Raw genomic sequence first — 1,121,582 nt, forward strand, 5'->3', positions numbered from 1 at the left:
GGGAGCCAGGACACCCGGACCACTTTCTGCACATTAACTCCTGGCTAGGAATTGCCCAGACCCTCCCCCCGGGTGCGATTTGCTTGCAATAGGCAGGGACAGGCTAGGGTCTTAACCGCCTCATCGAAGCAGCCCAAAAAGACCAACAGAAGCCCCAGCCCCCACAGATCTTAGCTGGAGATCCCAAGGATAAACCGATCCTGGCCCCTCCGTATGCACCCCCAGGGCCATCTACACCTGGCCCCCTCCAGTTCCAGACACTCCGTCTCCCCAGCACCCCAGGCCCAGAGGATCTGCTTTCTCTGGGACCAGCAGCCAGGATGCGCCCCAGGCCAGGCCAAATGCCCTGCAGATGCTGGTACAAGAGAAGCAAGAACCCGAGAGGCACAATAAAGACAGAACAGTCCAGCCTGGCCGTTCCATGATGTATTGTCAAATTTTCTCCACCACCGACCCCCTCAACTGAACACATGAGCCCACCTGTTCATTCTGGGAAAGAGTTTTCAGAGTTGCCCTATTGGCAGGTCTATAAGGTGGAGAGGCTCCAACCATCTAAAGGAGGGAACCCAGAACCCCCTTGGCCGGGGATCAATGTCCCTACTGTAAAGAAGAGGGGCATTAAAAAATAATAAGTATGTTGCAACTGGGAAAAGTCTCAAAAGCTCTGCAGCTACAAGGAAAAGCCCCCAAAAGGGGACCTATAGGCCTTGCAGAAATAGACTCAGACTGAGGGGGACTAGGCTGTCTTCTTCTTGGCCCCCATGAGCCCACGATCAGAATAAAAATAGGAGGCCAACCACTGACTTTCATGGTTCCTACTGGAGCCAAGCACTCTGTTGTCACCTCCCCAGTGGCTCTTTTTCAGCAAAGAGGACTGCAACCATCCTTGGGGCTACTGGGACACAGACAATACAACAGCACTTCCGCCAGGCTCACCAGTGTAAACTCAGGCGCCACAAGGTCCAATATGAATTCCTCTATCTACCTGATTGCCCCATCCCCCTCCTGGGCCGAGATATAATCTCTTCAGGTTGGGGCTCAGATACACTTTGAGCCCACCGGGCACACCAGCCTCCAATTAAACCCAGGGCAAAAGGAGACGGGGGTCTCTGGTACTAGCAATTACCACACCAAGAAATAATGGAGAGAATTCTGCACCCAGGCCCAGCCAAATGGCCTGCCAGAGTTCAGGTTCACCTACAGTATGGGCTAAAGACAACCCAACCACCTGGAGTAGCCCAGAATCAGGCCCCTATCACTGTTAAACTGACCCCGGGAGCCCAACCCCAGAGGCAAAGGCAATACCCCCTCAGACAAAAAGCTAAGATTGGCATTCAGGAACATCTGGCCAAACTTACAGAAGCAGGTATCCTAATCGAGTGCCATTCGGCCTGAAATACCCGACTCCTGCCAGTTAAGAAGCCAGGATGGGGGATATCAACCAGTCTAAGACCTGCGGACCATCAACAAGCGTAGTTGTCTCCCTATACTCGGTGGCCCCAAATCCATGCACCCACCTCCAGTATGTGGACAATCTCCTCGCCAGTGACACACAAGAAGACTGCATGAAAGGCACAAGGCCCTCCCACAGCTCCTGTCAGACCCGGGGTACCATGTCTCATGGAAGAAGGCACAAATCCGCCAACAAAGGTCTGTTATCTTGGTTTCCTCCCTACCCAAGGGAAAACAGAACGAGGGCCAGAGGGGAAAAAAGTCATCTCCTTGCCACAGCCCCAGACAAAAAGGGGCCTATGAGAATTCCTGGGGGCTACAGGATTCTCCTGCATCTGGATTCCTGGGTTCTTTGCGCCATAGCAAGACCCCTCTGTAATCTCTTGGGGGACTAAATCGAGAACCCCTGCCTGGACTGAAACAGCAGAAGCCGCCTGCATAGAGAGAGAGGCTGCCCTGAGGCAGGCTCCAGCCCCGGGCCTACCAAAGATTAAAAAACCCGGCAATCTCTTGTACATGAAAATAATAGTGCCCGGGTACTCACCCAGACTGTTGGGCCCTGACAATGGCCAGTTACATATCTGTCAAAGAGACTGGACTCCATGGCAGCGGGATGGCCACCGCCTCAGGGCGCCAGAAGCCGCAGTCCTACTCAGTAAGGAGGCAGACAAGCTCAACCTGGAGCAAGAACTTAACATCAAGGTCCCTCATGCAGTTACGACCGTCAAGAACACACAGGGGCACTGCTTCCTTTCCAGCTCTCAACTAGCACAATACCAAGGGCTCCTCTGCAAAAAATCCTTGGGTCACCCTTAAAACAGTAAGGACATTAAACCCAGCAACCTTTCTCCCCAAGGAAGAGGGGGAACCAGACCATAACTGCTCCAAAGTAACCGGTAAAGGCTACACGAGCCGTCCAAACTTATGGGATCTAGCCATAAAAAATTCCAGAGCTCACACCGTTCAGAGACGGCAGCAGTTACCTACAAGAAGGTGCCCAAAAAGCGGGTCCTAGGACTGAAGTCCTAGAAGGTAAGGCATTACCAGATGGATGGTCAGCACAAGGGTCTGATCTATACACCTTCTTCCGAGCCCTCACCCTCAGTGAAGGCAAGCCCGTCAACATCCGGTGACTCTCGGTACACCTTTGCTACTGGGCCTCTACAGGGGGCCAGCTGCAAGGAGAGGGGCTCCTGACTGCCACAGAAAAGGCTGTCAAAAACAAAGAAGAGTTACTGAAACTCCTCGAAGCTGTCTGACTTCCAAAGGAAACAGCCATCCCGCACGGTAAGGGACACCAAAAAGGAGACAACTGCATAGCGCAGGCAAATCGTTTGGCAGATGAGGCTGCCAAGACCACAGCCAGTAAGGACACTGCAGAGCCCCTTCCCTCACCATGGCCCCGAGCCCCGGAAGAAGTCCCTCCGCCCAGTTGCACTAAAGAGAAAAAAATGGGCCACGGCTAAGGGGGCCACCCTGACTAAAAAGAGATGGTGGGTAATACCAGACAGGTGCATTTTCATCCCAACAACAGGAGGGCATCTAGTCAAGCTCACCCACCTGGAAAAAAACACATTAGAGGCCCTCCTCCAGAAGCACTGCACATCTGCCAGCTGCCAGCCCTGGACCCAGCAACCAGGGAGCAAGGCACAACCTGTGCTAAATGTCATGCTCGGCCTGCACTGCGGCCCCCGCCAGGTGTCCAGAGGATGGGAGTAACCCCTTTCAAAAATCTAGAAAGAAATTCACAGACGTCCAGCCAAGCAGGGGGTTCAGATGGCTCCTAGTAATGAAGTGCCTATTCTCTGGATGGGTCAAGGCCTTCCCAAACAGGACACAGCAAAGCCGGAAAGTAGCCAAAGTTGTCTTGGGGGAGCTCGTGCCCCGGTTTGGCCTGCCATTAACAATCCATAGTAACGATGGGCCCGCATTTGTAGCGGACATTGTACAGGACTTAACCAAGTTTCTCAACATTACCTGGAGGCTCCACACCACCTACTGGCCCCAAAGCTCAGGGAAAGTAAAGCAGATGAATCGCACCCTCAAGGGAACCTTAGCAAAGCTTTGTCAGGAGACTAACCTCCCATGACTGGATCTGCTACCCCTGGCCCTCCGTGCCCGTTGCACAGCTGGGATGCTAGGTTACTCCCCTTCCAAATCAGTGTATGGATGGCCTCCCCTGTGCCTGGGGATACTTCCAGGAAACCTACATCAAACTGGGGATAAAAAAAATAAAAAAACAACTTCAGGACCTGGGGGCCACCCTAAATAAATCACAAAGGTACCATTGAGAGGGCCTCAATCTCCTTAGGGTCCCAGATGTACTATTTTCAGGCAGGAGACTCAGTCTGGGTCAAAAATTGGAAAAGGAACTCCCTCAAACCACAGTGGACAGGGCCTCACTCTGTTGTTCTAACACCCTACTGCCCTTAAGGTCTCGGCTGTCACCCCATGGGTCCACCACTCCAGAGTAAAAAAGCCCATCACCCGGATGAGAAGCCACAACAGTGGAAAGTCCAGCCAAACCTGGCAGACCTGCTCTGGCTTCGCCTCCAATGAGAACCCACTGACTGATGACACCTGCCCGCCATCATCCCTACTTCTCACTGGCACGATATTCCTCATCCTAGGGGTCGGACTCTACACTGTTGCCCCCTTCTGACTGGACTTTCCCCCAGAGACTTGCTATTGTTATTGTTTACCGGATGACCCTAGGCTGTTTTACTGCCCTTACTTGTCCACAGGTTTTATCTGCTGTTGGGCTAGCCATAATGGCTCCCTCTAACTAAGGCATGGGCCCCACTTTTATTGGCCCTCTGCTCTCTACTCCTATGGGCATTTCACTATGGTTTTCCCAACCCCAGTCAGTCCTGGTCTTCTGCTCTCTGGTGTGTTGTTCCTCCTCACTGCCTTTAGCTTACCCAACATGGCAATGGGGGGCAAACACCCCCCCACAATCAATCATGCATGCCTGTCAGTCTCTTACCCGATCTTTCAGTCCTCCCCGGGAGCAATGCTCCACTTATACAAAAACCTCCTAGCTGTCCTAACATACCCCCATAGCCCTTCCCCTTCTTATAAGCCTGTTGGCCATGTCAGGAGCTGCCCTAACGCCATTGGCATGAAAATGTCACAGGTTCAGTACCAGGGACTAACTCAACAACTCACGGCCCTGACCCTGCAGCACTAACCTGATTCGCCAGCTTCAGTGTCCTCCAAAACAGACGTGGACTTGACTGACTCATAGCTGCACAAGGAGGACTCTGCCTCTTCTTACAGGAAAAATTTGTTTCTGTGCTCATGAGTCGAGGGTAGTCCAAGAAACTCTAACCCAATTGCAGGAATGAGTAATTTGCTGGTGGGAGGCACTCCAGCAGGCGACTTCATGAGATTCCCTCTCACAACAGTTCCCTTGGTTTGCCCCCCTCATTGGCCCCCTCCTATGATCCTCCTCACAGTAGCATTTGGTCCTTGTACTTTTAATGCTCTTACCAGGTTTATCACTGCTCATATTGCCAAGGTCAGACTCCAGTAGCTCCTCACTCACTATTGTGCTGTAAATAATAAAAATGATGCCCTCTAAACCAGGTATTTAAAGGGGCATCAAAGGGGGAATGACAAGAAAAATCTGTGTTCCGAGGTGGCTGACCAATCCAGCAGGGGAATCCCAGTCCTGGCCCCAGGGCCATTCCAGGCTTTCCCGCTAGCCCCACCAGCCACAGCTACAAGAGTGGCACAGATACGAGAGTACAAGTGTATAAGATACCGCCTTTGTTTGTGCTTGGAGCTCAGATCTTGAGAGATTACTCTCTTCTGGGCCCACTGGCATGAAATAAATCTCCAATCCTCCAAGGTCTCCGAGTGCCACTTGGGTTTTTTGGCCAGGATCCAGTTCACGTTCTGTAACACCGGAGGAGTGGTGCAGGAGCACGGTGCAGGAATCTGCTGGATTTGGAGAGTCCAATCGGGGCCATGGGCCAGAGACAGAAACGGTTGGTCACAGGCCAGGTGAGCACGGAGTGCGACCAGAGACCAGGAAGACAGGAGGAATTGACTGCTTTTCTCTGAGAGTGCACTGAAGAGTAGGGGCCCGAGCTCTCAGCTCCTACAGGGCTGGAGATTGGGAGGCCACCATCTTCATTTCCATCCTCCAAAGCTGTATGGAAAGCTTTCAGGGAACAACACTGCCAAAAGCAAACCCAAGCAGATTACTTAGCTTGGCTCCTGACAAGGGTGGTGCAGTTCCACCTTGGGCAGACATGTGAGAATCAATACAACAGGTCCGTCCCCCAAAAGATCACCAAGATCATCTGGCCAAGACCAAGTCCACCAATCAATGAGAAATGTGGAACTCTAGAGCTAGGGGAAAGCAACAAATAGAATTCATGGCTCTTTCTCCATGATTCTCTAGTCTTTAAGAGCTAAATATTTTAAATTTTTTAAATTCTATTTTAAAAAAAATTTTCTTCTTTCCTATTTTAACCTTTTTAAACTATTTTATCTTATCAATACCTTCTTAAGAATCTTTTTAAATTTTCCTTGTTATATTCTATCCCTTCACTGTATTCAACCTTATTTTTTGTATACATGTAAGTTTTTCTTTCTTTAAAATTTTGGGATACAGTTTCTTCTAACAGGTCAAAATATACCACAAATCTAGCATATTGCTTTGTTCTAGTCTCTGGCCTGATCACATTCTCTTTTTTTTTCCCCTTTTCAACCAACTTTTTATCAATTCCTTTTACCTTTTAAATTTTCAACTTTACAATCATATTCCATCCCTTCATCAGGTTTACCCTTTTTTTCTATGTATTTTAGGTTTTTCTTTAAAATTTAGGGAGGCAGTTTCTTCTAACAGAGCAAAATATACCCAAAATCAAGCGTTTGGCCATGTATGTATATATGTATGTAAGTATGTATGTATGTATACACACACACACACACACACACACACACACCAGATATGTAATTTTTTTTTCATTTCCTTTCTTCTCTTCCTAGTTCTGGGTCTCTTCTGATTTGGTTAGAATATATTTTTCTAGGGTCATTGCTACCCTTTTAGTATTTTGTTCTCTCATTCATCTATTCTTATCTAGATAAAATGACAAGGTGGAAAAAAACCTCAAAAAAAAAAAAAAAGAATAAGAGGCAGTACTGATGGCTAGGGACCTAATTAATATGGACATTAGTAAGATGTCAGAACTGGAGTTCAGAATGACGATTATCAAGATGCTAGCTGGGCTTGAAAAAAGCATAGAAGATACTAGAGAATCCCTTTCTGGAGAAATAAAAGAACTAAAATCTAGCCAAGTTAAAATAAAAAACTATTAATGAGGTACAATTAAAAAAAATGGAGGCTCTTTCTGCTAGGATAAATGAGGCAGCAGAGAGAATTAGTGATATAGAAGACCAAATGATGGAGAATATCTTAAAGAATAGCCACACTATTTTCCAAAGTGGTTGCACCAACTTGCATTCCCACCAACAGTGTAAGAGAGTTCCCCTTTCTCCACATCCTCTCCAATACTTGTTGTTTACTTTCTTGTTGATTTGGCCATTCTAACTCGTGCAAGGTGGACTGGGTATTTACCCCAAAGATACAGATGTAGTGAAAAGAAGGGCCATCTGTACCCCAATGTTCATAGCAGCAATGGCTACAGTTGCCAAACTTTTGGGAAGAACCAAGATGCCCTTCAACAGACGAATGGATAAAGAAGATAAGGTCCATATATACAATGGAGTATTATGCCTCCATCAGAAAGGATGAATACCCAACTTTTGTATTAACATGGACAGAACTGGAAGAGATTATGCTGAGTGAAGTAAATCAAGCAGAGAGAGTCAATTATCATATGGTTTCACTTACTGGTGGAGCATAAGGAAAAACACGGAGGACACTGGGAGAAGGAGAGGAGAAGTGAGTTGGGGGAAATCGGAGGGGGAGACAAACCAAGAGAGACTATGGACTCTGAGAAACAAACTGAGGGTTTTGGAGAGGAGGGGGATGGAGGGTTGGATGAGCCTGGTGGTAGGGATTAAGGAGGGCATGTTTGCATGGACCACTGGGTGTGGTGCATAAACAATGAATTTTGGAACACTGAAAAAAAAATAAATTTTAAAAAATGAAGAAGAGAGAAAGAGAGGTAAACAACTACTGGACCACAAGGGGAGAATTCGAGAGATAAGTGATACCATAAGACAAAACAATATTAGAACAATTGGGATCCCAGAAGAAGAGGGAGAGGGCCAGAAGGTATATTGGAGCAAATTATAGCAGAGAACTTCCCTAATTTTGTGACAGGAACAAGCATCAAAATACAGAAGACACAGAGAACCCCCCTCAAAATCAATAAAAATAGGTCCATACCCTGTCATCTAATAGTAAATCTTACAAGTCTAAGTGACAAAGAGAAACAAAGTCTGTAACATACATGGGTGGAAATATTAGACTGGCAGCAGAACTATCCACAGAGACCTGGCAGGCCAGAAAGGAGTGGCATGATATATTCAGAGCACTAAACGAGAAAAATATGCAGCCAAGAATACCATATCCAGCTAAGCTGTCACTGAAAATAGAAGGAGACATAAAAAGCTTCCAGGACAAACAAAAACTAAAAGAATTTGCAAATACCAAAGCCCTACAGGAAACATTGAAAGGGGTCCTCCAAGCAAAGACAGAACCTAAAAGTAACAGACCAGAAAGGAGCAGAGACAATATACAATAACAGTCACCTTATAGACAACACAATGGCTCTAAATTCATACCTTTTGATAGTTACCCTGATGTAAATGGGATAAATACCCCTGATCAAAAGACACAGGGTATTGGAATGGATAAAAAACAAAATCAACAACAACAACAAAACAAGACCCATTGATATGCTGTCTGCAAGAAAGTCATTTTAGACTCAAAGACACCTCCAGATTTAAAGTGAGGGTGTGGAAAACCATTTACCATGCTAATGAACATCAAAAGAAAGCTGGAGTGGCAATTCTTAGATAAATTAGCTTTTAAGCCAAAGACTATAATAAGAGACGAGGAAGGACACTAAAAGGTCTGTCCAACAAGAAGACCTAAGAACTTTAAATATCTATGCCCCTAACATTGGAGCAGCCAATTATATGAACCAATTAATAACCATATCAAAGAAATACATTGACAATAATACAATAATAGTAGTGGACTTTAACACACCCCCCCCTGAAATGGATAGATCATCTAAGCAAGAGATAAACAAGGAAATAAGGGCTTTAAATGACACACTGGACCAGATAGACATCACAGATTTTTCAGAACATTCCATCCCAAAGCAACAGAATACACATTCTTCTCTAGTGCACATGGAACATTCTACAGAAGAGACCACATCCTGGATCACAAATCAGGTCTCAACTGGTACCAAAGATTGGGATCATTCCCTGGATGTTTTCAGACAACAATGCTCTGAAGCTAGGACTCAATCACAAGAGGAAATGCAGAAAGAACTCATATACATGAAGGCTAATGAGGTTCCTACTAAAGAATGAGTGGGTCAATCAGGAAATTAAAGAAGAATTGAAAAAATTTCTGGAAACAAATGAAAATGAAAACACAACTGTTCAAAATCTTTGGGACACAGCAAAGATGGATCTGAGAGGAAAGTATACATGATTACAAGTCTTTTAAAGGAACAAGAAAGGTCTCAAGTATACAACCCAACCCTACACCTAAAGGAGCTAGAGAAAGAACAGCAGGAGAAAGCCTAATCCAGCAGGAGAAGAGAAATAATGAAGATCAGAGCAGAAACCAATAAAATAGAAGGTAAAAGAACCATAGAACAGATCAACAAAACTAGGAGCTCATTCTTTGAAAGAATTAATAAGCCTCATAAACCAAAAGAAAAGAGAAAGGACCCAAATTAATAAAATCATGAATAAAAGAGAATAGATCACAACCAACACCAAAGAAATACAAAAAATTGTAAGAACATATTATGAGTTACTATACACCAATAAATTTGACAATCTGGAAGAAATGGATGCATTCCTAGAAACATATACACTACCAAAACTGAACCAGGATGAAATAAACCTGAACAGACCCATAACCAGTAAGGAGATTGAAGCAGTCATCAGAAATCTCCCAAAAAACAAGAGCCCAGGGCCAGATGGCTTCCCAGGGGAAGTCTACCACACATTTAAAGAAGAATTAATACCTATTCTCCTGAAACTATTCCAAAAAATAGAAATGGAAGGAAAACTTCCAAAAACTTTTTAGGAGGGCAGCATCCCCTTCATCCCAAAACCAAACAAAGAACCCATCAAAAAGAATTATAGACCAATATCCCTGATGAACACAGATGCAAAAATTCTCAACAAAAAGGATCCAACAGTACCTTAAAAGGATTATTCACCACGACCAAATGGGGTTTATTCCTGGGCTGCAAGGTTGGTTCAACATCCACAAATCAATCAATGTGATACAATACATTAATAAAAGAAAGAACAAGAACACTATGATACTCTCAGATGTCAAAAAAACATTTGATAAAGTACAGCTTCCTTTCTTGATCAAAACTCTTCAAAGTGTAGGGATAGAGGGTACCAACCTCAATATCATCAAAGCCACCTGTGAAAAACCCACAGCAAATATCACTGTGAATGGGGAAAAACTGAGAGCTTTTCCCCTAAGGTCAGGAACATGGCAGGGCTGTCCACTCTCACTGCTGCTATTCAACATAGTACTAGCAGTCCTAGCCTCAGCAATCCGACAAGAAAAAGAAAGAAAAGGCATCCAAATTGGCAAAGAAGGAGTCAAACTCTCACTCTTTGCAGATGATATGATACTATATGTGGAAAACCCAAGAGACTCTGCTCCAAAACTGCTAGAACTTACACAGGAATTCAGGAAAGTGTCAGGATATAAAATCAATGCACAGAAATCAGCTGCATTTCTATACACCAACACCAAGTCTGAAGAAAGAGAAATTAAGGAGTCGATCCAATTTACAACTGCACCCAAAACCATAAGATACCTACAAACAAACCTCACCAAAGAGGTAAAGAATCTGTATCAGAAAACTATAGAATACTCATGAAAGAAATTGAGGAAGACACAAAGAAATGGAAAAACATTCCAAGCTCATGGATTGGAAGAACAAAATTGTGAAAATGTCTATGCTACCTCGAGCAATATACATGTCTAACGCAATCCCTATCAAAATACCATCAACTTTTTTCAAAGAAATGGAACAAATAATCCTAAAATTTATATGGAACCAGAAAAGAACCCGAATAGTTGGAGGAATGTTGAAAAAGAAATCCAAAGTTGGCGGCATTCCAATTCCAGACTTTAAGCTCTATTACAAAGCTGTAATCATTAAGACAGTATGGTACTGGCATGAAAACAGACACCTAGATCAATGCACAGATTAGGGAGCCCAGAAATGGACCCTCAACTCTATGGTCAACTAATCTTCAATAAAGCCGGAAACAATGTCCAGTGGGGAAAAGACAGTCTCTTCAGCAAATGGTGTTGGGCAAAATGGACAGCCACATGCAGAAGAATGAAACTGGACCATTTCCTTATACCACACACAAAAATAGACTCAAAATGGAACAAAGACCTCAGTGTGAGACAGGAGTCCATCAAAATCCTTGAGAACAAAGGCAACAACTTCTTTTTAGGAACATTGTCAAAGGCATGGGAAGCAAGGGCAAATATGAACTATTGGGAATTCATCAAGATCAAAAGCTTTTGCACAGCAAAGGAAATGTCAACAAAACCAAACGGCAACTGACAGAATGGGAGAAGATATTCACAAATGACATATCAGATAAAGGGCTAGTATCCAAAAATCTATAAAGAACTTATCAAACTCAACACCCAAACAGCAAATAATCCAATCAAGAAAGAGGCAGAAGACATGAACAGACATGTCTGCAACGAAGACAGATAACCAACAGACACATGAAAAAGTGCTCCACATCACTCAGCATCAGAAATAGAAATGAAAACCACAATGAGATACCACCTCACACCAGTCAGAATGGCTAAAATTAACAAGTCAGGAAATGACAGATGTTGGCAAGGATGTGGAGAAAGGGGAAACCTCCCACGATGTTGGTGGGAATCCAAGCTGGTGCAGCCACTCTGGAAAACAGCATGGAGGTTCCTCAAAAAGTTGAAAATAGAGCTCTGCTATGACCCAGTATTTGCACTACTGGGTATTTACCCTAAAGATACAAATGTAGTGATCTGAAGGGGCACGTGCACCTGAATGTTTATAGCAGCAATGTCCACAACAGCCAAACTATGGAAAGAACCTAGATGTCCACCCACAGATGAGTAGATAAAGAAGATGTGGTACATATATACAATGGAATACTATGCAGCCATCAAAAGAAATGAAATCTTGCCATTTGCAACAACGTGGATGGAACAAGAGAGTATTCTGCTGAGTGAAATAAGCCAATCAGAGAAAGACAATTATCATATGATCTCCCTGATATGAGGAATTTGAGTGCCAGTGCCGGGAGTTGTGGAGGGCAGGGAGGGAAAAATGAAACAAGATGGGACCAGGGAAGGAGACAAACCTTAAAAGACTCTTAATCTCAGGAAACAAACTGTGGGTTGCTGGGGTATGGGGTGGGGAGGGATAGGGTGATTGGGTGATGGACATTGGGGACAGTATGTGCTATGGTGAGTATTGTGACTTGTGTAAGACTGATGATTTACAGACCTGTACCCCTGAAACAATACATTATATGTTAATTAAAAAAACTTATTTTGGGGTACCTCAGTGGCTCAGTTGGTTAAGCGTCTGCCTTGGGATCAGGTCATGACCACAGGGTCCTGGGACTGAGTCCTGCATCAGACTCCTCACTGAGCTTCTCCCTCTGCCTCTCTGCACCTGCTTGTGCTCTCTCACTCTCAAATAAATAAAATCTTAGAAATAAATAAATAAAAGATTTTATTTTTAAGTAGTCTCTACACCCAAGAAGGGGCTCACACTTACAACTCTGAGATCAAGAATCACACACTCCACCCACTGAGCCAGCGAGGTGACCCCTGCCAAGTTCTACCCTATGCCTGCCTACAGACAAGCTGAAGGAGGGGATCAGACCATGCTTCCTTGGGAGAGCAAGCAGCTCCAGGGGAAGGTCCAATGAGACAAATGGGGACCACCTTCCCTGTCCCATCTTGTTTCAGTTTTCCCTCCCTACCCTCCATGACTCCCCACCTTGGCACTCAAATTCCTCATATCAGGTCCCTCCTCCTGGGTCAGGTTGTTTTGTGAACCTAAACGATAACCATTCCCCACCCTCTCTGTGTGGCAATCAGGGAGCCACATTTCCTCTTGCCCTTTGCAGACGAAGTGGACTTAAGTCTTTTTTTTTTTTTAAAGAGATGAGGGTCAAGGGGTCAAAGCCACAGAGCGAGACGTGCAGCTGGAATTTGAACTCAGGGCTCTGGCTGCACAAGGGCCATGGTCATTTGCTTCCCTCAGTGTCATTGCCTGGCAGCAGGATCTAGCCAGAAATTAGAATGGCGGTACAGGAAGGAAGCGTGGATCCCCCAGAGGCAACAGCCAGGCAGGTTGGGAACCCTTGATCTGAAACAGGCCTAAGGCAGGAGGGGCAGGGACTGTGGGCTGCAGAAGCCAGAGCCCCAGATTCCAGGCCTGGACAACTCCAGATCCCCATCTAGTGGTAAGAGGTTGCCACTGCCTCATGGCCCAGGAGGCTCACAGACCCCTCAGATATAGTCAGGTCACCAGCAAACCATCCTCCAGCAAGAAACACCCCTTCCCTGGGCCTGGTTCTGCAGGAGACAGAGGAGGCCCCATTGAGGGGCATGTGTACTGGCGTTCATGGCCCTCAGGATTTCTCTGCAGCAGCAGTCACCTGTGAAGGCTCAGTCCTCAACCACAGACACCCCAACATACAGGCCCTGAAGTCTAGGCCACATTCCTTCCCCAGGCTCAGCGACTTGACAACCTGTCGCCCCAGGAGGCCAGGTCTCATTGGCCTGTGCTGACCTCCAGTGCAGGAGGGGTCACCTAATTCTGGTGGGCTGACCCCTGGGTGCTGCCCAGGACAGAGGGGAATTGGCACTGTCTCTAGATGGCCCCTAGGACCCCATCCCCAGGAGCCCCTAGGCGCCTCCTCAGGAGGGGAGCAGAGCAGCAGCATTCACTTTCCAAATAGCATCTCAGTCAAAACCCCCACGAGCTAGGTCCTGTTATCTTCCTGCAGAGGAAGCAAAGGGGGGGGGGGGTGGTAAAATGATGAGCCCAGGTCACCCATTCATTGAATACCAGCTATAAAACATTGTGTATTGTGTACAGGCACCTTACCCAGAAAGGAGAAGGTCGAGGGGAAGCTTCCTGGAGAAGGGTGCAGTGGGCCAAGTTTTGAAGGAAGACAGGAAAAGATTCCAGGCAGAGGGAAGAATGTGTGAGTGTGAGAAAGACACAAGGCAAGATGGGCAAGGTTAACCTAGACCTGGGTAGGAGGGCAGTGAGGGTAGAGCCCTGCGGTGGGGGTGGGGAATAGGGGGGCACGGTGGGGTTCATAGGCAGAACTCACTGCCAGGTTGAGCATTCTGGATTCCAAGATCATGGGAAACCCACCTTCCTTCCTTTCTTTCTGTCCCTTTCTTTTTCTCTCTTTCTTTCCCTTCCTTCCTTCCTCTCTTCCTTCTCTCTCTCTCTCTCTCCTTCCCTCTCTCTCCTCCTTTCCTTCCTTACTTTCTTTTCTTTCTGATTTATTTGTGAGAAGGACTGAGCAAGAGAGACAGCACAGAAGAGGACAGAGGCAGAGGGAGAAGCAGACTCCCTGCAAAGCAGGGAGCCCGATGTGGGGCTCGATCCCAGGACCCTGAGATCATGACCTGAGCTGAAAGCAGATGCTTAACTAACTGAGCCACCCAGGTGCCTCCCTGGGCAGCCTTTAAATAGGGCAGTGACCCCGTCTCGTCCATGTTTCAGGAAGGTCCTGGCTGGCAGAAACTGTGGGCAGGCAGGCCTGCTGTGACTCTTAGGGCTCTGGGTGGAGAGGCTCACCTGGAGTTGGAGGTGGCAGGTAAGGTTGTTACTCAAGGCAGAGGCTCAGCAGCAGCAAAGACCCAAAGGCCAGAGGGCCCCAGAGCCTCTCAGAAACAGAACATCACCCAGGATGGCTGGAGAGAAGGGGTGAGGGCTGGGAGGGCTTGGGTATAGGGGGTCTTCAGTCCCCTTGGGCCACTATAACATAATACCACAGACAGGGTACCTGAGAAACCACACACATTTATTTCTCACAGTTTTGGAGGTTGGAAGTCTGGGATCAGAGGGCCAATGGGGCAGGTGAGGGACCTCTTCTGGGTGGCAGATGTGTCACTGCATCCTCACGTGGTGGGAAGAGTTGCTTTTATAACAGCACTAATCCCATCATGAGGACTCTGTCCTTGTGACTGAATTACCTCCCCAAAGCTGTACCTCCTCATTCCAGCACCTTGGTAATGAATTTTGGGATGATACAGAAGTTCAGACTACACCAGTCTGGAGTACTTTCCTGCAGAGGCAAATCCTCACACAAGATGTACACCCTCCCTGGGACTCGGTTCCTCAGGACAGAAAGGAGCCCCTGTTGGCCCTCAGGGGCCCTCTGGCCAATGCCAAGTAGACTTGGAGTGGGGGCTTCTGGGTCAGGGCTTGGGCAAGCATATCCTGGAGGGACCAGGTGTGGGCCCTGCTTCCAAAGGGTGTATTTCTTTCTTTCTTTCTTTCATTCATTCATTCATTCATTCATTCATTCATTCATTCAGCAAATGCTTTATGCATACCAGTCATGTGTTTTTTAAGCAGTTTTACGTCTGGGGACATAGCAATAAGCCCAAGACACCAGCCCCGCCTTGAGAGGCTGTCATAGGAGACAGACCTTAAACAAATATAGCCCTTCCCAGAGCAGATGTGGCCAGGCTGAAGGGTGGGGTGGGGTGGGAATGTGCATGGCTCCAGCAAACAGGGGTTGGGAGGGGGGCACAGGAGCCTCAGAGTCTGGAGAGGCGGTTTCTCCAGGGAAAACCACCAGGTGTCTTGTGTAGGCATATCTCTGCATGTTTATGTGCATGTGTGTCCCTGCGAGTGTGCATGTCTGTGTATGTGTGTATGTATATCTGTGTGTTTGTTTGTGTTGTTAAATGAGTGTGCCTGGGGGGGGTCCATACATGGATACATCTGTATGTCTGTGTGGGGGTGGGTGTTAGCTCGCTATGTGTGAGTCTCCATGGGTGTGCAAGCGTGGATGTCTCTAGAAGGAATCCATTGGGGGGGGGGTCTGTGTGTGAAAGGTAGAAGGTAGGGTGCCTACTGGGTGACTTCTAAGGGGTTTCTCAGAACTCATGGTATCAGTAATAAAACTAGAACTGCCATGAACACAGGAGGACAGTCGTGGGAGGCCAAAGCTGGAAGGGTAGACAGCCCCTCAAAGAAGGGAATAAGACCCCAATTTGGGGCAGGGTGAAGAAACGGGCCAGCCACACCAGGGCTGAGGAAGCACCAGTCCCATAGGAGCCTGCCGCGTTGGGCTGGGCCAAAAGCCTGATGGGACTCAGAAGCCTCAGGTTCTGTAGAGCGGGAAATTGGGTCTCCAGGAAAGAACATGGGCTTGGGGACAGCCAGACCTGGGTGTGGCTCTGGACCCGCTTCTTAGCAGCTGCGTGACCTCAGGTATGTCCAAGCCTTGGTTTTCTCCTCTGTAGAATGGGAATCATCATACCCACTGCCCAGTGCCTAGAACCAATAAGAAAATGTATGCCCAGTGTGAAGCACACAGTGGGGGCTCCACAGCTCTGCAGCTCCTCCCATCCCCTCAGGGCCTGAGGATATCTTTTTCTCTTTGGGATGGAAATCAATAATAAGGAAAGCAAACCTGAGCCATGCCTGAGCTAAGCCCTTGCCAGGTGACATCTCAGGTAACCCATGGACACCCCTGCTATTGTTTCACACAGAAGTCTCTGTGCTCCCCTTTCCCCCCACCCCTGTTAGCCTCCCTGGCAGGCCCTGCTGGGCATGCGAGGCAGGGAGCCTCCAAATCCCGCTTTCATGGACATACCACCTGCTGGGCCAGAGGGCATTTGCCCAGCCTCTCTGCCCTTGCCCAGCTGAGGCTGATCCTGACTGACCAGGCAAGCTGATCCCTTATCAGCTCACATTTCCAAGGATCAGGCCCATGGGACTGTGAAAGACCTCTTCCTTTATTTGCTGGACAGCCTGAGGCATCTCCCTTTATTTCTCTGAACCTCGGTGTCTTCATCCCTGAAATGGGGATTCACAGCCAACACCTTTGCCAGCGAGGGCTCAGCGGGGCCCATGGGTGCAAGTGCTTTGAATATAACCTTCCACACAGGTAAGGAATTAGTTCCCTAGGTATCCCAGGTGTGTGTGTGTGGGGGGGCATCCTTCAACATGGGCATTAGAATGTCCTCCCCTGGTGTCCCTTGGTCTCTTTAGGAAGAAGTCACACTACTCCACACACTGGTGCCAGGTGGCCAAGTCATACCCCCCCACCCACCAGTCTGTGCCTCACCTACAGTTGGCTCCAAGATGGAAAGTAAGGGAGGAAATAACCACGTCCCACAAGGGGTGGAGGCAGCTGGAGCCAGCGGCTTCCCTGAGGCTTTCAGGACCTGGAATGCACTTCCCCCACTGGGAATTCATCCTGGCCATCAGCCCTGCTGCCACACCAAGCTCCACAGCAACAGCAGCACCCCTCAGGCTCAAGTTCCTTAAACACTAAATAGAAGTCTAGTCCCTGCCTGTGGTATGAAGCTGAGACTGGGGAATCCCTGGGAACTGGACCCAGGTCGACGGGTCACTCACAGATCAACGTGATTTTGGCCCAAACCACTTATTCTCAGGAAGAGGATTCTGAAGCCAGAGAAAAAGTCACATTGTTCAAGGTCGCCCAGCTAGAGCCAGAGCTTAGCCTTGTACCTATCTCCCCTGCCAGCGGTAGATGAATGTATAGATAACTATTGAAGCACCAGAGGTTTGATTCTATCCTGTGTTAGACATTGAAGAGGAAAGAGCTGGAAGTCTAGTGCAGGGAAGACACCTGGCTTGGGTCACAACAAGCTGGTGACTGTGTCCCGCTGGAAACCCCCCTAGCTGCTGTGGACTGGGCTGCTTTCTAGCTATGCGCCTTTAGTTAATAATAAAGGAGATAATCTCCCAGAGTGCCAAAGCTCATCCAGGGGCATAAGGGTCAACTGGAATCAGGCTTCCAAAGCCTCCCCCCACCCCCCAATCAACCTAGCAGTCTGGCCTCACACCTTTCCCCTCTCCCATTCAAACCTGACCCAGAGCCTTGGTGGCTTCTAACCCAAGGGACAAATTCTCACGCTGACCACTGGGCTGTCCCCATTCCCCACCACCACCTCTCACTGGAATAATGAGCCCCAAAGCTACCCCAGGGCTTCTGACACCCAGGGGTTACCGCAGGTCACCAGAGCAACTCTGCAGGGCTCACCCCAGGGGCCCCATCCTTTATCTTCCCCCGCCCCTCTGCGCTCCACCTTGCACTGGACCCTGAAGACCACAGTGGGAAAGGTGGAGGAAGGAGTTTAGGCTGACTTCTGGGTGGGAGGAGCACTGGATCCCGCCCTTGGGCCCCTGAGCCACTGCAGCCTCCTATCCCGCAGGCTGCACCGTCAGTGGGCCCCGCAGGCCAAAGCAGTTTGTCAGGCATGCAGCGGAGGATCCAAGCCCGGAACCCTGCTTCTGAGAGGCGTGGAAGGCCAGAGTCGGGACCTTGAGAAGGCCCCAGCCCAGCGGAGCACTCAGAAGGTGGCCGGGCGGTTCTGCAGCCAGGGTCTTGCAGGTCAGAGAGCTGGCACCGCAGGACAGTCCCAAGGGAAAGGAAAGAAGCCTGGCTCGCATCCGTGTGTCTGCAGCCCCCACCACAGTCCCAGTGGGGCTCTGCGGAGCCTCTTGGTCCATCTGATGCTTGTGCCCGTCTCTAGGCCTGGATCTACGTCAGTCTGTGGCTCTGTCTTCGTGCCCATCTCGGCGGATCTCAATGTCCACCTCCGGCTCTAGTCTGGGGCCGGCTGTCCGGCCGTGGTCTGGCCCCTGGCCTGGAGCGCCATCTCGTGGGCACTCGGGGAGTTGTCGCGGCTCGTGGACAAGGCAAGCAGCAGGTTTGCTTTGGGCTGGAGGTTGCGGAAGATACCCAGGTGAGGAGCCGGGAAAAGAGCGGCGGTGGGCTCTGGGAGCCAGGTGCTTTGGAGGAGGTATGGGGTGCGGCGAGCAAATCTGACCCTCCCAGAGCCCAAAAGGAGCTCCAAGAGCAAATCAGAATCCCACTGGCATCAACGCATTCACCAAGGAGTGACCAGGCTGCACTCCCGAGGGCGCTCTCTGGGGAGTGCCCCAGGGGACCCGGGGCTCAGGTTCCGCTCCCTTTGCCCTCTTCCCCGGGCGCGCAACGGTCTTCCCTCTGCTGTCCAGTTCCTAGAACACGAGTGCTCGGCCCCTCACCGGACCCTGCCTGCTGGGCTGGTGCTCCAAACTTTGAGAACCAGGTCGCCAAAGGAGAGAAAGAGTGGGATTGGATTTAGGGTACTTCCCAAAGCTGGGAAGAAAGGCAAGCTCAGCGTTTAGACTTCGGTCTCATCCAGACTCAGTCCCTCGAACCATCCAGTAGCTGGGGGAAAGGGGTGGAGGGACTCGAGCCAAGGCGTTCACGTGTGTGTGTCCTGGCAGCAAGAAGCTGAACGTTGCCTTCCAGCTCCAAGGGATGCCCTGAGTGGGCGTTCACGATACGCGGGGGAGGCGGACCCCAGCTCAGCGCCTTTGGGTGGCGGGCAGGGCCAGGCTACTAATGCTGTACGTTTCCTCCGCCGCAGCGTGAGTAGGGGTGGGGGCAAAAGAATGGCTAGAGGGACTCGGGAGACTCGGATTAACCCAAAACGAAGTGAGTAGCTCCAGGTCTCGAGATCCGTGCTGCTTAGCCGCTAGGGGTCTCACAGAGCCCCCATACCCACATCCCCGGTCTCCAAGATCCCGTGAGTCACGCTCACCATCCCGCACCCACAAGAACAGTTCCCTCTCTGACACCACAGTCTCAACGCACACGGCCCCGCAGCGACCCCTCAAATCCCATCACCCCAAACACGCCCTCCGCACATATCCGCGCACTAGCCGTTCTGCTGTCTAGGGCCCCTGGTGCCAGGCCCAGAAGGGTTAAGGCCTTGGGACACCAGAGCGGCGAGATGTGAGGCGCCTGGGCTAATTGGCGACCCCAGGAACAATGAGGGATGTGAGGCAAGGGGAGGTGGGCGGCTTAATTGGGCCAGGGAGCGTCCTGGTCTTTGTCTGGGACAAGGCCCTGCGGCCGGCCACGCAGTTCCCGCAGCCGAACTCAGGTTCGCAGCTCCGACCCAGTGGAGCCCCGTGAGGGCGACTCCGGGAGGAGACTTGCCGGTGGGGGAACGGGGGGGACCACTCCCCAAACACTCAGGGCCTGGGGCCCTCGAGGCCCTGCAGGATCACCCCACCCCATATGGGGTGCTAAGGCAACCACACGGTAAGAATGCGGCCGCAACCCGGCCGCCCTGCCTAGCGTTTGCAGGGACCCTCCTGGAGTTCCCCCCTCCGCACGCGGCCCCTAACGCGGCTTGAGGTCGGTGCTGCCCCCTGGCGTCAGCAGCCCGCTGAGCACTCGCGGGCTCTCGCCGATTTCCCTTCCTAGACGTGCAGGGAGAACCCGGAAGAAGTGAACCCGCCCCTGCTCTTCGAATTTGAGAGGCGTATCGAACCCAAAGAGACCTCGAATAAGCACACTGCCACGAGGGATTCTACTTGAGCTGAAGTAGAGAGAGGGGTCTCTCTGCCCCGCCCCGTTCCGGGACAAGCCCTTCTGTGTCCTGCCTGCGGAAGGTCAGAGACCGGGAAGAAGCAGCCCACTCACCCTCTGGGGGCTTGGGACTGGCTTCTGCGCCCTTTCACGCTCTCACTGGCCAAATCTCTCACCGAATTCAGCGTAGCCTGGGTCCAGCTTCCTATGTGGGAGAGGCGGGCATGGTTCTCTTTCCTTGCGAGTGCGTTGGCCCACGGAGGTGTCCACAGCACTTGGAGGCCTGGATACGGTCGATCCCAATTCCACCTTCACCCGTCCTTCATCTCACCATTCCTGGTGTTCCTGGTGAGTTGGGGACCCGTGCTTCCCGCCCCCAAAGTGCCCTAGGTGGGCAGGCAGTGTGTTCGTCCTGGGCTGCACGGACTCCCAAGGCTTAAAGGGGAGGCTGGGAAGGAGATGGCCGCCTCGTGACGCATAAATAGATAGACCCAAAGGTGGGTTAAAGGAGAGACCGCCCATCTCCCACCCCTGCCCACTACTAGGATTTGGGACTGGAGACACCTGTTGGCTGAATGAAGCACAAGTGAGCTCAGAGGATGGGCAGCAGCTGTCCGTGCAGAAGCAGGCCGCGGGGAAGAAGGTGCCTGATGGAGACAAACACGGTGGGACTCCCAGGGACACACCAGCCCAGCCCTTTATTATACCAGGGAAAACTGAGGCAGGAGAGGTAGTAGCCTATGGACCCACACTCCTCACACCCCCAAGAGAGATCTAGATGAGTTAGACGGGAGAACTCTCAGGTTAGATTCTGCCACTCTAGTCAACAACCCTGACAAGGAGAAATGTTTCTTTCCTCTTCTTTTTTGCTAAATAATCTCTACACCCACAGGGGTCGGAACTCAGGACCCCGAGATCAAGAGTCGCATGCTCTACCGACTGAGCCAGCCAGGCGCCCCGAGAATTATTTCTTTTTGAGGTTCAGGAGGCAGATAGATGGAAAAGGATTCTAGCGCCCGCGGTTTTGGGTGCACCTCGGCCAAGCTCCTTAAAGGGAGAGAGGGTTTAGGGTGCAGCCATCTTCCCAGCTCCAGCTCCCCAGAGCACTAAAAGGGCATGCGTTTCCACTCCGGAGCCCCAGAGAGGGAGCCCGGAATCCCCGTGCGGAGTGGCTGGGGCGGCGGCCAGAGGCGATTGGCCAGCAGAGGGAGCCCGGCCCCCGGCCCGGGAGGCGGCCCGCGCGCGAAGCGCGGGGGGCTCGAAGCTGCTCGGCGCCTCCCCGCCCAGCCCGCGGCCCTCGCCGGCGCCGCCCGGCCTCGCAGCTCCGCCCGCGGCCCCAGCCCGCTGCCGCCCCCGGGGTGCAGCTGCTGCCGAGCAGGGGGCGCCCAACGTCTTGTCCCCGCCTCCAGCCCCTCCCTACGCGCTCGCTGCGCCCCCTGCCCCGCGCGGCCCACAGAGCGCACAGCGCCGTTCACTTCGCATTGCAGCGTTTTATTGTTTTCTCGCGTTTTTGTCTTTTCGTCTCGCTCCGTAGCGAAAAGTGAAAACCTGAGGTGGAGCCCGCGGGCCGGGCGAGCAAAGCCCGGGCGTGGGGGGGGGGGGGGAGCCGAGGGGCTGGCGGGTGGGAGTTCCTCCGGGGGTCGGGGCTTCTCCCGCAGCCAAGGACCCCCCGCCCCCAACCAGCCCTGTACAATATAGATGCTCATGTAAAATGAAAAGAAAATTTAAATGCTATGAATTAATCTCTAGATATTATGTACACAGCAATGTACACCTTTGAATAAATTAATACCAATTTGCATATTCTGGGAACCTTAAAGCTTATTTACACAAATTACCATTTATTTCATAAATATCTTCCCCCCCCCCCTGGAGACTCAAGGCCGAAGTGCCACTCCCTCCGCTGATCCAGGGGTGGGAGGGGCGCCTGTCTTTTGAGGGGGAAGAAGTGGGAGGACTAAAAGAACAGGTCCCTTCCAGCTCAAGTCTACACTGACTTCAGTCTTCACTGAGCCCAGCATCCCTCACTGCAGATTCTCAAGTGGTCCAGGCCCAAGACTAGGGGCTCTGGGCTTCTCTCCCAGGCTCCCATCCCTAACTCCTGCACCTTCTGGCTCTGGAAGAGACAGATGGGCGGGAGGACGAGGCCTCCCCACAGCGCTGGAGGACCCAGAGGGGCCCCTGGCCAATACCACCTTGACACTGGAGCAGATCTGGACCGTGACCAGTGGTTCCTAAGCGACTGTGTTCCCGGCAGCTGGATTCCTTGTGAGGCCCAGGGAAATGTCCCAGCCCCCGGATGGCTGGTCGGGCCTCTATTCCGGCTGCTGCAGCCTGCTTTTGCTCCTTTATTTAAATAAATACCCATTCTGTGCTGTACATGTCCCAAGCAGCAGGGGCAGGCAGCCCGGGAGGTCTGCGTGGCAGCAGAGCAGCTGAGCAGCCCCCTCACTTGGGCGACTCCCTGCCGGGGGAGAGGGCTCGCTGGCTCTCCAGCCCACTCACCAGTCTCTGGATGCTCTGCAGTTCACTGGCCACCTCTTTGGCTGAGCCGCTGGGTGACAGGGCACCCCGGGAAGGGGCCCCAACCTTGCGGAGAGCTAGCTCCGGCAGAGGGCTGGGCTCCCGGCTGTTGCCGCCTGCAGCCTTGGAGCCCTCCGCTGCCAGCCCAGTGGTGAGGAGGCTGGCGCTAGGTGGGATAGTTACCGGGATCTGGTAGGGGCTGAAACGCAGGCGGGGCCGGGCACTGCCCAGAAAGTGGCTCCGGGACAGGGAGCCTGCGGCAGCGGCAGCTGCAGCCGCAGCACTGGTGGCAGGCAAAGCGGAGGCCGCAGCCGCAGCAGCTGCCATGTACGTGTAGGGGTAGGGGAAGAGGCCTCCGAAAGTGGGCATTGGGATTCCCTGAAAAAAAACAAAACAAAACAACAGAACAAGACAAGGGTTAGGCATCCTGCCAGAGGTGTTCCGAGGGTAAGCTGGGTGCTGGGGGTGGTGCTACCACCAGCCATCCCTGCCCTACGTTTCTAGGAATATAAGCCCAGAGCTCCCAGAACCCAAACCCCAAGCAGCACAGGTAGGCATGAGCCGGTGTACTGCGGCCAACCCCAGTTAGAAGGGCGCTCACTTCTGAGTATGATGCAAAGGTCTGGCGCCATCAAACTCTGGGCCAGGTATTACAGTAAGAGTGAGGGAAAGACACGCCAGGTGGCTGCACTAGCATGGGCAAAGGCCTGGAGGCAGGAAACTGGGCAGGCAGAGAGCCAGGTGGCAAGCAGGCAGATTTGGCTGTCTTGGGAAGTTCTGCTCACTTAGAACACTGTCTTCCCCAGCCCTTCTTTCTGGAGGTGCCCCCAAAGGACTGAGGAAGCACAGGCAGGAGAGGGGAGGAGCCCTATAAATTCTCCTTTTACCTGCCTGCCTGCCCAGGGATCTCCTGCCTGGGCCAGGAGAAGAGGATAGATGCCAATCCGTTTATAAACTGGCCTGGATATTCTACAGAGAACTCCTGGCGGCTCCTCAGTGGCAGCTGAGGAAGGAATGCAAAGTCTGCCTGTGGAGAGCACAGTAGCCAGGAAACCCCAGACAAACACCCATCTGAGCCCATAAGGCCTGACTTTTGGATTAGCTGACCTTTGAGATAATGGCTCCCTCCCCGGAGTATGGAGGTATGGGGAGGAGTGCAGGGAGCTGACTGCCCTGGGCTTCCAGGGAGCCTCAGGCCTGGCTCAGGCAGGGAGAAGGAAAGAAGTAGCGTAGTCAGGAATGAGCAAATATCCTTCCTGAGAAGGTCAATTCTACTGGGCATTCAGTCCTGGCATCTCAGGTGGGGAGGAAGGAGGGAGGCTTCAGATCTCCCCAAAATTGGCTCTACGTGAGGGCTAGGGGCAGGCTACCCCGGCTCAGGAACTTAACCACTAGCATGAAGCCTCCTGAGTGCTGGGTATTCTCCACCTGGCCCTGCACCTGTGGCCCAAGCTGTATCTGGAAGGCCTGACTTCTGCACGACCTCTCGGACGCCCATGCTGGGGAGGAGACATTCACATACACACAGAATCAAGAATGCAGGTTAAACCTCCAGGCCCTATGTTCCATTTTCCCGAGGCTTCCTTGCCATCTCAGAGCCACACACACATGATGTGAGTGCTTCACTCACTCCACACATCTCTGACACTGAGCTCTGTTAAAAAACCCATTTCAGAAACCCCTTCCCCCTCCCTTAAAAATATTTGCTTCAGAACCAAAGGAGTCTTCTCAGACTTGAACTCCTATTTTCCTTCCCTTAAGATAAGATCTCAAGGGTTCAATTTGCCAGAAACCTCAGAGGGAAGAAAATGAATGTAGAGATTCCAAATCTTTCCACAGGGAATATTCCACCCAAACAACCAAAGAGGCCGCTCTCCCCATGGGATCTCCGCATTTTGCTGCTGGCCAGTTTCAGAGTCTCCCCTGGGAGCTCAGAATTTCAGCCTGGACCTGGGGAACTGAACCCCTCTTTCCTGAGATATGTGGCTGAAGGAGTTGGGAGACCCAAGGTAGGGGGAAGGAAGAGCCCTGTCCTTTGTCAGGTCAGAGGACTTCCTAGAGGGCTTGAAAGGAGCCAGGGGCATTTGAGAGGTGGGTCTTTGTGGCCGTCAGTTGTTCAGAAAATATTGCAAAATTTTCTACTCCCTTTGTCCAGGCATCATAGCCTTTCAGGGACTGACAGTGAGCCAAGAGCTTTTGCCTCCAAGAGAAGTGTCCTGAGGCCAGGAAAGCGGCCTTCCCAAAGCCAGAAGCAAATCTAGTCTGTCAGAGGAAGAGTCTAATGGGTTCCACTCTGTGCTTGAGGCATAGGGAAGGAACCCCAAAGAGGGTCAGGGATTCGTCGAGAGTCAGAAACAAGTAAGAAACAGTGCCCTGGCCAGACCCTAGACCTACAGTCTTAGTCTCCCCTGAATCTGGGCATCCTGGAGAGTGTCTGTTGGGTCTCCCCAGGACAGAGTCATTGCCAGCTGGGAACTCAGAGCGCCCATGGCACCCTCACGCCCTCACTCTTTCTCCCTCCCGATCACAGGCCTTACCTGAGATGCCAGCATGTGCTGGGAGAGGTGGAAAGGGAAGGGCGCAGCGCTGTTTGCCGCGCTGGCCGCGGGACCCAGCCCGCCGGCGTCCAACCCCGTGGCGGTCCCTGGCCCGCCTCCTCCACCACTGCCGCCGCCGCCCGCCACCGAGGCCAGCAGGTGACCCATGCCCATGGCGGAGAAGGCTCCGGGGCCCATGGCGAACTGTCCCGGGTGCAAGAAGAGCGGCTGGCCGGCCCCCAGCGGCCCGAAGAACTGCTGCCCGTGCAGATGGCCAGAGAAAGCCAGGCCCGGCAGGTGTCCGGCGCCCAGGGGGGACGCACTGTCCGTCTGCACCACCAGCGGCGCCAGGCCCGGCTCCTTGCCCTCGCCCGCCTCCTTGCGCCCGTCGTCCTTCCGCCTTGCTTCGGCGCGCTCCTTCTCCAGGCTCCGCAGGCCAAACGGGCCGTCCCCGCCGCTCTCGGCCGGCTCCTTGCCCCTCTCCGGGCTGCGCCGCTCCCGGGTGCGCTCAGGTTCGGTCAAGCGAGAGGGGCTGCCGCTGTCCAGGGCCGGGCTGCGGCCTAGCGCTGGCCCCGCGCGCTCCTCGCTCAGCCTCTCCGGCTCTGGGTCGCTGTCCGCGGCACACGACTTCTCCTCGGCTGCGGGAGAGAGGACGCGCGAGGTCACACACCCGCGAGGCCTTCCCCGGCGTCTGGGCCGGGTCGCAGAGACTGGGAAAGGCCCGCTCTCAGGGAAGCCGCGTCCGAGGAGCTTCTAGCTCCTCCTCGGGCAGGGGACAGTGGCAGGTCACCTAATTTAAGGCCCCGTATTTACTGCTGGAGAAACTGAGCCATGTAAAGGAAACTCACTCCCAGAGTCACACAGCGCCTGGGGCCTGGCTCGGAGTCCAGCCAGATCTTCTAGCTATCGGGGACCACCCTCCCAGGGAAGGCCTGGGTCGGGTGCCCCAACCCAGGCACGGTGCTGACGCTTCCCCCAGGCCGTACGGTTACCCGGTTACCCGAGGCTCAGCAAAGAGCCAGCCGGGCCCCCGGAGGAGGCCCTCCCCTCCGCCCTTCCTCCACCCCCGGTCCGACCACTCGACCCTCACCTCGGGTCCGATGCAGGCGCAGGGGGCTAGGCGCTGACCCCGGGGAGGGTGGCTGTTCCCGCGCGGGGGCGGGGTCGCAAGACGAGGCGTCCGACTCCGCGCCGTCGCGCTCGGGCTTGCAGTGTTCCTCGTACAGGCGCAGGGACGGCAGCGTCAGCTGCTTCCTGGGGATGAGCGGAGGGAGCGGGTCAGAGGCGCGCGCACCACCCCGCGGCCTGCTCGCTCAGGCACCCTCCCCATTGCCGCCTGGCTCGTCCCCTCACCTTTTCTCCCGCCGCCCATTCCCGGTGTCGCGGAAGCCCTTGGCGAACGGGTTGTTGTCGATCTTCAGCTGCGTGATCTGCGGGGGACCGAGGAGGCGGCGTCAAGTCAGGAAGCGGCTCCTCCAGCCTTCCCTAGGGCACCCCGAGGTCAGAGGCTGCCGGCGCGGAGGAGAGCCCGGCGAAGGTCCACCTGGTCCCCGCCCGCCTGGGACAGGACGCTCCCAGGAGGAAGGCGAGGTGAGGCGGGCTGGCGGGCCTCGCGGGAAGCCACAGAGTCTCTCCTCCTCCAAAAACTTCATTCGAAGCATATTCTCTTATCTTGCACACACAAGCCCAGAGCTGTGCGCAGAGTCGGGATCTGCCTAAGCATGCACCCGGGCCCGCTCGGTCACTCAGGTTAAACAAACCCGGCGTAGGAGCAGGCGCGGACAGGGACAGCAGAGCACATGCTGGTCCACGCCACAGGCGCAAATCACACTCACGGGCCCGCGCACACGCAAGTACACACAGACAAAACAAACACGTGCCACGGAACCAAAGGAATCCACACACCTCCACACCTACCCAAGGCGCCCAAAAGGTTGCCCGCCTACCCGCGTACACATCGTTTCACAAAGACAAAAAGAATGACCGGTTGAGCACTTGGACACTCTCCGGAGAGGGGTACACATGGGCACAGGCCCAGAGGGAGTGCTTCTCTGCCCCTCTAGAGAGAGAGAGAGTGTAGAAAGGCAGCAAGAAGAAAAACCCCTTTAACTTAAAGGAAAAGTCTCTAAACACTTCCCAAGGGGTTCAGGGCCTGGACGGATGGGGGAGGAGGACTTTAGGAACCTGTGTCACCTGTCCCGCCCTCTGGGCCCTAGGTTCCTATCGCTGGTTCCCCAGCCTCCAAAAAGCCAGGGCAGATTGCCTCTGGCTTCCTCTCTTCATTTAAATCCCCATCTCCGAGCCAAGAAATAAACGAATAAAATGTAAAAATGTCAGCGCAGTCCAGGGTCTCTGCTAATTGCTAAGTAAACATCCCCACCCCAACGAGAGCCCAGCTGTTCCCGTGCAGGAGGAGCCTGTGAGTACCTGTCGCGGAATTGGGAGGGAGCCTGGGGGATTTCAGTGGGTGCTGCGCTTACAGTGCAAGACTTGGTGCAGGGGAGGGAGCTGTGAGGGTGCAGGGTGGGTCCTGGGAGCTCAGCGGGGGAATGGGTGAAGATTTGGAGCCTGCAGGTGTAAGGGAGTGTTGGTGCAGGGACTGGGCCCGCTGCCCACGCAGCGCACCTTGTCGTTCTGGTAGGCAGTGACCGCGATGAAGTCGGTCTCGGGGAACACGTAGGTGCGGAAGGTGCTGTAGGGCAGCTTCAGGATGTCGTTCGCTCTCACGATGTGGAAGCGCGGTTGGTACTTGTGCATGGAGTTCAGGATCGTCTGTGGGGAGGGTGAGGGTCAGTCGACAGCCCCCAGCCTTTGGCCCCAGCATTTCTACTCCCTGGAAACCCCACCTCTTTCCAAGTCTCTCTGTCTCTTTCTTCGTCTACCTCCTCCACCCCCTCCTTGGCGATATTCTCCTGTGTTCTCTGCTCTTTTTCTTGCCTATATTTCTTTTTCTTCTATTTTTTCCCTCAGTTTTCTTTATTGCAGTTTCTTTCTCTCTCCACTTAAAAAAATTATCCCAGTTGAAAACAAATAAAACAAAATAAAAACCCAATAAAACTCCACTCTTAACCTCTCTTCCTGGGCTCATTGCTAAGCCCCTAGTAACTCCACGGACAGAAGATTTGGACCTTCCAGGGGCTCAACAATGGGCAGTCCCTTGTGCCCCAACTCCCCCCTCCCATTCACTGCGGGGCCTGGCTCAGGAAGAAACGGAGAGAACCCCCAAACTCCCTCCTCCTGGTGGGGCATCTGCCTGTAGGAGGAGGGAAAGGAATCTTAAGATGTGAAGGTGGCTGGTTTAACTTTTGAATCTCCTAGTTTGGGGGGGAAATGGGGACATGGGTCAAGGGGAAGGGTGAAGAAAAGCTGAGGTCGGGGACAGGACTTCCAAACTCAGCAGTTAAAGACCAGAGGCTGCACAAATGAGTCCCAGTCACACCTCCCTCCAACTGGGCTCTAGGAAGAGCTTTGGAAGGCCAGACCCCAGCCGAGATCGTGAGCAGCCTGAAGCTTGCCGCCCCACAACCCCTTCATTCCCCAGGCCTGCAGAGCGAAGCCCTCTGGGCCCAGGCTCAGCCAGCATGGGCCACAGGGCAGTGACCCGAGCAGGGGCACTCTGAGGGTTCGGCCAGCGCTCCCCTCTGGGGAATCCCCACTGCCTGCTCTCTGGCCCCCACCCCCTGCGGAGCCAGATGCAGTGTCCGACCCCCTTCCCTGCGCCTGCCCAGCACTCACGAAGCCATGCTTGTCGGAGATGTTGTTGGTCAGTTTCAGCTTGTGAAAGGCCACAGGCTTGGCCATCCACTGCTCTCCCGTGGCCGGGCTGTCCGGGTGGATGTACATGCGTTTGGGCATCTCTGGGTCGGCCTTGCCCGCCACCATCCAGCGTGAATTATGGAACTTATACCGGCAATCATCAGCGGCCACAATGTCCATCAGCAGGATGTACTTGGCCTTCTTGTCCAGGCCGCTGACTCGCACCTTGAAGGGAGGAAACATCCGCCTGCGAGAAAGGGAAAGGGGAAGACTCCGTGGAACCCGGTTTTATGTCTGAGGACCCCACTCTCCAGGCATACACTACTGCCAGCAGCTTCCCCATCTGGGTTTCCCTGTTGTCGCTCCTCTGCCCTCATATGACTGCCTGGGAGACCCCACCTGTGGTTGTTATTCCTGGGGGAGCCCATTTCCGCTGGTCAAACCCTTTCTTATTATATGGTTTCCCATGGGCCCTATCCTCACATCCTCAGGTTTGGTGACTGTCTTTCTCCCTCATCTGAGATGAAAGTCAATGTCCAGAAAACCCAGGCCCCCTAGAAATACACCTGCTTCTTTTGAATCTCCCCCAAATTCACTCGGGGGATATGCCCACTGGGACTGAAACTCCCAAAAATCAAACCAGAAGATGTTTGCTTGGGGAACTGGGTTACAGCCCAACAAGAACCTTGCGTTTCGGGGGAAGAGGGTGAACCTGAGGCCTGGATTCTTGATGGCTGAGTCGAACGGTGGAGGGGCTGGGGACTGTGATTTTCTTCAGTGTTTAAGGCTGGAGCAATGTGTGAGTAGGGGGCTTCTCACTCCTCGGGCCTGGACAAGGCTCCCAGCCCAGGTCAGGCTGCAGCTGGGCCCACTTGGGGCTTACTGCCAGAACGGAATGGCGGACTGGAATCCGCTGGCCAGCCTGGGCCTAGCGTGGTGTGAGTTTCATTCTGGGTTCCCGGGTCAGAGGACGGTCCGGGAGATGCTGCATCTCCTCAGAGTTCCGAGAACCAGACCCGGAGGCAAGAGAGCCAAGCGCCAGGGCTGAGGAGCCGCAGCCGAGATCTCAGAGACCCGCCGGGGCCGAGCCGCGGGGCCTCCTCGGCTTTGAGACTCAGAAAGGTTGGGACTATTATTTAGGAGCGTGTTTTCGTTTTGTTTCATTCGGGTAACTTTGGTGTTTTAGTTTTTAAAAATTCGCTTAGTGCTAAATGAGAAAAGTCAGCTTGGTTGTCTGTGGGAGCTAAGCGTGGTGCCCGGCCGGAGCCGGGAACCGCGAGCGGCCGGGTCGGCGCGGGTGGGTGCTGTCGGGTCCCCAGCCTGCCCTCCCGCTTGCATGCCCGCCGGCCAGCCAGCCGCCCTACCTCCCGGACTTGGTGATGACCATCTCGGTGCCCAGCTTGTGGAACTGGTCCCACAGCTCCTTGGCCTCCAGCGTCACCTTGGGGTCGTCCTCCACCTCGTCCTCGGGCTCCAGGCTCTTAAGCGAGCGCAGATGCGCGGCGGGCGGGTGCGGGCCGAGCGCCGAGACGTGCAGCCCCGCCTCGGCCGCCGCCGCCGCCGCGGCCGCCGCCGCCGCCGCCCCCGCCAGGCCCGGGTCGGGCAGCGGCTTGGCCAGCGCGCCGGGCGGCAGTGCGAGCGCCGGGAAGAAGGAGGGCTGCGCCGCCGCCAGGAAGGCGGACATGGGGAAGTCGGCCGGCCGTGGCGCGTGGAACGGGTGGTAAGCCATGGCGCTGGCCGCCAGCGCCGGCTCTCTCATCGGGACATCCGGCCCAGGCGCCCAGGGGCCGGGGCCGGGGGCGCGCGGCTCGGACCCCCGGCCCGGGCGGCGGCGCGCGCGGAGGAAGGGCGACCCGGGTGGCAGGCGCGGCGGCGGCTCCTCCCGGCTCCCCGTCCGGCGCACGGCGAGGGGCGCGGGGCTCTAGGCGCGGGGGTGGCGGGGGCTCTGCGCGGGGCTGGGCTGGGCTGGCCCGCTCCGGCGCCGGGGACCACGCGCGACTGGTTAGATCTTGTCGTGATCTCTGGAAAACTGTGACTATCTCACATGTCCTGCCCTGCTCGGATCCCCTGCGCTAACGAGCCAGGCCCCCCTTGATTGCTGATTTTACGCTTTTTGGACCAATTGTGGGTCTCCGGGGGCGGGGTTTTGACAGCTCAAGCCAAGCTCCGGCCGGGAGGGGGGGCCGGGGAGAAGGTGTCGGAAGCCTCAGCAGTAAGAAAACATGTCAACAGAATAAAATATTAACCAATGACGGGCCAGCGGGCCCCGAGACCCCTCCCCCTGCCCCGGCCCCCACCCGGACGCCCGCGCCCGCGGCCGCCTGCGCCGGGACGGGAAAGCGCGGCGGGCCGACCCGACCCGCCGAAAGGGCCTGAGGCGGGGGGCGCCCGGGTCCCAGAGCCCTGGGGAAGGACCCCCAGCCGCACGCCGGCTCCAAGTACAAAGCATTGACACGGCCCCGAGAGGAGAGGGGGCGCCCTCCTTCTCCCTCGCCTGGCGGCCCAACCGCTCTGGCCCGCGCCCCAGCTTGGCCTCCGACCCCGCTCTCGGCCGCAGCGCAGCCCGGGGCCCCTGCACTCCTGCTGGGACTGGAAAGAGAGGCCGGTGGGCGGGCGAGTCGGGAGGCGCGGGCGGCCGAGGTCCTGGAGCCGAACCCAGGTGGCGGGAGCCGGTGAGTGGAGCGGTGGTAGAACCCCGGTGGGGCCGGCGTGGGCGGGAGTGGGACGCGGCCTGGCGCTCGGGAAACGCGCGGACCCCCTAGCCCGCGCCCCCCACCCCTCAGGAAGACTCAGGAGGAACATGGAGTTCCCGGCAAGCCCTGAATTAAGCCCAGTATCTGTATGCGTTCCGGATCCAGCCTTGAGCCCTCCGACAGCCGGGAGAGGCTCGGGGCTAGGAAGGTGTGCGCATCTTCCGCCGAGCACCGGGCGGCACGGCCTGGGCCAATCCCGGTTCCCAAATCCGTGACCCGCGACCCGACGAATTTTCGCCGCATCCGGTACCGGAGACCCAAGTCTCCCTCATCCTAAACAGCGGCATCCTCTCTCCGCTCTATGCCGCGTTCTTAAGAGTTTGTTTCCGTTTCTCCCGAGGGTACGTCTCTCAAGTTCAGTAGTTCGGAGCAACGAGTGTGGGGGGTCGGAGTGTCTGGGCGCACCTGTGGTTGAATCCACCACCCCACCCCAGTCTTCGTTCTTCGGCAGCCCTACTATTTCCCCCGCCCCGTGGTGTGTGTGTGTTTGTGTGTGTGTGTGTGTGTGTGTGTGCGCGCGCGCGCGCGTGTGTTGCGCCCAGTACGGTAGTGCACACTGTGCACGGCGCGAGCCGCAACTTCAGGAGTGCGCCCAGTGAGTGAAGCGGCCACACACCTGCCTTGAATTGGGCTCGGGAGCTGATACTCAGACTTATTCCTGGTGGTCACGTTCTGAAGGACAGGAAGGACCACAAACTACACATGGATGGCACTCTTGCCCGCACATCCTATATAAATGTGGGTGAGTTCGGCCGGCGCGGGCGCTGTGCCCGCGGTGGTAGGCGCGTGCAGCCCACATCCCACAGTGACCCAGGCAACACTGCCCAGCCACTGCACACACCCCAGTCACAGGGCACCTTGTCGCTACACACTTGGACCTGGCATGGAAAGCCTGATGGCTTGGAGCAATGCGGATTAGGGACCAGCCGGAGGGGTTTGGCCTCCCGACCTTTTTTCTACTTTTCCAAGCCAGTCCTTTCACAGCTCCCTTACCCGGCTTGCAAACGAGCGCCGCCCCCACAGGGTTTCTCTTCACGACCCTGCTCCTGGCTGGGTCGCTACTCTCTGAGTGCCTCCTCTCTGTCCAGAACGAATCTTCGACTCTGCGCTGTGCAGTCTACGCAGATGGGGCAGAATCCGTTGCAGCTTTGCACAGGGAAAGTCGTGACGGCTCCATTTAGGCGGGATATGGCCCCTCGGGGAGGGACGTGTGTGGGCATGTTTGCGCCGTCGGCGAGGTGACCAGATAATAGGGCAGCGTTCCATAGTCAGGAATCCGGGGACGGGCCGGGAATCCGTGAATATATTTACAAAGTCATGGGTGTACATTACTTTCGTACCTGTAAGAATGTGTGTACATCTAACTGTGCAATTTGGACATTTTCCTGGGAAAGGTCCGCATCTGGTCCAGGGGTCCAAGGCCCGGAGAGTTCGAAACACGCGGACCTGGGTTGTTTGCCGAAGAACCCTGGAGACAGTGCATGCATGGCTGCATTGGGGAACCACTATCCCACCTGGCCACAGCCAGTGGGTCACCATCTTGCCCTCCCGCCGCCACAGGCTGTTTCCGGCCAGGCCCCTGTCGTCTGTCCTGGCTTTCCATCCCACAGCCAACCCGAGGTCCTGCTATAGGCACTCTCAAGATTCGGAATTTACCCCCTCCCCGCCCCTCTGCCAAACTCTCCACCGAGAAATATTCTTGGCTCCTCGGAAACCCACGCAGGGGAGGCCCAGGAGGCCTCAGAGCGGCGCCTCGAGTCTCCCAAGCTCCAGCTCGGCCCCTCCCCCACCTGGGTCTACCCCACGTAGACAGGAAGAGGCGCCTGTGGGGGGGGGGGGGGTCCCCGGGGCTGAGAGTTCGTGTCTCTTTAAGAGGCCCTGGGGGGCGCCTCGCAAGCCGCCCGGGGCTGGAGGGGGAGGGCACGGGCGGGGGCGGCTGGCGCCAGGCGGCCGAGGCTCCACAACAAAGCTCCGGCCCCTGTCACTTCGCATCGGTCGGGCCCCGCAGACGGGCGGGGGACGCGCGCTCAGCCGCCCCTCCCTCTCCCAGGCAGTCCTGGGCCCGGGCGTCGGGCGGGCGCGGGCCTCCCGGCCTCCCGCGGGTGGTTGCGCGCCCTCTGTACGCTCCGCGCTTCCCACAACTAGGAAATCAGGAGGGGGGCGGCCTCGGCTGGGTGGTGCCTTGGTCCCGAGCCATGTTGGACCGCCCGTCTGTCCTTGGCCCCGTAACATTTCGCGGCGTCAGGGGCCACTATTGGGACCTTCCCGGGTTGGGCCTCGCCGGTGTCTTTGCTCTCTGTGTGACTGGATGTGGATCTGCGTGCGCCCGCGTGCATGGCTTAGGGGTATATGGTCGGGTGGCGCAGGCGACGAGCGTCGGGTAACGGGCCCCTGTCCTGAGAGGAGAACTAAAGATATGATTGTGCCCGGGCTAAGCTCAGGTGACGTGTGTGGCCTATCCGTGTAACCAGCAGCGGAGGTGCCACTGGACGGCTGTCCCTATCTTGGCGCGGCGTGCGTGCGTGTGTGTGCGCGCGCGTGTGTGTGCGTGTGTGTGGTGGGGCGGGGGTAGACACGGAGTTGCTTCCCATCCCCGCTTCCCGGCCGGACCCGCGCCTCCCGGAGTCTTGGCGCCAGCCAGCCCCGTTTAGCGGCCGGGCCCGGCTCCCCCGCGGTCCCGGGTCTGGCTGGGGTGGGGGCCGCGGCCTCGATGACCCCGGCCCGCAGCGGCCCGGCCTGTCCCGTCCACTTAGACAAATTGCGGCTGACAGGCGCGCAGTCTCTCTGGAGTCGCCGCCCGCCCGACGCCTCCCTCCCGACCCAATTACCCCGCGCAGGGTCGGGCCAAGTGGCTGGGATGGGGTGGGGGGCGTGGGGAGAGCGGGAGGCCCAACCTGTTCCCGGCCCGCCCGGTGGCCCCCGCCTTGCTCCAGGAAAGGCAGCGGGGCCACTTTTTCCGGTTAGGTCCCGGGAAGTGCCTGGGCAGACTGCCTGTGTGGCCCAGTCCCCAGTCTTACAGGCGAACGCGAAGACGAGGCCCCTCCTGGCCGCTCAGGTTCCGGACTTACCCGGCCTTTGAAGGGGGTCGCTTTACACCCGAGGGCGAGGTGCGCCAGCCCGCAACCGAGGGTGCGTCCCCTCCGGCCTTCGGACGACGTCCCCCGGAGTTTTGGGGACCCTATAACGCTGGGCGCTCCAGACTATTAGCGGCTCTGGGGTCTTAGTCCGCTGGTGACCGCGGTCCGCTTGGGAGCAGGGATGGGCCAAAGTGAGGTGTACGTCTGTGAAACTGCGAGTGCGTGGACGCGCACTTGTGAAATGGTGGGTGCGGGTGCTTGGGATTACGGCGGCGCGAGCGGGCCATGCTGCCGCAGGGCTTGAGAGAGGGGGCAAATCGCTTAAAGGACCCCTAAGACCAGCCCACCTGCGAGAGAGGGGCGGGGCTGGCCTGCGCGCGCTTGCCGGGGTCGGATTCGCTTTCTCAAACGCTTTCGCAGGGAGCGGCCCGGGATTTCCTGGCGCAGCGTCGTGGGGGACAGCGCCCCACAATCAGGGTTCCAGCTGGGTCGTACGCGCCCTCTCTTTCCCGAGGTAGAGCTATTTGGCTGTCCGTCCGGTCAGCCTCCGGGCCTCCAACCAAACTTTTGCCTTTTTAACCGATAACTTCCTCTTTGCTTGATTCAGCCTGGTTGCTCTTCTTGGTAGGACGCGCACCTCTCCCCCTATATTACAGATGAGGACCCTGAAGCCCAGAGGGCAGTAATTTACCCAAGGTCACGCAGCTACCAGTGGCAGAGCTGGGATGGGAACTTGGGACCTTAGAAGAGAGCAAGGGCGCATCCACTCCTTAGAAGCTGGTGCTGTCACTGCTGTCCTGAGAGCTTCCCCCACTTACACAGCAAGGCAACACTGAGACTTCAGCCCCACTTTCAGGCTGAGCTCTTGTTTTAACTACAGGACAGAGGAGAGGCTCTCTCCCTTTGTCCCTAGAGTTTCTGGCTCTAGGTGTACAGGAGGAGGCTGCATTTCCAAGTTACACAGGGACGGGGAGTAGCTTCAAAAGCCAGGGTCTGGAAGCTCTTAGGGGTAGGGGATGGAGATGAGTGGGATCAGAGTCTTGGATTGTATGTGGGGGCACAGGACAGGGAGGTCAGCACAGAACAGAATCCAGCCCTCCTAAGAGCACAGGAGGCAGGAAGGAGCAGACAGAGGTCAGATCAGCTGTGCGACTTTGCAACCCTGTGGAAGGCCCGAGCCTTCTCTGGGGCTCTGGCTTCTCATCTACAAAATCAGGACTGAGCAGTACTCTTTTAAGTACCTTCTAGTTTAGAAATTCTCTGGTCTGTGCAAATCAGAAAAATCAGCCCCTGAGAAACCCTTTCCAACCCCAAACTGGCATCTGCCTACTCTGGCCTCTGCTTGCTTCCAGAGCTGATGCTGCTGTTTGACGGAGTACTTGCGCTCCTGGATTTGCCTTGGGACCACTGGGCCTTTTCTCAAATCAATCCCAGACAGTGCCCTCCCTCTTTGAGCTACCACCCCAGCTCCCATCAGCCTCCTCAGACCATGAAGATATTTTTTCCTCCATCAGACTGAGAGAAAGTCCGCGGTAATTTGCCCTTGGAGCAGGTAGCACTGTGAGAATCAGGGAGGTCACATGGCTCCCTCAAGGTCACTGGGTCAGGCCACAATTAGATGCATGTTCTGATGGCCTCCTAGGTGATGGCATCATGGAGGTCTGCTGGGCTGCTGGGCTGCTGGGGAGGGTGAGGTGAAGATTGCCCTTGGTGTTATCTCTAGAGGATAGGAGGCTGGCTGCTTGGGGGCCAGTGGGCAGTACAGTCCCCCACCTAGGGGCCCAGATCTCACTTCCAGCTGATTACAGGCTGTGGCAGGGTCCATAACCTCCCCAATTAGCCAGGGGCCAGGCCCAAGGCCTCTCTGATAACCCGAGTTCTGTGGCAGCCGCCATGGGGCCAGCTTATCTGGCCTTTCTTATCCTCCCCCTTCCCCCACATATTCAAAGACTTGCCCTGGCTGTGAGCAGATGAATAACCAGATTGTCCTGCAAGCTCAGCCGGCAAGTCCAGCCCTACACCCACAACTTTCCCTGACTGGAGGAGGCCACAGATGTTTTGCACCCCCCTGGAGGGAAAGGGCTGAGCCAGGGAGGACTCCTGACTCTAAGCTGCCCGCCAGTTCCCCGCATGGTTGGAGAGAGCTGCCCGCTCTCCGTCTTTGCCCCACCCACGAACCCACGTGGATTCAGAGGAGCTCACCTTTCCTAGAGTTTGGGACCCATCACCAGGGAGCCAGGCCATGGGTAGGATGCACAGGAAGCCTGGTTGCAGCCCTGTCCCCTGCCTCTTTGGGACTGAAACCCTGCTCTGGTGGGGGGTTGGGGCTGTGCCAGCCACGTCAAGATCTCGGCTTCAGCTGAAATGGGGGGAAAGCTGCTGCTGTCTGGCAGCCCCCACTGGCCCTGCCCAGACCTCCTTATGGCCCCAACATGTCTCTCCCAGCACGGCCTGTGATTCCTTACCGCAACTGCCGGCCCCAGACAGGAGGGTCTGGCTTCAGCCACCCCAGCTCCAGAAGGCCATCTACTCAGCCTGCAGAGCCCACCGTGATTCAGGTCCGGCTTCTCCCAATAGGCCCAACTGACCAGGTGGCGGGAACTGAGGATGAAATCTCTTCTCAGATGTCATGGGGGGGCACGTGAAGGGGGCAGAGGCCTCTGGAGCTACGCCGGCTCCAGCTGGACGGTCGCACGGGAACCCCTGCTTGTGAACTCAACTCTTCCAAGGCTGTTACATTAAACTTTACCCCAAACCACACCTGGCTCAGTGGGTTTCCTTCAATCCTCCCAGGCCTCGCCGGCTTCTCAGGGAAGAGGGGGAACTGGGGCTGGCATTAGTCTCCTTCCTGCTCGACACCCCTTTTTGCTCCTCCTATTCTGGTCTCCTTCCTGCCTTTCACTTCAGGTCCAGAATTGGGAAGGGGTGGGAATCAGGAACCTATCATCCAAGGTTCCAGCCAGGATTCATGAGACCTGCCTATACCTGACCACCCTTCCACCCTCTGAGTTTGAAAAGAGAAGCAATTACAAGGTGCCTGCCCCAACGAGAAGGCTAGCATCTTCAGGCTTTCTGTCCCCCAGCAGCACCACCCCTGCCCCCAGCCTAGCACATGTCAAGGACCTTACTGGCCCTGACTGCCACAGCCGGGGCACGGGGGGCTCCTGGCCTGTGTGGTGCCTCCAGAACTCACTGGCTCTGGTAACCAGCAAGAAGTCTGGAGAATGAACTTAAATCCGGCCCTACACAACTTGCACAGCAAACATTCTCCTTCTCCTTCCTACCCCCTCACTGACCCTTCAATCAGTCGCTCATGTTGAGGCAGGTGGTGCTGGTAGCGGGACACATGGTCAGATCCACAGGACTCTGCTCAGGGCTTGGAAGGACCCTGACCCCAGCGATGCAGAGACGGACACCAACTGTAGCGTGATTTATTGGACAAGACGTGCACTTTTTGACAGGGCCTTATTAACCACGATTTCCTTCACTGGACAGCACAGGACCAGGGTAAGAGGGCTTACAGACAAGAACGACAAATCCTTCCCATGAGCCAAAGGGGAAAGAAAAGAGGAAGGGGGAGGCTTCTCCTTCCTTCCTCCTTCCCTAATACTTTGGGCCTCAGTTTACCTCACGCCAGAGGGAGGTTGGCCAAGGGAAACTGGGCAGTGCATCTTGTAGCCAGGAGTGGGCTGGGGCTGTCCGCTCAGGGTCAAAATGCCCAGGCGGGCCATCCACTCTTTCTCCCCTTCCCCGTGGGTATGGTTAGAAGATACAAAAGCGGATCCAGTACAGGACACCATGTGCAAACGGAGGAGGGGACAGAACTTTCGCAGAGTCTCCTTCAGCCACAGCCCCGCTGGTGGGGGACAGAGGTCAGAGTGTGCCAAGGTGCTTGGGAGAAGGGGCTCTTCTCCATCCGGGGAGGGTGGGTGGCTGTTGTCACTAAGCTTGGGGAAGGTGGTTGGTGAAAGAGGAGCAGAGACTGAAGGGCAGGACCAGGAGGGGGGCTTCTCCCCCTCCCTCCAGCAGGTGAGTGGGCCGGCCAGTCAGAAGCAGGTTGCTGGTGCTACGGGAAGCCGGTGGGGAAGAGGCTGAGGGGCTGACTCTCATTGGTGGGCAGTGGAGATCGGTAGCCATCGAAGTTTCGTGGGATGCTGCCGCTGGTGGAGCCTGAGCTGTTACTCAGTGTCTCGATGCTTCCCTCTCGCTGTAGTTCTGCAAGACAGAGGAGAGGACCAGGCCTGGTCAGAATGGAGTCTGAGGGGCTGGGGCACACCCTGGGCCGCACTGTCTGCCTGGAGGCACCTTCCACAGGGGGGATCCCCACCTGCTCCCCAGATGGGCCAGGCAGCAGCTCCAGACACAGGGAGTTCACAGCCAAAAGAGGGAGAAGCTCCCTTGGCTGGCAGAGTCCAGTTTTAGGCCACAGTCTGTCCCTCGGTGTGGGAACCCCTTTACATAAGTCTGGCCACCTGCTGATTTGTCTGGACCACACTGCCATACACGGGACACGTGCCCACACCTGCACATACACTCATGCTCAGCCAGCATGCTCCCCGATTCCAGAAGTGGCTCCGGGCCTGGATCTACAGGTCAGGCAGGCAGGAGAAAAGCCAGAACATGGCAAGGACCGCAGCCTCCCTGCCTGATCTGACCCTCCCTCTCCTCTCTGGCCCTGCCTGCTCCCTGGAGCTTCCGCCCTGGCTTAACAACTCACTTGCTCACTCATTCTGACCCATACAGTCTGCCTGCTGGCCAGGCCGCCGCTCATCTTTGGCACCTCCTGGCAAGTGTCCAGTTTCCCTGCAGGAGGGAATGCCTGGTTGGAGAGGGGCCTATTCCAATGGAGAGAAGGTCCCTGCTTGCTTGCAGTGCCTCCTTTCTCCCTTTCTCTTAGCCCCCGCCAGTGTCCTGGGGGCCCCTCAGAATGCAGAGCTGCCCTGGGAAGCAGGCGGGGAGGCTCCCACCCCATCTACTGCCCCTTCCCTGGCCCTCCCACAGCTGAGCTGTCATCTTGGATAGAGCAACTGGCCCTATCTCATTCAGCTGTGGGCACCTTACTGCCTCCCACCCCCAATCACCAATCTCTTGACCTAAGATAGGTTTTGGGCCAGGTGGTTTGGGAACAGACTTCCCTGCATGTAGAATACAAGGAAGAAGGAATTATTCTTGGCTTTTTGCAATTGGCTAGTTCCTATCCCCTTTCAGTCCCTCAGAGTGGGCTCTGAGATGTGGGCACACATCCCCAGGAAGACTCTGGGAGCCTACCCCAAGCCAAGATGTGGTGATCTGCAATTTCTTCTCCTGAAAGGTATGCCTGCCTGGAACTAAGGGGGTCTTGCTTGTCCCCCTCAGGAGCTCAGGACCTCAAAGCAAACTTGAAGCAGCCAAGTGTACTTGAATGTTATACTTGTCTGGTCTGGCTTGAGACCTTCATCTACAGCCTACACCCACTCCCAGGCCCCCTGCCACCACACACATGCAGCACAGCTAGCTTGGATTAGGGTAACAGTCATGGCCTTCACTCTTGGTCTGGCCATCGGCAGCCAGCCAGGAACTAACCACTGACTCCCACTCCCTATAGGCCTCCCCCAAAGCACAGAAGCAGCCCAGCTGTAGCAGCCACAGAATGGGGTGGGAGAGTCTGTGCTGCCCTCCTTCAGAGCAGGCATGACCCAGGGGTGAGGGGCCCTCAGGTTGCACTGGCCATGTCTGGAACCTTGACACTGGAACCTCTCAGCAGATAGGGAGTAGTGGAAGTGGGGGCAGGGGAGGGCTGTGGACACAGGCTGTGGGCCTGAGGATGGTCCCAGTCTCCAAAAGGCATGGCTTCCCTGTTGGGCCAGAGACCCTGGGATACATCAAGAGTTATCTAGATACAGACAGAAAACAAGACAGGTGGCTACCACATGAGCTCTGTCTTCCCTGCTTGTTCTCTGGTCTCACCCTAATTTGGGAGTACAGACTGTGTGCCAACAAAGGGAGAAGATGGAAAAGCAAAGAAGAGACCCTGGGATTTCTACATGGAAGTGTCAGACTCCAAGAAAACGTTCTTTGTTCCCTTCTTTGCCCACAAGCAAGCCAAGGAGTGTGTGGGGGATCCCTGAGGCCCGCTGGATTTCCAAGACCCTTGACCTCATGCACAGCCATCCTGGCACTAGGGGGCGCTGACAGCAGGGCCAGAAGGGCAGAAGAGCAGAGCATTGGCAGGAGCAAGGAAAGCAGGGGCTTCCTCAGGATCTGGACACCATGCCCAGCAAGAAAGCCCCAGATGAAGGAGCAGGAAAGGCCACTAAAATGGGGAAGGCTGGCCCCTTTCCAGAGCTGGGGGATAGGCCCAGAGTTCTTGATGCAAAGGGCTGACACATCCACACTGCCAAGGAAGTGGAGGACACTGGAGCCCAGGACCAAGCACAGCAGTCCCGCTGCCTCTTGGCACAGGCCCAGGCAACACCCTCAGCAGCCTAATGGGCTCCACTCTGTGAGTCTGAGTGGATGCCCTCATCCCATCATGTGACAGCACAGGGACATTTGCCAAAATAACTTAGGAGTTTGCTGCTCTTGGGGGCCAGGTATGTCCTGACCGGCCTGGCTATTTTCTTTTCACCAATCAGGCCTGGGATTAGACAGGAGTGGGCAGGCTTCTCCCTTGCCCACCAGCCCCCCAGAACCCAGGTGGCCACACAATGCAGACTTGACATCCCCCAGCTTCCTCTCTCTCATTCCCCTCCTCTCCACTACCACTGCCTGCGTAGGACTGCACTTCCCATCTAGATGATTTCAAGAACTCCCTCCCTATCTCCCCATTTCCAGCAACCCCCTCTTCAACCCATCATACCAGAGTGGTTTGTCTCTGGCACAAACCTCATCTTGCTTTTCCTCTGCTTCAAAACCTTCATCGTTCCTTGAGTCCTCAGCATCAGGTCTAAAATCAGCCCTCCTAAATGGCCTTTCATGACCTGCCCCTGAGACCTCACCCACTGATGGCACCTGTTATTGGATCTGAAGAACCAAAGTAATGCACTTGTGCAGTTCTGGGATCTCTCCAGGCTGCCTCAGGCCCCTGGGCCTGTGCTTATGCCATTCCCTTTGACTGAAAAGCCCTTCCCAGGCCCCCGTGGCCCCCAGAACCCTACTCATCTTTCAAAGGTGAGCATAGGTATCCACGCCCCACAGGTGAGCCTGTCCTGCAGCCCTGGTAGCCGGCCAGGCCCCGCCGGGCTCCGTCCTTATTCCTGCCCCAGGCCTGTTCACGTCTGTGTCCCCACCCGGGTGCAGAGCCCTTCGGGGACTACTTCTGGGCCTTAGCTCTGTATCCCTCGTGCCAACCACAGGGCCTAGAAAATAGCTGGTGCTCAAAAAACATTTCCTGACTGAATGGTGTGGTGAGGAGAGGCGGGGAGCTTCTCTTCAGCATGTGGTCTATTAGAGAACTAGGGGCCTGGCTGGACCCGGGCACTTTTCTACATGCCTTCTGTCAACCCCCTTCTCTCTTCTCCCTGAGACAGAACAATGAGTGTGTGCAGAAGAGGAAGTGGAGGAGGGGTGCACACAGGTACCCCCCCCTTCGAGTCACCCCAGCCGCCCAGCCCTAGGAGCAAGCGGCAAATGGAAATGTGTGGCCTTACCTTCCTCCATCCCGAACACCTGCTTTGTTACTGTTGGGTTGCTCACGGACGCTGGGCTGTTGGCATTGTTTTTTTTTTCCTTTTTTTTTCCCTTTTGAAAAGAAAAGCATTGAGGAATCTTTTTGGAAAAGATATGGACAACGATTGAGAAGTACACTGATCCCTGCAAGCAGGTGGAGAGGTTGTAAGGAGGTGTGGGGTGTCACGCTGGGAGGAGGGCAGGCTGGCGGCGAAATTCCGCAGTCAAGGACAGTGACATGCATGTGTAGGGGGGTGGGGGCCAACCCATCCAGAGGGCCCCAGAGATGGAACTGTCGTGATGGAGCTGAGAGCCCCTCCGGCATGGGGGCTGGGAGAGAGGAGGAGCCACACACGGAGCAGGAGGGCAGCAGGGGAAAGGGGAGAGAAGGGTGCTGGCAGGCACCCCCATGCGGGCAGGTTGCTAGGAGAGGGAGACGAGACAGTGGCAGGCTGCAGAGTTTTGGGGGGACATCTTCAGACATTTGGACTCAGGGGCCCAGCTTCTGGGCTGCTGCCCTCCTCCCCCATTCACAAGCCCCCAGATCTGGGCAGCTCTTCTAGGGCCGAGGTGGGCTTATGGAGAGAGTCCAGCAGCTACCTGCTAGGGTCTCAGAAGAGAGCTGGGGGCCCTATGCCGGGGGTGGCTGGGAAAGCACACCCCGTAGCCTCCCTACTTGGAAAAATGCAAATTCTGCTCAGTCGGAAAAAGCCAGCTCTTAAAGAGGTTACTCCCCAGGCCTCAAAGCATGATAGGGGATGAGGACTAGTTCCCAGTCAAGGGGCAGGACTCAGAGAGAAGATAACTTATGGTGCCCTCACCTCCTGCATGACTGCACCTGCGAGCTGGGTGCTCATCTCCCCCTCTTGTGGACAGCAAAACCAAGGGAAAGTAGGAAGCCATGGGCTTTGGGTATGCAGTCCCCTGAGAAGGAACTGGGGTGGGTGCAGGCCCCGGGATGGAGATGTGGGCAACCCCAGGCATCACTGACTGGCTCCCAGTGCTCCCTGCTGGCTGTGTCCACCCATTCCCGACTGCTTCTCACTGGGAAAGGAACCTGCTAGCCACAGACGCCCCTCGATGCCATGGCCAGGGTGGGCAAGCCACAGGGGGTAGCGGGACAATGGAAGGAGCAGCAACTACGAGGGAGGTGCCAGGCTCTCACAAGTGAAAGAAAGAGAACGCTCAATCCTCGGGTTGCCCGCACTCCACATGGAGTCTGGCAAAGTAAAGAGGGGACAGGGAGGTGGCTGTCCTTGGTAGGGAAAAGCAGCTCTGGCTACCTGGGCACATATGCAAAGGGAGAAGTCATGGTTAAGTCTCTGTGAGGAGGTGGGGGGAGCACGGCTGGCTGCAAATGCGGCCCCACTGGGGCTGGGCCATGCGGAATGAGGGTGTCTCTCTGTGATAGTTCACTCCCTCATCCCACAGCTGGATACCGCAGCCCCTCTGCAAAAGTGGGAGCAGTGGAGACTGGATCCTGGGAGCCACAGGTGGGTACTGTTGAGCTGGGTGGGGGTGCACCAGAGGGAGAAGCAGAGGTTGGAGGCAGACGGGACTCTTACAGGGAGCCAGAGATGGCCTCTGGGGGCCGGCCGCCAGGACACCCCTTCTGTGGCCTTTCCCACAGGCTGGTCCCCAAGGCTGCTTCACCCTTGAGATGTTCCCTGGGGCCATTCTCTCCTCTGGATACAGACCCTTCTCTCCCTTGAGGCTGTCCCATACTGGCAAGCCAGAGACTTCCAGGGACAGACTGGATGGAAGCCTCTTCTCACTCATGAGTCACTTCACTAAGTGCCATGGTCTTGGTTCCCCCGTTCCCTAGGAAACGCTGGGGACACAGGAACTAAGTGAGCCCTGGAGAGAGTGGGGAAGCCCAGGTGGGCTGGGGACCCCAATGAAAGGTCCCCTACTTTGGGCTTGACCGTCTCCAGGCCTCTTCTGGGCAGATAGCAGTGGGGGCAGCTGGCCAATCGGAGACCCTGAGGGATGTCCCACTGGCTTCTGGTGGTGGTGGTGGTGGGGGGGACACTGTGGAGAGCCCAAGGCTCAGGACTCAGAGAGAGGCCTGTTTCTGGGCTCCAGCAGAGTCCATGAAGGCAGTGCTGTGGCTGTGTTCGGGAGGAGGGTGCCTGGGCCCTGTGGTTCAGCCTCCGAGCAGCCCTGGCACTTCCTCCATCACCAAAGCAGCAGCATCTACGGGCGGCCCCTCCGGTGTGCTCGGCACTCAGCCCTGTTCTGCACACTCAGAGCCTCACGATGCTGCTCATTAAAGGGATTAGCAGAGCACTTTTATTGGGCTCTGGCTGCAGCCACACAGCCTGGCCCTAAATGAGCCACCCAAGCGGCTGGGGTGGGGGCGGTAGGGTTAGAGCTCAGGACAGTCTCAGCCTGCACCCACAGCAGCTTCTGGCAGTGGGAAGGGAGGACGCCTCCCCACCCCCAGCCCCACCTCCTATCCCAGGCTCTCAAGGGCCTGAGGAGAGGGGAGGGGCAGTGTCTGTCCAGAGCGGGGAGGCGGTTTAGGGAAAAGGTCGAGAGCACAGGCCCCAGCCTGCGGCCACTTGGGAGACTTAGGGCAGGTTACTCAACATCTCCTCTGCCTCAGTTTCCTGTGCATGAGGATAACAATGTTTGGTTCCTAGTGTGGCTGTGGCATTAAATTAAATAACGCAATGCACGTAGAGTACGTCACAAAGCTTAAAGCTTCCAGGCCGGCAAATGCGGAGTTACTACTATTGTCGCAATTTTAATAGTGATGGTGATTATCCACAGGGGCTTCTGGGTCCCTCTCTGTCTTCCCCCTCCAGGAGGTGCCTCTGCCAAACAGGCCCCTATCGGCTCGCCTGCCACTAGGGCTTGGGAAGGATTCTTTCTTTTTAATCAAGAAATGGCCCGCTGAGGAAGATGGCAGATATGTGTTTACAGCTTTTCATTTCTCTCCTTGCTTCTTTGTAAATACCCTTTTCCAAGCTGGAAAATAAATTTCCAACCCTGTTGACATGCATTGATTTTTCCCTCCTGCATCTACCTTCCCCATCTGCAGGGCCTATGGTTAAGCCCCTTGCCTGGGTTGGGCTCAGCGGTACCCCAGGGGAGCGGGTGGCCCCAGAACACTGAACAGCCAGCCAAACTGCCCCATCCTGCCCATGCCTGGCTCAGAGGAGGTCTGCAAATAGAAATAGTTCCGGTCCCCTTCTTGGCTGGGGAGGGAGGTTGGGGTTGGCGGGGGGTATCGGTGGATCTGACTAGGGGGTTAGAGATTTTCAGAACTTCTTTGGATGGGATATATGGAGAGGAGACCAGGGATCACAGGGCTGCTGCCACGTTCAGCAGATGGATCCAAATGGGGTCTGCCCCAAGCAATCCACTTGGGCAGCCAGGAGCCTGCTGGGACCTGCTGGCTGGGACCAACCAAGCACCCTGGGACATGGAGAGAAAAAGGTGAAGCAGGCAGGGGCGCTGAATGCTTCCTGTGGGGCTGAGCAGGACTGGCAAGCCCCTGATGCTGGGATCCAGAGAGACAGCCCGGATGCCAATCAGGAGACTGCCTGCCTTACACCAGTCCTGGGCTGGGAAACTCCTGCTCACTCCTCTAGAGTGAGGCAGAGACAGAAATGGAATTGGCTAAAAATGTTTCCAGAAACCCCAACAGCTCTGTCAAAGACCACACTCTGGGCCAGAGCCACTCTCAGCACTGTCAATTTTTAGGAGGATACGAGGGCAGCAGGTAAAGGAGGCAGCCCATGGGGAGGCCTTGCTTTTCCTCACACTCAGAAATGCCCAATTTGGAGGGTGCCTGCCTCCCCGACACCTTTCCCCTTCCCGCCCCGCTCCAGCCCCACCAGTCGGGCTCTCTCGCACGCAGGCAACCCCACAGGCCGCGGAGCTGGCACAGATGCCAACAGACAGGCCTGGAGGTCTTGGGAGAGAACAGGGCCAGGGGAGACAGAAGGATCGCCCTCCCCTTCCAGCAGGGCTTTTGCTCCCTTCCCAGGCATGCTTGTGGAGGGAAAGAGGGCAGCTTCTTGAAGCTGAGGGCCAAGGATGAAATGGCTTCTCCACATCCAGATAACAGGGATCCCAGTTTGGGCTGCTGGAATCTGGGCGTAGAGGAGAAACGGTGCTAATTCTGGCCGGTGTATCTCCAGACCTCGCACCCATGTCTGAATGCAGAGCCCTTGCCCACTGATGTCATATACCTCTGGTGACCTGACTGCACAGCCTGTGGGTAGGCACGCACCTTCCCTCCTGTCTGGGGTCCCTTTCCACCCACAGGATTCCCACAACTGTGCTTTCTCTCCCCTTTGCCCAGCTCTCGTTCCTGACCCCTGCAGCTACTGAGGCCTAGAATGTCACAGAATGAGGCCAAGGCCACATGGTCTACCTGGACCCCACCCCTCAGCTCTGAACAATGAAGGGAAATATCCAGTGCTCTTGGCTCAGGAGACCAGGAACTGCTTCCCTTGGCCACTGGGGCCATACACACACCTAATAACCTTAGGGCTTAGGGGGAGACCTGAGGTCTAGAGAAGTCCTCAGGTCCTCCAGGCATCCACTGGCTCCTGGAAGATGAAAGCTGTGGCCAGTTGTGGGAGTTGTAGAAAGGATGATGGTTGAAGAGACTAGGCAAGCAGACAGCCTCCATCCAGGAAAACTGGGGAACAGACACATTACCTCTCTTCCCCATCGCTCCTTCCTTCCTCCCTCCACTAGCCAAAGAGAAACCTTATTCATGACAGCAGGCCAGTGTGGCATTAATATCCTGAGGGAGAGGCATAGAGGTAGCTAGATCTCCAAATTCCTTGTGGGGACAGGGGTGTGGCAGATGCTGGAATGTTGGGGAAGGGAGAATGAGGGCAGAAAGAGAGGGAGAGGGAGGCCTAATGAATGAGGACGACTCCGGAGGCCTCTGTTCAAAAGAACAGATTCTCACCACATCCTGCACCCTCTCTCCTTTGGAGCTGGCTGGGGGTGTGTGTGTGTTGGAGTGGGGAGCACAGTGTCTGAGTTCCAATAGAGCAAGCAGCTCGTGGCTCAGCCAGATTCCTTCACGGCCTTTGAACAACTGATGAGCAATGGCGGTAGGTGGGGTATTAGCTGGAGGTTATGCTGGCCCAGGTCGCCCCATATAACAACCATAATAAGGTAGGGAGAGACAGAAATGCTGCCACACTCCACTCCCAGGAAATCCATGTTACCCTAAGCCAAGTCTTGGCTTCAAAGCAGGAGAGAGCAGGATCCCCTACCCGGACCACCTCGACCAGTACCCCGTGTGCAGTGACCTTCTCGGTACCACTGTATTACTCTAACTTCACATCCTGACCTGTCACAACCTATTGGACATGGGGACAGCAAAGGCTGAGCAGAATGGGCTCCTGCTTCCCTGGTTTTGAGGTATTTGACAAATCTGGCTGAAGCCATGCTTTGGGAACAGCCCTGCGCTGACACCACCGTGGATGGCAGGAAGAGTCCTGGGGTAGGAGGCTGAGAGTTCTGCCACAGACAGATGTGCTGAATGACCTGTGCGAGTCACTTCACTTCTCCTCCACCTCAGCATCTGTCAGGCGGGAGGAGAGAAGCGTCTCTGGCAACCTCACCGGGTGTGTGAGGCTCTAAAGAGAAAAGGATGGGATGGAACTTTCAGAAGCAGAAGATGCATCAAACACGCAGAGTGTCCTGATTAGGAGATCAGTGCGGCCACCTCTGGTGTTCCAGCAGGCGGAGGCTCCCAGAGGCGGGCTCCTCAGGCAGGAGGGCCTGAAACGGCCTTTCTAGCTCCAGGTCACGGCACAACATTGGGGGCCGAGTCTTGGCAGATGCCATCTGAGGTGGACACAGGGGCCGGGCGATTCAGAGATGTGCCTTTGACAGAGAATGTCCAGCCAGGTGCTGTGGCATGAGCCCTTTGTGTATGTGTGTGTCTGTGTATGGGGAGGATGTGGGTGCCAGTGAAGGCCCCATAAACATGCCCACTCAGCATGGCTACGAGGAGGACATGGCACTTGGAAAGTCTCCTGTGGTAATGGTGCTTGGCAGCTAGCCTGGACCCGCCTATCTCCTCCAGTCCAGCCTTGAGGCTCGGGAGACCCCACCGAGCTCGCAGGCCGGGTCTTCCCGAGCTGCCCTCCAGGGCTGAGAGGCAGCACAGGGGTCCGCAGATTACAGGAGAGATGCAGCTCCTTGAACTTTGCTGGCCTGACGGGCCAGAGCCACATCTGGTTCTCATTCAAATGTCCAAACATAATTAAATTCTCTATGATGCAGCGGAAGAGTTTGGTAAGATGTGGCTTTCCCCCCTTTCCATCAAGGTTAAGAAATCAGTCTCTCATTCCACCGGCCGGCCGACTCATTCTCCTCCCTGCCACTGATCTGTCCCATTCTAGAAAGCAGAGGCCTGTGCTCTGATCTGATTTCTCGAGCTGACTGGGCTGGGGCCAGTGTGGGCTACACGGAGCCCTTCTCCCCCACTGTCCCACTTACCCACCTGAGAGGATTAACAGCTGAGACCAAAGCAGCAGGCTGGCGACTGAGCAAGTCAGTACCCTATGAGCTGGGCGGGGGTGGGGAGGTGAGCCACAGCAGAGGCAGCTGTCAGCTGTCCTACCCAGGCTGCGCCAGACATACCAGTGTCTTCTCACTGACTAGATACAAGGATCCCCTCTCTCTAGGTCCTCACAACGGGAAGCCCTTGAGAGTCTTCAGTCTCCAGCCTGGCCCTTGAGTCCCTCTGTGGAAAATGGAGCTTCCCACAGTCATGGAGGGCTGAGACAGTCCCCCCACCCCCAACCCGTGCACCTCCCACCTCTCACCTTGCAGCCTGGAGACTGCTGCAAGGCCGCACAGAGCCCTGGCCTTCCTCCACACACAAAGGAGGGAGGCAGAGGGAGTGCTGGAGGCATGAAGAAGGCTGGGAGCTCCCTGCCTCACAGAATTGCTGGTTGTTTCTGGCCTGTCAAGGCTCTGAACAGGCTAAAGGGCAGCAGGGTCCAAGGTGCAGAGATGGCAGGCAGCCTCCTCAACAGAAAGGAGGCCTGCTAACCGGAGGCTTCACTGCCTCTCCTCAGTGGCCGGTCCAGAACTGCCCCGAATTCTAGCAGAATATCCTCTAGATGGGCAAGTGTCCCTTCCCAACTGAGTAGCTTCTGTTTCGGGCTTTTTTTTTTTTAAACTTAGGGATTTATGACTTTCATGGTTATGGGTTCCATTCTACTTCCTCTGTGCCTATTCTAATCTTTGTGGTACACGCTTTATAAGAGTTTCTTAATAAGTCAGGATATTTTTCCTTTTGAAACAAGCTGTCCTGCAAATTAATGACTTAGAGTGGGTGTGGATGCTACCCAGAGACAAACAGGGGCTGGGAAGGGGATAACCGGGGTGCAGTAGAGAAGAATCTTCTAGATTAAACAGAGCTATGTGGAGGTCCCTTTACGATCCTGGACCAACTCCTGTGCTAGCGCCCTCCTGATGTTTACCAATGTCCCTATCAGAGAACTAGGACCACTTTCAGGTGCACATGGTGTTTCCATGCCAGAGGATGCTCAACGTTCACCATGGGGACAGGTGCACGCATACACGTACACGCATGCTCATGCAAACACACACACACACACTCACAAGCTGGTGTGAACCAAACAATTCCAACATTGCTGACCTGGGTCTGAATTGGAATAATTCTGTTTATCTTTTTGAAATGGTAAACTTCTGTTTAGTAGTGAATTTAATTAACTTCTTGGTGGCACCAGTGCCAAGGCCATGTGTCTGGTGCCTTCACATCCGTGAAGAAGGCTTTAAGGAAACTTAAGCCAGTCTTTAGCACAGATGCCCGAGGCCAAGCCTAGCAAAGAGAACGGAGGTGGGGCCAAGGTCCCCGTTGTCCCTGCCAGGGTCACAGCCCGTGTTCTGGAACCCATGCCCCCCCCCACCCCTCTGGGAGAAGAGCACAGGTCTCAATTAGCTGCTGTGGAGCCGCCTGTCCCGGGGAAAAAGCTGAGCAGGATGCCGCCTCTGCTTTGTGCTCTGTTCACAGACTGGTTGCTGGAGCCGGGGCTCTATTCATTATTCAATTCAGCTAGCTCAGACGAGTCTTTCCATTTGCTCCTCCAGGAGGAATAACAAATCTAGAAATGCAATTCCACTTTGGTGTATTAAGATATTGATTTGCCTGGCGAGGGGAAGTGCATTTGTTCTGTCAGCCCTCCCGTGGGCAGGAAGGGGTTAACCAAATGTTTATCACAAGGCTGGCTTCAGAGTTGAAAGTAATGTGATCAGTAATGAATTTTGTGTTACATTAGGTTGTATAAATGGACAGACAAGCGCAGACAACAAGTGGCCAGGAGTCGGGGCTAATCTAATGATGTAAAAATAGAGACAGCACCAATTATACTAGGGGCCAGCTCCAGGCTCCTGCAGGGACTGCAAATGAATAGGTACAAATCAAATTACTCACTAATAGACGCACTACAAGAGGGGCAGTCAATGGTAAATGCATTAGAGCCCAGTGACCTCTCTGCTCTGCACAGCAGAATCCGAAAATTTGACTTCCATCTTAAAAGTGGGGGGCAGGGAACGAGGGTCTCAAAGAAACTCTTGTTGAGTGAAGAACAACAACTACGGCCCATCCCAAACCAGTCCGCTGCCAGGAGGTACCTCCTGTCTGTGCTGACCTCTTGCCCTCATTTCAAGGCCTCCTGAGATCCTGAGCACCAGCGGGGGGTAAGGGAGCAACTTCTTGAGGGACAAACAGAGCAGCGGGACGAAGCCTTGCACGTAGGCAAAGACAGGAGGTTACATACCAACATACTTCACAGCCACGTGTCTCTCAGGGGTGGTGTTTTTTACGGCTACGTCAAGGGCTGTGTCTGTATTGAAAATAGAATATTTCTTTAAAGAGGATCATAACATGGACCTTTAAGAGAGTAGCAAGTGCTCAAACCAAAGCAAGTAGGTATCAAAATCCAGTTGGGCCACGGAGAGCTCTGCAGGGGCCTTGCTCGTGGTCTGTTCCACCGTGCAGCACATCCTGGCTCTGCCCTAATGCTTGTTAGCCTTGACCGCCGTCATCCTTCCCTCCCTTCCTCCTGCCCCGCGCTGCCTACTGAGTGCCTGTATCCATGGATCACGGAGACGTGCTCAGAGGCAGGAACCTGATGCTCATTCTCAGCTCTCCGTGGCATGAGGGGAAACCCAGTGTGAAACCAAACCATCTCCAAGCCTTCCGAGGACCCAGCCAGGCCCAGATGGACACGGGACCCTGCTGGGCCTCTCCCTCCACCGCCTCTAAGGCCAGCACTATCACACCCTCCAAGTCGAGACGGCATGCTGGTCCTGGCCAGCTGGGGCCCAGAGATGATGGAAACATGCTGGCAGAACGAGCACAGGGAGGACACAGGGTGAAAAAAGTCACCGACACAAATGAAGCAACTGGATGTTGATCTTCCCCAAACTTAATTAAGCACACAGAGCGGTGGGATAAGAAGCTCTCAGGCTTCACTGAATACTATGTGGGGGGAGTTGGGGGCGGTCTGTGAGCCTGGTGCTGGGGGATTCTGCCAGCAAATTAAAAAATTTATGCTTATGCAGTGGGCCTGCAGGTGCCTGGGGGCAGGGGTGGGGTTCAAAGAGAAGTGGGCAGGAAGAAATCACCAAATGTCAGTGGTCAGGGGGCTGATTCTGATAGAGGTACTTGGAAATGCCTTCTTCTGCTACGTTCAGTCACACTGGCATGGCTTGGCCTTCTTGGTATAGTGAGGCTCTGGATTCCTGAAGGGTCAGAGGGTCATTTCCAACTTTCATTTCCTGTGTGTCATGTGTCTCTCCTCTATTACCAGCCATCAAACCTAGGAGCCAGTACGTACACCACAGACCATCTTTGGAGGACATGAGGAGGCTCAGAGGGAAAGATGGGTATTTAACCATCCATGACTGTGTTCAACTTTGTTCAGATCTCACACCTCACAGAAAGGTCAATGGTTAAAGGTGAATTCTTTGGCAGAGGAGGAAGAACAGAGAGAAATACTCCCTCTTGTTAACCATTTACCTATGTTAATGTCTCCAGAGGAGGGCCCTCGTCTGGGGGTCCATCTGCCCTTCCCCACCCTCTTGTCCAAGCCTGTTCAATTTTCCACAGGAACTCCTGCCTCCATGTTGGGGCAACACCTGGAAAGGGGATTCTGAAGGTTCACCAATGAAGTCACACTGGCACTTCCTCCTTGTTGACAGGAATCAGGGTGCTTTGGTTACAGAATTCAGAGCAGACTGGGCAACTGAAAAGTGCACAGAGGAGCTTCTCAGCCCTAAGCTCCCATTATACCTCTGCCCCGGCCTGGGACTTCTAGCAGCCTTGGGAAACAGAGAGGGAGAGGGAGGACAAGGGGAGAGGGAGAGGTAAACAGGAAGAGAGATGGGGGAGGGAAAGGGGGAAGAGTGGGGACTACGAGAGAGACAGAGATGGAGAGAGAGGGAGATGGGGGGAGGAAAGGGAGAGGGAGAGGGAGGGAAAGAGAGAGAGAGAGAGAAATGGTCTACCTAGAATCAGATTTGACAATGGGCCAGAAATTAACAAGTGTGTCCTAAACATGGTCATTTTTCCCATTGCTCTGGCTGGCTTTCATTTACTTCTCAGGAGCCACAAAAACCCATGCAGTCATTCAACAAACATTACTGGGGCTTAGCTTGGCTCTCGTCCCAGTGCTGCATGGTGGGCAATGAGAAGGCTGGTGGTTAGAGGTAACAAAGAGGAATGAGACTCTGTCCAAGGCACCAGAATCAGGTTAAGACATGCAGTATGGGCAGTGTGGCTGAGGGAGGGGCTGAAGGGACCACCCCGCTGTGGCATGTAGAAGGGAATCAGACACGGCTAGGTAAAGGACAAGGCAACAGACACTACTTGTCTGGGGCCAAGTGTCCAGGGAGCAGGTGGTTCAGAAGCTCAGAGAAGAGAGAAAGGGCATTTGGCGGCAAGGTCAGGGAGGGTTTCACAGAAGGGATATGACTGGAGCTTGGTCTACAGAAGTGACCGGGCAGAGAGGGAGGGCGGAGGGGACTCTAACAGAGCCAGGTGAGCAGGGCTCGTGCTGCAGATGACGGGATGGTTCTGATGGGAGCGTGTTTGCATGAAGGTGGTGGTGAGGATGAATACGAATAAGGGGTTACTGGGGACAAGTGAATGGGAGAGCAGGTTGCCAAGGAGGGTGAGGGGGGCCTGGAGGAGCCTTGAAATCTCACGGCAGCAGCCGAGGTGGAGACATGGGGGCCCTGCGCATGTTGTGAGTAGCGAAATAGGAAGACAGAACAGGCCCTGAACGTGAGAGCCCCATTCCTCTTCTGGGGATCCCTTCTCATTCTGAATAGCGGGTGGGAGTCACTGAACTACTCTCTGACCCGGTGAGACTGACCAGATCTTGAGAAACTCCTAGCTCTCTCTCTCTCATCCTGCTGTCAGCATTCCTGGGCTGTGTGAGCAGAGTGGCGTTATTTAAAGCTCCCGGGCCTCATTTCATTTCTTGTGAGGTTACAGCTCAGGCTTCTTAACCTCAGCACCTACTCTTTGAATGATGTGACTAGATGGCATACAATATAAACTTCTTTAGAGATACTGTGTCTCTTCGACCTGTTTTCTCTACATTTCCTGCATCAAGTTTATAAAAAAAATTACTTTCCTTCTGTTTTGTGTGGATCCCAATTTCACAAATCTTTCTCACGAACCAATTTTATCCTTTATATACACACGTACAAGCTTATTTTCATTTTTCAAACAATGACGAAAACAACTAGTAGTGCAGGCCCTTGTACAATGTTGCTTACCCATGGAGAATATAAGCTTTGTGAGCACTCAGTTGGCTGATGGGTCACAAAAGGGCCCCCATTATCTTGACCTGGGGGAGAAATAAACATCTGCAGCTGGGGGCAGGGTTGGTTGGGAACCACTAGGTGTGAATTAAGTCCCAGATGAAGGGTCACAGATAGGACCCACAGGTGTGGGAGATCCAACCCAAGAAGCCTGAAGATCCACAGGCATGGGTGTGGGCACACCTGGCCAGGACTGGAAACCACCACCTGGGTTCAGTGTGCCTGTCCCTTCACCCCTCTGTCCAGTAAGCACCTGCATGGAGGTTTGGTCTGAACACCAAGGATAACCTAAGTAGGATTGTCCCTGAAGATGCTTTTGCTATTATCCATGGGACAGACCCTTAAAGAAAGAACTATTCTGATACCAGAGCAATGAAAACTCATCTAATTCCACTGTTTTACAGAGCCTGGGGTTCCAGCACCTCCTCAATATCTCATTTTGATCCTGTGTTTTTTGTTATGATGTGACTTCAAATCTTTCCTCTTTCCTCCATTGTGAGTCAGAAGAGGGGAACATCTCTCTGGCACTGTTGTGATGATGAAAGGACATTTCTGTCGCTAGCCTAGAGGCTGAAATATAGAAGCCACTTGGCAGGGGTGGCCGTTATCGTTGAAAGGAGCCAACGAGAAGACAGATAACGGAGCATCCCATCCAGCAGCACAGTGCCTGGCACCTAATACACACGGGGAGCAGATGTTTCCATGTTGCCTGGTTTCTCTCGCCCATGGTACTGGGGAAGAAACTGAACCCAGAATGGGAAAGGAACCTGCCCAAGGTCACACAGAGTTCCCCCATTCCTTCATGAGGACTTCCAAATGCCACTGAGAAGAAAAAAACCAACATTCTTCCCAGCATCAGTAGCTGGGTACTAGGAATGGAAAGGGCTGTCAGATTCAACTTTTCCCACCAGTGGAAACTAGCGAGGAACAGGCCATCTGACACCGAACTGGGACACAGATGGCAATGCCAACAAGGCCACGCCCCAGTTCGCAGGCAGCAGCTGCCTCCCCGCCACCCTCAGCAGCAGTGCTGTGGCCGCCATGGCGCTGGGCTCTGTGTCTGGGGGCTCCTATGTCTCTGGGGACTTACTCTTCTCTCCCCACCCTCAGCAACCATGGCAGCTGTGACTGGGCAATTGGCAGTTTTGTAGTCACATCCTAAAAAGACCCATCCAGACTCTAGGTCCAGCCCTGCTAGGCGGGCCCCTGTGGACAGCCAGAGAAAGGAGCCAGAGAGGAAAACACACCACTCAGCACTGCTGCCTCCTCTGGAGCTTTCATCTCTGTGAGGGTAACAACCATGCCTACTTCCCCACAGTGCCCAGCCCAGAGGGGAGAAACCAGCAGGTGTCTACAGCGAGCCTGCCGGCGCACTGCGACCATGGAAGAAGGTGCAGGCCCACTGACGAGGTCGTTGAGAGAAGACATGAAAAGCATTTTGCAGACATACTGTAGAAGGAGCAAAATTCTAGGGCTCAATTCGGTAACGCAAACGGAAGGACCTAAGTGATAGGCTAAATTACTAGGATGAAAGTGCTTGCCAGAAAGTAGAGGTGTCTAAGGAATAAGAGAATTAATTCACTACCACAACTGTCACCTGAGCATGTGGCAACTTGAGATGGGAGAGGACCAGTATGGCCCCTACCAGAAATGCAGCCTCAGCCTGATAATGACCACAGCCCTCGGCAGTGGGCTGAGTGAGAGTTCCAAGGCCCAGTGGAAGAGCTAATCCTAGATGGAGGCTAGAGGGACCAACGCACTGGGTTACTTGCCTTGAGGAACACATCTGGTCAACTCCAATAAGAATAGCTGACATTTATTACTAACATCGATTTCTACAGTCCTGAAATGGAAGACAGTATTAGCATGAGGCCGCGCACACGTGAGTGCACATACATACGCAGTGCTCTTTGTTCTTCTTCTGCAGATTATCAGGTATTTGTTAATTTACTGAAAACTTCCTATGGCCATTTAAAAATTGTGCACATTGTTCAGAATGTGCTTTTTGTGTTAAAAAGGAAAAAAGACAAGAAGGAAAAGTTTTCCGACAAATCCTTGAAAGAGATTTCATCGAAAATAATCCTAATAAATAATTAATATACATACATGAAAACTGAGGGGATTTGGGCGAATAAATTAGAGCATTGGTTTAAACTATAGGCTGAAATTCACTGATGTATTGTGAAATAAATTTAGTGAGTCATGACCACATTCTTTAAAAAATGTAAGAAAATAGAAAGTACTAGAATGCATTGCTTATAACACTGTTTTGTGAAAGTTTTGTATGTTTGGTTGGGTAAGGAAGTAAGTGTATGCCTGACAGAAGGCAAGAGGCAAAGATTGAGCCTGTAGGGTGATCTCCTAAAGTAAATGTTTCTGGACTAGAACAGTCTACTTGAAGAGATGGCAGACAGAAAAAGATGAAGCCTCTTTTCTCCCTTTAGTGCCATGGTTATAAATGAGAAACAGTGTTCCTGGGATTGCAGGAAGTCACAGTCAGGGGGAAGAGACAGTTCCTCTTGACCTTGAGAGCTGACTTAGTGAGCTCTTAAGAGTCAACAGCAGCAAAAGGAGGCTGCCTGCAACAGAGACATGTCAGGCTTATCAGGGCTTGGGAATGAGTCCTGGGGCTTTTGCCATTGGACATGGGAGAGAGCAAAGAAGAAAGAACAAGGTTTAGCTGAAGACGGAAAGAGTTAAAGTCTAAAGAGAAAACACACTTTATATGTATCCAGGTGTTTATGAAGATTTGTTGGTATTAGGTTCTATCTATCTAGACACAAAACAACTGGAGTAAGTACATGTTTTGCTTATTTAAAAAATTCTATTTTTTCTAGAAAAGGCAATATTGAAAGGAATGTCTGCTAAGCAGGAATTAGTCAGGTTGTTTTGAGGGGGGCGAGAGAGAGAGGAGGGGCTGTGGGAGACAGCATTCCGGGCAGGAGAAATATGTGTGGGGGGCCTGGCGGGCAGAGAGAGCACGTGGGCTCAGGGACCCTCCGGGAAGTTCAGCTTGGCTGGAGCTGGCAACAGCAGTGGGAGAGAAGTCTGGAGACAGAGCAGCAGCTGGTCACGAAGGGCTTTGTACACAGTGAGATGGGATGGACCCGGACAAGGCCAGGGTTGGGGGAGAGGAAATATCAGCAGGTGCCCGGATGAGTGGTTCTGGAATTCTGGAGAGAGCCATCTTGGAGATTATTTGGAATTAGTCAGTTTAGAGGTAGTAACGGAGGCCCCAGAAGCAGAGGAGATTGCCCTGTACTGACTGAGGGTGAGGGAAGAAAGCCAAGGTGGGGCTTTGAGAAATATACTTCAGGCCGAAAGGGAAGGAAAACCCAGAAAAGCAAGGGAGGAAAAGGAGCCAGATGCAGAAGAAAAACCAGGAGAGTGAGGCAGAACAGGAGCCACAGGAGAGCACCTTGAGATCATGGGGCATGGCTCATGGTGCTAAAGCCAAGGATCTGGTGGTGACTTTAGGGAAACAGCTGTTGTGGTTGGACAGGCCCTGGAGGCCGGGACTGTGCCTCCTCTGTGACAGGAGCAGATGGAGGGCTGTTGTGAGGACGGTTAGGATCTGGGTGCGTGGAGTCAAGAGATCTCTTGAACAATGACCACCATTTTCTCTCTGAGAGTGAGAGACAAGGTGGTGGGGTAAGAGACCTGAGAATGGGGGAGTCTGAAATACTAGCCATGCAGAAGGAAAAAGAGATTTCAAAATGATGGACTGAGCACATGCACCATATTAAAAAAAAAATGGAGGGAAAATATTAAAAAAGGAAACATAAACTCTTACGGGACTAGAGATCTGCGGAATCTTAAGAAAAGGAAATCAGGCCAGAAGCAATAGCAGGAGACAGGGACTGTGGCAGAAGTGCTCAATTCTAGACTGGATGCAGAATTCATTCACTCAGCAAACAGTGACCACGGGCCTACTATGCACCAGACACTGTTCTAGGTGCTGGTTGCTGGATTCTGTGGGAAAAAATGAGCACAAACTGAGAACAGGAGGAGGGGCTACTAGAACAATAGAGAAGGCCTCCCCTGGCTCACTGGAGAGTCAATGCCAGAAATCTGTAGAGGCGCCATCTGAACCACTTGGGATTCTCCTTCAGCAACCTAAGTGTCAGAGCAGAACCGGACTGACCTTGATTTGGAGTTTTGCTGAACGGGGACAATGAAAGGCTGACGGGGCAAGGGGTGTGTTAATACTGCAAGACAGCGACTCAGCCAGTTATTTTAGAGCAGATTTGCAAATCACACATGTGATCTAGTTAGAATACCTGGTCAGCAGCCCCCATGGAGGACAGAACTAACACCTGCCTCCTAGATGAACGTGTTTAAAGACAGACCTTGTCACATGTGTATAGAGACCTTATTAGGATGCAGGCGTGGACTCAGCGGGACTGGGTGGGGCCCGAGACTGCATTTCTAACCCGCTCCCAGGGACAGAGGGTGCTGCCAATTCCCAAACCACTCCTGGAATAGCAAGGCTTAAAGAAAGAAGGGAAAAAAAGGTTTTGCTTTACTTTTGGGGCACAGCTAAATTGCCTATGGTACAGCTTACTGTTGAGGTGCTGAAGCCGGCTGGCAGCGACATTTTCAGGAATTCAGCAAGCCAAATGACACCATGTTGATGGCTTGACATTGGCCATAAGTCGAGTTTTTATACTACAGAAATGTCCAAATGCTACCAAGCAGGGCCTACCTGCTTCCCTCTGGAAAGCCGGCTGGTAAACAATTCCCAGCATGTCACTAGCGTAGCCTGTTATCACAGTGACGAACGCTCTAGAATGGGCTTCAGTGTTGGGGGGTCATGAGTGCATGCTCCGTTCACACCTTGTTAAAGAGGCCATTGGTCGTGATTACGAGACTACATAAGGTGCCTGTTGGAAGGTACTAGAGGATTGATCATCTTGGGTGCCTTGGAGTACCTGACACCAGCAAACACTTACTGTCACCTTATGTGTAGGTCCTGTGGGCCACTGAGAGGAGGAGGGTGGTGGGAAGACAGAGCTGACGGGCTGCTATGGCAAAGGGAGGCTTGATGAAATTCGCATCCAAGTCATACCGCCTGTCCCAGGCCCTTCCTGGGTGCGTAGGGCTGCCCCTCTGAGGCCCTCGGCTGCACCACTGAGCCCGGCACTTCAACTGGAGTTGCACGACGGGACAACTGATTCTCAGCGATGGCAGAGGGAAACGAGTTAATTTCCATAATACCTGTTTTACTTACTGACCTTTCAGATGGAGGCAGATTTTAAAAAAACTGATACATTTAATATGGTCAAAAAACCCCAAATGAATCCCTTTTGGTGACAGTTTGGGGAGGGAAATGAAATTCCTCTGCTCAAGAAGGGCATCTCTTATTTTCTGACCTGTGGGTCATGCAGTTTTCATTTCCTCTCTCATCTCTTCTTCTTCTTCTTCTTTTTTAACTTCACAAACCTGCTTCAGGCCACAAAGACACTCCTGAATCCCTCAGCTGCCTGGCAGGTGACCTGCTGCCCGGTTTGTTCAGGTTACTGTTTGCGCCAGGCTGAAGTTCTCCAGCTCCGGACCCGGCCCCCCTTTAAATCGGCTTGCTGGCAGAGGGGCTCCAAGTACGGTCTGAGGAGAGCAGCCCATGAGCCGTGCGAACTCTGGCAAGGGTGGCTCCTGGGGAGTGAGTCTGGTGACACCGGGCCCTGGTGGATGTAGCAGGGGCTGGCAGGGGACCGAGGGGTGCAGGGGGAAGGCGGTGCCAGAGAGAACTTTTGGAATGAGAAAAGCTTCCCCCCTTCTTCGAACTTCCAAGGAAAACGGGGTCAGAGCCTCTGTAAATGGCAAACCCCGCCTCATCTGCAGATGCAGGGAAAAGAACAGGGGCACGGTGGGCTACCATCCACGGTTGGGAGGGCTGGGTGATGGGGAGAACGATGGTGTGCACATATCTGTGCATGTGTGTGCACGAGGGAAGGGGACATGGCTGGTTGCTGCTTCCAAGGTCTGCATCTCCTCTCTCTCCAGGGAGGAAGGGGGTGTGGAAGGAGGCTGGCCCTCAGAGATGGCTGTCTCTTGCGGCCTAGTAGGGCTCTTCTCTAACCCCAGGCACACTCCTTCTCTTCCCTCCTTGAATCCATTCTGTCCATTTGCCCAGAATGGCGCAAGCACTGTGGGCGGGCCCAGAGCTGATGCTGTGGAGGTGGAGAGGAGAAAGATGGGTCTCTCTCCGCTTGGCGCGGGAACAGGAGGACTGAATGGGAGGCGAAGAAGGGAGGGGAAGAAGAGAGGGAAAGGCTTAACTGCTGACTATCTAGGGGATGGGGAGGATCCACATGGAAGTGGGACAGACGTATGATGATGTCGGGCATTTCAAGCCCTGCTAAAAATGCTTGCCTCTCTAAATCTTGCTGATCCTGATTCCTGTCCCAGGTTGTAAGTTTCTCCTCGCTGGGATCCTCTTCCCAGGCAGGCCGGTGCAGTGGGGGCGGTAATGTTCACAGGAAAGGATAGTCTCCAGAGGCCTCGGGCAAGCAAGAGTGAGAAGGCCCACGGCCAGGATCTGCTCGACCCAGTAGGAAGCTCCTGTTGACCTCAGGAAGTGGGGAAGAGGCCTGCCGGGCAGTCGTTCTCAGGCCTAAAAGCTGGGCTAGAGCATGCATTAGCCGCAGAGGAATGGAGAATGAGGAGGTGCTTCGGAAGAAAAGGAGCGGTAGGCTGCGCTGTAATTGTGAGGAGATGGGAGCATCGTGGTCTTTCCTGACTGCGTGCTGTGTACGTGTGTGTGCATGTGCGCGTGGACACATGCGTGCGTGCGCGTGCACATGTATGCTGCTTGCTGGCACAGGACTCACCCATCTTCTAAGGACGTCTTCTGACTGCTCTACTGATTCGAGAAGCTGCCCTGGGCTCTGGCTGCCGAGCCCTCTCACAGGCAAGAGTGCAAGGGCAAAGGCAGCAGAAGAAAGAGTAGCCTGGGGGCTCAAACCAGCCTTGCTTCATGCTTGCTCCCTCCAGGTTGGCAGGCCCCACTGCTACTTGCTAATCCACAAAGCCTCGAGCATGAGAGCATGATGGAAGGTGCGCTGCCTTCCCATTCCGTGTCTTAGGACTGCTGAGAACTGAGGGACTCCACAGTTGTCCCTTCCCTTGGAGTAGGTGTCCTTCCAGGAGCCACATGTACAACACAGTTGCATTTGTCACCGCATTTGTGTACGTGTTATTCCACGTACGAGGGGTCACCGGGTCCCCATGCACTCCTTCACACAGGGCTCTCCCAAGACCAGAGACTTCCAAACTGATGCTAGTCAGAGTGCTGACCAAAGGAACACACGGTTAGAACAAACGGACACCCTCTCCCGCCAGAGAAGGTCTATGCCAACATGTGCTGGTCCTGACCCTGTCAGGCTGGAAGTGCGAGGCCACCTTTACCTGTTCCAGATCCCACCACGTCCCGGCTGGGCGACTCGGCCATGGCATCGGCGAGCCGCTCCCGTAGGCCTTCCTCTGTGTGCTCCATGGAGGACATGTGCCGCAGTCCAAAGCCCTCGGGCCAGCTCCCACACACCTCTAGCAGGGTCACGCTCCGGTCAAAGGTACCTGCGGCACACATGGGATATCCGGCCTTGAGTGTGTGCTTTCAGAGAGCGGGCCCTTCCTCTGTCTACCTGCCACTAGCTGCCCCCTCCTCACCCCCACCCTCACCACGGTCCGTTTCGGCTCTTCTCCAGGCTGGATGGAGGAGACACCACCATGAAACCTGTGCTGAGGACAGCAGCTCATGACGTGAGATCAGACAGAGCAGACTTTCAGGAAAAAGACCTCAGAAACAGGTCAAGGGCAGAGCACCTCTTGGCCAGGTTAAACCCAAACACACCACTACTTTTCTTTCTTTGAGGCAATAGTTCCCCTAACAATAGTTCCCCTTCCCCTAACAGTTCATTTAAAAAAGGGGTACATAGCTTAAAACTTCAAAAAAGCTTTCCATCCCATTCCATCCTCTAACCTGTACCCAACCTCCTCATGTTACATCTGAGGCTCAGATCCAACAGCAGGTTTGTGACAGGCCTGGTTCAAGAACTCCCATCACCTGACGCCTCAATCTGGAGCTCGCTCTACTCTGCCGCACGCAGTCCCCCAGCTGCCCAAGGACAGACGGACAAGAGGGGCACCATTTGGGGGACGCCAGCAACGGAGCTGGGTGATAGAATCTCCAGCAAAAATTGTTCCTTAACTTGAAGGTGCGCTCCAATTCCAAGACATACATGGCGCTCTGCTCGGTGCCAAGATGAGATTTTAGGTGCAAGATCACTTCAAAGTCTAAATTTAAATTCTTCTCCTCTATTATACAGCAAGTCTTCTGTGAAAGCTTAGTTCGTCTACTCTCTCTTGGAAGGAGATTATCGTCATGCTCTGTTGCTTTAAGCACATACCATTTTCCCAGTGATTAGGTAACTGAATCTACTGCATTTATTGGGCTTGGTTCCTGCCAGCACCAGGAAGATGGGGAAAAAATGCAAATGCCAATGTTTCCTAAAGTTAAAAGTACGCACAACACACACTTTTTATCAGGCCTTGCTTCTCCTCTTTGATCAGCCGTCAGAAACTATCTTCCCCAGGCGGGCAGGACTGGGCAGCGTCAGCGCACACTCTCTGCCAATGACAGGTGGTAATAGAGAGGGTGCGAGCCCCAGCCCCGGCAGGCGGCCCTGCCTCTGATAATGGCCAAAGCATCGAGGTGATAACCGTTAGTAAACACTCCGACAGCCGGTGACTCCATACATCAGCAAAGAGGGCCAGATAATCCTGAGCTCTTCTGACCAGACAAAGGCCCTTGGCTAGCCCGCTGGGATTTATATGTGTGGCAAGGGTCACCACTGGCTCCTGAATGTCATCAGCCAAGTTTGGCTTTGATTTATCTCTTGCCTAATTGCAGGGAAGATTCCTGGTGCTGGGAGGATGGGTAACATCTACAAATGTATCTCCCCAAGAAGAGGCCACCTTGGGACTGGGTTGCTGGGCATCATCAGCTTGTTGGGTGGGACCCAGGAATGGGGAGCTACCTGATATTACCTTCTCTCTTCATTAGCAGGGTCAGGACGGATCTGGGGAGCCAGGAGCCAGTGGTGGGGGTGAGGTGCTCTGAGCATCAGCCCTCCAAGGGTCTGAACTGTGCATTCATGCCTTGGCAATACCGAGCCCAGAGCCAACCCCCGAGAGCATTAGCAACAATTCAAAGGTGCCCAGGCCCTAAGGACTGATGACATACTGATATATGTCACTGATGACATATGACCCACTCACTAAGTGATGTTAGGTAAGTCCCTCAATCTCTTTTTTCCATCTCAAATAGAACTAATAACTCTGCCTCGAAGGAATGGAAGGTTAAGCCAGGTTCCTGCCAGGAGCCGGAGTTCTCCCCTGGTGCTGTCCTACTCTTAGCCGACAAGATCAAGAGCTACAGCGTCATTGCGCCTCTGATGACCGGCAGATGAGGGAATTAGTAATAAAACCTGCGCACTCTCCCCCTTGTAACCTCAGGCCTGTGGTGACAGCTTTCTTATGGAGAGACATGTCTCAGAGTCTGTCTCAAGAATGGGGATGCCCTTACCTTCTGTCACTTCACAAGAGCAGCGTGCCTGTCCCTAAAAGGTGCTCAGTCAGTGTTAGTACATGCTGTTCTTAGAGGTCAGGGCAGCTGAGCAGATAGCAGGAGCCAAGAGGAAGAAGAAAACAAAATAAGCCAGCAACATGCTATGACAAGAAGGTTGCAGGCAAGAAGGCAGGCCTGGTCTATGACAGACGGTAAAGGCCAGGGGAGCATGTGGTATTTTAGGGACAAGACAACAGTAGACATGAGAAAAAGAAATCATGAGCTGGTGGAGAATGGAAATAGAGCTGGACTCAAATGTAGGTTCTCGACACATATTAACTGCGTGGGTCCGGGCAAGTTCTTTAACTTTGGGAGCCTCTGATTCCATACCCATAAAAGTGGAAAAAAACAGTACAACCCTACAGGGTTGTTGTGAGAGTTGGATTAGATGAATGTACAATCAATGCCCAGCACATAATGGGGGTGCTCATGTGCATGTTAGTAACAGCAAATACGTACAACTTTATACCACTGGAAGCATCATCATAAATATTGCCGATCACAATCCTGAGATTGGTTTTGTTTTTTTTTAGATTTTATTTCTTTCTTTGACAGAGACAGAGATAGCGAGAGAATACAAGCAGGGGAGTATGAGAGGGAAAAGCAGGCTTTCAGCTGAGCAAGGAGCCTGATGTGGGGCTTGATCCCAGGACCCCAGGATCAGATCCCAGGACCCTGGGATCATGACCTGAGCTGAAGGCAGATGCCTAACAACTGAGTTACCTAGAAGCCCCAATCCCGACATTGTTAACAATTATTATGGAAGAGGAGCTGGAAGCTCTGAGGGATTAAACGGCATGCTCGAGGTCTCGAAGTGACAGATCCTGAACACAGGCTCCTAATTCTTAGCTTGGACTCCATTCTGTCAGTTTACACTTTACTTCTCTTAGCTGCATCTGCAGTGGAGAGCTGTTTTTTTTTTTAAATTAAAATTCAATTCATTAACAACATATAGGGTATTAGTAGTTTCAGAGGTAGAGTTTAGTGATTCATCAGTTGCATAGAAAGAACACCCAGTGCTCATTATGTCACATGCCCTCCTTGATGCCCATCATCCAGTTATCCCATTCCCCCCACCCCCGCCCCTCCAGCAGCCCTCAGTTTGTTTCCTAGAGATAAGAGTCTTTTATGGTTTGTCTCTTTCTCAGACTTCCTCTTACTTTACTTTTCCCTCCCTTCCAGTGGAGAACTGTCATAGGGAGAAATCACCTCTATCTTCCCTAACTTGTTGAGGGCTCTTATCACCTTCAACCAATACCTCTAAAAAGTCTTTTCCACTCCCAACCAGCCCAGCTTCTTTGGAGTATCATGATAATGCTGACACGTCATCCTGTCTGTTGGATGGCACACAGGAGGGAAAAAACATTGACAGAAGATCTATTCTGTTCTCTCCTCACAGGGGCGTTGCTGAGATGGTGTGGGCAAGAGGCTGGGGATACAGTGTTTGTCAGAGGAGCACGGGATTGTCTCTACTGTCCTGAGAAGTCCCAGAGAGGACATATCGTGTTGGATGGAATCTGCACAGAGACTCTGTCGTGCCCTCTTCCTTGGCCTTGCCTTCCACCCTGGCCAGCGCGGATGAGGACAGCAAAGGAGCTCCTGGACTCTTCTGGGCCCGGAGTGAGAGAGAGCTGCAGGTGTGTGTGTGTCAGCAAGGGCTGGGGTTAAGAGGCCAAGCCCTCGGAGAGTGAGGTCATCTCTGCACTCTTAGGCAACTGCACATCATGTCAGCGTTGTCGGCACGGCTATCATTCATCGGGTCGGCCCTGAGACGCTCCATCAGATGGGCTGGCCCTCTGAGTCCCATTATGGGAGAAAGGGTCAGTTTCAAGGGAGAGAAGACACTTAGTGCAGGCTGTTCAAGAAGCACAAAATGTATGTACTTAGCAACAAAGATTTTTTGCTGAAGCAATGCTCTGCAGTTTGCAAAGTCCCCTCACATTTATTATTTCAGTTAACTCACACATTCCTCAAATACTGATTAGCATCCACTATGATATGACTTAAGCACAGCACTGAGGTATAAGGATACAGAGTGAGCCAAGAAAAAAAAAAGGTTCATGGTCTTTCACAAAACTCTGAGAAGCAGCAATTGTCACCATTTTACAGATTTATATTTTACTGAGACTGAGGGAGAGAGGTGAGGTAACTTAAGGCCATGGTTTAGATGTGACAGTCTTGCTCTGATGCCTTCTGGGAGTTCCTTCTTTTAGGGCTGCCTCCCACCCTGCTATTCTCTGCACAACATTTTCTAAGATTTGGTTCAAGTCTCACCTGCTTGGTGAAACCCCGAGTGACCACCCGAGTTATAATGACAGCTGTTCCAGAAAGTCTGTTTGTGTGGCAGGTTGAAGCTTTTTTTTTCCTTTTGGATGAAGCTGATGAAAGCTCTGAACTTGTCCAAAAAAATGTATGTTTGCATACATAAAATTATGTAAGCAGTTTCATAAAATGCTGTAAAGTGATTATGGTTCTGCATGGTTCTCTGAAGCCCATCTTCGGATCCCAGGTTAAAGAGATCATTTCCATGGTGTCATTCCCATCCTGCCTTATGTTGTCCTCATGATTTGCTCTTCAACCTACTTTAGAAGCTCCTCGAGGGCATGGATTCCTCCATAACCCTTAAGTCTGTAATAAGTATAGGACTTTGTGCATCACACTTACTCAAGATATGTTTGATTATCAACTGATTGAGACCATCTAAGAAATCTGACAGTCACTTTGGAGTCAATACCTTTTGGGTAGGGTCCCAGTGCCTAAACATCTAGGGCTGGGATTGGGAGGAATAAGCTGGAGGTAGGCAGAAAAGGGAGCTACAGTTAAATAACAGGAAGGAAGGAGCTTATAAGGGAGCAGAAAAAAAATGTCACGGTATTATTCTACAGCCCTCTGTGCATTTATTTTAGACTGGAGACCCCAGGAATTGGAGGAACCGAACAATCTGCCTTGGATGGCATGGAGAGTCGGGCTCGTACAGGTGAGCTTCCCGAATCCTGCTTCCCAGCTTGGCATCCTGTGTTACACTCTTTCCCCAGAGGAGAAATGGGTCAGGTTCTTGGGTTTCACAAACCCATTAAAGACACGCTGTGACAGCTGGTAAGCCTGCAGCTCCTGGGGAGCCTAGGGGAACATGTGCTCTGTCTTTTGTATACCATTGCTGGGGGGCAACGGAGCCTGAGGGAAAGAGGGGGCATGGGGTATGTTCCTCGGAGCTGATAGCGTCTAATCACACCCTAGCTATTTAGGAGATGTGGCACAGCCTTCCCTGTGCCTCAGTCAGGTTTAGCCCAGAATTTGGACTTTGATGAGAGGCTGCCGATCAGATTTCCAGCCTCCAGCGAGGCCAGGTAACAGACACAAAACTTGTCATTAAACACAAGCCCTTCTGGGTGAGCACTCATGACAATGATGATGTCTGTGAGAACTAAGAAATGATTCTAGGTGGGATGGCAGCAACTACCAGAAAGCTTCCTTGTCTGTTCTCCAAATTAGCTCACTCAACAGAGCTGGAGACTGGTCCTGTGGTCGAGAGCTCCTCTCTGTGTTTCAGGCTGGTTCACATAAGCACAGGCTAAGGACATTAGCTTTATTTGGTACCTGGATGTGGCCACAGGCATATCTTACTATGTCGATATGCACTGTGTTGTGACTAACACAGACTGGTTCACTGTGGGAAGGGGAGAGAATATGGGTACCCTGTCTGTCCCTCTCAATTCCTTAGGGTAGCTCCCAAGGTAACTGTGATCTCATAGCCACAGACATGGTATATAGCAAAGGGGCCTAGACCCCGGCAATCTTTTATGACTCAGATTATCTAATGGTCACCCAACTTGTGACAGTGTGCCATCTTTATCCCATATTCATCCATTTGGCTGTGGGGGTTTGGGTTTAGGTCATTTTTATTTTTCAAATTCAATTAAATTAAATAATTACGTTTTTAAAGTAGGCTCCATGTCCAGTGTGGAGTCCAATGCAAGGCCTGAACTCATGACCCTGAGATCAAGACGAACTAAGATTAAGAGCTGGATGCTCAACCGACTGAACCACCAGGTGCCCTGGGGTTAGGTCGCTTTTAAAGGATTCGCTACCCGTTGGAGCACCTGGCTGGCTTAGTCAAAAGAGCATGCAACACTTGATTTCAGGGTCGAGAGTCTGAGGCCTGTGTTGGGTTTAGAGATGACTTAAATATATAAAACATTTAAAAAAGGAAAGGATTTGTTACTCCAGGTCAGAAGTAAATTGAGCAAGAGAAAGGATAGGTACCAGCAGCAGAGATATGCCTTTGCTGATGTTGGCAAGCCAAGAGATGCTGACGTGCCAGATGCGATGATGTTATGCACATCTGTTCTCCCAGGCCCTTGGGGCCACGGCTGGGAAGGGATTATTCATCATTCATCACAGTCCACGAACAGACTGCCCTGTGTGGCCAACATATCAAGGGGTCCTAAGCCAGAGGAGAAGAGTTCAACGGTAACTCAGGCACCAAGATTTCTTCAGTTTAACCAAATAGTTGTTTTGGCAACTGCTTTCAGAAGTGCCATGTATGAACACAACTCATACTTTCAAGAGGAAGAGACAGACCACAACTCAAGATACCAAGGTTATAATTGGACTTCTTCCATTAACTTTTCTGGACATTCTAGGTCTTAATTTCCCCATTTCTCACATGGACAGTAAATGAGTAACTCCTACAATAGGGGTTCATCACACTGGCATGAATAGCCTCAAATGTAATTAATAATCATACACTAACAGAGCAATGGTGAGATGATGTTTGATGTATCTGGGGATAAAAGGTACCATATTTTCATTTTCCATGAACTAGAAAACATAATTAAGCATTCATACCGTAAGTGGGTTCTTTTTTCTTTCTTACTTTATTAAAGGTATATGGTAAGCATCGGACCTGGGTTCACATGCCATATCCTGCAATTTTCTCACTCTATGACCTTGGGAAAGTCATTTGGCCTCTTTGGACCTTGGTTTCTCTACCTGCCGTAGTGGTCTGAATTGCATTTCCCCCCAAAATATGCCCACCTCAGAATGGGACCTTATTTGGAAATAGGGTCTTTGCAGACATAATTAAGGATCCAAGATGAGACTACCCTAGAATTAGGGTGAGTCCTAAATCCAGTGTCTGGAATCCTTATGACAAAAAGGAGAGGAAAATCACCAGACAGAGCAGGAAAAAGGCCATGTGAAGACAGAGGTGGAGAGACTGGACTTATGCTGTGACAAGACGAGGAACGCCGGGAGCCACCAGAAGCTGGAAGAGGTAAGGAAGGATTCTTTCCTAGAACCTTTGGAGGGAGTGTGACCTTGCTGACCCTTAACTTTGAACTTCCGGCCTCCAGAAATCTGAGAGAATAAAATTCTGTTGTTTTTAGTCACCAGGGCTGTGGTAATTTGGCATGGCAGCCCTAGGAAAGGAATCACTTAGAGAACAGGGACATGAAATCTGCCTTCCAGGCTGTTGTGAGCATCTGATCAGATTGTGCATGAAAGAGTGTCAGGTAAAGTCACACAGGGCCACCCGAACAGGGACAGCTACTGTGGGACTACGGGAGCAGTTCTTCAGAGGTGCGCTGGGATTCTGAGAAAGGCTTAGAAAGTGAAGACAGTGATCTGGGGACATCTCTAGGCCAGAAGACAGGCACTAAGCCAGAGACACTGGTGTGCACACTCCATCATTAAAGCTGAGTGGTTCTGTGTGGTGACACAGCAAAGGCCCTTGATGGGAACTCACAGCACAGAAGTGGGTGTGTGGCCCCCACTTCTCTGAGGATGCCTGCAGGGGGCACAGGAGGGCAGGCCAGGTTGCTCTTAGCTCCCAGGTTAGCTCCCTTCCATCCTCGCGATCTCCCTACCTCTCCCTACATCTGAGGGGGATGTTTCAGCTCCTAAACTGTTTAATAAATAAACAGGATCATACTCAACACGGGTAAGGATAGAATGAGGGTAAGGAAGAAGGTAAGGGTAAGGAAGGAATGAGACAGACTGGTGCTGGTGGGGAATATTATTGTTATAAACCCCATGAAGGGCAATTTGGCAATATGTACTAAGAGCCTTTGAAAAACATTTCCAACCACTGACCTAGGGATTCCACCTCCAGAATTCTAGCCCAAGTAAGTTAGATGCTAACCAACCCTCAGGCATAAAGATGCCCCTTGCCACTTTAACACTGCCTTAAAATAAGGTATTTGTGAGGTAAATCATACTTCCTTCTTGCAGCAGAATATTAGGTAGTCACAAAAAAACCATGTTTATAATAGGGGAAATTCTTTAAGATATCATATCAAATAAAAGCAGAACAAAATCATATAGTTATTATTACCGAGCAATGTAAAGGAAGTGTAGACAAACATTTTTAAAAAAAATTCATGATGAAGCATTAATCATGGTTGCCTGTGGGTAGCTGGGTTACTGGGGACTCTTCTGTCACTTTATACCCATCCATGTGTTTTCTGTAACTTTGGCAATCAGTATAAAGCAAGCCAACAAACATGAAGAAAAAGCAGAGAGAGAGAAGAGAGAGGAAAAAAAAAAAAGCCCTGTGCCAGAAACACGTGCGCTGGGACACAGACAGTAGCACCCTGAGGAGCATCTGAGCGGAGGGCTTCCCCTGAGCCTGGTCTTGACACGCCTGGGGGGTGGGGGGAGCCTGCAGCTCTACGGCCCGCATCTGACTCCTCTCCCAGTGTCCACGGCCGGCTGCACGCGATGTTGACTCATCCCTGTGTACATGGACATATTTCCTTTTAATTTGTGTCAGGAATGTGCACCAACCTGTGTGTGTGAAAATGGTAGAAACAACTTGACCTCTGTACAAATTTCATACAACAGTTCAGAAAGGACCAGAAGAGCAATGCTGGAAGGACTCCATTTTAAAATCAAGTCCCTTTACCTGTCATCTTTGTCCTGCCTGGCCACCCCAGCCCTCAGCCTTTCGATAAACAGGACAGAGCTTGCTAGGAGACACCCTTTCCTGATTGCCAAGGAATGTCTGAGCCCCTCACACATCATTAGGAGGTCACTAAGCCGGGCCCCTGCCTTTTGCCTGGGAGCCCAGGAGATCAGTCATCACTGCAGGGCCCAAAAAGGAGAATTTCGATGGGCTCCCCACTCACAGCAGACCTGGAGGTGCCTCAGACAGAAGAGCTTTCCAAGTCAGGCTGACACTGGCATTTCCCAGACAGAATCCCAGAGACCTTCCCTCCTCTGCTTTGAAACAGAAACTATCAAGATTTCTGCCCCTCAAAGTGGGAAGAGAAGAATTGTCTTGCAGCTAGACTGCAATGAAAATATTCCCTGCAGGATGGTCTGCCCTGCTTCTGAGGGTGGAGAGAAAATTTACACATGGCGTTCTGTTACAGGACTCCTAGGGTAAGGCTCAGAATACACCACAAGACAAACTATATCCTCGGAAACCTAACATCTCCTTTTTATTCCAACATCTCCTTCAATGGAAAAACTTCATGGAACTGTATCTCTAAACACAAATGAGCAAACAAAATGGGTTTTCCAGAACAGTCCCGCTCCCAAACAAGTCCTGCGATCACATCAGATATGGGGGAAGGCAAGAGAACTAACATTTATTGTTTATTTTGTATCAGGCATGACCACTTTATAATACCTTACCTCACTAAAATTGCCCCAGCAAGTCTATGAGGTTGGTGCTGACATTCCCATTTTATAGATCAAACAACTGAGGCTAAGAAAAGTAAAATTTTGCTCAAGATGATGATGTCAAGGCTACAGTCAAGATTCTGATTCTAGGTCCAAGGCCGGTACTTTCCCCCACTAAAATTCATGCTGAATTTTCATTTTGAAAATATGGCTGCAGGACCAGTAAAGGGGTTTCCAGTTGAGCCTTCCTATTGCAGAACTTTTAAGTGGTTCTTGCAGTTGGGCAATTGGGAGGCCAGACAAAGAACCCAACCCAACAAATCCTGTGTTTGTCTTAAAGAGACTTCAGTACACCACAAATAAGCCAAATTTGAGGCTTTCTACGGAGGAGAACTTTGAAGTCTGAAACCTGGGACTAAGAAGTCTTCTGTTTTTTTTTGTTTTGTTTTGTTTTGTTTTAAGATTTTATTTATTTATTTGACAGAGAGAAATCACAAGTAAGCAGAGAGGCAGGCAGAGAGAGAGGAGGAAGCAGGCTCCCTGCTGAGCAGAAAGCCCGATGTGGGGCTCGAACCCAGGACCTGGGATCATGACCTGAGCCGAAGGCAGCGGCTTAACCCACTGAGCCACCCAGGCGCCCCAGAAGTCTTCTGTTTTTATTAATTAAATAAGATGTTTCAAAATCATCCGATTTAGCACGATGGCTGGACTTCAGATGTGAAACTCGATATACACACAGACATGCATAGCTTGTCCTTTTGGGTTATTTTTTATCTTCCCTGAGGATCTGCATCTCCTCAGATGAGACCTCTCTGCTTCCTGGGCTGGTTGACATGTCTGCAGGCCCAATTTTGCAGGCCTGGGCCCCTGCTGGCCTCAGGAATTTCAAAGGCCAGGGAGAGAAGTGTGGGCAAAGTGGCTCCTACCACCATTTGCTCCTCTAGGCCCCCAAGGCAGTAGCTGTGGGAAAGAAGGGAGGAACCTACTCTGGGCTGAAGGAAGGTCCTGGATGTGCCTGCAGGTCCCAGAGTTGACTGGTTTGATGCCCTGTCAAGTTTTGGTTTTGTTATTTTGGTAGTCACTTAACCACGTGGGCTTTCAAATGGTGTTTCCAGCTTGGGCAAGAGGCATTTCCATTTGTAGTGTGTGGTCAGCCTTCCACTTTTCTCTGCCACCAAACCCCATCAGCTCTCACTCCAAGGGGCAAAGCTGAAGCAGATTTTTAGCTGCAGGGGTCTTGGATGAAGATTTGTGCCTGGCCTACCATTCTGACACAGGGTATATTATATAACAGGATCCCTACTTTCCAGGCCCTTACAACAAAGCTGTTCACCAAAGACTTGGCCTCAGGGCCTGAGAGGAGCAAGATGAGAAACAGCACTGTTTGGACAATGGGGGACACCCACTAAAGCTGGGGTAGTCGGGTATGGTTTCCATCAGTCATGGTGGCTTGATGGGGGTGGAAGATATGCCACAGTAGGGGGGGGGAATGTCTGGGTAAAAACACGAAGGCAGGGATGTTCCTCAAGTAGAGGCAGTCAGTAGAGTCTACTGGAGTGGAGGGTCCCTCATGAAGAATAATACCTTATGTGGTTCCTCAGAATCGGTGCCCATTTTCACACAGTTATTTCCTTGTGACTGTGGGACCATAGCGATCTGTACCATGGGCAGGACAGATACTGCAGACTCCATTTTATAGATGAGGCTCCCAAGACTCCCAATGGGGAAATGACTTGCTTCAGTCATCTTAGTTTCTTTACTTTTTTTTCTTTTATTGAAGTATAGTCGACAGTCACTTCAGTTTCTTGCCTCCCAGGGTAGTTGTGGCACCCTCTGTTAAGATCCTCAGTGAACAAACCAGCACTACAGAAATATCATCATGGTGGCCTGAGGCAGGTGCCGAAATGGGATCACAGGGCAGACTGGTGACTGACTTTGCTGAAATCCTAACTAGTGCTGGCTTGGGCCCCTTGTCCTACAAGGGCTTCCTTGACTTTTGGCCTCATTTCCTGGTCCTGCGGCCCATGGGGGTGAGCGTGGTGGTAGGGTTCAACACAGTATCACTTGACTTTATTGCACAAGGTGTGTCCATGGCTTGTTCCACACCTGAAACAGTGAGGGTGCCTGAGAATTGTCATTCCCTGCCTTGACATGTCCACGTGTTTATTCAGCCTTGGCTCCTCCCACTGACTCATCATCAGCCTGGGCATGGAAACCAGGGAGGATGTAGGGAAAAGAGGAGAAGCTGCAGGAACACACAGCAGGAGCAATGAGGTGTAGAAATCTTAACAATGTCAATAATCCCTTACAATGCACCCGCTTAGCCCTTTACAAGGTGCTTTCAACTGCCTTAATCCTCACAACACTCCTAGAGAGGAAGGCAAGGCAACTCTTACTAGCCCCCATTTCATGGCTGAGGAAGTGAATGCAGGGAGTTATGTAAGGGGCAGAGATGAGTTTGGAGAACCCGATCCTGTGTGCTGCGCCTTTGCTAGTCCAAGTGTGGGCCACTGGCCAGCACAGCAGCATCTCCTGGAAGACTGGGAGAAATGTAGCCCTCTGCTTAATAAAGCAGAATGTGCACTTAAATCACATCCCCAGGGGATTGTGTGCACACTAGAGTTGGAGAGAGCAGCTTACACCACATTCCCTCACCCTGTTCCGGTCCCTTGGAGTATATCTGGTTCTACATACTCATTTAAAGACCAGGAAATTGAGACCCAGGAGTGGATGGGATACAGCCTGTGACAGAATCAGGAGCAGACAGAACTTTGGTCTTGCAAAGCAGTCCTGCTCCTGCTTAATCCAGCTGACATTCAACTACTGTGCGCCTTGCCTTTCCTCCTCTGTCCCTGCCCCACAAGTTCAAGCCTCAAACCGCTCTCACCTGCCAGGCCCTCAGCCTCACCCCTCAGTTCCAGCCTTGTGTTAAGTGTTAACAGAAGTTCTAGGACCTAGGGTTAACACTCTATTAAAGCAAACAGCCAAGCTGAGACCTCCTGCTACAGTGGAAGAGCCGAGTGGGGGAGCAGAGCACCCAGGGGATCCCAGGCACAGCTGCGGAGGGGTGGGCTGGTGCTCAGCTGTCTCTGCCCTGCCCCACTCGGAGGCCCTACTGCTTTTAGGAGAGGACCAGGCACTCCCTGCTTACCTGTGGAGGGGACGCTACATATGCCTTGTAAAATGCCCACTTCATTAGTAAGTGTGGAAAATGCCCAAATAACTATGTTAAGCTGGTTATAATTTTCCCTCCATTCACCGGTCTCCCTGGGTGCCAAGTTGGGCGCCTGTGGGTAAAAGCAATTCCTAGGCCTTGGCTGGAGCTTGGGGCCAGGATTCCCTCTCCTTCCCCCCCACCCCCCACTTCTACTCTATTGAGGCCAATCAGGATGTTATTCATTTCCCTAGCAGAGATGCAAGTTCAAAAGGGCCAGGAGAGCTCCTCGGCCCAGTCCCACTGTGAGAAATGCCAGTCTTTCCCATGAGAAGGAAGCAACAGATTTTGTTTCTGCTACACTCATGCAAGGAGCAGCCCAGAATGAATATGTGTGTGTGTGTGTGTGTGTGTGTGTGTGTGTGTGTGCGCGCGCGCGCGCGCGCGCGCATTTGCGCACATACACACATGCACGTGCACACACCCACGCAGAAACCTAGCTTTTTATCTCTGGACCTATGGTACATAACGAATTTACAGGAAGATCGGAGTCATCCATAAGGAGAGAGGTGAAAAAAGCCAAGGCGCCAAGAGGTCCCTAGGAGGGGCCTGGAAACCTCATGTTACTATCTCAGACAGACAGGGACCTGTCATCCAACCTTGAGTTAGGGCTAACAGCTGAATGAAAGAATTTCTCATTGTGCTTCATTTGAGTTTCAGAAATGCCTTTAGGGCTGAAAAGCTACTTAGAAGAGCTTTCTCACATCCCTCAGACTGTTAAAAATAAATAAATAAATAAAAACTAAGTGTATTTGTTGTAGAAACACCTACCAAATAGCTCCAAATGAACTTGCAAATTCACCCAAACTCCCCTGGGCAAGTCATTAACCCTTTCCGGACTGGACCTCCCTTTAAAATAAAGAGGCCTGGATAAGAGCTCCATAATCTTCAAATGTAGGAAGTGACTCTCATGCTGTCAAGATCCAAATGGGTGGTGGCACCCCATTTACTGGGTGAACCATCCCCCTCCTTCTTGCCCTGCCTCTGGGGTCCACCTTCAAGAACCAGCAGCAGTAGCCTGTGCTTCAAATCTAGCTGCAATCCCTTCCCTCCATTAGTACCTTCTTATGCCTTATTTTAAAGGCCATTGTGAGAGAGGGTTGGGGAGCAGGTCTATTGGACAGATGAGGTGGCTATAAGTCACTGAGCTTTCTGTCGGTCGAAAGAGCACTTGATTAAGAATGGGAAACTGAGGGCTAGTTCTGGTGCTGGTATATTTTAGCAAGTCACCTCCTGGCCCCTCAGTTTTCTGCACTGTAAAAGAAGAACAGTAACGCTAGTTATTAGTGATGCCTGGGTGGTATAGTCCGTTAAGCATCTGACTCTAGGTTTTGGCTCAGGTCATGCTCTCAGTGTCGTGGAATCAAGCCCCGTGTCGGGCTCTGAGCTCACCATGGAGTCTGCTTGAGATTCTCTCTCCCTCTCCCTCCGCCCCTCCCACTTATGGTCTCTCTCTCTCTAAAAATAAGTAAAGCTTTAAAACAATAATAATACTAGTTATTATTACTGTTAGTTATTTATAATCCTCAAAATTATGCTAAGATTCAAATGATGACGTTCATGATAGACCCTTCAAGACTACAATGTGTAACGGGTACATAAAATATTGACTTTCCTTAGAAGCCAGATGGCTTTATATTGGTGCTCTCACCACTTCTCCCAGATCCTTGGAGACTTAAGGATAATATCTAAGCTGTTTGGCTTCTGGAGGTATGGGAATGTCCACACACCTCAGCACACTGCTCAATCCTAAAATGGGAATGTGAAGTTACCAATCATGTCTTTTTTTTTTTTTAAGATTTTATTTATTTCTTTGACAGAGAGAGATCACAAGTAGGCAGAGAGGCAGGCAGAGAGAGGGAGAGGGAAGCAGGCTCCCTGCTGAGCAGAGAGCCCGATGCGGGACTTGATGCCAGGACCCTGAGATCATGACCTGAGCAGAAGGCAGCGGCTTAACCCACTGAGCCACCCAGGCGCCCCCCAATCATCGTCTTCACTGGAGCTTTAAAGCTGCACAAAACTTTAACTGCTGCCCTCCAGGGTCAAATAGAGCTGACCCTGAAGTTATTCTGATGTCCCAGAGATATCTAAGAACCAAGAGCCTGCAGTACAGATCTTGCCACATAAGAGAGGCCTAATGGGGGCGCCTGAGTGGCTCAGTTGGTTGAACATCTGACTGTTGATTTCGGCCAGGGTCATGGTCACGGGGTTGTGGGATTGAGCCCTGCGTTAGGTCCCACGCTCGGCGCAGAGTCTGCTTGTCCCACTCCCTCATCCTCTGCCCCTCCCCCTGCTCACTCTCTCTAAAGTAAATAAATAAAATCTTTTAAAAATGGGTGCCTAGTAAATGTTTATTAAATGAATGAAGAGCACATCTTTGCTATATTTTGATCTGAAGTCTGAAAAGGAGCACATAAAGGCATTTCCCAGCCACCTAACCTCCAGGCAGCACTACCCTTAAATCTCTCATTCTAAAATAACTCCAAAAAGAAGTGGTCCCTATGCTCCTTGGAGCCACACTCCTTAGTATTCTCCTCAGCAGGTAATTTCTCCCTATAATATTAAAATAAGTATAATTAATATCTCTATTCATCCTGGACAGATAATGTCCCAAGATCAAGTGATTAGGAAATAATATTTATCCTGACTATTCATTCACAACAATGTCTGAATTTCACAGATTTGTAATTTTTTTTTAAAGATTTTATTTATTTATTTGACAGAGAGAGATCACAAGCAGGCAGAGAGGCAGGCAGAGAGAGAGGAGGAAGCAGGATCCCTGCTGAGCAGAGAGCCCGATGTGGGGCTCAATCCCAGGACTCTGAGATCATGACCTGAGCCGAAGGCAGCAGCTTAACCCACTGAGCCACCCAGGCGCCCCCACAGATTTGCAATTTCACACAAGGGGCACAGACCCTCTGCACCATTTCTATGCCTAATAAAATAACTTTAGTAGAAACAAAGCCTTTATTTACAAAAGGTAAATACAACTGATCCTGAGAAGAGTTGTGTGAAACACGCCTCATGATGAGGGGCAGTGAACAGAGTTAGGTCTTAAACATATAAACAAGTAGAGCCAGCTCTGGCCTTGGCAATCAATCACCTAAAAATTTCTTCTTTGTCTACAGGTGTTGCTTCTTCCAAACTTCTTTAATAGGATTTTAACATATGTTTTGTTTTGTTTTGTTTTAAATGCTGGATCCCATTCAGGCCCATTATTCCACAAAACAGAGCAGCCAATCAGACTGTCTACAGCACAGGGCAGTGAGGATGCTCCAGTCCAACAGCTTTCAGAGAAGCAGCACTCGGGCAGTTATCTGTCTAGATGCAGGATTTCCACCAGATTCCAGAGAATTCACTTGCTCAGAAACCCTACTTCAGATGGATGGGTGAGCACTTCTGTCTCCATGCACCTGAGGAGTGCCACGGAAGTGCTGGCTCAAAGGATGGGGGTTCTCCAGAACCTTAGGGGGAATCTGTCTGTGTCTAGGGTGGGAGGTTGGGATGTAGTTTGTGTGGTTGGAAAGTACTCCCAGGTTATAAATCAACAAACTCTGGTCTAGAGCCTCATTCTCAGATTTTCCTAAAGGGAAGAATCGCCAGGGGCGCCTATGGAATAAACAGATGCTCAGACCCTTCTTCAAGATGATCCAATGCAGTGGTTCTGGGATAGGGTCTGAATCTTACCTGGGAATTTGGGGAACCACTGCTCTGGAGCAGCAGGCCCTCGAATCCAGCCTCAGGGGAAAAAGCCTCTGACTCTCCTTCCTCGATCATGGTAGCTCAGCCATAACCACTTGGTCCCCTGTGGCAATCCAGATACCGCGAAGGAAAGCTGCTTGCACTGGCAAATTGCTGACTACTCCTCATCCTTCCTTAGTTTCCTTTGGTTTTCCTCCTCCCTCCCTGACCACCCCCAAGCCTCTCCCTAGCCCTGACTTTGTTCCCTCTGCCCCTCAAATTGTTGTGCTTCTATAGGTTCCACCCTTCACCCTCTTCTCTTCCTTCTTTGCACACTAGCCTGGGTGAGCTCATCTACTCTCATCGTTACAACTATCACTGACATGCTGCTGACTTCCCTAACTCCACTTCTGACCCAGTTCTCTCCTGGCCTCTGGATCCATCTCTGTCTGACCCAACATACGCCACAGGCACCTCCAACTCAGTATGTCCGAAACAAAGTCATCACCTGACTTCTCTGAAACTTCTTCCTTCCCGATTCCCTAAGTGAACTGGCAGCACTGTCTTCTCAGACTCCCCCCTTTCCTCACCCCCACTGATCCGGAAGTCCTATGGATTTTACTTCCTAAGCCCTGCCCAATCTGTCCCCTACTCCACAGCCACTGAGCTTAGACCCTCCTCAGTTCCCATTGGGATTATTCCAACAATCTTTATACCAGTCTTTCCATCCCTTAATATAGCTTCCCTTAACTCTTCTTAGTGCCACCAGAGTGATCTTTTCTAAAAAGTGAATCTGAACATTTAACTCATCTGTCCTCAGGATAAAACCCAATCTTTTTAGCACCACCATCTATCATCTGGCCCTGACCAGCTCTCCACACTCTCTGCACACCCTGGCCCACCTTGCGCTTTGCCACCATGCATCTGAATCGGCTGCTTCTTCTACCTGGAATGTTCTTCCCTAGTCCTATTATTCATCCTTGAAGACTTAGATCAGCTGGGGGAGTCTATCACCTTCCTTCTTCATCTGACTTAGGTCTTGCAACGGCCAACACCCTGGCTTGCCTTCCACGTAGCACACAGTCAACTCCACAACGAACACTTGACGGCTCTCTATTACAGTCCAGCCACTGTGCTGGGTGCTGGGAGTCTGGGTAAAGGGGATGGGTGGCTGAAAGAACAGTAACGTTTTCTGGGCTACTTTCTGACCAGACTGTAAGTTCCTGGAGGACAGTATCTGTGGCTGCTGTTTTGTTGTTGTTGTTGTTGTTTAATCTCTGTATTCTGAGTGCATAGCATGTTGCCTCAGTTCTTGGCACTTAGCAGGGAGGAAAGAAGGGAAGGAAGAAACTGGGGTTGTCTAGCCCAGAGAACAGACTGAGGGAGCTGAGATTCTAGTACTCAAATATGTGAAGCACAATTTTATGGAAAAGAAAATCAACGGATCGATCAATTGATCGATCAATTAATCTATTTAGTGGCCCCAGAGGCCAAACAGGACACAGAGAGAAAAGACAATGGGATGATGTATTTCAGACCAACATGAGAAGAAGCACCAACTGCCAGGACAAGCTACCTTATACTGCCCACTCAAGACTCAACCCATGTGTGAGTTCCTCCATGAAGCCTTCCGGGAGTCCTCCGGGCAGGGAATGGTCCCTCTACTATATCTCCACAGCACCTGCACAGCCTCTAACGTGGTGCGTCCGTGACTGCAGTGACCCATTCTCCTGTCTTCCCCTCAGCTTTGTGCTGTGAGTGTTTTGCCTTATTTTTGTATTCACAGGGCCTTAAGATGCAGTACAGGAGATGGTTAAAGGCTCAGGCTTTAGGGCTCTTGTTCTGTCACCTAATAGTTGCATAATGTTGGGCAAATTAGTTACCTCTCTTGGGTCAACGAATACCTCTTTCAAATGGGACTCAAAAAATATTAAGGCTTCAGTGAATGTGTTCAGTGCAGTGTCCGACAAGAGTGAATGCTTACATTTACTACTATCCTGCTGGTCCTCGTCACGACTCAGTGAAGGTCCTGTTTCACAAAGAAACTGAGGTATAAAGAGACTTTGCGTTGGGCCACAGAGCTGGACCCTAGGGCCAGGATTTTGGACATCTCAGATAGTATACTTCTCCTAGACTTAAACTTTTAAAAAGGTTTTCCCCTTGATTTTTCATGCTTAAGTGAGCTGAAAATAAAAGGAAGTACTTTGTTCTAGAAGGGAATACAAATGTTCTTTGTGAATTCCATCACCTCTTCTAAAAGAATTCTCTTATCAATCAGGAGAGAAGCACAGAGCTCACAGGAGCTGTCGAGAACGGTGTTCCTCGTCCTTTTGACAGGACTCTACAGACTCTCGAAGTCAACAGCTGGACTTCAAAGAAGATTATGGCACGACACCACTGTCACCTTCTAAGTAACAGTAAAAGCTGAGAAAGTACGATGCTTAGGTGCATGACCAAAGCACTGCTCCTAGCCTCACAGTTCACTGACTGTGACTTCACCTTCATTCCTGTGACTCCCTCACCTGGATCTTGCAATAGCCTCTTCTAGTATTGGAAGCAAGAAATCCCACCTCTTGATCATGAAACTTCCTATTTGTCTATCTCCTTCACTTCCTTATTCTTCCTAATGATGCCTTTCCACCTCATTGAGCCTGCTAGGCCCTGGAGCCCTTCCCTGTCATCCCAATCCACTGGTTCCCTCCCAGTGACACTTCTCCACTGTCCATCTTGGTATTCAGGCTTGTAAGTCCAATAACACCCTCAACACCTGCCCCTCAACCACCCTCAACCACCGCCATCACTGCTCCCCCTGCTTTGCCAGATGCCTCCAGGATGATCCGCCCACCATCCAGCCACCTGATTCCTCTGCTCCCGCTCCTGGGCTGCTGGGCTGTGCTCGAGAAAACCTCACACTTACATCCACTGGCACCAAGACAAATTTACCAGCGAGGCCTTCCCTGCTCCTCAGCCTTTTTTTTACCCCACCCCCATTCATTCCTGGTCAGTTCCCTCCTGTATTTCCTCTTCTTCCCAAACCCCCTAAACCTGTCACAACTCTCTCCCTCGTTCTCAGCAGATGACCTGCCAACTAACTGCCTTTGGGATTTCTGTTTTCGTTCTTTCTTTTAAAGATTCAGAAGACCATGCATCTTAAAAGTGACCAGTGTAGGAGTGACAAGCACAGATCACAGCCCCTGAAGAATCACCCCGTCAGCCAGTCAGGCATACTGGAAGCAGAGTCTCCTCTGATAAGAGAAAGCAGGCGAGGGGGTGTCGGCTGGGAACCAGAGAACCGCTCTTCCCGCCTTTAGTTTCCCACTGAATACATTCTGGAGGGTTTTTGATTTTGCCCTTGTCACTTCTACTCTTCATCAGAGAGCTGCTGCTGTGTGAGGCTGAGTGGCGTCCTAAGGTGGGAGAAAAAGATGATTACAGCAGGCGAGTGAGCCCGTGCCCAGGCAGATGGCTTATAATCCAGAAATGACCCTGTATGGTCTCCACATGAGAAGGGACAAGGCAGTCAGCATTCCTGTGAGATTTGCAGGCTCGCACGCACGTGGATGTGTATCTATTTCAGAGTCATCCCAGGAGTCAGAAAATACCTGTCCAAAGTGGCAGAAAGGTGCGAGAGTGATGCCTCCACGCCTTGGCATGGTTGCCAGGCCTCGTGATGACCCAGCCCGCGCTCACGCATCCAGGCTCCTCTCTCCCCCTCCCTCCCTACACCTTGCATGAAACATAAGGAACCCCGTTCTGTTCCTCCAGTGGAGTGTGCTCCCTTTCGCCTCTGGGCCTTTACATCTTCATCTCGCTCATCCTTTGATGGCAGCTTAGACAGAGCTTCTGGGCACCCTCCCTGACTCTCCTCTAGATGAGGCCAGGTGCCCCTGCTATGGGCTCCCGAAGCAGAGCCCCCTGAAGCTACCTCACCACAGTACGCTCCATGAATATTGCTGGTGTGTCTGTTTCCTCTTCTAGAACAGAAGCCCCCAAACGCAGAGATATCATCTGTCTTGTTCTCCGTAGTATCCTCAAAACTTAAGACCCATCTTCTCTAATAGCTCTATACTGATCCCAGAAAAACCAAGGGGTTTAGATGTGGACAGAGCACCCCTGTCAGTACACAGAGGGAACAAAGTCCCGGTGAAGATGAAGCTGGGCCTGAGAGGGAACCAGTCAGGGCCCAGCGTCAATGGCTACAGGCTTCACGAAGCAGTGGGCCCAACTCTCAATATAGGCTCCTGGATGAAGAGACCCACGTCTCTGATAAAGCAGAGGCAACTGGTAAGAGTTGGCCCTTGAAGGCCAGGGGGACTTGCTGTCAAAGGACAATGCAGGCAGGTAAACTTAGGTTCCCCTAAGTAACAAGGGCTTATGTGTTCCAGCTACTTCTGGGTTCCAATGAGACTCTCTAAATCAGTTGCAGTGCTCTCTCAGATTGGAGTTTTGTGCTGCTCTGGCCTTCACCCCTGGCCTGCTGTCAGGACTGCTGGCCCTAGTCTCCAGCTCTCTGATCTTATTATGGACATTCACCTGTCTTAGCTCGCCCAGGACCTTCTTGCCAACCAAGATTTCATCTGGCCAACTATACCCAAGCCTGCATCCAGCCAGACCCTCAGTCCTGCTGGAATGAGTGGACTTCCCCAAGGACTTTGTAGCAGGAAGAGAAAGTTGGATCAGGAGTGAGGGCAGGGCAAACAGAGAGAGTGCCCCATGGAGGCTGCAGAACTGAACCGAGCAAAGAACACTGCCACAGATTTGTTTTGCTCGTTCTAGGCAAAATGCCCAACTGGCACTGTTTTGGGAAGAATTAAGCTGCTTTTGTCTCAGACTGGGGATAATCACAAATTCCTGGAGGATACTATTGAGAAGGGACCTGTCAAGAGAGACATTTGATCACACAGATCTGGGAGGGGAGCGGCAGTGGCATGTTGGTTATCTCGCTGTCCAGCTGTTTGTCGCAACTTTCCGTGTACACTTCCTCAACCGGTACTTCTCAGCAGGGCTAGGAAGGTTTCCGAATATAGGGAGGTACAGGTCTCATCCCAGGCCATCGGGTGTAAGATTGGAGCCTGTGCATGTGTATCCCCAAGTAACTCTGAGGCACTCTTTGTGGCTATAAGCCGTGACCAGATCAGTGCTCCTGTCCAGGTCAGCATGTCTGCCTTGGCCAATGTGCTCAGAGAGGAACATGGCAGGGAGGCTGATGGGCTGATGGAGGCATTGGGTGCCCACCCTCCATGAATCGACCCACCTCAGTAGCAACTAGGATGAGGTGGTGAAGGACAGCTTACCTTCTGGGAGCATGTAGGAGTATTTTCAACTTCCTTTAAAAGGAAACCTCTTTATACAGTGCCTGGATAGAAACCCCCAACCGTTCACTGAGCTTACTTCTCTAGGGTAGTGCTCATCTCTGCGTGCTCAGTACTGTAATGGGTGATCAACATGTGCTTGGCTAAGTGAATGAGCCACTGAGACCACCTTCTTTGGGTGTGGGCTCCCTGCCTAAGCAGGGGTGGGGGGGGTGGTTGGCCCATGAAGACAGAGGGATGGGAAAACTCAGCAGTTGGGAGAGTCCTAGACTGCCATCCTGCCCACTCACTGTGCCTGAGAGTCAAGAAGGAAACATTCTTAAGAACCAAGCCCTGCTCAAATAATAAATAAAATCTTAAAAAAAAAAAAAAAAAAACCAAGCCCTGAACCACCATGGCTCGGGCATGTTCTTAGACACCTAAATTCCTTAAAACTAAAATATCATATTATTTCCATTTAGGAACTGGTATCCAAATTAGCCCTAAAAGGAAATGTCCATTTGTGTCCCATTCCTGACTGCTAAGTTTAGGATATTTTGGATATCAGAGAACAGTCAAGAATACCTGGGTGGGTCTGAGTGGGCAGAGAGGAAGCCAAGCCGTCTTTGGGTGCTGAAACTCACGCTGTGGAGCGTGATAGCAACAACTGTGGCTTTGGATCAAGTATGGCTTCATGGGGTCTGTGGAAGGCCTGCTGGCCTCCTGTGGGAAGGCAGTATGGTACAGTGCCCCGAGCACTGAACTTAGAGTCTGAAGGCCGGAATCCACTGCCAACCAGCTGAGTGTCTCTACAAAATACCTTGCTTCTATAAGCTTCAGTGTTCTCATGTGTCAAATGTGGGTAAGATATCTGCCCTCCCTACTTGAAGGGCTGTTGAAAGAACCAAGTAAAATAGGAAGTATATATATACTTCCTGTTTCTGTAAATCCTGAAGTGATGTATTTTGATAAAATACCAGGATTTCCTTTGGGGACAATGCCTGCCCAGCGGTCCTCCCCTGCAGCTGATTTCTCTCCCACAACCCTTCTCACTCTTTCCCAATGCAGACTTCTCTTCTTTGCTTCATAAAACCCATAGCTTTGACTCTGCTGGCCTAAGACTATACTGCCCCTGCCCCTTCTTGTCCAGCCCCACTCCCTCCCCGCCTCACCACATCCCTTATTCTTCTAAGAGTTGAGCTCCCGATTTCTGTCGTAAGTCACACAGATGATCCTTCCAACAACCCAGTCTCTCAGTTCCTGAACTTTCTGATTTCTAGCGCTCACCTCCTTTGCCTCTGCCACTCACCACGATAGCCATTCCCTTGATATAATTAACAACTGCAAACACCATCACAATCTCAGTTACCAAAGTATCCCACTACTGCCTTTCTTTCTAGTACTGCAACTCCATCGCTTCTCGGCCTTTTGGCTAAGATCAAGTGTAGTACCGCAACTCCAACAATCCTTCCACCCCACCTAGGTCTCTAATCCACTGATCCTGCCTGCCTTGGGTCCTTCTCCTCCCACCATACGCTATTGTTTTACTTTCTTTCATTTAAAAATTTTTATTTATTTATTTGAAGGTGGGGAGGGAGGGGGAAAGCAGAAGGAGAGAGAATCACAAGCAGCCTCTGTACTGAGAATGGAGCCCGACATGAGCTTGGATCTCATGACCCTGAGGTCACAACCTGAGCCAAACCAAGAGTCGGACGTTTACCAACTGAGCCACCGAGGTGCCCCTGCAATTGTTACACTCAATCCCTCACACTCACTGTACCCCTCTTTCCCTTTGCTACACTCCCCTGGTGAAATCAAAACCTTGTTAATCTGCCCACTCACTGTCCCCATGTGGTTACTTGTAGTTGGGAAAAAAGCACATCCTGCTAACCAGTCTTACTTCAAATTCATGATCACTAAGAGCAAATGGGCTTTTTTTTTTTTTTAGGATTTTACTTATTTATTCAACAGAGAGACAGCAAGAGAGGGAACACAAGCAGGGGGAGTGGGAGCAGGCTTCCCGCTGAGCAGGGAGCCCGATGTGGGTCTCGATCCCAGGACTCTGGGATCATGACCTGAGCCAAAGGCAGACACTTAATGACTGAGCCCCACAGGCACCCCTACAAATGGGCTTTTAATGCTGCCCTCTGATCACATCTCCTCAGTCCATCTGCTCTCCCACTCTTCTGGCCAGTGACTTCCCATGCCTTCTTCACCACTTCCATGCTTAGCTGAGGATATCGATCGCACTTCATCATGAAAACTGAAGCAATCAGAAGGGGATTTAAAGTCCTAGTTCTGCACCTACCCAGCCACCTGCATCTGAGTGCATATGCTCCCTCCCCGCACCAAGGCCAATCCGGCCACCCATGCCCTAGACCCCATTTCCTCTTGTCAGCATCATGCCTGTATTCCCTCTAATAAATGAATGTCTTGACCCCACTTCCTCCTCTCATTACCATCCCATTTCTTTCTTTCCCTTAGAATTCCTTGAAAGAGATGTCTAGACTTGTTGTCCACAATTTCCTTCCTCTCTTTGAACCCAGTCATGGTGTTGCCCCACCTCTCCACTGAAACCACTCTTCCAAAGTTAATGACCACCATATTACTAAATCCCACGGCTGTTTCTCAGTCATCTGACCAGACCTATCAGCAAATCGAGTCACTTGGCTCTAAATGTTGAGACTCCCAAGTTTATAAGCAAAGGCTTGGTCAGGCCAAGAACGGATCAGAGAAGTCCCAGTTTGTGCACCTTCAGGTCCCCCCTTCCCCGGCTTCCTGCTGTAGCCTTATCTCCTGAGTCTCAAGTGAGCTGGTGCCTGGGGGATCTACTCGCTGAACCAAAATCTGTTCTTCACCGGCTTTCAAGGTGTAACACAGGGATGCAGGAGAAGGGGATACTGGTGGTGAGGGCAAGGGGCAACTGCCAGCTGCGGAACATGGCCACCGACCATCAGCTTCTGCGGGCTCCACACGACGACCTTCCTAGGAGGTCACATGTTGCCTCTTGAATAGACTGTAGTGAATCCAGAAGAATAAGAGAAAATGGGAGAACCTGATGGTTTTTCGCAAACTTTTTTTTCCCTTAAACCAAGATGTTAAAATCTGGCTCACTGAGAATGTGTATGAAGAGGGACGTGACTGCCACGAAGGACAGAAGTGAGGGTTCACTTAATTTGTTGTTTTTCCTTTCTTTTTTGGTTATGGCACCAGACAGCCTTCCCATTTGGGGACTGATAAGGATTTGCCTTGGGACACTGAAAAAAAATAAATAACTTTTCTCAGTGTCACAAGGGAAAAATGTATTCTTCCTGGGAAATGGGAAAGGCATTAGTCAGGGTGAGGGCAGAAGGATCCACTCCCACGTTGGCTGATTTGCCAGATTCGGCGGTGAAAGGGCTGCCTCCCAGCCCGGAATGGGCCTTCTCCTTCCAGGCCGGGTTTAGCCTGACTCACAGGTCCCAAAGCCCCTACCTCCACTCAGCAAACAATGCCAGAAAAACATCTGCTACCCCTAACCCTCCGCTTCCCAAAAGAAATGATTAAAAAGTTAAAGAAACACTTCCATATGGAAGAACCCTATCCCAACAGGTCACCACAAAGATACTTCAAACACAATAAAACAGGAAGAACTAAAAAAAGCAGAGAAGTTCACAGAACCCACACAATCTTTTATATAGGGGGGAAAAAGCCACCCTGGGTAACTTTACACAGTTCAGAACACCATTTGGCAGTTAAGTATGTCCTTAATCTGCTCAATTTGCTTATTATAGTAAAGGTTTAGGAGAATTTGAGAGTAGTGGCCAAAAATACTGCAATAATCTCTATTCCTAAAGTAAACTCACAGAGCAAATTAACTTCTTCAACTGAACTATTGCGAAGTTGAAGTCCCCCCCACACACACACCCAGCGCCGACGTAGAAACAGGCCACGGGGAAGCCACGGTTGCTTAAAGGCAGAACCACTTCAGTGGACTTAGCTTATTCATCCCACAAGTATTTACTGGGTGCCCAAGATAAGCCAGGTCTGGTACTAGTCACCAGGAAACAAAATTACGTGTAACATTAAGCCCACCTTCGTGGTGTTTACAGCATAGAAGGGATACTGTAGTTCCTAGGTTAGAACTAGGACCTTCCACCAAGGGAGGGGTAGAACAGAAGCACTGGGGAGAGGCCACCCAGCAGAGAGCACAACTTTGGAGTCACACAGATCTGGCTGCTTCCTTCTTAACTGTGCCACAGAAGTGTGATGTGGAGCAAGGCCCTCACTGAGCCTATGCTTTCCTCAGCTATAAAATGGGGATGGAATGAACTCCCTTGCAGGGTTGCATAAGAATGAACAGAAACAGGGGCACCTGGGTGGCTCAATGGGTTAAAGCCTCTGCCTTCAGCTCAGGTCGTGATCCCAGGGTCCTGGGATCGAGCCCCCGCATTGGGCTCTCTGCTCAGCAGGGAGCCTGCTTTCCTCTCTCTCTCTGCCTGCCTCTCTGCCTACTTGTGATCTCTGTCTGTCAAATAAATAAATAAAATCTTTTTTAAAAAAAAGTTAAAAAAAAAAAAAAAGAATAAACCGAAACAGGATGCCTGGGTGGGTCAGTGGGTTAAGCATCTGCCTTCAGCTCAGGTCATGATCCCAGGGTACTGGGATGGAGCCCCGCATCGGGCTCCTTGCTCAGCGGGGAACCTGCTTTTCCCTCTCCCTCTGCCTGCTGCTCCCCCCTGCTTGTGCTCTCTCACTCGCGCTCTCTCTGTCAAATAAATAAATAACATCTTAAAAAAAAAAAAAGAATGAACAGAAATACACATAGGTATTCCCCTGATTGTTGATACTAGGGAGACTTTTTCCATCTCTAAAGCCCTGTGAAATGCTAAAAGGCTTCAGCTAAGAACCCTGTAGATAATTAAGGCCAGAGGAGAGGGAATGGACAGAAAATGACCTCTAATGAGGGAGAGCAAATAAGAAAAAGGAAAAAAAATAACACCGACAAAAAAAGTTCCCCTGGTATTCAGTTTAGGTGGATTAGAAATAGTGATTTTCTTTGGAGAGTAAAAACAGAGGCAGTTCACACAGAGTTTGGCAAATCAAGGGCCAAGGGCAGCCTGTCAGGAGCTTGGCAGGATGATGATGGGAGCTTTCTCTTCTCCAAGGGGAAGGCCTGGGGCTGAGGGCACCGGGCAAGGCTGAGCCTCCCATCTAGGAGGCTGCAAGCTGACTTCTTTGGCTACATCCCTTGGGCCTTAAATTGCTTCCTGAGGCGAGGACCTGGCTAATGGTTTATTTACAACAGGAAGAAGCAATTACCTTGGAGAACACGGAGTCATATGCCCCATCATTAGCCAGGAACACCGCACTCTACCAATAACCTCCAAAGATATATGAACCAGTGACTGCCCCCACTTCAGGAGTCTGCCACCCCTCTCCTCCCTACTCTACCTCGGTGATGATTTTAAACAAAGTGTGACAGAGAGAGCCTGAGTTGAGCTCTGAGTTAGGAAAGGATAGAGTTATTTGGGGTTCTGCTGCTGCCTCTTCTGTGTCATGTTGGGCCTTTTTTGTGAGACCCCAGTCCACTGTGGGCAAAATGACATGATGTGTTCACGCCCCCAAACTACCTTCTCCCAAAGAATGCTGTGGGTAACATTAAAACAAACAAAAAGTGGATAGAGGAAAACTCCTTGTGGGTGAAGGAAACAGAGCACTAATACAAAGTACTCAGGCCCAGGAGTGTGGGGAAGCCAGACTTGGAACACTAACAGTGTATCTCCAAAACTCGAAAGCCAGATTATCCATCAAGGAAGAATTGGCAAGGCCGCTGCCAGGGAAGCTGGGTGTGGTGGTAGTTGTGGGGGGGGTGGGCGCAGAGATGGGTACGGTTTCTAGAAAGACCTACTGAGAATGGGAGGCAAGCGGGAAGCTCTCTATGGGAGGAGGCTGACAAAGACAATGGGAAAGAAGCCGAAGGAAATGCAGGCTGTCTGTTCTGATATTTCATATCCAAGAACTGAAGGCAGAAGAGGTGCAAAAAGCTTAATAGTATTTGTAGTTCAAATTAAAGTGTTCAAAGCCCCGTTACAGAGCAGGGTAATGTATGCAATGACATCTGGGACTGTAATCAGCAAAGCGCTTTCAAGAGCTGCCAAAGCAAACAGCCAAATAACAAATCCACTTTACAGATCATCAATCTGGTCCAGGACTTGCCAAGGTAAATAGTACAAGGCTGAAGTTTTCTTTGCAAACCAAGGAGCTGGGAGTTTAGCGAGGCCGTGATCCAGAGCAGCACCGTTGGGGCAGGGCCTCTGGAGCCTCGCTCGCATCAGGAAAGCTGACAAGGCCTGCATCTGAGCAGGACAGAGAGAGGAGGTGGGAGTCTGGGCAGCCTCCTGCTCCGGAGCGGGGTCTGAAGACAGTTGTCACTCTGTGCAGCCACCGTAGCTGCCAGGCTAGGTGGTGACCTCGCAGGGGCCCACTCTCCAGCCAGAGTCCCCCAGAGCCTCCGGGCTCTGACCAGACTGGAGTTCGTGGGCTTCTAAGACAAAAAAAAAAAAAAAAAAAAAACAGCCCAAAGTTGCTTTTTCTCCCTTTTTTCCAGTCACTATGAAGGACCATGAATTCTCAACACAATGATTTGTTTAATGTGTTTTCCCACCCAGACTGGGCAAATAGCTTCCTGACTGCTTGGGCTTCTCACTGGGGTACCCTAGGCCCCACTCCTGAGTCTTGTCCACAGGAAGTCCCAGTCAGTATCTGGTAGCTGAGGGGGCAAATGAATGAGAACTACCAAGTACAGAGCACCTCACATGTGCAGGACTGCTAGTCTAGGGACGTGGCTTCATCCTTAAAAGGAGCTTTATGAGGTACCATTACTGCCCTCCCCCCCATTTTCCAGGTGAGGCCATGGAGGCCTGGAAAGGCAAAGGTCATTTAATTCAACTTCCTCCACCATCAATATTAATTAATTAGCACAAATCACTGGTGGTGGGGAGATGGCTGCTCTGGTGGTCCCTCCACCGTGTGCTTTGCATGTCTCATTGCACGGGATTCAGAGAAGCAACCAAAAAAATACCTGTCAAAAGCCTGGCAAAGGAGACCAGAGTTTATTCTGCTTCTTTTTTCTTATGTTAAGGATGTAGGGCAAGAACAGCTGTTTTGGGTGATAGCAGAAGAAGAGGTATTTCCAAAAAATCAGGTGCCTTGACTGCGGGCCTACTGTGCACCAGCCCCAGATGGCAGGACTCGGCATGCGGGGCTGGGAGGGAGTGGGCCCCTCTCTACCTCTGGGAGGAACCTGCTGCTCTGACTTTACTGAGCACACAGAGGCCTGAGGACTTTAATGGCTGAAAGGGGGCTTCGCAGAGGGAGGTTTGCCTGTGCTAACTACGAGAAAAAGATACGGGCTGAAACTGATGTACATCTACAAGAGGGCAGTGATGTGTCTGAGGAGGAACTCTGTGGTCTGGCCATCAGAGCTTTATTCTTTCACTTTTTTAAAAAAAGTTTATTTATTTTAGTAATTGCTACATCCAACACGGGGCTCAAACTCACGACTCCAAGATCAAGAGTGGCGTGCTCTACCAACTGAGCCTGCCAGGCGCCCCTCGAGCTTTACTCTTGAGTGAGCTCTTGCAAAGAGCCATGGATGCAGGCTCTGGTTCTTTCTACCAGACACTGACGTCTGCTTGGGAAACTCAGAGCACAGCAGAAGTTTCAGCCTCAGGAACTGGGGCCAAGTCCCATAAAGGGGTCAGGCGTTTACTGGTTACTAATAAATGGCATTTACTGGTTACTAATAAATACTACTTGCTATTCTGAGTTGAACCTGTGACACTTACTTTTCAAAAATTACAATTCAGTATTTTTTGTGGCACCTTTGCCCTCTATGACCTATTATGTACAAGGCATTGGCTTGATGCTTAAGTACATTCTACATTCTTCTTACAATAAAATCTGTGACATAGGCTTTATCCATCCCATTTTATAGATAAGGAAACTGAGGCTCAGAGAAGTTAGATCACTTGCCCCAAATCATCTAGTTCACCCTTATCTTCCACATGATATCTGTGACTTCTAGAAAGGAATGATCCCCACGTTCTCTTTCCCTCAACAATCTTCAATGCAGAGCGCTTTGACAGGAGCTGGGAAGCACTTCGTTAATGCTTCTACTGCACAATGATCATCTGTGTATACATCTGCCTGCCCTGCTAGATCCTGAACATCTCGGGGTGGGGTGGGGTGCAGAGAGATTGTATCTGATTACTGTTCTGAATCTCTAGGGCCTGGGGTCCTATAATCTGCATCATGGGGGCCCATCAAATCATATGCTGAGTTAATCCAAATGAGTGAATTGATGAATGCATCTATGCATTCTGACCTCATTTCTCAATCAGGGAGATGAAGGACCAGAAAGGTTCAGGAACTTAATAAAGCTGTAGAGCTAGTCTAGTGGGCCAAAGAGGGGCTCTTGGGCTCAAGAGGAAGGAAGGACTGGCACAACGGCATGGTATGCGTGGGACTGGCCAGGGCTGGGGCAGCAGGGAGTGGGCCAAGAGGAAGGTATGCTACTGGGGGTGATGAGGCAGACGCCCAACTGTCTCACAAAATGCCTCCATTTTGTTCTGGGGCTGGCTTGAGGTCAGGGACAATGGTTGCCTGATGGGAACTGGTGCCTTCCGAAGATTACAGGTAGAGATTTGCAGCCGGGCACAAACCTCTCTGAAGACAGAGCTTTTCCCTGAGCACTAGCTACGGTGGCGGGGCTGGCAGAGTCTGAGGGGCGGGTGGCTCCCTGGCAGTCACTGCTCTTGTTCTCCTCACCGAGACTGCATTCTGAGGCTCATGCAAGCTGCTGCCCGACCATGCCCACCCAGGTCCAGACACAGGTGTGTGGTGGCACCAGGGAGACAGGAAGAGCCAGAAAAAGCACCCTACCAGGACACTCTCTCAGACAGATGCAAGGCTGCAAGGACAGAATTTTGGGGAGTGCTGTGCTTTACCAACAGCATTGAACTTGGAGTCAGGAAGCCAGGATAGAGCCCTGGCTCTCTCACTGCCTCTTACTTGCAACACACCTTCTCTGAGCCTTGGGGAGAAGAACTCCTACTTCACAGGTTGGTTGTGGAGATTCATGAAAGTCAGGAATTTGAAAAAACTCTGTAAAATTATAATATACTCATCATATGAAGTTTCCTTTTCTGCTGTCAGGTTGTTCCTCCTCCTTCCAATCTGTAGCCATAAGCCCTATCAATCGGTATTTGCTCTCACAAACACGGTGAGCAAGGGCTCCATCCTGCTGGGGTAGGAAGCTCATCTCTAGAGTGGAGAAGGGATGGAGGAGAGAGCACTGGTTGTCAGAGCACAAAGTTCAAGGCCTAGAATGCTCTTTACCTGAGAGCCACACACTGCTTGGCTAAAGCTGGGCATACCTGAGACCCACTGTCCTAGTGAGACTCTGTTTCAGGTGGGTCACCAGGCAGTAGTTGTTCAAAGAATGCCTTCTTCTCATGCCCCACTAAACTCCAAAGAGAAGCCTATCTGGGTGCCTCTCCACAGAGCCTAACTGGGCCTATGCTCTTCAGAGAGTCGACCAGTGGCCTAGCTCCAGAGCCCAGCCGGCTGGGCAGCAACTCTCCGAACTTGTCTGAGGCAGCCTCGCCCTACTCATGGGAGGTCGGGATGCACATGCCAAACCAGAGACACATATGGAGACGATTAGTCCAACACTCAAAAGAAATGGGCCGGCATAGGATGATACATAGAAAAGGCCGGTTTGGTACAAACCAAAAAAGTACACCACCCAAACCCATTACGGGCTCAATTATGGGAAGACAAAGCTCTTGTCAGCACCAGTGATGAGCTGAGGGTTCAGAATGGGACTCACTTTGGGCCAATAAGTACACCTGCTGTGTGTTGAGCACACACCGATAAGCCACAGCACATGGAAAGGACAGAAACGTGTCCTCTCTTCATGGGTTTCTTGACAAGAATTCCCTTTTCCCCTTCCCTAACTCCTAAGTGTGGGTTGTAAGAAGGGTTATAATCATTTGGAACCTTCCTTTCTGCCAAAGTGGGCAGTAAGGGTACTCTAGAAGAAAGGGAGGGGGGTATCTGGCTGCTTTCCAACCCTCCCTCACTCCCAAGGAAACTGCAGAAGCTCTAGTGTTCACACCCGGTCAGAAACTCATTCAGGGAACAGGATGGAGAGAAACAAGCCAATGGGGGTTTGCCACATTCTCACCAACAGCATCTGAACAAGTGCTTCAAACTTTGAAGAAAGGCAGCGGCCACAGTTAACCTGCTGTGAGCTGACCATCACTTCTGCAAGAGTTTCTTGGGCTGTTCTGTCATGTCCCCCCCAAACCCCCTGTTGTCATCTAACTCCTAACAGAGCTCATCTCACGTCTCCAACATTGACTACTCATTTGCAAATATCTCCTTGCCTCTGTAGTCCCAGTGCCTCTCCAAATACTTTTGGTATGCCTACAGGGAGAGAAGGTATCTATTCCAACAGTTTTTATCATCATTCACCATCATTCCTTCTCCAGGGACATGCCTAGCCCAAACATCTCTTCCGTGAAGACTCACAGATCCAACTCCACTGATGTAGAGTCAACCTCTTGACATCTGCTCGGAAACTCAGTGGGCCCGAACCTCCTTCTCCACATGACCGGCAACCCTCGGTGAATGAAGTAAAGATAGTAAAATAAGGCAGAACACTGATGCCACAAAAAGTCCTGATGACCATCCCTCCTACATATCACTGCCCTGTCCACTGCTGTTATCGATCCCAGCTTAATCTGTGCCCTTGCCTCCTCTGGGACTTCCACAGCAGTCTGCTTCCTGAACGATCTTTCCAGAACTCAAACACGATCCTATGACTCTATGTTGTGAACATATTTCCCAGTGCTTTTAGGATAACACTGAGATCCTTCATAGGAACAGTAAAGGGCCCACAGCCTGAGCCCACGCTGTTCTCCCCTCTGGACACCGAGCTCGAGCCACATAGGTCGTCTTTCACGTGGACCACTCTCCTCCCCTCCCTCACCCCTGCCTCCTTTGCTGACTGAACTCACCCTGTAGGGCTAGCTGAAATGTGACTTCCAGAGGGAAACTCTCCTCGAATACCACTTTTACACCACGTGGAATTTCTCCTCTATTACACTTCACACAATTTACAATTATGTTTATTTGTGAGGTTATCTGATTGGTGTCTTTTTTCCTCCATGGACCACAGACTTCACAAGCTCTGCTGTGTCCACACCTAGCACATGGAATAGTACCCAGCGCAGCATTTCAGAGATATTTGATGGATACTGAACTCATGGGTTCTTGGTAATATACGACAACATGAATTTTCCATTTTTTTTTTTCTGTTAAGGTTTCTTTGCTCTATATTTTAACCAAACTTAGTCAGATACTGTGAGTTTTTTGGTGGGAGAAGCATTCAGCATGACTGGTTCCCACATGACAGTCCCTCGGGACCACCCTACACTGTTTATCCTGCCAAAGACACCAGGGGAAATGGAGACACTCTTCTCAAAAACACCTCCTAAAAGAGCCCCTGCTTGGTAGAGTTGGCCAATCTCTTTCTTGCTGGTCAGACCTATTACTCCTGGAATCCAGCCAGTCATTTTTTGAAAAAGAAGTCCTGTCACTTTAAGATTTTTGTCCTTTGCCTGGGCCATATATTAGCGTTTCTTGCTGTAGTGGCTATGCTGCCTGCTGTTCAAATTTGTCCAATTAGACACAGCCCCACAGGGTGGAATTTAGTGTGAAATGTGCCTGCCACTGACCAAGAATGAACTGGTGTGTAGCTCTGCTGCTCTGCAAAGCCCAGGGGGAGGCGGGGGCTAAAGGAAGTCTTCCCAGGAATGGCGCACCACCCTCTGGGTACTGCCCAGTGCCCCGGGGCAGAGGGTCACCCTTCCCGCCCCTGTAAGGCCTGAGAACCAGGCAGGGCAGAGCGGGGTGAGGCTGCCCGAGTGAGTGGGGGGTGGGGTGGAGCCTGGGAGTCAGCCCCCACAGACATGAAAAGGTCAGGGCGCTGTTTGTATGGCTGAGAGTTCTTACCATGCTCTCTACATGGCCCAGAGATCAGGATTCTGCCACTCCCTGAACGTGACTATGTGACAGCCTGTGGCTTGTGCTGTGGTCCACGGAGACAGACTCAAACATTCAAGAGCCTCCAACCAGTAACTCAGCTGTGATGGGTACTTCAAAGGCATAGGCAAAGTGCTCACAATGGGACCCTAGTGGAAAGGGGCTTTAGGATGAGAATTAAAAATATATATTTATTTATTTGAGAGAAAGAGAGAGAGAGAATGGAGGGGAGGGATAGAGGGAAAGGGAGAGAGTGACCTAAGCAGACTCTGCTGAGCACAGAGGAGTCCCATGCCAGGCTCAATCCCACGACCCCGAGATCACAACCCGAGCTGAAACCAAGAGTAGGATGCTCAACTGACTGAGCCGTCCAGGCACCCCTAAGATAAGAATTTTTATCAAAAGACCTCCTTTGCATTTTTAAATGTGTTTTGTTATTTTTCTTCGACAAGTTCAAACTTCTAAAAACTCATGCCATTCTTAGAACATTAGACTTTTGAACTATGGAGAGACTTCAGAGATCATCTAATCTACACCCTTATTTTATAAACCAGGCAAATGAGATGAGAGAGAGGAAATGACTTAGCCAAGGTCATGTAACCAGCCACTGGCAGGGCTGGCAGCCAGGCTACTGACTCCAAGCTTGGCTCTTACTTGACTACCCAATACTGCTTTCCTTTCCAGGCTAGTTACACTTCTACTGTATCTGCAGATATACTAGAGTCACATATTCTAGAACAGAGACTATTTAAATATACATACTTTTATAGTAAATAAATATACATATATATTTAAAGATTTTATTTATTTATTTGAGAGGAAAGGGGAAGAGAGAAAGAATCATAAGCAGGCTCCACACCCAGCATGAACCCAACAAGGGGCTCAATCCCACAGTCCTGAAATCATGACCTGAGCTGAAACCAAGAGCTGGACACCAAACCCGCTGAGCCACATTAAACTTAAACATTAAATTTAAACATTTAAACATTAAATTTAATGTTTAAATACATTAAATAAAAGTGTATTTAAATAAAATACATTTAATCCCAGTTCTAGTTTCCTCTACCTGATCAAAACACACAGCAGCTGTGGATTTTGGATTATGTCATGTGTACAATGAAGGAGGTTGGGCTGGAAGTACTCTAGGTCCTTTTCATTTTTCATTCATTAATTCATTCACTGAAACATTTATTGAGTGCTTAGCATGTGTAGAGTCCTGGGGAGATGTAGATACGGAAAGGAGGGGTTGTCAGCCCAATAGGGAGAGGGAAGCACAGGATGCCCTGTGTGCTACGCGCTCTAGCAGAGGTGGACGCAGAGTGCCCTGGGAACACAGAGGAGGCAGGCCCTTGCCGAGGAAGTACAAGGATTCCAGTTGAAAACTAAGGTGTATGTGACGAAAAGGCCCCAAATACCTTGCAGACACTAAAGTCCTAGTCTTGTCTCCCAACCAAACTCACTTTTGACAGTGAGTTATCATTTTTCTCTGGGAGGAATGTGCAAACGAGAAGGGAAAAGGTAGTCCGGGGAAAGAGGAGAAGCAAAGGGCCAACAAATCCACACAGGGACCAAGGGGCCAAAGGATAAGCAAGGGCTGCCTGCTTCTGCTAGATAGCTTACAAGCAGCAGAGCACAGCAGACAGGCTGCCTGCTTCCTGGCAAACGTGCACCATGGTGATGAATGGTCTCGGAATCCTTGGAGGGAAGTGGGGTTTCCTAAGGAAACACAGACCCACCTTTTTAACTGAGAGGACATATGGAGGAAGGAATGGGGACCTTGGTCACTGAGACTCTCCCCAAATTCACCTCCCCTGCACACCTTTCAAGCTTGTAATTTTGAAAACATTTCAGGTATTTCTTAAAGCCCTATTATATATTATCAACTATTTATTTCTCTTCCAAGCCAATCCTCCAAGGTAGGAAGGATTCCTTGTATTCCTTCATTTTCATAGAGTAGAAAACCTGGGGCAGCTCAGGGCCACTCCAGTGACTGACTCCCCAGCTTCCCTGGGAGCGTCCGGGCAGACACTGGAACCCAGAGCTAGAACTCTCGCTAGCCGATCTCCTACTGCACTACTTACTTCCATGGTGTAGCTGAGTGTTCCAAACATATTCATATTAGCCAGTGAGGTTAAGGAGGAAAAAAATAATCAGAATGGGTTATAAATGAGTCCTTTCCCCTGGGGAAGTTTGGGCTCTAGACAAAAGTCTTCTCATCTTTAAAAGACTCCCTTTTGTGAAATGAACAATCTGGCCCGTGGTCATCAGCTGTCTAAAAGACCGCTGGCTTACAGCGAATTTCCCCATGTGATGCTAAGTCCATGTGACTATTATCCTTTTTCTTCTCCTTTTTCTTTTTTAAAAATCAACTGCTTAGCAGCTCAATCAAATTAATTGTGGTGCTTTCAAAAGGCATCAAAATAGCCACAACTCTCCCTGAAAAGAAGGAAGGCGCCTTGTTTTCAGGAAAAGATGTAAAGTCCTCACTTTAGGGGACTCAAACAGATATTCATTCCATGACAAATCCCCCCTTTCTCCCAGAGCCTTTTTTTTTTTTAAGAGACTTAAAAATATCAACACCAATAATGAGACTATACTCTCAGCTTACTTCTGGCCAAATTTTATTTTCAGCTTTGAGTAACTGGGAGTTCTTTATGGTCAAGGACAAAAAAAAAAAGCTGGAAAAAACTCCTTAGAAAACTAACTAACACAACTCACTTGTTTGAAATGAAGTGGAGGCTGGAGAGAGGGAGAAGAAAGGAAAGCAGAGTGGGAGGCACAGCAAGGCCATGTTCTTGGCCAAGCCTCAGGCCTGGAGAAATATCCCAGCCAAATCATGGCTGAGTTACAAGCTCATTCCTAAGAGGATGGTGGAAGGTTTGGAGGATTGGGTGTAACCCCGGTAGGCAGTCCTGATCCTCACCAAGAGTGATGAGAGGAAAGAATTCTTTCTGTTCTCAAAAACTGCTCAGTTTGGCAGCTCTCCTAAAACACCATCTTTCAGAGACTAGCACCTTCCCTCAGAGTGAGTGCCTTGCATGTGAGGGGGCTTTGGAGTGATCACAGGGCCTTTCTACATGAGCTCACTCTTGCCTCATAGTAATAACCCAGGAAAAATAAGTGGGAATCAGTGTGATTTAGCCACATTTTACTGATGAGGAAACTCAGCAGAAGACTGCGAGACCAGACACCCAGCCCTCCAGGGGCTCTTGCTACTATTCTCTTCCAGCCAAAGCCTGGGCCAGAATGAAGAACACTAGGCCAGGCTGACTCTTGTAGCCTAGGGTAGCCACAGTCACAATCTTTTGGTTGTTCTTCCAAGAGCTCGCCCCAGTGTGAAGAATTCCTGATAACTAGCCCAAACACCAACCTAGTGACACTCAGCAGAGCAAGGCTTCCTGAAAGCACAGGGAGCCTACTGGTTTACCAGGCCATGCAGATGACCCCAGGAAGAAAGGGCTGCCTGGCCCAAGCCTCCCACATCCTCGGCCGAATGGCCTTTTTTGGGGGGTCATCAGCCACTTATAACACTGTTTTGGCTCTTTGCTTCCTCCTGGCTCAGGACCACAACCAAGTTCTTTGAAAATGGGGGTCATTAGCTCCCGCAAAAGACAGGGGATGGATGAATACAGGGAGAGGAGGGTGGGGGAGGAGGCCTGAGAGTATCTCTCAGTCACATATAACCAGCATCTTTCCTCTTTTGTTACTTACTCCTCTGCCCTCCTCTGGGTGAGTGAAACGTGGCCATTTAATTTCATATGTCTATCCAGAGTATTGGATATGAGAAGGAAACTGACAGCCTACTTTAAACAAGTGAGCATGAAAAAGGAAACTGGAGATGCCACAATTTTAGTTATATTTTGGGAAAAAAGACAGGAGGCCAAAAGACCCTAGATTAAGGATACAGAAGACATGAGTTCCAGTCTCCATTGATATGGGAAAGTGTTCAATTCTCTGGGTCTCTTTTTAAAAAAAAAATCTGTAAAATGAACTAATAGTAATAATTCCTGCCTGTATCACACCATGCCTTAAGGCTCGTCAGGGATAATGTATGTGACAGCCTTCCGTAAATGTTCAAACCTTACACACATGTGATCTATTATCATTATGACTGAAGAGTTTATTACACATGTTTCAGGCAGATTAGAGAAATCCTCTCTGACTATTAAGAAAACATATGAAACACCCAAAGCAAATATTAGAAGAAGTCTAACTATACTCTGGGTTTTGTCACTAAAGCAGGTAAAGGTTTTGTGACTTAAGAAAAGCAGAGGAGAACAGGGATGAGAAAAGAACCTAGAGTCCAATATTTTCCTTCACTCGGACCTGGCTCTGAGTCCCAAGGACAAATGAGGAACCCAAGACTTTTTTGGGTTGAAGTGTAGCTGTCCAGGAAGATGGGCTAGTATGGAAGAAGAAAACTGGGGTTTAGAGCCAAAGATTTCCAGCTCTGCCAAGTGCTAGCTATGTACCTGGAGCAATCTGCCTTACCACCTTGGGCTTCAGTTTCTGTGTCTGAACAATGAAGATGAACATACCTATCTGTGCAGAGTTGCCGTAAGAATTTGGAATTACACCTAGAAAGTTGACTGGCACACGGCGGATGTTCATCATTAAGTGATCTCACATCTTATGTATACTTCCTAAAACATCATAAAATTCTAGTGGCTTGCTGAAGAAGACATCGGAGAGACAATCTCAAGACAATAGATAGTAAAGCAGTGTGGTAGACTCAGGTTTTGAGGCCTGGGGTTACTAGCTGTGAGACCATGGGCACCTAACAGTTCAAATTTCCTCCCCTGGAACATGGGAAAAATACTATACTGTCAATGTAAAGACTATAGGAGGCAAACCATGAAAAACCCCAAGATGCCACGCACAGAATCAGAGATCAATAAACATCAGTTTTGTTTTCTTGTTTTCTCATTTTACCCCCTTTTTTCCCAGTTCACTATGTCTGAAATTTCCCTGTGCAGGTATCATAAATATATTACATAGACTTTTAAATTTTGTTTGCTATTTGTTTCTCGAGGCCCATGAAGCAAAGTATAGATACACAAAAGTGGCCAGTTATTTTCCTTGGCTCACCAAAATAGAAAATGTCACTCCCCTCCCCCCTTCTTTTGGCAAACATCTAGGGCCTTAGATTTAAAAATAATGGACAACTTTAGTGTAACGAGTGTAATAAGCATTTCAGAATGATTCTACATGTAAACATCAGAGATCTAGGTGTGTCTTATGTACCCTAGAGGTTTTCCCATCTGTCTTTAACTTCCTAGTCTTACTGCTGTCATCCTTGGCCTCTGGTACCCTGGGATAGCTCTGTACACACATTTACTGCCACACCTGTTCTCATAACCTAATCCAGAAACACCTCTCTTCTCTCAATTCCTATCTCACCTACTTATCATCTTATTAGAGCTCATCTAAGAAGTTGGACTGAGTTTCATTTCTACTACTCTTAGCAATACAGTAATTGGCTAATAAATGCATACTTCTTTGCCACTTCTGTCCTGAACTGAAGAACGCAACTGAAAACTAGAAAAAAACATACAGATGCATTTTTTCCTTTGGAAAATATCTCAATAAATGCATAAAAAATTGACTGTTCTCTGAAAACCATGAGTTCATGCAGAAAAAGATGTTTAAAACCCCACCTTCAAAGATATATACTACTTTTCATTTTAATGGAATTATAACTATTTAGTCTGGCAAAAGGCTGAAAGACAGACAGCACTGTACCAGAGAGGAAGAAGAAATTACTTTAGTCAATGACAAAATGACAAGCCATCAAAAATTAGTGGTTTACTAAAAAAAAGAAAAGATCTCTTAAACAGACCTAGATAGCTTGGCAAACTTTTGAATTTAATCCTGTGATATACTATAACAACAAAAGGCCTCTACAGCACATGAAGCAAATTTATAAGAAAATGATCAATATATTTGACAGATTATTTAATTATAATCTTTAGTGACAGAGGCAATATGAAAACCTAGTATCACTGTTCTGACAATGGAATAAATAAATAGGTATAATTATTCCTCATACTAATCCCGGCAGAATTATGAGGTAAATTATGAGGCCAGACCGTAGGTCTGAGTTCTAAGGTTTCCTTAATAAGATTCAATTTGATGTAGGCGGTGTCATAGCACCAATATTATGCCTTTTTATTAGAACAAAAAGCCCTCTGCAGAGTTCAGGTTCAAATGCTCAGAATAACCCAAGGTTCCCTCTATATCACGTGTCCACAGGTCATGGGTACCTCCCAAGACGTGCACACGGAGAAGAAGCGTGCAGCGAGGGAAGTAGGGCCAAAGCAGAAGCAGGAGGTAGAATAACCGTGTTCTCCGATTCTTGGAATCTCAGCCTTAGAGGTGGGAGGGCTTGAGAGACCTGTTAGCCCTTCTCCATCACCACTCAGAGCAGGAAAATGAAGATCTGAGAAAAGAATGGGCTGCCTCAAGGCCACACGGACCTGGCAAAACCAAGTCCAAACCCAAGTTCCATGATGCGCGGTACAAAGCTCTTTTGGCGTCACCATAGGAGAGAAAGCAAATGCTGAGGGGGTCAGCTAGAACACAGTCCATAGAACTGTGCCTATTATCATACCGGCAGAAGGAATGCACTCTCCTGCAAGGGCCAAGAGAAATTATAGTTAACATTTAACGTTATGGGACCAACTTCAAAGGCATCCCAGCTGGACTCTAATAATGGGAGATGAAACTGCTAAGGGCAGCAGAAAGTTGCAGGTGGACAACTGGCTGGAAATAGCACAGGTCCTCAGAGCGGGAGGCCGCCTCTAAAACCCCACACAGGGCTGCTGCCTCACCGCAGTGGGGGAGAAGTTTGGGGAGTAACCTTCTGTCTGTTTGTGCTTCACCGTGGTATTAAGCTGTCTGTCCCTTGTCAGTGCTACAGGACACTTAGAAATGGCCACATCTGCCATTTGGGGGAGGGGAGGAGGGCGTGGCTGTGATGACGACGGGCAGGGGGTCGCTGTTGCCCCAGTGGGCTTCAAGAAAAACCACATTTCACTAGGATAACAGGAGAGGAAGAGAGGAGGTGGCTGGTGCTCAGATGTCACCAAGGAGCAGAGACTGTTACCGCTGGGTGGGCTCTGGTGAGGAGACCCCCCCCCTCCCATGGTCCACTGGCTTTGTCCTGAGCTACTGAGGGTGGCAGGAAGATGTGGAGAAGAAGCTTTAAAAGTTTGGCAATAAATGCACACATTGACTAAATACCTGGGGGAAAAGGCTAAATATAATATAATGGATTTCATATACAAATATATTAAATTTAGAGAGAAGATGCTACTCTTTGGAAACCTGGAATTTTTAAGAAAATAAAGCAGGGAAAGCAGTTTTCATCCATGCTACACCCATCTCAGAACTGTACACGTGTCTCCTGAACTCTAACGGTCTCATGAGGCTCTGCATGAAAAAGGCATTTTGGGGGCACCTGGGTGGCTCAGTGGTTAAGCCTCTGCCTTCAGCTCAGGTCATGATCTCAGGGTCCTGGGATCGAGTCCCGCATCGGGCTCTCTGCTCTGCAGGGAGCCTGCTTCCTCCTCTCTCTCTCTCTGCTTGCCTCTCTGCCCACTTGTGATCTCTCTCTGTCAAATAAATAAAATCTTTAAAAAAAAAAAAAAAGGCGTTTTGGATCATATCCTAGTAGTTTCACAAAAGGACCAGCAATGGCTGGACAGTTGGCTCCTTGTACAGATCGATCACATACAGGAGGAATTCCTTAGGGGAAAACAGCTAAACATAATTTAAGTTGAAACTGTCAATTTAATAAGCCTAAATGGCAGGAATTGCTGTACCTTATCCCGAGGAAGCTAGCACAGCAGACACGGGCCAGCGTGTAAGCCCGAGCAGGTGTTTGACGAGGCAGAGGAGAGGACCACACCATTTAGAGGGCCTTGAATTCTTTCCTGAAGAAGTCACCTCCTTTTTTCTGTTTATTTTCTCCTTTTCCTTCCCTCCCTCCTTCTCTCCCTCTCTTCCTTTTTTCTTTTATCAGACATTAAGTATCTACAGCTCTATGATTTTTTTCTTTGCTGCTCTATGAATGACATCTTCGGGCTTCCCCCCCCTGAAATACATCTCTCATTCAGCACACATCGGCTAAACACTGGCTATACACCAGACCCTATTCCGAGCAGCAGAGAATCACAGATGAAAAAATGGAAAGTCCTACTCCTGAAGAAGTTCAGTGACACAAAGGAACAGGTGGATAAGGGACATGGAGTCATGATATTAGCCATGGGACCCGTAAGCCTCCCAAAGTGTGAAGGAGGAGGTTGGGCAAAGGTGTCGCCATGGGGATGCCTGGGCGGCTCAGTTGGTTAAGCATCGGCCTTCGACCCAGGTCTTGATCCCAGAGTCTTGGGATCTAGTCCCACATTGGGCTCCTTGCTCAGTGGAATGCCTGCTTCTCCCTCTGCCTGCTGTTCCCCCTCCTTATACTCTTGCTCTCCCTCTTTCTCTGACAAATAAATCAAATCTTTTCTTAAAAAAAGTTGTTGCCATGGAGGTGCCTCTTGAAGGACAAGTAAGTGGCATCTGGCAGATGGAAGGGAAGAGACAGTGAGGGGAAAGGATGAGTGGGGTGACATTGCAGGGCCTGGTCAGGATCTAGGACCCATGAGGGGAAGCGTGGAGTGGGGAGGCTCGAATGCACTTGGGATTAGGTAGAATTGTTGGTTTACTGGCGCGTCATCTTGATTCTGTCATTAACCAGCCTAACTGTGTGCCTTTTCCACAGGCTTATCTGCCCTCTGAGGTGACAGTCCAGCCTCTGGGGCCGAGAGTGAGATCTGAGGCTGTTGTGTAGGCCCTCTGTGCCTCAGAACAGGGAGTGCAGGCTGAGATGTGCACGAGTGCAGAAGGGCATGCCACTGGAATGTTTGGGAGAGGATTAAAGGCATTTTCTAAGCAAACTGTTCCTCAGATGGGTGAAGAGGAGTTCCAACATCAGACAAATGCAGCTCTTGCTAATAGCATTCAAATTTGGAGTTCTCTCTGGTGGCTGAAATCAACGTTTCCCACAAAGGGAACCTGGACAAGTATGATCTGTAAAGAGCATTATCCACTCCCTGTGTACAATTTCTTGGCCCAGAATATCAGGTTAGCAAGCTGAAATAATTAAACATCAGGCCAGCTGTTTTAGGCAATTAGGTAACATTTTTCATCTAGGAGACCACACAACAGAGAGGAGAGAATACGGAGATAAGACCTGTGTTTTGATTTACTGAGTCTCGGCTGCAGATAAAGCCCAGCTTTTTGGAATCCTTCAGGCAATTACTATTTCAGGCTTGGCAAGAACTCGAGTCTGAAAGTAACTATTGGGCTTGTCTTGGCAAGACTCAAAGTCACTGTAGTTGTAAGGTTGTCCCAGGCAGTGGTAGAGGGGAAAGTCAGTGGCAAGAGGAAGCCAGGAACCATAGGGCCGTTAGGAGGGCTGTTGCAGGCTTGGGAGCTCAGAGGAGGCCAAATTTGGCCCTCCCACAACATGTTCTTAGAGAGGGAATGTGGTCAGATGGTGAAGGCCCAAGCCTCCTGGTTGGGATTCTGTGGTTCCCTTTCTGGCATCTGTTCTTGTCAGTTTTGTGGGCATTGCTTACACCCCCTGTCTTAGCATCCTTTCCTGTAAAAGAGGAGGAGGGCCAAGCACTCCTATGTTCAGCGGATAAAGGAAAAAGATGCACGACTGGCACGTTGTCAAATGGCGGCTTAGTGCACATGGGGGATGGGTGTGCTGCTAAGGCCATTGGAGGACCTTGACTTTAATCTCCTCCCTGCCAATAAATAACCTAGCTGACAGAGTGACTTCAGTCAAGTCACTTCCCTTGTCGTGGGCCTCAGTTTCCACAGCATTAAACCAGGGAGCATTAAACCAGGTCTCTTCTAAAGACCCTTCTAGTTCTGACACTCTCCTCTTCCCGAGATGCTAAAGAAGATAAATCGCTGGGCTGAAGGCAAGCAAGTTTTTCTTTGAATGGAAAAGAGAAAAAGCCTACGTGCTGCCAGCTGACATCCCCCACAAGCTTTTGGAGCCAACCCTAAGTATGGGGTGGGGAGAGTGGGGCCGTCTGAGGAGACAGCAGGCCCGCGTGTGGTCACTGGCGACACTGTATTGAAACATCTCTTGCTCGAGCTCTTCCACTTAATTGGGAGCTTGCCTTTCCAGTTGTATATTTTTATCCTGCGCCCTGGAACCCAAACCATTAGGTTTGTAGCCAAAGGCTGCTTCTTGTTTAATCGTTAACTGCCTCGGCACTGTAGAGCTGTAGGCCAGCCGGAAAAGTCCTCGTCCAGATGCTGCACCTCTCCAGCAAGCAGGACTCGAGGGAGGATGCAGAGCTGGACCAGGATTCGAGTCCTGTCCTCCAACTCGGGAAATAAATCCCCTACGCTGTCTGGCCCACACAAATCCCAGTTCAGCCCGCTCTCTCCTGTGGGGTTATTCTGGTAACAAAATGCTTGAGATCAGCAATTCTTTTCTACGCTTACCCACGCTCAGTGAGAAGCCAACTGGGCTATTCCTTAGGCTCCACTTTCTACGTCTGAAATGCGGTTGAAAACTAATATTCCAGATGTTTCCTCATATTTTAAGTGGAACCACAGATTAAGCTTCCTGTAGGAAGGCAGTATGGCATCGTGGAAGGAGGACAGTCTTTGGATTCAGACAGGCGTCTGCAGGGGTGGCTTCACCCTCTCCAGCTGTATGGCCTTGAGAAAGTACTGCTTTTTTGAACCTCAGTTTCCTCTTTCATGGATATAACAGCACGTACTTCTACTCGGCAGTAACCTCTGTGAGTCCAAAGACTCTGATTTGTTCCTCGTTATGTTGTCTAAGCCAAACACAGACATTTCTCAATCGTACAGTGAGTCAGTGATTAAAAACCTCACAGGATTTTGAGGAGATGAAAGAGATTAAAGACGTGAAGTGCCTGACCTGTACTTGGCACCTGGAAAGTACTTATTTCCTTGTCGACCTTGCTTGGAGACATTTCTACCTGAATGAAGCAGATGCTCTGAGAAGAATAAGGGGCCCTTTTATTTTTATGCACATTTAAGTAATGAAGAGGCCACCTCCTGGGAGAAAAGACAGGCTCTTTGATTTACAGATATTTTCCACCCTGACCAGTAGGGACCCTGAAGCCACTGCAGCCAATCAAATACAAAGCCACTGATGTCACGAAAGGTGGTAGGCAGTCCTTCAGGAATACCAATGGCTTCCTGGCCTTAGGGTCCTCTGAGGAGATTCACAAAACTAGACCCGGGCATGGAAACTGGATTTTCGAGGGCCCCTGGTACACTAGACTATTGTTTTGGGACAGAAACAACTCAGAATGAAATGATGAGTGGGATTTTCCTTGCATTGGCCACAATACATATGTTTGTTCAAGAAAGAAAAGTTGGAGCAAGAAGACATGGATGTCTGCTGCTAAAGAAAAGCCCATTTGTGCAGCTACAGTGGTAAGATTGTTCAGGGAGTTCATCTTGAAAGTCCAATTACCCTAAAAGCAAGGCCAAGATCAGTGTCACTTTGGGGTGTGCCAACACTCCAGCCTCTCAGTACCAGGTGTGATTTACATGGGGTATCTGCTTTGTGGGAGAACAGGCAACCACCAGACTTGCTAGCCCACCTGAGCTGACATCACCTTTCTCCCCGCTCCCGTCCATCTCCTTGGACAGACCTGTCCAATGGGTACCGCCATAGACACCAAATAACTATAAGATACAGAATGCCGGGGCATGGATCCAGATCTGTTGCTCCTAGGGGGTAAACCAGGAAGAACACTTGCAAGGAAGGGCCAGCACCTCTTCATGATGACCTGGGGTCCACATCCGAGGAGTGAGAGATAAAAGATCCTCTTGCTTTGTTTCTAACAGACACTACACCAATCTGGAGAAGCGTTAAGTCTTATGAGGCTGAGATGGGAAGTAACCTATTTATCCCAACACTTGACTTAAACACAGGGTGCCAAGTTCCCTTCCACTCTACATGTCAGGGGGACTGAAGAGCAATAATTTACCTATAAGTTCTTCAACCAGCCAAGAAATTAGTGTACACTGATTTTTCCAAACAGTGAATAATGTTTCCTGATATGGATTTAAAAGACAAATATCTTAAAATTCTTATAAACTAAATAGCCCGAATAAAGATCCTAAATTTAGTCTCTGAAGGACATAAGTTTGTCAACCACAGCAAGGTACAGCCTTGAGGAGGTGCCACCACACAGAATCTCCAATCTCTGATGGGGTTAGTCATAAAATCTCTCAAAAAAAGCTGATTTTAAGTTAACACCTTAAGAGAAATCTGTATGTGCTGATGTGGAAAGGAAGTTAGGCTCTCTATATAATGTGAGCTCAAATAAGAAAAAAAAGCTACACAGAGATGGTATTTATACACATTCACACAAAATCTGTGAAAATAATACTAATAGCCAATATTTATATAGCATTTACAATCAGGTAGTTATTTTTTTGTGTTGTATTGGTGGGCCAGCAGTATTTTAAGCATTCTGCACATATTAACACACTGAATCCTCACAACCACCCTAGGATATAGTTTATACTATTTTATGGATGAAGAAATGAGGCACAGAGTGGTTAAGTAACTTGTCCATGGTGACACAGCTAGTAAGAAGCAGTGCTGGGAAATGAAGTCAGTGTAGACTGTTCCAGAGTTCAGGTTCTAATCTGCTGGGCTGAACTGCTCCTGGTGTCCTGGAAGATCCTCAGAGCCATTTTGAACATAACCCTTCTTCTTTGGCCTTCCACCCTGCTCCCAGCCGCTCAAAAGAATGGGGTGGGCTGGGGGTGGGTATTTGCCACTTGAACCATTTGTTTATACAGAATGAGCCTGGGAGCTCTCAGAGGACAGGGTGTGGAGGCCTCCCTCTCATCATGCACCTCACACCTCTAATATGTGCTTCATAGCTTGGCTTAATTAATGGGGTTCAGGAGAAACACTGGTTTCTGAGAGTTGGCTCGCATCTGAGATCTAAGAGTTCTTTAGATGGCTTCATTCCTGATTACTCAAATGACCCTTCGAAAGTGGGTCACAGACAGGGAAGCTCATATGCATGTATGCACAACAGGGAGGAAGGCCTGGAAATCTGGAAGCTGGGAGAAGGAAGAAATGTGATTTCTTTTGATCATGCACCTGGCAAACCTATGGCAACACCCCCGATCATTAAGAACCAGAACCAGGTTCATTAACCTCTGAATTCTTATATTTATTATTATTAACCACATGGACAACAATGACTAATTCCCAACACATGGCTGGAATATGGCTTCCTTATTAAGGAACACAAGGAGGTGGCCTAAATGCTGTCATTTTGACAAAAAAAACTGCTTTGAGCATATATACCTCCATCTTTAACCACCGACGTTCTCATTTGCCAGTGCTCATGGCTTCCTTTTACAAATTGTTTGACTTCACATTTGACGTACGAGGGTTGTATAGATTCATGGGAGGCTCCTTCCTCCTTAACCCATAAATAGGTCCCCACTTTCCCACAGTGGCTGCCTCACAATCCCAAAGCAGCTAGGGTCACCTTGGGAGCTCCAGACTTTCCTCAGAGGGCCTTACATATATGGTGGTAGGACACACTTTGGGAAGAGGAAGCGGCATCCATCTGAGATGAGAACTGTGCTTTTTCAGGGAAAACAATCAAATCAAACCACAATCCCATGCTATGATGAAGCTGGGAAACAGAGGGTAAGTGAGGCAGAAAAGGATCAGGTCCACACTGGCCATACTGCATTCCATCTGACACCCACTTTAGGTCCAAGTCTGGCCCTCTCAATGGCTCCCTGCTGCCTTTCCTACAAAAGGGCAACCTGGAGAGTGATGTTCTAGAGTTTAGTACTCAAACAGCCTCATCTCTACACACCGGTTCCCTCCTCAAGCTTACATTACCTTGCCATTATCCTTCATTATGGAGAGGGAGGAAAGGAGACTCTGGAGATCTTTCCATTTTGAAAATTTTGAGATTTGCAAAGCAGTAGAGAACTATCTAATTCCCCTATAAACATTCTCACACAGGCCAAGGTTCTTTTCTTGCCTGTCACTAAACCCAGGAGCCTTACTCTTCGTTGGCGGGGGGAGGGCAATGAACCCTTGTTTGGGTCAAGAACCAAGGACTCCAAAAGGAAAAAGAATTCCATGCTGAAAGCACTCAGAGGATGGAACAGACAGGTCCTCAGCCTCTCTGCTGGAGGAGTCCACACAGCCGGAGAGAGGGGGACACAACACGTCTAATACTCCCCTGGCCTACTTACACTTGGGTGCATAAACTTTATTGTAAGTACAATGTTGCCAGATTCCAGTGCATAAAAAACTCGCTGAAAAAACCCAAACCATAAATAATGCCAAGTAATAAAGGAGGTGAATGTTTCTGTTATTAGATTCTTTCATTGTATAAATCTGTTTAATAAGCTGGCTAGGAATCACTGATAGAAAACAGACTTAGTATGGTGTTACAGACCAACCCGTTCTAAAAGGCCAGTATGGGAACTCATGCCAAGTTAGAGTTTTCTGTTCTTAACCAATGCAACTTAAAATGCAATTGTTGTTGACTTGTTCAAAAGTGGAAAATGTCTTTCGAGGCTGTGTTTAGCAGGAGTAGAAGGCATGCTTGGTGTTGCAGATGACTCCCTCCCTTCTTCTGCCTCCCCCCTTCTCCCCACAGTGCTCTTCATTTGAAGGCACTTGACCATATTTATAGATCACGCTGCCCTTTGTCTTACTCACTGAGAGGGGCTGGGGTCTGTGTATGACTCCTACTTTTTAGAGTCCTATTTCTCAACATTTATATGTGCGTGTTTAGAAAAATCCCTCCAAATATCCTCCTTTTGACCCAAGAACCATAGCAACCACTTTGGCTAAAGAAATTCACTGAACATTAGAGGGTGGTGGGGGTTGGTGGTGGTGGTGTGATGAGATGGTGGAGTGGCTGGAATGGAGGTCTCTGGGGTCACATTCATCTTCCAACACTATGGTTTCTAACGGCTTGTTGATATTTTTCTGGGGTTGGTTACTATCATCATGATGGGCTGTAAAATGAAATGCTATAAACTAGCTGAGGGCTTAAGGAGAAATATTTGCCAAATGGCATAAACAACAACACCAGGAGTCCCCACATCCTCAGCCTCACTCACAGGGCTTGGCCATTGTACCCAGACTGCTGTTTACAGCACTGCGATGCGTAAACTCCACCGCCTGGCCAATCTGCTTTCTGACCCCAGATCCCAGGCCCCTTTTTAGGAGGCCCACACACAGCTAAATAGATAAAACAGAGGTAATTGGATGAAATAGGTATTTATCTGTCCAATTTAATTAGTGTTTGGAAAATCTAGTCTCAGCAGTATCAAGGTACGTTGGAGTTGTTTGTGTAACTGTTGGTTACATTTATAGCTATATATCAGATGCTTTGCTATGCATTTTATACAGGACATATGGAAGTGCCTACAGAAGGTGCTCCAAAAAATTAGTTAAAAGTTGGAATTTTTTTTTATTTGGTTATTTCCCTACAAGTTAGCCATTAATTCCTTAGTCAGGAACATGACTCCTTCTAGAACACTGTTTACATAGGATAAGGTAATTCAATGTAGAGCACTTGGGACAGGAAATTAGAGGCTCTTCTGTAGTTTTTGGGTTCATATTGTTCCTTCTGTTTCTGAATATCAATTCTGGGGGACAATATCTCACTGAGGAAGATTGGGATTATTCCTATTTTACACAGTTTGATGCCAAACACAGAAGATGGAAGTTTAAAAGGGTTGCTTCGTAATGTATAGCATGATAACTATAGTTAACAATATTGTATATTTGTAAGTGGCTAAGAGAGTAGAACTCAAAAGTTCTCAACATACAGAAATAAAAAGCAACTATGTGAGCTGATGGATGTTAACTAATCTTATTGTGGTGATCATTTCACAACACAGACACAGATCAAAACATGATGTTGTATACCTTGAACTTATACAGTCCTATACGTCAATTATATCTCAATAAAACTAAAGAAAAGGACACCTGGGTGGCTCAGCTGATTAGGCTGTCATTTAACCTTCAGCTCAGGTCATGATCCCAAGGTCCTGATATCAAGTCCTACACCAGGCTCTCTGCTCAGCGGGAAGCTTGCTTCTTCCTCTGCCTGCTGTTCCCCTTGCTTGTGTGTGCTCTATCTCCCTAACAAATAAATAAATAAAATCTTTTTTTTAATTATTTAAAAAAAAAAAAAAAAAACAAAAGGGGCCATTCACATGTTGGCCAGAGGCTAAAGAAAGTTATTTCCACATGGGTCATACTTGCAGCTGTGGGAAATGCAATGGGAGAGAGAAAGGATGCATTAGAGGTATCTGAGGTCACTCTCAAGGAACTGTAGTGAAAGCAGCGGGAGTGGGGTGGGGAAATGGGAAAAGTTATAGGTAGTATTCTTTGTTCCCCAAAGAGCAAATGAAAAATGGAGAGCACATTTTCTTTCTGGGAACAGTCCCAGAGGAAGGACGTGGCTGAGGGAGACAGCAGTGTATTCTTCGTGACTGTGGGGATGGCAACCAATTTTCAGCAAGTGCCAACTCAAGCCCAACACTATGCTAGGTCCTCAGCTTCATCCTTCTTCTTCTAATCCTGTGGCTTATGGGGATAGAAGTAAAAGAAAACCACAAGGACTCAGTGGGAATGATTTTCTGCAAACTCAGACTTGGGAGAGAATCACAGAGTTGGGGGGAAATGGGCCCAGAGGTTCTGACGCCAAACTGGCCCAGAGATCCAGAGCTGTTCCTAGACAGATCTGATGCCAGGAATAACAGAGTTAGAAATAACCATCCTACTTAAGCCTGGGGAAAAATCCAAAGTTCCATTAAGGGATGACTAATAGTGAAGAACTACAGGCTTATAGTCAAAGAAGTGTTTGAAAGAAGAACTGGGGCGCCTGGGTGGCTCAGTGGGTTAAAGCCTCTGTCTTCGGCTTGGGTCACGATCCCAGGGTCCTGGGATCGAGCCCCATGTCAGGCTCTCTGCTCAGTGGGGAGCTTGCTTGCCTCTCTCTCTCTCTCTGCCTGCCTCTCTGCCTACTTGTGATTTCTGTCTGTCAAATAAATAAATAAAATCTTAAAAAAAAAAAGAAAGAAAAGAACTTCATGAGTTATCTTGGAAAATTGGTATCTGGTGATACTGATTATGTAGTGGATTTTGCTTTTATTTAAAAATGAAACAAAACCTGCTCATCTCTGCTAGCTATATTTAAGGCTGAAGTCTGACAACTAAATATTTATAACCAAGCCAGTATTATAGTGTCAGAATACTCTCATTGTAAGCAACATGTCTACAAGGAAACAAAAAGCATCCAACAATAGAAAGTTTCATCTATACGTTAATCTCATTGGATTTTTACAACTCAGGTGCAGAGTCTAAGGGATGCACCTGAAGCCATTCAGCGGCCAAAAAGAGACACCAACACCAGGACTCACAGACAGCACATTTTTGATACTATGCTGCTTTTCCACAGACCAAACTGGAGGCTTTAGCCTGTCCTCCTTAACTGCTTGAAAACTGGAAATGCATACTAGGATGCTGGAGAGGCCTCCTCAGTCAGAAGCTGCCTAGTGCTCTGGATTGGGCACTGAGATGGATTTGGGGGATAAGCCTCAGGGCCAAATTCAGTGAAATGAGAGGGACACACAGAGACCTTGTTTTCATTGCTCAGCAATGTCTTTCTGGTGGAACCAAGACAGGGACAATAACAACAAATTGCCTACTATATGCCAGTGACTCTTCTAAACACAGAACATATATTACCTCATTGAATCTGGTGTGGAAGGGTTATATGCATGTTTACTGGAGGAGGAAGGAGTTTAAGGAAGTTGCTCAAGTTTATACAATAAAGAGGGAAATGATGGGTCTGAATAGCAGTCTTTCAATCTGTCAAAGCCCCTGTCCTTGCTAGTGAGGCAGGCTTTGTCCTGGCTGTGCTCAGCACCGCTTTCAGCTCACTGCCCTGCTGGGCAGCGGGGGCTGGAGCCTGGCGCTCTCCATTCCTTGCCCTACACCCGGGAGGGACTGCCTGTCCAGTTGAGCAGCTGAGTCAGAGTTCACTTGATTCTTCATTTACCACTGGGTCATCTGGCAACCCCGAGATGCTTCCTCATCCACTGAATAAGGCCAGTATGCCATTGTTAGAGGAGTGAGGCCCTATAAAAATGGCAATCCTCCTAAGAAAGTTCATGCATACCTGTTACTTCCACCCTAATAGGAATGAAAGCTTTAGGAAAGGATTGCGAGGGGGAAATGGAGAGAACATGAGGGTATTAGGCAACTGAAAGAGACATGCTGGAGGTTCAGCACCCTATGGAGGAAGTGTCTAGCAGGGTCAGGTACACAGAGGCACACATGGGGCTCTAGGAAAGCCCAAGAGAGATATTACATAGCCACCCTCCTCCCTCCCACCTCCCCTCCCTCCTTTCCTTCCTTCCTTCCTTTTTTCTTCTTCCCTCCCTCCCTTCCTACTTTCTTTCCTCCCTTCCTCCCTTCCTCCCTCCCTCCCTTCCTTCCAAGGATGCTCTCTAGAAAAGGTGACATATGTGCTGCATCTCACAGTAGGACTGAGAATGGAAAAGGCAAAAGGGAGGGGGCATTCTGGGCATCGAATAGCGTAACTAATACAGAGAACTACAAAAAGTCTGGTGATGCTGAAACATAAAATTCGAGGCAGGAAGTGGTCAGAGCTGTGGATCTAGAGGCAGGCAGAAGCCAGACCAAGGAAAGACTTTGTAGTGTAGGCTAAAAAGCTTGGGCTTTTTGTTGTGGGCCAGAGGCTGTGGACAGAGCTGTGACACAGTCAGAACAGCCATGCCACAGGACAGATAAGTGGAAGCCAAAGTGAAGACAGGAAGTTTAGATAATTCCAATAATCAGGCAGTGAATTAGGTAGTGGTAATATGAATGAAAAGGAAAAAGAACAAATCTGAGAATTATCTAGAGAAGAAATCAGCAGGAGCTGGAGGTTTCTTTGTGTGAAGTGAAGGAGAAGGAGGCAACAGTGGGGATGCTTGCACCCCCATATTTCCAGTTTTACTGATGGGGTGGACAGGGGTGCTACAAAGTCAGACCAGGAACACGGACAAATGGCACCGTCAGAAGTGGGGCATGGTTAGGGTGGATCAGGCAAGGAAAATGAGATCTACTCTTCAGCCAGCTATTCAACAAATATTAAGAAGACCTACTAAATGCCAGACACAGAACTTGGTGCTGGGGTCACAGAGACGACTTTTCAGCCTCTGCTGTCCAAGGGGCTTACAATCTAGAAGGGAATCAGAAAAAGTTAACCAGGGGCACTGGGCTGGTTCAGTTGAAGAGTGTGCAACTCTTGACCTCTGGGGTCGTGAGTTCGAGCCCCATGTTAAGGGTAAAGATTACTTAAGTTAAAAAAAAAAAAAAAGAGGGGCGCCTGGGTGGCTCAGTCTGTTGAGTGTCTGACTCTTGGTTTCAGCTTGGGCCATAACCTCAGGGTCGTGGGATCGAGCCCCACATCAGGCTCTGCCCTCAGCGGGGGCTGTCTCTCTCTCTCTCTGCCTCTCTGCCCCATGTGTGCTTCCTCTTTCTCAAATAAATAAATACATCTATGAAGGAAGAAAGGAAGGAAGGAAGGAAGGAAAGAAAGAAAAAGAGAGAGAAAGGAAGAAAGGAAGAAAGGAAGAAAGAAAGAAACTTTAATCAGAAAACTAAAGCATGATGTGCCAAGGGCTTGATACAGAGGGAACCAAAGAGGATGGGGAAACACTGACGGTGCCTCAAGCGGAAGACAGGTTGGAAGAGAGGGTAAGTACCGACCCATACCCCGGGCCCCTTCCCAAGGGCTGGTCACTCCCCACTGTACTTACTCCCCTAGAAAGAGGTCAAGGACAGCAATGAGAAATGACAGCAGGAGGAGAGAGCACCAAAGTCCAATTCACAACAGGTGGTAAGGCTATCAGTTCAAATCGCCATCCCGGAAGTCAATGATTTGAGGCTGAAACTAGAGCAGGATTCAAACTCCGTTATACCTACAGCACTAATTGCTCCATGAAGCCCATGTGTTCCTTCTCACCCGGTGGATATTTCTCTGGCAGTTCAGAAGTTCCAGGCTGTTGCTGTGTCCCCACACATAGGCGCTTGTTTACATTCTTTCCCAGTCTCATAGATGAGAGACTATTTTTTTTTTCTTTTTTTTTAGGCAGCTCAGAAGATGCCCGCAGACGGCATCTCTTGCAGCCGTGCACAGCTCTGGTACCCCATAATTCCTCTCTATTTTGTTTCCATCCTATGACATTCAAATATTAATAATCTCCCTGGCTTTGCTGTGTCAGTATTGCTGATCAGCACACAGGCCAATGGCTGCAGTGCCTGCTGCCCCATCTCAGAGGTCCCACTGCTGGGCAGGTCTTTGCCTTTAATGGCCCGCCTGGAAGGCAGGTTGGGAGCTTTTCAAGCCATCCTTTGCTTTGAATATGCTAGAACTTCTGATGGTTACCTGGCACTGGAAGGCGCATTATAGAAGGTCTTCTTGCCCAAAGCCCTTATGGCATAGATGAGAAACTTGGGAAATGATCCAAATACTAGATCCCCTGAGTTTATAGTCAGAACTACTCCATTTCAGTTTTCCCTTCTCTTAGATTTAAAAAAAAAAAAATGCCCAGAGGCCATAGCTAATCCTGTATACAAAGGGACATATAAAGTAAGTTTGTCTTTTCTTTCAAAGCTGGAAAAAACATACATGAATTCTGGAATCCTCTCACTTATCAATGTGACCTAAACTCTGTATATATTAGTTTTCTTAGCAGTAAAATGGGAATAGTGACATGGACCTTCTGAGTCTGTTGTGAGGATTAAGTATGATATCTTAGGGCTCCTGGTAAAGACACTACTTAAAATTAGTGTAAGAAAACACCACATTTTAATTTCCAGTTCTTAATTCATAATAAAGAGGATATTTCATTCCTTAAGAGTCAAAAAAATGACAATACCACAAAAAAAGGGCAGAAAAATTTGCATTTCATTATTGGAATGGTGTGGTTAGCATGTCGAAGATTCTATTAGATGGTACCAATTTTCACATTAAGTGGACATGAGTTATTGCGGAATACTTGAGGCTGTCTCTGGAGAATAAGACATCATAGCCACATAAATGATAAAGTCAAATCCCGTGGTATGTCTTGATGGGACATTAAGAGACAAGATAAGAAAAGCCGAGTTATATACCACAGAGGACAGGAGAAGCCTCAGAGGAGGAGGGGAAATTCTGGCTCCTTCTTTTGGTGGGGCAAGAGTGGGATGGGGCAGTGGGAATGAGTGATTATATGTGTAGAAAATCTCCGATTTTTCTTAGCAATAGCTGACAGAACTAGCCTTTCCCCAGAAAGACATCCCTCATTTTAGGGATGATCTGACTTCTTTTTCATTTACTACCTAAAAATCCCTATGTGAAAATGTGAAATTGCAATATATAAATTTGTAAGAGGAGTGGAGAGGGAGCAGATTTTCCACACTGCAAAGAATTCCTTCTTTCTGCTGAAAGTTCCTTTAAACTGTAATCCCATTCAGAGGTTTCTGGCCTGGGGTTCACTGGTCCCCAAGGGAATCTGTGGACAGAATTCAGGTGGTCCATGGATTTGAACAGGAAAAAAAAAATCCACCTACATTTTTGCTAACCTCTAACTGAACTTTAGCACTTCTACCAATTATGAAAATCAGCAACATTAAACAGAGGTTCGAAGTACCTGTGACTAGTCACCCACAGAAATCCACTTTTTTTTATTGCATATTACTATTGTTGCAATTTACACCAGAGACTGGGAAACTTTTTCTGTAAAGAGCCAGATGGCAAATATTTTAGACTTTGAAAGCCATATGATCGCAGTCCAACTATTCAACTCTACTGCTGTAGCATGAAAGCCAGCAGAGACGATATGTAAATGAATCAGCGTGGCTGTGTTCCAATAAAACTTTATTTATAAAAACGGTCTGTGGGCTATAGTTTACTGACCCTGGTGTACACACATTATGACTTTAAAATTAGAGTAGTTTAATTAGTTCTGATTCTTTGTTAAAAAAACAGATATGCATTACTACATCAAAAATGTGTGGGCATATAAAATATTTCAGTACCAATGTTCTTATGCATTTTATTTTATGCACTGAAAAATATTCTGATAAGGGTTCCACAGGCTTTACTGGATCACCAACAGTCCGTGGCATAAAGATTAAGACACCCTGTCATAGATACAGTGCTCATTTACAAGTTACTCCCGAGTAGAGACTTGAAATGACAGGGAAGACGAAAGCTGGAGAAAGAAAATCAGAGTGGTGGATGGCACTGACAACTCAAGCTAAGCAAGCAGGAAATAAAAACCTCCCTGGACTTCTTAGGGCAACTGATGGAAACATGGGATTCTTTCCCCTATTTTCCGCTACTGCATAGAGCTTTACTTTTTGTACATTTCTTCTGTTCATTTACAAGGTACTCACGATTCCCATCCTGCCTTCCCTGCCATTACTTCTTGCTGCCACAGAGTTCTCTGAAGCATTGACAGTGCCAATCTGTTACTTAAGCACAAGGTGGTTATATATCCCAAAATGCAACTTGCCTTCCTGATGATGTCCTTCCCCAAATGTCACCTGAATGATGCCTTCTGGGATATAAGGGAGCAAGTTTTCCTCTTTGGAATTTTCTACTTAGAAACCTGAAGTTGAAGGATGGGGGAGTTGAAGGAGAGGAGGGGACATGGAGACCAGGCTTCCCTGTGTCTCATCAAGGTCAAAGCTCTCCAAAAATATCCTTAGGGTCTCAGAACAGTGAAACCAACTGGGAAAATATGTGACAAGTCACATCTTTCTCATGGAGGGCAGACTGTTTTGTCTTTGAAGGAGAAGCCATATTTACTTCTAATAACACAACCGCAAAATATAATGCGAAGAGAAAGCACCTTCTGCTTCGTCCTGTACTAAACAGCTCTGGGTTACATTTACAATTTTAATAAACTGATTTGTCAAAACTGTCAGAATCAAGGGAGATCATCTGGATACCAGATGAACAAAAATATCTGTAATTATAAGTTGTCCATTTTTCTCTTTCATCTTCTATATATGTATCTGTGAGCGGCTACATATTTTCATGCACATACGTACACATAAATTTTAGATCATTTTTAAAAATCTGTCATAATAGAATTCAGGAGAGTAGAAAATACAGTTCTCTTGGGATAGCAATGGGGCCCGAAGGCTAAGCCGCACTCCCCATCCCAGGAACAATATCCTCTTGCTGAACTCTTCTGTCAGAGCCAAAACATTTCAGTATCATTACCACCTGCACTGTTACCAATGCTTGCTGATCACTCACTTGCTGTGTGACCACAGGCAAGTAACTAAACTTCTCTGGTTCTCTGAGATCTGTGTGTGTGGACACATGTTAACCCCCCTCCTACACACACACACATACACATACAAGTGGCACAAATATTAACGAGATTCTTTTGGGGAAGAACCCAAAGCCCTCTGAAGAATGCTATTAAGTATGGCCGTGAAGTTGTCATGAATTAATGAATTAGTTCAAATATGTATCAAATATGTTAGTTCAAATAGTTCAAAAACCCCCAAGTTTAATCAGAATCCCATCTCTTATAATGCAACTGTTAGAGTATGACACATGATGACTTTCAACTGGAAGGTAGCCTGCATTTGAGGGCACTGGACTCTTCCCGGAGAAGCGGAAGGAGGAATGGCCAGATAGATGATGGGACGCAGCCTGAAACACAGAGACTGAAGAGGTGTGGATGCCACCTCAGAGGCTGGGGGGACATCCCTGCTGGGGACCCAGATCTCACTCCCTCCCTTTGGGAAGCAGTTTGGAAAAGCAGTGGCATAGCCATCACTGCTCTTTTCCATCATTATTCTTGGGGTATAGAATTTGAGCTAGAATCTCAACTTGCATGGAGAATGAAGGTGCTGGGGGAGCCGGTGTCAGCACGGGCAGAACGATCAGGACCTGTGATAGAGTTTCAGCGTATTAGAGCTCACCATTCTTCTCATTTTATTTTGTTTTTATTTGGACTCAATAAGGAATGAAGCCTCTAAACGAGGCTAGCTAGGGAGCTGACTTTGGTGGTGGTGATGGCAGGGGGGGACAAGATAGATAGTTGATTTTTAAACCTGACATTTTAAATGACCCCTGATGGGTTAAGGGCTGCAGTGAGTGTCTCTATGGCAATTTTCCAGCCCTGCTACACACCAGGCATAAAGTGTACTGGGAAGCAAAATTTACTGAAGTATTTTGCTGATATCCAGGGCTGTGCCTTTGGTGAGTGAGAACTGGCCGGCCACTCTAACCTAGCCCCAGGCTTGTTTAGATAGAAATGGATACAGATACAGAACGACAGTGTTAGAAGTGACCCTAGAAACCCGCTAGGGTGTGTTACTTTACTTCCTCAAGACTCCACAGTGAGCTACTAATAAAGCTAGAGGGGGTCCCCATGTCAGTCTCCAGACCGCTGGTCCAACATGCATGCCATGGCAGAATGCTAATCAGTGGTCTTTCTTTGATACTATTCTGTCTGGACTACCAAGAAAGTCTTAAGGGATGACACACTTGACTACAGAGCAAAGGGGAATGTGCTACTAATAATGGATAGAATAAAACATTCCTGGAAGCCTAGCCACTGGGCAGAAATTACTCTCCAAATGAACACAAACATCTGCACTTGTTCTAGACTCCCTTATTTTACCCTCTCCATCACACCCGGCTTGCCTTGTTTTATCTCTGTCCACCAACCACTGGGGACCCACATCACAGTGATCTTTCTAGTAAGAACACCTGGGCTTGGCTTTCTCTGTAGGCTTGCTCCTTTGCCTATCCCTACAGCGGGTTAGGTGTCTGCCGACTGCTGCTTTAATCATTTGTTAATTTGCTTAAACATCTGGTCAGATTTTGGAAATAATCTCAACAGAAGGGTCTATGCTAACCTCTCTTGGATGCTGAGAGTTTCCACATGCCTCTTCTCTCCCCTCCCCCACCACATTCACATGCACAAACAAGTCATCAAGGACAGTGAGCAGTCTAAGACAAGAAAGAGAAAGTCAAGGAATACGACTTCAGCCACGATGTCTCTTGGTTGTTCCTTGGGCTCTTTAAATTCAGTAGGTTATGAAGTAAACATATCTTCTCTCCTCCATCCCTACCCTCTTTCTGTATGAATGGTACTGCCTTCTACTCAGTTTGCCAGACCTTGAGTATCATCCTGGACTCCTCCCTCTTTATTACATTCTGAGCACAATACATTGTTAGCCCTCATAGAGCCCCCGAACTTTCCCTCACATTTTGCATACTACCTCACCAGTGGTACCTGACCGTTTTCCTGGATCCAGCCTCACCCCTACTTCAGTCCATGTTCAACACTGTAGCCAAAATGGTTTTTCTGAAGCACTTATCTGATCATATTGTCTTGCTCAAAATTCCACAAGAGCTCCCCAAAGTCTTCAGGTTCTTACCATGACGTCTACCCCATTATCTCCTATTTCTGACCCATATCTTGGCCTTCCCAAACTAAATGAAGCTCTACTGGTGCTCCAGCCTCTCTTATCTGTGGACTTTGCCCATGTTGTTCCCTCTTCACTGCTGCCTGTCTAACTTCAACTTACTCTTCAAGACTTGGTTCAAGACATCATTTCTCCAGGAAGCTTCCTCTGGCACATGGTTGGGGCTCAATACACCTTTTTTTTTTTTTTTTTTTTTTTTTTTTAAATAAAGGAGTAAACCAAGCAAAGTGGTAGAAACACGTTTTGTAAACACATCCCTTTCCTACAAAAGCACAGTAATAACGGTAAAGAGAAAGGAAAGAATATAGGCTGGGAATGAGACTTTGGGTGGAAGTTGGCATCAACATTGTGGCACGGACAGAAGAACCCTGTTTTACCTCTGTCAGAGCTGCCTCTTCAAAAGAGATGGAATCCTAGTGGCCAGTCTTTCTACTGAAGCCCTGAAGCCTGGAGCCCCAGGGCGGGGGTGGGGGGGAAATGAAGGAGTAGTAGAGGCAAATACATTCTGCTTTATGTGGTGACGGTATGCATTTAGATTCTGTGTCCCTGAGAAAAAACTGGGGGAATATTTTACTAACTATTATCAGCAAAACAAAACTCATTTTGGGAAGAAAGAGATACTTTTCATGACCCTCTTGGGCCGTGCAGGAGCTGTTTCAGCAAATGTTTAAAATGGTGACAGGATCTTTGGAAATTTCAAATGACCACCACAGGCATCTTGTAAGATGAGTCTTGAACTGAGTGGTATCAGCGGCAGATTTTACCATAAGCACGTAGAGAACTAGACAAAAGAAACTTCACCTTGAAGCCACTGCGTTGGCTCTTGGTGACAGCCATGTCACAGATAAGGGACCACCTCAGAGACCCAGAGACAGCTACTATTCTGAAAAGACTCTCCCAGTCTGTCCTTTGCCTTGGGAATAATGCTGGGTATTGTCAGTCTCGGAGATAGAGGTTTTCTACTCCATCCTCCCCCCGCCCCACCCCTGGGAGCCAGACTGCTCTCGCAGAGGTCCCCATCACTGACACCTCCTTGCCGCCATCACCTGCTCCTTATAAACCTCTTCACTTGAGAATTGAATTTTAGGAAGGAAGAAAGGGGCTGCTAGCAGGGCTGCCTAGTAATGCAGCATGATCATTCCAGATGTTGTGACTCACTTAAATGGAGTTCCTTGTCTGGATTGCCCATCTCAGGCAGCTTATTAGGGAGTGTGCCCTCCAAAGGCTAAGTGATAAGTCTCAGGGGGGAGCACATTCCCCAATCAAGACTTCATCACCCAGCAGGGGCTTTTTAGAAACTGGGCTTCTCAGCTTGTCTCCTCTGGAGAGTGACACAAGACCTTCCTGTCAGCCACGATCTTGAGCAGTGATGTCATCAAAGGTTTTGGTCATGTGGGTGGAGGCAAGTCTATGTTTTCTGAATTACTAAGGTGGCCAAGTGCTTAACTGACCTGCCATATTGAAAGCACCACAGGAACAGAGAGAACTATCTTCGGGGCAAAGAACTGCAGGGTAAGAGATGGACCAGAAGTCTCAAGAGAAACTGTCTTATGCTGTTTGAAAAAACTGATTTGATCCCCAGGCCCAGCTGCATTAAATGCGGGGGACTGGCTGGAGCCTGGCCCAACGGGATGGCTCTGGTTGACTGGGTGGGAGTAACACCACCATCCTGAGAATTCGGACCCACACAGGGATAGAAGAGGCGGAGCAGAAGAGAAGGCAATGGGACCAGGCCTTGCTGCCAGCCAACCTCGGTCTGAAATTCAACTGTGTTAACGACTCACGCAAGGCCTTGTGCAGCCAGTTTGCCCAACACCTGACACAGAGCGTTAAAACAGCACTAGACAAAAGCCCTCTATTTCTTATCCCTCCTCAGGCTTCCTGAACTCATACTACCAGTGTGGAATTTTTTAATAACAAAAGGAATGCCAAATACCATGCTGTGGGTAGCATAACTCTGTTTGCCCCTTGGATGGCTTAATCAAACGTTTAAAGATACTTAGGATGGGTGATTCTTCTCAGGCTGGCGAGAAGTTCCACGTGTCTCGCATGAAGAGGTAAAGGAATTGTGAGTGTGGGGACATGACAGAACTTCTAGCTTACCTGTGGGCCCAGAAAAAAAAAAATTAATATTCCATTTCAAGTCTCTTTTTAAACAGGATGAGTGACTCCACAGTAGCTGGGCATCTCTTGTATACTTTTCTTTTTTTAATAACAACTTCTTGTAGTGACTGGCAGATACAAGAATGAAATGCTCTAGTCTCTGACTTAACTACTCTGACCGCAGACACAACATCCTACTCTGTAGCAATAGGAGTTGCTACCTCAGCAGATCTCCTGAATCCTGCTGCATATCAAGGAACTGAAGCTCATGACCATGGCTCTTCATACCATCTCACCAGCGACATGGTCATTTCTCTTTCCTGCTTGACCACTGTTGACCCTGGGATGGCTTAGAAGTGCCTGATTTAGGCTGTGACTTCTCATCTTAAAAATGAGGTGTTTTTGTTTTTGTTTTTGTTTTCCCTTCTGTCTCAATGTATCTGAGAGATCAGCATCTCCCCCAGTAAGAGTTCAAAATTGGGGCAGGAAAGGTGAGAAATAATAGAGAAGGTGAACAGAATCCCTTGGATAAGAGGGACAGGGGGATTTTCTCAAACTCTAAGTGAGATTTCCAGCCAAAGGGTTTCTCATGTCCCTTCCAAATACGATACTTGGACCACCTCTACAACCCATCACCCCTTAATTTTCTCTCCCTTTGTTCCCCAGTAAAGTTGGGGCCACTTCTCTCTTAAGATTACATCAGTTACTATTTTTTGTTAGTGGTCTCTGAGATTGCTCACAGAACATGAGTTCAGAGAAAGCCCTACTGGTTGCCAAATTTTAGCAGTAACTGGCATTTATACTTTGAGAAATCTTTATCAAAAATCTTATACATATATCAAATAATACATTTGTCAAAAATAACCCCCATAAATGATTTTTTTTCTGGCACATATGATCACAGGTTATTGCTTAAGTTTATATGATTTAATTGGAGATGTTTAATCACCGAGGGTTCAACTTTGCAAATATTCCGTATGTACTGATGAAAAACAGACATCTCTGGGCAGATTTAAAAAAAAAAATGAAATCCACATACTTTGTTACTTACATGACATCATGTAAGTGATAGTTTGCGAGGCTAGAGTAACTCGTTTGTCAAGTACAAATACTAGGGGCACAATCAGGGGATCCTCTGTACTCTCCCAGTCTCGCCTCAACTACCCAATTCCCAAGTATGCAGGACTGCCCCCTCACCCCACTTTGCTTTCAATCAAACTAGGATACTGTCCTTTTCTCTTAATTCTCTGAAAACCTACCTGAAAAAGCGAGAAATCTAAGAACTGCTATGAGAAGTTTCAGTGACAAGGAAAGTGGGGGGCGGTGGTGAGGGGGGTTGGAACTCATCTAAAGAAAACATTGGGGTGATCCTAGAATCCTATCCCTTAGAGGTGAGTGGGTGCCAAGTTCTGCATTTCTCCTAAATGACCCCGGCAGCTGCAGCACGTTATATGTGGCAACTTTTTTAGGATCTGAAAGGGTTTTCAAAGTCATGCTGGCAGCTGCCTCCTGTCGCCCCACTCTGTAATGATTGAACCTCTTGTTCCTTTTATAGAGTTGTTCTCTCCTAATAAAACACTAAATGCTGGCCTGAGCAACTGTTCCAGGATCACTAGATGCAATCCTCCCTCCCTCTTCCACCTCACCCTACATACCTTTTCTTTTCTGGTCACAATGGACCCCTGTGTAAATGGTTCCAGCACAGATTTACAGGAGCACAAGCACGCACACACATACACACACGCATGCATGCGTGTGCGCACACACATGCACGCACACACACACATAAGACCCACCAATCCCATTTCAACCAAACCTGAGCTCCACAGCCATTTTTGGCTATTTTAAGAGCTGCTACTTTAAAACTGGGCGCCCGTCCTAAACCCATGAGAGCATACATGAAGCACCAACTGCTGTAAGTGAAGGACCGCAATTCATTGTGTCAGGAGCCCACAGACATGACACCTTCAAGCTGTCTGTCAGAACTGAGAGCTGTGACTTGCCAGCTTTTAGATACTACGCCCTGCAAAACAAGTTATTTTTTCCCCCTGGCAAGTAGGAACCATATTTTAAAGGTGTGAACCTCTTCCAAATGGCAACATGCAGATGGAGAGAGCACCACGATCCTCCAGGAATCGCCTGGAAGAGGCTTCCCTGCTCATCCCCAATCTCAGTCCGTCTGCTGGCCACGACCTGGGAGCTACTGCAAACAAGCACGATTCCCTTTCCCACATCAAACACGACAGCTTTAAAAGTGGCCTCTGCCTCTTAGGTTTCATGCCTAGTTTATATTTAATCTGTATTTTTATATTCCCACTGAAGACTGTAAAGCTTCCCAGGAGTGGGAGCCCAGGTTACCTGGCTTTTTATCACTGGCAGCTAGCAACGTGCCTGAGAGGTAGTAGCTGTTCAGGAAATGTTTGCTGAATATATAAGTGAAATCCAGAAAACAGAATGAACTTGGCTCATAGGTGCTTGCAAAACAGGCAAACTGTAAAAGTCCCTTGACCCCGTTTGTTCCTGAGATTTGGAACATTTTTTTGCTGGGCTTTTAATAAGGGAATCCTACTTTTTTGAAATAATTCTATTTAAGCAATGGCCATCTGACTATAAATGAAACAAAACAAAACAGAAAGAAGCTTCAGTCTCTAATGGGTAGTACACAAATTAGGGTGCCCAAATTTTCTGTGCAGCTTTTATCTTAAAAATCTCTCTGAAAGTATAAATAAAAATGCTGTAACTGCTGATTTAACATTTTGGCTTATAGTTGTGTGTGTGTGTGTGTGTGTGTTTCTACCAAGTGCTAAGCATTTTACTGAAACAGATTTATTTATTTTCTGTTATGAAAACATTTTTAAATACATAAGCAGAGAATATGGTATAATGAACCCCATCCGCATGTCACCGGCTTTAATGATTATCGATTCACGGCCCCTCTTACCTCATCTGTATAAATTAGTTTTTAACTTGGGTTTTGTGACAATCCAACTTTTGCCTCGAGCTCCCCAATTAGTTTATAATTACTACCAACTTTTTGGTTTTGAGAAACCTCCCACTCAGAAGGTAGAAGTTTTGAGCCAAAATATGACATCTGACATGGGTGCAGCTGCTTAAAATATGTCTTCATTAAAGTCAGATGAAGGAGATAAGCCTAGTCTCGGCCTCCAATGGAACACAGTCAACGTTTGCATTTTTCTTTTAAGTATAAAAGTAGAACTCTCTCCACCACCACGCTCCCTCCCTGACTCCCTCCCTCACACACACACACTTGCACACAGTAAATACCCTAGTTCTGAACAATCTCCTAAAGAGTGCGTTCCTATACTTTTTGGTCATCAGCACTCACGCCTCCTGTTCCCGGTTTCTGTACCATACTCTGAAGGACCTGAAGGCAAGGACATGGGGCAAAATAAATGCTCAAACAGATTGATTTTAAGAAACAGACCTTTATACATCTTTTCATTTTTATGGTTTAAGATGGTGCAAAAATGTTACTTACTCCCTAAACAGTTATTAGTCTCTGTAATGTAACACAGCAGATACTTTCTAAATCCTTTTAGCCTTCTCCCCCTTACTGGAAAGATCATCATTTTTTTTTTTTATTTCAAAGTGAATTTAATAAAGAAAAGGAGTGCTGTTAAAGTAATACGTGAGGCTTTGACATTAAGCAGCGCAACCCTGCGGAGTCGGCAAGAACAGGGTCTCTAATCTCCAGTGATTTATAGAGGCTCTTCCTTCATCTCTGTACTTGGGGAGGGCCAAAAAGTTTAGAGACAGCCTGGCGTCCCTCTTACTCCACACCACTAACTCCTGCTGGCCAGTCTGCCTGCTAAAACTTTTAACTCTTTAGCTGCTAGCAGAGAGCACATCCATTAAAGCCAGTTTATTTGCTTTCAGAGGACAGAGTGGTTTCATATTGCAGTAATGCACAGGGAGGTAAACATCTACATCTGATACTAGGAAATTATAAGCAAAGAGGGGGGAAAAAAGCTAAAGCCAAATTGGGCTCATTCGAAGATGTTTGGAAATGGTCACAAGAGAAGCCCTTTTTCAAGAGTGAATGAGAATTTACTGGGTCAGCACCCTTACCCCACCCCCATGACTTGGAGTGAGCCCGCTGAGTCATGGTGGCGGTATTCTCTCCTAAGTAATGCTCAGTACTTGGAAATATAACTTAAGGTCAAAGCAAAAGTTCCAGAATCTGATTAGAATGAGACAACACTAAGGGTCTGAAACGAGCCGTTCTAACCAGTAGACCACAGGGTGAGAGGAAGGTATACTTGTACTGGGCCCTGCCCAAAAGGAATTGTGCATAGACAGGGCACCTGGGCCTATGTTGTCCTTCTGGAGTGGGAAGGACTAAAGGAATGATGCCATGAAGCTGACTCTAGTAATTTTAAACATTTTATTGGCTGATAAATACTATGAGCATATTTCTTCGCCTCTATCCCTATCCTCTAAAACCAAAATCTTCTGGTCCAGAGCTCTCTTTAACACCAAGGTACCTGAAAAACACCAGTCACGAACTGGGCCTACGGAGGATTCGACAGTTCTCAGCATAGTACTTTTACCCAGTTTTGGGTGCAATGCCTCGTGAAAGGATTGGCAGGTGAAGGAGTAGCTCCTTTCTAGGCATCTCTGCATTAAAACCATCAGAGAAACTTCCTGGCCCTCTGGAAGACCATTATTTTGTGGTTTCCTCACACTTGGTTCCTTGTCCCTACCACTGAGACAAGGAAGCACTTCTCCTAACTCATCAGGAGTGAAGGAGAACCCAGAACCTGCGTCAAGGTCTTGGGCTGCACTGCATCTATTAAAAGATCAGAGCACTGGGGCGCCTGGGTGGCTCAGTGGGTTAAGCCGCTGCCTTTGGCTCAGGTTATGATCTCAGGGTCCTGGGATCAAGTCCCGCATCGGGCTCTCTGCTCAGCGAGAAGCCTGCTTCCCTCTCTCTCTCTCTCTCTCTCTGCCTGCCTCTCCGTCTACTTGTGATCTCTCTCTGTCAAATAAATAAATAAAATCTTAAAAAAAAAAAAAAAGATCAGAGCACTGCATTTGTCAACAAGGCCTGACAGGGGGTCTGAAGTAGAAAGTATACGCTGATCTAAAGCTAGGACAATGCATATCAGAGATGACCCCCTGGGACACAAAGCCCTTGTACTTGATACCCTTGGGCCTCTGCTGCCTGTGCAACTTATGACCAAGAAAGGTAGAGAGCCCTGTTTTAAGAGGCCTTCTGAAATCAAGTACACAGGTCAAGAAGACTGATGAAGATCAGTATCACTTACTTTATAGCTGGCAGATGACAAGCCAAGGTCACAAAATTCACAACTGATAGGAGCAACACAAACAGAAAAGACCTTACTCTTTCCCTGGCCACACCCCAAGTGTTTCCTGTGACTTGGGAAGGTGGCTGAGCAGCCCCATTTGATGGTGGGGCTAGAGGAGGAACTGAGGCTTGCTCAAGACCTCACCACCTGGTGGTGCGCTCATCAGCCCCAGACCCGAGCTTCAGAAACTTGAGTTCTGCTTCCTATCTCTGGTAAGCTGCTTAGTTTCCAAGCTTCAGTTTACTCCTCTCAAAACAGGAATCATAAAACTGTACACATATGATGATGTAAAGATTTGATCAACAAAATGAACAAAAAGCCCTTGGAATGGTAACTGGTACACACAGCATAGTGAACAAATGTTCTTAATTATTGTATTGTTGTTGTTCTTACTGTTTTTTATTTTCAGAGATTCCCACTCAAGTGCAAGGGGTAACAAGTGCACTTTTCTGGAACAGCACACGGCCCTCAGGCCAACTCCAAGTTGCTCTGAACCAATGCAGTATGGCAGACAACCTCCCCCGCGACAGCCCACCACCATATGCTTCCTTACTTCTGACATAGCACATACCACATTTGGTTGTAATTCAGCTCTATACAGATCCGTTCTCCAACCAGATAGAGCTCTTCTGGGGTACAGTCGATGGCTTATTCCTAGTCACATCGCCAATAGCTGGCCCAGGAGGTGGTCCACAAACACTTACTGGGTGAGTAAGCGAATGGATGCCCTTTACAGGGCCTAGAAAGCCTTCTCTGTCTTCACTCACTCTGCCAGGATTTCTAGAGTGTAATTTGTCTAAATATGCTGCCTTCTCACTCTAGTAGGCCCAGGGCAGAGTTTAGACACCAAACATATTTACAGTCTAACCTTCTCTGAAGGTGACACGCTCAAGGAGTCCCTCTGTGATGCTCTGGGCAACTCTTTCACCAGCCTGTGAAGTGAGTATTTAACACATCACACCTCCGAACAACATTCCCACAGATCCCGGCGTCCTGTTAGCGCTCTCTGTTAGTGTGAAAATCCCTATTTTGACATGTTATTTTTTGATCCTGCACCAAGCCACAGCATGCTAATGTGAGAGAATCTGGAGACACTCCTTCTAGGTCGCATTGCCAATGGTCTAGAGGGTCATAAACACTATGTCACAGTCTTCCTCTGGTGGCCCATTTACCAGAGGCTTTGCCCCATGCCAGATTTCACCAGCTCAGGAGCAGGAGTGGACATCGATCTCTTCATCTCATCATGGTGACCTTCAAAGGCAGAGGGAAAGAGTTTGTGAGCGAGCAATGTGTCACATTTCCCATCCGGCCTCACCAAGGGCCACCTGCAAAGACCTTCCCTTTAAACCCTCTCAAGCAATCCTGGAGGAAGACATGTACCCAGTGAAGCTGCTTTGTGGTAGGCCCTTGCCTCACACTCACACGCTGGAAACTCTTTGGAGAAAACTTGCCACAGGTTGTTTCCTTTTATGAAACATCTTTGGTCAACAAGTAACAAAGGTGTCACAACATTCTGACAGCCAAAGCCTGGTGCTGATTTTAGGTCTGAGCTTCCATTAGGTAAACACCACTATTCACTTGACCTTTTTTTTTTTTTTTTTCCTTTAAGACAAGTTCCTGAAGTCTCCAAAATCAGAAAGCGATAGAGCTCGAGAATTTAATGGATTAAGCTGATTTGCCAGAAGTAGGACCAGAAAGGGGAAGGAAGATGTCAGAATCAGGAATCTTAGCCTCAGGCTCTTTACCTCTGGAAAACTGCAGACCCCTAGCTCCTCGCTCTGCTCTCTGGGCACCCTGGATAAACAAGCCTTATCGGCCACCCACACTACTTCAGTTAGTAAAACGGCTTAGGAATGTAAATCACACTGGAGTGAAGTGTGATCCTAATTTGCACTTAATCAAAGCCAATTAGAGGTACATTATTTACACAAAGCCCATGCATCTCAATTATGCCTCTCACAGCCCAAGACAGTTTTGAGTCCAGACCTTAATTCTGCTTAATTAGAGAAGTAAACATTTTCACTGAGTCAATCCTCCAGTCTAGTCTAGAGCCTATGGCTAAACAGAACCAAACACGCAGAGCTCCCCAATGGAGGACCAAGAAAGTGTAACTGACACCTGCTGGAAATGAGCAGAAAACAAAGATCAGTATTCAGACCTGGGGGCTACTCTGCACCAAGCAAGTAGCACTGGGTTCTTTGTTTGACACACTTCTTAGCACCTCCTCTGCCAGGCACTAAATAGCATATTTGTTTTTCCTCCTTCCCTGTATTTCAGCAAGATAAACCACAATCTAGGAGGACAGGAAAGCAAAGAACCCAGCTCAACTCTTAGGTGATATTCTTCATTTCTCTGGTTCATGTGGTCCCTGATCTCCTGAGGGGGAGGCGATCTCAAGGTAACTGGTTTGAGTCAGGAGGGGGCAGAAGAGGCCCTGAGGTCCAGGCAGGAAGCCAAGAGGGAGCAGCTTAGTCTGAGTAGAGACTGAGAACAGGAATTTAGGGCAAAAGGGCTTCCTGAGCCTACAGACCAGAGAGCCAAGAGAGGGCCTTGGTGACAACTGCTTGAGAACATCATTCATCCACCCCTTCAATGAATAGGTGCTCTGCACTGAGCTAGGTGCTGAGGAGGCCTCAGGTCACCGTGCTGTGCCCAGCAGTGCCTGGGCAAATCCTCTGACTTTCCCCTGTGTGCAAAGGGATGAGGGGCTTTCCTGGCACTGACCCAGATGGCACAGCTGACGGGACCTTCTCTTTATGTTGACGGCAGTTGGCATGGCCTCACAGGGACAAATGGATGCCTGGGCAGGTGGAGGACCCAGCAGAGTAAAGTCTAAATAGCAACTTCCCAAGCTCAGCCAGAAAGGGAGAAAGGGAGCAGAGAAAGGACATGCAGCTGTGGCACGCGCTGCTAATTCCAAGGAGCCCCAAAGCAGCAGAGCTTGGCAGGATTCAGATGAAAGTACCCAAGGGACAATTCAAGATGCCCAGGTGAGTGAGGTCAAGTTCTAACTTGAACTATGGTTCTCAAGTTCTAACAGGTCAAAAATCAATTGATATTTACATTTCATTTTGGTACAATTCCCCTCTCAATGCACATGCCCATCCCTCCACCAGTTGTGTCCAGCCGGGTCGGGATGGAGAAGGGAGAAGGCAACGAGTATGATACACAGTGCCTGGCGTGGCTCGGTTATATGAAACCCAGGCAAGTCAGATTCGTTGGTACTTTTCCAGCACCAACAGTCGCATGTGTATTAAAAAATAAACTAGATGGTAAAATTGCTGAAAGATGAGGCAGTACAATGGAACATTCCGGTGGCCCAACTGTTTTCAACACAAATAGGAGCAAAATGGAGTGAAGTAACCATCACAACTTCAAGTATCATAACATCATAGTATTATTTAGGTATAAAATGCCATGAGTTGCTTCATTTTCAGTATTAAAGGGGGAAAACCACAAATACATACGTTTAGATATATTTCCAATTGTTAGAATTCATTTCATTACACACTTAAGACCTGCACATTTCACTGTATGAAAAATTAACCTCAATAAAAAAATGCTTAGGTTCAGGTGTCTGGGTGGCTCAGTCAATTGGGCATCCAACTCTTGATTTCAGCTCAGGTTGTGATTTCAGGGTCCTGGGATCATGCCCCACATCAGGCTCCGGGCTCAGCAGGGAGTCTGCTTCTCTCCCTCTCCTTCTGCCCTTCCCTCTACCTCTCTCTCTCAAATAAATCTTTAAAGAAAAAAAATGCTTAGGTAGATAAAGAGATGACATAATTTGACTAACGCATTAAACCAGGATGGAGGGCGCCTGGGTGGCTCAGTGGGTTAAGCCGCTGCCTTCGGCTCAGGTCATGATCTCAGGGTCCTCGGATCGAGTCCCGCATCAGGTTCTCTGCTCGGCAGAGATCCTGCTTCCCTCTCTCTCTGCCTGCCTCTCCATCTACTTGTGATCTCTCTCTGTCAAATAAATAAATAAAATCTTTAAAAAAAAATAAAAATAAACCAGGATGGAAACAAAAATAATAGTGTTCAAAGAAAAATAATAGTGTTCAATTCTTCCCAGACTTGAGGTACAGAAACTTCCATAATGATTTGGTCTACAGGACTCTGTATTGACAGGCTTCCTTCTTTTTCATTCAACCCAGCTCTTCCATTTTATTAACAAGGACCAATCCAAACATAACTTTCTATAACTTGGGCCCTTAATGTGTCCTGCAGCCTCTGTAGGTCAAGCTAGGGAATATCCATCCCCCTGGCTGACATAGGAAGTCACATCTGTCCAAGAGTAAACCAACTTTAGTTCCTGAAATATTTTGCCTTTGAACTCGTTCAATACAACCTGAATGAACTGGGTTCTCTGTCCTTCATATTAACCAAATGCCCTGCCCACTTTTCTCAACCATTCAATTCCTAGAAGTTACTAGTCTGGACACTTGGAGAGAACCTTTCACTAACGGCCCATTATCCCCCTCTTTCAGTTGCCAACTCAGAGGCTCAGTAAAGACTTCACATTGGTAAGATATTCCCAAAGAGGAATAAAGGAAATTTCACATTTATGAGGTTTGCTTTTTCCTAGAGACAAATTTTATTTCAAACCTGAGACCAATTAGGGAGGAAAAATAACAAAAGCATGTAGGCAGTCAAATAATCTACTCCTGAGCTATGCCCCCAACAAAAGTATTTATGAATGTGTTCACTGAAACACCATCCCGAACAATTCTTTTACAGATGAAAAAGCTCTTTCTCCTATTTATTTCATTCGAACTTATTAGATATTCACAAAAATCCAAAAGGCGGGTACACAGTAAAGAACTGGTATCTATGTGGCACAGTTAGTCAATGAGGTCTTCCAAATCCAGTGTCTCCCCCTCTACCTGAAATAGATTGAAACAGTTGACAGGAAAAAAGTTCTTGAGCTTCTTTTATGTGTCCAACCTCTGAAGGAGGTAATAAGGAAAAGAAAGTAAAGATATCCTACACATGAGCTAATATTACACTGTGTGTTAACTAACTGGAATTTAAATAAAAACTTGGAAGAAAAAAAGATTTACCATGAAAACACAGGAGAACTTTTTAATCAGTAGAGAAGGGGAAAGTTATTCTAAGTATGATGCAAACCCTAGAAACCATTAAAAATGGCTCATAAGGGAGGAGTCAAGATGGCGGAGAAGTAGCAGGCTGAGACTATTTCGGGTAGCGGGAGATCAACTAAATAGCTTATCTAAAGATTGCAAACACCTACAAATCCAACGGGAGATTGAAGAGAAGAAGAACAACAATTCCAGAAACAGAAAATCAACTACTATCTGAAAGGTAGGACTGGCGGAGAAGTGAATCCAAAGCGACGGGAAGATAGACCCTGGGGGGAGGGGCCGGCTCCCGGCGAGCGGCGGAGCAATGGAGCACAAAAGCAGGACTTTTAAAAGCCTGTTCCGCTGAGGGACATCGCTCCAGAGGCTTAACTGGGGTGAAGCCCGGGCAGGATCAGCGTGACCTCAGGTCCCACAGGGTCGCAGAAGGATCGGGGGTGTCTGAGTGTCGCAGAGCTTACCGGTATTAGAACGGGGAAGCCGGCTACAGAGACAGAGCCAAGGAGTGACTCTCAGCTCGGGGTTGCCTTGAACCGGTCGCAGGCTCGGTCAGCTCGGAGCGCGGCCAGAGGCAGGGTGACGGGAGTCATTGGGCGCTGTTCTCTGAGGGCGCACTGAGGAGTGCGGCCCCGGGCTCTCGGCTCCTCCGGGCCGGAGACTGGGAGGCCGCCATCTTCATTCCCGTCTTCCGGAACTCTACGGAAAGCGCTCAGGGAACAAAAGCTCCCGAAAGCAAACCCAGCAAACCTGAGCGGATTACTCAGCCCGGCCCCGGGTAAAGGCGGTGCAACTCCGCCTGGGGCAAAGACGCTTGAGAATCACTACAACAGGCCCCTCCCCCAGAAGATCATGGGAAACCCAGCCAGGACCAAGTTCACCTACCAAGGAGTGCAGTTTCAATACCAAGGAGAGCGGCAGAATTCCAGAGGAGAAGAAAGCAAAGCACGGAACTCATGGCTTTCTCCCCATGATTTTTTAGCCTTGCAGTTAATTTAATTTTTTTTTCTTTTTCAATTTTTTTTTCTTTTTCTCTTCTTCTGCTAAATTTTTTTAACTTTTACCATTTTCTTTTTTAACGTTTTTTAAATAGTTTATCTAATCTATATATATTTTTTTCCTCTTTTTATATTTTTTCTTTATCAGCTTTCTTTTTTTAATAGTTTCTTTTTTTTTTTTCTTTTTTCTTTCTGAACCCCTTTTTATCCCCTTTCTCCCCCCTCACGATTTGGGATCTCTTCTGATTTGGCTAAAGCATATTTTCCTGGGGTTGTTGCCACCCTTTTAGTATTTTACTTGCTCCTTCATATACTCTTATCTGGACAAAATGACAAGGCGGAAAAATTCACAACAAAAAAAAGAACAAGAAGCAGTACCAAAGGCTAGGGACCTAATCAATACAGACATTGGTAATATGTCAGATATAGAGTTCAGAATGATGATTCTCAAGGTTCTAGCCGGGCTTGAAAAAGGCATGGAAGATATTAAAGCAACCCTCTCGGGAGATATAAAAGCCCTTTCTGGAGAAATAAAAGAACTAAAATCTAACCAAGTTGAAATCAAAAAAGCTATTAATGAGGTGCAATCAAAAATGGAGGCTCTCACTGCTAGGATAAATGAGGCAGAAGAAAGAATTAGCGATATAGAAGACCAAATGACAGAGAATAAAGAAGCTGAGCAAAAGAGGGACAAACAGCTACTGGACCACGAGGGGAGAATTCGAGAGATAAGTGACACCATAAGACGAAACAACATTAGAATAATTGGGATTCCAGAAGAAGAGGAAACAGAGAGGGGAGAGAATTATTGGAGAGAATTTCCCCAATATGGCAAAGGGAACAAGCATCAAAATCCAGGAGGTTCAGAGAACCCCCCTCAAAATCAATAAGAATAGGTCCACACCCCGTCACCTAATAGTAAAATTTACAAGTCTTAGTGACAAAGAAAAGATCCTGAAAGCAGCCCGGGAAAAGAAGTCTGTAACGTACAATGGTAAAAATATTAGATTGGCAGCAGACTTATCCACAGAGACCTGGCAGGCCAGAAAGAGCTGGCATGATATATTCAGAGTACTAAATGAGAAAAACATGCAGCCAAGAATACTATATCCAGCTAGGCTATCATTGAAAATAGAAGGAGAGATTAAAAGCTTCCAGGACAAACAAAAACTGAAAGAATTTGCAAATACCAAACCAGCTCTACAGGAAATATTGAAAGGGGTCCTCTAAGCAAAGAGAGACCCTAAAAGTAGTAGATCAGAAAGAAACAGAGACAATATACAATAACAGTCACCTTACAGGCAATACAATGGCACTAAATTCATATCTCTCAATACTTATCCTGAATGTGAATGGGCTAAATGCCCCAATCAAAAGACACCGGGTATCAGAATGGATAAAAAAACAAAACCCATCTATATGTTGCCTACAAGAAACTCATCTTAAACCCGAAGACACCTCCAGGTTTAAAGTGAGGGGGTGGAAAAGAATTTACCATGCTAATGGACATCAGAAGAAAGCAGGAGTGGCAATCCTTATATCAGATCAATTAGATTTTAAGCCAAAGACTATAATAAGAGATGAGGAAAGACACTATATCATACTCAAAGGAACTGTCCAACAAGAAGATCTAACAATTTTAAATATCTATGCCCCTAACGTGGGAGCAGCCAATTATATAAACCAATTAATAACAAAATCAAAGAAACACATCGACAATAATACAATAATAGTAGGGGATTTTAACGCTCCCCTCACTGAAATGGACAGATCATCCAAGCAAAAGATCAACAAGGAAATCAAGGCCTTAAATGACACACTGGACCAGATGGACATCACAGATAGATTCAGAACATTTCATCCCAAAGCAACAGAATACACATTCTTCTCTAGTGCACATGGAACATTCTCCAGAATAGATCACATTCTTGGTCCTAAATCAAGTCTCAACCGGTATCAAAAGATTGGGATCATTCCCTGCATATTTTCAGACCACAATGCTCTAAAGCTAGAACTCAATAACAAGAGGAAATTTGGAAAGAACCCAAATACATGGAGACTAAACAGCATCCTTCTAAAGAATGAATGGGTCAACCAGGAAATTAAAGAAGAATTGAAAAAATTCATGGAAACAAATGATAATGAAAACACAACGGTTAAGAATCTGTGGGACACAACAAAGGCAGTCCTGAGAGGAAAATATATAGCGGTACAAGCCTTTCTCAAAAAACAAGAAAGGTCTCAGGTACACAACCTAACTCTACACCTAAAGGAGCTGGAGAAAGAACAAGAAAGAAACCCTAAACCCAGCAGGAGAAGAGAAATCATAAAGATCAGAGCAGAAATCAATGAAGTAGAAACCAAAAAAAAAAAAAAAAAAACAATAGAACAAATCAACGAAACTAGGAGCTGGTTCTTTGAAAGAATTAATAAGATTGATAAACCCTGGCCAGACTTATCAAAAAGAAAAGAGAAAGGACCCAAATAAATAAAATCATGAATGAAAGAGGAGAGATCACAAAGAACACCAAAGAAATACAGACAATTATAAGAACATACTATGAGCAACTCTACGCCAACAAATTTGACAATCTGGAAGAAATGGATGCATTCCTAGAGACATATAAACTACCACAACTGAACCAGGAAGAAATAGAAAGCCTGAACAGACCCATAACCAGTAAGGAGATTGAAACAGTCATCAAAAATCTCCAAACAAACAAAAGCCCAGGGCCAGATGGCTTCCTGGGGGAATTCTACCAAACATTTAAAGAAGAACTAATTCCTATTCTCCTGAAACTGTTCCAAAAAATAGAAATAGAAGGAAAACTTCCAAACTCATTTATGAGGCCAGCATCACCTTGATCCCAAAACCAGACAAGGATCCCATCAAAAAAGAGAACTACAGACCAATATCCTTGATGAACACAGATGCAAAAATTCTCGCCAAAATACTAGCCAATAGGATTCAACAGTACATTAAAAGGATTATTCACCACCACAAAGTGGGATTTATTCCAGGGCTGCAAGGTTGGTTCAACATCCGCAAATCAATCAATGTGATACAACACATTAATAAAAGAAAGAACAAGAACCATATGATACTCTCCATAGATGCTGAAAAAGCATTTGACAAAGTACAGCATCCCTTCCTGATCAAAACTCTTCAAAGTGTAGGGATAGAGGGCACATACCTCAATATTATCAAAGCCATCTATGAAAAACCCACGGCAAATATCATTCTCAATGGAGAAAAACTGAAAGCTTTTCCGCTAAGTTCAGGAACACGACAGGGATGTCCGTTATCACCACTGCTATTCAACATAGTACTAGAAGTCCTAGCCTCAGCAATCAGACAACAAAAGGAAATTAAAGGCATCCAGATCGGCAAAGAAGAAGTCAAACTATCACTCTTTGCAGATGATATGATACTATATGTGGAAAACCCAAAAGACTCCACTCCAAAACTGCTAGAACTTGTACAGGAATTCAGTCAAGTGTCAGGATATAAAATCAATGCACAGAAATCAGTTGCATTTCTCTACATCAACAACAAGACAGAAGAAAGAGAAATTAAGGAGTCCATCCCATTTACAATTGCACCCAAAACTATAAGATACCTAGGAATAAACCTAACCAAAGAGACTAAGAATCTATACTCAGAAAACTATAAAGTACTCATGAAAGAAATTGAGGAAGACACAAAGAAATGGAAAAATGTTCCATGCTCCTGGATTGGAAGAATAAATATTGTGAAAATGTCTATGCTACCTAAAGCAATCTACACATTTAATGCAATTCCTATCAAAGTACCATCCATTTTTTTCAAAGAAATGGAACAAATAATCCTAAAATGTATATGGAACCAGAAAAGACCTCGAATAGCCAAAGGAATATTGAAAAAGAAAGCCAAAGTTGGTGGCATCACAATTCCGGACTTCAAGCTCTATTACAAAGCTGTCATCATCAAGACAGCATGGTACTGGCACAAAAACAGACACATAGATCAATGCAACAGAATAGAGAGCCCAGAAATAGACCCTCAACTCTATGGTCAACTCATCTTCGACAAAGCAGGAAAGAATGTCCAATGGAAAAAAGACAGCCTCTTCAATAAATGGTGTTGGGAAAATTGGACAGCCACATGCAGAAAAATGAAATTGGATCATTTCCTTACACCACACACGAAAATAGACTCAAAATGGATGAAGGATCTCAATGTGAGAAAGGAATCCATCAAAATCCTCGAGAGAACACAGGCAGGAACCTCTTCGACGTCAGCCGCAGCAACATCTTCCTAGGAACATCACCAAAGGCAAGGGAAGCAAGGGCAAAAATGAACTTTTGGGATTTTGTCAAGATCAAAAGCTTTTGCACAGCAAAGGAAACAGTGAACAAAACCAAAAGACAACTGACAGAATGGGAGAAGATATTTGCAAATGACATATCAGATAAAGGGCTAGTGTCCAAAATCTATAAAGAACTTAGCAAACTCAACACCCAAAGAACAAATAATCCAATCAAGAAATGGGCAGAGGACATGAACAGACATTTCTGCAAAGACATCCAGATGGCCAACAGACACATGAAAAAGCGCTCCATATCACTCGGCATCAGGGAAATACAAATCAAAACCACCATGAGATATCACCTCACACCAGTCAGAATGGCTAAAATTAACAAGTCAGGAAATGACAGATGCTGGCGAGGATGCGGAGAAAGGGGAACCCTCCTACACTGTTGGTGGGAATGCAAGCTGGTGCAACCACTCTGGAAAACAGCATGGAGGTTCCTCAAAATGTTGAAAATAGAACTACCCCATGACCCAGCAATTGCACTGCTGGGTATTTACCCTAAAGATACAAACGTAGTGATCCGAAGGGGCACGTGCACCCGAATGTTTATAGCAGCAATGTCTACAATAGCCAAACTATGGAAAGAACCTAGATGTCCATCTACAGACGAATGGATAAAGAAGATGTGGTATATATACACAATGGAATACTATGCAGTCATCAAAAGAAGTGAAATCTTGCCATTTGCGACGACGTGGATGGAACTAGAGGGTATCATGCTTAGCGAAATAAGTCAATCGGAGAAAGACAACTATCATATGATCTCCCTGATATGAGGGAGAGGAGATGCAACATGGGGGGTTGAGGGGGTAGGAGAAGAATAAATGAAACAAGATGGGATTGGGAGGGAGAGAAACCATAAGTGACTCTTAATCTCACAAAACAAACTGAGGGTTGATGGGGGGAGGGGGGTTGGGGGGGTGGGGTTATGGATATTGGGGAGGGTGTGTGCTATGGTGAGTGCTGTGTAAACCTGGCGATTCGCAGACCTGTACCCCTGGGGATAAAAATATATGTTTATAAAATTTTAAAAAAATGGCTCATAAATTTAAACACATAAAAATTTAAAATATTTTAAGGTGAAAAAAATACTGCAAACATGTTAAAAATATTGACAAACCGGGGAAAATATTTATAATACGTATGAAAAATAAAACTCTAGTTTACATAGTATGAAGAAAGCTCCTCCAAATCAATATGAATAAGACTAATAACCCAGTAACTATAGAAATATGAGCAGAGACCATGAACAGAAAATAAAAAATAAGGAATTTACATACGAGTGAAGAGGTTCATGGCCAGTGTAAGGGAAATGCAAATTCCCCACAATGAAGTATCACATTGAATCTGTTTGACAAAACTAAAAAAAATCTGTTAACATGCCGTACTGGAAAGGCAAAGAGAAATAAGCACTCATATATTGTTGGTGGGAGTATAAGTTAGTAGAGCAACTATGATGGGAAATTCAGCATTTGTTAATATACAAATTGTTAATTTTTGTTAACAATTTGTCATTTGTTAATTATAAGCATTTGTTAATTACAAATGGAAGCACTCTAACTTGGGAGTTTTACTTCTAGGAACTAATTGTATAGTTTCGAATTGAACATTACACAAATGTTCAAAGATACAAAAGGTATTTACTTTAGCATTTTTATAACAACAAAAGATTAAAAATCATTTATACATCCAAAAATAGGGGTTCTAAGTAAATTATGGTAAATCACTGCAATGAGAAATGATGCTGTCTCTAAAAAGAACAAGGAAATTTGTAAATACTAAAAAAGAAAAAATATCCAAGATCTATGATTAAACTAAAATACAAGAGAGTGTGCATAGCAGAGTGTCCTTTTGATGGAAAGAAAAAAGGATGCTTGCATGTGCACAGAATACCCTTGGAATGACACACAGGAAACTGGTAATAGTGATTACCTCTAGGGACAGACCAGGAGATAGGGGTGGGAGACTTTTCACTCTACACCATTTTGTGCCTAATTTCCTAATTATTTCCTAATTAGAATTGCCATGCAATTTTCTAACTCAATTGCATAGCATGTAATACCTATTCGAGAAGTTGAGGTATCAGAGGAATAAAGTAGACCAATGAATTGAGACTTGCAGGAAAAATGCCTTTGATCTGTTAAAGGTCCAGATATTCCCATATGGCTCCACCTTTGCTGCCCAAATGAGCAGGCATGTGTGAGGAGAGCTGGCAGAAGCCTTGGCTCTGGTCCTGCCCACGCAAACACTAATCTGTCCTAAGAATGTACTTGGAGGCTACTTCTTGCTGAGAACCCACACAAACACACACATCTTCAAACAGTACCGATCTTTTCATGGGAATGCACCTTTTGTTCTGAGTTACAAGAAGCTTTTCCATCCATTATTTCATCAAATCTTTACATGTTCCAAGGCAGGTACTTTTATTCCTTCCTGTTACATAAATTTATACACCAAAGTTCAGAAACTGAAGTTCTCACCCCAGATGTAAAATCAGTAAGTGGCCGGGCTGTGATTCAAACCAACATCCCTTAATTCCAAACTGGGTATTCTTTCTGCCATATCAACTACCTCCAATTCCCTTCCAAAGACAAATTGTGATTCCTCAGTCCCCAAGCTGTGCTGATTACAAGCTATGAAGTATTTAGTCTGTCTATACAACTCCCTGGTTTTAGGGGCATCCAGTGGCCTCCTGGATTTCACAAACCACAGCTGCCTTTCTCTGGGCATCCGGGGTGCTCACATGTAAAGGAGGGAGCTTCAACTATAGGAACACTGAGATCCCTTACAACTCCATTCTTCAATGAAATAGAACATTTCTTGAGTTCTGCTGACAGTGGGAAGAAGATCACCCCAGGGATGAGCATTTAACTAAAAAACAAACAAACAAACAAACAAAAAACCAGACAAAATAAAACAAAACCAGTACTCCTAGCTCTGGAGTCAAGCTAGAGTTAATGTAGAGAAAGACTGGGAGAGGGAGAAAGAGTGAGCCAGAGGAGGCTTAGCGAAACTCACACTATCACAGTCATCCAACCAGCCTGGAACAGCCAAGCCCAATGTGGCTTGTTTTTTTCACTCAAGCAGAGGGATCAGTGCCACCTCACCATAGAGGCCTAATGGCTTGGTCCACTATTTTAGACATGGTTTGTGCTCTATACTAGGATGGACTGAACAACTCTGTGTCCTCCAAGGGATTAAGAGCAAATGTTACATAGGCTTATCCCAGTAACAGTGTCGGGAAAAAGTGAACAGACACTGGGTCACAACAACACTGGACCCAAAAATATCCTCTGCAAGGCCCCAGGGCAAAGTTTGCAAAATACAAACAGTGCCTAGTGAATCTCTTCGCCACAAGAAGCTAGGTAGAAGTTGCCATTTAAGAAGAACCCAAATGATAAGGAATGGAATATAAGTCCCTAACTGCTCACACACCTGCCCGCAAAGGGAATTACTGACTGAGGAAAAACAGAGAAATAAGCAAGAGCCCCTCATCTATTAGGTCTCTCAGTCCTAGGTCGCCTCCAACCCCTTGAAATAATAACAGCTTTACTGAGATAGAACTCATCTCCTGTACATTTCACCTATTTACATACGATACGTACATACATGTACTATTTACATAGTACAGTTCAATGGCTTTTAGTACATTCACAGAATGTGCAACCATCACTACAATCTATTCTGGAACATTTCAATTACTCCAACAAGAAAAACCCTGTACCTCTTAGCCATCACCTCATCTCTCAACCTTCCCATCCCCCCAACACTACACATCTTACTAATAAACTTTCTGTCTCTCTAGATTTGCCAATTCTGGACATTTCATATAAATTGAACCACACAATCTATGATCCTTTGTGACTGGCTTCTTTCGGTCATATATATTTTCCAGGTTCATCTACGTTACAGCATGTATCAGAACCTCATTCCTTTTTATGGCAGAATAATATCCTATTGTATGGACATACTACATTTTGTCCATTAATCTGTTGGACATTTGGGTTGTTTCCATCTTTAGGCCATTGTGAATACTGCTGCAATGAACACTGGTGTACAGGTTTCTGTGTGGACATGTTTTTATTTCTCTTGGGTATATATCCAGGGGTGGAATTGCTAGATCATATGGTAACTCCATGTTTAACCATTTGAGAAACTTTCAGACATTTTGCCAAAGGAGCCACACAGTTAACATTCCCAAAGGCAGTATATTAAAGGTTCTGATTTCTCTACATCCTTATCAACACTTATTATTATCTTTCTTTATTATAGTCATCCTTGTAGGTACAAAGCAGCATCTCACTGTATGTTTGAGTTACATCTTCCTGATTCCTTTTAATCTATTGGTCATTTGCCTATCTTCTTTGGAGAACTATTCAGATTCTTTGTCAAATAAATAAGTAAAATCTTAAAAAAAAGAAATGGACAGACAGAGATCACAAGTAGGCAGAGAGACAGGCAGAGAGAGAGAAGCAGGCTCCCCGCTGAGTAGAGAGCCCATGCGGGGCTCGATCCTAGGACCCTGAGATCATGACCTGAGCTGAAGGCAGAGGCTTAACCCACTGAGCCACCCAGGTGCCCCTCTTTGTCCATTTTTAAGTTGGGTTATCTGTCATTTTATTATTGGGTTGTGGTAGTTATTTATATAGTCTATATACAAATCCTTTATCAGATATGGGACTTGCAAAAAATTTTCTCCCATTCTATGGGTTGTCTTTTCACTCTGGTGATACTGTCCTTTGAAGCATAACAGTTTTTCATTTTTAAAAAAAATTTTAAGATTTTATTTATTTATTTGAGGGAGAGAGAGAGAGCGTGAGAGGGGAGAAGGTCAGAGGGAGAAGCAGACTCCCCATGGAGCAGGGAGCCTGATGCAAGACTCAGTCCCGGGTTATGGGGACCACAACCCAAGACGAAAGCAGTTGCTTAACCAACTGAGCCACCGAGGTACCGCAGCTTTTCATTTTGATGATGCCCAGTTTATCTATTTTTTATTCTGTTTGTGCTTTCGGTATCATATCTAAGAAATCCTTACCTAATCCATGGTCATGAAGACTTATACCTCTGTTCTCTTTTAAGAGTTTTTTTTTTAGTCTTTGATCCATTTTAAGTTAACTCTTATATATGATGGGAGGTACGGGCCCAACTTGAATTCTTTTACATGTGGCTATATAGCTGCCCATTACCATTTCTTCTTTTTTTTTTTTTTTAAAGATTTTATTTATTCATTTTACAGACAGAGATCACAAGTAGGCAGAGAGGCAGGCAGAGAGAGAGAGGAAGAAGCAGGCTCCCTGCTGAGCAGAGAGCCCGACGTGGGGCTCGATCCCAGGACCCTGGGACCATGACCCGAGCCGAAGGCAGAGGCCTTAACCCACTGAGCCACCCAGGCGCCCCCCCCCATTACCATTTCTTAAAGAGACTGTTCTTTCCCCAGGAATTGCTCTGGCATCCTTGTTAAAAATCAGTTGACCAGGGGAGCCTGGGTGGCTCAGTGGGTTAAAGCCTCTGCCTTCAGCTCAGGTCATGGTCTCAGGGTCCTGGGATCGAGCCCCGCATCAGGCTCTCTGCTTAGCAGGAAGCCTGCTTCCTCCTCTCTCTCTCTCTGCCTATTTGTGATCTCCGTCTGTCAAATAAATAAATAAAATCTTTAAAAAAAAAAAATCAGGTGACCATGAATGTGAGGGTTTATTTCTGGAGTGTCAACTCTATTCCATTGATCTATACATCTGGCCTTATTTTAGTAAGACACTGTCTTGATTACTGTAACTTAGTAAATTTTGAAATTGAAAAGCTAAAGCCTATGTTTGTTCTTCTTTTTCAAGAATGTTTTAGTTATTCTGCATCCACTGCATTTATATGTGAATTTTAGGATCTGTTTGTCAATTTCTGCAAAGAAGTCAGCTGGGATTTTTATAGGGATTTCCTTGAATATGTAAATCAATTTGGGGGGTACTGCATCTTAACAATATTGTCTTTCAATCCATAACATGCTTACATTTAAGTCTTCTGCAATTTCTTTTAACATTTTGCATTTTCCCGAGTATGAAGTTTATACTTCTTTTAAAAATTTATTCCTAAATGCTTTAATTTTTTGATTCTATAGTAAATAGAACTGTTTTCTTAGTTTTCTTTTTGGTTTGTTCATTACTACTATAGATACGCAAGTGCTTTTTGTGTAAGGTTCTTTTTTAAGATTTTATTTACTTATTTACTTATTTATTTTAGAGAGAGAGAGCACGCTCATGTGCTTGAGTGTGGGAGGGAGGGGCAGAGAGCTAGAAGGAGAGAATCTCGAGCAGACTCTAAGGTGAGTGTGGAGCCCAGTGTGGGGCTCACCCTCATGACTCTGAGATCATGACCTCAGCTGAAATCAAGATTCAGAAGCTTAACCAGCTAAACCGTCCAGGTGCCCTGTGTATTGTTCTTTTATCCTGTACCCTTACTGAATAAGAATTTGTTCCTAAGGCATTTAAAAAATAATTAAGTATTGTGGTAGCTTTGTACTGAATCAACTTACATAAGCTGGAATGACATTTCCCAAAATTTCCTCTCCTATAGGAGTTAGGCTTGACTGTAAGAAAGATTTATGTGAGATTCAAAAGATGGGCATGCAGCAGTCATCACTACACCTGAAGGTTAAATGTTGGGCACATGGCACTGTGGCATCGCGTGTATACTCTTGCTCATGTGCCGGCAAACCCACCAGGTCTGCATGTTCCCCCAGCCCTCACCAGACATCCTCCTTCAGATTCTTTGTGTCCTGGCCCAAGTGGATGTGCAGCTCTGTAATGAAGAATGTCAGTGCCCACTGCAGAGCACATGTTTCATCATGGCCACAGCCCTGAGAAACAGACCTGGCTTGCAGGTGTTCCTTTCCTTCTGTCACTTCAGATTGAGCTTTCTTCCCAACATCAGCCCTGATCTACACTCAGGCCCACCATGAGAGGCAATAGACGTCTTGAACAGTTACCACAATCATACAAGGTCAGATATAGGTCTAGTCCCTATAAGGGATCCCTTATTCTGTACCAGTGGTTCCATTTCTATGATGAAAAATTTCTGGAGATCTATTGTGCAATAGTATGCATAAGATCAATATGACTACTGTATACTTAAAAATGATTAAGATGACAAATTTTGTTATGTGTTTTTTTTACTACAAAAAAAATAATGTGTGGGGGAACTGGGTAGCTCGGTCAGTTAAGCAGCTGCCTTTGGTTCAGGTCATGATCCCAGGATCCTGGGATTGAGCCTCGCACTGGTCAGCGGAGAGCCTGTTTCTCCCTCTCCTGCTCCCCTGGCTTGTGCTCTGTCAAATAAATAAATAAAATCCTAAAACAAACAAACAACAACAAAAACAAAAACAAAAAACATCAAAACCCAAAAAACAATAATGTGATCCTGGTAAAGGGAAAGTAAAACAAGACTAAAAAATGTCATGGTGAGGGGGGTGGTTGGTGGTGGTGATACAAAAGGAGAAGGAGGGACACACAGGCTATATAATTATGCCTTCCCAAATGAAATAAGGATATTCTTTGAAAAGAGAGTCTATGACTTACTCATTTTCATGTCTGAGGAGTTAGGAGACTCATTCATTAATAAAAGGAATGAATGAATGAATGAATGAGTGAATGAATGAAAAACAGGCAGGTGTGGAACAAACGAAGGTACAAACTGTACCCCAGGATCAAATATGACTAGGGATGCTGAATCTTCAGTGAATGACAGAAGATCTGTGGCTTGAGTGACATCTATAAGTGAGTAACAGTTTCTCTCTAGGCACAAAATGTAGGACATGATATTAAATATTCAAGAGATACATGACCTAGTTTTGGGGGTAGGGTGGGGGTATTGGGTTTTCAGTGAGCTCTGAGCATACACAGACCTATATAGGACAGGTTTGTGGACACAGGAGAACAAAAAAAGAGAGCAGAATCTTTTACCCTATGGTCATGTTTCAGGTCAAACAGTCCTTTCTTACATAGCCCTTCCTGGCTATGCTCTGGAAAATTCCATGTTTCACCTCCTTGTCATCTCTCTCCTTGAGTTCAGAATCAGTGGGTATCTCATGCTTCTTCTTCTTCTTCTTCTTTTGTATACCATACTTCTTGCCAAGGATAACACTTCTGGGCAACACAGCATTCATTCATTTATTCACTCCGTCGCCCACCAACCACAGTTAAGTGTTGGGAATTTACAGTTCAGACATGGTTCTTAACACTGTAGCTTTTGGTAAGGGCCCTGAAAACTACTGGGAGACCAGTCAATCTCCCGGTGAAGTTTCCAAAGAAATTAAAGCCTTGGTATCACTACAAATTACCTTCTAAGTTACCAACCACTGGGGCAATTTAAAAATTAACCTTCCTATCTTAGTAGAGAGGGGGCAAGAAGAAAAGAACCTTGCTTTTGGAATTCTGGCTTTATAAAGAAAATACTGACTGTCCCCATTTAAATGTATCTCTGGCCGGGAGATAGTTAATCTCTGGCAACAAATGGTGTGCGTGTGTGAGGACACTGTTTATTCTAGCCTTTCTGTAATTTACAAATTGAAACAAATAATGGTGGAGACATTTGCAACTATGGAAAAAGGGTGTTTACAAAGTGGGAGAAAACAGACTAAATAGGCTTATACTACAGAAAATTTCTAACACGCATGGGATAGACTCCACAACAACGGAAGGTGCAAAAGGCTATGAGTCACACTTATTATAGCAATTAGATCTTATCAGAGATTTCTCAAATATGTCAGCTTTAGAAAACAGTATCTACATGCAAGGTCGTCCTGGTAAACCCTGGGGACACTAAACAGGAAAATTTTCCTAGGCCTCCAGTTTCATCTCTCCACCCTTAGATACAGCTTCTCAGATACCAGGTCTTAGTTTAGTGTTAAATCATTCAAGCTCAAGGTGCTTCTCACACTTTCCTTTGGAAACTAATTCTTTCCCAAACCTTTCCTTAAATGGCATTGTTCACAGTGAGTTCCCCTGTGAGAAGCACTCGAGAAAGAAGATCTCCTTTAAAAAATCCATACCGGGGGGCGCCTGGGTGGCTCAGATGGTTAAGCGTCTGCCTTCGGCTCAGGACATGATCTTGGGGTCCTGGGATCAATTCCCACATCTGGCTCCCCGCTCTGTGGGGAGTCTGCTTTTCCCTCTGCCCTCCCCACCACTGCTAGTGCTCTCTCTCTCTCTCTCTCTCAAATGAATGAAATCTTAAAAAAATAAAAATAAAAATCCACACCATGTCATTTTCTTTGTCCATGATCTTTCTCTCTGTTTTTAAATCCATCCTTCTCCTTTCCCACCACAAAGTTTTTCTTCTTAACACTGAATGTCATAGCAAACTCCCCAAATACTAGAGTAAAAAAGAGGACAAATCCTAAACTGCAATCCTTAATTTGCTATCTTCATTGTCACATAAGTGTTCATATGAAAAACATCAAATGACTTGTTAATGATCAAAGGGAGTCTGCCTAGAATAGATAAAATTTTAATGACAGTGAGGACAAGCTTCAGCCATGTAGAAACTGACCCTGACTACACGGGCTTTTATATGGATTTCATATCTTTGCAAAAACAATAATCAAACAGCAACTCATTAGAGAGGAAGAAGGGAAATAGTTTAGTATCCATGAAAAGTAACACCAGGTTTTCACAAGATAAAGACATTTATCTTTTATGGGGCAGAGGGGAATAACTATTCCCCAGCTCAGCTAGCAAGAGGAGGTGTAAGTTCACAAGTGCTTATTACAAAAACAGTATAGTTGAAGATTTTTTAGGATAAATGTAAGGACTGTGGTCATTAGCTCTTTCTCACACAAAGTCCAAGACAGCACTACACACCCAGACACTGGGAAATACTGTACTTGATGAACAACAAGAACAAAAAGAATGAAGGTTTTAATGCAGTGAGATCCTGAAGTTCATTTCTTTATCAAATGAGCTTGTTTCACTATGTTTGGGCATGAATTGGCAATGCTTACTTAGAGTCAACATGAAGTAAAGCCAAGACAAGATTGTGGAAACCAGGCCCACAGAAGCAGAAATTTGGTCCAGAATATTTTCCAAGGAAAATGTTGATTAGACTTTTTCTTCCTTGTACAAGAGGGAAAAGAATGGAACAATTATTGAATGTCTCTTAAGTATCAGGCACCATGCTATGTTATGTACAATACGCTATGCTATATTCAATAAAAATAGTACAATATACTACGCTATGATACAATATATATGAAATATGCAGATCTCATTTAATCCTCAAAATATCCTAGTGAGGGAGCTGATGTTAAACAACTTATATAAAGTTACAAATCTAATTCTTAAAAATTTAAGTGGAACAGAACCCAGGGCTGTCTGCCTACAAAGACTATATATTCTTCCCTCTACAGGGTTCTTTCTATCATACTTCTAGCATCTCTTTCATATTGTTAAAACCTGACCATGACTTACTGCTTAGCTATCTTTTTGGTTCAGATTTCTTTCTTTTTCTTTTTTTTTTTTTTTTTTTTGGTTCAGATTTCTTAAAAGGTTGTTAAAGATATCAACTATTACAGATATAGCTGAAGCCTCTGTGTACTTTACTCCCCCACCTAGTTCTCCCTCCCAGTGTCCCAGTAGTCTCATTCCTCTGTCATCTTTTCCTCAACATTTTAAAGATTTATCTATGTTGCTACAGATAGTTTTTTTTAGTTTTCTCACTTCTACTTTATATAATAAATGTACCATGATTTAAAAAAAAATCCATGCTTTTGTTCATTTGCAATGAACATTATTATATGAGTCTTCTTTTTTTTTTTAAGATATTATTTATTTGAGAGGGAGAGAGAGAGAGAGAGATGGGCAGGGGGAGGGAGGAGACGGAGGGAGGGAGAAGGGAGACTCCCCACTAAGCAGGGAGTGGTGTGGGACTCAATGTGGGGCTCCATCCCAGGATCCTGGGATCATGACCTGAGCTGAAGGCAGACGTTTAACCTACTGAGCCAGACAAGTGCCCCTATATGAGTCTTCTTTTATACAAACTAGAACTTTCTCTGGATTATCAAACCAAGGGGTGAAACTGCAAAATCCTAGACATAATAATACTGATAATAACTGATACTTACAGTGTTATTATGTGTCATTGCTCTAAGTGCTTTTTATATTAACTCATTTAATTTTCACAGTAACTTTGTGAGGATTTTGTTACAGATGGGAAGTAGTCTGGCTCTAGAATCTTTGCAACTGCACTAGACCTTGCAAATTACCTTCCGGAATGATTACATCAATTTCTATTCCACCATCAGCATATGAGATCCCACATCTTTGCCAACACAAAGTTTTTAATTTTTGTTATGCTACTATGATTTTTTTCCTAATTTCTTCCTGTATGCATAACCATTTCTCCCAGCAAAATTTATTGACTAGTCTACTCTATAGCACTGATTGGTGCTGCAATCTGTATCATATTTCAAGTTTTCACAAACATGGTGATTTCATCCTACTGTTCCTCTACCTCTAACAATACCATTCTATCTTAATTATCACAGTTTAGAATACATCTTGATATCCAACAGGCAGAAATGAAATGAAATTCTAATGAAAATCATAATTGGTCTGTTCTCCAAAACTTTGGTCTTCCATATGAAGTTCAAAATCACCTTGAAAATGTTTATGAAAAAACCTGTACTGGATATTCTCTCATCGTTGCTTCAGATTCACTTGCCTCTTCTCCATCGTGCTCTACCCCCATGAGGCTGTCCTCCAGATGAACAGCAACCATTGGGTCCCTTCATCCTAGATGCAGCCAATGAGAGTCAATGGCGCAGAATGAAGAGTAAGAAAAACAGACACTTTCCCCCTGGGCTTTCTTGCTGCAAGGCCCAGGTTAGCTGTGGCTGTTTCTCTACGGAAGCTTCTCCAGAGGCTCCAGCTCCAGCATGCTCTGGGTTCTGAGAGCTGCTCTACCCCTTGCTGTTTCAGATCTAAGGGTGCTCAAGGCATCTATCTTTTGATAGCTTAAGGTAGTTTGCCTTCCCCCCTGTTGGGTTTCTTGGTTTCCCTAAGCTTTGTCTAAATATTCGCAAATAGGTCCTTTATTAACTCTCTTCAGTAACCGCTTCTGTGTGCACCACTGGTTTCCTGCCATACGTTTGACTGATACAAAACCTGTAATGATTTTGATTAAAATTTCACTTCTCAATTAATTTGAGGATAATTGACAACTTTAATATATTGAGTCTTCTCCTCCATGAGTATGTTATATCCATTTATTTATGTTTTCTTCCATTCCTTCAATTTACTTTTGTAAATTTTCTGTAAATGTTCTGCATATTTTTTCTAAGGATTATCCCTGGCTTCTTCGTGCTTTTGACTGTTATTGCAAGTAGGCCTTTTCTTTAAATGGTTATTGCTGGCATGTAGGAACACCATCAATTTCTGTATTCAGCAACCTTGTTGGACTCTTTTACTTATTCTGTTCATTGACTCTCCTGGATTTTCTTTTCTCTTCTTTTTAAGATCTTATTAATGAGAGAGAGACAGAGAGCATGCAGGGGGAGGAGGGAGAGAGGGACCATCAGACTCCATGTAGAGCCAACGTGGGGCTTGATCTCAGGAGCCTGAGATCATGACCTGAGTCGAAACCAAGGGTTGGATGCTTAACCGACTAAGCCACCCAGGCATCCCCCTCCTGGATTTTCTGTGTAGCAAATCATATCTGCAAATAAGATCAACTACATCTCTTTCTTTCCAATTCTTGTATCTCCTATCTCTTGCTCTTACTCCATTCCATTGGCTCATGCTTCCACACTATGTTGAATAGAAGTGGTGTTGATGGGCATCCTTATCTCATTTCTCTTAGCTTACTATTCTCTAAGTAAAACCACTGTCAATCCTAAAGCTATGACTCCCAAGCTTCCATTTGCCCTTAAATAATTCTATTCAAATTAAAGTGCTCAGGAATCGCATTAGCCAAAAAAGTCACGATACAATCATGCACCCAGAGAGTACACTGTAACATTCTAATGTAGAAATGGCAAGTCCTGACAATCATAGTCTACACGGAAAGAGCACTATGTGAGTTGTGAGCTCTGGCTTCAGTGGAGCTAATTTAAACAATAAGGTTCAACCAATTCCTATATAAGCAACATCCATTCATCCACTAGAATTTGTGGAGATGGTCGTATCAAACATCACATGATTTACCATTTTAGCTTTTGAAGCCAGGAGGAAAACACACTGAAAAGAAACAAACAGCACGCTCTCTCTCTTTTTTTTTAATGAATGTAATAACAGAAGAGTAATGAGGTTGGAAAGCAGATGTGGACAAAAGGAAAACGCATGCTACAGTGTGGCCCACACAATCTGGAAAGGAATGATAAAAAAAAAAAAAAAAACTTTACAAGCTGTTCTGAGTCTTGAATTAAAAGAAGTAATCAAGCAAGGCTGACTTATAAAGGGTCAGGGGGGTAGCATCCTGCAGCAGAGAATAAGCAGAACTCCTTTTCCTTAACTGTCCCCTGCCCAGCTAAGTACGGGAAGGAGGATTTTCCTGGGTAGCAGCCTCTCTGAACATATTCTTAATTCAGTGTTTAATAACTGCCATGTAACCTCCTTTCCCTGCCCACCCGCTCCCCAGGGAGGTACTTCCCTAATGGGCTGGCTCTTTTTAGTCTGGTTTTAGTCTCTGGCTCTTTATATTCTGATGGGGGCACCACAGTCTCCCTCTATGACTTCCAGGCAAAATGTGTCAAATTAGATAAATGTGTTCGATGCTTGTTTGGGAGAGCTCTCATCCTCTAAATGATTTCTTCCCATACTCTTTGCACCACGTTTGCTTCCTAGAGTCAGTCAGAATGTGTATCACAGAAGAATCCTAACTTGAGAGTGTCTAAATCCTCAGAGAGAGGTTTGTTGTTGTCTCGTTTTATTTTTTTAACTTCCATAGTACGCACACAGTAGAGCAACATCCGAGAAGCAAATGCAGCATCTTGGTAAAGGAAGATAAAGCCTTATCCTGTTTCCAAGGAGATGAAAGGCACACAGATAATTGTCTCGCGTTCCTATGGGCACTGGTCTTACTGGTGTTTTATGGCAGAAATTGTGAGAGACTCGTCAGTGAACCAAACTATGTTAGTCTGTACAAAGTGTCTCTCGAAGTGGCACTGTGAGAAAGCAGTCTGCGGCACTTGTCTGACCCGCCCTCTGAAAGCTTTCAAACTCAACTACTGAAGTCCAGCCAGCATCTAATTTTACCCGTGAGTTCCAGGAGAGAGCAAAGCTGGTGGGAAGATTACAGAGTTCCTTGAAGCTCTGACCTACAACAGGAAGAGAGTTGTCAGCCTTCATGTCTCTCACCCTAAATCCCAAGGCAGACAACAGTGGCAGGGCGTTTTATAACACGTTCCCATTGTAAAATTGCATATTTCAGAAACATGATGCTGGCTCCCTCATTTTCCATAGACTTCGTGTCAGTATAAACAGATGACCTTAAAATGAAATTTTTCTTTTTCTTTTTTTTTTTTTTACTTAAAATTTTCAATTCCAATTTGTCTAACGAACTTGGGCTTCTCTGGGTTTTCTTGTAAAACTGTGGAAATCTACTGTTTTCAAATTGCCGAATGCCTCTACACATTCAACTCTGATCACTTCATTAATGTCCTGGGAATTTCTGGTAATGTTAGTGTGAAATGCCACAGGGATTTCAGAGTTTCAGGGGCATTCTGAGCTTACTGTAAACAGAGGGGGAAAACAGGGCTTTGAAGTTAAGTCTTGGCTTTGACGTACAGTAACTTAGACAAGTTGCTTAATTTTTCCCATACTTATCTGTAAAATGGGTGTCATGATACCTACTTTAAAGGGTTGTTGGAAGGATTAGTGACAACCTACATTAAGTGCCTTACACAGGGCCAACTCACACAGCAGTTTAATCAACAGTAGTTTTTGCCAGTCCAAAGTGAAAGAAAACAAACCCACAGTTTGATTCCATAAAGATGCCACAGAGGACACCTCCTAGGGAAAAAGATGACCTCAGGAGCCCTTAAAAGCACAAGGAAGATCAGCCAACAGGAGACCAGAAGTGATAGCAAGTGTCTGGTGTCTAGGGAGATGGCCAATATGATTGTCCTAGGCCAGTAATGGTGGACAACTGCCCATTCTAAGGCTGGTTCCCTCAGAATGAATATAAGCCTCTTCTTGGAGGGAGGCTGATGAAAGGGGGAAAAAACCAAAAACCAAAAAATACAAAAGAAGAGAGCTAGCTTCCACGGGTGGAAAACTTAAATGGCTTCATTAAAATTCTTAAACTGACCAGCCTGTTTTCTGGAGTAGCAGTTCACACAAAAGCCAGTCACCTAAGAATGGACCAGACTTAGGCACCCTCAGCTTCTCCAGTGTTAAACAGGTGATCTGTTGTTCTTGACCCCTATGGACAGGAGCTAACAACTGCTGTGCTATTAAGTCAGAGCTGGACTCTAGTAAGAACAAAGCACAAACCATACCGGAACATTGACCATAACTCTAGGTCATTAACTGGCTGAATTTCAGCATTCTCAAATTCTACGTGCCCTTGGGAAAAGAGAGCAACACAGATTAGTTATACTCACTACTCCCAGCTCTTCCAAAATAAGAGAGTAAATAAAAAGCAAAGATCATACTACCATTTACTAAGCAACTACAAAGTAGCAGGTACTACTACTAATACCACTCTTCTTGTCTGCTAGAAGGAAACATTTTAGAAAGGGCTCAGATACCAGAAAGCTCCTTTAATATCCAATAGAAAATAACAAGTTTACTTCTGACATTTAAATAAACTGTTCAGAAAGGCAGTGTATATTTAGACCCTTGGGTTTAAGAAGGAAACTCCTCTTTTAATCAGAAATGAAATAAGAATCCCCAAGAGCTCAAGGCTCACCACAACATCTGTCAGTTTAGAATGGATTAATAAAATTAAGAGGTAAGGTAAAATCTTATCTAGGGGGAATTACAAATGCCAATCCATATGCTGGAATGGGATGGAACAGGCAGTTGTCAATATTTAGCTGGTGTTCTATAATTCTTTCACAGAACAACACCTGGCTTCCCAAATAAACCACAGAGAGTGTATACCGGTCTCCATTATGTTCGATGAATCTACTAAAATTATTATTGATAATTCCTTGTTTAGAAAATCATGGCATGAGTGAGCATCACCCTATTTACTGCATCCATTTTTTAAAATTGTGATTAAGGGAAAGAATCTAACATGTATTAAGTGTCTATTTGGTGATATGCACTCTAAATATTACTTCATTTAATCCGTACAATGGTATCATGAACAAAGTATGATTTCCTGAATTTTAGAGGTTCAGCTGGTGAAGTAACCTGTCTAAGGTTAAGAACTAGTCAAGAAATGGCAGACCCAGTATTCAAACCCAGAGAAGCCTTCCTCTAAAAATTTTTTTTTTAAGATTTATTTATTTATTTGAGAGAGAGGCAGGGGGAGGGGCATAGGAGAGGGAGAGAGAATCCAAGCAGACTCCATGCTGATTGTGGAGACCAACATGGGGTTGATCTCATGAGCCTGAGGTCATGACCTCAGCCAAAACCAAGAGCTGGACAACTAACCAACTATGCCACTCAGGTGCCCCTAAACTTTGTATTGTTTTGACCATACCATACCTTTCAGGAATCATGCTATGTCTTATGCTTGCTATCTGGAGATAAGAAGTTATAATCCCTTTCCACAATGAGTTTAATGTCTGAGCAAAAGATAATCATGGTGTATAAATAAAGACAACCTAAGACAAAACATGATAAGTACCACATGAGGGCAATGATTATTGGACATTTGGAGAACAAGACAATTTCTGACTGGAACAATTAGGAAAGGCTACCAGGAGGGGTGGTATTTGATCTGAATCATGAAGGCCAAGCTGACATTCTAGGTGGCTAAGGAGGAATATATGAAGGGACACTGATGACAGAAGGGTTACTCAGAGGAAGAGGATGATGTATCCAAAGATATGAAGGTGGGAAGACAGATGGCATGCTCAAGAGATGATAAGTAATGAAATCTGGCATGAGCAGAGGTTTCATCTAAGGAAGGAATGGGAGTAAGATAGAAAAGGTCAGTTTGAACCAAAGTGAAAATGGGAAAAGAGTCTTCAGTTTATTATTCTGTATGCCAGGCACTGTGCTGTGTCAGTTCATTTAGACTGATTAGAAGAAAGAGAGTAAGTGAAGACCCCATGTTTACTATAGAGCAGAATCACGTTTTGAATTATTTGATGGCTCCTAAATTCCATGTTTCTCCCACAGCACCATGTCACCTTAAACAAGAATTTAATGAATTTAATAATTTCTATTATTTGAAGGTGGCAAAAAAAAAAAAACCCACAAAAAACAAAAAAACAACTTTGTTAAAGTTTTTGAGGAGGAAAATATTTTGACATGATCAAAATATTTGTTACTTTGGGATAAAGACTCTCCTGGGGCCACTGAAGTATTTCGTTCAAGGGAGGGTAACTTGGTAAAAAGTATCCTTGAAGGAATGACCGAGGACATGGGTTGAATGCCAGAGTTCTGCCCTTTGTCAGCAATGTGATCTTAGAGTAGTTTCTTTCACTGTCCCTCCTCGGCAAGATGGTGATGACAACACCTATCTCCCAGGTTTGGATTTTAAAGGATACAATGTGGGTGGAAATGCTCTACAAGTAGAAAGCATAATTTGCATTTTTAAAAAATCCAAAATTCTTCATTTGGTAGAGAAAATATCTTAAATAGAATTTGAGGTCACCTGCAGGAATTGCTCAGAGACATACTTCTGTGCAATAATAAGGCCCATCACCCCTTACTTGTAAGTTTCCCAAAGTCTATCTGCAGGGTTTGGGGTTGACTGAGGGTGAGTAAATTACTTTGGGTTCTTGTGCCATGGGATACAAAGCAACTTAAAACCCTTAGTTTTTAAAAGGGTTATTTTTGGGTTGCTCTTTCTCTTATTCACCTGTATATCCTAGTCATCCCCCTTTAGCTCCAAGACTTAATGGTTTTAAAGGCAAGAAGTAGGCATCAATGTTGGATACACAGCACTTCATAGGCCAAGACATAACATTTTTAAAAATCAAAAAAAAGAAACTACCTTTTGACTTGAAGATAGAAGGTTGATGACGCCATGGGGTCTGGTCCGGTTCATGGTCACTTTGAAGACACTTTGAAGTATAGTACTTTCATGTTAAAAAGGAAGCCTCAACTATACAATGATCCATTGGTCCCCTTATCCTATGACTACCAGTAGAGGTTGGCAAGGGGTAGGAAACATTTACTAACTGCAAAAAGTAAAGATCAAAGTCAGAAAATAAATATGATATACTTGTGACTTAAGACTTTCAGAAAATAATCTCTCAGTTTGATGACTCATTTTTTAGGGGAAAAAGGATGGTGTGGCATCTCCTATCCCCAGAGTCTAGGAGCAAAGTTTCATAGAGTTGGCAAGGAAACCATCAATGCCTCAAACTTCCTTGAGTCAAACCCCATCCACTTAATAATTTATTAGGTGTTACTTACTGAACATCTAAACAATTGCCAGGACTTTCCTACCAAAAAAAAAAAAAAAAAGAAGAAGAAGAAAAGTTCAGGGAAAACAAAGCTGTGTTAAGGTTCTCCACATGAGCAGCTCTATCAGGAAACCATTAGTCCCCAAACCCTACACACAGCAGAGTTGACCAAAAAATGTTTATAGAAGTATTCCAAAGAATGAGTACTCTAACAAAAAAACTTCACTCAATACATACACTACACATAAGCCAACTACTGAGATAGACACACAAAGCCAAGTCTACTCTGATTTCAGGACTCACACCAACACCAAAGGGTGCAAGGATTTGTCCATCGTGGTTCCTGAGAAGGGTGGGAAGACTTATGGGTACTGATGGCATTCACCATTCTCTGCACATTGGCTGTCACCACCAGTTTCCCATGATGCTTTCTAGACATTGTCAAACTAACAAGAAATTTAGCAAAGCGACATGTAGAAACTAAACAAAGTATATTCTGGAGGTGTTTTAGAGGCTGTAAAGATAAGAAACTTGTGTGCATTCATCCAAGCTCTCTTCTTACCTGGTCAGGGCTTTGTTTTTATTCTCCAGAAAATTAGAAATGTGATTAGCTGGGAAGGGTATTTCTGACAAGCACCAGAGAAAGGAAAACTTTGATATTTTCATCCAACTCTGGGGTAGAGATGAGGATGGAGAATTTGTTCCAATCTCCGGTGGCTTCAAACAGAGCAAAATCTGAAACTTCAATAAGTCATTGTGCTCTTCCTGTGACAATTACAGCTCTTTGAAAATCTGCTTTAGTGCCTTCAGAACAAATTTAGATTAATGAGGCCAAACAGAGTCCCAAAGAGGAAGGTACTAGGAAGGAGAAAGTGGGATGACACACACACCGGCCTGTTTCAACATAAGCAGGCAATACCAGAACTTAAAATCTTAAAAAGGAAAAGCTAAAGTATTCTAATTGAAGACTGGGATGAATTTATGGTCGATTTTTCTAGGTAAATAATCACTGATGTTGTTATAGCACTGTTGTGGGTAAGTACACAAGACCTTTCCAGCAATCTAATACCAGACTTATTTTCTAATCTTACCAAGTACTTGATGAAACATTTTAGAAAAACAGGAAAACCAACTTGACACGAGAGCAAAGTAGAGATAGAAGCTCAAGGAAAAGACAACTGAGGCATAAAGTAAGAAAGTAATTTTACTGTCTAAACCAGGGAGCCTTACATTAAGCAAAGAAATGTGCTTGTCATAGTTTTTAAAGCAATCTGAAAATAAGTCTTTTGAGTTGTACTGTGTGAGGCCTCTGTGGCTCACAGAGGACAGGGCTGTGAGTGAGGCAGTGACGGCCCAACAGGGCTACATCTCTTCAAGGTTTTAAAATGGAAAACAAACATACACTTAACTTGTATAGAGGATTGTTCTCTAAAAATACCTAAGGAAGGGGCTGGATCTCTTGGATTTTCCCTTGGGGTTGTCTCCATCTGACTAAGGAATATAAGGTCACAACTGGGGTTTTAAATAACGCGGCAGTGGGCCTAATGCAGAAGAAAGGCTGAAGAATTTAGATCTTGTGGCTATTACCCTAAGGCTCTTCTCCTCCAGTTTTCCTTTTATATATAAATAAGATGAGAACTCTAGTCAATTGTGAAGTTAGGGTAACAAGACATAAGGCAAATCACTTTATCTTTTTGAGTCTGTTTTCCCACATGTAAACTCAGGAGACAGAACTATATAATATATAATTACTCAGTCAGCTCCAATGTCCCTTTCAACTAAAATTACATAACAAAGTCAGAAAAGCAACCCCCACAGTCCCTCCCCCAAACAAAAACAAACAACAACAAAAACACTTCTAAACCTCTGCTCTTCCGCTGGAATGTGACAATAGGACTTTATGAAGCATGGGCCCAGAGGTATTCATGACTCATTCTCCCCTCTACTTTGCCCTTGCATCCTGGGTGTGACAGTCTATGAGTGACAGAGCTGATGTCCCTTCCCCCAAATCCCAGTTCCAGAGGGTGACCCCTGATGTAGCAACTGTTGATACAACAGCAGTCATAATGATGAAGATACAAACGACAGTCACAGGGCCAATATATGCTATTATTAATTATAACACTAGCCAACATTACTGAGCCCTTCTCTAGGGCCAGGCACTGTGTTACATGTATTTACTCCTGCAGTCCTTCTAACAACTTCTAACAAACTTCACCCTGATATTATCCCCATTTTGCAGATAGAGAAATTGAGGCTGAGACACAGACCAGTTAGGTGAGTAGTAAGAGCAAATGGTAGAGCAACAAATAATCGTTGGATAGCCAAAGTCCACAGAGGAGGGTGCCCAGAGGGCCCCCAAAGAGTATGGAAGGCCACTAAGGACAGGCGAGAGTTGCGAAGACAGAAGGCCCTGCCCACGGAAGTGGGAGCCAGTGGGTTCAGCAGACGGAGAGCTGAGAGCTACAGACTCCACCACCGGCTCTTTCACGACTGTCGAGGCAGGCCCATTTCCTTGTCTATCAGACGAGGGCAGAGGAGGAGATAACCTTTATAGCCCTTTTCAGCTCTGACATTCTCCATGAGGGAGCATGTTCCATCAGGACTCAGCAACTGCTTGATTCCCAGGCTTTTTTTTTTTTTTTTTAAGTTCTTCATTTCTATTTTAAAAAATAGCATGTTCCCGTGGCCCTGGAATGCCTGCCTCCGGCCCCTCTGGAGCCCTGGGTTATGTGAAAGCAGCCGTGCCAAGCTGGCCCATGGGCGGGGCTGAGTCTTCCTGGCTGGCTTGTGACATGTTCCTGACGTACTGTGTGGTCAAGGAGCTGGAACTGGGGGGGCTGAACAAGGGCCAAGCCTTGCACTTCAGCTTCCTGACCTGGCAGCCATTCAGAGAGACCCCGCTAAGTGCTATTTCCTAAATACACTCTCTTTTCATAACAATCTTACCACATTGCTTTCCTTTACAAGCGCTCTTAAAAAAGGGAACTGGACTCCTTCTGGTTAATCTACACAGACTACATTTGGAAACCATCAGAAACTGAACTCTAAACAAAACGTTATTAATGCGTTGTAATCTGCCCTCTATGTTGCAGATGAAAAGAAAATGTTTTATAGTTTCGGAGCATACGTTTTAATTGCCTTTTAAGAGTGCATATACTTTTAGTACTTAGTGTTATAAAACTGTAGTATCTGTTTCTTGATAACTGTTGAGTGATCTCAGCTATTTTTATTAGTTTTTTTCCTTATCCTTTCCTCCCTTTTTCTCCTACACTGCCACCCATGCAAAGTTCCTTTAGATGAAGCTTGATACAGGGCTCACATATTTGAGATCTTCATTATAAATAGCTTCTTAACAACCTCCACCTCACTATAAAACACTTGTTCCTGAAAATGAGTTCTATAAACAAAGATGGAGTGGGTGGCTTTGTCTCATAATCCAGTATTGCTGGGAACCTAGCAGTCTAGCCTTTTCCCACTTGCTATGGCTTTTTTATAGGGGCCAGATGACCTACAGAGATCTGATGCTCTTGCTACTTTTCTCAACTGTACAGCTTTGTCCCAAGAGACTAACATATCAGTCATCAACCCAGAGGTTTCAAGGGCAGACTCTTGGACACACCAGGATCCAGTCTTCTTTTCACCAAGGAATCCCAAATCCATTAGAATCAGGCCAAAGTTAACTGAGGGACTCGACTTTTCTGTGGCTTGTTACCAGGCTGACAACCCCCCTAGAAGGGCCAGGTCACTGACAGACTTTGCAGCGGCTGAGGCCTCCACTGTTCACCTTCCAGTTGGGCAAACAATACCCAGCGTCAATGATATAAGACTGAATCACAGGCTGACAGAAAATGAAGTGACCTTTCAAGCTTAGAGTCTGTTGGGCCAGGGGCAGAGGATGAGGGTGTCTGGCGATCTGAACTCCTGGCTATGCAGAAACAGGAGCATGCAGCACTGGTATCCCTGAGGAGTCTGAGCAGTGAGCGGTCCCAGTGATAGGAATCGGCCGCAAATGATAAAACCTTTTCAGGTAAATCATCCAAGGTAGGACAATGTTCAAAACACCAGAATATCATAGACTCCTTGGGCCAGAAGGGCCCAGAGAGATGATGTGATCCATCACTCATTTTCAGGTGAGGAAACGGAAGTGGAGACAGGCAGTAACTCACCCAGGGTCTCATGGCTTAGGTGAGCTTAGGAGCCTGGTCTCTGACTCTCTGTCCTGGTGCTCCATCGTCGACAGGATGGCCATCAGTAAGTAAAGGAAGCGTCACTAAAAGCAATTCCCTTTAGTTGTCCAAAAATGAGAGCTCGTGCCCTTTAATTCCAGTTTCTTTTCAGAGATAGTTATCTTCCTTATCTCAAACATTAACTCCAATGTTTCGTATGGTGTCTCCAGTGCTTCCCTAATGCCTTCATGACTCACTGGCTATTATGGCCTGATACAGCACAGAGCGTTGCTCAGTTATAACCTTGGTTTCTGAAACAATTTTTATGAAAAAACAAGCCTTGCTCTCAGCCCCCTTCCCATCAAAACTCACACGCTATATTGAGAATTCTCCTAATGGCTTAGCAGACTGTATTTCCACAGTGTGTCAGAATTTATACTGTGTGTGGGACCCCTGGGTGGCTCAGTTGGTTAAGCCTCTGCCTTGACTCAGGTCATGATCTCAGGGTCCAGGGATCAAGTCCTGCATAGGGCTCCTTGTTCAGCAGGCTCCCCCTGCTTGTCCTCTCTCTCTCTCCCTCATTCTCTCTCTCAAATAAATAAAGTCTTTTAAAAACATTTTTTTTAAAGAATTTACACTGTGTGAAGGAGCAATTGTTTATAAATCTCCTCCTGAACTTTTAAAATTATCAAAATTTGCATTTTAAGTTGGGTTTTCCTCCTTACCCTCCCTTTGGTGACCTTTTACTTCAGATATGTGCTGAGAAGAAGAAATGAACTAGGGACACTGATGTCTTACTTCATTCAGACAACCATGAGGCAAAGCTCTCTACAGGGGCCAGGGTACAAACTCTTCTAAAACTCCTCAAACCCATGGAAAAGACCTTTACTTTAGAAAAGCAAGGACTTCCACACTCTTATTAGTTCTACAATGGCTGCTGTGAGTCAGTACCTTGTTTTGGATCCTCTTCAAATCACTGATTCAATTCGATTTCTGATTCTTAATATTTGGGGCAGGTGACACTTAAACACCCTCAGAAATCAGTTGAAAAGAAAGCTTTAAAAAATTGGTAATGACACTTTTGTCTTCCATGGGTCTCTTAGCTAGATATAGCAAGTCTGTCTTCCTTTCGGCAGATCACAGATTAAGGAGTGGCAATTATAAAAATATCAGGCAGAGAACAGCTAAATATCCCTGAAAACAATTCCCGCTACCACAATTTTGCAGCTCCCTCTTAAAGAATTCTCTTCAGAGACACATGAAACAGCATGAAAATAAGAGTTTTCCCTTAGCTTAATGGAATGCTGGAATGCCGTTTCATTTGATCGCTTTTGTATTCATTGGTGCTCCTAAAACTAACCGTGTCTTTGGCCAGGGACACAATTCTGTGTTGGGATATGAGAGGCCATCTCTGCTGCTCAGATGTCCTTAAGATTTCAGCAATACAGTTTCTGGGTGTGTTTCATGACCTTTTGTGCTAGCAAATAAGCCTTTGGAGGATTAAAATTAGCTTTTCTCATCCTACTTTAAGGCGTGCTCTACCCTGGGAACATTAAAGAAGAAAAAAAAAAAAAAAGGAAAAAATAAAAAAGTAAAGCCCCAGTCCTGAGCCAAATACCCAGTCTAGTGGTACTGATAATGCTTTCAAGGTTATTATTTTAAAAATAAATTTTTGAGAAGAGGGACACAAACCATAGAAGACTCTTAAGGACAGAGAACAAACTAGCAGAGATGGGTGGGGGATGGGCTAGATGGGGGGATGGGGATTAAGGAGGGCACTGGTGGTGATGAGCACTGCATGTTGTACGGAAGTCATGAATCACTAAATTCTACTCCTGAAATCAATATTGCACTGTATGTTCACTAACTAGAATTTGAATAAAATCTGAAAATAGAAATAAAAACAAGTTTTTACAGGAGTACTCTAGGAAACAGGGAAAGAATATACATTAATTTAAACAAGTTCTTCTCTTTAAGATCACAGAAGAATGAAGTTTTATGCTGCAGGTATTTGAGAGTATACTACTAATTCAAACTATCCCAAGTGGTTTGAAATATTAAAAGTGAATATATTGCTTCAAATTTCTTGACCTATAGATCTAAAGTAGTCACTCACCTTATCGCATGTATCCTTTTTTTTTTTTTTTTAAGATTTTATTTATTTACTTGAGAGACAGTGAGAGAGAGACTGCATAAGCACGAGAAACTGCAGGGGGAGAGGGAGAAGCAGCCTCGCCACTGAGCAGGGAGCCCGGTGCAGAACTCAATCCCAGGACCTTGGGACCATGACCTGAGTTGAAGGCAGACGCTTAACCAACTGAGCCACCCAGGGACCCCATATTCTGTGTATCCTACTATGAACTAAATACAATATGCAATGAAGTCCACATATCATATGCATTAGAGGCCTTAAAATCGGGCTATCAGAATTTTTCATCCGCCACAAAACTGGCTAGATACATTTCCATAGTGACACACCCCTGGTATGACAATCACTGCTACTTCTTCCCTGCTGAGGAAGCACAAAGTGGGCAAACGTTGCCCTCTGATCTTGTATCTTACCTGTCCTCCCTAGGCCCAAGGCTCTGTGGGAATTCATGCCAGACTAGGGCTTAGACCCTCAAAGTGCCATCATCTTTATGTGTTGATTTCTTTGGAAATCCCAGGCAATAGGCTGCAACCACTGAATGGAGTGGTTCTTTAAAGTTCCATTAAAAAAAAAAAAAAGTATCAGCCACAACTGGAAAATCTATCCCTTTACCTCTGTACAAGGAACACAGTAAGAAACTGTATTAAATCACCCAATCCAACCCCAAAGCAAAACCAGGCCTTTAAAGTGCTTCGATTTTCAGGCTCAAATAGGTACCATCCATGATAGGTAGAAAAAGATGGGATCAGAAGAAGTTCCCGTAGCTGTATTCATGGGGAAGGTTTCAAGAAGTGCTCAGGGCAGCAGAAAGCTCTCCAAAAGCAGCTAATTCAAAAGAGATTTCCAAGCCAACATCCAAACCAAAAAGATGTGGAAAATTCCAGAAAAGCATCCGAACAAAATATCCTAACAAAGTACCCTAGCTCCTTTTTGCAAATCCACAACTGGTAGGAGCAAAGTTCAACGTGACAGCCTTTCTTAAAGCAGCAAGTTGCAACCACAAGTGTGGTTGCTCTTCCAACATTATTATTATTATTATTATTATTATTATTGTTTTTAAAAATTACATGGGTGGGTAGGGAAGCAAACCCAAGAGGACTACAGTTTACCAGTCCTCAGGCCTGGGAGGTAAGATGCATGGAACCCAGAAGTGGGGCCTCATGATAGAAGAAACCTAACCTTATTGCCCAAGGTGGCTAAGATCTCTGGCTGCTCATCAGGCAGAGTATACTGCTCTGTACTTGCAAAACTGTTCAATAAAATTTTACTGGCAGGGCAAAAGGAGAAACATCTGCTCTAGTCAAGAGCAGCTGTGGTCAGCAATAAGGCAGCTGGCACAGGGTCAATGCTGCTCTTGCTAGTAGGTGGTATTGTGGTCACCAGTAATTACTTTGGAGAATTTCATGGAGTCAAGGATAACTAAATGGACAAAGAACATTTTATTTTACTTTCTATCTTTAGCCCAGGAGCAAAAATCGTGACATGTTGTACAGGATTCAGAAGCCCAATGCACTCCATATTTTTCATGGAAGAACTTTTTACCTCAAAGACTGGAAACCCTTAAATGTAAGTATTTCAAACAATATGCTCTTGACAAGTGACCTCTCCACTCATTATTTCTGATTGAACAGTTCCTGTAGATTGCATTAGTCTTTAAGTGTTTCCTTCTGAAAGATATATTATAGACTACTATAAAGAAAATGTGAAAATTATATTTAGCAAATCAATAAATGGTGCAAGTTTTTTAAAACCTCATCTTTATCAAATCTATGTGATATTTTCAAAGTTAAATAACTCTACACTGAATGAGAATTTGGAGTGTAAATAAAAATTTGTTCAATGCATGCAGTTGTGATAATTTTTCATGGAATGATGATGTCAGAAAGTAGCAGTTAAATTAATATACACTATACTTAAAAAATTAAACACTTGGGAAATAACCTTTTGAGCCACTGGAAAATGACAAAGTCTAAAATATTTCAATCAAGTTAATTTCAGTGCCAAAGTAATGCATTTTTCCCACCAGAAACTATATGAAAAAAAAACAAATTAACCAAAATGGGTCTCCGAATGATGGGATAACATCGGGCTCAAAGAGAACTTCATGATTGCTTGTCAATTAGGTTATTCTACACAAACACGCTCAAAAGCAAAACTAGCCACATTCATTTTAAATCATGTCAAGGCTGAATGGTTGACATTATATTAAAATAAAAGCATGACCTGCATTTCAAAGAGGAAAAGGAAATTCTCTTACTAGCCCAGAGAGCTGACTTGCAACAATTGCTATAATTCAGGTACACAAGCTCCAACAAAGCCATACCAGGTAAGCCAGGCCCAAACGTTATTGGATATAAGGTCCCTAAGTCTATCCCTTGGCCACTTGGCCTCCTAGAACATCTTTTGCATAGTTTGGGAAGTGGAGGGAGAGACCCAGGGACTAATTTCAGCCTCTTTTTAACCTATTCTGACTCAACCATCTCCAGATTGCCACCTAAGACTCAAGCCTGGGGTCATGTTAGGTATTGAGCTTTCCCGGAACAGCTAAGAATCCTGGGTCACTAGGCAAGGCAGGCCAAATATGGTTGTGGGAAGGCCAGCATTCTAAGTATCAGCTCTCTCAATCACTGTGGAACCTTGGGTAGCTCACCTGAACCCTAAGAAGTTCAGGTTTCTTCCACATGTCAGAGGAGGAGGCCTTCGAGCTTTAACATTACAGTGAGTCTCTGGACGCTAAGAGCTGCCTGTCAGCTCCATTACACTCATGACTTTGTACTAGTTAGTAAGAGGTACCTAACAATCTCCTGTTGTTTCTTCCTTCAATGGGATCTTCACTAACATTAAAAAGAAGTACTAAATTTAGGAGTTCCCTTAGGAACTGCTTTTTATGATAGTCCGACATCTCACGTTCTTATGTTAAAGCCTACAGTCTGAAACCACTGAATAGCAGGCCGTGAAGTACCTTCTCTAACTCTGATTTGTACATACAAAATTTCAGACCAGAGAGAAAAACTCATTGACATTAGATTGTCTGGAAACAACTTTTCCACCTTTAAAAATAAACACTTTTCTACAGGTCAATAATTTGCTTAAATACTGCTAAATTATAGCCCATTACAATCTATTTGGGAAGGTGAATAGTAAAATCACAAACTATTATGCAATTATAGTTAAGTCTTAAAAAATATGGCTTCTCCCCTGTATATCCTGTTTCATAAAACATAGACTAAAGTCTGTGAACATTAGGCACTTATAACACTGAAGTAAGATAATCCTCTGAATTTTACTTCTCGTTAGTCTTTTAGGACACATATTTTTGCCAATCCTGCTTCCAAACTCATGTCTTTGCCTGTGTTATTTCCATAGACTGAATGGACTTTCCTTATTCTAAAGAACTCGCAAAATAAATCCTGGCATATCAAATGATGGAATAGTACGCATCCATTATGTAATGGAGATTCTCATGGAAGAAAGTGGAACTTCACTTGTAAAGGCAGCAAGGGATGCAATAATCTTTAGAGAACTGCAATCAACACTATTCCTTGTACTCAACACTGGCTCAGAAAAAGTGGGATAAAACTCTGCAAAAAGGGGTGCCTGGGTGGCTCAGTTGGCTTACACTGCCTTCACTCAGGTCATGATCCTGGAGTCCTGGGATCAAGTCCTGCATCAGGCTCCCAGCTCTGCAGGGAGTCTGCTTCTCCCTCTGACCTTCTCCCCTCTCATGCTCTCTCTCTCACTCTCAAATAAAATCTTTTAAAAAAACAAACAAACAAATAAAAAACTTTTGGCAAAAAAGCCGGGGGAATGGTAGAAGAGAGGTTCCGAAAATGAATTTTCCCTTTAGCTCTTCATGAATTCCACGCTCTGCATCTCATGATATTGTAAGTATAGGTTCTGCCACAGCTCTTTGCAACAATTTGCATTCAGTGAGGTCATTCTATTTGGAAGAAGAGTCTAGGCAACACAGACTAGTCAGTGAGGAAGTTTTTGTCATGCCTAAAGCATCAAATACAAAGAGAGAAGGGCTGGAGACTAGGCCTAGCCACATTAACCAAATGTGGATTGAGATTAAAATAGACTTGAAAGTTGCTCAAACACCACTACGAACATCTTTATGTGTTTTCAGGTATAGTGATCTGTCAAAGGGCTAACCGGGACATATTAAAGGGTCACTTTTGATTCAGATTCTTTATACTATCTTCCTCATGTTTTTGGCTTCTTCCTCTTGAATAACAGGAGTCACTCTGGTGCTAGATATACTTATCACTGGGAAACCATTCCCTGTTAATTAAAACACACACACACACACACACTCTCTCTCTCTCTCTCTCACTCTCTCTCTCTGAACTTATTCCAATATTACGAAGGCTCTTAATTTTCTCAGAAAATTTACACATTTATTCAGAAACTTTTAAAAAATAACTATATGCTAAATGCTATTAGTAGGGGGAAAGTATGATTTTAAAACTGATTTTGCCTGAGAACTAATGTTTCCTTAGGCTTATTTACGTTCTCTTCTCTTCCATTATTAACATAAAGAGACGGTTAAGTTGTTGTGTGTGTTTTAAATTCTGGTGGTGTGAGATGACAAGTAGGGAACTGTGGAGCCAAAAGGAAATGCAGGTGCTAGGTTGTGGGACAGGCTGACTTGTTGGCTTTGCCACTTGCTCCTACAAATCAGTAGCGATAGCGAATTCCTCACTGACTTTTGGAATCACTTTTTCAAATAGTCAAACCTCTAACATCAAATCTACTGCTTCGGTTTGTCTACTGTATTGGCCCCCCCAGCCTCAAGAAAGCCTAATTGTATTGTAATTTTGGGCTGGATTCTTTTAAAGGGTGAGAGATGGAGAGTGAGAGTGGAGGGGAGGGAGCAGATGGTTTCTCACAGCAAGAATTCTCTCATGCCCGAAAGGAAAATTCCCAAGTAAGAATGGCATATTGAAATCTAATCAAATGTCTAACATATTTTTGCCCTTGAATTCATCAAAATCAAAATCAAAAACAACCACAACCACCCTTGGTACCTCTTAAGAATGCTTCTTTTAGGGGGAAGGTTTTAGTTAAGATATACTTCAGTGTGTTTAAGTCTAGTTTAAAAGAAATGAGCCCTTTAGTCTTAGGGTTCCCTGCCACAGGTAAATGAATTTGGTCTGCTGAATAAGATAAGGTTGGTTTTGAACTTCTTAAGGTACGTGTGCTACATTTTAATGAGCATCCACTACAACTCACTCCTTTTAATATTATGGTAGAGTGAGAAGATATGGATTATGGAGTCAGAGAAACCTGAGTTCAAAGCCTGTCCCTATCAGTTATCATCTCTTTGGTCGGTTCTCTTACTTGTGAAATAAAAATATTATTCTACCTGGCAGGAATAGTTGTGAGGATAAGAAATTATGTATATAAAGTGGCAATGATGAAGTAGGTATTCAATAAATGGTAGCTCCTTCTGTTACTATTATTTTTAAATAACAATAATAATTATTACTATAATTATTATTATTTCGAGACAGCATGGTTATGGTTCCCAAGCATCCAAAGGTGTTGGCAGGCTACCTACGCTAAAAAAACAGTCAGCAGGACAACGTAACCACTCTCACAGAAAACCCCAACAACATATTTTCATCTTATACATATTTAAAACTCAACTACAAGACTTTGAGTCCTGTAAACTTCCAACACAACAGTTATGGCTTCACATACCTGAGTGTTCTTTTAAAAAAAATATATTCACATTTAAAAGGTCAAGTTGTAAAGCCATTTGATTAAAATAGTAATGAAAGAGTAAACATTAACTCACAATTTCTCCTTTGGTCTTTACTATGCCAAGTGGTACCACCTCCAGAGTAAGTTGCACCTTAAGACATTTTGAGATTATCTTGATTAAAATCTTTAAGTCCTTAATTTTAAGTAGGGAAAACCTAATTTCCAAAAGCCAAGTTTAATACTTTTAGCATGATCTAGATCTTAACAGTAGCAAGTTATCCCTCTGCTACTCCTGAAACATTAACACATTGAAACATGATCACCCAAAGTAAATGAAGTTCCCTTCTTATATTAATTTTAGAGCCACTGATAGAATGCAAAGTATTAACATTAAAAAGGAAGAACTCATCATCAGGCCACCCTCGTGTCCCAAAGCATCCTAAGTCATAGAAAACTTGTCTCTAGAATTTCAACAGTTTTTGCAAAGGTTTCAGAGCTATCTGCTAGAGGCCTGGTGCACTGAATTAAAAAACAAAATAAAGCAAAAGAATCAACCCTTTCCCCCTTCCCTGCCCCTATGTGTATGGCTTTCTTCTTGAGTATGTAAATATCCTTCACGGAGATGCTGTTAAAGCTAGTATGTCCCACACAGAATTTGTTTTAAGTCAAGCTAAATAAGGATGTTGCTGTCAATTAACTTCCACTATTTATAATATGCTAACTTGCTATTTTCTTCACTCTTGCTTTTGCTTTTCAAAACCAAGCTCACTTAAGCAGTACCTGATCTTCCCATAAGAACTTTAAACCCAACCTATCTGCCATGCATAGGAAAAAATGACACAGAAATATGTTATATTGCTTTTATTGTTAAAAATATCCACCAATAAATTTTAAAATCTGAAGTATCCAAGTATTTGGATTTCTTATTTGTTTGCCTGGATGATCTGCAATATCCATTTCGATTTTTGCTATTTCTAGCCATGAAGCCATCACAGGAGTTGGCCTCCGGGCCCTGAGAGGAAATCTGGCTTCCACCTCTGGGACACACGTTTCAGTACTTATGTCTGACTGACCCTGCCAATCACCCCTCCCAGAAGCCACAAGCCTGGCTTACAATAACAGAGTATATCAAAGAGGACAGGAAAGAAAACAAGACAGTGGCAGGGTCAGCAGAGGATAAGAATATGGTGAAGATGCCCTGTGGAAACCGGGAAGTGGGGAACCATATTCTAATGGTATCAAATGCGTTTCTCAGAAAAGGAATGTCATAAATGCATAAGACCTTAACTGCCAAAGTCAGCTCTGTCAAACTGTAAAACTGCTGTCAGAAGTCACTAGGAGAGAAGACCGTCTTGTTTGATGGAACCGGTCAAGAAGAAATACTCTTGTTCACACAAACTCATTACAACTCATATGCTTAAACCAACTCAAAGTGTTCATTGTCACTGTATAACTGATGTCTGATATAAAAAATCATCCCATGTGGAGTAATTCTCTTGACTCTGGCCATCTAAGTCAAGAATAGTGATAATCCATTAGATTCAAGCATCTTGCTTCCATATAAAAATATGTCTAATCCATTTGGCATTATAATAAAAAAAGCTGGCAAATTAAAAAGGTGTAGAAAGTAGAAGAGAAAAGCAGTTCAGAGCTGGGCAATGGGGATGGGGGATGGCTGTCTATACTCAGCCTAGGTTTGACTTGACTCTGCAATTTATGGGCTGTGTAATCCTGGGAAAGTTCTGTAGCTTCTCTGAATCTCAGGCTTGAGGAGAGTTATTATGAGGACTCATGGTTCACAGATGGTAGACTTTTAATATATGTTAACTTACCCTTTTTTAAAAAGATTTTATTTATTTATTTGACAGACAGAGATCACAAGTAGGCAGAGAGGCAGGCAGAGAGAGAGAGAAGGAAGCAGGCTCCCTGCTGAGCAGAGAGCTCTATTCAGGGCTCGAACCCAGGATCCTGGGATCATGACCTGAGCTGAAGGCAGAAGCTTTAACCCACTGAGCCACCCAGGTGCCCCTGTGATAACTTATCATTAAAGACAGCTATATAAAAATAAAAGGGAGCTTTTACTGGCTTCTTGATGTACCAAATAAAAGCCACTCTCCTAACCCTGGCATTCTTGGTCTACTTTTAGTCCCAATCTATCTCTTCAGCCTTCTCTGCCTACTTCCCATCACATCCACTCTCCAACTCTCCTGCCTCCTTCTTTTTTTTTTTTTAAGACTTTATTTATTCATTTGACAGAGATCACAAGTAGGCAGAGAGGCAGGCAGAGAGAGAAGGAAGCAGGCTCCCTGCTGAGCAGAGAGCCTGATGCAGGGCTCAATCCCAGGACCCTGGGATCGCATTCTGAGCCGAAGGCAGAGGCTTTAACCCATTGAGCCACCCAGGTGCCCCATCCTGAATCCTTCGTTTGTACTATTCCTCTGCATAAAATCACCTTAGGATCACCTTTAAAGATCAAGCCTACCTTCCCTCAAAGTTAGTTCAAATGATACCTTCTTCAAAAAGCTGTTATCTTCCACATCACCCTCTAGCTAAATTACTCATAATATTTTGTAACCTTTCCACAACTAATTGTTTTCTGCCATCTATGACAGTCTTCTAGACATAGGCATACCTCGGAGATATTGTGGGTTCGGTTCCAGACCACCGCGATAAAAAAAATCAAATGAATTTTTTCATTTCTCAGGGCATGTAAAAGATATGTTTACACTGGGATGCCTGGGTGGCTCAGTTGGTTAAGCTGCTGCCTTCAGCTCAGGTCATGATCCCAGGATGCTGGGATGAAGTCCCGCATCAGGCTCCTTGCTCAGAGGGAAGTCTGTTTCTCTCTCTGCCTCTGCCTGCCACTCTGCCTGCTTGTGCTCTCTCTCTCTCTCTCTCTGACAAATAAATAAATACAATCTTAAAAAAAAAAGATATGTTTACACTCTACATAGTCTATTAAGTGTGCAATAGCATTTTGTCTAAGAAAAAAAACCTACTGTACATACCTTAATTTTAAAACACTATTTATTTATTTATTTATTTAAAAGATTTTATTTATTTATTTGACAGAGGTCACAAGTGGGCAGAGAGGCAGGCAGAGAGAGAGGAGGAAGCAGACTCCCTGCCGAGCAGAGAGCCTGAAGTGGGGCTTGATCCCAGGACCCTGGGATCATGACCTGAGCCAAAGGCAGAGGCTTTAACCCACTGAGCCACCCAGGCGCCCCTTAAAAACACTTTATTGCTTAAGAATGCTACCCATTGTCGGAGCTTTCAGCAAGTCAAAATCACTGATCTCAGATCATCATAACTAATATAATAGTAATGAAAGTTTAAAATATTGCAAGAATGACCAAAACGTGACACAGAGACACAAAGTGAGCAAATGATGTTGGAAAATGGCACCAACAGACTTTTCCATGCAGGGTAGCCACAAACCTGCAATTTTTTAAAAAACGCAGTATCTGCAAAGTGCGATAAAGCAAACCTTAACAGAAGAAAATTTGCCTGTATAAACAGAGTATCTAGCAGAGGCCTCTGTCCATAGGAGCACTTAATAGATGCTGGTTAAAGGAATAAACAGGTCCCAATTACTATCTCTCCAATATAAAGTCTAAGAAAATGAGCAACTTGTCTCCCCCACTCCTCTACAGAATCCCACGAAAATACCACTGCCCATTAACCCTGGCGGGAGGGGAGACAGAGGTGGCCAGAAGTCCAACCCATGAGAGCTGGCACTTTTCTCTTTGCAACCAAGGAGTTAAACTGAGTCCGAGGGAGATAAAGATCTCTGGTTTTATTGTTTAGTGAGGCTGCCTGACAAACGAAGATCCAGCTGCAATTGTAACATTCCAAGCTCATAAGGCGCCAAGTTTTACTAACTATAATTTAACTGGTCCGGCTGCTGCAGTCCAAATTCTTGTTTGGATAATCAGCCTTTGTTTGAATATGTTCAAAAACAGCACAGGCTAGCATTAGCCTCTGGGTATGTCATGTGAGCTGATTACCCCGTGGCTCCCAGTAGCAGAAACTCATACACAAGAGGAGGGTTATTTTCCTAGTATTACTGTTACGCTAACATATAATCAGTCCCTCCCTCTCCCCGTCTCCACAGCGCTTCCACAGCCTCCCCCGACCTTTTTGCTCCTGTCCTTCCTTCTTCTCCTTTTTTTTCTTTTTCTTTTTTCTTTATTATTTTTTTTTATCATTCAAAAGTCTTCTTTCCAAGTTCAAACAAAGTTTAAAGGTGAAAAGGTCAAGAAAGTTTCATGGCCGCGGCTGTTTAGAAAGGGTAGGACTAACTGGGGTCTCTAGCTCAGCCTCTACCAAAGGCTCAAGAATCTCATATTTCACTGTATTTCTGCAGCGCCCAGTCGCCTTGACACAATCTGTTTGGAATGAAAGTAAGCCCTTGTTAATAATTTTTAACATAATAGAATAATAATAACTCCACCTGCCAAGCAATCATTTCATACATAAGCAACCCAAGTGGTTCATTTGTTTCAAAAAAAAAAAAAAAAAAAAAATCCGGATTCTCAAAATTGTACATTTTCACTGGAGGGCACTCATTTGAGATCTGCCCAGCCCACCAGTCTTTAAGTCATTTGGCTCTAACCAGCCAAGGATTCTGGAAATCTGCACCTATCCTGTCGCTTGGGCCTCGGTCTGGCCATTCTCAAAGAGCCCTTATGAGTTAACACATTTTAAGTACTTAGGACAGTGCTTGGCTGACAGAAAATGCTAAACAGTATTTGCTATTATTATTTTGGGGGAGAAATCCTGACTCAGAGCTACAGATCTAACAATTGGTAGAAAAACTGCAGGCTGGGGAAGGCCAAGGCTCAGGAGATGCCGGCATGATTACCCACTAGTACACAAGTAGGCGAAATGTTGCAGACAGGGAAGGTAAGGTGGGAGCTCTAAACTGGTCTGGAATTGTTGGAATAAATCTGGCCCCAGCAGCTCCCACATTGCTAGAGGGAAGCCCACCAAAGGAAAAGGAAACTCCACTCCCGGGGAAGGAGATCTGTTTATTTTGCAATTAACAACAGCGAAGGAACCCTTTCTGAAGTTTTTCCTGGAAGGCTCCAGGTTTAGTCCTCTACAACAGTTTGGTATTGAATCTGCAAGGTCTTGGCGGAGATGACAGGTAGAAATCAGACTGCTTTGGATGTGGCTCTGGTTAGAGAGACATAGGGAACCAGGAAGAGCCCTTCGGGGGCCCAAATTCTGAACCATGTAGTCATCTGGGACTTGCGAGAGGAGAGGAAAGAAAAAGAGGGGGCTGTACCCTAGTACTCCGCAGGAAATATATACAAGCAAGGTCTACTGGCTAAAGGTTTATCATTCATCTGTTCCTCTGCATTCTTGTTCCAAGCATTCTGGGGCAAAGGAAGAAGGTTTCTATTGTGAATTTCCACAACTTGTAACAGTCACATGTTTAGACTTGTATTCATCTTTAATATCAATGAATTGTATCTTCTACTAACTTAAATCATGCTGAGATTTAATACCATTTTTTTTTCCTCCCTGCTTTGGGTACTAAGGGGGGAAAAATAACCTAGATCCACTGATATTAATAATGCTCAGTTCACATTAATTAGAATTATAGAACGCCACAGCTGGAAGAGCTCTTAAAGAAAGATCAAATAGAGCAGAAATGCCTCAGGGGCCAGAACTGAGGCCAGAGAAGGATTTTCCCTGAACCTTCCATTAACGAAATATCTTAACTTGTATCTGTTTTATATACTGGAGTCCTGCATACAATTTCACTAGAAAGAAAGGCTCTGTCGTTAGGGAGGAAAGTTGAAGAGGGAAAATCAAAGAGCTGGCCCAATCCTTTTATTTTAAAGTTAAAGAAATAAGGGGCAAGGAAGTTATGACTTGTCCAAGGTCCGTGAGTTGAGGACAGGGTAAGACAAGAATCCCTCTCCAGTCTCCAGTTTCTGTTACCCACAATCAAACATGGCTGGAAAGCAGCTGACCCACCTTCCAACGCGGAAGGTTGGAATGCTTACGCCATTCATTTCACTTACCTCATCACAGAGGCATTTTATCATCCCACATCATCATCACGAGAAAAAGAAGAGTGGATACAATCCAACATGATATTTTGTGTGTGAGAGACCATATTCACCTAACTTTGATTACAGTATACTGTTACAGTTATTCTATTTTATTAGTTCTTATAAATCTCTTACACTGTGCCTCATTTATAAATTACACTTTATCAGAGGTATGTATGTATACAACAAAACGTGGTATATATATATAAGTTCAGTACTATCCGTGGTTTCAGGCATTCCCTAGAGATCTTGGAACATATCCCTCAGATAAGCGGGGACTACCATATGCTTCATCTTCAAATCCTGTCTGTCTACTTCACTTTGTAGGGAAGCCCTCCATTTACTATGTTTTGATTACAAGACTGGAACCCAAAAAGAAACACTTCTTAGAAATATTTTACTGGTGCCATAAGTCACATTAACAATCATTTTTAGATCTGGACAATGAACTAAGACAAGCCTGGTTGATGGCCATCTCTAGTTGTAAAATCACTTCTGCTAAAGCCATTAGCCACAGAGTGTTCTGGGCGGCTCACTTTTTACAACAAAACCTATAAACCTGGGGTCAAAACTCTTCTCTGGGGCTCAAAGGTGTGAAGCTTCCGAAATGAAGCTTGGGCATTCAGAACTTTCCCAACCAGTTCTAATCTTTACCACCTCCTTTACGTTATCCCTCAAAGAGTGTCATTAGATAATATGGAGGGGGAAAAAAAACACACCAAGAAGAAGTATTTTTAGCCTCTTCTTAAGTGGTGACAAAGTTTATCACACTCCTACTCAAATTAGTCACACAGGTTAGTCCCAGGGGAGAGCAGTCTGGCTACAGATCATTGCAAAGGAATGACTTCTTGGAGGCCTAAAACAAACACTTAGGCACTTGGTTCCATCTGGAAATACAGTCAAATAGAAGCAAATTCCATGAAATTCCCAACTGATGCAAGCAACATAATTTGGTATCTTACAATACCAGTTCAGGCTAGCTGCTGTGGTCTGCTAAATGGATATACAACCATGAAATACTAATAAGGGAAATAGTTATTTTAATAATAATTATCATTGTTATTATTATTCCAATACACACAGTCACAAGAGCTGGAGGTGCCAATAAAGCAGCAATGGAGAAGAGAGAGAACAATTGAGAATAAAATAGGACTTGCAAAAAATTCCCCACCATTTTAGTTCCTTTTCCTTTTAAGAAAGAGAGCATGGTCCTGGATCATTAGGATGAAACTCAGACTTAAGGTTTTTAAACACCATCTTTGCAAGCAATAAGGTTTTCATGCCAGAACTAACACATGGGCCATGGACTGGTTATATTCAAAGGGCCTGCCAAATGCAACGAAGATTTCAACTTCGGCTTCCCTGTCCATGAAAGAGAAACCCTCCCTCCCTACCCTTGCTAGACACAGATTTTGAGAGAAATTAGCCCTCCACTCTTGTTTGCCAAAATGCATCTGCTTATGAAACATTACCACCACTATCTACAGTTACAGAAAACATACATGCTTATCCAAAATTAATTGTTTCGAAGCTATCTGGGAAACTAAGTGCACTGCATGTGAATAACTCATAATCACTAACTTTGTGGAATGTTTTTAAACCTGCATTCTTATTTCTTTCGAAGATCGGATTCCTTAATACCCAGCATGGGTTTGTATGATAGATTTGGACCTCAAGAAAGACATGGGTTAAAAAGAGCTTTGCTGCTTTGTAGTTTATAAACTTGAGCAAGTGCCCAAACTTTACAAGACCTCTTCCTTTTCTGTAAAATGGGAACAACGACAACAAAAAAAACTACCAATGCTTGTGTTGTTGCACTATTTCTGAGAGTATGCAGTGGTGGCTCAGGGAGAGCTGATTTGCTTGGAAATTTTAGGGGGAAAAGTGAAATAATTTGGCAAATAATTTAAATATTAAAACATATACATTGTGGTAAAGAATATACCATCAACACTAATTTAAAGATAAAGCCCTAGCTTTCAAGAAAAGTTTTCAGCTAGTAACAGGACTGTGGCTCTAGAACTGGAGACTGGGTACGGGGGACACATAAGCATCTCTCCTCTGCTATGCGATGTACTTTAACGGAGAAGCTTTCGAAGCACAGGAGTGTGGTTCACCAACTTAAACGGGGGCCGCCTAGAAAAGTTATTGTATTTAGACACAGAAAATAGATCTGTGACTTCAACGGTGACACCTTTCATTCTTTAGGGTGACATCCAATGATTCTGGAGAATATTGTACTTACTGAACCTTTTACTTTAGTGTTTTCAAGTCCTTTTAAAATATGCTATAAATTATGGTTTCCTGTTAAGGCAGCTCCGCTGGTTAAAGACTTTAATGTGTCTATAGTCTCCTTGATAATTTCTCAACACTACTCGGGCTTAAAATCTCAAAGCAAAATAAGAAAGGCCTCCTGAAACTGTTCAAGGTTTCAGTTAAGAGCCAGATGACTGGACCTCCACATGGGAGTCACAATTGCCAAAACGAGGAAGGTCCTACTGCCAAGTGTCTACTGGGCCTGGGGGGTTGAAGCAAGAACATGCAAGAATGAGTGTAAAGAAAGAGGTATTCTTATGAAAACAAGATGCAAAACCTATCAGCTGAAAATCCGAAAGGAGAGTCTCCAGGGGAGAAGGGAATCTATGGCTACACCAGTGGCTAAGCCTTTGCACTTTATTTCCGGGGGTAAGGAGGTTATTCACTCACAAAGGAAGAGGAACAGTGCTGCTAACACCACTGTAGGAGCTGTCCTTCCCTTTTATAAAGGCTCAAGGGCTGATTCACCAAACCCCCTTTCTAGGGTGACCTTAGTTGCACATTTTACATAAAACTGAGGAAAAAGCAAAAGTAAACCATTATAGAAAATATGAACAGCAAAGCAAGTTCACGTGTCCCAAGTACAGGTTTCCAATTCTTAAAATCTCTCCTTGGAGCAAAAACGGTCCTGAGTTCAGGCCAGTGTGCTCAAATCTGATGGATGGGCGTTAACTCTACAGGACCTCTGCCTCATCTCTTCTTTCTTGGCTTTGGCCCTTCTCTTAGGCATATGACCTCCAGGCACATGAAGTGTCCCCAGCATCTGGGACTGCCTCTACTGTCTCCTTGCTCACTGCACCTTATTCAAGAGCAAATACAAATCCTAAACCCACCCGCCCCACTCCCCCCCCCATTCCCATCCCCATCTCAAAGCTAAAGCCCTTGTCTGTTTCAAATCTCCCAACTCCTCTGGGAGGAGCTCCTCTGTCCTCAATGATCATTTCTGGTCTGAAGGACAGGTTTCAGTTATATCAGCATTGGTGACCGACACCTACCCACAGAGGCCAAAGGGATTATCTTAATCTGGGGTCCAGGAATGGATTTTGGTTGGGGCGGGGGCGGCGTCCTGGAATCCCAGACACCATATGTGACATTTGTATGAGTGTCTGTACATTTTTTTCCTGGAGACAACTTGTAAATGTCACTCGCCTCTCAGAGCAGGGCTGAGGACACCAAAGTACTAGTAACTGATTGTTTAGCCTTTCCACATTTAGGCTATGGAACATGCACCCTCCTAGAACAGTCTGTGAGGGCTCATTCAGGTAATTCTTCTATTCCTAGGCAAAAAACTGTCTCCCATCCTGGCTCACAGTATAACGTTAGCTTAACTGTAGATTAACTAACCATAACTTATATAAAAGGGCAGGAGCCTACCCAGGTAAAATACCTCATGAATGCCCGACCTAGAACCCCTCTCCTGGTCTTCACCATTCTTTACCCAGAGGCTCACATCAGAAGGACTCACCAGAGGATACTTTGTCATATGCATGATCCGGTTACCCCGACTTCTGGCTGCAAGAACTGGAAGTAACAAATTCAAAGCAAAGGAATGATGGAGGCAGGTGCATGGACAGCAGTAAGAAAACAACTTCATCTCTCTGAGCCTCGATTCCCTCCCATGTAAAGTGAAAATGGGGACAGCTACCTCCTGGGGTTGCTGTGGGGACTGAAACGTCCAACATTAAGCTATGCATCTGGCACATATTACATAGTCAATAAAAGATTTTGTCTGGCTCTCTCTTTCTCTAAGAGATAAGGCTATCAGTCTTGATGGCAGAAAGACAAAGAAAAGTTACAGGAAATACACATGAGCACTGAAGCTATTTTGCATTTGAGCAAAAAAAAAAAGCCCTCAACCTTTAAGATCTAAGTGCCAGTACAATATTGTAAGCTCATAACAATGAGTCACTCAACATGATTCCACAACTGAGACCCGCATGCATGTCTGTTATGGAGAGGCCCTGTCCCAGATCAAAGTGTATTCAAGAAGTAAGCAAGCATAAAATCCACTTGAGAAAGACCTCCATACAAAGGGCTACAGCATTAAAAAAAAAAAATCATCTGAACACGTTCTTCTCCAACTACGCACAAAAAGACGAAGTGTTAATATAATTTCAATGCTTTAAATATTGTCAGTCTTCTTTCCGACAAGCTGGAGTTATCTGGAAAGTAGGTATCACAGGGCAGATATTTCCTGAATTCTGTACAGAGAGGATTTGAACATAACAGCAAGCATGTTAAAATGTGGGGCGCCTGGGTGGTTCAGTGGGTTGGGCCTCTGCCTTTGGCTCAGGTCATGATCCTGGGGTCGTGGGATCGAGCCCTGCATCGGGCTCTCTGCTCAGTGGGGAGCCTGCTTCCCCCTCTTTCTTTCTGCCTGCCTCTCTGTCTACTTGTGATCTCTGTCAAATAAATAAACAAAATCCTTTAAAAAAAATGTTAAAATGTATACAATAGACACTATTTGTGATCACCAAACATTTTAGAAACCATGCTGTATTTCTGAACATATAACAAGTATCAAATCAGAATTAGCATGTGATAGAGAAAAAAGCGAACCTTGATTGACAAAGGCAGAATCACATATTCTGTAGCTGAATACAGATGGCTCCATGATACCACATGTAAAGGAAATAGATTCTTTGAATGATCACTAATAATTAAGCTCCCACCCTCATACCCATTTAAAAGGGGAATAAATACCACCTTCATCACCAGACTATGTCCTGCTAAGATCTTAGGTAGAAAAGGAAGCCAGGAGAGTAAACTGATTATACATGCATCAAGTACAAGCACATAGATAGACGTGTTTCTGGATTGTAGGGATAAGATGCTGTGGGCTTATTACTGCTCCTTGATCCAAAGAGATTTAAAGATCTGGCTTCAATTAGATGTTTTAAGCTGATAAAACTACATCAATAAAGACACGTATTGAAGAACGTAAAATGAAGATAATCAAGATGTGGAGTAAACTGATGAATTTCATTCTTTCTCCTTCTCCTTCTTTATCACCTATTTGCCATCCAAATGAAGGAAGAAAAAAAGTGCCTTATGATTTTATGAATTAACCAATCGTGGCAAAATTAAATAAACTAATCTAAAGGGATCCTAGCAAATGGAGTACTGATACAGTGAATATACGGGGAGGAAGTGTACAAGTTCATGACCTTTGACACTGTGGTCACTGGCTAAAACCAACACAAGCATAAAAGGTAAACTTCAGAAGCAACTGGAATTAGATCAGTACAGAGGATTCAGATGGCCAGGCATTAAATGGAAAAGGATAACTGCTATATTGAGCACATAATCTGTGTTCTTCTGAGGTTGTTAGACCTATACAATGGCAGGCTTGGTCAGGAAAGAATAAAAGGAGAGATGAGTCTTATTCTTCATGCCAGAGCAAATCGTACATGTCCCCCAGGATGGACTTGTACCAGTAATTGCTTTCATTCTAGATAACTGCTGACAAATCTCTTGTGACTGGCCAACTGAGAACAAAATTTATCTGGATTAACTCCTTCTGTCATGTCAAAATGTAAGCAGTAGCTATGGATATCAGCAATGGAATGACTTTTGAGTTCCACTTGAATGTCTCTCTCTTTGTGTTCATAAAACCAAAGGCAGTAGAGAGCCGAAGAAGCGGTTCTAAAGACTGTGGGTCTGTGCTGGTAATGTGTGGCCAATGTGTTGAGCATTGGAAATAGGGCAAGTCCGAACTGAGATGTGCTGGTAAGCACAAACTGTACAGGAGATTTCAAAGACTCATCATGGGGAAAAAAAGAACATAAAATATGCCATTAATAATTTTTATAATGATTAAATTTTGAAATGGTGTTTTATGGAGACTAGGTTAAATAAACTGTAGTATTAAAATTCATTTTACTGAGATGCAGAGATGCTAAGGAGTATGCCTGAGGTCATAGTGGTAAAGAGGTGGTAGAAGCAAGATTAAAATCCTGACAGACCAATGGACTCTAGAGATGTCTGAAACACTGCAAAGTATTTAAAGACCTACACCCTCTAGTCTTATTTTTTTTTAATGTTCTCTCTTTTTCCTCTCTTGGTCACACCTTCTCCTCCAGGCATGCCAAATCACCCGCTTTCCCTGTATGGACACCCTGTTTTCTGAGCATTGTTCTTTCTGCTGGACTGACTTCCCTTTCCTATTCCCATATCACAAAACTCAGCTCAAATGATACCTTCTAGAAACCTGTCCTGAATTTCATGTGGAGACAGATTTCCCTTCCCTCTGAAGAACCCCCCCCCCCACCCCCGCAGCTTCACCTGTACTTCCGGTGTGACTTTAAAGTCACAGGTACCCTCAGCCCTCCTGCTAACGAGAACTTTGGTTTATGTCTTTAGATCACCTATGGTTCTTAATGGAGAGAGGCACAAAATAAGTGCTCGAAAATCCCTTCCGATATAGGATTAAAAAGAACAATTGCTTTCTACCCTCTACAGGAACCAAGGACAGGAGGAAAGATGGACCCACAGCTGATAGAAAGCAAATGCTTCTCTGCCCTCAACTAGGTGGCTGAAGGGAACTGAAGGAGGGCAACTTCACTCTCACCACCTCCCTCCACTCAAATCCCAGCATGTGATGATACTTGGCAGACACCCTCCAGGCATGATCAGGCTACAAGTGAATTCTAGCTATATTGCCTGGTTGACATCTGTAGCAACAACTTTACACATGGCAAGGAACCCAGGTTTAGGAAATGAGCTGTTTGGAAAATACCTGACCCGTGTCTTTCATTACACAGCCACCTCACCAACAGTGCTCAGAGATGCAAATATCAATTGTTCCATGCGGTGTCCTGAGAAACCAAGATATTCCTCCTATAAAGTATACCCTAATTGCTTCTTTTAAATTTTTAAAAACTTTCCATCATGAAAAGGTACTTATGCAGCCCTTTATAATAACTCATGGTCACAGACATCTCGTAGTTAGACATTGGCCCATGGTATATAAAATAAGGAAACCCACATGCATGAAGAAAGACAGGACCCACGGCAGATGGGAGAATGACTGGGTCAGGTGGCTTGCTAGCCCCCCAGAACCTGGTTACCCATGTCTCTACTAACTTTTAAATTGTTTTGAATATTTAGAAAAACCAGCTTTGAATCCTGAGTCACATCCTGAAAGCAAAATTAGTATTTATAAGGGTTCTATTCTACAATCACCTCCTTCAGTTATGATTAAAGAAAGGGAGATACTGCACAGGTACATAATGCAACATCTTCTTTAATTCATGACAATCTTATAAGTAGTTTGTAACTCTCAAACTAATTTTCATCTTAGAAATAAGGAGGCTGAGGCAGAGGGATGTTAAGTCTACTTGCTAGGTAGTGATGTGGCTGGCTTTCTCTTTAACACTATTTCACCATTCTACTCTCCCATGGGCCATATTCTTATGGTTTTTCCTTTATAGGATGTAGCCTCCCGCAGTTTTCTTCACACAGTGCCCTACAGAAGATTCCAAACACAGGCGCATCTAAGGAGCCTTTTGATGATGCTGGTTCGGGTAATAGTCCCCACAGCAGGAGAGCGGCAGCAGTTTTGGGAAAGGTGCCCAGCAGTGAGAAAGCAAAGGGTAAATAGGCTTGGGTCTTGCCAAGAATCCATTTCTGAATGTGTCCCAGAGGTGTACTGGCCTTTTCTCCCTCCCGACCTTGATAATCAGATTTATGCCTTAATAGCTAAAGTCATGCCTCCACTGGTGACGAGAAGTTAACTATCTTAAATCTCTGAAGGACAGTTGATAACCCACTACTATCAGTTTGGTTTGGGAAGAGAAGGCTGTGAAATGGCTTTAAGTGTCTGATAGGAGATTCTTCTTAGGCAGCCTGAAAACACTGTGGAGGGTGACAATGACAAAAGCCAATTCTAAGCAGGTAGAGGTTGAGATGAAAGAAGCCTCTTTCTCCTATTAGAAGGAAGTATTCTTAGATCTCCTTCAGACTACTCCAAACAAACTACTGCTTCTCTGCCCCTGAGAAGGGAAGGTGATGGAAAGAAACAGTTACAGTAGCTGATGTCTGCACTGATGCTTCCAGACATAGGGATTCTACTAAGAACTAAACTTTTGGGGTGCCTGGGTGCCTCAGCCAGTTGAACGTCTGACTCTTGGTTTCACCTCAGATTGTGATCTTAGGGCGGTGGGACTGAGTCCCAAGTGGGGCTCCACACTTAGTGGGGAGTCTGCTTGTCCCTCTCTCTTCCTCCTTCCCCTCCCCTGCCACTGTGCATGCACACGCTCTCTCTCAAATAAATAAATTAAAAAAAAAAAATCTTTTTAAAAAAAGAACTAAACTTTCCAAATGGAATGGAGACATATTCTCTTCAGGCAGTCCCTCCTGGTTAGAATGAGTTCTTATATCACACTAAAAACTTTATTATTTTATAGCCTCCATTTTTTTTTCTTCCATTCTCATCACCAGTCTCCTTTTGGGTACCCCCCCTTGACCCTAGGCACAGAGATCAAGAACTATCTTTGGCACCACAGCTGGAAGGTCAATGTAATGTCTTCTTTTTTTTTTTTTTTTTTTTTTTTGGCTTCATTTTACTATCTCATCTTAAACAAAGAGAAGTCTACCAAGAAGGGCTATCCATCTCCTTTCGTCCTACAATTTGAGGTTTTAAGTTACTAGCCAGGAATTCAGTCACTTTGTTGCATCTGAATATCAAATGATGGAACCAAAGCAAGTGAAGCAGCATTAATTCACTATGCTTTAACCCTTGAGATATATTTCATAACAGTAGAGAAAATCCTAGGGTATCATGAAATAGTTTGAAACTGTCTTCATGTGTGGAAAGGGGCCCTCCTCATTTGTGTGTCTGTCAGCCATTAAATAAAACTCTAAAATGTGGGAAAGCTAGAAAACAGGGGCTCCAGGCATGGCATTCTCCAAATAGATTCTTGTGACTCCGTCAGATGAGAACACTTTAACGACACACCAGGACTTTTCTCTAAAAGGTTCTGGGAATGGCAGACTTATTCCTGCTTAGACCCTCTCTCTTGCCCTACCCCCCCCCCAGACAACTTGCCTTATTTTTCCTGCCCCCAACAGGATGGGAAGAAAATGTCCTTAGGAGACCTTTCCTTTTTTATATTACACAATCTCATCTCTGGAATTCAAGTCCTAGTTCTGCTCAGCCCAAATAAGAAGTGCTTGTCACCAGGAAGGCGGCCATCTAAACAAGCAGCAGCTGGATGAGAAAAGAGGGCACGTCAGCCCAGAGCAGCAGAGAGGGTTTCTCACGGCAGCTATCTGCAACCCTCCAAGGAGCTACAGAGGCTGCCCATTAAAACCCTGTTAAAACACTTCTGATGTTGTCAGCAGCAGAGAGTTGAAATAGCACAGTGATCACTGAGATGCTATCTGCCTCAAGCAATTCCATGGTACTGTCAATACTATGAGCGAGAAGGTACAAGATAAGTAACAACCTAATTTCTACATCAAAATTTCATAAACTCCCTAAGCTGGCAGCACCAGTGAGACCAAACTGATGGACCACCTTAGGGAGAGAAGGACCTTTAGGTTGAGATCTGGCCCAAAAGTCCTGAACCTACACACTGCTTAAGTCTCAAGATTCCCAAGGAAATCTGCCCACAAAGGAATTACTGGAATGTTCCTCTCCAGGGCACCACTGGGCATCACATGAGGCATGGGAACTCTGGATAAGGTTCCCTTTTGAGAGGTGTTCAGAAGAAAACTGCCGCACCATCATCTACCCACCTTTGTCCCCCAAGAGTCAAATTTTCTTGAAAAGGTTGCAGAACCTGCCTGATTTTCTCCTTCACTGCTTTTTGATTTCCTAAGAAACTACTGGTTAGAGACCAGAATCCTGAACCTAGAGCTCCTTTCTTTGTCACTAAACATAAAGAAGACAACTTACAACTTTTTGGGTTCGAACAGAAAACAATAGGCTAATTCTAACGCTTGAGAAGCACACATCCTGGTATCATTCCAGTTAGTGGTTCTTTCTTTTGGCTCCTAAGACTAACACTGGGTCATAACCAGGGTGACGGTCTTCCAAACCTGTACACTCATAATGGGGAAATGGGTTTCAGTGATCATTCAACTAGTCCAAGGGAGAACAGGATCTGGGCAAATTGGGGCCTACAGTCACCCTAGCTGAGTCCCTATCCTCACAGCAAACTGAGGCCCAAAAAGTTCTGTGATGAAACAGGAAATGAGTAAGTGGCTATTTCCTCAGAGAACTAACAGGCAGCGTGGAATGGAGATGCTCAACCCACCAGCTGGATGTCTTGCTTGCTTAACAACAAACATCGGCTGTTTGATCCATAGTGTCCCTGCACACAACTGTGCCAACAGGCCCTGACTCCTTAGTGAGAGGGAGGAAGCACAATCGAGGTGATTACAATGCAGTTGTAATGACCCATCACAACTTTACGTGCAGGCTCCCAAGACCGCGAGCAGCATGTTTCTATGAAATTTACCTGAAGCCAAGAGCATGCGGGTCTTAGGGTCCTTTTTTCCGGCTCAAAGGACAGACTCTAGAAGACAGACAGAATGCGGTTTGGGCATTTGCCACTTCGACAGCGGAGAACAGATGAATTTAAGATAATCCCAACAATCCATCCCCCAAATTCAGGCTCTCGTCTTCAGTTAGGGGAAGGAGTATTATCTCACCCTCTGTGTGCTTCTTGTTACTGTGATAACAGGCTCATAGCAGCCTAGGGATGGGGTAGCAGGGAGGAGACTTAAGACTGAGAAAGTCAGTACAGCCAGCTCCATGAGAAACAAGAAATAAAGTGCTCAATCTAATTTCTCATGACCCAACATTTCACATTTCTTCCTTTGAAACATCTTAGTTCTTGCTCTGGCCAGATCAAGATCACGATAGCATAACTAGATTGCATTATTAAATGAAGAGCCACCTGGAGAAGACGGGATGATCTCAAGGACTCTGGCTACAGAGGCTGCCCATTAAAACCCTGCTAAAACTTTTTTTCGTATTATTTTTTTTGTTTATGATTTATACCACCCCCTGGTCCCAAAAAGGATGTAGGATAGCAGGATAGCTTGGAATAGCATGGCACAGGGAGAGCTAAGGAGTTCACGTCCCCGTTGGCCTAGGAGGCTCTATCAGCAAAGAGGGGTGCTAAGAAGAGCAGTGGCAACTTGTCCTACCTCATCTTCCATCTCTGTCCATGCCTGTCAGCCCCACCTCAGGAGGGCTGCAGCAGGCAAGGTTCGCGGCAAAGCAGGAGGGCTGATTCCCAGAGAGGTACCCCATCCCACCATCCTTGTCTCCCCCCAGGTGCCTGCTGCAGGTAAGGGGTTTGGGCTTCTCTGAAGGTCTCCGGCCAGGCCTCAGGTCTCCTGTGGAGAAGAGCCAGCTTGGTCAGTCTGAAGCTGGAGGCCCACTGCTAGCTGCAAGCTCCAGGCTCTGGCCCTCATCAGCCCCCACCTCCTCCTCATCAGATGGCTCTGATGAGGGAGTATCTACTCTGCCATCACTGGGATTTGGGCTGTGTGGGTTGGTGGAGTCATCAGAAGACCAGGAGGAGGTGTAGAATGCAGTCCTTTCCGGCATGGGCATTGGCAGGGTCGGCTTGTCTAGATGGGCATCTGCCCCAGACGTATGGGAGGCCGGTGGAGGGTCTTCGTGAGGTAAGAACGTATCTGCTCCATCCTTGTCTCCAAGGTCAGTAAGCTCTACCTGCTCCCGTGCATGTAGGCCACCTAAACTATCGGGGCCCAGTGACAGCAGTGTTCATGCAAAAGCACGAAGGCCTCTCAGAGGAGCAAGGAACTCTATCACCAAGACTATTCTAGAGGAAGTGTGACACTTTTCTCATACAGTTTATTCTGTGACTGTCATCAGGAATTTTTTTAAAAGTCATTTTGAAAAGGGTAAGGAAAAAAAAGGCTTAGAGGAGTAGAAGCAGAGCAGTATGGGATGTTACCTGAGCAAAAACATTTCTCAAGCAAATGAACAAGTTATTAATAATTTGCCTAATGATAGCAGGTTTATAAAACCTAACTCCGGTCACATAACCTAACTTTGGAGTGAGCCTAAGTCCTGGGAATATACCCTTCCTTTATTTGTCCATTCACTAGCTTCAAACAATCATGACAGGGTAAAAAGCATTCTGCCCTTAGTTCCTGTTTATCTTTTTCAAGAAAGATTTCCTATAATTTATAGCACTAAAGCAAACCAAACTGAACCACAATGATTTCTGGGCCACAACATGCTTACTAAATGCTTCCAAACCATTGTAAGGACTGGAAATCATCCAGGTGAGAAAAGAATAAATTCTTTTCAGGAATTCAGACTTTTCATTATCACAAAAAGCAGAGGACACTTTAAAATTTGTGTCAACTTTAAACTTTGCAGATTAAGGACCTGAAATTTAGATAAAGAAAACCTGCACAAGAGTGCTCAGATTCATCATTAAGAAATGCTACATTTAAATTCTGTATCTTGGTGGAGCAGTGTATTTGAAAATTATCCTACTCCCTATAAAATCAACAAATATTTAGTGAATTGCCAACTCCATAGATATAATGATATATGCATAAACCTACATGAGTTTTAATCTGGTATCTCCTTTCTGAACTGTTTTTCTCACTTTACTTTTTAAAAAAAAAATTTTGGAAGATTTACTTTTTATTTTATTTTTTTTCATTGTACTTCATTTATTCTTAAGTAATCTCTATATCCAACATGGGGCTTGAACTCATGACCCCAAGATCAAGAGTTGCATGCTCCACCGAGTCAGCCAGGTGCCTCTGTTTTTTCACTTTAAATTTCATTTTGGGGAAAGCCAATTCTGGAATAAAAACCTTGTATACTTGAGGTTAGGGCAAATCTGACAAAACAGTAACATAAGTCCCAATAGTAGCATCTTCTGTTGTAAACAAACACATATCAACACCACCTTAATCCACTCACGTCTCTCAGGCCACACAATTTCCAGACATCCCGTCGAGTACTAAGGAGTCTTCCTCCTAGCTTAGTCATAGGAAAAGGGAATAGAATGTACATGTCCTGTTGCTTCACCTGAAGCCACGCTGTACCTCCAAAGGAAGGAAAATGGCGATCAAGAGAGATTAGTAAGGAATAAAATATATATTCAGTTAAAATATTAAGGAAAATGTTCTGAAATATAAGAGATCCACTGCTGGGAAAACCAACCTAAATATATATTTTAATATATTAGAAGAATGGACTTAGATATTTATAATCTGAAAAGCAAAGAGATCCAACTAAGCAGAGGTTTTCAAATTTGGTTGCATGTTAGAATCATCCGGGGAATCTGAAGAATACTGATGCCTATACTCCAACCTCAACTGCTCTGTGTATGGCCTGGGTGTAGGTATTTTTTTTAAAGGTCTCCAAAAAATTTCTAATGTGCAGCCAAGGTTGAAAGCCATTGCACCAGGAGTTGATGTTCGTAATCTAATGAAGCCTGGATACCATGAACCGAGGAGCTGGCAAATTAAGGAGATGGATGTGAAAGAGACGGAAACTGGGAGAAGTTAAAGTTAATCCAACACATTTCTTTTAATTCTAACAATTTTATTTGAGCTCAAGTAACTTTTAAAATAGGTAAAAATATATCCCTTTGTATTTGAGAGCACCATAAGAGACATTACTTCCCACTCTATGCAGAGGGAGCATTGTATTCAAGTGTTTGGAGATGGACATTCAAATATTGTCTGCATTTCTTAAGTGATGTATTGGTAAAATTACTAAAGATCTATAGGAGAGGTGAGGAACCATCTAGTTCAGATGCTTCACAAAATATACTTGGCAAACAGAAGACTCTTGTCCCCTTGTCTCCTATTCTCAAGAAGGTCTGAACTGAAAAAAATTATATCAGGTCAAGGAGTACAGAAGATTAAGAAAAACTATAATAATAGACAATATGTGAAATGAATCCTGGTTATTTACATGTCCTGCTTATCTTCTCCAGCTATCAAAAGAGATTAAAAATAGTTCCTTAAATTTTACCTACTAAGTGAAAGAAACATGCCATTTGTGTTTTTTTTTTCCTTAGAGGGCAAGCTTGTATATTAAATACACACAAGTGGCAGGGCACCTGGATGGCTCAATGGCTCAGTGGGTTAAGTCGCTGCCTTCTGCTCAGGTCATGATCTCAGGGTCCTGGGATCGAGCCCCACATCGGGCTCTCTGCTCAGCAGGGAGCCTGCTTCTGCCTGCCTCTCTGCCTATTTATGATCTCTATCAAATAAATAAATAAATAAATAAATAAATCTTTAAAAAAAAACACACAAGTGGTAAATTTCCTAATATGAAACCAACAAAAAGTTGTTAATGCTAGATACTGCTTAGCATCTGTAGAGTGTGTTCACAGCCAGAGCATATCCCTTTTAACAGTCAGCTTTCAGTATTTCCCAGAAAAGGAGTACTTCCATCAAAATAGTCCTGATGTTTAGAAGGAGCTTTGAAAGCAGCCATCCCGTGTGAGTAGGGTGTCTTACATGCAGTTACATCAAGCAATCACCCATAGCCATAGCTCTTTTGCCTTTCCCTCCAGGAGGCATTTGGCTGCCAGAATTCCTTACTCATCCTTTTGTACTCCATTACTATAACCTTTCTATGCTGTTCTGACAATTATAAAAAGGTACAAGAGAGAGTTTAATATCTCATTCAATTCTCCCCTGCTTGCTTCCTTTACAATCACATGCTGGGAACTGACAGAGTTTGGTATTTTAAAAAAAAAATCACATCCAAAAAATTCAAAATTTGTGAGTTCTAATCCAGTTGCTGCTCCAAATGTCTGTCCGTCCATTCATCTTCCATTTTTCTCCTACAACTTTCAAAAGCAATCGTGATTTAAAAAAAAAAAAAATTCCGATGTAAGACAGCTAAAGTTCTGGAAGAGAGATGAGTCATAATGTAGACAAGTGGCAAAGAGATCATTCTTCTTGACATAAGGTGGTTACTGTATTACGATTGCTTCAAATTTCCTGTCAACTTTTTGCACAGCAAAGGAAACAGTCAACAAAACCAAAAGACCACCAACAGAAGGGGAGAGGATATTTGCAAATGACATATCAGATAAAGGGCTAGTATCCAAAACCTATAAAGAACTTATCAAACTCAACACCCAAAGAACAAATAGTCCAATCAAGAAATGGGCAGAAGACATGAATAGACATTTCTGCAAAGACATCCAAGTGGCCAACAGACATATAAAAATGTGCTCAACATCACTCGGCATCATGGAAATACAAATCGAAACGACAATGAGATACCACCTCACACCAATCAGAATGGCTAAAATTAGCAAGTCAAGAAACAACTGATGTCGGTGAGGATGTGGAGAAAGGGGAACCCTCCCACACTGTTGGTGGGAATGCAAGTTGGTGCAACTACTCTGGAAAACAACATGGAAGTTCCTCCAAAAGTTGCAAATAGAGCTCTGCTATGACCCAGCAATCACACTACTGGGCATTTACCCTAAAGATACAGATGTATGATCTGAAGGGGCACATGCACCTGAATGTTTACAGCAGCAATGTCCACAATAGCCAAACTATGGAAAGAACCCAGATGTCCATCCACAGATGAATGGATAAAGAAGATGTGGCATATATACACAATGGAATACAATGCAGCCATCAAAAGAAATGAAATCTTGCCATTTGCAATGACATGGATGGAACAAGAGAGTATTATGCTGAGCAAAATAAGTCAATCAGAGAAAGCCAATTATCATATGATCTCTCTGATACGAGGAATTTGAGAGGCAGGGAGGGGGGTTGTGGGGAGCAGGGAAGGAAAAAATGAAACAAGATGGAATCGGGAGGGAGACAAACCATAAGAGACTCTTAATCTCACAAAACAAACTGAGGGTTACTGGGGGATGGGGGGGTAGGGATATGGTGGTTGGGTTATGGACATCGGGGAGGGTATGTGCTATGGTAAGTGCTGTGAAATGTGTAAGCCTGATGATTCACAGACCTGTACCCCTGGGGCAAATAATACATTATATGTTAATAAAAATAATTATTAAAAAAATTTCCTGTCAACTGAACAAATAATAAAGTTCTCTTCCTGCCTTACTTTTTTCATATGGGAAATTTATGGGTAACAATTAAATATGTAAAGGAAATTAACACCTATTTATGCACTGAACGGTATGTTTTAAGGAACCCAGTAAAAGCAAGACATGGGTCCTGCCTCAAAGAAGTTAACTATCTGGTTGGGAGTCAATTCTAAAACATAAACATATCTGGGGTGCCTGGGTGGCTCAGTCGTTAAGCATCTGCCTTCGGCTCAGGTCATGATCCCAGAGTCCTGGGTTCAAGTCCCGCATCAGGCTCCCTGCTTAGTGGGAAGCCTGCTTCTCTCCCTCCCCACTCTCCCTGCTTATGTTCCCCCTCTCGCTGTCTCTCTCTCTCTGTCAAATAAATAAATAAATCTTAAAAAAAAAACCCACATTTGCACACAATATAATAAAACAAGTATTAACTAAATAAGGGATCAACTCTAAGGAAAGTGTTTCGGAAACACCTGAAGTTTCTAGAGATCCTGGCAAAATTTCCCAAGGGACCTCATGAAAACAATGCTAACCAAATGCTATTGGCTAAAAATGGGACAGCCAAAAAGACTACTTTGATACCTAGTATAATTTCAAAGAATTGCTGAGAAACAGAAGTTGGAAACTAGTACCGATGAGCCTCATAATTGTCTTGGTGACAGTTAAGGCTGGTGTAATCTTACTGCCTAAAACAAGGCAAAAGTGAAGGCATCTTTGTCCTCTCCACTGAGTTGTATACACACACACACACACACACACACACACACACTCTTATATTTTATATTTTTGTACTGATGTTTATATATTTATACATACATTATTTTGCTATATTATTATATATAATTTTTATATTGTTCAAATTCATATATAAAAATAAAGTTTATGGGCTGAAAAATTAATATTGTTGAAAGCCCCATACTACTCAAAGCAATCTACAGACTCACTGAAATCCTTACCAAAATACCAATGGCATTTTATCACTAGAACAAATAATCCTAAAATTTGTATGGAACCATGGAAGGCCCTAAAGAGCCAAAAACAATCTTGGGAAAGAAGAACAAATCTGGAGGCATCACATGCCCTGATTTCAAGCTATACTACAAAGTTAGAGTGATCAAAACAGTATGGTACAGGCACAACAACAGACACATGGATCAATGGAACAGAAGACAGAAGAAATAAAGCCACACATACATGATCAATTCATCTACAACAAAGGAAGCAAGAATATACAATGGAGAAAAGATAGTCTCTTCAGTGACGGTGCTGGGAAACCAAGACAACTATATGCAAAAAATGACACTAGACCACTATTGCCTATTCCATAGGTAAGAGCAAGAAAAGCAAAAATAAACAAGTAAGACTGTATCAAACTAAAGAGTTTTTGCACAGCGAAAGAAACTATAAGCAAAATGAAAAGGTAACCTACTGAATGGGAGAACATATTTTCAAACCATATACCTGAAAAGGGTTTATTTATTCATTTATTTTTAAAGATTTTATTTATTTATTTGACAGAGAGATCACAAGTAGGCAGAGAGGCAGGCAGAGAGAGAGGGAAGCAGACTCCCCGCAGAGCAGAAAGCCCGATGCGGGGCTCAATCCCAGGACCCCGAGATCATGACCTGAGCCGAAAGCAGAGGCCTTAACCCACTGAGCCACCCAGGCGCCCCCTGAAAAGGGTTTAATATCCGAAATATATAAGGAACTCATACCGCAGAAAACAGACTACCCAAATAAAAAAAATGGGCAGAAGATCTGAATAGACATTTTCCCCAAAGAAGACATGAAAAGATGCTAAACATCACTGGTTATCAGTGAAGTGCAAGTCAAAATCAGATATCACCTCATACCTGTCAGAATGGCTAATATCTAAAAACCAAGAAATAACAAGTGTTGTCAAGGACTGTTGTCGTGCACTATTGGTGAGAATGTTAAATTGGTGCAGCCACTGTGGAAACAGCATGGAAGTTCCTCAAGAAATTAAAAATAGAAGCACCATACAATCCAGCAATTCTACTTCTGGGTATTTACCCGAAGAAAATAAAAACACTAACTTGAAAGTTATATGAATTACATGCACTGAATTATATGCACTGCTATGTTCACTGAAGCATTATTTATAATAGCCAAGATATGGATACAACCTACCTAAGTTTCTATCAATAGCTCAATGGATAAAGAAGATGTGGTATATATACACAAGAGAATACTACTCAGCCATAAAAAAGTATCAAATCTTGCCATTTGCAACAACATGAAGAAACCTTGGCAGTATTACGGGAAGTGAAATAAGTTTGGCAAGAGAAAGACAATACCATATGATTTTACTTATATGTGGACTCTAAAAAACAAATGAAACAATCAAACAAAACAAAATAAAACCAGACTCACAGATATAGAGAATAGACTGATGGCTGCCAGAGGAGAAAAGGGTTGGGGTGGGAGGTGAGGCAAAAATGGGTGAAGGGGATCAAGAGGTAAAATCTTCCAGTGATTAAATAAATAAATCATGGGGATGTAATGTATAGCATGGGAAATGCATATAATAATGTTGTATTAAAACTCTAGGGGCACCTGGTTGGCTCGGTGGGTTAAGACCTCTGCCTTCGACTCAGGTCATGATCCCAGGGTCCTGGGATCGAGCCCCGCATCGGGCTCTCTGCTCGGCCGGGAGCCTGCTTCCTCCTCTCTCTCTCTGCCTGCCTCTCTGCCTACTTGTGATCTCTGTCTGTCAAATAAAAACAAAAAAAAAAAAAAAAAAAAAAAACAAAACAAAAACTCTATATGGTGACACATGGTAACTAGACTTATGGTGATCGCTTTGTAATATATATAAATGTTGAAAATCACTATGTTGTACACCTAAAACTAATATAATACTGTATGTCAATGATACTTCAATAAAAAGTAAAAATAAAAACAAATTAAAAAATAAAATGTGCGTGCATGTATGTGTGTATTAATAATTTATTCTATGCCTTGTCTTTGCTAATATAGCAGGTTTTAGATAGCTCTTCAAAGGTATAAACAAATTCTTCACTGAAGACAGAGAATTTAGGGGCTTATTACATATATCATCTTATTTAATTTTTTAAAAAAGATTTTATTTATTTATTTGACACAGAGTGAGAGAGGGAACACAAGCAGGGGGAGTGGGAGAGGGAGAAGCAGGTTTCCCACTGAGCAGGGAGCCCGACATGGGGCTTGATCCCAGAACTCTGAGATCCTGACCTGAGCCGAAGGCAGACTCTCAACAACCGAGGTGTCCCTATCCTCTTATTTTAAAACCGTGCTTCGAAAGAGGACATCCTCACAATGGAACAGATCTTTTCACAGGTATGCTTTTTGTAAGCGGGCTATGGATAGTCTTTAAGGAACAACAAGTTGAGGATATAAAACTGTCAAGTCTAGAATATTCCTATTGAGTCTCACAAATGACAGAAAACAATAGTGTACCAGTTCTTTCTAACATTAGCTGCTTTGTTCCTCCTCATAGCCTTATAGAAAAGATTATTTGCAACTCTTCACATCCTTACAAAATATTCAGATTCTTCAATGAAATGAGGTTCCCACATTGTGGATACACCCACACAGTGAACTGCAACAGTGAATGAAACGGATTATAGTCAGATCTTTGACAATATTAACTTTATGCTAAGGCCCTGCTCTGGTGGGCAGCTTTCCCTCCAAATCTATGCCTGAAAAATTTTACCCAGTAAACACGTCCTAGCCCTTCAGAGGAGCTGCTGAGTGGTGATTTGAGTCATAACATTTCATGTGTGGGAACAGCCTGATGTAAGTACAAGTATGGTTCCCTGGCTTAAATGTCAGAGGCATTCTTGATGGAGAAATGACCTGGACATGAGGAAAAGATCCCGAGTCTAATGATGCATAATTCCTACTACACCAGTGCACATCTGCAAACCCAACCTCGGGAGAGCCTGCCTACCTTCTGCAGCCACCTCTGCTGCTCTGGATAGTGCTCTTTTCAGCCAATAGCTCTTACGGGGAGCAACACTCACTTTAAATCAGCTTTCAAACAGCTATTCATCCAAGGGAGGCCAACTCAAAAGGGCTCAAATTGGGCAGCTAAGACATCTGCGGCCAGAGACGTGATGAAAGAGGTCAGAAGGGACCCCATGGGAGGGTGGCTCTCAAAGAGTCCGGGAAGTGTCTGGATGTTTAAATCCTTGTCTGCAAAGTCTTCCAGGGCACAAATACAGTCAGTACAGAGGTGCAACCCCTTGGTGTCCAGCTGGGCTCTCATGTGAACTAACCAGGCAGCGATTCCTGATTCCAAAGAGGGAAAGGTGAAGGGAAGCTGGTTCCAGCATTTCTTTTAAAGAATTTTAATGTCATTCTGTTTCTCCGGAAGAAGTGAGAAAGCTTCAGTCACCTCAGCCCCTACCCAAAGGCCTTCTCGCTTTTCCTCCACTTGGGGCCAGACCCTGGCTCCCAGAAAGCCACAGGGCAGTGAAGACTCTCTCACTTCCATCACCTCCGTGGTTGTGGGTCAGGTTGTGCTGAGATGAACTACAGAGAAAAACCCTTTTAGTTCTGCTGAATGAGTTTTATGCATTCCTTCATTTTCCTGTGATAACCTACACTTAAGTGCAAAGAAGAAAATGGCCAGGAAAAGTGGATTCCCTCTTTCTTTTGTGGTACTCCCGGCTACAGAAGAGGATCGTGTGTTAGTGGCTGAAAAAGCCCCTTCTCTTTCACTTCTCATTCGTCTGTGTTACGGCTCAGAGTGAGGGAAACACTTTAGGATCTGATTTAATAGTGCCTCTGAAACTGCTTCTGCCACGCAGCTCACGATTACCAGCACCATGAGGAGATTCCCTGCTTAACACCTGGTCACAGAGCAATTTCAGTGACAGCTCCTACATTAGAATTTAGTGGATCCAAGGCTTTCGCTGATATTATATTATTCCTGGCCACCAGGTATGAACTAGAAGAAATTCAGAACTCTTACTTCTTAATGCTGGCCCTGTCTTTCAAGACTTTATTCCAAACATTCACTCTGTTAGGAGTTCTGGATATCGTTTAATAAACCGTAAAGGTCAATTTCTAAATGGTTCTAAAAGGAGTTAAAAAGCCACTCTTTTTATGAAAACTACAAATTTCCTTATTATACAATGAGATCAAATCCATTGGGTTACTGCACCTTTCAGGGTATAAACTGCTCCCTGCCTGATGGAATGACATTAACATCTACAGCAACAACTTTGTAATCAGTAGGTGCCAATATTCCTGATGATCCACTTGATCAATCTGAACCTTCCTCATATTCTATACTTTTGCAAAATGTGACACTTCCTCTCCGATCTGAGGGAATCAATTCCCAAACGTGGTGAATTTCGTGTCCCCAGATGAAAGTGGTCCCCAGATCTTCCTGCATAGGCTGAAGACTGGACCACATTCAACTGGGTTTCTGTTCAGCCTCTTTAAGAATTAAGCAGTGGCAGCAGCTCTCCTACAAAATGGGTCTAGGGAAGCCACCTAAAAGGGTGGGTGATCTTCATAAATGGACAGGAAACAGAAAAGACGAATATTGGGCGGATGACAGATCCCTTAACTGGCCTTCAAGATACGAGCTGTTCTATTAAACATAGGGCCATTATGCTGGCCGGCCATCCACTTTAAACCCCAGAGTGATTAAAATGCTGGCAGGAAATGAAAGCTCTCTATTGAAGGTCCTTCCCTGAGGTCCTAATTTCAAACCAAATTTTACAGCACCGCACAGGAACAAAGGAAGCCCAGTCTTCCAAGTCTTCTTTTTGTCACTTTGGACAAAGACACCCCCTCATACTCTTCAAAGAACAATGGCCTCTGTAGAGCCACAGCCACGCCAAGAATGGGCACAAACCATACAGAAACACATTTTAAAAATACATTTTACACTGCCCTTGACATTTCAGATAAATAGAAACCACTGCACTGAAATTCCAAATATTTCATCCTTTCCCTCCTCCCTTCGCCTTTATAATGAGAATTTTCCTATTCTCCTAATCTACTTGATCTTTGACATTTTGGCCTCTGTGAATGAAGGACACAGGAGAGTAGCCAAATAAATTAATTATTCAGATAATTGCATTTTATTAAAGTAATCACTGTAACTGAGACAATCCTACGATTTTCACCAACAGGAGACAACAAGGTTGCCTACAAATCTTTTTTAATTGAAACATCTCCAGAGCCATTCCCACTCCCCAGTCCGCTATGAGGAAGCCAGGGAAAATACGTTATCAGAACAGGGATTTCTTTTTTTACTTGACTAGCTGTTGTTTCGGGGTGGCCTTCCCCCCACCCTTTTTCTTCAGCAAAAACAGCTTTTATGTTTTTACTGAACCACTTCAGATTCACTCTTCCACACAGTGGATGTTTACTTGGATTTGGCAGGCTGAGAACAGCTGGTTGTTTCCTAACGAATGGAACATGAGACCATATGTTTCAACATTTAAGCAATTTTGAACCAGAGGTATAATTCTGAGTGTCCTTTGTTGAAACTGTACATTACACACCCAAAGGATCTGAGCTATACAAGAGATACATCTTCCCCTAACCTCCCCACCCCCCCCCCAAGCACACTTCCCTTAGCAAAAAAAAAAAAAAGGAAAGAAAAGAAAAAAAAAAAAACCCTCCATCCACACTACTTCTATCACAGACTCATCCCAAGTTTGCAGGGAGCACTGGTGAGCTGACAAACGGTTCTGCTTCAGGGGCAGCTGTATTTTAAACAGGAAAAGACAGCTAAGCAGACTTTTTCCTTCTAATTCTGTTTGGGAACAAAATGTGTCTGAGGCCCTCTCTGGGGGAGATCAACAACATGGATACCTGCTTTCCTCATAGAAGCACGAACATAACGGATTAATAAAAAGAAGGGCCACTGATATTAGCAGTTTAGGCTGACCAGCACTTTGCTTCTCTCTCTGCCTTTTTTAGAACATCCTCAGTTTAAACTAGGCTAATGAGACTCAGGCTGAACTCAAGCTGGAGATAAGAAATGCCCCAAACAAAAACTTCTCATGAAACTTACTATCTCGGCTCTCTAGTGAAACTCTTGAATTTCCTCTCTTTGGTGCTTCAATATTAATCATTAATCGTGTTAAAAAACAAAACTATGGATTTAAAGTCAGGCTGAGTCACAGCATTAGCAAAGCATTAGGAGAGAGCATCAAGAAGAAAATTCTCCTGTTCCTGGAAGCAGAAGAGAGTTCAGCTTTGGAAAAAAAAAAAAGAAAGAAAGAACGAACGAACGAATGAACGAACACAAGCAAACACAATGAAAAGTCAGATATATTTAAGTAGGCAATCTGGTCACTGATATACCAAGCACAGGGAAGTGGGAAAGGAAGCCACCAGTCTCTGGAAAGTCTGGGGAGTCCATGAAACCTCCCCGTGTTAAAGTTAGACTTGAGGTAGTAAGTTGAAGTCAATAAATTTTTTTACAGTTTCTAAAATATTAAATGAAAGTTATTTATTCAGATCTAATATGTAAGAGGTAAAACTATAGGTGAAAACAGGTTATTTCTACCCTAGGTTCACAGAGACATTTCTCTGACCTTGTTTTTGATTCCCTACGAGTGTCGGTCTCTGAGTTCATGCACCTGTGTGGCTGGGTATACTTTTTATGGGGAGGATTTTAACAATAGCCTCACTAATTATCATGACTGTGCATTTTAATGATAACTTCAGCAGGTGATCAAAATTACCTCCTGTTTGTTTTTGTTTTCTATCCAGGTTTCTATGTAAAGAAGATTAATAATACCAGTAACACCTTCCTTTTCCTGATTCTACTTAACATGCAAGGACCTTACAGCATATTTTATAAAGCCCATGTTTTCAGCCACATTACTAATAACATTTCAGCAAAACCAGAAACATCAACCCTCCCCACCTCTTCCCACCAACCAAGACACAAATACATGTGTTGGTCTTAATTTAAATCTTATAGCTCCACGAAAATTTTTGAAAAATGGATCCTAGCTGAATTTCTTTGAGCCATGGGAGAGCACAGGTTTTCCCCGTTTCTGGTTCTGCAGCAATGCAGGGACTGCTTGGGGCAGGAGTGGGAGGAGAGGACAACTATACCCATACTTTTAAGATTGCTTATAAAACCAAACGTTTTGGGACAACTGTGATAGAGAAGCAGTCAAATAAATTTTAATACCTCCACACAACAGAACACTATTGAAAAGAGCTCAGGGAACAGGAGCACAAGCCAAGGAACCAGAGTCTCCTGGTTTGAATCCAGACTTGGGTTTTACTGTCTTTGTCACCTTGGGCATGGCTGTAACCTTTCTTTAACTCAATTTCCTCATCTATTGACACCTATAACCTAAAGTTATGGTGCAGACTAAATGAACTAATACACACCTGAGATATTTTCCATTCTTATTACTATCCAGCCGGTAGAATGAATGAGGTAGATTTGGATGTATAATCTGTACTGACAAGGAGACCAAAGTCCATCATCCAAATGGGTGAGAGGACAACACAGGCGGGAGAGCAGAAGAAACAGCAGTGCGAGAGGAGGGAAGGAAAATCTGAATTCTTGTTTTTTTATGCATGAGGCAGATAAAAGGTTAAAGAACATCTCTGCCATTTTTGGCACACTGCAAGAGTTTATGTGCAGAAAACTTGGCAAAAGTGGTAAAAACAATATTAATACTGTATCTCCAAATGAAGAGATCCTCAAAAAACATACTCCTCTGGAAGCCTAAATGTCAATTGTTCCCCTAATATGCTTGTCCTTTCAAAACAAAATTATTTTGGATCTATATAGAGTTCTTCAAGTTAAAAAAAGAACTAGATTTAAATTAAAAAAAAAAAAAACTAGAGAGAATCAAAGTAAAAACTGGTATATCCACTGTGGCGGGGGGCTCCCCACAATTCTCTAATAATGTAGTTTCAAGTAACACGACAGTCATTCACAGTGCCATAGAAAAATTTACAGATACATGTGTGTGTACAAACCAAGATAAAATATGGCCTTACTTGTTATAAAACACAAAGAGATTCCCAGCACTGAAGAACCATCTGCACAGCTCTGACTCAGAACATGGGGTAACACTGTGGACACGATGCACAGAAAATGCCACGGAGTGCCCTGAGCAAGTCAGCTATCCTAACACATAGTCACATGCCAGGGTATGTCAAGGTGTACAATAGCACAAAAGCTAATGTATCAATTTTAGGCTAAAAATCAAAGGCATGATATCGATTGAAGGTCTTATTTTATTTATTTATTTATTTTCTTTAAAGATTTTATTTATTTATTTGACAGACAAGATCACAGGTAGGCAGAGAGAGAGAGGAAGGGAAGCAGGCTCCCTGCTGAGCAGAGAGCCTGAAGCAGGGCTCAATCCCAGGACCCTGGGATCAAAACCCGAGCCAAAGGCAGAGGCTTTAACCCACTGGGCCACCCAGGTGCCCCAAAGGTCTTATTTTAAAAGTGATGATTTGGTGGCGTTAAGTAAGGCTTTTTCCAAGATTATCACGTACTGTATACATCTTGAATTGTGCAGCATTCACTCACTCATTCATTCACTCAGCATTTATTAAATACCTATAACTACAGTGCTAGAAACAGTCAAGAGTCTATACAAACTTTTACTGGCTAAAACCTATGTTCCCCAGATACATGGAAAACCTACAAAAGTAAAAGAGAAGTAGAATTCAGAAATATGCTCACTTCAGTTGACTCTTAGATAGGAAAGAGATACTGTTTTTCCTTTAAAAGCACAGTTTCAGGGCACCTGGGTGGCTCGGTGGGTTAAGCCTCTGCCTTCAGCTCAGGTCATGATCTCAGGGTCCTGGGATCTAGCCCCACGTCGGCCTTTCTACTCAGCAGGGAGCCTGCTTCTCCCTCTCTCTCTGCCTGCCTCTTTGCCTACTTGTGATCTCTCTCTCTGTCAAATAAACAAGTAAAATCTTCTAAAAAAAAAATAAAAAAATAAATAAATAAATAAATAAAAATAAAAGCACAGTTTCTCCTGGTCTGATGGGTACAGAAAGTGTTAAGCACTTTGGGGCAAAAATTATCTTTCTAAAAGGAGCATCAAAACTGTCTTTCTGATTGTGTCAGCCTTAAACTCCCCTCCTAAAACAGTTCATACCCTAAGAACACAAAGACTATTCATCTATGAAGTACTTGGGTAAGACTAGGTATGCTCCACAGGTCCTACAAAGCTTCTAGGCAACTTTAAAATAGCCATTTTCAGACTAACCAGACTGGGGAAAGCATGCTGGGCAAGGGTCTACAGAACATACAAGAAGCATATTCTCTGATGAGTAGCCCTTTCTCCTGCCCCCTCCACTCTAGACCAATGGCAGGGTTAGAAGGCACGACAGCATGTGGTAGCAATCACAAAGACCAATTTGTTCTGAGCATGTCAAGGTCAATGACATTATGGCTGAGGAGCCGGTCTTGAGCACTGGAAGTCTGCAATAGTTCCTGAATGTCACACAAGATCACCTATGGTGTTTGTTTGCCATTTCCTTTATGCTAGTTCTCTTAACAGCTATCTTTCCTGTAGACTTAGAAATATGCAGAAATGCAAAGACCTCCTTCTGGTGGTCTTTTGTTGGTCAACAAATAAATGTTATTGATGCTGACAATGTGGGAGGCCCACCAGGAAGTCCAGATGGATTTGTTGAAATAAAACAATTTTTCCTTCTTAAAATACATGTTATCAGGAAACTAGTCTCTGGCTGTATCCAGCTGAGGATATATTCTGTCTGTTTCAGCTCTAAAAGACAGAAAAGGAGGAAAGAAAATAATACGTATTTGGTTTTTTTTTTTTTTTTTTTGACAGGAAGAAAAGAGAAACATAGTATTTCTTACATTTCCCAGACAGGTAAATTCCAAAGAAAGTCACTTTTGAATAAGAGAGTCTTATAACTTTGTCTCTACACTAACAGTGGGCTAGGAAAATGAATGGATGGGGAAATCCATTGTGTATTTGTCCAAACTTGCTACTTAATCTCTTCTTAGTCTAAACCAGAAGTCTGCCTTTGATTTCTGATGGAACTGGACTTCCTAATCTTTATCCTATCACTCTTTAATTTTTCTTCACATTATTCTTGATGCTCATTAAGTTCCAATGCATTTTCCCCCCTTTTAGACAATGTAAAGACTGAAGAATACAATGGGACTTAGATTTAAAGAAAAAAATCCTGACACTGTGTTTTCAAAGGTAATTATATTCTAGATATATTTAATGTAAGGGCTATAAACTTTGTTTTAAAGAAAGTTACAATGATAAAGCAACAAGAAATTTTGTTATTTTTAACGTGGGTATTTTAGTTTAGAAAGATTCCACTCACTGTTTCCCAAATTCAATGTTTCACATAATGGTCAGTCTTAATATGAATGTGGGAAAAAAAGACAAAACCAAACATGGAATATTATTTTCAAAAAATAGTGAACTAAATGTAAAGGTCCAGTAAAATGTGATATCTAGATTTTTCTGAACTCATTCACATGACCTTCATTCTATTTATAGAAATGCAGCAATTCCCATTTGAATATAGAGCAATACCTTGTAGGAGAATTTGGTTTAGCACAAATAAACTTGGGGAAAGTGTTGACTTAAAAATAAAACACTGGAAGAGGAGGGAAGGGATTTTTTCCCCCCTCTGTGAAAATTTCCGGAAAAGTTGTAAACAAAGGCAGGTTTGGCTCAGACGCTGAGTGACTCTGGTGAGCTGAGGAGGATGAAGAGTATATCAAACCTCCCAGAGTGAGGAAATGTTTGTAAAACAGTTAGTAAATCACAGGCAGCCAGGGTCACCATGCTGAACAACCCAAAGGACATGCAGCCAAAACCCCAGCTGTGAAAGAAGGGGGCCAGGCACTGTTCACAGCTTGAACCCCATTTTGAATGATCTCTTGGTTCCATTCTCTGCCCTTTCTTCTCTGTCAGTCAGAGCTCTGATGGCATTTAATTAGCTCTGAGCCACAGGGCAGTGCTAACTATCCCTCTCCTGATTGACAAGGTGAGGATACCAGCACACTGAAAATGTTCTCTGCAGGGTGATACTGATTGAGCCTTTGGTCCTACGGACAAGGCTGAAAGTTCCAGCTGGGAAGAAAGACTCACACTCAACCTGAAAAAAAAAAAAAAAAAAGTTGACAAAGATAAACAGAAGGCAAAATATGTAGCTGGAAGTTTCCACGAATTTTGAGCTATCTTTTCAAGCCCCTTTTGATCACTGTTCTAACTATTCTATGATACATCTGTTAATTATTCTTTTCCTGATTTTACACAGATGACAATATGGAAATTGTTAAGTTCTTCATAAACCGTCTCTTTTGTGCCCCCATTGTCCCCCAGAAGTCAGGAAGACAAAAATAAAATAAAAATAGGAACGAAGAACTGCTAAGGGAGAGGAAAGGGAGGACGCACTTTGGAAGTCTCTTCTCAACTACTATGCACAGAAAGTTCTTCCTGACTGGATTTACATTTAGTTCTCCTCATTAATCTTTACTCTCCAAAAGTAATTTTTTTAAAAACTCAGATTCTTTGTCTACACCAAACTCAAATCTGCTCACACAGAGAATGTTACTATGCACTTAAACTAGGGTATGAATGAAGGATAATTATTAATGGCTTAAAATTTTTCTTAAAAATGAGAAGTGTGTCGGGGCGCCTGGCTCAGTGGGTTAAAGCCTCTGCCTTCGGCTCAGGTCATGATCCCGGGGTCCTGGGATAGAGCCCCGCATTGGGCTCCCTGCTCACCAGGGAGCCTGCTTCCTCCTCTCCCTCTCTGCCTGCCTCTCTGCCTACTTGTGATCTCTGTCTGTCAAATAAATAAATAAAATCATTAAAAAAAAAAGAGAGAGAGAAGTGTGGGGGCACCTGGGTGGCTCAGTTGTTAATTTGAAAACAAGGTGGAACAGACAAAAGTATATACCTCTGATTACAACCAACAGAGACCAAAGAGAGGCACAGTAAGGTGCTTACACTGAAAAAGACAGACAGGAAGGAAGGAAAGAAGGAATGTAGGAAGGAAGGGAGGGAGGGAGGAAGTTGGTCTCAAAATTATATAAAAACTTTTCCCTTTAAGACCTAGGAGGTAAAAAAAAAATTTTTTTTTGAAGAGAGAGGTGATCAACACAGATATTACAGCAAACCTCTCCAGCAACCATACACAATTTAATATGAGCCCTGATTCACAACAGAGATGAAGACCTCCTTAGTCTCAATGCTGATGGTATAAATAGAAATCTGCTCAGAGAAAATTCAGTACCTTGATTACTTAAACTGAAACAGGATGGATACATAAGGGTCAGCTTCACTACTGAAAAGCTACTGGCTTAATGTAAGTTATTCAGGCTGTTTATTTCTACCACGGGCACATTACTTTTATGCCTTTTGGATCCTCAGACCATGTAAGAGCAAGAGGGCATGTGCTGCTGAGTTCTTTCTCTGGGCTGGCTGGCAGTGAGTCAGACACACTCTTAGCCCATCTCTCACACTTTTGTCATAATGGCAGGCCAATGATGATGCCATATAATTCTCAGTTTTCCTTTGTAAAAAATTCACTTGGTCCATCCAGAGATCAAACAGAATTTGGGGCCCAATGCATTCCCTATTCTAACTAATGGAGTAATTAGCCCAGACAGCCTGGAGCAGAAAAGCAAGAAAAATGGAGGACAGTAAACTCTGTCGAGAGCTCTAGTTAATGCTTTGAGTAATACTTCAAGGCATTTGAGAAAAGCATGGGCTTTGGAGCCTGATCTAGGATCAAATCCTGACTTCCATCTTATAAGCTGTGTTACACTGGGCAAACTATCCATCATCAGTTTCCTCATCTGCAAAATGGAATGAAAAAAAATCACTACCTACTAAGCATGGTGGTAGAATGAAGTGTGATTACTTCTGAAAGTACCTGGAATGGTGTCTGACACATTAAAAATATCAAAAACTTTAGCTTTCTTTTCCCAACTTTCCCTTTGTTTCATTGGAAAATACAGAAGAGCTTTCTTTAAAAGTACATGGCTTTTTCAGAGAGACCATGGAATGTGCTTCATGAAGGGAGCCACACCATTCTCTCTCACCATTAACCACAACCTGGGCAAACTCTGTGGGATCTCGAGTCTCTCACCTCCTCTAGCACCACATCTGTTACAATCGAAGTCAAAAGGACTCCGTTAAGCCTCACAGAAGAGAGTGTCCCCCCAATAATAAATGGGCTTGACTCAAACTTTGGATATTTAGCTATTTAAACATGTTGCTCACAGCTCATGTTCTCAGCTTAAGGAATTCCTCTTGGACCCTTTCTCCAGTGGCAATGGAAGGTTTCCACATTACATTCTTTGCCCCCTTACTCAGCTGGCAAGTCAGATAAAATAAAAATAAATTCAGAACAAATACACACACATATACATACTTCAGTGCTATTGTGAGTCAGACAATTATGTGATTAATACAAGATGGAAGCACGATTATCGTTCATAAGGCTCCTCCCTCTGTTTTTGATACTAGTAGATACTGGCAAATGTCAGTCTGCATCCAAGGAGAAATACTGCTGTCATGTTTGATTTTAGGTTTAGGTTAAACTTTACCTTAATTTTTTAAAAGCAAGTTCTTACAACTTTAATGGGACTAAAAGACAACTGAATAATGACTTAGAATTTTTTACCATCTGTCCTTTTTTGTTCTGTCTGGTGGATGAAGAAACAGCACTTCCTGAGTAAGTATCAAGGACAACTACCCATCCTGCTAAAAATGACTCAGCGCTTCCCCCTTGGCTTTAAAATCCTCTGTGGAGGGGTTTTTGTGATTTTGTTTTGTTTCCTAACGGGGATATTCATGGACTGTGGCTGGGGTAGACAGAGGATTATCCCAACAAAACAGAGTATGTTCCAATTCTATCTGGCATTTCAGCACTTGACAATTAGCCCAGAGAAGTTGTTTCATATGGAGAACCATAAATTCAGTCTACCTGTACCTGGCCTTATGGTGGCAGAGACAAAACCCAAATATCGGCTGAAACAGCAGCAACATAATACTAAAGGGATACTAACATAATGAGAGCTAGTCAGTTGCACCACCCTAGCTGAGAATCAAAAGAAATCTGCTCTACTTCTAAAGCCCCTCCAACCGGAATGGTTGGTTGCAAAGCATCCGGAGGCAGGAGGCTAACAGTCCACACCAGCTCTGCCATTTATCTCTGTCTGGCTCTGTACAATCTGAGGACCTATTCTGCACCTCAGGTTCCTTTACTGTGGAATAAAGATAACCTTCCCTGCGTTGATATGTCTATAAAATGATCAAGATGACAATGCTTCCAACAGTTAGGTGCCTTAGGGGGGTTGGCTCTTACTATTATTGTCCAATAGTACACTGACCAGAAGGGCAAGAATAAATGAACCAATTAAGTTTATTAGTCCAGTTCTCACTCACTGAAACAACTTTTACTTCCTCTGATACCTCAAGTGAGCTGTTGTGACCTAAATGAAAACTTTATCGCGGAGTCAACAGTGAATTCTAAGGTTTTCTGTTTTTCGTTTTTGAAAGGGAGTATATGAAATGAAGGGGCCTTGACTTCAAACTGGCTTTGACAGGATGCTGTAGTTAGTTCTGTTAAATTTTTTCCAAGCATGTTTCTATTTAAAATCATCCTTTTGCATTATTCTGGAAGAGAGGGCAACTCTTATCTCATCCCAAATTGGTGTTTCCAATTTCCTTATATAACAAGGCTTGAATGTTGTGGAGGAAGTAGGCAAAAACTACGGAACCAAAAAAGATCAAAAAGCAAGAGACCTATAACCTGTAAGGTTAAGAGGTTATGACCCTAGGGCTCCGAAGTAAGGTGGAAGTCTAGAAAGATGTTTTCAGGTAGTTTCAAGCAACTAACTTTACAGGGCTTTTTGCAAATGGATAGAGATAGGATCTAATACTTACGACAACATTACTGGCATGAATACACTTAGAAAGATCATAGAGATCTCATCAAAATTAACCTGCCACTGCTGTCTGAGGAAGGGCGTACAGTATTAGTAATTCATTAACCTTTGCGTCCACTGTTTAAAATCCACATCTGTCCATCCTGAATGTATTTCTTTTGACTTACTCACCATAGCTTTTATTCTAGTCCCAAACCTTTGGCAAAGCAGAGTCAGGCCACAAATTAAAATAATAAATATGATGAGGTAACCACATAGCATCACACACACACACCCATACAAGAGTGTCAGCCACATCCTAAATTTGGTTTTGACACATACTATTTGCCTTTACACTGACAGAGGAAAGTTGCCATCCATATAATGTCAGGATATCATTAATATAACACCACATACTGGTCTCCTCCCTCTGTTTTCCTACTAGTTGATAGGAAAGGAGCTGTAGCTGCAGCAGAATGGAGAAGAAAGAGTAAAGCTGGGGTCATATACATTCTGTCCACCAGAGCATATCTTATGTGATTGTACATGGTACACAAGTAGCTAAAAGAAGAGGAGGAAACTGAAGGGAAAAAATACCTTCCTGGGATATCCCAGCAAGACCATAATGTATTATGGACTGGGAAAGTTTTAAGAAACATAAAAATAAGATACAGATCTGCTTTAACTAAATTCAGGAAGCCTCTGCCAAATAACTTTTTTTTCACTGAGAACCACAAAACAGAGAAAATGTTTCAGTTATAGAGTTCTAGTAATCAAAGTATGGTAAAATACATTCGAAGTCTTTGGAGCTTGTTAACATATATTAAAGACATCAGCCATCAGGGAGGAATCAGTAATTTCTAAGTATCATTATCTTAAAAGCTTTAGAAACATGCACCTTTCAAACTTCCAATTATGTTAAACTAATCTGCATCAATCTAAGGAAACGTTTAGGTTCTCAGAGTAAGGAAATTAAACCACTAGTTCTTAAATTCTGAACACACCTCTAAGCTTCTGTCTTGCTTTTATACTTTGTGTTTGTAGATAAATGCTAAGAAAATGTTTGAGATGAAGTGAACAATGTATTCAAATTAAACATATTAACCAGAAGTAAGTGCACAGAAACTTTTAAAAAAGGGTCAGGTACCAGCCCAGCAGACAGCAGGAATAGCAATGACAGTTTGGGAGAAACACCTTCACCATACACTCACTCTCCTACAAAATATAACCCAACTGGTATGTAAATTAAGGTAATAAAAAGCACCTCTCCAAGAAAATTTAGCATAAAGCGGCTGTAGGTATTATAAAAGAAAACATTTAAATGAGAGAATGATTTCAAAATTAACATTTCCTGTACATTATTTAAATATCACATCAGCAAACATCGACTAGACACTCCTATCTGCAAGACTCAGGGGATATAAACAGGAGTAAAACCTAGTTTTCTTGCCCTCCAAATGCTTAAAATCTAGTACTACACACATAGCAAGGATAGACTCCTAAGACAGTCCTAACACACTTGCCTTATTAGCCATAGAAGTACCTGACTAAAACATAATCTAGAAGCCATCAGAATACTTAATAAAATGTTGATGCTTTAGCAACATTTGCTTTGACATGCTTGGGCCATAGAACAAAGTGGGAAACAAGTGTGGTTGCAGAGTAAACCTGGGTACATCTGGGATCAGCAGATGGCACTGATGATTTCAGGCTTCTGCAGGTCTTTTTTTTTTTTTTTTTTTTTTAATTTTATTTTTATTTTTTTTTGCTTCTGCAGGTCTTTATCTGGCTTGGCCTAGCGCTGTCCTTCAGTACAGGGTCTGTATGCATGCATACCTGACCCTGGGTCCTCAGCCTCCCCTAGCTGCACATTCTACCTTGGTGATCTCTACTAGTCCGGCAGTAAGATGAGAGGAAGTATCTTAGATGATTACTAAAAGTTCCTCCTAGCTGTGACATTCTATGAATAAAGCTAAAATGTTGGTTTTAGGCGGAAAGAAAGAAAGAAAGAAAATGCATTATTTAACTTCTGTGTCAGACGATCATTCTCTAAGACAACGTCTCCATTTTGGCAAAAGACCCTAATTTATGTCTCTTTATGGATTCCAATAGCATGAGCTCATCCTACACCTAAAAAATGTATTCATTATGTAAGCTTTCCCTTAAGCAAATAGAAGGCTGGCGAGGAGGAAAGTGCTGCTTGCCATTCAATTTGGCTTCAGCAGAACTTTCCATTATTAAGGAGGAGGCTGCCCATTTCTAGATAATGAGAACAAATTTTTCATCATCATGGTGGTGTCTTTTATTTTACTATGTCACTCTGGAAGAGTCTGAAAGTCATATACTCTCCACCTTTGCCTCTTGTAGCAACAACAGGTTAGAAAAATAATACTTTGTCTCCTGGTATGCAACCTTAAGATGAACTCGGGAAAATGGTATTCGTTATCCTGTTGGATATATTAGATGTGCAATAACGTTGTATTATAAAGTAAATCAAATTACAAAAATGAGTCCTATCCCTTGGATAAAGTTCTGGGAGGGAGCCAACACCACAATTATTATCTTCTCTAGCATTGAATGTTCTACATAAGTGTTTGGAAGATGTAAACAGGATATAAATCTGAGATCGGTTCTTCAATCTGTCTACAAATAACCATGACATTATATATAAACTCGACTTTAGAGCATATATGCTTTCTGTTTAAGCAGTTAAGAAGTGTATGAGACACTCTGATAAACAGAACAAAACGAATACCGATAAATGCAAGCCTTCCGTCTCGGAAAGTCTTCCCTTATTTGATTAAGTTAGGTGAAAAACAGAGCAGTCATGCTTGTAGCCTTTCTTCCTTTTCCCTTTCCTCTCCTCTTTTCATTTCTAATGCGAATCGGAAGTCTATGTGGAGCAGTCTGGCTAGCCCCAGTCTAACCTCCCCATCTGGAAGGGGACTAACCAGCCTTGGGGCTACTTCCAACCCTTCCCAGCTGTTGGGTTGGGGTTTTTTGTTTTTGTGGGCTTGAGAAAGCATATTTATATAAATGATTGCCATATCCTTTGCCAGCTGTTGACCCTGCTCTTGTCCCGGTTGGGGCATGGTTTTCATTTTTAGCGGCCACAGACTGGAACTGACCCTGATAGAGTTAGCACGCTATGCAAACAGCTTTACGCGCTATTGCTGTGACAGTTCAGACAATGGATGCACAGTGTAATCCGAGGGACCGGTGTTTCCCTTTGGGCAAATGTCACAGAATCCAGGGCTGGAAGTATCAGTTGAAAAAACAAATTCTGAGATGCACTGTGTTATGGAATATCTTCTCTTCAGTAATTCAGACTGCAGTGATCTCAGCTAGGGTCAGAGCAAGAATTTATCAGCAGCAACAAATGAGTTTTCCCTTGTACATATATGAACCCCAAAAGTTCTCTAGATGGATCTTCAGAAGCAACTGCCTGTATAGCTATGGGAGAGGTAAAAGAAGTTATATTTTGAAGACTATGCCTATATCTTTCTGAAGTTAAGGTCCACAAATTTAAAAAAATTAAATTCTTGTACTTTAATAAGACAAAAAGAAAAATCATTCTGGGCTTTTGATCATTTCTATAACCTACCAATAACCATTCCTAAAGATCCACTCAGATCACTTCTTACGCTCATTATCAACCAAAAGAAATATATGTTTAATCTCTGGGTAACTACAGGCACAGTGAACTAGAAAGCTGAGAAATATTCTCAGGGAGAGAAAACGATTGGAAGAGGGGGACCCACGGGGATGGGAGGGAAGAGTATTCCATTAAGGATAAATTATCCTGAAAAACAAATATTTCGTCCGCAGTTAAATGGGAGTAAGAGAATGAGCAGCATATTTTTACAACTTTCATAAATTGTATGAAGTCCTTCTGGCCTTAAGGACTGACGGCATGCGTGGAGAACGAAGACATTTAATTAAAAAGAATTTGATGGTGGATGCTTCAAGTGATATACTTACAGGAACTAAAGATTTCTAATATTTGATAATTTACCAGGTCATTTAGTCATCACAACAGACTATTATTTAGGGAGTCTAACTGCAAAGGGAAAGTAGCAAGAAGGCTTGTCAGAAAGAAGTCCTGTGTTGGGCTTTCTCCTCCTCTGCTGGGCTTTCTCCTCCTCTGCCGTCAAGCCTGCAGGGTGGCTGTCTATGGCAGATGGAGATGGCATACGTAACTATAATTAAAATGTGAACCCCATCTTAGAGGTCAGAATAGAATAGCTGACAAATAGGGAAGCTGGGAGACGGAAAGAGAAAATATTCCCTGACACAGGCGGTTTTTAGTCTTTGAAAAACAATCCAAAAGGAAATTTAGCCTATGAATTTAAGCGTCACATACTTAGTATATCTTTTTAAAATCCTCAGAAGCTTGAGGTCTGGAATTGCTTTAAAGGCAGCTCAGAATTTCAATCAGCTTTAGCACAATGAAAATTTCAAGTGCTGGAGGAATTAACTGATGGGATCTTTGAAGCTTCTATGAGCTCTGATTAACTAATGACAAAATCTGTGAAATTACAAGGCAATGTTTTCTTTCTCTGATGTAAATCTATTTGGAATAATGAAGAAAAGAAAACGAAGCCATTTGTTGCTTACAGCTCTTGACTGAAAACTTCACACCACGGGAACAAGCTAATGGCACAATCTCCAGATAATACTTTTTCTGTAAGGAAAATACAATTAGATTTTTAAAAAATTCAATATTGTATCTCCTGTCTTTTGTGTTAATTATTGATATATTTGGGCTTATTTCTACCATCTTATTTTGTATGCTCTGCTATTCTGTGCCTAAAATTGTACATTTATTTATTTATTTATTTATTTTCTATTGCAGTTTTCTATAATCATTTGTTCTCTATATGTTTGAAAGCTATAGACTATATTCTTGTTAATGGTTTACCCTTCATTTTCATCATACTGCACACAACTGTTAATTTCCCCCAAGTTACTCAATAAGACAGTATTTGTCCTAAATATGCTTTAATTGCCACTGAACTGCCCACACCTTCTTTGACATTATTGTCTGGGGTTTTACTTTCCTACCAATATATGATCATATGAAAGGTACTATTATTACTACTAGAACATTCAAAGTTAATTACCAACATAATTCTCTATAGTCTATGTAACTCCTTCCCTCTGCATTCACATTGTTGTGGTGAATACTTCTTTAAAGGGTGTTAATTTCAGCAAGACAGTGTGAAAGTACTGAATGATAATTTTAGCTGGGTATAGAATTGACTATCTTTGCTCAGCACTTTGGTGTATTATTCTACTTTTTCTAGCATCTAATGCTATCCAGTGGAAGTCTACAATCTATGTAATTTTCATACCTATGTAGGTAACATCTATTCTCTCTACTAGCTTTTTAAAAATCAATGGTCTTTAATTTTACTATAAAGTATATATATATGAATTTATTTACATATATTCTGCTCAACACTCAAGTTATACTTTCTTCTTTTTTTTTCTTAAACATTTTATTTATTTATATGAGAGAGAGAACGAGAAAGAGAAAGCACAAGGAGCAGGGAGGGGCAGAGGGAGAAACAGGCCCCCCCACTCAGCAGGAAGCCCAACACAGGGCTTGACCCCAGGACCCTGGGATTATGACCTGAGCTGAAGGCAGATGCTTAACAACTGAGCCACCCAGGCATCCTCAAGTTATACTTTCAATCTGAGGATGAAATCTCTCCAATTCAGTAAATTCTTAGTTATCAGGTGAACATCACTTCTTGGTCATTCCATCTTATTATTCTGGAGCTCTTATTAGATACATATTAAAGTCTCTAAACTCCTTGCTTCTTAAGTACTCTTTCACATTTTTTAATACTTTATTTATTTGTCAGAGATAGAGCACAAGCAAGAGGAGCAACAGGCAGAGGGAGAAGCAGGCTCCCTACTGAGCAAGGAGCTCGATGTGGGACTTGATCCCAGGAGTCTAGGATCATGATCTGAGTCGAAAGCAGACGCTTAACTGACTGAGCCACCCAGGCATCCCAACTCTTTCACATTTTCATACCACTGTGCTGCTTTCTGAGAACTACTATGCAAAGATACAGTCTGAAATAGTTACTGAGTTTTAAAATGTCAATGTCTTTTTATTTTATTGCTAATACTTTGAAGTGATTTTTTAAAAATCTTCACTTATTCTTATTTCTGCTGGTTTTGTTTTATAATTTCTTGTTTTATAAGGCTATTCCTTTATCTTTTTGAGAATCTGAAACATAAAGGGTTTTTTCAGATTATTATATTATTTCCTTTCACCTAAGCAAATTCATCTCCTATCTTCTAACTTTATTGTCTGTCTTTTTTGGTATTAATGCATTACTTTATTTTATGCATTTTGACATTTGATCTGTAGGCTCATCTTGGGTCTGAGTTACAGTGAATTCTTTTCACTTTCCCAATGAGTATACCACTCCCTATCTTCCAGTTTAATAGTTGCCTCTATGGAATCCGTAAAACTCCAGTCCAGAATTTGGTCTTATATTGAGCAACTAGGGATCAGATTCCTTGCTAATATTGGGGAAAACTGAAATCAGAAAATGAGTCAGTTCCTAAGGCTGTCATTGTCTTCTCACCTCCCTGGGCATTTGATTTCAAATAAGCCACAGCTCTTGGCAGTAGTCCCCAGCAGCTTTCATTAGACATCACTTGGTCCCAAATGGAGCACCCTACAGAAGCCTAACTCCCAGCCACTTGAACCATCATCTTTCAGACATTAACACCCATACTCTTCACCTCTTGGTCCTTAACATTTCTGTTCCAATTTTGGTGCATGGAGATGTCTTTTTTTTTTAAGATTTTATTTATTCTTTTGAAAGACAGAGATCACAAGTAGGCAGAGAAGCAAGCAGAGAGAGGGGAAGCAGGCTCCCTGCTTAGCAGAGAGCCCGACGCGGGGCTCGACATGATCTGAGCCAAAGGCAGAGGCTTTAACCTACTAAGCCACCCAGGCGCCCCGAGATGTCTTATTTTTGAGCTTTGTCATGTCTTACACATTTTTTTTCTGTTCCCCACCCCTCTTTTATTTTTCTAATAGTTTATCATCAAGGTACAGACTATAACATCATTTTACTGAAAGAGTGCCCCCAACCAACTTTGTAGTAGTCTCCAAGTCATTAACCTTTTGATTTTCCTCTAAGCCAAAAGGGCCTTATTATTGCTATATCATAGATACTTAGATATGCAAGCCATGCTGAAAACTTCTTATAATTTATAAGGATAATTAATTTCTCATAATCTTAATTATTCAAGTAATGAAAAACACTCAAATTTGGGGTGCTTGGGTGGCTCAGTCAATTAAGGGAATGACTTTTGATTTCAGCTCAGGTCATGATCTCAGAGCTGTGAGATCAAGCCCCAGGAGCTTAAGATTCTCTCTCCTTCATCCTCTGCCCCTCCCACCCGCTCCCAGAAAGAAAGAAAGGAAGAAAGAAAGGCAGAAAGAAAGAAAGGCACTCAAAATATATTCTCTTAAATGATCAAAACAAAAATTCAACATAAAAAAAAAACCACTTAAAGCAAAAGACACCACTTTTGCATAGTGGGTTGGAAAAAAGCTTGAGTTAAGAAGAGACAGTAAAGGGAAACAATTTTCTTACATTTATAGGGTAGTGCAAACCTGACAATTATTTGAAAAGTGATTTGGCTAACACATATCACAAGCCCTAACAGAATACATACTCAATGCATCAGCCATTCTACTGCTGGCAAATTTATCCTGAGAAAATAATAACATAAATGTACCGAAATGTACAAGGAATTCATTTGTTTATAAAAGCAAAAAACAAAGCTAACAATAGCAAAACAAACAAAAGCAAAGGAACAAATAAAGTATTTATTATCAAGAGACTGGTTAAATAAATTACAGAAGACTACATGGTTACTTTAAAAATACACTCATATACACAGAGGAGAGATGAAAGGTTATACCAAAATGTTAACTCTGGAAGTATGTTAACGGGTAATCCGTACTTTTTTCCTATGGCTATGATATTAAAATTTTTATTGCTACTGGATCATGTATGTGTATCTCTATAAAGAATAAAAATTAAGCAAAGGTGAGAGGAGCAATTACTCTTAAATGCACAGAAGGTAAGTGATGGGAGGTAATATGAGCTTGAGGCCAACCAACTGAATCCCTCGAATGTCTTTACATATAAATATATCCCCATCCACCTAGAATTATTTCTTCCTATTACATAAATCTGAGCTTCCTTCTTCTCAAGATCTCCAACCCAACCTCCTCCTGGTTGCTCAGGATCTTGCTCCATCAGGCATCTGAACTCTCTTTCGTTTCTAATTCACCCATCAATTCTGCATCCTTCCCTAGACTATAAATAAACTCTTTTTTAAGAGAAAAAATAAAACCATCTCTTGAAAATGACATCCCATGTCCTATTTTCTCACTCACTACTTATTCCAATTCACTCCACAATTAGTAGTAGTAGGCTCTCATTTTTGACTGCTATACTCGAACTATTCTTGCTAAATCTCTCTTGTGACTTGCTAATTGCTAAATTCAGTGTGTATTTCAATTGTTATTATCCAGGACCATTGCACTATCCTATATTTAATGACACTGCTGGTTTAAAGTCTCCCTTCATTCCCCCATGACTCCTGATGGTAACATACTTTTGGGTTTTAGTCTTGATTCTCTGACAGCCCCTTCTGAACAAATCATCCTTTGCAGGCCTCTAATATCTTACTGATTCTCCGGGGCTGCTCCTGACCCACTAGTCTTCTCATTCCACAGAGTTTTCTCTTTCATCTACACTGATAACTCCCCAATTTTTACTCAGGGTCAGGCTCAGTTCTTATAGGTACATCACTTTCAATATTCCTAAAATTAAAAATATTAAGTTCCCCATTAATCTGCTTCTCCCTTTATATCTTCTCTTTCATTCTCTTTCATTCAATTAGTGTAGACAGAAACCTGAGATTCATATTAAACTCCTCCGTCTTCCACATGCCTGATATCCAATCACCATGTCTGATAATTTTTACTCCTAAACACTTCTCAACTTTCTGCTCTTCTCCACTCTCCCTCACTTCTGTTTACCACTGCCCTAGGTCAGGTCAATACTATAGGTGGTCTCCCCGACCCCAGTCTTAACCTTTCTTCAAATCTGCCTTCTCTACAGCTACCAACTGGAGTGTTTTGTAACATATGTAAGTGCTAAATTACTACGTTGTACACTTGAAACAAATATATTCAATGTCAACCATACTTCAATTAAAGATTTTAAAATGATAATAAAATAAAATTTAAAAAGTTAGGTAAAGAGAAAAAATAAAATAAACGCAAGAATGATTATATCATTCTTCTGCTTGAAACACTTCTCCATTCCTTACAAGATAGAATCCAAATTTATTCACACACACACACACACACACACACACACACACACACTGTTCTCTATTTATCTCCTATAACTCTCTGCCTAGGAATTTATATTATGGCGACATCAACCTCCTTATGAGCCCTTTGAATACACTGTGGCTTTTCTTGTCTCTATACCTTTACTTATGCTACATTCTCTACCTGCATTTCTCCTCATCCTGGGTATCTTACCTCTAGAAAGCTTTCCTTAAATATTCTCTACCTTCCTCAACACCAAGATGTAACAGAACTTAAAAACGAAGGGCATCCCCTGTAAAGTCTGTTCTTTGCTGTATCCTATTATTAGAAATCCAGTGGATTTTAATCTCTTACCATAGGTTGGATATATTTGAAATTTTTTGTGTATCTGTTACTTCCTCTCCTGCTCTTTACCCATTAAGCTCAACACTGCACTCTGAGAAGTCTGCATTAGGGAAATTTCCCTGCTTGTTGTACCTTCCACTCAAAGAGTATTCATTATATGCTAGTCACAGGCTAAGACCTATGACTAAAATTATAGATAGAAGAAAGCAAATCACCAGTAGTAGTATAGGGTTTTTTTTTTTATAAAGTGTGTGTGTTTTTTTTAAGATTTTATTTATTTATTTATTTGACAGAGAGAGAGAAAGAGAGAGCACAAGCAGGCAGAGAGGCAGGCAGAGAGAGAGGGGGAAGCAGGCTCCCCGCTGAGCAGAGAGCCTGATGTGGGGCTTGATCCCAGGACCCCAAGATCATGACCTGAGCCGAAGGCAGAAGCTTTACCCACTGAGCCACCCAGGTGCCCCAGTAATATAGTTTTTTAAAGGCAAATAAAATCTTCTAGTAATCAAATAAGCCAAGATATAAGAGAAACAACTTTGGTATAAGAGACCTAACAGTGACTGCAACCAGAGCAGGCTTGCGATTTATACCAGAATATAAACCAGGAATGGTGCGGAAATTCTCAGGAGGAAACTCCACAGGGAACACTTACTACATGACAATTGACAAAACTACATTATAACAGGTGATTCTTTTTGCTGAAGAGTAGAGAGAACAGGAAGGTTTCAGATATCAGGGCACCAAATAAATCCCTAAAATTTGGAAACAATAACAACAACAAAACTTGCCAGTTTAAAAGTTGGACATTGTTTAATAGCAAGAAGAGCAAGGAGAAAGGCTGTCTCAGAAGAGAATGCATCCCTGAAATCCTAAAATTCTGCTGTGTGTTGGTTAGTTTGGTATGTAAATACATGGAGGAAAAACCTTAAAAGTTGAAAACTATAAAAAATAGTGGCATTTGGGGGCACCTGGGTGGCTCAGTGGGTTAAGCCTCTGCCTTCAGCTCAGGTCATGATCTCAGGGTCCTGGGATCAAGTCCCACATCGGGCTCTCTGCTCAGCGGAGAACCTGCTTCCTCCTCTATCTCTCTCTCTGCCTGCCTCTCTGCCTACTTGTGATCTCTGAAATAAATAAATAAAATCTTTAAAAAAAAAATAGTGGCATTTGTATGTTGGGAAATGGATGTTAAAGGATACAAAATTTTTTAAATCTTAGAAAAAAGTTCACATTGCTTCATGGACTAGGAAAAGGGGCTAGAAAAAGATCTGGATAGAAAAAAAACACCTCTATGAAAACTTAAATAAAATTTGATCAGAAAGGAGAGATTCTTTAATAATTGGGAGAAATTAATTTGGCACGTTACACAAATAGGAGGAAATCTACTAAAAAAAAAAGAGAAAAAAAAAACTTAGTTGCTAATCTTAGGTTAATAGCAAATGACCCCATCCACTCTTAACCTCAAAGACTGACCTCTTGACCCACAGCCAGTGGCCCTGTTCAGAAACATGTTGCCACCAGAGTAAATAAAAAGAGAACATAACGTGCTGAAATTGTTACTGCTAATGATAAGTGACACACACTTTATCCTGCCAATGAGCAAAACCATCAATAAATAACTCTGAACATGTTTGCCAATATTCTTCTGGATTTTAGTTTCCTCTCATGTGTTTGTAAGTTTTTATTTATTTATTTATTATGGAAGGAGGGAAAATTAGTATTCTTAGCCCTGGGCATTTCAGAAGGAAGTTTTTTTAAGTACAGATGATAAACGTAAGGGAAAATCCCCATGGCTAGATGTGTGGCTGATCAGTCCACTCAATAATTCATATTCACGCTCTCTTTCACTGGCATGGTCCATACTAGAAGATAAACAGTAAGAGAGGAGTTTCACAGACATACCAGAATTCTAGCCTAGAACACACGCCACAGACATAAAAGTCCAGAGATAGGAAACTCTAAAAGCCTGACATTCGAGTATTTCTTAAAATCTCCTACTAGAGAGACTATCTTGATGTCACCAATAATGCTTAAGCTTAGATTTGGTTGATGTTGCCAAGGTGATTCTATAAAAATCAACATGTAGAAACCGATAGCATGATATTTTTGGAAATTTTGACCACCACCCCAATTTATAAATAAAGTTTGCTTCAGTTTTTTTCCTCTCCCTTAAATATATATTGCATAAAACATTTCTGGAAGGATAAAGAAACTGATAGTATTGTTGTCCTCCAAAGAGGAATTGGGTAGCTGGAGGACAGAGGTAGAAGAAAGGTTTTTCATTATGTACTTTTTTGTATGTTTTGAATTTTGACCCATTAAAATTAAAAACATGAAAAATAAAAAAATTCAAATGAATAAATAGCACAAATTATAAGCCTATCTATAACCAAACTCAGAGAGCCGGAAAAAACATATTTAAGTATGAAAAGATATGAATTCCAAACAGGAAGTAGGCTCCAAGTTAGGCAGTATAGATTTACATGGGTAGAGTAGTAGAAAGGAGAGGTAAAATATAGGGACAGGTAACTAATTTTAATAAAATTAACCTTAATACACAGGTTTAAAATTATAGAATGTATATGAATCAGCACATAAGAAGTAGTAAAAATAAATAATAATTTAAGGGAAGAGAAAGGGTAGGGACACTACATTTTTCAAAGTAAAGGCCTCTTAGATGGAAAATAAAAATTACATTTCACCATCCATCCTACCCCAACACCTCTCCGCCAGGAATACTATGTAGTAAATGTACAGATGGAATCAAACTGTGTATATAACATTGCGAATTGACTGTTTTCCTCTATTTTCTATTTTCTTCTTACACAGTATTTTCAACTTGAAAATAAAATGAAAAAATGAAGGCTTTTGAGCACAGTTATAATTGTAACCAAACACAAGCATATAAAGTAATATAATCCACAGTTCTCAGTGATAAAATTATGTTTAACTATAAAAAGCAACCAGTTTCTCTCCATTTCTCAAATTTTTATTTTTGTAAAATGTTCTCCGCTTTAAAATTGTTCAAGAGTAAAAGATGCTTTGACATGCTTTTAATTGATTCGTTTTACACTCAAAGGGAGGATAACAGTGATTTGTGAAAGGATTTTTTTTTTCTGCTTGCACACATCTCTCATTTGTCCATCTTAATTCAATTAAAGGAAATAAGGACAGTTTGACCGATGAATGAACCATATTTTAACCGAGGACACTTCTATTTAAACTGGAGTGTATCAACCACTGTAATTGTCAGTTAGTTACTTCCGATCTCTAACTTTTGTTTTCAGAGGTCATAGCATGGTCATGGAAGAGAAGAACATACTAGAATATGGGTAAGTATTTAAACCATTACCCTATTAGTTATTCCAAGAAAGAAAATTTTTAATTATTACTGGCTTATATGAAGATAACTCCGCCCAATGAGTAGCTTTTGTTGTGCCAAAGGACTATAAATTCAAATACAATAAAAATTTTATTTGTTTTCATTGAAAAAAGTAGGCAGGGTTTTATTATGCTGGGCCTTATAGTTGCTGGTAAGTTTTGTTGTTGTTGCTGTTGTTTTAATAGCTTGAGAGGGGCATTAATTTACCTTCGATTAAACTATCCATTTTAAGTGTTGAGTTTGATGAGGGTTTTTTTTTTAAGGGTATATAATATGTAATCCATCACCACAGTCAAGATATGGAATATTTCCAACACTCCAAAAAGTCTGCACATGCGCCTCTGGAGTCAAACCCTGTATGGTGATAGGTGGTAACTACACTTATTGTGGGGATCATTTCATCATATATTAAAATACTGACCCACTATGACATACATCTGAAACTAATAGATATTGTATGTCAATAACACTTTAATTTTTAAAAAAGCATTGAAAAACTGCCCATATACTTAACCATTTCCCTAATACTTAGTGGATATTTTTAAAATTATTCTGTAACCTTCCAATTTGCAAAACCTGCTTGATTACAAATTTAGCGTTTTTGTGCTGTACTGTCTTTTGAAATATGCAAGCCAATCAATGCTAGTCAAAATGGCTATAAGGCTTTCCTGCCCCTGGGTAACATGACTATAAAGTTCTTTTCAGTTTTGGGGTTTTTTTTAAGTTCTTTTCAATTTTAGCTCTTACTTTAGATTTAGATGATACCATTTAGAATTAAATTTGATATAACTTTACCTGTGATTCCCCAGGGGTAAATGAATTTTTAACAATACTGTCCACCGCAATTTTTTATCAGTTGTCATCTCCTAAATCCACAAGTTTAGCTGCTTTTTCATCTTTTCCATAGCTTTATCAAGCACTAAGATGTTACTCTAGCATTTCCTAGAGCAGTCTCATGTACTCATCAATGAATTCCTCGTCTTTTCTCAATATGTATTGTATTGTTAATTCATTAACATTGTACTCATGGCTAATAGAACTATAACTCATACCTGAACTAAGTTTAGGTAACATACCTCTTTTTTCCAGAAGGCACCTTGCAGCTTTCTTGCACTCAGGAACACTAGATAATACTTCAGCACTATGCTTGGGTGTTGTTTTAAACAGAAACATCACCAGCAAAAGCACAAAAATGCCAAAAATGTGCCACTAAATAGATCCAAAAAGGACACTTACCCCATAGCATTAGAGTTCAACAAGAAGGCAGAGCAAGTGTTGCATTGTTTGAAGTCAGCTGGGAAAGTACATGTCAGGCAACTTAAACGTTTGGCAGCTTTACCCCATCAGCCCATGAAAGCACAGCAAATGAATATTGATTTGGAGTTATAAATAAATTCTAGTAAGTAGGTGAACTCACAAATACAGAATCTGTGAATAAGAGGAACCAAATACTTATGTTCTGCAAAGATTTTCTTCCACTCTGTAGCTTGCCTTTTTATTTTTAAAAAAGATTTATTTATTTACTATTTTAGTGAGAGAAAGCACATCGGGGAGGGGGTAGAGGGAGAGAGAGAATCCCCAAGCCTGGAGCCTGACAAGGCACTTGATCCCATGACCTTGAGATCATGACCTGAGCCAAAATGAAGCTTAACCAAGTGAACTACCCAGGTGTCCGGCCTTATCATTTTCTTAACAACAGTTTTCCAAAGTCAAGTATTTATAATTTTGACTTAGTATCAATTAGTTTTTCTAGTTCAAGGTTTTGAATCCTATCTAAAAATCTCTGCTTAATTATGAATAAAAAGATATGCTATTTTTTTCTTCTTCTTTTTTTTTTTTTTAAAGATTTTATTTATTTATTTGACAGAGATCACAAGTAGACAGAGAGGCAGGCAGAGAGAGAGAGGAAAGCAGGCTCCCTGCTGAGCAGAGAGCCCGATGTGGGACTCGATCCCAGGACCCTGAGATCATGACCTGAGCCGAAGGCAGCGGCTTAACCCACTGAGCCACCCAGGCGCCCCTATTTTTTTCTTCTTAAAGGTTTATAGTTTTAGCTCTTTAGATTTATGATCCCACTTAGAATTAATTTTTATATATACCCTTACCTGTGACTTCCCAGGGTAAATTACTTTTTAATTATTATTAATCTCAGCAAACCTCATGTTGAAAAATAACAAATATATGTTTATGGTACTTTTATAAGTCTTCTATACAATATTTAGCTTGAAGCATCATATAAATTAAAATAATACATTTTAAAGATTTAAATTAAAATATTCATTTTGAACTACAAAGATAAGGAGAAAGCTTTTTTTTTTTTTTAAGGTTTTATTTATTTGAGAGACAAAGCACACAAGTGAGAGAGAGAGAGCACACTCGAGGGAGGACGAGTGGTGGGGGGAAGGCAGAGGAAGAGGGCGGAGAAGCAGACTCCCGGCTGACCAGGGAACTGGGCACAGGGCTTGATAGCAGGATCCCGAGAGCTGAGGCAGAGGCTTAACTACTAAGCCACCCAGGTACCCCGAGGAGAAAGCTCTTACTAATATGAAACAACACACTGAAAACACATTTGTCTAGGGGCATCTGACTGGTTCAGTGGGTAAAGCATGTGACTCTTGATTTCAGAGTCATGGGTTCAAGCCCCATGTTGGGTGTAGAGATTACTAAAAAAATAAAATCAAATAAACTTGGGGGGAAAAAAAGAAAACACATTTGTCCAAAAACCACAGTTAAGACCAGGTTTAAGCCTTTGTTCCAATGATGCTCTTGCCAATGAATTTTTCTATCAAGAACACCTTGGCCACTGATACATGAAATCTGTTAACTATGCAAATAAGTGAAGTTTTCTAAAAGCAAGAAACTATCAATTTCTAAATGAAGGAAATTTCTTAATGGAAAACTATAATAGCAAAAAATTTTAAATGATATTTAATACTTCAAGAGTAGGAGGACCTCAAAAGAAGGTTCTTCTATTAAGGAAACATATTCCTCAACAAGTTACAATTAGAATGAACACATGAGAAAGGTAAGTTCATTAAAACAAAAACAAAACCCAATCTCCTTTCCCTCTAAAACGACACTGAAAGTACCAGTATATGTTGGTGTTCAGCACACAGCCCACAGAGTCAAGCCAAGATGAAGGCCAAGAAAGCTGAAATGAATGGGGTCTACAGCCACAAAAAAAGTATTTCAAAAAGTTAAGGGACCATGATGAACACAGAGTACAGAATTATTGAATCACTATATTATATACCTGAAACTAATATAATAGTATATGTTAGCCATACCAGAATTAAACTTAAAAACATAATAACATTTAAAAATTTTTTTAAAAAGTTAAGGGAAAAAGGTACTTCTATATTAACCAACATGCATAGTCTACTCCCGACAATGGGTCCCCTCTCTCTGAGCAAACAACATGACTTGAAGAAGCAGTCTCTCAGACCAGCAGTAAGAAGGTGATCTTTGCTGACTTCCTACTGTAACTCCCAGTGTTGTCATCATAAGGCTACTCAAAAAGAAATACCAATTTGCAGATTTTTTTCCAAAGAGAAAAAAAAATTACTTTAGATCATAAGGAAATGATTGGAATACTTAACTTTTTGTGTTGTGTCAGTATAGAAAAGATTGTTTCTGGGTATTTTGATCCATAAATGGTTGAGCAAAGGTTCAGAGAGAAAGTACCCAGCAACACTGAATAGCTTCTCAGTTCTGAGTTGCGGTCAGCATCGTCTCCTGGCAACTCCGTACTTTGTTCTGAGCTGCTTAGCATCCTTCCTTTGACCACTACCAGTGAGCCTACAGTATTCTAGGCCTTACCATAGAAGCATGGATTCAGGCCCAGATCTAATCATCTCTTGTCCCTCACCAGTCATGTCAATTAATTAATTAAAATTTTATAACAAATTGCCATTTTCTGCCAGGGATTGTTCCAACTGCTGGGAATTTGATGACAGAAGAGAAGGCACCATTAGCTTATATTCTATCCTTGGGCTCTATGTGGTTATCTTACTTCCTCCTCAGTTCAAGCACTGCCTGGCTAGGATAATTTTATTCTGTACCTCAAGTACAAAATAAACTATAGGCAAAGCCATCTGTGAGGTTGGACTGCTGCTTTTTGGTGCACTACACAGCATGGGACCAACGCTCCTGATAAAGATAGCAAGCATCAGCCAAGACTTGCCATAAAGGCCCATCACTTGCTCTGAGTCCTGAGTTGTCACCTCATACTTGTAGGACACACCTGTTCTTTGCTGATACCTGGGAGCATGTGACAATTTCAAAAGTTTCTCTTGTATCCTCTGACAAAACAGGGTACAAATTTAAACCACATTATTTCTACCCAGTGGGCCCCAGGCTAACAGTATATTGGTTCAGTATTTATTTATTACAGCTTGTTGGCTGAATAGCTTGATCTCTTATCTGTGGCCATAATCATTTTCGGTCTTCATTTGTCTTTCAAGGTTTTTTAAATGAAATAATGTGTCTTCTCAGACTACTCATTAGGAAAAAAAGAGAGAATATTGTAAAGCTCTTGGGATTAATATAAAAATGTACAAAGGCTTCTCTGAGCTTTTAATCGTTCCTTCACTACAAGTCTCCTACATTAATGACTTAATGATGTTTGTCAAACCAGGGAGCACTAGATCTGGTCTCAGACACTAGAATATCTGCAATACTGAGAATTAATTCCATAGCAACTCCATGCAAGTTAAGCGTCTCTTTATTTAAAAAAAAAAAATCCCAGATTTTTTTTCATAAATACAACTTGTTTTTATGAAATATCACAGCAAATACAAAGGGATCGCCATGATATATTACTGCATATCCTGCTGAAAGTATCTGAAGTGAGCTCTTCCAGATAATGAATGCCCCCAGGCCTGGACCAAGTTGGCCTTCAACAAAAGGATAGTGGCATTTCACCTGCAAATTTCTAGTAAGCACAGACGACCATCCCGCCTACCCTCCGGAGCTCATAAGGTTATTCTTGTGTTAATGACCTCACACAACATACAGATTCAGTCTTTCTGCTTCTCTTTCTCTGTAGAATGATTTCCCTAAAGCCAAAGTTGGGCAAAATGCCACTAATACCACCATAAAGCCCCCACAGTGCTTGAAGGGGGAAGCAAGAGACAGAGGGTTAGGAGGTAATCAAGCTTACAGATTAAAGCTTACTAAAGCTACAAGATGAGCACAGCTCCTGGTGTTTATTGACTCTTCTAGTATTGAGCACCCCTCCCCCACCCTCATGGCACAAAACACAAAGGTCTTTTCATCAATGGACCTCAAAGGCTGGTATGTTTTAGCGTTAAACTTCCAAGAACAGCACCCCTACTGGGGTTTTCTTTGGTATCCACCACAATCAGGCAACCATTCCTGCCTTTCCATACAACATTAAAATTATTCATGGCTGCGGATAATGAAATTATGCTATCCACGCACTGACATCTAGGAGGAGGGGGCACTGAGTATGCATAATAATCTGGACACACACACACACACACACACACGTCTTTTTCTGTGACAACAGGAGACAGGAATAGGAAAAAGTTAAAATAACAAAAATTTTAAAAATTAAATACTATTTTAAGAGGGGAAAAAAGACTATATTTGCTTATAATTCAATAGTTTATAGCAGAAACTTTTCTACTAATCTACTCTGGTAGAGGTGCTCTGAGGATTGATTCCGCCCTCCCAAACGTGCTGTTAGGCTGATTGGCTCAATTTACCTGTAACCCATCTCAGTCACTTTGCACATTAATCCCCAAGTCTTTTCCTACCTCTTGAATTCCTCAACCCAAGTCCAGGAGAAGCAGTCACTTAACTTTTAGAATTTAACAACCACAAGACTTCTGTAATGAGCTAATGCTCATTACTTTGCAAACCTCCAACATCTTCATGTAGGATATGTAAACTTCATTCATTATTTCCGCTTTTTAATGTCTTGGGGCTATACCTAGGTTGCTAAATTAGGGAATACTAATTCCTGAGGGATATTTGATTTTAGGCCATGAAAAATTTCCCACTGCTATTTGATAAATTATATTGTTTCACCATCACAACTAACTTAAAAGTTATGTAAATTATCCAGATGAACAAAAACAATTTGCTATTATAACATTGTTAAACGAATTAGATAGCAATGACTACAGCTTCCCAATCGCAGTTTGAGACAGATAAATTTATACTTTATTGATAGCAGGAGCAGAAAGCCCTAATCACTAAACGCCGGCACAGTCTGGTTTCTGTAGGGTAATGACCCATCTCTCTATTCATAACAACAATCTCATTCATCATAATTCACATAAAAAAAAAAAAGAACCCTAGTCAAGCTAATGGAGGAAACGTGTGAAAAGTGATTGGCTGGGTAAAACTCTGTATGCAGCTGGAGGGTCCTAATTGATTGTATTGTGCTGCAACTAAGCCTTCTGCCTAGTACAACAGATCTTTATCTAACTGCATTTCAATTGATTTTCACTGATAGTCTTCTTTCTTATGTCTAAGGCTTAAAGTACTAAACTAATAAAAGGATAAAAGACTTTGTAATACAGATTTCAAAATACAATGTCCAAGCAGGACTTCCAAGGAATAAGATGGCAGACTGGGTGTGTACAGCTCACCAAACAAACCAATGCCAGAACCTGGGAATTGGGGAGGTAATTTTTTTTTTTAATGTTTAGGATTTGAGTCTCTATTTTAGAGTCCAAAAGCAAAACACTAACCCAAACATTCAAAGATACAGTACCTAATGTTCATCTTGTCATAGGATGCAGAAATGTAAGATAAAAGATTACCCATTTATTAGCTATTACATGTGTTCTCAATATACTCATTTTATTGGTTTAGTACAGAATCAAAATGCCTTGGATTTAGTTTACTCATTAAAAATAGTGATGGGGGGCACCTGGGTGGCTCAGTGGGTTAAAGCCTCTGCCTTCAGCTCAGGTCATGATCTCGGGGTCCTGGGATCGAGCCCCGCATCGGGCTCTCTGTTCAGCAGGGAGCCTGCTTCCCCCTCTCTCTCTGCCTGCCTCTCTGCCTACTAGTGATCTCTCTCTCTGTCAAAAAAAAAAAAAAAAAAAAAAAAATCTTAAAAATAGTGATGGGTTAGGGCACCTGGATGGGTTAGGGCACCTGGGTGGCTCAGCTGGTAAGCATCTGCCTTCAGCTCAGGTCATGATCCCAGGGTCCTGGGATCGAGCCCTGCATCAAGCCCTGAGTTCTACATTAGGCTCCCTGCTCGAGCAGGAGTCTGCTTCTCCCTCTGTCCCTCCCCACTGCTCATGCTCTCTCTTACTCTCACACTCCTCTCTCTCTCTCTCTCTCTCACAAAAAAATAAATAAAATCTTTTAAAAAATAAAATTAAAATAATGATGGGTTTGGAAAGAAGGAAAGTACGATGGCTAGATAATGTTTAACTTCCAGGTGAAAAACCTGGATTAACTAAAGCACTAGATTAATTGAAACACTAAATCAAAAATCTAAAAATGGCCAAACAAACAACCCACCCCCTAAACAGCATTGTTGAACAGAATTTAGAATGAGGATACACTGCCATCCTTGAAATTGTAACAGTTTGACCTACAATAAACTGTGCATATTTAAAGTACACAATTTGATGTTTTGACGTATGTATAACCTATGAAACCATCACCACAATCAAGATACTGAACATACTCATCTTTGCCAAAGATTTCCTTATGCCCCTTTGTGATCATCTCTCCCCTCACCCCATCTACATAACCAGGAAACCATTCATTGGTTTTATAGTACCATAAATTTGTTAGCATTTTCATTTTATATAAATGAAACCATACAGTATGCATTTGTGTGGTCTGGTTCCTTTTATTTATTTGAGATCCAACCATGCTGCTACATTTATCAAAAAAAAAAAAAAAAAAAAAAAATCCCTTCCTTTTCATTGCTGCATAGTATTCCATAGTATTCCATTTTATGGATGAACAACAATTTATTTACCCACTGACTTGATGGACATTTGCATATCCTCTGCAGTTCTTAGCTACCACAAATATAGCCACTGTTAAATTTTGATGTATGAGTCTTTTTTTTTTTTAAAGATTTTATTTATTTATTTGAGAGAGAGATGGTGAGAAAGAACATGAGCGAGGAGAAGGTCAGAGGGAGAAGCAGACTCCCCATGGAGCTGGGAGCCCGATGTGGGACTCGATCCTGGGACCCCGGGATCATGACCTGAGCCGAAGGCAGTCGTCCAACCAACTGAGCCACCCAGGCGTCCCAATGTATGAGTCTTTGGGTGGACACATACTTTCATTTCTCTTGGTTAAATACTTACGAGTGGAATGTCTAGGACATATGGTAGGTATATGTTTAATCTTTCAAGGACCTGTCAAATTGTTTTCCAAAGTGTTTCTATGATTCTACCTTTCCAATAATAGTGTATGTGAGCTCTAGTTGCTCTATGTTCTTTCCTAAACTTGGTATGATCAGTAGTTTTCAATATGAGACAATCTACTAAGTATGTAGTGGTACCTCATGGTTTTAATTCACAGTTCTCTAATGACTACTGATATTGATCATCTTTGCATGTGCTTATTTGCCATCCTCATTTCTTCTTCAGTAAAATCTGTTCGGATCACGTGCCCAATTTTTCTTTGGTGGTTTTCTTGTTATTGAGTTTTGAGTTTTTATATATTTACATTTTCTTTTATCATATATGTGATCTGAAAATATTTTCTCCTAATGTATGGCTTTCATTAATATCTTCTCCTCATATGTGGCATTCCATTTAACAGTATCATTATAAGAACTGAGGTTCTTAATTTTGATGTTTAATTTATCAATTTTTTCTGTTATGCACCATTAGTTTCAGTGTAAAAACTAAGAAATTAGATTTATATTGATTTTCTCTATTGTTTTTCTGTTTTCATTTATTTGACTTACACTTTGATCCTTATTCTAGTTTATCAAGATGGGAACTGAGATGATTGAGTTGAGATCTTTCTTATTTCCTAACATAGCCATTTAGTGCTATACATTTCCCTCTAAGTACTGCTTTAGCACATCCCACAAATTTTGATATGCTGTGTCTTAATTTTCACCCAGTTCAAAATAATTTCTAATTTTTAAATTTCTTCTTAGACTCATTAGTTTAGAAGTGTTAGTTTCCAAATATTTGAATGTTCTTCCAAATATTGTATGGTTATTGATTTCTAACTTACTGCATTGTGGTCAGAGAACATATTTTGTATGATTTAAATTCTTTAAATTTATTGAGGCTTGCTTTTTGGTTCAGAATATGGGTTATCATAGTAAATATTCTGTATGCCTTGAAAAGAAGGTGGTTCAGCTGGTGGTGGTGAAAGAGACATATACCTGCGTAGAGAGAGATATCAATTAGACTACGTTGGCCATTAGTGTTACTCAAGTCTTCCATGTCCTTCCATGTCTGTCTATCCCTCTCTCAATTACTGAGAGAGGGATACTGAAATCCCCAACTATAATTCTGTGTTTGCCTAATTTTGCTTACAGTTCATTTTTGTTTCATAGGTTTTAAAGCTCTTGTAATGAGGCACATAAATATTTAGAATTGATAGATCCTCTTCATGAATTAACACCATTGTACTATGAATATTCCCTTATTCTGTACTAATATTCTTTCTTTTGGAGTCTACTTTGTCTATTAATAGAAACTTTGCTGTTTTCTTTTGATTAGTGTTAACATAGTATATTGTTACTTCCACACCTTTACTTTTATCCTATTTATGTCTTTATATTTAAGTGGGTTTCTTATAGGTAGCATATAGTGGAATCTTCCTTTTTTATCCAAGTTCATAATTTATGTCTTTTAATTGGGTATTAGGCCACTTATACTTAATGAGATTTTGTTTTAAATCAACTATATTGCTATATGTTTTCTATTTGCACATATGGCTTTTGTTTTTTTTTTTTTTTCTTCCTCTCTCTTCTTTTGGATTGAATATTTTTATGATTCCTTTTATCTCATTTGTTGCCTTATCAGCTATATAAATCCTTGGTACTTCAGTGGTTACTTTAGGGTTTATATCATATATTTGTACTTATCAAAGTTTGCCCTTAAGGAATATTATAACACGTCATATATAGTATAAAAAGCTTACAATGTTTTTCTCCTTATCACTGGCTCTAAGTAATTTGATTATGATGTGCTTTTAAGCTTTGTTAGGCAGGCCTGGAACAGTCTAGGAAAATACTATAGGAAAAATTCTGCCCCACTGTGGAGACAAAAACCCTTCTGAGTATTCTCCCCATTTGCCTATAAATGATAAGACTTCCCACTGTGGCTGGTGGGAACAGAAACTTCTTTGCAGTCCTGTGTGAGTTCCAGTGAATTATTCCCTTTTTAGGAGGTTCCTTCCTGGGCCTTGGGTAGCTTCTTCATGTGTCAAGCAGGACTCAGCTAAAGGCTAGAGATCTCTGCAGATTTTTTTGAGTTTTCTCTCTGTGTAGCTCTCTCTCGTAGCTCTCTTGTTCTCTGCCCTGTGCATAACATACACCTTGGCCTCTCCAAACTCCCAGCTCATTTCTTCTACTCAGAGAGACTGCTGTGCTCCACCTAGATCTACCCCTCCCTAGAATATGTATTGGCAATGAGCCAGTATAATTGTGAGACTCACTTCATTTGTTTTCCATCTCTTGGGGATCACTGTCTTTAATTACCTGATATCCAGTATCTTGAAAGCCACTGTATCATGTAATTGTCCAGTCTGTTTCAGATGCAAAGGTAAGTCTGGTACCTCCACTCATTGAAGGCCTTATAAAATTCGATGCAGGGAGTATCCAATTAATACTCAGAAAATGAATGTTAATTATTTCACCTTTATTAAAATTAACTTACAGAAATTGAAAGGAACATAATCTATTTTAAACGACATTAGTAAAAAATTTTCCAATATCCACAAATATCCTTAACTTCAAAAAATGCCAATTCATAATCTTATCACCAATACCACTCTCTGCTTCTCAAATGGTCTTTAACATCTGTATAACAAATGAAAAAATATACTGGTTTTCCTAATTTTGTGTATACTTATGGAGGTTGATGTTGAGAATTTCTATAAAGTACACTAAGAAATCCTTATACAAAAGAATCCTGTCTCATAGTACAGTTAGCTTAGCCACAGGCAGAACCCCATACCAAGTTATTATACAAAGGACTGGACACACAAAATGTTATCTTCATTCTGGATTTCATAAAAACTGTTCCGTTTAAAGGGATTTATCATTTTGCTTCATGTGAAATATTTAAAAAGTCAGTAAAAAGTTTTTGGTTTTGTTTTTGTTTTTTTTTTTTTTGCACTTTATAGTCAAAACAACCTATGGTATTGTCTAAACACAGGAATGAAATTGTTATTAGAATTATTGAGAAAATACGTGTCTTGATTGTAAGGTCTTAAAAATTACCATGAAATACATTCCAACTTTTAATAATGTATTAGCTGAGAGCACAATGAGAATCCTTGCATTCTGGTCCTTAGAACAGATCACCTTTTTAGATAATTAGGTTTAGAACAGGACCCTGTGTGATGTGTCCGTGGATGAGGACACATTTACTAACACACGCATCTTGAGGGGTGAGATTTTCTATTTGCAGGCACTAGAAAACTAGGCAAAATGACTAGAAGTTAGCTTACACTACTGTAGATCTTTCAACATCCTATATCACTCTATGGCATTACTGAAGTGAACATAAGTCATTTCAAAACTGTACTATATTGTAATTAGAATATAAGGTATGAGAAGTCATATTTACAATGACTATAAGCCCTCAGAGGAAGTTAATGAACTGAGGCTGACCTTGATCATTGACTCAGATCCTGCAGCACAGGGCAGTACCTGCTCCCTCTCCCACATTTGCCAACCTTTGCTACAACAGTAATCAATTTGCTGTCTTGATCTCTCAAGCATATCATACATTTTTTGATCCATCATTAAGCCTCAAACTTGTGGCCTAATTAAATTACTGAAGAAAGACACTTTGGAATTCTAGACTTTGGTAGGAGAAAAATTAGAGATAAATATTTGAACAAGGTGAGAAAATTATGACCTAATCTTCATGCAGTCATTGATTCAAAATTGCTGTTCAAAACAAATTAATTTTTACTTGAATACTTTAAAACAAAACAAAATGATGTCAAACCATTTTATAGCATGGTAATTACATCCTAAATATAATATGTAGAAGAGAGAAACAGAAAAGGCTCCAGGGACAAGACAGCTCCACGTAACAGGTGTAAATAGATATGGAGTTGGTGTCTAAGAATCATCAAAAAGATCTTCTGGACTGTAGAAGTTACATGGGAAAACTGTGGAGGGATAGAAAAAAAAAAAAAAAAAAGCCTAGAGTTAGAGAAATGAAAGACAGAAAAAGGAAGATAGATCAGAGAAAAGAAAAGTCAAGCTTGACACAGCCAATGAAATAATGAGCTAATGCTAAATTTTGTCAATGGGTATAAATTTCACTTGTTTCCTATGAATGATAAAAGCCAATGGAGAAATCAAATTATTTCTAGGATCAGGAGACAAGCAGTGCCATCTTATACCAAAGAGGAGAGAGAGTAAACCTTTAGTTACAGCAAATATAAAAAAGTAGGTTTTACAAAGAGACTCTTAAATACAGGGGATACTGGTAGTTGCCAGAAGGTAAGTGGCGGGGGGGGGGGGGGTGAAACAGGTGAAGGGGATTAAGAGGTACAAACATCCAGTTATCAACTCACAGAAAGTATAGCATAGGGAATACAGTCAACAATATTGGAATAACGTTGTATGGTAACAGATGATAACTACACTTATCATGGGGAGCACTGAGTAATGTACAGAATTGTCAAACCACTATGTTGCACACCTGAAACTAATACAACATTGCATGTCAACTATACATCAATTTTTTAATAAAGTAGATTTTAGCAAGGCAAAAACCCCATTAGGAGTGGCTAAGACGGTGAAAAACAGGTAGGGGGAACAGATGATATTAGAAAGAATAAAGAAAAACAGGAATTAATTGTGTAAGCACTAAAAAACAAGAAGTAAATCACAGCATTTCTCTTCGCACAGAATGTCCTTCCAAAAATTACCACCAATTCAGACATAACCCCTACAAGAAGCCATAGTCCCATTAACAGGATTTCCCCCCTTACCTCTGGGAGCCCACAGCACTCCATATATGTAAGGCTCTTGTGTGGTATATGTGTAAGTTTATCTTGTAACCCAGTTAGCTGTAAATATTTCTACCCCATTTGATTGCAAACTACTTATGTCAGGCCTTTTCTTTAGTATAGTACCTAGGACTTCATGCCCTTGGCCCACGGCCCACCAGGATGCTCAATGGATAGCTGCTTTAAAGCTACCTGTCAGAAGCTTAAAAATACCTGTGCTAAGATTTCATTTCTCTCTCAAAAATCGAAATGATTACAGATCAGGGAGAGTGGAATTCTAGATATGGCAATATCTTGTTATATAAATTTAAGCCTGTATACCCATCTTGCTGAATTTTACCTTCTCTTAACGTGGTAGGACTTGATAAGCATCCTCTCAGTGCTACAGTTCTAAGATGATGATTCTCCCTTCCCTGAATGCAAAGCATTTATTATCTGTGTCATTAATTTCGCAATGGATCATATAATGCCTTGTTGTATTTCTTCATCTTTTAAGTAATTCAAATTCATTTATGCCTCATCCTTCCCAACTGAAGTGCCTTGAATGGAGAAAAGGAACAAAATTTTCTCATCTCCCACACGCTAAGAACACAATAAAGATTCAATAAATATCTACCTACTTCACAAAACAAGAAAATGCTCCTTGGGCTGCAAATCCCCATCCTGAGGCCCCACTGCAAATTGCCTTTTAACTAGAAGTACATAGTTGGAAGGGAAGACTGATGAAGCCATCAGTTATATAACCGAGTTTACTGGACAAAAATATGACACAGAAGAATTCAAGGCTTCTGCTTGTTGATAACCTGCCAAAAGGAGCTCCCAGGAAGGGTGTTTTGTTTTGCAAGAATGAAAACCAACTGAGCAGGGGCATCTCCTAAATCAGCAATCAAAGGGGAAAACTTACCAGAGACTTCGTGTCCTTTGTTCACTGAGAGGCCCAAGGAGCAATTACCTGCTTTCGCCATGGTCATTACCATCACAAAGAATCAGGCAGTGTCCCAGGGTGGAAAGACAGTATTTGCCTTTACAAAATTTCCATTCGATTCCCAGCTCTAACACTTGGTTATCAGGCTGAAATTCCTTCACCTCACTAAACCTCTGTTTAAAATCATCCATACGATATGAAGTACTAATTCCTGCCTGGGATTAATTCAGGCAGCGTAAATGAAGAGTTCTCTATAAATTAGAATAATGTTTCCAAAAAATCACGTGTTGCACTCAGAGTGCATGACACCACTGAAGTAGGTGGGGCTCACCTGGGTAATGGTGGCCAGTACAGGTAACTGACTTTCTCCAGGGCATCTGTGTTCTTACATGTGACTGTACTGATTTCTTTGGATCCCAGGATCCCCTTTGAGGAAAAGTCTCTAATTTAAGTACTCTGGGTCCTAACAGGGCTTCTTTTGAAACCTATCAAGTAACTGAAGAAACTATAGGGAGAGAAAAGACTATCTAAGGAGTAAGAATCTAGTGGGTAGAAACTGTCATGGCATGTGTTCTCCCAGGTGGGCCTGCTGAGCACCCTGATTCCTGGACAGATATTGTATGGAGAACCAGCTAAGGACTGTCACCTTTCAATCTGAGTGCCTATAGTAGGGTCTCTTTGGTTCAGAATTCTCAAAACAGATCATAGAAGTAAGTAGTCCAGGGCGCCTGGGTGGCTCAGTGGGTTAAGCCGCTGCCTTCGGCTCAGGTCATGATCCCAGGGTCCTGGGATCGAGTCCCGCATCGGGCTCTCTGCTCAGCAGGGAGCCTGCTTCCCTTCCTCTCTCTCTGCCTGCCTCTCTGCCTACTTGTGATCTCTGTCTGTCAAATAAATAAATAAAATCTTAAAAAAAAAAAAATTAAAAAAAAAAAAAAAAAAAAAAAAAGAAGTAAGTAGTCCAAACAAGAGAAAACATGCTGGGGTTAACAGAACATTCTTACTAATGAAGACGTAAATTACTTTTTTATCTATGTGGATAAAAGTTACAAGGAACTGGAAAATTATGACAAAAACTATACTGAACATAATATATTTTTTTGATGATTTAGAAGACAGTTCACTGTCATGTCACTGTTTCAGAATCACTATACAGGTGATTTCATGGTACTTTCATTGCCTTCTGTTAAGGGTTTTATAAATTTCCCATTATCGAGGTCTCCAAAAATAAAACAAGCTGAGTCCTTATCATTGATTACAGTGCTTAACAATATGGTCAGTTTAATTAAAACTTCAGCTTTGTTGTTTTGTTTCTTTGACTCCTGGACAGATGGTATATTACCATTTCTTAAACTATATTCCAGAAGAGACTCTGGAATAAAACCTTTAAACTAAATAATGAATCTAGGTAGCTCTGCATTGGAATAAGGTACTGTGGCTACTCTTTCAAAACTAAAATATCTTGGTGAAATAGTGAGAAAAAAGAAATTACTCTTTCTCCTGGTACTTAAGAAGAGTGACCCCCTAACTTTTAGTGTAGAAGAAATGTGTTATTCAGTAATATCTACCATGTGTGCTGTAGTGCTTTGCTCATATGATGGGAGCAACATCTACTCATTCTACAGCAAATTCATTCTAGGTATTCACTATCACATCACACAAATAGGGGTTCATTTACTAAATGAATGTGAATAGAACATTGTCCTGTTCTTTCACAACGAAAGACTAAACTTACAGAACTATATACGAAACTTGAACAAGATACATATGTAATTTTCTTAAGGAAAAAATTCTAACACTATGATGGTCCTCTTGAATGTCTCCTGTAGGAAGAAAAGGCAGGAACATTAAGGATGTAAACAATACCCTGTTCTTTCTTATATTCCACCAGGAGTGGTTCCTCTGGTTCCAGCCTTGGCCAGAGATACAGCTCCTCCCCAAGGAGGGAACTATGGAATCAGTTTCAGAAAGAAAATATATCCTTGAGCTGGTTTACTTATTATTTTTGTTTTCAACAACAAAAAGCTGAAAACTGCAAAAAGCTATCAGAGAAGTCTGCTAAAATAAATGCAGAGTCCAAAAAAATCAGTGAACCATACCAATAAGGTTTATTCCTGGGATCATCTTGGTCTTAGCTGCTGTACAACAGACTGTAGCACAGAAAAAGATAGGCATTCTGTCAGGACCTCTCCAAACAAAATATGGGACAGAGAGAGAGAGAGGAGGAAGCAGGCTCCCTGCTGAGCAGAAAGCCCCATGAGGGGCTCAATCCCAGGACCCTGAGATCATGACCTGAGCCGAAGGCAGAGGCCTAACCCACTGAGCCACCCAGGCGCCCCAACAGATGTGTAGTTTTTACTTTTAAAAAATGTACAGGGCACCTGGGTGGCTCAGTGGGTTAAGCCTCTGCCTTCAGCTCAGGTCATGATCTCAGGGTTCTGGGACCGAGCCCCACATCGGGCTATCTGCTCAGCAGGGAGCCTGCTTTCCTCTCTCTTCCTCTGCCTGCCTCTCTGCCTACTTGTGATCCCTCTCTGTCAAATAAATAAAATCTTTTTCAAAAAAATAAAATAAAAATAAAAAATGTACAGCACCAGCATATATATATATATGTATATATATATACATATATATACATACATACAAACATAAATACATACATACATACATATCATTTGGGGTAGTAAAACCACCCGCATATAGACTAAACTATATATTCTAGCAACCACATCTACATTCAGCAGGTAACTATAAATCAGCTCTACATTTATCTATTATACACAGATTTAGGGTTTCTTAGAAGAAATCCAATTTAGTCATGGCATCAAATATGTGTTTTTCCCCCCTCCGAGAGAGTAATATAATTGAATTCTGTCCCTCATAGCAGATCAGTGCTGTTCATCTTTGTCTAGTAATGGTGTTTATAAAGCCCAGGGAAGGCAATACTGATACTTTTCCAGTACAAGCTACTAGTTAAATATCAGCTGAAAAGAATGAGTTCAACCAAGCAGACAGCAACTCAGGCACCATGAAACTGGATTTTCAGAGGCTGGTGTGTGTGTTGGGGGGAAAGGGTAGAGGACTACCCTCAACCAGCAACCACCCTTGCCCTCAGCTGACATCACCTTTCCAGATGGCTTGCTCAACCCTTGCTTAGGTGGTTCAAAATAAAGGCACTGTCTTTTCACCCAGAAATGTGTACACTGAGGTATAAAATGTTAAAAAAAAAAAAAAGGACACTGATAAAAATCACATGATCAATCAAATATTGCCTAGACCTACCAGCATATTCTGTCTTCTGTCTCTGCCTTTTAACGAATAAATTGAAAAACAGTGTGCTCTGTGATAATGAAATCAGGACAACTGCTTTAAATTAAATATAACAAGTAGACCTTGTAACATGACTGAAATCCATCCCAGCCTTTTTCTAAATTCCAAAGGCACCAAATTCCTCCTTAACAATATTTGATAAGAGATGTTTAACACTTTTCATATATTTCCTGTAATTACACATTTATAACCAAATGTGGATTTACTTGGCAGCCACACCAAAATGTTTCATATTGCCCTCCGATTGCAACCCTTGTTGCTGAAATACAGTATACTAAAAATGAAATAACTTTTCCATTTTAATGTGGTTATAAGCTTCCTGCTAGGCAGCAACCTAATTGAGACTTTTGATGTTAGCTTTTTTAAGACATGCTATCCTTCATCATCTGTAGAGTATTTTAACTATAGATCTCTTGCAGTCTTCCTCAAGTTGACAGAGGGAAGGGGGATGGGGTGGAAGGAGGATGGCCACTTTATCAAAGTCAGTGGAAATACAAGGTATTAATTATGTTAAATGAAGAAATATGGGCATTTGGTTACTTTTGTGGGTCAGAAATATTTTAATCTGTCGCTGCCAGCCGGCTGCCTCACCCTGAACACCCCTGCACTTATATCAGTTGCAGGAACACATCAAAGTTCCAAAATGTGAGGAAAGCAGCCACCAAGTAGGGCCTTCCCCCCCACCCCTGCTAACCCCTCCCTCTTCACCCCCTTCCCCCCCCTCCGCCCCCACCAAGGTCACAGTTTTAACTAGCAAGACCACAGCGTTATCCACTACAATTGGTAATAAGGCCACGACCTTTTTTTACATTTTGGAAATATAGATGTTAGAAAAATTGGTAAACCCTTGGCCCAAGGCAATTAAAAAAAAAGAGCCCTCATGAATAAGAAATAAAACTTTTGTGATATTTAGAAAAGAAAACAAATGGTGTACTCAATTGCTCTCCGTCAAAGCAGAGTTGGCTTACACAGATGCAGCTGACTTCTAAGCTTTGCTAAGACGGCCAAGCACACGGTCCAGCAGCAGAGTTACAGGGAGGGAAACATAAATGTCGGCTTCCAGGCCCAAACGCATTAAGGCAACACTTGGAAACTCTGCATATGAACAGTCAAGAAAGCCAATAGCTATTCTGTAAATGCAACATATTCTCTATAAGACCTGGATAGGGACTTCAAGGTCACCCAGCAACAGTTTAAAAATTCACTCAGACTATTTTGTAAAATTTTTCTGATCAAGGAATCAGATAGGTTAAGAAGTCAGGTTACTATAATATGGTGCAATAATTGTAAAAATAAACAACACAGAAAAACCAGCCCAACCACCCTGCTTTTGACCAAAAAAGCAACTTTTTAGTGAACTATACTTTCCTGCACTAACTTTATATTTTTTAATCTAGTTGCCTATAATGATTTCAGACAGATGCATTTATAGATGATTCTAATTTCAAATAAATCTTTGATTTAAATAAAAATCAAAGATAACTACCAATTTTCTCTTCTACTTCACTTTCAGAAAATTTGCAAAGCAATTAATTTAACCATGGTTCAAATTTAAAGAAATGGATCCTCTCCATATAATAGGCAAACAGAATTTACCTGTTCTAGGGCTGGGTTTTGAGAGTTCTCATGTTCGAATTTTTTTAAAAACAGGAACTCATCAGAGTAAGGCTCAAAAATCCTGTGATTGTCTTTAAGCTTACATTACTTGATGGTAAGTAAAGAGGGAGACATCTTTAGGTAAACCGCCCCCCACCAAAAAAACCCCAAAATACAATAACTAAGCCCACAGCACTCAAGTGAAAAGACAAAGGCCCTCCCTCTCCCTGCCTCTGAAAAGAAACTATGAAGCCAAGGGCCTTTTCACTATTGTTGAGTCACAGCGGACTTACTGAAATGTGTGCACTTCACTACAGCTCTCCCGCATCCTCAAGGATGTTAAAAATACACAAGATATCTATCTAAAGATACTCATTACAGAGCTGCATGAATTTTTTCTAATTCTAATTCAATAAAAATCCACATACCATGAGTCAGGCTTACCGACTGGTGTTCAATCAGGAATAAAAGGATTTAGAAAGACATTCACCTGCAATCACCTCACAATCTCCTTTCTCATTTCACATACTACTTCTTGGAATAAAAACGCTGTGATAGGACATTTTACTTGTGTTGATAATTAATTGTTGCTAGAGGTAACAGCTCCCGCCACAAGGAATTTAAAAGTAAACAAAACGAAACCTCTTTAAGCTGACCCTGGGTATACCTCTCTGATATTAAACCATAGCAACATTCAATTTTGAAAATAAGCAGAAGTAAACATATTGATTTTCTGTTCCTATGTGTAATTCTTACTGAGTAGTCAAAGGCAAAAAAAATTTGTAGCTGAGACAGTGAAGACTATAACTCTATTCTCAGGCTCTAAAAGAGAAGATTTATGAATACACATGGATTCATAAGTTTGTGCTTTAAATGAGAAAAATTATGGTTACATATATTCTGATTTGTTGATGTTAAATTGTGTCAAGAAAATACACAAGCCGATATATAAATAATTTCTCCCTATATACATACGTAAGAAAATAAATACATTTCTGACAATACAACATGTGAACTTCCTATCAAATTTCTGAGCTTTTAGCAATTTGGTTTAGCAATTTGGTTATTTGCTAACTTTTGTATTTGTTTGTATCTTTCAACTACAGAAGCCCCTTATATTAAACAAATGTAGTCAGACTAGCCTGGCTTTTCCACTGATGTCTAAATAGAATTCCTTTACTAGAGCTTCCCTACTGCCTCACGTACTACCCCTTTCTCCCTTCAAGCAAGTAACAGTTATCAGTCAACTGGCTATTTGTGTAACTTGAATTTCATTGTTAGGAGAGGAGTGTGGAAATTATTCAAAAGTCTAGATAAAGAGAGCCTGATATCTAAGGCAATATTAACACAATCTGTCTAATGTCAGTTAAAGATTCACTACTAAACATTACCAATTGTAACAGCTACATGAATTCAGTAAAATACTTTTGAAAAAGGTACCAGCCTTGTATGTCTAACTTGATTTTTAAAATGACTCAGATTTAGCTTAACTACACGAAAGCGGCCGACGTTGGACTAAAACAAATACCAACCACAAAAAGCCATGCACATATTCTAGCACTCTTTCTTTAAAAATGCCTGAAACACTTGAAAAACTTGGCATAAGGTACAGTCCTAACATTACTAGAGATTTGATGGGTCATGTAAAGAGTAAGAAATCATCTCCCAGATTTGAAGGACGGGAAAATAAACCTTTCCATGGATATAGAAAAAATATCCAAGTATAAACAAAATATCCATGATTAAATAAAACTTTACGTGATTAAAATTGGCTAGCATTGTACAATATTAATGCTAATGGTTCCTCATAGTTTTGATTGCATGTTTAACAGCTCCCATGGAAAAAAAAAAAAAAAAAAAAAAGACTTGCAGGAAGGAGAAGCAAAGGGAAAACTAAAGTCATACATGGTTAAGGATGGAGAGAGAAGAAATATCCCATCAGCCAGAATTAGACAATAGCAGTTTCCAATGTTGGGTCAGGAAATAAGGTAGTTAGAGAAAAGTTGCAATCTAAGGAGAAAACACTTTTAGGAAATGGCAAAATTAAAACAGAAGTAGATATGTAAAATAGATGAATGAAGACAAGGTCTTCCTGCACCAAGGGAGTTGTTTAGGAGAAACAGTGTCCGTTTGTGGCCAGCGATAATACTTTCCATTCAATAGAGTTTGCAGCTTGCTGATTCATATGATTGCAGGCTGGCGCCCTGCTGGCGAGCCTCTCCACTGAAATTAAATCCACTCTCTTCAGTTATAAATTATAATGCTCTATAAACAACACTCCCATTGGGAATGGGGAGATGGAGAGAAAGAGAGGAAGAGAAGGAGAGGGAAAAGTGGAAAAACCAGGGAGGGAAAGAGGGAGGGAAGAAGAAAAAAAGAGCTGGAGAGGGAGAGCATTTCTGCATCGTCCACTCACTGTTTAATGTTCTGCTCTTCTGCAAAAACGAGGAGAGCAAGTCTTCCACAGATAGCACTCCTGCTGCAATTCCTACACTGTTTGATGTAGAGCCCAGAAAGGAAAGGGGGATAGTAATGGGAGGCTACGAGGAAAAGCACTTAGAAATCAATGAGTATGCAAGAAGGAGAAAAATAGATTTTAGACATGGATTTTGCAAATATATTATTGGATGTATCTCTGGGATCCCAAGGGAGACCCAAAATAAAATTCCCGATTCTACTTAGATAAATTAGATCTACATGTTGTGCATCTTTTGATATCCAAATCAATCAGTGATAGTCCCTCAAAATGCATGGGGGGAGAGGGGAGCAAAGGAAACAGATGAAAGCAAAGATGAAAATACTCATGCCTTCACGGCCACAGACAAGGATTCTGTAGCAAAAAGAAAGTTCAATGATTTGATCACCCGCAGCACCCAGATATTAACCATGCTTCTTGGGTTTTTTGTTTGTTTATGAATACCTATTTCAGAATTCAATGCTAAATTCACAGGAAAGTGAACCTCAGTTGTCTCATGTTGAAGAGGTTTTTTTTTTTTTTTTTAAGGTGGTTTCAAAAGCAGAAAAAAAGGCAAATATTCGGTGTTGTCAATTAGCTAAATAACTTGGGGAAGAGCGCATCACAGGGCTGTTCCAGATGCAGCCCCTTCGGGACATCAACTCCTAACCCACAGCCCAGGTTTCTCTGGTGTGTGTGTGAATCTTTTTAGGAGGGATTTATGCTGCGAAGCAGGGAAGAAACGATTATTGTCATATGCCAATCAGCATTCTGAGGAATCACGTTCACGGGTTACTCATCAACTATAAAAGGACATGGTTCCGTAAGAAGAAAACATTTTAAAAATTTCTTACTGAATGATGAGCCTGGACATAAAAATGGAAGGGGAGGCAGGAGCTGGAGGGGTGAGAGGAGGAGCCTGTTCAAACCTAGGTCTGAACGTGATTTAGGGAAAACAGCAAACCTTCAAAACCCCAAGGTGCGCTTCAGGTGAGGAAACTCCCGGGGAACCAAATCCCCCCACAAACACAGACTTCTGTTTCTCTATCTCACTGACGCAGACTAAACACTGCTCTCATTTTCCTTCCAAAGCAACACGATAAAAGCAAGCTGCAGCTTTCTACTGAAATCACGGAGTGAAGAAGGAAAGGAAAGGTGACAGACCCCGGTTTTAGACATAAAGTAATTTTACCAGGCTAAATTCCAAATCCTGAAAAAAAGGCTTCAAAATGGAAACACTGACCCAAACCTTAACTAGAGAATTAGGTTTAGGAACAACTCAGAGTTTACACTCTCTTTCTTTTTTTAATGTGTCCGGCTGACTGTCTCTCTCCGTCTCCCTGCTTTTGGTTGTGGTGCATACCAAGTAAATTATTTGCTGATAGGTGAATCTCAGCAAATGCGTTTCTTCCTTTGAATGCCTGGTGAGCTTGTTGGGAAAAGTCATTTAAGTCACTTAAAACAATCCCATGAAAAGTAAAACTCAATTCTGAAATAAGAGCATAACTTAGAGCTAAAAAATAAATTAAATAAAGGAAACATTAAAAGATAAATGGAGCAGGATGCTCTGTGGCTGAGGTAATCTGAGTGGAAAGGGAAGAAGGAGGGTTACGTTAATAAATGATTAAAAGGCCTTAACAAGGGCCTATCAGGTTGACCAGGAAAGCATTCTTCTCCTTGGCTCCTCCTGGAGACCACCTTTTTTACATTTGTTCTCAATGCTGATCAATATGGTTTTCATTTGCTGATTTCCATAATGCCATATGCGATCTGCCAGCCTGACATAATGAAGCTGGAAAGAGCTGAAGTCATTTGAACATTCTCGCTTATATGACTGTCGCCGGTTCACCAAATGCCTGATATTTGAAAGCCAATATTTTCCTTTTGCTTATTGACAAGTACCAGAGGAGTTTGGCCCTAGACACGTGTAAAAACTCCGCATTGGATGGCAAATTTAAATAAGATTCAAGTTAGGTACTACACTTTCTCTGTATTATATATATTTTTTGCCACCACACTTAACCTATAATTTAAGTTTGAGTAAACAGAAAAAGACAAGATTGGAGTGTGAATTATCCATTTTTGAGCACAAATGTTCCCTTCTGCTGATAAAGCAAGAAATCACAAAGAATAAAGCACAAATATTTTCTGATGCCACCAAATGCTCAGGGTACATTTATTTTTTCCTGTAAAGAATCAATCTGGTTGGCCCACTACTATGTGTCTCCAATAACTTTCACCAGAATTCATATCAAACTATGTTGACTAATTTTTTACTCTGTCAAAGTTACTTGAATCCATGCTCTAGGATGCTGAAACAATTTTATCATGTGTTCGTTTCTTACACTTTTTTTTTTTCACTGCGTAGTAAAAGGAGCTTGTTGAGGTCATCTCACACTAGTGAACCACACACAAACCTTCCATGAAGCCTGAAATGTCTCATTAAAAATTCCATTTTATTGGTCACATTTCCATACTCAAAAGACCATTTCAAGTAAAAATGCAGACAGGAACACATTTCTGAAGTGACTTTTGTCTTTTGCAAGCAAAAAAAAAAAAAAAAGTCGCATTCAAAGGAATATTTCAAATTTACCTTTAAAAAAATGAGATTATAAGGAGTGCCTGGGTGGCTCAGTGGATTAAAGCCTCTGCCTTCAGCTCAGGTCATGATCCCAGGGTCCTGGGATTGAGCCCTGAATCCGGCTCTCTGCTCAGTGGGGAGCCTGCTTCCCCCTCTCTCTCTGCCTGCCTCTCTGCCTAGTGATTTCTGACAAATAAGTAAATAAAATTTTTTTTAAAAATGAGATTATATTTAGTGCCAGTACCTTTATTCACAATAAATTGTATTCCTTTTTACTACACTGAACACATTAAGTAATAAATATTCCAGTGATTAACCAAAGTCATGTTTTAGTTCTCAAGAATGTGAAAAGTCTGTAGTGGGCAGTTCTGTCCCGGAACTACGAAAAGAGAATCTCAGAATTTCGCCAAAAAATTTCCCTGAGTTTTCCCAAAAAGGTGAATGTGTCATGACTGAGTCAGACCCAAAGTTTTAAAAATAGTTATATTTCCAAATATTGTATTTGTCCTGACTCTTAGTTCACAATCTCTGCTTGCTGTATTACATTAGTCCGTCCCTCCTTCTTTCCTTCCTTCCTTCCCTCTTTCCTTCCCTTTTTACACATGCTCATCCAACGAAGGGCATGGCTGGCTCAAAACAAAAGTGAAGGAAGGCAATGTGACAAATATCTAAAAGAAAGGTTCTTTTTTTTTTTTTTAAAGATTTTATTTATTTATCTGACAGAGAGAGATCACAAGTAGGCAGAGAGAGAGAGGAGGAAGCAGGCTCCCTGCTGAGCAGAGAGCCCAATGCGGGGCTCGATCCCAGGACCCTGAGATCATGACCTGAGCCGAAGGCAGCGGCTTAACCCACTGAGCCACCCAGGTGCCCTAAAAGAAAGGTTCTTAAAGAGAACCAAGTGGTCCTAAGGAATGAACAAACACCAAGCTTCCTTACTCAGTCCTTGCTTCCCATCTCTAAAAGAATGAATTATTGTCCATCCATTTTCCTTTCTCATAATTCCATTATCAATGAGAAAAGGACATTAAAACAATAACCCCTTAAACTGGCTCGTTTCAGAACATGGATTGTTCAAATTTGTTGATGGTGGTGGTTGTTTTTTAAGTCCTTTGGAAAAGAGCAGCAGACTCTACTCCCAAATGGGAAGACAGAAGTTCGAACATGTTTACTAAAGAATCTTATAAATGCTGTTAAGTTTTGATATAAAAGTTGATAAGATGCAAACAGTGAAGCTTAGCAAAAAACAAGAAAACAAAAAAATCAATACAAGGATTCTATAGGCATACAGTGGTGGAGAGAATGCATTTCAGGGACCTGCTCTGTGGCTCTGAAATTTTTGGACTAAGGTAAAAGGATAAAAAACATGCAGTCTGTCTAAAAGTACCAAGTTATTTTCTCTTATGAATTCCAAATTAAGTAGATGGTAGGAGTCACATTACTTTGGGCGTTTGGAGAAGTCAGATCTTTTACGCACACAGGCATTGCTTTCCCTCTGATATTCATAGTAAAACAGTAACATAGCAAGTGGACAGAGAGAAAAGATAATGTTGCCAGGAGTGATATTCTCAAAGTCTAGTGACCAGTGGCAGACTGCCCTACGAGAGCTTTAGCTACTAACATTTTGCTTTACTTGAACCATGATTTCCACACAGAGACAGGTCAGAGTAACACTCTCCTATATCATAACATTATGGTAACAATAGGTTAGTCAGAACACTTGAATAGACTCTCATAAAAGATGTAATCACAATCAGAATAGACTTCTAAAGTGAGGTAATGAGTGGGAGCGAGGCAAAGGCCACTCATATTTGCAGAAGTAACAGGAAGAGAAAGAGGGCTCCATGTACAATTGACAGGTGAGAAACCCATCCAGGTTCTTCTGAGCTCTAACGGACTCGGGAGGATGAGAAAAACTGAGTTAGAACAGGATGACAGAAGAACATTTCTTAAATAAAAAGGAAAGGAAATCTCTCCTGCAATGTCCATACAGCACAAATAACAACAGTTTACTAACAAGTCGTTCCCTTGTAGAGAAAAAAAAAGTCTCTGGGAGGCTGTCTGTAGAGCCCTTGCCTCAGGTGGGACAGGGCAATCTTACGTTTCACTGCTTTGTAGAAGGAAGTGTACTCACCGAATGAGAGGGCACCTTTCTTTCCAAAAGGAAAATGACCAGGAATTTGCAGTATAGTTGTGCACAATAGTTGTGGTCTTTTATGATTTAAACATATCCTAAAGATCTCATCCTCTTCATAACAAAATGAAACATGCAGCTTAGAACTGGATGTCTTGGGGCGCCTGGGTTGGTTCAGTCAGTTAAGCATGTGACTCTTGGTTTTGGCTCAGGTCATGATCTCGGGGTTCTGGGATCGAGCCCTGTGCCCACCTCCACACTCAGCAGGGAGTCTGCTTGGGATTCTTTCCCTCTGCCCCTCCCCCCTGCTCACACGCACTCTCTCTCTCTAAAATAAATAAAAATAAATCTTTAAAAAACAAACAAACCTGGATGTCTGGCCCTTCCTTTTATCTCCTCCTAGTTCAAAGGGCTTGCATCTCTTACTAGCCAACATCCTCTGAGATCTGTTGTTAGGCTCAACACATTCAAACCTCAGCACCATCTTCTTGGTTGAGTTAGCCTTTTCTCGGAAAAATCGACCTGGTCTACCCACCATCGCCACTCTGCTTCCTGTCGTGACACCGCTTTCTGTGGGCAGACAGAGGATCCTTGCCCTTCCTGTGCTGTGTTGTGTCCCTCTGTGGGGGTGGGTGCCTGCCACACTTCTTAGGGAAAATCAGGCAGGCTCAGGACTGTGTACTATGTCCGCAGGGGCGCACAGTGCCCCAGCTGCCAGCTGTTGTCCCCATCACCACATCTGCGGCACTGGTAGGGGTGTCTGGAAAGTAGCAGTCATTCAAAGCTTGGGGGCTGGACGATGGGGAGCTTTCGAAGCAATGAGAGGAGCTGCAAAAGTCCTTAATTTTTTTTTTTTTAAGTAGCAGCAGTGAAATTAAAGAAGCAGAAGAAATGAGAGGAAGTAAGTTGTAAGCAGTGGTCATTGTGGTCACCACATCCTTCAGTGACAAGCTGGAAGTGGAGGTGAAATCCAGTGGTCTGGATGTGGCTACACAGAATTCTGTGGCTCGAGGGCCTTATCATCAGTAGAGATTTACTCCCCTTCACCTGGGCTCCCAGGGAACTCTGAACTACAAAAGAGGGCTTGAGCAAGGGTGGGAAACCAAGATCTTGAGTCACAGAAGGATTTATAGTCAAGTGTAGCCAGTGAGAAATGAAATGATGAAGTAAGTACCTTATTAGTAATGCTCAGGTCAGGACCAGGTCAGGGTGGGTTAAGACAGAAGAGCCCTGTCGCAAGCTCCAGAAGGCGCCTCGATGGCTTAAGACATTTTAAGGAAGGCCTCAGTTTCCTTAACTCTAAAATACCAGAGACCCAATCTAACTATTAGGAGTCTTACGAAAGCAAATCCAAGGGTAATCAAATAGTGTAAATTACAAGGAGATGAGAAACAAATCTGTTGAAGGCAGATAAAAGAAAAGACTGCCGATTTCTGGAACGACTATAAACACTCTGCCGGTAGCCGCAAGTCTATTTCTAGAGCAGGTAGGGCTCTATCACACATCGGGTCTGACTGTTGCCACTTTCCAGTCCATGTGGGTGGTGGTTATTATTTTTAATGTATTCCTACTTCAATAAGTCATAAATAAGCTTACCTATTCAAATGACCACAATAAATGATGAGAAATAGCACACTGACCCATAAGCAGCAAAGACCCAGAAGGCAACACTTAAAACATAAACTGCCAACAGCAACCTGATCAGGTTTCATAAATCAGAGAAGCAATGGCCCTAAAGAGTGGGAATGAGAGCTCCAGTAATTGCAGCCTTCTGTCTGGGAGCATACTGTAAAAACAGCCACAGTAAGCACTCCTACTGACCAATCAATAGACTCCTATTAACCTCCTGGCCAATTACAGGATGATTGGCTAAGCAAACAAAGAATTATTGGCTGTTTAGTTGGGACTTTATTCAGGTCTCTCTCTTCCCCTGTTTCTCATTCTTTTCCTCCTCTGTTCCCCACCCCCTTTCCTGTTAGGAAAAAACATCTGCAAACACCTGATATTCATCTACGTCCCTGCAGTTGTACAGTCTTGTTAAATTGTTACCACCTTTTCCACAAGCAGTTTTGGCAATTAACCTCATGGCCAGGGACTTCAAAGAAAACAACTGTTGAGTTTAACCTCTCTGAGCTACCATAGATTCTTTTATGATTTTTCCTGAAACACTTTCATCCAGAGAGGAAAAAATGCAGACTGATAAAATTAATGTTTATTTTAATATTTGGTTAATTTATTAAGAAGATAAACGCCTCAGACGTTGGCCATAACATGGCACACTTGCTTCTCAAAGTCTCCACCGAGTGAGGTTTTATTTTAATTTACATTCCCAACACATGTGTGCTTCTCTGCTCTTCCACAAATCCTACATTTGCTGGAATCTAAGGATTTGATACATTTGACCCTCGCTTGCCCCTGTTCACAAATCTCTCATATGTTTCTCAAAACTGTTTAAAAGTTCAGAATGAAAAATGCATGTAAAATTAATGCTAAGAACCAAAGTTGCCATTAAAAATCTATTTTCATTTTATATTTTTACCCTCATAGATACACTTTTTACATTAAAAGCAAGGCTAATCCCCAACTCTCATGAGAATAAACTACTAGCAATAAAGATCAAAATATATGACTGAACAAGCAATACAATTCTTCTTGAGTAATCTTGTGGCCTAAGTGTTTCAATGCAATTTATGCTATGTAACCAGCTTTTTACAGCTGTATATAATAATAACAATGGGCCTGATCCTACCAGCTGAAAGCAGGTTTGTGGAGGTATGTTAACTCCTTCAGGCCACAAAGTTCATTTAGAATTTTAACAAAAGTGTTCAAATATTTAGTAGATCCTGAGAACTAATGATTTCTTCCCTCTCTCTGGCAAGGTCAGGCCTTGTAAAATTGCCACTAATACTTTTGCCACTCTTTGTGAAACATGACGAACTCTACATACGATTTAGCGTTATTTGTGTAGCTTTTCTAGAAGTACCATGAGGTTGAAATAATAAATCCACAGCAAAGGAAACCGCCTTTTTTTTTTTTTTAATTTTATTTATTTATTTATTTGACAGATAAAGATCACAAGCAGGCAGAAAGGCAGGCAGAGAGAGGAGGAAGCAGGCTCCCAGCTGAACAGAGAGCGCGACCCGGGGCTCGTCCTGGGATCATGACCCGAGCAGAAGGCAGAGACCTCAACCCACTGAGCCACCCAGGTGCCCCAGGAAACAGCTTTTGTTTGATAATTACAGTCGCCAACACCTTCATGTTATTGTTAATCCCATCCCCTGCCAAAGGCAATGAGTAACTGTTCTCTGGAAGATGAGACTCTGGTAGAGTACGACCTGATGTGATAATTGATAATGGCTTGGCTTTAACTATCACCAAAACTGCCAAAAAACTGCCAAAAAACTATCATCAGCACCACCCCCGGTGAATCTACAGAAAACAGCAAAGAGCAGAGTAGCGCTGTAGCTTTTGGAGACAGACCCAGGGTAGAATTCCACTTTTGCTACGTATTAGCTGTGCTGAAGGGGAGCGAGTATAAATAATTATGCCTATTTTGCTGGGATGTTGTGAAAATAAAATGAGGTTGAGTATATAATGTAAAAGTCAGAAACTTTTACTTGGCCTATACTGTTTTTTAAAATCAGGAAATATCCATAAAACATGTGAATTTCCTGTCTCTCTTGACTAAGTGGAAGGTTTGGCAATGCCAAGCCCACATTTCTGCAGCAGTGACATGGACTGCAGTAGCGGGAACAACCTGAAACACAAGTCACTTGCCATAGCCCCACCGCTTAAACTCAGCCATCGGAGATTCTGATGTTTTACAGTCTCTGTTTGAAACAGAGTTTGGAACAGTGTCAGAGTTTGGAACAGTGTCAGATGCAAAATGTCTGGTAATAATAAATACCCAATAAAAGGGAGGTATTAGAAGAAGAACTACCACACCAAATTGATGGAGATTTCTCAGATACCAAGTAAACATTTTATGCAGTAAACAATATACTCAGCTCTGGAAATAAAAAACAAAAGACTCCCATGTGTTTACATATATGCATAAGTGTTGTTTTCCAAACCTTCCAAATAATCTCTCTACTGGTCTAAAATTCCTATAGCATTTACTTTTTCTAATGCTTCTGGAATTTCGCAGAGTACTACCTTGTATTGGTATTTGCATCCCCAACCAACTTGGAAGCTCCTTAAGTGTGTATTCCCAAAGCGTTGTTGAGAACATAAAAATACCTCTAACTCAGACAATTAGAGAAATGGCAGTCTCAAACAAGGGAATAGGTGAATTATACTTAAGAAGAATACTTGTTGAGTGGCAGAAGTCTGTTAGGGCTACTTTGAAGGAAGAAACACCTGCAATTAGGAACACTGTATACAACTAGCTGCATATATCGAAGTGTTTGAAATGCTTTCATTTTCCTCAGTAAGTGAATGGTCTCCTCTGAAATACGATTTAAAATACCACTTGCATAACAAACTTTACTCACAGTTAGTTCAAAGATCAGCAACAATTGAGCATAGTCACACATCCTGAATCAGTGGGATCCAAATTAGGGACTTGATTTTGTTCTCATCCATAATCCCATCCTTTTGCTGTGACTGTGAGGGTCACAAGGAAAGAAACAAAGTCTGTTTGGAAGAGCAAAGCCTAGAATTCAAATCCGCCTTTCTAGCTCAGGATTCTGTCGTGTTTTGTTTTTTGTTTTTGTTTTTGTTTTTTTAATGGGGGAGGGGCCGAGGGAGAGGGGTAGAGAGAATCCTAAGCAGGCTCCATGCCAGGCACAGAGTCCTATGTGGGGCTCAATCTCACAACCCTGAGATCATGACCTCAGCTGAAACCAAGAGTTGGACACCCAACCCACTGAGACATCCAGACGCCCCCAGGATTCTGTCATTTTTTTACCTTAATTATAGTCTTACTTTCAAAGCCATGAAAACAACCTACCAATTTGATTAGGTCATTTTACACATCTGGGGGAGGGAGTGGGTAGAAATACTCCTAAGAGATCGGTCATTTTAAAGAATCTGTGTTTGAAACCAATTTTGAGACTGACCCATATTGGTACACAAGCACGTAAGTGTCCTTGCGCTATGGAACAGTAACGTGCCAGCTGCCTGCCTGGGGTAGACTGGACGCAGAGGGATGAGTCCTCTGCAAAGGACTTGAAGGCACTGCAAGGAAAGGGACAAAAATATGTCTCCAACAAGAAGAAGATAAAAGGCAAGCTCAAATTCCTGGGGTATCTTCGAAGCAGCCAGGGATGGTTTGGTGTTTTTTTTGCAAACAAGTGGCCTGGGCTGAAATTTGTGAGAGAAGGGAAAAATGAAATATGTCATGTACATGAAGTTCAAATCAAACCTCAAACTTCCTCTGTCCACTCTTGTTAAGAAGACTTTCATATTAAACAGAACTCTCCACACAAGAGGAAAGCGATTTCTGGTCATTCTCATCGCAATATTTGGCTTTTTTCTTTTTTTCTTTTTTTTTTTATCCTTTGTCAACTTAAGTAAAAGGGGGAGGGATATTTGTGCTGAACATTTAAGCACAATTTTAAAAAGAAACATTAAATGACACAAGGGTCTGGTGCTAGGCTGTACAGTTCAATGAACTCCCGCACAGATCAGCAAGATGGTTGGAAATGCCTCTCTCCGTCTGTTTTTCATCTCCAAAGTCTGTGTACTCAGTAGAGTGTGAAGAGAGCCTCTCTTCTCTTCAGAACATTCTCCCAATGGTCCAGCCCCATCCCCCACTCCCTCTCCATAGCCCCTGCAGCAGAGAACAGGAACTAGAGCAAATGCTTTTGTGAATTAAGAGATCTTGTGAGCGTAAATTTGGTCAGGCTGCTCCTTTCTGCAGGCCAGCCCCTGCTGCTGCCCCAGGATGTGAACTGTCAGTTTGCATAGCTGGTGATGAGTTGCAGAACCATCAGCAAAGGTGAAGACGGCAGAAACAAGAAAGATTCAAGACTGGTGGAAATCATTTCACAAGGAAAATTTCAGCCATCAGTGGGAGGAAGCTTTGAAAAATGCTGCCATTTCCGAGTCAGAATGAAGGAAAAATTAAATTACTGCCGGTGAGGCGAGCCAAAGTTGCATCTCCCTCCAGGGAGAGTTTTGATAATGGTAAACATTTGACAGCTGGCCTGGAGTTGTTATCTTGTTCTAACAGTTGTTATGGTCTAAATGAATATTTCTGATAAGGAAATAGAAAGAAAAATTTAAACACTTTTATACTTTTATGTTTTAAACCTTGTGGTGGCGAGCCAAACAGGTTTCGAGCAATTTGTCACTCAGGGCCTACTCAAAATCCTGTAATGGTCCTGGTCTGGAAATCTTACCTAATTTCAGTTAATCTACATGAAGTAATTCTTTGATGTAAATCAACTTACTAAGAAATTATCTTTAACCTCTAGTTTCCTCAGCGACTCCAAAACAATTCCAACCGTTGATGTGGAGAAGAAAATAAAGGGTTAATTATGGCAGACGTAAATGCTCAAGAACTTAAAGCTCCCGAGAATTGAGCAGAGAAATGCTGTGCTGTTCAAGAGCTTGGGGTTTTTTTTTTTTTTTTAGCTATGGAGGGTCAATGTTAGAAAAATCTAATCTTTCCCAAATCCTGTTATTTTCGTGATAAATATTGGGCCAAACATTTTAGATAGGTAACAGATAAAGCAGCCGACATTTTAAACTTAAAAAAACGATTGTTTATTGGATGCCTCCTGAGGGTTTCGCATTGCTAAGATGTAGAGTGCATGGAGAGATATTTCATTATAAAACACTCGCTCAGTTCCTAAATATAGCACAAGAAAACAAGTCTGAGTTATTGTCTGAAATGTTCCAAGTCTTCAATAGGCATTGGATCTATTATGGTATCTAGAATAAGGAGGCTCAGAAGAGGTGGGAAGGAGTCCAGTTGCCTTATATGGAGTTACTGATGGATGTGTCTTGAGAGAAAGAACTGAAGTCCTGAGAATACTAGAACCCCCTCAATCTGCTTTAAAAAAAAAAAAGAATAACTACCCTTCTACTTTACTGCCTCTGACATTCTACTAGATGGGAGTTTACCGATGGCCAAAACAAGGGCAAATGAGTAAAGAGAAGAAAGGAATCAGGAAACAGCCCCGCTCTGGAATGATTAAAAACTCAGAACTTATTTTTAGAAAAATTTTAGAAAATTTGAGCTTTGCTTATCTAAAATATAATTGACACGATATTATGGGCATTTAGTATTTACCAGTCAGAAACAAACTCAACCGGCCTTTATCCTCAAGCGGTAGGAAGGCACGCAGGCCGTGGGAATCAGTGCCCCTAATTGGCCAGCATTCTATCTTTCTGTGACTTGCATACTTTAGAATACATTTACAATAATCATACCTGACCAAAGGAAAACTTAACCCAAACTCTTTCCCGTCTTTTCTTTAAAAAGCAAAATCAGAAAATCTACCTTTATTCCTATAGTTGTGGGAAGTAAGAGTTCATTACTTTTTCCCCAGGGACGCTGCCCTTCTTTAATACGAAAGTATATAAATCGATATTAAAGTATGGTATTTTGAGAATGTTTCAAAGTAAGGTCAAACTGGTGTTAAAAACCCTACTAGTGAAGGCTAAAATAACAGTCTGGCGGAACAGTCTTAAGTGCAGCTGACTCCAATTACTAAGTACATCCTAGCGATTTTTTTACTAACAAGAACAATGCAAGCAAGCCTTTGAGTTCAAAAATAATGTCAAAGAGAAGGTACTCATAAGAGAAATTAGATAAATTATCCCAAGACTGCAGCCATGTAGGCAGCTGACAGTTCACTTCACCTTCAGCACTGGCAATGCTGAGTTCTTTCTTTAACGAATAATCAGAAAAAGAATTGAAGGACGTTCTAAGAGGGAACAAATGCTAGGGGAAAGAAAGTGCTTCTTTTGACTAAAACATTCAAGAGAGTTTTGGATAAGAAAACATATACATAATCTAACCACTACAAACTCATGAAAACAGTGCTTTCAAATAAAAATTTAAAAACATTTTATTATGGAGAATTTTGAACATACACCAAAATAGAAAAAAAAAAATAATAAAACCCAAGCATCCATGGCACAAGCCAACAACTATCTAACCGTGGCCAATCCTGCCCCATCCACATCTACTTCCCTCCTCCTGTATTATTTTGAAGTAAATCACAGACGTCATCAAATCAAACACAGTATATGAAAAAGCAGAGATCCTCCAAGTACGAGATTCCACAGACCGCCTCTTTCTGCCTTCATCTCCTCCCATAAATCAATTTTTTTCCGAAGATGACTACCTCCCCCCACAACAAACGCACACAGGATATTGTTACTGGTACTAACTCTTACTACTCAGGGCACTGTATGAATCGAATAGAGAGAACTCAGACACACAGGACTTTTGTTTTACATGAGGTCTGATGACTTCCATATACCCTTCCATTCTTAAAATTCTATGACTCCTCTGTGGTAACATCACTTTGGACCAGTGTTCCTCTATTACCAAAACTGGGGTCATATCATCTGGCACCAAGGAAGACACAGTGATTAAGGAAGTATAATGGTTAAGACAATGGCTTTGGTCATTCAGATCTGGTTCTAAATCTGGCTCTGCCAATGACTAACTTTGTGTCCTTGGGCAAGTTACTTAACTTCTCTGAGTCTCTGTTTTCTAACGGCTAAAACTGGAATAATTACTGCCTGACAGAATTGTCAAGAAGAGTAAATGAAATAATACATACAGAGTGCTTATTAGCCAAGAACCTTAATAATAAATGTTAGCTCATTTTTAAAAATCTAGCAATAGACTCTTACATGTGAGACAACAAATAATGAAAAGAGGTATGTATATCGTGAAACAGGAGCAAGGAAAGGAGAAATGAGAGTAAAAATACCCCATTTTTATTAACTGTACTCTCAGCTACCTTCTTTTAAGAACTTGAGTATATCAGTATAATTGTTTAATGGGATTAAAGATTGTAATTATTTAATGGGATTAGATTAAGCTCATAATTGAAAAAATAGGTGATTCAACCTGTCCATAAATATTGATCCTTAAAAAATCAAATGTCCCACACACCAATGTAAAGGGCTTTGGTTAAGAATGTAATACTGGGGGGGGGGGGCACCTGGGTGGCTCAGTGGGTTAAAGCCTCTGCCTTCAGCTCAGGTCATGATCCCAGGGTCCTGGGATCAAGCCCCACATTGGGCTCTCTGCTCAGCGGGGAGCCTGCTTCCCTTCCTCTCTCTCTGCCTGCCTCTCTGCCTACTTGTGATCTCTGTCTGTCAAATAAATAAATAAAACATTAAAAAAAAAAAAAGAATGTAATACTGGGGGCACCTGGGTGGCTCAGTCAGTTGGGCGACTGCCTTTGGCATAGGTCAAGATACTGGAGTCCCAGGATCGAGTCCCAAATTGGGCTCCCTGCTTGGCGGGGAGTCTGCTTCTTCCTCTGACCTCCCCTCTCTCGTGCTCTCTCTCTCTCAAATAAATAAATAAAATCTTTTTAAAAAAAATGTAATGCTGATAAACTGATGCAGACTCAGGATAGATGGCGATGATCAGGATAGACGGCGATGAACACTCACTACCTTACCTATATGAACCAGCCACGTCCATTTGTGCAGGTGATGGGTAGTAAAGTAAAGAGAAGTGATCGTGCTGATAATGAAAAGTAGCAGCGACAGCCATGGGGCTCTCACTTGGCTTCACGCCTACACCACACTTCAGTATTATACTTTTGAAAAAAATCACTCAAATGAACGAAGGGCACAGGGAGGCATGCTTTTTGCTTACTTAACATTTGTCAGGACACTTGCAGATTAGGACAAAATGTAACTTAAATCGCTCACTATTAAACCACTGCATTACCATCTGTAATGTGCCCAATGTCATACAGTCATTTCATACGGAAAAGAACTGATACAAAAGTTGTATGTAAGATCTAGTAATTAAAAATCACAAACTAGAGTTTCACTGACTTTGTAATGAAAGTGTTCCTCTCTCTCTCTCTTTTGCATTCCAACATTTTCTAAAGGTACGCTAAGATGGCCACATGCCAGAGCACTATTTCTCCAGGACATGGTGGGGGTAAGGGGAGAGACTGGCAACTTTTATGTGGTTTTACAAATTAAGCCTCAGTTGGTGTGATTACCCGATAAATGTTTGATTGTGATAACCACTTAATGGTTTTCTTTAGTCCTTCCCACATCTATTCAATCCTGCCCCTTGGATAAGCTTGCTAACCTCATCACTCAACCCACCTTAACATTTTGTTCCTGATCCCCTCTTCCAATTCTTTCACCAGCATACTCCTTCCATGGTCTGGTCCTCACCTCCCTAGATGGCTGGTTCTCCCACAACGTCCCTTCACGTAGCCTTTCCTATAAATCAAAGCAGCTTCTGGTTTGTCCTCACATTAGTCCAGTACATGCATGCCTTGGTGCCTTTGTGTCCTGCCAACAGGAGCCCTTTTCTCAATCTTTACCTATCAAAATTCTACTGATTCCTCAAATTCTAGCTCAAATGGGATCTTTCCTACTCTCTCTGACTTCAGTTAGAACTATTCTTTCCCTCCTATGCACTCAAAGAGGACTTGATCTGCCTTCTACTATAGTCACTAGAATTTTATCCTTGTCACCCAAATGCCAAATTCCTGGAAGTCAGGAAGCATGCTTCTTTCATTTTTTGTACTCCCTATAGCATGGGGGGTGGCAACTTTTAATCACACTGAACTGTGCTGCATATTTGAGATCTAGGAAACCATCAATAATAGCATTTACATCTTCTCTGATAAGTGGTCCACACAAGGAATTCTTTTAGGAAATTCCTTAATTGGCTCACCAACTCCTGGACATTATGGTTTTTGCTATAGACAAAGCCCCCACTGAGCCCATCTGTTATATGCACAGAATCCAAACAGAGCAGCCAATTCTCTCTTGACAGAGTAAAAAACTGGAGAAGGAAGACACATGTGTAAGAGGAAACACCAAAACCACAAATATGGAAACAGTATTTGTGAAAGTCTTTTGGCCAGATCACAGACATCTTTAACCTTATCACACTTCCTTAAAAGGAGCAAGTCAGGAAAAGGGAAAGGGAAAAAATATCTTTAAGCTTATTTTTAAGTCTTCCAAATTTTTAGATTAGATCATCTGTAATTCTAAGGAGAATAATTAATAATCTTTAAGAATGTACCTATTGCTTCTCTGCCTTCTGGCTAAAATCAAGTGAAAAAAATGTATCTATACTTCAAAACTTCAATCCCTAGCAATTCATACAAGCTAAGTGCTAGATAAAATAAATATAAATAAAAAATTAACAATAACTCTTGAAAATGCAAAAATAATAAAACTCATCTCTGTCTCCATTATAATTAAGTTGCTTTTCTCCTAGATCCAATAGACAGGCAGGCAAAGGCATAAAACGGGTTTAAGTACAATTTGCCAAAAATTACCGATTAATTAAAGATTGAAGGCCTTTGAAATAATTAAAGATTATTAGAGAAATAATTGAAGATTGAAGGCCTTTGAAATAACCGTTTTTCTCCCTTTTAAGAATATATTGCTCATGAAAATATATCAGTATAACATCATATTTATTCTCATCACCATAAATAAAATATTATGGACATGAAAAGAATATTTTAAAACACTGCATCTTCTGAAATACTCATCAATATACTCAAAGAAGAAAAATTTTGTTAAGTTCCCTACATGTAGCTGTCACTTGGACCAAGAGTCAAAAAACAAATATTCTAGTAAAAAATTCTAGAATTTCAACAAAGCAAAAGTCTTTTACTGCAACAATAATTCTAAAGCACCTAAAACAATCAAACACATCATGTTATTCATTTTATTCCTCAGTGTCTCATCATCCCTCTTTAATGGAGAATTTATCACTATAGTAATCAAGTCAACAGAAAAATACTAAATTGCTTACTAGAAGATGTTAAATGTTGAATTAGCACTGCAATGTGACTTTACTCCCTATAGAGTAATTTTGTCCTCTACAAGTCACATATCTGATATACAATAACAACCTTTGAAATTACAATGTGAAAATACATATCCTACACTCTTCCATATGTATTCAGCACTGATAATTTATTCAGTCTGAAACTGGTATCTCTGACCCTGAAGATATTTGCTGGGGTTAAGCTTAGGTTTGTGGTTTTATCAAAGCTAAGACTTCCAAAGCTATCCTGTCCAACATGATAGCCACTAGACACATACGGCTATTCAAATTTCAATTAATTAACATTAAATTAAAAATTCAGTTCTTTAGTTCTCTCAGTCACATTTCCAGTGCTCAACATCATATTGGAGAGCACAGAGATCTAAGTGGCACATATCTATCACTGTAGAAAGTTCTATTGCACAGTACCCTTCTAAAGATTGCCAGTCTGACAGGTTATAATTTGTTTTAGTGCCATTGCTCCAAGGTAAAGTGAAAGATGGAACCCATAACGCCACCTATTAATTTTCTTTTCTTTCTTTTTTTTTTTTTCTGGATGAAAACTGGATCTTTATGATGTTTTAGAATCAGTTCCCCACCACCTCAGGATCTAAAGACATGGAAGGAAAAATCAGTGTCCTCTTGGTGTCCTCAAAGAAAAAAAACTAAAAAAAAAAAAAATAAATAAATAAAAAATCATAGAGCATGTGTGCTGTTCTACAGATAAGAAATTCACTATTTTGAACAAAAATAATGTTACCATTATTTAGAAACTGTTCATATCTACTATCCACATGCACTGTCTTTGGTAGATACATACATTTTCACCTGACCCAAGAAGTTAGGCTTCTCGTGGCTAACCTCTGGCTTATGGAAGCAACATGGTCAAGTGATATGAACACAGGTCTTTACTTTCTTTTTAAAGATTTTATTTATTTATTTGTCAGAGAGACAGAAAGAGCACAAGCAGGGGAAACAACAGGTAGAGGGAAAACAGGCTCCCCACTGAGCAAGGAGCCCGATGCAGGAATCAATCCCAGGATCCTGGCTGGAATCATGATCTGAGCTGAAGGCGGACACTTAACTGACTGAACCAAGGTGTCCCTGAACACAGGTTTAAAACCAGACAGGAGCTGAGTCCTCTATTCCTTTATACATACTCCCTAGTTTTGTGACTTTTGAGTAAGTTACAAAATCTTTTTGTGTCTGCATCTCTCCAAAAAGTAACAAGCAAAACTCAGGTCAACTTCCCAGGCTTGAAGTCAGTACTAAATAAGATAATGTAGATTTGGCATCAACTAGCACTATATATGACATTAACAGTTGCCCTGGCAACTATTCTAGAAGACAAATAAAAACCACCATAATAACACCATTAGTGATAAGTAATGGTAAACCAAATCTTTTTTTTATTAAAAAACAGCTTTATTGAGAGATAATTAACACACCATACAAATTATCCATTTGAAGTGTATGATACTTAATTCAACATTTATTCAGTACCCACTATGGGCTGATGACTGCAAAGTTCTAGGGCAGTGGTTCTTAAATGGGGACAATGATGACCACGGGAAGACATCTGGCAATGTTTGGAGACATTTTTGATTATCACAACAGGGCAGGGGTGGGGGAGGCCACTAGTATTTAGTGGATAGAGGCCAGCGATACTGCTATACATCCTACAATTTCACGGAATGACCCCACAACAAAGAACTATTGAGTCCAAAAGGCCAATAGTGATTAGTCTGAGAAACTCTAATTAGGGCTACAAAGGTGGACGGGAGACAATATCTCTCTTATAAGAGCTTGCTGTCTGGTGAAGAAACACAGGTAGAAAAGAGCACAGAATGCTAGGTAGGGTTGCAGACAAGGGGCGCTTAAACCAAAAGAATGGCAGACCAATAGGAATGTGCTAGGGGAACTCGGGATGGAAAGGAATGATGTCATGCAGAGGGAACAGCATGGAGAAATAATTAGATATATAGAAAGCAGTTCAGAGTTTAAGAGGTTCAGGTAATTCAGATTGGTTAGTACAACACAGTTAGACCTTATCCTGCTTGTCAGAGAGAAAAAGTATAGAAGATGAAGCAGGAGAGGTATGCAGAAGCCAGATCATAAAGGTTTTGCACACCATGCTTGGAAAGAGTTTGGATTTGATCTTATAATCAGTGGTTGGCAAACATTTCTGTAATGAGCCAGACAGGAAGTATCTTTTGGCCATATGGTCTCTGTTACAACTCCTCAACTCTACTATCACTGTGAAAAAGCAGCCCTAGACAATACACAAATGAGTGAATATGGCTGTGTTCCATTAGAACATTATTTATAGCCACTAAAATTTGGCTTTCATAAAATTTTCAGGTTTAATAAAACATTCTTCTTCTTTTTATTTTTTCTACCATTTAGAAATGTGAAAACAATTCTTAACCCATGGGCTGTACAGAAACAGGTGTTAGTGGTTGTTTGCCAAGCCCTGCCATAGCGAATACACAGGACTCCACGGTGACAAGTTAGCTGATTAGATAAAAAACGAGGCAGGGCATTTCTCTTTAGATCTCTGGAAGTACTGACCGTCCTCTAGCCATTTTCTGCTCAGGAACAAATGGACATGGGCCCCAGTTTTGTCAATAGCTTGTTTATAATACTTACAATGAGATGGTATGCTAACTAAAGGAATAAATAGCTAATTTCAGGCTACTGTGGTGAAATGACATTTACCTAATGCAGATAAAAATTTCTTCATAATTAGTGGGCACTTGACACTGATGTAAACTGATTACTGCATAAAAGTCATCCTTAAACTAGCTCCCCACCACTAACAGAGTATGTCCTTGATAAGACAATTAGGGTTAAGTGACAAAAAGCACCAACTATTAAGAAAAAGCTCTGTATTTATAATCATTCGTTACAACGAAGATCATACCAGATACCTGACAGTGCAACTATGAGAAATATGAAATAGGGTGCATGATATGTAGCTTAGGTGTTCTCACTATCTCAGATGGTCCTGATGTTATCCCTAGTCAGATTCTGGAGACTTCGACCTACCACAAACTTCATACCTTTAAATTTGGACCTATTTCCAAGAGAGAAGTCTAATAACATGAATTCAAATTGTGAAGAAAATGTATCACTTTTAATAAATTTTTAAAATATTTTTTAAAAGAATTACCATATAATCCAGTAATTGCACGACTGGTTATTTACCCCCCAAAACCAAAAGTACTAATTTGAAAAGATATATGTACTCATATATTCCCTGCAACATTGTTTACAATAGCCAAGATACAGAAAACACCCAAGTATCCATCAATAGATGAATGGATAAAGAAAATGTAGTGAATACATATACTGCAGAATATTACTCGGCCATAAAAAAAGAATGAAATCTTGCCATTTGTAAAACATGGATGGATCTACAGGGTATAAGGCTAAGTGAAATAAGTCAGAGAAAGATAAAAACCATATGATTTCACTCATGTGTGGAATTTAAGAAACAAGACAAACAAAAGAAAAAAAGGACAAACTAAGAAACAGACTCTGTATAGAGAACTGGTGGCTGCCAGAGGGAAGGTGGGGGAGGGAATGGGTGAAATAGATGAAGGGGATTCAGAGTACTCTTATTGTGATGAGCATTGAGTAATGTATAGAATTGCTGAATCACTATACTGTAGACCTGAAACTAACAGAACACTATGTTAACCATATTGGAATTTATAGATGAATTAATTAATCAAACATATTTTATTAAAAAAAACTGTGGAAGAGAAAAGTACAGACTACTAATCTGGAGAAACATTTCCTTTAAAAAAACCTGTTTCTCCATGAGTCCAACTTTTTGTTACTTTTAGGAGCCACAGTGGTGTACTATGATAATTAAAGCCATTTGAAATCTGAGCAATTGTCTTTTATACCTTTGATATGGCTGACTCTTTATGAATATTTATGATCTTTCTTAGGGACACTAAACCTATGTCAAGAGGATTGTTTTGAGGATTAATTGAGTTGTTTGTAAATTTAATTACATGGGGCCTGGTATATAGTATACGCTGAATCAATGCTAGGTGTCATTAACTTGAAATGGTATTATAATCTCTACTTGCATTCCTCTAAATGCTTTACTGGGACAGAGTTCTCCTAACTTTATAATACTTTCCTAGAATTGTAGAACTGAAAGAATCTAGAAATTGTATACTTCAACTCTCATGTTATCTAAATGCGTTGACTGACCAAAGTCACACAGGGAGGTAGGGGATCCTGGTATAAAAGGTGAGGGCTCTGGAGTCAGGCTGGTTTTGAGTCCTGGCTCAACCAGCCCATCAGCTGAGTTAATGCTGGCAAAACCTCAATTTCCTTATTTATAAAATGGGAACTGAATAAGATAATGCTCACAAAGTACTGAGCACAGTGCCTCTCACCTATTTTTAAAAATCAATAAATAGGGCACCTGGGTGGCTCAATGGGTTAAGCCTCTGCCTTCTGCTCAGGTCATGGTCTCGGGGTCCTGGGATCAAGCCCCACTTCGGGCTCTCTGCTCAGCAGGAAGCCTGCTTCCACCTTTCTCTCTACTTGCCTCTCTGCTTACTTGTGATCTCTCTCTCTCTCTCTCTGTCAAATAAATAAATAAAATCTTTACCAAAAAATCAATAAATAAATGTTCGCTCTTATTATTGCTCTTCCTACTGTATAATTGTATTTCCTTGACTCATCTTTGGAAGAAAGGTGTATCAGCTGCTGTGATACTGAACTTGACTCCCATCTAACCCTACTGGCTGACCATACTGAACTAAAGCAGACTATTTAAAATACTATTTTCCAAATCAGGCAAACTCTACCTCCTCTCCCTTTTTTGTGTGTGATTCCTTCCGTAGTGCATCTCTCAATTTCAAGTTACTTTCTAGTCTTCTAATGCTTCAAGTCTCTCCCAACTCTGCTCCATGGATCCTGGGAATACATATGTGAAAATCATATGCTAAATATGTCTGTGAAATACTTCGTTAAAGATCATACAACAAGGAACAAAAGATGGTGTTCTGGAGATTCCGGGCAGTTGTGGGCCAATGAATGTCACAGAAAGCATCCTTCCAATTCGCTTGCTTCAAAAGGCTAAGGAAATAACCTATTTCCTTTTCCCTCTTTTCTATCTGATTTCTCTGATGTGTTCCCAGATACTCAAAGAAAGATTCAGATATCCATGAAATTTTAATATGCCTGTTTGAAGCCAGGAAAAATAAAGAACAGTATGCCAGTATTTAAGACCAGGAAGAGTCCATCAGTACTTGGGGGGAATTTGGTGCAGGTTTGGAAATTACTACAAGAACCTTTCTTGCCCAGTTAAAAGGGAAGTAATGTCAAATGGCTCTAATTTGCATGGAATTCTACTACCCTGGAGCATGCTCCTGAAGTAATCCCACGATCTTGGCCATTAGTCCAGCAGCCTGAATCTTCATCTGTTGCCAGATGAGCTGCAGCAGTCTTTGGCCCTTCCTACAGCCCTTGTACTTGACATCATTTAGCCTAGACTAAGACCTTGACCTCGCATTTATAGCTGGGGGAAGAGTTCACAGGAACCGAACCTCAACAGGAACAACCTAAGTGTGAAAGGCTTTACCCACGTCTTCTCTCAGCAAGTGCTCTTTAATCTTCAATGTTGATCTTTAATCTCTTATGTTCATCAGAATGGAATAACTTCTAATACTCCCTTGTATCTGAGAAACGTTAAGCTCATAATTATTTGCCGTTGTTGTTCATTTCCTTGTTTTTGTTTTGCCTTAGGACACAAGTAAAAATGCCAGAAAGGCCACAAGGGTAACTTTAAAGGCTCTTCTTACACCAATGACTGTGTTAATCAGCTTTGTTCATCTGATAGAATTAGATTTAAATTTTCCTTTAGCCTTGGATATTTGACAAGGTTCTCTAAGTACACTGAGATTCTCTCCTCCAAAAGGAATCCATTTGATCCAATAAGAAACCACTACTTGCCTCTGGAAGCCAAACCTTTCGGTAGGTCAAGTCAATCAGGGGTGGGGTGGCATCTTCTGAACTCTGCTCGGGTTCTTTAATATTTCCCTTTTCATGCATGGAGATCTGCTAAGGGGCTTCTTAATGACAGGGGCAGGAGGCAGACTCTGTCTTCTATTTCTTGCCCTTCCCTCTCTCCGCCTTGAACACTGCATCCTCCTCAGCACTGAAGAACGCATGGAGCCCACTAACCGGGTACATGCATAGTGGTTTGCTCCCACTTGCCAGAGTACCTCACAGCTCCCAAGGTACTTCACCTTTCTCTCTGTGTGCTCCGAATAGGACATTCTGACCATTCAATGTGGTTCAGAGGCTCACTGTGTAAGCCTGTGCAAACAATCTAGATCCTTAGTGTTAATTCCAATGTTAGGGATTCCTCTGAAAGAAAACAGGATTTCGGTTAGGTCTGACCAGGGCAGTGGATTACAGCTTATAGGGCCACACACAGATGGTAGGACCACTGATTTGGTCATGCCCAAAGACCCAGGTCAAGTCATGACACTTATTTGCAAAGTTCCCACTTAGACTCAAGCAATTCTGGAACAGTATCTTAGGTTATGGACATAACACTGGATTTTAAACTTCTGACTCTAGTTTTGATTAAAATTACTAAGTGAATGAGAATTTGTGTTTTCCACTGGCCTTCTGTCTTCTAAAAACAAGAGGAAGGGAAAATGATTATAGACACCTACCTGACATCAAATTTAGTAAAAATCATTGGGAAAAAAACAGAAGCGTGATTTAATGATCTGAGAAATTAGGCAAAAGTGTCAAGTCTGAAGAATTTAAAAATGGTTATAGGTCAAAGCATTAAAAACTTCTTCAGGGATGGAGTGGCTATAAGGGGAACCTGGTGAGGAATCTGCCAGGGGTTAATTGCAACCCTGCATGAAAAGCAGTTAACAAGTGAGAATTAGAACACCCAAGAGGAAAAGAAAAATGTTTCCAGTGCCATGAGAAATAAACAACAAAGGAGAAATATTTCCTTTGGCTACCACCACCTCCTTTACAAAAGCTCAGAGGAGCTATGGGGAATGCCAAGGACTGGTTTTCTCTCAACTCCCTCTGAAACATTTGTCTTCATTACCACTCTTTTTAATCAGGGCTCCTTCATGAGTGTTTCTGCTCAGCCCCTAAGGGGCAGCTCTGGTCTGCGATAAATCAGAATCCACACCGCAAGTCACTAATCAGCACTCCCAGGGAAAGAAAAACAGAGACGTGCAGACCACGATGCTTTGAAAACCTAGGGGCTCACAGGCCTCAAGGAAGAAAGGCCTTTGTGGAGAAATACTAAGTTAGTGAAGGTAGAACAGCACTCTTATGTTTAGGCTTTATTTTAAAATCTCAAAAATAAATTGTTCAGACTTAATGGGAAGAGTTTGGAACGTAATTTTGTTTTCATGATGGAAAAGAGATTATGAGTTTGCTTAATAAATTGTGATTGGTACCCTCGGCTTGACAATTTTAATATCTAATTCAAAGCTGAATAAAGCCAAGGCAGAGGGACATGAGATAAATTTCAAAAATTAAAACTAAGTCAGAAACTCCTTCCCACTTCTGGTTTTAGGGATGTCATTAAGAAATGAAACAAAAAAATCCCAGGTGGGAACTCTCTAATATCTATGCTATGACTATTCCTTTGCTTCAATGGAATTAGGTTCATAAAATTATAAACACATTGTAGTTTTTCACTGAAAAGGATCTTAGAAATATACTCTAAGAGAAAAATTAAACGGACTTGTAAAAAGTCAGCATAGCTGGCTGGTAGCAGAGTTTCCTCTAGAACCTAGGATTCTAATTATACAGCTACAGATCTCATGCATGAGGCAAATACTGAAATACCACCACTCACAGAGGGAGCACGAAGTGAGGAGAAGAGTAGAATGTAAATCAGGAAATGTGGGCTCTAATCCTGGGTCCACCTCTTACTGGTTTACCTTGGCAAAAATAACCTAATAGTCTGAGTCTCAATTTCTTCATCTATAAGATGGGGTTTACATCTTTCCTAAATTTATTATAGGGTTGCTGCAATTCCCCCTAAACTCAAGGTATTATTAAATTATTATAAACAATTTTTCTGAGAGCATTAATGCGCTGAAGAGTTAAAAGAATTCATGTAAAACAGAGAAAACATACTTTTCATAGGAAGATAGATCCAGATGATGGCAAATACTTCTAGGACGCTTGGATACAAGTAGAAATATGCAACCACCCCTTAAATACATTGAATCCATGTTTTCCAAAATCAATGCTAACTGCTCTACTGACAAAGCTAAAATCTACTTTTTCTCTAGCTGCCTATGACAGAGTGTGCATGGCATGGACGCCAAAAAGAAATCATGGGTGACACTTTGCCAAATACATGATGCCATCTAGGAGTCAAGAGCTACTACTGTTCTCACCCTGCTTGCATTTTGTTGCTTCTTGTCTATGAAAGCTGATGGCATAATAATATCATCCCACTATGGCCTGACAGATACGGACCCTGCCCTTACACAGAGGAGCCCCTCTGAGGCAGAGTCACATCTATCCCAAAATGCTAGTTTCCCAACACTCCAATAGTACTAAAATATAACTAAGAAACCAGCATCCATCAAAGCGATGAACACTTTCTGAACCTAAGCGCATAAAACATACTCCTGCTTTTCCTATTTCAACCAGAGCCCTTGTCTGTCACCGACTTTATGAGGAAAAACTCTCATGAGACCTCACGAGACATGTTTTTTGATACTGACTTCAAAAGCTAGGATCTGAACTGCTCAAAGACTGACTGAACCAAAAAGGTCAATTTGGCTAGAGGGCAGGTGCTTCCAGAAGGGATATACAAAAAACACGGCCAGAATTTTGAATCTTTACTCACAATATTTAGACTTCACGTTGTAAAATGGGATGAAATCAAAGGTTCTTGAAAACAGAGTGACATAAAAGCAGTATTTGAGAAGATTCTATTAGCATTACGCAGGATTAACTGTAGGAAATGGCAGGGTCAGAGACCCATGTTTGTGGGACCAAGATGGTCCATCTGTGTGTTCCAGACAAGAAGTAATCAAGGATCAGTTTTGTGCTATTCTGATGAATGGGCTTCCTCAGGTTGTACTGCTTATTCTTCTGGATATTAGAGCACTAATGACAGTAAATAAACTGTACAGATTAGCTTTCTCACAATTAATTGGAAACAACTTTTATTTGTTGGTTTTTAAGGAGCCCTGGAAATGAGCATTAGAGAAATACTTTCACAATTATTATTAAGTATTAGTAAGCGTTTGAAAGAGTTTTAGATTTTTTAAAAAGTGCTTGCAGTAAATTTAGAATTAGTGATATAAACTTAGTAAAGCTGAATGTGGGTTTTCAGTTGTCTACCAAGTATGTGATTAGAACAACTGGACAGATGCTATCAGGGCACCATCCATGTGCTCTCTCTGGGACCTGCCAGCTGTCTGAGCCACAGAAGCAGAGTGTGGGTAGATGCTGTGGAACACAACATTGCTTTGTGAACAAACCAAGATTCACTCTCAGTCTAGAGAAAAGGGTTGGCAGCATTTGTTAAGTACAAATATGGATTTTATTTTTCTTTTAAATGTCGCAATGAAGTAAGATATAATTTAATGATCTGTTGGGAGAAAGAGACAGCTCTGTCTTATGCACAAAAATGGCTTCTGTGGACCCTGCAGAGTGGCTCAACAAAAGAAAGAAACCAAAGTGCAGGCTCTAACATATGGCCAGAGAAGAACGTGGAGACGTTCATGGGAGAATGAGAGGTGTCACACAAAGGCTCGAACACTGAGGCTCCACACGTCCCTGAACTGGACATTCAAGGTGCAGCCAACGTCACACACACGAGAGCAGCAAAGCTCCTCCTCTCTGTTTCCAGAGTACTTTAAGGAGGCTCAAAGCCCTGAAAGTTGAAAATCAAGTCTGGCTGCTATAAAGCAGCCCTTCTCAGACATATTCTCATTCCTGACAAATACCCACCCACCGGCAGGCCTGGGAGACACATGGCGACCAGAGCGAGTTGTCAAAACTTATCATTATAAAACGTCTATCTTCCAAAAGTACAACCTTTGCTCAATACAATGTTTTCCTTGGAAGACAGCTCTTCTGAGAGCTATAAAAAGGGGGTCAGAATTGATGAGGTTAGCTCCTGAAGTCTGTGCTAACAATCCTGCTAAAAACGTGAAGGTGAATAATGATGGTGGAATGTTTTGCCAAAAACAAAAGCAACGGCAACAACAAAATCATCAATTATGTTCCCCTACTTCAAAGAATTTCGTTTTTAGCTTTCCTCTTAAGAAAACCGCCTGAGTTGCTAGTCCTCCTCCTTTCATTTCCTTTCTTATCCCCTACCCTCAGGTGGCTAGCCTGGTGCTACACAGCCAAGGCTACACAGAAAGTTCACAGCCCTTCGCCTGATCTCATGATCCTCTATCAAAACAGCCCTTTCAAAACAGTTTCCTGTCTGGCGCTGCCCATTGCGTGAGTGTTTCCTTGGCTGGATCAGCTGCCAAATTAAGTCCCTTTGGTAGAGGACCACAGAGAACTCACTAGAGTCCTGTCCTCCTTCCACCTTAAGGCTTGACATCCGGAAGTGACTTAGGAAGTCCTCTAATGGTTACCAAACTTGGGGGAACTGATTTAACTTTTCTGAGCTAAACATATGTCTAGGGGAGGCTGCATCACTAATCATCACTTGACCTTGTGACAGACCAAAAGTTGCTGAATTTCTTTTCCTTAAAAAAAAGAAAAACACAACTTTTCCCAGCTAGCTGATGTAAATGCAAAGTCATGTTGTGGGGTGACTACAAACACGCTGATTTCCAGATGTTTGACAAGACCATGCAGGAGCACCAAGAAGGCTGGTTCACAGTTTGTCACAAACTCGGCTGGGTTACTTGCATTCTGGGGATTTTGCACAGCTGTCAAACTACTTACGATAGAGAAGCGCTGAAGGTCGGTCAATTATGTATCAAATTTTAACCCATCGATTATGGGCTAAAAAGAACTTTGCCTTTGAAAACAGAGAAAATGTTCCAAATCTATTATCATTACTGTGTTCAGAAATAGCTGTAGTGGGCTTTTGGCTTGAATGTATATTTATCGTTGCCCCAACATTCACTTAAATATGCTTTACACCAATCAAGTGAGATATGAATCTTGAACAAAGCCCCGCACATTCCACTAAATAACCCCTCTGTATATCAGCCACAGATAAAATCTGACTTAAGTCAAAACATAATATTGCTCAGGCTGTCCTTGATGTACAGGCTTCTTTTTAATGTACTCATCCTTGATTCTCACTATTCCTGGTGGAAGTCTTCCAAAAAAATCCAGATTTAGTTGTCAGATTTACAGTATCAAGGAATCTCTAAAATGAATGGGTTCTTTAAAAGAAAAGCCAAACTTTGGGTAATTACATTCAAATTCCTTAATCACATTTTCTGAGCTCAATGGGAATTGTGGTGTTTCTTTCCAGAGCCACACGAATGTAATAGAGATTCTTCCTTCAAAAGGGTATCTAACCGGAGGACTCCCCCTTGGCAAAATGTTAGTTTCAAGTGCATGTTTCTTATGTTTTCTTTTTCATGCAGTTAGAAGCAGTGTGTGGGGGGGTGAGGTGGGGGGATGTATATCTATCAATCTCACCCTCTTCACTTTTTACACACACACACACACACACACACACACACAGGGAAAAAGAGGATTTAGAGTATCTCAGGGTGCATTTGCAAGCATTTAGTTTACCAACAGTGGTAGACATTATTACAGTTCGGTAGTATCTGCTTCTTCCCCACCTCTGGGTGCATAAGAGGACTGTACTTCCCCATCCCTTTAACATTCTAGTCCAGTAGTCTCCAACAGAACTTCCTGTGATAATGGAAATGTTCTATATTTCTATTGTCCAATATGATAGATTTATAATATGGCTAGTGCAACTGAGTAGCTCAATTATACATTTTATTTAATTTTCCCTCATTTAAATTTAGATAACCCAATGGAGCTGGTGGCTATCACACTGGACAGCACAGTTCTAACCCAGGAATTATGAGACGTTACCATCATGAGACCTCCCGTGTCCCCTCCCCACCAACCCTTCCCACCCCACCATCATTGCCTGCAACAATTCATTGCTGAAGCCTCAGTTAACCTAGGTTCCTGAGGGGAAAGCATGAAGTTGAGTACCATGCAACCTGTGACAGACAATCACTAAGCCAGAAAAGCCACAAAAACAAACAAGAAAGAAAATACAGCACAATCTGATCTTTGTAAAGAATGCATGGGCCAAAGATGACTCATGAAAATAATGTCAAGAAGCTCCTACTTAGGGCGCCTGGGTGGCTCAGTGGGTTAAGCCACTGCCTTCGGCTCAGGTCATGATCTCAGGGTCCTGGGATCGAGTCCCGCATCGGGCTCTCTGCTCAGCAGGGAGCCTGCTTCCCTCTCTCTCTCTGCCTGCCTCTCTGTCTACCTGTGATCTCTGTGTGTCAAATAAATAAATAAAATCTTTAAAAAAAAAAAAAAAAAAGAAGCTCCTACTTCACACGCACAGGTGATGGTGGAATAAGATGGGGGAGATGTAGCTGTTCTAGTAGACTATAGCTACTGCCTCATAATATAAAGGTGCATCCTAGTGTAAAACTTAAGCCATTCTGATAAGGGGTAGATAATGTTGGGCACTATACTACCAGCTGGAAAAATAACTCAAGAAGAAATCTTAACACCTTTTAGGTTGCTGTTGCCATATAAGCCATTCTTGTACCCGAAGGAGTAAAGATATGTTTGTTAGCAATATTTTTTTCCCACAAAGGGAAAAGTTCCCCAGTTGCGAAAGAGTTAAAAGAGACCAAAATTAGACACAGTTCATGTTAAAGGTTAGAAGAATAATCAGTCATTTGAAAAACACTACATAAACATTTTTCCGGATGCAATTTTCAGTCCAAGGATACATTTCCCAGTAGAAATCAGCAGCTAAAAAGGAAATCATTTCGTCTCCATAAGTGCCAAATTGTATCCTGATTTTTCCTGGTCTGGCTCAACTTTCAAAACTAGTGGTTCAACTTCTGCAATCTTTCACCCAATGACTATGTAAACACATCTTTATAAGACAGACATAATCCTTGGGTGGGCCAATTTATGTTGGATTATGAAAATACTTAAAATACAAAATCGTATAATGACTGTTGTCCTTTGGTTTTTCACTAAAAGGAAAGAAAAAGCCAGTTAACATAGGCAGTGGTTCAGCTGAAGATAATAAGGGCATATATACATTGCTTTCTTTTTCCAGTATCTTTGAAAATATTCCTGACAATCCAGTAAAGGATGGCCTCATATTTTGGCAGGGGGATATGTACATTAAGAATTTATAAATATGCCTCTGATATCCTCATATCACATGATATCCTACACCACACAATCAGAATGAATTCAACTACTCACACGAGGCCAGGAAAAATTCTCACCCTTGGAAGTACTTCGGATCTTCTATACTCGGTCAGAGGTTATAGAAACATTGGTTTTAAGGATAAAGTAATCTAAAGTAAAAACTCAAAGATTCATTCAGAATTTATTACTGCCTCTGATTCATATATATCTTACATTATTCAGAACTCTCCATAACACAATTGAAGCAAAATCTCAACCACATAGCTGGGAGAAATCTCAAATTTTAAATCTTCATAGAGAAGTAAACTCTGCTTTTTCACCTCTCCTTTGCAATCCTAGAGCTTTTACAGTCAACTACAAAATGCATCATGAAAAGCTTATCTCCATCATTTAGCATGTGGAAGAGAAGAATTTTAACTTTTCCTCCAATGGATAAAGTTATGTAAAAGAAGACATTTGGGGAGTCTTTGGAGAGTGCCAAATAAATTATAGTGGTAAGATCTGGAAAAGTTTGGTTGAATGTTAAGAGATTTTCACATCTGTGTCTATACACTCCTGTCTTGGGAATAACGTATCTCCAAAATCATTTACAGAAAAATGTTGTAAAGCACTCCTTCCTTCAGTAAGCAAAACTTGAGTTGCAATCAGAAACATTTCATCATATGCTGTTGACAATTACATCAAATATCCATAATTTTATTCATATAAACAATTTTTGCCAATATGTTACTGCAAAGCAAAGAATCTAGGATAGCTTAACCTTAAAAGCTCCTTACAATTTATAGTATAACTCTGAATAATTTTCTAATGGTTAGATTAATCCTTCATCTTTGTTCCCCAGGAAACATAAAGATGTCGCTGAAGCAGTATGAAAAGACTATAGAAACAAACACAGCACAGCACACATTTTCTTTCCTATGTGAGGAAAGGCTGAGGAATGATATACTTTTTTAATTCATAAAATTTTAACTGAGTGCAAGGACATATTAGGATTGCATTTTCCTCTTCAAACGACTGCTGCTGCCCAAACCAGTATGAAGTGTTTAATTAAATATTTTCCTGTGGGTCTAATTTGAAGGACATAAAATTTTTAACTTGTTTGCCAAAATTAGAAAATCTTGAGTTTTTTTGAATATACATCTAAAGACACTCAAAACTAAAAATCACAGGTTGATTATTTAAATCTTGCCTTAAAATTAAAATATTTTGCATTCCTTTCTGACTTAAAACACTCTCCAATGAAAGCCACCATTATTTCTAAGTGAAGAAAGAAAAGGGAATTTGTCTTACTTCTCCCCACTCCTCACTTTGCCATTGTCACCTGTATCTATTTCCAGGAAGCCAATATTCATTAGTGTTAATCTGCCTACTAAATGAATAAACAAAGGATTTCTCTGTCACTAAGAGGCCAGGTGAGCCGATAGCATCTTCCAACACAGAAAATCATCTGTACCATACAGCTCAGGAAATTACCTGCTGCAACCCCACACCTGGGATCATTTGGCAGGCAGATCGCTAATGTTGAGTAATATATGGAAAATGGTCTATAACCATTTTTTCAAAGGACTGAAAATCTCATGTATTTTATTTTATTTTATTTTTTTAAGTGAAAATCTCACATATTTTAAAACAGAAGAAAATGTTTATGTAATTAACTGTCTGACTCACCAAAGAAAACAAGTTGGGGGGAAAGCCCAACTAGAGACTTTCTGCATGTTTTTCCCCCTATAAAACAACAATGGATATAAGAACTAATGTCAAAGTCCCAACGGGCAACGAAATCAGAACAGGTACAACAGTATCAGTATTTCTGTGGATCACAAGATCTTAAAAATAATTGAACAGTTCCACAATAAAATGCAGTAAACAAACTAAATAAGGTATACTGTTCTGATCCCTGCCTTTATAGACTGAGAAATTCAGACCAAACAAAGCTCAGTGATTCAAGACTCTGGGTAAAGAACACAAGACCAATTTTTGGTTAATAAATTAAATTGGTAATATTCCCTTTGCATGTTTTCCTTTATGGAGCAAAATCCCAGCTCTTGTTTCTCTGTGGTAATCATCTTTTTCCAGCGAAATCATCCAACAGTTAACCACTGGTGGTAAATAAACAAGCACAAAATAAAGGAGGTCAAAGACATCTGACCTCTATATATGCAGAGGGAGAGAGGGGGAGAGAGAGATCCAAGATACATTTGATAGCCTGAAAACTATGTGGTATAAGCAGATAAAAGAACCAACTGGAGGAGGATTGATGTGATTAGGCGTGTGACACTGTGGTGAGAAAACTCATTTGCAAAACATGAAAATAAATAGTGATTAGCGATTATGGCCTTCTCAGAGTTCAGTCCTACAGGAGGGCTGATTTGTGACATGGAATGAAGAAAGACTAAATCTATCAGCTAGCATGCCAATGAGAACCAGCCAATGTGCTCTCCTCAGCACACAGACCATGAAGTAGCTGAGGCTAGTGCTATCTTTATTCAACTTTTAATAATCTACTTGTACAGAAAAGGAGCCAAACTGTGGGGCAGATATTAGGTCATTCAATAGAGGGACTAGAGAGTGGAGAATGAAAAGACTGAGAGAAAGAGTTAGTCAACATTAAATGAGTGCCTACTGTTTGTCAAACCCCATATGGCACAGGACTGGGTTTGCTCAAGGATGATTAAAAAAAAAACAGACCCAGTCTCTGTACAGTGTGTTGTTGTTTTTTGAATTTCTTAGCTTCACAAGGGCTCCCTGGCTGTTTTTAACTGAATGTGTCACACACATATCAGATACTACAAAACTGTGGGAGGAGGTGACCATGAGGGGAGCAGTGTTCTCAATGGAGAAGTAGTGAAAAAGAGGAACCCTAGTCCCACGCGCACTGCACCTAAGGAAATGCAAGACAGAAACAAATAAAAAGGCTTACTGAAAATGTGGGCTCTTTCACAGTTTTTAATCTGTGGGCCAGGTTTTCTGAGATAAGCCAGTGAAACATAAATCAAAGCAAATGCAGACTGTATGTGACTCCAATAGCCATCAGGTTATATTGTTGTATTGACAACAGATGCTAAAGATATGAATGTCATATCTACATATCGCTGACTTTATTTTTGCTGAGAGGATTTTTTGGTGTATGTGGGAAAATTCAGCACGTCAGTCTAAGGAAATGTATATGATTTCCCTTTCAAGATCCTACAAAAACATATGGAAGCAAGATAATGTTTGTCCTGACCTGCCAAAATCCTGGGGAGATCATCTCAAATCCACATCACATTCCTGAGTACTAATGCTCACACTGGGGCTTTTGCATTAGCAGATGTGTGAAAAAGCATGTACTCAGAGAACTCCCTCACGGCTTCACATCTAAAGAGGCTCCTCGACAACAGCTATTCCAGCCAAAAGCCGAAATGGTATTTCCAAGTGAAGTAGACCTTCATTTAAGCCAGTGTCTGGACAGAAAAATTCAACTGAAGAGTTTGTGATTTGGCTCTGAACCAAGAAGAGCCCGAGTGAATGCTGGACAGACTTTCAGGAGGCCTCCCATGTTCTACTCCCAGACCTCAAAGCATATCAAAGACTCTAATAAATTTTTCCTCACTCATGTAACAATTTCTAGCAATCGCACTTTCCCATTTCAAACCTATCACTGGAAGAGTCGTGTGTATGATTCTAGTTGTGATTGAAATGGGGGTCGGGGGGCTGATGTGCAACACTGTCCCTAGTTCATTATTTAGGCTGAGGCAAGAAAATATGCTGAAAACATTAAGGAAACCAAACTACTCTGCATACTTTCTTTACAATTTTCTTCTATAAAAATAATAGGTTTTGAGCCTCATAAAAGTAACACAAGTTACTATAAAAAACTTTGGAAAGACTTAAAAGAAGAAAATTTAAATTGCCCATAATCCCATCACTCAGAGGTTAAAAACTATTTACATTTTGGTCTGTTTCCTTCCAGTTTCTCAAATACCTATATCTATAACATTGTCTACATACATACTGGGGTTTTTGTTTTTTTTTTTAGCGTAACACTTCACACAGTTTAGTATTCTTTTATGTTCATAATGACAAAATGAAAAGCAGGGGTCGCAATCTTAATTAAACAAAAAGCACTAGCAAGAAAAAAAAAAGGGGCACTTAGAAATGTTAAAAAGGATATGCAGGTATGTTATATTTATTCTATAATGAATCCCTAACAGTTATGCATATCTACATATTATATAACATTAAGATTGTACAGAAGGGCTACAGAATGTAAGGAGAAATAAAGAGAAGATTAGTAGCATGAGGTTATAATTCACTTTTCTAAGTCCACGATAAGAGAGATGTTTGTGTACATGTGTGTGTAAACTTAATAATATATACACATGGCATCAGAGGATACACAATTAAGGAGGTAAATCTAACTAACATAAATGTAACTTTATGTCCAGAAGATAGAGATTATAGCTTTTTCAGATGCCCATGACATAAATTCATAAAAATATAAGTATTTTTTGCCAAAAAATAAAATCCAATCTAACCAATCTTCTAGGTGTAATTAACAATTTACAGGAAATTTCAGAAACCAAAGAACACCATGGGGATGCAATCAGCAAAATTCCATCCATGGGAAAGGAAACACTATAGGATAAATGGTCCTGTTTCTTCAAAAAATATATGGAGGTGACAAAAGGAGATGGAAGAGAAACCTATAAATAGGGGTCTTATGAGATATATCAACCAACTGCAATGTACATAGGTCTTACTTGGAACGTTATTTTTAAAAATGAGATAATCATTTGATAAGGAATTTGACATGGGTTGGAAATTTGATATTAAAGCATCAGTTAATTTTTTCACACCTGATAATACTATGCTTTAAAAAAGGACTCCTTATATTGTGGAACTACGTACTGAAGTATGTATAGGTGAAATAACATGATGTCTGAGATTGGCTTCAAAATAATCTGGGGAGGTTGTGGGATAAGATATGAAAGTAGTCTGGCCAAGAATTGAAGCTACCTGACGGTCAGCGGTTCGTTATGCTAATCTTTCTATGTCTGCATATGTTTGAAATTTTTTATATTAAGCGGTTAAAGAAAAGAGAGAGCATGTGTGTGTGTCCCTATACACAAACACACAGAAACTGATAATAGAAAGGACACATAATTCTTTTGAGGAGTTATGCTTTAAAGAAAAGGAAAGAAATGGGTCTATAGCTGAGATCACTCTTAAAACAGACCTCACAGTTCATTCATTTTTATTTAAACTTTATTCTGGCTAGAGAGATATTATAAAATGTTGGCAACTGTTTAATGAGAATGTTTATATATTTGTTGGATTATATTTTTAAATTTTTTCTGGAGGTTAGAAATCTTTCACAATAAAATATTGTGTAGGAAAGTTACCTACTCAGTGCCAAGTTGAAAAATTACCTCAGCAATTCTTGCCTGTTTATACTTTCAAATGCACTAACAAATAATTTTACTGAGACACCAATAAAATCCACTGGTATTCTGGCTGAGATTGCATGAAAGTTTTTTGTTGGTTTTTTTTTTTTTTTAAGATTTTATTTATTTATTTGACAGAGAGAAATCACAAGTAAGCAGAGAGGCAGGCAGAGAGAGAGGAGGAAGCAGGCTCCGATGTGGGGCTCGAACCCAGGACCTGGGATCATGACCTGAGCCGAAGGCAGCGGCTCAACCCACTGAGCCACCCAGGCGCCCCTGTTGGTTTTTTTTTTTTAAGATTTTATTTATTTATTTTTCAGAGAGAGAATGAGCAAGCACAAGCAGGGGGGATGTCAGGCAGAGGGAGAAACAGGCTCCCCGCTGAGCAAGGAGCCAAGTGTGGAACTCGATCCCAGGACCCTGGGATCATGACTTGAGCAGAAGGCAGATGCTTAACTGACTGAGCCACCCAGGGATTCCTGAAAGTACTGAATTAATTTTGGAATACCTGCAGTTTTTACATTAGTCAGTTTCCTTATATAGAAGCATATTTCTCTGAAGAATTACAGTTTTCCTCATTATAGGCTTTCCATATTTCTTTTTAGGGTTTTCCCACATATTTTATATTTTCTGGTACTATCATGAGAGAAATTTTTTAAAGAATTAGCTCACAGCTCATTTAATTAGTATTTATTGGTTCGTAGAAATTGTATGGATATTTTGCATATTAACCAAGTATCTGATCAATATAATCAGTTCTTTAAAAGTTGGTTCTCTTGAATTTTCCAAATCAAAAGTTGTATTATCTATAAATCGTGACTTTGTAATTAAATCTTCTTTATGGTTTAATATTATGGAATTTTCAGAGTAACTGTATAAAAATGGGCATGACATGACTGCCTTATTCCCAATCTTAGAAGAAATGCTAAAAATATCCCACATTAAAAACGATGCTGGTGGGCACCTGGGTGGCTCAGTGGGTTAGGCCGCTGCCTTCGGCTCAGGTCATGATCTCAGGGTCCTGGGATCGAGTCCCGCATTGGGCTCTCTGCTCAGCAGGGAGCCTGCTTCCCTATCTCTCTCTGCCTGCTTCTCTGTCTACTTGTGATCTCTCTCTGTCAAATAAATAAATAAAATCTTAAAAAAAAAAACAAACCCAAAAAACGATGCTGGTGTTTGGTTTAAGACAGCCATTCTTTATTATCTAAAAGATGAATCTGTCTATTCCTAGTTATCACAGGATAAACCTCATGGACAAACCCTGAATTTTATAAAATACCTTTTTCCACATCTAGTGAGATTATGATATTTTCTTACTAGACCAATTAATATTACATAACAATAGATTTTTTTAACATGGAATAAATCATATCTGATCATGGTAAGTGATGCTCTTGTTGTAATGTTTAATTTGGTTTGTTGGTATTTTATTTGAGATAATTTATGACTCAAGATTCCAAGGTAAGACTGATGCATAGTTCTCTTTTTTTGTATGTTACGTTTGTTAGGTTTTAGTCATTCATTTTTAAAATCCTCCCTTAGAGGGGATTATAAAAATCCTGCCCTCAATAGGTGCTAAAAAGTTCCTGAATGCTAATGCTATTTGTTATTAAATAGGAAAAGGCAAGAGGCCCCAGCCTGCAAGCACAAAGGTGAGATAATGGCTTCCACATCACTTAACTGTCAGCCTTACTTAGTGTGAAGTGTTGTGTCTAGAGACTCCCGACCAAGCAACCATTTAAAAGTATACAGAATATTACAGTAATTGACAAACGTAAGAACTGTCAACTTTTTGGAAGGTAATCTAAAAACCATAACACACTTTTTTTCAGTGTCAATATGGAATAAGAAATAATAAAGCCGGGTGAGAAAACAAGCAAATAATATGTATTTCAAATAGTAGCACCAGAATCCTAAGAAGTTAGTCTCTACTTCAGGAGATGTTATTGAACGTGTCTAGAGCTCACTGGAATCCTAGTTTGCATCGGATTCTAGCAGTTTGTGACAGAATCTACAGTGACCTGGGGAAAGAAAATACTTTGATCTTTGGGATGGGTTCTTCATTTTATAAGGTGTACTATGTCCCTGAGTTATGACATTGCAATTGCTAGATACCCAGAACACAAAGGAACAAAACAGAGGCAGTAACTCAAATCACCTACCATATGAGAGAATACCATCTCATTTCCAGAGAAGTGGAAGCTTGAGATCTCTGCAGGTTTACTAGTAAGGTGTCTAGCAGAAAAGAGATTGGTCCTCAAACTCTATTTGTAAAAGAATAAAGCCAGATAAAAGAAATAGAAAGCAAAGCTTCACCCAGACTTAGCAAGTCTCAAGATTTCAAATACAAACCCAATCTCATACTTGGTCAAGGCACATTCTGTGGCCATCATAGTTTCAATGTTTTTCTTTCCCAGTTTCTTCCAATATATTTCAAAAAAAAAAAAAAAAAAGGTACCGTCAAACTTTAGCTTACTTTATTGTAGATGAAACTTCCAGCTTGGATTTTAGCTTGTGTAATACTGAACATGACACTCTTAAATACTGGTAAATCAGAAGGAATCAAGGAAGAAATGAAAAATTCAAATGTATCTACCATTATAGTATGGCCTTCGAAGTCTAAAATATTTACTATATGGCTCTTTAGAAATAAAATTTGTTGACTCCTGATACTGACCAAATCAGGAACAGAAGGTTCACTTATAAGATATATTATCTTTTTCATATACATATAGACAGACATATACAGTGTATTTTTGCTGAAAGATTTGAGTAAATTGCAAATGCTGATTCTACTTAAGGGAAGACAGTAGGTGCTCATTTCTTCTGCTAGGTACAAACAAAAATTCTGGACATTACATATAAAACAAACATCAGATGATTCTGAAAGGTGGAGGAAAAAAGGTAGTCAAGCTGGGCTTTTCAGGACACAAGTACTGATACAACGAACATGAAATCTTTGGGTTTTCTTTGTGCCTCAAATATCCTACCTAGCCTTAGAGGTGCAAAAGCCAGAACCTGAAAATGCCAATGGATAAGGACCAAAAAAGTCTGAGCCAGGACACCCAGGTGGCTCAGATGATTAAGCGTCTGAGTTTGGCTCAGGTCATGATTCCAGGATCCTGGGATCTAGTCTCACGTTGGTACGGCTCCCCGCTCAGCAAGGAGTCTGCTTTTCCCTCTCCCTCTGCCTCTCTCTCTGCTTGTGCTCTCTTTCTCTCTCTCCTAAATAAATAAATAAAATCTTTAAAAACAAATGTTTGAACCAAAACCTGATCTCCCTAGCCAAAGGAATATGAAAGGAACAGCCCCACTGGACAGAAACTTACAGAAAATAATGTATTACTCTACAAACAACACAAAGAAAAACTGGTTCTACCACCACCCACACCAGCAAAGGCCAAGTGGGGAACCTAGACATTAAGCTTAGTGAGGGTATAACAAGATGCCCAACACCTCCACTGGGATGGTGTCAGAATAAGCTAGGTAGGAGTAAGGACTTTCATTCCTGCCAGCTGTTAATAAGCACCACCACCTAACACACATGGAGTGTCAGAACAGGGAGTTTGGACTTCCATCCTCATCTGGCAGTAAGGAAGTACTCCTGTTCCTCCTCACTTGGACACTGTCAGAGGAGGCCTGGGAGGAAGTTAGGATTTAACTGATCAGCCAGCAGTAATGACCTCACAGTGCTGTCAGTGGAGACCAGATGGGAAACTGTAACTCCCATCTCTGTCCATAGTATCCTGACCTTGAATGGCAAGGCTGGCCAAGCAGGACTTCTACCTCTTTCTACCAGAGTGATGTCTGAGAAAGCCAGTCAAAATGAAAGGTTTAAATATGATCCAAATCTTAGGAAATTTCAACTGAAAATCACTCAACATACCAAGAACCAAGAAGATCTCAAACTGAATGGGAAAAAGACAATTAACAGATGCCAACACTGAGATGACAAGGATGTTAAAATTAGCTGACAAAGTTTTTTTAAATGCCATGATAAAAATGTTTCAAAGATTGGATTATTTGTTCTTTGGGTGTATATATACACAATGGAATACTATGCAGCCATCAAAAGAAATGAAATCTTGCCATTTGCAATGATGTGGATGGAACTAGAGGGTATCATGCTTAGCGAAATAAGTCAATCGGAGAAAGACAACTATCATATGATCTCCCTGATATGAGGGAGAGGATATGCAACATGGGGGGTTAAGGGGGTAGGAGAAGAATAAATGAAACAAGATGGGATTGGGAGGGAGACAAACCATAAGTGACTCTTAATCTCACAAAACAAACTGAGGGTTGATGGGGGGAGGGGGGTTAGGAGGGTGGGGTTATGGACATTGGGGAGGGTATGTGCTATGGTGAGTGCTGTGAAGTGTGTAAACCTGGTGATTCACAGACCTGTACCCCTGGGGATAAAAATATACTATATGTTTATAAAAAAATAAAATTAAAAAAAAATTTTTTTAAATGTTTCAAAGAACAAGAAAAAAAAATGAAAAAGTAGAAAGCTTCAGCAAAGTAAATAAAATTCTTAGCAAAGATATAGAAGATGTAAAGAAAAATCAAATGTAAATTTTAGAACTTAAAAACACAATTAAGCATGGCGCACAGTTGGTTAAGCAACTGCCTTCACTTCAGGTCATGATCCCGGAGTCCCGGGACAGAGTCCCACATCGGGCTCCCAGCCCCACGGGGAGTCTGCTTCTTCCTCTGACCTCCCCCACCTCATGCTTTCTCTCGATCTCTCTCTCAGATGGATAAATAAAATCTTAAAAAAAAAAACCAAACACAATAAGCAAAGTTAAAGTTCAGTGGATAGGTTCAATAACAGAATGGAGAAACAGTGGAAAGAATCAATAAATATAAAGAACAAGAGGAATTACCCAATTTGAACAATACAAAGAAAACAGACTGAAAAATTAACAACTTATGTATAGCTAACTTATGTATAGTTAAAGTAGTACACTTAAAGCAATCAATAAATACCTATATGCATATGTATATGTATAAAGCTACACAGAAGTAAAATAAAAAATAGATAAATCAAAATGGAATTTTATAAAATGTTCAAGCAACCACAGGAAACCAGGGAAAAGAAAACTAAGAAACAAAACATAGAAAACAATAAATAAAATTGTATACTTCAGCCCTAACATTCAACCTAAATGGTCTACAAAACCAAGTAAAAGAAGATTGGTAGATAATTTAAAACATGACTCAACAACATGCTGTCTGTAAGAAACTAATTTCAAACATAATGATAGAGACAGATTAGAAGTCAAAAGTTGGAGGGGCGCCTGGGTGGCTCAGTGGGTTAAAGCCTGCCTTCAGCTCAGGTCATGATCCCAGGGTCCTGGAATCGAGCCCCGCATCCGGCTCTCTGCTCAGCGCGGAGCCTGCTTCCCTTCCTCTCTCTCTGCCTGTCTCTCTGCCTACTTGTGATCTCTGTCTGTCAAATAAATAAATAAATAAAAATATAAAAAAAAAAAAAGAAGTCAAAAGTTGGAGATATATAAATATACAAACATGTATAGATATATATCTGTATCTATGTATATTTAGGAGATCTTAGAATCAATGAGAATAGGAAAACTCAAAAGGTAAGAGTCAGTGGTTAATTAACAATTTTTCAATGTTTAACTTCAATAATAAATAAATATAAATTAAAATTACCCTTTTTCCAAAAATAAAACTTATTTTCTTATTTTTTGATAATATACATATAAGAAAATTTGATGTTTTAACCATTTTTTACATTTAAAAAATTAAAATACAACTGACATGTAACATTATATTAATTTCAGGTATACATGATTGTATACATCTATACTGCAAAATGATCCTCACTGTAAGTCTGTTTAATATCCATCAACACACACAGTTACAACTTTTTTCCTTATGATGAGAAACTTTAATATCTACTCCCTTAGCAACTTACAAATACACTCTACAATATTATGAACCACTGTCACCATGCTGTATATTACATCCCCAGGACTTACTTTATAACTGGAGGTTTGCACCTTTGACCACTGTCACCACTGGGACCACATCCCTCCCTCCCCCATCTACCTCTGGCAACCACCAATCTGTTCTCTGTATCTTTGAGATCAGTTTGTCTTGTTTAGATTCCACATATATGTAAGTAAGATCATACAGTATTTGCCTTTCTCCACCTGGCTTACTTCATTTAGCATAACGCCCTCAAATTCTATCCACGTTGTCACACTAGTAGGATTTCTTTTTATTTTTTAATGGCTGAAAAATATTCCACTGTATATATACTACACTTTTCTTTATGCATTCATCTATCTATGGATACTTAGGTTATTTACATGTCTTATGTAATAATGCTGTAACAAACACAGGGATGCAGATATCTTTTTGGTTAGTGTTTTTGTTTCCTTCAAATAAAAACTGCTGAATCATATGGTAATTCTATTCCTAATTTTTTGAGGAACCTCCATGCTGTTTTTCACAGCGGCTACACCAATTTACTGTCCAAAATTCCAATTTATGGTGCACTAGTGTTCCCTTTTATCCACATCCTTACCGACACTTGTTATTTCTTATCTTTTTGACAACAGCCATTCTAATAGGTATGAGGGGCTCTCTCATTGTGGCTTTGATTTGCATTTCCCCACTGATTAGTGATGCTGAGCACCTTTTCATGTACTTGTTGGCCCTTTGTATGACTTCTGTGGGAAAATGTCTAGTCCAATCCTCTGTCCATTTTTTAATTGATTTTTTTTTCTATGGAGTTGTATGAATTCTTTATGTTCTTTATATATATTTTGGATATTAACCCCTTATCAGATACATGATTTGCAAATATTTTATCCAATTCCATAGGTTAATTTTTCATTCTGTTGATGGTATCTTCTGCTGTACAAAGGCTTTCTAGTTTGTGTAGTTCCAATTGTTTATTTTTGCTTTCATTACCTTTGCTTTGGTGTCAAATCCAAAATATTTCTCCAAGACCCATGTCAAGGAGTTTACTGCCTATGTTTTCTTCTGGAAGTTTTATGGTTTTAAACAGTTTTATATTCAAGTCTTAAATCTATTTTCAGTTGAAATTTGTGTATGCTGTAAGATACCAGACCAGTTTTCCCAACACCGTTTATTAAAGAGACTATCCTTTCCCCATTGTGTATTCTGGCTCCTTTGTCATTAATTAATTGATCATATATCTACACATTTATTTCTGGGCTCTCCATTCTGTTCTCTTTATCTATGTGTATTTTTTAATAGTAATACTATATTGTTTTGATTACTAACTAGTTTTAGAATATAGCTTGAAGTCAGGAAACATGATACCTCCACCTTGTTTTTCTTTCTCAAGTTTGCTTTGGCTACTCACAGTCTTTTGTGGTTCCATACAAATTTTAAGATTGTTTGTTCTATTTCTGTGAAAAATACTATTGGAATTTTGATAGGTATTGTACTGAATCTGAAGATTGTGTGGGTAGTATGAACATTTTAACAGTATTAAATCTTCCGATCCATAAGCATGTAATATCACTCCATTTCTTTGTGTCTCCAATTTCTGTCATCAATGTCCTATAGTTTTTGTTTACAGGTCTTTTACCTTGCTAGTTAAATTCATTCTTAGGTATTTCATTCATTCTGAAGCAACTGTAAATGAGATTGTTTTATTTCTCTGTTAGTTATTAATGTATAGAAACCCAAATGATTTTTATATACTGATTTTGTATTCTGCAAAACTTTCTGAACTCATTTATTAGTTCTAACAGCATTTTGGTGGAGTCTTTGGAGTTTCTACATACAATATCTGTCATATGCAGATTATGACAGTTTTATTTCTTCCTTTTCAATTTGGATACCTTATTTCTTTTTCTTACCTAATTGCTTTGTCTAAGTCTTCCATACTATGTTATCAAAGTGGAGAGGGTGGGCATTCTTGTCTTTTTCCTGATCTTGGAGGAAAATCTTTCAGCTTTTCACCACTAGGCATAATGTTAGCTGTGGGTTTGTCACATATGGCCTTTAATATGCTGAGGTATACTTCCTCTATGCCCAGTTTGTTGAGAGCTCTTATCAAAAATGGAAGGTAAGGGGCGCCTGGGTGGCTCAGTGGGTTAAAGCCTCTGCCTTTGGCTCAGGTCATGATCCCAGGGTCCTGGGATTGAGCCCCGCATCAGGCTTTCTGCTCAGCGGGGATCCTGCTTCCCTTCCTTTCTCTCTGCCTGCTTCTCTGCCTACTTGTGATCTTTCTATCAAATAAATAAATAAAATCTTTAAAAAAAAATAGAAGGTGAATGTTGTCAAGTACTTTTTCTGAATCTACTCAGGTGATTTGATTTTTAAACCACATTGACTGATTTTTGGATGTTAAACCATCCAAGCATCCCTAGAATATATCCCATTTGACCATGGTATATGATCCTTTTAATGTATTGCTGAATTTAGTTTGCTAATAGCTTAGTAAAGATTTCTGTATCTATGTTCATCAGGAATAATGGCCTGTAATTTTCCTTTCTCATAGTGTCCATATCTGGTTTGCTGATCTTGTACAATGAGTTTGGCAGTGTCCCTTCCTCTTCTATTTTTGGAAGCATTTGGGAAGGATTGATATTAATTCTTCTTTAAATGCTTGGAAACATATAAGCCAAAGATTTATATATAAGAATTTTACTTATTCTTAATTAGTATGGTTAAAAAAATCAGAAATCAAGAAGTGTAATGATGAAAGACTAGACAAATGACTCAAAGAATATAACTATTAAATTATCTGTTTTGAAAAATATTTAATTATTTGAAGGAAATCTGATAATAAATGAGGCAAGTTACAAAATACTGTTTAATATATTGCCAATTTTAAAACCTTTTAAATAAAAAAGGCACTAAGAAGTTCTTTGCCAAAATGTTAAGAATAATTGCACCTGGGGCGCCTGGGTGGCTCAGTGGGTTAAGCCGCTGCCTTCGGCTCAGGTCATGATCTCAGGGTCCTGGGATCGAGTCCCACATCGGGCTCTCTGCTCAGCAAGAAGCCTGCTTCCCTCTCTCTCTCTCTCTCTGCCTGCCTCTCCGTCTACTTGTGATCTCTCTCTGTCAATAAATAAATAAAAAATCTTTAAAAAAAAAAAAAAAAGAATAATTGCACCTGAATTTTAAAATTTTATTCTTTATAATTTTCTGTACTTTTCAAATTTTTTAGAAAGAACATATACATACAAGTAGGAGAAACCTTTTAAAAAATATTTTCTTTATCCATTTAAGAGAGAAAGAGAGTAAGCACGAGCTGGGGTGGGGGGAATGGGCAGAGGGAGAAACAGGCTCCCTGCTCAGTGGGGAGTCTGATGTGGGGCTCCATCCCAGGACCCCAGGACCCCAGGACCCACAGATCATGACCAGAGCTGAAGGCAGATGCTTACCATCTGAGCTACCCAGGCTCATCAGGAGAGACTTAAATAAAGCACCATTAAGGGACAAAAGAACTCAACCACACTTCCTTGCTCCCTTGCTTTCCCAAAGTGTACCAGCCCTAAAGTTCTTCCACCCTCCTCATTTTTTTTCTTTTCTCTTGAACACTGGAAGCAAGTAGTGTCAGAATTCTGTAGTTTTTCCTCTAGTGTCAGCAGAGTCATGGCTTTTCACAGGTCTGGTTTTCTAGCCACACTCTACTACACTTTTACTGAAAAACCTCACAAATGAAACTGGGTTCCTCCTAAGTTTTCCTGTGATCATTTGGTTTAAAGAAATTACAAGACTGAGTAAGGCAAACTCCAGGTTTGGGGGTAAACCAGCTGGCTGGAAAACTGGGCTGGTGCAAAGCAGTTTTTCAAAGTGCTATGCCCTACGGCAGGGTAGTTTTCAATAAACGTCAAGTTGAGAATATTTAAGTAGCACCCAATTTACTTTTTACTCCCATAAAAAAGGGAGGGATGAAAGAGTGGAAGTACAGAAATGGCTCCATTAAAATCCAGTTGAGCCAACAGCAGACAGGCAACCCATGGAGGTCACTGGAAGTATTATATAGTTTGTGATGATTAAAAAAACTCACAACTCTTCTTCTTCTTGGATATGTCTAGGTTTGTGTTCTAACCTGAAGCCTTACTGAAAGACACTACTTGCTTTGGCCAGGAAATCCTTAAATTTCTTCAGTGGTTTCTTGTGGACCCTTCAGAAGCTTAGACCTACTGGGCTCACATTCAGAATGCTCTGCTCCAAGGCTGGATAAAGTAACTCTGATTAGCAAAATGTAAGATACAAGCTTTTTAAGTATTATTTTCAGGGAGAGGGGAAATAGTTTTCATTTCATTAAAGCCTTCAAATACCTTGGAAAAATGAAGATGCTTACATGAAGTCCTTTCATGAAGCAGAAACAGATAGGGGCAATGCAGAGAAACTCTCAGAAGGTGACATGTCATGCCTGATCTGGAGCTTAAGGCGCTGACCTGGATGCTGAACAAATGAGACTGCTATTTGATCCAGTAAATGATGAGGTATGAGATTAAGTATACATTTGAAAAGCACAAGATCTCAATTCCCAAAGGTGGCTTGAAATAGTAATTAGTTGATATTCCAAAGCATTTGTCCTACATTCTGTAAATGCAACAAATAGTCAAAAACGGCCTGTGGTATTCTGTCCTGACTTCCATTTCGGCCAAAAACATTTCTTTAAAATAATAGCAGAAAAGTGTGTCTTGGTTACTCCTTGGTCAATGATTTGCCTCCCAGAAGTCTGGAATTATGCTTAAGCTCTCAGCATTTCTGCCAATGTGAGAGTGTGGGTAGGGAAAGAGAGTGGGAGAGAGGACATCAAGCCCACCCAACTCCGGAAATTTTAAAGAAAAGACAAAACTTTCCAAGAGAAATAATCATTTTGGTAAGTGAAACCATTTGTAACTTTAGAGGAGCTTTTTTCTTTCCCTCCAACATATCATAAGAAAAATCCACACTGTGCACTAATAAGCTATAAGCTTCGGTTTAAAAAGAAGGGTCAACAAGAGCTAAAACCACTAATGTCATACTTCAAGAAGGAAAAGTGGAGGGCGAGTGACGCGCCAACACTTTCATGATCCCAATAAAAAGTCTCACCCAGGCTAAAACTATCTGCCAAATTTATGCCAAGAGCAAGCTTTAGAGCCAAGCTAAATCTTCTCTGCATTTAAGGAGTGCTATAAAAATAATGACATATTCAGCATCCTGGGAGAGTCTTTCACTTACAGAAATAAAGCAGAATTATCTAAATAGGAAGACAGAAGCTAGGAGAAAGGAACAGAAACAGAAGACAAACTGACACAGAGACAGAGGGGAGAAAAGAGTGAAAGGGGGCAGTGAGAGTCAAAAGCAAATGTAAATAGCCAATCTAACACCCACAAGAGAGTGATCTGCTCCCCTGGCAAACAGAACAGCTCCATTTTTAAAGACTGAACAAAATATATTTACACATAAAACAAGCATCACTAAAGTCAATCCATTGGGCAGAACTATTTTGAGGTTCCGGCACCACCCCCAAGATTTATTTATTTATTTTAGAAAAAGAGTGCACTGGTGAGACGTGGGCAGAGGGAGAGAATCCTCAGACTCCCTCCAAAGTATGGAGCTGGACTCGGGGCTCGATCCCATGACCAATGAAATCATGATCTGAGCCAAAACCAAGAGTTGGATGTTTAACTGTCTGAGCCACCCAGGCATCCCTGAGGTTTTTCTTTTCAAGGAGCAAAGAGACATACGGAGTTAATTCCTGTTCTATAGTCCCCACCAAAAGCCCCATGAAATGGCTAATTTCAGTTCAGTAGAGAAGTCAATGTATTCCTTTTTAAGCCAGGGTGATGAATCCTTTTCCCTTAAAGGACTATAAGAGCTGTCTCAGAATACTTCAGATATAACCAAATAATACAGGATCCCAGATTTTAGAATCAGAAAAGCCTCTGAATGTCTAATCTAACAAACTTACTGTAGGAATCAAATGAGGATCAGGAAAGAAATTGTCATATTGTCACAATCTACAACTGGAAGAACTAGAGGGGGTGGGGGTAGAATAATAATTTCTGAGACTTAAACTGTTGCCTGAAATATCAGAATCTAACCTATTGTTATTGGAACATATTCTCAAAGAAAATCACATATTAGTTTAAAATACAAGCTCTGGAATGAAAACGCCTGGCTTCCACCATGGGATCTACCACTTCTCCAAGTCTGTGTCCTCAATCATAAAATGAGGACAATAGCATAACCAGTCCTGATAGGTATATAAACATAACATATAAAACAGCAAAACAAAAACTTTGGGATATAGTAAGAGCTATTGCCATAATCATCATCATCATCATCATCATCATCATTATTATTAAAATAAAGTAACAAGGAGAGAACATTTAATGAGTCCTTGTTGCATACCTGAACTATGGCCAGAAGCTTTACAAATGTCATCTATTAATTTTCACAATATAGGAGACAGGTGTTCTTAAATCCTTCTGAGGACAAAGAGACTCAAGGTCAAATACCTAGTTGGATATAAAGACAGAGCCTACATTTGACCACAGAGTTCATGAGCTTCCACTATACACCTGCCTATTCTACAAATGTATCTATCAAAAATATATTTGGGATGCCTGGGTGCCTCAGTCAGTTAAGTGTCCATCTTGGCTCAGGTCATGATCTCAGGGTCCTGGGATGGAGTCCTGCATCAGGCTTCCTGCTTAGTGGAAGACTGCTTCTCCCTCTACCTCTGCTGCTCCCCCTGCTTGAGCACACGCTCTCTCTCTCTGACAAATAAATACATAAAATCTTTAATATATATACATATACATATATATGTATATATATATATTCCTTAATAAAGAGCTGTATAAAACATGCTCATGACAAAGAAATTCAGATGGCACTGCCAAAGTGGAGGTAGTACAGTGTATGTAATTTTTCTGAATCATAGCTCCTTACTTTGAAAAAAAAAAAAGAATACAGTTGACTGTTGAACAACATGGGTCAGTTAAATGTGGATTTCTTTTTATAAATAGAATATAGTACTATAAATGTATATTCTCTTCCTTATGATTTTCTTAGTAACATTTTCTTTTCTTTAGCTTACTATTATCAGAATACAGTATATTAAAAAATAACATGCAAAATATGGGTTAACCGACTATTTATGTTCTCAGGAAGGCTTCTGGCCAATAGGATGCTATTAGTAATTAACTTTTAGGAGACTCAAAATTATATGTCAATTTTCAACTGCACAGGGGGATTCAGAGCCCCTAACCCCCATATTGTTCAAGGGTCAACTGTATAACAATACCTTAAACTCATGAGAATTTTTTTTTAAGATTTTATTTGTTTATTTGACAGAGAGAGAGAGAGAGATCACAAGCAGGCAGAGAGGCAAGCAGAGAGAGAGGGGGAAGCAGGCTCCCCGCTGAGCAGAGAGCCCAATGCGGGCCTCGATCCCAGGACCCTGAGATCATGACCTGAGCCGAAGGCAGAGGCTTTAACCCACTGAGCCACTCAGGCGCCCAAATTCATGAGAATTTTATGAAGAATAACGAAGCTAATGTATGTGAAGTACTTAGCACAGTATATTGAGCAATCAAATATTATAAAAACCAGCATTATTCATTTTACATAAAATTTAATATGCAGCACAGAACTGTATTGGCTGCATGTAACTCAAGATTTAAATAAAGATGTTAAATATCCTATTTATTGTCTTTTAACATTACAACTTTCCCAAAATACACAATCCAGTTAGGTTTTCTTCAGAAGTAAGGATACACATAATTCAAAATTATGACAATTTTCATGGTCACAACCTCAAAATATTTTTGTCTCAGTCAAGGGCATCTAATAATTTGTGTATAGCTATTTTTGTGAATGTTAATCATTCTGTATTCATTAATGTTCCTTAATAATTTTTTTATTCTTAAGACTATATTGCTAAAAAAAAATAATAATAAACCAAAAACAAACTGTAATGTTTATTCTTGAAACCACAGTGAACAAACTACAGTGAAAATTCTACCATCAATAACAGGAAGTGACAGGTTCTCAATCTAGAGCCTCTCAGTTTACTAGTATTTTGTTCATATCAACCAAACAGAAGGCAGTGTTTAGTTACCATTTTGCAGATGAAAAAACAGAGGCATAAAGTGGGCTGGTTAAGACCCTATAGTTCCCATGCATTAATGGACAAGAAAAGCAAGCAAATACACTTATATCTCAAGTATACTTTCACATTTGAGCTGAGTTCTTCTTTCCACATTTACTGGAAGACCAAATACTATTTTTCAGAATTTGAAGTGGGAGTTATTTCTGAATAAATTATACAAAACAAACCAAAATAATTTAAACATGTGAAAACACAAGTCCAATGAATGGGATCTGAACATCCTTATAAGCTTCAAAGGGATGAAGAACTCTTAGCTCTTAGATCTTTATAGTAATAAATATTATAGTGTACAAAAGTCCTTGGGAATCCCCACTCATATGTTATGCCATGATAGAAGATCAAGGTGTCAGGTCCACTTAGGATTAGGGCATTTTTGGCTTCTTTATGCTTTAATTCATATTTTGAAAAAGCAGTTAAAAATGATTCTAAGAGAAATATAATCACTTTGCCTCCCTCTCTTCTACCCCCAAATATAGAATAAATTACGAATTTTAAACACTAATATTCTGTTAGTTTGCATTTGCCCATGTAGATGGAAAAGAAATGTGACCTTGGGCAATCACTATTCTTTAGTGAAAGCCTTTTTCAGCTTGAGAAAACATTACCTGATTGATAGTGGCTTTCCTAGCTGAAAAGAAATGTCTACTGCTTAAAGCCGAAGAGTTTCTCTGCAAGCAGCCGGGATACCTAGGTGAGTCATGGGTGAAACAGTCTTCAGTCACAAAACTTTATCAAAGAGGTCTGACCAATGGCCCCTTAATATAGACATGCCATTCAGGAGTGGAGTGCTGTATTTGCTGACTTCTATGATGTACACAGTATATGATATAAAGAATAAATAAGGACAGTTCCTAGGTCAGATATAATGCTGCTACTTGCTGATCATAAGAATGAAATCAAGGTAGGCAATTGTGGCCAAGATACTGTTTAATATTCCAGAAAAAATTAAGGTTTCAGAGATTTATATCCTTGCTGCACCGCCTATGAGCTATATGACAATAGACAAGTTCTTTAACATCCTTTAAGCTCAGTTTCTTCATTTGTATAAACAAACAAAGAACTTGCAATGGTAACCTTTCAAATGCTGAAAACTATGTTAGGTGTTAAAGAGTTTCATTTATGTTTTATGGATAATGCATGCACATGTTCTAAAAGACTACAGTGGGAAAGAAAAAAGTCTCCTTCTTATTTCTGTTTCCTAGGCGCTCAGTTCCTCTCCTAGAAGGCAACTACTGTGTCTAGTCAAATGCAAAAATTTGGTTTCAATATTCCATGCTGAAATGTTGAATTCATTAACATTTATTGAGTGCCTATTATGTGTCAGACCCATTCAGGGTGCTGTGGGGAGTACAAAAGATGAGCTCACGGTCTAGAATGGGAAATGGTACCCAACTAACTTTAATATGAGGCGATAAACACAACAGTAAAAGTTTAAGAACAGCAGAGAAAGTAATTAATTTAATCAACAGGGTGAATAGGAATAAAGAGTAAAATTAAGAACAGGTTTCAAGGAAAATGAAAAGTTTCAGGCACCATACCAAAATTTTATTAAGGTCTCTCTAGCTTAGGCCCCCTGCTTCAGGAACTGGGATCCTACCACAGCTCTAAAAATTCTCTGTAAAGGTATTCACTTATGGCTAAAAAGGAAAAGTCAGCCCAATAGGAGAATGTCAAAGGGACTAGTATGTATGCTGTAAGGGATCTCTTTAGGAAGAGAGAAAAAGAGGGATGAAACAAAAGTCTATTCCCAATCATGCAAACACTCATTTGAAAGGTATATAAACTCATCTAAAAAAGGGATTAGTAACTGGGGAATTCAAGTTGCAAGTGTAACTTTGGTATTCCCTCTGATCTCAACACAGAGCATTTATAGAATAACTGATCTTTCCAATATGCTTAGTACACCAAAGCAAAACCAGTTTAAGACTCAAGACACCGTGTCTCGCAGGGCTGCCTGGAGCATCAGTACAAGTCATTGAACTGTAATGACATTACCAAAACGGTGGCAATTCTTCAACAAAATATTCTAGTTTAATGGAATTTAGGTCAGATCCTTATACGCTAATATTCTGGGTTCATGTATGAAATGGCTGAGCTTAAAAGGCAGTCCCAAATAACCATACAATGATATGTCAGAAAGTTAGCCTAGTATTGCCAGAACAAAAACAAGTCCATTCCCTTAAGTGGATGTTTGCCAGGCTTGACCATAGATTCTAGAAAGTGGGAATTTGCTACAGTGAATGCTTTATAAAGATAACCTTAAAACACAAATTCACATGCCAGCCTAGAAACATAAAACGTAAGTGATTTGAGGGCCATAATTCCTTTATTTTTATTAAGATAATGTAAAAGCTCTCAAAGATGAGAAACATACTACTTAAACATAATGCTGCTTTTAAAAAAATGACATAAAAGATGACTTGAAATACTTTGCCAAATATTCCAACTGATACCCATAGTTTACCAAAGGCTCAAACAAAGAAACAGTGACCATAAACATAAGGGCTAAGTCTAATAAAGGACTCTAAGCCAAGATCACATTTGCTAAGTTTAAGTGACGTAATGGAGATATAAAGATGTGGCATTATTAAATTTTAATCTGTTTATGGTATATTTAAAGCCTTACGCTTTTTAAAAAAATTCGTTTAGTTGACATGCAGTTCAATATTGGTTTCAAGAGTAGAGTTCAGTGGTTCATCATTTACATATAACACCCAGGGCTCATTGTAACAAGTGCCCTCCTTAATCCCTATCACCCATCTATCCTATCACCCACCCACCACCCTGCATCAACCCTGTTTTGTTCTTTATAGTTAAGAGTCTCTCATTGTTTCCCCCCTCTGTCTCTTTTTCCTGTTCATCTGTTCTGTCAACAATGCAACAAATATTGATTATCCTCTCTGTGGCAAGCACCGCTACCAAGCATGAGAAACATAAAGCCAGCCCTTATTCTTTTTTTTTTAAAGATTTTATTTATTTATTTGACACAGAGAGATCACAAGCAGGCGGAGAGGCAGGCAGAGAGAGAGAGAGGAGGAAGCAGGCTCCCTGCTGAGCAGAGAGCCCGACGCGGGGCTCAATCTCAGGACCCTGAGACCGTGACCCGAGCCGAAGGCAGCGGCCCAACCCACCGAGCCACCCAGGCGCCCCAAGCCAGCCCTTATTCTTAAAGAGCCCTCTATTATAAGACATTACCTTCCCCCTCTTTTTCAAGGCATCCTATCCACAGGGTAATCCAATAATAATGCCAACCAGAGTTATCTTAAGCCAAGCAGTGACAGAGCTATCAGGATCCACATCTCCTGTTAAGTAATTCGTGCCTCTTTTTCACTGTTTTTGCAGGCAAATTAATCTCGATCTCAATATACCTAAAAGCATCAGCATAGACAGTGACTTAAGAACTGCTACTAGTCTATCTCCAACTCACTCCTGTCCAGGGATAATTACGGATGTTGTAATATCTGCTTACCCAGCTTCTGTTTTCACCATATGTTTAGCTTCCAGAAAATATCAAACTCAAATATGTTATTATTTAAAGCTGCACTTCAAATCCAGGTCCTTAGATCAATGAAAAAAAAATTCTCTTTTGGTATTCAAAAATTCAGTCACTAAACATTAAAGTCACAACTTTTTGCAGGATATTAGGATCACATCAGAGGTAAGATTTAAACTTCAGCACCCCAAATCCTGGCGATACAATGTTCTAATCCTATAAGAATACCCTATTCTGTGATTACTATGATAGCCTCTTAAATACTGTGAAGTATAGGAAGAAGGACAAAGCTCCTATTTTTCTTCTCTCCATTCACAACTTAGCCCCAAAGTTCTGAATATAAGCATTTTCTGTAACAACAAGCTACCTTTATAACATCCAGATAATTATAGGTTCAGGTCAAGAACTCTAGACCATATTGATTACATCTCTGTGCAATCAGGACCCTCCAGCACTGTTTGTATTCACGATAACAGGGACAGCTTTTAAGTATCTGTGACACTAAGAATTTTCAGTCCTATCAATGCCAGAAATGGAAAGCCAATGACCAGTCAGGCCTGTCAGTTGTTGCCTGAAGCAATAAGGACAAGCTGGGAATTCATCATACTGGAACTTCATCTGCCAGCTGCATTCACACATTTTCACCACCTGAATAGTTGATTCTCTTCAACTCCCACATGGCTCATTTCAGCATACAGTGTTTTGAAATGAATATTTGATCAGGCAGGGTAAAAAGAGGTTTGGACTTATCTGAGGTGTCATCCTAATGCACTTTAAGTAATTCTAAGTATCAGGAGCTAGGTGTCTGTAGGTCCCATGCTTTGCATATTTCTGAAATGGACCTGTGATCCTAATTAAATATGATTAAATGAGACAAGCCATGTAAAAACACCTAGCAGTGTTGGGCACAAAGCTGTTTATCAATAAACATTGGTTCTCTGTTTTTTGTTTTGTTTTGTTTTTTACTTCTATCTAAATGGTGAATATCCTGAAGATTCCTCCTAGATCACTGGGAGATGGGGACCTCAGGATGCCAAAGAAATTTAAGAATTACCCTAATTCTGTCAAAATTCTAAACCCTCACCCAAATATAAACCTAAGAAATACAGAAACATTTAAAATTGCCTCAGGGACATCAAAAGAAAGCTGGGGTAGCAATCCTCGTATCAGATCAATTAGATTTTAAGCCAAGGACTATATTAAGAGATGAGGAAGGACACTATATCATACTTAAAGGGTCCAACAAGAAGATCTAACAATTTTAAATATCTTGCCCCTAACATGGGAGCAGCCAACTATATAAACCACTTAATAACAAAATCAAAGGGGCACCTGGGTGGCTCAGTGGATTAAGCCGCTGCCTTCGGCTCAGGTCATGATCTCAGGGTCCTGGGATCGAGCCCCACGTTGGGCTCTCTGCTCAGCAGGGAGTCTGCTTCCTCCTCTCTCTCTGCCTGCCTCTCTGCCTGCTTGTGATCTCTCTCTCTGTCATAAATAAGTAAAATCTTAAAAAAAAAATAACAAAATCAAAGAAACACATCAACAGTAATACAATAATAGTAGGAGACTTTAACACTCCCCTCACTGAAATGGACAGATCATCCAAGCAAAAGATCAACAAGTAAATAAAGGACTTAAATGACACATTGGACCAGATGGACATCACAGATATATTCAGAACATTTCATCCCAAAGCAACAGAATACACATTCTTCTCTAGTGCACATGGAACATTCTCCAGAATAGATCACATCCTGGGTCACAAATCAGGTCTCAACCGGTATCAAAAGATTGGAATCATTCCCTGCATATTTTCAGACCACAACGCTCTGAAGCTAGAACTCAATCACAAGAAGAAATTTGGAAAGAACCCAAATACATGGAGACTAAAGAGCATCCTACTAAAGAATGAATGGGTCAACCAGGAAATTAAAGAAGAATTGAAAAAATTCATGGAAACAAATGATAATGAAAACACAACAGTTCAAAATCTTTGGGACACAGCAAAGGCAGTCCTGAGAGGAAAATATATAGCAATACAAGCCTTTCTCAAGAAACAAGAAAGGTCTCAAATATACAACTTAACCCTACACCTAAAAGAGCTGGAGAAAAAACAACAAAGAAAGCCTAAAGCCAGCAAGAGAAGAGAAATAATAAAGATCAAAGCAGAAATCAATGAAATAGAAACCAAAAAAAAAAAAAGAACAAATCAACACAACTAGGAGCTGGTTCTTTGAAAGAATTAATAAGAATGATAAACCCCTGGCCAGACTTATCAAAAAGAAAAGAGAAAGGACCCAAATAAATAAAATCATGAATGAAAGAGGAGAGATCACAACCAACACCAAAGAAATACAAACAATTATAAGAACATATTATGAGCAACTATACGCCAGCAAATTTGATAATCTCGAAGAAATGGATGCATTCTTAGAGACATATAAACTACCAAAACTGAACCAGGAAGAAATAGAAAACCTGAACAGACCCATAACCAGTAAGGAAAAAATCTCCAAACAAACAAGAGCCTAGGGCCAGATGGCTTCCCAGGGGAATTTTACCAAACATTTAAAGAATTAATTCCTATTTTCCTGAAACTGTTCCAAAAAATAGAAATGGAGGGAAAACTTCCAAACTCATTTTATGAGGCCAGCATTACCTTGATCCCAAAACCAGACAAGGATCCCATCAAAAGAAAGAAGTATAGACCAATATCCTTGATGAACACAGATGTGAAAATTCTCACAAAAATACTAGCCAATAGGATCCAACAGTACATTAAAATTGCCTCAAGATTTCAGGATTTCAATAGTTTGACTCTGATATATCTAGGTATGATTTTCTTTGTTTTTATTCTATGGGGTACACTGAGCTTTTTGAAACTTTGAGAGTTGATATCTTTAATTTTGGAAAATTTTCAGCCTTTCATTTATTTCTTTGCCATTTCCCTCCTTGTCATCCATGTGTAACAATCACACATACATTAGACAATTTAACACTACCCCATATTCCTCATACTGAGTTCTTTTTATTTCATTATTTTCTTTTTTCTCTACTTCAGTTTCATAATTTTTGACTTGTTTCTGAGTCTCTGATCCTTTCTTCTCCTGCATCCAGTCAGCTATTGAGCCCATTCGACAAATGATTTTGACTGTATCATAGACAATTTTTTCTTTTTCTTTTTTTATATATTTTATTTATTTATTTGACAGACAGAGACCACAAGTAGGCAGAGAGGCAGGCAGAGAGAGAGGAGGAAGCAGGCTCCCTGCTGAGCAGAGAGCCCAATGCAGGGCTCCATCCCAGGACCCTGGGATCATGACCTGAGCCAAAGGCAGAGGCTTTAACCCACTGAGTCACCCAGGTGCCCCTCTTTTTTTTTTTTTTTTTTTTTTTAAGTAGGTTCCACACCCAACATGGGGCTTGAACTCATGGCCCTGAGATCAAGAGTTGCAGGCTCTAAGGACTGTGCTGGCCAGGAGCCCGGGGTATGTATGTATGTATATATATATATTATTATATATATATATTATATATATATATATTATATATATTATATATATATATATTTTTTTTAATCTTTACTTGAGAGAGTGCAGGAGGGAGAGGCAGAGCGAGAGGGAGAGGCAATCTCAAATAAACTCTGAGCTGAAAGCAGAGCCTTACACGGCACTTGATTTCATGACCCGAAGATCATGACCTGAGCCGAAACCAAGAGCTGGATGCTTAAACTGCACCACCCAAGTGTCCTCCACATTGTAAGTAAATTGTAATTTGTTTGTTTCATTTTGTTGCTTTTTTTTTTTTTAAGATTTTATTTATTTATTTGACAGACAGAGATCACAAGTAGTCAGAGAGGCAGGCAGAGAGACAGGGGGAGGCAGGCTCCCTGGTGAGCAGAGAGCCCGATGTGGGGCTTGATCTCAGGACCCTGGGATCATGACCTGAGCCGAAGGCAGAGGCTTTAACCCACTAAGCCACACAGGTGCCCCTGTTTGAGGTTTTTTTTTTTTTTTAACTATGAGTGAATACCTTCAGCTACAAGCGTAGTTTGGTGCCCTTGCTTTTATTATGCTAAGACACCATCAGTTTTATCTACCATTGCTTATGCACCATCTGGACTTAATGTCAATGCAGTATAAAAAAGGAGAGGCAAATAATGACTTCACATTACTATAAAAGTAGTTTTCATGCACAGACCCCTTCAAAGTGTCCTGGGGACTTCCAGAGATCAGTGGACCACACCACGAATTACTGGTATGTATACATATATACACATGTGTTTGGAAATGCAAAGAACCTAGAATAGCCAAGATATACATGAAAAACAAAAGTGAAGGCATTAGACTGCTAGATCTCAAAACTGACTAAAAAGCTACAGTAACTAAAACAGTATGGTAGTGGTGTAAAGAGAGAAAAACACACACACATATATCAATGGAACAGAATAGAGAATCCAGGAAAAATACATTTTTTAAAAAGGCATCAATGAAATTCTTTGGAAAAAAAGTTTATCTTTTTGATAAACAGTGCCAGAGGAAACTGCATGGAAGAAACTAAACCCTGATCCTTTCCTCGTAGCATAATAAAAAATAATTTGAAAGGGACCATATACCTAAATGCAGAGGCCAGAACTACACAATGACTAGAGAAAAGCATCACTTCAAGACTGGTGAAATGGCAAAAAATTTTGCACAAAACACAAAACACAAAAGGAAAAGCAATAATACTGGACTTCTGGCTGTCAAAAAATACCAATAAGAAAGTGAAAAGGCAATAAACTGAAAGGAAATATTTGTCAAATATCTGACGAAAGGCCTACATCCAAAATATTTAAAGAATTTGAATTCAATAAGATAACAGGCCAAATAAAAGTTGGTGAGAGGCTTCACAAATACATTACAAATAAAGATAATCAACTGGCCAGTAAGTACATTCAAGGGGCCCAATATCAGTATTCATCAGAGAAAAGCAAATTAAAACTACAGTTTACATTTACAAGAATGGCTAACACATTGCTAAGAATGAAAAATGGTATAGTTGTCTCAGGATACCTTCTTGGAGGTTCCTAATAAAGCTAAACAAGAGCCTGCTTTGTGATCCAGCAATTCCAGTCCCAGGTATATGCTCAAAATGTATGATTTCACATGCAAAAAAAAAAAAAAAATGCATACATGATAAAAAAAGACTTGTACAGGAAAGTTTATAGCAGCTTTATTCATAAAAAGCTAAAAGCTGAAAACAACAGGGCAATGGATATATAAACTGTTGTTATGTTTATATTATATTGCAATGTAAAAAAATGAATTAGTGTCACATGTAAGATGTGGATGAATCTCAAAAACATTAAGTTAAATAAAAGAAGCCGGATGCAAAAGAGTATCTATAAGATAATTTCATTTACATGAAGTTCAATATAGACAAAACTAATTTATGATGATAAAAGTCATAGTGATTATCTCTAGGTCAAAGGTAGTATATTGACTGGAAGGGGCATGAAGGAACTTTCTGGGATGATGGAAATATTCTAATTTGTTCTGAGTAGTGATACATACAGGTATAAAAATACATCAAGTTGTATGATTAAGATATACACATTTCTGCTATATGTAAATTATACCCTCCCTAACTTAAAAAAATTCTTCAAAGGTGATCCAAAGTACACACTGATAGATTTTTCAACCTGGAAGGAGCTTTGGAAATAATCTACTTCAATTCCTTCGTTTCTTATGGGAAGAAAGCCTTGGGTTTCAAAGCAATTTACCAAAAAGGCAATTACAGGCAGAGTTAAGACTAGAACCAAAGATTTGTTAAGTTACTACTCTATTCTTTCCACTACACCAACTTTTCAAAACAAGACTTTCGCCGGGAACAATTATTTTCACTTTGATTATTTGCTTTAGCTTTTCTCTGACAGTTTTCAACAATATCCAGGGGACTATCATGAGCTCTGGTTCCGACTAGTTGCCCGGGTGAGGTCCCAAGCTGCTTTTTAATTGCTCACTGGGCCTACATATTCAATGGGGAGAGACTCTTTTGTTTCTTTCTAAGTTTATAGATGGCACCTATAAGCATAAGCCTCGGACACAATTTAAAATAGTGTGGCACTAACAGTTTGACACTAATGTCACTAAGACAAATGGAATTCCCGGTTCAGACTTAAACAAATTCTAATACTGCCCCCAATATTGTCCCTCTGCCACTACGGTCTCAAGCAACAGACTGCATAAACAGTCTGGCCTTGTATTAAAGATGTAGTAATAAAGGTACAAAAAAGAGAAGTTGGGTCTTTTGGCCAAAAACCGCCTTGTAAATATATGGTACCCCAGTCTATCAACAGTGGGGAGAATTCCATCAATTCCTTCTCAAAATGCTTAGGAAAGACTTAAAGCCATGTCAAGGACTTGGTGCTTGCAATAGAGAAAGCAAAGGCGAGGTTTTAGTTGACACAAAGATTTATTCAAAGAAGCAATGTGTCATCAGAAAAAAAAGCTTTCCCAACAGCTTCTTCTACTTCTCTTTATAGTTTCTTCATCTTCAAGTGGGGCAATCTTTTTTTTTCTTAATTGTGCTGAGCTAAAATTTTCCACATTGTTAACTTGAATTTCATCTTCTAACATCCTACACATATTAGAAAGAAGAATGAGAGGAATATTTAAATCAGAAGGAGAGGGATGTGGCCGATCACCTTCCTCATGGACAAAAAATTTTTGATTCTATACAGACAAGTAGGTGTTCATTAGATTAGAGTTGAAATAATGCATAAACTTTCTCTTTTCTAATAAAAAAAAAAGCCAATCTTAACATCTGAGTTTGAATATTTGTTAACTGTTTCAAGAATAAATAGTGTCAAAGTAAAATTACTGACCTCCTTTTTCCCCTCTGAGGGACTGTTCACAGGTCACAACTAAGCCTTCTTTTAATTTCGCCCTCATCCATAATCCTCTTACTGATCCCACATAGGCTTTGAATACTCAAGGTACAAGTATGCCTGGGCTTTTCGTCACCTTATAATCACAAAGAGTATCTGGAAGTCTACTAAATGAAAACCACATCATGTATGCAAAGAAATATGTCAAAATTTCTAAAGAACTTTATTATCTTTCATATCTGAGAATTATTTTAAGAAATAACGAACACATCTCTGCCCAAAAAAGTAAAATGATTTTTTTGCACTGGGAACCCTAAATTCTTTCTACAGATGCAAAGAAGACCAGATAGGTAGGAAATAACACCTGTTGAAAGTTTCAGCGAAATGTTTAAGGCCATGATTTCAATGTCATGGTTTTGTCATTCAACTCTAGTTTTTGAAATCATGGCGCTAAGTAGCCTCACCACTGGATGACTAAACAGTGTTTCTTACAAATCTCTTTGCTTCTTACCACCAGCATCTCTTGTGTCTTCGATGGCTTTAAGACACAGTAACTAAGTCTTTCTGCCTCAGATTGGAATGACAACTGTAGATACAGTGAAATATAATCCTTTGGAATATTCTTCCCTCAGCACTTCACAAAAATCTCTGTAAAATAAAAGCATGCCTCTATATGAACATCCCTCCAGCAGAGATTTGACTTAAATAAGCTCCTTGTTGCCTACCCAATCATACTTCTCAAATAAGTATTATTTTGTTTTTTTTAAATGTCCGATGCACCAAATGCTAAGTACATAAAGCAGGCATAAATGATCATTATAAAACCAGTCAAAGCAGGCATAAATGAATCATTATAAAATCAACTGAATCAAACCAATTTGCATTTTTAAGTGTCTCATTTTCTTCAGTAAACAAATATTTTGATAGTGGGAAAAACTGGGTGCTGAAAAAGTATCTTCTGGATTAATGAATTTCTTAGAAATTATTTAGATTTCTTTAATTGTACGACAAAAATAATATTTCTCTTGAGTCCAGAACTCTGTCCCTACTTATAGAAAAGTTTATTGTAACACTAATTCCTGATTTATCAAAGCCTGCTCTAAAGTATAAGAACTCATTTTACTTAACTGTCTCAATTTTCCTTCTCCTACTATCATCTTCCATAGGAATGTACATAAATGATGCCCCCACCACTTCCAATAACGTTTTTTCTAAACAATGTTTATTTCTGTAGAGTTGGACAAAGGTGTCTGCTCTTCACATGAGCCAGGCATAAGTCTGTCTTTCAATCTCAGATGCTTTGAGTTCTTTATTGGTAAACATCAATTGCTATAGTAAAGCCACAAACGAAGAGAAACAAACTTAGGATGAACTAAATCTTTCTAGGCTTTCTGTCTGGATGACTCCAAAGCCACTTGAGATTGTTATTAAGTTACCCAATAGGTACAGCCCACAAGTCTGGAACAAGAGGATCAGTCACCAAGGTGGGAAACAAGGTCTGAATGAGGCATGGACAGCTATCTTTCTACTTTCTTTTCAGAGGTCCTAACCTTTATCATGTTGTAAAGAACAAACAATGAGAAGAAATTCTCAGATGCCTAACCAAAAGAAATGTACAGAGAAAAAAAGTCCTTTGTCTAGAAATGTTATCTATGATTCAGAGACACCGATGTTAATGAAAAATGGAATGGTTCCTTCAAACCTCCTTTATTCTGGGTAACCTGGATATAGGGTAAAATTCTATAAAGTATCCTTCCAGAATGGTCTTCTCCCTAAGTCCAGAAGGGAACATCTCATAATTACCTAAACTCAAAATTTTAGGTAGGATAGTACCCTTTTGAATCACCAAAGGTCAAACGTTACAGGAATGACATCTCCTTAGGAAGCACTTACAAATATTTATACACATATTTATACAGAGACAGTAAGAAGCTGGTTCACTGGCATCTAAAGGCATAGAATTTATGCCATGCCTAAATCACTGAAGTTAAGAAAAGCATAACATAATTTAGGAAATGTTCTTCTTTGTGAAGGAGTGAAGAAAAGACATACTAGATGATCAAGAAATTATGAAAACAAAATTTCTTAGCTTTCAGTTTCAATAGAATAACACTGCCAGATAAATATATAGATATCTAAAACATAACAGGCTGGCCCAAGGTATAAAAATAAAATATTTTCATTCTGAAGTCTGTTACAACTGTCAAAAGATTTAATCATATCACATTAAATTTCTAAATTCTATGCCTCTGAAAAGCAATTAAATGAAAACTAATTAAGCCACCACTAGTTTAGACAGAGAATGAGCTGTCACTGGAAATAGAAGGACAGTTATAAAATGTGCCATAGGAACAATTAAAAAGGCAATACATTTAGTTGTATAAATTGCATGAAGGTAAAACAAAGCAGTGAAGCCCAGTAAGAGGAGGTGCTACAGCAGTCATATCTCCAAGCAAAAGCAATCAAAACTCCAGAAAAGCATCTTCAGCATATGTAGCTAACTCCAATGCACAGGTCATAATCAGAGAAGCACTTCCTGGTTCATGAGCACTTGTACAAATTTATTAGATTCTTTTAATAGAAGAAACTGAAGCAGAATTTTCCCATTAACTTCTTTTTATAAGGAACCCAAACCATTTAGTCTCTCATCTTCCTAAATTACCAAAAGAAAAGTAAGTCTATTAGAACAGTGGTCCTATTAGATAAAGTAGATTAAGCTTCCCCAACAAAACATTATTCACTCACTTAAAAAAATGTGTTGAACAAAAGGGATCCAAACCATTTGAGAAGTAGAGAATTATTATTTCATAACAGTCCAATTCCTCATCTATGGGGTTTCTTTAGCTCAAAGTTAGAGAAAGCAGCACACACATTTCACTGCTCTGTCTTAGAAAGGAACTCTGGCTTTCTGGAATGAAAATAGGCTTAGAAAAATAACAACAGAGCTTAGTCACCAAGAAGTCCTTTCTCTACTCAAAAGATTAGTACTTTCGGGCAGAGGCTCATAGCTGTAGAACAATATCCTAGAATCTCCTACAATGTGTCTCTGCTGCAAATATAAGTAAATCAAGGGCAAAGATCTAGTTCCTTTTTCAAACATCAGTTGACAAATTCTTCTCAAGGCAGATTTAAATCAAATGATGGTTGCCAAGAGCTCACTGAAATTCCTATCTGTGGCAGGAGATGGAACCTTATTACAAAGAGCTAAAACTGAGATAGTGCTACATGATAAATATATAGTATTACCTCAGAGCAGAGTGCTGAATACGGCAACTTCTCATAACACCAGTAACTGCTCTAGTGACATGTATTTCACTTGCCTGGGAGTCACTTCACTCAAACATTCACACTATGGTAGTCTGAGAATGTTGAAACCCCCCCCCAACAAAGGCTACTACTGTAATCCTGAATCAAAAACTTCAGGTTACAATACAGCGCTGCCAGGATTCACGATGGTTAAATGATAATTCCAGATGAGCAGGATCTGTTAGCATTCTCAGACTGAAACTATCAAAAAGATGTATTGTTTAAGGTGCCCATCTCAATATTTCATTCAATGCAGGGGAGCAAGGATAGAGACTTCACACATTTCTGTGCTTGTTTCCAGGGGACGAACCATGGTTGCCGAGAGAAATGCAGAGGGGCAAGTATGAGCTCTCTGAAGTAAGAGTCTACATTAAAAATGAAGGCACAACCCTGGATATGGACAGCTAAATCAGACACAAGGTACAATCCACTGACCAAAAGAATCAGAAAGCTAAGAAAACATACAAAACCATTCAGCTTTCAAAACTTCCAAATACATCCAGACACAGAATCAGAAACAGAAGCTTTAGTCTTTTAAAAGTGACCTTCACAAATCAGTTCTGTGTTTGTTTCCATTTTCCTTCACAGTTTAAGCCTCAATCAAATCAGCAGTCTCTGGGGATTTTGAAATTGCTATAGATTAAAATCCTCTCTGACTCAACTGTTTGGCTAATGCCGAGTATTTAATAATTCTACTCATAAGAGACGTTTTCTTGATGAAACCCTGCTGTATGCTTTCTTCAGATGCTCTGCAGCTGCACCAAAACAGAAAGCACCACTGTCCTTATTTTATCAATACATTTAGAGATGAAAAAATGTATTGTCATAAACAGGTCTGTTATTTGGCAGATGCAGCAGAAAACAGTTTGACAATACTAATGCAGCAACCATCACCTACAGAGGCAAAGATCTACTCCCAGGTATTAATGATACATATCCACGGCTTGGCTCCAAGGAGAGGAGGTTAATAACTGTGATAGATCGACTAAAAGTTAAGTTAATGAATTTCTAGACTTTATGCTTTCAATAATAAAACCATTTAAGCTACAGCATTTGGACTCTCTACTTCCACAGATCAGGCCCTTTGATACTCAACAGGTTGAGTAAATTGAATCCATATATTGTATTTACGTTCTCTGTCAAGGTTGCTTCTCCACATTTGAGAGATCAAAGGCAAAACAGTCATCAACCCTGTAGCCTTCAATACTGTGTTCATTACATTTAATCAAGTGCCAACCCCACCGCATCATTCACCAACCTTAACAATACTTAAATGCATGGCATTGTTTAGCAACAAATGTAGGCACAGTATTGTTTTAACAAACACACACGTGTATACATGCACAACATGCACGCACGTCCCAAAACAAACAAACAAAAAGAGGAAGGCAAAAAATCTCATTCTCTCCATTGTGCAGGAAAAGAAATTTAAAATGCACACAACTATCAGGCACACATTTTGGAGGTGGTTCTCTACCTGAGGCAGCATCAATCACGGTGGAAATTCCCCTTCGATCAGAGACTGGACGGGATGACCCTGGCATGCTGACTGGGTCAGAGCGGACCGGCTGGATCCTGTAAGGCAATTTAATTTAATTCACATATGTTACCGGCATCAAAACTGTCGCGTGCTGCAACAGACCTTAAATCAGGAATGCTGGAATAGGCCAATCCCTTAAAGAAGCATTCATTCTAAAATGAGACAAAAAGGGGAACCGCAGTCCCCAACTCTTGCACAAATCTAACACACTGCAAATATTTCCTATACTCTGGACCTCTTCTCCTCTTTGTAAGTTACTCAATAGATTTTAAGGGGTTGAAAAATTGACATTAACTGAAAGGGATAAATTTAGTAGGATGGGAATGGAAACAAAATACTTTATACCAAAACCCATGATATTTCCAAGGGACAAATCTGAAGAGTTTTGATACTTTTCAAATTCATGAATAGCACCATACCTAGTAACACCCACCATAAAAGGCAGCATATATTAGATTCGAAATTTTGAGGAACTCCCTTACAATCCTGAATGAAAGTTACTTTATATATGACAAGAAGCATAGGAAAACAAAGCTGTGTTGGAATGTGATAGCCACAGGTTTAGCTAAAATCACTATTATCTGAGTTACCACCATAAAATTATCAATTAGCATGTAAGAATCAATTTGAGTATCAGCAAAACTGCAATATACTACATATAATTTCAAGTTGCTTAGGAATGATAAATCTATAAATGCCAAGAGTCGCTTTCCAGCTGTATTAGATAAATACTATTAAGATTAAAAAATTGGTATGATTAGAAGATCTGAGACCCACATGCAACTTAGAAGAATAAAAACCTGTTATAGCAATATAAGCATTCATTTTCAGTAATTCATTCATCCAATGAGTATTTGCTGAATATTAAACATGTGTCAGTATTATTCTAGGGATAGGCAGAAACAAAACATGAACTAGAAGGTCTATGTGTGGATATGTGGTCTAGCACATGACTGATGCAAAAGAAAAGTGTGAAAATGAGTGAAATAGGCAATAAGAGCTCAGAATGAGAAAAGGGAGTAATGAATACATGGTCCACAGCAGACTTAAAGATCTCGTGGAGGTGGAACATGAATTGAATGTGGACACAGTCATAGGCTATGTATATATGCAGAGGAGCAAGAAGCACTCCTTCAGCATAGAATGAGAACAAACAGACCCTTGGATTGGTAACTAAGCATGACAAACGCAGGGCAGCTTGAGGAGCATGATTTGGCTGAAGTACAGAGTTTCCAGGGATCCCGGTGGAAGATAAGAGGTTGATAAATGCCATGGGACAGATTATAGAAGTCTGAAATGCCAAGAACAGACTGCAGAAAAAGAATACTTACTAAAAGCACAGTTTAAATGTTTGTCTATCTGTTTTGTGAGAAAAGTACTGAGAACAAAGACTGGTTGCTGCCATTGCAGACAGCAGGTACCACCTAACCTTTGTTCTACCCCAGCTGATTGCTACACCAGTCATGGTAACCCTATCAGCTCCTGGCAGAAATTAATCAGCTCCATGATGGGCAGGCCTAAGCAAATTTGGGCCAGTGAGAAAAGAGGAGCCATTTATTTGAAATGTCTGGAAAAAATGTTTTCTGGTTCTTAACAGAAATAAGAAAATACATAGTTAGATATGGTCAGTTCATCCAAAGTAAAGCCCCTTCCTGGTCTAAACAACTTAAGTGGGCTAATAAATTTCCTATCATTAATTCAATTTATATCAGGGCTTCTGAATAATCGAGTTGTGGGTGGGGTAAAACAAGGCTGGCATGAACTGATGTGTTGAAGCAGATACATGGGGGCTTATTCTATTATTTTCTTTAGTTTTAACTATGTTTATTTATGTTCAAAATTTTTCCATAATACAAATGACAAAAATAAAAACAAACTGGTAGAGGTGATAGAAATGTTCTGGAATTGGATAGTGGGGATACCGTCCAACATAGTGAATATACTAAAAACTGCTAAATTATACCGTGAATTTTATGTTATGTGAATTATGTATCACTTAAAATAAAATAACATAAATGAGGTCTGAGGATCAAATGTATAACACGATGACTGTAGTTGATAACACTATATTATATAACCGAAATTTGATGAAAGTAAAACTTTAGATGTCCTCACTAAAATAATCACAATACATATATACTAAATATGTGAGCTGATGGATGTGTTAAGTAACTAGATGAAAAAAATAAAACAATAAAGTAAAAGGAGCTAATCTTGAGTAGAAAACTAGACTTTGTATCTTAGCTTCTTTTACATGATCTATTTCTCAGATCTAAAAATAAATATTTCATTGACCTTTTTTTAGTTTAACTTCCGGCTCCAAGTAAGGAGCTGCCATGAGTTTAAGCTAACCCTGGTTCCCTTCTGGACATGACAGTCAATTCTATACCTGCCTCCTCCCCACTTAGGGTGGGATATAGGGAGGTAGACTGTCACAGCATCACATCATTTTTAGTGCTGTCTTGTGGAGTACAGGAAAGGTACCAGGTGTAAAGAGTTGGCTGAATAAAAAACATCTAATAAATCTTTTACAATTTGAAGGAGAATATAAGAATAACAGCCATAGTGCCATTGTACATAGCCTAAAGAAATGCAGAAGAAATAGAGATGAAGCACTCAGAGCAACAGGAAACAGGAATGGAGAGAATATAAATACTTGGATTTCTAATTGGATGCTAGGCCGGAAATGGTACTAAAGAGGCCACTTATAATTCAAATTATGTAAGTTGAATCTGAATTTCCCATCAAAACTGTGTTCTAATGGAAGTTAAGGTTTTAACGAAGGGCCCATATGCTCAGATTTTTAGATATAAATTATAAGAGCAATCAAAAGAAATGTATAAGCCTGTGACTCAGTATAAAGGTATCTAAAGTTTAGATTTATCCAATCAACAGGACCATAATTGGGGCGCCTGGGTGGCTCAGTCAGTTAAGCATCTGACTCTTGGTCTCAGCTCAGGTCTTGATCTTGGGGTCCTGAGTTCAGGCCCTATGATGGCTGTGGAGTCTATTTAAAAAACAAAAACAAAAAAAACCGGGGACAATATCCTAATCAAATACATACAGCTTAAAATCATTTAAATGACAAATACTGGGAGTGCTTTAGTGTAAGAAAAAGGAAAGCCCCTGAGAAAAATTGTAGAAAGAATTTAGGACAGAGGCTGTCTAAAGATGCACGTTAGAGAGCTCTTAGGTGAAGGGCTATGTTTGAAGTAAAGAGTCATGAAGCAAGCTGGAGGTTACAAAGCAAAGGAACAGAGCTGCATATATAAGAAGCTAGAGATATCCTCCAAAGAAAAGGGACAAGGGCTTATTATAGTACCAGGTGACAGTCATCAGAGAAAAAAAAGGATCTTGTGAATAGTTCAATAAAAAGAATAAACACAGTTTTATGGGTTGTCTATTTAAAATGCCTTATTTATTAACATTTGAGTACTCAAATGACTTATAAACATGAATGACTACACACTGAATCATTAAATTGAGGACTGACAACTTCCTGAAAATGGACAATCTACAGCAGATCACATTTGACAGTTAGTACCAGTGAAAATGGGTTTAGCACTCAGTATTGACACTATTGCCTGACATCTTGAGGGAAAAGTTCCACTTCTGAAAAGCTGAAAGACATGCTAGGTTTAAAAAAAAAAAAAAAAAAAAAAAAAAAGCAAAAATGTATGGAAGAAAGAAATAAAGTACAAACAAAAAATTAAGACACTGAAAAAGATATTATAGGAGACATGTTTCCATTATACCAATTACTTTTATTTTTAAAGCAAACTCTACACCCAATGTGGGGCTTCAACTCAGGACCCTGAGATCAGGAGTCTCATGCTCTACTGACTGAGCCAGTCAGGCACTCAATGAATTACTCTTAAGGAAGAAACATTAGGCCTCATCTACAACAGCTTTTGCATTGTTAGACGAACAGATACTGACAGAAAGATATATAAAAATGTATTTCCAATATATAACTGGGACACATTTTTCATAATTTTTAAAGGAAAAGGTCTATTTTATATTCAAGTAAGATACATTACAGAACTTTTTGTAAGAGAAGACAAGGTAAGGGAGATTACATTGCATTAGACTGAGCCCTTTATTGTTGAATCAGAATGTGTCAGGTCTGGATAGAACAAATTAAACTGGTAGGCAAACCTGAGACTACAAAAGTCAAAAAGTTCTCAGTTGCTTTAGAAAAAAATCTTTAATAATAAAAAGCATACTTCATAAACTTTATACTGTGATTCTTACAAGTGAGGGCCAGAGCACGTATATGATGAATAAGTGTGTGTGTGTGTGTGTGTGTGTGTGTGTGTGTGTGTGTATTAAACTATAAGTCAATTTATATCAATTCTTTCTCATCCAAAAACTTTTTAAAGCCTAAAAGAAGGAATAAGTAGGATTTAGATGAAGTTAGTTGAAAGATGAAGATCAGGAAGGGAGGGTACCCTCAGACTTTAAGCAGTTAGAAATATGAGGAAGGCAGCATAAAATGAGATTTTTTTTTAAATGCACTGAATATTAGATTTAGGGAAATACAATCTGAAACACAAATATTTATTGAATGTAAGGAAATCCCACATAAGATCCCCAGCAATAATAATGAATCATAAGCTACAGTGGATGTATTTTGCACCACAAAACTGTGCCGAAAAGGAAAATGTCAATATTACCTAGGATGCTCATTAAAAATGAATATATTAATCCAGTCAAATTACTCCTTAGTTCTTCTTACCTGAGACTGTTGAGATCAAGATCATCTGTGTCAAAATCCAAAAGGGGCTGTGGAGTATCACTTGGACCGTGAGACTGCAACACAGATGAACTGGATGATATGACTGTGGTTTGGCCTGAGGGATGGATGGTTTTGAACTGGAACTGTGGACCCATCCACAGACGTCTGTGGGGTCCAGTGTGCGTTACAATTTCTACCTGGAACAGATTACAAATCATGACTTAAATGTCTTATGACCTCCTTTTAAGAGCCTATCTCGATCTTCCCATCCTGCCTCCAAACACCCTCCACACCCATCTTAACCCAGTGGGAGAGGTACAAGGCATTCACATTCCAAAGGCAATGGTAATCACAGCCTATATACTCATTCTCTACATCCCTCTACTGGTTTTTACCAAAATAAATAAAAAATTCATTCTGTGTGTGTGTGTGTGTGTGTGTGTGTGTGTATTTATATAGGTGTGAGCATGCACATGTACACACACACGCACACACACACACACATGTTCCACACGTAATACAACACAAAAGTCAAAGAGTAAAAGGACCAGTTGCCTGCCTCTCATATAACTAGCACCAATTCCCTAGGGACTACCTTCTTCATTCATTCATTCTAGACAGTACTTACCACTTACTACACCTATCAATCCACAGATTAAAAGTAATTCCTTCACTGAGGATCAAGCTCATGACAAACTAGAAGCTGTTCTTGAACTATCCAAGGAAAGGAAAAGGTCTGAAATAATTTTTAACACCCAAAGCCAGTTTCTTTCCATAATTAAATATTGGAATATTTACTATGCTACCCTCAAATCCCCCCAAATCAACTTTTAAATGAAGAGAGTAGTATATACTTTCTCTCAGACTAGATTTGTCTTCAAAATGCCATTATTTAATTAGAATGTTTCCTCCACTACCACGAACACTGACACAGGTATTTTAAGTGCTATGAAACAGTAATACTGTTTGTGAATTTCATGCTCTATGGAGGGGACAGGGAATGGTGCCAATATTAAAGACTTTAGAGACAAAGCAGAGTGTAGAGGATACAGAGTAAAACCTGAAGATAAACATATCATATGATTTTATAAGTGAGCAACTATAAGAAGAGACTAAATATGCAAATGTTTGATGAAAGACTACCTCTTCAAGTCTTTAATTGCTATATCTGTGTCTGTATATACACTTTATGGAACTGACTTCCCATGCGCCATAGTTTTACCCTGAGTTCTTTCATATTTAATCACATTTCTCTGATAGCGGTGATTAATTCCTAACAAAACATAACTGAAAAGGTTCACAGAATGCAGCTCTGTGTTTGGTAAATCCTAAAGGGCAGAAGCATCACGGTCTTGGAACAATATTCTCATTCCCACTAATCACAGGGCGAAAAATACTCAGATTTAGGACAGCAATTTCTGATTCAAGTAGTTGTATTCTGCAATGTAAATTAGGCCACAGATAAAGCATTCTGTGTATTTTAAGCTCAAAACCATCCGTGTCACAGAGCCGAGAGGTAAACAGATGCCTATGCAATTTCACCGAGGCGATGGCCAGATGTTCCTATTCACTCTCCTGTTGTGTGCAGTACAAACATATTGTATATACTTTCACACTGACAGCACACATTACCCCTTTTTCTAATTGAAAAGTTGAAGTGAAGGACAGTGCTTTCTTTGCCAGCATTTTTGTTGTTGTTGTTTTTTACTTTACTGTGGTATCCTCAAGACAGGAGGCACCTCCATATACCAGGAACAGAAGCACTGGCCCTCCTTCAAGAGGCTTCCTACGAGTACTTCAGGTGTAATGAAGTTTATGTCACCTAGAAACAATGTGGATGCTCTGGCTTCCAGATTCCTTTTAGTTTTTCAGGCTACCCTCCCTGAGAAAGCAGTGAAACTGCAAGGCCTCCATGAGGCACCTGTCTGATGACAAGCTGCTTGGATTGGTAATCTGAGACAGGTCATTAACTTCACCAAATGATGTCAGACTTGAGGCAGACATAACAGCATTTGTAATGAAGTCATTCGTAATCTCATCATTTTGAAATCTGCCCAAGTATCTTTTGTTTCAAAGCCCTTGAGATGAAGACGGCTTCACCTGGTAAGGGGAGGAAGGGTCAGCTGGAGTGGTCACAGGACGGACTTAGAGACCAGTGCAGGCAGCAGTCCAGGAGCCGAGGGAAGAAACCCAGCCGGGCACAATCAGGACGTGTGCAGATTAGAAGGCTGACCTTTTCTAATCAGAGTATGGGTCTAATCTTCAGGAAATGTTGGCTCCACAAAACATAGCCAACACATTGTTGAATGGCTTCACGGTTTCAACAAGACCAATTCTCATTTTAATCTAAATAGTCCATCTAAAACCCAAGGTTCTAAGGGATATCAATGGATTGTCTGAAAGCTATGCATATATTATACCCTCTGTATGAAAGCTAATGTACACACACACACACACACACACACGTATATAATACATATAAAATATATGTGTATGTATCCTTGTAGCAGTAGTTATAAGAAATTCTTAATATGGAAAGACATCTGATTAATTCTTGATGATCCCACAAAGAGTTCCCAAGTCTGCCCATTCTCCTCTAAGGAAAATAATTTTTAAGTTTGCAGAATTCAAGCATAAACACAGACAATGGATCTCTGTCTTCTTTCACTTTAACAGGCCAAACATTTTAGAGTTTTACCTGAGAAAGCCATTCTTCATCTTCCTGTCCACTATGGTCAGAAGCTAAACTGTCATAGGACCCATGCCGAGTAATGGGCCCCGGACTTCCAGGGGGGACCACTGTAGGAGAAAGAAAACATATTTAAGCAACTTTAACTCACGCAGTGGAAAAATTCATGTGGCCGCAACCATCCTGGTTACTGTGTTAATTTTTAAGATAAAATAGGACATTTAATGCACAAAGCCAATTCAAATAATTGATGAATAAGAAAGACTGAATTTCTTAGGAATAAGAAAGATTTCCAATGAAGAGTACACTTTAAAAAGTATCTACAGGAATTTCATCATGACAGGTATCAGTGTAAACGAAGTAACAACCAACTGCACCTTAGCAGCATGAGTACATTAAGGAGCAGTGACAATTCCATCACATGTGCTCAGGATTCAGCACATTTCAGTTATCTCTAATTAACAAAGAAATGAATTTGATGCAGTTCCTATAATTTGGGAAGGAATTTTTTTTTTAATTTTATTTTTTATAAACATATATTTTTATCCCCAGGGGTACAGGTCTGCGAATCGCCAGGTTTACACACTTCACAGCACTCACCATAGCACATACCCTCCCCAATATCTATAACCCCACCCCCCCTCTCCCAACCCCCCTCCCCCCATCAACCCTCAGTTTGTTTTGTGAGATTAAGAGTCACTTATGGTTTGTCTCCCTCCCAATCCCATCTTGTTATATTTATTCTTCTCCTACCCCCTTAACCCCCCATATTGCATCTCCTCTCCCTCATATCAGGGAGATCATATGATAGTTGTCTTTCTCCGATTGACTTATTTCACTAAGCATGATACCCTCTAGTTCCATCCATGTCGTCGCAAATGGCAAGATTTCATTTCTTTTGATGGCTGCATAGTATTCCATTGTGTATATATACCACATCTTCTTTATCCATTCGTCTGTTGATGGACATCTAGGTTCTTTCCATAGTTTGGCTATTGTAGACATTGCTGCTATAAACATTCGGGTGCATGTGCCCCTTCGGATCACTACGTTTGGATCTTTAGGGTAAATACCCAGCAGTGCAATTGCTGGGTCATAGGGTAGTTCTATTTTCAACATTTTGAGGAACCTCCATGCTGTTTTCCAGAGTGGTTGCACCAGCTTGCATTCCCACCAACAGTGTAGGAGGGTTCCCCTTTCTCCGCATCCTCGCCAGCATCTGTCATTTCCTGACTTGTTAATTTTAGCCATTCTGACTGGTGTGAGGTGATATCTCATTGTGGTTTTAATTTGGGAAGGAATTTTTAAAACAAACATCAATATTCTTTAAGAGCCTATTTAGTAGTTTCATATAAATTAAAAGGCATAAATATGCATTTTTAACTTAAAAAAACTTCCTGAAACATTTCATTCATCCAAAGAAATATTTCATTTTCTTGGATACTTCAGTAGTTTCCCCAATTCTTAGGTGGTAGAATACAGTTACAAAATACAAAAAAAAAAAAAACAAAAAAAAAAACAAAAAAAAAAAAAACAAACACACAAAAAAACACCAAAAAAAAACCAAAGAGACTATTTTTTCATACAAAGAAGAACCTTTGCTTAGTCAAAGTAATAAAATTATTCAACATTTATTGAATTCCTACTATAAAACAAATATTACCCCAATAAAAACTTAGCCTTTCTTTTTAAAGTCCCATGGTTTTATTCGCTTATTTTTATTATAAATAGACTTTATTTTTTGGATTTTTTAAAAGATTTCATTTATTTGAGAGGGAACGAAAGAGAGAATGCTGAGGGAGAGAGTACAAAGAAGCAGACTCCCCACTAAGCAGAGAGCCTGACATGGAGCTTGATCCCAGGATTCTGAGATTATGATCTGAGCCAAAGGTAGATGCTTAACAGACAGCCACCCAGGTGCCCCAATTTTTTGGAATACTTTTCAGTTAACAGCAAAACTGAGCAGAGGACACACTGATTTCTCATATACTCTCTGCCTCCATCTATGATTTTAATACTAAAAGAAATAAAGCAGTGAAGTACTGGGGGAAGTAGGAAAAAAAGGGGGAAAAAGAGGAAGAAAAGTATGTGAGTACTAAAAAAAAGAAGAAACAGAAAAGAATGAGAAACCAACAATTATCTCATAATTTCCATCACCCAGAGGCTTGTGTGTATGCATCTACATGTGCTAATTCGTTAGGCTACATTCCTAAAAATGAAAGAAAAGGATATGAACATATTTAACTCTTTTTTTTTTAAAGACTTTACTTATTTATTGGACAGACAGAAATCACAAGTAGGCAGAAAGGCAGGCAGAGAGAGGGGGGGAGAAGCAGGCTCCCCACTGAGCAGAGAGCCTGATAAGGGGCTCGACCCAGGACCCTGAGGTCATGACCTGAGCTGAAGGCAGAGGCTTAACCCACTGAGCCACCCAGGTGCCCCCTATTTAACTCTCTTAATGCTGATTAGGAGTTATACCTTCACAAGCAGTGACTGACAATACTAATCTCACTGCACTCTTGTCAAAGTATTCTAAAGAACTAAATCTTAGTGAGATAGAGAAGAACCTAGGGCAAGATTTTAAAGGATGTGTGCTCAAAAAAACCTAACTTACTTGCTGGTGGAGGAGAAGTGGTACCTAAGCTATCAATTACCATCCAGAAAGGGATAAATAGTATTAAAGTGTAAGATTTGCAGTGGTGAAAACAATTAGCTACTATTTTTTTCAAAATCATAGTTCAACTTCTAAGTGGCATGCTGCCATTTGGCATAAAACACCAGTGATCACCACAGAATAACATCTAATTTCTTACAATTCTCAATGATTATCATAAAGAAAAGAGCATCATAATAATTATCTAATTAATATCTGAGCATCCTCTTGGGAATAATTTGGTGTATATTATAAAACTGTTAAATTTATGCTTGCAAAAGGCTGAGTTGTTCCTAAACCATTTATCTTTTCAATAAATAAATTTAATACTAAATTCTTTTTTAAAAAGATTTACTTAGGGGTGCCTGGGTGGCTCAGTGAGTTAAGCCTCTGCCTTCGGCTCAGGCCATTATCTCAGGGTCCTTGGATCGAGCCCTGCATCGGGCTCTCTGCTCAGCGGGGAACCTGCTTCCTCCCATCTCTCTCTGCCTGCCTCTCTGCCTACTTGTGATCTCTCTGCCAAATAAATAAATAAAATCTTAAAAAAAAAAAAAAGATTTACTTATTTGGGAGGGGTGGGGGGGAGAGAAGGAATTTCAAGCAGATTCCCACTGAGTGTGGAGCCCAGGGAGGGCTTACTGTCACAACTCTGAGATCATGACCTGAGCTGAAATCAAGAATCAGAAGCTTAAACCGACTGAGTCACCCAGGCACCCCTGTATTAAGTTTTTAATACAGAAAAAGTGGATCCTTCAAACCCTCTATAAATAAGAGTCAAGAAGGTGACTAAGGACAAATATCTAAAGGTCAGGACATACTTTGGAAAGGAGTTGAGGGCAGAGAAGATTTTAAAGAGGTGAGGGTATGGGCCATGAAGATATGTGAGGGGAAAGTGTCACAAAGAGAATATAAAGTACAAAGATTTTGAAGTGGGAGCATAAGGAAAATGTTTTGATAATTATAAGGAGGTGACACGGTTGGGTGTGGTAAGGCAGGCTGAAAATAGAAGATGAGTCAGTAAAACAAAGGGGGTGGGGAGGGAGGACCAGCAGATGGCTTAGGGCTCCCCCTACCCCAATAAAGCTAGGGTATTGTGAAAGAAAGGTATTAGAATGTTGTAAAGAGAAGTGAGAAACTGCATCCTTGTATAACTAACTAGTATTTAATGAGAATGTTTTCAGGAGTTCACATTGCATTCTATATATGCTGAGCCCAGGCTAGTACCTGTCACAGAATAAGCATTCTCTCAGTATTCAGTGAATGGAATTTTGGATTTTGGACTATGCAAGGACACCAGAATGGTTGGACATTTATTTATCCCTTATCAAAATGGGATAAACTTAATAAGAGTACAGTGTCGGGGAAGGAGTAAAGAGTAGGATTGTAGTTGAAACAAGATTAGTCATGAGTTGATCATTGTTGAAGCTGGATGATAGGTACATGGAGAGTCATTTATACTATTGTTTTCTAATTTTGTGTATGTCTGGCATTTCCCATAGTAAAAGGTTCAAAAGAGAAGAAGAAAAAGAATCCCTCCTCCCAACTATCTCCCTACTTTCCAAAGAAAGTGAAAAAATATGAAATACATATCTATGAAACATTAAATCTGAATCCTGAATTCCTAAATAGAGATTTTAAGAGTTCCATACCTTATGCTCACTAAAAAATAATTTTCCAATAGCTTTGAAGCATCCAGAAGATTCATAATAAAAAATAAAAGTCTGATGGGGTAACATTTTTAACATCAAATAAATATCCTTCCCTCTCTCTCATTTTTGTGTTTAAAAATTTTCCCCAATCCAGGTGGGAAGAACATTCCACATTCACTACTTTAAGGAAGCAATGACATGCCAAGTCAGGATGAAAAAATAATTAAAAACTCTGACCGTGGCATAAGAAAAAAACTTGAAAGTATGATAATTAAGAGCAAGGCTTCTATACTTTCTAACCAGCCAATTATTAGGAAAGATTGAGATTAGAGCAAGAGTACCATCAGCAGAAAGGGGTAAAACAAGGGTCCTTAAGGAAGGGTAAAAAAATAACAGAATCCCATGAGTTTTAGAGATAAAACATCTGTAAAAAATACTATCTTCATTCTCGGGTAGAGTTCAAAGAAATAGCAAGAAATCCCACCTGGTTCAAGAGAAGAAGAAGTGTGTACACAGAGTGTCTACACAGTCAAGTCTGTGATAATCTCTCCAAGTTCCCTGTGGATCAGCTGAGAATAGTCCTTCATATGTGTACAAGAGGAACAGGGATGAGATTCAGAGAACTGACAGGCTTTGGAAAGGCTTTGAAGTAGAAACAAGGATGGATACTACAGAGACCTATCAGAACCTGTAACCAGTGATCAGGTAGGGAACTGGGACATCCCGCAGTGGTAACAATAAGGATAAAACATCTCCAACTCTCCCATCTCTTATCTCTGCACTCTGTAAGTTCTATAGAATTTAGAAGCAATTTTGGAGGGGCGTGTAACTGATTGAGATTAATTTTTCCACATTTGTTAGAAAGAAGGCATGGGGGCGCCTGGGTGGCTCAGTGGGTTAAAGCCTGTGCCTTTGGCTCAGGTCATGATCCCAGAGTCCTGGGATTGAGCCCCGCATAGGGCTCTCTGCTCAGCAGGGAGCCTGCTTCCTCCTCTTTCTCTCTGCTTGTCTCCCTGCCTACTTGTGGTCTCTGTCAAATAAATAAATAAAATCTTTAAAAAAAAAAAAAGAAGGCATGAAGGAGAATTATGTAAGAGAGTTTGTTTATAGAAAAAAAATCAAGTTCCACGTCTCACAAGTCTGAGTTTAATGGACCAACATAGACAACTTCTATATAAAGAAAAATGTTTAGTATCTTTTATATTTACCAACTATTCTTAGATCATTAATAAACTTGGGACAGGAAAAGAATGTGGAATTTTGTAGTAAAAATCTCTGCCATGTTCCTTCCCTACCTTAGGAACAGTAATTTAAAACAAACCTAACTAGAAAGGTTACACTGCCAATTTCCTATAGAGAATACAACTTCAAAAGTACTGCCTCTACACACAGGCATGTGGTAAGTATAGATCAACAAGCAAGGGCAGGATGAGCAGATCATTATGAGGTAACTGTGAGCCAGACTTTGTTTATATTATGTTCTCAGGAAAGCAGATCATGCTTCTAGTGAGTAAATAAATGCTAAAAAAAAAATCACGAAGTGTATTTTGCTGTCTTACAGTGATAGATGAGTGTGTCTATGTGTACATATGTGTTTCTATGTATATATTTATATATTTTAATATGTGTTTATGTGCAAAGCAAACAAAAACAAATCTGTTTCACTGCCGACCTTTGCAAATTAGTCCTGTTAATCTAAACTCTAAAACGTTCAAATCAGTAGAACAACATAAGTAAAATTATGAACAGGCAGATGAAATGCACCTTTGATAACGATCCTATGTCTGAATCCCACAACAAAATTCTTAATATTATAAAGTGGAAAATGTCAACCCATAATATAACTTCTCAAATATGTAAATAGTTTGTACAAGTTCTCTGGTTTTGACTTTTTAGATGTCTTCTGCACTGTAATGTAAGGATCAATCAGTATAGAATTTTTACAAATTACCCATATAAAATATAGTATTTCTGAGTTAGAGAAAGTTAAAAGTATTAATTTAGATGCTGTTAAACTACAGCTACAAAGTATTAAGCTACTCAAATAATAACTCCTAAATTAAAGAGTTATAAACATTGTATTTTCTTAAAGATTTTATTTATGTGGGGCATTTGGGTGGCTCAGTCAGTTAAGCATCTGCCTTTAGCTTGGATCATGATCCCAAGGTCCTGGGATCAACCCCTGCACTGTGTTCCCCACTCAGTGGGGTGCCTGCTTCTCCCTCTGCCTGCCACTCCCCCTGCTTATGCTCTCTCTCTCTCTCAAATAAATAAAATAAAATAAAATAAATCCTTCTTTCAATTATTTTTTAAAATTTATTTGAGAGAGAGAGAGAGAAAGAGAGAGCACAAGCAGGGGGGAGGTACAGAGGGAGAAGCCAACTCCCCGCCAAGCAGAACTCTAATGTGGGGCTTGATCCCAGGACTCTGAGGGTCAGACATTTAATGCACTGAGCCGCCCAGGTGCACAAAGAGTTATAAACATTATATTAACAGACCTCTAAAGACACTCAGGTGTTCTTCTTAAGTAAATAATGGTCTGTATTCATTATAGTAACCAGAATGAATACAGACCATTATTTTATTGTAGGTTAGGATATGTAAGATTAAATCAAGTTTCCAAAAATGAGTTATTACCAGTCCTAGAGAAATTTAAACCTCTTGACATTTCAGGATGTTTCCCCCAAAACAATAACAGTATATCCTAAATTATAAGGAACCAAATTCTTTCTAAAATACCCAGAAAGTAATAACTAGATCTCAGTAACCTAGGTTCATCTGCAAAGTATCTAGTCTTCCAGTTAGAGGATAAGTTTTTACAATTAATATATTGAGGATATTAGGGCAGGTAATTATTTTTCTTAGTGTATTAGTCATGGTTTAGATATTCAGAAAAAAGCCAGATCTCCTAACTGGGGCATTTACAACACAGTGCACAGAGTCTAGGTATTCTGTTAAGATGAAAGAATAAATGGAATAATTATTTGCTCCCAGCACCATTTGCTTTTAAAGCAATGAAAGGAAAAAGATTTGACAATGCATATCCAAATAAACAGATAAACCACCAACAGGTTATAAGCATCCTTTACACATGAACTAACACACAAAGCATAATACTAACAATGAGCAGTGCTTATTTGTGAAGCCAATGAAGGAAAAATCCATTTGGTTCTGCTCTCTTCTTGTTCTACTCTTCCCTACATTTCTTGAACTCCCAGTAATAAATTCTCTTATACGGAGCTCTGGAAGCTTCAGGAGACATAGCTAATCAACTACAGGTTCTGTTGCCAGTGAACTCCACACTCCCAACTTCCGGGGATATAAAATAGCTATTCTCCTTGAAATGAACCTCACTATTGGAATCAGGGAAATCCACTTTTCAAATAATGGGCAAAACCCTAGTCCAACTGCTATCTAGTTTTTTATGTGAGATATACCTCTCTGCTTTATCTCCTGTTGAAAAACCTACAATATGTTCATAAGCTGAACATATAAATCTAGAAAGAGACTTAGGGAGTCTTTTAATATGAAGAAATGAAGGTGGATCCAAAGGTTTTTATTTGGAGAACTGAGTACGAGCTGGTCAAACTGGCAGCTCTGTGGGCAATGGAACAAAGAATTCTTCGAGAGATTCAAGACCAAAAGCAGCTTGTTTCCTACTTCCTACTGTAACCCCACCAATCCTCCACAAACAATAAAACCTTCGCCATACTGAAGTCTTTAGTGGAGACCGGAGAGGTGAATAATGTTGTGCCGGCATTATTCAGTCCTTTCAGTTACTTAGGGGACCAACATTCCTTTTTCCAGCAAAAGAAAAATTTGTGAGTTAAATGACATCATGTTGCCTTGAATGAAACAGTTCAGGCTCAAAGTTCACCCAAAGGCCAACAATGATAAACTCTCATCCAAGGACAAATTTCAGTACATTTTTGGTACTTATTAAAAACAGCATTTATATCACAGCCATACAATAAGTGAGGGCTCTTTACCAAACTGTTTCTGATCAGAAAGCACTCAGGACCTGAGGAAGAAATGCTGCTTGGGAATGCAGTTTCCCAGCACAGAAACCAAAATGTGCCTTTTAAAAAGTAAGGCTCAAAAGACAAATAATCCCAAAGCAAAGTGGTCTATGGCATTTCCCAATGAACAAGCAATTCACAAAAGAGACAATGCAACAGCCAACAAGAACGTGTAAATGGCAGTAATCAGAAACTTGCAAATTAAAACAAGTCAGGCTTTCCTACTATCAAACTGGCAAAAATTAAACCTTGGCCTTTTAAACAATAATTTTTTTAACAAGGGAGAAGGCTCTCAGGTCAAAAATAACACACCTAAATACATTGAGAAATGGTAAACATTCTTATTAAGGAAGCAACTCTCTTTCTACTGAAGTCTAGATGGAAGTTTTTCTCTGATTTATAAATGTTTCCATATGTCATACACAGAGCAGTTAAGCAGCAGCACTAGATATTACTGGCCATTCTGTTTATTAGGAGCCAACTTTTGTACCAGAGCAACAACAGCTGAAATGTTACAATACATAAGAGGGAACAAGCGTTACCTACGTTATATACTAAACAGATCAATGATTTTCCTTGCACCCTGACCCTGTGGAACCATAGATGTTCTCTAATTAATTATTAAAGTTTTCTAACAGTCAGTCATTGTACATCTCTGGTTTCACTTTCCTTTTATTCCACATTCCCAGAAGAACAGTCACAGGCAATATATAATTAGAAAACTGACATATCCTCATTGCCTATGAGATAATAGATTTCGCTGAGTAACTGACAACCCTGGGTGCATCTCTTCCCCGCCCTGCTCTGTCTCCTTTTCCCTCCCCCTTTGGTATCATATCATATTCCCACAGAAGACATAAACTAAGGAGCTTTCATTTGTTATTCCAGTTGCTATAATGGTCATTTGACATATAGCATCTGGACAAGTTATACCTGGAGATAATCTGGAAGGGTTCACAATTTAGTTTTGCTCAACATCACCGTAAATTCTGTAGAATGAAGAGAAAGAATAAAACATGCTGGCTTCATGCTACCAGCGAGATCAGCTATTCCACTAAAAAACTTCACGCTATCCCAATATACTTCCAAGAACTAAAAAGACTACAACAATCCCTTCAAAACATTCGCAGTTAAGGTCACGGTAGAGTTTATTTACCTGGAATGATGCAAGCAGTGCCTATTTAATGTGTATGATGGCAACTCGATTCTTAGTACAACCACATTATATATACATTAAAACAACAGCATGACAGCTTAAAAAGTCCACCCTTACTATTTTAAAAGATCATATTATAACTATGTAATACCTTGCTTGTGTTTATAGCTAACAACTTTGTCTTACTACGGGTTATAGAATGGTTTTGTTGTTATTTAGACTTAACATGATTGGGTAGGTTCTACTTCACACTGTTCCAATATACTTCTGAGAACTAAAAAGACTGCAACAATCCCTTCAAAACATTTGCAATTAAGGTCAAGGTAGAGCCAATTTACCTGGAATGATGCACACAGTGCCTATTTAATACCTTGATACCTTTAAAATTACATTTACCATGTATCTATTTAAATTTTGTATTCATAAAAAGTTGTGGAATAAGCACAATCTAATTGATATGGTTAGTGTAGTCAATCCAAGAAGTCAAGAAAGGAAAACAAAGAAATCAGATGGATGTCAATGAATCATAGAAAACAATGTAAGAAATAAAAGTTGAGCTTACTGCATAATGAGTCATGCATTTTCCCCCTTATTTTCTTAGATTCAGTGATGTTTTCTTTAAAGGGGGAGTGCATGGAATTGCTTATATACACTCATTCTCCTACTATTCCACACATAGTCATTTATCATTATCTTTATTTACACACACACATAGCAAATATAGGACCAGCGTTTAGCAACTGCTCAAGTATGTGAACATACATACATGGTAGTATGTGTTTCTGTTGATGAAAATGACTACTTCGCAGGAAGCCAGGTCTCCTAGTGCTAATCCTATGTAGAATTATGAGCTGTAATCCTTCAATAGTGGCAAATGTATTCTTACAGACAACCCTCTATGTTAGATGCATCTCTTTCAAGAATAATCAATTCTCCATTCTAAATTCAAGGAACACTATAAAATATAACACCCTTTACAAAGAGACTAAGATGAGTAGAAGATATGCAGGAACTTTTTTGAATTGATGTCTTGAAGGTAAAAAAAAAAAAATCACTGTTTTCGGTCATTAAACTGTGCTCAGTTACCAATGTACCAATTTGTACAAGGGGCACTAGGCCAGTTATTATAAACTTACTGTTCTTGGTCCCATCTATAATGGCAGCCTCCACAATGAAGTACATACAACAAACAAAAATAAAGGGGAGGCAGTTGTTTATAAATGTAAAACTGACAAATACCATTTTTTTGTAAAGAATTAATGCAGCTTCTTCCCCACTTCACTTATTTAGTATCTAGTTACATATTAGATAAGTCCAGATCATTATACAGCAGAAAGAATTAAGTAACAGATTTTCTCTTGCCTAAGCAAAAGAGGTAAAGTTCTCTTGGCATGGAGAGTTAAAAGCTTTTAGACATGGAAGACATCAACATATGCAACCTATACTTAAGAATATAATAAAAATCTTCCAAACAATCATTAAGGAACCAACAATGTGCTCCACACAACAGAGAAACTACAAGTTCAAATTTTTACCTCTAAATAAATCAGAAAATTCACAGAACCAAGAAGATAGGGGAAGAATGAGACAGAGAATACTAGCCCACAACTACCATAGGGTTTTCTCTCTTTCCAAATGCAAGAAAACAGTTTCAAAGGCTTGCTCTCCCCTCTACTTCTCCATAGTGTAAAACTACCAGAAAGAGTTACCTCTAGAAATCATTGCCATGGAGTAAACTACAGAGTATGTAATGGCATAGTAGTTACTTTTTTTTTTTTTTTTTTTTAGTTCTTATCATTAGATACATACTAAACTATTTGTAGGTGAAAAGATACAACAGTGGGTCTCATACTTTATCTGCCATTCATTTAAAGAAAAAAAAAAAAAAGATTTTGGAGGCACCAAGCTGGCTCAGTCAGTAGAGCATGTGACTCTTGATCTTGGGGTTGTAAGTTTAGCCCCCAGTTAGTGTAAAGATTACTTCAAAATACAATCTTTAGGGGCACCTGGTGGCTCAGTTGGTTAAGTGTCTGCCTTCAGCTCAGGTCATGATCCCAGGGTCCTGTGATCGAGCTCTGTGTCAGGCTCCCTGCTCTATGGGAAGTCTGAAGTCTGTTTTTCCTTCTTCTTTTTCCCCTCCCCACCCCCCACCTGTACTCTCTCTCTCTATCTCTCATTCTCTCTCTCTCTCTCAAATAAATAAATATTTTTAAAAATAAAATCTTAAAAGATTTTAAAGGAACAGAAAAGACAAGAGAGGGACAATGTTGTTAACTGCTGAAATTGGGTAATAGGCAGATTTGTTATACTGGCCAATGTCTTTCTGTGTATGCTTGAACATTTCCATAATTAAATTTTTTAAAGACTGCTGTGTGAAGGTTTGAAAAAAAAACTGGGCAGACTCTTGATCTGCAGACTGACTAAGAGTCATCTTGATTCTTTCCTTGGCTAGGGTATGAGATGTGTGAAGTATTCAGAACTATGTTGTTTTCACACAACACTGTATGTGTGAGAATCATTCATGTTAACTCCTTTAGCTCTGGTTTACTAGATAACATTTAATTTCTATTCTCTATGACAAACCAAAGTAATCTGTCCCTCCTTCCTCTGTTCTTTCCCTTCCTTCTTTCTTTTCCTGTCTTCCTCTTCTCTCCTTCCTTCCTCCTTCTTCATCTTTCTCTCTCATTGCTTTCCAATTTGAAAATCACCTAATTAATATTATATGAATACATGCTTATTATAAACCTCAAAGAACATGAAGTAAAAAAATGAAAGGTTTACTGGAATCATGAAGAGTGATTCCAATGATAATCTTTCAGAAAATCAAATGTTCTTCTGGTATTTTAGAAGTCTTAAGGTTGAGAGTCTTACATTTTTAAGTAAAAGTTTCAGAGTCTTAAGGCAACTATCACAAAGGACTTCCAGGGTAAAGCATTTTTGAATGCAGTGAAAACCAAGAAAAATTTCACTCCCTATAAAATTACTAAGGGAACGAAAATACTCAAAACAAGTAATTCTAAAAGAAATTTCAATTTACATCAGTAAGTTAGAACTGCTAAGAAAAATGTCTTTCTATAGCTTTGAAAATGCACACATATTAGGATAGTGCCATATTTACCCAGATGACCACTAAGAACAGAAGAGGTATAATCTAGCACAATGTTTTATCTTCACTGTTGTTTGTTAACAACAAAGCATCTTTAGCCATGCCATCTGGTAGTATCTCAGTCATAAAGCACTTGGAATTAAGGGAGGCAAAGAAAGACATCCAGAGAGAACAAAGATACCATTTCTATTAACACCAACTACAACCAACAGCTATCTCGTGAGTTTTTATTCTATCCAAGATAATGTGTGAAGACTTTTAGATGAATAATCTTACTTAATCTAACAACGATCCTGTAAAACATGTATTGTCAATTTCCCATTTCAAGGACAGGTAAACTAAAAAGGCCAGGCAGGTTAAGTTATGTGAACAAAATCACTCAGCTAGCAGTTAGTAGAAACAGAATCTAGAACTGCAAACTCCAAAGACCATGTTCTTAATCTGAAGCATAAACTGCCTCAATTCATCATGACTTTACCTAATGAGTTCATTATTTTAAATTAAAATTTTCATATAAACATGTGAAAGATGCTTATCGCCAATATCATTGATTCAGAGTCTCCACGATTTGTGTTTCAGGTCTCCTTTATTTAATATGATCATTTTTATCATCTTAATAAACATCTATGTATCTTGATCTGAGATACCATACGAAGCCATCAAACAATGGAGAAAAATAACCTCGACCAGATGTTCACAACACAAGAAGTTACAGACATTCACAGAAACTTCACAGATAGTGACAGAAACAAAGAAAGTACTTTGGGCCACAGCTCTACATTCTCTGTAATATCCCTGAAGAACCAGAAGACTTCATTTTAAAAATACTGAATTTGCTTTATATTAAAAAGAATATTGACATAACCATGGAAGGACCACTGGCACCTGGAATATAGCCTTGGAAGGCAGCAAAGTGCCCAAAAGAGGAAAAATAAATAAATAAATAAACCACTAGCTTCAAAATACTCCTTATAAATCTCAGCTCTGACCCAGACTTGACATCATATAAGAGTGATTCTGATGTTCTTCATGTGGTCATAAAATACAAAGAAAGCATAGTAGAAAAGGCAAGAAACTGATGGTATAAAAGCAATGAAGGCAATTCAGTGTTTCTCGTCTCCCTACCAAGTTCCACAAAATCACATGGCAAAAAGCCTCCTGTCATATGACAACAATAAGGAGAACAGATTCTAACTGTAGAGAGACAATCTATGGCATTCACCCACAACCTTTATGCCTCGGTCACTGAGTGGTTACCTTTATTAAGACAGATCATGAGAAAAATTTTTTCTAAAAAGGAGAAATTCAGTGATGATAAAAAGCCTACACAGCATCAAAGCAAAAGTAAATAATTTGACTTAAATAAAATGAGAATGCAGATATAAGATGGACAAATAGAGATAAAATGAAGAATTGAGCAGAAAGGCTCAACTATAGAGTTTGCCTATTTTTTTCCACTTTTCTGGAATAATAACTAAAAACTATTTTATAGTTAGTAGAGCCTGAAACCTATAATGCAGCAGAAATCATTATTTTGTATCGGTTAAAGGACAGTAGGTAAGAGCAGTCCTTCTGTTAATGGCAAAGAAGTGTAGATACCCACATAAGTAACACTACCATAAAATAGAGATTTTTGTTTTAACAAAATCCATATTTATGTGATTATATTTCCTATGGTTGAGAGCAGCTATAATTAATGGGTTTCCCTCCTTCTCTTAATGCAGCCATTTGTCAATTCAAATACAGAATGTCCAATCAATTTTGACGTATTTAGTAAGCAATTTGTCAAATGGTGCTATAATCCAGTTAATATATTAATTCTTGTCATGGAGAGAGTTCTGACAACTACAGTTGACCCTTGAGCAAAACAGGGTTTGGGGTGCCAAAGCCCCCCAGTCAAAAATCCATGCATAACTTCTGATTACCCTAAAACTTACTACTAATTGCCTACTGTGACCAGAAAGCTTACCAATAAATAGTCAACACATATTTTGTATGTTATATGTATTATATACTGTATTCTCACAATAAAATTAGCTAGAAAAAATATTTAGAAAATCATAAGGAAGAAAAAATATGTCTATAGTATTATACTATAAAAAATTTATATATAAGTAGACCCACGCAGTTTAAACCCATGCTGTTCAAGGGTCAACCATATGTGGTTTTCCATAACTGGTTTGGAGAGAAAAATCTGTACTGGGACTCAAAGGTCATTCCCTGGAGCTAACACCTCTATGTCCCAATATCTGAGAGCATGCTATATAGCACATCAATTAACAGGAAAACTATTTTGCTGAAATAAAGACAGCTGGGTTCCCCTGGACAGTGTGGTTGCTGATTCCTTGTAATGAGCTGGGTTTCTCTGAATCCCTGTGTATCTCATATTTTTTTTTAAGATTTTATTTATTTATTTGACAGACATAGATCACAAATAGGCAGAGAGGCAGGCGGTGGGGGGAGCAGGGTTCCTGCTGAGGAGAGAGCCCGATGTGGGGCTCGATCCCAGGACCCTGAGATCATGACCTGAGCCGAAGTCAGAGACTTAACCCACTGAGCCACCTAGGCATCCCTCTCATATGTTTTAACAAAGTCAGCAAACCAATACATGTGACACTAAATGTAAACTAAGTATGGTTCTACAGAGGAACAAGGCTTTATTAATGAAATGTATGAATTTTAAACTTAAAAATATTTCTATAAACATTTTCCACTATTCTAAAAACTTCTTCATATGGATTGCTAAGGAAGTAGTCTCAATCCTTTATTTTTTCCTATCCCAACATTCTTCAGGCAAATACACCTATCTACCAGTACTTAACACAGACACTGTACTAAGGCCACACAGTTAGTTACTGGTAGTCAAGCTTCTCGGAAGGCTGACCTTCACTTTCCACAGTGGGAAGCTCTGGACATGACTTTATAAATATATTTCATCCACTCACCACTATGCTATCTCCATCTTTTTCCAGGTCTTTCTATACTCCAGGAAGTAGAGACAGAACAACCAGATGTGCCAGGCTTTTTGTCAGGGGGTCCAAGTTCACATCACAGAAGAAATCTGGACTATAATGACCAAGAAAGGGTCAAATCCTTCCTAAACCCTTCCTTCCTCCTTACCTATCCATCCTTCCTTCCCTCTTTTTCTTCCTAAAGAGAGAGCAAGTGAGTGTGGGGTGGTGAGAGGCAGATACAGGAGAGAGAGAATCTCAAGCAGCCTCCACACCCAGCGCAGAGCCCAACGTGGAGCTCAGTCTTACAACCTTGAAATCATGACCAGAGCTAAAATCAAGAGTTGGACGCTTAACCGACAGAGCCACGCAGGCACCCCAGCCAAACTTTTCATGGGGAGATTTCACACTACCAGTTTGGCAGAGCAGAGGACTAGAAGACAGGTTTTTAACATGTCACGGATAGCCCCACAGCACCTGGGCATAACTGGCAAACACTTTACAAAGATGATGGCCCTCTCCATGCACTACATCCAAACCTCTATTTCTCTAACAGAAAATATAAAAACAGAGATAAAAGCAAACATTTCTAGAAAACAAAACTAAAAAACATGGCAAAAAAATTTTTTAATTACAAGAAAGAAAAGGAACACCACATTCATCTTTCAGACATCAGACTCCCCGTAGCCATTTATGAACCATGCAAAAGCAGAGAAAAAAAAAAAAAAAGCCCAAGTGATTTGGCACAAGGCTGTGTATTTTAAAACCTTCAATGTGTACGAGGCCTCCAGACTACCAGACGTCCCATTGTTTCATGTGTCTGCTAAGAAAGGTGCCCTATGTGTCAGAAAAGCACACTGAATATTTTTCAATGACCCAGGGGGCAAAGGTCACTTATTATAAATGGATAATGAGACCTAATGCAGTGCTCTGAGTATGGACAAAGAAAGGGTCTATCCATAGCCCCTGGTGGATTGGTCATTCAGGCTTTTATTTCCTCTCCACACTTAATGGAGTCAAACAATTGACAGAAATTCTATAGAGAAGGCTGAAACTGAGAGAAACAACTGTATTCTAACTCTGATAGACAGGCACAAATAGCGACCCTGAAATGGCGCCAGAACTCCTGTTACCACTAACATAGCAGACAGCTGTAGCATTCCCCCTAAATTCCCATTTAGTCATTTGTTAGCAATTAACCTTACTGATGGAAGTGATGGCACATCAAACCACAAGCTCCTGCCAATATCAACCCATTACATTATCGCAGGTAAGCAGACACAGATCATTCTGTTCTAGCTCCTTGTTTTTGAAGAAAAGGGCAAACAGATATCCCCATTCCCTCCATCCTATATTCCTGCTAGCCAAGTGACAAAACGCACATTCAGAGATATCAGTATCTGAATATATGAACCTTAAACTCAGGTGGGACAGAATAAATGACATCAGAAGCAGAGATGTGCATAGACTAGTGGCTTTATAACCCATAGATGATTTTTCTTTAATCTATCAGAATCCATGTCCTATCCTAGTCAACCTGCCAAGTAAGAAATAATGATGGTATCCATAGAAAAGAATGTATACTCTCACCTGTACCTGAAAAAAAGCAAGTCATAAAACAACTTAAAGAACATGAAGATACTAGCATCACTTACAATTTTGTAAAATAAAGACATTTAAAAATACAAAACAGTCCTTTATAAAAACTTTCCTTTTGTTTCTTTTTCAATTTTAAGGACAATTAAGAAAGGAAGGTGGATTGACATGTAAACTGTTTTTTGCTACAAATAGTAAATGCTAAAGCAAATTACAGAAATGTCAAGATTTACTTCAGAACGGAGCAAACAGGTCATTAGAATGTAACAGAAAGGATTTCTGATGTTGAAACATCTCAACGATAAATCAGCAAGGACAGAAAAACCAATGAACTATTCCACAGATGTGAAGACCCATGTATAGATTTGGGTATCAATAAGAAGTATGGCTCCCATAGACAAAAAAAAAGGAAGAAGGGAAAAGGGTAATCTAATCCAAACTTTTCAATCCATCATTTGTAAAGTCTGCCGATTGCTGGTGGTACTTTCATTTAACCATTCAACATCTTTTCATTGAAGAAAGGTATTTAAATTTATAATGTTCCCCAAGTTATACAACACATATACACCTAAATTCACAGTTAACACGTCTTAAACTTTTAGCCTCCTAAAGAAAAATACCATTCATTTCACTAAAACAATCTTGCTATGGATGGATGTGTCAGTTGATAAAATTAAGTATAACTAAGAGAAATCATCAAATATAATTCAGTCTGAAGTGGTTTCTGAACTACCTCAGATATTCAGACCTGGAGAGAGGAGTATGACACACCCAATGACCAACAATGGACTATAAATACTCTTTAAATAAGTCCTACATTACAAGTTTCCTCTACAAGAGAAAAACATTTCTTTCTTCCCCTTCCACCCTACCCACACTTGGGCAAATATTTATTATGGACAATGCAAGGAAATATTGTTGAGTACCTCCATCATACTCAGTACATACCACAATAGCGATGCAATCCAGGATGTTAAGTTAAATCTAATGTGACATTCGAAAGAGAGCAGCTCAGAGAAGTGCTGCATATTTAATTGCTTTTCCGGGGCACTGACAATGACCATGGTAGATAAGACCAACAATTTTTTTCCTCTTTGTACCAATACGTTCAAAATATTATCACCGTTGTACTGTAAAACCAATAAAACAACAGAATAGTAAAATATCCTCAAATATTTCATTCTAAACTCAAAAGTGTGACTTTATATTATAAGGAAAATATTTGCCATTTATATTCTCGTGGTTATTGCTGGTAAGAGAGCAGTACAAAACTTTGTTAGCAATCAAGATCTCTAGAATCCAACCTTAAGTGCACTGTTGATATGTTATTTTCATACTTGATAGGTAAGATAAATCTCAATACCAGCTTTAGTTACTGTCTACTTCATTATATGTAAAGACTAAAATAGGGGCTGGCTGGGTGGCTCAGTGGGTTAAAGCCCCTGCCTTCAGCTCAGGTCATGATCCGGGGGTCCTGGGATAGAGCCCTGCATTGTGCTCTCTGCTCAGCAGGAAGCCTGTCCCCGAGCGGCCCAACCCCCTCCGCCTGCCTCTCTGCCTACTTGTGATCTCTGTCTGTCAAATAAATAAATAAAATCTTAAAAAAAAAAAAAAAAGGGGGGGGGGGCGCCTGGGTGGCTCAGTGGGTTAAGCCGCTGCCAGGTCATGATCCCAGGTCCTGGGTTCAAGCCCCACATCGGGCTTTCTGCTCAGCAGGGAGCCTGCTTCCTCCTCTCTCTCTGCCTGCCTCTCTGCCTACTTGTGATTTCTCTGTCAAATAAATAAATAAAATCTTTAAAAAAAAAAAAAGACTAAAATAAAAGTGCTAGTGAAGTCTAAGAGATTAGTAAAGCAATAACATCTTTTAAAAGCAGATATACCAGTAGAGAGCCCAGCTATTCAAAAGACACTCAGAATGACTTAGTTCTCTTCAGGATAATAAAAACCAAGATTTTTGTCAAACCAATACTAATACTTTAAAGTAAGGCTCTGGTTGGAGCTTTTAGAGTGATTAATACTGCGTCCTGACATGTCATGCTATCTAGGGTATCATAATGGAACTTCATCACTTCTATGTTTTTTTCTGGGATAAGATTATTTCATAGAAAGTGTACTTGAATTACCAATTACATACCAAAAAAGCCCCAGAAGGGAACTGAAATCTGTAAACACACATGGAAGTTTGGAGATTATTTCTAAAAGCTTACTGAACACAACTGCCAGGATATATAACATGCACTGAAACAGAAGCCACACTGTGATCACCAATTCTCTGTCCTACTCTAGGCAACATAGTTCCCTTAGTGTTGCAATGAATGGCATAACCTATTGCCCAAGCCAGTCACCCCTTTCCTCCTACTTTTCTTCAGTCACCTCACAGAGTCCCAAATCCTACAGATGCAACCTCCTTAGCCATTTCTCTCCACCCTCACTAATAAGTAACTTCTTCCTTCTTTGAATTTCTATACCAGTTAATTCAAGCCATTAACATAGCGCATATCACAATGTGCTACAGAAACTCGCATGTATGTTTCTTACTTGTCTTTATGTTAGAGACAAAAGTAGTAAGCGCCAAAAGTAAAAGTGCGTAGCTGATATAATGCAAGGTAAAGGTAATACATAGGATTTAAGCATCTGAGGTTTAAAAAATAATTATGATCCTACATTTCCACTACCAGCTATATAAGAGAGACTAGATTTACATTATCTTCTAAAATAACTAAATTAGGCCTAAGGAAAAGGCTACTTTGAACCCTCCACTGCAAGGCTTAAGAATAAGCATGGAAAGAATCAAATTTATTCCAAGTAATATGAATGCTTCTTAGGAATAAAGAACAATCCACCACTTAACAACATGAAACTGAAAATGCCCAGCATCCTATCAAAAATCATTAGGGATATAAAGAAGCAGAAAAACACAACCCAGACCTAGGAAAAAAATCGATCAATAGAAAAACCTCCAAGAAACATCATAGTGGTAAAAGTAATTAGAACATATGGATTCTAAAACAGCTATTATAAGATAAATGTTCCATGTGTTCAAACACGTACATGATAAGGAAAGAAATGAAAGACATAAAAAAAGATGCAACTGGGACTTCTAGAGATGAAAAATATGATATCCGAAATGAAAAAAATGCTGAATAAATTTAACAGCAGATTAGGCAAAGTAGAAAACTTGATGCATTTAAACATACAGAAATACAAATTATACAAACTCAGAAAGAATTTTAAAAATCGAACAAAAAATTTTAAAAATTGAACAGTAAGCTGGGAAAATATCAGGTGGTCAATATACATATAACTGGAGTCACAAAAGGAGAAAAGGGGAGTGACAGAAAAAACAATTTGAACATACAACGGCATAAAAATGTTCAAATTTCAGGAAAAAATAAATCCACAAGTCCAAGATTCCCACAAATCACAGCAGGAAAAAAACCACCAAGACACTATAGTTTTACTGATTTTTTTGTTTTTCTATATTACTTCTATTTTATCTATTGTTTATATGTTTTTATTTCTACTCTGATCTCTATCATGTCCTTCCTTTTGCTTTAATTTGCTCTACCTTTTTGAGTTTCTGAATGTTGAAGCTGAGGTCATTGTTTTCATAACATTAGGTATTATTTAGTCCTATAAAATTACTCTTGAATACTGAGGTAGTGCCATGCCACATATTTTTCTATTTTTTAAAGTTTTTATTCTGAAATGATTACAGATTCATGAGAAGTTACAAAATAGTACAGCACAGTCTTGTATAGCCTTCACCTAGTTTCAAAACGAGGAAATTACCATTGGTACAATCCAAGACTTTATTCACTCACCAGTTTTATATACATAGTTTTACATACACTCATTTGTGTGAGGGTGTGTATGTGTGTTGTTTGTGTGTTTGTATAGAGTTCTATCCAATTTTGTAGCATGTTTATTTGTGGAACCTCAACTTAATCAAGATATGGAGCTATGTCCTCACCACAAAGATCTACCTAACCCTTTATAATCACATCCAACACCTTCCCTTCCATTCTGTCTCTAAGCCCTGGTCAACGCTAATTTGTCGTTCATCTCTCTAACTTTGTCGTTTTGAGAATGTTATATAAATGGAATCCTTTCTGCTCTTGGTGTTTTTAAAATGTGTAGTAAGCAAACCTTTGAGATTGGCCTTTTCATTTGGCATAATGTCCTTGAGATTCATCCAATTTGTTGCATGTATTTATACTGCAATCCACCTTTTTTTCCCTGAATAGTATTCTCATATGGCTCTGTTCTGTTGTCATTTTCATTCAGTTCAAAATAATTTCTAATTTCCCTTTTGATTTCCTCTGTGAACCATGTATTATTTAGAAGTATGTTGTTTAGTTTCCAAATATTTGTGGATTTTCCAGAGATCTGTTATTCATTTCTTATTTCATTCCATTGTGGTCAGAGAATATATACGTTGTATGACTTGATAGCTCTTCAATTTATTGAGACATGTTTGATAGCCCAGAAGATGGCCTATCCTTGTCACTGTTTGCTATGCCCTTGAAAAGAAGGTGTATTCTACCGTTGTTGGGTAGAGTATCCTAAATAGTCTGATATTAATGTAGTAACTCAGGGTTTAAAGTATGTTTCTCCTAAGCATCAATATAGTTGGGTTTTGTTTTTTTTTTTATCCAATTTGACAATCTTTGATTTTTTTCTTGGATGTTCAGACCATTTATAACTAATATGAGTGCTGATATGCTCAGGGTTACATCATCTTGCTTATTTGTTTTCCTTTTATTTCCTTTCTTTGTGTCAGTTGCTTTTGGTTTCATTACATACATCATATACATTTTGTTATACACATCACAGTTTACCTTCAAGTCATGTTTCCACTCATACATTCTAAAAACCTTACAAAAGGGCACCTGGGTGGCTCAGAAACATCTCAGGTCATGATCTCGGAGTCCTGGGACTGAGTTCCACATCAGACTCCCTGCTCAGCAGGGATTTGCTTCTCCCTCAGTGGGGAGTCTCCTGCTCCCTGCTGAGCAGGGGGTCTGTTTCTCTCTCTCTGTCTCAAATAAATTAAAAAACAAAAACAAAACCTTACAATAGTTCCATTTCCCATACTCTTGGCCTTAATGCTACTATTGACATACATTATGCACACATACACACACACAATATATATACATATATACACACATTCGTGTATATATATGTGTATTTTAAAGACCTCAATAAATGGATACTGTTTTTGTATTAACAACTAATTAATTAATTTTGAGAGAGAGAGCACACTGGGAAGGGGCGGAGGGAGAGGGAGAGTATCTTAAACAGGCTTCATGGGAGGACAGCAGCTGATGTGGGGCTTGATCCCATGACCCTGAGATCATGACTGAGCTGAAACCAAAAGTCAGATGCTCAACCGACTGAGCCAGCCAGGAGCCCAAAGAGTAAATTTTATTTTTTTATTTTAAAAATTTTATTTATTTGACACAGAGAAAGAGATCACAAGTAGGCAGAGTGCAAGGCAGAAGGAGAGGGAGAAGCGGAACCACTGACCAGAGAGCCCAATGGGGCTCAATCCCAAGACACTGAGATCATGACCTGAGCCAAACACAGACACTTAACCGACTGAGCCACACAGGCACCCCAGTAAATTTTATTTTAAAGAGACATAAACCATTACCAAACCCCCTCACATATTGTATATTTTAACCATTTTCAGTGTTCTTCATTCCTTTCCATCTAGTATCATTTTTCTTCTGCTTGAAGGACTTCCTTTAACATGCCATATAGAGCATGACTATTGCTGATCATTTTTTAATCTTTCATATATCTGAAAAAAATGTTCTTTCATTTTGAAGAATGGGGGAGGGGCACAGAAATCTAGATTAACAGGTGCTTCCTTTCAGTACTTAAATCTGTCATTCCTATCATTTTTGCCCTGGGATATAACGTCTTTTTTTTCCCTCTTGCTACTTTTAAGATTTTTCCCTTTTTAAATGATTTTGAGCAATTTGATTATAATATACCTTGGTAGAGTTTTCTTTAAGTTTCCTGTGTTTGAGATTTATTGACCTTTGTGGATCTGTGAGTTTATAGTTTGTATCAGATTTGGACATTTTTGGGCCATTTCTCTTGTCATACCACCCCTCCTTCAGGGACTCTGATTTCAAGCATCAGATTATCCCACAGCTCTGTGAAGCTATTTAAAATACTGTTTTTTTCGGTGTTTCACTTTGGATAATTTCTCTTGGGTCTATCTTCGAGTTCACTAATATTTTCTTCTGCAATTCCTAATTTATCCTCATCTTATCCAAAGTGCAGCTTTCAGATTTAGGCTTCCTTATCCAGAACTTTGATTTGAATCTTTAAAATTTCCCATGTCTCCGTTTAACTTCTCAAACACACAGAATACAATTACAAGAATTGCAGTGTCACGTAGTGACACGAATCGTAGTGTCACGATTCCTGACCATGTATGAGCTCCAGGCTCTGTGCCCTCTAGGACTCTCTGATGGTTGTTTCCTTGGCTTCTGGCATTTTCCTACAACCACCAATACTGTGTTGTGGACTCTCTGCAGATCTTCAGAGCTCACATTCTGTACAGATCCCTTCTCTCTGATGGTGTATCCCGCAAATTCTAGGTTAGGAGTTAACAGACAGTAAACAGGGCTTTGTGGGTCATGATGACTCAAATCTGTGGTTATAATTTTAAAGTGGCCATAAACAACAGAGAAATGAAATGGCGAGGCTGTTGGAGTAAAACTTTATTTACAATAATAGTTCATAATAGTTTGCTGATAAGTGCTCTTCCTTGGTCTTACTGGACTCTCTGCTCCATCTTCCCTGTATTCCACTTGCACACACACACCCCCAACCCCTGCTACTGCAGCATGGTCCACAGACTCCTGCAAGGCAATAACTACAGGCAGTTGTAAGCCTTTTGCCTCGTTTGCTTCCCATCTCCCAGAAATCACTGTCCTTCCTTCCCTGGTGTCCAGTGACTTGAAAATGGTTGTTTTACATATTCTATTATTTGTTGTTGTTTCAGAGGAATAGTCAGTCTCAAAGGGAGCCTCAAGAAATACCCAATAAAAAAATATTACTTTCACATATAAAAAAATTTTAAATCCAACCAAAATGTACATGTCTGAAACATATATGTTTTAACCATCTTCTGTGTTTTTCATTCCTTTCCATATGGTGTCAAAGGTTCTCCTCAACTTTCCTATAATGCTTTCAAGGGTAGAGGAAAACAATTATATCCCCAGTAAAACAGAGAGGTTCTATGGATCCTGATCACCTTTTTATTGTATATCAAAGCTATGTTTCTGTTGAATGATCTCTTGTTACCACTTAACAAAGAAAACTCAATGAGTTTAGGGAGGAACTTCTCACATACCCAGGGATTACCTCAGAAATTCAAAGTCTGACCTCCCCCCCAACAAAGCCAGTTAATGTCAGCAACTTAAAAATACTACTGCTGCCAAATTACCTGGAAGAAAAGGAGGAAACATTCTTTTTCCCCAAAATAAAACTTTCCCAAGTCAATTCACTAAGGCCTATCTTTAATTTACAATTTGGGAAGCTCTGAAGCAGACAAAAGAAAAAGTTACTGTCTATTTTGGGATCATATTCAAGGCTAGATGACATTTGTTAGTCTCCTAATGTTTATCTTTGTTTTTGGCAAAGTAATACACTGAAAAAAGTGCCTATTTTAGAAAAGGTAATTACAGTATGTAATTTTTTTCAAAGGAGAAAAAATAGCATTAACACAAAAATTATGAATCTCTTCTGCTATAATCTTTTTATATACTATTTATGAGATTTCTTATGACCAAAGCAAAATAATTTTTTAATATTAGATTCTTGAATTTACCTTTACTGAACTACACAGCAAGATCAGATTACTGTCTGTATATTCACTTTACACATTTTATCAATCTACTCAATAAAATCATTGGAATTTGCTGATATTTTATTCCTGTCTTACTTACTCAAAATGGAAATATCTATGATTCAACCTAATAATGAAGAAGACATCTCCACCTCCATAATGTAAAGAACATTTTAGTATAAGTCAATTTCTGATAGACCAAAATGCCTTAATTTTGTATCATTCCGATTCAATTAATATAGGTGGGAAATATCATGACAGTTAAGAACACAAAATTTGGGGTGCTTGGGTGGCTGAGTTCTTTAAGCATCTTACTCTTGATTTCGGCTCAGGTTGTGATCTTGGGGTCATGAGATGGTAGCCCTGCATGGGTCTGCTGCTAGGAGTGGAGCCTGCTTAAGAATTTCTCTCTCCCTCTGCCCCTTCCCCGCCCACCAGACACCCCACCATGCTCTCTCTCTAAAAAATTAAAGTTTTTCTAAAAACACAAAATTTTGGTTTTTACTTCCTTCACTTTAAATTAGGTGATAAGTCTTTAGTGTTTCAGGCAGATTTCTCTTCCCTTCCCCCACCATTTACCCTTTTGCCACATATGCAGAACTCTGTTTATCAACTACCAGTGTATTTATTATGATTACAGGGCTGGAAGGGGAGTGGGGATTCCTTGCTAAACATCCTGCTCTCCTACTCTCTTCTCCCTGAGACAAAGTCTCTTTCCCATTTCCATTTACATCATGCTTTGTCTACTATTATTATCACTTCCGGAGTTTGTACAAGTCTGCTTCATTTGATCCACAGATCCAAAATACAACACCAAAGAAAATGCATGCAACATCTGAGAAAATGCTTGCAACATCAAATTGGCATTAGAGTTTTACTCCGAATGGTTATATCTGAAAATACTTCCAGTAATATATTTATCAATTCTTCAAGTTGAGAAATAAGAGGTGATTTTCAATATGGTTAAGTAAAACAAAAAACCCCTTGGCATCCGGTATGATATACTTGTGTTTTAAGAGGTCAAAACATCTTTTCAAATGGTTTCAGTAAGAGGAACTAGAGACAAAGCAAAAGGGTACTAAGAATGTCTTCTTAATGAGGCTCTAACTTATATAAAGGACTCAACAGATGGGCAGGTAAAGACATTTTCTCTAAACTGGCTCCAGCATTGCTTTTACCAATTATATTTCAGGCTTTTACTCCTCTGACGCAGATGTCCATCTTTTGCATATTTAATTGCTTCAGTCCTGTAATATATGGCATGTCCAGGACTCCCAATCAAATTATCTTTCTTTATCTAAGGAAACGGGGACTTTAAAATCAGACTAATCTGGGGCAATTGGGTGGCTCAGTCATTGGGTGTCTGCCTTTGGCTGGGGTCATGATCCCAGGGTCCTGGGATCAAGCCCCAAGTCAGGCTCCCTGCTCAGTGGGAAGACTCTGCCACTCTCCCTGCTTGTGTTCTCTCTCTCTCTCCTCCTCTCTCTCTCTCTCTCTGTCAAATAAATAAATAAAATCTTTAAAATAAAAATAAAATAAAATCAGGCTAATTCTGTCTCTGCCATTAATATAAAGAATATAAAATTATTACAGAATTACCTATCTCTTAGGTGTTTTTTTTAAAGACCTACTAAATTATATCAGTGGTATTTCACAAAGTAAGATAAAACAAATTAATTACATCGATCACTTACACAGCAGATATTACAACATGATCAGAATCACATTGTTGGAATAGGTATTATTAAGTCCCTGAAGTCTATTATTTGAAAATCAGTACTTTTGAGATAAGAAACAAAGATACAGATGATGCTTAAACTGTTTTACAGGTTTTTTTCCCTTTTTTAAAAATTTAAATTCAAGTTAGTTACTGTATAGGGTGGATGTTTACAGTTTTTACAGAACTTTAGCATCCCTTCGTTGACCGTAACAACACCTTTATAAGAGTAAATATTATTATTAATATTTTATATATATCAAATAATTGAGAGGTGATTTGGAACTGGAACTCTGGCCTTTTTATCCTTGTCCCAGGCTAGTCCATCTGGAATGGTCTAACATAAAATGCATTTATATGACATATTTTCATTAGAAACCATAGAATTATCAGTGACTCCTTTCTTTCAAATTATCTCTAATTCTTTTCTATTCCAACTCTGCAACATCTCATAGGTTTGTCCTGACTTTTGCGTAATACAGACTGAATTGAAGCCTCTCATCCAGGATCACTGAGCCTCCTCCACAACCCTCCCCTCCTCTGAACCTCACATTACAGCATTGCCAGAGTGCCTTTCTAAAATGCAGTTCTAACAGTGTCACTCCAGTGCCTGAAAACATTTGGTGGCTTGCTACTGCCTACAGTGGTGGTTCTAAACTGTGCACCTAGAGATCGCTGTAATTCTGAGAACTGGACAAAGGTGTTTAGAGCTGCTAAAATAAGCAACGTCAGTCAGCATAATTTGCCAGAACACAAAAATTAAGGGACAGAGCTGCATTTGGTTTTTGCCCTAGTTTTTGTTCTGTGTATCTTTTTGCCTATATACTGTTCGCCTAATGGACACGATAAATAACAAAATATCAAAATAACAAAACAAAGCAAACGAAGATTAATTCTGAGTCAACTCTACCTCATTCAAAATGAAAAAATAGCAGGGGTTATTTTCACCCCTGTTGAGAGGTAGGGGGGAATATGTTCTTATGATTTAAATTTGATATTGTATAAATGTCATTTTTTCCTAATTCAATGATTCAAATGATAAGAACTAAATATATGCTTCCATGACCTAGTAACAACTATAGATGTCTGTAAACTCTGCTTCTTGAACCCAAAACCACTTACATATACCTCTCTCTGAGGACTTCGGCAACTGAAATTCTGCACTCATAGTTCACTGATATACCCATCTCATTTTATTTTACTTTTTTATTAAACATCTGCTCCCGAATTAGTGAATTCACTGAGAACAGAAGCAACATGCTATTCATGTTTAACTCACAAGTGCCTGACACAGAGAAGTCACTCAGAAAATCCATGCTGGAAGAATCAGTGAATTCAATTTTAAAAGAGAGCAAGACTGCCAACTACGAGTTACAATTATGGACTTCTGGAAATTTCAAGTAAAGTCGGTAAATTTTCTGTTTCCAGTTTAATATATAATGTTAACATTATAAACATAAAATAAAACAGTTTTAGAACTATTTCACTTCGTGCTGCTAAAATAGCCAGGCAAGATAGTAAGTTCAATACAATAAAACTCCATTAAAAGCATGTCAATGTTGATTTTTAGGAAGTTTTTTAAAAACATACAGGACTCACAGCCATCAGGTTAAATTAAGGATCCAGTCAATCCTACAAAATTAAATTAAAATTGTAAAGAATTTTTAATTCTATGACCATAAACTGGATAATAAATATTAAATTGTCTTTCCATGCCTCCCCTACAAAATAAGCTGTTTCTACCTCGATGTACATGTTCTCAAGTGAAGAAAGAATGTGGATCAATTTCTATAAATGTCAGGGCTTAGATATAAAAGTAAACAAACAAATAAATACCCAATGGAGTTGCAATCATTACTTGACTGTTCCCAGTAAAATCTATAGAAAGAAAACCTGGCTGATACTTTTCACAGTGAAACATGCTTATTTTTTTTTTTATGTCATAAACAGATACCAAGTTTTATGAAGTTTATTATATCCTAGTATCCTCCTTTAAAAAAAAAAAACTTTTGAGACTACCAGATATATTCCCATGAACTTATATAACTGCAGATGTACATCTCATGGCCATGGAACATGAACAGCCAGAGGCATACTTAATGTGTACTAAGGCTTACGGTTTACATTTATATTAAATATCTTACTTGCCTCAATCTGATTTTTACGGCCTATGGTCTGTGGACCTGTGGTAATATGCATGAATGCATTAAAAGTCAGCATTTTAAGATGAAATCTCAAAACACTGTACGGTAGGTAAAAAACAATGGGAACTACTTACGGCCAGCAAGCAGGAACTGATAATACTGGACTGCATCTGCAGCGAGGAGCAGAGGGTGGTTTGCATTAAATGGTGGTTGCAATTCATTCCATTGAGGGGTTCTAAGGAAACAGCAGAAGAATATTAATATTTAAGGTTAATAGATGGGATGTAAATCACATCACTGTCACCACTTATAGACATTGATATAAACTCACACTATCTTTGTAATCATTAAAGTGAACTTGTTGGGAGTGCTGAAACCTAAAATACAAGGCCATCTTCTTAAAAAGAATAAAAAAGGTGGTGGTGACTCATACAATTACATAGAGCTGATATTGGTTTAATAGCAGAAGACCTTCCAATAGGATAGACAAGACATTCAAAGCACTGGACAGAGAGGAAGCATGTTATTCAATGTTCAAGATAAAGTAGCTCTAATTTTACCTAATTTCAGATAACTGCTGGAGCTCACTATTCTCAAAATATGTGTATATTTTTAAAATAAAATAAAACAGGTAAAAGTGCTTTTAAAAAACCCACACAGTTAAATTAATGGCTGACTTATTACAGACCTAATTAGAATCTGAGTTCCAAAATAAGCCATTTATTTCAACAATGAGGGTGCAGTAATTTTAATTAGATCTGCCTGTTCCTAAATAGCTTGATAAATAAGATATTGATCAGATCAATCTAGTCCAGTAAAGTAGTAGTAAAGAATGCTGGAGCCTTCAAAAATCAATATAAGAATATTTTAAAACGTCAAAAGGAGAAGGATCATTTTCATATCCATTTTTGTCTGTTTCCTTCCATACTTGTCAGGACAAATTTTTCTGTCTCTTCCATATCCTTATACACTGTGTTGAACAGGTTTTATTCTAGATTTTATTTCTCCCTCTTGACACTTGCTTATAAAGATTCTAATGATCATGTACTTCTGAGAAGGGCTCCGATTCTTAATAAATATTTCTACAGTGTTTAGCCACTATATCTTGGTGAAACCTTCCAATCTGTTTATATTCATTTCCAGTCCCCTTAACGGTTATTCCAATAAACTTTCTATTTTCAGTGAACATGAGACTGGAAATAGAGGAAGCACTAAAGCTCTATACGTGGAATAGAAAAAAAAAACAAACAAACCCAAGTTCTGGAAAATGTAATACAAAGATGCAAGGACAAGGTAACTCAAAGGGGCAAACAAAGACAACTGAAAACATGATCACACAAAAATCTGTACATGAATGTTCTCAGCAACATAATTCATGACAGCTAAAAAGTGGAGTGTCATTTACTGATGGGTAAATGAGAAGAATAAACAAATGGACACAAAACGTGGCATATCCATGCAGTGGGCTATTATTTGGTCATAAAAAGGAATCAAGTTCTGATGCATGTTATAACGTGGATGGACCTTGAAAACATTATGCTAACTGAAGAAAATCAGATGAAAAAGGTCACATGTTGTATGATTCCATTTATATGTAATGTCCATAGTAGGCAGATCCAAAGAGACAGAAAGCAAATTGGCTGAAGGGTTTGGTGAAAATGGAGAGACTGCTAATGGGTATAGGGTTTCTTTCGAGGGTGATGAAAATTGACTGTGGTGATGGGTGTACAACCTACTGAAAATTCACTTTAGAAGGGTGAACTGTATTATATGTAAATTATAAATCAAAAAAGGAATCACTGATACATGCAACAATAGGGATGGATCAAAATAATTTTGCCAGGTGGAAAGAAGCAAGACAAAAAAAAAAAGAGCACACACACTATGATTCCATTTATATAAAATTCTAGAAACTATAAACTAATCTCTGATGATAGAAAGCAGTGGTTGCCTGGGGCTCAGTGGGTGAGGTAGGGATGAAGAGGGGCAAGAGGGAGAGACTGCAAAGAGGCACAAGAAAACATCTGGGGGTGATGGACATACTTATAATGTTGATCACAGTGATGGTTTCACAGATGTATACATATATCAAATTTGATCAGATTGTACATTTTCAATATTTTATACCTCAATAAAGCTGCTAAAGGCAATGGAAAGAGGACCTACCTAACCAGGGTCCAGCTGGCTCGAGGTGAGGTCATCACTTCCAGTGGGGTGTCATCACTAATCTTGGGGGCAGTGCTGAGCGGCCGTGGCTCCATCATGTGCTCCACTAAGGTCCCATAGCAGCTAATGATGTAGAGAGACTCAACTATAACTTGTTTGGACTGATCTACAAACAGAAAAATAAATCCTCATTGTGCAATAATGGCATAAAAGGAGCACAGTGCAATTTTTACAAGTTATTGACCTTTCCATCCATTTTTGACGCTGTTGAGAGAAAATATGGCAGGAAATGTTTTATGTGGTGCCTGCTCCCTGCCTAAAGGTTGCTTCTTAGAAGTGAATGCTAATGAGTATGAGAATCAAAATATTTTTAAATCTTAAGCAATTTATTTCAAAAATGATGAAAAGATTCCCAAAATTCTAATACAATGAAACATTTCACAGCCTTTTGCATTTTTCTGCCATGTAATTTGTCCCCCATTATAAAAAATGAATGATAGCAGGTGGGATAGGGACGGACTGACTGGAAAGGAACAACATATGGACAAAAAAGTAGTTATGCAGGATGTACCAATTCAACTGCATGAGAGGCTCTCTGCATGCCTAAATCAGCCTAACTTCTCCTCTGCTTTCTCTCAGAACACTTTATTTTTTTTAAAGACTGATTTGTTTATTGGACAGGGGAGGACCAGAAGGAGAGGTAAGGAGAGAGTCTCCAGCAGACTCCCCTCCTCCCCGCACTGAGCAAGGATTCTTAACACAGGGCTCAATCTCATGACCCTGAGATTACGACCTGAGCCAAAATCAGGAGTCAGACACTTAACCAACTGAGCCACCCAGGCATCACAAACTTTATTTCTAAAATCTGGATTAAAACAAATAAATGAAAAACACGCACATCCTCCCTCCGCCAAATCTTCTTTCTTCTTTCCTCTCCATGGGATCACTGGCCTCTATGGTAAAGGAAGACCACTCATACTTTAAGGTCAGGTGCTGAATATGGTTCTAATCAAATGACTTTATAAGGAGTACACATGTCCTCACTACAAAAACAGGTTTAGTCCTCTATCTTGGGTTTTACAGTAAACCTAGGAGCATATAAAATGACTCATGAATGCTGGGTGGGTCACCTTATCTCCATGGCAGAGGAATCAATTACAGCTGATTTGAGAAAATGGCTAACGACCAGTCAGTGGGACATAAAGGAGTAGTAAGTTAAAAGGGTAATTAGAACAGAAGAGAGAAGCATTTGAAATTGAGCTTCACAGAGGGTTTCAACTAGTAACAAAAAGTCATTTTGATAGCATCATTAAAACTAAGGAGGTAACAAAAAAATAGAGATGGGATAAGAAAATGGAAGGCTTGCATACTTTACTGTATCCTCTCCCACTTAGCCAAGGAACCTGCTGTGCCTGAGATCGTATTTCCAAGGAAAGGGTCACAGAAAGGCGATAACAAGGGAGAGGGCTGATGTCTGACTGCCAGTACTGAGCGTAAAGCAGGCCCATTTTGCCAAGAACAATACAGCCTGTGGAGCTGGGCAAAGAAGAGCCTTGCTAACAACTCAGTTTGTGACCTACTTTAATAGTGCTGAAATAATAAGGGCACAATCTTAACATTCAAAATTAAATACCTGGTCCACGAATGCAGGCACTCCTCTACACACAAACAATAAGGAGTAACATACTAAAGCAGTAATTATACAAAAATTTTAGGTATTGGTCTTGGCAAATGAAGCAGGGATTAAAAAAACACAACTCTAAGGGCGCCTGGGTGGCTCAGTGGGTTAAGCCGCTGCCTTCGGCTCAGGTCATGGTCTCAGAGTCCTGGGATCGAGCCCTGCATCGGGCTCTCTGCTCGGCAGGGAGCCTGCTTCCTCCTCTCTCTCTGCCTGCCTCTCTGCCTGCTTGTGATCTCTCTCTGTCAAATAAATTTAAAAAAAAATTAAAAAAAAACAACAACAAAAAACACAACTCTATAAACTCAAAGGAGCAATGGTTACCATAAAAGATGATTCTTAGAGGTGCGTGGGTGGCTCAGTAGGTTGACTGTCTGACCCTTGATTTCAGCTTAGGTTGTGACCTCAGGGTCATGGGATTGATCCCCATGTCAGGCTCCATGCTCAGTGTGGAGTCTGCTTGAGATTCTCTCTTTTCCTCTCCCTCTGCCTCTCCCCTCGCTTTCACACGTGCGCTCTCTCAAATAAATAAATAAATCTTTTTTAAAAAATGACTCATTTATGAGCAGGAGCCTGTTTTTATCTTCTAACTTATAACATGGCTGTTGGTGGTGTTTTTTTGTTTGTTTCTTAACGTCAGGACAGAGCTTTAGAAAACCCGGATTCAAACTCTGATGCCATCACTTCCTAACTAGTGCTTTCAGCTAAGATATTCAAACTTGTTGGACTCGAGCTCCTTGTCTCTAAAACAGGGATAGTTAACCTTAGAGGCAATGGCATGGAATTTGCTTGTCACAAATGTAAGTATAAAATAATGGAAAAATGCAGATTGGAATGGAATTAACAATGTTGAGGACACTGGTAGACTGTCATCAACAAAGCAAAATACATTCGGATGGGCAATTAATTTCACATTTATAGTGAGAGAATAGCCTTTGTCCTTAATGAGGCTTGACTAGTTGAGGAGAAACATGCTAACTGAATGGAAAAATGGATTCAGAGAATACTGGGTTCAAGATTATTCAAGAAGAACTACTATGAATTTCCTTCAAGAAACAAAAATTATAAGTGGCAAGTTTAAGCTTCATTAAGCTCCATACCTTTCTCTCTTTTCAGACCTGCATTATTTGCAAACCACGATCTGGATGTCCCGAACATTGCGGCCACACAAAATTCTCCGCCCATCGATTTGCTGGGTGAAATTTGTGGAGGCGGTTTAACTTTGCTTAAAAAATAAAATGATAGTAAAAAACAATTAACCATGATGGAATCACAGACCTCAAGACAGTAACATTATTTTCTTTAAAATTCCACCCCTGAGAATTCAAACCCTCCAATGTGGACATGCATTTTGCCTTAAGTAATATACTGGTGCTGTGAAACTATATTCTGCAGTAGAAGTACAATTAGTGCAGAATTCTGGAATATTATCACAATAGTAACATATAAAAACAATAAAAATTAACCCCTTTTTGAAGTATGTGTTGGTGAAATCCAAGTCTCTTCTTTTCAGATGGATAACATTTCCTTGAAGATTTTAAAATGGAACAATAGAACCAGTATAAGTATTTCACAATAATAAAATCATTTATCATTTCATTTTGATATATAAGATGTGAGACTGACAGGACAATTGAATGGAGATGGCATGTATGAAAACAATGAGATGATACAGAATGAAACCCCGCATATGGTTCAGCCACAATGCTACATACAGTTAGACAATGTAGGGGGAGAAGCTTGAATGTTCTAATGCAATCATATCCACTAATTAAACTATTTGTTTAGTTTTTCTTCAAGGCTTTGTGAAAACAATGTGTGTTTCTGCTCTGTTCTTCACACATTTGAGGACGCCTTAAGTCACTGATGTAACTGCCATAAAAAAGTACTTGCTTTCCTCTTTGTTTTCTCCAAATTAGCTTTTATACCATCACTTCTAATATCAACCTTTCATCTTCTGTGAAATTCTAGTATTTCTCTTCTGATTTGGCAAAGGCCTCCTCAAAGTTCACTGGCAATTCTGCTGACCACTTCAGATAAATGGTGGTCAGACTTTCTCTAATTCACACACCAGAAAATAGCCTCACTGCATACTGGTCAAGATCACAGCCCAGTTTGGACACCAGAGCTCTGATGTTCCTACACTGCTACTCAGTCTCCAGTGTCAAATAACATCATTTCTACCTTCTTGTGTTCACTGTCCTTTATCTCTTTATCTTTTAGTAAAGTATGATTAGGTGGAGAAAGATTGGGTTTGGGAGCCAGGAAGAAACCTGAATGCTGCCACTTCTTAGCTGTGTGACTTTGGTTGAGTTATTTAACTTCTCAGGGCTCAGATGGCTAATATGTAAAATAAAAATAGTAACGCCTATTTTATGGGGTTATTTTAAGCATTATTTGTTATTTATTTCTGTTATATTTCTTATTATTTGTTCTTTGTTCTCTAAGTGGGCTCCCTGGATAGAAGTACCATCCGAGTACTTCTTAGATATACAAATATTCATCAAGCCAAACTCCAAACTCTGGGGGTAGGGCCTAATCATCTGTGCTTTTAGTTTCAGTAATTTTTTTTTTTTTAACAAGACCTCCAAGAAATTCTGATGCATGCTCAGGTTTAAGAACCACTGTATTAGGGCAAGTGCGTAAGGGAATCACGGCAGTGCCTTCCTGTATGATGGTACTCAACAGGGTTAACTGTCTTCTACACAGCACACCACCTTCACCTAATTGTCCAAAACATCAAACTGTGCTTTGGTAATCTCAGTTTCCAGGTCCCTATGACACCTGAAATAGTTTTCCACGTATTTTATTTCCCCAGCCTTCTGCTCTGACATCTTCCTCCTACAGAAAGCAAAAAGTTTGGGTCAGAGTCCACTCTGATTGGTCTTTTTGGCTCTCCCTTTGTGCCAAATCCATGGTAATGCCCTTGCCATATATGAAAAGGCCTCTTCTTTCCATCATTAACATTTCTTAATCACTTCATATCATTACCCATAAAAACCACACCCCAGCCTAACCTACCAAGACCAGTCACAGTCAGACTTCCAGTGACAGGGAATTAAGAGACATGGTTTTTTAAAAAAAGTTTTTTGATGAAATGAATCTGGTTCTAGAAAGTTTCACATCTTCCTGGTTTCATCTACCACAACTACAATAACCTACCAGTAGAAAAGAAGACTCCCACACCTTGACCCCACCTACCCCAGAACAAACACGCACCTTTCCTAGGTATTAGGGTAACCGCCATCAAATTACACTTTCCAGTTATGATGCTCATTGCTGTAATACCTTAGAGTGTAAATTCTCCTTCAAAGCCTTTATTTCCATCACTGAACTGCTATCACTAAGCCAATAAGTTCCTATAACTAGCATCTTTTAGTTCCTTTGGCCATTTTTAACCCTTAGGAGTTTGGGGAGGTTGGAGAGAGAAGGAAAAAAAAGGCCATTCCAGAATTTACTGAAAGGTGTTTCCAATTACATAACTATGTGTTTTTACTAGAATCACCATCAGGGAACAATAATACTACAATGTACAAATAAGCTTCACAGGGACAAATTCAAAGCTCTTTGGAAATTACTGAATGCTATTTTTGTTTTTGTTTTTTTAAGACATGTGGTAAGCAATGAGAGAGAAAACAAGTGGGTATGACACTTCTTAAGAGAGACTATGGCACATATAAAGTATGCCTCCTAAACAGAACTGAAAAATGGTTGCTATTAGGCAAGATAGTTACCTTGATAACACAGTAATAAAGAGTAGAAATATGATAAGATAACAATTTATTCTTTGGCCATGCAAAAATCTATTCTGTATGTGTTTATTAGCTTCCAGTCTAATCAATTGATGTCAAAAGCTAAAACCTCTTATACTTCCATAACACAACACACAACTCAGCTTCTGAACACACAACTAAAAAGCATCAACATGGTATTATTTTACACAAACTCATTATCTCCTTCAGGGAATAAGTATCTTATGATAAAGGTATACTTAAAATTATGTAAAGAATGATCATTTTCATTTTTATACACTATTTCTTCTTTTTCCTCTGATGGGGCCTTAATAAATCACATTAGCAAAAGTCTGTGTTTAGTAAGTGATTAAAACAGTTTTCATCCCTGGAGTACCAGGGTGGCTCAGTCGGTTAAGCATCCTACTCTTGATTTTGGCTCACATCATGATCTCAGGGTTATGAGATCAAGCCCCACATCAGCTCTGCACTGGGTGTGGAGCCTGCCTGGGATTCAATCTCTCTCTCTCTCTGCCCCTTCCAAAAGAGTTTTCATCCCTGAGAATAACTTGGTATTCTCCTCCGTGGTGCAGTGCTGTCTAGTGGGGAGGAAGCATATCTGGTGAACATATTCATAGCAAGTCATTTCTACCATCAAACTACATTTGGGATGACTGTGGTATTTAACAAAACAGAATATATAAAGATATGTGTCTAGAAGACTTTCAGAAAAACTAAAAGGAGAAATAATATAAAGAAAAGATTATCACTAATTAAGTATTTCTACCCAAGGGAAGAAAAATTTCACTTTGACTCATTTGCCCTTTATCCTAAGTTTTAAAAGGACTAACAAGGAATTTGGAATGGAGGCAGAACTGAACTTTTCCAAAATAACCCAGAATATTTCTAATGCAAAAAAACCTTTTGTTGGCAGAAAAATAAAACACTGAAAAATGATACATATGTGAAAGGAACAAAAGATAAAAGTACTAGCCTTGTAAATCATGTTCACTTTTATTCTGGTGACCCAATCATTTTAGAAAAGCATTCCAATACCACCTTTTTTTCTATCTTCCTCTCAACATCTCCCTTTATCCTCCAAAAGGGGCTTAATAAATCCCATTACAAAACATTTGCAAGTTTTAAAAGAAGACCTGTGAGTGTTTGGAGGCCTTCCCACATTTATTTATTAATTTATTAAATAGACTGATATAAAAAAATAAAATTTCAATGAATATGGCACCCAGAAATTTAATTGTGTTGATCATGGTTTTAAAGAAAAACAAAACAAACTAATGGAGCTCATGGACTCCTCTGAGAACTCCTGCTCCTTACTCCCCTGAGTCCATCATAAATAGCCTCATGTTCAAAAATGAAAAGTAAAATTTGTCTTAATTTGTGAGCAGTGTATAAAAGAAAAATGGAATGAATTCAACTTTCATTATTATTTTTAACTTCCATTTATTATTTTTGCCCTACCGGGCAAAATAATGATCACAAAAATATCATATTTACTAAACTCAATACAAGAGAACAACATAATAAAAAGTAAAACAAAGAAAAACAAAACAGGGGCGCCTGGGTGGCTCAGTGGGTTAAAGCCGCTGCCTTCGGCTCAGGTCATGATCCCAGGGTCCTGGGATCGAGCCCCACATCGGGCTCTCTGCTCAGCAGGGAGCCTGCTTCCCTTCCTTTCTCTCTGCCTGCCTCTCTGCCTACTTGTGATCTGTCTGTCAAATAAATAAATAAAATCTTAAAAAAAAAAAAAGAAAAACAAAACAAATAAGGTACTAAATTAAAACTCAGGAGTTTCGCTCTTTTTCACTTCTATTGGGAGACTTAACCACCTAACTATAGCATGAGAATCATTTTCACTGCTATCGTAAGTTCTGGGGCTATTAACATTATGACGTCTTTTAAAATACTTACAAAGACTATTGAAGTTACCCCATTGGCTTTTACTGTATTATGTAATCCAGTCAGATTAACATATCAAATTTCTCTAGCCTCTTTTTCTCTCTACATCCTACTACAAAGAGAAAAAAGCAAAACTCTAATAATATCTACTTTAAAATTACAGAAAAATTATGTCCGTCTGGGTAAATCTACTACATCCCATAGAATAGGACGTAAGAGGGGTATCTGCACATGGCATGAAAAGCAGCAATGAGGTCCACTGCCTTGTTAAAGGACACAAACATGGAAAGAGTTAAATTGTGATAGAAGCACTGTTTCTTTCCTTTTCCACTTTAAATGTTAATACAATATTGCTGTAAGAATTACAAGTGGTATGTTATAATATCTTTGCATGTAAGAAAAAAAATCTTATCTTTATATTCCTCACTGTGATTGAGCTTTTAAAAGGAATTTAGAAGTTTTTTTCACTCTCAACTTTATTTTTCTAAGAGAAGAACTAAGAGGGAAACTGAAAGTATTTTATTTTAAATAAAGATATTAATAATATACCTAAAATTATTCTATCACAAATTATTCTTAAAGATCTAACAGATTTATGTAAACTTAAGAAGATTCTCCTCTTTATATAAAACTTTTCTTTCAAAAATGAATTTATAATATTTTAAATATCCTCAAAAGAACAAGATTAGTTTAAATGAACTATTTACATATATATAAACTGAATGGTCTCAGCACTAATTAAAACTTTAAATATAATTTGATATGTAAGTTTTAATTCTTCTTTAAATTAACCTGATATAACACAAGCCCAGGTTATGAGTATGGGATATATTCAAATGGGCTACTTTCATCTACACTATTATGTATATATTTTTTCTTTTGATAAGCAACTAAAAAATAACAGCAGTTTAAACATAATACTACATGTACACTGGGAGCTCAATAAATACTTATTACTTAATTGTAATATTGAGAGCAAAATTCATTTTAAAAAATTCACAATGGCTATTTCTCTTAAAATTTCTATATTAAAAATATGTTATATGTGTGATTCTTTTATAATATTTTACAACATTATATTATAATACAAATTATATTATATATAATTATTATATAAATTATATTATTATTATATAAAATATTATACAATATTTTACAGTCATTCGGACTCAAATATCCTGGAGGATGCATAATCCCCAGAGTTCACAAAATGGCTAAAATGTCGAAAACGGTCTGTACAACTTTCCAACAAGCTTATTTTGTTATCAAAAGGGCAGACATTATTTTAAACTGACTCACTGCAACTGCATGAATTTAAACAAACCAGTTTACCAAAGAATAGAGAATTAGTAGAAATTGTGATCTACCAAAAGCAAAATCTTAGCTAAATACAAAGGTTGCTACTTGAAAGTATTTAAAAAAATTGCACGAAATGTCCATTCCATTTTAAGAGGAACTATACAAATTTCATATTCTTCTAAAATACAAATATCACACTGCAACTGAAAATACCATAAACATATTTATTTGGCATAATGTTTTATTTCATAATGGTAAATAAAAACATTCTCAGGTTGAATGCTAAATATCAAGGAAAAATAGCAAAGACTATTAAAACAAAGAAACTCTTATAAACAAGCTAGGAGAAGTTGTCAAATTTATATTCATTTTGCTGCCTTAATTTGAGGTTTCATTAAGATCTTAATGGGAAAAACATGCACCACTAGTAAAGGAACGTATTTTAAAGGAGGATCTTTTAGGCTAGTATAAGTGACTAAAAACGAGTTTCTTGTGAGCTAACGATGGCATCAAACAGACCACAGAGCAGTCTTCTAAGGGACAGGCAATGATTTAAAAGTCTACTATATTTCATATATCCCTTTCTTTAATCTGGCTCTTTTAATCTTGTTTCAACCTCAAATCATTTCTGGTTGACAAGTGCTTTTGCTTAAATTTGAGGAGCACATAAGCTGTTGAAGGAATGGAGTTTTCTGATTTCACATACAACATTAGTTACTCCGTCTTTACTTCTATGCTAAAACTTCAATCTCTATTAACATACTAAACCTTTTTCTTTGTACTTAGAGAATGAGAAATTTATCCTAAGATGGAATCTAAGTTTGGTCTACAAAGAAATTTTGTCCTATGTTGAATCTGGCATTTAAAAACTGCTCATCCAAGCTTCTAAATAAGATCCATGTATCTTGTTTGTTTGGGGAAGAAATCTGGTTAACAAAAAGAATAAAGATTGACTTGTATGGATTTTTTACTCATTTATACGCTGAATTTCTTTAGAATAGTTTCAAGATCTGTGTCCTAATTTTGAGGCTGCATTTCAAGGACGTTTTTATGATTTGTCGCCTGTTCTTTTATGATAATGAAATTTTCAGATGTTCCTGTGGCAGATGACCACTGAAATTAGTTTGCATCAAATTATAGTGTACCTTCAAGAACTATTTCAGATTCTTTTTGTCCAGGAGAAAAACAGCTGAGGGGCTTTTTCCTGGGATAATAGGACAGTATGAACAATTCCCAGTAGCAGTTATGAGAACTACACACACACATGTGCAGAACTCTTTTAAGTATCCTGTCTACATTTATAAAACTGATATACTTTACATTGCCCCAAATTTCCTTTTGGCTCATTTAACTCTTAAAAGTGAAAAAACAAAAACAAAAACATATGATCAAATTTTAAAAAGCTTCTTCTCAAAAATGGTATTTTTCCCAAAAACAAGAAATAGCAGCAGAAGCATCTAACATTTACTGAGCTCTTACTATGTGCCAGGCACTGTTCTAAGCACTTTATATTGTCAGTTCATTTCATCCTCATGATGAACACATGCCATAGATGCTACTGGTAACTCCTTAATAGATAAGGAAACCAAGAAACAGAAAGGGTTTAGAAAATTACACAAGATCATATAGGGAGGGAGTGTGTGAAATGGGGTTTAAGACCTTGATGGTCTGATTCTGGAGCCCTGACTCTTAGCCATATGTTAAACATACGAGCTCCTAAATATTCTACTTTGCATCTTTACGTAATGACCATAATATCTAAGACTGATAAAATTGTAGTTTATGCAATGTAATATAAGAACTTATTAAATAAATAAGTTACAGTGAGTAGGTGCCAATAACTCAAAATAATAAATCATTTAGGAGCTTTTATGTGAATCACAAATTTCCTTATTATGTGGATCCTTAAATACCTAAACTTCTAAATAAAGAACAGAAAAGAACGTCAAAACAGAACTAACTCTATTCCTCTGGTACCAAATAAAATGCAATAATATTTATAGGGTATTTTTAGTAGACCTTAAATATATTTATATTTCAAAATAAATCATATCTTTGAATGTTCAGCACAATGTGTAGGGAGCTTCTCTATCATACTTGAAGCTTTAAACTTGGGTGTTAGCCTTGTCTTCTCACATATGCTAGCATTATGAGAGGATCCTTCTAATTTCTTATTTTTAATATTAATCTGTGATTTTTTTAATAGACACTTCAAGAAATGAAGTGAAACCAAAAAGCCTGCTCTTGTAAAGCTTAAATATCAACATTCATGTGCCATTCTACAAATTATTCAGTAATTTGGTGCATCTATCTGTGATCAGGCCATGCAACTGAAAACAAAAGTACAAAACAGAGTTACTTTCTGAGAGTACAGCAAATTAGGCATGCGGGACTGAACTGGGACTCACCATGGAGCTTTTATGGAAAAACACCCCGCTCCAAACAGATAAGGCCTTCATGGAAAAGGGGGGAAAATGCACAAAAAATTAGAGGAAAACTCATTTCACATTAACAAATACATGTATATCATACGGTTATAGAGTATGGATAAAATAACTGAAAAAATTAGTAATCATTTGCTATTCTGCTGCAGATACTAATGAGTCTGATATAACCAATAAACAGATTGACGTGAAATAACAAGTCCCTTAATTTTCATAGGATTAGCGATTTCAAAATGGTCTCTTTCTCCCCCTTTTCTGGAGTACCCCTGTAGGGTTTCTAAAGTAAAATAAAATAAACTTCATTTTAGAGGCACTTAAAACAAAGTACAGGTTAAATGGAATAATCAGATGGAGAAAGGGGTGGGATCAGTAGCAACAGATGTGTGGTTGTAGAACACAAAATGTTTAAAATCAGCTAGACAGAATGCAATAAAAAATTTGATAAGTATTATTCGCTCTTCATTGGTTGCAGCCTCAGGGCCACAGACAGAAAGCATGTCTTTTCCAAGCTACTCATTTAAAGTACATTGAACTGGGTATTGCTGGCCAAAGGAACAAACACCAAATAAAAGTAGTATGATTTATTTCCATGTAGGGTTGCATTCCAGAAAATCAGCATTTCTCTTAATAGTGATAGAGGCTGGCTTCTTCCACCTGGCCTGCTTTGGGCTAGGTTGGAATACCAGAAATGACAGCCACAATTGCTTGTTTTAAATATAACTGGGGATGCAAAGTCAGACTTCATGGTTACATGTATTTCTTACTAATATTCTGTTCACAGCCATTTCAGGCATGCTATGCATATTTGCACACAAAGAAGATGGGCCGATTTAATTATATACAAAATCAAATGTTGCTATAGCATCTGACATGGGGAAGGGAGACACGGATTGAGAAGGAAAGCACATTGGCAAAACCTGGATATTTTCTTCTTCAACTTTGGGGCAAAAAAACACCTCAAAAATAAAAATTCCTGCTAATTGATTAGCATTCATCTGCCAGTGGATTGAGTTTCACAAACGGAAACTTAGGGTAAAAGGTTTTCACAACACTGAGCACAATTCTGAGGACTGATGCACAAAAGAAACAAAGGAGGGAACAGAGAGGGAAGAGATACTAATTAGAGAAGAGCGAGCTGGAAGAATTGAGAGATTGAAGAAAAAAGCAAAGAAACCTCAAAAATGGTGTCAATGCAAAGCAAGGAAATCTCTCTTATAGTTAATATGACCACAACCAAAGATAGGATGTTGTTATTCACGCTAAACAGAGGATGTTCAAATTTTCTTAATCATGACCTGTAGAAATACATTTTAAGGTGCAAGCTGGTGTATACATGAATACACATAAATTGAAACAATAATTTAATGAAGGTGGGTTTTTTTCTGTCATCAACCTTACTCTTTTCTATTTCAATGTATTATAAACATTAATGCTGGGATTTTGTTACAATGAAGATCATACGTATTCTGGCGGGGTAGGTCTGAGTGGGGCCTGAGATTCCATATTTCTAACAAGCTCCTAGCTCATGTCAAAGCTGCTTGTTTGCAGAAACAACAGCAAAACTGCATTTTATTTTATTCTATTTCATTAATGACAAAAAAGTCACAATCACCTTATCTGACTTCATGATTCACAAATTATATCGGAAACAAAGTGTTACTGGAGCTCACAATGCACTCTGATGAACCCTAATTTAAATAACTGAGACCACGCGAAGACTCCAATCTCAATAACATGGTAATGCCGTGCAGAAAGGATCAGAAAATGGAAGCTCCCATACGTTTCAATATGCCCACAAATGCTTCCAAAATGAAGAGGTTACTGTCACCATATAGTACCCAACTTCCTTTAAGTTTCTTCATTAGGCAGGGCACACGATACAGTCCAATAGTTCAAATGATTCTGACACAGAAGCTGACCATCTGGAACATCTAGACATGAGTGGCTCTTCAGTGTATGTTATGTCAACACTGAGCAGTCTGCCATCTCATTCTGAATACCAGACTACAGCTAATTTGTTGTAAAACATTTGAAAGTTTTATCTTCATCCTTTATGCCTTAAAAGGCTTCTCTACCGACCCCCAAAAACCAACTAAATAAAAATGAAACAAAACCTTCAAGTTTCTACATTTCAAAAGGCCAGCTGATGTTCCCTACCTATAGCACCAGTAAATACCCTTTTTCCTAGGTTAAGGTTTCCTTATGTATCAAAAGGAAACATGTATTTGCCAAACAAATTAAACACAAGCTTTAAAAAAAATCTCCTAGATTTTCCTTTCTAGGCAATGGCAGTGTATGTTATCAATGAAAGATTTCAACAGCCGTCTCCTTCCCCACAATCCTAAAACGCACAGTTAACTCTCCAGACACTGTAGTAAACAGGCCTGTACTAAGTAGCAGCCTCGTCAGATTTAAAGACAATAATATAGGTCTCACTGTTCACAACATAACCCAATTGTGGGAGTTAAAAGTAACCCTTCTTCAATCAAATAAGGATCAACTGGCTAACACAGTTCAGGGAGAAAACAGAGAGCTGGAAGAAACTGAATGAGGACCCTCTCGAGTATACGCTTGGCATGTTCCCAATTTTCACTTACCCACTTCTTAGCCACCCCTGCAAACTGGACTTCTGCCACATACATGTAAAAGAAGAGCCACAAACTCCAAAGAATCAGAGTGGCTGACATAATTATGGACTTCGTATGGGTAGTGTCAGCTGTTCCTTTGAAATGTGCCTGTTTCATCTTTCCTCAGTAGCGAAAGAATGAAAATATAAAGTCACAAAGGACAGGCCCATGATCCAGCTGTCTTCACCTATGACTTCCCCTCCCCCTTTAAAATCCCACAGTTGTAGTTTTACATGAGGATAGTTAGGAGGAGGATGACAGTATATGAGTGGGAGTGTAGGCTGAATTAAAATGGTCTGTATTAACATATGCAACTCCAATTATGATGTTCAGATATCAAGAATTTCTGTGTTTTTCTAAATACTATTAAGTTTCAGCCAGTTTAACAAGCCTGCCATACAAAACCTATTCGCTCTGCCACAATTATATCCTTTTTGAGCTGAATTCTGATTGAAAAACAACAGGACTGGCCAAGAGATTAAAAATCCAGAAATATTTTTTATAGACTTATTTATAGTACAACGTGAAACCACTTGACCATTAGTTCTCAACAGGTTTCTTCTGGAGATTCTCAGAAGACAAGAAGGAATTATGCTTCATATCATAACAGTAATGCCATGTAAGTTTTTAAATGCTGATTCATTTTGTTGAATGCCACATAATACCACAAAAGCTTTGTTTTTAAGAGCTGAAAGGAAGGCAAACATGAAGATTTTTTTTTTAATGCAAGGGAAAAGTAAAACCAGATTTGATTTTGAATGTGCTAAAGTCTTCTGTAACTCGAACCTAGTGGTAAAAGGTATAAATGATAAGGTTCAATCATCTTTAGAGTTAAAAAAAACCTAGCTGGAGTCAAAGAGAAAAATTCTATGAACTTACTCTGAAAGTCCTATTGTTTTTTTTTTAAAGATTTTATTTATTTTATTTTACAGAGATCACAAGTAGGCAGAGAGGCAGGCAGAGAGAGAGAGGAGGAAGCAGGCTCCCTGCTGAACAGAGAGTCCGACGCGGGGCTCGATCCCAGGACCCTGGGATCATGACCTGAGCCGAAGGCAGAGGCTTTAACCCACTGAGCCACCCAGGTGGCCCTGAAAGTCCTATATTTTAACTGATCATTTCTAATGAGAATTCAGACATTATCATTTAACAGACATCAGAATGAGCCTATACTTACTATGAACAACTATATATCAACAAACTGGACAATCTAGCTGAAAAGGAAAAAATTCTTAGAAACACAACTTACCAAGACTGAATAACAAACAAATAGAAAATCTAAATAGACCAATTATTAGTAAGAAGATTGAATCAGTAATCAAAAATCTCCCACTGAAGAAAAACAAAGGACCAGATAGCTTCACTGTCTTCACTGTAAAAATTTAACCAAACTTTTGAAGAATTGACACCAATCCTTAAACTCTTCCAAAAATTCTTGGGGGACCTGGGTGGCTCAGTCATTAAACATCTGCCTTCGGCTCAGTTTATGATCCCAGGATCCTGGAATCCAGCCCTGCATTGGGTTCCCTACTCGGCAAGAAACCTGCTTCTTCCTCTCCCTCTCCCCCTGCTTGTGTTCCCTCTCTCCTTGTGTCTCTCTCTGTCAAATAAATGAAAAAAAATCTTAAAAAACAAACAAACAAACTCTTCCCAAAAAATCTGAGGATAGAACACTCCCAAACTCATTTTGTGAGGCTAGCATAGTCCTGATAGCAAAACCAGAAAATGACACCACTAGAAAAGAAAACTACAGGCCAATATCCCTAATGAGTATAAGATGGAAAAATTCTCAGGAAAGCACTAGCAAACCAAAGTCAGTAGCACATTAGAAAGGATCACTCACAATGATTAAGTGAGATTCATCCTGGGGATGCAAGGATGGCTCAACATAACACAAAGCAATCAGTTTGATACATTACATTAGTAAAATGAAAAAAAATCATCTGATAATCTGGCACAGGAGAAGGATTTGATAAAATTCAACATCTATTCATGATTAAAAACTCCTAAGAAATTAGGCATATAAGGAATGTATCTCAACACACTAAAGACAAGCACATCATACTCAATGGTGAAAGGCTGAAAGTTTTTCCTCTAAGATCAGGAATAGGACAATGGCACCCACTCTTACCACTCTTTTTCAATATAGTACAGGAAGTCCTAGCTAGAGCAATCAGGGAAGAAAAAGAAATAAAAAGTATCAGAGTTGGAAAGAAAAGAAGTAAACCATCTCTGTTTGTAAACGACATAACTTTATTTATAGAAAATCCTAAAGACTCAACCAAATAACTGTTAGATCTAAACAATGAATTCAGTAAAGTTGCAGGTTATAAAATTAGCATACAAAAATCAGTAGTGTTTCTACACATTAAGAACAAATTTTCTGAAAAAGAAACAAGTGAATCAATCCCATTTACAATAGCATCAAAAACAACAAAGCACTTAGGAATAAATATAACTAACAAGATGGAAGATCTCTACTCTGAAAACTACAAGACACTGATCAATGAACTCAAAGAAGTATACAAATAAATGGAAAGGGATCCTGTGGTCATGGATTACAAGAATTAATGTTAAAATGTCAATACTGGGGCACCTGGGTGGCTCAGTGGGTTAAAGTCTCTGCCTTCGGCTCAGGTCATAATCTCGGGTCCTGGGATCGAGCCCTGCATTGGGCTCTCTGCTGAGCGGGGAGCTTGTTTCCCCCTCTCTCTGCCTGCCTCTCTGCCTACTTGTGATCTCTCTTTGTCAAATAAATAAATAAAAATTTTAAAAAAAGACTTGCTTTAAAAGAATAAAATAAAATGTCAATACTACCCAAAAGCTATCTATAGATTTGATGCATTCCCTATCAAGATTCCAATGGCATTTTTTACAGAAGTAGAAAAAAAAATTCCCTAAAATGTATATGGAATCACAAAAGACCCCAAATAGCCAAAGAAATCCTAAGAAAGAAGAACACAAGCAAAAGGCATTATATTTCCTGATTTCAAGTTATACTATAAAGCTATAGTCTTCAAAACAGTATGGAATTGGCATATAAACAAATAGACCAATGGAAAAAAATCATAAGTGTACATGGTCCTCTAATATTTGACAAGGGAACCAAGAATACTCAATGGAAAAAAGTCTCTTCAATAAATGTTACTAGGATAACTGGATATTCATATGTAACAAATGAAACTGGCCTATATCTTACACCACTCACCAAATTAACTCAACATGGATCAAAGACTTAAATGTAAGGCCTGAAGCCATGAAACTCCTAGAAGGAAACACAGGAACAAAAGCTCCTTGACATGGGTCTTAGTAATAATTTTTAAAATATGACACCTAAAATACAAGCAACAAAACTAAAAAGCTTCTGCACAGCAAAAGAAACCATCAACAAAGTGAAAAAACAACCTACAGAATGGGAAAAAATATTCACAAACCATCTATCTGTTAAGGGGTTAATATCCAAGATATATAAAGAACCACATGCACTCAAAGGCAAAAAAACAAATAACCCAATTTAAAAACGGGCAAATGACTTGAATAAACATTTTCCCAAATAAGATATACAAAAGGCCAACAGGTTCATGAAAAGGTGCTCAACATCAGTAGTGATTAGGGAGATGCAAATTAAAAGCACAATGAGATACTGCCTCATACCTGTTGTTAGCATGGCCATCAGCAAAAAGACAAGAGATAACAATGCAGCCATGGATATGGAGAAAAGGGAACCCTTGTGCATTGCTGGTGGGACTATAAACTGGTGCTGCTGCTATGGAAAATAGTAAGGAGGATTCTCAAAAAATTAAAAATAGAGCTATCCTATGATCCAGCAATTCCACTTCTGGGAATCTACCCAAAGGAAATAAAAACGTGAACACAAAAAGATATGCACACTGATGTTCATAGCCTTATTTTCCATAGCCAGGACATGTAAACAACCTGAGTGTCCACTGATGGACGATGGATAAAAATGTGATACACACACACACACACACACACACACACACACACACACACGGTGGAATATTATCCAGCCATGAAAAATGAAGAAATCCAATCACTTGAAACAATATGGAAAGACCTTGAAGGCAATATGCTAAGTGAAAAACATTAAAGAAAGACAAATACTATGATCTTGTTTATATGTGTAACAAACAAACTCATAGAAAAAGAGATCACACTTGTTACCAGATGCGCAGGGTGGAAGAAGGGGGAACTGGAGGAAGGTACCAAAGGTATGCATTTCCAGTTATCGGATAAATAAGGACTAGAAATGTGATGTACAACATGATGACTACAGCTAACCCTGCTATATGAAATATAGGAAGCTATAAAGATAGTAAACCCTAAGAGTTCTCATAGCAAGGAAAAAGTGTTTTCCTTTTTTTCTTTTCATCTTTCTTTTCTTTTTATTGTATCAATAGAAGATGGATATTAGCTGAACTATTGTGGTAATCACTCCACAACATATGCAAACCAAACCATCACGCTATACACTTTAAACTTACATAAAATATATGTCAATTATTTCTCAATAAAACTGAAAAATGAATAAGCCCATATAAATATTAAATATACTAACCACCAAAAAAATAGAGGAAATGCTATACAACACAATGTGTAAAATTATAAAGTGAAACCATATTCTCTTCCAATATATTCTAGGAATTTTAATGACTCTGCTACATTTTGTGGAACCCCATAAGCAGCTACTGAAATGGACACACAATTCCCACATGCATATAAGCAAATTAGTTCTTGTGTCACTTTTTTCAAGTGTTACTTTTAAATTTTCATTCGTTTAATTTTAATCACTCCCTACTAAAGAGTAGCACTGCTGGCTTTCAAATTAGTGATTTGTAGGGAAAACTGGAGCTGAAACAGACAGCTACACTACCTAATTTGAGAAATACTCAACATGCAAATTTAAATTACAAACTCAAGATTTTCATTAGAAAACATTAGATAATGTTCAAATTCTGCCAGATGTTGCAGAATAGAGACTAGAGTAGCACAGACTTTCAAATTTCTGTAGAAAGTTACACCTGCTGATTTTTAATAGTAGGCTTCGTTCAAAAACTACAAAATCCAAGGATTTATGGCAAAGTGGAACAAACATATGCAAAGTAAACATATGCAAAGCATAGGTGGACTTTAAGTACTCTAATGATGGAGTACAAAATTGTAAACCCAAACTATGGTAAGTATATATTGTACATGCAGATCTATCCATATCCATCCTAATGAAAATACAGTGTCCATTATTTTATACCTGGGACCAAAGATTTATAGCTTACTTATCTAAAACTAACACCTACATGAGACAGGGCTGGAAAGTAGAGAATTATGATCCACTACTCTACCTGGTGAGTCTTTCTCCAAATCCTTCCTGTTTAATTCTCGGAGATTCCCCTATAAGGTTTGGGGCTCAGGCCAAACTGTGTAGATAAGTCAAGGAAGACCTAACTGAATTTAAAAAAGACGCAATAGACCTTTCTTCAAGGTCTACTATATCCCGATGTCATTTACTTACTTAGCAAGCTCCATTCCAAATTTGGTCTACAAATTTCAAGTAGAGATAATCAAATAAATGCTATGAAATGTTTCCATTTCTAAATAAGAACAATTACCTATGTTTTCCTATTGAAAGTCTTATTCAGCACTAGCCAAGGACAGTGAATAAGGCTTAGAAATTAGGTAATTAGGCCTGGTGGGAACTTATATAGTGTATAGCTAAAAGATCATAATCCATACATATAAACTTGCATTCTTCACATGAAGAAGCTTACGTAGGACACACTGGTAATAGGTACCAGAACCAAATGAGAAGTCAGGGCATCAGATTCCTATGTTAATAACCTTCCCCTATATGACCTAACTTATTTCTACAGAGTTGTGCCCAAAGTTCCTAACACCCACTTCAAATTGCTCCCAAAGAAATGGATAAGTATAAAGATGGGGAGAGGGAAAAGGAACAGAAGCTGCTCCATTTAAGAAAAAGGAAACTTAGGAAAGACAAAAGATCATCTCATTACTTCACTAAGAATGGTCAGTGAAGAGCAAGGAAGTGACTTCATTACCAATGTCTGCATTTTTCATTCCCATGAAATCACTCTGATCTTTTCAAAATTTACTGCTCTCTGTGTCTTAACAATGAGGTATATATATTAGCAACTTTAGATTTAATGTACATAAAATTAAGCATACTGATGAAAAATTATCTACTTAGTAAAATTTTACATAGGAAGCATTCAAAAAAATTTTTATCACTTACTTGATTCATTAACTCAGCCAAACATCTATCAAATGCTGCTTAATAAATCCCTACTATAAATACTTAACACTCCAAAATAATGCAATTCCTTAACACCCAGTTTCACTTTACTAGATGAGACCTACTCTTATTTACATATCATAAAAACATGATGGAGATCTTTCCAATCCTCCAGTCTTAGACTGGAAGAAACTGAATTCTGTTTAAATGATTGTTGAACCAAATGATTTCTAGCACTTCATTTGGCTTCATCAGTGTATACTGTAGTCAGGTTAAGCAACAGCTGTTACCAAAATAGGCCTTATTTCCTCCAAGTGTTGCTTCAAGGTACAGAACATGAAGGTGAAAATACATCTGTCTTTTGCCATTTGTAGTCCTACTGGCCTTGTGCATGTCTTGGAGTAAGACAGATGGTCCCTGACACTGCACAGGCTTCCAGGGATATATATTTCCAAAAATAAGAAGGCAGATGTGAAATATGGTAAGCACACGTTTTATCCCCTCAAGGTTTGAACTGAGGCTTCCATCTCAATTTGAATATTTAAATATAGGATCCTAGGCAATCCTTAGAAATCTCTGTGCTAGAAATACAACTTTTTATGCTTATTTTGCCTTTATGCCAAATATCTAGGACATGGAATAAATAAATGCTGATCTAACCGAGGTAGGTATATAATTTTATTAGATAGATTATCAGGTATGTTGGAAGTAGTCACAGAGTTTACACGTCTATAAATGAGTCAGCTCTGTGTTGTATTTCTACATAATCCATGTAAAATACTCCTTGTTAATTTTTTTTTTTAAATGCTAGGAAAAGAATGGCATAGAAGCAAAGTTAGAGTTAAACTGGAATTTCCAGAATGAAAAGAGACCTGGAATATGAAAAGCCTATTCGCTCATCAGTCTAGTGACCTTAATATGGCAATCAAAATCCTCAGTAAATACAATGAAATTTAATGGAAATAATGCAAATTTTCTGACTGCAGATTGAGAATTGGTCATAGTAAAAAAATTTTAATAAAAATGAAATAAATATAGCCTTTAAAATCTAATGAGATGAAATCTAATGACATGAAATGTATGGGATTTGGTTCAAATCAGCATATATCAAAAACAAAAATTAAGGGAATGTATTATATTCTCATGAAACAAATATTACTTTTTGTAAGGCAAAATACATGTATTTCCATGAAAATGATCCAATTTAAGAAAATAAAACCACAAACTGTATTCTCAAAATTCTATAACCAAACATTGGGGTGACTTAGAGTAAAAGAATTACAAGGAAAGTCCCCTATAGCAATTTCTGGATACAATCAACGAACCCTTCAGAAAGTGGCTGACAGGTATGAAGTCTTATACTCTAGCAATAGCCAACTATAAATTACAAATACTATTATTGAAGTATTTATAGTCACTATGATCTGTGTTAATAGGAAGCGAGAGAATAGAACAGAATAGAATAGGAAGAATAGGGAGGAATGGGGAAAAAAGAATTATAGGTGAAGGGGGTAAAAGAGTAGGTGGGGTAATTTGTGGTGCACTAAAGGCTCTGGCACAAATAGAGAACTCATTAAAGACAACAACTACAATTAAAAAACCTTAACAGTGAGTTTTAAAATCTCTTCTTTTGATACCTATACTATGGTTTTAGAAGAGGATATCCTTGTCTTTAGAATTTATATAATGAAATTTATAGGAATAAGGGTTACTAAGTCTACAAATTACTTTGAAACAATTTAAGAAAAATATGGGGGGGGTTGTGTGTCTGTACACAAGTGGGCAGAATGAACAAATATGAATGATAAGGCAAAAAGGAGAGAGTGTTAACATTTGGGAAATCTGAGTATACAGGAATTCCTTTTACTTGTCTTGTAACTTTTTCTGTAAACCTCAATCTATGTGAAGATTTTAAAAATTACAAACCAAGTATTCATTATGGGACAAATATTATTCTCTTTAAACACTTCAGCATAGGACATGCTAAAAAGAATTTAAAAACTCAGCAAAAACAGAAAGATCTGAAAATTGAGATAAATGGCCAAGAGAACAATGCGGTATTTTGAACTAATATTAATTTCAAAGTATGTAACTCAAATTCATATAATTGATTTCATTAATAAGAAACTACTAAATTGTCTATCAGGGGGCATAATACACATACTCTAGAAATCAAGGAATTGTGACTTTTTAAAAAGACAAGGAAACACAGAATTTATCTAAGTTCATAAAGTATGCAGCAGAAGGAGACACCAGATGATTACTAGTTTCTGCCCATCTAAGGCCAGAGAGAGCAACAAGAGACAGTGTGAAAGAAAGACTAAATGAGAGACTATGTTTTCATGGTAGAAAATTTCAAATATATACAAAAGTAGACTTAGTTTCCACTCCTCCCCACAAATATATTGAATTAAATTCTAACATCATAGAATTTCATGTATCATATTTCAATCACTATCTTAGATAGACAGATATCTACATATATATGGAAAAGCTTATCTGAAATATATGTATATATATATATATATATATATACAGAAAAGCTTATTTGAATAATCATATATATATGGAAAAGTTAATTTGAAAAAGAAAGCTAATTCTTTGCATTATAAAAACAGCATAGCTCTTACATTTTAAAAACAACAAACACCAGAAACAAAGCTAGAATTAAATTCAAGAAGAACAATTTTGAGTATTCTTTGACTTAGATTCAGGAAACACACATAAAATCTCATAAGTACTTTGCAGAAATTGTACAATGCTCAGTTGAATCAAGAAGGTACAATTACATACTGATTTCTATGAGTAAAAAAAAAAATATTATGATTCAAGATTTATCCAATTTTTACTTGATTCTGCATCCCAAAGAGTAACATCATAAAAGGAAAAAATGAGCTAATTGTAAATATAAGTTCATAAGGTCTTTCTTACTCATGGCTACACTTACTTATTTTAAAATAAAGAAACGAAGAGGAAAGGGAAGTCAAAATTCCACTTAAATTACTTAACACAAAGAGTTAAAAAGCTGAAACCAATTTAAAAAGAAAGGAATATAGGCCAAATGATCTATATCATAACATGTCCGATTTGGGGCCTTAGGTTTGTTCTATTTTTCCTTCCACCCAACCCTTATAATGCAACAAACTCAATTTTATTTCTGCATTCAGCAGTAAGATCATATTTGTATACAAATACCACTCCACTACATAAAGGGTCCATTTCTGTGCCATGGTGAAATCTGGAGCTCCAAAGCCTTATCCCTGAGAATGAGTATTTCTCCTCACAAAAGTGACTTCTACAAACACTTTACCACCCAGCACAAAAATATTAAGACCTTTTCATATAACAGCCAAGTAATTTACTCTATTCCTTTTGTTGGAAAGACCCTGAAGACTGTTTGAAGCCAGGATTGGGTTTTCTCTGGACTACATGAATACAAAATTTAAAACAGTTGTTTCATTTCAAAGTAGGTTAAACCTCAGGATTGCTTATTGATGATATAGGTAATTTGCCTAGAGACATATATATTTTCTTGTACAAAATGGAATTTCAGAGTCATCACACAATTGATCATCTAATGATATCTTAGATATCACACTTTACTTTCAGGAACCCAAAGAAGTGATAATTTTATATTCATAGCCAATAGTAATTAAAATTTTTAAACACCTAAAATAAGCACAGACACATCAAGTGAGTCATTAGATATCTTTGAGGATGTTAATGACCAATCATGAGTAAAGCCCAAATTTTAGGACTCTGGCTTTTGAAAACTACCCATAACATCATATCAAACTGACACTAATGACAGATTATTATATGTAAATTATACCATAATACAGGTGATTTCTTACGTATTAGAAACACAGTTGTCATCTGAGGTTCTTTCCTTAGTGTTTGGACCAGTTAAAATTTGGGAGTCATTATAAATCCAGATCATAATGGATTTTGTCCACAAAAGCAAGAAACTGACACTATTTCCAGACAAAACCAAGAGGCAGGAAGTAAGTGTAAGCCTGAGGAGATGGGTCTGGTTTTTATTAGCCAATACTAGTTTTCACACTTTGTCACTGCTTTGTTTTTGCTACAGATGTATATGTACATGGTTGTATTCAGGTATGTTTGTGCATGCTCTGTACTTAATCTGCTGCCATTAGTTTCATGTGGGCTGGAAATAAAGAGCGTAATTAAACCACCCACAGGAAATGTACATTTTATTTTTATGTATCCAATCCTCTGAAACAGCTATTTTTAAAAGTATCAAGCCTAAGGTCTTACCCTGTTCGTTTGGTGATGGTCCCTAATGTCATTGGCTGCTTGATTTGTGCAAGAGGCATCAGTACCATCAAGCTGGGGAGAGGAGAGAGCCGGGGATTGCCAGGATTGTTGTTGGCAAAATTATTGTAGGAGTCTTGGCTGTTTAGTTTCCCTATAAAAAGAAAAAAAGAAAAGCATCACCAAGGGACATCTCCTTCTCTGATGGGTTTGCACTCACCCCACTAATCATTTAAGAAAGTTATCAAAGGCAGAACTGATTCCAAAAGAATCATGGTTATTATGGATAGGAAAAAATAAATAAATAAATAAAGGATACTGGTAACACCAAGTATGGCTTATTATAAACAGAGACTTTAGTCTTTGTGGGGAGAGGAAAGGAAGATACAGAATTGGATAGATGTTAAATGGTTATATAAATAATCAGTATAAAATTTAATTATAATTTTTTGGTGTTATGAAGAAATATAGGATCGTAAAAGAAAACACAACAGGAAGATGTAAAAGTAATCTAAAGAAGGTATGGAGCATTTCTCTGAACAGGTTTGAGAGTAAATGGGTATAATACTCCAGCCACAGCAGCCTGTGAAGCCTGGGAGGGTGAAAGAAACGTGAGTCATAGATGAGTATCCAAAGACAGTACGGATGAGACTAACAAAAGTCATAGGCAAAAACATCACCTTCTTCTCAATATCTACCACACCATACCATAAAATTTAAAAACATCAAATCAAAACCTCCCTTTTTTTTATGCTGGGCATTAATATAAAAAATAAAAAGAGTCATTATGGCTCACTAATAACCAGGAAAAACAAACTCATCTGTGAAATAAAATCTGATCCACAAAGTGAATAATTGCTCTCAGCTCACCAGGAAGCTAAACTTCTCCTATGTACTTATCTTTTCTCCCTCTCCATGGTTTTGTATTTTCCAGACTGTCCTATAAATGAAATCACAGAGTATGGAGTTTATTGGGTCCAGTTTCTTTCACTTGCCAATAAGCATCTGAGATTCATCTACTTTATATTTTCCTGAAAGTATCAAGAGATCTTTCCTTTTTATTCCTGCATATGATCCTATTATATGGAACTAGTTCATTTGTTTATCTTGTCACTGGTAAAAGGACATATGTTTCCAGCTTTTGGCTATTGCAAACAAAAGTACTGTAAACATTTATGTACAGGTTCTGTATGAATACAAATTTCCTTTTTGGATAAATCATCTAGAAATGGAATTGCTGGTCGTATAGTAAATGAATGTTTGCATAGGTATAATAATTGAGACTGCATTCTCACCAGTGAAGTATGGTAATTCCAGATCTTCCATATCCTCACCAATATTTGGTATTGTTGCTCTTTTTATTTTAGCTATTCTGGCTTTTATTTGGATTTCTCTAATGCACAATAATGTTTAGCACTTTTTTTGATCATGCATTTATTTGTCATCCATATTTCTTTTTTGATAAAGTGCTCAAATCTTTTGCCCTTTTTAAGAACTGTGTTAATATTTTTTGTTGAGCTATAATTCATATATTGCGAAAGTCACTCTTCTAAAGTATATAATTCTGTGTTTAGTATATAGAGTAGCACAACCATGACCACTATCAAATTTCAGAACATTTTTATCACCCAAAAAGAAAGCCCATACCCATTAGCAATTCCTCCTCCTTTGGTCCACCCCTCAGCCTTTGACAACCATAATCTCCTTTCTGTTTCTATGGATTTGCCTATTCTGGATACTTCAGAAATGGAATCATACAATGTGGCCTTTTGTGACTGCTTCTTTAATTTAGTATCTTTTCAGGGTTCATCCATATTGTGCCATATATCAGTTCATTCTTTTTTTATAACCAAATAGCATTTCATTGCATGGATATACCACATTTTATTTATCCATTTATCAGTTGATGAACGAGTTGTTTCCACTTTTAGGCTATTATGACTAATGTGTCATAATGTGCACAGGTTTTTTATGGAGACATGTGTTTTCGGTTTTCTTGGGTATGTATACCTAAGAATGGAATTGTTAGGTCTATATTTAACATTGTGAGGAACTGCCAATCTGTCGCTGCACCAATGTATGAGGTCTCCAGCTTCTCCACATCTTCAACAGTACTTGCTATTATCTCTTTTATTTTAGCCATCCTAGTAGATATGAAGTGGCATCTCATTGCAGTTTTGATTTGCACTTCCTTAACTACTAAGGATGTTAAGTATCTTTCTCATGTGCATTTTGGTAATTTGTAGATCTTCCTTGGAGAAATGTCAATCCAAAACATTTGCCCATTTAAAAATCAGATCGTCTTTACATTGTTCAATCATAAGCGTTAATCATATTCTCTGGATACAAGTTCCTTGTCAAATATATGTTTTACAAATATTTTTCTCCCATTCCACGTGTTATCTTCTCACTTTCTTCATGGTCTGCTTTGAAGCATGAAAGTTTTTAATTTTCATAGAGTCTACTGTATCTATTGATTCTTTAGTTGCTTTTGCTTTTGTTCTCAGATCTAAGAACTCATTGCCAAATGCAGGGAAACAAAGATTTATGCCTATGTTTTGTTCCAAGAGTTTTTTATTCTTATCTCTGACATTTAGGTTTCTGATCCATTTTGAATTAATTGTTATAAATGGTGTGAGGCAGGGGCGCCTGGGTGGCTCAGTCGTTACATGTCTGCCTTCGGCTCAGGTCATGATACCAGGATTCCGGGACTGAAGCCCACATCGGGTTCCTTGCTCAGCAGGAAGCCTGCTTCTCCCTCTCCTACTTACCCTGCTTGTGTTCCCTCTCTCGCTGTGTGTCTCCCTGTCAAATAAATAAATAAAATCTTTAAAAATAATAATAATAAATGGTGTGAGGTAGGGGTTCACTGTCATTTTTCTTGAATGTTGGATATCCACTTGTTCCAGCACCATCTGTTGAAAAGACTATCCCTTCCCACCTCAATGGACTGTCCTGTCACCCTTGTCGAAAATCAAATGGCTACAAATATAAGGAATTATTTATAGATTTTACTCTCACATTTTAAAAGTTCTTTATATATTCTGGACATAAGCCTTTTGGAAGATAAACAATTTTCAAATATTTTCTATCACCCTGTAACTTGTCTTCTCATTCTTTTACAGATCTTCAACAAGCAAAAGATTTTTTTCCCCATAAAGTCCACTTCATGAATTTGTTTCATATATGCGGTGTTGAACTGATAAACTATCTGCCTAACCCCAGGTCAAAAAATTCAATCTAAACATTTTTAAGTTTCATGTTTTAATTTATGTATATATTTATATACATATTTACATTTATGTGATTTATATTATATGATACAGTTAATTTCCTGTAAGTTATGAGATATGATTTTTTTATGTATCAATGAAATGAAATGAAACAAATGAAAGCTAATAAAACAAGAATCTCCAAAGCTTAAGTAAATGAAGTTTATCACAACTTTACAAGTAGGGGCTTAGGATTTTTTTTCTATTTATTTTTTTAATCAGTGCCCTCAAAATATAACTGATAATGTCTATTATTCTAATATTATGATACCTGAAAGCCTGAGGCAAGGCAGGATCCATAATCTCTGTAATTCTTTCTATTTAACTGATATGTTGGCCAAATGACAAATTTTGAACTAAATTTTGTTGAGCAGAAATGTTAAACCAATTTTTCTTAACACAAATAGAAACCACATACAGTCACTGAAAAAAAAAGAGAGAGAGAGAGAAAGAGATGAGCATATCAAAACAGAATATACTATATTCTGGAATAGAAGCATCCACTTGGGCATTTGGTATTTCTGTATTATTTGGTGTCACCACCTTGTGGCCTACAGCTACAAAATCCATGTAAGTTACAAATCTCACAGAGAGTAGGGTATGAAATATAAAGGCAAAAATTGTTATGACATTGTCAAAGTCCTCTTCAGATAAAAGCCACACGGAATTAGAAATTTTAGGTGATTTTGCTTGTTCTTCTGAATTTCCATGTTTTGAATCTTGGGAATTCGATTTCTAAATAACTTATAACTTCTAAAATAGACATTACACAAAGATCTGCCCAAATACAGACAGACTACTACAGATAGTACTTCAGTTTTAAAAAACTCTGAGAACCCCTGTTCAGTCACCTTTTCCAAGGAAGAATAATGATTGTGAAGCATCTTTGTAACAGTAAATAATGGTTTTTCAGAGGGACTAAAGATTGGAAAAGAATAGGGAAAAATCATATTGAATTTCTTTTCTGTTTAGAGATAGCCAGTGGTTTGATGCCCTTCTTCAAGGGGTCATTATATCCAACAAAACTTGCTGCTTCCACCTATAACTTGTCATTCTCTGCAAAAATGCCAGCTAGGATTTTGATTGGGATTGCAATGAGTCTGCAGATCAGCTAAGGAACTACTGCCATCTTAACAGTATTGTCTTCCAAGCCAAGAACTTGAGATGCCTTTTCATTGATGTAGGTATTCTTTCATTTCTTTGCACATTAGTTTGTAGATTTCTGGGTACAAGTTTCATACATCTTTGGTTAAATTTATTCCTTTTTTTTTTACGTGACTTGTAAAAAATTTTTTCCTTTTTTTTTTTGTTTTATAGCAATTTTATTCATAATTTCCAAAACCTTGAGGTAAGTTGCATGTCTTTCAGTAAGTGAAAAAGAAATTTCCTTAATTGTACTTTTCAGATTGTTCATTGCCAATGTAGAGAAATACAATTAATTTTTGTACATTGATCTTGTATATCCTATAACTTTGCTGAACTTGCTTATTTCAGTTTTTTTGTGGATTCCAAATGGTTTTCTATGTACATGATCATGTCATCCCCCAAGAAGAAAGTTTTGCTTCTTCCTTTCCAATCCAGATGACTTCCATTTCTTTTACTGCCTAAAAGCCATGGTTACAACTGCCAGCACAATATGGAATAGAAGCGGCAAGAGTGATTCACTTTGAGTTAATTTTTGTATATGGACTGAGGTATGAGTTGAGGTTCATTGCTCTGAAGTTGGACATCCACTTGTTTCATCACCATTAAAAAGATGGTCCTTGCTCTACTGAATTGCCTTTTCATCTTTGTCAAAAATCAACTGACCATATCTGCATGGATCTAATTCTAGATTTTGTTCCATTGATCCATGTGTCTATTCCTTCACCAATACCACATTTTCTTTATAACTGTAAATCTAGAGTGATTCTTAATAATTCATGCACTTACACAGAAACTTTATAGAAAAATTTCCACACTCTCCATGTTATGATAATGACTCCCGTGTTTATAATTCAACAACTCTTCCATACAGAAAACATCTGATTGACCCAATGTTATTTTCAAATCATTATTCTTGACTTCTTATAAAAGTCACCTGCCCTGGTTCTGTGGTTAACAATAAATATGGTATTTTATAAATAACAGCAACAGTAAACACAGACTTTATTTTTTAGGAATTTGAATTAAGGAGACAAATTTATATACACATTAAAAGAAAAACAATACCTGCCAAAAGATCCTGATGAATATCTTATTTCTAAATGACATCCTAAAAGACATTAACCTTTTTTCTCTTTTTTAATTTTTTATTTATATTCCTGTTAGTTAACATATAGTGTAATATTAGTTCCAGGTGTACAATATAATAATTCAGTATTTTCACACATAACCTGGTGCTCATCACAAGTGCCCTCCTTAATACCCACCATCTATTTAACCATCCCTTCACACCCTCTCTCTGGTAACCATCAGTTTATCCTCTACAGTTAAAAGTCTGTTTCTTAATTTGCCTCTTTCTCTCTTTTCCTTTTACTCATTTGTTTTGTTTCTTAAATTCCACATATGAATGAAATCATATGATATTTGCCTTTCTCTGACTGACTTATTTTGTTTAGCAAAATATTCTCTTGCACCATGCATGTGGCTGTAAAGACAAGAGTGCATTCTTTTTTATGGCTAATTAATATTCCATTGTATATATATCACATATTTTATTATTATTTTATTATGTTCAGTTAGCCAGTATATAGTACCATCATTAGTTTCTGATGGTAGTATTCAATGATTCATCTTCTTTATGCATTTATCAACTGATGGACACTTAGGGTGTCTCCATAATTTGGCTATTATAGATAATGCTGCTATAAACATTAAGAAGGCATGTATCTCTTTGAATTAGTATTTTTGTATTCTTTGGGTAAATACCTAGTGGTACTACTACTGGATTGTAGGGTGGTTCTATTTTTAGCTTTTTGAGACCACCAAGAGTACAAGAGGATTCCCCTTTTTTCCACATCCTCAACAATACGTGTTGTCTCCTGTGGTATTGATTTTAGCCATTTTAACAAGCGTGATGTGATATCTCATTGTAGTTCTGACATGTATTTCCCTGATGATAAGTGATACTGACCATCTTTTCATGTGTCTGTTGTCCTACTTATTGTTTGGAAAAATATCTATTCATGTCTTCTGACCCTTTTTAAATTGGATTATTTGGTTTTTGGGTGCTGAATTTCATAAGTCCTTTATAAATTTTGGATACTAACCCTTTATCATATTATGTCATTTGCAAAAATATCTTCTCCCATTTCAGATGTTGCCTTTTAGTTTTGCTGTTTCCTCAGCTGTGCAGAAGCTTTTTATTTTGATGTAGTTCTAATAGTTCATTTCTGCTTTTGTTTCCCTCACCTCAGGAGACATATCTAGAAAGAAGCTGCTACAGCTGATGTCAAAGAAGTTACTCCCTGTGTCTCTGAAAGACATTCACATTTAAAACATCATGGATTCAGTCCAGAGGGAAAACTACTGCACTGTAGCTAATGGTAGTTTCAGAGGTAGTAGAAAGTTAAGAAACGCTTTTAAAAAAATTATTACAAGATGAAGGTATCTTCAGAGTTAGCATAATGGCTTAACCAAATGTGACTTGTTTGGGGGAACACAAATCTATAGGATAATCAAGTTAAACACTTGGTATCTCCTCAGCAAAATAAAATAAGAAATGCCCACAAGTACTTATGTCTCTCTCTCCCCAATTTCCAAATCAGAATTCACATTAAAGTTAACTGAAGTAACCCACACCTACTGGAGGGATAATAAAAGGGAACATTCATAATATACATAAGATGCTTTAAGCCATTTAATAAATTACCCAATAATATCTACCCTCACACAGCACAGGACTTTATAGGTAATATGAAAAGTGGAATCCCATAGAGGAATAACAGGAAAACATTTTTATAGTTAAATCATTCAAAGTGATTTATTATGACACTCTTTAAACCTCTGTAGATGTAAATAGATGCAAGATTCACTATTAGACAATAATAGTAATACTAATTTGATTCTGAAATCAGATTGCAGCACTAAAATGTCACAAGCTAGTGAAATTCAAGGACTGTTTATAAAACATACATTTCACAACTAGTAGCCAAATACTTGTTGAATAACGCAGCCCAAGATTACCTGCTGGGAAGACTGCATTTCTTGTTAGCACGAAGCTTACAGTCTAATGTGCATGAAACAGGAATAATTTAAATGCTAACTGCCTAGTACTAAAAGATAAGTACAAATGGGATCAACTATTTGGAGAAGAGATCATGAAGCAGATGGGACATAACCTAGGCTTTGAAAGATGCACAAAATATGGATATGAGCAGAAGAGAAGAAATATTCTGAGCATGAAGAGCAGAGAGTGTAAGGGGATGCCACATTTGTGAAACAATAGTAAGGAATCTCTAACTAGAGGAGACGATTATAATGGAAAGCAGTAAGAAGATAAAATGATTTCAGTTTTAAAAGAACTTTTTAATTGAGCCAGAGGAGCAGGAACTTAGGTAAATTCTTTAGCAAGGGAACAGTACAGATTCTGAGATCACTGAACTTTATGGATAGGATGAATGGTCTAGAAAAATGAAGCCATTCACTGAGAAGCTCCAAATCTTGTAATTTAGTTAGCCATCATTCAAAACCCTTCACTGGCCCACCAGGATGAAGGGCAACTTCCAAAGAACATACAAGGTGCTTCAGACCTTTCCCTCTCAGACCCTTATTGTACTATCAAGCAACACCCAAGTTTGCAGGCATTTACTCTTGGTGTCTGTGTTTATGAAGGAGCCTCTGACACCCAGCCCATCTGCAAGAGTAGAGTTAGTTGGGTACATTTATGTACACAGAGGGGTATCATCTGTCTCATATTTTATAGGACATGGCAAGCAATTTATAAAAATAGCTTTAATGAAAGAATAAATGGCTTAACAAAACTCTCAAGTGTGACAAGGTTCAGGAAGGTGAATTCAGAGAGAGCTACTAACTCTGGTAATCTTCAGTAGGTTCATTTCAGCCAAGAGGTGGGAAAGTCAGATGAAAAGGGATAAGTAAAGGAAACGCTGATAGGAGATGATCAAGGGAATGGATACAGAACACAGATTTAAGAACTTTGGGGGCCGAAATGAAGACATTCTTTTGATGTCTGTATACATCAAAATGAGATACTGTACCAAACAAAAGTTTCATCAACATTCATTTTTTCAATTGACATTTTTTGAGCCTTATCAGTATGAGGCCCTGTTCTAGTCCTGGATGAGTAAGTCCAAGGGCCTCCTAAAGAGTTCATAACATAATGAGACAGAAAGTACATAAGCAAAAAAATTATGATGGGAAAAAACATGCTAACAAAGATAGTTGCAAAATGTCTCAGGAACAAAAAGAAAAGAGACCTTTTCATAATTGTTTTAAAGTGACAACTTAGAAGATAGGTATACAAAGTTTAAGCACAGAGGAAGAAACCTGCATCTTTACACTGTTAGTTTTTAAGTAGAAAATAAGGATAAGATGAAAGATGTATGAACAATTACATCAGCAGTTAGTAAAATAAGGAAACCGGATTGGACAAGAAAAGTCATTAGCTGACACATAATGATCTGCATGTAAAAAATACACAATAAAGGACGCCCAATTTAAAAATGAAAGTTCATATGCAATAAATTACACTCAAAAATTATAATGACCCTAGGGGCACCTGAGTGGCCCAATCAGTTAAGCATCTGCCTTTGGCGCAGGTAATGATCTCAAGGTACTGGGATCGAGTCCCGCCTGCTCAGCAGGGAGCCTGCTCCCCACTTCCCTGCTCCCCTTGCTTATATGTGAGCTCCTTCTCTCTAATAAATAAATAAAATCCTTAATAAAAAAATTATAGTGATCCTCTCCTCCTCTTTTCAAGTGTTCAAAGTCTTTGGTTAAAAATAATTTTTCACAACAAGATGGGATCAGGAGGGAGACAAACCATAAGAGACTCTTAATGTCACAAAACAAACTGTGGGTTGCTGGGGCAAATGGGGGGATAGGGACAGGGTGCCTGGGTTATGGACACTGGGGTGGGTATGTGCTATGGTGAGTGCTATGAAATATGTAAGCCTCATGTTTAAGACCTGTAGCCTTGGGGCAAATAAGACATTATGTTAATAAAAATTTTAAAAAATTTTTTCCACTATCCCTTGTGTTATTGATTTTCTTTGAAAAAGCAGCTAGAACTAACAAACCTCGAGATTTATCCTACAGGAAAACTGGAGACTCTTCCAGACTAGGGGCAGTGTCTTACTGATTTTTGACAGCTCAAAAGTTTACCAAATGAATGGAAGAAATGCATTTTTTTCCCCATGTCCAGGAAGCACAGGAAAATAGAGTCCTATGCTCTATAGAAAAAAACAATTTTGGAGGGGACACAAAATACTTCAGAAGATAGCCAGATGCTGGAATCCATGGCTTTAGCTATTCTGCTTAGTCTCATGTTGACTAAGCAGAAGCCTAGATTTGATAACTTTTTGAACAGATCTTCAGACACTTTCTTACGGTTTTATCAAGCCTAAATTTCCAAGCCAGGATTTTTCATTAGATCCAAAGTCTCTTAATATAATGAAGTTCAGCAGGAAGAGACTTGTAGTATCCCAAGTCTTGGATGAGGATTAAGTCTGTCCCTCTATTTTATCCTTCAGTTTCCCTTTGGACACAGAGAGATAGTAGGACTTTTTCTTTGCTCCAGGTCTCATGCATATATAGGATAGTAACAGCAAAATTAAAAATGTCCAAGATCAATGAAGAGTCACTACATAAATGCTAAAGGTCATCTACACTAACCATTCTTTACTACACTTTTCTCTTAATTGTACAAGTACAATGAAAATAGCAGAGGTTAATTGGAGTTTTAGTAGTGAGCTTCATAAAACCTTAAAATACATATAATATGTCCACACACCATTACACTTTTGAATTCCAGCTGGGACAAGACCTGTAAGTGACAAATGCCATGAGAATGGATATTCTCACAGTATTTCTGGCACATCCAAACAGAGGAAGTCCCAAAAATCCCATGAGAAAATAAGCCTTTCTAAGACTCTCATCCTAGTTTTTTGGGCTTACTCTATACAGATAAACTTCTATAAGCCTTAGGCTTTTGGGTCTTTATCCAAATCCACAAGAGCTTTGATCCTTTAGAGGTTTACCAGTCCCCAAGATAGACAGAGTTCTCTTGGGAGAAAAAAATCCCAAGTTCCAACAAAATGGTTTCTCAATAAATTAAAGCAGGAATCCTACGTGGGAATAGAAAATCATTTAAAAATCAGAATTGATAAAACATCCCTTGATGCTTAAAGCTATGATATTTTGTTCTTATTTTCAGCTGTTCATTTGTTTAATTATTATTGTTTTTATTGTTAGAATACAAAGCACTAGACCAGAACAGTTCACACTGGGGTTTAACCACTGACTTTCTGTGTTTACTTGAACACATTTGCATTTTTGAAAAAGGAGTCATGAAAGCAATCTCATGTGCTCTTTTTTTTCTTCTTCTACCTTTTGCTAGAAGAATAGTTGCAGGTACCTTATACTGAGGAACTCTCCATCCCCATACTAACACATGGATAAGTACCACTGTCTGTGCATCAAGTTGACTTTGTATAACCTGTTTATTAGAAGTTTTGCTAACTTCAAAATGCCATCTTATCATTTAGGCATTGTCTCCAAGCATGTTTTCCCAGACATTCTACACTATAAAAACACAGAGGAAAAATGGATTAAGTTGAGGATAAAAGTAAAGAGACAAAATAACAATGGGCTTTGTTGCTGCACTAAAGGAACAGCTTGTCAGGTCAGCTTTGCAGAGAGGAATATTCCCAAACCAGTCATCATTAATGGACTCACTTCCACAGGAAAAAAAAAAAAAAAAGACAGAGTCTGAAAACTCCGGACAAAAGAAATCCCTGCAGACAAAGTAAAAACAAATTAAAAGACCCATTATAAAACACAGATGCTACAAGGAAAATAAACTTTGCAAGATTTACTGGGCTTTGACAAACGTGAACATTTGTGGAAAAGACATCAGCAACAACTCCCAGGTAATGCGGCTGCAAAGCTAGACTCCTTTCTGTTTTATCTTTACCCTCTCCGCAGAAGCTGCCAGGTTGGTATTCTTAGCTTCTGAATGCAGTGATGTGAGAACATGTGAATGTGGCAAAGGGCCAGCTTCAAGAAGTTTCTGAAGGCAGCAAGATCCTGAAAGTGTTGGCCATTTAGATTACGCTAAATATTAAAGTTAATATCAGTGTATCTGTGAGTGTATACATTTCTTCTTAAAAACAATCAAGGAAGACATAAGTGTAATATATGACTCCTCCCCCACTTTAAAAATTTTCCCTGTCCTACCACACTGTGAATCAAGGCAAATAAAAGCAGTTAAAATCACATTAGGCAATCAAGGGATCAGAGCTATAGATCAGAAAGTACCTTAAAACAGTATCATATCAGTGACAGAGAAAAAAAAAATTTTTTTTTTTGAGAAAACTTTTTAGTATAGATTTCTAGAAGCACAAACTACAGTCTGCTGCCAGTGGCAGTCAAAGGAGTCTTCTAGGAACAGAAGGTGTAAGAGACTAAGCGCTATAAAGGAATGAAGCGAACCAAGTAGCACGTTTGGAGGATAAAGAGCATTGTCTTGTGTTATCATTAGGGATGCAGGGATAAATACAAAATGACAGAGATACAGCTGTGAAAAAGCAAAAGAACATGAGGCTGTGTAGACAGTACCCTACAGGAGAGCACTGTGATTAGGAGGCCTGCATTTTCTTCTTACTTGTTAATCCTTTCATGGACACAGACCTTAGTCACTCCAGGCACTCCATTTTTCTGAAAGTTTACCATAAGAAACTTCCCTGTAGGTTAGACTCCTACACTAGTATCAAATTCTCTTCTCATCACCTTTCCACACTCATCTACAAGATCCACGCTTGTTCTGGGACAGAAGCCTGCTTGTCAGTGTCCCTGACAGGGGACTAATATTTTCAACTATTATATATTTTTTTAAGATTTTATTTATTTGACAGAGAAAGACACAGTGAGAGAGGGAACACAAGCAGGGGAGTGGTAGAGGGAGAAGCAGGCTTCCCGCTGAGTAGGGAGCCCAATGTGGGGCTCGATCCCAGGACCCTGGGATCATGACCTGAGCCAAAGGCAGACGCTTAACAACTGAGCCACCCAGGTGCCCCACAACTATTACATTTTGTAATTGGATTCATGAAGCCCACTGAAAGCCGATGTCCATGTAACAACCTGGAACCCCAAGAAGGCAATTCTACAGGAAGACCTCCATTCCTAAATATCCCATTATTACTGTTCTTATTCCAACAAATTTCCTGTTCTCAGACCTCAAATAGATGTTCTATCCCCTACATATCTTTCCAAGATAAAAACCAGGTAATGAGTTCGTAGGGGGCACGTGTGTGTGTGTGTGTGTGTGTGCGCATACGTACACTTTTTTGCTTTCCACAGACGACCAAAACTTTTGGTCTGCTTTTAATATCCTGCTGTGGAACTGACAGGGATAAAAATCCAAAATATACCTGTGAGTTAACTAAGTTAACTCTGTAGTTGAAAAGCTCCCGACTTTTTGACTCTGTCAAAAAGAGCACAATGGTAGCTTGTTTTGAAACAATTACTAGAAATCTGGGCTCTGAAAAGTTAAAAACACTGCTGAGCTCTCGCTTGCCATCTAATTTAACGTTAAAGCTTTCTCAGCCAAACACTCGATAATTATTTAATCAGAAGCAAATAAAATCCTTTCAGAGTATATATAAAGTATCCTGTGCAAATGAGAATTTCCTGAATGTGGGTTGTTTTGGTTGGGAGGGGAGTGTCTATTTTTCTATTTTGTTCTTTCTCTCCCCCCCACCTACCCCCCCCCACCCCCGCCCCTTTCCTAGATGAGAATGACAAGCTTCCCAGCTGCAGTTCCAGGACTTTCACCCTCCTTTTTGACCTTTTCTCAGGCGTATTCCAGTATAATCTGTAATCTACTCAAGTAGGAAAAGGAAACAGCAGCGCCCTGGTGAGAACACTGCCTTCTGACCCACATACCAAACTGGGCGGAAGCAATGCTTGCTCCCAGAAGCCAACAAGAGTAGAACACACAATTAAAAGAAAATGAATAATATACACATAGTTTTTAAAAGACTGTTAACAACAACCAGTTTATGGTGACAAAGTTCAAGACAGAAAAGAGTTCAAGGACAATTCTCACTGGGCGTTAACTTGTGTCTCCCTGTAACTTTTCTGGGGGGAGCGACAGATGAAATAAAAACACTGCAAAGCTTGATGCATTTCAAGCAAAAACACTTGTCGCTCTTCAACTAAACAGTTCGTGGTGACACAGATATAGGTATTTTAGGGAAGGGTGGGAAGGTAAGAAGGTAAGAGAAATTTCTCACAAACTGACTCAGAAACAAGAATGCAATCTTTTTTGGGGGGGGTGAGGATTGAGGTTTTTAATGACATCGTCATCACTTCTTCCCACCACATACAAGGTAGTGTGTAAGAAGATTTGTACTAGTGCTTATGACATGTCAGGAGAATTAAAACTTCATGTTCTGGAGAACTGAAATGCTACTAATTACTCAATAACTAATTATAAACTTATTTCTTGTATATTTACACAAATATATGTTTATAAATAATTAAAAATCTGCAAGGTGGTTTTCCTTTTGTAGTCTCAATACATTTTCACCTAATTATTATCGTAATGTACTCACGACTACTGTATATAAATCAGATTGTTTTTCTTACCTTAAATCTAAAAGAAACTCAATTAAATGTAAAAAGTTGAAACACAAAAATTAAAAATCATAAGGAACTAATCGTTGCTAAACTGCATATACAGCAAGGACAATCTAGGCTACTCTGAAAAGATACCACAGCATGCTTAGATCAAGGAGTCCTGGAATGTAAAAATAAGCCTGGAGAAGGAGATGAGATCAGGCATTAAAAACTTCGTTTACAAGATGCAAGAATACAAGCAAGGGATAATTAAGAAATATATCTGAAAAGTTTTAGAGATAAAATAAGGTATATGGGACAGGCAATGAGATATATTGTAGGAAATACTTTTGCCTACACTTCCTCCTTGCAATTTAGTCTCAATCACACAGCAAACCCAGATTTATAAAATGAGTGAAAAAATTCTCCCCTGCAAGTGGGAAATTTATTAGTTTATTGTTCTTAGAGCACCCCAAGATTTGAGATGAAAATTTATAAAAGCTGGTACTCTTAATATTTAAAAAGTTTAAGCAAGTTTTAATTCATTTTAAACATTAAGATTGTTTGCTACACTTATACAACAATGAAAAACCAAACAAAACAGTAAATAGACTATATTTAACACTGGAGATGACAAAGCAAACTCTTTTATAAATAAGAAGAATAGAAGAAAAGGATCCTGGGTCATTCACTTTACGATTCAAATTAGTCGTAAATCTGATATAGTTAAGCGCCTCAAAATTTCTCACTCTTCTGAATTGAGCTCAAACAGCGTTTTGAGATTAAGTGCTCAGAAGTGAAGACTTTTAACTCTGGTGAAAAATCTCCACAATCTAGTATCACTTAGACCAAATCTGGGGTTCCATGAACTCCCCAAAGTGTAAATAAATCCTCACTGAAATTCTTTTGAAAATACACTACACCCATATCCCCCATGCTTATCTCACAATGAATTCTGTATCATGTCAGCAGAGCAAACAGAAGGATGAACTTCACTAGCCAAAGGGGGAAAAAAATACATAAACTTATCTGCGTCATTCAACAAATATAACTTTATTACTGAAACTGTTGAACATACAGGATGTGGAAGAATTGGGGTTGGCTCTTAAATAAAAACAAACACTGTTAACAAGACTCAATATTAAATAAGTTGCAAGATTTAAGGTGCATTTGTTTCAGACTTGGAGGATTCAAAATGACTTAATTCAACATTTGCAAAAACTTGTCTTTTTCAAATAAACACTGTATACTTCAGGAAAAATTAAATACAAAATCAAAGTATTTTTTGTTGATACCATAGTAGTAATATGTAAGCAACATTCCTAATAATCAGAAAGATATAAACTGGAATATCAATAGCAAAGATGCCCTTCTCCCTACAATGTTCTTCCCTCTTCCCCACCCCCACCACACAGAAGCTTTCCTTCTTTTTACCCATGACTGTTAAGGATATTTTCTGGCTCTATTTCAGCATCATGACTCAGGTCATGAGAAGTGTCAAAGATGCATTTCCTTCAGATGGGAAAGAGCAACAGATTTTAACAACCATACAAAGTTGGGAGTATAATACAAAAGGGCCAAGTCAGCACTTTTGACAGCAGGGAAGATAAAACCTTTTATATTCACATATATTTTATTTCCAGCTTAAAAACATTTAAATATCTTTCTATCAAAATATGCTTACATGTCCTGCTCAAGAAGAAAACAGGAAACCCATACCCAATTTAGCTGCCTAAATTATCAACAATTTCTGAAAGAACTGTTCACTCTCCCAAAAAAACCAAAGTACACTATATAAGCATTAATAAACTGTTCAAGTCCTTGTCTTCAAAACTTATTTTTCCAAAAGCAAAACCAGGAATTTACCTGTGTACATAAAAACTCCCTTGATAGAAAGTCCTTGAGAGTGAGAACCACAAAGAGGAGGGATACTATGACCATATCTGGGCACCATACCCTTCCCTGGAATTCTCCTGCTTTAGCAGAAACACTTTTTCTTAATCAGCTGGATCATTGCCAAAAACCATATTCATTTATCAGTACTGTCATTTTATATTTTCTCTCATCCATGATTTTATCAAATGTGGAAACACTTCAATCCATTCCAAAATTAGACAAGTGAAATACTATTGAACATACTAAGCATTCCCTACTAAGGATGAAAATGGAATAGCCTGTCTCTTCTGAAGCTACCAACAACAATGCCCACATTAATTCCTGTCTATCCATTCTGAAATAGTTTCACTCCTGTGCCTCATTCTAGCTTCAATATTCTCACCTGCAAAAACATATCACCCAATGTTAATAACTCTTTCAATGAACCTTAAATCCCTTTCCTTTTCTCATCCTCCTCCAAATTCTAAGCATCATTTTATGCTAAGAACAGTTATACTAAGAACCGTAAAAGTTTCTATTTCTCAGTATGTGTAACCCTGGCACAGCTCTGAACTCACTCTCCCTACCCTTTTGTAGCTTATAAACTATGAGCTGGCAGTCAGATTTTTTACTTCCTGCTCAGATTTTAAGTTCAAGAGAGCACTCAGGCTGCTACTCCCAACTCTGATAATTTCTAAATCTGTTTATTTGATTTGGTCAGTCATTCAGATACTGGTCATTATGTATCCTAAGAAGTAATTTCTACTGTCTTCTCCCTCTCCATTTTTTTTCTAAAACTAAATTTTGAAAAAATCATTTCAGTGGACTCTGACCCAGAATTTCTTATTAATTGTCTTCCTCACTGGAAAAGTAAGGCAATGGTAACATCAAATTCTCTTGTTGTTATTCTCCTCACTAGACTGAAGTAATAGAACTTTTCAACTCTCTGAAAACTGACTTCCAACCCGATTGTCAGAAAGTCTCTACCACCCCACGCCCACCCTAAACAGAGGATTCCTTTCTGGGAAAACAGACCAGTCTAAGAGAAAAGATCTACAAATAGTATTGACTAGGGGTTCCCTAATACAACTGCCAGTCTCACCTGAGGGATCAGTGGGAACTAGAAGCTGGTATGACCTACTCATGCTCAAACAAATTCCAATCAGCTCTTTGGTATGGATGTGATTAGCTGAATAAAAATGAAATAAATTAATAAATAACATTTCAATAATAAAATAAAAATGAGAATGATCACCAAGGATTCCTAGATATCCAGGTCAATATGTCGGTTTAATCAGTCAGAGACTGGGCTGAGGCATCACTACTTTTTAAATCTACCTGGGGTAAATTATAATGTACAATCAGGGTTGAGGACCACTGACCTAATAAGAAAGATAATGATCACTACAAAAAAACTGAAAAAGGAACTTATAATGAAATAGGGATAATGCAAGAACCAAAAATGTCTCCAAAATTGTATCTATATAACAAAGAAATAAAGGATATTCCATCTATAAAAAAGACAAGGCTGTGATAAGAAAAAAAAATCATTCAGACAAAAAGATATTTTAGAATATGTTGCAGAAATAAAAATACAACAAGATTAGAAGACAAAGTTGGGATATTCTCATAAAGTAAAACAAAAAGACAAACAGAAAAACAGAAAAGGAAGTAAAAAGTTCAATGTAGGAGATCCATCATCCACTAACATGATTTCCAGAAAGAGGCAAAAAAGAAAACAGCAAGGAAGAAACTATGAAGAATGGAAAGAAGAAGCCTCTGGGGAATGACACCTAAGAGTGGGGAAGGAGGGGTAGGCAAGAGTGTGCCATTTTTCTTCGTAAAATTATGGTCTTATTTGACTTTTATAATAAATTTATTACTTTGATAAAGAAATTACATTAAATAGGTACAGAAAAACAATAACACTCCAACCAGTGTTAACAGAAAAGACCAGCAGAGATTAACTATAAGCTCTAATATTGCCTCAATGGTAGAGTTTAATCATTCTGGTCCCATAAAGTATGGAGATAACAAGTCCTTGAACAGTAATATATAGAGAATCGAAGAAAGGAATTTTTAGAACATACAGACACCACTTATTCAAATTATTAAAAAGTTTGCTTCCTCTCAACTATCTGAATTCATTCACAGAAGCTAGGTATCCAGAAGGGGCACTAAAAATGGATTTTAATTAACAGTAATATATTTCACAAGTCTGATTCTCTACAAAGACTTTGAGAAATAAATCACAGAAAACATAATAAAAAGGAAGCCGGGTTATTATAAAATGTTATAAGACCTCAACATCCATAGTACACCAGGTTCATGCCAGGGTTGCCATGATTACAATCATAGGAAAGTTTAGAAAAGATCGCCCTCTAGAGGCATGTCTCAAACCATTTTAAAGCAAAACTACAAAAATCTGGAGTTTGATTTGCCAACATAAAAAAGAGAGAGAATGTATTTCACCAGCAGTAAAAAAAAACAAAAGAACAAATTCCAGGTTAGTTTTGATTGCTAATTACTGTATGTGGCATTTAAGAGAAAATTTTCACAGGGAAACAATATGGCATATTCCAAATGAAGTAGACCAAAGGATAAAATATTCCAACAGAGTTCAATCAGTTTTTATGGCACTACATTTTTAACATTTATTTTAAAGGCAACATAAGAGTTTTTTAAAGATACTACAAGGTGACTTTATTTTCCTCAAAAACTATGCTATCTGAACCTCCCTCTCAATTTTGCTATGTACCTAAACTGCTCTATAAAATAGTCTATTAAAAAACTTTGCTATCTTTATTTGAAAGATGGTTTCTTCAGTTAGTGTTTCTGAAATGAAAGCATTTTATTTTCAGTAAGGTACTAATTATAACGTCTCTCGTTTCCATCCATTTTCCTTAAAAAACTCATCTGTTCTCTCTGAGAAACAATAGGAAGTGACATGAAACTATTTAAAATGCGTACAATTTTGGTGTACAGTAAAGGTAAAGACTAGCATAATATTGTAATTTTGCAACATCATAAAAAAGGATGATAAAAAAACATAAGAAAACAAATTCACTAGAAACACTATTAGATCTAACAAGTACAATTCAGAAACAAAAGTTCAATGTGAACTAAAGCAATAAAGTACACATAACCAGTAAAAACCCAGGTAGTAAACTAAGATAGCCGAAAAGAAGATTTTATCCAGTTAACGTGTTTATACTATATATGTATATATATATACTCTGTGTGAGATGAGGCATAAAATTTAAAGCAGAACTACAGTGCACATGATTGATTTTTCTTGGCAAAAATTAAAACATACAAATGGAAACTTCAATCCACAAGTAAACAGTGATGTGGAAAGAAAAGTCATGAAACATCACATTATTATTGATTGTCTTAAGTAGGTGAAACTATATAAGGCTGAAATGTGGTTGTTTTGTATTTACAACTATAATGTGGTCTGTATCAAGAAAACTACTAATCAACAAAAGCAAGTAATTACAAAACTATCAAATAAAGGCTATACAAAATTTCTGAGTGGTAAAAAGAATGCATCCTACAGATTCTAAAAAGAAAAGTGATGCTACCAGTTACTTAAAAGTACTTCACTAAAACCTGGAGGCTTCAAGTCCAAGAACTCAGAGGCCCCTCTAGAGGTCTCAATCTCCAACTCCAATCTCAATCAGCCAACTCCATTTGGAAGAAGCAGAATCTGGAATTCAGAGGCCAAAAGCTGTGACTCAAAGAGGACTCCTCCCCTGAGGAACAGTGAACTGATGGGAAAGGAGACACTTCCAGGAACTCTGGAGAACAGCAGAAGTGAATCAAAAACCCTTCTGTTAACTCGATGGAAACAGCAGGATTAAAAAAAAAAATGTGGGGGGAGAAAAAAAAAAAGCGAGCCCTATCACATAATGAATGCCATATTCCTGAACCTACATTGGAAAACTAATTTGTAAAGTAAAGAAATGCAAAGACTAAAAGAATAGGTGAATAAATCAATCAAATTATATTTCCTGATATAGCATATTAAAATGAGCAAAAAAAGATGCAAGAGAAGGAATGCTACTGCTCATATTTTCAGGTTTGAGTTGTTATCTTCCTTCATTTCAGAAACAGTATCAGAAGTTAACTTATCAATTCTGAGTCCAATAATGCTATAAAAAGTCTCTACATAATAAAGTCACCATTATGCTTCATTCACTCATTATTCAGTAAATTATTCATTTATTCTGTTTTCTGGGTAAGAGGCACTACACAAAAATACGAAAAATGAGTCAGTCCTGTAAATCCCATCAATAAAAAGAGTATCAAAGACAATAATCATAGCAGCTAATCTTTTACTAAGGATTTGCTATGTACCAAACACTACTTAAAGTTGCTGTGATCCAGACAGTAACTCTGTAAAAGTAGGTAATATTATTACCCTCATTTTATAGTTAGAAAATTAAGACACGGGTATATTAAGTAACTTGTCTAAGATTACAGAGATAGGAAATCATGGGGGATAGAGTCTATCACAGGTAGTCTGACTTCAGGTCCTCCAACTGCCTGCTCAAGCCAGTTACAACTTAGTAATGGAGATCATCAAAAAAAGAAGAAAAAGGGTAGGAAGTCGTAAGCAACAAGTACACAGAAGGAGTAAATACATAAAGTTACACACTTAACATGAAAAGGCAAAAAGTGCTTCATAAGCTGAGCTGAGCTTAAAAGATGCATTCATCATTTACCTGAAGAAATAGGCAGAAAGCAGTTCAGGGGTAGGAACAAGGTGTTAGAATTGGAAAGCAAAGGCAAGTCATTAGATTTGCATGGGGCATAAATAATAGTGGAAGAAATGGTTTCTTCATTCATCAAAAATTTTCTGACTGTAGAAGAAATGCTGTTCTCCTAGAGGACAATTTTCTGACCCCCCCCCCCCTTTTTTAAAGCTCCCAGTACCTACCATCATCCTCACTTCCTGATTCCATTAAGAAACAAACGCAGTCTTCTCTTTCCCCTCCAACTTTTCCCCATTTTCTTGCTCCCTTTTATTTCAGTGTTTCTTGAAAGACTTATCAAGTACTGGTTTCCTAATTTCTCTCTTCCTGTCCTACCAAAATCCACTGCTATCGGCCCCCTAACTCTACCAAACTGCTCTTATCAGTCACATGTCCTCTACGTTACTAAATTTGATGGTATTCTTTTTCTCACTCTTTATCTTAATTGACCTATCAGCAGAATTTAACATATGGTTCCCTCCCTTTTCTCAGAAAAAAAATGTTTCTCATTTGGCCTCCAGGATTTCTCATGTACGGTTTTCCTTCTATGTCACTAGCTACTTACTGGTGGAGGGCGTAGGGCTCAGTCCTGAGACATCTTCATCTTTTTCTCATACTCACTCAACTCACTAAATGATCTCATCCAGCTTTTGGGTTTATTTATGCCTTCTAAACATTTATCCTCAGCCTAGTCCTTTCCACCAAACTCCAGGCTTGTAGGACCAAGTATCCACTTAATATCACTAGGACATCAAAGACACATCTTAAACTAAACATGTCCAGAACTTCTGCTCCTATCCCTATCCCCAAACCTGCTTTAACACTGTGTTCCTCATTTCACCTGAAGGCAACTTCATCCTTCCAGCTGCTCAGGCCAGAAGACTTACTAGTTATCCTGACTCTTCTCCTTTCATACCTGACATAACATATACCAGAAATCCTGTTGACCCTACCATCAAAATGTATCAAGAATAAAATTACTACTCGCAATCTCCATTATAAACGATTCAGTCTAAGCCTTGTCTTCTCTCACCTGGATTTTTGCAATACTCTCCTAACCAGTCTCACTAGGCTTCTACCCTTGTCAAGCTAAGACTGAATTCTCAATACAGATCTCCATTCCGATTCTGCTAGAATACAGTGTTACCACATCACTCTTATTCTCAAAGCTCTCCATGGCTTTTCCATCTCACTCTGAGTAAAAGTCAGAGACTGACATTATCTGACCACATTTCCTCTGTGACCTCATCTTCTTGTATACACCTTGCACAATGTCCTCTTTCCCGTTCCTTGAACACTCCAGGCACATTCCCAGTGCAGGGATTTTACACTGGCTATTCCTTCTACCTCGTACTTGTTTCCAATATCTGCATGACTTCTTCCCATACTTCCACCAGGTCATTGTTCAAATGTCATCATCTCAGTAAAGCCCATAGGAAGCTTTCTAATTTTGAACTGCAATCCTCTCCAGGCATTCTCTATTCCCCCTTCCATTCTTTAATTTTATCTATAGCACGTAAAACTACCTCCCAACTCATCATCCACCCATCCATCCTGTTCATTGTTCATATCAGTCCACCAGAAAGTCAGCTTCATGGAAACAGGGATGTTTTCCTCTTTTGTTCACTGCTATACTCCTAGGGCTCAGGAAGAGCACCTGGACATAGCAAATATTAATTAGCAGTTGTTGAATAAATGAATGTTATTTCACAGATGTTAAAATAAAAAGCAGTGTTAGCATGAATAAAAAGCTCTTCAGTCTGGCAAGTAATGATTTAAATCTAAATTGTTTTTATTAGAACATCTAAAGATGTTTGAAAACTTTGGCTCAAAGCCTTAGAGTCTACATTTTACCAATAGGCAAAGTGTCAAGATACAAAATGCAAACCAGGAAAAGACCCTATCTTCATGGAGGTCAACCTAACAGGAGTCACAGGCATGTCAATGAACAAGTAACATATTATAATATGTTCAAAGTATGTTCAGAGTGCCAATATCAAAGCTGATACAGATGACACAACATCAGGAGATCTTTAAGAGAGGCTTAAGAGGTGAAGTAATATTTTTAACTAGATCAAAATGAAATGGGGTTTCAGTAGGCAATCAAGGGGGGAGTAATAATTACTTCAAGCAAAGAAAAGTATATAAATAGGAAAGAGGCCAAGAAATAAATACATGTGGCATATTCAGGGAAGGGTACAAAAAACAAGGTATGGTGGGACAAGAAGTTAGAAATAAGGTTGGGTCTTCTCTACTGTTCTAGAAGAATGATGAGACACAGAAAGAAAGATTTTAAGCAGAAAAGTGTAAGATCATATTTATGGTTAACAAGGGAAATGCGTGTGATAGTCATAAAGGGATGAAGTCTATTGAAACAGATGAAGTAAGAAATGATGATCAGATAGTCTTAATCATTTTTGTGTCAAGGACTACTTGGACAGTCTGGGAAGGCCTGTGGACTCTTTTTCAGAATAATACTTATAAATGCATGGAATAAAATAAACAGAATTACAAAAAAACAATTACATATATATAGAAGCACTGTTATCAATATATGCTAAAAATTAAGTTCTGCTATAGTATTATATGTAATAAATATTCAAATCAGTAATATTATTATATAACATAACTGCAAAGCAATGTTAAACATAATATTTCAAAATATGTGCAGTAATTGAAAACATTTCAAGATACATTTTTTTAATATAATGTGATATGAAAGTGTGTTTTTATTGGTGACAATGTCACAAGTACAACTAATACTACTATCATGTGTTCTCTATATTCAAAATAAAAAGAAATGCTTAATTTTTGTTAGAGGATAGTAAACACAACAAAAGAATTTCTCTCTATGCACGTTTATGGATCTTAAGTTAAGAATCTTCTTAACTTAAGAGACTAAAGTCTAGGCAACAAGATAGGAAATGAAGGAGATATTTAGAGAGAATATATTTCAAATAAATAAACATCCTCTGTTAAGTAAAAAAAATTTTAAAAGGCAAACAGATAAAATAACTCTAACCTAAACTGGATTGACTCCAGAAAGTAAAAAGGAAATATCCCTATATCAACTGTTATTTAACAGTTTCCTTTACTTTGCTAAAAAGAGCACAGACAAACAACGGTAATACCGCCAAAGCATGATTCATTTTCAAGATGAATCCCTCCCTGTTCAAGGTTTACATTGTTTTTTGACCAGCATCAGACTGTTTATCCACACAACTGTAAATACGTCATTTTTAGAACTAACCAACAACAATGCCCATTTTGTTTTGACAGTAAGACACAAAAAGAACATGGAGAAAAATGACCATCACTTGAATGTCTATGCTTTAAAAATAAGAAATACTATACAGAATAATGGGGTGACATTCCAACATAATAAAATTTTAACACATCACCAGGAGGAAAATGCCTCCTGAAATTCTTTCTTTCAAAGGGAATGTTAAGTGCAGCACTACTGCCAAACAGTATAATCTCTTCTCTGAGATGCCTTCTGTTAGCTTCATGCAAAAAAAGGAAGAGAGCTGTGAAAGCAATCAAGCTGAGGGAAAAATCATATATTTTCACTCAGGAATTGAGTATTGTTCTTCTACTATGTGTTCTTTCACAAAAGACAAATCTTTAATTGATTGGCATCTCGCACCCTTCTACAAAAATACACTGAAAGTTATTTAACGGTCATTTAATTTCGGCCTTTTCCCTTGGACTAGAAGATACACGAGAGCAGAGATTACCTCAAATTTTTGTGTACAAATAACCAAAGCCTAGCACAAAACCTGGTATGTTGTAAGCTTAACAGGGAAGGAAGAACAGGAAGAAAAAAGAAGCTCAAAAGAAGACTTTCTGAATACATATAAATGTAAGGACGAAAAATCCTTCCTAATTTTTTACTATTATATCTGTTCTCTGGTCAATCTAGTTGCCCCACATGCATTCTGAATCTTTCTCCATCAAGTGTTTGGTGAAATTTTTTTTTTAAGATTTTATTTATTTATTTGACAGAGAGAGATCACAAGTAGGCAGAGAGGCAGGCAGAGAGAGAGGAGGAAGCAGGCTCCCTGCCAAGCAGAGAGCCCGATGTGGGACTCGATCCCAGGACCCAGAGATCATGACCTGAGCCGAAGGCAGAGGCTTAACCCTCTGAGCCACCCAGGCACCCTGTTTGGTGAAATTTAATTGAAGAAATAAACTCAACACAAAGAGAAAGGTCCTCAAAGAACCTATATTATGAGCTAATTATATGACAAAATAGTTATACCTAAAAGTTTAACTATTTCTGAAGTAAAATTTCTTACAAATGGCTGAAATTACAAATATTCCACAGCTTACTAAGCTTTTTTTTTTTTTTTTAATTCCAAATGCTTTTTTAAATGACTGTTTTCACTTAGGAATGATTCTAAAAGATTTTCAACTTTGAAGATCATGGGTCAACTAGTTAAATTAAATAAACATAAGTAACAACTGTTTTTATAAAAATAATGGGGCCAAAGCATAAAGCATCATCTAAGAAGAAAATAGAAGTCTTGAATTTTTTTTGAGTTACAGAATTTCTCCCCAGAATCCATTTACCTACATATGCTTTCAGCTTATCTTAAAACTTCCTACAAAAAATACATATCTAGGATTGATTAGGTATTACAAAAAAATGTATGTTTAAACAGAAGCTAGAACAAATAAGGATGGATATATAGCCAAAAGAACTACAGAAGTACTCAAAGAAATGCTCACACATGCATGTTCATAACAGCACTATTCAAAACAGTAAAAAAGGTGGAAACAACCCAAATATCCTTCACTGGAAGAAATGATAAAATATATGTATATACATAATGTAGAATATTACTGGGGCATAAAAAGGAATGAAGTACTGATAAATAATACAATGTGGCTGTACCTGAAAAAATACTACGTCATATGAGCCAGAAATGAAAGATCACATATTGTATGACAGCAGTTATATGAAATATTCAGAATAGGTAAATCCACAGAAATGGAAAGCAGATTGGTGGTTGCTAGGAGCCTGGTAGAGAGGAACAGAGGAACTGGTGCAGTCAGTTAAGCCTCCAACTCTTGGTCTTGGCTCAAGGTCGTAATCTCAAGGTCATAAAGTCAAGCCCCGAGCTGAGTTCTGCACTCAATGCGGAGTCTGCTTAAGTTTCTCTCTCCATTCCTCTGCACCATGTGCATGCGCTCTCTCTCCCTCTCTCTCAAGTAAGTAAATAAATCTTTAAAAAAAAAAAACACATGGAGTTCTTCTTGGGTGAGGAAAACATTTTGCAACTAGTTAGAAGTGCTGGTTCATCACTGTGAATGCACTAAATGCCATGAAATTGTTTAAAAACATTTAAATAGATAACTTTTGGGAGAGGTCCCCTCTGCCTTTTGGACACAAATACTTGTTTCCTTCCCCAGATTATGGAAGCTCTCAGCTATGATCTGCTCAAATATATCTTCTAGACCTCCCTCTATCTTTACCTCCTCAAGTATCCCAATAATTCTCATATTGGAACATTTCATTGAGTCACTAACCACCTTATACCAGTTAGAATGACAAGACAGAAACAACAAATGTTGGCGAGGTTGTGGAGAAAGGGGAACCCTATTACACTATTGGTGGGAATGCGAGTTGGTACAGCCACTTTGGAAAACAATGTGGAGGTTCCTCAAAAAGTTAAAAATAGAGCTACCCTATGACCCAGAAATTGTTCTCTGGGTATTTACTCCTAAAATACAGATGTAGTGAAAAGAAGGGGCACAGGCACCCCAATGTTCATAGCAGCAATATCCATAAGAGCCAAACTGTGGAGGAGCTGAGATGCCCTTCAACAGACAAATGGATAAAGGAGATGTGGTCCATATACACAACAGAATATTACACAGCCAATAGAAAGGATGGACACCCAACATTTGCATCAGCATGGATGGAACTGGAGGAGATTATGCTAAATGAAATAAGTCAAACAGAGAAAGACAATTATCATATGGTTTCACTTATTTGTGGAACGTAAGGAATAGTATGGAGGACATTAGGAGAAGAAAGGGAAAAATGAAGGGGGTGTGAATCAGAGGGGGCAAAGAACCATGAGAGACTATGGACTCCAGGAAACAAACTGAGGGTTTTAGCGGGGAGGGAAGTTGGGGGATGGGTGAGCCTGATGATAGGTATTAAAAAGGGCACATATGGCATGGAGCACTGGGTGTTACACACAAACAATGAATCATGGAACACTACATCAAAAACTAACGATGTACATAATAAAAAATTTTTTAATAAAAATAAAATAAGTTAACAACTTAAAATAGTTACTTTTACATTATGTAAAATTAAGATCAACTGAATAAATGAAAATTGATTTCTGTACTAACCAAATCTCTCTAGCTAAAATTCCCTATTCTTAAAAACCTAAATTGGTCATCTGTCAAGGAGAACCTGCAATGCTTTAGAAAAAATGTCATTTAATGTAAACAAATAACTTTCTGTCATTCCAGTGGAAATAAAATGGTACAACCATTCCAGTATTACCTACCAAGGTCAAGATCCACATACACACCCAGAATTTTCATTAAAAAATGAATACACATTTGCATGAAGGAACAAGTACAAAAATTTTCATTGTATCACTATATATAATAAACCAAACCACAAACCTGCCAAATACATAGTAAAAAGGATAGATAAATAAATAAATAGAAGCATATTTGTACAATAGAAGATGTAAGAGCAATGAAAATACATAAAGTAAACCTAAACAGAGTAACATGAATTAATCTCACAAACATAATCCCATGGTGATATATTTTTAAAATAAAATGCAAATGCTGGTCTAAAACACATGATTGGCAGCTATTCCTCCAACAATGAATATTTCTTAATGAGCTAAAGTACCGACTCTGGTTAGAGACAGTTTTCTGAAAAAATCTATAGGTATGTGATTCAATCTATAAATTTATAAAAATAATTTCAACTTCATATTCCATACATGTGACACCAAGTATGCCTTAGATATTAAAAAAGTTAGCATGGCAGAGATCATCATTCCTATATTGGCTTCAATTTATTAAATTACTTAATAAATTTAAGAATGTCCCCAAATGAGCCTAAGATCTTCTCTTTGCATGAACAGATGAGGGGGGAAATGTTTTAATTATTTTATCCCACATCTCAAAACATAAAGATAACAGGAGAAGAATAGTAGGGTTCAGTGGGGAGAGAAAAAATTGGTTTACCGTGCAGAGGTGATCCAGAAGGGCTACTTGATAGACCTGGAACAGGGCTACAGCGACCTCCTTGCTTAGACGTCAGTTCTTGTTCAATTTCTTCCAGCCCAGCACTTTTCTGGAAACGGCTCATACGATTCACAACTCGTGGTGACATATGTGTTCGAACACAAGGCTGGCCACCATAAGGGTTGATGGGGAAAACGTGGGAAGTTCCCCGGAGAGTACTGACCACAACCCAGCGACAGTCATGGCTGAAGCAGATGTCTTGTACCTAGAAATGGATAGGGGAAAAACACAAACAGGATTGAAACTATTTTGATTAATATGTTAAAGGCATTTAAATTTTTTTTAAAGGAGGGGGGAAAAATGATTTGGATTTATCTAGTATCACACATATCACCAGATCTAAATAGAAACATCTGCCTTGTTACCAAATTTACCTCATATTAAGTTATAATTTAAAATTTTTATTCTACAGGTGAGTTACCTGGTGAATATTGATCAAAACTCCCTATCAGGAATTCTGTTTCTTGCAGCACAGAGTGCCAAGTCAAAAATCAGAACCTAGGCAGTTTCACCCTATATATCTACAAATATATATATATGAGTCAGGCTTATTTCTCTAAATTTATTTGCCTTTTAATAAGCATAAAATAGTAAAAATAAAAATAAATATTATACAGTGTAGGTGCAGTTATTAATCCAATCCTTCACTGAAGGATTGGATTAATATTCATTAATATTCATTAGGCTCCATGCTAACAAATGGAATGATAATTAATATTCATTAGGTTCCATGCTAAGCGCTAGAAATAAAAAAAGGTTAATAAGAAAAAAATCTTTGGGAAAAGCTAGAGGAAGGAGCCAGACATAGTCTCATGATCTGAAGGAACAACTCTGCACACATCTGCTTGTTCTTTTCTGTGCATAAGATTTTTATTTAAAAAAAAAAGAAGAAGAAGAAGAAAGAAAGAAAGAAAGAATCTTTGGGCTCACAGCCTAACAGGAGAAAAAAATAAGTAAGAAATTTGTGAGAATGTAATATAAACAAAGTGAAGTATCTGTCTTATGTATCAGGCACAGTGGTAAGAAAAAGGAAGAAATATATGAAGTTTCTGTGAAAGATAAAAAGGAGATAGTGAAGGTGGAGGTATAGGAAGGGCGTGGATTCTGGAAATACGTTTTGACATAGGAAATACAGAGAAGGAGAGAAGGCAGTCCAATTTAGATATATTGAGACATTCTACATTAGATATAAATACATAGATAGAAGATGGAAATGATGAGCAAGTAGTTCAGCATATCAAAAAAAATAATAATTTAAAAATCAGACTTGGCAAAAGCCAGAGCAAGAGGTATTTGGATTTTATTTAGGAAATAGTGGAGTCAAGGGACACTTGGGTATCTCAGTTGTTAAGCGTCTGCCTTCGACTCTGGTCATGATCGCAGGGTCCTGGTATCCAGCCCCACATCAGGCTCCCTACTTGGCAGGAAGCCTGCTATCTCCCTCTCCCGCCTGCTTCTCCCTCTCCCACTCCCCCTGCTTGTGTTCCCTCTCACTGTCTCTCTGTCAAATAAATAAATAAAATCTTTTAAAAAGGGGGGTGGCGCCTGGGTGGCTCAGTGGGTTAAAGCCTCTGCTTTCGGCTCGGGTCGTGATCCCAGGGTCCTGGGATTGAGCCTTGCATCAGGGTCTCTGCTTAGCAGGGAGACTGCTTCCCCCCACCCCCCCACCCTTGCCTGCCTCTCTGCCTACTTATGATCTCTGTCTGTCAAATAAATAAACACAATCTTGAAAGAAAGAAAGAAAGAAAGAGAGAGAGAGAGAAAGAAAGGAGTCAAGATTTCAAATTTGGAAGGATGATTCTGAGAGAGAAATGTAGGGGAGTAGATTTGCAGTAGGGATAAGGGTAAGCTGAAGGAAAATTATGTAAAAGTTCCTTCAATAGTCAAGGATACAGGACTCTTAAGAAAAGTGGAATGCAGAAGAGAAAATGTATCAAAACACCCTAATCTCTCTCTCTCTCTCACACACACACACACACACACACACACATACACACACCCCTCATATATCTCTAGTGGTTGACAAACTTTGGCAGACCATCCAGTCTCTATTTTCTGCTATAACTACTCAACTCTGTCCTTCTAGTGTGGAAGTAGCCACAGAAAATATGTAAATGAATGAGTGCAACTATGTTCAAAAGAAAACTTTATTTACAAGTGGCTGGACACAGACTTGATTTAGGGAAAGTTAGTTACTAATTTGTATGACTCTTATCAAGCGCTGAATATAGAAGTTCCATTACTTTCAGATTAGCAAACTCAATGTACTACTTTCATATTGGTATCACTCTAATGATGACAAGTTGAACAAAAATGTGCCCATTTACTTTTATCCTTAAAAAAGAAAGTCAAGTAGGGGCAGCTGGGTGGTGCAGTCAGTTGAGCGTCCCTCTCTTGGGGTCATGGGGTCGTGGGATCAAGCCCCACGTGGGGCTCCATGAGGACTTGGGATTTTCACTGCCTCTCCCTCCCAACCCTGTGCACATGCGTGCGCTCTCTCTCTCTCTCTCTCTCTCTCTCATCAATAAATGTTTTTTAAAAAAGAAAATGTATATATGTATATACACATATATATTAATATGTAGCATATTAGCTATCCTTATAATATGAGCTAAGTAAAACTCCTCTGGCAGTCAGAGAAGCCCATACTTTCCAATATATTAGATCTTCAAATAAGCCTAAATTCAGATGAAAATCCTGACTCCTACTCCAGAAACAGTCCACCAACAAAAGCTATAAGTACACATCATAGTACAAGTCTCTAAAAGAGCCCAGAACTTTTGAAATAAAAAAGAAATCGTAGTCTTATAGATAAAGACAAGATATTTCATTGCTAGACTATTGCTAGACAAAACTATCACTACATGGACAAACCCCAAATTCAACCTATGCCTGCCCATTTCAATCACTGTGATATAGGCCCTAATGACACATTAAAGTTATAATTAAAGAATCTACTGAAACCTGACAAATTTAACCCCCAGGGATTCTAGAATTATGAATAAAAAGCCAGTTCACAAGTGGTTTACCTCTGTAATTTGCCTACAATAACTTCCAGCCAAAATGACTTATGAGAAAGTGTAAGGAGCAGGCCAAAAAAAAAAAAAAAAGTATAAATAGCAGAAGCAAAAGAAAAGAAAAACAGTTCCATACAAGTTTAATATCATACTATCAAATGCATTAACATGAGCCAGAATCAAATATATAAAGAAAAAAAAAAAACACCTGTAGACTTATTGAGTAATTTATGTCCCATCCACAGTGCAACTAAATCATGTTATCTAAAACCTTGTCCAAAACCCTTATAATCAAGACTGCTTCCTGGTCTGTCAGTGAAAAGAAGTTTCCTTCTTTCATTTTAAAAATACTTGTGATACGAAGTGGCGCTAACAATTCGTATCAAGGCAGGAAGACAGAATTCCACCTCAGTGCTTACTTAGAAAACTGCTCTTAGAGAACTGATTCTGCTCTATGACCCTGAGGACACATCAGGATACTTAAACGAACAGAGAAGATATTCGCTGTCAAGAGACAGAGAGAGTTTAATCCTTTAAATAACATAGAGGATAACAAGTCGCCTACTCACAAAATGTGAAATGATGTAACTGTTGGTGTTATCAAACAAGTTGGGGGGTTTTTCACTACACTATTAAAGACAAGAAAGACTATAAATAAATAAAGACAGGAAAGACTATATATAATGTCAAATTAGTAATAGAATGATGACATCATCTGCATGATTTTTGGACCTCAGTTTTGGAATGATACTTCTAGTAAAGATTTTTCTCATCACAAAGCAGGGCAGCTACATGGGAGGTGTATCTCTGATTTAGTGATACAGTACCATATATCATGGCAAATAACATTTACCAAGTACAGATCAGGCAATTCTTAGAAGTTTAAACTAAACCAGTACAGGTACTAAAACGTACCTGTACTGGTACCAAAACATACTATCCAAATACCTACCCTCAAATTTAGGAAGCAAGCATATTTAGACGTGATTTTTAAGAACTATTTACTATTCTGAAACTCAAGAACTGACTCAATCAAGCAGATGTGGACAGCAAAAGACAGATTGTATGGCTCCAACTTAGCATTTCACACTGGTATGAAGCTGGAGCAGAGAATGAATGTGAACATAGGACAAGCACGGGTTTCTTCCAGAAAAGGGGTCAGCAAACTTTTTCAGTAAGAGGCCAGAGAGTAAAATTTTAGGCTTTGCAGGCAAGAAAGCAAAACTGAGGATACTATGTAGGTACTTAGAATAACAAGAAAGAAAACAAATTTTGACAAAATTTTCACTGAATAGCATTTTTTGTAATGTAAGTCTACTAATAAGAAGAATGGAATCTATTTTTTTTTAAGATTTTATTTATTTGTCAGAGAGAGAGGGAGAGAGAGAGAACACAGGCAGACAGAATGGCAGGCAGAGGCAGAGGGAGAAGCAGGCTCCTGCTGAGCAAGGAGCCCGATGCGGGACTCGATCCCAGGACGCTGGGACCATAACCTGAGCCGAAGGCAGCTGCCCAACCAACTGAGCCACCCAGGCATCCCTGGAATCTATTTTTTATAGGAGATAACAGTTTGTTTATTCAGGGCTCAAAGCTAGTATTATTATCATCAAATAGATCCCAAGGCTTTACATATTTATAAAAACCATTCTTGGCTCATGAGATGTACAAAAACAGACAGAGGGCCACATATGGCCAATGGACCACAGTTTGCTGACCCATTTTATACCACCACCACAGTAGTAAATGTAAATTTGTCAAATCATCATAAAACTTCAAAGCAGAAAGGACCTCGGAAATCTAAAGTCAAAGTCAAAAACACAGTAAGACCCTCAGGTCAATATTATTCTTATGGTTTGCAAGATACTCCACAGTAAAGAGAGGGAAAACTATAAAGAAAGCCTTCCCCATAAGAAGAATCCATGTAAGATATTAGTTAGGAATATGAAACCAATGAGATTATAGTTCTTTTCTAAATCCAACAGCAAGCAGACATTCTGTATTGTCTTCAAGATGAATATAGCAGTATTCAATTCAACATTAATACATAACTATTGGAGTAAGTCATCTGAGTTCGAAAAACAAAATCACACATACACACATAAGCCCTACAACCTGGAGATAACTATTTCAAATTATCCTGGACATCTCAATGCACAGACAGGTATGTATAGATATTTATGTGTATATTTATGTGTGTATGTGTGTGTATATATCACATAAGCACAAATATAGATACATAAAGACATATGTATGCACATACACATAAAGACATATGTATGCACATACCAATTTTTCACTGGATAAGAGTAACCCATTTGAAATATAAAATAATACTTCAATATTATACAAGATAGTGAAAAGATATGGAAACAGCACTATAAGTATAAAGTATTTACATGTGATTACAGGCTTTCCCTACAGGTAGCACGTAATGGCAAATATTTCAGTTATTAGCTACACAGCCATGGAAGACTTAGTTAACAACTGACTTACCGTTCTTCATTTGCAAAATGGGAACAATAATGCAAGTCTCCTGGGGTTTTAGATTTAATGAATTAACATGTAAAGCACTTAGAACACTGCCTATCACTCACTAAGCACTAAACAAAGATGTTTACTGTAATTATCATAATTACCATAAAAATACATCCCTACTCTGTTCAAACATCTATATTTTTACTGCTAACAACATATACTAAACCACTATCATCACTCCAACAGGTTACTACATTACACTCCTAACTAGACTCTTATTTAGGACCATCTACAAGCAACAAAAGACAAAGTAGATAAACTGTACTTATTCAAAATTCAAAACTTTCCTGCCTCAAAGAATACTACAAAAAAATAAAAAGACAACCATAGGGGCACTTGGGTGTCTCAGTGGGTTAAGCCTCTGCCTTCGGCTCAGGTCATGATCTCAGGGTCCTGGAATAGAGCCCTGCATCAAGCTCAATGCTCAGCAGGGAGCCTGCTTCCCCCCCTCTCTCTCCCTCCCTCTCTGCCCACTTGTGATCTCTCTCTCTCTCTTTCTCTCTGTTAAATAAATAAATAAATAAAATCTTTTAAGAAAGAAAAAAAGACAACCATAGAATATGAGAAAATATTTCTAAATAATAGGTCGGATAAGGGTCCAGCATGTAAAATACTTAAATAAGTCTTTCAACTCAACAACATGAAGACACATAATTCAATTAAAAATAAGCCAAAAAAAAAAAAAGAATCTTTTTTCCAAAGAAGATACAGAAATGTCCAAAAGTACAGGAAAAGATGCTCAACATCCTTAGTCATTAGGGAAATGTATATAAAAAACACAATGAGATACCATTTCATACTGAAAAGAGTGGTTATTAAAAAAAAAAAGTGTTGATGAGGATGTGGAGAAAGAAACATGAACCCTCATACATTGCTGGGAAAAAAGCAAATGGTGTAGCCACCTGAATTCCTCTAAAAGCGAAACATAGACTTTCATCCTTAGATACCCAAGAGAAATGAAAACATGTTCAAACAGAAACCTACACACTAATGTTCATAGAAGTATTCCTTAGAATTCAGAAGTGGAAACAACCCAAATGTCTATCAACTAATAAATGAAAAAAATGTGCTCTATACATACAAGGGAATATTATTCAGCTACAAAAAGTAATAAAGTTCTGATACATGCTACAACATGAACTTTGAAAACACTATGTAAAATGAAAGAAGACAGAAAAGGCTACCTGTTATCTGATTCCATTTATATGAAATGGACAAAATAAGCAGATCCATAGAGACAGAAAATAGGTTAACAATTGCGAAGGGCCAGGGAGAAGGGAACGGGGAGTAGCCACTCATGGGTACCAGGTTTCTTTCTGGGGTGATGAAAATGTTCTGGAATAAAATAAAATAGTGATTGATATACAAGTCTGTCTACCAAAACCCACAAAACTGTATACTTTAAAAGGGTGAACTTTATGTATGTGAAGTATGTCTCAGTAAAGCTGTTATTTAAGAAAATGAAAAAACTAGTTAGTTCTCTGAAAGGTAAGTTCTATAGCCTCTTTTTATAGTTTGTGGTTTCATTTACCTGTCCTTTGGTTCTTTGAGATGAGATGTCTCTATGATTCTAGGCTCAAAAGAAGATAAGCAACTGCTAAGAACCCTAAGCTAGCATTTTATCGTGCCCATCTCGGCTCACTTCACATCTGAGGCTGGGGTAAATGAGTGAATACAGTATAATATGGGGAAACACTATAACCAGATGTTCTTATTATTAAGTTTCCCTCCATTCAGCAAAGAAGTGTGGCATAAAATGATAAGGAAAAAATCAAGCAGAGTACCTAAAGTAGTATGGGACTACTCATTAGACACTCACTATAATCAATTTAGAGCTTTTAAGTATACAAGTGTCAGGATTCTTAACTAATGGGATATGAATTTTTAAAATACAGACTGCTAAATTAAATGTTTTGCAAAATTTTATTATATTATATAATTTATTGTTCATTAAATGATTCCTGTATTATTTGGCATATTGATAACATCTCACACTTGTTTTTTATTGTAATGATGTAAAATTTAGCTATCAGAAACCATTAGGCCTCTAGAAAGCAAATATATTTGTTCCTTAAAATATAATGTAGCTATATATATATTTCTAATTTATATAAATATTTTTTGGCAAACTGGATTATCCTTTTTTAAGTATTTTGTTGATTTAATAATCCAAAACAACAATATTTGGAGCAACCAAATCTAATTTAGCACACATACACTCACACAGAACAATTATGCCCATTTTATCAAAACCTAAAAAAAAACCCACTCCAAATGTATATTTACTTCACAAAATAGGCTGAATTCAAATTACATATGATACAAGATTATTTGAGCCCTAGAATTAAGTGGTACCCCATTTAAGCATCTAAGATATAGAATTTAGCATTTTACAGGGCTTCAATTTATGCCACAAATTCATCACCAAAACCCAATTAACTAATAATGGAAATAAAAATATAGGGTTATTATTTTTTTCTTTTGTGAGGGAAGGTGGGGCAGAGGGAGAGGTAGAGGGAGAACCCCAAGCAGGCGCCATGCCCAGCACAGAGTCCAATGCAGGGCTCGATCTTACAACCCCGAGATCATGACCTGAGCCGAAAAAAAGAGTCAGACACTTAACCAACTGAGCCACCCAGGCACTCCATAGTATAGGATTATTTTAACATCCTAAAATCTAAAACAAAGTTCCTCAAACTTTAGTGTGAAAAGAAGAACCTAAGTTACTTGTAAGAAGTGCAAATAAGTTGGTCCTCCCTTCAGGATTATGATTCTATAGGTATTGGGAGGTGAGAGAGCCATGACCAAGAAATCTGCAGTTTCGGAACACTCAGAAAATGACTCTGCTACTGACCTAAGGTCTCTAATACAGAGCCATAGAATAAAGTGACCAAAAATGGCAGTCCCCTAATTCTGTACCAAATGTTAGAAAGCATAAAAAGAGGTTTTGGTCTTTGTTGTTTTTTTTTTTTTTTTTAATAAAGTAATAGCAATGATTGCCTAGGACAAGAGTGAGGCAGAAGATTGAAGAAAGTTGTAGGATGTTTTCTGGAATGATGAAAATGTTGTGTAACTCGACTGCAGTGAGGGTTATATAAATGTGACTAGCAGATGGCAAATCGAACACCCATCTCCAATGCTCCCTCCCTGACCTGACACCAGGTGCTTCATATGTGCTAGCCCAGCCTCTCCAACAGGAAGTGTTGACACAGCTATGATCAGTCAGACAGAAGCAGGATGCTATTTTGCAGGATTCTGGGAAAGTATTTGCTTCCTGATTTAAGAAATTAACATCACGGGCGCCTGGGTGGCTCAGTGGTTAAAGCCTCTGCCTTCGGCTCAGGTCATGGTCCCCGGGTCCTGGGATGGAGCCTCAGGGCGGGCTCTCTGCTCAGCAGGGAGCCTGCCTCCTCCTCTCTCTCTCTCTCTGCCTGCCTCTCTGCCTGCTTGTGATCTGTCTGTCAAATAAATAAAAATCTTTAAAAAAAGAAATTAACATCACTGAGGCTGCCCATACTCTGCATCTTAGTGCCTTGAATTCAGAAACAATGCCCACAAGAATGGCAATTACATAAAGCCATCACAAGGGAAAGAACAAAAAAGTCACAAAGACATTGTCGAACAACTGTACCAAACCAGCAACAGCATTCTTATAACATGACAAAAATAAACCCCGATTTTTTAAAAACCATCATTAAATGTGATTTTCTTTCTGTAGCCAAACATACACCTATGATTCAAATACCAATTTGCTTTCCAACTCTCTTTAAAAAAAAAAAAAAAGGAAGGAAAATCCAAAAGCAGACAGTACTTGGATAGAAAGTCTGTAATCCAAGAGTATTATAGTTTCAGAAGCCCATAAGAATGGCAACCAAAGCCATAAAGACAAGTCCCATATATCAAAAACTAACTGGTCAAGGTCCAAGCCCTCAGATGATGTTATATTTAATGTTATATTTAATGAAAACTTACATGAAAATACATAAAAGAAGTTATTTGCTTGAAAATTAATATACAAGTTCTAGAGATATCCCCAACACTACATTTCAATAATTTTATCCTTCAAAATTGATTAATTCATTAAAATGTTATAATTCTGACTATCATGACAAGGTTAATGGCAATAAAAGTTTGCTTGGGAATAAGTGGCTTAGAAAGGAAATGTGTTAAAGATGGATAATCCACACATACCTTCTAGCCTATCTGCCCCCTTGGTCCCCCTATGAATTCTTCATAATCATTCATTTAGTCAGTAAATATTTATGGAAAGGTTTTTTAGATGTTTTACACTTTTCTAAGTACCAAAAACTGAAAAATGAGCTAATGCTAATAAGCAGTAGGCAATTATCATCTGAACCAGCAACTACACTCTTGGGCACCTATGCCAGAAAAATAAAAATTATGTTCACGTAATATATTCATAATAGCCCCAAACTAAAAACTGTCCAGGTGAATGTATAAACCTGTGTGAGTTAGGTCTACTCATAAAAGGGCAGTGTGGGGGAATGGTTGAGTATCCTCATAGACACACAAACCTACACAGGTGATTAAATTGTACAGAACTAAACACACACACACACACACACACACACTCATTTCCACACAAACACACAAATGCACAAACAAGTAAACCCAGTGAAACCTGAAAAAGATCACAGATTGTACCAGTGTCAATATCCTGGTTGTGATATACTCTAGTTTTGCAAAATGTTACCCATTGAAATAAACTGCGTCAAGCGTACACGAGATCTCTTAGTATTTCTTACAAATCTATATAAATCTACAATTACTTCTATAAAAATCTGAACTAAAAAAAAGTTAATACGATGCCTCGCACACACCACAGAGCCAGCAGTGCTAACATGGCCTCGCTCCTGCTGCAACCTGAACTTGAGGGGTAACAAGGATGAGGGGTATCCAAGATGCCAGAGGCTGCAGGGGTGAAACTTGGCAGTGTTGGGAGTGTGGGCACACTCGCAGGATGCTGGGAAGTAGCACTAATGCCCATGGGGAAATAAGTGGCACTCACACTGGGGAACAATCACTTGGTCAAGTGAGAGGAAGGCCAACATTCCTGGCTGCCCCCAGAGTATCTGCAGGCCAGCCTCCCCTGCTAACAAGATGGAGAATAATGTGACCACCTGGCAACTGTCACAGGAACAACGGACATGTGCACATTGAATACATTAGTCTGTGTTCTCCTGTAGGGAAAGTAGTTCCTATCCTTGTTGGGGAGGTGGAGGGAAGGTGCCCCAGAGAATACCCTGTAAGGAAGTGTAAGCAAATTCTGCAGTAAGGAAGAGAAGCTAAAGTGACCTGGTAGGACTACTGCTATGCTGTTGATGAACATGTAACTGGTATTAATGGCTTAACTTACATGCTTGTAAGTGTCAGAGGGTATACCCTCTGCCATGAAGAATGAAATAGTAATGGGGAAAGCGCACAACAGACCACCTACTGGGATTCCAGTTCCTTCCATGTTATACAATAGAAACAACAGAATCCCAGTAGGAAAAGTTAGGTAGTGACTTAACGGCTGGTGAAATACTCAGGTGTTACCCCAGTACAACATCGCCACCTGCCTGATCCAGCAACCAAATACATTGCCTTTTTCAGATGGTGGCTACCAACCTGCTATTCAGTTATTGAAAATGAACAACTGACCCATGAGGCCTTGTGATTTTCGAGACCAACACTGGGTTGGGTCAACTCAAATTTGATGGTGAACATGGTGGTGAAGACCCAACAGAGCTTGCTAGTCAAATGGAAATGGTATATTTCAGAGTATGTTCCAGCCCGGCCCTAGAAGAAGCATCTTGTTTTCACAGCTACTTTATCAGCTTCTCCACCTGCCTTAAGCAATGGCACTAGTTCAATAGACCCTTGGTTCACACAACTTCCTCTAAATGCCTGTGCCTGATTCCCTGATGGCTTGCCTAAGATGAAGGCTGACGGTGTCCACTAGCCTGTGGCAGGTGCGCAACTCCAGCAAAAACTCTGCTGGGACCAATGAAGCAAAAAGGCCAATCAGCACAGTAGGATAACGGAAAGCTGTCACTTCTGTTTTAGTTGACGGGTCACTATAGCTCTGGGCCCATCATATCTACCTGTTGATGTATTCTCTATGATGTTTTTGTACTATGATGGCAAAAGTAAGCACAGAGAATATATACAACACAGAGTTTAAATATTTACTACTGGTCCTTCACAGAAAAAGTTTGCTGAACCTGCTTTACTTATTTATTTTTTCAGTGTTCCAAGATTCTTTGTTTATGCACCGCAGCCAATGCTCCACGTAATACGTGCCCTCCTGACTACCCACCACCAGGCTCACCATCTCCCCACCCCGCTCCCCTCCAAAACCCTCAGTTTGTCTCTCAGAGTCCACAATCTCTCATGCTTTGTCTACCCCTCCAATTTACCCCAATTCACTGAGCCTGCTTTAAACAATACTGCTGACACTTCGGCGACTGCCAATGTCCTGGCCAAACCTCGTGTGGTTTGCCGTGAGGAAAACTGGCAGATTGCAGATATCCCTTCTTTTAGGGCTAAGAGCTGCACAAATAAATCATGGCTAGTAACTGAACAATCTGGTTCACTCCCACCCAAGGTAAGATTCCATCCGCTGATGGAAAGGACTAGAATCAAGCTGCTCATCAAGCCTGTACTGCTCTGCTCTGCACAGTGATTCCCAACTAAATCCATCAATAATAAATGTTTGGGGTTTACATCACTTCTATTATCCACTGTTTTATAATCACTCAAAGTATATGTGATGTCAGAGTTAAAACACACAAATAAACTGAAGGTGTGTTATAATATAGTGTAGTAAATTATATACTATATGTAATATGCTATTATATATAACATATATAGTATACAGCATATACATAAATACACTGTAGGTTAGTTGCTTACCTATTAATATGGCTGATATAGTTCTCAGATATTTGACCATTTTCACCCTATTTGTTTTATCAAATATTGAGAAAGAACTGTTAAACTCAGGTTTAGGTAGTACATATTTAAATCTTCCTGATAATTTGACTCTTGAACATAATGAAAGATCTCTAGATCTTTCTGTCTTATTTTAGTTAATATTAATATGGCCAAGTTTTTGACATTATTGTATTTATCATTTGCATGCCATATCTTTTTTTTTTAAGATTTTATTTATTCATTTGACAGAGATCACAAGTAGGCAGAGAGGCAGGCAAAGAGAGAGGAGGAAGCAGGGTCCCCGCTGAGCAGAGAGCCTGATGCGGGGCTTGATCCCAGGACCCTGGGATCATGACCTGAGCCGAAGGCATAGGCTTTAACCCACTGAGCCACCCAGGTGCCCCGCATGACATATCTTTTAACATGCTTGTACTATCATTATATTAATGTCTCAATATGAAAAGTGAATCTCTAATAGACAATTCCTTTAGACTAAAATACATTAATATTTAATATAATTATTATACTATGGTTGAATTTTGATGTACCATTTAATATCTGGTTTTTGTTTATCCAGTTTCTTGTGCCTCTGTTCTTCCTTGTCTGCCTACTTTTGAATTAACTGAAATCCATGTTAACTGAATTATTTTCTATTAGGTATAGCATGTTGAACCCTGAAACAGTATAGTTCCAGATATGTGCTTCCACGTCAGCACTATAGGTCCATCATGCTATATTTATCGTATGCATTACATGAACACCTGATATAAACCCCAGAAAATGACATAAAAATTTCATATACATAAATACTATCATTTTAACATTCCTATATATTTTTAAATAAATTAAAATGTGGGGCAACTGGGTGATGGGCATTAAGGAGGGCATGTGATGTGATGGGCACTGGGTGTTATATGCAACTGATGAATTACTGAACTCTACATCTGAAACTAATGATGTACTGGGTGGTGGCTAACTGAATTCAAATTTTAAAAAAGAAGAAAATTTTAAATGGGAAAAATCATCCTTTCTCATTAGAAACTGACCATTTCTCAGATATTTCATTACTTCTACAAGATCCAAGCTTGCTCTGCTATCATTTACCTTTACCATAATTTTTATTGTGAATGCACTGGCCTTATTTCTCACTGCTTCATTCTTGAATGATACTATTGCTGGTGGAGAATTTTTGATCGCTTGTATTTTTTTCCTTTCAGTCCTCTAATCATTATATTCCACTGCCTTTGGACTTCCATGGTTTCTCATGAGAAGTCACTAATTTGTTGATGTTATTTCCCTGTATACAATGTGTTATTTTCCTCTGGCTATGTTCAAGATTTGTTCTTTACTATGGTTTTCAGAAAGTTGACTATGATGTGTTTGGGTTTTTTTAAGATTTTATTTATTTATTTGACAGGGAGAAAGAGATCACAAGTACGCAGAGAGGCGGACAGAGAGAGGGGGTGAGGCAGGCTCCCCGCTGAGCAGAGAGCCAGACCCAGGGCTCAATCCCAGGACCCGGAGACCATGACCCAAGCCAAAGGCAGAGGCCCAACCCATTGAGCCACCCAGGCACCCCTATGATGTTCTTAAGCTGGGATTTTGTCATAGTCTATGACATCGGGCTCTCTGCTCAGCAGGGAGCCTGCTTCCTTTCCTCTCTTTATTTCTTTCTATATTTTTTTCTGCCTCATTTTCTTTATATCCTCCCTTTCCACACAGATAAAGGTGAATTTTGTCATAGGATGGATCATATATAGAGTCTCAATCATACCTGATTTGGATAATTTAGATGATGACACCGGAGATTTTGGGCTAATGATATTATCAAGAAATTTTAGACTTTGAGTAGATGCTGCCATGCACCGAGACTTTTAGGGATGTTAGTATGCAGTAAATATATTTTGCACATGGGGTGATCCTGAATTTGGGATCAGAAGGCAGACAGTAGCGAGGTAAACAGTGGCTCAAAAAAAAGGCATATTCCAATCCTAACCCCTGGAACCTGCATATAGTACATTACAGACCCAAAGAGTGACCATAACTTTATACACTAAAATGTGATTGATGTATAGATGTTGAGAGTTTATCTTGGATTATAGGTACAGGTACTAAATGTATTCACATATATCCTATAAGATACACAGAAGAGGAGAAGACATAGAGACAAAAGAAGAAATGTGATCACAGAAGCAAAGATTGGAGTGATATAGATGGCTGCAAGGCAAGGAATGCTAACAGTCACTGGAAGCTGGAAAAGGAAAAGAACATATTCTGCTTAGAGGTTCTAGAGGGAGTGTGGCATTGCCAACACTTTGATTTTGGACTTGTGGCCTCCAGGATTGTGGGAGAATTAATTTCTGTTATTGTAACCGCCCCCCCCCCCCCGCCAGTTTCATGGTAATTTGTTATGACAACCATAGGAAAGAAATATAATAAATATGGATATCCAGAACAATGTGAATTCTATGTTGTGGACTGCCCAGGACTGGGGATGCTGGGTGGTATGGTAAGTGTATGTTAAGATTTCAAGAAACTTCTAAACTAATTTCTGGAGTGGCTATATACTATTTCACATTCCCAACAGCAATGTATGAGAAATCCAGCTCCTCCAACTCACTGACTTCTGAGAGTTCCTTAAAAGGTGTGGTAGATACAAGACAGTTTGTGCCTTTTCATTCTACTACCAGTGTTTTTCAAAGAGCAGATATGTTTTGTTTTAATGAACTATAATTTATCAGTCTTACTTACATGGATTTTGCTATTCAAGTCATCTATGAGAAATCTGCATCTAACCCAAGTCACAAAAGTTTTCTCCTACATTTTCTTCTAAAAGCTTTATATTAGTGAGTTTCACATTTAAATCTATGATCCAATTTGAGTTCATTTTTATATATGGAATGACGTATGGATTGATGCTTTTTTTTTTTGCACGTAAGTACCCAAGTGGTCCATCACCATTTTTAACCCACTGAGCCACACAGGCGCCCCTCCATCACCATTTTTGAAAAGACTAGCCTTTCTCATTTTGCACCTTTGCCAAAAATCAATTGTCCATATGTACAGGAATGTTCCTGGGTTCCCTATTGATCACTGTAGCTTAAGTAAATCTTGATAGCAGGTGATAATATCCCTTCAAATTTATTTTTCTCTTTCAGTGTTATTTTGCCATTATAAGCTCTACGTATTTACATATGAATTTTAGAAGTAGCTTGTCAATTTCTACCGCCCCCTCCCACAAATCCTGTGACTCTGTTTTTTATCCTGCTGGGCTTTTGATGGGGATTGCATTGAATATACAGATCAATCAAATCAACAAATATAATCAACAATATTAAGCATTCTAACTCCAAAACATGGTTTAACTCTCCACTTATTTACATCCTTACTCTGAGCAATGTTTTATAGTTTTAAGGGTACATGTCTTACATATTATAAGTACACATTACACACTATTTTCTACCTTTAACATTTTTTAAAAATTATCAATTACCTATTGTTTGTTCCTAATATGTAGAGGTGCAACTGACTTCCATATTGATCTAATACTCTGAAACCTAATTAAAATCACTTATTCTAACCATTTTTATAGAATCCAAAAGATTTTCTACATAACCATATCATCTTTAAATAAATATAGTTTTACTTTCTTCCTTTCTGATATGATGACGATTCTTTCTGTGGTCTCAGATTTCCTTTGCAGATCTCAGGAGGGTCTGTCTTTGCAGCTTTTATCTCTCCAGCACTCTGTCCTAAGAACTCTATGATCTTCACCTCTCAGTATTCTTAGCAATAACTCATCAATGGAGGGAGTCTATCCAGCTCCACTTGGACTCCCCCTTCCTGCACCATGGGCTGGAAAATTTGTCAAGGCAGTAAGCTGGGGCAATCATAGGCTTTTTCTCATTTGCTTCCCATCTCTCAAGGATCACCTCCTTCACGGCCTTATGTCCTATGTCCAGGAAAACACTATTTGTTCTTTCATTGTTTCAGGTAGGAAGGTAAATCCAGTTTCTCTTACTCCAGGTTATTTATGCTGATTTGGGTGTTATCTAGTTGTATCCCTAAGACAAGAACAGCTTAGGATCCTCTTACTCCACCCTCTTCCCACCAACCTCTCTCTCTTAGTCTACAGTGACCCAAAGTGAAGATCCTCATATTAACTCTTTGTCATTTACTGTGCCAGGTTTTTACAAGTACAGTAAGACACATTTTACATCTATTATTTCTGACACTTCCTGAAATAAATGCTATGAAACAGTCTTTGGTCCCATTTTACAGATGAGTAAATGGAAACTTAAGGAAAGTAGAAAATTTATCCTTGGTAATAGAATTACTAAACAGCATCCAAGCATACATGGAAGTTGGGGATAGGAAATGGGGAGTGACTGCTAATCAGCAAAAAAATTGTTATAAAAATGTTCTAATAGTAGATCCTGGTGGTGGTTGTGTAGCTCCGTGAAGATACTAAAAAAAAAAAAAAAAAAAAAAAAAAAAAAAAAAAAAAAAAAAAAAAAAACCACTGAAATGCACATTTTTTAAAAATTTTATTTTATATTCTAAGAATTATATCTCAATAAAGCTAACATTTTGGGGGGGAAGGGAACTGATAAAAGTCAAGAGCATAGGGTTATACATAGGACCATGAGGTTTAGCAAATAAAAATACAGAAAGTCCAGTAAAATTTGAATTTCTTTTTTTTTTAAAGATTTTATTTATTTGACAGAGAGAGAGAGAGAGATCACAAGTAGGCAGAGAGGCAGGCGGGGGGGGGGGGCAGGCTCCCCATTGAGCAGAGAGTCTGATGTGGGGCTCAATCCCAGGATCCTGAGATCATGACCTGAGCCCAAGGCAGAGGCTTAACCCTCTGAGTCACCCAGTGCCCCTAAAATTTGAATTTCAATATAAATCTAAGTAGGCAATATCTGGACATACTCATACTAAAATTACCTATTTTTATTTGAGCTGACTGTTAAATACTATCAATTAAGAATATTAAATAGCTAGAATCTTTTGCCATTAAGAATTAAACCTATAAGCTTACCATTTTATAGGACTCTACTGATAAAAGTAACACTTACCTGATGTGCAAAGTTGACCATTTACTAAAATTTTCATGTTAAGTACTAAAATGACTTGTACCTGCTTGAGTAAGACATTATAGAAGTATATTAACAAATATTGTAAAGGTTTCACCATATATTCCTGCTGAAGAAGAAGTATTTTTCTTACTGCATATGTGCCTTATGAGGAAAATTACTGTCAGATGCAGAGGATATCCAAAGTCATAGATCACAAAACAACTTAATTCAACATAATTAGACCCACATACTTGAGTTTTTTCCTTGCCTGATTAAAGTACCCTCAGAGTTTTTGGAAGAATCTAGAATGACATGATTTTGAAGTACTCAAAGACAGTTAGCCAAATCATATGCCATATAGATTTCATAATCAGTGCTAAATTTTATATATTATTTCAAAGTAATTTTCAGTAGAAGCTTATGGAAATTAATTTTATAGTCATTACTTGAGTTTCCTTAGATCTTAATATTTGGTGTTTAAAAATTCCCAATCTTCTAAATTACAGAGTGTGACATCTCTATTTCCAGGTTGGATGTACAGGTAATTAAATGATAAATAATGCTAATGCAAATGATTTACAAAAAAAGGTGTAAACAAAAAAAAAAGTATAAATATTTAAAATAGTAAAATTCGGGGCACCTGGGTGGCTCAGTGGGTTAAAGCCTCTGCCTTCGGCTCAGGTCATGATCCCAGGGTCCTGGGATCGAGCCCCGCATTGGGCTCTCTGCTCTGCAGAGAGCCTGCTTCCTCCTCTCTCTCTGCCTGCCTCTCTGACTACTTGTGATCTCTGTCTGTCAAATAAATAAATAAAATCTTAAAAAAAAAAAAGTTAAAAAAAATAAAATAAAATAGTAAAATTCTAGGTTATAGCTGAAGTAGGGCATACAAATTACTGGTGAGGACAGAACAGGTATTACAAAAACAGAGTTAAGAAATCAAATGTGTGGGCACCGGAATGGCAGTTGGTTAAACATCTGACTCTTGGTTTTAGCTCAAGTCATGACATAAAGGTCATGAGATCCAGCCCCATGTCAGGCTCTGCACTCAGCATGGAGTCTGCGTGAGTTTCCCCCTCTCTCTCCCTCTGTTCCTCCCCAACCCTTCCCATCTCTCAAATAAACAAATCTTTAAAAAATAAAATAAAATGTGCCAGCAGCATAGTTAAATATTGAATCTTCACCTAAATGGTCATCTACTTAGAAACTTCCATACAAAAGAAACAAAGATGAACAGTAACTAAAATAAGAATAAGCAAGTTTAGATGTGCCAGAAGGTAAGGACATTGTAAGAGAAAAATGGAGATATGTCAAAGGACACACATGTCAGGTTGATAGATGCCACTGGACAAATCTGGGATATCCTGAGCATTAACATAAATAGTCATTGAATGAATATAAGCCACTGAAATAAAATAGGAATCTATTAACCAAATGATATATATAAATAAAAGAAGTGTTACAACTTTGGGGAGGGGAAGGGATATTTACATAATTTAAAATGACTTCTACCCAGGGCACAGAACAGAAGCAGTAGACAAAAATGTCCCACTCCTAAACTACCCTTAAGAGAGATATATTTTCATACTTTAAAAGCTGCTGCCTGACAGTCCAGCTTTCAATTAGCCACTATCTAGATGCTGACTGAGATCCACACATTAACAAAATGAAGGATAAAAAGCCAATGACCATCTCAAAAGATATGGAAAAAGCATTTTAAGATATTCAATTCATAATAAAAATATCCATTCATGATAAAAACTCTCAATAAAGTGAGTATAAAGGAAATGTACCTCAACATAATAAAGGCCATCTATGAGAAGCCCACATCTAACATCACACTCAACAGTGACCAGCTGAAAGCTTTTCCTCTAAGATCAAGAACAAGGATGCACATTCTCACCACTTTTTTCAACATGCTACTGGAAGTCCAAGTCAGAGATATTAGGCAAGAAAAATAAAGAAAGAAATCAGTCAATGTGATATAACAAACACTTCAACAAAAGAAAGGATAAAAACCATATAATCATTTCAATAGACACAGAAAAAGCATCTGACAAAGTAAAATATCCATTCATAATAAAAACCAGTTGCAAATAGGTTTAGAGGGAACATACCTCAATATAATAAAGGCCATACATGAGAAACCCCACAGCAACATCATACCAAATGGGGAAAAACTGAGAGCTTTCCCCCTAAAATCAGGAACAAGATCACCAAGTCCATTCTACCACTTTTACTGGAAGTCCTAGCCATAGCAATCAGACAACAAAAAGGAACAAAAGGCATCTACATGGGTAAGGAAAAAAATAAAACTTTCAAAATTTGAAAATGACATGATACTATAAACAGAAAACCTGAAAGACACCACCAAAAAAGTACCAGAATTGATAAATGAATTCACCAAGGTCACAGGATACAAAAATTATTGTACAGAAATCCATTACATTTCCATATACTAATAACGAAGCAAGAGAAACAGAAATGAATAAAGCAATCCCATTTACAAATGCACCAAAAATAAGATACCTAGGAATAGACTTAGCCAAGGAAGTGAAAGAACAGTACTCCAAAAACTATAAAATACTGATTAAAGAAACTGAACATGATACAAAGACTGCAAAGACATTCTATGCTAATGGACTGGAAGAACAAATATTGTTAAAATGTCCATACTAGCCAAAGCAATCTACACATTTAATGCAATCCCTATCAAAATACCAACAGGATTTTTCACAGAATTAGAACAAATAATCCCAAAATTTGTATGGAGCTACAAAAGATCCCAAATAGCTAACATAATCTTAAAAAAGAAAAACAAAGCTGATGGTATCACAATTCCAGATTTTAAGTTATACTACAAAGCTACAGTAATCAAAACAGTATGATACTGGCACACAAACAGGCACATAGGTCGATGAAACAGAATAGAAAACCCAGATGTGAACCCACAACTAATCTTTGACAAAGCAGGAAAGAACCCAGTGGGAAAAAGACCATTTCTTCAGCAAGTGGTACTGGGAAAACTAGACAGCAACATGCAAAAGAATGAAACTGGACCACTTTCTTTTACCATATATATATAAAAACAAAACTCAAAATGGATTAAAGACCTAAATGTGAAGCCTGAAACCATAAAAATCCTAAAAGACAGCATAAGCAGTAATTTCTCTGACATCAGCTGTAACAATATTTTTCTAGATATGCCTCCTGAGGCAGAGGAATAATACGAAAAATAAACTACTGGAACTATATAAAAGTAAAAAGCTTCTGCACAGCAAAGGAAATAATCAACAAAACTAAAAAGCAACCTAATGAATAGGAGAAAATATCTGCAAATGACATATCCAATAAAAGGTTAGTATTCAGATTATATAAAGAATTTATACAACTCAACATCCAAAAAAAAAAAAAAACAAAAAAACAAAAAACCCCACAAATAATGCAATTAAAAACAGGGCAGAAGACAAGAAAGACCTATCTCCAAAGAAGACAGACAGATGGCCAACAGACACATGAAAAGATGCTCAACATCACTCAGAATCAAGGAAACACAAATTAAAACTATAATGCACTACCACCTCCCACCTGTCAGAATGGCTAAAATCAAAAATGCAAGAAACAATAGGTATTGGTGAGGATGTGGAGAAAAAGGAACCTTTTACACTGTTGGTAGGAATGCAAACTGGTGCAGCAACTCTGGAAAACAGTATGGAGGTTTCTCAGAAATTTAAAAACAGAATTGCCCTACAATCCAACAATTGCACTAGTGGGTGTTTACCCAAAGAATACAAAAACACTAATTCAAAAGGCTACATGCACCCTTATGTTTATTGCAGCATTATTGACAACCGCCAAACTATGGAAGCAGCCCAAATGTCCATTAACTGATGATTAGATAAAGAAGATGTCTCTTTCTCTCTCTCTCTCTCTCTCACAAACACACCACACACCACACACACACACAGTGGAATATTATTCAGTCATAAAAAAGAATGAAATCATGTCATTTGCAATGCCGTGGATGAAGCTAGAGAATATAATGCTAAGTGAAATAAGTCAGCCCAAGAAAGACAAATACCGTATGATTTCACTCATTTGTGGAATTTAAGAAAAAAAGCAAATGATCATAGGAGAAAAAATAGAGAGAGGCAAACCAAGAAACAGACTCTTAACTACAGAGAACAAATTGATGGTTACCAGGGTGGGGGGATGGCAGGATGGGTCAAACAGTTGATGAGGATTAAGGAGTGCACTTGTAATGATAAGCACTGGATTATTAAAGTAAAAACTTAAAAATAATTAAAAGAGAAAAATCATAAGAAAGAGAAACTACATTTATAGTACTTATCAAAATAAATCCACATATGAGTGGACCCATGAAGTTCAAACCCATGTGGTTCAAGCGTTAGCTATATTTGTTGTAAGATTCAGGTCACTAGAAAACCCAGAAATGAACCCACAACTATATGGCCAATTAATCTTCGACAAAGCAGGAAAGAATATTCAGTGGAAAAAAGACAGTCTCTTCAACAAATGGTGTTGGGAAAACTGGACAGCAACATGCAAAAGAATGAAACTGGAACACTTTCTTATCCCAAACACAAAAATAAATTCAAAATAGATGAAAGACCTAAATGTGAGACAGGAAACCATCAAAATTCTAAAGAAGAACATAGGCAGTAACCACTCTGACATCAGCTATGGCAACTTCTTACTAAGTTGTTATATAGTAACTTCTATATAACAACCATATAGTTGGATGTTGCCACATAGTAACTTCTTACTATGTTTTACTAAGTAAGACATATCTTGCTAGATATGTCTCCTCAGGCAAGGGAAACAAAAGCAAATACAAACTATTGGGATTTCATCATGATAAAAAGCTTTTCATCAGGATAAGATAAAAAGCTTTTGGGTAATGGGTATTAAGGGGGGAGTTTGTGTTGAGTACTGGGTTTACATGTAAGTGATGAATCACTAAATTCTACTCCTGAAATCAGTATTACCCTATATGTCAACTAACAGGAATTTAAACAAAAATTTGAAAAAAAAATAGTAATTTGGTAAAGTTAAAAAAAAGATAAAACCTTCTGGACTGGAAGAGATTATGCTGAGTGAAATAAGTCAAGCAGAGAGTCAATTATCATATGGTTTCACTTATTTGTGGAGCATAACAAATACCATGGAGGACAAGGGGAGTTAGAGAGGAGAAGGGAGTGGAGGGAAATTGGAAGGGGAGGTGAACCACGAGAGACTGGACTCTGAAAAACAATCTGAGGGTTTTGAAGGGGCTGGGGGGTGGGAGGTTGGGGGAACCAGGTGGTGGGTATTGGAGAGGGCAAGGACTGCATGGAGCACTGGGTGTGATGCAAAAACAATGAATACTGTTACACTGAAAATAAATTTAAAACTGCACAATGAAAGAAACAACAAAACTAAAAGGCAACCTTTGGAAGGGGAGAAGATATTTGCAAATGACATATCTGATAAAGGATTAGTACCCAAAATCTATAAAGAACTTATAAAACTCAACACCCAAAAAACAAATAGTCCAGTGAAAAATGGGCAGAAGGCATGAACAGACATTTTCCCAAAAAAGACACCACATGAAAAGATGCTCAAAATCACTCAACATTAGGGAAATACAAATCAAAACTACAATGAGATACCACCTCATACCTGTCAGAATGACTAAAATTAACAACACAGGAAACAACAGGTGTTGGTAAGAATGCAAACTGGTGCAGCCACTCTAGAAAACAGTATAGAGGTTCCTCAAAAAGTTAAAAATAGAACTACCCTACAATCCAGCAATTACACTATTGGGTATTTATCCAAAGGAAACTGATTCCAAGGGACACATGAACACAAATGTTTACAGCAGCATTATCAACAGTGGCCAAATTGTGGAAAGAGCCCAATGTCCATCAGCTGATAAATGGATAAAGAAGATATGGTATATATACACAATGGAATACTACTCAGCCATAAAAAAGAATGAAATCTTGTAATTTGCAATGAGGTGGATGGAGCTAGAGAGTATAAGGCTAAGCAAAATAAGTCAGTCAGAGAAAGACAAATACCATATGATTTCACTCATATATGAAATTTAAGAAACAAAACAAATGAACACAGTGGTCAAGAAAAGAAAGGCAAACCAAGAAACAGACTCTTAACTATAGAGAATAAACTGATGGTTATCAGAAGACAGGTGGGGGGGATAGGTTAAATGGATGATGGGGATTAAGAAGGGCACTTGTGATGAGCACCAGGTGTTACATGTAAGTGCTGAATCACTAAATTCTACACCTGAAACTAATATTACACTGTATGCTAATTAACTGCAATTTAAATAAAAACTTTTAAAAAATCAGTCACATTTTGAATGAAGAACTTCCCACATTTTAGATTTGGCTTGCTGTATTCTCATGGTATTGTTTAACTTATCTAGCTCTGTCTTTTATGTAAAGTACTAATTACATCTAGGGGCTGAATTGGATTCAGGTTTAATTTAGAAGACTGGGCAGAAATAGTTCATAGATAATATTGTATACATCCTATTACATCAAATCAGGAAGTACATGATATCTGACTGTTCCACTTTGGTAATCAGCTAAAACTAAATACAGATGATAACTGCCTAAATCCATTGTTTCATTAGGGGTAGCAACAATGGTGATTCTTAAAATTCTGACTTTTTTTAATTGAGGTATAACTGACATACAACATTCTATTAGTTTCAGGTGTACAACATAATGATTCAATATGTGTATATATTACGAAATGATCACCACACTAAATCTAAATTCTAATATTTTTAATACTGGAATTCTTCCATAAAGAAAAACTTTCCCTCACCAACTATTCAGTTATCTTATTAAATTGAAATAAGGAAGACAAGATACATGCTTTAGTTATCAATTTTCAAAATAATGAGTTAGTAAACAAGCAACCTACACTTATGTCCAATACTTCCTTTTTAAGTATCATTACAAACTCATAGATTTCTATATATTTAAGATGTTCATTCTATGATAGAAAATTTTAGTGGAAACTTAGGATAAACAGCATTTTCGACTACTGGGAAAGGATAGACTCGCTAGTAAGTGGTGATGGGTCAATGAGCTCTTAGGATAAAGGATATACAGTAGCACATGGTAAATGCATAACCACAAGCTCTGGGAAACCAAAGATTGAACAGTTGGAATTTTAGCCTATTAAGTATCTCAGTATGTACCAAGTGACATTAAGAGTACATGTAAAAGCACTTAGCATGGTACCTAATACAAATAGTAAGTTATATCTGTGGGTGTGGGTGTGGATGTGTGTGTGGATGTTGTGGGGATGTGTGTATACATGCATGCCCATACATGCATGCACAGTGATGTGTTGCTAAACATTAAAAACTGGCTCCATAAGAAAAAAAAAATAGTTCTAACTTGCAGTGTTTGTCGATTTCCATTAAACACTCCTAACACAGATGTAACATCACTACAGCCAGAGCTGGGAACAAATGTACACAACTCATTCTCACTATACCACCGAATATTATCCATAGAGTCATACGATATAAAATGCAATTATTTTTGCATATATAATATGTGCTTACATGCATATGTGTGTGCGTGTGCATGTATGCAAGTATATAAAACCAAAACACACAAAAAAGACCTGGAAAGATATCTAATGGATGACAGGGTTTTCGCCAGTAGGGGGAGGGGGGGGTGGGAGAGATGGAGATGGTATAGGGTAGGAGGACAAAGATAAATAGATTTTTTGTTTTATCAAGTTCACTGACTTGTTCACCTACTGCTTATGTATTTATTGGATCAAAATAGGGTATTTTATGTTCTCAATAACATTAACATTAAGCCCCAAATAAACAGCTTAATCAGGTGTCATACTACACACACACATACACACACACAAACACCTTCTAAAAAATATACAACTTACTTTGGCTTCAGTTTCTCCTCTGTGAAGAGTATACAGATGATGGACAGCACTTTGTGATGAAGACCAAGGATGAGTCAGAATTTGGAAGACATGAAAGTCATGGCCAAGGGTGTCTGTTGTGACTAGAAGCATTCCTGAAAGACACACAATAAGAGAGTAAAAGTAAAAACAATTAGGCATGTGGATGAAATATTTTCACAAAGTATTCATTATGCTTTTTTTATTTTATTTTATTTTGAAGAGTCTACCTATTTATTTGACACAGAGAGAGAGATCATAAGTAGGCAGAGAGGCAGGCAGAGAAAGAGGAAAGCAGGCTCCCTGGTTAGCAGAGAGCCCGATGCGGGGCTCGATCCCAGGACCCTGAGATCATGACCTGAGCCAAAGGCAGAGGCTTAACCCACTGAGCCACCCAGGCACCCCTCGTTATGCTTTAAAGTACTACTGATGGAAAAAAAAAAAATGACCAAAGATGTAAAAAAAACTTCTCCCAATTAAAAAAATTAAAATACAACATCTTTCTTCTGTATGAACCTTCATGCAACATCAGTATATATCAATATAATTTAGTGAGGACACTAATTGTAGAAGTTTTCTGTTCCCGTATGCCTAGTAGAGAAAGGATTACTAAGAGTTCTCAAACATTTAAAACAGCCAATGTGATAACAAAAAATGTGAAAATGACTTCTCTCCATGAAACTAAAACCTGCTCCCACTTTTTACCATTTTTTAAAACCTGAATTTTGAGTTTCAGTTTATCTACAATACCCTACCTTAATTCACCAGTTTAAAATGTGTCTCTACCCTGGCATAACATTTATCCAAACTGCTTATAGTGTCTCACAGAGCAAGTTTTTAATTTTGACAAAGTATCTCGGTGAAGAACTCTTTCCCTAATCCATGGTCACAACTATTTTGTTTTCTGGTAAAATTTTCAGAGTTTTATATTTTACATACAGGTCTATCATTCATTTTGAGTTAATTTTTGTAAAAAGCATGAGGCATCACACAAAGGAACTTTTTTTGGAAATGATATTCAGTTGTTCCAGCAAGATTTCTTCCAGAAACTATTCTTTATCCACTGAATTCTTTATCCTTTATTTTTTAAATCTATTGTCAATTTGTCAAATATCAACTGGCTGTATCTGATAGATCTCTTTCTGGAATTATTATTCTAGTCCATCAATTTCATCTATAGTCATCTATACTCTCATTAATACCACACTTTCTTCACTACTGTAACTTTATAGTAAATCTTGAAATCAGGTTAGAACCTTTTCAACATTATTTTGGCTATTCCAATTCCTTTCCAAACACAGAATCATATTTTGATATTTTAAAAAATTCCTAGGATTTTTTGGGAGGATTATATTAAGTCTATAAATCGATTTGAGTATGATGAACATCTTAACAATATTGAGTCTTCTGACCTAGGAACACTTCATATTTCTTAACATATATCTTCTTTGACTTTTTTTTTCCTTGTTCAGCACACAAATTATAAATATATTTTCTTGGATCCATTATAAATGGTATTATTTTATCTCAATTATCAATTTTTCCCTGCTGACACATAGACATAAAATTGAAATTTTTTATATTCTAGCTCTAGAATACCAGCTCTAGCAAAGGTTCCTCTGTAGATTACATGGAATTTTCTTTACAGAATATCATGTAGTATGTGACTAGACATAATTTCTTCCTTTCCAAACTACATGCCTTTTTCTCTTTTTCTTCACTTACTACATTTGCTGAGGAAAACAGGACTGGTGAGAAGCAATATTCATAACTTCCAAATTCTAAGACAAGTATTCAATCTTTAAGTATGATTTTAGCTGTAGGATTTTTATAAATGCCCACTATCAACTTAAGGATGTTCCTTTCTAGTCCTAGTTTGTTGAGAGCTTTTATAATGAATGAAATGTTGAATTTTGTCCAGGGTTTTATACCTGTGAGATGATTATGTGGTCTTCTTCTTTACTCGATTAATATGGTGAATTTTACTAATGACTGAATATCAAATGCTGACCAAGCTGTGCATTTCTAGAATAAACTCCACCTGGTCAAAATCCCTTATTATATGCTGCCAGATTCAATTAGCTAATGTTTTAAGATTTTCATGATGTATTCCTGAGGGATATTCATTTATAGGTTTCTAATAATGTATTTATCTGTTTTTAGAATCAGGGTAAAGCTGGTCCTATTGTGAAAGGTTCCTTATATTCTTATTTTCTAGAAGAGATTAGGGAAAAGTGCTATTATTTCTTACCTAGATGTTTAGTAGAATTTGCCAGTGGGCCCTTCTGTAGTTGAACACTCAACAATCTTTTTAATTTAATTTCTTTGTAATTTAAATTTTATTACTTTAAAATGGAAAATTTGAATGTTTAATTTAAATGTTCTTCTTGGGTGAATCACTTCCTGTAATCAAGGAAATGGCCAGATCTTTGGTGATGTCCACTTTTTCATTGAGATTATCAACCATTTGTTTTCTCTCTCTCTCTTGTTTTCTCTCTCTCTTTTTTTTTTTTTTTCTCATTCTAGCTAGATGCTTTCAAGGATATTTATTTAGGTGTCGCAGAGATTTTTTTTTTTCTTTCTTTTTTTTAAAAAAGATTTTACTTATTTGAGAGAGAGAGCACAAGTTGGGGGGTGGTTGGGAAAGGGGAAGCAGACTCCCCGCCAAGCAGGGCGCCTGATGTGGGGCTAAATCCCAGGACCCTGAGATCATGACCTGACCCAAAGGCAGACACTTAACCAACTGAGCCACCCAGATGCCCCAACTGTCATTGATTTTCTTTCAATTTCATTGATTTCTCCTATATTCCTCCTTCTGCTATTAGTATATTCTGTTACTATTTCCTTCATTCTCCTTAGTTTAATTTGCTTTCTTTTCTCCACTTTTTTTTTTTTTAAACGTACATGAACTCACCACCCTGAGATCAAGAGTCAGATACTTAACCGACTGAGCCATTAAGGTACCCCCTTTTTCAACTTTAAGGGAAGCTTAGATTGTTGTTTCAGGAACTTTCTTCTTTTTCAGAATACCATATATTAGTATAAATTTCCCTATAAACCTGCTTTAAAATGGAATGAATTCCAAAAATTTGATACTGCCTTTTTTTTTTTTTTGCGTTCAGTTCTAAATGTTTTCTAAATATTTCCTCTTTACTCGGGGGATATTTAATATGTTGCTAAGTTTTTCCAAGTATTTGAGTATTTTTTAGGTATCTTTCACATATTGATTTTAGTTTAATTCCATTATGACAAGGAATTTGTTAAACCTTATTTTATATGAGACTAGACTAGACTAGAGTCCCACATACACTTGAACACCTGCAGTATTATAAAGGTCAGTTAATTCAAGTTCATTGATAGTGTTGTTAGGATCTTTAATATCCTTTACATTAAAGGATATTAAATATATTTAATATTATTAAAATTATATAAATATATTTTTATTTTATGTAATAATTAAATATTATATATCATATATTATATATTATTTATATGTAATAATTAAATATTATATAAATATCTAATTATATATTTATATAATTTATGTAATTATATAAATATATATAATATTAAAGGATATTAATATCCTTTAATATCCTTACTGACTGATTACCTACATTCTTGTTCGACCACCACTGAGCAGAACTGAACATCTCCAAGTATAGTTGTGGATATGTCTATTTTTTTCATTTATATAAGCTCCCTAAATTTTAGACCTTTTTAAAGTCCATACACATTTAGGATTATTAAGACTTCTTGGTGAACAGCCTCTTTTATTGTGATGTCCCATTTTAACCCTGATATTTTCCTTGTTCTGAAGTCTACTTTTTCTGATACTGATACCATCACTCTAGCTTTGTTCTGATTGGTTTACACATGGTATATGCTTTTCCATTCTTTCACTTTTAAAATCAATATAAATATATTTAAAATGACTTTGTTTTAGACAATAATTGAGGTCTAATTTGGGTTTTTGGTTTTTTTAATCCAATTCTGGACTTTTTAAGTTGGTGTTTGTAGTTCATTCACATTTAGCCTAACTTACTTGTAGGGTTAAGTTTATAGCTACAATTTTATTATTTTTTTATTACTTTTCTGACGGTTTCCTTGCTTTTGTTGTTTCTCTGTTCTTGCTTCCTTCCCTTTTTCTAGATAATTTCAATAATTTTAATATCCACTTTTAATTTTTCTATTACCTTTTTAAATATCTCTCTTACATTTCTGTTGGTTATTCCAGGAACTATAATACACACATCCAAATTTGTGCATGTTTGTTTATATTTTGTCCAGAATTTATATTTGTTTTCTGTGGGAAGAATGGTTTATTGGCTCACTCTGCTATGCCAAAAGCAGAATCACATTTTTTAACTCTTAAAGCTTTTCTCAGTTGAAAAAAATGCTATGAAAGCACATTAAGTGCTAGTGGGAAGATTAAGGTAGGCGTTTAAATGAAAAGATGAAGTATATGTGAGTTTGCTATCCACCTGGCTAATATAAGGTACAACTCTAGTCACTATGTTAAATTAAAAAATACCATACTAGATGCCAGTGTCCTGACTACTTCCAAGAGAATACATTTTAGATGATGAAAAGTGTCATTTACTGAGCTCTACTTCAAATGTGTAACAGTTTATATAACATTGCCTCCCACTCTGCACCCAACTATGGTCATGAGGTCACCAACATATTTTATATTCTTTCCATATTATTGTTGTTATCCAAACAATAAATTTCTAAGGTTGAGCATGAATGCTTAGTTATCCTTTTGTGGACAATACTTCTTCACTCCTCCTAGTTTTTGCTGAGTTATACTAAGTCTGAATTATCACAGTTCTGCTCATGTGTTCTGATTTCACTTTTCCACAACAAAATGATTTTCTGCACATGACAAACAATTCAATGGAAACATTCTGACAGGAAAATGATGGTACTTATAATACAAATATATTACTCACCTACTGAAGATAAACTCCATTTCTTTTAGAATCGTATCAATATTTTACTCATAATAAGAACTCCAAGTCAAGTTAGCCAAATAAAGATAATCAGCCAAATCAAGACAATTACTGTTTCAAATGTGAATGACAATCACAAAAGAACACTTTTCAATAAGCTCCCAGCTTTTCAAACTGACATTAACATCTGTCTAGTTTCTAGTATCTAAAACGAATTCCGATTTTTAGAGAAATAGGCCACTGAAAATTTATCTTTATTATCTTCTGTGTATCCTATCTCAAGTAGTGCCTGGGTGGCTCAGTCAGTTAAGTGGCTGCCTTTGGCTCAGGTCTTGATCTCAGGGTTCTGAGACTGAGCCTTGCGTAGGGCTCCCTGCTCAGTGAAAAGTCTGCTTTTCCCTCTCCTTCTGCCCCTCCCTCTGCTCATGCTCACTAGCTTGCTCTTGCTCTCTCTCAAATAAATAAAATATTTTTTAAAAAGATTTTCTTTTCCCACTTCCCCATGGAAGTGTGGCTTCTATAATCTATCAATGAGCTTTTTTTGATAAAATTTTAAAATAGTTTAAAAAAAAACTGGAAGAGCATAGAGGAAAGGAAGAAATAGAGGAAAGGAAGAAATAAATAACTAGTAATAGTACTATACAATCATGTGCTTCCTTTTAATTTATAATTTCCTCTTTTGCACACATTCTGCTGGGAGAAATGACAAGCTTTTTTTTTTTTCTAGAAAACAACTTAAAAAGCTGATATACATAAAAGGAAAAACTTGTACAGAGTAGCCTGTGGCTTGAGAACTATTTATGCAGCATCAGAAGACTAAACCAGACTCTAGCCTGGCCATAAACTAAACCCACGCCCCAAATGAGGTGCCAAGCCACAAAAAGCATTTGCGTCATCTGGGAATACAAGGAAAAGAAGGACTTCTAATTATAGGGCCTGGAAGCGGAAGCTCAGAGTGATTAGCTGTTTAGACGCTGTTGTGTGTTTATCTGGAAGCTTCCTCTCCCTCACTCTCAGCCTCTAGTTTGGTAGATGAGCGTTAGCATTAGAGGGTGGGGACTGAAGCTGCTGATGGTACATGGCGTTCTCCAAAATCTGAGGTAGCTGGAGACTGAACATTAAGGCTTCTGCGGCCTCATAAGAACATAAATCTTTTCAACCGGGCGTCAGCTGGTTAGCCCAAAAGGCAAAATTAAAGAGTAGCAAACCTCCACTAGGTATATGCTATAAAATCTTGGAAACATGAGTAGGTATGTCTTTTTTACCATATCCTATTTATAACACCTCCCTAATTGTATGGTTCTTTATCACGAGCACACATATGAACTGGAAAACAAATTACCGGCTATTCACACTCTCTTCCAAAAAGAGATATAAACACTGATCTACTGGGGCAAACAGAAATCATTACAGGAATTCAAATGTATCACTCTAAAATAATTTTACATTTTGGTATTAATTCTTGTGAATTTAATACTTCCCCATCAATACCTGTACAGATTAAAACTTATAAATTATTTAATTATCTTTCAAAGTTACTAGTCAAATTTGTAAACATAAAAGCAGAAAAACAAAACTTAGTACTGATTAAAAAATCATTTAGGTCTTCAAATTACATAAAACCACAATAATAACCTATGAAAGTCTGATTCACAGAACCTTTAAACTGAATGTGAATACTTGAAAACAATGGTCTCAAAATTTCCCTGTGGGCAGCATTGATGTTAGCACATTTCTTAAGCTGCTTGAAAATGCTGATAATCAAACTCATCACTGTATTCTTCTACATTTGTGGCCCAGGATATATTAAATCTTTCTTAAATTTAAGCTGAAAAATCACTGTTAAAAGCACTGCATTACACACTGTTAGACACACAAAATATATGATTCATTTTATCCCTTCCTTAAGTTGCATATATCCACAACCAAGATAAATTAGACCAAAATCTCTGTTATGGTTCTTACTCATTTGTTCCATGTGGAAAAATCTAAAATCAATAATTGGTTTTCTAGTTCACTTATTTTATAACTTACTATCTCCATCTTCTTGCATTTTTAGGAATTTCAAGTTAAGTGTCCTAACATCATCACTGGAACAATTAATTCATTTTCTTCCTTTCACTTTGCATCATGTAACATTTAGGATTCTGAAGATATCTTTGACCATATTCAATGGGTTTTTATATTAAATATGCAAATATTCATTATTTTCAATGGTCTTTTCAACCAGGAGACATATAGGAAAGTGGTGCACGTCTATGTATTTTTATTTTTCCAAGTGGTTGAATACATTTTTTGGTCAGATGCCAAAATAGTTTTTAAGCTTTATTAACCTTCATTAATATACAATTTATTTACAATAAATGTACTCATTTTATACAGTTTGATGAGTCTGACAAGCATATACACCTACACTGCTGGCATCATCAAGACAGAGCACATGCGAAAAAAATTCCCTTGTGTCCACTTGCCAGTCCATCCCCTCCCCAGTGCATGGCCCCAGGCAACCACTGATTGGCTTTCTGTCATTATGAATTAATACTGCCTACATTAGAATTCCATGTAAATGGATTCACACAATATCTTGTTAAACCTACTACTGTGGCTAACAGTACTACATTCATTTATTTATATTACTGGGCAGTATTCCATTATACAGATAAATGATCACTTATTTGTCCATTCAGCAATTGTTTCTAGGTTTTGGCTACTGTAAAACTAACTCCTAGTAAGAGTCAAAAACAAGTCTGTGCGAACGTGTGTTTTTATTATGTGAATATGTAGGAGTAGAACTGTTGGCTCATATGTAGCTTTAACCTGATCCAAAAAAAAAAAAAAAAAAAAAAACCACCATGAAAATGTTTATCCAAAGTAGCTGTATCATTTTAACTTTCTCATGAGCTCCATAATTCATTAGCATTTGGTACTGTCAGTCTTTAAAATTCTTAATCATTTCAGTGAGTATTTGGTGATTTCTTATGGTTTTAGTATGCCATATTCCTTGATGACCAGTAATGCTGATCAGCTTTTCATGTATTAAATGGCTATTTGCATATTTTCTTTTGTGACATGAATGTTCAAATCTTTAGCCTATTTTTAATTGTTTTGTCTTTTCATCACATATGTCTATCTGTATGTACGATATATGACTATACACATATATGATACTCTCTCCCAGTTTATGGCACCCCAATTTATTTTCTTAATCATATCTTTCCCAAGGTCCTTAATTTAATGAAGGCCAATTTTATGGTTCGTTTTTGGGTATCCTATCTAAAACATCCTTCTCTATCTCTTCTGGGTCACAATGATATAATCCTTTTGTTTTCTCTTTGAAGGTTTATAGTTTAAGCTTTTAAATTAAATCTATGATCAATTTAGAGTTCATTTTAGTATATGGTGGTAAGTAAAAGTTTGGTTTTTTTCCCAAGTGGATATCCCAGTTGTTCCAGCACCACTGTTGAGACAACTATACTATCCACACTGAATTACTTACTATTTTGGTCAAATATCAAGAAACCATGTGCATGGGATCAATTTTTGAATTCTACTCCATCCATCCATAACTATATTTGTCCCAAACTATCCTTTCTTGATTACTATACATTTAGAGTAGGCCACTCACCTTTTCCAGATTGATTTGACTACTGTAGATTCTTTGAATTTCTATATAATTTTGGAAAAAGCTTGTGTTGATTACGTTTGGTTTAACCATTCACTTTTAATAAAGTGAACCATTAGTGGACAATATTAACACTAATAGGATATCAAGGCATAAAGTGAGTAAATATTTTTATAAAAATATAATTTTCTTTCACAACTGAATGAGTTTTCTTACCCAGTCATATTATAGTATCACAACATGGAGGGTCCCTACAATGGCAAATGTAAAATTTTTAGATAAGGTAGAACTGGGAAGATAAGGAACTATTGTTTGGGAAGATTAATTTGATGCCTAACCTTATTCAGGAAAACAACATATCATACAATTTCAGAGTTTTATAACTCTAACAGCCTTAGAGACAGCATGCCTTACTTCAATTAATAGATACAATTACTGAAACCCACAGTGAGAAAACCAAATTTGAGGGTCTAAAAAGTGTTAGCTTGTGTTGTCTATTATTAATACCAATACCTTATTGTCCTCGGAGAAAAATTATAGACACAGATAGACACATACAACTATCACAGACAATCACTGCTAAAGGTTTGTAATAAAATACATTTCAAATTGAGGTTAATAGGAATTTGGTAGAGGAGTAAAGTGCAATATCATGAAAAGCAGAAGACAGGAGAAACAAAGAGGATATGATGCAGAGCAGTCTGCTTGGAACAGATATTTTATGTATTAGGACTATAATATACAATTTGAAAGGTAAATTTGGAAATTAGGTATTTCCAAGGAATGCCATTCAATGTACTTCAGAGATGTGTAAAACAGAACTTTTTAACTTTTGGGTAGAGCTTATATGGGGGGAGTGGCGGTGTGTGTGTGTGTTTATGTGTGTGTATGCGCACATGCGTGCACGTACCAAGCTCTATACTTAACATTCATGCAATCTACATTTTGTAAGCTACAGTTCAATAAAAATGAAGACAAACCAAAACATAAGGGTAAGAGAACAAGATAAAATTGGTCGTTTTATAGAGAGTGAATGGAGAGAGAGAGAAAAGACAGATGTTCAACAGAGCAGTTAGTTAAAATCCTACCCCTATGGGGCAGGGGAGGTGGGGGGACACAATAAAACCTAAACAAAAAAAAAGCAACCAGAGAGGGATGCATAAGAAATACAGATTCACGGTGAGGGTCAAGAAAGAGGTCAATGAGTCTCAGATGTGCAGCCTGGCCAAATGGGTGGTCAAAGCACCATGAATCATGTATTCCAGAGCATATATATGACACTCTAACAGATTTCAGTCAAGGGTCTAGCAGGAGAGATCAGAAACTATGTAACAAATAGTTATTAGATGAAAAATAAAAGTGATGATCATTTAACATTTTTATTTTGGGCATATTTGCAAATATGTCAAATATTAGCAAATTACCAACAGTCTCTGGAAATTAGATTTCATTACCTATCTGCACTATATCAAAACGTGACTCCTTAATTACGTTTCAGAAAGAATATTCATAAGAACAACCACTGTCATACAACAAAGATTACTGGGCAGGTAGGCACTCTTTGCACAACCTCACTCTACACATCTGTATCCATAATGGATAAGTATAATGGTTTTTTAGCCTGTCAGAAAGATATGGTTTGTGGGGCGCCTGGGTGGCTCAGTTGGCTAAGCATCTGATTCTTGATTTCAGCTCATGTCATGATCTCAGGGTTGTGAGATCGAGTCCTGTGTCAGGTTCTGCTTGAGGTTCTTCTTCTCTCCCTCTCCTTTTGCTCCTCCCCCACTCTCTCTTTCTCTCTCTCAAGTAAATATCTTTAAAAAAAAAAAATGACTCAAATAACGAGATCAAAACCAACTATAACCATCAAAAACTTCCCACAAAACAATCAAAGGAATAAAGGGAAAGCCAAAAGATAAGTTCATTTTATTTTATTTTATTTTAAAGGTGTTATTTACTTATTTGACAGAGATCATAAGTAGGCAGAGAGGCAGACAGAGAGAGAGGGGGAAGCAGGCTCCCTGCTGAGCAGAGAACCCGATGCAGGGCTTGATCCCAGGACCCTGGGATCATGACCTGAGCCGAAGGCAGAGGCTTTGCCCACTGAGCCACCCAGGTGCCCCTAGTTCATTTTATTTTTTTTAAAGATTTTATTTATTTATTTGACACAGAGAGAGAGATCACAATTAGGCAGAGAGGGAGGCAGAGAGAGAGAGGGAAGCAGGCTCCCCGCTGAGCAAAGAGCCCAGATGTGGGGCTCGATCCCAGGACACTGAGATCATGACCTGAGCTAAAGGCAGAGGCTTAACCCACTGAGCCACCCAGGCACCCCCCCCCAGTTCATTATAAATTAAATAATTTTATTCTCATCTATACTGTTGGTACTCTAAAGTGGCTTTTTTTGTAAAACCCATTATGTTAATTCTGAATAGTGATATGGACTACTGTTTTTAACATGCACACTTTCATTATCCATTCCTACACCCAGTCCCCATTCCCATCCCTTCCCACCCTAAGTTCCCATCCTATTGGATGTAATGTATGTCCTTTGGAATATATGTATCCTTGAGAAATATTTGCACTGTTTTCAGAGCAATGTTCAAAATAATTAACATATGGCAAGAGAACAGACAAATCTGAATGAGAACACTGAAACAAGCCTGAACCCAGGGGAGCACCAGAGCATTCTAGAGGAGAGGAAACGGGAAGGGACCACAAATATTCAAGCACTTCACTGCTTAACAACCAGTGAAGCTTTCCTGATAAGCAAAAGTTTAATTCACCCTTGGCTACTTTGCATGTATGTACTTGGCTATAAATATTCTTCTTTACCTTTTTCAAAATTTAATACTCGGTTTCTACTGTTATAGTTTCACCTGTTACAGGCAGTACAGTGTTACAGATATGTGTGTGTGTGTGTATATATGTTTGTTTCACATTTTACATAGCATACATATATGTATTCTCATCTTTCATTAATCCTTTTAGGGCTAACTGAGCACCTTTGCTTAATTAACTAGAAATACTATGGCAGTCATGGCGGAAAAGGAGAAGGGCTCCCCCTTACTAATGGACACCCAGGACCCGGGGCTACATTAGGATATTAATGGGCTTTGGGCATTTTGGCCTTTATGGGCCCTGTCTTCAATGAAAAAATATTTAAAGTTGTATTTTATGACTACAGTTGCTGGTTTAAACATATACTAAAGTATCCCATTAGCGTAAAAGTTTGTTTGTTTGTTTATTTATTTATTTATTTATTTATTTATTTTTGCTTTTAAAAGGAATTAGACATTTTGGTGGGGCCACAATAATAGCACAGGTCCTGGGTATGATGCCTACTGTACTTTATGGTAAGTTAAACCTGCAAAGTTCCCACTGACTCTCATACAAGTCCTGCACCACAATGAATATAGAGCAAAGAGAACACATTCTTCAGGGAGTAATCCAATACATGAGTAAAACATGTCATTTTATGAGATGACGACAGAGGAGAGTAACTACAAATCTAGAATGGAAACATCTCTTTCTTGCGGGGGCAGGGAGAGCAATAAACTCTTCAAGCTGCCTCTGCATTGTTAGTGATACAGTATAAGTGACTGGCAATAATAAACCAGAAGCTGTCAGATGAGAGGAAAAATCTGAAGCCACATAATTCTGTAAATCTAAGGCATTATAGATGTTAATAAAAATCAAGACAAGGTATTTTTCTGACCACTCACTATGATTAATGGGGACAACTCCGTGCAAAAGAAAAGAAATAGCCAACCTAAACTTTTTAAATGATTAACCGAAGACCACCATCACCTTTCAATATATAGCATTTAATTAACCAGAAAAATTTCAAGTCTGTTAAAGATGCAGCCAAGTATCCAAAGAGGTACATGTTTAATCTACTTTACTATAGACCCAACATTCATTTTCCTCTTATTAATGGATGGAAAAGCAATTTCCTTGCCAAGGAAGGGCAATTATTTAAAATGTAGATGTGCTGCACTTCACAGCTCTCAGCTACTCAGCTGGCAGAAATAAAGCCTCTGGAAAACAGATCAATTATTTACCAAATTAAAGACAACAGGTCTGTTTTAGAAATGTCAGGCTCACTGCATACAGTTGAGTATTTCTTTATTCTGTTTCTAATTTCCAATTTAATTAATAAAAAATACTTGTCTTCTTTTATGTCAAAGACAATATACTTAATAATACGCCAATCTAGTATACTTAGTTACACAAATATGATACATTTTCCACGGGATATTTTTAATATTTATGCTATATATTTCAGTCTTAAGTATATGTGATATGTTTCTTCATTTAATACAATTTGCCACCAGGGATCACTTCCATAATTTAGGGGGAAAGACGATTCTTGCTCAAACCACAAATGAGAAATAACTTGGTTTTATTCAACCAATGAGTAATTATGCTGAATTAATGCCTTATCTCTGCCCTGCCAGAGTTTTTCCATGATGATAATGAGAGAAAAGAATAATTAATTAATGTAAGTATTCAGCGTATACTTACTACCAACTATGCGAAAATTACCAGGCTAATAATAAACAATGCCTGGGGACAAAGTAAGAGCTTACCTCTAGCAGAAAAAACATGTTGAAAGGATACTCTCAATGGGTATAAGTAAATTTAAACTAGGATGAGGTAGGTTAATAATAATAAAAACAATGCCAGCTAAATTTTGTGAGGCGTCACCATATTTTGGTATTGTTTTACACACAATTATCATCCCTCATTTCACTGATGAGAAAACTGAAGTTCTGGGGGTGATCCAAATAGACTAAGTAACTTGCCCAATTAAGTGGCAAGGTGGAAGGGGGCATGACATTTTATTTAGAGTCAGGCAGGTCTTCACAAAATGATATTTAAAGTGGGACTCAAGAGATATAAAGGAGTTACCCTGGTAAGAGAGGATCTCAGAAGAGGAAAAATGATGTAACATGTTTAAGGAGCTGAAAAATTGTGTGGCTAAATGTTGGAGGGAAAGGGTAGGAGAACAGGTTGAAGCAGTAAAGTTGTGTATAATACTTTTAGACAGCACAATACAAGATGAAGGTATCATTAACATTTAACATTTCTTACAAAATATCTGAGTATCTTAAAATGGAAGTAAACATATGGGAAAAAGTATGACACAACAATCATAAACAGAAGAACCTAGAATTGGGCTGTGACCAAGTAAGACTTTTTTAAAAAACTAAGAGTAACTGAATGATTTTTACATGTACTGTTGTGAACTCAGTATTTGTGCAGCCCCAAATTTCTATACTGAAACTCTTAAAAACTCAGGCTATATGTGGAGATGAGCTCTTTAAGGAAGTAATTAAGTTTAAATCAGGTGATAGGGTGAGACCATGATCTGATATGATTAGTTTCCTTATAAGAAGAGCCATCACAGACCCTTGTACACCACTGGTGAGAATGTAAATTGGTGCAACCACTGTGAAAAACAATATGGAAGTTCCTCAAAAAATTAATAATAGAACACCCATATGCTATATGCACCCCTATGTATAGTACAGCATTATTTTTAACAGCCAAGATATGGAAGCAACCTAAGTGTCCATCAATACATGAATGGATAAAGATGTCATATATATTTATATATATAGTAAAGAATATTACTTGGCTATAAAAAAGGATACGATTTTTGCCATTTGCAACAGAGATGGAGCTAGAGGGTTATTATGCTAAGTGAAGTCAGAAAGAGAAATACCATATATCTCAATAAAATGTGGAATCCAAAAAAATGAAACAAATGAACAAATAAACAAAAAAACAAACTCTTAAATACTGAGAACAATGATGGTTGCCAGAGGGGAGGTGAGGGGGATGAGCAGAAGAGATAAAGGTTAAGAGGTACAAACTTCCAGTTATAAAATAAATAAGTCAGGGAGATTAAAAGTACAGCATAAGGAATATAGCCAGTAATACTGTAATAATGTTGTATGGTGACAGATGGTGATTACACTTCTCACGGTGAGCACTAAGTAAGGTAGAGAATTGTCAAATCAAGATATTACACACCTGTAACTAATAGAACAATTATATTTCAATTTTAAAAAAAGAACAAAAATAAAAATTTAAAAAGAGAGACCACGGAACTAACTTCCTCTCTCTCTCTCTCTGTTCCCCTGCACCACAGAAAGGCCATGTGAAGACACAATGAGAAGGTGACTATTTGTTAGCCAGGAAGAAACACCTCACTAGAAATCAAATCAGCTGGAAGCTGGTTCTTGGACTTCTAGCCTGCAGAACTGGGGGAAAAAAATGCTGTTGTTTAAGCCCCCCAGTCTATGGTATTTTGTTATGACAGCCTGAGCTAATACAGGTACACAGGTTACTGTCTACATCTAGTGTCTTCAACATTTTACCTGCTCCAATGACCAGCAGAGAGGATTTAGGGTTGAATTTGTAAAATCAAAAGAGACCGCTGTTCTTATCCTATAACCAAAACAAAACCAATTAAAACAACCTGAAGTTTTTTAAAAAATCAACTTCAAAGTTCAATACAAAAAACATAAATAAAAGTAGTTTCTCTTACATCAAGCAGAACAGCAGGAGGAAGAAAAATCCACAATATGTGAGGGCAAGAAGAACTCAGCAACCTTTTTAAAAATTTTCAATGGCTCCATTTGAACTGATACCATAAATTAGAATGATGCCCCCCAAAGCACAACTCTACTCAACTAACCGAAAGGATCAGATTAATAATGCTTTAATGGGGTACCCAGGTGGCTCAGTTGGTTAAGCACCTGCCTTTGGCTCAGGTCATGATCTTGGGGTCCTGGGATCAAGCCCCACATCAGGCTCCACACTCAGTGGTGGGGTATGCCCCTCTCTCTCTCTCTCTCTCTCTCAAATAAATATTTTTTAAAAGATTAATAATGTTAAAAGAGAGCTGACATAAGAATATAAATAAATAGACAACTGTCAAACTAACCTATCCTATCTAGTTGAAACATTCCTGAAAATTATGGGCAAGATGCAGATATTCCCATGCAGAAAAAAAAAACTAAAAAAGTCATCTTCATCAGAGAATCCAGAAACAGCCCACAGAAATATGTTGCTTTAATAAGAAAAGTGCAAAAGAAATTCAATGGAGAAAGAATGGGACCTTGAAAAAAAATGATGAAGTATCACCTGAATATCCACAAGCCAAAAAACAAACAAACAAATGTACCATGACCTAATCCAATGTATTATACAAAAACTAACACAAAATGGAGAACCTGAGTGGCATAGTGGGTTAAGTGTTCAACTTCTGATTTCAGCTCAGGTCATGCTCTCAGTGTCCTGAGATCAAGCCCCGCATCAGGCTCCACACTGGGCAAGAAACCTGTTTAAGATTCTTTCTCCCTATCCCTCTGCACCCCCACCAAAAACTACCACAAAATGGATAAATTTATATAAAATGTAAAACCAGAATACTATTAGAAAATCACATAAAGAGAAAAGTCTTCAGGCCCCAGATTGGTGCACCTTTTTTAGACATGAACACAAAAACTGAAATGATTTTTTTAAATTGGATTGGACAAAAAGTAAGTAATTTTGCTCTGCAAAAAAACCCTGTTAGACAGATAAAAATACAAACTCCTCACTGGGAAGAAATACTTCCAAATCATCTTTCTTACCCGTATCTAGTATTTACAAAATAAAAAGTGGTGAGAATAGCAAATACCAGAAAGGATGTAGAGAAAGCATGTCTAGGGGATTAAAGGAAAGTATGAGAACTATGTCTCGCCAAGTAGAGGATATCAATAAAGATATAATAGTATAAAAAGGAAACATACAGAAATTCTGGAGTTCAAAGGACAATAACTTCAATAGAGGGGCTCATACAGCAGATCTGAACCAGGCAGAAGAAATCAACTGAGATCATCTAGTTTGAGACAAAGAGAATGAAGAAAAAAAAAAATGGAGAGAGCCCCTGAGACATATAAGATACCACCAAGAAGACTGATCGATAAGTAGAAAAGAAGGAAAAAGAGTCAGAAAAAAATGTTTAAAGAAATAATAACTGAGAAGTCTCAACTAATGATGAAAAACATTAAGGCAATGAAACTATTTGGCAGGATATTACAAAAGTATATACATGTCAATTTTAATTTGTCAAGACAGAGAATGTGTGAACACCAAGAGGGCACCTAAGGTAAATGACAGACTTTGGTTGATAATGATGTGTCAATATAGGTTCATCACCTATAACAATACTACCACTGTGGTGAAGAATGTCAATAGTATGGTCAGTTTGGGGTGAGGGCAGGATTATATGAAAGTTCTCTTGTACTTTCTAATTTTGCTGGGAACCTGAAACTGCTGGAAAAACTAAAGTTCATTAATTTTTTTTTTAAAGATTTTATTTATTTATCTGACAGAGAGATCACAAGTAGACGGAGAGGCAGGCAGAGAGAGAGAGAGGGAAGCAGGCTCCCTGCTGAGCAGAGAGCCCGATGCGGGACTGGATCCCAGGACCCTGAGATCATGACCTGAGCCGAAGGCAGCGGCTCGATCCACTGAGCCACCCAGGCGCCCAAAGTTCATTAATTTAAAAAAAAAATAGAAATAGAAATAGAAAACATTCCTCTTTGTGTATCTAAATCATTGAAAGCAACAAATTTACACCACCCATAGTGAAATCTGCCTAGATCTGAGCACAGGCAGCTTCTCTGGCACTTCCAACCAAATCATAAATGTTGCCATTAAAATATTTGTTCTAATTCAGGACTCAGAGTCACAGCTAATAAACAAGAATGGGAAGGAGAAACTGAAAAACAAACTGCTTGCGGCTGCTGAACTAGAAGTTTCACAATGCTATTTAATGGCAGCCCATAATTTCTTTGCTGAATAGGCCCATACAAGACCGAATGGCATACCACCCAGTCAAACAACTGATATTTTCTCCTTACTACACTTTGGAGTATTATTTCGTCATGTACATTTTACACTGCTTTTAAAATTTCTCAGGTGGACAACAGGTCTGGTTTCTTTTTGCATTCTGATGTATGTCCAGGACATTTTAGTAATTCTGTCATCCAAAAATATGCCTTTCTAAAAAAAAAAAAGAAAAAGACTGGAATTTATTTATATTCTTAAGTATAACAGGGATAGGTTCAGGTAAATGGTTAGAGAAAGATAAGGTTTAAAAACAAAAATACAAAATCAACATTTTTGTTGTGTTTTGTTTTGTTTTTAATGAACTTCCCTAAACTTGTAAAAAGTATTCTAACAAGCACTGTTATTATTATTAGCCACACTATGTACCTCATGAGAAAGTCTTTAACCAAATAAAAGATTAGAAGAGCAAAACCGTTAAAACTTACTGATACAAGCAAATTTAGAAGCACATATGGATACATGTAAAGAAAAACTGGAAGCTGTTACTAGACGATCTACAAATTATATTTTGAAAAAGCCAATTTAAGCAAAAATATCATAAGTACTGTGTAAGGGCCACTTAAATTACATACTTTTCTACAAACCACCAACTGATAGAGAAGTTCAAAAGCTAATAAAACTAAATCAACCAGAGAACAGAAAACTGTCTCATTTTATAGCATAAGTAAATCTATTGGAGGGCTTAAAGATCAATAGAAAATACATCATTTGATCTCCCAAAAATATTTTTTAAAACTGTAAGTAACTAAAGGAGAAAGTAACAACCACTAAGGTAGCCGTGCATTTACAAACAGCAATGCAGGCTCTTGCTTCAAACATTTCATATGTATGTAAGTATATATGTCTCAATCTGAGAGGGTTAAGATAAAACAAGAAATATAATACAGAAACTAGACTAGCAAAATAAAATATCACATAATCCAGGAGCCGGATAATAGCAGCCACAGCTGAATCTGACATCCTTATATAGAAACAATTCAGACATTGACCACTTTAAAAAAAAAAAAAATCTGAGGCTTTCAAATAATTGAGAACTGAATCTTTTATAGACACACTTGCTTATACTCAAGCCATAACAGTCATATTCTGAGTAGCAAAAATACTCAGAGCTGAACAGTAAATAACTAAGATGAATTGCAAGCAGTTGAATGAAATCTCTACCATCTTCTATGAAAGATTTTGCAAACCAATTTTGTGAGTGGTTGCTGAGTTATGAACCCTCCATTTAATTCAAATATTTAAACAGGTACAAAGCATTTATAAAATGTTGCAGAAATGAGGACACATTGAAAAATACATCTGCCACATAATAAACAGAGGAGTCCACTGTATAGACTCTGCTTCACAATCTATGTCAAATGTGCCATATTTTTCTTGCCTCATTCATTCAACTAATATTTATTTCTATACCAGACACAGAATCATTATTTCCTAGCTAACCATCTTTTAGGTTAGAATTTAGAACTGACTTCCTTTGAAGAACTTTCCCCAGTAGTCGAAAAAAGTTAATATTCATCTCCTGCCATTCTGTCCTTACTCCACAAAGGATGTTCCTTCCTTGTTTTTAAGTCTCTATCACACCAGCAGATTCCATTAGTAGGGAATGTCACTTGTTAATTCAATCAAGCTGAGTCAGTCAATGTGAATGGCATCTCCAGTGAAAGAGTTAGCTTCCAAAGTGTTTTGCCAGGTGAAATTACACCAAGCATAAACCTTTGGATAACAGGCTCTTAAACATTCTAGTGCCTTTTTAGCAATATGGTGAAGCCTAAGAACATCTTTCTCAGAATAATATATTTTTAAGACAAAGTAAAACACTAGTGATTTTAAAAACCGGCATACAAAGTATGTGTTTTTTGATACATATTAAAATATAGAGTCTACCACAATTTTGAACCATAAGCCGTACTGAGAGAATTATATAAATAAGATAGAAATGATGTAAAAACATGTTACTTTTATTGCTCATACTCATAGGTACAGCTAATATTTCATTGGTTTATTTTACATATTCATAAGTGAAGGAAATTTTCATCAGTGATTAGAAAAAATAAAGATTTTTTTTCCTAAGTTCACATACTCTCTCTGAATTTTATCCATGGACCTTCCAGATCCTAGATAGAAGTTAAAAAGCCTCGTTTGAGATTCAAAAATAAATAAATAAATAAATAGAGATCCTAAAACTCATGAAATAGTTCTCATAAAACGATCCCCCTCCAAGAAATTAAAAAATTCAATGTAAGACTGACTTAAGAATCCAAGAGCAGAAGAATGTCAATTTATATGTTTTAAAGAGGCTATATATATACACCAAAGGAATGATCTATAAAAGAAATAATTGATAAGCTGGACTTCATTAAAATTAAATAAGTCTGATCTTCAAAAACACTTTCAAGAGAATAAGAAGACAAACCAAAGACTACAAGAAAATATTTACAAAACACATATTTAATACAAGACTGTTATCCAAAATATATGAAGAAATCTTAAAAGTAAACAATTAAAAAATGAACAACCGAATTAAAAATGGACAAAAAATCTGAACAGATACCTCATCAAAGAAGATACAAAAATGGCAAATAAACTATGGTATGTCCACACAATGGAATGCTATTTATCACTAAAAAGAAATGAGCAATCAAGGCATGAAAAGACATGGAGGAGATTTAAACACATATTAGTAAATGAAGGAAGCCAATCTGAAATGACTATATACAGTAAGATTTCAACTATGTGACATTCTGGAAAAACTGAAAATATGGCAACAGTAAAAGGATCACTGGTTGTGAAGCGTTAAGGGAGGGAGTGATGAACAAGTACAAAGGGGATTTTTTGGGCAGTGAAACTAATCTGTACCGTACTATTATATGTTTGCCAAAATTGATAGAATGCACAACACCAAGAGGGAACCCTAATGTAAAGTGGAGCCCAGAGGTTAGGTAGGAAAACAAATATTTAAAGAAATGATTACTCCAAGATAAGTCATATTATAGAATTATACAACTAGCACATTAGGAACACAAAAAAAGTAGTTATAAATATAAAAATTCTTAATCTTACCATAAAAACACTAATTTGGGAGTTCAAATAGAAATCAAATAAAAATGTACATCAAAATTATGAAATCATAGAAAACTATAGTTAGACAATGACAGAGATAACTAAAACTTTCTTTAGGTTATATAGGATGTTCTTATTTTAATGGAAAGCCACAGGCAGGAAAAAACACAGCTTCCAATGTCTGAAGCACTCTGACCATGATAATATGAAATATACATTAATACAAAGGAGATCTGACATAACAGATGGACTATCAAAATGAGTCATACTGGTTATTCCAAGTAGAGTGCTGTAAGTGACATAACTTCCAGATTGTTTCTTCAAATTTAACTTAATTCCCATAACATTCAGAGCATTTCCATAAATCTTTGTCTTCATTAATTAAATCAATCCTACTGATCAACAATCACTGGAAAATCTTTCTCTCTATCAAAAATGACTTATTAAGATATTAGAAGGGAGATTATTCAAAATACTCTATATTATCCTCTTACCATCATTCTTTATTTGAAAAGATGAAAAGGGAAAAAAGATGGGTCTTTCCATCAATTTTAACTAATAGGATCATTTCTACAGAATAAGATAAAAATGACAATCTCCTTAGATCCATCAACTGAAGGGATAAGATCAGAAAAGATTGTAAGCTTATGAAGATTATTTCAGCTCTGAAAGCAAAAGAGCAATTTTACCTTTTACTTAAAAACAAAACATTTTAAAAATATCTCCACCAGAGTGGAAGTATACCACTCTAAGTATTAAATCAATTCCTAACCATGAAAATTGGTAAAGAGAAAGAATTAAGTGTGTATCTTAGCCTTCTCATACAAGAGAACTATGGTTCATTCCTGGTTGATGAGAAAAAACTGTTTTTTCTAATAGAAGAACAGCAGTTAATCATGCAGAAAACATGACAGAATTAGAAAAACCACCATTCTACAGCCTTCCACTTAACAACACTATTAAGTAAAAAGTTGTTTCAGAAATGAAGCCAAAATACCACTCTATAGATTACTTGCTAATCTCCATAAGAAAAACTTACTCCAATATGTAGATATCTTGATGAGCTACTAACATATCTATGTGATCAAACACAGTACCACATTACACATTTTGTAGGACATTTTTGAGACAATTGGGAAATTTTCAATTATGGTTTGGATATCAGATACTATAATGTGTTAACTTTTTGAACTATAATATCTGGTTACATGGGAAAAGGCCCTTATTCTTAGGAAATATATGATTAATTTGTAGTCTGGTAAAATGTCATCATCAAATATGTAACTTAAATTCAAATGATTTGACAAAATACAACATGCCTATATATATATATATTACACATACCACGGGTGTACAAGTATATACATATATTATATAATACATATGAAATGTGAACACCTACTTAATCAAGGTGGTGATACAAGCATCATTACTATACCATCTTTTAAATCTATTTTTATGTTTGAAACCTTATGTAACAAAAAGTTTGGTGAAAGAAAATGATTAATAGGGCATTCCATATGCTATAACATCTCTCCTTAACAAATATCTTAAGAACAAGCAGAAAAATAGACACTACCACCAAAAAGTAGGGGAAAATACACGTAGTTTATAATATGCTACAAAATAAAAAAGAAATGAAGTTACAAAGAAAGTGTCACTTACATGCATTAATATGTAGTCTGGAATATTGAAATTCTCGGCTTAAATATAATACAGAAATTAACACAACTCAACAGCACTGTTTATAATCTTCTTGAGAACAAAACTAATGATTAGGGGATTTCTAAATTTTTATTTTAAATTACTTCATTCAAGAACCACCTACTGAACACTAGTTACTTTTCTGATATACACTGACCCATATAATAAAAGTCAGAGTCCATAGTTCATATTTTCCATTTCTAAAAACAAACAAACAAAACAGGTTGAAAAACCCATGATATAAATGCCAAAAAAAAAAAAAAAAAAACCCAAACACATACCACTTGTATTAAACGCCATACAGCACACTGGTTTTTCATGAGCAGGAAAGTGGGCCACGATACCATCACTGTCAGAATCCTCACTCACAAGCACCTTTACAGAAAGAAAGAAAGCAAATGGAAGTTAAGCTTTACTCACCAATCACTGAGCCTGAGGTATACACAGCTACACTATAATACCCCTGACCAAATAACATGCTTCCACTATACTGGAAGATTATTCTTGTCACTATAAGGTGAGAATGCCACTTTAGGAATGAGGAAAAGATATAATATGCCCCAGCAGATCAATCATATAAACTCTAGAAAGTTGACCGGCTTTACTGTAAATGACAGAGACAATAATTTATTGAAGTAGAGGTTTAGAAAAAAATAAAAAGCATAAAATCAGCCATGTAGAGCTTCCTCCAAAGAACACACAGTTCTTATTGTGTTATGGCCTGCTGGAAAATGCTTGCTCATGACTAGATTATCATCGGGTCATGATATTCAGACATAAGTAATTTAATCAATAAATATTTTTTTAAAGAGTTTATTTATTTATTTGTGAGGGAGAGCAAGAGAGCATGGGCACAAGCAAGGGGAGCAGCAGGCAGAGGGAGAAAGAGGACCCTGATGAGCAAGGATGCAGGATTTGATCCCAGGGTCCTGGGATCATGACCTAAACTGAAGGCAGATGCTTAACTGACTAAGCCACCCAACGTGTCGTAAATAATTTAATCTAAAGTACACCAGGAACTAATCCTACACTAGCAATGTTAATTTTTCTGTTAGTATGAAAACTTTTACAAATGTGTAATTCACATACCATAAAGTTGCCTGTTTTATGTTTATAATTCAATGATTTTATACAATACTGTAACCATTACAACAATCCATTACATAGAAGTATCTGATTTGTCATCCTTTCCTATCTTAATGCTTTAATTTTCTTGCCTTATTGCTCTGACTCGAACCTGCAATTCAGTGAAGCCACAGGTTTGTCAATTTTTTTGTGCATGGATCATTACTGACATCTTAACAATATTTGAGTGTTCAGTTCAATATATTAAGTATAGTCACACTGTTGTGTAACAGATTTCTAGAACTTTTTCATCTTGCAACACTGAAACTCTATACCCACTAAACACTGATTCTTCTTCCTCCCTTCCCAGCCCTTGTTAACTACCTTTCTATTTTCTGTTTCTATGATTTTGAGTATTTTAGAGAGTCAAAATAATGGAAAGAATAGAGCATTTGCACTTTTATGACTGGCTTATTTCCCTTAGCAAAATGTCCTCAGGGTTTGTCCATGTTGTAACATGTCACAAGATTTCCTATTTTTAAGGCTGTATAATATTATATAGTATGTATACATCACATTTTCCTTTACCCACTCACCTAGTGATAGATATATGGATTGCTTCCACATCCTGGTTACCATGAATATGCTGCAATGAATGTGGGTGTGTAAATATCTCTTTAAGATCCTACTTTGAATTCTTTTGCATGTAAACCCAGAGGTCAGATTGCTGAATCATAGAATAATTCTATTTTTATCTTTTTGAGAATCAATTTTGTTGATCTTTTCAAAGAACCAATTTTGGACTTTCCCCAATATTGCACTATTTGCTATTTTGTTGACTTCTATTCATAACTTTAGTATTTATTTCATTTGTTTTGCTTGGTTATAATTTGCTCTTCTTTTTCATATTAGAAAAAGGGAAAAGCAAAGACTATTAGTTTCAGACCATTTTTCTTTCCTACTATAAGCATTTAAAGCTAAACATTTCCTCTGTACAAAGGAAGAGCTGCACTTTATAAATTCTGATATGTTCAGTTTTTATTTTCATTCCATTCAAAATATTTTCTAATTTCCTTGAGATTCCTTCTCTGACTCATGAGTTATTTATAGGTAGGTGGGTTGTTTTATTTCCAAATATTGGGAGATTTCCATAATTTCATTCTGTTATTGATTTCCATAGTTCACAGGGAACATACTTTGCATGATTTTAATCCTTTTAAAGCTATTTAGATTTGTTTTATGGCCAATTGTAAGGTCTATCTTGGAAAGCATTCCAGATGTTCTTGAAAAGAATGCAAATTCTACAGGTTTGGGGAGGGAATGTCACATTGTGCTGGTTGATAGTGTTAATCGAGTCTTATAAATCTTCACACATTTTGTCTAGTTTTTCCTATCAATTATGACAGCAAAGTATTTAAATCTCAAGCTATAAAGTTAGCTGTAATTTCTCCTTTCAATCTGTTGGATTTTGCTCAATGTTTGCTGGGCTATGCTATAGGTGTCCACACATTAATATTTGTTTTATCTACTTATTACATTGACCCTATTGTTACTATGAAAGATCTTTCTCTCTGGCAATATTTCTTGACTTTCTATTTTGTCTGATATTAATATAGCCACTCCAGTCCTATCATGGTTATTGTTTGCATGGTACATTTCTTCAATCCTTTTACTTCAGCCAATTATGTCTTCGAATCTGAAGGATTCTGGCCTGATAATCGCTGTCTTTTAACTTGAGTCCATTTATAGTTAATATAACTATGTACATAATTGGATTTAGGTCTGCCATTTTGCTAATTATTTTGTCTCAGGTGTTTGTTGTACCTCTGATCCTCTTGTGTTAATTATTTTTAAAGTCACCATTTGAATTCCTCTGTTAATTTTTTGGAGTAATTTTTAGTGATTGCTGTATAGGTTACAAGGTACTACATAGATTATAAGACTGTCCATTAATTATAAACTTAATTGGAATAAAGCATAGCTCCTTGCGCCAGTATAGTTGTATTCCCTCCCCATTCTTTTGTGCTACTGTTGTTATATGTATTATCAACTGAGAAACATGTTATAATTATTACCTAAAACAACTGTCCACATTTTAAAGAAATTAAAGGAAAAGAAAGATAAATATTTATATATTTTCTTTCCTCAAATGTTTTTCTGCCCCTTTCTCACCTCTCTTTCTGAGACCCCAATTACACATATGTTGGTACATTTGATGTTGTCCTAGAGGTCTCTGAGGCTCTACTTACATTTCACTAACATTTTTCCTCTCTGTTCTTCAAATTGGCCCCAATCTCAAGCTAACAGGGCTACACATTATCCCTTATTCATCACCTACCAAGTTTACTAATGAAAATAATCCAAATCAAGTAAATCACCTGGTTAGAAGGGAAATAGCTTGTTCATCTGGCCCACTTCACTCTGATAAAATTGTCACACTCACCAAGCTCCAGGCAGATGTGAGTAAGAGCAGCCTCAGGCAAAAAGGCCATTATCTCCTATCACTGTTATCCAAATTCTAAAGTCTTTACATGTTTATCATTACATTCTTTTTTGGTCTATATCCAGAGTCCCCAGATAGCAATTTTTGAAAATTCTTTCAAGTAATATATTTATTTTCTAGGGAGAAGATTTGCTTACCTCTTCACCATAACTGATAGTCATTCCCCAGTCACAGTAAATTTATACATTCAAACCACCATTTAATACATTTTAATAATGTATAAATTTAATGCTTAGTAATTTTATACAACTGCATAACCATTACCACATTCTAGATTTAGAATTCTTCCATCACCCCAAAAATGTCTTCATATTAACTCTACAGTAGATCTCTAACTCTAAGCCCCAGGCAATCCCTATGTACATCTTATTTCTTTTGTCTTTTCTAAAATTTTTGAAAATTTTTCATATAGACAGAGTCATGCAGGAAGCTCAGTCAGTTAAGCATCTGCCTTCGACTCAGGTCATTATCCCAGGGTCCTGGGATCGAGTCCTGTATCAAGCTCCCTGCTCAGCAGGGAGCCTACTTCTCCCTCTGCCTGCTGCTCCCCCTGCTTATACTCTCTCCCTCTGAAATAAATAAATAAGATCTTTAAAAAAAAAAAAAGAATCATGCAATTTGCCTTCTATTTTCTTTCACTTTCATTCTTTTCTTTCACTATAATTTTTATAGTTCAACCATGTTGTTTCAGGTATTCATTTCTTTATATTGCTAAGTTGTATTCCACTGTATGGAGGTATCACAACCTGTGGGTTCACCCACCAATTCTTGGCAATTTGGATTATTTCTAGTTGGTTACTATGAAGCATAGTCTGCTATGAATATCTATGTATACATATTTTTCTGAACATGCTTTTATTTCTCTTGGAGAGATATCTAGAGTGAACTTGCTCAGTGATATGATAAACATATGCTGAACTTTTAACAAACTGTTTTCCAAAATAGCTACATCATTTTATATTTCCACCAGTAAAGTATGAGGTTTCCAATTTCTCCACGTCCTTTCCAACACTTTGTATTATACATCTTTTTAATTATGGTCAATCTACTAGAGGCAGAAATCAGAATGATGGTCACCAGGGACTGTGGGGACAGGGGGTTGGGGAGTTACAGTACAATGAATCCAGATGATGAAAAAGTTCTAGAAATGGAGAAGAGTGATGGTTGTATAACACTATGAATATACTTATGCCACTGAAGTGTAAACTTAAAAGTGGCTAAATGTCAAATTTTATGTTATGCATATTTCACCACAATTGGCAGGAAAACATGTCTTGTAAGTTATTTTTCTAATCTTTCTTTTTGGTTTTTCCACTGACTTTCTTTTTTTATTATTAACATATAATGTATTATTTATTTCAGGGATACAGGGTCTGAGAAAAATAAGAAAAGGAAAAGAAGTCTTATAGGAGTAGTCTTCGGCAAAGTGTGTTACACCAAGTTTGTTAAATATACGAAGGGTTTGCTCTGGGTATATGGTATATTCCCATAACTGTAGAACCATCACCACAACCACATTTAGAACATTTTCATCACCAAAAGAAACCTCATAATATTAACAGTTGCCCCACATTTCTCCCATTTCTTCCAAACTACCGGCCCCGGGCAACTATAATCTACTTTATTGATTTGCTTCTTCTGGACATTTCATTCTATAAATGGAATCGTACAACATATACTCTTTTGTGACTGGCTTCTTTCACAAAGCACATTATTTTCAAGACTCATCCACATTGGAACATGAAAAGTACTTCATTTCATTTTATTGCTGAAGAATATCACATGGTATGTCTATATCACGCTATTTATCCATCTACCAATCAGTTGATATATATATATACCAAGGTTGCACCTACTTTTTAGGCATTACAAATAATGCTGCTATGAACATACATGGACATGTATTTCGTTTCTTTTGGGTATATCTGGAAGACAAACTGCTAAGTCATATGGTAACTCTTTTCCAAAGCACCTAGACAAATTTGCATTCGCAGCAACAGTGTATGAGGGCTCTCATTTCTGCTTATCTTACCCTTGCCACAAACAGAGCTCTCCCTGCTTCTCCCAGCCAATAGCAGGGACCCACTGGAACCCATGGATTCCAGGCCCCAATAGGCTTCAGAATAATGTGGAACCCAGGCCAACCTGTGGCCCCTTTTACCTCTGGCCTTCAGGTTTATTTCCCAGTTTGGTGGGGGCAAGGAGGAGGGAAGTAGGAATGGTTGTGTGGGTGCAGAACAGCTGTAAGTGTACCCATTGTTTACCCTCCTGATCACATGGCTAACTAGGAGCTATGGCCGGCAGTCGCTGCCCAGCATCACAGGAGAGTACTACTATACCATATATCACTGAACTAGGGAAGTTCAAAATTCCCCAAATTCAAAGTACAGTATCTACTGAATTTATAAAGGACTTTCATGTCATCAAAAAGTTGAAAAATCATTAAGTCAAGATATTTTAAGTCAGGGAAATTTTGTAGGTTTTTTTTTTTTTCTGTGTAATATTTGTATTTGTCCATTTCACTATTTTAACTCAATTTTACAAGATTCCCTTTCATGTATTATAACCCTACATCTTCCTCTCCAACACAATTAGTAGTGAGTCCTCTATTTAATGGTACCAATACAGAAGCTGTCTAGTAAAAATGCACATTAATCTTGGGGCACAGCAAAGCCTCATACCACTATGTATAATTCTTTGTATTGAACCTTATGAGCTTCACAAATATAACAACCAGATACTTTTGGAAGGATTCTTTCCATTGCATTATCACCTTACCTAAAACATCAAATTAATAATAGAAAAGATATCCCAAAACAATTGTCCTAAGACATGCACCTTTTACTCACCAGTTAACTAAGCAGGCTGAACTTAAGTATATGTAATAACAACTTGACTGTATTAAAATTAATCAAAGCACTTTAACTGATACAAGGTGGATAAACCTTTATCATGTGAACAAAAAGACAGACAAAACACTTCAGGAGCCACTAAATTATTATGACTAACACTTGTACCCAGGGAAAGAAACAGCTCAAGTTTATGTCATCATTCTGGAGGATTTTTCTCTGATTAGAGACTTTGCCACACTGCTAACTTCAATTATATAAATGTGTAAAGGCATATTATACCACTTAGCTTATCTAGCCACAAAATGCTTTTAAATAAAACAAGTAACATAGATTTTAAAATGGACATGAAGTCCATCAAATCCACTCCTCCTTAACGCAGTTACCACACAATGATCCCATCAACATAAAATCAAACTAATCAATTTAGCATTAGAAAGATGGTGAATCAAATTTTATATACTGCCACGGTAAACATGAAAATATCTTTATTAAAGGCTCACTGAATTTAAAAAGCAAAAGTGAACATAATGTTAGTTTCAGCTCCTGAGATATATATGGAAAAGGAAAAACATTACAGCTACGGTCAAACATCAGTTGGAAAGGGCTGAAAGTGATAAATCTATGACAATAACCCCTGAAGTCTTTTTCATACAATCCAGCATAACCTAAAAACAGCCCTGTACTCCAGCTGAACTATGTATCAGAGACAAAAATGTCTTCTTGACAAAAAACAGATTCCCATTAATAAAAGAAAGGAGGATAGTATTATACTCAGGAAATCTGTTGCTTTAAAAAATATTTGTAATTCTCTCAAAATGCACATAGCAACTTGCCATTTATTGAACATCAATTTATTTCCTGCTTTATAATAGAATTTTTAAATAAATTAAAATTTCAGAATGTTATAAGTGGGAATGAAAAGAGATTATGATCTCAACAAATAAGAGAAAAGATAACATTTTTAAGATTGGGCAACACTTAACTTCTTTTCACTTTTAAAAGCTAACAATTCTGTAATTCTTATTTCCTAATGAAGTACTTTACTTGTTTCAAGTGTCAACAACTCCCTTATCAAGGAAAAATGAATTTTGCAATTCCACAACCTCCAGTTCATTTCCATATTCCAAATCTGAGAATTCCATTTTAAACTAATAAAAAGTTAATAAAAAAGGGGGGGGCATGGGGGAACCACATTTGATAACATAAGGCCTAATACTAATCTTTTTAATATCATTACTTCAAGATTTTCTTTTTACATGTTCCTACACTTAAATATAATAAAACAAATTGAATTATTCCTCTATTTCATGAAAAATAATCAGATAACATTTTCTACTTCTAAATGACCACAAATCTGTCTGTCAACAAATGCTAGACACTTAACAGACTTACCTGGACTCACCAAACTAGACAATGTTGACTGTTACTACGTATTAAATGTGGGTGGCCTTGGATGTAAATTAATTAAGAACTAAAGGACAAAAGAAAACATTTTTTACTTTAACACCCATAAAACACTAAGGGTTTAAATATTTAATTCCAATTGAGAAAGAAAATTAACATCAGTCTATGTCTATCAACTTGAGCTAATTATCACTACTTAAAAAAATTTCATTACACTCAACTGAAAAGTTTGCTAGCACTTCATTAAAAAGAGTTTTAAACAAGATTTGGTGAACCACAAAGTTAACATGTGAGAGGTGGATTATCATTCAGATTTCAAATAAAATACAACAGCTAAATTGAATAACCCAGAATTTCAAAGATTTTTTTTGTCTTTTAATTGCAGTACAGTCCACGTGCTTTTGAAATGCCATCTGATCTTACTATAAGAACTAGTACATGAGTAGTGGTCAAAGGTAATCTTTTATCAGATACAGAACCATGTATTACTGGAAGGAGATTTTCTAAAAAGAACATGCAAAATTTAGGGTTAATACTTTAAAGATTCACGTAGCCTCCAGACATTATGTTCTGAAAACAGAAATATATATTATAGAAAAATTAAAATAATTTCTATTTGACAAATGTTGCTCTACTCCTATTCTATTCTAACAATCAACTTTAGATTGGATTTTTTGTAGCAATAATCACAAACTACTAGAATTTTAAAATCCTCTTCCTTTCAGAAATGTATTTTAAAATTCAAGACTATTAATAGAAAAGAAAATAACTTATGAGTACGTGGGGGGAGAAAACAAAATCCAATGGGTTTCTCATCAGCAATACATTGTCACATATTTTTCCATGTTTATAATCACTCCTTCTAAATGTTCCTGCATTATCGGAAGATATAGGATTTGGTAAGATGCATTACCATGTATGTATTCTAATATACATTTTGAGATATTTGTCCATTTTTCATATTTATAAATAAGTGTAATAAAATTTGATATTATTTACATTACTGTCACTTGTAACAATCATAATTAGTCAATAATTTTTTAAATTCCCTCCAAAATGTGGAAGGTCATATTGATTGCTTCTATGAGCAAGCCTCTACCTTAAAAATTAATTATTAAAGGATGCCTTGGCGGTTCAGTTGATTAGGCATCTGCCTTAAGCTCAGGTCATAATCTCAAAATCCTGGGATTGAGCCCCATATCAGGCTCCCTGCTCACAGGGGCATCTGCTTTTCCCTCTCACTCGGCCTCTCCCCCCAACTCATGTACTCTCTCTGTCTCTCAAATAAATAAAATCTTTTTAAAATCAATTATTAATCTTCTGATTTAGATCATAACAAACATCATTTTTTAAAAAATGTATTATAAATGCAAGAGTATAAAGAGGTATATAACTATTTATTTGTGAAACAAATGTCCTAATGAAGAGATAACAAGAACTCCTAGAACCTCAATTTTACCTTCAGGTACAAAATATTAATAACATTTGAAATAAGAGGTTTTAACATATTACTCATCTTTTCTTGAAAAAAAAATTCTAACCTGAAATAACCTCAATTTCTAGAATTCCAAATTAAGAATCTCCAAGGCCAAGTGCATCTGGCTGTTCCTGATCACAAATGACATTCTTAGTCACCCCAACCTTTGCAGAAAAAGGACATTGCCTACATCAGAAGTTCTTACCTGGCCCTCTCCAACTGTTTCAGTGTCAATTACTGTGATGATGCCTGGAACCAAAGGACTCCGCCTTGAATTACTATGGAGGGCAACATCGTCTTCTGTCACACCTGAAGGCAGTGTGCCTGTCAGCTGAGTCACTACTTTCCCGACCATTGTCAAACCAGTTTTCAATGTCTATAAAATGAAATGTAAAATATATAACTTCACATCAGTATTTGGATTCTAAACAGAAATATGCATTTTGTTAATTCTTCTATCTTTTAACTTCCTTATTCTCTTACAAGCCTATATGTAGCAGTGAATTGTCAAAGAAATTCAGTCTGACTTTTCATATGATCTTAAATTTTAGTTAGAAAATCAGTATTAATTTAAGTGAATGTTATCAGTAGAATCCCCAAAGTCAGAATAGCGAAAATAGAGCCATAGGTAAATACCCAAAAAGCTTTATTTCGCATGAAGGAACAATTATATATTATAAAAAAAAATTCTTCTCTCCCTTCTTCTTAATACATATAACAATGGCAAGATTTCATTCTTTTGGATGGCTGAGTAATATCCCATTGTGTTTATACACCACATCTTTATCCATTCATCAGTCAATGGACATTTGGACTCTTTCCATAATTTGGCTATTGTTGACAGTGCTGCTACAAACACTGGGGTGCATATGTCCCGTCAAATCAGCATTTTTGTATCCTTTGGGTGAAAGCCTAGTAGAGTAATTGCTGAATCACAGGGTAGTTCTATTTTTAACTTTTTGAAGAACCTCCATACTGTTTTTGTAAGTGGTTGTACCAGTTCATATTCCTACCAATAGTCTATGAGGGTTTCCCCTTTCTCTGCATCTTCACTAACATGTTGTTATATTTTGAAATACAAATCTAATTTTAAGTTTATTTTTTAGCATGAAAAAGACTGACCAATTGTAAAATTCCATTTGACCAATGGTAGAATAAAAAAGACTATGCTTTCAAAGTAAATCTATAATATGCTATTATATAATATTGTGCATCAAGATCAGGCATGTAGATACCTATTCCTATGCCACAGCCACACATCACAGGTGGGCCAGACAAGAGCCCCACATACTCCCATGCCAGAGCCATAGCCCTACCACAGTAGGTGGGCAGACACATGCAGCTCACACAGGAGACACTCCTTGAGTCCCTAGGAGAGATAAGTGCTTCTGAGCCTCACAAGCTATCTCCCACAAAAGCCACCCCTTCAAGACTATTAGAGGTAGTTGATTTGCCTAATAATAGAAACAAACACAGAAAGCCAAAATGAGAAGAAAGAGGAATATGTTCCAAAGAAAAAGACAAAACCTCAGAAAAAGACCTTAATAAAATGAGATAAGCAACAGAGTTCAAAATAATGGTCAAAAAGATACTCATCAAATTCAGAAGAATGAATGAACACAGTGCAAACTTCAACAAAAATAAGAGAAAATATTAAAAAGTATCAAACAGAAGCTACAGAGCTAAAAATATGAAAACTGAACTGAAAAATACACTATAGGAGTTCAACAGCAGACTAAATGAAGCAGACCAGTGAGATAGAAGGCAAAACAATGAAACTCACTCAAAGGAGCAAAAAGAAAAAAGAATTTAAAAAACAAAAACCTTAGGAGGACTTCAAGCAGAACAGCATTCACAATACAGGGTCCCCAGAGGAGAAGAGAGAAAGGGCCAGAAAAATTATTTTTAAAAAATAATAGCTAAAAATATCCCTAATCTGGGGAAGGAAACAGGCATAATGGTGGAAACCCCAGAGTGTTCCAAATAAGACAAACCCAAAGAGACCCACACCAAGACACATTATAATTAAAATGGTAAAAGTTAAAGAGAGAATTTTAAAAGCATCAAGAGAAATACATACAAGGAAACCATCTAAGGCTATCAAGATTTTTCAACAGAAACTTTGCAGTCCAAAGGGAGTGGCATGCCATATTCAAAGTGCTAAAAGGAAAAAACTTCCAACCTAGAATTCTCTACCCAGCAAAGTTATCACTCAGAATTAAAGGGGAAATAAGGGGGCACCTAGGTGGTGAAACTAGACAACTTTCTTATACATAAAAATTAACTCAAAATGAATTAAATAACTGAATGTAAGACCTGAAACCACAAAATTCCCAGAAGAAAACATAGTCAATAAGCTCATTAACATCAATCTTAGAGATGTGCTTGTGGATCTGTCTCCAAAGGCAAGGGAAACAAAAGAAAAAAAAAATTGGACTCTATCAAACTGAAAAGCTTCTGCACAGCACAGGAAACCATCATCAAAATGAAAACACTTAATGGAAGAAGACATTTGCAGATTACATATCTGAATACAAGGTTAATATCCAAAATATATAAAAAATTCACACAATTCAGCAACAATAACAAAAAATAAAAATAAAAAATGAGTAGAGGATCTGAATAGACGTTTTTCTGAAAAAGATATACAGATGGCCAAAAGACGTGAAAAGATGTTCAATATCACTAGTCAGCAGGGAAATGCAAATTAAAACCACAATGAATTATCATTTCACACCTGTTACAATGGCTATTATATATAAAAAAAAAAAAAGACAAGAAATCACAGGTGCTGGAGAGAATGTGGAGAAAAGGGAAGCCTTGTTAGCTGTCAGTAGGAATGCAAACTGGTGCAGCCACTACAGAAAACAGTATGGAGATTCCTCAAAAAGTTAAGAATAAATCTACCATATGATCCAGCAATTCTACTTCTGGGTATTTATTCAAAGAATATAAAAACAAATTCAAAAATTACATACACTCCTATGTTCAATGGAGCATTATATACAATAGCCAAGACATGGAAACAATGTAAGTGTTCACTGACAGATGAATTAGGATAAAGAGAATGTGATATATATATGTATATATATAATATATATATTTAGTTATAATATATAGTTATATATTATATATTCTATTTTTAATTTTTAATTAATTCATATATTTATATCAAAATATATTTATATTTATGTATGTAAATATATATATATAAAGAGGATGTGAGATATATATATCAGAATATTACTTAGCTACATAGAAGAATAAAATACTGCCATTTGTGACAAAATGGATGGACCTTGAGGGTATTGAGCTAAGTGAGATAAACCAGATGGAGAAAGACAAATACCATTTGATTTCATTTATATGTGGAATCTAAAAAAACAAACAAAAGAATATAAAAACAAACTTACAGAGAATAGATTGATGGTTACCAGAGGGGAAGGTGATCGGGAGGTGGGCAAAAATGGGTGAAGGCAGTCAATTTGATGGTGATGAACGGTGACTAGACTTTTGGTGGTAATCATTTTGTAATACATACAGATGTCAAATTATAAGGTACACGTAAAACTAATATGTTATATACCAATTTTACCTCAATTAAAAGAAAAAAAATTTGGCATGTGGAAATATAGTCTCCATCCAAGATACCAATTACTAGATGAATAAAACATCACAAAAGATTAGCTAAGAAGACTGTTTTTTCTCTGGTAACAGAAAACAATTCACTGTAATGCTTCTAATATACTATTTCAATTAGACAACTTAAGATGTTTTATAATTACATTTTAGTTCCATTTCATTCGAGGCAAATAGATAAAACAAACTCGTGAGTTATTTCTTTTATGTGAATCTTATTATCTGATTACTGCTATTTGCATTAACAAACAATAATGCGGAAGTAATGCGTTTCTGTGGGATTTTTTTTTGTCCCATAAAGAGAAAAAAACTAAAAGAAAGAGAAAAGCACATGATTCATATATATAAAAAAAAAAGATTTAACCAGCAGAGTGAAAATAAGTAGATTACATGGACATATCAGAAATTATGTAGGATATACACATTCAGAAATAATTTTTTCCAGGGGCACCTGGGTGGCTGAGTGGGTTAAAGCCTCTGCCTTCTGCTCAGGTCATGATCCCAGGGTCCTGGCATCGAGCCCCGCATAGGACTCTCTGCTCGGCAGGGAGCCTGCTTCCCTTCCTCTCTCTCTGAGTGCCTCTCTGCCTACTTGTAATCTCTATCTATCAAATAAATGAATAAAAATCTTTAAAAAAAAAAAGAATTTTTTCCAATTCTCAAATTGTGAGAAAAAAATTTTTTTAAATACTGCAAATTAATCTTAATGAAATGACTCCCTCTTTTTAGAATAATTATGGAGAATTCTGGCATATGCTATAGCTAAATTTTAAAATGAAAATTATTATATACATGGTATTTCAAATACTGTTTCATAAAAGATAGGGAAAGAAGGTACTTTATAAAGACCTAAATGTGATTTAAGCAACAATTAGATTGGAATTAAAATAAGGAAATGTATTTTCCAAGGAAATTTTCCATTAAAACACCATACAGCTAAGACTAATAATATATGTATTATTTTACTGTAGCTATGTCCTGTGGAATCTTTACTGTGCACTTGTCAAGGCTCTTAACATAGATGATCTCTACAGATTTACTCGAACACTTCTTTTCTATAGAAAAGAAAATTGAGGCTACAGAAGTTAAATGAAATGGCAGCTCAAACAGTTAACCAATGACAAAGCCAGAATTCAATACTAGAACTATCTCTAAAACCTGATTTCAACAGCCATCCAGTACTGCCTTGTATTCAAATCCTGTTACTACTTGTGACCTCACACTTCATGAATTCAGAACACAGACATATACCAGGGCAGGGGGTAGTGTGTGGAATGAAGACTATAATAGTGTGTCCTAATAAATACTTAAATAAAATGACCATCAAAGCCATTTGCGGAACTCAAGCAAAAAAATGTAACTTACTGCCGACTGAAACCATGAAAAAGCCACAAATCAATTCTAACTCTTTTGTTTAGCGCTAAAACCTCAGACTGCAGTGATTATAAAACACATTAGCATTCCTCAATTATCAGCCAAACATTTGTTTCAATAATTCACAAGCAATGACTTACACAAAGTCTGTTAGAGCGTTGTCAAGAAAGCCTCTGAAGGACCAACAAAATCAGGCGCCACTGTGTACTGATGTCAAAGCTGGCCAGGAAGCCTGATTAACCTCTGAGATGCCTCAGCTGCTATACTTACTCCATCAGGGCTAATGGAGATGCTCCCACTATCCCTTTATCAAAGATAAAGAGCTATCCCTTTATCAAAGGAATTCACTTTTCAGGTTTAAAGTCTGGTTGTATATCCTCTCCATTTGTCCTTGAGCCTATTATTTCATGCTTTTATACTAATAAACAGGAATAAAACTAAAAGAACTGGAGCACATGGAAAGTGGGAAGAAGTGTACTAAGGAGACCACGGATAAAAGGAAAAGTCAATGTAAGAGAATTAGGAAGAAACTCCAGAAAGGGGAAAACAGAGTAGTGTATTTCACAGTCAAAGGCTCATTATCACATGAAGATTTATTGATAATTCTCACACACACACCAAGAAAACTTACAACTACCATTTTATTAGTGGACAAAAATTTAAACCCAAAATTTAACAGTTATCAAATCTGAACTTTGTATAGTAAGTGACAAGATAGCACTTTTAAAGCTCATTAACTTTCAAAACACGGTATGATGCAGGGGGTGAAAGGGGTACTGGATGTTTCCTGCACCAGTAAAGACCTTTGCTTCTAGAAGAAATTTGTTACCATGTTAGACTCAAACACACTGATAAGAACTAGTGTCCAGAAGAAATCCATAATGTTATTCAATAGTGTTCACATACCATATTTAGGTACCTAAATCATCTCAGAGTAATTAGTCTTTAGATTTTAGCCAAAAGAACCTGTACATACCTGATGACTTCCTCAATATACCAAAAATGATGAAAACTCAATAAAAATTAGAAATAAAAAAATCTAATTTGGCCAAATAGAGAATATTAAATTAGGCTGAGTGTCTTCACAGTCTGAGGGAGCTAAAAAATTTATTATATTCCTGACAGATCTTAACAAGAGTTATTCACCGATCTAAATTTTATCATGTAGGAGAGCTGAAAGTAAGACTTTACCAGATATGTCAGATAATCCACTCTGACCAAAAATTCAAATGAGCATGGTACTTATTCTGTTCTGTGTAGACAGATTTGCCGCAGGGTCACTAGTCATCTTTAACCTTTCTCATGCTGTATCAGTTGTCTTCCCTGTCCATTAGTGCTAATGGTGCTGCTCTCACAAAAGCTGTTAGTTGTCATTAAGAAGTTATCAGATAACCAGGGAAAAAAGGAGGCATTTTTATTAAATCAATTTATCACACTGGGGGTAAAACACATTAAAAGGAAAGATCAAAGAGGACAGATGCATGGTAATTAGGAAATACAGACCAAAATTTTATAAATGTATCAAAATAACCAATTTGAATTATTTCAGTATTAGACTTTTCCCCTTAACACTGCCACAGGGAATTCATCACCATTATATTCTAAGGAAAGCCACATAAATTATTTGGAAAAGCAAGGAGAAAAAAATCTAAAAGTATAAAGATTAATTTTAAGTGCTATTTAAAAATCCAGAAAATTTAAAAAGATCATTTCCTCTAAGGAGATTCAAGTACATATATAATTAATATATTTGTACTTACAACTATATGGTGAGACAAAAAGTAAGAAAAAATTTAATAATTAATCCTTCCACATGACAAAGTTACTACCTTGTATGATGCCCTGTAAACAGCTCTCATCAGTGAGAGAAAAATACTAATGATTACTCGTTCAGAAAAAGTTATTTAACAAGCAATGTGAATATTTCAAGATTATTATTTTCTTAAGGAGCACATACTACATGGCTTTTTAAATATCTTCCATGTTCTATCTCAAAATAAATATATTACCTAGAAATTATAAAAATGGTAAGAAATTATAAGAAATTTTATTTTCTATTTCCAGTAATGGCAGGCTAGGTAAATCAGGTCAGTCCTACCAATGAAAACAAGTAGGGTAACTGGGGAGAATTTTTTTTTTTCAACTCTGCTTAAAGGTACTAAATATTTAACAAGATAGTAAAGAGTTACTAGATCCAAATCCGAGAGAACAAGAAAATCCAGACATCTAAGCAGGACAGTTAGGCCTAGATGTATCTAATGATTCTAGGAGAGGCTTCTAAGAGACTGAGTGGCACTTTTGATGGACTTCTGGTACTAGGTGGTCATGTGCAAGGGGGTCTACCTGGTGACTTACCTCCATGTTTTTTGCTTAAGACACAAAGGAGTATACAACAGAGATGAGAGTAAACCTGTAGTAATCGGGATCTCATAGCTATTTCAGCTAAGCTTTACTTAAATAATTTAAGTAACTCAACCCCTGAAATCTTGGCATTACAGGATCCAAGACTGATAGTGCCACAGAACTGTGGTGTCTCAAACTCAAAATTGTTTTTAAAGATTTTTTTAAATAAATTCTGGCAAACAAAGAATCATGATATCATTGGTGAGAACCAGCAAAAATAATAAACAATAAAAATACCCCCCAAAAAAGCCAGACACTGGAGATATCAGAAATAGACTTTAAAATAACTATGTTTACTACATTTAAACAGTTTGGTACTTTGAGAAAAAACTGAACTCTAGAGAACCAGAAACTATCACTATTTACTAAAAGATTTTATCAATGCATATATGTTTGATTTTATCAAACTTTTTGTGTCTACGTATATAAGATAATCATGTAATTGTTCTCCGTTATTCTGTTCATGTAGCAAATTTCATTCACTGATTTTGAGTAATTAGCCAGCCTGTATTGGAATTACCCCACTCGATTGTGACATTATCATTACAATATACTGTTTAATTTTTTTCGGCTAGTATTTTGTTTAGGATTTTTCATATTCATGAGTAAGACTACAGTTTTCCTCTTTCATAATGTTCTCGTGAAGTTTCAGTATCAAGGTGATCCTGCATCATAAATCAAGATAAGGCACTATATGACTTTTTTATTCTATGGAAGTCTTTGTAATATTGCCATTGTTCACTCTTAAATGTTCGCATTTCTTGAAGAAGGTTTCTAGGTCTAAAGATCTGTAGGTGAGATTGTTCTTTTCTTAGTAAACTTATACAGTTTACTGTATATTCCCTTATACAGAAAAGTATGGGAATTATAAGTATACATCATGATGAATTTTCACAAGTGAATATGCTAATATAATACAAATAAATATAATACATCATGTAATAGTAACAAAGACAAAAAAACATATTTATACTACTTAATTAGAGAAGTCATTTTGATATACTTACCATGGGAAACTGGAACTGTTTTATACCTCAGAAGGCTAATTTACCCACAAAGTTTCTTATATCTAATAACTTACTAAGAGAAATTATCATTTGGGAGGTAAATGAGATGATTCTCAACTTACCAACCTTTCCTATAAAAAAAAAAAATCCACAAAGGAAGGATCATTCCATTTCTGGCAAAATTTTGGGAAAATAACTAGATACTACACACTGATACTAAATACCAAATTAATTTAATATTTTAAAAGAAATCTCAAAATATTCATGCTAACACAGGAGTCCACAAGTACATAAACATTATATAAGAAAAACGTTTTTAAAAATATTTCATGGCATGGGGCGCCTCGGTGATTCAGTAAATTAAGCGTCTGCCTTCAACTCAGGCCTTGATCCCAAGGTCCTGGGATCAAGCTCCACATCAGGCTCCCTGTTCATTGGGGAGCCTGTCTCTCCCTCTCCCTCTGCCCCTCCCCCTGCTCCTGCTTTTTCTCCCTCTCAAATAAATAAAGTCTTCAAAAAAATATTTCATATAAGTTACACACAAGATTAAAAAAAAAAGGCAGTATATAGGGACACCCGGGTGGTACAGTCAGTTAAGCAATCAGACTCTTGTTTTCAGGTCAGGTCATGATCTTACGGTCATGGGATCAAGCCCCACCTCGGGCTCTGCACTCAGCATGGAGTCTGCTTGAGACTCTCTCCCACTCCTTCTGTCCTTCTTTCCTCAAATAAATAAATCTTAAAAAAAAAAAAAAGCAATGTGTAATATATGATTGGATTTAACAACCCAGTAAGTCCAAAAAGATTATCAAGAAATAGGTGACTTTAGGGGTGCCTGGGTGGCTCAATGGGTTAAGCCTCTGCCTTTGGCTCAGGTCATGATCTTGGGGTCCTGGGATCAAGCCCTAGATGGGGCTCTCTGCTCAGCAAGGAGCCTGCTTCCCCCTCTCTCTCTCTGCCTACTTGTGATCTCTGTCTGTCAAATAAATAAATAAAATCTTTAAAAAAAAAAAAAAGAAAAGAAAAATAGGTGACTTTACAGATGGCTAACAAACACATGGAAAGATGCTCAACATCACTCAACATCTATGAAATACAAATCAAAATTGCAATGAGATACCACTTCACACCAGTCAGAATGACTAAAATTAACAGAAAACAACAGGTGTTGACGAGGATGCAGAGAAAAGGGAACCCTCTTAACACTGTTGGTGAGAAGGCGAACTGGTGCAGCCACTCTGGAAAACAGTACGGAGGTTCCTCAAAAAGTTAAAAATGGAACTACCCTATGACCCAGCAACTGCACTACGAGGTACTTATCCAAATAGCACAAAAATACTAGTTTGAAGGGACACATGCACCCCAATGTTTCTAGTAGCATTACCAACAACCCAAACTATGGAAAGAGCCCAAATGTCCATCAACTAATGAATGAATAAAGATGTGGAACATATGCACAACAGAATATTATTCAGCCATAAAAAAGAATAAATCTCGCTATTTGCAGAGAGGTGGATGGAACTAGAGAGTATTATGCTAAGTGAAATAAGTCAGAGAAAGACAAATATCATACGATTCCACTCATCTTTGGAATTTAAGAAACAAAACAAATGAACATGGGGAAGAAAAAAAAAAGAAGCAAACCAAGAAACAGACTCTTAACTATAAAGAACAAACTGAGGGTTACTGAAGGGGAGGTGGGGAGGTGGAATAAATACATGATGGGTATTAAGGGCACTTGTGATGAGCACTGGGTATTGTATATGGGTGATGAGTCCCTGAATTCTACAGCTGAAACTCATGTTGCACTGTATGTGAACTAATTGGAATTTAAATAAAAATAAGGAAAGGAGAGAACGAAGGGAAAGGAAGGAAGGAAGGAAGAGAGGAAGGGAGGGGGGAAGATAAAGAGGGGGGAAGGAAAGAAGGAAGGAAGGACTTTTTTATGTCCATGGTTTTATTCTTCCTTCATTTTGTAAATTTATAAAGAGGAGCATGAATTAGCATTAAAATCAGACAAAAGCGAGTAAACAAAAATTAAATATTAACTACTTTATTCAAGAGTTAATGCTGGAATTTTATAAAATGCTAGAGCTAACAGTGAATTTCAATCCCCACCAATTTCATTAGGGACAAACTGCCTATTGGAAATCAATGGGATTAAAGTGTTGTCATCATAATTTCTGAGAGTTTAAATATGAAGACATGAACTTATCCCTTACAGTTCTCAATATGTGGTAGAGAAAAACTGGGGAGTTCACACTTGTTTTTCTCAAAGTCTATTAAGTCTAGCCTCATTCCAGCATGTCCACATTCAGCTGACAGTTAAACAGCAAAATGGTTACTACATGAAGCAAGTCACTTTCCTTTTATGTAGGCACACAAACTTGTGACAGCAAAGCAGAGCTGAAAAGTTGTCCTTTATGACATAAACTGAAAATTATTCAGGTAATAATACAATGAGCTATCCCAGTGAAAGTATACGGCACAGATAAATCCAAAAAGAATCTAATACTTGAGAATTAGATATCATTGGTATATTTTGTGGATCTATTATAAACTAAATGAATAACACTGATTACTGTCTCAGATTTCTCTCCTTTGAAATAACCATCATAATTCTTGCTTACACAAAGGAGAAAAGTAAGCAATTTTTATGAAGATTCTAAAATCTAAAATACACAGTGATGTAAGCATAAAGACATTCAGCATTTCCTTTCTGAGCAAAAAATATGTAATGCTTTTCTCATCAAACCTAGGAACACATTCTAAAGTCCATCATGTAAGCACTTGTGATCAATCTTGAAGTATTTTTGTATTTGTTTTATATAAAACAGTGTGACCTTTCATTCCCTCCCTGTGGTTTGCTTTAAACTGTTGTCCTTTTCTGAATAGTTGTGTTTTTTATTACATGCTGTCATTTAGATTCACTATGTCATCCCTATTATTAGAATTGTTTTGTTGTATAGTTCACAATTCAAAAGGATAGTGATTATAAGAATACCTTATAATCAGCATAAAGTTTACGAGTCATCATCGAAATTAACCCTCACACACACAGAAAGAACTCATTTGCAAACACACAGGGGGCAGCCCTGTGACATGAAAGAGTCTTTGAATGTGCCAGGGGTTTGACTTGAATTTTCTTAAGGAATAATATTCCTTCTATGTCAAGAAGATTCATAAATGTTCAAAGATACGAAAGGATTCAGTATAGGTAGAATGATACAAATCAGAGAAAAAGAACCCAGAAGTCAGTACTGAAAACATGCAAAGCTTCTTTCACAAGTGTTATTAATTAGGTAAAAAAGACTTTAATCGAGCTAAAAGACCTAAAATTTAAAATTTAAAAATTTAAATTAGAATTTAAAATTTAAAAATTTAAATTAGAATTAAAAATTTTAAGTTGGATGAACACAGGGACGCCTGGGTGGCTTAGTCAGTTAAGCAGCTGCCTTCAGCTTAGGTCACAATCCCAGAGTCCTGGATTCGAGTCCTGCATTGGGCTCCTTGTTTAATGGGGAGCCTGCTTCTCCCTCTGCCTGCTCTGCCTGCTGTTCCCCCTGCTTGTGCTCTCTCCCTCTGATAAATAAATAAATAAAATTAAAAAAAAAAGAAGCTAAAACTGGATGAACACAAACCCTATAATCATTGCAAGAGAAAATAATATTTTATCTATGAACACTAAGAGATTAAATACCTAATCATTTAGTCATCAATCCTCATGAGTGGCAAAATAATTCTAACTTACTTAAGTTTATTCCGTATTTGTGAATGAAAAGGGAAGGAGTCATTTCAATACAACTCAGCAGAGAAACCTGATAGTTACTCCACAGAATCACAGCTCCCAGGGACTACTTGATACTCACTTTAGCAGCACTAATGACTGTGGCAGTGTAAGACTGAATGTTGTCTCCACAGGCTCCACCACGGGACTGATGACATCGAATCAGCTGGAAAAAGAGAGACAGAAAGAAGCCAGAGAGTCATTTCTCTTAAACTGTTTAACTCCGTAGGCTATTAGGATAGGGCTTATTTACCGTGCAGCAAAATGGTGGTGGGTGGGAATGTTTGTACAAGTGTTTCAAACAGCTAAAAGCTCCTGCTGAGACACTTTTCCCCCGTTTTATAATCTACTGGTGCCACTCAGGCAGTTTCATGCTCAAATACAATTTTTAATTACAAGATGAATAGTCTTTAAGAATTCATAAACTCTGAAATGGTAGTATTTAGGATCTGGCCATCTTTCCACAAATAAATTTCATAACATAATCAAAGGACTTAGACTTGACTTCCTAACATTAAATATTTAACATGCTAGCAAATTGGAAGCTCTGTCCTCTTAATTCCTACAGAAAGACTGTAAAAGATAACCAAAAAGAGAGAGAGAGAGCAAATGAGAGAGATGAAAGAATATGTCATATTTCCATTTTAAATTGAGTCAGTGGAAAAGTGGTACAAATTATGCATAAGACAACCACGACACACAGAGTAGCTGTCCACTTCAGAGGGCTTACTAGTATTACCATTAGAATGAAAAAGACATGCCTTTACCCATGACTGATGTAAATGAATCAACCTGTCAATTTTCAAAGCGAATCACTAATTTAACATGCACAACTGTCTTCTGTGCTAAGCAACACACCAGGATTAAATTCTCCACTGCTCCTATACTTCCTAAATTTAAGTTTTCTTAAAACAAAGCAGAAAAGCACTCATTAGCCAGATTTTTACATTGAAAAATTTTTTAAAATAAAATGACAGTAGTAGAATACTAGAACAGCTCCACATTGGGTTATGGATTATTTTAAAGGCCTACAGAATTCAGATAGAATCTTCCTCTTTCAAAACATAAAAACAAACAAAAAAAACCATAAAAACAAAAAATGCTTATATAATTTAAAACACGATCACTTGGTAAATATTAATACATAAGCTTTTCTGTTCTTTTATTCTAAAATCAAAATTTTGAGGGTGCCTGAGTGGCTCAGTCAGTTAGGCACCTGCCGTTGGCCTGAGTCATGATCCTGGAGTCCCAGGATGGAGTCCCAGGATTGAGTCCCGCAACAGACTCGCTGCTCAGTGGGGAGTCTGCTTTTCCCTCTGACCCTTCCCCCTCTGGTGCTCTCTCACTCTCTCTCCCAAATGAAAAAATAAAAAATCTTAAAAAAAAAAAAAAGAAGAAGAAGAAGAAGAAGAAAAGGAGGAAGAAAAAAATCAGAATTTTCTTCATCAATGACACTGTATTAAAAAACAATTCCTCGGGGCGCCTGGGTGGCTCAGTGGGTTAAAGCCTCTGCCTTTGTCTCAGGTCATGATCCCAGGGTCCTGGAATCGAGCCCCACATCGGGCTCTCTGCTCAGCAGGGAGCCTGCTTCCCTTCCTCTCTCTCTTCCTGCCTCTCTGCCTACTCGTGATCTCTGTCTGTCAAATAAATAAATAAAAATCTTTAAAAAAAATAAAATAAAAAATAAAATAAAATAAATAAAATTAAAAAACAATTCCTCAAAGCAATAATAATATGTTAGAATGGAATATCTTTAAAAGTCTGATAGGAGATGTATAGCTGGCACATGAAATGGCTGCTGAAGCAGATTCCAAGGTCAGCAGTGAGGAATTTTCCAAATGACAGGTGATGGCAAATGTGGTTTCAAATAGGGGAAAACAGAGTTCAAAAGTGATTGTTTTAGGGACACCTGGGTGATTCAGTCGGTTAAGTGTCTGCCTTCGGTTCAGGTCATGATCCCTGCGTCCTGGGATGGAGTCCCACATTGGGTTCCCTGCTCAGCAGGGAGCCTGCTTCTCCCTGTCCCTCTGCCTGACACTCCCCCTGCTTGTGCTCTCTCCTCTCGCTCTCTCTCAAATAAATAAATTGTCTTAAGAAAAAGAAAGAAAGAAAGAGAGGAAGAGATCGTTTTAACTAATAAAAAGTAACCCTTTGACTCACTCACTCATTCATTTGTTCATTCATAAGTACATGTTCAAAGAATTATGAAAGTTATCCCTCTGCTGCTTCCTGCTGCATGTGTAAGAAAAAACATCTTAAGAAATACTACCATTTTTTTTCTGTTTCAGGAATAATCAGGAATAAATCTACAAAAGCAAGCAATATCATCACTTTTTCAATTCAACTAAAACTGAGTCAGCATTTCTATACAAACATAACTAAGTCAGAACTTTTTGTTTAAAACGTTAGGCTCATTAGAAATTACATTTGTCATCTCAATTCATCAAAATTAAAGACAAATCAGAAATTTCTGTAGTGCAACCTCTATAAAATGGATTAATTTCCAGGAAATATAAGTTAAAAAGGCAACATACAAAAGAGCACATGTGTTATGTTATCTTTTTGGAAAGAAAGGGAAATATAAATATATATAACATAGTGAAATATATAAGCATGTAAACAAAAAATAAATATAAAAAATATTTTAAAAATATTTAAGGGGCACCTGGGTGGCTCAGTCAGATAAGCATTAGACTCTTCGTTTCAGCTCAGGTCATGATGTCAGTGTCCTGAGATTGAGCCCCGCATCAGGCTCTGTTCTCAACGTGGAGTCTGCTTGTCCCTCTCCCGCTGCTCCTCCCCCTTTTTCTCTCTCCCTCTCTCTCACTCTCTCATAAATAAATAAAATCTTTAAAAAATTATATATCAAATGAAAACGGTAAAAACAATGAAGGAAGGCAGAAAGTGAGAAATAAAGGACAAACTAATCAAAATAATATGTTAACACAGTATTAGCACATCTTCAGTTTTGGGCAGTAACAGGAATGGACATAACTGCAAGAAATCCTGAACTCTTTTTATTTGCATTGATATTTATAATGTTGTGAGCAAGCAATTCTGCCATTACTTTTTCAATTATAGGAGTAAACAAAGAAATAAATATGCTGATATCAGTCTCCCATGCAAAAAAAGGACAAATCAATGTGAGATGGAGGATGAAAGGAAAGAATCCTATGGAAATACCCATGTGTACCCTTCATTTCCAAAATATGTGTGTAGGTGCATAAGTATGTATGTATATGTATATTTGCTGATTTACGTACATATAGAAGTATGTATGTAATATGCAGTGTTTCCAAACTTTGTCCACTGAAAGTGTCTAAAAGCAAAAACAGCCCCATAACAATGAGCACATCCACTGGACAAAGCTTAGTATCTAAAGCCATGGCCCATTAAAAGGAACAGGGGAATCAGAAGTAGAGGATTCCAGGACTGACAACAGGGCAGATACTAGATGAACCTTAACTTATGATAGCAAGTAAAGTAATTTTTAAAAAATTTTAAGTAAAAAATTGATGAAGGCATGTCACCATGTCACAAGAACCAGCCTGAAGGGCTCTCCTTGGTCAATTGTGGGACAATTTGAAAGCCACAATAATTAAGGACAAAAAAATTACACTATAAGAAATACAGAACAATATTCATGTTGTATTCTAGCCAGAAATATATAACCTGAATATAATCAAGAGAAAACATTAAAAAATCAAACTAAAAATCATTCCATTAAAAAAAGGGGGTGTAAGGAGTAGTGGTAGGGGGCTATATTCTTCAAAATCATCAATGCTGTAAAAGACAAAGCAAGACTGTCAACTCTTACATATTAAAAGAATCTCAGGGGCGCCTGGGTGGCTCAGTGGGTTAGGACCTCTGCCTTCGGCCCAGGTCATGATCCCAGGGTCCTGGGATCGAGCCCCACATCGGGCTGTCTGCTCCGCAGGGAGCCTGCTTCCTCTTCTCTCTCTCTCTCTGCCTGCCTCTCTGCCTACTTGTGATCTCTGTCTGTCAAATAAATAAATAAAATCTTTAGGGAAAAAAAAAAAAGAATCTCAGGGGACATCCCAACAAAATATAATATCTGATCCTAGCCTGGACCCTGAACTACAAAAAAAAAAGCTCTACAAATGATATGATGGGGTTAATTGATAAAACTGGAATATGGGTGGTAAAATAGCTAAAAGCATTTTCTCAAGATTAAATTGACTGATAAGTATTTAGGGGTAATGTGATATATGCAACTCACTCTGAAATAATAAAAGGTACATGAGTGTGCTTTGTGGTATCTGTACTATATTTATTCTTACAGCTTTTCTGTAAGCTTTCCTAGTTAAAAGTAAGTTTAAAGAGAAGCCCTGAAAACAAACCCCTTGAAAACAGAACTACCCTACAACCCAGCATTTGCACTACTGGGGATTTACCCCAAAGACACAATTGTAGTAATCTGAAGGGGCACCTGCATCCCAGTATTTATAGCAGCAATGTCCACAATAGCCAAACTATGGAAAGAGCCCAGATGTCCATTGACAGATGAATGGATAAAGAAGATGTAGTATATATATATATACAATGGAATATTACTCAACTAGCAAAAAATTAAAAAATGAACTCTTGCCATTTGCAACAACATGGGTGGAAAGAGAGGGTATTATGCTAAGCGAAATAAGTCAATCAGAGAAGGACAATTATTGTATGATCTCACTTATATATGGAATTTGAGAAACAAAGCAGAGGATCATGGGGGAGGAGAGAAAAAAAATGAAACAAGATGAAACCAGAGAGGGAGACAAACCATAAGAGACTCTTAATCTCAAGAAACAAACTGAGGGTTGCTGGAGGTGAGGAGCATGGAGGGATGAGGTAATGGGGTGTTGGACATTAAGGAGGGCATGTGATGTAAGGAGCACTGGGTATTATATAAGACTGATGACTCACTGACCTCTACCTCTAAAACTAATAATATATGCTAATTTACTGAATTTAAATTTAAAAACTAACTAAAAAAAAAAAAAGAAAAACCCAATCAGTATATATGGCCTCTTTCTTTATGACTTAATTTTATTGTTTTATTTATTTAAAGTTTTAATTTAAATTCCAGTTAGTTAATATATAGTCTAACATTAGTTTCAGATGTACAATTTAGTGATTCAACACTTACATACAACACCTGGTGCTCATCACAAGTGCCCTTCTTAATTCTCATCACCTATTTACCCCATCCCTTCACCCACACCTCACCTCTGGTAACCATCAATTTGTTCTCTATAGTTAAGAGTCCTTTTCTTGGTTTGCCTCTCTTTTTTCTCCACTATGCTCATTTGTTTTGTTTCTTAAATTCCACACATGAGTGAAATCATATGGTATTTGTCTTTCTCTGACTGACTTATTTTGCTTAGCATAATACTCTCTACTCCATCCACATCACCGCAAATGGCAAGATTTAGTCTTTGTTATGGCTAATATTCCATTGTGTATGTATGTATGTATATACATATGTGCGTGTGTATACATATATATCTATATAGATATATTTTTTTTTTAAGACTTTTATCTATTCATTTGGCAGACAGAGATCACAAGTGGGCAGAGAGGCAGGCAGAGAGAGAAGAGGAAGCAGGCTCCCTATCGAGCAGAGAGCCCGATGCAGGGCCTGATCCCAGGACCACGACCTGAGCCAAAGGCAGAGACCTTAACCCACTGAGCCACCCAGGCGCCTCATATCACATCTTCTTTATCCATTCCTTGGTTATTGGAATTGGACTATTTCCATAATTTGGTTATTATGTAATGTTGCTATAAATATTGGGGTACATGTATCCTTCTAAATTAGTATTTTTGTATTCTTTGGGTAAATACACAGTAGTACAACTGCTAGATTGTAAGGTAATTCTATTTTTAATTTTTAACTCCATACTGTTTTCCAGAGTGGCTATACCAGTTTCATTCCCACCAGTACTGCTAGAAGTTCCCCTTTCTCTACATCCTCACCAACACCTATTGTTTCTTGTGTTGCTGATTTTAGCCATTCTGACAGGTGTGAGGTGATATCACACTGTAGTTTTGATTTGTATCTCCCTAATCATCAGTGATGTTGAGCATCTTTTCATGTGTCTCTTGGCCATCTGTATGTCTTTGGAAAAATGTTCGTTCATGTCTTCTACCCATTTTCACTAGATTATTCATTTTTGGGGTGTTGAGTTTATTGAATTCTTTATATATTTTGGATACTGACCCTTTATCAGATATGTCATATGCAAATATCCTCCCCCATTCCATAGGTTGCCTTTTGTTTTACTGATTGTTTCCTTCACTGTGCTGAAGTTTTTTTATCTTGAGGAAATCCCAATAATTTATTTTTGCTTTTGTTTCCCTTGCCTCGGGTGACATATCTAATAAGAGGTTGCTATGGCTGATGTCAAAGAAGTTACTGCCTGTGTTCTCCTTTAGGATCGTCTTGGTTTCCTGACTCATATTTAAGTCTTTTTAAAAATTTATTGTTAACATATATTATTTGTTTCAGGGGTACATGTCTGTGATTCATCAGTCTTACACAATACATAGCGCTCACCACAATATATACCCTCCCCAATGTCTATCACCCAGCCACCCCACCGCACCCAGCCACTCCAACTCCCCTACCTGTCCTCTGCTCCAGCTACCCTCAGGTTGTTTTCTGAGATTAAGGATCTCTTATGGTTTGTTTCCCTCTCTGGTTTCGTCTTGTTTCATTTTTTCCTCTCTTCCCCTATGATCCTCTGCTTTGTTTCTCAAATTCCACACATAAGTGAGATCATATGATAATTGTCTTTCTCTGATTGACTTACTTCGCTTAGCATAATACCCTCTCTTTCCATCCATGTTGTTGCAAATGGCAAGATTTCTTTTTTTTGCTGGTTGAGTAATATTCCATGTTATATGTGTGTGTGTGTGTGTGTATACATATATATGTATGTATGTATAGGAAACGTACATACGTATATGCATATATGTACATATAGATATATCTATGTATGTGGGTAATATATACATATATATATACACACACACACACACTACATCTTCTTTATCCATTCATCTGTTGATGGACATCTGGGCTCTTTCCATAGTTTGGCTATTGTGGACATTGCTGCTATAAACACTGGGATGCAGGGCCCCTTCGGATTACTACATTTGTATCTTTGAGGTAAATCTCCAGTAGTACAAATACTGAGTTATAGGATAGCTCTATTTTCAACTTTTTGAGGAACCTCCATACTGTTTTCCAGAGTGGCTACACCAGCTTGCATTCCCATATATAGCCTCTTGCTTAAAATTTTAGTCAAAGAGCATTTTCATTGAAAGAGATTGTTACTCCAAAATTTAATTAAATTTTGCAATTCCACACTCAGCCCAAAAACCAAAACAATCAGAAACTGTTACCAAAGCAATTAGAAACTGTTAATAAATACTAGCATTTTTGTAAATACTATGGAAAGACATTTATCTAAAAATATTTTCTTCAAAGGATGGTAAAGTTATCTGATTAACAAACTCCTTGTAAATGCCACTACACCTTCTGGTCTCTGTATAGAATGCTAGTTATTAATGACACTTATCTCTACAAAGGCAAGACAAGCAAGACAACTGGCACACACCCAAGTATGCATCTATGAAGGGAGTTCCTTCTGCTAGAAAACAATATGTAACTATTTGCATAACACCTACAATTCTAAATGGGTAGTTTCCCACGTGTGAGAATACATTTACAAGAGCCAAAAGACAATTTTTGCATATTCTTCTTGGATATCTCCAGCACTCAAGGAAACGTATTACAGATATAAATATTAGAAGATATCATTATGTCACCACTGAATTGTATGCCTCTTGTCTTTTTTGAAAATATTTTGAAAAGAGCTATTTTTATGAGATATACTAGAAATGGCATTATGACACTCAGTAAGACGCAAAATATCTGTAGCAAACAGAATTTTGGGAAAAGTATCAAGAAATTTATCTACAAAAATAACTTTCTTCAGGAGTTTCTTGATTTTGTGAATTCCAGAGATTTACATGCTCAGTGGTTTCTCCAAATAATTATTGTACTTGCCATATTCAGACTTGTGTCAAAAATTCTTCAATAAATATTATTTCCTATTATTCTTAATATATAATAATTGTACAAGCAGGCTAAAATGAAATAAAAAAATTAATCTTCTCTGAAGTCTGTAATATTTTTTAGATTTCATTCTATATTCACATGCAGAGCACAACATGGCATAAAAAAGATTTAACTTTTTCTTTCTGAAAATTCAAATTTGTCTTTGTCTTTGAATTGGACATAAAAAAACTCTTCCATGTAATAATATAATATCTTCATTTACTATTATGACTGTATTAGATAAATGAAATTGATAAATAACTAGAAAATTCAACAAAATGTGATCACCTGTGATTTAATTAATAAGACAAATGGCTGAACCCCCTAAATCTACAGCTACAGATTTAGCTGTAGACACATAAAGTCAATTAAATTATTCTATGGCTCTGTTCCCAATCTACCAATAAAAACAAAAGTCATCCCTGCCTCCTGATTTCTAGCTCCACAGAAACTACTAAGGTAATATCAATGTTGTGCCTAAGATTAATGGAATAAAGCTCTATCTATAAAACTAAGGTTAGAAAATTAAGGTTGAGCCCAAATACTGATCCTAAGCAATAAGGGAAATAGGATAACTACTGGGTGCCTGATTAAAATCAAAATCAAACCAAAGAAAACAAACTAGTAAGTTAAACATTCATTGTTGGTTGGTGATCACCTTTGGAAAACTCTTCAACACTTGCTCCCTTACAAATAATCAAAACACGAGCCATGCCTTACCTTGTTTTCTGCATAAGCAAGCCAGCGGCTCCCAAGAGCAATAGGATTCATGTTGGGCCCTGGACAAGGATAGCAGCCTGAAAAATTTTAAATGGCAATATTGAGATATTTCTTAATAAATTTTTTTGGTACCTCATATTTTGATGGCATAAAAACAAAACAGCCAAATGGTTTTATTTTTTCAAGTCTCACATAAAATCCCCATAAAACCAGTCATTATTTTAATAGCTAAGTGAAGTTCATTTTTTTCCCTTCTACAGTTTCCTTTTGGTTTGATGCTATTCCAATAAGAAACAAATCTGGGAAGAACTGGTTATAACTTTTAGCAAAAATTGGGTATTTTATACAGTTATTCCTAGAACAAGAAAGAGAAGCTAAAAGGAAACAAAGTGTATAAGTCAAGCAACATTATTTAGAGAGGAAAGAGAAAGGATACAATTGGTTCAGAAATTTAAAGGCAAAAGATAATGAAGACATACACCTAAAAGGGAATATGATACAATAGTCGGAAGAGAAAAACAGAACAAGTACTAAAGTAAGGACCAATGAAGCAAAGTAATTCACAAAGAGTGCCTCCATAGAAAGATGATGGAAAACTACACGCTCCTATGTATTTACATTAGGCACTCAATTTCTTTCTTCCTGCTTTCAGTCCAGCCAATTAACAAACTAATAGGAAAGACTGTCCTGTGGTTCTCTCCTTTAAAGAATAATAAATCACGCAGTCGTGACAGTGAACACCGTCACTACATGGAAACTCCAATACCATCTTTCTGAACTCTACTAAACAAGGCTCAACATGATTCAGTCAAGTAAGTGATGTCTGTCTACCTAGAGGCTCTCCTCTCTGCTCCTGGCCAGGCCAATAAGGTCTTTGAGTCTAATGCCCTCATCCGTCAACAACACAAAATAATACTCGACTGTCTCACAAACTTTAGAGGGACTACTCAAAGGCAACTGCAGAATCAGACAACATAAAAAGCCTAACTTAAAGAACTTCTGGCTTCTCATTCCACAAGTATCTGTTTAACATTTTTACAAATGTTTTCCTCTAAAAGGTACACTGGAGGATCAAACTGAAGTATTCTACTTTACAGTTTAGGTCCCAAGTTAGAATCTAAATTTATACAATCACAAGACAGACAAGATTCCATAACAATAATCTTTACTTCCACTAGCAAAATAGCCAAATTACACGAATCATATGAGTATAAGCGCAAAAAAATAGCATAACCTGAAATGTAAACTGCACACCTGACAATTCCCTACCCAGCAGAAAGTCCCAGTGTATGTTACTGAGCTTAAGAGGAACAGAGTTATCAATGTATGATCATGTTTCATGCAAAAGCATACTTAATAATGAGAAAAAGAACAATAATGAACTACTTTAAGATTTACTTTCAATAATAAAAATAATTTACATGTTCTGTTAAGATATTATTATTTTTAAATTTATTTTGTCTTTCGCCCACTTGATTAGAGGGGTATGTAAGAATTTGTGTTCACTGCTGAATTTCCACTGTGTAGAATAATACCTGAATGCAGCATAATAAATATGTTTGAACAAATTAAGAAAGGCACCTAAATTAATCAAAGCTTGTTTATATGACACTGGCAGAAAGTCATCTACATAAAAAAAACTTTTCAAATACTCAAATAGTGTGCTCACCTAAAAGCCAGATCTTTCATTTTAAACTATTTTTTAAAAAATAGGCATCTTTCTTAAACATGTATTACATGTTGGGGCACCTGGGGGGTGGCTTAGTCAATTAAGCACCTGAGCCTTTGGCTCAGGTCATGATCTCAGGTCCTGGGATCAAGCCCCGCATCAGGCTCTCTGCTCAGTGGGGAGTCTACTGCTTTTCCACCTTCTCCCTCTGCCCACCCCCCCTGCTCCTTCTCTCTCTCTCAAATGAATAAATAAAATCTTTAAAACACACACACACACACATACACACACACAAACATGTATTACTTGCTTTCTGATTCAGGAAGCCTGTGTGCAGCAGTGACTGTCATCCTAAAATGCTAGTGTCATGGTGTTCATGGGCACTAAAGAAGCACACACCATTACTGGGCCCCTCACACAGTAGTTTTTTCTTTTTCTTTTTTTGGCTTTTTTACATTTTAATTTTATTTTTTAAGATAATACCATAGTAGAGAAATGCAACTATTCTTTTTTTCTTACAGTATTTAATTTAAATTCAATTAGCCAACATACAGTCCATCATTAATTTTGATACAAGGTTAAATGATTCATCAGTTGCGCCTAACACCCATCACACACAGTTTTCATTAGAGCTCCTTCAATCACTACCTATTTTGAGTTTTCCTTTTTTTTTTTTTTAAGATTTTTTATTTATTTATTTGACAGAGAGAGATCACAAGTAGACAGAGAGGCAGGCAGAGAGAGAGAGAGAGAGAGGGAAGCAGGCTCTCTGCTGAGCAGAGAGCCCGATGCGGGACTCGATCCCAAGACCCTGAGATCATGACCTGAGCCGAAGGCAGCGACTTAACCCACTAGAGCCACCCAGGAGCCCCTTGAGTTTTCCTTTTTAAAGATAACTTCTAAAAAAGTTAATGGCCCTAAAAAAAGTACATATGTCACGTGAAATACAAGGTATGAGCTTTCTAATTTTTTACTCATCTTTTAAAAAAACTTTTATTTCAGGGTTTTAAAGGGTTCTGTTGGGGATGTTTGGGGAAAACTGACCTGTAGGTAACTATGATATTACTATATCCACTGAATGCACATTATGGACACATATTATAGATACATACAAAGGACAAAGGCACACTAAATAGTACAAAGATAATACACTTTGACATATGTTCTACAGTATTTCACAGATTTCATTATTACACTCCCACTGAGCAACCTAATTCATATACACATTCCATAGATATTTTCAGAGCTGAAGAAATTAATATAAATATGGGCTACAGAAAACTTCCCCCTTTTAAATATTTTTTAAAAATTTCCCCCTTTTAAATATGTCATGAAAAAAGAACCAAATGGGGGCACCTGGGTGACTCAGTGGGTTAAGCCTCCGCCTTCAGCTCAGGTCACGATCTCAGGTTCCTGAGATGGAGCCCCACATGGGGGGGGGGGTCCTCCACTCAGCAGGGAGCCTGCTTCCCCCTCCCCCTCTGCCTGCCTCTCTGCCTGCTTGTGATCTCTCTCTCTGTCAAATAAATAAATATTTTTTTAAAGAACCAAATGAAAAACAGAAATAAATACTTGTAAACTGCAGCATTACATTAGAGGTAGCTAATCTCCTAAACTTTAAAGTCCATATAATCAAACTCTCAATCAATTCTGATATTCATCTCATCTCAATAGATCCTAGTGAGTATATCTCTCCTTTCCAAATACTAGAAGATACTAAGGAAAAATGTAGTTCACAATTCTTCATCTCACTTTCTGAGTCATTGTTTTTAGAAATTCAGTGGACCTCAAGAATTATAGTGTATTGGAATGGAAGCAAATTGTTTTTCTGCTCTCCAAAACACATTTCACAGCTGGAATCAGCAGACCATCAGCCACTCAGCACTATCCCAACTTTACAAGCATGACTCCTTTAAAAATTAACCATTCCCTCCAGCTAAACTTTGAAAACAAGGGGGGTAAAAACCCAAATCTCTATAATACTATAACTAATACTAACATGTTTACAATGTTTGTGAAGAAAGCAAGAGAACTGGATTTTTTTTTAAACTGAGATTTCCAAATTTAAATAAAGGTAAAATCCAAGAAAAGCACACTAAATGAAGGATTTCTCAGAAATACTTCAAAAGGCACAGGAGAGTGATGCAACTTTAGATGGAATCCTCCCTTAATGTTGGTCCCTAGTCAGGAAGTGACCTGAACCTATTTTGAAAAACAAAGGATTCAAATACTCTCTGCAACACTATGCCTAATTTTGCCTAGTGAAGACAACTCAAAAGATTACAGACTTTAAAAAAAAAAAAAACAGATTTCTGCATTTATGGTCATCTGACTCTCAACAAGGATAGCGAGACAAGTCAATGGGGAAGAACAGTCTTCTCAACAAATGATGGGTCAACTGCATATTCATATCCCAAAGAATATAACCCTGACTTCACACTGCACACATAAATTAACTCGAAATGAAACCAAAGACTTAAATGAAAAAGTTAAAAGTACTACTCTCTTCTTCCGCACTGCCTGCAGAGGTGGCAGCCATCCTCTGCTTCACATCATGGCCGCCCTGAGACCTGTGGGGAAGCCCAAGATTGTTGAAAAGAGGACCAAGCAGTTCATTGACACCAGTCAGACCAATATGTCAAAATTAAGTTCAACTGGTGGAAATCCAGAGGCATTAACAATAGGGTGCACAGAAGATTCAACGACCAGATCTTGATGCCCAACAATGGTAATGGGAGCAACAGGAAAACAAAGCACATACTGCCCAGTGGCTTCTGAAGTTCCTACTCCACAATGTCACGTGAAACAAATCTTACTGTGCAGAGACTGCTCACAACGACTCCTCCAAGAACCGCAAACCCACCATGGAAAGAGAAGCCCAGCTGGCCATCAGAGTCACCAATCCCAATGCCAGGCTATGCAGCCAAAAAAAATGAATAGACAGCTTATGTGCACACTGTATTTGCATTAAAAAACTATAAAACTATCAAAAATGTTAAAGTATTAACTTCTTGGAACAAAACATAGTGGTAAATCTTTATACTCTGAGATTAAGGAATGCTTTCTTAGGGGGTGCCTGGGTGGCTCAGTGGGTTAAGCCTCTGCCTTCAGCTCAGGTCATGATCTCAGGGTCCTGGGATCAAGCCCCACATTGGGATCTCTGCTCAGCGGGGAGCCTGCTTTCTTTCCCCTTCTCTCTCTGCCTGCTGCTCTGCCTACTTGATCTCTCTCTGCCAAATAAATAAATAAAATCTTAAAAAAAAAAAAAAGGAATGCTTTCTTAGATATGACACCAAAAGTACAAGTGATAAGAGAAAAATCGTATCAGGGCTCCTGGGTGGCTCAGTGGGTTAAGTGGCAGCCTTTTGCTCAGGTCATGATCCCAAGGTCTGGGACTGAGCCCTTCATGAGGCTTTCTGCTCAGAGGGGAATCTGCTTCTCCTTCTCCCTCTACCCCTCCCCACTTCTCTTTCTCCCTCAAATAAATAAAATCTTTAAAAAAAATAGATAAATTGGACTTCATCAAAACTGAAACATTTGTGCTTCAAAGGACATCACTAAGAAAGAGGAAAAACAGAATGGAGTTTTATAAAACATTTATGTCTAATAACTGACTTGTATCCAAAATACAAACAGAACTATTACAACTCAAAAAAGAAAACACAAATAACTCATAAATTCAAACAAAAAAGATATATGTTAGTGAATGAATACATGAAAAGATGCTCAATATCATTAGCCATCAAGGAAATGCAGATAGAAGGTATAATCAGATACCATTTCATGAGACATCAATAGGATGGGTATAGTCAAAGGAAGGTAGTAACAATCAATAGTGGAAATGCGGAGAAATTGGAACTTTCATGCACTGCAGGTGGGAATGTAAAATGTAGTCCCTCTGCCTGGCAGCTCTTCATATAGTTAAGGATAGAATTACCATATAACTCAGCAATTCAACTCCTAGGTGCATACTCCAGAGAAATGAAACCATATGTCCACACAAATACTTATACCCAAGAGAATTAAAAATATAGTTGACCCTTGAACACAAAAGTTTGAACTACACAGATCCACTTTTACAGGTTTTTTTTATAAAACAGTATTGTAGATATATTTTCTCTTATGATTTCTTTCTCCACATTTCTGGTAGTTGTATTTACTTATCATATGTTTCTTTGTCCTTCAGTCTTATTAACATTTCTAGTTTTTTTTTTAAGATTTTATTTATTATATTTGTCAGAGAGTGAGAAGGAGAGAGCACAAGCAGGGGAAACAGCAGACAGAGGTAAAAGCAGGCTCCCCACTGAGCAAGGAGCCTGATCAGGACTCGATCCCAGGATCATGACCTAAGCCAAAGGCAGACACCCAGCTGACTGAGCCACCCAGGCATCCCCCAAATATTTTTTTTTAAAGAAGAACTGACAGATTCTACAACATAGATGAATTATGATTATCTATGTACAGTAAAAGATACCAGTCACAAAAGACCACATATTCTATTCAGCCCAGGAAAAAAACTATGAACACTCCTCAGAAAGACATAGAAGCATATAAAATATCAAACATCACTTCAGGGATTTATTTGACTATCTTACAACTGATTAATGATCCTCTTAAAATTCCATGAGCATTCTGATTTATTTTTGCTTCATTTTTCATTTACATAAATATATCATGAATTTTTTTTAAAGAATTATTCATTTATTTGAGAGAGAGAAAGAGAGAGAACATGCGTGCATGGGGGAAGGGCAAAGGGAGAAGGAGAGAGAGAATCTCAAGCAGACTGCCCACTGAGCACAGAATCCAATGTGGGGCTTGATCTCATGACCCTGAGATCATGAACTAAGCCGAAATCAAGAGTTGGACACTTAACTAACTGAGCCACGCAGGCACCCCAAGCATATCATGAATTTAAGAGTACAGCCAGTGTGAGGTTCAATGGGTAGGGAATTATGTGGAGAGGACAGGAAAATTACAAGTGATTTCATTGCACACACAGTCATTAAGTGTCCACTATGTTCCAGTGCCTGCCCACGCTGTGAAAACAACATGGCAATATACAGATGGGAACCCAAAAGAATAGGAATAGATTTGACTTCAACTTGGACTGGGCTTAGACCTCACATTCACCTGCCAATCTCTCCTAATAAATGTTATAAATTGCTTTTAAACATTTTAAAATAAAAATAAAAATAATTTTTCATTTTTGAGATCCTTTAATTTATCCTTGTTATTAATCATTAACATAAATGAAGAATACACATAATAACAGTAAGAAATAGCATTGGATGGTAAGGAATAAATTTTCCTCCTCAAAGTTAAAAACAGAGGCCACTGGAAAAAGTTACTTACTGCACAATCCTTTGGTCTCTCCAGAGACTTCATATCTAACTTTCAATTTAAGCACACTGGAAATGACTGCTAATGACATCTATCAGTCCTTGTCTTTTGTTTTCTTCACCATACATGGGTTTTGAATTTCCACATTAGACAGCTGCTCAAGGCCACCGTTTCTATACAGGCAAATACAAAGGTGTCTCCTTTCTCATCATATTGGCTGCGTTCCCTTTCCAGTTCTCTATCAGCTCTCTTTACCTGATCCTTCCACCCTTTGGCACAAATTCCCATGATGGTTTCTCTGATGGACACAGCTGTCTCTACTTACTTTACAGCCCCATCATTGTATTCATACATAACTGAGGCACTCACAATTGTATTATACAAGAGCTTTTCAAGCTACTTTAGAAATCAAATGCCTGCACCATCAAAACAATATCCTCATTAAGTGGAGAATTTGTCATTCTATGTGTGCTCTCGCCCTAATTCTTCAAGAATTAGAAACTAATCACTGGAAAAAAACTACATGGCACAGGCAAAGAGGCTACAACAAATGCTACTCTCAGTATGCCTACTGCCTCTGCACCAACTTTTAAGCGCCCCAGGCAAACTGGCTTATACACATGGGCTAGCCCAAATTCATAGAAACATGACTCGTTCCACCCGCTAAAAGTTTCAGTCTGTGTAAAGAAAGGGTGGGTCGGGGGAGATACTGCAATTAAAGAAAAAGAAGCTTCTTTCAAGTTAGGAAATGGCTCATTTGTTCCTTGATCTTAAATATCAGGTTATGCGAAATTTTGTTCAATGTGTTGATATAAATCACTTTAGGTGAAGCTGTAACTCAGAGACAAGAAGCTAAACTCCTTCATATAAGTATTTGCCAAATATCATCAATCTTACCAAGCCTACATCACTCACATAAATCCAATCTCTAGGGTTTTCCAGTCAAGTAAAATAATATGTAACTAACAATGAGATACTTCTTAACAGAAGTACTATGGATTGGGGTATTCACAGATGAAAGGGACAGGTTGGGAAGAGCTGTTGTGGAATGCTACACCCACCCAGGCGCCCCATGAGAGCCTAATATTTTACTAATACTTATTTCAACTATTCAGTGGGTCCAGCAATGCAAAGGGAAGCATTTAGGACCACATGACAAAGATGTTCCAAAGGCGGTGCGTGGGTGGCCCAGTCAGTTAAGTAAGCCGTCTACCCAGGTCCTGGGATCAAGCCCACGTTGAGCCCCACATTAGGCTCCCTGCTCAGCTGGGAGTCTGCTTCTCCCTCTGCCCTTCCCCCTACTCATGTGCTCACTTGCTTTCTCTCTATCTCTCTCAAATAAATAAGATGTCCCAAAGGATATCAACTTAAAAAGAAAGTAGAAAGGCATTAAGAAAAAGTAATAATGATTCACTCTCCCATTCATTTTTATCAAACTTCACTAACAATTTGTACTTGCTAAAGACTCATAAAACAGGGCGCCTGGGTGGCTCAGTGGGTTAAGCCTCTGCCTTTGGCTCAGGTCATGGTCTCAGGGTCCTGGGATCGAGCCCCGCATCGGGCTCTCTGCTCGGCAGGGAGCCTGCTTCCTCCCTCTCTCTCTGCCTGCCTCTCTGCCTACTTGTGATCTTTGTCTGTCAAATGAATAAATAAAATCTTTAAAAAAAAAAAAAAAAAAAGACTCATAAAACAGAAGCTCCTATTCCCAAAAGGAGAAACACTCCAGATACTGGAGAGATACTCAAGAGATGATGACTACAAACATGTAACTTTCAAATTTCAGATTTTCTGGATTTACTCCAACACAATATATAGGAGAAACTTCACTCATATATCCAAACATATATTCACTTCTTTAAATATCCATGAAACACCATTAATTTCCAGCTCAGTCCAATATATCGTTTTTCCTGGAAATCAGTACTGATCCTATATTAATAATTCTCTTCCTCATCTGATGACTTTTAAAAGAGTTGCAGTACATTCTAAACCATTTTGGCTAACTAAACATCTTGGAAAAGGACCACTGATGCTTTGAAACCAGAAAATCTTTGTAATAAATGTTTTTCATCTTTAGCAAACAGAGTTTTATTCTTAAAAGAAGCAAAAATAAACATCAGTAATATTTTTTAAGTTAGTTAGAACATATGCATATATTATACTTTCCATGTGGCCCTTACTTCCTTCATCTAAATCAAGCTAGATAACTTTGCTCTCAAGGAGATTACTGCCTAGTGGCAGTGACAGAACAAGTAAACACAAAATGCGTACAGTAACATGGAAAGTTAGGCGTCTTAACAGAGACAACGATTACATGTTATAAAAGCATTCCCAAAGGGTGTTGAGTAATTAAAGAGGTCTGTAATCAAATAAATCTAAGAAATATGCAAATGCAGTAAATAAATTTAAGCAGGTTAAAATGCTAGTCACCATTGCCATTCTCCAACAGAAGGCAGCGTTTCCTGAGTATATGTGACCAGGGCACCCTGATTCCCACAGCATGTTGAAGGTCTACTGTTCTGCCAACAGAATTTGAGAACTGCTATCTTTGGGGACTTAAAAGAAGGCAAGTTACTTTAAGCCAAAGGTGTCAGGAAATAGTTCACATAAGAACTAATACAGACACTCAGCCAAGAAAGATATGCAGGATTAAGACATTCTGGGAAAGGAGGGTGCTGATATAAAGGCCAATTCAGACAGGAAAATAAAGCAACAGTGCACCTGCAAAGAAATGAGAATGAATGGGGTTCAAAGTAAATGTAGCATAAGCAGCATGAAAAAGGAATTGTAGAAATATTTAACAAGGATATTGGATACTGATAAAGAAGATTCTTGTGTGTGAAAAACCTTGGGAGATCGGATGATAAAAAATATACAAGATGCATGTCCCTATTGGCCCAGGACATTTCCAGTACACATGTTGACCAGACTTGTTCAGACTTAAATTAGTATGGCAGTTGTTCAAATCGGAAGACCTCAGTTTAGATGATAAATTATATATGATCATTTGGAAATGACCTTTGGATTGTTCATGAATTAATAATTGTTGAAACCAGGTAAGTACATGGTGGTTCATTATGCTACTACTTTCTTTAAATAACATTATATACTTCCCAAAATAAAAATTTTAAAAAATTCTTGAACAACATTCACAGGAGATGAAATACTATTTCTATGGCATTAATAGTTTAATAAAACACAATATTTTCACCATATTACTAAATGTTTATCAAAAAAGAAAAATCATTAAAAATCAAAAATACATTTAACTATTTTAAGGTAACTAAAAATTCATCTTTCTGTAAGAAATGCATAATTTCCTGTGAAGTGTGTAAACCTGGCAATTCACAGACCTGTACCCCTGGGGCTAAAAATACATTATATGTTTATAAAAAATTTTTTAAAAATTATTTTAAGAATAAATAAATAAATAATAAAGCAAAAAAAAACCACATAATTTCAAGTAAGAGTGAAAACTAAGAATACATTTTCTAGTTGCTTTTCTTTTGCTTAAAAACATTTTCATTCTTATTTCCACTATAAATGATTTAATTGAGAAATTACGGTAAAATCCCAAGAGTATATGAAATTTCCTTAATTTTGACAATGTGGCACTTTCTATACCGATTCTGCCAATTGATTCAAGAGTTTTATGTATTTGAGTTTTTTTAGGTCAGACAGAAAATCTGTAAGTAGGCCCAAGTTAGAACATTCTACAAACAAATCCTTCTATAGCAAAATCTCAAATTTCAAAATACTCCTCCACAAAATTGGCAAATATTGTCAATGTACAAAAAACAAAGATTTTAGAAGACAAATTGCATTTATAGCCTACAGTATCATAGGTTTTTATAAATTCTTACATGTAGGTCCTTATTCAAAGGGATACATTCACCCCAATGTTTATAGCAGCATTATCAACAATAGCCACATTATGAAAAGAGCCCAAATGTCCATTGACTGGTGAATAGATAAAGAGGATATGTGTGTGTGTGTGTGTGTGCACACACACACACACGAATATTACTCAGCCATCATTCATCAAAAAGAATGAAATCTTGTCATTTGCATAGCATGGATGGAGCTAGAGAGTATTATGCTAAGTGAAATAAATCAGCCAGAGAAAGACAAACACCATATGAAGAGAAAGACAAACACTCATATATGGGATTTAAAAAGACAAAACAGGGCGCCTGGGTGGCTCAGTGGGTTAAGCCGCTGGCTTCGGCTCAGGTCATGATCTCAGGGTCCTGGGATCGAGTCCCACATCGGGCTCTCTGCTCAGCAAGAAGCCTGCTTCCCTCTCTCTCTCTGCCTGCCTCTCCATCTACTTGTGATCTCTCTCTGTCAAATAAATAAATAAAAAATCTTAAAAAAAAAAATAAATAAATAAAAAATAAAAATAAAAAGACAAAACAGATGAATATTGGGGGGGGGGGGGAGGCAAACCAGAAAAAAGACTCTTAACTCCAGAAAACAAATGGATGGTTACTCAAAGGGAGGTGATCGGGGGATGGGTTAAATGCGTAATGAGTATTAAGAAGGGCACTTGTGGGCGCCTGGGTGGTTCAGTGGGTTAAGTGACTGCCTTCAGCTCAGGTCATGATCCCCAAGTCCCAGGATCAAGTCCTACATCGGGCTCCCAGCTCCATGGGGAGTCTGCTTCTCCCTCTGATCGTCTTCTCCCCTCTCATGCTCTCTCTCTCTCTCTCTCTCAAATAAATAAATAAAATCTTAAAAAAAAAAAAAAAGAAGGGCACTTGTGATGAGCACTGGGTGTTGTATATAAGTGATGAATCATTAGATACTACATCTGAAACTAACACTACACTACGTTAACTAACTGGATTTAAATAAAAACTTTAAGGAAAAAAATGAAACAAATACATTTCCTATTGCCTGTTAAATAACAGACACTCATGTTAGTAGAAACATATTTCACCTATTTGTAAGAGGTATACAATTAAGGATATAAGGCAGATCTACATCATTTTATAGAAAATTTTATTAGACCATCTAAGCTTAAAAGTTACTATTATCACATATAATTTTGCCCATTTTCTCAATTAAACAGAGTACTCTGAAAGGCCTATTCTCATTCTAGTGTATCAAAAATATTAAAAAGCCAGTGTCCTTCAAATCTAATTATAAATTCAATACATAAATCTAGTGATTTTATGCTAAGTGAAACAAGTCAGTCAGAGAAGAACAAGTATCATATGATTTCACTCATATGTGAACTTTAAGAAACAAAACAAATGATCAAAGAAGAGAGTCCAAAAAAAGACTTAAATACAGAGAACCAACTGGGAGGGGGAGGAAGGTGGGCAAAATAGGTGAAGGAGATTAAGAATACACTTACAGTGATGAGTATTGTGATATATAGAAATGTTGTATTATTACAATGTGTATCTGAGACAAATATAACACTGTATTAATTATATGTGAATTTTCATTCTTACTTAAATCTAAAGATTTTAAATTGTTCCTTTATAATAAAGCTTATTTTTTCTTTTAAAATTTTATCTTGGGTATTTAATTACTGAAAATCTGTATTTTTTACTTATTTACTAAAAAAAAAAACATCATAAATATGCTCTATAAAGATTTCTATTATTAGCTTATTTATATTTATTAACTTCTCTTTAGTTACTATAATAACTGATTTTATACCCAACACTTATTACAAAGAAAACAAACAAATCTATTGACAAATACAATATTACTTTCAGCCTAATGTTTAAATAAGGTTTAAATTTCAAAACATACACTGCCACTTAAATAAACTATCTTAACAAATAATGATTTGGGAGGTTTTCCTCCAATTTTACACCCAGCTGAGGGAGCAAAAGCTATCATTCCATTTTAAAAATAAAAAAGAAACTAGATCTAGGTTCCTGACCTTATTTTAGAAGGGAAAAGCAGCTACTAAGGAATACAGACTCTAAGTGTAAAATTAATATGGAGTCACAACAGAGACATCTGACTTTGCAGAAGCCAAGACACACATATCATTGATTAATGATGAAGGACAGAAGACCACTGATAAAATGTAAGATAAATGCTCAGGAAAACCTGGTATCTGAATCTGGCTGAAATATTCATACTCTGTCCTGTTTCACTGCTCTGTAGCTCACAAATATGGAGGTAATAGATAGATTCATACATAGTTATTTATGTACATTCTATTTCTCTAATTATGTTAATTATAATGAGTAACAAAATACAGTGTAATATATTAATGCATAAGAACTGTATAAAAAGAATATACTAAAATAGGCCATGTAATATCCAAAGTTGCCCATATTATACATAAAATACATTTGTGAATGAAGATGTTATTAACAAATATATGCTCCTCAAAAACTTTTTAATTTTTTTACATATAGATGTGAAAACATAAAATCAATGATAGCTGGATTAATGTACTCACTCACTCGTTCAAGAAATATTTAATGAGAGCCTACGCTGGGCTAGTTCAATGTCCCAGGGGCTAAATATATGAATGGTATACATTAGAGTTTGTGAGAAAACAAAAATTATCTCAATGAACATAATCTCCATTACTATCTTTGTAGATCTGTGAGAGACTATTGCAAGCTAAGAAATACAAACTCTCATAATTCTTCTTCCTAATCTACCAAATTATAAATTATGCATTATAATGAATTATTGTATTATGTGTTATATATCTTATATAATATATGCAATTACCTATAAATGATAATGTATCAGTTATCTCAGGAACATGACCTCTAATCAGAAAAGATATGTCTACTACCCTGGGCTTAATATATAGTAGGTATCAGGTAAACAACTAATGAATAAGTATGTAAATAGTTGTGGTATTTCAAAAGCAACAGCAATATGAGTTGGATTCCCTAGTTATAAAAAAACTAAAATCTGTTCCAACAAAACTATCTCTACATCACGTGCATAATCAGACTCTGGAAAAAACAGCTTACAGCTTTGATGGAGAGTTCAAGAAGTTAAAATACAAGAATGAAAACTACTGTTTTACTAGTGTGTAGTAAAAAAAAAAAAAAAAAATTCTAGCATATGTGCTCCCGAAGCGAGCACAAAAAAGAAAATTCTAACTCAAGACTTTATTTGAACTCTGTTCCTGCTGGAATCTCCTTCACCTCTTGGCCTGCCCCAGAGACCTGGGACTTCCCAGCCCCTCCCTACAACTGCATGAACCAATTCCTTTCAAGAAAAACATCAATCAGCCAGTCAGTGAGTGTGTATGTGGCTCCAGATTCCTGCACTTTCAAACAGTACTGGAAGTTGTGGGAGATGAAGAAAAAAGGAGGGAGAAAAAGAAAGAGACTGGCTCATTTCTCCAAGTTTCAGATCCCTCATATATGATAATCCAGTTATCTCTTCAAGAATGTTATGTTAAGGAAATAATTTAACAACAGCTTCAAAAGTATGGCATGGCTACATGAACTTAAATTAATCACAATTACTCAAGGAGAATATGTAAGGAGAAACTGAGGCAACATAATACAAGGCTTGCTCACTAAGAGGAAAAAAATGTGTTGTGGGTTGTAAATACATACCATAAAATGAGAGTAGTAAGAGATCCACAGAAACACAGGAATATCAAAACAACTAAAACTAACCACAAAATACTAATGTAACGTTTACAATAAGTTTGCTGAGTCCATCAAATAGCATAAACTCAAAAGCATATTATAAGAAATAAACCAAGTTGATACATACTTGTGACAAAAAATTTTTTTGTGAAAGTACAGCTATCAAAGGCAGCAATTTTCTCCTGTAAGACTACAACGAGGATCCTAAAATTAGAGGGGGAGGAAAAAAACAACAAAAAATGAGAACGTGAAATTCGGTAAATTAAATCATAAATAAGTTAAATCATTAGATTTAAAGAAGTATCCACCAATGCAATTTAGTCAAGAAACATCAGCCTCTTAAAATGTAAAAACAGAACCACAAAATCCTTACTGTAATCAAGAAAGACATGATTAGAAGAAGAAAAGTCACAGAAAAAACTACAGCTCAAAACATTATTTTCCTCTAAATAAAACTTTATTTTCATTCATTATAAATCAAATAAATCTATCTTCATTAGGAATGTATGAAATCAATAAACTGCTGGCTATTTACTAAAAGTGTTTTTCCAGTGCGGGCTCAAAGTCATGGAATTAAACATAAAATGGAATTATGTAACCTGTCACTTAAAATGATTGTTGAATTTCCCAACGTAAGAGCGAAAGAAAGAAAGAAACCAAGCTCAGACAACTGTTATTCAGTATAAATGAGTCATTTCTGATTGACTCAATATATTAAAATTTAATCAGAATCTCTATGAACTATATTTCTCCCAGAACCCAAGATTTGTAAAAAAAAAAAAAAAAAAAAAAAATTAGAAAAATAAGAGTTAGAAAATATTTTATAACCAAAATTCCTAAAATACATCCCAGATGAGGTTACTTTATAAATTATGTTTTTGAGTACTTTTCTTTGCATAACATTAATATAAAGATCCAACCTGCAAAGTTATTTTAATAATCAAATAAAAGATTATAATTGTTAAATATTTAACATGCTCAGGGTATTTTTCCAAATTTGGGGGAAGTAAATCTGAGTAACAGATGTTAATGATGAGTGGGGGAAAAAAGAAAATGTTGTCTTTAAACATGCATGCTTTATTAATCTTATTCATTTTATAATGGAGAACAAAATCCTTAACACAGCTGACAACACATAATAAATGATTCTGTCATGGCACTTAACATAAGAAACCAACCATCATCAGACCCAGGTTAAAAGGCTTAGAGAATCCATAAGAAAATGGTGACAAACTCAAAAGAAAGAAAATGCAGAGAGACAAACAGAGATAAAAAGGTTTTCTTATAATCAAGCAGCCCCTCCCCATAATATAGTAACATACAAAATCATTTCCATAAGGACGGATTAATTTATTATGAATGTTCCTATATTTAAAAGATCTAAAAGACTGTGTCATATCGCTGATTTGCAAAACCAAATGCAGAATTAACCAGGGAGAATCAGATTTGACATTTTATAGAGCAAAATCTAAGCAGTATCCCGACATCCACATGATAACTTTTCCTCTAACCTTTACCACATTTGAACTCATGTAACTTCTAAATGGAAAATTAATTTTTTAAAATTACAGAATGTGTCCAAATCAACAGGTGTTTTTGTTGGAACATATATCTTCAACGGTTTTTCATTTAAAAAAAAAGGCGAATATGAACCTTTGCTACATCAAAAAAATTTCCAAAGAATTTTGTAATCACTTTTCATTAATGACATCTCATATTCATAAATCACTTTTATCTGCTTTTACTCCTACTCAGAAGTTTCACCATCATTAATCACCTATGATGAGCACACAGATGACTATGAAAAGATTAACTGCATCAATTTTTATGGTAATTCATATATGTTGAAATATTAAATGTGCTCATTATTTCACAGTTAAAATTAAAAGTAATAAACACAAAAATATCTGTTTTAAGAAAAGTTGACCTAACTGCATCATCCAGAAACAAAGTATTTGGAATAAGTACAGATTTACTGTAACAGTTCAAAAAAATAATGCAAGAAATACTTTTTTAAAAATTCGACTGCACTGCGTTTTTCTGTTTTCTAGTATATTTGTAATACAGGTAAATTGTGACCTAAAAATCTTATTTGTACTTAATCTCCCTTTCCAAAGTGTGTTTAAGTTTCTGTTTGACTAAATATGTACATAATCTATTTTGTGAGAACACAAAGACACTTGAAGAAGAACTTTCATTATATTTTCCCCAGGTTAAATATATTACCCACTGGATCCACCCACTCAATAGTGCTGATTTTGAATAATTTGATGTGTCATTGGATAATTACATTATCCCAGCAATAATATTTCTGTTTCCTATAATTTTGAGTTTGAAGTATAAATATGCATAATAATTAGATCTCCACTATAAATGGCACCCTATCACTGAACAGCTTTTCTTTGTCCTATTTCATTTTTCTGCTTGAATTCAAATACTTTTATCATTGTATCAAACCCACATGTTCTTTTAGTTTATATTTGTCAGGTATGTCTTTACCTTCTTTTTACAGCCAACCTTTCTGAGTCATTCTTCGAATCCCTTTAAAATCTAACCTGAGAGTCTTTTATTATAAAATTTATTTTATATTGACACAGCATAAATTATTGTGTTTTCCACATTCCATGTATTTGCTTTTTTATGAGATGTAAGATTTACAGTTTCCATCCGTGACCTCGATCAAGATATTTACTATTGCAGGTCTGCAGTTTTCTCAAATGTAAAAGGAAGTACTGAGTAAGAGATTCTTAAAGCCCCTATCTTCCCTAATGTTCAGTGGCTATAAACTAATTCTTCACTGTCATTAGGACAGGTTCAACCCATATCTGAGTATTTTCCTAGAGATGAAAGAAGGAAAACCTGCCTAGTCCATGTTTTAGCTCTACTGAGAAATATAAAGAAATAACAATATTTAAAAGCCATTTTATTGTTCAGAATATGCTTTGTTTTGATGAATGTTAACAGGAAAGTTATACGGCATATCATAAACCACAGATCCACATACATTCTATCCATTAACGTTATGTTATGCATGTAAAAAAAGTTCCTCAAAGCAATACTTAATCTTTGTACATTTGCTCAGATACTTTTTATTCTTTTCCATTTCAGTTTTTAAATGCTAGTTATGACTCACTAAACTTAATTCATTAATGGGTCAAGACTGGAAGTTTGATAACATTAACTCAGAAATCTTAACAGCTACTCCATTTGGCAGAATTCAGAAGGTATTTTGTGACTTCAAAATCATAGATGGCAAATGATACTAGTAGAGCTCTACCTGCCCGGAAGGTACCTTACTTTGAAAAACACATAAAGAAATGCTTACCGTTTGTTGCAATGGAGATCATAGATAGGTGTTTTAAACTGAATAGACTTGACCATCTCCCCAGTACGAAGTGAATATAGATCGACACAACAGTAAGGTGGACTTGTGCTTAAAAAAAAAAAAAAAAAAAGCCATTATTTTTTTTAAATGTGGCAGGGCCAGTAAACTCTACATTTTCAATGATTCATTGTGTACTAACACAGTGGCCAACTGAACATAACAACAACAACAAAAAAAATCAATTAAGAAATAATTTTTAAAAAAGAACATTAATGGATAAATCTGAAATAAAATACATGGATGATCAATTAAAAAACTCTACATTTTCTTATTAACATGATTGTTAAACCCCTAATTAACATAATATAAGGAAATTGATTTGAACTACTAAAAAAATCATAATATATCCCAATTAACTCATTTCAGAAATATAAAATTTGGGAAAAAGAAAATGAAACTCACCAAATTATTACTATAGAAAAGAAAAAATCATAAGATTATCTTAATAAATGTAGATATGTATTTGATAAACTTAAAAACTTATTCATGATAAGAAATATTTCATTAATCTGATAAACTATAGCAACCTTAAAACTAATAAAAACTATCAACCATATATAATGGTAAAACACTGAAAATCTTCACCCTAAAACCAGAAACTAGAAAAGAATATTCATTATCAAACCACATCTACTCAACATAGTACGTAAAGTCCTGTGCATAAGGGAAGAAAATAAATTACTATTCAGAAGAAATAAAGCTGTCATTATTTGTCAAGAACTTGACTGTATAAGTATAAAACCCAGTAATACAAATCTGTACGTCAAAATATACATAAAGATAACCCCACAATAGGGGTGGTTGGGTGGCTCAGTACATTAAGTGTTTGCCTTCGGCTCAGGTCATGATCCCAAGTTCCTGGGATTGATCCCAGAATCCAGCTCACTACTCAGCAGGGAGTCTGCTTCTAAACTCTGCCCCACACCCCCACTGCACTTCTCTCTCTTTCTCTCTGAAATAAAATCTTTAAAAAAAAAAAAAAAGACAACCTCACAATAAAGATGAACCATTAATATATGCGACATTAATGTGGATTGTTAACTGATATATCAATTTACCCAAGTCACTAATACAACAGCGCTGTATCTTTATAAATTAAGCACAAACCATTATAAGATGAAATTTAAAAATATATATGTTGAATATATGAATATACTGAATACCTTGGAATAAATCTTAAAGATTTTGACATATTTACACAAAAAGAAACAAAACAAAACAAAGCAAAATAAACTGAAGTACACATAACACAGGCTGACAGATTTTCTAAACTGATACAGTTCTACCCTAATAAAAAATTGACCAGAATGAGACCTCATTCTAAAATGTATATAGGGGCACCTGGGTGGCTCACTGGGTTAAAGCCTCTGCCTTTGGCTCAGGTCATGATCCCAGGGTCCTAGGATCAAGCCCTGCATCGGGCTCTCTGCTCAGTGGGGAGCTTGCTTCCACCTCTCTCTCTCTGCCTGCCTCTCTGCCTACTTGTGATCTCTGTCTGTCAAATAAATAAATAAAATCTTAAAAAATAAAATGTATATAAATATGCAATCCAGGGGTGCTTAGGTGGTTCAGTGGATTAGGCCTCTGCCTTTGGCTCAGGTCATGATCTCAGGGTCCTGGGATCGAGCCACGCATCGGGTCTGTGCTTGGCAGGGAGCCTGCTTCCCCCTCTGCCTCTGCCTGCCTCTCTGCCTACTTGTGATCTCTCTCTCTCTGTGTCAAATAAATAAATAAATAAAAATATTTTTAAAAATAAATAAATAAAATATGCATTCCACATGATCAGACTTAACTGGAAAGGTATAGTAATTAAGACACTGAGTTCCTGACACTAGAACAGATGAAGAGATTGAGGTTTCCATCTTAACAAAGTAGGAAAAGAACAGCAAGTTAAATCCAATAAAAGTTCAATGAGGGAACTAGTAGTACAATATGAAATGAAATGAAACTGGAGTAAGTAAAAGAAAAAGAATCAATGAACTAAAACCTCGTTTTCTGTAACCAATCTAAACCAATCTATAAAGAAACAAATAATTTAAATATCCCAATATCTATAAAAGAAACTGAACTCATAATTTAAAACTTCTCACAGTGAAATCCTCAAAAATGGCTTCATTTGTAAATTCTATCAATCATTTAAATAAAAATGTTTAGATATCCTACTAAATAAAAACTTGAAAAAAAAAAGGAAAAACAGAACTATCATAACTATCATATGACCCAGCAATTTCACCACTGGGTATTTGATGGAAAAAAAAAAAAAAAAGACTCACTCAAAAAGATACACTATGCACTGCCATGTTCATAGCAGCACTATTTGCAACAGCCAAGACATGGAAGCAACCTGTGTCCATCAATGGATAAATGGATGGAGAAAATGTGTTAGATGCAGATATAGATATGCAATGGAGTATTGTTCAGGCATTTTATTTAAAAAAAAAAAAAAAAAAGGAAATCTTGCCATTTGTAACATGGATAGACCTTCAGGTCATTACGCTGAATGAAACAAGTCAGACAAAGACAAATACCGTATGAACTCACTAATATGTGGGATTCTAAAAAACAAAAAACCTGAACTCATCAATATAGAGAACAAACTAGGAGTTGCCAGAGGTAAGGGTATGCAAAATGGGAGAAGATAGTCAAAAGGAACAAACATCCAATTATAAGATTAACAAGTCCTGCAGATGTAATATACAGCATGGTAACTAGAGTTAACAATTCTTTATTATATATTTAAAAGTTGTTAAGAGAGTACATCTTAAAAGTTCTCACCAAAAGAAAAAAAATGGTTACTGTGTGGTGACAAATGTTAACTAGACTTACTGTGGTGACCATTTTGCAATATATACAAATATCAAATCATTATATCATATACCTGAAGCTAATACAATGTCACAGGGCAATTATATCTCAATTTAAGGGAAAAACAGGTATTATAATACTGGTCTGAGCAAAGAAATACAGGTCAAGGGAACAAAATAGAGAGCCATAAATAAACTCACACATATGGCCAAATGATTTCCACCAAAGATACCGTATAATTAAGCGATGATAAGAACAGTTTTTGAACAAATGTCGCCTTTAAAAATTAGATATTTGCATGGAAGGAATTAAATTTTCCCCTAACTTACATACAAAAATTAACTCAAAAATGGATCACAGTCTAAGAACATAAGGACCAAACATAAGAACCAAATAGCTTCTAGAACAAAATTTAGATAAAATCTATTTCTTAAACAAGAAAAAGCATGAGTTACAGACATAACTGATAACCCAAAATTACAAAATTATCGACTTTTATATTTAAAAATGAACAAGCAAGTCCCATATTGCGAGAAAATATTTTCAAAAGATGTATCTGACAAAGGGTTTGTCCAGAACATAAAAAGAACTCTTATCATTCAATAATAATGATACATACAACACATTTTAAAGGGCATAATATTTTAAAAGACACTTTACCAAGGAAAATAAAGAGACATCAACTAAGTGCTTGAAAAGGTGCTGAACAATGAAATGCAAATTTAAACCACTAAACCACTAAAGGATACCACTACACTCACTAGAATGGCTAAAATTTAAAAGGCTGGTAATACAAGAATACAAAGTAATTAAAATGTCATATATTGCTGTTGGGAATGCAAAATGGCACAGTCACTCTGAAAAATAGTTTAGCAGCTTTTATACATTAAACATACCCTTACCATATGTCACGTCTGGGTAATTTGTTATTCATAATAACAAAACAATAATGTAGATCAATAGGTGAATGGATAAACATATTGTGATATACTGAAGCAATGGAATATTATTCAGCAATTTTAAAGAACGAGTTATCCATACAACAACATAAATGAATCTCAAAACCATTATGAAGTAGAAAAAAGCCAGAAACAGAGTCTACGCACTGCATGAGTCCCTTTCCATGAAAAGGCAGAAAGGTAAAACTATGATCATAGGAAGTAATCAGTGGTTGCCAAGGGGCAGGGAAAGAGGGAAATGCCATGAAAAATGTACGGGATGCTAGAAACATTGCTGTGTCTTGATTATGGAGAGTCCTTACACAACTGTAGACAACTGGCCAAACTGGAGGAGGGGAAGAACTGAATAAAACCTGAACTTCTATCTCTAACACTGACACAAGGCAAAAATTTTTTTCCTAATGTTCCCAACTAATTAATCCAGTCCTCTGCTGAGAAGCAATGAGTTAATAATGAATGAAATCTAACATTTTGCCAGACCAACCGGGAAGAAAAAAACAGCTTGTCACCTTCAATTAGCAGCTCATTATAGCACAGTACACTAGAAACTTGAATTCTGATCATTTCACTGGCATCCATACAATGTCACAACTGAGATTCTTTCTGCAGAAAACCTTCAACAGAAGTGGACAAAACAAATGCTATGAAGGCTCAGTTTAGAGTTGACCAAACAAGGCTTGGAAGAATTGAAAAAACCTATTTATATATGGAAAAAAACTCTTATTCAGTGACTAACAGAAAAAATTCTTTTAAAACAAGAGTTTTCAGAAAGTCACACATTCATAAAGGAGTCATGTTATCTGCCCATAGCACAGTTATGTACATGCCTGACATATCCTTTTATTCTCTCTTTTTCTCTCTTTTTAAAAGCCTTGACTATTTCCCTGGAACACAGCAAGACAATCTTAATTTTCCTCATGGATAGGCTGATGAGAAAGCTTTCCATAACATCACCAGTATGCACGCCCCATAACAGAAAGAATGCATGTTAAACTAAAACTAAAACATACAGACATGAAATAAGCTTTTACTTTGCACTCTAATACACACCAGGAAGTGCCACAAGAAAGTTGTATAGAGAATGAGTCTTCGTTAGACCTCTAGAACTCAAATGGGTTAACATTTTTACAGGTTTGTGTTTGACATTTTAAACATAAAGCTATCACTTAACTTTACAATAAGCCTAATTAATTATTTAAGGGGAAAAAGTTCCATATAGAATTGTTGAGAGCCAAATTTAAAATGTAACTGAATATATTAGAAGCAAACAGCAGAGATTGGAAAGAAATCAGGAATGATACAATTTTTATTACTAAATGGTTGGCTCAGGAAGTCTAACTTGTGGCCCCAGCATCTCTGTCTTTCCAATACATAGATATCAACATGCATAGCCTAAAGTTATGTTGTACTTTTCATGACAAATACAAATACAAATACAAATAGAACTGAACACGAATCATCCTTAACTGACCTTCTATTTACTAGCTTGTTCTCCAACTAGCTTGTTTTATGGTGAGTAACCAAGAATGTAAGCTGAAATTTTTGTATCAGAATAATCTGTTACCTATTGTACCCATGACCTATACCCATAAGGGATATTATTAAGCTTTTCTTACAGAGGGAAAACTCCTCCCACAGCCAATGGTACGGTATTTACACAGTTCATTCATTTCAGTGAGGAGTGCTGATGAGAACTATTTAAAGGGCAAGTTTTTTAAAAACTTTCCATTATTGAAAATACAATGGTTAAATTAAGAATTAAGGAACTGGGCACTTGGGTGGCTCAGTTGGTTAAGCAACTGCCTTCAGCTCAGGTCATGATCCCAGAGTCCCAGGATCGAGTCCATCATTGGGCTCCCAGCTCCATAAGGAGTCTGCTTCTCCCTCTGACCTTCTCCCCTCTCACACTCACTCTCACTCTCTCTCTCTCTCTCAAATAATTAAATAGAATCTTTTTTTTAAAAAAGGAACTATAAAACAAAATAGATTTCTTAAAAGAAAAATATTTAAATATTATAAATATAAAAGATAAACAATAAAATACTAAACATTTCCATCTAAATACCTTGCCTACTTTAGTATACCTTCTCTGTAATACTTCTCATATTAAAAAACATTAATATAAATATATTTATTAATTTTTTTATTTTTAGAGTTTTTGCTTCACAGCAAAATTGAGAAGATACAGAGATTTTCCACACACTCCTCCTACCATTCATGCATAGAATACCCTTTATCAACATCCCCGATCAGAATGGAATGTTTGCTATAACTGATGAACCTATAATGACATACAATCACCCAAGTCCACAGCTTACATAAGTGTTCACTCTTGGTATTATACATTCTATAGATTTGGACAAATTTATAATGACATATATCCAACATTATAGTATCATAAAGAATAAACTCATTACCCTAAAATTCCTGTACGCTTTGCCTATTCACCCCTCCTTCAATTACCCTAGCAAACACTGATCTTTTTTCTATCTCCACAGTTTTGCCTTTACCAGAGTAGAATTGAAATCACAGAGGGTGTGTCTTTTCAGACTAACTTCTTTCACTTAGCAATATGCATTTAACTTTCCTCCACTTCTTTTTATGGCTTAATAGCTCATTTTAGTCCTGATCAACATTCCATTACTCAGATGTACCACAGTTTCTTTACCCATTCATTTACTGAAGGATATCTTGATAGTTCCATGTTCTTGTAATTATAAATAAAACTAATATAAACACTTGTGTGCACTTTTTTGTGCAAATATAAATTTTCTACACCTCTGGGTAAATACTAAGCAAGGTAATTTCATTAATCATATGGTAAGAGTTTAGCTTTGTATGAAATTGCCAAACTGTCTATCAAAGTGGTTTTACTATTTTGCATTCCTACCAGAAATGAATGAGAGTTCCTATTGCTCTACAGCCTTACCAGCATTTGATTTTATCAGTTTTCTGGATTTTGGCCATTCTAACAGGTGTGTAGTAGTATCTCATAACTGTTTCAATTTGAATGTCCCTGATGATTTATAAGATATGGAGCATATTTTCATATGCTCATTTGACATCTATACATTGGAGGTGAGGTGAGGTCTTTTGCCCAATTTTTAATCAGGTTTTTCATTTACTTATTGTTGGATTTTGAGAGATCTCTATATATTTAGATACCTGCCCTTTGTTAGATGTGTATTTTCCAAGTGTTTTCTCCCAATCTGTGTTTCATATTCTCATTCTATTGACAGTGTTTTCGAAGAAGTATTCAATTTTAATGATATCCAACTTTTGTTCAGAAAATTGCATCTGTGAAGTATAGGATAAACCTCCAAAACATTTCTAGAATGAAAGGAAATGAATAAAAGGGATGAAATGGAAAATAGCAGATAAAAAGAACTGAACATAGTGATTCAATTTACGGAAATACATATTATTGAAGAAATTCTGCCTTAAGACTATTGCATCTATCCCCACCTGATAGTATCCAGCCTGCCACCCTATGCTATTTCTTACCTTTGGGCCTCCACAATCATGTAAGCCAATTCCTTTAAATGAAAATCATGTTGAATCACTGCATTTTACACCTGAAACTAATATAACATTGTATGTTAACTATACCAGAATTTAAATAAAATAACTTCTTAAAGAAAGAAAACTCCAGAAACCAATACTGTACTGTATGTTAACTAAAAAAATTTTAAATTAAAAATAACAAAATTAAATTAAATTAAAATTAAAATTAAATGAAAGAGAAAGAAAAACCATGTGTGTGGGTGTGGGTGTGTACAGTGAACTGCGTAATCAAGAATATAATATACATGCCCAGAACTGGATGTTTGCTCAAAAAAGAACTGCAAGGACACAACTTGCATCTCTGGCTGGGCCTTTAAGTCTGCAACAAGCTGGAGATGAAGGCTAAGGCAGTGTTGCAGATGCCATCACTATGGATTCAAGGACCATCCCAGCTCAGTACCAATTTGCAAATGTTAGAGTATTTCTTTTTTCTTATTGGTGTCTGTCATGTAAGAACATCTCCATCAGGTCACTGCCTGACCGCCAAGATAACAGAGGTTTCAGTAATCATGTAAGATAATAAACACAGGCTTTACAAAGAGTTTAGAAAAGCCACTAAACAATGGGTGGATACAGGCAAAAACAGCATACTCTAGGGAAGAGGACAATCTGATGTTCAGAGCAGCAGATTACAATATTCAAATGCCCACTGTTTAACAAAAAATTTCAAGGCACCCAAAAAACCATGAAAGGATGGCCTATTCATAGAAATAAATGGAGGGAAACATTGAGGAAGCCCAGATATTGCACTTAGTATACAAAGAATTTATATCAATCGACTTAAATATCATACTCAAAAAGCTAAAAGAAAACAGGAGGATAAACTAACAAATTGAGAAAATCAGTAAAAATCTAGGAATTATGAAACAGGAACCACATAGAAATAATGGAACTGAAAAGTACAAAAATTAAAATGGAAAACACACTAAAAGTTTCAGAACTGTATCTGAGTATCAGAATAGGCAGAAGATAGAATGTGCAAATTTGAAAATAAGACAACTGAAATAACACATCAGAGGAAAATTAAAAAAGAATGAAGTAAAATTAACACAGCTTACAAGCAACATTATAAGTCAACTAAACATAACCAACTTATAGAAGACTCCACCCAACAACAGAATACACATTCTTATGAAGTACACATGGAACGTTCTACAGGATACACGATATGTTAGTCACATAACAAGTCTCAATAAATTCAAAAACAATGAAAACAAGCTTTCTAACCAAAATGGAATGAAACTGCTAATCAAAACCAGAAGGAAAACCGGAAATTCACAAATATGTTGAATTAAACAATAACCTCTTAAATAACCACTAGGCCACAAATATGTGGAATTAAATAATAAACTCCTGAACAATCGGCACCACATTAATGGAATGCAGTGGGGGTGGGGGGAGATTCTTGATTATCTGAACTGATAGAGAAAAAGCATTTCCCGAAATTCAACATCCTTTCATGATAAAAAAAAATGTAAGAAATTAGGAATTAAAGAAAATTTCCAAATATGATAAAGGGCATTTATAAAACACTCACAGCTAATGTTATACTCAATGGTAAAAGACTGAATGCTTTCCCCCTAAGGTCAGGAAGAAGAAAAGGATGTCCACTTTTAATACTGCTATTCAACATTGTGTTGAAAAATCTAGCAAAAGCAATTAGGCAAGAAAAAAATATTGAAAATCTTATAAGTTGGATAAAAGGATTTACTAACTCACTCTATTCACAGACAACATGATCCAATATATAAAAAAATCTCAAAGAATCCACAAAATAATACTAGAAATGATAAATTCCAGAATGTTGCAAGGTCCAAGATCAACACATATAAAACAGCAATTATCAATCCAAAAGAGATTAAGAAAGCAGTTTCATTAACAAGAGCAATGCAATATCTATCAAAATTCCAAATTCTGCCCCTTTTTGCAGAAATGAAAAGCAAACCTAAAAGCAAATTGAATTGCAAGAGGCCCCAAATAGCCACCAGTACTGAAAAAGAACAAACCTGGCAAACTCACATTTCCCAATTGCAAAACTAAAAATAAAGAGATTTTAATCAAAACACTGTAATACTGACAAAACATCAGATATATAAACCAATGCAACAGAATTCTGATTCTAGTATCAGTTAGTTTTCAAAAAAGGTGCCAAATCTATTCAATGGAGGAAAAAGACAGTATCTTCAAGAAGTGGTTCTGGGGGGGCACCTGGGTGGCTCAGTGGGTTAAGCCTCTGCCTTTGGCTCAGGTCGTGATCCCAGGGTCCTGGGATCGAGCTCCGCATCGGGCCCTCTGCTCAGCAGGGAGCCTGCTTTTCCTCTCTCTCTGCCTCTCTGCCTACTTGCGATCTTTGTCTGTCAAATAAATAAATGAAAATCTTTAAAAAAAAAAAAAAAGAAGTGGTTCTGGGTAAACTGAAAGTCTACCTGCAAAAGAATTAGGTTGGACCCCTATCTTATATCATAACTAAAAATTAACTCAAAATGGATTAAAGACCTAAATATAAGATCTAAAACTATAAAACTCTTAGAAGGAAATATAGAGATAAATCTGCAGGACCTTGGATTTGGCAATATTCTTAAATATGATACCAAAAGCACAAGCAACAAAAGAAAAAAATACATAAATTGGTTTACTCAATACTAAAAAATCTGTGCATCAAAAGACATTATTAGGGGCACCTGGGTGGCTCAGCTGGTTAAAGCATCTGCCTTCAGCTCAGTCATGAACTCAGGATCTTAGGATAAAGCTCTGCCTCTGGCTTCCTGATCAGCAGGTGGAAGGGAGGCGGGAGGGGGAAGCGGGGTGGTGTCTGCATCTGCTTCTCCCTCTCCCGCTGCCCTTCCCCCACTCACTCTCTCTTTCTTTCTCTCTCAAATAAATATTTTTTTAAAAAAGGACATTATCAAGAAAGTGAAAAAACTGAGAGAAGATATTTGTAAATGATTTATCAGATAAAGGGGTAGTATCTAAAATCTATAAAGAAGTTATTAAACTCAACACCCAAAAAAGCAAAGAATCCAGTCAAGAAATGGGCAGAAGGGGCGCCTGGGTGGCTCAGAGGGTTAAAGCCTCTGCCTTCAGCTCAGGTCATGATCCCGGGGTCCTGGGATCAAGCCCCGCATGAGGCTCTCTGCTCAGCAGGGAGCCTGCTTTCTCTCGCTCTCTCTCTGCCTGCCTCTCTGCCTGCTTGTGATCTCTGTCAAAAAAAAAAAAAAAAAAAAACTTAAAAAAAAAATTAAAAAAAAAAAAAGAAATGGGCAGAAGACATGAAGAGACATTTCTCCAAAGATTCACAAATGGCTAAAAGACACATGAAAAAAATGCTCAACATCACTTGGTATCAGGGAAATGCCAATCAAAACCACAATGAGATAGCACCTCACACTGGTAAGAATGCCGAAAATTAACAAGTCAGGAAACAAATGTTGGTGAGGATGCAGAGAAAAGGCAGCCCTCTTACATTGTTGGTGGCAAGGCAAACTGGTACAGCCACTCTGGAAAACAGTAAGGAGGTTCCTCAAAAAGTTAAAAATAGAACTACCCTACGACCCAACAACTGCACTACTAGGTATTTATCCAAAGGACACAAAAACAGTGATTTGAAGGGGCACATGCACCCCAATGTTTATAGTAGCAATATCCACACAAATGCCAAAAGATGGAAAGAGCCCAAATATCCACTGATGAATGAATGGATAAAGAAGATTTGATAGATATATATAGATATAGCTATATACATACAATGGAATATTACTCAGCCATCAAAAAGAATGAAATCTTGCCATTTGCAATGACAAGATGGAACTAGAGTGTGTTATGCTAAGTGAAATAAGTCAATCAGAGAAAGACAAATACTATTTGATTTCACTCATCTGTGGAATTTAAGAAACAAAACAGAGAACACAGGGGCAGGAAAGGAAAAAAAAAGATAAACAGAGAGAGAGAGGTAAACCAAAAGGACTCTTTACTCTAGGGAACAAACTGAGGGCTGCTGGGGCTGAGGTGAGTAGGGGATTGGGATAATTGGGTGATGGGCATTAAGGAGGGCACATAATGTAATGAACATGGGGTGCTATATGCACTGATGAATCAGTTAAAAAGAATGTGAAAAGACAACCTAAAAAATATGAGATAATAATTGCAAATCAGAGATCAGATAAGAGTCAAGTACCCAGAATATACTGAACTCTTACTATTCAATAAAAAAAGACAAACAACCCATATTTACAAAAGGACAAAGGATACAATTAGACATTTCTCCAAAGAAGACAGATATATGGCCGGCAAACATATGAAAAGATGCTTAACATCATTAGTTATTACGGAAATGCAAATCAAAACCACAATGAGATACCACTTCCCACCCACTAGGTTGGCTGTAATAAAACAACTGAAAAAAAAAATAAACAACTGAAAAAGAGCAAGCATTGGCAAGGATGTAGGGTGGAACCCTGGTCCAATGCTGGTGGGAATATCAAACGGTGCAGCCCCTGTGGAAAAATAGTCTGATGGCTCTTCAAAAAGCTAGACACAGAACTACATCTGACCCAGTAATTCCATTCCTAGGTGTATATCCATGAGACATGAAAGCATATGTCCACAGAAAAACATATACATGAACATTCATATTAGCATTATTCATAACAACCACAAAGTAGAAACAACCTAGACATCCCTTAACTGATGAAAGCATAAACAAATGTGGTCTACACATACAATATTATTTGGCCTTAAAATGGAATGAAGTTCCAATTGTATGACATTCTGGAAAAGGCAAATTTATGGAGACAGTAAAAAGATCAGTGCTTGCCAGAAGTTAGGAAGGGATGAATAGGCAGAACATAAAGGATTTTTAGAGCAGTGAAAATACTCTGCTTGATACAATAATGATAGATAACACACCATTACCTGGTCTAGGAAACACAGTGATAATATTGAACAAGACAGTGGGTGGGGGCATCTGTGTGTTATCTATTCAACCATATTGACAGAAAAAGCTGATAAATAAGTAGAAAAGGAAAATTTAACCTAGAGAATAGAATAGAGGACAGAACCTTGGGAAACAATGACAGTTCAAAAATATTACAATATTTTTATGCTTATTAACATTATTTTCAGATCTCCAATATACTGTGATCTTGTTCAAGCCACTAACAACAACATATCATTCATTTCTCATGACCCCGTCATGTGCCTAGAACATAGTATACCATCAATTAATATTTTTGGAGGAGTAATCAGAGTGGATGAAGGAAAAACAAGATGTTCAGAAATAGAGTGTAATGAGCAGTGCCCACAGCTAGGGACTATACAGGCATGGGGATTTGTGATCTATTTCATTGTATCACACTCAAAGGTTACGAACCTAAAAATCTATCTACTTTGCCATAGTAATCTTCCTAAACAATACCTCTAATCATTTATTCCTTTTTCAGAAACTATCAAAGACACCCCACTGTCATAAAGCTCAACCTTTCATCTAAGCAAGTAACACCCTCCATGATACTGACTCAATTTTTTTTTAAAATATTTAGTTGACACTCTCTTCTTTCAACTTATACTCTAGCTCATATACCATTAGTGCCTTTTTTACTCATGGTCTCTATCTACCTGGCTCTCTTTCATTCCCATCTCTACACACCTATATCTCCAAAATTCTTCAGACTGACTACAATGCTTGCTTCTTTCTTTGAAGTACCATAATACTTTACCCATCAGGTCAATCAAAGGATCTGCCAGCCATAACCAACTTAATAAGAAATGACCTACTAACCATTCCATAAGTAGTCAGCAGTCTTGAAAGGCCATGCTCTTTACTACAAAGGCCCTCCCCTTATATGACCAGAGAAGGTATCTAACATAAAGTCAAGCAACTTATGGATAGGTGTAAAGTATTAAACTGTATCCATATAGAGATATACCACAGCACCTTGAAAAGGAAAACAAAAAAAGAAAAAACTGAACTATATTCAGAGAATAGAGGATTATAGGTGATGGCAGTATATCCTAACGCCTCATATATCACACATTTAAAATGGTTAAAGATCAACAAATTTTAAGAGCAAGTAAACAATGAACAAAAAAAGTGTCAAAATTGGGTTTCATTCTCAGAATGATGGAAGAGAATCATTGCCTTTTATTTGTAATAATGAATTCACTTGATAAATTTAGTTATCTCTGTTCTAGCCAATCTGAACAAAACAGGCCAAAGTTTTTTCCTTCATTGAGCATATTCTAGTAGATGAAGACAAATATAAACACATAAATAAGTGAAATAAACCAAATGATAAGTACAGATGAACAGTATGAATAAAGAAAAACACAGGAGGTTAGAAGAGGAAGTACAGGGGAGGAAGGTCTTATGAGGATTAGAGAGGAAGAATTAGGAAATGATCTGGGAGTGCCGGTTTCTTCTGACGACTAATGTGAACCTATACAAATGGCACAAGCTGTCATGATGGTCACAAGGTATATAACAGCAGTGTGACTAAGAGTGTAGAGAGAAGAGCAAAAGAGTACATCTCGTCTGGAGTATGGAGATGGGTTCTCCTCTTAACTTCACTGAACAATGATCAAGATACCACAGAAAAAGGAATTATATGTTTTAAGCCAATTTTTTAAAAATGAATACTACATGGGGCACCTGTGTGGCTCAGTGGGTTGGAGCCTCTGCCTTCGGCTCGGGTCATGGTCCCAGGGTGCTGAAATTGAGCCCCGCTTCGGGCTCTCTGCTCAGCGGGGAACCTGCTTCCCCCAACCCCACCTACTTATGATCTCTGTCTGTCAAATAAATAAATAAAATCTTAAAAAAATGAATACCACATAAAACAAAGTAATAAAAAAAACACATAAAAATGAACAAAACTATGAGAATACAAAAATCTAATTAAGGGAGTATTATTAGGAAATTTTGTCTTCTGAAAGAAAGCCAGGCTGTAGATATAAAGGAATTTATTTTCAATACAATGGCAGAATGCGAGGATATAAAAGAAAAGAGCTTAGGAAATGGACACCAGAGTAGGAATAAGAAAGAGGGAGAGGATACTACATCTCAATAAAAAAAAAAAAAAACAGAAAAGTGGAGGAAGGAACTATGTCCCACCATGAGAAGTCACAGAGAAGCCCTATTCCACAGAGTATATGGAATATTGGGAAGTAGAGGGAAAGGGGCTTAGAACTAGCTACAGTCAGATTCCTAAATAGAAAGTTGAAAAATTGCATTAGCACACTTTCTATTTTCTATCACCATACAGGCAAGGGCAATCTTGGCCCCAGAAGTTAGCACCAGAGTAAAAGGGGCCAATACCACTACATATGATATGTTAAGAAGTAGCATGGACAGTATGGCTGTCCACCACCAATAAACTGAAATTCCACTGCAATCAAAAAGGGAGGTGGGTGGGAGGGATGGATTAAATAGGTGATGAGGATAAAGGAGTGCACTTCTGATGAGCACTGGCTGGGTGTTATATCTAAATGTCTGCTGCCTTAAGACATTAAGTCTGTCATAATTTCTTACACAGCAACAGATAACCAATACAGGCATTCTCCCTCTTTTGCACACAATGACTTTTAGATATAGTACAATCACAGTCAAAAAGCAGTAGGATTTTTTTTCTAACTGGAATTTAAATAAAAACTTTAAAAAAAAAAACCCACCAGTAGGAATTTTAATGGAAATATAAAGTTTAAATCCTCCGGGACGCCTGGGTGGCTCAGTTGGTTAAGCAGCTGCCTTCGGCTCAGGTCATGATCCCGGCGTCCTGGGATCGAGTCCCACATCGGGCTCTTTGCTTGGCAGGGAGCCTGCTTCTCCCTCTGCCTCTGCCTGCCACTCTGTCTGCCTGTGCTCACTCTCGCTTCTCTCTCTATGACAAATAAATAAATAAAATCTTAAAAAAAAAAAAAAGTTTAAATCCTTCTGCCATTCATTGTACTTCAAAATAACATCAGGTTGTCTTTTCACTTACTGTATTTAAAAATTAAATTTCAGCAATGTATCTAGAGTTATGATTTCCTGACTACTAGTTTATTAGTTTCTTAAAGTAGAATATGAATAATTATGCTAAACCAATATATATTTCAATAATTTTTTAAATTTTCCAATATAAACTATTCTGAAACAAATCTGAGTGGACTTCCATTTCTCAGGTTCTTCTGTTACACTATCATTGTTGGTATCCTAATTCATTTTTTATTAAGACAACAGAGATAGTTTCCAAAATAATAAAACTGGAAAACTACTGAGCATTAAGCACTTTGTTTTAAAAGATTTATTTATTTATTTGAGAGAGAGAGTGAGAGATGACAAGTAAGCAGAGAGGCTGGCAGAGAGAGAGGGGGAAGCAGGGTCCCCGCTGAGCAGAAAGCCCGATGCGGGGCTCGATCCCAGGACCCTGAGACCAAGACCTAAGCCAAAGATGCCCCACATTAAGCACTTTTAATCGAAAAGCTATTTTAATTTTCTGAGGTTATATCAAATTGTTCTTAATAAATTGAGGTTGTACAGTTAGAAGATTTGGTCAAGTGTATATAACCATATCCTTTTGTTGAATGATCATCAGAACTCTCAACCCATTGCACCTCAGAATTTTTATATACAAATAATATTATACATGTTATAAACATGGGGAAACATTCTGACAGTTTGTTTCAGATTCAAAAATTACTACATAAGGAAAAAAAGCCAACAGTGAAGCTGGCCAAATGAACCATTAAAGGAGCACGAATTGGTCAAAGAACAGAAATTAAATAAGATTTTTAGGTCTGTACAGTTAAGTCCTCCTGTTGAAGTACATCTTTCCATGGAAGAATCAGTAATACCTTCCCATGTCAAAATGAGGTTATTACCATCTAGAAAATGAGGAATGACCTAGGTATCTTGGGCTTTTTTTGTGAAGATTTAGTAGGATATTGAGTACTTTAGCATTTTTGTAATAACGTGGGAACAAATTATGACATCACGACCTTACACTTTATCTCTGAAACTTAAAGACTGCCTAAACAAATAATACAGTATTAAGCTCCTAAGCTCAAATTTATAAATCTCTATCAAAAATATTTTTAGCTTTAAATTTATTTAAATTCAATTTAGTTAACATATAGTGTATTATTAGTTTCAGGTGTAGAATTTAGTGATTCATCAGTTGCATATAACACCCAGTGCTCATTATATCAAGCGCCTTCCTTAATGCCCATCAATTACCCCATCCCTCCACCCACCTCCCCTCCAACAACCTTCAGTTTGTTTCCAATAGTTAGCCTCTTAAATTTTGAGTCTCCGAATCTACTTTCAATTTTTATAACAATATGTTTTTTGTTTATTTTCATGTATTTTATTAGAATCATAGCCATTTCCTACCACGGACAATGTTTTCAAAATAGATTTTTGTAATGTAATACCATGAGCATCATGTTTAAGCAATGTGAAATATGGCTTTTATGATTTGAAAATTCTAAACATTAATACCATTTTCCTTTTACAAAGACTTTTATTATTGCTATTCATGATATTTAACAGATTGAATCAAAATTAGGAAAAGCGGAGCAAAGCATGTGAGAAAGTGACATTTTCCAAGAATGTGCGTGTATAAAGTGAAACACAAAATAGCAAAGACATTTTAAATCTACCACAAATTGCAAGAAGCATGGAAACACTTATTTTTAAATGGGAAAAAGCTGCACAACCTTCAACATGTGTTACTGAATCTAATCCTTTAAATATAAGAGGAAAATTTTTGATAGTATTACATTATTTGTATTCTTATTCAGTTCCTAAAGAACAAAAGCCAGTTGGGTCACATTTTTTATAAGTAATTAAAAAGAAAACCAAAGAAATGGAAACTTAACATATTAAAAGCTACATTTGTGATTAGCCTAGTTAATAATACAATTTTTCTTCTGTAAAGTGCTAAATAAACACTGGCTAATTAAAACTTCCAATACTCCCGTAAGTTAAGAGAGTTATATTAACAATGCTTTTACATGGGGAGGTAATCATGCAGAAAAGAGTAATATCTCCACATAAAAACACAAGGTAATGTTAGAATTAGGGTTAGAATCTGATGTTCTTCAATCTTCATCTCACATGCCATTAGGAGGCAGCCAAAGGCATAATATACTATATTTTTAAAAATAAGTTTCTATCGGGGTGCCGGGTGGCTCAGTCAGTTAGACGTGTGCATTCAGCCAGGTCACGATCCCAGGGTCCTGGGATGGAGCCCCTCTGCAGGCTCCCTGCTCAGCAGGTAGTCTGCATCTCCTTCTCTCTCTACCCCTCCCGCTGCTCATTCTCTCTCTATCTGACAAATAAATAAAACCTTTAAAAAAAATAAAATAGGGCGCCTGGGTGGCTGGGTCAGTTAAGCGTCTGCCTTCGGCTCAGGTCATGATCCCAGGGTCCTGGGATCAAGCCCCGTGTCAGGCTCCCTGTTCAGCGGGAAGCCTGCTTCTCCCTCTCCCCCTCCTCCTGCTTGTATTCCCTCTCTCACTGGTCTCTCTCTGTCAAATAAATAAATAAATAAAAGCCTTAAAAAATTTTTTTTAAATTAAAAAAATAAATTAAGGGACGCCTGGGTGGCTCAGTTGGTTAAGCAGCTGCCTTCGGCTCAGGTCATGATCCCAGCGTACTGGGATCGAGTCCCACATCGGGCTCTTTGCTTGGCAGCGAGCCTGCTTCTCCCTCTGCCTCTGCCTGCCACTCTGTCTGCCTGTGCTCACTCTCGCTTCTCTCTCTATGACAAATAAATAAATAAAATCTTAAAAAAAAAAATAAATTAAAACCATAAACATAGCACTTAAAATTTTATTTAGAAAAAATTTTCAAAAATTATACTGTGGAGTAGAGGTCAACAGACTATGTCCCAAATCCAACCCCTCCTGCTAGTTTCACTGGAACACAGCTACACCCATTTATTTATTTATTTATCTTCTAAGGCTGAGTTCAGTAGTTGCCACAGTGACTATATACTCCACTAAGTTGAAAATATTTTGTATATGGCAAAAAACAAAAACTTTACTGACACCTGATCTACAGTTTTTTATTCTAATGTAACTGAGCTGCTTTACAGTCTTTCTCAAGGGTCTTATATTATTTGCTTCAGTCACTGTAGGGGAATATGAGGTGAGCCTGAGTTCCTAAAATATAGGAATTGTACAATGACATACTGTGGGACTCACCATTCTGATAGTTGACATTTCCTTCATTGTATTATTTTGCTTCTCTTATTTGGGAACCATGCTATATTCTAATTTTCCTTCCATTTTCCTCTAGTTCCCATTTTATTCAGTTTTCTATCTATTCTCCCTTCTGTACCTTCCAATTTCTCCATCAATCCTGTGACAAATTTGTGGGGGTTTTTTCTTTCTATTTCTTTACCTTCTATTATCTCACCCTGTCCTCCCTGGATTCTTGTATTTCTGGTTTGTGCTCTTTCTTCAGGGAGAAAGTTAATTAAATTATAAAAAATAATTGTAAAATGTTTGCTTACAGTTATCAACTGCTTCACAGCAACATAATCTACTGATTGTTCTTCACTTACCGTAACTTTTTTTTTTTTAAGATTTTATTTATTTGACAGAGATCACAAGTAGGCAGAGAGGCAGGCAAAGAGGGAGAGAGGAGGAAGCAGGCTCCCTGCCAAGCAGAGAGCCCGACTCGGGGCTCGACCCCAGGACCCTGAGATCATGACCTGAGCTGAAGGTAGAGGCTTTAACCCACTGAGCCACCCAGACGCCCCAACTTACCGTAACTTTTAACTAAGTTCTCTATCCATCCATTTCACATAAGTTTTCTTTTTTTTTTTAATATTTTATTTATTTGACACAGAGACAGAGATCACAAGCAGGCAGAGAGGCAGGCAGAGAGAGAAGGGGAAGCAGGCTCCCCGCTGAGCAGAAGCCCGACGTGGGGCTTCATCCCAGGACCCTGAAAACACGATCTGAGCTGAAGGCAGAGGCTTAACCCACTGACCCACCCAGGCGCCCCATTTCATGTTAAGTTTTCAAAGATAAAGTTGTTCGTAGTATTGTTTATTATCCTGGAGTAATAAATGTTAGGTGATCAGACACCTTACAGCGATGTAATAAGCAGGGATTCCTTTACAGTACAGACATAGGTAAGTAAGTTTAGAGGCAGAGGAGAAAGAGTCTAAGACAATTCCAAATAGACTGGATTAAAGTTCTAGAAAAATAAACGGGTGATGGGGATTAAAAGTACAATTGTGATGAGCACTGGGTGCTGTATGGAAATGTTGAATCACTACGCTGTACACCTGAGATCACTATATTGTACACCTGAAGCTAATATTACACTGTATGTTAACTGGAATTTAAAGAGAACAGGTTTGGTAATCTGCTAAATATGAAAGGGGCTTAAGTTATGAGTTTTTATAACAGCTAGCTTGCCATCTTTTGTTATATCTATTTATTAAATACATACACTTACTAATACGAATTTCACCATTCAAATCTAAATAGTTCAACTTTTCTGGCATCTACTAAAATAGAAAAGGTAAGATTTCCATTACATAAAATGAAAACAGGGTTAAAGTGTAATCACTTGAGAAAAGAACAAAATCCTGTAAGTTTCCAGGAAGTTATTTAGTCTCATTTCCTAAAAACACAAAATACAAGTTTATAAGCCTGTCAAATACCTCTCTTAAGTTTCAAATCTAGGGACCTTCCCCCAAACATAACTCAACAATATTAATACAAATCAGGACATTTTAAAACAGGTTTTAATTAGACTAATTAGGTACAAGCAAAACATTTTTTTCAAACAAAACATATTTTATGACTTTACTACATAACCTGACCTAATATGAAGTAGTATATAACTCTGTAGAGATTATAAACTAAAACCTTAGTGACAGGAAGCATTTTATTTCAAAGCTATCATATACCATTATATAATGCTAAAAATGATGTATGATAATGCATAATATACATGTAAGATATTTATAAATAACATTAACGATTCATATTATTATCTGCAACATTTCCAAGGACAGCAACAGAATTTTAAGATTTTATTTATTTATTTATCTGACAAAGAGAGAGAGAACACAAATAGAGCAGAAGGCCGAGGGAGAAGCAAGCTCCCTGCTAAGCAGGGAGCCTGATGTGAGGCTCGATCCTAGGACCCTGGAATCATGACCTGACCCAAAGGCAGACATTTAACCAACTGAGCCACCCAGGCACCCCAGTTATAGAATTTTGAACATACAATTAGTTTATTCTAACAAATGAGGAAAATAACTGCCCGCTAATTCTCCCAGAATATTTTCCATGTTTTTAAATCACTTAGAGATATTAAAACATTCTTAATGAAGGAATGCAAAGGGACTAAACAAAGTTAATGTCATCTGTATATTTCACAGACATATCAGCCCTTTCATGCAAAAGAACTGTAAGTTTTGCAGAAACTACATCTTGCTTATTGTTATATGTTGAACACAGTACTATTTCTAAAAGAAAAAGAATCAATTAAGAATTAAGAAAACTGGGACACCAGGGTAGCTCAGTCAGTTAAGCAGCTGCCTTCAGCTCAGGTCACAATCCCAGGGGTCCTGGGATCGAGCCTTACATTGGGCTCTCTGCTCAACAGGGCACCTGATTCTGCCTCTCCCTCTGCCTGCTGTTCCCTCTGCTTGTGCTTTCTGTCAAATAAATAAATAAAATCTATCAAAAAGAAGAAAAGAAACTAGCTTACTTTGAAAAAGGAATTAAGAAAACTAATTAATATTAACTTATTATCAATTAATTATTCTATATAATACTATAATGATGATACATATCATCATACATTTGTCCAAAACCACAGGATGTACAACACCTGAACTAAAACCTAATGTAAACTATGAACTTCAGGTAATTATATGTCAATGTAGGTTCATCAAGTGTAACAAATGTACCACTCTGGTGGAGGGTGTTGATAATTAGGGAAGTTATGCATGTGTAGGAAGTGTGTATAGGAGAAATCTCTGTACCTACCCTCAGTTAAAATTTGCTCTAAGTCTAAAGTCTAAAACTGCTCTAAAAAATAAAATCGATTTAAGAAAAAGTAAAAACTAAAGAAATTCAAGAGAGAGATACTTGGTAAAATTCCATTTCTAAAATAAAGACATGAAAATGTTTGACATTCTACCTTTTGTGAATTTATTTTTCTGATAATAACTCCCATATCAATGGCAGCTCTGTAATTCTGATTACTGTGCATTTGACAAATACTAGCTATTGTTATAAAGACATTACATGTATTATTTAATTTTAACCATTATAGTGATCCTGTGATGTAGGTAAAATTTTATAGAGGAAAGCTTTTAAGCATTTATTTTATTCTTCAAAAAGTTTTTAATATTCAGCAATAAAAATACCATGGAAATGTTTCTATCAACAACAAAGATTTCAAATACTAAATTGCTGACATTTTAAGGTGCTAATATTCATTTACTGGTTGATTAGAAAAGTGACTTATAGACACGGAAGAGAACACAGATAACAAAGATTGAAAGCTGCAACCTTGCTTTTATCAGTATACTTCCAAAACCCAAAAGGAAACAAATATATCTGTCTCCGGTATTCACACCGTAAATATTATAATAGCCACACTTATAGTCTAAGTATTATACAGTGATCTTGAAATTAATAGTTCTGGATATTAAAATCTCACTTTGTAATTACTTATGTAAAAAAATGAGTTTTTATTGATAAGAAAAATTAATAAATTGCTCACAATTTTATAAATTTGGAAGACATATTAGTCTATTAGAAACTTTAATTGTGGGGCGCCTGGGTGGCTCAGTGGGTTAAGCCGCTGCCTTCGGCTCAGGTCATGATCCCAGGTCCTGGGTTCGAGCCCCACATTGGGCTTTCTGCTCAGCAGGGAGCCTGCTTCCTCCTCTCTCTCTGCCTGCCTCTCTGCCTACTTGTGATTTCTCTCCGTCAAATAAATAAATAAAATCTTTAAAAAAAAAAAAAAGAAACTTTAATTGTAACTTCCTATTTTTTTCCTTCCCATGGACATTTTCCTCTAAAATAAGGGAAACCAGTGACAAAGGGATACAGAACAGAGGCAAAAAAAGAAGTTAAAAATTAAAATTTTATTTAATGATTAAGAAATACAATGTAAGTAAGTTCCCTAAAAAACATAGTTAATTCTGAGTCATAATATTATAATGAAACTTTGAATGGTAACTAAACACCATATCAAGGAAAATGTATGTGTTGTTTATGGTAGAAGCAATAATGCTCCAACAAAACAAGCAAAATCCTGCTTGAATTTACCTCCCTAATAAGCAAGCTAAAGTATAACTGCTTATCTGTTATGATAAACAAAGCATATACAGAATCATGTTGCATATCAACCATTAATGTATAACCATAGCTTAACTGAGAAATATGAAACACCTGAAATGAGAACACTAAAGTGTGGCTCAATTCACAAAAAGATGTTAATTACACTAACTTCTGCGAAGCCAGCACAGAGGCCAAATACACTATACTGTGTAAAAGCATAGCTGCTTTTTTTTTTTAAGGTTTTTATGTATTTATTTGAGAGAGAGAGACACAGCAAGAGAGGGAACACAAGCAGGGGGAGGGGGTGGGGGAGAGGGAGAAGCAGGCTTCCTGCCAAACAAGGAGCCCAATAAGGGACTTGATCCCAGGACCCTAGGAGCAAGGGAGACGCTTAATGACTGAGCCACCCAGGCACCCAGCATATCTACTTTTATTATGCTAGGGTTACCCTAAGACTTTATCAATGTGCATGAAATCAATACAAACACGTCAAGGAAGCCAATAAATCATCACATCATTTGAGACACCTTGAGAAATGTAGGAAAACTAAAATTCATAGATTATATGAAATCTATCTCAAAATCAAAGAATAAGTAAATGTCCTGAGATGTTTTAGAAAAAGATATGTGTAAAATCTATTACTTCTATGTTTTGCCCTCTCAATACTTAAAATGATAACAAAAATCTGAGCATTTCTTTTACTTTTTAGGGGAAAATTAAACATATTCTTCTAAATTAAATCTTACGAAGTTCAAGAAAATCATTACTTGCACACCACAGAGTGCATTTGAAAGTTGAAAGGAATATTTACACTTTTTGCTAAATGTTTTTATATTCCATAATATGTAACAAAGCCACATTGTTGTCATTTCTTTTTCCTGAGAGAGGCAAAAAGCAGATGAGACTTTAAATACTTCTCATAATAATATGCAAAGTTACCTTATAATGAAGTATAAATTAAATTTGAACAGAACTAAACGCCTAAAAATATACATGTGGTTAAGACATAAGTGGTCTCCAGTTTTAATAGTATTATTACAGCAAAAGATTACTTTTATAATATCGTTAGAAGAAAAATGTTTTTCTTACGTGGCTGTCCTTATAAAGATAGGTGGAATGGGAGGGAAGGGAAATCAAAGGGAAACAAACAACAAAACTTGTGAAATACATCTACTGAGGATAATCATAATTTTCAAGACAATATATTAAAGTGAAAATGTATAACTGCCTTCCACTAATTAGAAAGTTTTTACAAACATATGTACTAAACAAAATAAAATAAATTATTTGCAACATAATTTTGAAACTGGTAATTTAAAAAAACTAACCCTCGTTCACAATTCACAAATAAAACTATCTGAATGGTCACAGATGCAGAGCAAAACTATACAATATACAAAATACTAAGGTTGTATTGGAGCAACTGTAACCACAGCTTAACCACAGCAAGATGTGAATTTGTGACACAGCCTTATAAGAAATTTTAGATTTCATTATGAGGAATAAAAATTACCTTTATTGCCCAGGATCAAGAAAACTAATAACACACCACCTTTAAAAATTAAAGCTATTTCTATACAATACCTAACTAAAAGACTGCCAAAATACATTTCTACTCATGTGAAACCATGAATTTATTTGCATTACAAAATAACAGTGTAATTAGTGTTTTTCAAGAATTATCTACAAGGTATTTTAGATTAGTAAAGGGCTGGAGCTGGAGCTACAAATTAACACAGATGTTCATAATTGAAATCTGGATTGTCTCAGAGCACATAAAATGCAAGGTCAATGTATTTATCATACATATAGCAGAGAAACATTGATTTTAAAAGCAAAGGATGAAAAGCAGGTAGTTTTCACAGAACTTAACTCTTTCACTTCAAAAATATATACAAGGAGCCAGAAATTATATGACAGATAAATGGAATGATGTCGTTTTAGAAAAAACAAAAAGAAAAATTTCAAACGTTCTGGACCCAGTCAGATGGAGAGTTAAAAAGAGAAACTGGAAATTCCCATTTCAACTTCCAGGATTAAGCAATTTAATAGTTATCAGTTCAATGCTAAGAAAGTGGTTAGACTTCACTTTGAGAAAATACTTTAAAGACCCAAATTCTCTTTTAAAATGTGCAGAATGTTTTTTCTCACTTATCAAAAATAACTTCTAAAAAAAATAACTTCTTTACATTTGAACCTAGATTTTAAAATAAAGGAGAAACTTTAAAAAAGAAAAAGAAAAAAAAAACCCTACCTCAGGCAAGCCTCAGTTCACTGGATCTATGTCACATTGATTTATAACAGTTATTTCTTAGAGGGGAAAAAAGCACACACAGATGCAAACAATTACTCTATTTTTGTAGGCAACAAGTGAGGTGGGTGGTAACTGAGAAATTTTTTTAAAATCCTGTCACAATATTCTCCTTTTTCTTAAGAAACCCTCCTCACACAACAAACGTTTGCCACATCAGAGAATTTCCAGGGCCCGAAGCACCACTTTGATTCCAGACCGCTGCAGGCATTAGCAGGAGGTAATTAGGGTAAAAAGTTCAGCCACAGTTCCATGTCTAGAGTCCTGCCAGAAATAAATTTCCTCTCTATTCACTGGTTTCTACTGTACCCTCCCTAAGAATCATATTGAAAACATATTTATCTTTGTAGAGTTTGTTCCTCTTCTAATTAACATCACGGCGTTTAGTGTTTAATAATTTAAAGAGGCCCCAAAAGCCGCAGTTCTGTCTGTAAGAGTGGAGGGGTGCATTACCATTTTTCCTATATTGCTGCTTCATTTGACAAGTGACTCACAGAAGTATGCACTGCAGCTGTTCTCAGCTATCTGGTCATCAGAAACTTAACTTTTATTTCCGTGTTTGAGAAAAGGTGCATGGACAAAACTGACAAACAGATGCATTCAGAATGTGTTCTTGAACTTTTTCAACGAAATGAGAAGATTCTAAGGAAACAAGGTTTAAAAGGAAAGAGGAAATGTTACTTTACAACATACAAAGTCATTATATCTAATTTTTCCACAGAGAGAAACAGTATCTGTTACATTTGAATAAGTGATAGAACTTGTTTACCACATGTTTAAACCACTTATAGCACTTACAGGTTTAGAAAATACTAATAGTAACTCCAAAGGGGCACTCAGAGTATTGGCTCCTGAGTGTCTCCCTCTGCACTCCCCTCCACAAGCACATTCACCCACACCCAAGCACGAGGCGCTAATTAATATACCAGCTATCTCACAGTAACTGCCAGGGCCTTCTTTAGACACCAGGTTTGAAAAACAAGATGTTAATAAAATTACTTGAATGCCAAGAAAAACCACTTGTTAAAACAATTGTGCCTAACGAGGGATAAAATCAGTTAACATTAAGATATAACACACTCAGAAGTCTTCAAAAAAAAAAAAAGAAAAGAAAAATCCTGCCTCTGAGATATTATATTGATTGTGACAACTATCTTATTGAGGCCAGAAAGTTTATTTTTAAACAATAATAATCTGTTTCCAAACATAAAACAATAATTCAAGTTGTTTGTAATTTTTTTTCAAGTTTTTCAGCAAAGTAGTAGTCCAAAAGGAGTTTTTCCCTCTTTCTAAATCCCCTTCAAAATATCCTAAGTTATGACTAACAGCTTTACATTCAGAAATAAACAAGAAAACTGTGGCCCTCTGTATGATCCTACACAGAAAACAAAGCCCAGGATTTTAAAGCATTTAAAAAAATTTTTTTTCCTCTACCATTTCACTTAGCAAGCCTCCCAGAGTAACTAGCTACTCAGGACTTCCTATTTCTCCTTTTTCCTTCTCACGATCTGAATAGCTGGAAGGATTTCTGCAATCTTTCAAGTAAGTTTTTCAACCAGACTTGTACAACGGTATCCTGCTTTGTGCCCTTACATTTGGATCTACTTCTCAAACATAAAGAAACACTATTTAGAGGTGTTCAATAATTGGGATACTGGAAGAGAAATTAAGAAACAAAGGAAATCTTTTAAAGGACTACAAATGGAGAAAAAGTATATCCAAGATTTCCAATCCCCATTTTTAAGATAATCTTATAAGATCCACAGTATATCAACATAGGAAATGATGCACATTCTACTATACTGTCCTCATTAGATAATAATTCCATATACTGACATTAAATAAAGGTTTGTGGGATAATAAAATCCTAGCTTTTCAGTGCATTACACAACAGGCTATCATATATACATGATATGCCACCAAATGCAGCAATTTTCTGTATAATATTGAAACCAAAAAAATACAAAGGATACAAGTCTTTTGCAGTTTAGTCCCTGTTTAGGGAATATCTGCCTACCTTAAAGTCATGAAGATAATTCCTTTATCTTCAAATACTATTGTGTTTTCTCTGATATTAAGGTCCATAATACCTCGTAAATTGATTTTTGCATGGTATAAGGTACAGAATATGATTCTTCATTTTCCATATGAATATCCAAATGAACCATACATGAATACTCTCTGTACTGCACTGCCAACTTTTTCATAAAAATACGTGAATCTGTTTGTGGACTCTCTATGTATTCAACCAAACTTAATCTTCTCCTTATGCCAATGTAACTTATTTACTGCTGCTTCATAAGCTGATAGCAAGTAGTATAACCCCACCCATTTTGTTCTTCAAAACTGTCTTGGCTAATCTTGGACCTCTGTATTGATGCCCATGTACATTTTGGAATCAGTTTCATTACCTTAGGGTAAACGTGATTCAATCATAAAAGCACTGACAGGGAGTACATGTTAAAAGAGCTCCAAAAAGAGAATAAGAAAGAGACATATACTGCAAAAGAAAAATGAGCAAGACTTGGACAGGCACTTCAGAGGACACTGAAATAGCTTACAAATACATCTTAAAGTATTCAAATTCATTAGCTATGAGTAAAATGCAAACAAAACCACATGTGATACCAATGTATACCCATCAGAATGCCTAAAATGAAGACTACAAATGTCAAGTTTTCACAAGAAGTACTGCAGCTGGAACCCTTATGGGCTACCAGTAGGAAAGTAAAACACTTCAGAAAACTGCATGGTACTATCTAACAAAACATAACTTGTGGGGCGCCTGGGTGGCTCAGAGGGTTAAAGCCTCTGCCTTCGGCTCAGGTCATGATCCCAGGGTCCTGGGATCGAGCCCCACATCGGGCTCTTTCCTTGGTGGGGAGCCTGCTTCCTCCTCTCTCTCTCTGCCTGCCTCTCTGCCTACTTGTGATCTCTCTCTGTCCAATAAACAAATAAAATCTTAAAAAAAAACAACAACATAACTTGTGATCTAGCAATCCAACTCCCAGGTATATATGCCAAACAGAAATGTACACCAAAAAAATGTACAAATGTGGACACAAATGTTCACATAGCTCTATTCACTATAGCCCAAACATCAAATTTATCTAAATGTCCATCAAGAACACATGACACTGCCCTGTCCAACATTATCTAACCACATGATCTAGTATTTTTAACACATCTCTTGTCACTATACTACTTTACTAATTTTTTCTCTCTGTGCTAGAATGCCACCTCAATTGATGTGTAGATTTTTGTTTCCTAAGATGCGAACTTCTCAACCTTGGCCCGATTTATTGACATAGGCTGGATAATTCTTTATTATCAGGGGCTGATCTACCTAATATGATGTTTAACAGCATCTTTGACTCTACCCACTAGATATGACCAGCTCCTCCCCACCTCAAGGTGTAATAACCAAAAATGTCCCCAGGCACTGCCATGTGTCTCTGGGGATCAATATCACCCCCCCTCTTCCTCCCTTCACTTCAAAACCATTGCCTTGGATTAGTATTGAATGCCCAGATACTGTAAGAGTAGCCAAAAAATGATATTAAAAGAATATAGGGGTGCCTGGCAGGCTCAGTTGGTTAAGCGTCCGACTCTTGGTTTCAACTCCAGTTATAATCTCATGGGTTTTAAGACTAAGCCCCTCTTGTCCAATTCCACACTCAATGGGGAGTCTGCTATAGGATTCTCTCCCTCTCCCTCTGCCCTCCCCCACCATGCTTTCTAGCACTAAAATAAATAATCTTTTTAAAAAAGAATATCATGTTCCTTGTTAGAATAAAAGAGAAAAAAACATTAAAATAAAGCTTTCTTTGAAATAGCAATACAGGTAATCTATAGCAAACATTTTTAAATCATATACATACAAGGTATGATTCACCCAGAAGCAAGTAAGGGTTCCTTACATCTCCCTGAAGTTTGTAGTAATTTACTGTCAATTATATCAATATAGCCCTTGATTGAAACAGATTTAAGTCTTAGCTAAACCAATACCTTTCTTAAATCCCAATACTTGGATTCAAGAAAATCATCAAGTAACACAACTAGTGACATTTAACAGGATTTTATTCTGGCTAAATATCGTAGAGCTACATCAACAAAGTATTTTTTCTCAAAATTATGGAATAATATTTGATTTGGAAACTGTCATGGTTCTTCATAATGAATTACTTAATTTTCATCATCAATTTTGTCTTTAGGACAAGCACAACAGAACAGTGATCTCTTTCTAGTGCTTATGCACTGTGCACATGCCCTGTTTCACCAGAAGTAGAGTAAGTGTGCCTGTATGAAATTCCACAAAGTCAGAATCTATGCAGATGTTCTTTCCCTTTTGGTTTTCCTTTAATTTGCAAATCTTGTAATCTAAGCCTGAAGCTGACCGAACCAACATTTAAACCAGTAGAGTAATATCAGCCAAAAACTCAATCTGTTTTCTATTTATATGTCAAGACTGCATCCTTTTGGTGGCTGAAAAAATTTTGTTTTGAAATGATTACACAGAGAAACTGCAAGCCCTTTAGTAGTTTTATGAACTTGTCCTAGATGGAAAGCTTTTCTTTTGAAAGGGCTTTAGTTTCAAATGTAGAGCAGAAGAAAAAACAACTTTGAATTAAAAACTCCTACCTTTATGTTTTTAACTATATACTAAAGTCATCCTAAACTACATGGTAGCAAAGTTTCTCCACAAAAAAGACCCCAATGATACTCAGAGACTTACTACATAAAAATGTGTTGCTTCTACTCCCTTCCTATTGGGAAGGGCGATAGATGCATTTTATATGAAGGGCCATGAGAAAATTATCATGGGTGATGGATCTGCTCATTACTTTGGAGTGCTGCTTTCATGGGTGTATACATATGTCAAAGTTTAGCATACAGTAATACACTTCAAATATGTGATTTGTTGTACTTCAGTTTCACCTCAGTAAAGACATAAATATATAAATATAGCATGAGGGGCGCCTGGGTGGCTCAGTGGGTTAAGCCGCTGCCTTTGGCTCAGGTCATGATCTCAGGGTCCTGGGATTGAGCCCCGCATCGGACTCTCTGCTCAGCAGGGACCCTGCTTCCTCCTCTCTCTCTGCCTGCCTCTCTGCCTGCTTGTGATCTCTGTCTGTCAAATAAATAAATAAATAAAATCTTTTTTAAAAATAAATAAATAAATAAATATAGCATGAGCTTCTTTGGGGAATATAAACAAAAAACCATTTTCCAATGGAAGGAAAGGTCTCCTGGTCATCAGAAATATAGGGTACAGGGTTGAAATGAAGCCTGACAAACCTGTAGCATGAGTACTAGACAGACTGGGCAGAGCCACATTTCTCCAATAGTCATACAGGCAAAGCTTCCCCAAAGCATTACCTATGTCTATGCATGCATACATACACCCACTTGTTCTTCATATGTATGTACACAGGAGAAGAAATTCCTGGTAGAGTATTCCTTGGCTGCCCTTCATATCTTTCTAACCCAAAAAATATGAGGTGCACCTAATATGGATCTGATACTATACTAAATACTTGAGAACATAACCTTATTTAAGTACAGTAGTTGTATATCAGCACCACTTAACAAATAAGAAATTGAGCCTGAGAACTGCTGCATAATTTACTAGTTTATGCAGCTAATAATTCAAATCTAGGTCTGTGTGCGTCCAAAACCTTTGTTGTCTCCAATATCCTACACTTCTTTCCATGAATTCTTGGCGGATCAGTGAATATTATAGAGCACCAACCTCAGCATAAATGTTTACAGAAAGAAAATTATAGAACTGAAAATGAAAACCAGATCCATTAAACACAAGTATCACAACAGGTAGAGTTCTTGTCAGATTAACACTAAAAATGCTGCCACTGAAGGCTCAGTGTCATCCAGAATATCAGAAAGTCAAGGATGGCTTTGAAGGCTTCTTTTCTTCAACTATATATTACAGACCACTACCCTCTGGCAATCTTTCCTGACACTACATTTCCAGGAATTGGAGAAATATTCCTGGCTAACAGCTCAGAAGAAATAAATCTATCAATCTGTACATGTAACAAGAAACTGTGATGATTTTCCACAAAGAGGTCAGCAGAAAGAATCCAAATATCTATCTGTAGCCCAAAATAAGGTTACAGCAACACTATTCAATAAAAACATAAAGTGAGCTACACATATAATGTTAAATATTCTAGTAGCTACATTAAACAAAAGTAGAACAGGTGAAATTAATTTTAATATACTTTAACATAATATATCCACAATATTAGCATTTCAATTAGCACCAACCATATTTGAATTGCTCAGAGCCAAATCTGCTTGAACAGCTCAAGAAGAGAATTTCTAGTCAGTAAATACTTAAGTATACATATCCTAAAGAAAAGTGGTAACACATGAAACACATCCAAAAAGGAGGTAACATTCTCTCAACTCCTTGTAATGATGGGATTTCAATATTCACTTTCTAAATAAAGGCTCAAAACGTGGTTTGGGTTTGTTCCCCCAAGACTTCTATTAAAATCAGGCAGAACCACATGACAAGAATTAAATGTAGCTCTTGGAAAATATACCTATCTACAACACTGCTACATGAAACATACACTGACGTAAAATGGCAGGAGAGATGGTCCCCTTTTAATAAAATCTGTGGCTAATTTTTGCTTTCAAGAAGTTTAGAAACAGATAATATAGGAAAGAAACCTTTCATAAATGCTTTCTCCTTTGCCTTACCATCATTCTCTGACATAAAATCTTATAAAGCTAAATATGAGATCCTTAGATTTGGTGACAGCACATTGTGGTCTATTTTAAGCTTCGAGCTTTCTATTTATGATCAATAATTTAAAATATGTATAATAATGGAATACGTATTAAATGAGATACTGTAAGAATAGCCAAAATGATATTTTGGTATATGAGGTGTGCATGAGGTAGCACTAATAATCATTGTTAAATGAAGACACAGGATAAAATATTAACAAATGGCAAAAACAAGCAAGGTGCAGATAAAAACGATACAACCCAAATATTTGTACAAATGTGTTTGTGTGTACATACATGGCCATATAACTCTGTCTCCAAACACCTTTAAAAAATAATATATATCAACAAGGAGGGCAAATGAAATTGCTCCTGAATTGCACTATAGCATAACTAAGAAAACGAAAAACCAACAAATCTAAATAACATTTACACTGTGGGATCAGAAATACTCAAAAATTAGCAGAGTCTTCTCCTGAACTGGCCCAGAACTGAGCAGGGATTACTTGGAAAACAAGTAGAGTGTGATAGTACTACTAGTGGCAGAATGTAGATAAAATCACCTAGGATTTACTCCCAGAGGCAAGGAGTCTCACGTAAGCAGGGAATTACTAAAAACAGGTCTCAGATCTGTTGGATCAAAGTGTTGACAGCTAAAGAATCAAAAGAAAGGGGCTGAGGGGCGCCTGGGTGGCTCAGTGGGTTAAGCCGCTGCCTTCGGCTCAGGTCATGATCTCAGAGTCCTGGGATCGAGCCCCGCATCGGGCTCTCTGCTCAGCAGGGAGCCTGCTTCCTCCTCTCTCTGCCTGCCTCTCTGCCTGCTTGTGATCTCTCTGTCAAGTAAATGAATGAAATCTTTAAAAAAAAAAAAAAAAAAAAAGAAAGAAAGAAAGGGGCTGAGAACAAGTGTAGGACCAGAGATGCCAGTCAGAGGGAAGGCATCAGAGAGGAATCCTAACACACATGGTATGTGTGCTCAGGAACTTAATGGGAAAGGAAAGATGGAAAAAAGCAGCTGAAGGTAAAAGGCTTATCAGAAAACCAGAGGAAGGACTGAAGCCATTGTCCCAAGGTGCCATTTATTAAAGAGTACCTATACTACACCAAATATAAGAAATACAAATCTACAAAGCACTTGAACCCCTCCAAACCACAGCCCCTAACCTCTATAAAATTGTTAAACCTGTGCCAAAAATATACTGAACGAAAAGGAATAACATTCACACTAAACTACTAGAAGAAAAAATGGAATTTTATCTTAATGAACATAACGCCCCTAAATCCCACAAAATAGAAAACTATAACAAGTACAAGATAACTACCCAAACACACATGTTTCACTTAGTGACTTTAATTTGTTCCTGAAAACTCTATGACTAAATGAAAGGGCATTAAATGGAAAATCATTTCCCTTACTTTTAATGAGAAAAATTGTAATGTGTTCTATTCCAGTCCATATTTTCACAGAAAAAGATATTAAATACTAAAAGTGAGTTTACATGATAAACATTACTCTGAAAATATAGATTGTACTTTAATTATAAAATAATGAAAGGTTATCATACTAGTCAAAGTAGAAAGACTTGTATATAAGTGGTTGTTGATAAAGAAGGGTGTCAGGGAGTCATTTCTTTGAAGGTGACTCTCCTTTCTGGTGATCTACTTCCATGTGGACCTTCAATATTAAAATCAGGCATGTTTGATGAGAATTATCTTTTCCTTCATACTATGATACTAAAAATTTTTAAAAGCCTGACATAGTCATAAAAGAGAAATATGTGTGGGGGAAAAAAAAATACAAGCTGGAAACCTGACTTCCCACAGTTTGTCTCCCATTTAATATATCACATACATTTTAAGTTTCTAAAGTATCATGACTACTTCTCATGACATGATGTAATTTCTTAGAATATATAGCCATTCATTAGCTAACTCTAAAGAAAATACCCCACTACATCAAAAACTAATGATGTATTTTATGGTGACTAACATAACGTAATTTAAAAAAATAAAATAAAATTCTATTTCCGTTTTCAATCCTCTTTATAAGAAAGACCATCTTTTGCTAAATAATTTAGGTGGGGTTTTGTTGTTGTTGTGTTGTTGTTGTTGTTGTTGTTGTTGTTTTCCTTTGCTTCTCTTCTATCTACACCATTCTCTTCACTATTTTTCCAACCTTTGGGGGGATTCATGAATCCCTTGCTCCAAAATCCACATTAAAATAAAATTACAGCAGAGAAAAACTGATTAGGACAAAATAAAAGTTAAAATCAAGAGTGTTTCCAGACCTGCATGGCGGGGCGGGAGCCAAGTCCCCCGGAGCCTCCTACTGAGAACACACGGCTGGACAGAGAGGATACCTGAGATGGCATGGAGCCCAGCAGAGACCAAGACCGGATCTGTGGGGCAATGACAACTGGGGGGGATCTGGAGTCAGAGAACTGGCAAGTGAAGGCTGCGCTGTCCTGGATGAAAAGTGAGGAGAACTGGCGGGAAATCGAGGCCAAACGTGCTGAAAAGGCGGCGGTGACCGGCGCCTTGAAGCTGGGAACCCGGAAGCTGGACTGAACTGCCCACGCGGCCACTTCCGGTGCGGAGAGCTGGCCCCGCCAAATGTACTTCGGCTTTTTTCGTGCGAACCCTGAGAGCCTGGCTGGCCCAGGCAGATGTATCTCACATGTACATAACGAGAGCCACAGTAAATTCTGTTTCACAAAATAGCAATAATAATAATAAAGACTATTCCTAAACATATAAAAGCAGTGACTGTAAACAGACAGGAGTCATCCTTCTCACTAGGTATGTACATAAATGGTTAATATGGTTCATGTATCTATTGCTGTATGACGACTAGAAATCGTAATGCTTTAGACCAATAACCACTTTATTACTCAGGATTCTGGGGATTGGATAGGTGGTGGTTCTGCCATTCTCTCCCGCTCTCATTTTCCACCTTCTCAGTTGGCCCAGTGTTGGGCTCAGTTGGGAAAGTGAGAATGGTTAAGTGTCTCTTCCCATGTGGACTTTCACCCTCATATAATGTTGGTGATTGTGACTTAATATAGGGGACCCGGCAGGCAAATATCTATCAAGCATATGACTGTGGTATATTTCCTGATAAATGAGTTAAAGTCCCAGAAAGTAGCTTAGATTCAAGTGAAAAGAATGAAATCTTGCCATTTGCAACAAGGTGGATGGAACTAGGTTGTATTATGCTAAGTAAAGTCAGTCAGTCAGAGAAAGGCAAATACTATATGATTTCACTTATATGTGGAATTTAAGAAACAATTATAATAATTGTAATTATAATACAATTGAAATAATTATAATAATTCCTCCTTTCTGGAGGAAAACCATAAGAGACTCTTAAATATAGGGAACAAATGAGGGTTGCTGGAGGGGAGGTAGGTGGGGGGTGAGGTAATTGAGTGATGGACACTGAGGAGGACATTTGATGTAATAAGCACTGGGTGATATAATAAGCAACTGGTGAATCACTAAATTCTCCCCCCAAACTAATACTACACTACATGTGAACTAACTTAAGTTTAAATAAAATCTTGAATGGAAAAAAAAAAAAAAAAAAAAAGAAAGATTCAAGAGGGAAGGCCCTATACAAGAACATTGAGAGATGTGACTGGAAGTTCCACTCACTGAAAAACATTACTGTAATAATTGGCAGTGTGTATGTTTCAAAGTTATTTGATACAATATTCTGACTAGAAATTATTGTTTTGATTAAGCTGAAGTGGTAGCTTCACCTGAAACCATATGTAGAAATATTACTCTTAATTCTTAATTCTTAATTCTTAATTCACAACATGTGTGTTGTGCAAAAGCTCCATTATACCAAGAAGAAAAAGAAAGGTATAAAGTTGTGGCTTGAGCGCCTCGGTGGCTCAGTTGGTTGAGCGACTGCCTTCGGCTCAGGTCATGATCCCGGACTTCCAGGATCGAGTCCCGCATCGGGCTCCCAGCTCCTTGGGGAGTCTGCTTCTCCCTCTGACCTTCTCCTCTCTCATGCTCTCTCTCTCATTCTCTCTCAAATAAATAAATAAAATCTTAAAAAATAAAAAAAAATAAAGTGGCTTTTCAAGAACCATTACATATAGTAAATCAATACTGCTTATTGCTTACAATAATGTTTATCTAGCAATTATAGATTTGCAATACAAATTTGTATTTGTATAATAAGCAATTACAGATTTGAAACAACACTATGAATCAGAAAGTCATAAACTCAGAATGCTCAAATAATTGTAAGATATGAAAGAAGAGTTAACTGAAGAGTGAAAAATTTTTTAAAGAATAATTTTTTATTATGTTCAGTTAGTCACTGTATAGTACATAATTAGTTTTGATGCAGCGTTCAGTGACTGATTAGTTAAGTATAATACCCAGTGCTCATCACAGCACGTGCCCTCCTTAATACCCATCACCCTGTTATCCCCCTCTCCCCTCTGAACCCCCCAGATTGTTTCTCCAGGTCCATAGTCTCTCATGGTTCATCTCCCTCTCTGACTTCTCCCTTTGGATTTCCCTCCCTTCCCCTATGGTCCTCGATGCTAGTGCTTATGTTCCACAAATGAAACTTTTAAGTGAAACTTAAAAGTGGTTTCACTCATAAGTGAAGTTATGGTCTCACTCATAAGTAAAACCATATGATAATTGTATTTCTCTGCTTGGCTTACTTCACTTAACATAATCCCCTCCAGTCCATCCATGTCGATGCAAATGGTGGGTACTCATTGTTTCTGATGGCTGAATATTATTCCATTGTGTATATGAACCACATCTTTATCCATTCATCAGTTGAAGGGCATCTCCACTCCCTTCACAGTTTGGCTATTGTGGATATTGCTGCTATGAACATTGGGGTACACATGCCCCTTCTTTTCACTAAGTATGTATCTTTGGGGTAAATAACTAGTAGTACAATTACTGGGTCATAGCGTAGATCTATTCTTAGTATCAAGGAACCTCAATACTGTTTTCCATAGTGGCTGTACAAGGTTGCATTCCCACCAACAGTGTAAGAAGGTTACCCTTTTTTCACATCCTCACCGACATTTGTTGTTTCCTGATTTGTTAATTTTTGCCACTCTAACTGATGTAAGGTGATATTTCATAGTGCTTTTGATTTGCATTTCCCTGATGGCTAGTGAAGCTGAGCATTTTCTCATGTGTCTGTCAGCCATTTGCATGTCTTTTTTGGAGAAGTGTCTGTCCATGTCTTCTGCCCATTTTTTGACTGGGTTATTAGTTTTTTGAGTGTTGAGTTAAAGAAGTTCTTTATAGATCTTGGATATCAGCCTTTTCTCTGTAATGTCATTTGAAATATCTTCTCCCATTCCGTGTGCTGCCTCTTAGTTTTGTGACTATTTCCTTTGCTGTGCAGAAGCTTATTATCTTGATGAAATCCCAAAAGTTCATTTTTGCTTTTGTATCCCTTGCCTTTGGAGACGTATCTTGAAAGAAGTTACTACAGCCAATGTCAAAGAGATTACTGCCTATGTTTTCCTCTAGGATTTTGATGGATTCCTGTCTCACATTGAGATCTTTCATCCATTTTGAGTTTAGAAGATTGAGAATTTTTTTTTTTCAAAAACTGGTAATGTACAATGAACGCCTGGGTGGCTCAGTAGGTTAAGCGTCCGACTCTCAATTTCAGCTTAGGTCACGATCTCAGAGTCCTGAGATCGAGCCCTGCATCAAGCTTCATGCTCAGTGGGGAGTATGCTTGCTATTCTCTCTCTCCCTCTCTCTCTCTGCCTCCTTCCCCACTCTCTCTCTCTCTAAAATAAATAAACACTTTTTAAAAATTGGTAATGTGCAAAGTGAAATCATAATGAAAGACCATTACGTATTTCTTACAATGGCTAAAATTAAAAAGACTGATAAAAAGCCAACTGTTGGTGAGGAAGTAGAACTAGAAATCTCATACACTGCTGGTAGGACTGTAAAAATAAGATAACCATTTTGAAAAACATATGCCTAACATGTGATTCAGCCACTCTACTCACAGGTATTGGTCCCAAAGGGAAAAAAAGCATATGTTTATACAAATACTTGAAAATTATGTTCATAGCAGCACTATTTGTAAAAGCCAAAGTCTACAAAACAACTGAAATATCCATCAACAGGTGAATGGGTAATCAATATTCATGATATGATACTAGTCAACAATAAAAATAAATTATTGATAAATGCAACAACATGGGTGAATCTCAAAATAAATATGCTACATAACAGAAGCCTGACCAAAGATGCTATATGATTCCATTTACATAAACATCATAGAAAATGCAAACTAACCTATTGTGATCACTAGTCATCTAAAGAAAAGGAGCTGAGAGGGAAGAGTTATAAAGGAACACAAGGAATATTTTGGGGGTGATGGTTTCCATAGGTGTATACATATGTCAAACACAAAACTGTACACTTTATATATAGCTTATTTTATGCCAATTATGCTTCAATAAAGTCATTAAAAGCATGTTCATACAGGTTTTTTGGTATTATTTATGATTCTAAATGGGGATTTTGTCAGTATATCAGGAAGCTGTGTTAATAAATGAAATTGACAGCATTTTAATTTTTTGTGCTACAACCCAACAGCAATTGAATACAAAGTACTCTAGCTCAACTGAACAGAGAAAACCAGGAGAAACCAGGTTCTTTATGGCTCAGTCTGACCATGTGTTAAGGCATGCTTAGGCATACAATGTACTTAGAACTTGTTTCTATACAGTCTTTGTCCATTTTGCTCTTTTCTCCCTAATTTAACTGTCTCGACACTTCTGTACACACCCGTTACAAAAAAGTATCTTCACTTCCTTTTTTGGTAAAATTCCTTATTACTAGTGGGTTTTTTTAATCAGTATTAACATTTCTATTTAAAATTTCTAACTTTTAATTAGTATTATTGCTCGATAACAACACAGCAGAAATTTCCTCCATATTTGTTTTCCCCATAAACTCTGTTTTAGTGTGGAATTTTACTGAATAGAAGTGTGCTGCTCCTCCCAATACACTCCATATTGTCTGCACCCTGCTCCCTGCCACGGGAGACTGACCCATACAGTATGGATTGCTTCAGCGGGCTCTCAGAACCTTCAGAACTCAGCCTCTGGCTTCTGGCTAGGTTCAGCCTGAAGGAGCCATTTAGAGAAATGAAAGTATATAGTTGCCATACCCCTCAGTGCTCCGCTGTCAAGTTATTACACGTAAACCAAATCCTTACACCAGAGTTTCTGTATGTGAACCTTTTGATAGGACTCCCTTCACAGTTTCTGCTAATGGCTCTCTTTCCTTGCCTAGAAATGGTAAAAAGTCTCAGCTCCCACATATTTGACTTGAACTTTCCTCAAATTACTCAGTTTGAGTATTCATCTGTTTCCAGGTTTTCAGGGATACATGTAGCATATAATAGCAAGTAAGGAAGTTCTTTAAAAAACTAAGCCAACATTCCTTTGGTTTGGTCACTTATATGCAAACATTTTGGTGGGCCTTTTGAGATTTGTACCAATTTCAGGATCACAAGGAAATATACAGTAATGTCTGTAAATATGACCTTGCAACACACCCCTTAGGAGTGTCCATAGTTCAGATACTATTTTTTAAAATAAACGTATTTTTCAAGCTTTCCGTGGTTAAAATATTACATAATAATGTGTGTCTCAGTTTACAGATTTGTCCAGCATGTGTTTTAAAACTTTGTAAGCGTAAGTCAAGTGTGTAATATTCTGGCTCTCTGCCTTCCCCCTATAGGAAAATTAAAAATTTGCTTTAAGCAAGAAAGTGAATACAGTAAATGCTGCATGATTAACATTCATGCTAGTGACTTTTGTTGACTAAAGGCAGTGCAACATTTCAAGATATATAAAGTGTATCTCTAAGCCACATGAGAGAAAGTACTTAAGTAGTAATAGTAAAGTCATCTTGTTTCCTTAAGATTTCATTACATCCACAATCAGATGAACAGGGCATACTCTAGATATAAAGTCCAGAGCCCCGTGAGCAATCCATGATACTGGATACCCTACTATGCTGATCCATTGCATTAAAAACCTTTATGCCAATGTGGCAGCTCTGATAAATGGTATGCCAAAAATGTAAAAGACCATTCTTTGAAAACAAGAAAGAGAGCCACAGAGCCAAGCAGAGAGCCAGAAGAAAATGCAGAACACCCATAGGAGTGAAAAATACCAGAGATGGGCAAGTGAAAGACTTGGTCCTTGAAAGAAGGTCAAGGAACTGTTTGGAAAGCTCATATATTAAAGCACCCAAAACTGGAAGAACATCTTAAATCTCTCATGTCTGCAGAAATAACACCAGCCCAAAATGTGATTTCATCAGACCACATGAACACAACAGGATGAAAATTAGTCAAAACTCAAAATACATGCTATCATATGTAACATCATCTGTGACATTTCACCAAAAAAGAAACATTGCATACCTATAACTCCAAGCAATCATCTTCCTAGTTTTAATTAACAGAACTTTTATTTACTTTATACACAACTTGAAATAAAGTCTATTCAGTAACACTTCAGGACACTGAAACACTGCTTAACCTCTACCTAAATAACTACTGCTTTCAGGCAGTGGCTATCAAATACCAGTCCCATGGAATTCTGCCAATCCAAGTTCTGCAACAAAACTGCAAAAAATAAATACTGTGAACTAACTGTATTATATTTAATGAATAGTCCTTAATTTTTAAATTAAGACTTTATTCTTATTTAGCTATTAAACTTACTTTCTTTTTCAAGGTAAATTTAAGATGAAAACAGATATTTATTTGAATATTATTAGGGAACCTGCCCTGTCTTGAAATTACTTCGTTTTTGACAAAGGTTGGCACTGAACTTCATTAAATAAGAGCGTTCCTTGGCCTTGGCAACTGCAATACAATATGGTTCAAGATTCTGCCCAATACGGGTGTCATGGCTGTGTGCTTATTCATTCTGGGCAGCCATTATGCACATCCACAGGTTCACTGAGGGGGGCAAGGAAGAAAGGGCTGTCCATTATTCATATTACTGGAGTCTAAAAGAAAGACACAGGAGCTCTCTGGAGTTCATCTTACTATGTGTCAAAGGACTTAGAGAACATCAGTTAAGAAAGCATTTCGCTGATTAATGAAAAATAAGTCCTTTATGCCCATCTACCCCTTCTAGAAGGTTATACAATACTGCAGTGCATAATAGAAAAAAAACAAAAACAATTTTTAAGTGTTTCTTAAATTAACTAATTCTATTTCCCAATGCCGGTGTCCTTTGTATATTACTGCTATCATGCAAAGGAGATTCCCTTTGTGTTTACTAAACATTGTATTCACATGAAGAAGAAACAATCAGGGAGGTCCCTTCACACTCTGAAAAATTGCAGCTAAGTAGCTGCAAAACAGTATGCATCACACTGCTTAAAACAATAAAAGTAAAATCAACAACAAAAGTATATTCCATTTCTACAGAAATACTGAGACAAAATATACACAAAACAAAAAGTCTCCTAAGAAGTTACTGTTTAAATAAGTGTGTAAATATAACTTACTTGCTACATTTTAAAATAATTCTTTATCAACTCTAAAAATAACTGCCCAGAAAACAGGAAAGTAAGTTTAATACATGAACAAGAAGTTAGAGTACCCTAAATGCAAAGGCATGTTCCATCTACAGACTTGGAAAATGGGCAAAGACCTGGGTCCACAACTAACTGTGACTGAACCTCACTTAATTTTAGTTTCCTCATGTATAAAATGAGGATAATACAATCTCTTTCAGAGGCTTGTTTTATGATTAAATGATGTTACATAGTGGAAAATATTTAATAGACCTGATACATAGTAGGCATTCAACATTTGCTTTCCATTCCCCAGTGCTATATTAGCACAGTCAATAAGCATATGCCTCATAAAAATTTTGGGTTATAACTTCTTTAAAATCCCAGAATCTGGGAAACAGATTCTAAAAGAATTGACCTATAACTAGATTTCTCTGTTGTTATATTCAGCTTTGGAGTTATTAAAAAGTGTCTAGTCTATTCAATATCACCATCTGCTAACCTACTGCCCACTTAGAATAACTCTTAAAACATACACATACTCTGGTGCCTGGGTGGCTCAGTCATTAAGTGTCTGCCCTCAGCTCAGGTCATGATCCCAGGGTCCTAGAATGGAACCCCGCATCAGGCTCCCTGCTCTGCGTGAAGCCTGCTTCTCCCTCTCCCACTCCCCTGCTTGTGTTCCCTCTCTCACTATATCTCTCTCTGTCAAATAAATAAATAAAATCTTTAATATATAAATACACACACACACACACACACACAGCACTGGCTCAGATTAGAGAAAATTGTATTCACCAACAATCATAACACTTCCAAGAAACACAATCCTGGGGCGCCTGGGTGGCTCAGCGGGTTAAAGCCTCTGCCTTCGGCTCGGGTCATGATCCCAGGGTTCTGGGATCAAGCCCCACATGGGGCACTCTACTCCGCAGAGAGCTTGCTTCCTCCTCTCTCTCTCTCTCTCTCTCTCTCTGCCTGCCTCTCTGCCTACTTGTGATCTCTGTCTGTCAAATAAATAAATAAAATCTTAAAAAAAAAAAAAAAAGAAACACAATCCTACATGAAATGTCCTTCTTGAGACTATAAACATTCTGACAAAGATATTACACACAACAGTTGTTTATTGTAATCAGATCAGCAAATAAATAAGTGAAAACAAAACGGGTATTTCCTGCCATTGTCTTCCACTGGAAAGAAAGGTATAAAACAAGAGAGAAAAAAGACAGCATACAGGCAAGAGAGAGCTTATATCCAGTAACAACAGGATATATCATGCTCAAAGTTCCGGTCCATGAAATGACTTATGAACTTAATTCAAAAGTATCTTTACATTTATTCATCAATAATCACTCTTAAAACAACACAGCAAATGATACAAACATATAAAAGTCTCTTACTAGAATGATTCCTCTACTATGAAATAATTTCAGGAGCAGAAACGAGAGGAGGAAAATAAATATCTACAACAGACTTTTTGTAATAGGCAAATGCTATTGTAATTAGGACTAAATTCACTGTCCCTATGGTGATTAATTTTATATGTCAATAGGACTAGGCCACAATAACCAGATTTGGTCAAATATTATTCTAGATGTTTCTGAGAAAGTAGTTTTTACATAAGATTAATATTTAAATCGGTAAAGTTTGAGTTAAGCAGATTATGTTCTATAATCTGAGTGTGCCTCATCCAATCAGTTGAAAGCCTTAACAGGAAAAACTACTGATCTCCTTGGAGGAAGAGACAATTCCATCTTTGGACTGGGACTGCAACTCTTCCCTCAGTGTCTAGATTTGGACTTGCCAGTCTTCACAGTCATGTGAGCCAATTTCTTAAAATCTCAATCTCAACCTCCCTCTCCCTCTCTCTCTCTCTCTCCATACAACTACACACATATATACCCCACATCATACTGGTTTTGTTTCTTTGGAAACCCTAACTAATATGACCCCCATACCATTAAATGCATCCCTCAACAAATGATCCCATCACCAAATGCATATAATCACGTTACCCTTCCTTTTTGCCTTATTTTTTTATAAAGTGATACCTCAATAAATGAATCTTGTAAAAACAAAAGCAATCTCCTTCATCATACTAACGTTAGCAGGGTTGATAAGGAGTAGAAAACCTTTCAAAAAAAGCAAACCCAACTCAGCAGGTAGATGAATGCCTTCCACGAACACATCTTTTCATGGAGTTTCCACAGGTCTACATGCCCCTGAACTACAGAGGGCTAAACATCAGGAAAACAGAAGTCAACCAAGCGGCTTTACCATAGCGGCTAACCCTCTTTGTAGCCTCCCACTCTTGTTCAGCTCCTCTGTAAACACATCAGTTCCCTAATTCTCGTGCTCTCATGTACTGAGTCCCTCTAGTGAATCACTTCACTTCTCACTCTTCAACTCCAGATTTCCGTTACGTTTTCTTAATTTCTAACTCCTTATTGAGGTGCTCTATTTGTTGAGTCACTGTTACCACACTTTCTTTAATTTTAGAAACACGACTCATTTACTTCTTAGAACATATTTTAAATCCTTATCTGTAAAATTTAACATCCAGAGACTAGCAGAACAGTTCCTACTCCCTCCCTTTTTTTCCTCAACGTGACACACTTTCTTGTTTCTTGGAATGTGTCCTAACTTTATGTTGAAAACTCAACATTAAAATTATATAAATATAATACAGTATAACAACTCTGTAAATCTGTCTCCCTCTACAATGTGTAGTTACTAATATCTCTGCTCAGTTTTACTTTTCTTTAATTCTTATTATTTTAAAGCCTGGTTTCCTTGGGTTGCCCCAAGTCTATGTAGCTCAGTGGTTAGTCAATGATTCAACAGAGAATTTACTCAAATACTCAATAAAGGCTGTCATCCTTTCCAAAAGGATCTGTGTGTGGGTACTGCAGCACATTCAACATTCAGAACAGTTTCAAGGCTCCCAAGATTTTAGTTTGGTCTCCATAAAAGTTACTATGATAAAAAACACATAAACTTAAAAAAAAAAAACTTAATGATGCTAATCTTTTATTTCAAGACTGAATTCTGATCTATTGCTTGTCTTCTTTTGTCTCCGGCTATCACCCTGCATATGAGAAAACAATAAACAGAAATCACAAGACCGGAGCCACAGGAAACCCTAAATATGCTTTTAATTCTTTTCTCTTCTTTCTTGTAAGAGCATTGTCTTACAGTAACAAGGATTTTAAGATACCAAAATTCACCCTCTGAAATAACAATACAAATTTTTAATTGTGGTTCAAAGAATTTTTTAATTTCCTTACCCAGAAGATCCAGTGCTCTTACAAACACCAAGGAGGGGCCTTTTTTCAGCAAAGTTGTCACACTTTTGAGTACCTGAAAAGGAATATAAAACAAAAGGTAAAATAAAACTTTGAGAAGGATTCTTTTACACTTTCCATTATTTTCATGCTCTCAAAATACAGGCAGCTAAAAAGATAGCAAAACATTCATGACAAATTGACATAATACACTTGATTGAACAAAAATAAAACAGCTATAAATAAACCTATAACTATTTTTAAAATTGAAACAGCATTTAAAATATCTTTTTTAAAAAGTTGGCACCAACTTCAATCTTATACACACGCTACATGAGATCAAAAACCACCCTGAACTCCACCAATTAATTACCTAAGACTAGTATAATTTTCATGTCAAAAGTAATTAAAGGGCGGTAAGGACAGAAAAATTATAAAATTATAGGCCATTATCAATATACATAAATGCAAAAATCCTTTTAAAAATAGTAAACTGGATAGCAATATATTAGAAAAAAAATAAAATCTCATAACAAAGTTGGATTACCCAAGTAATAATTTCACATTACAAAACCTATTAATGTAATTCATTATATTAGCATTTCAACAAATGCCAAAAAAGCATTTGATTCTACACCTAGTCATGATAAGAACAAAAGAAAACAACAAAAATAAGTTTTCTTTTCCCAATGATTATTTACAAAATATTGTATAACAAAATCATAGATAATGCTTTAGATCATTCCCATGAAAATGAATAATAACACAAGGATACCCAATTAACTGTTCCTATTTAACCCTATAGTGAAAGCCCTAGACAGGATAATGACAATAATTGAACTCAACAATATTACTGGATATAAAACCAATGTAAAATAGCAGCAACAAGCAGAAGAATAGTCAGGAAATACAAAAAGGCTCAGAACCACATAAAAAGGTGCTCAACCTCACACATGAGAGAAATTCCATGTAAAACTATATTGAAAAATTATATTGAAATTTGCTAATTTTGAAGAAGTGAAAATGGTACTATGGTTATAATTTTAAGATCCTTTATCTTTTGGAAATAAATAATAAAATATTAACCAAGAGGCTGGTACAGTATCTGGAAGGGGATAGTTCATAATATTTTGGATGAAAGAGAATAGATGCTAATGAATTAAAAGTAGCCATAAAATGATGGGTAATAGGTTCTTAAAGATTGTTATACTATTTTTACTACTTCTAAGTAAGTTAGAAACTTTCCATTAAAAAACTTTTAATTCTACTAATATACATTGACCTTCACATAAGACCTTCTCAAAAAAATCCAAAAGTCCTGTAAAATTCTCTGGCCATATCAATCAAAATTCTAAATGCAAATAGCCTTTAACAGAGAAATATCACTGCTAAGACTTCACCCTACATATATAATTAGCCATGAGGAAAATAATTTGAATACAAAGTTATTCACTATAGCATTGTTTGTAACAGCAGAAGACTACTAAGTTCCAAATATATAATGAAGTATTTCCCATAGCTGTAAAAAAAACAAATGTATACTGTATGGAAATATTAAATGAAAGCTAAAATATAAAGTGGAAACATATATATATACACACACACACAAAAAAAAAATAGAAAAATACAGAATACTATCCCATCTTTTGTATAACATGGAGAAAGAAAGACTTATTTGCATATATACAAACCTACACACACTCTCTAAGGATACATAAAAAATCCTAACTAATGGTGATCTATGGGAGGGAAAATGGAAAATGCAAAAGACAGGGAAAAAATAGGGAAAAAAGTTTTCACTGTCCATATACTTTGTATGTTCTAGTTTTCAAGCCATACAAATATATTAATTCCTCCCGAAATTTTGCTTTGTTTTTAAATAAGGAGACAAATTCCAGAAGAGACAAGTAAAAGGTTTCATCTTCTGAGACAAGCTGGTAGACTGAAGACCTGCATTTCATTTTATCCCTTCTGAAAATTCCAGTTAGAGTACACTAAATCAAACAGGGTTGAAAACTATATAATGATGTCCACAAATTTTGGAAACAGATAATTGATGACTAACTTAGCAGCCCTAAGTAAAAGTTCAAGCTCGTCATTGGGGGGGTATCTGAGACTTAAACAATTTGATACCTGATTATGTTGGGTACACCTGAGATTTATCCTTATACAATTAGGAGATTGTAAAAGAGCTTGTGAGCTTTCTCTGGAGAATTTAACAAGTCAGTCCATGAAGAAAGACCAAAAGACACTGTCAATCAGAAAGCTCCAACAAAGAGTACAACCAAAGCACCAAACAGTAAATTAAAAATTGACAAACTCAACACAGAACTTTTGACCAGATTTTTAGTTTGCCACTCACAAATATGTGCAGACAATGAAAACAATCATCTGCAAGTGTCTAACTCTAGACAGGAAGAAAGATATCAAAAATTACATATGTATCTATATATATATAATCACTTCACTAATAATTTATAAGATACAAGAGAAGATATTGTAGTCATGGAATAATATAAGAATGCAATGAAAAATGGACTCTTGGAGAATAAAAGGAGCTCCTAGAAATTAAAAAAAAACGAAGATAGATTATTTAATAAACTCAACACAAGGGACAAAGGTAAAATTGAGAAAAATTTCTCAGCAAAAATGTAAAAACTAGAGGAAAACAGCATTAATATACACACACATACACATAAAATGTTAAAGGAACAGTCCAAAGTCAAATTCTGGTCAAAAGTCCAACTTATAGATAGGAGAAGAGAAAAGGAAAAAAAAAAAAAAAAGAAAGAAAGAGAGAGAGAGAGAACAGAGATGAAGAAATCATCTATGAAATATTCTAAAACTTTTTCCCCAGAACAAAAGAATGACTTTATAAGCTCTCTGAAGCTCTGGAACAATAGATTCAACAAACAACATCAATGTGCATCATTTCATGATAGTGATAACAAGAAGTTTCTACAAGCCTCCACGGAGAAAAAAACAGGCTATTTACAGAATCAAGAACTCCAATGGCTGCTTTAGGTATTAATAATACCACAAAACCCTACAGCTAACGCCATATAGACTAAATGCCTTCCCCCTGAGGTGAAGAACAAGGCAAGACTATCCACTCTCATCACTGCTATTTAACATACAATTGGAAGTTCTAGCCAAAGCAATAAAACAAGAAAGAAAGAAAAAAGGCATGCAGATAAGAAAGGTAGAAATAAAATCCTTGGGTGCTGATAACATGACTAATACACAGAATCAACAACCACAAAAACAAACAAACAAACAACAACAACAACAACAAAAACCTAACGCTAATAAGTGAGTTAATCCAGCAAGGTCACAGGAGACAAGATCAACAAACAAAAATCAAACGTGTTTCCTTTTTTTTTTTTTAAGATTTTATTTATTTATTTGAGAAAGAGAGAGAGAGAATAGGAGGAGGGGGTGGGGAGAGGCAGAGGGAGAGGGAGAAGCAGACTCCCCACTGAGCAGGGGAGCCAAAGACAAGAGGCCTGATCCCAGAACCCTGAGATCATAATTTGAGCTGAAGGCAGATGCCTAACTGACTGAGCCACCCAGATTCCCCCCAAATCAAATGTATTTCTATATACTAGTAATGGATTAACTAGTAATGAGACTAACTGTACAATAACAATTTGTACACCTGAAATTAACATTACACTGTTATTACACCAACTGGAATCAAACTTTTTTTAAAAAGTAAAGTAACATTTATAATTGCTCAAATGAAATTAAATGAATAAATCTAACAAAACACATGTAGGATTTATATACTGAAAACTGCAAAATGCTGATAAAAGAAATAAAAGATAATCCAAATACATGGAAATATATAATTGATATGATACACAGATTAAGGAAACAGAAGAGTACAAACAGACCCACACAAATATGGCCAACTAATTTTTATAAAGGTATAATAGCAATTAAACAGAGAAGAATAGTCTTTTCAACAAGTAGTCCTGGAGCAACTGGACATGCAAAGGAAAAAAATAAAACTGGACCTCAAACTGGACCTTTATCCAAAATTAACTCAAAACAGATCACAGATTTATATGTAAAACTATGTAACTTTCAGAAGAAAATCTGCAGGACTTAGGGTTTGGTGAAGAGGTCTCAGACATACACAACATCAAAAAGTATGATGCATAGGACCAAAAAAAAAAAAAAATCAATAAACTGGAATTAAAATTCTTAAAAACAAGCAAAAAAATTAATAAGAAAACAAAAAACAAGCTACACATTGGGGAAAAAAATACTTAGAAAACCCATGTCTGACAAAAAAACTCATACCCACAAAATACAAACTCAAACTCAACACTGAAAAAAAAATACAATCCATTAGAAACTAGGCAAAAGAAATAAAAAGATATTACACTGGAAAGAAGATACGGATGGCAAATAAAACAAGGAAAAGATTCTCAACATTATCAGCCATCAAGAAAATTGAAATTAAGACCAAAATGACATATAATTACAAAGCGATTAGAATAACTAAAACAGAAAATCATGGTAATAACAAGGATTGGTGAAGACACAAAGAAACTAAATCTTTCGTGCATTCTTGGAAATGAAAAATAGTACAACCCCTCTTAAAAAAAGTTTGATGTTTTCTTTAAAAACAGCAAAAGAGGCACCTGGGTGGCTCAGATGGTTAAGTGTCTGCCTTTGGCTCAAGTCATGATCCCAGGTCTTGGGATGGAGCCCTGCATTGGGCTTCCTGCTCAGCAGGGAGTTGGCTTCTTCTTCTCCCTTTGCCCCTCCTCCCCACTCATTCTTTCTCTCTCACTCAAATAAATAAATAATCTTTTTTTAAAAAAAAGAGTAACAATAACTTATACTTCCCATACATCCCAGCAATCACAGTACTGGGCATTTATCCCAAAGAACTAAAAAATTATGTCCACACAAACCAGTACACAAAGTTTTACAGGACTTTTATTCAAAACAGCCCGAAAGGGAAATCATCCTAGATGTCATACAACAGATGAATATCTCTATACCATGTAATACTAATCAATACACAAGTAGAACTGTTCATATGTTAAACAACTTGGATATACCTCAAGAACATCATGCTAAATGGAAAAGCCAATCTCAAAACTTTACATACTGTGTAATTCCAGTTATGTAATTCTAGTTATTGTCCACCAATGTCATTTCTTGGTTTATATATTATTCTGTACTTATATATGAGGTAACCATGAAGAAAAACTAGGTAAAGGGTATGCAATACCCCTCTCTGGTATTTTTGCAACTTCCTAAAATATCTAGTATTTCAGAAAACTTGCTAGGGTTGGTTTATAAATGTTTTTCTATAAATATTAAAAATTTGGGTTTTACTCTTACTGGGTATTTACCCTAAAGATACAAACGTAGTGATCCGAAGGGGCACATGCACCCAAATGTTTATAGCAGCAATGTCTACAATAGCCAAACTATGGAAAGAACCTAGATGTCCATCAAAAGATGAATGGATAAAGAAGATGTGGTATATATACACAATGGAATACTATGCAGCCATCAAAAGAAATGAAATCTTGCCATTTGCGACGACGTGGATGGAACTAGAGGGTATCGTGCTTAGCGAAATAAGTCAATCGGAGAAAGACAACTATCATATGATCTCCCTGATAGGAGGAAGTGGAGATGCAACATGGGGGGTTAAGGGGGTAGGAGAAGAATAAATGAAACAAGATGGGATTGGGAGGGAGACAAACCATAAGTGACTCTTAATCTCACAAAACAAACTGAGGGTTGCTGGGGGGAGGGGGGTTGGGAGAAGGGGGTGGGGTTATGGACATTGGGGAGGGTATGTGCTATGGTGAGTGCTGTGAAGTATGTAAACCTGGCGATTCACAGACCTGTACCCCTGGGGATAAAAATATATGTTTATAAAAAATTAAAAATTAAAAAAAAAGGTATGTATATCAGGGCGCCTGGGTGGTTAAGTTGGTTAAGCGTCTATCTTCAGCTCAGGTCATGATCCCAAGGTCCAGGGATCCAGCCCTGCATCAGGCTCTCCGCTCAACAGGGAGTCTGCTTCCCTGCCCCCTGCCTGCTTCTCTGCCTACTTGTGATCTCTCTCTCTCTGCCAAATAAATAAATAAAATCTTTTTTTAAAAAAGGTATGTATATAAAAGAATGAGAAAACAAGCCACAGTCAGGAGACATCTTTGCAAAAGACACATCTGATAAAGGACAGTTTTTAAAAACATACAAAGAACTTGTGCAAAAATAATGAATACTGTTATGCTGAAAAAAATAAAATTTAAAAAAAAATCAAAAAAAAAAAAAAAAAAAAAAACATACAAAGAACTCAACACTGAACAATAAGAAAGTGAAGAACCCAAATCAAAAAGTGGAAAAAAGATCTGAACAGACACCTAACCAAAGATGATATACAGATGGCAAACAGGTATATGAAAAAATGCTCCACATCATATGTCATCAAGGAAATTAAAATTAAAACAACGAAATATCACTACACACCTATTAGAATGGCCAAGATCCATAACAATGACCATAACAAATGTTGGCAAAGATTTGGAGAACAGGAACTCTTATTCCTTGCTAGTAGGAATGCAAAATAGTATAGCCACATTGGAAAACAGTTTGGCAGTTTCTTACAAAACTAAAGATACTCATACCACCCAATCCAGTAATCACACTCCTTGGTATTTACCCAAAGTTATTGAAAGCTTTGTCCACACAAAAACTTGCACACATGTTTGTAGGATTTTTTTAAAGATTTTATTTATTTACTTGACAGAGAGATAGAGAGAGAACACAAGTAAGCAGAGCAGCAGGCAGAATGAGAGAGAAGCAGGCTCTCCGCTGAGCAGAGAGCCCGATGCGGGGCTCAATCCCAGGACCCTAGAATCATGACCTGAGCTGAAGGCAGCTGCTTAACCAACTGAGCCACCCAGGCACCCCTGTTCGTAGCATTTTTATTTTAGTTGCCAAAACTCAGAAGCAATTAGGACATCCTTCAGTAGGTGAGTGGATAAACTGTGATATATCCAGACAATGGAATATTATTCAGGACTAAAATGAAATGAACTATCAATCCATGAAAAAAACATGGGGGAAAATTAAATTTGCCACTGAGTAAAAGAAGTCAACCTGAAAAAGCTACCTACTATGTGACCATCATACGACATTCTGGAAAAGGCAAAACTACGGAGACAATATGAGACTGACGCACCACCTACTGCGCTAATGAGGCACCTAAAACTATGGAGACAATAAAAAGATCAGTTGTTATCAGAGGTTTACAGGAAGGAGAGATTAATTCATAGAGCACAAATGATGTTTAAGGCAGTGACACTATTCTGTATGATATTACAATGATGGGTATATGGCATACTCATTTGTCAAAACCCATAGAATATATAACACCAGTAGGGAATTATAATATAATCTACAGACTTTGGGTGGTAATCATGTATCAATTTAGGTGTCAACATGGAAAGACGTGGATAGTGGGAGAATAGGAGGGTAGGCAGGGGGTACACAGGAACCCTCTGTGCTTTCCATCCAATTCTGTTATACAAATAAAACTGCTCTTAAAATATTAATTTTTTTTAAAGATTTTATTTATTTATTTGACAGATCACAAGCAGGCAGAGAGGCAGGCAGAGAGAGAGGAGGAAGCAGGCTCCCTGCTGAGCAGAGAGCCCGATGCGGGGCTTGATCCCAGGACTCTGAGATCATGACCTGAGCCGAAGGCAGCGGCCCAACCCACTGAGCCACCCAGGCGCCCCTAAAATATTAATTTTTAAAAAAAGACATACCAAGCTCTTAAATACTCATGTTCATTGCAGCATTATTCATAATAACCAAAAGGTGAAAGCAACCCAAAGGTCCATCAATGGATTGAATGGATAATGAAAATGTGCTATATACACACAATGAAATATTATCCAGCTTTTAAAAAGAAGAAAATCCTGTTATATGCTACATATGGATAAATCTTGAGGACATTATGCTAAGTGAAATATGCCGGTCACAAAAAGACAACTCCATTACTCTACTTACACGAAGCATCTAAAGTAGTTAAACTCATAGAAACAGAAAGTCGAATGTGGTTACCGTGGGCTGGGCCTGGGCCAGGGAGAGATGGAGAGCTGTTACACAATGGATACAGAGATTCAATTTCACAAGTTGAAAAAGTTCTAGAGATCTATGTACATACTAAACACTACTGAACCAAATGGTGATCTAAAGATGGTAAACTTCACATGATTTTTACTACAACTAAAAATTTTGAAAAAGGTAGAAGTAAGTTGTGCACATATATGGGTACACCAGGGCAAGCATGCACATTGATGTGCATACATACACATACAGATATTCAGTTACATTACACACTAACCTCATAAACATCAATTTCAAAAATTGGGATATACCTTTTAGGGGATTAGGATAAAGATATTTAGAAGAGGTAGCCAGGGTACTTCAGCATGCTATTAACAATGTCTCATTTTTTCACTGGCTGATAAAAAGTAGCTGTAATGTTTAGAATCCATGTTAACAGAACACTCCAAAAATAATGGGGACTGACCCAGAAGAGACAGGCTAATGGTTATACATTTCGATTGTGACATGATATACCTAATATGACATTTTTAAATTGTTAATATAATTATACAAAATAGGTTAAGACTAACTGTATCATTCCTTGACAGACTATACTAACATGTGAATATGATAAAGATAAAAGATAAAAACACAATTAGTATTTATGAATAAAGTTCTCACTATTTAATTTTCTAGGAGCTTAAATAATCAATGTGTTAAGTCTTTGCAAATTACTAATTTACTATAGATTTGTACTGTTACTCCTGCTCAACAAATAAATCAAATTTCACAATTAACAATATAACTTCAATCAAGTACAAGTTAACAATTAACTCACCCAAAGCCCACAGTATTTATGTTCCAAATTAATTATAGGTGAACTTCATCTATGGAAGCCCAATTCTTCACTCCTAACATATTTCACCTTCACCTTCAACAAATAACCATTCTACTTCTACTTCCTGGTGTCTAGAACGTCTTTACAATTTGTACCTGTATTATACATAACAATTTGATATTTTGATGAATGAAACATCATGTCTTTAAAATGCAAATAATACTGGTGAGAATGGTTTGATGGTTTTGTGTTTCTCAAACCTGAATGGAAGAACTCCCATTGGTTTCAGCTACCTAACAGGTTATATCAGTACTCCTGACTTTGCACTAGAAGGTCAGCCATCCAACAATTACTGAAGACTTGGATTCTTCACAGATATTCGAAGAGAGCCAAGCAAAAATTTAAACACAAAATAAAACCTTAACTTGCAAATGGCTGAACCTCCAACATAACTACTACCAACACCAGGCAGGCAGAAAAGACCAGAGTCAACAATAAGCAAACAAATAATAATGGAACCTCCAAATTCATTTGAGTCATGCTCTTCAGTTAAAAAAAAAAAAAAATAATTCTAATTTCAGAGTCAGAAAACTAGGTAACAAAACCTTACCTCTGCTTTAAATAATGTATTGTAGATGGTTTGAATATTTTTAAAGTGTTAGTATAAAAATTCTACAATCTCATGAACACTGTAGCTATTAACCTGATTTTTCATGCAGTAGAAATAGGAGCATGTACTCTCCATGATGCCTAATGGAGTCACCACCCTCCCATAATGTAATCCTCCAAATTGTAGAGGATTAACTTTTTATATATAAAATTGTGTTTATTTGCATGTACAATAGAGAGAATGACGTTACACACACCTGTTCTACAGCATTTAACAGAATGTAGCATTATGATTGAAATGAAAAGCGGCTAGCCAAATCCATCAAATATAAAAACTATTGCAATCCTGTTGCAAAGTCCTTTTGTTAAACTCCTTTTATTCTAAATCCTTTTAATTCTGTCCTATAACACTAAAACATTTATAAAAAGCTTAAAATCCTAATAAATCGCACAATTAAAGTAATGAAAATGGGCTTGCCCCCCAAGTTACAACTCCTCTTTTCCTCAACAAAATTTAAGACAGTTTACATGTCAGAAAATGTTAAATAATATCCCCCACCATACAGACCAATATTAAACTCATTTGAACCAGAGTTTAAGCTCATAAATCAGTCTTAAAGATTTTAAGACATCAAATAGAAACCACTTCTGTGAAGATCCAAAAGCAGATCCAGAGGCAAATACAAATCCAACTCATAGTGAAATATTCCAACTCTACTCTTTTGATGTGGAGAATGATCTCTTAAATATAAAGATTTAAAGTATGCTAATACTAACAAAATTTAACTGAGAAAGTATTTTGTAGAAAATCTCACTAAACAATTTAATTCATCTTATCAGTTAATTAAACCATTTACAAGCCTTCCACCCCATTTTTTATTTTGCTGAAATAATTTTCTTTTAGAAAAGATTTAATTTGGGGTGCCTAGGTGCCTCAGCTCATTAAGCGTCCTCCTTCAGCTCAGGTCATGATCCCAGGGTCCTGGGACTGAGACCCTGAGCAGGGAGTGTGCTTCTCCCTCTCCCTATGCTGCTCCCCTTGCTTGTGCTATCCCTCTCTCTGTCAAATGAATAAATAAAATCTTTTTAAAAAAAGAAAAGAAAAAGAAAGGATTTAATTCAACCAGTTTGTCATGTCCAGTTTTCCTTATAAATTCTCTCAATGTGAGCCTCAAGTTGTAGTAACATTTTAAAGATCTAAAATTTAGCTAGAAACTATGATTCCATTGTCATAGGCAAATTTTATTGTATAATAATTTTAGATTCTGTCGGGATCTTTTCCCACTAAAAAAGCTCTATTTTCTTACAAAATTTTCTTTAAAAATTCTCTCCTTATGTTACAAAATAATCCCCATTATAAACTGGGTAATCCTCATATTTATCTCTTACCTAAGCAGGGAATTTTTTAAGGCAGAGAAGACAGAGATGAAATAAAAGATGAGAAAGGAGACAGACTCAGGAAACTAGATGGAGGTTGCAGGTCCATCAACCAACCACAGGGAGAAACAGGACAGAAATCATAATGCCTTGAACAGTTTTATCTAAATATGACCACCAAAGAGATCTTTGCCATTTGCCTCAAATATCCAAAATGTGTATATACATTTTAGCCTCCACAGTTTCAAAAAGCTTAATATATTAAAGACATTTGTTTCATTACTGCTAGCCTTATTACGTTCCCCCATTAGTTAAAATGTGAAGTCTCCCTTAACATTGATTGGCATCATATTTCACCTTGATGATGTGGCCCTTGTGGCTCCTTCACAGTTTAGATGCATCAGACCTTAACAAGCACACAGCACAAACAATCCATTTGACAGGGGATTAAACTGGTATTAACGAGGCTAAATAACTTGTGCAAGTTGGTGTGGTACTGAATGCCACATGTGAACCTGAAAGAGAGTCTGAATTCTTTCCTTTGCTACCCTTGGCCTTGGCTACTGAAAAAAGCTACTGTCAGAAAATTAGGATCAACTTCTCTCCTGAAAAAAAAAATAAAATTATTGACAAAGGCCAATGTATTTAATCCGTTAGTGCTTTAATTCTCTCACCTGTAAAATGAGGATAAATACCAACACCTCATAGAGGACTGTTGTGAGGATTTAAAAAGATAATAAATGCAATGGACTAAGCAAGGTACTGCAACAGGTAACAACTGAGTAAACCTGATGCAATGATTACAGCAGCTGGCAACTCTGGGATGGCCAATCCATTCATCTGCTTTTCTGGTAAACAAACAAACAAACAAAATAAACCAACCTGTTCACATCCTTGACTTCCCTTTTACTTTTCTACCATGGGGCCAATATCTCTTTGACCTAACTCTTTTTCACCCATGTAGGAAAATGCCAAGCACACTTCCACCTCAGGAATGCTGCACTTTCTGCTCTCTACTTGGAAATACCCATCTATGCCCTAGTCATGTATCTAGTTTACTTGCATGCTTCTTTTTTTTTTTTTTTTTTAATTTATTTGACAGAGAGAAATCACAAGTAAGCAGAGAGGCAGGGAGAGAGAGGAGGAAGCAGGCTCCCCGCTGAGCAGAAAGCCCAATGTGGGGCTCGAACCCAGGACCTGGGATCATGACCCGAGCCGAAGGCAGCGGCTTAACCCACTGAGCCACCCAGGCGCCCCTGCATGCTTCTTTTTAAGTCACGCTAAAAACATTTTCCAATCAGAAAGATCTTTGCCAAGAAAAAAAAAGAAAGAAAGAAAGATCATCGCCAATCAGGTTCTAGTTCTTTACCCTGATTTATTTATTTTTTCCAGACACTTAACAGAGCCTCATATTATACATGCTCCACTGTTTATCTGTCTCCACACACTCAAATAGGGACTCAAACTCTAGGACACAAAAAGACGTGTATAAGAATGTTCACAACAGGGGTGCCTGGGTGGCTCAGTGGGTTAAGCCTCTGACTTCAGCTCAGGTCATGATCTCAGGGTCCTGGGATTGAGCCCCACATTGGGCTCTCTGCTTGGCGGGGAGCCTGCTTCCCCCTCTCTCTCTGCCTGCCTCTCTGCCTACTTGTGATCACTCTCTCTCTCTGTTAAATAAATAAAATATTTTTTAAAAAAAGTTCACAACAGCTTTATTCATAACAGCTCAAAACTATATTCATCTAAATTCCATCAACAGAACAATGGATAGTTTAGTATATTCATACAATGGAATATTACAATAATAAAAAGGAAAGATATACTGATATACACAACATCATCAAGAACAGGGAAAGCTACTCCCTCCAAAGTGAAAGAAATCAGAATAGATGGCCTCTGGAGGAGATGAGCGTGACTCGGAAGGGTGTGTGAGAACTGTCTGAGGTGATGGATATGATCTCCATCTTTATGGAAATATGTGTTACAGGAGTGTGTATGCATCTGCCAAAACAAACTATAACAAAAATCTCTGCATTTCTCTATTGTAAATTATACCTGCATTAAAAAAATTGAAGCAAATGATTGGGGTGCCTGGGTGGCTCAATGGGTTAAGCCTCTGCTTTCAGCTCGGGTCATGGTCTCGGGGTCCTGGGATCGAGCCCCACATCAGGCTCTCTGCTCAGTGGGGAGCCTGCTTTCCCCTCTCTCTCTGGCTGCCTCTCTGCCTACTTGTGATCTCTGTCTGTCAAATAAATAAAAAAAAATTTTTAAATCTTAAAAAAAAATTGAAGCAAATGAGAAATTCCTTCAGTGGCAAAGGAAATAAACTGTGTACATAACATTGATAGTGGCTAGAGTGGTAAGACTAGAAGTGGGCTTTTTCCTCCTTTTTATCTAAAATGTGACCAAAATAAATATTAATAAATAGGAGTTTATCATTCTACTCGTTCTACCTTTCCGGGGGCTTGATGTTTTTCAAAATAAGATATTGGAATATATATGCATTAGAATAAAAAATAATCCACTTCATTCAAAATGTTAATTACTTACACTTTAGCAGGGATTGCCAATACTACAAATAAGGATTTAAGAAATTTTGCCTCAACCTCTTTAGAGAAAGGTTACCTAAAAAGCAAAATAGCCTCAGAATAAGTACAAGGGATCACTAACCTTTTATTTGAATTGCTGAACCACAAATAAGCGAACATAATCATGTACAGTTCCATATCAAAGTCAAATAATGTTTATAATTTTAAGATTATTTAAGTTACATTCAATAGAATGGGAAGATAATTTTAACAAATCCTTCCCAAAATACAGAATAAATGGAATTTTTTTTTAATTAAATGAGAAAGTTATAGATGCCCAATATCTAACTTGTAGAAGTTCCAAAAAGAGAGACTAGGGAAAACAGAAGGAAATTATAAGTAATATAAGAATTTTCCAAAACCGGGGCGCCTGGGTGGCTCAGTGGATTGGGCCGCTGCCTTCGGCTCAGGTCATGATCTCAGGGTCCTGGGATCGAGTCCCGCATCGGACTCTCTGCTCAGCAGGGTGCCTGCTTCCCTCTCTCTCTCTCTCTGCCTGCCTCTCCATCTGCTTGTGATCTCTCTCTGTCAAATAAATAAATAAAATCTTTAAAAAAAAAAAAAGAATTTTCCAAAACCAAAGAACATAAAGCCCTATACCCTACCCTCTATTCACACAGCAGATATCATGATTCTACAAAAATACAAGCCTGAATGATTTAATTCTCAAAATCCTCTAGTGGCTTCCTATCTCACTCAGAGATGGAAAGTAAAAGCCAAAAATACTTATAAACACATCCTTTGATACCTCATTTACTTAGCTCCCATCTATCTCTTAATACCCCTCGCCCATTCTGCCTCAGCCTCACTAGCAGCCTCCTTGAGGTTATCCAGATACGCCAACTATCTTCCCTCCCTTGGATCTTCACACTCTGCCTATGAAGTAGAGGATGACTAATTTTTGTCAAGCCCTGGTTATCTGTCATTTAAAACTAGGTATGTGGGTGATTCATTAAAAAAAAATTAAACTTTAATAAAAATATATATAAAAATATAATGCCTCTCGGGTCGCCTGGGTGGCTCAGTCAGTTGGGCCACTGCCTTCGGCTTGGGTCATGATCCCCGGGGTCCTGGAATCAAGTCCCGCATCGGGCTCCTTGTCCGGCGGGGAGCCTGCTTCTCTCTCTGCCTCTGCCTGTGACTCTGCCTGCTCTCTCTCTGACAATAAATAAATAAGAAATCTTTTAAAAAAACTTTAAAAATATATATATAATGCCTCTGTTGTTAAATGAATCCCCATTGAGGATTGCCCTGTCCTCCAAAGAACTGATGTGGGTTTGTTTGTTTGTTTTTTTCATTATGAAATGTCCCTCCTCACCCCTGAGAATACTTGCTCTAAAGTCTTTACCCAATATTAATATAGAATTTAAACTTTCTTATGATTAATTTCTATTCTGGATTATTTTAAATATATTGGTATCTTTATATTTAACATTTATTTGTTATAGACAGCATATAATTAGGTCTTGTCTTCTTTTGGATTAACTAAGTCCTGTTTAACATTCTATTTTATCCCTTCTATTGTCTGATGAACTCCACTTGTTTGGTTTTGTTGTTGTTTGTTCCTCTTTTTTCCTCCTTTGGTTGCTCTAGAGTTTGCAGTAGATGTGTAAGTTATTTCACTCATCATCAGGGAAATACACCTCTATATTCAAATAATATAGAATTTCACATATAATGCAAGACTCTCCTAAGAGACTATTTGTTTTTTGTTTTTTTATTTGACAGAGAGAGATCACAATTAGGCAGAGAGGCAGACAGAGAGAGAGGGGGAAGCAGGCTCCCTGCTGAGCAGAGAGCCTGATGCGGGTCTTGATCCCAGGACCCTGAGATCATGACCTGAGCCGCAGGCAGAGGCTTTAACCCACTGAGCCACCCAGGCACCCCCAGTCTATTTGTTTTTTAAACACCTGTTGTCCTCATATCCTGCTTATCAGTTCTTATATAAGGCAAAAACAAAAACAAAAAGTAGCTGGTGTGGGTTTCTTTTCCTTTTGTGAAGGTTTTGCCTGTTTCCTAGCTAGGTTATTCACCTGGTATTGAATTCCTGACAAAAATTTCTATATGGAGGGGCGCCTGGGTGGCTCAGTGGGTTAAGCCTCTGCCTTCGGCTCAGGTCATGATCCCAGTGTCCTGGGATCGAGCCCCGCATCGGGCTCTCTGCTCCGCGGGGAGCCTGCCTCCACCTCTCTCTCTCTGCCTGCCTCTCTGCCTACTTGTGATCTCTGTCTGTCAAATAAATAAATAAAATCTTTAAAAAAAAAATTTCTATATGGAACATGGTAAATAAAGGCAGTGACAGAAGGAGGACAGGAAGAATTAAAAATACAATATTCAGGGGCGCCTGGATGGCTCAGTGGGTTGAGGCCTCTGCCTTCGGCTCGTCTCATGGTCCTGAGGTCCTGGGATCAGGCCCTGCATTGGGCTCTCTGCTCGGCGGGGAGTCTGCTTCTCCCTCTCTCTCTGCCTGCCTCTCTGCCTACTTGTGATCTCTATCAAATAAATAAATAAATAAAATCTTTTAAAAAAATACAATATTCAGAGAGAAAAGCAGACAATTTTCCAGAATTATATAAAGGCAACAATCCTGTGATCCAGTAAGCTTGATGAATCTGTAGTAAAATAGAAAGAAATTCACACCTAGAAAAAAGCCTTGAAACATCTACATCAATTGTTAATATATTCCCTAATGAAGAAAGAAACAGAATTAAGGAATACATATGCAAAAAGTATACATGTGTAACTAGATATAATTCATTTTTATAACAACATTTTTTCATTTTTTTTAAGATTTTATTTCTTTATTTGACAGACAGAGATCACAAGTAGGCAGAGAGGCAGGCAGAGAGAGAAGGGAAGCAGGCTCCTGGCCGAGCAGAGAGCCCAATGCAGGGCTCGATCCCAGGACTCTGGGATCATGACCCAAGCTAAAGGCAGAGGCTTTAACCCACTGAGCCACCCAAGCACCCCCATTTTTTCATTTTTTTAAAGACTTTTATTTATTTATTTGACAGAGAGAGATCACAAGTAGGCAGAGAGGCAGGCAGAGAGGGGGGGGCGGGAGCAGACTCCCTGCTGAGCAGAGCGCCCAATGCGGGGCTGGATCCCAGGACCCTAGGATCATGACCTGAGCCAAAGGCAGAGGCTTTAACCCACGGAGCCACCCAGATGCCCCCCATTTTTTTCATTTTTAAAGACCAAGATAAAAGAAAGGTGAGAATAAGACACAGACAACATGAGAAAATATGTTCCAAGTAAATATAAGATAGAATAAATAGAAGAAGAAAAACAAGAAGGAAATTTCTTTGAGAGAGATGACTTAAAATTCCAAAATTAAAAAAGAAAAATTTAAACATGGTGGTAAAATTATCTTAAAGGGCCAATATTTAAACTATTTCCATGTATGCCTAACAAAATATTTACAGATATCATATAATTAGCTTAGGGGTGTATCTCAAAAAATGCCACATTGAGCCAAAATTCTATGAAAGATACAAAGGACCCTAACCTAGATACAAAACCAAAATGCCTAAGTTGGTTGCATTTCTATATACCAATGATGAAGCAGCTGAAAGAGAAATTAAGCAATCATCCCATTTATAATTGCACCAAAAACCATAAGATACCTAGGAATAAACCTAACCAAAAATGTGAAAGACCTGTACTCCAAAAACTATAAAGCACTGATGAAAGAAATCTAAGCAAACACAAAGAAATAGAAAGATATGGGGCGCCTGGGTGGCTCAGTCAGTTAAGCATCTGCCTTCAGCTCAGCTCAGCTCATGATCCTGGGGTCCTGGGATCCAGCCCTGCATCCAGCTTCCTGCTCAGTGGGGAGTTTGCTTCTCCCTGTGCCTCTGCCTGCCACTCTCCCTACCTGTGTTTGCTCTCTCTCTCTCTTTCTGTCTCTCAAAATAAATAAATAAGTAAATAAATAAATAAATAAATAAATAATCTTTTAAAAAGAGAGAGAGAGAAAGAAAAAAAGACATTCCATGCTCATGGATTGGAAGAACAAATATTGTTAAAATGCTTGTACTACCCAAAGTGATCTAAAGATTTAAGGCAATCCTTATCAAAATACCAATAGCACTTTTCACAGAACTAGAACAAACAATCCTAAAAATCCAAACAGCCAAGCAATCTTGAAATCAAGAACAACAACAACAAAAAAAAGGGGGGGGGGGGACAAGAAGATATAGGCATCATAATTCCAGACTTCAAATTATATTACCAAGAATACTTATTTTTTTTTAAGTTTTTATTTATTTATTTGACAGACAGTGATCACAAGTAGGCAGAGAGGCAGGCAGAGACAGAGGGGGAAGCAGGCTCCCCGCTGAGCAGAGAGCCCAAGGCAGGGCTTGATCCCAGGACCCTGGGATCATGACCTGAGCTGAAGGCAGAGGCTTAACCTACTGAGCCACCCAGGCGCCCCACCAAGAATACTTTTTAAAGTATTGATCCATCTCTGCAAGATTTAGAAAAATTCTATTAGTAGTGACAGAACAATGTGGTTAGAATCAAGCCACTGTTAAGACAAATTAAAAACACTAATACTGTGTTCACCAAAAAGTATACTGTAAAAAAAATATATTTAGGTGTTCATTCAATATCTGCCTAGAAAAAAAAGTACTTTGGATATAAAGAAATTTTAAATAAGTGATAACATGTACATAGCCCAGAATTTACCTGCCCACCCAACCATATGCTACTCATAGCACACACCCAACACACATGCGTGAACCACTCAATTCTAGCCAAAAGAATGCCTGGTCAAATGCTAGGGTTGGTCTTTTTACACGATAGGTAAATTATATACTCATAAATAGACATAAAACCTCTTATAACACTCAAGGATCAACTATATCAACTAGGAAACTTTGAGATTTATCCAGTTCTTTTAAGGATTTGCAGACTGCAGGGAAATAAATCTTGCTGAACAACACAGAGTTCTTGCTGAGTAAGACCAATTTCCCCAAGCATAACAATATCTGAGAAACAAGAACCAAAATACAGAGTATCAAAGTTAATAATGTGTAGAGGGATCTCTATTGCTTTGTGCCAAAATATTCCTGAGGAAATAATCCTTTCATTTGAAAACAAATTATTAACTAGAGTTTATTTAAACTGAGATGATGAAAAGATAAGCCATGGATAGAAAAATGTATTTGTAAATCACACATCCAATAACAGATGTGCATCCAGAATATGTAAAGAACTCCCTAAATAAAACAGGAATTGGCAAAAGACATGAACAGACATATTGCCAAAGAGATATAGAGATTTCAAGGAAGAATATGAGAGATGTTCAACATCTATTCAATTAGGAATTGAAGAGTGGTATTACATAAAAACAAATAAAACAAACAACAAAAAAAAACCCTTAATCTTCGAAAACCTAAAGGTAATAACTAAGAAAGACTGCAACATGGAGAAAAGAAAAGAACATTCTAAAAGAGGTTAGTTAAGGATATAGGGGATTTTGCAAATGACAGTGACTTCTAGAACACCCAGTCAAAAAGTTTCAGAAGTTGGGGAGAGTAGTGGAAGGAGAAGGGTTATTAATAGAGAGATCTGCAAAGTCTGACAAGTGAATGCTATACGCTGAGAGTATAAGAAAGAGAGAAGACCTTTAGGCTTTTCATGTTGATTGAGTTACACAAAGATAAAGGACATAAGGAATTTAGTTCCCATGGTTTCAAGATAGTGATGGCAACACTTTTTAGTATGAGAGGGGAAGGAGGAAAGGGTAATGGGGAGACACTAAGAATTCTGGACTCACTCACTTCTTTTCTCCTGTCAATAGTGGAGTAGGGGTCACAGGACTCCCTTTGGATATCTGGTCAGTTTAGCCACTTTATCAATGAAAAAAATTTTTTAATTATACTTTGATTCTGGAGCAACTGGCTGGCTCCGTCGGAAGATCCTGCAACTCCTGATCTCGGGATTGTGAGTTCAAGCCCCATGTTGGGTATAGAGATCACTTGGAAAAAAAAAAAAAAAAACTTTAAAAAACAATTATACTTTACTTTGTTTATCCTTATGAGAGTTCTGTGAGGTAGGTTAAAAAAAGGATAGTGCTTACATTTAAAACTTTGGTATATAGGTTAGAAGATCAATTTGAGATGATACTTCAGTGGCTCTTGCAATAATATGAATAAAAATACAAAGAACAGGTGTTAGCTCAATACATGCAGTCATTGTTCTGGTTAGAGAAATATATACATACACACACACACACACACACATACACATATATACACATGTATATACACACATGAAAATACATATATACTTTTTTTTACAAAGACAAAGACTTTTTTACAAAAAGACTTTTTAAAGTCTTTTTAAAACAAAGAACTGATTTAATACTACTAAATTTTAGGAGCGCCTGGGTGGCTCAGTGGGTTAAGCCTCTGCCTTCGGCTCAGGTCATGATCCCAGGGTCCTGGGATGGAGCCCAGCATCTGGCTCTCTGCCTAGCAGGGAGTCTACTCCCCCCACCCCTCCGCCCCGCCTCTCTCTGCCTGCCTCTCTGCCTACTTGTGATCTTTGTCTCTCAAATAAATAAATAATTTTTTTTTAAAATACTACTAAATTTTAAATATTAACAAATTAAGGAATATATCCTTACACAAAAAAATAATAAATCTCTCAATGAAAAATACACACAGAGAGAAATAGCCCTCCCTTTTATTTCTTAACTTGTAATTCCCATTTCTGATTTCCATTTCTGCCCTAGTAAAGACTGCTATAATCAGTTTCTCTTCCTTACATCTTTCTCCACTGTACCCAAGGGACTGAGAATTAGGCCATTAATAATCCCTGGCTTATTTCTCATCATAAATGCTTAAACCTCTCCATTATGTTTTAATAACATACAATAAACACCTATGAACCCACCATCCAAGATGAGAGGTAAAACATTATTCCATTTATTTTTATAGATTCATATATCCTAAACCCTGTCACTTACCCACTACCAGGTAGCCATTCTCCTAAATTTTGTGTTCCTCACTCTTGCAGACATATACACCCAAAGTTGTATTTTTGCTTTTCACATTTTAAAACTAGAGTTTTGATTAGTTCATTGACAGGTTGTTGCTATTAAATATAAAGTTATATAAATTCACTTGACCTCAAATTAGATTCTTTCCATGTTACACAAGTAAAAATAATGGAAGTTCTAAAATCTTCCCAAAGTAAACTCACATATACATAAAAACTATGAGGCAGAATTACAGCAACAGGAGGGAAATTTTCAGTGAAACCTGGGTTAAATAGTAGGTGCCAAGAAGATATTTCAAGTGATAACAAATGAGGTTCAATTCTCTTGTTTTTAGACTAAAAGCATCACAAGCAAAGGAAAAAAAAAAAAAATGCCATTCTCTGAAAGCCAAGAATCACTGTAGTCCCTTGGTGACAGTAAAAGAGGAAGGAAAGTTTAAGCTTCCTTTACCTATTCATGAGATCAAAAGAAATAAAAGAAATAAAGGAATCCCTTGGCATTTTTATCATTTTCTTTTGGTACTACATCTAGCACCAGAGAGAAGAAAGTACAATTAAGACTACAATACCTCTAAAAATTCCTGTATAATACCTGCAAGTTTTAAAGGATCTGAAATTCAAGGTCTCTAAAGATACACTAAATTTAATCCTACAAATAAAATCCAAATCCAATTTATTTCTTTGCTTAGTTCACAAAAATTCATATGGAGCTTTGAGCACATACTAGGTGCTGTTCAAAACAATCTTAAGAAAAATTATCCAAAACTTAGAATTTCTCCCTCTCCCTCTGCCCCTCCCTCTCTCTCCCTCTCAAAAAAGCTTAAAAATAAAAATAAGTCAGTAAATAAAATTTTTAAAATTTTTTAAAAAGAGGCACCTGGGTGGCTTAGTTAGTTAAGCATCAGACTCTTGATTTTGGCTCAGGTTATGATCTCAGGGTCCTGAGGTCAAGCCGCAAGTCAGGCTCCACACTAGGCATGAAGCCTGCTCAGATTCTCTCTCCCTGTGCCCCTCCCCCTTCCCTCTCTAAAAAAATTAGGAAGGAAGGAAGGAAGGAAAGGAGGGAGGGAGGGAGGGAGGGAGGGAGGGAGGGAGGAATTAAAGAAGCAAAATGCTGAATTTCCACATCTAGCCATAATGAAGTAACAGGGAGTAAATTTATCCTCCTCCTACAGATAAAATGTATGAAAAAGACATTTTCCAGACATTGAACAATAGGAAGCATGGGCCAGTAATCCTTGAGACAAGAGAGTCCTATGAATGCCCCAACATATTTCTCCTTTATTTAGAAACTCCCAATAGCTGCTTTTGCACTATGATGGCAGAGATGAATAGTCATGATAGATACTATATGGCCCACAAGTCTAAAATATTTCCTATCTAGCCCTTTAGGATAAGATTTACACACCCCTGCCTTATAATAAATGCTGCTCCAAACATACCAAACAAAAAGTCAAGTAATTTAAGTCCCAGAACAAAACAAAATCTTGCCATTTGCAGGACTTGGATGGGAACTAGAGGGTATTATGCTAAGCGAAGTAAGTTAATCAGAGAAAGACAATTATCATATGATCTCTCTGATAGGAGGAATTTGAGAGGCAGGGCGGGACTCGTGGGGGGGTGGGGAGGGAGGGAAAAATGAAACAAGATGGGACCAGGGAGGGAGACAAACCATAAGAGATTCTTAATCTCATGAAACAAACTGAGGGTTGCTAGGGTGTGGGGTGGATAGGGTGGCTGGGTTATAGACATTGGGGAGGGTATATGCTATGGTAAGTGCTGTGAAATTTTGTATAAGCCTGATGATTCACACACCTGTACCCCTGAGGCAAATAATACATTATATGTTAATAAAAATAAATAGAAAGTGAAAAGTCCCAGAACAAAGGCCCAAAATATTTATAGGAATACAAAATACCAGCCCTGAGCAACATAAAATTCATAATGTGTGGCATCCAAACAAATATTTCAAGACATGTAAATAAGCAAAAAATAATATGACCCATAGCAAGGAGATAAACAGAATAAACTGATATTTAAACTGCTATGAGAAACATACTCTATTCAAGAAAGTATCCGAAAGTGTTAGCATGCTAAAAACACATGGGGGATCTCTCTATACAGATAAACACACACTTCTAAAAATGAAAAATGCAGCATCTGAGGTGAAAAATACACTGGATAAGCTAACAATATATTAGATACTTGAGGGCAAAAGATGAGGAAAATGAAGAAACAGCAGTAGAAACTACTAGAAACAAAAAAGGAGAGAAAAGACTGAAAAAAATGAACAGAGCCTCGGTGAGCTGTGAAACAGCATGAAGTGGGCTAAAACAGAGAAGACAAAGAAAACATATTTGAACATGCTCTGGGAAAGATGCTGTCTAGAGAGTAAGACAAATCACTGGCTGGCAAAAAAAAATATCTGAAAAAACTTATGAGAGATATATGTATCTCACATATGATTTATATATATGATAAAGGGCTATTATCTAAAATATACAAAGAACACTTAGAACTTAACAATAAGGAAATAAACTTGGGCTAAAGACCTGACAGATACCTTACCAAAGAAGAATACAGACGACCAATAAGCATATGAAAAGATGTTGCTCCACATCATGTTATTAGGGAAAAACAAAGTAAAATGAGATACCATTACACAGCTAGCAGAATGGCTAAAACCCAAAACACTGACAACATAAAACACTAACAAGAATGTACAACAATCCACATATATTCAGGAAACATATGGGAACTCTCCATACTTTCCATTCAATCTTTCTGTAAATCTAAAATTGCTCTTAAAAAATAAAATATAGGGATAGGCAGACATAGAGAGATAGATAAAGTCTAAGGGCACCTGGCTGGCTCAGTCAGTAGAGCCTGCAATCCTTGAACTTGGGGTCATGAGTTCGAGCCCCATGTCAGGTGTGGAGCCTACTTAAGAAAAATTAAAATAAAATTTTAATTTAATTTAATTTAAAAATAAAATATATGGGGCACATGGGTGGCTTAGTCAGTTGAGCACCCAACTCTTGGTTTTGGCTCAGGTCGTGATGTTGTAGGTTGTGGGACTGGGCCCTGGGTCAGAGACCATGCTCAGCAGGAAATCCGCTTAAAGATGCTCTCCCTCTGTCCCTCTCCTTACTCCCTACTCACACACACACACATACACACTTACTCTCTCTCTAAAATAAGTAAATCCTAAATATATATGTATATATATTCTATTTTTAACATTTAAATAAATAACCATAATTTTTCATAAATCCTCTGTTTTTGAGAAACCACCATACCACTTTTCACAGTGGCTTCACTATTAAGTGGCTATGCTTAAATACATGGGTTTCAATTTTTCCATATCTTCATCAACACTTGTTATGTTTTGTTTTATTTTTTTTTAATAAGAGTCATCCCAATGGATATGAAGTGGTATCTAATCATGCGTTGTTTTTTTTTTAAGATTTTATTTATTTACTTGAAGGAGAGAGAGACACAGACAGAGAATGAGCAGAAGGTTGGAAGGAGAGGAAAAGGGAGAAGCAGACTCCCTGCTGAGCCAGGAGCCTGACATAAGGCTCAATCCCAGGACCCTGAGATCATGACCTGAGCCAAAGGCAGAGACTTGATTAACTAAGCCACCCAGCCATCCTTCATCATGGTTTTGATGTGCATTTCCCTAATGATGATGTCAAGCATATTTTCATGTGCTTATGAACCATTTTTACATCTTCTTTGGAGAAGTATCTATTCAAGTGACCATTTTTGTTTTTATTTAAAAATGTAGCCATTTTTAAATAAAGTTTTTTATTGTTTTAAGATTGTTATATAATATGTGAAATGGTATATTACTTGAAAGTAGGCTGTGATGAGTTAAAGATACATACTACAAATCCTAAAAATCCAATAAAACAAAACAAAGGTTCATAATAGACATAATAAAGGAGGAGGTAACGTGGAGTTATAAAAATAGCCCAAAAGAAGACAGAGAAGTAGAAAAAGGTAATAGTGAGCACATAGGAAAAAAAGAAAACAGTGAAATAACAGACAAATCAATTCCCATTAACACACACATTAAATGTAAATGGTTTAAAGACATAATTAAAAGATAATGAAATATTAGATAAAAAAGCAAGACCCAATTATATGCTGCCAACATAAGTGCATTTTACATATAAAGAAAACCTAACATTAAAAAGTAAAAAAAATCACAAAAAAATTTATCATGCCAACACAAGTCTAAAGAAAGCAACAATGTCTAAAATAATAACAGAAAAAGGTTTCTGGGCAAGGAACATTACCAGGGATTTCAGTAACAACTGATCGATTGACAAAGAGGACTTTATCGTCCTAAATATTTTTGCTCTCAATAACAGAATGGCAAAATACACAATAAAATCAGAAGAGTAACAATTATTATGGAAGATTTCAACAACCCTTTCTCCATAACTGACAGAATATGCAGAAAGACAACTCATAAGAATAGAGATGAATGAAACAAGATAGGCCATATTTTGGGCCATAACACAACTCTGGAAACACTTAACAGATTTGGAATCATATAAACTATGTCTTCTCATGACAATGGGATTAAATTAGAAATTAGTAACAGAAAGACATCAGGAAATCTCTCAAATTTAAAAACAAAACAACATCCTTTTAAATAATCCATATGACAGGGACAAAAATCACAAGGTAACTTAGAAAATGTGTTGAACTGGAAGAAAGAGGAAGCACAACAATCACAAACTATTTTTTTAAAACTGAGCAAATGGGAAATTAAAAATGAATTTTAAAATTAAAATGTAAAAACTTTTGACTATTAAAAATGTTTGTTCTTGAAAAGCCTGAATGTACCCTCTATAGGAAGATGTTGCTATTGGGGGAGGATATGCATGGGTGGGGTATAAGAGAAATATCTACCTTCTGCTCCATTTTACTGTGAACCTAAATATACTCTAAAAAGTAGCCTATTTCTAAAAATCCATTAAGCCAACTCACATAAAGGGACAAAATTTTTGTATATATTTTACATATACCTAAAAAAGCACTTGTCATCTAAACTATATACAATATTCTTACAACTAAATAATAAAACAATGCTCTTATGGCAATGAATTTCAACAGTTATACAAAAACAATGAAATGGCAAATATGCACAAGAAAGATCAGTATCATTAATCATTAGGGTAACTGGAACATTGTTGGTGGGAATGCAAAACAGTATAGCCACCTTGGAAAACAGCTGGGCAGTTTCTTGCAAAGGTAAACCTACACTTATTATATGACCTAGAAATCTCACTCCCAAATCCTCACCTAAGAGAAATTAAAACATATAATCTCCAAGCAACTATTCACAGAAGCTTTATGCATGAGGGAAAACTGAAAACAACACAAATGTCCATTCACTGGTGAAAGGAAAAACAAACTACAGTATATCTGGATAATGGAATACTACTCAGATTTAAAAAAAAAAAAAAAAGGAATGAACAAGTGAAACACACAACACAGATGCTTCTCAAAAGCATTATGTGAAATGAAAGAAGCCAAGCACTATAAATGTTACATATTCCATTTCTTCAAACTCTAGAAAGGCAGAAACAACAGTGATATGAATTATATCAGTCATTGCTGGTGTTCCAGGTGTGGGGTGGTAAGGCACACAGGGGGACTTTTGTTGTAAACAATTTCATTAAAATATAATTCACATAAATAATTTTCACCAATTTAATGTATACAATTCAAAGGTTTCTAGCATATTTACAGAGTTGTGCAACCATCACAATTAACTATAGAACATTTTCATCACCTCAAAAAAGAAATCCTGTGTACATTAGCAGTCATTCCCAAAACTTTCATAGTCTCTCGACCGTTGGCAACCACTAATGTGCTTTCTGTCTCTACGGATTTGCCTATTCTGGATATTTTGTATGAATGGAATCAACAACTTATGACCTTTTGCAGCTGTTTTCTTTTATTTAGCGAGATGTTTCCATGGTTCCTGTTGTAGCATTTATCACAACTTCATTTATTCATGGCCAAGTAATATTCCATTGTATGGTTATACCACATTTTCTTTATTAGTTAATAGACATTTGGGTTGTTTCCACTTTTTGGCTACTATGAATAGCACTGCTATAAATATCCACATACAAGTTTCTGTGTAGACATATGTTTTCATTTTTATTGGTTACATGCCTAGGATCAGAATGGCTGGGTCAATGGTAACTCCATATTTAATATTTTAAGGAATTGCCAAGCTGTTTTCTAGTGACTATACTATCTTAACATTCTCATAAATAACATATGAGAGCTCCAATTAGTCCACATCCTCACCAACTTTTGTTATTCTCTCTTCGTACACAGCCATTGTACCCATTGTACCCATTGTACCACATACAGTGGGTATGAGTCAGAAAAAGGGACTTTTACAGGGATAGAAATACTCTGTATTTTGATTGTAGTGATAGTTACATAATTGCACCCATCTGACAAAACTCAAATTATATACCTAAAATTCATGAGTTTTGTTATATGTAAATTATTTCTCAAAAAAGATGAATATTCTGGGGTGCCTGGGTGGCTCAGTTGGTTAAGTGTCTGACTCTTGGTTTCGGCTCAGGTCATGATCTCAGAGTCGTGAGACCCAGTCCCCTGTCAGGCTCTGCACTCAGCACATAGTCTGCTCAAGATTCTCTCTCTCTTTTCCCCTTTCCCTCTGCCCCTTCTCTGGCTCACTCTCTCTAAATAAATAAATAGGGGCATGTGGGTGACTCAGTCGATTAAGCATCTGCCTTCAGCTCAGGTCACGATCCCCAGGGTCCTGGGATGGAGCCCCGTTGTCAGGCTCTCCCGGCTCAGTGAGAAGTCTGCTTCTACCTACCTCTCCCTCTGCCCCTCCTGGCTCATGCTCTCTGTCGCGTGCACTCTCTCTCTAATAAATAAATGAAAGCTCTTAAAAATGAATAAATAAATATTTAAAAGAAACAAATTTTTAAAGGCTTACATTCTATAATAACTTTACTTAGAAAATTATGAGTTTTCACACCTAGGAATGTGTTATGATAAATGAACACAGATTTCTAAGACCACAGCTTGTCCAATTCACTAAGACACCCACTTCTTCTTTACAATTCTACAGTAGAAAGCATTTAAGCTGTACTGATAATCATCAGCATCTCCATTACAAGTCTGTTTATTTGGGTCAGAATCATTAAGCTCACATGTAATTTAGTTGCTTCGTGTTACACCTTTGCTTTTATCTGATTCGAGATATCCGTCACTAACCCTTTTGATGTACTTTTAGTAGTTTATACCAAGTCCTGTAAAAGGGAACCAACATTTCTTTTCAGCGGTTGATTTAATTTAAGGTGAATGTAACTTGAATAGACTACAGCTGTTTTTGCGACATACTCTGTCCTGACAGCTTAAAATTTTAAATGTAGTTATGTTGGATAATGGCTTTTCTATACATTGGTGCCCATGTTGACTATTTTAATCGCTCTTCACCCTTAGACTAAACAACCAAGGACTGCAAATATAATGAAGACACTAAGACAACTGAAGATACTTTAGACTTTCAAAATGTAAGAAAATACAGAGAAACAGAGCTACTTTTTACATATTTCAATGGATATGCAACAGTTTGATTTCTTCAGTCAGAGACATAGCCTAGAAACACCTGGATTTGGTAAATGTGTTTCTCTGTAATCATGAAGACAGTGAGGCTTAATGATTAAGAGGCCAATCTTTAAGTTTAAATTTCAGTTCTACCACCTACCACAACTGAATATCTTTATACCAGCCAATTACCCTCTTTCAGCTTTAAGTCTCCTTACCTATCAAACCAGGTAATGGTACTCACCTTTGCAGACTAGCAGTAAAGAGATGATAATGTATATAATCAACCTAGAATTTCATCTGAAAAATATCAAGCATTATTATTCACTTAATTTATAAATTTAGTTCCTTTCTTTTCTGTTCAGTACACTTCCCTCTCACTACAGCCCTCATAGAAAAGCCCTTAATTACAAGGTTCAAATGGGTATAAACTTGGGTATAAACTGAGAATACTCTCAGATCAGGGTCTCAAATTCAACAGCATGACATCACAAAACTAAAAAACTAAAAAAGTAACACTTATAAAACTGGTATTCTTTCCTGGAAACACTGTTTCTCCAACCAAAAACATTAAAGAAATTGAAGAGGAACAGAACATATGTTTCCATAATTTACCTAAATCACAGGCTTAGCAAAATTTTATAAAAACCTAAACAATTCCAAGTAGTAAAAGCCCCAATGATAAAGACGAGGTGTTATTTAAAAAAAAAAAAAAAAAAAACAGAAGGCAAACTGAGAGTAATTAGAGCAGAAAACATTAGGGAGGCCCTAAATCTCATAGTTTGGCAATTTAAAATGTCAATAAGCCTGTTTCCTCTTTGCAAAATACTGGTGATGACTGTAAGCAAATGTCAGTTGGCCTACTTTTGGAAGGTTGCTGGTGTCTTGGTTGAACAGACTGTGTGTGTGTGTGTGTTTACAGGATTTACTTGTTTAACAATAGAACTTTATAGGGAAAAAAAATTTAGCAAACCCTTCTGGACAAATTAATCAAAATCTCTGAATTCACACAGCAGAAAAATCAAACAGCTCTTCTTTGAATGTGATAAAAAACACATGTACATCATTTGAAAAGGATGAAACTGGTATTATGAAAAATAATGAAAACTGGACACCTAGAAGTGTGTGAAAGTTTACAAAAATAAGCAAATGGAAAAAAGTTTAACAACTCTAGGATTATTCTGCTCATGTTTGTTTCTAGAAAAATAACTTCAGCCATTCATAGTATAAAAAAACAGCAACAACTAATATTTCTGACTGCATGGGTGGGCTGTTTATAATACTACAAGTTTCAGAAAACTTTGCATTTTGGGGCACCTGGGTGGCTCAGTGGTTGAGCCTCTGCCTTCAGCTCAGGTCATGGTCTCAGGGTCCTGGGATCGAGTCCCACATCGGGCTCTCTGCTCTGCAGGGAGCCTGCTTTCTCCTCTCTCTCTCTCTGCTTGCCTCTCTGCCCACTTGTGATCTCTCTCTGTCAAATAAATGAAATCTTTAAAAAAAAAAAAAAAAGAAAGAAAGAAAACTTTGCATTTTCACTCCAGTAGGAAAAAATAGGTTGTATCTTAGGGGTTTTCTTAAACCTTTAAATATTTTGAGACATGGAATTGTAAATTCCTTATTTAGCAGGATGATAAATAACAGTACCTTTCCAACAATAAGTAATAATGAAATAATCTAGAAGAAATAAGCCATGTTGGCTACTTGGTATTGTGGATGAGTAGCAGAAATTAGGCTCAGAGACATTTAGGAAACTTTATATCCAGAGTCCTATTCTCAGAAAAAGATCCTAGCTTATAAGAATTAGTTCTAAGACATTCTCATATGAAGAAAATTCAGGTACTCTGTACACTGGACTCCTAAGGATAATGAATAAGATCGAAAAGGCATTTCTAAGAAATCTGATTCAAGTCTGAGACCAAAATAATCATCTTTCTCCATAAAATAAGGAAATAGCACATACAAGGCTAATGTAACTCCTGAGTTACAAGCTCTATTAGAGATTAAAAAATAGCGTTATTTATTTGGTCACTGAAAAATGACAAAAATACTTTATACAAAAGCAGAGTTCTGGTTTCTCTTTTGTCAAATACAAAATAAATTCATTTTGGGTCACTACTCATATTCCATATAATCAAGCAAGGCATTGCATAGGATGAGATGATTAGTAAATACTGTTCCTGTGATTCCAAAGAAACACATTACAGTATGGGAAAGACCATAATAAAGGAGAAACTTCCAAAAAGAATCATGAAACTCAGAGGTTGGGAAGGAAAAATCAAGAAAATATAAAAAGAAAACAAATAACAAAAAAATTAAATTCAAGGACAGTCATGATTTAAAATTAGACATGGTTATAAAACATGCAAAAATATGCAAAGATTTTCTTTGAAACTAAAGACATATAACATAAAATCTGATAGATTTCACCAAATAACTTGACAATCACAAACTATAAATGAAGTATTTAGGATACATACCCATAATAATATATCATTAATAATAAAAAGTTCAATCAATAAGAGCAAAGGGTACAAACAAGCATGGTATTAATTAGAATAAACAGCAAAAACATGAAGAATTTCCATTCTCCCTAGCATTCAAAGATCGAAAAATTACAAATGAAGATGTTTTTCCTCCATCAGATATGCAAAGACTAAAAAGATTCATAATAGCCAGTAGAGGACAGACTTGGAGAAAAAAGGAATTTTCTTGTACAGATGTCAGTACACTCTCTCTGAGAAGCAACTTTACATGTATCAAAATTTTACATGTATATATTCTTTGACCCAGTAATTCCCTAAGAGTTGTCCTAAGAAAATAATTCCTTCTATTTTTTAAAATATACACATGTACAAGTACATAAAAACATAACTTGTTACAGGGGAAAGTTTAATATAAATGTTTATATAAAGGAATGACACACATACCCAAAGCCAATACATGCAACACATGTAAAGAACTTGAATCAGGCCCTGGACATAATACTACAAGTTAATTTCATGCATGTTAAGGGGAAAAGGCAGGAAATGTATACTCTAAGCTGTGAATACATGCTCAGTGTCCAGAGAAAGCAAGAAAGGGAAAGAAAGAGATAACCTAGGTTTATCTCTGGTAACACAGAATCAAGTGAATTTTCACTTTCTACTTTTAGTATTCCTTAAATTTTTATAATAAATATTTTAACTGGTTAGAATTATAGGATCTTTATTTTATATGATCTTTAAGAAATTAAAAACATATTAAAGTGAAAGTGTTTTCTGATCCTACTCCTTGGAAATAACCATTACGAGCACAAAGTTTATAATCATATAAAATTTTTAACTTGTACTTTAACACATACATATTAATATGTTTTATTTCACATGTGAGGTACTGAGATACTAAAAACCACAATGGCTACTGAGAGTAATGAATACAAAGAATTCGCTTTACTTGAAATAAGTTCTAGAAAGATTTGAAGGATAATAAATAAGTTTTTATCTGATATAAGAATACCAATTGATTGGTCATTGTTTTCTGAAGCACTGTCCTAAAAAATTCTAAAAAAGGTACAGGTTCATTAAGAAAGTAACCAATTATTGATAGTGAACATTAAGAAGTAGGAAAGCTAAACTATGCTGATACAAGCAAATGCCCATTTATACTATATTTAATGATGATCTTCTGTGGAATAAGATGCCATCAAATCCTTCATATCTTCACTTTTAATTAAAGAACAAAACTTTCCACAGAAATACCTACAGAGGAGCACCTGAGTGGCTCAGTCGGTTAAGCATCTGCCTTCAGTTCAGGTCACGATACCAGGGTCCTGGGATTGAGCCCCATGTCAGACTCACTGCTCAGCGGGGAGTCTGCTTTTCCCTCTCCCTCTGCCAACTCCCCTTGCTTGTGCTCTCTCTCTCTCTCTCAAATAAATAAATAAAATCTAGAAAGGAAGGAAGGAAGGAAGGGAAAGAAAAGAAAAAAGAAATACCTACAGAAAGGGAACTTGCTTTTCTCCTGGTCATAATTTTCAAGAGATTACACCATTCAGCAACTTTCAACAAATATTTATTAACACCTTATATCAACTTGGTGAGGCACTAAAGATATGAAGACAGACTATAAACCTAGCAAGAGGTATGGGGCCCTCAGCTGGCTGTTGGTGGAACATGCGACTCTTTGTCTCAGGGTTGCTAGCTTGAGTCCCACATTAGGTGTAGTGATTAATTAAAAATAATAAAATCTTGGGGCACCTGGGTGGCTCAGTGGGTTAAAACCTCTGCCTTCAGCTCGGGTCATGATCCCAGGGTCCTGGGATCGAGCCCCACATCAGGCTCTCTGCTCTGCAGGGAGCCTGCTTCCTCCTCTCTCTCTCTCTGCCTGCCTCTCTGCCTACTTGTGATCTCTGTCTGTCAAATAAATAAATAAAATCTTAAATAAATAAATAAATAAAATAAAATCTTTTTTAAAAAATCTAGCGAGAGGGCGCCTGGGTGGCTCAGTGGGTTAGGCCGCTGCCTTCGGCTCAGGTCATGATCTCAGGGTCCTGGGATCAAGTCCCGCATCGGGCTCTCTGCTCAGCAGGGTGCCTGCTTCCCTCTCTCTCTCTCTCTCTGCCTGCCTCTCTGTCTGCTTGTGATCTCTCTCTGTCAAATAAATAAATAAAATCTTAAAAAAAAAAAAAATCTAGCGAGAGGTAAATGAGGAACTAAAATTAAAACAAAAACAAACAAACGAAACACAGTAAGTTCTGGGGGGCCTGGGTGGTAGAGTGGATTGAGCATCCAACTCTTGGTTTCAGCTCAGTTGGGTTGTGATCTCAGGGTCACGAGATCAAGCTCTGCATTGAGCCCCACATCAGCTCCATGGTCTATGTAGAGTTTGCTTGGGATTCTCTCTCCCTCTCCTTCTTCCCCTTCTCCCTGCATGTATGCATTCTATCTCTCTCTCCCTCTAAAATAAAATAAATCTTTAAAAAGAAAAAAAAAAAGTAAGTCCTATGAAAGCACATACTATTAATATTGACTATGGAGCAAAAAGGTTAGATGGACATGAGAGTTCTAGAAAAGTAAATAGCAATGAAATGACCTTTAAGAGGATGGATCATTTAAGGAAATGAAAGAAGTACAGTTAAATTATCGGAGAGTACTATTAGGGCAAGGAAGGGGAAGATGGGGAACGCTGGTTAAGGATGACTGAAAATGATGCTGGGAAAACACAGTGAGGGTATCAGTTCACAAAAGATCTAATGAACCTGGTATGCAAAAGCTATACTAAATTTACTTACTAATTTTAACAATTTATAGATTCTTTTGTATTTTCCATATACACAATCAAATTACCAGTGAATAAAGACAATTTTACATCTTTCATTCTAATATTTACACCTTTTATTTCTTTTTCTTGCCTTATTGTAATGACTAGGACATGCATTCAAAGATAAATAGAAGTTATGGTAGAAGTCATCCCAAACTCAACAGTAAAGTATTTAATATGTCACTACTGAGTATGATGTTAGCAGTAGATTTTTTATAATCTTTATTATACTGAGGATATCTCTTTCTATCCTAATTTGCTGAAAGTTTTTTTTAACATTTTATTTCTTTAGAGAGGACAAGTGAACGGGGGTAAGGGTAGAGGGAGAGAGAGAATCTCAAGCAGACTCTGTGATGAGCAAGGAGCCCAATGCGGGGCTCAATCTCACAACCCCAAGATCATGACCTGAGCTGAAATCAAGAGTCAGATACTTAACCGACTGAGCCACCCAGGCACCCTGCTGAAAGGTTTTTTTAGTCATATATGGCTACTGAATTTTATCAAAGGTGTTCTCCACCTACAGTAAGATGGTCAGATAGATTTTCTTCCTTCTATTAATGTGAATTATACTGATTGAATTTCAAACATTAACCAGCCTTGTATTTCTGAAATATCCTTTATTGGTGGTGATAATTCTTTTTATGTGTCACTGGATTCTATTGGTAATATTTATATGTAAATTACACCAAGAAAGAAAAGAGAGAGCAGAGAGAGAGGAAAAGCAGGTGCAGGCTGAGAGAGAGCGAGGTGTTAGGTATGAGAAGGTAAGATAAAGAAAAACATGATAGTAGAAAGAATTATTCAACAAAAGAATTAGTAATCCACATTGAGACAATCTCCCAAAAAGAACATGAAAGAAATTATTTTTCCAAATTAATCATTAATCATTCTAGGGAGTCTAAGAACCAAATAATAAAAGTACCAGAAAGAGAGAACAAAGAAAGCTTAGAAGAAATCATCAAAAATTAATTTAAGAAATTTTCTCAAAACTATACTATTTACATTCCCACCTTGAAGGCCCAGGACAATGTATGAACTAAGAAACAACAATGTAAAGTTTCAGAACACTAGGAACAAAGACCAACATTCTCTAACTCCCAGACAGGAAAAACAAGCCAGAGATAAAGAAAAAGGTATCAAAATGGCTTCAGACTCTTCAATCATAGCACTAGATCAATGCCTTCAAAATTCTCAAGTAACATCATTTACAAACAAGGATTTGTTACCCAGCCAAATTACCAAACAAGAATTAAGAAAGAATAAAGACATCTTCAGACAAAATTTACCTAACATCCTTTTTCAGGAAGCTACTAAAAGACTTACTCCACCAAAATGATCACACAAAGGAAAATGGACAAGAGAGGGATGAGGTGTTCTATTTTCCATTACAAATTTTATGTGATCAGTCACATGTCGGACTTCAGTAAAAACAAATCCAAAAAATTAATCAAATACAACAAAAGTGACACATAGGTAACCTGTGGATAAGAGAACCCTTAGCTATGTGAAACTGTATTTCAAATCTAATATTATATTTTTAGAAATATAGTAGAGAGATAAATCTTTTTTTTAATTAGATGAAATAAATTATATATACTCAAATCCTACTAGCAATATTAACTTTTATAGCTTTATACTCTCTCATGAAGTATTTCTGCCCAAAATAAAAGCTGAGAAAAGTTGAACATTAATAACTGGCATAAACAAAAGAGTTTCATAAATGAACTGAAGAGAGAAAAATCTGCGTCTGTGAATTACATACAAAAGAAACAAAGACATAGCAAAGTCTTAATAATAACATTGTTCTTGAGTCCAACCATCCAAAGAGAAAGCTGGCTATTCTATAAACCTTCTGGGAAAAGATGTTCCACAGTCTTCCTCGTCAAAGGATTTCACCAAAACTCAAATGCAACAAAAACAGAGCAAGAGATAGAGAGAGAGAGCAAAGGAGAGACCGCTGAACTCTGGGTATACCATATTGTCCAATAACAAGGACAAAAATCTCTACATGACTGCAGGATGTTACTGCCTTGTTACCTTCACCCTTCCATTTCAATTAAGCAGACTCAGCCACTAAAATAATCCCTGACATTGCTTATGCATATTAATGCATAATGCACATGGTAGTAAGTTTTAAAACACAGCATTCTTACCAGTTTAGAGAATTAACTGCTCAATGAAGTATTATAAGGAAGATTACTCAACTTCTGGAAAAACTTTCAAGTTTAATAGAATTAAAATATTTTAACATCCTCTTTTTTAAAAGATTTTAAAGTATGCAAATAAGATTTAATTGACTGTGTTTTTATTGCTCGTGCAAAAATATGACTGAGTGAACAGAGGCAAGTTCATGAGAAAACACAACAGAAATCTCAGATCATTAAAGTGCCAGGAGTTATTCAGGCACCCAACTACCAGGTGCCATTTAAACATGTATTTGATTAAAAAAAAAAATAAAAACAAAACATACATAATATCTAAATACAACATTTAAGCATTAAGAAGTATTACTTTTTAAAGCAGAGACGGAAGGTCAGAAGCCCGAAACTGTACTTCTGACACAGCTGGAAATGCAGACAGCAGACTCATCTACAAGCGAGATAATGGTGAAAACCAACCTCTCCAAGGCAGTAAGAATAACTAAGAAGAGCAAAGACATGAGAACAACAGAGACTTGGGGAATACCCACAGAAGAAAGCTAAGCCAGAAACGTAACAAAAGCAGCACAGTCAGCAAGGAAGGGATCTGGGAAGAGTAATGCCATGCAAACCAAGAGAGAAGAGGGCTTCAAGACAGAGCCAGCAAAGTCAGAGGCTAAATCGAGATCAAAGTGGTTGAAGATAAATCAAAACCACAGTAGAATGTGAATGGCCATATTGAATTGGTTAAGATTACCTATTTCCATCTCAACTGACGAACAGGAGTTTATCTTGTGAGGAGGAAGGGAAGGGTATGGGCACTTGGAGGAAAATAGACTTTAGTTATCATTCTTGCTGTCTGTAGTCCAAGACCAATAAAAGAGAAACTCCTGAATGATTTGTTCTTTCTTAAGGGCTCCACTCACCAAACTGCGGAGCAGGCAAGATTCTAGCCGCTCGAATGGGGCCATGTCGAACAGAAAAGAGCTCCTGTGCTTCCCCACTGATCTGCATGAGAAGACAAAAAATTTCAGTAAATGAAAATGCAGGTCAGAACATGATTATGAGAAAACAAGATCTCCTAAATTTTATTACAATTTTTTGTCTGAAATGCAATATGTGCACACATGCACACAAATACACACATTTATGGTTGTTCACACACATTAGGTATATTCATGTTTAAATTACCACAAATATTTTGAGAAAATGAAGAGATTTTCATTTCCTCACACTTGACATAAATAGGAAAATGAATGATCTGTTCTTGAAGTCTGTAATTCTTATCTTTAATAAACTACTATAAGTCTATTCAGTTCCTGTACGATTGCCTCTCATTTTACAGCAAAGCAGTTACTATTTTTTAAATCCATGTAAGAAAAAGGTAAATATTCTTAGTATTCTGAAAAGCAGAACTTAAATGTGGTAATAACTTTTGTAAATATGTTGTAAATGAGAAAAAGCAAAACAAATTGCAAAGAACACTGTAGTAAATGTCCTGCAACTACTTACTTGTTAAGCACCTTGAATAAGTCATTTAACTTATATATACCTATATTTTTAAAAATATATTTTGGATGAAAATTGTATGTATTTAAGGTGTACAACATGATGATTTAATATACATACATGATAAAATGATCACTGCAGCCATCTCCTCAGTTACCTTGTTTGTATGATGAGAGCACCGGTTTTCCAGTATTCAGTACAGTGTTACTAACTACAGTTATCGTGCATGAACATTAGATCCCTAGACTTACTCACGCTACGTAACTAACTCTTACCCTGTGACCAACATTCTCCCCATTCCCCCACCTTTCCTAAGCCCGTATTCGTTTGCATGTACAAACTGAAAAGGTAAAGGGGCTAAAGGAACTCAAAGATACTTGTAATTTTAATATTCTATGAATTACAAAAGTAATATGTAAGCACCTTTAAATGCCATCATTTTTATTATACACCTAGATCAAACACTGCATAAATGTCATATTGTTTTGAGCTGTACCGAAGTTATTCCTCAGATACAGAAAGTACAGTAGTCTATTAGCCCAAAGGAAAAAGAGATATGACAATGTATGTGTTGAGTGTGAAAACAATCGCTTTTCAAAACTAGCAGCTCAAGGAAACACTCTGTGGCTAATTGAAGTATTGAGCAGATTAAATTAGAATTAGTTAGGAAAGGCTTTCCAGACTGCTTTAAGTGGTAATGTAGTTCCCAATACATTTCCATATTTTTTTTCTTTTTAAGATTCAATTTATTTGCCAGAGACAGAGAGTACACAAGCAAGGGGAACAGCAGGCAAAGGTAAAACCAGGCGCCCCACTGAGCAGAGAGCTCAGAGAGTAGAGTTGGATCCTACGACCCTGGGATCATGACAGGAGCCAAAAGCAGACACCTAACCAGCTGAACCACCCAGGTGCCCCACATTTCCATAATTCTTAAGTGTTTGATGGCCTATGTGATATCAGACAGGGAAAATGGCAAAAGAGATAAAACCAGTTCTAAATACCCAAGAACTGACGACAAATGTAATTATGATAAACAGTCAACAGAGGAAACAAGCTGATGGTAGATTTTTAACAGACCTGCCAAACAAGCAGTTTAGAATATCCACAATGCATACAAGATAAATGGCTTCTAGAGCTTTCAATATTAAACTGTGTATCTGCAACGCTGTCTTTAAGATTAACTGCTTTTTCAGCTCTTCAGCTTGTCTCCTATCTGAATTTAAGAGCTGCAAACTATAAATATTTTGTTTCTTATAAATGTTGAATTATCAGGATACCTAAAGATACATCATATTCATTCTGCTTACAAAAATTATTTCAACTCATTCATGGGCCACAGTGGCAAATCCCTCTGGAACACATGGGATGCAGAAGATTTGAGGAATGCTAGGCTCTTCACACTAACTGTGCAACAACAGCACCACCTATCACCAATTAAACATACCAAAGCCACAAACTCAGGATAGCCGAAGATAAGAATGGAGCGCTCTACAAATTCCTTTGTGGATATTAATTTTCTACATGAAAAACAGGGGCATCAAATACTGTAGCTCTTAAGTCTACAGTTTACTATTAGAGAAAAGAATTTAAAATCTAGAAGTCTTAAAAGGTCACTTTGTTCAAACTCCCACCCAGGGCAGTAACCATACATTCTCTGAAATCTAAAAATCATGATCTCTTTGAACTTGCACTGAAATTATAATTCAGAGCAATGAAAAACACTTCTCACTATAACAAATACAAATCATGGTATTCTGACACAGAATCTGCTGTGTACTTTATTGCCATATGCCACATGTCTAGCATGTAGCTTCTGGTTTTATGAAATAAACCTTAAAGTTAAAAAAAAAAAGTCTAATCATATTTAACTGAGCTATGTACTAAATTACACTAAATAATGAAGAATAAGGCAAGCTGTCTCGGCATTCTTACAATACGATAAACGTTTAACACTGGATTTAATACACAAGAGCTTACTCTGACATCAAAAAACATTGTGAAATTAGAGCACACCATGCTCCTCAGCATAACAGCTTTCAAAACAGACCTCTAAATGCTCTATTCTATTCCTAGCTTCTACTCTAAATCCCTCTTTAAATGTACAACAGGTAAGAAAGAACATTAGGAATGATTACAAAATACATCCTGCGTTTATTACCCATCCTTTATTACCTCTAAGTTAAATTCTAAAATCTTTAATTGTAACATAAGGATGAAGAAACATCCTATCACTATTATAGATATTTGTGAATATGTTAAAATCAAGATTGTTAGAAGCCTAATTCTAAAGTATACTAAGGGAGTCGCAAATGTCAAACTTGGAGAGAACTCTCCCAATTGTGTGTGTAACTGCTACACTGGAATGCTATTTCAGAACAGAATTGCGAACAAAATATATACAGATAAAGACGTGACGTGTGCACATTTTAGAAAGAACACAAGATGGATAAGTCCTTACAGGCTCAGCTTTAGCTGCCGCTTTCGATTGCCTCTAATAATTTCATACAGTATGTTCACTGGTAATTCTGCTCTCAAATAAATGAGTGTCAAAACTAATTAACTTTTTTAATGGTTTTCACAGTGATTTTTACATCTCTTAAAAAGAGCTAATTGAAAATGGCAAAAAATCTCAGAGATGAGGGTTTTATATATCCTGACAAGAATTACCAGGAGCTGTAAATTCATTTTTAATCCAACAATAATAAATACAAGGGCAGAACTACAAGAAGGAGTGTACCAAGCAATGTTCCAACTTCCTGGCAACGGTGGTAACTTGGGGAGAGGAGCAAACAGGGAGGAAACCTCTCCAAGAGTTCCTCATGGGTCTCTGCCTTTGTTCTTACTGGCATTTTAATTTCTGATGACAGACTTTTGTTGTTTGGAGCATAAACCGGACGTACCAGTTTGGAGGCACAATAAGGAGAACAAAGAATGATTTGTTCACACTGTAGGAAAAAAATCTTTTCCAACCATAGAAAATAGCTTTCGCATGGTGAAAATATGCAAATTACATACCAAACCAAAAAAGTTGGGGGGAGTACAAGTTTAGAATCTCACAGCTCAATCAATGGCAAAAGGAAATTATAACAGCCGAGACAATAATACACACAGAGAAAGGGCTATAAAAGTTGTGGGAGAGCTTTATAACTACTGTTAGAGAATTCTAAAAGCAAACGAAGGTCATCTAGCCCTCAGAACTAAACTTGTTTCTGAAATTGTGATGACTTTTCAAAGGTATCTGACTACAGAACAGAAAAGTCAATCAAATACCAACAACAGTAATAATAATGCTCGGGGCGCCTGGGTGACTCCGTGGGTTAAAGCCTCTGCCTTCAGCTCCGGTCATGATCCCAGGGTCCTGGGATCGAGCCCCGTATTGGGCTCTCTGCTTGGCAGGGAGCCTGCTTCCCTTCCTCTCTGTCTGCCTCTCTGCCTACTTGTGATCTCTGTCTGTCAAGTAAATAATAAATAAAATATTTAAAAATAATAATAATAATAATAATAATGCTCTGTAATGACTAAGAATCAATACAAGAATACATATTTATACCCCCAACTCCCCTTTTAGATACTGGCCAAATTGGAGAACTGTGTCTGCAAGTTGATTCTTTTTAGCAAACTTTTGTTGAAAAATAACCGACACAGAAATAACACATAAATCATACATCTATGTACAGCTTAGTGAATTTTCTATGTCAATACCTCTGTTACCAGCACAATCATCAAGAAACAGAACATGATACTCAGAAGGTTCCTCCACATACCTTCCCAGTCACAAACCCAACTCTAGAATAATCATAACCACTAATGCATTACACACAAGTTTTACTCATTTAATTTTATGCAGAATAACACAGTATGTACTCTTCTGCGAATGGCTTCTTGTGCACGTTACATGTGTATGAAATTCATCCATATTGTTGCATATGATTGTACTTTTTTCTTTTTTTTTTTTTAAGATTTTTATTTATTTACTTGATAGAGAGATAGCACAACAAGGCAGAGCAGCAGACAGAGGGAGAGGGAGAAGCAGGCTCTCCTCGGAGCAGGGAGCCCGATGTGAGACTCAATCCCAGACCCCAGGATCATGACCTGGGTCAAAGGCAGCTGCTCAACCAACCGAGCCACCGAGGCATCCTTCTTTTTTTAATTGTACGTTTTTTTTTTATCCCTGTTGCTATACAGATTTCCACTGCATGAAAAATACTACAATTTATCCATTTTATCCTTGGTGGACTTCTGGGTTGTTTCTAGTTTTGGGCTCATAAGATGACAGAAGAAATTGCAAAAAACTTTCAAGTAAGAAAAAAAATTACTGTATGTCCTTTCAATGGATTACCAGGAGTGTCTAATGGGCTTTTTGGGGTTATTTGGTTCTATAGACATCTGCACCTTTCTTCTGAAAGGGTTATTTTGCAATACTGTAAGTTACAGAAAACCAATAGTAACGTTACTGACTCTTGTCCACAGAAATGCAAATGAATTTTGTCTGGAAGAGATACAATTGAATTGTCTCTATAAAAAAGATGATTCCAGGCAGTACATTTTAGTTTCAATAGTATATTAACCAAGTTTGCATCTCATAACAAGTTCATTTCAGTATTCCCCTAATTGCCTGAATCAGTTCTTAAGATTCTCCTTTGATCCAGCTGTAACAACTTGCAAAATAATACCTCATTTATTAATGAGTTAAATAAAATCTATGACGTATCCATTTTACAGTTGTATGAGAGCCATGATTTTACCATTTTTAAAATAATGCTATAAAGAACACTGCTATGAATATTCTTGCACATTTTTGTTTAGCGAACACACATATGTATTTCTTCTGGGTATATGTCTACTAGGAGAATTGCTCCCATATGCATATGTGCATATTTTGTAGATTTCAACAAAATAGTTTTCTACAGTGACTGTACAAATTTACACTTCCACCAGCAATGTTAAAGAGTTCTACCTGCTCCATATCCTTACCAACGTTTTGTATCAGCCATTCTGGTGGGTGTTCAATGGGACCGTCATTGTGGTTTTAATCTGCATTTTCTTCAAGACTGAAGAGGTTGATCAAATGTCTTTTCATTTGCTTACTGGAATTCAGTAGTTATACTATTCCATGAATGACTGTTAAAGTATCCTGCCCACTACAGTTGCCTGATTCTAAGGGATTATGGATTTAAATCTATTTTGCACAGTGAATGAAATGCAGATCAGTCTCTTCTGAAAAGCAATGCTGCCTCAAACTAACTATATAAACAGTCTTTATTATAGTGACCCTCCGTCAAGGCAAATGACATAAGCATTTTGTCCTGAAGGACCCTCAATTTCTAGATGTATTTATGACAAACAGTTCAGAATATGAATGAGATTCAAGAACTCATTTCAAGAAAAAGACAGAACTTTTCGTACCAATCTAATTCATATCTTAATTCCAAATCCAGTAATGAGTAAACTTTCCCCCAGACTAAGATATGATAGTTTAGTTATACCAACATGATATCCATCTCTTGAAGTGGAAAATATTGATTTGTAAAAATTCATACAAATATTCAAAGCAAATTCAGTCCCTGTTTAAGATAGAAAACATAAAAATTACTATGTATTTCCTTATAACTCAAGCAGTTCAAACAAAAGATAATGATTAGTTTTTTTCTTGATAAATACTTTCACAAGTTTTCACCTTTAAAATAAAAAAATTTAAAAGAGCTATTAATTTGTGCTGAGTGAAATAAGTCAAGCAGAGAGAGTCAATTATCATATGGTTTCACTTATTTGTGGAGCCTAACAAATAGCATGGAGGACAAGGGGAGATGGAGAGGAGAAGGGAGTTGAGGGAAATTGGAAGGGGAGGTGAACCTTGAGAGACTATGGACTCTGAAAAACGATCTGAGAATTTTGAAGGGGTGGGGGGTGGGAGATTGGGGGCACCAGGTGGTGGGTATTGTGGAGGGCACGGATTGCATGGAGCACTGGGTGTGGTGCAAAAATAATGAATACTGTTATGCTGAAAAAAATTTAAAAAAAAATAAAAAATAAAGAGGGTACTTTTCACCAACAACAAAAAAAAAAAAAAAAAAAAAAAAGAGCTATTAATTTGGGACACCTGGGTGGCTCAGTTGGTTGGACGACTGCCTTCGGCTCAGGTCATGATCCCGGAGTCCCGGGATCGAGTCCCGCATCGGGCTCCCAGCTCCATGGGGAGTCTGCTTCTCCCTCTGACCTTCTCCTCACTCATGCTCTCTCTCACTGTCTCTCTCTCAAATAAATAAATAAAATCTTTAAAAAAAAAAAAAAAGAGCTATTAATTTGCCTATTTTTTTTTTTTTTTCAAAATGGCTATGGCATACATAGCAGATGATTTCCAGGCTAGAAATACAAACTGAGAACCAAGACACCAGACAAGAAAGACAACAGAAGAAAAAGTATTCCCTGTGTTTATCTCAAACACATCCTGACTTTCAATCGAAAATATCTTTCATATCAGAGTGCTCCAAACTAGTAATGGCTTTCGTTCCCCTTGGGAAGTCTGAGCAAGCCAACAAGGGGGACCCTGGAAGTTTTATTCTTTTCCCAAAATCATGGCCTACGGCAACAATGCCAAGTACATAATAATATGCCAGGATCATCAGTGACAAATACCACACATCAAGATCAAATATTCTGGCAGTTTATTTTAGTAGAAAATAATTTACTAACTATACAAATTTGCTAAATTTGAGTTGGCTTTAAAATAAGGGGTGGGGTGCCTGGGTGGCTCAGTGGGCTAAAGCCTCTGCCTTCGGCTCAGGTCATGATCTTAGGGTCCTGGGATCGAGCCCCGAATTGAGCTCTCTGCTCAGCAGGGAGCCTGCTTCTTCCTCTCTCTCTGCCTGCTTCTCTGCCTACTTGTGATCTCTCTCTGTGTCAAATAAATAAATAAAATCTTTTAAAAAAAATAAAATAAGGGGCAACAGGGGCACCTGGGTGGCTCAATGGGTTAAAGCCTCTGCCTTCAGCTTAGGTCATGATCTCAGGATCTTGGGATGAGCCTGCATTGGGCTCTCTGCTCAGCGGGGAGCCTGCTTCTCCCCCTCTCTCTGCCTGCCTCTCTGCCTACTTGTGATCTCTGTCAAATAAATAAATAAAATCTTGAAAAAATTTAAAAAAAAAAGAAACAAGGGGCAACAGTGATGACTAAATTGTGTGTTTAAAAGATGTAACCTTAAACATAGTTAAATCAAGATGTTGCTGAATGAATGGATGAATAAAATGACTGGGCCTGTATCGGCCTCATTATTCAACGTTAATGGTATTCAGCATAAATTAGACTTGCCCCCACTATTCTCAAAGCATGTTATTAACACTTCATGTCTGGAAATTTATCATAATACCAAAACATAAAACATTTGCTACAACTCATTCTTGAGCCCCCCGGTATATTACTTCCTATGTTTTACAGCTCTCAATAAAAGGACTCTTACCAAGGTGGGAAGGAGCATATTATCTGTACTGCAGTTTTTATCACACTACTCTTCACACTTACACTCAAGATCAAGGCAGTCTCCAGCCTTTCTGGCAAATATCCCACACTCATTCCAACCTTTAGGAGTTTATATGATGTTTTTACCTGCGACAGGTTTCCTAACCAACTATGATGTAAGAACAGACCATTTAAATATTCAAATGTAGAGCTAGCAATCTTTCTAACTGTTCCACATGCACTAACCAGACAGATACAACTGAAATGAAGTTCCTGAAAAAAGAGCATTGTTTCACTAGTTTTAAACTTAAAAGGTAACACCAATTAAAAAATTTTTAATTAAGGAGAAAATGTAAGCTATAGACTTATATTATTAATAATTTATCAATATTGGTTCATTAATTTTAACAAATGTACCTTACTAAGGCGCAAATGGGAGTGGTGAGGGGATACAGGAATTCTCTGTACTTTCTACTTAATTTTTATGTAAATGTATAAAAAAATAAAGTCTATTAATTTTTAATTATATAGATATTGATATAGACATGGGAAAATGTGGAAATTCCATAAATAAATTAAACTTCCCTAATAACCCCCCAAAAAATAAGGATAAGAGGTAAAAATACAGAGTGAGAATGAAGAGGTGATGAGGTCTTATACTAAGGAATTCAGTTTTTAAAGCAACAAAAGGAACTCACTTAGCTGATTTAAATCTACAAGTATATAGTTATCACTTTGCTAATTGTTACATAAGTGCTAATCAAACAGACCACACAACTGAACTGATGAAGAAATTCTGTAAAAAGAAGGCTGCTTCATGACTGCTATTTTACCTTAAAAAGTCACGGCAATATATTTTTTTAGAGAGGAAAGATAAAAAATATAAAGGGAGATATGGAAAGAAGTAAGAAGTGTCATCTAATACTGAGGTATTCAACTAATAAGTAAGCTACTAATAAGTAGCTACATGAGTGACAATTATAACTTTAAAGCAATTTCTATTAAGAGCTGATAGTCTCTCTCTAGCATCACCCTGTGAGCCAGTTTGATGATATATTTTCATTTTAGATCTGAGGACACAAAGAACAATATTCCCCAAAACAACCAGACCAGAGGCATTAGTCTCTCCTATGAATATACTGTATTCAAAACCTTTTTTTTTTTCAAGATTTTATCTATTTATTTGACAGAGATCACAAGTAGGCAGAGAGGCAGGCAGAGAGTGAGAGGGAAGCAGTCTCTCTGCTGAGCAGAGAGCCCAATGCGGGCTTGATCCCAGAACCCCGAGATCATGACCTAAGCTGAAGGCAGAGGCTTTAACCCACTGAGCCACCCAGGCGCCCCTCAAAGCAATTTTTAAACTCGGGCCTTTTTCTCACTAACAAGTCATTGTCAGGGAGTTATTTTATGTGTCACACTTGTTCTAGCAATTTCAAAAACTTAAGATAGCACAGTTTGAAAAAAGTACTTCTAGTAGTAAAAAAAAAAAAAAAAAAGTCATTCTTTTGAAAGCTCCTAACATTAGGAGGAAGACAGGGACAACATTTTTGTTTTATTTTTGCCTAACTAACCATAAGTGATTCAGTTAACGTCAGAGTGTCAGTATCTCTGTAACCTACTCTGTATGCCATCAAGAAAAAAAAAAGGCAAACCACAAAAACCACCTAAAACACATATTTTTGAGGACTAACAACTTATAGAGCAGATATTTGCTAACCACATAAAGCAGACAGCAACTGAGTCTATATTTTGGTCTTGACACTAAATTCAAAATACAAAACTGGAGGCAAGAAGGAAGTGAGTTTCAAGAACAATATGAAAACCTCAGAACAAAAATAATGAATGGAACTTGTAATCATATTTTCATACTTCCAAATTTTCGCACACACAGAGAGGAGTATTTTAAGGCGACTTTCACCTTTCCCCTTCAGCCTGATTTTTGAAAGGAAGATCAAAGAAAGGCCGTTTAAACTCACACGTTCCTTTGGTTATGCAACACAGATTCAGACATTACACTTCAAAACCCCAGCCACTGCTTCGGCACCACCAGTCCAACTACCATCCCCCAAGCTTTGAAGCAGCCCTAATGGTATCTTCCATTTGCAAGTAACACTTCTGTAGTCAAAAGATCTTACTCAGGGTAGATGTTAATGTAAAACCACTCAGACTACACAGACACACACGCCTGGAGGCAGACTGGAAGGTGTTCAGAAGTCAATGTAACACCATTACACAGAGTGTCAGCCTAGCAGCTGTCATAAACACTTCATCATCACTCACACACACAAACTGGATTCCCGTTAACTTGTTATTTTATTTTGTGTGGAATACATGTCCAATTGGAAAGAGAGAGAAAACAGTGCTACAGATAAGCCAATTCTGGCTTACAGCCTTTTTCCACTTCTAAAAGACTGAGTTTGTCATATTTCATTGGTATTGTAAACCTATCCTGATATAATCTGTTGATTGAAGATAGTTTTGCAATGGATATCTAACCAAAGAGAAACATTATATTAAATAGAAGCCTAAGGTTTTTCTTCTATAAAATAGATATCATACGAACTTGTAAGATTGAGAAAATGATAAAAAATGACTGACACCACCAATGGCAGCAGGAAGTAGAGCAACCAGAACTCTCAGATAATGCAGGTAGAAGTGTATAATAATACAACCTCTCTGAAAAACTGTAAGCAATTTTTTTAAAGAGTTTATCTATTTATAAGACACAGAGAGAGACAGTGAGAGAGGGAACACAAGCAGGAGAGTGGGAGAGGGAGAAGCAGACTTCCCGCTGAGTAGGGAGCCTGATGTGGGGCTCGATCCCAGGACCCTGGGATTATGACGCCCCTGTAAGCAATTTCTAATCAAGTTAAATATGTGCCTAACCTGTGACCCAGCAATTCTACTCTTAGGTACATACTCAAAAACAGAGCACACATGGGGTGCCTGTGTGGCTCAGTCGGTTAAGCTTCTGACTCCTGATTTTGGCTCAGGTCATAATCTCACAGTCATAAGACTGAGCCCCATGATGGGCTCCATGCTGGGCATGGAGCCTGCTTAAGATTCTCTCTCTCCCTCTCCTTTTGCCCCCCTCAAAAAGGAAAAATGGAGCACATATATCTACAATTATGTTCAGAGAAGCTGTATTCATTACAGAAACACAAATGCCCACCAAAAGGAAAATAGCTAAACATGGGGCGCCAGGGTGGCTCAGTCGGTTCAGTGTCTGCCTTCAGCTCAGGTCATGATCCCAGGGTCCTGGGATGGAGCCCTATGTGAGTAGGGAGCCTGTTTCTCCCTATGCCTGCCTCTCCCTTTGCTTGTGCATGCTTTCTCCCTCTCTCTGACAAATAAAATAAAATCTTTTTTAAAAAAGGGAATAGCAAAACAAATTGGTATAGTTAATCAGCAGACTATAACACAGTAATAAATTAAAAAATATAAACTATTGCAACATGCAAGAACATGGATGGATCTAAAACATACACTGAGTGAAAAAAGACAGATACAAAGGAATACATACTGTGTGCCTCTATTAATATGAAATTCGATTAACTCTATTAATATGAAGTTCAGCAAATGATTATGAAAATTAGGCAAAACTAATCTATGGTCAAAATATTTTTTATCCTGTCCGGAGGGAAGGTAATACTGACTGGGGAGCTTTCTGAGTAAGAAAAATGTTCTACATTTTGTTCTCAATAGCACTTTCATTTATTTATGTATGAGTATACACAATATATATAATTACATAAACATACACACAGTCGTCAAACCACAGACTTGAGATCTGTACATTTTATAGTATATCTTAATTTTTTAAAGGTATCTATCATAAATTATAGTCCATCCAGACAATGGAATATTATTCAGCACTAAAAAGAAATGAGCCATCAAGCCATAAAAAGACTTGGGCTTAAATGCATATTACTAAGTGAAAGAAGCCAATCTGAGTGAAAGAAGCCACATGGTATATGATTACAACCATATGACATTCTGGAAAGGCAAAACTATACAGTAGCCCCCCACCCCTTCTATGAGCAATATATTCCAAGACCTCCAGTGGATGCTTAAAACTGTGAATAGTAAGAAATCCTACCTATACTATGTTTTCTCCAATACACATGAGCCATGATGAAGTTTAATTTATAAATTAGACACAGTAAGAGATTAACAATAATAATAAAATATAACAACTATCACAATATACTGTAACAGAAGTTATGGGAATATCTCTCTCTTTCTCAAAACATCCCATTGTACTGTACTTACTCTACTTGAGATGACATGAGATGATAAAATGCCTACATGAAAAAAAAAATGCCTACGTGATGAGGTGAGGTAAGGTAAATGATGGAGGCATCGTCATCGAGTGTTAGATTACTGACCTTTTTTTCCAAGATTTTATTTATTTATTAGAGAGAGTGCACAAGCAGGGGGAGCAGCAGAGGGAGAGGGAGAAACAGGCTCCCCACTGAGCAGGGAGTCCAGTGGAGACCTGGATCCCAGGATCCTGGGATCATGACCTATGCCAAAGGCAGACGCGTAACTGACTGAGCCACCCAGGTGCCCTACTACTGACTTCCTGACAATATGTCAGAAGGATGATCATCTGGTTTTGGACGACAGCTGACTGTGGGTAACTGAAATCATGGAAAGTTAAACCACAGATAAGGGGATTACTGATGTGGAATGTTGATAGTGGAGAGGTTGTGCATTTGTAGGGGTTAAACGTGAGCTTTAATTTTTTATCTATAAAATGAGAGTAACACTGAATAGTAAGTTGAGGAGCTCCTGGCTGGCTCAGTCAGTGGAGCATGCAACTCTTGATCTCAGCATTTTGAGTTCAAGCCCATGATGGGTGTAGAGATTACTTAAAAGTAAAAGAAAATCTTTTTAAAAAATAGTAAAATTGACAAGATAATAAAGAATAATAGGCAATATGCCTAAAATAATGTGTATGGTATATTCTGATCATTCCAATTACAGATGCTAATATTTATATTAACATTATGAAACACCACTAGGCAGCACAAGTGTCAAAACTCTCCCAGGCATCTCATCACTACTCTGTGCTCTATAGCACTTTATCCACGCCTCCCTTGTGACTCTGATCTCATAGGCCAGGGTTTCTCAAACTCAGCCTTACTGATATTTTGGAAGGGACAATTCTGTGTTGTAGACGTTGTCCTGGACATTGTAGGATGCTCAGCAGCATCTCTCGCTTCTACCCACTAGATGCCAGTAGCAACTTCCAATCATGACAATAAAACATGTCCACAAACATGGCCAAATGCCTCCTTGGGGGCAAAAGCAATCCCATTTGGGAAGCACTGACACAGACTACAATTAAGTAGTGACATCTCACACAAGTAGAATATGATCTCTTCAAGGCTTAGGTCTTAGTTATATTTGTATCCACTAATACTTGGCATAGGCCCTAAAGTTTCCGTGTGGATGAATAGAAAAATTATGGTGCTATTAATTAACAAAAATAGAGATTTTAGGAAGAGGGGATAGATTAGGAATGGAATGGGACATGAGCAAACAGCAAATGATTATGAAATTTAATTTGGGTCTTTCTGAATTGACTCTCTTAGATGAAAATATTCAGCAAAAGACTGAAATCTTGAAACACATCTACTAAACATATACACGCATACATATATGTGTATATATACATATACATATATAAATGAATACACAGATATAACAACTAACTGCCAGACAATTTACTTGGCACCAGATATATAAAAGACATTAAGACATGACCAGAGCCCCAGGAGCCTGGGTGGCTCAGTCAGTTAAGCGACTAACTCTTGGTTTTAGCTCAAGTCATGATCTCAGGGTCATGAGATGAGCCCCACATTGGGTTCTGTGCTCAGTGCAGAATCTGCTTGAAATCCTCTCTCTCCCTCTCCCTTTTCCCCTCCCCGCTCTGATGCACACATGCCCACACGTGTTCTCTCTCTCTAAAAATAAATAAATCCTAAAAAAAAAAAAAAAAAGAGGGGCGCCTGGGTGGCTCAGTGGGTTAAGCCGCTGCCTTCGGCTCAGGTCATGATCCCAGGTCCTGGGTTCAAGCCCCACATCGGGCTTTCTGCTCAGCAGGGAGCCTGCTTCCTCCTCTCTCTCTGCCTGCCTCTCTGCCTACTTGTGATTTCTCTCTGTCAAATAAATAAATAAAATCTTTAAAAAAAAAAAAAAAGATATGACCACAGTTATAGAGAGGCTTACAAAAGAATTCTCCCAACTATGGGATGCCTGGGTGGCTCAGTCAATTAAGCATCTGCTTTCAGCTCAGGCCATGATCCCAGAGTCCTGGGATCAAGTCCAACATCAGGGTTCTTGCTTCTCCCTCTGCCTAATGCTCCCCCTGCTTGTGCATACTCCCTCTGACAAATAAATAAATAATTTTTTTAAAATAAAATAGCAATTAAAAAGAAAAAAAATTCTCCCAACTGCTAATGCAAAATCAAGACTCCCAAAAAATACTAGAACTCATAGGCTAAATACACACACACACACACACACACACACAGAGTAAATCCCTTGTGTTCTTAACTACACACAACTTTTCCCCCTTAAATTATATACATCTAAGCCAGTGGTTTAAACCAGAATTTTCTCTAGAGTTGTGGTTCACAACCTGAAGAGGTTCTAAGCCAGGGGAGGACATCCTTAATTGTCACAGTTAAGGGAGTTGCTTCGGGCATCTAGCAGACAGAGGCAACAGATGTAGCTACATATCCTGCAATGTACAAGGCCAGCCCCCCATAACAAAGAATCCTCTGGTCTAAAATGTCAATAATGGCAAGATTGAGTCACAAACATATAAAATTTATATTTGCATATTTTCACGTCTTATATTTTTAGATAATTTCCTATTTAAAATAGTGTTAACCCTCTAAAACAATCATTTTTTTAAGTTTTGTTATCACTTCTTATTAGTTCCCATCAAGCTGACCAATACTTTTTAAATTAGAAAAGTATACATAAAGAAAAAGAACAGAAAGCAAAGGCACAGAATATGAGAACTATGTGATCAATGCACACTCTTTCTCTAGCTGTAAATAATCCCCAGACCAGACTTAAAGAATATTAATATACGGCCAATTAAAAATACTGGGACTCCGTTTCAAGATTACTCATCGTGTCTACAGATGAAAATCTCATAGGGTTCATATCCTATCAGTACACTTAAATAGAGGTCAAAATAGGCAAAATGATCATAATTTATGGTGTTAAAAATCTATGTAGTAGGTCAATTATACCTAGATAAAAATTGGAAAAAACGAACTACAAATTTTTTTTAAAAATCAATGTAATTGTCTATTTCCTGGTTTTGATACTGTACTATAGTTTATATAAGATGTCATCTTTGGGGGAAGCTGGGTGAAGGGTACACAGGATTCTAAATAAGATTGTGCAACTTCCCATGAGTCTATAATTATTTCAAAACAAAAGGATCTTAAAAATCAATTCAAAAATAGGTAAAAATAGACAACAGAGAGGGTAAAAATTACCTATATATATATATGGTATTACTGCACTTAAGAGGGGAAAGAATGGTCTTTTCAGGAAATGGTGCTGAATCAATTAGGTTGGTTTTTTGTTTTTTTGTTTGTTTTTTTTTTTTACTTTTAAGTAAAAGGAGCCTTGACCCCTGACTCACACTATACACAAAAAATTTCAAATGAAGCATAAACCCAAAGATAAAAACAACCTCTGACAAAAAATATAGAAGGGGTGCCCAGATGGCTCAGTCAGTTAAACATTGGACTCTTGGTTTCAGCACAGGTGGTGATCTCAGGGTCACGGGATTGAGCCCCATGTCGGGCTCTGCGCTCAGTACAGAGTCTGCTTGAGAGTCTCTCTCTCCCTCTCAAATAAATAAATAAATCTTTTAAAAGGTAAAAAGAAAATATAGGAGAATATCTTCATGGTCTTAGAATAAACAAGAATACAAAAAGCATTAACAGAGTAAACCACTTAAAATCTGATCCAGATTTCTGTCATCAAAGAACAACATTAGGGCACCTGGGTGGCTCAGCCGGTTAAGTGTCTGCCTTCAGTTCAGGTCATGATCTACGGGTCCTGGGATCGAGCCCCACAATGAGCTCTCTGCTTGGAGGGAGCCTGCTTCTCCCTCTCCCTCTACCTGCTGCTCTGCCTGCTGTGATCTCTCTCTCTGTCAAGTAAATAAATAAAATCTCTTAAAAAAAAAAAAAAAAGAACAACATTAAGAAAGTGAAAATCTAAGAATACCTACAAAGGAGACTACTAAGACAAATGATGAAATCAGAAGATGGATTGTACATAACAGTATTTTATCAAATATAAATGTCCTGGTTTTGACAGTGCTATGTTTGTATAAGATAATGTGCTTATTCTTAGGAAATATATAATGAGTTATTTATGGAAAAGGGGTATATGGTTTCTCCTACTGATAAATGGTTCAGAAAAAATCTTCACAAATAAAAAAACTGAGAAAATAATACAGCAAATGGGGCAAAATGTCTATAACTGGTAAATCTGGGTAAATCAAGGAGTACCTTGTAAAATTTCCTAGAAGTTTAAAATTACTGCAAAATGAAAAGCGTCTTTAAAACTCCACAATGAGATACTGGTACATACCTACCAGGACGGTTAAAATTTTAAAAGCTGAAAATACCAAGGGCCAATGAGAAATAGAGAGCAGATGAAACTTTCATACTTGTTAGTGGGCATACATATTGGTAAAAGTACCTTTTTAAAGATTTTATTTATTTATTTATTTGACAGAGAGAGACAGTGAGAGAGGGAACACAACCAGGGGGACTGGGAGAGGGAGAAACAGGCTTCCCGTCGAGCAGGGAGCCCAATATGGGGCTGAAGGCAGCCACTTAACGACTGAGCCATCCAGGTACCCCAGGAAAAGTACTTTGGAAAACTGGCTCTCTGTACTAAAGTTAAACATACATCTACACTATGAGATAGCAAATCTACTCTAGGTCTACATATCCAAGAGAAATGGGTGCAGTATATGTCCACCAAGAAACATATATATCAACTTTCAGAGCCACTTCATTCATGAAACTCAAAAACCGGAAACAAAAATGACCATTAGATATATAAGGGACTTTTTAGAATGTGTTGTATTTGTCATAAGATACTACACAGAAAAAAATAAGAACAAATTATTGCTACACACAAGAACATGAAAGAATCCCATAACCCAGGGCACCTGGGTGGCTCAGTGGGTTGAGCCTCTGCCCTCAGCTCAGGTCGTGATCTCAGGGTCCTGGGATCGAGCCCTGCATCGGGCTCGCTGCTCAGCAAGGAACCTGCTTTCCTCCCCCCCACCACCTGCCTCTCTGCCTACTTGTGATCTCTCTGTCAAATAAATAAATAAAATCTTAAAAAAAAAAAAAAGAATCCCATAGCCATACTGCTAATAGAAAGAAGCCATACATAAAAGAATACAGACTGTATTATCTATGACCATATTTTTTTTAAGAAGTTCAAGAACAGAAAAACTAATTTCTGTCACAGAAGTCAGAATACTGGTTACTTGGAGTTACAAGGAGGACAGTATTAAAAGGGAAGAGGGACTCTTCAGAGTTGCTGGGAACATTCTCTATCTTATTCTGAGTGATGTATAAGTTGTATACATATATAAAAATTCAATCTGTACAATCTGTACAATCTGTACACGATCTGGGCACTTTATGGTATTAACTATATTCAATAAAATGTATAACAAGAGAAAAAAACTGCCTTCCACAAACTCATAACTCTGCTTATGTCCTTTGTGTCCAAAGACTATCTTCTGCTTTAGTGTAGAAAAACATCAAAAATATTTCAAACAAGAAAGATTCCAATTTATGATAATAAATTTCAAACTCAGAGTGGGTATGAAATCAACAAAAGCCCATAAAGCCACTATTAAAACATAAGGAAAGATTAAACTTCAGAGGCAAGATTTCTCTAAAGTGACATGGTAGGAAACACATTTGAAGCAAAAGCATTTTTCTCCATTAATACAGGTGGATTCTATAAGTTATTTCAACATTATTCTTCATTTTTGCTTTTATTCACTGCATGACTCCCAAAGTCTTCCACTGCAGATGACTAAAGAACTGTCCTTTATTTCTCTTCCCAGTAACAAGAGACTGGACCCAACAAAATAAGGCCTCATTCTCAAGAAACACAATTTTTTGATTCAGGTCCATATTCAAACTTTCTCTGTTTGCCAGTTATCCCAAATCATGGACTTTATATTGCTCCCAAATGAAACTCATAAAAATTGTTTCCTGGCTAGCAATTTTGACATGGCAAGGTCTATTGGCACCCAACGTCTAATAAATAATAGACTAATTGGTATTTACCTCAACTATGCCCTCAAACATGGCTTTAGAGCCATGTTTCTCAAAAGCTTAAGTGTAAAGCTACAGACACTAAAAGCTTTAGGGCAAATACTTCCTTTCGAGGGAACGGCCGCACTTTTCTTAACCCAATGTGTGAGCGACACCTAGTGTCATTACTTTTGAAGTACAGTCAAAGCTCCAAGATAAAGCACTCGGATACCTGACTTACTGAAGCTAAAATATACATGAGTTAACATTTTGGTGCTGGAGGGGAAGTAGGAGGGGGGATAGACTAAATGGGTGATAGGGATTAAGGAGGGCACTTGTTTTTTGTTTTTTGTTTTTAAGATTTTACTTACTTATTATTTAAGAGAGAGAGCATGAGAGAAGGGAAGGGTGGGAGGAAGAAGCAAACTCCCTGCAGAGCAGGGAGCCCGATGCGGGACTCGATCCTCAGACTCCAAGATCATGACCTGAGCCTAAGGTAGTTTGCCAAAGGGCACTTGTGATGAGCACTGAGTGCTATATGTAAATGAGGAATCACTGAATTCTACTCTTGAAACTAGTATTACACTGTACATTAACTAGAATTTAAATAAAAACTTGAAACAAAAAAACTCTTTGAAACTAAATACATATACTGCTTCATGCAACATAACTGTCATCTTTAACTTGTTGTAATGAATACATTTTAAGATTTTCTAAGATATTAAGAGTTTCAAAAGAGGATGCAAAAACTAAGTAGCCATTTAAACATATAGCAAAAAAGTAGGGAAAATTCTCAGGACTTTTATAAAGGTATATCTTGGGTTTCTTATCTGCTGAATATTTTAAATGAGAATTCTTTATTACTTATACTATGCAATGCAATTTTTGCCTTATATGATTTTTAACATAATGCAAGTTTAAGTCTAATAATAAAATTACATTTCTTCTAAAACTATCCCATCTTACATACCAGGTAACACCAGCCCCAAGTCAAAACCCTGGGAACATCTTTAACTCTTCTCTCCTCTTTAATGACTTACCAGATACCACCACAACAAATTTAGATCAGGCTCACAACATCCCACATTAGGACAATGCTGAAATTGACTCCTAACTGGCCTGATAACCTTTTCTTTTCTCCTTAGTCTCTATCTCTCCAACCGTCACTGCAAGATAAATCTTTATTAAATATGGACTTTGGAATGTATTTCTTGTTACTCGAAGATTTTTAATGAGTTCATAGTGGCTGAAAGATCAATAAATCCAAGTCTTCATCCCGCAATTCAAATTTCTTCCCTGAAACTTCTATATCTCATTCTATGTCCAGAGAGCATATAACCACTAAAATGAATATTAATAATCATAGAAATGATTGTCTGTGTTAAATGAAATAACACATGACTACAAAACATCTAAAATATACCCACTCTCATAAACAACTCCTCCTCCACCTGGATGCCATGTTGACAGTGTTTGTCTAACCATGTTATGAATGCCCGATTATTTATTTTTTAATTTCCATTCTGGCACAGACTCTTCCATAAGCAACAGACACATATTTGGATCATGTTCAACTGACAAATAACTATCAATGTCTAAAAGCTTGCTCTCATTTCCTGTACTTACTTTGTTGCATACAGCAACAAACATTTCACTATGACCAGTTCGTGGACCAGCACCACCAGTCCACAGTCCAGAAACTTAAAACCAAACTCACTATCCTTCCACTCCCATTTGTGCTTCATACCATCACTACTTTTTAAGACACATCACTGTCTAATCATTCAAAGTCCTCAAATGGCTTCTCCAACTCACTACTTTTAGTGAGCAAAAGTGTACAGATAGGAGTGCCTGGGTGGCTCAGTGGGTTAAGCCTCTGCCTTCGGCTCAGGTCATGATCTCAGGGTCCTAGGATCAAGCCCCGCATCGGGCTCTCTGCTCAGCGGGGAGCCTGCTTCTCCCTCTCTCTCTGCCTGCCTCTCTGCCTACTTGTGATCTGTCAAATAAATAAATAAAATCTTTATTTAAAAAAAAAAGTATACAGATAATTCCTAAAAGATATTCAAATGGCCAAAAATACATTAAAAGTATTCTAACATTATTAGCCATCACAAGGTACCTCCCATCAGAATGGCTAAAATTAAAAAGATAGACAACACCAAATGTTGATGAGGTTATGGAACAACGTGTACACTGCTAGGGGAAATGTAAGATGGTACAACTACTTTGGAAAAAGGTTTGGATGTCTGTTATAAAACCGACCACATTCCTACCCTATGAAGCTGCAATTCCACTTGTAGGTCCTTACCTAAGAGAAATGAACACACCACTTTACAAAAAGACTTACAGAAGATCTTCACAGCAGCATTAGTCAGAAAAGGCAAAAGCAGTAAAGAGTCCAGCTATCCATCATTAAGAGAAGGGATAAACTATGGTATGTTCATACACCAGAGTATTATTCAGCAATTAAAAGGAATAATATGGGTGAATCTCACAAACACACTGAGTGAAGAAAGCCTTACACACACAAAAATGCATACAGTATAATAATAGCACAGGAAGTTCTAAAACAGGCAACACGAATCACTATTGGGGGGAAGAGGGACACCTGGGTGGCTCAGTGGGTTAAAGCCTCTGCCTTCGGCTCAGGTCATGATCCCAGGGTCCTGGGATCGAACCCTGCATCCAGCTCTCTGCTCAGCAGGGAGTCTGCTTCCCTTCCTCTCTCTCTCTGCCTGCCTCTCTCCCTACTTGTGATCTCTGTCAAATAAATAAATAAAATCTTAAAAAAAAAAAAAAACGGTGGGAGGAAGACATAAGAACAGTGGTTGCCTCTGCACAGGAGAGAAAAAAATTTAATTGGGAATAGGCAATGAGGGAAATTTCTTCAGTGATAAACACGTTCTACATCTTGACAAAGATTTGGGTTACTCAGTGTATATACTTGTCAAAGCTTAGGAAATGGACATAATACAGATGTGGTGGGGAAAAGGGCCACATGTACCCCAATGTTCATAGCAGCAATGTCCACAATAGCCAAATTGTGGAAGGAGCCGAGATGCCCTTCAACAGATGAATGGATAAAAAAGATGTGGTCCATTTATACAATGGAATATTACTCAGCCATCAGAAAGGACGAATACCCAACTTTTGCATCAACATGGATGGGACTGGAGGAGATTATGCTGAGTGAAGTAAGTCAAGTAGAGAAAGTCAATTATCATATGGTTTCACTTACCTGTGGAGCATAAGGAATAGAGTGAAGGACATTAGAAGGAAAGAAAAAGTGAACTGGGGCAAACCGGAGGGGGAGATGAACCATGAGAGACTGTGGACTCTGAGAATCAATCTGAGGCTTTTAGAGGGGAAGAGCCTGGGGGTATTGGTGAGTCTGGTGATGGGTATTAAGGAGGAGATGTATTGCATGGAGCACTGGGTCCTGTACGTAAACAATGAATCTTGGAACACTGCATCCAAAACTAATGATGTATTTTATGGTGACTAACATAACACAATAAAAAAAATTTTTTTAAAGGAAGTAGACATATTAAGATTTCAGTATCTAACTGTGTATATACTTTAACAAAAATTAATCAAATACTGAATTCTAGTTAATGCATGCAAAAGTGGCTGGGGGAAAGTCTACTGATGTTTTCAATTTACTTCAAAATGTGTTGAATGAGGGGCGTTTGGGTGGCTCAGTTGGTTAAGCAACTGCCTTCAGCTCAGGTCATGATCCTGGAGTCCCAGGATCAAGTCCTGCATCGGGCTCCCTGCTCAGTGGGGAGTCTCTTCTCCCGCTACCTGCTCCCTTCTCATGCTCTCTCTCTCTAATAAATAAATTAAACCTTTTAAAAAATACATGTTAAATAAATGTTAAAATGTGTTGAATGAGATGGATGTGAAATAAAGGAAGTACCATAAAATTTAACGCTTCGATCTAGATGGTGAATATACTTGTTTTCACTGTAAAATTGTTTCAACTTTGCTCTGTATTTACAATTTTTGAAATCCATGGTTGACCAAGCTCTAGCCCACCACCACCTCTCAGACATCCTCCCCCAGCATTCATCACCTTGCCTGCACACCTCCAGCTGAATGGCCTCCTTGCTGTTCTTGAATATAGAGGAAACATAATCCTCGCACGGAGTACTGGCTTTGAATGCTCCTCCATCAAATACCCAGAAGGATCACTCCTCCACACTTCTACTCAAAAGATCTTTGAAAGAGGCCTTCCCAGACCACCCTGTATGATACAACAAACCACCGCAACATCCACCACCCCACCCTAACACTCATCACCAGCTAGCATGCTACATGCTTGCTTATTATCATCCTCCCCACCTACCTAGAATGGAAAGTCCACAAGAAAAATGATTTTGTTCTGCTCATTGTTGTTTTCCCAGCACCTTGAACAGGATCTGGGTTGTAAAAGGCAATCAATAAATCTTCACTGAGTGAATGAATTAATAAATAAATAGGGTAAACGTAAGTAGCATGGCTTTACAAGAATGCAATCTGGCAAATCTATCAAGAGCCTTGGTGTATCTACTTTTATCGATCTCTCCAAACTACATGATCATAAAAATATGTATCTCAATATTCTTAAAGAAGAAAAAAAAACTTAAGAAATCTAAATCAATGTCCAACCATAGAGGAAAGAACGTTTCCACCTCAGAGCCACTGATTTTACTGTATGCTGTTCTAAGCTTACCCTCACTAAATCTTAATTTCTAGGCCACTTCCTTATTATTATGATCTCTTATTCTTTTCTTCATATTACAATGTAAGTTGCATATTTTATTTTATTTTTATTTAAATCCATCTTTCCTACTAGCTCCATTCGACCAAATACCATGTTTATTTTGCCCAAAATACATATTTTATCCCAGATCTGTGCTGAATAAATGAATGCCCTTTTTCTTCCTTTTTTTTTTTTTTTTTAAGCAGGCTCCATTACCAGCATGGAGCCCAGCATAGGGCTTGAACTCACAACCCTGAGATCAAGACCTGAGATGAGATCAAGAGTTTGAGGCTTAACCAACTGGCCACCCAAAAGCCCCAATAATGAACACTTTTAAGTCCTCATAATTCATGGCACCAAGTTGGTCTATGTATAACATTGGGAGAAAAAAATAAAATCAAGAATGTAAGTAGGACATATTAAGATGACTACAATAAAAACTGAGATAACAGCTCAAAGAATTCAAGGAATCGTGAAGGAAGAGCATAGAACAGCTTATTTTTTCATATGAATCACACACAAAAAAACTATTCGATTTTTAATCCACATACAATCTTGATTTTTTTTAAAGTTAAGGATTTTAAGCAAGAGAACCTATATTTATATGACCAAAAAGAGGCAATAAGATTGTTAGGAATGAGTGGGAAAGGGGCCTGTTTATCCAGAACCTCAACAAATAATCACGCTTTCTTATGTGACATCAGATGTGTTGAGAGAAGGGACCTGACAGCTTGGGAAAGCGGGGAAGGCTGGTGTTTCCCTCCAGCCACCCCATATACAGAGTGGTGGGAATTGGGCAGTACAGCAACTACTTCTGGGCAGTTCTGATCCTAAGCGAACTCCACTTAACCTTATGTCGAGATACCATTTAGGCCTTGTTCAAATTCGTGCAATTCATAAACAAACAATTTTTTTAAAGGTGTAACCAGGATCTGTTTACTTTCTTAATCTGAGACTCACAGGTTATATAAAATCAAGAGAAGGAAACCGTTTCACAAACTTGAAGCAAAAAAAATCGCGCTATGGCTTGGACAGGGATTGACTTCCCACCCACTCTCACGTACTCAAAAGCAAGTATGATTTATGGTCTGCAAAGATTCCCTAAGAGCCAGGATTATTTCTGGGTTGACCAACATAAGCTCCCCACTGTCTAGCACATGGTAACACTTAAATGATTACTGAATAACTGACGAGTGATAAACAAGTTTTGGAAGGGTTTAGTTAGTAATGGGTTACAGTCACAGTACTCTATAAAAGATGAAGAGTTGAAGGCACATCATAAGCTTGCATAATGAAAACTAAAACTGAACTGCCAAAGTACTTGCATGGCATATCTTTTGCTATCACATTTGGGGAATAATGAAGTACAGCTCTAAGATCAGAGGCTTTGAACCTGAAGTCAGATAGAACTGGGTTTGAATTCCAATTTCAACTCTTACAAGCGGTATGACGTTACCACCTGTGAAACAGGGTAACTTCTACCTCACAGTCTACGACAGATGAGATTCTGTGTCTGTAAAATGCTTTGAACATAGTAAGAGCACAATCAATGTAACAGAAGGAGCTCATTTTCCTAACCTCCTAATTCTTGAAACAGTCCTCAAAGGACTATACTACTATAATAATAAACAACCAGCTACTGAATATTGCATGAAGAAAAGATTATTCAAGTCTCTCAAAATGCAATCTGGGCATAAGAATTACGTTAAAGAGGTAATTTAAATTACTCAGAAGACCTTTAAGTCACTCAGAGATAGACACAAGTTAACTTTAAAACTATTAAAAGTGATACCTCTAATTATAACCGGAACAAGTGGGTAGCCTGAGTACTACCAAAGGAATGTACTCAGTCCAGTCAACACCCCTAATCACACAGGCTCAACCTTCTTGTTAAAGCTCTAGCTTCCCCTCCACCTTCAAGTCTGTCAACAGTGTAATGGATCACAATATTGTATCTATTAATAAGAAAAAGTTATGTTTACAAAATCTCTTCCCCTGATCACAACCTAGAAGTTTTTCTCTTGGTAGGAAAAAAAAGAAAAAAAAAATCACTGCCTAATTTTAAGTCCTCTGTCTATTCCTTCAGTGTGATACTTAAATTACAAACAGCATTGCAGGGCCATGAAAAATGTCAACTACACATCCCAAAAGGCAAAAGAAAGAGGACACTCATTTCACAACACACCAGCATACTATCTCTGCAAAATAAAGCCAATCTTTAAAAATAAGAAATATAAAACCCCTAATCCTAAATAACTAATAGTATCATCATAATTACATGATTAGATGGAAGACCAAAGTTCATCAGCAGTGACTTATCAAAGACTAAATAACTTTTTACTTAAATTATTAAAGAATTATGAAGTCCAATGTGATCATTACTTGATAATCTTTATGCCACTGAGGCCAAATTCTGTACTCAAGAACATCCTGAATTCCTTTAAATTTAACATAATATACTAAGTTTTCCTATATACCTTTTAAGAAAGAATGATATTACCCAACAGAAGAGGTGGGAAAAACTCTAGCTGAAACACACACATACACAAGGGGGTTTGAAAAATTTGGTGAGTGAATTTATTAAAGGTACAAATAGCCCTGAGCCTCCAACTGCAAAAGAACCACAGAACAGAAGTCCACCGCCCAACCCCCGCACCCCCATCCACTGGAGAGATCTGATATTTCGGCCAGGCCAGAATGTAAGTACAACCCAAAGTATGCAATCTGTACTACGGTTCACTCAGCTGTGATCCTACCAAGCCTCCGTCTCTTTTAGGACATTTTATTTTTGGTCATCCCAAAGAGGAACATGTAGGATTTAAGAGGCAAACTGGGACCAACATTAGGCAATTTTAAACACTTATCATAATTGAAATTTATCTTTCATAGATACACAGACATAAAATAACCTTTGTTCAAATTCCTGTACTCCATCATTATATCTGATTGCAGGAAAAAAGAGACACTCAAGCTTTTTCAATATAGGGAACAAATTATATAAATCAAGGAAAATCCAAATAATGGAATTATATGCAGCTTTTAAAATTCAGTGAAGAAGCTCTCTGAATACTGACATTATGAGTACAATATAGCAAGGTACAGACTAAATTGTATAATGTGCTCCCATCTGTTAGGGAGGACAAGGAGGCAGAAACAAATTTATTTATGTTTTTATTTACATAAAACATAGCTATAAGGATACACAGGAAACAAGAAACCCGGGGTGCCTCAAGAGGAAATGGGAGACAAGGATGAGAGGGAGTTTTTGTTTGTTTGTTTAAGATTTTATTTATTTATTTGACAGAGAGATCACAAGTAGGCAGAGAGGCAGGCAGAGAGATGGGGGAAGCAGGCTCCCTGCTGAGCAGAGGGCCCAATGCAGGGCCTGATCCCAGGACCCTGGGATCATGACCTGAGCCGAAGGCAGAGGCTTTAACCCATTGAGCCACCCAGGAGCCCCAAGAGGGAGTTTTTTAACTTTTCATAACCTCGAGAATTTTGTACCACATGACTGTTTTAACTGATTCAAAACACTGATTTTTAATGACTGCTAATTTTAAAAAACGAAAGAAAAAGGCTTCTCTAAGGTTGTTCACTCTTTTGGAAAAAGGGAGGGAAATCATAATAATACCTACTCAACAGAGTTACTAGGATGAAAAAATGAGATCTTGCATGTAAGGTGATTCCCACAATTCCTGGCCAGACATCACAAATCATTTACAGCCCCTCTGTCCCCTCACTTGCCCCTTGTTCTTTGTGCCCTGTTACACACACAGCAGCCTCTCAGCAACTGCTAATGAAATAAATGGATGAGGCCTTACGGAAAGTATGGCCAGGGTTCACATCAGTGAGCATGCTGCCCAGTATTGTATTTTAGGGATTCAACCTTCTCCAGACTTACCGGAATGCTCCAGACCTGCATTCCATCACTGTAGCCGATCATAATCAGCAGAGGTGGCTCGTTCCCAGTGCTGTGTATTTCATGAAATTCCAGATTTCTTGATGTATCTGCATGAGAATTAAGCCACAAAGAAGCAAATCAAAAAGAAAACAGCTACACTTCTTTAATATTATTAGTCTAACAATTGTTTATATTGTTTTTCAGTAAAAATTAAGTATTTGGAAGACCTCATTTGTAAGAAAGTGAACAGGAAGCTGAAATTACAAAACCAGTAGTTGGGGTTTTTTTTTAACAGTACCTATAATTATCTGCACAAGTAAGATTTTTTTTTTTTTAATTCTCACTAGAGGGGCACAAGGGTGGCTCGGTTGGTTGGACGTCTGCCTTTGGCTCAGGTTATGATCTCTAGGTCCTGGAATCTAGCCCCATGTTGGGCTCCCAGCTCAGTGGGGAGTCGGCTTCTCTCTCTCCCTCTCCCTCTCCCCCTGCTTGTGCTCTCTCTGTCTCTCTCTGTTTCTCTCTCTCAAATGAATAAATAAAATCTTTTTAAAAGAAAAAAAAAGTGACTCCTTTAAAAAAAAATTCTCACTAGAGAACTTGGGAATATTGATACCAGGAACAAAACCAGAATCTATAAATGATACATGAAAAAAAATTTACAAAAATTAATTAAATATAAATATGAAGTATAACCTACTAGATTTTCTAATATTTATATACTTAACAGTGGAAGACAAGTTATGTTCCTTCATATTTAAGAATTTAATTCTGATATACCTGAACACTGGGCATATGGTCCACTACAAGAGAATTATAGATACTTGTCTAATCACTTCCAATTCACATCAGTGAATATTAAGCTTCTCTTATATAGTCAGTATTATGAAAGATATCCTTCCGGAACAAAATTATTGCACCTCACAAAACACGAATTCAAGCATTCTAGTCTCAAATCATGACCTTATCCTCTAGCAAGTTTTCTCAACCACTTCCATTATGATCCATTCTCTGACTTCATTAGGCCTTCTGGTCCACCAACAACCCTGCCTTCTCCCTATTTTTCGGACCACCTTATGTTGACTCTCCTTCCATCTTATGGTCTTTGATCAATCATCTCAGTAACTTCTGCCAATAATCTACAGTCTGATCTCTCTTTATGGGATCTCTGCATGGCACCCATCTCACAAAATATCAATCCCAGAAGAACCCCAGTACCTGTTATCTTCATACACTCTACGGCAATCAAGTATGCTACAGGAATATCACACAATTAGATAGAATTTGGTACCACTAAAATAAATTTATTTCTACAAACCTCAATGGACCCTCAAAACAGCACAGCACATTTATTCTTTTTTCTAGAACTTCACCTAGAATTTCTTCAATGACTTTCTTAAGCTTTCTCCAAGCCCTGACTCCAGCCAGTCTCTCCTTACTCAGCAGATAGTCTGTCACAGACGGCACAGAGAAACCAGAAATCTGTTGTTGAAGACCCGAGTGCATTGGTACCACTCTGTTCTCATTCCATCCCATTATAAATAGTTGTCTTTCCTTCTCTCTAGAGTAAATTTCTGCATCTGCGCTTTGGATCTCATCCTCCCCAACCTTCTCAGGAGCCTTTTTCTAATCATTTCTTTCCTGTATCTTCAATACTTTCCATGCTACTAGATATGAGCACTTGAGCACTTGAATATGCTGAAGTGTCTCCTACCTTTTAAAAAAATTCAAGTAAATCAGTGCCAGGGAAATTTAGATGTAAATAACAAAGGTAAAATTACATGAGTGGATAATGTAGAAGGACACTTTCGTCATCATGGTACAGAGAAAGACTTCTTAATAGGACACCAAAAAACTCTTTGCATAAAAGATTGGCAAATTCTACCACATTATCTCTTACATTAAAATGGAGAAATCCTGCTAGTCATCAGCCACCCTTACCAGAAAAGTGAAAAGGCAAGCCACAGCAGGGGAGAAGAGACTTAGAACAACTATAACCCCACAAGGACTCATCTTGTACATGTAACAGTTAAAAATCAGTATGAAAAAGATAAGTCACTAGAAAAACAGGCTAGAGACATGAAAAAACACTTCAAAAAGAAGACATTCAAATAAATCCACCATCAATAAGCATGAAAAGTGGCTCAATCTCATTTGTAATTAAGGAAGTGCTGAGTAAAACCACAATGACAAAACCAAGTGTTGGCGGGATGTGGAATAAAGTACTGCTTATTTACTGCTAAGGAATGTAAATCAGTACAACCAGTTGGGAAAACAGTTTGACAACATATGCCCACATTGAAGATACAATGCCCTTTGACCAAGTAGCTCCAATCTAGGTATTTACTCATTAGAAAAAAGAGCGTATATACGCCAAGAGACAAGCACAAGAATATTCACAGCAGCATTATTTGTGGGGGTTTTTTAAGATTTTATTTTTTTAAGTATTCCCTACACCCAACGTGGGGCTCAAACTCACAACCCCAAGATCAAGAGTCACCAGCCAGGCTCGGTTAGCAGCGTTACTGGATAGGAGCCAAAAGTTGGAATCAATCCAAATGTCCATCAAAAGGAAAGTGGACAAGCACAGCAGTATACTGAAACAATGGAACACTATTCACCACAGAAAAAGAATGAACCACTGTCATACATAACAGGCATGGACCTCACAGATAAAATGAGCAAGAGAAGCCAGACACAAGAAAACTCGATAGCAAATAATTCTATTGATATGAAATGCAAAACCATGAAGCAATTAGGTAACAATATTCTATCTCTTACCCTAGGTGATGGTTACACAGGTGCTGGATTTGTAAAACTTCATTCACTGATCTACCCTTTTGTATTATTTACCATGATATATTTGCACAATAAATAAGGCTTTAAAAAAATCATAAATTGAAACAATAAAACCCTCTCCCTTTACTTGACTTCATTACTGTCCTCTCCTTCTAGAAGATGAACTCCTTGATGAAGTTGTAATTATCATCTATACTTCATCTCTCATTCACCCCAAATCCATTTCAAAATGGTTTCTGCCCCCAACACTCCTCCCAAGTAACTTCTGCTGTGGTCACCAGTAATCTCCAAGTTGTTGAATGCAATGTATGTTTCTCAAGCCCATTTTGTTAGACTATTTAGCAGCTATAACCAACGCTCACCATATTCTCCTTAAAATATTTTCCTTTGGTTTTCCAGGTATAACCTTCTCCTGGTTTTCCTCCTATCACTCTAATCATTCTATGACCACTCCTTCCCCTGGCTCATTCCTTTCCACCTACTCTTTAAATACTGGAGTTGTTCAAAGCTAACTAACTCCTAAACACTGTTCATGAAGTATAACCTCCAAAGTGGTCTCATTCCATCCACTGCTTTTCTTAATATCTGCTAGTGATTTCCTCAACATGGGTTTTTGGATGTCTCAGTAGAAGATCAAATTCCACTCAAAAACCATGATTTCCGGGGCGCCTGGGTGGCTCAGTGGGTTGGGCCTCTGCCTTTGGCTCAGGTCATGATCTCAGGGTCCTGGGATCGAGTCCCGCATCAGGCTCTCTGCTCTGCAGGGAGCCTGCTTCCTCCTCTCTCTCTCTCTGCCTGCCTCTCTGCCTACTTGTGATCTCTGTCAAATAAATAAATAAAATCTTAAAAAAAAATCATGATTTCCTCCACAAACCTGATCTTCCTCCAGGGTTCTCTATTTTGGTAAATAGCATGACTATCCAGCCAGTTGGCAAAGTCGAGAATCGCCTTCTTCCTTTCCTCTAACAATAAATCTATCAGCAATCTATCACCTGTGTCTTCCTAAACAGCTCTCTGCTTACACCACCACTACTCTGTCCATTAAAACGTAAACTCCAAAAGCATAAAATGGCTTCCTACATCCATTGTTACCCACAAACTCCATACAAAAGAGTACTTTTTTACAAAATATAAATAATGACATATCTCCTCACCTCCATACTCTATATTATGACTTCCTGTTGCCCAAATATAAAGATCAAAATGCTCAACATAGCTTCTAATCAGTAATTTTTAATACTGATTTTCATTTGACAGGAATTCACTGGTACAAAGTTAACAGCACATGATTCTATCTCCAGGAAAATTCAGAATTATAAACTTATTTTCCAAAGGTATAATTCTTTTTATACCTAACATTTACACGGTCTTTTATAGTTTTCAATGTGCTGTGATATATAGATCAGCTAATCTGACAACAATCCTGTTTTGTGTGCAGAGCAGGAACCAATTTCATTTTATCATTGACGAGAACAAGTTAGGTATAATGTACTCAAAGCTGAAAAGAAATCTCAGGATTCTTGACACTCAATCCAGTCATCTTTCTACTACAGCTACCATCTTGATCACTGGTTGTTACTTTTAGAAGGGCTCAAATGCCACATACAAAACCCTGAGGTCATTATATGAACAAAATCTCCTTTCTCTTATTTTAGATTCTGCCCAGTAACTTGTACTATTTTTCATTCTCTAGATGGTGGTACAGCAGACTTTATCACTCTGGAATGGAACTTCTAATTTTGTAAAAATTGAGGTTATTCTTCAAAACTGTTACAGCTTTAAGCAATCCTTATTCTTTGACTTTTCTTTATATCCTCTATTATACCATCACTGGTTATTCTAACCATAACTGTTCTTTATCTTTTCTACTGGTTTATTTATCCTTATTTGCTCCCAAAATATGGACTTTACAATCTTTCCTATAGAGACATATAGCATTCTTCTGTGGCTTTAGTCAACTACAACATTCTCCTTTCATTCACCCATCCTCCAAAACCTTGACCACTCAGTATACTCGCCCTCCTTAGAAAAATGTTTGCAACTGGGGAACAGAGGCCCACTGGGTGTTCTGCTCATCTAAAAAATCAAGGTATAAAGTGAAATTAGATATTTCTCCCAAACCAGCTGCTTCTGTATTCCATGTGTGTATTAATAGCAGCAGTGTACTGCCAATACTCAGTCTAAAAACTGGGAAGTCATTTTTAGTAGATGCTAATAGGTGAATGAGGATTAAGGCAGGAAAGAACGTTCAACCAGAAGGCCCCCTGTACAAAGATCCTGAGGCATGAAAAGTTCTGTGCCATTCATAACCTGAAAGCCAAGCAGGACTGAAGCATAGCTTTTGAAGGAAAATAGTTAGATGGGAAAAGGAGTAAGAAACTGAACCATTTGTGAGACATATAAGTGAAATGTCTAGCGGGTAGCTGACATGTGGAGCACCCCAAGCTGCTTGCAGCAGCTATTGCCTTTGTGTGCCCCACACACTTCTTACTCTATGCCACCCCCTTTCCTGGTAACTGATATTACTCCCCACTGAGCACAGGAACAGGCACATGACCAGCTGAGCCAATTCTAGTATTACATCCTTGGCCACTGGAACTATTCCAGTAACTGGAAGGTAATCTTTCTGGACACCCAATGAGTACGTTTTCCTCTTTGATCATATAGTACAATCATAAATGTATAATCAGGGAGCTTTAACCAATCATGGCTCCAACCTCATTAGATAAGTCAAAGAAGAGAAGCAAGCATTCAGAAAGAAGTAGTGACAAGAAGTGAATGACTAGAAGTTTCAGGCCACTATCCTCTCCAGCTATATGATGTGAGCAGGTTAAAAAAAAAAAAAAAAACAATTCCTTGGGGCACCTGGATAGCTCAGTGGGTTAAAGCCTCTGCCTTCGGCTCAGATCATGTCTCAGAGTCCTGGGATCAAGCCCCACATCAGGCTCTCTGCTCAGTGGGGAGCCTGCTCCCTCTGTCTCTCTCTGCCTGTCTCTCTGCCTACTTGTGATCTCTATCAGATAAATAATTAAAATCTTAAAAAAAAAAACAATTCCCATATGGAAACAGTATGGAATTTCCTCAAAAATAAATTAAAGACAGAATTAACACATGAGGGGCGCCTGGGTGGCTCAGTGGGCTAAAGCCTCTGCCTTCAGCTCAGGTTATAATCCCAGGATCCTGGGATTGAGCCCCGCGACAGGCTCTCTGCTCAGCAGGGAGCCTGCTTCATCCTCTTTCTCTGCCTGCTTCTCTGCCTACTTGTGATCTCTCTCAAATAAATAAATAAAATCCTAAAAAAAAAAAAAAAAAAGAATTAACACATGAGACAACAATTCCACTTACGGATATATTCTCGGAAAGAATCAAAAACAGAAACTCAAAGAGATATTTATACAATAATATTAATAGCAGCATTATACACAAAGCCAAAAGGTGGAAGCAACCCAAATGACAATCAATGAACAAATAAATAAAATGTGATATACACATACAATGGAATATTATATAGCCTTGAAAGGAAAATTCCAACACATGCTACACATGGATGAACCCTGACATGCTAAGTGAAATAAGTCAGTCACATAAAGACAATTGCTACACGATACCACTTATGAAGTACCTTGAGTAATCAAATTCATAGAGCCAGAAAGTAGAATGGTGGGTACCAAGGGCCAGTGGGAAGGAGAGAATGTGGAACTACTGTATAATGGCTACAGAGTTTCACGAGTTTCAGTTTTACAAGATGAAAAGTTCCAGACATTATTTGCATAGCAATGTGAAAAGTATGTACTTAACACTACCTAACTATACACTTAAAAATGGCTAAAAAGGTGAATTTTATGTTATATGTATTTTACCACAATAAAAATTATTTTTATTTTTTTAAACCAACCACTTGCAACTAAAAAAAAAAAGCCTGTTGAATATAAAAATAGATACCTAAGTATAGTGAGTGCTACACTATAGCATAGTATATATAATATACAATATAACATATGTAACATAGTACTATACTAGTACTTTTATATTAGAATTGATTGAGTCAGGATGGGCCGGCAGAGGGGGGGTGGTAGGAATTTTCCCTCACAGTCTAGAAGGTTGGCAGTTCTTGTTTTAAGGTAGCAAACCAGCTAGTTAATGTGATGTGTTCTGGGACTCAAATTATACGCTCACCTTTAAGGAATCTGACAGAAACATCAGGGTATTAAACTGCTTTGGCTACTCCTTACACCTTTTTCAGTATGGAGCCTCAAGAGAAACAAGTTTAGGTATAAGTCAGACTGCCTGGAAGCAGAAAGAGAACAGTGACAGTGACGTGAAGGAACTTCATCCCACTCACGAATGAGTTTCAGAAACAGGATTCTCCACCTAACACCAAGCCAAAGTCAGTACAAAGATTAAGAATGGAGATACCTAAGAGAGCCCAGGATTGGAGAAGCCCAATAAGACAGTTCCCTTAGAATTATCTCCTGTTAGTCATTGTGTAGTCAACCCCCAACCACGATAAGCCATAATCAAATGGGTTGCAGCCTGGAGGCAAGGGGCCAACTGGTATCACTCTATCATTCCAAGCAAAAAAAGCAGAGCTCCCAGGTCTGTTGTAAAGAATAGAAAGCAATCACCAGAGCAGAGTTTTCAATTCAAACACTGCAACTTTTAAATTAATAGCTAATAGAATTTCATTAAAAATATAAAATAACTTAAATCTACAGACAGCTAATAAACTTCTAAGATTGTTCTGCCAGAAAAAGTCCAGGTCTGGCAAAGAGAAGCCTAAATACCTAATACCATCTCCAGGTACCCACAGCTGCTCTCTGAAGAATTCTGCAAGCTGCTAAATTAGCCTGGCTGAGACCAGAAGAATCCCCTCCGCTAGCTCCCCTAGGGTATCATGAAAGACAAAAGGCGGTGAAGAAGGAATTGCACCCCAGGTGTACCAGGCACCAGGGAAGGGCAGACTGGCTGATCAAGAAAGTCCAACGCAAAGGAAAACTTAGCCCTTGTTGGCCTTCTTCAATGAGATGCTGGAATTGGAGCCAATCAACCCTACTTTTCTTCTTTTCCACAGTCAAATTTTCTTTCAATTGTAAACACCTCAGGTTTGCTGCAAAAAGAACCTTAAAAAAAAAATGCTTGAAGAAAGAACACAAATAGGGATGTCTGGGTGGTGCAGTTGGTTAAGCGTTTGACTATTGGTTTCAGCTCAGATCATGATCTCAGGGTCATGAGATCAAGCCCTGCGTCAGTCTCTGAACTAAGCACAGAATCTGCTTGAGGTTCTCTCTCTCCCTCCCCTTTCCTCGCCCTGCTCATGCTCAATCAATATCTCTCTCTCACTCAGATAAAAGAAAGAAAGAAGGAAAAGAAAGGAGAAAAGAAAAGGAAGAGGAAAGAAAAGAAGGGAGGGAAGGAGGGAGGGAAGTAGGGAGGAGGAGGAGAAGGGAAGGAAAGGAAAGGAAAGGACACATATAGACAAATTCAAGAAATGCTGTAAGAGACTACTATTGTCTAAAAACCTAACAAGTGTACACACATACTCCTAGGGTCAGAGATAATAAAAAGTACATCCATTAAAAACCTGGGCCAAAATTTCGTACCATATCAATATGATACAGAAAGGAGAGACCGAAGGACATGTGAGTGTGCTAAAGTATTTGAGGAAAATTTATACATTTAAAAGCTTAATAAATCAACTGGGATATGGGATACTACATTTAAAACCACTATAGGGCGCCTGGGTGGCTCAGTCATTAAGCATCTCCTTTCGGCTCAGGTCACGATCCCAGGGTCCTGGGGTTGAGGCCCACATCGGGCTCCCTGCTCGGCAGGAAGCCTGCTTCTCCCTCTCCCACTCCCCGTGCTTGTGTTCCTTCTCTAACAGCCTCTCTCCCTGTCAATTACATAAATAAAATCTTTGAGGAAATAAAATAAAACAACTATTATAAGTTCAATAGCACACACAGACTAAAATAATTTTCAAGCAGGATCAATCTACATTTCCAGATGCATTTTACTTCACTAAAGCAAAGGCTTTATAGAATATTATGCCAAGAAGTCTTACTGTTAAAAACAACAACAACAAACAGAAAATCATGCTTAAGATTATTTTGATGAAATTTTCTAAATGTTAGTTTTGTAATATTAAAATAATTTTCTTTTTTGCTGCTGATATGAACTTATGCCCTTAAAAATTATTTTTAACATTTTGCATATGTTGTAAAACAAGCTTTTGTTACTATCTGCACTAGTATTTCCAAGACCATGACCTCATTTACTTTGTTATTAAATCAAGAAAGTTCTTTAAGAGGACACCTGGCTGGCTCAGTCAGTGGACCATACAACTCTTATTCTCAACTCTTGTGGATTTAAGCCCCAAATTGGTTGTAGAGATTACTTTACAATAAAATCTTTTTTTTTTTTTTTAATTTTATTTGTTTGACAGAGAGAGAGATCACAAGTAGGCAGAGAGGCAGGCAGAGGGGGGGGCGGGGAAGCAGGCTCCCCGCCGAGCAGAGAGCCCAATGCGGGGCTCGATCCCAGGACCTTGAGATCATGACCTGAGCCAAAGGCAGAGGCTTTAACCCACTGAGCCACCCAGGCGCCCCACTTTACAATAAAATCTTAAAAAAAAAAAAAAAAAAGTTCTCTAATACTCTCTGACTGCACAAAGCAAAAAATATACTTCAAGAAAAAAGAGTCTAAATTCAAGAGGAAAAGATGATAGAAAACAAAATATAAATAGTTACCTAGTTATTAATAAAGAGGGAAAAGAAGAGGAGGAGGACCCTACACTTGCCTCGTCCCTTGAACACAGCTAGATAAATATCAAATCATTCTGAACACCCAGGAAATCAATCCGAGGGCTGAGAGAACAAACTGTACAACTAGAGGGAGAAAAAAGGCCACATCGTGGAAGATGAGAGGTGCAGAGATGTCATTTGGGGGAGAAAAGAATCCTAGTGCTGCAGAGAGGAGGGAGAGAGGCAAGGGAGAGAGAGAAACAGAGAGAGAGAAAGAGAACAGAGCTCAGGACATTGCACAAGAAAACACTTCCCCACTGAGGCGAAACAGGAGGGGCTGATTATTTCGAGTTTTTACAAGCAGTGGAGCTCAAAGTCTTAAGTTTTAGAAGATTGCACCATCTCCAGGTGGAGCCTGGAGGGCACAAAGGTGCATGTGTGGAGAAGGAAGGCAGAAGCCCGGGAGCAGACAGCATGGTATGAGGATTCCCGGGGTCACACTGGGAGAAACAGTTCCCCTTCCTGGAGTGTATCTGGGAGAGGCGGCACCTCCTTGTGGGGACAAAAGAGCCACTGAGTGCCACTGAGCTGCCAGTTTATTAGCATAGGAGGAGAAGAAACAGCTGCTGAGGGCAGCTCACCTGGACGCCAGCTCTCAGTTACATTTTGCCATAAACTCCAAGCCTCGGCACATTCGTGCTACTGTCCTTCTGGAACAAACCAGCACTACCCACAGTGTGGCAAGACCTTCACCCAGAGGAACAGCATGGGTCTGTGTAGCACCAGATCCCTAAAATTTGGAGTTTTGAAACCCAGCCAATGGGCCTGAGCTAAAACACAGGAGCACTGCGGCACCAAGTGAGCAGATGGCTGGGACACAGACAGGATGAAGACAGGGATCCAACAGAAGCTGGGGACACAAGAGGGGAGACTGTTCACACATCTGTGAGGACTTCCTGAATAGTGGCATGTGCGAACTCCACTCTCCAAGGACAAGAGAGTCAGCTGATGCCGTTTTTATCCCTGTCCCTCAGCAGGGATGGACTTCAGTGAGTAGCATGGTGCCCACAGCAGAGGCCTGAGTCACTTACACCACGCCCCGACCCCTGCGCTCTGCAGGTGCTTCTTTACTAAGACAAGTGTACCTGAGAATCAGAGCACCAGCAGGCCCCCTCCCCGAGAAGACCAGCACAAACCCCCAAAATGCACCAAGTCTACTGACGATAGAGTACTACAAAGCTTCAGCTCTAGAGGAAATAGGATCTAGCCTCTTTTAACAAGCAGACTGAAACGCACTTAGTTAAAACTCACCATACAGTGGACAAGATCCAAACATTCCCAACTGCAGGCAAGGATAAATTCTACATTGGACTGACACAAGGGAAAGAGCAGCCAAATACAACAGCAGAGTAACCAGAAACACTTCCTGAAGCGCCAGGCCCTGGAGAGTATCAGACCTCTTAATATGAGTAGGAAACATAACAGGCTTTCCTAACACAAAGAAGAGAGAGCCCTAGACAAAATGCCAAGACAAAGAAATTCATTCCGAAAGAAAAAATAAGAGATCACGGCCAGGGATTTATTCAAAACAGATACAAGTAGTATTTCTTTTTTTTTTTTTTTTTTTTAAAGATTTTATTTATTTGACAGAGAGATCACAAGCAGGCAGAGAGGCAGGCAGAGAGAGAGGAGGAAGCAGGCTCCCCGCTGAGCAGAGAGCCCGATGCGGGGCTCGATCCCAGGACTCTGAGATCATGACCCGAGCCGAAGGCAGCAGCTTAACCCACTGAGCCACCCAGGCGCCCCACAAGTAGTATTTCTGAACCAGAATTTAAAACAGCAATCATAAGGATACTAGCTGGACTTGAGAAAAGCACAGAAGACACGAGGGAGTCCTTCACCACAGAGATAAAAGACCTAAAAACTAGACAGGCCAAAATAAAAAATGCTATAACCAAGATACAAAACTGATTGGATGTAATGGCCACAAGGATGGAAGAAGCAAAGGAACTAATAAGTTATACAGATGATATAATTATGAAAAACAATTAAGCTGAAAAGAAGAGAGAAAGAAAAATAGTGGATCACAAATTCAGACTTGGGGAACTCAGCAACTCCCAAAGCACAGTAACATTCATATCATAGGAGTCCCAGAAGAAGAGAGGAAAAAGGGGGTAGAAGGTTTATTTGTGAAAATTATCACCAAAACCCTCCCTAATCTGGAGAAGGAAACAGACATCCAAATCCAGGAGGCACAGAGAACTCCCATCCAAATCAACAAAAGCAGGCCAACACCAAGACATCTCATAGTAAAATCTGCAAAACAGAGAGACAAGGAAAGAATCCTGAAAGCAGCAAGGGAAAAGAAATCCCTAACCTACAAGAGAAAACAAGGTTAGCAGATCTCTCCACAGAAGCTTGGCAGGCCAGAAGAGAGTGGCATGATATACTCAACGTGCTGAATGGGAAAAATATGCAGCCAAGAATACTTAATCTGGCAAGGCTGTCATTCAGAACAGAAGGAGAGATAAAGAGTTTTCCAGATAAACAAAAACTAAAGGAGTTCATGACTACTAAGCCAGCCCTACAAGAAATATCAAAGGAGGCTCTTTAGTGGGAAAGGAAGTCCAAAAGCAACAAAGACTAGAAAGGAGCAAAGAACATCTCCAGAAACACTGACTTTGCACGGAATACAATGGCACCAAAATTCATATCTATCAATAATCACCGAAAAAAAAAAATCACTGAATGTAACTGGACTAAATGCTCCAATCAAAAGACACAGGCTATCAGAATGGATAAAAAAATAAGACCCATCTATATGCTGCCTCCAAGGGGTTCCTTTTAGATCTAAAGACACCTGCAGACTGAAACCAAGGCTGGTTGGTTAGTGAAACATGCAACTCCTAATCTGGGGGCTGTGATTTCAAGCCCCATGTTGGGTGAGAAGCTTACTTAAAAAAAAAACAAAGTGAGGGGATGGAGAACCGTTTATCACGCTAATGGACATCAAAAGAAAGCCAGATTAGCAATATTTATATCAAACAAACTTTAAACCAGACTATAAGGAGAGATGAAGAAGGGCACTATACCATAATAAAGGGGTCTATCCAATAAGAAGAACTAACAATTGTAAATATTTGTGCCCTCCAACTTGGGAGCACCCACATATATAAATCAATTAATAACAAACATAAAGAAACTCCTTGATAATAATACAATAATACTAGGGGAATTTAACACCCAAATTACAACAATGGACAAATCATCTAAGCAGAAAATCAACAAGGCAACAATGGCTTTGAATGACACACTGGACCAGATGGACTTCACAAATATATTCAGAACATTTCATCCTAAAACAACAGAATACACATTCTCTTCAAATGCATTTGAAACATTCTCCAGAATAGAACACATAATGGGTCACAAATCAGGCCTCAACAAGTACAAAAAAACTGAGATCATACCATGCATATTTTCAGACCAGAATACTATGAAACTTGAAGTCAACCACAAGTAAAAATGCGGAAAGACCATAAATACATGGAGATTAAAGAACATCCTACTAAAGAATGAGCAGGTTAACCAGGAAATCAAAGAAGAAATTAAAAAAATATGTGGGAGCAAATGAAAATGAAAACATGACAGTCTAAAACCTTTAGGATGCAGCAAAAGCAGTCATAAAAGGGAAGTACATAGCAATACAGGCCTGACCCAAGAAACAAGAAAAGTCTCAAATACACAACTTAACCTTACACCTAAAGGAGCTAGAAAAGGAACAGCAAATAAAGCCTAAAGCCATTAAAAGAAGGGAAATAATACAGATTAGAACAGGAAAAAATGATATAGAAACAAACCAACAAATAAAAAAAAACAGTACAACAGGAAACTAGGAGCTAGTCCTATGAAACTTGGAGCTGATTCTTTCAAAGAATTAATAAAACTGATAAACCCCTACCCAGACTTAACAAAAAGAAAAAAGAAAGGACCCAAATAAATAAAATAATGAATGAAAGAGGAGCGATCACAGCCAACACCATAGAAATACAAACAATTATAAGAGGATATTATGAAAAAATTATATGCCAAAAACTGGGCAATGTGGAAGAAATTGATAAATCCCTAGAAACATATAAACTACCAAAACTGAAATAGGAAGAAATAGAAAATTTGAATACAGCCATAACCAGCAAAGAAATTGAAATAATAACCAAAAACTTCCCAATAAAAGTCCAGGGCCAGATGGCTTCCCAGGGGAATTCTACCAAACATTTAAAGTGTTACTACCTGTTCTTTTCAAACTACTCCAAAAAATAGAAATGGAAGGAAAACTTCCAAACTCTTTCTACAAGGCTAGCATTAACCTTGATCCCAAAACCAGACAAAGACCTCACTAAAAAGGAGAATTACCAATATCCCTGATGGACATGGATGCCAAAATTCTCACCAAAGTAATAGCCAATAGGATCCAACAGTACATCAAAAGAATTATTTACCACAATCAAGTGGGATTTATTCCTGGGCTGCAAGGGCAGTTCAATATTGCAAATCAACCAATGTGATACACCACATTCATAAAAGAAAGGATAAGAAACATATGATCCTCTCAATAGATGCAGAAAAAGCATCTGACAAAATGAAGCATCCATTCTTAATAAAATCCATTTGCAACAAAGTAGGGATAGATAGAACGTACCTCAACATCACAAAGGTTATATACAAGAGACCCAGAGTTAATATCATCCTCAATGGAGAAACACTGAGAGCTTTTCCTCTCTAGTCAGGAATAAGACAGGGATGCTCACTCCCACCGCTGTTATTTATCATAATACTGGAACTCCTAGCCTCAGCAATCAGACAACAAAAAGAATTAAAAGACATCCAAAGCAGCAAGGAAAAAGTCAAACTTTCACTATTCACAGATGACATGATACCCTACATAGAAAACCCAAAAGACTCCACCAAAAAATTGCTGGAACTAATACACAAATTCAGCAAAGTCACAGGCTACAAAATCAATATACAGAAATCTGTTGCATTTTTTTTTTAAGATTTTATTCATTTATTTGAGAGAGAGAGAGAGAATGAGCAGTGTGGAGGGGCAGAGGGATAGAAAAAGGAAGAAGCAGACTCCCTGCTGAGCAGGAAGCCCAACTCGGAACTTGATCCCAGGACCCTGGGATCATGACCTGAGCCGAAAGCAGAGGCTTAGCCAACTGAGTCACCCAGGTGCCCCTGTTGCATTTCTATACACCAATAATGAAGCAGCAGAAAGAGAAATTATGGAATCAATCCTATTTACAATTGCACCTAGGAATAAACCTAACCAAAGAGGTAAAAGATCTGTACTCTGAAAACTATAAAACAATTATGAAAGAAACTAAAGATGACACAAGGAAATGGAAAGACATTCATCCTCACAGATTAGAAGGACAAATATTGTTAAAAGTCTATACTACCCAAAGCAATCTACACATTTAAGACAATCTCTATCATAATACCAACAGTATTTTTCAGAGAGCTAGAACAATCCTAAAATTGGTATGGAACCAGAAAAGACCCCAAATAGCCAAAGCAATCTTGAAAAATGCTCAACATCACTTGGTATCAGGGAAATACAAATAAAAACTACAATGAGATACCACCTCACACCTGTCAGAATGGCTAAAATTAACACAGGAAACAAAGGATGTTGAGGATGTGGAGAAAGGGGAACCCTCCTGCACTATTGGTAGGAATGAAAGCTGGTGCAGCAACTCAGGAAAACAGTGTGAAGTTTCCTCAGAAAGTTAAAAATAGAACTACTCTACAACCCAGCAACTGCACTAGGTATTTACCCAAAAAATACAAAAATACTGATTTGAAAGGGCATTTGCACCACGATGTTTACAGCAGCAGTATCAATAATAGCCAAATTATGGAAAGAGCTCAAATGTCCATCAACTGATGAATGGATAAAGATGATGTGGTGTGTACACACACACACACACACACACACACACAGGAATATTACTCAAGCATCAAAAATAAAATTTTGCCATTTGCAACAATGTGGATGGAGCTAGAGTGTATTACACCAAGTGAAATAAATCAGTCAGAGAAAGACAAATATGATTGCACTCATATGTGGAATTTAAGAAACAAAACCTGAACAAAGGGGAAAGGGGGAAAAAAAGAGAGGGAGGCAAATCACAAGAGAATCTTAACTACGAGAACAAACTGAGGGTTGATGCTGGGAGGTGGGCAGGAATGGGCTAACTTGGTGACGAATATTAAGGAGGGCACTTGTGATGAGCACTAAGGTATTATATGTAAATGATGAATCACTAAATTTTCCTCCTGAAACCAATATTATTACACTATATGTCAACTAACTTGAATTTAAATAAAAACCTGAGGGGCGCCTGGGTGGCTCAGTGGGTTAAGCCTCTGCCTTCAGCTCAGGTCATGATCCCGGGGTCCTGGGATCGAGTCCCACATCGGGCTCTCTGCTCAGTGGGGAGACTGCTTCTCTCTCTCTCTGTCTGCCTCTCTGCCTACTTGTGATCTCCCTCTGTCAAATAAATAAATAAAATCTTTAAAAAAAAAAAATAGTAATAAATAAATAAATAAACAAATAAATACTTGAAAGAAGGGGCACCTAGGTGGCTCAGTGGGTTAAAGCCTCTGCCTTCGGCTCAGGTCATGATCTCATGGGATCGAGCCCCGCATCGGGCTCTCTGCTCAGCAGGGAGCCTGCTTCCCCCTCTCTCTCTGCCTGCCTCTCTGCCTACTTGTGATCTCTCTCTCTGTGTCAAATAAATAAATAAAATCCTTTTTTTAAAAAAGTTGATAAAAAAAGAGGGAAAAGGGAAAAAGGAGGAAAAATACACGAGTAAACAAGGCAGTTTAACGATCATAAAAAGAAAAAAATTAAAACTATAAGCTTTCAAAGAGAAACACATTAGGAAACGTTTATATATCATAAATGATCACCCATACAAATGAATATTTGTATTTATTTATTTAATACTTATTAAATAAATAAATGTGTATTTATTTCCCACAAAGAGGGCCCAACAAGTTGCCATTATTTGAGTGAACCACTAATAAAGAATCCAAAATTCAAAAGAAGTCAGTTTGCAGAAGTGCAACTTAACCTCTCTCTCCTAGACAGTAACTTTAAAATTTATATATATATACAGCATTACATTTTTAAACTGTTAGAGGAGATGAAGACTCAAGAGTATGATATCAGCCAAAATCCAGCTAGCAAATGAAAACAACTCGGTGTGTTCATAATTGGGATTTAATGAAGACAAATGGTTACACAGATGATGGAACACCTGAGAGACCAAAAAAGGAACCATGAGGCTACCTATTTCATTAGCAGCAGCAGGAAGCCATGACCACACTTAGGCTAGGGAGACACAGGAGTGCAGGGTGCTGGGTCACCTGGCAGAAGCTAGAACACCAGTAGAGCTACCTAGAAGAAGCCAGAACCACAAAGGAAATGCAGCCACTAACAGAGAGAGGAGAGGTATGAGTACTCTTCCCTTTCTTCCATCCTCTCATTCAATTTCTCACCAGTCCCTCCCAAACTCAGCATTAGAAAATAGACTAGGTACTATGGGAAACTGACAAGGAGCAGCCACCTTGCAAAAACGGAGCATGAAGAGGCCATGAAATGGAATGTAGGAATGTATTTGGGGAAAAAAAATCCAGACATAAATTCTATTCAGGAAAAATTAATTCTAAAGACTAAGACAATCAACAGTAATGATAATTATGTAGGTATATCCTATAACATCTGATCAAATTTGATCTAATATCTTCTTTTCTAAGAAATCTTTGTCCTGAAGTTTAAAGTTAGCCACTATATGTAACTGTTACTTCCAGACTTACACAATATCAGTTCTAATGAACTTTCTATAGCATGACTATGTTACTTTTTAAATTAAAAATGAATTTATTTTGAAAACTAAAAAGTTACTGTAAGAGAAAGTAATCTGACTAAAGTAAGAGTTCTCATTTTGGAATGAGGTCAACCTCAAACAAACATTTAATTTATATGTCCCCAAAAAAGTAAAACCATACCATTTAAATCTGCATTTTCAAATCTGACCCAGACTATTTTCTCCTTTTCTTCTGTTAGAGGTGTTCCACTGTAAGCCTGCAGAGTAAACAGAAATGTCTGAATAAAAAATTTTTACAGCTCTAATATTACTGATGTTCAAGACAAAAGGCAACTTAAATAAAGCCAACGTTATCCCTCTCCAATCCCACCAATCCAACATCTTGGGGACCAACACATTTTGTAACATTTTTACTACTAAAGAAAGCTATCCAGGAGTCTGACAATCTTGGTTAAAGGAATTTAACTTACTAAGGAATTGCAGAAACCTAAAATACAATAATCATAGCCTACTAGGAAGTATCACTATAATGCAAAGGAACTCAAAAAGTAAATCATCCCCTACATTAGCCAACAAATAAGAAGGCTTGAGAAATAAAACTACCACATGTATCTATTTAGCCCCAGGTGTTTATGATCAGGTAATTACACACTACCTAGAATTTTCAAAAGTATTTCTTCCAGCTCGCCTTCAGTTCCAGGTGGAAGACAAAGGCCAGAGTTGGGGGTGAAAAAAAAAAAAGTACAATATTACTTTTTCAGTCTTTTGTCTGGCTTCTACACTCAACCTATTACCCGGTTTCTGCAGGCCTGCAGGGTTCACAAAGATAAGCATAAGCTGCCACAAAATCATAGGAAAAGTGTCGATGGTATCCATCAGTATTTAAAGGGAGTCATTTCTTCATAAAGCAAATGTTTCTATTTAAAAGTTTCAAAGATTGTATATATTTATAAGCATTTAGAATGGCAAAATAGGGGCACCTGGGTGGCTCAGTGGGTTAAGCCTCTGCCTTCTGCTCAGGTCATGATCCCAGGGTCCTGGGATCAAGCCCTGCATCGGGCTCTCTGCTCAGTGGGGAGCCTGCTTCCTCCTCTCTCTGCCTGTCTCTCTGCCTACTTGTGATCTCTGTCTCTCAAATAAATAAATAAAATCTTTAAAAAAATAGAATGTCAATATAGACCTGCAATATTTTCAATTATAAAGTTGTACTCAGTTCACAAAACAATGGTTTATCATAAGCTATACCAAAAGCATATAAAAACTACCATCCCACATATAATTTGTATTATACATAACCTGCTTTAAATTTCCATGCCAATTTACAGCCCCTGTACTGTATCATACAAGCTATTAACTTGTATAACTGAAACTCATCTACAATGAAAATACTACTAAAAGACAATTACTTTAATAGATTTACTATACAACAGAAATCATCTTACAAATCCTTACAATTTTATTGTCTTTTTTAAAAAAAGGTGAGATGTGTATAGGGCAGTCAATTCCTTTGGAGAAGAGGAAAGCCTACGCTAGAACCAACTAATTCATCAACTTTATCTTCGGCCACCTCATCCTCATTTCCTTCCTCTTCTTTGGGCTTGGTCTTTTCAACCTTGAAAATATTTTTAAAAATAAACTTTAGGAGGGCGCCTGGGCAGCTCAGTCCATGAAGGGTCTGCCTTTGGCTCAGGTCATGATCTCAGGGTCCTGGCTCCCTGCTAGATGGGGAGTCTGCTTCTTCCTCTTCCTCTATCCTTCCCCTCTGCTTGTGCCCACTCTCTCTCTCTCCCATTGGCTCTCTCTCAAATAAATAAAATCTTTTTAAAAAATAAACTTTAGGGACACACGGGTGGCTCAGTCAGTTAAGCTTCTGCCTTAGGTTCAGGTCATAATCTCAATCCAGGGTCCTGGGACTGAGCCCTGCATCAGGCTCCCTGCTCAGCGAGAAATATGCTTCTCCCTCTCCTTCTGCCTCTTCCCTTCACCCATGCCCCCAACCCCCACCCCTGCTTGTGTTACCACTCTCACTCGAGCGTGCTCTCTCTCTCAAATAAATAAAATCTTAAAAAAATAAATAAAAAATAAGCTTTATATTTTGGAATAATTTTAGATTATTAACTACAGTACAGAGTTCTCAGATACCCCTCAGCCAGTTTCCCCTAATGTTAACTATCTAACCAAACCCGACCTTGCCATGGTACATTTGTCAAAACCATGTCACTGATATTGATGTATTACTATTAATTAAGCCTCAGACTTTATTTGGATTTCATCAGCTTTTCCACTAATGTCCTTTCTCTGTTCCAGCATCCAATCTTGAATAGCACAGTGCATTTAAGCAACTTTTTTCCTCCACATCATGCTCTCCTTTAATCTGGTAAAGCAGTAACATTTTTCAAAAATTTTCTTCAGTAGAGCAGATCATAAGGCTGCTTATCACCTGCAGCATTAGTCAACATTCTCCCAATTCCTTTGCAACATTTGCAGGATGCTCTCCTTTGATTTCTGAGCGATATGCTGAACAAAACAAAGTTGAATGAGGTCTTTCACTACACTGGGATTCTTGAACTTCTTTTTTTTTCCCCTTCAGGGGAAAACAAGACTTTCAAAACAAGCCTTGCATGCTTTTGCCATGTCTTCAAGGTTTCTTCTTTCCTTAGTGTTCTCTACTAAGCCTTCTTGAGAAGATTCTGTGAAGCTGACTGAGGCAGCTGAGCACTGCTTCGTGTGTGCCTTCTTGAACGTTCCCATGGAGAAGGCACATGTGGGTATTTTATTCTCAGTGAGGCACATGCTCACCCAGTGCCCATCCAGCTTTCATTTGGTATCTTAACAGAGGTCAGTGTACTACTACCCTGAAGGTTTCCCCCACATTCCAGCCCCAATTATTAGCCTTCCTTCTTCAACCAACATCCAGCTACTTTAGCCCTCTTAGAATCAAAACTTCCACCCCATTATTGACAGGATTGATTTATTTATTTGTCCTTTTATTCCTATAAAGGATATATATAAGGTTTAGAATATAACAGGTTTCTAACACATACCCACTTTCATAAGCATAAAGTTATTGCTGAACTTTATTTTTTTACAGTGAACTTTAAAAGACAATCATTGTAGATATGCTATATTTACATGTTGTGTTTATATATTTCATTTTTTTCAATGTACGAAAAATAACACCCATTGTGTCAAGAAGCATAATTTCTAGTTATAGCAAATCATTCTATAGGGATCACATACCATAATTTGCTTGACTTCTATTGACATCTGGGCTGGCTACAATTTTTTATACTGAAAATGCAGACTTTTGACACACATACACTGAAAAGTTCTGAGCTTTACCTTTCTGAATTATTATTTAATAGATTTTCAGAAGTAAAATTATTAGATCAAAGAGCACAGCTGAAAGCATCTACAGCCATCAATAACACCTGTTAAATACAATGGGAATTCACTATATCTATAATAACTGAAGAAGCGGACACCAGTCTAACAACACATTTTCTCCCTTTTCTGGGTTATTTGGGAACTCAGAAGACAATTTCTAGCCTCCAGGAATTTGAAGATTTCCAGAATAGGCGTTGGAACACAACATCAGCAAAAAATAGAATTTTCCAAATACCTGACTACAAAGTACCACTGGGAGATTCTGGATTAAAGGTTGAAAAAAAAAAAAAAAAAAAGAGGCCATAGGTCACCAAATCTGGCCCACCACCTGTGTATATAAATAAAGTTTTATTTTATTTTTTTTTAAAGATTTTATTTATTTATTTAACAGAGAGAGATCACAAGTAGACGGAGAGGCAGGCAGAGAGAGAGAGAGAGGGAAGCAGGCTTCCTGCTGAGCAGAGAGTCCGATGTGGGACTCGATCCCAGGACCCTGAGATCATGACCTGAGCCGAAGGCAGCGGCTTAACCCACTGAGCCACCCAGGCGCCCAGCTTTATTTTATTTTTAAAGATTTTATTTTATTTGACAGAAAGAGAGACAGCAAGAGAGGGAACACAAGCAGGGAGAGTGGGAGAGGGAGAAGCAGGCTCCCCACTAAGCAGGGAGCCCGATGCGGGGCTCAATCCCAGGACCCCGAGATCATGACCTGAGCTGAAGACAGACACTTAACCCACTGAGCCACCTAGGCGTCCCAAATAAAGTTTTATTTTAATAGAGCCATGCCTTTTCCTTTACATAAAAAGCAGTGTCAAGTAGTTGCAACATGTATTATATGAACTGCAAAGCTTATCTGGCCCTTCGCAGAAAGTTTGCTAACTGCTGCACAAGACCGTGAAGCCTTACAGAAAGGAACCAGTTATCCCTTCAACTTAACACACTGCCCAACCCATAGCGGATGCTCAAGTAAATGTATGCTGCCTGAATTTTTGCTTTATTTCCAGGGTAAACAGAATACAATGACCTGCATAACATACATTTCTTGAATGAATATTCTAATTCTTAGATCTAGGACTACAACTTCACTTCCATAGTTGCTACTCTGATCCAAATCTTCATAAGCAATTACAGAGATTATCTCCTTCCTAATGTCCAATGCTCAAAAAACTAAATTAATCTTTTTTTTTTTCTAAATTAATCCTCTACCTTCCAGCATTTTTACCCTATCAATTTTAACAGTCCCCTACTTCCCATCTATTAGTCAATCTGGTATTCTTGTTTCTCCAGCAAACTCTCTAGCTATTCCCTCAAAGCCTCTAACCACAGCCTCTCTCCTCCCGCCAATAAAAACTGCTTGCCATGCAGGGTTTCCACTAACACAAAAGGTGCCTTGGTAAAAATGTGATAAAAAGGCACTCTAGGAGTAGGCAAATTACAAACAATTTTTAAATGCCCTTTCCTTGGAACCAGCCTCATGCCAGGGCTCAGGGCTTAAGAGAAAGAGCAGATTGGAGACACCAGTTTGGATTTCAGCCCCAGGTTACTCTCTAGAACTGCCATTCCGAGCATAGTCCAAGATGCTCTTGGACAGCAACTCTGTTGTCTCCCATACCCAGCTAACCAGTTTCTTCCAACATCCAATACCTAACCTTTCCATTCATTTCAACTGCTATTTCCAATGTCCTTTAGAATTTGACTCTTTCGGGGCACCTGATGGCTCAGTGGGTTAAGTCTCTGCCTTCAGCTTAGGTTATGGTCTCAGGATCCTGGGATCGAGCCCCACATCGGGCTCTCTGCTCAGTGGGGAGTCTGCTTCCTCCTCTCTGTCTGCCTGCCTTTCTGCCCACTTGTGATCTCTGTCTGTCAAATAAATAAATAAATTCTTTTAAAAAAAAGAGAGAGAGAGAATTTGACTCTTTCACTCTTTCTTTGCTATGCATTCTCTTAGCAAGTACATATTAGGTCTATGCTATCATGTATAACACTTACTGAAATGCTGCTGTAAGCTCTGCTTGTTTCAACAATTTGACTTCCTTTAGTAACCAAGTTCCTCAAAACAGGAAAGCATTTATTATCCTTTACATGCCAAAGGACCTTGTCATTGTGACCCATTTCCATGAACATCATAAAGTAGTATCAACATTCCCTGATACTTTTCCTTATTTTATAAATACAACTTACATAATATAACTGAAATCTGGATTTTAGACTTTTCTAGATTGCTGTCATAAGACTGGGACACTGGATCTATGAATTCCTTTTTTCAACCGCGTGGTTACAAATAGCCTGGCAGTCAGGAAACACTGACATCACCATAAGTAGAAAATACCTTTCCTTTCAGTAGTCCCCCAGAGCTTCCCATGGCCACTGTTTCACAAGAATCCCCAGAGGCTCTCACTACACACACACACACAAGTTACTGGATGCCACCTCAATTCCACTGAGTCAAACTCCCTGGGACGGGGCCTGGAAATTATTATTTTTAACACATGTGCCAAGTGATACTCACGTTAAATCTGGGCAACAGTGCACTAGGTATGACCCCAGGAGGGTTGCTCTCATTCTTTATTCTTACGTTTATGGAGAGACAACTTCTGTTGTAAGTTAGAGTAACAAGGCATACCCCACTTGGCATAAAGATACTGCTCACCATGAAAGACATGTAGATTTGTGCTCAGTATAGTATTTAGCCAATATGATATCTAGTTAATGAAATGCAAAGTATAGACTTTGCTTTGATCATTTCAGACAGGCAACATTTAACTAGGGCAAGAGGAAGATTCTGGAAATAGAATCCAACTAGAGAATCCCAAGTCCCAGCTCTCAACTAACATCTCACCTTGATTCCTCTTAGGAGAGAAAGTCTTGAGGAATAATAATTGTGCCACAAACAATGCAAAACTAAGGCACTTGTAATACTAACATGTATAGTTCTACCCTACCAATGCTCAGGATGTTAAAACGTTAAAAATCTTTCTGAAGTTCATGATACCAGTGTCAAGCTTAGGAAAGAGAACATTTCAGAATCTCCCTGGCCAATGGTAAAACCTACTATATGTCTTACTTACTTACCTGTGGCACAACATCCTGTAGAAAAGTCACAACACTTTCCATGTAGGACTGCTCCCTGAAAAAAGGTGAAATGGATAAAATTGACCCTGACATCTTAAAACAAAACACGGAAAAGCTCTTTCTCTAAGCCTTAAGAAAGTTACTCACAATATTCAAAAAGAGAAAAGACTCTCATCAACCAATAATTCTGTTAACTTGCTTTCCAGTTTCTTTGTATAATGTTATTAAATGAAATGCAAATGAGATATTAATCTTTTTAAACATTATCTCTTCTTAAAAGTCATGCTCTCTTAATTTGACATACAGATTCTAACTTGTATTTGAAGGAGTGATGACACAAGGCTAAGACAGGATCTTCCTTTTGAGTCAAAGCAAAAGAATTCCCCAGTCAGAGCAAGAAGAACTGTGGCTGATGACTCAGTACTTAGTGACCTTCTCTTTAAATTGGTTATGCGCCTAGTCCCTTACCTGTATATAGCAAAATCAATATGCATTTTGCTGCAGGTGCAGGGCAGGTATTAGGAGATACTAAGAAGTCCAAAAAAAAAGAATTTTTGCCATAGACAAGACATGGGAAAATATTAAAACACATAAAAGTGAAGAAAAATGATACTGTTAAGGTCACTGAGAGATTTTAAATGGAAGTATAAGGATGTCAGCAAGTGGAAAAAAATTCTTCAAAATACCAAATCAATTCATTTCATTTCATGTGAAAAATTACATTTGAAGAAACTCCTATGAGTTATTCTAAATCCGATAAAAAAGCAGTATGCCTCAAATAGCTACAAAAACTGATTAGGTCGAATAAAAACAAAAAACACACACACAATAATTTGATTAGGCCTGCCTCTCCCCGCTCAATTTTTTGCCACTCTCCTCACTCTGCTTCTGTCATCTGCAATTCCATTCCTAGAATACACCAAGCTCTTTCAGTCAAGACCTTTACACCAGCTTTCTTTCTGCCTAGATTCCTTTCCATGCTTTTCCATCCCTTTCATTTCTCCAGCTTAAGCGTTACCTCCTCAGAAAGGACTTTCCTGACAGCCTGAAGTCAGACTCCCCCTATCATTCTGTATCATAGCACACCAGGCACTGATCAGAGTCTGTAATCACGTTCCTTATATACTGTTTCCCCTACTAGAATGTAAACTGTCCTACAGAAAGGACTCCAACTCTCATGTTTACCTTCTACCTCCAGAATCTACAAGCCAGTACTTCGGGCATGGAGTAGATGCTCGAGCATTATTTGTTAAAAGAATACAAATATATAAAAGATTTTTTAAAAACACTAAAATTATGTATTGAATAATAAGAAGCAATATAAGTTGGATACCATATGGTGAGGCAACATAGAATACTGCCTAAATGCATAGACTCTGGGGACAAACTGCCTGGGTTTGATCCAGGTTCCCCTTCTTGGCTTTTCCTGAAGATAATTTACTTAATTTCTCCCTGCTTTGGTTTCTTCTCCTGTAAAATAAAGACTGAAAGAGTACCTAACTCATAGCTAGTAAAATATTTAACTTGTTGCCATGGTCCACAGTTAGCAAAGAAGTATGGCCCAGGGAAATGCAGGAGGAAAAAAAAAAAACACAAGTATTATAGTAAAATACTGTATTATACATATACCTTTCATAGTCTGAGAGAGGGCAAGCTTTATGTAACATGCCAAACTGCCCAAGGGAATAATATAAAATGCTACAATTCCCTTATGAACATTTTAAAAGGTAGAAAACAAGTTTCACCTCCTTACATAGATACTAAAGGATCTTCACTATCCACCCTAACCCACTTTATATAGGTCAACCTCCCTATATTTCATTTATGAAAAGAGCTTGCCCTACTAGATCTGCTCACCTTATTCCCTTTGTCTAAAATGTTCCTTTGATTCTAATTGCCCAAACTCTACTCAGCCTTTAAAGCACATTATGTTAGCTTCTTAATAAAACCCTTTAGGATCTAAAATACTAAAACATCCCCACTAAATACTCCCACTAAAATATTTCCTCCCAATTCTCACAGTTTGCTGATACCTTTTTTATTGATTATAGTGATTTCAAGTATACATCTCTTAAAACCACATTAGATCATATGCTCCTAGAAAGTATAAGCAGGCTTTGGCAAAAAATGCTTAAAATATAGAATGTTCTTTATGACACTGACTTTGAAACCTTCTGACTAAGACCTAGATAAGAGATACATTTTACATCAGCATCTGGTCAACATATGTTCATATGAATAGTATGTGTCACAAAAGAATACTCCCAACTATATTTTCTATAATATGCCATTTCGTTTTTTTTTAAAAAAAAACGAATTGATCTAATTAATGAGCCATGAATTTTTGAAACTGGAGTTTAAAAACACATTACTCCTTAGGATTTAGCATAGTGCTTTTGATGTACCCTATAAATGTGAATAACATTAACTTGATCCTCCAATTACTCCTTTTATTTGGTCTTGGCAATATTTATCATGCTGTAAAGGTAAAATTAAATAGATGTTCAAAAAGGAAACCTGAATATTAGTTACTATTCTGAGCAAAGTTTCTTTAGCTTTTAGGCTTATCTGAAATTTGCTTACGTGACAGCCTGGGGGCGGACCACAACTCCACCAGTACAACGACTGGGTCTTCGGGGAGAATCTGTAGCCATAGCTTCATTCGCTAAACCTGTTTCCAGCACAAAGAGACAGAAAAAAAAAATGGATTATTATTGTTGTGGGTAGGAGTGAGGGTTTATGGTTGCCCACTTGAGATCCCTTATGGAAAATGCCTAAAATGTAGGAAACCTTCCCAGCAAACCCCATTACACGAGAAAGGGGGGATAGTAGGAGAGGAAGTAGATAAAGAAGTTCTCTAATTATCATGAATTTTTTTTATTTGGACTAAGCCTTAGAACCACAGAAGAAGTTAAGACTCTTTCTTTCTGGACCTTCTGATCCTCTGTTAACATAATCTAGAAAGGTAAGGGATGGAGAGTCTAGCACAAGATCTCTTAATAAAAACAAATGTGCTATCTCTGTGAGCCAAAATTAGAGAACGTACTAAAATCCTGAAATAGTGAAAACACACATGGCACAATACTTTGAGACCAAATGGAACAGTGAAATAATTGGTACCTTCTAACTAAGACTGTTGGAAAACTAAGAGCAAGACTGCATACTCTATGTATAGTGATAGATGTTAACTAGACTTATTGTGGTAATCATTTCACAATATGTACAAATATCAAAACATTATGTTTTACACCTAGAACTAATATAATGTTATATGCCAATTATAGCTACAAAAAAAAAAAAAAAAAAAGGACTGCATGGTCATAATCTAACGAGTTTTTAAACCATATTTGTCAACCCCCTGCTACTGTAACCTAAACACCAGAGCCTAAATAAGTAATAAAAACTTATATGACATTAGAAGCCCCTTATCCTTTCCTGTCACATCACTGAATCCTGACCCTTGGATGTCCAATAAGCATCTGAATCACTCGGGAGGTTTTAAGAGTATGGAGTGTACTTGGTTAAGGTTAAAAGAGGACTGACAGCAATATTAACCATCTCTTTCAGGGCTCAGGAAAATCCACAGCCTGGAACTAATCCTGAAAGCCTCTAAAACCATCACTTCTAAGGAGGGAGGATTCTGTCACCGTATTTGAAAATTCCCAAACTGAGGTGTCTCATCTGCTACTACAAAAACACCCTTTGCCCCACCTGGCCCAGGTAGCTTCACCACCAGCTCCTCAGCCCTCACATTTCCATTCCACCCTTTATTTTCCGAAGCACAGCCTCAAGAAATGTCCTTTATGGGCCTGTGTCCTGAGGACGACCCTCGCCAGTCCCTCAGGCCCCACTCTCCTGACACACACTAACACAGCTCTACCCACTTAACCTCCAACGCGGAGCCACCGCTGCCCCCGGCCGCCCTCTGGCCCCTTGCCCTTCCTCCCCTCCCCCTCCATTCTCGCTAGCTCTCCCTGATCGAATCCCTGCCAGCCAAGCCCTCTCCGCTCACGCTGCTTGCCCCTCGTCCTCTCCAAGCCTCCCGAAAGCCACAGCCCCACCAACCCTCTCACCGGCCGCCCCGCCGGTAAACGCTGTTCTCCAGCTCAAGGCTCACTGTTTGGAGTCTCCCCTTGTGATTGACGGCTACCACTTCCTACCACGCCTCAGCGGAACTACTTTTCTAGCCAATCCCAGAAGGAAACTGTCTACCGCCGGGCACCGCCCTTGGAGGTCAGCTTCGCCAACCAGCAAGTAGAAAAGAGGCGGACCCGCCTCCTGAACTTATCCAATCCGCTGGGGCTCCAGGGTCAACAAAACAGTATGTAAGTTCGGGTGATGCCGAGGGGTCAGGTTCGGTTGCGAACGCAGGCAGGTAGGGAGAGTTACAAACACGTCTGTTTTTCTTTGCAGACAGCACACCTACGTGGTTTTGTCAAAAAGAATCATACCGCAGGCTCCTGTGCACTTCAGCTGAGCGTCTCGGGCTGGGAGCCTGAGGTCGGGGGACCAGTCTGTTTACATCGAATTCTCGCGACAGCTAGTTCGAAGCTCAAAGCACGTGGACATGGCAGCTGCCAATCACTTTCTTCTGGCCACTCACCCATTCCGAACCCGCCTCCTGCCCCGCCCTTTTCGATGTGTTTATCTTCCGGGAGCCTAGGCCGGCTTGCGAGGTGGGCAGCTCTAGAGCCAAGGAGGTATTGATCTAAATGAGGGGTGCGGACGGTGATCCTGTGAATTTGAACGAGGTTTGTGGAGCCCGCCTGACTCCTTCTTTATTTGTTTCCATCTCCCCTATGGAAGGGATAGCGATTTCACTAGAGATATTGCGTCAGCTACATTCTTTTGTAATAATGATAACATTTATTGATTTATTGAACAAACGCTCAGCAAGTCTCAAGCACTTCATAAGTTTTATCAAAAGTAATACGGCAGTCCCATGAGGATATGACTTTTTAATAGGCATGAGGTTTGTAAAAAAATTGGCTGAAACGGCTTTAAAAATTCTAAGGAGGTTTTAAGCACAATGGAGAATGTAGTAAACTACCTCAAAGAATATATGCAGTTAATCGGGTACTAGAGAGAAAGAATAGAGAGAGATACAGATGTAGCTGTAGATATAGCCAAGAAACCATCCATTTGCTCTTGACGCTCTACCAGTGCCAATATAGGGCACACCCAAAGTGCTATTTCTCCGGCTAATGTTTGAATATATTGGCTAATAAAAGATTCTGAACATTTATCTTCCACTACACACACAAATTCCGAGCACCTTCGGCCTTTTAAGATTTGCTTCCTACATTAAACCCACTAATGGAAGAATCTTTCCAACACTCTAAATTCCTTTTGCTCTTACTGCTCTCTACCACTATTACTTCTTTGTTGTATTTGAAATCTCCTGGAGTTTCCCTTGTGCATATCTCAATTTCCCCAACTAGAAAGTTAAATTCTTCCTAGGCATTAGAAGACTGAAGTTTTCACATTGTTGAATCTCTTTTAACACTTAACCACCCTGAATACAACAGGTATTTCAAAATTCAGACTTATTTGAATTAAATAATTACTGTTTTCATGTTTTCCAGACCCAGAGCAGGAATAAAGAGGAAATCCAGAGAGTAATAATCACAAGTGGGATAACCAGCATTTATATAAGGTTATTCAGTTTACATAGCTATTTCATATGCATTGTTAAACTTCATAGCTCTCTGACTATTCCTCTACAAAGCTATGGAAAAAGACAAAGAAACGAACAATCATAAAGAGTATCCTTGTACACAAGTTCATGCATTCATTCATTCAACAAATATTTGAATACCTGTTAAGTGTCAGAGGTGTCTAAGCTCCAGAGGTACAGCAATAAATCAATGTGCTTACCTCGGCCAGAGAATTTACATTCTGATGGGAAGAGAGAAATAAACAGAGAAATTCAAGTAGTGTAAAATGCTATAGAAAAAAACATAATAAGCCAGAAAAATAGATAACTTAATTCATCCGGGGAAGGCCTCTCAGGAGATGACATTTGAACAAAGACTTTACTGAAGTATGTGAGAAAACTACTCTGAGAGAAAAGCAGTTCAGATAAAAGGAACAAGTACCAAGGCCCTAAGAAGGGAATGAATTTTGATGAGGAATGAGAAAAACAGTATGGTTTAAGCAAAGTGAAATAAGTAGAAATCAATAACCAACTAGTTAGGAGAGTTAAGTAGTGGCCAGATGGAGAATGGTCTTGTACAGAATTATAAGGAGTGTCAATTTTTATTCGAGTGTGGGAATCTTTTGGACGACTTTCAACCAGAAAGTATCATAACCATATTTACATTTCTAAAAGATCAACCTAGCAACTGTACATAGAATAAACTGTTGTCAGGGAGGGGACAAGAGTGAAAGCAGTGGAGCAAGTAGAGAAGCTATTTCAGTAGACAAGGTCATAGATGCAGTCCAGAACTAGGGGTCAAAGTGAAGCGGTAGAAGTGAAAAGAAACCAACTTCAAAATATTTTGGAAGAGAGAATTGAAAGATCTTGATATTGCGTTGGTTGTAGGATAGAAGGAAAAAAGAATCAAGGATGATGTTGTGTTTTGGGCTTGAACAACTAAGCGATGACATTTATGGGTAGGATAAACATTGGTGACGTTATACATTTTTTGGGGGGGTGAATTTCTGTGCTTTCGTTGCTTCCTTTATAAATTGTAAAAAGACTATTATGAGCCTCCTATAATTTTTTTAAAGATTCCATTTATTCACTTGACAGACAGAGATCACAAGCAGGCAGAGAGAGAAATAGGGAAGCAGGCTCCCCGCGGAGCAGAGAGCCAGATGCGGGGCCCGATCCAGGACCCTGAGATCATGACCCGAGCCGAAGTCATATGCCCTAACCCACCAAGCCACCCAGGCACCCTGAGCCTCCTAGAATTTTTATGAGGAGTAAATAAATTTCAAATTCTTAAAACCAGTTAGAAATTTCTCCAAATTAACTAGTTCTAGTTATAAATTAGCCAACCATGTCTAATTAATTACTCCATTTTTTTCTCCACAAAAATGGGTGAGATTCTCTCATGAGACTTCACACAGAGAGCGAACAAAATTTGTGGGGTTCATTTTTTTGAGTGGAAATAACTTGACGGTACTTAGCACACATTACCCACTTATGAGTCATTTCAAAGCATTAGGATGTGGGAAAACTTTTCAACATCTGTTCTTATGGCTGAGCAATACCGGCGAGGAAACTGATTTTCAGTGTAAAAGAGTGACTTCGAGCCAGAATTCTTATTCCAGCTGCTACAATTATAATAATAACATTATAATAAATCACTAAGGACTAAAATTGCCTCTCCTCTGGCCCTGCGAATCAAAACCAAAAATCTCCATAAAGTCAAGGAATTATTCATATGAAAACCAGTTTCAAGATCGGTTTGTACTTTATTGTGAATTTTCATTTCAATAGGATTAAGATTCCTTTTTAGCTTCAAGCAAGCCATTGCCTCACTTATCCTGGCCACCAAAAACACATGAACAATAATCACATGATTCAAACAGTGGTGGAAAAATCTGATTTCACAGAACCATGATAAACATTAATATTTTAGTTTCTAGTCAATTGAAATGAAAAAAAAAAAAAAAACCAAAGAGGTAAAAAAAAATAACCATCATCAAGCATAGGTTCATCAATTGTATCCCTCTAATTGGGGATTTTTATAACAAGGGAGACTATAAATGTGTTATAGCAGTAGAAAGTGATAGGAAACTAGTTAGGAAAGGGCATATATGGAATATCTGTACCTTCTGCTCAATTTTGCCATGGACCTATAACTGCTCTAAAAAAAATCAATTTTTAAAAACCACATTTCTCTAAAATCCTCCAATTGTGAGGTACAACTATACTAATCACTCACTATACAGACTTTCTTTGGTGCATTTTTAGGTTGCAACTTTTGAACACTACCTTTTGTAGTAATCTCCTAAAAAGTAGAATCCAAACTTTGTAGAATAGCAAAACCAACAAAGATCGTATCACCTCATCTCTAATTACAGTAGTACCTGCCATTTGTCTGTCCTGCATGTTATGACATACCTGGCTTCGAAAACATTATTTTCCCACATTTCTTCAAAGTTCTAAGTGTTTGTTTATTGTGTTGGAGCCCTTCAACCTCCACCCAGTTCATACTCAGGCCCAGCAAACTATGGTGATTGCTTTCCTTTCATTATCTTGAAACTAACTAGTATCTATAAAGTAGCCATGTAATTTATCATCCTAACCAGAGGCCCCCTCCCTGCCCCAGGGCAAAAAAGTAAAGTAGGACTATCTCAGGCAAATCCTGAAGTATGGCTTCCCTTTACCTCTGACATATTAGTACTACTTTGTAACTTTTCTAGTAGATTAATGTATAAATCTATTGTCTATTTAGCTAACATGTAAGCTCTTTAGCAGAAGGGATTGTTTGCTTCATTTCTATTCTCCATAAAACTCTCTTCATTAACAGGAAAAACTACATTTCGGAACCCCAACAATTTACCCTGCAATCTGGAGTTTGTACTTATAATTAAATGTACCAAAAAGTAAAACTCTTGAAAAAGACCAAAAATTAGTTTCATCAGCTGTTTTAATGATGCCCAGGGCATAGTTTACCTCCCTCAAACATGACTAACCCTAGATAAAAACTACTTTAAAATCTGAGAAACCTCGGGCGCCTGGATGGCTCAGTGGGTTAAGCCGCTGCCTTCGGCTCAGGTCATGATCCCAGGTCCTGGGTTCGAGCCCCACATCGGGCTTTCTGCTCAGCAGGGAGCCTGCTTCCTCCTCTCTCTCTGCCTGCCTCTCTGCTTACTTGTGATTTCTCTCTGTCAAATAAATAAATAAAATCTTTAAAAAAAAAAATCTGAGAAACCTGAATTAACTGTTAGTCTGTATTAACAGTTTTGAGAAGCTAAAAATTTAATAAAAATAATATTGGGTAGCATTTATTTACCTCTATATGCCTGTAGTATTACTTATCTACATTTTATAGATGAGAACCAAATGTAGGCACAGTAGTGGAAGTGCATGGTTCCTAAAGCCCAAGCTTTCTGCCCAGAGAATTGAAAAGGGGAGCCCCAGAGAAGGAGAAAGTACCATGGAGACTATAGAGAGGGATGAACTCAGGAGAGTGACCTCACAGAGTATATCTAGCAAGGATCAGGTCCTAATTTGCATATCAAAGACTTAGAGAATTTTGAAAGAACCAGGAAAATCTAACTCCCAGAAAAAATAATCAAAAGATGCTCACAAACATCACATGATTTAAGCAGTGGTGAAATAATCTGATCTCACGTAGTACTGTGATAAACATTACTATTTTAGTTTTCAATCAAGGGAAAGGAATACCTAAATGACAAAGATTATCTGACACACTTTAAAGCAGTACTGTAAAAATGTTCCTGCAAACAATTGTGAACTCTCTTGACATGCATGAAAACACAGAACATTTTAACAAAGATATAAAGAAGAACCAAATGGGAAAAAAAAATAAAGAACCAAATGGAAATTTTAGAACTCAGAAATATAACATCAAATGTTCTAACAAAAGGAAAAACAAAGAGTTACAAAGAAAGAAAAAAAGGGGGCGCCTGGGTGGCTCAGTTGGTTAAGTGTCTGTCTTCGGCTCAGGTCATGATCCCAGGGTCCTGGGATGAAGCCTCTCTGCTCAGCAGTGAGTCTGCTTCTCCCCCCGCCCTCCCTCTGTGCTCTTTCTCTGTCTCAAATAAATAAATAAATAAAATCTTTTTTAAAAGGTGGGGGGGGGAGAAGAAAAAGAATGTGATGCTGAAAAAAAATTTGAGGGAAAAATGGCTGAAAACCTCCTAAGTTTGGTGAAAGATAAAAACCTACAGATTCAAAATGCTCAGCAGGCCTCAAGCAGAAAACCTCAAAGGAATCCACATATAGGGACTTCATAATCATACTGTTGAAGACAAAAGACAAAGAAAAAAATCTTGAAAGCAGCCAGAGAACAACTATGTATTATTGACAAAGACACAATTTGAATGACTACAGATTTTTCATCGGAAACCAGACAACAATACTAGAAGGAAGCCTAGAATATCAGGAATGAAAAAAGAGCAATAGCAATGGTAAATATCTGGATGAATATCACAGACTGTTCTCTTCAGTTCTTTAAAATCTGTGCTTTTTGATATAAAAATTATAACATTGCCTCATGGGGTTTTCAATATATACAAACATAAAGAGGAGAGGATAATACAGTGGTAAGTTTTCTACATTGCACTTTATTTGTTTTAAGATTTTATTTATTTATTTAAGAGAGAACACAAGCAGGGGGAGCAACAGAATGAGAGGGAAAAACAGACTCCCAATTGAGCAAGGAGCTTGATGTGGGGCTTGATCCCAGGAACCCAAGATCATGACCTGAGCCAAAGGTAGACACTTAACCATCAGAGCCACCCAGGCACCCCTCTACATTGCACTTTAAGTGGTAAAATAGATTCAAGTAGACTATCAAAGTTTGTATATTGTCATCCCTAATAGAACCATTCATACAGTCAAAATATTTTGCCTTAAAGATTAATATTTGGGGTGCCTGGTTGGCTCAGTCAGTTAAGACTCTGCCTTCATCCCAGGTCATGACCCCCGGGTGCTGGTATCAAGTCCCCCATGGGAGTCCTTACTCAATGGGGGTCTGCTTCTCCCTCTCCCCCACCCCGCTCATACTCACACATACTCTAATAAATTTTTCAAAAAAAATTTTTTTTAAAAAGACTAAAATTTAAGTTTTCAACTTTTCTCATGACAGAGTATATTTAGGAGAAAGAACACACTAAAACACTTCTCTCCATTACAGAACTTTCTCCCAGATATTTGGAAGATGAAAATATCATCATTCATTAATGTTACCAAAACAAATCTAATGCACAGCTTATGAAGGCAGTGCTAAAAAAAAAAAAAAAAAAAAAACCTGTATTTTATATGATTAATGCTTCTAACTTCTAGATTCTGATAGACTGCCTCCAAGATGGCCCTCAATGATGCCCAGCTCCTAATACTCATGCCCCCTGTAGCTGCCTCCTATATTGTCTCAGTATGGTTTATACAACTAACAAAACACAGAACTGTTATCTATTTTTTAGGTTAGGTTACAAAAGACAGTGAGCCTTCTGCCTTGTTCTTTCTCCTATCATTAGGAGAAATTTAATTAATTTAACTAATAGTAGTTAAATATAACTAATACTTAACTATTAGTTAAATATAACTAATATTTAACTAATAGGGGAAAGTTAATGTAAGGGCCTGGTTGGCCAGAGGGAGCCATTTTGTTGCAGTGAATTTAGATTGACCCTATGCAGTGAACTTAGATTGACCCCGCCCCTCCCAGAGGAGCTTACTTGCAAAGCCTAGATACAAGGGCGAGTCAGGCCAGGTGAAGACATCCAGTCAGAGGGGCACACATATATTTACTGAGGTGAGATCCCATTGGCCACCTGTGTGTGGGCGGGGCTCAACCGCCCCTATAAAGTTTAGTCTGCGAGGCTGAGGCTGGGGGAGGAGTAGAAGAGTCCTTGGAGGAGTAGAAGAGTCGTCAGAGCCGGGAGAGCTGTCAGAGCCGTCAGAGCCGTCAGAGCTCTTATAAGAGCCGTCAGAGTTCTTGTAAGAGCCGTCAGAGCCGTCAGAGCTCTTTTAAGAGCCGTCAGAGCTGTGAGAGCCGCGAGAGCCGCCAGCGGCCCCGCCGCCCCAAGCCGTGGCCTTGCCGGAGCAGCCCTTGTCCGGGGAGCGGCCCTGTCTGGGGAGCAGCCCCGTCCAGAGCGGCCGCGTTGGGAGCGGCCTTGCCGGGGTCGTCGTCACCTTTTCGTAAGAGACAGCCCTGACCGGTCAGTTTGATTCTTGATGCTTGGCATGAAATAAAGCTTTGCTTGACCTTCGCTTTGTATCAGTCTCATTCCTTTGATCACGGACCCCAACATTAACTAATATATTGTGAGAAGCCCTACAGGGCACACGTGACAAGTAACTGAGGCCACCTACCAACACATATCCTCCAGGCCCTAGTGAAGCCTTTAGATGACTGTGGCCCTGCTTGGGCCCTACATGATTCTGTAACCGAGCTTAGTGGTTCCCAGATTCCGAACACTCAGAAACTTGAAGATGTTCGTTGTTTAAGGCTACTAAGTTCCGAGGTATTACACAGCAGTATATAACTAATACATATTTTAATCTTTGAGGCACATGGTAGAGAACTGTTTTACAAAATACTGAGAAGAACCAGTGTGTGGATGTGATATTGTGATATAATAAGAAACACATATTTTGACCTTTGTCCCAGGCTCCTGGCTAGAGCATCTAAAACCTTTGTGATTTCTTAGGTGATAAAGGCGCTAGGAACAACTTTTATCTTTGGTCACTGACTCTTATTCTTACAAAGGTCCTAAATCCCCTGGAATTTCTCCAGTACAAACATCTTTTGTTTTAATGAGATAACTCTTTCTCAGTGGGCTCACTAACATACACCCTTTTTCTCCTGGGAGGGAGGAGTTTCAGATTAATAACTGATCACACCTAAATGATAAAGCCTCTATAAAAATCCCTGAAGTATGGGATTCAGAGCTTCCAGGTTGGTGAACACACATGCAGTGAGGGTGGTTCACCCCAAGCCAATGGGATCGGAGGCTCCTCTGCTTGGGGCTGTTCTGGACCTTACCTGGTGTATCTTTTTTTTTTTTAGAAATATCTTTTGTAACTTTTGTATATAATAAACCAGTAAATGTTTCCCTGAATTCTTGTGAGCTGTTCTAGCAAAAAATTACCAGACTTGAGGGGGCTATGCAAACCGATTTACAGCCAGTTGATCAGAAATGTATGACAACCTAGGACTTGGAATTGGTTTCTGAAGTGAGGGCAGTCTTGTGACACTGAGGCCTTAACTTGTGGGAATCTGGTGATAACTCTAAGTGTCAGAACTGAATTGAATTGTAGGACACCCTGCTAATGTCTACAGAAAATTGGAGAATCGCTTGGTGTAGGAAATCTTACACATCTGATGTATGTGAGTAAAGAAGAAATGTTTTCCTTTCAGCGGACATGGTTAAATAATGCAGTTAAATAACTTATATCCATAGATCGGAATACTAAAGATTGAGGAGGCTCTGCGAAATACTGAGAGAAAAATCTTCATAAGAAGTAAACACCTCTTGCATGTCTGTGCATAGATTATCACAAGATGAGGGAAATGCTGGCTGCCTCCGGAACTGAGGTGGGAATTTCCCATAATGTATTTCATCATCATTTCATAATCATGAATTTTCCATAATGTATTATACTACTGATCTACATCACATAGGCAAACAAAATTAGAAAATAAAAGACAAACATGGGGCGCCTGGGTGGCTCAGTGGGTTAAGCCTCTGCCTTCGGCTCAGGTCATGGTCTTAGGGTCCTGGGATCGAGCCCCGCATCGGGCTCTCTGCTCAGCAGAGAGCCTGCTTCCCTTCCTCTCTCTCTCTGCCTGCCTCTCTGCCTACTTGTGATCTCTGTCTGTCAAATAACTAAATAAAATCTTTAAAAAAAAAAGAAAAGACAAACATTAAAACATTACTTTTGATTGCATAATATCTTCAGCTCCTTAAAAAATAGGCCTAAACACAATCCTAGGAACAGATACAAGAAAAGGGCTAATATTAGCATTTGCAGTTATGTCTTCAACCAAAAATGTTTCTAGTATTAATAGCTACTACTATCTGGAATTGGGGCTCCATTGAACTAAAAATGTGATCTAGCTAAGAGTAACATTTTCACATTAAAAAACTGATTTGAAAAAAAAAGATAACATTGGCATGCTTGGGTGGCTCAGCTGGTTAAACGTCTGCATTGGGCTCGGGTCATGATCCCAGAGTCCTGGGATCGAGTACTGCATGAGGCTCCTTCCTCAGCAGGGAGCCTGCTTCTCCTTCTGCCCGCTGCTCAGCTTGCTTGTACTGATAAATCTTTTTTTAAAAGTATCAGAAAAATAAAGATTACATAATCCATTATTCTAATCAAGTGGAAATTTTAATTTCATGTAGACACAGGATTTACAATCACTGGCAGAAAAAGTAAAAATGGCTAAATGAATTTTAATATACATTCAGATTTGTTGAATTTCTAGTTGGTGCACCTAAGATGGTATCAGAGGTCTAAAAGATGGGAAAGAAACAAAAAATTAAAAAACAATAAAGGATGGAAAAACCCTTCACAATAAATCGACTTCTAAAGTGTCTACTAGGGGGCGCCTGGGTGGCTCAGTAGTTAAGCATCTGCCTTCATTCGGCTCAGGGCATGATCCGCAGAAAGCCTGCGTCTCCCTCTCCCACACCCGCTGCTTGTGTTCCCTCCCTGGCTGTGTCTCTGCCAAATAAATAAATAAAATCTTAAAAAAAAAAAAGTATCTATTAGTGGCTGTATCGCTGTCTTGGAAAGATCTGAAAAACAAACTCTTCAGTGTGCCTGGGTGGCTCAGTGGGTAAAAAGCATCTGCCTTCTACTCAAGTCATGATCTCGGCGTCCTGGGATTGAGCCCAACACCGGGCTCCCTGCTCAGTGGGGAGTCTGCTTCTCCTTATCCCCCCATTCATACGCTAATAAATAAAACCCTAAAAAAAAAAAAAAATCCCTCTTAGGTAACTATAAATCCTTCTTAAGGAACTAGCCACAATTGTTTTACCTGGAGCCCTGGTTCTCAATCTTGTTACTGAAAACTGGTATGCTTCGAGTTGCGCAGTTCCCAGCATACTGTGGATATTGAATGCATGAATTAACTCTTCAATCTCTTAGTAAGAGGTCTTCTAAATTAATAAATTTAAATTTTTTCTTATTGTAGAACAATTCATCACACCAAAATGACACTAAGTGTCTTGGTTTTTTCCTGTATTATTAAGTGCAACATAGTATCTCATCAAATGTTTATAAGCCATAACTAGCTTCACCACATTCTTAACCATATTCTATTGTTGGATATTTAGCCTGTTTCAATGTATTCTAAATTAAAATTAAAAAGTGAAGAGTGCAAAACTAAACATTACATATATTTTTAAGTTGTTACTCTAAAGCATGATCAAGGCAAAACACAAAGTTTGTATCATTAAAACAAACCAACAAAAATCCAGCAACATCAGGAACAGTTCACTGATTTATTAGATGAACAAACATATATCCATATAATCAATGAAAACTGTATGATATATAAAATAATTTAAGAAATGTTGGGAATTAGCAGCACCATCCGTTATTGAAATAGCAAGAAAAACTTCACATATTTTATGCAAACACGAGAAAAGAGTAACTACTTTAAGACCTAATAATGCCACTGAGTGTCTGGGATGATTGAGAGGGACACCTTTTTAGGCAAACCCACCTCCTTTTACTCCAAAGATTTGGGGAGTATATCTGATGATTAAGGTTTCAGAAAATGCTACTGAATTAAGAGATACTGCATAGAATTTTAATTAGAACAGGGAGACTAACACCAAGCTACTTTGAGCATGGCTCAACACTTTTGCTATGAAAAATTTAGTTCTGAATTATGAAATTAGAAATAAAAAATAATTTTTAAAAGACACTAGCTGTCTCTAAGAAACATTAAGTGGAACACAGGTCACTATGAAAATACATCACTTTTCCAGTTTGCTTAATAATTTACTTTAAAAAGTTGTGTAGTTTTCATCACAAGTGACTTATACAAATTTCTTAATAAGCATTTTTAAAAGTTTAAATGTATTTCTAAAATCTAATAGATTCTTTTGATTTTTTTTAACCTTTAGCCCTGTTGTTACATTTACTGTGTATCAGAGTAAGAGACTGAGTTTGTGTGAAGTATACAAATTTACACACATTTTACAGCAACTTATACCCTAACATCTACAAAATTCACATTTATAATACAAGCAAGTACAAGGCCAAGATAAAACTGTTGAATTCCAAAAAGTCAAACTGTATACTATTTTTATTTTGTCCCCTTAAAAAAAGTTCAAGTTCCGCACCAACTTCAAAAAGCCCTCTTAAATCCTTAGTTTGGAAAAAAAACATTTTTCAGATACATTTCAGCAGACACAAACAGTTTTTCTGTGCTGATGAAGTAAAGGATTTCCAATTTTCTTCTGGCCCCGAAGTCTGCGTCGCATGGTAAGTTTAACAGAGTTCTTTCGCTGTGAGCTGGTGGGAAGGCTTGCAGGCTGAGCACCACTACTTCGACTTAAACCATTTCTTCTGTGCTTCTTCATGAGAGGGCCAGAATTGGATTCTTCTAATGTCCTTTTAAAGTTTGCTGGAGGGGTTCTTTCAACTTCTTGGGCTTTCATTTGACCTGGAGTTGACATCTTTACATTTTTTTGGTCCATGATGGTATTTGTTGAATTGGTAGGCACAAGGCCAACTGACAGGCTATTATTCAAAGAATCATGTATCCTTAAAGTCAGGGCTTTAGTGCAATTTTCTTCAAGGGGCTCTGGATCTTTTGAGGGTATGACTGTCGGCTGGACATTCCCTCGAGCTACCTCCGCTGGGACTTCTACATAATTCTCTGAGAAGGCATTACTACGAATAAGGGCAGGTACATGGTCCTTAGAGTTCAGCCGTGGCCATGGGTCCTCCTCCAGCGACTAAAAAACAAGAAAGGTAAGCCAAATAAATAATTTATCATAGAATTCAGCTTAATCATTAGGAGACAAGCTGAAGTTTCATTAGAATAAGTGAAAAATTTGGTTGGTTGGTTGATTTCCTACTTATTTTTTTCTATATTCTCATTTCTGAATATTTAGTAGTAGAGAAAATGTAAACTGCAATATTAAAGCAATCATGCCATACTGTAAACTCATATTGTTGCTTTGTACCTATCTCCCAAACACTAGAGACTGTTCTAGAACTTGAGAAAAGCGGGATGTCTGAGAACCTAGAGAACATGGCTGGGGCAATTCTCAAAGAAATAAATGAAAATTATATGGAAACTTTCAGGTATTCTTTTTTTAAAAGCTTGATGGGTCATTTAGATATGCACCACTCGTTTATATACGGTGTCCTAGATCTACATATACTCAGAATATTTTTCCTATCAAACCCAAATCTCTCATAGTACTAATACTTTATAAAATCGTTAATAGTTCCTCAAGAACAGAGTTTAAGCATAAATACTGTCTTCCTCAAGTACATAACATTTCCCTCAAATCTTTTTCTCCTTTAATCAAATCATGTATTAAAATATTAATATATTCTGAAGTAAACCCTTTTGTAGAAGGATAAATGAAAGCATATTATCTGGTCTTCCACTGATATAAAAATCCCTTAGAAATAAACGCCTTTCAAAAAGACGCTATAGAAAAGTATACTTATAAAAGAATGTTTCCTTTAATGGTTCTAGAATTGAGAAGAAAAGGGAAATTTAAGCCACCCAAAAGCATTTCAATCTCACCATAAACATGAACATGCTTCAGTGGAAAAAAATGTATTGACTTTAGGTCAACTAGAAGCTGGAGATGAGAAACCCCAGTTCCTAATTTGGGACTGCCTCAGAAAGATTGCTGCTGCTGCTGCTGCTGCTGCTGCTGCTGCTGCTGCTGCTGCTGCTGCTGCTGTTTTTCTGTGGGTTTTTTTCTTTTTTTACTAGGAAAATACTCTTTCTGCAGTCATTGATTCATTTATTTCTTTTACATTGCATAGTTTACTGAAACCACAATTCTTCTTATCTGTTTTATTTTATATTTTAAAGATTTTATTTGACAGAGAAGTGAGAGAGAGCCAAAGAGCACAACTGGGAGGGAATGGCAGAGGGAAAAAGAGAAGAAAGCTCCCTGCTGAGAAGGGAACCCACCCCCCCAAATGCAGGGCTCCATCTCAGGACCCTGGGATCATGACCTGAGCCAAGGGCAGACGCTTAACCAACTGAGCCACCCAGCCCCTTTTCTTATCTGTTTTAACACTGACTAGGTGTTAGGTAGCAACCTTGTTTCAAAGTATCAGTATTGAGAAAGGTTAACAGGATAGTCTTCATTCCAGAATATTTACATATGGCTTTCAAAAATATCAGCAAGAGATGTATGTGAGTTCATCCTTTTGCAATAGGTTGATTCCAATACCTACCCTGGTCACAAGCATGTTCTGGATAATCACAGAAAACTATACCTACTCATAAGAAATTGTTGAGCCAGAGTTTGTCCTGCTTTAATAAAGAAAAAAGGATTTACAGTAAGATCAGGCAGACAGAGAAGGCCCCCTACTACCAGTCACATCACTAAATTAGGCAAAAGAAAGTAATAACCAAGCCACTGGTAGGAATAGAACATGCTGCTCTAGTTTGTAAAACAAGGTTAGATATTAGATGGAATTCTTTTATAAAAGAAAACCAATGGAACAATTTCAGAGTTAATACGATTTATTTTAATTTCTGTTGTGTTCTTTTTATTTTATTTATTTTATTTGAGAGAGAGAGAAAAAGAAATGGGGAGGCTCAGAAGGGAAGAAAGAGAGAGGGGAGCAGAAACCCCACTGAGCAGGAAGACCAATACAGGGCTCGATGCAGGGCTCGATTCCAGGACCCAGAGATCATGATCTGAGTCTAAACCACCCAGGTGCCCCTGTTCTGTCTTTTTATTTTTATTTTTTTTTTTTAAGATTTTATTTATTTATTCGACAGAGAGAAATCACAAGTAGGCAGAGAGGCAGGCAGAGAGAGAGGAGGAAGCAGGCTCCCTGCTGAGCAGAAAGCCCGATGCGGGGCTCGAACCCAGGACCTGGGATCATGACCTGAGCTGAAGGCAGCGGCTTAACCCACTGAGCCACCCAGGTGCCCCCTTGTTCTGTCTTTTTAAATTCACAAGATTATTATTCTGACACTACATGTGTGCTGGCTTTTCTTCCCCCACTTCCTTCTTGAACTTTCCCTTTTCCTGCTCTTTTTATTGGCATTCTGCGGGAATACACTGCATCTGTTAGCACAGGCAATTGCTCAGACTTCTCAGACTCATCCCAGATGAATTACCTGTATTGCTAAATCTTTTTACATGTACATAAAATGTAATATTGAGAAATTACCTCCTAAAAACACAAACTTTAAAAGCTTTACTACTTCAGAGATCAACTTCCTTGCTCCACCAATCTTATAATCCAACATTAAATCTAACTGAAAATTGGGGTGCCTGGGTGGGTGGCTCAGTGGGTTGGGCCGCTGCCTTCGGCTCAGGTCATGATCTCAGGGTCCTGGGATCGAGTCCCACATCGGGCTCTCTGCTCAGCGGGAGGCCTGCTTCCCTCTCTCTCTCTCTCTGCCTGCCTCTCCGTCTACTTGTGATCTCTCTCTGTCAAATAAATAAATAAAATCTTTAAAAAAAAAAAATCTAACTGAAAATTGTGCCTAGAACACAACTGAAACTAAATGTTAATTTTCTGAAAGAACTCCCTTCCTCATTCCTCCTTCCAATAACTCTTGGCTTATTAAAAAAAAGAGCTATATTGGGGTGTCTGGGTGGCTCAGTCAGTTAAATGTCTGCCTTTGGCTCAGGTCATGATCCAGCCCCTCATCGGGCTCCCTGCTCAGCAGGGAACCTGCTTTTCCCTCTTCCTGCTGCTCCCCCTGCTTGTGCAATCTCTCTCACTCTCTGTCATTTAAATAAATAAAATCTAAAATAACCAAAAGCAAACAAAAAGCTAAATTTAGTTTCGCCCTAAAGAAAGGACAGAGAAAAATGTGTGCCAGAGTAATATATCACTTAAACAGAGGTATTTCTACCATATTCATCCCAAAACAAAGATCTGACTACTTGTATACCTTGGGATCCATACAGAAGCTGACATGTCTATAAATAGATAAACCTAGTCTCAAATGCCTACTCTAAATGTGGGAAAGTATTAAAAACTAAGCTGACCAAAATGTCATTCTATTTATCTAGATGTTACTAAATATGGGATTATTTTACCAAGAAAATAAATCAAGAGATTACATGTGTAGTCGTGGTTGTCAATTAAGATAAAACACAATGTCTTGGGCTGAGATTTGTCTTTATTTACTTGTTAGGTCAGAGCTAACATCACTAATTATTCTGAATGGCTCCAAATATTTTCCTATATTTTGGTGGGGCTAACTGGTTAACTACCAATGCCTAAATATAAGTTAGTGTATACATAAATCTTCGTATCTTTATTATTATTAGATCATTATGTCTCCAGATTTTCAGAAATAATTTAAAAAACATTTTAATGTTTAATGTTTAATGTTTAAATGTTTAATGTTTAAATGTTTAATGTTTAAAAAACATTTTATATAGGGGCCCCTGGGTGGCTCAGTGGTTTGGGTGATTGACTCTTGGTTTCAGCTCAGGTTGTGAGATTGAGCCTGGCGTTGGGCTCCGCATTGGGCGTGGAGCCTGCTGAAGATTCTCTCGCTCCCTATTCCCCTCTGCCCCTCACTCACACATGCTCTCTCTCAAAAATACAAAAATAAAAGCACATTCTCAGAAGTCCCACGTATAACAAAGCAGTTATCAGTACTACTAATTTTTAGTAGGAAAATACTGGGATGAAATCATAAAAAGGGAAATACAGTATCATTTAAATTTACTTCACAGCATATCTTAAACTCATTCAAAATTATCTAAGAAGAGGAATAATGTTTCTTGTCCATGTTATTAGACAGCCAGTTCTAAGATCTGATATCCTAAGGTCCACTTCAATCTGTAGTCTGTATGATCTTATCCAAATTGCTTAATCTCTCAGTCTTATCTATAAGATGGAATAATATCTGCACTAGTTACCCATTCCATTTATGAGGTTCAAATGAAATATATACGAAAGTACTTCACAAACTTAAATGTTTATAAATGTTCATAGTATTAGAAAGGGATTGTTAAAATATTGTTATGTACATCTCCTTTCTATTAAGCACTGTGCACACACCTGGCATGCAGAACAGTACTGATGGGAAGATGAATCAATGATAGTAAGTTACATGACAAAGATCCATCACTTTCTTGAACCTAATTCAAATCCAAAATCCTATGATACAAAGAATCTGAAAAACTTTTCAGGCAATTCTAACCAAAGAAATTCTATTTAAAAAACCTCGAATACTATAGAGAACTGTATACCTTGACTGGCGGTGTAGAACATGGAGAAGGAGTCATCACGCAGGTTTCTTGACTATTATACGAAGGACTATCAGTCAGGTTCAGATAGAGCTCATCTTCACTGGTGAAATTTCCCTGGCTGTCCACTCCTGGAGAAATGCAGATCACTATAGCACTAGTATTATCTGCTCGAAGCATACGCTGCCTCCAGCGGCCTAGTGCTCGATTCACAAGCATTTTGGCACAAGATTGTCCATGTTCACCCTGTATTTAAAAGAACAAAGAGAAAAAAAAAGAACAAAGAGAGAGAAGGTTAACAACTCAGATTTAGTTCCCACTACACCTGTATCAAATTAAAAACAAAGTACTCAATATGGCTCACATAAATAAAATTTCCTAAATTTCAAACATTATCCATAGACCCCATAACTATGTTAAGAGTATTGCTCTATTTTTTTTTTAAATAATAAGACAAGGCCTTATCCTGTGGTTAAATTCCACCTGTGTTTTTATCTTTTTAGTAGCAAGAAACTCAGTCTTCACTGTAATAGGAAAAGTTATACAGAAGTTATCTAAAATGGAAAGTAAACATCAAGCTATTACAGATAAACAATTTGCAAACGAGATAATCAGGCATGGCAAAAACAAAAAACAAAAAACAACAAAAAAAAAACCCTCATTGCAAAGGGCCAATCTTCTCCTAAAATAAGAGCTTCTACAAATCAATGACAATAATATTTTGTCAAAGAATATGAACAAAATTCAGAGACAAGAAAATATAAACTGTTAAATATATACAATTGACCCTTGAACAATGGGGGGGGGGGGAGTTGGAGGTGCCAACTCCCCCATACAAATGAAAGTCCATGCATAACTTTTTATTCCCCTCAAACTTAACTACTAATAGCCTACTGTTGACCACAAGTCTTACCAATAAAATTAAGTTGATTAGCACATATTTTGTATATTATCTGTATTATATACTGTATTCTTACAATAAAGCCAGGGAAAAAAATTATAAAGAGAAAATACCTGTATGGTGCTGTATATACCTAAGAGAAATGAAAACATATCCATACAAAAACTTGTATGTGAATGTTCACAAAAGTCATTCATAAGAGCCCCAAAGTGGAAACAACCCAAATATCCATCAACTGGTAAATGGATGGATAATTAAATGTTATATATCCGTTAATGGAAAATTATTCAGCCCTAACAAGGAATAAAGTACTTTTATTTACAAGCAACATGGATGAACCTTGAAAATATTATGCTTAAGTGAAAGAAGTCAAATACGGAGGTCACATATTATATGATCTCTTTACATGAAATATCCAAAACAGGCCAATATAAAGAGAGACAGAAAGATCAGTGGTTGCCAGTGGGTGGGGCTAACAGGAGACAGTGAATGACTACTGACAATTATGGGTTTTGGAGGCAGTGATAAAAATGTTCTGGAATGAGATAGTGGTAACGGTTGCACAACTTAGAGAATATAGTAAGAACCACTGAATTAGTTATACATTTTTTTTTAAGAGGATTTTTTTTTAAGGTTTTATTTATTTATTTGATAGAGGATACAGCAAGAGAGGGAACACAAGCAGGGGGAGTGGGAGAGGGAGAAACAGGCTTCCCACTGAGCAGGGAGCCCAATGCGGGGCTCATCAGGGACCCGAGCCAAAGGCAGACACTTAACAACTGAGCCACCCAGGCGCCCCTGAGTTATACATTTTAAAAAGGTAAAATTTTGGGCACCTGGGTGGCTCAGTTGGTTAAGCAACTGCCTTTGACTCAGGTCATGATCCCACGGATCCTGCTTCTCTCTGTCTCCCTCTGCCTGCCACTACCCCCTGCTTGTGTGGTCTCTCTCTGTGTCGAATAAATAAAATCTTAAAATAAAATAAAATAAAAAATAAAAAAGGTAAAATTTTGTGGTATATGAATTATATCTCAATTTTTTAAAAAGGATTAACGAGGTTTCATAGGCCATTAAGGGCTATTCATAACAAAGTCTGTGGTTATGTGTTTATCTAATTTATATCCTGTCTCATTCCCCTTATGAGCTGCAAAGTTTGTTTTACATAATTCTAGAGCCAGGCAAATGGAATACCTACTCAAAGTGAACATCCTAGACCTATGACAAAGTAGCAGAACAATGTATAGACAACAATATCAAATTATTGAGTTATTTCTCACCATCAAGTATTTCTTCTCCTCTTGGTCCTGGCACATTGAGATGGCATCTTGAGGTGGAATCATATTCCAAAGTCCATCACTCCCCAAAATAATATACTTGTGCTTCTGGGGGTCAAGAGTGTGGACACTTGTGTCTGGTTCAGGTGACACCACAAACTCACCACTGAAGAAATCATAGCTCCACAAATCACCTGGGGGGCGGGGCAGAAATAAGAAGCAAGAAGTGTTATTTCCAGGCTAGTAATATTTTGTCACAGATTAAAGGAGAGAATCTACACATTCATCAAAATAGATGCAGAAAAGCAACTGATAACATTCAAAATCCATACCTGATTTAAGGAAAAAAAACAAACTGGGGCGCCTGGGTGACTCAATGGGTTGAGCCTCTGCCTTCAGCTCAGGTCATGATCTCAGGGTCTTGGGATCTAGCCCCACATCGGGCTCTTTGGTCGGTAGGGAGCCTGCTTCCCCCTCTCTCTCTGCCTGCCTCTCTGCCTACTTGTAATCTCTCTCTGTCAAATAAATAAATAAAATCTTAAAAATAAAATAAAATAAGAACTACTTGGGGTACCTGGTGGCACAGTCAGTTGAGTGTCTGACTCTTGCTTTAGGTTCAGGTCATGATCTCAGGTCGTGGGATCAAGCCCTGCAACAGGCTTCCCACTCCATGGGGAGTCTGCTAAAGATTCTTTATCCCTTCTCCATCTTCCTCTACCCACCTCCTAGCTTGTGCTCTTTCTCTCTCTCTCTCAAATAAAGAAATCTTAAAAAAAAGGGGGAAGGTGGGGTGCTTGGGTGGCTCAGTGGGTTAAGCCTCTGCCTTTAGCTCAGGTTATGATCTAAGGGTCCTGGGATCGAGCCCCACATCGGGCTCTCTGCTTGGCGGGCAACATGCTTCCCCCTTTTCTCTGCATGCCTCTCTGCCTATTTGTGATCTCTCTGTCAAATAAATAAATAAAATCTTTTTTAAAAAGGTGGGGGGAGGGAGGGAGGAAGTGAGGAAGAGAACTCTTACTTTTCTTCGATATGTAAGACAAAGTTAAGTGGAGCAATCTAACTTTTTTTTTACTCCCCCAAACTGGGAAAAGAATAGACAAAAAGAAGAAAACATTAATCTCTGTCTCTTTTGTTTGTTGTGAACTACTCTGGGTAAAGACCTAAATTACAAGCAAAAGGTTTGGGGCACCTGGGTGGCTCAGTTAGTTAAGCATCTGTCTGCCTCAGGTCATGATCCCAGGGTCCTGGGATTGAGCCCCAAGTCAGGCTCCCTGCTCAGTGGGGAGCATGCTTCTCCCTTTCCCCTCTGCTCTCTCTCTCAAATAAAGACAGAAAGAAAATATTTTAAACCAAATAAAAGCAAAAGGTTTTCAGACAAGAGAGTGGTTTTAGCACTCTTTCAGCAGGTTTGACTTACTGCTAACCAAGAGGAAATCTCTTTGTCCTTTCTCTGCCTTACTTAAACTTCCCTTCATTAGGTCCTATCAAAAGTATTGTCCAATTAAAACACATTCACAGTCTAAGGGACAAGTAATTCAAATCAATTGCTCTACTTTAAAATAGCAAAATTCATTGTCAAATGAGCCCCTTGAAAGGTAAAGTGGCAATTCATCTCTCAGAGTAGCAAAAAAAAAAAAAACCCACACATGGGGCACCTGGCTGGCTCAGTTACTGGAGTGTGCCACTCTTGATCTTGGTGTTGCAGGTTCAAGCCCCCACATTGGGCATACAGATTACGTAAAAATAGTATCTTAAAAAAAAATAAAAACAAAACATGCAACACTAAAAGCTAATTATAATCCAAGTAAGCTCACAAAGATGCATTTACTTCTTTTTCTCTTTTTTTTTTTTTGAAGTTTTATTTATAATCTTTTCAGCGTCTTTCTTTATAAGCTTATGGATTCTCATGACTCTGAGATCATGACCTGAGCTGAAACCAAGAGTTGGACACAACTGACTGAGCCACCCAGGTGCCCCTTTTATTATTGTTTTAGTGCTCAAGTTGCTTTAAATTTGCCAGTGAAATTTCCTGGAATGTGAATTCTTAACAAACTCACTAGGTGAGTTGTATTCATGGTCAGATTTAAGAACATATGACATAGGCACAGTTCCCTTATTTAATCAGTTTAGAGAATCCTGGCTTTACCCGAGATAAAATGAGCAACGATCAGAACTGGTCCTTGAATTAAGTGTTTCTATCATTGGTCTATTGTTTGTACACCAAAATAGGATCAAAGAATATCATTCCTGCAGTAAAGGGAGAGCCTTTGGACATTGCGGCAAATGTTAGTTGTCTCCTTGATGACCATTTCCCTTTTGTCCTTAGTAGGAGCACTGGAAGGACACCAGAGAAGAAAAAGGCCTTTCTTCTGGTTTCAGTATATTCTCTGCTGGTTTTTGTGGCACATGGCAGCCCACAGTGCACAGGATACCCAGTACTCTTTACCTCTAGTGAGTTTTAACATTTTCCCCCCACTCCGTGGGTGGCTTCCCACAAAGCACTTCCAAAGAACCTCAATTCATCTACTCTTTAAACTGCAATCAATGGGCACCTGGGTGACTCAGTTATTAAACGTCGGCCTTCGGCTCAGGTCATGATCCCAGGGTCCTGGGATTGAGCCCTGCGGCAGGCTCCTTGCTCAGTGGGGAGCCTGCTTCTCCCTTTCCCTCTACCCCTCCCCTTGCTTGGGTTCCCTCTGTCAAATAAATAAATAATATCTTTAAACTGCGACCAAAATCATCCCTTGAAAACATAAATTTAAGGGGTGCCTGGGTGGCTCAGTCGGTTAAGCACCTGCCTTCGGCTCAGGTCATGATCTCAGAGTCCTTGGATCAACCCCCAGATCGGGCTCCCTGCTTGCAAGGAAACTCTTCTCCCTCTCTTCCTTGCTCATGCTCTCTCTTGCTATCTCTCTCTCAAATACATAAATACAATCTTTAAATAAAAAATAAAACATATCTAAGATGGATGGTGATGGTTGCAAAACACTGTGTAAATGAACTTAATACCACCACTGACTTGTAAACTTAAAATGGTTAAGATAGTAAAATTATGTATCTTTGCCATAATTAAAAACATACATACACCCAAATTTAGTTGTTTCCACTCCCACTCTGCAATAGCTTAGTCTTATTCCTAAGATACAACTCTTAACTACAATCTAAAAAAAAGTCATTTTATCTATGCCTCTTATTCTCATATCTCTGTTCCAGCTACACTGGCCTTCGTCAGAGTTCCTTATTATACTTACCTTCCTTTCTCTTATCAGAGCTGCTTGCAGATGCAGCTCCTATGCTTAGAACACAAGTTCTTCCTCTCTTAACAACTAGTAATTCTTCAAACTTCAGCTCAGTATCAAATATCTCTTGCCTCTCCAGCTAGGTATAATACCCTTATTTTAAGTTCTCATTAGCACATATCAAAGTATTTAGAGATGTAATTTTTCAGCTCGTTTAGGATCCGATGAATGCTTCTCCCCTTCTCTATAAGCTTCCAAGAGGACAAAGACCACATGCTTAGCACATATTGCACTCACTAAGTATCTGTTCAAGGAATAAATGATTTGCAAGATTCACATACAATTCTATCAGGCAGCCACTAGAAGGCACCTTTGCTACATCTGTATGCAAGTAATTCTAATCCTCATGAGTATCTAAAAATGGTACCAATTTCTGTTAAGCAAACTTTTCTTTCCCAAAAAGCTAGATTAAAAATGGTCATAAACCATAAGAATGGTGCTAAATACTATACCTTACTATGATCCAGTAAGTATTACCATGCAACAAGTTAAACTTTTTTTTTTTTTTTTTTAAGATTTTATTTATTTGTGGACACCTAGGTGACTCAGTCAGTTAAGAGTCTGCCTTTGGCTCAGGTCATGATCCCAGGCTCCTGGTCTTTTATAAGCTTTGGCCTAGGACCAGGAATAGCATGCACTTATAACATTTCTTTAGATTATAACATCTTGGCCAGAATACTACATAGGGAATATTGTGTCAGTCTCAGCACTATTCCTCATTAGTGATGATAATTTTGATTATTTAGTCAAGGTACTGCCTGATTTCTCTGTTCTCTAATTACTAGTTTTTTTCTTTTTTTAAAGCAAAGCTTATTAATTTTTAGTATCTCTACACCCAATATGGGTTATAACTCACCACCTGGAGATTAAGAGTTGCATATTCTTCCAACTGAGCCAGCCAGGCACCCCTAATTACTACTTTTTCTCTTTTGCAACTAAAAGCAGTCTATGGGGAGATATTTTATTTTATTTTATTTTATTTTTTTTAAAGATTTTATTTATTTGACAGAGAGAGATCACAAGTAGACAGAGAGGCAGGCAGAGAGAGAGAGAGGGAAGCAGGCTCCCTGCCGAGCAGAGAGCCCGATGCGGGCCTCGATCCCAGGACCCTGAGATCATGACCTGAGCCGAAGGCAGTGGCTTAACCCACTGAGCCACCCGGGCGCCCTATGGGGAGATATTTTAAAACAATGCTGATATACCACCGCTTAAGTACTTTTGAGTATCTGTGTAAAATAAACATTGAGGACTATATTTCTTTCTCTCTACATAGTTAACAAATATTGAATCAAGCTAAGGAAAAGACACAGATGGGGTGCCTGGGAGGCTCAGTCAGTTAAGTGCCTGATTCTTGGTTTCGGCTCAGGTCATGATCTCAGGGTTATCAGACTGAGCCCCAATGGGGCTCCACGTCACCACAGAGTCTGCTTGGGATTATCTCCCTGTCTCCCACCCTTTGCCCCTCTCCCTGCTTGTGCTTGTGCTCTAGTAAATAAATAAAATCTTTTAAAAAAAATCACATCAATATCTCTCTCCAAATACAGTAATCGATACCTTTTGGACTGACTATATATTCTATAAGAAGCTCAATGCTGCTATTAATTCCATCTCTGTCTCCCCACCCTCACACTACCCCAATAAAAACCAAAGTGTATGTAATAGAGAAATCTGACTGGTAGCAGTTCATAAGAAAAATATCTAACGACTGGAGCTATTTCAATAAACCAACAAATGTGATATGATTACTAAAAGCTAATGACAGATTCCAGGACTCTACTAGCAGAAGTACAATGCTCAGGTACCAGGAACAAAATATTTCCATCATACTTCAAACTGTTGAGACCACATCTTGCAGAATATCCTCAATTCTGGAACATTTAATGAAGAAATAAAGCAATATGACAAGAATAATGAAAGGTCTGAAGTCAGCCTAGAGGAAAGACTAGAAAAACATGCTAGCTAATTTTGAATACGTAAATGATGGTCATTATGCAAAAGGAAAAATAAATACACTGCCCTGTTTTTGTTTCAGCACACAAAACTAGAGCCAATATCTGAAAGATTCATGGTGGCAGATTTTAACTGACAATTATGCAAGAGTTTGTACTTTGAAATATTAAGATTTACTGAAGATATTCAAGTAGGAGTTGGATTACTTCTTGTCTGAATTACTATAGAGATACAGAAGTCAGAAAGAAAAGTAGAAAGTAGGAAGTCTGAAACAGAAAAACCAGTTGGTTTTCCTGCTCTTTCTGCCAATCCTTCATCTGTTCCTACTTTTCCACTACACAATCTCTTATGAGTTTCAAGGCTTAAAATGCTTGGCACACACACTTCATATATGCAAAATAACTTGGCATCTATTTTTCTAAATTGAAGGTTCAATTTTTTTTTTAAAGATTTATTTATTTGACAGAGAGAGATCACAAGTAGGCAGGCAGGCAGATTTTCGGGGAGGGGGAAACAGGCTCCCTGCTGAGCAGAGAACCCGATGTGCGATGTGCGGCTCTATCCCAGGACCCTGGGATCACGACCTGAGCTGAAGGCAGAGGCTTTAACCCACTGAGCCATCCAGGCACCCCTCAATTTACTGTTTGAATCTGAAGTAAGACCTTGCCCTCAGTATAATTAGTTGGATTCCCCATAAAAAAACCCCTCTGTTCTTGAGGTGCCTGGGAGGCTCAGTCGGGTTAAGTGTCTGACTCTTGGTTTTAGCTCAGATCCGTGATATCAAGGTCCTAGGATCAAGCCCCCTGTTGGGCTCCACCACTGAGCACAGATTTAGCTTGAGATTAATTCTCCTTCCCTCTCCCTCTGCCCCTCTGGCTCCTGTCCTCTAAAATAAATAATCTTTAAAAAAAAAACAAACAAACAAACAAAAAACGCTGTTCTTTAGTAATATTAATTACTTGCCAATTATCACATTCCTCCCTCTTTATCCTTGCTAACAACTGAAAGATCTATTACATCACATGGTTATACTATTAATGAATAACCTGGGAAACAGCCTTTGAGTTCTCCAAAAATCTACAAAATGTGTAGAGTGCCTAGACTACTGCTACAGGCCCCCAATAGTACCTTTGCCTTCAATTTTATCACCCTATAATTTTAACCACTACAGCACCAAAATGACCCTTTAAAAAAAAAAAAAAGAAGAAAGAAAGAAAAGAAAAGAAAAGAACTGGGGACAACTGGGTGGCTCAGTTAAGCATTTTGCCTTTAGCTCAGGTCATGATCCCAGGGTTCTAGGATCCAGTCCCACATCAGGCTCCTTGCTCCGTGGGAAGCCTGCTTTTCCCTCTGCCTGCTGTTCCCCCTGCTTACACTCTCCCTGACAAATTAATTGTTTAAAAACATGGATAATGGTCACTGCCCTATTTCAATAAACAGCAACAATAACATTTACAGAACATTTATTATGTGCCAGGCACTATTTTAACCACTTTACATATATTAAGTCATCCAATACTCACAACCGAATAAGGCAGGTACCATTATTAGCCCCATTTACAGCTGAAAAAACTGTCACATATATTAAGTAATTTACATATAGTAAGTGATTTGCCCTGTTTGTGCAGTAAATAACAACACTGGCATTGGACCCTAGGAATTTTGGCTCCAAAGTCTATCTCTTCACCACTGGTATACTTCCTCCACTCAATTACTTCCTGAAAGTATTTAAAATAAAATTCCCAGGCGCCTAGGTGGCTCAGTGGGTTAAAGCCTCTGCCTTCGGCTCAGGTCATGATCTCAGGGTCCTGGGATCGAGTCCCAAGTCAGGCTCTCTGCTCAGCAGGGAGCCTGCTTCCCCCTCTCTCTCTGCCTGCCTCTCTGCCTACTTGTGATCTTTCTCTGTATATCAAATAAATAAATAAGATCTTTAGGAAAAAAAACTGAATAAAATAAAATTCCTTATGATGGTCTAGCTATAAACCCTTATAAGGTTTATTTCTTGCCTACCACCCATAATGTCTGCACCAAACTCCTATTTTTTAGTATATGTGCTGCCGAAGTGAGCACTCTGCACCAAACTCCTTATCTTAACCTGCATGCCCTCCCTTTTTGCGTCCCAAACCAGGTAGATTAGAAAATAAGTATTTTTATTTTGTATGAACAATTCATTTAGCTAGCTAATGAGAAAGAGACCTTTGAAGGCTCTTAAGAGAAATATAAAAGGTGAAGTAGGGAAGCACATTTAAAGATAATTTTAAGGATAACACCAAGCCTAGACATATATTTACTTCCCTAAGTACTGGTGTGAATCACCAAAATGTTGAACATGACTCATGGTTAAAGAGCAACTGGCACTGAAATCCATTTTAACCTTCCCCTCCATTAAGTTTTAAAGCATTTACTATAACAACAGTGTATTTCTACCCCCATTATCAGTCAAATGAGGATTTAGTTCTTAGTCTCCTCTTTTATGTTACCACCATACAGTGTAGAAAATCTAGTGTGATTTACCAAATATAAGTCCTACTTACCAAGTGCTCTTGCTACTGCCAGAAAAGGAATCTGGTCAATAACTGTGCTCCTTCTAACAGGTCCATTGTGAGTGAGCCGAGGTCGTTTCCAAACTACACGATTCACGCCAGACTTGTTCATCACACTGAAAAAGAGTTCAAAAAAAATATTCTAAATGAATAAAATATAACAACTAAGGTAGCTTAATGTGGTAAATAACTAATATAATCAGATTATATGATCATGAAATAATGACTTATCTGTTTCAGACACAAAGATGCTTAAACCAAAATTCCTGTTCAGAGAGGAAACACAGAATAGCTAAGATTAACATGAGGAGAACTGAGATTGCTGAGGTAGTTTAGAAAGAACAGAGTAGAAGTAATGAGAAGAAAAATGAGTAGACAGCATGTCAGAGAAAAAAGCAAGATAATGTGATAATTAAGAAAACTGAAGGGAGGAAGAAGAGGTTATAAATAAATAGTGATTAAAAACCTGAAAAGGAGATGTAGTATAATTTTTGATGGATTTGAGGGTGCTGAAAACAGTACGACTTCAGTTTTAGTATTTTTAATTTGATGATATAACTCAACAGAAATATCATGTATTTAGATATTTCTGTAATTACAAGTATGAGAGTAGACTTTGGAAATGGATCAGCTGTAGAGATATAGATGTGGGAATCACAGAATAATAAAACTCTTAGAGGGGGTCCTGGATGGCTCACTGGGTTAAAGCCTCTGCCTTCGGCTCAGGTCGTGATCCCAGGGTCCTGAGATCAAGCCCTGTATCAGGCCTTCTGCTCAGCAGGGAGCTTGCTTCCTCCTCTCTCTCTCTCTACCTACTTGAGATCTCTGTCAAATAAATAAATAAAATCTTAAAAAAAAAAAAAAAGAAAACTCTTAGAAAGAAATCTGGCATAGCAGCAACAGAAATCTATAATTAATACACAGAATAATACATGCTAGGTTGCCTAAAACATGGAAATATGGTCAAATCTTTAAGCAAAAAAAGTAATAATGAAACCACAACAGAGGGGCACTTGGGTGGCCCAATCTGTTAAGCGTCTGCCTTTGGTTCAGGTCATGATCCTTGGGTCCTGGGATCGAGTCCTGGAATGGGCTCCCTGTTGAATGGAGGGTCTGCTTCTCTCTCTTCCTCTGGCCCTACCCCCTGCTCGTGTGCACGTGTACTCGCTCGCTCTCAGTCTCTCTCATAAATTAGAAAAAAAAACCACATACACTAGAGATGGTCTCTCAGCAGGTGCCTGGCATGACTGAAACAGTAAACTGACCCCTAAATAATCATGATCTGCCTGAACTTTAAAAAAAAAAAAAAAAAAAAAAATCAATGAAAGAAAGATGTTCCTCTGGAAGGCTAGAAAAGTTGGCGGAAAGAGCAGCAAAGAGAATTTTCAAGAAACACTATTAGCCTAAATTGATACTAAGTCCACCTGACAAGATACATGCATAAGAAAAAAAAAAAAAGATACATGCATAAGATGAGGTTGATCCCCAAGACTTTCAAAGATAGAGGACACTAAAATAACCTAATTAAGTCTTCTCACTTAGCACCCCTATACATCCAGAAACGCTTTGATTACAATCTGAAATTTCATTCATCTACGGCAGGCCAGCTGACAATAATATGTGGTTTCCTTGTTGGTTATTTTTCTCGTGATTAATGAGTACTAAGACATCCTGATATATACATGAGTCTTTATTAGTTTATTATGTTGACCTTGAGTAGCATGACTCTATCCTTCTAAACCTGATGAACACTGAAATGACACTGGCTTCAAGATGTTGAAAGCTGAAGACAGGACAAATAATGGTGACCACTCTCAAAGGAATGTCACTATAAAATACCATACACCTCAGCAGCTGCCAGCCAGTTAAGCCCCAACTACAGCTTTTCTATCTCTATTCCAACTTCAAAAGAATGAAAATACTAGAGAGAAAAGAGATAACAAAAGGAATAAAAATCCTAAGAGAAGCAAAATAAAGGCATAAGCCTTATAAATGAGAAATAACCACTCTGTGAGCCAAGAAAAACATCAATATGGCAGAAGAGCCTCAACCTTCTTTCTGAAATAGAAAACAAAATTATCTCACAAGGGGAAGCCAGGAGATTTAAGCAGCTCTGTCTCATGAAACTCTGCAAAGATCGAAATGTTCACTCTGTCCTGTGTGGCTACTGAGCCCTCTAACTGTGGCTAGTGCTAATGAGGAACTGAATTTTTTATTTTCATTGTAATTAAATTATACTGAAATTTAAATAGCCATATGTGGCTAGCAGCAACCATGTTAGATAGCAGAGAGGAGGAATAAAGCAAGTAGAGAATGGTCACTAAACGTTGTCAATCATTAATAACACAGAAGAGAAAGTCAAGAGTTGTTTGTTTACTATCTCTTTTGAGAACCCATTTAGTTTAATTCAGAGTCCTCAAAGCAACATTGTTCTACATCATAGCAAGTTAGAAAACCAAAGGTGGTCATTTTGTTATTTTATGTTTTCTTTAATACTTACCCTCAAAAAACAAACAGGAGAGTAAAGATTAAATCTACCATTCACAAGAAGAGACACAATAATTTTGCCTTCATACCACCTTAAGTCCTATTGTTCTTTCCTAAACCTGCTCCCTAAAATGTAAGGCTTAATACTTAATTATGGTAGCTACCCAAATTGTTTCCATTATAAATCTTAAGTAGGAGCCTTCTTGATATTTAATAGTCAAAGATATTATTGTCTCTATGCTTCTGAGGAACAAAAAACTAATGGTACTGGTTAAAACAAGTTTTAAATCCAGTATCAAAAAAACAAAGCAATCTCATAAAAGATGCTGCTTTTATTGCACTCCCTACTGCTGTTCTGTATGATTAAAAGGCATACACAAAGGCACAGCCTGATATGCAGAGAGCTGACTGAGCAGCAACAGAAGGCTGGAAAAACAGAGCACTGGCCAGTTGCCTAGGGTGAGACAGAGGGAAAGGAGGAAATAACTTATAATAAAACAGCTCAATTTGTGCAAAAAGACACCTGCTCCCAAATGGCAAAGAGCATGTGTCCAACCATGCAGATGGTATTTTAAGTGACAACACAAAAAACATAAACTCTAAAAAAAGTTATTAAAAATCAAAGAATATACAATTTAACAATTCATATAGAAAAATAAAGAATAGTCCAGCAAATATTTTTTAAAAGATCAATGAAAAGGGATCAGTACTACCAATATTAAAAATTATAATGAGCCACAATTTCTTTTTAAAAAGTATGCTACTCATACAAGAACATACAGTATAAAAATAGCCCAGAAAAAGACCCAAACTTATAAAGGAATCCAGTTTATAATTGCAAAGCTCACTTTGCATGACTATGAGCAGTGGTCTCAGATACAGACTGACCTTCACACTATAGGATCAAATAGATAACTTTGTAGGATATAGAACAGGAAACAGTATGCCAGCACAGCAGCTTCAGTTATGCTGTCTTCAGCAATCATCCTTAAGAGAAATCTAAGAGCCATTTTCTAGCACCCATAAACAAGCTTCATATGACCCACATAAACTTCATATGCCCCATGAATCAGTGTCCTATAATAGCCTTTGACTTACCGGTCCCTGCATAAGTCAAACTGCATGTGCACAGGGCAGCTAATAAGGTCTATATAGTCCACTCAAAATCTTCTCTATCCAAATACAGTTCCAATTCAAGGATCATTCTACCATAAAGCAATGTTACCTTATAACGGAACTGACATTCCATCTTAACCAGAGAAATGGTGCTAGAAGAGGGTTAAACTCAAGGTCATTTTCCCATTAAAGAGGGGTTTTATGCCTGGTTACCCTTCTAATCAGTAAGAAAAAGATACATAATTGTTCTAGTAGCTACTACTGGCCATTGAGAAAAAAATATTAACTTGTAGCCCTACTACACAACTCAGATTTTAAAATTCCAGAGAGTCTAAAGGTTAAAATGTATACGATAACAACCAAACAAGTACTAGAAAAGTGGTTCTCAAAATATGGTTCAGAGGCTCCTGGGAGTCCCCCAGACCTTTTCAAGGAGTCTACTAGGTCAAAATTATTTTCATAAGACCATGTGTATACAGTAGGGTTTCTGAGAGGCTATAAGATTTGATATGATATTATATAATAAAATGTGTCAATATTTGGATCTGTCTTAACTCAGCAGTATTTCACAAATGACCAATGCCTATGTTACAAAACCACACCTAGGGGCTATATACTACATGTTTCCAACTATATGATCTTCTGGAAAAAGCAAAAACTACGGAGATATACAGAGACAGGTGGTTCCCATGAGTAAGGGAGGAGGAAGGGATAAACAGGCAGAGCACACAGAATTTTTAGGACAGTGAAACTATAATGGTAGATACATGTCATTATATATCTGTCAAAACCCTAAAACATCCCTAATGTAAACTACAGGCTTTAGGTGATAATGGTACGTCAATGTAGGGTCATCAATTGTAATAAATACATCACTCGGCTAGAGGATGTTGATAGTGGGAGCTGTGCATTTAAGAAGAGGCAGGGAATATATAGGAACTCTCTGTACTTTCCATTTACTTTTGCAGTGAACTAAAACTGCTCCAAAAAATAAAGTCTATTAATAAAAAAAAAAGTCATTTAACCAAATGGCTCTTAATTGATACACCTATGGATCTGGAATGTAAGCATATAAAAAGGTCATTGATGTAATTTCAGTTACCAGAGCAACTGTGGCTCAGTTGGTTAAGCAACTGCCTTCAGCTCAGGTCAAGATCCTGGAGTCCCGGATCAAGTCCTGCATCCAGCTCCCTGCTCAGCAGGGACTCTGCGTCTCCCTCTGACCTTCTCCCCTCTCATTCTCTCTCTCTCTCCCTCTCTCATTCTCTCTCTTACATAAATAAGTAAAATCTTTAAAAAAAATAATTTCAGGGGTGCCTGGGTGGCTCAGTGGGTTAAGCCACTGCCTTCGGCTCAGGTCATGATCCCAGGTCCTGGGTTCAAGCCCCACATCGGGCTTTCTGCTCGGCAGGGAGCCTGCTTCCCCCCTCCCCCTCTGCCTGCCTCTCTGCCTACTTATGATCTCTATCTGACAAATAAATACATAAATAAATAATCTTTAAAAAAATAATAATTTCAGATACCACACTATTATTAACTTTTACGAAACTACCTCTTTTTGAGTTTTAGAATAATATCAAAGAAGACTATCTCCATAAACGGAAAAACTATTAAAATAATCCCCCTTTTGCAATTATATACCTATGAAAGACCAGTTTTACTTCTGATACTGCAACCAAAAAACATATAAGATTGAAGGCAGAAGCAGTTATGAGAATCTAGATGTCACCTATTAAGCCAGACATTAAGCAGACTTTGTGTAAAACAATTCCAAGCCTCTCCCTAAATATCTGTTTTGGGAAACAGCTATTTTTTCATTAAAAAAATATTCTTTATGTTAACACAATGGGTTTACTTTTCTTTTTTTTTTTTTGAAGATTTTTATTTATTCATGAGAGACCGAGAGAGAGAGAGAGAGAGAGAGAGGGAGAGAGAGAGAAGCAGTTGGAACTCGATCCTAGAACCCTAAGATCATGACCTGAGTCAAAGACAGATACTTAACTGACTGAGCCACCCAGGTGCCCAACGCAGTGGGTTTTATATTGTTATTTTTCAGAGTGTATGGGTGGCCTAGTCAGTTGAGCATCTGACTCTTGATTTCAGCTCGGGTCATAATCTTAAGGTCCTGGGATCCAGCCCACCACCAGGCTTTCCACTCAGCAGGGAGTCTGCTTGTCTCCCTCTCCCTCTGCGTCTCCCCTACTCACACATGCACACTCACGCTTTCTCTCTCAGATAAATAAATCTTTAAAAAGATAGTTATTTTTCAATGAACAAATATTTGGAAAGGTCTCTATATTTAGTTTCTAAAAATCATTATATATAATTCATATAAACAAAAAGCTCCTTGAGGTCCTCAATTTTTTTTTTTTTAGGTCCTCAATTTTTTTTTTTAAAGATTTTATTTATTTATTTGACAGAGAGAAATCACAAGTAGGCAGAGAGGCAGGCAGAGAGAGAGGAGGAAGCAAGCTCCCTGCTGAGCAGAAAGCCCGATGTGGGGCTTGAACCCAGGACCTGGGATCATGACCTGAGCCGAAGGCAGTGGCTTAACCCACTGAGCCACCCAGGCGCCCCTAGGTCCTCAATTTTTAAGAATAAAAAGCGTTCCTCCTGTAAGTAGGAAATATTCGTAACTACTGTAATAGATTCACAAATATTCGTAATATATTCAAAACTACTGTATTAGTAAAAATATTTGTAACTACTGTACTAGAATATAGAAGACTTTTTAATAACCTCAGAATGAGAGAACTGTATGTACAGCACAAAAAAACAAAAGTCATAACAAAAGAGACTGAACAACATTAAAACGAACTTCCATGTGAAAAGAAATTTCAGGGCCATAAGTGAAAGTCAGATTGTGAAAACAACAACTGAAGCACATCACATACATTAGACTAATTTCTCTAATTGTATAAGCAGCTCTTACACATTAATACAAAAAAGGCTAACAATTTTCCCCCTAAAATGAACAGAGTATAAACAGAAATACAAAGAAAAGGATATATACATAGCTGCTAAACAAAAGATATTTAACTTTTCTTGTTAAAACAAATTAAAATTAAAGTATCACCAAGTGTCCCCTCCTTTTTAACCTAAACATCAATATGATCAAAAAGTTCTAGAAGTATATTGTCAAGGGCATCCACATACAATGTTGACGTTAATATAAACTGGTACAACCTCCACGGAGACTAACGGTTATCAATATTCAAAACATACTCCTCTTTGGCCCAGCAATTCCTTCTAGGAAATGATCCCACAAATACATATGTACAAAAAGATACACGTACAGGATTTTTCATTTTACAGTAGTGTTTGTAATAACAAAAAAAATAGAAATACTCTTTAACAGGAGAACAGTTAAATAAATGATGGTACATCCATATACGGTACAGCTTCATATCTGATTATGTATGAATCTCTATCAAAGGATACACAGTAATACTGGTTTCTTGAGGGGGAGGGGAACTGGGTGGCCTGTGGGACAGTAGCAGTAGAGAGACCTTCTAAAGTATATCATTTTATGTTACCTAAATTTTAACCAAATGAATGCTACCATTAAAAAAAAAATGTGTATGTACATATCATCATACAGAAGATTTTATTTTATTTTATTTTTTTAAGATTTTATTTATTTATTTGACAGAGATCCCAAGCAGGCAGAGAGGCAGGCAGAGAGAGGCAGGGAGGCAGGCTTCCTGCAAGCAGGGCTGATGCGGGGCTCGATCCCAGGACCCTGGAATCATAACCTGAGCTGAAGGAAGAGGCTTTAACCCACTTAGCCACCCAGGTGCCCCCATAGAGAAGATTTTAAAATTTGGTGTATTTCTGTACTACTCCTATTTTTCTGGATAGTTGAAATCACACTACAAATATAATTTTATATCCTGTTTATTTTGTGACCAATAAGCATTAACCCATATTATTAAAAATTCCCCATAGATGTGGGAGTTCATTATACTACTCTTTCTCCCCTCACCTATGTTTGAAAATTTTCATAACACCATGATTTTTAAAAATCTATAAGCATTAGGGGTACCTGGATGGCTCAGTGGGTTAAGCCTCTGCCTTCGGCTCAGGTCATGACCTCAGGGTCCTGGGATGGAGTCCCACATCGGGCTCTCTACTCAGCAGAGAGCCTACTTCCCCGCCCCCCCTGCCTGCCTCTCTGCCTACTTGTGATCTCTGTCAAATAAATAAATAAAATCTTTTAAAAAAAAAAAAAGTCTGGGGCAAAGTCAGATTCAAATTGTTCTACTCTGCAATCCTACTAAAGGCTGCTCTGTCCAGATCCTGAAAGTCATGCTTCAGTATTTATGTAAAAGGTGATCAATAAATCTTTGTATGTATTACTTGACTCCCATTAAAATATGATTTCCCTCTGGAGCCATTATCAGAAATAAAACAGCTCAAAATAATGACATAAATATGAATACAGATCAGTACTTTATCAGGAAAACTAAAAACTTGTAATACTGAAAAAGTAACTTCACTAAAAGGGATTAGTAATAGGTCAATCTAGTTAGTAAAGCAGAAAAGAACAAAATAGAACCAAGAGAGGAAAGACAAAACAGCACAATGATTACCTCCCACCAAGTCCTTCGATTCGTTCTCTTTCCTTGGGAAGTTCTGGCTTATGGTCCTGTGTCACCTCCACAGCTCTGACAAAATCATCCTTCGGGTCATCCTGAATTCCAAGAACCACCCCTGAGTCACCCACATGAGCTACATACATCTTCATGCCCCGTATGATGACCACACTGGCAGTTGTCCCTGACGTGCTGGGAAGACCTGTCATAGTCTTTGGCCATTCTGCTGTAATAAAAAAATAAAATATTTTACTCTTCCAGACATAAACATTAATATGGTATCATAATAAAAATAGCAATGTGTGCTGAATTAGCATGTTAAAACTTGAGTTAGCATAGGATAAATTTTAAGAACATTTTGAAAGCTATTAAAAAAGAACTTGTATTCATTTCTTCATCAATATATTAATGAATTAATTTTATAAATAATATAATTTTATTAACAACCATCAAACCAATCCTAGGAGAAAAATATTACAGGACAGATTTACTAGTTCCACATCTCTTAGTCCCAACTACATTTAGTGGCAGGTATGTGTTCAGAGTTGTTTGTTGTTTTTTTTTCTGTAGCTTAGCATCTATTTATTAATCTCTCTTTTAAAAGATTTTTAGGAAAAGCTACTTGATTTGTTTTTGAAATAGCTATTTTAGACATTCAAAATCTATGGTTCCATGCTAAGAGCTTTACATGTATTATCTCAAATAATACTTGCATTAAACCTATAAGACTGGTAAAATTAGTCCCATTATTTTCCTTTTACAGATGAGGAATCAATAGTTTGAATAGTTAAAGTTGTTTAAGATAACTCAAATATTAAGTGGCAGAGATCTGATATATTTAATTCCAAAATCTTATATTGACTAATCACATTCATCATTTAATAATTCTAAAATATTCTGTAATATTAAACTACAATTTACAGCTTAAGATAGCCAACTGAATCCAAACAACTGACACAGGCTCCTCACCAAAATCCCACTGAAAGAACAGAATATAAATATAATAAAAAGTCCACAGCAGTCATGAAACACAGAGGAAAGTCATACACAAATCTGAGGAAACCCTGGAATCTTAAAGAAATGGAATTATACTAAGGGAAAAATCAGAATACAAAACTTGTAGTCCAATATATGTGAAAAGCACAATTGTAAAGGCAATACATCAGTTTTCCCTCTTAACAGTCCCTGAAAAGCTCTAATTCAGAGATAGTGGCAAAGGCTGAGATAGGAATGGACAGTAGAAGCTTGGCAGATTTATTTAAAACTGCAGGAGCTAGGTCAATGCCTAAACTCTCTGCACAGTAAAAAGTAAAATATTTTAGTTCCTAAGTGACCAGTTCCTATAATAACCTCTCTCTTTTAAGATTTTATTTATTTATTTGTCAAAGAGAGAGAGAGAGATAGAGCACGAGTTCGAACACCAGCAGGCAGAGTGGCAAGCAGAGGCAGAGAGAGAAGCAGCCTCCCTGCCGAGCAAGGAGAATGATGCTGGACTCGATCCCAGGACCCTGGGATCATGACCTGAGCCGAAGGCAGCGGCTTAACCAACTGAGCCACCCAGATGTCCCTAGAATAACCTCTCTTAAGGGAAGTGATGCATCTGTTGATAGAGACAAGAGGGTCTCAACCAAGATGAGGCAGAAGAAAAAGGGCCTAAAAAACTGGATGGGGTACCACACAACTTTCAAAGCCACAAGGCAACTCTAGCATAGTCAGACTAATTGGAGTTCTTTTCTTTTCCTTTAAAAAAAAAAAAAAAAAAAAGATTTTATTTATTCATTTGACAGACAGAGATGACAAGTAGGCAGAGTGGCAGGCAAAGAGAGAGGGGGGAAGCTGACTCCCTGCGGAGCAGAGAGCCCGATTTGGGGCTCGATCCAGGACCCTGAGATCATGACCTGAGCCAAAGGCAGAGACCTAACCCACTGCGCCACCCAGGCGCCCCTAGACTTCTTTTCTTTACAACATTACATAGCTGAAAAGACATTTCTTTAATCCTACAGTGCATCTCATCTCATCCTGCAGATGGAATCCACCCTACAGAATGCCCTGTCACCACAGCAGAGGGCTGCCTGCAGTAATGAAATAATGACCCTCACAATTGCTGAGGGAAAAAGAATGGCTACGAATATTAATGAAGCCAGAAATTCATAAATTTACGCATGTTAAACGACCTGCAACAGTACCAGACACATAGTAAGTGCTCAATAAATGTTAGTTTTTATTGTTATGATCATTATTTAAAAGCAAATAGCCTAAGAGGCGTCAAGATTATACAAAGAGAAAATGGCCCCCAAGAAAACATCTGCGGAAGAATCAAAAGCATTTATAGATTACTGGCTCTGATAAGGTTCAGTAAGGCTACTGAATATAGACATTGTTATATTTAAAAACAAACAAACAATGCTATTTCCATAAGCCCACCACAAAAAATGACAAAATGTAACTTTTAAAAAAGATACCATTCACAATAGCAGCAAAAGGTATACTGTATTTGGGAATAGTGCTAACAAATCTCTAACCTTTATGGAAAAAGACCTTTATAGAAAAGTTGTAAACTAGTGGACCAAAAGAACAGAATAGTGAGCACAGAAACAGACCCATGCATTTTTAAACACTTGATATATGATTAGTAGAGAAAAGACTGACTTTCGGGGGTGCCTGGGTGGCTCAGGCAGTTATGGGATTGAGATTCAGAGTCAGGCTCACTACTCAGCAGGGAGTCAGCTTCTCCCTCTCCTTCTGCCCCTTCCCTCCCGTTCAAATAAATAAAATCTCAAAAAGAAAAAAAAAAGGGGGGCGCCTGGGTGGCTCAGTGGGTTAAAGCCTCTGCCTTCAGCTCAGGTCATGATCCCAGGGTCCTGGAATCAAGTCCCGCATCGGGCTCTCTGCTCAGCGGGGAGCCTGCTTCCTCCTCTCTCTCTGCCTGCTTCTCTGCCTACTTGTGATCTTTAGTAGATAATAGATAAATAAATAGATAAATAAAATCTTTAAAAAAAAAAAAAGATTGACTTTTGGTACATGGAATTGCAACAAGATTACACAAAACAAAACAAAATAATAAACCAAACATTCTGGGTCTCTGATGCCAAGCAAAAAAACAAAACAAAAAAATTCCAGATACATTAAATGACAATATGAAAAGCAAAGCTAAAATAGCTTAGAAAATACAGGAAGGTATACTCATGACCTCAGAATAGGAAGAGACTTCCTAAAGACAAAGGATGGACTAGCCATACAAAGAAAATGATTAAGAAGCTATACTACCATTAAAATTAAGAATTTCTGTTCATCAGGGGCACCTGGGTGGCTCAGTGGGTTAAGCTTCTGCCTTCAGCTTGGGTCATGGTCTCACGGTCCTGGGATCAAGCTCCCAAGCTCCACATCTGGCTCTATGCTCAGCAGGGAGCCTGCTTCCCCATCTTTCTTTCTGCCTGCCTCTCTACCCGCTTGTGATTGCTGTCAAATAAATAAATAAAATCTTAAGAAAAAAAAAAAGAATTTCTGTTCATCAGAAGATACTATTACTAGAGTGAAAAGACAGTCACATGTAGTTTATAACACACCACAAAGATGTGTGTGTTATCCAGAATATAAAATGCTCCTACAAAATATCCAGAATATAAAAATGCTCCTACAAAACAAATCAACAAGACAAACTATGCAACAGAAAAATGGACAAAATGCTTGAACAGGCCTTTTGCAAAACAGAAAATCCAAAGAGAAAAAAAAAAAAAACATGCAAAGGTGCCCGGCTTCTTTAATCAGCAGGGAAATACAAATTAAAAACCACAATGAGATACCACTATATAATTATCAGACTGCATAAATTAAAGTCTGACAATAGAAACTGTGATTAAGAATGTGGAACATGTTCTATCAACTACTCTTGGGAGTATAAACTGACATAACCACTGCAGAAAACATCTAGGCATTATCAAAAATGAAGATATGTGTACACTTCGATTACTCACTATCCCTAGACATAGATCATGAATTAATGTACATGTACACACATAATATAAGAATGTTCAGAGCTGCATGGCTCATATGGGCTCAGGTCATGATCTCAGGGCCCTGAGATCCAGTCCCACATCCGGGTTGCTTAAGATTCTCTCTCTTAATGTTCTGTCTCCCTCTCCCTCTGCCCAACCCCACAGGCTATCAATCAATAAAACCTTTTAAAAGAAAAGAAAACAAGTAAACCCCTACAGAACTATCACCACAAAAGTCAGGATGACGGTTACTCCGAGAGAAGATTAAAAATATGAGATGAGGGCGCTTGGGTGGCTCAGTGGGTTAAGCCGCTGCCTTCGGCTCAGGTCATGATCTCAGGGTCCTGGGATGGAGGCCCGCATCGGGCTCTCTGCTCAGCAGGGAGCCTGCTTCCCTCTCTCTCTCTCTCTGCCTGCCTCTCCATCTGCTTGTGATCTCTGTCAAATAAATAAATAAAATCTTAAAAAAAAATGAGATGAGAAAAGACATATGGGAGCTTCTATAGTACAGGCAATGCTCTCTTTCTTAACCAGATGGTGTTCATTTTACAACTCTTCATTGAAGTGTACATTTACGTTCTATGGCCTTTCCTATATGTATGCTATATTTCACAATTTGTTTAAAGTTAGAAAAAAAGGAAGCAGGAAGAAAAGGCATCAATTATACAGGCATAGATCACAGCACACAGCTCCCTAGCCCATCTAATTTCCCAGTATGGTTACAGATATTATTATTCCTAGAAAGCTTAGCCTAGAGTATGCTGAATGTTTCTTCAGCCCTTTCAGTTATCTTGTGGGTTAATTACAGATCTTACTAAAACCTTTTCTTTTCAAGCAAGCTAAAACAGAATTTTTTTTTTCTGCAGCTAAGAACCCAAAAAGATAAAAATCTATTATCACAATAAATTAAGGAGGTGAACTCCCAGAAAGAAAGGGTTTTAAGCACATTCAAAAAATAAAATTTACCTAAAATTAACCAACTGTATGCAAAAGCACCTACAAGATGGAAAAGAAGAAAAAGAGCTTAAAAAAGGGAGGGGAGATATTCAAAGATACAATATTAATATTTAAATCACATTTTTTGGTCAAAAGCCCTAACATGTACAAAGAGATTTTCTGCAATGATCTTAAAATACTGAAAAAAACCATGCTTTCTTCATTTGAAAAGTCACCTTTCATTATATGCTACATTTTGCCTCAGATCTATTTCTAGACTCATCCTACTATTCTATTTATGGTTCTTTTCAATAATTGGGAGTTTAAGTATCCCCCAATTATTCTTCTTTCTCAATACTCAAGAATTTTTCCAAATAAACTTTAGAAGCAACTTGGAAATTAAAAAACAAACCAGCCAACCAACCAACCCTGGGGTGCCTGGGCAGCACAGTCGTTTAAGTGCCTGACTCTTGGTTTCAGGTCGGGTTGTGATCTCAGGGTCGTGAGTGAGATCAAGTCCTACATCTGACTCTGTGCTCACTGTGCAATCTGCTTGAGATTCTCTCTCCCTCTGCCTCTCCCACTCGTGTTCTCTCTCTCAAATAAATCTTTAAAAAAACAAACCTTGTTGAACATCTGATTAAAACTACAATAAATTTGGGGCGCCTGGGTGGCTCAGTGGGTTAAGCCGCTGCCTTCAGCTCAGGTCATGATCTCAGGGTCCTGGGATCGAGTCCCGCATCGGGCTCTCTGCTCAGCAGGGAGCCTGCTTCCCTCTCTCTCTCTCTCTCTCTGCCTGCCTTTCTGTCTACTTGTGATCTCTCTCTGTCAAATAAATAAATAAAATCTTTAAAAAAAAAAAACTACAATAAATTTATATATTAAGGAATAGACATCTTTATAATTTTTGTTTTCCACTTTACATTTTAATTTTTTAATTTTTAAAAAATGACTTATAAATAAATCTCTTAAAACCAGGAGCATACTGGGTGCCTAAGTGCTCAGTCAGTTAAACCTCTGCGTTCCACTCAGGTCATGATCTTGGGATCCTGGGATCCAGGGAATCCTGTCAGATTCCCTGCTCAGTGGTGAGTCTGCTTCCCCTCTCCTATTCCCCCTGCTTGTGCTCACTCTGTCAAATAATCTTAAAAACAACAACAACAAAAAACCGAGGAGCATATTAAACAGTACATGAATTCTAACTTACAGAAAGTATTTTTAGTAAGAAAATATGTATGAGCCATTAAAACAAAGAAAAATAAATTTTGTAACAAAAGTACAAAACTTCTAGGGGCAACTGGACAGCTCAGTCGGTTAAGCGTCTCCCCTTGGCTTGTGTCATAATCCTGATGTTGGGGTCCTGGGATCAAGTCCTGCATCAGGCTCGCTCCTCAGTGGGGGTGGGGGTGTGTTTTTCCCTCTCCCTCTGCCCACTTGTGCACGCTCTGTCAAATAAAATCTTTCAAAAAAAAAAAAAAGATGAAACTTCTAAATAAAATAAAACTACTATAAGTAAGTACAGAATGTGTATGTTTTTTGTGATAAATTTAAAACTTGAGGTACTTATGTACTTACCATGTACCAAATAATACGTACCAAGTTATGTAACTCTCAGGAGGGAAGTACTATCATCATCTCTATTTTAGAGATGAGGATGCTCCAGATCAAAGAAGCTTCACCCAAGGTCATATAGATAGTAACTGGAAAATCTGGGATTCAAACCCAGGCAGTGTAACATACTCCTAAATCACTATGCTAAGAGCTGTTACAGAATTCTAACACCAAAGTGGTATGGAGATGTAAAAGCTTTCAGGAAAGCAATTTGAAAACAAGTACCCACAACCATCAAAAGATCTACATCCTTTAAACAAATGATTCAGCTTTGAGTATTTTTTCCCCCTGAGGGAATAATCCAAATGAAGCATAAAGCTATGTGGCTTTCACTTGAGCCCTTATTAATAGTACTAAATATAGTGTGCACCTGTCCAGCCCCCCATCCCTCCTCCTAGTACGAGCATCCCAATTCTATTCTGGAGTACACAGCCTCCACTGCATGCAGTCTTTCTCTAATGCAACTGAAAAACTTGCTTGTTCTAGCCTAGAGGGCAAATGACCTAAACTAGGTGAGACTCTTTCAGATATCTGCATCTTAGAAAGGCATAATCCCAGAAAATTGTGGAGCTGATCCATCCCACAGACTAAAACCTTTTAATGAGTGTCCACTAGTTCCTATCACCTAGAGCCCCAGAGGTACCCTGGTTCTGTCCACTCTGAGACCTGGTTTAGTCTTCCAATTAATTCTGTGACCTACTGAATGTCCTTCCAATAATTACCCTGTTCTTTTCCTTCCTTAATGCAGACCAAGTTAGTGTTACTTTCAAAGAATTGTAATATATAACTTGTATCACCAATAGCTTGTAGGGCACTATCCCTCAGAAAAATGTCAATTAGTTATGGAACAGTCCAGATGGTAACAAACAGCCCATGTTATACAGTGGTAAGATAAGGCTAACCTTATCAATAAAGAAATAGTGGGCAAATAAACAGACAGTCTGTAGTCAGCATACTAGCTTAGAACTGTGGTTATAAAACTTTTCTGGGTCATCTAATGCAAACCTAGACTCAGATCTGGCCTAAAAGGCCATACGACTCTGAAAAACAACAAATTTGTTATGACTGACTGATATGATTTGGGATGATGGATTATGGATTCAATTGTGTCCCTCTAAAAAAGATATTTGAAATCCTAATATCCAGTACCTCAGAATGTGACCTTATTTGGAAACAGGGACTTTGGAGAGGTAATCAAATTAAAATAAAGTCATTTGGGTGGGCCCTGACCCAATATGACTAGTGCTCTTATAAAAAGGGAAAACTTTAACACAAAGACAAACACACGGAAGGAAGATGATGTAAAGACACATAGGGAGAAGATGCAAAGTACTAGAGTAATGACACATCTACAAGTCAGGGAATGCCAGGGATTGCCAGTATACATCAGAAGCTAGAAGAGGCAAGATAAGAGTCTCCCTTAAAGCTTTCAGAGTTGAGTACAGAGAGAGCATGGCCCTGCCAACAACTAGATTTTGAACTTTAGGCCTCCAAAACTGAAACAATAAATTTCTTTTGTTTAAAGACAACCAATTTTTGGAACTTTGTTACAGCAGCTCCAGAAAACAAACACAGTGAAAGAGAGGAAATAATTACTCTATTACATGCATATGAATCCCAGATATCCATTCCCAAGAAAGATTCAGATGACCTTCTTCAACTTAAATGCTTATGGAAGTAATCATGTAAACACCAAAATCTTTTAAACATTTTTTATTGACTCCTCTCTAGGCAAGGAATACTAATAAAAGAGGCTGAAACTAAAATTGGTTCTCTGATCTGTGTGGGGATGGGAGAACCCTGAGGTGACAGATCAGACAGGAGCAGTTAACAACCCAAAGCAAAGTTGGTAGGGTTACCTTACCTATCTGACAACAAGGCAGAAGAAAAAATGGATCTCCAGAATGGTCACTCACAAGGCCTTATTTGATTTAAAGGACCAAAACAAAACAAGAAACAAAACAAAAACCAAAAAAAATCTTCCATATTTAGTTAAAGGAGTACTGTTAATCTTCTTCAAAATGGTATGTGGCCATGTTCACGTGTAGCTTATGTAGAGGAAAGAGAAATACATCACTGAGTAACCACTGAAGGATGGCTCTAAGATAAATCTGGAGCTGCAGAACAAAACCACAATCCACTGGTCAGGAGCTAAGACTCATGGAGGTCAAGTACTAAGTAAGACTATGAATCCAGTCCACCTCAAACTCTGTGGAACCCCAAACCTATCCCACAGGTAGTTTAGTCCCCAAATAATGCAGCAATGAACAGTTTCCCCTCATAGCTCTTAATTGATAGGTAAGTCTGTTATAGTAGAAAAGGCCAAGTGTAAGATTTTGGAGCATCCCACTAATGATACTCTCCTCCAAAATAGTAAACTAAAAGCATTACTTCATCTCTCAGAGAATCACAAAGATTAGCTGTCACCATTAAAACAAGAAAGCAGGGGGTAGAAAGTCTGATTGCTCTTGGAAAATGACAATGGATTATATTCAAATGGTGACCCTAAATGCAGCTGCTCTTTCTGATTTATCCTCTTTAGTGAAACAAATAAACATAACCCTGGCTATCTGGTATGCATGTAGCAGTAGGGCCCTGATGAAACTGCTACCTGAATTCCTGGAGATATTCAGATGTCTCATCTTTCTGAGACCTGTTACTTAAGGTTTGCCTTTTCTTTTTGCATGAATAATTCAAAAAATTTCTTTTTTCTTTTTCTTTAAAGATTTTATTTATTTATTTGACAGAGAGGGATCACAAGTAGGCAGAGGGAAAGAAAGAGATAGGGAAGCAGGCTCCCTGCTGCTCAGAGAGCCAGATGCAGGGCTCGATCCCAGGACCCTGAGATCATGACCTGAGCTGAAGGCAGAGGCTTAACCCACTGAGCCACCCAGGTGCCCCCAAAGAATTTCTTTTTCTTGAACTGATAGAGACTAAATGGCCAACAAGATAGACTACACTCCCAAATACAACTGCATTATCTAATTCCTACAAACAAGGGCATTCTACATGTCCACAATCAACCAACAAAATCAGAAATCTACATCTATTCTAGAGATCTTAATCAAATTTTTATCAATTATCCTAATAATATGCTTTATAATGAAAGGATAATACTCAGAACCACTTTATTATATTTACTCATCATGTCTCTTTTAGTCTTTCAATCTGGAACAATTCCTCTGTTTCCCTGATGCTTTTTAAGAGTACTAGACCAATCATTTCAAGACTGTCTCTCCATTTGGATTTGTTTCATGTTTCCTCGTGTTTGTATTCAGATTATGCATTCTGGCAGGAATATCACAGAAGTGTTAAATACGATCTTTTTATTGCAAGTGGTATACAATTTCAATTTATCCATTAAAAATGATGCTACCTTTGGTCACTTGATTAAGATGGTATCTACCAGGTTTCTCCACTATAACCTTTTCCCCCTTGTAATTAATAAGTATTTGTGGGAAAATAATCTGAGATAATATAAAACTCCTTGTAGTGGGTTGAATTGTCCTCCCTCCCCCATGAAAGTCAGGCCCACCCAGAAGCTGTGAATGTGACCTTACTTGGGAAAAGGGTCTTCACAGACGTAATTAGGTTAAAGATCTTAAGAAGAGATCATCCTGGATTAGAGTGGGCCCTAAATCCTAAAACAGGTGTCCTTAAAAGAAAGGGAAGAAGACATAAAGGAGCTGATATAAAGATGGTGGAGACTAGGTAATATATCTACAAGCCAAGAAGTGCCAAAATTGAGGGCAGCCACCAGAAGCTAGGAGAGAACATGTAACAGATTCTCCCTCAGAGCCTCCAAAACAGAGGCTAACACCTTGATGTCCCTTGATGTCAGACTTCTGGCCTCCCGAACCATGAGAGAATAAATTTCTATTGCTCTAAGCTACCCAATAAGAAACTAACATATAATTCTGTTCCTCTAATTTTCACCCACTACTTTTAGCATTCACTGATGTTTCTTGACTGAAATCATTATTACTAAATATGATTTTCTGGGGCGCCTGGGTGGCTCAGTCATTAAGCGTCTGCCTTCGGCTCAGGTCATGATCCCAGGGTCCTTGGAATCGAGCCCTACATCGGGCTCTCTACTCAGCAGGAAGCCTGCTTCTCCCTCTCCCACTCCCCCTGCTTGTGTTCCCTCTCTTGCTGTGTCTCTCTCTGTCAAATAATAAATAAAATCTTTTTAAAAAAATATGATTTTCTAAAAGTCTATCATTCCTTCTACATTTATTAGTGGCCTTCTACTGTAAAGAAAAACTTTATATCAGCTTTATCTGTAATAGCCAAAACTGCAGACAACCCAGATGCCCATCAACAGGTGAATGTATAAACAAATTGTGGTGTACCTATACAATGGAATACTACTCAGTAGTAAAAAGGAATGAATTATTGATATATGAACAAGTGGTAACAGGTTATCTAATACTGATCAAAAGTAAAAAATGATTTAACAAAAATAGAAAAAAATTAGTACTTGAAAAATATGGCAAACTCTTCCAAACATGTGATGTGTGAGAGGGTGAAGGTCCTTGAAAATAAAAACTGAGAAATACCAAATGGGTTTAAATTCTTGGATTTAAGAGAACCCTTCTTCAAATTTAGCTCTATCTCACTCTCCCTTGTCTTTCCCTCTATCCCTCCCATTTTCTTTTTGTTTCAGTCTCTCTAAATTTGAGGTAACAAAAACTACCTGCCAAATCTATAACCAACAATTTAGGTTAAGACGAGCTCCTTCATAATTCCTTTGGTCATACTCTTTTTTTTTTTTTTTTTAAGATTTTCTTTATTTATTTGACAGAGAGAGAGGGAACACAAGCAGGGGAGTGGTAGAGGAAGAAGCAGGCTTCTTGCTGAGTAGAGAGCCCAATGTAGGGCTCGATTCCAAGGACCCTGGGATCATGACCTGAGCCGAAGGCAGACGCTTAATGACTGAGCCACCCAGGCAACCCTCCCTTGGTCATACTCTTTAGAGTTAGAGTAAATGCTCTGAACCTCAGTCACAGTAAGGTAGCGAAACTTCCACTTTATTTTAGCTATAATGGAATTAAAATTTTAAACATTATTATTTTTAAAGATTTTATTTATTTATTTGACAGAGATTACAAGTAGGCAGAGAGGCAGGCAGAGAGAGGAGGAAGCAGGCTCCCTGCTGAGCAGAGAACCCGATGCGGGGCTTGATCCCAGGACCCTGGGATCGTGACCTTAGCCAAAGGCAGAGGCTTTAACCCACTGAACCACCCAGGCGTCCCTAAAATTTAAAACAATATTAAAAAAAGAAAAAGAAATTTAAAAAATCTTTTTAGACCTATTCATCACCTACATTTTATTATTTTGGAATCATTTCACACCAGCAAAAGTAATGCATGCATGCCACACACACACACACACCCTCTCTCTAGCAATTTCTGAAATATTTATACTGTCTAATAATACTGAAAATAAAAAAGGGGAAGGACGGGGAAGGAAGTAACAGTCCTTCAAAAAAAATTCCATATTTCATCTTCCTCTACAAGTACGGTGGTAAATTTCCCACAATCACATCAGAGATCACATTTATTTCAACAATGTACTATTATCTTTCCAGGGGCTCTCTTGATAACCTAAGTAAACCATAGTTCCAGACACATAGGAACTAAAACTGCAATTTGTTTGACTACTTTCTTTGAACTATCAAAAGAGGCAAAACGAACATTATTTCAAATGAACAAACCTAAAAAAAGCACAAACTTTAAAACATTATTTCTTAGAAGGCAAACATAAGAACAGTAAATCCATACATGTGAATATACATAAATTAGGCACATACTGTAACTTGAGATCAAGAAATAATAAAAATAAGAAAATAAATGAAAAAAAAAAGGACTTTAATTCCACTTCTAGGGTTTCTACCCAAAAGAACTGAAAACAGAACCACTTACATACCTTTATTCACAATAGCATTATTCATACCAGCCAAAAGGAAACAACCCAAATGTCCATCAACAGATGGATGGATAAACAAAATGTCGTATACACATAGGATAGAATATTATTCACCATTAAAAAGGAAAAAATTCTGATACATACTATAATTTGGATGAACCTTAACGACAGTATGCTAAGTAAAATAAGACAAAAGGACAAATACTATATGATTCCACTTACATGAGGTACCTAGAATAGGCGAATTCATAGCGACACAAAGTAAAACAGAGGTTACGAGGGGGTGGAGAAGAGGGTAATGGGGATCTACCATTTAATGATTAGAGTTTCTGTGTGATGATGAACAAATTCTGAAAATGGACAGTGGTGATGGGTGCACAATACCGTGTGTACTTAATACCACTGAATTGTACACATAAAATTGGCTAAAATGGTAAATCTTATGTGTATTTTACAACTTTTATTTTTATTTTTTATTTTTTATTTTTAAAGATTTTATTTATTTATTTGACAGAGAGAGATCACAAGTAGATGGAGAGGCAGGGAGAGAGAGAGAGAGGGAAGCAGGCTTCCTGCTGAGCAGAGAGCCCGATGTGGGACTCGATCCCAGGACCCCGAGATCATGACCTGAGCCGAAGGCAGTGGCTTAACCCACTGAGCCACCCAGGCGCCCGTATTTTACAACTTTTAAAAGGGGAAAACTTTTTAAATTAAAAAAATAAAAGTAACAAAGCCAATTTAATCATTTCACCCACAGAAATTCAACTAAACTAACAGCTACTTTGAGCAAGGAATCAGCTCTTACAGATTAATGATAAAGTATATAAGACACCCCCCTACCAAAGACTTTAAGATTTATCTGAGAGGCAGATAAAACATATTGGTTATCTCACAGTGGTCTGTGTGATCTTTACAGGAATTTCACAAAGCCAAAATTATTTTCATAATAATTCTAAGAGTTTATTTGCCCTTTTCACTGTGTTGACATTTGCACTGATGGTTCAAAAACAGTGGTAAAACTGCTGGTTTTATTAGGAATCGAGGCAGTGACACCAAAATGAGCTAGCAGTCACTGTATTCTCCATAGCCACCTACTTGCAGTTTTAAAAAAAAGGAAAACCAGTTTAAGAATGTCCTTGATATCACAATAAAATTTAAAACAATAAAACACAATAAAAATTTTATTAAAGCTCCACCCATGAATACTTCTGACTCTGTGAATTATGGAATGAAATAACCCCATTTTTCATGGGTCATCATTTTTACTTGGAAGACTGATAAACTCTGTTAGTAAGACTTGGGCATCTGACATACATTTTTTTCAAACTAAACAAAGTGAGCCTCTCCCTTTCAAGAAAAACAACTGACAGGGGTGCCTGGGTGGCTCAGTTGTTAAGTGTCTGCCTTCGGCTCAGGTTATGATCCCAGGGTCCTGGGATTGAGCCCTGTGTTGGGCTCCCTGCTGGGGGGAGAGCCTGCTTCTCCCTCTCCCTCTGCCTCTGCCTGCTACTCCCCCTGCTTGTGCTCTCTGTCAAATAAATAAAATCTTAAAAACAAAAAACAAACAAACAAAAATCTCTAAAAAAAAAAAAAAGAAAGAAAGAAAGAAAGGAAGGAAGGAAGGAAGGAAGGAAGGAAGGAAGGAAGAGAAAATAAAAGAAGGGCACCTGGGTGGCTCAGTTTTTAAGTGTCTGCCTTGGGCTCAGGTCATGATCCCAGGGTCCTGGGATTAAGACCCACATCAGGCTCCCTGCTCAGCGGGGAGCCTGCTTCTCCCTCTCCCACTGTTCCTGCTTGTATTCTTTATCTTGCTGTGTCTGTCAAATAAATAAATAAAATCTTAAAAAAAAAAAGAAAGAAAGAAAGAAAAAACAACTGAGACTATTTGTTACCAGTGATAAATTTCTAATTGCTTCTTAAAAAACTTACATTTGGAAAATGTGTATCCACTACAGAGAACTTGATAGCTTCCAAATCTTAAAACTTTCCTGATGAGGGGCGCCTGGGTGGCTCAGCGGGTTAAGCCGCTGCCTTCGGCTCAGGTCATGATCTCAGGGTCCTGGGATCGAGTCCCGCATCGGGCTCTCTGCTCAGCAGGGAGCCTGCTTCCCTCTCTCTCTCTGCCTGCCTCTCTGTCTACTTGTGATCTCTGTCTGTCAAATAAATAAATAAAATCTTAAAAAAAAAAAAAACTTTTCTGATGAGATCAGAAATATTTACAAACGTGATATTTTCATATTACATAAAAAAATACATCAGTATTTAGATCTGCATAATTCAGTGAAATACTATTTTCCAAGCAATTAATGTACCATGTCATAAATAACACACAGGTAAAAGATTTATTCAAAGTACAAGACAAGGGCACGTGGGTGGTTCAGTCGGTAAAGCACCTGCGGTCAGCTCAGGTCATGATTCCAGGGTGCTGGGATCCAGCCCCTCATGGGGTTCAAGCGGGGAGTCTGCTTCTCTCTTTGCCCCCTGCCCCAGCTTGTGATCTCTCTCTCTCACTCTCAGATAAATAAATAAATAAATCTTTTTAAAAAGTGCAAGACAGACCAACGGGATTTCAATGTAAAACTACAAAAAGTCCTTTGACTAGGTTTCAGATTCCATTTTTATTAACCTTAAGAAACAATCACTTTGGTGTAGAATATCCAGAATATCTGAAAACACTACTAAACTATTCCTCCCTTTTCCTACTATACACGTGAGGCTGCCTTGTTTATGTGCTTCAACCAGACAATACAGCACAACAGAATGCAGAAGCAGTTATGAGAATATTTATTTCAGTATTAATTTTTAAAAAGTGACTCTTCATTTAAATTATATATTAATAATGAATATTTACTAAAGAGATAATGAATTATGAATAGTATATTCACTTAAATATATTAATATATATTTAGTTTATTTTTAATAGATTAATAAATATAAATTTTCTGTTTTAATTTCTCACAGAGTAAATATGACAGATGTACCCCACATAAACAAAAGATCTTTGGGATCCTCAATCATTTAAGAATAAAAAGCGTTCTAAGAACAAAAAGTTTGGGAAGCACTGCTATAACCTAATGAGCACTACAAAAGTAGAAATAAGGAATGCTTAATTCCAAAAGAAACAAGTCTTCACAGAAGAAAACAAACTGACTTAGAGATTTGAGTTTATTTTTCAGTTTTCTTTTTTGGGGGAGAATTAAGAAAATGGAGTATTTCAGTGTGCCATGGGGAAAAGGTGAGTAGACTACTGTGCTGGAAATGTGAGTAACAGATAAAATTGAATAGGGAGTCTAAAGTTGGAGTGGAAAGGGCTTGGCCTGCAGATTACAACCTGCAGTTTGTTTATTTTATAGAAATTGAGGAGCCACCCATGAATTTGGGACTGAAGTACAATTTTTCTTAAAAACCTGCATCTCCTGTGTCAAGACTTTCATATACTCAGCATTTTCTTTTTTGTAATTCAAGTTTCAAGGATGGAGTACAAGGCTTGGTTGTGGAACAAAGCAAACTTGAGTATTTGGTATACAAAGCTCTAAACCACGCCTCATAGGAGTCAAAGTTTGACTCAAAAAGCACGTGTATGTCAAAAAAACATACACATTCGCATTTGACGGCATGGTCCATGCCTTATTAAAAAAAAAAAAAAGCCCAAGTAACAGGGTTTATGCTTTATTCTTTTAGCTCAAATATATGGCAAATTCATGCTGCTCCAAGTGTACTGCAAAATAAACATAGTACGCTTCATAGTTCTTTGTGTCTAATCTTCCTCTATCTAGTTATCTCGGTGTCCACTCCTGGTTGGCCTGCAAGCCATGAAATGACATATTTCTGGAATACACTGCAGTTCTGCTCTGCCTACACAAAAACAAAACAAATAATAGGGGCCTCTGGGATTGGATGGGAAACGCCTCTGACAGGAGGACTGGTTGTTCTATGAGTCAATCAAACAATTTTTGGCAGAAAGCCAGACAAACAGAAAACAGACTTCAAAAGAAGCTAGTCTACAACTCTATGACAATACCTTTGTAAAAAATGTTCTCTGTTTGACCAATCTTTACACTCTTCTCTCTCTATCCCTCTGCTATAAATAAAGCAACATTATGCTACCATTGAACAAGAGGATTTTTTTAAATGACATAAGTTACGATCTTTTCTCTAAAAAAGACTCACGCCATTCATACAGCGCAATGCAAAACCAGCTCTAAGTCTGTATGATAACACATGTCGGGTACAGAAACACTGGATACTTTAGAAAACTAATTTAAAGTTTAGATGAAACTACAATTCCCCCGAATTTTTAGAAAGTAAGCTATTTCCTTTTAGCTGATCAGTAATTTCCTATCTCTTATAACTTTGACGGGCAGTTACAACTTTTAACTGGTAACTGGTGAGAACTATCTGACAGCAATTCGCGAAGGCAACTTAAAAAAAAAAAAAAGTATACCTTTAAAAAGCCCTAGTAGAATTTAACACACACACCCCTAAACGTGGGGCCAGTTTAAGACCTAACAACGCATTCTTCGCTTCTGTTTTTCATAAGCAGTACAACCATAAAGATCCTAAACCCATTTTATGATCAACACAACCGAATTCCTCCCAAGACTTTATTTAAGTCGCTGGATGATTACATTTGGCCTTCTTAATTAGTCTACAGTATACTTCAACTGCCAGCCACCTAGGGTCAATTTGGTGAACTGACACCACCGGTAGGAGGCAACCCGACAGGGACAAGTCCTTCAAGAGCAAAAATTATGACAGATTCTAAGGCAGCAGTCTCATTTCTGCCGTCTCCGGCTTCCTTTGCGTGGGGCTCAGGTACCAAGTGTTCTGAATTCATCTTTTGGCCAAAAACTGGCGCCAGGTTTCAAACACTATTCGCAGCCTGCCACCAAAAAAGTGATGCCGGGAGAGGACCGCTTTCCTGGTTTCTGGGAGGGTGGAAATAAGGCGCCGGGCGGCGGCGGAATAGAGCGATCCGATCTCTCCCGGGGCCACTTTGGCCGGCCCTCCACCCCACCCGGAAAGCGCGACCCGACCGAGGAGAGACTTCACTCCCACCAATGTGCACTTTGTAGCGCTCTCGGAGCCAGGGGCCACGCGGTGCTGGCGCTCTGAGAAGAGCCCTCAACTACCCGAAAAAGAGGCGGGCGGCAAACAAGCAGCGAACTTACCCAGTTTCTTCCACATGGCGAGGTGACAAGCGAGGAAGCCTTTGCGGATGGCAGCGCAAACCTTCGCCGGCTCGGACGACGTAAATCCCTTCTGCTTCTTGATGAAACCCCACAAATGCTCCCGGGCAAACTGTGCCGCTTCCCTCCCGCCGTGCCCGTCGCACACGGCGAAAAATGCCACTGAGGAACGGCGGCGGCAGCAGCAACCGGGAGCTGGAGAGGCCGCGGCGTCCGGGGGAGGGTCGCGAGCCTCTCGGGTTGCCACCACTGGGCCTTTCCCCAAGACTTCGCTGCCAGCAAGAGCTGGCGGTGACGGCTGCGGAGGCGACGGCTGAGAGAGTGACCGCCGCGACCAGGGTTTTTCTTCAGCCGTCGGCTCGGGCTCCACCACGATTTGAGTAACGTCCTCCATGTACTTCCTCCCGCCCTGGTCGGAGAAGACGCTCACTCCCAGCGAGTACAGCCCCGCCATGGCCGGCTGGCTGGGATCCCGCCGGTCCCACGCAGCCCGCCGAATCCGGCGGCGGGAGACACACTCCGCGCCCGCCGGCCAACTATTGTTTATCTTCGACGACGCCGAGAGGGGGGAGGGGGCGGTCCCGGAGGGGGGGCGCGCGATGTCGGGACTTGTCCGCGAGAGCTGGGCCGGAGCTCTAGGACGAGAGGAGCCGAGCAGCTGCGCCTGCGCAATGCGCTTCCCCGCCTGTCCGCGTCCACCACACAAATCAGACGTTCTCCCGGGTTGTCGTCACTTGGCTCTCTGGACCGGGCCAATCAGGAGTCGAGTTGGACCAAGCCCGCCCTCCACCCCCAACCCTTGCTCCTCCCAGCAACGGCCGTGCACCGTGCTCCTGCGCGGGCCCTGGGCCCGCCCGTGGCGGGCTTGGCTTTCTCTTTTGCTTGGGGTGGTTTCGCTCTCCGGGTTTTCGTCGTACGCTGAGTACTTACCGAGCAGCCTGGGCTGTCACCTTTTGGGCTCAGTCGCCGGGATCGTAATGCAGTCTACAGCCCTTGGCGTTTCACAGCTCGCCTTGCGGGGATAGCCCCGTAGGCTCGGGCTTCCCAGGAGTGTAGAGAAGCTGGGCGGTGGGGGGTAAACCTTCCATTCCTTGAAGTGAAATGGCGGGAAACCTCACTTTGGAAGGTCGTTTGTGGGCACGCTGCAAAAAAGTGTGGCACTCTTACTGGATTTGGGTGGGATGTATCCGACCGGGAGTTGAAGCAGGCTGTCCAGTTTGTGTTGTTAAGGAAGCTTGGGAAAATTTCCACCATCCGCTGAACAGTCCTGTCTCACCTAACTAGGTATGTCAGAGACTTAGAAGGGTTATATTTTAGCTAATTTTAAACAGATCTTTTCAGCTTTGTTAGGCCTACTACTTTTTCCAACGACCCCTGGGTTAAGTATTTTATTCCTTTGGTGTATCACTTGAAGTTACCACTTGAAAATAGCTTGCGGAAACTGCCAAGCGCGCCTGTGCTGTAACAATTTGGTTACGTTCCCACCTCTTCACCCAGTACGCCGTATTGTAAGCTCTGAAACCTTTGGAGCGATTTCCACAAATGAAGCCTCAAGAGTAGGGAGGTTAGTATGTTCTAGGCAGCAAATTTTATTGCAGAGAATCAATTTAAAGTTCACTTTAAAAAAGAAAAAGTTTTTTTTCCCGATTTTAGCCACTTCATCAATACTCCGGTGTGCCCTTTCCTGTACAGTTTTTTGAGCGTCTCAAATGGAGTGATACTAATACAGAAATGGGAGTGAGGAAAATGTTCATCCAACAATTGGCACAAAAAAAAAAAGTCACGAGAAGTACAAATAGGAAAACTCTTTGAACCAATAAAAATTAAGACTAACCAAATCAGCTCAAAATGTAGAGAATACGAATTACATAAAATTATAGTTACGTAGAAAATAAATGTAGTCAAGAGATAAGCCTCTGTATCAAAATACACTAGACCACATAGTTTCAAGGTGAAAATACTTGGATAAAGTCCCAGCTTGTTTTGAAAGAAGATCACAATCCAGTTATCAAAACCTAACAATTATTAAGAGTAGGAGGATGGGGCGCCTGGATGGCTCAGTGGGTTAAAGCCTCTGCCTTCAGCTCAGGTCATGATCCCCGGGGTCCTGCGATGAGCGGCGCATCAGGCTCTCTGCTCAGCGGGGACCCTGCTTCCCTGCCCCCCTCTCTGCCTGCCTCTCTGCCTACTTGTGATCTCTGTCTGTCAAAGAAATAAATAAAATCTTAAAAAAAAAAAAAAAAAAAAAGAGTAGGAGGAAATCTGGACACCGGGGTGGCTCAGTCACCTTCGGCTCAGGTCATGATGCGGGGTCCTGGAATCGAGTCCCCCATCTGGCTCCTTGCTGGGTGGGGAGCCTGCTTCTCTCTGCCTCTGCCTGCCACTCTGCCTGCTTGTACTCTCCCACTCTCTCTCTTTCTCTGATAAAAATAAATAAATAAATAAATAAAATCTTTTTTTAAAAAAGAGTAGGAGGAAATCTATAGACTATATAACTGTAAATGCAAAAATCCTAAATGAAAAATTAGCAATTCTAATCCAGTGGCCTCCAAACCATGAGACCTGCAAGAGAGAACAGTTTGTGTAGCTCCATATTACTCATCTTTAACAGTTTGCCCACCTTCCCTCCCTCCCTAGAGATTACAAAAAAGATAATTCCACCACGCTTTATAATCCTTTTCACTCAATCACAACCAGTAGCCTCCAGGTCATATACGATTAGCCTGATTAGCATCTCCATGCTACCCTCCACTTTCATTAATCTGATTCAGTGTCTACTTTTCACTAACCATTCTAACCATTTCACTCCACACTTAAGATTTCAACATCTGTTAACAGCCATTTCCCCTTTATTCTCCACCTCTTCTCTAAATGTTCCCATCAACTTCCTGTTCCAACTGAAAACTGGTTTATCACCTGGCAAAACTACCTCTCTTGCAACTTTCCAAGTGAAGGAGATTATTTTACTTCACTCTTATCTTCAAACCTGCTCTTCATGTTGCCTCCAAATCATTTTTCTTTCTTCTTCAAAAACCCAGGCTCTTTTAAAGGTACTGCCAGCCGATTCTACACCAAGATGTCATCACCTACTGAACCCTAGGAACTCCTTCGTTTGTTCCTGGTTCACTGTCTTCCTTTCTTCCACTATTTTTGTCACATCTCAGTCACTTTTTCAAAATATTATCCACATTTTCCATCCAATACTGTGGCCTCTCAGTTCCTCATTTTCCTCTTCATGAAGTGGCCTTGCTACTATTAAACCCTCCATTTGTATTCTAGATCCTTTCTTTTCTCTCTTCCAGAACTTTACTTCACCATTTATCTTTTCTTGCTCCTACCTCATCAATTTTTCCTTTTTTACAGGGTCATTTCCATCTGCACACAGACATGTTCTGATTTCTGTTTTAATTAACAACAACAACAAAAACTACCCGACCCCTTACACTATCCCATTTCTCTGTTTCTCTTCACGGGAAGATTTTTTCTAAGAGTTGTCTCTATCTAAATTCTACTTCTAATTCCTACCTTATAATTTCTCCTAAACCTATTCCAAACAAGCAACCATCCCCATCATTCTTTTGGCACTGTTTTTGTAACATAACCAGACTTTATTTCCAAAGCTAATGATGACTTTTCTGTTCTGACTCTGCTCCAAATGAAAAAGCAAATAGAACCAGTTTCCTTCTTGAAACTTCGTAACAAGGAAAATCATCACTTCTTTTTAAAAACTTCTTCTCTTAGGGAGTTGAGGGAAATTGGAAGGGGAGGTGAACCATGAGAGACTATGGACTCTGAAAAACGATCTGAGAATTTTGAAGGGGTGGGGGGTGGGAGGTTGGGGGCACCAGGTGGTGGGTATTGTAGAGGGCACGGATTGCATGGAGCACTGGGTGTGGTGCAAAAATAATGAATACTGTTATGCTGAAAAAAATAAAAAATTAAAATGCTAAAAAAAAAAACAAAACAAAAAACAACTTCTTCTCTTGGCTTAAAAGAAACCACACGATCCTGGTTTTCTTCCTACCCCATTGACAAAACACCCCTTCTCATTTTCAGTTGCTGATTTCTCCCTAGCCAGACCTTAAATTGTTGGGAGAGACCAGGGCTTGGTCCTTAGCTCTTTGCTTTTCCTATATGCTCGCCCTTGGTAATGCCATCCAGGACCATGGATCACCTTCCACGGTCTTACACACATCAGTAAGCATCACCATCCACTATGCCATTCAACCCCCAAAAAAGACTAGGAGTTGAGGGGTGCCAGGGTGGTTATGCCTCTGCCTTCCACTCAGGTCATAATCTTAGGGTCCTGGGATCCAGGCAGGAGTCAGATTCTCTGCTCAGCGGGGAGCCTACTCCCCCACCCCCGCCTGCCTCTCTGCCTACTTGTGATATCTCTCTGTCAAATAAATAAATGAAATCTTAAAAAAAAAAAAAAAAAAAAAAAAAAACCTAGGGGTTCGGGTGCCTGGTAAGTCGGTTAAGCATCTGACTTTGGCTCAGATCATGATCTCAGCATCCTGGATCGAGGCCTGTGGCAGGCTCTGTGCTCAGCAGGGAGTCTGCTTCTTCTTCTCCCTCTGCTCCTCCCCTTGCTTTCTCCCTCTTTCTCAAATAAATAAATAAAATATTAAAAAAAAAATAAAACCTAGGAATTTTTTTGTTCTTCTCTTTCCTCCGTTCTCCTCCCCATTCCATCCTCCCACCAGTTTCCAATCCTAATCTATCAGCAAATCCTTTTGACTAAATCTCCAGGATGAATACTGAACCTGCCTACCACTTCTCACTGCCCCCACCACTGTCAGCCCAGTCCAAGCCACTATTACCCTCTACTTGAACCACTACATTAGTCTCCCCACAAGTCTCTTTTTTTTCCACTCTGTTCCCCTGCAGTGCTTTTTCCACTGGCTACTGTCATGAGCTTTCAAAATCATAAATCAGATCAAGTCATTTTGCTACTCACTACACTCTATGACTTCCCATCACATTTAAAACAATATGGATGGGGGTGGGGAGATAGATAAAATAAGGGAAGGGAATTAAGAGGTACAATATTCCAGTTCTAAAATATATAAGACAGGGGCGCCTGGGTGGCTCAGTGGGTTTAGCCCCTGCCTTCGGCTCAGGTCGTGATCTCAGGATCCTGGGATCGAACCCCACATCGGGCTCCCTGCTTGGTGGGGAGTCTGCTTCCCCCTCTCTCTCTGCCTGCTGCTCTGCCTACTTGTGATCTCTCTCTCTCTCTGTCCAATAAATAAATAAAATTTCTTTTAAAAAAATAAATAAATGAAATAAAAAATAAAATGTATAAGACATAGGGATGCAATGTACAGCATACGGAATATAGTCTATAATATTGTAACAACTTTGTATGGTCATAGATGTAGCTATCTTTTTGTGGTGACCATTTCATGATGTATATAAATATCACCTGAAACTAATACAATATTGTATGTTAATTATTCTTTAATAAAAATAATAAAATAATATACAAACTCCTTATGAAAACCTACATGAGGGATGCCTGGGTGGCTCAGTTGATTAAGTGTCTGCCTTTGGCTCAGGTCATGATCCCAGGCTCCTGGGATCCAACTATGTTTCAGGCCCCCTGCTCAATGGGGTGCCTGCTTCTTCTCCCTCTACCTGCCGCTCCCCCTGCTTGTGCTCTCTCCCTCTGACAAATAAATAAAATCTTTAAAACAAAAACAACAACAAAAAAACCCTACATGATCTATTTGGTCCCTAAATGTTTGTCTAACATTATTTCTTAACAGTTTCCCCCCTCCCCACTACACTCCAGCCTCAATGGCCTGTTTCCTGTTCCTTGAAACAACTAAGCTATTTAATGGCCTTAGGACTTTTTGCATTAGCTGTTCCCTCTCCTTAGAATGCTCACTTCACCTCTAGCAGCTTAATGAAGATGGATTCTTGCTATTCAGACCTTGGTCTAAATATTGAGAGACTTTCCTAGTCAGCCTGTCTAAAATAGCCACCCAATATCTCTATCACATAATATCTCCACCTGATTGGATGTAGGAAACAAATGTGGGGTAAAAGCCAGTGGTGCAGTCAATGAAAGAATTTACCCCAGGCAGAACAAAGAAGAAAGAAGTTTATTGAATACACTGCAAGGGAATAGTGAGCAGAACAGCAAAGGAGCGATGACTGTCTGCCCCGAGGCAATGGGTGGGGACTGTATTTAAAGTGGGAAGGCAAGGAGGTATGGGGACATATGGAATTTTCCCTTTTTTGGTAACTGTGCCTGGATGTAAATAGCCCATTGGTCAGCTAGGGCTTATGGACATTTTGAGCTGGGTGGACTGATGGGTCTGCCTGTGTTCAGCCAGGTGGTTGCTGCGGCCCTTTTGCCGTAATCAAGTTTCCATGGCACAAGCCTGTTGTCTAAACGTAGCCTCTACAATAATCCTACTTTAAATCTCTACAGAGGACTTCTTACTATCTGATCCTTTTTAATTTATTGATTATTGACCATCTTTCTCAAATAGAACGTAAGCTCTGTGAGAACAGGGAACTTGTCTTGTTCATCGCTACACCCCCTGAATCTACCACAAAAAGTTATTTTGTGAATTCACTGATTCATTCGTTCATTCATTCAGCAAGAAATGTGTAAAAATATGTAAAATTTTCTTCATATGAAGAAAACCATGAAATTTTCTAAAGGAAAAAATAAATCTCTGAATAAGTGGGAAAACATGCATAATTCCTGGGTGAGAAACTTAGTTTGTTCCAAATGAATCTACAAATTCACTATCATTTTAATCAAAATTTCAACTGGATTTTCTTTTAAGTAAGCTCTACACCCAATGTGGGGCTTGAACTCAGGATCCTGAGATAAAGAGTCACATGCTCTACCAGCTGAGACAATGAGCACCCCCTCACCACAACTTGATTTAACTGGACAAGTTGGTTCTAAAATTTATCCAGAAGAGAAAATGGATAAGAAGAGTTAGGATGGAGGCACCTGGCTCAGTTGGTTAAGCGTCTGCCTTCGGCTCAGGTCCTGATCCCAGGGTCCTGGGATCAGGCCCCATATCAGGTTCCCTGCTCAGCCGGGAGCCTAATTCTCCCTCTCCTGTCTGCAGCTCCCCCTGCTTGTGCCCTCTCTCTCTCTCTCTCTGTCACATAAATAAATAAAATCTTTTAAAAAAAGAAAAAACTAAAAGAACTAACTTACCACACCTTAAAAAATACATATTATTGAGAAAGAGGAATATTAAGATAGCTAGGTGCCCTGCAGTTACCAGAATATTTCATAAGTTGGCACTGGCAGATAAATGTCCAAAAGGACCTACAAAATGGAACCAAGAGTACAAAAAGGGATCAATATATACGTGCACATGAGTATATGATGGGTGTGACATTTCAAATGATTGAGGAAAGGACTGACTGATAATTCACTGATGTTAGGACACGTGGCTGTCTCTTTGGTGGAACACTCAATATCTTAAAGGGGAAAAATGGTGAAGTCCTTAACTTGGACAAGCCTTAAAATAAAATGGCAAGTGGATTAAAGAGCTAAATTAAGAAAAAAAATGTAAAAGTGCGAGAAGCAACAATGAGATACTTATCAGATTGGCAAAAACCTTTTAAATTTGATAATATGTAGGGCTGGGAAAGAAGTGGAGACAAGCACTCTCATTAACCATTAATGGAAGGGACACCTGGGTGGCTCAGTTGGTTAAGTGTCTGCCTTTGGCTCAGGTCAAGATCCCAGGGTTCTGGGATTGAGCCCCTCATCAAGTTCCTTGTTCCGCAGGGAGTCTGCTACTCCCCCTGCTTGTACTCTCGAGCGCTCTCTCTGCTGATAAATAAATAAAATCTTTTTTAAAAATGTTAGGAATTTACCATATTTGCAAAAGGTACATATGTAAGGACTTTACAGAAGCAGTGCTTATATTAACAAGGGAATTTTTTTTAAAGTACTGGAACAAAACATGGGATAGAATATACTAAAAAACCTCTTGAGATTTCCTTTCTTGTATTTCCAGGGATATTATGTTTAAAATGTCCTTTTAACTTTTGAGATCAGTTAAATACGACTAAAATTTCATATTTTCTTCTAGTATTTTTAATGGTTAAAATGTGTATTGCCGTTCAAATTTCTCCAGAATTATTTTGGCACAAAGTGAATTTGAATTTCTTTCAAATAACTGTGTTTCCCAATGTCTTTTGTGAAATAATCCATTTTGTATCTTTTGGTTAGTGATACTTCCGTTATTAGATAGTAGGTAGGTTTTTATCCACTCTCGGATCTATTTCAGGGTTAACTGTTCCTATGCACTGATTTGTAGATTCGAGAGTCATATCTTACTTTTATTGGGTTCAGAGTCTTCAAATGTAGACTGTAATAATTAATTTGAAAAGCAAAATAAGAATCTAATTAATTTGCTATTGTTTCTTCCCATAGCTGGAAAAATCAGTAACATCTACTAAGTATTAGTCTGTTGTTCATTTATTAGAGCCACAGTGTTTAAAACTGTGAGATAATTTATGTCTCAAGAGGTTAAATTCTGTGACTCTGCCTTTACTCTGCCTCTGTTGTTTTGCAACTCTGTATTTGACAAAATAATCAGTCTAATCTGGCTATCACTGTCACATTCACTGTGTGCAAATGTAAATTGGTAGGGGACACAAAATTAGAATCATTGCTGCCAGAATCCCAAAGGTATCAAACCTGTATCTGTTCTTAATTAGCCATGGAAATTCAATCTGTTATGTTTTCTGCAGATAACTGATTTCAGAGTCATTAATGTGAAAAAAATATTCATACTATTTCTCTTCAGATAGTTTTATTTATACAATTAGCTTAGCTTTTTCTTCTGAAGAGAACTACTCTTGAATTTGTTTTTCTTTGATGAAAGTTCCATTTTTTTAAAATTTTTGAATAAGCCACACAAAAGTTACTTAAGTCATTTGGAAAAATCTTTTTTTTTCTTCTTGAAGTAATTACTCAGTTAGTTTTATTCAGTAGCACTGTTTATTGTGTTTGTGTTGGAGAAAATTCTAAGCTCCCAATAGCGTGCCCTTCAGAATTAGAGACAAAAATCAGAGACCACCTTTAAGATAGAAACCAGTAAAATTTAAACATTACATTTTTTTAAAAAAAATTTTTGAGGGACACCTGGGTGGCTCAGTTGGTTAAGCAGCTGCCTTCGGCTCAGGTCATGATCCCAGCGTCCTGGGATCGAGTCCCACATCGGGCTCCTTCTCATCAGGGAGCCTGCTTCTCCCTCTGCCTCTGCCTGCCATTCTGTCTGCCTGTGCTTGCTCTCTCTCCCTCTCTCTCTCTGACAAATAAATAAATAAAATTTTAAAAAAATTTTTTTTGAGTGGGGGAGAGGCAGAGGGAGAGAGAGAGAGAATCTTAAGCAGGCTCCAGACTCAGCATGGAGCTCAACACAAGGCTCAATCTCACAACCCTGAGATCATGACTGAGCCGAAATCAAGAATCAGATGCTTAACGAACTGAGCCATCCAGATGCCCCTATTTGTTTTTAGATGCTAATAAAAATCACTTGGTTTCTGAAGTAGGGTAGGACCAGATTATTTAGAACACTCACTGCATTCCCTATGCTGAGCTATAAGGCATAACATTAACTTTTTTTTTTTTCGTATTTTCTTCCTCCATCCGGTCTGTGGGACTTGAGTGAACTTAGAAGGGACTTCAGAACTGTTAAAGATGAATTTTTAAATCACCTATGTAAAGAGGGAAAAACTTACACATTTAAGTGAATATTGGTAAGAACACTTAATAACTTAGTTTGTTTTTTAAAAGATTTATTTGTTTATTTGAGAGAGAGAGAAAGAGAGAGCAGGAAGAGGGGCAGAGGGAGAGAGTCTTTCAACCAGACTCCCTACAGGATGTGGAGCCTAACACAGGGCTTGATTCTAAGACCCATGAGATCATGACCTGAGCCGAAACCGAGTCGGTCACTTAACCCAGGTGCCCCTAGTTTGCTGTAGATTTAAACCTTTTATAATTTTTTTCCCTAGGATATTCTCTCATCAGAAAAATCTTGAGGTTTCCCCTCCTCAGAATGTGCTTTAACAGAAAAATCTATTTCGCTTTCTAGCTGTCTAACTTGGTACAGACAATGTTGTACTTACCTCCTAAGTTGTTTGTGAAAAAACAGTGCATGGAAAACATCTGAGATCATGCCCACATGCAATAAGCATTCAATAAATGTTATCTCTTACCATTTGTTTTTTTTAAGATTTGTTTTTTTAAAGACTTATTTATATATATATATATATTTTTTTTTTTTTTTAAAGATTTTTATTTATTTATTTATTTGACAGAGAAAGATAGGCTAGCACAAGCAGCCCTAGGGAGCAGCAGGCAAAGGGAGAGGGAGAAGCATTCTCCCCACTGAGCAGGGAGCCCGATGTGGGACTCGATCCCAGGGCCCTGGGATCATGACCAAGCCGAAGGCAGCTGCTTAACCAACTGAGCCACCCAGGCGTCCCTATATATATTTTTTAGAGAAAAAAAAAGAGAGTGCAGGCACGCACACATGAGCAGTGGAAGAGCAGAGGGAGAGGAGAGAATCTCCAGCAGACTCCCCACTGAGCAGGTAGCCTGATGTGGGGCTCAATTCCACAACCCTGAGATCATGACCTGAACTAAAATCAAGAGTCTGACCCCTAACCAACTGAGCCACACAGGCATCCCTCTTACCATTTGTTATTAATGATTTATTTCTATTAAGCTTCTTGATTAATTTTTCTCCATACAGTAGTTTTATTTTTCACCTTATTCTCCTGAAATCTGGCCTTCATCCTCTTTACCTTCCTGAATGACTTCTTACCTTCTACTTACCAATTTCAATTCCAATTCTCTTACTCATGGACCTCTCTGTTTAATTTATACCTTTTGCCACACACATACATGCATACTTCAAATATTCATTTTAATTTGCATGAACATATATTCATTTGACAACTTTCAAAGTAGGACCAAGACCTTTACTTTGCATATGAATCCACTGTTTGGAATTCAGCATCCCTTCTTTTTTCATAAACCACAGCAATAGTATATCACCTAAAGCTTTCAGTTTTGACTTCTTTAAAGTGGAACAAGAACTTAAAAACATATGCAAAGTGCTTGCAATGCAGAATCCTTCTGGGTTTTATAATTTACACAAAACACCATCAATCTTTTACAGTTGTCATACATATACCTAATTCACAGCAGTTTCTTTTATTGATTTGCCTTTATTAAATCTTCCTAAAGCACTGAATTTAATTTTCATGGAGATAAATTATTTTTCCTCCCATTCATATTTCATCATGTTGCACAATATTTAATTAAACAAGAACAACTGGAATAAACAGGTTTGTGAACCAGCATTGACTCACCATGTGGGAGCAGTGGAGCATAGATGTAACAGAGGATTAAAGTCGAGCCCCAAAAGGGTGTCAAAATATCTGTGATATTTTATTTTATTTAAATAGGTAAAAAAAAGTGTGAGGAAAATATTAACAATCTTCAATCCTTGGTAGTGAGGACAAAGGTGTTCATTTTAGTGTTCTCTATATTTTCTATATTTAAAAAGAGTTATCGGGGAGCCTGAGTGGCTCAGTGGGTTAAAGCCTCTGCCTTCAGCTCAGGTCATGATCCCAGGGTCCTGTAATCCAGCCCCATATCAGGCTCTCTGCTCAGCGGGGAGCCTGCTTCCTCCTCTCTCTCTCTATCTGCCTGTCTCTCTGCCTACTTGTGATCTCTGTCTGTCAAATAAATAAATAAAATCTTAAAAAAAAAAAGTTCTCAGGATGCCTGGGTGCCTCAGATGATTAAGTGTATGCCCTTGGTTCAGGTCATGATCTCTGGGTTCTGGGATGGAGCCCCGCGTTGGGCCCCCTGCTCGGTAGGGAGTCTGCTTCTCCCCCTACCACTCCCCCTGCTTGTGCTCCCTCTGTGTCTCTCTCAAGTAAATAAATAAAATCTTAAAAAAAGAAAAAAGTTCTCAAAGAGAAAAAGCAAATGATTCTATAGGGTGTATGAGGAGGAAAACTAAAGGAGAAACTAAAGATCTAGACTTTAAGATTTAGACTTTAGACTTAGACTGGTATGTCCAAGAGAAGGTTATCCTGTGCCAGGTCCTCTCTCTGAACTAAGCCTGGAGGAAGTCAATTGAATTCCTCCACATGGTTTGAGGATCAGATGCTCCGGAGTGTTTACCTCATTTTCTCGGGAAGGCAGTCAGCCTTACCTCTCCACTCTGTCCACCATGGTAGGGCATCAGAGGAGTAGAAATGGCTGCCTTGGGATTTGGGAAGGCATATCCAAGGCCCCTTTCACCACTCAAGTTAAGTACAGCCTCACATATGGGAGACTCTTAAAGTAATCAGCCCATCTGAATTATTTGAAAGAATACCCAATTTCCTAAAGTCAACAACACAAGAAACAATAGATGTTGGTGAGGGTATGAGGAAAAGGGAATCCTTTTGCACTGTTGGTGGGAATGTAAACTGGTGCAGCCACTCTGGAAACAGTATGCAGTTTCCTCAAAAAGTTAAAAATAGAACTACCCTACAATCAGCAACCGCATTACTAGGGATTTACCCAAAGAATGCAAAAATACTAATTTACTAATTCAAAGAGATACATGCACCCCAATGTTTACAGCATTATCTACAATGGCCAAATTATGAAAATAGCCCAATAGCCAAGTATCCATCTACTGATAAATGGATAAGGAAGATCTGGTGTGTGTGTGTGTGTGTGTGTGTGTATGTATATGTATATATAATGGACTATTACTCAGGCATAAAAAAGAATGAAATCTTATCATTTGCAGCCATGTGTTTAGACCTAGAGACTATTATGCTAAGTGAAATAAGTCAGTCAGAGAAAGACAAGTACCATATGATTTCACTCATGTGGAATTTAAGAAACAAATCAAATGAGCAAAGGGAAAAAAAGAGAAAGGGGCGCAAACCAAGAAATAAACTCTTAACTATAGAGAATAAACTGATGGTTACCAGAGGGGAGGTGGATGAGGGGATGGGTAAAAAAGGTGATGGGGATTAAGGAGTGCACTTGTGGTGAACACCAGGTGATATATGGAATTGTTAAATTATATACCTGAAAGTAATACAACATTGTATATTAACTAACTGGAATTTAAATAAAAACTTGTAAAAAAAAAAAAAGAAAGAAAATTCAATTTATTAAGACTAGTTTTTCATTAACTTGGGGAAGTGGGGCTATTAAATATAAACATCATTATAGAAAATAAGTTAATGGGGCACCTGGGTGGCTCAGTGGGTTAAAGCCTCTGCCTTCGGCTCAGGTCATGATCCCAGGGTCCTGGGATCGAGCCCCCCATCGGGCTTTCTGCTCAGCGGGGAGCCTGCTTCCTCCTCTCTCTCTCTGCCTGCCTCTCTGCCTACCTGTGATCTCTGTCTGTCAAATAAATAAATAAAATCTTTAAAAAAAAAAGTTTACATTCCTCCCAGACCTGAGTTTGTTTACTCACTCTATCTAGATGTGTTTGATTTTCTTCAAGACATTTTGTAAAATAGTAGGTAAGGCTGTGTGATGCACTCTATAGATTCTTGTTTTCTTTTTCTCTTCCTTTTTTTTTTTTTTTTTGCCATTTTAAGCATTCTCTGCTTGATTTTTACATTTCCTTTAATAAATAAGTGTCTTTCTTCTGATGCAATTGGGAATGAATCTTTAAAACCTTTTTTAGGAATCACTATCTGAACAGAAGGCCAAGAAATTTTGAACAATTTTGTGAACTCATAGTGGGGATAGTACACACATACAAAGGAAAAGGGAGAGGGAGAAAGAGAGCAGCTAAGCACTATCTCCTATTCAGATATCCTTTCCTTGTACCTTGTCTTGCTGGAAAGTCTTAAAGGTAGTTGTCATAGGTGGTCTATAGTTTATCCAAGTTCTAAGTAGGAATTCTAGGGATTTAAAAGATCCTGAGGATGTAGAGTTGTAAACAGGACTGAAAACCATAATTATGATGAAACAAGATATTCTGCCTAGAGGAGTGTAGTAATTTGCTAAACATAAATTCTGTAGTGGCAATATTAGTGAATCTGTCATACTGTCAGCAAGAAATATAGAAATGTGGGTATTCCTTGAAAATCCATTTGAAATTATTGGCATGGCCATCCATCTCTGTGATTGGTGAGAAGTGACTTAGAGATTCTTCAAGAATTTCTAAGATTCGGGGGCCTGGGTGGCTCAGTGGGTTAAAGCCTCTGCCTTCGGTTCAGGTCACTGATCCCAGGGTCCTGGGATGGAGCCCTGCATTGGGTTCTCTGCTCATTGAGGAGCCTGCTTCCCCTTCCCCCACCCCTGCCCTCGGCCTCTGCTTGCCTCTCTGCATGCTTGTGATCTCTGTCTGTCAAATAAATAAATAAAATCTTTTTTTTAAAGATTTTATTTATTTATTTGACAGAGAGAGAAAGAGAGGTCACAAGTAGGCAGAGAGGCAGGCAGAGAGAGAGGAGGAAGCAGGCTCCCTGCTGAGCAGAGAGCCCAATGCAGGGCTCCATCCCAGGACCCTGAGATCATGACCTGAACCGAAGGCAGAGGCTTAACCCACTGAGCCACCCAGGCGCCCTAAAATCTTTAAAAAAAAAAAAGAATCTCTACGGTTCTTTCAGGCCTAGGATTGTGAGAAACATACTAGAGACACGTGATGCAAGTACAAAACAAAATCTATTGTGGAAGAAGTTTATACAGAGGGTCAGCAGAGTGCCCGCAGTCCCCTACAGTCTCATTATGCCATGGAGAGGTAAGCTTGGGTCAGGCATTGCTGAACATTCTAGAAATGGTGCTCCAGGAAAATACACACACACACACACACACACACACACACACACACACACACACACACACACACTGCCCCAAGTTGCTCTATGTAGTCACAGGGAAATGGGAGGAGTAGAGAACAGTAATCAACCAGAGTTTTTTAGTTGGAGGAATAGCCATGAATACAATAGGGACATTCTGTGGGACAGTTGTCCAAAGGAGTTCAAATGCCAATGCTGGTATCTGCTAGTAGTACTGCGGCCCTTCCTACTGAGCCACCTCATTTCAGCTCAGCCAGGTCTTTGCTAGGCTACTCCAGGGTAGAGGGGATTACCTTTGCAGTCCAGTAGATAAAAGGTTTGTCTCTTCTTACTCCGAAGTCTGGGATTTAAGTTAAAGGCAATGATTAGAAGGGAATGAGCCATTCATGCAGGCAGGTACCACTGAAAATTGATTGGCAATGAGTAGTATAGTGCGGATTGAGTCAGGAAATAAAAAATGTGCCATTATGAGAACATGTCAGATCTATAAAAAGTGTAATCTCCTAAAGAAAATCCAGGGTATCCTAGAAACGTTTGGTTACCAATCTATTCTATCTTTGGGAACCAGGGCTTCCCAGGTCAGTCCTTGAGCTAAGCACAGGTATCCTAACTGTGGTCCCAGGCATGTGTGTCATGTGGAACTGTCCCAGAACATTCTGCTTGTATCCTATTGGCCAGATTTGATTCACATGTTTCCATGAACTTACAGAAGGCTGGGAAATGAATTCTTCTTTCTGAATGGGCCATGAGCCCAAATTAAAAATTCTACGGCAATCTTGCATAATTAAAAATAACCTGTTTAAAAAAGGAGGGGGGCACGAGGGTGGAGCAGTCAGTTAAGCATCTGACTCCTGGTTTCAGCTTGGGTCATGATCTCAGGATGGTGAGATCCAGCCCCAATTAGGGCTTCACACTCACTGTGGAGTGGAGTCGGCTTGAGGATTCTCTCCCTCTGGCCCTCCTACTCATTCCCTCTCTCTCTCTCAAACAAATTTTATTTTTTTTTTAAGATTTTATTTATTTGACAGAGAGAGACACAGTGAGACAGGGAACACAAGCAGGGGGAATGGGAGAGAGAGAACCAGTCTCCCCACTGAGCAGGGAGCCGGATGCGGGGCTCAATCCCAGGACCCTGGGATCATGACCTGAGCGGAAGGCTGACACTTAACAACCGAGCCACCCTCCACCCAATAAATCTTTTTTTAAAAAGAGAATTTATTGTATAAATGTAGGGGTATCTTGCAGAACCAAAGGGCAGAGAGCCTACAAGGCCTAATTAGGACTTTGAATGGGGACTTGTCAGAAACTGAACCAAGACACTTGTTCTCTATCTTTCTAGGGGCATATAGGGTCTCAACTATGCCTTTCTCAGCAGACCAGTCCTTTAACTGCTCATCAGCACATTCACTCAGCAAATACTGACTGAGCATTACTCTGGACTAGGACTGTTCCAGACACTGGGGATAGACAAAGGAATCAAACAGACAAAAACTATGTATTTCCAAAATGTTCACCCATGCTCCTCTAGTCTGTGTGTCTTTCTAATCTCAAAGACCTGTAATTTTTGGACTCCCTGTTTCTATTTCTCAATCACAATTCTCCCACAGGACTAAGTGGGAGATCTTAGAACTCCAAAGAAAATTGGCTTCAAGTTAAAATAGTTCAGCCTCAGGGTGCCTGGGCGGCTCAGTGGGTTAAACCTCTGCCTTCGGCTCAGGTCATGATCTCAGGGTCCTGGGATTGAGCCCCACATCGGGCTCTCTGCTCGGCAAATAAATAAATCTCTCTGTCAAATAAATAAATAAAATCTTAAAAAAAAAAAAGAATAGTTCAGCCTCCTGACCTAGTATCAGCAGAGGATACCAATGAGCCTCAGGTACAGTGAAAGGGGGTTCTGAGCCTAGCCAGACCTCTTTTCTGACTTCTCTGTTCCAGCTACCCCTTCTACTGTTCAGAGAGAGTTGTTTCTGAGGTTTCAGTTGAGCCCTAGAAGCTGGGAGTCATCATGACAGTGGTGAGATGGCTGGCCTCCATGCAAAACATGGAAAACGAGAGAAAAATTAGTGTCCACTGGGAAACTAAAGTAGAAAACCAAACAGTGCAAACAAAATGTCAAACTAAAGGAACGAGCTGAGAGAGGAAAAACAGGTCCGAGGAAATGAGACAACAGGAGGCAGTAAGATGAGTAAGTAAGTTTGGGAGGCATATTATTGAAGATTAAATCCAGAGGAAGAGCAGACATTAGGACTGGTTGATCCAGTGATTCGGTGATGTCATGAGACTCATCTCAATCTTCACCCAGAGTTATAGGCTGGCTGCCTGTAGCGATCAATTTACACGCTTCCCCCATATAGTGGGAGGAAAAGAATGGCTTTCCAGAGCTCTTTCTCAAGTACGGAATTTTCCTAGAAACCTTCAGGAAGCCTCTCTTAGTGCTTATTAGAACTAGGGCACACGGGATTACCTTTAGACCAGTGGTTCTCAACCATGGGCAGCTTTTCTCCTGAGAAGATATTTAGCAATCTCTGGAGACATTTTTGTTTGTCACACCTGGGGAGGGGGGCTGCTACTAGCATCTAGTGGGATAGAGGTCAGGGACGCTACCAAACATTCTGCGATGCATGGGACAGCCGCCGCAAGAAATTATCTAGCCCCGAATGTCAAGAGTGTTGAGACTGGGAAAGCCTGCTTTAGACCAAGTAGGCCCACTCTTCTGAAGCACCCAGACTGGGTGTGTGTGGGGGGTGGAGGGTACGTACCAGAGAAAGACTGATAACAAGAGGCCAGAGAAGTCAGAGAAGATGGAAAAAAATGTCCTGTTCAAAAGCCAAAGGAAAATTTTAAGGAAGCTATGGCAGTAATATCAAATGCTGTAGAGAGGTCAAGTTAAGTTTATGACTGAAAACCATCCAATAGATTTGTCCATAAAGGGGTTACTTGTTACCTTTGGCCAAGAAGTTCCAGGAGGATGATAAAGACCAAATTTAGGCTGATAAGGAGTGAGTGAGAGGTGGTGACCAAGAGATCTTAACTATGGTTTAGGCAAATCATTCAAGAAGTCTGTCTGTGAATGGAAGGAGAGGGAGAAATAGCAGAAGAGTCAAGGAATAATAATAGTAGTAGTAGTATTATATTAATTTATTATTATTATTATTATTATTATTGATTTGTTTTTTAAATCATGAAGAGACAAGATCATTTTTAAAATGCTGACAGGAGGGGCGCCTGGGAGGCTCAGTGGGTTGGACCTCTGCCTTCTGCTCAGGTCATGATCTCAGGGTTCTGGGATCGAGCCCCGCATCAGGCTCTCTCCTCTCTCTCTGCCTGGTGCTCTGCCTACTTGTGATCTCTCCCTCTGTCAAATAAATAAATAAGATCTTTAAAAAAAAAATGCTGACAGGAAAGATCCAAGAGAGTGGAAGGTAAAAGAGAGGGAAAAAGGAGACTGCCATCTACAGCAGTGTTTCTCAAACTTTAATATGTATGTGAGTCACCCGGGGATCTTGGAATCACCTGTGGGAGTCTATTAGTGGCATATTCCGATTCAGTAAGTCTGATGTAGGGCCTACGATTCTGTAGTTCTAACAAGCTCCCAGGGGATAACCAGGCTGTTGCTCCATGAGGATGCTGGGCCCCATTCCTAGCGTTTCTGATTCAGTACATCTGGGATTGGGCACAAGAATTTGCATTTCTTTCTCTTCTTTTTTATAAAGATTGTATTCACTTATTTGACACAGATAGAGAGAGAGAGAGGGAGAGAGCACAAGCAGAAGTAGCAGAGGGGGAGGAAGAAGCAGGCTCTCCACTGAGCAGGGAGCCCCATGTGGGGCTCGATCCCAGGACCCTGGGGTCATGACCTGAGCCAAAGGCAAATGCTTCATCAACTGAGCCACTCAGGCACCCCAAGAATTTGATTTTGTAACAAGCTCCAAGGTGCTTCTAATGCTGCTAGTGCAAGGATCCTGCTCAGAATCATTGATTTCATGTATATGTGGAGAATATCACCTTTGAAGAAAGATCGCTTCACCCCTGAGAAAATAAGAAAAAGGCAAAAATTGACAAGGTACCAGAGATAAGCTGGTAGGTTCAGGGAGAGGTAGGATGCTAAAGAATTTACTGCTTATTGTCCTGTATCTTCTCTGTGAAATAGGAGTAAAATGGCCAGCTGAGAGCAAAGAGCGAGTGTGAAGGGATAAGGAACTATAAATACTAGGTAAAGCTTATTACCCTCCAATTAGCTCTTGTCATAACACCATACAAAAAGTCTATTTGCTTTGTTACTTATTAAAGGAACGTTTTGCAATTAATTCACCCAGACAAGTTGACCAGGAAGTTATGTAGTGCTGGGGAAGAATTAGCAAGATTTTCCTTTGGCCAGTAACTAGAAACTCCTGCTTTGGAAATTTCCAAGCTCAACTCTGGTTGACAATGTGTTTTGATGTAGAAATGTAGAAATTCAATTGGTTTTAAAAGGCAGAATGACATGGAATTTTTGAAGGGGCAGACTCTACAATGAAAGGCTCTGTTTTCTTTTCTCTTTTTTAAATTTTTATTGTTTTTTTAAGTAGGCACCATGCCCAGTACAGATCCTAATATGGACTTGAACTCAGGACCCTGAGATCAAGATCTGAGCAGAGATCAAGAGTCAGATACTCAACTGACTGAACCATGCAGGTGCCCTGAGGCTCTGGTTTCTTTTTCTTTTTCTCCCCCTCCTGCTCTTTCTTTCTTTCTTAGAGTGCACACACATGTGAGAGGAGCAGAGATAGAGGGACAAGCAGCCCCTGCACTCAGTGTGGGGCCCAACACTGGGCTCGATCTCAGGACCCTGAGGTCATAACCTCAGCAGAAACCAAGAGATGGACACTACACCAACTGAGCCACCCAGGCACCCTCAGGCTCTGGTTTCTAATCCAGCCTTCACCACATACCAGTGTGAAACCTTAAGCAAGCATGTTAACTTCTCTTGGCTTCCGTTTCTCACCTGTAAAATGGGGATAAGCATGGGAACGGTACCTATCTCACAGAGTTTTGGGGAAAATGAAACAAGATAATGTAGTAAGTACTTGGCACAGTGTCTGTCACAGGAAATGCTTCCAGTCGTTTCCTCATTTGAATCTATTTTGCAAGGGGATTGAATTAAATGGAATCTAGAGCCACACCCATCTTCATCCACAACTCCAGGTGACCATTCATATGCAGTCGTGAAAAATGTGCATGCCACTGTTATTTTAACAGCTAACATTTATTGGGACTCTTTTGGTGCACTTGGCATTGTTTTAAGCCCTTCACACATATGAAATCAGGTGACCCTTGCCATGGCTCTGTGAGATGGTTCTATTATTATCCCCATTATATAGGTGAAGAAACTGACACCTGAAGAAAATACTTTACTCAAAGTCACACAGAAAATAAGTGGTAGAGTTTGATCCCACACAGTCTAACTCCAGGCCTATATCCCCCAACTACCTCACAGTGTAGACTTGCCAGAGCTTCGCAGTGTACATTCAGTTCAGATGAAATATCAAATAGTCATATGATACTTAAGAAGTCTAGTTTATGTGAAATGAAAATTATAATAATGATCACTATTTGCGCTCTAGCCTTAATACAACAGCTCTCCACCATTTAACAGATAAGAATCTGAAGATCAAAATTTGCTGGGAGGGGCGCCTGGGTGGTTCCATCAGTGAAGCAATCGACTCTTGGTTTCAGCTCAGGTCATGATCTCAGAGTTGGGAGATCGAGTTCTGCATCTCATGGGGCTTTGTGCTCAATGGGGAGTCTGCTGGAGATTTCCCCCACCCACCCACCCAAAGCTCCTTGGCTGCTCGCCCATACATGTGAGCTCTCTCTCTGAAATAAATAAAATCTTTTTAAAAAATTTTCTGGCAGTCAGGAAAGTTTCCCCATTTCCCATTCTGTAGAATGAAAATAATTATTTTCAAAAAAGTAGTATATATTGATCTCTCACAACTTCAGAGTCTGTCAATCTCTCCAACAGGACTTTACCTTCCATTTATAAGGGGTTATTTACATCTGGTTCTGGGTAATTTGTGATAATCCTATTCAGCACCTTCTGTACTGCAGCCTAGTAAAGAGACGAGGTTTTGGTCATTTTTATTTTCCTCAAGTCTTTCATTTAATCCAGATTTCTGACACAACACTTATTTCTTTGAACTTACATCTACAGAAGGAAAGTGACTGAATCATAGAAAAGCTGAGAAAGGAGATGGGATATAAAGATCATGTTGTTCCTCCTTTTGATCCACCCGTCCTCGGTTGTTTGAGCTAATAACCTTTTCTTACTTACGCTAGTTTGAACTGGATTTCAGTCATGACCGAAAGTATCTTAACTAGTATATCTATCTCTTGGGTATGCTGTTTCTCTTTTTCTTCTATGTTTCTTGAGAGTCACAGACCCAGTGTTTTTCCTCATTATTCATGTTTGAGTGAGGTTAAGTCTAGATCAGCAAACTGTAGCCCATGGGCCATATCTGGCCAGCCTTCTAATTTTGTTTTTACAGTCCACAAGCTAAGAATGTTTTTTATATTTTTTAATGATTACGTGTTTTTTAAAAGATTTTATTTATTTATTTGACAGAGAGAGATCACAAGTAGGCAGAGAGGCAGTGGGGGGGGTGGGCAGGCTCCCCGCCCATCAGACAGCCTGATACGGGGCTAGATCTCAGGACCCTGGAATCATGACCTGAGTGGAAGGCAGAGGCCTAATCCACTGAGCCACCCAGGCACCTCTAATGATTACATTTTAAATGGTTTTATAAGTATCTGTATAATAGCCTTGGTTGTGTCTCTTGGCCCACAAAGCCTAAAATCTTGACCTATCTGGCCCTTAAAGAAAAAAATTTGCTGAACCCTGATTTAGATAGATGTGATAATTGACTAAAAATATTGTGCATTTATTTTTCTTGGGTCCCTCACTATTTACATGGCTGCTGTGGGAATCCTTCATTATGTAGGTTTAAATCATCAGTTCAGCATTTCGGCATCCTGCACAGGACTGAGAGGAAGTCAGGGTCATGGGTCATCTTATCCAGAAGTTTGTCTTGGTGAAACTTTTCTCATTGTTTGTTCAAACTGCTGCCCCATGTAACAGTTTTTGGTATCAGTTTTCTGTTTGGCCTGCCTTCTCCTTTTGGTTCAGGTGTATGGCTTCCTTCTTGGCTGTTTTGAGAGTAACTGCTTCACGAGGTCATTTGCTCCCTCAAAATAAGGAAACTTCTCCCAGTGTTGTAATGAGACAAACAGTCAGGGAAAGACCTCTCCACAGGTTTTTCTGTTTTCACGGCCTCCTTTTCTAAAGTCTACACCTGCCTTCAGGTGCTATTGATCTGTAGTATCAAAAGAGTTTCTAAGAAATAACGGCCCCCATCCCCCTTTTTCTAGGAGAATTTCTTTCTTTGATTAGTAGGTACTCATGTGGATCTGCCAGGATTTCCTCTGCTTGGTTTTCATGATACTGCACTATTCTTTTTGGAAACGATATAAAAGGGGGGCACCTAGGTGGCTCAGTCAGTTAACATCTGCTTTCGGCACAGGTCATGATCCCAGGGTCCTGGGATCATGTCCCACATCAGGCTCCCTGCTCCTCTTTCTGACTATCTCTCTCTCTCTCTCCAATAAATAAATAAAATCTTTTTTAAAAAATGGTATCTGTGGGTTTTTGCCTCTCATTGAATCCTCGGGGACCATTAGCTAGCAGAAATTCTTCTGTGATTATGGTATAAATCTATGTCTCCCTTCCATCATTTCATCATTGATGTTATTTTCCTTTGATTATTTCAATCAGTTCCATAGAGATAGGGGAGTAGATGTACATGTCTCCGTCACTGGAGGATAACAAAAACTCATTAAAGACAGAAAGCTTTTGTCAGACTAGCACCTAAGAGCCCAAAAAGGCACAGTTCATGTCCCAGCAGTAAAGTCATGAATGACATGGAGATGATATGAACTGATTCTTAGAGAAGGGACTGAGAGGTCGGCTCCACTAATTGGATTGGCTCCATGAGTGCCAGGTGAAAGGTCCAGAGATAAGTAGGGAAGATTTTTACCTCATTCCGACTAGCCCATGATGTTTTTCCCTTCCCCCAAGGTAGCAATGATGGATCAAGAACACTTCCTGGATGACAGGATGGATAAAAAACAGAACCAGTGGGTTAAAGCCTCTGCCTTCAGCTCAGGTCATGATCCCCAAGTCCTGGGATCGAGCCCCGCATTGGGCTCTCTGCTCAGCAGGGAGTCTGCTTCCTCCTCTTTCTCTGCCTACTTGTGATATCTGTCTGTCAAATAAATAAAATCTTTAATAAATAAATAACAGAACCAGAAGAATCTCCTGGGATTTGTTTCAGCCAGGGCAGGATTTTTTGTTTTTGTCTTTTTTTAAGATTTTATTTATTTATTTGAAAGAGAGAGAGCATAAGCACGGAGAGCAGCAGAGGGAAAGAGAGAAGCAGGTTCCCCGCTAAGCTAGAAGCATGACATGGGACATGATGCCAGGACCTTGGGATCATGACCACAACCGAAAGCAGATGCTTTAACTGACTGAGCCACCCAGGCTCCCCTAGCCAGGGCAGTTGTACAGAGAACTTGAGAGTACTCAAGCTACTGCCTTCTATCCAGGGTCTATCAGTAAGCAATCGGTGAGTGGGATGCTCTCAATGAAATACGTTCCAGCAACCTCTCAAAGTTTCATTTAAGAGAACCATACACATTAAAGATAACTGGGGTAGTTCACATCAGAATAAGTTTAAATCACACTGTGACGAAGACTCAGTCTGACGTTGAGTCTGGTGGAAGAGGCACAAACTTTAAATAAAAGCTCGGCTGCAGAGATGTAGATTACATGCGAAGAACCATGTTTAGGAATGAGCTTGCCTAGAGATCAACTTCCAGAATGGCAGAAGGAGGACCTCAGTGAACTTGCTTCTCCACAAAAACAATAAAAATACTGGCAAAACAACTAAGATGAACCATTTTAGAACTCTGGAAATTAACCAGAGCCCTAGAACAAACTGGAAGTCATATATCCAAGAGAAATTACTGAGCTTTGGTTATAAAGTGGGACCTAAGGGTGCCTGGGTGACTCAGTCAATTAAGTGTCTGCCTTCTGCTTAGGTCATGATCCCAGGACCCTGGGATGGAGCCCTGCATCAGTTTCCCTGCCCAGCAGGAAGTCTGTTTCTCCTTATCCGTTTCTGCCTGTCACTCCCCCTGCTTGTGCCCTTGGTCTCTCTCTCTCTCTCTATCAGATAAGTAAATAATCTTAAGAAAGAAAGAAAGAAAGGGGCGCCTGGGTGGCTCAGTGGGTTTGGCCGCTGCCTTTGGCTCAGGTCATGATCTCGGGGTTCTGGGATCGAGTCCCGCATCGGGCTCTCTGCTCAGCAGGGAGCCTGCTTCCCTTCCTCTCTCTCTGCCTGCCTCTCTGCCTACTTGTGATCTCTGTCTGTCAAATAAATAAATAAAAATCTTAAAAAATAAAAAAAAATTGATTTAAAAAAATTGATTTAAAGGAAAGAAAGAAAGGAAGAAAGGAAGGAAGGTGGGGTGCCTGGGTGGCTCAGTGGGTTAAGCCACTGCCCTCCGCTCGGGTCATGATCTCAGGGTCCTGGGATCGAGCCCCGCATCGGGCTCTCTGCTCAGCAGGGAGTCTGCTTCTCCCTCTCTGTCTGTCTGCCTCTCTGCCTACTTGTGATCTTTCTCTCTCTCTGTCAAATAAATAAATAAAATCTTTAAAAAATAAAAAGAAAGGAAGGAAGAAAGAAAGAAAAAGAAAGGGAGAAAGAAAGAAAGAAAGAAAGGAGGATCTGTGGTATTTTAACTTGTGGATGGGATGTTATTCCCATCCACGCTCCCTCTCCAGCTCTGAGGAGTCTTGAAGCCAATGGAGAGGACTGACCTCTTGTGGAGCTCACTCAGTTAAAAGCATCGTCCCCAGAGCACAGTGAATATTTTGTCTGAATTTGCAGCTTCCTGGAAAATCTCTATCTTTAGGTCGTTCTGGCTATTTGATTTGACTCAGAATTCAGCTCAATAGAAAGAAAAAAGTCCTATTCACAGGGCCTTTTCAAAACAATAGCCATCTACTGGCAACCTTGTGGCTGCATAAGGTTATGCTTTTAGGAACTACGAAAAGCTACATCATATTCCAGGGGACTTTAAAAGGCTGTTTAGGGGCACCTGGGTGGCTCAGTCAGAGTCAGTTAAGTATCTGCCTTTGGCTCAGGTCGTGATCTCAGGTTCCTGGGATAGAGGCCCATGAAGAGCTTCCTGCTCAGTGGGGAGTCTGCTTGTCCTTCTCTCTGCCCCTCCCCCTGCTCATGAGCTCTCTCTCTCAAATAAATAAACAAAATCTTAAAAAAAAAAAAAAAAGGCTGTGTAGGGCTCAGTCAGTAGAGCATGTGACTCTTGATCTCAGGGTTGTGAGTTCAAGCCCCATCTTGGGTGTAGAAATTACTTAAAAATAGAATCTTTAAAAATAAATAAATAAGCATAAAAGGCTATGTAAATGCACAAGGCTGTGCACATGCTCAGGAGAGACACGGGAATGGAAAAGGTCCTAGTCACTAATTTAAGGCTTTGCAAGCAGAAAGTGAAAGCTGAGGCTGTCTTGTATACTGCCTGAGGTTTGAAGACATGCAAAAAAGAATAACCCCTGTTCCTTACGGATTTTAATTTTTCTCATAAGTTTAAGGAATGAATTACAGGATCAAGGACCTCATTCCCAAGGAGTGCAAGAAGAGGGGAATTACTCCTCTGGACATATTACAGGGGGAAATGGAGAAAGGGATATGATAATGTGATCCTGTAAGTGTACAAAAGTGACCTGGCACTGAGGCTGGACCACAACTCCTGAACTTGAGAATCAAATATACAGGGTGAAAGTGAAGAGCTCAATGACCTTTCCCTTCCTCTAACCTATCATGGAAGTCCGCCTGATGACCAGCTGGGGGTATCAAGAAAAGCGGGGAGATAAGGGACTAAGGAAGGTCAGAATGACCTAGGGATCCTTGAACATAGGGTTTGAACCATGCACTCCCTTCTCCCCTTAGATTTTTCATACTTGTCATTTATTGTCTCTGGAATGGAGATAATAGACATTACTGCATGCTCCTGCATGTGTCTGGGGCTCACAGAATCCCTGGAGCTATCAGAATAAGAACTGGGGAAGAACAGAAAGGGGGAATAATATGTCAATGTAGTCTCAATACAGTCTTGAGCTAGTCTTCTTTCTAGAGTGAGGGTGTATGCACATTTTCAGATTGTCCAGCATCCCCACTCTCCCTCTTCCCCATTCCATCAAAACCCTTCCTCTTCTGCCTTGTCCATGTCTGAATTCTTTTCTCTCTTCCCTCACCTCTCTGGTGTGGTATTATCCCATATGCAAAACCATCAGTTTGTTCCCACATGTCCCCAGCCATAGTTCCCTAGAGGTACCAGGTGCCAAGATATCCAGGTTGCTGTAGAGAGAACTCAAATACCCATGATGACTGTTGGGTTCACCTGAAAGCAGAGCCTTCAACAAAGAAATGAGTGAATGTAGTTTATTTGGAAGATAATCATAGGAGGGATGGAGGAGAATAAAATAGAGAAGGAAAAGATCACATAAAGGTCATTACCTAGGTTATTTCTGGGTGACAGGGGCTCCAGTTAATTAGGGCCTCCTGAGAAACTACAGGATGGATCCCAGGATGGTCCATCTGAAGGACAGGAGGGTGGATCATCATCCCTTCTCAATCCCCTTTGGATGAGTTTGTCCCGGACTGCACTTGTCTATGGGTCCCAGCAGACTCCCGTGGCATTGGAGAATGTCCTGCGGCAGAATATGCAAGACACAGGGTGCCTGGGTGGCTCAGTCAGTTAAGCGGCTGCTTTTGGCTCAGGTCCTGATCCCAGGATCCTGGGCTCAAGTCCCGCATTGGGCTCCCTGCTCGTTGGAGAGTCTGTGTCTCCCTCTGCCCTTCCCCACGCTCGTGCACTTGCTCTCTCTCTCTCTCTCACATATGCATGTTCTCACTCAAATAATATATTTTTTTAAAAGACACATTTATTCAGTGTCATGGTCAGACTGTTACATTTAGCAATCGACAGCATGGGTGCAAAAAAAAAAAAATCTACATTAAAACCCTTTGTTGGAACGCTTTACACTTTCCACAGAACAGAAACTAAAATAACCTGTTATACAATTAGTCACAAATACAGTCCTCGAGTTTTTTGCCCATACACATGAGTATTGTCTAAAACATGTCTTCTTTGTAGCAGCTAAGCCCTGCCACCACTGTGCTTGAGTGAGTTCACAAATCTGTTGTAACCTGTAGCTTCCCTGTCACTTCTCTGGCTCTTCTCTCCTGCTAAGCTTTGTTTCCTGGCAGTAATTAAAACCTTCTGCCACTGCCATAGCTGCTGCTGCTGGAACCACCATAGCCACCTTGGTTTTGTGGTTTGGCGAAGTATTGGCCTCCACCACCACAAGGGCCAGAGTTTCTGACTCCAAAATTTCCTCCTTTCACAGGTCCAGAATTTGAGGATTGATTGTTGTAATTGCCAAAATCATTATAGCTTCTGCTACCTCCAAAGTTGCTTCCATTATTACCAAATCCATTATAGCCATCCCCACTGCCAACATATCCACCACCACCTCAACTGCCACCAAAGCTACCTCTACCACTGAAGTTTCCTCCATGACCAAAGTTGTCATTCCCACCAAAACCACCTCCACGACTACCATCAATGTTTCCAGAACCACCTCGACCTCTTTGGCTGGACAAAGCACTAGCCATCTCTTGCTGAGATGGCGCTTTCCTTACTTCACAGTTGTGGCCATTTACAGTACGGTATATTTGAATGACAGTCTTGCCTACAGAGTCATGGTCATCAAATGTTACAAAAGCAAAACCCCTCTTTTTGCCACTGCCTCAGTCAGTCATGATCTCAATCACTTCGATTTTCCCATACGGTTCAAAATAATCTCTTAGATAATGTTCTTCAGTGTCTTCTTTAATGCCACCAACAAAAATCTTTTTCACAGTTAAGTAGGCACCAGGTCTTTGAGAATCTTCTCATGAGACGCCCTCTTTGGTTCCACAACTCTTCCATCTACCTTGTGTGGCCTTGCATTCATGGCTGCATCCTCTTCCTCCATGGTGGCATCTGTGACAAACCCAAAGCCCCTGGAGTGGTTGGTGTTTGGATCACTCATTACCACACAGTCCCTAAGTGTACCCCACTGCTCAAAATGGCTCCTCAGACTCTCGTCGGTTGTTTCAAAGCTCAGACCTCCCATGAAGAGCTTCTGCAGCTGTTCAGGCCCTTTGGGAGATTCTGACTTAGACCTGAGGCGGTGGGAGGGGATACTTTAATGATGCTTACTCAGCGGTGTCCACAGGCAGAAAGTCAAATAAATAAATTTTTTTTAAAAGATTTTATTTATTTATTTGAAACAGAGAGAGAGATCACAAGTATGCAGAGAGGCAGGCATAGAGAGAGAGAGGAGAAAGCAGGCTCCCCGCTGAGCAGAGAGCCCGACGCGGGCCTCGATCCCAGGACCCTGAGATCATGACCTGAGCCGAAGGCAGAGGCTTAACCCACTGAGCCACCCAGGCGCCCAAATAAATAAATTTTTAAAAAAAATTTTAAAGACTATGCAAGGGGCGCCTGGGTGGCTCAGTGGGTTAAGTCTTTGCCTTTGGCTCAGGTCATGATCTCAGGATCATGGGATGGAGCCCCACGTCAGGCTGTCTGCTCAGCGGGGAGCCTGCTTTTCCCCCTCTCTCTGCCTGCCTGTGACCTCTCTCTGTCAAATAAATAAGTAAAATCTTTAAAAAATAAATAAGTAAGTAAGTAAGTAAGTAAATAAATAAATAAATAAAAAGACTATGCAAGATGCACAGTATATAGTCACGGGCACGGCCTGTGTTAAGCATGTCTGAGCTCATCCCAGGTGTTGACTGAAAGCAGAGATGGGTCAAGGAGATATAATGCAGAAACCAGGAGGTCTGCCATAGACCCTTGCCCTGAGTTTTAAAACTTTCTCATCAGAAACTATTGTTGGGGGTGCCTGGGTGGCTCAGTGGGTTAAAGCCTCTGCCTTCGGCTCGGGTCATTTTCCCAGGGTCCTGGGATTGAGCCCCACGTCGGGCTCTCTGCTCCTTGGGGAGCCTGCTTCCTCCTCTCTCTCTCTCTGCCTGCCTCTCTGCCTACTTGAGATCTCTGTCAAATAAATAAAATAAAAAAATCTTTAAAAAATTAAAAAAAACTATTGTTGATGACATAACTTGTAATGGGTGTTTATTTCTGTTACTTCTTCTAACTGACATATATTCAAATATGAAATTACTGGTTGGGAGAGAGGGAGAAATTTACTATTCCGCTCAACTAGGATAGATCAACAAAATCGAAGAAACACAGAAGGGTTTCCATATGACTCAGCAGAAGTGCAGCCACTGATAATTTGACATTTCAAGTACTTGCATAAGTTTCAGAGAGCTTTTCTGTTTAAATCCAGATTGGATTTTAGTTTTACTCTGACATTTCTCAAGAGAAGATTACAAGTATCTTGTCTATAACTGTTCAATGTCTGAGGTCAAAGAATGCTTCTTACCTTTATTTAAAAGACTTCCAGAACTTTTATTTTATTTTTTTTAAGATTTTATTTATTTATTTGACAGACAGAGATCACAAATAGGCAGAGAGAGAGGAGAAAGCAAGCTCCCCACGGAGCAGAGAGCCCAATGTGGGGCTTGATCCCAGGACCCTGGGATCATGACCTGAGCTAAAGGCAGAGGCTTTAACCCACTGAGCCACCCAGGCTCTCCAAGATTTCCAGAACTTTTAGTTGCTACTCTTATGGGTGGGAAGGAACAGTCATAATTTATATTTTTTTGCAAACAGTAAGGCATCTATTGAATTCTTACATGATATATAGGATTTTTGGTTTAGTGGTTTTCCTGTTGAGTGTGAGTATTCTATACTGTTGGAGAGTGGACATACTAATTACTAACTTCCTTTAATTGCCTAGCACCTGAACCTTTACTGCATATACTTTCCCAAAATATCTTGCTATAGCAAAAGCTGCCTACTTGACAGCATGATAACACAAATTAGAAAAACAAATATTTTCCTCTTAATGATTGTATTGTGATTAATTTAGAGGGAAGCAGAAAAGACAAGAGAAAAGGTAGTGGTCATCAAAGGCATATTGGCTGGATTATATGGTGAGTAGACCCAGGTGGAGTGCTTGTTTATATCCTGTGCCCACTCTTACTATCCCCAGTGACTGTAGTAACGGGTTTTTATAATGGCAACTATACCAGTTCTGTCCACCAGGGGGCATTTTCAAAATAGAAGGGATAAAATTATGTAGCAAGATTTGCTCTTGCCTAACTGGGGAATGTTCCAAAGTTCTAAATTGGACATCCAGTTTCAGAGAGAGTGTGCCTCTTCTGAAGAAGCCAGGTCCTTTGAGGATACTTGTTAGCAGTAAAAGAGAGATATTACATATCATCAGGATGGAAGAGAGATTTCTGTTGCTGATCCACAGTAAGCGATAGAGACGCAGATGTCACCTGGGTTCCAGATCTTAGTACAGGATGAGCTTAAAGATCCTGATGTTTCACAGGATCAATAGGCAGGTTCTGTTTGGTTAGAAGTACCAGAACTCCCTGTTTTTCTATTGGGGGGACATTCAACATTAGGTCTAATGCTTTGATCCAAAACAGGGAATTTTCTTTTCTTTTTAAGATTTTATTTACTTATTTGAGATCAAAGAGAGAGATGGAGAGAGAGAGCACTAGTCGAATGGGGTGGGGGAGGGGCAGAGGATAAGGGAGAAGCAGGCTCCAGGCTAAGCAGGGAGCCAGATGTGGGGCTCTATCCCAGTACGCTGGGATCATGACCTGGGCTGAAGGCAAACACTTAACTGACTGAGCCATTCCAGTGCTCCCAAAACAGGGAATTTTCTTATTGCCTCACAGAAATCCTAATGCACCCAGGGGACAGGAAAGTACCGGGAATGAATGTTTTACTTATCTCTAGCAAATCAACAAGAAAACAGACACCTCGATCAAATTTATACAGACCAGTTGGGTGGTTTCTTTGTGGGGATCCTCAAGGACTGAAGTACTTACTGCTTTTATCTGCTTGGTGTCTCTGCTATCACTTTCTTCTGGTTGCAGACTCACCTTCTAGCAGAAGGAATATGACCAAACCAGGCTAATGCTAACACTCATCTGCAGGGGTTTGGCCACCAGCGATCACGAACATGGGCAGATTCTATCTCCCAGGAACTGCAATCTTGAATGGAGAAACACAGAAAGTGTTTAGAATAGGGATGCCCTGTGGCAGCATACCAACGAGAAGCTCTCTGAGCTGCCTGGGCTGCTTCAGGGTCCATTCTTTCCAATCTAGGCAGAACATTTAAGAAAGAAAAAGAAATATAAGGTATTTTATATTAGAAAGGAAGAAGTAAAACTATTTCTATTTATAGATGGTATGGTCTTAGATGTAGAACACCCAAAAGAATCCACAAAAAATGGGCGCCAGGGTGGCTCAGCTTGTTAAGCATCGACTTTTACTTGGTTCAGGATTCTAGGATCCTGGGATTGAGTCCTACGTCAGGCTCCCTGCTCAGCCGGGAGTTTTGGCTTCTTCCTCTGCCCCTCCCCCCCTGCTCGTGGTCTCCCTTGCTCTCTTTAAAGTAAATAAATAAAATCTTTTTTTTTTTTAGAGATTTTTTATTTATTTATTTGACAGACATCACAAATAGGCAGAGAGGCAGGCAGAGAGAGAGTGAGAAGCAGGCTCCCCACTGAGCAGAGAGCCCGAAGCAGGGCTTGATCCCAGGACCCTGGGATCATGACCTGAGCTGAAGGCAGGGGCTTTTACCCACTGAGCCACCCAGGCGCCCCAATAAATAAAATCTTTAAAAAAAAAAAAGAATCCACAAAAAAATTGTCAGAGCTAATAAATGGTATTAGTAATATTGCAAGATAACAAAATAAACACACAAAAATCAGCTCTATTTCTATACACCAGCTATAAACAATATAAAAAGGAAATTAAGAAAACAATTCCAAATAGCTCATGGGAATGTCATGTACAGCATAGTGACTATAGTTAATAATACTGTATTGTATATTAGCAAGTTGCTAAGAGAGTAAATCCTGGAAGTCCTCATACAAGAAAAAATATTTTGGTAATTAAGCCTGATGACATATGGTAACTAGACTTACTGTGGGGATCATTTCACAATATATACAATTATTAGCTCCTTCCTCATTAGTATAGTGGTCAGTATCCCTGCCTGTCACAATGTATACAATTATCAAATTGTTATGTTGCACACCTGAAACAAATGTTATATGTCAATTAAATCATAATTTAAAAAAGGATTGCTTGTATAAAGCTGTAAAAAAAAAAAAAAAAAGAAAAAGAAAAAAGAAAGGATGAATACCCAAGTTTTGTAGCAACATGGACAGGACTGGAAGAGATTATGCTGAGTGAAATAAGTCAAGCAGAGAAAGTCAATTATCATATGGTTTCACTTATTTGTGGAGCATAACAAATAGCATGGAGGACAAGGGGAGATGGAGAGGAGAAGGGAGTTGAGGGAAATTGGAAGGGGAGGTGAACCATGAGAGACTATGGACTCTGAAAAACGATCTGAGAATTTTGAAGGGGTGGGGGGTGGGAGGTTGGGGGCACCAGGTGGTGGGTATTGTGGAGGGCACGGATTGCATGGAGCACTGGGTGTGGTGCAAAAATAATGAATACTGTTATGCTGAAAAAAATAAAAAAATTAAAAAAAAAAGTTTAAAAAAAGGATTGCTTGTATATGCACTCCTAATAAATAGTAAGCTCCTTGAAAACAAACAAACAATTCTGTTTATGATAGCCTCAAAAAGAATAAAACACTTGGGAATAAACTCAATCAGGGAGGTGTAAGACTTATATACTGAAAACCATCAAATCTTGCAAGATGAAATTAGAGACCTAAGTAAATTGAAAGACATTCCATGTAATGGATCTGGAAAGTTCATATTGATAAGATGTCAATACTACTCAGTGATCTACAGATTCAATGTAATCCCTAGCAAAATCCCAATTATTTTTTACAGAAATGGAAAAAGACAAGATTATTTTATCCATTATAAGTTTTCTGATATGATCATATTTAAGAAATACTTTCTAGGGGCACCCGGGTGGCTCAGTGGGTTGAGCCTCTGCCTTAGGCTCGGGTCATTATCTCAGCATCCAGGGATTGAGGCCCGCATCGGGCTCTCCGCTCAGCGAGGAGCCTCCTTCCCCCTCTCTCTGTGCCTGCCTCTCTGCCTACTTGTGATCTCTCTCTCTGTCAAATAAAGAAATAAAATCTTTTTTTTAATACATTTCTTTTTTTTAAAGATTTTATTTCTTTATTTGACAGAGAGAGAGATCACAAGTAGCCAGAGAGGCAGGCAGAGAGAAAGGGGGAAGCAGGCTCCCCGCAGAGCAGAGACCCCGATTCGGGTCTCGATCTTAAGACCCTGAGATCATGACCTGAGCCGAAGCAGAGGCTTAACCCACTGAGCCACCCAGATGCCCCAAAAAACAAAATCTTAAAAAAAAAGAGAGAGAGAGAGAGAGATACTTTCTAAATCACATAAGGAATCAGTAAAAAATAAATGTTACTAAGAGTTTAAATTATGAAAACAGTATGAAGTTTCCTCAAAAAACTAAACATAGAATTACCCAATTAGTAATAGGGTCTGCTTTTAGGTTTATGACCACAAGAACTGAACACAGGGACTCAAACAGATATTTTGGGTTTTTTGTTGAAAACATTATGCCAAGTGAAATAAGCCAAACGAGGAAAAATATTGTATGAGTCCACTTCTATGAGGTACCTAGTGTAGCCAAGTTCATAGGAACAAGAAAGAGAATAGAGGTTACCAAGGGCTGGGAGGATGGGAAAAAGTGGAGTTATTGCTTAATGAGTAAGGAGTTTCCATTTGGGGTGATGAAAAAGTTTTTGGAAATAAACAATAGTGACATTGCACAATATTGTGATTGTAATTAGTGCCACTGAATTGTACACAAAATGGTCAAAATGGCAAAAAACAAAACAAAACTAAACCTACTATTTTTTCCAAGACCTGTGAGCTGCTTCAACATTAAATTTATTTTCTTTCCTTTAGCATGTAGCAGTCACTTTCTGTTTATATCCAAAGGATTTTAACTGATAACACCACCACCACTTTCCCATTCGCTGTTCATTAGGAATTCTGAGTAGTTGTTAGATAAGCCCTTATGCTTTCAGGTTTCAGACATCCACGGGGTCCGCTCAACAACAACGAATGGAAGAATCCATGGGAACCATGTGTGGCTTCTTGAAAAAAAGGTGGGAGAAAAATGAGTGACATTTTTGGCCTTTAGGTTTATGAAATTTCATTTAAAGAGAAACTAGATTTGGAACTGTCAGCTTTATGGGTTAGATTGAAAGAGATGGAGGAAGGGCCTCCGGCAGAAAGAAGAATGACTATAGGAAAATTTAAACAAAGAAACAGACAGCAGTTTTTTGTTTTGTTTTGCTTTTTAAGTGGGCTCCACTCTGGGTCTGGAGCCTAATGTGGGGCTTGAAGTCATGACTCTGAGATCCAGACCTGGGCTGAGACGAAGAATTGGACACTAACTGACTAAGCCACCAGGCACCCCCAAACAGTAGTTTTGTATACAGAATTGGCAGAGGGTAGACTTGGGGTTATCAAGATGTGAGGGAGGAGTGGACCTTATCAGAAGAAAGGCTGTGTTCTTACAAGGGAAGAGACATACAAAGAAACCTTTACTCAGCTCTAATGGTCTTGGAAAATAGGCAATCCATCATTGTTACTACTTCAGGGAGATTTTGGGACCCCAAAGATTTAACAAAGGAAGAGTCAAGTAGTACGCTCAGAAGTAGCTGAATTTCCTCCCAGAAAAAGCCAAAGTTCAGGAAATTGTTGAACGTTACTCTCTGAGAGACGCCTGGCTGGCACTGTTGGTAGAGCTTCGCAACTCTAGATCTCAGTGTTGTAAGTTTGAGGCCCACATTGGGGGTAGAGATTACTTAAAAACAAATCTTTAGGGGCGCCTGGGTGGCTCAGTGGGTTAAGCCGCTGCCTTCGGCTCAGGTCATGATCTCGGGGTCCTGGGATCGAGTCCCGCATCGGGCTCTCTGCTCAGCGGAGAGCCTGCTTCCTCCTCTCTCTCTCTCTGCCTGCCTCTCTGCCTACTTGTGATCTCTCTCTGTGAAATAAATAAATAAAATCTTAAAAAAAACAAAAACAAAAACAAATCTTTAAGGGCTCCTGGGTGGCTCAGACGGTTGAGTCACTCTTGGTTTCAGCTCAGGTCCTGATCTCATAGCTGTGAAACTGAACATCGGGTCAGGCTCCTCACTGGGCAGGCAATCTGCTGGAGATTCTCTCTCTCTCCTTCTCCCTCTGTGCCCTCCTCCCCCAACTCGTGCACTCTCTTACATATTCTCTCTCTAATAAATAAATCTTTAAAGTAACAAAATCTTGAAAGAAAGAAAGAAAGAAAGAAAGAAAGAAAGAAAGAAAGAAAGAAAGGAAGGAAAGAAGAAAGAAAGAAAGAAATTTACCCTCTGAGAGTTGCGACTAAAGAACCGGGCTGGCAGCCGGGGGAGCTAAGTGGGGCACTAGCGTGTACAAGTAAGGAGGCCCCTGCCCGTGCAGGCTGCGTGTAACACAGAGCCACTCTCAACAATTCAGCTGTACTGTTTGGATCTTGAGTCCCCAGCCTGCCAGAGGCAGAAAACAATCTTGCCCATGGAAGCCAAACAGTCAAATTCAGTCATGTCTTAATTCATGTTTAAAATATAGTATGTTTAGGGCGCCTGGGTGGCTCATGGGTTAAAGCCTCTGCCTTCGGCTCAGGTCATGATCTCAAGGTCTTGGGATCGAGCCCCGCATCAGGCTCTCTGCTCGTAGGAAACTGCTTCCCCCTCTCTCTCTTCCTGCCTGCCTCTCTGCCCACTTCTGGTCTCTATCTGTCAAATAAATAAATAAAATCTTTAAAATAAAATAAAATATAGTATGTTTAGGTTTGTTTCTACATGGTCCTTCTTTTTTTCTTTTAAGATTTTATTTATTTATTGGACAGACAGGGATCACAGGCAGGCAGAGAGGCGGGCAGAGAGAGAGAAGGGGAAGCAGGCTCCCCGCTGAGCAGAGAGCCTGATGCAGGGCTCCATGCCTAGCTCAATCCCAGGACCCTGAGATAATGACCTGAGCTGAAAGCAGAGGCTTAACCCACTGAGCCACCCAGGTGCCCCCTATGTGGTCCTTCTTTTATCCTGCCCCGGGAGGGGATGGGAAGGTGGTTACGGAAATGAAAAGTCACTTCCTGGGGCGCCTGGGTGGTTCAGTGGGTTAAGCTGCTGCCTTCGGCTCAGGTCATGATCCCAGGTCCTGGGTTCAAGCCCCACATCGGCTTTCTGCTCAGCAGGGAGCCTGCTTCCTCCTCTCTCTCTTGCCTGCCTCTCTGCCTACTTGTGATTTCTCTCTGTCAAATAAATAAATAAAATCTTTAAAAAAAGAAAAAAAAGAAAAGTCACTTCCTCAGTCTCAACCTATTTGGTCTTCTCTGCTGACTATTTTTATCAACTTTCTTGATATTTTTTGCTTTACAATGCAGCAACGGCCTTCGAACTTACAAATCCAAATTTACTGTCTTTTGTTCCTGATATGACAGGGTGGTCAGTGAGGTTCCCATCTCTTTCCTTGTTTTCCCAAAGCAACTGGGGTGGGGGAGAGTGAGAGGTAACTGTAGGTTGTAGGAAAATCTTTTCTGGAAAAAGCAAAAATTAAATAAAATAATAATAATGGTAATTATTATTATTATTATTTTTATGTGTGTGATCCGAAGGGTAAGAAAACACACATTAACATTTGAAATCTTATAACCCATCTTACACACAAAGACATATGCTAAAACGAGCATGCTTAGGGAGCATATGAGGATGGGCTTAGAACGGAAATGCAGGCAAGGGAAACCACAGGTGTTGAGGTGAGCGAAATGGGAGCCAGACAGCACCATAAATGAGGACACCACAAAAGGTCGTGTGTCAGACTGGGTTGGATCCTGAGCTAACAACAGAAGGCTAGTTCCCTGAGAACTCCGTCAAGGAAGTGCAGGGTTAAGAGGAAGTTTTCAGACTTTAAGCTCATTGACTTCGTATCTCACTCTAGAAGCTCACCACAACATGTAATAGAAGAGTCTTTTTTTTTTTTTTAAGATATTTATTTATTTATTTGACAGACAGAGATCACAAGTAGGCAGCAGAGAGGCAGGCAGAGAGAGAGGGGAAAGCAAGCTCCCCACTGAGCAGAGAGCCTGATCCGAGCCGAAGGCAGAGGCCTTAACCCACGAAGCCACCCAGGCGCCCCAATAGAAGAGTCTTATTATGGAAAGAACTCTAAGTGCCTGTATTCCTTTCGTAAGGCTACCGAAGCCAATTGCTACACACTGGGTGTCTTTAAACAGCAGCTCCCCTTGTGAAGAAATTGACCTTTGCTCCATCTTTTCATCTCTCGATCAAGGCTCAGATTCCTGGGTAGCTGCATCTGTTTGGTTCCCTGTTCTGGCTGCTAGGAAGAAGGAGGAAGTGAAAATATACCTCTTTGGTTTTTGTTGTGGGAGGTGAACTGCTACTGCTCACCATGAAAGAGGTTGGAAGACAAACAGGGAAAAAAAAAACTCGCATTAGTCTGGGTCTTAGGAGTAACTATTATAAGTTTCTTTTTCCTTTTTCTTTTTGCAGAGACAAAAGTATTCACATGCTGTGGTTTGGGAAGGGAAATTTTATATGTGAGGTAAATTTTTCTTCTCAGTCCATGGGGAGCTTAGTGTCACAACTTATGGTGGATCTCCTCACACTTGAATTATAATTTCATAGGCGGTGTGTTCTGAATATCTACAGGGGACTGATAAGACTTACGGCAAGTCTAAAATGAGGAAGCCCTTCCTTGTTGTCTCTACCTTTTGGCTCCAGCAACGCAAACTCTGCAGATTGGTACCAAGCCTGTGGATTTAGATTGCTACTAGATCATCAAAAACACTATTGCTTAGGAAATGGAGTTTTGTGGACAAGGGGATTATGCTGGAACATTTTCACGTGTCCTTCTAAAACTCAGGAAAAGTACACAATTGGATTGGAATGTTCTGGGAGGAGCTAGAAGAACAACAGTGGGTCTAATGAAAGATGGATAGAAAGTGGTGGTTGTCAAGAAAGAATCCCGGGGTGTCTGGGTAGCTCAGTGGGTTAAAGCCTCTGCCTTTGGCTCAGGTCATGATCTCAGGGTCCTGGGATTGAGCCCCACATCAGGCTCTCTGCTCAGTGGGGAGCCTGCTTCTCTCTCTCTGCCGGCCTCTCTGCTTCCTTGTGATCTCTGTCTCTGTCAAATAAATAAACAAAATCTTTTTTAAAAATGCAAGGAAAATGGACCATTAGGTTACATTCCCAATGTTATGATTTTTAAGAAATAGCTGGCATCGTATTATTTGGGTGGTATCATCAATAAACTAGACTTGAAAATATAACTGAGCAGGAAATAATGTGTGACTTCTTGAATAGTACATAATGGGGCTGTTGGATAAAAAGTGGATGTTCTGCCTTGACCAATTTCAAAGGCTTCAGAGGCCAGTATCCAAGAGGCATTCATAAAGGCCTTGAGGAGCTAGACTGCTTGTCTCATTTGCTCCAGACCAGTGTCTGGGAGGCCAGCCCAGGATGTGTGGGCAGGACTTGTCTGATACTACCTTGATCCCCTCCCCGAGAACATCCACAGGGTACACTGTGTTCCAGGAAAAACTGATACAAAATGGTCAGCACATGAAAAATTCTGAAAAGCTTGCCTACTGGACTTCAAGTCTGACAAGATACTAGAAGCCATTAAAAACACAAAACAGAACACACAGAAATTTAAACTTCTTCCAAGGCCAAAAATCACCATAAATGAATGTCAAACCAGGAGAAATACTTTGCATTACTTGATAAAGGGTTCATGATCTTAATATATAAAAGGTAAACCACTCCCTAGAGGGAGAAAAGGAGAAAAACATAAGTAGGAATCTGATAAAAAATAATAACATGAACAGTTTTTCAATGTTACCAATAATTTAAAAATACAAATAAAAAAAAAAGAATGCAGAAGTGAGAGTCAGCATTGTAAAAGACCACTACTACCCAGTGACTTTCCAGATTATGGAAATCAAGCAATTGTGCCTGTTAGTGAAAATGCAAAGTGGTACAGCTTTTTTGCAAGGTTATATGATAATGCTCATCAACCTTTACAACACGTATTCCTTTTATTTTTTTAATATGTATTTCTTTTAAAGCAGTTCCTTTACTAGAAATGTATCTTACAGGCATATTCATACACATGGAAAGAGATATATGTACAAGGTTGTTCACTGCGGCATTACAATAGGAATAAAAAACCTAAAAAAAAAACAAACCCTAAATTCAAGGTAAATATTCAACAAAGGGGAAATAGTTAAATACATTAGTAAATCTCCACCTAATGGAAGACTTTAATGAATCCGTTAAAAATAATGAGATCAATATCTTTTCACTGCATCAATGTTCAGCTCAATATATTATTGCAAAACACCCACAAACAGGCCAAATGATGGCCTTCATATACCTTCATATACCTTCCTAGTCACAGGCATCCTCTCCAGAGGTAATCACTTCCTGATTACTATCACTACAGATTCATTTTGCCTGTTTTGAAATTATAAGTATAATCCTACAGAATATTTTTGTGTGTGTGTCTGGCTACTTTCATCATCACTGTAAGATGTAGTCACGCTCACTCTTGCTATAATTTGTTAATTTCTATTTTTACATGGCATTTTATTGAATATACCAAAATTTATTTGTGCAGTCTATAGTGGGTTGTCTCTAGTTTTTATTTATCATGAATAATCTGTGGTTGTTTCTCTTATATATATTTTTAGTTCACATATATCTACATTTCTGTTAGGTATGGACTAGGAGTAAAACTGTATACATTTAAGTCCTTTATATATTTTTTTAAGATTTTATTTATTTATTTGAGAGAGAGACAGATAGTAACAGAAATAGCAAGAAAGAGCACAAGCGGGGAGGAAAGGGAGAAGCAGGCTCCCTGCTGAGCAGGGAGCCAGATATGGTGCTCCATGTGGGGCTTGATTCCAGGACCCTGGGATCGTGACCTGAGTGGTAGGCAGATGTTAAGCCAACTGAGCCATCCAGGAGCCCCTAAGTCCTTTAAAAAAAAATAACAGAATTCTTTCTTTCTTTCTTTTTTTCAAGATTTATTTCTTTATTTTAAAGTGTTGTTATTTGGGGGGTTTTTTTGTGTTTTTTTTTTGTTGTTTTTGTTTTTGTTTTGTTTTTTTGACAGAGAGAGAGATCACAAGTAGGCAGAGAGGCAGGCAGAAAGAGAGAGGAGAAAGCAGACTCCCTGCCAAGCAGAGAGCCTGATGCGGGACTCGATCCCAGGACCCTGAGATCATGACCTGAGCCGAAGGCAGAGGCTTAACCCACTGAGCCACCCAGGCGCCCAAAGTGTTGTTGTTGTTTTTTTTTAAGATTTTATTTATTTATTGGACAGACAGAGATCACAAGTAGGCAGAGAGGCAGGCAGAGAGAGAGCAAGAAGCAGGTTCCCCGCTGAGCAGAGAGCCCAATGCAGGGCTGGATCCCAGGACCCTAGGTTCATGACCTGAGCTAAAGGCAGAGGCTTTAACTCACTGAACCACCCAGGTGCCCCTTATTTCTTTATTTTAGAGAGAGAGAGAACATGAGCAAGGCTGGGCAAAGGGAGAGGAAGAGAATCTTAAGCAGAGACCTTGCTGAGTGAGGAGTCAGATATGGGGCTCCATTCCATGACCCTGAACTCATGACCTGAGCCAAAACCAAGAGTCAGATGCTTACCTGACTGAGCCACCCAGGCACTCCCCCACCCAGCATTATTTCTTTTTTAAAAAACTAATTTATAATATTATCTTCTTTTCTATATTCCATTGATTTTATAATTTTAAAAAGCCAAATCTTAAATATAAGGACAGAGATCTGGTTCAAAGAAATGGAAAAGATAATCAGGCTAATTAATAAGAGTTAGTAATAACAGTTCAGTGAGTAGACATCAGATTTAACTTCGAGATGCTGATAGTTCAGGCAGGATACATTCTGAATAATTCAGAGTAAATAGGTGTTCTCAATATTGATAAGGTATGTCGAAAACATGATTCATCATGCGTTGCCTAATGAGACAATGGCCAGTTTTTTGGCATAGTTGAAAACTGGATTTCAAAAAAATAGGAAAGTGGGGTAGAAGGTAGGGTAGGAATAATGAAAGAAGTGGAAATGTAGGTTTGGATTAGATTGTGAAGGGTTTTAAAAGCCAAATTAGGAAAATGTAGACTTTAAGATTTGGGCATTGATGAATTACCAGAGGTCTTTTTTTTTTTTTTTTAAGATTTTACTTATTTATTTGACAGACAGAGATCACAAGTAGGCAGAGAGGCAGGCAGAGAGAGAGGGGGAAGCAGGCTCCCCACTGAGCAGAGAGCCTGATATGGGGCTCGATCCCAGGACCCTGAGATCATGACCTGAGCTGAAGGCAGAGGCTAACCCACCAAGTCACCCAGGTGCCCCACCAGAGGTCTTTAATCAGGGAAGTGAAACAATATAATTATACTTAAGAAATATATCCTGCTATCAGTAACTATGTAACAGTAAGCCAAAAGCCCACCTTTCTAACTACTTGCCTTGAGTAATATAGCTTACTATAACCATTGGCATCAGGAATCAAGTCTCTACTTCTCCATCCATCCAGTGGAACAACAGAACAATGGAGAAGCAGAAATGAGCCCCTCCAGTACCCAGTCAATTATTTTTCAAATCAAGTCTGAGAAACAGACCTGAGTTCTCTTCCTCAACAAAAAGAATCCTTTGGGGCGCCTGGGTAGCTCAGTCTTTAGGCGTCTGCCTTCGGCTCAGGTCACAGTCCCAGGGTCCTGGGATCAAGCCCCACATCAGGCTCCCTGCTCGGTGGGAAGCCTGCTTTTCCCTCTCCCACTCCCCCTGCTTGTATTCCCTCTCTCACTGGGTCTCTCACTGTCAAATAAATAAAATCTTAAAAAAAAAAAAAAAAAAGAATCCTTTGGGACTGCCTCTCCACATGCCCTTCTTCATCTTGATTCAATAGAATAGGGGCGCCTGGGTGGCTTAGTCTGTTAAGCATCTGCCTTTGGCTCAGGTCATGATCCCAGGGTCCTGAGATCGAGCCCCATATGGAGCCCCACATCCGGCTCCCTGCTCTGTGGTGAGCCTGCTTCTCCCTCTCCCTCTGCTGCCCCTACTGCTTGTGCTCTCGCTCTCTCTCTCTCTCTCTGTCAAATAAATAAATAAATAAAAGGGAAAAAAAGAATAGAATAGCTCTTTCATCTGGGAGCTACTCGACAGGGAGGACTGATTCCACTTTAGAGGTATTTCGGATGGGACTTCACCATTGGGGGTCGGGGGAGGATTTGAGATTTAGCTGTTGGAAACCACACTCATCAGGCCCAATTAATTGGGGAGAATACAATTTGGGGCTTTAACATATAAAAGGAAGAGAATTTTGGTTTTTGATTGATTTCTCTGCAAGAATGCCTGAGCGTGTGGGTCACAAGATCTGAATTCAGGCCAGCAGTAAGAATCTGTATTTTGGCATCGAACCAAAGCTAAATTATAGCTTAGCATTGGAGTAGTAGGACCTTGACCATATTAATGGAATTGTATTTCAATCACCATTTGACCAATTTGGGGGGCTGCATATTCTTCATTAATCAGAATTTGAGTAGAGATGGGGAAAGGAACATCCATAATCTCCAAAGATACAGTTCCTAAAGGTGTACAGTGGTTTTTTTTTAAGAAAAGCTGCCAATATTTATCAGATGTTTAAATGTACACACTTTCACTCAGCAATTTCATTTCTTTTTTTTTAGATTTTATTATTATTTATTTATTTGACAGAGATCACAAGTAGGCAGAGAGGCAGGCAGAGAGAGAGAGGGAAGCAGGCTCCCCACCGAACAGAGAGCCCGATGCAGGGCTGGATCCCAGGACCCCGAGATCACGACCTGAGCCAAAGGCAGAGGCTTAACACACTAAGCCACCCAGGTGCCCCAGCAATTTCATTTCTAAGAATTTACTTTAAAGATAATGTACAGGTATGTAAAGATATAAGGGATGTTTCTTGTTTATTAATAATATTAAAAATTTGAAATAATTTAAATGTCCAAGGACAGAACAGGTGAAATATGGTACCTCCATTTTATACTATTCCTATTCTTCTGAAAGCATTAAAAAGAAACAGATTCTAGGTAGTTTGGGAATGGGGGGAAATGAGAATATACTAGAAAAAATCTTGTATTTCATGAAAAGGAAGGAAAAGTTGAAGAATTAATACTCAGGAATGTATAGAATCAGGGCGGTTTCAGAGAATCAGGGAGTTGTCCTTTTTACGTCACATAAATTTTGTAACGTGTGTGTCTGCATTACAAGAAGAACACATTATGGTTGTAATTTTTAAAGCTTTAAGAAAGAATTGTCATTTTTTCATTTTTGTCTTTGCAAAACCTAGCATGAGTCACACATTCTTAGGGCAACAGTTTACATTCGTTTGGTCTAGTTTTCCTATATGCATAAACCTTGAGTTAACTCTTTCAAAATTCTCCTGGTCATGGGATATGAGTCACCTACTGCTGCATAGAATATTATCCCCACATTTGGTGGCTTCAAATAACAAACATTTCTAGTGTACAGTTTCAGTGGGTCGAAAATTCAGAAGGGGCTTAGTGGGGTGGTTCTGACTTAAGGTGTGTCATCAGACTGCAATTCAGATGTCATTCGGGGCTGCAGTTATTTCAGACTTACTGGGCATGGGGAATCCACCGCCAGGACGGTTCCTTCATAAGGCTTTTAGCAGGAAGCCTCAGCTTCTTTTTGAGTCCTGGCTGGGGGCCCCCAGATCCTCACTACATGGACCTTCTGTGGAGGGCTGCCTGAGTATCTTCACAACGTAGCAGTGGCCCCTCACCCCACTCCCAGAGAGTGATCCAAGACAGTGCTAGGCTAAAGCCGTTCTATCCAAGCCTCAGAATGGACATCCCATGGCCACTGGATAGCTCAGTTGGTTAAGCGTCTGACTCTTGGTTTTGGCTGCTTCATGGAGGGCTCTACACCCAGTGAGAAGTCTGCTTGAAGATCATCTCCTTCTGTCCCTCTCCCCATCACTCTCTCTTGCTCTCAAATTTAAAAAAAAAAAAAAAATCTTTAAGAAAAAAAGAAAAAAGAATGGGCATACCATTTTCTCTGCAGTATATCACTGGTCATATAGACTACCCCTGATACAGTGTGAGAGGGAATTACGTAGGCCTTGTCAAGGGAAGATACACTGTTTCTCTTCTACTTCTGGTCACCACATGTGTGGGGTTGGGGGAAGTTCCACACACTGACAAATACTCCAACATCAGCTGGGTATCCTACAATTCAACTCAGTTCTGACACCATCTACTTAGAGTTAGCAACAGATCCCATAAATTAGGGGCTCAGTCCTACAAGACCATCATCAAGACTTCAGATGTCAATTCCAAGACCCAGCTTATCACTTATACTTCTGATGACTGAAGCTATAAATTGGGGTTCCCATAACCCCATCCTTAGGTTTGATAATTTGCTAGACTAGCTCACAGAACTCAAGGAAATACTTAGGCTCACTATTTTATTATGTAATAAAGGATATGACTAAGGATACAGATGATAGCCAGACAAAGAGATACATAGGGCAGGTCTGAAAGGCTCCCAAGTGCAGGAACTTCTGTCCCTGTGGGGTTTAAGTGTGCCACATCCTAGTACGGGGACAGAACCTTTGGCAGAAAGAGCGGCACTTTGCCGTATGAAGCTGGTGGCTGTACGCTTTAGTGCTCAAGGGGGAGGGGACGTGCAGGTGATAAGGGAGCAGAAGGCTAGCTGAAGACAAACTGCAGGCTGACACTCGGCAACCTCCCCCCACCCTCCACTCCTGGGTGGGACTTGTGTGCTTTCTTCAGGAATCTCCCAACTATCTTAATGTTACTACCTTGCTAGAGGGGAAAACAACCTTAACTGGACAGTTGGGAGGCCTTCAGTATCTTGTAGGTCGGTCATCCGTAGCATATGAAAGTTCTTTTGAAACCTCCCTTTTCCTTATGTCCCCCAACTCCCAAGTATATAATCAGCCACCCCTCACAACCCCGGTGCCACAGCTCTTTCTGCCCGCAGGTCCTGTCCCCGTGCTTTAATAAAACCACCCTTTTGCACCAAAGACATCTCAAGAATTTTTCCTTGGTCGGCGGCTCTGGACCTCCCCACACCGAATCTTACTTCTATTCTAAAACCACATCACATGGAGTATTAGATCATAAATATTTCTTCACATTTCTACTCATAAAACTACTTTCACAAGATTTCTCTGGTGTTTATCATTCAGTTCAGTATTAACTATCAGTGAGATTTACAGGCAGTCATGAGACCCCTTAAGAATGTAGCAACCAGCACGTATTTGATCCTTATCGAAACTATGAGGGCTATAGGTCAGCCTTCTGAGCCAAAGGTGAATGTTTTCTTCTCTCTCTCTTTTTTAAAGATTTTATTTATTTATTTGAGAGAGAGAGAATGCACAAAGGAAGAGGGAGAGGTAGAAGCAAACTCCCTGCCCTAAGCCTCCTGACCTGGGGCTCGATCCCAGGACGCTGGGATCATGACCTGAGCCGAAGGCAGATGCTCAACGGACAGAGCCACCCAGGTACCCCTAGGTGAATGTTTTCTGCTTCTGTCCCTCATTGATACTGCTCGTCCAGGGAGCACACTTTGAGAAGCACTGATTAAGACCCACTCTGTCCAATATGATTGAACTCTAACCGCATATGCCTATTAAGCACTTCAAATGTGTGTAGCCCAAACCAATTTGCATGATAAGTACACGCGGAATTGAAAGTCTTAGCAAAAGAATGTAAACTATCTCCTTAGTAATTTTCTTCATTAATTCTATGTTGAAATGATAATATCTCAGATAAGTTGGGTTAAAAAATTACAAATAATTCCATATGTTTCTTACTACCTGTTAGTTACTGGACAATTTCAGTTAACGTATATGGCTGGTATTATTACATTTCTAGAGGACAGTGTGGATTCAGATAATTCTTGTTCTCTTCAATGCTTACTATTTCCGGTCCTTGAACACCAGGATTTTGCTGAGAGACTAGATCTGATAAACTGAATTGTTTATATTGTTAATTGTTAAGTTGTTAATACGTGGCTTAGTAAATTTGTTCCAGTTAAAACTTATTTCAACCTGCTGTCCATATACAAAAGAGTAACTAATAGGAGGAATTTTCGGACATCTTGACAGCCCTGTGGGGGAGACACCTTTTGTTGGGCAGAACTTCTCAACCCTTTTTGACTTCCACTGGGCTCCAGCAACTTACGTGGCTTCAGCACAGGAGGGACAGGACCGGCAGGCAAAAGAATTCATTCCCTTTTCTCAGGCTTAACAGAAGTTTTTTCTCATAATGGCATTTTAAAAAAGAAAGACCCTATTAATGCTGAACTACAGGATACCTGTTTTAAAGGTCTTTAAGTCACTACTTCATGAATGTCACATTGGTTTTTTTTTAATGTGGGCCGAAGGAATTTTTAAAATATTTTTTATCTCCATTAATTAATTAATTTTTTATTTTTTAATCTCTGTACTCAATGTGGGGCTCAAATTCACAACCCTGAGGTCAAGCGTCACATGTTCTTCCAGCTGAGCCACCCAGGTGCCCCTCAAAGGAATTTATTGAATGCAGACCCTAGTAAATATTTTCACCACATTCTAACTTAATCACTAGCTAGTTACGTTATCAAGTAGAAAAATTATCTTTTAATTTCCATTTAGGAACAATAATGAACCAGCTGATTCAGTCATCATTAGTCATTATAATTTTGACATAGCATCCTAAAGAGTACATAAAATATTTTATAATTAGTTTTTCCAAAATTATGCATTGACATAGTTGAAAGAGTCAAGTAACTCTACAAGTTTTATTATTTAAAACAGCAGTCCTTTCCATTTTCTGTTCTCAGATTATTTTAGATTGAAAATAATTTTTCCTTCAAAGTTATTCACCGAGTGTATACATTAATCAACAGTTTCCCAACAACAGTGTCTCTTTTGAAAAACTTAATAATGGGGCACCTGGGTGGCTCAGTCATTAAGTGTCTGTCTTCAGCTCAGGTCATGGGATCGAGCCCCACATCAGGCTCTCTGCTCAGTGGGGAGCCTGCTTCTCCCTCTCCCACTACCCCTGCTTGTATTCCCTCTCTCACTGTCTCTCTTTGTGTCAAATAAATAAACAAAATCTTTAAAAAATATAAAAAGAAAGAAAAGAAAAGCTTAATATCTTTGTTACTTGTTTACCCTTCTTACAAAATATTTTTCCAAAAGACAACCAGTTTTCGACTTCTTAGATAATTATTTTGGAATTCATCTCCCTGTCTCTAAAATAACATGCATTGCTACTCCTTGTTTTTTCAAATTCAGGTATTATCTATTGTTTTCCTTTCATGGAAGATGAGGATTTGATTCTTTTGCTTTTTGCTACCATGTCACATATGTGCCCTTCCCATTTCCTTATCCTTCTCCTACACTGAAATAGAATTTCAATAGCAGGGACGCCTGGGTGGCTCAGTTGGTTAAGCAGCTGCCTTTGGCTCAGGTCATGATCCCAGCGTCCTGGGATCGAGTCCCACATCGGGCTCCTTGCTTGGCGGGGAGCCTGCTTCTCCCTCTGCCTCTGCCTGCCATTCTGTCTGCCTGTGCTCGCTCGCTCTCCTCTCTCTCTGACAAATAAATAAAATCTTAAAAAAAAAAAAAGACAAATTTCTAAAAAAAAAAAAAAAAAAGAATTTCAATAGCATACCATACAGCATAATACTTTATTAAATGAGTAAATGCTGTTCTTGTACACTCATCATGATGAACACTGACTAATGTGTAGAATTACTGAATCACAGTATTATGCATCTGAAACTAATATTAACACTTATGTTAACTATACTGGAATTAAAATTTTAAAATTTAAAAACTGAATAAATAAATGTTATTCTTACAGAAGTGTATTATACTATGGTTACTTCTCCTTTCTTTTACATTTTGTCTATGGTGGGATTATCTTGGTTTTTCACTTATTAACTAACCCCACACTTTCTCTAGTTGTATATACATCTGTTCTGGATACATTCAAAAACATTGTTATTCCAGCAATCATATTTAATCAATTTAATCTTCTTTTAGACCTCTCTTTCAGAGCTCTCAGTTTGGCTGCAGTCTACATTGGTTTCTCTCTAGACCTGGACCACTGTTTCACTGGTCTCTGCATTTACTGTCATCCTAGGGATTTACTTCAGCTATTTCTCTGTTTTGATTGGACCCTCAATTTTCTATCCTATTTTTCCTCCTTCTTGGTTTACTCCTTAATTTTGGTGGAGGGTATTTCCTAGTTGTTTTTGAGAAAGGGTATATGGAGAACAATTTTTCTTTTTTTAAATGTTCTATGTCTGAAAATATTTTTACTTTACTTTCATACTTAATTGATAATTTGGCTGAGGAGGGATTTTAGGTTGGAAATAATTTTCTCTTAAAGAAGATTCCTGAGACTGAACAGTAATAAATATTTTCTTTTCTTTTTTTTAAGTGTGCTTGCAGACAGAGGAAGGGCAGAGGGAGGGGGAGAGAGGGAATCTCAGAGAGACTCCACGGCCAGCACAGAGCCAGATCCTGAGATCACGATCTGAGCCAAAATCCAGAGTAGGACGCTCAACCAACGGAGCCACCCAGATACCCCTATAAGTACTTTCATTATAGTGTTCCTACTGATAGGTTTGATGTCATTTTGATTGTGTTTTAAAGTTCTGCTGAAGGATTTATCCTTTATCCTTGCTGTTTTGAAATTTCACTATGAGAAACCTTCATGATAGGTCCATTTTCATCCATGTTTGCTAGGCACTTGGTAGGCCTTTTCTGTCTGGAAATTCTTGTCCTGGTTCAGGAAAAAAAAAAATCCTAAATTATTTCTGGATTATTTTATTCTCCCATCTATTTTTCTCAAGTCTCCCCTTTAAAAACAAAAAACAAACCAAAAAACCCTCTTTCTATTTGAAATGTTATTCCTCTCAGTCTGATCCTACATTGCTTTATTTTTCTAGCCTCTTTTTTAGTTTATCTTCAGCTTTCTGGGAGATCACCACAACTTTGAATTCCAAAACTACTATTGAAATTTGGGGGGACGGGTGGGGGAGAGAGCGTGCAAGAATGGTAGCCAGGTGGAGGGGTGGGGGTGGGGGAAGGCAGATGGAGAGAGAAACTCAAGCAGAGGCCACACTGAACGCAGAGCCCAGCATGAGGCTGCATCTCAGCGGGGGCCAAAACCAAGAGTGGGACGCTTAACCGACTCCACAGCCCCCGAGCTCCTAGTTACTATGATTTATGTTAGATGCCTTCATCTAATGCCTGATGGTGTGTGGCTAAGTGCTCATATTTCATAGTGAGCGTCTTCTAGGCTCTGCATGTGGGTGGAGCTTGTTCACTGGGGCCTTCAATCAAGGAGTCACTGATGGCAACTTTCTTTCTTTCTTTCTTTTTTTAAGATTTTATTTATTTATTTGACAGAAAAAGAGATCACAAGTAGGCAGAGAGAGAGGGGGAAGCAGGATCCTTGCTGAGCAGAGAGCCGGATGTGGGCTTCGATCCCAGGACTCTGAGATCACGACCTGAGCCAAAGGCAGAGGTTTAACCCACTGAGCCACCCAGGCGCCCATGATGGCAACTTTCTTTAGCTGGTTTGGGCTGAGCTGGGGATAGAGAAGCCTCTTCTCTTGAATTACAGGTGGTATGGACCTGGATGTCAACATTCTGGGACCTGAGGCAGGAAGAAGGACAGGGAGTAGGGGAAGCATCTTAACATTTATTATAAAAAAAAATTTTACTTAGAGTCCTTGTTTTTATTTTTTATTTTTTTTAAAGATTTTAAGGTGTTTTTTAAATTTTTTTTAATTTTTTTTAATTTTTTAAAAGATTTTATTTATTTATTTGACAGAGAGAGATCACAAGTAGAAGGAGAGGCAGGCAGAGAGAGAGAGAGGGAAGCAGGATCTCCGCCGAGCAGAGAACCCAACCGGGACTCGATCCCAGGACCCTGAGATCATGACCTGAGCCGAAGGCAGCGGCTCAACCCACTGAGCCACCCAGGCGCCCCAGGTTTTGTTTTTTTTTTTTAAAGATTTGATTTATTTATTTGATAGAGAAACACAGCGAGAGAGAGAGAACACAAGCAGGGGGAGTCGGAGAGGGAGAAGAGCAGGGAGCTGGATGCGGGGCTCAATCTCAGGACCCTGGGATCATGACCTGAGCTGAAGGCAGATGCTTAATGACTGAGCCACCCAGGCAGCCCCGGGTCCTTGTTTTTAATGTGAAACCCCTACCTTCAACTGAACCTAATATTACCCAGTCCAGACCCTGCATTTTACCCTCTCTAAAGAATAAGCTTCCAGGGCACCTGGGTGGCTCAGTAGGTTAAAGCCTCTGTCTTTAGCTGGGGTTGTGGTCCCAGGTTCCTGGGATTGAGTCCTATATGGGGGTGGGGGTAGGGAGGAGTAGGGGGTGATGTCTTTGCTCAGCAGGGAGCCTACTTCCCTTCCTCTCTCTGCCTGCCTCTCTGCCTACTTGTGATCTCTGTCTGAAAAATAAATAAAATCTTAAAAAAAAAAAAAAAAGCTTCCATTCTTCTGCCAGGATGGAAGAAGCAAAAGTTGTTTGTCAGCATTTGTGTGGGTGGACCCCTGAGAGCCTAATGTTTCCTTTTTTTAAAAAAATATTTTATTTATTTATTTATTTAAAAAATAATTTATTTATTTGACGGACAGAGATCATATGTAGGCCAAGAGGCAGGCAGAGAGAGGTGGGGAGGCAGGCTTTCTGCTGAGCAGAGAGCCTGACTCTGGGCTCTATCCCAGGACCTTGGGATCATGACCTGAGCTGAAGGCAGAGGCTGTAACCCACTGAGCCACCCAGGTGCCCCAAGGTTTTATTTATTTATTTGACAGAGTGAAATAGAGAGACCGCGGGCCTACACAAGCAGGGGGAGGGGCAGGCAGAGCAGGCAGAGGGAGAAGCAGACTCCCTGATGAGCGAGGAACCCAAAAGAGTATTCAATCCCAGCACCCTGGGATCATGACCTGAGCTGAAGGCAGACACTTAACTGACTGAGCCACCCGGACATCCTGAGCCTAACATTTCCTACTCAGGTTTTCAATTTTTCTGGATTTAGCCTCTCATTTCCCCCCAGTTCAAGTATCTGGCACCACCAACTTCTGAGCCTTCTATGAGTTCTATAATATAAATCAGATTGACTCTATGTTTTTTCCATTGCTGGCTTAAGGTCTACCAAGTCGGTTAATACCTATCCATCTATATTCCAGTTGCCAAAATATTATTGCTGTTGTCTTTATTTTTTTTTTCTTTATTTGTGCTGGTTTGTACCCCTTTTTATTTTATTTTTTAAATACCGGCATTGTTTCTATAGTGGAGTTTTGGCAAGAAGGAACTCTTTAGCAAAAACAAACAAACAAAAAACAGAACACAGTTGTCCAGGGACGCCTGGCTGGCTCAGTTGGAAGAGCATATGACTCTTGATCTCAAGGTTGTGGGTTTGAACTCCACACTGGGTGCAGAGAGTACTTAAAATAAATAAATAAAAATTTTTAAAAACCACAGTTGTCCAAAGTACCTTTCAAACTAGAAGTCAGGAATATTTAAAATATTGTTCAGTAAAAAAATTAATTTAAAAATGCATGTTGATCGGGCTCTCTGCTCAGCAGGGAGCCTGCTTCCTCCTCTCTCTCTGACTGCCTCTCTGCCTCCTTGTGATCTCTCTCTGTCAAATAAATAAGTAAAATCTTTAAAAAAAAAATAAAAAAATAAAAATGCATGTTGAATTGGCCAAGGTGGTGAACAAATCACACACATTCTATTTCCTATCTCTCCCAATTTCCCGATGAAATGATTCAGGAGTTGTAAAAAGAAAATTTTTGTTTTGCTTCTAAAAACTAAAGAGGAACCCCTTTCCCGCTGTAGTCTTAAAGTAATTTCCATGGAGCTGAATCAGATAAAAGGTCTGGAGCACAGAAGCAACTATATAGACGATTTTTTAAAGATTGGAACTATCTCATTTGGAGATGAAAAAGAAGGCTTGTGCATTGAGAATTCCCCAAAGATTACCTCTATTTGGGAAACAAATATATAAGCTGGTGTTGTCTTTATTTTAGGCTACTATAAAATAAACCCCATCTGGATATATCCTATTCATCCAATTCAACGTATTTATTGAGAACCTGCTATGTGATGAGTACTGTTCTAGTCACTGGAAATAGGACAATGAACAAAACAGACAAAAATTCCTACCCTTATGGAACTTCATTCCAGCAGGAGAAGAGACAATGAACAACTCACAAAATAATTACTAATGTATCTAACATGTTAGAAGACTGTAAATGTTATGGGAAAAAATAAAGCAGAGAAAGGAGAGGATCAGGAGTAACTGGGTTGGAGGGCTAGTTACAACATTATTTAGGGTGATCAGTGAAATCAGGGCCTCATTTGAAAGGTATCATTTGAGCAAAGACTTGAAGAAGGTGAGAAAGCTAATAGTAAAGTTATCTGTGGGAAGAGCATTCCAGGCTGAAAAAATGGAGGAGCAAAATGACCACTGTGGTTGGAACAGAATGAAGAAAACAGTAGGAGATCAGGTCAGAGAGATGAGATAGAGTGGTGGTGGTGGGGGTGGGAGGGGCACCTCAAATCCTATGGCATCTTGTTGTCTATTGTAAAGACTTTTGTTTTTACTCTGAATGGAATGGGGAGGCATTGCAGGGTTTTGAGCAGAGAAATGACTGGAGTGAATGCAGTAAGATTGTTTTAGGAAACTGTCCCAGCGTCCAGAGGAGAGATGACGGTGGCATAGACCAGGCTGGTAGAAATAGATACGGTGAGAAGTCATCAGATTCTACATATATTTTGAAGGTAGAACCAACTGGATTTCCTGGTGGGTAGGATGTGGAATGTGAGAAAGAAGGGAATCAAAGACGATTCCAAGTGAATCTTGGTGGCTTGTCTATATTCCAAATATAATAAGAAACTTGTAACTTTCCATGCATTCTCATATGCAGCAGTAGATACAAAATGACAATGGAGCAGTGTTAGCCATTTTAAGGGGGGAAAATCATCATTCTGGACGGCTATACCTAGCTCTCCCTGAAGTGGCAAATTACTTTGGCAGTCAGAGATATTAGCTGGCTGAGATCCAACTAATTTAGGTAACCACAACAGAGAAAGAGAAAATTAGTTTTAAAAAAATGCCCAGCACAATAGTCAAATGACATCAATGAAATACCTTAAGCCTCCGCCTCCTTTGCTTTCTTGTCTGGGAGGGATTTCTCTTGCAGATCTGTTCCCAGCCCATGAATCACACTGAGGGTAAAGCCTGCCAGAGAATACTGCAGCCTTGGAGTGGGAGGCCTAGCTCAGGGGAAACCGAACAGCTCAGGGACTGGCACAAGTTCTGAGGCAGTGGAAACCATCTATCAACACAGAATTTTTTTTTCCTTAAGAAAAAAGAATCACAACAAAACCTCAAAAAAAAAAAAAAAGGCGTGATATATAAGAAACCGTGATAAGCAAAGAAATTGGCAAGCTTCCAGCTAAGTATAAATAGCTGTTGACAGAGTGATTTTGAAGTTTAATGCAATTTCTCGGAAAAGATTCTTAAAATAGAAGAGATAAAATAAGAAAAATGAACGGCAATCTTGAACTGAATCACAATAAACTGGAAGTGGGGTATAAGACAGGGGAGAATTAAAATCTTGCTAAAAGTATCCTCTATTATATGCGATAGGCAAAAGACAGTCTCTTCAACAAATGGTGTTGGGAAAATTGGACAGCAACATGCAAAAGAATGAAACCGGACCACTGTCTTACACCACACATAAAAATAAACTCATATAGATTAAAGACCTAAATGTGAGACCTGAAACTATAAAAATCCTAGAAGAAAATACAGGCAGTAACTTCTCTGACATCAGCTATAGCAACTTTTTTCTAATACGTCTCCTGAGGCAAGGGAAATGAAAGCAAAAACAAACTACTGGGACTTTATCAAAATAAAAAACGTGCACAGTAAAAAAAAAATAAAATAAAATAAACAAAACTAAAAGACAACCTACTGAATGGGAGAAGATATTTGCAAATGGCATATCTGATAAAGGGTTAGTATCGAAAATATACAAAGAACTTATACAATTCAATATCAAAAAACCCCAAATACTCCAATTAAAAAATGGGCAGAAGACATGAACAGACATTTCTCCAAAGACATCCAGATGGCAACAAACACATGAAAAGATGCCCAACATAACTGATCATCAGGGAAATGCAAATCAAAACCATGATGAGATATCATCTCACACCTGTCAGAATGGCTAAAATCAAAAACACAAAAACAACAAATGTTGGTGAAGATATGGAGGAAAAGGAACCATCATGCACAGTTGGTAGGAATGCAAAGTGGTGCAGCCACTGTGGAAAACAGTATAGAGGTTCCTCAAAAAATTAAAATTAGAAATACCATATGGGGACACCTGGGTGGCTCAGCGGGTTAAGCTTCTGCCTTCGGCTCAGGTCATGATCCCAGGATCCTGGGATTGAGCCCCATGTTGGGCTCTCTGCTTACCAGGGAGTCTGCTTCCCCCTCCCCCTCTGCCTGCCTCTGTCTACTTGTGATCTCTCTCTCTCTTTCTCTGTCAAATAAATAAATAAAATCTTTAAAAAATAAAAATAGAAATAGAAATACCATATGACCCAGTAATTCTTCTACTGGGTATTTACCCAAAGAATACAAAAACACTAATTTGAAAAGGTATTTGCACCCCTACATTTATTGCAGCATTATTTACGATAGCCAAATTATGAAGGCAGCCCAAGTGTCCATTGATGTATGGATAAAGAGGAGGCAGTATCTATAATGGAATATTACTTGGCCATAAAAAAAGAATAAAATCTTACCTCAGAAATGTTACCTCAGAGAGGTAACATAGAAGTGGGCTGTCTTACTTTTTTTTCTTGAAACATGGCTATATCATTCAGCTTAGGCCACCATAACAATACCATAGACTAGTTGGCTCAAATAACAGAAATTTATTTTCTCATAGTTGCAGAGGCTAGAAGTCTGATACAGGGTCCTGGCATAATCTGGTTCTTGTGATAGCTCTCTTCCTGGTGTACAGACGGCTGCCTTCTTGACGTGTCCTCATATAGAGCAGAGAGAAAACAAACCCTCTGGTATCTTTTCTTATAAAGGCACTAATCCTATCATGAGAGTGCCCCCCACCCCCCGCCCATGACTTCCTCTAAACCTAATTATTGCCCAAAGGCCCCATCTCCAAATACCATTACTTTGGGGGTTAGAATTTCAACATATGTATGGGGGGCAGGGAACACAATTCAATCCATGGCAATGGCCATCTTAGGTCTTTAATAAAAATGATCACACCATGGGAACAGAGGCATGTTCTACCATGAGAAAACAATAGTGCAAACAAAGATTATAAATATAAATTGAAATTTACTTTCCACTTTGAAACACACACACACACACACACACACACACACACACACACACACACACACACACACTTATGGTGGGGACTATAGTGAACTAGAGAGCACACACCTCCTCTAGGGGGCCAGCCACTATTTAGTTCTAGATGATTGTTGCCATATGAGAGTAGGAGCCTCTTATTATATATATCTTCTGGTTTTTCCAGTGTGGCTAGATAGATATCTGAATTTCTGTGTGAAATAACCATAATTTTCAATATTAGCTCAAAAAATTTTAAATACTCCATGAGGTCAAAACAGAAACAAAAACAAAACAAAAAACACAACTGTATCTGGGGGCTGAATATAAGTTATCTTTTTTCTTTTTTAAAGATTTCATTTACGGGACGCCTGGGTGGCTCAGTTGGTTAGGCAGCTGCCTTCGGCTCAGGTCATGATCCCAGCGTCCTGGGATCGAGTCCCACATCGGGCTCCTTGCTTGGCAGCGAGCCTGCTTCTCCCTCTGCCTCTGCCTGCCACTCTGTCTGCCTGTGCTCACTCTCGCTTCTCTCTCTATGACAAATAAATAAATAAAATCTTAAAAAAAAAAAAAAGATTTCATTTACTGGGGCGCCTGGGTGGCTTAGTGGGTTAAAGCCTCTGCTTTCAGCTCAGGTCATGATCCCAGGGTCCTGGGATCGAGCCCCACATTGGGCTCTCTGCTCGGCGGGGAGCCTGCTTCCCCCTCTCTCTGCCTGCCTCTCTGCCTGCTCGTGATCTCTGTCTGTCAAATGAATAAATAAAAAAATCTTAAAAAACAAAAAAAGTTTTAAAAAAAGATTTTATTTACTTATTTGACAGGGAGAGAGATCACAAGTAGGCAGAGAGGCAGGCAGAGAGAGAGGAGGAGCAATCTCCCCGATGAGCAGAGAGCCTGATTCGGGGCTCGATCCCAGGGCCCTGAGATCACGACCTGAGCCAAAGGCAGAGGCTTTAACCCACTGAGCCACCCAGGCACCCTGAATATAAGTTATTGATTTGCAACCATTGATATAGGACTTCAGAATTACCGAAGCAAGAAAGTAAAATACATAGACTGAATGAGCCCAAACAGCAAGAATAAGAATAACTGTATGATTAAGCACATAAAAGTAAATATAGTACATTTTCTCATTCATAGGCCATCATGGTGAGAAAAGAAAAAAACTGAGCCAAAGGTATACCTAAAATAATACAATTTAAAAATTTGAAAATAAAGAGAAATGTTTTATATCAAAATATATGCTAACAAAAGAAAGCTTTTGTGACTAAAATGATGGGCTCATAGAACTGGAAGACTAAAGTTAAGGTGGGGTTTATGGCTGTTTCTAAATAGCTCAATAATTTTATCAAAGACCCACTTTATTTGGTGTAAGTAATTTGCTCCCTGCAATATTATAGTCATCCTAAAATTGGCTTTCTTTATGATAACAAGATGGTTGCCAGTTACAATCTGAATTAGGTTCTCATGCTTATGGGTAAGTGGAAGATTTCCGGATTTAAAAAAACATAGGAAAGAAAAGAAAAGGAAGCGTGTCTCTTTGGTTGATTTGGGACAATTTAGTAACATGCCTATTCCTAAACTAACAGAGTTTACCTGGGAATGGCATGTTCTCATTAGGTTAAGTCTGGATTCCTAAACCAATCTTGTATTAGTTATCTATTGCCACATAACAAATTACCCTAAAACTTCATGGATTGAAACCACAACGAACATTTGTTAATTCTCAAGGTTTCTGTGGGTCAGGATCACCTTACCTGAGCACTTGCTGGCTTGGGATTTTTCATGAAGATTCAGTCAAGGTGTCAGGTGGAGATGTAGTCTTCTGTAAGCTCAACTGAGACTAGAGGGATCCCCTTTCAAGGTGGCTCACTCACTCCTTCTCACAAGGCTGTAAGACTATCTTCACAACATGGTGACTGGCTTACCCCAGAATGAATAATTCAAGGAGAATGCCAAGCGGAAACTACGTCCTTGGAAGTCACATAGCATCATTTCCACCGTATTCTTTTTGTTAGATTTGAGTCACAGCAGAGAAAAAGAATTCCTCTTTCCCGATAGTTTTAACCAAAGTTCCAAAGTTGTTTTCCATGAGCCTTACCTGGGTCATCATCACTGACCAAATCCAAGTCTCGTGCTAGTCCTTGGAGCTGAGGGGTGGTTGGGTCAGTTCTATCTGAAACACATGAAATTAAAGTGAGGGAGAGAGAATTCTCCAAAGGAAAATCAGGGTACTATTACCAGAAAAAGAAGAAATAGATACTGGACACGCAAAAATAAAAGGTGTCCACTATAGTGCCCATGTATTAATTGAAATTGTTACAGGAGATGTGCATTACTTCCTTAAAAATGTTTAAAATGCAAAAGGTTTAAAGATATTAACAGCGGTTATCTCTGCATGGTGAGATTACAGCAAAAATTTTCCTATTTTTCTATGTATTCTAAACTTCCTTTCATACATGTGTATTACTTTTTATAGTTAGAAAATAACAATAACTATTATTTTATAAAAGGTAAAATTCACCACTCTAAGAATGGAAATAGGGTGCAGTACTTAGAAAACAACAGATTTTTTTTTTAAGATTTTATTTATTTATTTGACAGACAGAGATCACAAGTAGGCAGAGAGGCAGGCAGAGAGAGAGGAGGAAGCAGGCTTTCTGGGGAACAGAGAGCCCGGTGCGGGTCTCTATCCCAGGACTCTGGGATCATGACCTGAGCCGAAGGCAGAGGCTTTAACCCACTGAGCCACCCGGGTGCCCCCAAAACAACAGATTCTTTTAAAATGTATTTAGGCAAAGTCAGGGACAGGAAAAAGAAAAGGAAACAAGAATATACAATGGGTGACTCAGTTGGTTGGGCGACTGCCTTCGGCTCAGGTCATGATCCTGGAGTCCCGGGATCGAATCCCACATTGGGCTCCCTGCCTGGCAGGGAGTCAGCTTCTCCTGCTGACCTCTCTCCTCTCATGCTCTCTCTCTCTCTCTAATAAATAAATAAATAAGAAAAATATTGTAAAAAAAAAAAAAAGAATATACAATGGTAGAAAATGTAAAAGCATGATGGCTGGTCACAATCATATATACCAGTTATTAATATCCAAATGACCAGTTATTAATATCCAAATGTGTGTGTGTGTGTGTATTTTTTTCTTTTTAAGGTAAAGTCCAACTATATGCTGCATTGGCCATAAAACTGACATGGGATTGTTGGGGCATGTGGATGGCTCAGTTGGTTAAGCATCTGACTTCAGCTTGGGTCATAGTCTCAGGGTCCTGGGATTGAGCTCAAGCTCAGTGGGGAGTCTGCTTCTCCCTCTGCTCCTCCCCACCACCCCCAACCCGCTACTCCCTCATCCTGCTTGTATGGGAACATGCACTCTCTCTCTCTCTCAAAATAATTTTTTTTAAATGACATGGAATTGTTGAGAATTAAAGTAGAAATCACATCTTTACAATATTGTCTTTCTGGGAACAAACCGCGTCCCCTCCTTACCTTAAAAAAAAACTTTAAAATGTAAAAGTAATCTTTTTTACATCCCTTGATTGTTTTGTGGCTTTTCTGACATAAACTTTCTTTTTTTTTTTTTAAGATTTTTTTATTCATTTATTTGACAGAGAGAGATCACAAGCAGGCAGAGAGGCAGGCAGAGAGAGAGGAGGAAGCAGGCTCCCTGCTGAGCAGAGAGCCCGATGCGGGGCTCGATCCCAGGACCCCGAGATCATGACCCGAGCCGAAGGCAGCGGCCCAACCCACTGAGCCACCCAGGCGCCCCAGACATAATCTTTCTTATTGACTCTATTCTTCAGTTGTTTATGTTTTTATTGTTCTTACAATCTTTCCTTCCATTATACATATATATATACATATATATATATACTTTTTTTTTTTTTAAGCAGGGTCTACGGGCAGAGGGAGAAGGAGAATCCTAAGCAGGCCCCATACCCTGCTTGGAGCCTGACCCAGGGCTCAATCTCACAATGCTGAGATCATTTGACTTGAGCCAAAATCAAGAGTCAGATGCTTAACTGACTGAGCCACCCAGGCACCCCTCGGTTATATTGTCTGACTTGCTATGATTGTTATGTAGGAAAATCATTACCACTACTGGCAGGAATGTAAATTATTATTACTTTAAAGATTTTATTTATTTATTTGACAGAAAGAGAGACATTGTGACAGAGGGAACACAAGCAGAAGGAGTGGGAGAGGGAGAAGCAGGCTTTCCACTGAGCAGGGAGCCCGATCTTGGGCTCAATCCGAGGACTCTGAGATCATGACCTGAGCTGAAGGCAGATACTTAACGAATGAACCACCCAGGTGCCCAGGAATGTAAATTAGTAGAGTATAAAGTACTTAGAAGGAGTTTGGTCTTCAAAAATGATTATATCTTTCCAAACAGCTGGATCTACGGGAAGAAAGGAAAGAGCATGAGGAATTGTAAATAGTCAGGAAAATGGAAAAGACTCTTTTCTTCTTGTAATTTACTTAAAAGACAATGTTTAAAACAAAAAGAATATAAAAATGGGTTTATAAGAAATGTAAAAAGAAAATATATGAGAACAATCATACAAAATACAGGAGGGCAGGTAAATTTATTTGCAAATTTTGTTTTCAAGTTATTTCATTGTGAAGCAGGAAGTATCACTTAAGTAGCGGTAAAGGTTAAGTAGAAAGTGGGAAGTGGGAAAAGATACAGTATTGCCTTTAAATAGACTCTAATAAGTTGAGAATATATGTTATTAGCCTTATAAAAAATCACTGAAAAAATAAGAGAGATGTACAGCTAAGAAGTTAATAGGAAATAAAATGAAATATTTAAAAAATAACAGATTACTATTCCATTTATATGAAATTCCCAAACAGATAAAACTAATCAATAATCCTAGAATTCACATCAGTGGTTGCCTCCAGTGGGGCAGCTGGGGAGACTGACTGCAGAGGGGCACAGGTAACTTCTGGGGAGATGGAAATGTGCACCTTGATTGGTATGTGGTTACATACATTTGGACATTTATCAAAAGTCATCAATTTGTTCCCTTAAAATGTGCAGCTTTGGAGCACCTGGGTGGTTCAGTGGGTTAAGCCTCTGCCTTCGGCTCAGGTAGTGATCCCAGGGTCCTAGGATCGAGCCCCACATCGGGCTCTCTGCTCTGCAGAGAGACTGCTTCTCCCTTTCTCTCTGCCTACCTCTCTGCCTACTTGTGATCTCTGTCTGTCGAATAAATAAATAAAAATCTTTTTTAAAAAATGCGCAGCTTTTAACAAATATATATATATATAATGTATATAATAATATATAATAAAATATATATATAAAACCTTTTAAAAAGTTGATTTAAAAAAGTATTTTATCTTTGACCCAGGAAATATGTTCTGTAAATTCAGCTATGGTACATATCCGTAGTTTTTGCTTGCCAGACATCCCTTACCTCATCTTTTGGTAATATCACCTGATTTATCTTTTTTAGGTAACCACCCCAACCACTCTTAGCCTTGGCGGGGAGTCAGTTATATCACCTTCTACTCCCTTGGTGAAAGTTAGACACGTAAAGCAAGCTAGCCAATCAGACTCTCTGTCTTAAGTCTTAACTTAAATCTTGAACTTAAATCTTGAGTCATGTGATCTAAGAACTAAAAAGGGTTGGAGCTGTTTTATCTGCCTAATGATCAGCATCTTGAAGATGATCAGTGTCCTGTTTAATCTTTGCCATAGTCCATGCCCATCACTGCTGAGCTGAAGGCAGATACTTCTCCTTTTGGAGAAGAAGTACTTTTCTCCTTTTGGATCTCAGAGGTTCCCTTTTTTTTTTTTTTTTTTTTTACTTTTTCAGAGAAAGAGAGAGAGTGCGCGCGTGCGCACGCACACACGTGAGCCTGGCTCTGGGCAAGGGGGAAGGGCAGAGGGAGAAGGGGAGAGAGAATGTTAAGCAGCGCAGAGCCCTACTTGGGGCTTGATCTCACATAACCCTGATGACTGGAGCGGAAATCAAGAGTCAGCCACTTAACCAACTGAGCCACCCAGGCACCCCTGGATCTCAGAGGTTCTTAAAAGACAAAGTTCTTTCTCCTTCCTCATGGGCACTCTTTGCTACTTTGGAATTGTCAGCCCCTGTGACAGGTTGCCAGTGACCATGTAAGGCTCTTGGGCACAGAAATCATTCTGAACAATTCTCGGGCTGCTCAAAGCCCTTCATAGATGCTGGTTACTCCTGGGTAATTAAAGTGAGTCATTCTACTACTCCCGTATCATGCTGGGGGTCCCTGTGACATTGTCTTAGGCTCACCTGCCTGGGCCTATCCGCCAACCATTCCCACTATGCATTCTTACTGCCTTTCTGGACTCTGCTTACGAAAGTATAATTCTCTGCACTCAGATCACCATAAATCTTTTTTATACCTCCTCTGGGATCCATATGGAGGTGTGGAGGTGAGTGGCATCTGTGGTCAGGGGGCAGGGTGTAGGACACTTGGTCCATTATCAGATTCCTATACTTTTTTACTTCAGGTTTTCCCTCTTCTTTCTCTTTTCCTGGGAAACTGGAAGGGAGGACGAAACTCTATTCATCAAATCTATGTTGTCTATGCATGTAAGTTCTCTCTGTTTCCCTGCAGGGCCTAGACTTTTAAAATGCAAAAGTAAAAGAAAAGGCTCCTTGTTTCCCTTTTCTGTGTCCTCTCACCAAAAACAAAAGGCATAGAACCATTCTAGCTGCTGTCTCAGTGCGGGGGAAGGGCTGCTCTTCATATTTTAAAACTGATAAGCACATAAACAAGTTTTATGAATATCCTTATACATATGTCTATTTGAACGTGTGAGGAACCATCTATGAATTAAGTTGAAATTTGCATATTTTTAAGGCTCTTGATGTGTATTATCTAAACATTTTCTCCAGCATAACTTTAGCCTCTTCAACTGCGTATTTAATATACTTTCTCTTCTTATCTTTTTGAGATTTTATTTATTTATTTGAAAGTGAGAAAGAGCATGCATGAGTCGGGGGTGGGCAAAGGGAAAGGAAGAAACAGACTCCCACCGAGCAGGGAGCCAGATGCAGGGCTCAATCCCAGGACGTCAAGGTTGTGACCTGAGCCAAAGGCAGGCGCTTAACCGACTGAGCCACCCAGGCGCACCTGTACTTTCTCCTCTTATTGGGCTAGCTCATCATTCTAATGTGAATTTCGGTGGAACACAAAAATATTTTAATACCCTTCACAGCTATTTGGGTGGTTATTATCCCAAAAAATGAAAAAAAAAAAGGAAAATAACAAGTGTTAGTGAATACATGCAGAAACTGAAACCTTTGTGAATTGCTGGTGGGAATATAAAATGGTACAGCTGCTGTGGAAAACAGGGGTGCCTGGGTGGCTCAGTCAGTTAAGCATCTGCCTTTGGCTCAGGCCCAGAGTCCTGGGATAGAGCTCCACATCAGGCTCCCCGTTCAGCGGGGAGTCTGCTTCTCTCTCTCCCTCTGCCCCATCCCCCTGCTTGTCATCTCTCTGTCTCTCCCAAATAAATAAATAAATCTTAAAAAAAAAAAAAAGGAGCAAAGTAAAGTGAATGTTTTTGAAAATTTGAGTGTGAAGGAAGTAGATATTTTGCAATGCAACCAACTGTGTGTTTTTTTTCCCCCAAAGAGAGGTAGGAAGGCCTATTCACTTATTAATCTAATTACTAAATGCTCACCTTGTGTCTGCTCTAGGCTTGGTATCTGTAATACATATTTGTTATCCAGTCTTCAAGATGTTTATGGGCCATTGGGGAGTTAAGGCATCCACATGTGATATAAGTGACATATGACATCATTATAAGAGATGTTACAGGGTAAATTACAACGAGATCTCTTAGTTTTTTTCCTCTGGAATACACATTCTTTCTCTCTTTTGATATAGTCTCTTGTCTTAAACTATCATAGACAATTATCAAGGTTTTTTTTTTCCACACTTGAAACCTTTCCCAAGTCGGTCTGTTTATCTTATAGATATATCATACATAAAAAATCCAAAACTGAGGGATGCCTGGGTACCTTAGTTGGTTAAGTATCCAACTAGATTTTTTTTTTTAATCTTATTTATTTATTAGACAGAGGGAGACCCAGCGAGAGAGGGAACACAAGCGGGGGCAGTGGGAGAGGGAGAAGCAGGCTTCCTGCTGAGCAGGGAGCCCCCTGTGGAACTCCATCCCAAGACCCTGGGATCATGACCTGAGCTGAAGGTAGACGCTTTAACAACTGAGACACCCAGGTGCCCTTATCTGACTTGATTTTAGCCCAGGTGGTAAACTCAGGATTCTCTCTCTCCCTCTCTCTCTACCCCTCCCTGCCCCATGCTCCCTTAAACAAACAAACAAAAATCCAAAACTGAACCCAAACTCTTCAGTATGCTGTTAACCTCAGTAAATGGGTTCGCTACAGATTTTGTCATCTAAGTTAAATATCTGTGTCACTTGTGTATTTTGTTATTTTTAAAATTTATTTTAATACAAGTTTTTTAAAAAAGATTTTGTTTGAGAGAGAGAGCATGAGCAGAGGGAGGGGCAGAAAGAGAGAGACAAGCAGGGAGCCCAGCACTGGGGACCCTGGGATCATGACCTGAGCCAAAGGCAGACGCTTAACCGACAGAGCCACCTAGGTGCCCCTCATTTGTATATTTTTTTTTAAAGATTTTATTTATTTATTTGACAGAGAGGTCACAAGCAGGCAGAGAGGCAGGCAGAGAGAGAGGAGGAAGCAGGCTCCCTGCTGAGCAGAGAGCCCGATGCGGGGCTCGATCCCAGGACTCTGAGATCATGACCTGAGCCAAAGGCAGCGGCTTAACCCACTGAGCCACCCAGGCGCCCCTCATTTGTGTATTTTAACAAAAATGTTTGGTGGGGCGTTGGATCCCACTCAGGCAGGATAATACTATTTCTCTGGGATTGACTCAAGGGTTATTATCATATCACTTTGCATAGAGCTTACCTTGTTCCTATTTCTATCTCATTGAAAACGTCAAAATTTTCACTGTCAAAATTAAAGAACTACAAGTTTGTTTCATATATTTTCCTGTATTTTTTACATTCTGATAATTAGAAAATTTCCCAGAAATTAGAGGTGTAGTGTCATGGCAAAATAAACCTATTTATAATTGTTCAAGTAAATCTGTTCAAGTGTTCTTTTCCTATGAATTTCATTGCAACTAAAAATACTTTGAGGACTGACCTACATTGGAATCGTTATAGCATTACTACATCCCAAACCAACTCATTATCTCCTCCTTAGCACTCCCACAATGTCCTGTGCAAACTATAACAATGTTTCTCACACTGTATTATTATTATTATGTGTCTGTCTTTCCAAGAATAACCCTTAGCCTTTATTATATACAATGGAATCAGCACAAGTTTTCTACTGACATGTGTAATAGTACAGAGGAATGAGAATTGGATCGAATCTCTCAACTGCATTACTTCTCCAAGCAACAAGAACTTGGTGACAAACCCTTGTGACAAGTTACAGGACCTAGTCATTTTGCCTCTGTGACATGTGGTACCATATGTGTGTCTCAACAGTCTTATTTATGAGGCTCATGTGATTTTTGGTCTGTGGCTAATGGGTGTTGAATATGTGGATTTTTTACTTGGAAGGCTCTGGAAAAGATTCTTCAGTTGTAGGACAAAAATCATTGTCTCTACACTAATACTCTACAGTTAGGCAACGTCACTCTTATAGCAGAGCCATCATCAGAAAGCTAGAAAGATTGTCCAATACAGGTTATGAATTTTATCATTTTCATGAATGCATTTAAATGCTTAGCAATATGAAGCCCTGAAAGGGAATAGGTTCAATATGCAGTCTCAGGGGTTGGGTTCCCCTGGGAACTTAAGTGGTCTACCGTGGTATAATAAGCCACCCAACCTTAGTGATACATTAACAACCATTTTATTTTGCTCTTGTGGGTCAGGAATTTGGACAGAGAATAGGGATGTTTGTCTCAGCTCTGTGACGTTTGAGCCTTCATCTGGGAACACTGGAGTGGCTGAGGGTGACTCAAATGACTTGGATTTGGAATCATCCGGAAGTTTCTTCACTGAAATAACTGGCACTTGAGCTGGTATGACTCAAAGACAGTACTTAGCTGGAACTCTTGACTGGAGTGCTTACGTATAGGCTTTGCATGTGGCTTGAACTTTCTGAAAACATGGTTGCCTCACGGTGGTTCCTCTTTTTAACATGGTGGCTCAGGAATCCAAGGATGAGAATTCCAGAGAACAAAATGGGCTCTGGATGGCCTTTTCTGACCTAACATCACTTCTGCTGGACTCTACTTCTGGAAGCGGACATAATCTAACCAGATTCAAAGGAAAGGTACGTATGGGGCACCTGGGTGGCTCAGTCAGTTAAGTGTCTGACTTTTTATTTCAGCTCAGGTCGTGATCTCAGGGTCCTGAGACAGAGCCCAATGTTAGGCTCTGTGCTTAGCTGGGAGTCTGCCTGAGGATTCTATCCCTCTCCTATATGGGAGAGCCATATGATGATGGCTCTGCTATAAAAGAGTGAAATTGCCCCTCCCCCAACTCCTGCACTTACGAGTGCACTCTCTCTCAAATAAATACATCTTTCAAAAACAAAACAAAACAGGGGTGCCTGGGTGGCTCAGTTGGTTAAGCGTCTGCCTTTGGCTCAGGTCATGATCCTGGAGTTCTGGCATTGAGCCCCAGGTCAGGCTCCCTGCTTGGCAGGGAGTCTGCTTCTCCCTCTGCCCCTCACCCTGCTCATGCTCTTTCTCTCTCACTCTCTCTTTCAAACAAACAAATAAAATCTTTAAAAACAAAAACAAAAAACAAACCAAAAAACAAAAGGAAAGTACTTAGACTCCACATCTTGATTAAGGGAGTAATTACAACTTAAAAATGATCACAATGTATATCGCCTCTGAGGAATATTTTTGGACCAGGTTCAGGCCTCATACAGCTCTGTATGCTAGAAGGTCTCCTACCAGATCTGAGGCTACCAAGGCTTAAAGGGGATTTACTTTGCAATACAAAGAACCTCTGTCCATCGAAATGTATAGGTGGTCAAGACAGTTAGCTGGCCTTCCCTGTATTCTCCCTTCCCATAGCTAAGAGTGCATGATTCTGGACCTTCTTCTGACTCTTCCATCACATATGATTGCTGCCTTCTTTCTGACACACAAATCTGATCTTTTTACTTCCCTGTTTATAATCCTTCAAGGATTTCCTATCATCTCCAAGATAAAGTCCAAGGCCGTTAGCATCACCTATAAGCCCCTTTATGATCTGACCCAGTCCACTGAAAACTCAGATGCTATGCTGTTGTACAAAATATGGAAAGACGGTGTTTATATAATTAGTGAGTTCAAATCCCAGTTGCATTGGGACTCATCGATGTCCTAGAGCTCAAGGGAGAACCTTTCTTCCCTCAGTTGATGGTAGTGTACAACAAAAATGGTCTGGTTTCCACTGGTTTCTTTGGTAAGCCAGTCCTTGATGGGTTCTTGTTCTGAAGTTAATTCTCCCCTTAGATGCTTAGTCCTTTGTACTGATGCCAGCTATTGGTCCTGACTCTTCCAACATTTCATTCTCAGGGGCCCGGTCCTTCCAGGTAATCTATCTGCCCTTAGTCAGGGCCTCCCACACCATCACACACATTTTAGTAACTTTCAATCTCAAAACAAGAAAGGATCAAAAGGCCTTTTTGTCCACAGAGATCCCTCTATATACATTTTTGGATGTCTAACTCTGCCCAACAGCATCTAAGGTCCATAGAGCAATCAATAAGTGTGTCTGACACAGCTTAACCCATATAGGAACTGAGCCCAGGTCCTGATTCAGCCAAAATGTCCTAGAACATCTGCATTCAATATCAGGTTATTCATGGATCCCTTGAGGTAGGGTTGCTGGATAAAACACAATGCCCAGTTAAATGTGAATTTCAGATAAACAATGAATAATTTTTTAGTATAAGTATGTCCCATGCAATATTTGCATGGATAATGTAAGGATAATTACACACATATTTGTGGAAAGGTCCAAACAGCTTCAAAAGATCTAAGAATTACTGATACAGAATTTGCTGAAGGAACTGATGTGCTTGAGTAACTTGAAATGGGTATGTAAAACTACTGCATGCAACATACTTATATGAAAAACTATTCATTGTTTATCTGAAATTAAAATGTAACTGGGCATTTGTGGGGTCTTCTTGTTTGTTTTTTTTGTTTTTGTTTTTTTACTTGTAAGTCTGCAACCCTTAAGGCCAACCATATCTGTCTTAGGTTCATGGATTATAGGACTGGTATAGACTGAGAAAAGAACTAAGTGTACGTCTTTTATATATATATATATATTTTATTTACTTATTTGACAGAGAGAGCACAAGCAGTGGGGAGAGGGAGAGGGAGAAGCTCCTCTCAGTAGGGAGCCCAATGTGGGACTCGATCCCAGTACTCTGGGATCATGACCTGAGCTGAAGGCAGGCGCTTAACTGACTGAGCCACCCAGGCACCCCTAAGTGTATTTCTTTTTTACCAAATTATGTATCCATTTAACATAGGAATACCAGGGTGAACTGGAAGAACCAATTCCAATTCCTTTAGCTCTAAATATCAGGACGTATTATCATTATTGTCTTTGGGTTTTACATTGTTACAGAGTGCCTATGAGACAGTGATGAGACAGTGTCATGAATTATGGCCAGTAACTTCCTTGTTGAATTCCCAGAGCAGAAAGATACTGCACAAAGTTCTTGAGATGGCCCACTTGGAAAGTTAAGTTACATAAATAGCAGCTGTTCAGGCTGACTGAGGAAAGGAGCTCAAACAAGTACTCTTAATTATTCAATAATCCCGAGATTGGGACTAGAACTATCAGAGAAAATGTAAATCTTCATTTCTGTCTTCCCATTAAGTCCTGACACAGCCAGCAATTAACACCTTTCTTCTCACCACTATCTGTAATTCCATAATCGGGCTAACCTTCCTACCAAATTCTTCTACAGAAGTTGTTCTTTTTCTCATTTTTGGGGTTTGTTTGTAAATTTTCTTTGGAGAAAAGAAATACGATTTTTTTTAAAGATTTTATTTATTTCTTTGACAGAGACAGATCACAAGTAGGCAGAGAGGCGGGCAGAGAGAGAGGAGGAAGCAGGCTCCCTGCCGAGCAGAGAGCCCGATGTGGGGCTTGATCCCAGGACCCTGAGATGATGACCTGAGCCGAAGGCAGAGGCTTTAAACCACTGAGCCACTTAGGCGCCCCAAGAAATAAGGTTTTTTAAAAAAGTTCAAACAAGGCAAATGGTTATACAATGACCCATAATGACCCTTAGTCCCCGGACCGAAGGTTCCTAACTTGACTTAGGGACCGCAGTCTAAGGAAGGGAGGGGGTCTAGACCCGTCAGTTCCCTGAATGAATGATTTTCAATGTTCTGATAATGTGCATTTTTGTGATGAAAGGATCCAAACTTTTCCATGAGCCTCAGAAAGTTCCATGCCTAAGAACTCTCGAGGCACGATTTGCTGAAAGGACTGACACGCCTGCGGAGTTCGGCACGGGAGAGAGTTACTCGTCCCAGTGTAAAAAGCCCACTCCCATCCACCAAGTCCGGCCCCCTCAGAAATTACATTCTCTGTGGAAACAATCAAGGCTCTTTTCTCTCCAAGTTTTCCGCCTGCCGCATTCCTTCCCTCTGGCGCGTCGGCGTGCACTTACGTCATGACGCCGCACACGCAACCCCGCCCCTGCAGAGCTCCGCGCTGGGACGGAACCCGGGTTTCTCTCAAACCCGGAATGTGAGGCCTGGGCTTGGCGCTCTCTGGCTCCGTGCCCCGCTGTTTATCCGGGCCTGCGTGTGCCGCTGCTGCCCTATAGCTAGCCCCGGAGGAGCCAGGGCGGCCGTGCGCTTCTGCCCTGTGCCCGCGTGGCTGCCGCCGCCCGTCCGAATCCTCCGGGGCCGCAGAGGAGTTCGCTACGGAGGGAGGCGGGGGCCTTCGGGAGGAGGAGGCGGAGGAGGCGGAGGAGGAGGGAAGGAAGATGGCGGCCGTGGAACTAGAGTGGATTCCAGAGACTCTGTATAACACCGCCATCTCCGCTGTCGTGGACAACTACATCCGCTCCCGCCGAGACATCCGCTCCTTGCCCGAGAACATCCAGTTCGATGTTTACTACAAGGTACGGGCGGTGGGCCTGCTCTCCGCTCCCCTGCGGCAACCCCGGGGGCCGCACCCCCTTCCACGTCTGCGAACCCTCGCAGTTAACCCCTCACCCCTCGTAGCAAGATCGCCTCCCGAGACATCTGGTGCGGTCTCTAGGTTGCCAGTAGGAATACCCTGTCTCCATGTCCTCTGTCTGAAGCTCTTGGGCCTTGATTGGTATCTCTTCCTAATGAGACTCCCCGTTTTTTGGTGTTCCCTCCTACACTGTGCCCGCTCCCCCCCCCCCCCCAGTTTGGGTAGGCCTTTTGCGTGGACTTCCTCTATTGCGCCCCTGTCCCACTCAGTCCTTCACTTCCAGCCTGTGCCTTCAGGATATTTTCTGCCCTTTACCCAGATGAAGTGTCAGCATTAGCTGAACTTTTTGCTCTGCTCTTATCCCCCCTTCCTACTTTCTCCTCTTGCCGCCCCTCATCCCCAAAATCTTTTCTCCTTCGTGTTCTTCGTTTCTCCTTTCTCATCCTAATCGAGAGGGAGTTGAGGATTTACTGGAGATAGTTGTGTGCTTTATTCGCATATCCTTTAAAACTTTGGTTTTTGTTTATACTTGAGGTCGAATTGGGGATTTTGTTAATATGTGAGTGGTGATAAACTGTTTGAAAGGAAAGGGGGAAATCTTTCCTGAAAGAAAAAAAAATGCTTTAGAATTTAAATTATGTTCATGTATTTGAAAGTTGCAATCTTGCAGCATTCCTGAATAGCTCCCCCTCAGAAATCTGAACAAAAAGTCTCCCAAGTCACTCTCCAAGGAGTTTCAAGGGTAAGTGTCTTAGACGTGGACAGTTTTTGCAATGTTTGGAGAGGGAGGAGAACTTTATGAACTCGGAGCCTCCCTTTCCTCCCCCCCCCCCCCAACATTTGAATGTGAACAGTGGACTTATTATTCAGTCCTCATTGCCTTGAATCAGCGTGGATAACTCTCCAGTAGTCTCCAGTAGCCACCCGTGCAAAATGTGACCAGAAGTGGAGTATGACTTATTTTTTAGATCTTAAATACTTCTTGATTAGTAACTTGGCTAGAACACAACGTAAACTGATATTTAACAGATGTGTATGTTCTTATATATGCATGGTGTTTTGTGGCAGTTGTTTTATTGGGAAGATTGCCCACTTTCTCCACCCCAGAATAATTTTTCAGAAAGCAGCTGACTTGCTACATTTTACTAAATCCAGCTGCATTACACCAGTTCTAACAATTCAGATGGCTTTTTTTCCCCCATAAATATTTGGAGAAGATTTATTTTGGTTATTTATTTTATTATTTGGCCCTGGGGTAGAGAAAACCTCCCTTCATCCTAAATCCCTTTGATAAATTGATTTACTTTTATATGTATGTAAGGAAATTTTGTATATTTAAGATTCATTCCTCCCAAGGTAGAATGAATTTGAAATTTGTCTTTCCCTGCCTGGGGAACTACTGCTTTGTGTGTATGCTTACTCTGTCCATTATATTAAATCTTATGTAATCTTTTACACTCCTAAGAGGACATAATTGGAAATTCAAGCAAAATACGGTTACTGCTTGAATTCCCTCAGAGTATACTTGACCATCTTCTAATAACTTTTGCTCCTGATTGAAGCTTTTTATTTGAAGATTATTATTAGTATGAACAGATGGTGCTTTTGCCACATCTTCTGATTCACGTAAATTCAGAGTTTTAATATTGCTTCTTTTTGGTACACTTCTAAATTGTCCTATGTCTGATGAAAGTGTGGCAGTGTGCTAAAGTGCAGGAAGGTATTTAACGTGCTTGGAACTGTGTTAAGTGCTTTTACACATATTGTCTTGTTTAATTCTCAAAAGTAAACCATGGAGTAAGGTATAACCCTTTGTTAAAGGTGATAAAGTTAGGTAATTTAGTCAAGGTCTAATACTTAGTATTTAGTTTCTGTGTTCTTGCTTTCTTGCTTGAAAAGATTTTGCATTTTGAGGTAATTGATGAAAGACATTTATAGAACAAATTCCTGGACTTGAATCTTTGATGGAAATAGAAGAAGGAGCTTCTCTTATTTTAAAACGTGGTATCAATACATAAATATAAATACTTTTTAAACATTTGAATGCATATGAATATAAGATCCTCATCCTCTGCCCAATTTGTGAACATTTTAAGGCTATTTACAAGTTTGCAATTTTATCCGATTTAGAACCAAGGAGAAAGGCATTATCAGATCCTTCAGCAGTCCCAACTTCCAGCAATAGGCATAGTCACATACAAAATTAGAATATTTGTGGAACCAAAAAATGCCCCAATCCTCTTGATTGTTGTAGTTCAATGTAACTGTGTTAATTTTTTTGTGAGTGCTTCAGGCAAAGGCATAGTCTTTGTACTATTAGGAGATGGGGTTATGGAATGAATAGATGAGGTAGGCATGCTGACTGCCTCCTAAGGAAGGGAAAGGAGAGAGGTGTTGATATATAGAAAGGGTAAAATGTAAAGGGATTTTTTTTTTTTTAAGAATGGAAGACATTAGAATATATTTATTGGCTGAATGGCAGAAACCAAAATGGAATGAGAGTCCAGTTGTACAAGTAAGGTGGGAAATGAATGAAGCAGAATCCCTGGACAGGAGAATTAATTAACGAGTCTTACCTCTTCCTTCACCATGCATAAATTAAGGTATTGGTCTTAAATTGAAGTATGTATCTAAGGAAGAAGCAAGAATACTTGCCTCTCTGAGAACGGATGGAAGGTCTTGGGGACATAAAGTATCAGCATAGTGACGTTTGCAAAGAATGGTTGTCATGAATGGGAAGATCATCAGCTTAGAGGAAGGGATAAGAGTGGTAGTTTCTGTTTTGGAGGCCAAACTGAAGTTGAAAATGGCTGCTGATGTATATGGGAAGGGAAGTTCACCAAAAAAATGTGTTTTAAAAAATAGCAAGTGGGGAGCATCTGGGTGGCTCAGTTGGTTAAGTGGCCAGCCCTTGATTTCCAGTCAGGTCATGGTTTCAGGGTGGTGAGATCCAGCTGGCATCCGGCTCTGTGGTTGCCAGGGAGTGGGCTTGGGACTCTCTTTCTCTCTCCCTCTGCCCTACCCCACCCTCATGTGCTGTCTCTCCTTCTCTCTCTCTCAAATAAATCTTTTTTTTTTTTTTAATGACAGGTGGGAAAAAATGAAATTTTGAAAAATGACAGGTGGTATAGATGGCTCAGTAAAAATCCATATTTTACAAAATAATGTTATTGAATCTGAATAGCTTTTAACCAGGGGTGCTCATTTAGGTATAGAAATGGGGAAAAAAAATGGAAAGATAAATAGAAGGAATTGTAAAATTATATACCAAGTGAAAGCAAACAGTGAAGGGCTGATTTTTTTTTTTTTTTTTTAAGATTTTACTTATTTACTTGTCAGAGAGAGAGCAAAAGCAGGGGGAGGCATAGAGGGAAAAGCACACACACACACACACACACACCACCACCACCACCACCACCACCACCACCCCTGCCGCTGAGCAAGGAACCTGACACAGGACTCAATCATGGGACCCCAGGACCATGACCCAAGCTGAAGGCAGATGCCCAACCAGCTGAGCCACCCAGGTGTCCCTGAAGGGCTGGGTTTTTAAAGAATGAAGTTTATGATCTTTTAAACAGCTGAACGGTCTATTTTGTATCCTATTCCAATTACAAAATTTTCCATAGAGTTAAGTTTTGGTTAGGTAAAATGTTTCCATAATATGTTCTACTTAGTATTTTCAGTCTTAACAACTTTGGTTTTTATTATAATTGTAAGTCTTATGCTGAAAACCATTAATAACTTTAGAGTTAATTTTTTCTTTTTCTATGTATATTTCTGTTGTATACCTATATAATGCTTCAACTAATTTTCTGATAAACTTTTGTTAACAAATTGAAAAAAAATTCTTGCAACATATTTGACAGCCAGAGAGTTAATAATCTTTTCATATAAAGAGCTCTTGGGCTTAATAAATTGAGAACTTAAACTATGGGGTAGGGGCATAAAAGACCATAAATAGCCCTCCATACCATGTATCTTTGGATGGTAAGGTAATATGTTATAAATAATACCAGCTCATCTCAGTTTAAGCTGTGAATATATCTGATATATGAATCAGACACTCAGAACTTTATTGGTATAGGAAAGTGATTAAATATTGAAGTTTGTCTGGGGGAATTGATTATATGAGAATAAATGAGTCGAAGAAATTTTGAAGATGCACAATACTTAGGTGAGATGTGCGTTATAAGATAGTAAATTATATTAGAAAGCCACATATTTTTTTTTTTTAGCTGTAAAAATTTTTTTTTTAATTTTTTATAAACATATATTTTTATCCCCAGGGGTACAGGTCTGCGAATCGCCAGGTTTACACACTTCACAGCACTCACCATAGCACATACCCTCCCCAGTGTCCATAACCCCACCCCCCCCTCTCCCAACCCCCTCCCCCCAGCAACCCTCAGTTTGTTTTGTGAGATTAAGAGTCACTTATAGAAAGCCACATATTTTAAAACAGTGTAGCATTGGGGTGCCTGGATGGCTGTTGTTAAGCTTCTGCCTTCGGCTTAGGTCATGATCCCAGGGTACTGGGATTGAGCCCTGTGTCAGGCTCCTTGCTCCACCGGAAGTCTGCTTCTCCCTGTCCCACTCCCCCTGCTTGTGTTCCCTCTCTCCCTATCTCTCTCTGTGTCAAATAAATAAATAAAATCTTAAAAAAATAAAAAAGTGTAGCGTTGGCACAAGAACAGCAGAGAGATTATAGAACATAGGAAGCAGTCTAGATAGAAATCAGAGCATATTTAAGAATAGTTAAATGAGGGGCACCTGGGTGGCTCAGTCGGTTAAGCCACTGCCTTTAGCTTAGGTCATTATCCCAAGATACTGGGATCAAGTCCTGCATGGGGCTCCTTGCTCGCGGGGGAGCCTGCTTCTCTCTCCGCCTCTGCCTGCCACTCTGCCTGCTTGTGTGTGCATGTATGCGCGCTCTCTCCCTCTGGCAAATAAATTAAATCTTTTTAAAAAAATTTGTTAAATGAGAAAGTTATGGGACAATGCTATATTTTAAATGGGGAAATAGATAAAAATATTTTGGGAATCTCTCTGTTTAGAGAAAAGTTAGACCCCTATGTCACACCATATAGTAAAATGACTTTCAGGTCAATTAAAGATTTAAATATTGCTGGGACATCTGGATGGCTGTCTGTTTAGTGTTCAGCTCTTTGTTTTGGCACAGGTCATGATGTTTGTGGGATCAAGCCTTGTACTGGGCTCTGTGCTTGGTATGGAGTCTGATTAAGATTCCCTCTCTCCCTTTCCCTTTGCCCCTCTCCACCCTTGCTCTCTAGCTCTCTCTCTCAAATAAATGGATAAAATCTTTAAAAAAAAAAGATTTAAATATGGCAAATGAAATCATAAAAGTTTCAGAATGGGGTGTATGGGTGGCTTAGTCAGTTAAGCATCTGACTCTTGATTTCGGCTCAGGTCATGATCTCAGGGTCACGAGATCAAGCCCTGTGTAGAGTTCCAAGCTCAGCTCACAGAGTCTGCTTGTCCCTTTCCCTCTGCTCCTCCCTATCACCTCTCAAATAAACAAATAAAAAAATAACAACTTTTTTTTTTTTTTAAGATTTTTTATTTATTTATTTGACAGAGATCACAAGTAGACGGAGAGGCAGGCAGAGAGAGAGAGAGAGAAGGAAGCAGGCCTCTTGCTGAGCAGAGAGCCCGATGCGGGACTCGATCCCAGGACCCCGAGATCATGACCTGAGCCAAAGGCAGCGGCTTAACCCACTGAGCCACCCAGGCGCCCAAAAATAACAACTTTTTTAAAAGTACCAATAAATTATTGGGTCAGTGTCTTATAGTGGAAAATGACTGAAATTTCTTTTTTAAAGAAATTATTAAGGGTGCCTGCGTGGCTTAAGTCTGTTAAGAGGTTGCCTTTCAGTTAGGTCATGATCCTGGAGTCCTGGGATTGAGTCCTGCATCTGACTCCCTGCTCAGTGGGGAGTCTGCTTCTCCCTCTGCCCCTTCCCCTGCTTGCGTGTGCTCTTTCTCTCTCTCAAATAAATAAAATCTTTAAAAAATTATTAAGGTACTTTACAAATTTTTAAAATGTCAAACATTATAAAAATAAGTCATGTAACAGGCAGAGTCCTCTGTTACAGTGGCCAACATTGTAATGCCATGTTGGCATGGGGAAGGCTTTTCTAAGCATGAAACCAGAACCTAGAAAGAAAAAGAGAAATTGATACTTGTAAGTACATTAAAAAAATGGAAAAATTGTAAGCATTTTTTAAAGACTATGGAAATGACAATATTTGACAGATAAGGGGTGTATTTTCTAATACAGAGAGATCAAATACTAATCAATATGTAAAAAATAACCAACTCATTTCCAGAAGACTTGGACAGCTCATAGAGGGGAAGATATGAATAGCCAGTAAGCATCAAAAGATGCCCAGCTGAAATGCAGAATCAAGCCAAGGCAGTCATGAGGAAAAAAAAGAAAGAAAATCTGGAGAACTCACACTACCAAGTATCAAGCCATAACAATTAAGATTAATACGGTATTGGCACATGGATAGACAAATAGACCAGTGAAACAAAACATTCCAGAAACAGACTGATGCATAAATTGTCACTTGGCTTACTATAAGAGTGACACTGGTACAGTAGGGAAAGGAAATTAATGGTATTGGTCAAATTAATGGTATTGGTCAATTAGGTATCCATTTGGGGGAAAAGTATATGACCTTACCTTACACCATACACAGTAATCATTTTTGAATGGTTTGCTGACCTAAATGTGCAAAGATTTTTTTAGGAAAACAGTTTTTACTATGTCAGCAAAGAATTATTTAATAGTATAGAAAATGACCTAAATATAAAGATAATTTGATAAATTGGACTTTATTAAGATAAATAACATCTGTTCTTGAAAAGATACCATTAAGAAAATGAAAAGCCAAGCACAGAGTAGGGAAAGTGGGAAAAGATACTTGTAGGACATATGTCTAATCAAGGACTCATCCTGCATCTGAAGAACTAATACTAAGGAAATGAAAAATAACCCATTTTTTTAAATGGGGAAAGAACTTGAATAGGCATCTAAAAAGAGTATATTCAAAGGACCAATCAAGCTTTTAAAAAGGGACTCAACCTCATTTTGTTATCAGGGAAATTGTCTTACTGTACAATTCCTCAGAATGACTAAATGAAAAAAAAAATGTTAGGAAGTACATGGAGAAATCAGAACTCATATACCTTGTTAGTGGGAATGTAAATTGATGTACTGTTTAGGAAAACTAGCATTGTCTACTAAAACTGAGCATATACATACCCTGTAACACAAAAATTCCATTTCAAGAAATATACGTTTAATGTTCACGGGCGCCTGGGTGGCTCAGTGGGTTAAAGCCTCTGCCTTCTGCTCAGGTCATGATCCCAGGGTCCTGGGACTGAGCCCCCACATCCGGCTCTGTGGTCAGCTGAGAACCTGCTTCCTCCTCTCTCTCTGCCTGCCTCTCTGCTTACTTGTGATCTCTGTCTGTCAAATAAATAAAATCTTAAAAAAAAAAAAATTCAAAATGGGGACACCTGGGTGGCTCAGTGGGTTAAAGCCTCTGCTTTTGGCTCAGGTCATGATCTCGGGGTCCTGGGATCAAGCCCGGTATCAGTCTCTCTGCTCAGCAGGGAGCCTGCTTCCCTCTCTCTCTGACTGCCTCTCTGCCTACTTGTGATCTCTCTCTCTGTCAAATAGATAAATGAAATCTTAAAAAAAAAAAAAAAGAATGTTCAAAATGGGGGTGCCTGGGTGGCTCATTCAGGTGAGCCTCTGACTCTTGATTTTGGCTCAGATCATGAACTAAAGGTCCTGAGATCAGCCCTGTCTTGGGCTCAGTGCAAAGTCTGCTTGTCCCTCTCCTCCCCACTTTCTCTCTTTCTCTCCAATAAATACATAGATACCTACATAAAATCTTTGAAAGTTCTAAACAAATGGAGAAAAGATTCTTAAATATAGAAAGCAAACTGGGAGCTCCTAGGTGGCTCTGTCGGTTAAGCATCCTGACTCTTGATTTTGACTCAGGTCATGATCTCAGGGTTGTGAAATCAAGCACCATGTCAGTCGCTGTGCTGATCAGGGAATCTGAAGTTTCTTTCCTTCTGCTCCAGCCCCCAAGCACGAGTTCTCTCTCTCTCTCTCAAATAAATAAATTAATTAAAAAAAAAAAACTGATGATTACCAGAAGGGAGATGAGTGTGGTAGGTGGTTAAAATAGGTGAAGGGAGGGGCGCCTGGGTGGCTCAGTGGGTTAAAGCCTCTGCCTTCGGCTCAGGTCATGATCCCAGGGTCCTGGGATCGAGCCCCACATCAGGCTCTCTGCTCAGCAGGGAGTCTGCTTCCTCCTCTCTCTCTGCCTGCCTCTCTGCCTACCTGTGATCTCTGTCTGTCAAATAAATAAATAAAATCTTTAAAAAAAAAATAGGTGAAGGGAATCAGGAATACATTGTGATGAACACTAAGTAATGTATAGAAATGTTGAGTCACTATATTATACACTTGATACTAATATATATGTAAACTAAACTGGGATGAAAATTTTAAAAATACACACACACAAAGAATGTTTATAACAACACTATTCATAAAAACCAAAAAGTATAAACTGTCTAAATGTCCATCAATAGAATTAATAAATAAATTGTGGAATAGTTACGTAGTTGAATATGATGCAGTGAAAATGAATGGGATTGTCTGGCTGGCTCAGTTGGTAGAGCATGTGATTCTTGATCTCAGGGTTGTGAGTTCAAGCACCAGATTGGGTGTAGAGCCCCCCGGCAAAAAAAGAAAAGAAGAAAGAAAGAAAAGAAAATGCATGAACTGCAGCTGTTTGACACCATATGAATGAATCTCACAAGTGATACTGAGTATAAGAAGCCAGTGACAGGAATATACACCAGAGGCTCCCCAACTTTCTCCCTTCCCGGCAGCTGGTTCATGGCATTCCTAGGCCAAAAGAAATACCTAACAGTTCTATTTATTAAGTAGTAGAAACAACCTAATAATACTTGTGCTCTAACAAGAGCCATTTAAAAAATAATGCACATAGGGGCACCTGGGTGGCTCAGTGGTTTAAGCCTCTGCCTTCAGCTCAGGTCATGGTCTCAAGGTCCTGGGATCGAGCCCCGCATCGGGCTCTCCGCTCAGCGGGGAGCCTGCTTCCCCCTCTCTCTCTGCCTCTCTGCCTACTTGTGACCTCTCTCTCTCTCTCTCTGTCAAATAAATAAATAATCTTTTTAAAAAATGCACATAAGGGGGCGCCTGGGTGGCTCAGTGGGTTAAAGCCTCTGCCTCCGGCTCAGGGCATGATCCCAGGATCCTGGGATCGAGCCCCACATCGGGCTCTCTGCTCAGCAGGGAGCCTGCTTCCTCCTCTCTCTCTGCCTCTCTCTCTGCCTGCCTCTCTGCCTACTTGCGATCTCTGTCAAATAAAATAAATAAAATCTTTAAAAAAAATGCACATAAGTTGAAAGAAAAAGTATTATTTTTACTTTATTGTTAAACATAATTACTTTTTTTTTTAAGATTTTATTTATTAGAGATTGAGAGCATGAGCAGTAGGGAGGGGGCAAAGGGAGAAGGAGAAGCAGACTGTTTGCTGAGCAGGGAGCTGGCTTTCCAGCTGGATCCCAGGACTCCTGGATCATGACCTGCCTAACGGAAGGTAGATGCTTAACTAACTGAGCCACCCAGGTGCGCCATAACACAATTACTTATCACTGGGATGTGTATGTTCAGCACTGTACAACTTCTGAAATCTTGGTATCTTGTTGGACACCCACCACCTCATTTTCTATTCCACGATGAGTTTTTTTTTTTTTTTAAAGATTTTATTTATTTATCTGAGAGAGAGAGTATGGGGGTGAGGAGCAGGGCAGAGCGACAATCAGATTCTCCTCTGTATGTGGAGCCCAACAATGGGCTTGATCCCAGAACCCTGAGATAATGACCTGAGCTGAAGTCAGACACTTAACCAACTGAGCCACCCAGGTGCCCAGTTCTATGTTGAGTTTTAAATGTTACTTATTACTGTAAGTAACACTGAAAATGCAGCTTATTAACCAAGATTAGATGTCACTGAAAAGAATACAGCAATCTAATAGTTGGTATGGTGTAACACAGATATCGGGTATCATTTCTCTCAAATTTAAAATTCCTTGCAGTTCCTGAGGCACCATTGGTGCAGTTTGGAAGCTGTGGGTATATTGTGTATGATTCCATTTATATAATGTACAAAAACACAGGATGCCTGGGTGGCTCCGTCATTTAAGCATCTGACTCTTGATTCCAGCTCAGGTCATGATCTCAAGAGTCGTGGTGGGATCAAGCCCACTTTGGGCTCCATGCTCTTCACGGAGTCTGCTTGAGATTGATTCTCTCCATCTCCCTCTACCCTCCCAATCCCGTGCATGCTCTTTTTCTCAAATCTTTTTTTAAAAATGTGCAAAAACTAGCAAAACTAATCAAAAGTGTTGGAAGTCAGGAGAGGTTACCCTTGGAGGATAGTGATTACATAGGGGCACAAAGGGAGGTGTCTGAATTTCTGATAATACTTTTTCCTGATCTGGATGTGGGTTATGTGTGTGTTCACTTTGGGAAAATTTACTGTTAAATATGTGAGTTGTATGTTCTCTGTATATTTTAATTAAAAGGTTTTAAAAATATAACATTCATCCTCACTTATTGTCAAGGTTTATAGATTTAAATCACTCATACCTTTTAACCATGATACCATTTAGAAGTGTTTCCCCCCCCCCACAGAAATGTTTGTTGAGTGTGGAGAAAGTTCACTCAGTGAGGATGTTTGATGTAGTGAACATCCATGTTCATTAGGATGTTCACTACATCAAACATCCAAACAATATTGTTTATGATGGCAAAAATTGGGTACAAACTATATGCTAATCAAACAAGAATGGACTATTGCATTGCAGTTACAAAGAATGAGGATGCTGTATACACTAGGGTAGAGATGCCAGAGCACATCAAGTTAGAATAAAAAGCTTGCTCAAAGTAGTATAACATAATCCTCTTTGTTTTTGTTTTGTTTTTAGTAGAAAAATATATATGTATATTGTTGTTGTTGTTTTTTAAGTAGTTTATATGCCTAGTGCAGAGCTTAAAATCATGACCCTGAGTTCAGGACTTAAGATCAAGAGTGAAATGCTCCACTGACTGAGCCACCCAGGTGCCCCTATATGTGTATGTTTCTGTGTGCATTGAAAAAAAAGAATCTGGAGGATCACAGAATTTTAATGGTATTTATTCAAGGGGTGGGACTGCAGTTGCTTTATACTTTATACATATATCCTTTGTGTTTTATTTTAATACTTGGATTTTTATAAACATATTATTTTGATATATAAAAGAAGTAAAATAGAATTTTTAAGGTATCTGGACACAAAATTGTGCTAAGAGGAGAATAGCCTAAAAACTGATACTCTCGGGGCACCTGGATGTCTCAGTGGGTTAAGCTTCTGCCTTCAGTCCAGCTCGTGATCTCAGGGTCCTGGAATCGAGCCCTGCATTGGGCTCTCTGCCTACTTGTGATCCCTCTCTCTGTGTCAAATAAATAAATAAAATCTTAAAAAGAAAAAAACAAAAACACAATTTAAAAAAGAAAGAAAAAGAATTAAAAAACATACAATGGAAAGGGGAAACTAGCTTTTTAAAAAAGATTTAATTTTAGAGAGAGCATGAGCACACAAGAAGGGGGAGAGGGAGAGAATCTCAAGCAGACTCTCCACTGAGCATGGCTCAGTGGTGGGTTCCATGTGGGGCTTGACCTCACAACCCTGAAATCACGATCAGAGCAGAAATCAAGAGTAGGCCGCTCAACCCACTGAGCCAACCAGGTGACCTAGAAAGTAATTTTTTTTTTTTTTTTAGATTTTATTTATTTGAGATAGAGAGAGAAGCATACTCCCTGCTGAGCACTGATGCAGGGCTTGATCAGAGGACCCAGAGATCATGACCTGAGCCAACGGCAGACACTTAACCAACTGAGGAGCCCAGGTGTCCCAGAAAGTAGCTTTTTAAATTGTAGAATGGCTTCTTTAGAAGAGCTTGTATAATTCGATGCTAATCTGTCTGAAAACCTTCCTGAAAGTGTGTTTTTAGGAAAATACAAACGACCAAACGAGAGGTTAATAGACTAAAAACCATGAAAGAAATTGAGAGATTATACTTCTTCCTTTGTCCATCTGCCTCCCATCCCAGCAAACAAACAAGAGCTCCCACCGACTTCAGGCACTTTCTTGAGTATATTCAAAGAAGAGTTGATGCTGATACTTAATTTGTTCCAAACCAACCTAATTCTTTCCAATTAAAAAAGTAGAAAGAGGTCAACATAACATTGATACCTAAACCTAAAATAGGAACAAATAGTATCTAGAAAGCCTCACTTGTGAATCGTGAGGCAGAAATTCTAGATAAAATAATAAATGCAGATCATATCTTAATATTTACCATATTAATAGAACAGAACAACTATAAGCCTAACTTCCCTCCTTAAGATTTTTAAAATTTATTTGACAGAGAGAGGGAGATAGAGGGAGCGCACAAGCAGGGGAAGCTGCAGGCAGAGGGAGAAGGAGAATCAGGCTCCCTACTGAGCAAGGAGCCCGATGTAGGGCTTGATCCCAGGACCCTGGGATCCTGATCTGAGCTGAAGGCAGATAGATGCTTAACTGACTGAGCCACCCAGGGGCCCCTTAAGATTTTATTTATTTATTTATTTATTTATTTATTTATTTATTTATTTATTTATTTATTTATTTATTTTAAATGTTATTTATTTATTTGACAGAGATCACAAGTAGGCATAGAGGCAGGCAGGGGTGGGGGGTGGGGAAGCAGGCTCCCCGCTGAGCAGAGAGCCCAAAGAGGGGCTCGATCCCAGGACCCTGAGATCCTGACCCGAGCTGAAGGCAGAGGCCTAACCCACCAAGCCACCCAGGTGCCCCTTAAGATTTTTTTTTTTTAAAGATATTATTTATTTATTTGACAGAGATCACAAGCAGGCAGAGAGGCAGGCAGAGAGAGAGGAGGAAGCAGGCTCCCTGCTGAGCAGAGAGCCCGATGCGGGGCTCGATCCCAGGACTCTGAGACCATGACCTGAGCCGAAGGCAGCGGCTTAACCCACTGAGCCACCCAGGCGCCCCTAAGATTTTATTTTTAAGTAATCTCTGTACCCACTTTGGGGCTCGAACTTAACAACCAAAAGTTGAATGCTTTACCAAGTGAGCCAGCCAGGTGCCCCCAGACTGATTTTTTTCTTTCCTCAATTGAAATATAGTTGAGTGTCATTAGATTTTTTTTTTTTTTTTTAAAGATTTTATTTATTTATTTGACAGAGAGAGATCACAAGCAGGCAGAGAGGCAGGCAGAGAGAGAGGAGGAAGCAGGCTCCCTGCTGAGCAGAGAGCCCGATGCGGGGCTCGATCCCAGGACCCTGAGATCATGACCTGAGCCGAAGGCAGCGGCTTAACCCACTGAGCCACCCAGGCGCCCCTAGATTTTTTTTTTTAAGTGAAGACTTTCAGACTTATTTCTGGAGCTGTATACTGAGTAGTCAGTATTCCTCAAGTGCTGATTAGTGCAATTAAGAAATTTAAAGAAAAGAATAAATAGACAACAAAATCAACTGAAAAACTAGAGCAGTAAGATAATTCAGGGACAGCTGGGTGGCTCAGTTGGTTAAGTGTCCAGCTCTTGATTTTGGCTCAGGTCAAGATCTCAGGGTTGTTAGATAGGCCGACATTGGGCTCCCAGCTCAGTGCAAAGTCGGCTTGGGATTCTCTCCCTCCACCCCTTCCCCTGCTTGCACTTGGCTCTGTGTGTGTGTGTGTGTGTGTGTGTGTGTGTGTGTCTGTCTGTCTGTCTTTCTCTCTCTCTCAAGTAAATAAATCTTGGGGTGCCTGGGTGCCTCAGTCGCTTAAGTATCTGTCTTCAGCTCAGGTCATGATCCCAGTATCCTAGCATTAGCCCCATGTGGGGCTCCCTGCTCAGCTGGGAGCCTGCTTCTCTCTCTTCTTCTGCCTTCCCCCTCTTGTGCTGTCTCTCTCAAATAAATAAATAAAATATTTTAAAATAAATCTTGAAAGAGAAAAGATAATTCAGTGAGGGGGATCATTACACATTTATGATTTAAAATTCTAATTTTTAAAGAAGATTTTATTTGAGAGAGAGAGCATGAAGGAGAAGCAGACTGCCCACTGAGCAGGGGAAGCCTGATTGGGGGCTCAATCCCAGGACCCTGGGATCATGACCTGAGCTGAAGGCAGACACTTAACCAACTGAGCTACCCAGGTGCCCATTAAAATTCTATAATTTTTCTATATGCAGTATGGGAAAGAGTTTACTAAAAATAACAAAAGGAAAAATGCTGTGGAGTAAATCTAAAAGGGAGTGTACAGAAATCCATAAGTTTTCAGTAAATGTAGAAGAGATGTACTGTGTTTCTAGTTTGAAAGATTCAGGATTTTAAAGATAAGATTTCTCTCTAAGGGTGTATATTCAGTGTAGACTTAAAATCCCCAGAATGTATTTTGGAACCAACTTTAAGAACTTAAAAATGTGAAATGGAAGTAAAAGTTTTAACTTACATAATGGAGTATTGAAGATTATGAAACACTCAAAACTCCTACAAATCAGTAAGAAAAAGAAGACTAAAAAGAAATGTGCCATTATGTTGACAGTGATTTTTTCCTAGATGGTAAAATTGTTGAGTTTTCTTTTTTATAAATTCTTTTCCATATTTTCTAATTTTTCTAAAAATAAGTAATTCTGCAATCAGAGGAAACAAACTGTTTAAAGTTGGTTATCTAGAATACAGAATGGGTTTTTTCATAAAGACAAAACATATTTCTTAGAACTATACTACTGTTTTTCTACTGCCTCATGGGTCTAGCTAATTTTCATCACAGATTGGTAATGAAACTTTTAAGAAGAGAAGCTAAGTAACTTCTAACCAAATACAGAGATCATGGTCACATACTGAGTTATAGATGGCTGGTGGTTATCGATGTTACTGTTGTTAGATATTACTATTAACTAAATTAGACAATGGAAGACAAATGGTTTTCTATTTCTATCATGGTAGCTTCTACCACCATTAACATAATCATGCAAATTATGTGACTGACCCTTCAAATGTGGGATAGAGTTACAGATTCTGGATACTAGACTTAAGTTCACCCTCACAATGATAGGGAAAAAACTCTTAATATCTTGTTTAATGGATGTAGATCTAATAACATCTTCGTATGTGGACAGCATTATTAAGCTTTAGTAAAGGTTTGTCCTCTTAAAATTTGAATGTTAACTGCTTTTACTTTTTAATAATAATAACTTGTTCACTTAACCTTTTGGCTTAGCAATAAGCAAAGCATTTGCCCTGCAAGATACGAACATGTTGGTCAGTTGTATTTAAAAAAAAAAAAAAAAAAAAAAAAAAAGTATGCCATGGAACCATTGAGTGTAGAGCAACTAAGAAATTAAAATGTTAATAAGCAAGACATTTAAGTGTTAGCTTACCTTCAGAAGAAGGCATTTACCTTTTAATTACATGTATGTTATGTTGAAATACTTCTATGGTACTTGCTTTAATCCAAGAATTTATAATCCAAGATTACAATATAATCAGTTACAGAACTTTACGTATAATATACAACATAAGACCAAAGGAGGAACTAGAGTATATTATGCTAAGCAAAATAAATCAGAGAAAGATAAATATCAAATGATTTCACTTAAATGTGGGACTTAAAAAACAAAACAGAGCAACATAGAGGAAGGAAAGGAAAACTAAAACAAGATAAAAAGAGAGGGAGGCAAACCAAGAGACCCTTAACTACAGTAACAAACTAAGGACTGCTGGAGGGGAGGTTGGTGGGGAGAATGGGGTAATTGTGTGATGGGCATGAAGGCAGGCAGTTGATATAACGAGCCCTGGGTGTTATATGCAACTGATGAATCACTACATTCTGCCCCTGAAATGAATTCTACACTATATGTTAACTAACTTAAATTTAAATAAAATCTCTTTTAAAAAGGACCAAAGGAAATGAATATTAAGTTATATTCCAATGTGAGTTTTTTCGGAGCTACATTTCAGATGAATTTTGAAATTAGAGAACAAGAATAATTGTATCTTATAAGTGAAGATAGTACATGTGTATTTTTTTTTAAGATTTTATTTATTTATTTGACAGAGAAAGATCACAAGTAGGCAGAGAGGCAGGCAGAGAGAGAGAGGAGGAAGCAGGCTCCCCACTGAGCAGAGAGCCCAATGTGGGGCTCCATCCCAGGAGCCAAAGGCAGAGGCTTTAACCCACTGAGCCACCCAGGCACCCCCAGTACATGTGTATTTAATGATACAAAATATTGCTGATTTTACTTATTTTAGAGGTAAAGGATATATTTGGAGATAAAGGATACATACTTTTTTAAAACTTTTTATTGAAAAAAATTAAACACAGCGGCGCCTGGGTGGCTCAGTCGATTAAGTGTCTGCCTTCAGCTCAGTTCATGATCTCAGGGTCCTGGAATCAGGTCCCACATCGGGCTCTGCTCAGCAGAGTGTCTGCTTCTTTCTCTCTCACTCTCCCTCTGTGCTTTACCTCTCCCTCCCTCTCTCTCTCTCTCAAATAAATAAATAAAATCTTTAAAAAAAAAAAAAAACCTCAGTGAAAAAATGAAACATAAAGGTGGATAGAATGGGGTGCCTGGGTAACTCATTCAGTTAAGCATCTGCCTTCAGCACAGGTCATGGTCCAGGGATGGAGTCCCATGTCAGGCTCCCTGCTTGGCTTGGAGTCTGTCTCTCAGTCTCCCTCCTCCCCTCCCCTTGTTCCTGCTCTCTCTCACTTGCTCTTTCTCAAATAAATAAATAAAATCTTTTTTTTTTTTTTTTAAAGGTAGATATGGGAGCATCTGGGTGGCTCAGTGGGTTAAAGCCGCTGCCTTTGGCTCAGGTCATGATCCCAGGGTCCTGGGATCAAGCCCCACATCGGGCTCTCTGTTTCTCAGGGAGCCAGCTTCCTCCTCTCTCTCTCTGCCCACTTGTGATCTCAGTCTGTCAAATAAATAAAATCTTTAAAAAAAAAAAAAAAAGGTAGATATAATAATGGATCTCTATGTGTCCCTCACCCAGCTTTAACAGTTAACCATTTTTGGCCAGTCCTGTTGGTAAATCTATTCTACCACATCCCCCTTTCCTATACTATTAGGAAGCAAATCAAGCTTCCTGTAATTTCATTTGTAAATGTTTTAGTAGCTACCATACTATTATAACACCTAAAAAAATTAATAGTTCAACTCACTGTTAGTAAATATCTAGTCATTGTTGCAGTTTTCACTTTCAAATGTTAAGTATGTATGCATTTTTACAGTTTGCTTTTTTGGATCAGGATCCAGATAAGTTCTCTACCTTGGCTGTTGGTTGATCTCTCAAGTCTCTCTTATCTGTAGACTCCCTTTCCATCTGTTTTCTTATCTTTGCAATTTATTTGTTGAAGAAACATGATCCTTTGTCCTGTAGACACTACAGAGTTTCCTGTGTTCTAGAGTTCAGTGATCATGATATAAAACATTTTCATCATCCCTTCTGGGTGTTTTAACCTTTGTCTCTGTGGGGACTTCATGGGTTTTACCGGTTTCAGACCAGTTTTTAATACCAGGTTCTGGGTTTGGGGTCTGTAAATCCTTTAGGTAGCATGAATTTGGGCTGATTATTCATTAAGTGTCTTAGGTTAGAGGTCTCAGTTTTTCCATAACAGACTTTTAAGGCTGTGAATGTTTTTGACTTTTTTATTCTTGGCTTAGGTAGGTGGTTCAGCTCCAGGTCTCTTTGCTTAAATAGGATCTGCTTCCTGGACTCCTTCCTATCTGGTGTTTGCACCCTACATAGCCATTCCGAGGTATAACCTGTTCTGTTTTTCTTCCTTCCTGGCTGTTTTTGAGTTTGTGTCTTCTTAGTTTTTGACAGCTGTGAAGTTTTCGTTCTTGGTTTCAAACTTAGCTATTTATCCAAAAGTTATTTTCTGATACTTTATTCAGCATTTCCCTTTGTTTGAAAAGAAGCTGGAAATTTTTCGTAAGGTATCTCTGCTATCTGCCCTGTTGCCACAAGCTTTACTCCTGTTCCTCTTCAAAACTCAGCTGAAATTTTTCTTAGAGTAGATACAGATATTTTATTGGTGCTACTAAAATATTTTGCTTACCTCTGTTGTATAATCTGTGAACATTATGTTTCTGCTCTAACAGATTTTATGGGTTTTTTTTTTTTTTTTAGATCAGAGGATAATTATTGACTTTTTATTCCTGTAGTGATAGTCACCACTGTATCTCTGATACCTAGCACAGTGTCTTACACAAATGTTCCTAATATTTATTATCTTGATGAAAACAAATAATAAATAGAATATTCCTGGCTATAGTTTTCTTGCCTTTGATGTGAAAAATCACAAAGACAACAGGTTCAGTAAGCTAAAAGTTTCATGAATCTGCCAGGGTGCTTCATAAAACATCAAGTGTTAAAATAGGAAACCACCTATTTTTGTATATAAATTTAAGCAGCTGTTATTTAGACTTTGTTCTTGATTTTTCCATTTAGGTCCTGGCAGTTTATGTTCTTCATCACTAGCGTATTAAGTTTGCATTCACGTTTGTTCTCAGAGTTTATTCCGTGAGCACTGTCCTATTCGGAGCACCATAGAGACAGAACATGAGAGTTATGCCTGACATGGTGCTTACAGTGTGGTTGGGAGGCAGAAGTAACTATGTATGAAGCTGGGGCTTTTCCCTAGGTGTCAACTTCTTTTTTTTTTTTTTTTTTTTTTTTTTTAAGATTTTATTTATTTATTTGACGGAGAGCAAGGGAGAGAGAGAGCAAGCACAAGCAGGGAGAATGGCAGGCAAGGAAGAAGCAGGCTTCCCACAGATCAGGGAGCCAGATGTGGGGTCCAATCCCAGGACCCTGGGATTATGACCTGAGCTGAAGGCAGCTGCTTAATCAACTGAGCCACCCAGGCACCCCAGTGTCCGCTTCTTTAGATGAATTTGGGCACTTTGTTTCTTCTAAGGTTGGGTTTCATCCAAAAGAGATCACTACCAGTTTGGATTATGGATTCAGAAAGCACTGAATGTGTATCTAATACTAGGCTCTTGTGCTAGGTCTTGGGGATATAGTGGTAACAGTGGTCACCTCATAAAGTGTAGAGCGTGGGGCGCCTGGGTGGCTCAGTGGGTTGGGCCGCTGCCTTCGGCTCAGGTCATAATCCCAGGTCCTGGGATCGAGCCCCGCATCGGGCTTTCTGCTCAGCAGGGAGCCTGCTTCCTCCTCTCTCTCTGCCTGCCTCTCTGCTTACTTGTGATTTCTCTCTGTCAAATAAATAAATAAAATCTTTAAAAAAAATTAAAAAATTTAAAAAAAAATAAAGTGTAGAGCATAATGGACTGACATGTTTAACAAGTTGAGTGAATGTATGATGCATGTCTTGATGCTACTATGGGGGGAAATAAAATATGTCATGACACAGTATTAACAGGGAACAACAGAATTTAGATTGGGGAGTCAAGGGAAGGTCTCTGTGAGGAAGTGACATACTAGTTGAGGCCATTAGGAAGAGTTACAATTAACCAGGCAAAGAATCGTGGTACTAGTACTTCATGTGGCCTCAGTTGTGTGTGTGCAAAAGTCATGAGGTAAGATAGAGCTAAAAGAAAACTAATGTGGCAGAATGTGAGGGACAGGGAGAAAGAATGGTGGTAGAAGATGAGGTTTGAAAAATAGGCAGGAGTCAGAGGACTTTCAGAGACTCTTAAGACCACATTAAAGATTTTGAATTACATTCACATTGACACCACCATTGAAAAATTTTAAACAAGAATGGTATGAAATAATTTACATTTTAAAAAGATCGTTCTTGGGGTGCCTGCGTGGCTCAGTGGGTTAAGCCTCTGCCTTCGGCTCAGGTCATGATCTCAGGATCCTGGGATCGAGCCCAGCATCGGGGCTCTTTGCTCCGCAGAGAGCCTGCTTCCTCCCTATCTCTCTGCCTGTTTCTCTGCCTACTTGTGATCTGTCAAATAAATAAATAAAATCTTTAAAAATAAATAAATAAAAAGATCATTCTTGCTACTGTTTGGACAGTTGACTAGAAGTGGACAAGAGTGCAAATGGAGAAGCCAGTTCTTATCAAACCTTTGCAGTAATCCAGGTGAAAGATTTGAAATAGAAACCCTGTCTCGTGGGTGTACAGTTTATTGGCTATAGTCCAGATTTCTAAAAAACGTACGTATATATAATGGTAGATATATAATAAAAACAAAAGTGGAGGTATAGTATTCAGACTTTGCTGAAACTTGTTCATTTTATGTGTCATGGTAATTTTCCTTGATAACTCCTTTTTATTTCTGAAGATTTTTGCTCCTTAATGACTCTTAAAGAGGGGTTAACAGTTCAAATATGAGTGAGGTACACAAGTTTCATAGATTGTGTCTGTGTCTGACTTTTCATAGTTACTTTTAGACAATAGTTTGAACTCATTTTCTTTTTTTTTTTCCTAAACCTTTCCAAGTTTTTGTTGTTGGGAATTAACCTAGATTATTTTGTATGCTAATTTGATGTCTAAACTAAGTTGTTCCTTCTTAGCCTGTGGTGATCTTGAATTGGCTGGGAAAGCACCTGGGCTAATTAAAAATCCCTTGGGTTAAGGAAGGCTTTCATCCCCATCTTTACCTCCCAAAGAGTTTTCTGGGTTTGGGGCTGTTTTGCATTGCCCTTGCAATAATTTTTTCCTTTGGTATGTTACAAGATTTTTACTCTCATCTTTGGAAGCCTTTGCTTCTAAAACATCACCAGGAGTTTCATCCCTTTGTGTCTTAAAGATATTAACTCTTATATATGTGTATTATTAATTTTACTCAGTTTTGTTATATTTTAAATTGTTTATAATATTCTATATTTACGGGCATTTTAAGGTTTTGTATAATCACTTATCTCTTACTTTATGATTTTTGCCTGTGTTATGTTTTGAAAGGCAATGTTACCAGGTGACTTTTATCACTACTGTGATATAAGTTGAAAAAAAATTTTTTTTTGCTATATTTAATCAGGAGGTATCTTACTTTGCTTCCCCATTTTTATGTACTCTTTATTAGCTACTTCAGTGATTTAAAAATTTTTTCTTTCATCATATTGATTTTTGCATTTTGGTACATTGATTGGTCTGTCTTCATACCTGTATAGTATTATTGTAGGTGGGTTTTTGTTGTTGTTTTTTTGTTTTTTTATTTTTTAAGTGGGGGAGAGGGGCAGAGACAGAGAATTTTTTTTTTTTCAAGATTTTATTTATTTATTTGACAGACAGATCACGAGTAGGCAGAGAGGCAGGCAGAGAGAGGGCGGGGGGGGGGAAGCAAGCAGACTCCCTGCTGAGCAGAGAGCCCAATGCAGGGCTCAATCCCAAGACCCTGGGATCATGACCTGAGCGGAAGGCAGAGGCTTTAACCCACTGAGCCACCCAGCTGCCCCGACAGAGAGAGAATTTTAAGCAGACTCCATGCCCAGCATGAGCTGGCTGTGGGGCTTGATCTCACAACCCTGAGATCATGACCTGAGCTGAAATCAAGGGTTGTATTGACTGAGCCATCCAGGCACCCCTAGTTCTAGTTGTATTTTATTGTCTGTTTTTGTATCTATTGGGAGGTAATTTACCTACTTCTAAAAATAAGCTATTTTTCCTTACTTTCCTTAAAGAATCAATAGCTAAAAGTAGTTGATAAGAGTCCTTTAATAGCCTCATTATTCATTGCATGCAGAATATGAAACACTGTTGGGGTGCCTGGGTGGCTTCGTTGGTTAAGCGTCTGTCTTGGGTTCAGGTCATGATCCCATGATGTCTTGCATGGGACTTCTTGTTCAGTGGGGAGCCTGTTTTTCCCTCTGCCTGCTACTCTCCCCTGCTTGTGTGCACTCACACTTGCTGTTGCGCTCGGTCTCTGGCAAATAAATAAAATCTTTAAAAAAAAAATGGAACACTATAAGAATGAACTGAAATAAGTCACATTTTAAAAATCTAACAGAATCATTACCAAGAACTCTGCTCTATAAGCCATATGAATCTATGAAGGAATTACTCTTTAAATACTCTATTCTGGGGTGCCTGGGTGGCTCAGTGGGTTAAAGCCTGTGCCTTCGGCTCAGGTCGTGATCCCAGGGTTCTGGGATTGAGCCCTGCATGGGGCTCTCTGCTCAGCAGGGAGCCTGCTTCCTCCTCTCTCTCTCTCTGCCTGCCTTTCTGCCTACTTGTGATCTCTCTCTGTCAAATTAATAAATAAAATCTTTAAAAAAAAATCTATTCTATAAATTGTTAAACATTATCCTCTTATGTGTACTCTTAGTTCCTGATAGATTATCTTCAAGAGGCAGTCTAGTGTAAGTTATTAAGAACATGGATGTAAAGACAGACTGCCTGGGGCCAGATTTGTGTTTTACCACTTCTTAATTGTGTGGTTTTGATCAGGTTATTTAACTTTACATGCCTCAATTTCTTTAACTGTGAAAGGATAGAAGGAGTACTTACGAAAAGCACTTAGAAGAGTGCCTGGCACATACTAGATCTTTGTAAGCATTAAATGCTATTTTTAATCTGAATCAGTGTCCAGAAATCCTGTTCATAGAATGTGTAAATTTGTTTTTTTTTTTTTTTGTATAAACCTGATAAGGATAATTTGAAACAAATCATTAAACTCTTCCCAGAATTTAAATATGAATTCATTTTTAGCTAGAAAATTTGAATAGTTGAGTAAAGGGCATGTTAATAAGGGCATGTTTATGATATATTTATAATTTTAACTAAGGAAGTAACTTCTCTAAATTTTAGTTTCAAGTGGCACCTGGGTGGCTCGGTGGGTTAAGCCTCTGCCTTCGGCTCAGGTCATGATCCCAGGGTCCTGGGATCGAGCCCCGCATTGGGCTCTCTGCTCAGTGGGGAGCCTGTTTCCCTCTCTTTCTGCCTGCCTCTCAGTCTACTTGTGATCTCTGTCTGTCAAATAAATAATCTTAAATTTTAGTTATGAACCCCATTTAGTAGGTTATACATTTTTAGTCATTAAAGGGATATTTTGAGTTGTAGAACATACAAGGTTGTCTCTTTTTGACCTAGTAAGTATAGGCAAAAAAGTTATACAACTTGTTTTCATTTCTCCTGTCTTAAAAGAAATGCTAAGCCTTAAGTTTGCTAATGATGAGTTATTTTGGTAAGCAAAAATTGTTTTGTTCTATACTGTTTTTGGAGTGTGTATATATTTATTTTGTTAAGTACATTTGTTTTTCTGCCCCAGATCAGAAAATTTTCACATTGTTAAGCCCTCGAATAGGGCTTATGTTATAAATACTCAGATTTATTTTCCCTGAGTTATTCTCTGTTGATTAATAGTCAAAGTATGACAGTGGTTAGTAACACTGAATTTTACTGTGTACATTCCTAGAAGCTCTTACTATAGCAGAAACATAATCACCTCCAAGATTAACAAATCTTTCCTTAAAAAGTTTTACTGTTTTTTGTTTTTGTTTTTTCAATTTTTCTTAATTAACATATAATGTATTATTTGCCCCAGGGGTACAGGTCTGTGACTCATCAGGCTTACACACTTCATAGCACTCACCCTAGCACATACCCTCCCCAATGTCCATAACCCAAGCACCCTGTCTTTCCCCCCTGCAACCTTCAGTTTGTTCTGTGAGATTATAGTTTTCTCTTATGGTTTGTTTCCCTCCTGATCCCATCTTTCATTTTTTTCCTTCCCTACCCCTCAAACCCCCCACTTTGCCTCTCAAATTCCTCATATCAGGGAGATCATATGATAATTGTCTTTCTCTAACTTATTTCACTCAGCATAATACCCTCTAGTTCCATCCACGTCATCACAAATGGCAAGATTTCATTTCTTTTGGTGGCTGCATAGTATTCCATTGTGTGTGTGTGTGTGTATATATATATATATATATATATATATATATATATATATATACCACATCTTCTTTATCTGTTCATCTGTTGATGGACATCTAGGTTCTTTCCATAGTTTGGCTATTGTGGACATTGCTACTATAAACATTCGGGTGTGCCTGCCCCTTCGGATCACTACGTTTGTATCTTTAGGGTAAATACCCAGTAGTGTAATTGCTGGGTCATAGGGTAGCTCTATTTTCAACTTTTTGAGGAACTTCCATGCTGTTTTTCAGAGTGGCTGCACCAGCTTGCATTCCCACCAACAGTGTAGGAGGGTTCCCCTTTCTCCGCATCCTCGCCAGCATCTGTCATTTCCTGACTTGTTAATTTTAGCCATTCTGACTGGTGTGAGGTGGTGTCTCATTGTGGTTTTGATTTGTATTTCCCTGATGCCGAGTGATGTGGAGCACTTTTTCATGTGTCTGTTGGCTATCTGGATGTCTTCTTTGCAGAAAGTCTGTTCATGTCCTCTGCCCATTTCTTGATTGGATTATTTGTTCTTTGGGTGTTGAGTTTGATAAGTTCTTCATATATTTTGGACACTAGCCCTTTATCTGATACATCCTTCGCAAATATCTTCTCCCATTCTTTCAGTTGTCTTTTGGTTTTGTTGGCTGTTTCCTTTGCTGTGCAAAAGCTTTTGATCTTGATCAAGTTCTAATAGTTCATTTTTGCCCTTGCTTCCCTTGCCTTTGGCAATGTTTTGATGAAGAAGTTGCTGTGGCTGAGGTGGAAGAGGTTGCTGCCTATGTTCTCCTCAAAGATTTTGATGGATTCCTGTCTCACATTGAGATCTTTCATCCATTTGGAGTCTATTTTTGTGTGTGGTGTAAGGAAATGGTCCAGTTTCATTTTTCTGCATGTGGCTGTTCAATTTTCCCAGCACCATTTGTTGAAGAGGCTGTCTTTTTTCCATTGGACATTCTTTCCTGCTTTGTTGAAGATTAGTTGACCATAGAGTTGAGGGTCTATTTCTGTGCTCTCTTTTCTGTTCCACTGATCTGTGTGTCTGTTTTTGTGCTAGTATCATACTGTCTTGATGATGACAGCTTTGTAATAAAGCTTGAAGTCTGGAATTGTGATGCCACCAACTTTGGCTTTCTTTTTCAACATTCCTTTGGCTATTCGAGGTCTTTTCTGGTTCCATATAAATTTTAGGATTATTTGTTCCATTTCTTCAAAAAAAATTGATGGTACCTTGATGGGGATTGCATTAAACATATAGATTGCTTTAGGTAGCATAGATATTTTCACAATATCTGTTCTTCCAATCCATGAGCATGGAACATTTTTCCATTTCTTTGTGTGTCTTTCTCAGTTTCTTTCATGAATACTTTATAGTTTTCTGAGTACAGATTCTTTGCCTCTTTGGTTAGGTTTATTCCTAGGTATCTTTTGGTATTGGGTGAAATTGTAAATGGGATCGACTCCTTAATTTCTCTTTCTTCTGTCTTGTTGTTGGTGTATAGAAATGCAACTGATTTCTGTGCATTGATATTATATCCTGACACTTTACTGAATTCCTGTAAAAATTCTAGCAAATCTGGAGTGGAGTCTTTTGGCTTTTCCATAGAAAGTATCATATCATCTGCAAAGAGTGACAGTTTAACTTCTTTGCCGATTTGGACGCCTTTAATTTCTTTTTGTTGTCTGATTGCTGAGGCTAGGACTTCTAGTACTATGTTAAATAGCAGTGGTGATAATGGACATCCTTGCCGTGTTCCTGACCTTAGCAGAAAAGCTCTGTTTTTCTCCATTGAGAATGGTATTTGCTGTGGGTTTTTCATGGATGGCTTTGATGATATTGAGGTAGGTACCCTCTACCCCTACACTGTGAAGAGTTTTGATCAAGAAAGGATGCTCTATTTTGTCAAATGCTTTTTCAGCATCTATTGAGAGTATCATATGGTTCTTGTTCTTTCTTTTATTAATGTATTGTATCACACTGATTGATTTGTGGGTGTTGAACCAACCTTGTAGCCCTGGAACAAATCCCACTTGGTCGTGGTGAATAGCCTTTTAATGTACTGTTGGATCCTATTGACTAGTATTTTGGTGAGAATTTTTGCATCTGCGTTCATCAAGGATATTGGTCTGTAATTTTTTGATGGGGTCTTTGTCTGGTTTGGGGATCAAGGTAATGCTGGCCTCATAAAATGGGTTTGGCAGTTTTCCTTCCATTTCTATTTTTTTAGAACAGTTTCAGGAGAATAGATATTAATTTTTCTTTAAATGTTTGGTAGAATTCCCCTGGGAAGCCCTTTGGCCCTGGGCTCTTGTTTGTTGGGAGATTTTTGATGACTGCTTCAATATCCTTACTGGTTATGGGTCTGTTCAGGTTTTCTATTTCTTCCTTGTTCAGTTTTGGTAGTTGTTTTTTGTTTTGTTTTGTTTTGTTTTAAGATTATTTATTTATTTGACACAGAGGGAGATCACAAGTAGGCAGAGAGGCAGGTGGCCGGGGGGGAGAGGGGCAGCAGGCTCCCTGCTGAGCAGAGAGCCCGATGGGGGACTCGATCCCTGGAGCCTGAGATCATGATCTGAGCCAAAGGCAGAGGCTTTAGCCCACTGAGCCACCCAGCGCTCCCAGTTTTGGTAGTTTATACATCTCTAGGAATGCATCCATTTTAAAGTTTTACTGTTAATACGACTATCTGATCATTTTATGTGAAAATAACATTTCTCCCTTCCCTTCCTGAGCATGTTGTGGTCCCTTATCTGTTTTCCCCTTCAGGAGTTAGGGATTTTTCAGAGTTGTCCTTATTGATTTGCATTAAAGTATCTACCTAATTTGACTTGGCATCCATTGAGACTAGTGATTTAGGCCCAAGAACTAGCTGACTGAACTTGTAGTATATTTTCCTAGCACAAAGTTAATGGCCCATTTGACAAATGAATTCTAGATCTTGTCCTCTTTCTGAAACCCATGTTCTGTCAACTGAGCTAAGAGTTAAGTGCCTATAAAGTGAATTAATAAAACAAAATTCAAGCCTTCTAAGGCACAGTATTTATAAAATACATATAAATTCAAAAGCTGGTGAAGCTGGAGTGGGGCAGAGGTATTTATTTGTCTCTTTTTTTTTTTTTAATTTTTTTATTTTTTCAGCATAACAGTATTCATTATTTTTGCACCACACCCAGTGCTCCATGCAATCCGTGCCCTCTATAATACCCACCACCTGGTGCCCCCAACCTCCCACCCCCCCACCCCTTCAGAATTCTCAGATTGTTTTTCAGAGTCCATAGTCTCTCATGGTTCACCTCCCCTTCCAATTTCCCTCAACTCCCTTCTCCTCTCCATCTCCCCTTGTCCTCCATGCTATTTGTTATGCTCCACAAATAAGTGAAACCATATGATAATTGACTCTCTCTGCTATTTGTCTCTTTTTAACTGTGTGCATGTATTATTAATGATAAACATTTAACACATTTGTTAAAATTTTCTTTTTCTTTTTCCTTTTTTTTTTTTTAAAGATTTTTATTTTAAATAATCCCTACACCCAATGTGGGGCTTGAACTCACAACCCCAAGATTGAGCTGCATGTTCTACTGAACCAACCAAGCATCCCTAAAATGTCATTTTTTTAAAAGATGTTCTAGGGGTGCCTAGGTGGCTCAGTCAGTTTAGTGCTTAACTCTTGCTTTCAGATCGGGTCATGATCTCCAGGTCATGAGATCATGTTCCTCATTCAGTGTGGAGTTGGCTTGAGATCCTCTTCCTCTCCCTCTGCCCCCTCTCCCACAGGCTCACTTGCACTCTCTCTCTCTCAAATGAATAAATGTTTAAAACAAAAGTTCTAAAAATGCAAAATGAATAAATGATTGTGATATCATTAGAAATCTTGCCATCTTGGATTACTTTTTGTTTTTAGTTCTTTTTTCATCCTGGAATACTTTATTTATTATTATTATTTTTTTAAGACTTTATTTATTTGAGAGAGCGAGAAAGAGTTTGGGAGAGAGCACAGAGGGAGGGGGCAACAGGAAAGGAAGGAACAGATTCCCCACTGAGCAGGGAGCCTAACCTGGGGTTTGGTCCCAGGACGCATGAGAGCAGGACCTGAGCTGAAGGCAGACACTTAACCGACTGAGCCACCCAGGTGCCCCCCTAGATTACTTTAGATGTCTTTTGGTGTGCTTGTAAAGTGTCATGCCCAGAACTGAACTGAGATTCTTGGGTAGTCTGAGGAGCCCTTTAGTGGGGCATATTGAGCATTCTGGCTTTTGGACATTATCTGTGCTATGATTTTGATAATTTTACATTAACTATCTAGTTTTGTTTAAAGAAAAGTTAATTTTAAAAGTTTCTTGTATATAATTTTTTATGTTTATTTAAAGGTTTTATTTGAGAGAAAGGGTGAAGCAGACTCCCCACTGAATGGGGAACCTGACATGGGTCTAGATCCCAGGACCCCAAGATCATGACCTGAGCCAAAGGCAGATGCTTAACTGACTGAGCCACCTAGGCACCCCATAACTTTTTTAAGTTTATATAATAAATAATTATATAGCACTTTGTAGTATTTAACATGTACCAGATACTATTTTATAAATACTAACTTTTAATGTTATATACAACTATTAAAATGTTTTTTATGAATTGTAGAAATTTGTTAATTCAAGGGCTCCTGAGTGGCTCCGTCAGTTAAGCATTTGACTCTTGGTTTTGACTCAGGTCATGGTCTCAGGGTTGTGAGATTGAGCCTCTGGGCACGGAGCTTGCCCCAGATTGTCTCTCTCCCTCTGCCCCTTCTCCCCTCTTAAAAAATGTTAATTTACTGCTGTATATCTCTCAGACAGCAGACGTATGTTTCCTGATACTGCTGTGTGATCATACCGACTTGGGGTGGTATTCATTAAATAATCAATTATTAAGTCAATTAAATTATATCTGTAAGTATAACTAAAGTATAAATTTAAATTAACATTTTTAAATTACCTTTTTCATTTTCATTTCAGCTTTACCAACAGGGACGCTTATGTCAACTGGGCAGTGAATTTTGTGAATTGGAAGTTTTTGCTAAAGTATTGAGAGCTTTGGATAAAAGGTAAAATCACTTTTTAAAAAAATTATAGTAAACTATAAATGCCTGAATTTTACCATTGTAACTTCTTAGGTGTACTTCACTGGCATTAAGTGCAATTCCCATTGTGAAACCATCAGTACCACCTTGCTTTTGTGTTCAAGAAAATGAGATTGAATTCATCTTTCCCATGGTAGCTGTTACCATGTAGTAAGAGCCATATACATGTATAGTGACACAGCCTTTGATTATACTTGCTATTCTCTTTAGTATTCTTCCCAGAATTTGCTTTAAAAGCCATTTCTTTTTCCTAACTCTAGGAAAATAAGAATGTAGTTTTTACAAAATACTGCTGTCTCTAATATAAACATTATCAAGTTCCATTTGTTCAACAAATTAACTAAGTATATACTTGTTGAATGCCTAGTCTTTGTTAGGTACTGTTGAAGATCTGGGATTATAGCAGTGAATAAAATCTGTGTCTCTTTTTGGTGGATTTTATATTTTAGAGAAGAATGATAAAATAATAAACAGGTGGAGCACCTGTGTGGCTCAGTGGGTTAAAGCCTCTGTCTTTGGCTCAGGTCATGATCCCAGGGTCCTGGGATCGAGCCCCGCATCGGGCTCTCTGCTCAGCAAGGAGCCTGCTTTTCTCTCTCTTTCTGCCTGCCTCTCTGCCTACTTGTGATCTCCCTCTCTGTGTCAAATAAATAAATAAAATCTTTAAAAAAAAATAATAGTAATAATAAACAGGTAAATAATAAGCATAATTTCAGTATTCAGGGGTAACTTTGAAATGTGGCCTTTGTATTATAGAGAAACTGCTGGTTGAATAATTAAAATAAATCTGTTTTTAAAAAAAACCATAAATGAGAACTTCATTTTGATAAAGAAGGCTACAGAAAAACTTTTTTCAGAAACATTCTTTAAGGGGTGCCTGGGTGGCTCAGTGGGTTAAGCCTCTGTCTTTGGCTCAGGTCATGATCCCAGGGTCCTGGGATCAAGTCCCGCATCGGGCTCTCTGCTCAGTGGGAAGCCTGCTTCCCCAGCTCTTTCTGCCTGCCTCTCAGCCTACTTGTGATCTCTGTCTGTGAAATAAATAAATAAATAATAACCTTTTTAAAAAAAAAGTTCTTTAAGAACAGGTTAGCTTTCTGAGATTTGAATTTCTCTATACAATTCTAAACATGGTCATTATAAAGATTTAGTGGAATACCTCTCTTTCATCTCTCAGGTTATCTTTCACCAAGTCCAAATCCCTTGGTAAGTGTTTAATATATTTGTAAAACTAAAAGCATGTAGTTTGACTTTTTTCCCCTTTATTCAAAGCAGCGATTCTGTTATTTACAGTTGTTATTTACAATTTTTTATTGAGATATAATTCACATACCACCACATTCACCATTTTAAATTGTACAGTTCAGTGGCTTTTAGTGTATTCACAAGGTTTTGCAACCATCACCACTTTCTAATTCTAGAACATTTTCATCACCGCAAAAAGAAATCCTGTACCCATTAACAGTCACTTCTTATTTCCTCTTACCCTGGCCTACCATTAATCAACTTTCTGTCTCTGAATTTACCTATTCTAGACACATCATATAAAGAGAATCATAAAATATATGGTCTTTCGTAACTGGCTTCTTATGTTTTGAAGGTTTATTCATGTTGTTGCTTGTATCAGTACTTCTTTCCTTTTATGGCTGAATAGTTTTCTATTGTATGAACATACTGTGTTTTGTTTAGTCATCTGTTGATAAACATTTTGCTTATTTGGCTATTCTGATAATGCTGCTATGAACATTTATGGACAAGATTTTGTGTGGACATATGTTTTCAGTTCTCTTGTATATATAACTAGGGTATATAAATATGATCACCCTATGTTTAACTTTTTTAGTAACCTCAAAACTATTTTCCATAGGTGCTATAGCATTTTAACATTCCTACCATCAATGTATGAGAGTTCCAGTGTTTACATATTTTTGCCATCACTTTTTGAGAATAGTAATCACCTACAGGGTGTCAAGTGGTATCTCATTGTGATTTTGGTTTGCATGTCCCCGATGATTAATAGTGTTGATCATCTTTTCATGTGCTTATTGGTAATTTGTTTATTTTCTTTGGAGAACTCTCTGTTTCAGATCCATTGCCCATTTTTAAATTGGGTTATTGTTGAATTATAAGATTATTTGGTTTTTAAAAGTTAGTTTTACTTTTTACTGCTCTTAGTTTACACATAAAGGATCACTCAGTGATCCTCCGAATAAAGATACTAGGCTAAATTGTGGATTATTGTAGCCTCATAATTCATAAGGCAGAAAAGGTTTTTTATCTTGTTCCATCTTTTAAAATAATGGTACTGTTATTTTTTAAAAAGAAAGCTAGCAGTTTCTAAAACTATAAGATATGTTACCTTTATAAAATAACCTTTTCTTACCTTGCAGACATTTACTTCATCATTGTTTCCAGGCTTTGATGGATCATGGTGTGAAGTTGCTTCGGTCTTGGCCTACTCATCAGTAGGCGGTGCTCTTACACATAGCAGAATCAGATGCTGCGGTAAAAGAAAAAGCCATCCAAGTTGGCTTTGTTTTAGGTAAGTAATAGTAAAATAGAGGAGTATTTTGTCCTATAATATGACTCATATTGAACTTACTAACAATAAAGGATTCAACGAGGACATTCCAAAAGTCTACATAAGGAGGTTGTGAGAAAAACATCAGAAAAACTAAATGTGATTTATTGAATGTAACTTTAAGCCAAACACTACAGGAGGCATTTATTTAAAAACAAAAAAAGATTTTATTTATTTTTTTGAGAGAGTGAGCAAGAGAGCACAAGTGGGAGAGAGAAGCAGGCTCCCTGTAGGGAGCCTGATGTGGGGCTTGATTCCAGGACCCTGGGATTAAGACCTGAGCCAAAGGCAGACGCTTAACAGACTCAGCCACACAGGTGCCCCCTAAATGTTATGTTTCTAAATCCTCACATTTCAGTATCGTGATTATATTAATAGCACTTTACAAATGCGGAAGGATTCAGAAAATTTAAGTAACTTGCTCTAGTCACATAGCTGGTAGTGTACTAAAAGTTTAGAATCCCCTGTCTGTAGATCCATACCATATATTTTGCTACATGTCATGCTGCCAGCAGCCTATTTCACCAGCTTACCATATGCTGTGACATGGGACTTAATCCTTTTGGAGTTTTCAGGCTGTAAAATAAAGATAATTTTTTATTTCCTCATGAGGATGTTAAGAAAATACTGAAAACATACATGGGAAAGGGATCTATAAAGTTTTTATATGTTACATAGAGAAAAATATTTAAGGTTTATATAATATTTAATATGCTGCTTACAAATCTACATAGATAAGTATGTTTCAGGCAACTACTTATTAAAGTTGTTGTTGCCCTTCTTGCTTTCTTTTTAAAGATTTTTTTGATGGGGTGCCTGGGTGGGTCAGTTGGTTGGGCGTCTGCCCGAGGCTCATTTCATGATCCCAGGACCCTGAGATTGAGCCCCTCATTGGGCTCCCTGCCTACTTCTCCAATTCTGCTACTCCTCCATTCTCCCTCTGCCACTCCCCCTACTTGTGGGCACATGCTTGCATGCTTTCTTTCTCTCTCTCTCTCTCTCTCTCTCAAATAAATACAGTCCTTAAAAAAAATTTTTTTAGGGGCGCCTGGGTAGCTCAGTCGGTTGGGCCACTACCTTTGGCTCAGGTCATGATCCTAGAGTCCTAGGATCAAGTCCCACATCGGGCTCCCGGCTCTGCGGGGAGTCTGCTTCTCCCTCTGACCTTCTCCCCTCTCAGCGCTCGCTTGCTCTCTCTCTCTCTCAAATAAATAAAAAATTAAAAAAAATTTTTTTTTTAAATGATTGTAGATTCATAGTATCAAAACCAGGAATTGACACTGGTTTAATACTGTTAACTAGACTATAGACCTTATTTAATTTTCAAGTTTTTGCATGTACTTTCATGTATGTGTGTCTGTGTGTTTCTTTTTCTTTTTCTTTTTTTTTTTTTTATATTTTATTTTTTTATTTGTCAGAGGATGAAAGAGTGAGCGAGCACAAGCAGGGGGAGAAGGAGAAGGAGGCTCCTTGCTCTGCAGGGAGTCCCGGCAGGGCTCAGTCCCAGGACCCTGGGATCATGACCTGAGCTGAAGGCAGATGCTTAACCGAATGAGCCACCCAGGCGTCCCTAGTGTTTGAGGTTATTTCCACATAATGGTATTCCATGAGGTTAATTCCATGTAAAGATTTGTACAACTGTCATTACCATCAGGACACAGAACTAATCCATCAGTACAAACTCTCATGTTTAACTTCTCACTTGCATGTGTGTTTTAGCTGTCTTACATATACATGCACATATACTTTCTTTGCCAACACATTTTCATGATCATTTCCTTTAGTCTTAGAATAATTCTTTGTATTGGTTATAGACAGTTTGCTGGAGGAACTTCAGAACTTTTTTTTCTAAAAAAAAAAAACATGGGGCGCCTGGGTGGCTCAGTGGGTTGAGCCTCTGCCTTCCGCTCAGGTCATGATTTCAGGGTCCTGGGATTGAGCCCCGCATTGGGCTCTCTGCTCAGCAGGGAGCCTGCTTCCCCCTCTCTCTCTGCCTCTCTGCCTGCTTGTGATCTCTCTCTCTGTGTCAAATAAATAAATAATGTCCTTAAAAAAAAAAAAAAAAAAACAGCATTTATCCTTTGGTAGTCCCATGGAATATAAATTGCAACTAAGAATTATGACCAGAGAATGTCTATAACAAGAGTGTGTGATCTCAGTGAATGTTAAGGTTGACATCCCTTTAGTCCTAGAGGGTCGTGTAAAAATCTGTGGGAGAACAACTTCAGAATCAACAAAAGTGAAAGGCAGGAAGTTTGTGTTCATTGAGGTCCTCTGTCATCTCCACAAACATTTATACCAGTATCTGGCCATTATACTGAGCCAGGTTGAAGAAAGATCTTGGAGATAGAATGAAATTCTAACAAACTCATAGTTACATTATTGGTCTGGATCCTAAAATTACCAAAACAGTGAAAAAAACTTCATACCAAAAGTATGCAGTGATGGAGATGTTTTTTTAAATGATAGCTTTATTGAGATGTTCTTTGAAATTGGGTATGGAGAGACTAAAAAGTTATGTTTGCCCTGCAAATTGAAAATGTTGGGATCATTAGAATATATGGCTAATTAACCAGAAAACGTCAATTCGTAGGCTATGGAGTTATTTTTAGAGGGTTAAAACTCTTGACTCCTTATTCAAGGCCTCAACTTTGTTCTGATTCCCCTAGTTTATAAGGTTTTGTTCTGTTTTGTTTTGTTTTGGGCCAGACACAGAACTTGAATACTATGGTTGTTTTCATTTTAGATGATATTCATTTTAAGCATGTCACTTTAGCTTTTAAGTGATTTATTATTAAATTATTTAAAGTTACTAGTTCTCTTGTCCTTTAGGTGGCTTTCTTTCAGATGCAGGCTGGTACAGTGATGCTGAGAAAGTTTTTCTATCCTGTCTTCAGTTGTGTACTCTACATGATGAGATGCTTCATTGGTTTCGTGCAGTAGAATGTTGTGTGAGGTAAGTTGGAACAGATCCTACTCTAATGGTCTTCAGTGGCTTTTATAGTTTTAGCTCTTCAAGCATGCTCCAGTAGTTATCTCTGAGGTGATAATTTATATGTTTCATTAGTCTGGCCTCCTGTCTCTCATCTCCAGAATATAGTTAACTTGCTATAATCACCTTAGCTTAATATTTTTTACTTTGTCATAGAGCTTGTGTGTTCTGTTCACTCACCAAATATTTATTGAATGCCTCAGTGTACTCAGAACTGTGCTATGCACTGGTTGCTGGTAAAATAAATATGTGTTTTTCTTGAGTATTATTTTTTACTTTTTTTTTTTTCCTAACGATTTTATTTATTTATTTAACAGAGATCACAGTATGCAGAGAGGCAGGCAGAGAGGGCTGGGGGGAGCAGGCTCCCCGCTGAGTAGAGAGCCCAATGTGGGGCTCGATCCCAGGACCCTGGGATCATGACCTGAGCTGAAGGCAGAGGCTTTAACCCACTGAGCCACCCAGGAGCCTCTTATTTTTTACTCTTGATGCATTTCTAGAATTATGTATAAGAAGATTAGTATTTTACTTATAAATAACCGTTTTCTTTAAAAATATATTTTTTAACAGATGCACTTAAAGGAAAGGCAAGGTAGTTTCGAGGTAATGCTTTCTTCTTACTGTCTTTATTTTTTCTATGTACGTAACAGAAAATTAGGAAGAGAATAAATATTATCTATAATCCTGTTGTCCAGAAATAACCACAATTATTGTATTAGTGTATTTTTAAATTTTAAGTGTGGAAAGGAACTTTCTGAACTGGTGGGAGAAAGACTTGAACTAGATTTAAAAAGAACCCTGAGCCCCACACAATTGGAGTTCCTAAAATCAAAGAATACATAGAAATTGGAAGCTATAAGATAAAAATATCTCCATTATCGAGAGAAAATGCTATACCTCACCAACTTTTAGGGTAAAATAAATTTTTCAAATATATAGGGTACAGTATACTTAATGTACTTGAGCTGAGTAAAATACTTACGGAATTTCTCTAAACAAATAAAAGCTCAATAGAGTAGGAATGGCTATCATGTTCAAACCTTATCAGTGCTAGGGTTGGATATTATAATTTATATAATGGAAAAATTTTGATAGACATTTTTTTTTAAGATTTTATTTATTTATTTGACAGAGATCACAAGTAGGCAGAGAGGCAGGCAGAGAAAGAGAGAGGAAGGGAAGCAGGCTCCCTGCCGAGCAGAGAGCCCGATGTGGGGCTCGATCCCAGGATCCCGAGACCATGACCTGAGCGGAAGGCAGAGGCCCAACCCACTGAGCCACCCAGGCGCCCCTGTGATAGACATTTTAAATTAGGGTAGTGGTAGTGGGGGTAAGAATGATAGGAAAACTGTCCAAACGAGATAAAAACAGAGGAAATAATTAAGTATGATAAATGAAAAAAAGCTTACTAATGAAAAATGAACAATAATATGATAAGCTTAAAACCAAATTTGACTATCATCACAGTATATGTAAATGGGCTCAGTTCCTCTGTGTAAATGTGGTATCTACAAAGAGGTTTAAAAAGTGAAATCCAGGGCGCCTGGGTGGCTCAGTGGGTTAAGCCGCTGCCTTCGGCTCGGGTCATGATCTCAGGGTCCTGGGATCGAGTCCCACATCGGGCTCTCTGCTCAGCAGGAAGCCTGCTTCCCTCTCTCTCTCTCTCTCTCTCTCTGCCTTCCTCTCCGTCTACTTGTGATCTCTCTCTGTCAAATAAATAAATAAATCTTTAAAAAAAAAAAAAAGTGAAATCCAGCTATATATTGTTAAAATAGTATAAACAGGGGTTAGCGGGGAACCTGCTTCCTCCTCTCTCTCTGCCTGCCTCTGCCTACTTGTGATCTCTCTCAGTCAAATAAATAAGATTAAAAATATATATATATTAACAGTATTAACAATAAAGCAAAATTCAGGATAAAAACCATTAGTTGATACAAATAGGATATTGCTAATAAAATAAGTCCACTAAAAAGGTTAAAAATGCCATGTGTAGCAAATAAGATAGCAGCTACCTATATAAGCAGCATACCCTAAAAATACCCAGAATTTGAATATTATTTATTTATTTATTTGACACACAGAGATCACAAGCAGGCAGAGAGCAAAGCAGAGAGGGAGGGAGGGAAGCAGGCTCCCTGCTGAGCAGAGAGCCTGATGCGGGGCTCCATCCCAGGACCCTGAGATCATGACCTGAGCCAAAGGCAGAGGCTTTAATCCACTGAGCCACCCAGGCACCCCAAAAATACCCAGAATTTGATAAAAAGATAATTAATACAATATTGAGTGCCCCGGGATAAGTTAATTCATAATTTTATAGGTTATCAAGGAACTAAATTTTATCCTTATGTCTGCTTCTCTGTCCTCATTGCTGGTTTTGACGTTGACCAGCTCCCAAGTATTTGTTAAGAATGCTGCCACGGTTTGAAACACCACATACTCATTTCATATTGCCTGGCAGAAGAAAGACTTCCTTTCCAAGCTCTGCATTTTATCTTTAATGATAGGGAAACTTTCTCAGGAACCACCCAGCCACCTATCTTGGAATCTCATTGGCCAGAGCTAGGTCATTTGGTGACCTCTGAATCAATCACTGACAAGCAGAGTAGGACCACTACATTGTGATTGGCTTAAACTACTTACGATTTATTCTTGAGTCCTATGAGAAAGAGATCAATGCCTGAACAAAATCAGGCTCCTGCCAACAAAGCATGAGGTGGAAAAATGGCTTTTAGTTATGGAGCTAGCAGTGTCTGCAACATCTCACAGTGCTTTGCTCCCACACGTAAAATTAAAACCACACTAGACTGACCCCCCCCCCAAAAGATGCAAATGGCTAAAATCAGAAATACAAATCAAGGTTTCACTACCAGCCTTCCAGAAATGGAAACATAAGAGAATCCTATGAACAGTTGTGTGCCAACAGAATAGATATTGTAGCTGAAATGAACAAATCCCTAGAAATGAACAAAATTACCTAAATTGGCCCAAGAAAATCTCAACAAAGCTATAGCAAGTAGAGATTGAATCAGTAATCAAAAACCTTCCGGGGGCGCCTGGGTGGCTCAGTGGGTTAAAGCCTCTGCCTTCGGCTCAGGTCATGATCCCAGGGTCCTGGGATGGAGCCCCGCATCAGGCTCTCTGCTCAGCGGGGAGCCTGCTTCCTCCTCTCTCTCTCTGCCTGCCTTTCTGCCTACTTGTGATCTCTGTCTGTCAAATAAATAAATAAAATCTTTAAAAAAACAAAAAAACAAAACCTTCAAACGTGGGTCACCTGGGTGGCTCAGTTGATTAAGCATCCAACTCTTGATTTTAGCTCAAGGTCTCGATTTCCACTTCGAGCCCCACATTGGGCTCCACAGTGTGCATGGAACCTAAATAAAACCAAAAAACCTTCCAAAAAGAAAACTCCAGGACCAGACTTTCTCATCAAATGAGTACCAAACATTTAAAGAAATGACACCAGACCTTCTCAGCGTTTTCCAAAAAATTAAGGAGGAAGGAACACTTCCTAACTCATGCTATGAGGCCAGCATTACCCTGATACCAAAGTCAGAAAAAAGACATCACAAGAGAAGAAAATTACAGGATAATATCCTCTGTGAATACAGATGTAAAAATTCTCAACAGATTGCTAGGGCAAGGGGGTAGGGAGAGGATGATGGGGTTATGGACATTGGGGAAGGTATGTGCTATGGTGAGTGCAGTGAAGTGTGTAAACCTGGTGATTCACAGACCTGTACCCCTGGGGCTAATAATACATTATATGTTAATTAAAAAAATTTTTTTAAGTTAAAAAAAAAAACTCTCAACAGAGTAATAGCACATCAAACTAATGGCATGTAAAAGGATTGTATACTATAGTAATTGGAATTTATTCCAGGAATGCAACAATGATTGACATAAGAAAGTCAATGGGGGTGCTGGGTGGCTCAGTTGGTTAAGCAACTGCCTTCGGCTCAGGTCATGATCCCAGGGTCCTGGGATGGAGTCACGCATCAGACTCCCTGCTCCACAGGAAGCCTCTTCTGCCTTTCCCACTTCCCCTGCTTGTGTTTCCTCTCTCACTGTGTCTCTCGCTGTATCTCTCTGTCAGATCATTAATTAAAATCGTTTAAAAAAAAAAAGGAGGGAGGGATGCCTGGGTGGCTCAGTCGGTTAAGCATCTGCCTTTGGCTCAGGTCTTTGAGTCCCTCATTGGGCTGCTTGCTCAGTGGGGAGCCTGCTTCTGCCTCTGCCTGCCTCTCTCCCTGCTTATGCGCACACGCTCACTAGCTCTCTTGCAAAAATAAAATCTTTAAAAAGTAATAAAAATTTTATTTTATTTTTTTTAAGATTTTATTTATTTATTTGACAGATCATAAGCAGGCAGAGAGGCAGGCAGAGAAAGGAGGAAGCAGGCTCCCTGCCGAGCAGAGAGCCCGATGCGGGGCTCGATCCCAGGACCCTGGGATCATGACCTGAGCAGAAGGCAGAGGCTTTAACCCACTGAGCCACCCAGGCACCCCAAAAAGTAATAAAAATTTTAAAAAGAAGGAAAGAAACAGAATCTTCTCAATAGACACAAAAGACATTTGACAAAATCTGACACCTTTTCATAATCGAACATTCAAAAAACCGGGAGCAGAAGAGTTCCTCAACATGATAGTATTTTTGAAGAACCCACAGCTGACATCATACTCACTGGTGAAACCCTGAAAAGCTTTGTCCCTAAGATCAAGAACAAGATCAAGGATGCTTGCTTTCACTACTATTATTAAACATTGCCCTAAAAGTTCTAACTAAAGGAATTAAACAAGAAAAAGAAAAAATGGCATCCATATTGGAAAGAAAGAAGTGAAACCATTTCTGTTCACAGATTAGTTGTATTTCATCAAAATGAAAAGCTATGTACATCAAAGCATATTATCAAGAAAGTGGAATTGGAGAATTGGAGAAAATATTTGCAGATCATATATCAGATAAGGGTGTAGTATCCAGAATATATCAAGAGCTACTGCTCAACAACAACAACCTGATTAAAAAATGGGTAAAGGCCCCAAGGACACATTTGTCCAAAAAAGAAGATAAAATAGCCAAAAGATGCTCAGCATAGTTTTTCATTAGGGAAATGAAAATCAAACATGAGATACCACTTTACACATACCCAGGATGGCTGTAATTAAAAATAAAAGTTAAGTGTTATCAAGAATGTGAAGAAATTGGGATCCTTAATGGGAGTGTAAATGGTGCAGGTGGGGTAAAGGGTATATGGGAATCGATTGCTTGTTACAGAGTTTCTTTTTGGAGTGATGAAAAGTCTTGGAAATAGATGGTGGTGGTCACACAATATGGTGACTGTAATGGCACTGAAGTATATGCTTAAAATAGTTAGTATGGCAGATTTTTTGTTGCATATTTTACCACAATAGAAAAGAATTTTAGTCTATCATTTATTTCCAAAATTGTTAAATAGTTCTTGGAGACATACTCTTGTAAGGAGGAGAGAGATGATTTTTTTTCACATTTACTTTTAATGTATTTATTTTTGTTGTGTCTTACGAGGTTCGGCCTAGTCATCTTGCTTAGTCTCACAGTGAATATATTCATAAATTAATGACTTCTAAACTTATAGGGGTGTTGGGCTGCCTCAGTCAGTAGACATGCAACTCTTGATCTCAGGGTTTTAAGTTTGAGCCCCACGTTGGGTGTAGAGATTACTTAAAAATAAAATCTTGGGGCGCCTGGGTGGCTCAGTGGGTTGAGCCGCTGCCTTCGGCTCGGGTCATGGTCCCAGGTCCTGGGTTCGAGCCCCGCATCGGGCTTTCTGCTCAGCGGGGAGTCTGCTTCCTCCTCTCTTTCTCTGCCTGCCTCTCTGCCTACTTGTGATTTCTTTCTGTCAAATAAATAAATAAAATCTTAAAAATAAATAAATAAATAAAATCTTAAAAAAAAACTTGTATATTTGCCATTCAAACAGTGAATTATTTAACCAATTAAATGTAATTGTTTTTGACAATAGCTCTTGATCAGGTAGATGTAATTGTATTTTTTCATAAAACTAATACTGCAGGAAGGAGGGTATATGAGAAATCTCTGTACCTTCTGCTCAGTTTTACTATAAACCTAAAATTGCCCTTTTTAAAAAAATTTGTTTTATTTATTTATCTATTTATTTATTTATTTGAGAGAGAAACTCAAGCAGGGTTATGGCAGTAGAGGGACAAGCAGACTGTCTGTTGAATGGTGAGTCCCACGCAGGGCTTGATCCCAAGACCCTGACTGAGATCATGACGTGAGCCAAAGTTAAGACACTTAACTGACTGAGCCTCCCAGGCATCCCTAAAACTGCTCTTAAAAATAAAATCGTTTTTAAAAATAATAAAATACTATGCTTACTTTGGAGAACCACATTTGGAGAACCTTGAGAACCTGCGTTTTTGTTAGGCTGAGTATTAGGCAAAATTAGATCTTCAGTTAACCAAAAGTTTCTTGGATCCTTTATCCTGCTTTGTGTCAGCCCAGATGGATGTACAGACCCTGAAGAGACTCCATATGTTTAATTTGCCCTTTTGTTTCAAGAGACATCCAGCAGGGACTGGAGAAGATAACAAGCTGTGCTTTTCTGTCTTAACATATTTAATTTGCTACCCCATCATATGCCAATTATTAAATAATTTCTAGAAATTATTTTTAGGAGGAATATCTACAGCGCAATGCAATAGTAGAAATGAGAAGTTAATACTTTTCTTTTCATTCTGTGAATTTACAACCTATGCTTGAGTTTAACCTTTTCCTATTGAACTGTTTGGGTAACTGTCAACTCTATCTCCAGTACCTATCCTTTTTTCTCAAGGTCTTTTTTTCTTCTGGATTGTTGTAATACCTCTGTCCTAATTGCCTTACTTCCACTCTTGGCTTTATTGTAATCCATTTTCTTTTTCTTTTTCTTTTTTTTTTCCTCCCTTTTTTTTAAAAAAAGATATTTATTTAAGAGAGGGGAAGCATGAGCATGAGCAGTAAGTAGTAAGAGCAGGGGGAGGGGTAGAGGGAGAAGCAGTCTCCCTGCAGATCAGGGAACCTGATTCGGGAATTCATCCCAGGACCCTGGGATCATGACCTGAGCTGAAGGCATCGGCTTAACCAGCTGAGCCACCTAGGTGCCCTGTAATCCATTTTCCACAGCATAGCCAGAGCAATCCTTCGAGAGTTGCACTATCCAGTATGATAACCATCAACCTGGTGTATGACTATTTAAATTAATTCAAGTTAAAAATTAAAAATCAGTCCCTAGTCACAGTAGGCACATTTGAGATACTCAGTAGCCACTTGTGGCTCGTCGCTACTAGATTGAGCAGAGCAGATCCACAGCGTTTCAGGAAATTCTGTTAGCATTGTACTAGAGGATAAATCAAATCATATCTCACCATTACAACCAAAATTTCTTACCCTGACTGGCAAGGCCCTATAAAATCTTTTTAATCTCTGCTTTTTCACCTCTTTGTTATAATCCTTTATTCATAATATCTTAGACAGGTTGGACTTCTGTCTGTTCTTTGATTATGCCAGAATTTTTTTCCCTTTCTCAGGGCTTTGCACTGGTTATTCCTTATTTTGAATGAATTTTTTTAAAAGATTTATTTATTTATTTTAGAGAGTGGGGGGCAGGGCAGACGGAGGATAGAGAAAACCCCAAACAGATACCCCTCTGAGCTTGGAGGCAGACATGGGGCTTGATCTCTGGACCTTGAGGTCATGACCTGAGCTGAAATCAAGGGTCTGATGCTCAACTGACTGAGCCACCTAGGCACCCCAGTTATTCCTTCTGTTTGAAACATGCTTCCTTCCAGACCTTTACATGATTGCTTCATCATTTAGGTGTCAACTCAAATATTAACTTGTTAAGAGAATTCTTCCCTGTCTACCCTGAGAAGTACCTTTAAGAAGTTCCTGCAGGAGCTCACACACTCTCTCTCAAATCTTTTTTTTTTTTTTTTTTTTTTTGTAAGAAGTTCCTGATCATTGGGGCACCTGGGTGGCTTAGTTCATTGGGTACCCTCCTCCCGCTCAGGACTGAGCATTTTTTTTTTTTTTTTAAAGATTTTATTTATTTGACAGACAGAGATCACAGTAGGCAGAGAGGCAGGCAGAGAGAGATAGAGGAGGAAGCAGGCTCCCCGCTGAGCACAGAGCCCGATGTGGGGCTCGATCCCAGGACTCTGGGATCATGACCGGAGTCGAAGGCAGAGGCTTTAACCCACTGAGCCACCCAGGCGCCCCTAGAACTGAGCATTTTCAGAAAATTGTATTGGCAGTGATACATGCACATAATGTTGTTAGCCAGCTTTATAATATATACACAAATACATGTCTGGTCTTCACTGTTCTGTTTTCCATAGTCTGTACAGATGTATAGTTTATTGGTATCACAGTCTGACCTACTCTTCTTACATATCATTAGATAGTCTAACATGGTTTTACAGTTATTCTGTGTGAAGAACTCTGTATTTTTCCACCATAGAAGATAAAGGTTTTAAAAGAAATAGGTGACAATACCACTGTTTTCAGTGAACTTACCTTATTGGAAAGATAACAAAAATGAGCACTTAAGAAGCAACATCAGATAAGGTTACTGATCAGGTGTTCCGCAAATATACTAGAAAAAAAAGAACAGAAAGTAATGGTAGGTAATAGTATTTCATATTGATTTTATTTTTTCATTGTTTTCTTAAATTTTTATAATGAGACTGTATTACTTTTGGATTTGGAACAGAAAGAGTTAAGTATTAGATATAGCACATACTGAGTGCACAAAGTACACGAAATATTTAAAGAAGAAAAAGAAGCAGAGTTGGGTGAGAATTAATCATGGGTAGTTTTCTGGAAAGAGCGTATACTCTTATGTGTTTTAGTCGATCTTGGTTTGGCCCAGACTGTTACTTTCTGGTGCTGCCTCACTTTTTGCATCTAGTTTCCTTAACTCATTTGGGTACTAAGTGGTGACCTGTAAGAAGACCACGCTGGAAATATCAAAAATAGAGGAATGTTATTTCTGCCTTTGCAGGTTGCTTCATGTGCGAAATGGAAACTGCAAATATCACTTGGGTGAAGAAACATTTAAGTTAGCTCAGACATATATGGATAAACTCTCAAAACATGGCCAGCAAGCAAACAAAGCTGCACTGTATGGAGAACTGTGTGCACTACTCTTTGCAAAGAGTCACTATGATGAGGTGAGTGTTTTGAAGTGCATTTCTTTGTGACCAGCAAGTAGCTATAAACAGATGGTAAAATCAAAACAAACAGATAAAACAACAACAACAACAAAAACAGAGGAACCTGAGCAGGGGGTGATGGACACAATAGGTAAAGGGTATTTAAGAGATAATGTCCAGTTACAAAATAAATAAGTCATAGGGATGAAAAGTACAACATAGGAAATATAGTCAATAATATTGTAATAATGTTATATGGTGACAGATGGTAACTATACTTACTGTGGTGAGCATAGATAGCATAATGTATAAAATTGTCCAGTCATTGTGTTGTACACCTGAAACTACTATAACATTGTGTGTCAACTATACCTCAACTTTAGGAAAAGGAAAAATCATATAATCTTGTATTAGTCTTAATAGATTTTATTCTCACATATCAGGTTTACTTAAAGCACTACACATTTGTAATGGAATATTTGAAATGAGGCAGAAAGAGTATACTATGAGATGTATTTTAAACATACACATGTATGGTTTATGGCCTATTTTTGTTTTTAATTTGACCAAATAAATCTCTATCTAAATTATTTTGATGGGCATGCTCTGTCAAATCAACCCTTAATAGATCCCTTTTTTTTGGATGTGTAGCTCTGGGTGAACTCTCAGAAGTTGAAGGCATTCATTCTAATGGGAAGCTAGATTTTATTTATACTTTTTTGCATTGTTTTGCTCCTTCCTCTGCCTTACAATAAAGATAGTTTCACTCCTGTCTTTATGCTATTAATTTCATGCTTCAGTGCTAATGAATACATAGTTGAGAAGTAACTTATGTCTTTTTAACTCCTTTACTTGGTTGTTTTCTGTATGGAAGAGTAATTATTTATGTTGCCACATAGCAGTCATTTAGCTTTCATATTTTACAATTATGCCTGTCTTGATTTTTGCTCCATTAATATTCCATATTTAAAGGAAAATTATAATTAGAGGTAAAGCTAGAAAATTCTAGAATGATTATAAAGTGAGGTTGTGCAGCCCTGATGCTAGGATTATCCTTACTATCCATATAAGAAGGCATCAAATCTGCGTGTAAAAATCTAAAACCCTTATCAACAAGCCTACAATTTCTTAGAGGGGTGTTAGGTATGTTCTTCTGGTTATTTTTGATGATGAATTCCTATATCTGCTGAATTAGTTCTGTTTTGCTGCTCCCTCTGTGCAGTAATTGTTCTATAGCTTATCCAAATATAAAACTCAGCCTTTTTCTTTTATTTTCACACACCAAGAACAAAAAACCCCATTCACAGAAGGCCTTTGTGTGGATAGCTGACTTTACTGGAAATGAGAGTACGATATACAACAGTTTGAGTATTAGAAATGTCTACTTTAAAAGTTATTCAGGTGCCTCACCATCTTTTTTTAAAATAATTTTTAAAATTATTTTTATTAACATATAATGTATTTGCCCTAGGGGTATAGGTCTGTGAATCATCAGGCTTACACATTTCACAGCAGTCACCGTAGCACATACCCTCCCCAATGTCCATAACCCAGCCACCCTATCCCTACCCCCCCCACTGCCACCAACCATCAGTTTTGTGAGATTAAGATTCTCTTAATGGTTTGTCTCCCTCCTGTTCCTGTCTTGTTTCCCACCATTTTTATATATCTATGCATAGGAACTCACTTTTTTTTTTTTTTTTTTTTTTTTTTTTTTAAAAAGCTCTGTGGCCAGTGTGGGGCTTGAACTCATGACCCCAAGATCAGTAGTCACATTTTCTACTGACTGAGCCAGCCACGCACCCCAAATAGTTTACTTTAAATATAGGTAAGTTTCGGGCCACCTGGGTCGCTCAGTCAGTTAAGTGTGTGCCTTCGGACTCAGGTCATGATCTCAGGGTCCTAGGACTGAGCCCCACATCAGGCTTCCTGCTCAGTGGGGAGCCTGCTTCTCCCTCTGCCTGATGCTCCCCCTGCTTGTGCTCGCTCTCTGTCTCTGACAAATAAATAAAATCTTTAAAAATATATATAGACAAGTTTGTCATTGATCGCTACAGAAAAGTACAAAAATATTGAGGATACAGTTTGATGAGTTATCACTGTATTTTGATACTAACATGGCTAGGCTATGCTGACAAACTAGCAGTGACGTGGAGAGATAAATTTATTTCTTGTTCATGCTGCATCCTGTCTTGGGATGCCTATGGTTCTGCTTAACGTTCTGTTCACATTTGATCATCAAAACCCCATGTGATGGAGCATCCTCTGTCTAAAACATTAGCAGCCTTAGAGCAGAGGCAAAAGCATCTTGAGGAAGTACTACTTGCTCTTGAAGCTTTTTCCCAATAGAAATTGCTCATTTCACTTTCATATTTTAATTAAGTTTTTAATTGGCCAAAGAAAATCATGTGGCCACTATCATCTTTAATGTGGAAGGGAAGTATATCCTTCCCCAAGGAAGTAAATATTTTAAAGAAGTATTACAGTCTACAGTTTTGAAGATTTTAACTTACTACTCTGAAACAAAATCTGCTTATTTAACATGTTTTTAAGATTTTTTTTATTTGAGAGATCGAGAATTAGAGGGAGAGAGCACAAGAGGGGGGAGGGTCAGAGGGAGAAGCAGGCTCCCCACTGAGCAGGGAGCCTGATGCTGGATGATGCAGGACTCCAGGATCATGACCTGAGCCAAAGGCAGTTGCTCAACCAACTGAGCCACCCAGATGCCCCGGTGCTTATTTAACATCTTAAAAACAGCCAGGTTTTTGGGCCTAAATCACATACATTTCATTTTTACATCAAAATTACTTTGGAATCTTTTAGGTGGAATGAAGAGAAGGAAGCTTGCAGAGGGTAACAAATTTTTTTTTTTTTTTTAGTATTTTCCAATTTTTCCTCTCCCTCCCCCATTCCTTATAATTCTTTTTTTTTTTTTTTTTTTTTTTTTTTTTTTTTTTTTTTAAGATTTTATTTATTTGACAGAGAGAGAGGAAACACAAGCACCGGGAGTGAGAGAAGGAGGAGCAGGCTTCCCACAGAGCAGGGAGCCCGCTGTGGGGCGCAGTCAATCCCAGGACCCTGGGTTCATGACCTGAGCTGAATGTAGACACTTAACGACTAAGCCACTGAGGCACCCCCTTTTATGTTATTTTATTAAGATTTATTTATTTGACAGAGAGAGCAAGAGAGCACAAGTAGGGAGAACGGAAGAGGGAGAAGGAGAAGCAGGCTGTGCAGAGAGCCTGATGCGGGACTCAGTCCCAGGACCCTGGGATCGTGACCTAGCCGAAGGCAGACACTTAACCAACTGAGCCTCCCAGGGACCCCTATAATGTTTTGTTTCTTTGAAACAGTTCTTACTATCCAAAGTAATTTGTTTTGCCCTTTTTTTTTTTACCCCACTAACCACTAGGAGAGGAAGGACATACTTTATCGCTGCCCAGTGGATACCTAGGTGCTAGCACATTGCCTGGTACTTAACCTCTGTTTTCCATAATAGTATGCATCTGGTAGGACTGGTGTGTCAGTTAAATGTGTTAATGCACATAAAGTACTTAGAACAATAACTCTCACAAACTAAGCACTCAACTAAACAGGCAGTTAAGATACAAAATAATAAGATGACAGTAGGGGAAGAAAGTACAGTAAGCTTAATCTAGGGCTGAAACCTGGAAAGTAAGTTATGTGGGTTTAGTTCAGGAAAGACAAGTGTATGTAAGGCAGAGGGACCAGTATATGCAAAGGCTTGTGGGCAAGAGAGAACATGCCCCTGACTTCCTGTATGTCACTTATTCACGGAAAAGTGTAACAAACTTGAAACTTTCAAGAAAACTTACTCTCAGAAAATTGTAAGTGGAAATACTTTGTATGTATTCTTATTCAAGTACTTGAAAGTTGGGTAGAAAGATACACAATCATTTCATTATTGTCAATTTGATTGATCAGTTTTTGCTCTTGTGTAAATTTTTTTTAGGCTTATAAATGGTGCATTGAGGCAATGAAAGAAATCACAGTGGGCTTACCAGTCAAAGTTGTGGTGGATGTTTTAAGACAAGCTTCTAAGGTGAATATAATGTTAAAATTTATTAATGAATTAAAGGATTTAGCCAGCTTTAAATTTGTTTTAATTTACCTGTTATTTAACAAGTTAGATATTGCATACTCCATGGACTAACAAGGTCTGTTTTCTGAGTTTCTGTGCTTAGTTTTAGAAACCAGATGTAGAAATCTGCATATAGAATTGAGCTAATTTTCCTATACCTAGAAAACCCATGAAAAAAATCATTTTGATAATTCAGCTCACTGAACTATAGATTGAGGCAGTATTTTGGTGCTACTCTAGCTTGAGTTTGCTTTTGTTTTTCTTAACCTTTCCAGGGACCTGAATTCCTCATGCCACAATTGTATGGACTTAGTCATTTTTCTCCTAAAGGGTGGCCTAGTATTAATCCTGGGAGTGATAGTGTGCAGCCTTACAGTGTCACAGCTCCCTGTACTTGAGCTGCTGAGTGGTACTTACTTGATTTTCTCCTTAGTTTCTTCTTATTCTATAGATAAATGCATTCACTCTTTGAAGCCATTTATTTATTTATTTTAAAGATTTTATTTATTTATTTGACAGAGAGAGATCACAAGTAGGCAGAGAGGCAGGCAGAGAGAGAGGGAAGCAGGCTTCCCACTGAGCAGGGAGCCCGACGCGGGGCTTGATCCCAGGACCTGGGATCATGACCTGAGCTGAAGGCAGAGGCTTTAACCCACTGAGCCACCCAAGCGCCCCGAAGCCATTTATTTTTAAATTGCTGGTTTGGTGTACTAAGGTTTTAAAGCGTTGATGTGCTTTTCAGTTGTATTCTTTCTACCTAGAGTTTTTCTTATTTTGAATATTTCATTTTGGTTGGTTTTAATTATGGAAATTTCACTTAGAAGAAAGATTCTAAAATTATAGATTTAGAAGAGTCTAAGATTTCTGTGAGACTTACTAGGTAAATTTATTAGAGAAGTATATAGCATAAGTATTCAGATTATTATCAGAGCCAGAAGAGAGATATTAATACATTTTAATTAATTTAAAACATTAGAAATGCAGTTAATGTAAAGACAACAGTTTAATTATGTGCAAGACTTATATTTCTATATGCAGATAATATTTAGGGTTTGAAAACTGGCCATTTTCATGAATCGGAATATTTTAAGACTAGGAAAACTTGAAATTCTGTGCATTTTAAAACTGAAAGATGAAAATTACAAGATATTTAAGCCACTCTAGAACTAGGATATAAATTAAGTAGCTTAGAAAATTCTGTGTTGAGCCCTTCCCCCACTTATATTTACTGTATAATCTGGAAGGATGGGAGTACACCATCTTTGTAAGGTAACTTTGTTACAACAGGTTTGTATTGGGCATGAATGTCAACATTTTAAACTGTATAATTTCCCAGGATATGTACAGGTCTGTTTATAATAGAATTTTCAAGTACCTGGAAGGGAAGAAATTACAAATAGAGCCCTTCTATATATGTTGGAGGATGCTTGCTGGTTTTTTTTTTTGGGGGGGGGGGGACCATCGTAGTCTGACTGTCTAATCTACTTACTTTAGCACACTAATTAACTGTTTGAGAGTTATTTAATCATTTTTCACTTTATCCTTAGGCTTGTGTTGTAAAACGTGAATTTAAGAAAGCAGAACAGTTAATTAAACATGCAGTGTATTTGGCACGGTAGGTGATTGTTACTAAAAATACCATTTCACATTGTCTCTCTCTTCTTTATATCCTAATAGTTTTATATCTTTTTATAGGGATCATTTTGGATCCAAACACCCAAAATATTCTGATACACTGCTAGATTATGGGTTCTACTTACTCAATGTAGATAATATCTGTCAGTCTGTTGCAATTTATCAGGTATGTTAACAGTTAATGCTTTTTTTCTTTCAACCTGAATTGACTTGCTGACATGTTTTTGTTTGCGGCGTATAACCCACTCTCTAAAAATAACTCTTTCTGAATCCCTCCTCATATATGGGACATCATTCTTTTACTAAATAATATGTAGAAGCATTAGAAGTAAATGTTTTAGGAATTACGGAGAACCATCGAGGAAAACAATTTTTGGCTTGTGGGCTCATATACAAGAGTACTTTTCCATTTTTCATTTGCCCAAATGAAGATTTGTCTTCATTGTTGATTTAGCATGAGTCCTTATAGCTGTCTTCATAATAGCAAGGAGGGTTGATAACAATTACTTTAGGTCTTGTGTTAGTCATTCTTAGGTAAATGTGTTACACCATCACTCCGGACAAAGTATCCTTGATTTTATGTTTCACTTATGAAGAAGGACATAGAAAAACACTGCTGTAATTCTCAGACATATGAATAATTTTTATTGTGAAATCATTGTCTTTTAAGTTAGATTCAGTCTTCAGAAAATCAGGCCTTTTCGTGACTTTTATGTTCTCTTACGATTTAAATACAGCAGGATTTTTGCTTCCAAACCGATGGTATTGATATGTAGAACATATATTTAAATTACTAGGATGCTTAATATTACTGGGTAGTGTTTTCTAAGGATTTATAGTAATAATTATTTTCATTATACTTTCAGGCAGCCCTTGACATTCGGCAGTCAGTGTTTGGTGGCAAAAATATCCATGTAGCAACAGCCCATGAAGACTTGGCTTATTCTTCTTATGTTCATCAGTATAGCTCTGGGAAATTTGACAATGCACTGTAAGTTCCATGTTCCTTTTCAGTGAGTGATTAAATGCTATTGCTGTTGATTTTTTTCCTAATGCAATAATATTTAATATATTTATGGGTTAAATATGTCTTCTGAAGCTTTAACAAGATGCCTGAAATGTTCTTGAACTCATTTAAAATCATACCAATTTATAAGCCTGGTTTAATGGTTATACATGGTTTAATATTGAGAGTTATATATCTTCATAAGGAATAGGGCTTATCTTCTGAATACTTCAGTAATTTTTCATTGAGTAATGCAGTAGCCTCTGGCTAAATGACAGACATAACCTAAAAACATTTTGCTCAAAATATGCAGAAATACTGAATAAAATATAACCGTTGTCTTTGTAAGTGCATAACTGAGCTTGCAGGAGATAAAATCCCCAAGGGCTACTCATGGACTAAAATCCAATAGGGTAGCATGAACTATGGTATAACCACCTTGGGATGATGGGAAAGTTTAGAAGTTTCTATAAACCTTGGTTGGACAATAATCCTGAGTTTATGAGTTAAGGCATTTAGTCCGCAGGAAACTGAGTTAGAACTGAAACCTTCAACCTGAAGCCAAGATCAAGCCTGCACCATCAGGGAAAGGGGAGACTAGGAGGGAAAAACATGTTCCCACTGACAAGAAAGGACAAAGAAACTAATTCATCTCAGGTTGGGCTCTCAGTTAAACAAAAACAGAATCTCACAGTGGAATTTATAACTGCATCGTATATTCAGGAACCCCCAAACTGAGGAAAACATTAAAAAGTAGTTGGGACTGCTAGTTCTCCTGAGATGCCTTTTAGGAGAAAGTGTAAAACTCTTGGAACTTCTCAGTCCAAACCAAACAGAGTTTCCATAGATCTAGCTCCACCTAAGATTAACTCACCATTAAAAAATTTTGAAATAAAATACAGAAATATTTCCTCTATGAGTGAGAATCAGCAGATATAACAGGATTAGAACCCAGAGAATACTGGCTAACAGAACTTCTTGGTTGATGCTATAAAGTATCCTTAAATGATTAAATATATAAAATGGGTTAGCAAACTATGGCCTGCAGGGAAATAAAATTTTATTGGAACATGGCAATACTCATTTGCTCACGTATTGTCTGTGGCTGCTTTCCTGCTATATTAGGAGAGTTGAGTAGTGGAGACAGAGTGTGTGGCACACACAACCTAAAGTATTTGCTGTCTTGCCCTTTACAGAAAGAAATTGACCCTGATATAAGAGAAGGAATCAGTAATATTTTGGAGGGGAAAATAAAGGGGGGGAAAGGGCAGATTTAAAAATGAAACAACTGATACCTGCTACAACCTGGATGAATCTTGAAAATATTCTGCTAATTGAAAGAAGCTAGTCAAAAAGGACCATATATTGTATGATTCCATTTATATGAGATGTCCAGAATAGGCAAATCTATGAGACAGAAAATAAGTTTGTGGTTGCCATGGGCTCATAGGGTTGGAGGAAAATGGAGAGAGACTACTAATGGGCCAGTATTTCTTTTTAGGGTCATGAAAATACTCTGAAATTGCTCGTGGTCGTGGGTGTACAGCTCTGAATATACTAAAAACCATTGAATTGTACATTTTATTTTTTATTTTTTAAGATAAATTCTTCTGTGTGAAGAAGAATAAAGTAAATTAAAGAGCTATGGTAAATTTTTTTAGTTTTGTTTTTTTTTTTTTTTTAAGATTTTATTTATTTGAGAGGGAGAGCATAAGTAGGGGGAGTGTAAGAGGGAGAAGCAGACTCCCCACTGAGCAGGAAGCCTGATGCAGGACTCGATCCAGGGACTCCAGGATCATGATTTGAGCCAAAGGCAGTCGCTTAACCAACTGAGCCACCCACGAACCCCTTTTAGGTACTTTTGTACAAACTGGTCTGAGAAGGATATTCTTTGAAGAGTGAGCCATGTGGGTAGATAGTCAGGGGGATAGTATTCCATAGGGGACAGTAAACCAGGTGCGAGAGTCCTAGGTGAGAGTATGCTTTGTATGTTCAGAAAGCTGCAAAAGCCTGTGTGGCTGGAGGAGAAGGAGAGGGCGGTTTCTGAGAATGGTAGATGAGGTCGGACAGGTAGCCCAGGGAAAGAATATGGTGAGCCTTGTAGGCTGTGATAACAACTTCACAGTTCATTCTGTGGGAGATGGAAATCTAGTGGATATATTTTTTTTAAGATTTTATTTATTTATTTGACAGACAGAAATCACAAGTAGGCAGAGAGGCAGGCAGAGAGAGACAGGGGAAGCAGGCTTCCTGCTGAGCAGAGAGCCCAGTGTAGGGCTGGATCTCAGGAACCTGGGATCATGACCTGAGCCAAAGACAGAGGCTTTAACCCACTGAGCCACCCAGGTGCCCCAATCCAGTGGATATTTTAAAAGTTCAGTCCACAACAGATTAGAAATTTAAGAAACAAAAACCAGTACCTTTACCACAGATAGTTTTAGAAATTCCATCAGTATTAGAAGTTGTGATTTTTTTTAAAAAATGCTATAATTATTTGTACCTAAAAAGAAATACCAGAATATATATTTGTCTGTATTACAGATTTCATGCTGAAAGAGCTATTGGTATCATTACCCACATCCTACCTGAAGATCATCTTCTTTTGGCTTCTTCAAAGAGGGTGAAAGGTACCCTTTGCAATTAGTCTCCAGTATACGCGTGTATATATATATATATTTTTTTTTTCTTTTTTTAAATTTCTTTTGCTGTCAGTTGTAATAGATGTCTGGTGTCATATATTTTAAAGATACATAGTTTAAAATCAGGCTATTTGTTTATTTCTTTGGATGGTAGCGTAGGATTAGACTATATCTGCATATTACTAAGATAACCAAGTCACTGATTTAAAGTATCTGCCTGTAGCTCTACCTAGGAATTTCCAGTGGTTCATAATAAAAGGTTCGCTTCTCTCATACAGCATTGTTAATAAGCCAGAATATCTTTTGTTGCTTTTTTCCTTCCTTCCTCCCTCCCTCCCCCCCCCACTCCCTTTTCCTCTCTGTCATGCCTTCATTCGTTCATTTCTTTTGAGGGGAGGATAAAAGGAAGAATAACATGATTATTTGCACAGTAGCATGGGTTTTTCACATACCTTCAGCCGTACAGTGTAGGATTTTGAAGCTCAGCTTTGGATCAGGTTACCCGTAATGTTGCAAGGCTCTTACCAAATACCACTTTCTTCTTTACTTATTTTAACCTTTCTTCTAATCACTACCAAAGCCCTTTCATTTAAAAAGCATTTTTTTTGCCAACATGATTGGGTCACCCGTGTGGTAATTCTGTGCATGCTGGAGAAATTTTACCTTAATTCTGGAACTAGTTCTTTTTCCTCCCTTTAGTTTTGCATTTTTAACTTACAAATAATACATAATTGTTATAAAAATTAAAAGTTAGAAAAGAGAAAATAATAAATTAAGTCACCTGCAATCCCACCAATCCAGATTCGGCATTTTGGTGAATATTTTTTAGACATTTTTCCCTCCAAATAATGAAATGAATGAATTTCTTTAGTTTTATATTCTGCTTTTTTCACTTAATACCTTATGAATATTTTTTCATTGTAGTACCTGTGGATATATATCCTTTTGTTCTTTAAAAATGCTAAAACGGACTAAACCTCTTTTACTTTTGCACATATGGACAATTTACCTAGAAATAAAATTATCTCATAAAACAATATGTTTTTTTTTTAAGACTTTAAATGGAATTTGAAAGTCTTGTATGTGACTTTGAAATTGCACTGTCTTCTTGCCTGATTTGGTTAGTCAAGTGAGTAGGAGGAAACCAGTTCTTTCACTTGTGTTTGGTTAGAGGTTATATTTTAGGAGTGTGGTTTCAAAATGTTCAGCAGTGCTTGGGGACTCCTTGACACAGTTTCATAACTTTGAAATTTTGCCTTTGCCTTGTCTTACATTGCTTTAAATAAGAAACTCACATCAGCAAAATATAATAGTCTAGTAAAGCAGAAATTCTGCAAAATACTTGATGTATACCATTGTTTTTAAGTTCATTATATTGTGCAAACTAGAATGGCCCCCAAAAGTTCATTTTTTCATTAACATGGAACTCATCTTTACCATTTCTAAACCATAAACACAAACATTTATAGAATTTAATTTTAAATTATATGCTCTGATTAGCTTTGATAGATGGTTTGGAAGTGTGCTAATTTTATTGCTTTCTTAATCAGCTCTTATTTTAGAGGAGATTGCAATTGACTGTCATAATAAAGAAACTGAACAGAGGCTGCTTCAAGAGGCTCATGATTTGCACCTGTCTTCACTCCAACTAGCTAAGAAAGCTTTTGGAGAATTTAATGTACAGACTGCAAAACACTATGGAAACCTTGGAAGACTTTACCAGTCAATGAGAAAATTTAAGGTAGAAGCATGTTTTACTATCTTTTTCTCTCAGTAAATAATTTTAGGTAATAAATTATAATCTTAAATAATATATCTTCGGTAGTCTTCACTAATAAATGTACACTTACTATACATCTACCTTGTTCCACAAAAGAATTGAGAAAATAACATAAAACAGCAGAGTCAAAATATAAATAAAATTCAAAATCTAAACCATGGAAAAATAAGGCATATCAAACCATGAAGGTTAATATGGTTATTATAGTTAAACTTAAAACATAGCTATTAGCAGGGCACCTGTCTGGCTCAGTCAAAAGAGAATGTGACTCTTGATCTCAGGGTTGTGAGTTCAAGCCCCACGTTGGGTGTAGAGATTACTTAAATAAAAACTTCAGGAAAAAAAAACAAAAACAGGGACCCCTGGGTGGCTCAGTCAATTGGGCATCCAGCTCTTGGTTTCAGCTCCGGTCATGATCTTATGGGTTGTGAGAAATGAGCCTCGGTTGGGCTCCCCAACCAACGGGGAGTCTGCTTGAAGATTATCTCCCTCTGTCCCTCCACCAGCTTCTGTGCACACACACACAGTCTCTCTGTCTTCACTCGCTGTCTCTGAAAATAAATAAAATCTTTAAACAACAACAACATAGTGTTAGCTTTGTTAAGTGTAGCCCTTACCAGGGGCTCCTGGTTGGCACAGTAGGTTAAGTGTCTGCCTTTGGCTCAGATCATAATCCTGGGGGTCCTAGGATCGTCCTGGGATCATTCTGGCATCATCCGGCTCCTTGCTCAATGGGGAGTCTGCTCATGTCTCCCCCAGCTCATGTTCTCTCTTTCTCCCTCTCTCTCAAATAAAGAAATAAAATCTTTAAAAGGAAAAAAAAGTATGGCCCTTAGCATAATGTCTGGCATGTGGTAGGTACGCAAGAAATGTCAAATACTGCAAGTATTATTAATTGTGATAAAAATTTACTGAATTCTCTCTAAAAATTTTGGATTATAAGTTTTTAATATTGTTCATTTTAGGGTCACAATAAGGACAGGATGAGAGTCACTGCCTAAGATACTATTTTTTACCTGAAAATCCATTACATATCCCTCACTCAACCTGAGTTTTGTTTGTTGGAATAAAAATTGTCAGAATTCCAAAATAAAGTGTGTATCTATGTAACTGAATGTACTATAGTATGGAGTTTCTTAACAAGGTTCAGTTAAATTTTGGAGCATGTTAAGAAAGAAATAATTTTCATTTTGGAAAGTTTTTATGTTAATTTCTTCTAACAATTTTTCATTACCAGGACAGATTTTCTCATCATTTTTGGCATAGAACACTTACTGTCCTCAGCTTATGTGCATAGCTGCCCAAACCAGTAATGCTTCCCATAAGCAACTTTTGGATTAACATAGTATATCCTCTGATCTCCTTAGCACTTAGAAGAGTCTTACTTGGGAAGAATTGTTACTATGAGAGTATAGTCTAATGGCTAAAACAGCTCAATTATTTTTCAGGAAGCTGAAGAAATGCACATCAAAGCAATTCAGATAAAAGAGCAACTTCTTGGTCAAGAAGATTATGAAGTAGCCCTTTCAGTGGGACATCTGGCTTCTCTATACAATTATGACATGAATCAGTATGAAAATGCTGAGAAACTTTATTTGCGATCTATAGCAATTGGTATGTTTTTTTAAAATTTCTTAGTTGGTTAGAAATAACATGTAACATATCTTGTATGTTGTGTAAGGGAAGTGTAATTATGAAGATTTAAATGAGCTTAGAGCTGCTTAAGGATATCCAGAAGCCACCCAAAAACCATCTCAAACATTTTGCTAAAGGGGATTTACTGATCTTGAAGCCAGTGATAAGAAGTAATGACAGTTGAGGCGGAGTGTCAGGTATAGGCAAAAGCAGTTATTCTAAACTAATTATGTAATTAGTACTCCCTTCATCACCCTTCTTCTGGCTGTAACATAGATCAGGTTTACCAGTTTTTGAATGTAATATCAGTGGAATCATACGATGTATATTTTTACATTTTGGTGAACATGAGTTGTGAAATACATCTGTGTTGTTCTGTAACACTATTGCTTATTAATTTCCAGAGTTATATAATATTTTATTGGATTAGTATATCATTATTTATCCATTCTACTGTTAATGGGTATTCAGAACATTTGGATTGTTTCCATTTTGGGCCTGTTACAAAGAAGATACTGTAATTATCATCTAATGTGCCTGTTAAAATTTTTCCCTGTTTTGGGAACACCTGGCTGGCTCAGTTGGAAGACTCTTGATCTCAGGGAAATGGCTTTGAGCCCTGTGTTAAAGTTTTAGAGTTTACTTAAGAAAAAAAATTCTTCCCTATTTTTATATTGGATTGTCTGTCATTCCTTATTGATTTACAGAAGGTCTTTATATACTATGGATGCAGCAAGCCCTTTCTTGGTTATATATTTTGCGAATAGATAACTCTGCTGCTTGTTTCTAAATGGTACCCTTCATAGAACAGAAGCTCTCAATTCTAATATTAATCTTGTCTCTGGGTACCCGATGTCATTAGTTCCTCAGCCTAGGGAATAAGATGAAACCACCTTATTTAAAGAATTGAACTTATGTTGTCTTTTAAGAACCTCTTATTGTTTCATTACTTGAGCTTTCTTTCTTTCTTTCTTTTGTGCGTGTGTGTATACGTGTTTTACTTTCAGGGAAGAAACTGTTTGGTGAAGGCTACAGTGGACTAGAATATGATTACCGAGGTCTCATTAAACTTTACAACTCCATTGGAAATTATGAGAAAGTGTTTGAGTATCACAATGTTCTTTCTAACTGGAACCGGTTGCGAGATCGTCAGTATTCAGTGACCGATGCTCTTGAAGATGTCAACACCAGCCCCCAGTCCACTGAGGAAGTGGTGCAGTCCTTCTTGATTTCTCAGAGTGTTGAGGGACCGAGCTGCTGAGGGAGGACCTCAGTTAACTAATTTACCTTTTCCCAGATTCCAGGGAATTCATACTGTGAAATCAAAACCATGTTGTTTTTTGGGGCTGGAATTTGCATTGAAACACTGGTCCAGTCCATTGACCCTATTTGGGTGATCCCTATCTTGCAGAGTGTCTGTAGGAATAAGCATATATTCAGTTATATTCAGCATGTACCGCATGTATAAGTAGTCTGGCCCATATTTTCAACCTAGTAGAACAAACAACAGGAAATTTTTTTTTTTTCCATTTTAAAAAATAATTCATTTTGCAGAAAGCCTGAAAAGAACCCCTAAATAAAACTATTTAAGAGTTTAAAAGAGTTGCATTCTTATTACGTAAGGATGATTTTAACAACTTTTTAACATATTCTTCCTTGTGGAGGTATTCAGTACTGTATTATAAAGATATTTTATGGGGAAAATCTTTATATGCAGTATAGAAAAGTTAACACAGTGCTAGTAGAAGAGGGACATCCTGACTTAGGTTTGGCTACCTTACCCAGAGAAGTGGATGCAACCACTCCAGAGCTCTGTTACAAGGGAAGGACTGTCAGATTCATCTGAACTGGACCAGTGTTGATCTGTAAGTAATAGAAAAGCTGACAGACCAGCAGTTTTATTAACCCTTTGGTTGTTTCAGGGTTTTTTGGTACAACAATGCAAGATGCTCTGATAGCGTTTGCTTATAGGACCAGGAGGACCTAAAAAGGACCAGCCTATTGTAGAAAGGGGTTATTTGGACCAGAGGCTTTAGGTTATTATTTTAGCCCCTGCATATACTTTTATCAGTAGAATGTTTCATTTAGAGGTATAATGAAAAGTGATAATGCAAAAATTATATTCATGTAATTAGACACCAAACCAGGGAAATTTGGCAATTACAGTGGCATATCTTTAGTCTGTGTGCACAGATGGCAATACCATAAGCAAGTCTATAAATATCTGCTGCAACCATCCCCCTCATTTTAAATGTTATCCTAATAATCAATGCAATTAACAAGTATATTGGCTAAGAGTCATGAAATAGCTCATGGGTGGGAATTTTAGGTTACTATATGGCTTGTGGGGATTAATGGAAAAACGAATGCCCAAAAGAAGCAATTCTTAGAAATCCTTCATTTTTATGGTAAATAATAGTACAACTATGTCATTTTCTTTGAAATTCAAGAGTCAAATGCAGAGATCCCCTAATTATATATGTGTCACTAACTTGTCTTCCTGTTCATTGGGTTTTGATTTTTTTTTTAATCTTATGCCAGTCAGGTTATTTAATGTTGAGGTAATTAATACTCAAATTTGGAAAGTTGTGACATATAGCAATTAAGAAACAAAGTCTTTTGCTGTTACCTCAGTTCTTACTATAGTGGCCTATGTGGTGCCTCTATAGTTAAGAATCAGGGTTTCCCCCCCTATTTTCAGGGGTTCATGACTTGGCTGTCAGAGATGTTGCTCTTGGCTAATGCTTGGAGTAGTCTGTGGGTGAGTGGATGTGTGTTGAATTTTGGTTTTCTTTTAACATGCACATTAGGGTTGGAGGGGGGAAGAAATGTAAACTGCCACATTGAGTACAGAAAAATTAATTGGAGATTTCGGGTAAATTTGATTTTAAACACTTTTTGGGCTTCCCAAACCTAATCTTGTTTAAAACTGTTAATTGCAGTCTTGTTAGTTACTTAAAAACACGAGCCAGTGTTTTTAAGTCCCCAGGAGGGGATTGACTGGGGAGGTACATAAAGAGATGAAGCAAGCCCAGACACTAAGACTGTAACTATGATTTCAAAACCTGGGTTTATTCCTCAAATTGAATTATTTCTTTTTCATTTTAAAGAGTACATTGGCACACCTGCACCTCCCCTCGCAGTTAATTGCAGTCTAATGCCAAGAGGCACCTCTTTATTAATTACCAAATAGTCTGTGTGACCAAGGACTAACATTTATCAAGTTACTCAGCTCTATCCTCATGGACCTATATATTTAATACCTCCAAAGATATTTCCAGGATAGGCTTTGTATACTTTTGTTGGTTATTTAGAGTCCTGTGGTATGTTTGTGGTATAGGAATGTCATGGTAAATTGTTTTTCAATAAATATTTTGAAACTTAACGTTTCCATATGAAGTTTTTTTTTTTTTAATCAATGTGTATCTTTTGGTTTTGTGCACATGTAGCATTTCCTAGGATAAAATAAAGCAAATAACTTAAGGCCTCATCCTCTGTTAATTCAGTTTGAGCTCTACTTAGCTCACAGTGATAAAGCAACATGATACTTAGAAGCCTAAGATCACAGGGTGATAATGTTATGTGGCAGCCAGTTTTTCTAAAAAAAACATCGCTAGTTTCCCTTTATTACCACTGCTTTCATGTAGTTTTCTATAAATCTGTACACTTTGATTTAATGCAAAAACTGTAGGCTGAAAAAAAGAGATTGACAGCTTGTTAGTGATACAACAAATAGTATGCTATTAATTCAGGTTGTAATGAAGAATAATACCCTAATGATTCTAAGTGTGGGATTTATCCTTTTCCTGGGGATGTTTAAGGTAGGTTAGAGAGGTGAATGTTACCTTGCTTTATGGGGTTAAAAAGAATACAAAGAAAAGAATGAAACGTACCTCACGATAAGCAATAGGCTGCACAGATTTTTCACATATGGTGGGGTTGTGTGTAAGGAAGCCTAGACCAACTTTAAGATTTTTCTGGAAGTACAGCAAAGTCATGTTAAATAGGGGCCTTTGATCTCATCCTTCCTGACTTTGATTTCTTCTCTTTTACCCAGTCTTTTTCCTAAAGTTGGTGCTACTCAGATTGGGTGCATCAGGGGGCTCTGTGATCCTCCTGTGCCACACAGATGGTCAGTCCCTCCTGCATCCAGTGTAATAGAACTGATGGGGCTCTTCAGACCACAGTTTTTATGGGTCCCCAAAGCTGACTTTCCCAAAGCTTTAGGACCCTTCTTGTCATCGAAGCGCTGTCTCTTGGTTAAAAACAAACTCACTCTTGCTCTGTAGTAATCTATGTGCAGGTATGCACTCATTTGTGAAAATAAAAGATTTGACAAAGGCCTTTTTGTTCCTAGCCTGCTTGGGAAGAGTTCATAATGTTGTGAAAATTAAGTACAGAGGCTGCTACCTTATAAATAAACAAGAGTGCCATTTGGTGGCTCCTTACATGCAAACAGAGTGCTGAGCAGTCAACATCTAAAACACGACTGAAGCTTTTGGCCATACTTTACAAATTGAGAACGATGGTTTGCTTAAGTAGCAGGTATTCTTAACTGCCACTTGGTCTTTATCTTTTCCCTAGAATTCATAGCCTTGCTGCTGGCAAAACCGTTCCCTTTCTGGATGACAAAGTTACTACTGGAAAAATACTTATTTATATAAGTACGAACTTTTTTAAGAGTTTTATTTTTGCTTTAAAAATTAATGTATATATTTCACCTCTTGGCTTTGGAGGACCTCAGTTCTTGCTAGGAAAGAAAAAAATTTTTTAATCGGACATTTGGATTTTTCTCCAGCTTGAACACTAGTAGTTGTATTGTCCACAAATCTCAGGAATGTGTTAGGCAGAAAACTGGTTTTACCCTGTCGGTGATCTGAAGGAGTGTGCTTATTAAGTAATACTATTCTTTAATTGCAATCCTAGGTATCTATAGCATGAGTGGCCTTAGTGAGTTTGTTGAAGTGCACATTTTTTTTCAAAAGTAAAATTTAAGATTAAAAATATATGCTATATATAGATATCTAGAAAACCTGGTTTGTGGTGCACAAATTAAGTGTTGGATCACTAAATAATCGTTGCAGGTACCATTTGTGTAACATTACTCATTTCTGTATATTCCTTTTATGGAAAGATATGTTGCCATGGTAACTAAAAACTTTTCAATTTAGTTCTACTTTTATGATGTGAATGAATGCTACATTTTATTAAATATTACCAACTCAGTACTATTTTTATACTTTATTAAGCAACAGGGGATTTTAGTTTAATAGGCTCAAGAGCTCTTAATGAAACAAATTACTAACAATTCTTTACATGAAAATCCCCACTAATAGTGCCACAGTAATTTCTATAGAAATATCTAGGGTCATTGATAGATTTTTTAAGACAATTCTTCATTGTGTCAGAATGATCTTTCATATCATCCTTAACAAAAACTTGTAGTGCCCACCATTATTTGTAACCATTGGAACCATACTAAGTATGTTTGTAACCAGCATTGTGATATATTCTGTACTTGTATTGCTAAAAATGAATTATTGACCTAATAAATATAGTGTTCCTGCATTCGTAGTGTATCTGTTTCCATTTCAGTTTGATCACTTTTGGTCGGGACTTGGGATTATTGCTGCAACCTGTTTTTATTAGAGAACAGTGCAAAAGAAACTGTTGAAACTAGAACAAAAGTGTTCTTGTTTGAGAAAAATAAGATGCGTGGCAGAGGAGACACATGGTACCAGCATCTGGAGATGGTGCTTATGAAACTACTTTGGAAAAGATAGCAGTACGTTAATTAATGCGGGGGGTTTTAATCTTTACAAAAGTAACTACCCCGTTCTTTTCCCTGGTCTTCCATCTCTGAAGGGCAGGAGGCCGGTGCAGAGACCTGAGGAAGTTGTGCCGGCGATAGTGGAGAAACCTTGCGTCTGTTTCACTTCCAGCTCAGCCTCTGAGCAGTAGGAATTTGAGGTACGTCATTATAAGTAAGCCTCTTTGTGTTTCATTTCCTCGTATGAATGGTGGGGTCATATTAGGTCTTTAAGAAAATCTGCCATGGAGCAGCATTGAATCATAAGCACACAGAACAGCTAGTGCCGGAAATGAAGCCACACTTTAAATTACTATAAAGAAAATTAACATTTCGACAATATCCCACCTTCACTTTGAATAGTCAGCACTGGTTTGGTCTCGCCTGCCACCTGCAGTGATAACTGACTTTTTCTATATTTTTCTTTTTACATTCCCATGACTTTGAACATGCTGTTCTCTCTTTAATATGGAATGCCATTTCCTGCTTAAACTTTTATTTATCTGTCAAGCTCGGAGGACAAGGAAGCCTTCCCTGAAAGTTTGAGTAGCCTCTTCTTGGTACTTCAGCGGCATTTTATTTAAAACTTAGTCATTACCCTATAATCATATAACTTAAAGAATTAACACTTTCCAGCTTATAAGTGTTGCTGATTTGTGCATTTAACAAATTTTACATAGAATTTACTCTGTAGCAGATACTATTCTAAATGTTAGCCAACCACACCCACTTATTTTATACACATTCGTTTCTACAGTTCGAAAATTCAAAGCAAACTCAAACTCATCAGGATGGTTCTTACCAAAAAATAAAGTGTTGGCAAGGATGTAGAAAAGTTGGAAACCTCATGCATTATTGGTAGGATTGTAAAAAGGTGCACCTGCTAGGAACAACAGTAAGGGGGTTCCTCAAAAAATTAAAAATGGAATTACCATGTGATCTAGCAATTCTTCTTAGGGGTGGATGTTCAAAAGAATTGAAAGGATCTTTGATTTGTACACCATGTTCATAGCATTATTCATGATAACCAAAATGTGGAAGCAACCCAAATGTCCATCAGTGGATGAATGGATAAACAAAATGTGATACATCCATACAATGCAATATTATCTATCCTAAGTAACATTCAAAATAATAATTAAATTGTTACTCCTTAAAAAGGAATTTTTAAAAAATTTTTTTCTAGGATCTTATTTATTCATCAGAGAGGGAGAGGCAGAGGGAGAAGCAGGACCCCCATAGAGCTGGGAGCCGGATATGGGACTCTCAGGACCCCAGGATCACAACCCCAGCCAAAGGCAGACACTTAGCCAACTGAGCCACCCAGGTGCCCCAAAAGGAAGGAATTTCTAACATATGCTACAACATTGCAACTTGAGGGCATTGTGCTAAGGTGATGCAAGCCAGACAAAAGAGGGAGGGGAGAGTATACTGTATCTACTGTAAGTATGATTCTACTTACATGACTTATGTGGTCAAACTCAGAAAAAGAATGGTAGTTGTCAAAGCTGGGAGGAGCTGAAAATGAGTGGTCACTTAATGGATTTAGAGTTTCAGGTTTGCAAAACGAAACAGTTCCTAGAGATTCGTTACACAACAATGGATACAATACTACTGAACTGTACATTAAGATGATACATTTTGTGAGTTACCACAATTAAAGATCATTGGATGGGGCGCCTGGGTGGCTCAGTGGGTTAAAACCTCTGTCTTAGGCTCAGAGTCCTGGGATCAAGCCCCGCATGGGGCTCTCTGCTCAGCAGGGAGCCTGCTTCCTCCTCTCTCTCTGCCTGCTTCTCTGCCTACTTGTGATCTCCGTCTGTCAAATAAATAAATAAAATCCTTTAAAAAAAAAAATCATTGGACATTGGGGAGGGTATGTGATATGGTGAGTGCTGTGAAATATGTAAGCCTGATGATTCACAGACCTATACCCTTGGGGCAAATAATTTTTGAAATGTTAAAAATCACAAGACAAACTTTCCAATTGCATAAGCAGTTATATAAGACATGATAAAGTATGATAAAGTTGGAAAAAATCTGAATTCTCACTTCCATTCAGTGCCTTGATAAAACTTTAAGTGCAATTCATTTACTGGATTAGAACGTTGATAGAACATGCCAAACTTGAGTTGTATGTAAATTCCTGTTCAGCATACAAGCAAGAGCTGCTAAAGAGTATTTTTCTTTCCTGTTATTGGCGTCTTCACAGCACACATTCTGTATTTGGTATGTTGGTGTCAGAGTAACTAAATTACACAAGACCAAACAAACAAAAGAGTCATTTAAAAACCAACCTTGGGGCGCCTGGGTGGCTCAATGGGTTAAGCCTCTGCCTTCGGCTCGGGTCATGATCTCAGGGTCCTGGGATCGAGCCCCACATCAGGCTCTCTGCTCAGCGGGGAGCCTGCTTCCCTCTCTCTCTCTCTGCCTGCCTCTCTGCCTACTTGTGATCTCTGTCAAACAAATAAAATCTTTTTTAAAATAAGTAAAAATAAAAGCCACCCTTAGGGGTGCCTGGCTGACTCATATAGTAGAGCATGCGACCCCTGATCTCAGAGTCATGAATTGGAGCTCCACGTTGGGTAAGAGATTACTTTAAAAACCAACAGGGGCATAGATGGTTCAGTTCGTTAAGCATCTGCCTTTGGCTCAGGTCATGATCTCAGGATCTCTGCTCAGCAGGGCATTTGCTCCTCCCTCTGCCTCCCACCCCCGCTTCTGTGCAAGCTCGCCCTCTCTCAAATAAAATATTTTATAAATAAATAAAGTCAAGTTTTATCTGAAGGTGAGAATTCTAGAGAGGCAGGGTGCTTACAATGAGAACAAGGACTTAAGAGTCTGGAGGAGCTGCCTTTTTACTAGCTGGGAGGATGTAGGCAAATTTCTGACCTTGGCTCCTCACCTTTCAAGTGGAAAGGACACTTAATTGTCTCTTGGATTATTATGAAGATTAACCAAAAATGAATGCAGTGCCTGAGTCAGTACTACGCCCATTATAGACATTGTGGAAATGTTAGTCCTTTCTCCCTCACTAGAGGATTGTGGAGGCAAAGGAAGAGGAGCCTGGAAACTTCCCTTTTACTAAATAATGTGATGATGCAGCATGCCTAGCCAGGGGATTCCATCTGCCAGGATGACACCTTGTAAGACTCAGCTGGTACCTAGCACCAGAGAAGTTACTTAGGATTTTGAGAGTAAGTAAGTAAGGGTTAAGCTAAGCTCTTTGGCTTCAGGTCAGGTTTGTGGAGGAAGAGTGTTAAGGTAGATTGTGTCCTTTTGAAGGTTGGTTTCAGTGACAGAGAAGTCACTATAGGTAAGAAAGGGAGGAGTCTCAGAGAAGTTGGAAGAGGGAGTCTATCAAAGCCAACCAACATTTCCAGGAAGGTCACAATTCACTAGCACAACCCAGGACAGAATGGTAGTACAGAAAGATTCACTCAGGCCTAAGATTGCCCTGGGTCCTCAAGGATCTCTCTGCCCCTACGGACATCCCATATCTCTTTCTTAACGTCTCCCTGATGGCTTATCATGTCCTAGAGACATCTCTAGTGTACTTTAGGATACAGACTCTGGAACTGCACCAGAATCCTACATCTGCCGTTTACTAGCAAAAAATGCAAGCAGTACAGCAGTGTCCTTGCCTCTGGTCATCTCAAAGCCATAGATAGCACCAGGCTCTCTGGCTGCAAACTCCCAGGGCCAACTTGAGAATTTAGGAAACTACTCCTACACCAGGAGAAGCTTATACCACAAGGCGGGAGGGGTAGGGAGGAGTGGGGGAGAGTGTTAAATGAGTTCAACACAAACTTTAAGGAAAATCCCAAGAGGAGACTATGAGATCCTGTTTCTAGCCATACTTACACAGAGCAATAGTGAAAGGAGGGGAGGGAGCCCCATGAGGTGGAATGGGATTGATAAACTGACATTGAAAACCAAACAATTTTTTTTTCTTTTCTTACAGGTGATATATATTAACTATTGGAAAATGCTAAAAAGTCTTTTTAAAAAAACAAAACACTTACATCCTTAAGAAATCAAAACTTACATGAAAATGAAAATACAACAGTCCAAAATCTTTGGGATGCAACCAAAGTGGTTCTAAAAGGGAAGCTTATAACAATACAGGCCTACCTCAAGAAAGAAGAAAAATCTCAAAACAACCTAACAATATACCTAAAGGAGCTAGAAGAAGAACAACAAACAAAACTCAAGCCCTGCAAAAGGAAGGAAATAATAAAGATTAGAGCAGAAATAATGATACAGAAACTCAAACAAACAAAACACAACAGTGTTTTCTAGTTCAGTGAAACTAGAAGCTAATTCTTTGGAAAGATCAACAAAATGGATAAACCTCTAGCCAGACTCATTAAAAAAAAAGAGGACCCAAATAAAATTACTAATGGAAGAGAAGAGGTAACCACCACCACTACAGAAATAAATTGTAACAGGATATTACGAAAACCTATATGCTAACAGATTGGACAATTAGAAGAAATGAATAAATTTCTAAAAACATATAACCTACCAAAACTAAAGCAGAAAGAAATAGAAAACTTGAGCAGGCCAATCACCAGCAATGAAACTGAATCAGTAATCAAAGAACAAAAGTCCAGGACCAGATGGCCTTACAGGTGAATTCTACCAAACATTTAAAGGAGAGGTAATACACCTTTTTCTCAAACTATTCCAGACAATATAAGAGGAAGGAAAACTTCCAAATTCATTCTATGAGGCCAGTATCACCCTGATACCAACTAGATAGAGACATCACAAAAAAAGAACTACAGGCCAATATCTCTCATGTATGTAGGTGCAAAAAGCCAAATCCAACAATATATTTAAAAAATCAATTGCTCGTATTGCATGGAACACTGGATGTGGTACATAAACAATGAATTCTGGTACACTGAAAAGAAATTTAAAAAATAAATAAAAATCTAAAATCAATTGCTACAATCAAGTGGGATTTATTCCCAGGGTAGCTGGCAAGGGTAGCTTAATATTTGCAAAACAACATGATACATCACATCAATAAGAGAAAGGATAAAAACCATATGATTATTTCAGTAGATGCAGAAAAAGCATTTGATAAAGTACAGCTTCCATTCCTGACTAAAACAACAACAACAACAACAAAAACCCGGGGCGCCTGGGTGGCTCAGTGGGTTAAAGCCTCTGCTTTCCGCTCAGGACATGATCCTAGGGTCCTGGGATTGAGCCCCACATCAGGCTCTCTGCTCAGCAGGGAGCCTGCTTCCTCCTCTCTCTGCCTGCATCTCTGTCAAATAAATAAAATCTTTAAAAAAAAAAAAAAAACCCTCTGCAAAGTGAGTAGGTCTAGAGGGAGCATATCTCAATAAAGGCCACTTGGGAAAAAACCCATAGCCAACATTAAGCCCAATGGTGAAAAACTGAAAGCTTTTCCCTTGAGGTAAAGAACAAGACAAGCCATCCACCCTCACGACTTTTATTTAACATCGTACTAGAAGTCCTAGTCATAGCAGTCAGACAACAAGAAGAAAGAAAAGGCATCCAAATTAGTAAAGAAGTAAAACTCTATTTGCAGATGACATGATCCTATATATAGAAAACCCTAAAGGGGCGCCTGGGTGGCTCAGTGGGTTAAGCCGCTGTCTTCGGCTCAGGTCATGATCTCAGGATCCTGGGATTGAGCCCCACATCGGGCTCTCTGCTCAGCAGGGAGCCTGCTTCCTCCTCTCTCTCTGTCTGCCTCTCTGCCTGCTTGTGATCTCTCTCTGTCAGATAAATACATAAAATCTTAAAAAAAAAAACCCCTAAAGACCCTACCCAAAAAACAAAACAAAACAAAACCCTACTAGAACTGATAAATGAATACAGTGAAATTGTAGGATAGAAAATCAATGTACAAAAATCTATTGCATTTCTATACACTAATAATGAAGCAACAGAAAGAGAAACTAAGAAAACAATCCCATTTACAGTTGCACCAAAACGAATGAAATATCTAGAAATAAATTTCACCAAAGAGGTGAAAGACCTGTATTGTGAAAACTGTAGAACACTAATGAAAGGAATTGAAGATGACGCAAAGACATGGAAAAACATAAAATTAATTCGTTAATTAAAAATGGAAAGAACATTCCATACTCTTAGGTTGGAAGAACAAATACTATTAAAATGTCTGTACTACCCAAAGGAATCTACAGACTTAATGCAATCTCTATGAAAATACAATATTTTTCACAGAGCTAAAACAAAGAATCCTAAAATTTGTATGGAACCACAAAAGACCTCGACTGCTTTTACTAAAGCAATCTTGAAAAACAAAACTGGAGGCATCATAATTCCAGATTCCACGTTATATGACAAAGTGGTAGTGAAAAGTATGGTACTGGCATAAAAAAAAAAAGACACAGATCAGTGGAATAGAATAGAAAACCCAGAAATAAACCCACAATTATATGGCCAGTTAATCTTCGACAAAGGAGAAATGAATATCCAATGGGAAAAAGACATATCTTCAACAAAGGGTGTTGGGAAAACTGGACAGCCACATGCAAAAGAGTGAAACTGGATCACTTCCTTTCACCAGACACAAAAATAAATTCAAATTGGACTAGGGGCACCTGACTGGCTCAGTCTGTACAGTGTGGAACTCTTGATCTTGGGCTTGTGAGTTCAAGTTGGGTGTAGAGATTGAATGAATGAGTATTTTTTAAAAATCAAGAGTCACATACTCTACCAACTGAGCCAACCAGGAGCCCCTTACCATGTACTATTTTGTTATGGTAGTATATTTTTCTCCTTTTTCATTAAAATTCTACATGGAGGGGCACCTGGGTGGCTCAGTGGGTTAAAGCCTCTGCCTTTGGCTCAGGTTGTGATCTCAGGGTCCTGGGATTGAGCCCCACATCGGGTTCTCTGCTCAGCGGGGAGCCTGCTTCCCACCCCTCTGTCTCTGCCTGCCTCTCTGCCTGCTTGTGATCTGTCAAATAAATAAATAGATAATCTTAAAAAAAAATTCTACATGGACACAGATCAAAGGACCAGAACAGAATGTTCAGAAATAGGCACAAATAAGTCAGGAATTTAATGTATCATAAGAGTGACATTTCAAATCAGTGGAAGAAAGATAGTTGTTTTTTTTTTTCTATATGGTATATACTATAAATACACTCCCACACGTGCAAGGACAACTGTTCAGCCATCTGAAAAAAAATATGTTGGATTCTTATTATACAACTTATACCAAAATACATTTCAGATAGACCAAAGATTTAAGTGTAAAAATTGAAACCCTAGTGCTAGAAGGAAAGACACAATTTTAAATATTCTCTGAGTGGGGGAAACCTTTCCAAGTCATAAACCATTAAAGGAAAGACTGATAACTACATAAAAATAGAAAATGTCTGTATGCACAAAGGAAAAATCATAAAGTCAAAACACAGAAGCACTGCAGCCAAGAGATCTGGAAAGTCAGTATTTTCAATTCAGCTGTACCAGCTCTAAGTTGCTTTAAGGAAGACTTCAGGGAAAATATCCATGTTCCCTAAGGGAGGGGGCCTTCCTTGAGGGCTGCCTAGCCTGGCTCTTGGTGAAGAGCCCTATACCCTACACTCCCTACAGTGGGAGTCCCTACAGTGGGACCACCCCCTAAGGCACCACAGGCCAAGGTATGATTGGGGGTTTCCACGTGGACACTCCACCTCCAAATAGCCTTCCCCAACTACCTCCTCCTGGTGTCCCCAAGTCCAGCTTAGAGAGTCATGCTTTGGGTAGGAGATATCTTAGCTAAGACAATGCAAACTATCCTAGAACTAATACATTGAGTCTTGTGGGTTATTTATGGGGCATGAGCATTTTGGCCAAGGGTGGGTGGAGCATGTGTCACGGTTATACGGGAAGTATGCCAGCCAGGAGGCATTGAGTTTGAGTTCTAGTCCTGGTTCTGGCATTGACTTCCTGCCCAACCTCAGAGAAGTCAGCTTTTCTTCTTGGGCCTCTATTTTTCCCTCTGAACCAGAGTGGTTGGACTAAATACTCTAGGTTGGTCCATTTGTTCATTCATTCATTCTACAAATGTTTATTAGGTACCTACTACAGGCTGGGTAACTGTTGTAATTGCTTGGGACACAGTGATGAACAAAACAGATGGAAAGCTCCGCCCCTGTGGAACTTACATGTTAGTTGGATGGCATCAATAAACAGGAAATACAATCATTAAATTATATAATACTTGAAAGACATAAGTGCCTTAGGAAAACAAAAACAATAAGGGATAATCAGGGTGTGTGTGGGTGTTGGATTTAAAATGAGGGTACATGCTGGCTACACCAAGAAGGTGACATTTTTTTTTTTAAAGATTGATTTATTAGAGAGAGACTCTAAGTGAAGAGGAGGGGCAGAGGGGGAGAGAAGCAGACTCCCCAATGATCAGGAAGCCAGATGTGAGGGTCGATCCCAGGACCTAGAGATCATGACCTGAGCCAAAGGCAGACACATTAACCAACTGAGCCACCGAGGCACCCCAGAAGGTGACATTTGAACAGAGATTTGAAGGCAATAGCCAACTGGGTATCTTGGGAAAGAACATTCCAGACAGGAAACAGCCAGTGAAAAGGTCCTGAGGCAGGAGTGTAATTGTCACGTATAAGAAGAGCAAGACTGAAGTCAGACAGGTAACAGAATGGACTATGGGGGATAGATCATAGTAGGTCTTGTAGGTCCTTGCAAAATCTTTGGCTTTTAGTCTACATGAGATGAAGAACTCTTGGAGGGTTTTATTTCTTTGTTTTAGTATTTTATTATTTATTTATTTGAGGGTGAGGGGATGGAAGAGGGAAAGAATCTCAGGCAGACTCTCCACTGAGGGCGGAGCCCTATACTGGCTCAATCCCTCACCCCTGAGATCATGCCCTGAGCCAAAACTAAGAGTCCGACACTTACCTGACTGAGCCACCAGGGCACCCCTTAATATTTTTTAGAGCAGTTTTAGGTTCACAGCAAATTTGAGCAGAAGACTCGAGATTTCCCATACACCACCATCCCCACACATGCACAGCCTCCCTTATTATCCACACCCTCTACCAAAGTGTGCAAGGACACGCCATCACCCAGAGTCCACTGTTTATACTAGGGCTCGCTCTTGATGTTGTGCATTTTATGGATTTGGACACATGTATAATGACATGTATCCACCATTGTAGTATCACACTGAGTATTTTCACTGCCCCCAAAATCCTTTGTGATTGGGGCACCTGGATGGCTCAGTCGACCAAGCATCTGCCTTCAGTTCAGGTCATGATCCCAGGCTTGGGGGATTGAGCCCCATGGACTGCATGCTCAGCAGGGAGCCTGTTTCTCCCTCTTCCTGCTGCTCTGCCTGCTTGTCCCCTCTCTGTCAAATAAATGAAATCTTTAAAACAAAACAAAACAAAACAAAACACTTTTGTTCTATTGGAGGGTTTTGAGCGAAGCAATGTCCTGTGATCTTGTTCTTTGGAATCCTGAGATCCTACTAAATTTGAGGAAAGAGTTAAGACCAAGACTTGCCTATTTTGCCTTCAGGCCGCCTGCTGGTCCCCAGGTGGTATAAAGTTCCCCTCCTTCCCCGGTCTGAGCCTCCGCACACGTCCGGCCTCGTTCGGAAGAGTAAGGCTGTAGAATTCCGTCCTTCCTCTAGGTGGCGGTGCTGCCTCACACACAGGGACATGTTCCCTGTTTTGTGTTCCCAGAACCGGCCCTTCCCTGGGACCTTGTCAGTGAAACCGCTCAGGAGTGGAAAGAATTGGAGAGGCCCTCCTCATCAGGGACACCCTCCAGCCTGCTCACCCTTCTCTGGCAAATCCTTGCTTTGTCAGAACCGTCAGGGGCCCTGGAATGAGGCCGACCCCCAAGCCTGTACTCGCACCTCGCCACTTCTGGGAGGCAATGAGTGTGAAGACCAAGGAGAGAGCAGGGACCTTCTTTCCCTCTTTTTGCTTCTGAGTACTTGTTCTTCAAGTCTAGATTGATATTCATTTTGACACGTAGACACTGTGATGATACTTACTCCCGAATATGAATTGAGGGGAGGAGAAAGGGTCACGCACATATGGACACCATACGCTGTTGCCTCAGGCAGCGTTTCGACTCTCCTGTGCTTGTGGAAAATGATTGCACTGCTTCCCCTCCTTGGAGCTGACCACCATCTACATAGTCTTTCCAACCAGAAGCAAGGTACCATTTTCACTTCCTCCTCCTCCTCTATCTCTCACCTCTGTCACCAAAAACTGTCCGTTTTACCCTACATAATGTCACAGATTCACACCTCCCTGCTCTACACACATTTTCACTGTCTTTGTATATCCCCAGGGTAGTAAAAATGAAAAGCAAAACGAGTCAAAGGGGTGATATAATTGGAGGAAGAAGTCCAGTGCGTGAGGCAATAGGGAGAGGTGGGGACTGTGGTGAACCAGCAAGAGCATCTGGGAAACCTGAGCCACTGCAGCTCAGCCCCAGCCCCGTGCCCTTCGTGGGGAGGCACACCCACACGTGGCAAGTTGTGAAAAGCCAGAAATCTGTTGTGGTTTGTTGTTTTTAATGTGCAATGTACTGAGTTAATACTGGCAACTGGTTTTTGTTGTTTCGTTTTTCTGTTTTAAACAATAAGTAGAACACTACAAGAGGGCAAACAACACGCCAGGGGTCTGAATTTCGCAGGCAGTGGCCCATTTTTGACCACGAGTTGGAACCATCATTCTAGCTGCAACTACTGATGTGGTTTCTCCTTGGCTCTCTGGCCTCTCCCTCCTGTGCACTTTGCAGGGGGGAGGTTGGGCGGCAGAGTCTCTCCCCAGGCGCCACGTCACACCATTCCACTGCCAGTCGCCTCCCCACTCCACGCCCCCCCCCCACCAGTTTACCCAGGAGACCAAGGGCGGAAGATCGGGGCAGGCTGCCTGACTTCTCCCTCTCTCACTCCAGGCCCGCTCCCTTCCCTACTGAGCCCTTCACGCATCACTCCTTTGTTACCAGCCTCAACCCACTGTAACCACGCTCCTTGTATGTCTCCCACACTAGATGGTGATGGACAGCCACGATGCAAGCGATCACCTCTTATTCATCTGTGCTCACGTGGGGCACCTGCCACCCAGAAGTTATCTGGCAAATATTCTTTTAATAAATTAAAAAATGAATGAATGATGACTGTTAATCAAGTACGGTGGAACTGTCTTAAGGATGTTTACTTCCCCACCCCATTTAGACATAACTAAGATCTGAACATCCTTTTGACAGACAGTTTTTGTCTTTCCCCTCCTTCGCCCCCAGCCCCCAGGGTGCAGAGGTGTTGAAGACAAGAAAAAGTGCTCTGGGAGCCAGGACAAGCTGGCCCTGCACCCCAGCCTGGCTGGCTGTTCTCACGCGCAGGTCTCTGGAGTCTCGGGGGCTTCCTTAATCCTCTTCCTTCTGAGTTTCGTTTTTTGAGGATGTTTCCTTAGAGAACCTGAAAAGGGAAGGTGACACAGTCCTGATAATATCACAGAGAATCTCAGCCTGTAACATGGAGGGAAAGAACGACAAAATCTTATCTTCACTTGCAACCTCTGCCCCTTCCTCTTTTCTCACAGAAATCCTGTGGCAGGGGAAGTTGGTGTCACCCCGATTTGCAGATGAGGGATCTCACCCAAGCGCAGAGCCCACCCTGCCCAAAGCCCTAGGCAAGTGAGGGGCAGAGTCAGGACTAGACTATGTTGCTTGACTCTCAGTCCTCCCCACATCTGTCTCGGCTTTCAGGCCCCAGTTCCCACGACTTGGCTGCCGGACTATTTGTGAAACCCACTGCCAGCTTTTTACTTAAAAACTGACTTTTGAACATGGTGCCAAAGAAACACCATGAAGGTTACCTTTAATATCACAGATGGACTGAGTGATTGATCAAAGCCCGTTCTTGGAGGGCCCTCCAGACAGCATGGGCTTTGTCATGTAACACAACGTGAGGAACACAACCTTGTCTGCATCCCAGGAAAACAAATGGTGAACGGGACTTCATCAGGACTTTCGATCTAAAGTCCTGTTTATGCACAGAGGAACAAGCTTTAAAAAAATGCCAAAAGGAAGTAACAAGAGTCAAAAGTGGAACATTCTGCAGAATAATGGCCTGATCTCTTCAACAAGTCAGGTAGTGAAAAGGGGGATTTTGTTGGGTTCAAAGAGATGGAAGAGATGTGACCAGGTGCAAATGCAAGAGTGGGAAATCGTTGCAAAAAATGTCTTGGGCTACTGGGAAAATGTGAATACGAAATACTTAATCCAACCATTAGATGAAAACATTGACATGGAATGCTGATCTAACTAACTGAAAAAAGCAAGTTCCAGTCAAAATCCTATATGCAGTGAGGTCTCATTTGGCTAAAATACATGAATTTATGTGTATAAAAAACATCTGGAAAGTGCTAGCAGTAGTGAGGACTATATATGTCTACATTTTCTTATTTTTGCCTATTGGTATTACTTATTTTCCATGCTCTGCTTATGTTTGTAAGAACAAAATGTTATTTTAAGAATTACATGAAAGTCAATGTTTTTAACCCACCATCCGAGGCTTTTTCCTATTACGCCCCTGTCCTGCACTTCTCCAACCTGCTCTTTCATTCACCTTCAGGCCCAGACTATCTGCTCATCGCCCCTCACCTCTGCACACACCTTTCCTCCCTCTCTTTCCCTCCCTTATCCCTCTTCCTCTCCTCCTCTTGCCTTTCTTTAAAGCCTGTCCCAGAGTTACCTCCTCCAACCAGCCTTGTCCTACCCTTTGCCCTATGGCCTCGGATGGCTCATCTGTAAATTGTAAATTTGTAAATGGCTCATTCTGAAAGGGGGATAATACCCATCTCCTGAGGTTGTTGCAGGGGTTAGGGTTAGGTGAAATGAAGAGATACCAAGCACTGGTTTGGGAAAAGGTTAGCCCCAAAGCCCAGAGCTCACTTTCCTTATGTGATTCATGAACTGCTGTGGCCTACATCATCTTCATGATGGGCTGGCCTTCATTTCACAATGAAAAATAGACAATTCATTGTGTATTTTGCTTCCTCAGTTTAAACTCTAGGCACCAGGACCAAGGGCCTTGGTCCTGGTGCCTATACAGGGTTCTAGGTCATGGTCATGGAGCCCAGACAGGGTTCTGAGCCTCGGTAATTTTTTTTTTTTTTTTAAGATTTTATTTAGAGCCTCAGTAATTTCTTGACTCACGCCCACTGCCCCTGCCTCGTTTTCCCTCCTGCTCTCCCACTCAGGGCAGCTGTGACTCGTGGATGAGGCCCCTTGAGTGGCGCGGGCCTACATCACTCCCAGCCAGCCTGACCCTCAGAGCAGCACCTGGGGTCAATTTAGGACCACACCATGAGCTCCTACACCACCCTGTTTGCCTTCACTTTCTTCCCCAGTAGCAAAGAAAGAACAGCTAACTGTGGTCCCAGAAGCCGGATACAGAAGCGGGAAGGGTAAGTGGCTTTGTTCCTCTGTGCACAAGGAGGACCTTCATAGGTTCCAACCTTGGCTGGGACGCCTCACTGAAGAGCCCCTGTCCAGAGGGCCAAGCAGGGCAGTCGTGGCAGAGACCAAGGCTGCTGGCAAGGCCATTCTCAGGCCATCTGACTCGACTTTCTCCCCGCTGTGGGAATGAACCTGTCCCTTAGACCATACCCCACCCGACACCGAGAGCAGGCTTCCTGCCTCTGCTTGGACCCTTCCTGGGAGTCCCCAACCCTGACTGCTAGCAAATTGCCTGCTTCTAGTCCTATGGGCCAGTGGCTTCGTTCAGACTGTTCCCTGAAACATGCAGGATCCAAAACAGTATGTATCATGAGACCCCCAGAGGGAAGTCCTGCAGAACGCTGAGGGAAACACACCACACTCTTGACCAGTCAGGGCCTTGGGGGATGGGTGATTTTCCTCTCTCCCGTTTTACACTTATCTCTACACTTCAAACTTCCGAGGATAAGCATCCCGGGTTGCAGCCCCGCCTCGGAGGCCCCTCCCCCAGGCAGGCCTCCACCCCTGCGGGCATTACCTGGCCCGCCCTGGGCCCCGGATGTGGGCTCCCCCAGCAGGGAGGCCTCTGGGTCGGGGGCCTGCATCTTGGACAGCCTCTCCTTCATGCCGCTGATGTTGCTGTGCAGGCCCCAGGCACTGCAGAGTTTGGGCAGACTGTCTTCCTGGTCGGCCAGCAAGGAGCTCTCCGGCGCGTCCAAGGGGCAGAACGCCACCTGCAATGGGCGCGTAACGTTGAGGAGGGTGTGGAGGAGAGCGGGCCCCACCTTCCAGAGCCCCAGCCCTGCCCGTGAGAGGAAACTACTGCGGTCTGGCCGCCACTCACCCCCTGCCTTGCCAGCTGGAGGAATGAGTCACAGATGGGGGAGAGGCAGGACCCTGAGGACACTGAGGCCAGGCTGCCAACAGTTCCTTCCTGGGTGGTTCTTTAATATAAGTCCTCCTCCTCTTTTTAGAGTGATATATAGTGTCTTTATTTGCTTCAAGTTTTTATTTAAATTCTAGTTAATATAGCATAAAAATAATGGTTTCGGGGTGTCTGGGTGGCTCAGTGGGTTAAAGCCTCTGCCTTCCACTCAGGTGGTAATCTCAGGGTCCTGGGATCGAGCCCCGCATCTGTCTCTCTGCTCAACAGGGAGCCTGCTTTCCCCTCTCGCTCTGCCTGCCTCTCTGCCTACTTATGATCTCTATCAAGTCAATAAATAAAATCTTAAAAAAATAATAATGGTTTCCCTGGTAGGATTTAGTGATTCGTCACTTCCGTATAGCACCCAGTGCTCATCACAAGTGTCCTCCTTAATCCCGATCACCCATCTGGCCTGTGCCCCACCTTTCTCCCCTCCAGCACCCCTCAGCTGCTATAGTTCTCTATATCTCTGTATTTAAGAGTTCTCCATAGTTAAGAGTCTCTTACGGTTTGCTTCCCTCTTTTTTCCCCTTTCCCTGTGTTTATCTGTTTTGTTCCTTAAATTGCACTTGAGTGAAATCAGACGGTGTTTGTCTGTGATTGACTTCGCTTAGCATAATGCACTCTAGCTCCATCCATGTCATGGCAAATGGCAAGATTTCCTTCTTTTTGATGGCTGATCTTATCACATATATATATCACATCTTTATCCATTCATCAGTCAATGGACATTTGGGCTTTTTGCATAATTTGGCTATTGTTGATAATGCTGCTGTAAACATCGGGGTGCACGTGCCCCTTCAAATCATTTTGTTTCCTTTGGGTAAATACCTAGTTGTGCAATTGCTGGGTCACAAGGTAGTGTGTTTAACTTTTAGAGGACCCTCCATACTGTTTTCCACAGTGGCTATACCAGTTTCCCTTCCCAACTGTGCACAATGGTTCCTTTTTCTCTGCATCCTCACCAGCACCTGTTGTTTCTTGTGTTGTTAATTTTAGCCATTCTGACGGGTCTGAGGTGCACCTCGTTGTCGTTTTCCTATTTCCCTGAGGTGAGTGATGTGGAGCATCTTTTCATGTGTCCCTTAGCATAGAGTTAGTGTCTTATGTATTTGTTTTTAATGAAACTATGGTATTTGTTTTAAAGTCCTTGGCAAAATTAAGATTGAGAGCCTAAAAATATCTTTTGAAATTTTCCTGGCCAGTGAAACCCAGAAATCACTAAAATGTCAACACCTCATATTCAGAGTCCCTGAAAGGATCCACCCATTCATGTTCAGAGGAAGAAACAGAGTCCTGAAGGGAGAGGGGATTTGGTTAAAGCCGGGTAGTTGGGTTGGGGAGCCGCAGTTAGAGCAGGGCTTTCCTGTGAGCCAGAGTACGTTTGAACCCAGCTTTTCCCCTCATTTGCTGTGTGGTCTGGATCATGTTACTTTACAGCTCTGTACTTGGCCTCTTCATTTACACACTGTAGATACTACTTGTAATTACCAGGTAGGGTTGCTTTTGAAGATGACAAAAGGGAAAATAAGGCGCCTGGCACGTAGAAACTGTTACCTATGATTCTTATTTTGAACTCGTGATTCTCAAACGGTGCTCTGTGAACCCCTGGGGACACAAAATATTTTAACCTCGCTGACCCCCTGAAAAGTGGGGCCTACTCAAAGTGCAGGAGAGAAACCAATGGATTCTAATGAACCCAGTGTGAAAAGGTCATTGATGCAAATCTGAGGAAGCCACATACTGTACGATTCCAACTGTATGACATGCTGGAAAAGGCAAAACCATTGAGACAGTTAAAAAAAAAATCAATGGTTGCTAGGAGTTTGGAGGAAAGGATGGAGGGATGACTACTGGAGCAGTTTTTAAGCCAGTGAAACTATTCTGTATGATACTGTAACGGTGGGCACAGGTCAGTATGCAATTGTCAAAACCTATCGGGGGCACCTGGGTCACTCAGTTAAGAGTTGGCCTTCAGCTCAGATCATGATCCCAGGGTCCTGGGATGGAGCCCTGCGTTAGGCTCCCTGCTTGGAGGAGAGCTTCTCCCTCTGCTCCCTGCTTATGCTCTCTATCTCTGTATCTCTCTCTCTCTCACAAATAGAGAGATAAATAAATTAAATAAATAAATAAAATAATCAATAAAAATAAACAATTAATAATAAATAAAATTAAATAAGTAAATAAATAAAATCTTTAGAAAAAAAAGAACCTATAGATGCACAACACAAAGAGTGGGCCCTAATGTAAACTATGGACATTATTTAGTTAATAGTGTGTCCCAAATAATGTGTCAATACTGGCCCAACGATGGTAATAAACATACCCCTCTAATGCAAGACGCTAATTGCGAGGGAAGCAGGAGGGGTTAGCATACAGGAAATCTCTGTACTTTCTACCCAAATTTTCTGTAAACCTAAAAGGATATATATTTATATTTTAAAACATTCATTGATAGGTTTCAGATTCCATATTGCTACTAAGTACTGCCACTGGTTGGATTTTGGTGTGGAATCAAAGAAGAATATCCACAACTATCTAAAAATGTTAGTAAAATACTCTCTTCTCTAACTATATGTTGGTACAGGCTGGGCTTTCCTCTTCTGCTTCTCTTTCTCCTTCTTCTTTTTTAAGATTTATTTGTCAGAGAGACAGAGCGCGCACAATAAAGGGAGCAGCAGGCAGAGAGCGAAGCAGGCACCCCACTGAGCAATGAGCCAGATGCGGGGCTAGATCCCGTGACCCTGGGATTATAACCTGAGCTGAAGGCAGATGCTCAACTGACTGAGCCACCCAGGCATCCCAGGCTGGGTTTTCTTCATGTACTGCAACCAAATCACATATCACAAGAGACTGCAGAAGCATCTGTTTTCTGTTAAGTCAGACACTAAAGAGATTTGCAAAAACGTCAGACAATGCTACTCTTCTCACTACATTTTTGTTTTGTTTTGTTTTGGAAAATATAGATATTTCTTGTAAAAACTATGTTAAAATGTAACAGGCTCCTTGTTTTTCTTTTTAAATGGAGTAGTGGGTACATATTTTGAACGTTTTCCTTTAGTTTTAATTTCTAATAGGGCAAATATCAATAGCTATAACCTATATAAACAAATGCTTTTTGGGCTTCTCACTAGGTTTTTAAGAGGGTAAACATGACTTGAGTCAAAAATGTTTGAGAGTCACTGTTTCTGAGCAAAGCCAAGCCAGCTTCTGTCGATAGTGCTTTGAACCTTCCCCAAGCTGGCTGAGCCTCTCTGTCTGGCCTCTACCATCCCCACCCAAAGCTCCTCAGGAATGTCCCTGTACCTGTCCACATCAGAGTGTGGGTGTGGAGAGGGAAGAGCTACTAAGAACTTGAAGCCAAGCCTCTGCCCTCTTCAGCGCCTTTGCCCCCTGTGGGGGTCTTCCTGAGGCAGTGAGTGTGGAAACCAGTCAAGGGATGCTGGCGGTATGAGAGGGCCCCCTCAGCCCCAGGCCTCCCCCCACAATCCAAGAACACACCAGCCAACCCTCAGCTGGGCCCGGGAGGAGCTTTCCTGAGCGCCTCACCAGGAACTTGGCTGTCTGGTTGCTCTTGGTGTACTTGTAGAGCCTGCGAAGTTGTTTCGCCTCCAATTCTGAGAATAGAGAAACAAATCGCCAGAGCATCCTGCGGGGGAGAAACCAAGGCTGAGGGAGGTAGAGCACAGGCCCTCTCCCTTCAGTGTCTGTCTTGTGTCCAGGACCCACCCAGGGAGAAACGGACCATGTGCTGCCTCCTTGGGTTTGGTTGGGGATGTGGAGAGCTAGAGATTTGCTAAACCTTGAACTCCCCATCCTGGTGCTGGACACCCACACCACACAGCAGTTGTTCAATCACAGGGTCAAGAGAGTTCTTTGTCCACTGTGTGGGCAAGCTGTGTGAATCAGCTCTGCCCTGAATAACTAGAGGACCCTGTTCTCTCCACCCCTTCTTCACCAAGCTCGCTCCAGAATCCTCACTCTTTCACATAAAGATGAAGTACTCTGGGATCTTGACTGAGGTGTGTCCTTGAATTGGCGGGGCCCAGGAATGGGTATAGTGGGAAGGACAAGGAGGCTGCCCTACTTCCTCCAGTGCTTGATCTCCCAGGTTCGGCAGTAGTGCTGCAGAAAGGTGTTGATGTGGTCCCCTAGGACCAGCAGGCTCTGCTTCATGTACTTTAGCTTCTTCTTCTGGGGAAGGTCCCTGGGCAGGTGCAACTTTCGCAGAAACTTCTTCAGTGGCCTTAGATATTCTTTACACTGTGGAGGCAACAGGTGATGTGAGGGACCATAGAAGAAAAGAAGAGGCAGATGGGCAGCCCCAAGTAACCAGCAACCATTATGGGCCAGGAAGTGTTAAGTGGGTTAAGTAAGGAGGCTCTTTCAAGGCCTTACCCCACTTCCTTGCCAAGACCGTGACAACTGGGACAGTAAGTATGGGTCTGAGTAAGTATGGGTCTGAGGCCTGCCAATTTCTGACCCAGGTCTCCCAGCCTGTAGGAGGAACAGAGTCCCTTACTCACTATTTTGAAGGTGTCCTGGCCCAGGCCCTTGGCATGGCGTATAAGTGAGTCCCCAGTGGAGGTGGTGCCAGAGCTCTTCTCTAAGCAGGGTACATCTGTCACCTGGGAGGAGGCAGGGGGCAGTGGTCAGCTGGGGGGTTTAGGTGCGTGCTTCTCAGGGGGCCAGTGCGAGACACCCAGTGGTCCAAATTCCAGCCAAAGCCCTTCTCCGTTTTCCCTAGGACCTCTTTCTTGGCCCAGCCTGGAGGCAAGGAAGCCCTCAACAAAGAAACCCATCTGTGAAGATCCCTGCTTAGAAAACCTAGAATGCCCTACCCATTTCTTTTATAATCTTTAGAGCACAGTATTGTAGCTACTTTTGCAAAGCTCTTGATAAACATGAGCTCATTTTATTCTCACACAAATTCTGTGAGGTGAGATATCATTATTCCTGGTTATAGACGAGAACACTTTGAGGCACCAAGAGATTGAAGGGACACCTTGGGGGAATGAGCCGGGAGCCATTCACTCATTCATTCTGCAAACATTTACTGAACACCTAAGTCCTAGGCCTGTCTCTAAACTTTAGCATCAAGCCACAGTAATGGGTACTTGGAAAAGTATGTGATGGTGATGGTAATGAGGAGGAGCTTTCTTTTCTTTTTTTTTTTTAAAGATTTTATTTATTTATTTATTTGACAGAGATCACAAGTAGGCAGAGAGGCAGGCAGAGAGAGAGAGGAGGAAGCAGGCTCCCTGCCGAGCAGAGAGCCCCACGCGGGGCTCTATCCCAGGACCCTGAGATCACGACCCGAGCCGAAGGCAGAGGCTTCAACCCACTGAGCCACCCAGGCGCCCCGAGGAGGAGCTTTCTGACAAGAAATGTGTGGCCAAAAAACAAAAAAAAACCAAAATCCTGAAAATTAATTAAGACAAAGTGGCCGTGAAATAATACTTGAAGTCAGAGCACAGGATTAGACTGACACAGTAGAGTTTGCACCTGACTTTGCAAAATCCCCTCAGAAAAGTGAGGATTAATTCCTGCCTGTGTTCAGGGAGAATAAGGAAGACCCAGGCCCAGACCACTCTGAAGGCAGAGACCAGGGAAAGAGAGGAAGGCAAACAGAGGGAGTATGGAACTTGGGCTTCTCTGGGCCCCAGAGCGAGGGGACTCAGGCAGACTCTGTAAACACACCACTCACACCACACAACCAAGCACGCAGACCATAACGCAGGTGTACACACACACATGCACACACACATACAAGCACTTCTATCTCCACAACCAACAGTCATCTTGCCCTGAATATATGTCTTTGATAAATATCTTAATTCATTGAATGAATTAACCTCTTGTTCCTTCGGTCTCCTGCTAGCTCATACATCACCATTTTTTCTTCTTCTTTTCTTCCCTGAATTTCATGTTCTCTGCTTTCCAAGACCAGCCTCTCAAGGACCCTCCTTTCTTCCTTCCCTCACCTCCCTAGCCCCATTTCACCTTCTTTGGTGGCTTGTCCCCTTCAGCCCCTTGCCCATCTGAGGCCTCCATCTCAACAGGTGCACTGGTGGCCTCCAGAGTGACGCTCCTTCTGTCCCCTCAAGCTTCTGACCTACTGCTTCTGTGACCTGAGCGTCTCAGGGAGTGGGCAGGTTGGCTCCAGAACTCAGAGCAAAACCATGGCAACCGCCAACATAGCTCCCCTCCCCCTCCCATGCCCTCGTTCTTGGGGGTGGCCACCAGCCACCTCCTTCAACTGGGAATGGAATTCAGGAAGTGAGCAAGATGTGCTGGGTAGACACAGGACTTTGTCAGAGCTCCCGACAGGCCAGGAGGGGCTGTAACCCCTTCTCTCGGGAGAGCTGTCAGATGCTGGTGATTGTGACCCCTGGTAAGACCTTTGAAGTGATTTTCCTGCGTGTGTTTCATTCATGACTCCTCAGTTACACCGTGGGTTCCCCGAGATGAAGGCCATGGTTTATAACGTTTTTTTCTGGTTTGGGGATGAAGGTCTAGAGGGTGCTCGGAGAGAATGGAATACAGTAAGCCTCTACGGAGACCGATCTTCTCTTCTATTCCTCTGTAGCCTCCGGGAAGTTAATAAGCCAGTTGTGTTGGGCGTTGGTTGAACGGTGGTAGCATTTTTAGGGAGGTTGCAAAAAAAATACAGTTGAGCCTCACAACAGTCTTTTCTGATGTGGGTACCAGCAGTGATCCCATTTCACAGAGAGGAGCCGAGACGCAGAGAAGTCGGATGACTTGCCTCAGGTCCAAGGCCACTCAGTGGGGCGGGGGGTGCGGGGTCGATCCGGACTGCTCTAGCCTTCCCACCCCCTCTCCCCGCACCCGACGCCGCCCTCGGGGGATCCAGGGCCGCGGGAGGCATTGCAAGCCGCCTGAGCTCGGGCGTCGGGCTGGCCCGCTGAGCCCGGAGGCGCTGGGAGGCGCGCAGTCCCAGACGCTACCTCGCCCCTAACGCGGCCCCCGCGTCCGATCACCGCGTCTATAAGCGCACGGCGGGGTTCGGCGCTGATGAGACCGTTGCAGCCTCCGCTTACACAGCCTGTATGTTCTTCCCGGGGGCGCTGAGCTCCATGTCCCGTCTCGTTCCCCCTCCAAGTCCATACTTCCCACTCCTCCCCTGCCTTCGCCGGCACCGGGTTGCACCGCGGTGGCCCACGGAGCGGGGCTGGGATCCCCACCCCGCCCTGCGAAGTCCTCCCAGGCCGGCCTGTCTCTCTCTCTCTCTCTCTCTCTCTCTCTCTCTCTCTCTCTCTCTCTCTCTCTCTCTCTCTCTCTCTCTCATGCCATCTGGCGGCGGTACCCGCACACGACAAGGACACTGTGGCTCGGGACAGGCCTTGGGGAATGTGGCTCTCCTCCAAACTGGAAAGCCTGTTGTGCTGAGCATTATTAATCCAGGACTCTTTAGCGGCTATTAAGAAGGAAATTGTATTGGCAAGAGTAAGGGAAAGGGGGCTCTCTTATACACTTCAGCTGGGAACAACTCAGAATGTTAAATGTACATTCCCTTTGGCCCACAAATTCTACTGCTAGGAGTTGGTCCTAGGGAAAGATGATGTCTGCAATGAGGACTGTTACAGTGGTGACAATTTGGAAACAATGAAGTGTCGTCAGTAGGAAAGGGCAAATAAGCTGTGGAACACCAATACTTAAAAATAGTACTCTCATTAAATAGTAAATAAAATTAATTTAAAAAATACTACTGAAATCCTACTAATTATTAAAATATTACTCTATATCTACATAATACTAATTAAAAAATTTTAAAGTTACTACTTTATATTTAATGATGTGGAAAGAACTAAAAATGCGTGTCTGATATGATTCTGTTTTTGGAAGTATGTATTTATATATGCATAGGAAAAAAGTCTGGAAGGATACACTTCAAAATATAAAGGGTATTTTTCACCTTTTTTGCATATTGTCTGCATTTCTAAAAATAATATGCTTTACATGTACAGTCAGGGAAAAAAAAGGAGAGCTGAGTCTGTTTTTAAAAGTTACTCATAAGGGGGGCGCCTGGGTGGCTCAGTGGGTTGGGCCGCTGCCTTCGGCTCAGGTCATGATCCCAGGTCCTGGGTTCGAGCCCCACATCGGGCTTTCTGCTCAGCGGGAAGCCTGCTTCCTCCTCTCTCTCTCTGCCTGCCTCTCTGCCTACTTGTGATTTCTCTCTGTCAAATAAATAAATAAAATCTTTAAAAAAATAAAATAAAAAAAAATAAAAGTTACTCATAAGGAATAAATAACATCATTAAAAATGTCATATAATGCTAAGTTAAAACACACGACACAAAAGAGTATTACATTATAACTCAGATAAGTCGACGTGATGACGTGAATATGGACCAAGACCGGAAGAAAACAGTAAAAAAAAGAAACAAGGAATTGATTATAGATATTATATAATCTATTCCTCCCCCACCCCAAATAATATTTACAATTCAGAAGGGGCAAGTAAGTCAGAACCTCAAAATTAACCCGTCCTTGCCTTCTCCCTCATCCCACTCCACTTCTCCTTTTCCCTCCCAGAGCCTCCACCAAGTCCTAGACTCTGGGTGCCTGTCCTGTTCCCATAATGGTTTTATTATCAGTGTAGGGGGTAGCCTGAAGAGGCAATTGAGCCTACCAGCAGCTAGGCATAATGACTCAATACTCAACATTAAAACAAAAATCCATTGTCTTTGGGAGACATTCTCCAAAATCCAATTGGTTAGCATAAAATGACACTCTAGAGCAAGTCATCTCACTGAACAGAGTCATTCCTCCAATCTTTAATTTAAAAAACTCTATGTGCCAGGTACTTCAGGCAGGTGGGCTGGAAAAATGAGGATGTTAATCTGTTCACCCTCTACTCTATGCAGGATGGCATATTCCTTGATGGCAATGGGCTGGTTTCACAATCATTATGTCTCACCCCTACGCTCTAGGGACAAAAATCTTGTTGTATGCCCTAAATTCAGGGGATAAGGAAAATGACTCTTGGCATCTACTGCCCATACTTCCTCTCATAAACTTGAAGATCTTTCCATATCTCTCTCTCTGGGTTAGACAGTGACTCAGAGACATTGTATTCCCCTAAAGGACTCTCTCTTTTTCTTTAATAAGAAACCCAAGGGTATCTTAACATTGCCAAAGAAACCCCTTGACCTTGTTCTGAACTATCAAATTAGAATTGTATCAAGTCTCCAAGAAAATGGGGGGGCATTCAAATTCACACCGTAGTTGGAGTGCTAGATTCACACCATAGCTGGAGTGCTGGATCTGGAGGAAATGTGACAGTTTCCAGCTGAAGGTCAAGGCATCCCTTAGCACAACCCAAGGTCATGAGTGACTCTATCACTACCTAAGGCAGAGTCTCTTGCCATGGGGTCCACCGATAGGCCTGGGGGAGTCAACAAACCCTTTGAAACTCTTAACTAGCACATTAAGGCTTTATTGCCTCCATCAGGTAATCAGAGAGATTTGTAGCCAAAGAAGTTAAGAACCAAAGATCTAAGAGATTTAATCTAAGTGTGTAGACCTTCTCATTATGGGTGGTTTGTAAGATGGGTCTTTAAATCTGAGTGCATGGAAGCACACAAATGGAGGTCATCTGAGAAATGCCAGAAACACATTGATCTGGAGAGAAAAAGGATAAAGGAAGAAGGCAAGGGGGTTTTAGGTCTAACTAACCATATTCCAGACCTGGCCGAAGAAACCAATGACTAAGGAGAAGGCCAGTGGGACCCCTGACCATGTCCAGTAAAGGTGATGTAGTGTACCCCCAGCCAGCGGCCTGAGCCCGTGCCTCACCAGTGGGAAGGAAGTTCCCCCTGCACTAATCTGGGGGCAAGAGCCTGTCAGGACAGAGCCTAGAGGTGTGACCCCTTTCCCTCTCACCCTGGCAGGACACAGGCCCATCTCTGCCTGCCAATCAGCAGCATCTGTTCATCTCCTCTCCTCTCAGAATAGTTCTCAAAAATATTTGGCACTTTTTTCTTCACTCCTATCTGCTATTTACTGTAGTTTTCCATTTATGGAGCCCTGGTTTAATTTCACTTTGGGTTTTTTTCTTCTTTTTTGTAGCAATGTTTTAATTTGGGCTTTATGTGCTCTAAAAATATCTTGTCAGGATATCAAAATAACACCACAGAATGGCAAACTTGTAACTTCAGAGCATGTTTCTAAACAATTTAATGATATGCAAACTTCTGAGATGGTGTTAAATTGCTGGGCCTAATGATTTCCACTCGCCTCTCTCTGGAAAGTGTTCTTTCCTAAGATGGGAGGCAGGGAGATGCGCAGGAGAGAATTGTATGGCCAACAAATATTGGAGCTGGGAAGGATTTTGGAGAGAAAAAAAAATGCCACCCCTAAATTTGCTACAAGTCCTACAAGTTCTCCCCAGAGGACTTATTCTTATCACCTCTCCTTTAGGGCACCAGAGTCGTACCCCCTGCCTTTGGCCTAGGTTTGGTGATACTGGGGGGGGGGGGGGGAGCTAATATCAGGTGTTCCAGGCTGAGAAAAATTCTGATGAGAAAAATCACCTCACCTCAGACTTTCAGATTCAGAATTTCCCAGGAGGGCCTGGGAATCAATACTTTGATATGTCCCAGCCACTCATCAGACAATTTGGAAGATGCTGTGTGGTGATATGAATCCCAAATTGGCCCTTGTTTAGATAGAATTGGGTAAATTATGGACTCTCCAGTGTTGTGTGAGAGCCAGCTCTAACAGACTCATGAGAGACAATTATTAAATTTTTAGGAATCTTGCCAGCTGTTTGTTAAACACAGACATTACTGCATGATATTGAAAGCAGGGACTCAAATACATACTTGTACATTAGTATTCATAGCAACATTATTCACAACAGCCAAAAGGTAGAACCAGCCCAAATGTCCATCAACAGATGAGTGGATAAACAAAATGTGGTATATCCATACAGTAGAATTTTATTCAGCCATAAAAAGGAATGAAATTTTTATATGTGCTGCAATGTGGATAATCCTTGCAAACATTGTGCTAAATGAAATAAGCCAGATACCAAAAAACAGAATATTATATGATTCTACTTATATTAAATACCTGGAACAGGAAAATTCAGAGATAGAAGTAGAATAGAAGTTACCGGTATCTGGGAGGAAGGAAGAATAATTACAGAGTTTCTGTTTGGGGTGATAAAAAAAAGTTCTGGAAATAGATAATGATGGTAGCTCTACAACATTGTGAGTGTACTTAATGCCACTAACTTGCACACTCAAAAAAGGTTAAAATGGTAAACTTAATGTTATGTATCTTTTGCCACAATTAAAAATTAATTCTGTAAAAATAAAGTTAAATATCAACTTAAAATTGAAGAAATCACATTGAAGACAAAATAATATTCAACAGTCAGCCCTTCCTGGTTATTTTTCCACATTTCATGGTTACCTTTGCCCTGGCGGTGATTTCTGTCTGTTGCACAGGTGATGTAGAAACACTGTGTAACCATGCGCTGCCAAGCATTTCTTCCCAGCTGCACATGGAGTTGTGATACATTGGTGGCTGGACGTCAGTGCAGAGGCAGTATTTATACAACAGAAATCAAAACCACTACAAATCAGTGTCTTCTTCTCCCCACCAAACTGTTCATTAAGCATTTGCCAGCACACCACTCTTTACAAACCATAATTTCCTCAATGGCAAAAAGGAAATAACAGAACTTATCACACAGAGTTTCTCTGAGGATGGAAGATAGTTCATTGTGTGAGTGGATGGAGGTTGACTTAAACTGATAACTGATTGTGGCAATGATTTCACCATATACATATAATCATATATATAATATACATATATATATATATATATATATATATATATATATATATATAATCATTATGTTGCACACCTTAAATAAATACAATGTTATATGTCAATTAAGAATTAAAAATTTTTGGGACGCCTGGGTGGCTCAGTTGGTTAAGCAGCTGCCTTCGGCTCAGGTCATGATCCCAGAGTCCTGGGATCGAGTCCCACATTGGGCTCCTTGCTCATCAGGGAGCCTGCTTCTCCCTCTGCCTCTGCCTGCCATTCTGTCTGCCTGTGCTCGCTCTCTCTCCCTCTCTCTCTCTGACAAATAAATAAATAAAATCCTTAAAAAAAAAAAATTAAAAATTTTTTAAAGATTTTTCAGGGGAGGGGAACTTGGGTGGCCCAGTGGGTTAAGCCTCTGCCTTCAGCTCAGGTCATGATCTCCGGGTTCTGGGATCAAACCTCACATCGGGCTCTCTTCTCAACAGGGAGCCTGCTTCCTCTTCTCTCTCTCTCTGCCTGCTTCTCTGCCTACTTGTGATCTCTCTCTGTCAAACAAATAAATAAAATATTTTTAAAAAAAAAGAATTTTCAGGGGAAAGGGCCCACCAGTGTGCCTGCCACATAGAAGTGTTTGGTTAACTTTCACCTTTCTCTGGAGACCATGAGCTCCTTGAAGGCAGAATCCCGCTCAAATTAGCTTTCGGTCCTCCAGATTTCTATTGTAGGAGCTCGATCAATGTTTGTTGAATTGAATACATGAACAAATGAATGTCTGTCCCCAAGACAAATGGAGAAAAATGTTGTTGTCCTAACAGCAAGCACCGGAATCACTTTTAGGAAAGAAACAACTTCATAGCTGGAGGCACAAGGTGAGATCTGAGGCCAAGGCAGGAGCCTTGTCACCAAAAAGAGAGAGCTAAGCTGCTTTGAAAGAGAAAATGAGAAGAATTTGGCCTTTGGTTTTGTTTTTGATGTAGAAAAGGCTGTCAGAAGAGAGAGGAAGAAAGAGGGGACATTGCAGAGATAGAAACCCGCAAAAGAGATGATGTGAGCCTGGGTCACCCTGGGATGACTTGGAGGCTGGGAAGGCTGGGTGCGACACTCCAGCACTTCCAGTAAGGCATGCCTGGGGAAGGGTGGTGACCCATGGGATGAATATAGGTTGTATTCGTTTGCTATAAGGTGTGAGATGCAACATTTCATTAGAACCCTCTGTGTCAGGATGCCTGGGTGGCTCAGTTGGTCAAGCAAGAGTCTGCCTTTGACTCAGGTCATGATCCCAGGGTCCAGGGATTGAGTCCCACATCTGACTCCTTGCTCAGAGAAGCAGGGGCACCTGCTTCTCCCTCTGCCTGCTGTTCCCTGCTCCCCCTGCTTGTGTTCTCTCTCTCTCTCAAATAGAATCTTTAAAAAAAAAAAAAAAAAAGCCCTCCATGTCTACCCTATTCGACATCTTTAGATGTATGTCTGTTTTAGAATAAGATGAAGTAAAAAAAAGCTGGGCTATCCTGTTTTGGGTGCAGGCTGCCAGTGAAAGATAAGGAGCAGCAACAAAATATGGTAGAGAGCAAAAAATGTGGCAGAGGCAAAAAATGTGATCAGAAGAGACCACCACGATGACATAAATTCCTGGGAATTTGTGGAGAAATTGGAGAAGCACTTTAGACTTTCATGGTTTAGAGGTTGCAGAGCTGAATCGATTTTCTCTAGATTTTAGAGAGCTAGGAGATCCTAGCTGCCAATGGACTACATTCAATTATGTTGGAATTTGTATAACTGTGTAATGTTCCATTGGTCAATCAGTGGACAGTAAGATAATACATTTTGGCTTATTCCTATAGCTCAAAGACTATATTCCTATAGTTTGTATAGATTTTGAGAAGATTCTTTGTCTTTTTTGGACTCTTGTTAGAATTAGGAATGTTCTGGGTAAATCCGTAAAACCTAAGGCCATTATAATGTCTAAATGCCCTACTCTCTTACAAAATGTTTTTTTTTTTTTTTTTACAAAATGTTTTTTGATGTCCAACAAAATCTAAGCCATCTGAAGAATGGAGTAGGAAAAGGGAATGGTGGTAGCTTTACAGTGGAGAAGCCTGCTGGACACTACATTAACCTAGTAATGAAGGTTAACATTACCAGTGATGTCGTGTGAGTATCATGTACTCCCAGATATGATGTGTTATGAGGAGAGAACTTTACCTCCACAGCATTGTTGTTGTTTAAGACTTTTATTTTAAGTCATCTCTGCACCCAACATCGTGCTTGAACTCACAACCCTGGGATCAAGAGTCACATGCCCTACCTACTGAGCCAGCCATGAGCCCCTATCTCTGCGATATTTCCCAAAAAAAACCCATTAACCCAAACTAACCAAAAGAAAAAAATCAGACAAACCCAGATTGGGAGACATTCTACAGGATATCTGGCTAGAACTCCTCAAGATTGATAAGGTCATTTGAAAAATGAGGAAAGACTAAGAAACTGTCACAAACTAGAGAAAACTGGAGGATACATGACGACTAAAGGTAATGGGATAGTCTGTGTTTGATCCTGGAACAAAAATGAACTTAAATGGAAAAACTGGTGAAATCCAAAGGAAGCTTGGAATTTAGATAATAATATACCAATGTCAATTTTTTAGTTTTGACAGAAGTAACATGGTAATATGTTAGCAATGGTGGACATTGAGTAAGGAGCATTAAGGAACTTTCTATACAGTCTCTTATGTAATTCTGAAAGTATTTCCAAGTAAAAAGTTTACTTAAAAAGAAACGGAATTACATGGCCTTTGATCTCACCCAGGAAACCCACATATTCTTATGTTTTGAGCTTTTCTGTTTTGGGGAATATAATTATATGGTTTATTTGTGTCACCCGATAGAGTACGTTTCAAGAAATCTTCATTCATTCCCATGGGCAAAGATACAATAAAACCTTTTTTCTAGGTTCTACTAGCCCACAAAAAAAGAGATACATTCACATCCCAGGAACCTGGTCCCAAGAAAAACATTTCCTGTTAAGAATCAAACCTGGCTTCCTTTCCAGGACTGCACTCTGGGATAATTACCTGCAGATGCTTTATTTGGGCAACAGTAACATATTGAGATTAAGTGCACCTCTGTGCACAACTCTATCCTGAGTACTTGCATAAGGCGAACAGATACAACTAAGGTGACTGCCCTAAGATTATTGCCAACCTGGGAAGCCTTTTCTGGGCAGCCAACAAGCCTATGACGGCCATGAATAAATGCGTTAAATGACCGGCTTGCGCATTCTAAACTGGGACTCCTACTAGTGATTATTCTCTGTTTGTTTGGGGATTGTGACACTGGCTAAAAAGACCAGCTTTCTATTTAAGTGTCCTTTTCAAACTGGAAACATGAGAAGATTGTTTCTGGGCAGCCACTATTTTTAGAGTGTGTGCTCTGGGAGCACAATGATGGTGCTTCAGGGAGCTAATCCCGGTCTCTTTTGTTACAAGGAAACTGATGGGCATCCTTCTACAATTTCTCTAAATAAGCCAAGCCACACTTCCAGAAGCCTTTGGTGTGGTACGTAACACAAAGACCATTGAAAAGCTGTGTTTCAGCACGGCCAAAACTCCCTCTCGAAAAGGGATCTTTCCCAGACCAGCTCTTTAAGGAAATGAGATGTGGAGGAATACAGGCTAAACTGGGAAGTGCCTTCTCATAGACATCTGGGGAAAGGGAGCACTAAAGGGTCTTCTCTCAACCCTCAGAAATAAGTACAAACATCAAGTTAGGACTTTTCCCTGGAATTAAAAATATCAAAAGATTAATGCTCAGGATCTATGCTGTGTGCATCACCTTAAAAACACTTTTAATTTGGAAGTAATTCCAAGCTTATAGAAAAGCTGTAAGAAAAAAAAAACACAAAATACTTGTATACCCTTTATTTAGATTTATTTGTTAACATTTTAATCAATTTGCTTTATTATAGATTCTCCCTCTTTCCCATTCTCTCTCTCCATACATACACGCACATGAGTACATACAATATATATATTCTGGGAATGTGTGTGTTATGTGCATTAAAAACTTTGTTTTTTCCTGGACGCTTTAAAAGTAAGTTCCATACATCATTGTCCATTTCCCCTAAATAACCCCAGGGTGTATTTACTAAGGACAGGAATTCAAGTCAAGAGCTACTCTATTTGAGGGCACCTGGCTGGTTCAGCTAGTGGAGTGTGCAACTCTTGATTTCAGGGTTCTGAGTTTGAGCCCCACATCACTGGATATAGAGATTACTTAAAAATAAAATATTTTAAAAAGAGAGAGAGAGAGAGAGAGAGAGAGAAACTATATTTGAGGAAACACACCCAAGGAGCCTCATTCACACCTGGACCTGATCTCAATGATGAGATCCTACAATCCAGGCTCGAGCCTGAGATCATAATGTGGATTTTGGAGAAAGGGGTGAATATATATTGCAGACAGAAGAAATGTCAGTTGTGATCAGAGGGCAGGCTGTGGTGCAGCAGTGTTGCTGGAGCCCATTTCCCCTCCCCTTAAGCCCAGGCAGAACTCTGTGACCACTTCAATGAATGCAGCAGAAGTGCCATTGTGTTACATGTAAGGCTAGGTCATAAAAGGTGATATAACTTAAGCTGATTACTCCTACCCTCCACTCCACACGCACAGGCACACACTGCTCACCTTTGGGTGAGCCTTGTGGGGGAAGACGTAGCACATTGTCTCAGTGGCAAAAGCTGGAAAGCTAAGGAATGGAATCCTCTGAAGCCTTACTCACTCACACGCCAGATGGCTGGTGCCTGCTGTGGGCTGGCTAGATGGAGGAGAGGTTAGCTATCTCCACTGAATCTTGCCCAAATCACAGATTCATAAGCAAAATAAAAATTGTCATTGTTTTATGCCACTAAGTTTTGGGGGTAATGTCTTGAGCAGCAGTAATAACCAGAATCACAATCACATGCAATGGCAGGGGCAAGCTCACAGGTAGAGACAAATATATACGTACTGGCATGTAATTGCATTTAGTGCTCTAGGACTTCAGAAGAATGAAAATGTTTGAGGTCAAGGAGGGATGGAGTATCGAGGGTAGAGAAACTCCTTATATTAATGTTTGCATAATGCAAGATGGGGTGTAGTTAATAAATGCACATAGGGATCTGTAACTAGAACTTAAGTCTGCCCTTCTCTGTTTTTGTTCCATAGTTCCATTTTTCTAGTACATAGAAACTAGAAAATTTGGGTTCATTTAGCACTGTTCCTGGGAAAGTTTGCTATTGAATCTAGTACGTGGTCTGAGCTACTAATGAAGAGAGTTTTTCTGAGTGGGGGGAAATCGAGCCCTTTCCTATGGAATTTCTGGGGACAGTCTTAGTATCTACTGAGTACTCCCTCACACTTCAGTATGAATTAATTAGGATGTTGGTATTATTTACTAATGTACACAAAAATATGTGGGCCTAAACAATCTCTGTTGAGTGACATCCAGGTTGAAGTTCATGCACAGATAGAAAGCTACCTTCAAGCATTAATCATCATACTTTAGCCTAATTCAATTCATTCTTGTAGAACAAATTTTAAGGGTGCCTATTGTCCCCAGAACCTTCTGTCAAGTATTTGTCCATTGATAGATCAAATAAATCACAGCAAAATAGAAATCTGATGAAAATCAACTAAGCTCTTAAAATCTACCTGAAAGCATTCCTCAAATGCTTACAATTCTTACCAACTGTTAGAAGTGAGAATTATTACCTTGCTAGTTAATAATGCATTTTGATTTTTCAGTTGTGTTAGTAGCTAGCATTTTTGTTCACATAAAGGGCATTTCTGATGAGACAGAGCTTCTTATCTTTTGAATTCTTCTTTATACCTCTGTGCCTTTATTTATACTTTTCTTCTTTCCTGGAATGCTCCCCCTCCCTTGCAGCATGGGGGAAGGGGCAAAGAGAGAGGGAGAAGGAATCCTCAAGCAGACTCCCTGCTGAGTGCTGAGGCTCCACCCCAGGACTCCAAGGCTACTGGGGCTCAATCCCAGGACCCTGAGATCATGACCCCAGCCAAAATCAAGAGTTGGCCATTCAACTGACTGAGCCAAACACATGTGCCCCTCTCTCTCCCCTCTTCTTTGCTTTCCTACCTCACTGGCTTCCCCTTCTCAGTCTTCTTGCTAGTTTCCCATCTCTGATTTTTTAATGTTGGAAGCCGCAGTTACCTTGAGAGTGAATCATGTCCTGGGAGATCTCATCCAGTTTCATGACTTCAAGTATCATGACTCTCTAATGACCTCTCAATTTCTATCTCCAGCCAGAACCATTTCTCATGTCAGACAAAACTTTAACTCTCTATTCAACATCTCTGCTTGGATATCGAACAGACATTTCAAAAGTAACAGGTCCAAAGCTGAGCTCCTGAACTTGTTCCACAAACCTGCCCCTCTATTGTCTTCTATTCTACATCTCAGTGAATATTAATTTTAGCTTCCTAGTTCCTTTGGCCACCAAGTTTGAAGTAGATATTCTCTGACATGTCCCAATTCAGTCTATCAATAAATCTTGTTGGCTCTTCCTTCAAAATATTATCTTGGACCCAACTGGTCCCCCTTAGCCCTCCCTGCCTGGATATCTGCAGTAGCCTTCCAACTGGTCTCCCCATCTTTACCCTTTCTTTCTTTCTTCTTTCCTTCCTATCTTTTTCTTTCTTTTTTAAGTAAACTCCACGCCCAACGTGGGGCTCAGACTCACGACTCGGAGATGAACAAGAGTCATATGCTCTCCCAACTGAGCCAGCCAGGCTCCCCTCTGTCTTTGTATCCTTTCATCTCTTCTCTCACTCTGGTTCATTTTCACCACATCAAAGAGATCCATTTAAAGTGTATACAGATCTCTTCTCTTTGCAAAATCCCACAATGGCATCCCATTTTCTAAATAGTAAGAACCAAACTCTTCAGGGACAATCTACCTCTAACCACTTCCCTCAGTATTCAGTCAGACTTGCTCCTTGTTGATCCTTATACTGGCCAGGATGCTCTTGCCTCAGTGCCTAGGATATCCGCAAGGTTCACTCCTTCATCTCCTTCAGATTTTGGCTTAAATATCCTCCTCTCTGACTATTCTATTTTAAAATACAACCTTCATCTCAGCACTTCCTGTCTCCTTTCTCTGCAGTTTTTCTCCACAGAACTTGTTACCAATGGACTTAATATTATTTTACTTATTTTTTTTAAGATTTTATTTATTTATTTGACAGACAGAGATCACAAGTAGGAAGAGAGGCAGGCAGGCAGAGAGAGAGGAGAAAGCAAGCTCCCTGCTGAGCAGAGAGCCCGATGAGGGGCTTGATCCCAGGACCCTGTGATCATGACCGGAGCTGAAGGCAGAGGCTTTAACCCACCGAGCCACCCAGGCGTCCCTGTTTTACTTATTTTGTCTTTCTTTTTCCACTAAACTGTTGATTTCATAAGACCAGGAATTTTTCTTTGGTCAATTCGATATCTTCAGGACCTAGGATGATACCTGTTACATACTAGGCACTTTGGATTTGTTGAAGGAATGAATGAATGGCTGATTTCTTACTGGGTCCTTCAAGACTCCCATCCCCCAAGTCTTCCCTCCCTCCCCCACTCCTTTATTTTGGACTCTCCGTATTCTCACTTCCCATAACATACTATATTTGTCTTGATCATAGTACTTCTTAGAGCCTTTAGAAAGAATTCATCTTTGTATTCCCTAGGGTTGTGCACCATCTTTTGCACACAGAAAAATGCTTAATAAATTTTAAAATAAACTATTTGCATTCATACCAAATTTGGGGGCAGTGGGAAGAAGTTAGACCCTGAGTGAGAAACTTCTGAACTTCCTCTGTTTTTATATGAATTTCCTTCCTTTTTCAAAGAAACCCAGATTGGATTCCACCCCCACCCCCAGAATGCCAGTAAATGAATATAATCGCCAAAAAACTTTTGGCCAACTGCTATTTTATAGCTTTCAAATCCTTTTGGAAGAAAATTTTGGGATTTTTAAAAATACTACTTGTTGGGTCAGGACCACCAAGCAAAAAGTTTTACCTAAATCTAGATCCTAACTCACATACTGCATATCTAGCTTCACCTACTAACTCTTTTTTTTTTTTTTTTTAAGATTTTACTTATTATTTGACAGAGAGAGAGAACACAAGCAGAGGGAGTGGGAGAGGAAGAAGCAGGCTTCCCGCCGAGCAGGGAGCCCGATGTGGGACCCGATCCCAGGACTCTGGGATCACGACCCGAGCTGAAGGCAGACACCTAACAAGTGAGCCACCCAGGCGCCCCCACCTACTAACTCTTTTTTTTTTTTTTTAAGATTTTATTTATTTGTTCGAGAGAGAGAAAGAGAGAGAGAGCGTGAGCACAGGCAGACAGAGTGGTAGGCAGAGGCAGAGGGAGAAGCAGGCTCCCCGCCAAGCAAGGAGCCCGATGTGGGACTCGATCCCAGGACGCTGGGATCATGACCTGAGCCGAAGGCAGCTGCTTAACCAACTGAGCCACCCAGGCATCCCCTACTAACTCTTTTGAAGACTAATGATTTACCCCATCCTCATCCACTGTGAACGTCAGACTTTTTGAATTATACCATAATTACTAGTTATTAAATACCTACATGTAGGCAGGTACGTCTCTGTATCAGAATTTTTTATTAACACACTTGATTTTTTAGAGTTTTATGTTTACAGCAAAATTGACCAGAGTACAGAGATTTCCCATATAACCCCTGTCCCCATGCGCGTATAACCTTCGCCATCAAAATAATAGCTATTAATCAAAAGGAAGCCGAGAGTGAAGAAAGGGAGGACAATTAGACAAATAGCACATTGGTAGTTCAGTAAAAGGTGGAAGACAGAATAGAAGCATTGTATTAATAGCCAGGTGAGAAAAACTCAGCCTGACCTAAAAAAAAAAAAAAAAAAAAAAAAAAAAAAAAAAAGATTTAAGGTGGCAAGAGAATGTACGTAATGTACATACAAAAGATAATAAGATCGTAGAACTTAAGAATTGGAAAAAGCCTGATTGAGTATAAAGCCTTCATCTAGTAGACAAAGAAATCAAAGTCTAAAGTATCCAGCTAGAGTTGCCATTTCTCAAATATCTAACAAAGCCTATTAATATGATCAGCTGAACTTCAGATGACTTCACAAAGTGATTTAGAACCTAGAAACTGAAGTAAGGCATGTCTTAGATTGTTCAGAACTAGATTCTGATTATTCTATGTTCTAATGCTGATTAGAATTCAATTAATGTACTTATTCTTAAACTTATACTTTCTATTTTGTTGGAAAAGACTGGCCTGAGTAAAATGCAGTTGTCCTATTAGAAGGAATAAGATCAGAGGAGGACTAAGAAGCTGCTTGATTTTTCAGGAGCTAACAACAACAACAACAACGACAAGAGCCACAGCAACAGCTGCTGGTGAAACCGGCCACAATACCCCTTCCCTAACCTTTGTGAACTGTTAATTTGAAAGAGATACAGGGGCGCCTTGGTGGCTCAATGGGTTAAAGCCTCTGCCTTTGGCTCAGGTCATGATCTCAGGGTCCTAGGACTGAGCCATATTGGGCTCTCTGCTCAGCGGGGTGCCTGCTTCTCCCCCCGCCCACTGCCTGCCTCTATGTCTACTTGTGATCTCTCTCTGTCAAATAAATAAATAAAATCTTTAAAAAAAGAAAGAAAGAGGGGCGCCTGGGTGGCTCAGTGGGTTAAAGCCTCTGCCTTCAGCTCAGGTCATGATCTCAGAGTCCTGGGATCGAGCCCCACATCGGGTTCTCTGCTCAGCAGGGAGCCTGCTTCCCTCTCTCTCTCTGCCTGTTTGTGATCTCTGTCTGTCAAATAAATAAATGAATAAATAAAAAAAAAGAAAAGAAAGAAAGAGATACACATACAACCTCATTGCTGCTGTGGTGGGGGAGGGCAGTGTGGAGTTACTATAAAAGAGTAAACATTACTCAGGTTCAGTGGGTAGTGTAAATTGTTTGCCAAACATGGATTGTGGTTAAGACACCTTCTAAAGTAGGTCTAAGTTAAAGGCCCTCACTTTGAATGTTTTACTTCTCTCCCACTCTTCATTTTAGTTTATGTATCTTGTGAGTCAGAAGCTCTTAGGGAATGGGCCCTGTTGAAATTTTGCCAGAGTTACGCACCTTTTAAAGAATGATAAACAGAAAGGAGAAACACCTTTAGATGTAAATGAGAGAATGACTGACATCTCTTTAGTCATTCTTAAAATGTTTTGTCCAGGGACGCCTGGGTGGCTCAGTTGGTTAAGCAGCTCCCTTCGGCTCAGGTCATGATCCCAGCGTCCTGGGATCGAGTCCCACATCGGGCTCCTTGCTTGGCGGGGAGCCTGCTTCTCCCTCTGCCTCTGCCTGCCATTCTGTCTGCCTGTGCTCGCTCGCTCTCCTCTCTCTCTGACAAATAAATAAAAAAAAATCTTAAAAAAATATTTTGTCCAGGTTTATTTATTTATTTAAAAGATTTTATTTACTTGAGAGAGAGAAAGTGAGAGAGCACGAGTGGAGGGGGATCAGCAGAGGGAGAGGGAGAAGCAGACACCCCGCTGAGCCGGGAGACCAATCCAGGGGTTTAATCCCAGGACCCTGGCATCATGACCTGAGCTGAAGGCTGACACTTAACAACTGAGCCACCCATGTGCCCTTTGTCCAGGTTTTATTTTTTTTTTTAAAGATTTTATTCATTTATTTGACAGAGAGAGAGATCACAAGTAGGCAGAGAGGCAGGCAGAGAGAGAAGGGGAAGCAGGCTCCCTGCTGAGCAGAGAGCCCGATGTGGGGCTCGATCCCAGGCTCCTGAGATCATGACCTGAGCTGAAGGCAGAGGCTTAACCCACTGAGCCACCCAGGCGCCCCTCTTTGTCCAGGTTTTAAATGAAAATGAATTTCATGTCTAGAAAAGCAGGGATTCAGTTCTGTGTTGTTAGGATTTGTGATAGGTAATGACAAAAATCAGTTTAAATTGATATTAATGTTAGCAAGGTAAGAGGAAATTGGCTTTCTCGGACACTCTTCATTAGAATGTAAATTGATCCAAATCTTTCTAGCAATTTGGCAACATCTGCTATTAAAACTAAAGGTGCAAAAAAAAACCAAAAAAACTAAAGGTGCATAGTCTTAGACTCTGGAATTCAGCTTCTGGAAATTCCATCTACAGAGATTCTCACATTTGTAAAGGGGATATATGTACTGGGATGTCAATTGCAACAATGTTTGTAATATTGAAACCCTTGAAAATAATGTTTATCAACAGATGATTGGTTAATTATACATTAACTACATAAAATTGGCATATTATGTATGTTAAAAAATAAGGTAGATCTATAAGCTGACACAAAAAGCAGTTTGAACTATACTATTGAGTGAAAGAGAAATTGCCAATCAGTATGTAGACTATGAAGAAGGTATGTAGTGGGTATAGTTACAGAAAACTGGAAGCATACATACCCCTGGGGAATGAGATAGGGTGAAGTATACTTTATATACTTGTATACTTTATATACACTTTTTTAATTGGTGGAAAAACTTTTTTTTGACATAGAATATATATTATTTTCATTAAAAGTAACTTGTTTAAAGTTATATTTTCATTTACTCTAAAATACATTTTTTAAAAGATTTTATTTAGTTTATTACTTGAGAGAGAGACTAAGAGAGAGAGAGAGGATGAGAAGGTGAAGGGTCAGAGGGAGAAGCAGACTGCCTGCTGAACAGGGAGCTTGATGTGGGACTCAATCCAGGGACTCCAGGATCATGACCTAAGCCAAAGGCAGTCGCTTAACCAACTGAGCTATCCAGGCACCCCAAAATACATATATTTTTAAAATATAACGGTGACTACATCCTCTTATTTTGTCATTATAAAGAGACAGGTACAAAATACTAGAAAAAAACCCCAATTCTGTAGTCGTACTTCATACACTGTTGGCTTCATTTTGTGGCAATCAAGTTAAACATAAATGAGTTGCTGTTGCATACCTTCTTTGCTGTATTGATGTCCCTGTCTATGACCTAAGCTTCTTTGGCAAGTATTAAAATGACTCTGCCCTATTCCTATGTTATTTCTCTGGGAGTACAAACTGAGGAACACTGTCATTTAGGTTGCTCAACTGGAAGTAGAAATTACATGCTGGTCTCCCATGCTTTAAATCTTCATATGGACAGCTCTTTCACGGGCATGTAATTATAGTTAAAACAATGGTTCTCCAAGTGCAACCTAATGCTTGAAGTCAGGTGGCTGGCCAACTCTTCACTGGATTAAGTGAAATATAATGAAAGTGAACAAAGTAAATGATGGATAGGATTCCTTTCAGCATGACAAGTGGGCTTTAGATTTTCTACATCATCAAACTTTAGTACTGTGTCAATTTTAAGTTATAGAGGGATATTTAACATTTGACTGCCGGATACTGTGTAATACAAACCAAAAGGCAGGCCTTAATCCCAGCTTAACATTTAAAATTCCCATCAGACATAACTATCTGCTTCACTGCCTTCAATAATATGCTTAATTTAACTCAGACAAAGGAGAAATACTATTTCTTAGTTTGCTATTTCAACTCACAATTTCGAGAAGTGTTTAATCCATGGTAAACTCTATGATGGGATGAACATTTTTATGGCCCGGAATGCAGGTCTGAAACCAAGGAGGAAATTTTAAAGGTTCCTGTGTGTTATTACTGCTCTAAATCTTTCATTATAAAGTTTATATTCTACTCTTTCCTATTTTATTTATTTATTTTTTAATTTTATCATTATTTTTTTAAAGATTTTTATTTATTTATTTATTTGACAGAGAGAGATCACAAGTAGACAGAGAGGCAGGCAGAGAGGGAGAGAGAGAGAAAGAGAGAGAGAGGGAAGCAGGCTCCCCGCTGAGCAGAGAGCCCGATGCGGGACTCGATCCCAGGACCCTGAGATCACGACCCGAGCTGAAGGCAGCGGCCCAACCCACTGAGCCACCCAGGCTCCCTCTTTCCTATTTTATAATAATTTACTATTTCATGTGATTAAGTCCAATCCTAGCCCCACCTTTCAAGTGGGGCAAGTACTACAAAGAGCTACAATTTGCTTCTAATTTCACCGTAAATCAAATGGGTAGATAATCACTCAGGGCTATCTTTGGTAGACCAAGGTTGTCTTTAGGTATTGATTATTTGAGACAGTAATGATGCTTAGGTATGTTGCAGTTGAACTCTTGAGGGTCTTTTCTCCTGCAGGTGAGTCCTTAAGATTCATTTCCCAGTAATTATGATAATCTAACTGCAGGCTGAAGATGACAGAGTTGTTTTGTCTGGAGTCTTCTGTCTATACCAAACTAATGATCTGGAAATGAAAGGCTTTGAAGTGGGTTCCCAACCCCCTCATTCATGGCCTTTTAGTAATGAAACTAATCTGAGGTCTTAAAATTAACTGCCTCACGGTGAACTGGAAAGGGCGGCACAGTGACTAATGCCACGCTGCTGATCTGGTCTGCCAGGAAAGGCGAGTAGAGAAACAAGAGTATTGCCTTCTTTCTCTACCAGGGTGTATCATAATCTGTTGGCTTTAGGAACTAAAATCCTTTTGCTGGCTCTGAATTACCTGACTGGCACCTCCTGTCTAATCTAATCCAAATGGTTCTTTTTCAAAGTTATTTCCTTATCTAAAAGCTTTACACTGTGACTTTGAGAGTGAAGACTAACAGAAACAAATTGAATAGGGCTTAAAAAGCGAGGAACTGAATAATATACAACTGTGTATAGAATACAAGTGCGTATTGTGTACTGTGTGTATGTATATATATATACACATAGTGTATATATACACAACTATATATATTTATAGACACGCGTGTGCGCGGACACACACACACACACACACACACACACAGTTGACTTTTCAACGAGAGGGTCAGGGGCACCAACCCTCCTTGCATAGGCAAAAATCCTTGTATCACTCCCCCAAAACTTTACTACTGTTGATTAACCAGAGCCTTGCCAATAATGTAAACAGTTAACATATATATTGCATGCTATATGTATTATATACTTTTTTTTTTTTTTTTTTTTTTAGTGGCTAATCCAAGCCATTTGGGTCTTTAAGAGTTTATTTATTTGAGAGAGAGAGAGAGAGCATGAGAGGGGAGAAGGTCAGAGGGAGAAGCAGACTTCCCATGGAGCTGGGAGCCCAATGTGGGACTTGATCCCGGGGCTCCGGGATCATGACCTGAGTGAAGGCGGTTGCTTAACCAACTGAGCCACCCAGGGGCCCCTGTACTATATTTTTAAAAAGATTATTTATTTATTTGACACAGAGAGAGAGAGACAGTGAGAGAGGAAACACAAGCAAGGGGAGTGGGAGAGAGAAGCAGGCTTCCGGCTGAGCAGAGAGCCGGATGCAGAGTTTGGTCCTGAGCCCAAGGTAGACACTTAATGACTGAGTCACCCAGGCACCCCTATATACTGTATTCTTATAAAATAAGCTAGAGGTGGGGCGCCTGGGTGGCTCAGTGGGTTAAAGCCTCTGCCTTCGGCTCAGGTCATGATCCCAGGGTCCTGGGATCGAGCCCTGCATCGGGCTCTCTGCTCAGCGGGGAGCCTGCTTTCTCCTCTCTCTCTCTCTGCCTGCCTCTCTGCCTACTTGTGATCTCTGTCAAATAAATAAAATCTTAAAAAAATAAAATAAGCTAGAGGAAAGAAACATAAGGAAAATACATTTACAGTACTATATGATATTTATGGGGGAAAATCCACATACAAGAGGACTCCTGGAGTTCAAATTTGGGTTCATCTGAGTTCAAGGGCCAATTATACCACATCTATTGATCTGTCCATTGATGGACACTTGGGTTATTTCTACATTTTGGCTATTGAGAATATTTTTTTTAAAAGATTTTATTTATTGATTTGACAGACAGAGATCCCAAGTAGGCAGAGAGGCAGGCAGAGAGAGAGGGAAGCAGGCTCCCTGCTGAGCAGAGAGCCTGACTCAGGGTTGGATCCCAGGACCCTGAGATCATGACCTGAGCTGAAGGCAGAGGATTTAACCCACTGGGCCACCCAGGCGGCCCGGGAATAATATTCCATAAATATGGGTGTATAAATGTGTCCCTCATTCATTTCTTTTGGTTATATACTTACAAGAATCCTGGATCATATAGTAAATCTGGGAAATTCTGACACAACCTACAACAGAGACATACCTTGAGGACATTATGGTAAGTCAAAATAAGCCAGACAGGAAATGAGAAATACTGTTATGATTCCGCCCATGAGGTATTTAAAAATGGTTAATTCTGTATTTCACCACAATAAAAAACAGGTTTTTGAAAAGCAAGGGGCTCTGTTGTAGTAAGTCTTGTAAGCCTCACATCTCTGGTGGGGAGCAACTCCTGGAGAGAAACTAGCTAAACCTTTTGCAAGCAGCTTCCAGAGATTCTATACAAGAGCCAGGCTGAGTGGGAGGTGGGCTTGCAGACGTGAAAGGAAATCTAGAGTCAACTGGGGAATAGGGGGCAAACAGGATAACGTGAAAAGGAAGATATTCTAAACTTTTCACAGGGTTCATTTCTCCTTAGGGATCTCCCCACCAGGATTGAGAATGCTTTCGTCACAGGAAATCCTTGAGAGTCTCTTTGCTTTCACAATTCCCTCCTAGCCAAGAATTCCCATACCGTTAGGAGTTTCTCCCCTGCCCTCCCTTTTCTCTCACTGCACTCCTCACACCCCGGTTTCCTAAGATTCCACCCAAGATGGGGCCCGTCCAAGCACAGACCAACCGCCAGTTGCTCCAGCCCCGCCCCTCAGACGCCAGAACGGGTGAGCGGGAGACACTGCCACGAGCGCCCCGGAAGTCGCCTGCACAGGTGGGCGGAGGCTCCCGGGCCTTGAGCCTTGGGATTGGCGGGAAGCTGCGGGATGATGCGTTACGGGCGGGATCCAGCCCCTCCCCTACGCTCCTGCGCGCGGAGAGCGTGGGGCGGGGCGGTGTCTGTGGCCCCTGGCGGCCATTACCCGGAACAATCCCCGGCCTCGGGTCAGGTGACCCTCGGCGGGGCCGGTGGGAGGGGGGAGGGGGGAGGGAAGAGGGCGTGAGGAGGAAAGGGAAGGGAGGAGAGAGGAGAAGGGCGGAGTAGGAGGGAGGGGAAGGGGGCGGGGTGGGAGCGGGTCACGTGATTCGGCATGGAGGCGGTGGCGGCGGCCGGGAGGAGCTGCCGGGGCAGAAGCCGCACTTGTTAGTGTGGGGGGAGGAGGGGGCTGGGGGACGCCAACACCGTCACCCAGGGACGCCGAGTCGTGGGCGGGAGGGGGGTGGGGGCGAGATCAGGCTCCGACCCCCGGCCGAGGGGATGAGGGGAGCATGGGCGCCAAGGAGTCACGGATCGGATTCCTCAGCTACGAGGAGGCGCTGAGGAGAGGTGAGGGGGGAGGGGTCTGGGCGAGCTGCGGGGAAGGCCAACGATGGGCTGTCCCGGGGGTGGGTGACCGGGGAATGGGAGGAGAGGTTGAGGGCGTGGGGCGCCAGAGGCGGAAGGGAAAGGAGGCCTGCAATGGGGAATATTATTGGGGAGAAGGGTCGGGTGGGAGCAGTGTTTGGGAATTGGGACCGTATGGAAGGGGGAGCAGCTTTCCCAGAGAGAGAGGGGTATCTGGTGCTGGTAGGGAAATGCCCGTGCTGTTTGGTGGCGTTGTTACCCTGGATGTGTCCAGGGAAGTCCTCTCCCCCCTTTCTTGGGTGGCACCAGCCCTTCCAGCCCCTCTCATCCTTTACTGCCATTTTCTCATATCACTCCTTCATAAAACCCGACAACATCCTAAGCTCGTACCCAACAGCCTTGGTTGGAAGGGAGAGGGGAGGCAGCTGCAAAGCCTTCTCTTTTTGCTGCTGGAAGCCCCTTCCAATTGTGGAGTCTCCGCCTTTTTCGAGGGGGGCCTTTGCCAGTCTCTAGGGGGCTATCATCACCCACTCCTGCCACCCCCTCACCCTTTGAGCAACTGACTTGGATGAGAAGGACCTGAAATTAAGTTGTATTTGAGGTGAGATGAGACTGGGCAGCTGGTGTTGCCACAAGACCTTGTCTTAGGTTTCATCTCCTTAGACGTTGGCCAGAGCCTTACATTGCACTTGATCCCCAGTTCTCACCCCCTCCTCCCCGCAAAATAGCATTCGGAAATCCAGCATTCTGATATTGTGTTATAGCTCCCTTTAGAGACCGGCCTTGCTGCCAGTCCTAGCCTGCTGCTTATTGGCTCTGATGCAGTGTGTTGTTAACAGCCCCAACCCCCTACCACTTACTCTGATACCGCTGTCCGTGATCACTAAAGCATACGCTAACTGGAAGTGTCTATTGCACAGTTTATGGCTGGAATGGGACTTAATTTTTCATGACTGGGAATTGAGTGTGTGTGTATGTATGTATGCTTGTATCTTTTCGGCATTTAATGGCTATTCTTGGTAAGAGGTGAAACATTTAAGCAGGTTGGATGCTTGGCATTATTGTTAACAGGTTTCTAAATCAAGAAACCAGCCATGCTTCAGGTGATGGTGTCAGTAGCTAAGGATACAAAATACAAATTGGATTAAAAGACAGGCATTCAAAGTGAGGATTTAGTAGTTAACTCTGTCCATATGTGGGAAAAAAGATAAACGCAGAGGGACATCACCAGAAAATAGAGAATTTAGATGTATTCATTGTGACCTGGCCAGAATAACAAAGATATGCTTTTTCTTTCTTTTTTCTACTGAACAGTGTAATGATTGTTCTTATGGACAATCTCCCTTGAACTTTTTTCTCAATATGAGAAATATTCCAAATTCTTGATGTGTTTCCAGCTCTAGTAAGCTAGTCATTTCCGGAATGCTGTAGAGCCTGACAGGTCTGGCCTCAGTTAGGCAATGGCTTACATGGCATGAAAGAGGACATCAGTCAAATTGGTTTATAGCTTCATGGTTCAGAAGTGTTCAGTTTCTTAACTTTGAGGGTGATGTAGCTGACATTAAAGGGATTTTAAAATTTAACTTTTATTAAACTCTACCTTGCTTACTCTCATATCAAACTTAAGATTTTATTTTTTTTATTATTATTATTTTTTTAAGATTTTATTTATTTATTTGACAGAGAGAGATCACAAGCAGGCAGAGAGGCAGGCAGAGAGACAGGAGGAAGCAGGCTCCCTGCTGAGCAGAGAGCCCGATGCGGGACTCGATCCCAGGACTCCGAGATCATGACCTGAGCCGAAGGCAGCGGCTTAACCCACTGAGCCACCCAGGCGCCCAAACTTAAGATTTTAGTACCTTTGTAAATATAAGTGAAGTTAATAGTTGGTGCATTTTAAACTGGTTTGATTGAAGGTCATTGTTCAATTTATTATGAAGTGTTTGCCTGTTGAATTTTAAAATGAATATTTGAAAAGGTAGCAAAGGTATTTGTTAAAACCTTTTAAAACTATCCTTTGTATAAATTTATGTTTTATTAGTTTTGCTTCAGAGGAAAAGAAAAGCAAAAGAGAGAAGCATGTTGATAAATAGTATTTCTAAATGTAAACCAGGAGCTTTTTAAAAAAGTGATAATTCTTTTGAACATACTGTTTACTGTAGAGAATGTTAGACTTTATTTTAAAATATATTTATTTATTTATTTGAGAGAGCATGCACATGAGTGGGGTTAGCGGGGTTAGGGTCAGAGAGGGAGAGGGAGAAGCAGACTCCCCATTGAGCAGGACTCAGATCATGACCCAAGCTGAAGACAGACGCTTAACCGACTAAGCCACCCAGGTGCCCCAAGTGTTAGGTTTTATTGTAGAACTTCTTTCCTATTTTTTTTCTTTTTAAGATTTTATTTATTAGACCGCGAGAGCATGAGATGGGGAAGGGGCAGAGGGAGAGGAGAGGGAGAAGTAGACTTCCCCGGGAGCAGGGAGTCCGACTTGGGGCTCCATCACTTGGACCCTGGGATCATGGCCTGAGCCAAAAAGGCAGAGGCTTAGCCAACTGAGCCACCCAAGTGCTCCTACTACAGAATTTCTTTTACTAAGATTATAGTAAGAATTTATAAAGCTTTTGATAGAGCTAAAAAATGGTTTGGGAACTTTGAGGGGCACGTGAAGAATCTAAATAGGTGTGGAAACTTCTGTCCCTAAAATCTTCCTTGTAAGGTGATTGGGGGTGGAGGTAGGGGGAGGATTGGACAATATACTATAGGTTTCATGAATCATAATACACATAAAAAGCAAGCTTGATAAGCTACTGAAATACCTACCCGCTTGGCTTTAGTTAAAATTATTGAGCATTAAATAATGCCTAACCGTAGTTAGGTAGTATTAAAAAAAATAGCCAGCTGTATATTGCTGCAAACAAACAGGAATTGCAGGCAGTTTATCTTCTAAAAGGGGCCTTGGGAATGGAGTGTTATGTTAATGACAGATAACGCTCACTGGACCTAAGTGAAGGCCCTGACTTCTCATTTACATTACAGAAGCTCTAGAAATTAGGAAGATTGGTTTTGCCTGCTGTTTTAGCTAGACTGTATGTCAGTTATATAAACATTCATAGTTTTCTGAAAGCATACCTTAAAATTTTTTTAAAAATTTTACTTAAAAATTTTTTTAAGGTAGATGTATTAGTGGTAGCTTTTATTTTTGGCCTCTTTCTATCTAGTCTTGAATAGAACACAAATAGGCTGTTCCTTGAAGGCTTGACCCTTGTTTAGATTGCTTGTATGTTCTGAAGTGTATCTACTATATTTCATGGGTACTGAGAATTTAGTAGCTATGTTCTTCTCTTCACTTCCTCTTGCATCTGAGTTTGTGGCTAGTGTATTCCTAAAAATATATTCTAAATGTTTGGAACATAGCATTAGAAAAAACATTGAATGAAAGATGAATTGCAGTTTAGAGTATTTCGGAACTCAAAGAAACCTTAAAAAAATCTCCAGTTCTTTATTCTTTCTTCCTGTTCCTCTCTCCTTTTCATCATTCTGGAAACAGAATTATAAGGCTTCCCCCTCTCCGCCCCAAGAATTGGCTGAATTAAAATTGTCCTTAGCTTTTAAACTGTGTTAATAAAGTGGGTGAATTTTTTCTAATCCCTTTAAGAGGAATTTGGCACTTATATTAGACTAAGTGGTTGGGTGATGAAATATATAGCATGTCAGAAAGTATGCTGTGGTTTCACGTTTTTTGAGAGCTCCATTGCTCATTCATTCAGCAAATTTTTACTGAGCGCCGCCTTTGACTTAGGCACTGAAGAAACAAAGACAACTAAGACCCTCTCTAGGAGCATATAGTCTGGTCAGTGGGAATAAAATAGTAAAACGTCTTTTTAAAGTTCTATTTTGTGTATATTTGATATGGACAGTATTTTCAAAAAGTAGTATATATATTATTTATGAATGATTAACATATAGTATGCTAAATGCTACAGTGCTTTAGAAGAAAGTGCTATAGGGATGTAGAGTGTGTGCTGGTGTATTGGCTTGAGAGTACCTAACACTATGCATTTCGTAGTATGTGCTCAATAGTTGTATGTTAAAGAATTTAATTTCTTCATCACTTAAAGGTTGTTGTCTTTGTTAGTGGAATAATTTTGTAATAGTTTAAGATTCCAGTACTTTGCATTTTGCTTATTATTCACCAGCCGTCATATGCTCTAAAACATTAACTCCCCAACCAAGATTTTATTCACCAAGTTTCATAGTATTAATATTAAAATTTCCCTGATATTATACTGCCTATGATATGATGTTAGTTGGCTTAGCATAATATATCATTGTATAACTGAAAATTTAATTTCACACTTGTTACCTTCTGGGATGCACTGTTCTCTCTTATTAAAGCACTTATTTGCCTTTGTCTGAATTTATTAAATTTACCAGTGAGCTCTCTTGCATTAGGGTGGAATTACAGGTTTAGGTTAAGCCATTTGCAAGTATACCTAATGAGCTGTTATTATATGTAAAGGAGAAAAATGGGACAACTTTAAGTTAGTCTACTTATATGTAGTCACCTAAGTAATTACACAGGCGCTGTTCTTCAGAATCCTCAGTTCAACACTCCATGTAAAGTGTCCATGACAAAGAGGAGATAAATACACCAATGAACCCTGGATTTGGGGAGGATGAGCAGAATGAGGTGACATCACTTCATGGTTAATGGCCTTCCCATTTACCAAACTGAACAGCTGTTGTTTGTGTTTTCTTGTTCATTGTTTGTCTTTGTGCGTGGTTAGGGAGACCTCACAGTGACAGCATTCAGGGTTGCTTCCAGAAAGACGTATTAAGTACGGAGAGTTGGGAATGTGGTTACCAACCAATTGTTAGGTGTTTTCTCAGGAGAAGGAAAAGATTTTTGGCACTTGATTATATGGTGGATCCCAGGAAAAGTCAGAGAAGTGATTATTGTTCTTTCTGTGACTGTAGGAAATCCGTTTTTGGATTTGAAGTACTAGAGGTTAATGCTGAGAGCTGGATTAGAAGCTTTGATGTTAAGTAGCTGCAGAGGTGGAGGGATTTTATTTATGAATTCAAAGTTTGTGGTTTGATTTGGGACAACACGGAGACTAGAGGGAATTATGCTAAATGAATGAGACAAAGGTAAATACCATATGATTTCATTTACATGGAACCTAAAAAACAAAACAAATGAGTAAACCAACAGCAACAAAGAGCAACGCGCTCATAAATATAGAGAACAAATTAGTGGTTGCCAGAGAGGAGAAGGGTGGGGGAATGGGTGAAATAGGTGAAGGAGATTAAGAGGTACAAACTCCAGTTATAAAATAATTAAGTCATGGGGATGGAAAGTACAGCACAGAGAATATAGTCAATAATATTGTAATAGCTTTGTATGGTGGCAGATGCTAACTATCCCAATCATGGTGAGTATTTTGTCACGTATATAGTTGTCAAAACACATAAAACTTAATATATTGCATGTCACCTATACTCCAATTAAATGGTTGATGGTCTGGTAATGGTACTGAGAAGACTTCAGTAGAACTGGGTAATGTTCATACCATATCCAGAAAGCATGGCTTCTCTAATCAGGGGTTGTTTATGCTTCAGCTTTTACCCTTTGGGCTTCATGATAAATGTGTTTAAATTGAGCCAATCTAAGGGTACCTGGCTAGCTCAGTCCTAAGAGCAGTGCCTCTTGATCTTGGGGTTGTGAGTTTGAAGCCCACGTTGGGTGTAGATTATTTAAATAAATAAATAAGCAGAATCTGCTTTTAAAGATTTTATTTATTTATTTGACAGAGAGAGAAAAAAAGAGTACAAGTAAGGGGAGAAGCTGGCCAAAGGAGAAGCAGGCTCCCCACAGAGCAAGGAGCCCGATGCAGGACTTGATCCCAGGACTCTGGGATCATGACCTGTGCCAAAGGCAGATGCTTAGCCAACTGAGCCTCCCAGGTGTCCCTCGATATCTGCTTTTATTTTATTTACTTTTAAGATTTTATTTATTTATTTGACAGAGACAGCGAGAGCAAGGGGAGAGGGAGAGCGAGAAGCAGGCTTCTTGCTGAGCAGGGAGCCGTGTGGACCTTGATCCCAGGATCCTGGGATCATGTCCCAAGCTGACGGCAGATGCCCAACGACTGAGCCACCCAAGTGTCCTCAAAATCTACTTTTTTTTTTTTTAAGATTTTATTTATTTGTTTGACAGAGTGAGAGAGCACAAGCAGGCAGAGCAGCAGAGGGAGAGGGAGAAGCAGGCTCCCCACTGATCAGGGAGTCATGCACAGCTTGATCCTAGGATCTTGGGATCATGACCTGAGCTGAAGAAAATTGCTTAACCAACTGAGCCACTCAGGCACCCCAAAATCTACTTTTAAAAAAATAAATAAATTGAGCCGTGCCACCTCTTTCTGTATGCTGATAAAATTCTTGTTGCTATTATCTAATAATAAAGATCTCTTGGAAGTCAAAGGTGCATAGTTAATTACTGACAAAAGCCTGATAAAAGGCTTTTAGAAGACCTGTCTATTTAAAGATGAAGGCCTTCTTTTAATACCCTTCTTTATTATGGATTTAGTGTTAACATGAGGCTCTTTTTTTTTTTTTTTTTGAAGATTTTATTTGTTTATTTGACACAGAGATCACAAGTAGGTGAGAGGCAGGCAGAGAGCCCCAATCCTGGGCTTGATCCGAGGACCCTGAGATCATGACCTGCACCGAAGGCAGAGGTTTACCCCAATGAGCCACCCAGGCGCCCCAACATAAGGCTCTTTTGATCTCAGGGAAATCTCAAGTGTATCACTATCTTGTAAACAAGATTCAGAAAAATTGATACATCAAGACTTTGCTATATGGTTCTTGGAGTCCTTGATATTGGACTGCATTAAAAGAAAACTGTGCTAAAGCGAAGTTTTACAGGGCCACATGGGTGGCTCAGCCAGTTACACGTCTGCCTTGGGCTCAGCTCCTTATCCTAGGGTCCTGGGATGGAGCCCTCTGTGGGCTCTCTGCTCAGCAGGGGACCTGCTTCTCCCTCTTCCTCTGCCTGTTGCTCCCCCTGCTTGAACTCTCTCTCTCTGTCAAATAAATAAATAAAATCTTTAAAAAAAAAAAAATGAAGTTTTACAGAGTAATTCTCCAGCTTCTCTTTCATTTCCATAGAGAAGTTAGATTGTTTTGGCATTGTAGCCCTTGAGGGAAAAGGCTTTTATTTAAGGTTTTTCTAATGACTCATGAAAGACTCTAAAGAGATCTGTTAGGAAAAGGACCCTTCTGTCAAAGTCCTCCCCTGGTCTTTTTTCCACCATAGTAAATGGTACCATTATTGTAACAGTTGCTAAAACCAAGAGTCTCTGGACATCCTCAATTCTTCCTCTTTCACCATCTGACCTATCTTCTTATCCTCAGTTTGAGTCTGTCATCTAGTTCTGTTAGTTTGGTATCCAGTCCAGTCTTTTTACTTCTCTTCATCTTCCCTGCAACTACTCTAGTCCCAGCTGCCATCATCTCTTGCTAAGCTACTTTGCTGTGCTTTTCTGGTTTCACACAGCAGCCAGTATAGTCCTGAAATTAAAATCAGATCCTGTTACTCCTCCTCTCAGCCTGGAAAGGCTGCCTTCAGATTTTCACAGGTCTGGCTCATTCGTCATACCTAAATTATGAGCTCTGATGGCCACAGTGAGGCCTTCTCTTACTATCTTATACGAAGTGGGCTGTCAGTAGTGGGCTGTCAGTATTGCACTGTTCTGTATGGTTCATTCAAAGCCTTTGTCATAATATGTAATTAACATGTTTATTGTCAGACATGATGGTGAATCTCCACTGCCAGAATTAGGTGCAGTGCTGGGTATATTTTAAGTGCTAAGTAAATATTGAATGGCTGCGTGAAGGTATAAATATATAAATGTTAGAAGATTTGGAGAACTTGCATAATGTTTGTAAGGTTGGAGGTGAAGGATCGAGTACTGATAGGGATTGAGTAAACTAAGCGATGTATTGATCCCAAGATTTCTTTTCCTTTAATCAACTTAAAAAAATGTACTAAACATTCTGAATGATAGTTAAAAATGTAAGAGCCTTAAGTATAGTATGTAATTTTGTCTGTTCAGATATTGAAGTTTAGAAAGCTAATTAAATTCCTGAGTAGACATTAAGAGACTAGTATGGCATTAAGTATTATGTTCATGAACACTTGAGAATGTCTTTTGGTACAATATAATATTTAATAATTTTGCCCATGAAATGATTTATTTTTACATAGTGACTTTCATGTGCTTTTCATCTGTGATGACAAGTAGTGTCTTCTGACAAATGCAAGGTTAGAGTTACAAACTTTTTTGCTTAAAATGTTGTACAGTGTTACTTTGGAAGCTGAGAATAAAATTCACATCAACACAGAGTGCTCTCATTGGTTCTAAGTAGTCCAGGTGATTTAAAAATGAATTTTAGGGGTGCCTGGATGATTCAGTTGGTAGAACATGTGACTTTTGAACTTGAGGTCCCGAGCTCGAGCCCCACATTGGGCATAGAGCCCACTAAAGAATAAATAAATAAAATTTTACTTTTTTGGGGGGGCCCAAGGTTCTTTTTGTCTTATATTCCATGGCTAGTGTTCCTCCCTCCCACCTTCTTTTCTTAGTCTTTTAGTTTTAAAAGACTTTTATGACAGTGATATACGTGCATACTTCAGAATCAAATGGTTCTACAGGGTTTGTTATGAAAACAGTAGTACTGTTTTCCTCTCTCCCTTGCCAGTTTTCCTCTGCTTAACTGTCCAGTACTTTAATATTTTAAATTTATTAATTTGGTCTTTACATTATATCTCCAAATAATATATTTATGGTGATACTTTTTTTTTTCCCATTTAAGGACTATTTAATTACATCCCACTATTAAAGATTAGGATTTAGCTCTTAATTTCACTGCTGCCTGTCCTCCAGATACACACACGTGCTCTTTCTATAGTCCCATTTCTTCATCTTGGTGTGTGTATGCGTGCGTGTGTGTGCTTTTAAGATTTTATTTACTTATTTGTCAGAGAGAGAGAGAAAACACAAACACAAACAGGGGAAGCAGCAGGCAGAGGGAGAAGCAGGATCCCTGCTGAATAAGGAGCCCAATGCAGGACTCCTTCCTAGGACTCTGGGATCATGACCTGAGGCAAAGGCAGATACTGAACTGGCTGAGCTACCCAGGTGCCCTGGTATATGTATTTTAAAATTTTGGTTAAATCATTTTTCAGTGTTTACATAATTAGGTCTTTATAAATGCTTTTCACAGCTAAGCAGTTACTAGGATTACTTTTCCTTTCCTGTATACTTGATTTCCTCCTAAATATTTCCTGCAATAATTGCCTCCTATTTTATTTGCTTAGGTTTCTATTTACTGTAATTCAATCCCAAAAGTTCCAGTCCAGTTGTTAAATCTATCCATGTGTGTTTTTTTTTGTTTTTTTTTTTTAAGAGAGATTTTATTTGAGGGAAAGATAGAGGTAGTGTGAGAGAGCATGAGTAGGGAGGAGAGGGGAAAAGCAAGCTCCCTGCTGGGCAGGAAGCCCAGCATGGGGTTCAGTCCCAGGATCCTGGGATCATGACCTGAGCTGAAGGCAGCTGCTTAACCGACTGAGCCACTCATGCACCCAAAATCTGTCCATATGTTAATATACATCAGATGTTCATTCAGTTCATTATATTGGAAAATTATCTTGGAGCCTTTTGGCCTGCTCCAGTCTGTACCTATTGTCCTCATTTCACCATTATCCTGAAGATTTCCTTCACTGTTCTGTGTTGGATCTCCTGTTTTCTCTATTCCTTGTTTCATTTCTTGACTTACGGTGTTATTTTGATGGAACTCATCCTCTGGTAGCTTCCTGAAGAAGGGTGCATGGGAGGTAAAGCTTTAAGACCTTTATTCTTGAGGTGGTACTTTCTTACTTTAATTCTTATATCTCTGTTCTTCTGCTCAGTTTCCAAGAGGCTCTCCATGTTTTTTACCAAGTTATTTGAAAGTTCCTTTTTAGTAATTCTTATACTTGATCTCTGGTCATGTGGGTCTTAATTTAAGCCTTAGGGCAGATTCCTTGCATGGTCGGTTAGAAACTGAGGTAGAAACTAAATTTATTCCTCGCATGGTCGGTCAGAAACCTTGCTTTAGAATGCAGTTTTCTTGATCATGTACCACTAGGCTATAAAATTCCATGAGGGTGGGGGCATGTCTGTTTTGTTCACGGCTGCATTTCTAGCAACTGCATGTTGTTTGCCTTATGTTAGCTACTCAATACAATACTGAATACAGATTAAACTTTTAGAGAAAACTTTGTTCACGATAAATGTTCGTATGCTCATGGGTATATGCCTTGAAGCTTAAAACTCATATTTTTCTATGTATGTACATATATTTAAATGCATCTTTTGCCTTTAAAAATTGTTAGTTGTCGGGGCGCCTGGGTGGCTCAGTGGGTTAAAGCCTCTGCCTTTGGCTCAGATCATGATTCCAGGATCCTGGGATCGAGCCCCGCATCGGGCTCTCTGCTCGGCAGGGAGCCTGCTTCCTCCTCTCTCTCTCTCTCTCTCTCTCTCTCTTTCTGCTTCTCTGCCTATTTGTGATCTCTGTCTGTCAAAATAAATCAATAAAATCTTTAAAAAAAAATAAAAATTGTTGGTTGTATTAAAATGTTATTGTGTTATCTTTGGCTCTGTTTTAAAGTTGGTTTTGGAATCCATTTGTGAGCAGCTGTGGTAGGAAGCTGTGGTGGGATTAGAACAGTTGTTCGATTGGGGCGCCTGGGTGGCTCAGTGGGTTAAAGCCTCTGCCTTCGGCTCAGGTCGTGATCCCAGGGTCCTGGGATCGAGCCCCGCATCGGGCTCTCTGCTCAGCAGGGAGCCTGCTTCCCTTCCCCTCTCTCTCTGCCTGCCTCTCTGCCTACTTGTGATCTCTGTCTGCCAAATAAATAAATAAAATCTTTAAAAAAAAAAAAAAAGAACAGTTGTTCGATTAATAAATTTGGTTTAGAGATTCTTTAGTTTATGCAAGCATCCATAAATGAAATCTTTCACTGTGTGGAGTTTTATAGATCAGAAGTTATTCTTTGTGAGAGATGCTGAGGTAAGAATACCTCTTTATAGCTAATTATGGAAGGACAAGAAATTGCTGCTTCTTTATAGGTTTAGAGGTATAGTAAGGAATAATCAGTGGTGGAAGCATTTTTTTATTGTCACATCACTGGTACCACATAAATATAAATTGAAGTTGACAGAAGATTGCCAAGCAAATATATTTAACTGACTGAACCACCCAGGTGCCCGCCAAGCAAATATATTTAAATAATGAAAGAAATAGGATATCAACTGAGTGAACACTTGGCAATAAATAACATGTTCTAGAATAATGTTTCACTTTGAGTGGAGCATATTTTTTAATATTTCAATAGAGTCCCAAACGAAATGTAACTTCTTTTTCTACACATCTGCTTATATATTGTATAAGCAATATGATTTGCTTATATGTAATTTACCCACAGGCCTAAGCCAGAAACTTGGTTATCATTTGAGGCTCTTTTTTTTTTTTTTCTGTTCACATTTAATCTATCACAGTGTCCCTTTGATGCTACCTTATTATCTTTTGTTTCTTCTCCATCTTTAAAGTCATTGCCTTAGAAAAGGCCTTCATCTGTTCTTTGGACTATTACTAGTCTCCTGCCTTCTCAATCCATTCTTTGTATATCCACCAGAATAACCTTTCTGAAATGTCTTCATTTTATTCAAATGCTCATCAGTGGAAAGTACCCAACACCCTGTGGTTTGAAATCAGTCTTTAGTGTTGGGAAGCCCTGGTAGTTTCTCTGATTTGGCTTCTGCCTGAACACTCTGTGCCTTTGAAATGCTGCTTGCCAGATCCTTGAAATGTCTTCCTTTATTACTTATATTCACTAAAATGCACAAATGTTGCTATATAGCTTGATGAAATTTTAGCTGTATACCCAAGCAACCACCATGCAAAACCAAGATAGAGAACATTTCCATCACTCCAGTAGGCTTTCTCTTACCCTCTCCAGGTTGATACTGCCCCTATGAGGTCACCACTGTTTGGACTTCTGTCCTTATAGATTAGTTTCACCTAGTAATATAAATAATAAATCCTGTATAAATAAAATCGTAGAATATTTACTTTGTGTGTGCATGGTGAAATCATTTTTTTTTAAAAATGAGATGTGAACTCATTTTTTTTTTTTTAAGATTTTATTTATTTATTTGACAGAGATCACAAGTAGAGAGGCAGGCAGAGAGAGAGGAAGGGAAGCAGGCTCCCTGCTGAGCAGAGAGCCCGATGCGGGACTCGATCCCAGGACCCTGAGATCATGACCTGAGCCGAAGGCAGCGGCTTAACCCACTGAGCCACCCAGGTGCCCTGAACTCATTTTTAAGACCAAATTTTAAGCCTTTTCTTTATCAAGTAAGGTCCTGAAAAGATTACTAGTGTCTTGAAATTAGGGCAAGTGTGTTATTTTTTTAATTCTTAAATTTTATTATTATTTTTTAATTTTTTATTTTTTAAAAATTTATTTATTTGACAGACAGAGATCACAAGTGGGCAGAAAGAGAGAGGGGAGGAAGCAGGCTCCCTGCCAAGCAGAGAGCCCAAGGCAGGGCTCGGTCATCACCCAAGCCGAAGGCAGAGGCTTTAACCCACTGAGCCACCCAGGTGACCCTATTATTATTTTTTTAAAGACTTTATTTATTTATTTGACAGATCACAAGTAGGCAGAGAGGCAGGCAGAGAAAGAGACGGGAAAGCAGGCCCCCCGCTGAGCAGAGAGCCCGATGCAGGGCTCCATCCCAGGATCCCGGGATCATGACCCGAGCCAAAGACAGAGGGTTCAACCCACTGAGCCACCCAGGTGCCCCTTATCTTTTTTTTATTTTTTAAAAAGATTTTATTTATTTGACAGAGAGAGACACAGTGAGAGAGGGAACACAAGCAGGGGGAGTAGGAGAGGGAGAAGCAGGCTCCCTGCTGAGGGAGCCTGATGCAGGGCTTGATCCCCGGATCCTGGGATCATGACCTGAGCTGAAGGCAGATGTTTAATGACTGAGCCACCCAGGTGCCCCAAGTGTATTATTTTTGTTTTCAGGAGCTGGTGTAGTGGCTGGCATGAAATACATGCTTATTGATGAATTGACATGTGTCCTGGTCCCTGAACTGTCTGCCTCACTGGATCCTCATCCATCAAAACTAAGCCCAGCCATCAGGTCCTCTAAGTAGTCTTCCCTGATAGCACTCCTACTTTGCCTCTCCCTTTCTGCTGTCACACACTTTTATCATAGTGGTTATCCTGCTGCATTATAGCTGCTAGTTTAGTTGACTGTCTACTTTATGTGAGTTCTGAAATCCTTGAGAATAACTCTGGGGCCTAGAAGGTAATTAGGAGGGCTTATTAAAATGTTGATTGAATGAATGGGACAACTTAGTGCCCTTTGAATAGATAGAAAGCTGACAAAATAGAATTAATAGTAATAATCTGGTAAATTGTGTTTTTACAGGATAAATTATCATTGTTTCATGACAGTTATATAATATTTCAAATGTTCCAGGAATATAAACTTTTAAAATTTGGGTAAAAAGAATACCTGCTGGCCCTAAACTAAAATTACCTGAATCCATGAAGCACTGAGTTGAAAATATGAAGGAAAAAGGAAACACAGTCTTTTTTTTTTTTTTTTTAAAGATTTTATTTATTTGACAGAGATCACAAGTAGGCAGAGAAGCAGGCAGAGAGAGAGGAGGAAGCAGGCTCCTTGCCAAGCAGAGAGCCCGATGCAGGGCTCGATCCCAGGACCTGGAGATCATGACCTGAGCCGAAGGCAGAGGCTTAACCCACTGAGCCAGCTAGGCACCCCAGGAAACACAGTCTTATAGGCAATGACTTGTAGATTTGTAATTTGTTATAATTAGGAGCTTTGATTAAATTTAGTGCCAACATTTTGCAAGTGAGTCTTGATTTGATTGGTTTTGAGACACTCAAATTTTTCATATATAGCAGATACTTATTGGTGTGAATTGGAAGACATGATAAAATCATGGCAGAATTCCATGCAATTTTGGAACTTTTTTCAAATAATATACTTAATTTAATATGTACTTATTTTATTTTTTTTTTCAGAGAAAGAGTGCACATAGGTGCGTGAGGGGGGTGTGAGTGGGGAAGGAGGAGAGGGAGAGAGAGAGAGAGAGAATCCCAAGCAAGCCCATGCCCAGCACAGAGCCTGATGTGGGGCTCGATCTCACAACCCTGAGATCATGGCCTGAGCCAAAATCAAGAGTCCGGTGCTTAACTGACTAAGCCACCCAGGTGCCCCTCTACTTAAAATTTTTTTTTTTTTTTAAAGATTTTTTTTAATTTATTGAGAGAGAGGCAGTGAGAGAGAGCATGAGCTAGGAGAAGGTCAGAGGGAGAAGCAGACTCCCCGTGGAGCTGGGAGCCCGACGCGGGACTCGATCCAGGGACTCTGGGATCATGACCTGAGCTGAAGGCAGTCGTCCAACCAACTGAGCCACCCAGGCGCCCCAAAATTTTTTAATCTCTTAAATTTGGGCCAGATGGTTTGCTTCATTTCATATTTCTGTGATTTCTCTTATGTGAAGTGACTTTTTCTCTATCTTCATCTATTCTAATAATTTTATATTGTACAAGGTGTTGAGCGGGCAATATGAAGCTAGATTATAAAGGGTTCATTTTCATTTGATTTCACTCATCTTTCTGGACTTCTAGATTTTGCCTAGATAACTTCCCTGGAGCATTCTTGGACTATAGAGCACTTATCTCCTTTGAATTCCTATGACTCTTAATTTGTATCCTTGGTTATTTGAATATTTTTGCATATATATGGTATTGTTTTATGTGTTAATTTTTTAAATGTGTATTAATTTAATCTCCCCACTTGATTTAAAGTTGGTTTTGTTTTTTTAAGATTTTTATGTATTTATTTGACAGAGATCATAAGTAGGCAGAGAGGCAGGCAGAGAGAGAGCGAGCCAGGGAAGCAGGCTCCCCGCTGAGCAGAGAGCCCGATGCAGGGCTCTGTCCCAGGACTCTGAGATCCCCATGACCTGAGCCAAAGGCAGAGGATCAATCCTCTGAGCCACCCAGGCGCCCCTGATTTTAAGTTTCTTGAGGAGGAATCGCTTTTTTTTTTAAATCACTTTGCATTTTTTTTTTAAAATGCTGGTTTTTAAAAAAATGCTGGTTCTTTTTTTTTTTTAATGCTACTTTGCATTGTTTTAAGTTCAAATAGGTATTCAGCATATGCTTGATGATGGAGAGAACCAGATGGTTATAGTCATTGGTGACTTTATATAATTGTGATGTGTTGCTTTGTAAAATCAAGTTATCTTATTTAGTTTTCTTTTAAAATACATCCTTTAGGGGTGCCTGGGTGGCTTAGTGGGTTAAAGCCTCTGCCTTCGGCTCAGGTCATGTTCCGAGGGTTCTGGGATCAGCCCCACATTGGGCTCTCTGCTCAGTGGGGAGCCTGCTTCCTCCTCTCTCTCTGCCTGCCTATATGCCTAATTGTGATCTCTCTGTCAAATAAATAAAATCCTTAAAAAAAAAAATACATCCTTTAACTTGCATTTTCATGTTTTCTTCTGAACATTTAACATGTGGCTCATATCTCAAACTCCCAATTTGCAAGTTTATATGAATGTGACTGAAAGTTATAATAATAGGTCCAAGAGAACTGCACAGCATGGCAGTTCTGTATGTGCTAGAAGAATTTATTAGAAGTTAGACAGTTGTCAGTTGCAATGGAATTTAGGAGACTTTTGCTCATCTTATTTATCTGTGTCATTTTGAGGATTAGAGAATGCACCCAAGATGACGACTATTTATCAGTATCTCTTGTGATTCTAAAATTAACATGTTTTTTCTCATATATATGAGAGAGAAAACAAAAATTGCACTAAATTATGATTTCTGATGTGATAGGAATATCGCCTTATGATCAGTATTGTATTATCAACCATATGTGTTAGAATTGTTGTCAGGGATTTATGAAATATTTCATGTGAATTTTTGATTTTACAAGCTCAGGTACATATATAGTTTTGTTTTATTTTCTGGCCTTAGCAATTTATTATTGTGGTTAATTATACATAAGATGAAATTTATTCTTTGAACCATTTTATTTTAATTTAGTTTCCTTAAGATTTTACCTTTTTTTTTTTTTTAAGATTTTATTTATTTATTTGATAGACAGAGATCACAAGTGGGCAAAGAGGCAGGCAGAGACAGAGAGAGGGGGAAGTAGGCTCCCTGCTGAGCAGAGAGCCTGATGCGGGGCTCAATCGCAGGATCCTGGGATCATGACCTGAGCTGAAGACAGAGGCTTTTACCCACTGAGCCACCCAGGCGCCCCAAGATTTTACTTTTAAGTAATCTCTGTACCCAGTGTGGGGCTTGAACTCACAACCCTGAGATCATGAGTCGCATGTTATACTGACTGAGCCAGACAGACACCCCGAACCGTTTTAAATTGTATAATACAGTGTCATTAAGTACATTCATAACATTGTGCAATCATCACCAATATTCATTTCCAGAACTTGTTCATCATCCCAATTGTTGTGTAGCCCATAAATAACTCCCTGTTTTCCCTTCCCCCCAGTCCCTGGTAACCTCCATTCTACTTTTTGTCTCTGAATTTGCCTATTTTAGGTACCTCATATCAGTAGAATTATGTAGTATTTATTCTTTCATGTCTTTTTCCATTTAGCATAATGTTTTCAGGGTTCATCCATGTTATAGCATGTAGCAGAATTTCATTCCTTCTATGCTGAATAATGTGCACATACCACATTTTGTTTACTCATTCATCTGTTAATGGACATTTGGATTGTTTTCACCTTTTTGCTGTTGTGAGTAATGCTGCCATGGATATTGAAGTACAAATATATGAGTGCTTTCAGTTCTTTTGAATATATACCTAGGAGTAGAGTTGCTGGGTCATATGGAAACTTGATGTTTCACAGTTTGAGGAACTACCAAGCTGTTTTCCAAAGTGGCTGTACTCTTTTATGCTACTACCAGTCACATATGAGGGTTATGATTTTTCCACATCCTTGACTGTACTTGTTGTTATCTTTCTTATTTAAGCCACCCTAGTGGTTGTGAAATAGTATCTCATTATAGTTTTGATTTGTGTTTCCTTAATGGCTAGTAATGTTGAGCATTTTTTCCTGTGCTCGATTATATAAAAGTTATGTTTCAACTATACTGTAGTCTTTTAAAAGTGTGAAAGAGCATTAGGTCTAAATAAGCAGTATATGTACCTTAATTTAAAAAATACTCATTTTTTAAAAAAGATTTATTTCTTTATTTTGGAGAGAGCGAGTGGGGGAGGGCAGGGGAGAGAATCTTAAAGCAGACTCCCTGCTGAGAGTGGAGCCTGGCATGGGGCTCAATCCCATGACCCATGAAATGATGACCTGAGCTGAAACCAGGAGTCAGACTGACTGAGCCATCCAGGTGCTCCCCAAACACTTTATTTTTAAAAAATGCTAACTATCATCCGAACTTTCAGTGAGTCTGAATCTTTTTGCTGGTGGAGGGTCTCGCCTTGGTGTTGATTGTTGGTGATTGTTCAGGTTGGTGGTTGCTAAAGGTTTGGGTGGGTGTGGCAATTTCTTAAAATAAGACTACAGTGAAGTTTGCCTCATTGATTGAGTCTTCCTTTCACAAAACAATTTCTCTGTGTCATGTGATGCTGTTTGATAGCATTTTATTCGCCGTAGAACTTTCAAAATTAGAAGTCAGTCTTCTTAAACCCTGCTGCTGCTTTATCAACTAAGTTTATATTCTAATTCCTGTGTTGTCATTTCAACAATCTTTTTTTTTTCTTGTAAGATTTTATTTACTTATTTGACAGACAGAGATCACAAGTAGGCAGAGAGGTAGGCAGAGAGAGAGGGGGAAGCAGGCTCCTCGCTGAGCAGAGAGCCCCATGCGTGACTCTATCCCAGGACCCTGGGACTATGACCTGAGCCGAAGGCAGAAGCTTTAACCCACTGAGCCACCCAGGTGCCTCTCAACAATCTTTTTTTTTAATAGTTTATTATTATTTTTTAATAATCTCTACAGCCAGTGTGGGACTTGAATTCATGACCCCAAAGTCAAGAGTTGCATGCTTTTCTGACTGAGCTAGCCAAGCACCCGTCAGTGGCCTTCACAGCATCTTTACAAGGAGTAGATTCCATCTCAAGAGACCACTTTCTTTGCTCATTAGTGAAAATTAACTTCTCACCGGTTAAACTTTTATCATGAGATTGCAGCAATTCAGTTACATCTTCAGGTTTTTTTCTGATTCTAGTTCTCTTGCTGTTTCCACCACATCTATAGTTTCTCCACTAAACTGTTGAACCCCTCAGAGTCATCCATGAGGGTTGGAATCAACTTTTTCCAAACTCCTGTTAATGTTGATATTTTGACCCATTCCCATGAATCTTTTTTTTTTTTTTAAAGATTTTATTTATTGATTTGACAGAGAGAGATCACAAGTAGACAGAGAGGCAGGCAGAGAGAGAGAGAGGGAAGCAGGCTCCCTGCCGAGCAGAGAGCCCGATGCGGGACTTGATCCCAGGACCCTGAGATCATGACCTGAGCCAAAGGCAGCGGCTTAACCCACTGAGCCACCCAGGCGCCCCCATTCCCATGAATCTTGAATGTTCTTAAGAGCATCTAGAATGATGAATCCTTTCCAGAAGGCTTTTAATTTACTCTGCCCAGATCCATCAGAGAAATCACTTTCTATGGGAGCTATAGTCTTAACAAAATGTATTTTTTTTCTTTATTTCATTTTTTAGAGCGAGAGCATGAGCGGGGGAGGGGCAGAGGGAGAGAGAGAGAATCTTAAGCAGGCCTCATGCCTTGCATGCAGAGCCTGACATAGGACTTGATCTCATGAGTCCGAGAACGTGACCTGAGTCAAAGTTAAGAGTCAGGTGCTAAACCAACTGAGCCACCTAGGCACCCCTGTTTTAAATTTTTTTTTTTAATTTTTTTTTAAAGATTTTATTTATTTATTTGTCAGAGAGAGAGAGAGGGAGAGAGAGCAAGCACAGGCAGACAGAATGTCAGGCAGAGGCAGAGGGAGAAGCAGGCTCCCCGCCGAGCAAGGAGCCAGATGCGGGACTCGATCCCAGGACGCTGGGATCATGACCTGAGCCGAAGGCAGCTGCTTAACCAACTGAGCCACTCAGGCGTCCCAGCTGTTTTTTATTTTTTAAAGTAAACTCTGGGGGCGCCTGGGTGGCTCAGGGGGTTAAAGCCTCTGCCTTTGGCTCAGGTCATGGTCCCGGGGTCCTGGGATCAAGCCCTGTGTCAGGCTCTCTGCTCGGTGGTGAGCCTGCTTCCCCCCTCCCCCCCGCCCCCTGCCTGCCTCTCTGCCTACTTGTGATCTCTGTCTGTCAAATAAATAAATAAATAATCTTTAAAAATAAATAAATAAATAAATAAATAAAGTAAACTATGCCTCCAGCATGGGGTTTAAACTCAGGACCCCTGAGTTTAAACCCCATGCTGGAGGCATAGTTTACTTTATTTATGCCCCATGAAATGTATTTCTTAAAGAAAAAGATTTGAAAGTTGAAATTACTTCTTGATGTGTGGGCTGCAGAATGAATGTTGTGTTAGCAGTCATGGAAACAACATTGATCTCCATCTACATCAGTGTTCTTAGGTGACCAAGTGCATTATCGGTGAGCATCCATATTTTGAAAGACATCTTTTTATCTGAGCAAAAGATCTCAACAGTGGGCCTAAAGTATTCAGTAAACCATCTTGTAAACAGATGTGTTGTCATCCAGGCTTTGTTCCATTTGTACAGAACAGGCAATAGATTTAGCATTAGTTCATAAGGACCTTAGGACTTTTGGAATGGTAGAATAGCCTTGACTTCAACTTAAAGTCCCCACCTGTGGGGGCGCCTGGGTGGCTCAGCGGGTTAAAGCCTCTGCCTTCAGCTCAGGTCATGATCTCAGGGTCCTGGGATTGAGCCCCGCATCGGGCTCTCTGCTCAGCAGGGAGCCTGCTTCCCTTCCTCTCTCTGCCTGCCTCTCTGCCTGCCTGTGATCTCTGTCTGTCAAATAAATAAATAAAAATCTTAAAAAAAAAATAAAAAGTCCCCACCTGTGTTAACCCCTAACAAGAGAGGCAGCCTGTCTTTTGAAGCTTTGAAGCGAGGCATTGACTTCTCTTTAGCTGTGAAAGTCCTAGATGACCTCTTTATCCAGTATAATGTTTCATCTGCATTGAAAATCTTGTTTTGTGTAGTCACCTTCATTATCTTAGGTAGATCTTCTGGATGACTTGCTGCAGCTTCTACGTCAGCACTTGCTGCTTTACCTTGCACTTTTTTTTTTTTTTAAGATTTTATTTATTTTTTTGTCAGAGAGAGAGAGAGAGAGAACACAAGTAGGCAGAGTGGCAGGCAGAGGCAGAGAGAAAGCAGGCTCCCTGCTGAGTAAGGAGCCCAATGTAGGACTAGATCCCATGACCCTGGGACCATGACCTGAGCCAAAGGCAGCTGCTTAACCGACTGAGCCACCCAGGACTCCCATTTACCCTGCACTTTTATGTTACGTAGATGGCCTCTTTCCTTAAACCTCACAAACCAACCTCTGAAGCTTTTCGTCTATAGCTTCCTTACCTCTTTCAGCCTTCATAGAATTGAATAGATTAGAGCTTTACTCTGGATTAGATGTTGGTTTAAGGGAATGTTGTGGCTGGTTTGATCTAAAACTTTCTACCAGCAATAAGACTGTTTCACCTTCTTGTCATTTGTATGTGCATTAGAATGGTGCTTTTAACTTCCTTCAAGAACTTTTCATTTGCATTCACCATTTGGCTAACTGGTGCAAGAGGCCTGGCTTTTAGCCTGTTTTTAGCTTTTGACATGCCTTTGAAAATTAATCAGTAAATTTAATCATTTCTATTTTTTTAAAGATTTTATTTATTTATTTATATGACAGACAGAGATCATAAGTAGGCAGAGGGGCAGGCAGAAAGAGGGGGAAGCAGGCTCCCCGCTGAGCAGAGAGCCCAGTGCGGGGCTCGATCCCAGGACCCCGAGATCAGGACCCAAGCCGAAGGCAGAGGCTTAATCCACTGAGCCACCCAGGTGCCCCATTTCTAGTTTTTTACTTAAAGTGAGAGATGTAGGGCTCTTTCTTTCACCTGAACGCTTGAGGCTTTTGTAGGGTTATTAATTGGCCTAATTTCAATATCATTTCTCAGAACAGGGAGACCCGAGGAGAGGGAGAAAGACCAGGGAGCTGCCGGCTGGTGGAGCAGTCAGAACACACACAACATTTATGAATTAAGTTTGCTGTCTTATATGGGCATGGTTCATGGTGCCCCAAAATACTTACAATAGTAACATCAAGGATCACTGACCATTGAGCACCGTAACAAATATAATAATAATGAAAGAGTTTGAAAATTTTTGAAAATTACCAAGTGTGACACAGAAACATGAAATGAGCAAATGCTGGTGAAAAAATGGTACAAGTAGAGTTGTGAAAAACCTTCAATTTGTAAAAACAACAACAACAACAACAACAACAACACACAGTATCTGCAAAGTGCAGAAAAGTGAGGTGCAATAAAATGAGCTTATCTTTGTATTCTGGATATTAATACTTTATCAGTTAGGTGATTTGCAGTTATTTTCTCCCTTTCTGTGGAGTGTTTTTCATGTTCTTGATACTGTCTTTTGGTGCTCAAAAGTTTTTAATTTTCATGATATCAGGTAGTTTTGAACTTAATGTTTTAGACTGTGCAGAGATAAAACCCCCAAAACTCTGAAAGATTGACCTCACAGTTGTAGAAAACCACAGTAGAAAGAACCCTACTTTCTATACCCAAAAGACCCCTGCCTCCCCAAATAAAGATAATGGTTTAGAAATAATTTTCCAAGTAATCCACACAGCTCATGGATAAATAAAAAGCAAACAGTCTGTAAAAACTGTCTGTAATGCGAGCAGAGGAGAGCCAGTTTAATAATCGAATCTTAGCTGCGGTGGAAAGTCAGCCTGTTCTTTGAGGAACATCAAAAAGATCGGCTTCTATTACTGAGGACACATACACAAATAGTAGCAAGTAGCCTCTTAAGAGAAGTGCCTGGTCTTCATGAATTCTAAAAATTGAACCTTTGTTAACCCAACTACTGTGGAGGCCTAAGGCTTATGTGTTACATATGCTACTGGAGTAGAGACTATATGATTGCTCCTTAGTGATGCAGTGACATTTATATGTTTTAAAATCTTTTGTTTTAGTAAGCACTCTTTTAAAGAAAGGTCTGCCTGTAGTTTTCAACTTACTGTCTGGGGGCAGGTTCTGAAAAATTAACATATCTTAATGGACATATATAGATTAATAGGTGAGTTTAAGGGGGTGATAAATACTGGCTGTAAGAGGTTTCTTTTTAGCTGTGTAGTCCCTTAGATGTAGTCCTTTGCATATCAAAATTTTATTACAGCAATGTTCTATGCATTTTTAATGGAGATTGTCAGTCATTTATCTAATAATTCTTCCAGAAGTTTTTATCTTTTGGCACTGGCTTTTTGTAACTTCATGTATTGGAAAAACTTTTATTCTAGACTAGAGGCTGTGATATGCTGTTAGTCTGAAAATTTTTTCCATATTTGAATGTTGTTTAACTGAGTGGCTTTAATTGGTTAGTAATACTTTAATGTTGTGTTAAACATTAATGCCATTGTAGATATATGGTTACTTAGTGCAGTTAGAGTACTGCAAGGAAGAAATTATATTTTCTTCATCTTTTAGAAGTTGTTACTTTTCATAAAATAAAAAGTAATTGGCAAAAAATTGAGTGAATTGAGTAAAAATGCAATGCATATTCTCTTGTTTTCCAGTTACACACATACTGAAAGATATGAATTATCCTCTCCTACCATATAAGTTTAGAGATAAAAGATTTGTCAGAAAATTAAAAATGATGGGTCAAATTCATACTTTTTTTTTCACTTTGCTGTTGAACTTTTTGTCATTCTGTCATTTTGTGCTTTGCATTTACATCTTGGGGCGCCTGGGTGGCTCAGTTGGTTAAGCCTCTTCTCAGGTCATGATCCTGGGGTCCTCCTATCAAGCCCCGCATCCCCGCATCGGGCTCCTTACTCAGCGGGAGGCATGCTTCTCCCTCTCGCATTCTCCCTCCTTGTGTTCCCTCTCTCATTGTCTCTCTCTCTCTGTCAAATAAATGAATAAAATCTTAAAAAATAAAAAAGGGAAAAGGAGAAACAGCATTAGCCAAAGAGATAATTTAGTGTTTGTTATTCATACACTTCATGGATTTGTACATATGTTTATGGTCCTAGAATGCAAATTCTGGCATTGTGTTACATAATTTACAGTACATTATAGATGTTCCTTTAAATGTCCAATGATAGTATTTATGCAGTATGGTATAATTTAAAATATCAGAACTAGTGTTTTATTTCTTTGTGGAAAAACCTATCGAGTAGTTTCAAGCTTGCCTTGTATACCTTAAAATATGGAGTGGGATCTTTTCTATGCTTTGGTGAATTTGTCATTCTAAGTTGGGATTAGCTTCCAACATTTTCTCTTTTGTGTTTTCAGTGTTGTGAAAGTATCTGTGAGCTCTCTAAAAGTTTTTTGGTTTTTTGTTTTTTCTGTCAGTGTTTCTTCCTCTGGGATATCTTTCACTGAGTTCCTCTAAATGCCTGTCTAGTGTGTGGTGAAAGGTAGCAATGTCAGCATTTCCATGGTCAGCTATTTCTTCTAAATCTCTAATTGGAATTTAACATTATCACTTTTCATTTCTGTGCTACGTTTTTACCTTTGTTGGCTAGTTTCCTTTTTTGATTATCAATTTTCATAAAATATAACTTGGGTTTATCACATGACAATTACACCTTCTTATTCTGCATATGAACTGAGTAACGACTGTGTAGGGACCAATTATAGACAGACTTTGAAAGAAGTGGCATGATCGGTTACTCATCAGGATTTGCATCTTTTATTAAAATAGGGATTCATGGACTGAGGGGCAACTGGGTGGCTCAGTGGATTAAAGCCTTTCCCTTCGGCTCAGGTCATGATCGCGGAGTCCTGGAATTGAGCCCTGCATTGGGCTCTCTGCTCAGTAGGGAGCCTGCTTCCTCCTCTCTCTCTCTCTACCTGCCTCTCTGCCTACTTGAGATCTGTCAAATAAATGAATAAATAAAATCTTAAAAAAAAAAAAAAGGGATTCATGGACTGAAGAACCAGCCATGCAGTTTGTATCTTTTGAAATTATATACAGTTAGTATTGATGTGGTGACTGAAATTTGAACTGTGTTTTTGGGGAGCTTGTGTTATTTAATTAAACCGTAGAAGCTGAAATTTGTGAATATGGTGACCATGCAAAGCAAGGACTGCCTTTATATTAAAAAGAACTAGCCTTACTTTCTCTTAATTGTTTGTAAAGTACACATTTTAGTGAGGATTTGATTTGAAGAAAGTAGGAATGTGTTTGTAGAGAAAAGGATGTGAAACTGACCTATATAACCTCAGTTTCTTTATTACACTTCAAAAATTTTGTGAGCTTATTGCCTTTAGTGTAGACAGTGTATGACGTCCTTGTTTCCATAGGTAGATTTGTAAGGTTAGAGGTTTTTCATTTGTTACTTACCTTGGAGCTGATTAACAAAGGTATTCTCTTTTTACCAAATTTTGTACTTATTTTAAATAGTTTTTTTTTAAGTTTTAAAGTTTTTTAAGTTTATTTATTTTTTAGTAATCTCCACACCCACTCACAACCCTGAGATCAAGAGTCAGCCAGCCACCCCTCAAAACTATTTGTGTTAGATTGTTTATAGTTTTTAAAAAATTATGAATAGTCTTAAGTTCCACCAGTGGATTAGTAAAATAAATTGCTGTATCTATACAGTGAATATCATATACCTAGTAAAAAAGGAAAGCTGTTCACAATATGGTACAATGAAGAAAACATGAAATAATGTATGATGTCATTTTTGTAAAATATATATGTTTAAAGAAAAACAAATTTGAAGAATAAACAGTTGACCCTTCACACAGATTTCAACTGTGCAGGTCTTATCCTGGGATTTTTAAAAAAATAAATAACAGTGTAGTACTGTATGTATTTTCCCTATGATGTTCTTAATGATGTTTCCTTTTCTCTAGCTTACTTTAAGAATATGGTATATGGGGCTCCTGGGTGGCTCAGCGGGTTAAGCATCTGCCTTTAGCTCAGGTCATGATTCTGGGGTCTTGGGATCAAGTCCCACATTGGGCTCCCTGCTCAGCAGGGAATTTGCTTCTCCCTCTCCCTCTGCTCTTCCCCTTGCTCATGTTCTCCCCCCACCCACCCCAAATAAGTAAAATCTTAAAAAAATATATGGTATATAATATGTATAACATACAAAATGGATGTGTTGTTGGCTTTATGTTATTGGTAAAGTTTCTGGTCAACAGTACATTATTAGTAGTTAAGTTTTGGAGGAGTCAAAAAAGTATACATGGATTTTCCACTGGAGGTGGGGTTGGTGGCCCCAAACCCCATGTTGTTCAGGGGTCAGATATATTGCAAAACATTAACAGATTATCTCTGTGTTGTGAAGTTGAAGGTAATTTTCATTATATGTCTTTATTATTTTAAAATAATTAAATTATGCTTAAAACTATTTTCTTACTACCAAAAAAAAGCATCACTTTTTAGTCCTCTTTATGAAAGACTATTTCTTTTACATTTCAATGTAACAAGTTCCATTTTTTTTTTAAACAAATTCCATTTCTTTTGATAGTCCAGTGGGATTAAAGTCTCGTTGTAAAATTTTTGTGACTTTTTTAAAGTTAATTTTTCAAATTAATATGTAAATGCTTTTTGTGTATTTTGTAACCAGTAGTTTCACGAAAATAGATTAGTGTTTTGTGAAGCCTTTAGTAGCTCTTTTTTTTTTTTAGGATTTTATTTTATTTTTATTTTTATTTTTTTTAAGATTTTATTTATTTACTTGACAGAGAAAGAGAGGGAAATCACAAGCTCCCTGCTGAGCGGAGAGCCTGATGCCGGGCTCAATCCCAGGACCCTGGGAACACGACCTGAGCTGAAGGCAGAGGCTTAACCCTGAGCCACCCAGGCATCCCGGATTTTATTTTTTAAGTAATCTCTTCACCCAACATTGAGCTCAGATTTACAGTCAGGATTTGTATGCACCACTGACTAAGCCAGCCAGGCACCCTTTAATAGCTCTTTTAATTTATTCACTTCATTATTTAACAGCATTTTAAAATATTGTGGGCAGCAGAAGAAATGAGGCTATTTATTAGCATCTGCTTTAAAATGTTTATGTTGACAGTATGATCAGGTGAAGAATTCTAGGACTTATTGGTCAATATAATTGAAAAAAATTTTCTTAAATATAAAACACTCTCTTCCACATCGAAGTTTACCAAACTGTGTGATAGCTGTTTCTTTAATTAGCTTATGAAGAATTTAAGACATTTTGAGTTTATCTGGAAGGTACTCTAGATAAGTTTCTGCAAAAGATTTGAATAATGTTTTGCCGATCTGAGTTATATAGAAAAGTTAAGGTTAGATTATTTTAAGTGTTAAAGTAGAAAAAAAGGAAATGTAATAATGAATTACATTTCCTTTTTAGAAGTGCCTTTTTGTTAAATTATTATTAGTTCCTTTGCCTTTCTTACCTCTTTTTATTTTTATTTATTTATTTATTTTTAAAAGATTTTATTTATTTATTTGACAGAGATCACAAGTAGGCAGAGAGGCAGGCAGAGAGAGAGGAAAGGAAGCAGGCTCCCCGCTGGGCAGAGAGCCCGATGTGGGGCTCGACCCCAGAACCCTGAGACCATGACCTGAGCCGAAGGCAGAGGCTTTAACCCACTGAGCCACCCAGGCGCCCCTCTTACCTCTTTTTAAAAAATGTATTGCTGGGGCACCTGGGTGGCTCAGTGGGTTAAAGCCTCTGCCTTCGGTTCAGGTCATGATCCCGGGGTCCTGGGATTGAGCCCCGCATCGGGCTCTCTGCTCAGCGGGGAGCCTGCTTTCCTTCCTCTCTCTGCCTGCCTCTCTGCCTACTTGTGATCTGTCAAATAAATAAATAAAATCTTAAAAAAAAAAAAAGTATTGCCTGTCCTTTCTTATGGTTATTGAAGTAAATACATAATTGAATGATTATTTATTAAATGCTCTGTGCTGAGTGCTAGGGCTACCAAGACAAGAAATGATACTACACTCAAGATGCTTATTGTTCATATAAGACAGAATAGGGTCATGACGGAAAGAGTACTCTGAAAATGAAAGGCAATAGGTGATTTTTTTTTTTTTAAAGATGTTATTTTTCAGAAAGGGAGTGCGCACGCATACATGCTCATAGGACAGGAGCTTGTGTGCGAATCACGGCCTGAGCCAAAACCAAGAGTCGGATGCTTAACTGACTGAGCCACCCAGGCGCCTGGAAAGAGGTGATGGTTTCACTCAGATTGTAAAAGAGGATTAGTCAGGTGGCATTGCAAGAAGTAGGGTGGTATCCATAGGGGAGGGAGCATTGTAAGCAAAGGCGATAGGAATGGCAGCTAACAGCCAATAGCACTTTTGTAAAATTTGTTTAAAAATTATAAAGTAGTAATCGCTTCTCGGCCTTTTGGCTAAGATCAAGTGTAAAAATTATAAAGTAGTATAACATTACTGAAGATTCATTGGAATAGGGAGAAAACTTCACTGATGGTCCTATCACCTAACACAGCTAATTATTTGCTTTTCTTCCTTTTTCTCATAAATGCTTTATACTTTCATATTGTTTTAATCATAACCTACCTGGGATTTTGTATCTTGTTTTCCTGAGATGTCTGTTTTTATCAGTGTTATACATTCATATAGTTTAAAGTGTTAAATAGTTTGCGTAAGATTTGTTGAATTAAAAAAAATTGTTGAATAAGATGCAATTGCCTAATCTTGGCATTCTCTCTTTCCCAGAAGATACTACTATATATACTTTTAGTTGATCTTTGGTATTTGGTACTGATTTTTCAGTTTTAGGCATTATCTGTTGACTTCCCACTTCTAAGCATGAGAATTTAGCTTTCTTCCCCCTCTTTCTCCCTTAGCCACTTCCTCTTCCCCTCTCCTTATTACTTCATCCTGCCATTTTAGTTGTATGATAATTTTCATGAGATAAATATTTAATGTTTACCTTATGACCATGTAAATGTATGGCTCACAGTTCAAGTTATATAGTAAGCTGTGATTATTTTTCTAGTGCAGTTTATTATTTTCCCTAGAGCTAATAATTGTGGTTTATATATGTTTGTTTAGTATTCTAAGTGTTTATCACGAATCCAGTCCTGCATACAGTCTTGTCACTTGCCGACATGTTGTTATCACATGTTGTTAGTTTTTTCTGATGTTTGCATGTAGCCTGTGGACTGGTTTCAAACTGGATTGGTTATGCTTTGAACCTGGTCTGTAGTGATGATCTTGGGAACTCCCTCCACCTTTATCCTGAGGATTCTTCTATACTAGATCTTTGGCTAACCTCTGTCCCATGTCTTCTGCTTTCTGGATTTTTTCTTTTTGGTGGATACTTGGCTTCAGGAACTTTTTGAGAAAGAATTTATGTAAATTATTTGAGATTTGTAAGTCTAAAAATACCTTGAATCTGTCTTCATACATGGTTAAATGTCTGGGTTAGAATTCTGAGCTAGAAATAATTTTTCTTAAAATTTTGAAAAAGTATTGCTTCATTTTTTTTTAGCCTTGGTTTCCCATCTTGTTGAGATATCCGGTACCATTCTAATTCTTGGACCATTGTATTTGTTACTGTTTCTGGTCGCTTATAGGTTCTTTATTCACAGTGTTTTGAAATTTCACAGTGATGTCATTTAGTATGGCTCTGTTTTCACCTATTGGCTAGTAAAATTGGGCTCTAACCTGAAAGTTGATGTCCTGAATTCAGTTGTGAGGATTTTAATTGTTTTATAGATGATTTCCTCTCAGATTTTTTTCTTTCTTTCCTTTTTTAAATTCTTTTTAAAAGATTTTATTTATTTATTTATTTGACAGAGAGAGAGAGAGAGAGCGCACAAGTAGGCAGAGTGGCATGCAGAAGGAGAAGGAGAAGCAGGCTCTTTGTGGAGCCGGGAGCCTGATGTGGGCTCGATTCCAGGATCCTGGGATCATGACCCGAGCCGAAGGCAGATGCTTAACCCACTGAGCCACCCAGGCACCCCACATTTTTTTGGGGGGGTGGGGAACGCTTGTATTTGGATGTTGGAGCTCCTGGATTGATTCTCTGATTTTCTTGCCTTTTGCTATCTTTGTCTTTTTACTCCTTTTTGGGGGATTTCTTTAACCTTGCCTTCCAGTCTTAACTGATCTCCGTTTGCTCTCATTTTTTCAGAGCACTTAATTTTTTTCTTAATTGAAAATTTTCATGTGATAAATTTACATGTAGTAAAATCTTACATGTGCAGTGCATAAATCTCAAGTGTATACTTCAGTGAATTTAAAAATACCTATACCCAACTTCACCAGAATCTTTCCCCCTGGGGTAAGGCTGTAGGCCGATGCTCACAAGGAAGTGTGCTAATAAAGCCCATGCGTATGCAAAAAGAACACCCTAAAACAAAAAATTCCACCCATGTAACATATGCTGCTATCATAATATATATCTCAGGTATTTAGTTTAATCAATTTGGCGAGTGGTTTTCATTTATGACCAAAATCAAGATTAATATTTGCATCACCTTTGAAAAATCCTTCATGCTTTTTTCCAGTCAGTCATCTGCCCCTTTAGCCTCTCTGCCACCAGAGGCAACTACTGATCCAATTTTTGTCACCATATATTAGTTTTGATTGTTTTTATACTTAGCACAAGTGGAATCCTATAAGTATGTATCCTTTTGTGTTTGGCTTTTTTTGGTCAACATAATATCTAAGAGATGTGATATTCACCCATGTTGCTGCTGAGTGGTATTCTACTATATGAATATAAAATGATTATTTATTCTTCAGTTGGACATTTCCTGGCTATTACGAATAAAACTGCCTTAAACATTTTTGTACAAGACTTTCTGAACATAATATTTCCATGCATCTTATATCCCTAGGAGTGGAGTGGAATGGTAGGTCATAGAGTAGTGTATGTTTAGCTTTCTTGGAAACCACCAAATAATTTTTTGAAGTGGTTATATAATTTCTTTTCATTTCTGCTGGTTCAGTTGCTCTGTCTCCTTACCAGTGGTTGGTATTGTGTGTTCTTTTTTTTTTTTTTTTTTTTAAAGATTTTATTTATTTATCTGACAGAGATCACAAGCAGGCAGAGAGGCAGGCAGAGAGAGAGGAGGAAGCAGGCTCCCTGCTGAGCAGAAAGCCCGGTGCGGGGCTCGAACCCAGGACCTGGGAATCATGACCTGAGCCGAAGGCAGTGGCTTAACCCACTGAGCCACCCAGGCGCCCTGTTTTTAATTCTAGACATTTAGATTGGTGGGAAGTAGTATCTTACTGTTGTTTTCATTTGTATTTCTTTGATGACTGTTTATGTTGAACACCTTGTACATGTTGACCATTCTTTCGTCCTTCTGAGCCCTTTTTGTTCTGTGAATTTTGTTCAGTAGCATCTTGTTCCTTTTTTCACTTTTGTTGTAATCTCACCTCTTCAAGGATATTATTAACACATTTTTAAAAGTTTTCTGTTCCTCCTCCTATAGACTTTCTTCAAAAAAATTTTTTTTCTTGTTTTTTGCTTCTCTCATAATACAGGCTTTCTGCAGATGCATAATAATCTTGTTTCTCTGCTCATAAAGCTGAATACAAATCCTCTGTTAGTGTTGCTTGTTTTGAGCATTTTCAATGTGGAACACCCTTCCCCTACTCCTAGTGAGTATCTTTAGGTCTTCACTCAGAAAAGTTTCCTCAGCTCTTCTTTCTGGAGAGTAAATAAAGGTCTGGTTGCCAGACTCTGGAAGCTCAAAGGAGGAAGAGGGGAGATGTCTTTTTTTTTTTTTTTTAAAGATTTTATTTATTATTTGACAGACAGAGATCACAAGTAGGCAGAGAGGCAGGCAGAGAGAGAGGGAAGCAGGCCCCCCGCCGATCAGAGAGCCCGATGCGGGGCTCGATCCCAGGACCCTGAGATCATGACCTGAGCCGAAGGCAGCGGCTTAACCCACTGAGCCACCCAGGCGCCCTGGGAGATGTCTTTACATTCCCATTCATTACCTAATACCTCCGTTTAAGGTTTAGTTAACCTCATTTATGTCTGGTGTCCAGAGATTTTCTGAGGTTTCATATCTTCGGACAGTAAATCTCTAGTCTTTTGCCATGGCTGGGGAGGCTTGGTTGCTAGGCTGTGTGAAATGGGTTGGGGATCTCTGGAATGTCACTGCTTAAATAGAATTGAGCCAGTAGCATCTCTGCCTTCTTTACCCTCACCCTTCTACATCTGGAAGCACCCTCCTCCCACTCATCCTGCATCTTTATGGGATTCCTCCATATAAAAAGCTCACCTTTCCTATTGGCTCCCTGGGATTCAGTTTTCTTATATCTACTAAGTATTTTAATATGTGTCCATGTTCTTTTCAGCTTCCAAAATTTTCTTAGTTTTTTTTTTCCTATCTCAATTTTATTTTTCTAAAGATTTTATTTATTTATTTGACAGACAGAGATCACAAGTAGGCAGAGGCAGGCAGAGAGAGGAGGAAGCAGGCTCCCTGCTGAGCAGAGAGCCCGATGTGGGGCTCGGTCCCAGGACCCTGGGATCATGACCTGAGCCGAAGGCAGAGGCTTTAACCCACTGAGCCACCCAGGCGCCCCTCCTATCTCAATTTTTTTGTCTTTGGGTTTAATGCCTTTAAAAAAAAGAAAAGAACCCCTTTAATTGAAAAGTGGGCTTTTAAAATGGAATGAAATTAAATGTGTTTCAATTAAGTGTTCTTTTATCAGAATTCTGTATATTTTTTGTCACATAGCATATGATTTTTTTTCCAAATTATTTCCATAAATATAATTTTTCTTGGTTGCTTGATATTCCATTGCCTAGATTTTCCATAATTTACTGTTGCCTTATTACTTGATACTTCAATTTGTTTCAATTTTTCACTTGTTACATAATGCTGAAATGAACATCATTTAAATTTCCCCATTTTTAGGGTTATTTCCTTAGATTTCCAGAAATAACCTTTTTTGACTCAGATCATTATCTGAAAGTGATATGTGAGTGTTGATTTTACTAAACATTTATCAGAATTTGGTACTATAACTTGTAAAAAACCCCACCTTATTTGCTAATTAGTCTAAAATGGCAGCTTGTTTTAACTTTTTTTATTTTTTATTTTTTATTTTTTAAAGATTTTATTTATTTATTCGACAGAGATCACATGTAGGCAGAGAGGCAGGCAGAGAGAGAGAGAGAGAGGAGGAAGCAGGCTCTCCACTGAGCAGAGAGCCCGATGCGGGGCTCGATCCCAGGACCCTGAGATCATGACCTGAGCCGAAGGCAGAGGCTTTAACCCACTGAGCCACCCAGGTGCCCCTTAACTTTTATTTTTTAAAAGATTTTATTTATTCATTTGACAGAGAGAGACACAGCTAGAGAGGGAACACAAGTAGGGGAAGTGGGAGAGGGAGAAGCAGGCTTTCAGCAGAGCAGGGAGCCCGATGCAGGGCTTGATACCGGACGGGATCCCAGGACCCTGGGATCATGACCTGAACGGAAAGCAGACGCTTGCTGCTAAGCGACTGAGCCACCCAGGCATCCCTAACATTTAAAATCTTTTTTTTTTTTTTTTAAATCAATTTGTAGAACTGTTTATAAGTGCCTTGAATGTTAACCATCAGATGAATTTGCTGCAAATATTTTCTGCAGTGGTTTTGCCATTTTATTGCCTTTTTATTTTTTTTTTGCTATTTTTCCTTTTTATTTATTTTTATTTGTTTTAAAATGAAGTATAGTTGACATACAACATTATATTAGTTTCAGGTGTGTAACATAGTGATTCAGCATTTATATACATGTTGAGGGGTGCCTGGGTAGATCAGTCGTTAAGATCTGCCTTCCTCGGGGCGCCTGGGTGGCTCAGTGGGTTAAGCCGCTGCCTTCGGCTCAGGTCATGATCTCAGGGTCCTGGGATCGAGTCCCGCATCGGGATCTCTGCTCAGCAGGGAGCCTGCTTCCCTCTCTCTCTCTGCCTGCCTTTGTGTCTACTTGTGATCTCTCTCTGTCAAATAAATAAATAAAATCTTTAAAAAAAAAAAAAAAAAAAGATCTGCCTTCCTCTTAGGTCATGATCCCAGGGTCTTGGGATTGAGCTACATTGGGCTCCCTGCTCAGCGGGAAACCTGCTTCTCCTTCTCCCACTCCCACTGCTTGTGCTCCCTCTCTCACCATCTTTCTCTGTCCAATAAATAAATAAATCTTTTTTTTTTTAACATTTTTATTTATTTATCTGACAGACCGAGATCACAAGCAGGCAGAGAGAGGAGGGGAGGCAGGTTTCCTGCTGAGCAGAGAGTCTGATGTGGGGCTCTATCCCAGGACCCTGGGATCATAACCAGAGCCGAAGGGAGAGGCTTTAACCCACTGAGCCACCCAGGCACCCCTAAATAAACAAATCTTTACAGAAACCACAGAAAACATGCATTATGAAATGCTCACCATTGTAAGTGTAGTCACCATACAAAATTACTACAGTATTATTGACTGTATTCCCAATGCTGTACATTACATCTCAGTGACATACTTACTTTGTAACTGAAGTTTGTACCTCTTTTTTTTTTTAATTAAAGATTTTATTTATTTATTTGACACAGAGAGAGAGAGCACAAGCAGGGGGAGTGGCAGGCAAAGGAAGAAGCAGGCTCCCAGCTCAACAAGGAGCCTGATGTGGGGCTCAATCCCAGGATCCTAGGATCATGACCTGAACTCAAGGCAGACGCTTAACTGATTGAGCCACCCAGGCGCCTGAAATTTTTACCTCTTCATCCCGTTTACTTATTTAGTCTGTTTCCTTACCCATCTTTCCTCTGCTAGCCCCCAGTGTATTTTCTGTATTTATGAGCCTATTTCGGTTTCATTTTGTTTTTAAAATTCCACATATAAGTGAAATTTCATACAGTATATGTCTTTCTCCGATTTACTTCACGTAGCATATTACTATTTGGCTTCATCCATGTTGTTACAAGTGGCAAGAGTTCATTCTTTTTTATGGCTGAGTAATATTCATGAGCTCAAAATTTGTATAGTCAGATCTGCCAACTGTAAATGTTATATCATTCTGAAGTTTCACATTTTTGCTCTAACATATGCCTGAAAAATAATTGATTCTAATTTATGACTTCATATTTTTAGTGTTCAACTTTGTTTTATTTATCTGAGATTGATTTTGGGGTATGGGAAAAGGTTCTAAATTTGAGGGTTTTTTTGTGTTCTGTCTAGTTGCTAAGCAGCTAACCCAGTATGAGCCAGGAAATCATTTTCATTATAAAACAGTCCTTTAAAAAATAATTTGAATATGTATAGTAACATCTGTTTTGCCTCATAAATTCTGATTATTCCTTCTTGTAGTCTTGCATCAGAAACGTGTGCATTTTCTCAGAAACTTTCATTGCATCATACGAAGCTGGACTTCCTTATTTTAAATTATTTTGTTCTTTGCTTGTTTGGGAAGTGTTGGTACACTTTTGTTTTTATGTAATAAAACTTCAGAATGTTGTCATCTTGAGGTTGCTTATAAAACCATGTATGGTTATCAGGAAATTGCTCACAACTGTGAAGTGCTTATTGGGTGGAATAAGGAAAATAAACTCTTAGGCTTATTTTGTGTTTATTATTTGGTGGCCAGATTCAGTTCTTAGTTTTAATTGTTTGTTTTGTTTTTGTTTTTAAACTAGGATCTCAGTTTATTTTTTTTTTAAGATTTTTATTTTATTTATTTTTAATTTACTTGACAGGGATAGAGAGAGCACAAGTAGGTAGAGTGGCAGGCAGAGGGAGAGAGAGGAACAGGCACTCTGCCAAGCAGGGATCCCAATGCGGGGCTCGATCCCAGGACTGTAGGGTCATGACCTAACCTAAGGTGGACGCTCAACCAACTTAGCCACCCAGGCGCCTCTAGGATCTCAGTTTAAAATATATTTTCTCTTCAGCTTTTATTTGTTCTTTTTCTTATAATGGACCTACAACAAGTAGCCTTATGTCTGAACCAGGGCCTTTGGGTGAAAAGATTTTCCTCTAGTCGAGAATCTCCTTTAGATTTTTGTATCAGGATTTCTTACTAACTGTAAGAAATAGAACCCCCCCCACTCGATTTCTGTAAGTAAAGAACAAAACCATACAAAAAACAAAACCAGTAAACTACCCATTGGAATGAAAAACAATCTGATGTTTATATAACTCTGTCAAGCTTAAACAAATTTACACTAAGGGGTGCCTAGGTGACTGAGTTGGTTAAGTGTCTGACTCTTAATTTACGCTCAGGTCACAGTCTCAGTATTTTAAGATCAAGACCCATGTTGGGCTCCCCACTCAGCTGGGAGTCTGCTTGAAATTGATTCTCTCTCTCTCTCCCTCACCCTCTTCCCTTTTCCGTGCTGGTGTGCGCGCTTTCTCTCTCTCTGATAAATACATCTTTAAAAATTTTACATTAAAATAAGTAGGTGGTACACTAGCTACTATTGCAGTGTAGCATTATCTCTAACTACAACCAAGAACAGGTTTGAACTGCATGGGTCCACTTACACGCAGATATTTTTCAGTATTATGGTATAGAATACTGTAGTATAGTACTGTAGATACATTTTCTCTTATGATTTTCTTAATATTTTCTTTTCTCTAGTATACTTTATTTTAAGAATACAGTATATAATACATATAACATACTAAATAAGTGTTAATCAGCTGTTTATGTTATTGTTAAAGCTTCTGGTGAACAGTAGGCTATTGGTAGTTAAGTTTTTGGGAAGTCAAGTTTATGCACATTTTCGATGGTGCAGGCAAAGTCGTGGGGCTTGGTGCTTTTATTTATTTATTTTTAAAAGATTATTTATTTGACAGACAGAGATTACAAGTAGGCAGAGAAGCAGGCAGAGGAAGAGGAGGAAGCAGGTTCCCTGCTGAGCAGAAGTCCGATGGTGGCTCCATCCCAGGACCCTGGGGTCATGACCTGAGCAGAGGGCAGAGGTTTTAAACCACTGAGCCACCCAGGTGCCCCCCCTTGGTGCTTTTAACCTATGTTGTTCAAGGATCAACTATACTGTATTTCTGTTATAGAAAGAAGGGTAGAACTATGTTTTATGAAACAGTAAACTTGGTTAGGTGGCATTTTTACTTAATGTCAACCCTTGCATTGTCTTTTTAAAGTTTTGTTTGTTTATTGTCTGTTGGCTTTTCTGGTTTTTTGAAGTAGGTATATGGGTTTCTTTTTAAAAATGGGCTTAAGATTCTTACCCACTTTTATAATATCAATGTGTTTCTGTCTCTGGGAGAAAGAAGTACCACAGTTTTCACAGTAGACTTAAATTAGAATATTTTCAGAATTCTAGAAATCAAGAATCAATAGCAGTCTGTCACCAAATATAAATTATATTTATTTTTCTTAAAAGTGTAGTAAAATATTCACTTTATTTTTAAGTGTTGGAATACTAGAATTCTTACTATTAAAAGTACAAATGAATTTCTTTTTTTAAAAGATTTTGTTTATTTATTTGTCAGAGAGCGCGCGTGCACACAAGCAGGCAGAGAGGCAGGCTCCCTGCCGAGCAAGGAGCCAGATGTGGGACTTGATTCCAGGACGTTTTGATCATGACCTGAGCTGAAGGCAGTGGCTTAACCGACTGAGCCACCCAGGCATACCACAAATTAATTTCTTATGTCATTTTGTAACCTACTCTTTTCAGGAGTTTGGGTTCAAGGCCAAGCTCTTTTGGTAACTTCATTCTAGTTTTCCTCATATATTTACTCTGTGGAATTATTTTTAGTATTTTCATAAAATTACATATAAAATTTTATTTTAAAAAATGCCTTCCCTGTATAGATTCTTTTAGTAATTATTTCCTGACGACTTCATAACCATTACCATGAAATCATGGTGTAGAGTAATGAAAAAAGTAATAACATTTTTGTACATAACTAGGACAAGAATTCCTTGGGGGAAATACTGAGTGAATGATTACAGGGAAGGTGATTCTTTAGTTACAGATTAATTGCCTTGAAAGTTAAATTCAGCTTTAAAATGCAGTCATTTTTAAAGAAATAAACTCATTTAAGAAGCTAGATTAACTGAATGATTAGAGCTTGGTTGATAAGGAAAATTGGAAAAACAATGAACATTTTCTTTTCTTTTTTTTTTTTTAAAGATTTTATTTATTTATTTGACAGAGAAATCACAAGTAGGCAGAGAGGCAGGCAGAGAGAGGGGAGGAAGCAAGCTCCCTGCCGAGCAGAAAGCCCGATGCGGGGCTTGAACCCAGGACCTGGGATCATGACCTGAGCCGAAGGCAGTGGCTTAACCCACTGAGCCACCCAGGCGCCCCTGAACATTTTCTTTATTTAAACAAATTAATGTTTGCTTGTTGAAATAACTTTCTTTTCAGTTTTCTTCACACCATAAACTGGAAATGCTGTTGTCTCTTCCTTTACCTGAATGTTTAGTAGAATAGTAATGACTTTTCCTTTATGCTTATGGGCGAACTGTTAGTGTGTTGCCATGTCAGACACCTGTCTCAAAGTTGTGAATGAGAGTTTAGGATAGAATATGTGTCACTGCTGTTAGAAAATCTGAGATCAGGGAACTAGTAAGGAATGATATCTAAAATATTCATGAAAATTAAGTACCAATGGTACATGAGTCCTTTCTAGAAAAATTTGAAGCTGTTCTGTTTATCATCATTTTAATTTAAAAATTTCAGATTAAAACATTGTCATTACCAGATTGGTATGCATTTTCTAATCCTCAAGTATTGGTAAACACTCTTGAAATATCAGGACTCAGTTTTTCAGTTGTAAATGTGTGACTTTCTTTTAAGAATTCAGAATTGTCGGGCACCTGGGTGGCTCAGTGGGTTAAGCCTCTGCCTTCGGCTCAGGTCATGATCTCAGGGTTCTGGGATCGAGTCCCGCATTGGGCTCTCTGCTCAGCAGGGAGCCTGTTTCCCTTCCTCTCTCTCTGCCTGCCTCTCTGCCTACTTGTGATCTCTGTCAAATAAATAAATAAAATCTTTTAAAAAAAAAAAATTCAGAATTGTCCACATCTGACTCTTAACATTTGTGATTTTTTTTCAGAATTGCTTTTGATAATGTATGGGAATGTATGGGATAATGTATGAAATTTTGTTAGATGTTATATGATGTTACCATTGATAGTACTGAAAATGACATTTTTGTCACTTGTTAGTTGTGGTTTCCAAGATATGTTTGTTTTCAACAGTATTTCTTCCCAGGTAACAGCAGCATTGAGAATAGAATACGGTTTGTGTTCATTTTCTACCAGTTTGCCAAGAAGGATGTTAAAAAATTCCAGCTATGTCCACTGTGTGTGGAAAGGATGAGTGATTCCAGATTACATTAATATGTTTTCTTCTGACCAATTTTTTTTTTTTAACGATTTACTTATTTATTTGAGAGAGAGTGAGTGAGTGTGCAGGCATGCAGGTACTTAGGAGCAGAGCGAAGGGCAGAGGGGGAGGGGGAAGGAGGAAGCAGATTCCCCTCGAAGCCTGTCTTCAGGACCCTGGGATCATGACCTGAGCCAAAATGAAGAGTTGGATGCATACCTGACTGAGCATCCCAGGTGTGCCCCCTGACCAGTTGTCTTTTTGTTTCCAAATTTCATTAATTTGTTTTCTTCCAAGGTAGTTTTTTTTGTAATGCCTTTCAGCAAAGATCTTAGTTATAAGTAAGGATGAATGAATAAATAAGGATGAATTGTAGGAAAATTTTATGATTTCTTAGTTAAAAGGCATAAAGAAATAGCTTCCAACCTAAATATTACGAGTTTAGCTAGTACTAATGGAAGAATGGAAAAGGTCTGACTTTTAATTCTCTAGTCACTTGGTGTTGTAAATCTGTGTTGTTTGGTGGCTTTCGCATTTGTGAAACTCATTGGAGGACTGAACTTTTTTTGTGAACATGTTAGTGAATAATAAAGTTTTTGGAAAGGGGAAGTGCTTAGGATATGTTATAAAAGACTACTCTTTCCTTAGAAATGATTTTGTTTATTTATTTGAGAAGACAGCAAGAGCAGGGGGTGGGATAGGGGCAGAGGGAGAAGGAAAAGCAAAATGTCACGTGGGGCTTGATCCCAGGACCCCAAGATCATGACCTGAGCCGAAGGGAGATTCTTTTTTTTTTTTTTTAATATTTTATTTATTTATTGGACAGAGAGAGATCACAAGTAGACAGAGAGGCAGGCAGAGTGAGAGGGAAGCAGGCTCCCTGCTGAGCAGAGAGCCCGATGTGGGACTCGATCCTAGGACCCCGAGATCATGACCTGAGCCGAAGGCAGCGGCCCAACCCACTGAGCCACCCAGGTGCCCCCCGAAGGGAGATTCTTAACTGACTGAGCCACCCAGGCGGCCCTATAAAAGACTACTCTTAAAGTGAAATAGAATGGAGGTTATAAATGATTTTAAATTCATGGATATTTAATGTGATTTGCTTAGAACATTTTGGTGGATGATGGTGAAAGGAAACATCACTGGTTCTTTTAGGGAACCTGAAAACATACGTGTACTTTTGCGGGGGCTTAGTTCTATGTGGGCTGATCTTCCCTTCTTCCTTCCTATGTTCCTGCCTACTTTCCCTCCTCACCTTCCATACCTTCCTTTCTCCCTCCTCTCCCCAAAACCAAAGTATCAATATAGATATATATGTTATCCTTATTAAACTATGAAAAGAATCTTTGGAGGCACCTGGGTGGCTCAGTCGGTTAAGTGTCTGCCTTTGGCTGAGGTCATGATCTTGGGGTCCTGGGACTGAGCCCTGCATTGGGCTTAGGGCTTAAGATCCATGCCCTCCCTCAAAGAGTATGCTTATCATGATAAGCACTGAGTAATGTATAGAATTGTTTAATCTCTCTATTGTACACCTGAAACTGTTAACTATTTTAGAATTAAAATTTTAAAAAGGAGTAAAAAGGTTAGATACAACAGCTATTATTAATCTTAGTATCTTTAAGGTTAAAGCACTGATGATAACCTGTCATTACATTTTGGTTAAATTCACAAAGGAATTTGGACTACTAGATGTCTTGACTAACTCCCCCCAACCCCTGGAAGAAAGGAAGGTACTTGGAAACATATATTTTAATGTAGTTGAACTGATGAGTGCCATGTTGTTGATAGCTCAGAAGTTTATGAACCAGGAGAATGATAAATTGTGTGTTTGATTTGAGAAACTGCTGGAAGCAAGTGAATGCACTGGAAAACTTGTCATCAACATATGTTAAATAGTCATTTTGTTATGTTATGGAAAATAAAAAAAGCTAATGAATACTTAAAGGCATTCTTTCCATGACATTTTTAAGACTCTCCTGCAGTGTTTAAGTATACAACAGATTTTCTGTGACAATAAACTAAGTGGTGTCTTTTGTGATTTATATCCTTTTCTTATGGCCAGTTTTCAAAGACACATTCTTGAATTATTTGAAGTTGTTAACTCTAGTGGCATATTTGGTATGCTTCAGAATATAGCTGTCATTCTTAGTAGAAGAAGACTTGTACAACTTGGATGTTTCCTCATTTGTATTCTAAGTTTATAAGTTACTCCTGTTTGATTCATTGACAAAATAGCTTTGTCTAGCACAGACTCTGTTCTATATTATTTTCTTCTTCACATTTTCATGCTCGTTAATAAAAAGCAATAGGAGGGAGGAAGCAGAATTTTCTTTTAGACTCCTTCAATTTTTTTATGCAGTACAGCAAAGCTCAAAGCTTAGAGATGCTGGGGAACAGAAGTAGTAGCAGATGGTCCAAACTGACGCTCTGCGAAGATAGGGTGGTTCGTTTTGATTACAGACACTGGCAGTCTGTGAAGTGAAGATATGGAGCCACAATATATTCTAAAACCTGCACTAACCATGTGTGTTGTGGTAAAGCCAAGAACAACTTTGTATGGACGTAGTAGAAGAGATGACTGGATCCACTTTTAGTTTCCACTCACCCACACAGAGCAATACTGTCAACATTATATCCTTGAGCACTAAGGCCAAGCAGTATATGAATTGCCACACTGTTTTCTGCTTTGAATTACAGCTGATGTGCTCAGGGATATAAACTAGGTTATAATACAGAGAGCTAGATTTATATCTTCTCAGTGACAAGAGAAAGGGAGATTTATTTTCTCCGTTGTTTAAACAGCTTCTCAAAAATGGGCTATATGGGATTCTTTTAGAAATTTTTGTTTGTTTGAATTTCTGAGACCGTGTAAATGATAGTGGATAAAAGGCCAGGGAAAGTATAATTGTGGGAATGTAAATTGGTAGAGTCATTTGGAAGGGAGTTTGGCAGTATTAAGCCAAAAAAATGTGAATGACCTGCTTACTAGAGAAGCATATGGGTATGTGTATATATTTCTCCAAGGAGGCATGCCCGTTGAATTTTCATGGCAAGTGTTGTGTGAAGGAAAACAGGAGAAACTCCTTAAGTGTCCAACAACATGTGAATAGCTAGATAGTCTGTAGTATTATGTAGTGGAATACCATACAGCACATAAAGGAATGAGATCTCTTTATAACAGAGTAAATTGCACTGTGATATGTATAGTAGGATACAACCGTAAGTTTCACTGGGTATTTATGAAAGCGTGGAAAAAGATCTGAAAGGAGACAGAGCAAACATTGATTATCTCTTGGGAAGGGTGGGGGAGAGGTAGGGATTAGGACTAGTAGAAAGAAGTGACTAGGATTTTGAAGTGATGGTGTCTTTAGCCTTATCTGTATGTATTGTTTGAATTTAAAAGAAGAATTCATTTACTTATTATTTGCATGATAGAAAACATTTAAACAGTTATCCCCCAGGGGTACCTGGGAGACTCAGTTGGTTAAACATCCAGCTCTTGGTTTTGGATTATTTATTTTTTTGGTTTTGGTTTAAATGGTGATCTCAGGGTCATGGGATTGAGCCCCACATTGGGTGCCACAGTGGACACGGAGTCTGCTTGAGATTTTTGTTCTGCCTTTCCCCTCCCCGTGCTTGGGTATGCGCTCTCTCTCAAATAAATCTTCCAAAAAAAAAAAAAAAAATCCCCCAGTACTACCTAATACAGTAACTACTTTATTTGCACATTGTCTTCATTTGTATATATATATGTCTACTTTCAGTAATCTGTTGTTAATTTATTATATTACAAACATGTTTTCATGTTTCTGTGAAGTCTTTATTACCATCTGTAATAATACTTTTAAATTATTTCATTACCTGAAATTCCCAGGAATTAACCATGTGATCAAAGGATATGAACATTTCTGGCTCTTCTTAAGTATTGTCATATTATTTTACAAAAGGATTTTACCAGTGTATAATGCTACCAGCAATGGTGAAGTATAAGTTTACCACACCTTACCATTCAAATTTCTTTTTAAAAGCATAACAGAGGGCACCTGGGTGGCTCAGTGGGTTGAGCCTCTGCCTTCTGCTCAGATCATGATCCCAGGGTCCTGGGATTGAGCCCCACATCGGACTCTCTGCTCGGCAGGGAGCCTGCTTCCCCCTTTCTCTCTGCCTGCCTCTCTGCCTACTTGTGATCTCTCTCTCTCAAATAAATAAAATCTTGACAAACAAACAAAAAAAGCATAACAGAAATTAAAGAGTATGGATATTGGAGTTGACTTTGTGGATACAAATCCTGCCTCTGCCACTCGTCAACTTTGTGACCTCAGGAAAGTGACTTGACTTTGGTGCTTCAACTTCCTCATCTGTAAAAATGGAATAGTAACAGGATCTACTCTGTAGGATTTTGACAATGATTAAGTGAAATATTTGTAAAACAGCTGGAATGGTGTCAGGCATAGACAAAAAATTGGTAAAATTTTTAAAAAAATCATAACTTGGAGGATCTTTGGAACAAGACTGTTTTGTGTAGGTTGTATGTTACCTGCCTTGTTAGATACTCTGATTATTTTTCTAAAATTTGTCACTTTTTGTCATTTGAAGCAAAAGCATACTACATAAGTGTATAAATACATAATTTTTGAGTACAGTGTATCTGTTTTTAATGATAAAAATGGATTTATCAAATGTAAGAGTTTTTGAGAACACCATTGTTTGATTTTCTGCCTTTGGGCAGGTAAATACCTAAATTATACCTATTCCAGCACTTTTAGAATTAACATATTCTAAACTTTGTGTTTCTCATCTGAGTTCCATTGAGTAGGCTACTAAATGTGATTCCAAATTGGATTTAAGCTAAGGAAAGCTGTGAGGAGATAATACTTGTATTATGGTCACATTTGCATTATGTTCACCTTGGGTGATGACAAATATCAAGTGTAGGATAATGAAAAAACATTTTTTTTGAGCCTTTACTGTGAGTCAGTATTGTTCTAGCTGCTGAGGTTCGGTAATAAGTGCAAGTCAGTGAATGAGAGAATAGATAGGACATTTATTTGATCATTTACAAAAATCTAAACCTTATCCAAAAAGTTTTGGATAAAACTTTTATCCAGAAGTTTTATCCAAAACCTAAGCTTTATCCAAAAACTCATTATACATCAATAGTTTTTAAGGTTCTTTGATGAAGTGTTGGATACAGGTAAGGTCATTTCTTTGTTCTCAAAGAGCAAAGGGAGATATATAGCTAAATCAGAAAATACAGTATAAAGTTGTGTTAAAGTTAAGCACAAAAAGTTTCATACTGAGTAAGTGATTATAAGAAAGGTCATTCTGTAGAAGGGACATCTAACTGTAGGTAGTAGGTCATGGAAGCATTCAGAATAGGCTTCTAAAAAATAAAGGAGAGGGGCACTTGGGTGGCTCAGTGGGTTAAAGCCTCTGCCTTCAGCTCAGGTCATGATCCCAGAGTCCTGGGATCGAGCCGTGCGTCGGGCTCTCTGCTCCACGGGGAGCCTGCTTCCTCCTCTCTCTCTCTCTCTCTCTCTCTGCCTGCCTCTCTGCCTACTTGTGATCTCGGTCTGTCAAATAAATAAATAAAATCTTTAAAAAAAAATAAAGGAGAGACATTAAATCAAATCTTGAAGGATGTTGGGCCAGTTTGATTAATTGGGGATAAGGGGCAAAGAACATTGTGAGGATGGTGACAGTGAAGGTAATGTTGGTTAGGGAGTGGTAAGTAGTTTGGAATACCTGGAGCCTGGAGTGTATATATCTCTGCTTCTGATTCTAAGGTTTACATTTACAATTTTCATCAATTTATTGCTGTCAAAACATTTTAGATTCTTTTGGTCTAAGTCTAGGATTCTCAAGTCCTGTCAAGTGACATTCTTCCTGGCTTTATAACCATGGCAGAAGCTATGCTTTCTTAGTTTCTGAGATGCCCCATAAAGTAGTCTCAAAGCCTTAGGAAGCATCCTCCTCATCAGTATCCTGTTCTCACTAGTTTCTAATGCCCTTTGATATTCTTCATGTACAGAGTAACATTGCCTTCTTTAGCTTCTGCCTTACTTTATTTTTTATTATTTTTTAAAAGATTTTCATTTATTCACTTAGAGAGAGAATGAGAACAAGCATGTGTGGGATGGGGGAGGGGCAGAGACAGAAGGAGAAGCAGACTCCCTGCTTAGCAGGGCTCAATCCCAGGACCTGGAGATCATGGCCTGAGCCATAGTCAGACACTTAACTGACTGAGCCACCCAGGTGTCCCAAACCTTGCTTTACTCCTCCTTTGAATTTTGAATTATGCTCATTTTTCTAGTTCTCTTCCTTTGAATTTTGGTTCTCCTGACTTAAAGGTGTTTTGAATTATGCTCATTTTTCTAGTACTGTTTCTCACTTGTGAGGTTCTGATCTGTAACTGACTTATTCTGATTGCTTTCTGTACATTGTTACATAGTTCAAGTAGCCATTAATTGTTTTTTATATACTCTCATTATTATTACTGTTTTTTAAGATTCATCCATTTATTTTAGAGAGCACGAGCATGAGTGGGGATTGGGGCAGAGGGAGGGAATCCCAAGCAGACCCTCTGGTAAATGGGAAGGCCAACCCTGGCTTGATCTTGTGAGATTGTGACCTGAGCTGAAACCAGGAGTCAGATACCCAACCAACTGAGCTACCCAGGCACCCTTACTCTCTTTATTAGATATACAGATCTAGTCTGGAACTTGTTCTTTTCTGTAATGTATCTAGTACTTAACCTTTGCAGTCTACTCAGTACCAGTCATAATTTAATCATCACTAGTTTGCTTTTTGTGCTTTCTTGAGACATATTTTCAGAAATTTGTTTCTGTTATGGGATTTCTTATGTATTATTTCTACTTTTATGTTTAGTTTATATTTTACCATTCTTTTTCTTTTTAAAAAAATTTATTTATTTATTTATTTGATGGAGAGAGATCACAAGTAGGCAGAGAGGCAGGCAGAGAGAGAGAGAGAGAGAGAGAGAGAGAGGAGGGAGCAGGCTCCCTGCGGAGGACCCTGGGATCATGACCTGAGCCGAAGGCAGAGGCTTAACCCACTGAGCCACTCAGGTGCCCCTGCCATTCTTTTTCTAACAGATATTTTGGAAACTTTGGAGGGATGGTTATCTTTTACTTTACCTTCAGAATGCTGTTTTCTTTCTTTTTTTTTTTTTTTAAGACTTTATTTATTTATTTCACAGAGCGAGATCACAAACAAGTAGGCAGAGAGGCAGGCAGAGAGAGAGAGGAAGGGAAGCAGGCTCCCCGCTGAGCAGAGAGCCCGATGTGGGGCTCGATCCCAGGACCCTGAGAGCATGACCTGAGCCGAAGACAGCGGCTTAACCCACTGAGTCACCCAGGCACCCCAGAATGCTGTTTTCTATGTTTGAGTTTAAAGTCAAAACAGAATACTGTGAATGCTTAAAGGGATCTGTGAAAATGTCATTTTGGTAGACTCGTTCACTATCAAAGATTAGATTTGTACCAGTGATTTAATTAGGTTAGAGAAACCATTTAGATTAACTAAATTATTGGAACATGTGGGTTTTTTTTGTTGTTTAAGAGTAAGCCTAGTTTAAAGTACTCTGTAGATTGAGTTCCAAAAGTTTACTGAGAATTGTTAACCTTAAAAATAAAACTGCCAATTATTTTACCAGCAAAAGGAGGGCTTTATTCAGGAAGAGCAGAAAAATTGCAATCCAGAATAAGCAAGGTATGGCAAAACCATAGGCAAGTCCATGGAACAAAATATAAGCATGCCCTTTTATAGACCAAAGGGGGGGGGGAAGTTGGGAGGGCCGTTACAAACAAAAGTCTATGAAAGTAAAATGGGGGTTCTAAGTATACTGGCTGTTCATTGCCTGGGTTGTGACGGTCTCTTACTGGTTGGACGTTGCTGTGCATGAAGAAAATTTCTTTCTTCCTGCTGGGATAGTCCAGTAGTATCCACCTTCAAGGAAGGTTCCTCTCTTCCTGTTGGGTCTATAATTGGCAAGAATACTGGGCATGAGCACTCCCCCTCTTGGGCTCCCAACTCCATTCTAAACAGCATTTCCTTTTATTGATTTTCACTGAATATAATATTTATGTCTCCATGGAAACAGTCTTGTTAATGCTGATTAGGTTTGTAGGATTGTGGCTTACAGAAATTTTAAGTCATTGTTTAGCTGAAATACTATACATTTGCAATAAAAAAGTAGTAGAAACAATACTGTGGAATACTAGATAAAGCACAAAAACAGTAAGATTCACAGAGGGATAAGAGTTATTTTTAGGGAATTTTTGTTCATTTGTGAAAAGCTGGGGATTTTTGATACAAGCAGATTCTGCACTTTTTTTTTTTTTTTTAAAGATTTCATTTATTTATCTGACAGACAGAAATCACAAGTAGGCAGAGAGGCAGGCAGAGAGAGAGAGGGAGAAGCAGGCCTCCCGCTGAACAGAGAGCCCGATGCGGGGCTCGATCCCAGGACCCCGGGATCACGACCTGAGCCGAAGGCAGAGGCTTTAACCCACTGAGCCACCCAGGCGCCCCCCCCCTTTTTTTTTTTTTAGATTCTGCACTTTTCAAAATTGGCCGCCTTTTTGCACAGTGTTACTGTCTGTGAGCTTCATCCATGTTGTTAAATGTATCAGCTTTTTCTTCTTTATTGCAGAATAGTATATACTCTAATATTAATATCTCATAATTTTTTTGTTGTCTTATTCATAAATGGAATGAATCATCAATCAAGTTACTGTGAACACTTGTATAAATCTTTTGGGATCATATGTTACCATTTCCTTTAAGTAAATATCTAGGTGTGAAACTGCTTGGTCAAAGAACAGGTATATATTTAACTTAATAAGAAACTGCTAAACCTTTTTCCAAAGCAGATATACTATTTTATATTCCCACAAAATATAGCAATGAATAAGAATTCCATTTCCTCTATATCCTTGCCAACATTTGATGTTCTTCTAATGTTCATTGAATGTTTATTGATTTGGTTATCCTCTTTCATAAAAGCTCATTTAAGTCTTTTCTTGTGTCTTCCAGTTGGGTTCTCTTTCTTTCTTTCTTTCTTTTTTTTTAAAGATTTTTTTTATTTATTTGACAGAGATCACAAGTAGGCAGAGAGAGAGGGGGAAGCAGGCTCCCTGCTGAGCAGAGAGTCCGATGTGGGGCCCGATCCCAGGACCCGGGGATCATGACCTGAGCCGAAGGCAGAGGCTTAACCCACTGAGCCACCCAGGCGCCCCGGGTTCTCTTTCTAATCCATGCTTTCAAGGACGATGAAGAGCCTGATAGTTAGAGATCACTCACTGAGACTTGAAGATACAGATGTTCAGAAGCCATGTAGTTACTACTTTTGAATATGGTATGACTGCTTCTTGGTTTGACCAGAGGCCTTAGCATTGGAATTTTTTTTTTTAAAGATTTTATTTATTTATTTGAGAGAGAGACAGAGAGAGAACATGAGCTGATAGAGGGCCGGGGCGGGAAGGGGAGAAGCAGACTCCCCATTGAGTAGGAAGCCAGTTGCAGGGCTTGATCCCAGGACCCTGGGATTATCATCTGAGCCGAAGGCAGACGCTTAACCCTCTGAGCCACCCAGGCACCCCTTAGCATTGAATTTTAATGATCTCATTTGCTTTTTATATTTTGATGAACAGAATTCAGAATAGGTATAAAGCTCATTGAATTTAAACTATAATAAGAGTTTGTATTTTGGGATCACAAGTACAACCATAATAAAATCTGCCATTATTTACCACAGAAACAATTTGTATAAACATTGTTATAAGTCCTATGAGCCATTTCTTTTTCTGAGGGTAACACTGCTTAAGGATCACAATCAGTAGTTAGAGTGTTAGCATTGTCCTTGATTAGCCAAATTATTCTTTTGGCCTCACTTACAAAAATTGGGAACTTCTTCCCCACTTTCTGGAGGTATTGTGGAAAACTGTGGCTCTCATTAGTCCTTTAATCTTTCTAGAATAAATATATAATTACTAAAATTATTTTTTTACATTGTCTAATTATTTAGAGGTAATTTCCTTGTATACTTCTTGTTAATCCTTAAATATATACTAACCAATTTAGAATAAAAATGAAAGTCTACTTTGAAGGAATTGATCCATTTATATTGTTAGAGATTCTAGTTTATAGAACAAATATCAGGCCAGTTTCAGAATTTTCAATTTTGTGTCACTTGATTAAACGTTATAAATACGTGTGAGTTTAACGTTTCAACTTTGGTTTGTCCGCTTTCATAAGAAAAAAAACTTAACATCATTTAGCCTGAGAGTCATTCTGAAATTCTGGTGAAGTTGTATTCTTGACAAAGTCACTAGTGGCAAAAAAAAAAAAAATAAATTTTTTTTTGCTGTTTGTAGTCTATCTCTTGTCCAAGATGTTTCATCTAGGGTACTCTTTATTATCTACTTGAAGTGGCTTTGCAGTAGCTTTTGCTATAGGTAGCCTGCTAGAGAGTCTTTTGGTAGAAAAATTCACCAACCACACTTACAAATTAATATTGGTTGTGATTTCTTTGCTATGTTCCACTTTTTGCTTCTTCTGTGTTTGGAAATTCTTACCCTACTTTGGCAGTGAAAAGCATATTTTGTTGTGTTTGTTTACCTCTCTGGTTATCCTCTGATTCAGATTGTTAAATTTTTATCTATGCCTTTGGAACCAAACTGTAAAAACAGCAACTCCCGTATTTTAGCATAAACCTGAGTGCAAGACCGCGCCTTTGCTCTGTGAGAGAGAAGAAATAGATTACCTAGTGTCTGCTTTTGAGAGACTTAAAATCTGCTTGGAGAGAGAAGATTTAACCTTTACCTTTGGAAAAAAGTTATAGTATAAAGCAGCATATGATAGGAATATAGAACACCAGTACCATGGCCTGTTGTGAAATATTTTATAGCCATTTAATGAGTAATACGAAGTACTGAACTTTGGGGTGGGGGAAGCTTACCTTTAAAAAAGTGGATTAAAGTTCGTGTATTTTACATATCCATATGATTTCTTTACTGGAGATGAAAAGATTGTAGTTATAGGGTTCAGGGAATGCCCACGAAATGAAAACATCCATCCTGTCACCACAGAAAAAGTTTGATAACTACTGTTACAGAAACCACCCCTGCCAAAAATTGTAGGAGAGATGAGCATTGTATGGTTTTTTGTTTTGTTTTGGTGCCATCACTAAAGTACATATTTTATTTTTTTAATTTTAATTTTAATTTTTTAAAAAGATTTTATTTATTTACTTGACAAAGAGATCTCAAGTAGGCAGAGAGGCAGACAGAGAGAGGGGGGAAGCAGGCTCCCCGCTGAGCAGAGAGCCCAGTGCGGGACTCGATCCCAGGACCCTGAGATTGTAACCTGAGCCGAAGGCAGAGGCTTTAACCCACTGAGCCACCCAGGCGCCCCCATATTTTATTTTCTTTTCAAGGACAGCAAGTTTTAATCTCTTCATATGACCCTGCAAAAGCCATTTAAATAGCATCTCTAAATCAGAACGGTGGAATTGACCTATTTATTACTGGTACTGTACAGATTGTATTAGTGCGTTTGGTGTGCCATAATATACCATATAGACTGGGTGGCTTAAAAAATAAAAGTCCAAGATCAAGGTTCTGGCAGGGTTTGGTTTCTAGTGAAGGCTTTCTTCTTGGCTTGCAGATAGCTGCCTTAATCTTTGAGCCTCCAGGGCCTTTCCTCTGTGTGCCTGAACTCTCAAACTCCCTGGAGTCTGTTCTTATAAGGATGCTACTCTTATCTGATCAGGACCCCACCTTTATTTATTTAAAAATTTAAAAAATTTTTTATTTAGGTAATTTCTGCACCCCTCAAGGGGCTTGAAATTATTACCCTGAGATCAAGAGTCACACACTCTCCTGACTGAGCTAGCCAGGTGTCCCTTTAGAAAAGTTAAAAAAAAAATTTTTTTATTTAAGGACCCCAGCATTAAGACCTCATTAAACTTTAATTTCTTCCCAGATCCATATGCATCCTCACTAGGGGTTTAGGGTTTCAACATGAGTTTGGTGCGGGGGTGGGGGGGGCATATAAATTAAGTCAATAAGATTCTACCCCTGGTCCTCCAGATTAAAATTCTTGCATCTAAAATGTATTCATTCCATTCCAACAGTCTTAACTCCTTCCAGCATCAACTGTAAGGTCTGAAGCCCATAGTCTCATCTAAATATCCTCTGAATCCAGTCATAGGTGAGCCTGGAGATAGGATTATTCTGAAGCAAAGTTTCTCTCCAGCTATGAACCTGTGAATCTAGACAAAGTTATGTGCTTCTAAAAATTCAATAGTGTGCCAGAAAAGGGTAGACATTCTCATTCCAAAAGGGAGAATTTGGAAAGAGGTGAAGGTTCCACGCAAGTCCAAAACTTAGCAAGGCAAATTCCATTAGTTGTTATGTTTTGAGAACAATCCTCTTTGGTTCAGTGTGCTGCCTGCCAGGCCCACTGGGGAGTCAGTGCCACTTTCATGGTTCTGTGGAGCAACCCTGCTCCCAGGTACTGGGCATTTACCTTGCTCTTAAGGTACTGGGTGGTGGCATCTTGGTTCCCTACTCCCAAACCAGAGAGACTTCACCTTTTGAAACTGAGGAAGAGCCAGACTTGTCCTCTGGACCTTGTGGTGGGAGTGGCAGCCCTCCCATCTCTGAATCCTCTTTGGGGTCATTCTCCTCTTTTCTTGAAGGATAAGTCATGTTTGAAGCTGGATACCTCTATTGTCTCATTCTGTAGAATCCCGGAAGTCTTACAGCTGTCTCATTGCATACCATTTTTTTTTTTCCTGTTCCCTTTAGTGTCTCAGCTGGCTGGATTTCTGCTGCTATTATCCCGTCTTTATGCCTGGCTTCTGCTGAGGTGGTTGATTTATTTGTGGCTCACACCCATACTAATCTCCTTATCACATAGTTCAGCCACACCCTTAGTGTTCCTCCAGAATAAGCTTTATCATTTTGGCAGGATAGATAGGCTGAGAATTTTCCTAATCTTCAAGTTCTAGGTCTTTTCTGCTTAACATTTCCTTCATTTTCTTTCTTTCCTCTCACATTATACTAAAAGCTGTAAGGACAAAACAGGTCTTCAACACTTTGCTTAGAAATCTTTTTGGTTAAGTATCCAATTTTGTCACTCAAAGCTTTATCTTCTACAAAACACTAGAATCTGAACACAGTTTAGCCAAGTTCTTTGCCTTTTTAAAAAAATTTTAATTTATTTTGAGAGAGAGAGGGGGAGAGAGTGAGTGAGCATAAGTGGGGGGAGGGGCCGAGACAGAGAGAGAGAGAAAGAGAGAGAGAATGAATCTCAAGCTGACTCCCTGCTGAGTGTGGAGCCTGATGTGGGGTTTGATCTCATGACATGGAAATCATGACCTGAGCAGAAATCAAGAATCAGATGCTCAACCACCTGAGCCACCCAGGTTGCCCCTCTTTTGCTGGTTTTTTTTGTTGTTGTTGCTTAAAACAAGGAAACAAGAATCACCTCTCCTTCAATTTCCAATAACATGTTCCTCATTTCTGTCTAATATCTTACCAGAATGGTCTTTTAATGTTCATATTCCTAACCAACATTCTGTTCATGATTTAAATATTCTTTAGGATGATAGGGACCTTCTCTGTGGCTTTCTTCTCTCTGACCTCTAACCTTTCTTCACCTTCTTTCTCACCTTTGAGGGCCATATTTCTATCACTAGTCCTTTCACAGCAATCTAGGCCTTTTATATATAAAGCTTATTTATTTTTTTTTTAGTAATCTCTGTACCCAATGAGGGGGTCCAGCTCACAGTCCCAAGATCACGAGTTGCATGTTCTTCCTACTGAGCCAGCTCTGTGCCTTTTTTAGCATGCAACTCAAAACCCCTCCAGCCTCTACCCATTACCCAGTTCCAAAGCCACTTGATATTCTTAGGTGTTTCTTATAGCAGTACCCAATTTCTCAATACCAAATTCTGTATTACCTTAGGCAGCCATAACAAAATATCATAGACTGGATGGCTTAAACAACAGAAATCTATTTTCTCACAGTTCTGGAGGCTGGAAAGTCCAAAATTGAGTTTCTGGCAGGGTTTGGTTTCTGGTGAAGACTCTTCCTGGTTTACAGATGGCTTCCTTCTCTGAGTCTTCACAAGGCCGTTATACTGTCTGCAAGCAGGGAGGTGGGGGTGGGGGAAGGAAACATCAGCTCTCCAGGTGTTACTTCTTGTATGGATACTAATCCTATCAGCCCCACCCTTGTAACTTCAATTAACAGTAATTCTTTTTTTTTTTTTTAAGATTTTATTTATTTATTTGACAGAGAGAGATCACAAGCAGGCAGAGAGGCAGAGAGGCAGGCAGAGAGACAGGAGGAAGCAGGCTCCCTGCTGAGCAGAGAGCCCGATGCGGGACTCGATCCCAGGACTCCGAGATCATGACCTGAGCCGAAGGCAGCGGCTTAACCCACTGAGCCACCCAGGTGCCCCCAATTAACAGTAATTCTTAACTCCAAATGCTGCCACACTGAAGGTTAGGGCTTCAATGTATGAATTTTGGGAGTGACACATACACTTAGTCCCCAACGGAAATGTAAATACCATGTAAAATATTCAAATTCTCGTAGACTTTATCTTCCATCAGTGACACTGAATACACTTTAGGACCAAGCAGACATTTAGATCCTTTTTCTTTCTTGTCCTTTTACAGCTAATTAATTATCCTTTGAACCCATTGAACCCTGTTACAGTCAATTTTTTTTTTTTAAGATTTTATTTATTTATTTGACAGAGAGAGATCACAAGTAGATGGAGAGGAAGGCAGAGAGAGAGAGAGAGAGGGAAGCAGGCTTCCTGGTGAGCAGAGAGCCCGATGTGGGACTCGATCCCAGGACCCCGAGATCATGACCTGAGCCGAAGGCAGCGGCTTAACCCACTGAGCCACCCAGGCGCCCCTGTTACAGTCAATTTTAATGTCTCTTGAATCTGCCTTTAGCTCTCATCTCTTGTCTGAATGAGTGCGGTAGCTTCTCAGCTGGTCTTCTGTCATCGTGCTGCTAGTGTGGCCTTTTTCTAATCTTTTTAACATCTTAACATGAGTGTGAACATAAATCTGTTTGTTACTTATTTGTTTAAAACTCAGAAATAGCTTAAGAGTGTCCTTCCATATGCTTGGACCTGATACCTCTATCAGTTAGGATTAAGTTTGGTTGAATATTAAACAGAAATTTTCTTTCTTTCTTTTTTTTTTTTTAAGGTTTTTTTTTTTTTTTTTTTTTTTTAAATTTCAGAGAGAGATAATGAGCAGGTGGGGGAGGTGGATGATGTGGGGCTCCATCCCAGGACCCCAAGACCATGACCAAAGCTGAAGGCAGATGCTTAACTGACTGAGCCCCCCCAGGCGCCTTAAACAGAAGATTTTTCTTTTCTTTTCTTTCTTTTTTTAGGTTTCTTTATTTATTTGTCAGAGAGAGAGTGCATGAGCTCATGCAGGGGGAGTGGCAGGCAGAGGGAGAAGTTGAGTCCCAGGACCCTGGGATCATACCTGAGCCCAAGGCAGACGCTTAACAGCCTGAGCCACCTAGGCATACCCTGAACAGAAAATTTCTTAAATAAGATATAGGAATCACATACAGTTCTGGAGATAGGATATCCAAGGTTGTATGGTAATTTTATGGTCATCTGAGCTTTTTCTGACTTTTTGATTTTACTGTCTATTGTGTATGGTTTATAACTTCAGGTTCATTTGTTGTGTAAGAGAGCTGCTGCAGAGGTGGGCATTGCTTTCTGAGTTCCAGGTGGGAGGAAGAGACAAAAGCAAAAGGACATTCATTACTAACTATCTGGAGTTTTTTAAAGGAGTCTTACGCTTTAGCAAATTTTGTTATATTTTTATTTTTTTATATGTGTTATATGTATGTGTTATGTATATGTGTGTGTGTGTGTGTGTTATATCTTTATTCTTTTATATGTGTTTTCCTTGCATGGAATACCCTTTGGCCTTTTTTTTTGTTTGTTTTTCTAAGAGAACCCCTTCATTTCAAGAATCAACACTTCTTGGAAGTCTTTCTTAGTCACCATCTCAGAATTAATCATTCCCTATTTTGGGACTCCATTTTACTACTTCCAACATAACATTTCCTATCTGGTATAATGGTTATTTGGTTGTGTGCCAATCTTACCTTCTGAAATTTGAAGTATTGGAATGTGTGAACTATGTCTTATTCATCTTTACAGTGACTGATACATAGTAGCATTTAATAAATGACTGTTGAAAAAAATCAGTTAAAAACAATTTAAAAAAAAGAAAGAATGTTATGCTCGTAGGCCACGTGTAGTTAAAAACTGCCTGCAGGAACTGCAGATGATATTTAGGATATGCAAACTACAACATAATTAGGGAAATTTCTGAATTCCCTAGTTGAATGATATGAAGATATTTATTGCTTAAGACAAAGTTAGAATTAGTCTTGGTAACTCTGCTTTGTAAATGAATTTTCGTAAATGGATTTTTTTTTTTCAGATTATGCTTCGCCCTACCTTTTAAAAAAAAAATCTGTGACAAAATGGTTATAACTTTAACTAAAAGCTCTGTTTCATTTTTGATTTTCACTTCCAGGGATAGTATATCCATTGCCTTGCTAAGTCGTACTTCATTATAGAAGTCATGTTGAGTAAGGGAAAAGAGAAATTTTTCCTTTAAACTGAGGAAGAAACGCTCTAGATAGTCAGACCCTAGAGCCTCAGATCAGGGAGTCACTGGAAGGTAGCCTACTTTTTCTTATCCTTTTGCCATGGACTGCTTTTCCTTCCCTTTCCTCCTTCCCTTCCTTCCTTCCTTCTCTTTTGTAGATCTTAGATGCTGAAGTTCTTTTTTTTTTTTTAAGATTTTATTTATTTATTTGACAGAGATCACAAGTAGGCAGAGAGGCAGGTAGAGAGAGAGGAGGAAGCAGGTTCCCTGCTGAGGAGAGAGCCTGATGCGGGACTCGATCCCAAGACCCTGGGATCATGACGTGAGCTGAAGGCAGAGGCTTAACCCACTGAGCCACCCAGGCGCCCAGATGCTGAAGTTCTTACTGGAAAGATAATTCTCAGTCTCCTTTCCCTCCCTTTTTTCCCCTCTAAGTTGCTTCCAGTTTCTGAAATAGTGCCCTTAGATGTAGTGCAGATGGGCTTCTGATCTCTCCCAGTTGGGTAGCAGATCACATGCTTTTCCTCTGTCGTCTTCCTTTCAATTTTGTACCTTTTCTAAGATGTTAGTTTGGAAGTTTAAATCTTCCGTTTAGCTCTATTTTTGGTTAGCGGTAATGTACTATAATAGTTGAGTATTCTTGAAGGAGAGTGGTATGGTTGACTTCTTTTTTGCCAAGTACTATTTTCTTTAGTACCTATGTATATAACTTGTCTTGCAAAGATCTGTAAATATTTAAAAGGGGAATATATGATGTTGTGTTCTTCAAGTGGCTGTGGGAAAAAAGAAAACCTGGTACAAATATTTAGTGTTCATTATATGGCAGATTATAATTTTGAAAGATGGCTGTGACAAATATCCTATCCCACTTGCTGTTACAATAGGACTTTGACACTTCTCCCATGAAAAGTGGGGTCTGTGGTTGCTCCCCTTGAATCTGGGCAGGGTTGTGATATCAGCAGAAGCACAAACGGGGGGAACTGTATGTTTCCCCTGGGGCTGAGCAGGGAGCCCCATGTGGGGCTCAATCCCAGGACCCTGGGTTCATGACCTGAGCCAAAGACAGAGGCTTAACTGACTGACCCACTCAGGTCCCCCTTGAATTCCTATTTTTAAAAAAGTTATGCCTTCTTTTTCTTTCACTCACCAGAATAGGACTCAAGTATTTATTGACAGATTTTAAGCTTTTAAAACCAAGGAAATAAACAAAACAAAAAAAACGCTACCAAGGACAATACCTTATCTTTATATCATCCCCCATAGAACCTGACACACTGTTGTCAGTATGTTAGGTGAAGTACACATCTGTTTAGTTTTTATGTTGTTTCATATAGGCTACTCAGAATATGCTTGAATTACTATTATGTAATCAGACACTGCTAGATAAAACTGAAATGTTTTTTCTGCTCTTGTTTGTATTTTATAAACAAATTTAAAAATTCCCTCTAGAGAAGTCTTGGATTTAGTGAACTCTCTACTAGTCTTGTCTTCTATGTATGATTTATATCAAAGAAGCCCCATTCTTCAGTCTGTTACAAAGTAGTCTTATTTTTAAAATGAGTACATGTTGAATTCTTTATGACTTTAGTTCAAGGAGCTTTTGTGATTAGGAGCTTTTGTAGATAAAGTATAGCAAGTGACTGTACCTATGCCTTAAGTAAATATTATGTTTAGCGCAGCCTGTAGCCAGTGAATACAGCCAGATTTACCTGATTGAACCTTTGATCTATTAATGCCAAGTGACTCCTGATTTCTTTTATGTAAGGTTGATAGCAGAATTTATTTTACAAAGGATGATTTTGTTTATAATTTTATAGAATGAATAGGGTACACCCTCTTTACTGCTAGAAATCCTGTCCTCCCAGACTGTCATTTATTGAGCATTCATTATTTTCCTGTCTTTGTCAAGTCCACATACATACCGTTTTACAGAAGAGTAAGTGCAGTGATACTAAATAACGTGCCTGTGTTCTCACCCCCAGTAAGTGACTTTGTTCAGTTTAAACACATGTATATTTTGTTAACCATTTGGCCAGAGTTTGTTAAAACTGGCAGCTGGCTGGACAGACATACTGAGACAGCATGCTGTTTAAATTTTTTAAAAAATTAGTTGTCAGTGCTTTTAAAGTAGAGAGCTCTCTCTCTCTCCTTCTCTCTCTGTCTCTTTCTTTCACTCACTCACACCCCCCCCCCTTATTCTTGGTTTCCTCATTGCTACATTGTAGCAAATGCCTGGAACTTAGTAGCACCTACACCCTGTAGGAGGATGTGTGGTCTCTAGGGTTCCATATACCCCACCTGGCCCACCTCCTCACTTAAATTGCCCTCCTCCTCCCTGTAGGTATTTCAGTTTTTGAGCTTTGCTCTATCACTCTTTCTTTCTCCAGTAATTCCCATTATGCTTGAACTTTTATTCCTTAGCAAAGTAGCCACAGAATACTTTTATTCATACAGCTTTTCTTTCTGGTGTCAGATCTAGAATAGTCAGGTGTGGGGGCGATGTCTAATGTTTCTGGCCTTTTCAGTTGCAATTATGCATGTATTTCCATTTATTTAGATAATTTGTACTGATAATGTTGGTAAAGGATCAGATGAAATGTGATTCAGAAATAGTGGAGGTATTGAAGAAGCACAGGTTTCTTGTTAGCACCCAATGCCCTGATTATGTGATCCTTTAGCAGGACATGGACTGCTACCTGGAGTGAATTCAGCATCCTTCCCTTAGCTCACCAAAGTACACTGTTGCTTTTGCCCTGCTCAGGAAACCAAGTGATGAGAAAGGATGGGAAAATCTGGGATGGTAGGGTATCCAGGAAGCACAGATTTATGGCTAGCCCTGTTGTCTATGCCTGAGAGCTTTTCATTTTCTCATCCAGATGAGGAGGTTGATGGCCTGAAAGCACGTGGGGGAATTCTTGAAGTTAGTTATCTGTTCTCCTCATCACATCTGACTCAAGTCCAGTCAACTTAGTCCCAGTCAGTTGGTATAACCTATAAATCTTATCATAGAATACTACAGTTTTCTCTTAAAAACATGATTATAACTGGTGGTTAGGTTGTTTTTGTTGGTTATATTGCTATATTAGGTTTATTATAGGTCAGATAGGTTTTTAGAATGTCATGCTATACATGATCAAATGTAAGAGGAATTCACAATAAGAAGACCTTTATAGAAAGTATATAGAAGTAGGGGTGCCCGAGTGGCTCAATCGGTTAAGCATCTGCCTTTGGCTCAGGTTGTGATCATAGTCCCACATAGGTTGTGATCATAGACCCACATCAGGTTGCCTGCTTGGAGGGGGGAGCCTGCTTCTCCCACTCTCTCAGTGTGCAGATCCTGCTGCTCGCTCGTGTGCTTGCTTGCTCTTTCTGTCAAATAAATAAAATCTTAAAAAAAAAAGGTTAAAAAAAGTATACAGATGTAATCACTAGATGTAGCTAGTTGTCCGTTTTGCTGTAAGTTGTGTTTAGAGCCCAACTTATTAGTGTAGTTTTAGAACAAGCACTCTTCTTCTCTTTTTAGGTGTTCTTCCTCTGTGCCCAGCTGTGTCTTTTATATTTATTATATTGTCATTATTTATTCATGAATCTGTCTCTTAGCCATGAATTCCTTGAAGGTAGAGTTGATTATTTTTAGGTTTGTGTTCCCCATTGCATAGCACAGTGTTTGGGCATATGGTAAGTAAGGGCTCAATAGCTTGTAATATTTTAATTTTTATGTTTTGCATTTTAAGATGGTCTTTCTGGAAGGATTCTGTTTCACTAGTGAATACCATAGTCTTTGTTTTATCTCTGGTCCAGTATTGGCCCTTTCTGTGTAATTGCTTTTGCTTCTTCAGTGCTACAGTCAGAAAGTGATTATCAAGTACTTATTTTTCTTACTGGATCTTGTTATTTAATTGTGAATTGCTAATTCTCAGCAACTAAATATTTTAAAAACTGAGACGTCTTGAAGTCACCAGGGCTTTTTTGTGATGAGATTTGTGTTAAATTTCCCTCAAAATCATTTTTTTAAAAGATTTATTTATTTATTTGACAGATAGAAATCACAAGTAGGCAGAGAGGCAGGCAGAGAGAGAGAGGAGGGAAACAGGCTCCCTGCTGACCAGAGAGCCCGATGCTGGGCTTGATCCCAGGACCCTGGGATCATGACCCGAGCTGAAGGCAGAGGCTTTAACCTACTGAGCCACCCAGGTGCCCCTGAAAATCATTTTTGATACGAGAAAAAATATTTTGCCCTTCTATTTTTACCTTTGGTGTTTCCTTGTTGTTGTCTTCTGTTCACATTTCCTGTTTGAGGAGGGATTATGGTTCTGTCCCTATAGCTTTCAATAAGATTCTGCATGGTTTCTTAACTCTCATGACAGAATGTTACAGGTGTACGGTTGACCCTTGACCCTTGGGGGCTATGGGCACTGACCCCCTGGACAGTCAGAAATTCACATAAAAATTGTGATTACCGAAAAAGATTTTTTAAAGTAATCTCTGCCAAATGTGAGGCTTGAACTCATAACCCCGAGATCAAGAATCACATACTGTATCCACTGAACCAGCCAGGTGCTCTTGATTCCATAAAATCTTAACAATTAACAGCCTGCTGTTGACTGGAAGCTTTACTGATTACATAAACAGTAAATTAACACATATCTTGCATGTTATATGTATTATATATTGTATTCTTAAGGTAAGCTAGAGAAAACATTAAGAATCACAAGGAAGAGGAAATAACATTTACAACACTGTACTGTTTTTTTCTTTTTAAAGTTTTTTTTAGTTATTTATTTGACAGGCAGAGATCACAAGTAGGCAGAGAGGCAGGCAGAGACAGAGGAAGGGAAGCAGGCTCCCCGCTGAGCAGAGAGCCCAATGCGGGGCTCAATCCCAGGACCCTGAGATCATGACCTGAGCCGAAGGCAGCGGCTTAACCCACTGAGCCACCCAGGTGCCCCAACACTGTACTGTTTTTATTGATATTTTAAGTTTGTGTCATATGTTTACAAGATGAATCTACTGTGAGAACCTACATTAATATTATTGTGTATAATACAAAACATTATAGATGTTATATGTATTACTAACACTAGGCATCAAAAATGAAAAGATAATGTGAAAAAGAAATTCATATTTACAGGTTTAACAATTCATACATTGATAATGAAGAAGCAGCAATATGATTGCTTTATGGTAACTTGGTGTTATTGGTCCATTTGCTTCATAGTAGCTTAAACTAATGAAGTTATTCTAATGAATGAATCATTATACAGTATTCATGGTGTCCATTATTATAGTCCTTTTCATAACTCATTGTCACATTAAAAAACATACCTGTGATCATAGTCTGATAATGCAGTGTCTCCAATTATGAGAGAGGCATACTGTATCAATAACATACTTCTTTTAAAGAAAAGTCATAAAAACAGTAAAAACTAACACATTACTGATTTTATATGAAATACCGTTCACTATGGTGAGTGCTGTGAAGTGTGTAAGCCTGACGATTCACAGACCTATACCCCTGGGGCAAGTAATACATTATATGTTAATAAAAAAATTAAAAGAAATATCATTCACATCATGCATACATAAAGATAGGCTATCCACTTCCATATGAGTTTTGTCCACGGTGTTCTACATGATGAATAGTTAGATGATGATGACAAAAACATCAACAGTTCTTGCCATACAGTTGCTAGATTTTCATACAAAGAAACACACATACACAAGATAACCTTTTTAACTTTGACCGACAGTTACTTACTATTCATTAAGTAAAAGTAGATTATCATAAAGGTCTTCCTCATTGTCTTCATATTGATTTGGCTGAGGAGGAGGAGGAGGAGGGGTTGTCTTGCTGTCTCGGGTGGTAGAGGCAGAGGATGTGGAGGAAGTGGTAGAGGAAGCAGAAGAGGCAGGCACACTTGGTAGAACTTTATGGAAATACATTGTAATTTCTGCCCGATTTTTTTTTTTTTGCTTTTTCGTTTTTTTAAAGCATCATATAGAAATGTCAGCATGATAACGGTACCAATCCTTCTTCCACTATTTGCTTTAGTTTTAGTGCCCGTATCATAGGAGGGTCCAGGTCATAAAAGAATTCAAAATAGTCTTGACTAATTGAAATCCTTCTGCTAAATTGTCTAATGTCAGTTTGTTTTCTGGCACTGCTTCTTTTATATCTTGTTTCTCATCATCTGGCACTGGTTTGGAAACATGTATCTCCATTGTATTGTCTCCGTCAAGTTCTGCCTTCTGGTGCTTCTGGTGTGGTGTCTATTTGTTCTTGAATTTTTCCAAGATCCCTATCTTGAAACTCTTTATCCCCCACTTTTTTTTTTTTTTCCTTCATATCTACAATCTCTTTCATGGTTTCCTTGATTAGCTCTTTTGTAAATCTTGTGAAGGCACCTGCAACATTTGGACACAGTTTTCTCCAGCCAGATTTTATTGTTTCAGGCTTTGATGGCTTTTGCTGCTTTTTCTATAACAGTGGTGGCATCTTCAGTGGTGTAATCTTTCCAGACCTTCATGAGGTTCTCTCTAATATGTTCTCTTCCATAGCATTGACAATCCTTTCCAAAGAATACCACATGTAATGAGCTTTATGACTTCTTATGACCTGACCCCCTTATATAGAGGTTGAACTAGAGACATTGTGTTTGGGGGCAGGTAGGTCACTTTTACACCTTTGGTGTTGTACTCATAGGGTTCTGGGCATCCAGGGGCATTGTTCAATATCAAAAGTATTTTTTCATTTGAAAAATGTGATTTACTAGTCACTCATTTGTCTAAGCAAATCTGAGTGCCTATGATATACCAGATAAAGTTCTAGTGTGAGATCACTGCTCCAAAAATTGAAATTTGTTACCGTTCTTCCATTCCTCAATCACAGCGTCCACCCCAAGAATTTGTACCCCTCTTCCTGTGGTAAAGGGATTTCACACTTAAAGACTTTTTTTTTTTTTTTAAAGGGTCTTGATTGGGGTGGAGACCACCTCTATCCATTAGAGGGGAAGACCCAATTTCCCTGATATTCTTGCAGGTGGACATGACTCCTTATGGCTCCACCACTCAGCTGACCACATGCCAGACTCTGACTCAGGACCTGGTGATACAGAGGCTGGAACTGTGCAGAAGCATTTGGCATAGGTGGTTTGAGTGGCAGTAGTGTTGTCAGGAGCAGCAATAATAGCAATCCTGGCCACAGGGTCCAGTGTTCAAAATTTAATAAGGATGAGAATCAAAAGAAGTTTAAAAAGTAGACCCTTACTGGCAAGATACTTCTGACTATAGGGACAGAGCATTGACAGAATGGGGGGGGTTTGGTTGTGGAGAGACTTTTTTGTACAGCCCAATGACTGATGGTTATCTTTTCCCTTCAGCATCAGGTGTTAGCAACTTTAGAGATAAGGGCAGCCCTGACCATGAACCCAAGTGCACCATGAACCCAAGTGCATCTTGAACCCAAGCATTGTACAAAACAGTAGAATTAGCTTTTCTCTTCCTATCTTAAATCCCGGTGCTTGCTTCTCTTCCTTACCAATAAATGTTCTTTGCGGCGTTCTACCCTCCCTGTGTGCCCCTGCCTCCCCAGGATAGGACACTTAAACATCTGCATTAAAAACTTGCTCGGCAGCTATCCTTCTCTTCAGTGATTTTTCTAAATGGCATCTGGGAGTTCATCTGCTGCCTCTTGGTCAGCAGAAACTGCTTTTCTTGTTGACATTTTTTAAAAAATATTTTATTTATTTCTTTGATAGAAAGAGACCACCTGTAGGCAGAGAGGCAGGCAGAGAGAGAGAGAGAAGCAGAGCCTGATGCAGAGTTCGATCCCAGGACCCTGAGATCATGACCTGAGCCCTAGGCAGAGGCTTAACCCACTGAGCCACCCAGGCGTCCCTTTGTTGACATGTTTTAAGGCAGACCTCTTTTTTCAAACCATCCTTTGCTGGGATTAAATTCTTCAGCTTGACTAGATCCTTCATCTTCCTTTTGCCATAAGTTGTCATCTGGTGACTTTGATTTTTCTTGAATCATGTTAGAGTCTACAGGTACGCCTTTCTTATTAACAACCCGCACCCACATAAAAGCTGCATTTTCAGTACAAGATAAAAAGGTATTTCACAAAAAGTATAAGGTTTTCACTCCTGCTGGCACAGATGTGGTGAGGCTTCACGAATCTACCCCCCACCCCAGCCTTTTTAAAATAATGATCCTTACAGTGGATTCATTTATCTTCAAATAGTGGGCAGCCGCAGCTGCAGACCTCACTCTGTGGTACATATCAGGCAATTCAGCTTTTTCTTAAAATGATATGACTTTTCTTTTTCTTGGGAGCACTTCAGCCTCACTAGCGGTACTTCCTATGGGCCCCCAGGTGATATTCAAGGCTTATATTCAAGGGTTTTGCACTAAACGTGATGAAAAATACAGAACCACGAGAGATCACTTTTTACTGTGATACACAATTTACTAGAGAGATTAACTATTCACGAAGAAATGATTAGCACCACACGGTATTTTAAGCAGATGTTCTGACACTTGAGCTCACTATAATAGCAACAGGAGGTGGCGACAAAATTATTAACAGTTGTACAGTATGTATTACAGTTAATTTTATGCAGTTATGATTTAATACCGCATTTTTACATTTGTGTGCATTTCTCTCAGAATGGCACCAAGTATGGTCTGTAAGTGTGTGTAAGTTTTGATAAGTTTTAACTTTTTCTAATTTTATATATCTTATGGTAGTAAATGGTAAAGTAGACAAGTATCTACATATATTTCATGCATTCATGACATACGTTTCAATTTTCTTTGATATTTCTAGGCTGTACAGTTCATCTGTTTTTTTCAAATTGCAAATCTCTAAAAAAATTTTCAATGTCTTTATTGAAAAAAAAAAGTCCACGTATAAGTGGACCCATGCAGTTCAAGCCTGTATTGTTGAAGGGTCAATTGTACTTTGAAAGGCTTCTCTTCTCTTTTTTAGGTTAAGAGAAACCTAAAGTAAAACATCCTTGAGATTTATTTTTTGAAGGTGAAATACCTCTTAAAGCTGTTCCCACTGTGGTTAGATGTATCACTTGTACCATCCTGCTCTCTTTCTTTTTTTTCTGGAACCCTTCTTCATTTCTAATCTAGTCCTATCCTCTAGGCCTACTGTGTAGTTGTCATCCTGGGGTGTCATATCATAATCAGCCATCCTTTACCTCTCTCATGCTGGAGTCAGTGTTTTCCAGGTCCCCTTTCTTTTGTTTATCCCCTTATTTTGATGAGGAACATTCTCTTACAGCTGCTGGGAAGGGGGTCCAAGAGATTATTGTTATTTTCTCATTACTATATTTTATAGTGCTTATTTGGATATAATTTTCCTTTTATCCTTCTCTAGGAATATTTGGAGGTTTTAGTATTGTTTTTTTCTTCTTTCTTCATTATTTCTGTTATCTCCGCTAACTACCCTTGTTTGTTTTGGTACCTTCCTTGTTGGTATCTTCCTCAATATTTGGTGTTCTTTGACTGCTTATTCATTTTTTTAAAGGTCCATTCTATTGAAATGTATTTTACATATAATAAAATGCATAGATTTTAAGTACTCAGTTTAATTAGTTTTGACAAATGTATTCTCTTGTGTAATTAGCACACCAGGCAAATGTATAAAACATTTCCATCACCTCAGAAGAGTTCCCTCCTACCTCTTTGCGGTCTGTTCCCTACATTTCTACCCACACACCCTTTACTCCACCACTGGTCAGTCACTGTCTTTGCCACCATAGTTAGTTTTGCCTCTTTAAGACTTTCATATAATGGGGTGCCTGGGTGGCTCAGTGGGTTAAAGCCTCTGCCTTAGGCTCGGGTCTTGATCTCTGGGTCCTGGGATCGGGCTCCGCATCGGGCTCTCTGCTCAGTGGGGAGCCTGCTTCCCTTCCTCTCTCTCTCTGCCTACTTGTGATCTCTGTCAACTAAATAAAATCTTTAAGGAAAAAAAAAAAAGACTTTCATATAATGTGGTCATATAGTATGTTCTTTTGTGCCTAGTTTGTTTTGCTCAGTATCACTTTTGAGACTCATTTATGTTGCGTGAATCAGTTTCTTAATTTTTATTGCAGAATACTAGTCCATTGTATGGATATACCGCATTTATTCACCTGTGTATGGACAAAGGAGTTGTTTCTAGTGTTTTGGCTATTATTAATACAACTCCTGTGTACATTTTTGTACAGTATTTTCATTTCTCTTGGGTAAATAACAAGGAATAGAATTGCTGGGTTATAGGATAAGTAAGTATATGCTTAAGTTTGTAAGAACTGCCAAACTGCCCATTTATTTTTAAAAGTGTACATTAAACAGATTGATTGGATGACTAATGTGTTTGAATTTGTCACTTGACTTGTGGGATTTTCCTGTTGGGTAATTAGTTGGGAACCCAGCCATTTCTAAGGAGGGAATAGAGTTTCCTCTCACTCCATGTCAGTAGCAGTAGGCATATGTTCTGCTATCATTTACTTTTCTTTGGGGAAGAATCCTATTTATTCTGACTACGTGATACCTATGTCTCAGTAGGGCAAGGAATACAGATGCTCACTTAATCTTTACCTTTTTTTCATTCCTTATTATTCTTACAGCTCTCAGGTAAACCTGCTGTTTCCATGTATGGAGCCTTTCTACCTCAGATGCTTTAGAGAATGTATCTCTGGTCTTTTAATATATACCTATATCTAAAAGGTTTGTGTGAAAGTTGTGGCTTGTGCCTGACTATGTCATGCTTCAAGGTTAGACCTGAGGGTCTGGTCTAACCACTTTTCTTTCCTTTTTTTTTAAAGATTTTATTTATTTATTTGTCAGAGAGAGGGAGAGCGAGAAAGCGAGCACAGGCAGGCAGAGGGAGAAGCAGTCTCCCTGTTGAGCAAGGAGCCTGATGTGCGACTGGATCCCAGGACGCTGGGATTATGACCTGAGCCGAAGGCAGCTGCTTAACCCAACTGAGCCACCCAGGCGTCCCTCTAACCACTTTTCATACAGACTTTCAACCAGTCAGTCTCTCTTTATACCCCCCTATTACCATCTCTACCCCTCCCACTCCTACCTTTGGTGGTAATTGGTACCATCAGTTCCTGAGTCTTTTTTTGGGGTGCTCTGAATAGGGTAAAATAGGTAAATTAGTTTGCTTCTTGTTCATATTTCTCAACTGCTAGTGCTTAGGTTTCAGGTCTTTGGTCTGCATAGATTGGTCACCACTCCTCCAAACACTTGATGGTCACAGAAAAATTTGACTCTTAGGTCCTCACTTTTCTCTTCCCTTTGTCCTTGTGAATGTATATCCTTTTATTCTTGCTGTAGTTTTAGTGAAGTCTAGAGAGACAAAAGAGATTTAAAAAAAAAAAGATTTTATTTATTTGAGAGAAAGAGCGCTAGTGTGAGCAGGGGGAGGGGCAGAGGGAGAGGGAGAGAATCCCAGGCAGACTCCTCACTGAGCATGGAGCCCCACATGGGGCTTGCTTTCATGACCCTGAGGTCACGACCTGAGCTGAAATCAAGAGTTAGACAGTAAATTGACTGAACCACACAGCTGCACCTGAGAAGAGATTTTTTAAAAAATGCGTTCAGGGATGCGTGGGTGCCTCAGTTGATTAAGCATCTGCCTTTGGCTCAGTTAAGCATTTGCCTTCAGCTCAGGTCATGATCCCAGGGTTCTGGGATCGAGCCATGTGTCAGGCACCCTGCTCAGCGGGGAGCCTGTGGCTTCCTCTGCCTCCTGCTCCCCTTGTTTATACTCTCCCTCTCTTGAATAAATAAATTTTTAAAAAATGTGTTTAGTTTTCCATTTTTTACCTGAAGTTGTTTTTTCTTTCTAAAACTAAAATAACTACATTAATGTTATGTTTTCCTACTTTAAAATTTTACTAAGCTTGATCCTAGTCTATTTTCCATCTGCCTAAATTTTTATTTTTTTGTTATTTAATTTTTAAAATAGGTACCATTTATTGAATGTCTGGGTGTAGTAGACCTCACCTATTACATGCTTTATATTCATTAGGCACTTTAGTTTAAATAAAAGTATGTGAAGCTGTTAGAAAGAGTATTGGAAGTATTATGGTATAATTTCATTTTATTTCATGTTATTCTCACAGCAGTTATAGGAGGCTATTCTCATCATACATATATGATAATGACAGCCACAATAAATAACATTTAGATTGCTTTCTATAACTCAGGCACTGTTCTGAGCAGTTTGCATTAGTGAAAAGAATTCTCCCAGCCACCCAGTAAGGTACATAGTCTTCAAACTGCCATCTTACAGAAGGTTCCAGGGATAAGGAATGACCCAGCTGGGATTGCAGTCCTCCTAAATTCTCATTTTTAAGGTTTTCAAAATTTCAGTAGTACAAAAGCGAACACTTTTATGTGTGTACTCCTTGTCTACGTATGAGCCAATTGTTAGTCGGTTTATTTTGAATAAATAAAAATGCTGTTTATTTTCAGTAAGTACAGATCTGTGGCAGTATTTTAGTGTCTAATATTCTATTTCTAGTATATACAGTAACTTTGTCTTGTGTTGATAGACATCACTTGCTTTTTATAAGTGCTTTAAAAAGCTTATTACATACATTTTCTCATGTTATAAGTGAATAAGTTCATTAGTCAATAGTCTGCTGTATTTTAAATGTACTACTAAATAGTTCTTCAAATGATCTGCAACCAACAGTGTATGAGATTATCATTTTATATCCCTGATCAGGTTATAAAACCTGATTGGTTTTTCTTATCTCTTCTACTAGACTGTGAGCATTCTAATTTATTAGTAAAGCTGTTAATGCAATCAGCCATCTTGAAGAAATATGTATTTCAGTAGCTGAAGTAATTTCTTTACCATTACCATAGTTCATGAGATTGAGCTTTGCTCTGTTCTTTACTTTTGCATTCTTTTTTTTTTTTTTTTTTTTAAGGGAGTGTGCACACATCGTGGGCGGGGCAGAGGGAAAGGGAGAGAATCTCAAGCAGCCTCCACCTGACACAGGATCTGATCTCATGACCCCGAGATCATGACCCAAGCTGAAATCAGGAGTCCAATGCCTAACTGACTGAGCCACCCAGGCCCCCCTCACTTTTGCATTCTTATGAGGAAAAAAAAATGAGTATATTGAGGATGTTAATAGTATGACCCCATTTTTTAATGAATTAAGCATGTAGTATTTACATTTTTCTCTAGTTACTTATTCAAGTATTAGTTCTTCTTATTATTTATTTATTTTTGACAGTAGGCAGAGAGACAGGCAGAGAGAGAGAGAGGAGGAGGAAGCAGGCTCCCCGCCGAGCAGAGAGCCTGATGCGGGGCTCGATCCCAGGACCCTGGGATCATGACCTGAGCCGAAGGCAGAGGCTTTAACCCACTGAGCCACCCAGGCGCCCCAGTTCTTATTTTCTTATCATTGCCCTACAAATGGTCAGACCCATGTTTCTTTCCCTACTACAAACATTTATTGAATGATAATATATGTCCCAGAGACTCTTCGGTCCTTATTTTGTTGGTCCTTTCTGCCTTGTGTGAAACTGTAGACCAGTTCCTTTTTCTTGTCCTTTGGAGACTATAGTTTCTTGTTTTTCCTGTTCTAACTCTTCCTTATCAATATTCTTAGAGTATTTTTCTTTTTCTGCAGATTTTGTAATCATTGGTTTCTTACAGTTTTGTCTCTGACTCATTATGCTTATTTATGATTTTAATTGTCATCTATATGCTAATGACTCTCTTCAAAACTCTCAGCTAAGCTTTACACTCATAATTGTAAAAACCCACCGCATTTTCCTAGGGTTTTTCATATACAGTATATCCTTACCAGAGTTTGTCATCTTTTCTTCCTCACATTCCCTTTCTACATTATAACACCATCCTTCAAGTTTCCCTGACTAGAACCATGAATATTATCCTAGATTGCTTCTCAGTCAGCCTCCAGGTTCTACTGACTTTTCTTCATAGACATTTTCCCAGATGTAGCTTCTCCTTTTCTTCTTGTATTAGTCTACTTTTTGCTTCTCTATACTACTAATAGAATGGACTGTCTGAATTGTATCTGACCGTGTCCTGTTTCCTATCTGCATGGAATTTGTATCTGATTTGTGTCTGACTATATCCCTTCCTATATTATGACAGAGCAAAATTTCTATGACTTGGTCAAATGACTTCCACCTTAGGTTTATAGTTTACTACTCCCTGCCTTGTTTATTTTGTTCTAGTATCATACAATTCCATACACTCCATTCATCCTTGTACTTCGTAACAAACTGTCATCTCTGCCTGGCATACCCTTGTCTGTTTTGCTTAGGTTAGCCTTTATATTTTTATGTAATCATCCTCTCTGTCCAGAGTCTTCTCTTTCCTCCAGCATGGGCTAAAGGTACCTACCTTTATGTACCTATCTGTACCTCCATTATGATCCCTGAACTGACTGCATAATATTAAAAAGTATTTTTCTTGTCCTTATAGACAGATACTGTTCTAATTGGTGAAAAAAAAAAAGTCTTTAAAATGTCTAAAATAACGACTTGGTAATTTTTTTGATAGTGGATGCCTAAAAACAATTAGGTTGTTAGAATAATCAATTCATAGATTACTTTCTTTGTAAACGATGACAAAATCTAAGCTAAACTTGGAGCGTGTCCTCCATATGGATGCATAAGTGCTTAAATAAATATAAATAATATATTTATTATATATATATATGTATAAATAATACAATTTTTATCCCAAAGGAAGTTGAAGTATAGTTGGCATACAATATTTTATTAGTTTCACGTATACAACATAGTGATTCAACATTTATATACATTATGAGTGCTTGTTATACAATGTTAATATAGTATTATTAACTGTATTCCCAGTGCTGCTCTTTATATCCCTGTGACTTAATTATTTTATAGCTGGAAGTTTGTACCTCTTTATCCCCTTCACCTGTTTTATCCATCCCCTCATCTGTCTCTCTGGCAACCACCAGTTCTTTGTATTTATGAGTTTGTTTCTGTTTTGTTTTTTTGGATTCCACATATAAGTGAAATCCTACAGTATTTGTCTTTCTCTGTCAGACTTATTTTGCTTAGAATAAATACCCCCGACGTCCATCCAAATTGTTGCAAATGGCAAGATTTTGTTCTTTTTCATGGCTGAGTAATATTCTGTATTGCATATATATGCATGTGTATATGTGTAGATATATGTATACACATACACACAAACACACACCTCTTATCTTTATCCATTTATCTGCTTTTAAAAGATTTTATTTCTTCATTTTGAGAGAGAGAGAGAGAGAGAGCAGGCACGTGAGTGTGAGTTGGGGGAGAGGCAGAGACAGAGGGAGAGAGAGAGACTCTCCAGCAGGTTCCATGCTGAGCACAGAGCCCGACACGAGGCTTGGTCTCAGGACCCCAAGATCATGACATGAGCTGAAATCAAGAGTCAGCCACTTAACTGAGCCATCCAAGCACCCCATACCCATTTATTTTTATTAATAAAATAAATTTAGGTTGCTTCCAAAATTTGGCTCTTGTACATAATGCTGCAGTGAACATAGGGGTGCATCTGTCTTTTGAAATTAGTGTTTTTGTTTTCTTTGGATACTGAGAAGTGTGTATGTGAGGGGAAATACTCAGAAGTAGACTGCTGAATCATACGGTATTTCTGTTTTTAATTTTTTGAGGAACTTCCGAAATGTTCCATTGTGGCTACACCAATTTACATTCCCACCAGCAATGCACAGGGGTTCCCTTTCTCCACATCCTTGCCAACTCTTACTTTAAAAAAAAATGAAGCTTTTGAGAGAATTCTTTTCTCTTCTGGTTTCTTACCCTCTTCAATTTCTGAATTGCAGTTACAGATGTAGAGCTGAAACGACTGAAAGATGCCTTTAAGCGGACCTGTGGACTCTCATACTATATGGGCCAGCACTGCTTCATCAGGGAAGTGCTTGGGGATGGAGTGCCTCCAAAAGTTGCTGAGGTAATCTTTGTATTCTCGGTTTTCCTTTGAGATGGTTGTCTACCAGCCTGAGTTCTTGAGGAGCTTTCTGGTCTTAACATGTGTAATCTTCCCTACAGTTATTTTTCTTCCTGAGTAGGTAAACAGGTCTTATTTTAGATGTCAGTATGACTATGTTTTTCAAGTCCAAATGGGAGTAATACGGATCTATAGTTCTGCTGTTTTTATTCTTCTGAGCTTCAGTAGCCACTGATTGTAACCATGGGACCATTTGTGTGACTGACTTCTTATTCATATAAACTTCATTATTCTGACATATATATTTTATGTTAGGAGTATGTTTTTAAAATTTTGTGTCAAAATCTTTCCATAGAGCAAATCCTCATTAAATTAATTCTATAAAATTAAATGTTGTAAATGAAACACTAGCTTATTGGAACCTGTAAAGGCATTTAATTTCTACTAAAAATTTTAGGTAGAGATAAGATGTCCTAAGTTGATATAAATATACCCTTTCTAAAAATAGTAAGTTAACTATTTTATAGCTACATACACAGATATGCATTTTGTCTTTCCAAATGTGCAATGAGAATAAAACGTTGAAAACGTTAATTTAAACACTGAAAATTATAGGAATTAAAGCTTAGTATATTACAAAGAACCATAATTCACCATTTTTTTTTTTTTTTTTTAAGATTCTCATTTATTTGACACACAGAGAGAGAGAGAGAGACAGTAAGAGAGGGAATATAAGCAGAGGGAGTGAGAGAGGTAGAAGCAGGCTTCCTCTGAGCAGGAAGCCTGATGCGGGGCTCTATCCCAGGACAGACACTTAACAAAGGCAAACACTTAACAGCTGAGCCTCCCAGGTACCCCCATAATTCACCATTCTTAATTAGTGACAGGTTTTTTTCTTTCTTTCTTTCTTTTTTTTAAAGATTTTATTTATTTATTTGACAGAGATCACAAGTAGGCAGAGAGACAGGCAGAGAGAGAGAAGCATGTTCCCTGCTGAGCAGAGAGCTTGATCCCAGGACCCCGAGATCATGACCTGAGCTGAAGACAGGCTTAACCCACTGAACCACCCAGGCGCCCCATAGTGACAGTTTCTATTTCTAACATGGGTTGTGTGCTTTCAAACCTGTGGTTTAATACAGAGTTTACATTTCTAAATTTTATCTTTTTTTTTGGGTGGGGATATATATGTTGCATTAATTCTCCTTAATGTATTTTTTTGTAAAATTATGTACCTCTGCCATTGTTTTGGATTTATGACAAAATTAACTTTTTTTCTTAATACTATATTGGGTTTTCTTTTTTTAGTGTGAGTTCTTTTGCCTGTTTCTTTCAATCTTTTTGTCTTAAATGCCTGTATATAAAATTCTGGAATTTATTTTATTTTAGGGTATAACTAACAGTGTATGAGATAATACAAATTGGCAGATGAGGAAGGGTCCTCTGAGTCCATAATAATTAAAATATTCCAAATTCAAATATATAATACCTTCAGCCTTTGTCTCCCTTCAGCTCCTTTCTTAAAGTCAAAACTGTCAGACTGAATATAATTCATGGTACTGGGGAAAAATTAAGTCAGAATATCTCACTTATCTTTCTGGATCATATATAAAGATTTACATGTATACATTGAGTTATAAGAGTTTTTTATATATTTTAGATACAAGTCTCTTATAAGATACATGATTTGCACATATACCCTCCTATTTTGTAGGTTGTCTTTTCACTCTCTAGATGGTACCCTTTGTAACACAAAACTTTTAAATTTTGGTGAAGTCCAGCTTACCTATTTTTCCTTTTATCATTGTGTTTTAGGTATTGTATCTAAGAAATCATGGCCCCTCCCTCCCAAAAAAAGAAAAATAAATAAATAAATCATTGCATAACCCAAGGTCATAAAGATTTATTTTTTCTGTTTTTCCTCTAAGAGTTTTAGCTCTTAAATTTAGGTCTCTTCCATTTTGTATTAATTTTATGTATGGGATAAGGAGTCCAACTTCATTCTTCTGCAAGTAGTTCTCCAGCTTTTGTACTATTTGTTAAAAAGACTGTTCTTTCCCCATTGAATTGTCTTGTCACTGTTGTTAAAATTGTTGAAAATCAGTTGACCATAAAGTTTTATTTCTGGCTCTCAGTTCTTTTCCATTGATATTTGTGTCTCTCCTTGAATCAGTATCACGTTTTCTTGATTACTCTAGTTTTGGAGAAGATTTGAAGTCAAAACATGTTTTTTTTTTTCTTTTTAAGATTTTATTTTTTTACTAGAGATCGAGCGGGCACGCCACGCTCTCAAGCATGAGTGAGGGGGGAGCAGAGGGACAAGCAGGTTCCCTGCTGAGCAGGGAGCCCAGCGCAGGGCTCCATCCCCTGAGACCCTGAGATCGTGACCTGAGCCAAACTCAGGTGCTTTACTGACTGAGCCACCCAGGTGCCCCCAAAACACGTTATTCTTCTAACTTCCAACTTTAATCTTCTTTTCCAAGTCGTGTCTATTCTAGGTCCTTTGTATTCACATACGAATTTTAGGATCATCTTGTCAATTTATGCAAAAAAAGGCACCTGGGATTTTGATAGGGGATGCATAGAATCTGTAAATTGGTTTGGGGAGTATTACCATTTTAACAATATTTTAAGTTTTCTGACTCACGAAATTAGGAATTTTTGCATTTAATTTTTAATTTTTTTAAATGCTTTATAAGTTTCGTTGTACAACTCGGATGTCTGTTGGCTGAACAAACTGTAGTAAATCCATACAACAGAATATTGTTTGTTAATAAAAGGAATGTAGTTTTTTGATATGTGCATGGACAAACATGCTAAGTCAAAGAAGTCAAACACAGAAGACCCATTTTTTTTTTTTTAAAGATTTTATTTATTTATTTTACAGAGAGAGATCACAAGTAGGCAGAGAGGCAGGCAGAGAGAGAGAGGGAAGCAGGCTCCCCGCTGAGCAGAGAGCCCGATGCGGGACTCGATCCCAGGAGCCTGAGATCATGACCTGAGCCGAAGACAGCGGCTTAACCCACTGACCCAGGCACCCCAGAAGACCCATTTTTTAACCCAGTTTTATGAAATGGTCAGAATAGCCAACTCTATAGAAACAGAAAATAGATTTGTTAAAATTCTGGTTGATTTTTTTCTTACTCACATGTGTAGCAGCTGCATTTTCTTCCTGTGTTTTACTATTGGAGAGGCAATTCATGCGTCTTGTGTTTTGGAGGAATCTGTCCTTCCTGGGATGTCAGGCTACTTCATTGCCTCTGACAGGCTCAAGAAATATTGTAATATGATAGTTTATTTGTCTTTTTCTGGTTTTTAAGTTAGAAATAACACTCTTGCAGATACTTTACATCGAAGGTAGAAGTGGAACTCCGTGCAACATCATCTTTATGTGAATCTCTCATAAATTTGATTTCACCCAAAATTGCTTCAGGAATCTTGCTCTGTCCTTTGGACTCTCTGTTAAGAGTCTTCACTGGCTAGAATAATTAAACTATTATTTTACAAGAATGATCTTAATGTTAAATTGTAAAGTCCACAATGATAATTTCAAGTTTCAGTTCCATTGTAGTTGACGCTTTTTTTGTGTAAAATCTAGCACTGTGCTAAAACGCATGAATTCTGTAAATGGTTTTAGTGATGATATTAACCTTTTTTGCGATAGTGTTAAAATGCATGAATTCTGTAAATGCTGTTAGTGATGATATTAGCCTTTTTTGCCATATTATTTACTGACATAGGCTTATTTTAAGTGAGGATGGGTACTAATAGCGTGTGGATATTGATTAGTAAGTATAATACATTGTGTATATTTTGAAGTATGATAAGGAGCTAATAAATACTTTTATCTTTAATTAATCTCTGGTCTTTTCTCAGGAAAGGAAGTCCTTATAGTTTCTCATACCGTAGTCTCAAAAGGATGAGTGAACCTCATTTAAGCTCAGTTTTGGAGCAGTTTCAACATTCAGCTTGTGTTTTATTTTAGCCGTCTCTCAAAGATAGGTCAGTAGATAGACTTTACCAGCTTTTGTGTGTGTTTGGGAATGGGAGAGAATTTATTAGTGTAATTCATAGTTGCAGAGACAAAGTTATTTTTTGAAGGAGAAATGCTACATTTTAAATAAAATGAAAATTATAGGTCTACACAGGTAGTTTTGAAGCTTGAATTTAGTTTTAATGCATAGGTAGACTCAGAATGGAGGTCTGCATTCTACAGCTTCAGGAAATAAATTAAATGATTGGATTTATAAATAAAGAGATGGCCTTGTGAGACCTTTCTTAAAATCCTGTGGAGAGCTTCAGCCTTAAATTTGGGTGAAGGGGGTCACCCACTCTTGGTGAGATTCTGAAATTAATGTTTTGAGGCACAACTGCATTACTTTAATGCCAGTATCTCTATACGAAAAGCCGCAGGAACCATTTCAGCTGCCAATTGTGGATAAAGAGAGAACTTCATTCCCTAGTTAATCAGTGTATTCCTTTAAAGTAAAAGTAATAACATATCTTTGAAAAGTAAGGGGGAGGTATTTTTGGAATCTTAGTGGAAAAGGATGATGAACTTAAAAAGTAACTTTAGTCCTTAATATGTTAATTAAGAAGCAGTGCAAATTTCTAAATTATTTTCTAGAAGAGAGTAGCTGTATATTTTTAGAGTAAAAGAAAGATTTATTTGGGATTGAACTGAGCTCTCATTTTTTTTTTTTTTAACTTTGAAGACTTACTGTGATAAATTCTAAGACATTTTGGATAAGGAATAAAAACTCATGACAGTTTACAATTTTTGGAATTTAAGCATTGATTTTATTTGTCTCATTGTTTCTAGAATAGATTAGTGTAACTTATATTTTGATGCAATTCTGATCTTGCTTGTAATAGTAACCATGTATTATTTGAGTAGAATATCAGATGAATAGAATTTGAGGGCACTGAGATAACAAAGTCAAATGAAGTATGGGGTAAGTAAATGAAAAATGTGTAATACTTGAAATTGGCCTTTTCTGAACCAAGGCCACTAACTCTTAATAATCCAGTGCTGCTTTTGGGTGCCACCCATCCCCCAACTTCTGTCCTCCCAAAGAAATTCTAATAACATAATATTTCCGTGTAGTATTAATTTGTAATCACTTCCTATTATTTTCACATTCACTTAAAAGTAGTTTTCACCATTTTCAAAATCTGCTAGGCAAGTGAATTTGTAGTAGCTACTCATTAACTGTTTTTTTTTTTTGTTTTTTTTTTTTTTTCAACGAAAAATTCTTAAATCTCTATCTCAGGATTGATTTCAATTCTGGATGACTGGTGAATATAGTAGTACCGTTCTATACCGTTCTACCTTTCTCTTTACAGCTGCCACTGACAGTTACAGCTCACATTGTTTTTCTCCCATTCCTTACAGGTACTAAAGCCTGCCTCTGCTATGTAGCACATTTTATGAAGTGATGGCTTGTTCTCTAATTATTCATTTAAATCTTGTCTCTGAACTAAGTTGTAGTTCTTGATGATCAGACTTCATGACTTTTAAAAAATATGCCCCAGAGTGCTGTGCGTATAGTGTAAACTTAATGAGCATTTATTAATGCTTTTTTAAAAGTAGTTTTATATATATATATATATATATATATTATATTATCCTGCAAAATCCTATTACAAGAATGACCAGGGGCACCTGGGTGCCTTAGTGGGTTAAGCCTCTGCCTTCGGCTTAGGTCATGATCTCGGGGTCCTGGGATCGAGCCCCACAATGGACTCTCTGCTTGGCAGGGAGCCTGCTTCCCCCCCTCTGTGTCTGCCTCCTCTCTGCCTACTTGTGATCTTTCCCTCTGTTAAATAAGTTTTAAAAATCTTTAAAAAAAAAAAAAAAAGAATGACCAGAAAACCAATATTTGTGAAGTCAATTAGCTTTGCTAATTTTTGCAATCTTTGAACATTTAACCTTTCCCAAATTAGAGGAAAATACACATGTTAAGTGAAAGCAATCTTAGAGCCTAAAGTGTTTACAGAGATAGTGATCAACATGTAAAAACAGTTGATTAGTAGGGTATTTTTCCACTAGTGGTGGTAAATTTACACTGAAGTGTTCATATTCATTTAGATGCCCCTTGGGACTAGGGACAGGTAGTTACTATATAGTCAAGGTTTAGGGGGACTGACCACAGAATTATGATTAGTATTTGCTTTGATGTTAGTTGATCTGTATTACTTAGTACATTCCTTTATGTTGGATTTACTAGAATGATGGCTAACAACTTTCTTGACAACTCTAGTCATTGATTGTTAGTGCTTGATGCTACAGATCATTGACTGTTGTGATATCCAAAATAATTGCTTATATCAGCCAGAGAAGAGTAGCTAACTGTAACATTTGTTACTGTAAATCCTGATCTTGACATTATAAACTGACAGGAGAACACAGGCAGGATACTGGTTTAAAATCTTTCTCTGTGGGGCGCCTGGGTGGCTCAGTGGGTTAAGCCGCTGCCTTCGGCTCAGGTCATGATCTCAGGGTCCTGGGATCGAGCCCCGCATCGGGCTCTCTGCTCAGCAGGGAGCCAGCTTCCTCCTCTCTCTCTGCCTGCCTCTCTGCCTGCTTGTGATCTCTCTCTGTCAAATAAATAAATAAAATCTTTAAAAAAAAAAATCTTTCTCTGTAAGCAGAATCTGTAAAATGTTCACTAAACTTGATTTTAACTGCATCGCTTTTTGTTCTCAGTGTAATATTTATGCTAGTTCATAAGTTTCATGGTTTTTCAGTATTTCTCTTTGAAAGACTAGACAGATAAGATACCAAGGATTCTATTAGGTGAAAATATTAACAGAATATTCTGCCCACTTGTAAAATTATGTATGGACTTTAACAAAATGCATTAGTCTTTATGGTTCTTTTTTTTTTTTAATTAAAAAAAAATTTTTTTATGTCTTTATGGTTCTTAACTGCCAAGTTTTATCCTAGAGTGATTTTTAAATAGCTTCATAAACTATTGAGAAATAGTTTATAGGAGTGCCTGGGCCTGGATGGCTTATTCAGTTGAGTGTCCAATTCTTGATTTTGGCTCAGGTCATGATTTCAGGACTTTGGGATTGAGGCTGCAGTGGGGAGTCTCTTGTGGATTCTCTTTCTCTCCCAGTACGCATCAGCTTGTGTGTGTGCATGTGCTTGCTCTCCATCTCTCTCTCACTCTCTCTCTCAAATAAATAAATAAATATTAAAAAAGAAAAAACGAAAAGCAGTTTATAGAACTGACATGTCATTAAGCATAATGGAATTAGTGAACTTCTTATATAAAGCATTATATCAAGTACATTGTGTGAATTACAAATGTTGTAAATTGTATTGCAGATGTCAGAGAAGTTACTTATATTAGAACTAAAAAATACTTTTACAGAAAATAACTTAAGCATAATCACTCAAATCCTTGATGTATTAACTGAGCTACCTATATGACTGGTGTAGTAATTGGTGAAAATAATCAGTATCCTGTTAAAGTCAGTCTTGATAAACACATCTGTCCAGTAGCATCTTCCTTAATTGGCATAATAAAGGTAAAATAAGGTTGATTTAATTTATAACTATGTTAAAAACTCTGCCAAAATTTAGCTGATAAGATTTAGCTAGGTTTGACTATAGAAATCATAACATGTTCAGGGTACCTGGGTGGCTCAGTTGTTAAGCGTCTGCCTTTGGCTTAGGTAATGATCCTGGGGTCCTGGGATCGAGCCCCACATCGGGCGCCCTGCTCAGTGGGAAGCCTGCTTCTCCCTCTCCCACTCCCCCTGCTTGTGTTCGCTCTCTCACTTGTGTCTCTCTCTGTCAAATAAATGAATAAACTCTTTAAAAAATTTATAAAATAGAAAAGAAATCTTAACATTCATATAAAAATAGTTCTAGGGGAGCCTGGTTGGCATAGTCGTTAAGTGTCTGCCTTCAGCTCAGGTCATGATCCCAATGTCCTGGGATTGAGCCCCACATGACCAGAGAGCCGGTTTCTCCCTCTCCTACTCCCCCTGCTTGTGTTCCCTCTCTTGTTGTTTGTCTGTCAAAAAAATAAATAAAATCTTTAAAAAACAATAATTCTAAGTGGTGGGAAAAACAACTAGTATTTGCTAAACTTGAGTGAATATAGAGGGAGACATCTGAATTCTTATCTTTTTCCCCTTTCTCCCCAGGCCCATAGATGGAATAAATATAGGTTTATTTTATTGAGGAGCTGCCTAATAAAATTGTCACAGAAATGGAACCATTTTGTTTGCCTTGTATATGGTTATTACTATCTTCTAAGACTTTTATTCTTTGACTACTGTGAGTAACTACATTCAGTATTTAGATTAAAATGTAGGACCCTGAGATCATGACCTGAGCCGAAGGCAGACACCTAACAACTGACTGAGTCACCCAGACGTCCCATCCATGGGAATGCTTTAAAGAAATTTTGTCCTGTATTTATAGCTGCTAAAGTTAGATAATTGAAGTTTTTAATTATTTTTTCCCCCCAGAGGTGATATACTACCGAAGTACATCTCTTCATTGGGTAGTCTTTCTATGACATTCTTTCCTTTAAAATAGAAGCATATTAAAAATATCTGTTCTGTTCATCATAAATATAGTAAAATGTATTCACAATGAAGATTTTCTTTTAACTACTTTGAAAAATTGTACTTGATGACTCAGCAGTAAAAAGGAAGATGTAAAAAAATAAAAAAGGAAGATCTATTGATACATGCAAAAACATGAACGAATCTCAGAATCACTGTGCTAAGTGAAAGAATCCAAGTAAAAATAGAATATATGCTTATGATTCCATTCATGTAAAATTCTAGAAGTTGCAAAGTTCTCTATCTTGAAAGGAAGCTTACTGGGTGTTGGTGGTGCACAAGGAAGAGGGAGAGAGATTACAGAGGGACAGGAGGACACTTTGGAGTTTACTAGCTTTTTTGATTGTGGCGATAGTTTCAGTGGTATGACATGCCATTACAAAACTGGTCATTTGTATATTTAAATATGTGCAGTTTGGGGCGCCTGGGTGGCTCAGTGGGTTAAAGCCTCTGCCTTCGGCTCAGGTCATGATCTCAGGGTCCTGGGATCGAGCCCCACATCGGGCTTTCTGCTCAGCAGGGAGCCTGCTTCCTCCTCTCTCTGTGCCTGCCTCTCTGCCTGCTTGTGATCTTTGTCTGTCAAATAAATAAAATCTTAAAAAAAGATAATAAATATGTGCAGCTTATTTAATAATGGGACTAATAAAAACATTTGCAGTTTATTGTACCTCAGTTATCCCTCAAAAACTTTGTTAAACATTTAATTGGATTTTCAGAAAGAATACTAATACTACTTGGAAAAGAGAGCCTGAAATATAAAAATTGACCATTGACAAGATGTATCATTTCCCTTTCAGTTAGGATATTTGGGTTTTAGTTCTAACTGATTAATTTTTTTTTTAAGATTTTATTTATTTATTTGACAGAGATCACAAGTAGGCAGAGAGGCAGGCAGAGAGAGAGAGGGGAGAGCAGGCTGCCCGCTGAGCAGAGAGCCGGATGCAGGGCCCGATCCCAGGACCTTGGGATCATGACCGGACCCGAAGGCAGAGGCTTTAACTCACTGAGCCACCCAGGTGCCCCCTAACTGATTAATTTACTTCAAGGTCTTTTCCTATTCACTTAAGCTCTGAGGCAAAAGAACTTCCAAACCTTTGATCAGAGTTGTTGTAGGAATTAGGTGTATGAACAGCTTGATTCTAATTAGAAAGTTAGAAAGGCAGTTAAATTTATGTTTTAGTGGTCTTTGAAATCGGCCTGGAATGGAGTAGGAAAAGATGTGGGCTAGGTTAGGCTGGGAAGGTTGAGGCAATGAAAGGGAAGACTTCTCAATGATAAATTTGGAACTCTGCCTTTTCACCCTTGATTTGAAGTTACATATTGAGTTAAACTTGTAGAAAATTGAAGTTAAAAGCAAGGAGATTCCAGATTGAGATTGTTAGAAATAGAAGATCCAGGATAATCAGTTTCCAAGAAAAGTAAGGATAATAAGGTAGGACAGGGAGCCAGTTGTAAGGACAAGGATCCAATCTTAGTATCATGCATTAAGGTGTGAAAACATCAAGAAGAAAAGCCTCCATAGGCAGAATTCAGAGACACTGACTCCAAGGAGAGCAGTTTTGACTTGAAACCTCATGGTTGAACCTGAAGCTTCTGGTTGAACAGAAGCTTTGAAGCTTCTTGAAAGCACCTGTGGATCTAAGGAGACTGCAGCTTCTTAATTGGGATGGGACTGGATCAGGGACAAACACTTGCTTTAAAGGAAGCTAGTAGGGCGCCTGGGTGGCTCAGTGGGTTAAGCCTCTGCCTTCAGCTCAGGTCATGGTCTCAGGGTCCTGGGATGGAGGCCCGCATCGGGCTCTCTGCTCAGCAGGGATCCTTCTTCCCCCCTCTCTCTCTGCCTGCCTCTCTCTCTACTTGTGATCTCTCTCTCTCTGTGTCAAATAAATGAGTAAAATCTTTAAAAATAAATAAATAAATAAATAAATAAATAAAGTAAGCTAGTTAGTGGATGGGAAGTTACAACCCAGAATTTCAAAGAAATTAGTTAATTATTTTAAACCACTCCCAAGCTAATTGAGAGAGTATACTAATAATTTACCTCACTAATGTCTAGTGACACTGTAGTTTATACTCTGAGTATGACATGTCGTTGTGTATTTGAATAGACTTAAATAGACAAGGTATCCAGAGATGAGAAAAGAGGTAGAGACTGAATCTCAGATTTTTGGTGTGGTAGAAGCAGGAAGTTACCTAAAACAGACAGAATTAGTAATCTGTTTTGTCCAGTTAATCCTAGGATTAGTTATCAGTTGGACAGTCCATCAGATATAAATAAGTAATATACAGAGGTATCCTGGGTTATTTTGTTTAGGCAAGGCTTCTTTGCTTTCGTGCTTGAGGAAGGGAGAGAAGTGATATGGAGTATTCTACTCTCTAAATTTAAGAAGAGTATTAGTAACATACTTGTGGACTCTGGTGTTACATAAACACTTTATGATACGGGTTTATGTTTAGCATCTAGTAGTCAACGGTTCTCTGGGATAGATACCTGATGCAGGCTTATGAAGCTCTAGGACAGTTCTTACGTGAAAAAAATAGGGGTTATAGGATAAATATAGTAAAAAATACTTCAGAACAGAGCAAATGGCATGTTTTAATTTTTTTCTGAAAATAGTATTTAATTTTTTCCCTTTAACAGATTTAACAGCTGATTCTTTAACAATAAAATAATTTGGGAGGATAATAATCTACATAAAGAAAATTTCTGTCTCTTAAAATGTCTTTTTTCCCATTTTTTATTTTTTAAAGATTTTATTTATTTGTTTGACAGATAGAAATCACAAGTAAGTAGAGAGGCAGGCAGAGAGAGAGGAAGAAGCAGGCTCCCCGCTGAGCAGAGAGCCTGATTCGGGGCTTGATCCCAGGACCCTGGGATCATAACCTGAGCCAAAGGCAGAGGCTTTAACCCACTGAGCCCCCCAGGCACCCCTAGAATGTCCTCTTAGTTTTATGACACTTGGTAGGTCTTTTTGGGGAAATAGGACTTAAATTATAGATTATTTTATCCTATGTGCATGAATTTTCCTTTGATGATTCTCTGGAGGAACCTCAAACAGATTAGGCGATGCACAGAGTTTCTCATACTGAGAGGTCTAAGAATTGCATGTGACCACAAGCATTAAGTCTCAGTAGAATGAGAAAGTAAACCATGGTGTCCAGTATGGACTCCCAGATGAAATTATAAGAGCAGATGATCTGAAATGCGAGTTTTGATTTATGATTGATCATTAATATCTTAGAAAAAATGGAGGTTCTATTACTAAGGAAGGAAGGAAAATGGATATTGTGTAGACTCCTAACGGTTTTTGCCACTAACTATATCACACAAGCTGTATTATGATCTGGAGTGAGTAGCAACAGGAATTTATTTAAATAGATTAGACAGTATTGTGGAGGCAGGTCATTCCTGTATAAATGTAAATTTTATTTAATAAAATTGCCTTTTGGGACACCTGAGTGGTTCAGTAGGTTAAGCATCTGCCTTCGGCTCAAGTCATGATCCCAGGGTCCTGGGATCAAGTCCCATATTCGGCTCCTTGCTTGGTAGGGAACCTGCTTCTCCCTCTGCCTGCTGATCCCCCTCCTTGTGCGCTCGCTCTCGCTCTCTGTCTGACGAATAAATAAAATATTTTATATTAAAAAAAACAAATAAAATTGCCTTTTGAAAAATGTATGCAGTGAATGTTCCAGTTATATTATTTAAATTGAATTATAGTGCTCTTGTTTTCAGTTGCTCTGTATTATTAATTGTTTTGAAGGAATAGGCAATGTATGCTGAAGGCACTATTTGAAACTTACAGAAGTATTTTTAATGAAAAGTAAAATGAACCTTCTCCATCTTATCCCTATGACCTAGAGTCCTTCCCTGGCAGCAACCAGTTATCCTGCTTTGCAAATAAAGTTTGGGGTTTTTTTATAGAGATTTTATTTATTTATTTGAGAGAGAGAAGAGAACATGAGCGGGGAGGAGAGAGAGAAGCAGGCTCCCGCTGAGCAGGGAACCCAGTGTGGGGCTTGATCCCAGGACCCTGGGATCATGACCTGAGCCAAGGGCAGACTTTGAATGACTGAGCCACCAGGCACCCCACAAATAAACTTTTTAAATTATCTTTTTTATCATAGTGATATATGCACGTGGTTACAGCAGAATCAGAAAGAGCTAGTGAAAAACAAGAATCCCCCAACTACTCAATCTCGAGTATTACGATTATTTAAATTTTTTTTGCAACATGTTATGCTACAATTTTTTAAAATTTTTAAATTTTTTTTGTTTTTTCCCTGGGGTTAACAGTTACCTTATTTTTTCATTTGCTTAGTTTTCATACCTGTGGCTAAATCATCCCAAACAGTCCAACAACTTTTTAGTGTAATTTTTCATGAGTCAAAGCTAATTTTTTAAAAAGATTTTATTTATTTGTTTGATAGAAGGACCACAAGAGCAGGAACACAAGCAGGGGGAGTGGGAGAGGGAAACCAGGCTTCCTGCTGAGCAGAAAGCCTGATACGGGGCTCCATCCCAGGACCCTGGGATCATGACCTGAGCCCAAGGGAGATGCTTAACCATCTGAGCCACCCAGGTGCCCCTTAAAGGCTAATTTTTTACACTGAGCTTCTAAATGTATGTGTATGTATTTTAGTTGTGATACATACATAAATATGTCATATATATCTATCTTTCTATCTATTTTTATATCAGGCTGTCTTTCTATCCTTTTATATTCATGAGCTTTTATACTTTCTGGCCTTCTGTGTCCTGTGAATAAAAAAACTGATTCAAGATTTAATTAGTAAGTTTTCTTTATTTGCTGTTGAAGTAATGTGGGACATTAAGATAAAATATAGGTGGTGAAATGGGGGTGAATTTTTATCACATCACTTGCATGTTGCTAAATTACCATTAATAACAACAGTGGGAAAATACTACATATAAAATTCCATCTGTGTGAAGCACTTGACCTCGGAGGAAAGAGAAAGGCTTAAGAATTAGGTTTTTTTTTCCTTGTCTAATGTGAAAGAAGCTGAGATACTCTTTAATTAGTTAGCATATCTAAACATGTGTTTTGTTTTTTATAGATTCTGGCTAGAATTTAGCTTTTTAAATAGTTTATAATTTTTTAAACCAGCTTATAGTTAGCATGCTCATAGAAATTGTAGTAGACAAGATAGTTTGCTTAAGTTACTTTATTTTTTATTTTTTAAAAATATTATTTATTTTTGTGAGAGAGAAGAAAAGCATGCCCAGGCCTGAGTGGGATGGGAGGCACAGAGGGAGAAGCAGGCCCCCAGCCAAGCATGGAGCCCCATGCGGTACTCTTTCAGAGCCCTGGGATCATTACCTGAGCTGAAGGTAGACACTTTTTTTTTTTTTATTTTTTTTTAATTTTTTATTTTTTATTTATTTATTTGACAGAGATTACAAGTAGGCAGAGAAGCAGGCAGAGAGAGATAGGAGGAAGCAGGCTCTCCGCCGAGCAGAGAGCCCAATGCGGGGCTCGATCCCAGGACACTGGGATCATGACCTGAGCCGAAGGCAGAGGCTTTAACCCACTGAGCCACCCAGGCGCCCCTGAAGGTAGACACTTAACCGACTGAGCCACCCAGGTGCCCTTAAGTTATTTTATTTATTTATTTATTTATTTTAAGATTTTATTTATTTGACAGAGATCACAAGTAGGCAGAGAGGCAGTCAGAGAGAGAGGAGGAAGCATGCTCCCTGCCGGGCAGAGAGCCTGATGTGGGGCTTGATCCCAGGACCCTGGGATCATGACCTGAGCCGAAGGCAGAGGCTTTAACCCACTGAGCCACCCAGGCACACCCCCCCCCCCCCCCCCCGACTTAAGTTATTTTATATATGGATGGCAACTTTAGAGCCAGCTCTGAAAAATAATTCTCTCATTCATTTCCAAATGACAGAAGCAGTAGGGGGTGTTTTGACATTTATATAAAAAGCAGTATTGATGTGGGTCGCTTGAGTGCCTCAGTCAGTTAAGGGCTTGGGAGTCCTGCATCAGGCTCGGGCTCGTTGCTCAGCGGGATGCCTTCTTCTCCCTCTGCCTGCCTCTCCCCCTTTTTGTGTGCTTGCACATGTGCGTGCTCTCTTTCTGATAAATAAATAAAAAACTTAAAAAAAAAACCAATATTGACATACAATACCGCCCATCAGGGTTCATTCTGAACTATTTTTCCTATCTTCATTCTTTTTTATTTTTATATTTAACTTGCAGAAATTTTAGATGAGTAAAAAGGCTTATGGGAGCAGTCTTCCAGGAAATGTGTTAAGCCAACTTTTCTCTGTATACCAGATCTTTGCTTTAAATGAAATACTGGTATTGTTTCTTAACAGCCTTTTCCCTAACAGTTTCCTAATTATTGAGATACAGTACATGTTATTCAACTCACCCCTTTTATTTATTTTCTTTCTTTAAAAGATTTTATTTATTTGTCAGAGAGCACAGGCAGGGGGAGCAGCAGGCATATTTTATTTCATTTTATTTTTAAGTAATCTCTATACCCAGCATGGGGCTCAAACTCACAACTCAGAGATCAAGAGTTACATGCTCCAACTGAACCAGGCAGGTGCACTTCAATTTACCCATTTAAACTATATGGTTAATGACTTTTAGTTTGTTCACAGAGTTTTGCAACCATTACCATAATTAGTTTCATCAGCCCCAAAAGAAACCCTGTACCTTTGTCACCCCTATTTTCTCCATCCCCTCCTCCATCAGCCCTAGGCTAATATACTAATTTACTTGCCATCTTTATAGATTTATCTCTTCTGGGCATTTTGTAAAAATGGAATCTACAATATATAGTCTTCCGTGACTGGTTTCTTTGACTTAGACGAATGCTGAAAATATGCTGTTGCACTGTGTATCAGTCCTTCATTCCTTCTTATTGGTGAATGATACACGCTTGTATGGCTGTATCACATTTTGTTTATTTGTTCATCAGTTGATGGATATTGGGGTTACTTCTACTTTTTTAAAAAAGATTTTATTTTAATTTTTTTGACAGCGAGAGAATGCATTCAAGTAGGGGGAGCAGCAGGCAGAGAGAGAGGGAGAAGCGGACTCCCTGCTGAGCAGGGAGCCTGATGCGGGTTTGATCCCAGCACCTGAGGATCATGACCTGAGCCCAAGGCAGACTCTTTTTTTTTTTAAGATTTTATTTATTTATTCATTCGACAGAGAGAGATCACAAGTAGGCAAAGAGGCAGGCAGAGAGAGAGAGGAGGAAGCAGGCTCCCCACCAAGGAGAGAGCCCGATGCAGGCTCCATCCCAGGATCATAACCTGAGCCGAAGGCAAAGGCTTTAACCCTCTGAGCCACCCAGGCGCCCCCGAAGGCAGACTCTTAACTGACTAATCCATCCAGGCACCCCATTTCTACTTTTTGGCTATTATAAATAGTGATGCTATGAACATTCTTGTGTATTTGTGTGGGCATATATTTTCATTTCTTTTGGATATGTATTTTGGATGGAATTTCTGGGTCATATATGGTAACTCTGTGTTTAACCTTTTGAGGGACTGCCAGACTGTTTTCCAAATTGGCTGTACCATTTTACATTACCACTAATGGTGTATGAGGGTTGCAGCTTCTCTACATTCTTGCCAACCTTGTTATTATCTGTGTTTTGGTTAGAGACATCCTAATGGATATGAAGTGGTATCTCATTGTGGTTTTGATTTGCATTTACCTAAATAGTGGTATTCTGAAATTTAAAAAAATTTTTTAAAAAGATTTTATTTATTTATTTGATGGAGAGACAGAGATCACAGGAGGCAGAGCAGCAGGCAGAGAGAGAGAGAGAGAGAGAGAAGGGGAAGCAGGCTTCCTGGTGAGCAGGGAGCCCAATGCGGGGCTCGATCCCAGGACCCTGAGATCATGACCTGAGCCAAAGGCAGAGGCTCAACCCACTGAGCCACTCAGGTGCTCCTGAAATAAAATTTTTTAATTTAATTTTTTAAAAAATTTTATTCATGAAAGAGAGAGAGAGAGCGCACGCGTGCGCCTGAGTGGGGGAGGGGCAGAGACAGAGGGATTCCTGGTTGAGCAGGGAGCCAGACTTGGGGCTCAGTCCCAGCACACCGGGATCATGACCTGAGCTGAAGGCAGATGTTTAACCAACTGAGCCACCCAGGCGCATCTTAAGTTTTTAATTTTTAAAAAAGAGTATTTGAAAATAATCTCCTAACTCTTCAGGGATCCCAATTAAATATATTAGTAGATCTGAAATGTGCAGTAGTGGTTTGTACATTCTGTGGTGTGTACGTGTATGGGAATTTGTGTATGGCTTGTCTCAAGCCTTTTGAGGGCTCTAAAGAATTTGAGGTTTTCTGTATTTTAGCAATAATATTTTTAAAAATTTAATGTAATAATTAATTAAACTTAATGTTGATGTAAAGGATAATCCATATTTCATATTAGGGTTGTATAAGTATAATTCCAAGTCTAAAATGCTTCTTTAAACCACAACATATATATTTTCTTGGTTTGTATGTTGTAATACTTATTAAAAATTCATATAAGAACATTGTTTTTAACACATAAATGTGATTTAGATCTGCAGAGGGACCTACCCTTCTCACTTTAAAGAAACAGCATCTTGAGTCTCAAGATCTATTAAATACATCTTGTGAAACAGTAGACCTGTTTTGTACTTGGTAATCACATTTCAATTTGTTTTTCCACTAGTAAGGACTTATGTGTCGATACTGTTTATTTCTGTTAACTTTATTCAGTAGTTACTGAGAACAAACTTGATGGGCACTTTTTAAAAAAATGATGACTCAGTTTGTGACAAAGTTGAAATCTAATCATTCTCACTTAATACCACTAGGGTTATGAAAAAAGCCATCTGCTTAAAATAATTAACACTGTGGTGTTAATGATTGATAGAGTTGGCCTTCACAAGGAGTTACCACTCTTTTTTTTTTTTTTAAAGATTTTATTTTATTTATTTGACAGACAGAGGTCACAAGTAGGCAGAGAGGCAGGCAGAGAGAGAGGAGGAAGCAGGCTCCCCGCTGAGCAGAGAGCCCAAAGGGGAGTTTATTCCCAGGACTCCCGGATCATGACCTGAGCTGAAGGCAGAGGTTTTAATCCAGTGAGCCACCCAGGCACCCTGGAGTTACCACTCTTAAAAGAGCTTGTTTCCCTGCATTTCCTGTTACTAGATACACTGATTTTTTTTGATGTTACTGGATTTTTCAGTTCTAAAATTTGCATATGGTTTTTCTTATGCCTTCTGTTTCTGTACTAAGACTTTCTGTCTTTCCATTCAGCAGTGAGTGTTTGACCTCATTTGTTTCGTCATTTTTATAATAGCTTCTCCAGTATCTTTGAGAGGTCTAAAACCTGTCTCATGTTGTTGATTATCTTTTCCTAACTGAATTGAGGCTTTTCCTGGTTTTTTATATGCTGAGTAATTCTGGATTATATTCCAGACATTTTTTTTTTTTTTTAAAGATTTTATTTATTTATTTGACAGAGAGAAATCACAAGTAAGCAGAGAGGCAGGCAGAGAGAGAGGAGGAAGCAGGCTCCCTGCTGAGCAGAAAGCCCGATGTGGGGCTCGAACCCAGGACCTGGGATCATGACCTGAGCTGAAGGCAGCGGCTTAACCCACTGAGCCACTCAGGCGCCCCTATTCCAGACATTTTTAATATTATGTTATGAGTTTCTGAGTCTCTCTAAATCCTATGCAGAGGTTGATATATTTGTTGTATTCAGTCATTGTATTAGATCATTGATACTGATCGTTTAGGCAGCAAGTTCCAATCCATCTTATTTTGGTCCTGGTTCCAGTGTCAGTTGAGTTTCCGAAGCCTGTGCACTGTTATTTGATCTGTTTCATGTGTGCACCACCCAGTGGCCAGTGTGGAACTTGGACAGTGCTCTATCTGGAATTTAAGTCTCAGACTTTGTTCTGATGTTTAAATTCCAGTCCATGCATGTGCTGTTAAGAGGTGAACCCAGGAGTCAAAAAGAACTTTGCTGCACTCCTCCTTCCTCTCAGTATCCATAGTACTTTCCCTTTCCCTGGAGCTGCCATTTTCAGTAGAAGGCTGGTACTTTAGTTAACCTCCTGTGGCCACACACTTTTACTACTCTGCTTGTGTCCAGAGCCAAGCTATAGGACAAGAGAGAGAGAGAGAAAAGGAGTTTGGCCCATCCTCTTGGGATTATAGGTGTTCTGATTAGAGAGTGTGATAGGCTGAATAATGTCGCCCCCCCACCCCTCCAGTCTCCAGGTCCCAATCCCTGGAACTTGCATATGGCATGTGTCTGTGGAATTATAGTAATAAATGCCTGTGTTCTAAATGCCAGGTTTATTACTTATGACTCTCTGAAGATATTTTTATTTAGGGATGTTTTGGGGCACCCGGGTGGCTCAGTGGGATAAAGCCTCTGCCTTTGGCTCAGGTCATGATCCCAGGGTCCTGGGATCGAGGCCCGCATTGGGCTCTCTGCTCAGTGGGGAGCCTGCTTCCTCCTCCCTCTCTGCCTGCCTCTCTGCCTACTTGTGACCTCTGTCTGTCAAATAAATAAATAAAATCTTTAAAAAAAAATTAGGGATGTCTTTCTTGATTACAGGAGGTAGGTTTATATAATTATGTGTTTTTGGTTGTTTAAGTCTCCAATTCCAGATTTTCAACAGAGATGACTAAAAATTTACTGTGTGGGTGACATTGTTCTAATGATGATACTGAAAATATTTATAACCTGTCCTCCTTTGTTATGTAATGAATATTCCAGTTGCCCCATTAATTAATAAAGTCCAGCTGTTGATATAGTATTGGGCACATTCTTATACAAGATGAGTTAGGTTTTGTTTTTCCCATTTCTCATAGAGTTATATAGTATTTATGTAATGGTTGAGTGGTACAGTGTTTAGGTCAATATAGGCTACCAAAGGGTGTAGGTCAGGGCATGAACTGGCATGAGCCTGCGAAGAGCTTGCTGTGAGCGTGCCGCTTTTAGTTTGGAAGAGCAGGTCAAGCTAATAACTATATTTTACTCTAGGCTGCTTATTCCTTGTTCAGGCAAGACAGTTTTTGACTGCGAAGTTAGTTCTCAGAAGGACTCTCATTCCTACTCCTTAAGTGCAAAGTTGCAGTAAGCAAGGTTCCTTCTGAGAACTAACTTCGCTTGCCTACTGTAAATTTACACTTAAGGAGTAGGAATGATAGACTACTAAATCAAATCGTTGTGTGTCTCAGAGGGTGTCTAAAAATCTCAGAAAATAAGTCTTCCTTCAAGACCAGACACTTATTAATGAGATAAGGAAGGTGTAGGAGGAGGAAGCAGAGTAAAGCACATGTAAAGAGGACGTGTACATCTATTTTCAATGAGCGTTCTACAGAATGTTAGTGCCAAGAAAGACCAGTTCAGTTGTTTATTTCTCTTCCACTGTGTCTCCCATATCCCATTTGATGTCTGGCATGTAAGATGCCCAATAAATATTGTGTGGAGTATAAATTTTAATTACTTACCTGGCTCTGTGAATAGTTGGTGTTTCCTCTCTTGAACTGGAAAAGTGTTACATTGTTTTTTTTTTTTTTTTAAAGATTTATTTATTTATTTATTTGACACAGAGAGGGAGATCACAAGTAGGCAGAGAGGCAGGCAGAGGGAGAGGGGGAAGCAGGCTCCCTGCTGAACAGAGAGCCTGATGCAGGGCTCGATTCCAGGACCCTGGGATCATGACCTGAGCCAAAGGCAGAGGCCCAGCCCACTGAGCCACCCAGGCGCCCCTGTTTATTGTTTTGAAATAAGTTCAGGTTCTATATGTGTAGATCTTTGTGGAATTATTTTCCTTGGTCATTGTGCCTGTAGGAGGAAAGCTAGCTATTAAATCTAGTAGTGGGGAGGAAATATTATTGAGAATACATTTAACATAAAATTTTTAAAATGATTTTTTTCCTGTGGTACATTTATTCAAATATTCTGAAAATTTGTTCTTCCCAAAAGTTTTAATTAAAGTTTGTATTAAGATAAATACAGATTCACATGCAGTTAATAAGAATACAGAGGGATCCTTTTTTATACTTTGCTAGTTTCCACTGAAGGTTACATTTTGCAAATGCATATCACAACTAGGATGTTGACACTGATGCTTTCTAGCCACTGATTTTAAACTGCTTTCCCCAGTTTGTGTGTGTGTGTGTGTGTGTACACTCAATTCTATGTAATTCTTTAACTGTGGGGGCTTGTATATCCACCGCCATGGTCAAAATACTAAACAGTTGGTGAAATCATCAAAGCTTGATATTTTCTTAACCTTTGAATTTTCTGGTGTTAGAGGCTTTTTGTTGTCACAGCGTAGAACCCACACACAGTATGGTTTGCTGCTGTCCATTTTATTAGTCTTTTCCTAGCAGAATTCCTTTCATTTCTAGTAATTTGGTTTGGTTTATGGTACTCTAGTTTCCTGAGAATGGAAGTCCCTTTTCAGTTCTATTTGAAGATCCTGTCATTCGCCTAGACAACCCTGAGAAAAAGATCAGAAGCTTAATTGTACTGATATTATTAAAGCTGTATATTGAAAAGTTTTGGGACTGAAAAAAAGCCCCTATTAGTTTTTCATTGTCTGTCTGTCTGTCTCTCTCTCTCTCTTTTTTTCTTTTTCTCATAGGGTCAGGATTATTTTTTCATTAATCCCTGGAAACCAGCCTATTTGTTTTGAAAGAGAGTAGGATATTTATTTAATACCTTTAAACTCCAAAGAGATACTATCTGAATTTTTTAATTATCTTGACTCTTTTTCTTATTAGGTCATTTGAGAGTATCATGCTATAATGGCCAAGGTTATTTATTTGTTTTATCCTCTTGTGGATAGTTTCAGCTGAACCCCAAACTGGCAATAACATACTCATATGTAGTGACAGTTTGCAGGTGTTACACAAGGTATAAATAAAAGCAACTTATTTATTTGAAATCAGATCTTTCCCTCAGAGAAACTATTTAACTGTGAAGAACTTTGGCAGTTGTTTATTAATATTATATGCTAGTTATTACCTGTTTTGTAAACATGTCCTTTAGTTCTTGCAACAACCATGTATAATTGATTTATCTTAGTGGGGATGTTAACTTTGAACACTTAAGATTGTGTTTGCCTAATGAATTCACAAATTTTTATCTGATATTTTGTTTAAGTTATATGATGTTTGTCATGATGCAGGTACTAATATTATTACCATTTAATGAGTGAGGCAAAGGTACAAGACTTAAGGAGGTTAATTTATTTGCCTAAGGATTAAAGCTAATATGTGAGGGGCGCCTGGGTGGCTCAGTGGGTTGAGACTCTGCCTTTGGCTTGGGTCGTGATCTCGGGGTCCTGGGATTGAGCCCTGCGTCGGGCTCTCTGCTCAGTGGAGAGTCTGCTTCCTCCTCTCTCTCTGCCTGCCTCTCTGTCTACTTGTGATCTCTGTCTGTCAAATAAATGAATAAATCTTTAAAAAAAATTAAAAAGCTAATACGTGGGGCACCTGGGTGGCTCAGTGGGTTGGGGCCTCTGCCTTCGGCTCAGGTCATGATCCCGGGGTCCTGGGATCGAGCCCCACATCGGGCTCTCTGCTCAGCAGGGAGCCTGCTTCCCTTCCTCTCTCTGCCTGCCTCTCTGCCTACTTGTGATCTGTCAAATAAATAAATAAAATCTAAAAAAAAAAAAAAAAAGCTAATACGTGAATGCAAGGTTCAAGTTCAAGTATCCAAATTCATATTAATTACTCTTTTTTATGTTGCAGTTGATGATGATCATAACTAACATTTATGGACTTATTTATCATGTGCTTGGCACTGTGCTAAACATGTTATGTAAATTATCTCAGTTCTCACCACGCCTTGTGAGGTTTAGGTGCTATTACTGTTAATCTTGTTTTCTAGACAGATAAGCAGAAGTTATGTAATTTGCCCAAGAACACACAGTCCCTGAGTAGAAGAGCTAGGATTTGATCAGTTTGACCTCATGTCTATTTGGTTCTTAACTACTGTGTTGCACTGAAAATTGCAGGCTTATACATTGATTTGTCATGTCAGCTCTTTGAAAACTATCTTGTCTGGTAACTACAACTTCATTTTTCACCCATGTTAGGTCTCTGTCAGTATGATATAGTGCGTGAGGGCAATTGGAAAATGCTTATTTTTTTCTTTTTTCTCTCTTGTATTTTTTAACAGATGATAAATTCTCATGGTTCAGATTTTTCAAAAGAACAAAAGGACAATGAAAAATTTCCTTTCCATCCAGTTCACTGGCCACCTAGTTTCTCTTCCTGAAAAGAAGGAAGGATCTTAACATTTTTTGACATATTCTATCAAAGTTAAGATGTATCTTAACAAATATAAATTGGGATATTTACTTTTTTTTTTAAATTGACATTATATCAGTTTCCTTAGGTTTCTAAAACACTTTGTTACCCTGTAGTTGTGAGTTTTTTTGCAGTTGCTAACTCTTGGGGATTTCTTTTCTTTGCTTTTTTGGTGAGGACATTTAATTTCTATTCTCATAAGAAGTTTGAGTTATAAAATACAGTATTATCAACTGGAGTCACCGTGTTTTACATTAGAACCCGAGATCTTACTCATCTTACAGCTGAAAATTTGTACACTTTTACCCACCTGTCCCTATTTCCCCCACTCCCCAGTCCTGAAAACCACCCCAGTCCTGAAAACCACTTCCCTTCTTTCTGTTTCTTAGAGTGTGAATTGCTCTTCTTTTTTCTCTTCTCCCCTCCCTTCTTTTCTTACTTAAATATTCCATGTGATACTGGGAAGTATTTGTCTTTCTCTATTTGGCTTATTTCATATGGTATAATGCCCTCAGGGCTTATCCATGTTGTCACAAAAGACAGGATTTTCTCTTCTCCGGAATAATATTTCATTGTGTATGTGTGTATCCATCCATGTTGTCCCAGATAGCAAGATGTCATTCTTTTTATGGCTGAGTAATATTCCATTGTATATAAATGCCACATCTTTATCCATTGATCTGTTGATCTATTGATGGATGTAGTGATTCCATATCTTGGCTCTTTGTAAACTACTGCAATGAACATAGGGTGCATATATATTTTCAAGTTAGTGTTTTCATTTTCTTTGGATAAATACTTAGAAATGGAATTGCTGGCAGATGTGAGGTGGTATCTCATCGTGGTTTTGATTTGCATTTCCCTGATGATTAGTGATGTTAAGCATCTTTTCATGTGCCTGTTGGCCATCTGTTTGTGTTTTCTATTATATAATGTCCATTCAACATTCCCACCTTTTTCCCCCCTCTTCCCACTTTTTAATTGGATTGTTTGTTTTTGATAGTGAGTTGTGTAAGTTCTTTATATATTTTGGATATTACCCTCTTAGGTTATATAATTTTCAAATATCTTCTCCCATTCAGTAGGTTGCCTTTTCATTTTGCTCATGGTTTCCTTCACTGCGGGAGTTCCCCCCGCCCCCAGTTTGATGGAGTTCCATTTATTTTTGCTTTTGTTAACCCTTTCCCAAGGAAACAGATCCAAAAAATACTACTAAGACTCATGTCAAGGACCTTACTAAGTTTTCTTCTGGGAGTTTTATGGTGTCTGGTCTTACATTAAGGTCTTCAATCCATTTTTAGTTTGTTTGTATATGTGTTATAAAAAAAGTGTTCTTGGTTTCATTCTTTTGCATAAACTTGTCCAGTTTTTCCAGCATTCATTTGTTGAAGAGACTGTGTTTTCCCTATTGTATATTCTTTTTCTCCTTTGTTGGAGATTAATTGACCAAATAAACTTGGATTTATTTCTAGACTCACTGTTTTGTTCCATTGACCTATGTGTCTGTTTTTGTGCCAGTACCATACTGTTTTGACAGTTGCAGCTTTGTAGTATAGCTTGAAATCTGCAGTTGTGATATCACCAGCTTTGTTGCTCTTTCTCTAGGTTGCTTTGGTTATTAGGGGGTCTTTTATGGTGTCATATAAGTTTTAGGATTATTCTAGTTTTGTGAAAAATGCCATTGGTGTTTTGATAGGGATTGCATTGGATCTTTATGTTGCTTTGGGTAGTATGGACATTTTAGCAATAATAATTCTTCCATTTCCTGAGCAAGGTATATCTATTCATTTCTTTGTGTTTCTTCAGTTTCTTTTATCAGTGTCTTATAGTTCTCAGAGTTCAGGTCTTTCATCATCTTGGTTAATTCATTCCTAGGTATTGTATTGTTTTTGCTGTGTTTGTCTGTAGATGATAGCTTTCCCCCCACCAAGATTTATTTATTTATTATAGAGAGAGAAATTGAGCAGGGTGAGGAACAGAGAGAAAAGGAGAGAGAGTGTCGTAAGCACACTCCCTGCTGACCACGGAGCCCAGTGCAGAGCTTGATGTCATGACCCTGAGATCAGGACCTGAGCTGAACCCAGGAGTTGGATGGTAAACCAACTGCACCACCCAGGTGCCCCCAGATTATAGCTTTTCTAATAGTTGTGAGGTGATAGCTCATTGTGGTTTTGATTTTCATTTTTCCAGTGATTAGTGATACTGAGCACCTTTTCATATACCTATTGGTTATTTGTATGTCTTTGGAAAAATGTCTGTTTGATCTCTCTGCTATTTTAAGAATCAGGTTTTTGTTTTTGTGCTCTTGTACTATATAATAGCATACAACATATGTGTGTTAACATGTATATGATTTGCAAATATGTTCTCCCATTCCATAGGTTGCCTTTGCATTCTTTTGTTGGTTTCTTTTGCTGTGCAGAAACTTTTTAGTTTGATGTAATCCCAACTTGTTTATTTTGTTGTGGTTGCCTAGAATGAATATATGTATCTTTGGCTACTGAGGGAACAAGTAAGAGGATAATGCCTTGGCACAAAGTTGCTATTACCATCCTTCAAAATAGTATTTAGAGGGCACTTGGGTGGCTCAGTCGGTTGGTCATCTGCCTTTGGCTTGGGTCATGATCCCAGCATCCTGGGATCAGGTCCTGCATCGGGCTCCCTGCTCAGTAGGGAGCCTGCTTCCCTCTCTCCCACTCCCTGCATCCTGCTCATGCCCTCTCTCGCTCTCTTTCTCAAATAAATAAATAAAATGTTAAAAAAAATACTATTTAGAGTCCCTATTTTTTAAAGACCTAGGGCAGCAGTGGGGTGACAGCACCTCACTAGCATTCCCTAGTGCTGTTGACTTCTCTGCAGGTTTATTATTGCCAGTAGCCAATGTATATAGCGCTGAAAGATGTGTTCTGTCATCAGGTGCCCCATTATTTCTTGAACTGGATTCCTAGAAATGAGAGGAAGGAATGAACAAAAAGGGTAGTCAAACATGTTACTATCTTGCTTGATTGATCCCATCCTTAGAGGAATGGTAGTCCAGGTTCTGTGAATGTGATTTTGTCTAGATTTATCATTTCTGGGATATAGGAACTTGATAATGTCTCCCGTCCCTACTCCAGTTGCTCACTCTGTTTCTTTAGCTTATTTTTGTCTGCCTAATAATCTCAGCAGTGGAGGTTGGGAAGGATCAGGTAAGGGAGGAGCGATGAGCAGAGACATATTCATGTTGTGTTTTTATTATCTGTTTTAACACATGGTACAGGCATATCTCTCTGGAAATAATATTTGTAAATGATGACTGCATTCCTATACTAGCTCCCAAGCTTATTTAGTTCATAATAACACAGATGGAATACATATATTCACAGTAGTATGCTTTTAAAGTCCTTATAATTATTGTTGTTAATTACTCAGTATTATAGCCACATTATAATTTAGGTAGAATTTTGGAGGTTAGCTAGGGAAATCTGATCATTAATTATGAGGGGAAATGCATTTTGTATTCTAAATAGTCATTTTCACAAACTGTAGATGTATAGTGTGTTTGTAAGTTGGGAACGATTTCCTTATTTCTTAGTAAATAGAATTACTTGTGAGTTATTTAAGGGTTACCTTTGGGGTAGATTTTGTTTGATTTTGCTAGTCAGTCTTAAGATTTTCTAAGTAATTCCATGACACTACAGACTTGGACTGGATGAGTGAGTTTGGTCAGGACTCCAGTAAGTCACTTTGTTTGCTGGATCCTCCTGAGCCGAGAGGGCAGAGAAGCATTTGGAATAAAATATATAGAATAAAATTTGCCATTTTAACCATTTTTAAGGATATTTCAATGGCATTAATTAAATTCACTTAATTGAATTCATCACTACTATCTTTTTTTTTTTTTTTTTTAAGATTTTATTTATTCATTTGACAGAGATCACAAGTAGGCGGAGAGGCAGGCAGAGAGAGAGGAGGAAGCAGGCTCCCCGCTGAGCAGAGAACCCGACTCGGGGCTCCATCCCAGGAACCTGGGATCATGACCTGAGCCGAAGGCAGAGGCCTTAACCCACTGAGCCACCCAGGTGCCCCATCACTACTATCTTTGTCTAAAATATTCTTATCACCCTAAAGAGAAACTCTGTACCCATTAAGCAGTAAAAAGGCCTTCCCCCCAACCCCTTGCCTTATGGTTCACTATCTGCCTCTGTGAATTTGTTTATTCTAGATATTTCATATAAACGGAATCATACAGTATTTATCTTTTTGTGCAGCTCATTTCACTTTACATAATGTTTTCAAGATCTCTCCATGTTTTAGTATGTGTTAGAACTTTGTTTCTTTTTATGGCTCAGTAATATCTCATTGTAACTAATAAAAGTGGTTAAGTTTTTTCTCACAATATCCTCTGTTCAACATTTCTCTTACATTGTTAAAGTTTTTTATCTTGCTAATTGTTGTATGTTTTAAGTTGATGTTGACAGATCAGCTTGAAGATGTAGGATGTCTTGAATTCAGAGAAATTTTTGTTTATGGTTCCATCCCGTTTAAATTTGGGGGCATTGAAATAGTTTGGTATATGCCCCTGACCTAGTCCCAGTCGCATTTTCTAGCTTTAGAGATGGTGGTGGAGCTAGAGGCAACTGGGAATTTTGACACAGTATCATGATCCCAGAGTCTGTGCTACTAGAACCCCCATTGGAAATCTTTCACCCCTTAGAAATTCAGCTATATGAATTGGGAAAATGGAACCTTTCCTTCTAGGCCTGTGAATAAGTCCTTTTCCCCTGCTGCTTCTTAACCATAGTTAATATGCATACTAGTTAATCTCATGCTGTTCTCTAGATGGAATTAGATTAGTGAACAGTAGGAGAATATTTAATTCTTTAATCAGTACCATGGAACATGAAATTGTATTAACTTAAACAAAAAGGTCATAGCTTTCTTAGCTAAAATTTTCAAGCTTAATCTTGTTTTTCTATCCTTATATATACTGAGTTTTAAAGAAACTCTAAATACATCTCGCCCAAGATGAATGTGATTCTATAGGGTTACCTATTTTATTAGACACTTTTGTCATTTATAAATTTAATACATATGCCTTCTATGTCAAATCCAAATCACTGATAAAAAGATGTTTAATAGGGGCACCTGGGTGGCTCAGTCAGTTAAGCATTAGCTTTTGGCTCAGGTCATGATCCCCGGGTCCTGGGATCCATCCCCACATAGGGCTCCCTGCTCAGTGGGGAGCCTATTTTTCCTTCTCCAGCTCCCCTGCTAAAGCATGTGCTTGCTCTCTGTCAAATGAATAAAGAAAATCTTTTTTTAAAAAGATGTTTTACAGTTAAAATAAAAATAAGGTCCAGTTAGAACTTCCTTGGAGTCTTTTTTCCAAGGAAGATACAGAATTTTTAAACAATATTTTTTGTGTTTATTCTCAGTCATATTTGCATGGCCCTGAGTATGATTATTAAGTCTGTAGTTTGCCATAATATCTAAAATATAGTATTATGAGATCTTGTCAAATACTTGTCTGAAGAAAGTAAGCATATATTTAATTCTTACTGGTTAATTTGATTACTGTACCATTTTTAAATTTCTGGAACACGATATTTGTCATAACATGGAATCTAACTTTTTTGGTAATTTCTAGGCTAACTTTGGTTTAGGCATATGAGGGAGTTGGTCTCTTTCTTATGTGATCTCGTAGAAAGGTGTATTATTTAAAAATTCACTTTTATAATGGTTTGAATTGAGCCCTTTTTCAAAGTAGTAGAAAAGTGTAAGACTTGGTATATTTAATGATTAAAAGATTGCTTTATTCATTTGACTTACATTTCCGTCCTGACTAAGATACTGAGCATCTTTTCATATGTGTATTGGTCATTTGTGTATCTTCATTGGAGAAATCTCTAAGTCATTTGCCCATTATTTGTTTTCTGGTTTATAAAGTCTCCTAGTTTTTGTTTTTGTTTTTGTTTTTGTTTGCTTTTTCATTTGCTCATAATTGGGTTGTTTGTCTTTTTGTTGTTGAATATAGAATCCTAGGCTGTGTACAGACATTTTTTTCTTCCTTTCAGCACTTTAAATGTGTTTTTATTGTCTTCTGGCTGGCATGTGTTTTTTCTGATTAGAAGTCAGTGATTATTTTTATTTTTATTTTGCTATGTAAGGTGCCCATTCCCCCCCCCCTCGGTGCTTTCAAAATTTTCATTGTTTTTTTCATGAATTTATGATATGCTTTAGTTTGTTTTTCTAGATTTATATTGTATGACTTTCTTTGAGAATCTTAGATCTGCGATGGAACTTGAGAGATATCTTTTCCACTATCTTTCAAATATGTTGTTTTCTGTCTCCCCTTCCTTTTCCTTGGCCTCCAAGAAAATGGTGCATGCAAAAATGGTGATTTTTCACATGACTGAACTCTGATTTTCTCCCTTTTATTTACTTTCCTTCTTACCACCACCTCCCATTTGTAGCCTTTTTTTTTCTCACTGTACTTCAGTTTGAATAGTTACTATTGTTCTGCCTTTAGGTTCACTGATCTTTTATTTACCAGTGTTGCATATGCTGTTAAGGTTCTACAGTAAACTTTTTCAGGTATTGTTATTTTCTTTATTCTAAAAATTACATTTTTTCTTTTAAAATACAGTTTCAGGGGCACCTGGGTGACTCAGTTGGTTAAGCCTCTGCTTTCGTCTCAGGTCATGATTTTGGGGTCCTGGGATTGAGCCTTGCTTCACGCTGTCCACTGAGCAGGGAGCCTGCTTCCCCCTCTCTCTCTGCCTACTGGTGGTCTCTCTCTCTGTCAAATAAATAAATGAAATCTTAAAAAAGTAAAATAAAATAAAATACAGTTTCAGGGGCATCTGGGTGGCTCAATCTGTTAAGTGTTTGCCTTTGGCTCAGGTTATGATCCCGGGGTCCTGGGATCAAGCCCTGAATCAGGCTTGACCAACTGTGCCATCGAGGCATCCATAAAATTTTTTAAAAGATTTATTTATTTTAACAACAACAACAAAAAGATTTATTTATTTTAGAGAGAAGGAGAGAGAAAGCGAGAGAGTGAGCATGCAAGATGGTGCAAACGGGGTGGGGCAAAGGGGGAGAGAAAAATCTTCAAGCCAAGCCGACTCCCTGCTGAATGCAGAGCCCTACACTGTCTCAGTCTCACCATCCATGAGATCATGACCTGAGTGGAAACCAAGAGCCAGATTGTTAACTGACTGAGTCACCCAGGTGCTCCTCTACTGGATGTTATAAACTTTATGTCTTGAGTACTTGAATTTTGTTGTCTTCATTTAAAGAGTGCTAGCTCTTTTTTATTCTAGCACACAGTGCAGTTAGTTGAAGATTAGTCTAATCCTTCTGAGGCTTGTTTTAAATTTTTGTTATGCTGGGTCTTGAGTAGCCTCTACTGTAAATCTTGTTTAGCTTGAATAGTGAGAATTGATTCTTCTGGAGTTTCTTGTAAATGCACTGGATATTAATGGAGATCTCTCTTCTGAATGGTCAACTCCACATGAGTTTTGAGTACTGTTCAGTTTCCCAACACCTGGTAGTTTTCCCTTAGTATTTGTTCTTTTTTTGTGGAATTTACATTATGTACCTGTATGTTATTTGGACTTTCAACGGGTCCTTTATTATTTTCTGAAGCTAAGTCTGATTCTGTCTTAAGATATTTCTATATATAAGTTTACAGAAAAGGAAAATTTGATTAGTATTATGAAATGCATTTGAATTAAGTATTTAGTTGGAACAGACTCTGCAAAGGCAGTAATGTAAACAAATACTTTTTGTCTTTAAAAGGAAAAATCTTTGGGGTGCCTGGGTGGCTCAGTGGGTTAAGCCTCTGCCTTCGGCTCAGGTGGTGATCCCAGGGTCTTGGGATTGAGCCCCGCATCGGGCTCTCTGCTCAGCAGGGAGCCTGCTTAATCCTCTCTCTCTCTCTCTCTCTCTCTCTCTCTCTCTGCCTGCTTCTCTGCCTACTTGCGATCTCTATCTGTCAAATAAATAAATAAAATCTTAAAAAAAATAAATAAAAGGAAAAATCTTTTCAACACATACGTAGAATCAGAGTTTGCATTTGAATAGCAATATTGGAAGTTTTATGGGTATTAACTATGTTTTATGTAAATAAATACTTCATGTTTTCATAGATTATGTACTGTAGGTCTTATTGTGTGCTTGAATTATTCTTTGAACCTCACCAACATACAGTGTGACTCATTTTGTGTATTCATGTTATGTATTTGTCATTAAACCGTGAAGACAATTTTAGGCTTACAGGTTGGTAGACTCAAGGTATCAGGGTCTTTGGGAAAGAATGTGGGGTGGTTTTTTTTGTTTTTTTTTCCCCCCACTTTTAGCTTTTATACCTTTTTTTTTTTAATACTGTGTGAGTCAGTATAGATGATGTTACACTTTTGTAACATGTTTCCCCTAAAATAGAAGCTTGAGATAACACAAGCTATTTTTCACTCATAAAAATTCTGTTGATGGAGTTAGGTGATTCTCTGTAACAGTTCCTTTGTGTATTGGTTCAGCTTTCCAGGCAGTATCAGTTCTTATGGCATTTTTATTGCATATCAGAAAGAGCTTCTATAAATCACCAAGGGAGAGGTGGTCATTCCAGGGAGGGGTCTCTTGCCTGCAATTAGGTATTTAGCCCAGAATTCATACATGTCATTCTGTCCCTAACCCTTTGGTTACAAATAGTCATACCTTTTCTATCCTGTGCACACCCACTCTCACCAGTCCTAAAAACAAAGCTGAGTAGTAATGAGCATTGCCTTTAACATTTCATAAATGTTAAAGTATTGTCATATTGTCAGTTGTCACATAACCAGTGCTTTGATTAACTTTATCCTCACTATAATCTCTTTGTATTAAAGTCAGCTAAGTGATCGGAAATGAAGAGCCTTCATCATTAAGTTAAAGCAGTGGGAAAAGGGATGCCAAAGATAAAGTGCTTATGCACTGAGTTTGTGATCATTTGGGATTTTGTAGTTTAATTTTTAATAGATTTCACCAAAATGGTATCATTCTTGCTGGTAATGGCTTTCATTTCACGTAATACTAAAGAATGTATATAACCATGTTATAGAACTACAAAGTGGTTAAGAGTTCAGTTTCAGGATCCTGTCTTGCCCAGGTTTTGAATCTTGACTCTGCCACCTCATTAATGTATGACTGGACCATCTCCTTGGGCTCTAGTTTTCCTCAACCACAAAGTGGGGACACCAGTAATACCTTCCTCATGGAATTGTCTTGAGGCTTAATACTTAAAAGCACTTACCACAACTGTTATATGGCACATAACAGGTCTTTAAATATTGGCTGTTGTTTTTATAATTATAAAAATAATAACTTAATGGAGTTAATGTTGGGTTAAACATTACAGTGCTGTGATTTAGTGAGTAGTTTCTTGCTGAGTGGCAGTGTAAGGATGGAGATACACGAAATACCCTTGTATGTGTGGAATGCAACAGTGTGTGTCCAATTCCTTTCTCCCATCTTCTGTGCTATTGTCATGTGTTTTAATTTTACACATGCTATAAACACATTACATTTTTACTCCTGTTCCTTTAGACAGCTGGTTATCTTTTAGAGCAATTAGAAATAAGAAAAAACTATATTTATATGTACCTTCATTTATGCCATTTCCTTTTCTTTTGTTTTCATATAGGCACATGTATCTAGTTTGGTATTGTAGTTCCTTCGGCCTAAAGTACTTTTCTCCCGCTTCTATGTGGTGCAGCTTTGCTGGTAATGACTTGTTTTTATTTTCCTGAAAAAGTCTGTTTGACCTTTCTTTTTGAAAGGTATTTTTTCTGGGTATAGGATTCTCAGTTTTTTCTTCTTAGTGTGGTAAACATGCCACTACACTTCTTCTGGCTTATGTAGTTTTCAATGAGAAGTGCTTTTCTCAATGTAATATGTCTTTTTTTCTTATCGGTGCCTTAAAGATTTTCTTTTTATCTTTAGTTTTGAGTAGTTTGACTATGATTTCTCTAGTTGGTTTTGGGAAGTCACAGGTATAATTTATCCTGCCTGTTCTCAGAACAGCTTCTGTCTGTGGTTTTTGTGTCTTTATTAGTTTTGGAAAATTCTCAGCATTTATCTCTTCGGATACTTCTTCTGCTCCATTCTCTTTTACTTCTAGAATTTCAACTGCATGTGTGTTAAATCACTTGGTTGTCCCACAGCTCTTGGATTTTATTTTTTGTTTTTTTCCTTTCTGCCCGCACATATTTCCCCCTCTGTTTGATTTTGGACAGTCTCTTACTTGACTCTCTTGAGTTTACTATTGAGCCATTCCAAAGGTTTATTGAACTCTGTGTTCCCCTGTTTTTCCTTTGTCAGGGTTTTTTTTTTTTTTTTTTTTTTTTTTTTCTTTCCTTCCTTGTAGAACTTATAATTTGGTTGAAAGATGGGTGTTTTATACTGGACAGTAGAGACTGAGGGCAGTAGTATTTATGCCTGGCTATGTCTTTAGCATGGGTAGTTGAGTCAGTTTCACTGAGCTACATTTTGTATTGCTGGACACCCACAGTGCCTGGTAGGCTTCAAATTCTAGTCTAGAGTTACCTTTTTTAGGGTAAGATCTCATTTGCCAGAGGATTTTTCTTTTCTTTCCTTTCCTTTTCTTTTTCCTTTTCCATTCCTTTTCTTCACGATTTATTTATTTATTTGAGAGAGAGTATGCAGTAGAGGGAGAGAGAGAATCTCAAGCAGACTCCCTGCTGAGAGTTGAGCCTGACTCAGGGCTCGATCCCAGCACCCTGACATCATGACCAGAGCTGAAATCAAGAGTCAAGATACTTAACTGAGCCACCCCGGTGCTCCACCAGAGGATTTTTCTAATGTCTGCTCTATCTTCAACTTTGGATCTTACTTTCTTAGTTGTTATAGTACCTCAGAGAGGGTCTCTATCCCTAATATTCCCTCCCCAGCAGTAGACTGATATTATTTATTGTCAGTGTTTGCTAACACAATGGCGGGGATGATTGAGGGTGCTTGAGTGGGAGACAGTCTGTTTTCCATTTTTCTATTTCAGTTTTAGGCAGACAGTATATTCTCAGAGACTTTCTCAGTGGTTCCACCTCTCTCCCAGGGGTAGGGGATCTCTACAGGTCTAGGTCTATGATGTTTTCTACCCCTGCCTCAGGGATAGAGGGTGTTTTCTATTAGCTTCCTTCAGTTTATGCAGAGTCCAACTAAAAATAGTTATTCCATAGAGTATATCTGTTAAGATTTTTTTCAATGTTTTTTTGTGTTCTGATCTGAAGCCATCTCCCTAGGCATTTTCCTAGGCTTTTCTATCAGTGGCACCAGAGATGCAGAGTTTTTGGCATCAAGAATGTTACTAAAGGGGCGCCTGGGTGGCTCAGTGGGTTAAGCCGCTGCCTTCGGCTCAGGTCATGATCTCAGGGTCCTGGGATCGAGTCCCACATCGGGCTCTCTGCTCAGCAGGGAGCCTGCTTCCCTCTCTCTGTCTGCCTCTCCATCTACTTGTGATCTCTCTCTGTCAAATAAATAAACAAAATCTTAAAAAAAAAATGTTACTAAATATATTTGTAAATACCATTTAATAAATAATATATTTTCACTTTTCATATTGACTATGTAAGTTTTATTTCTTTAATTCTTTTTTTATTGAAGTATAGTTGATACATCATGTTAAATTAGTTTCAGGTGGGGGTGCCTGGGTGGCGTCAGTTGGTTAAACAACTGCTTTCTGCTCAGGTCATGATCTTGGGGTCCTGGGATCAAGTCCTGCATGGGGCTCCTTGATTGGCAGGGAGTCTGCTTCTCCCTCTCTCCTTCTGCCCCTCCCCCTGCTTGGGCTCTCTGTCTTCTTGTCAAATAAATAAAAATAAAATCTTTTTTTTTTTTTTTAATTTTATTTATTTGTCAGAGAGAGAGGAGAGCGAGCGAGCACAGGCAGACAGAATGGCAGGCAGAGGCAGAGTGAGAAGCAGGCTCCCCGCCAAACAAGGAGCCCGATGTGGGACTCTATCCCAGGACACTGGGATCATGACCTGAGCCGAAGGCAGCTGCTTAACCAACTGAGCCACCCAGGCATCCCAAAAATAAAATCTTTAAAAAATAATTAGTTTCAGGTGTACAGCATAGTGATTTAACTTCTCTATACATCATGCTGTGCTCACAAGTGTAGCTACCATCAGTCACTGTACAATACTGTTACAGTACTATTGATTGTATTCCTTATGTTGCACCTTTTATCCCTGTGAGTTCGTTCTATAATTGGAAGCCTATATCTCCCACTCCCCTTCACCCATTTTGCCTCTCCTCCCCCCACTGCCCCTCTGGCAGCCATCAGTTTGTTTTCTGTATCTGTGGGTCTGTTTCTGCTTTTTGTTTTATTCATTTGTTTTGTTCATTTGTTTTGTTTTTTAGGTTACACATATAAATGAAATCATCTCACCATAATACTTTCCAGCTCCATCCGTGTTGTCACAAATGTCAAGATTTCATCCATTTTGTGTGGCTGAGTAATATTCGTGTGTGTGTGTGTGTGTGTGTGTGTGTATACACATACAACATCTTCCTTATCCATTCATCTATCAGTGGACACCTGGGTTACATAAAAATAATGCTGCAGTAAGCATAGGGGTGGATATATCTTTTCAAATTAGTGTTGTCATTTTCTTTGAGTAAATAGCCAGTAATGGAATTGCTGGATCATATGGTATTTCTATTTTTGATATTTTGAGGAGCCTCCATACCCTTTTCTACAGGGGCTGCACAATTTATAATTTCACCAACAGTGTGCAAGGGCTCCCTTTTTCTCCAGTCCTCACCAACACTTGTTATTTCTTGTGTTTTCTATTCTAGCCATTCTGGCAGGTGTAAGTGACACCTCTGGTTTTGTTTTGCGCTTCCCTGATGATTAGTGATCTTGAGCATCTTTTCATGTGTCTTTTGGCTATCTGTATGTCTGCTTTGGAAAAAATGTCTATTCAGATCCTCTGCCCTTTTTTTTCTTAAGTACTCCATGCCCATTGTGGAGCCTAACCTGTGGGGCTTGAATTCACAACCCTGATAAGAATTGGGTGCTTAACCAACTGAGCCACTCAGGTGCCCCATGTCTATTTTTTAATTCTATTATTTGGGTTTTTTTTTTTGTTTGTTTGTTTGTTTGTTTGTATTGAGTTGTATGAAAGTTCTTTATATAGTTTGGATATTAACCCCTTAACAGATATATTATTTTTCAAATATTTTTTCACATTTAGTAGATTTCCCTTTTCATTTTGTCGATGGTTTCCATCTCTATGCAAAAGAATTTTTATTTTTGTTTCATATTATTTATATTTTATAAATATTATATTGTTAATATTTATATTAATAGGTTTTTTTTTTGCTTTTATTTTCCTTAAAGAAACATATCTTGAAAAAATGTTACAACAGCTGATGTCAAAAGAAATTACTACCTATATTTTCTTTGGTTTCACGTTTCACATATAAATCTTCAGTCCATTTTTATTTTATTTTATTTTATTTTTTAAAATTTATTTGACAGACAGAGATCACAGGTAGGCAGAGAGCAGAGAGAGAGGAGGAAGCAGGCTCCCCGCTGAGCAGAGAGCCCGGATGATGCGATGTGGGGCTTGATCCCAGGATCCCGGGATCATGACCTGAGCTGAAGGCAGAGGCTTTAACCCACTGAGCCACGCAGGCGCCCCATTTTTTATTTTATTTTTGTGTTTTGTGTAAGGAGGTGGTAGTTTCCCAGACCTGTTCAGGGTTCCCAGCACCATTTATTGAAGAGACTGTCATATTTTCATTGTATAGTCTTGCCTCTTTTGTCATATATTAGTTAACCATATAAGTATGTGTTTATTTCTGGGCTGTTTATTCTGTTCCATTGATCTTTATATTTTTTTTATGCCAATACTGTTCTGCTTTGATTACTTTAACTTTGTAATATATCTTGAAATCTGAGAGTCCTGGCTTTGTTGTTCTTTCTCAAAGTTGCTTTGAATATTGGGGGGTTGGGGGGTGTCTTTTGTGGTTCCATACAAATTTTAATATTGTTTGTTGTTGGTCTATGGAAGATGATGTTGGTATTTTAATAGGGATTCCATTGAATCTATAGATTCCTTTGGGTTTGAACTACTCTCTAATCATGCATTTTACTGACAAAAATTCTGCATGGCAAGTACTAAGTCAGTTTGGTTGTTTTAAACGATATGGCACTTCTGACCCCAAAACTGTGGGTTTTTTCCCCTGTTATCAGTCAGTTTTTCAACTCTCTGGACACCAATTAGATGTTCTACAATTCAGTTCAATTCTGATACTGAGTACCTGGAATTAGTGCTGACCTCACAGGTCTGATCTGCCCCCTACTTAAGATGCCAGTCACAGGTCCTGGACCTTTGTTACTTCTCACCAATCAGCTGTAAATCTAAGATTCCTCTGACCCCCTCTATGGGTTCGGTAATTTGTTAGAAATGGCTCACAGAACTCTGGAAGACACTTTAATTACTGTTACCAGTTTATTTTAAAGACGACAGCTCAGTAACAGCCAAATGGACAGCGATCATGGAGATGAGGGATGTGGATGGGCAGGGAGCAAGACAAGATGCAGAACTTCCATGCCATCTCTGGGTCCACCCTTCCAGCACTGTGATGTGCTCACCAACTGGGAAGCTCTCCAGCCCTTGTGGTGTAGGTTTTTTGGGGGTTTTGTTTTTTAAGATTTCATTTATTTACTTGACAGAGAGAGAGCCAGAGAGCACAAGCAGGGGGAATGGCAGAGAGAGTGGGAGAAGCAGGCTCCCCGCTGAGCATGGAGTCGAACCTGGGCTTAAGGCAGATGCTTAACTGACTGAGCCACCCAGGTGCCCTGGTTTAGGGATTTTATTGTAAGTTCAGTTATGTAGGCATGGTTGATTAAATAATTGGCTGTTGATTGGTTATTGGTGATTAACTCTGTTTCCCCGGATCTTCTGGAGTGAAGCTGAATATTTCAGCCCTCTTATCGCATCTTTTCCTTTGACTGGTAAACTGACATTTTGAGGCTGTGTAAATTAGGCCCACCTAGAGTCACTCATTAGCATGTGAATTAACAGGGCTTATTGGATGAATAACAAAAGATGCTCCTTTCACCTGCATCACTCAGGAAGGATTTTTAGAAGCTCTTGTGTCAGGAACCTGGTATAACACCAAATACATATTTCTTATTATATCACAATATCACCCTATGGACTCAATAAAGAATTGTCGAATGAATGAATTTGTGTGATTGTTGTTGCTGTCCCTTTTTTATGCATAGCTCTTTTTATTTTTAATTACTATAATACTCATTTCTAAGAGTATAAAAAGTGTCTTTTGTGGTCTCTATATATTTTACTTTTTAGCCACCTGAGTGGCTCAGTGGGCTAAGTGTCAGGGTCCTCGGATCAAGCCCTGCATCTGGCTCTCTGCTCACTGGGGAGTCTGCTTCTCCCTCTCCCTCCTTCTGTGCTTTGTCTCTCAAATAAATAAATAAAAGTCTTTATATTTTACTTTTAAGAAATTGAATATATTTGACATGTAACATTGTGTAAATTGGAGGTATACAACTTGTTAATTTGATATATTTATATATTGTAATAAAGGGGCACCTGGGTGGCTCAATGGAATAAAGCTCTGCCTTCAGCTCAGGTCATGATCTCAGGGTCCTGGGATGGAGCCCCGCTATGGGCTCTCTGCTCAGCAGGGAGCCTGCCTCCCCACCTCTCTCTGCCTGCCTCTCTGCCTACCTCTTGGCCTACTTGTGATCTCTGTCCATCAAATAAAAAATCTTTATATATTGTAATACGATTGCCATTCCATTTCTGAACTTTCACTTAGAGAATGTCCATCTTTTGAATAAAAATGTGAGTAAGTTTTACAGAGATTGAAGGAAATTATGTAATTATACAAAATTCTTACCACATCATTGGGGCTTTTGAAGATGGGGGGAGGAGCTTTATCTTCTTTAGCCTTCATAAGTACTCCAAAGAGAAAGAATATTCAGTGTGTGAGCCAGTGATATATGTACCTTAGAATAGATACAGTGTATTTTTAGCTAGTGCAGTAACAAGATGTATGAGAGGAAAAAGAGAAAGAAACATCATTGCACTGAAGTTTACCAAAGCCTTACTTGGAGATGGAGACAAGATTTGTTAAAGGTGATATCAGCTTCAAATTCCTCAGCAACTGAAACATCTAATGTTGGCTTTATCATTTTTTTCCCAGGTGATCTACTGTTCTTTTGGTGGAACATCCAAAGGACTGCACTTCAATAACTTAATAGTTGGACTTGTCCTTCTTACGAGAGGCAGAGATGAAGAGAAAGCAAAATGTAAGCACTTTTATTATCTCAGAGTGATAATACTACATTGGTGTGTAGAATAATTTACCTGAAAATTCTGATGACAGTCAAAGCATTTGAGTTGATATTTCTCCAAAGGAAATAATACAAGTGACCAATAGGCACTTGAAAAAATGCTCAACATAATCAGGTGTTAGGGAAAGCTACATTAAAATTAGAGTGAGATATCACTGCATATCTACCAGAATGGCTGAAACAAAAAAGACAGATTAGGATTGGTGAGGATGGAAAAGTTGCAACGCTCATACATTGTTGGGAGTGTAAAATAGTACTGTTACTTTCAGAAAACTGTTAGATAGTACTTCAAACTGTTATACATTGAGTATCATATGACCTGGTAATTCCACTCCTACGTATATATCCAAGAAAATTGAAAAAATGTTTTCATTCAAAAAATATACCTCAGTATTCACAGAAGCACTGTGCATAATTGTCACAAGATGGAAACAACCCTAGTGGCCATCAACTGAAGCATTCAACATAAAATGTATATGTCTATACGATAATACACTACTTGACAATAAGAAGGAATAAAGTACAAATAAATGCTGCAACATGGATTAACTTGAAAATACGATGTTAAAGTTACAAATGGCAGTCACAGTAGGCCACTCAGTGTGTAATTTACATGTATACGAAATGTCTGGATTAAGCAAATCCATAGACACAGTTGATGAGTGATTTCCAGAGGCTGGTGGACAATAGGAAAAATGGAAAAGAACTGCTAATGAAGGTGGGTTTCTTGTCAGGTTGAAAGTTTTTACTGAAAATTTCCCAGGGAAGGGGCACCTGGGTGGCTCAGTGGGTTAACCTTCTGCCTTCAGCTCAGGTCATGATCCCGGGGTCCTGGGAGTGAGTCCCAAATTGGGCTCCCTGCTCAGCAGGAAGCGTGTTTCTCCCTCTGTTTCCTGGGCTTGTGCTCTCTTTTCTCTCACTCACTCTCTCTCTCAAATAAATAAGTAAAATCTTTTAAAAAAGAAAAAAAAGTTTCCCAGGGGAAGTAAAGGCAAGTGTTTCTGTTTCATTGGATATACATATAACATTTTGCTCTAAGAATTCCCAGGTTTTTATCCTTGGCCACTGGATGTTGGGTCTTTCTCTCTTCCTTCTTCCTTTTCTAACCTGCCTTCTGACTGCTTCTCCTAAATCTCTAAATCCCTGAATTTAGACTGTTCTTTTTAATCATTTTGCTTTTTTATAGTTTTATTGAGGTGTAATTGACTTAAAATAAAATGCAACATATATAAAGTGTAGATTTTATATGTTTAGACACATATATACCCACATCATCACAGTTAAGATACTGATCGTATCCTTAAACCCAATTAGAATTTAACTGTGATCCTGGTTTTTCAAATTAGCATCCCTCTACCAACAAATACTAGTGGCTCCAGGCAGCCAGTAATTAAAAATATCATTTTTGGAGGGTCACAGACATAAACATATATTTAAATTTTTTCATTTCTTAAAAAAAGATTATTTGAGAGAGAGAAAAAGAGAGAGAGAGAGTGTAGAAGCAGAGGGGAGAGGGAGGAGGGGAAGCAGACTCCCCTTTGAGCAGGGAGTCCAATGCAGAGCTTGATCCTAGGACCCCAGAATCATGTCGTGAACTGAAGGCAGACGCTTAACTGACTGAGCCACCCACCCAGGCGCCCCTCTTTATTTTTATTATACTGTTGTATTAGTTTTCTAGGGCTGCCCTAACAAAGTACTGCAGACTTTCATAAGTGGCTTAAAACAGCAGAAACTTACTATCTTATAGTTCCTGGAAACTAGAAGTCCAAATTGAAGATACTGGCAGGGCCCTGCTCCCTCTGAAACCTATAAAGAAGAATGCTTCCTTCCTAACTTTTCATGGTGTCATGTTTGATGTTCCTTGGCTTGTAGCTGCATCACCCCAATTTCTGCCTGTCTTTTCACATGGCTTCCTTCTGACTGTGTTTTGTCTTCTCTTCTTACAATCAGTCATGTTGAATTAGAGCCCACCGTGATGACCTCATCTTAACTCGATTACATCTGCAAAGACCCTCTCCTAAATAAGGTTGCATTTATAGGTACTGGTCTTAACCATCTTTAGTGGAGAACACAGTTCAACCCATAACAGGTGGTCAAAGTATATCCACCAAGTTTTATTCTTAACATTATATCATATTTGTTCCAGATCTTATTTTTTAGGAAATAAAATATTACAGCCAAAGCGTGGTGCTGTCTCTCTGTATCTCTCCATGGTTCTATCCCCATTCTTCCCTTCACAGAGGTAACCACTCTGATGAATATAGTGCTCTTTCGTTCCTCATGGAGGTCTTTATATAGTTATGATGTTGTATAAACCCTTAAACATATCTTCACCTGTTTTTCAGATTTTAAACTTTTTTAAGTAAATGGTATATGATACAGATTATTTTGCAGTTTGCTTTTTCCCTGAATATTTTTTATATTTATCCATCTTGAAACACTTACTTCCTTTATTCTAACTGCTATATAATATGTCATAGTGTGTGTGTATCTCACTTTATCTATTTTCTTATTGATAGACATTTATCTTTTTTCCCCCTGAGTTTTGCTATTACTGATAATACTCCAGTGAACATTGTTGTATCTCATGCACATGTATGAAAGTTTCTCAAGGGTGGAAGTTGAGTTGCTTGAATTTCTAGCATATATTCCCTTTGCTAGACTTGGCCAAGTGAATCTCCAAAGTGGTTGCAATAATTCATATTCTTAGTAACAGTATATAATAATTCCTGTTTCTCCCAATTTATTGCTAACACTTAGTATTGTCACACCTAAACATTTTTGCAGATGTGCTATGTTTGAAAAGATACCACATTGCTGTTTTAATTTGTATTGCTGGTTTTCGTTTTCTTTCTTTCTTTTTTTTTAGGAATAAATTAAATTATATATTTATAAAGTGCTTGGCACTAGTAATCACTCAGCAATATTTACCTCTCTCTTCCTTTCCTACTTCTACCAAGGTATATTTAATCTATGGTAAGTTTAATTTATTCTTTCTTTTTCCTAGACATTTTTAGTCTTTTTGCAAGTGAATCTGGGAGCTATGTTATACGGGAAGAAATGGAAAGAATGCTCCATGTGGTGGATGGTAAAGTCCCAGATACACTCAGGAAGTGTTTCTCAGAGGTATATTTAAAGATTTACATTTCATCTCTGCTTATCACAAAGTATTAATTCTTAGATGTTTATGTGCAACATATTATTGACATTTTTGTTTTTAATGGTTGATGTTTCAACTGTTTATGTGCTGTGCTCAGAGGTCCATGACACTTACTACTGCTATATTTGTGAATCTGAAAATTCCCAATTCTGCTTTAAAAGCAAGTGTCTCTACTTATGGTATAATGAAACACACTCTTACATTCTGACACCAACACAACTGGTGATCTGCAGGAAGCTGAGCATTGCTCACATTGTAGTGTCATTGCTTTTCATTGTACAAATGGCCTTGAGCCATCTGTGACTCTGGGACGTGTCAAGGCTTATTTTGTCATTCATTTGACTTAACTGATTTGCATAGTGAAATATTTGGGTCTGAAAAACCTGTTATTTTTTTTCTGTTTTCATAAATATATTTTCATTGTAGAAAACCTAAACAATAAAAAAAGCATATCTTTAACAGAGAATATTCTCCACCCCACCTCCCCTGCCCTTTTCATTGGTCTGCTAATATGGGAAAAGTCCCTAGAGATGGTAGAGTAAAAACCCTTTTAGAATTTTCTGATCCTTTCCTGCAGCACACACAGTGCTGCGTGATTTTTTATGGCTGGCTGTTTGACTCATTTGCATTTGACAGATAGGACAGCCCCTTACTGTTCATAGTTTTATTCAGTTTAATTTAGTCACCTTCCTAACTGTGTAGGCACTGATTGTCAGTACTCCAGCCATATGCATATATGTGGTTCTAACATCTCTTTGGACCCTCTAGCTTTAGCTTTTCACTATTCTGTCTTTGAGTTTCTTCTGTGTTGATAGCACCTGGAGATTTCCCTTTCTTGCTTTGAGCTCGCTGGTATGGTTTTTGGTCACGTTTATGGTGTTACATTTTACTCAGCATTTCTGTGTGTTTGGTACAAAAGGTTTGGCTTCCTGCATTTTTGCTTCTGACATACTGACTGAAAGTTGCTGTGGTAGTATTTCAGTACTTCAAGACAAACTAAGCTGTGATTTTCTCTCCAGTAACAAACATTTTCTGGTCAAAAAAGTAATCTAATCTTTGCAGGCCTGATTAATTGGATTTTTCACAGAGATGTCAAATGTGTTAGTACTCTGTACATTTCGGGGGAGAATGTATATTTTTCTTATTTTATTTTTATTTTATTTTATTTTTTTTATTTATTTATCAGAGAGAGAGTGAGAGAGAGTGAGCACAGGCAGACAGAATGGCAGGCAGAGGCAGAGGGAGAAGCAGGCTCCCCGCAGAGCAAGGAGCCCAATGTGGGACTCGATCCCAGGACGCTGGGATCATGACCTGAGCCGAAGGCAGCTGCTTAACCAACTGAGCCACCCAGGCGTCCCTATTTTTCTTATTTTAATAGGTTTTATGCACACGTTCCCATTTTATTGATGGGAATTAAATGTGGTTAACGTCACCCAGTTCTCTAAAGTTTATGCACAATAGCAGATACATGTATTAGATGATAATTAGTGCTATAGGGGAAAATTTAAGTAAAATGAGGGGGATAAGTGGAAATAAGCAGGAGGTGGCTGAGTGGAGTTATTTTGTTTAGGGTAGTTGGGAAAGGCTTGTCAGATAAAGTGACATTTGAACCAAGAATTTAAAGGATGAGAGATATAACCTGCAGATATCTGGGAAAGCATTTTTCAAGAAGAGAATACAGCAAAGGCCCTGAGTGGGGAGCGTGCTTGACATGTCCAAGCAACAAGTAACCTGCCGTAGAGTAAGAGAATAGTAGGCAATGAAGTTACAGAGGTTGGGGAAGGAGGGGGTGGGATGAGGTAGGGAGATTATATGTGGCTCTGTAGGACAGTGTTAGTTCTTTGACTTTTACCCTGAGTGAGATAAAACACTGGAGGGTTTTGTGCAGAGGAATGAATACATGAGGGTTGTTTTGTTTTGTTTTTATTTGAGAGAGAGAGTGTGGAGGGGAGGGGCAGTGGGAGAGGGAGAAAGAGAATCTCAAGCTCCACTGAGTGCAGAGCCCACCCGCCTTAATCTGATGACCCCAAGATCATGACCTGAGCCAAAACCAAGAGTTGGACACCTAACTAACTGAGCCAAGATGCCCCAACATAAGGTTTTTAAAAACATCAGTTTGGCTCTTCTGTAGAGGGTAGGCAAAACAGAGACCACCTGAGATATCTGAATAATCCAGGTAAGAGGTGGTAGTCATGTAGATCATGGTATAGCTGTGAGGTGATGAGAAGTTTTCAGATTCTGCATTTATTTTAGAGAGTTGACAGGAATTTTTCTTGTATTGATTATGGGCTGTGGTAGAGAGAGAAGAGGAGATGACTAAGGTGTTTGGCTTGATTTATGAAGTGAATGGAATTTCCTTTAATTACCATGGTTAATATTATTAGAGGTAAAAGTTTGGGGTTTTGATATCAAGGGAGATTAAGGACATAATTAAATTTGAAAATCACTTTAGACATTAAATTGGAGAAGTCAGTTGTGCTTTTTGATATATAATTTAGCATTCATGGGATAGGATTTGTTGGCTTATAGTTGAGGATGAGATCATCTTGGAGTGAATTTAGATAGAAAACAGATTGGAAGACTGAGTCCTGTACTGCAATGTTCAGAGATTAATGAGATGACGGAGAAGCAAAACAGGAGCCTGAGGAATAACCTGTGAGGAGAACCAAGAGAATGGTGTTCTGGAAGCCAAGTGATGAAAGTGTTTTAAAAGAAAGGAGTACTTACACCAAATAAACTGAAAGGTCAAGTAAATTGACTTTTGATCATTGAGAAGTGATTATGAGATTTGGCAGTGTAGAGGAAGGTCACTGGTATAGGTCCTGTGGAGTTAAAAAAAAAAAAATCACTGGAGTTAGGATACTAAAAGAAGTTTGCTCCTAAGTGGATATTGTAAGGGGGGAAGTGGAATGTTTAAAATTGCATTTAATGGAAAGAGAACAGTTACTATAATAAAAAGATCATAAAACTGTTATTAAGGCTGCGGTTAAGTGTTGTAAGAAGGACAAGATCTTTGGAAGAGGAAAGATCAAAGAAATGAGAGGCCCCAGTTTTGGAATACTCAGGAAGAGGCTATTTATTTATTTATTTATTTATTTTTTAAAGATTTTATTTATTTATTTGAGAGAGAGACAGTGAGAGAGAGCATGAGCGAGGAGAAGGTCAGAGGGAGAAGCAGACTCCCCATGGATCTGGGAGCCCGATGTGGGACTCGATCCCTGGACTCTGGGATCATGACCTGAGCCGAAGGCAGTCGTCCAACCAACTGAGCCACCCAGGCGTCCCAGGAAGAGGCTATTTAAATCACTAGATGCTTGTGATTGGTTTTTAAAAAAGAAACAAAACAGCACGGTAAATGGGCTAATTTTTTATCTGATTCAACTATTTGATGTATTAACCTGCTGTAATTTCTGAGTAATGTGACTGATTATCATGTCCAAACCCTTGATTTTCAAGTTAACCATGTTTCAGTATAAGTATATATGATATAATACTTATATTAGAATAGATTTATTTGGACCTCCCATAACACAACACCTCCCATAACACAACAACAAAAAAACCCCAGAACTATAAAGAGAAGCACTGTGGACCTAGCACCTCGATTTAAGTGACATGGAATGGGTTTCAGCTTTTTCTGTCTTGTGCTTTTATTAGCGTTGATGAAGTTATAAAGGAATCCATGTAGGAGTTGTTGTTTTCTTTTCCTACTGCGTATTTTCTTAGGTTGTCAGTTTTTAAGGTGGAAATTCATATCTTATATTGTTTTTTAAAGATGTATCAGTTTCAGGGGCCTGTTATTTTTAATTGCCCTGTGTTATTGGAATTTTTTTTTCTAAACTATTGTGACAATTTATAAAAGGAAACTTTGTGTTTGCTGCCTTTTTTTAGAAGACATCCATGACTAAAAAACATAAAAAGTTGGGTTTAACAGATGGAATTTGGGTGTTACCAGTATTGCAGTGATCTGAATGGATAGATGGAGTTCCGAGATTCTTTATATTTTACTAAGTCAGCCACCAAGTGTGGTGTATAATTTAGGCTTAGAAACTTTGGACTACCTGGGTTTAGTCATATCCCTATCATTGTATAACTTAGATATTTCACTTTTTAATGCCTCAGTTTTCTCCTGTGTGAAATAGGGATGATAATAGTATCTCCTTTAGAGGGTTACTTTGAAGATTAAATTAATATAAACATGTTTAGGGCTGCCTCGCTGGTTCATTTGGGGTAGTTTGTGACTCTTGATCTCAGGATTGTGAGTTTGAGCCCCATGTTGGGTATAGACATTACTTAACAATAAAATATTTTTTTTTATTAAAGATTTTTTTTTTTTTTTAATTTATTTGACAGAGAGAGCGAGAGATCACAAGTAGGCAGAGAGGCAGGCAGAGAGAGAGAGGGGAGGAAGCAGGCTCCCTGCCGAGCAGAGAGCCCGATTCGGGGCTCGATCCCAGGACCCTGGGATCATGACCTGAGCTGAAGGCAGAGGCCTTAACCCACTGAGCCACCCAGGCGCCCCAACAATAAAATATTTTTTAAAATTTTAGAACAGTGCTTGGGGAATTGAAAACAGTATTGACTATATGGGAAGGTGGTAAAAGTGCCTTTTTTTTTTTTTTAAATGCCTATTTTTTTTTTTAAAGATTTAATTTATTTATTTGACAGAGAGAGATCACAAGTAGATGGAGAGGCAGGCAGAGAGAGAGAGAGGGAAGCAGGCTCCCCGCTGAGCAGAGAGCCCGATGTGGGCCTCGATCCCAGGACCCTGAGATCAGGACCTGAGCCGAAGGCAGAGGCTTAACCCACTGAGCCACCCAGGCGCCCTAAAAGCCTATTTTAATTGGCAACTTCTTTCTTTCTTAGTATGTGAGGGTGCATTTTATAACAATAACATCTTAGCTTCACCGAAACCATTGATGCTACATGTTTCATTGTATCTAAGATCCCATCGATTAGAAGATGTACCTGCATGTATTACAAAGAAAGAAAAAAAAACCTAGTTAATAACTGAAGGACACTATTGATTTTAAAACTCATCCCAATTTACACATTAACATGTGTAAAAATATGTGCAAGCTTCTGGATATATACTGCTAATCTTCTTTCTAGACTAAATGTGGGAAACAGAGAAAGAATATGGGTATGATCCCTGATCTCTGCACATGCTGGCAATGTCCTCTCATGTCCCTGCAGCAGCTCTGAATGCTACCTTCTTCCATTCAGAAAAACAAGACTTTTGATGTTGTTTTGATTTGGGTTATACTGTTAAATCTTCTGAAACTACTTTGTGAAGTATATTACTATACTTAATAGGATGCTTCCAAATAATGTAGAAATTATTTCTACCATATATCACTTTTAGGTTATGAGTTATTTGTATCCCTTAATATTTCTATCAGGATTAGACCCGATAGGCTCCTGAATGTCAGTTTTCATTGTATTTCCATGTGGGTTGCTTCTCTCTTTTTTTCATAGAAACATCTGTCCCTTATTCACCCTAACTCCTCTTGTCTCCCAGGCAAAGAAATTGACTTACATAGCTATATAATGTTTTTTCTCAGCCCAGATACGTTTTTTTTTTTTAAAGATTTTTATTTATTTATTTGACAGATCACAAGTAGGCAGAGAGAGAGGGGGGAGGAAGCAGACTCCCTGCTGAGCAGAGAGCCTGATGCGGGGCTCAATCCCAGGACCCTGAGACCATGACCTGAGCCAAAGGCAGGGGTTTTAACCCACTGAGCCACCCAGGCGCCCCCAGATACTTTTTTAATCCAGGATTTAGAAAGCAAAATATTTGACAAGAAAGCAAAGAAATAGAAATCTACTTGTTTCTTTTTGTATTCTGGTTGACTTATGAATACATGTTTTCAGTGATGCCTTCTGGAAGAGGGCCCCAGGACAGTTGTTTTTAATTTGCCCTGGAAATTCAAAAGAGCATTTGAATACCACACATACTTAATTAAAAATGCTAATTATGACAGATTCAGGTGGTGAAGAAGAGAGGGATAAGGCAAGTAAAAAATTGGCCTTCCCTTATAAAGCTGTAAAAAAAAAAAAAAAGAAAAGAAAAAAGAAAGGATGAATACCCAAGTTTTGTAGCAACATGGACGGGACTGGAAGAGATTATGCTGAGTGAAATAAGTCACGCAGAGAAAGTCAATTATCATATGGTTTCACTTATTTGTGGAGCATAACAAATAGCATGGAGGACAAGGGGAGATGGAGAGGAGAAGGGAGTTGAGGGAAATTGGAAGGGGAGGTGAACCATGAGAGACTATGGACTCTGAAAAACGATCTGAGAATTTTGAAGGGGTGGGGGGTGGGAGGTTGGGGGCACCAGGTGGTGGGTATTGTAGAGGGCACGGATTGCATGGAGCACTGGGTGTGGTGCAAAAATAATGAATACTGTTATGCTGAAAAAAATAAAAAAAAATTGGCCTTCTTAAATATAGGAAAAAATGCAGTTTATGGATTTCAGGATATACCTCAGTAAATAAAATATGACTTATTAGTAACAATGCACTGCTTTAATGAATTGATAAAATAGTTTACAATTAGCAAATAGATTTTATGGAAATAGAAGTTCTTAAGTACAGTTAATTTTGAAAGCAGTTTGATTTCCAGGTATACAATCTGTAGTGTTATTTAGATTCATCGTTCCTTTGTAGATAGTAGAAAGGTAAATGTCAACGAATTGCAAATTTCAGGTTGTGCAAGTTCTAAGCAAGATATGTTAAAATTTGACTAAATCTATGGGTTTGTTTTTTTTTCCTTTTAGGGTGAAAAGGTAAACTATGAAAAGTTTAGAAATTGGCTTCTTCTAAACAAAGATGCTTTTACCTTCTCTCGTTGGCTACTATCTGGAGGTGTTTATGTGACCCTCACTGATGATAGTGATACTCCCACTTTCTACCAAACTCTAGCTGGAGTCACACATTGTAAGTAATGGCATTTTGTTGTTTTCTATTCACTTTTTAATACAGTTGCCTGGTTATATGACAATATGCCTAGTAAGGAGAAATTTATTGTCAGTGGTTTTTTTCTTCCAAAGTGTAAAAAATAAATTACTGGTACACTTGATATATAGCTGAAAAGGAAAACTCATTTTCTCTACTCATCAAATACTTTTGTGCTTCACATGTGTGGGGGTTTCCCCCACACAAAGCAATTCACCAATGCTCTGTAGATACCAGTGGATGTTCTACAGTTCAGTTCAGTTCTTACATACTGTCTACCTGGGAGTGAGCACAGACCCCACAGATTTAGGGCTCAGTCCATCTGCTGCCCACATCAGAGGCCAGTCACAAATCCCGGTTGTTGCCAGTGCTTCTGATCAGCCAGCTCTAAATGAGATGATCTCCCTCCTTGGGTTGGGTAATTTGGTAGAAGAGCTCATAAAACTCAGGGAGACAGTTTATGTTTACTGACTTAATATATATATAAGAAGGGTTGTGTTAAAACAATACAGATGAACAGCCAGATGAAGAGATACATAGGGCAAGTTTGGAAGGGTCCCAAGCACAGGAGCTGGGATGCGCCAGTCCTTCTGGCATGGATGTTGATGTTCATCAATCCAGAAGCTCTCCAAAACCCATACTTTTGGGATTTTTATGGAGGCCTTATCACATATAGGTATGATCAATTATTAACTCTATTTCCAGTCTCTAGTAGGGCTGAAAGTTCCAAGTTTCTAATTATGGCTTGGCCTTTCTGGTCACCAGCCCCCCTCCAGAAGCCCACCAAGAGTCACCACAGCATTATAATGAAAGACTGCTATCACCCAGGAAGTTACAAGGGATTTAGGACTTCTTTGTCAGAAACCTTATCACTCAGGAAGTTAAGGAGTTTGGTCAAAGACCAAATATTAGCGGGAGCCGGGGGCAGAAACCAATTTCACACTATTTCATAATAGCACTCTACTTATTGTCCATAACCAAGTGGTATTAGTTTCCTAAAGTTATTCTAACAAATTAGCACAGTTCTGGAAACTGAAATCAAGGTGGTAACACGTTCCTCTGAAGGCCCAGGGAAGAATCCTTCCTTGACTCTCCCAGCTTCTGGTGACTCCAGGCTCTGCTTGTGGCCATTTAACTCTACTTTCTGCTTGCACCTTCCAGTGGCCTTCTCTGTATCTCTCTGTGTCCTCTCCTTTTCTTATAAGAACACTTATTATTGGATTTGGGCCCCAGCCTAAATTCAGGGTGCTGAATTCATTACATCTACAAAGACCCTATTTCCAAATAAGGTCATATTCTGAGGTTCCAGGTGGTCATGAATTTTTGAGGGATATCATTGAACCCACTACTATATAGGCCTTAAGTGTTAATTTCTACTGTTCTTTCCTGTAGGTACAGAAAAGTACCTGCACTGGGCTTTTGCTAATGCTATTGCTTAATACTGGAATCCCTTTTCCTTTCCTTCTCTCTGTAAATCCTAGTCATCTTTGAAGACTTAAATCACATGTCCCTTTGTTTCCATGAAACCTTTTCTTGCCCTCCTGTGGGAAATCATCTGTCATTCCTCTGAACTATCATAACACCTTTTTTGTACACTTCTTGGATGAGCTTACCACTTTCCACCTTTTATTATAATTATTTATAGCATTCTATTTATGTGCACATGTCATCTCTCTTTTTTAGAGAAAGACACAGTGAGAGTGGGGGTGAGGAAGGGGCAGAGGGAGAAGGAGAGACTGCTGAGCAGGTTCCATGCCCAGTGGGGAGCCTGTGTACATGTCATCTCTCTTAAATTATAGAGTCTATATTCTTTCCTCTCTCTCCCTCTATATGCCAAGCCTTAAAAATAAGTATTTGTTGACTGAATAGAGTACCTTGGGTGTCAAGTACTGTTTTTATCTGTTGCTTTATGGAACTTACGACTGGTTATTAATTATACAGCAGCTACTTTTCTGCCCATTTTCATTCCATTCTTACCAGAAGTTCTGGCACGAATAGGCAATGAACTTGATTTTACTACTTTTCTGTGCCCTTGTCTTTATTTTTGATAGGAAGCCTCTTTAAAAATATTGTTTTGCATAAAAAATTAGGGACTTTTTTTTTACACTCACAGTAAGCTCTAACTTAACGTTAATATTTAAATTGTCAGTATTATGTATATTTTGCTGAACTTTTGGTTTCATATTTGATTGTATGGTAAATTATTTTTCTGTCAGTATTGGCTTAGAGTGTGACTACTCCCCTTTAATGACTTGTGTTAAAGAAAAAATTATTCTGACACTTGTTAAAGTGGTAAGGAAGACTTAAATCCAAGACTTCTACAGTAGTCTATTGTAGTAGTAGAGAGAGCTTGGTCAAAACAGGGACAGATAAGGAGTTGTAGCCAGGGAGTGAGGTGAGATGGTCAGAGGAGATGTCAAGGGTAAGGGGAATTCTTCCTAAAGGCAAGCCAAGAACTTATACATCAAAGGTGGGGTTTGAGGAACTTGATCAGATATCAAGGGTAGGCAGACAACTTGGCAGGATTCTTTGCTAAGACTGGATCTGAAAAGACTGGATGGGGGCCAAGTTGGAAGCCTAGTAGAAAGGAGGGCTCAAAGAAGCAGGACTAAAGTGTGGTCAAGGAGAAAGTCTTTTTGTCAGTTTCTTGAGGTTAAATTAGGTCTGACATACTTTGCAAATGCAAATGCTGCTTATTCCTTATTTTGGAAAGCACTGTAGTATTACAGATTACAGATTTACTTAAATTCAGTCAGAATAGGGGCGCCTGGGTGGCTCAGTGGGTTGGGCCGCTGCCTTCGGCTCAGGTCATGATCTCAGAGTCCTGGGATCGAGCCCCGCATCGGGCTCTCTGCTCGGCAGGGAGCCTGCTTCCTTCTCTCTCTCTGCCTGCCTCTCTGCCTGCTTGTGATCTCTCTGTCAAATAAATAAATAAAATCTTAAAAAAAAAAAAAAATTCAGTCAGAATAATTTTCAAAATGTTAAAAATGTTATCCCATTATATGGTTCCATTTTTATTTGAAAGTAATCTTTTCTATTTAGCTTTTTATCATTTGGGAAGATTTCTTGAATTTTTAATAGTGTTTGAAAGTTATAATTCCTTTGCCTTGTTAAAAAATATTTATCTTGAATTATTTAAAGCAAATATTAATGTAGATCCATTGTTTTACCTGTAATAATGACCTTCTAATTTCTAAACTGAGTGGTTTCTTTTTAGGGTCATTGTATCTACTTGTACCTCACTCAGCATTTTAGCACTATTGACCATTCAGTCTTCATGAAATTCTCTTTTTTGGTTTTTGAAACATTGTAGTTTCCTCGTTTTTGTTGTTGTTTGGGTTCTGTTTTGTTTTTTTGTGGGTTTTTTTTTTTTTTTTTTTTTTTTTTTAGTTTTCTTTACTGCTCTCCTTTTTCTGTCTACCTTTTAAATGTAAGTTATTTCTCATGGATTCACCTTTGGCCCTATTTTCTTCTTAGATGATGTGCATGCTTTTGTTTCACTACAGCCATTTCCATTGCTTTGCCTATCCATCATATCTCTGCAGGTGATACTTTTTTTTTTTAAGAGGTTTATTTATTTGACAGACAGAGATCACAAGCAGGCAGAGAGGCAGGCAGAGAGAGAGGAGGGAGCAGGCTCCCCTCTGAGCAGAGAGCCTGATGCGGGCCTCGATACCAGGACCCTGGGATCATGACCTGAGCCAAAGGCAGAGGCTTTAACCCAGTGAACCACCCAGGTGCCCCTGCAGGTGATACTTTGATGAAGTTTTCTGGTCTTGCTTATCTCAAACTCTATATCATTTTAATCAGTGCCTCCTGAATATTAGTGGAAAGCAAGATTCAGCTGAGTAAACTTGAAGATCAAATTGGCTTTATTCAAATCATGAGCTCAGCAGTATCCCGTCTAGCAAATAGAAAGGAGCTCTGAGGAATTGTAAAAAAATGGAAGGCTTTTATAGGCAGAAGGAAGCTGGAGTAGGGATATGAGGATGGAGTTTCTAAAACAAAGAGTGGATTGTTAGATTGTTTCAGGCAAGGTCATCTTCTTTTGGGGGAATGGCAGGGGTCTGTCAGTCAGAATACTTTACTGGTGCTTATCAGGTGATTCCAGATTGACTGGTTAAAGGTCAAATTTCTGGGAGAGGCTGAAACTACAGTTAGATTAGATATTAAATCTTTGTTTGCTGCGTGAGGCTCAGCACAGGTGACTCCATTTGGGGCCTACTGTTTTGTTTTGTTTTGTTTTTCTTTTTCTTTTCCTTTCTTACTCTTACTCTTACCAGAGCTCAGATCCAGACAGACACTTAACCAGTTAAACCACCCGGGTGCCCCTATTGTTCCTTTTTAAAAATCTAACATCTTAGTATTATTATATTAATTAATATTAATATATTCTAACATCTTAATCTTGTATGTAAAATCAGATTCACATTTCCTTGCTTTCAACCCACCTAAAGGGTCAGAAAGCAAACAATGTGTTCTTCCTCCTGTCTCTTCTGTTGTGGTTAATAGTATTTGTAATTTCAGTCATCCAATTTGAGATTAATTTTGACTTTTCCTTGTCAGGCTTCACATTAGATCCTGTTAGTCTTAGCCATATTTCTTACAACTTTACTGTTGCCGTCATTGCAATATTTGTCCTTATTTATCTGACTATATGTTAATGCTAGGAAAGAATAAAGGACAAATTTGTTGTGTTTGTTGTTGTTTAGTTTACATTAAAAAATATAAACTCTTCCCTGCTCCAAAATCTTTGAGGAGTCTTCATGTTCTGTAGAACAAAGTTTAGACTCCTTAGTGTGGCTCTAAAGTCTCTTAGTTTCCTATTCTTAATTATCCGTATTCATTTTTCCTTACATATGTTCTGTGCTTCATCTCCAGAGCACTGCTCAGTCTTCCATAACTATACCCCCATGAACTTTTACAGCTACCCTATACATCACTCCTAATATTCCTTCAATTAAGATTGCATTTCATCTTTCAGTCCTTGACAATTGAAATACTTTGTCCTCAAAGCCCAATTCATATGCTTTCTTTTTGTCATGCTTTCTCCATTTTCTTCAGTTTGAATTAATTACTTTCCATTTGCATTCTTGCACATTTTACATTTCAATTAAAGCAATTAAGTTGCTTTTTGCCTTACCTTAGAGACATTTGAAAATGGCTTTGATCCCCCCAGAAGTTACAAGTCCCTGGAGGACAAGGTTCTTGTCCAGTTCATCTTTGAGTTCGTAGTACAATGGACTAAATCCATGTTATTGGACTGGACAGTATTGAAAAATTTTCAGTCACTAACAGTCTACTTTCTAAGTAGCGATTTAAATGTTTGATTTCCCCAGGAGTGAGTAGGTGGTATATGCTATTTTAGGATTATAGCACTAAACCCATGCCAAGGAGAAAGGCCAGCATCGTGTTTGAATAAGGTTCAGCCGTTTCAGGCGCCTGGGTGGCTCAGTCGATTAAGTGACTGCCTTTGTGGCTCACATCATGATCCCGAGTCCTGGTGATCCTAGGGTCCTGGGATCAAGCCCCATGTAAGGGCTCCCTGTTCAACAGGGAGCCTGCTTTTCCTTGCCCCCACACCCCGCCTCCTCTGTGTTCTTTCTCTTGCTCTCTCGCTCTCTCTCAAATAAGTGGATTTTTTTTTTAAAAGGTTCAACAGTCTCATAGTATGTGAACATTCATATAAAGATATGCCATGTTTGGGGGGGAAATGAATTATAATATTTATAAATATCATTAACTGCTGAAGGGTGTGAAGTTGGTTCTAAGATCTTCCTTCTGAAACTCTTGGATAAATGATATGAAATACAGAAAATTGATTAGCATTAAGGCACATGGAGGATCAGCTTACTATAAATAGGAGGGAATTATTATCTGAACTAATTATTTTATCTGCCCCTGTAGTGTACCCATTGATTTCCCTGGTGGCCATAGAAATAAGTAGTATATGGTAAAAGCCTGGAGAAATGGTATGCTTTAAATGTTTTCAGTTATTTATAACATTTTAAATTGCTGGCATCTTAGTTGAATTTTGTCATATCCTTGTGTCTTGTAAGAGGAATACATCAAAATAAAAAAAATTAATCAAATATAAAGCTACTATGGTATATTGGTAGTTACCAGTCTTTATTGAGCATTAGAATTATTTGGAGAGGGTATTAAAAGTGCAGGTTCCTGGTTCTGTGGTAATAATTGTTATTCAGTGGGCCTTAGGACTGTGTACTTGAACAGACATCTAAAGTAATTCTCATGTAGGTGGACCATGAACTACATTTTGAGAAATACTAATAGGATGTTTAGGAATTCTTCAGACTCTGAAGAAGTCAGACACTGGCCCTATCACTTATGTAAGTGTGGGAAATTTATTTAAACTCCCTGAACTTCTTTTTCCTCCTCTGGAAAACAGGGAAAATGGTACAGTTAAGTTCATGGAATGTAGGGGAGGAAAACTTCTTTCCTCTACCCATCTTGGGTTCATTGGCTGGGGCCCTTTAAATTAGACTGACAAAAGGTGGATAACAAGCAAAAAACACAAGTTTATTAACATAGCTTATGCATGGGAGTATTCATTGTGAAGAACTGAAACAGGTGGTTAGAACTTGAGTTTATATTGGATCTTGGCAAAGACCAGTAATTTTGTAGAGAAGGGACAAGACAAAGAAAAAAGGACATTGACTTTGAGCTTCTAGAGGTGGCAAATTATAGGAAGGCAAATTTTTGGAGAAACGAATAGTAGGAAGGTCTGCTTGGTAAGATCTGTTATGTAGATTCATTTATCTGATGCAATCTCCATGTTGGTAAGGATCTAGACTAGTCTCTGATGATTACTTTTGTCCTTCCTGATAGAGGGGCAGGGAGGACGCTTTTACAAATTAAGTAAATGGGGGGTGTAGTTTGCAGAGAGCTTTTCTCTTACCTGTTTCTTCTCAGTTACCTTCAACTCAATAGAATCCTTATTCCAAAGTGACATATTGGGGGTGGCATATTGTTCTACCCTTTAGGCAGACATGACATAATACTTGTTTTAAAGGACTCAGCTCGGTGCCTGTTCTGGAATTGGTGCTTTACGATGAATATGCATCCTCTTGTATCACTGAACACTTCACTTGCAAATGTCAGTGAGCTTCACCCCATTATCTCCAGGGGGTAATTGTTTTAGAAGCCAGTAATTTTATAATAGAGGGTTGTAGATTGGTATTAAAATGAACTCATCCACATCTGTGGGAAGAAAGTCTTTTTCTTCTAAGTTTTTTTTATTTAACAATTTATAGAAACAACCAGCATAAACCAGTGGAACAGACAACTCAGTGGGTATGGGCTTCACCAGATAGCTACTTTCTTCATGGGGCTTACTATGAAGTCATTTTTTTTTTTTTAATTTAAAGATTATTTATTTATTTGACAGAGATCACAAGTAGGCAGAGAGGCAGGCAGAGAGAGAGAGAGAGAAGCAGGCTCCCCGCGGAGCAGAGAGCCTGATGTGGGGCTCGATCCCAGGACTCTGGGATGGTGACCTGAGCTGAAGGCAGAGGCTTTAACCCACTGAGCCACCACCCAGGCACCCCTTACTGTGAAGTCATTATCACAAAGTCTGAATTACTGCTAAATTTTATTTATACATTCTGACATGGGTAGATTTACATTCTGATAGCTATGGTTCGTCATAGTATCTATAAATTCTCATTTTCTGGGTAAACAGCTCGCAATTGAATTCTTCGCCAGCTCTTCCACTTGAAGAATATTTGGCATATTAAACTTTTCAAATAATGTGTCCTGAATGTGGAAACTTGTGATAAAAAGTAGAGTGTTATTAACTGATTTATAAGTAGACAGAAAATATTTATTTTAAAGCATCCATGATTCCTTTTAAATATGTGTAATGAGCCAAGGTATCTAGGAAACAAAAAGGAATTACAATTTTTCACTTGTAAATAACATTTATATTAGAGTGTAGATGCCTTTAATTACTTTTGCACATACAATTATAAAGTAAAATTTGAAGTCATAGTAAATTGAACACACTTCCATATTTAATCAAATGTTCTCTTTTATGCAAATCACAAAGGAAACTGGTGAGCTATTTGTATTCAATACAGAGTTAGAATAATTAACTGATTTGATTTATACAAGATTTTAGATTTTGTCATGGCAGGTACATTTTTCAGAACTGCAAATTCCAAATTATTGTTACCTTACCTTTTTTTTTAATTTAAGAAAGTGAATTGGAACTTTAGCACAGAGTTAAATTTTTAATATTTGAGTAGATCTTAATAAAATTTTTTATTAGGGCTGTTACATTTTTCTATCATGATTTGCTATTTAAATACCTATGATTAGATCTGAAGAAGATCGAGATGGTAGAGTAGAAAGATTGTGGGCTTACCTCCTTTCACAGACACACCAAAACTACAACTACATATAGAACTACTCTTCTCAGAATGACCTGAAGACTAGCAGAACAGCTAATCCACAACTAAAGATATAAAGAAAAAGCCACTTGAGATAGGTAGGAGGGGGCACAGAGATGTGATGTAGTCAGGAATGACACCCCCAGTTTGGTAACCCTTAAGCAGAAGGGATATCACAAATGTGGAAGTCCTCCCTGGGGAGCAAGGGATTTCAAGCCCCACATTGGACATCCCCACCCTGGGAACCTGCACGGGGAAGATGAGCTCCCAAAAAGGCCTGACTCCCAAAAGACCTCACTTTGAAACTCAGCATAGCTTAACTCCAGAAGAGCTGCTGAACTGTAAGAAACCCGAAATTCTACCCTTAAAAGTAGTCTGTGCACAAATGCACTCACTCCAAGAGCACAGAGGCAGGAGTTTGAAAAGTTCCTGGGTCCTATATGAAGATTTATTTGCCTTTTTTAGTGCATGTGCTGAAGAGGCAGGGCTTTGTAGGAACTTTATCCTGAAACAGAAATGCAGGTAAGGTGCCATTTTTCTTACTCTCCTACCTAGCTGGCCTGGTGCTGGTAGGTGCCATTTCTGACATTCTCCATCTGCTTTGTTAGTACCACTCACCATGCCCCAACATTCCTGCACCCCTAAATTGTTTCCTCCCCAAGCAGGTGACTCTCCCAAACAGCTGCTCAGCTTGTCTCACACACCCCCCCTCAAATGGCTCCTACCTCACAGCACCCATTGGGTGTCCTCCACCAAGACGACCTGCCATTCTGCATGCAATGTGTGGATATGGCCTGGAATAGCAACCCCAAACTGATTTCCAGTCCAGAGAGTCAGCCCAACGCATTAGTGTGCTGGTAGCAGCTGCATCTCGTCATTTCAGCCAGTCGTGCTAGGGACACTCCTACTTACCAGTGTACTTGCAGCCATCACAGTCCAGTCACAATAGAAAGGCACACACAACCCACAGAGGGGATACCCCTGGAGGGGATACCAGGAGATACCTGGTTTTGATGACCAGGGGGATTGTGATTCTGGGCCCCACAGGATATGTTGTACATAAGGCCACTCCTCCAAAACTAGGAGATGTGGCTTATCTAATACAGGGAAACAAACACAGGTAGAATGAGGAGACACAGGACTATGTTCCAAATGAAAAAACAAGATGAAACCTCAGAAAAAGAACTAATGAAAAAGAAATAAACAATCTACCTGATAAAGACAAAAGTAATGGTCCTAAATATGCTCACTGAACTGAGGTGAAGAATGGATAAACACAGTGAAAAAACATCAACAAAGAGCTAGAAGATATAAAAAAGAACCACTCAGGGGCACCTGGGTGGCTCAGTGGGTTAAAGCCTCTGCCTTCGGCTCAGGTCATGGTCCCAATGTCCTGGGATCGAGCCCCACGTCGGGCTCTGTGCTCTGCAGGGAGCCTACTTTCACCTCTCTCTCTATCTGTCTACCTCTCTGCCTACTTGTGATCTCTGTCTGTCAAATAAATAAATAAAATATAAAAAAAAAAAGATTTGGGGCGCCTGGGTGGCTCAGTGGGTTAAGCCGCTGCCTTCGGCTCGGGTCATGATCTCAGGGTCCTGGGATCGAGTCCCACATCGGGGCTCTCTGCTCAGCAGGAAGCCTGCTTCCCTCTCTCTCTCTCTCTCTGCCTTCCTCTCCATCTACTTGTGATCTCTCTGTCAAATAAATAAATAAAATCTTAAAAAAAAAAAAAAAAAAGATTTAAAAAAAAAAAAAGAACCACTCAGAGGTGAGGAATATAATAACCAAAATGAAAAATACACTAAAGGGAATCAGTGGCAGAGAAAATGGATCAGAATCTGGAAGACAGAGTGGTGGATATCACCCAAGCTGAACGGCAAAAAGGAAAAGAATTATTAAAAATGAGGATGGTTTAAGGGACTTCTGGGACAACATCAGGCATATTAATATTTGCATTATGGGGGTCTGAAAAAGAGAAGGGAGAGAGAAATATCAGAAATATTTTTGAAGAAATAAAAGCGGAAAACTTAACTTAAATCTTGGGAAGGAAACAGGACATTCAGGTCCAGGAATCACAGAGAGTTCCAAATAAGATAAACCCAAAGAGATCCACAGGAAGAAACATAAAAATTAACATGTCAAAAATTAGGGGCACCTGGATGGCACAGGTAAGCATCTCACTCTTGGTTTTGGCTCAGGTCATGATTTCAAGGTCATGAGATTGATCCCTGTGGTAAGCTCTGTGCTCAGTGGGGGGGTCTGCTTTTCTCCCTCTGCCCCCTGCCCAAATGTCAAAAATTAAAAATCAGAGAGAAATTTAAAAGCAGTAGGAGCAAATACAAGAGAACCCCCATGAGACCATGAGCTGATTTTTCAGCAAAAACTTGGCAGGCCAGGGTGCCTGGGTGGCTCAGTTGTTGGGTGTCTGCCTTCTGCTCAGGTCATGATCCTGGGGTCCTGGGATTGAGCCCCGACTCAGGCTCCCTGCCCTGCAGGAGGCCTATTTCTCCCTCTCCCACTCCCCCTGCTTGTGTTCCCCTCTCTTGCTGTCTCTCTCTCTCTGTCAAATAAATAAAATCTTCTTTAAAAAAAAAAAAGAAAGAAAGAAAGAAAAACTTTGCCGGCCAAAAGGGAGAAGCATGATATATTCAGTGTGTTATAAGGAAAAAAATCTATAACCAAGAATACTCTACCCAGCAAGGTTATCACTCAGAATAAAAGGAGAGATTGTTTCCCAGATTTCCCAAACAAAAGTTAAGGGGGGGGGGTTATCACCATTAAACTGGCCTTATAAGAAACATTAAAGGGACTTCTTTAAGTGGAAAAGAAAAGGTCATGACTAGAAGTAAGAAAATTATGAAAGAAAAACATCTGGTAAAAGCAAAAATATAGTAAAAGTAGTACAACCACTTGTAATGCTAGTATGAAGGTGAAGAGACAAAGTAGTAAAGTCTCCTATTTGTACAATAGGAAATTTCTACAATTATTAGTTTAGAATAAAAAGTAAAATATGACATCAAAACATAAATGTGGGGACAGATGGTAAAAATGTCGTGTGTTTAGAAAGCATTTGAACTTACATGACCCTAAACTTAAAATAGACTACTGTATACATATTTGGGTGTTATAAATATGAATATATATTCATACATATATTCATATATATATGAATCTCATGGTAACCACATGGTAACCACAAACCAAAAACCTGTAATAGATACACAGAAAATAAAGAGAAGGGAATCCAAACATCATACTAAAGAAGGTCCTCCAGTTTTCAGAGTGTAAGTCTCCTCTCTGCTCTATTAAATTTATCCCTAGATATTTCATTCTTTTTAATAGTCGTATATAAATGGGACTGTTTTCTTAATTTCTCTTCCTGATAATTCATCATTAGTACAGATTGAGCACTTACTGGAGGAGGTACTATGTGTACTCTGTGTATATTATCTTGTTTAATCCTCGTGCTCTCTCTGAGGTTCGTTTTATCCATATTCTAAAGATGAGGAAACGAAGGCTATGTGAAGTTAAAGACCCTCTCTCAGGATGAGATGGCTAATCGGTGCCAAACTGGGATGAAGACCGTTTATTGACATGCACTCTTGTTATTCTTCAATTTTTTATGAGTAGCTTGTAATTATAGATAAAAGGAGTTGGTCATGTGGTTATTGTGGCTGTGGTGCTCTATCTCCTTCAGACTCACTTCAGGCAGTCTTTGCAGATTCACTTTTCCAATTTCCGTTCCCCCCCCCTTGAGATACTTACAATGATTATTTTTTATATCTCTTCAATAATTAATTTCATTTGATCCAAGCAAGATCCTTGAATGATTGTATATTTACCAATAGTGAAATGGGCAGTAGAAGAACTATGATTTTATGAACTATGTTTTAAAAATGAGTTATTTTCTTTAATGTTGATCATATTTTCACATAATTTAGCTATATTTTTGGCAGAAAATATGTGTTCTTGATTTCCTTTTCTCTCTTTCTTTCTTCCTTTCCTTTCTTTTTCCTTTCCTTTCTCCCCACCCTTCCCCTTTCCTTGCCCTTTCCTCCTCTTCCCTCCCCTTCCTTCCTTCCTTCCTTCTTCTTCTTCTTTTTTTTTTTTTTTTTTTTTAGTTATTTTAAGCAGGCTCCCAGCCCAGCTGTGGAGCCCAGCATGGGACTTGAACTCCCATTCCTGATATCAAGACCTGAGCTGAGATCAAGAGTCAGACACTTAGCTGACTGAGTCACCCAGGTGTTCCTGTGCCTATTCTTTCTTGTAAATATCTCTCTAAATAAACCAAGAATGAGTTTTGGGGGTTTCCTTAAAATGTATCATAAGAGAGAATAAGCCTATTAAGTCTAATTTCTTTTTAGTAGTAGAATCTGGATTTTGAGGTAATTAATGTAGTATTTTGGGCTAATTTTAGGGCAATGGAATTCATTTTGATCATTTTTCTTTTTGTATCAAACTTAAATTTATACTGTCTCTATTTTAGCATTATTATTATAGTCCCTTGCCACATTTTAGTTGGTATTGTTAGCACCTTCTTTCAATAAGAAAAAAAGTACTTCAGTGATTCCTTGACCGTAAACCCCTAGTAAATCTGCTTGCCCCTTCTTCATTATCCTCTTATCTGGTTGTACAGGACGTAAGGATTATAGCCCTTATAGCCGTTTTAAGTAGATCTCAGAAGGTCATTGCGTTTGTGAACAGGTTGCTTCCTCAACAGTGTTAAAGAACTATGTTACTGTTTGAAAATACTTGAATATTTTGCCTGTTTTTTTTTTGTTCTGTTTTGTTTTGTTTTAAATGACGATCCAGTTCTGGCCTTAAAGACCTATTTCTGCAGCTGCAGCCTCTGGTAAGGTGAGACTTCATTAGGATGGCCCAAAGTGTAGGCCAGGAATTGTTTAGAATGCTGGGAGTATGGTGTGCTGCTGTTGTGAACCAGAAAAAATTATACCTGTAGGTGGGTGATAAATTCAATCCTATTTAACTAGTAAAGTGTAAGTTTTGGGATTGACCTAGGAATTCCAAGTAGAGTAATTACTGCAGTCATTACCTCTAACTTCTTTAAGTGAAAATAAAGTTAGTTCCCTTCCTTCTTCCCAGGAATTCAGCTGCCAATTCATGTAAAATGTTTGGGTAATAGGAATACACATAATTTACTTTAGCTTGCTTTTGGCAAGTATTCGGTAATGAATTGCATGCAGTCTGTAACCGGAATGTGAACAGATCACATAAGCTTGAAAGGGAACTGTAAAGCATAGTTTTAATTGACCATGACAGTCTGATTCTGATCTTTTTTTTTTCTTTTAAATATCTTCTACATGTCTTTCCACGTTTCTCCTTAAGCAAAGAAATTGTGATTTTAAAGGAGATTAATAAAATTTTTAAAAGTGAAAAAAAAATTGAAAGGCAGTTAGTATAGTTTTCTAATTTAGTGTATTGTGTTGACACCAGTTAATCAGAAATTCTTATTGAACATATGCTCAGTACCAAGAATTATAGAAATAAGAACAGTTTCTGTCAAGGCTGCTGTCTTTCTTGTTTTGTTTCAGGGTCAGATTTTTTATGTGTAGATCTATTACTTGGAAGAAAGTTTAAAATTTGAGAAAGCTGTTTCTCTGCAGGAACAGAAGAGGGTTCTCTTTTCTTTTATATATTATAAATAGAGTGAACAGATATCTAACTTTGGAAAAGGAAACAGTAGTCCTGTCTTAATTTATCAGACTCCTATAATTACTCTCCTTATTGTTAAATTTTTATTTTTTTAAAGTTTTATTTGTTTATTGAGAGAGGAAGAAAGAGAGAGAGCGTGCACATGAGAGTGGAGGAGGGTCAGAGGGAGAAGCAGATTCCCCACTGAGAGGAGTTAAATTTTTAAATACTCCATTTTATTAAATTCAGTTATCTAGGTATTTGAAGTAGATACCTCTGTTTTAAAAAATCAAAAGCTACATGCTCATTAGAAGTTTTACATATTTAAAAAATTATTTCCTGTTTCATAATGATTGGATCCTTTCAAAGGTTGGTTCATCAGAAGGTTACAATGTAGCATATTCGGTATTTGGTTAAAAAGAAATGTGTACTCTTGTATGAAAATTTTATCTTTTTTGTATCTCAGTCTTGATGATTTTGATGTAAAATTTTAAAAAATTTAGCCCACTGATTATTTGAATCTATGAACAATGATTTTCTATAATTTGAGAAATCATATAGTAGTATAGATGATGCAGTGAAAGTATTGGAAATAATCTTCCCATACAACCTAGGTGACATTTAGTTTAAATACATGTACATTCAGGAGTGCCTGAACTGGGTAGTTAGTTCAGTCAGTTAAGCGTCAGACTCTTGATTTTGGCTAAGATCATGATCTCAGGGTCCTAGGCTTGAGCCCCCGAGCTCAGCAAGGAGTCTGCTTGGGATTCTCTCTCTTCCTCTGCCTTTTTTCCTCCCCCTGCTCATGTTCTAGCTCTGTCTTATGCATGCACATGCTCTTTTTCTCTCTCTCTCTCTAAAACAAATAAATCTTTAAATAAATAAATACATGTATGTTCAAATATATATAGTTATATGAGAACATACAATTACATGTTTTTTCTTTTTCCTTTTTTTGATTACCTATATTTTAAATAATTTTTCATGTAACAAAATGTATTACTAGTCTAGTGAAAGCAAGTAATATAAATTTAAAAATTTTGGCGCTTAGGTATCTAAAGTCAGTTAAGCGTGACTTCAGCCAAGATGATCTCTCAGTCCTAGGACCAAGCATCTGGTCCCTGCTCAGTGGGAAATCTACTTCTCCCTCTCTCGCTGCCCCTCCCTCTGCTTGTGCTTGCTTTTGCTCTCATATAAAATATAATTTTTTTAATTTAAAAATTAAATTGGGGCACCTGGGTGGCTCAGTGGGTTAAGCCTCTGCCTTTGGCTCAGGTCATGATCTCAGGGTCCTGGGTTCGAGTCCTGCATCGGGCTCTCTGCTTGGCAGGAAGCCTGCTTCCTGCTCTCTCTCTCTCTGCCTGCCTCTCTGCCCATTTGTGATCTCTCTCTGTCAAATAAATAAATAAAATCTTTAAAAATTAAATTAGTGTTATTAGTATTTTTAGTTTTAACTTTTGAAAACATGTTATAACTTTGTCACTCAGTTGTAACTCAGTTGTTTATAGTTACTTTTAATAATTAATCAGTAATTAGTTCTTTTTAAATGCCATAATACAGGATAACTTTATTGTCATTCTGAGAATCCCTTTCCCTAGACTTTGTGGATCATTAAGAAGACTATTCTAGGGATAGCCAAGTTAAGAAATTTCCAAGAGAGCATTCTTCTTTGTAAAATGGGGACAAGTTAGAATCCGTGTACTTGACCCCAGGTACATACTGTTAAGGCCTTTTTTGTTTTAACCTATGGCAGGTATGGTCATTTCCATGTACCTGTTCTGCTTCAGAGTAAATTAGAACACTGTCTTTCTCAAAATCTCAGTTCTTCTGTCTGCTGATGTGTAATATGTGCACAAATTTCTCTATTCCTAGTGCAGATTTATTTTTATTTTTATATTTTACTTTTTTTTTTTTAAGATTTTATTTATTTATTTGACAGAGATCACAAGTAGGCAGAGAGGCAGGCAGAGAGAGGAGGAAGCAGGCTCCATGCTGAGCAGAGAACCTGACTTGAGGCTCGATCCCAGGACCCTGGGACCATGACCCAAGCTGAAGGCAGAGGCTTTAACCCACTGAGCCACCCAGGCACCCCTATATTTTACTTTCAAAAGAATTTCACTCTTAGATCTTTTAAGTAAAAACCTCTTTTAGGTTTCAGGTATAGAGAACATCAGGGCAGAATATGGAGTATGAAGGGAAAATAGAGAGACATTAGCTTTAAGTCCTGGAAGCCCCTTGAAAATCAAGCAAAAGGAATATTTTTCTTAAAATTTTGTGAAAGTTGGTAGAATATATGTTTTCCTTCACCTTCTTATAATATTTACACAAATACAGTACAGGTATGCATATTGATTTGACTATCTCTTAATTATCTTGTTGATGAATGAAAAAGTTTTCCCCCTAAATTTGTGCTAAAACTACAAAAGAATAGAGGAAGAGTCCTTTGAAAGCAGTGGAAATTTAGAGAACATTGTTCTTGTCTTCCTAGGTAACTTGTAAGTTATTGGAGGCCAAGGTTCCGTACTGATACCAATCTTCATTTTTTATCATAGTTAACACTATTCTGAATATATGTATTCTGGATTCAACAAATAATTCTTGTTCATCAAAAAAGTATTCTGTGAGTGTTCAAAATGTACTAGGTATTATTCTGAGTGCTTAGAATATCGCAGTGAACAAAATAGACCATAAGACCTTACCTCAAGGAGGATATGTTCCAGTTGGAGGAGGCAACCAATAAACAAAACAAGTAATTTATGCCAGATATTGATAAATATTGGGACCAAAGTAAAGCAGGGAAAAGGGATGGAGGAGTATCTTCAGGTCGGGTGCAGTTCAGATGTTCTGGGAATGTGACATTTGAATAAAGAGCTGAAGGAGCTGTTGGAGTAGCCATGCAAGTATCCTCGGGAAGAATGTTGAAAAGTTTTGAAGCAGAGAAGTAGCATGATTGTGTTTAAATTTTTCTTCTGAACTGATTGATTTTATTTTTTAATTATTTTTTAAAAATTTTTATTTATTCATTTGAAAGGGAGAGACAGAGAGAGGATGAGTAGGGGAAGCAGAGGCAGAGGGAGAAACACACTCCCCACTGAGCGGGGAACCCAACATGGGGCTCGATCCCAGGACCCTGAGATCATGAGCCGAAGACAGACACTTAACCATCTGAGCCACTGAGGCTTCCCTGATTTTTTTTTATTATTAGTGAAATTAAATCCCTCCCCATTATTATGAATTGTCCATCTGTGTTTGTTAATTGATTGTCTAGTGTTTCTTAATTGCATGTATTGATGATTTTAAATCTTTTATTAAACATCTAACTGGTCATCTCACTTCTGTTCTTGCCACCCACCCACCAGGCTATTCTCACTTGGTAGCGAAGAGTAGTAATCCTCTAAGTCACATCATGTCACTGCTCTGTGTCAGGCCCTCCAGTGGTTCACAGTTTAAAACCAAAGTCCTCACAGTGACCTACATAACCTGACCCCCATTTTTCCTTAGACTGTATCTTCTGCTACTGTCTCCCTCACTAACTCCACTTCAGTCACTTTGATCTTCTTTTCCTTGAGCTTGCTAAACATGCTTTTGTCTAGAGGCCTCTCTCCTTGTTCTCTCTGTAGAATGTTTCTTTCTCCACCATTTGCCCCCTGGGCCTCCTTCAGATCTGTACTCCTGTCACCCTCACAGTGTGGTCTTACATAACCACCCTATTCAAGCCCATGTATGCCTCTGTCAAGGCCCTACTTGGGGCCATGGTATGCTTCATTTATTCAGACCTTTAATATTATTATATAAAATTTTCTTCATAAAAATCTCATATCTTAAAATTTACTTATAGATATTCCTTTCTTATAGGGAATTGCTATTCTTGTGTATTTTTCTCTTTAATGTTTTCTTACATGTTATTAATGTTATCTAGAAAAGCACTGATTTTTGTTTATGTATTTTTTTTTAAGATTTTATTTATTTATTTGACAGAGAGAAATCACAAGTAAGCAGAGAGGCAGGCAGAGAGAGAGGAGGAAACAGGCTCCCTGCTGAGCAGAAAGCCCGATGCGGGGCTCGAACCCAGGACCTGGGATCATGACCTGAGCCGAAGGCAGCGGCTTAACCCACTGAGCCACCCAGGCGCCCCTTTGTTTATGTATTTTGTATCTCTACAGATTAATTTTAATTTGTTAAAAAAAAAAAGGACCTGAGTTTTTAAATATGCATTCTGCTCATATGCAAAGAATAATCTTGCTTCTTCTTTTCTAATTTTATACTTCATGTTTATGTCTTACTGCATTGGTGAGAATTTTCAAATTCATGTTAAGTAATAATGGAAGGGTTCTGCATTAGGTTAGGAAGTGGAAAGATATGAAAGACCTTCACTCCCACTATAATAACATGAAATCACCACATAAACTAAATCATACTCTTCTTTAAAGCCATATCATGCAAAGAAATCTTAGAAGGGAAAGAAGGAAGGGTGGAAAGGAGGGAAGAAGGGAAGGAGGGATGAAGAAAGGAAGAAAGACTGAACTCCAGAGGGACAAAGCCCTTCCTAAGTGATCAAGGGATGTAGGGTGCTTTCATATCTCAGGCCAAGAGCCTGAGATTGGATGTGAGGCTGGCAGAGGAATGAGCCTGCCTAAGGACAAGCTTTACGGGAACAAGGGGAAACCAGCCAAACTTTGAGAGACCTGTTTCAGATTTGAGTCTGAAGGGACCCTAAATACAAAGATAATTGTTTCCACCCAGTTCTCTCCTGTGGAAGTCTCGCTGAGACTGGGGGCAAGTTGAAAAGTGAAAAGAGATCTCTTGATTTGTAGTTTCATGGCCTAACAATTTTGAAATCTCAGACCGTTGAAGGGTCGCAGTGTCAAGGCTGTGGTGGTCCCCAGGTACTTTCATTTTGTAAAGTCTCCTAGTTTTGAAGTTCATGCAATTTTAAGGTCTAACACAGAGATTGGCAAAATGGTTTTTTTTTTTAAAGACAGGTAGTAAATATTTCAGACTTGTGGACCATATGTCTGTTTATCACAATTACTCAGTTCTGCCTTTGTAACACATTAGCAGCCATAAACTATATGTAAATAAATGTCGTGGTTGTGTTTTAATAAAACATTATTTATATAAACATGCATGCAGCCTTTAGGCTGGAGTTTATGGACCCCCTAATTTCAACAACTAGCAGTTCCTGGGTTTTCCTGAATAGAAATCTGAACTCAGTTTTCAAAGCATTTGAACTAGGAGCTAACAGTCTAACCAAAGCTATAGTCAGGCTCCTATCCAAAATCTGGGATGTTCTGTGATATCAGCGCCATTGAAATTAGGGACTGGGCATTTCCTGTTTTCATCATTCAGTCTGAAAAACACCCTTTAATAGTCCTTTTGGTGCAGTTCTGCTATTAATGAATTCTCTTAGCTTTGGTTTGTCCAAAAAATTCTTCATTTTGCTTTTTTTGGGAAGGATATTTTTATAGGATATAGAATATGAGATTTAACAGTACTTTTTTTTTTTCCCCCAGCACTTTTTTCCTCCATTGTCTTCTAGCTGCCTTGTTTCTGAAGGGAAATCATTGCTTATCTTAGTTCCCTTGTTTGTAATGTGTTTTGCTCCCATCTGTTGCTGTTTTAAAATTTTCTATTAGCAATTTGATTGTGACTTGCCTTGGTTTTGTTTTCTTTGAATTTTTCTTGCACAAAGTTTATTGAACTTTGGGATTTGTGGAATTACAGTTTTCACTAAATTTGAGGATCTTTCAGCTGTTACTATTTCAGATATTTTCTGCTGTCCCTTCATGGTATCCCATGTGTGTTGTGCTGTTAGATTTTATCTTATAGTTCACTAAGATTCTAGTAACTTTTCACCTGTTTTCTCTCATTATGCTTCCATTTGGGTAGCATTTGGGTAGCTTGGTGTTCAGATTCACATATCTTTCCTCTGCAGGTTTTAATCTGCTATTAAATTTTCCAGTGAATTTCTTTATTTCAGATATTGTATTGGGACGCCTGGGTGGCTCAGTGGTTTAAGCCACTGCCTTCGGCTCAGGTCATGATCCCAGGTTCCTGGGATTGAGTCCCTCTTCGGTCTCCTTGCTTGGCAAGGAGCCTGTTTCTCTCTCTGCCTCTGTCTGCCTCTCTGCTTTCTTGTGCGCTAGCTCGCACGCGCGCTCTCTCTCTCTCTCTCTCTCTGATAAATAAATAAATAAATAAATAAATAAATAAATAAAATCTTAAAACAAATATTGTATTCTATATCTCTAGTAGTTTCGGTTGGTACTTTTTTATAGAATACATGTTTTAAGGGCTTGTTTGCTAATTCCATCGTCTGTTATTTCTTCAGCTTTTTGTATTGACTGATTTTTATCTTGGTTTTGAATCACTTTTTCCTGCTTGTTTCATATTTTTGTGGATGATAGACATTGTGAATGTTAAGGTTAAGTGGATTCTCCCTTTAAAAGGAGTTTGTTTTCTTCTCACAGGCATTTAAAGTAGTTTTGGATCAGCTTGACATTTTTTTTTTTTTTTTAAGATTTTATTTATTTATCTGACAGAGAGAGATCACAAGCAGGCAGAGAGGCAGACAGAGAGTGAGGAGGAAGCAGGCTCCCTGCTGAGCAGAGAGCCCGATGCGGGGCTCGATCCCAGGATCCTGAGATCATGACCTGAGCCGAAGGCAGCGGCTTAACCCACTGAGCCACCCAGGCGCCCCGACATTTTTTTTTTTTTAATAAATATCACACTAACAATTTATTTATTTGTTTCTATTTCCCAATACATCATTTCTAGTTTTTTTTTTTTAATTTTATTTTTTATAAACATATATTTTTATCCTTAGGGGTACAGGTCTGTGAATCGCCAGGTTTACACACTTCACAGCACTCACCATAGCACATACCCTCCCCAATGTCCATAACGCCCCCCAGCTCCCCTCCCCCCATCAACCCTCAGTTTGTTTTGTGAGATTAAGAGTCACTTACGGTTTGTCTCTCTCCCAATCCCATCTTGTTTCATTTACTCTTCTCCTACCCCCTTAACCCCCCATGTTGCATCTCCTCTCCCTCATATCAGGGAGATCATATGATAGTTGTCTTACTCTGATTGACTTATTTCGCTAAGCATGATACCCTCTAGTTCCATCCACGTCGTCGCAAATGGCAAGATTTCATTTCTTTTGATGGCCGCATAGTATTCCATTGTGTATATATACCACATCTTCTTCTTTTTTTTTTTTTTTTAAAGATTTTCTTTATTTATTTGAGAGAGAGAGAGAGCATGAGAGGAGACAGGTCAGGGGGAGAAGCAGACTCCCTGCCGAACAGGGAGCCCGATGCGGGACTCGATCCCGGGACTCCAGGATCATGACCTGAGCCAAAGGCAGTCACCCAACCAACTGAGCCACCCAGGCGCCCTATACCACATCTTCTTTATCCATTCGTCTGTTGATGGATATCTAGGTTCTTTCCATAGTTTGGCTATTGTAGACATTGCTGCTATAAACATTTGGATGCCCTTTCGGATGACTACGTTTGTATCTTTAGGGTAAATACCCAGCAGTGTAATTGCTGGGTCATAGGGTAGCTCTATTTTCAACATTTTGAGGAACCTCCATGCTGTTTTCCAGAGTGGTTGCACCAGCTTGCATTCCCACCAACAGTGTAGGAGGGTTCCCCACTCTCCGTATCCTCGCCAGCATCTGTCATTTCCTGACTTGTTAATTTTAGCCATTCTGACTGGTGTGAGGTGACATCTCATTGTGGTTTTGATTTGTATTTCCCTGATGCCGAGTGATATGGAGCACTTTTTCATGTGTCTGTTGGCCATCTGGATGTCTTCTTTGCAGAAATGTCTGTTCATGTCTTCTGCCCATTTCTTGATTGGATTATTTGTTCTTTGGGTGTTGAGTTTGCTAAGTTCTTTATAGATTTTGGACACTAGCCCTTTATCTGATATGTCATTTGCAAATATCTTCTCCCATTCTGTCAGTTGTCTTTTGGTTTTGTTAACTGTTTCCTTTGCTGTGCAAAAGCTTTTGATCTTGATAAAATCCCAATAGTTCATTTTTGCCCTTGTTTCCCTTGCCTTTGGCGATGTTCCTAGGAAGATGTTGCTGCGGCTGAGGTCAAAAGAGGTTGCTGCCTGTGTTCTCCTCAAGGATTTTGATGGATTCCTTTCTCACATTGAGGTCCTTCATCCATTTTGAGTCTATTTTCGTGTGTGGTGTAAGGAAATGATCCAATTTCATTTTTCTGCATGTGGCTGTCCAATTTTCCCAACACCATTTATTGAAGAGGCTGTCTTTTTTCCATTGGACATTCTTTCCTGCTTTGTCGAAGATTAGTTGACCATAGAGTTGAGGGTCTATTTCTGGGCTCTCTATTCTGTTCCATTGATCTATGTGTCTGTTTTTGTCCCAGTACCATGCTGTCTTGATGATGACAGCTTTGTAATAGAGCTTGAAGTCCGGAATTGTGATGCCACCAACTTTGGCTTTCTTTTTCAATATTCCTTTGGCTATTCGAGGTCTTTTCTGGTTCCATATAAATTTTAGGATTATTTGTTCCATTTCTTTGAAAAAAATGGATGGTACTTTGATAGGAATTGCATTAAATGTGTAGATTGCTTTAGGTAGCATAGACATTTTCACAATATTTATTCTTCCAATCCAGGAGCATGGAACATTTTTCCATTTCTTTGTGTCTTCCTCAGTTTCTTTCATGAGTACTTTATAGTTTTCTGTGTATAGATTCTTAGTCTCTTTGGTTAGGTTTATTCCTAGGTATCTTATAGTTTTGGGTGCAATTGTAAATGGGATTGGCTCCTTAATTTCTCTTTCTTCTGTCTTGTTGTTGGTGTAGAGAAATGCAACTGATTTCTGTGCATTGATTTTATATCCTGACACTTTACTAAATTCCTGTACAAGTTCTAGCAGTTTTGGAGTGGAGTCTTTTGGGTTTTCCACATATAGTATCATATCATCTGCGAAGAGTGATAGTTCGACTTCTTCTTTGCCGATTTGGATGCCTTTAATTTCTTTTTGTTGTCTGATTGCTGAGGCTAGGACTTCTAGTACTATGTTGAATAGCAGTGGTGATAACGGACATCCCTGCCGTGTTCCTGACCTTAGTGGAAAAGCTTTCAGTTTTTCTCCATTGAGAATGATATTTGCAGTGGGTTTTTCATAGATGGCTTTGATAATATTGAGGTATGTGCCCTCTATCCCTACACTTTGAAGAGTTTTGATCAGGAAGGGATGCTGTACTTTGTCAAATGCTTTTTCAGCATCTATGGAGAGTATCATATGGTTCTTGTTCTTTCTTTTATTAATGTGTTGTATCACATTGATTGATTTGCGGATGTTGAACCAACCTTGCAGCCCTGGAATAAATCCCACTTGATCGTGGTGAATAATCCTTTTAATGTACTGTTGAATCCTATTGGCTAGTATTTTGGTGAGAATTTTTGCATCTGTGTTCATCAAGGATATTGGTCTGTAGTTCTTTTTTTTTTTTTTAAGATTTTATTTTATTTATTTGACAGAGATCACAAGTAGACAGAGAGGCAGGCAGAGAGAGAGGAAGGGAAGCAGGCTCCCTGCTTCACAGAGAGCCCGATGCAGGGCTCGATCCCAGGACCCTTGGATCATGACCTGAGCCGAAGGCAGAGGCTTTAACCCGCTGAGCCACCCAGGCGCCCCATGTAGTTCTCTGTTTTGATGGGATCCTTGTCTGGTTTTGGGATCAAGGTGATGCTGGCCTCATAAAATGAGTTTGGAAGTTTTCCTTCCATTTCTATTTTTTGGAACAGTTTCAGGAGAATAGGAATTAGTTCTTCTTTAAATGTTTGGTAGAATTCCCCCGGGAAGCCATCTGGCCCTGGGCTTTTGTTTGTTTGGAGATTCTTGATGACTGTTTCAATCTCCTTACTGGTTATGGGTCTGTTCAGGCTTTCTATTTCTTCCTGGTTCAGTTGTGGTAGTTTATATGTCTCTAGGAATGCATCCATTTCTTGCAGATTGTCAAATTGGTTGGCGTAGAGTTGCTCATAGTATGTTCTTATAATTGTTTGTATTTCTTTGGTGTTCGTTGTGATCTCTCCTCTTTCATTCATGATTTTATTTATTTGGGTCCTTTCTCTTTTCTTTTTGATAAGTCTGGCCAGGGGTTTATCAATCTTATTAATTCTTTCAAAGAACCAGCTCCTAGTTTCGTTGATTTGTTCTATTGTTTTTTGGTTTCTATTTCATTGATTTCTACTCTGATCTTTATGATTTCTCTTCTCCTGCTGGGTTTAGGGTTTCTTTCTTGTTCTTTCTCCAGCTCCTTTAGGTGTAGGGTTAGGTTGTGTACCTGAGACCTTTCTTGTTTCTTGAGAAAGGCTTGTACCGCTATATATTTTCCTCTCAGGACTGCCTTTGTTGTGTTCCACAGATTTTGAACCATTGTGTTTTCATTATCATTTGTTTCCATGAATTTTTTCACTTCTTCTTTAATTTCCTGGTTGACCCATTCATTCTTTAGAAGGATGCTGTTTAGTCTCCATGTATTTGGGTTCTTTCCAAATTTCCTCTTGTGATTGAGTTCTAGCTTCAGAGCATTGTGGTCTGAAAATATGCAGGGAATGATCCCAGTCTTTTGATACCGGTTGAGACCTGATTTAGGACCGAGGATGTGATCTATTCTGGAGAATGTTCCATGTGCACTAGAGAAGAATGTGTATTCTGTTGCTTTGGGATGAAATGTTCTGAATATATCTGTGATGTCCATCTGGTCCAGTATGTCATTTAAGGCCTTTATTTCCTTGTTGATCTTTTGCTTGGATGATCTGTCCATTTCAGTGAGGGGAGTGTTAAAGTCCCCTACGATTATGGTATTATTGTTGATGTGTTTCTTTGATTTTGTTATTAATTGGTTTATATAGTTGGCTGCTCCCACTTTAGGGGCATAGATATTTAAAATTGTTAGATCTTCTTGTTGGACAGATCCTTTGAGTATGATATAGTGTCCTTCCTCATCTCTTATTATAGTCTTTGGCTTAAAATCTAATTGATCTGATATAAGGATTGCCACTCCTGCTTTCTTCTGATGTCCATTAGCATGGTAAATTCTTTTCCACCCCCTCACTTTAAATATGGAGGTGTCTTCGGGTTTAAAATGCGTTTCTTGTAGGCAACATATAGATGGGTTTTGTTTTTTTATCCATTCTGATACCCTGTGTCTTTTGATTGGGGCATTTAGCCCATTAACATTCAGGGTAACTATTGAGAGATAGGAGTTTAGTGCCATTGTATTGCCTGCAAGGTGACTGTTATTGTATATTGTTTCTGTTCCTTTCTGATCTGCTACTTTTAGGGTCTCTCTTTGCTTAGAAGACCCCTTTCAATATTTTCCTGTAGAGCTGGTTTGGTGTTTGCAAATTCTTTCAGTTTTTGTTTGTCCTGGAAGCTTTTAATCTCTCCTTCTATTTTCAATGATAGCCTAGCTGGATATAGTATTCTTGGCTGCATGTTTTTCTCGTTTAGTGCTCTGAATATATCATGCCAGCTCTTTCTGACCTGCCAGGTCTCTGTGGATAAGTTTGCTGCCAATCTAATATTTTTACCATTGTATGTTACAGACTTCTTTTCCCAGGCTGCTTTCAGGATTTTCTCTTTGTCACTAAGACTTGTAAATTTTACTATTAGGTGACAGGGTGTGGACCTATTCTTATTGATGTTGAGGGGGGGTTCTCTGAACCTCCTGGATTTTGATGCTTGTTCCCTTTGCCATATTGGGGAAATTCTCTCCAATAATTCTCTCCAATATACCTTCTGCTCCCCTCTCTCTTTCTTCTTCTTCTGGAATCCCAATTATTCTAATGTTGTTTCGTCTTATGGTGTCACTTATCTCTCGAATTCTCCCCTCGTGGTCCAGTAGCTGTTTGTCCCTCTTTTGCTCAGCTTCTTTATTCTCTGTCATTTGGTCTTCTATATCACTAATTCTTTCTTCTGCCTCATTTATCCTAGCAGTGAGAGCCTCCATTTTTTATTGCACCTCATTAATAGCTTTTTTGATTTCAACTTGGTTAGATTTTAGTTCTTTTATTTCTCCAGAAAGGGCTTTTATATCTCCCGAGAGGGTTTCTCCAATATCTTCCATGCCTTTTTCGAGCCCGGCTAGAACCTTGAGAATCGTCATTCTGAACTCTCGATCTGACATATTACCTATGTCTGTATTGATTAGGTCCCTAGCCTTTGGTACTGCCTCTTGTTCTTTTTTTTGTGGTGAAGTTTTCTGCCTTGTCATTTTGTCCAGATAAGAGTATATGAAGGAACAAGTAAAATACTAAAAGGGTGGCAACAACCCCAGGAAAATATGCTTTAGCCAAATCAGAAGAGATCCCAAATCATGAGGGGGGAGAAAGGGGATAAAAAGGTTCAGAAAGAAAAAAAAAAGAGAAAAAAAAAGAAACAATTTAAAAAAGAAAACCAATAAAGAAAAAATATAAAAAGGAAAAAAATATATATATTAGATAAACTAGTTAAAAAACATTAAAAAAGAAAAGGTTAAAAGTTTAAAAAATTTAGAAGAGAAAAAAAATTGAAAAAGAAAAAAATTTAGATTAACTGCAAGGCTAAAGAATCATGGGGAGAAAGCCATGAGTTCCGTGCTTTGCTTTCTCCTCCTCTGGAATTCCGTTGCTCTCCTTGGTATTGAAACTGCACTCCTCGGTAGGTGAACTTGGTCCTGGCTGGGTTTCTTGTTGATCTTCTGGGGAAGGGGCCTGTTGTAGTGATTCTCAAGTGTCTTTGCCCCAGGCGGAGTTGCACCGCCCTTACCAGGGGCCGGGCTGAGTAATCCACTCGGGTTTGCTTTTGGGAGCTTTTGTTCCCCTAGCACTTTCCATAGAGTTCCAGAGGACGGGAATGAAGATGGCAGCCTCCCAGTCTCTGGCCCAGAGGAGCCGAGAGCCTGGGGCCCCACTCCTCAGTGCGCCCTCAGAGAACAGCGCCCAATTACTCCCATCACCCTGCCTCCGGCCGCGCTCCGAGCCGACCGACCCTGCCACCGGTTCAAGGTAACCCCGAGCTTAGAGCTCACTCCTCGGCTCTGTCTCTGTAGCCGGCTTCCCCGTTCTAATACTTGTAAGCTCTGCGACACTCAGACACCCCTAATCCTTCTGTGACCCTGCGGGACCTGAGGCCATGCTGACCCCACGTGGGCTTCACCCCGGTTAAGCCTCTGGAGCGATGTCCCTCAGCAGAACAGACTTTTAAAAGTCCTGATTTTGTGCTCCGTTGCTCCACCGCTTGCTGGGAGCCGGCCCCTCCCCCCGCGGTCTCTCTCCCGTTGCTTTGGATTCACTTCTCTCCCAGTCCTACCTTTCAGAAAGTGGTTGATTTTCTGTTTCTAGAATTGCTGTTCTTCTCTTCCATCTCCCATTGGATTTGTAGGTGTTTGCAATCTTTAGATAAGCTATCTAGCTAATCTCCCACTACCTGAAGTAGTCTCAGCCTGCTACTTCTCCGCCATCTTGACTCCTCCCCTCTCAGCTTGACATTTTGAAGGATTTTTTAAGAGCTTTGTTGGGGCGGGTCTGGAGTAGCCTTTATTCTGGAGTTAGTTTTTCCCCTTCTAGTTAAGTGTGACCCTCTGAGTCTGTGAATACTCCCAGTGTTCAGGAAGGTGTCTCTACCTTGGCTGGTTAAAACTTAGGCATATCCAAGTCCAGCCTAAAATGAATTTCACTGTGTGCATACACAGCTTAATATTCTGCTATTCTCCCAAAACTTAACAAGAGTCCTGTGCAGATTGTTGGAGCTCTTTCTTTGTATTAACTCTTTCTTTTCCAGTACTCTGCCCTGCAAATTTCAGCTATCTTAACCTCCCAAAACTATAGTTTCTCTGTTTACCTTAGTGAAATTTTACTGCTTAGGTTCCTCATACCTTACCAATATCTGGAAAGTGACTGTAGGCAAAAAACCATGGCAATGGAAGGCCTCTCACCTGCTTGCTTTCTAAATTTTACTTTAGTTCCTTGGTAGGGGAAGGCATACATAAAATGTAACAATGGCTGGAGCTTACCTGTAATTTTTTATTGTATCTTCTGTTGAACGAGGAGAGAAAGATACTCACATTTTCATGATGCCCCATTACTTATCACATTGTAAATCCTATTCTACCTCATCTGTTGTTTATTGACTTTTATTATTTATAAAGTCCTTTTCATACTTTTTCATTAATAAATATTGACTGTGTAGATAGTTATCCATATCGACAGGATGAGTCAGACATGGGTCCTGCTATTAGGATGATTACGGTGTGGCCAGGAATGAAATAAGATAAAAACAGAGAGAGGCGCAAATCATAAGAGACTTTAAACTCTAGGGAACAAACTGAAGGTTGCCAGAGGGGAGGTAGGTGGGGAGAATGGGGTCATTAGGTGATGGGCATGAAGGAAGGCGGTTGATGTAATGAGCACTGGGTGTTACATGCAACTGATGAGTCACTGAAGTCTCTCCCTCAGACACTAATACACTATATGTTAACTAACATGAATTTAAAAAAAAAAAAAAAGAATCCTTAAATCCAAGGTAAAGATTGAAAATTATGAAAAATGAGTATGGGTAAAAGTGGTATAGGAAGCCAAAAAGAAATATCTCCATTTTTTATTATTTTACATGTTGGATTTAAGCAACCTACTTAATGGGAAATTGTAAATATTTTTTTCTGATTTTGAGGCCACTTTTATATTAATTCAAATTTAATTTTCATGCTGTTTTATTTATTTTTTTAATTTTTTTAATTTAGAGTGCAAGCAGGGGTGAGGGAGGGGCCTATGGAGAGGAAGAGAGAATCTTAAGCAGGCTGCGCGCCTAGTGGGAAGCCCAACTCCGGGTTAGATCTCATGACCCTGAGATCATGACATGAACTGAAATGAAGAGCCAGACACTTAACCATGTGAGCCACCTAGGCACCCCAATTTTCATGCCATTTTAGATATAATGTATTTGTCTTTCACAGTTTTGTTTAGGCAATTATTATTTTTAACAATTGGGAAATTAAAATACATCCTTGGAAGTTACATGATCAGGATACACTAACTGCCTAGAATAGAGGTCAGAGGTTTTATAATCTTATTTGTTTTGACTCTCAGTGGAGGAATCAGACATCATTGATCTGGAGAAACGCTACTGGTTGCTAAAAGCTCAATCCCGGACTGGACGGTTTGATTTAGAGACGTTTGGCCCATTGGTTTCACCACCCATTCGTCCATCTCTAAGTGAAGGTGGGAATCATTCTCTTTTCTATAAATGTTCTTTGGTAAACATACCTGAAGCCATCCCTTCTTTCTAATCAATATATCTTAACTCTAAAAGACCATAATGTTATAAGTTTGCAAGTTTCTTACAAATAGCCTAGTGGAAAAAAACTAGAAGGGAAATTAAGATTGTAGTCTTGAGCTTCCTATTCTACCTGTGTAACCTTGCATAAATCAGGTAAGCTCCAGAATATTCTCAAATATAAAATGAATTTGACTGAGTTAGTCACTGTATTGCAGTGAAGTATCTCAGCCACTGGTGCAGGTGTTAGGGTGGTGGCCACCACCTGGATAGAGCTCCAGGTTTCCACACGTAACCCCACCCCTTCCTCACCTCAAGCGCCTCCCCTTTTTAAGAAGTTTCCACTGCTGTATCCACCCCACTCCATCCCCACCCCCGCACCAAAAAAAGATTAAGAAACTATTGTACTGGACCATCTCTGAGGTCCTTGCTAGCTCTAAACTTTTCATTACTATAACTTTTTTTTTTTTAATTAGGAATACAGAGAGTAATTGTGGGTGATATCATAAAAATCATATTTGGAATCTGAATATTTGGATTCTGTTTTTGATTCTGACCTTGTTTAATTTTTCTTACTTTTGGCCAATCACTTTGCCCCTCCTGAGCTTTAGTTTTCTACTCTTTAAGGAATTACATTCTTAGAAGGTACAGTCTGTGTTCACCAGGTTCCTAGCATACTTCAGAAGTACTTACTGAGGGAGCCACAGCAGATAGGGCCCTGAGCTTTTCCGCCTACTTCAGCAGTGCAATTGGGATTTTACCTTTTTAGAATTGGATATTAAGAAATCATTTTATTTCAAGACAGAATTTTTCCATTTGTATTTTACAAAAAGGCTAAAAACCACAGGATTATAAATTCCCTTTCTGATTTTACGTATTTGTTTATAAAATATAAACTATGACAAAGAAGACTACAGTACAGAATATCTTTTGTTTGTAATATGGTGTGTTATTTTTCTTTGCTTAATGGGAGCTTTATAGGAGTTTATATAACATGTTATATCTTCGTGTATACATTAGCTTTTCTCCTTCATTATTCCTTTTTCTTCTCAATCTTTCTAAGTAAGGATAATTGTAATTTCCGATTTTTTTGGTTTTAATTTTTTACATACTTTTGTCATTTTTAGCTGTTACAACTGATAGAAGATAGAGACAAACAGGCAAATATAACTGAATGCTAAACGACTGTAATGTATTTTCTGCGAGGATCTTAAGTTTTAGTCATACCTGGAGAAAAATACTTCCTGAGACAGTGGGAACTACTGATAAACTTTTTTTTTTTTTTTAAATTTGGCCAGTTTGTGGGGGTCATGCCTCCTTTCATAAAAATATTATTAACAGGAGGCTTGTTGGCTGGGATTTATGTTGTCCTTTCCTATTTCACAGGTTTGTTTAATGCTTTTGATGAAAATCGTGACAATCACATAGATTTTAAAGAGATATCTTGTGGATTATCAGCCTGTTGCAGGGGACCTCTTGCTGAAAGACAAAAATGTAAGTGTGTTAAACATTTAATTTAAGCAATTAAAAAATTGCAAACTGTATATACCGACAAAAAATTAGCATTCATCCGTGTAGCATCATCTGTGTATTAAGGCTTGAATTTTCATCATATTGTCAGATTGGCAAATACCAGTCTCATGTTGAGGTTTTACTGAGGTGAGTCTGAGGATTCAATCTTTTCTTCTTTTTTACTGTGGAATAGTTTGGGATCTTTGTGATTACTAATGGAATTGATTTTCCTGATGAATTTGCAGTTCATGGTAAGTGAACTACATCAGTCACAATATATTTGAGAATGTTAAGCATTTAGAAAATACTTTCTGGTAGTCCATAGAGAATTTTGTGTCTTGCATAATTTAAAGTACAACTCATTTTCTGTCACTTGTATACATTAATATTTTATTAGTAAGATGAAATCTGTGATCAGAACACAATTTTATTAAAGACTAAAATGGTCTTTTTAACCTAGCTAAAATGTTATTGTAGCATAATTTACAAGCATAAGTACATTATGTCATTAAATCTTAACCATATTTGAGAAAATGCAGCCGTTTACATTTAATTGGAACCTAATTCTGTTGTATTTAATAGGGTCACCATTTCTGTGTCTTTCTAAAATACAGCTTCACAAGTGTCACCTATTTTGGGTGTGCTATTTGATATTTTTATCTTCTTTAGTAATATTTACTATGCTACACTCAGTTGATTTAATAGCATAATTATTATGGAGGTATATTGAAATAGATAACTGTTTAATCTTAAAATTCATGATTCTTCCCTGATGATATACCATTACTACAATCTGGCTTTATACTAGATTATTTGTTCCCATTAAAGTTCTAATATTAAATAAGGGTGCTGAAATCTTTGCTTCTCATGTGAGGTTAATTATCACCTTATATTTGTTTTTAATTGCTTTTTTGCTGATGGACTAACAGAAGTTAGAAAACTGTCATGATTTGTTTGGAGTTAATTAGGAAATTGCTGATGTTTCTTTTCTTTTTTTAGAGATTTTATTTTATTTTTTTGTGAAAGAGAGTATGTACAGGAGTTGGGGAAGGGGTAGAGAGAGGGGGAGAAGCCAACTTCTTGCTGAGTAGAGAGAGAAGCAGACTACTTGCTGAGCAGGGCTCAATCCCAGGACCCTGAGGTCACAACCTGAGCCAAAGTCAGACACCCAAACTGACTGAACCACCCAGGCACCCCAGTGCTGATATTTCTAATTCTTAGCATGTTGTATATAAACTTCACTGAAGAGTTGAAATTGTTCTTTGGCAAAAAAATAGAGAGTGCTTTAATTACATTAGGGGGGCAGAGTGGAAGCAGGCCATCTTTATAACACCTTGTTACTGATTCTTTTTTTTTTTTCTTTTTTATTATTTTTTTAAATTTAAAATATTTATTTATTTGACAGAGAGAGGGAGAGATCACAAGTAGTCAGAGAGGCAGACAGAGAGAGAGGGGGGAAGCAGGCTCCCTGCTGAGCAGGGAGCCCCATGCGGGGCTCGATCCCAGGACCCTGAGATCATGACCTGAGCCAAAGGCAGAGGCTTCACCCACTGAGCCACCCAGGCGCCCCTCCTTTTTTAAGTTCGAGAGAGAGTGAGTGAGTGGGGGAGAGAGAGAATCTCAAGCAGACTCCCCACTGAGTGGGGAGCCCGACATGGTACTCAATATCACAACCCTAAAATCATGACCTGAACCAAAACCAAGAGTCAGACGCTTAACTGACTGAGCCACTCAGGTGCCAGGTGCCCCACCTTACTATTCTTAATATAAATGGAATATTTTCAACATTATAAAAATTAACTCTGCAATGATCAGTTTTAAATATTAGAAATTAATTTAAAGGCTTGGATTACCTCCTCAAAACGTGTGAGGTATTGTAATATTTCTTGATAGTAACTTAACCCTTTTTTATTAGTTTGCAAGGAATTTAGCTCTAGATTTGGGTGATGGATAAGACTCTGTAACCAGGTAGTGATTCAGAGAGGGATACATGAAGTATGCAGGAAGTCATATGAGTGCAGAAGACTTTAATGACATACCACAGCCTACTCCAGATGAGAACTTAATCCGGAATATACTTGCTTGAGAAACTAAGTGATTTTACTAGGGCAGCTTTAGTGAAAGGCACTGTACTTCAGAACAGGAAATTAACTTCCCTCCATAAGAGTTTCTTTTCTTTAGTTTGCTTCAAGGTGTTTGATGTTGACCGTGATGGAGTTCTCTCCAGGGTTGAACTGAGAGACATGGTGGTCGCACTTTTAGAGGTGTGGAAGGACAACCGCACGGATGATATCCCGGTAAGTTCTGATTTTAAGCATACTGTTGCATGTAAACTTCCAATAGGAAAATAGAGTGGAGAATTTAAAAAGAGAGAGAAAGAGAAAAGGATTTGTTATTACTTTTGAGTTGTTATGTTGCACTACTACTTAAAATATTCATAGCTGAAGGTACAAAATTGGGAAGAGAATGTACCTTAAAAAATTTAATAAACTGAACTTACTGTGTAAAGTAAGAATAAAACTGCAGAATTCTCTTGATTTTTTTCACAGCAGATCTGAGCACCTATTTATTAAGGTAAAAAAATGTACCTGACTGGTAATTACTAGAGAGGAGGGATGTGGGGGAATAGATTAAACAGGTGATGAGGAGTCAAGGAGAGCCCTTGTGGTGATGAGCAGTGGGTGATGTATGGAATTATTGATCCACTATATTGTATACCTGAAACCAATATAACATATATAACGCTGTAAAATATAAAATTAATATTTAAAAATTTTTTTAAATTAAAAATTATTTAAATACTTGACCAAAATATGCTGTACTTTAGCCATTGAATAATAAAAATGATAACTCTTTTCTAATTATTCCTTTGGATTTCTGTTTTTAAAGGAGTTACATACGGATCTATCTGACATTGTAGAAGGCATATTGAATGCACATGACACCACAAAGGTGAGTCTAGCCAGGACTAAAATGAATTATATTCTTTTCTAAAAATACCAGGTACTCTGAATTAGTGTATATAACTTATATACATATTTGAGTCTCTTCTGCATCATCTCCGCCAAGTGCTTATCTGGACCTACAGTTATAGTACCTTCAGGTTATCTCTAAAGATAGTCCATTCCATCTTCTTTCTTTCTTTCTTTCTTTTTTAAGATTTTATTTATTTATTAGAGAGAGAGAGAGAGTACCAGAGAAAGAGTACAAGGAGGGGTGGGGGAAGGACCAGTGGGACTCGATTCCAGGACCCCAAGATCATGACCTGAGCCACCCAGGTGCCCAGCCAGCCTGTTCCATCTTCAAACAACTCCATTAAGTGTTTAGATATACATTTATATTTTATAGGCTAGGTATTTTATAAAAATTAAATAGACATAACCCTTGTCATACATGGTTTATAATATTTAATTTTCACATTTTAAGAAGTTATGGTAGGGCTAACCTTACATTGAGCAAAAGAAGTTACACAAAAAAGAATACTTACTGTGTGATTCCATGTATATGAAACTGAAAAACAGAAGCAAAACTAACAAATGGTGATTGGTATTAGAATAGTGATTTGCGGAATGGGTGGATTAATTGGGAAGAACCACAGGATATCTGGGATGATGGAAATTATTTTTTTTAAGATTTTATTTGTTTATTTGAGAGAGAGGGCACAAGCAGGGGAATGGGCAAGGGGACAAGCAATCTTCCTGCTGAGCAGGTATCTCAACAATGTGGAGCCCTACCTGGGGCTCGTTCCCAGACCTTGTGATCATGACCTGAGCCAAAGTCAGATGTTTAACCAGCTAAGCCACCAGGTACCCTGATGGAAATGATTTTTTTTTTTTAAGATTTTATTTATTTATTTGACAGAGAGAGACCACAAGTAGACGGAGAGGCAGGCAGAGAGAGAGAGAGAGGGAAGCAGGCTCCCCGCTGAGCAGAGAGCCCGATGCGGGACTCAATCCCAGGACCCTGAGATCATGACCTGAGCCGAAGGCAGCGGCTTAACCACTGAGCCACCCAGGCGCCCTGGAAATGATTTTTTATCTCAGTCTGGGTGATGCATACATTCCTGAATTATTTTTTCCAATAGTATTGGTAAAGATCTCTTCTGAGTTATTTAATGGCACCCAAATTAATCGTGTAATACCAGGAATAAGCATATGCTTTACAAAAGAGTAAATTCTTTATTTTTTTTTAAGTTGGACAACATTTATTAGTAAGGATATTATTATAGGTTTATTCCTGTGGCTTATATTACTGTAATGTCTTTGTGACCCTGTGTGAAACTGAAAATAATGCACATATGTGAGGCACATTTGAGTTATTTTGAGCCTTTGCATTCAAACATTGACTTGTACAAAGTACCAGATTGGTTGGATATAGTCCATAGTGGTGTTACAGAGGTTTGGGAAAAATAAGTGACATCAGTTTTGTTTTTTTTTTTCTTTCTTCAGTCACAGTTACAGAAGGAATCATTATAGTCTTATTAACTGATGCTCAGCAGAAACAAATAATAGAAGTGAGTCTTAACAGGACTTGAGCTTTGTTTGGCAATACAGCCTTCGCCCTCATTTACTTCTCTCTGCCTAAAAACTAAGTTCTCCACTTCTATTTGATATGCATAGAAACCTGGAAAGTTTTCTGTTAGAAAATGCCTCATGTAGAGGTACAATTTCTAACACCCTTTTTCTGAGTGGTAAATATGTAGGTATTATTACTGTCTGTTTTTAGGTAAGATGTAATTTCTTCTTCTGGCTCTACTGTGAACATTAACAAGAAGATAATTTAGCTGCTCCACCTCCTTGTAGCGATGATAATGAAATGGTAATAGTATAGAATAAAACTTGGACCTTTCAGCCAAACCTATTAACCATAGTCACCTGAGACATACTATGTCAATAGTAAACTTTTTTTGTACCTTTAGATTTAGTATTAACATACTAAGAGAAGCTGTATTATGAAAACTAATAATTACAATCACAGTACATTAAAATCTTTTTGTATCGTATATGGTTGTATAGTGAAGAGAGAACGTATTAATATTATTAAATAATAAAAGTAAAAAACATTATTCATCTAGAATTGAACACATGCAGGGAAAAATATTTGGTTATAATTTTGTTGAACAAGAAAAAGAAATATTGCCTCTATATGCATATGTAAGTTTTGTACATGTTGACACCACAAATATGTTTCTTTACTCAACTTGTAATTTGCTCAATTATTATGGGGGAGAATTAATATGGTTATTTATTTTTGATACATCAAAAATTTGTTAGCAAGTTCTTAAATGTCTAATTAGTCTGATAATATTGTCAGATATTTCTAAGATGGTCTTAGGAGATTGTTGGAATTGGTGTGCCTGGGAGGCTTAGTCAGTTGAGCGTCTGCCTTCCTCTCTGGTCATGATCCTGGGGTCCTAGGATTGAGCCCTGCGTTGGACTCCCTGCTCACCAGAGAGTTCTGCTTTTCCCTCTATTGCTGCCCCTCCTTCTGGCTGGTACTCTCTCGGGCTTGAGCTTTCTCTCTCAAATAAATAAATAAAATCTTAAAAAAAAAAAAATTGTTAGAGTGAAAGTGCATAATCCAGAGAGTGCTTTTTGCTTTCAAAATTTGTAAATATTTCAGTTTCCCTATACAGAGCCTTTCCATAGACATCTTTCCATAGATAACCCTTGAAGCAGAAGATAATGAGAGTTATTTCCCAGGTCTTATTGGAGGAATGAAGACTGTTGACAATAAATTGTCCTAATTACCATTGACTGCTTCGACAGAGTTTTGTTGCTTTTAAACTTATCTTAGCTGGTTTAGTTTTCAGATGAACACACAGTGTCCACTTTAAATTTTTGCTTTGCTTTCAGAAAAATTACCGATATAAGTTTAATAAACCAGATTTTATTCAAATGCTATAAAAATGAGGGCATGCTTGGGCGCCTGGATGGCTTAGTCATTTGGGTGTCTGCTTTCCGCTCAGGCAATGATCCCAGAGCCCTGGAATTGTGCCCAGTGTTGAGTCCTGCTGTTGGGCTCCCTGCTCAGAGGGGAGTCTGCTTGTCCTCCCCCCTCTGGTTCTCCTCCCCACTCATGCACCCACTCTCTCCCCCTCTCTCAAATAAATGGAAAAAAAAAAAAAAAAAGGACATTCTTAACATGAGATTTTCTAAAATATTGTTTCTCTTTCAGGTGGGCCATCTTACTCTAGAGGACTATCAGATCTGGAGTGTGAAAAATGTTCTTGCCAATGAATTTTTGAATCTGCTTTTCCAGGTATGTTTAAGATAAATGACAGGTACAGAGAGTAGTAGTTCTACATCTCTTTCATCGTGTAGTAGTTATTATAACTCAGCTACAAAACCACATATTATAAAAAGAACTACATTATCCTTTATACAACTGAAAGATTGGTAAGGTAGAGTTTGAGAGCCCTGAGGCATCTCAAAATCATGACATGAGAGACGAGGAAGTAGAATAGAGCTGACTATGTTTATTTATCTTATGACTCATGGTAGGCCAGCATGTTAAATACATAGAAAATAATTTAGATTGCAAAAGCCATCATAATTCCCTATTTTTCTTCACTGTTGTCTTTTTTAAAGGCCCTTCCTAACAAGTCAGGCAGTGTGAACAGACAGATGGATCATAAGTAGGCAGCTGTAAAATTTTCAGTGTACACAGTCTCTCCAGTTAGGAGATTATCCTGGCTACAAAGCTGTTTCTAAAATTTTTAAAAAGTTCTTTAGAAGAAATAAGAAAGATTGAAGAAGGAAGAGAGAAAAAGTGCTAAGTGCCAAGAATGAACATTAAATTATAAGGCTTGCCAGATTTCAACTATTTTCTTGGTTAGAGTATTTCTCTTGCTCCAATTTAAAAAAAAAAGAAATTATGATTTCCCATTTTTTATAATTCTTCATAAATATTTAAGTTGATTTAGTAGTGGTATTTTAGATTCTTATTTTCCTTTCCTTGTAAAAACAGCCCTGTGAAGTTAAAAAAAGTTCGGTATTTTTGTATCTATCATGCTCTTCCATATTAAATAAAGAATAACTCATTTGTTTTGTTTGTTTTGTTTTGGAATAAATGGTAATTGGTCTCTTCCTGATAGCTAATGACTAATTACTATGGATATAAAACATACACAATCTAATAAGCCTGTAATATCCATTTATATCAATCAGTTACTCCACTATCAGTTACAGTTTTCAGGAGGATTTAAGTTGATGGCTTTATAAAGCATAAACATGTACAAAAATTATATAAATCATTCTAAACAGAAAAAGCTTGCTTGATAATATCAAAATTGATCAATTATTTTTATCTCATTTAAAATAACATCCTCATTACTGTATCTCATAATTATATAAACATTTAGATCACTTAGGCTTATATCTGTATCATCTTGTAGCTCTCACATAGCATAGCATTTTGATTTTTTCCTATTGCCTTTTCTATTTTCTCATTCCTTTTTTTCCTCCTTCTAATTAGGGACTTGCAGTGGCACTAATTTTCTATGACTAATTTATAAATAAGCATATGCTTGAGATTTGTTTTTGTATGTGTGTGTTTCTAATATTGTATTATAAGAGCTGAAAGATAGTTTCCCATGAATAACTGTCACTGACATTTTAACATTACATTTTACTATATTCACTTTATTTCACATACAATATGTTTTTAAAACTATATATTCACTTAGTATATGAGTAAGAGACTGTTAGCTAAGTTGTATTTTCTGTGTGTCTTAAAATTGGTAGAGTTACTTGGTAAGTCTAGCAATAAAAGCTTGAATTACACTCTTATTTGCCAAGATTCCTCTTAGCTGAGCGTTTTGGGTATTTATTTATTTATTTATTTATTAAAGATTTTATTTATTTATTTGTCAGAGAGAGAGAGGGAGAGAGAGCGAGCACAGGCAGACAGAGTGGCAGGCAGAGGCAGAGGGAGAAGCAGGCTCCCTGCTGAGCAAGGAGCCCGATGTGGGACTTGATCCCAGGACGCTGGGATCACGACCTGAGCCGAAGGCAGCTGCTTAACCAACTGAGCCACCCAGGCGTCCCTATTTATTTATTTATTTTTTGTTATTTATTTGACAGATCACAAGTAGGCAGACAGGCAGGCAGAGAGAGACAGGAGGAGGCAGGCTCCCTGCTGAGCAGAGAGCCCGATGCGGGACTCAATCCCACGACCCTGAGATCATGACCTGAGCCGAAGGCAGAGGCTTTAACCACTGAGCCACTCAGGCGCCCTGTTTTGGGTATTTAAGTGCAACATACATAAGTGTCAATAGAATTAGAAAACCATCCCTATAATAATATCTTTATTTTCAATCTTTCTTGTACACTCAGTGCCCAATATTTTGCAGAGGCAGGATGCTAAATATAACCAGGATCTTGTTTCTTTTGCATATGTCAAAAATGTCAAGTTTTTAAAAGCGTGGTAAGCAGAAAAAATGCACACCACCTCCAGCACCAATTATCCATGCCCTAATCCCTGGAACCCACGCACATAATCTTCCATGGCAAAAGGGACTTTGCAGATGTATCAGGTTAAGGACTCTGAGATAGGGAGATTAGCCTAGCAGATGGGCCTTTCCAATAATGAGTCCTTTTTGTTTTTTTTAAGATTTTTTATTTATTTCACACAGAGAGAGAGAGATCACAAGTAGGCAGAGAGGCAGGCAGAGAGAGAAGGGGAAGTGCCGAGCAGAGAGCCTGACGTGGGGCTCCATCTCAGGACCCTGGGATCATGACCTAAACAGAAGGCAGAGGCTTTAACCCACTGAGCCACCCAGGTGCTCTGCTAATCATCTGTCCTTAAAAGTAGAGAACCTTTTCCAGCTGTGGTCAGAGAGAGGGAGGGAGAGAAAGGAGGAGAGGGAGAGAGATGACCTTGGAAGAAGATTTAGAGATGCTAGCTTTGAGGTAGAGGAAGGGGCTGTGAACAACGTAATGTGGATGAACTCCGGAAGCTGAAAAAGGCAAGGAAATATATTCTTTTTTTTAACCTCCAGAAAGGAATGTAGTTCTGCTGACATCTTTTTTTTTTTTTTTTTTTTAAGATTTTATTTATTTATTCATGAGAAACAGAGGGTTGGAGGCAGAGGGAGAACAGGGAGCCTGATGTGGGGCTCCATCCCAGGATCCTGGGATCATGACCTGAACTGAACGCAGACACTTAACCGACTGAGGCATCCAGGTGCCCCAACACCTTGATTTTTAACCTAGTGAGACCCGTGTCTGACTTCTGACCTACAGTACTGTAAGATAATAAATTTGTGTTGCTTTAAGATGCTGAATTTGTGATAATTTATTACAGACACAATAAAAAAACAACACAGAGCGAGATAATCCATATTTATGGATGGTGAGGCTCAACATTTTAAAGATGTCAGCTCCCTTTAAATTAGTTTGTAGGTTTGGTGCACTAGCAATAAAAATCCCAAAAAGTTTAATATTGTCAATGTTTTTATGGAACTTGACAAGCTGTTTCTAAGTACATACAGAAGTGGAAAGGGCCAAAAATAGCCAAGATAATGTAAAGAACAGTGTTAGAGGACTGAAGTTACCCGATATTAGGACTTCTTATAAAACAACGGTATTAAGACAGTGTGATATCTGTGTGAAGGTAGACAAAGACCAGTGAAACAACATTGAGAGTTTTTAAACAGACCTACATGTATATGATCACTTGATTTATAAACAAGAAGACATTGCATTGAACATGGGAAGGGGTAATCTTGGCAGTAAATGGTGTACTGGGTCAGTTGGTATCTCTATGGGGAAAAATGCATCATTATTCCTGCCTCATGCCATAGATGAAAATTAATTCTAAGTGAGAACATAAGTCTGATAAGTTTGAAAGGTAAAAATAAAGCATTTAGAAGATAATGTGCAAGAATAGTTTAATGGCTATGAGGTGGCAAAGAGTTTTTTAAAAGGACACAGAGAGCATTAACCACCAAGGAAAAGTTTTTAAGTAGGACTTCAGTAAAATTAAGTGTTTTTTTTGTTTTGTTTTGTTTTGTTTTGTTTTTTAATTGGGAGATACCATTAAGAAAATGAAAAGATAAGCTATGCAGTGGGAGAAGTTGTTTGTGATACCTGTATCCAGGAAGACATGTGACTAGGGCATACAGAGAATAAAAATGAGGAAAAGGTAAAACTTCAGTATAAAAAATGTGTAAAGAAAACTTGAAGAGATGCTTCACCAGAGAGAATATCCAGGGGCGCCTGGGTGGCTCAGTCGTTAAACGTTTACCTTCAGCTCAGGTCATGATCCCAGGGTCCTGGGATCGAGCCCCACCTCAAGCTCCCTGCTCAGTGGGGAACCTGCTTCTCTCTCTCCCACTCCCCCTGCTTGTGTTCCCTCTCTCGCTGTGTCTCTCTCTGTCAAATAAATAATTAAAAATCTTTTTTAAAAAAAGAAAATATCCAATAGTTAATGAATGTTATGAAAAGGGGCTCCTTAGTCATCATAGAAATACTATTAAAACCACATATGAATACTAGTAGACATGCCCCCAAGAATGGTTAGTTTTTAAGTGATAAGAAGTATTGGTGAGGATAACAAAAACCTGAAACTCCCGTATATTGTCAGTAGGAATACAAATTACTACAAATACTTTGGAAATTGGGGCTCCTGGGTGGCTCAGTCAGTTAACTGTATGCCTTCAGCTCAGGTCATGATCCTGGGGCCCTGGGATCGAGCCCCGTGTCGGGCTCCCTGCTTAGGGGGAGCCTGCTTCTCCGTCTGCCTCCCACTCCCCCTGCTTGTGTTCCCTCACACTCTCTCTGACAAATAAATAAAATCTTTTAAAAAACCAAACAAATACTTAGGAAGTTGCTTGGCAGTATTTACAAAGTTGAACATACGCTTCCCCCGTGACTCATAAAGTCTACTCTGTATGTAAACCCTAGAAATGTGTATATCTGAGCATCAAAAGACATACAAATAAGTCCTTATAACTTGTTATAGCCCAAAACAGAAAATGACCTAAATATTTATCAATAGTAAACACAAACAATAAGCAAAGTGTGACATGTGCATAGAGTGGTATATTATAACGCAATGAAAATAAGTATAATGGCGCCACACACAAAAACTTGGATGAATCTTATATCTAATCTTGAGTTGAAAATACTAGACCAAAAAATTCAAAGGCAGACAAAACCTATTCTATGGTGACAGAATTCAGGATCATGGATATATCAAAGGGGTTCAGTGGTGTGGGAAGGAACCCAAAGTGGCACTTTGGGTGAGATAGCAGTGTTCTGTTTCTTGACTAGGTAAAGATTTCATAGATGTTACTTTGTGAAAAGTCATTGAACTATACACTTAAGATTTGTTCACTTGTAAGCATGGATACTGTATTTCCATTTTCTATAAGTTCTCTTAGAACACCTGATCACCTTCGTGACTCAGTCGGTTAAGTGTCTGACTCTTGATTTGGCTCAGGTCATGGTCTCAGGGTAGTCAGATTAAGCTCTGCATCAGGCTCAGTGGGGAGTCTGCTTGAGAAACCTCTCCTGCTACCTCCCCCACCCCCGACTCCTGCTCTTTCTCTCAAATAAATCTTAGAAAAGAAAAATTGGTGGGGCGCCTGGGTGGCTCAGTGGGTTAAAGCCTCTGCCTTCAGCTCAGGTCATGATCTCAAGATCCTGGGATCGAGCCCCACATCAGGATCTCTGCTCAGCAGGGAACCTGCTTCTCCCTCTCTCTCTGTCTCTCTACCTACTTCTGATCTCTCTCTGTATCAAATAAATAAGTGAAATCTTTAAAAAAGAAAAAGAAAAATTGGTTTCAGAAGCTCAAGTATTTGTCAGTATGAGAATGGATGAAACAAACAGTGGTATGTTCGAAGAATGAAATACTACTCAGCAGTAAAAATGAACAGCTGCTACATAGATGAGTCTCAAAAACCCAATTTGTGGATTTTGTTGTTATGTAAATGTTACCTCAAAAGGTAAACAAAACTGTGAATAGATATTGAACTTTCTGGTTAATGTTAGCCAAGCTGATGTATTTATAAAAAGTTGTACTAATGTCTATAATTTACTTTGAAATGCATCCAAAATTAAGATGGATTGATGGGTGAATTAAGGGATAGATAGATGCAAGTATAATAAAATGTTGATGTCAAATCTAGTTAATGGATATGTTGTCTTCAGTATAAAATTCTTTAAAGTTTTCTGTATTTTTGAAATTTTTCATGAGAAAATGTTGGAAAAAATTATATCTTTTGTGATGATACTTAAAGAAGGCAAATAAATTGAGGATGAAATGAGCCTTAAAAAGCATATTTAGCATTAGTGGCAATAATTTCTCTCTTTGAACTGTTTAAACTAAAATGCCACCCATATCTTCTGTCTCCTGTATTCTCTTCATCCCCCTCACCTTTCTCCTCATGTGCCATGATGTGCTCTTCAGATTTCAGGAATGAAAATAATATTTTCTGCATGGTTCTTTTCGTTATTCTTTGTTTCTCTCCCTCTCTACCTCCCTCCCTCTCCTGTCTCATACAGAGATTTGGAAATTGGCCTCTACTGAAACAGTTTGTTTAAAAACAAAACAAAAAAAACAACAGCTAAAGTTTAAAGCTCAGAGTTGCCCAAGTGAATCATTGATAATTCATCATTTGAAAGCTATGGCTAATTCAGATTCCCATCTACAAAGTGGAACTCATGCAGAGAATGTGAGATTACACAGTCCAGTCATTGCCATCAGTCAGCGAAGTTTGATTTACCACTTTTTTCTCTAGGTATGTCACATAGTTCTGGGGCTAAGACCAGCTACTCCAGAAGAAGAAGGACAAATTATTAGGTAAGTTTGTAGTGTATTTTTCATTACATAGTTGAAATTTTTGACACCTGAAATATATTGTTAATACATAACAGCATGTCCCCCTTTAATACAGTCATTACAGTGACATCTTACTTCTCCTGATTAATTTCATACTGAAATATTCTTGTTAAAGTAATTTCCTAACCAAGGGATTGATTTAATTTAGAAATCACATTCTCTTTAACATTAAAATTGCATTGAGTACTGAATTTAATTTTTTGAAATAAGACATGAGAAAAAAGGTAGCAAATTTTCCTTACTACAGAGTAATTCTTGTTTATTGTGTAAAGATTATAAAGTAGAGCTAAACAAAAAGAAGCAAAAAATGCCCATCATCTCTGTATTTAAGGTAATTGCTGTTGGCATTTTTTTTGGCTTTATTGAGGTATCATTGACATCTGAAATTTTAAGTTATTTAAAGTGTGCAGTGCGATTTGATATATGTATGCATTGTGAAAGGATTTCCTTCATTGAATTAACACATCCATCACTAGTGCCTCACATACTTTTGTGTGTGTGTCAGAACATTTAAGTTGTACTCTCAGTTATACATTATAGTGTTATCAGTTCTGATCATGTTATACGTTACATCTGCAGACTTGATTCATCATATCGTAAAATTTTTTACACTTTTATCACCCTTTCTCTGTTCCACCAACTCCCAACAACTGCTTTTCTACTTTTTGTTTCTGAATTTGACTTTTTTTTTTTTTTTTTTTTTTTTAAGATTCTACATACAAGTGCTATCCTTGCAATACTTGTCTGTCTTTGGCTTATTTCACTTAGTATAATGCCTTCCATTCTCATCCATGTTGCTGCAAATGACAGGATTTCCTTCTTAAGACTAGATAATAGTCCATTGTATATACATACCACATTTTGTTTATCCATTCATTCATTGTTAGACACTTAGGTTATTTTCATACCTTGACTTTCGTGAATAATGCTGCAAAGAATATGGAAGTAAAGCTATCATCTTCAAGAAAATCATTTTGTTTCCTTTGGTTATATACCCAGAAGTGGGATTGCTGGGTTATATGGTAGTTCTTTTTTTAATCTCACGTGAAACATGCTTTTTATAGTAGCTGTTCGAGTTTATTCCAGTCCCATCAGCAGTGTACAAGGATTCTTTTCTCTATATATCTCTGCCAGTGTATATTATCTCTTGTCTTTTTGATAATAACCATCCTGACAGGTGTGAAGTGGTACCTCGTTGTGGTTTTGATTTGTATTTCTCTGGTGATTAGTGATGTTAAATATCTTTTCAGTAGGTGTTAGCCATTAGTATGTCTTTTTTTAGAAAAATGTTCAGGTTCTTGGTTATTTTTAACTGGTGATTGTTATTATTTTTTTGCTATTATTGTGATATGAACTTCCTATATATATTTTTTGGATATAATTCTTTATCAGAGCTGTGGTTTGCAAATATTTCCTCCCATTCCATAGATTGACTTTTCATTTGTTGATGGTTGCACTGTTGACACTTTTATATTCATATACCTATGTGTATATGCCATTGATGGAATTTATAATTTTTTTAATGAGAATCCTTCAAAATATTGTTTTATTTTTGGCTTCCATTTTCACTGCAGATCATATCAGATGATACTTTTACATATCAATAAAGCCTCTTATAATTTAAATGACTAGCTAGTAGGCCTTATTCATCCCCTATTTTTAATCTCTATTTTTCTTCAGTATAATTTAGTAATAAAGGCTGTATGCCTTTGGTTAGGTATGTATTTAGGCAAAATTACTTGAGGTGAAATATCTTGGTTAATAGGCCTGCATGTTTTTACGGCTGTAATTCAGTTTTTTTTCCTGTTCTTTTTTTTTTTTTTTTTTTTAACATATAGTGTATTATTTGCCCCAGGGGTACAGACCTGTGAATCATCAGGCTTATACATTTCATAGCACATACCCTCCCCAATTGTGATTCAATTTTTAATACATCAAGTATCCTTCATTGCTTGAGTGTTACCATTATACTATACATTTGTGTAGAAAGTTTCAGAAACAGAACTGAATCTCTACTAAACTTCGCTTTTATTTATTTATTTTTTTAAGATTTTATTTATTTATTTGACAGAGATGCAGGTAGGCAGAGAAGCAGGCTCCCTGCCGAGCAGAGAGCCCGATACGGGGCTCGATCCCAGGACCCTGGGATCACGACCCGAGCCGAAGGCAGAGGCTTTAACCCACTGAGCCACCCAGGTGTAAACTTCGCTTTTAAAAGTAATAAATTCAATACATAGTTTATCACTTATTCTTAAAAGTAGTGCGTATACAAATTTTTCAGTAGTTTTATCTAGTGTGAGACTGCTTGGTAAAAGAGTTTACTGAAATAGAGTTGTTTGGAATACCTGAAAACAGGATTATGTGAAGAATACCAGTTGATGTTCAGATGAATTGAAGTAGCAAAATATATTTTCCAACTTTTTATAAGGATTCTTTTTTAAAATGGTCCTTTCTTTTCTTTTTTTTTTTTTTTTTAAAGATTTTATTTATTTATTTGACAGAGAGAGATCACAAGTAGGCAGAGAGGCAGGCAGAGAGAGAGGAAGAAGCAGGCTCCCCACCGAGCAGAGAGCCCGATGCGGGGCTCGATCCCAGGACCCTGAGATCATGACCCGAGCCGAAGGCAGCGGCTTAACCCACTGAGCCACCCAGGTGCCCCTAAAATGGTCCTTTCTTTTAAAGAACGTTAAGCAAAATCCGTTTTTTAAAATGTTGTTTTCATAAAAACACTAGTCTCACTTTGTGTTTTTAATTTCCATGCTCAGAAGATTCATTCTTGTTTATGGTATTCATATGTTGACAATGTTGTTTTGATTTTTGTCTGATTTTTAGCTATCATAAAATAAAATTTTAAAATACATTTAAGCGTACAAGTGAGATACTGCAGAGAAATACTGAAAGGCTTTTATGTAGCTGCAGTAGCTTTTTTTTTTTCTTAACTATTGCAATCTAATTTAATCACATACTAATACCTTCTGAAGTCAGCATGACTTACCGTACATACTAAGAATGCTATCGAGATAAGCACCGGGTGATGTATGGAATTGTTGAATCACTATATTGTACTCCTGAAACTTGATATAACTCTGTATGTTAACTAACTGGAATTAAAATAAAAACTTAAAAAAGAAAGAAAAGAAATGTTGATTTAAAAAAAGAACGAGGGACGCCTGAGTGGCTCTGTCCATCAAGGATCTGCCTTTGGCTCAGGTCATGATCCCAGGGTCCTGGAATCAAGTCCCGCATTGGTCTCCTTGCTTGGCAGGTGGCCTGCTTCTTCCTCTGCCTGCCATTCCCCCTGCTTGTGTTCTTTCTCTCCCATGTGCTCTCTCTCTGACATAAATAAAAATCTTTACAAAAAAAAATTTTTTTAAAGGAATGCTATATAGCACAGTATATATATTTCTTGGCTTAATTATTTTGCAAATGCTCATAGCATCCCTATTTAAAAATAAAATGTTGGTATAATCTCATTTTTTGTTTTTTTTTTAATCTCATGTTTTTATAGAACTTTATACTACTTGCATTATTTCATCTGTTCCTTAGAATATAACTGCATTAAATTAGTGTCACCATCCCATTTTATAAAAGAGGAAACTGAGATTCACAAAGGTTGAGGAACTTACCAAAAATTGGATGAAGTGGCAGAATCAAGTCTAGAATCTTTTTCATTGAAAACACAAGTGGTCTGTGTTCTGTAATCTTTATTTTTCAAAAAATCTGAATCTTAAATTCTAGATTCCAAATTGGTTAATTTCATTTGTGACTTTTTGAATTTTGTTTTATTTTACCTCCATTTTCACTGTTAAAAATTCATCTGAATTTTTAGGATGATTTTTTAAAGATGAATCAGGTTGGTATACAAGTAGTGAGGTGAAAGAAATATTTGTAACTTAAAGAGTCAGTAATTTGTTGCAAAATTAGCGTCATGATTTCTGCAGTGGCTGAGTGAAGATCTCAGCATATCTCCTCCTGAAAAGCAACTAGACAAAATATAACACTGTATAAAATTGTCAGCCAACTATTTTAGGACTCTGGAAACTGAGCAAAGGTATTTAACAAGTTGGGAAGCATTTATTCAAGAAAAACTACTAAACCTTGGTAAGAAAAATGGGAATCCATAGTAATTTTACCTAGGGCTGGTCCCATTCCCTCCTACATGATAGTTTTACCAAGGCATGTGTGACAGGGCTGACTTGATTTGGATTAGAGCAGGGATGAATGCCCGCCTAAGAGAATTGTAGCAAACAAACAAAAAAATAGTGATCATGGTGGCAAATAGTCAAGGAACATCATTAGCTTGGGTTTGAGATACTGGTTAAGGAAAGCAAGAAACCGAGAGACCAGTCAGAATTTTAACAAAGAGATCCAGAGAACAAGACAACCAGAGTGTGTATTGATAAACAGTAAACTTCCCCATGTCCCAGATGATCTGTAGGGCTGCTCATATATCCAAGGCTGTGTGCAAGCTCAGCAGAAACCAAGGAGGGTCTTAGCTATCTATTCATTCCTGATGGAATGTAGGGCCTAGCTCATGCAGAAAATAAAAACTAAGAAAGGTTTGTAACCTGCTTGAACTTTGCATCATTTCCCAAACTGAACTGATACATCAAGGAAAAGGTGCAAATGTCACTGGCTCAAGATGTTTCAGCACAGCACCTCACCAGTTATTGGCCGACCAGTAAGTATTGCTCTCCCCAAGGAAACCAAACTTAAATGTAAGAAATAATAATGAAGAAAATGGGACAACCTCACACTGCAGGGGAAGCAGACTCTATAGAGTTAGTCCAGGATGTCACAAGGCAAAACACACAGGCAGAGTCAGAATCCAGAGTTGGTGAAATATATTATCAAATATGTCCAATTCTTAGGAATGGAAGATGATGAAACATGCAACAAAATAGGAAAAATGTGCCCCGTGGTGGTGGTGGTGGGGACACTAGTTAATAGGGGTAGCCCCAGATGGTTGACTTAAGACACAGAAAGGACACAAAAGACTTCGAAGCAGTATTATAAATGTTTTCACTGCTAAAGGAAGCTTTGTTTAAAGAATTAAAGGAAGTTACAATGACAATAACTAACCAAATATAAAATATCAATGGAGATAGAAATTTTTTAAGTGAACTAAATGGAAATTCTGGAGTTGAAAATTAGAGTAAACGAAAATTCACCACAGTGACTCAGCAACAGATTGGAGCCACGGAGAAATAACAGCAAAATAGAATAGAGTTAAATAGACTTTTCCAATATGAAGAACAGAAAAAATAAATAAAAATGAATGGAACCCGAGATATGTGGAAGTCCCAAAAGGAGGAGAAAAGGGTGCAGAAAAAGATATTTGATAACATGATGGCCAAACCTTCTAAAATTGCTTTAAGTTGTTAATCCACGAAGCTTAATGAACTGCAGAGAGGTTAAAAACAGAGATCTACATCTAAACATACCACAAACTGTTCAAAGCTGCAAAGAGAAGATCCTAAAAGTTGGAAGAGGAAAATGACTCCTTCTTGTAGAAGGCAACCCCAGTAAGATTAACGGCTGACCATTTTTTTATAGAAATGATGGAGGTCAGTAGGCAGTGGGATGACATTCAGAGTGCTGAAGGGGAAAAAACTGTCAACCTAAAATTCTTTATCCAGCAGACCTTTCAGAAATTAAGGTAATTTGAAAACATTCTCATATAAACACTCTTGGTAGTAAACACTTAAATACTGAAGGATTAAAATACTGAAGGAACTTCTTCATGCTAAAACAAAGTGACCCCAGACAATAATTTGAACTACACAAAGAAATACAAAGCACCAGTAAGCATAATTACATATTTAAAAATTAGACAGTATAAATACATTTTTCTGTTTTATCCTTTTAATGATTTAAAATAAAATCGTGGGGCGCCTGGGTGGCTCAGTGGGTTGGGCCTCTGCCTTTAGCTCAGGTCATAATCTCAGGGTGCTGGGATCGAGCCCCGCATCAAGCTCTCTGCTCAGCAGGGAGCCTGCTCCCCCCTCTCTCTCTGCCTGCCTCTCTGCCTACTTGTGATCTCTCTCTGTCAAGCAAATAAAATCTTTAAAAAAATAAAATACAAAATTGTAAGATAATAATTTAAAAGCTATGCTGTTCTTCCAGCAAAAAAAGATGTCATATGCATGACAATACAACTGAAAGAATAAGAAGTAGAGCTGTATTTGAGCAGCTTCTATAATTTACTGGCATAAATTAGTATTAACGTGAAGTAGCATGTGTTAAGGTTTATTTTATACCTCTAGAGCAACCAGTAAGAAAATAATCCCAAATACAGTTTCTTAAAAAAAAAAATTTTAAAAATGATACAGTAGAAAACAACTACTTAACACAAAAGGAAAGTAAAAGAGGAATAGAAAAACAAATACACTTGAGATGAATAGAAAACAAGTAACAAAAGGGTAGGCACAAATCTGTATCAATAATTACCTTAAATATAAATGGATTAAACAGTTATAAAAGCTTAAGATAGACTGATATTTTTAATCCAAATACTTGAGGGGCACCTGGGTGGCTCAGTGGGTTAAAGCCTCTGCCTTTGGCTCAGGTCATGATCCCAGGGTCCTGGAATCGAGCCCCACATCTGGCTCTCTGCTCAGCAGGGAGCCTGCTTCCCTCTCTCTCTGCCTGATTCTGCCTTCTTGTGATCTCTCTCTGTCAAATAAATAAATTTTTAAAAAAATCTTAAAAAAAAATACTTGAGATTCAAAGACACAAATAGATCGAAAGTAAAATGATGGAATAGATACAACAAGGCACATAGTAACAGTAAGAGAGCTGGAGTAGATATACCGACATTAGGAAAAAAATGGCTTTTAGGCAAAGAATTATTACAGGCAGACATTTTATAATGATAGAAGTTTTAATTCATCAGAAAGATATAAAAATTGTAAATACATGTGTCTACAGCAGCAGAACACCCCCCAGCAACAACAGAGTACATATTCAAGTACACATGGAATATTGTGTAGGACCAAGTATGTGTTAAGCCATGGATTATTATACTATGGCCCACTGACCAACTTTGGTCTGTTGTCGGATTTGATGCAGCCTGCAAGCTAGAAATGTTTTTTTCCCCTGTTGTTATACATTGAGGATCACAAAGCTTGGCTGAGAGAAGTTAAAAATCTAAAGATAGGTCAATTGAAGCTATTGAGACTGAGGAATAGAAAGAAGAAAGAACGGGGGCGCCTGGGTGGCTCAGTGGGTTAAGCCGCTGCCTTCAGCTCAGGTCATGATCTCAGGGTCCTAGGATCGAGTCCCACATTGGGCTCTCTGCTCAGCAGGGAGACTGCTTCCCTTCCTCTCTCTCTGCCTGCCTCTCTGCCTACTTGTGATCTCTCTCTGTCAAATAAATAAAATCTTAAAAAAAAAAAAAAAAAAAGAAGAAGAAAGAACGAAGGGAAATGAACAGCGCTTCCTGGACTTGTGAAATAGCAGCAGCCTTACCAGCATACACGTGATAGGAATCCCAGAAGAAGAGGAGGGAAAGGGACAGAATATTTGAAGAAATAATGGCGCCAGACTCCTCAAATTTGACAAAAGATGTGAACCTAAACATTTAGAAAGCTCACTGAACTCCAAGAAGGATAAAACTGTAAGTGATTCACACCAAGACACATTATAATCAGATGGTCAGAAGCCTGGGGACAGAAAATTTTAAAAAGCAGCAAGAGAAAAGCTACACACGCAATAGATCCTCAATAAGATTAACAGCAGGTTTCTCATCAGAAATCTCGGAATCCAGAAGTGAGCGGAATGGTACTTTTATTCTATATCCGGGAAAAAGATTTTTTCAAGAGTGATTTGGATTTTAAGTTAAATTCTTATATGTGACACTAAAAGCATAAGCAACCGAAGAAAAAAAGATAAATTTGTCTTCATTAAAGTTTTATCAAAACACGTTGTCAGGAAAGTGAAAAGATAACTTGCAAAATGGGAGATAGTATTTGCAAGTCATAGATCTGCCAGAGATCAAGTAACTAGAATATATCCAGAACTCCTACAGCTCACCAACAAAAAGAAAACTCGACTAAAAATTGGGTAAGGGACTTGAATACACACTTCTGTAGATATGACAGACAGTTGGTCATCAGGCACATAAAAAGATGCTCAAAATCAAATGCTCAATGCTCAAATCAAAGTCATTAAGGAAATGCAACTCAAAACCACAATGTTTCTACTTCGCATTTACTAAGATGTTTACAATTTTTAAAACGGAAAATAAAATTTGTGAGGATATGGAGAAATCGGGGCCCTGATACATCACTGGTAGAAATGTAAAATTGGGGGCGCCTGGGTGGTTCAGTGAGTTGGGCCTCTGCCTTCGGCTCGGGTCATGGTTTCAGGGTCCTGGGATCGAGCCTTGCATCAGGCTCTCTGCTCAGCGGGGAGCCTGCCTTCCCCTCCCCCCTGCATGCTCTCTGCCTCCTTGTGATCTCTGTCTATCATATAAATAAATAAAAAATCTTAAAAAAAAAAAAAAAAAGAAATGTAAAATGGTGTAACTGCTCTGCAAAAAATATGGTAGTTCCTCAACAGGATCACCATGTAACCTGGTAATTCCACTTCTAGGTATATACCTCAAACATTGAAAACAGGAACTCAAATGCTTGTACACAGATGTTCATAGCAGCACTATACACATTAGCCAGTAAGTAGAAATAGTCCACACAGCCATCAGTGGATGAATGGATAAACAAAATGTCGTATATCCATACTATGGAATATTATTCAGCCTTACAAAGGAATGGTACATGTACTCATGCATGCAGCAACAGGGATGAACCTCACAAGTGAAAGAGGCCAAATACAAAAGGTCACATATTGAAGGATTCCATTTATTTGAAATATCCAGAATAGGTAAATGAATAGATGTAGAAAGGTGATTATCAAAGGCTGGGGAAAGGTAGTAATAGGAAATAACTGCCTAATGTATAACTGCTTAATTGGGATGTATGAGAATGTTTTGGAGAAATGCACATAACATGGAAGTGACTATTTTCAAGCATACAATTCAGTGGCATTGGTTCATTCAAAATATACAACCACCACTTTATGTTATGAATTTCTCCTCTGTAAAAACTGTTTTTTTAAATCACAGTGTGATGCAACTTCATACCCACTTGAATATTTAAAATAGAAAAGATAGATGGTAAAACACGTTGCCAAGAATGTGAAAAAACTAGAACCATTATACATTACTGATAGAAATGTTAATTGGTGCAGCCACTTTGGACAATAGATTATCAATTTCAAATTATCAGATGTTAGATGGATAAACAAAATGTGGTGTATACATACCTGTGGGATGCATTATAAATAGTATTTGGGGGGCTCAGTCAGTGAAGCAGCCAGGCAACTCTTGATTTTGGCTCCAGTCATGATCTCACGGTCCTAGGATTGAGCCCTGTGTCAGGCTGTGTGCTCAGTGGGGAGTCTGCTTGAGATTCTCTCTCTACCTCTCCTTCTGCCCCTCCCCCCACTCGTGCTCGCTCACTCGCTCTCTATGAATAAATCTTTTTAAAAAATAGCGTTTGGAATGGAATAACAAAACACAAAGTAATGATATCTGCTAAAACGTAGATGAACCTCAAAAACATGGTAAGTCAAAGAGGCCAGATGTAAAAGACCATGTGTTCTATTACTCCATTTATATGAAATGTTCAGAAAAGGGAAATTTGTAAGAGAGAGAAAATAGACTAGTGGTTTCCTGGGCTGAGAGTGTAACATGAATTGACTAAAGTGGACAGAGGATAGCTTTTGGGGGTAATGGAAATGTTCTAGAATTGGATTGTTGGATTGTGGTGATAGTTGTACATGTCTATAAATTTACCACAATCATTGAGTTATACTCTTAATTCAGGTAAATTTTATGTTATGTAAATTATTCCTCAATAAAACTATTTTTAAAAACATCGTGTATGGAGCTTGATAGTGTTGTTATGACTCCTGAAATGGACTTACCAGTGTTTCACTAATTGAAACTATGGCAGTCTCTGTAGTATATCCGTGTCATGTTTTTACTTTGTAAAAATTTCTAATAATTTCTGGATGTATGTGTGGTCATCTGTTTCATATGCCATTTGATGTACTGAATTTCTTTTGTATATACAGAGGGTGGTTAGAACGAGAGAGCAGGTATGGTCTGCAACCAGGACACAACTGGTTTATCATCTCCATGCAGTGGTGGCAGCAGTGGAAAGAATATGTGAAATATGTGAGTATGATTCCTCTTTATATACATATTACATAGGATTTTCAGCTCCATCAGACTTTGTGTGACTATTGGCCAGTAATAAAATGCTTCGGTGTAGATAAGGATTTGAAGGGGAAGGAAACGAATACCTATGTGATACTTCCACAGACCAAGCTCTGTTCTTACACTTCCACACAAATTTCCTCCCTTGCAACAGCTCTGCAAGGAAGGTAACAATGGACATGGGGGTGCATGCATATGCACCTTGCGTATCTCAATTGATCTTCACAGTATCTCTGGGAGGAAGGTGGTATTAACATATTTTACCTGTGATGAACCTGAGGCTGAGATTAAAGGTAACCTAAATACAGGGTAGAGTTCTGGGATCAAACCTAAGGATTGACTTTTAAGCCAGTGGTGTCTCAACCACATCATTTACATTATCCTTCATTTGTTCACCTTTTTCATCAAAATGTTGAAGACCCTTGGGTAAGAAGTGCTGATTTTCTATTTAAAAAGTTAATTTCAGGACTAACATTAGAACTCAGTTTCTAATTGAGAATCTGCCATTGTTCCAAATAAAGAGTTCAAAGAGAAACTGTCATTAGTGAATATTCTCATCGTACTTAAAATGGAATGGATTTTTCTTTAGAATTAAAAGACTCAGAGTAATTCCAGGAATCCAATTTCTCCATACTTGGAGAGCCAGTTGGTATGTAGACTCATTGTTAGTTACCTGGTTTTTTGACTTCTATTTTTTTTTCTCTATGTCCTTTTCTATCCTTATTTTTTAATCACAATATTGGTAGATTGTTTATATTATCTACTTAATTATTACGCCTGATTCTTTTTCTGGTTTGCAGGGTTAACACTGTGTTTTCACATACAAAATACATTAATCAATGTTGTTGAAGGAGTAGAAAAGTAGGCAAATGACTTCAAACCCTGTAGGTAGATAATGATGGTTATTGTAAGTAGAGAATGAAAACATGGGGTAAAGCATCACAGTCTATGTTGAAATGTTTTTTGTCCTTTATGTTCTTAGATTGGCCTTGAAATGAATGGTTATTAATGTCTTACTGGCTGCGGACTCAAAGTGATACCTCATTTTGTGTTTTGAAGTATTACTTTTTGTTTCTGTAGGAACATGGTCTTGTTCGTAGCAGCACATCCCTTATAAACAGAAGTGCACTGATGAGAACACAAACCTGATTTGCTCTCACCTGTGTAACCCTTCTGTGCATTAAAAGAATTAGTGGAGGGTTGCAAGAGAAGGATGTAGAGGGGGAAATTACACTTAAGGGTCGTATACTATCCACTGCGGCATTCTGTATTACTGTCCAGTATGTGTCTGTCAAATGCAGACTTTTAAAGTTTACTCTAAAATGAAGTTGGTCAGGGGCATCTGAGTAGCTCAGTCAGTTAAGTATCTGACTCTCAAGCCCCTTGTCGGGCTCCCAGCTCAGCAGGGCATCTGCTTCTCCTTCTCCCTCTGCCCTGCTCATGTGCTCTTGCTCTCAAATAAATAAAATCTTTTTTTAAAAATAAATAAATGCACTAAATAAATAAATAAAATAAATGCAAATCACCTTTTTAAAAAGTGACATTCTGGCTGTCTGTAAAATGACATTAAAGAACAGTTACCTCCATGACAGGATGTTATGAAGATTAAAGGAGTTGATACATTAACGTTAAACATTTTAGATCAGTGTCTGGCACATAGTAAGTACTCAGTATTAGCTAATAGTCTGAGAAAACAGTACAGGATAATAGTAGTGAGCTATTATCCTTTTATAGGATAATAGTAGTGACCCATGTGTTAGGGTCCTCCTGTTCCTGCTACTTGTGGTATAACCTTGAACAAGTTACTTACCCTTTCTGTGCCTCAGTTTTCTCATACAAACAACAGGGTTAATAATGATGCCTATTTCAATAGGGTTGTTACAGAGAATTAAATGAATTAACATAGATGAAGCACTCAGCCCCATGCCTGGCAGGTAGGACCCAATGTAAAGTTAGAGGAAGTAATGGTAGTAATACTAGCAATGGTTTCAGCAGCAGTAGCAGTAGTAATTAGTGATTTATATTTGCCTATCCAGTATATATGGCAATTTTGGCAAATGCTTTGTTTAAGAAAAATAATCGATATTTCCAGTGTGTTGGATAATTTCCTCTGGGCTTAGTCTGCCAACCTAATAAGAAATCCGTTAGCTTTATTTAATGTCTCTTCATAAAATGGCGTATTTGTTGATGTGAATTACTAATTGTCTATGAGGGCAGACTGTATCTTTCAGACAGCAGCATGTCTAAATAGAAGGAGACTAAGGGAACAGGAAAAATAAGCAATCCTTTCTCAGAAGTGTCTTGCCTCAGATATGAATGATTGACTTGAGTTTGAATTTTGGATCTGCTCATAGGATCTGTTCTTTATGGAGCCAAAGTTTTTTTTCTACTGTGTGAAATCTCCTTTTTCACAAATGTAAACTGGGAGAAATGGTGAAATCTTTTCTGTCATCATTGTAGTATATATTCTTGCCTTCCCTCCTGTTTGAGAGCTGAGAGAGCAGCTCTTACTACTCATGTACAGATTTTACTATTCATTATGTATTATTGGTTGGTATGTGACTTTGGAGTTAGAAAGCACTTTAAGCACTTCTCTTTTCTAAACTTGCAAAGCTTCTGAGGGCCCTTTGGGTTTTGTAATTGCACAGAGTTGTGTTGGGCAATTATTTTAGTCCTGATCTAGATTTTCTAGAGTTTCAGGTCTCTTGACTCCTATCTTAGTACTTTTTCCATCACTCCATACTACCTTCCATTTTTTAAAAACCAGCATTGCAGACTAATGAAATATAAAATTGGCATAACTAGTAGTTAGGTTCATTAATAGTTGTAGTATACATATGTATAGAAAAAAGTAGCATCATCATTGATAGAGAAGAAAGTGAATCCTGACCCTTATTTTGGAATATCATTAAACATTGACACAACTCAAAAGAAATTGTGACATGCTCAAAGTAGAATTATCTTATATTAAAGTGCCACATACCCTTTTGGGAGTCAGTGACTCAGAGCTCAGAGGAGGATGAAGTTTTTCACCATTGGTGAAACTTTATCTACCTAGAGAAACACAGGGTAGTTGCTAAGAGTTCCAGAGCCGGAAGTCAGTAAAAACAAAACAAGACCCTTTGACATTTAAGGGGAAAAATTTTCCCAGAGCAACTGGAAATAACACTCAGAGCCAGTGACTATGTATATGACCATTATTGATTTGTTTAAGATGTAGAAGGAAAGTAGTCAGAAGATTAGTCAACTGAAAATGTTGACAATTTCACTGAAAGACAAGGGTGGAAGCAATGACCTGAAAAATAGGACAGAGAAGGGGGAGGAAGAAAGAACCTGAGTAATGGGGGCAGTTTCAGACAGTGCCCAACACTGAGAGCAGTAGATTCCTAGAATAGAAAAACAAGCCAGACAATGAGAAGATAGACCATTCTAGTTGGAACATTGGAAAATAAGTGAAGAAAAGCCTTTATTCTCTATCTAAAACAGGTATCATTCACTGCACCATGTTAAAAGCATATGGTATAGTGTGCAGTCGCTGGTGACAAAGATTGCAGTCTCTGATACGCTATTACAATTATTCTGTTGCTGAATTATTATAAAACTTAACAGATTTAATGCCTGGTAATATTTTTATCACCCCATTTTCTTACCAATGATATCTATAGATTTCATCCTAAGGATTAAGCTTTTCAGAATAAGAAATAAGAATAGTTTCATGTAGGGGTACCTGGGTGGCTCAGTGGGTTAAGCCTCTACCTTCGGCTCTGGTCATGATCTCAGGGTCCTGGGATTGGAGCCCTGCATTGGGCTCTCTGCTTAGCAGGGAGCCTGCTTCCCCCTCTCTCTCTGCCTGCCTCTCTGCCTATTTGTGACCTCTCTGTCAAATAAATAAATAAAATCTTTTAAAAAAAAAAAGTTTCATGTAAGTTTTCTTTAGAAATATAAGCTGTATATAAGATTTCCAAACCTTGGGGGCCTGAGTGACTCAGTCTTAGGTTAAGTGTCTACCCTCAGCTCAAGTCATAATCCAGCGTCCTCGGATCAAGCGAGTTGGACTCCCTGCTCAGCTGGAGTCTGCTTCTCCGTCTCCCTCTGCTCCTTTCCTTCTCCCCTGCTTGTGCAGCTCTCTCGTTCTCTCTCTCTCTCAAATAAATAAATAAATCTTTTTTAAAGATTTAAAATACAATTCCAAATGTTTCTCTTTGAAATTCTGCTAAATGTCAAACTCAGAGGAAAGCTTAAAGGAATTTTTTTTCTCAAATATAATTAAAGGAGACCCAGTCTTCTTCAAAGTATATTACTACATATTTTTATTTTTTTTAATTTTTTTTAAAAGATTTTATTTATTTATTTGACAGAGATCACAAGTAGGCAGAGAGGCAGGCAGAGAGAGAGGGGGAAACACACTCCCCACGGAGCAGAAAGCCTGATGGTGGGGCTCCAATCCCAGGACCCCAAGATCACGACCCAAGCCAAAGGCAGAGGCTCAACCCACCGAGCCACCCAGGCGCCCCAATTACTGCATATTTTTAAAAAGTGAGTTGTAGTGCATAAACAAACTTAAAATAAATGGAATAAAGAAATGAGTATAGGGACGCCTGGGTGGCTCAGTTGGTTAAGCAGCTGCCTTCGGCTCAGGTCATGATCCCAGCGTCCTGGGATCGAGTCCCACATCCGGCTCCTTGCTTGGCGGGGAGCCTGCTTCTCCCTCTGCCTCTGCCTGCCATTCTGTCTGCCTGTGCTCGCTCGCTCTCCTCTCTCTCTGACAAATAAATAATAAAATCTTAAAAAAAAAAAAAAAAAAAAGAAATGAGTATAAATTTTAAAAAAGAGTTGCCTGTCAAGTCCACATGATAGTTACGTGGACATCATTTAAGTTCAGAAACACTTGTAGCAAAAATAAAAGATTTTTCTGGAGGATAAATGAAGTAACCTGAGAGAAGACTTAAAATTTTTAAGTTGTTCTTTCAAAATGGCTATCTTCCTAGTTTTACTCCCATCTTTATAGGAAAGAAGCAAATGACCCAAAAGTTCACTAAAAATCTGAATCTTCCTAAAAAGCAAGTTCCAGAGGAAGTAGTACATTCAATAAGAAATCAGTTACTACTCTACTCTCAGCATTGGGAGCACATTATAAAAACAAAAGTATGAGCCTATAATCCTCACTGGGGCAGTGGTTATCAGTTTTGACTACATAGTAGGATCACATAAAGGCCTTTACAAAAAGAGAAAAAAAATGCCTCTGTTCCTCTCTAGACCAAATAAATCAGAAAGTATAATTGGGGAGGGGGGATAATTGAATTAATATAAATAAGTCATCTTATTTACTAAAAATTTTGAAACTTAAATCCATTTCTGTTGGTATGGACTCAACATCAGAAAAGCTGTGAGAAGATCAGTATTATCTTTGAGAAGATCAGTATTATCTTTAAGAAATTGCCATGAAATCCACACACAAAAGGCCAAACACAGGATTAATAATATAAACTACTCAAGCCTAGTTTACGTTTCTAATTCTTTGGCCATAGGTCATTTTTGTTTCGTTGTACATACAATTTGACTTCTTTGGTTGATAGTCTAATTTAAAATACTGATGGGGGGGCGCCTCGCTGGCTCATTCGGTAGAACACGCAACTCTTGCCAGATCACGAGTTCAGGCCCCATGTTGGGCATAGAGCTTACTTAAAAAGAAATAAAATCCTAATGGCCCCAAATCCATATTTAACGTAGGTTCCCAGTTTTTAGTCATTTGTGTACTATGGCCATCATATTTTGCCACATAATTATGTGCTTAATGTGTTTATTTAAATAACTTTATCATTTTTATGTAAATAAATGTATTTTTATTTTTATTTTTTTTTTAAAGGTTCCATTTATTTATTTGACAGAGAGAGATCACAAGTAGACAGAGAGGCAGGCAGGCAGAGAGAGAGAGAGGGAAGCAGGCTCCCTTCCGAGCAGAGAGCCCGATGTGGGACTCGATCCCAGGACCCCGGGATCATGACCTGAGCCGAAGGCAGCAGCTTAACCCACTGAGCCACCCAGGCGCCCAATAAATGTATTTTTAAAGTAAACTTTATATCAGCATCTTAAGTAGAAAATCAGTATCACACTCCAGAAATAGAAGGTCAAAATAAAAATAAATTCAGTGAAAATAAGATATAATATCAAATTCCAGCTAAACAGTGTTGCCCTTTAAAGATTAGTATTAAGGTCTGTTCTCTGTTAAAAAGAGAAATTATCAGGTGTTACATTAGCAGATCAAGTATTAGATTAGCACATTAGGAAAAAAAGATTAGCACATCAGTACCAAACGGGGACCGTTTCCTTGAAGTAATTAGAGGATTGAGAGAGAACTGAATAGGGAATAACTTTTTCACTGTGAACTAGTTATTAATACCCAAAATAATCTGGTACCTTTCCTACACTTTAGGAAACATATTAATTGACAGAAGATGCCAACATTAGGATCTGTAATAAAGAATCTACATGCTTCTGAATTGTTTACAGTTTTAACAATTGCTATTTTGAAAAATTTAATCCCAGGGGCGTTGGGTGGCTCAGTGGGTTAAATAAAGCCTCTGCCTTCAGCTCGGGTCATGGTCCCAGGGTCCTGGGATTGAGCCCCGCATTGGGCTCTCTGCTCGATGGGGAGCCTGCTTCCTCCTCTTTCTCTGCCTATCTCCTCTGCCTACTTGTAATCTCTGTCTGTCAAATAAATAAATAAAAATCTTAAAAAAAATTTTTTTTTTAATCCCAAAAGTGAATTGGTTTGTAGAAAGGAACCTAGGTTTTATTCTCATTCTTCTTGCCACTCTTTCTGTTAAAGGCATTGAAATTTTTTCAGAGCTGGCTTCTGAAGGATCTATAAATTGATAGTATTCACCTGGCTTATAGATGATATAGGAGAAAGCATTTAATAAAATGTTGATCCAGTGCCTCTCTGAGCTAAAATTAGGGATGTTCTAATTGCATTAAAAGAAACTAGAGGTCCCGCTGTGCTATTGCTATGGTATTACTTGGAGCTTGTCTTTTTTTTTTTTTTTTAAGATTTTATTTATTTATTTGACAGAGAGAAATCACAAGTAAGCAGAGAGGCAGGCAGAGAGAGAGGAGGAAGCAGGCTCCCCGCTGAGCAGAAAGCCCGATGTGGGGCTCGAACCCAGGACCTGGGATTATGACCTGAGCCGAAGGCAGCGGCTCAACCCACTGAGCCACCCAGGCACCCCTGGAGCTTGTCTTTTAAATTGGATATTTTTCTTGGGTTGGGTCATTTGTTTTATAAGCTGTGCCTTCAACAATCAGTTTTTTCTATAAAACGCATGTCCATGTTTGTTGAATGCCACTTGGGTTCTTCTACCCATGCTATTGTATATCTTCTCAGATGCCTTTTGGACCTTGTTTCACTGATAAATCCCTTTAGTCTCTTTACCCTCTCATTGACAAATATCCTGATCTTCATAGATATACATTCTAGAGTCTTATCTTTCTGTTTTTCTATCACTAAACTTAGTAGAAAATAATTCTGTGCTAGTCATCTCAGGTTCTGGTACTGTACAATCTCTTGATTTTTCTTTCATCATTCATATTCTCGATTCTTACATTACAGATTTTATAAATATTATTCTCCCCGTATTTTACATACACTATGTTCTTAGGCTTCAGGAAGGCTCTTGACCTTCAAATTTTTATATTCTGCCTCTTTTTCTGTCCTGAGCACAAGACTCAAGTGTCCCAGGTAACTCAAAAAGAATATCCTAAAATAAGCTCATTCTCCCAGATGATCCCATTAACTCATAAACTTTATCTTATAAAGATGTCAACTCCCATCTAGTCATCTACACCAGCACCTCAGGTTCTACCTTGGAATTATCTTTGCCTCTTTTTTATACACAATTAGTTGTCAAGTTTTTTCACCTCTTACATATTCTTAGTCCATGTTCTTCTCTCCATCTCCTTACTTCTGGATCTATCTTTATGGTTTATTACCTTACAATCTCTTGCCTTGAATTATTATAGGAGCCTTATTTTTTATTTATTTATTTAGATTTACATTTATTTGAGAGAGAGAGAGACTGTGCAGGAAGGGGAGAGGGGGAGAGAGAATCTCAAGTAGACTCCCCACTGAACAAGGAGCCCGTCACAGCGCCTGATCATGACCCGAGCTGACATCAAGAGCTGTGACTGAGCCACCCGGGTGCCCCAGTATAGGAGCCCTCTAACTTGTGTTTGAGGTTTCCATTTCTGCCTCTGGTCCTTTCTGTGGAGTACTTATTAAAGCAAAAAATGAATTATACTGTTCCATTTGAAAGCCTTTCACAGAAAAATCCTGTGGATATAATGTTAAGTGAAAGAAAAAATTCTGTGCTGTTTTTAAAATGTAATACCAGTTTTATAGCAACCAGAATGATGGTTCATATTTACTAAACACCAGGCACTTTACATGTGTTGCTCAAGTAATCTTTACAGTAACTCTGAGATAGATACTAACATTACCCTGATTTTTACCCATGAAGAATCCAAGGCTTAGAAATTTACTTATTGTGGGGATACCTGGGTGGGTCGGGAGTCGGTTAAGTATCTGACTCTTGATCTCAGCTGAGGTCTTGATCTGAGGGTCTTGTGTTCAAGCCCTCTGTTGGGTTCCATGCTGGGTGTGGAGCCTATTTTTTAAAAAGTTATCCTGAAAGGTTACATAGCTGGTAAGTCAGAGCACTGCCCTTAGTTCTAACTATATATTTCACACTATTTATTTTTTACATGTATGTGTATGTTTTCAGTCATGAAAAAATAAAGGAAACACACCAAAATATCAACTGTAGTTAATGCTAAATGATGGGATCATTTAGCATATTTATGATATTCTTCTGTAGTTCTTGCAGTGACAGTGTAATCTGTAATAATAAAAAGAATAAATATTTAGTTTTTTAAATATTTAAAGAAACCTTACATAATTTTCAGTTTTCGACAGAATAAAGGCCTAAATTAGTTTGTGTCAGGGGCACCTGGCCAGCCGGCTGCAATGCCTCCCACCTTTTTTTTTTTTTTTTTTTTTTTTTTTTTAAAGGCTGACCTCCTTGGGGTGCCTGGGTGGCTCAGTGGATTAAAACCTCCATCTTTGGCTCAGGTCATGATCCCAGGGTCTTGGGATCGAGCCCCGAATCAGGCTCTACTCAGCAGGGAGCCTGCTTCCCTTCCTCTCTCTCTGCCTACTTGTGATCTCTGTCCGTCAAATAAATAAATAAAATCTTAAAAAAAAAAAAAAAAGCGAACCCTCCCATGAGTAAGAAGGACCTTCTTTTCCCCACCCCACCCCGAATATTTTTTCTTTATTTGACAGAGAGAGACAGCGAGAAAGGGAACACAATCAGGGGGAGTGGAAGAGGGAGAAGCTGGCTTCCCACCAAGTAGGAAGCTGTATGCTGGGCTGGATCCCAGGACCCTGGAGTCAAGACCTGAGCTGAAGGCAGATGCTAAACAACTGAGCCTCCCAGGTGCCCCAGAGCATTCAACTCTTGATCTCAGGGTCACGCTTTTAAGGTCCACGTTGAGCATAGAGCTTACTTTAGAAGATAATAAATAAACAGGAGCACTGGATGACTCAGTCAGTTGAGCATCTTGTCTTCAGCTCAGGTCATGATCCCAGGGTCCTAGGATTGAGCCCGGCGTGGGGCTCCCGTGGGGCTCCCTGCTCAGCGGGGAGCCTGCTTCTCTCTCTCTTTCCCTTTGCCTTCCACTTTGCCTACTGTGCTCTCTGTCAAATAAATAAAATCTTAAAAAATATTTTAAAAAGATATTTAAATAAAATAAACACACATACGTACATACATCACTCTCTCCCTTTGTGTCACAGAGTCCTTTGTGGTATGTGTCTCCAGTCTGCTTTATCAATTTTATTTATACACACTCTTCCCCTTTGAAAAAACTGAAATTTAGTTACAGATTAAAATGTTCTTAATTGGCAGTAGCTAACTACAGGAGGATTAAAAGCGATAGATAATTCAGAGATTCATTTTCGAATCTTAGTGCTTAGTGCTTGGATTATTAAATTGTGCCTTTTAATTTCTGACCTCATGATTTTTTAGGATGCCAGCCCTGTTGTAATTGAGCCGTCATCTGTTCTGAATGGAGGGAAATACTCATTTGGAACAGCAGTACCTTGTATAGAGCAGAGTGAAGATAGAATCGGAGGAGGCAGCCTCAGCTATGTGAATACCACAGAAGAGAAGTTTTCAGACAACATTTCTTCTGCATCTGAAGCCTCAGAAACTGCTGGCAGTGGTAAGATGGCTTGCTTCCCATAAAGTTTATTCAAGGTCACTTCTTAAAAGAGTATACTTTGTCAGAAAATGTGCTTCGTAGGATATAACCAGACGTCTGTTCACAGAAATAAGTTTTGAATGAAATGGTCAGTTATAAAATTCTTGAATATATTAGTAGCTTTACAAAGAGAAACTCTTCTGTATTCTATTTCATGAATCTCTCAATTTGAAAATATGTTCGCTGTTGGGGTACCTGGCTGACTCTGTCAGTAGAGCACGCAGCTCTTGATCTTAGGGTTGTGGTTCAAGGCCCAGATTGGGCATGAGCCTACTTAAATACATATAAAGATATATAGTTTCGCTATTTTCATTGATTAAAGCTACTTCTCTCCATATCGCTATTTAATTATTTTGTCAATCATTTGGAGAGACAGTTTTTCCATCTCCAAGACTCTCTCTGCCTTCACTGGGTTACTATTGAGAAAAAGTCAAAATGCGTCCCATAATCCTTTGCAGTCCTTTAGTCCTACCTAAAACTCAGTGTTTCTACACATTTGGAGAAAATTCTTTGATGTTTTTGTGGCATAGCTGAGTTGAGCTGATCCCTCTGCTGAGAACAGTGGCTGTTCTCTCAAGCTTACTCTTACTTCATCTCTGAGATCCGGCAAATCGGACAGAGCTAGCCTCTTCTCTACAAAGTTCTTTGTAGAATCTACTCTTTCTTCCCCATCTGATTTTTTTTTTTTTTAAGATTTTTAAAAAAATTTATTTGTTTGACAGAGAGAGAGATCACAAGTAGGCAGAGCAGCAGGCTTCCTGCTGAGCAGAGAGCCTAATATGGGGCTTGATCCCAGGACCCTGAAATCAAGACCTGAGCCGAAGGCAGAGGCTTAACCCTCTGAGACACCCAGGCACCCCTTCCCCATATGATATTATAGCAATCATTTAGCACTCCTAGAAGTTCTGTCTCTGATGAGCTTTAACACCAAGATTATTTTTAACCCTCTCTAAGGTCCTGTGCTATCCATAGTCTGAGCAGTGCCCCAGACGAAAGGTTTAAAGTGGCTGATGGCTAGAATGTTTACCCGATTGATGGCTAGAATGGTTAGTCTATTGTTCAGAGTTGAAGTACATTTTTTTTAAAGATTTTATTTATTTATTTGACAGAGATCACAAATAGGCAGAGAGTGGGGGGAAGCAGGCTCCCTGCTGAGCAGAGAGCCCAATGCAGGGCTCAATCCCAGGACCCTGAGAACATGACCTGAGCCGAAGGCAGAGACTTAACCCACTGAGCCACCCAGGCGCCCCCAGAGTTGAAATACCTTAAAATACTATTGAGGTTCACAACTCTTAAGTCATTATTAATCATTTTTCTGTGTGCATTTTTCTATTGTAACCTGACATGCCTTCCTTTGAAATAAATTTACTAGGACAGTTCCTGGCACTCTTCTGTTAAGAGTTCTTGTTTTAGCTCCTTCGCTTTGGTTTAAAGACTTCTTATGACCAGTCTCTTAAGAACATTTGGAATGTGTTTACAGGTTGAAAAGAAGAATTAAGGGTGACTCTGTGAAAGCCCAGCTATTTGGCCATACATCTTCCTTTTCTATTAAAAGATGTATAATTATTGTGAGTTATTAGATATTTTAGGAGGCTGGCCACATGTTCATTTGGCCACAGTTTGGTCGTGGTTTTTTGTTTTTTGTTGTGGTGGTTTTTTAGATTTGTGTTTATTTATTTTAGAGAGAGAGCATGTGAATCAGGGTGAAGGGAGTGGGAGCCAGAGGGAGAGAGAGAATCCCAAGCAGACTCCATGCTGAGTACAGAGCCTGACACAGGCTGGATCTCATGACCATGAGATCATGACCTGAGCTGAAATCAAGAGTTGGGCACTTACCCGACTGTGCCAGTCAGGGGCTTCATTTGGTAATTTGGTAACAGTTTTTAAAGCTTTTCTTCCACCTAGTGTTATGCTAGGTGTTGTCCAGAAGGATTAGGTGTATATTTCTTATCTTCTACAGAGTTGCCAGAATCTTACACTGTACTGACATGCCAATAGAAAAATAGCATTAATCTAAATACATGGACATTGAGTTCATATCTTCAAGCTTATTTATGTATAATAACTACAAATAAAGAGATTGCATCCTCTTTTCCCTTATAGGCTTTCTGTATTCTGCCACACCAGGGGCAGATATGTGCTTTGCTCGACAACATAACACTTCTGACAATAACAACCAGTGTTTGCTAGGAGCCAATGGGAATATTTTGTTGCATCTCAATCCTCAGAAACCAGGGGCTATTGATAACCAGCCACTAGTAACTCAAGAACCTGTAAAGGTAGGTGATATGACATCTACTTAAAATAATTCCCTTTCAGGTGACAAGTAAGTTTCATTCTAGAGGTTGTAATATATAGCATGACATTCATACATTCACAGTTCGTTAAATTAACCTGTTGTAGGTGGGTGTCTCTGCATAGTATATTTCCATGAGGATATTTTATGATTTAGTAATTGCACAGAAGCAGTGTAGTAATCCTTAGAAATATTCTTACTTAGGACAGCTACTGGGAGAATGTAGTTTTATGTGTATGTGGGATTTTTTTTTCCAAAATAATATTTTCTGCTGTTTGAAAGAAATCTGTGAAAACCAGTCTTATTTCCAAATGCTCCAATGATTTTTCAAATGATTTGCCTTGAGTTCTCTTTCTTAAATAATTTGCTTTGGAAGTTAAAAATAAAAATCTCTTTTAGAAAATGATTTTCCAGTGACATATGTGTTTCTTCTCCTATTTCTAGATTTTGTTAAAACACAAGAGACTGTAATACTAAAAATATTAAAAACCAACATTTGTATTCCATTCTTTCTAAGGCTACATCACTAACACTAGAAGGAGGACGATTAAAACGAACCCCACAGCTGATCCACGGAAGAGATTATGAAATGGTTCCAGAACCTGTGTGGAGAGCACTTTATCACTGGTATGGAGCAAACCTGGCTCTACCTAGACCTGTAAGTATAACCAATGGAGCTTTATATAAGGAACAGTCCTATTTTGGGTCTTCCATTACTTTCCAATATGAATCCCACTATCCACAAATTAGTTCTTTCTTACGATAACAGAGTGCTCAGTACCTATAAATTAGTTGAACAAAATTTAGGTTCCTTTATATTTAATCACTTATTCATTCATTTATTCATACATTAAGCAAGCACTGTATTAGTACCAGCTCTACAGTGATGTGCCTGTGGAAATGGGTGTCTTACCTGGGGTGGAGGAAATAGTCACTAGACTTAAGGAATTGTTAGGCTAGGCTATTAAATAAGCCATCCATATAAACATAGACTTTAGAATAATATAGGGCTTAGGTTGGAGCAGAAGTCTGAGAACCAGTGCCAAAAAGTTCATTGAATATAGGGGAAGTGGTGCAGTGATAACTTCTGAGACTGTTATTTTCATTAACCACACAGGCATCCAGTTAGGGATTGGTTCATCCCATAGTTGTTGGTGGATTTTTGTGTCTCGTCTTTTTGAAAGAAGGACACAAAAATGATCATAACAGGAATGCAAGCAAGTGAATTCTGATTGCCACCATTACTAGGATGAGTCATTCAGAGCATAAATAAAATGCTCTAAAGTAATTTAAAAGACTTGAAGAATATAACAACAAAACATTAGCGATTTAACTATACCATTATACTGTTGGGCTTATACTGTAAGCAACAGGACGCATACCCTGAATACTCTTTGCATTATCAGTGCAGTAAAATGCTTCGTAATAAGGTTCCTTTTATAGATCAGGAAGCACTCTCCATCATATAATGTCTGAGATAGAATTTTCTTATACCAGAAAAGTTGGCATAAATGAGATACAATGACTTACATCACTTCCAAAGAGAGTAGAAGTCTGCTATAAAGCCTTAGTCTATAATTTTGATGTTGATTGTGACTTATTAATAATTATGTTTATTAAGAATTGTGTTCAAGTCAGAATCAGGAATTTGGGCTTTGAGTTTGTTGGCTCCAAAAGGTTCCTGCTGTATTTGGCATCAGAACTCCTAGAAGATACGTATAAATACAAATATATAGAGATACATAAACATATATACTTTATTTATTGAGAGGTGGGGTAATCCTTCAGTTAGTTGCTTAATTTCTGGGACTTTCCAGCTCTAGCTTAATATTCTATATCTGGGAATATATCTGGGAAAACACTGTGATAATTGTTTTTGACATATATATAGTTTGATGTTTTAGAGTCTGCCTAAATTTGGTTTACCAGTGTTCCAATCTCTAAATCTTAGTTTATTCCTCCTCTGTAAAATGGAGGTAACAGTATCTACTTCATTAGAGTTGTTTTGATAATTAAATAATACATATGATTAACACAGCATCTGATTTACAGTAAGTGGTCAGTAAATGTTGACCATTGCTAATATCATCATCATCATTAAGAGCATTTTCAGAGCCTCACACAAGCCTTTGTAACTGTTAGTGCCTGCCCAGAAGTGGACAGACTTCTTCCAGCAGTCTAGAATACCAGGGAGAGCCCTTTCTTGCTTATCATTTAAGTAGGATTTGAAAAAGCTGCCCAGTGGAGCTTTTCAAGTGCCATACGTAGAATAACAGAACATGTGGAATACTGTTAAGAAAAAGTCCTAAAGATTTGGTTTGTAGCATTGTTTTCATTTAGTTCTTTACTGCCCCCTGTTGATATTGGAAAATGGTCCACTGCAGAAGACATTGGTTACTAGGGCAGAGGGAAATAAAATAAAACCTGCTCACTTGAGACTGTTAAAGATTGTGTAGGATTTTGTGTTTTAAAGTAGGTTAATCCTGCTATCCTTTTGGAATACTAAATTGATAATGTTCTACTCTTAAAATTCTTAGAGCGATATTTTTATAATGAAATGTTTTCCTGTATCTTTGGGCTGGCAGGCATATTATTTGGAGGGGGTTACTAAAAAATCCTGTTTCAACATGAATCTCAATTTTGTGCATCCAGAGTAATTGGTTTAATCATAGACAAAAATACATGGAACAAACCAGTTATAGTAGAACATAGCAAATTTTTATATGAAAACATTTCTATTCTTAAAACTAATACAAGAGGGGCCTGGGTGGCTCAGTGGGTTAAAGCCTCTGCCTTAGGCTCAGGTCATGCTGGGATCAAGCCCTGCATCGGGCTCTCTGCTCAGCAGGGAGCCTGCTTCCTCCTCTCTCTCTGTCTGCCTCTCTGTCTATTTGTTATCTCTGTCTGTCAAATAAATAAATAAAATCTTTAAAAAAAAAACTAATAAAAGAAATAAAATTTTAGGCAAATTTATAATACTCTTTTTATATGTGTTAAAGAAACCAAGTATTTTCAAATAATGTCCACTGATAAGGTTTTATGAGGGAAGTACATTCATAAATTTCTGAGGATATTATAAATTGCTACACTTCAGGTGGCAAAATGACTTAGACAATTAATGATATGGCCTTCCATACTTTTTGACTTATAGCTCCAGTCCTAAGAATTTGTCGCTTAAAAGACCATCATTTAGGGGTGCCTGGGTGGCTTAGGCGATAAGCATCTGCCTTCGGCTCAGGTCATGATCCCAGTGTCCTGGGATCAAGCCCCACATCGGGCTCCTTGCTCCGCAGGAAGCCTGCTTCTCCCTCTTCCACTCCCCCTACTTGTATTCCCTGTCCTGCTGTGTCTCTCTGTCAAATAAATGAAATCTTTAAAAAAAAAAAAAAAAAAAAGACCATCATTTATATACATGAAGTATGTAAAAGTAAGAAGAATTATCGTGTGAAGGTAATAGAATTATAGATAATATTTAAGATTTCCCCCCTTAATTTCAGTGTTACGTGCTTTTAAATAAAAGAGGAGAAAATACTCACCAGGAGTTCAAATCTTGGAAGATGAGTTTAGGACCAGGAGCCTGAGAGTATTTAAACCCATGTAATTTAAATCTATGAATCTCTGTAATCTAACAAATACAAGTAGTGAACCTATTGAACATTTTAGTTTCAAAATCTCAGAAATTTGATAAAAAATGACAAATTTTGTTTATTCTTTTATAGTGACCACATTATATCTTTTATAACAATAGGTGATCAAGAATAGCAAGACAGAAATCCCAGAGCTGGAGTTATTTCCTCGCTATCTTCTCTTCCTAAGACAGCAGCCTGCTGCTCGGACACAGCAGTCTAACATCTGGGTGAATATGGGTATGATGAGCCTGAGAATGTTTCCTCAGCATTTACCAAGAGGTAACTTAAGAATGCAGCAAGAATACCATGCATTTCTTTAAAAAAACAAAAACAACCAACTTGCTCAAAGTCTGGTGCCACTGTCCTAACACATACACCCATCTGCTTTCATACAGAATCAGTAAATCATCCGTGGGGCTTAGATCTATGGTCATGCGCAAGACTAGATGGGGTAGTGGCAAAGTCTCAGCATCAAACTGAGAAGAATTGTTTCCTTTTCTGGTTTTTAAACATACAAAGAAAATAAGTAGAATAAATTTCACATACATTTTTTCTTTGAAAAAAAGCCATTATAAATTACTTGTTTGCCCTAAGTTAGAATCTGCCAATTGATGACTGGTCTTTTCAACTCCACTCAAATTTCTGAAAAGTAATTCTTTTCACAATATCATATTTTTGTTTATTTGTTGGTGTTTTGGTGGGACTCTTTTGGCAAAAGAGTATCTTTCATGGTTGGTCCAAGGAGCCTTTATAAGAGATAACATAAAGTGAAGAATATATTTTTGAAAATTAAAGTGGCACATTTGCTTTGAAAAACATCAAGCCTGGCTTATCAAAATGACATGTAAGTTCCGATTTTAATGTATTACAGGCAAATATTCCCCTTTGATTTCTCTGTGAGGTTATACTTTATTGATGGGCAGGACTTGCTCTGTGCTCTTGCTTTGCAAATATTTGACATTGTTCTTCAGCAGAAATAATGAGTTACACATTTACACAAAGCCTGAGGCTTTGTGTAACAATGCCAGAATGTTACTAATATAACTTAGGATGCAAGAACTACCTGTGAACCCAAACCAACCCTATATTTGGAAATCAAATAGTTTTATGTCTTCCTTAAAGATTATATTCACAGAATATATGCAGATTCTTACACATTCCGTTTGGTAAGAATTATAGCAAAGCATTAGCTTCTGCCTAACCAAACTTTGTCTTTGGGGAAAATGTCAAAATCAAGGAACAGTGGAAACAGAATCACTATGAAACATTTTCTTGATTTAATTTTCCATTGAATAAAAGTATTCGCCTTGCTTCCATGACACCCATAGCATATATCTTTCTCAATTCTCTTTGAAAGATAACATGAGAGGCAAGATGTGTTGTTGCACTTTTAGTAAGTATTCTTTGTAACTCTTGTGCTGATCCTAGATTTTTGCTGTTTCTGTAAATTCCACTAAATTTGTTGGTGTTACTCAAAAACACAAAATTATGTGTAATAAGTGGCTGCCTGCTTAATGAGCTATGCTATAAAAACTGTCTAGAATTCAAATAAATTTCTTACATGGCTTAAGATAATAGAAATTGACTTGGACACTACACTTGCAAATGCTTCTGAATCCTAGAACTGGGTAGCTCCAAATTTATTCTTAATTTGAAACTTTATTCCTTACTAATTAGTTCAGAAATCAATCATTAATCATTTTGAAGTTTATGAAAATATGCTTTCTTGCTGTAATCTTATAACTAATCCTCTGATGTATAATTGGAAAATTTCGCTCTTATTTTCTGTCAGGAATTATCCTTTGCTTGCTGATAGTAAAAAACTTGCTAGAGTGTGTTTAAAAATTGATCATGGTTGGGTTTTGTTCTGTCATAACATATTTTTCATCTTTCTCATTAATGTATTAGGGCCGTTTACTAGACTCTTTAATTACTTTTGAAGTGATGGATGTATAAACTGTGACACAGTTAACAATGACTTAAATGTAGCCTTGTTGACAGATAAGGCTACAGGGTCTTTGTTTCTTATAGGTTTTTTTCAGCCTATTTTAGGTGAGCAAATTTTTTTTGGAAGTTCTTAAAAAAGCAGATGATACCAATACTTTTCTCTGATTTGTTGAAGTTTGTAGTGGAAGACTCAAAGGCCTTTAATAAGAGGAAAGAAGCTAAGTCTCCATTGGATGGGTGGAAAATTACCTGGCCTGTATAATTGTACCCTCAATGGATTATATTGATACACTAAGTTCATTTTTGTTTTGGGTTGCTCAGTTAACTATAACCTACTATAGCTAGAGAGGACATTTTAAGCTACAGCTCTTGCCTGCGTTTTTGGCTGAATAGTTAACCAAGGTTAGTTGATTGTTTTAGCAACCTATTTTTGATTTCCATCATCTCTTGTCACGTCATCCCCCTTCTCTTTAGAAGTAGCAGGTGGTTAATTAAACTTGGTATATTCTTTCTTCACTTTTCTCTCTTTCCCCTTATTGTCATTCTTTTTGTTTCTTAAGCCCTCTTGGAATTCAAGATCATGTCTGCTGTTATCTTATTTTGCAGGCAGGCCATATGGTTTTCCTGCCTCCTACCTTTTCAGCAGGGCAATTTTTTTTTTTGGCATGGGAAGGTTCTTGGTTTCACTTTAAACTCTGTTTGGCCATTGTAGAGTCTATGCCTATTTGGAATTTTAAGTAAAAGTTTCTTGTGTAATTGTACTACTGTGCCAGGTAATTGGGGCACTTAATTACTGAGAGTAATGGGATTAGTAATTCAAAGACAGTTTATTTTAAGAAAGTGGGTCAGGTTGTTAAATAACAAAAATTCAACCAAGTAAATTTTAAAGATCTAATTGGCTTTATTAATTGATTTATGGATCTGGCAACATCCTTTCTAGCAAGTAGAGGGGTGCTCCCAAGAACTACAGAAAGAAAAGTGGGGGTTAAAGATAGAGGAGTGGAAAAGAAACTTTTCACAAAGACTCCATTGTTTTAGGCAAGGTCTTGCTCTAAAAGAGAATAATAGGGGTCTATCAAATTTCCTAGTACTGACCTGGAAATTCCCATGTTGACTGGTTAAAGGTTACATTTCTAGGGGTTTAAAACTGTAGTTAGGTTAGGTATTAAGTGTTGGTTTATAGACTCACACCTTTAACGTAAGTGATCCCATTTGGGGCCAATGTTTTTTTTTTTTTTTTTTTTTTTTAATGAATCCAGTTTTCTGTGGAATTCTTTTTAATGAATTCAGTTATCTGTGGAATTCAGATCCAGTCCCATATGATCTTCCCCATTCTTAAATTGAATATTGATTTTGCTATTGAGTGTGACCCTGCTGAGGGCAGCCAAGGTACCAGTGTCTATTGTTGATACTTGCCACTCCTCTTGGGATCCAAATACTGCATGTTACTTGGGCCTCTGGTTTTATTGCTCTTCCGTTCAAAGTTAAGGCTTTGAATTTACTTTAACACAGTTGGTCTCCTGTCTGCATCTTAAAGCTTCTTAATTTATAAAATTATTAAACCTGTAATTCTGATTTCTCATCATTATTTCCTAAAACAATCATTGCTGAATGGGGCGCCTTTTTTTTTTTTTTTTTTTTACATCTACCTTTTTCCTTATTATGATTACTGTGACCATAGGCAATGTACCTTCTCCGAATGCACCATTAAAGCGGGTCTTAGCCTATACAGGCTGTTTTAGTCGAATGCAGACCATCAAGGAAATTCATGAATATCTGTCTCAAAGGCTACGCATCAAAGAGGAAGATATGCGCCTGTGGCTCTACAACAGTGAGGTAAGTCATTCCTGGTTGTAAGGTGACTTGTACACGTACTGACAAGATCCAAACAGTACAGAAGTATATACTGAAAATTCTTCACTCTCATCCTCTTAACCCTGTCTTCCATCCTCCTCTGATGTAGTGTTATTAATTGCTTATGTAGTCTTCCTAACATCGCAGTGTTTTCAGATTATACTCTGAAATTGGATCATAAGTAGTTTTAACCAGTTCTGTATCCCATTGTTCCCTCTTTTATCTTCCTGTGATCACCATTGAGAGGCAGTATAGTATAATAGTTAAGAGCACAATTCCTATAGCCACACCACCAGGAATTAAATCCTGGCCCTGCCACTTGTTTAGTTGTATAACCCAGAGCAAGTCACTTAACTGTCTCAATTTTCTCATGAAAATTGAATGCATTCCAACATAATAGTATCTCCCTTAGAATTAATAATAATATCCCTTAGAATTAATAACAACATAATAGTATCTTCCTTAACATTCCAACATAATAGTAACTCCCTTAGAATTAAATAACTTAATTTTGTGAGCACAAACAAAAACATGTAATTCTGCTGTAGAATTTTGATTTTGTATTTTTGGTTCCCAGTATGTTTCATCTTGATCATAAGTATGTTTACTGAATTTCATGCTGGGTACTAAAGAAAATTTCTTTAGTGCAAGTGCTTCAGAAAATCTAAATCTCAGTGAATTTTGGTTTGGTGTGTGATGAGTCTTCTCATCTCCCCAAAATTCTGTTATGATTTTGTTTTAGAGACAGAGTATTTGTTTATGACTTAGACATTGTTTTTCTCTCATTTTGCCACCTAAATTGTAAATATTTCTGAACAACTATAATATGCCAGATATCTGTCACAGGAGTTAGGGAACTACACGGACGTGTTTAAATTTTTAATTATTGTTCATTTTTACTTCCTTTTCTGTTTTAGGTTTAGTAATCAAATTAACAAAAACATTTCTTCCTCCATGCACAGAATTACCTTACACTTCTGGATGATGAAGATCATAGATTGGAATATTTGAAAATCCAAGATGAGCAGCATCTAGTAATTGAAGGTATAAGATGGAAGCATGCATCTATATTAGATTTTAGGGGAAGAATTTAAAGATTTACATACTAATAATCTACTTTATAATTTTTCTGACTATTACTTGATCATTATATTCTTTATAGTAAGAAAAACCATTAAGCTCTTATGTAACCCTACATACTATGTAAATTGCTTTAAAAGAAAAATAATATCTGCATTCGTTGGTTGGCAAGGAATAGAAACATTAGGTGGAAACAAGTGAATTCGGTTGTAAGTGTACAAAATTTCAAGCTACCTTTTGGGTTTGAGTAAGAAAACTAACTCTCTGGCATAGTTAGTGGCAGAGGTTTTCATTAGTCATCAACACTGGTCACTCACGAACAGAACTTACTTGTATACTCACACATAGATCTACACACTGGCATGGGCAGGTCAGTGAAAACTTAAAATATATCTTTTCCTTTCCAGATTTTTGGAAACATTGCAGGCTGCCTTTGTATTATAATAAATTACTCTGACAGTTGTCATAATTTAAGAAGGAATTGTGATAATTCTTATGCATTAAGTTTAAGAGCTTTAATTACTTCTATAGATGTTTGAGTATAATTTTAATTCAGGTAGGCAATTGAGGGAATAGCTTACCAGTGAATTTGAATCAAGTGACTATAAAGTCCCCAGTATAAAAAGTTAGAATGGTTTCAGAATCAATTATGAAAATTAACTCAATTTTTTTCAATTTCTGATTTAGAAATAAAAACCTTTCTTTAAAAAAAAAAAAAAGAAGCAATTGATTTGAATGGGTAAGAAATTAACACATTCCTCTCTCTGTCTTGCCAGTTCGCAACAAAGATATGAGTTGGCCTGAGGAAATGTCGTTTATAGCAAACAGTAGTAAAATAGATAGACACAAGGGTAAGTGTCTGGTTAATTATTTCTAAAGAAATTATCTTAAAATTACTAAACTATTGAAGTGTTAACAACTTTAGGCTTTCTAGTTCAAAAGTGATTAGGACCCCTTTTTCTTTTTCCTGGAGCATCACATTTTTTTCTAACCTTGGCAATTACATAATTTGTATATATTTTTAAAGACATAATACTGGGAGAGAATTGTTTGAATTGTAAAAATCTATCATAGCAATTAAAGAGAATCATAGCTAATTTTAGATCACAGATGAGTTTAGATTACCGTGATCGCCAGTGATACTCTGTGAAAAACCTCTACTTCAGCATTCCAAGACCAGATAAAGAAGTATTAGCTCCATTTAGCTGATTAAAAAAATTATAAAAATCATTGCATCAAATACAAGTAACTGTTTGGTCTGCCTGTGACATCTTTCTATAGTTAGGCTTCCTTCTCATATTGTTTGTTCTAGTTCCCACAGAAAAAGGAGCCACCGGTCTGAGTAACCTGGGAAACACTTGCTTCATGAACTCAAGCATCCAGTGTGTTAGTAACACACAGCCACTGACACAGTATTTTATCTCAGGGAGACATCTTTATGAACTCAACAGGTAATATTTCTTGGTTCATTGCCCTCTTTTATGACTTTGATATGAATCCACTGTCACTTAAATCTCCTCTTCTAAACCCTGGGGGAGAAAAGTCTTATTTGCCCTATTTAGTATGAAATAAGGGACAAGGGATACTTCTCTCATTTATAAAGAAATTTGTGCGAAAATAGATGCTAGACATTTCTGTCCCCATGTGATTGTGATTTATGAGAATGTTTGGCAACAAATTTTCCTCTCAAACTTCTAGGACAAATCCTATTGGTATGAAGGGCCATATGGCTAAATGCTATGGGGATTTAGTACAGGAACTTTGGAGTGGAACTCAGAAGAATGTTGCCCCATTAAAGCTTCGGGTAAGCAGATTAAAATAATACTGAAGTATTAAGTCCTAAGCAGTTGTTTAAGTAACTGACTTTTTCTATATGCTTTTTATGTTTAGCTTTTTAGTTTTAGTTTAACTAATGTGTTTTAGATCTTTCATGAGAATAAACTGGATGTCAGATGCTTTTACTTGTTCAGATGTATGCAAAATACTGCTGTAGATGTAGTGTTAGGAAATGATCAAAGTCATAGTCTACATTTGGGTTGTCATTCAGTTTACTAATTTATCAAATATCTTGTATACATAGGAAATCTTCCTTTGTTAGTCCTTTACTGTTAGTAGTATGCTAACTGCAAGGTATACCTCTGAGCCTAATAAATGATACTCAGTACACTTTTTAATGTTACTAAGATAATTAGTTCTATCTATAGAATTTTTTAAAAGACTTTATTTATTTATTTATTTATTTGACACAGAGGGAGAGAGAGCCAGAGGGCACAAGCAGGGGGAGAAGGAAAAGTAGGCTCCCTGGGCTCGATCCCAAGACCCTGGGATCATGACTTGAGCCAAAGGCAAACACTTAACCAACTGAGCCATCCAAGACCCCCCATCTATAGAATTTTAAAAAGCAGCAAGAGGAATGCCTGGGTGGCTCAGTGGATTAAGCATCCAGCTCTTGATCTCAGCTCAGGTCTTGACCTCAGGGTGATGGAGTTTAAGTCCCATATTGGGCTCCACACTGGGCATAGAGCCAAATTAAAAAATAAGTTAATTAAAAATAGGAGCCAGAAAGAATGTAATTACTGAAGTCCATGGATACAAATTTTATATGTAGTGAAGTTACGATGATTTCTTAGGATTATTTTTAATCTTTATTTAAAAACAATACAAAAACTTTTTAGACTAAAAATTAATAATCATTATAGCTAAAAATTTGACTTCTTTTTTTTTTTTTTAAGATTTTATTTATTTATTTGTCAGAGAGAGGGAGAGAGAGCAAGCACAGGCAGACAGAATGGCAGGCAGAGGCAGAGGGAGAAGCAGGCTCCCTGATGAGCAAGGAACCCGATGTGGGACTCGATCCCAGGACGCTGGGATTATGACCTGAGCCGAAGGCAGCTGCTTAACCAACTGAGCCACCCAGGCGTCCCTAAAAATTTGACTTCTTAACCTAATAGCTAAAAATGTGACTTTTTAACCACTTCCAAGCATTACTCTAATTACTTTATGTGTATTAACTCAGTTAATCTTCTAAATAGTCCTAAAATGTAAAGCAATACTATTATCCTCATTTTATGGCTTAGGAAACTAAGGCCCAGGGCAGTTAAATAGCTTGCCCAAGATTATAAGCTAGTAAGTCAGTCCCCACATTTAAACAGGCTATTCTGCCTCCAATAATAAAAGTTAGGATACAAGACTAGAAAAGTTAACCGTAAAAGAAAACACTTTTTCAATGAGAGCAAATGCTATTTTAGTATTTCTGTCCTACATGTCTTAAATAATATCTGTGTGCCTAAAGAACTGTTTGCTTATATGATACTGAACTGGAACACAGTATTGTCCAAAATACCTTTTTTTCCTTGTCATTTGAGATTAAGACTAGAAAGATTTCATGATTATTCAAAATATATTTGCTGAAATCAAGGCAGACTAAATATTATTTACCTTCTCATAATGCTGCTGAATGAATTATGGGACATGTTCATTCCAAATTTTATGTGGTAGCAAATAATGAGTTTGATTCCTGTTATATTTATAGTGGACCATAGCAAAATATGCTCCCAGGTTTAATGGGTTCCAGCAGCAAGATTCCCAAGAACTTCTGGCTTTTCTCTTGGATGGTCTTCATGAAGATCTCAACCGAGTCCATGAGAAGCCATATGTGGAATTGAAGGACAGCGATGGCCGACCAGACTGGGAAGTAGCTGCAGAGGTTTGTCGATTTTGAATTTTTAATGTAAGCAATAGATCAGATGTTCTGGCCACAAACGTGTGTCACACAACTTAAATGCTAATTAAACTATTAACATTTAATTTAATTGAACTATTCTGTGATTTTACTGTGAAAGTGAAGGAATTTATATTTCTCTGTTTAATTCTTATTCAGTAACACCAAAACAAAGCATCTTTAATGCAAGTTTTAGAATTTAGTCGCTTTTTACATTGTAAACTTTTGGGAAAAAATATAGGAATAATTATTCAGTAGAACTTGGGAGTCCCCTTAATTGCTAAAATAATGTGTACAGTCACCAATAGGCATGTTTTATCTACCTTTAATGGACAGAGAACTTTAATACTCACCATTGTCACCATGGTAAGAACAAAAAAAATAGGATTTCCCGTCTGTATTTAATATGTAGGTTGAACAAAAAGAATCAAAGTCCATTCAAGAACTGGTTTTCTGTACTATCTCAGTAGATGGTACATTTTAAATTACATATCTGTACTGTAAATTTACAGGCAGAAAGCTTCCATATTTTTTTTTAATTTAATTTTTTTTCAGTGTTCCAAAATTCATTGTTTATGCACCATACCCAGTGCTCCATGCAGTACGAATGAAGACTAAGGATTGTTTTTTTTTATTGGAGTATAGTTGATATACAATGTTACATTAGCTTCAGAGGATTATATTCTTGACATTTAAACCTAATAGATTTAGCCAGTTTATTTGAATTTGTGTAGAAATAATTATCTTTTGAATTTTAGAAAAAAAAAGTTCTCTAATTTTTTTTCCTTGCTAGGCCTGGGACAACCATCTGAGAAGGAATAGATCAATTGTTGTAGATTTGTTCCATGGGCAGCTGAGGTCCCAAGTCAGATGCAAGACATGTGGGCATATAAGTGTCCGATTTGACCCTTTCAATTTTTTGTCTTTGCCACTACCAATGGACAGTTATATGCACTTAGAAATAACAGGTAGGTCACAAAGTTCTGAAAAATTACTTAACTTCAATGTCTTTTACCTTATTCAGGTAACCTGAGTTTGTAAGTATAGTCATTTCTTTATAATGCATTCTCATAAAAATTGGCCAGCATATTATAATCTAGCAATCTAATTTTAAGAATAATTTGTGGTTTGAAAGACCTGGAATAGGGGTCCAAGCCTTGTACCCACCGATTCCTCTATTAGTTTCATACATGCCAGAAACTCTTTAAAATCTTGCAAGGCCATTCACATTTCTATAGCAGATGAACATCAAAAAATAATGATTGCACTCAGCATCATCCCTAAGTACCATCTATTATAATTTACATATAAAATAAAAATTCTAGACTGAGGGGCACCTGGGTGGCTTAGTCGGTTAAGCGTCTGCCTTCAGCTTAGGTCATGATCCCAGGGTCCTGGGATTGAGCCCCACTCTGGGCTCACTGCTAAGCAGAGGGTCTGCTTCTGTCTTTCCCTCTGTTCTTCCCCCTGCTCATGTTCTGTGTGTGTGTGTCTGTGTCTCTCTCAAATAAATAAATAAAATCTTGTAAAAAAAATTCTAGACTGAAATGTTTGTTATTTCCAAGTCTCACACATACACACACATAGGAAAGCTTTCAGTGAAACCTGTATTTTACTGATAAAAGATGTTTTTCCTTTACTAGTTATTAAGCTGGATGGTACTACCCCTGTACGATATGGACTACGACTGAATATGGATGAAAAGTACACAGGTTTAAAAAAACAGCTGAGCGATCTCTGTGGGCTTAAATCAGAACAAATCCTTCTGGCAGAAGTACATGGTTCCAACATAAAGGTAATATTAACTATTCTTTCTAAGAAAACCTTGATTCCATCCTTCAAAGATCATAGTTTTCTCAGGGCACCTGGATGGCTCAGTCACTTGGGTGGCTAACTCTTGATTTTAGCTTAGGTCATGATCTCGGGGTCTTGGGATCAAGCTCCCGTGGCCATCTCCTTGCTCGGCAGGGAGTCTGTTCCCTCTTCCTCTGCTTTTCTCCCTGCTCTAGCTCTCTCAGATAAGTAAAATCTTTTAAATTTAAAAAAAAAAAAATCACAGTTTGGTCAATTAATGACTGAAGGAGATAATAAAATGCAACAGAGACTGAACAAAAAAATTTCTCAAGTTTCCCATTCCAGAAATTTTAAAAAGGGTTATCTACCAGCATTAAAAAGTAATAATAGTAGTGGCATTTTTAAAAAATAGAAACATGTAAGTCCAGTGCTATCTATATGGAGTAATCTAGCTATGTCACTGCAGTATAGAATTACCCTAGTGACTACTGCTGCTACACTTTATGGTCCTCCTATATTACTATGCTCACTAGAATTCTTCCTAGGTTAAAATACATAGTTATAAATGTGTTCTTTTATTATTTCTTTATTAATATATACACCTGGCCTTTCAATACACTAAGTTAGAGAGCAAAGGCAAATGACATAAATCAGTCCTTTCTGCATACCAGCTGGAAAAAAATAAGCAATTTAATAAATATATATACATTATATATAATGTGGAATATATTATATATACATTATATATAATGTGGATATACATATATATTGCCTACATATATAATATATATATTGCCTAAAACTAATATACACCATATGTTAACAAACTAGAATTTAAATAAAAACTTGAGGGGCCCCTGGGTGGCTCAGTGGGTTAAAGCCTCTGCCTTCCGCTCAGGTCATGATCTCGGTCCTGGGATCGAGCCCCACATCAGGCTCTCCGCTAAGAAGGGAGCCTGCTTGCCCCTCTCTCTCTGCCTGCCTCTCTGCCTGCTTGTGATCTCTGTCTGTCAAATAAATAAAAAATTTTTAAAAATAATAAAATTAAATAAATAAAAACTTGAAACAGGGGCACCTGGGTGGCTCAGTGGGTTGGGCCTCTGCCTTCAGCTCAGGTCATGATCTCAGGGTCCTGCTATTGAGCCCCGAGTCAGGCTCAGTCAGCTCTGCTCAGTGGAGAGCCTGCTTCCCACTCTCTCTCTGCCTGCCTCTCTACCTACTTTTGATCTCTCAGTCAAATAAAATCTTTCAAGAAAAAAAAACTCGAAACAAAAAAATAAATAAATATAGGTGGGTGGGGGTGGAGTAACTGGGTATCAGGCGTTAAGAGGGCATGTGATATAATGCACAGTGGATGAATAACTGAACTCTGCATCTGAAACTAATGCTACACTGTATGCTAACTAATTGAATGTATTTGTTTTTTTATTGCAAGATTTTATTCATGATTTAAGAGAGAGGAAGCTAGAGAGGGCACAAGGGGGGTTGAGGGCAGAGGGAGAAGCAGGCAGAGGGAGGAGCAGACTCCCTGCTGAGCAGGGAGCCCAATGTAGGACATGATCCTGGGACTCCAGGATCACGACCTGAGTGAAAGGCAGACGCTTAACTGACTGAGCCACCCAGGCGCCCAACTAATTGAATTTAAATAAAATAAGCTTAAAACATTTTTCAGTAAAATAATAAGTATGTTGCCTACCCTGAATTGAGCTCCTACCATTGGTATTATAACATTTATCTTTGGGCTTTCTTAACAAACTCACCTAATTAATGTTTTTCTCATGTGTAAAGCAAAGGTAAGAGCTCTCTGAGTTTGGTGTTTAGATGCTTGAAATGAAGGACCAATCTTAAGGAGCCAGTTATGGAAAACATACTTTTTTCCTATGGAAAGGGATAATGGTTTTGTCAGTAAGGTTAGTTTTAGTTTTCAGCCAGTTTATCAAGCTTTCATCTTTTAGTTGTTTGAGAATTATTGTCTTTTTGTTTGTTTTATTGGTGAAAGCATCTAAAACATTAGCTTGTATGTATCAGAGAGAATGATTTTCCATTTTATCTGAAAAATTTCCCCTTCTCATCTTATCTTTTTTTTCTGTAGAATTTTCCTCAGGACAACCAAAAAGTACGGCTCTCAGTGAGTGGGTTTTTGTGTGCATTTGAAATCCCCATTCCTGGATCTCCAATTTCAGCTTCTAGTCCAATACAGACAGGTAAGATAGAACTAGAGCTCCCTCTTGTGATTTTAGCTTTAAATATTGGCCTAAGAGCTTATATTTGTTTGAGCTAAAGATATTTGGGCAAAAGAACTTTGGAGCCTGACGGAAACCTTGGTGATCATTTGGCTCAAATTCCGCATTTTTTAGATGAAAAGCCTAAAATTCAGGCAATACAAGTGACAGGTAGATGGTTAACTAAATCTTCCACTGGAATTCAGATTTCTTAATTCTTTTTATCTGACATTAACATGGCAATAGATGGTGTAAGAGATATATACAATCAGAAAATAAAACCATAAACATAGCTAAAAAAGAATCTGTTTTAGGGTTGGGATGGAAAATAAAAACAAAAAAAAGTTACTGTTTATTTAATATTGCATGTGATTTGATACAGTTGTCTTAGTCTTTTTGACCATATAGTATTGTTTGTCTGTCCTATAACCTTTTCCATCCAATAGAATATCCACTAGTCACATGGAGTGTTGAGCACTGTTGAGACTGAAACAAATGCATTTTTAATTAAATTTAAATTTAAAAAGTGTTTTTCATCATCATTTGTAACAAATATATTCCTTTGGCTGGTGAGGTGTTGCTAATGGGGGAGGCTTTGCATTTGTGGGAACAAAGGGTATATGGGAAATCTGTGTACCCTTCCTTTTTAGTATGCTATATATATAAAGTGGCTCTAAAAAATAAAGTATTTTATTAAAAAGATTACAAAAAAGGCAACATTTAGCTAGAGACCACTGTATTCAACTAAACATTTTTAAGAGAATGGAGAAATGAATTTGTAGAGGAAGAAGAAGATAAGAGAGAACTGTTTGCATGCAACAATATGGTGCTGATCGAGGTTCTTAAAAAAATTTTACTTAAACTTTTCAGAAAACTTTCCAGCAGTTACTCTTGGTTTGTTATTTAGTCTTAAATGTGAGTTATAGAAGTAGAATCTGAAATTAAAATCTTCCAATCTAGAATTATTATTTGAACTATGATTTCTCCCCGTCCTTTGCTAAAAGAGAATCTACTACAGTGGTCTGGGTCCCCACATTATTTGAGAAAAGAGCAAAGGTGAAGGCACCAGAAGCTTATTATGCTGTACTTATCTTTAAATTTGTAGATTTCTCCTCTTCCCCATCTACAAATGGAATGTTCACTCTAACCACCAATGGGGACTTGCCCCGACCAATATTCATACCGAATGGAATGCCAAACACTGTTGTGCCATGTGGAACTGAGAAGAACTTCACAAATGGAATGGTGAATGGTCATATGCCATCTCTTCCTGACAATTCCTTTACGGGCTACATCATTGCAGTCCACCGAAAAATGGTTAGTTTAATGTTAGGCAAGTTATTGCTGGTCTTGCCAGTGTCATTTGTGAAACATAGCCACTTTCTGTCTTTGGAGCATCTTCATTGTGTTCACTTTCAATGTATTATGATGATATTGTATGTGATTAGAGCCGGGATTTGTTATCACACATGCTGACCTATGTATGAAATGACATTCCTCACTCATATTAAACAGCAATAAGATAGCTGGTACATCAGAATACTACTTTCTTTTAACGGTTTCTGTCTCCTATGTTACATACGCATGTACACCTTCTCTGCCACATAAATGTGGATACCTTTGGAGATTGGTTGGTTGGTTGGTTGGTTGGAGAGAAACAAGGATGTTCTTGGGTAAAACATGTTGTTTCCTAGGACTGCTATAAAAAATTAGCACAAACTTGGTGATTAAAACAACAGAAATGTATTCTTTCATACATAGTTCTAAAGGCTGGAAGTCTAAAATCAAGACGTCTGAAATCAACAGGGCTGTGCTCCCTCCAAAGGCTTTAGGGGAGAATCCTTCCTTGTCTCTTCCAGCTTCTGTAGGCATTTCTTAGCTCAGAACTCCAATCTGTGCCTCCTCCTTTACGTGGTCTTCTCCTTCTCCCTTTGCTTTTCACTAATAAGATTTACTGATAAGAACACTTGTCATTAGATTGAGAGGCCATCCAGATATGAGGATTTCTCAACCTCAAGAGCCTCAAGTTAATTACATTTGCAAAAACTATTTTGCCAAATAGGGTCACATTCACAAGTTCAGGGGAGTTAGGATGTAGACATATCTTTTGGGGAGCCACCATTCAATCCACTACGGACATCGGTTGTCATAGTATGAAAAAAATTAAGTACCTAGAAATAAACTACAATAGACATATAAGGCATCTATATGGAAAACGATAAAATATTGACAAAAACTTTAAAAGACTCAAATATTTGAAGGACTAGACCATGTTCATGGATTAGAAGACCCAATATTTCAAAGATACCAGTTCTCCACAAACTGATCTACAGATTCAAAGCACAATCCCAATGAAAATTCTAACTCTGTGTATAGATGATTGTGTATGTATAACTCGATAAGCTGAATCTAAAATCGAAGTACAGGGATGCCTAGCTGGGGGTAGAGCATGCAACCCCTGATCTTGGGGTCTTGAGTTTAAGCCCCATGTTGGGTGTAGAGCTTACTTTAAAAAAAAAAAAAAGGTAGAAGTACAAAGCACCAAAATAACCAAAACATTCTTGAAGAAAAATAAAGCATGAGGAATTGAGCTACCAGATACTATAATTTTATAACACTACAGTACTTAAGACATTGTGATATTGGTGTGAGAAAAGACAAGTAGACCAGTGAACTAGAATAGAGAGCCCAGAATCAGGTTCACAAACGTAGGAACACTTGATTTATGACAAAGATGGCATTGAAGATCAATGAGAGAAAGACAGTTTTCTCAGTCTCTCTCACCACACCGTGTTCAATTCCAGGTGGGCTATAGAACTAAATGTGAAAGCAAAACAATAAAACAATGCCCAGAAGATATTAAAGGTGAATACATTCATGACCTTGATGTAGGGAAAGACTGCTTAAATAGGGTACAAAAAGCACTAACCATAAAGGAAAAGATTAACAAATTGATTATCATTAAAATTAAGAACTTTAGTTCCATCAAAAGACACCATTAAGAGAGTAAAAAGGCAAGCCTTGGAGTAGAAGATGTTTGTAATGCCTATAACTGCCAAAAGGCTCAATCCAGAAAATACAAAGGGCTTACATAAATTATTAAGAAAAAAGCAGTTCCATAAAAAATGGTTGATATTTAAATAGGCACTTCACAGAAAGGATATTCAGATAGCCAGTAACCATATCAAAAAGTGATCAGCCACACTATGAACCAGGGGAATGCAAATTAAAGTCACATTACCCTATCAGTGTACACCCACCAGAAGAGCTAAGATTAAACAGGTTGATAGCGTTGGTAAGGATATTTGAGCAACAGGGACTCTCATACCCTGCTATTAAAAGTATAAATTAATATAGCTCTTTTAGAAAATAGTTACCTAGTTAAAGATAAATCTTCTTTTTAAGCATCTAAAAACAGACATGTGTACCAGGAGATATATACAAGAATATTCATTCAGATAACAGCATTATCTGTAATATCCTCTCTCTCTCTGCCTACTTGTGATCTCTGTCTGTCAAAAAAAAAAAAATCTTTAAATAATCTCTACACCCAAAGTGGGGCTCAAACATTATAATCCTGAGATCAAGAGTCCCATGTGCCACCAAATGAGCCAGACAGGCACCCCTTGCCACTATTTATTTAAGCTTAGTTAAATAGATGATTCTAAGACCACATTTCATGTGTTGATGTTTTTACAAGACTCACTATGCCCTTTAATTTCTTCTTTCAAAGTACTTAAGTACTTGAATTTACCATTTCTTCATTTTCCCTGCCACTTTCTTTCAGACCTTATTGCTATCATGGTTGAATTACTTTGAAAGTAGTTTTTTTTTTCTATTCCCTTCTACAAGGTACAAAAAGAAAAGGAATAAGGCAAGGCAACATAAGCAATATTCAGAAAATAAAGGGAGAAATAGAAAAACAGTATTGACATGACAGCTAAAGGGCAAGTCAATTTAAAAGAAAAAAAAAAGTAGTTTACATGGGCTAGAGAAGTCAAAAAGTGAAAACTACAGTTTCACAGTGTAACCTAGTAAAAAAATGAGGAAGTTCTTTGCATAGTCATGTCAAATGAGTTATTTCAACTGAGAGGAAAAGTTATTAGGAGACAGCAAAAGGAGAATTTCTGGTGTAGGAAAGTGGGAGTGTTACCCTTAGGGAAACTGAGCAGAATCTCTGTAAGGTACTGGGAGAAGTTACCCTCAAGAGGATGAAAATTTTGTGTGGGTTTAGAAAAGAGTTACACTGATAAGAGTAGAGGAAAGAGATCATTGCTTAGCTGATCTCATTTAGTCTTATTTAGTTAAGTAAGTCATCTGCGGAGAGTGGAAGAATAGTAGAAGTTCAAGTAGAGAAGAACTAATCTACGTTTTTAGTTTTTTTTTAATTTTTTTATTTTTATTTTTTTTAGAAGATGTTATTTATTTATTTGTCAGAGAGAGAGGGAGAACACAAGCAGGCAGAGCAGCAGGCAGAGGCAGAGAGAGAAGCAGGCTCCCCGCTGAGCAAGGAGCCCGATGCGGGACTCGATCCCAGGACCCTGGGATCATGACCTGAGCCGAAGACAGCGGCTTAACCAACTGAGCCACCCAGACGTCCCCGTTTTTAGGTTTTTAAAAGTTCTGAATTCTAAAATAGTTCTGAATTTATCCACATTTCTCTGAGTCTTGTAAAAACATCAACACATGAAATGTGGTCTTAGAATCATCTATTTAACTAAGCTTAAATAAATAGTGGCAAGGGGTGCCTGTCTGGCTCATTTGGTGGCACATGGGACTCTTGATCTCAGGGTTGTAAGTTTGAGCCCCACTTTGGGTGTAGAGATTATTTAAAGATTTTATTTATTTATTTATTTATTTTTTATTTGACAGACAGAGATCACAAGTAGGCAGAGAGAGAGAGGAAGGGAAGCAGGCGCCCTGCTGAGCAGAGAGCCCGATGCGGGGCTCGATCCCAGGACCCTGGGATCATGACCTGAGCCAAAGGCAGCGGCTTTAACCCACTGAGCCACCCAGGCGCCCCTGTAGAGATTATTTAAAAAGAAAATCCTTTAGGGGCACCTAGGTGGCTCAGTCAGTTAAGTGGCTGCCTTTATCTCAGGTCATGATCCCAGAGTCCTGGGATCGAGTCCTGCATCCGGCTCCCTGCTCAGCCGGGAGTTTTGTTCTTCTTCTCCCTCTGCCTGCTGCTCTGTCTGCTTGTGCTATTTCCCTCTGTCAAATAAATAAATAAAAAGTAAAATAAAATCTTTTGAAAACTTTTACTTAAAAAAAAAAATAATGGCAAGATAAAATGCTTGAGAATCTGAAATGAAAGTCTTTTCCCCTAGAAACTAGATAACCTTTAGTGAGTTTCTAAGTTGTTGATTTAGCTTCTGTAAGTACTACACAGAGACCATACTTAAAAAATTAAATGTCCTGGGGCACCTGGGTGGCTCAGTGGGTTAAAGCCTCTACCTTCGGCTCAGGTCATGATCCCATGGTCCTGGGATCAAGCCCCGCATCGGGCTCTCTGCTCAGCAGGGAGCCTGCTTCCTTCTCTCTCTCTCTGCCTACTTGTGATCTCTGTCTGTCAAATAAATAAGAATTAAATGTCCTAAGTGCTAGGCAGCTTTTTTAAAAAAATTAACATATAATGTATTATTTGTTTCAGCAGCACAGGTCTGTGAATCATCAGTCTTACACAATTCACAGCACTCACCATAGCACATACCCTCCCCAATGTCCATCACCCAGCCCCTGCTAGGCAGTTTTTTTCAGTAATTCAGTAATTCTGAAAAAATTCTAATTTTTTTCAGTAACTCTAACCAACCTTTCTATTACATTAAACTTTTGTTTTATTAAGCAGCTATTTCCAAGCTACTTCTGTGTAGTATCTCTATATTAAGGAATATCATAAAAATCTCAACATACTAAAAGCAAATATTTTTAAAGTGTACCTTTTATTCTATCATGTAATTAAAAAAAAAAACTAAAGTCACTCAGCTACTTTTAGGAAGATGCATAAGTTTTTATAACATTAATTGGCTGGGTTTTGTACCTTTCCAAAAGTTTGAGAATTATGCTGTAACAATAGCTATCACCACCTTACTAGAAAATTGCATTTTGAGGGAGTTTTGGTTTACTGGCATACTTTCTAGAGAAAGGATTTTAATTGCTTTTAAAAGCCTTGAGCTCTGAAACTATCACTAGTTTTTATGTATGATTCAGTATGTGTGAGAAATATTTATCAGAGAAAACTAGTTTGAAAATACTAAATGCTGAAAATGTCTGTTTGATAGATAACAGCTCTGAAACTGGCAATACCTCAACCTTTCAGTGACTCCACTTTAAATCACCAGTCTCTTCATATTAATAAAAAATGGTTCTGTCAATAAGGGGAGGTGTGATAGTGACGCCGAAAATAACGATGTCTGTTACTGGCAGTCTTAGAAGAGTGAAAAGGAGGAATCAAAGACCTGTCTTCTCAGCCTTCTCTTTTGTTTGTACATACAGATGAGGACAGAACTCTATTTCCTTTCATCTCAGAAGAATCGCCCCAGCCTCTTTGGAATGCCACTGATTGTTCCATGTACCGTGCATACCCGGAAGAAGGATTTGTATGATGCGGTTTGGATTCAGGTGTCTCGATTAGCCAGCCCACTCCCGCCTCAGGAAGCCAGTAACCATGCTCAGGATTGGTGAGTTTAGGGGATCAGCCTAGACCTGTGGTTTCCAAACTCAAGAAGAAGAATTTCTGTGAATTCTGTGTGATCCATAGGATACTTTCCATGTTAGGTTAATCACTTGTCGAACAACCATCCAGAAAGTATATAATTCAACCATTTGGTTTGATCTTTGAATAGGAGACTATATAGCTTCCTTTCATCACCTAGACATTCTAGTGTCTAAAAATCCTTTCATTCTCTGGGACGCCTGGGTGGCTCAGTTGGTTGGACAACTGCCTTCGGCTCAGGTCATGATCCCGGAGTCCCGGGATCGAGTCCCGCATCGGGCTCCCAGCTCCATGGGGAGTCTGCTTCTCCCTCTGACCTTCTCCTCGCTCATGCTCTCTCTCACTGTCTCTCTCTCAAATAAATAAATAAAATCTTTAAAAAAAAAAAAAATCCTTTCATTCTCTAATCTCTTACCTAAAATCCTTCCTGCTAATGCTTTAAATCCTTCAGGTAATATCCTTGACTTCTGTTATTGCAAAACTAGAGACTATGAATTCACCAGGAAATTTGTATCCTCTAGTGTGCGTTTCTATATATGAACTCTAAAAAATTCCCATGCCATAACAAATGATTCAGTTAGATTATTTCCATACTATGTCAGTTTAACACAGAATAATATCATAAGTCTAGGTAAAGAAAATAAACATCTTCTGTTTTCTTTCCATTCCTCCTACCAGTGTTCTATTAGATTCGTAAATATATTTATTTGTAATAATTGTTGGGATCATGATGCATTACTTATATCTGAACTGAACTACTGTTTATTATCTTGTCATAGTGCAGGTGAGAGCTCAGCTTCTGTGTTAACTGAATAGAAGTTCTCTTTGCAGATAGGTTATGGCATGGGGTTTTTTGATGACTAGGGTAAGGCTTAAGCATAAATCTTAAAGGAAAACTGCAAATAATAAGGAATTTAGTTGAGGAATGTTGTGCTTAGTAAAAATGACAGTAGGCGGGGCGCCTGGGTGGCTCAGTGGGTTAAAACCTCTGCCTTCAGCTCAGGTCATGACCCCAGGGTCCTGGGATCAAGCCCCGCATCAGGCTCTCTGCTCGGCGGGGAGCCTGCCTCCCCCTCTCTCTCTCCCTGTCTCTCTGCCTACTTGTGATCTCTGTCAAATAAATAAATAAAATCTTAAAAAAAAAAAAAAAAGACAGTAGGGCAAGATTAAATTTGAAGCAAAAGTCTTACTGAATTGAAGGACTTCCAAATGAGGACTTTTCCCAGGGTTTGCTAATGAATTAGATATAGAGTATGAGGGAAAGAGAAATCCAAGCTTGGTTTTCAGCCTTAGGACTTGTTTGTGAATGGTGTTAACACTTAATGAATGGAAAAACTGAGAAAGGAGTATGTTTGGGCAAGAGATGACAGGAATCAAGTTAAATTCAAGATGTAGGTTATATTTTCAAGTAGGAAATAGAATTAGGTGTCCTTTGCTAGAGATAGAAACATAGGTGTCAACAGCAAATAGTTGATATTTAAAGCCTTGAGACCAGATGGTATCATTTAGGGAGTAAGAATTAGAGAAGACACCCACAATCTAATTCCTGATCCCTTCCAACATTTAGAGGTTGAAAAATGACAACAAAAGAGATTGAGAAGGAACAGCGAGTGATGTAAGAAGAAAATCAAGAGTAAGTCGTGTCCCAAAAGTTAAGTGAAGAAGTGTTTAAAGGAAGATCTGGTCAATTTTGAGTGCTGCAGAGAGATTGAGAAGGGGACTGGGAACTGACCACTGGACTTGATAAAATGGCAGTCTGTGGTGACCTTCGCAAAAGCTGTTTTAGTGGAGTAGTGTAGATGAAGGCATGGAGGTTAGACTAGGTAAGAAAAAAGTGCTTCTACGAGCAATAAAAAAGATAATAAGAGTTCACCTTTTAAAGATAACACACTGAAATATTAATGAAAATGATAAAATGCCTCTAATTCCCTTCAAAAATAATTAATGGGTCACAATAACCAAGAGCTAGAAACTGTTTATGTTCATAAACAGACAAATGGATAAACAAAATGTGGTGTACCATATAATGGAGGATTCGCCAACCATAAAAAGGAATGAAGTTCCCGTACACACTACAGCATAGATGTACCTTGGAAACATTATACTAAGTGAAATAAGCCAGACACAAAAGGACAAATACTGTGTGATTTAACTTTTATAAGATATCTCAAGTAGGAAATTCATAGACAGAAAGTAGATTAGAGGTTACCAAGGTTTGGGAGAAGAGCTGTAGGGGAATTATTATTGCTTGATGGGTACAGAGTTTCTCTTTGAGAAGATGAAAAATTCCTGAGATGGATAGTGGTGATGGTTGCACAACATTGTGAATGTACTTGATGCTACTGAATTGTATACTTAAAAATGGTTAAATGGTAAATTTTATGTATATTTTAGCTTTTTTTTTTTTTAATGGAATAAAAGAATCTTACGGAGGTAGGTAAGGGTATAGATGAAATAAAAGTGCCCAAGAGTTGATGATGATTATAGCCAGGTGACAGATACCTGGGGTTTCATTGTCTAGTTCTCCATTTTTGTGAGCGTTAATGTCAGTAAGTTTGCATGTTTACATTAGAGGGACAAATTCCTAGAATTGAGGATCTGTATAAAAGAATATTTTGAGGGACAGTGGACAAGGAGAAAAGTGAGGATTTGAGGACAGCGATGAGGAATTTCTCTTCGGTCCCTGGGGGCCTGGGTGACTTAGTCACTTAAGCATTTGCCTTGGGTCCAGGTCATGATCCTGGGGTCATGCCCCACATCAGGCACTCTGCTCAGCGGGGAGTCTGCTTCTCCCTCTACCTTTGCCCCTCATTCTTGCTCTCAGGCACGTGCTCTCTAATACATAAAATCTTTTTAAAAATAAATAAATAAGAAGTAAATAAAAAAGAAATTTCTCTTTGGCCAAAGAATTGTTAAAGTAGTGATACTTGAATAAGTGATTTAAAAGGATAGGAGATGGATGGTCGTTGCAAAGCAGGATATTTGGAACTGAGATTTTTGGAGGTCGTAAATTCCTTATCGTGGCTTCATTATCTTTGGCAACCACGTAGTAGCCAGTACCAATTGCCAGATATGCTGTCCTTCATTGCTTCTTATTGGGGAAAGGATGAATACATATTTTTTTAAGTTGGAGAATTCAAGGCTCTCTTGCAGCTAAAAGACATTACTCTGAGAATGTTATGTACCTTATAGCTTTGAGTAGTTAAAGCAGGGAAGAAGAGTGCCTCTCTTGAACCACATCAGGGTTCTCATTAAAGAAAGCTTCTAGTCAGCTCTTCTAAAAAACCATTATGAGGGGTGCCTGGGTGGCTCAGTTGGTGAGACGGCTGCCTTCGGCTTAGGTCAGGACCCAAAAGTCCCACATCGGGCTCCCCCTGCTCTGTGGGGAGCCTGCTTCTCCCTCTCCCTTTGCCTGCCACTCCCTCTGCTTGCGCTCTTTCTTTCTCTCTCCATGAAATAATTAAAATCTTTAAAAAAAAAAAAAAAATACGACCTTTCAGCCTTCTGTGCTGTGTCAATGTTCTTGTCATGGAAAGATGTAATTATTTTAGTTTAATGTGAATTAAATCTTATGATAGAATTAGAACTGAAGGATAATTGGTATTTGATTTCATAATTTGCTGCTCTTATAAAATTTGCGTGGACCACATGGACTGTCTTATTAGAGACATCTGGCAATCTAGTCTGTCTACCCTTCTGTATGCAGGGATACAGCGTGGGAGCCCTGAGTGTGGTTGGTACAGGGCTGCTGCTAATGGGTTAAGATAACCAGCATCGAACCATCACCATGAGCCTACTGCTATGACAGATGTCCCTGCCTTGGGTTACTTTAAGAGAAAATGAAAAGGATTTGAGACCTCAAATCAGAAATGTTTTTTATACTCTGGTTTATGTTCTGTTTCAGTGATGACAGTATGGGCTATCAATATCCCTTCACTCTACGAGTTGTGCAGAAAGATGGGAACTCCTGTGCTTGGTGCCCATGGTATAGGTAAAGTGATCTTCTGCAAAGGAAAAATCTTAGTAGAATTGCAACTTGAGATATTATACCTTTTTTATAAGGTTTCCAGTTTTTGGAAGTAATACTGAATAATGAGAAGCTTAAAATAAACTTGGGAATTTTTTACTGATCTTTTCCTTATAATGAGGTCTATAGCTTAGTTTTGCTCTTGAGCCTTAGCTGGTTCTGTAAACTGTGCTCCTCATCAAATTCATAGTTTATGATCAACATTTATTATTTTATACTTTCTGCTCCTTAAATATAAATCAGTTTAGCAGTTCTGAACCCAGTAGAACATGGTCTCCTTACTAGACTTCCCTGGAAGTCTGTTTTTTATTTTTAGAAGAATTATGGAGATTGATTGGTCATTACTGTTGCAGTTTAGAAAATACCTGAGTACTGAAGTCAGCCTTCGGAGAACTGTAATAGACTTAGCAAACAACCTAAATAGCACTGAAGCCTTGGCTTTGTCATGGTCCCTCCCCTCCCATAAAACTTTATATGCATTTATTTAATGTGCCACTTTACGAACAAGGAAATAGGGATTGTTATATCAGATGAGTTATCCTACCTCAGAGCATTAAATAACTAAATTTAGAATTTTCTTACAGGTGTATTATCTCAAATGTCCAATTCCCATGTCATTTATTTGCCATAAAGTCCACTTATATGGATTAAAAATGTCTGTCCACTGCACTGAAAAAAACAGAGACTTGAGAAGTGATAAGCGTGCTTCCATGAAATAATAATATTAATGTATATTCATGCATTGATCAGTCTTAAGTTAGAGGCCCATGACTGACTGTGAACCCAAGAAAGAAAGGGAGAATATTCCTGATAAAGAAAATTTGGATTCTTTCATAATGACTCCATCCTTCAGTAGATCATTTTCCTCCCTTTAGATTTTGCAGAGGCTGTAAAATTGATTGTGGGGAAGATAGAGCTTTCATCGGAAATGCCTATATTGCTGTGGATTGGGACCCCACAGCTCTTCACCTCCGCTATCAAACATCACAGGAAAGGGTAAGTACTCAGGGCCACCATAAGATGGTGATTGTGATTTGTGAACATTTTCCCAGTTTAACTGTATTATGCCATTTCTGTTTTAGATTATCTAAATCATGAATCAGAAGAATATTCGTTGGTATTCTCTATAGCACTTAATATACTGGCATGGTTACATGGATGTTTCAGTTTTCCCACTTCTGGAGTCAATTGTATTGGGGCCTTATATTTCAAAAATACTAATAATAAGTAAATCTGGAAACTCTGGGTATAATTAAGATGTTGTATTGTTTGGCCATCACATACCAAGCAATAAATCTCTCTCTGCCTGTTTATTAATTATTATTGAAGCTGCCACATTTGATAACCACTGTTACTTAGCTCAGAGGCATCCCAGGGCTAGAGATTCTTAGTGGGCATAGTGATCAGAAGAATTTTAGAGAAAAGATTGAATGTTTCAAGACTGGGCACCCAAGAGTACATCTCAATGCCTATTCTTACACTTGGCATTCCTCTACTGCCAGAGCAGTTTTTAAATTTGGAAAATAATACTTGAGAAACAATACTAACTCCATTCCTAAAAATGTTTGCCAAGTAACATTTGAAGGGTAATTTGGCTGGGTAGCTTGTGGATAGAAATATAATGAATCTGATAGAGAAGTAAAAGGAACAGAATCAAAGGATTTTTTTTAGTCACGTGAAGAATTGTAGTGGCTTTTACAGTTATGTGGCTCTTGATGGAAATTTCCAGTGTACAATCTGAAAAACTCTAGAGGACATCCTGCTTTTAGAAAGAAGGGCCTGCATGACCTGTTCAGTCTCACCCCATTTCCACTTTCAGTGATGCTCTTAGGATACCATGGAAACTAACTTGCTGTTGAAATATCCTGCCTTGCTAGGGACTGGGGCCAGATGACTAATTTCTTTCTTTATAATTTCTCTTCCTACCCATGATTTCTGCGTGTGCTTGGGGAGTCACGTAGACAAAGGAGATCCCTTGGTTTAAATTGACATTTTTACCCATATATTTTATGTTATTTTATCCCAGTGATTCTAGGAATTGATTCTAGGGAAATACTCTGTAATTTGCTGATAGATCTTCATCATAATATTTTTTAGAATAGTAGAAAAATTTGAAACAACTTGTATTTGTCCCACATTACAGGAATGGCTAAATAGAACATAGTGTATTAGCTGGATAAAATATTATACAGTCATTGAAAACAGTGATTACCAGGAGTTTTGGAGGGGGTGGTATTTAAAAGATGTATTTATTTGAGAGAGAGCAGGTATATGAAGGAGAGGGAGAGAGAGTCTCAAGCAGACTCCACGCCAACCTCAGAACCCTGCATGGGGCTCAGTCTCATGACCCTGAGATCATGACCTGAGCTGAAACGAAGAATTGGGTGCTTAGCAGACTACCCAGGTGCCCCGTTACCAGGGATTTTTTTACTGTCGTATATGGGAAGATACTTAAAGATGTCATGGGTTTTTTTTTTTTTTTTTTAAAGCAAGGTATAAAATTGCGTATACTGAAAAAATCTACTTGATATAAAGGAATACTATTTAGGAAAAGGACAGAAGAAAATCTGCCAATATTTTGACAGTGTTTATCTTTGTATTAAGAATATAAAAGGGGACAGGGTACCTTGAGACTTGAGATTCTTTCCTTCCCTTTCCCTCTGCCCCTCCCCCCTCACACACTCTCTGTCTCTCTAAATAAATAAATAAATAAATCTTTAAAAAATATATCTGTATAAAAGGGGGGTGGGCACCTGGGTGGCTCAGTTAGCTAAGCGTCCCACTCTTGGTTTCGGCTCAGATTATGATCTCGGTTCAAGCCCTGCATTGAGCTTCACACTGAGCATGGAGCCTGCATTTAAAAAAAAATAAAAGAAGGGGCACCTGGGTGACTCAGTAGGTTAAACTTCCACCTTTGGCTCAGGTCATGATCTCGGTCCTAGGGTTGAGCCCCACATCAGGCTCTCTGCTCAGCAAGGAGCCTGCTCCCCCAAAACTGCCTGCCTCTCTGACTACTTGTGATCTCTGTCTGTCAAATAAATAAATAAAATCTTTAAAATAAATAAATAAATAAACAAATAAATTAAAGAATAAAAGGTTCCCTGCCTTTTTATATTTTCCATCTTCTCCAAAATTTCTTTGTAAATGTTTTATTTGGTAAATAGGAAAAAAGGCAATTGCTCTTAGTCTTTTTCTTTTTCACTTGTTTAGACTTCATATTCCTCAATAGGTAGTTGAACTGGATAGCTTCTTATGTCTCCCTCTTTCTAATAGTCTTATCATGTGAGGAAGCCATGACTTTATTCTTTATGTTTTGTGTTAAGAATGAGCTTTCAAGCAGAAGAAGAAAGAGGGTGCCAGTGAGTGATTTAAATTATTCGAATAGTGGTAGAGGATCTGGGAATGGATCCCAAGAGGTAAAAAGCGAATCTTTGTCATTTAGGGAAATTTTATTGATACTGGGTTTTTTTTTAATCAGCCTTCCTCCCTGTCTCCAGTAGCCTGTGTGTTCCATAAGAAATATAACCAATAAAGATCAACATTCATTACTAGCTTCCTGCAATTTGTGGTTGTCCATAAAGCATCCCTGAGAGAGATAATGTTTCACCAGCTAAGAGAAAAGAATATTACTGTTTTTCTGCTCTGATTCTAGCAACCATGATGCAACATATTTTCTTTTGAAGCATGTCAGTTTTTCTCTCGAATGACCAGCTCTAAAGATGATGAAAGTTAGTATCAGAAAAGAAGTCAGTAGCCAGATTTCTCATTCTGGAAGAAAAAAAACTTTTTTCTAAGTTCCTCTTTTTACAGATCTTTAGAAATGGCTGGTGGTGCAATGCTGAAACCATTAACTGCATGGTCAGCCCCAGCATTTGACAGCCTGTGACTAAGCTATTCTCTCGTGTAGGGAAAAAGTCACACATGACAACCTCTTGTAAACTGAATGTCCCGAGCCATGCCAGACTGTAAGCTAGGGAGCTCAGTATTCCCATCATAAATTCAGGAAGGAAAACAGAAGGGAAGTTGCCTCAGGCACAGAGAACAAATTTACCTCTGGATGGGGTGAGTAATAAGTTCGGTAAATGGACATGTGTGTGCCTTTTGCCAGAAAGAGACACACCTATTGTTGGACTTGGTGTCCAGACCTGGGATGAAAAGATCACTGTATGAAGTCTCCCAGTAGCATATGTAGTCCTGATGCTGTGTGTCACCTGCTGTGGTTCTGGGTTGCTGTTAAGTGGCAACCAAGAATGGAAGAGGACAAAATTCTTCCTTTTCTGTTGCATTCTAGGTACCTCCTCCTCTCCTTCTTCCTGATCCTACACTTCCTCCAACACACATACTTGCACACCTGTCCACCTCTGCTCGCTCTCTCACATGTACGTCTTTCTCGCTCCAGAACCTAGTGTGCTGGTTAATATGACCAGAGAGGTTTGGGCAGGTATTAAGGGCCTTCTCAACAAAGTTCAGCACTTTTTGAGACTACTCTTGCTTTTATTGTCATCTCTTTATTGCCATCTTAGATAAAAAGGCCCCAGGAGGCAGGAGACAGATGATACACTTGGTATTCTCATAACTGTGTTACATGGCACCAGTATGCAAATGAGTTCTATCCTGTGGGGTTTCGTGCTCTCATATGTTCCCTTCTATGGCGAGTTTTTCTGTACCCTTTCTGATCTAATCCAGATCTGGTATTTGTGTTCCAGTGATATTTCTCCTAGCCTCTTTAAAGCCTGCAGCCTGCTAATAATGTCTTTCTGGTTGAAAATGAATGGCTTAACTTAAGCACCCCTGACTTGAGGGTGAGCGCACATGTAAGCTGTTTTAGGATTTCAAAATTGTAAAATAGAGGTGCAGTAGCCACTAGTCGCATATGGCTATTGAACACTTAGAGGTGCCTGATTTAAGTTAAGGAGGATTGTAGATTCCAAAGACTTAGTAAAAAAGACTCTAAAATATGTCATCAATAATTCTTGTATTGATCACATGTTGAAATGATACTGTTTTGATAAAATACATCATTATAATCAAAAAATTATAAAACAAACAGGCAATTCTTTGTTTTTGTCATTTTGAAGAGTTCAGAGAATATTCAAGAAAAGCTGTTATGGTCATATAAATAGAAATTTGATCCAGGATGTTATTGATGTGATTTTGGAAGTAAATGTACAAACACTGCATTTGCTCAGACTCATTTGAGTCATGTTTTCTTTCTCCTCATGTAGAATAAAATGAGAATCAGTCACCTAACAGATGATGCCTAGCCATGGGACCATTTTAAACTCCCTCCTTCCCTCCCACCCCTCCTCCATCTGCAGGTTGTCGATGAGCATGAAAGTGTGGAACAGAGTCGGCGAGCACAAGCTGAGCCCATCAACCTGGACAGCTGTCTCCGTGCTTTCACCAGTGAGGAGGAGCTGGGGGAAAATGAGATGTACTACTGTTCCAAGTGTAAGACCCACTGCTTGGCAACCAAGAAGCTGGATCTCTGGAGGCTTCCCCCCATCCTGGTATGTTACAGCCCTACCTCTGAGAGAGCAGGAGCCTGGCATAAAGGAAGGAAGTCATGCACAAATAGGAATTTTATGACTTTAGAGAATAAAAAGACCTTCCCTGTGACAGTGTTCAAAACACTTTGGCTATGCAAGGTTTATGTGTTACACCCAGATTAATTGTTCTGCACATATTATTACTGCCAGTTCCTGCTATGAAGGAGCATACAGACTAGAAGGAGAGAGAAGTCAGACCATTAACTATAGTTCCATGTAGTATGTGAGAAACACCGCAGGTTGTGCCTCCTGGTGAATTCGAACTTCAGGAGAAGGTGAAAGCACTTCTGGGTGTAGAGAGAGAAGCTTAGGCCCTTCCCTAGAAGAGCAGCTGAGCCCAATCTCTGGTCCTACTGTGTTTGGTCACCTGGCCACAGCACAAGCACACAGGTGCACTGGGGCCTGTGTCTTCTTGTACGTGTTATTTACTACTTCTGCCTTTTGCCTCATAGAGAAGATGCTTCTGTTGCTTGTCAGGAGAGTTTGAAGTGCCAGATCTTCACATTCATTTAAGGAAGTGTTTTTCCTTAAGGGTGGAAGTATCCTATCAAATGTGACTATAAGGCACCGGTATATTTTAACCAGACCTTGTGTGTATTTTTTTCTTCTTGTCTTCTTCCTACTACTCTGTGAGTCTGTAAATGTGGGTTTTCTTTCCTTGGACCAGAACAACTTCAGAGGAAAAGATGCAACAGGAAATTAATAACATAAATTAGCTAATTCCAGTGTTGGGAACTCTGGGAAGAGAGGAAAAGGGTCAGGGGGCAGGCTTGGGAGAGGTAGGTGGGAAGGGAGAAAGTTAATTTTTAACTGAGGTGTAATTAACAAGAAATTAAATGCATAGATTTTAAATGTCTAGTTTGAGGAGTTTTGTGGGTTTTTTAAAGATTTTATTTATTTATCTGACAGAGAGAGACACATTGAGAGAGGGAAAACAAACAGGGGGAGTGGGAGAGGGAGAAGCTTCCTGCCGAGCAGAGAGCCCAATGTGGGGCTCAGTCCCAGGACCCTGGGATCATGACCTGAGCTGAAGCAGATGCTTAATGACTGAGCCACCCAGGCACCCCCAGTTTGAGGAGTTTTGATAATTACATATACCTGTATAATAATCACACAGAACATATGCGGTAAAGGCATTTATATAAAAACTATGTTTTTGATGTCTTTAAAGAATAATAAAGAATATATGTTACGTTGAGAGTTTGTTGGGCTTCTGTAGATCCATATGCCAGTATATGGAAGGGTTTCTCTTTATATACACAGTAAATTATTAGCATTTACTAACATTTAGGGTAGAGGTAGCCACTCAAAGATCTGTGCCCACACTAAGTTGTATAATAAACTGTGTAAGATTAGAGGAATTTGTTGCTCTTGAAAAAGAAAAGCGAAGTCACAAAGGAAAAGGGAGATTCTTATGCTTTTTAGGACAGTGAAACTCCCTGGTAATAACTAAAGGATATGGTAAGAAATGAGAGACCTCCTACTGGAGATTGGGTAAGTTTCATCCATTTTTCTTCAAAACATTCAGTATAGTCTTCTGTCTTCATGACAGAAGTATATTTGTGATGGGGTCTTCTCTGATGTTTGAAAAGGGGAAAGGTCAGTTTGGGTCACAGGCCTAGGAAGCAAGGGAAGACATGCAAATATGGGCCCCTACGATGTTGCAGAAATTTGGGAAGAATTTAGGATATGCACAGGGTGTGAAATTACAGAGATTATCATGTTACCTATGTATCTAAAGGCCAGTGGCCCCACTGATAACTCCATTACATAATACAATATATTCTTTTCGAAAAAAAAAACCACCTTATAGATTCTTGATTCACATGAATTAGACTTGAAGGCTTTTTTTTGTTTGCTTTTTCTTTGAAAGATTTTATTCATTTACCTGACAGAGATCACAAGTAGGCAGAGAGGCAGGCAGAGAGAGAGGGGAGGAAGCAGACTCACCACAGAGCAGAGAGCCCGATGTGGGGCTCAATCCCAGGACCCTGAGATCATGACCCAAGGCAGAGGCCGTAACCCACTGAGCCAGGGTGCCCCAGACTTGGGGTTTTAAATGTAATTTTGTATCTTCTGAACCCTTTAATGTAATTTTTTTCTGCCTTTGCTTTTCCAGATTATTCACCTTAAACGATTTCAGTTTGTAAATGGCCGATGGATAAAATCACAGAAAATTGTTAAATTTCCTCGTGAAAGTTTTGACCCTAGTGCTTTTTTGGTACCAAGAGACCCGGCTCTCTGTCAGCGTAAACCACTCACACCCCAGGGGGACGACCTCTCCGAGCCCAAGGTTCCAGGAGGAGATGTGAAGAAAGTGGACGCTCTGAATTCGGCTGGCGAAGAGGATGTCCTCCTGAGCAAGAGCCCATCTTCACTCAGCGCAAACATCGTCAGTAGCCCTAAGGGTGAGGAAGCCTGGGGGACTCACAGCACCCCGATCTCACCCTCAGAGGGGCTTTCCTGGGACCCCTGTAGGCTTCGTGTTTCCCTCTGCGTTCCACTCTGGAGCTTGATGAGGTAGAAGGAACCCACCTGGAGTCAGACCTATCTAGGTTTGAGTCACCTGTGTGACTTTTAGCAAGAGATACAGCCTCCCTAAATCTGTTTCCTCATTCATAAAAGTTCCCAGAGTCAGGATTTGCTACATCAGGAGCGAAGCACCATATATGCCTAATATCTCTGGTGATCATGAATGATAGTTGTCATCCTTGTTCCTACAGCAAAGATTCTCACGGTGTAGTCTGGGAACCCCTAGAGGGTCTCTGAGAGACCCTTTCAGAGGGCCTGGAGGAGCAGAATGATTGTCATAAAAACTACTAAGTCATTATTCACCTTTTCAGCTTTTGTTCCCCAAATGTGTAGTAGAGTCAGAGCCACCATGATATGTGATGATACATCAGTGAAATATGTGCTTATGTATTTTATTTTTTAATTCCTCAGTTTTAATTTCTAATATGATTAATACTGATAGATATAATCCACATAAACAAAAGTTCTACAGGTCTTCAGCAATTTTTGAGAGTATATAAGGAGGTGAGGGAGGCTGTGACCAAAAAGTTTGAGACCCACTAACTTACGAGATTGTTGTGAGAGGTAGAGATAGTAGAGAGAGTTCCCAGTACTGTGCCTAGCAATAGGAGGTGCTTAATAATTGGTGATCATGTTTTTTAATCTAATGTAACGAAGGAGGATATGTATTTGTAATATGTCTTAGTCTCCTTGTGTTTTGACCTGAATCTGACCTGTTTATCTTTCTACTGTGTGTCTTTATTTTATTTACTTTATTTTAAATCTAGTATAGTTAATAAACAGTGTTTTATTAGTCTCGTGTACATCTTTCTGCTGTTTTTATTTTATTTTTATCTCTCTGCTCTTTTTAAGTCCCTACATGGTACTTTACGTTTTCAGGACATTGCTGCCTATAGGAGCTTGGCCTGAGGAAGACAAGAATGTAACTTACTGGCTACAAAATAGGAATAAAAAGTAGCTGGTCAGAGCACCCCTGTATTTGCCTTTATGTGTGCACTTGTGAAGTTGGCTTCAAAATTAGCATTTGGTGGCTGGTTAAACTTGTGGCATTTGGATTTATGAATCTTTTCCTTCTCTTCTTTTCACAGGTTCACCTTCTTCAACAAGAAGAAGCGGAACTAGCTGTCCCTCCAGCAAAAATAGCAGCCCTAACAGTAGCCCTAGGACTTTAGGGAGGAGCAAAGGGAGGCTCCGGTTACCCCAGATCGGCAGCAAAAATAAACTGTCAAGTAGTAAGGAGAACTTGGATGCCAGCAAAGAGAATGGGGCTGGACAAGTTTGTGAGCTGGCTGATGCCTTGAGCCGAGGGCACATGCTGGGGGGCAGCCAGACTGAGCTGGTCACCCCTCAGGACCATGAAGTAGCTCTGGCCAATGGATTTCTTTATGAGCATGAGGCATGTGGCAATGGCTACAGCAATGGTCACCTTGAAAACCACAGTGAAGAAGACAGCACTGATGACCAAAGAGAAGATGTTCATGTGAAGCCTATTTATAATCTATATGCAATTTCGGTAAGTGATTTGTTACATGGTTTGCAGTATGATTGGCATTTCTCTGTGGTTCATTCATCTTCATTCATCAGTCATTTTTTTCAGGGCCTGCTTATTTGCTAGGCATTGAACTTGGTGATAGACAAAGTTAGCAGGGGATAATCATGTAATCATAACTGGAGTCATGGGTTCAAGACATTCACAGTTATGTACACTTAAGGAATTTTTGCCTTTCAAAAAATAGTTACAACTATAAAATGGTAGGATTTGGAGCTTTTAAATTTTGACTCTTCTGTTTTGTTTTTAGAAAATAGTAGGTGATTCGAAAACATTTTTCTTAATCACTTAAGTGATTGCTGTTTTCCTGATTGGGTTCTGGTACCACGCCCTGGCCAGACTGCTGTTAACCACTAACATGTGTCTACTTTCTTCTCTCTTGCAGTGCCATTCAGGAATTCTGGGCGGGGGCCATTATGTCACTTATGCCAAAAACCCAAACAGCAAGTGGTACTGTTACAATGACAGCAGCTGTAAGGTAAATATCCCCAGTCTTTGAATAAAAGAAGCAGAAATGTCAACAGATCTAGGGGACATTTGTTTAAATAATGGACTTTGTCCCAAACAGGAAATAAATCTAGTTAGAGTCAGTATATAGGTGCCTTCAGTATTAAAGGAGCAAAAGTGATGTGCAGAGTAGAGAATGAAAACATGAATGGTGAGGAAAAAGAAGGTATTGGTTAATGAGAAAAAGTTCTGTTCTTTTGAGCTGTTAGGATGTGATGGGTTTTTGTTATTCTTTTGTCAATGGTCATAATATTTTCCCCAAAGCAAACATTGAGAATAATAGGACTTATTTTAGGGCCAGTGTCAGGCAGCCACAATATCGAATTGATTGGAAGCAGTCTGGCTTAGTAATTAAAGAGGGTTGGTGCTCCCTTCCCTAGCTAGGATTAAGAGCCAGCATAGGGACGGCTTTTTTATTAAAGGCTTTTCTTGCCCCTTCAGGAACTTCACCCTGATGAAATTGACACCGACTCTGCCTACATCCTTTTCTATGAGCAGCAGGGGATAGACTATGCACAATTTCTGCCAAAGATCGATGGCAAAAAGATGGCAGACACGAGCAGCATGGATGAAGACTTTGAGTCCGATTACAAAAAGTACTGTGTGTTACAGTAGAGCTGCCCCTCTGGCTGCTAGACAGGCTGGTGGTGAGGGAGACGGTGCCCTGTAGCTGACATTTGGCAGAAGCGTCGCTGAAAGGCAAGCTAAATGTAGTTATTTTATCCTGTGACCCTGAAGCACAAAATAAAAATCCTAATTAAAATAGCAGTTAACATAACAGTAGTAATACTTTGGTTTGGAAGTGTCTCACACAAGCTCTCTGGTAGAGAACTTTTCAGGCAGAGCCCACCATTAGCCTGTAAACAAAAGGGTTTGGCACCAGCCATCTGGGACCAAATAAGAACTAAATTGTGCTTGTCCAGATATAAACAAACATGTAGTGGGTGTAGAGTTTACCAGTAACCATAACAAAATGCTAAGAATTTCCTTGGAGTCAAAGTCAAATAAAAAATTGTAGTGTTGTCTGGGGACGACATGATATGCTACCTCCTTTTTCCTGAAGTTTTATTCCATTATATTGACAAGATGGAGAAAGCAAGATTAGAAGGTGTGCAAAGGATTCTTCTGGCACGGACACATTTTTCTATTTATTTCTATCTATGCCTTTCTTTTCGTTTCTGTTGCTGTGTTCGTGTTTGAGACACAACCAGTCGTTCGTGGCAGAGGCATATAGAAGTGGTCAGTTCGAAAGGGAGACTCTCTTAAGAGCTGTGTGCCTTCTACCCAGGGCCATGGTCGGAGACCCTGTAGGGGAGAAAGAGCATCCTGGGAAACCCAGCTAAAGTAGCCCTGCATTTAGAGGCGTCTTACCTTGAGGACACTTCAGGTGTCCTCAGAAATGGACCCCCACCCGTGCTGAAGCGCGGTAGAGTAGTTGTGCCAATATTTGCACCATCTCTCATGCCCACATTGCACAAGAGCTTCTGAGAAGGAAAGTGACATCAAAGGTAGATGGTGTTTTACAACTAGGGGCTGTTTGTTCTTTGTTTCTTTGTTTTGCACTTTAAAAAAAGAATACATGCAAATGAACTTTTTAAAACATGTTCATATTTGATGGCTGTAAGGGCTATAAATTAACTTGAATAGGGGGTATTTTGCCCCATCATATTAAACTTAAAAAAACAAAACTCATCCCAGGCACTGATAGTGTTATTTTTAATTTAATTGGTGGGTTTAGGAAGCAAGCTTTTATTTTGTTTGTATTGTCCTTCTGTGTGTGTGTGTGTGTGTGTGTGTGTGTGTGTGTGTGTGTCTTTTTTTTCTTTCTTTTAATAATTTCACAGTAGTGGTCATCAAAAGTTATGTTTCTTTGCTCGCTTAATTTTTTTTTCTCTGATAATTCAAAACTGGAACAAAAGTATAAGTGTTATTTATTTCAAGCATCATTTTTCCCCTGTGTTGTTTTTAAATATATATGAAGTAAATATTTCCCCTTTTCCCCAGTCTTTTTTCATTCATCTGGACCTTGGAAGTGACTCTCATTAATTGTCAGATTTCATTAACTTCCCTTCCTCACAGATAGTAGGTACCAATGTAATTGAGCATTTGTGTTCTGATATCTGAGGCCGGTTATTATCCAGTTCTTCTCAGAGCATTTGGAAAGGTTGTTTTAAATGGATATGTAAGTTGAAACCCTACTCAGAAAAAGACTGTAATTAATTACAAGTAAGAAGGAATGGCCTAAATGGTAAATATGATGAAGTCAGACAAAATGCAGGCTTTATAGTTCATGATTTCAGTATATAAAAATCTGTCCATTTCTACCTGGACAAGTCCCATGAAAAAGTGGAAGATTTAAAATAATTTCCTTACAGATGTTTTATTTAAGCAGGTAGCACAATCTACTAATGTTGTTTGATCTGTGTTTGTTATATTGGTTGTAATTAATTTTTTAATTCATGACTAGCAGAAAATTTATTAACTATTAACTACATTCACCTTGTAAATTACTGTATAAAACTTGTTGACAATGCACTGACTTTAGAAAGATGTTAATGTACATAGAGTGTAAATAAAATAGTGTTGATGTACTGAAATATGAACTGTATAAAAAAGTATTGGTAATTGTATATGGAGTGTACCTGTTTATCTGTAACTATTATCCAAACAAATTAAATACTGTGGATGCATCTATGTGCTGTTTTTCTTCTATATAAGTAAACACCAGAAAAGTCAGATTTTTCAGCCTTTCTCTCTGTAACCCTGTTTAATTCTCCTACTTGAATAATACCTACCTGACAATAGAGTGGATTTCTTCATCTCTGAAAGAACCAAGAATGGAAACCGCTGAAGGTAGAACAAGATCCCTGCTGTGACCAGGTGCTCACATCCCTAATTAGGACATTGGAAGGCACTGGTGTGGGGGAGAGGGTGTGTATGAGAGCTAGTGGTGAATGGAGACCTGATGAAGGAGATCTTAACAGTCTTGAAGATTAAGAGATAATGTGAAGAGGTAGACTTCCCATTGAATAATGCCTCGAATGATCCTGGCTTTCTAGGGGGCGCTGTGAAACCAGGGATATCGCTGGGTTGTCTCTTTGGGAGGTCACCAAGGAAGCAGTTGGCCCTGGGTCCTTCACCCTTAGTCCCTCTTTATCTTTAAAAATAGAATGCCTACCTCTGGGCCTTATCTTAAGTAAATGAAGTGTACAAAAGCCTGTGGGTTCCTTAGTAAATGTTCAATGAATGTGGACTCTTACCCTGTGAAACTCAATCATGTTTTGCCAAGAGGTTTTTTTACTCTTGCTATTCTAAGGCTAAAAGCATTTAATAGCTCTTTGATCAAATTCTCAAAAACAGGAATACACATTAAAAATGTAATAGAGGGGCGCCTGGCTGGCTCAGCTTGTTAAGCGGCTGCCTTCGGCTCAGGTCGTGATCCCAGGGTGCTGGGATCGAGTCCCACATCTGGCTCCTGGCTCAGCGGAGAGAGCCTGCTTCCTCCTCTCTCTCTCTGCCTGCTGCTCTTCCCGCTTCTACTCTTCCTCTCTGTTAAATGAATAAATAAGACCCTAAAAAAATTCTTTAAAAAAAAATAAAAATTTAAAAATAAAAATGTAATAGAATGAAACATGTTGAATCAGCAGCAGTTGTAGCTTGTTTAAGGAAACAAAAAGAATCCAGAAAGTCATCGAAAATAGGGCTCCTGGGTGGCTCAGTTAAGAGTCTGCCTTCAGCTCAGGTCATGATCGTGGGGTCCTGGGATTGAGCCCCACGTCTTCAGGCTCTCTGCTCAGCAGGGAGTCATCTTTTCCCTTTCACTCTCCCTCTGTGCTCACCAACCCCCCCAAACAAATAAATGTCTCTTAAAAAATCAGTCAATCACAGTTCCTAAAGTGTAGTCAGTGTCTCTGGCTCTTTAAATGACAATCTTTTAAAAACGATTTTACTTATTTACTTGACAGAGAAGCAGAGGGAGAGGGAGAAGCAGACCTGAGCAGGGACCCCCGTTGCAGGACTTGATCCCAGAACCCTGGGATCATGACTTGAGCTGAAGGCAGATGCTTAACCCACTGAGCCACCCAGGTACCCTACAGGACAACCTTGAAAAGAACCAGCCTATGGAGATGGGTAAGCATTTTGTTTCTAGCTTCTGCGTGGCCCTTAATAAATTGGGAGGTTTTTGGCCCCCCAGCCTCTCTGGCTGAGGGTAGCATTTCTACATGCAGTCTCCCTATCACTTGGTGGCTTTGCTTCCTGTGGGCTCCTTTCGTAATTGTAGACACAGTTGAAGAAAATTGATGAATTGCCACATTTTCTCCCAACTATTTTAGGGGTTGCATAATAGGATTTTACTAGTCCAGAACCAGAATGTGTAGCTTAGGGAACAGAGGATCCTAGTTTCCACGATGATGTACCAGCAGGTTCCTTAGTATTGACATCACAAAGAAGTGCACACACCCACCCCTATGATCAGAGACTCATGCAAGACAGTGCAAATAAAAAGAGGATGTCTTTAGGTTTGCCAAACTTCCTGAGCAATGAAAAGCAAGACCGTAAGTAAGAGTGCAAGGATTGCAAACTCTAAGGCCTGTAAGGCCCCGGTTTCAGAACAGAGTATAAGAGAAACAGGTTCAGCCATGGATGAGAATGGGGAGTATTAGGGACTATGGTGGTGGGTTCTAGGGCACACATCCATTGGAAAGTTCCATTTGATTGTTGCCGTGCAGGAAGGCGGGCCCCCGTGTTACCATATCTTTTTTTTTTTTAACCCCTAAAGAGAAATCAGTAACCCAGATTTTAATACAAAATACCCAATTTAGAAATGTTAAATTTTTTTTTTTTAATTTTTAAACATTGTAGTGTTCACATAAAGCCTATCTGCAAACCAGATACAAGCCACCAGTCTATGCCTTCTGGCAAATGGAGAGGTTATGGGCTTAGAGCCCATTAAGTCAAAAGTCAGGTTGTAGCTCAGCTAGTTCAACCGCTATGCACTAAAAACTCCTTTAGATGCTCAGATTCTCATGCCCAGGGAACACCATTTTACTTCAAAAGGTTACTATAAGGAGTAGATAATGGATCTAAATAGGCACAGAATCTGACACTTATTATGTACTCAAATAACTATTATTTCCTCATTTAGGGAAACAGAACAGAGGTATAATACAAGCATAATGTTATGATCAAGTTCATTACCTGTCCAGAGGCATGTAGCTAACAAGATGGAAGCACATTCTAGGTACAGAGCTCTGTGCAGGGTTCTCTGGGGCAGCAGCTCCCAACCTGGCAATTCGTCAGGATCATCAAAATCAACCAGGAGCTTGGGGCGTCTGGGTGGTTCAGTGGGTTAAGCCTCTGTCTTCGGCTCAGGTCATGATCTCAGGGTCCTGGGATCAAGCCCCCGAGTCGGGCTCTCTGCTCAGCAGGGAGCCTGCTGCCCCTTGCCCCCCGCCTGCTTCTCTGCCTACTTGTGGTCTCTCTTTATCAAATAAATAAGTAAATCTTTTTTAAAAATTAAAAAAAAAATCAACTAGGAGCTTGTTAGAAGTGTTGATTCCAGGGTCCCCATCCATCACTGTCATGTTAAACCTGTGTTCTGTACGTCTGCGCTCAGATTTATGAGATCTTCTGTGCAGTCCAAGAATCTGCATTTTAATCAGTTCCTAAGGGGAGAATGCTTTGTAGCCGGTTCACACTGGTCTTCAGGTTGGTCATTTATGGAAACCACTGCTCCAGGAAAGGAGTCCTGATTCAGTCTAATTAGGGAATGATGATACACATATGCACACGGGCAAGGAGTAGTGGTAGTAATTAACCAAAGCTCTCTAGATATAATTGTCTTTGTGTTTTTTATTTTATTTTATTTATTTATTTGACAGGCAGAGATCATAAGTAGGCAGAGAGGCAGGAAGAGAGAGAGGAGGAAGCAGGCTCCCCGCTGAGCAGAGAGCCCGATGCGGGGCTCGATCCCAGGACCCTGGGATCATGACCTGAGCCGAAGGCAGAGGCTTTAACCCACTGAGCCACCCAGGCACCCCTAGATATAATTTTCTTTGATGAGGTGCTGGCTGAGGGCACTTAGATAGTAGGCTGTTGACAAAGTACTTAGGGAAAGCCAAATGGGAAAGGGAAGTGAGCTGTGCCATGAAGCAAGATCAGGACTTTATCAGAAGCATGCAGAAGAGTCTGACAGTCTAAACAGGCAAGGGAGCAGAGTTGTGTAGACCTATTTGGAATGAGCTGAAAGTGCATGAAGAATATGGTGGAAGATAACAAGCAGGCAGAAACCATGTTGTGAAGGTCTTCAAAAGTCAGGCCGTTGCCAAGTATTTTGGTATGGTTGCAACATATTTTATACGTTTTTTTTTCTAAGTTTTTAAATTTATTTATTATTAGAGCATAAGCAGGTAGAGCGGTAGGCAGAGGGAGAGGGAAAAGCAAGCTCCCCGCTGAACAGGGAGTTGGATGCGGGGCTCGACCTAGACCATGACCTGAGCTGAAGGCAGACGCTTAACGACGACTGAGCCACCCAGACGCCCCTTCTTGTGGTTTACATAAGTGCACAGTACATCTAGACCATTTTATTGTAAACAAGTTTTTGTTTGCTGTCATTTAACTTTCTCTTTTTCATACACACAATCCCCATTTGCTGAAATTTCTGTTGATAATAGACTTTCAACCTTAGCTTGAGCCCAAGAGGAATGCAGAAGGGTGCTGGGCTTAAAGTGCTCCAATAAAATCAAAGTAAGTGGAGGAAAAAGAAAAAAAGAATCGGGCAGGAGATGGTAGAAAAACTTAGAAGGGCTTTGGAAAGGAAGAAGGCAAGTGGGAGAGAGAAGCTGAGTGTGGTCCAGAGAATGGAGGAGAGGAGGCCCAGAAAGGAGAGTGAGCTGTTGGGGCCTCTAAAGCTTTGGGGAATCACGGAGGCAGGCTTCTTTAGTTCTCTACGGCAGGATCCTCTGCTATTGATGGCTGAACCCTAGTGCTCACTGGGATTGTAGGTTGAATAGAGGGGCAGGGACTTCCATATTGGTGATCAGCAGAGAGCCTCTGGGAATGCATCAGGAGATGCCTGTGGTTGTCAGAGGCTGCTGTAGCCTCAAGTTCGGGGCAGTCATCTTAGCTGCCACCACAGAAAGCAATGGACTAGAGATCTAGTGCGTAGTGTTTTTAATGCTCCATGAAGAATTGTATGACCTTGAGCAGGTCACTTGTCTCCTCTGCACCTCAGTCCCCTTTGTGAATAATGAAGGGGTTGCATTAAGTCAGTGGTCTCCAGCTTTTAGTTTGAAACATTGGGACTGGACCCTTCCAACTCCATTTGCTCGGAAGGACTGGTGGCTCGAGCAGAGGAGGTTGGAGTTGCTCAGGTTGAAGTGAGGGTGGGAGATGGGGTGCTGCTTGAACAACCTTTGAGGGATCAGATGTGCATTAAAGCACCATTTGACCTCTAAGCATATAGGAAGTTGTCCTGCCAGGCCTGAGGAAGTCCCAGAGGATTGTCCCAGAGGATTGTCCCAAGACACAGGAGAAATTCTCATTTGGTCTGCTGAAAATCACTGGCCTCAGGATGGACCTTTCTGAAGCTATTTTGTTATCCTCAGGACATCTGGGGAGAGAAGAAAAGAGAGCCAACAACTAGAGAGAGTGAGGGCCTGCCTCCTTCCCTACCGCAGGGTGCTGGCCTGCTACAGGAAGCCAGCCCCAGGGCCTGTGACCTTCCACTGTGTCAGCTGGAGAAAGTTGCTGCTGCCACTCCTTGTTTGCAGAGCTCCCTGTGCTTGGGGCTCTGAATAAACATCCTCACATTCTGGCAGGGGTGGGGAAGGGGAGTTTATTGCTCATCCATCAAGTGTGTTCTGAGCACCTGTTGTATGGCATGAAGGATAGGCCTGCATTTGGAAGCGGAAGACGCGTTCAGAGGGGCACTTAGACATTCAGTGGACATCCACCATTGACCAGATCCCATGCTGTGCACATCTTGTTCATTATTAAATGCCCACCACATGAGGGATGCAATATCACCCCTTATTATGGTTGAGGAAACTGAGACTCAATAAAATCAAGTCTCTCGTCCAAAGTGTCATACAGATGGAACGTTTCCGAGCTGAATTCAAACCCAGATTAATCTGGCTTCTTCTATACCACCTCACTGCTGCCTCAACTGGAGTCTGTGATCTACCACTTAGATGGTGAAGAACTCTGAGCCCCAGTGGCCGCCTTTTTTTTTTTTTTTTTAAATAACTGACTACGCAAATATACAGCTCAGAAACGGCTAGATGCATTGGGCAAGGTATGCAGGAAAGGCTGTGGAGCTTTCATGCCCTCTCCAGGCACACCACTCTCCTCACGTCTCCCCATGCTCACCAACCCAGCTCTCTGAACAACCCCCGTGAGCTTCTTTGACAAGAGATGAGGGTCACCATGACCCTGACGATATTATAGTGTTGTGGAAAGCATTGAAGGGAGTGATAGGGAGCCTGGGTGGCTCAGAAGAGCACCCAACTCTTGATCTTGGGTTCATGAGTTCGAGCCCCATGTTAAATGTAGAGATTACTTAGTAAATTTAAAAAAAAAAAAAAGGTGAACATGAAACCCTTTTACGGCTGATAACACTTATGCAAATATGAAATATTATTGTTACATAAGGGGAGGAAGTAGGTGTCCTAAAAACAGCCTCCTCCCTTTGTTCCTGGAAGATGAAAAACTCCTGGGAGCAAACAGCCATGAAGTGACTCTTGTCTGAGATGATATTCTAGGTTTGTTCTCTCCACTTCTGGTGGCCCAGGGACCTTAGGAGCTGGACAGAGGGAGGAAGGAGGATGTAGGAGGGGAGGTGGGACTGGGGAGGGAGAGAGAAAGGACTCTGGGTCAGGTCAAGGCCTGCAGATCCAAACTGGACTTTGAAGTGTTGGAAAATATCTTATCAGGGATTCGACAGGGATGTGATGGTTCCAGAGGCATGATAGGAAAGACAAGGATCGCATGAGCTGATCTTGGGAAGGCAGCCACCAGCCAGAGCAGCCCTGAGATTCTCCTGCTCCCCCCTGGCCCCCTGCCAGACCGGGCTACCTGACGATGCTTAACCCACTGAGGACAATGCCTCCTCCCCTAAGCTGGGGCCTTTTCCTTCCTGACCTTTTCCCGGGAAGGGAGGGAGAACAATTGAGCCAAACCGTTTCTACCCAGGTGTTTGGGCCTATAAACCAGGGCTCTAAACCAAATACCACATGTCTATGTAGCTGCTGTGTCACACAGCAGGCGGACTCCTCAGCTGCCTTCCATTCAGTCCTGGCTGTGCAGGTTGGAGGCAGAGGAGACGCAGAGTCCCAGAGACGCAGCCCATTGTCTTCCTCTCCACACACCTACCCGCCGCCTCCCCACCGGGGTTAATGAGCGCAACTTTGATTTTCTGTCCTCTTCAGTGATAATAGAAATGCTAGACCTCAACCCAAAACTGATACACGTATCCCCCACTTTTCAAAAGTTGGAGTTATGTCACTTCCCTTTTACAGAACACTTACACAAGTACCTGTTTTCGCTAACCAAAAGACATCCAAAGAGGATTTTCACTTTTATGAGAAGAGCTACTACCATACGGACATGGGTCTTTTGTGAAAGCTCAGTGGTGTAACATGAACTTTCAGAAGGTTTCGCTTTACACCGCTTCCATTTATGAAAGGTTTCAGAGGAATACTCTGCTTTAGTTTGGCTTTTGCTTTGGTTTTTGTTTTAGAGGTGGGGCTGGGCGGAGGGGGCGAGAACCCCAAGCAGATGCCCCACTGAGCACGGAGCCCGACAATGGGGCTTGATCTCCCAGCCTGGAGATCACGACCTGAGTGGAAACCAAGAGTCAGACGCTTAACTGACTGAGCCACCCAGACACCCCAGGAAGCCTCTACTTTTAGATAGCGAGGGAAACCCATACATGTCAAGAAAGAAAGAGCGAGGAAGAGAGAAATGGAGAGAGAACAAAGGAAGGAGAAGGGAGGAAGGAAGGGAGAGAGAGAAGCATGCCCAATGTGGACCCTGAGGAAATCACCACCGTCAATGCAAACTGATGTGAAAGGCGACATCGAGGTCAGGGGCTGCTGCGCTGCCCAAGCACTACCTTTCCAGGGGTGGCAGCATGGGCTCGGCTGGCAGAGGCTCGGATGAAACATTTCCTCTGTTTCCCTGTTTGCACTGATGTTCCTTGTGGAAACCCTCTTCCTCATCTGGATCACAGGTCCACTCCCCGAGCTTGAACTCTCAGCAGATGGCACACAGCAGCGTCTCCCACCCACACAGACTGTGCCCACCCCGCACAGCAGCCTCACGCTCTGTGAATGGACAGTCAGTCCCTGTGATGACCCGGGTGTCATGGCATCTTCCTCTTACCCTCGCACTCCGTGTACATATTGAAGGCAGCCTCCCGAAGATATCTCAAATACGTCTTAAGCTAATCCTCTCGGCTGTCACGTGATGTCCCCTGAGGAGGAACCTCCAATCCCTGATCCTCTGGTGCAATACCACCACTGCCTCCCCCAAATGTCCCCTCAGAGTGGACACCAGGGTTGGAGCTGTTTGCTGGGCCTTCATGCCAGTGTCCCCACATCAGAGCTGCCTGCCCCCCACGAGCAAGCATCAGCATTTAGCTGGGATTGCTCCTTCCAGCTTCGTGGGCCACTTCCATGACTTTTATGACCTGCTGAGTAAAAAGAATTCAACCAAGTAAGTTCAAGTTCTAACTAGCTTTCTTAATTGATTCATGAATCGGGCTGCATCGTGTCTAGCAAGTAGAGGAGAGCACCATTAGCTGTGGGAAAGAAAAGGTTTTCAAAGGCAGAGAGAGAACAGAAGAAAAGGAAATTATTAGCAAAGAATGCATTGTTTCAGGCAAGGTCACCCTTCTTCCAAGGGAAGGGAAAGGGTCTCTCAGTACATTTCCTAGTGCTGACCGGGAAATTCCTGGCTGACTGGTTCAAGGTTACAATCCCAGGGGCGCTGAAGCTGCAGTTAGGTTAGGTAGTTAAGTCTTGGTTTACTGACACTGGTCTTTTAACGTAAGTGGCTCCATTTGGGGCCTGGGGTTTTCTTTCTGGCAGACCCCAGTGTGAATCCCAAAGGCTGACTGATAAACCCCACACTGAACTCCCAAGTCTGTCCTCCCTTTCTACTCTACTTGGACCCAGCATGTCACACCAGTGCCTTTCCCTGGACAGCTGTCTCCCAGGACACCACGCAGGCAGTAGACCCCGGCAAGACTGTCCTACATACCCCAAGCGCTCCTGATACAGCCCTTAACCCTGTAGCAGCACGTGAACGCACAACCCTCACGGGAGCGAAGCCCCCGTTTGACCTGCAGCCTTGTGGAGACAGTGCCGGCTCCGGGCCCATGGAACGGAGGAGCCCAGGCACCTCGGGCCAGGGATTGGAAAACAGATTCCCTAAGGAGGATGCATTATGTCGGGGAACAGTGAAAGCCCAGGATCAAGTATCTCCTACGCCCAGGCCCTGCCTGTGGAAACAGCTGTTCAAACTGTAACAAACCCGGATTGATTGTGTCAGTCACAGAAGGAAAGTCAGCGTAAATAGAGCTTAGAAAACCTGGCTTATCTCTCAGGATTGCCCCGTGGGCAAGGTAAATATTTAGTTCCAGCCCTGGAATGGTGCCTGCTAATTCAGTGTTTTGCTATCTTTTTTTTTTTTCCAAATTCATTCATCTTGCAAACATCTACTCCCCCATCTGTGTGGCCAGCCAAGATGTGGCACTTCCATACTCGGATGGCCAAGAGGCAATCCTCCAGTCCTCCATCAGGTCAGGTCGGGGGTCTTGGTCAGGGAGATGGAGGGGAGCTGACATTGAGGAGGGCTTCACAGATGAGTCAGTTCTAAGCTGGGTGTTTTGGCTGGTATGTAAACCTCATGAGAAGAAGACAGGTAGGGAAGGGCCAGGGGTGAGTGTTCCAGATGGAGGGAACGGCGTGTCTCTGGCCGGCTAGGTGACTTCTAATTGCAAGCTTCCATGGAAGGACTTCCAACATACATCTCAGAAGCTTGTTTTAAGGATTGAGACATAAGGCATGTTGCACAGTTTTGCCTGAATAAATATTTCCTGCTGTTAGTGGAGTGTTATTTGTGTGGAGTCAGGACTAGCAATGCCTATCCCAGTATTCTTCCAAGCCGTACTGATTGAAAGCCTACTATGTGCTCTAGGCTATATGGGTACTGATGCACCCCAGTCCTGCAGGTTGGCCCCCCAGGAAGCTGACAGAGTTCAGTGCACAAGGTATTTATTAAGAAGTGCCTCTAAGGGGCACCTGGGTGGCTCAGTCAGTTAAGCATCTGCCTTTGAATCAGGTCATGATCCCGGGATCCTGGGACGGAGCCCCACTTCAGCAGTGAGTCTGCTTCTCCCTCTCCCTCTGCCCCTCCCCCTGTGATGCTCCCCACCCTCCCCACACCAGCAAATAAATACATAAAAGTCTTTTTTTTTTAAAGTGCCTCTTCGGCACCTGAATGGCTCAGTGGGTTAAGCCTCTGCCTTCGGCTTAGGTCATGATCTCAGGGTCCTGTGATCGACCCCCGCATCGGGCTGTCTGCTCGGCTGGGAGCCTGCTTCCCCCCTTCTCTCTGCCAGCTGCTCTGCCTACTTGTGAGCTCTCTCTCTCTGTCAAATGAATAAATTAAAAATCTTAAAAAAAAAAAAAAAGTGCCTCTAGGACCCACACCTGTGGAAGAGAGCAAAGCAGGGTTGGGCTGGGATGAGAGAGATGGCGCTGCCACACAGGCCCAGTCGTCACTTGACTGGCCCCACCTAGAGCTCGGAAGCTGGAACGATCCCTTGGTGTCACCCTGAGCTGGGCTAACTGTACCTCCAACCTGATCAGTTACTGGTTGGAGGCTGCTGCAGAAAGGAGCGTGACCTTGAGTGAGGGGCTTCCTTCTCTCCAGAGAGAACAACAACTGAAGGCATCTGCACCCCCACCAGCACTCATCACAGGGGGACCACGTGTCCCTAGGGCTCTGAGCTGTGCAGGACAGCATCCCCCACAAGTAGTCAACAGAACAGATGAAAATCCCTGCTGTCCCCAAGAGACGGTGCCAATGTGGGCTTTTGTCCTAAAGATTACTGTCAGGATTCAGTGAAATAGTGCATGCAGATAATGACAGCTCAAAGTAGTGAAACAGATCAGGTGATTACAAGGTGAACAGGTGAACGGAACGGGAGGAAGGGCGGCAGTTGGACAGAAAGATCTCAGCTGCCTGCTGGTGTCTGGGTCCTGCTCTTCCTGTACTCCAGGCTCTGACTCGAGCGAGCATTCCAGCTCCCACAGGGTTCTGCTCCTCTTGAGTCTCTCCTCACTTTGTTAATAAAACCCTGGCACCGCGTCCCTTCTGGCCTCACCTGGAGACTGCAGCCAAATCCTGCCTGAGGGCTCCCTTCTGTGTGAGGTGGCTGGTCTGCGGGGGGGGGGAACTGAGCTCAGGAATGGGGTCCTGGCACTCCAGTGCCAGGAGGCTGGCATCGAGCAGAGACCCAAGGAAAAGGGACGAGATTACTGATGTAGGAAAATGTTAGGGTTCAAAGCCGATGGCCAAGAAAGAGTCTTGAGACGTCTTTGGTCCAAAAAGATGGTTTTGTTAAAGCATGGGGACGGGATCCGTGGGCAGAAAGAGCTGCGTTGGGGTTGCAGAGGGTGGTGATTATATACTTGCAAGTTGGGAAGGGGTTCAGGACAGGGCAAACCTCCAAGGTATTTTGGAAACAAGGTTTCTAGTACCTTGAGGGGGCTAGCTTTTGTCGGGAAAGGTCATTTTTTATTGTTCAGTACAATTAGGAGACCCTTCTGATGTCCATCAGCGGGCCACAGGCTTGGAGGAGGATTCCTAACAGGTATCCTGGTTCGGGGTAGAGATAAAGGAAGCTTCCAGAGGAATTACGGCATGTTTAAAGCAGACCCAGGATCCCGGAGGGTCAGCCTAAGATGCCTTTTGCCCTTATCAAAGTGTCAGCACACCGCAGTAGAGTCCCTGGAGGAATATCCCTCTGCCTGTTTGAAGGACTTGTCAATGGGCTGTAAATAGTAAGGAAACCGAAGAATTTTTCTTCAGCTTTGTTTCCCACATCAATTTCCTTGGCACAGACCTCTCTTAAGTCTTTAGAAAACTGTGAGGAGGAAGTCCACTGGCAGAAGGGCCTGCTCCCAAGTGTACCCGGTTGCCCTCCCACCAGGGAACCTGATACCAGGCAGGGGGAATACCCTCAGCCAGCGTGCTATTAGTTCCTGGAAGGTGTGGCCAGCGGGAGGGAGAGGGGGATGGTCAAGGAGGGGATGGTGGTGGCTCAGTCTCTGACCCTTTGTCCACCCTTCCCTCTTGGCCTCCGTTTTCCGGACGTAGGTGGGATGGGAGTAGGGTCACCACACCTGGTAAATACAAATTCAAGACACCAAGGTCAAGTTCAGGGGCAGATAAACAATAGATAATGCTTTAGTATGAGTCAGCCCCATGCAATTTTTGAGATATACTTTAAAAATTCTTTCTCTGAAATTCAGGTTTTTAAAAAAATTTTTTAAGATTTTATTTATTTGACAGAGAGATCACAAACAGGCAGAGAGGCAGGCAGAGAGAGAGTGGAGGGAAGCAGGCTCCCCACCAAGCAGAGAGCCAGGACCCTGAGATCATGACCTGAGAGGAAGGCAGAGGCTTAACCCACTGAGCCACCCAGGAGCCCCTGAAATTCAGATTTATCAGGCAGTCCGAGGTAGGTGCAGATCATATGCTGGGGAGAGCCTGCAGCAAATCCAGACAGGACAGACGGCCAGGAACAGAGCCAGTAATAGAGAAAGGGACCCATCAGAGGGTACTCCCAGTAATTGCAGCTCCCGAGGAAGGCCGGGAGGAAAGCCAATGGATTCCACAGCAGGAGCTCTACGGAGGCTGAACCCAACTCTACCCTGGACCCTTACCCAATAAGGCAGGAACATGAGCCCTGCAGAGACGCAGGTGGGTGCAGGGCTGGGGGGCGTGTACCACTGAGGGGAGAAGCAGGCCCCTCAGGACTGCCACCCCACCTCACCTCTGCTCCCCATCACAGAGGCAAATCTGGGCATCACTCCTCAGAATTCGGACCCCTCCCCACTCTTTCCTATCCCCATCCCTGGAAGTGGCCAATTTCTCTCCATCTGTAGGTCCTACCCAAACTTCAGTGCTCCCTGTAATAAAAAGAATCCTCATGATAGCTACAAATTATGGAATACATCCTCTCAGCCAGCATCTTGTTTCATCGTGACAGTGTCCTTATGAAGTAAATACCATCATCAACCCCATTTTACGGATGAGGAAAACGGAGGCTCAGAAAGGTGAATTAAGTTATCAAAGGCTCCTCACTTGCTTTTCGTAGCGGTGGAAGAAGACTCAGATCTAGGTCTGTGGCCCTGGGGCCCACGCTCCATTGGTGTATTTTGTAGAGCTGACAGTATTGTGCCCTCTGTGTCTGCCCTTTGGCCAGGAGTCCTGGGGGAAGAGCACAGACTGGGTTTTTTTCTACCCAAATCCTCAGCCCCTGTCACAGAGGAAATAATAGTGTTTGTTGAAAGACTAAATCTAGTTGAAAGATCAAAATGTACCTTTAGCCCGCCCCTGTAGCCTGGCCCTCTGCCTATCCTCCCAGGCCTTGGAGCAGCCGACGCTTGGAATGTGACGAGCCTTCCACGTGTCCATTCTCAGCTGGGGCTAGGGCTCAGAGGAAGGAACTGGCTTGTGACTTCGCCTGTCCTGTAGCTCTCCTCCAAAGGAAGCCCCTCCCCAGGGCCGCCGGGGCCCAGGGACAAATCCTCAGTCCCTAGAGGAGATAATGCCTTTGTCCCTACTCAGATAAACAAACAGAGCTGCTAGCTGTGTCATTGGAGGTGCAGGAGCAGTGCCCCACCCACAGAGATGGGCCCGGCCTTCCTCTCAAGGTCACCTGCAGGAGCTTGAAGACAGCTAGGTCCAGTTAGATGGAAAAGTCAAGCTTAGCCCATTTTGTAGATGGATAAACAGGCCCAGAGCTGGGAGGCATTGCCCCCATGCCACCAGCTTCCTTGTCTTCCCACACAGACGCACAGTCTCAGGGTCATACCACACGGGGGCACTATCCGTAATGGGGCCTCTGTTTAGGCACCCCCCCCAGAGTTTGGTGTCCCACGTGCACCCTTCACCATGACTCTGGGCCCCTATAGACCCTTCTATTCTCCCCACCCTCCCATTCCACCCCTCCCAACACTGTACCCTCACCCATACGCGGTCAGATCAGAGCCACAGGAAACAAAGCCAGCAAGTGTGCAAACTGAGAGCCAAGATGGGGAAGTTTATTTTCCAAGAATCATCTAAACACATAGGGAGTATTTTTAGCCCCTGGCTCCCATCCAGATGCCAAATCTAAACAGGGGGCCAAAGGGAGGCCAGAGAGACGAGCCGTCGGGGATACAGAGCAGCCAGCGGGGACAGGGTGGGACAGGGTGCTGTGGACTCCACCCTACCCCTGGCCAGAAGATCTGTCCTCCTGCGAACTGCCCCAGGTCACAAGTGGGAGCCGAGGAGATACAGAGAAGTGACCCCGAATTCTGATAGGCCCCCTTGATGTAGGAAAGATGTTAGGGTTCAAAGCCGACGGCCAAGAATTCTTGAGATGTCTTTGGTGCAAAAAGATGGCTTTATTAAAGCACAGGGACAGGACCGGTGGGCAGCAAGAGCGGCACTGGGGTCAGGAGGAGTGGCCCATTCTATACTGGCAAGTTGGGAAGAGCTTCAGGACAAGACAAACCTCCAAGGTATTTTGGAAACAATGTTTCCAGGATCCAGAGGGGGGCTAGCTATTGTTACGAAAAGGTCATTTATTACTGTTCAGTAAACCCTCTGTCAAGAGACTCTTCAGATGCACATCAGTGGGCCATATGCTTGGAGGAGGAATCTTAACTTGTATCTTAGGGTGGCCAGCTAGAGATAAAGGGAGCTTCCAAAGGAATTTCTGTATGTTTAAAGTAGACCCAAGATCCTGGAGGGTCAGCCTAAGATTGCCTTTTGCCTTTATCAAAGGGTCAACATCAAGGCATTTGAGTCCCTAGAGGAATGTCATTCTGCCTGTTTCAAGGACTTGTCAATGGGCTGTAAGTAGTAAGGAAACTGAAGAATTTTTCTCCAACTTTGTTTCCCACATCACCTTAACCTCTCTCTGTGCCTCAGCATCTCGTCTGCCTCTGCGGTAGTACTGCCCTTACAGGACTGTAGTGAGGCCCATATTGGACCTGCAGCGGGAATTGGAGGAATGTGTGTCATGGTCTGTGCTGGGAGCCAGCAGCCTCAGAGAAGTCAGGTGGTGACCAAAACCAGCCGCTCCAAGGCCTCGCCAGTCACAGTGAAGTGTGAGTACACACTGTATGCCCAGGGCAGTGACCAAGGGGCATTAGAAGTAAATGAAAGTAGGGCTGTGCGGCGGGGACGCTGGGCCCTATTTCTGGATAAGGGGGCTCCTGGTCGCCCCCCGTCATCTCTGGCAGAGTTGTGTCAGGAGCCAGGCTGGGGTCTCTAGAGAGGGAGCACCTTCTCTAGAATGGGGTCTGCCCAGGGCGGTGCCTTCCGTGCCCAGCATGGAAGGACTGAACCGCCGTGGGAGAGGAGGCCCTCTAGAACACACACACCCCACAAGAGGGATTGCCCGTCAGGCTCACCCTCCAGGGTGTGGGGGCCAATTCCAGGAATGGCTCCTGCAGTGACTGGCCAGGAATGACCTTGCTATGAATCACGGGCCGACATCACTTACTGGGCTTTAGGTTCGAGGAAGGGTGGACACAAAGGGAAGAGGTTTCAGCCCTGGGACCTGAGCGTGCTCTGCCCATTCTGGCACCCACTGGCCAGGTTTATTACTGTGGGGTCAGGGTGACGAGGGAGGGTCATGTGCCTTACCCCTGGGCTCCTTTACACCCTTGGAGAGAGCGGGGCACTTCTGGGGCTTGCTGCCCTGTTGTTCAGGGGTGGGGGTGGGGCTTAGTGGTGGGGGGCACCGTGGGGTTTCTGAGAGCCCTGAACCTTGGGTGGGAGGGGCAGGGTTCAGGTGAAATCTCAGATCCCCTACAGGCTGCACCAGGAACCAAAGAGAACAGGTTTGGTGTCCTCACACCCCCTGCTGACACAGGCTGCCTGCTGTTGCCATGGTGACAGTAACACCACCGCCCCCATGGCTACGTGATCACCCGCGAATGGAGGGGTGCTTATTCTTGGTCACGAAGGAGAAAAGGGGAGGGCAGGCTCCTCCCTCTCCCCAGGCCAAGGGGGGCGGCAGGGGGACGTCCAGGGGGAGTTGGGGGGGGTCAGGTTCTCTGAGATCTAAAGGGCAGCAGAAGGCGTAGAGGTCACCTCTACCAGCCAGCTCCCCTCCAGAGACTACTGCCTTGGTGGCAGGGCGGGGTGGGGGGCGGGCTGAAGGGGCTTCTAGCACCGGGTAATGGAATCCCTTGAGTGCCTGACTAGCTTGCACATTCCTGTAGGAAAGAAAGTTCACCACCTCCAGGTGATAGAACCTGCTAGAGCCCCCCAGGGACCCCTCTTCACCAAGCAAGGCTCATTCTCCTCCCCTTCCCCAAGCTGATACTCCCCAGTCCAGCCCTCCCTGGATGATGAGATCCCAGAGCCTGGAGCCCCTTGGCCCCTGCTTGCCTGGTTTGGGACCTGTCCTTGGGGCCCTCATTTCCTTCTCTCAGTTTTCTAGACCATCCGCTTCATACCTGCCTCCCCCTGGTCTCACTCACAAAGTGTCCTGTCTATTCACCTGTGACCACGAGCTAGCTCCGGGAACACTGCAGATGCCTCCCCTCCCTCCTCACCCCTGTAGCCCCTGCTTCCCCCAAAGCAGCACATCAGGCCCTTCTGCTCTAGCCTCTCCAGGCTCCCAGCTCTCTCCCATTCAAAACCAGCATCCTTACAGTGCCCTCCTACAAGCCCTCCCTGCCCCCAACACACTTGACCTCTCCTTTTCCCCTTGACCTTTTCCCCTTCTCTGTCTTCCAGCTCTCTGGAGGGCTTTCTCCTTCCCTCTCTCCACTTGAGCTGGCCTGCCTGCTGTTCCTCTGACAGGTGCCCTTCCCTCCCCACAAGGACACCTGCTGGTTCCCAGATGGTCCCCCTCCCTGGCCTCCTTCAAGTCTTCCTGAGGCCCCTTCCTGCTGAGACCTTCCCTAACCCCCTTCCCTTCCCAATTTATCCTTCTCCATAGCTCTTACTGCCCTCTGATACGCTGTTTGTGTATATTTCATCTCCAGCAACTCCAGCCAGACTGGCGACCCCAGGAGGGCCGGCATTTTTTGTCTGTCCTCCCTGCCATATCTCCAGTGCCTAGAACATAGATGCTCAAGAAATATTTGGGCAAATAAATGAACGCCTTGGCACCTAGCTTCCCTAGGCTGCACCCACACATGACCTGCGCTCTGCAGCCCAGAGGAGTCCAGAGGAGACAGTGCTGGGCAGGGGGCGGAGCCCCCTTGGCCAGAGTCCCACTGTGCGGTCTCCACTGAGCCTTTTCTCCTTCCTGGGCTCCAGCTTCCCCCATTATACAGTGAGGAGGCTGGATTGGAACTTCCAGGGCTTTCTTGGTATGGGAACTCAGAGCCGTCTTTGCATCTCTCCAAGTGGGGTACAGACAGGAAGTTTATTTACAAAGGTGGGAGGGGGTGCCTGGCAGTCCCTGCTAGGAAGAACTTCCAAGACTCAGGCTCCTTCCCTGAAATGGTGGCAGGTTGAGGGGAACAGGGCAAGGATGGTCATGGGAACTAAAAATAGACGCGAGAAAGATTTCTCCAAAAATATATCCCTTTAATCATCATCAAAATCCATGCTAGGAAGCCTGAGGAATGGAGGCCCCAGGCCTCTACACACTGAGAGCAGAGGTAAAGTGTCCGGAAGGGACTGCTCATCGGAGGAAGTCAGTCATCAGGCAGGTGAGCATGGGGACCAGAATGGTGGCCAAGGGCAAGGGCAGCAGCTGTCCTGGGGCCTGAGACTTGAACATGGGGCGCTGCCCCTGGTACTGCAAGGGTCTGATGTTATCTGTCATACTCAGTGTCTGCTCCTTATCATAGTACAGCTTCTTGGAGAAGGCAAAGATCTGTGGAAGAGATGGGGCTCAGCACGAGGCCAGGAGCAAGCAGAGCTATGCTCCCCGATGTGTGACCCCAGACCAGTCACCTTGCCTGTCTGAGCCCTCTTTAGGGCTTTGGAATCCCTGGCTCTCAAGTTTCTTTTTGTTTTGTTTTCCCTAGCTCTCAGGTTTTTGTGCAGATGAAAAGAATAAGGATGTAGATTGCTTAGCTTCCCTTAGGTGGACACACAGCTCACATTTTTGAGGGCCCATAAGCATGGGTCACTGCTGTCTTATCGCTGTTCCTACAGAACAGTGGTTCTCAGACTTCAGTACATGAGCATCATGGCGGGGCAGGGCGCGGCCAGGGTTGGGGGGCGTTGTTGGGCCCCACACTGCCAGGCCCCATCCCCAGAGTTTCTGATTCAGGAGGATTGGGGCAAGGTCTGAGAATTCAAATGTCTAGCAAGTTCCTAGATGATCGTGATGCCCCTGGACCAGGGACCACCCTTTCAAAATTACTGTTCAGCAAGGAAAGTATCACTGAAGGAGGGATTGGGCTGTATCCCTGGAGCCTGGTGTGTTGTAAGGCCTTGAGTACCATTGTTGAATGAATGGACTGTTTTCCTACTGGGGCTGCACTGGTCCTCTCTCAGCTGCTCCTGGCCAGTTCCGGCCCTTCCCCCTTGCTCGCCCTCCCTCTCTCCCCAGGACACCAGCTCCCTGCCCTTGCTGGACGGTCCCACCTACTTGCAGGGGACAGCATGGAAGCCTTTTCTGACGGCTCCTGCCACAGCCTCCCCTTCAGCCCTCGAACCGGGGATGGGATAGGCAAGAGCTTTCTTGTTTGTCATACCCTGGGGAGTGTCTGTGGATTCAACCAATAGGACCTCAGCTCCCTGGGGTGCCCCATGCCCACTGCAGCCCCAGGGGCCTCTGTGAGGATACAGAGGGATGGTTTCTGGGGAACTGGGCAGTGGGAGGCTGTACCCTGGGCCGAGCCCTATGTACCTGATCCCTGTGGAGCTGAATGCGCTCCTGGAACACGGTCCAGACAACCGTCTCCTTGCAGCCTGGAGTGGTGAGGGAGCCCAGGTAGCGGTAGTAATGCCTCAGTTTCTCCTTCTTGGGGATGAGGTCGAACAGGCTGATGCTCTCTTTCATCGTGGTGTTCATCTCTGGGGCAGGAGTAGGTAGGGAGGATACCGTCGATTGGTTGGGGAAGCAGGGGATCCCTGAGAGCCCAGGCCACAGCATCACCCTGGCCCTTCCTCTGTAGGAAGAAGTCTCCTCCCTTCTCCTCCCCCCAGCCACTCACTGGGTCTGGGGACATAAGCCAGCACCTCCACCAGGGCCTGGAAGCCATCATTCTCCTCAGATCCGGCCTGGAACAGAAGGGAAGGGGGCTTGAGAGGGACCTGTGGGGAGCCAGTGCTGACCATAAGTCCATTCTCCTGGTCCGGGCTGGGGAGGGCAGACAGCTTCTGGGACTGAGGCCCTGAGAGCCTCTGGGCTCCCCCGCCCCCGGGGGTATACAAGTTTCTGAAAAACAGAGGGGAGGTCAGGGTCCCCCAACCCCTTCCTGCCTTTCTGGAATCCCAGACCTCTTGATCCCAAGAAGCAGCCCCTCAGCCCCTCAGCCCCTGGGGAATGAGAGTCCCACCTCCAGCAAGAAGGCCAGCACTGCAATCTCATCTTTGGGATCCTGGGCCTCTTTCTCGTTCCTCGACGTCCCCTTCTCTTTCTCGTGTACTATGTGCATCTGGTGGCAGGGAGAGGAATGGAGAGAGGACCTATGAGGGGTCTGGAGCACCCTTCTCACCCAAGGCAGGCCCACCCAGAGCCCAGCCACGAGCCACCCTGGAGAAGGGCCCTCACCTCCATGGCAAAGCGCCTGCCATCGAGGGTATGCTCTGAGCCCCCATCCAGCTTCTCAGACCAGTGCAGGTGCAGCTGCGTGGCCCGGTACCGGGCAGCCAGTCCTCCTCCAGCAATGGAGGCCTCGCCCTCCAGCAGCACCATCACTGGAGGGCACAAGAGGGGGCTAAGTCCCCAGCAACCCCCTCAAGCCCCCCACACACAGAGCCTTCTCTTCTGCCTCCTGCCCTTCACAGGCAATAGTCCTGGGCTGCAGGGACAGGATGGGATGGGACAGGTGGTACAGCCCAGACCTGTCACTGGCCCCATGTGGCCCCTGGGCCCGCCTCTCCCTCTGCACCCCCCCCAAACATGCACCTCAGCCCAGCTCCTCCCCCTGCATCAAGCCCCTCCCTGATGTCTGGGCCTTCTCAAGGGAGTGTCCAAACTCCTCAGCCCTGAGGTGACCTGCCCCTGGGTCCAGTTCAGCTGCTCCTAGCCTGACCCAGGCCCGCCCTAGTTGTGCTCTCTGCCTCCAGGCACACGGTGCCACACATGATTTTCTGAACACCCCAAGACACTTTACGGCTCTGCGCCTTTGCCGTGTTGTTCCCTCTTCCTAGGATGCTGCTTGTCTTCCACTGAAGCATCAAAGCCACTGGGAAGTGTCTCCCCCACTTCCAAAGCCCCGGGCTCTGCAGCCCCTCTGCAGCCAAGGTGGGCCTGGAGGAGCACCTCCAGCCCAGTCCTCTGGAAGTCAGGGGTCCCTGGACCAGTTGCCCCTGACTGCCCAGGTCCCCCCCACCCCACTGCCCGACACCCACCTGAATGCCCATTGTTCTGGACTTTCCACTTTTGCTTCTCGTCATAGCCAGAAAAGGAGAAGGGTCCCAAGTCTGGGTCTACCTGTGCCTTTGTAGTGACAATGTCGATGGGGGACTGGCGGTTCTTCTGGCAGTCTTCACCCCACTGGCTAGGCCCTGAGCAGGGAGGAGGGGCCGGTTGAAAGTCTGGGGCACACGCCCCTTCTCAGATTCAAGGAGGGGGAAGGGAGAGTGCTTGGAAGCTGACAGTGGAGCCCCCTGGAAGGGGGCCTAGGAAAAGACATGCCGACTGGCAGTATAATCTGAGGGTTTGGAGGCGGGGAAGGCTGCCCTGGACATGGGTGTGGTTGGGACTTGGGGAGGGGGCAGCACTGTTCAGTCCCTGAAACACAGCAGAGGCAGCTGCAGAGCTGACTGCAGGGAAATTGTGCAACAGTTGAAAAAAATGCCAAGGACAACCTCCCAGGTCCACCCGAAGAGGGGTCGTTGGAACAGAACCAACTCTCCATTTCGTTATAAGAGCAAAATAGGGGGTGCCCGGCTGGCTCAGTTGGTGGAGCATGTAACTATCTCAGGGTTGTGAGTTCAAGCCCCACGTTGGGCAGGGAGCCAACTTAAAAAAAAAAAAAGTGTCTCTATAACTGATGCAACTGCTGATTTGTTTGATAGAATACTTCCCCTTTTAGGGACAGCCACGGGAGATACCAGGGAAGCCTCGGGTCACTCTACCTTCCCGGTCCTCCGAGCGCCAGGATTGTGTATGTGCGTGTCCATGCATGCATGCCGATGTGTGTTTGTGTTTGAGTAACTGATAGCTGACTTGGGAGGATCATTACCCTGGTCCTTCCCGCCCTCCCTGGGTTTTTATTTTGACTTGGGCAGTCCCCCAATGCAGAAAACCCATCCCCGAGACTTGCTGTACTCACCCAAGCAAGTATAGTTGGAGGCCTTGGCTTGAATCTCGTAGCACCAGTGTGACTCTGGAGCAGAGAGAGGAAGGACATGACGCCTGTGTCTAGGAATAGACTGGAGCTGTGTGCACATAAGCAACACTGTGTGTGTGTGTGTGTGTGTGTGTGTGTGTGTGTGTGTGTCTGTACACAGTGGGTCAAAGACTAGGAATATCCCCAGGGTCAGAGACCCCCTTGGGTTGGGATGGAGCATTCCTGCAGTCTGGCACTGCAGGCCCAAAGGAAGGAGACTTGAGGAAATACAGGGATGGGGACGGAAGTGGTAGAAGCAGCCAGACCCCAAAAGTCCAGACCCATAGCTGATTGCCTGGTTATTGTGCCCAGGGCACTGGTCCTTGGGAAAAACAGCCACTCTTGAGGGGCCTTGGGAGGTCCTCTAAGGCCCTCACCTCTACCCCAGGGCCTGGCCTTGACACTCTCCTCCAGCTGCTGTCGGCCTCCTCCTCCTCCTCCTTCCTTGTATCTCCCACCCCAAACCTGGAAGGGAGGTTCTGGCAAGAGGACAGGAGGAGGATTAGTCCTAGTCTCCCCTCCTGGGACAACAGAGCCGAGTTTCAGCTTGGCTGCCTTCCCAGACTTGATCCAGGATGATGGAGGAGATTCGACGAGCCCTTCCCTGGAACACGCGCTCTCGTGTGATTAAGACCCATTCTGGATTAAACTCTCACAGCCCACCAGGGACAGTAGTCGGGCCCTTTCAAACCCTGTCGCACCACCCTGCAATACTGGTACGTGGGGTCAGATTCAGGTTCTAATCTCAGCTGTGGTTCAGGGCTGGAGAACCAGCACCTCTGAGAAGAGGTTGCACGGCAAACACTACACTAAGTGCAAGATTTACCTACCATGGGGCCCTGCCAGGGCGGTGTGCCTTGGAACCTTCTGTGCTTTCTGTTCAGTTTTTCTGTAAATCTAAATCTGCTCTACCATTATAGTCTATCAGTTAAGTGGGAGGGGGGGTGGCGGGGGGAGACTGCGGCAGTAGGGTGGACAAAACATTTGATCCAGAGCTGAAATTCTTGCTGGGCCACTTAGGGGCAAGTCACCTTAATCTCCCTGAGCCTCAGTTTTCTCATCGGTCAAATGGAGCTAATAGCATCCGCCTCTTCGGACTGTGGGAGTTAATGAGAGAGAGTAGAGTAGTCTAGGCAGCCTGCAGCACAGTTAAGTCCCCAGTGAGTCCTTCCTTTTCCTGGCCTCCCTCCCCCTGGCCTCAGATCAGTGTGCAGATGGCCAAAGCTCAGGCTGGGCCGAGAGGAGAGAAATGAAGTGAGCTGGAAAGAACTCAGGGATGAGAAAATTCCTAAGAAAAGCACAGCTTCCCACTCAGCCTGAGCTGAGGCCTCTGAGCACATCCGCCCTCTCCTCTCAGGGGGGCCTCCGTCCACCTCCTCTGGGGTCTCCGGAATGAGGCCAGGGTGGGGCAGGAGCCAGGAGGTGGTCAGGTTCTCGGGAGGGGACAATCAAGTTCTTGGGAGGGGAGGGGACAAGGGGTTCCAGGCCAGGAGAGTGAGCATCCCCAGAAAACGGGGCAACTTCTCGCTCCAGGCCCCTTGGAGTCAGCTAGGGCTTTGCACTTCCAGGCTCTGGGTCAAAGGCTTCACCCGCTGCCTGCTCTGCTGCTCCGGCCTCTTTCAGAGTCTGCCAGATCCTGCAGTGTCTTCCCCATCATGGTCCACTCCCTGCCCTGGACAGGGCTTTGCAGCCCGCCCCCCATGGGGGTAATTTCTGCCTCCATGGAACCCCCAGGTGGGTCAACTCTGCAAGGGGCTGTGGGCACTTCCCCACCTCCTGGGCCCCCCTCTGCAGGTAGCCAGAGCTCGGAAGTTGGAGCCCACTCACCTGATTCAGTCCTGGCTCTGGCTCTTGCTTCATCTCCGAAGGAGAGTTCAACTTTCCCCAGCCCTCCGTTCTACCTCAGGCAGAGCGAACTGCCACTGGGCCAGCCAGGACTTTGCTCAGTGTCTGAAGAGAGGATGGTTGGATGGAGCCCATTTGCAACCGTGAAAGCCTCCTTATCAGAATTCACCCATGTCTTCCCCTCTCAAAGGACCTGAAGGCAGACAGGGCCTCCAAGGTTGACCGGAGGCCCCAAAAGAAGCTATTCCAGGGGAAGCCTTGCTTAAGTCAGAGTCCTGAAGGGCAGACCCTCCTCTCAGCCTCCCCAGGGCCCATCTGGTTCAGGCTGAGCCATTCTCAGGAATGTGCTCTTCCCTGACTCTGGCTACAGCTCCTGGTTTTGTAATGATGACCTCTGGTTCACTGTCTTAATTGTGGAGATTTTTGACCTGTGTGGCTGAATGCTCTTGTAACTACCCTCTTCGGGAGGCAAGAACTAGGAAAACAACGTTGATGAGGCCAGAGGTCAGGTCTACGTCCCTGGGCTGAGGTGGCAGGGTCACAAACCAGCTCAGGCTCCTGTATTCATGAGAGGGCTGCCCTTCAAATAATGACAAGCCTGCTGTCTCAGGGGGCCTGGGAAGGAGAGGGGCTCCCCACAGACAGATCTTGGCTCCAAGCTCCAGGTTCTACCTAAGTGACCCGCCTAGGTGAACCAGGAATGCAGTTGCAAACCTCACAACTATCACCAATTACCCAGCCACTATCCCTCACCCTCCACTTGCCCCCCTGGACCTTTCTTGGTGATCCAAGAAGTTCTCTCTGATGGACCTTGCCCACTCTACATTCCCACTCTGTGGGGAAGGAGGAATCCTGGAAACCAGCTCAGCAAAACCCAAGTATGTCCTGGCAAAGTCTCAGCAACTCCTGGCCAGGGTTCTGGGGCCTCAAAGAGTCCTATGACTCCTCTCCTCCTCCCTCCATGACAGCAGATGTTCTGGGTTGTCTCATGTGTATCCTGGTCCCTCACCAGCCTCAAGCGTTCCAGAGGATGAAATGGGTGAAGGGAGACCAGTCCCGAGACAGTTTCCAGTCTGAAAGCCCCAGCACTTAAGGTAAGCGCAGGTTGTCGGAGGGGGCAGCTGAGATAGATTCCTGGCTGGTTGGCCCCAGGCAGCCATCAGGCATGGGGTGTCTGCCATGCGCCACTCAAGTACCACACCAAGCACTTACACCCACTAGCTCACCTGAGCCCTTAAAACCCCTTAAGTCAGAATTACTATCTCTATATTGTGAGAAAACTGAAATGAAGTGACTTACCCAGGGCCACACAGCTACAAAGCAACAGAATTAATTGTAAAGTGTTTCTCTTTTTCTGAGTCCAGCCGCTTTGGTAAGTTTCCAAATTCCGACTTTACATATGAATTTTGTCACATCCCATCTCTCCTCTTTATTCCTCTCCTGGGAAGAAGCCAGTAATTTCTGCAAGTTCCTCTCATCCCCTCCAAAACACACACACACACACACCAGCTAAATCTTTCCTGCAAAAGGCACATACTCTCTCCTTCTCTGCTGCAGAGGGAGGGCACCCTCACCCCTTACTCCACGACTCCCAGAAGGGAGCATCTAGCTTTGGAGAGGATGTTTGGCCAGCTGGACCCCAATAGGGGACCATCGGAGGGGTAGCTGAGCTGGGGACTGGCAGATCGGGGGGCTTCCTGCAGAGGAGATGGTCCCCTGTGGGGTCGCAGAAAAGATTCCTCCCCTGATCCCTGTGCCCAGCCCTGGGACTGGAGGCTCTTTCAGCTCCTTATCAAATATTAACACACAATTCCTGCCACCTCCCACCTAGGCGAATAATTAAGAGCTCGGCCACATCATTAATCTTTAAACGAAAATCACCCTGGCCGGAAAGACCGGCTCGGCCAGGGTCTCGGGTCTCCTAGTGTCCCCCCTGGCCACAAGCTCCCAATGTGTCGCTGGGGAGGGGAAAGGGAACGACCAGGAACCCAGGGTGCGAAGCGGAAAAGCCAGGGCCTCCGGTGCTCTGGGCAGGGGGGCAGCCCCTCAGCACTGAGCCCCGGCGGGACAGACAGCGACGCAGGGACAGGCTGAGGACCAAAGGCGCGTGCAGTGCCAGAAAGGGCGAGAACGGCGGCGTGCGTCGAGGCGGGTCGGGGAAGCATCCACAGCACTGACTCGAACGCTCTCCAGGCCGAGCGCCGCGGGGCCCCGCCACCCCCGCAGCGGCGCACACGCACGCACTCAGCCGCTCCGCCGCCGCACGTGGCGGTTCGGGAGCGCCCGGGGGTCCGCGTCCGCCGAGTCCGCCGAGTCCGCCGGGTCCGCCCCGTCAGCCCCTCCAACCCCGTCGCCGCAGCGGTGCCCACAGAGCCCGAGCCCGGCGCGCGCCCCGCGCCCTGCGCGCACTGCGGCTGGGGACGCCGAGGGGCCGCCCGCCGGGGGACCGGACGGGAGCCCGCGCGGTCACCTGCGCTGGCCGAGGGCCGGGCGGCGGCGAGGGCCAGGAGCGCAGGCAGCAGCCGCATCGCGCACAGGAGCCAAGACGCCGCCGAGCCGGAGGTCGCGTGTCGAGGAGGCCTCCGGGGGTGCCGCGATCATGCCGGTCCCGGGTTTTATAGCGGAGCTGCGACGGGAAGGAGCCCCGACAGCGGGATGCGGGTAGCGGCTCCTCCCCCTGGCGGAGCCTCCCCTCCCCTCCCCGCGTCCTGTCCCTGCCCCGAAATCCTCCCCTTCCACCCCCTGCCGGGCCACCTTGTGCCTCGTGCCCGCACCACCACCACCACCCCGCCCCCGCCGCCAGCGCCTCTCCTCTTGCTCCTGCCTCCGAGAGCCGTCCGCCCCCATCACACCTGGTCTCCTGTTTGAGAACGGGGTGGTGACCTCGCGAGGTACTTGATCCATACAAGGAGGGGTGCCCGGATTCCTGCCTTTGATCGGTTTGGCCTGGACTCCCAGCGCAGCCCTCTCGCCTGAGTAGCGGTCCGCTAGGACCTTGGGCTGGAGGTGGACGGGTGGAGACAGCCTCCCGAGGATGGTGCAAATTAGGGAGGTGTGCTGGTGTTTCTTGAATCCGGTGTCCCCAAAGAGAGGGCTGGCTTTTCTCCCTCAGGCTGTGGTCGCTGATTCTCTGGGTCTCTTTTCTGTTTCCTCTCAGGCTGTTCCAAACTTAATTTCTAAGCAGACCAAAGACTCTTCTTCCAACACGGAGTGAAGACGCCCCTAAACCGCGGTGTGAGCATTTCTGCGAAGGCCAGAGGAGGGAGGGGGAACGGCGAGGGGCCGGACTGAGAAATAGATCCCAAGGGGCTCAGGGAGAGAAGAGAAGCTTGTGGGGTCAGAGGGACCGGACTGGCTCCTGTTGAGGTGCCCAGACCCCTGAGATGAGATGGGAAGAGAAGAGATAGGGGTCTGAGTGGACCCCTAGTTCTCTCATCTGCCAGGATCTTCAGAGGGGTCCAGGGAAAGGAAAATTTCCTTGAAGGAAGCCCTAGCATTTGGAAGGACAGGGCTGAGGGGAGTCATAGAGAGGAAGCTGCCTCTGGTCTCAGGAGGGGTACTCAGTCTCCTGGCTGCCACCCCCCTGCTGCAGAGCCTCTAGACTCTTCCATGATGGCTCTAGGTACTGTGCATCCCACATTGGGTGGGGGCTTCCGTAGGGGTTTGGAAAGCTTAGACTCGGGTAGGGAAGAGGGACAAGGAACCAGGCAGTGGGCCTGGGCCCCCTTCATCAACAGGAAGCCCCTGTTTTCTGGTCTAGTCGCTTCCCCATCCGCTGCCAACCTCTCTGCTCCCACCAGCCTTTGAACCTAGGCTAGGACCTCTGAAGAGGGATTGCCTCCCCTAGAACTCTCCAGGCAAAGGGCCTTCCTCTTTGGTGAGAGTCCTGGCTGTAACTACCACCGCCTGCACCCCCCTCCATCCTGGCCCAGGATCACAGCCTCAAGGAACAGCTTTGATCCTACAGAGAGGGGAGGGGGTGCCCACCTCCTCAGGTTTAGGGCTCTATTGTCTCCACTGCTTTTAAATTTAATCAGCAGCTGAGACCAGGCAGTCAGGGGAGGGATTCCACACCCTACAGACTTTTCTGGGGAGTGGATTTATGTCCACAGGGCTATTCAGGACTGAGGAATGGAGTGGGGAGGAACCCTATTCCTGGGAATGAAATGCACTTCATGGGGTCTGCGTGACCCCAGGCCAGGCCACTGACTGGCAGGAGAGATTGAAAACCTTTGGTGGGGTTAAGGAGGACCCACCTCAAAGTCCATCCCCTTGGGGCCTCCCAGGGAGAAGAATGGGTAGGAGGAACTGTCCCCTAGGTAATCAGGCTCTATGCCTGTGAGTGTGCCCCACCCTGTGAGTGTGCCCGCTACTATGTGGGGGCGGGGGAGATGAGGCAAGCCAGGCTCTGGTGTGGTGTCCCCGCTGAGGCATGGGCTCATGTGGGAGGAGCTTAAGGATGGGCAAGTCTTCACGAATGTGCCTTCAGAGTCACCCCAGAGGCTGTACGTGGGCAATGTGGGAGGTCAGGGCACAGCCTTATCATCTCCACAAGGTTACACGGGGCAAGAGGCTCTCTACTTTTAGCTGTAACATTCCCAGCTTTATCTCCCAGTCTAGCCCTGCTGTCCTGGCTTGCCATTAACTAGTCACCTGTCCCTGTCCAGGCCCAGGGCCCTGCTCCCCTGGAGGCGACAAAGCCCTCATTCAAGCAGGGATCATTAGAGCAGGGATGGGTCCTGTCGCATCTCAGTGACTTACAGGACCCATAAAGCCGTCAGCCCAGGCCCACTGGCCCCAGCCCCAGCACAGCCTCCTTCCTCTTAACTCTGCCCAGGCTCCCCCACGTGTCCTGCATTCGAGTCTCTGCTTTTCCTCTAACTCAGGCATGGCCTTGGGCAGCTTTCCAACTTTCCTCTGATTGCAACTTCCTCATCTATAAAGTGGGGATCATCACCTGGCCCTGTGCCAATAAATAGTTACTGGGAACCAGCTGTGAGCCATCCCCTGCCCAGCCCAGACTTTCACAACGTGCCTCATGGTTCCCGGGTGCAGCCACTGCCCCTTGGCAGCCTCCGAGATGAATCACAGTTGTCATCCTCTGGGGATGTGCACCCACACAGCCTGGTCTGGAGAGGGATGGAGGCAGTGGCCAAGCTGAAGAGCTCTGAGGACACACCACCCTCGGCCACCCATGTATTCTGTGAGGACAGCTGAGACTTGGTTTCCCTCATCTGCAAAATGAAAATTATACCCCTCTCTTCCCCCTGGGTTGTTATGAGAATTCTGTGACTTGTGCCTGAGGTGGGCTGGCCCAGGCTGATACAGGAGCACATATGACCATGACCTCTAAACAGAGGTCCCTTTACCTGGATTAAATCTGACCCTGGACAGGTGTGGATGTGGCCTCAGGTAGGGGGGGACACTGAGCTAGACCCCGGAAAGGCTCTTCCTGGACTCCCAAGACCCAGGAAGCGGGTAAAGAAGGCTGCGGAGGGAGGCTGGGTCCCAACTGTGTGGACACAAGAACATGAGATTCGAATTCAGCCCTTGCTGGGACTCTGATTAGTGTGAGGTGGTTCCCGGGTTTCATAGGTCAGAGGAAGGACGAGCACGTATCCCTAAACAGAAAACCATCGCATCCATGTTCAGTTGGCAAAGTGGGCAGATAGAGTATAAGGCAGAAGTGTAGAACCAGCTTTGGGGCAACACTGCCCTCCATTCGCATCCCAGCCCCACCACTCACCCTTTACCTCCATCAGGCTCCAGTGTCTTGGAAAACGGGATACAGATCACACCTCCCTCGCATGGTGTGTTAGGCTCCACTTCTGTGATGCTGAGTAAAGAGCCTTGTAGAGGTCTAGGCACTCAGTAAGTGCGCAATAAACCTCAGCTGTAATTACTAGCCATTAAGCAAATGCCCCTGATTGTATAGGAGCCCAGAGGAGTGGCGCCTAACCCAGCCAGTGAGTGGGGAATCAGAGAAGGCTTCCTGGAGGAGATGAGATCCAAGCTGAATATTAGAAGACGAGAAGACAGAGCCCAAAATGGGAAGGGAAATCCATCCAGAGGGAACAGAATGAGAAGAGGCATAGAGCACCGTGGATAGACTCCCAAGGAGGAGGTTAAGTGTGCAGAGAGATAGGATCGGGGAGGTATTTGCCTTCAGATGGATAGCACCTGTTTGTCCGAGTTGGAAGTTTGGACGGGCATTTCCTTTGATGAGGAGGTAGATCTTAAGAGCCTGATTTTCTAGGTCAGGAAACCTCTTCAGAGAGGATCACACGGCCCTAGAAAGGGACAGGGATCCTTAATTACTCGAGTTACAGAAGAAGAAGCTGAAGCTCGGAGAGAGCAAGGAAAGAGCTAGGGCGGGGGTGTTTCACCCAAGGTACCCAGCAAATACAGCAGAGCTGAGATTTGAACTCTGGTCTCCTGCTCCTCTCCCCATACTCTTTCCTTGCCATCTCACCCTCCCTCCCCACAAACACCCACACCTCCCATCCTTTGGGACCCCCAGCCTACATCTCCCATTGTTTTCTGCACCCTCAGGGCCTCCTCAGATTAGCAGATAATTCGAGTCCAGGTTTGTGTCCCTGGACGTTAAGATGAAATCCACATGCAGAAGGCTTAATCAATATTCTCCTCTCCACCACTCCCCACCTTGATCTCTGCCATATTCTAGCAGAGACAAGAGAGCCTTCCTGCCCGCATCTGCGAAAGCTGCTGTTCCTCTTCCCTTGTCTTCACACCTACCCTGTTTCTCTGGTCTATGGGGAGAATCCAGGGGGAGAAGAGGGAGGGGGCAGAGAGAGCTGGAGGCTCTCATGGGGGCAGGGTAGGAACCTCCTCCGTGGATGGGTTGGTGGAAACTTCTTCCGCTGAACATTCTGAAATAGTAAGAGCAGGAAGACGCATGGGGGTATGGTCCAGCAGAGGGGATGACGTCTGTTCTGCTCCTGCCCTGCAGAGAGTTCAGGAAAACTCCCCCAGAGCTGTCCCCTCTCCTCTCCGTGTCTCAACCACAGGAATCCAGGCTCACACCAGCAGGAGGCTGGGATCAGAGCTGCTTTGGATTTTCCAAGTGTACTCACTTACATTCTGGTTTTGTGGCAGAACAACTCCGGAGAGGATGATGAGGGCGGAACCAGGTGGGGAGGAAAAGGCAGCCTTGGGGGAAAGGGGGACATTCCCTCCTTGATTCAGGATGCAGCCACCGGAGGAGAACAGGCTCTTTCAGGTGTGTGTGTTAGCTTCTTTGTCTCTGATTATCCAGATAATTCTTACCTTTGTAGACTATTTGGAAAGAAGCAGGCGGGTGTGTGTGTGTGTGTGTGTGTGTGTGTAAATCACCAAAAACCTCTCTCTCAGAGGCAACTATTTTATAATTTGACATATTTTTTAAAAAGATTTTATTTATTTATTTGTCAGAGAGGGAGAGAGGGAGACCACAAGCAGGGTGAGTGGCAGGCAGAGGGAGAGGCAGGTCCTGGCTAAGCAGGGAGTCTGATGTGGGACCCTGGGATCATGACCTGAGCCAAAGACAGATGCTTAACTGACTGAGCACCCAGGCGCCCCTCAATTTGACATTTACGAAAAAAATCTTTTAAAAAATGATTTTATTTATTTATTTGACATAGAGAGACACGGTGAGAGAGGGAACGCAAGCAGGGAGAGTGGGAGAGGGAGAAGCAGGCCTCCTGCTGAGCAGGGAGCCCGATGTGGGACTCCATCCCAGGACCCTGGGATCACGGCCCAAGCTGAAGGCAGACGCTTAATGACTGAGCCACCCAAGTGCCCCAATTTGACATATTTTTAAGAAAAAAAATTTTTTTAACAAAATAATCATCTCCCCACCTTAATCTGTTTAATTTTTGTGTCTTCTCTTTCAGTCTTTATCTATATGCAAAACACTGTTGACAGAACAAACAGCTCAGTGTCATGCTTCTCATCCTTCACATTTCAGTGCAAACACGAGTCCACTTTACCTCGTAGCCCTTCCAACTGTCATTTTGTGGTTCCAGAATGTACCCAGGCTGTCCTCGGCTGACTTGCCATTTTGCAGGGACATCTTTCCACCGGAGAGGTAGAGCCATAGACTGGGGAAGCAAACCAGGCATCCTGGTGCCTTCCCCAGCTCCTCACTAAACAGAACCACCGTCAGTTTGGGAGAGCAATGTGGAGGTGGGATAAGGGATAAAGCAAAAGATTGGTGAGGGACCCCAGCCAAGGGACCCTCAGAGGCCAGCTGGAGAATCTGAGCCTGGAGTCTAACTCTTTGACCTCCGGTGTGCCTGTAAGATAGGGAACATGTGCGAGGGGGTGGGGAGATGGGGGGATGTTCTGTGTAGATCTGGGGGGAAGAGAGGCAGTGAGGAAGAGTGTGCCCCTGGGTGCCTCTGCCCTGTGGTGTGTTTGCACAGCCACGGCGCCCTCTGCTGTCCGTGTGCTTCCAACCCATCAGGGCCTTTTACAGTTACAAGTTCTTCCTGGCCACTAACTAGATCCGTCAGCCCTGCCCTGGTGTTTCTTTTTCATTTGGGCAGGGGGCATCATTTAATGACTGTGAGGTAGCATGCAGAGAGTTGGAAAAACTACTCTTTAGAGCCACCCTGTACCCGATTCCCAGAACGTTAACCCCCTTCAAGGGACTTCCCACCTCGACCCCCTGGAGCAACCTCATTTCACACCTGAACTACTCTCAGATATCAGAAGGGAAACTGAGACAGGGCCTTGAGCATGTGTCAGCAAGAACCCCGCCCTAGCTCTTTCCTTCGGGTGTGGCCCCGGCTCCGCTGTGCCCCAGGGGCAGGAGGAAGGTGTGCAAGCCTCAGATGGAAGCTGGGATTTAACAAGGCTGTAAATTGCTCACCTCCTGCCTGTGGTAGGAGATACGTGTAGGCACATGCGGGAAGGTAAGAATAATCTGCCCGCCTCCTCCCTCACTCTGGCAGCCAAGGGAGGTGGGGGGCGAGTGGCTGCCGTAGTAAGTAATCTCAAAGTTAACTCTGAAATGTAGTTCAAGTTCAGTGAGCCCTCTGTGGGATGGGAATGGGCAAGGCTGGCTTCATGAGTGCGGGACTTGTGTAGACACAGGGCAGCTGCACTTGTTTGAATAGACCGCTGTGGCCCTCTTGACATTTTTTTTTTAAAGATTTTATTTATTTATTTGACAGAGAGTGAGAGAGCACAAGCAGGGAGAGCAGGCAGAGGGAGAGGGAGAAGCAGGCTTGATCCCAGGACCCTGGGATCATGACCTGAGCCAAAGGCATATGCTTAACCGACTGAGCCACCCAGGCGTCTCCGCTCTAGACATTCTTGACAATTTTTGAATAGGGTGCTCTGTGTTTCCACCTTGTAGCCAATATCAGGGTGGGGGTGGGGTGGGGTGCAATGGCTGGACCTCCACCCTCCTAGGGCTGGTCGGGAAGCAGGCAGTGGTGCCTGAGAGAACCCATGGACCAGTAGCCCCTTCTCCAGCCCTCAGCTGGGTCACATTCTTCTGGACTCCACATGCTTCCAGTTCAAATAATGCAGGTTATTGGACAGTGTGAACATGTCCTAGAGTTCGGGTCAGACTGTGAGTGGAGGCTACAGTAGGGGAAGTGGCTCCTGGTAGAGAAGGGAGCGGTCAGGAGCTTCAGCACTGCGAAATGGACAGCACCCTTGAGGCGGAGGCTGAAGCCTTGTAGGGTTGGTGACAGCCCCACACCCTCTCTGGTTACCTTGGGAAGCAAGGCAGAGGAGTGGGCCCAGTAGCACCAAGCCCCTGGGCCAGGGCCACAAGCCCCAGAGGGTGGATGGGGCTTGGAGCCTGTGCTCAGGGGATCAGCCAGAGTTTGAGGTCAGGGATGGGGGGCACAAGGGAGGGAGGGAGCCTGAACAGAGCTAGCCTAAGGAGGGAGGCTGGTGTTCTGGGACCGTGGAGCCAGGAGCTGGAGGCAGAGACGTGGTCCCACCCCTGGTGGCTCTTCCAGACTCTGGTTGCAGTGCTTGTTGTGACAAACCATCCTGTCCCCGCAGGCCCAGGTGTGTGGCCTCCACCTCACACCTCAAGTAGAAAGGAAAGATAAGGGCACCTCTGAGGAGAAACGGAGGTGCAGACGGGCTGTTCTAGGGGAGGGAGGCAGAGAGGTCCAGCTGTGCTGACTTGGTGACGGGGGATGCTGTGGACTGTTTCTAGGAAACATGCAAATGACAGGGTTCAGATTCCATGTCTCATGGGAGGGGAGCAGAGCAGCGTCGCTGCCTGGGCCTCCTCTTGGCAGCCACCCTGTCCCCAGAGCCTCCATGGCTCATCGTGGGGCACCCCTGTCAGAAGGGGGAAATGAATGGACAGAGGCAGAGGGGAGACACTTGAGGGCAGCAGATTATGGTCAAGGGAGGGCAGGCACACCCATCTGCACCTCAGGACCAGGATGAGGCCTTGGACTTCCATTAAACACGACCCCATCTACAACACAAGGCCTCCGCTCCTTACTGCCATACACCCAACCTGTCCCTCTCATCTCGGCCCACAACCACGCTCTAGGCAGTCCACCAGCGCCCGTCTGGGGGCCCCCTCCTGGCTGTTTCAGTCTCCTGGAATTCCTGATTCCATCTACTCACAACACCCTTCCCGATCAAACTTGTACATCCCTTCAGGCCAGTGTCCCAACACCTCCAGCTGGGTGGGGTCTCCCTAGTCTCCCTAGCTTGGAGCCCTTGGCCCCAGCTCCCTACTCCCCAGGCAGATGTCCCTGGGTGTGGTCTTCTTGTCTCTTCCCAGATCAGTCTTTCCCAACCCTGAGGCCCTGAGCTCTGTCAGGTCAGGAACCAACCAGGTTGGCTTCTTCCACAGGTGAGCTATGCAGCCGGAGCTTGGCAAATACGGTCCGTGAACCAGCCTTGTCTTGCTTTACTCACTGTGGGTGTCTCACTGAAGAAAGGTGGGTCCCTATAGGCCTGTGGCTCAGGGTCGCCCCAGGAGGATTTCTGTGCACTGCCTGTCAGGACCCAACTGCTGGGACGAACCCAGGCTCATCCAGCTGCAAGATGTATTGGCAATGTTACGAAAATAACATGGTGGATCTCAGGACATTCTGAATTCATTTTACTAGGGCTCCAGGCCCAGAGAGGGGGCGGTCATTTGTCCCAAGTCACCCAACGAGGTAGGTAGACCCAGACAATCAGAGGGAGGCTCCTCACCTCCTCCCTTGTCCTTGGAATGTGCACACAGCTCCTTGCCTTTCCCACAGAGAAGCTGCCCAAAGACACAGCCTTGAGAGAGTAAGGTGTTGATGAGACCATCTTGATTGTGCATGTGACTGAACCCAGTGAAGGCCTTTCTGTAAACTCTTATGATTCTGTCAGTGGGTGCGGAGGTAAACTGACCATGCAGCCGGCCAAGACAAGCCTCATATGGAAGTTCCCTTGCTTATCAGACCAGAAGGTTTGCCTCTTTCAACCTCTCTCCCTACCCTCTGCATAGGGGGGTTTATTTCAGATTACACTGGGGAAGCTCCGGAAGTTTCAAATTAACAGCATCAGAGTTTTTTGCTTTGCTTTGCTTTTCATTTCTTTTTTCTTCTCCTTTCCTTTCCTTTTTTCTTTTCTCTTCTCTTCTCTCCTTTTTTCCTTTTCTCTTCTCTTCTCTCCTTTTTTCCTTTTCTCTCTTTGCTCTCTTTTCTATTTTTAAACAGTGTCAGAGTTTTTCTAAGACATCAATGGATCGGGGAGATCACTTTCCACCCCCTGCCCACCACCACCATGACCACAGAAAATTTGATCCTTTCGCTGCCCAGATCACAGCCAGAAAACACAAATTCTCAAACTTAGCTCTAGTCTCCCGGTTCTGGTGTTGGTCAAGTGCAACCATGCTTTACTCCCAAAGACTTGAGAAACAGCAGGGCTGCTCTACTGGTGATGCTGGCCACGAGATGGGGGCTGCTGAGCGCAGACTGGTTCTGCGCCCCCCCCACCCCATGTGTCAAAGGCTTACACTGGCAGAAAGGGCGCTGGAGAGGACCAAGCATGGGTAGCACAAGGTCAGCATGAGCTGTGGGGAAACACGAACACGGCTGGAAGGTCCTCAAAGGGTTACTCATGGAGTTACCATGTGACCTGGCAATTCCACTCCTAAGTCTTTACCCAAGAGGAGTAAAACACATGTTCAGGCGAAAACTTCTACATGACTGTTCATAAAAGAATTATTCACAGTAGCCACAAAGTGGAAATAATCCAATGTCTACCAACTGACGAATGGATAAGTAAAACATGGTATGTCCATTTAGTGGACTCTGATTCAGTCATAAAAAGATAATTCTAACATATGCTACAACATGGAGAAAACTTGAAAATCTTGAGCTAAAGAGAGGTCACCAAAGATCACATATTGCATACTTCCATTTATAAGAAATGTCCAGGGATACCTGGGTGGTTCAGTTGGTTGAGAGGCTGCCTTTGGCTTGGGTTATGATCCCGGCATCCTGGGATCGAGTCCCACATCGGGCTCCTTGCTTGGCAGGGAGCCTGCTTCTCCCTCTGCCTCTGCCTGCCATTCTGTCTGCCTGTGCTCACTCTCTCTCTCTCTCTCTGACAAATAAATAAAATCTTAAAAAAAAAAAAAAAGAAATGTCCAGAACTGGCAGATCCAGAGAGACAGAAAGTGGATCCGTGACTGCATGTGGCAGGCAGTGTTGGGGGGAAGTAGAAGTGACTGCTAACGGGTAAGTGGTTTTTTCTTTGTTTTGGGGGTTTTTTGGGGCATGGTCTATGTGGGTGGGCTCACCCACCCCAGTCGGACACAGAGCCTATGAGTGGTTTAAGAGAGAGGGCCTTCCTATTACTTGGAAAAGCTGGCTCTTTCTGGGGGAGGTTGGGTGGAAGCCCATATTTTTTACTGGCTAAGCCCTTGTGCAGTGCACAGACTACACCATGTCCATGGTCGTGCTCCTTATCACCCCAGGGCCATGGCCAAGCTAGTCTCTGTGCAGAGGTGAGGTCCTATGTGAATTCCCTCTTCCTGGTATATGGTCTGTGCCTGTCTAGCTGTTGGGTTTGGTGCAGAGGATGTAGGGAGTGTGGTTCTGTGTAG

The 1,121,582-nt window shown here is 39.8% G+C and overlaps 8 protein-coding genes and 1 long non-coding RNA gene across 22 annotated transcripts in view; 4 read left to right on the top strand and 5 right to left on the bottom strand.

Annotated features, from left to right (window-relative positions):
- The window catches only part of LOC125087510 (uncharacterized), a 6,893-nt gene extending 1,580 nt beyond the window's left edge, over window positions 1–5,313 (top strand). The window contains exon 3 of the long non-coding RNA XR_007123449.1: window positions 3,887–5,313. This is a non-coding gene — a long non-coding RNA (uncharacterized LOC125087510). The remainder of the gene's footprint in view (window positions 1–3,886) is intronic.
- Window positions 5,314–22,137: 16,824 nt separating this feature from the next.
- Window positions 22,138–31,124, bottom strand: TBX2 (T-box transcription factor 2). 2 transcript variants are annotated; one of them, XM_047708857.1, is made up of 8 exons: window positions 30,455–31,124; window positions 29,070–29,337; window positions 27,960–28,106; window positions 26,688–26,764; window positions 26,425–26,588; window positions 25,335–25,972; window positions 23,122–23,175; window positions 22,138–23,070 (listed from the first exon to the last, which is right to left on the bottom strand). In XM_047708857.1, exons 1-8 carry the CDS (start codon window positions 30,847–30,849, stop codon window positions 22,723–22,725), a joined length of 2,091 nt encoding a protein of 696 aa, XP_047564813.1. In that variant the 5' UTR covers window positions 30,850–31,124; the 3' UTR covers window positions 22,138–22,722. The 2 variants fall into 2 exon arrangements, with proteins under 2 accessions (XP_047564813.1, XP_047564812.1); XM_047708856.1 differs by having other exon boundaries at window positions 22,138–23,175; window positions 30,455–30,995.
- A 529-nt stretch (window positions 31,125–31,653) lies between these two features.
- On the top strand, window positions 31,654–68,887 carry LOC125087977 (uncharacterized). 2 transcript variants are annotated; one of them, XM_047708858.1, is made up of 5 exons: window positions 31,654–31,762; window positions 63,482–63,709; window positions 65,445–65,682; window positions 66,952–67,022; window positions 68,400–68,887. In XM_047708858.1, the coding sequence occupies exons 2-5, from the start codon at window positions 63,703–63,705 to the stop codon at window positions 68,693–68,695; spliced, it is 612 nt and encodes a 203-aa protein (XP_047564814.1). In that variant the 5' UTR covers window positions 31,654–31,762; window positions 63,482–63,702; the 3' UTR covers window positions 68,696–68,887. The 2 variants fall into 2 exon arrangements, with proteins under 2 accessions (XP_047564814.1, XP_047564815.1); XM_047708859.1 differs by lacking the exon at window positions 68,400–68,887 and adding an exon at window positions 68,273–68,346.
- On the bottom strand, window positions 38,336–630,661 carry BCAS3 (BCAS3 microtubule associated cell migration factor). 9 transcript variants are annotated; one of them, XM_047708847.1, is made up of 27 exons: window positions 630,586–630,661; window positions 629,096–629,183; window positions 626,513–626,567; window positions 620,235–620,310; window positions 602,617–602,723; window positions 575,596–575,677; window positions 539,091–539,163; window positions 494,476–494,583; window positions 491,278–491,354; window positions 476,544–476,620; window positions 467,775–467,858; window positions 455,688–455,858; window positions 446,463–446,556; window positions 423,913–424,046; window positions 398,325–398,589; window positions 370,412–370,562; window positions 357,203–357,247; window positions 348,948–349,072; window positions 346,170–346,335; window positions 344,138–344,238; window positions 315,149–315,249; window positions 312,451–312,647; window positions 307,650–307,747; window positions 61,825–61,992; window positions 51,363–51,428; window positions 42,549–42,639; window positions 38,336–39,135 (listed from the first exon to the last, which is right to left on the bottom strand). In XM_047708847.1, exons 2-27 carry the CDS (start codon window positions 629,164–629,166, stop codon window positions 39,099–39,101), a joined length of 2,820 nt encoding a protein of 939 aa, XP_047564803.1. In that variant the 5' UTR covers window positions 629,167–629,183; window positions 630,586–630,661; the 3' UTR covers window positions 38,336–39,098. The 9 variants fall into 9 exon arrangements, with proteins under 9 accessions (XP_047564803.1, XP_047564806.1, XP_047564802.1 ...); XM_047708850.1 differs by lacking the exon at window positions 51,363–51,428; XM_047708846.1 differs by lacking the exon at window positions 42,549–42,639.
- A 10,985-nt stretch (window positions 630,662–641,646) lies between these two features.
- PPM1D (protein phosphatase, Mg2+/Mn2+ dependent 1D) lies at window positions 641,647–684,055 on the bottom strand. 2 transcript variants are annotated; one of them, XM_047708114.1, is made up of 6 exons: window positions 683,409–684,055; window positions 665,765–665,990; window positions 657,561–657,685; window positions 649,781–649,971; window positions 647,606–647,848; window positions 641,647–643,132 (listed from the first exon to the last, which is right to left on the bottom strand). In XM_047708114.1, the coding sequence occupies exons 1-6, from the start codon at window positions 683,878–683,880 to the stop codon at window positions 642,575–642,577; spliced, it is 1,815 nt and encodes a 604-aa protein (XP_047564070.1). In that variant the 5' UTR covers window positions 683,881–684,055; the 3' UTR covers window positions 641,647–642,574. The 2 variants fall into 2 exon arrangements, with proteins under 2 accessions (XP_047564070.1, XP_047564067.1); XM_047708111.1 differs by having other exon boundaries at window positions 665,765–665,993; window positions 683,409–684,052.
- A 68,728-nt stretch (window positions 684,056–752,783) lies between these two features.
- APPBP2 (amyloid beta precursor protein binding protein 2) lies at window positions 752,784–819,776 on the top strand. Its single transcript, XM_047707157.1, is given in 14 exon segments — window positions 752,784–753,229; window positions 782,281–782,369; window positions 784,793–784,944; window positions 787,816–787,939; window positions 797,016–797,184; window positions 801,140–801,229; window positions 802,816–802,883; window positions 802,964–803,069; window positions 803,770–803,894; window positions 806,451–806,536; window positions 808,099–808,289; window positions 809,777–809,942; window positions 810,971–815,933; window positions 819,737–819,776. Coding segments are annotated over 13 exon segments (1,758 nt in total). The 5' UTR covers window positions 752,784–753,091; the 3' UTR covers window positions 811,225–815,933; window positions 819,737–819,776.
- A 7,180-nt stretch (window positions 819,777–826,956) lies between these two features.
- Window positions 826,957–836,371, bottom strand: CHCT1 (CHD1 helical C-terminal domain containing 1). 2 transcript variants are annotated; one of them, XM_047706880.1, is made up of 6 exons: window positions 836,195–836,371; window positions 834,718–834,819; window positions 834,279–834,454; window positions 833,693–833,840; window positions 829,805–830,000; window positions 826,957–827,242 (listed from the first exon to the last, which is right to left on the bottom strand). In XM_047706880.1, the coding sequence occupies exons 1-6, from the start codon at window positions 836,243–836,245 to the stop codon at window positions 827,157–827,159; spliced, it is 759 nt and encodes a 252-aa protein (XP_047562836.1). In that variant the 5' UTR covers window positions 836,246–836,371; the 3' UTR covers window positions 826,957–827,156. The 2 variants fall into 2 exon arrangements, with proteins under 2 accessions (XP_047562836.1, XP_047562835.1); XM_047706879.1 differs by having other exon boundaries at window positions 833,741–833,840; window positions 836,195–836,311.
- A 21,774-nt stretch (window positions 836,372–858,145) lies between these two features.
- On the top strand, window positions 858,146–1,085,587 carry USP32 (ubiquitin specific peptidase 32). Of its 2 annotated transcripts, none has more exons than XM_047706877.1 (34): window positions 858,146–858,424; window positions 929,618–929,745; window positions 968,870–968,975; window positions 972,028–972,146; window positions 978,962–979,121; window positions 1,008,326–1,008,457; window positions 1,009,899–1,010,006; window positions 1,012,206–1,012,321; window positions 1,012,914–1,012,976; window positions 1,016,202–1,016,285; window positions 1,022,773–1,022,834; window positions 1,033,011–1,033,113; window positions 1,043,241–1,043,436; window positions 1,045,579–1,045,754; window positions 1,046,289–1,046,429; window positions 1,049,520–1,049,679; window positions 1,053,029–1,053,183; window positions 1,054,164–1,054,245; window positions 1,055,058–1,055,132; window positions 1,055,594–1,055,732; window positions 1,055,980–1,056,085; window positions 1,057,814–1,057,987; window positions 1,058,796–1,058,970; window positions 1,059,646–1,059,797; window positions 1,061,889–1,062,000; window positions 1,063,124–1,063,335; window positions 1,068,514–1,068,698; window positions 1,072,638–1,072,724; window positions 1,073,636–1,073,756; window positions 1,078,079–1,078,270; window positions 1,080,429–1,080,717; window positions 1,081,930–1,082,354; window positions 1,082,776–1,082,868; window positions 1,083,339–1,085,587. In XM_047706877.1, exons 1-34 carry the CDS (start codon window positions 858,367–858,369, stop codon window positions 1,083,510–1,083,512), a joined length of 4,860 nt encoding a protein of 1,619 aa, XP_047562833.1. In that variant the 5' UTR covers window positions 858,146–858,366; the 3' UTR covers window positions 1,083,513–1,085,587. The 2 variants fall into 2 exon arrangements, with proteins under 2 accessions (XP_047562833.1, XP_047562834.1); XM_047706878.1 differs by having other exon boundaries at window positions 858,147–858,424; window positions 1,049,520–1,049,637.
- A 17,125-nt stretch (window positions 1,085,588–1,102,712) lies between these two features.
- Window positions 1,102,713–1,111,168, bottom strand: CA4 (carbonic anhydrase 4). Its single transcript, XM_047706152.1, has 8 exons — window positions 1,110,978–1,111,168; window positions 1,106,606–1,106,659; window positions 1,105,680–1,105,835; window positions 1,104,877–1,105,022; window positions 1,104,662–1,104,760; window positions 1,104,317–1,104,383; window positions 1,104,010–1,104,176; window positions 1,102,713–1,103,025 (listed from the first exon to the last, which is right to left on the bottom strand). The coding sequence occupies exons 1-8, from the start codon at window positions 1,111,033–1,111,035 to the stop codon at window positions 1,102,831–1,102,833; spliced, it is 942 nt and encodes a 313-aa protein (XP_047562108.1). The 5' UTR covers window positions 1,111,036–1,111,168; the 3' UTR covers window positions 1,102,713–1,102,830.
- Between the last annotated feature and the right edge of the window lie 10,414 nt (window positions 1,111,169–1,121,582).

Source organism: Lutra lutra, chromosome 16 (assembly GCF_902655055.1).
Source record: "Lutra lutra chromosome 16, mLutLut1.2, whole genome shotgun sequence".
Lineage (NCBI taxonomy): Eukaryota > Metazoa > Chordata > Mammalia > Carnivora > Mustelidae > Lutra > Lutra lutra.

Excerpts from the sequence above, each read along its gene's own strand:
- PPM1D (XM_047708111.1), bottom strand. The coding sequence starts at position 683,880 with ATGGCGGGGCTGTACTCGCTGGGAGTGAGCGTCTTCTCCGACCAGGGC. Across the intron at positions 647,849-649,780 it reads AGGAGAAGAAATACTTGATG|GGTGAACATGGACAATCTTG; the intron begins GTGAGAAATAAC and ends TTTTAAATACAG. Across the intron at positions 643,133-647,605 it reads GTTCTACACCGCCAGTCAAG|TCGCTGGAGGAGGACCCATG; the intron begins GTATACAGTTCT and ends CTTGTTTTTTAG.
- LOC125087977 (XM_047708858.1), top strand. Across the intron at positions 65,683-66,951 it reads GGAGTGAGAGAGAGCTGCAG|ACTGGAGACCCCAGGAATTG; the intron begins GTGTGTGTGTGT and ends CATTTATTTTAG. Across the intron at positions 67,023-68,399 it reads GGAGAGTCGGGCTCGTACAG|GCCCTTGGGGCCACGGCTGG; the intron begins GTGAGCTTCCCG and ends CTGTTCTCCCAG.
- BCAS3 (XM_047708846.1), bottom strand. The coding sequence starts at position 629,166 with ATGGCTACAGATTCTCCCCGAAGACCCAGTCGTTGTACTGGTGGAGTT. Across the intron at positions 539,164-575,595 it reads CTTGCCTGCTCCGCAGTTTG|GTACTCAAAAGTGTGACAAC; the intron begins GTGAGTGGAGCC and ends ATTCCTTTTCAG. Across the intron at positions 307,748-312,450 it reads CTTGATCTCAACAGTCTCAG|GATCCAGCCGGTCCGCTCTG; the intron begins GTAAGAAGAACT and ends ATTGCCTTACAG.
- TBX2 (XM_047708856.1), bottom strand. The coding sequence starts at position 30,849 with ATGAGAGAGCCGGCGCTGGCGGCCAGCGCCATGGCTTACCACCCGTTC. Across the intron at positions 25,973-26,424 it reads GCGCCTGCATCGGACCCGAG|CCGAGGAGAAGTCGTGTGCC; the intron begins GTGAGGGTCGAG and ends TCTCTCCCGCAG. Across the intron at positions 23,176-25,334 it reads AGCACATGCTGGCATCTCAG|GGAATCCCAATGCCCACTTT; the intron begins GTAAGGCCTGTG and ends GTTTTTTTTCAG.
- CHCT1 (XM_047706880.1), bottom strand. The coding sequence starts at position 836,245 with ATGGAGGCCTCAGATGGGCAAGGGGCTGAAGGGGACAAGCCACCAAAG. Across the intron at positions 833,841-834,278 it reads GAGATCAAGCACTGGAGGAA|GATGCTCTGGCGATTTGTTT; the intron begins GTAGGGCAGCCT and ends TCTCCCCCGCAG. Across the intron at positions 827,243-829,804 it reads CGGGGCCCAGGGCGGGCCAG|GTTCTCTAAGGAAACATCCT; the intron begins GTAATGCCCGCA and ends TTCCCTTTTCAG.
- CA4 (XM_047706152.1), bottom strand. The coding sequence starts at position 1,111,035 with ATGCGGCTGCTGCCTGCGCTCCTGGCCCTCGCCGCCGCCCGGCCCTCG. Across the intron at positions 1,104,384-1,104,661 it reads TGCTGGCCTTCTTGCTGGAG|GCCGGATCTGAGGAGAATGA; the intron begins GTGGGACTCTCA and ends CTTCTGTTCCAG. Across the intron at positions 1,104,177-1,104,316 it reads GGCTTATGTCCCCAGACCCA|AGATGAACACCACGATGAAA; the intron begins GTGAGTGGCTGG and ends CTCCTGCCCCAG.
- USP32 (XM_047706877.1), top strand. The coding sequence starts at position 858,367 with ATGGGCGCCAAGGAGTCACGGATCGGATTCCTCAGCTACGAGGAGGCG. Across the intron at positions 1,022,835-1,033,010 it reads GAAGAAGGACAAATTATTAG|AGGGTGGTTAGAACGAGAGA; the intron begins GTAAGTTTGTAG and ends TTGTATATACAG. Across the intron at positions 1,082,869-1,083,338 it reads ACAATGACAGCAGCTGTAAG|GAACTTCACCCTGATGAAAT; the intron begins GTAAATATCCCC and ends TTGCCCCTTCAG.